Source organism: Canis lupus, chromosome 37 (genome assembly GCF_003254725.2).
Source record: "Canis lupus dingo isolate Sandy chromosome 37, ASM325472v2, whole genome shotgun sequence".
Taxonomy (NCBI): domain Eukaryota; kingdom Metazoa; phylum Chordata; class Mammalia; order Carnivora; family Canidae; genus Canis; species Canis lupus.
Genome location: NC_064279.1, coordinates 11,889,210 through 12,998,679, shown reverse-complemented (window position 1 = coordinate 12,998,679; position 1,109,470 = coordinate 11,889,210). Strand labels below are relative to the sequence as shown.

General features: G+C 37.2%; 10 protein-coding genes, 8 long non-coding RNA genes, 2 other non-coding genes and 8 pseudogenes across 122 annotated transcripts; 16 read left to right on the top strand and 12 right to left on the bottom strand.

Annotated features, from left to right (window-relative positions):
- The first annotated feature begins 50,512 nt into the window (after positions 1-50,512).
- On the top strand, positions 50,513-50,928 carry LOC112656730 (60S ribosomal protein L26-like; annotated as a pseudogene).
- Positions 50,929-110,852: 59,924 nt separating this feature from the next.
- On the bottom strand, positions 110,853-143,352 carry CD28 (CD28 molecule). 2 transcript variants are annotated; one of them, XR_003134493.3, is made up of 5 exons: positions 143,184-143,352; positions 120,966-121,322; positions 120,600-120,724; positions 114,262-114,805; positions 110,853-113,799 (listed from the first exon to the last, which is right to left on the bottom strand). XR_003134493.3 is itself a non-coding variant. In XM_025441995.3 (4 exons), the coding sequence occupies exons 1-4, from the start codon at positions 143,236-143,238 to the stop codon at positions 114,677-114,679; spliced, it is 666 nt and encodes a 221-aa protein (XP_025297780.1). In that variant the 5' UTR covers positions 143,239-143,352; the 3' UTR covers positions 110,853-114,676. The 2 variants fall into 2 exon arrangements, 1 of the variants encoding a protein (XP_025297780.1); XM_025441995.3 differs by having other exon boundaries at positions 110,853-114,805.
- Positions 143,353-183,949: 40,597 nt separating this feature from the next.
- On the bottom strand, positions 183,950-204,403 carry LOC125754497 (uncharacterized). Of its 3 annotated transcripts, none has more exons than XR_007408864.1 (6): positions 204,250-204,403; positions 202,006-202,563; positions 197,038-197,128; positions 195,812-196,257; positions 195,176-195,298; positions 183,950-184,223 (listed from the first exon to the last, which is right to left on the bottom strand). It is a non-coding gene; the product is annotated as an uncharacterized LOC125754497 (long non-coding RNA). The 3 variants fall into 3 exon arrangements; XR_007408866.1 differs by lacking the exon at positions 183,950-184,223 and adding an exon at positions 186,060-188,188; XR_007408865.1 differs by lacking the exons at positions 202,006-202,563; positions 204,250-204,403 and adding an exon at positions 197,240-197,464.
- Positions 202,609-221,373, top strand: LOC112656529 (uncharacterized). The gene is made up of 3 exons (XR_003134382.3): positions 202,609-202,770; positions 220,548-220,584; positions 221,160-221,373. It is a non-coding gene; the product is annotated as an uncharacterized LOC112656529 (long non-coding RNA).
- Positions 221,374-222,211: 838 nt separating this feature from the next.
- Positions 222,212-245,072, top strand: LOC112656533 (uncharacterized). The gene is made up of 4 exons (XR_003134388.3): positions 222,212-222,334; positions 223,349-223,517; positions 243,830-243,936; positions 244,880-245,072. It is a non-coding gene; the product is annotated as an uncharacterized LOC112656533 (long non-coding RNA).
- A 1,201-nt stretch (positions 245,073-246,273) lies between these two features.
- Positions 246,274-260,340, bottom strand: LOC125754511 (uncharacterized). The gene is made up of 3 exons (XR_007408925.1): positions 260,224-260,340; positions 253,875-254,019; positions 246,274-247,958 (listed from the first exon to the last, which is right to left on the bottom strand). It is a non-coding gene; the product is annotated as an uncharacterized LOC125754511 (long non-coding RNA).
- Positions 260,341-273,805: 13,465 nt separating this feature from the next.
- Positions 273,806-390,361, top strand: RAPH1 (Ras association (RalGDS/AF-6) and pleckstrin homology domains 1). Of its 8 annotated transcripts, XM_025442225.3 has the most exons (17): positions 273,811-274,024; positions 308,246-308,365; positions 313,621-313,726; positions 314,497-315,002; positions 325,885-325,965; positions 330,791-330,865; positions 339,548-339,625; positions 340,058-340,217; positions 341,908-342,029; positions 343,216-343,281; positions 344,777-344,920; positions 345,802-345,912; positions 360,275-360,373; positions 361,367-361,487; positions 365,490-365,632; positions 366,931-367,006; positions 368,177-368,292. In XM_025442225.3, the coding sequence occupies exons 2-16, from the start codon at positions 308,246-308,248 to the stop codon at positions 367,003-367,005; spliced, it is 2,007 nt and encodes a 668-aa protein (XP_025298010.1). In that variant the 5' UTR covers positions 273,811-274,024; the 3' UTR covers position 367,006; positions 368,177-368,292. The 8 variants fall into 8 exon arrangements, with proteins under 8 accessions (XP_048962628.1, XP_048962630.1, XP_048962629.1 ...); XM_049106671.1 differs by lacking the exon at positions 366,931-367,006 and having other exon boundaries at positions 273,806-274,024; positions 368,177-375,755; XM_049106675.1 differs by lacking the exons at positions 366,931-367,006; positions 368,177-368,292 and adding an exon at positions 390,317-390,361 and having other exon boundaries at positions 273,812-274,024.
- Positions 274,598-283,841, top strand: LOC125754509 (polyubiquitin-like; annotated as a pseudogene).
- LOC112656826 (small nucleolar RNA SNORD81) lies at positions 281,534-281,624 on the bottom strand. The gene has a single exon (XR_003134690.1). It is a non-coding gene; the product is annotated as a small nucleolar RNA SNORD81 (small nucleolar RNA).
- Positions 287,067-287,247, top strand: LOC112656819 (U2 spliceosomal RNA; annotated as a pseudogene).
- On the bottom strand, positions 372,866-491,941 carry ABI2 (abl interactor 2). Of its 50 annotated transcripts, none has more exons than XM_025442227.3 (13): positions 491,807-491,941; positions 432,052-432,219; positions 421,344-421,520; positions 419,862-419,879; positions 411,722-411,819; positions 408,496-408,642; positions 407,604-407,728; positions 406,393-406,575; positions 401,363-401,521; positions 392,966-393,052; positions 389,273-389,446; positions 380,851-380,943; positions 372,866-373,068 (listed from the first exon to the last, which is right to left on the bottom strand). In XM_025442227.3, exons 1-13 carry the CDS (start codon positions 491,921-491,923, stop codon positions 372,866-372,868), a joined length of 1,749 nt encoding a protein of 582 aa, XP_025298012.1. In that variant the 5' UTR covers positions 491,924-491,941. The 50 variants fall into 50 exon arrangements, with proteins under 50 accessions (XP_025298012.1, XP_025298013.1, XP_048962635.1 ...); XM_025442228.3 differs by having other exon boundaries at positions 407,604-407,725; XM_049106678.1 differs by lacking the exon at positions 491,807-491,941 and adding an exon at positions 454,660-454,681.
- On the top strand, positions 418,265-455,460 carry LOC112656779 (uncharacterized). 3 transcript variants are annotated; one of them, XR_007408924.1, is made up of 3 exons: positions 418,265-418,834; positions 426,020-426,171; positions 455,254-455,460. It is a non-coding gene; the product is annotated as an uncharacterized LOC112656779 (long non-coding RNA). The 3 variants fall into 3 exon arrangements; XR_003134676.3 differs by lacking the exon at positions 455,254-455,460 and adding an exon at positions 437,206-437,374; XR_003134675.3 differs by lacking the exon at positions 455,254-455,460 and adding an exon at positions 433,646-433,875.
- LOC118353456 (60S ribosomal protein L7-like 1) lies at positions 459,060-460,454 on the top strand (annotated as a pseudogene).
- Positions 471,529-474,453, top strand: LOC118353488 (annexin A2-like; annotated as a pseudogene).
- Positions 478,605-480,234, bottom strand: LOC112656776 (40S ribosomal protein S18-like; annotated as a pseudogene).
- On the top strand, positions 491,822-493,576 carry LOC125754510 (uncharacterized). The gene is made up of 3 exons (XR_007408923.1): positions 491,822-491,956; positions 492,824-492,916; positions 493,189-493,576. It is a non-coding gene; the product is annotated as an uncharacterized LOC125754510 (long non-coding RNA).
- Positions 493,577-498,403: 4,827 nt separating this feature from the next.
- On the bottom strand, positions 498,404-568,679 carry LOC112656409 (cytochrome P450 20A1). 8 transcript variants are annotated; one of them, XM_025441732.3, is made up of 13 exons: positions 568,469-568,679; positions 566,125-566,174; positions 564,982-565,148; positions 562,902-563,044; positions 542,739-542,906; positions 536,114-536,192; positions 530,798-530,913; positions 529,789-529,843; positions 527,362-527,482; positions 523,476-523,587; positions 522,236-522,300; positions 513,320-513,409; positions 498,404-513,174 (listed from the first exon to the last, which is right to left on the bottom strand). In XM_025441732.3, the coding sequence occupies exons 1-13, from the start codon at positions 568,538-568,540 to the stop codon at positions 513,024-513,026; spliced, it is 1,389 nt and encodes a 462-aa protein (XP_025297517.1). In that variant the 5' UTR covers positions 568,541-568,679; the 3' UTR covers positions 498,404-513,023. The 8 variants fall into 8 exon arrangements, with proteins under 8 accessions (XP_025297517.1, XP_035566673.1, XP_035566671.1 ...); XM_035710780.2 differs by lacking the exon at positions 568,469-568,679 and adding an exon at positions 568,136-568,252; XM_035710778.2 differs by lacking the exon at positions 568,469-568,679 and adding an exon at positions 567,528-567,685.
- A 3,577-nt stretch (positions 568,680-572,256) lies between these two features.
- LOC112656812 (U6 spliceosomal RNA) lies at positions 572,257-572,359 on the top strand. The gene has a single exon (XR_003134680.1). It is a non-coding gene; the product is annotated as a U6 spliceosomal RNA (small nuclear RNA).
- Positions 572,360-580,456: 8,097 nt separating this feature from the next.
- Positions 580,457-758,981, bottom strand: NBEAL1 (neurobeachin like 1). 11 transcript variants are annotated; one of them, XM_025441948.3, is made up of 56 exons: positions 758,616-758,975; positions 757,355-757,661; positions 733,333-733,424; positions 728,213-728,374; positions 721,210-721,291; positions 720,511-720,638; positions 712,977-713,059; positions 707,622-707,707; positions 704,119-704,425; positions 701,946-702,052; positions 695,612-695,698; positions 693,426-693,509; positions 690,490-690,588; positions 689,817-690,397; positions 688,968-689,100; positions 688,001-688,120; positions 686,022-686,325; positions 682,185-682,270; positions 679,669-679,758; positions 677,105-677,273; positions 676,522-676,655; positions 675,907-676,066; positions 675,698-675,800; positions 675,006-675,162; positions 673,338-673,496; positions 670,705-670,864; positions 666,879-666,967; positions 664,189-664,764; positions 663,664-663,839; positions 662,800-662,953; positions 662,381-662,509; positions 656,734-657,039; positions 656,488-656,637; positions 651,035-651,192; positions 648,990-649,114; positions 643,070-643,196; positions 637,199-637,347; positions 636,230-636,363; positions 633,783-633,884; positions 632,299-632,394; positions 631,773-631,897; positions 629,390-629,530; positions 626,124-626,254; positions 623,153-623,262; positions 619,474-619,591; positions 616,847-616,944; positions 607,431-607,547; positions 605,173-605,262; positions 600,502-600,611; positions 599,192-599,364; positions 597,548-597,642; positions 595,254-595,370; positions 593,787-593,948; positions 592,329-592,477; positions 590,633-590,768; positions 580,457-588,116 (listed from the first exon to the last, which is right to left on the bottom strand). In XM_025441948.3, exons 2-56 carry the CDS (start codon positions 757,403-757,405, stop codon positions 588,015-588,017), a joined length of 8,169 nt encoding a protein of 2,722 aa, XP_025297733.3. In that variant the 5' UTR covers positions 757,406-757,661; positions 758,616-758,975; the 3' UTR covers positions 580,457-588,014. The 11 variants fall into 11 exon arrangements, 10 of the variants coding, with proteins under 10 accessions (XP_025297733.3, XP_025297735.3, XP_048962616.1 ...); XM_049106659.1 differs by lacking the exon at positions 580,457-588,116 and adding an exon at positions 736,416-736,588 and having other exon boundaries at positions 588,995-590,768; positions 758,616-758,977; XM_025441950.3 differs by lacking the exon at positions 695,612-695,698 and having other exon boundaries at positions 758,616-758,974.
- LOC125754508 (uncharacterized) lies at positions 657,566-691,684 on the top strand. The gene is made up of 2 exons (XR_007408922.1): positions 657,566-657,779; positions 689,851-691,684. It is a non-coding gene; the product is annotated as an uncharacterized LOC125754508 (long non-coding RNA).
- A 3,054-nt stretch (positions 758,982-762,035) lies between the features above and the next one.
- On the top strand, positions 762,036-762,979 carry LOC112656570 (eukaryotic translation initiation factor 4E type 2-like). Its single transcript, XM_049106669.1, has one exon. The coding sequence runs from the start codon at positions 762,044-762,046 to the stop codon at positions 762,779-762,781; it is 738 nt and encodes a 245-aa protein (XP_048962626.1). The 5' UTR covers positions 762,036-762,043; the 3' UTR covers positions 762,782-762,979.
- Positions 762,980-763,678: 699 nt separating this feature from the next.
- CARF (calcium responsive transcription factor) lies at positions 763,679-866,748 on the bottom strand. 14 transcript variants are annotated; one of them, XM_025441966.3, is made up of 18 exons: positions 866,624-866,748; positions 862,014-862,180; positions 846,770-846,887; positions 844,195-844,422; positions 836,932-837,052; positions 835,784-835,913; positions 834,325-834,409; positions 830,840-831,029; positions 825,619-825,739; positions 823,089-823,232; positions 820,475-820,708; positions 818,712-818,874; positions 816,229-816,292; positions 810,947-811,077; positions 810,147-810,516; positions 805,118-805,146; positions 795,022-795,161; positions 763,679-770,106 (listed from the first exon to the last, which is right to left on the bottom strand). In XM_025441966.3, exons 3-17 carry the CDS (start codon positions 846,845-846,847, stop codon positions 795,141-795,143), a joined length of 2,109 nt encoding a protein of 702 aa, XP_025297751.1. In that variant the 5' UTR covers positions 846,848-846,887; positions 862,014-862,180; positions 866,624-866,748; the 3' UTR covers positions 763,679-770,106; positions 795,022-795,140. The 14 variants fall into 14 exon arrangements, with proteins under 14 accessions (XP_025297751.1, XP_025297752.1, XP_025297750.1 ...); XM_025441967.3 differs by lacking the exon at positions 763,679-770,106 and adding an exon at positions 787,962-788,232; XM_025441965.3 differs by lacking the exon at positions 763,679-770,106 and adding an exon at positions 792,072-792,318.
- Positions 783,488-785,592, top strand: LOC112656569 (methylosome protein 50-like; annotated as a pseudogene).
- Positions 851,693-851,794, bottom strand: LOC112656810 (U4 spliceosomal RNA; annotated as a pseudogene).
- WDR12 (WD repeat domain 12) lies at positions 866,749-897,171 on the top strand. Of its 4 annotated transcripts, none has more exons than XM_035710741.2 (14): positions 866,749-866,889; positions 867,468-867,533; positions 872,575-872,669; positions 875,277-875,371; positions 876,765-876,871; positions 877,966-878,081; positions 878,687-878,841; positions 880,074-880,119; positions 882,316-882,401; positions 886,799-886,939; positions 887,039-887,144; positions 887,308-887,440; positions 889,043-889,115; positions 890,524-897,171. In XM_035710741.2, exons 2-14 carry the CDS (start codon positions 867,493-867,495, stop codon positions 890,599-890,601), a joined length of 1,272 nt encoding a protein of 423 aa, XP_035566634.1. In that variant the 5' UTR covers positions 866,749-866,889; positions 867,468-867,492; the 3' UTR covers positions 890,602-897,171. The 4 variants fall into 4 exon arrangements, with proteins under 4 accessions (XP_035566634.1, XP_025297759.1, XP_025297761.1 ...); XM_025441974.3 differs by having other exon boundaries at positions 866,750-866,889; positions 867,414-867,533; XM_025441976.3 differs by lacking the exon at positions 866,749-866,889 and adding an exon at positions 867,028-867,181 and having other exon boundaries at positions 867,414-867,533.
- LOC112656571 (uncharacterized) lies at positions 893,744-898,929 on the bottom strand. 3 transcript variants are annotated; one of them, XR_007408921.1, is made up of 6 exons: positions 898,401-898,562; positions 897,013-897,170; positions 896,191-896,321; positions 895,998-896,105; positions 895,592-895,685; positions 893,744-893,867 (listed from the first exon to the last, which is right to left on the bottom strand). It is a non-coding gene; the product is annotated as an uncharacterized LOC112656571 (long non-coding RNA). The 3 variants fall into 3 exon arrangements; XR_007408920.1 differs by lacking the exon at positions 898,401-898,562 and adding an exon at positions 898,224-898,390; XR_003134465.3 differs by lacking the exons at positions 895,998-896,105; positions 898,401-898,562 and adding an exon at positions 898,789-898,929.
- Positions 898,541-978,653, top strand: ICA1L (islet cell autoantigen 1 like). Of its 5 annotated transcripts, none has more exons than XM_049106666.1 (14): positions 898,541-898,666; positions 911,386-911,536; positions 925,798-925,966; positions 928,564-928,636; positions 930,156-930,279; positions 932,297-932,495; positions 934,213-934,338; positions 935,685-935,783; positions 937,032-937,114; positions 939,564-939,607; positions 952,570-952,644; positions 961,533-961,787; positions 964,429-964,518; positions 975,603-978,653. In XM_049106666.1, the coding sequence occupies exons 2-14, from the start codon at positions 911,511-911,513 to the stop codon at positions 975,665-975,667; spliced, it is 1,428 nt and encodes a 475-aa protein (XP_048962623.1). In that variant the 5' UTR covers positions 898,541-898,666; positions 911,386-911,510; the 3' UTR covers positions 975,668-978,653. The 5 variants fall into 5 exon arrangements, with proteins under 5 accessions (XP_048962623.1, XP_048962622.1, XP_025297755.1 ...); XM_049106665.1 differs by having other exon boundaries at positions 898,542-898,666; positions 952,573-952,644; positions 975,552-978,653; XM_025441970.3 differs by having other exon boundaries at positions 898,542-898,666; positions 975,552-978,653.
- Positions 978,654-985,292: 6,639 nt separating this feature from the next.
- FAM117B (family with sequence similarity 117 member B) lies at positions 985,293-1,070,978 on the bottom strand. 3 transcript variants are annotated; one of them, XM_025441705.3, is made up of 8 exons: positions 1,070,235-1,070,978; positions 1,030,510-1,030,661; positions 1,016,016-1,016,108; positions 1,014,926-1,015,039; positions 1,002,998-1,003,141; positions 1,001,449-1,001,674; positions 999,301-999,421; positions 985,293-986,940 (listed from the first exon to the last, which is right to left on the bottom strand). In XM_025441705.3, exons 1-8 carry the CDS (start codon positions 1,070,842-1,070,844, stop codon positions 986,928-986,930), a joined length of 1,473 nt encoding a protein of 490 aa, XP_025297490.1. In that variant the 5' UTR covers positions 1,070,845-1,070,978; the 3' UTR covers positions 985,293-986,927. The 3 variants fall into 3 exon arrangements, with proteins under 3 accessions (XP_025297490.1, XP_025297487.1, XP_025297488.1); XM_025441702.3 differs by lacking the exon at positions 985,293-986,940 and adding an exon at positions 989,822-993,746; XM_025441703.3 differs by lacking the exon at positions 985,293-986,940 and adding an exon at positions 989,822-993,746 and having other exon boundaries at positions 1,001,506-1,001,674.
- Positions 1,070,979-1,109,470: the final 38,492 nt, after the last annotated feature.

The window sequence follows — 1,109,470 nt, the reverse complement described above, 5'->3', positions numbered from 1 at the left end:
CTTGCAGATTAGGAAAGAATTCAGGTATTCTTAAAAGCCTTAACAAAGACAAAATAGAGTTGGAAACGGTCCAAAAAAAGTCAGCCAAAATGATCCAAGAGATTCAAACCTTCCATATGAGGAGAGACATGTTTTTCTTTCTAAAGGGAACTTTTCAAGCATAAAATCCAAGAGCTCAGGTTAAATATGACTGAAGTTCTTAAATTTATGAAAACTGTGAACAGGACCAGTGTTCATACTGTAAGAGAATACTACATTGGGGACCACCTCGCTTAATACGGAGGAGTTTTCATGTACTTCAATAATGAAAGAGACATTTCTTGAGAACCTGTGATATGCCAGTGATATGGGATATGCACTTAGATTGAAAGATGACTGGACAAAATGCAGTTAATGCCTTAAGGGACTTCTAGGAGACTGACAGGCAAACAGACAGTTACAACATGGAATATGGGGATTGCCTATTCCCGCACTTTATGATTTCCCACTGTCCATATAGCTCAGCACAGTAGAGGACACTTTGTGGAATACGGGCCTAATGCTTCTCTTTTTAGCCTGGCTTCCAGCATTTCTTCACATGCCCCCTTCCTCTTTTTGTCCAACATACCTCTTACATATCTCATCAACTTTACTCATGCTGTTCCAATGCCTATTTTCTCCCATTATCTTATCCAATCCTCCTTCTTCTCCTCCAGCAGTTAATTAATACGACAGCTCCTCAGGGAGCTTCTCCTGAGGCCCTTTTTTATACCCCTCCCCCCAACCTTATATAAGCCTTCAAATCCAGCTGAAATGTTAGCAGGCAAAAGCAACCCATGGGATCTTACTAAGGGCCAGATCCCAGAGAGGGCACTGAAGATACAAAACTGGAAAATGTATGTTCAGGCCTTTGAGAGTAGCCTACAGAAATAGCAGAGGAAGATAGGTAAACCCATGATCATGATAGAGTAGAGAAATGCTGGAATTGAAGCATGTCACATAGCCACAGAGGAGCAGAAGCCATTGGTTTAGCCTGTGGAAGTCAGAAAGTGTGTCTCAGAGAAAGTAAAACCTGAGCTTATTAATGAGGACAAGAGCAAGGGGTGGGTATTGAGACAAAAAGAATAATATGTGTCAAGATTGGAAAGGGCATAAAGCACTTGTTGTGGCCAGAGGTCAAATCTAGTATGGGAATCAATAGTAGTTGAAAGCTAATGTTCTTAGCATTGAAGGCCAATGCACCAAAAGGAGCAAATTAGCATGTCTGAGTTCAAATCCTAGGGAAAATCCCCCCCTTACACAGGAGAAGGAGTAGATAGAACCAGGAAAACCAGGCAATCAGGAGTTGGCCCATAAAAGGGCAGACAGTAAATATATTAGGCTTTGCAGGTCTTATGGTCCCTGTTGCCACTATTCAACTCTGCTGTTGTAGCGTGAAAACAACCACAGAAAATACATAATGAACGGATATGGCTTTGTTCCAATAAAACATTATTCACAATATCAATTATACCCCAATTAAAAAAACATTATTTACAAAAACAGGTGAAGCCTGGATTTGGCCTGCAGACCATGGTTTGCCAATTCCTGGTCAAAACTAAGGCAATGACAACAGTGATGACAAAGTCCCTGAGGGGATTAATCCAAAAGAAATGAATAGATGGAGAACACCAGATTTATGGCTTGGGAGGTACTGTGGTGCTGCCAGGAATCGTTCAAATGTTTGTCAATATTATCTCACTCAAGTCTCAAAACAACTCAACAAGGCAGGGATTATGGTTTTTCTCAATTTATGAAAGAAAAAAATCAAGGCACTGAGACTTGAGATCTATCCAATCCCCCATAGTCAGTGGTAGAGCCAGGATTTGAAGCCAGTGATGCTGTTAATTACTACACTAAAGCAAAAAATTTAAGATCAAGGAGAACTAGATTTGAAGCCTAGCATGAAGGCTTTGCTAGGTTGATCTAGGACTCAGAGCCCAGTGTCCTACAGAAAATAGTGACAATATCTCAAGGCTATTGCAAGGATTAAATGAGATAATTCATATAGCATGCATAAAAGATATACTATGGTATCTGGACATTCAAGAAATAGGAGTCCTTTTTATTTCTAGAGTCATTGAGAAAACAGAAGTACAGTTTCCTAGAATAGGGAACATAATAAGAGCAGATCAGGAAGTGAAGATGATGAGTTGCCATTTGGGCACATTGAGTTTATAGGGATGGTAAGATGAAAAGACTCAAAAATAATTGCCAATATAGTCTGGAACACAGGAGAAAGATCTAAGCGAAAGACATTAGTTTAGGCAACCATAAAGCCACTGATGAAAATTTCACAGGCCAGTCTTCACAGATGAACACTGTATAAAGATTTGTTAAATGAATGAAAACAGTTTAATATAAGAAAGCATGAGGGTTGAAATAGAAACTTTCAAAGAAGTGTCAGGTACCCTAATTACACTTCCATGAAACTATTTCTGCAATAGCAAGAAAAATTTTTCATTTTGAAAAACATTGGGTAAAAAGAATGTTGGTGACAAAGATATATTCACATGTATCATTCCATAGATTACTTGATAATTACAAAGGGGATAAGATAATAGACAAATCTAGCAGATACCTCCTTAACCAAGTGCTGAAGCTAAAGATCACCCATGATGAGACATTTTGACGTCATGTGACTCCAGATATAATATTCTGAGAATACAACACCTCTGTAGTATGATTGACAAAATTCATTAACTGAGTCTAATCATGGAAAAAACAATTAGGCAAATCTATATTGGGATCATTCTGCAAAATAACTGGCCTTTAGAATGGGCCTATAATTTTTCAAAAATGTTAATATCATGAAAGATTAAAAAAGAAAAAACCCTAAAAAATTGTTCTAGATCAAAGGAAATTAAGGAGACACGACAATAAAATGCAATGTATGATCCTCAGTTAAAAAAAATAAACAACTTAGAATTGTTAATTGAGACACTTGGGAAATTTGAATATAGACTATATTTGACAATTACATAACATTATGCTGTTAAATTTTCTGGGTGTGATCATGTAACTGGGGTTACATAGGGAAACATCTTGTTTTTACATGATATTTACTTAAGTATTTAGGGATAAAGTCACAAGATGTCAGCAAATAACTCTCAAATGGCTCAGCAAGATTATGTGTGTATGTTTGTGTTATTACAAAGAGAAAAAGAATTAACAGTGACAAAATGTTAACAATTGATGAATCTAAGTGAAGAGTATATCTGTGTGTTCATGGCACTATTCTTATAAATTATTTTAAGATTGAAATAAAGAGTTGAAAGTAAAAATTATAAGGCCACTATTGTTATGGTAGGCACTATACCACAGATAAGCAAAATGTAATTTAGAGAGAAGTGACTTGCTCAGGGCTATTCTCCATTCCCTCTTCCTTATATCCATTTTCCACCTGGGAGACAGACCCCCGTGGACCACTGGGTTCCTTGGCAGACTGGCTTCTGGGAGGGATCAGCAAATAGGAAGTACCCAAAGAAGATCCAAAGGCAAGGGGAAGGAGGTCAGGGTATTTCTTCCTTGCTCTCTCCCAGATTCAGGATCTTATCTCTGGCAGTAACAGTACAGCTCTTGTCAGGTACCCCCTACCCCTCCTATGAGCCAGTTTTCACTGTTTCTTCCTTTGGTCCTTTCAGCCCTGGGAGTGGACAAGCTTCCAGTGTTTCTAGCATCTGCATACATTAACGTTTTCTGTTCCTCACCCTCCTTATAACTGTTAAAATAGTCCTTTTGCTGAATCTCTTATTTGAACTACCTGTTTCCTGCAAAGTCCCTGATTGATCCAGTCCCCACAGCCGATAGTGGCAAAAACTGGATTTAAATCCTGCTCTCCTTCCCATTTTAGTACTTATTTTTTCCCTATTATCTCATGTACAGTAATAACATATTGTATTAATTACAGTCAACTGTGTGCAATTCTGTCTCCCTTATTTCAAATTCTATTTCCACAATACTCATACTTTCACCCTCACATACAGCATCTAATTAGGGTCTCCTTTGTACATAACAGGTGATGGAGAATTTCTCCATTTTAATTTAGGTCTCAATCCTTTTTCTTTTTCTTCCATCTCACTTCCAGCTCTGGGGAAAATGATAAGGATTCGATCAGGGGACTGAGACACTAATTGCCCAGCACAGTGGTGAAGAGCATGGCTGGAGTCAGACATGAGTTCAAATCCTGACTCTACTGCTTACTAGATATATGATCTTGGATATAGCTTTTGAACTTCTCTGATCCCGAGCTTGCTCCTCTGTAAAATACAGCTAATTATGGTTAGCTATCTTATAGAGTTACTGTGATGATTCAATGAGACTATGCCAATGAAATGTTGAAAACTGCCTAGAATGCAGTGTGTGCTTAGTAAATGTTAACTTATATATTAAATACAGAGAAAACTATGGATTTCAAACTTCAGCTGTTATATAAACCCTTTCATTATCATTTCTAATGAAGGGATGGTACATCAGACTGAAGTTAGGGATTGACAATTCTAATACACACTATCTGCTACTATCAGTATTCCGATCAGTATCTGAAACCAAATAACTTACCAATAAGCTATTTGATTCTGAAAACTCACAACTCTAGATATAGTCTGAGAATTATATATTGTGAGTTCTCAATTATTCAGTGGTTGAATTCTGAAATGTCTAGGGGCACTCCATCCTTGGATATTTTCATTTCAGGGTAGAAAGGGGAAAGTCAATTCTGTTATTTAGTTTTACCAATCTAATAAGAAAAAAAAAAAAAAGGAGGGGATTGGTGGTAAAGGAAATGAAAATAATTGGCTAAAATTAGGACTTGAGGATTCACTGTGATTTCATTTCCTCACTGTCTTCCTATTGCTATCCTCCTATATCCTACTAGTTTAAGCAAACCCCAGACTGGTTTTGTAGTACTCTTAGTGGTTACTGGCTTTGAATGATCTCTCGAGATTTGCATAATTTACAGTGATGCCTACAGTAAAGTGTGTTTAGAATTCCAGACGAGAAATAGTTTGGGTAGAGTAATTGGATTATTTTTACTTAACTGTATAACTCCTCTGGATTTTTAAAGCTCTTTCTGAGCTTAATTGGACTTTTCAGTTTTTTTAAGTTTATTTTCCCCCTAAACCTCCTCATATTATCCTTTCCCCAGCTAGTTCACCCAAAAAACCAACCTTTTGTTGAAAGACATGCACCTGGCATTGACTGTGGTACATACTGCAAAACATCCTTTGCTTGATGGTTTCAGATGTAATGGGAGGAATGAAAAGTCTAATATTTGCATAGCATGCAGTTTCAGGACATCCCATTACGTTGAGTCTATTATCATGCCTAATTAAGGTTATATACTCTGCTTTTGTGCTAATTAGCTCATCACAGTACAACTCCTTTCAAAATCGACTTCAAAGGAAAAAGAAAATCATCTACCCAAGTGATTGCTAAAGAAGGACCTGTCAATCATCTCACTTCGAAAGAGAGCTAAGAGAAAGGAAATGATATGCAAAGTGACTGGAAAGAAATTTTAGCTTCATTACCATTAAAGGGTGAAAATATGGGCTGGACAAGAACTCACTTAAATAAACGTGGTAGACTAATTTTCAATCCCTAAGGAACTGTCATCTACATCATAAAATCAGGTAAAAATGGATACTTCTGAGCTGTAGACCTTCCAACAACCCCTTTGTGGGGAAATAGAATCAATTCCTGTTGGCCTTTCAGTCTACATTGTCCCCTCGCTGGGAGGAAAGTGGAAAGAGGTGTCAGGGAAGCCAAATTTTATTTGCTGATCTGAATGACAAAATGAAATGTTGAAGCTGTTTCAGTTGAAGGTTAATCCTCACCTGTCAGAGCTTTTTTCCTATGTAGAGATGAAAATAAATATTTTTGAATGAATATATGACAAAGTCAACTGTGGTCTAAGGAGTTTGTAGGGGGAATCTGTGTTCTATTTGTCTAAGTTCCTTACTTTATATAATTTAAAATCTTTTGAACATCTTATCTCTATTTATCTATAATGGTTTCTTATTATATTTCTGTTTTAGCCATTATCCCTCAATCTCCTTAGGTTCCCACAAGTAAAAGTAAAATTAAAGTTGGATTCTATTTTATTCTTTAATCCTTCACCCCTGTTGCAACGTAGCCAGCCATGAATAATTGGGGTGAGCAGCTTTATCAAACACGAGAATAAGTGTTTTCAAAATTGGTGACCTCTTTATTTTACAGACCAGAAAACTGATGCTGAGAAGTTCATTGACTTGCCAAGAATCACACATTTCACACATTTCGATTTTATTCCTGTGCTTCTAGATCTTATTTCTTTATCATCATGAAGAAATAGAAAAGGAAAGGTAAATAGTCTGATATTTGACCTGTGACGCACCCCAGCTCACCCCACTTGAATGGTGCCCTCAGAGTGTACCTGATTTCCATCTGGAACAAGTTGAGCTAGCCCAGTATCATTTCTACTTTACAAAAGCAGAAATGTCACAAGTCACTGTTTACTCGCCTTAGCACAAGCAGTAGGAAAGCTTGGAGTGTGATTACAAATTTTCTTTAATGCTGAATAACCTACCCAAGACCAAAGAGTTACATGCTCTCTCTACAGAGTAGCACTGGAAGTGTCAAACATTTGACAGGATCTATTTTCCCCATGATATTTGTGACTGGTATAATCTCAGCCTCAAGCACTTATTTCAGTTTTTTGGTTACAGAGACAATCACTGTTTTCATATTTTGAACCGTATTATTTCTAGACCTACTGCTACTGCAGCATTTGAATGATTTCAGGCCATGACCTTCTCCACGCCTCCGTTTCATAGGAAACTGTTATATTCACACCTTAAGCATACAAAAGAAACATCTTTACCCCTTTGCAGTGTGAGCAGTAGCAGTAGCAGTTGTGATGGTGGAGAAATGTGGATAAGAAGGAACACAGTGTGTTCACACAGCCTATTACAAGCATTGAATCCTAAAAGAGACATTAGTGAGCTTTGTTCTCCCATTTGTAAATGAGGAAACGAAGGCCCAAGTTGGAGGGTGAAATGATCTATGCAAAATCACATGCACAGCCTGTTGGTGGCAGAACCAAGACGAGGCTCTAGAGTCCTTAACTCAAATTCTCTTCTCACTTGACTTCACCATCTTTCACAATCTTCCCAAGACCTCTTAAACTAACATGGCTTCTGGCTCTAATTTCCTGCAAGTTTGCAACTTGAAACCCAGCGCTACCAAACTTCCTGGTAGGTTTTAGGTGCCTACAAACACAAATCAGCAAATAAAATTTTGAGTAAAAATTAAAACTTATGGTCTCATAGCAGCACCAATCACAAGAGCCAAAAGCTGGAAACAACCCCAGGGTCCATCAACTGACGAATGGATAAACAGAATGTGCTATATCCACACAATGAAATATCACACAGCCATAAAAGGGAATGAATGTACTGATGCCTGCTTCAATACAGATGAATCTTAAAAACATTGTGCTGTGTGAAAGAAACCAGACACGAAAGGCCACATATTATATGATTCCATATATTTGAAATATCTAAAATAAGCCAGTCCTTAGAGATAGAAAGCAGACTATTGATTGCCAGGTATTGTGGGGAGGGGCAGGAATGGTGAGTGGCTACTTGATGAGTACAGGTGATAAAAATGTTCTTGAATTAGGTAGTGATGATGGTTGTACAACTTAGTGAATACTAAATATCACTAAATTAAATACTTTAAAATGTTTAAAATGGTAAATTTTATGTTATATGTATATGCACACACACAAATATGGTCAGACTGATGGATTCAATTGTCATTCGCAATCTTGGAAAGCATCCCGTTGGTCTTACAATATGTATTGGCCATGCTTTTTGCTCTTCTCTGAATGTAATCTGGACAAAGTCTGTAGCCAAGTTGGCTTCTTTCCAAGTATAAAAAGAATGAACTGGTAAATGCATCATTAACTGGCTGAGGCAAGGGAGAAACATTCTTGTTTTTCCTCATCATCTACAGTTCTGACCACGCATCACACTGAATCATAACCAGCCAGAATCTGAGATATGGATCATTTGGCTTTGCCTTTCCCTGGGCACAATTTTCTAACAGGTTACTCAGTTGTGGAATAACTAAATGAGATGGAGAGAGGCCATGTAGGAAATTTTGGCTCAGTGAACTGTATTATTCAAGTGTGTTTTAGGAGAATATAATTTAGGAGCAGCTGGTTGCATTTAGCAGCTTTCCTTAGCAGGCCCCTATATCATGGATTATGCTCTAAAAGGAAAATCTCTGTCCCAGAGCCTCAACCATGAGCAGGAAACTAAATAATTTCACTTACATGAGCACATCAGGACCTGCTGAAGGCTGTAAGAGTAATGCACTGAAACAAAACGGGTCTTCCGTTTTTGTCTGGCACATACATAGAACCCAGCTTCTGTACTTATCTAAGAGAATCATGTTACAGAAATGATATTGACTTTAAAATCCTGAAAAATGCATTGCTTGTATTTTGGTTATTTCTCAACATTATTTAAGTTCATTAGATCATATGAGGTTCCTACCCTTCGTGCAAACTTCTTAATTCTGGCCATTTGTGTTATTTGGTTAAAAAATACCAACAAGGAAAATATACCACAAACATTTGTTTCCTGTTCTTACAAAATATAAGCGGGTCAAGAAGCATCAGTTAACTACATGCCCTGCATTTCACCCTTTGGATAAGAAAGACAAATGTGTACTGAAGAACATATGAGGTTGTTAGAAATTTTTAATTCATGATACAAAAAAGCTAAAGGAAGTTGATTTTTAAAAAATTAAATCTTTGTTACTGGAATTTATTATTTTGATTTACAGGACAAATTCAGTAAGTTTATGGTGATAAGTATTGTTGAGCAAATGCAATTTCTTTTCTTATCATTTGTAACCACTGTTTTTATTTGAAAAAATAAATTACTTCCAAATTCTCTGACTCTCTCTAGATATCCAGGCCTTCTTTTAATTAGCATCATAAAATGTCTATGTAAGTGAATGTACTCTGTAAATCCGAATACATTCATTGAATTCAGTATCTCCCATAGCAAAGAAAAACTGGGGGGAAAATCGTCAAGATTTTTATTTTAAGAGGATGGAAGTAAAGAGGGAAATGAGAAGAAAGAAGGGAAATGAGAAGCAAACAGAGGAGAGAAAGACAAAACAGAAACTTTAAATGAAGTATAATTTGCATATATTCAAAGAAATATCAATTCTGACCCATCTGACAGAATTAATCAGCCATAAGATAACATTGGTTCTGATTGTGGGTGGAACTTTCATAAAATTCCAAAAACCTCTTGAAATCACAAAACCCAAAAAAGATGCTCTACTAGATGTTTTTATACAAAGAATGTACAGATAATGTCACTCAGTACTAAATGTAGCAAATAAAATGATTGTGATTGATAAGACTCCTAGAACCTTTTTAAAAAGTCTTTAACTCAAGTTACTGCAGCATAAATGTTTTTTATTTTTAAGTCACCAACTTAAGCCAGGAAACTCTTAGATTTAACCATATTTCAATGACACTGGGTTAGACAGTGATTTTTTTTTTTATAGATTTATAGGAGTTTGGGATGTCACCAAGATTCAATGCCTCAAACCTGGTTGTTTCCTGCATGCAGACTTCAATTTGAAGCTTTAAAGATTGAAAACGAATCAGTAAAATTTACAAATCATTTTCTATGAGGTATTTTCAGTAAATTCTGGATCTTTACTACTTTGTTTCCTACCAAACATTCAGCCAAGCTAAAACACATCAGGGGAAGATAAGATTTTCTTCACACTCTAATTCTGATTTATTGTTTCAGATTTGGTTATGGCAAATAAAGAGTAAAATGCATAAAATGGTTACATGGGATTTCAGAGTTTTGAATTGTAGATGTAGCTCTAATGCTACCTAAATGGAAATCACTTTCATCATATAATCATATAATCTCACTAGAGTTTAATTTTCTCATCTGTATATTTTCCCCTTTGTGAAATGTAAATGGAAAAAGCAGGTTAGAAAATTATATTTAGAATATGATTCATTTTGTAAAAATAAAGTGAAAATACATGCAGAATTAAATATAGTAGCATGCTAACAATGATTATTATAGAATTTTTATTTTTTTATTTTATCTACCTCTACTTTCCATCTTTTAAATGTATGTGTATGATTTGTGATTAGAAAAATATATATTACAAACAATAAACATTAAAGTGTTTTTATTTATAGAACACTATCAGTTCATCAGAACTTAAACATTTCTGTTTTGGGGAAGTTTGAAGACCATATGATATGAATTTAGCCTCTTCTTTCTCAAGCAGAGGTTTGAAATCCAAGATGAGTATACAAAAGAACTCTAGTTTTCTGAAATATCAACCAAAGAAGCAATTTTACCAGTGCAACATATTGTACCATCAGCTTCTCTACTTTTGTTACCTCACTGGCATCACAATAATCTGAAGCACTTCTTTGTTAATTTTCCTAGAATACTGTGAAAAATATTGTACATATTAAGAAAAACATTCCTTTCCCCAGAGATAAGTAATATTATGTGCATGGTTATTGGAGATGCAAATAAATGGATTATGTGATCAATATGGGAGGGAGATGTTAGGGGGTAAATTTTAGAAGAGGAAGATAAGTTTATTTAATGTTGTTGAGCTATGCAGGCCCTAATTCACTGAGATCTTGAATATGGGAATCAGGACTTTAAGGTCCATCTTTTGACCTCTGATTCATTGTAGAAAGGAGAAACTGATCCTCACATGCAGATAGATATGCCTGGCTTCATATCCACTGCAGACTTTGCATTCTCTAAATGCATGTCCTTGGTTTCTAACTGACAGAAATCACACAAGGCACACCAAGGAGATCATTCAAACAGATCACTCTCAGTTTAAGATGGATTTCAGGCATCACAGGGAAACCCTGTTGAAATCAGATATCAGAGATTCCTAGAAATTCCCATATTCAGTAATACAAATTAGATACATTCTTGAGAGTACAGAGGCGGAAAAATCAAAGATTGAATTCTAAGAAATTTTTTAAATTATCTGGCCAATTCCTCTCTGTCAGAATTATATTCCTACTTCAAGGTACTTTTCTCTCTGTGCTATAGGAGTACAGTCGAAGGCTCCCAACCACCCCAGCCTCTTCCCTGGCAGAAAGAAACAAGAGAAAGAAGTTCAGCTTTACTTTCCCACATGAGGCTCTACACTAAAGAAGATGCCTCTAGGTGTCATAAGGAGAATCCCGAGAAAATTTAAGGCTAACTGACTCCCCACAGCCCATTATAGCTAAATAGCAAAACAAAACAAAAACTTTCAGTGGTGAAGGTTCAATTGCTTTGTCTTCATGTGGACGTGAGCATACATAAAACTGCAAATTCAAATAACTGCAGGACTTTAAATATGTCATCTTGGAAGACTGTATTTTTCCAGTGATACTGACATTAGTCAGAAAATCCCTGGGGATGCCTCTTTGGAATAATTCTCATTTTTATGGAAGAGGGAAAAAATGCAGTGTCCTATTACTTTATGATCATATCTTGGTTTTGGTGACCAACGTTCCTCAGATAATGAGGACATTGTTGTTGTGGGGATATCAGATTCTCAAACAACAAATATGCACTGCCTTTGAAGATGTTGGAAGGATTGTGCTACAGGCCTTTGAATACAAGAACATTTTCAGTAATGGTAGGCAGCAGTAGAACAAGGGATGGGCATCTTGGATTTGAGTGGGCAGTGTGATCCTACTCCATGGCCACACAAAGTAAGTGGAAGTGGAGAAGAAGGCTGATTCTCTCATTATTCATTTCTAGGGCAGAACTACAGCTGAGTTTCAGGCCCCTGAGGGATCAGATGGTGAGTTATGCCAAACCTTCACAAGACACGATTTAAGTAACAGCACTGAGTCAAAGAAAAGAGATTGTACACAATGAGTAGAGTACAAAAAGTAGGAATCTAGGTAGATAGTAGCCTGATATTTATTTATTCAGAAGGTGTGCGACAGACTGATGAGCCTCAGGCCCCACAATAAAAAGATGGAGGTCAGGAAAGGGCTTCTGGCTTCAGGAGAAGGTAAGACAGAGCAAGATACTCAACAGGCTCAAAGCAGAAACTCAGTCCTCTGAGATATCAGTAAAGGGACTTGGAAGAATGCTAAACCTTACCTGAGTATGGCAGGAGCCCAGTAGCCATTTCCCAAGGTGAGAGTCCAGTGGTCAGAGCTTCATTAGTTCTAAGTCTTGGATAGTGACTAACGCTAAGGCTTATTCAGTGAAGGACTGAAAAATTTTAAAAACCCTTAAAACGTTAGTTAGGACTGAGGTAAAATAGGGCCTGCAGGTGAAGCAAGACATTTGGGAACCCAGATGAAGAAAACTGATCGAGATAGAGATATGAGACAAAAATAGGGCTGATTGGATGCCAAGATCATGTTCTGAAGAGGCTAGCACTCATAAATTCTGATACTTTTATTTTAGAATAACTTTACTTCATTGACAAACCTAACATGAAAAATGCCATACTTGCTTTTCCTTTGGGTTCATTGTCCTTAGGAGGGTGCTATTGTATTCCAAGGATTGATGGGATTTTCTAGTCACTATTTTTTAAATTAAACTATCCAAGTTTAGTTGGGTTGAAACCAGACCGTGGTTTTCAAAGAGCAGACAAATTGAGACCAGACTATATTCTAAACTCCCCCACATTCTGGTTTCATTATGTTCTTGAAACCCAGACCAATTTTATGAAAATAGTTGATAAAAGTGGGCTTGATTCTTAGCAAACCTGACCCAGTTAGAACCTTAGGTTGGATTAAAATCGGCTTTAATTTTGGGGTGCAGTGCTAACAGTAGAAGTGAAACTAAATATGTGCAAATGTGTAAGAACTGAAGAGGAAGAAAAAATTATTAAGTGATAAATTTATTAACCCAAATCTCCTAGCAATGAGTGGACAATAACTGGTAAGAAAATATTTCCAGTTCTAAAAGCCCAGCAATTACTCTAAGATCATAATTCTAAAATAACTTTTCTGATTAAGTTCAAACTTTCCAAGAACATTTACCTTTTATCCGAAACTGAACCATGAGAAATTTCAAACTAAAAGTCTTCATAGACTGCTTGCATGAGAATTATGTTTTCATGATGGAACTACTGAGTAATCATTGCCATTTACTAACTATACAATACTGAGGCAAGAGACTAAAAGTCACTGGGGCCAGAAAAGAGAAGGAAGAAGAGAGAAGGGGGCAGGAGGATGAAGGAATGAAAGAAGAAAGTAGGATGGGAGGAAGGAAGCCAGAGTAGACAAGGGTTGTTAAGACTAGGCATTCCCAGAGCAAATCAGTTCTGACCAAACCCGTTGGAAGCAGAATACTGTTAATGTTCATCCAAGTGCTTCTCAGAAACATCATTTTCCTTGGTGTAGCATCTGCCATCTGGACCAATCCCCAGGAGCTCTAACTCCAGGCAATCACAGAGTAATTGGGCCAATATTGATACTCAACTCCCACTGTTATTATCTCTGTAAGCCGGGGTTTCTCAACTTCAGGACGATTGACATTTTGGACCAAAATGGGATTAAACATGAAAGGGTCTTATTAGGAGAAATATCCGTGAAAGAAAATGGGAAGGGAGATAGGAAAAGCTAGAGGAACCGTCAGATCATTATGAAAATCTGACTCCTAAGGGAAGGAGAGTGGGAGGGAAGATTGGGTAGAAGCATGCTAGACCCCTATGCAGTCTAAGAAAAGTTTGGCAAGACTGTCAAGGGTCCTTGAGCCAAGGTGGACCATCTGGAACAAGCTTGCTTTAGAATTCCTACCACTCTCAGTTATTGGCTAGGAGCTAGTCATGGGAAGAAAGACCTCAGCAGCACAGGGCAATGGATGTCAGAGTGCAGCAGCCTGAGTCCCTGGTCCATTACCCTCCTTAAGGTAGGGGGGTTATGAGGCTCATTCTCATAGCCTACTCCTTGTGCCATGTATACCCACTTCACTTAGGTTCAGGCAGCTTCTCTTCCACATTCCCTGTAGGCCTTTCATCCTGAGGGAAAAACTCAAATGAGGGAGGTTAATGGATGAACCACAACCCTCACCACTGCAGTTGATCTCAAGACCATAACTAGTCTTCCTCCTCTCCCTCCCCCAGTCTCTATTCTAAATTCCTTCCCCATATCCTCAGCTATCACCTCAGCAGATCTTGGCGGCTTACCTCTTGATGTGACCCAAATCTCCATTCCTGATGATCTGAGCCCTTGATAATCATATCCTTCACAGCTCTGGGTGACAACACATTTTTTTTCTTAGTTACAGTGGGTCAAGAGTACCAGGACACATCCAAGTAGATCATCTGTGTTCCACCTCTATTCCTCCCTGTCCCATTGTGTAGAAGCAGCCCTACCTCCCTCACTGATCTTTGTCAATTGCCCGCACTAGAGTGATGAGTCTTCTTCCTCCCAGCTGGTTAGGGAACACAGGATTTCCAAGGTATCCTCATGACAACCATAATCTATAGTTCTTTGGGAGCCTTGCTGTGTCTTCTAGCAAAAATGTGCTCTTCTTGATTAGCAGAGACAGAAAGCACAAAACCTCCCAGTGGGTCAATGGGAGTGATGGTAAATGGGCTCAATTCTTCTTCCACCCCTTCATTCCTTGATTCATGTTCCCTTTCTACTGGGTACACAGGACCATAAAGGAGTCTCTGATTTAATAAATATATTGCATCCTGAAGGATGACACTCTATCCTCTCAGGGTGTTTTTTTTAAGCTGACAGTTCGGCTGCTGCTTTCAAAGGACATTGCTGCACTCTGTGAGGCTGACTGCCTATGGGTACAGTATGTGATACAAGCAATGGACACGAGCCCATTCCAGCACCACCTTCGATGTGAAGTGGTTCCTCTGGTCAAATGATATTAAGAATGAATTATTTGCATGTGGATCAGGCATTCTAGAAGTCCCTGAATAGTAGTGCTGTTATAGGGCTCTACAGGCAGATACAGCAAGTCTATCCTAAGAGTAGGTATCTGTCTCTGTGAGAGAGAACCACTAGCCCTTCCAGTATGGAAAGGTCTCAGTGTAGTCACCTTGTCCCCAGGTAGCCTGTTGGTCTCTTAAAGGAATAGTGCCATATGGAAGGCTCAATGTTGCTAAAAATTTGGACATTCATAGATAGAATTAGCTAGATCTGCCCTGGTAAGAAGTCCAAACTACTGGACCAACATGTCACTCCATCTACTTCTATTCATGTGTCCATTGTACCAGGGCTGGGGTAACCAATGATGAAGTCTGGTTAACATCAACTGGCCAAATAATTGTATCCACTTTGTTGTTCAGTGCTCCTTTCATGGTGAATGCTTTCTTATGGACATTAATGTGTGAAACAAAATATTTATGCTTTGTGCCCACATCCAAATGTTTAGTTTCAAGATTCTACCCCAGGCTTCCTTATCTCCAATCTTCCAATCCTTTCCTTCCAAGTCCTTTATCAGATACCCAGGACATTGGCCACTTCCCAGGATCTGTAGTTTCATTTTAGGCCATTTCACCTTCCACATAGAATAATGACTGGGAGCCTGGCTCACAGATCAGCGCACTGGGAAAATTCTTCCTCCTCCCTATCTTTCAAGGCCATACCTGAATGAAGCCCTAATGTAGCCACCGCCAACATCCAGCCTTTACCCAAGTCCCAGGCAGAGCCACCCATAAACAAAACTTTGGCTTTTTCTTCCCCTTTCAGCTGGTCATATTGGAACACCCATTTGACAGTAGGTACAAGCTGGGAAAGTGGCACGGGTACAACTGTGGTGGATGACATGGAATCTGGGCCATCTGCTCAAGCAGCTCACTCATGTCTGCTAGCTATTCTTAGGCTCAATCCCAGATATACCATTTCCGTTTTATGATAGACTGATTTGGGACCATGTGACTTTATAATCTGGTGGCTCTAGGCTCATTATGGGCAGTTTCAGCTGCACAGTCACTACATCTTTTGGGGTCCAGTAACAAACCAAAAGCTATTTCTCAAAGAGTAATGCTGCAAATGCCATGAATTACTCCAGAATCCTAGCAGTCTGAATTATGATTCTTGTGCTAGAGCTTGTAATAAACTCCATACTGCATCTTTTGCCACCACTGATACCTTCTACACCATAGGACCTCCTGAGCCATATGACCCAAGTGACAAGGCTGATTGTACCACATTCTGGACATGCCACAATATGCTTTTCTGCTCTGAACTGTGCTCAAAGCTATCAGCCTTCCATGTAACCTGAGACAGAGGTGAGAGCAATATCTTTGATGTGGGGTGTGTTGCCTCTAGAACTTAAAGAAGCCTACCAAATACTGTTTCTTTTTTTTTTTTTTTCATTTTCTTTTGTGTGTGGTTGTGATAGAAAATGCAAGATACAATAATTTGTCTTTCACTTTGAAAGGGCTATTCCAGCATTTCCCTGAGCATAGGACCCCTAAAATCTTCATTTAGGTGTCTGACCCTGAATCTTCACCCCTATTAGGACATACATAGTTTATCAAAGCCCTCATAATAGCCACCTCTTGTTCAATTATCATGATGTCATCATGATGTCATCTATGAAATAGATCAGTGTGATGTTCTATGGAATGTCCAGGTGGTCAAGGCCTTTGCAGACTATACCATACCAGAGGACAAGAAAAACATAGGGGAAAAACAGAACTGAGGCAAAACTGTAAAAGAGTATTATTTTCCATCCCATGAGAATGCAAACTATTTCTGATCCTCTTTTCTAACTGGAATGAAAAAGAATGTATTCATCAAGACAATAGCTATATACCATGAGCCTCAGACCTTACAGTCTACTCCAGGAATGACTCCCATTCTGGCACAGAAGCTGTACTTGAGACTGCTATTGCTATGGTAGTCTATAGAACTTTTGGAATCTATCCAGTTTCTGAAGGGACTAGACAGGTGAATTAAATGGAGGCGTGGTAGGAATCACCACCTCTGCATTCTTTAGATCTTTAATGATGGCACTAATCTCTACCATCCTTTCACCCCAATATATGATATTTTGGGAATCTATTATCTTGGATGGGGAAGAGGGGTGGTAAATTTCAAAAGTTTCTACTTGGTCTTCCAATGGTAACTCTTATTCCATGGACCAATTTCCAAACATATCAATGCCAATTTTGTAATCCTCCAGGATTCTATTTATCCCTTGGCCCCCATAGGCCCTCACTCTAACAAAGGGTGCCATGATGATATTTTGGAACTCCAAGTATTGGTCATCTCAGACTTTGTGTCCATTAATCCTCAGTATGTCTGGTTATCACCCTTTCATCATTGGAGTAAGTGGTCATAGTCTCTTGGGAAAAGAACCGATGGAATTGTCACAATATTCATAGCATGGGGCTAAAAAGTCCATCTTCCTAATCACCTGGCCATCTCTTTTGTCAGGGAGTTCCAGATCTGAAAATTGGATCAAGTTGAGGAATCAAGTGAAGGATTGCAACTTTTTATGGGAGTAATTTTCTTCAGCCTCCTGATCCTCCACTCTTGTCTTTGTTTTTTCTTGTACTTGCATGGCTTTCCAGAGTTCTATCATCCCTAAGAATGTTAACAAGCCCAGCACTGAGACTACCTCTCTTACCATTATCTCTAGTATACAGAGGAAGCAACCAGTGATGTTGGTGCCCCTCTCCCAGCATATTTCTTATGGCATTGACAAATAATTTGGCCTCTGGTCTCTCTAATGGAACATCATCCTCTGATGGATCTTCTGGTCTCATAGAATATATCCATTCCATCATGCCCACCTCTTCAGTTTCTTTATTCCTTCCTTTCCATATGCCAGGGCAACTTCATGAGTGTTGGCAATTGCATTATCCAGCCTTCTAAGAGCCACCCCAACAGTGAGTTTGTCCCATCCCCTAATAACTTCACTAGGGTATTAAATTCCATCCCTCAAGAAAGATCTCTTGAGTCAATTGATTCTTTCTTACCCCATCTTATATTCCAGACCCCTTTATCAAGCACCTTCAAAATCTAATCACAGTATTCCCTTAGCTCCTAGAAATACATGATGACTAATTGTTGCAATTCTTTGGATATAGAGTTTCTTTACTTACCAGGCCCAGCATAACCTCAACCATGGTACACTATCTTAACCCTAGTTAACGGCTTGACCAGCAAGGGGAAAGGGAACAGTCTGAAGGTGGCCCCTGTTTTGGAGGTGAGATTTCTACAGCATATTCCAGCACCATAGAACCACTAGCCTTACTATTGAAGGTGGGACACCTCTGCAAGCCCAGAGGATTTGGGAAGGCTTCAGAGTCAACACCCTCAGGACACCATCCAGATGTCTTTATTCCGTATTTCAGTATTACACATTTTTCCACCAGATCCCTAACCTTTGTATAACAGACCTTCCTTGGCTAAACATTCACATGTCTCCAGAGCTCTTTGACTCTAATGAGTAGGTCATCAATCTACCTCTCAGCTACATCTAGTCTACCTCTCAGCTATATCTTTCCTTCTACTGCAGGAGACATAGTCTTCTTTGAAAACTACCACGGAAGTTCTCTGATTCTCATACATGGTAATGCTGCTTCCTAACAGTCCTCAGTCTGCCAGTATTTTCCTGAAGGACAAGTGCCTACTTTCCCCATGAGTACTTTCCCTCCTCCCTCATCTCCACCCCCAATAGATTTATTACTCCTTCTGCCACTGCTGTAACCTATAGATACTTCTATCAGTATCCACAATGCTCCATTGGCTTTGTTAATTTTCAGGTTTTCTCCCCCATATTCCATTCCTTAAAGGCAGGGACCATGTCACTTTTGTCTTAATGTCATCAGCATTTTGAATAGTGAATACACATGTAAGAAATAAATGAAATACTTCGATTATCTCTGAGAGGACAGGGGGTAGCACAGCCTTATATCTCTGAGAGGACAGGGGGTAGCACAGCCTTTATATTTATATTCTCCCCTCCTTCCTTTTCTGCCCTCTTTTCATTTCTTTCCTTTGGTCAGCACACACAGGTATCCATCCACCCTATAACTGCCGTCCATTATGGTGGCTTTTCAAGGGCAGCAATAAACCCTTTCTAAGAGTGTAAACAGTCTGAGTTCACATATTTTGGGGGTTCTGGGCAGTTATCAAAAATCAAACAAGTATTCCAACAGTCATGCACCTAGATTTCTTAAAAATCTAGATATGAAATATCAAATTGCAAAGACATATGGATGCCAAATCAGAACTTTCCATTTTGATCTGGACACAGCCCTACTTTTACTAGGAAGCTGGGAGGAATGTTGTTAAGGATCACAGCTGCTCTTATGAATTTGCAGCCTCCAAAGTGCATTAGAGTTGACAGCACTTGTTGAGCCTCCAATATACATATGGAAAAGGTCCTTAATGGGTTCCAGATGTCCATGGAAAGAAACTTTCAATGTCTTTGGGCTGAAAAGTGAATTAAATAATAATAGAATACTACTCTTAAGACCCCCTGCATCACAACCTCTTCACAGGTGAAAGCAACTCTGAAATGAAGTCATAACTCCCATGAACACACACACACACACACACACACACACACACACACACCTGGTCACACACACAAAACACCTCAGAAATGTTCTCTCATTCCCAGAATAGTGAGCATGGAGTGCAGGAGGGAGGCTCCAAGAAGAAACACCCTCTACCTTTCCACCTTTCCACCTACATTCCACCTACATTCACCTTTCCACCTACATTCACCCCCCAGTTCTAAGTCCTTAAATGGGTTCAGAAGAAACATAAGACTTATTCTATCCTTGACTGTGGGCTGCTACTTAACATTAGAAATGCATGAGGAACTAAACTGGGTCTGCTGGAAGGAAAGCAAGTACAGGCATTTATTTGTGAGCCGAAAATACGTTGAAAACATATTAAAATGCGGTATCCTAGAATTTCAGTGTTGTTTTTTTTTTCCTTCAGAAAGAAGGAAAAAGGAAAGAAAATATGTTTCTCATTTCTTGATTTGTATCATCTGGAGTAACTGAATACTTGTCCAATAGACTTCCTCAGGTCTCAGGCTCCAATAAAGTTGAAATTAAAAGAAATTGCACTAACTCAGTCTTCCTAAAGCTTTTAAAATTCAGGGTTATTGAAACTATGTCTATAAAACAAAAGAGAGTCTTTAAACCAAGTCTGGTCAGGAGGGAAGGGGAAGAAGGAAAGGCTGCCTGATATGAGTCCTGTTTCTCCCCCTTTGCTCTACAGCCCCTCCTAGCCAGTATAGTTGAGTCCAAGGTGCTTCCCTGTTAAATAGAGTCACTTGACTATGTTTAGTTTCTGTCCAGCCTCATTTGGTCCTAAAAGAGGGATTAGTCTGAATTGAACATAAAATTACAGGGAGTACTCATACACTACAGACCTACCTGAAATTAGATGTATTGCCCCAACTCTTGCCTTCTTTACCAAGATTTAGTACTCATTTGTGTATCAGGTAGTCTAAGCTAGGGGAAGAAGAGACTATAGGAAAAGTTTCATGAAAATATTTATGCAACCAGATATTTATATGCACATATACATAGTATATGGGTAATAAATGAAATTAATTTGATTTTTCTTCACACAAAGTTGGTGGAATATGGCTGATGACTTGGATATAGAAAAGAAAGAGTAGACATGATAAAAAAAATCAGTGTGAAAGGAGATGAGAGCAGGAAAGCACTCTGTTAAAAACTTATGTACCAGCAAGGAACATGATTTATATATATATATATATATATATATATATATATATATAGAGAGAGAGAGAGAGAGAGAGAGAGAGAGAGAGAGAGAGATGAAGGAAGGGGTTGGAGTGATGTAGCCACAAACCCAGAAATGCCAAGGCAGCTGCCAGAAGCTGGAAGAGATGAGGACCTGATTCTCCCTTATGACCCCTAGAAGGAGAACAGCTGAACTAGATTTCCAGCCTCCAGAACTATGAGAAAATCCACTTATGTTAGGTTAAGCTACAAAGTTTATGGTAATTTGTAAAAAATAGCCTCAAGAAATTAACACACTTGAACCTGAAAAAGTTCCTCCTTTCTTCCTCTCCATGGCATACATGGCATAGCACTTACAGCACTCAACTGTTATCACCTATTTGCTTTTCGTTATACTCCCATGAGATTAGTGTAAGGAAGAGCACTTTCTGTTCTCCCCACTGTACCCTCAGTGCCTAGCACAGGGGCTTTCATAAAATAGATTCTAAACAAATATTTGTAGTAGATACTACATCACTCCAACCCCTTCTTTAATATATATATATTATATTTATTTATTATATTTTATATATATATAAAAGGTGAATGGATGGATGGATAAATGAATGAATGAACAAGGAAAGATTCTCTTATAGAGAGAAAACATGGACACCTAATAATGACTATTTGAAAGGCTATTATGTCAAGAGAGGGAGGTGAAATTAAAATGTATCAAATGTCTGCTGTATCAGCTACCATGCTAGATGATTGATGTATATTACTTCATTAATCATCACAAAATACCTAAAGATATTTCTGCCCTGGTTCTATAGAAGTAAGTTTAAAAAAAAAAAAACGAAGTAATTCTCCATTGTCCTATAGGAAGGAATAGACATCTATAATGGCCCTGAGTGTGTGATGAGACCCAAAAGATGAAAGACAAAGCAGAAAAATTCAATTTAGAAAGCTGTTCTTTGTATTAATAACCAGAGCTATCCAACAGTGATATATGTTGCCTCAAAAAGCAGATAATGGTGCTGGGTATGTTCAAGCAAAGGCAGGATGATAATTCATTTGGACACAAAACAATGTCTGAATTAAAGGGAGGTCTGTGTAGATTCTTAGATGACCTCTGAGGCTCATCCCAACCCAAGTTCTTTGGTTCTAGGGTAGAGCTGGGAAGCCATTGAATGAACATCTTTGTTGAAGGCTTAAGAAACATGTGAATTTATTCTTATAGGCTGTAAAATCTAGTAGAGAACTAGCCACCCATGTTCCAAAATGGAGCCGAAGTTGGCATGAGAGCATAGTTCCTCCTGAGGACCATTCTCTCCCATCTTTGAGCCAGTGATCCATTTTCCCTTTCCCTCTGTCTTGCAAGGATCAGTCCTCAGCATTAGCCCAAACCTCTTCCTATCTCCTGATACACACCAGGATCCAAATGTTCAGAAAGCTATTTTGAAAGTTATCTGAGCCTTATAAAGCATTACCCAGAGTGTTTTAGGCCCAGTACATGGTCCATGAAAAACAATCTTCCCTGGAGATAGGGCTTACTCCATAATTACTTGAATATACTGTATGTATGAATAATTCTTTTCTATTTTTTAATAAAATCTCTGAAATGAACTTATTATTTACTTCTTTCTCCCAAACACGGACTACAGAAAATAAGATGAGTAAATGAAGAGTTCAGTTTGACTTTGGATGCCCATTCTGATATGAACTCTGCTTCCTTTCAACATTCAGGGATACTTTGTGCTTTGTGTTTCTCTTGGCATCCTTATTTAATTGAGCTCCTAAACTGCCTTGTATTATTGCTATTTGTCTTCTTGTCATAGTCTCCCTATGTGATCATGAGCTACTTGGGAGCCAAAATAAATCTTATTTTTTAATCCTTGAAGTACCTTTAACACTATATAGCATGTGCTAGTTAATTGAACTGCTCAAAGTGTGGCTATAATTTTTATTTTTATGTGAATCTAATTATATTTCATTAACAGATAAGAATTTCTTGGCTATAGAGTAAATAGTACCTTCTGAATTCATATCAAGGTGATGACCTCTCAGCTTGGAAAAACTAACAACTTACTATATGCAGAAATCATTACAATCAAGATTTTAAGATTTTTCTTTGTTGTCTATCAATTTAAACATTTGCACTTTTTTTCTCAGACAAACCCATGTACTTAACGATTGTTTAGGTTTTTATTTTATTTTCTAAATTAACACTTAACAAAATCTACTTTTTCTACTTCATGTGCAATTCTATGAATTTTTACACATGGATAGATTTATATAACCATCACTACCATCAAAATAGAGAACAATTTCCTCATCCCAAAAAACTCCCTCATACTATCTGTTTGTAGTCATGCCCTCTGCCCAACCCTAACCACTAGCAACCACTTTCTCCGGCATTATAGTGTCGTCTTTTGGAGAATGCCAAATAAATGGCATCATACACTATGTAACTTTTTAAGACTGGCTTCTTTCACTTAACATAATACTTTTTCGATTCATCCAGTTGTGTATATCAATATTTGTTCCTTTTTATTGCTAAGTAGTATTCCATTGGATGGATGTACCATAGTTTCCCCATTCATCTGCTAAAGAACATTTAGGTTGTTTCTACTTTTGGTGAACAGAGCTGCTGTGAACGTTTAAGTACAAGTTTTTGTGTGAACATAAGTTTTCATTTCTCTAGGGTAAATACCCAGGAGTGGGATTGCTGGGTCATATGGAAAGGGTATGTTTACCTTCATAAGACAATGTCAAACTGGCTGTACCATTTGGCTTTCCCACCAGCAATGTATGAGAGTTCTGACTACTTTGCATCTTCACCACCACTTTGTATTATTAGCTATTTAAATTTTAATCATGCTAATAGACCAGTAGTTGTATCTCATTGTTTTTAGGTTTTTATAACATTTATAAATGGGATAGTTCTATTAAAGTTGGGGGGGGGGCATAATCCCTGGGTGGCTCAGTGGTTTAGCACCTGCCTTCGGCCCAGGGTGTGATCCTGGAGTTCCCGAATCGAGTCTCACATCGGGCCCCCTGCATAGAGTCTGCTTCTCCCTCTGCCTGTGCCTCTGCCTCTCTCTCTCTGTGTGTGTCTGTCATGAATAAATAAATAAAATTTTTAAAAATAAATAAATAAAAATAAAATTGGGGGGGAATTGAGCAGAATACATGGGCTCATAGCTATTTTTATTTATCTTATTTTCCAATATCCCAAGGGTATAATATAGCACTCCCTTATAAAATATTTCAAGGTTGAGCTTAGAACTGAATAATCACTTTCTAAAACTATATTTAAAGCTTAACTAATGGTGTATAGTACTAGAGCAACTAGATGTTCCCACTGAACCTAAGCAGAAATCATAACTGGACATAACGGAAAATGCAGTAACCCCAGCACAGGGAAAAGGGGTACAAAATATAGAGGAGGTAAGTCAACTTTTATGTCATAATTTCAGGGGTGGGTTCTTCTTCCCAGGCCCCTCACTCCCTACACTGCAGCCATGCCTAGCCAAATTCATTCCCACATGAGAACTTTAGCACATTCTCTCCCCTCTGCTGGAACTGCTGGTTCCTTCTTATCACTCAGATTTTCACTTAAATAACATATCATCAATGATATCAATGGCACCCATCTTATTGCAGGCCCACAAGTCACTCTCTATTTTCATCATGATGCTTATCATTGCCTTACATTATCTTATTTATTTATGATCTGTCTTTCCTTGTCAACTCAATAGTTCCAGGGTCCAGAACAATGCTTCATACATAATGAACACTCAGTAAATGTGTGTTGAATGAGCGGGTGACTGAATGGATAAATATGCGTATAAGAAACTTTCTTCCTACAGAGACTGCGGGGGGATATGTTACTCACGGTACTTTAAACCTAAGCCCTGACTGTAACTTAGTCTTCACATCTTTGAGGCATTGATGGGAAGGGGCAAACAAACTGGAACTACCATTTCAAGATCGTAAGCACTTTTCTGTCTTGTGGAGACTCAAACAAATCTTTGGTATAGACCATAAAATCATTTGAATTAAGCCTTTCATTTATAGAACAAAGACCCTAATCATAAATACACATGTCTGAGATGATATCACACCAGGAAAGCAAACTGCTTCTGAGAATGTAAAAGGTTGTCTGTAGGGTGAGCAGACCATGTTTTCTTTGAAGAAACGTTTCTCTTCTAAGAATGAACTTGGATGATGCTGGGTCTGCATACTCACTCTGGTTCCCATGGAGCAGTGTTTTGAATGAAGAGAGACACTCAGAAACCTACTCCTAGGACCTTGAAAATGAAGAATTTGTAGACCTGATTTCATTTCATTTTAAGGGTATGTGGCATGGGCCTGGTGGCACGCAATCAGAACTCTCTCATTACAACCCAGCTTGTGTGCTACTACAGCCTGAGCAACCCAAACTCTGAGAAAGGTTTAAATTAATTAAGTAAACAAGTAAATAAGATGCTTGCCTTTTAATTTTGGAATTCAGAAAGGAAAACATAAGTACTCACAAACACACCCTTATCCACATACATATACCTCTGGATGTGCATTCTCTATAACAACACTGGCCCATTATGCCCTGTTGTGATTGTCTGAAATCAACCCCATGAATGGGGGTGACCTCCTTTAGAAATAAGACAATCTAGGAAATAAAAAAGAGCTCTGGGAAACTGGATCTTGGAATGAGTTGCAAAAGAAAAATCTAATACTGTTTGGGTCTTACTGCCTTAAAACTGGACCCTGAAAAACCAAAGTGTTTTCAGAGTGCTCCTTATCAACAGTTTTTCTTTATAATAAAATGACAGTACTTATGACAATAGCATCGAAAATAAATCCTTCATCCTCACAGAATAATTTGATTCAGCCACTCAGGCATGTGATAAATATTTGTTAAATATCCACTACATGCCACTTTACAGGTACTGAGAAAATAGTGGTGAGCAAAACAGACATTAGCCCTAACTTATGTTGCTCACAATACGGTAGGGAAACAGACATTAGTCAAATACAATCATCCAATTTCATTTTTTTTTTAAGCTTTTTTTTTTTTAATTTTTATTTATTTATGATAGTGAGAGAGAGAGAGAGAGGCAGAGACACAGGCAGAGGGAGAAGCAGGCTCCATGCAGGGAGCCCGACGTGGGATTCGATCCCGGGTCTCCAGGATCGCGCCCTGGGCCAAAGGCAGGCGCCAAACCACTGCGCCACCCAGGGATCCCCAATCATCCAATTTCAAATCGTGAAAAAAGCAAGGAAGCCCTAGAAGCTTTTATCAGAGAGGTATAATCTAGTCTAGGGAGAAATGGAGGCTCTCTTAAAGAGAGTAATTATTACTAAAGAGTATTATTACTAAGGAAGTAATTATTCCTGAGCTGAGATCTCAACATTGAATAGGACTAAATTAGGCAAAGAGGAGGGGAAGAATATTTCAGGAACAGGGAGTAGTATGTACAGAAGCCCAGGAGGAGGGGAGAACATGGCACATTTTAGGACTGGAAAGGAGGTAGGTGAACGAGGCAACAAAGAGGTCTAGGAGTCAACTAGTCTAGGAGTCATGCAAAGTTTATGGGTCATAGTAGGGATCTTTGCCTTTATTTTGAGATCATAAGAAGCTTTGAAGAGCTTTGGAAAGATCACTCTGGTGTGAGATAGAGCTCCCATTGGAAAAGGCAAGAGGTGACTCAGGAGAAGCATTTAGGAGGTGTGCCAGTCATTTAGTTAGAGTCTCTCAGCTCAAATCAACTCTTCTGTACTACACAGTGTGATGCTGAGGCTAGGAGTCTGAAGACATTTCTACAGTCAACAACTAGGTCCACGTTAGGCTGTCTATATAGAAGATGTTAAAGGACACTGCAGAACCGAAGCAAGAAGAAGGGATTTGCTTTTTCTTGTCTGCTCCATGCTTGTGTGAACATTGCCCAAGGCTCACTTCAACTCTGCAGCCACCACGTCTTCCATTAGCATCAGCTGGATCCACTTTGCAACCTTTTTCCAAGACCTATAGGGCCAGTTTCATTACTCCCGCCTCCACTCCCCAGAGACACCAGTGCTAACCAACTAGAGACCTCTTCTCAGAGGTCAGGGACCCAAACAAATGAGGGTCCTTCTGTGAGTTGCTAGGCTTTAGTAATTCTAACCGCTTTATCTTGTTCCCCCTGGCCCAGAGTGGTGGTTGCAGTTGCTACCTCCCTGACACATTAGAGTTCTCTTTTTGCTTCTCAACTACCTAGTTCACATCACCAGGCCTGGTTAAATTCTCTTTGTTCAAATAGTGTGGTTTCTATTCTCTGACTGGACCCTGGCAGATACAGATGACTACTGCAGCACCATAGCAGATAGTTAGGGGTGGAGGTAGCAGAAAAATAGATAACTACAGCTTTTTTTCTGAAGTTTCTATTCCAACTTGTTTACCCCATAATTGATTTATTCTTTAAGAGGAGAGGGTCTGTCTTCCTTGTAATTGGTAGAAACTAAGTTCATAAAAGGGACCTAATATTTATTGAACAAATTTAAGTGGGTTTTGTAAGAGTATAAAGGGTCTCAAGGGACATCTCTATAATTTCTAATTTGTCCTACCATCTTGAAATAGAATATATGCCTATATATGTTCAGTAATAGGTATATCTAGAAACTGAAGCCTTAAAAGATATGATGGCTCAGTTTGTTGTGCTAAAATAACATAAGAATATTGTCAAATAATTTTAATTCAGGATTTTGTAAAACACTCGTTAATCCTACCGGTTAATGTGAGACACAAGTTATTTTTCCCAGCTTGATAACAGATACATTTCAAAAACTGTTTCCTCAGCAGAAATGAAATGCACAGCCATTGTTTGATTTAGGGTACAACTTTAATGCCTTGGGACAATAAGATCCATGAGCTTTCATTTATCTGGGTTATGAAAAAGCAGACTCATATCCCCCATGCTATTAATAAAATATTTAAACTGTGTGATACATCTATGAAAATGTTAATTATTCTTCAAAGACTATAACTTCTATTAAATTTTTAATTCAATTTAATTTAAAATTGCAATGATGTCTTTTAATGTTTGTGTCACTGTATTAATCAAGGCAATCAATTCACAAAATCACTACTCTATGTCAAGTTAGCCAATTTTCTTGCCTTGAAATATCTGAATTTCTAATTTTTTTTTTTTTTTACTTTTTAAGTAGGCTCCACATCCAGTGTGGAGCTAAAAAGGGGCTTGAACTCACAACCCTGAGATCAAGACCCGAGCCGAGATCAAGTTGGACTTGACCAACTGAGCCACCCAGGCACGCCTACATTTTCTATTAGAAAATCAGTCTATTAGATTATGGCTCATCTTCCCACATCATAGTATTGCAAGTCCTATCAATTTTTCCTTCCCAGTTCTTTCACATCCATATTCTTCTATCAGTTTCCTCTTGCACTGCCCTGGTTGGCCTTTGTTACCTCTTACTTGGACTATTATAATAGCCTCCTAAATAGGGTTGCCAGATTTAACAAATAAAAATAGAGGACACCCAATTATTGGGTGAATTTCAGATAAACTACAAATACTTCTTTGGTATTTCCCTAATATTGCATGGGACAAACTTATACTTAAAAAAATTTGTTGCCTATCTGAAATTTAAATTTCACTAGGCATCCTGTATTTTTTCTGGCAATCCTACTCCTAATTCATGTTTTTTTCCTCTCCTTGTCCCAATTCCCTCCTCTATATATTTTTACATATATCTAAAAAATATACTTCTGACCATATCATACCATTGTAACCTTTCATTTTTCAGGCAAAAATGAATTCATTGATGATTTTAAAATACAAGTACCCTGCCCTAGCATTCAAGGCTATAACAATATCCTCTTAAGATTACATTTTGGCATTTTAACTTACTTTTTATCAGTTGAATTTGCACTATTCATTAACCCTATAACTTCATGTTTTCCCATTCCTGTATCTTGTCAGTATAGTCTGACTTCTAGAATTCCTTTTTATCCTTTAAGTTTTATATCAGAAACAGTAATAATACCTATACAGAAACTACTCAATAAATGTTTGTTTTTATATTGTAATCATATACTTCAAGCAAAAAAAGAAAGTGGATGAGATTTTTTTAAATAGAGCAAAATATTGATTCAATTCTTATTGCACATTTGCTATATTGAATCCAAAAGCTCCAACCTGGAGAAAGATATATTATTCTATAACAAATATAAAATTTATTATGGAAACTAACGGTGCTAAATCCTCGACACATGAGAAATCAATTAGAGTTGTCTAGAATGGAAAAACTTAAAAATGAACCACCTGGCACCTGTATGTTAGTGAAATGAAAGCACCCCACCCATACCCATGCTGCTCCAAAAATAAACTTCAGTTGTTTTTCTACTTTCTATCATCCTTAAGTCTTATTTGTTCTTTCTATTTATATTGTGGAGCCATTCTGAAATTCTGAGAGTTTGTTTGGAACAACCAAAATGTGGGTATTTAGCTTGAACTCATATTTAATACATATTTAATTTTCCAGGTGTGCTAAAAACAATAAATAAAATCTCAAATATCCCAAGTAAATTTTGTTGTAAGTTTATACACACACCAAAAAAAGCCATCATGATCCCAGCTTTTATATTACATTTCAATCATTTGCAGTATTAAGCAGGGCAGATATAAGTTAATATTTTTTAAAGACTTTATTTAAAAATCTTTACTTGAGAGAGAGAGAGCACAAGGGAGAAGCAGACCCCTGCTGAGCAGGAAGCCAGATGTGTGGCTGGATCCCAAGACCCTGGGATCATGACCTGAGCTGAAAGCAGAAGCTTAACTGACTGAGCCACCCAGGCACCCCTATAAGTTAATATTATTAATAGTCTTTTTAAAACACTAGTAACAACAGTGCTTGCACTATGCTTTTTTTCCCTCTTAAATATCACTTTGCATGGAAACTTAACCTGAGAAAAGAGATTGGCTTCTGAGAAATGACATAAAACAACTTACAGTATATGAATTCAGTGACTCAAGATGGTGAAGTAGAGAAAACCTACTTCTCCTTGGTCTCTCATTTTACCAGTTTATACTTTCCAAGTACTCTACATAGATATTTTCCAGCCTGCTTCCTTCTACAATCTTCAGAAAATATCTTTCCCACTTTGAGAATAAATTATTTTCCTATTAAGAATACCAGACGCTAATCCTAATGGAATCCCTGGCATCCTTGAAGTGCCCCGGTAGAATGAAGCATGGACATGGCTAGGGGCGTGACCTCAAACAATGGAGAAATGACTTTGGTTCTCACAGGGGCATTTGGTCCCCACAGTAATGAATGGATGAGCCAGCACCTTCCACTCCTAGTGTTGCTGAGTGGGCCTCCAGGAAATGAAACGTCTCCACCAACACCAAACCCCAAACCAATGAGAGGAGCAGCATTTCTGGCCTTAATCATACCCCACTCAGCTCTATGGAAACAAGACTGCTGGCTTGCAAAGAAGCCAGAAATAACACTTCCTCTACTGGTTCAGGCAAGAGCTGAGAGATACCTTGAGAGGTTCCTGGGTTCATGCTTCCCTACCTAGAACTACAACTTATTTTCCAAGTATTTTAGAGGGCTATATTTTTGAAAGGGCAACGGGAAGAGAGCAAAGACGGGAACCATGAGCGCCATCATTTCCATGACTGTCTCTAGCATGAACACTGTGCCTGGTTCATAATAAGAGCTCAACTAGTGGGTGCTAGAGCTGGCTCCCACCTTACCCGGAGACTGATTATTAGCACTGCTTCACAGTTCCCTGTTGAGTGACACCATGTTGGTAGATCAAAATTAGCCATCGTGGGAGTATGCACACCACGGAAATGGCAAATGCTTCCAGCCCTCCTCCTCTCCTCCTCCAGAGAGTTAGTTATTAAACATTTATCGGCCCACCACTGGGCTCAGTTAATGTTAATCGTTGAAAGTTACGGAATGCTTCTTATATTCCAAGTGTTTTTACAAATACCATCTCACTTGATCATCACAATATTAAAGGTGGAAATAATAAGCAGATGAGAGTGTAAAGTAGCTATGACATCTGTCATTCCTTTCAGTGCCAATGTTCACTATAATTGCCTTCATTTCACTATACAAGTGAAGAGACTGTGGCTCATGTGATTAAGTAGATTGTCCAAGGTCATCCAGCCAATATGAGGTATATCTGGAACTTGAACCAAGGCTGGCTGAAATGAAAACTTCTGTGCTCTCTGTCACACACCACTGTCTGATCAGGGAAAACCCCAACAGGGCATTGAACTGCAGTCTATAGAGCTACTACCTGAAGAGTAAGAAAGTTAAGCTCTGGTCAACTTGGTTGTTGGAAGTACTGCCTTGGCCTTAGAACCTGACCCATTTGGGGGGACCCCTATATTTTAGAATGCCTTCCTTGAGTTCCTTTCCACCTGGAACACCTGGGAACACCGAAAATTAATTATACCATCCAGGCAGGAGCCCAAACAGGGAACTTTGTTGGCTCCAGTTTCTGTTTCTCCCTTTGGGGATGTTCACCGACCTACCAGCATAAGAAGTAGACCACCTGACACAAAGAGCTCTGGAAACATGTCCATGTGGTAGCCCTGAACCCCATGGCCAGGTCTCATTCCAGGAGGATAGCCTGCTGAATGGATTATTCCTACTGGCTGGTGGAGTATTTTTTTCATGGGTTCATGCAACACTGGGCCCCCAGAACGTTGCTGACATGCTGATTTGGAGCGAAGCACACTCATATCACATACAGGGTGAGTGCAGAGCTTTGGGACCACCAGCAAGCCTTGTGGTAAGATAGAATGATGGCCCCAAAGATATTCACACTGCGGTCCCTGGAACCTCTAAATTTGTTGTGTTACGTGGCAGAGAGGACTTTGCAAGGACTTTGTACCTATAATTAAGGTACAAACCTTAAACAAGGGAAACAAGGGAAATTAGCCTATATTATCTAGGTGGGCCCAAGCTAATCACATAAATCCTTAAAAGCAGAGAACTTCCTCCATCTGAAAGCAAAAGAGAAATAAGGCAGAAGAGAAAACCAGAGAGATTCAAAGCATGAGAAGCTGCTGTCAGCTTAGAAAATGGATGAGAAAAGGGGCACCTGGGTGGCCCATCAGTTACGTATCTGACTCTTGTTTTCAGCTCAGGTCATGATCTCAGTGTCTTGGGACTGAGCCCCATGCTGGGCTCCACACTCAGCATGGAGACTGCCTAAGATTCTCTCTCCCTCTCTTTCTGCCCCTCCCCCTCAAACTCTCTCTTTCTCTCTTAAATAAGTCTTAGAAAGAAAAAAAGAAAGAAAGAAAGAAGAAAGAAAGATGAAAGAAAGAAAGAAAGAAAGAAAGAAAGAAAGAAAGAAAGAAAGAAAGAAAGAAAAAGAAAGAAATGAAAGAAGGCCATGAGCCAAGGAATGTAGGTAGCCTCTAGAGCCACAGAATGACACCTGGCCAACAGCCAGCAAGAAAATGGAACTTCATTTCTATAGTCACATGAGACACACTTCTGTCAGCAATCTGAATGAGCTTATAAATAGGTTAATCCCAGAGCCTCCAGAAAGGAATACAGCCCTGCCCACACCTTGATTTTGGCCTTGTGAAATCTGGAACATGACAAGCTGAGCCACGTGTGCCTGATTTCTGACACATATGACTATAAGACAATAGAGAAGTGTTAAGTTGCTAAACATGCGCTAATTTATTATGGCAGCAATAGAAAAAGAATACAGACCACCACCAACTGACCCTAGGGTTTGAGCCACATATGCAGGCCCATGCACAGGCTCTAACCTGTACATGTCTGACAGCACTGAGGGAAGCAGGAGTGGAAGCAGGTGCTTTATCTTGTACAACCCCTTCCCCACCACTAATACTTCCACCACAAATGGGCCCTTCCAAGTGATGTCTTCCCCTGCTTCCAATTGACATGGTGTTGTCATGCTCTCCTGTAGTGTTCAGTGCTCAGGCCTGTAGTGTTAAACTGTGCCTGACATGGGACACATATTCCTTACATAAATGAAACCACTGTTCCCAATCTGTCCATGGAAACTTCCCTTCTCCTCCCAGTTTGCACAGTGTATGGGAGACAGAGATGCACTCATCACTGAAATCACATTCTAGGAATGCAGTGATAATGACCTAATAAGTTCAAAAGTTCAAAAGAAGGTATGATTGGAAGACATGCTGTTCTACTTCATTCTATAAAATTCTGACCAAAACCAAAACCTCTTAAGCTCTCTGCCCCTCAGTTTTCTTATCTCTCAAGTAGGGGAAGGAATTAGATCTACTTCATAAAGTAGGATTGTTAGAAACAGATTATTAAATGAGGTAATAAACATAGCACTTAGTATGGGATAGGGTCTTAGTAAATGGTTACAGAGTAAATTAACTAGTTGGCTAATTAATTAAACAATGATGTAAGTTAACTATCTAAGAGGAGTAATTGTCTTCTACCTCATTGACCTACTCTATTGTCCTCTGATCAAGACTCGCTATTGTCAGTGGGAAGGTGGAAATCAGAACAATTTCCAATTCATTTGTTGCACCAATGGTCAATTTTGAAGTGTCTAGTTGGGGAGGATGCTCTCTGGGGAGTAAACTGGCTTGTCTAACATGGTTCGGGAAACTCCTTTTCCTGGCTTCTCGCTCTTCCCACCGCATCACTCTCCCCTTTTCTCACCATTATGCCACATGCCCTGCACTCTGAGATTGCACCTATGTGTAAGAGCGATCTGAAACAAACTGCAAATCTTCAGCGCCAAAGTGACACAGTACAAATCAAGTGAGATATGACACCTTTTTTTTCCTAAGTAAAAATGGCCCATTTGGCTCTATTTCTGATTTCTTATAAAATCCAAGGAGATGTTGCCTAATTGAGTTAAGGAAAACATGATTATCCCATGGAATTTTAAGGACCGAGCTCTCCAATTTAGAAGTTCCTAGAAATATAACTCTTATGTACAAATTAGAGGTCTCCGTAAATGGAAAAGATCTGTATCCCGTTCCAATCCAATACCATAGCACACCGATAATGTAGGTTTTCCTAAAAAGGAAAAATGAAAAAGCAAAACTCCCTTAAAGAAAATATTTAGATGAAGCTGAAAGTTCCTAGTATAGTAAACTTTAAATAATTATCTTTGAAATCACTCTCGTAGTAGTGAAGGTTTTCAGAGGTAAGGAATAAACTACCGTCTCCTTGCTATCGTGGTTACTATTGGAAGGTATTGTTTTGTATTGTTTTTAAATCTGTGTATAGCAAGGTTTTTATCCTTTGGGGGGCGTAGTATAGTTTAATTTAGTTCATATGATGAGCAGGTGTCATTGCTTCTGGCTGCCTACCATTTGACTGTCCTGCCTGTACTTGAAGAGTTGCCTTTATTACGAGTTTTCATGGGAGGCTGGGACCACTTGCTACTCTAAAAACTGAAATGCCAGATACGACCTCTCCAGGCACCCCTTACAGATAGTTCCAGGCACAGGATCTAGCACCCACTCTAGAGTGTGAATCAGATGCACACACCTGGAACAGAAGTGCTGCTGTGCCAGCGACAGAGTTCAGCACCTGGCCAGGGCAGTGGCAGTGGTATCCTTCCCAGAGAACAGTGTGGCGTGATGGCAGGTACCACACCTTGCTGCTGCAGCTCCACGCCTCCCTAGCTCTCCAGCTCTGCCAGGAACCCTACCAGCCACCCTATGTCATTTTAATAAATGAGGTGAAATCAGCTGGAGTCTAGATTGCCTATCACTGAGACAGAACCTCTGACAGACTGAGCACCTAAGGGGAAATTAAAGATACAGAAAGTTGGAGCAGGGCTGTCCCCACCTCTGGGGAGTCTCAGGCCTGGAGTGATATCTCCTCTTCAGGTCTGCCACCAGAGAGCTAGCCACCTGTGGGGGGCTTTTCCATATCTTAGCCCACATGGCTGCATGTTCAGTGCAGCATAAAAGAAAACAGATCAAAGCAATGAACTGTACTGTGCTGCGTGTGGAACTGTCAAGAGACAGGAAGCAATAGACACCCATGAACTGTGAATATTTGAAACCACAAATTAAAAATCTGTGCTCCCTTGGGTCTCCTTGGGTCTGTTTTAAATAAGGCTCCTAATTCTGTTAAGGTAACTCCAGAGGTATTCAAATAAGTGGTTCGGAGTATTTTCTTTTATAAAAACTAATTCAACAAAATTTTAGCAAGGATGTATCACATAGACAAACCAAGTGAGGTTTGTCAAGGATTCAGAAATAAGTTAGATTACAGGCTTCCGCATCTCTACATTTACAGAAATATCATGTCACATGCTCATACAGTACTCCGATTATTACAAGTGTCACCTTCTTTTAATACTTCCTATAATAAATAGTTTCATTAGCAAAATAATCTTGTTTTTAAAAACTGTTTCTAAAGTGCATGAAAAGAGTTTATTCTCCTAGATGGATAAGATATATTTATGCATTCTTGTATACACTTATACAATCAAATCTCACACATTCTGGAAAATCAAATATTCTGGATATAGAAAAATCTCCATCTGGCCCATAGATTGCAAACTTTTAAGAACAGAAAACTATAAGATGTACCTACTCTTTAAAATATTTATTTCTATGAGGATCAGAAAAATTCTTCACCTCCACAATTCTCAGCAAATGCTTTGGAACGGCATTATGAACTCTGATGTAGATATGTCAGTGCCTGATAAAATAGAAGGAAATAATTTTGCTTCACACAGAGCTTTGAGAGTATCATGTGAAGTCAGATTTCAATGTGGTCTTTTGCCAAATTAAACATACTTCCAATAACAGGAATGAGAATAAATAAGATTTCACCACAGGCCCTGGGTATGGCTGGCTGGGTCTGGGGCTGTCCAAGCACATGTGCATGATGCTCACAGCAGAACCAGGCACAGTGTGGTCACAGAAGCCTACAGCTGTCCCTTGGCCCTGCATTCTTCAGCCCACTGAGTAACATCAACATCCTGTGACACCAAGAAAGCCTGGATGAGATATGCCGCTGCCCCACAGAAGGCTCAGAGTCTAAATAAGTCCATAGACATTCTCATTGCTGTTACCCTGGGTCTTCAGATCCCTCAGACTCCCCACAGGGACACCCTCCCCCCATATTTGGCGTCCTGCTCTTTTTCTATTTGCCTGCTCCTGTTTCTCCTCTGTGGGTCCATGGAACAGGTGGGTCCTGCTAGACAACTCACTGTCTACCTGCTGCCAACCCCCAAGCAGGGAACACCCAAAGAAGAGAAGACCTACAAGCCCAACTCTCCACACCTCCCTGTTCTTTGTCCTGTCATCTAGGTCTTTGGGGTCATAGTGTAGACCTTTCCTTCTGGAAATCCTACAGTCCACTTGCCCCACAGCTGTCCACTCTATCCAATGCCCCACAACCAAGATGTTTTGGCAAAAGCTGCAGAAAACTTCTTGACTCAATAACATCTTTTCCAGATTTCCATGCTCAATTTTTGCTCAGAAAGTAGCCCTACAGGCTCAACTACAAGGGGACCACCCGAAACTGAGCATTATTTATATTGAACACTACAGTATAGTAAGTAATATATCTAGTCTTTATCCCTGGTTCCTGACACAGAGCTTCGAAAACCTTTGGAATTTCCTGATAGAAGTGTCTTTTGTCATTCATAATGAACCCCTTGCAATCACACCTGAGTTCATGCTAATAAAGTGGCATAAGGTGAGACCCTTAGCTAGTCTCAGGAGGAGCTCATCACCAAAAAGTGGAGATGATCAGTGGGCTGAAATATTCAGCCCCATCCACTGACCTTGGGGGAAAGGAGAGAAGGACTGGACATTGGGTTATAAAAACTCTTTTTTTTAAAGATTTATTTAGGGCAGCCCTGGTGGCTCAGTGGTTTAGTGCCACCTTCAGCTTGGGGTGTGATCCTGAAGACCCAGGATTGAGTCCCACGTTGGGCTTCCTGCATGGAGCCTGCTTCTCCCTCTGCCTATGTCTCTGCCTCTCTCTCTCTCTCTCTCTCTCTTTCTCTGTCATGAATAAATAAATAAAATATTTTTAAAAATGTTTCAAAATAAAGATAGATTGATTGATTGATTGGGGGGAGGGGCAGAGGGAGAGGAAGAGTCTTAAGCAAACTCTGCGCTGAGCCCAACTCGGGGGTCCATCTCAAGATCCTGCAATTACCACCTGAGCCAAAACCAAGAGTCAGACACTTAACCAATTGTACCACCCAGGCACCCCAGGTTATAAAATCTTTTGAGCAATTAAATTGGAAGAGCTTCTGGGTTTGTAAATACATTGAACTGCTGGGAAAATTGAGTGCCCAAAGAGGACATGGAATCTGTGCCACACCCGCTCATAACTTGTCCTGTGTATCTCTTCCATTTTGCTGTTTCTTGGTTTTCTCCTTTATAATAAACCAGTAAACGTAAGTAAAGTTTTCCTGAGTTCTGTGAGCCATTCCTGCAATCTGCCAAACCTCAGGAAGGAAAAAAAAAAAAAAAAAACCTCAGGAAGGGGTCATGAGAACCCCCAATTTACAGCTAGTTGATCAGAAGTACAGGTGGCCTGGCAGTTGCAACCGTTGTCTGATGTAAGGGCAGTCCTTTAACTTACTGGATCTGATGCTAACTCCAGGTAGTTAATGTCAGAATTGAGTTGCATTGCTGGACAGCCAACTGGTGTCAGAGAATTGGCTGGCGTCAGAAAAAATACCCCAGAGACATCCAGGACTCCACTCTGAGAAAGACTTTGTCACCAAGGCCTTAATAGACATGGCCTAAAAATGCCCCAGCAGAGGAATGTCTTCTCTTCCAGGTTCTGGTTTATTTTGCTGTTTCTTTTTCAAAGGAAAAAGTTAAACGCAAACTCACCCAGAAGCCAAGGACCTATAAATCAGAGTCTAGCTCTTGAGAGGTGAGGAAATGATTAGTCTGCTTGGGCTGCCACAACAAAATGCCATAGGCTGGGTGGCTTAAACAACAAAAAACAATTTTCTCACAGTCTTGGGGACTGGAAGATCAAGGGGGCTGGCAGGGTTGGTATCCACTGAGAAGAGCTCTCTTCTTGGGTTGCGGACAGCCACCTTCTTGCCATGTCCTTACATGGTGTTTCCTCTGTGCACAAGTAAAAGAGAGAGAGAGAGAGAGAGAGAGAGAGAGAGAGATCTGGTATCTTTCTCTTCTTATAAGAACAGCAGTCCTATTGGATTAGGACCCAACACTATTGACCTCACTTAACCTAATTAACTCCCTAAAGGCCCTATCTCCAAATACAGTCACTTTGAGGCTTGGGGGGACATACTCAGTGCATCACAGGAGGGATGCCTCTATTTGTTTTCTAGAACCAAGCTACATCACTACATCCAGTTACTGGATCATAGAATTATAGAATGTTAGACATGGAAGGAATATTAGCTCTTTCATCTTCCAATGAGGAGATTGGGTTCCAGATGGGTGAAGTGACTTACTTGTGGAGATTATGCACAGTGAAGCTGGGAGTGGAACCCAGACTCTCCTGCCAGGTCAATGCTCTTTTTCACTGCCTCCTACAGCCACTAAAGGATGGATTCTTCAGAAGAAACTTTGAAGGGCCGGATCTTGATTTATTAGCAAAGGAGGGCTTTAGAACAATGAAAGGAACCATGAAACATTGTATGGCCATTAGAAACTCAATACATATTCCTAAATCTAACAGTGAGGTTTTTTTCCCTGTCAAAAACGGATCATGATGTTAGCCAAACTGGATTCAAAGATTTAGTCACTCTGTGGGTATAGCATAAGCCACTCCCTCTGAGCCTATGTGGGTTTTCTCAAACTTAAAGGAGTGTCAGTGACACCCCTTATGCCTTGACCTCATTACCCAGGAAACACACTACTGCCAAGGTACAGCCATCAAGACCTGGTGTCCCACTCTCCCCGAAGTATTCTCACATCTCTTCAGCCAACCAGGAGTCAAGTGCAAACTCCAACTTCTATTTTTGTCCCACCTTTGCAAAACCAAGTGTTTCCCACTGGCAACTCAAAGTGAGTCTCTCATATAATTCTCAAATAATGCTGATAAGACCCTCACATGGTCCTGAGACAGGTGAGGCAATGGTTGCCTACAAAACTCTGGGAACAGTTTTCTAGGACCATCTTGACACTAACTGTTGAAGCAGGTGCCTCCTGACAGCTGAGCAACCCCACTGGAGACCCTGAGCATGCTACAGACTCTCAGCCCCAGGTCCTCCTCCAGCCCCTGCCTCATTGATTTGGCTCCAGTCCTAACACTCACCTCCTTTCCTGGACTGACCTCCAATTCACAGTAAATACCACAGCCAAAATCACTTCACAGGATACTGCTTCTCTTTCCCACCTTCAAAATTATATATTATTATTTTGAATATAACCCCAAGATTGTATTGTATTCATAATAAAATAAAACAGAGGCATAGAACTGGATCTTATCCCCTCCCCAGTCCAAAATGCACAACTCCAGAGTTGGGCTCAACACACTCAAGCCTCAGCACAGTCTTCTTTGTAGTTTATTTATAGTTTACCACATATTATTAGTACATGTGTTAAAAGATTGCTCTATGGGCATAATTTTTCCAATTCTTCTCTGCACTCTGGGAAATGACTTTTCTCAATTCATTGACAGAAGTTCTCTTCTCCTGAGTCTGGTGGTCTTGTCATGTTCCATTTAGAGGCCTCTCTGCATGATCACTATCCTACTCTATCCCCTGGGGCAGAAGTAAAAACAACTTCCACCCCACAATATTTCCCTCCTCTCCACAGGATCAGAAAACAGGAGCCTGCCCCATTGTTGTGCTTAAAATATGTCCCATAACAGTCTCTCCCCACCACCCCTTCTGTGAGATAATGATTGGGCACATTGGGTTATCTTTAGCTTGGTTCCTAAAATAAACCTCCAAAGAAAACTTAATAATGGAATGTGTACAATTTGGCTTATTTTTTCCCTCCTGGTCCCCCCACCAGGTGCTTCTTATTGGAGAATGGGGATACAGACAGGGTGTCCTACTTGCAACACAGAAGACAAAGACACAAGGGTGATGTTATTTCCAAAGGAGGGGTAAGAATGCAGCGTGCAGCACATGCAAGCAGACCAGGCAAGGCCTCCTTCAGGAAGTGACCATTAAGCTGAAAACAACAGGATGAAGAAGACTTATCAGGATAAGGAGCATTTCAAGCAGAGGGGGCAGCAGCTGCAAAGGCCCCTAGTGATGGAGAACTTGGTGCTTTCCAGAAACTAAAAGAGACCACCAGCATGGTCGGACCGGGGAGAGGGCGAGGGAGCTTAGCACAGAAACAAAGAGGTGCCATGGACATGGAGACTGAAAGTAAAAGCTTCATATGAGACAATCTCATGAGAAACCAATTTCTCTTCCTATGTGATGCTGTCTTGGACTGCAGACACATAGGACAGGTAGCCTTCTTTCCTGTGACTCTGGTTTCCTCTAAAATCCAGAACCCACCTCATCCCCTCCAGACAGTCCTCCCTAATGACCCTTCACAGCATGTGAGGGTCCCTTTATCCCAATCAGCAGCCTTTCCCCTACACCAGTTGGTACTAAGAAGAAAACATGGGACAAGAGAAGCAAAAATGGCTCCGACTCTTGGCCCATCCCCTTTTCCAGTGAACTGTAGGAAAATCCTAGCCTCACAGAATTTTTTAAAATGTCATCGTTGTCACTTAATGTAGGGGAAAGGATTCCCTGGCTACTAGAAACACATCACCAAATGTCTAGGCATCCTCTCTTCACGCATGTCTGTCTGCATCTCAAGGCAAAATTTCTCCCATGTTACAAAAAGATTCTTGACTGTCACAAAAAACTATCGAATATGTCCAAAACAAAAACAAGCAAACCAAAACATTAAATAAGGCTTTCACAAAAATGAAATCAACCAGGAGCACTGGGTGGCTCAGTTGGTTAAGTGGCTGCCTTTGGCTGGGTCATGATCCCAGGGTCCTGGGGTTGAGCCCCGCCACCACTCCCTGCTCAGCGGGGAGTCTGCTTCTCCCTCTGCCCCTCAGCCCACTCATGCTCTCTCTCAAATAACTAAATAAAATCTTTTCTTTCTTTCTTTCTTTCTTTCTTTCTTTCTTTCTTTCTTTCTTTCTTTCTTTCTTTCTTTCTTTCTTTCTTTCTTCTTTCTTTCTTTCTTTCTTTTTTTATCAATCAATCACATTGTCTCTGCAGGTGTCACAACCGCTTAAGGTCCTCAAATTGCAAGGAAACACACTAACCCATAGATGGCGCAAGTTGACTGCTCAATAAATACCTAGTTCCAGATGACCTCACTGAATTGGTCTGATCTGGAAACCAGGCTGCCTCCAGGCTGGACAGCCTCCAGCCCCTCCCCCATGTGTGCTTCAACCACGAGCTGGTTGTGTGGCTTCTTTCTCTATCACACTGGATAATCATGGAGAAAGATTCAGATTTCTCCATTTTTTTTCAAGATTCAGATTTCTCCATTTTTTTTTCAAGAGCTCTGTCTGGTATTTTAATTTCAATGCTGTATAAAAATTAGCCCAAATTCCTCAGACTCTGGTGCAGTTCTTCCTACCCACATCCTCAGTGGGCAGATTCTAATCTGGTCCAGTGCACTCGGTAGCATCTCCAGCTCTTCCTCATGTCTGTCCTTGGTCTCTGAACCTCTTCCATGTTTTCCACAACCTGCTTGGTATTATTATGCCAAGCCTGGTCACAAACACCAAATCCATTTGGACAATAGCAGTTGTAGCTGAAGGGCAACTTCGTGTTGTTAATTTAAGTGTTTATATTTGTTTACTGATAATAATTTATGAAGCCCTATCTTTGCCTCAGTAAATCCTAGCAATGATTCAATGAAAATAGTGGCTTTCTGCAATTTGGAGGTGAGAAACAAATTTAAGAGGCCAAGGATGCCTGGATGGCTCAATTAGTTGAGTGTCTGATTCTTGATTTCTGCTCAGGTCATGATCTCAGGATTGTGAGATGGAGCCTATGTCAGGCTCTGTGCTCAGCAGGGAGGATGCTTGAGATTCTCTCTCTCTTTCTCCCTCTGTGCCTCCGACCTCCCCCCTCAAATAAATTATTTAATTTTTTAAAATTTAAAAGGCCAAATGGTTAGCATTTTCCAGGCTGGTAACATCAGGCCAAAGACAATGAAACAAAAAAAATGAATTTTTCAACCCATCTGAGTGTGTCTCTCCATGCTTTGTTCATGTGTGTCCTCCTAATTTTGTTGTTTTTTTCGTTTTTGTTTCTAATTACAGTGCTATAAATGCTGATCCATAGTTTGCAGTTAGCTATTATGGTTCACAGAATTTATACTTCCTGGGTATAATCATAATGTAAATATTGCTAACACTACCCCCACTTACAGAACCTTTTCAGAGTTCAGGCATCTTTCTAAAATACTTCTTAACTGTGTTAGATCAGGTGACCCTCACCACAATTATATGAAAAGCAAAGCACTATAATTAATCCTCAATTTACAGATGAGGAAGCTAAGGCACAGAGAAGTTAGAAAATTTCCATGAAGGTCACACAACAAATTGTATTATAGAGCTGGGGTCATCTAATTTCAAGGCCATATTGTTACCCACTATACTAGTGCATACTTAGAGCTATTACTGGATCTCGGAATAACTAGGTTCATGTTCCGTCTCCTTGATAAATTTGTGACAGGTTGGCTTGAGTTCGAGCGTAGGGGTGGAAACAGCTGCTGCCTGGAACCTCGTGGTGTGGTATTCACAAGCCACAGTGGTCAAGGGAATCTAGTATAAATCCAGTAAGGCTCCCCACAAACTTGGTGAGGCTTCCTAGAGGCAGAGCTAGGGAAAGTTAGTGGAGGTCTCATTACCAAGAGAAGAGTGCCTTAGCCTTTTTTATCTGTTACTCATTTTTAAAATGGAGATAATTCCAACCAGCTCACTTTAGCTTATACTACTCAGAAGTCCACTACTCAGTGGGCAGCACCAATCTGTTGGATCCAGAGTAGGAGCCTCCTTTCTATTAGAATTTCAATGTGTGGTATCAACAATTGCAAGTCTGTAAAAACTAAATGAAATACAACATGTAAAGTGCATTTTCTGGCTCCTTAAAAAGTTAAACATAGAATTACCACATGATCTAGCAAATCCTAGGTACATACTTAGAAGAATTGAAAGCAGGAATGCAAACAGATATCTGTACACCAGTGTTCGTAGCAGCATTATTTAAAAGAGCCAAATGCTGGAAGCAGCCTGCATGGTCTCAATGTTTGTGTTCCCATAACCATATGTTGAGATTCCAATGGCCAATGCGATGATGATAGTAAGAGATGGAGAAGAATCATTACTAAAACAATAAAACATGAACACACACACATACACAAAGAGAAGAGATGAGGCCTTTGGGAGGCGATTAGGTCGTGAGGGTAGAGCCCTCATGAGTAGGATTAATGTCCCTCCAAAAAGAGGCCCCACAGAAGTCCCCCATCCCTTCTACCATATAAGGTCAGAACAAGAAGTTTTCTTCTACAGCCCAGAAGAGGGTTTTTACCAGAACCAGACCATGCTGGCACTTCCAGCCCCCAGAACTGGTATTTTATTACAGCAGCCAAACAGACCAAGACAGAACCCAAATGTCCATCAACAGACAAATGGAAGAAGCTACATGCTACAATAAGGCTAAGTGAGCACGCCACAAAAGGACACGTATTGTATGATCACTTCTATGAAATACCTAAAATATGCAAATTCATACAAACAGAAAGTAAAGGAGAAGTTAACAGTGGCTGAGGGGAGATGGGGAAGGGGGGTTGTCATTAGTGGGTACAGAGCTTCTATTTCAAATGATGACATTCTGGAAATGGATGATGGTGATGGTTACACATTACCCAACTCTGTAGATGTACGTAAGTGCCACTGAATTATGATGACCACAATTCTGATAAGGGTGGCCATGTGACTTACTACTCTCTGCAATGAGATTTAAGTTCCATTACTGAGTGGGGTTTCTGTTCATTAAAAGGTAGAGGTGGGGAAATGCTGATTCATCTGGCATGCTCCCTTTTACCTTTGACCCTTTCTTCCTTCCTCTAGCATAGAACATGGGCATAATGGCTAACATTCCAGCAGCCACCCAGAAACTACAAGGTAGAAGTCAGCATGGGGGAAGCGGAGCAGAAAGAAGTCTGAGACACCCTGGCATTGTGGAACTGGTACACCTTTTGTGGAATGCTTATCTCTGGACTCTGTTACTGGAGAGAAAAGAGAATTCATCTCTGGTTTAAACCAGTATTTAAACCACGTGCTGCTGAGCACTAACCCTAACTGATTAGATCATTACCCTCTATTGTTGTTATTATTGCTCTCCGTTTTATTATCAAGAAAGGGGTGCCCGGGCCAGGGTTGGTTTGACAGAGTCAGCAATGCTTGGAAGACTGGAGATGCTGGAAAATGAGTTATCTACAGGCCTAAGTGATATTCATTTGAAGCTTTCGGATTCAGGAGAACCACCCTGCCAGTCCCACTGCCACAGATGTCATCATAAAAAAACAGAGACATCATTGCCTGTCTCCCGGAGCAGCCATGCTGATTGATGTACTTCTCCCTCAGCTTAAGTGTGAAGAGTTTTCTGGTATTTTATTATACCCTGGTATACCCAGAGTATTTTGGTATTTTGGAGTAGAAAGGACTGCTAGGCATCTGGCATCGTTTCCTTTAAAGGGAAGTTGAAGGGCACCTGATGGCTGTCAGTTAAGCCTCCAACTCTTGACTTCAGCTCAGGTCATGATCTCAGTGTCATGAGATGGAGCCCCATGTGTGGGGCTCCATGCTCAGTGGGGAGTCTGCTTGAAATTCTCTCCCTCTCCCTCTACCATCCCCTCCCCTGCGCTCATGTGCTCTCTCTCTCTGTTTCTCTCTCTCCATCTCTCTGTCTCTCTAAAATGAAAAACTAAATCTTCTAAAAATAAATAAATAATGGCTCAGTCGGTAGAGCATCTGCCTTTGGCTCAGGTCATGATCCCGGGGTCCTGGGATCAAGCCCCACATCGGGATCCCTGCTCATCTGGGAGCCTACTTCTCCCTCTTCCACCATCTGCCACTCTCCCTGCTTGTGTTTTCTCTCTCTCTCTCTCTCTGTGTCAAATAAATAAAATATTTTTTTAAATAATAAATAAATAAATAATAAGGCTGAAGTTTTCTCTAACAGCATTTCACAACTTAATATAATGTGTCACACCAGGATAGAGCGGCTCATCATCTGGTCGAGTTAATCTAACACCTTGTATCATTGACTTCTGCATCATTGACCTTTACCTGCACACCACTCCAAGCCAACAACTTCCTAGAATGGCCACACCCTGGACCTTGACAGGAATAAGAACTACTTCACCAGAATCTTGATATCTGACATTTCCTTGTCCAACTGCCCCTCCCTCTTCTCCTCCCAATTACTGTGCTTCTGCTCTTTGGCCTCATTATGATGGTCAATGCCATGGGTGTGTGTATTGACTCAAGGAAATTCAGCACTATCTATCAATGTTTTAGATGCACATGCCCTTTGGCCAAGCAATGCTATTCCTAGGAATGTATCCTATAGATCATTGGAGTGTGCTCAGTAACACACATGTACAAGAATAATTCAGAAAAAAAAGAGTTTAAAAAAAACTTATCAACAAAAGACTCATTAAATTGTGATATATCCGTAAAGTTGAATGCTATGCAGTTATTTAAAAAAATTGAGGCAAATCTATATGCAATAATATGAAAGTTTCCCCTAAGATACACTTACTTGTAAAAAAGGCAAAGTATATTATATTATATGCTTCCACATGTATGAGGTAATTTATGTAAAAATAAATTATATATATATTAACTGTACCTAGACCTATAATATGAATATGTAGAATATCTATACCTATAATACATACACATAGTACCTATCTCTAAATGGGTATACAGGACACTAGCAATAGTAGAAGATAGAGATGGAGGCTGAAAAAAGATTTACTTTTCACTGCATATTCTTTCATACTTGAATTTTATTCTGTGTGCCAATATTACCTATTTAAAATAACTTTCAAAAAAAATGTTCATCCCACTGCTCCTCTGCTCTCCTAGGCTTCTTACAGGCTTGCTACCTCTCTGACCCACCACAAATCCATGGTCTGTCTGTAGCAGACACTCACAATACCTGGGCTTTATCCCCTTAGGCCTTATTTTCCCACGGGCACCAGTAGACCAGACCCTCACCAGCCAACATCTCTTCGCTTGAAGCTTTTCTCTGGCCACCCAAGTTCTCTGTACCTCCAGGTGTAGCAGCTGTCAGCTCAGGCATGATTACCCCTGGAGGAGTCCTAACCATCCGCTAATGGGAATCCCCTCAGGGGAGATAATTGAGATGTATTTCCACACTGGCTCATAGAGTCCCCATCACGATGAAGCTCCTGTTGTCTGCAGTGCACGCCCTTTATTGACATCTTTCCCTCCCATCACACTCCCTGCCCTCCCTACCAGCATTTTTTCCTACAGTCGTCTCCCAGTAAACTGCTTGCTCTCAAATATCTGCTCCAAAGTCTGCCTTCAGGGATCCCAAATGAAGATGGAATAATTTCGATCACACTCTCTTTAAGACTAACAATTTCTCTTGACTTTCTCGGGACCTCCCATGGCAAATTCTACCCTAACCACCTGTTTAGTGCCCCTGAGAAAAATCACTAAATCATGCTGAGTGATCTTCCCCCAATTTCATATTTGCAAACTCAAGCTGACTCTTTAGCACTGTTCAAAATGCCTCATCAGTTCCTTTCTCCTTTCCCAGAAGCAACATCTTCAAACTATTACTATTAATGAGTTCTACTTACCCCCATCTCCTTGCTTCAGGGTCGCCAACCTCTTCCCTGAGAAAAGAGAAGCAGTGACAGTAAACTCTTGGTGGTTTCTGTATCTGTCCAAGTATTTCATATGTGTTTATTTATTTTCTCTGATGGAAAAGTTTTCCTTTTGGGCTTTTTGCAGTTCATACAAAATAACTATGGAACCCGACAAGGTAGGTTCATATTCTGGTCTGCCATTGTGACCAGTCCTGTGACCTTGGGCAAGTGACTCAATCTCTCTCCTCTATAACAAAGAGATAGAAATAGTACCAACTTCATATGATATATTGAGGAATAAATGAGTTAATACATGTAAAGCACATAGACCAGAGCCCGAAATATTGTAAGTACTTAATAAATTTAGTTATAGTTCCAAAGGTTCTGCAATGAACACCTGTCACTTTTGAAATCAGAAAAAAGGAGAGTATTACTGTATATTTGTATGTTTGTTCCTATTTCTATTTACCAGTTCTTACCTCCTGCCTCTTTTGGAAGACCGGAGGCCTCTATTTCTGCATGCTAACTCCTCCACCAGTACTCACTAACCCAGCCTCTAACCTATTATCTAAAATCCTGACCTTCAGCTATCTCCCTTCTCACTTGTATTATCATTCTCTTTTTTCCTTTGAATCAGCCTCAAATATGGTCAAATTATTCTCATTCAGAAAAATTAAAGAACTAGCTTCCTTCCACCCTGTGGTCATCTAAAGTTAACGCTTTTCTGTCCATTGCTCCTAGCTTTCAGAACACCTCATCTTTCCCACCAAAATCAGACTTGCCCCCCCTACCATTCTAATAAGCTCCTCCGGCAGTGGCTACTGATCTCACAACACCAAATTGACATTTTTTTTAAAGTTCTCTTCTACTGGACTTCTTTCCACAGCACTTGACAATGTCTGTTACCACCACCTTCTATTGATTAATTCGTCATGGTTTATTGAGCATTAACCATAAATGTTGTATTATGTAGGGTTTTAGATGCCAAAATACAGTGATAAAGACTGTCCTAGGTTGTGTTTCTCCAGGAAGCAGACCCAGTGACAAGAGTTCATTGTAGCAGTTTATTTGGGGAGAGATTCTAGAAACACCAGCAGGGGAGTAAAGAAGTAAACAGAGAAGGGGGGAAAGCCAATGTAAGTATATTCACGAGCAGTGAGGTTAACTTGGCTGAGTCCTGCTTTGGACCTCTCAGAGACAGCAGAAAGCAAACTTCAGCACTGTCCTTGAGAGCAGGGAGGGGAACCTAAGGTATCTGTCTCCTCTCATCTGTTAGTAACTTCCGGCATCTCCAGCCTGCCTCACCAGAACACCAGCATGCTTGAGGAGGCCTCAGACAGAACATTGCAGATGCTCGCAGTGAGAAGCTGCTGGTATCTATGGCAACAGGGGATATGTCAGGGGCACCAGCAGAGTCTGCTCCAAAGACAGGCAACGTTCCTGTTCTGTGGAGCTTCCTGAGACAGATAACAAGATGTGAGCCAAAAATGAACAATGTAATTTCAGATAAAGACAAATATGCTGAAGAAAATGAAACCATGCAATGTGATAACCACTGGGTGTGGGCATTGTGGGCTGAATTGCGTCCCTTCAGATGTTGAAGTCCTAACCTCCAGTACCTCAGAGAGTGATATATATATATATTTTTTTTTTTTTTGGAAACAATCCTTACAGAGATAATCCAGTTGAAAGTCATTAGGATGGTAATACAATTTGACAGGGTCCTTATAAAAAGAAATGTGGACACAGAAATTCAAATAGAGGGAAATGATGTGATGAGACACACGAAAAAGAATAGCCATGTACAAGCCAAAGAAAAAGCTGGATCAGATTCTCCTTCACAGCCCTCAGAGGGAACCAGCCATGACAGTAACCTTCATTTTAGACTTCTAACCTCCAGAAGATGAGACAATACATTTCTGTCATGTAAGCCACCTGGTCTGTGATACTTTGTGGTGGCCCTAGCAAACGAATACAGTAGATGTCTAATAATTAGATGAGGTGGTCAGGGAAGACCTCTCTTTGGAGGTAATATTTAAGCTGAGGCCTAACTAAGGGCAAGAGCTAGCCTTGCATAGGTTGGGGACAGAGGGACAGAGCACTTTAGACAAAGAGATAAGCAAAGTCACGGGCCCAGAGGGAGCATGGACTTGGTATGTTCAAAGAACAGAGAAAGGCTGTTGTGGCTGGATTTAGAAAACAGTAGTGGCGGGTTGGAGAGCTGGCCAGGGGCCAAATGTGGGTCTGCTCAGGTCATGATAAAGTTCGGATTTTAGTCAAAGTGCAATGAGAAAGCACTGGAGGATTTTAATCAGGGGAATGACATGATTTTATTTCTGCTTTTGTAAAAGTGTTCTGTCTGCAAGATGGAGAAGGGGCTAGGTAGAAGGAGAACTGGATCAGAAGCAGGGAGGCCACTCAGAAAACTGTTACTGTTGTCCAGGGGAGAAGGGTTAGTGTCCTGGAATCATGGGGTGCCTATGGAAGAAAAAGAAGTGCAGAAATTCATATATAATCAGGAGCTAAATTGATAAGACTTGCTGATGAGCAGAGGTTGGAGGTGGGACATAATCAGGAAAGTATCTGATTGCTTACTTGAGCAACTGGGAGGATGGCGAGCCATTTACTGAGATGGGAGAGCTTGGGAGAAGACAAGGTTTGGGTCAGAAGAGAGGAGAATCTCTCTTTCCTTAGCTTTCAGGATACTCCCCTCTCCTGCTTTTCTCCAACTCTCTGACTCTTCCTTCTGTGTTTCTTCTTGGCTCCTCTTTATCTACAGAAATGTTGGCATTTCACATTCCTTTCTCTTTGTTCCTCATACCCTCCTTGGGTGATTTTATTCATTTTCAAGACTCTGGTACCACCTCTATGCCAAATTCTACCAATTGTACATGTCCAGCCCAACCTCCTTCCCGAGTTTTCAGAACTATACATTCAACTGCCTTGTAGATTCTAAACCTGGAAATTCAAACTATTGTGTCTAAGCTTCTCTAAACCCATCCATGCAGCCTAACTCTCAAATCTACTCATCCAGGTGGGTTCTCTAGCTCAGCCAATGGTTCAACCATTCACCTGAACTCTCTTGCTCTCATCTTCTCCCATTTCTACCCCATATTCTTCCCAAAGCTCCATGATTGTTAATGTGGTTTTGAGAAAAGGAAAGAATTAAGAACTAGGATTTTAAACAGTGTTCATGATTTATCTAGAATTGAAAATCCTGTTTCCAAGACAATATTCTAAGGTTATGTGAAATATTACAAGGTTATCTGAAATATTTAGCGATTGAGATTTTTGCTTGATGAAAACATAAGTTTACTAGAGGGAGAGTAGTGGGAAAAAACTCATACACCAGAAATGAGGCAACAAGCATTTAAGTATAGATTTTGTGACCAATTTACCATTTGTCCTTGGCTAGTTGGTCATTTACCATATTGGTGTCTGAGTTTTCTAATCTGTCAAATGGCTATGAAAATTTATACTATCCCTATCCAACTCACAGGGATGTTTTACCATAAAGGAAAGAAGATTATTATCATTAAAAGTATCAGAAAGGAAACAAAATCAAATAGGATATTAAAAGAATAATGCATCATGACCAAGTAGGGTTCAATCCCAGAAGTAAAACAGTTTAATACTTGGATATCTATTAATATTGCTCACTACATTAACAGATGAAGAAAAGAAGTCATACAGTTATTGAGAAAGATGCCCAAAAACCATTGGAAAGATTCAATATTAATTTACAATTTTAAAAAACCCCTCTGATCAAGTTAAGCAAATTCTCTTTTAATTTTTGGCTGACTAGTTACATTTACTATGTGTTTCTCATAAATGTAGTTTTAGGGTAAAGAGTTTCAAAAGCCCTTACTTAAAAAAAAAAATGCTTTTGTCTCTTCCCTTTTGTGGACATTGCAAAAACACCAATGGCCAAAATGAAGTTCAATCCCTTCATGACTTCTGACCAGAGCAAGAACCATAAAAAGCATATCAATGCACCTTCCCACATTTGCAGGAAGATTATGCCTTCCCTTCTCTTCAAAGAGCTGAAACAGAAGTACAATGTTTGATCCATGCCAATTGGAAAGGACAAAGGACAGCAAATTGGCAAAGTAGTACAAGTTTACAGGAATAAATATGCCATCTACACTGAACGAGTACAACAACAACAAAAAAAAGGTGGATGGCACAACTGTCTATGTGGGCATTCACCCCAGCAAGGTGGTCATAACTAGACTAAAACTAGAGAAAGACCACAAAAAAGATCCTTAAATGTAAAGACAAATCCCACCAAGTGGGAAAGAGAAAGGGCAAATATAAGGAAGAAACAATTGAGTACATCCTTGAATAAACTAATATAATATACAACTTTAAATAAACTGTTTTTAAAAATGCTTTTCAATTTAAAAAAAAACTACCAAACAAGCACGGAAAAATAGAATTTGAAGTATAATTTCATTATTTGAAATCATCTTAAAGGCTTATACTTGCATTATTTTCTTTTTACAGCTATTATGAGTCACAACCTTAATTTATTGATACACTTAAATCAGAAATGCAGTCTCCAATAACAACTATGTGAGAGAACACCTGCTTTGGGAATGTGGATGAGCTCGACAGTATAGAATCAGGGGCACAAAATGAATTTTGATTCTTTTCTTTGGTTAAGAAATTAGCTGTAGATATTCCTATATCTTTCCAGCAACTCCAATATCTTCCAGCTATTTCTAATTGGAACCCAAAGACCAGTCATTCAGCTATCCCACCCCTGGCCTTTCCTGCTGCTTCCACATCACAGAATGAATGCTGGCAGCCCTGAATCATTTCCAAGTCACTGGTAGTGCAAGAAAGCTAGCAGAGTTTGTATTTATGTCTACTTTCTTCAGTATAAAAGTGAGTTGCTTGTATTTCAGGCCATAGAATTACAGAGCATTATTATTGAAAGAAGTCTGAGAAACCCAGTTTAAACCAGTAGCTTTCAACCCTGGCTGCACACTGGAATGAACAGAAGACTTTTCAACAATGATGCCCTGACTTCACCCTCAGAGTCTAATTTAATTGGTCTAGGAAGAGACATTGGCTTTGGTGGTATTTTGTGTTTCTTTTTATTGAAGTATAATTAACATACACTGTTATATTAGTTTAAGGTATAAAATATGATTCAACATTTCTATACATTATTCTGTGCTAATCAAGATAGGTGTACTCTTAATTCTCTTTATTTATTTCACCCATCCTCTCACTGACCTCCCCTCTGGCAACTACCAGTTTGTGATAGATGATAGATAGATAGATAGATAGATAGATAGATAGATAGATAGATAGATAATAGATAGATAGATTTTTTGTAAAAAGAGAGAGCATAAGCAGGGAGAGGGACAGAGGGATAGGGAGAGAGGGAATCCCAAGCAGGCTCCATGTTCATCACAGAGCCTAACACAGTCATGGGCCTGATCCCATGACTGTGAGATCATGACCTGACCCAAAGTCAAGAGTCTGACAGAGAAATGACTAAGCCATCCAGGTACCCCTATAATCTATATTTAAGAGCCTATTTTTTCTTTGTTCATTTGTTTTATTTCTTAAATTCTGCATATGAGTGAAATCACATGGTATCTGTCTTTTTCTGACTGACCTATTTCCCTTAGCATTCATTATATCCTCTAGGTCCATCCATAGATGAATGGATAAAGAAGATGTGGTATATATATATATATATATATATATATATATATATATATATATATATATTAGAATATTACTGGGTTTGGTAATTTTTGAAAGCTCCCTCAAGTGATTCTAATGTAACTGCAGTTATAAAACACTACTCTAGTTTAAGTTTTTTATTACCTGAGCAAACATAGAGCTAGATTGACCAGCTAGGTAATGGCAGATCTCACTGACTTATAGGTAATATTTACATTAAGATTTCCAACACTTGAAAATGAGTCAAAAAAGATGACTGTGAGGAAAAAAAATGACTGTGTCCACTCAAAGCCTTCCTAAAATGTGGTCTTAAGCCCACCCAAAGGGTCATCTTTTAAGACACAAGACATTTGTAAGACATGCTTAGGTCTTTAAAGGTCAGGTGTTAATTTGTGGAAATGAATACTATACAAATGATTTTGTATAATAGAAATAAAAATTATTTTTATTGAGCTGAGAAGATAACCCCAAAGGTTATGATTTTATTGGCCTATGGGACATGAACCAGTATTGTATCTAATTTAGCAATTTTATTCTAGTATATTATTCCATTTATATTCTTACTCACTCTAGCTTTTTCTCCCTCCCTCCCTCCTAATATATCACTTACAGAGATACCTTCTCAGTATCTCAGTTTCCTAACTGGCTTTATCATCTTTCTGGTTACCTCATTAATGAGAAATAAAACTTTGATACTTGCTCACTATGTATTGATATGAAATACAATATAATATAAAATTAATATAAATGTAATATTATTAATATAAAATTATGAGAATGTTTTGATACTTGAAAATGATGTAATTTCTATTAAGGTAACCTAAACAATTAAGAAGCTTTACTTGATCATTCAAGATGTAATTTATTATATTCTCCAAATATATTACTCATCAACCATATCCAGAAGCCATAAAGTTGGAGACTTTTACTTCCAGCAAAGTGGAGTATTGAGGACCTAACTAACGCTCCCTTTTGAAAAAAAAAAAAAAAAAAAAAAAAACTAAAAAATAAATAGGCAAAATACATAAGCCTACAGTTTTTAGATATTGGACACCAGAAAGCCCAGAACAATGATCCCTGAAAGCCAGGGGAAAATGAGGAGAGCTCTATGATCGTCCCAGTCTACTATCTGGGAAGAGTTTCAAAAATGCAGTGCAGGGAGGCAAGCTCCCTAAATTGAGGAGATGAAACTTGGAACTTAGGGATGCCAATGCAGCTAGAGTTTCACAGGTGAGAGCTTCACAGAGAGAGCTTTAGAGATCTGAAGAAGGTCCCCCTAGAATGTTCAGGTAGAAAGTGATCAGTATATATATGTAAGAAACTACATCAGACCAGGGAAAGAATTAGAGGAAAAATACTTGTTGCTTACTTAAGACTGGAAATAGCTCCTGTTTCCAACCAAGGTGGAAAGTCTCATATTTCATGGCCCATTGGGTAGAAGAATTAGTAGTGAGGAAAAATCAGCCCTAGACTAGAAGCAGTTTTGGTACCATCTAATAAGGTTTAAAAGCAAACCTCAAAAGAATGCAAGTAATTTAGCCTAGAGTAAGCATCAAGAATATTTATAGGAATATAAAAATAACCAGCACCCTACAAGGGAATATTGACAATGTCTGACATTCAATCCAAAATTACCAGGCAGATTATATTTCTAAAACTTTGCAAAAATAAATAAATAAATAAATAAAATAAAATAAAATAAAAAAATAAAACTTTGCCACTGTGTGAGAAAGGATTATCAAGAAATTGAAATCTTCTGACAAACCATAATTAATCCAATGGATAGAAAGGAAACAAAGTTGAATACAAAAGTTTACTTATTAGCAAAAAGATAAAAAGTGGAGGGTTGTTTTTTTGTATGTCCATTAAGTGCAATTGACATCGAGATTTTTTGTTGTTTTAATAGGGCTATTGTGTTGCTATGGTTACAAGTTGCGTTGGCATTTTCACTAGGAAACGATGTGGTCTGAACATTCCTCCCACTTTTTACATCTGCCCACATGCTCCAGACAGTGATTGGTAACCTGGCTTCCAGCCCTAACCTCCTCCGCCACCCCAGTGAGTGCACATTTTTCATCCCCTTCTCAGAAAATTTTAGCTCCTCTGAGATATGAAGTTAAGCTCTGGTTCCTGCTCAGAATGCATATTGTCAAACCACAAGACCCTGGGCAGCCTCCTCTGTGCAGCTCAATAACCTTTTACCTCTTTGGCGTGATATATATGCATGAGATCACCATGAGAAAATTCATTAATTTTAATCATAAGCTCTTTAAAAATGCATTTAAAAATAAATTTAATCACTACAGAGATATCCATCTTGAAATTCTGGATGTTTTTCTTAAAGCAATGTAAAGCAATTATAAGTTATTTTTGCAGCCTCTGGATGATTCTAAGTTTTACACGTTCATATATCATCAAATTTTTCCTCTCTCCTTCCCCATTTTGATGTCCTCCTCCCATCTTCTTACCAGTTTTTCTTGTAATCGTTATTCCCATCATTCAAGTTTGTATCTCTGAAATTTAATCCTCGAATCAGATCATTGGAATGCCTCCTAAAAAATAAAGAGACAGAAAGCAGAAACATTCCCAGGATTGGGCCTCCTGAGCACTGGCCCGGTAGTAGCAGCAACTGCAACTGGTCATCCTCAGGCATGGGAAGAACTGCTAACCATACCCTAGCTCAGGTTCTTCCATTTCTCATTTCTAATTGTCTTTATTCCTGAATTCCCTTTTCAACTTCTCTCCATACTCCAATCCAAGTGATCTTTCTAAACTGCAGTCTGTCACTTGAAAGCCTCCTAATGGATCCCCACTGGCAATAAGATGATGTCCAAGCTCCTGAAAATAGCATTTGAGGCCCTTAGTGATCTGGATCCTGCCTCCTACTCTGAACTCAACTCTCAATGTTCATGCCCCTCCCTATCCTCCTGCCAGTCTTCTCTCTTTCTCACCCCTTCACCCACCCACAGCAAACTCCCTATCATTCCCAGCTCCCCCATGTTCTATACTTTCCTTTGCCACCATGTGAGGCTTTCTCAGCCTAGAACCCCCTCTGTTCCTCATTCCTCCTCCATACCAGACCAAAATATCAAATTATAATAATATAGTTTCCAGGATGATCTTTTATCCTAGAAAAGGGCACATAGCACTCTGTCTCATAGCTTCTGTTGTCTCTGATCTTTGCAGCCAAGTTTATTTTTAACTGTGAATTGGAATTCTCTACAGTTGTGAGTTTCATGATGTCAGATGCCAGTAGGAAACTGAACATTCAAATCAGTGATCCACATGTCTGAAAATATATGAATGTTTAGGACTATATGGCTCTGGTCTAAGAAGAAATTAGTAATTAGCGGGTCCTTGGGTTACCACACTCTGAAATCTCCAAGTACTTTCAAATACTTCATTGCATTCACTGGCCTTCTCATGGCGGCCACAGTGGCATTGCTTACATTCTGACACTTGACACAAGATACTTTTTATGGGCAATAGCAGCACAATTTCCAATTGCCCAAGCCATGGGCAGATATGTGGCAGCCTCAATACTCCCTGATATGTGATCCACTGCCTCCCTGGGCACACCTGACCAGTGACTGCAGGGCTATTCTAACCCAAATCTGTGATATCTTGGAAAACACTCAATACTACAGACGCACAAGACTTGAAATTAGACTCTCTATACCTCTACTTCTATCATGTGACCTTAAAGAAGTCATTTCCCCTTTCTGTGTCTCACTTATCTCCTCTTTAAAACTAGTAATTTGGACAAGATCACTGATTTTTCAACTGGGATCCAGTTGACTGCCTGTATCAGAATCACCAGGGATGCTTTTTGTCAATATAGACAATTGGGACCCTCCCCCTCCTATTGAATCACACTCCTTAGTAAGGAGTGAAGAGGCCTGGGGGAAGAGGAGATTTAGAGAATAGGAGAAATTTAAAATCAACATTTTAGATAGCTTCTTAACTATTATGCTTTTTAGAACTTGGGATCCACTGCAATGGATGATGAGGTAAGCAGTGTCTCTCCACCATGCTCCCAATATCTAAGTTACTATCTATTATGAGATGTGTTATAAAGGGAAAGAGTTATTAATAAAGTTTAAAAATTAAGTTTAGAACTATATTTACAATATAAAATTTAGAATTGTGGTATTTAAAAATTAACTATAGGGACTTCAAGGTAATCATTGTAAATTGTGCCACTTCCATTCATTCATCTTCCCTTTTATTTGTCTGGGTGGGAAAGCAAAGTCTTCCAGGCCTTTCTTGACTACGTGCATAGTCCTATATATCCATGTGGACTTACAGATTTGTAGGAATATATCAGAGCTTTTCAAAAGCTCCCAATTCACCAGTTTTTCCTCTTAAGTTTTGTGGTCTGCCTTTAAATGCTAGAAGTCTTACTATTCTTATTGAGATTTAGCTATTTTTCTTGAGTAAATACTCTTGTGATCATTGCAAATCTCTAATTAATTTCCAGAGTTCTAAAGAAGTTGATTTTGATAGTTCTTGATGCTCATCTGGAAGAGCAGATTTTTGGAGATCTTTACACCCCTAATTTGTTTGTTTGTGTTTTGGTTTTACCTCGTGGCCTTCTCTGAATCCCACCCCAACTATGTGCAGACATAGTCCCAGAATTTCAGGGTTGGTAAGCTCCCAAGAAGTCTTCAACTATGGGTAACTGGAGACATCCTTCAGATGGGTGCTGCCGAGAGGCATTCTCTATGCTTCCCCAAGGTTCTGGGAGAACCCAGGCCCCATTGCTTAGTGACAACCTCAATAATGTACCCTTATATTCGCTTTTCCTCTTTCCCTGCCTCATTCTCCATTCCTTCACTCCTGCTTCAAAGAATTGCCTCTCAAATGAAAATTCACACACCCTAGTCCTTGCCTCAGGCTCTGCCTCAGAGAGGACCCAAACTAAAATAGCTTTCAGTTCTGGTGAACACTCAACAAATTACTGTAGTGCTTTGCTTCACCACAGTTTTCTGGGTTTTAATCAAATCTGAATATATTCAATGGGGTTATGTAGCACTCATGTGTATCCCAGAGTAAGAGAGGAGTGAGCATTAAAAAAAGCTGTTCTAAAGCACTATGATTTCTAGGTTAGAAAAGGAGCCGCCAGCCTTTGGATTGGGGGTAATAACCAAATATAGCAAAGGATATATGGAGACATTTGCTTTTTACCTCCAAACAAAACCAGATTTTATAACCAGAAAAGCAGCATCTCTCATACTAAGGGTATTATGCAATTAAATAGAAAGAGGTCTGGGCAAGTTCTTTCTTGGTTGAACTCTCGGATAATCACCACAGGGCTTGATAATGATGATTATGATGCTGACAACAACAGAAATGATAGTTCCCATGATTGACAGCTGACCATGCTGGGCACTCACCATAACCACTTAAAGCTTAGACTTTAGCTCCAGCTAATGAGAATTAGCACCTGATGGGAACATGCATCTGAGTCGCCTTCCCTTATTGGGTGCCTAAAGGCCATGGTGTCTATCTGAATTGAACTTGGATTTACATAAAATGCATGTGTATTCCCAGACTTCCAAATGTCCTTTTAACTATATAAAATCTCATTTGCAGCATCCTTCCATCTGGAGATTCTTGTTACTATTCCAAGTGGCCACGAGATGCATTAGCCACTGGGTCATGTGGTTGCTATTACCAGGTGCTCATAGAAAAACTCCCACCTAGCAGTTTCTAGCAAGAAGCCTAGCAACAGACTTTGGAAGGATTTAAGGGGTCCATGTCATCACTTCACATGTGGGTAAGGAGTTATTTGCCTACCAGCAAGAAGCTTTTCGTTTACCTCTGGGCCTGTCTAGTGGCAGTCACGCTGCCCTGATTCAGGGACTGAAGGCATCTTTCCATTAAGGATTTGACACAGACAACAAAAATTAATGTAAAACTTGTAGAGAAATATTGAATCTACTTTTTGGGATAAAACACACAGTTCTCTACACTGTTCATTATAAATAGTATCAACACACTGTCGTGTCTCCTCAGTAGAAATAGTTGTGAAACCTTCTGACGAGAATGGTTAGTGCTAAGGTAGGCGCCTAATAAGAATTATAAATGACCACAAAAACATGTGCTTTTTTTTTTTTTTTTTTTTTTTTTTAGTAGCTATCATGTGCCAGGAACTTCACATCCATTATCGCTAGCCTTCAGAGGCACGCTGTAAGGAAGTACTCCATGAGATCTCCAGGTTACATGTGGGGATACTGCCAGAGGTTAACTTGTCTAATTTAATATATGATGTTTGAATGAGTATTTGTATGAATAAATGAGAATGAATAAGTGAAATTAGCTAATTAAATGAAAGGGGAATTGGGACCTGCTCTAGAGCAGGACCAGCAATGCTTCTACTTTTGTCATTTTGGTTCAGAAATAACTTTTTTTTTTTAATAACTTTTTTTTTTGCTTCTTTTCAATACTTCCTGCCAGCTGGTATTTTCCTGATAGTGGATCCAAAATACTGATTTCATAGTATTCTCATATTTTCCTGTCTGCAATTTCTTATAGTTGTTTACTGACCCAACTAAAGATAACTGACTGACAATATATGTATTTCTGCCTTTATGTAAAGTTTCACTATCTACGTAATGCCAGAAATGGTGAATGAATGACTTTAACAATGACCTTCACAAAATGCTTATAAATGTTTTGTGTCAAAATAAACTTTTGCACTTGAATTAGAAAAGATATTTAAGTTTGTTGATTTCTTTTTTCATTATAAAAACATACTAGTTATGGAAAGTTTGACAAAACAAAATAGAATAACCTTTTTATAAATATATATGATATCACTACTGAAACCGTTGTTAGCATTCTAGTGTGCTAAATTTCCTTCCTGCCTCCCTTCATAGCAGAGGTCTTTTGTTTTGCTTTGTTTTGTTTTGTTTTCAATGGAGGGGTATTTTAATGCCTATCATTTTTTGTTTTTTCCTTAACATGTAACATTTTTAAAGTTTTTAGCACTGTATACTCTTTTTATTTTTTTTTATTTTTAAAGATTTTATTTATTTATTCATGATAGTCACAGAGAGAGAGAGAGAGAGAGAGGCAGAGACAGAGGCAGAGGGAGAAGCGGGCTCCATGCACCGGGAGCCCGACGTGGGATTCGATCCCGGGTCTCCAGGATCGCGCCCTGGGCCAAAGGCAGGCGCCAAACCGCTGCGCCACCCAGGGATCCCCTGTATACTCTTTTTAAACATCATTTTTAATAACAGCATAAAAAGATAATTATTATATTATTATTTGGGAAATAATTCATATATATAACAATTAAAGAATTTGCTTATCTGCTTGAAAGCATTTAATGCAAGCAATTTTCAGAATTTAGATTTAGATTTATTTCCTTAGGTATAATCGTGTATGTATATATATCATATACATGATTATATGGTTCTTCTTCATATATATATAATTTTTATGATATATGTATATATCATCATATATATATTCCCCATATATATATATATATATATATGATTCCTCCCTCCAAATTCATAAGCTTTTTCCCTGACAGCTTTGTGGTACCTCTGATCACTGAATATTATCTTAATTTTAACAGGTTTGGTAAATTTGTTTCCTCACTAATATTTTTCCACTTAACTATTTCATATTCACCACTGCTCAAGCATGTTGCCTTGAGTGTGAGAGAAAAAATGGCAGATATTGCTAAAGTCTTTTCCAATTCTAAGACCAACCAAAGGACCAAGTCACCAGTTTTCCATGTTTAATTCAACAAGCAAAACAATACAGTTCAAAAGCATATGAAAGCAAAGCTAATTATATCCATCCTGCCCAGACTCCACTTCCACCCCCTGAGGTGACCAGTACTAGCAACCCAATGTGCATCCTTCCACCTTTTGCCTTTTCCCTGGTTCATGATACTGGCACAAGTACACATAAGGATACATGTTGTAGATTCTTACCAAAATATTTCCAGATGAAATTATATGGCATTTGGGATTTGCTTAAAAATATTTGCTTGAAAATGTGTTGGCAGGGGGGCACCTGAGTGGCTCAGTCGGTTGAGTGTCTGCCTTCAGCTAGGGTCATGATCTCAGGATCCTGGAATCGAACCCTCTGTCAGGCTCTCTGCTTCTCCCTCTGCTATTCCTCCTGCCTGTACTCTTTCTCTCTGTCAAATAAAGAAATAAAATCTTTTTAAACATTTTAAAATAAAAATGTTTTGGTATATTGCTACTTGTGATTATAGTTGCTATTCTTAGGAAACAGAAATTATCATATTTAAATAATCTCATTTTATTCTTATTTTGCTTATAGTTTTTATTAGGAATCAATGTCATCAAATGCCTTTTCAGAATCTATTGATATCATATTTTTTCTTTCAATGTATTAATGAAATTATGAAATAAATGATAGAGTCTTATTTCTAAATCATCCTTGCAGTCATCAAATAAATTCTATATGGTGATAGTATATTATTATTGTGATACATTGCTAAGGTCTGTGTGCTATTTTATTAGATTGATTTATCTATACCATTCACAAGTTTGGTTTGTAGTTTTTTGTTTGTACTCTATCAAGTTTTGGTATTAACATCATGCTGACATTGTAAGAATTATTCCATCATTTTCTATGGTCCAGAATAGTTATATAATATTAAAAGTATCCATTATTTAAGGCTAAAAAGAACTAAGCTATAAAAACATCACATCTGGAGCACCTGAGTGGCTCAGTGGTTGAGTGTCTGCCTTTGGCTCAGGTCATGATCCCAGGGTCCTGGGATCAAGTCCCGCATCAGTCTCCCTACAAGAAGCCTATTTCTCCCTCTACCTATGTCTCTGCCTCTGTGTGTGTGTGTGTGTGTGTGTCTCTCATGAATAAACAAATAAAATCTTTAAAATAAATAAATAAAAACATCACATTCTAAAGCCTTTTCTTAAATGGTAAATCTACAACTACCTAGCTTAGATCATCTATGGCATCATTCCTAAGTTCACAAAAAATAGAAATCAATGGGGGTTCTTGATAAATACAGAAATTACTAGGCCCTGACCCTGGAGATTCTGATTCATTGGATCTGGGATATAATCAGCTGTAGGAATTTATAGTTTCAGCAGGTAGAGGATTTGTAGCATAACTCTATGGTAATTAGTCTAATCAAGTTTCCCAATTAATTTTAGGTTCGTTTGGGTAATTATATTTTCCTAGAAAATTATTTCTTCTAAGTTTCCAAATTTGTTGCACTTGAGTTATATGTGATATTATCTTATAATTCTTTTGATCTCTTACATTTCTGTGGTTGTTTTCTGTCTCATTCCCCATTTTATATATTTTTGCTTTTTTCCTTAATCCAGTCCTAAAGGAACTTATCTATTTTATCAACTTTTACAAAGAAGCAATTTTCAGATTTATTTAGCCTCTGTGACAATTTAAAATTTCTATATCATTAATTTCAATTTCCTTCTAAATTAGTTCTGTCTTAGATTATACACCAGTCAGATAGTTCATGGTTATCCATTTTGATTTGACTGCATGTATATATCGCAAGATTCCTTCATTACCACTATTTTCTACCCTGAATATCTTTTCCTGTCTGGAGGACTTTGGACTTATTTATTGTTTGCTTAAGGTCTTTCCTTCAGCAAATTCCTCTGATTTTGTTTAAGTCTTCTCTGATTATTCTATTTACTCTTCTCTATGGCTGCTGACCCTTGAAGTATATTGTTATTTTCCTTGGTCCTTGAATATACTTTAGCACTAGAATCTTGAGAGCGGTGGAAGCACAGCAGTCTCTGACTGTGCAGCCCATTACATTGATGTAAAAGTTTTCAATCTCTTGCCTAGAAACTGAGAGGATCTCTCTCTTTGTGGGAGAAGACCTAGCTTTCTTCTTTGGCTTCCTGGGGAACAAAAAGACAGGCACACTCATGCTAGCCAATGTCAACCTTCTCTCCAAGTGCTCAGGTATATCCATGTGCCAAGCCCTCCCCAGGAATTGTAGCTTTCAAACTTTCCCTAGGCTTTATCTGGACTTTATCTGGCTCTAGAGTGGTAGGAGGAAAGGAAGCTTGGCCTCCGTGTACCACTTGCTTCCCAGTTAACCCAGGAGAAGTTTCAGCTTGGAGTTATTAGCAATAAACAGGAAGAGAGAATAGGGCCTGCTAAGACATCATGTTCCCAGCATGCCCTAAGCTATGTTTAATATATACCTTGATTATATAAGTTCTGAAAAGATTTATGGTTGTCACAGATATGTATTACTCCTTTGAGTGGCCCAACTCCACCCCCTTGAAGGGCACTTCTGCTCTATTGAGGAACCAGTAAATCCATCTCCAAGGTATACAGTCCAGAAAACATCATGGCATTTATCTTTTTATATCTGAACACATTTTCTCTGGGAGATAATCCCCCACTGTCTGTATCTTGAAGTGAAGCTAAAAGAACTGAATAACCCACCTCAGCCATGAAAGATAAAGTAAAGGGTGCAGGCTCTACCAATCAGATGTCTTCATCAGGGACTTTGATTCTTGTGGTGGTGACACAAAGATCTAGGGATGACTGAGAATTTGTATGTGGTGACAGCACCAGCATTTTAAGTCCAGTGAGGGTGACAGTAAGAGGTGATGAAACTCTGGCCATGTTTACTGCAGCCAAGTCTCTCTTGGTTCCTATTTTCCAAGCCTAATTTTTTACACTTGCTATTGATTCTGTGAGTTGCCTAACAATTCCTTTTTCATTTAAGTTAGCTGGGGTTGATTTCTGTCACTTATAACCAAAAACCCCTATGAACACAGAATGCCAGAAAATTCCTCAATGTCCAACTTCATTGCAAAATCCAGGATGGCATGCTGCACTAGTAGCTACGCTTTTAGCCAGTTCTAAACAACACCAGCTTCTCATCATCCCTCTCCTACCCTACCCCACACTCATTCCTATCTTCCAGTGACTACAATCCCTGGAATGATCAGCATTCCTCTCCTGAAATACAGCCAGATTAGATCATAAAAGTAAGAAAATCCAACATTTCAGATTACCCTTTTTTTTGTTGTTCATGGTTTTATTTTAAGATGAGAGTCGTATGATTTTGTAATAACATCCTCTGGGATATATTGGCTTTAGTGCAGGAATATACAAAATATTAAGATAATAAAATACTAGGTTGAAACTGAATAAAGCAATCTGACAGAGGTTATTAGAGGTTATTTGGTAAAATTTTCATTTGATCCACACAATTTTCTTTAGATTCACTCACTTTATTTAAGATCATAATTCATTTACTCCTAACTCCTGTTTTCCCCCTATATATCTAAGCTAAGAAAATGGCAAATGCCCAGCAAATACTTCAGCACCAAAAATGTTGGAAAATGAGAATAGTCAATTTGTTCATTTCTAATGTGAAGCTTCTCATCCTACATCACCACCTCAATACAAACCAAAAGAGATAGTTTCCCTAAATATTGTTAGTTTGATTAATACATAGTGTATTTGATTTTCTATTACTTATGTGCCTGTAAGACACACGGATTAGAGAACTTCCAATTTTCCATATGTACTGGTTTTGACATTTACTACCTTCTGATTTTCAAGGAAATAAATAAACAAATAAAGTAATTTAATCAACCTTTATCTTTGCTAGCCTCATGAAACTGCTTTCAAGTTTTCTGACATAAATCTCTGGTTCTGATTCAACTTGTTAGAAAAGTAGATATCATATTTCCGAAAACATTACCTTCATTGAGTCACATTTTGTCTATTTGAACATATGTTCATTATTTTATAATCTTCCTTTATATATTCTACTCTGCCTCTACAGAGAAGTACCCCAAAGCATTTGCAAGATAAACACATTCCCATTCGTGGCTAAGTCTGACTCCTTTGGAAAATCTCTCCTTTTTTCATCGTTTTCATTTTTATCCTTTGGTTCTAGACCTAGACTGTGACCTATTCTTCTCTAAGATTCATCATGTTTCCTCTGATCCTGGTGTTGTACCAAGTGCTTAATGAGTGTCATCTCATACTAGCCTCACAACTCTATAAACAGGAGTTAGTCTCTTCATTTTATAGATGATGATCTAAAATTGATAATTAGGCAACTTGCCCAAGACCACACCGTGAGTTAGTCGAGCTAGAACTGGGCTCTTGGTCTAATTTCATCTATGCTTTAAATACTATGCATATTGCCACTTTTTGGCTAAGCTGCCTGTATGTCATTTTCATCAGAGAAGAAAAAAAGGGAAGCCTTGTCCTTTAGCTAATTACTTGCTTTTACTGTCATTATCCAAGAAATGTCTCAATCCATCCTTGGCCCTACTTCTAATTACTGTTCCAAAGTAGCTCAATATCAAACAAATAAAAAATATCATATTTGGTGGTGCCTGGGTGGCTCAGTCATTGAAGCACTGGACTCTTGATTTCAGCTTAGGTCTTGATTTCAGGGTCTTGAGATCCATCCATCTGTCTGGCTGCATGATCAATGGGAAGTCTGCTTGAGATTCTCTCTCCCCTTCTTCCTTTGCCCCTCTCCTGCACTCCCCACCCCCCTTTCTCTAAAATAAATAAATATTTTTTAAAACATCATATTTTATAGATGACCAGTTCTCTAACATTTAATGGTCTTATGGCTAACAACCTTATAAAGCAAGTCAAGACATCTAAGCACATTGGAGTTTCTCTAGAAAGTTGAAATTTTCAAAAAAGAGATATTCTGCATGTTGTTAGAGCTTAATAATATGCAGAATATCAAAACTTTTAAATATTATAATCATTATGGCCATGATCTAAGGTTATGGCTATTTAAATCCGAATTAATTTAAATTATATACAGTTAAAGTGTTTGTATAATTTCTTATTCAACTTATAAAATAATTTCCTTATAATAACAATATATTTTGTTATGTTTCTAATTTTAAGATGATTGGGAGGGTCTTATTTTGATTGAGTTAATTAGAACTTAATGAGGTCAAAGTCAGTAGATCAATTAGCACAAATTTGGTTTATCAGTTAGGATTCTCAACATATTTTACTATGCAAAATAGTATTAGCTTAAATAAAATAGCTATTTATTTCTCTCTCATTAAATGAAGTACGGATATAAAAGGTCTTAGGCAGGTATGACCTTCTCTATGGTGTCAGAAATCCAGGTCCTTCTTTTTTTGCTCTGTATCATTGGAGTTCTGTCCTTGTCTGCATTGTCCAACACAATTTGCCATTCCATCCACATTCCAGATCCTCCAAAGGAGGAATAAGAAAAGTAGGACATGTCCCTGCCCTTTGAGAATATTTCCATGAGTTTACAAATTACTTCTGCTCACATCCCATTGGCCATAATTTAGTCACATAGCTATATTCTAAGTATCTTTATACCCAGCTAAAAACTCTATTGCTATGAAAGGGGTAAGAAAATATTGGTACAATAGAAATCTCTTCACAGTTGATGAATGAAACTTCCTATGGAAAGCATAGTTTTCTACTTAACATTTTTCCTCATCAAAGATTCCATGGCTATAATTTTTTATTTCAAGTATTCAAACCATCAAAATTAAGTCAGCAGCCTTTGAACCCATTAAAGCTGTTAAAATTGTAATACTTTAGGAAAATTATTTTCTTCTATTAAAGAGAAATAGAAACTTGGGGCAGCCCGGGTGGCTCAGCAGCTTAGCGTCACCTTTAGCCCAGGGCCTGATCCTAGAGTCCCGGAATCGAGTCTCATGTCAGGCTTCCTGCATGGAACCTGCTTCTCCCTCTGCCTGTGTCTCTGCCTCTCTCTCTCTCTCTCTCTCTCTGTCTCTCATGAATAAAAAAAATAAATCTTTAAAAAAAAAGAAAGAAACTCAACATAATGTTAAGAAACAGAATAGGAATTAAATTAACTCAAATTCTATGGTGACTGATATGCAAATATTTTCTCACTTTCTTATCTTTCGAAACAAGATGTTAAGCCAGCTGAATGTTTCGTATTCCCAAAGCCATGTATCAACAGTTCTTCATTATTTCAAGGGTCTTGTTACTAAATATTTCCAATTTCTGATTTCAACTTAATTTTGGTCAGGCTGAATTAGCAAATTTGGATTTGTGTTTCTCTTTTATTTCTGTAATTATCCATTTTTCCATGTGCTGGAGTTGAGCCCAAATTGTTTTTTTTTTTTTTTATTGGTGTTCAATTTACTAACATACAGAATAACCCCCAGTGCCCGTCATCCATTCACTCCCACCCCCCGCCCTCCTCCCCTTCCAACACCCCTAGTTCGTTTCCCAGAGTTAGCAGTCTTTACGTTCTGTCTCCCTTTCTGATATTTCCCACACATTTCTTCCCCCTTCCCTTATATTCCCTTTCACTATTATTTATATTCCCCAAATGAATGAGAACATATAATGTTTGTCCTTCTCCGACTGGCTTACTTCACTCAGCATGATACCCTCCTTTAAAAGAACATATAGTGTCTCTCCCTACAGACCAGTATCCTTCTCCTCACACTTGTTTGGAGAAGGGGATGACTGTCTATTTAGATATAGACCCTCAGTAAGTTTCTCTGGTTCCTTATTGCCTTAAAGGAAATGGCCAGCATAAAATATCTTCACTTACCCATGGTGTAACCTAGAACTCACTGCCATTCAAGAAGTAATCTTCTTCACAGCACTGGACACACTAAAAATTTATCTCAAATTAAATCAAGCCATCAGAAACTTGTACACTATATTTTGCTCCTTGTAGAATTACTTTTATTGATGCAAGCCTTGGCATTGTGCCATACTCAGATATTAAAATATATTGTAAAGAATTGCCCTATGAAACTTGTTATTATAGTTATAGCAAAGATATTAAGAATGGTGTCAAAACATTATTCACTGACTTGCCCTTTGACTCATAAAAAAATTTTGGCCCCTTATAAAGAGCAGTCAGTTGAAACCAGCACAGGTTGAGCTCAGTTGCTCATACACCTGGGCCACAGGGTCATTCAAGATGATGACTTTAAGGATTGGTAATGGAAGTACTTTGCCCCTAGAATAAACCCCAGACCAAGGCTCCCTAAACAAACTTTTGAAATTTCCTCTGTGGAAATAGTTCCAAGTGTGTTTGGGGATAGAGGACAGAAGCACATCAGGACCAAAGTAAACACACACTCATGATAACAAAAGAGGAGAAACAGAAAAGTAGCTCAGCCCAGGAGGGAAATGTACCAAGGAGCTCCATTCACACCAGAGCCCTCCTTGCTTTAGCAATCACTGGAGACCCAACTGCCTCCCTGCTTCGGCCAGGCAGCCTGGGGAAACAGCTGGTTTTGAATAATTGTCGGCCTGAAAAAGTTTTCCCAACCCTGTTCTTAGCACCTTGGGACAGAAATAAGAGCTGGATTGATTTTTGCTTTTTAACAACTGCTAAATCTGCAGGCCAAAGGTCAAACTATTTAATGAAGATAAGAAAATCTGGATTCAGACTGACATATAAAAGGAGAAAGGGAGAAAAAGAAAAGAGGAGGAACTAAATGAGGTAATATGTGTAAAGTCTAACATATGGTAAACCTTGTTTATTAATTACTTATAATGATTCTTATTAATTACAAGGTTAAAGCCTACCTTTAGCATTCAGCCAAAATGAAATGAACTTAATACATCATTTAAAGGATCAACACATCCACTCTAGCAAAGAAGAAGAATAAAAGGAAAGGGGGGAAAGAAGAGAGGGATGGAGAAACAAAATAAAGAAGGAAATAAGGAAACAAAATCTGGAGCCTAAATTTAAAGTGAAGAGATTATCTTACAAGGTATGGCATTTGTCTTGTTACAAGTTAGTCTAAAGTTGCACTATACAACTCCAAATTCCGTCAAACGATTGATATTTTAAACCAGTGGCAGAATCAGAAGGCGGAAAACTCCTAAAGAGCTTAGAGAATTTTGTCAATGGACACACAAATCCACAGATACAGGTATTGACACACTTATCTTTATGTAGCATCAATCAAAGATGCTATCCATCGTTATATTCATGTATAAGTAATATATGAATATATCCATATATGTTTTTGTTAAAAACAAAAAACAAATTTGTTTAAAAGTATTACCAAGGGGGCCTCGGTGGCTCAGTCAGCTAAACGTCTGAGCCCTGATCTCAGATCAGGTCATGATCTCAGGGTGGAGGGATCTAGCCCCAAGTTGGGCTCTACATTCAGCGGGGAGTCTGCTTGAGATTTTCTCTCTCCCTTGGCTCCTCACTCACCTCTCTCTGAGCTTCTTAAAGTATTAGGGGTGCCTGAGTGGCTCAGTCAGTTGAGCATCTGAGTCTTGGTTTCTCCTCAGATCACGGTTGTGAGGTTGAGCACCATATCAGCCTATGTGCTCAGTGTGGAGTCTGCTTGAGATTCTCTCTCTCTCCCTCTCCCTCTGCCCCTCCCCTCACTTGCTCTTTCTCAAAAATAAATAAATAAATCTCAAAAATAAAAATAAAATAAAGTAAAAGTATTACCAAATTTTCAGAAGCCTCTTGTCATTATCTCCTCAAGAAAAAGATACCATTATGTGGAGAAGGTGATAAGATTAAGGCATATTATATTCCTTTTTTTTTTTTTTGGCATATTATATTCTTAAAAGAGATTCATACTTCTATTTCCAATAATGACAGGCTAGGTTTTTTGTTTTTTGTTTTTTTTTTTTTTTGATCAGTTCTGTTGCTCAAAATAAATAAAGATATTAGTTATCATTTTTTGGACTTTCTTATGGCCTTTTTTTTTACACTGGAGACACAAAAATGAATAGAGTATGGTCTCCATGTTTAAAAAATTCAGAAAGAACACAGAAAGTAGAAACTACCCTACATAGTGGCAGAGGGGACACAGAAAACTCAAAGTGGATTGAGTTTCACCTTTTGGAAAGAATTGAATTTTGAGCTGTTCTTGAAGTATGTGAATTGCCAGAATTATGTGAGGAAGGCATTCTAAGCAGAGAACACAGGCAACTTCCCAAAGAAAAGAATTTAAAACCTGTAGACGGACAGCGAATGAACTGACTTGGCTAGAGTCTTAGTCTTTGGCTAGAAAGACCCTAATGATGAGCATAAAAATCTAGATTCCTTATTGAAAAGGATCATAGCTTTCACTTCCACGTGATTCCAACACTGGACATTTCTGAGTAGACAAACAATTGTTGATTGATTCGACCTGATTCCAATACAACACATATTTTATTCAGCATTTACTCTAATAAGAAATGAAGCTAGAGGCACCTGGGTGGCTCAGTCAGTTAAGCATCTGCCTTCAGCTCAGGTTGTGTTCCTGGAGTCCTGGGATTGAGCTCCACATCAGACTCCCTGTTCTTTTTTTTTTTTTTTTTTTAAGATTTTATTTATTTATTCATAGAGAGGGAGAGAGAGGCAGAGACACAGGCAGAGGGAGAAGCAGGCTCCATGCAGAGAGCCTGATGTGGGACTCGATCCAGGGTCTCCAGGATCATGCCCGAGCTGCAGGCAGCACTAAAACCGCTGCACCACCGGGGCTGCCCCCAGACTCCCTGTTCTATAGGGAGTCTGTTTCTCTCTCTCTCTCTCTCTCTCTCTCTTTCTCTTTCACTGTCTCAAACATAAATAATAAATCTCAAAAATAAAATAAAGTAAAAGTATTGATAAATAAAATCTTTTTTAAAAAAGAAATGAAACAAAAAATAAAAATAAAAAAATAAAAAAGAAATGAAGCTAAAGAAACATGAGGGGGTTGGTGGGGTAAATCATCATGTCAGGGGGATGCAATTGGCTTTCAATTCTGAGAAACTGGGAGATCAAACAAAATGAACATTTCTGAACAAATTCTTCTTATTATTCCTGTTTATTTTGTTTTGTCAAGTAAAAGCCAGGAGATACACAGAGAAATTCCCTCAAGATTCTGAATCAGAAAGATGTAAGTGACTCTACTTAAAGAAACCTTCTCCTTTTCACTTTTTCATTCAGTTCTTGGCCTGCTTAAACAATTTGCATGTCTCTCCTTTCCACAAGCTACTTGCCTACATGATAGAGAAAAGTGACAGTGGCACATCCATTTTTTGAACTATCTTATAGAGAACCTCTTCTTTTCCCTTATTAAATCTGGAATTATTTCTTGAGCAATTGATTCATGGCACTAAAATAACCAGCTATGTATTTACCATTAATGTTTAGATTAAACGTGCAAATATTTCGTTTTTCCATCTGTCTTGGCTAGTCCGCACAAAATAGGATTTCTGAAGAAAGCTTCAACCTAATAAGCTAATAACCTAATAAATGATGATTGCTCTTAGAAGCCCATCTTGATCTTGGCTCTCCTGAACAAATTCACAGTTCCTAAGAATATCAGTTTGAATACTCACACTGTAGTGTTCAATACAGATTAAAAATCACACAGCATGACCAGTTCCATGGCTACAGAAAGCCTTTTATTTTTAAGTCTTCCCTTTTGAAATAAAGGCAGAACTTCTGTGTTGTAATACAAAATGGAAACATCCCAGAAAAGATCAGCCTTCAAGGTTATCCAAATTGCTAGTTTAGCTTTAAGATTCAACTATTTTCCCTCAAATATACTCCAGGGTACAATGAATTGTTACGGGGGTTTTCCATACCGAGGAAAATTTCAAAGTTACAGATTGAAAACCTCCATTGAAACAAATGCACTATGGCACTTGAAATAAGAGCATCTGTAAATACTTTGCAGAATAATGTTCTTTGTTCAGCAGAGGAAGGCCAGATGATGCAATATGCAGCTTCCAGCTGTGCTTTCCTTCTCGGGTAATTCAGCCTCCTTTAGTGCCCTGTGAAGACTCCTGACCACTTACTGTGCAATTTTGATGATGTGCTTAAACTCCGCTCTTCATCTCATCACTTATGAGGAAGAAGGAATAAAAATTGTATGAGAATGCATGTGTGTCCACAAAGCAACAGCAAGATGGTTATCTTTCTCCTGGGCATTCTTTTTGAAACACAAACAGTGCCAAAGGAAGAGGGAAATCAGTCAGAGACCTTGGGGGATTCAGAATGAGGAAATCCTTCCACAGGATGAGACATACATCCCATAGAAAGTACATAAACAACAGTATAAGCTGGATATTGTTGTGATTTCTCTGAAGTTTTTACATTTCCCAAGTTTTTAAACCATTCATCGTTTTATTGTGCCAAAATAGATGAGCTAATAAGTTGGCTGCCTGCTTTTAGGAGGCTAAAAGACAGGCAGAGAAAAATCCCCTAAATAAAACATAATGGACATATTTTAGCTGATTTAAACATATTCTTAGCACTTAAAAGTGAGCATTATCAGGGCTAAATGCTAAACAATAAATAAAATCAGAGTGTTGAAATGAAACAGATGTTCAATCAGCCATTTAATAGAGTGGAAGAAAAAGTGGTTCAATTAATTGTTTCATATTGTAGAGACAAAACAAATGTCTGATAGGACTTTTAACTTTTCAAGTTGGTGTGGGGTAGTATTGTATATACACTGGCGATTCAGTCTTTGGTCTGAATCCAGAAGACTGGACTTTTCCTTATTTTCTATAACTTTGTCCCATGGTCAATATCCTGTGCTCCAATATAATGAAAATTTTAAAAATAAGATTAATGATGGGGAAATCTCTTATGTAGACTTTCAAAAGTTTCATGTTGTACCACCATTGTTGGGACATGGCTTAGACTTCCAGCAGTAGTCATGGATCTTTTCCTACACATGCTCTCTGGCCTGCACCTCATCACAAATAGGGATGTGTGTCAAAAACCATGCTAAAAAGCTAACCACTCTTAGGCCCAAAGAGCTATGGCGGCGGCAATAGGAAACCTTGAAGGAACTCTGTCTTGCCTGAAGCTTCCTTGCCATCACCCACGTGCTCCTCTGGTTCATGATGACCATGTAAAAAAAAGTAGAAAAAACTTCAAAGTGTGAATTCTTTTCATGGGGACACAGCCTATAAATTTCTCTATTTCATAACTGTGAGCAATAAAAAACATGGAACCATTTGAGGATACACTTAAGTCTTAGGACTCTGGACATAACACCAAGCTCACATAATTCTATAACTAGTATGATATAGTAGACTTTTTGCTCCACGCAATTCATGGCAGATACTTTAGACTCTAATCTAATGTGTTGGGAAGAGAACTACTGCCTGAGGTTCCTTGTTACTTTAAATGAGTTAGTGTATCCAAAGCATCTCACATTGTGCCTGGTCTACATTAGACCTTGATGCTTTCTCCTTTCAGATGAGCTTCATCTCCACATAGGCTGTGAGGCGCCTCCAATTAATTTTCCTCAATTGTAAACAGCTCTCAACCCAGCACCTGCCCCCAAATACACTTATGTTATCCCATCTGTGTATCTCAAAATCGGATCTAGGGACAACTTCCACCTCAAACAATTGGTGGAATGAGGTTAAAAATGCAGATTTCTGGGTCCTGCCCCAGACTTACTGAATCCAAAGCTCTTCAAGGTAAAGGGCCTAGGAATCCACCTTTTTTTTTTTTAAATCAAGCTTCCAAGGCAATTCACTAAAGCTTGAGAATCTCTGACACAGACCTTCATAGTCTATCCCTCTATTGGCTTAAACCTTGGAAAAACATTGCTCCTTACCAAAAGTCTGTTGCAAAATTGACTTCATTGTTACTTCTTAAAGTTATTCCCTCTCTCTTTGTGGATTCAAGAACCATATGAGGGTTTGCTTCAGGATTCTTTATACTCTGAAGTTAAGATTCTATTCACTCCATACATTTTTGTGTTTTATACAAGAACCCCATGCCATTTATTTGTGAATTTCATGTAGTTGCAGAGGGGGAAAAAAGTCTATCCACTGATGGACTTATTTTCTTCCTGTTGTCAAAAGATGAAAAATATATAACACCATGTTTCTCTTGTAACTTTAGAAACTGGAAATCTTATAGCAATTTTCTTGCCCAAATGTGATAATCTGTTCTATTCTGTGGTCTAAATATATTTGTTCTTTCTCCTCCTTGTAAGTGAACTTGGTTTTGTTTTACATTTAAATGACATATGGTACAGTTGTGGTCTGTGGTGACCTCTGAACCACTTTAGACAGGGTATAAATTTTTACAAACTAGGAAGTGTACATTTTCTTGCATGCAATTCTTGGCACGCAGCAATTCCTGAAAGGGCACTTGAATCAAAATTTAAAACTTACTTTTTAAAAGATGAAGAACTAGTTGTACTGTATTATGTCCAGTTGAGTCTCTTAATTGGATCGGATACTTGGGTCCAGTTGTATCTGTCTTACACATCTATTTTTATAAATAAAAGCCTGAGAGAAGGAGTTATGGTGCATTTCCAATGCCTGCAGAATCTATTCTCTTGTTGTAAGCTATGAATTTCTGAAGCAACACAGCATCTCTATGGCTGCTTGACAAAATTACTAAGGCTGTCAGAGCTTACTCCTGTGTGGTGGAATGCGAACTAACCAAATAACCACAGCCAATGCAGAATAGAGATCTGTGTTGCCAAGCCCTGTAGGGGGAGATGTTGAGCACCCAATGAAAGCACAACATTCCTGGCAGTGACTGTAGCAAGATTTACTTTGGTACTGGCCAATCTCGGGCATAGGAAATAATACCATGGATCATTTATACCTCTCATACCTCCAAATGCTATTCATCACTTAGGGCAACCATAATTATGGCAAAGTTTGGGTTGGACCAGCAATGGGTTTTAACTCTACCTCCCTGTATGTTTCTTCTGCTTCCTCAGCCCCCTTCCACACAGAAGCATGAGTTACTTAACAGAGCTTGACAATGTTCCCAGAAGTTTTTATTATACGTTTCTGTCATGAAACACCTTCCATGTCTGTCTAATTCAGACACAATGAAGAAATCCTCTTTTTCATTTTTTTTTAATTTAAATTCAATTTAGTTAACATACTGTATGTATTATAAGTTTCAGGGGTAGAAGTTAAGTAATTCATTAGTTGCATACAACACCCAGTGCTCATTATATCAAATGCCCTCCTAATGCCCATCACCCAGTTACCCCATCCCCTCACTCATCTCGCCTTAAACAATCCTCACTTGTTTCCTATAGTTTAAAGTGTCTCACAGTTTGCCTCCCTCTGTTTTTAATTTATTTTATTTTATTTTCGTTCCTTTCCCCTATATTCATCTATTTTGTTTTTTAAATTCTACATATGAGTAAAATCATTTGGTATTTGTCTTTCTCTGACTACTTCATTTGGCATAATACCCTCTAGTTCTAATCACATTGTTGCAAATGGCAAGATTTCATTCTTTTTGATGACTAATATTGCATTGCATATATATAAACCACATCTTCTTTATCCATTCATCTGTCAATAAACATCTAGGCTCTTTCCATAGTTTAGCTATTGTGGATATTGCTGCTCTAAACATTGGGGTGTATGTGCCCCTTCAAATCACTATTTTTATATCCTTTGGATAAATACTTAGTGGTGCAGTTGCTGGGTCATAGAGTAGTTCTATTTTTGACTTTTTGAGGAACCTCCATACTGTTTTCCAGAGTGGCTGCCCCAGTTTGCATTCCCGGCAACAGTGTAAGAGGGTTCCCCTTTTTCTCTATCTCGCCAATATCTGTCATTTCCTGAGCTGTTAATTTTAGCCATTCTGACCGGTGTGAGGAGGTATCTCATTGTGGTTTTGATTTGTGTTTCCCTGATGGCAAGTGATCCAGAGCATTTTTCCATGTGTCTGTTAGCCATTTGTGTGTCTTCTTTGGATAAATGTCTGTTTATATCTTCTATACGTTTCTTAACTGGATTTTTTGGATTTTCTGGCTGTTGAATTTGATTGGTTCTTTATAGATTTTGGATGCTAGCCTTTTATCTGATATGTCATTCGTAAATATCTTCTCCCGTCCTGTAGGTTGTCTTTTTAGTTTTGTTGATTCTTTCCTTTGCTGTACAAAAACTTTTTATCCTGATGAAGTCCCAATAGTTCATTTTTGCTTTTGTTTCCCTTGCCTTTGGAGATGTGTCTAGCAAGAAATCCTCTTTGAAATATTCCTGCTGAACTGCTATCCACATCCTGATACAAAAATCTCCGAGGGAATTGTGGCAGAGGGTTTAAGTGTATAGGATTCAAATCTTGGCTCTGTCTGTCCCTTATCATCCATGTGTCATTGGGCAAGTTGTTTAATCTCTCTGAGACTTGGTTTCCTTATCTGCAAAGTATAGATATTTATAATAGTAATACCTTAAGAGTGGTTGTTAAGATGCAGTGAAACGCCGGGACACCTGCACCCCGATGTTTATAGCAGCAATGGCCACGATAGCCAAACTGTGGAAGGAGCCTCGGTGTCCAACGAAAGATGAATGGATAAAGAAGATGTGGTTTATGTATACAATGGAATATTCCTCAGCTGTTAGAAATGACAAATACCCACCATTTGCTTCAACGGGGATGGAACTGGAGGGTATTATGCTGAGTGAAGTAAGCCAGTCGGAGAAGGACAAACATTATATGTTCTCATTCATTTGGGGAATATAAATAATAGTGAAAGGGAATATAAGGGAAGGGGGAAGAAATGTGTGGGAAATACCAAAGGGAGACAGAACGTAAAGACTGCTAACTCTGGGAAACGAACTAGGGGTGTTGGAAGGGGAGGAGGGCGGGGGGTGGGAGTGAATGGGTGACGGGCACTGGGGGTTATTCTGTATGTTAGTAAATGGAACACCAATAAAAAATAAATAAAAAAAATTTAAAAAAAAAGAGTGGTTGTTAAAAATTTAGTACATAGGGAAGATATTGGCCGAGGAGTACAAATGTCTAGTCAAAAGATAAATAAGTTATGGGGACCTAAAGACTATGTTGATAATACTGTATTATATACTTGAAAGTGGCTAACACAAAAGATCTTAGATGTTTGCACCATAAAAAAATGGTAATTATATGACATTATGGGAGTGTTAGCCAATCTATTTGGGCAATAATTTTGTAATAGATAAATGTATCAAATCGATGCATTATACACTCTAAACTTACACAATATTATGTCAGTTATCAGTTATATCTCAAAATAAAAAGAATTTAGCACCTAGTAAGCACTTAAATTATTATTTATTAGCACTCACAAAGTATCTGTTCTGGAATGAACAGTTTTATTGATTGTAAGTTCTTTTTTTTTTATAGTAAGTTCTTTCTTCTACTAAATAGATTAAAAATTGTTTCATTAATAACCTCACTCTTTGCTCTGAGTTCTGCCTCCAGAAGCTACCCAGAATAGGTATATTCCTTCTTCCATACAATAGCATTTAAAATATTTAAGGTAGCTATCATGTGCCTCTTTTCATATAGTTGGGGATAACCACTATTTTTCTAGCTTGATTATCTTGAGTTCCTTCACCAATTTTCCACACACCCTTCAATCCTGTGGCAAAGCTGGCTAGATGCTTATCAATCACATTTCCTTTCCTTGGGCCTGCAGGGAGGCCTAGACATAAGGTTCTGGTCAATAAAATGAGGCCAACATGCTGTGGGCCACTTCCATGCCAGGCCAAATGTCTTGTGAAATCCTCTTTGCTCTTTCACTTATTGACCTGCTGAATGCAGAGATGCAGAGCAACCAGTGCAGGACTCCAAGGAGAACCTGGGAGATACAGAAGCCAGAGGTGACAGATGCTTGAATCCCTGAGTCACCATATAGAAAGCTGCCTGTTAGACATCTGCTAGACTGTGACACAAGTAGGAAATAAACCTTTATTGAATTAAGCAGTTAAGATAAATATTTGTTCATTACTGTAGTATATCATAGCCTATCAAGGTCCTAACCTTCTCTGGAAATATACCAACTCATCAGTGGCCCTCTTAAAAGATGACACAATTTTTATATCATCTGAATTCAATTTTTCAAATGTGACCTGGCTCTAATGGAAGAAAACCACCTCCTTATTTTACTGGGTACATTTTTATCAATGCTTCCCAAAGTTGCCTTGATATTTTGCAATCACATCACACATACATGTGTGGCACGAGTTAAACTTCTACTTGACAAAAACACTGAATATTTTCAAACCAACTTCTCTTAAGCTAGGGGTGACACAGTTAGCATTCACCAAATATTCTACTTACTTTCCTACACTACCCAGCCTCCCTTATAGTTCAGTTGAAGTCAGTTTATATTTTTGAAAATGGAACTGGCATGTATCACTTTGGGGCTGAGTCAGTTAAGAGACATCGTTCCTGCTCCATTTCTCTCTTCATTGCAGTGAACTTGGAAGATGTATTCCAGAAGAACATAAACTTTATAACTTGCATCAAATTTTGCATAAATGAGAAATAAACATTTACTGTGTTAAAATGCTAAAATTTCAGAGTTTATCTATTATGACATCTACTGTTAATTAACTTGACTCCCCAAACTGGTACCAATGAAATTCATTTGTTTATGCTTTAATTCAAAACTTTATATTTATTGTGGTGCCTAGATGACTCAGTTGGTTAAACATCCAACTCTTGGTTTTGGCTCAGATATTGATCTCAGGTCCTAGGATCAAGCCCCACATCAGGCTCCACACTGAGGGTGGAGTCTACTAGAGATTCTCTCTCTCTCTCTCTCTCCCTCTCCCTCTGCTCTTCCCCTTGCTCGCTGTCTCTCCCTAAAATAAATAAGATCTTTTCAAAAACACTTTTATTTATCTCTATTAATTGTTAAATTATTCATTAATTAATTATGTACCATAGGAAAGTGCCATATCGTAAGTGAATTCATAATCCAATCAAGTTTTACAGAATGAATGCACATGTGTAACACCTAGATCAAAAAAAGAACATTACTAGCATCTCAGAAGCCCCCTCAGCAGCCATTAGTATTTTCCTAGATGTTTTATTCTTTTTGATGTAACTGTAAATGGGATTATTTTCTTAATTTCTCTTTCTAATTGTTAATTATAAGTATATATACATGCAACAGACTTCTGTATGTTGTATCCTGCATCTTTAGTGAATTCATTTGTTCGTTCAACAGCTTTTAGGTGGAGTCCTTAGGGTTTTCTATATGTAGTATCATGTCATCTACAAATAGTGACAGTTTTACTTCTTATTTGGATGCTTTTTATTTATTTCTTGCCATGGCTAGGACTCCTAGTACTATATTGAATAAGAGTGGCAAGAGTAGGCATCCTTATCTTGTTCCTGATCTCAGAGTCAAATCTTTCTACTTTCCACCATTGAGTATGATGTCATTTGTGGTTTGTCATATATGGGCTTTATCATGTTGAGGTATGTTCTCTCTATACCCACTTTGTTGAGAATATTTTTATAAATGTATGTTGAACTTTGTATGTTTTTTTCTGTTAACGGAGGTGATCCTATGATTTTTATCCTCATTACATAGATTGATTTGCAGATGTTGAACCATCCCTGCATCCCTGTAATAAACCCCACTTGATCATAGTCTGTGGTCCTTTTAATAATAGGATTATTGTTGATTATTGTTAAATCATTGTAGCAAATAGTTGAATTTGGCTTGCTAATATTTTGTGGAAGATTTTTGCATCTATGTTCATGAGGGATATCGAACTATAACTTTATTTTTTTGTGGTGTCTTGTCTGGTTATGGTATGGGGGTAATTCTGGCCTTGTAAAATGAGTTTGGAAGCTTTCCCTTCTATTCATTCTTTGGAAGAGTTTACTAAGGGTAGATATTAAATCATATTTGAATGTTTGGTAGAATTTACTAGTGAAATTGTGTCATCCTGGCCTTTTGTTGGTAAGAGGTTTTAGATTACTGATTCAGTCTCCTTATTAGTAATTGATCTATTCTGATTCTCTACTTCTTCATGATTCAGTCTTGGAAGATTGTATGATTCTAGAAATTTATTTCTTCTAGATTGTCCAATTTGTTGGCAAATAATTGTTCATAGTAGTCTCAGGATCCTCTGTATTTCTGTGGGATTGGTTTTAACTTCTCTTTTACTTCCAATTTTCTTTAGCTGAGCATTTGCTCTTTTTTTCTAATGAGTCTAGCTAACAGTTTGTCAATTTAGTTTATCTTTTCAAAGAACCAGCTCTTAGTTTCATTGACCTTTTCTATTGCTTTTTTTAGTCTCCATTTTGTTTATTTCTGATCTTTATTATTTCCTTCCTTTTACTAACTTTGGGCTTTATTTGTTCTTTTTCTAGTTCCTTTAAGTACAAAGTTAGATAATGTATCTGACATTTTTTCTTGTTTCTTAAGGTAAGCCTGTATTGCTATGAACCTCCCTCTTACAACTGGTTTTGCTTCATCCCATAGATTTTTGGACTGTTGTATTTCCATTTCCATCTGTCTCAACATATTTTTTTAAATTTCTTCTTTGATTTCTTCAGTAGCATGTTGATTAATCTCTAAATATTTTATTTTTCTATTTTTTCTTGTAACCAATTTCTAGTTTCATACCATTGAGTTCAGAAAATACGCTTGATATGATTTGAATCTTTTAAATGTATTAAGACTCATTCCATGACCTAACAGATGATCTATTCTGGAGAATGTCTACGCGCACCTGAGATGAATGTGTATTCTACTGCTTTTGGATGGGACAGCCTGTATATATTTATAAATCTAACTGGTCTGTATTTCTTTAAAGAAAACTCTGTATTTACTGGATGTGAGTGTCTGTTCCTTCCCTAGGCTAGGGAAGTTTTCAGTCATTATTTCTTCACATAATTTTTCTTCACCATTCTTTCTCTCTTCTTCTGAGACCCCTATAATGCAAGTATTATTTCACTTCATGTTGTCCTACAGGTCTCTTCAACTATCTTCACTTTTTAAATTTTTGTTTGTTTTGTTTTCTGTTCTGTTTGGGTGAATTCCACTGCCCTGTCTTCCAGATCACTGATCTGTTCTTCCATTCCATCTATTCTGCTGTTGAACTCCTCCAGCATATTATTCAATTCAGTGATTGCATATGTCAGCTCTGTGACTTCTCTTTGGTACTTTCTTATATTGTCTATCTCTATGTAGAGGTATCTCTTTGTTTGTCTATTATGTCCACACATGCCTCCCTACACTAGCAAGAGAGATGGAGAGTGCAAAAATGGTGCTCACCAGCACTCTGTCCCAAAAGAAAGTTGTAAGTGATCCCTGCTCTTCTGGCAGATGCTTTAGGATTAGCAAATGAATCTCTTTCACATATAATCCAATATCCTCTCATAGTGCTGCCTTTGTGCTCATTCCTGGTATAAGTGAGTATACATGCAAACCTCTCAAAAGTAACATCTCAGATCCCCATAATCCCCTGTGTCTCCTGGACATAAACCCCATTGGTTTCTAAAACCAGATGTTTTGGAGCACTTATTTCTCTAGTTGAGGTATTCACTGTAGGGCACAAACCCCTCACTCCTCAGAGACAAGCTCCAAACCACAAGCTCCTTCCCTATTATGTGTCACCATGCCAGGGGTGAGGTTTTTGGTGAGACCTTGTCTCTACCTCTCCTACTGGTCTAGGTGAGGCTTTTTTATCCTTTATTGTGGAGGAAGCTACTCATCTATTTCTCAGTTCTTTTCAGAGGGAACTATTCCAATTGTAACAATAGATTTGATATACCCATAGGAGGTGGTGAATTCAGGCTCTTCCTGTATCATTATCTTGAACCACCTGTTTTACCTTTTAAATTTATATTGGTAAAATTAATTAATTAATTAATATTTATATTGGAAATTCATCTATAATTTGAGGGTATGATATGAGGCAGGGATTAAGTTAGTTTTTCCATTTGGATATCCAATTGACTCAATGCCATTTATTGAAAAGACTACTTTACCCCATTGCACTGGAGTAACTCCTTTATCATATTCAGGTAATGGATACCTGGGGATTCTGCTTCTAGACTTTCTATTATGTTCCCTCAGTCAGTTTGCCTCTCTTTTGCAAATATTGTTAATCAGTCTTGACGTATCTGGTAGTGTACATCTTCCAACTTTGTTCTTCTAAAATACTTTTGTTATTCTTGGTTCCTTATGTTTCTGTATGTATTTTAGAATTATCTGGGCAATCTCCATAACATAATCTGTGTTGTTTTGATTGCAGTTTTGTTGAATTCACAAATTAGCCTTTGTAGAACTGACTTCTTTACAGTGCTGAGTCTTCCAACCTAGCCTAGCCTCTTCCTTTACTTGTTCAGGCATTCTTTAGTTTCTCTCAAGTGTTTTGTAGTGTTTAAAATAAAAGTCTTGTACATCTTTTGTCAAATTTATTCACAGATATAAATGTTTTTTATGCTTTTTAAATGATTTTTTGACTTTAGTCTCTATTTGATGCTAGCATATAAAATACAACTGATTTTTGTGTATATGCCTTGTATACATGAATTGCCAAATTCACATATTAATCTAGTTTGTTGATTCTTTTGGACTTTCTATACATGTAATCATGTCATTTGTGATTAATGACTTTTTCTCTTTCTAGTCCTTATGCCTATCACTACTGCATTTTATCTTTTATTTTTTTATTTTTATTTTTTTTGCATTTTATCTTTTAGTTTTAAGTCCAAATCCCAACTCTTGAGATAAGTTCAAATTATGCTTTTATAACACAGAGCATTATCTGTTTCCCCAACAACTTATCAGATTTGTGAATAATAAACATGCATTATATGTGCTCATCTCATTCAAATCAGTGTCCAAAAACAATTTTTTAAATGAGAAAAGGCTGAGACAAAGGCATGGAGAATATGCTAGGAGACCTGCTTCCAAGTTGAAACTAATCATTAATTAATTGTCTTGAATGCAAGTGTTCAACTATCACTTGATCCACCTAAATATTAGCCAGGATCAATCTCTTCACTGAACTATCATAAGATATTTTGTCAATTTTTATTTTAAGTCTGTATGCACTGTGGGCCAGTAATTCTCTATCTCTTTAGACTGAAGCTCTTATGTAGAATATAAAAAGTTTACTTCTCCTTTCTCTTAATGAACTCTTAATACTGGTATCTGAATGATGACCACTTCCCTTTTTATGTAATCATAAAATATCTGTTGAATGATTCATTCTGGCACTTTGCTGGGGGCCTATGGTTTCATGGATATTAATTTTCTAGAAGCCACTTTTCTCCCTTTTTTTGGAACTTTAAGGACCACGGCTATTCATTTCTAGTTTCTTGTCATGCCTCCTACCTTCCACAATTTTTTAGAAATTACTGAAATAATTCCTAGGGTGCTAATGCAAATGATGTGAGTTCCATGGGTTACAATCTGTCTGCCTGAGAACTAAATTGCTCATAGGGAACAAGGAAATGTTTTGCTATATCTTCACTTAGTGCGTCAGTCAGGATCCTGGCAGGACACAGAATCCCCTCCTTACCCCCAGAGGGATAATATCAATAGATTTTAACAGACAGAATAATTACAGAAATGTAGACAGATTTAAGGAGAAAACAGGGATGGTAAAAGACCAGAGATGGCAGGAAGCTAGTTAGATCCTGAATCGATCAGGGTACCAGTAAGAAATAGATGACACACTTAAACTGGGTAATTGAGAGAATGGATTGCATACAAAGCCCTGGGCAGTGTTTGGGATAAATAAGGAGTGATAGTGCAATATCCTAGAGCTAGTAAGGAAGGGAAATTGGGAAGAAAAGTATCCCCCAAGCCTAAATGAGTAAGTGGAGGGAGCTGTTGCTAGAATCCACAGAGATTACAGTATGGAATAGCTCTGATAGAAGCTGTATTTGGCCTTTTGTAGAGGCCAAAAAGCAACCCAGCATAGCAAAGGGAGAGAGGATAGAGAAGGACAGAGGAATAAATATTCCAATCTCACTTTCCCCACCCCTATTTTCTGAAATCTTATTGATGTTTCTCATTGACTGAACCCACTTGGGAGCCAAAGAAAAGTGAGCCCTTTGATGAAGTCCATACAGAGTAGCCTTCTAGACACAGAGCAAGAGAGACAATATGGCTAAGTAGTTCCAGAACGGCAAAGAATAGCCAGCATAGCCCCTTTGGCCTGAAAGGACAAGTGGAGGAAATGTTACTGGAGCCCTCTGCAAGCTAGAATTGGAAGAGGAAGAGGGGCCATCTGGTGGAAAGCTGTAGATGTGAAGGAATGAAGCACCAAAGCAAGGGAGGGTGCAAGGAAGTACACCCTGCCCTCTCTTGTCTAGGTCTCAACTTCTCTCCCCTGCCTGATTCAAAACCAACAAGATGCTACTTAGCAAAGAAGCTCTTGTGGTATAATCCATTTAGGGCTATCTCCCAGAACATGGAGCAAAGCAGGAAAAGAGAGATGAAGACTAACCAGCAAATTTGCTCTTAGAAATTATCTAAACCATATTTATTTTACATATCTCAGTTTGAAGATAATTTTCCATTCTAGAAACCAGGGAAATGAGGTAAGAATTTAGTCATTTTGTCTTCTTAGTGTCATTTTATATATTCTCTGGCCAAATAATATACTTCTCCTTCGATTTTCTCCTTTCTATTAAGAAGTTCTTCAAAAGTTCTTTCTGTTATCTTTTTTAAAAAGATTTTATTTATGTGTTTAACTTAGTGAGGTGGGAAGGGGCAGATAGAATCCCATGCAGAATCCCGCCAAGCATGGAGCTTGATCTCATAACCCTGAGATCATGACCTGAGCTGAAACCTAGAGTCAGCACTTAACTGACTAAACCACCCAGGTGCCCCTCTTTCTGTTATCCTTAAAATTCTTCACAGGGATGCCTGGGTGTCTCAGGGGTTGAGCATCTGCCTTCGGCTCAGGGCATGACTCTGGGATCCTGGGATCAAGTCCCACATTAGGCTCCCCGCAGGGAGCCTGCTTCTCCCTCTGCTTCTGTCTCTACCTCTCTCTGTGTGTCTCTCATGAATAGACAAATAAAATCTTTATTTAAAAAATTCTTCACAAATCATTACATTCTAGGTTTCAGACTCCTAGACATTTAACAAATGTTTAGGAACTTTTGCCTCATAGAAAACCCTGAGCTAAAGAATCACTTGTGTTTCCATGAATGAGCACAAGCCAAAGAGCAGTGCACAAGTCTCCTCCACTCCAGGCATCTATAGACCACTCTGCTCCCTACAGGCAATCTCTGTCAAACCTGGAAGAGTCCCACTCTCCCTAGATACTATGCTCTGACCCAAGAAATCTCTCATCTTGTTTTCTTAAAGACTTCTAAGGGCTTAAACTCTTGGAAACAAAAGCTAGAATGTCTTTTAGATGTTCCACCTTACTGACATAGCTCTTCTGAGACAATGAAGTTTAAGGCCACTTTATTACTTAAGTAGCCAGGAAAGGAGGGTGGAAAGAGAGAATGCAGAGTGAGAAAAAAAGAAACATACCAATTGATATCTCAAATTATGACCTAGAGACATTTGGCTCTTTCCTCATCTTCATTTCTTGGATGTGGCCTTTTAAACTCTGAGTCTACCAGCAAGCCCTCCTGGAGCTTCATTGGTTCTATCAGTTGTTTCTATATTTTCCTTACTGCAATCATTTTATATCACATTGTAAGACAGATGAGTGGATAAAGAAGATGTGAGATATGCATGCACACACGCGCGCGCGTGCGCGCACACACACACACTGGAATATTACTCAGCCATCAAAAAGAACAAAATCTTGCTATTTGCAAGAACATGGTTGGGACTAGAGGGTATTACGCTAAGTGAGATAAGCCAGTCAGAGAAAGACAGGTATCATATGATTTCACTCATATGTAGAAACTAAGAAACAAAATAAACGAACATACGGGAAAGGAAGGAAAAATAAGATGAAAACAGAGGAAGGAAAACCATAAGAGACTTAACTGTAGGGAACAAAAAGAGGGTTGCTGTAGGGGGGTGGGGTAACTGGAGGATGGGCATTAAGGAGGGCACCTAATGTAATGCGCACTGGGTGGTATATGCAACTGATGAGTCACTAAATTCTACTCCTAAAACTAATAATATGGTATATGTTACCTAAATTGAATTTAACTAGGAAATTTTAAAAACATGTTTCCTTTTAAAGGATGCCCATCCACACTGAATTATCTTCCCTTCTGGAGCCTCTCACGATGAGAAAAGTCTACATTTTGAAATCAGTTTTTATAAAATAGACTAAATCCAATATTGTCTTATTGACTATTTTATGAGCTTAAAACGGTCACTTTTTTTCCCAATGTTAGCTTAAATTTCAACGTGACTATTTTTTCATTGCTGATCAATTATAGTTGACTCTTGAACAACATGGGTTTGAACTGTATGGGTCCACTTATATGCAGATTCTTTTAAATAAATACAGTAGAATACTAAAATGTATTTTCTCTTCCTTATGGTTTTCTTATTAATATCTTCTTTTCTCTAGCTTACTTTATTATAAGATTATACATATAACATACAAATATGTGTCCACTGATTATTTATGTTATTGGTAAGGCTCCCAATCAACAGTAGGCTATTTATTAGTAGTTAACTTTTTGGACAGTCAAAAACTACACATGGATTTTGACTGTGCAGGAGATAAGCATCCCATGCCCACATTGTTCAAGGGCCAGCTGTGTTCCAGAGTTATAGTTCTTATTTTATTTTTTGCTAATCTTTAAGAATTGGGTGACTAGTATACTATGTTTAAAAAAGAATATACAGAAACCATAAAAATCCTAGAGGAGAGTACACAGTGTAATGTCTCCAACATCAGCGATAGCAACATTTTTTTAGATATGTCTCCTGAGGCAAGGGAAACAAAAGCAAAAATAAACTATTAGGACTACATCAAAATAAAATGCTGTTGCACAGCAAAGGAAACAATCAACAAAACTAAAGTTAATCTACTAAATGGGAAAAGATATTTGAAAAGATATTGACATATTTGATAAAGGATTAATATCCAAAGTATCTAAGGAACTTACATGACTCAACACCAAAAAAACACACAAAAAAATCCAATTTTGGATTTTTGGCCAGAAAATGGCCAGAAGATATGAACAGACATTTCACCAAAGAAGACATACAGATAGCCAAGAGACCTAAGAAAAGATGCACAACATCATTTATCATCAGGGAAATGAAAATAAAACCACAATGAGATATCACCTCACACCTGTCAGAATGGCTAAAATCAAAAACACAAGAAACAAGCACTGACAAGAATGTGGAGAAAGAAGAACCCTCATGTACTATTGGTGGGAATGCAAACTGGTGTGGCCACTGTGGAAAACAGTATAGAGGTTCCTCAAAAAAATTAAAAATAGAATTACCATATGATCTAGTAATTCCACTACTGGGTATTTACCCAAAGAATAAAAAATGCTTAATTCAAAAAGATGATATGCACCCCTAAGATTATTGCAGCATTATTTACAATAGTCAAATTATAGCAGTAGCCAAGTGTCTGTTGACAGATGAATGGATAAAGAAGATGTGAGATATATATGTAAATATGTATAAATACATAGTAATATTACTATATATAGTATAATCATATATAATCATATAGTATTTGTATAATCATATACTATATATATAGTAATATTACTCAGCCATAAAAGAGAATGAAACTTTGCCATTTGCAGCAATATAGATGGATCTAGAGAGTATAATGCTAAGTGAAATAAGTCAGTCAGTGAAAGACAAATACCATATGATTTCATTCATGTTGGAATTTAAGAAACAAAACAAATGAACAGGGATCCCTGGGTGGCTCAGTGGTTTAGCACCTGCCTTCAGCCCAGGGCATGATCCTGGAGTCCAGGGTCACGGGATCGAGTCCCGCATTGGGCTCCCTGTGTGGAGCCTGCTTCTCCCTCTACCTGTGTCTCTGCCTCTCTCTCTCTCTGTCTCTCCTGAATAAATTTAAAAAAAAATCTTAAAAAAAAACAAATGAACAAAAAACAGAGAGTAAGAGAGAGAAACCAAGAAATAGACTCTTAACTATAGAAAATAAACTGATGGTTCAAGAGGGGAGGTTGGGAGGGGAGGGGGCTGCAGTGAAATAGGTGATGGAAATTATCATAATAAACACTGAGTTGTGTATAGGATTATTAAATCATTATATTGTACACCAGAAACTAATGTAACACTATGTGTTAACTATATTGGAATTAAAATTTAGGAAAAAAAGTAAGTACATATCAATTGTTTCTTTTAGGAAATTGAGACTTCCAGCAGAAGACTAGTGGTGCTATTCTATGCTTTAAAATGAACAATATACACCTGGTAATAAACATTGGTATAATAAACACATCAATATGTAGTTCTCAAGCCACATTGATTCATCAGGGAGTCCCACATTTTGCAGAAATAGCCTGCATTAGAATTCTCACTCTGGTCATTGGCTGGCAGCAGCCCACAGAAAATTTGGGCCTCCACGTGAACACAGTGTTAGATCCAGTTAGGGAGAAGCTGGGGCCACAGTCAATTACACTCCTTGCAACAGGAAAGCTGAGTGACATGTTTTCATGGGCATCACAACCATACTAATAGATTAAGAGTAGAAAAGCTAGAAGATTAACTTTAAATAGCAAAAACACTGTTTTAGTTCAATGTCCATTTGTGATTTTAAAATAATCATTAGCAAATAGGACTACAAGTGAAAATACTTACCTGGTAAGGAGCACACACTCCCCCCAATAAAAAGAAAGAAAGAAAACTAGAGCGAATCTCAAGCTTAATAGTGAATGTTGAAATTCTTCTCTTTTAAATAATGACCAAAATAGGAATACTTGTTCTCACCACTTCTATTCAACCTTGTATTGAAGCTCTTAGCTACAACCAAAAGCAGGAAAAAGGAATAAAAAACATTAGGCTTGGGAAGGAAAAGGAAGCCATCATCATTCATATGTGAATATATAACATATGAATGTACATAACACAAAAGAATAGCCAGAAAAATTATTAGAACTAAAAAGAGGGTTTGACAAGATTGTTGGATATATGATTAATGTATAAAAGTCTACTACATTACTATATGCCACTAACAAAACATTAGAAAATACATCTTCAGTAAAGTTTTTTTCTCCTTTAAGTTATTACATATATTTTCCAAATTTATTCCAAGATATCATACTTTTATTGCTTTCTAAAATAGCATTTTTTTAGAAAACTAAATGCATGCAATGATCTGCCACATATTTAGATGGTGAAACTTAATATTATAAACATGTTAATTCTATCCAAACTGATGTTTAAATTCAATGAAATGGCAATCCAAATCCGAACAGAATTTCACATGGAATTTGACAAGGTAACATATATAGAGAACAACAAATAAGAGTCATCCCGATGAAGAAAGTCAAAGAGCAAGTTTATGAAAGCACTGCTATTAGGGGAGGGCAATTTTAGCTCAGCAAAATAGACAACTAGACTGTTGGAACAAAATAGAGAGCTGAGAAATAGATCCATATCCATATGGGAGCTTGATGAAGAGGTGTCATTGGATTATCAGTGCAATGGTGGGACAAATGGAGATCTTTTTGGAAAAAAATTAAAGTTATCTCAATCCCATACTATATTCAAAAATCACTTTCAAATGGATTGTAGGCTTAAATATGAAAATAAAATAAAAAAAAAGAAAAGAAAATCATGAAAACCTTTGGAAGCAAATATGATCTCAGGTGCAAGGATTTTTTTTTTAAATTTATATATTTGAGAGAGAGAGAGAGCATGCATGTAGGGGAGGGGCAAAAGGAGAGGAGAGAGTGTGTCCAGCAGACTAACCGCTGGGTGGTGGGGCACAGATTGCAGAGCCTGATCCCAGAACCCTGAGATCATGACCCGAGCCAAAATCAAGAGTCAGATAGATCTCAACCAACTGAGCTACCCACGAGTCCCCTATGGTAAGAGAATTTTTAAATGAGACATAAAGCACACAAAACCAACAGAAAAAAGCTTCTAAACAGAAATTATCAATTTATCTTAGCCATGTTTATTCAAAAGCATCATAAAGATCAGGCAAAGGTAAGCCACAACATAGGAGATCATATTTGTAACACAAATAAATAATAGGGAACTGGAATTCAGAAAATCTAAAGAACTCCCTAAAGTAAATGAGAAATCAGCCCCCTGCCAAAAATAAATAAATGAATGGATAAAAGACTTGTCCAGGCATTTCACAGAAGAGAAAACATACATAGTCCAAAAAATTGAAGAAATACACCCATTTGTTGAAAAATACAAAGTAAAACACATTGAGATACTATTTTACACCCATCATACTCACAAAAATTAAATGATAATGATGTTGGTAAGGAAGTGGAAAAACAGAAATCTTAAACATTGCTGGTGGGAAAGAAAATTGATACAACACCTGGAACAAATTTGCCATTAGCTACAGAAGTTGGAAATTAACATAACTAATAACAGCAATTCCACTCCCAGGTATGAACTCTTTAAAGAAAATCCTCTGTGGGGATCCCTAGGTGGCGCAGCGGTTTGGCGCCTGCCTTCGGCCTAGGGTGCGATCCTGGAGACCCGGGATCGAATCCCACATCGGGCTCCCGGTGCATGGAGCCTGCTTCTCCCTCTGCCTGTGTCTCTGCCTCTCTCTCTCTCTCCCTCTGTGACTATCATAAAATAAATAAAAATTAAAAAAAAAAAGAAAAAGAAAATCCTCTGTGCATGCATAAGGAGATACTAGCTTTCTTTCTTAAAATAAGGGAAAAACAGGTCAGCCCAGTGGCCTAGCAGTTTAGCGCTGCCGTGGGCCCAGGTCGTGATCCTGGAGACCCGGGATCGAGTCCCACGTCGCGCTCCCTACATGGAGCCTGCTTCTCCCTCTGCCTGTGTCTCTGCCTCTCTCTCTGTCCGTCTCTCATGAATAAATAAAAAATTAAAAAATCTTTAAAAAAATAAGGGAAAAACAGAATACAACTTAAATTGGAGACTGGACTGGTACATAGTCAAGAATCAGAAATACCATAGTTCAGTGAAAATGAAGAGCTCAAAATGAATAAATACCTTAAGTCAAATAGTGAGCAAAAAAAGCATGTTGCGGAAAAAAACAGAAAATGACTCTACATAAAGGCCAAAAACATGCAAAACTAAAATATATATTGCTTAAAGGTGCATACATATCTAACAAAATTAAAGTAACCCAAGAAAGTGACAAAACATAAGCCAATATTTATCTCAGGTAAGGAGAGAGAAAGCAGGAATAGAAGGTTATGGGAAGCTTCCAGGATACTGGTTATGTTCTACATTTTATTTCTTATTCTAAGACAGTTGTACACAGGTTTTCATTATATTATTCTGCTTTGAATCCTGTGTGTGTGTACACACATTCTATGTACATTATTTGGACTCTTTTGTATGTATATCTTATAATAACACTTTTAAGAAAAAATTAAGAAGACAAGCTCAAAATAGTTTTTGAACCCTTCAACATTTCTCCTGAGGATTATATAGATACAATTCCCAGAAATGAAGCAAATGACACACAACCTTGAAGACAATAGCCACATCCTAAAGATGGTAGCATGGAAAGACAGAACAAGCCTGGTTCTTTTTTTTTTTAAAGATTTTATTTTTTATTAATTTATTCATGAGAGACAGAGAGAGAGAGGCACAGACACAGGCAGAGGGAGAAGCAGGCTCCATGCAGGGAACCAGACGTGGGACTCGATCCTTGGTCTCCAGGATCATGCCCTGGGCTAAAGGCAGCGCTAAACCACTGAGCCACCTGGGCTGCCCCAAGCCTGGGTTCTGATCACATGGTTGAGCCCCTGAACCAGCCCTGGACAGCCTAGGAAATTTCTTGTGATTGAGCAATTTGCTACTAAAGCCGGGCTGTCTTTTGTTCTCACCTGAATGAAATCTTAGAGGAAAGTGTATTAATGAAACCCTCCGGATCTAAGTCCCAACTATAGTCTTCTGTTTTGATCCTCCAATCACATTCATGTCACTGGGGATATGATGATCCATCTCCCATTCTTATATCAAATCTAATAGCAACATGGTTTCAACACATTCTCAATTTCTTCTCCTGCTAGAACCTCCATTTCAACCTATACTTTCTAATTCAACCATTTGCTTCATTAACTATGTCTCCGTTGGTGTTGCTCATTATATCCCTATGCATGCATATATCCCTATGCATCACACATGCAAATGCTGGAAATTCAGAAAAATTCAATAAAGCTCTGACAGGGAAATATGTTCTAGAATATTATCTGCAAATGGTCTCCTACAAAAGATGTTTTCAATATCTACAGAGATTATATTTTTAGAGATCTCCTTGCTTGAGGAAAGTAAAAAACTATGGCTTCTGGGCACATTGTGACCTGAATTTCTCCCCTCCATTATTTGTAAGGGTTTTTTTTCTAGTTATGATTGTTTCTTGATTCATACTCTATGAAAAGATCTCTCACCCTTGAATTCAATAGCTGACCTTAAAATTAGGTTTCTCATGAAGATCTTGTAGTCTAACTATACTGTGTTTCGTGTGGCTATATGAGCATACACTCACATATGCACACAGAGTCAGATGCATATGGGTCAGAGATTAAAACTTTGATTTTGAGAACAGTATTGTGGAATGTTTAATTTCAGATGCCATTAAGAATTCCTGTTAAGAGAGGCCTGGGTGGCTCAGCTGAGTGTCTGCCTTTGGCTCAGGACACATTCCCGGGTCCAGGATCGAGCCCCTCATCAGGCTTCTTGTGGGGAGCCCGCTTCTCCCTCTGCCTGTGTCTCTGCCTCTTTCTCTTTCTGTATCTCATGAATAAATAAATAAAATCTTAAAAAAAAAAAAAGAATTCCTGTTAAAAGCTTTTGGCTACTTAGAAATCCTTCTGGGAACTAACAAATTTTATTGGCCTGGTTTTTATACATGATCTGATTACCAAATACAGGGATAAAATATTCGGCAGTTCAGTCGTGGTACTTTTTATGTCCTTTCTTCCCAATGGTTAAAGTGTTTAGTTTTTAAAAAATGTAACTGAGTCATTAAAATCATGATAAACATGGAGTCATTATGCGATCCATGTTCAATAAACAAATGAATTTTTTTTCCGGCATCCATTGGAGATATTGAAGATGAATGGATTCTGCACCCTTTGGTCTGAGCTTCCAGAGCAGCCCAGACTACTCTTCTCTCCTTAAACTACTTTGGCCTTCTTTGAGGACAATTCCCTGGAGTAAAATACCGGCCTAAAGAGAACAGGAAAGCTCTCCACATCCACACATCTGCTCCAGCAGGGAGTGCTGGTTGTCCAGAGAAGGACTAGGATCTTCACTGATGCTTATACAATTGCACTCTTTTCTTTCTTCTCCCTCCCAACCAGTTACATATGCTCAATTAAGTACATAGATTCATTTTTAAAAATTTCTAAAGTACAATCAGTATGGGTTTGTCCTTTAGATGGAGAAGGCTAAGTAAGGTTCAACTCCTTTCTCTTGTATATATCCTACCACAACAAGCACTTCAATTCTCTATGCCTCAGTTCCCTCCTCTAGAAGATGGGAACAATATGTCTACCTCAGAGTGTTGCCATGAAGATCAGCAGAGAGCGTTTCATAAGCTGAATTGTGCTTACACAATTTTAGTTTTATTATTATTATTTTAATTCTCAGCTTCAAACTGAGTAAGACAAGTATTAGCAACCTTCCGTAGAGGCCAAGGATAGAAGCAAAAAGGATCCTAAACCAGCATCCCAAAATGCAATGCAGGACACTAGTTTCATGAGTTATTAATAGATATTGTATATTTTTAAAATAAGTTAAAAAATCAAAATTAGCTGGGAAACATTTTTCTAAAAGATAAATCAGTTTTTGGTGAGCATTAGCATAACATATAGAGTTGTCCAATAACTGTTATACACGTGACACTAATATAACATTGTATGTCAACTATACTTCAATTTTTAAAAAGGTAAATCAGTTTTTTTAATTATAGGACTTCTCAGAACCTTTAATATGTTAATGTACATCGTGACTATCTGAAGGGAATATTATCTGTAGTGTTTCCCCAAAGTTTTTGACACCTTATCTTTTTTCTTTTTTGCAAAATCCTATCTTTAGCAAACACAACTTTATCTTTTGCTCATTCTTTTCCATTTTTACATGCATATTTTTGTTACCTAACTCTTAGAACACACTCTCCAATTTTTTATATTGGAAAACTGTTAATAGGCAGAGAATAATAGAGTGCCCAAAACAATATTTTGTTGGAGCAAAAACTACACAGGTAAGCCCATTCTATATAATATAGTATATCATATAACAACATAAGGGAACAGGATGCCTGGGTGGCTCAGTTGGTTAAGCATCCAACTCTTGGTTTCAGCTCCGGTCATGATCTCAGGGTTGTGAGATGAAGTCTTGTGTCAGGCTCCACACTCTGTGGGGAATCTGCATGAGAGTCTCTCTCTTCTTCTCCCTCTGCCCGTCCCCCCACTTGCATGCATGCTCTAAAAAAAATAAATAAAATCTTTTTTAAAAAAAAAGAGAGAAGGGAACAAAGTATTAAAAGGAATCCAAAACAACAAAAACATGAGTTATATTGTAGTTATACTTCTTGACCTACAAAACAGGTTTTCATAAAGGTAAATAAGCCATCATCATAATTTATATTTAATTATTCTTTCTTGTGAAATAATATGATATAAAGTCTTAATTGTAGGTCCCTTTTCTGTAGATTTTCAAGATGCAACATCTCAATTTTCAAGTTTTGAGTTACATGATCATTCAGGTGCCTGTACTATATGACATGGGGTTCAATAGGCATTGGTTTACATGCTAATATGAAGACATGCATAGTAATTTTATTCATTCAGCACATTTTAGGCCTTAGCACAACTTAAGTAGCACTCAGTTCCTTATTTGTGGCATGAAAAAGTTCCAGCACACTTTCAAAGTCCCAAATTTGCTGTCCTATGTGTGTGCATTCATATTTGCCTAAAGTACACACCTTCCCCTTCTCTCAAATGTTTTCATGCCTCTATGAGTCAGATCATAAGTTCTTGGGCCAGACCCAACTCGCCTGCCCCTCTTTTTCCCTTTTGTATTATATGTAGTACTTGTAATCCTTCCCAAACACCCAGAGGCCACCGAGGTGTAACATATCTGTGACTGTGGTAGTTGTCTTTCAAAATATTGCCCACACCTCCCCCAGCATGACCCCCACACTCCCACAGACCCTCATGGCTCATTTTCTCCACTCCAGTGAGGCAAGCAGGCACAAGCTCCACCTAATTTATAAATGACTACATTCTGCAAAGACCCATCTACAGTCAGAAAACAACCTTGGGTTTGATTTGAGTGTGAAAACCACGTACTCACTTGTTTGTTAAAGGAGCTATGAAGATGTATTAATCACTTCAATTTCTGGACTACTCCCCCCGAGAAAAATGAAGAAAAGAAAAACAAGTGGGAAGGAAATCTCATACAGTGTTATTTCATGCCTTGACACAAAAGTTCATAGACTTGTAGAATCTCTGAATTAGGAGAGATCTTAAGGTGAGGATGGTTTAAGCACCTAGCCCACAGTGAGATTGACATGAACACTAGTGAAAAGAGAGGAAGCTTTGAGGTTGAATGAAATGGTTGGCTTTGCCACTTCTTGACACATGGCCTTAGACAAGTTACTTAACTTCTCTGGGTCTCAATTACCTTAACTGAAAATAAACAGTGTTCAGGGTTATCATTAGCATAGGAGGTTATATATTTAAGATGCTTATCATTTGCCTAGCACCAAACAAATGGTAGCTATGATCTTATTTATTACTTATTTAATTCCTATATATTTGACAAATGATCATCCAGCTATCTTCACTTTAGAGATGAGAAACTGGCTGCTTGCCTAGTCAGCCCATTTCATCTTTGGAAAGTTGTCTAGGAGTTAGCTACAAAGTGTATCCTTAATACTGAGGTTGCTAACTGCCTGAGGACGAAAGACTGGGGCTGGATGATAGCAAGGGCTATATTAATGACTAACAGAGGAGGCTGTGGACTCAGATAAATAGGAAGATAATAATTCAGGCTCAGTCAGGTCAGCAGGTGCTCATTAGCACTCCTACACATGGATACCCTACCCTCAAGCCCTTTAAGCTTATTCACAGAAGATTGAAAGAATTTGACTATCTAGCTGCAGCAAAAAATGTGAAGAGGCTGGCAGTGGTAAGCGCTTTGGAACCCACAATATCCAATCAATTCTTAGCGTAGCTCATTCTCTACGTAGGTAACTTGCCTCCAAGGTGAACCTCATGGGGAAAAAGTTTCAGATTCACATCTAAGAAATTACCACAAGTCATGGGTACCAATGACTTGCAACAAGTTGAAAGAGACCACGTAAAGCAAAATGATTAATAATGTGGCTCTGGAAATAAATTCCCTGAGTTTGAATCCTTGACAATCTACTTAAGTTCTCTAAGTCTTAGTTTCATTGTGTCTAAAAAGAACAAAACAATGTCAATCACATAGAAAAATTGTGAAGACTGGATAAAACTATGTATATTATGCATATGCTACAGTGCTTGGTGCTTGTAAGCATTCTCTAAACATTGGCCATGCATTACTACTGAAGATTCAAATATTAGCTTCTTGAATGCCAACATATGAAAGCTACACATATACATGTGGCATTTGGAAGGAATTTAGAAGTAATACAGTCTACAGAGATGCTGAATACAGACGGATCCCCAGCAAACACTGATATTATCTTTTGATCTCTTCCCCTGCAAGCTTTAAAGATTATAGTGTTAAAGTGATCTTACATAGAAATCTATCCATCAAGTCAAGTCTCCTTATTCCAAATGTTAGACCCTTTCCACTTTGCCTTGATATTTTCACCGTACTGTTGTTGATATGGGATTTGGGATATATGGCTATTTTAAAATTCCTTGCCCCTTCTCCCACCTTGAGAGTATGATTCTCCTTCCCTTGAAATGGGTTGGTCTGGGACACCTGGGTGGCTCAGCGGTTGAGCGCCTGCCTTTGGCCCAGGACGTGATCCTGGAGTCCTGGGATCGAGTCCCACGTTGGGCTCCCTGCATAGAGCCTGCTTCTCCTTCTACCTGTGTCTCTGCCTCTCTCTCTTTCTGTGTTCCTCATGAATAAATAAATAAAATCTTTTTTAAAAAAAAGAAAGAAATGGGTTGGTCTTAGTGACTCACTTCTAACCTCTAAGGCAAACCGCTTCTGCTGAACCTCTCAAGGTATCCTTGCCCTTGGCCTCCAGCTGCCATACTATTAGAAATCCTATGCCATATGGAAATAGTCTATAGCTCCCACTTGGCTGCCAACCATCTAATAGGCCAAAGCCTCCAGCTAATAGTATCCCCTGAAATCCTAGCCAGATACCAATATCAGCTGCCAGACTATATGAGGAAACCTTCAAAATGGAAAGCCTTGGAAAACTTTGGAAAGCCTGGAAGCTTTCAAGAAGCTCCAGAGGTACAAATGAGAATCACCAAGCTGAGCCCAGTCAACCTTCAAACTACAAAAGATAACATAATAATATACTATTGTTACGTGCCATTAAGTCTGGGATGGTTTGTTACATACAAGTAGATAACAGAATGAAAACAGGGGTACAGAAAGGGGAGAGAGCACTCAGACCTTCCAGTACTATTTGTTGGTATAGGCAACAACTCTCAGAGAACCAATTAATCCTATGTAGGAAATAGCTCTGTCCACACGGGAATATAGTACAAGCTCTGATTATTTTTCTTTGCCCCTCTGATATCAAGTCATCCTGTGCATTCTGCACCAAGAGAAGAATCAAAGAGCTTGCTTTGCAGAAAACAAATCCCACTTAGTCCATTCCCTTCTATTCATATAGTGCAGCAAAAGGTCAGGATTGGATGGTTGAAATGGCCTTTCCCCACACTCTAAAAATAATGCTCAGGGCACTCTGTACACATATGTATGTGTGAAAGGTGACTAGAATCACTCTCCAGGCCAGGATTCACTGCTCTACCTTGCCCTAGATCCCTTTCCCCAGCACTACAGTTCCACCTCATTGTTTAAGTATCTTTCACCATCTATAACTTTCTCTTATTCCTTCACCTTTCATTTCTCTCTACTAGTTGCCCTCTTTCCTTAAGCAGCTTAAATCTTTGCCTCCTTACAACAACAAAAACTTTCCTTTACCTAATTATTTTCCTCTTATTCTCCAATCAACAAACATTTGAGGAATTTCCATAAACTAGTTAATACACAGTGTGCTGAACTTTGGAGATACCATCAAGGAGCTTCCAGACCAATAAAGAAGCTCAGGTGCCGAGAAGCTTCTCTTCAGAAGGAAATTTCTTGCCAGAAGTTCTACTCTCTCTCTCTCTCTTTTTTAAAGACTTCTTTCTTTCTTTCTTTCTTTCTTTCTTTCTTTCTTTCTTTCTTTCTTTCTTTCTTTCTTTCTTCTTCTTTCTTTCTTTCTTTTCTTCTTTCTTTCTTTCTTTCTTTCTTTCTTTCTTTCTTTCTTTCTTCATGAGAGACACACACAGAGAGACAGAGAGAGAGGCAGAGACACAGGCAGAGGGAGAAGCAGACTCCATACAAGGAGCCTGAAGTGGGACTCGATCCCGGGTCTCCAGGATCACGTCCTGGGCTGAAGGCGGCACTAAACCACTGAGCAACCCAGGCTGCCCGAGAAGTTCTACTCTCTTGATCTCCCATTTTTCACTGCCTGGTCACAATTTTTCCTGCTGGGACTTAATTTCCAGCCCCCTGTGTCACTGCAAGTAGTCTTACCAAGGCCCCAGTTGCTAAATCCAAAAAAACTGATTTCATCTCTCATCTTACCTAATGAACACTACTGACTACACATCAGACTTAGAAACTTTCTTCTCCTTTAGAGTAAATGTAATCCTTTTTCTTCTTTACATTGAAATGTATGAAATAACAGTATTTTCAGCTCAAAAATAGCCAAATAGCCAAGAAGGATGATAGTAGAATGTAGGGAATTTTTTAGTACAGTGAAACTATTCTGTATATTTTAGTGATGAATATACATCACTATATATTTGTCAAAACCCAAAGAATGTACCACACCAAGAGGGAGCCCTCATGTGAACTATGAATTTGATCAATAATGATGCATCAATGGTAAATTCATTGATTGAAATAAATGCCAGTCAGGTGGGCGATGTTGACAGGGGAGGTTTTTTGGAGTAGGGAACTATATATATATATGACAAACTACTGAGCTCCCACTTGGCTGCCAACCCTCTCAAGTCCTCTTCATAGGCCTTCCTCCCCTCTGGACTGGCACACCTTCCCACCCCCACAGCACCTTGGCCCATACTGGTTAGCTCCCACAGTGCCATTTTCTAGAATGTACCCCCCGGGCCCTGGGAGCTGGGAAGAGCTACATCACCCTTGCTGATGGGGGTCACCATGTAAGTTATTTTTGTACATGTTCAGGTGTGGGTTCTATGGCCCCATCCCCTTCAACCCCACCATATGAATTGTACAGAATATCGCTTTTGAATCTGGGACTGTCTTTTCCTTGCCTTTATATACATTAAACACATGTGAATCTTTAAAAAAAAAAAAATATATATATATATATATATAGGATCTCTCTCTACTTTTTCACCTCATTTGGCAGTGAGCCTAAAACTACTCTTTCAAAAAATTGTGTATTAATTTTTTAAAGGTCAAATATCAATCAACTTCACATGTTTTTACCTAATAGTTCTACTCTCCTCCTTTCCAGTAGCTGCCTTAGGTCTCCACAGATTTTCCTTCCTCAGTCCTTTTCTTAGCTATTGGTATTCTCCAGGGTCCTGTGTTTTCATCTCACTCTGAAAACCCCATAAGACAGCCTCTGTCCTGAGGATCCTGCATATCAGGCTGTAGGCAATGCTATTCCACATCTCTTGTCCTACAAACACAAAATGCTGGAAGAATGCCATGAAAAGTTGTAGGTTGCACCTCTGCCCATTTTAGATGCAGATATTGCTTCCAAGTTTTGAAGAAGATTGAATACCAGAAACTTTTCTTCAAAAAAAGAGTTAATCCTATAAATTCCTCCTCTCAGCATAAGTGCAATAGACCCTTTTACAACAAGATATCACTTCCCACTACTACTTAAACATTCTTTTTCTTGCTTCTCTTTCAGTTCCAATTTGTGGTTCCAGAAGTGCTCACAAATTAGCACATAGTTTCAAGAAGTTCACTTAATATTTTGTAATATTTTGCAATATTAAATAATTTAAAAGACTCCAAAATCTGTATATATGTAAGCCTAGAAAACACACATGAAGGTTGAGACTGACTCTTTGCTATCATAGGTTAGGTTTCTTGAAACCAAACTCTGAGATTCTGAAATTTATTAGAATTTTTACAGGGAAAGCAAAAAAACATCCAGTAGGAAAGCGCAATGAAGGAATCAGGATTGAGCACAGGGAAAAACTGAACTGTGATGCAGTTGCAGTTAAAACAGAAGCCTCAGTCAATACTACTAGAATTTCTGGAGCAGAGATGGTTGTCCCTTCTGAATTGTCCCAATGGTGGCACCTCCAAATTGACCCACCATTAAACAAAGGCCATTCTAGGGGAGAAGGAGTAACTCTGGATAAAGCAATTGCCTTCAGCAGAGAGCAATTCCTAGAGAAGGCACCACCAAAAGCAAGCACTCCAGCAGCACAGAAGTAAAGGGTCAGTCCTACAGGTGACCTGGATGGCACATCTTAGCGCACACCACATTTACCTGGGCAACTAAATGGTAAAATTGCAAAGTATACAATATTTATAAAAACATTAATACCATTTATTTAAATCTTTAAAATAAATAAATAATTGTATTTTAAGAATTTTAAATTGTAAAAAGACATAAAACAATTTTATTAAATTTTTTAGTTATCAAAAGAAAGCCTATGAGAAGGAGGCTAACATGGTTGGAAAGAATAATGTATGTAAGTCAGAATTTTGGCCCAAAATAAAAAAGTCATATATGACTCATTGTTTGTATTTGGCACTATATGAGACGCATATTCAAATATGCTGCGAGTGATAACTGTCTTTGAAAAAATTCAAAGAATATACACAATATTTTACGGATTTGCCAAAAGATAGAAACCTTCCTTAAACAGTAAATTTGACCTTACAACTGCTTTTGAGTACATAATGGGAATGCCAACTACTGTTAAAGCAATTAGACTTCCCTTAGACAAGACAGATAATCCTTTAGAAGAATGAAGTGAAATAACAGAAGATCCTCAAATAAAAAAACAAATTGTGGTCTGTTAGAAAATTGAAATTAGTTCCGTACTTGTTCTGGCACAAGTATTTGGTAGGGACTATTACTTGTTATTTATTATAAAAAGAAATCGATCTAAAAAAAAAAGAAATCAATCTAAACGTGAATGTTTTCTTTTTAAAAGAAATTTAAAGTATTTTTATTTTAGAGCAAATTATTTTTCTAAATGAGAAAAAAGCTACATGTAAAAAAATACAACAAAAGTGGGATTTTAACAAGTTATAAAGAAATGAGTATGAAGAAGATCCATCCATAAGTTATCCCGAAACTAATTTTTTTATTTTTTAAGATTTTATTTATTTATTCATGAGAGACACAGAGAGAGGGACAGAGACACAGGAGAGGGAGAAGCAGGTTCCCTGCAAGGAGGCTGATGCAGGACCCAACCCAGGACCCTGGGATCATGACCTGAGCCAAAAGCAGACAGACACTCAATCACTGAGCCACCCAGATGTCCCTGAAACTAATTTCTCTACAGACTATTTTCTGACCATTTGAGATCAAGGCACAATCTCAATTTGACAAAGAATTACAATGAATTACAATGAGTATAGATAAGTTGCCTCATTCATCATTATAAATTGTGTTTAAAATATTGATTATAACACTTATGATTTGTGCTGAAATAAAAACAAGAAGAATTAGTTTTATGGCATAAGTATATGATAAATTTTTTAAATTCTTTGCTAAGGTATAATAATACAGAAAAGTACACAAATCATACGGGTACAGCTCAGTGAAGTTTCAGAGCAAATAATAACCAGTACCCAGTTCCAGAAACAGAGTATGATAGGTGTTTTAATTTTATCGCTCATCCAGACATCTCAGCCCATTAACAGAAGATCTAGTCATGTATGACAAATTCAGTTGTTGTTAATAACTGCTAACTCTTGGTCTTTACACATATTTTTCTATTTTGTCATTATGAAGGTATATTTGTCCCAGTAGAGCAATAGAACATATTTCTTAATACCCTGTTTTGATTTATATTGTTTAGGTATTTAGTGGCGCCTCCATCAGTTGGTATTTTATCCTCAGCTTCACGAAGATTGGGGCTTGGTCTGCCTATGACTTCAAATTTAAAAGGCTCTCCTTCCAAGACCTCCTTAATGCTCTACACCCTGCATGTCCAGGTGTAGAGAAGCCTTACCTACCCACTTATTTCTCCCCTGCTTTCCCCAGTCTAAATTTGTTTTATGGTATTATTCTATCCCATAAGCCATATTCTTTTCTTCACAGCATCTACCTCAATTTGTAATTATGCACATCTTTTGTAAGTTTATGTGTTACTGCCTACCTCCTACCTTTCTGAAAGTTCCATGAGGTAAAGAAACTTCTCTGCTGCTACCATTTTATACCCAGCATGTAGCTCATAGAAGACATTCAATAAACATATGTTGAAGAATGAGAAAATGAATAAACTATAGATTGATGCCTGACTCAAAAACTCTGTATCCCAGCCCAGGTCTGACTCCCGAGTGCCACATTTCTGTGTCCAGCTGCCTCAGAAGGCATCTCTACCTGGATTCCCTAAAACGTGTCAAACTCAGCAAATCCAAAGTGAACTTTATCATCTTCCTTCCCCTATAAAATCATTGTCTCCTCCTGAATCCCCATCTCAGAGTGGAAGTACCACCTGCTGTAGCCCCTATCAGCACCCAGAAAGCAACCTTCTCCCTCCCTCTAATAACTCCTAATCAGTCACCATCCCAGCCTTTCCAAATACCTTTCACTAACCCCCCTCCATCCCACATTCTTGCATGACTTATCACAACAGCTACCAGAGCATCCTTCCCATGCTAGCAAAACTATCTTTCCAAATTGCAAACCTAATTAGGTCCCTTGCATTCTTAAAACACTTCCAAAAACTTGGGAGGGTGGGAGGTACTGGAAGTGAGCTAAATGCTTCATCTTTCACTGTGGAGAGTCCATAAGTACTGTTAAGTTTAATAGATCAAGCAATATGAACATAAACATTTTAGAGTCATGAAGATAAATAGAAACTGTAAAAACTGAAGACTAGAACTGTAGGGGAGAGGACAAGCAAGAGAAAGACTTTTAGTTTTCATTTTATGGCTTTCCATAATGTAAGGTTATTAATTATAAATTATAATAATTCAACGTGAAGATTAAAATATATATATATATATATTATTAGCTTTCCAGTGCCCTTGAGATAAACTCCAAATTTCTAGGCATGGATTTGTCATATAATGATGTCAGCCACGTTGCTACTCCCAGCTCTTACACTCTCCAACCGTTAACCTGCTCTCCAGCTGTTCTGAATTCACATGCTGAACTCCTCAGAGGCAACGTGCTTGTGTTTTTGCACAAGTTGGTCTCTCTACCTGAAATGTAAACCTCTTCTCCGTGATCTGGCTAAGTCTCTCTTTCCTTTAAGATCCAGCTGGTGTTTCATGTTCTCCACGAATACTTTCCTGAGCCTCCGCAACTCCTCCCATGAGCTAAGTGGTGTTGTACCCTTGAGTTCCAATATCTGCCTATGCCTTGTTTAAAATAGACATATGGGAAAGGTACTGTATCTCTCATAGCCTGGAAGCTTCTTGAGGATGGGGCCTATATCTAACTCCTGTGCCAAATGCAGGGCAGGCATGGAGTTAGTATTTCTTATTGATGAATGCACAATGAAACAAGAGCTTATAACTTTTATCACTAAAATGAAGCAGTTACAAGCAAGGGCTAGTTTCCTTAAAGGGGTCCTACATTAAAAGGCAATAATACAGCTGAAAGAAATGAACAAAAAATATGAGTCGACAGTTCACAGAAAATGAGATATAAATTACTCTTAACCATATGAAAAGATAATGAATCTGATTCAGAAAAAAATGAAATACAAATTAATTCAGTAATGAGGTCATTGTTAAACTATCAAATTGGTAAAGATAAAAAATGTTGATAACATTGTATTATGGGGAAAAAATAGGATGACAGCCGCTCTTGAACATCAGTATGACCTCTATGCAAAGCAAATTGACAATATTTCTAAAACTACAAATTCAAATACTCCCCCTCAAAGCAATTCTACTTTACACAAGTTTGAAAAGATGTATATACCATAATACTCATTCCAGGCCAGAGCCAAATCTGAAGTTCCAGTCTACAATAAGTAATCTTTCACCTCTGAATTTGAATTCTATATCACTCAATTGGAGCTTAGTATTTACTGTTTATGACCAGTTATTTCCCCAGCCAGACTGTAAATTTCTGAGGTCAGGACTATTTGTTAAACCTCTGTGTCCTTCTCGGTGTCTATCACTATAATGAACACATGTGTGTTCAGTTTGCATTCTTTTCACAGGACACAAGCCTTCCTCCAGGAAATCCTGAAGAAGTTAATGTGTCATCCCAAGAAAGATCAGTGATACCTGAGTAGCCACTGCCAGAAGCTAAGAGAAACTGAAACAGTCAGGGTCGATCCCAGTAAATCTACTTTGACCCTCTGATAAGATTTCATTAAAAGAAAAATGAAAGAGAGTTTTCTGGTTAAATTTTAAGCCACTGGTCTTAATTAATAATGTAATTTTTTAATTCATATTTTTAATAAAGGGTATTTTGAATTTTAAAATTTAATCTTTTTAAAATATTCATTCTTTTACACCTACTACAATCTCCCTCCCTGACCAGTCCCTGGAGTTTAAGGAGCATTAAGAGATACAGGATTAGAGACTACTCAGCTAGAAGAATCTTGAAAGACTTTACTGGTACGTAATGTTCTATACTACAAGGAAGTGAAGCAATGTTCGTCTTTTTCACATATAAATTTAATTAAAAAATAACTATAAATTCCCCAGACTCCTTTCAAGAGGTGCTCCTTCTCATCAATTCATATAATAGGAGAAAGAGGTGAAAGTCTTACTGATCTCTTGTGGAGAGATCTCTTGTATCTTCTGCTATTCTGTAGTCTATAACACCCCGATAGGCAGTGTGGTCAAGGAAGCAAGCTTCCCGAGTTTCACACGTCAGCAGATATGAATACTATCCTGAGTGTGGTAATAACATTAGTTATTCAGAATTATCAGAGACTCTCAGTCAATGACACAAGATACTATTGAGTAAGTTCTGTGTATCCCCAAGTAATATAATTTATGAGTATTTATGAACATCATCAATAAGCATGAAGATAGAGTTGCTAGTTAAATGCTTTAAGCTTCATGCGATAGGAAATCCAACTCAAATACCTTAAATAATACAGCTATTCATTGTCTCACATGACAAGAAGTTGAAGAAAGCACAGCTTCAGTATTGGTTCCATCTGCAGCTCAACAATGTCATCAGAATCCAAGTTCCTTTCCTCCTCCTGCTCTGTCTACCTCAGCATGTTCTTATCAGGCTAACCCCTCACAGTCCTAAAATGACTGTTCCAGATACCGCTTACAGACACAACACTCTAGCAAAAAGAGACTGTTTATTTCCACAGACCTCTTTTTAAGAACAGGGAAAAATTTTCCCAGAGGCCCCTTTAGAATGCACTGCCATGGCTATTGGTCAGAATATTGTCACGTGTCCTTGCTTAAAACAGTCACTAATGAGAAGATAGGACCACTATTCCAGCTCAAACCAATCATTATCCATTCCTGGAACTCCCCAAAAGCACATGGAGCATAGATACCAGAACACAATTAGAGTTCCCCTTCTGCCAAGGAAGAGGAGGTGGCTTTTGCTTCTGAATGTCTGAACAATGTCTGAAAATGTGTATCAATAAGAATACAGTTCAACAATTTAAGAATTGCTAAATCTTTATCAGTAGTCCTCAATTTTCCCAAGTCTTTTCATAGTAACTATTTCATCTAATCTGTCAAAGACCAAAAGATGTTGCAGATATTTATCAACAGAAAGATGTTCATTCATCCATCTGCTTATTCATTCAATTAAGTATGCTGAACACCTATCATATTCAAGATATAGTTTACCATGGCAAACTAAATAATATGAAGTTTATGTCATCAAGAAGTTTATTATTTTGGGGGTGCCTGAGTGGCTCAGTCAGGTAAGCATCAGACTCTTGATTTTGGCTCAGGTCTGGCCTCAGGGTCAAGAGATTGAGCCTTGCATCCAAGTTCTGCACTGAGCGTTGAGTCTGCTTAAGATTCTCCCTCTCCTTCTTCCTCTGCTCCTCTCCACCACTCACATGCATTCTCTCTCTCTCTCTCTCTCAAAAAAAAAAAAAAAAAAGTTTATTATTTGGAAAATGACAAACTCTAAAAATGATGTAATCATTTCTTATGTTATAATGTGAAGGTGCTTTTCAAATTAAATAATTCACACAAAAAAACCCACAAGTTTCAAAATTTTCTCAAGATTTCTAACCTAAACTTATGAATAAAATTCATTAATTTCTTAAGAGAAAGTGATGGAAATCTTTGTGACAAATTATTGAATTTAAGAGTTATATGAAATTGTAGGCCTATTCAAATAATCCTTATTGACAAATATCAAACAAAAAATATATCTATAAAACAGGAATGTGATTCTGGGCAAAACCCCAAAACAATGGCATTTATTTGGGGAAGATTATCCTGGCAGAGTTATAATAAGGAGTATTAAAACTCTTATAAGTATCAGATTTGAGGTTATTTAGTCTAAACCCTTCATGTACTGATAACTATAAAATAAGAGTAGAGTCTGCCATTTACTGAAAAGTTCCAAGGACTCCCAAGAACTAACTCCAAACCTAGTGTTCTCCAGGTCACAGATTTTTTTCTTCTGAGATCTAAGCCAGGAGGTTTCTTCTCACTTTACTCCTAAAAAGCAACATACACACACACACACACACACACACACACACACCCAAGATGTATTTCAGGAAAAATCAACCAAATGAATTAAACTGTGCAGGAAAGAATAAAGAGAAATTTGATGGTATTAAGAATCATTCCACTTTTTTGGTTGTTTTTAAACTCATCCTAGGTAATTCCTGTTTTGAGAATGAGGATCTAATTTTTCTATAAAGAGCCCAGTAATCAAGTGGCAGAGAGGCAAGCATCCTGTTAGCACTTCGGTAGCCCATATGTGTGGGCATTAGAGAAAGGCACTCTCTCTGGGTGGACATAGCTCTTGCAGGTGAGTAGCTTAAGGGGATCCTACTGGATTTCAGTCCCCTCCAGTCCCTTGGCTTGGGGTACTTATGCATGGCATACAACCCATAAATGTACACAGTGGCCCTACAAGATGGAGAAGAAAACTCTTGGAATTCCTGAGGCTATTCATACAGAATCAGAATTTGAATGCCATAAACAAAGTCAGGATAAATTCATTCTGCCAGAATCCTTATTCATTACTGACATCCTAGACTGTTGGCACAATGATCTTAATCATCTGACCTTTTAGAGGCAATTTCCTGATCTTGGCTGGACAGATTGGGATAAATGCTACATTTGGCCCTGTTTTTAAATTGCCAGATGGTGTGAATGGGTGTGTGGCGTGGGGTGCCCACATATGCTGGGCTGCTTCCAGGGACTACTTGTACCTTGGGTGTAACCAGCAGCTACAGACAGGAGTCAGGAGTGAGGATGAGGGAATGGCAAGAGCCAAGTCAGAGGCCTTCCAATCTGAGTAAAACCAATTTCACCAGTTACATGCGAAAGTTTGGATTCCAGGGGTGTCACTCTTGGTCACCCATAAAGTGACAGCCGACCACAGACCAAAAGCACAGGTGATGGGCAAAAGTAGGAGGCTAATTCTGAGATGGCTGCTTCAGACCTCTGCTGCACCCTGCCCATGCTGGATTTGACTATGCTCTGTATGGAAGAGTTCGCAGGGAGAGCAGTCCTGTTCATTACACAAGACAAGGCCATATTTTTTGTCCCTTGCCTGCTGTGCCTCAAAATTTACTTTGTTTCCTTAGAGATGAAAAGGATTTGATAGAGAAAAGGCAAGCGCGACTTGAGAGAAGAGTAACCACAATTCCCAAGATTTTTAGGCTTTTAGCAATAATGTACAGGGGATTCCATCATCTCAAATAGCTTCTCCTCCTCCTTACTTATAATCTCCTATTCCTTCCACCTAAAATGGCTTTCCCTCAGATGAAGTTTCTTTTTCCATATTCTTGAATGATCCTTGCCCTTCTTTCAAAACAGATAGTTAACATTCACCACTCCCAAGAAGCCTTTACACACATCCACACTGATTGCTTCCAGCCCTAAAAATGCAGATGGTGGCTGGAACGCAAACACCAACTTCTAGCTAAAATTGTGGCTTGTGTCTAAGTCAGCAAACTGCAGCCTGAGGCCAAATCCAGCCCACAGCCTGCCTTTGAACAACCCATGAGCTAAGAATGGATTTTACGTGATAAATGGTTGGGGGAAAAAAAATTGAAAGAATACTCATATTTTGTGACATATGAAAGTTATACGAAACTCAAATATCAGTGTCTACAAATAAAAGTTTACAGGAATGCAGATGTGCTCCTTTGTTTACGTATTGCCTGTGGCGGCTTTTGCACTCCAGGGGTAGGAGTTGAGTAGCTGCACGAGACTATGTGGTCACAAAGCCTAAACTATTTACTCTCTGGCCCTCTGCAGAAAAAGTTTGTCAATCCCTGATCTAAGACATTAAATGTGCTGGAAATGTTACATGAGAACACCTCAAAGAAATAAATTTCCGGCAAACCAACCAAACAAAGGCTATCAAATAGCCACATGAAAGTCTGAGCCCATAATTAAGACTAAATGGTTATCCGGAGGAGGAGCAGGGTATTTAAAGAAGGAGAAAAAGAAGGTGTATGAAGTCTACACTTGGCAAGGGAGGAGATAATAAGGCCTGTGTTGCTCACTGCCACATCCCCAGTACCTAGCCCACTTCTGGGAGCTGAGCAAGTGCTCATGAAGTAGTTATTGAATGAATGAAGAGGAAAGGAAGAGGAAGGAGCATGAAACAAGTGAAACAAGAGTTGCACAGGGTTGGGAGCAGAAAAGGGTCCCCAACAGCAACTTCAAGTGTGTCTACCTTTGTAGAATATGCCACAGGTTCTCAAGAGTTCAAAGCTAACATACCATTTGGAAGCTAACATCTCAAATGTTAAGTATGCACCCAGGAGATGAAAGAAATGACTAAACTATAGTAACGGCCTTGATGCCCATTCGAGCCCACCTTCTCCACCCCTTCCTCCATCACCAGACACTTACATATTTAGTCCAGAGACTAAATTGAGACTTAGAGATTAACAAAGGGAAGGAAATCGAGTATACAGCTCATGAAATAAACAGCACCACTTGTTGATCTTTGATTAACTGGCTCTTCTTTCCGAAACAGGGCCTCTTTTTCTTTCTCTCTCTCTTTGCTTGCAGGTGACACCCACACATATCCTTCAGTGTTGGCAGAGATGCTCACTCAGATAACAACTGGAGTTCATGCTGCACATTTTCATCTTCATGTGTCATCATCACCAAGTAAAACCACAACTATAGGAAAACAAAGCTGTTTGCTGCTCTTTTGTCTCAACTGACATTTCCAGCCCGCTCTCACAACTTGTTCTCTGGAGCTAGAGGAGTGTTCAAATCTGTCATTGAGATAGCACCGACAGATGCAAGGCAGGGAGAGTCCAGTCCACCCCTACTCTGGGATAAATTCACCCTTCTGTGACTTTTTTGTCCCCTTGAATTCCTGGCACTCCAAAACTTTTCACAGTTTCAGCCAGCAATTAGGATAGGAAACGGGGCTTGGAAAGTGTACAGGCCTTCAGAGTGGCCTCAGTAAAGAGGTCAGCATAGAAAAGACAAAATATTCTTGGATCATCCACATTTCATCCCAAGTAATTTTCAAGTATGGAGCCCAAGTGTCCACATACCCTGAAAGGAACAAAAGAACCACCAAGAAAGTACGCTCTGGACAGTGGTCTGGGTTTCTAAGTGCTGAGAGCCTGTGAATTTTCAAAGGGAAAGCGTACATTCCTTTGGGATGCCAAATCAGAGAAACTTGGGAGCTCCACTCACTCAGATTTGTTACCAAAGAACCAAACTTTTGAGTACCAGGAGAACTGACAAAAAGTCAAGAGTTAGGCAGTACCTCAGTTTAGGGGACACAGAGAAGTTACCAAACAAGGATCTGCTATGACTCCCAGACCATCCCGTTGGCTGCTGCTTAATGTAATAATTAGCATTCATTATGCTGGATCCAGAAGTTTCTTTGATTTTTCTCACTCATCCATTATCTTTTTTACAGGCAAGATGAGGGTGGAGAAAGGTTACTGCTTTAAAAGAGATCTATATGTTTTATCAGACTGGGGGAAAAATGTTAATTCAGGGCTGAGAGCAATTACACCATTCACATAGTTATGTAGCTAGAACATGGTGGGAGGTCTGTTAGGTAAAGTTATGAAGCTCGCATTTTATTTCACTTTGATCTTGGGTTTCAAGGTACTAGAACCTTTTTACAGAACTAGGTTACACTATTTTTATTAGCCCAGCAAAGGAGTGCTTATTGAGCAGATTCATTTTTACCAATCTTGTCCCTTTCCTACTGAATTGTTTTGTCTAGTTGAATTCATAAGTGACTGCTAAGTTCAGTCTTTCTTGGAGTAGAAGGACACATATAAGCTCATCTTTTTCAAGTTTACCTTTATTCAACTTAATGAGCTCCATTTCAACAAAGAAAAGTCACTTTGAAGAAGAACTCATGGCACACCTATTTAACTTCAGGCCACTTTCAAAGCACCAATTGCAATGAAGTAAATTGGAGTTGCTATGTAAATTATCAGGCCAGCTCTGTGTTTCTTGTTCAAGGGCCTTTCCCTACCCACAAGATAATAGCTCTGTGTCTTCGTGTGGTATGTGTGCGTGTGTGTGTGCATGTGTGAGTGTGGTGATTATGTCTGATTTGAATTTTCAGCTTACTCCCAGTGCCACAATCTTGTTCATTGTTGTTCTTATATTTTTTTTTGTTCTTGTATTTTTAAATTATTGCAAGCTATTAGAGTGTTCAATCATGAGCATGACAGAAAAAGAAGCTGAAATTGTCCCCAGCATTCTCATCTTCAAGCTCTTTTTGAATCATAGCCAGGCAAGGCATTTATAGAATTTGTTGGGGCCAAAAAAAAAAAAAAAAGAGAGAGAGAGAGAGAGAGAGAAATGAGTAGCAGTTCAACAGTAAGATGGGATTTAAACTATAAAGGCAACATTTTCAGAAGCCTTAGTGTGAAGGCATGTCTAAAACTTAGTCAATATTCCATTAAGAGTAGATTTGGGGACTTTAGTGGAAAATCATCTTGCTCTTGACTATGCCTTATTTAGCATGACTTTTCAAGATGTTTCTTTCTAACAGTATTGATTTTCCTCACTGCTGCAAAAATTTCTAAAATGTGAATGAACTTCTATCCATCAGATTTTCTTTCACCAATTTTGGCTATGTGTATGTTTAACCTCCTGTTTCACTGATAAAATAGATTTTGGTACTTATTAATAGGAAAGTAGAAAACAGAACTATCTCTCTCCTTCTCAGAGCATTATTAGTACATTTAAACTGAACATTAATCCATAAGGTATATGAAATTCATTCATTCAATCAATAAATATTTATTTCATGCCAGGTACTATTCTAGCACTGAGGATATAGCAATAAACAAAGCAGACAGGGTTACATCTCTCATGGAGCTTACATTCTGGTTTGGGGAAACAAATAATAAATAAATAAGTAAAACAAATCTAGTGTAAGAGAGGGTGAAATGCTGTGGAAAAGTGCAAGCCAGGAAAGCACATAGGGTTTAGTGAGGCAGGGTGGGGAGGTGGTTAACTAAGGTAGGTGGTGACATTTGAGTAAGGGCCTAAAGGAAATGAGGGAACAGGCCAGGTAGATATCTAGGGGAGAACATTTCTGACAGAGGAAAGAGTATGTGTAAAGGCCCTGGGGTGGGAAAGTGCCTGTAATGTTTGAGGAAGAATATGTCAGAAAGTATGCATATACTTTTATCAGAGATTTTCTGGGCCTCACATCCCAAGAAGTCACTCAGTCCAAGACTTAAGAAAGTCATTGCCACTGTCCTTGACTTGGGTTTATAACAGGTCTACAGCAGTGATGACCCTGGTTCTGGATCCATCACTGCCACCATCTCAAACCTTTAGCATGTATTTGAATTTAACACTTTGGGATCAGTCCCCAGGTAGGCTATGGATCCTATCTAGCAGTGCAAAAAGCTGGAATGAGGGATCTGACATCCATGTAACCATCAACATCCCCATTAAATTAGCCATGAGAACTAGTGGTTCAGTTAGTTAACTGATGGAGTCAAGGCTGAACTTTGATCTCTCTCATAGAGCATTCACATCGTACAGAATGCACAGCCTGACATCCCAGAGACATAAACCGTTGGTGTGATAAGAAATTGTGGCTAAATACAAATAAACAAACCAGGAGCTGTGAGTACCTTGCTTGACAAACTAATATATGAAAATTTTGATTTTTTTTTAAGTTGAACTGGAGATTTATTTTAAAAAGACTTATCCCACATCATTTTTAAATTGCAAGTTTTCTCCAGATTCATAGCCAAAAGTTTACCTGCTCTGAAAGAACAATACTAAAGCACAAATTAAAAACAGGCACAAGATAGCTCAGTAATTTTACCACTGAATACACAGAATATAATGTACACTTGGTCTCTTTAACTTGGCATGCTCAGCCCAAAATAAGTGAGCTCACAATCAAAAATTATAGAAATACTATTAATTATGAGACTCTTACAATAATAGCAGCAAATGACATTGTTTTCTTCATAATTACCATATCTGAAACTGTAAAAGCATTGCTCCAACCACTGTTTTTAAACCATTTCTTGGCTCATACTAATAGTGAAAATGGACTTCCCTATTAACATTTCTACTTTGGCTCTGTTCAGAGTGAGTAAGAGAAATCTAAAGTGTGATTCATCTTCAGTAAACCTATTTTTCCCATCAGAAAATAAAACCTTTTTTTTTTTACCAAAGATCAAATCTTTCCATTATTTTTAATTTGTTTTTTGCCATTACTCTTTATAAAATTCTCTAGCTCTATCATTTTCAAATCCAATCCAGTAACTTGATTAAAGAACCTTGTGTGCTAAGAAGCTTGGCAATTTAGCACATGTGCCTGTATAAATTCAAGAGTTCTTTGTCACCCAAGTACTAGTGAATTTGACCTTCTTTGGATTATTTATATTCATGGAATAGAAGCCCATTTCAAAGTCAACCAAAGTACAATGTTTTCTGTCTGGAATCATAGGATTCCCCTCCCTGCATCACGAAAAAAAAAATAATAAAGAAAACCTCTTTCTATACATAAAATTAGAAGCCAGAACACTGTACATTTCATTACAGGCTTAAACATTCCAAAACAGGAAAATGGTAAAAGTTAAGAGGCTCTCAAATTTTATAGCACCTTATCCCCGGGTAGTGGGTTTGAATTTGTTACAATATTCTCTCCTTTCTCAAGGCATTGCCCAGTTTACCTTTTTTTTTTTTTTTTAATTTTTACTAATTTACTTGAGAGAGAGAGAGAGAGAGACACCACAACGGGAGAGGGAGAAGCAGACTTCCTGCTGAGTAGAGAGCCTGACATGAGACTCCATCCCAGGACCCTGAGATCATGACATAAGTCAAAGGCAGATACTTAACCAACTGAGCCACCCAGGCACACCCCAGTTTAATCTTCATATATTATTTATATGGCAATAATGATAGTAGGTGACATTATTTGTCAGGTATGGTACTAGTGTCAGGGACAAGCAGAAAAAAAAGACAAACTTGGGCCATGCCCTGATGGTGGTTATAATATAGTATATAACATTTACTCTCATTACCTCCATTTTATAGTTGAAGAGCTAGAGTCTTAGAAAGTCAGTGACTTGCCTAAGGCCAGCTAGAAATGGACCCTGAACCAGATTTATTTTATCTGCTTCTAAAACCTAGAGTCCTCTGACATCTGAGTAAATAGAAGCACTGAACAAATTGTAAAGGTAGCAGTAAGGCTGTTCTTCAAGGTACCCAAGCATATGCCAGTCGACCCAAACTGGAAGCAGAAAAATATCCATGGTCATTACAAGGTCAGCTCTTACAGGGTCAGGCTTTGTAGGATATTTTGAGAACTTTGATGCTGTCTTAAAAGACACACTCCAAAATACTTTTCCATGTCAATGGACCTCCTGAGTAAACACACAGCTGAACTCAGAGTTCTGGAGCTCTGAGCCCTAAAAGTAAATAAAGTTGCTGTAAAGGAACTCTTGCCATGTCTCCTTTGCCTGCTGTCTTCTGGAAATCTTCCTCCAGATGTTGGCCACCCCCTCAGTACATTGGCAAGAGTTGCATGATCCCCTTTCATTCTCCTCCTCCAGAAGAAGTTTCTTGGGACTCATCCCCCATTTCCTATTGAATACCAACACCTCCTTTTCACAGTATCATCACTGCTCTGGATGCACTTTCAGTGTCCCACTTCAGATTTCCACACAGACAACAAAGAGACCAACCAGGCAAACCTGAAATATATGGAACAGAAAAGCCCCCTATATGATTTGACTGGAATGATCTGCTAAAGAAATAACCCATCAGAGTATTCAAATGATTTTGACATCAAGTAGCATCATTTCCTGACACATTCTTCCTTGGTATGGGAGGACTATTTTATTCTTTTCAAATCATATTGTGAATACTATATTGAATACCCATCACAGGAAGTAAGGAGAGCAAGACTATTTGCCTCAAATTTCCTCGAAGGAATTCCATTGGTCAAAATGACTAAATATGACCAGAATTCATTTTTTAAAAATCTATATCTTTCTAAACTAAAACAGTATTAAATAGAAAATAAGTGGCTCATTTCATAAATGAGAGACAGTGTTTTAATAATTTTTTAAATGTGTAAGTCTCCCGCCCCTCCCCCCATTCTAACCTATCCCCACCCTATACCCTCATTTAGCCAAAAGGAATGATTTTCTGACCTTTCTTTTCCATCTAAAAAGTCCTTCCATATCACATTTCACTTGACCATAATGTTCAGGTGAATGAGAAAGGAATGAAATGAAAATAGATTTCAAGGCTAATAGAATCCATTGCTTTTTTTGTTTTGTTTTCTACTGTAACCTCAAGTCAATAAATACATGGTAAGTTGGAATTTGGGTCATGGCACTGCAAGATAGAGCCTGCCACAGTAATATTCTTTAACTTCATTTCAGAGTCTCAAAATAATGTTATTTGGTATAGTCATTCAAGAAAAATTGGCATCGGTGGCCTAATAAGAGCCCCTAAAAGGAGCCCATGGCCGGCTGAAGACGAGGCGGGTTTTTCCTATCCAGAGCAGTTGTGTTGAGCAGGTGAAGAGCTGCCAGCCGGCTCGCATCTGGATAGGCGTCCATGTCAGGAGCGGTATGCTGCAAAGTCGCGTGCTGGGGCATAGGGTTGGTAGTGCCTTCGGGTGGGCCCCGGCCTCCGGGGGGTCATGTTCATGTAGTCACTCTGAAGGATCCTGCTACTCTTACTCTTTATCTGCAGAAAAAAAGAAGTGTCACTGTGGAGGTGGCAAGGTAACAGAGGGAGATGGAGGAGGAGGAGTTCTAAGACTTGGGGGGCAACTACTTAGAATGTAGACTATCAAACGAAGCTGAATACACCTGAATTCATTGAGCACCTTGGACCTGGATAATGCCTAATCAAACCTAACTACTTTGGACTCTTCTCAATTAACATGCAAAATCTGAATCAAAGAAAGTATTTTTAGATAAATGTATATCCATGTTACTCTCAATGCAATCATTTGACCTAAACTCCAAAAGCATATCTAACAAATATATCCACTGTTCATATGTAAATACTCTTGAAGGCCCTTCTTCCTTTGGAAAGGTTAAGCATCCCCACTGCAGTCTTCTTACATTTGTCATTTGCTTAACAAACCATTTTTCAATAATTAATCCAAGAGGGCCTTCATCCCTTTAGAGTCTGAAATAATCATAAATCCATAGCTCTGGAGTCCAAATTAGTGGAAAGGTATAGTTCTAGACAATGAGTTACATTCCTATTCTCTTATATATATGTACATACATTTCCATAAAGACAATAGTGTCACTCATCTCTGTTCCTCAGACTCAGCTCCTTCTGGATGAATTTATATCAGGGGTGAGGGAAGTAGTGGCAATACCAAACCCAGAGCAAGAGCTATACTCACCATGAATCTTAGCATAGTTTTGACTGAGGGTTAGGAGCATCTTCTCTGAACCAATGTGATGGTAAAATTTACATGTTTGATAAAAGACCCATAAAAATTCTAAAAATAGCTACCCATATTTCTGAATTTGTAATTCCCTATTATGAAAAGTAAATATTTCTTGGCACCTAGGCCCAATGTATAAGTAGACACATGGCACATGAATGACATGAATACTTGAATAAATAAATAAGCAAGTGACTTCTGCCCCAGCCTTATTTCCATGCACCCTTCTCTGAGCCCTTCACACCTCCCTTGTCAAATGAGCATGAGCAAGTGATTACTAAATCCACATTACTAAATCCATCTGATATGTTTTCAGTCTCATCTTTTGAATTCTCAGCAGCATTCTATTTTAATGATTACTCTTGCCTTTTCGAGACACTCTTCCACTTTTGCTTTCCATGAGATGGTACCATGTTGGTCTTCAGCCTACCTGTCTGGCTACTCCTTCCCTGCCTCCTTTGCAGGCTCATCCTTCTCTAACTAGCCATTCAGTGTTAGAGTTCCTCACAGGACTTCTCCTCTATTCTATCCTCTCTCTCTCTAGGGAAACTCATCCCCATTTGCAGCTTCAATTACCACCGATTTGCCCAAATTTATATCTCTGGACAAGACCTCAAAAGGTACTTCAAACTCAGTATGTCCAAAAGGAATCAGATTCTCCCCTAAAGTCAGTCCCCTCCCAGTATATATACCAGTATACATAATATATACTATCATATATATATATATATATATATACGGTTGCCCAAGACCTCCTAACTCTCATCCTTGACACCACCAATTCCCTTATCCCTTGCCCAGGGGACATTTGACAATGTCTGAAGGCATTTTGAGTGGTCATAACTGTGAAAAATGCTATGGCATCTAGTGGGTAGAGGCCGGAGATGCTGCTAAACATCCTATGGTGCACGGGGAAGCCCCTAACAACTAAGAATTACCCAGCCCAGAATGTCAATTGTGCCAAGACTGAGAAATCCTGATCTAAGAAGTCTGATCATGAAAAGGAATGGAATGAGAAGGAAGCAATGAATACAAAATATGGGACCAAATTTAGAACGAATATTGTTGGATTGCTTAACCTTCCCTTCTTGCTCATCCCAGGAGATGACTGATGATTTGAGCCTAGGAGACTGGAAGGAGGCTATTCCATCCATAGACATAAAGCAGAACAGTAGGAGAAGTAGGTTTGTAAGAAGAGGCTACAAATTCAGCTTTGGTTATTTGGGATTTGAATGACGGATGGGTTATCCAGCTAAAACTAAGAAGAAGATAGCATTAAACAGACATAATTGGGAGATTCATTCAAAACAGGTAGTCATGGAAACCAAGTGGGTGAGGGAAGTTGCTCTTCAAACATCTTGGCTCTACATCCTTTCTATAAAAAAAGACTAGAGTTCTCTCAAGCACAGGGTTATGGCAGGGCAGGAGTAGGGGCAAGGAAACCTCTACCTCCAAATAAATGTGGAAGGCTGCTGCATCAGCCTGGAAAGCATTTTAGTGTTCACTCCCACTCTGAGGACTTCCTTTGCCAGACTCACAATGGCGATCTTCGCCCCCCAGACACCCAAATACAACTACAGCTGGTAGAGAGGCCCTAATAATGAAGATGTCTTGAGTCTGAGGTTCTCCAGGTTGTACTCAGTCAGCTCCTGTGCTTACCCTCATGCTGTTTTCAGATAGTGGATTTAAGCCACCAAGCTGTAAACACAACAGTGGATTGGAAATGACACATGCGTGGTGGAGAATACGATCCAGAACCCACAGTGTGTATGCGCAGCCAGCATATGCATATATGTGTGGAGAGTATTCATCTTATGTGTCTGTGTGACTGGGTCATCGATTCTGCCCCTTTACCATTCTGCTATGTCTGCTAAAGATGTGTGATTTCAGGACCATCCCTCTCCTGCCCTTCCTCCACCCCACCCTACCCACCTGCTTCAAGGGAAGCAGCAGCAAGATACAATCCATTTAAAGACACAGTCATCAAGAACACACTAGGTTTAAAGGCAGACACCACCTATCCGCACACTATCCACCACCACCACCACCCTTGTGATTGATAGTGGAGAAGACTGTGTTTTTGAAAAGGCTCCTTTAGACTAAGAAAGAGAATAGGCTTACTAGCTCAGTTGAGTGAGTGGAAGATTGAGTGACAGTAACGGGTGCTGTTCTGCAGCAGCTTGGCAGAGAGGAGCTCTTTATTTATTCAAATGTCAGCAACAGGTCAAGAACTGGGATAGAATGTGCAGCTGCTCCCAGAAACCCACTCAGCATACAACTGCCTACGATAGCACATCACAAGCCCTCAGGAAGTTCCAGAAAACAGCAGCTTACACCAAGACCAGCTGAAAATAGGCTTCCAGAATAAGACCCAGGAAATGGCTAAACTCTAGGGATCCCTAATGGCCTGGTGGCCTAGGTCAACAAGGTATAAACAGTAATAGCAGCAAGAAAAGATGGGCCAAGGGGAAAGTGCTGTGTTATCCTATGAAATATAAATATATATTTCATACCCTTTACAGAAAGTACAAAGACCTAGGTTGAGATACAAATAACGGGTTCTTATTGGACAACCTAATTAACTACAAGAGGCAACAGAAGATGAGATCATGCCAACCACTGGCTCTTCCTAATTCACAGGGAACCTAATGAAACAGAGTAAGACCAAAGTAAGTTTTATCAAGACAAAGCAAACAGAGCTATCAAAAAAAAAAACCCGTAGCATCCATGATGCTTCCAAATTGAAAGTAAGCTGTTTAGGGTGCCTGGGTGGCTCAGTCAATTAAGCGTCTGCCTTGTGCTCAGGTCATGATCTCATGGCCCTGGGATCAAGCCCTACATCCCACTCTCTGCTCAGTGGAGAGCCTGCTTCTTCTCCTTTTCCCTCTGCCACTCCTCCCTGCTTGTGCTGTCTCTCTCTTAAATAAATAAATAAAATCTTCAAAAAACATATAAACAAACAAACAAAGTAAACTGGTTAAATTCACTGAAAATGAGAATTGGCTTTTGTTCCTCCACGTGATTCAAGCCACTGAGCAAATTAGTGCCTAATTATAGTAACTGATATTCTAATGCATATTTACAAGTTTTAAATGATGAGTAGCACCCTTCTGGCCACTAAAATTAAAGTAATTCCCAAAACTACTTCCTGGGAAGCTATAAATTACACTGACCTAGGTCAGTGTATTACAAGGGAGCACCTATCCTGGAAGTATACCCAGAAAGCCACTGCATCTATATTTTAGATTAAGAAGTTGAAATTCCCAAGAATCAAAAATAAGGATGAAGATTGTAAATTCTAAAATCATTGGCAAACACCAAAGAGGTTCAAAGTAGGAAGGTACCTTGTATGAAGACCCCAAGATCCAGAAAGATGAGGGACTCAACTGACATCAGAGGAAGAATTTAGGTAATATATCTCTATATAACAGGTTACCAGGGTTGGGCAACTTGGAGGAGGCAAGACTGGTAAATATCAAGTTGATAGGTAGCATAAAGGATTTCCAGGAATAAACAGCCACTTTGCTCCCTATGCTGCAAAACGTACAGATTAGGCCACAGGCAGCCTAAAAAATGTCCATCTGCCCCCGAAATCTTCCAAAATATGAGGAACATGTGGGGAACGATTGAGAGGCAAACTTTGGTAACAGGCCAACAGAGTTTAAAAGCATCTCAGTCAGGTCACCTGGGTGCCTCAGTCGGTTAAGCATCGGACTCTTGGTTTCAGTTCAGGTCATGATCTCATGGGTCATGAGATTGAGCCCCACGTCCTGCGCTCAGCAGGGAGTCTGCTTGAGGAGTCTCTCCCTCTGTCCCTCTCCCCACTCACACGCTCATGCTCCCTCTCTCTCAATTAAATAAATCTTTATAAAAAAAAATAAAGGATTTCGGGCTGGATCTATTATTGAAATGACTATGAACCCAATGTGGCCCTCCTCACCTCCACCTACCTCTCCCAGGACCAAGTCTATAGTCAACAGGATGGTTTCATCTGGCATGGGTTCCAGAAGTCACTGGCCTTTATATAGATTAGTTGAATGTACAGAATGTGCCTTAAAGATATGTTCATTTAAGTCCTAAGTTTGGCCTTTATGGGGGTTATCAAGTCATCAATTTTATAAGCACTCATTAAGCATTAAATATGTTTATACCAAATGGATGGTGAATATCAAGAGAAATGGTCCTTTATCCTTGGGGAGCATTCATTTCTTATTGAAGAAATGACTCATACATGCATCTAACTTTAGAAAAATAATTCAAAGACAACATGGAATCAATGCAGGAGATATTCTGTTCCACACCATGTACATGAGAAAGGGGGGTTTCTAAGTAAGTGAAAGATACTTGATAAGGGAATCCCATCTTAATAGTAGATATGGTCATCAAGATGTGTTCAAAACTTCAACTTTGAAGAAGGTAAAGAAAAATACGTCAAGTTCATTACATGAACATATGCACAAATTGGTAAACTCTAGTTCAGTGCTGAGAGCTCAGAAAAGTCTAACTCCCATTATAGTTTCAAAATGACAGCAACCATACTTGGCCTCATGAAACTCAACTGCTTCAGAGGAGATAAAAATATGACTCAAATAAACAGACCTAGTTTCTTTGCTAGGTTTGAATGCATAATTTCAGTAGCCAAATTTCTCACAATTTTTGGCCCTGAACCAAAACTGTTCATTGGTTTCAGCGCCTAGATTCCCAAGTTGCTTGGATTTTTATCCATATGTATATATTAAAACGATTTTATATGTAATCATGATCTTGCAAAATGAGAAGAAAAGCAACTGGCCCTAAGACTCCCACCCCCTACCCTCTACTCTCAAATTACCCATTTAGCTTCTTAATCTGCCTGGCCACCTAAATAGTGCCTTCTAGAAAATAGAATTCACATTAGATTTTCATGTCAGATAAAGCTGAACAGGCTAGAAGAGAATCTACCCAAACCTACCAGGGAAATAACAGCAATCACACATGTTAAACAGAAAATGAACGACATAGGCAAAATTCTTGAACATGTTCAGATACACATGCAGTGCGAAAGTCACACAAAAGCAGTGTTGCTTCTCTTACCCAGTAGGCACAAAGAGCCACTGTTACTAGCAAGCTATAGAAAACTAGGACTGCACCAACCACCACCAGTGCCCAAAATGGCTTAGAAGAATCAGGAAACAGCTCATCTGGACAAAGATGTTTTTCTGAAAAATAGAATAGAGTGAGTTAAACAACATGGGAATGGCACTTGTGTACATTTCCTTCCTTCTGTACATTATGGAAGAATGGGAAAGGGATCAAAATATGCAAAATGTCACTAGTACAAAATGTGTAAACTTCCTCTTTGGGATTTAGCCAACCCCACCACGGATCATGACCTAGTTTTCAAGACTGCCATTGAAAACCATTACTTTAGAGTGGTGCACTCGTAGGGTTGCTTGTTACCTTTCACATGGATAATGGTCCCATTGCTCTTCTCATTGCCAATGTAAGGAGGTGGATACATGACCTCAATTTTGCAAAAGTAAATATCCGTTTGGTTAACGAACAAATTCCGGAGGTAGAATGTCACTGTTTCATTGCCCAGTTTTCCATCACAGTCGAATCCTGTACTTGAGTAGAACTGAGGCTGATGGGAGTAATTTCCATTCACAACACAGACTTCCACAGCACTATCTACTCCCTTATAAAGGGATGCCCGGAACTCCTTTGAGAAGAGGTTGTAGGTATACTTGCAGCTCAGATTGACCTCATTGTTGTATACCACAAGCCTGGGCAACTGCTTCACCAAAATCTTGTTTTCTGAAGAAGGAAAAATCAGAGTGAATTACTTAGAATAAGGGCATGAGGACTTTTTTTTTTTTAATCAAGATATATTAACAAAATAAACAGATCTCCAGCAAAGGCTTTCTCTTGGCAGATGAAGATGCAGGCACTCTTTGAAAGATAATTATACTGAGAGTCTAAAAGTTTACATTTTGATGTTATTTTCATCCTCCTTTAAATGGAATGATGGAGCATGTTTTCACTTGAAGGGCAGAATGTGGCCTTCTGTTGGCACTAATCACCACAGCTCTACATTTGGAATTCTTTTTTTTTTTTAATTGGAGTTCAATTTGCCAACATATAGCATAACACCCAGTGCTCATCCCATCAAGTGCCCCCCTCAGTGCCCCTCACCCAGTCACCCCCACCCCCCCCCACCTCCCTTTCCACCACCTCTTGTTTGTTTCCCAGTTAGGAGTCTCTCATGTTCTGTCTCCCTTTCTGATATTTCCCACTCATTTTTTCTCCTTTCCCCTTTATTCCCTTTCACTATTTTTTATATTCCCCAAATGAATGAGACCATATAATGTTTGTCCTTCTCCGATTGACTTATTTCACTCAGCATAATACCCTCCAGTTCCATCCACGTCGAAGCAAATGGTGGGTATTTGTCATTTCTAATGACTGAGGAATATTCCATTGTATACATAGACCACATCTTCTTTATCCACATATTCTTCATCTTTCGATGGACCCCGAGGCTCCTTCCACAGTTTGGCTATTGTGGACATTGCTGCTAGAAACACCAGGGTGCGGGTGTCCCGGCGTTTCACTGCATCTGTAACTTTGGGGTAAATCCCCAGCAGTGCAATTGCTGGGTCGTAGGGCAGGTCTATTTTTAACTCTTTGAGGAACCTCCACACAGTTTTCCAGAGGGGCTGCACCAGTTCACATTCCCACCAACAGTGCAAGAGGGTTCATTTACAATTGCACCCAAAAGCATAAGAGACCTAGGAATAAACCTAACCAAAGAGGTAAAGGATCTATACCCTAAAAACTACAGAACATTTCTGAAAGAAATTGAGGAAGACACAAAGAGATGGAAAAATATTCCATGCTCATGGATTGGAAGAATTAATATTGTGAAAATGTCAATGCCATCTAGGGCAATTTACACATTTAATGCAATCCCTATCAAAATACCATGGACTTTCTCCAGAGAGTTGGAACATTTGGAATTCTTGAATTTGTACTAAGATTCCAAAGATGTTAATCATGCTAATTGTGTTATCTTCCTGATTGAGTGGAATCCTTGGAAATGGCTTTTTAACACCTGACATAGATACACAAATTGATTTGGTTTTACGTTGTGATATAGGCTTTTGTGAAGGAATTCAAATGAAACATTGGGACTTTGTTTATTGGCCATTCCAAGAGTGGGATGAAGAAGAGTAAGAGAAAACATAACCAAAGAGTTTAACTTACCTTCCATAGCAAATTGTGAGAAGCCTTCTCAAGAACTTCTTCACATTTTGTTCCCTTAATTCATGGGAGATAGAAGAGGTATACAAGAGCTCCCCCTCTACTCCATTTTTCTTTTTCTTTTTTTTTAAGATTTTATTTATTTATTCATGAGAGACATAGTTCGGGGTGGGAAGACACAGGCAGAGGGAAAAGCAGCTCCACATAGGGAGCCTGATGTGGAACTCGATCCCAGGACTCCAGGATCACACCCTGAGCTAAAGGCAGACGCTCAACTGCTAAGCCACCCAAGCGTCCCATCTACCCCATTTTTCTACCTTTATCCTATTTCAGTAAATGATCAAAGAATATGGAGACTATCTAGTTCAATCTCTTCACTTTCAAAGCAAAGTATCTGAAGTTGGTATTATAACCTAAATGAGGAAGAGAACACATCTATTCCCTCTTGTTTCCCACTAGATCCCATTGCCTGGCACACGATAATATATTCCTTTTTTTAATGACATGAGGCCTAGAAACATTAGATGATTTGTCTAAAATCGCTGAACAGATGGTGAGTAAAGCTACAACTAAAAACCCAAGTAAACTATGACCACCTGAGAAATAGACCACTTAACCACTAAGAATCAACTTTGCAAATTTCTCTAAATTTTCTGTTACTCTAAAATAATGAATGGCTTTGTGTCTCTGATTCAAAATTTAATACAAACCAAAAAAAAAAGCCATTATTTTAAGGTATGCTAATAATTGTCTACCTGTTTGCATTTTTTTTAAAAAAAGATTTTTTGAAGCAATACCCCACATACCTACACTGAAGAGCCAAATAAAATAAAAATCTATTAAAATAAAACCTAAAGTTTAACCTGGATTTGCATTCAAGTGCTCAGGTGTTTTGTTTTTACTTTGGGAAAAAGGGAGATGAATAGAATTAAGTCACTAGTAGCTTTTCATCACCTGCATTGTTCTCAACCGGCTACACATTAAGAACTTAAAATAAATAAATAAATAAATAAAATAAAAAATAAAAAACCTACGTCCAGATCCCATTTCCAGAAATTCTTATTTAATTAGTCTTTGCTGGCCTGGAGAAGGGATTTGTATTGTTTTTTTCTCATTTATTTTACACAACTTATTGAGATATAGTTCAGGTATCATAAAGCCACTCTTTTTTTAAAATTCACCCTTTTAGTGACTGGGTGACGTGCACTGAGGGGGGCACTTGATGGGATGAGCATTGGGTATTATGCTATATGTTGGCAAATCTAACTCCAATAAAAAAATATACAAAAATAAATTAAACAAGTAAATAAAATTCACCCTTTTAAAGTATACAATTCAGCGATTGCATTTTGTTATGTCTTCTTTGAGGATAGTTGATACACAACGTTACATTAGTTTCAGGTGTATCACATACAGATGCAACAACTCTATAGTTATGCTAAGCTCATCACCGTGTAGCTACCACCTGTCCTACACAACAATATTACAATACTACTGACTGTATTTCCTATGCTGCACTATTTACTCCCATGACTTACTCATTCCACAAGTGGAAGCCATATCTCCTGCTCCCCTTCACCCATTTTGCCCATTCCTCCACTTGCCTTCCCTCTGGCAGTGGTTTTTATTATATTCACAAATTACAAATAGATTGCCAGTAATTCCAGAATATTGTATTTTTATTGCCCCCAAGTAGAAATCCCATACCCATTAGCAACCCGCCCCCCCTCCCCGTTCCTCCTTCCCTCTAGCCTCTGGCAACTACTGAACTATTATCTGTTTCTATGGATTTGCTTATTCTGGGCATTTCATATAAATGGGATCATACAATATATGGCCTTTTTCATCTGGCTTCTTTCACTTAGCATCATGTTCTCAGGGTTCATTTATGTTGTAAAATGTATCAGAACTTTATTCCTTTTCATGGCTAAATAATATCCTGTTGTATAGATATACCACATTGTTTTTCCATTCATCATATGCTTTCACTTTTTTGCTATTATGAATAATACTGCTATGAACATTCATATACATATTTTTGTGTGGACATATGCTTTCAGTTCTCTTGGGTGTGTACCAGGAGTGGAATTGCTAGATCATACAGTAACTGTCTAACTTTTTTTTTTAAGATTTTATTTATTTATTCATAGACACAGAGAGAGAGAGGCAGAGACACAGGCAGAGGGAGAAGCAGGCTCCATGCAGGGAGCCCGATGCGGGACTCGATCCGGGGTCTCCAGGATCGCACCCCAGGCTGCAGGCCGCCCCAAACCGCTGCGCCACCGAGGCTGCCCTCTGTCTAACTTTTTGAGGAGCTGACAAACTGTTTTCCAAAGCAACTGCACTATTTAACATTTCTACCACCAGTGTGTGAGGATTCTGATTTCTCCACCTCCTTGCCAACACTTGTTATTGTTCGTTTTTTTTTTTTTTACTATAGCCATTCTGGTGGATATGAAACAGTATCTTATTGTGGGTTGATACCCATTTCTCAAATGACTAATGATGGTGAGCATTTTTTATGTGCTTCTTTAAATTTTTATTTATTTATTCATGAGAGACAGAGGGACAGAGACAGAGAGAGAAGCAGGCAAGCAAGCTCCATCCAGGGAACCCAATGTGGGATTCGATCCCAGGACTCCAGGATCACACCCTGGGCTGAAGGCAGGCACTAAACCACTGAGCCACCCAGGGATCCCCTCTAATGTGCTTGTTAAGTATTTGTCTATCCTTTTAGAAAAATGTTTATTTGGATCATTTGCCCCCAACTGGGTTGCCTTTTTATCAGAGTTCTTTCAAATTTTGATTCAAGTTCCTTATCAGATTTGTGACTTACAAATATTTTTCCCATCTATGGATCATCTTTAGAATTGTCATAAAAATTTCCCCCTTTGATTCTAATATTTAGTTGGGGTTGAAAATCACAACCATGTAACAGATTTCTCAGGGCAGCCCGGGTGGCTTAGGGGTTTAGCACCTGCCTTCGGTCCAGGGCCTGATCCTGGAGTCCCAGAATCAAGTCCCACGTCGGGTTCCTTGCATGGAGCCTGCTTCTCCCTCTGCCTGTGTCTCTGCCTCTCTCTGTGTGTCTTTCATGAATGAATAAATAAAATCTTAAAAAAAAAAAAAAAAAAACAGATTTCTCAAGCTGACAGTATATTAGAATCAGCTGCAATTTTAAAAACCCTTGATTCCCCAGCTAATTTAGTTAGAATCTCCGTGTAGAGGACCCAGACATTAGTATTTTTAGTTTCTCAGGAGATTCTAATTTGCAGTCAAGTTCGAGAACCAGTGATTTAACAATTGAAAACTCGTTTCTCATCCTTAATTCATGGGCCTCCACAGGCTTTTCCAGGCTCACCTCCTCAAACCCAATCCTCCCAACTAGCCAGATTGTTTAAGTCAACATCTCAGCAACATACTGTCTATGCATTAATCTTTCCGTACTTTGTTAACTAATTTCATGGCCTAGAGTTTTTCTCCCTTCTCAGATCTCAAAATGATTACTATCTGTATCACTCATTTGCCATTTGGTCAGGCTATACATGTTGAATGCCCCTTGTTTCATATGCTTTGAGCTTTTCATTTGTGTGTGTTTATTTCCTCTAGACTTCCAGTTTCTGGGTCTTCTGTGAGCAAGGACAATCTGTTATATTTCTTTGTATACAACTTTGTGAATAATAGAATCTCATTAAATAATCAATAAGTGAAAGATGGTAATCTGACTGTATCATGGTTATCAGCAGCAAAGTCTGATTACCATCTCATTAAATCCTTACTCAAAATTTGTGTCTCAACAATGTTAGCTTCATTGTTCATTCAATGTATTATTCATTCAAACACACTCTCGAAAAGCACTGAAAAGCACATGTAAGGAATCAAAAGGTTCAGCCTGTCATGATAGGGAAATTTGACTTGTTTTTTATTGTGTTTTATTTTGCTTGGTTTTATTCTTTGTTTACTTAAAAGAGTCACTGGGCCAGTTCTGATTAGAAGAACCAAACCCAGCAAGAAATGTCAGCATCTCCCCCTGCTTTTCAGGGAGTCCAGGTTAGGTGTAGGTATTTCTGCTTACTGAGCCCTCCAAGAGATTGTTTCTGTTACTAATTATTTCAGATTTTGTTGTGAGGGGAGGCCAAATTCTTCCCACTGTGTCTTCGAGGTCTGATATAAGGAAAAAAATGAGAAGAGAACTTCTTTGCCAAGGTAATAAAAGGGAGCATAACCAGGGAAACTGAAGAAAGCTGGAGAGAAACCCTTAATTGTGACCCAGATTGGTTTCCTTCTCCCAGCACCCACAGTGAGGTGGAGAGAGGAGAGGGAGAGGGAAGAAGAGAAGCTCTAGTATCTATACTTCAGTAGTTTGCTTAATATGTTGCCTTGTATCACTCCAGCATTTCTGTGGGCAATTGGAGAACAAGCTAAGGATTTCTAAAAGTGACTGCTGACCTGAGTGTTGAAGCATGCATACATTTATTCAACATGTTTATTAAGTAAAAGCCTAGCAAGATGAGTCTTTGTGTCAGGGGGGTGAAGTGAAGTAGGAAAGGGTGTGGTCAAGAATAAGGCGTGAGGTAATGGTACATGGAATAGACCACAGGGAATACAATACGAAGAGAGAAAAAGAAGAGTCTGTGCCGAGGAGGTAAGGAGGTGAGAAAGAGCAAGGCAGATGTAGGGAATTATAGCTGCCTCCCAGTTTTGCTGGACCATGACTTACAAAAGACAAGATTGGCAAAACAAGCATGGTTCACAGCTTGGGCCTATTGAAGCATCTTAAGCAAAAGATGATTTCATTGTATATATACCCCTTTGGTAAAAACGTGGAAGGTAAATTTGAAGGGCATAAGTATTAAAACATGGAGACCAGTTAGGTTACAATCGTAGTGGCCTAGGCATGAGGTGACAAGGGCCTGAACTATGGTTACAGAGAAGTGGATGAACTCAAGAAATATTTATAGGTTAAAACTGACAGAACTCAGCATTGGCTTAGATGTGGTGAGGGAGAGAGAAGGAGCTAAAAATGATTATCCTCACGCCATACAGACCAGCTAGTAAGTGACACTGTTTGTTTTTCTTTTGCCTACAACTCTTCTTCACTCATTATGAGAAACTGAGGTGAAGTTTAGATATCTGGGCTATGAAAAAGACAATCTTCTAGCCTATGAGATCACTGCAAAGAAAATACTAGTTACCTCAAGGTTTCTGGGGACACAGCTGACTCCGTGGAGCTTAGTTTACTATTTTCTGTTTTCACAAGGGAGAAATGGTGGATTTCTCTCCTGAACTGGTTTGTCCTTCACAAAGCATGGTATAGTGAGGTAACTAGAAGATAGACGGTTTTTTGTTGTTGTTGTTGTTCATCATGGGGCCTCCAAACTCAAACCTCAGCATGATTAAGGGGATTTCTCTGAACCCATTCTACTTCAGTAAATTGAGAAATCTCTCAGAGAAGAGCAATTCAAGATCTCAGTGTCTTGACTGACCATTATATATTCAATATTCTCCTGGTTAATGGCGCATCCAACAACTACAAAGGGGAAGGAAAAGTCTTTTTTTGTTTGACTCCTTGTACTAATATTTTATTTGGAAAGAGCTTGAAAAATATTGATTATGTGGCCATTTGATGAAAAAGAGATGCCCAATGTATTTGTCAATGTTTCCTTTTGTGTCTTCCATATCAACACATAATTTTAAAGTTAGGTGTTGTGCTTCATGTAGTTTGCCAAATATGTTCTAGGGTGTGGCAATGGTCTTCTAGCTTAGGGTTCAACCCAAGTTAAGGATTGGCTGATAGAACTTCTTGTTTTCAACACTTATACCCTGATAGCCCTTGGTCCCACCTTGGTTCATGTCAATCATTCACGAGAAGCCTAAGTAAGAAACCATCTTATAGGACTTCAAAATCTTCATCTGCTTTGAGAGAGATACTAACTGAAGGAAATTCACTTTTGGTGGTAGAAAAAGATAACCAATTTCTCTAAATAATATTGAATATATCATTATATTCATGATCATTATAACTTACAGTAGGTACAATAATTCTTATTTTTTTCTTAAAATAGAGCACTGAAAATGCATACCCCTTACTCAATGGGAGTGGAATATTAACATGGATAAGTCACAGCTACCAATAACGGAAACATCAAATGATATTTGGCTTTGAAATGTATTTTAGTTTTCTGAGTATCAGGGAATCCACGGGACTTCAAATAATTTATGAATACATTGTAAAATTTAAGAACGTACCCAGACTCAGAAGAAACTAGAGAAATATTTAGCTTCCCCATACTAACTTGTATTTGATTCCTTTTTACTTTTTAGTTCATGTCAAGTGAAAAGCACCCTTCTCAGGTTAATTTGATCTTAGCAGAACTAGCCTTTCCCTGTGGATATTTGGTTTTCCTTCTTGTGAGTAGTTAGGCAAGATCCACCTAGGTCAAATCAACTGCATTAAAAGGGAAACATTCTCAATCCATCAATTATATTTGCTTCTGGTATCAAAAGATTCGCTTGGCTGACATTTCTCTAACTGAATTGACAAGTTGTTTTGATGATGAATTTGGTGCTTTGCTTTCAAAGCCTTTCCTAGCAGCTAAATCAGCTAAAGGTGTGGAGGCAGGAAGCTGTAACCTCAAACCTCTTTCCCTCACAACTCCTCCTTAACAACAGGCAACATGAAGAGTAAGATTAGAGGTGAAAAGGTACTTATCTGCCCCTTATAAGTAAGTCAGTGAGAGCTAAAAGATTTCCCACAGATAATCTTGAATCTTGTGATACAGTTGACTTTTAGAAAATTGGAAGTTACTTGTGCTTCCATGAGAATTGGTTACCAAAAAAAAAAAAAAACAAAAATCTCTTTTTGTCTATTGTAAAAGAGTCAATTACTATATTAATAACTGTCAACTCTCTGCACAAGAGAGTGGATAACCAAAAAAAAAAAAAAAAAAAAGAGTGGATAACCATCTCTCAGGTGTGGTTCCAAGCACCAGAGAAGGAACTCGGTCCCTTCCTCACAGCAAGGTTGGATTTCAAAAGAAGATGAAGCCTAAAATGCAATGTGGGAAACACATTGATTTAAATTAGTAATTGTGGCCTACATTCATAGGGCTACAAAGTGCTTTTTCCTATTTTATCTCATATGAACTCCGTATTAACCTGTGAAATAAATAAATAGGATGGTCATCTTTATGCCCATCTCACAGATGGGGAAACTGAAGTTAAAGAGGTCAAACAATGGGCAGCCCGGGTGGCTCAGCGGTTTAGCGCTGCCTTCAGTCCAGGTCATGATCCTGGAGACCCGGGACCGAGTCCCATGTAGGGCTTCCCGCATGAAGCCTGCTTCTCCCTCTGCCTCTATCTCTGCCCCTCTCTCTCTTTGTGTCTCTCATGAATAAATAAATAAAATCTTAAAAAAAAAAGAGGTCAAATTGCCAAAGTTTATAGGACAAGTGACCTTTAGGACTTGGCTCATGCTTCATGATTTCTAATTTATTGTTCTTTTCCCTCTCTTCAGTTACGTCAAAATTTCAGCACAATTTCAGTGATTGATTCTAGATCTTCTCAAAGTTGGATGGATAATTGGATGGTACTAGAAGTGAGTTAGGGAGGAAAAAAACATTGAGTAGGGGAATAAATGGAATGGAATCGGGACAAAACTAAGTTAAACTCCATTTTCTCCACCATTTTGCTGGAGTACCATCCTGGAAAAAGTGCTCAGTTGGAAGGAATGTTGGAGATGATTTAAGTCAAACCTTATAGAAGAGACAACTGAAAACAAAAAAAAGGTAAATGACTTTTTAAACAAGGTCACACAAATAATGGAAGAGCTAAGATTATTTATTTATGTTTCGAAGAATAATGTTTGAAATCATGAATGAATAGGAAACCAACTTTCTGTGTTCAGCAGATTCACTTGATATCATGGCCATATTTAGAAAAAGTATGTTTCCAAACTTTGTAATGCACACGCACAAAACATTTTGCTTATGATTTCAGAGACTTCCTGAAGGTCATAGATGGATCACAGATAAGGTCTACAGACAATAAATACTGTCACATGGAATATCTCTTATATATTATTTCAGATCCACAACCAACAATCATGCAACACTCTGAACATGAAATCAGTTAATACATAAAGTCACTTTTCAGTCTAAGCCTCATTGGGCAAATTCTTAAACTCGGGACCTTTGTGAATCACATATATTTATCATGTTTAATTTATAATATGCCATCTTTCCTTTTCTCCATTGTAGCATCATAGAGAAACAGAATGGCACCTAAAGACTAGTGACCCAGAGAGTGGAGTAGACAGCACTCAAAACTGACATTTGCATTGAGACATAAAGGAAGCAGTAAAAGGAGATATAATAGGTCTTTAGTTAGCAACGTGACTTTCTTTCGGAACCTCCTAAGAACTTTATTGGGTTCTATCTCTTGCACATCACAATCAGTTTCTCTTGCAGCTTAAAAATCAGGTCGTAAGATCCTAATCACGTCGTTTCCTTTTTTAAAATCCTGACTGAACAGAATTTAATGTGTCAGGCAGGAACCAAAGAAAATGAAAGCTTTCTATTTTCAACCATCTTGCCCTGTGGTGTTTGTGAATACAATGCAAAGATGACACTGGTTTCCTTGGCATAGAGTACCTCCCTCCTGACCACAGAGTTGGTGAAGTTACTGTAACTTTCCTCTGAGTGTATTTCCTGTTCAGGCCTAGGATACCCTTCAACACGTGGCCATTTGACCACTTGTTCCTTTTTAGGCTCCATAAAGGGTAGGCTTGCTCACAGGCCAACCCAGTGTTTGCTCAGGAACCTGTGAGACCAACTGTGCCTTCTGGGAGGAAAGTGGCTCTTTCCTCTGTCTGTGGCTCTGGTAACTCTAGCTGGTGGCTCAGTCTCCTACAGATGTGAGAAAGAGGAGTACAAAGCATTCATCAGATTTCGCCATCTTCTTTGAGCTACTAGGAAGATAAAAAAAAAAGCTATGAATGACCTAGTATACCTTAAATGGCTCCAGACTCTCTGAAATTCATGTTAAAATGAAAAAAAAAAAAGTAACACACATTACATTTTCAAAATAACTTTGCGATCATTCTCTCTGGTTTTCCAATGGCTGTCATCTTGAAACTCTCCCCATTTTCACAAGGAATAAAGATTTAAGGAAAGCTCCCCCTAAAAAAGGGCTTTGAAAAGGCATGTTGTGTATACATATATGTTGTCTCATTCAGGACTCCAGCAGAAAACAGGCAGCACACTCAAAATTGGGTAACAGGAGGAAGATTTATTTACAAAAGGACTGTTGGCAAAGGTGTGGAACCACAAGACAATTGCTAGAAACTATAGCTCATGGAAGCAGAGTTATGACAACCCTTAGGTATAAAAGGGCATGACCAGGATGAGGTTACCAGAACCAGAAGGAAAGAGAATTGTATAGAGAAGGCCACCATGACAGATGCAATGACTTTGTTCAGAGAAACAGGCCATGGGACCAGCCCTGCCCAAGATTGTGTGTGTACAACTATCAGTTCTGTCAAGCACATTGGTGATTTTTATACAAAATCTAGAGACCTTGGTTAAGCAAATACAAATGTCTACAGATAAGTAGGAATAAAAATAGAAATGAAAACCTAATAAATTTACTCAATAAGCTGCTGTTAACTAGCACCAATCTAAGCTCCGTGTTTCACCCTCATCCATGTTTGTACAGAGGAAGACATGTAGTGTAGAGGACATTTGTTCTTGTCCTTTTAAATAACTATTGTGCTTCATGCAACTGTCAGAAAGTAACTCAAAGGTCAAATAGTTCAGTAGCAAAAAGTCCCAACTGAGTACTTAGTCATTAATTATGAAGAGAGAAAAATTATCAAAATGGTCAATGAGTACTTTCAGAATAGAAATTTCAATGTGTCAGAAAATTGTTCTTTGGTATCCTGACTTCTGCCATGACAAAGTCATGCATTTATTCAGTAAATAAATAATAGAGCCAAATATACTAGGTTTTGGGGAGATGGAAGATATAAAAGATGCACCCTCTTTCTTCTAGGAAAAATCCTAAGGTAAATACACAATTAGCTATACTCCAAAGCCATAGTACGGACAGTCATATAAAAGAGGCCTTGTTTCCAGACAAGATTATTTGGAGGTTTTTATGCAGACAGACTGGTCTTTAGCTGGGCCATAAGTCGGACTAAGATGAAGGAAATAACTTTTAATATAAAGATTTATTGGGGACCAACAGAGCATTCCATTTACACAAAGAGGAAATAGGTAAAGATGCCTGATACCAATAAAAGAGAGCTTTTAATGCCAAGAAAGGCACATGGATTTTACTAGAAAGGCAACAGGAGACTTTAAAGACACCTGAATTGAGAATAGGGTGATAAGTGCCCCTTTGGGAAAGTTAGCACAGTAGCGCAGAGGGCACTAGCTGGAGAGAGGGTAGTACGGAGACTGTGACCAATCGGGAGGCTGTTGCAATAGCTTTGATGTGAGCTCACAGGGCCTGAGGTGCAGAAGGGGCAGCTGGGATGGAAAGAACAGACACGGAATGGTACTTGGTTGTGCTCACTGGAGGTGAACAAGAATAAAAAATAACAGAGTTTGTGGGCTGCATGAGGGTGAAAGTAGAAGCACTGCTGGCAAAATTAGGTTAAGTGAAGAGAGGCAATTTGTTTGGAAAAAAGCTGTTGGGTTCAGTTTTAAATATCCTAGGCTTGAGGGATGAGTAAAGCATCCTGCAGGAAAGCTCCAAGAGTTAGATGTGTTGGACTCGAGCTCAAAAAAGCCAGATATGTATATCAGGATGTCATCTCTATCAGGATGACAGTTAATATTAAACATGCTGAAAGCCATTTCCTGCATCATCTATCCCTAATGCTCAGAGACACTGCCCAGCAGTACAGGGTATAAACGCTCCAGGACTGAAACTTCCTAAACAAAGCAATGTAAATGGATGTGATGTGACCCAGCCTCTACAATTCAAAGGTCTACAGTTGTCCTCTCAGCTCCTGTACTAGAAGAATACTCTAAAAGGCCAACAAAGCAGAGCACCTGAACTCACATGGAAGCTGCCAAACCGTTCCCAAATATCCAATTTTATTACCCTAAAAGGGTGCCTGTAGTCCAAATAGTAAGTAACCAGGGCTTTATATTATCCTCCATAAATAATATGACAATAATTCAATCTTACATCTCCAAAGAGCCTCCGCGGGGCCACCTTGGCACATACAGAATCTTCTAGCCTAATGTCATGACCTAAAAGTTTGAAAAATAATTACTATGTGGAAGCTTAATATTACATAGGAAGGCGGAGGAGAAAGAGCAAAGGCCAAGTCCTGCCACAATCTCTAAGCATCTTTGTACCTAACATCATGGTTTGCAATCTCTCCGAGCAATTTCAGAGATGGCTGCTTGGCAGTTCTTTGTATTTTCTCTCTCAGATCTTATGATGAGCATCCACCAAGGAGTGGAGTGGTTGAGTTGTCATGTTAAAACCGATAAAAGCTAGCATTTTTATTCCACATAAGGAGCATTTTTAAACCAGAAACAGATCTGAGATGTCTTCAAGTCCAATCCCCTCATGTATTAGACAAGGAAATGAAGGCCTAGAAAAGTTTTGTCACAGATCAACAGACTAAAACTCCTAGTCATATCCCCCCAACCTTGAGAAATCAGTGGCTTTAGCTTTTAAGTTTGAAAAAAAGAGGGCAAGGGGTAGAATAACAGACATGGCCTCTCTAAAGCCAAGGGCAAGTACTACATACTTGATCGAAAAAACACAGGGAGATACTGTTTGCAAATATTTATTACATACCTACCATGTACAAGAAATGGTGAACACTATAGGTGATAGAAGTTCCCAACTGTCTTCATTTTACCTAGCAATTTCCTCTCTTTCTCTATTTTGTTCCCCTCTACTTTTTCTTGACCTTTTGAAGTCTTATCTTCCTTCCCCACCATTCTAAGCTCAAAAGTCCCAACTGGCCTCCTTTTAGTCAAAATCAATAGCCTTCCCAAGCCACTGTTCACTTCTTCCCTTATACAGTTAATACTACTAAGCACTCTCTGTGAAATTCTTTCCTCCTTTGGCTTTAGTGATGTTCTATCGAGCCTCTTTCCTCCTTTTATCTCTCCAAACACATTCTCTGTTTCTTTCACTGGTTCATCACCCTCTTTGGCTGACTCCTAACCAGAGCAGTTTTCCAGATTCAGTTCAGCTCTCTGCTTTTCTACAGTTATACTCTCTCCTTTCCACTAGTCATCCATTCCCATGATACCAGTTTTACTCCAAAGATGAGGATTCCTAGATATTTTCTTCTTATCCTGCTTCTATAGTTTCAGGTTTGTGCTGGACATCTTTCTGCCATTTCAAGGCTTTACTCAAACTCATTGTACCTAAAAGTAAACACTATTTTACTCCAAAACTCAGTTGCACAACATCTTGATTTCAGGTGGTCATACCACCATTCCTCTATTAAGCCAAAAGCCTTGGCATCACTCTTGATCCCTCCCTCTCTTTCAAAGCCTGGCACAGAGGTGCCTGGGTGGCTCAGTGGTTGAGCATCTGCCTTTGGCTCAGGTCATGATCCTGGAGTCCTGGGATCGAGTCCCACATCAGGCTCCCCACAGGGAGCCTGCTTCTCCCTCTGCCTGTCTCTGCCTTCCTCTGTGTATCTCTCATGAATAAATAAATAAAATCCTTTAAAAAAAAAAAAAAAAAGCCTGGCGCAAAATCCTGGAATTTCTACTTTTCAAACTTTCCCCAGAAATGTCACTTCTTTCTCTTCCCACACTTTCTACCCAAATTCTTATCTCCTACCCCTCTTCCTGGCAAAGTGTCAGAGTGTTATAACATGATTTCCTTTGCCACTAGTCTCCACATATTCTAGACCATCCTGCTTCCAGAAACTTCCAGCTGCATCACAATGCCTTGAAAATGAAGTCTGAACTTGTGGTATCAGTATTCAGTCCTTGGTTTGACCTGTTTCTACCCTATCTTTCCACACCTCCACACATTCAGTCCTGGCCAAGAATAAGAACAGTATTCCTGGTGTAATTTCTTTATTTTACTGCTTTTCCCTCCTGAGGTAACAGGGAGTTGGTAAGAATATGAACCCGGGAGCAAGTGTATGGATTTACTCACTTACTAGCTATGTGATCACAGGCGAGTTGCTCCATTTGTTCCACACTTCAGGTTTCCTCATCTTACAGATAAGCTAATAATAGTAACTGTTTCATAAGATTTCAGGGAAGAATAAATTATTTAATATAGGGAAAGCTAGGTGGAACAGTACCCGGTACATTATAAGTGCAAAATAAGTATTAGCTAGCAATTATTATTAATAACATTATCTATTCAAATCATACCTAGCTTTAATGTCCAGTTCAATTCCCAACTCTCCATAAATCATTACTATTGTATATTTATCTTAGTAGAATGTTATGCTTCCCCATTTTAGTACTAACTCATTCATTTCCTTCTTCAACAAACATTTGTTGAACACCTATAATGCTTCCAGCACTGTGCCAAGAAGTTATGATGATTAAGACATGATCCTGCCTACAAGGATCTCACAGTCTGGGGGTGGGGGGGGGTGTGAAAAGATGCATCAATGCACAATAAAAATGTTGGGAACCCTGAGAAGGAAAGAAGTCCTTCACTTTGCTATTTAGGGTTTCAGAAAAGGCTTCTTCAAGTGAGAGGTGTAGGGGACATTTCTGATTACAAGAATAATGCATGCAAAGTCATTAAGGCATGAAACAGTAGGAGAAGTAGCCAAGAGTTAGTTATCTGTTTCCAGCTGCTATATCCTGTCATGTATAATCTTCTCAACTGGATCATATAGTCTGTGAAAGCAGAGAGAACTTGGTTAATTATTCAAGCAGTTCTTTTGTGCTAAGTCTTTATACTTCTTTTCCTCTTTTTATGTTCCTTTGGACTCCAATAGAAATTAAAATATAACTGAGGTTTTAATAAATATTTGCTATATTGAATTACACTCCCATTGGAACTCCTTTTGCAAGTCTATAATAAAGGCTGAATACCCAGGGAGAACTTCCTCAAAAGAGGTGAATCTTACACTATGGTCATAAAGTGAAAGATGAGTAAAGCTGTAATTTTGGGTTTGAGAATCTTATATTAGGATGTAAGAGAAGATTGATTGGCCAATCAAGAAGGGTACAGCCTTAGATCATCCAAAAAAAAATGCTGGGAAACGTTGCAAAACCTCTTTCTAACAGCATCTTCTAGGAGCCATCAACACAACCTCCATTTCAATAGCTTGAGAGATATCTGAATTCTTACCCATCTCTAAATGTCTGTGGCTGAATTCACCAGTTCTGTGGATGCTGCTGCTTATAACTGTTTGCCATAAAATAAATTATTATGAACAGAGAATCATCAACAATGATGCTAAATTGGAAGAAAAAAATTTCTAGAAAGATTTCACAATTCTCATATTTACTTCATTGAAGCTCCAACTGGGTTTTTGTATCATTCATAGAACCTAGACTAGCACCTAGAAGATGTTAATAAACACCTATTGAATGAGCACACGAATAAAGACCTGCCTTGCTAAAGTGTAAGAAGAAAGAGGCACTTTACAGAAGAGGAACCTAGTACTTTAGAAAACAGTTACCTTGTGATCCCCTTTTAGTCTCCCTGGGAGCTTCAGTAAAAGGAAACATTCTTCTCATATGGGCCCTTTCTCACCCAGTTTCTATGGAACAGAGTCTGTGGATCAGAAGTGGAACCTTCTGGACCCAATATTCCTAAAGACGGTCTTAAATTATGTAGACTTATTATTAGTAGTGTTCAATATCAAAGAAAGTCATCAGGTTACATGGAAGCTGCAGACATAGCACAGTGATATTGACTCTTCATCATCTGTCAAGTATCCCTAAGCAATGAAAAGTACAACTCTCCACTTCTCAGCAAGTAAAAAAAAAAAGAAAAAAGAAAAGAAAAGAAAAGAAAAGAAAATCAAACACCCACCTACATTCCTAACAAGGGATCTATGTTACTTTTACAATGTAAGATATGTCAATAATGCAGATTCTCGTGTGAATGAGTGGGTGATGAACAGGAGTTCCTGCCGTAATCAATGCATTACTTGGTGAATTGTGAGCCACAAAGTTCACTTAGACACTGCAAAAAAGGGCCCCCGATTAGATCAGAGGTCAGAGTGAACTATGAGTGGGTGACATTTATGACACCATCAGGAACCATTAACAGAGTTACCTTGGTAGCCAGAGTCCCACAGATAATGAAGATGATGACAAATGAAAAAGATGACGGTAATGGTGATGCAGAGATAAAGTTGCAGCTCAAAGTTAAATAAGAAATTCTCCACCACAGTGCAGGTTTTCATCCAGCACTGAAAACAGAAACACACGTAACCCATATGGTGACACATAGGTTCAGTCAAGATGCCTATGACCTTAATGTTGAAATACTAAGGCCAAAGTAGTTTCAACTCTCTTTTTTCACATCCGCTAACAAGTGACCAAGTAGCCCTTGACCCCATCCAAGGCTCCTCTCTTCTGATGTTCAGTCATCAAAATGAGAGTGACAAGCAAAAAGTTAGACACCTACTTTGCGATCACTTCTCCATGGGGCCTGTGTTACCTTCCCCTCAGCTTCAGGGACCCATTCTTATGTAACAACTCTCAGTCTGAAAGCTCTGGGTACCATTTTTTGATGACAAAGCCATGTCAAGGCCAAAAGAGGCAAGGAGTCACTATAAAAGAGACAGATTCCTTAACGCAGTTTCGAAAACCAGAGACCCCTTCAGCAAGTCACAAAACCACCCAGATGTCATTTTTTCCAAAGGTTCAGCTAAACCACCTACTGAGAAGAACAGTACCAGCCTCTGTGAAGTTCCATAAGTAACAAATTTCTTGAAGAAAAAGGCAAGCAAAAATTTAACTGAGATGAAAGGGAAAAATGAAAATTTTTATCCTTTTCAGTGACCTGCTGCAAAATAACTGTGCTTTGAAAGATTGCCTGCCCTCTGATTTGTAGACAAGAAAGTTTGCAATCGTGTCTCCTTATTGATGCCTATACTAGTTAATAAAGAGCTATTGTTTGGGAGATGATAAACCACAAACAGAATTTTCTTCTAGGATATCAGTGGCATAAAATTTTTCATTTTGTAAATGTCAGCACACTACATACAGGAAATGCTTGGAGGAAAATATCCACACATGATAAAAGCTGAATGGTACTCATGTGGCATTTGTCCACTCATGAAAATAGAAGAGAGCAAGACCCCCACCCCTCACCCATAAAAAAGGTTTCAATGGGAGAGCTTCAGAGTTACAATCATGGATTAATTTCTCTTCCTAGTTTGTGAAAATGACTCATTTTATTTCTTGGTATTGATATATTGATATTGACTTTACAGTCCTTGTTGTAGAAGTCCTTTCTGGACAGTTGCCATAAAAAATAAAAAGTAATATCCTATCTTAGGCAAAGTCTATACATTTGAAATGCTCATCAGATTTACTTGAGATGACAAAACACCTAGTCAATTTTTTAACAGCCAAAAAACAGGCTACAGTGCAGTGAATGTCATGCAGTTTTGGCAATCTGATGATTGTATTGCCTTTTCGATGCTTATGTCTCTCTCTTACTTTTCTATGTCCAGCCTCAGAGCAACACTTCCCTGTAAGAGATCAATTACTTGTCTCTGTGAACAACTACCTCAAAGGGGTCATTTGCTGAACTAAAAATGAAATCTTTACCTTGCTTTGCTGATGATTTTTTCATAAATACCAACCATCTTCCTGCCTTTCTGCCTTTGCCAGAAAAAGAAGCTCCAAGGGAAATGCAGAAGCATTGGAGAAATCAAGCACATTCAAACTGGCCATTCTGACAGTTTATTTGCTGAGGTTTGAGAGAAATGAAACGAAATCCTCTTTTGGAAAAATAAGTGGCATTGTCCTGATTTTTATCTTCATACGGGATGATTAACCTTGCTGAAAAATAACCAATATTGGCTGAAAAAGCTACAAACATTGCCATCTATTATATCCACACTCCTTCTATCATCAATAACAAATTGGTTCCCTTTCAAAGAACTACAGTTCTGAGCTGGACTCATATTTGAAAATCCAACAAAATCCTCTCAATTTGTGGATCTCAATTGCACAATGGCCCAAATCTCATAGAAAACACGTAACTTTAGTAAAGGAATTGTCTAAGTTAAGGTTTCCTCATGCCTCTTAAATTATACTTCTTTATATTAGCCATAAAGATCTTTCTACAGCATCATGAAAATCATGAAATATCAGGTTAGGTTGAACCTCCATAGAATAACCATTTTGAGCCATGCTGTGAGCTAGTGAATTAGAATTTTTAAATTAGTGGGAAAAAGGACTGCTCTTCCTAAACACACACACACACACACACACACACACCTTAACACAGACATACCAGAAATCTCTCTAATGCTCTAATGCTAGGGAAGACAATTACACTATGACCAGATAATTTCCTTCTCCGTAATTTCTTTTTGGAGGTCGAATACAGAGACACAAATAGCATACGGCAGGTTTTGCACCATTGATGAAAACGGATCATGCATTTTTGTATGCTGTAGTCGTTTTATCTCATCAGCTTTCTTACGGAGAGAAGTGCCTTCTCTACCCCTTGCCTACTTCATTAGATGGCCACTCAGCATCAAATCTTGAAAATTATTATGGGAATGAGTTGGCATTTGTAATATATATGCACCTCAAAATAGAAAATAAAGGTTCCCCATGTGTGTATGCTTAACAGGGTTTTTAGCTACCCCCCTTTCAATAAATGTTCTAAAGGAAAAATATAAAGCTTTGTGTCTTACAAAAAACATTTTCAAAAGAGATTCAATGAGTTGATGACAGATGGATGTCCACAGAACACATCAGGAAAATATTTTGTGTACAAATACTTAAATGGTTGCTGTGAGAATGAGGCTTCTCTTTCCTTTCTATCTATTCGGTCTATCCTGTACTGTGTAAACAATTAAGAAATTTTAAATATGTTTAAAAATAAGTTTAAAATTAAAACCACCATAAGATACCACCTTATACCAGTCAGAATGGCTAAAATTAACAAGATAGGAAACAACAAAGTTGGCGAAGACGTGGAGAAAGGGGAGCCCTATTAAATTGTTGGTGGGAATACAAGCTGGTGCAGCCTATCTGGAAGACAGTATGGAGGTTCCTCAAGAAGTTAAAATAGAGCTACCCTATGACCCAGCAATTACACTACTAAGTATTTACCCCAGAGATACAGATGTAGTGATCCGAAGGGGCACCTGCACCCCAACATTCATAACAGTAACATGCACAACAGAGGAATGGATAAAGAAGATGGTGTACGTATATATATGTATGTAATATATATAATGTATTTTACATATATATAATATATATGTAATATTATTCAGCCATCAGAAAGGATGAATACTTACCATTTACATCAACGTGGATGGAACTGGAGGGTATTATGCTGAGTGAAACAAGTCAATCACAGAAAGACAATTATCATATGGTTTCACTCATATGTGGAATATAAGAAACAGCAGAGGATCACAGGGGAAAGGAGGGAAAACTGAATGGGAAGAAATTAGAGAGGGAGAAAAAACATGAGAAACTCTTAACTATAGGAAACAAACTGGCAGTTGCTGGAGGCGCAGTGGAGGAGAAGGTATGGGGTAATTGGGTGATGGGTATTAAGGAGGATATGTGATGTGATGAGCAATGGGTGTTAATGCAACTGATGAATTCTTGAACACTACATCTGAAACTATGTACTGTATGTTGGCTAATTTAATTTAAATGAAAAAATGTATAAATTGTAAAGATCCCTTAAAAACAGTTTAAAGACTTTTTTAAAATAAATTTTAAAGATTATTTTAAAATATATTTGGTAGCTCTAAATAGTTGGCACCAGATACTGGGACATAACCTAGCTCATAACCAGTTTATGTCTTTCATTGTATGGCCACATTTTTAAATACACACAGTATGTAAATGGCTCCCTGGCACAGAAGGCAACAAAATAGATGGGTGCATATGTAACTATTTCACTTGTGCAGGTTGGAAAATTATACCCTTTGGAGCACATGCACATGATGTCAAGAACAGCAAATAATGCAGTCTCCACACCCACCAAAATAAATGAGAAAGAAAATTGAAGATTCTGGCTTTTCACTGTATCTTCAAGAGGAAAATAATTACTCTTATTTATGTCCACATTATTAGATAATATAATCTTATATGCACACAATCTTATATTATCTTATAATATTATGATATGCTCATTACTCAGTACAAAGCTTGAGCCAAGTGAGACACTTTTCTTACTCTGAGAACAAGTGGAACAAACACCTGTCTCCAGCCCACCAAAGCAACAAGCTCTTTCTGTCCGGAATTGTGATTTTTCCAAAGATTGTTTAACCCTGGATATATCTAGAGCTATAAAATTATAAGCCACATCATGTTAGATAGAAGAGTGTAATGGTCAAGAGCATAGGCTGAAGAGTCAGATTAAGGTGGTTCAGACCCTGACTCCAATAACTAATATCTGTATATCCTTGGACAAATTAACATTCCTATCCTTTGGTCTTTTCATCTGAAATCGAGTTCCATTAGAATAGTGTTAGGAGTATCATCCTCATCATCATCATTGGAAACTTAAGGGATTTTTAATCTAATATAACAGATTTCAGCCAATTGTGAAAGAAACTAATTTATTGACATTTATATTGTGCAGCCTTCTGTGATGACTCCGAAATTTATTTTGACACATTCAGTTCAATTCGAGTAGACATCGTAACTACAACTAACATTCATCTTGCAAGCCAAGCTCTGATTGTGCTAAGCATTTCATGCAGATTATTATAACATTCATCTTGCAAGCCAAGCTCTGATTGTGCTAAGCATTTCATGCAGGTAATTAATATTTCATTTTATCTCCACAATGACCTTGAGATGAGGTTACTATCATCCCCAATTTATAGAAAATAAAACTGGAGCTTAAAAAGTTTACATACTAGTCTAAGCTTAGCTAGTAAGAAATGGATCCGTGATATGAATCTTGGCAGTCTAAATCCACAGCTTTCAGAAGCAAGCTGCTTGTAGCAGTTGTTTTAAGTTTTTTAAAAAGTATGATTTTGATACCGTCCTGGGGCAGTGTCAATTAATAGCTAAATAAAACTTATTTAATTCCAAAGACTGTTTGCTAAAATATTATACTGTAGACTGAGACCAGTGAGTTTCTAAATAGCAGGCTGCCATGTTAGAGCAAAACTACATTTCAAATGTCCAAATTTCATAAGTCGTCCGAAATTTAAGATGAGCCAAGCCAACCAAAGACTTTGAAAGAAAAACTTAGAGGAGAAAGGAAATCAAAATTGTTTACCTGTTACTTGAATCGAGGGGAAGAAGTTGAGGGCCAGAAGCAGCCTGAGGATCATTGTGCTAACGGTGGTCCAGGGCTCCAGCCCCCTCCTCCCTGAGGAGCCCAAAGTGTGAGGGGAGCTGAGGATGCACCTGCCACAGCCTAAGTGTCTCCGTCAACCACGGCCACCCCCAACTTATTTCCCTCAGGGCACATGATCAAGGGACTCAAACCACAAGGCATCATGACTGCAACATTTCACACAGGATATTACATTGTTTTGATGACTTTAGACTTTTCCTCTTCTTTTAAAGACAAGCTTTTCTTGTCACTGAAAAAGAATGTCAGTTACTCTATGATGGGCTCATGAGAATTATTCTCCATACACACATAGCAGAGCTATGACAATAAGTGCTTAAAATTCAGCAGGAATTTAAGGGCAGACAAACAAGTATTCTAAAGGAGGAAGAAAGCTAATCACAGAAGAGAGACTTTCAAAGCACCGGGAGAAACAGTGTCAAAAAGACAACAAGAATTACATTGAGGATTTGGGAAACATCCACATCAGTGTTGAGAGGAGTTATTAATATTAGGAATTCAACTTTTGTGTTAGACATAGGTAGCCCTGTGGAGCATTTAGCACACACTGCTTGGCTTCTACTGAGCCTCCCTCAACTCACTTCCAGGAACTTGGCAAGTGCCAACCCAGTGAGCATCTGGAGAGGGTTCCCTAAGCAAAGGGAGAGTCTAGAAACATCACAAGAAACCATTCAAGGTTAAGTAAGAGGCATGAACGTAGATTCCATAGCAGGCTCCCCAAAGCCAGCAACCACACCTCTGCAACTCTCTTCTACAGGCCAGGCCTCCTGCACGTAGAGTCATCCCACTGGTGGGGCCAACGGGGCCAACCTTGCTCTCCTCATCCGGCATCTGGGTCAAGATCTTATATTCAACAGCTTTCTCAAAACCTTTCTAGTAATTTTTTTCTACTTTCCTGATAATCTAAGCTTTTATTACTAGCTTAACTTAGGTATTAGGTATGTTTTTAAGATAACTTGCATGGTTTTTTTATTCTGTTAAAATAAGATGGATTTCACATAGAAAATTTGTTAAAAGATATATTTTACCTTTTTAAATGATAAAAATAATTATTAAAAAAAAAAAAAACTTGGGCAGCCTTGAGCACTACCTTCAGCCCAGGGCCTGATCCTGGAGACCCGGGATCGAGTCCCACATCAGGCTCCCTGCATGGAGCCTGCTTCTCCTTCTGCCTGTGTCTCTGCCTCTCTCTCTCTCTCTCTCTCTCTCTCTCTGTCTCTCATGAATAAACAAATAAAATCTTTAAAAAAAAAACTTGCCCAAAATCTTAGCACCCTGATATAAACACTGTTAATATTCTGGCCCATTGCCTTCCATATGTTTTTTCTATCAAGATTTTTACATATTTAGTATCATGTTGTATTTATATTTTTCAACAGATATATACTGTTCTCTGTTATACCTTAAACATTTTCCCATGACATTTAAGTATTCTTTGTATACATCATTTTTAATTGATGTGTAATATTCACTCCATCCTCTAATTATGTCATAAACTGTTTAACAATCCCTTATTGTTGTTACCAATTTCTTGACTATTTTAAAATGCTACCGTGAACATCTCTGATGATCTAGCTATAAGCGTAGAAGTCTTCACATCTCTTCCTCCTCAGCTGATAAATGACAGATCAAAAGTATTTTGTCTGCTGACAGACTCTGTTTGTCCCCATTTCAATTTTCTCACAAACAGATCTTGATGATCCTTTTGTACTAATCTATGTCTCTGCCCTTTGGAGCACTCTCCTTGGAAAAGTTTCACCTACACTTCTGACTTAAAGGTAAATGGTAAAGTCATGTTCCCAGTCCTGGGGAAGATTCACTTCTAGATTTGACCCAGTATTCCTGGCTCTGACTCTCTATATCCTACCCAAGGCCTGATGTCTTACCAGGGACAACTTATAGAAGGCAAGATGCCCTTCTCTAAAAGGTAATCCTTATTCTGAAGCCACCAGACTATCCAGATCTAGAATCTGAGGCTCTCAAACTCATTACAGAGATTAAGAATACATACAGTAGAAACAAAAACTCCCTAAACTTTCCTATGATTGATAACAAAGGCTAAGGCATGAGTTAATAACAATCTTCAAGTATATTAAGGACAATTGTATAGCACCTAGCTAATATTATAACTATGGTAGTGCTTAATAGAATCAAATTATGTGGAAAGAAACCATGCAATTATCTGATCTCCTTTATTTTGCAGAGGAAGAAGCTGAGGCCCAGAGAGGTTAGATGACTTATACAAACTCACAAAACAATAATTAAGTGTACTTGATTTCACTACTTGACCAACCTTATTTGGTTTTCATTCTTTAGAATAAAAAGAAATACCAACTTTGACTTCTTTTTTTTTAACACATAACCCACTAAAGAAGTAAATAATTCCATTAGAATCCTTTCACATTTCCTCTTGAAATTCAATAACATTCACATATACTAAGAAAAAAATGATAGAGATAAAATAAGGGACCTCATTTCAGTAGAGAAATACAGTATTGAGACCCTACTATATTTGCCATAATAATAGCAAGCACTAATATACCAAGCACTTATATGTCTGATCTCATTTAATACAACCTTGGAAGATGCTATTATTATCCTCATTACATGGATGAGAAGGTTAACCCTGAAAGAGAGTTGGGATTGTCAGGAAGTGTGCAGCTGGGATTTTGGGATACCTGGGGGGGTTAGTCAGTTAAGTGTCGACTCTTGATTTCAGCTCTGGTCACAAGATCGAGCCTTGCATGGGGCTCTGCCCTGAGTGTGGAGCCTGCTTAAGGTACTCTTTCCCCCATCCTTCTACCCTCCCCCCACTTTCTCTCTCTCTAAAAAAAAAAAAAAAAAAAAAAACCTAGATCTTTCAAACTTGAACTGCTATTCCCTAATCACAGCACTTTACTGACCCCTACTTTCAATCCTTCCCAGGATTGTAAATTGCTTCAGGACAAAAGAATAGGGAATGTACATTACCTTTCTGTTGCAAGGCCTATTTAACAAGAAGTCTTATTAGAACCTGTGTGACTGGAGTATGGAGAGGAAAAAAGCTAGAGGCCCAAGATAGCACAGAGGAGATATAAATCAAACCATTTCATAAAACTGCACCTGTACATTTCTGAAGAAATTCCAGATTGCTTAAATACCCACAGTCTTGAAATGCAAGCACATATGCATCGTGATGAAACAAATGACCTTAATCAATCAACAAGTATATTGAAGGCCCAACTACATGGCTTGTCAGAAAAAAAAAGTATGTGTATATATATATATATATATATATATATATATATATATACACACACACACACACATATACATATATATATATATACACACAAGTGACCAAATTCTATAGGCTATTTGAAACATAACAGGAACTAAGGCTGGAGGTAAAAGCCTGGGGTGGGGGAGAAGGGGACTCAGAGCCCAGAAGATTATGATATAATACATATTTTGTTCTTTGTCCTTGGCCCCTAAAACATTTGTAACTTCCTAATCAATAAAAGTGCTAGGAGTACCTTCTGCTTTACTATTTGAGTCTTTGACCCTAGTGTCTGACATATAGCTCCCAAATCCCTTGGATTTCCTGAGTGATAGAAGCATCTTATATTCTAAGAAGGCAATTTTGGTGGATTTCTGGATAGCTTTAGGATGGGAGCTTGTCACCAGAAATATCAAGCCATAATTAGAAGCTTGGAAGAAGCCTGCCCCTGTCGTCTGGGGTGGGGAGAACAGTTAGACATTGAGTTGGTAATTGATTATGCCTACATGACGAAGCCTTTGTAAATATCCCTGAACTACAGGGTTCAAGGAGCTTCTGGATTGATAAACATATCACAAGCTAGGAGGGGGGTGCACCCCAACTCCACAGGGACAGAAGCTCCAACACTGAGACTCCAGACCTCACCCTATATATCTCTTCATCTGGCTGTACATTTGCACCCACTATCGTATCCTTTATTTTATGATAAACTGGTAAGTAAGTGTTTTCATGAGTTCTGTGAGCTGTTCCAGAAAATTATTGAACCTGAGCAAGGAATAATAGAAACCCAGTTTATAGGCAAGTCAGATGGAAGTACAAATGACAACTTGAGACTTGGAATTGGCATCTGAAGTGAAGGCAGTCTCCTAGAACTGAGCCCTTAAATTGTAGGATCTAACACTAACTAAACAGTGTCAGAACTGAATTGAATTGTAGGACATCCAGGTAGTGTTGGGGAAATGGTAGGTATGGGGAGAAAATAACACATCTGGAATTCCAATGGCTAAAAGCACAAGATGTGCAGTCCTATACTTAGGGATCAAGTTCCAGTTGGGCCACTTTGTGGCTATACAATCCTAGAAATTGGTAGCCTGAATTCTTTGGCCATAAAATGGAGATGAAAATACTTCACTCAACAAGTTGTTCATACCTCACAAAATGTGTGAATCTCTCCACCTTTAGGGTAGAAATAATATTTAATGAATCCCCATTTCATACTCATTTACAATGGGCTGAATAAATGTTTGTTGGGTCAACCAAAATGGATCATTGAACATATGTTCAATATATTTATGTGGATTGGCTTTTTTTCATAGCATGAGTGCCACCAGAACTCTGTTTTAGAAATTAGCATAGTGTTCCTCCTTGGTGCACAATGCTTTAATGATAACATATGCCAGTAAAAACTGCAGAGTATCACTGAAGAGTGTAAAGAATTTTAGTTGCCAAGCCAGTCAACCACGAGAACCCTTGTGGCTATCTCTAACTCACATAGACCAAGCCTACCAGGATAATATCGTCTTTGATCTAAATTCCAGAAACTTGCGTTTCATTTTAGTTTCTAATTCTCCCCAAAGCTCTGACATACAGAGGTTCAAATGCTCACATGGTGATTGTGGGAAAATAATAAGGCCTGAGATTCTCTTTTTGAGCTATGTGGTATCACCCCAGCTGTTGGTTTGAAAAACTTATTCAAAAAATAGACAAAGATGACATTAAGAAAGTCACGCATATTAGCACAAGCCAGCAAGACCAAAGCCTGAAAAAACATATGTCTAAAAGAAATGAAAAACAAGAAACAACTGCCATATTTGTTGACTCTTCCCCATGAGTAAACAGCAATTACAAAAAGATCTTTTTGCAGGAACAATCTAGGAGGTTTTATCAAGGATAACATGAAAAATATGGTTTAAAAAAAAGTAGCTTAGAACAATTACCTAAAAACCTTGTGACCAGTTAGAAAGGCAGGCCTACCATTCCAAGTGGTAAAAGCTGGAGCTAACATTTCCTGGAGGCTTTCTGATGGAGGCTGCTGTAGCTAAGCATTACACATACATTATCTCATTTAGTCTCCACAACAAGCCTAGAAGGTGGGTACTTCTTAATATCTCCATTTTATAGATAAGGAAAAAAAACTCAGAGAGGTTAAGTAATTTACCCATAATCACACAGTAAGTAGCAAACCAGGGATTTGAGATCCATTTAGTCTAGATCCATGTGTCATTATAGAAGCAGACACAAGCCTGGTCAACCAACAGCTTGAATATGTAATTGATAGTTCAGTGGTTAGGAACAAGGTTTTTAAAGAGAACTGTATCTTTTTATAGGCTCATCTGACCTTTAGTACCAACTTCATAAAGAAGCAAAGAAACAAACAAAAAAACACACAAACACAAAGAACAAACCGGTGCACGGTTACCAGAGGGGAGGTGGGTGGGAGATGAATGAATAGATAAAAGAGATTAAGAGGTACAAACTTCCAGTTATAAAATAAAGAAGTCACAGAAATGAAAAGTACAGCATAAAAAATATAGTCAATACTACTATAATAATGTTGCATGGTAAAAAATAATAATAATAATAATAATAATGTTGCATGGTGACAGATGATGACTAGACTTATCTTGGTAGCACTGAGTAATGCATAGATTTGTTGAATCAGTATGTTGTACACCTGAAACTAATATAACATCATATGTTAATTATACCTCAAAAAAAAAAAAGATTCAGCGAGAATTCTATGTGACTTACAAAGTCTTTCTGCAATGAGGAGTAATGCGGTTCTCATTACCTTCCTGCTGACCGCAGCCAAGAGGAAGAGATAAAATGGGTGTAGTTTGACATCATCAGTAAAGGAATCCATCCTGATGAGACCAGGAATCTGTGTACCATCAGCAAAGATACATTATGCACCTAGGCATCGCTAATCTGAGCTTTAGGACAGTTTCATGACAACACGTTCATTCACTTGGTAATCTGGGGTTGGGGGGAGCAGAAGGGGCATGGCAAATACAGAAAATGTCATTCACCATCATGAAAGATTGAGAAAAACTACTACCAGTTAGATTCTGGCTAAACCATTATGAACATGTAAATGTATAGGTTTTAGGACCAGAGGTATTGTTATGAGAGAAGTCTACTATGCTGTTCTCAAGTCATGTCATTCAGAAAATCTAATGGCCTCATGGAGCCATGTTCTTTCAGTCTCCTAGAAGACCGGCTGCCTGCCTTAGTGTTGGCATGATACAAAGGTACCAAGGGACCTGAGTCAAGCTGAATCTTTTATTTTTTGAAGCCACTGGGACATTTGGATATTTTCTAGTAACAGGAATGTTAATTAAATATGACTGGGGTTGAGGGGGCAAGGTAAGGAATGTATTTCACTCCACATCTTGCATTAAACCTGATTTGACCCTCTTCTATTCCCTACTGTGCAATCAGTGGAATGGTAAGGAGGAAACCTCTGACCTCTCCAGGAAGTACAGTCTTGTCCGGGCCTTGGGAAAACTGTGATGCCTGGTTTTCCTCATTTTAGAAAAAAGTTAAGGGCCTTCATCCCCCTCATATGTTTTTAAGCACAGAACCTCCAGGAAATTGAACTGTTCACTTCAACACTATTTTCAGTGATCTCTCATGTTACTGGGCCCCAAGGGAACCTTCCCACCCTCCCCACTGTGGCATCTCCCTTCCCCCTACCCCTTCCCACTGGTTCCCACACTCACTGAATAAGGAAGGTCAGTCTGAATACATCTGTCCACATCTCTGGAATGCCACAGAGGAGTAACAGCTGTTGACCCCTGTTCCAAACACATGATCCTGTTTGTCCCAAAAGTAGCTTGGATGAACTCCAGCTAATATATACAATCTCCACTTCCTATGGAGAATGTAGGGACGAGGGAGTATATTCCCCACACGTGCTTTGGTATAAAAACAACCTACCTTCAAGTACTGGATCCTATTATAACAATAATAATATCAAAAATTACAAGAAAAATTGTAGCAAAAAATTTATAAAGCACTTCCTATGTGCCAAATGTAACAGTAAGCTAAAAACACCCATTTTTTAAGTTTGACTTTTTCCTTTAAGCTTTAGAAAAAGGAGAATCTTCCCTTCTAAGTCACTACACTTTCACATCTTAATACACACACACACACACTTTTACTAACCCTCTGGTGTACAGGTGATAAATTGAAGATTTGATGTTTTCTCCTAGAAATGTTGGAGGGGGAATAAAAGAAATGCGAAGAGAAACAAAACAAAACAAAACAAAAAAAGCTCTAGCTGAGATGGTACAAAAGTCCCAAAGTGAGGGAGCAAGAATGTTATATGGTGACACATAGTGACTACACTTCTCTTGGTAACACTGAGTAATACATAGAATTGTAGAATTGTGGGGAGCAAGGCTATGGTCTGAGGAAAGGTCCAGACAAATCTAGTATTTAAGACTCCATCCAGAAAAATCCATTAACACCACAGTGTGTATGATATCTTTTATATATGGTCTTGAGGAAAATTTCAGACTAAATTTGTTTAGTTTAGTTTCTGTTATATGATAGGCCATATATATATATTATATATGTGTGTATAATATATAAATATATTTATATAAATAAATTTTATATAAATAATATAAATGTATTATTATATATTTACATATTTTATATAAAGAAATTATATATAGAGATATAGATAGATAGATATATAATAGGCTGCTCAGATTTGAAGTGACTAAAAACTAACTCAGCATTTTCATTGAGGGGCCAGAATCTATATTAGAAACATAGGGAAATCCCATCCATGTCAAGAATCCAATCCACCCTGATTTCTCATGCTGCTGTTCATTGTGGGAAGTTTATCCAGATTTGCTATGTCAAACCATTATAGGAATTTCCTAGAGAAATGAGAATTATTTAGTGGGCTTCGAAGCAGAACAAACAAGAGTAGGAAATCTATAGTGACCTTGAAAAGGCGCTCATTTACCCAATAAACTCATGTTTGGTGCCCACGACAGAGGAGGCCTGTTCTATGCCCTGAGGTTTCCAAGGGAGACTCAAGTCTGAAAGAAATATTGAGGAAGAAGCTCCTAACTTGCTTAGAGAAACTTCTCAGGGCAGGGATGCTACAGTTTGAAGGATAAGCAAAACTGGCCCAATCAGTAATGGAGAAGAATGGGACTTCCTTCTGGGCAAAGTATATACTATTTGAAAAACCCCCAAAAGTTCATGACTTATTTTAGGAATCACAAGAAGTTCATTGTGGCTGGAGCAGAAAGGAGAGGGAACAGAAGTGACAGGCACGCAGGGCAGTCACACCATGGTAAGAAGGTTGCTCTTGTCCTGAGCACATGGGTCAGCCTGCAGGACTGGGCTGCCGACACAGATCTAGGAGCATTAGCATGCTGGACCCAGACTTCAGATAGGTTTCATCTCTTACCTCAATTCCAATGATTGATATCAGCTGCCTGGATCACAGGGGCGAGCAGGGTTTCTGAGACAGCACACCAGATCAGTAGGAGCATGGGAAAAGCCAGGCGAGGGATGGGAACAGCTTCTCTGTGGCTTCCTGACCAGGATTATGATAAAGCCATGAACACAGATCAGATTGCAGCCTACTCCTCCCCACCTGTCCCTCGAATCTTGGCATTTCTCCATTGTTGGAGTTTGAGGAGGCTAACAAATTATTCCCTTCGGCTTGCTAATTCAGTTCTAAATCAAGTCTGACTAAAAAAAGACAAAGGAGGGGGTGCCTGGGTGGCTCAGTGGTGGAGCATCTGCCTTGGGCTCAGGTCGTGACCCCTGAGTCCTGGGATCGAGTCCCCCATTGGGCTTCTTGCGGGGAGCCTGCTTCTCCCTCTGCCTGTGTCTCTGCCTCTCTGTGTGTCTCATGACTAAATAAATAAAATCTTTAGGAAAAAATAAAATAAGAAAGACAAAGGAGTCAGGCTGGTAGAGATGCAAATAGACTGAGTACTACGAGAGAATGTGGCGAAGACGGGCAGCCACAAGAAGCTCCCCAGAATCCGGCACGTACCCACCAGGTGGGGCATTGCTAAAAACCAGAGGCCCCATGTACAGGAGCAGAGTCTTTACCACTCAGCTACCCCTGGGGTAGTGAAGAACACAGCTCTCCGCAAGCAGTTGGGTCCCAATCATGGGGAGAGGAGGCAGCAAGAGCCAGAGGGAGATGTGAGGTCAGGAGGAGGGTCTGTTTAAGGCCGCAGATACAGGGAGGTAAGCACCATTTCACACTCAGGCAAGGAAGACACTGCGGAAAGACTGAAGAGGTAAAACGGAAGGACGAGACAAGAGGAGGGGATAGGAAATAGGCCTAGGTCATAATCTAATACCTTAGCGTTAATTAAAAAGGAGGACCCTTCTTTGAGACTAGCACATCTGTTAGAGCAATCCGATCAATGAACATCACTGACCAGGCACTTTTCATCTCCTAGAAGCCCTGTGCAGGAACCGTTTTTATTGGTTCATTTCACATTTGAGAAGACCACTAAGGAGAAGAAAAGGACTGGAACACATGCATCTGCTTCTGAGACTAATCTTGGGAAAGTTGAATTACCTGATGCCTTGTTCTTTGCCATTACACTGTCATTTCATTAAGCCATCCCTTTAGAAAGAGCTTCCGCTAGGACCATAAATCAACAGGAGAAGCATTTTCAGAAACCTTCATTCAGTTTGTGTGATGGAGAGTGGAGAATGGAGCACATGCATGGCCTTTTAACCTTTAAATTCGATTTTTAAAATCTCTGAGGAAGTGAACAAACATCTCCTTTTGCCTCCTGTCTCCCTCTCTTCAAGATGCAGAAATAGAGGGGCACCTGAGTGGCTCAGTCAGTTAAGCATCTGACTTTTGATCTCAGCTCAGGTCCTGATCTCGGGGTTGTCAGTTCCAGCCCTGCACTGGGCTCCATGCTGGGCATGGAGCCTATTTGAAAGAAAAAAAAAAAAGATGCAGAAATGGAAATATTTTAATTTCAGTAAAGGGGCATAAAAGGATTTCTTATCTCTAGGTGTCACCTCAGACTTTTGGGAAACCAGGCTGACTTCTCAGGGCTTGTTATCAGTGTTTTGTCTCTGCTGAGAAAGTAGACTTCCTAAAAATAGCACGTATCAGGTGGCTAAGCTGTGGGAGGTGGTAGACAGGCTAATAATTTGCATTGTGCTTGTTTGTGGTGTCACCTCTGAGGACCCTGAGGCTACAGCCCAAGGAAATGGGGAAAACTTGGGCTGAGTAGGTTTTTTTTCCAGGAGGTCAGAGTTGTTAAGATTATGTCTACCCTTCTCTGGCTCTCTACTTAGGAAACAGTGGTGAAAATGCATTCCCTGTACCCAAGATTATGGGGGTTCCCTCCACGATCATTCTCTCCCTCTAGTCTCCTTAGACCAGTCTCTCTCTTTTTATTTCTCAGAAACTCAGACTCAAAATTGATCCACAGGCTGAATAAAAATATGTATGCATTTCTGCACAAACACAGAGTTGACAAGTACTTATTGCCTCAGTCAGAAGACAAGAACACTTCATATGAAGGTGGACATGTGGACATTCTGTCCCCAACATTCCTATTATACCCAACTGGCAAGACTGTGTCCATGAAGCCTGGCAGTTCTTACCTTTTTTTGTGTCAGGGACCCACTGAGGACCTGGAGGCCTGAAAAACCCTCTCTCAATCATATTTGAAATTCAAAACAATAAAATACATAGGATAGCAAAGAAAGCCAGAAGTACTGAAATGCAGTTTTCAAATATTTTTAAAACATGATATAGTAATAAATGTGCTTTATTAACACATTAAATAACAAGAATCTAGCTATGGTATGATAACTACTGTAATTTTCAAGTAGTGATATGCGTAAGTGATATTTTGAGATATCCGCAACAACTATGTGATATGAAAATATCTGTGATTTCAACTGATGACAAAGTCACAAGTACTGCTAAAATTACTGTGATTTGTTGCCTAAGTATATTGTTGCAATGCTAAATCCTAGCTAGTGGGGTTACTGAAAACAAAGATGTAATTTTTTTTCTGCCCAAGATTACATCAGAACCCTGTTTAAGAACCCCAGAATAAGCTACTGCATCTGGCTGCCATCAGCAACTCATCTAACAACTTGTGGTACACACACACACACACACACACACACACACACACACCAAGCACTACATGTCCTGCACTCTCAACTGAAATCTGACAGCATCTTAATGACATTCAAAGGACACTTCCCAGATGTCTCATATCCTGAAAGCTCAAGGAGCAGAAAGTGCAATGAACATAGAGACTTCAACGTCAGTATTCTCTTCAGCCCCCACTTCCCAATGCGGACCAGGCGAGGATGGCTACTCCCAACCATGCTTTTCTCGTGTGGGCCTGATACTTGGCCAGAACCAGAAGCTCTCCAGCTCTACCTGTACTTGTTTTTCTCCTGCGTTTTAGATGAATTCCAACTTTCCATTCTGCTCACTGGTTCCTCAGCGGGGTAAGACATACAGTGTGGAGACTTTCAACACACAGTGCAAGGACCACATTCAGGCTCCGACCTCTTGCTTTGCATGATAACCTCAAGCCCCTTGACCACTCTGCAAGCACTCCACATCTTCCATTTGATATTGTCCTTGACCATAGATCAAAAAATTCCTTGGATTCTTCTGTCAGTTAGAGCACGCTCCTCCCCGCGCTCCCACCACTCACTCTGCTGCAGACCCATGAGAATTATTTTTAATCCTCTGAAACACTAATTGCTGTTAGGCATCAAGTCATTCTCTTCCCTCCTGACAGTCATTTCTGGCCACTTTATATAAATCAGGTACTTCTTTCATTCGCTACCTCAATATCCAGTTTATTTTCTTTTAGGTCCACAATTTATAATTATTTTATATATTTGTGCTTTTGTCTGTCTCTTCCATTAGAGGCTAATGGAAGAGCCTTTTTTTAAGGGTGGAGGGTGAAGACCCTATCTGGCTTGTTCACCTTTATATCCCAACACCAGTGCAAGGCCTGGAACATAATAGGTGCTCGATTAAAAAAAAAAAAATTTAAAGGTGAAGACCATATCTGGCTTGCTCACCTTTATATCCCAACACCAGTGCAATGCCTGGAACATAATAGGCGCTCAATAAAAAAAAAAAAAATTGGTGAGTTCATTAATCAGTAATGAGCATGCCCTTTTACAATATACAGCTCTCTAATCTGTCACGTACACACTGAGCTCCTATACCAGAGCAGGAATGGAAGGTAAGGGAGAGTAAAGTGTCAGATGGTACATATTCAAAAGTATTCCTCTGCTTTATGGGGCAGTAGTGGTATCCCATCTGGCCTGGTTTGACTGCCTGTCACCTGCTGATCCAGCTCCCACAGTTCACTGCACTTGCTGTGCCAATATCTAACAGGTATGGATAACTCTGTGCCTTACTTCTCTGATCCCAGGGAAGATGATGGTAGGAATTACAGAGTTATTTAATCTCTGGGACCATACCATAGTGCTTGGTGCCTTAGGGATGCCCCAATCCTAGCTGGCCAGGGGCTCCTCCTGGCAAACTCTCTTATCATGATTCCAGGGCAATCAGTTTTGGAATGGTAGGCCTCTCCCTGAAATTCACTTCCTTTACAAGCCATATCTTCATGCACAGACAACGAATGAGCATTACACTCAGGGATGGATGCGCCTCTTGGTGCGGACTGGAAAAGACAAAAGCAAATGAAGCATGCCCTCAAGTGGCTCAAGACGAACAAGAAAACCATCAGCAACTTGTACAAAGTAAGCTTCTGTTTTTGCATTGCAAGGGGCAGGGAGCACTATCTGAGTTCCTATAGACATTCTCTTTCCAAAACGTCTGTAACACCATTTAAATGAAGCACCAGAGATATGTTCATGTAACTGTGTGTGTGTGTGTGTGTATTTACTTTTGCCATCTCTCACAAAATCCTGAGAGTGTATCTCCCTCTAAGTGGCATGTGAACCAGACTTTACCATTCCCCATGATTACTGTTGCTTTAAGGGAATGACTGCAGTTGCAGCACTGCCCAGCCCAGTAAGCACAATGGAACATTTTCCTTGGAATTACCTCACTCCCAATGACCCACACAGGAAATAATTATTTTGGTAGTCGCCAGTAAACAGTGAAACACACTTACTTGAAAAATAAGCTCTTTTTTGACCCTATAAGACAGTGGCTTCACAAGCATAGCTGAGCTTAGTTTCTACCCAAATTCAATAATTTTGTACGTAAATGGTGCCTTATTCTTGGATTGTGGGTTCCCAGATCCAGGCCACGCTTCAGAGTTCTGCCAAAACACTACAGCAAACAGTGGTTGCCTTGTATTTCTGGCTAAAGCAGAATGTAGCATCAAAGAGAAATTAGATTTCTTTCCTGGGATAGAATATGGAAATTCCATGGATGTCCTAGCAACAAATTCAAACACTATAGTCCTGTCTGAGAAAGTACTCCTGCTCTTAGAGACATCAATCATGGGAAGTGCCAGAGAAATATGGCAACATTTGGAGTAAGTGACAGTTCTGGGCAGGATTTTTGAGTCTAAGTGAAAAGTCCAGATCTCCACTCTCTATTCTAGCTGAGGCTTAATTTCAATGGCCTTTCTTTTTCCATGTTTCTCCCAAAAGGCAGCACCCTACATGAAAGCTACAAAGCTCTGAGAAGACTCACACTACCTGTTGAAACAGATGAACTGCAATAACGAAGCAATGTTCTCAACTAAAACTGACTCTATTCTCCTAAAATCTAAAGTCATTGATTTAGGATAAAGTCTTGGTTGCTTCGACAGAGATGTATATTAATGTTGGTTTAAGCACAATTGACAGTTTTTCTTCTCTCAGCTAACAGTCTGGGAGTAAGCAGTCCAGGACTGGCATGACAGCTCAAAGCTCAGGGTCCAGATGCCTTCTCTCGTGTAGTTCCGCATCCTTGGACCCACATGGTCCAAGATGGATCACTCTCACACCAACATCACAGGCAACCAGAAAGTGTGATGAAGAAAAGGATGATTTGTCCCTTCCCCTTAAGGGCACAAACCAGAAATAACACCACTTCTGCTTTATCTCCCACTGGCCAAAGCTTAGTTGTGTGACCAACAGAGCTTCAAAGCTGTTAGCAGCTACATGTCGGGGATTCTGTTATTATGGGGACATAAAGTGAGAATCAATACCAAGAGGCAGCCAGTGGTTTTTCTACAATTGTCAATTTTCATATTATTCCTTTGATGATGAGTAAGTCATCAGAAGACAGTCTCTTCCTGCAAATCTATTGTATACTGTGCTCCCCTCTAAAATTAGCCCATTTGTCAGGTCACCCATGCCAGTATGGTACACCAGTAGGCCTAAGGAAGGAAAGGCCTTGGGAGTAGAACTGCAGCATCTGTGCGTTAGTGTAGTGATATCTGACTAAATCAGTATGCAGGCTTGGACCTCCTCCTGGGAAACTCCTCTGCTGATGGCTCTGGTTGGTTCTGACTATTGTCATCATTTATTCTATAAATCAAAGACACTACTTGTGTTATCTTAAGAATTACAGGTTATCCCATGGTTGTGAGGGTCACTTTGTCTCACTCTGGCTTCTCTACAGCTCTAGCAGGTAAATAATGTAATCATGAGTCAGGGACACAAAGTTCTCAGGCAATTTCAACTTTGGACAGGAGGGAATATTTCTCCAACCTTGAAACCCTGAGAGAGTAACCTAGAACAAGAAAGGGCTACATGTGAATCTGAACTTTTCTCCGTGGGTTTCTGAGATCACTCCAAGAAATAGGTTGTGAATAAAAGGAGGTAAAGGAGTAATTGATCTAGCCCTTTTCTTGAGTTATTTTGAATTCATGGACTTCAAAAGGTATAGAGAATTCCTGAGCAGGGACTTCCCAGAGATTTTCATTCATCAAGGAGGAAAGAGTGGTGAGGGGCTCTTGTGCTGAATGGATTAGAAACCCACCTGGTGTTTACACCAAACTGCAGGATGTGCTTAATATCCTGACATGAATGGGCCATCACTTGGCGGCAGACCATACCACCTGCTTACAGTATGCAGTCTGGTCATATAAACTGAACAATATTACTCCAGTATCAGTGATATAAAAACCAAAGATATGGGTGTTCAATATTTTAAAGATGAGCTATAAAGTGATTCATTAAAGAGGGCCAAATTGTAAGAATTACTACCTAAAGAGATGATAGCAAAAAGTGAATTTGTTTTGAGTTATTAGCAGAAATTGTGATGTATTACTAGTAAATTATAATAAAGTCATAGCCAAAAAAAAAGTCTTTGAGGTGAGAAAATCCAACATTAAAAGAGAAAATCACCATCGTTTGACATAAGACAAAGTATGAAAGTATAATAATTTATAGTGGATTTTTAAAATATTTATTTATTTATTTATTTATTTATGAGAGAGAGAGAGAGAGAGAGCGAGAGAGAGAGAGAGCATACCAGAGTGGGGAGAGGCTGGAAGAAAGGGAGAAGCAGACTCCTCACTGAGTGTGGAGCCTGACTTGGGGCTCAATCCCAGGGCCCTGAAATCAGATTCTTAACTAACTGAGCCACTCAGGTACCCCTACAGTGGATTTTAGTGATTTTATATAGCACATGTGTCATGGCTGATTATATAATATAGTTAATACTCACATATGTATAGTATAGGACAATAAAATCCTAACAATGATTTTAATCACGAAACTATTCCAAATCCCAACTTAGATCTCTAGTCAGGGAACATTAGGACATCCTCTTCCTGTTTCTGCCTTTTCCAAAAGCTGGAACAGAACTCTTGGAAGGGATCCAAGATGTCAGGAAGAAATTATTTTAAGTGCTGTTATGCTTGGGAGAGGCAGCGGGACAACATGAATTGAGCTCTATATCTGAATCTGTGTATAAGAATAATAAGGTATGCCCTAAAAAGACTCCACTATGTGAATTTCTGGCAATGGACAAGGGAAATTGCACAAATGTCATTCACCCAGGCCTGTTTAGTCACTCCTTCCTTTTCTCTTTTAGCACATGGTGCATCCCTCCAGGAGCACTTATGTCATTTGTTACACGGTGACTACTTATTCACAGGCCTGTCTCCAGCCCTGGCCTGTGACGTGGGAAGGGGTTAAGAACACTAGCTCTGGGACCAAACTGCCTACATTTGAATTCCAGCTCTGCCACTAATTTCTGTGACTTAGAGAAAGTCCCTGAAATTGCCAAGCCTCAACTTCTTCTCTATAAAATAAATTTAACAATGGTATCTAATATGGTAGCTGTCAATATTTCATGACAGACAAGTGAAAAATATATCCCACCTTAAGGTATATCTTCAATAACTACTAGCTGTTCTTCTGATTACCATCCAGGGATAAATCACATCCTATTCATCTTTCCATTCCCAGCATCTATAGGGGATCCAACTTCTAAAAGTATGTAAGTTGAATGAACCAATTAATGAGAAAATGTGATAAAAAAAAAAAAAGGTGGTCCCCTCTAATATTCTTAACTCGCTCTGCTCTCAGGCAGTACAAAGAATTCTCTGATAAATTTGGAGAGAAAAATTAGGCATGTATAGCCATCTCACCCATCTTCCCCTTGTGAAAGAGCTGCCCTCAAGCGGTACGTGCTCGACTTGAAGCTTCCAGCTCAGCCCTGGTGAATAGAACTGACTCTTTCCTCTTTATCTTCCTTTGGGGAGGGGAGGCAAATTGCCCACAGTAAGCAGGCATTCTCTACTTTCCTCCAGAAGCAGGTTTTCCCTTATATGGTTTGGTGCCAGAGAAGACTGATGAATTCTGGGCTCAGTTGGTAGAGTCATAGCCCTCACACTCATTCCCTCCAACCTACTTGACCAACCTATCACAAACACGTTATTTTGGCTTCCATCTCCCATTCATTTGGATTATTTTCTAGTATATTCTATTTACTGAAATCCCCTTCAAAACCCTAACACTGCTTATCAACAAAAAGAGTTTTTTCAGGTTTTTAATTTTCATTTTTTTAAATTCAATTTGCCAACATATAGTACAACGTTAGTTTCAGATGTAGTTTTCAATAATTCATCGGTTGTGTGTAACACCCATTGCTCATCACATCACATGCCCTCCTCTAGTGCCCGTCACCCAGTTACTCCATCCCCCACCCACTTCCCTTCCAGCAATCCTGTTTGTTTCCCATAGTTAAGAGTCACTCATGGTTTGTCTTACTCTCTGATTTTTCCCCATTCAGTTTCACCTCCTTCCCTTATGGTCCCTTGCACTATTTCTTATATTCCGCATATGACTGAAACCATGTAATTGTCTTTCTCTAATTGACTTATTTCACTTAGCATAATACCCTCCAGTTCAATCCACGTCGATATAAATGGTAGGTATTCAACCTTTCTGATGACTAATATTCCATTGTGTAGATGATAGATAGATAGATAGATAGATAGATAGATAGATAGATAGACCATATCTTCTTTATTCATTCATCTGTCGATGGACATCTCAGCGCCTTCCACAGTCTGGCTACTGTGCACATTGCTGCTATGAACACTGGGGTGCAGGTGTCCCTTCATTTCACTACATCTGCATCTTTGAGGTAAATACTCAGTAGTGCAATTGCTGGGTGGTAGGGTAGCCCTATTTTTAATTTCTTGAGGAAGCTCCATACCATCTTTCTGAGTGGCTGCACCAGCTTGCATTTCCAGCAACAGTGTAAAAAGGGTTCCCCTTTCTCCACATCCTTGCCAACATTTATTTTTCCTGTCTTGTTAATTTTAGCCATTCTAACTGGTGTAAAATGGTGTCTCATTGTGGTTTTGATTTGTATTTCCTTTTTTCAGAATCTTAATGAAGTGCTATTCTTGTGAGGAACTGAAAACACATGAAACTCTGGAGAATTGAAGAGTTGAAAGAGGAGAGAGCTGTTTGGTTTTTTTTTTTTTTTTTTTTTTTTTTTTTCCACTCCAGATCAGTCTTGGCTCTTCTCTTCTGTGTTGGATCTCAAGAGGCTGGCCCCTTTGGCTGCGTCATCTGGACTCTCGCCTTCTGGCTTTCCAGTTGGGTTCCAGCTATTGGAGAAGCCTGAGCGTGGAAAGACCGTGAGATTGGGGTGTTTATTCTGACTGCTTCTTCCCCGATGACGGGCAAGGCTTGGGCAGTGGCTGCATTCCTCTACTTATGGCCGCAGCTCCCATTGGCTTCCCTTCCTGTGGCTACACTCACGCTGAGTTCTCTAGCACCATGGGCTCTCTGCATCCCCTTAGGCCTAGGAGCAGTAACAGCACCCCAACATTGCTAGCTTCTTGGGTGCTCCATCATCTTTGCTAGTACCCTTACCCCTGCCCATACCCCTGTAAAGAGTCCCTTTGTTAAAGTTTCTTCAAGGAACCCTTTCAGTATGCCACCTCTTTGCCCTCCAGACGCTAATTGGAATAAGTGATGAAGAGTAACAGAAAGACCCTTTTGGAGATGGACACATTGGGCATGCATAGCCTAATGTCACTAACCAAAAAAAAAAAAAAAAAAAAAAAAAAATGCCCTTATTCTGATAACACCTCACCTAGAAACTTTCTGATAACATAGCTTTCCATGCTGTTCTAAAGAAATAGAAGTCTTGGGACACCGGAGTGTCTCAGTGGTTAAGTGCCTGCCTTCAGCCCAGGGTGTGATCCTGGAGACCCGGGATCGAGTCCCACATCGGGCTCCCTGCAGGGAGCCTGCTTCTCCCTCTGTCTGTGTCTCTGCCTCTCTGTCTCGAATGAATGAATGAATAAATTAATTAATTAATTAATAAAGTCTCTGGTCAGGCTGCATCTACGTACAGGTTCTCTGGATGGTACAGTATCTCCTCTCAAATCAGAAGATTGTTATTGTTCTTTATAAAAATAGTGAATGGAAAGTCAAAGGGAAGCGGAGGTGGTAGCATTAACTTAGTTTACTTTTACTTCTATGGAAAAAAAAAATCACAGAAGTGAAGGAGTGACATTATAAGATAAAGAACTCTAAGATCAGTGTTCAAAGATAAAGAATCTGAGGTTTACCAGGCACTAGCTTCTGCAAATGTAGCCTTTACATGAACTTGGGCATAGATTCAATTTTTGTTTTCTAACTCTCTAACTTATTTCCATCTACCCTTTCATATTTCAATGCGTTGCCTATTTACCAGTGTTTACAAGTATAGACAATTTCTCACCACCTTAAACTTCAATGCAAGAATAAATTCTGGCTCACAAGATAGCATCAGTAAAGATCAGAACTCTGAGAGAAAGCAATAGCCAAACAATAATTAATTCTCTGCAGAAAAAGTGAAAAGCACAACAAAAATCCTCAGTCCAGCATTTCAAACCCTTCACAATCCAAAGCCACCACACCCAGTAAACTCACTGACCTCAGAAATATACCACGTTCCTTCTGCCATTTATCCTTTGCTCATTCTATGATTAACCCCTGAAACAACTTCCCCATCCCCTCTATCTATCCCAACCTGACTCTTCAACCTTCATCCCCATCGCTCCACAATGCTTTTCGCAGCATGGCTGACCACAATGTTCTCTGTCTTCTGAGCACCTCCCGCACTTAATAACTTGTCACTTACCAAATGGCACATCACTTCTTTATTCCTTGACCCATTTCACTCTCTCCCTCCAACCTTATTCCTGGAGTACTTCTTGGTGATTTCAATCTCCTTCCAATATAATGTGATCTCTCATAAGCTCTTTATTCATTCCTATTGAGTCATCCTCTACAACACTTCAGCCCCCCAATCCTATCTTGTCATTACCATTGGCAATACCCATTCCATAATCTCAATTGCAAGCATTCATTCTCCAATCAATTACAACCCCCAATATTTCAGATGATTTCAATACCTCAAACATCTCCACTCAATGCCTACTATCCTTTCCTTCCCTTTGTGTTCTAATTTTCCTCCTTATCCAGCTTAAAGACAAGATCCATTACCATACTCCCTAACTCACATGCACCTCAACTCCCTAAACCTTCTCTCCCTCTTACATATTCCTCTGGCAAAAACCCAAGTCTGGTTAAATTCAAGTTCCTACCTTTTCTGTACCTGTACTTGAACATGGCTGGGGATAAGCACACAACCACTTTGACCGTTCTCAATTTTCTCAATTTATATTTGAGACTCTCTTGATGGACTCTAAAGTATTCAACTTGGTGTTTGTGGAAACAATAAACTTCTTTGTTTTTGCTTTCTTAGGCTTAAATAACTTAAATATAGTAAATATTTCATTAAATAACTAAATATAGTAAAAAATGCAAGTGGTATTAACAGGTTTGGGAATAAACCAAGCTGTCTCTTAGTAAGCTGGGAAGAATAGAAGTGTGGGATCTAATAGTGAGTAGCCTACTACTCTGGAATTTTCAACAGGCTCATGGACCTCAGCCGGAGAGTATTACAGAAAGTATGGAGAACCTCTATTAATCTGGCAAGTAAATATAGTGATGGTCAGTTAAGAGAATGTCTACTATACATGTACACATGAAAACTATAGATCCTGTCACTAAGATTCTGTAAATGAGCAAAAATAGGACTTACTTCTTACCACTTCGTTATTGTCAATAGAGAGTCTACTTGAGCCCAGTCTTGTTAGATTTATAGTAAAACTATTGAGAAGCCTATCAGTTTGCCTCGGGTTCTTCCATAATTTATCAACCATTTGGGCTTCCTCCCGTCAGGGTCATTTCCTAGTTAATGCTATAACATAAATACCAATTCTTTAAAATAAAGTAGTTTCACACAGAAGTAGATTATCTCCTCTGCACAGTATGAAGACAACATCAAGGGCAGTGTCTCTCAACTATTTATTTTTATTATCGCCCCCCACCCAGGAACATTTTTAGACATTTTTTCTACTTACTCCCCACTCCATGAAAATCAATATCATAGATATATTTTATATCTGTTCATATACTGCACATATGTTTATATATTAAAAAGTAATATTTTATACACACAAGAACCCATTGTCACCTCCTTGGGACGGTTATCACACTGCTAAAAATGCATGATTTAGGGAATATGAAGTGCATCCTATATATGACTATTTAATTAAAAATTATATATATTTAAGGTATACAACACAATAACTTGGCATACATATGTGTTGTGAATTTATTACTATAGTCAAGCTAATTAACATATCATCTCCTCATACAGTTATCTTTCTTGTGTGTGTGCTGAGAGCATCTGAGATCTACTCTCATAGCAAAATTTCAGTACTCAATACAGTATTATTAACTATAGTCACCATGTTGTACATTACATCCCTCGAGTCAGTGGTCCCACATAACTGCAACTTTGTAACCTTTGACCAACATCGCCCCACCTTCCCCACCTTCCCACCTCATTCTACTCTCTGCTTCTATTACACAAACCTTATTTGGCTGTTATCTGTGGCTGACAAGGTGAACACAGGGCCCATGGATTTGGGGGAAGTGGTCTATTTTAGTTGTGGAGCTGTCATTAGTGTTTCATGATCTTATTTTTTCATTTGTTTTATTCCATCTTCATTAGCTATCCTATTCTTACCAATTCACTCTCATATTTTTATTAAAATGGCAAACAATTCAATACCAGACTAGGACTGAAGATCATATTTTCATCAAGAATGATACCATATTAAGCAATAGCAGCAAATAAGCCTTTCCTTTTCAAATTATCACCAGTTTCCTTGACCGGAGAAATAAAGTACCCATGAAAAGTACTCTCCAGTATTATTACATACCACTTCATTATGGCCCCTTCACTCCATACTTATTTACGTCAGGGCATATGTATCATCAATATTAGCAACACAGCCCAGAGGTCAACATGATAGCTTTGGGGAGGGTGGAGAGGGGGATGGAAAGAAAAAAAGACAAACGAGAAAGATTAGAAAAGAAAAAAATGCTGGGTTTTTTTCCCTATTTATATCCACAATTTTCAAAAGGAGCTATGAAACATCAACTTAATAGTAGTGTGTTGTCTTACTATATTAAAGAGGTGACTTTGTTCCTCCAATGACCACCTTCTAATACTGAGGTTATTTTAAGTTATTTTCTTAGTTCTGGAGCCAGAAATAAAAATATGCTGTGTCATGTATAATTATTTCATAAGCTTCTAAGAGTAGTCTTCCTGACATTTGGAGAGCAGTGCAAATGACTACTGCTCTTATTTTCTATCTCTGTAACCATTTCTCTTATCTTCTATCTCTGTAACCATTCATCCTTTCATAAACTCAATATGCAAGAATGTACACCCTGATTATAGATGTAGGTAATTTTTGAGCTCTAAAACTTCCATGCAAAACAAGGTTCTGACTCACTAAGCATCAAAACCATTGAGAAACAACTTTAGGAAAAATCAGACTTGTTTGCCAAAAAGTGTTTTTTGCCATTAGCAACTGAACCAAGCCCAGCAGCTGAAATATCTAGAATAAATATTAATTTTCACCCTTTTCCCTATAGAAATTATGCATCTTAATCGTTTATTTGTATAAAGGTCTGTCTTTCTCCATCAGATGTACACTCCACAAGAACCAATGCCATGTCTATTTTGCTCACCATTACATTTCTATCATAAACACAAGACCTGTACATAGTAGATGCTCAGTAAATTTGTTAAGGATTGAATAAATTGTATGGTGGGAAGGACATATTGATATTTTTTTCAATGCAAAATGATGCTGCCACCACAAAATTTATTTTATTCACCCACCTTGATTTATTTATTTACTCATCACAGAGTTCTTTTGTGCCTGAACAGAGACTATTAAGACACAGGCCCCGACCCTAAGAGACTCATAATTCAGAGGGGGAGACCAACATTTAAAACAATTAATCATAGTACAGAGGGATACCAGAAATAATACGTATCCATACAAGGGGGGGAGAGAGAGAGAGAGAGAGAGAGCAATCCAATTGTCTCCTATTGAAATCAGAATTGCATCTCCATCAGGCAACCAGTAAAGGGTGGAAAAAATAAATTTGAACTGAAGTTTTGTTTTGTAACAGGATCATTGAAAATGAGCCCAAACTAAATTGGGGACTTTGTCCATCTAACTCTATTCAAGTCTTGGTTTCAGGTCTTGAGAGAAATCTCCTCTGATCCCTCTTCACACACACACACACACACACACACACACACATGCACACACACACTGGTGATTCCTCTTCACATGCACACACTAGGTTAGGTCTCCTGCCATACACTCCCATTGCAGTGAGAAGTCCATGAGGCCAACAAATATGTCTAACAGTCCACTGACTGTTATAACTCTAGAGCCTAGAATTATCTCTGGGACATGGTAGGTGATTAATAAATGTTTTTTTTTTTTTTTTTTTTCAACTTTTATTTATTTATGATAGTCACAGAGAGAGAGAGAGAGAGAGGCAGAGACACAGGCCGAGGGAGAAGCAGGCTCCATGCACCGGGAGCCCGACGTGGGACTCGATCCCGGGTCTCCAGGATCGCGCCCTGGGCCAAAGGCAGGCGCCAAACCGCTGCGCCACCCAGGGATCCCAGGTGATTAATAAATGTTTGATGAATAAATTTTCCCTTGCAGCATATTTTTTTCTCTTTTCAAACCAATTTATCTCATTTTTCCTTTCTATAAATAAAATAATAATTCCTTTCCCTAAAGAATGTTCTTTGCCTTTTCCTTCAAGATGATTGTTTTTCTAAATGCTTAAAGACATTATCACTTAATAACTTGAAGTAAATTGCCCTTTATGCATCTACACATAGTAGAGAATTGGACTTGAATTATATATTTGAGGTACCCCAAGGACCAGGCCTATACAAGTAGACTGCCAGAGTAGTTCCCCATGGCATTTCTCCTTACCTCTATTCACAAAATTTCCAAAGGATTAGGCTGAAGAAGGAAGTCTTTCTTTTAGAGAGTAAAGATTAGTATTCTCAGGGGAACAAGGAAAGTCAGCATTCATTTTCTGTGCCCAAAATTAATTTTTACCCTCTGCTTTACTAAAGGGAGGAACAGAGGATCAAGATGCTGGTATAAGGCTTGGAGTGCTCCAGATATTTTGAAGCAGAAACTTAGGGAGTATCCTGAAGAAGGTTTCAATCATAAGACACCAAGTTCTGAGGTCAATGAGTCTTGTGTTTGGTGCTTCCCCAGGCCATGTGGCAGTCAGAGAGAGATATTTTAAGTCATGGCAAGGCCATGTGGCAACCTCAAAAACCACACCCTTTGAATGTGAGCTTTCTCCACCAATGTGAGGCAAGTTTGGCAAAAGGCAAGAAATAAGGGCTGTGCTATGTGGAGACAAACCCCACTGAAATGTTGTTGGCCCTTTTTTTAAAGTTATTATAAGTTCCTTGTTCTTTTATTTGCCAAATGTTATGCTGAAAATTGAAAAATCCAGTCAAAATTGGATGTTTCCAATGTCCAGATGTGTCCTAGATACAGCCTAGATGTCAGAAAGAGGCTTGAACTGATTTAAATCTGAGGCATTTTTTTCCTCACTGTAGAAATATCTCTTCTGAATTATACACAGTTTTTCACATGACCCTTAAAGTAAATAGGGAATAAATTTACTGAGGAGGAATAATGTTGCCCCCATAAATACAGGCTGAAGCAGACATGTGATTAAAGAAAAAAGTTTCAAAGTTTCTCTTAATAGTGTCTTTTTCACACACACACACACACACACACACACACACAATTAAATGATCACTAAAAGAAAATGAGGGTTTTTAAGCATATGTATGTATATCTTTAAGTATATATACAAACATGTTTTTTGCTGTTTCAGTTGCAACATATTAAGATGTTATACCATTATATACTAGTTGTAACAACTGATATAACTGAAATTTGCTGGAGTTTCCCATCAGTTATTATGCCATCTAGAAACAGTGATTTCCTCTAGTTTCCTTAAGTTAAACTAACTCAAACTTGGGGAAGGAGTACCACTTCATTAGTCCTGAGATAGAGCTGCAGATACAGCATCTCTGGATGACGTGGATTCCAGTCCTAGCTCTGCCACTTACTACTCACCTGGGAAATAAACCAAGAATATCTCTAAAATTCCTTCTAATGCCAGCATCCCACAATTCTGCAATCCCCTACAATTTCACTGGAGACAAATCAAGGAGACACTGAGTCAAAGGTCCAAGCCATGTCTGCCTAGATACACTAAGCAGCTATTTCTTCACTGGACTCTCGTCACTTCCTCTTGAAACTTGTGAGCCCAGAAAAATTTGCTACTTTGGATTTTGTTTTTGTTTTTGTTTTTGCAAGGATGAGCAGTAAAGCAATGAAGAAAAGAAAATACTGAAATACATTAGCTAATATTTCAAAAATGGTGATAAATTTGGGAGTCATAAGCTTATAATATATTGTTGAAGCCATAAATTTGAAAGAGATCACCATGGGAAGATAATATATAGTAAAAAAAGAAAAAAAAAGAATTAAGATTGAGGACTGATTCCTCTTGGTAATGAAAAGAAGGTAAGCATAAGAAAAGTCCTACACTAAGTAATATATATAATATTGAGTCATTGTATTGTACAACTGAAACTAATACAATGCTGTGCATTAATTATACTTTAATTTAAAAAGAAGAAGAAAAATCCTAAAAGGAGAATTAATATAAAAATAAAGAAAACTGTGGTGCTTTGCAAGAAACCAGAGAAGAAACTACTTTAAGAAATCAGTGGTCGGGGGCACCTGGGTGGCTCAGTCAGTTAAGCATCCACCTTCAGCTCAGGTCATGATCCCAGGGTCCTGGGATTGAGTCCCACATTAGGCTCCCTGCTCAGCAGGGAGTTTACTTCTCCCTCTATCCTTCCCTCTTACTCATGATCTCTCTCTCCCTCTCTCTCTCTCCCTCTCTCTTTTTCCCTCTCTCTCAAACAAAATCTTTTTAAAAAGAAAAAAAAAGAAATTGATACACCAAGCAAATGCTCCTTCCAAGGTGAGAGGTTCAAATCTGTACTACCCACATGTGCTGTAATCCCAACTCAAAAACGTAACAAAGTCCAAGCAGAATCAAGTTCAGAACATCTCCATAGTGCACTTTCACAACCTTAATCACATAAAGCTCCATAGGCCAAAAGCAAATCCAACCTAGAAATGAGCTCATAATCAACAAGTACAAATCTCAGAAAGAATTTGAATAGTCACTCCACCAAAACAGATATCCAAATGATCAATAAACATAGGAAAAGGTGATCAATCTCATTAGTCATCAAGAAATAACTAAAAAATGAAAAATAAACTACATAGCCTCCAGAATAGCTAAAATTTAAAAGACTAACAATACCAAGTATTGGTAAGAAAGTGAAGCAACTGAAACTCTCACACATTATTAGTGAAAGGGTGACTTGTGCATTGTATAACACGGCAATGCAACAGAAATGGGCACATATGAACATATACACAGAACATGTTCCCAGAAATAAATAGAAAAGAAACATAGAAGATATTCATAGTGGACTATTTGTGATATACAAACTAGAGACAATCTAAATGTCCATCAATAAAAGAATAGACAGGGACGCCTGGGTGGCTCAGCGGTTAAGCATCTACCTTAGGCTCAGGGCGTCATCCTGGAGACCCGGGATCCAGTCCCACATAGGGATCCCTATATGGAGCCTGCTTCTCCCTCTGCCTGTGTCTCTGCTTCTCTCTCTATGTGTGTGTCTCTCATGAATAAATAAATAAAATCTTTAAAAAAAAATAAATTTAGAAAGAATAGATAAACAAGATATAGGTATTCATCTGAGGGAATATTTTACAACAATGGGAACAAACTATGACCACACTCAACAACGTGGAGGAATCTCACAAAAATGAAGTTGAGAGAAAGAAACCAAACATAGGAGTCCATATAAAGTTCAACAAAACTAACCAATGGTGATACAAGTTAAGATAATGATTACTTTTCAGAGGGTTAATAACTAAGAGAAAAGGCACAAGTGGGACTACTGGGATACTAGAAGTATTCTATTTCTTGATCTAGGTGGTTGTGACATCAGTTACATTCCATTTGTGAAAATGTATCAAGCTGTAAAGTTATCATTTCTACACTTTTCTCTATATATGTAAATATGAGTATATAAATTATATATATTATTCATACATTATATATAAAATTAAGATTTTGTGACTATAATAATGACTAGTTGGAGGAAATAAAAAGAAAGTTGAACTAAGGGATGCCTGAGTGATGCGGTGGTTGAGCCTCTGCCTTCGGTTCAGGTCGTGATCCGGGGTCCTGGGATGGAGTCCCACATTGGGCTCCTTGCAGGGAACCTGCTTCTTCCTCTGCCTTTGTCTCTGCCTCCCTCACTGTGTCTCTCATGAATAAATAAGTAAAGTATTTTTAAAAAAGGAAAGAAAGAAAGTTGAACTAAGATCCTATACACCAATAACCTGAAATATGGGATGGGATTGCCATAGTTCAAATATGCTAGAGTCCTTATATTATTCTGAGGGAAAATAGAAATATTTATTGTTAAATCTTGTTAAGTATATATGTTAAAAATGTAAAAATAACCACTAAAAAATAAGAAATATATAAACTTTTAGCATAAATTGAGGGAGAAACATTCATAAAGAAAAATTAGTTTATGCCAAAAAATTGGAAAAAAAGAAAAAGCATTATAAAATCTCCCACAAAGGTGATATAAATATGCCCAAATAAGTCAGTAATCACAATAAATATAAACAAGCTAAACTCACCAACTTAAAAATAGGCATTTTCAGATTGGATTAAAAACAAAACAAAATGCAGCTACAAATACCTTACAAGAAACACACCTAAACCTAGTAACATGTATTTATTTTTTTATTTTTATTTAAATTCAATTAGCCAACATATTTTTCAGATGTAGTGTTTAATAATTCATCAGTTGTGTATAACACCCAGTGCTCATACATCATGTGCCCTCCATAATGCCCATCACCCAATTACCCCATCCCCCCACACATCTCCCCACCAGGAACCCTCAGTTTGTTTCCTAGAGTTAAGAGTCTCTCATGGTTTTTCTCCCTTCCTGATATGTTTAAAGTAAAATAATAAAGATGTCTAGCCTGAGGTTGGATTGACCTAGAGTTTAGGATTTGTTGGGTGAGTACAATAGAAAGACAAAGGGTCAGAGAGGTAAAATAAAATGGTGAGAGTGGTCAGAGTGATAGGCTAGCTACATAATCTAGGTTGGCTCATAAGAAAATGATGGCAGAAGATTACTGATAGGGAGAAAACATAACAAATGTGACAGAAATATAACAGGAAAGAAAATCTTCAAAGAAACCATAGTCTAATGGGATCCTAAAACAAGTATAATGGCACTAAGAACAAAGGAACAAGTTTGGTTTCCATCAAATTTAAATTTAGATCTAACCAGGCCATCTGCTCATGTTTTAACTTTGCCCAACTTTCTTATTTAAATAATCCTCAGGGCTCTGCAAGACATAAAGAATTAATTCATAGCTATGTCCTTCAAAGTTGAAATGTGTTTCAAGAAGTTATCAATCTTTAAACTATGGTCAGCCTTGAATTCTGTTTCAGAGTTGCCAAGATGGGTCCGCAGGAAAACCAGTCATCTGGTCAACAATCAAAATTTCATTGACTATCATGGCAGTTGGGACACAGAAATCTGAAAATTATCTAAGCAACCACTGATCTTTCATGTAACAAATGAAACACACATTAGTTTGTTAATATTCACTTTTTTTTCCCCTGAGTCATGTACCACTAATTTGAGGGAAAACAACCCTTTCAATGTTTACAGGACACAGTAGGTGGAAACATTAGTTCTAGATTCAGCTTAGTAAGTATATAGCTATAAACCCCTTAATAGACCTCTATCTACTGAAATTCTTTTAATTTTTAAGGTCTTGGCCAGTATGCCACATCCTCTTTAAGCCTTCTCCACCTTCCTCAAGCAGAATGTATCATTGTTTCTTGTGCATTCCCTCTTCACATTGGTAGTATGGTTAATATATCAGTTATCCTATTCCGCTTATAATTATTTTCATAAGTCCTTATCTCTGTTAAGATTATAAACATTTTGAGGAAAGAACCACTCTTGAACTCTCTCCCAGAATATAGTACTCAATCTTGTAAAAAAAAAAGGACAATAAATGTTGAATGCAGACAGTTGGTCCATTTTGGGGATATGGAAGAATGATTTTGTTCCATGAGCATTTTATTTCTCTCCATTAAACTAAGGAGGTTGCACGCTGGCATGGGAGGATGACTGGTCTTCCAGATTGTACAATAATATCTCTTTACTCAAAAGAGCTGGAATACCAACAAATATAGGACGAGTCAGTTCAGTATATTTTGACACTGCATCTCTCTGATTTTTGCTTAGAGGCAAGTTTGACCACTTTCTCCTCTTTTCTAATAATTTGCTATGAGTAAATACTTAGGGAGTCTTATAACCCATTCCTGTCCTCAAAATGTACTAACTGTCCCATTAATCCATGGAGCGAGTCCATTGTCCTAATGTACTTATTTCTGAAGGCAAAGTCTATTGCAACTCGGGCAAGTGTTCACGATGCCTAATGAGATTGGCTCTCAGTACAATCAGGGGTCCCAGGTTAGAAGTAGATTGTTATACTATAGCTATAGCAGGCTTTAGGCTTTAGATCGAAGCCATAGGGACTTGTTAGTGCTAATTATTGTTTAAAATAATACAAATGTGTTTAGACACCAGAACTAAAATCTAAGCGTCAGAATCTAAGTCTTAAAGTCTCCAATTCCTAATTTCTATAGCATGGTGAAGTAATTTGCTTGCCAAATAAAACAATCTTCTGTTTTCTAAATCAATGGTTCTCAAAGAATGAAGTTCCCAAATTAGCAGCATTAACATCAACTGGGGGCTGGTTAGAAATGCAAACTATCAGGCACCACCCAAGACCTACTGAAGCAGAAGCTCTGAGGGTAGGGCCCACCTTTCATGTTTTGTTTTTTTTTTTTTTTTTTTTTTTTTTTTTTTTTTTTTTTTTTTTTTTTTTTTTTTTCCAGAAAATGAAACCAAAGAGAAATTTATTACGACTCATCATGCTGTAAAAAAAAGAAACAACAACTAAATAATGATATATACAATTTTTTAATCACAATCATAGAAAAACACTTGCAGTAAAGGTAGCTTTAAAATGCCAAAGCTGAAGCTGCCTCGTTATTCAACGTTACTCGGAATTTGAAACCACTGTTAGCTAGTTACATTATACTGCTGTTGTTTTGTCTTACAGTGTTGAATTGATGTCTTTGATGATACGGAGTTAATATTTTTGACACATTTTCTCTATGCATGAAATTTGGACCATCTCAAATGAACCAAAATTTAACTGGTTTAACTAGAAGAACATGAAGGAAAAAGAAAAGCTGATATTTTCTTTTAGCTTGCTCTTTGACTAAAATGAAAGACTGAGGTGAATGGGCAGGTCGGGTAGACTGATTAGAAAAAGAAATGAAAGAAAAGATTCCTCTTGCTAGCTTCCAAATTTCTGTCACATCCTGTGATATCACATTATATCTTTACAAATATCTATCGGTGACTTGCCCACAGCCACACAGTGTGCAAGTGGCAAAGCTGTGGTGGGACTCAGCAGAATTTGCAAAAGGAGCAGCTTCCTTTTTTTTTTTTTTTTTTTTTTTTTTTTTTTTTTTTTTTTATTGGTGTTCAATTTACTAACATACAGAATAACACCCAGTGCCCGTCACCCATTCACTCCCACCCCCCGCCCCCCCTCCCCTTCCACCACCCCCAGTTCGTTTCCCAGAGTTAGCAGTCTTTACATTCTGTCACCCTTTCTGATATTTCCCACACATTTCTTCTCCCTTCCCTTATTTTCCCTTTCACTATTATTTATATTCCCCAAATGAATGAGAACATATAATGTTTGTCCTTCTCCGACTGACTTACTTCACTCAGCATAATACCCTCCAGTTCCATCCACGTTGAAGCAAATGGTGGGTATTTGTCATTTCTAATAGCTGAGTAATATTCCATTGTATACATAAACCACATCTTCTTTATCCATTCATCTTTCGTTGGACACCGAGGCTCCTTCCACAGTTTGGCTATCGTGGCCATTGCTGCTAGAAACATCGGGGTGCAGGTGTCCCGGCGTTTCATTGCATTTGTATCTTTGGGGTAAATCCCCAACAGTGCAATTGCTGGGTCGTAGGGCAGGTCTATTTTTAACTGTTTGAGGAACCTCCACACAGTTTTCCAGAGTGGCTGCACCAGTTCACATTCCCACCAACAGTGTAGGAGGGTTCCCTTTTCTCCGCATCCTCTCCAACATTTGTTGTTTCCTGCCTTGTTAATTTTCCCCATTCTCACTGGTGTGAGGTGGTATCTCATTGTAGTTTTGATTTGTATTTCCCTGATGGCAAGTGATGCAGAGCATTTTCTCATATGCATGTTGGCCATGTCTATGTCTTCCTCTGTGAGATTTCTGTTCATGTCTTTTGCCCATTTCATGATTGGATTGTTTGTTTCTTTGGTGTTGAGTTTAATAAGTTCTTTATAGATCTTGGAAACTAGCCCTTTATCTGATATGTCATTTGCAAATATCTTCTCCCATTCTGTAGGTTGTCTTTGAGTTTTGTTGACTGTATCCTTTGCTGTGCAAAAGCTTCTTATCTTGATGAAGTCCCAATAGTTCATTTTTGCTTTTGTTTCTTTTGCCTTTGTGGATGTATCTTGCAAGAAGTTACTATGGCCGAGTTCAAAAAGGGTGTTGCCTGTGTTCTTCTCTAGGATTTTGATGGAATCTTGTCTCACATTTAGATCTTTCATCCATTTTGAGTTTATCTTTGTGTATGGTGAAAGAGAGTGGTCTAGTTTCATTCTTCTGCATGTGGATGTCCAATTTTCCCAGCACCATTTATTGAAGAGACTGTCTTTCTTCCAATGGATAGTCTTTCCTCCTTTATCGAATATTAGTTGCCCATAAAGTTCAGGGTCCACTTCTGGATTCTCTATTCTGTTCCACTGATCTATGTGTCTGTTTTTGTGCCAGTACCACACTGTCTTGATGACCACAGCTTTGTAGTACAACCTGAAATCTGGCATTGTGATGCCCCCAGATATGGTTTTCTTTTTTAAAATTCCCCTGGCTATTCGGGGTCTTTTCTGATTCCACACAAATCTTAAAATAATTTGTTCTAACTCTCTGAAGAAAGTCCATGGTATTTTGATAGGGATTGCATTAAACGTGTATATTGCCCTGGGTAACATTGACATTTTCACAATATTAATTCTGCCAATCCATGAGCATGGAATATTTTTCCATCTCTTTGTGTCTTCCTCAATTTCTTTCAGAAGTGTTCTATAGTTTTGAGGGTATAGATCCTTTACATCTTTGGTGAGGTTTATTCCTAGGTATCTTATGCTTTTGGGTGCAATTGTAAATGGGATTGACTCCTTAATTTCTCTTTCTTCAGTCTCATTGTTAGTGTATAGAAATGCCACTGACTTCTGGGCATTGATTTTGTATCCTGCCACGCTACCGAATTGCTGTATGAGTTCTAGCAATCTTGGGGTGGAGACTTTTGGGTTTTCTATGTAGAGTATCATGTCATCGGCGAAGAGGGAGAGTTTGACTTCTTCTTTGCCAATTTGGATGCCTTTAATGTCTTTTTGTTGTCTGATTGCTGAGGCTAGGACTTCCAGTACTATGTTGAATAGCAGTGGTGAGAGTGGACATCCCTGTCTTGTTCCTGATCTTAGGGGAAAGGCTCCCAGTGCTTCCCCATTGAGAATGATATTTGCTGTGGGCTTTTCATAGATGGCTTTTAAGATGTCGAGGAATGTTCCCTCTATCCCTACACTCTGAAGAGTTTTAATCAGGAATGGATGCTGTATTTTGTCAAATGCTTTCTCTGCATCCAATGAGAGGATCATATGGTTCTTGGTTTTTCTCTTGCTGATATGATGAATCACATTGATTGTTTTACGGGTGTTGAACCAGCCTTGTGTCCCAGGGATAAATCCTACTTGGTCATGGTGAATAATTTTCTTAATGTATTGTTGGATCCTATTGGCCAGTATCTTGTTGAGAATTTTTGCATCTATGTTCATCAGGGATATTGGTCTGTAATTCTCCTTTTTGGCGGGGTCTTTGTCTGGCTTTGGAATTAAGGTGATGCTGGCTTCATAGAACGAATTTGGAAGTACTCCATCTCTTTCTATCTTTCCAAACAGCTTTAGGAGAATAGGTATGATTTCTTCTTTAAACGTTTGATAAAATTCTCCTGGGAAGCCATCTGGCCCTGGACTCTTGTGTCTTGGGAGGTTTTTGATGACTGCTTCAATTTCCTCCCTGGTTATTGGCCTGTTCAGGTTTTCTATTTCTTCCTGTTCCAGTTTTGGTAGTTTGTGGCTTTCCAGGAATGCATCCATTTCTTCTAGATTGCCTAATTTATTGGCGTATAGCTGTTCATAATATGTTTTTAAAATCGTTTGTATTTCCTTGGTGTTGGTAGTGATCTCTCCTTTCTCATTCATGATTTTATTAATTTGAGTCTTCTCTCTCTTCTTTTTAATAAGGCTGGCTAATGGTTTATCTATCTTATTAATTCTTTCAAAGAACCAACTCCTGGTTCTGTTGATCTGTTCCACAGTTCTTCTGGTCTCGATTTCGTTGAGTTCTGCTCGAATCTTTATTAACTCCCTTCTTCTCTTGGGTGTAGGATCTATTTGCTGTTTTTTCTCTAGCTCCTTTATGTGTAAGGTTAGCTTTTGTATTTGAGTTCTTTCCAGTTTTTGAATGGATGCTTGTATTGCGATGTATTTCCCCCTTAGGACTGCTTTTGCTGCATCCCAAAGATTTTGAACGGTTGTATCTTCATTCTCATTAGTTTCCATGAATCTTTTTAATTCTTCCTTAATTTCCTGGTTGACCCTTTTATCTTTTAGCAGGATGGTCCTTAACCTCCATGTGTTTGAGGTCCTTCCAAACTTCTTGTTGTGATTTAGTTCTAATTTCAGGGCATTATGGTCCGAGAATATGCAGGGGACAATCCCAGTCTTTTGGTATCGGTTCAGACCCGATTTGTGACCCAATATGTGGTCTATTCTGGAGAAAGTTCCATGTGCGCTTGAGAAGAATGTGTATTCAGTTGAGTTTGGATGTAAAGTTCTGTAGATATCTGTGAAATCCATCTGGTCCAGTGTATCATTTAAAGCTCTCGTTTCTTTGGAGATGTTTTGCTTAGAAGACCTATCGAGTATAGAAAGAGCTAGATTGAAGTCACCAAGTATAAGTGTATTATTATCTAAGTATTTCTTCACTTTGGTTAATAATTGATTTATATATTTGGCAGCTCCCACATTCGGAGCATATATATTGAGGATTGTTAAGTCCTCTTGTTGAATAGATCCTTTAAGTATGATATAGTGTCCCTCTTCATCTCTCACTACAGTCTTTGGGGTAAATTTTAGTTTATCTGATATAAGGATGGCTACCCCTGCTTTCTTTTGAGGACCATTCGAATGGTAAATGGTTCTCCAACCTTTTATTTTCAGGCTGTAGGTGTCCTTCTGTCTAAAATGAGTCTCTTGTAGACAGCAAATAGATGGGTCCTGCTTTTTTATCCAGTCTGAAACCCTGCGCCTTTTGATGGGGTCATTAAGCCCGTTCACATTCAGAGTTACTATTGAGAGATATGAGTTTAGTGTCATCATGATATCTATTCAGTCTTTGTTTTTGTGGACTGTTCCACTGAACTTCTTCTTAAAGGGGAATTTTAAGAGGCCCCCTTAAAATTTCTTGCAGAGCTGGTTTGGAGGTCACATATTCTTTTAGTTGCTGCCTGTCTTGGAAGCTCTTTATCTCTCCTTCCATTTTGAATGAGAGCCTTGCTGGATAAAGTATTCTTGGTTGCATGTTCTTCTCATTTAGGACCCTGAATATATCCTGCCAGCCCTTTCTGGCCTGCCAGGTCTCTGTGGAGAGGTCTGCTGTTACCCTAATACTCCTCCCCATAAAAGTCAGGGATTTCTTGTCTCTTGCTGCTTTAAGGATCTTCTCCTTATCTTTGGAATTTGCAAGCTTCACAATTAAATGTCGAGGTGTTGAACGGTTTTTATTGATTTTAGGGGGGGATCTCTCTATTTCCTGGATCTGAATGCCTGTTTCCCTTCCCAGATTAGGAAAGTTTTCAGCTAGAATTTGTTCAAATACATATTCTGGCCCTCTGTCCCTTTCGGCGCCCTCGGGAACCCCAATTAAACGTAGGTTTTTCTTCCTCAGGCTGTCGTTTATTTCCCTTAATCTATCTTCATGGTCTTTTAATTGTTTGTCTCTTTTTTCCTCAGTTTCCCTCTTTGCTATCAACTTGTCTTCTAGGTCACTCACTCGTTCTTCCACCTCGTTAACCCTCGTCGTTAGGACTTCTAGTTTGGATTGCATCTCATTCAATTGATTTTTAATTTCTGCCTGATTAGCTCTAAATTCTGCAGTCATGAAGTCTCTTGAGTCCTTTATACTTTTTTCTAGAGCCACCAGTAGCTGTATAATAGTGCTTCTGAATTGGCTTTCTGACATTGAATTGTAATCCAGATTTTGTAACTCTGTGGGAGAGAGGACTGTTTCTGATTCTTTCTTTTGAGGTGAGGTTTTCCTTCTAGTCATTTTGCTCAGTGCAGAGTGTCCAAAAGCAAGTTGTATTGGGAAAAAGAGAAAAAGAGAGGAGAGAAAGAAGGAAAGAAAAGAGAAAGAGAAAAAAAAAGGGAAGAAAAAGAAAAAAAAAAAAGAAGAAAAAGAGAAAGAAAAAGAAAGGAGAAAAAAAGGGGGTGGGGGAAGGAAACAAATTTAAAAGCAAAACAAAACAAAAACAAAAACAAAAACAAACAAACAAAAAAAGAACCACCGGGGAGTATCTTCTGATTCTGTGTACTTTAAGCCCCTTGGCTTCTCCTGGAAGTTGTCCGTCTAGCTGGTCTTCTGGGGGAGGGGCCTGTTGTGCTGATTTTCAGGTGTTAGCACTTGGGGGAGCTGCTGTGCCCCTGCCTGGTGCAGGGCTCAGTGGGGGTTGTTTGCCCCGTGAGGCCGCAGGAGGAACAGCCCCAGTGGCGGGGCAGCTCTGGAAACCTGGATTCAGCTCCGGCAGGAACTCCGTCTGCAGGGCCTGGAGGCTCCGGGGCGGGGCCGCTGATCTGCTCAGCTCCGGGCAGGAGCGTCCTCGCTGTCCTGGGCCCTCCCGGCCTCTGCCTGTCCCGGGGGAGGCCGGATCCTGGGCTGTGTCCCGGCGCCCTGTGCTCCGGAGCCTGCGCTGTTGGATTCGCGCTCCCGGGCCGCGCAGCCCCCTCCGCGGAGCCGCCGCCCGAGCCCCTCCGAGCTGCTCCTGGAACCGCGCAGGCCCCTCCGCACGGAGCCTCTTCCTCTGCCCGAGCCCCTCCGAGCTGCTCCCGGGCCGCGCAGCCCCCTCCGCGGAGCCGCCCCCGAGCCCCTTCAGCTGCTCCTGGTCCCGCCGGGTCCCGCCGTGCGCGCTGCAGCCCTTAGGGAGCTCGGCGCACTCTCCTGGGTGCGCAGTTGCTGTTACTGACCCGGGGAGCCCGAGGGCATCCCCTTCCTTCTGGGTCCTGCTCCAACTCCCCGCGAGCCCCTTTCCGCCCGGGAAGGTCGGTGCAGCTCCTGCTCCTCCGGGACGGGGCTCTCCTGTCCTGGGGACACTCGCCCCGGCCTCAGCCCGGCTCCTCGCGGGGCCCCTCCCCCTTGGAGGCCTTTGTTCCTTTATTTCTTTTTCCCCGTCTTCCTACCTTGATAGATGCGCGAACTCTTCTCACTGTTGCATTCCAGCTGGTCTCTCTTTAAATCTCAGGCCGAATTCATAGATTTTCAGGATAATTTGAAGGTTTTCTAGGTAGTTTGGTGGAGACAGGTGATTTGGAGACCCTACTCTTCCGCCATCTTGCTCCCAATCCCACCTTTCATGTTTTAACAAGCCCTCCAGGAGATTCTGGCACATAATAAAGTTTGAGAACAATTGCTCAAAATTAGAACAAAGCGTAGTCTGTGGACCCATGCATCAGCATCCCCTGGGAGCTTGTTAGAAATGCAGAATCTCAGGCCCCAACCCAGACCTACTGAATCAAAGATTCCATTTAACAAGATCCCCAAGTGATTTGTAAATTCATCAAAGCTTGAGAAGTATGACCAACGATGAAATTGAGAAAATTAATAATCTCAAAAAACTAAATACAACACTATGGAATTTATAATGTACTTTTCCTCGGTTAATTATACCACATTGTAATAATTCCTCATTCTGTCTTCTTTTATTGTTTTGATTGTTACCAAATGTTTATTATCTGAGTACATTTTTTTCATTGTGCCTTCTTTTTGAAAAAAAGATTTGTTTGAGAGAGAGAGTGCATGCATGTGCATGTGGGGGGAGGGGCAGAGGGAGAGAATCTTTGAGCAGACTCCCCACTGAGTGTGGAGCCCACCGCAGGGCTAGATCTTAAGACCCATGAGATCATTACCTAAGCCAAAATCAAGAGTCAGACACTTAACCAACTGAGCCACCCAGGTGCCCTTTATTGTGCCTTTTAATTTAATCCTCTCAGTAACCTTGTGGACCAGTGTATGAACCAGACAAATGCCATTTTGGACAGATCCACTATAGTGACCATTCTGTGACCTGAAGTCTTCTTGAGCATAGCTATCCACTGTCCCAAACTCTTTTGTTTTGTTTAACCACACCCTTAAGTACACCCTTGGAGCATAACATCTTTGGTCAGCTCTGGAGATATGACTATGATCTTCAAACATTCCCTCCAGGGTGGTCTCCTGGCATGTACTTCCCAGCCTTTAGGGTACAAAAGCAGGTTTTACAGGAAGTGGGGTGTGGAGATCTACTTATCTTGCAGCCACCCAAGACAGAACTCTGTCTGCAAGTCCCTTTAACAAACCATTTCTCATCAAGCTGGATTTGCCCTTTTTCTTTCCTCTTATGAGGCTCCTCTAGCCTTTGGAGGTCGTTTTGCTTAAACCTTTCTTTCAAAGAACAACCAAACATTGTTGTGATTGTTCTCTTACATATGAGATGCAAGGAGACTGGATAATTGGCCTGATATCACAAAGCCAGCTTGCAGAAGAGTCAGGATTTACATGCAGGTAGTTTGACTCTGAAATCTAGGCTGTTAGCCACCACCTGTAGCTATTCTTCTTGTAACTCCAGTAGGGTTTGGTGTTGAATTTGTTTGTTTGTTTTACTACATTACATTGCCTCTCTAAAGGCATTTTCATTCATAAGTAACCAATTAAGCTCTTTACTAAAACTAGAAATAACATATATCCATTTTGATTGCATAAACATTTATTGAAGTCTATTATATAACAAACCCTGACTTGGTGGGGCTTAAAGCAGTAGGCCAATGAAAGTGTCAGTGGGCCCTCTTGCTAAACTAGAGACCAAAACAGTTAAAATCAGAAACAGACAAGACCACTTAACTCATGCTCTAACTGAAACCCATTGTTCTTATTTCTTATCACACTTTGAGGCATTGGTGAAGACCTTTTGCAATGACCAGGAATACTCCAATCACCAGGCCAGAAAAGTCCTGATAGCAATGGAATGCCTAGACCACATTCCCTTCTCTGCCCATGATCACATGCTGAACACATCCCAACCCCCACCTATGATCACATGCTCTCTCTGCCTGCTGTCTTGCACATAACCACTCCCTCTCATCCAAACCACTCTCTATAAAAACTATAGGTGTCCATCTTGCAGAAGAGAAGTGGGTAAGGCTGAGCCTGCCACCTCTCCTGGCTACAGCACCCCAAATAAATTTCTCACTTTCTTTTGCCAAGCCCTTAGGTCTTGAGTTGTTAACTTCTCTTTCAATGAGTTCATCCAAGTTTATTCAGGAACAATGTTGGCAAATCCAGCCAGCGATTATGCTTTTGATTTGTCCAGCCCTCTTGGGATTCCTTGGGACAGAGCAGTCAGCCACAGCAGAGCCCCAGCGCTCCCCCATTCATTTCTAGAGTTAGAGGCTATGATAGATTGATTGGTAACACAAGTGTTCAAAAAGAGTTGGCTGAACCAAAGAATCCGTGAATGACTTTACTATAATATGCTAATGATACAGGAACAGAGATGAGGTGCCTGTACACAGCATGGGACCTGAGACACTTCCTGTAAATGATGTATGCTAAGCTGAACCCATACACAGAGGAAGGATCAACCAAGAATGAAAGAAAGGAGATTCCAGGCATGCTAAAGAACTTGCACTTTATCTGAGGATGATGGAAAATGACTAAGGAATTTAAGCAGGCGATATGAACTCAGATAGACACATGTGAATGCATATATTCACAAACAGTTATATACAATATATTTAAAATATCAAGAATCTTTAACTCCCCAAAAAGCCATCGGAACTTCAGGTATAAAACTAAACCATCAGGCTTTAGATTATTAGCAAACATATCCCATCAGAGGATAGGATTGTATGGTTTCCCACTGTCTTACCTCCCTATACATGGAAATGGAAAGAAAGGGATTAGTGCCCTTAGCTGCCTGATGAGTGAGAAGGGCCAAAAAGAGCTGGAAGAAATGGAGACTCTGCCTGGGAACCATCAAAGAAAAAAATGGGAAGCCCTCCTTTAGTTCCAGTGTCAGCTCTTAGAAGTTATAAAAAATGGAGGAGAGCTAAATTTGAGTGACATACCAATTTTCTCTTTGACACTTAGTGAGTGACACCCCACTAAGATGCCTGTCCCTAAGAATCCCCCAGAAAGTGGAATTCTTCGCTTTTTAAGCTTCATTTACACTATTTTTAAAAAATCAGATTTCTTAGAACTTTCATGAAGAATTATAGACACCCTAGGGGCCCCTGGGTGGCTCAGTCGGTTAAGGGTCCAACTTTTGGTTTTGGCTCAAGTCATGATCTTAGGGTTGTGAGCTGGAGCTCTGCATTGAGCTATGTACTCAGTGCAGAGTCTGCTGGAGATTCTCTTCCTCTCCCACTGCTCCACCCCCTGCTCTCTCTCCTTCTCTCTCAAATAAATAAATAAAATTTTTTTAAAAAGGAATAATTTCTGGGGCACCTGTGTGGCTTAGTGGTTGAGCATCTGCCTTTGGCTCAGAGCATGATCAGGGATCCTGAGATGGAGTCCTGCATCAGGCTCTCTTCAGGGAGCCTATTTCTCCCTCTGCCTATGTCTCTGCCTCTCTCTCTCTCTCTCTCTCTTCTCTCTGTGTGTCTCTCATGAATAAATAAATAAACTATTTAAAAAAAAGGAATAATTTCTATATCTTGGTATCTCTAAACAACAATGACCAAAAAAAAACCCTCTCATCTTCCTTTTTCTCATATTTTTGCTTACATTTTGCTTTATCTCCAAAGAATTCAAAATTTATTAAGTAGATTAAATAACAAGCATTTAGGGAAACAGGGTTGCTTGTATCATCTGTTTTGTGCATCAAGATTTTTCTTCATCAGAAAAACAAATTGTCTTATGCTCTTTATTAGGGCTCCAGTATTAAAGGTGTTTCCCTTGAGGTGTTCATAAAGCACAGAAAGTTCAGATGAAAAATGCTTTCATTCTCAGTTACCCAAACCAAAGTTCAGACTTGTAAGCTTCTTCTTCAACATAGGGTGTGTTGGAATCTGAACTGGGACATGCAGCCAAGCACCCCACAGTCAAAAGTGCAGGAACAGCCTTTCTTCCTTATCCAGATACCACCACGAACCAGGAATCCACAAAAGAGACATGCCCTTTCCCCTGACAAAAAAAGAGAGAGATGACCTAAGAGATCAGGGTTGAGCAGAGATCAAAGCAGCCCTCGTTTTGAGGAGCCCAGCAACTCCCCAGCTGTTCCTCACAGAACATCATCAGCCTCTTTGTGAGGGCACAAGGGAAAGAGGTGAAGTGTGGGGCAGAGGATGGATAGTTCACTTCTTGCAAATGACATGAAAACCACTGGACAGAATGTCTATCTACCTATAACAACCTTGTTTGCCCTTAGTCTTTTTTTCATCCATAACTTGACAACCTCAGTGAAAAAAAATTATAAGTCACCCAAATATTTTAATAAAAGAGCAGACTTACAGTATTGGAACTACCTTAAACCAAATCAACATAGCAACTAGAAACCCCACTTCATCTTCTCCTTATAAAAAGACTTCATTCAAAAATCAATTCTTGAAAGTGGTTTTTATCATTAAGCGTTAATCACATTGGAGGGAATTTTCCTGAATGAATGTAAACTATCTATAAATTTCTACTACTTCAAATTTCTACTACTTCAATACAAATACAAATATATACCTACTACAGGTTTAATTATACTAGTTATATACACAGTTAAGGGTCTATTTTTGAAACTAGCTCTAAAAAAGAAAACACTCTTCTATTTTACAAAATACTAAATCCAAATGAGAGAATGACCCACCTAAAGAGTAGTTAACAGTTGTGTCTATATTATACCAAAATTACTATTCATTCCCAATGTCCCAAATTTTGGAGACATAAGCAAAGCTAATTATTATGAATAAATTAGCATTTGATAAAGATCATCTGCTTGGCTTCCCACCCTTTAGAAAGCCACGTATTTTTGTTTTATCCCTTAACAGTTTGATATTTCTTTGTTATATGTAAAAAATAGTGGGCTGTTGATGAGACTAATACACTCACATTTAGTTTTTTAAATATTTTTAACCTCTAAGACAAGTTTAAAAATGATCATTGCCATACATGTCAAGTGGCTGATCAGCTATGATATTTTGTCTTTGAGTGTGGTCCAAATATGGACTGTGTGAAGCCATGGTTATGCCCCATAATGGTGAAAGATAAATATATCCTCTGCTGTATTCTATAGTGGAAAAAGAAGTGCAGTCCCCCCTATTTAAAGGCAAACCTCGGGATCCCTGGGTGGCGCAGCGGTTTGGCGCCTGCCTTTCGCCCAGGGCGCGATCCTAGAGACACGAGATCGAATCCCACGTCAGGCTCCTGGTGCATGGAGCCTGCTTCTCCCTCTGCCTATGTCTCTGCCTCTCTCTCTCTCTGTGACTATCATAAATAATTTAAAAAAATAATAATAAATAAAGGCAAACCTCTCCTTACGCATTATCAAGTCTACATTTTTTTGTTTGTTTTTTGTTTGTTTCGGGGTAGAGTTTAGTGATCCATCAGTTCCATATAATACCAGTGCTCATTATATAAAATGCCCTCCTATTGTCCTTCACCCAATTACCCCATCCCTCCCGCCCACTTCCCTTCCAGCAACCCTCAGTCTTTTTCATATCGTTGAGTCTCTTACAGTTTGCCTCTCTCTGTTTTTTCTTATTTTATTTTTCCTTCCCTTCCCCTACATTCATCTGTTTTGTTTCTTAAATTCCACACGTGAATGAAATCATATGGTATTTGTCTTTCTCTGACTGACTTATATCACTTAGCATAATACACTCTAGTTCCATCCACATCATTGCAAATAGCAAGATTTCATTCTTTCTGATAATATTCATATATATATTCCCATATTTTGGCAATTGCAGACATTGCTGCTATAAACATTGGCTTCTGGGAGCTTTAGAGCCATCTCTTATTCCAGCTCCACCCCCACCCCACCCATGTACCTATACAAATGTCCAAATCATATGAATGTCTTTTTCCAATGCTCAACTACTATTTCGTCTTTTTCCTCCCTTTATCAATTTTTTTTAAAATCTACACTCTGTCTCCACTTTCTCATTTATCCCAACTCAATCCTTACAATTTGACTTCAAAATCCACAACCATAAACCAAAATGTTCTTTTCTTAAAGACACCAACATGATCAAATCCACTATCCCCTTCTCAGTCCTCTTTCCCATTAACTTTTCTTCCTATCTGAAACTGGTACTTCATTCCATTCTTAGGCTCCTCTTTTGCACTGTCCACCAGCTACTCTATCTGAATCTACTTTCTACTACATCTGTTTCTTTTATGTGCCCCATTTTCTCCTATTGTCCTCTAAATAAAGGCATTCTGCATGGATCAGCCCTTGAACTTATCTTCCTGGGCTTCGTTCCTACAACAATCCTTTCTGGACAGAAGATCCTCAAATATGCCAGTTCTTAGCTCAGCTCCAAGTCCAGGTTTCTCTCTTCTTCCTAGATATCTTAACCTATATGCATTTTAAACCCAGTATGTCCAAACTGGTTTCAAAGTTCCTATTAAGCTTGTTCTTTTTTCCCCAGATACTAGGAGAGAAATCGAAGAGTAGTTTTTGGTTATCTCCCCTTTACCAACTCCCACATTTAATTACTGTTTTATATATTCTTACACATTCCCAGTCTTACCCATTGTCTTTTATCTGAATTGTTCCAAATGCCACTTGTAGATAGTTCCACATATTCAGTCTCTTTCTCTTCTGACCCCTAAAATATCCTACACACTGTTTCCAAACTAACCCATTAAAGGATGGTTCTTATGGTGTCATTATTCTGCAAAATGAAGCCCAAATGTCTTAACATGTTGTTCAAATCCCCACAAAATGCCTCTGCCTTTGTTTTTTTTTTTATTTTTTTATTTATTAATGAGACGAGGGAGAGAGAGAGGCAGAGACACAGGCAGAGGGAGAAGCTGGCTCCATGCAGGGAGCCCGATGTGGGACTCGATCCCGGGTCTCCAGGATCAGGCCCTGGACTGATCCCAGCGCTAAACCACTGAGCCACATAGGCTGCCTCTGCCCCTGCCTTTATTACAATACACCTACTCATGAATCTTCTACTACAATAGTACTGGATGCTTCAACCGCTAGTGTAACACTTTGCCTTTGTTCATGGCTACTATTTCGGCCTGAAATGTTCATTAACTCCCAAACCCTTTCCACCTCTTAAATCTAAAGAATATTTCAATTTCTATCTCTTCCATGAAGCCTTCCCTGTTCTCTTAGAATTTTCCCTTTCTTTGTGAGATTTAGAACTCTATTCCAATAAGGTAAATAAATGTCTTTCATAAGCTGACAAGCGTGTGTAGAGATTCTGTTTTATGCCAAACACTACATTCAGGATACAGAGAATAGCCAGTCTCTGACTTTGGGAAGCTTCTGCTCATAGAGGAGAGAGAACACTTAGTATACTAAATTGTAAACATACGGGTGCCTTTCTGTACTAGAGATTCCCATGCAGGCACAGAGAAGGAACACTTAACCCAGTATGGGGCATTAGCATGGCTTTTCAAAGAAGCAACACCTGACCTAAGTCTTGATAGAAGATGGGGCAAAGATGGGCATGAAGTGCATTTCTGAAATGAAAATAGCATATAGAAATTCATGAGAGACCGTGTCCCATTTCAAGAACTTCAGTTAAATCAGTTGTCTGGAATTTAAAGTGCACTGGAATGGTGGGACACGAAGCTAAAGACGTGGGCAAGACCACATTGCAAAGAACCTGAGTGCCTGTATCAGTTGTCCATCACCACAATGGTACTGCATAACAAATCATCCTCAAACTCTGTGGCTTAAAACAATAGACATTTATATTTGCCCATAAGTCTATGGGTCAGCAGATGGCTTTCCTAGTCTCGACCTGAGTCACTTATATGTCTGTAATCAAAAGTATGCATTGAGGAAGCACTTCAGCTGCTCTTCACTGAGCATTCTCACTGGCTCGCCATCAGCTGGTTTAATATGGCATTGGTTCTTCTCCACATTTCTCATACATCTCAAGTAGGTTAGCCTGGGCATGTCCTCGTGACAAGGCCGACTTGAAAAAGAAAATACACCCAATCAGGCAAGACAGCAAGAAGAAACACACATGCTTTTCAAGTCATTGCTTGCCGTTGTGTTCATGCATGGATGAGCCCAGAGTCAGAATAGAAGCTTGTCTCGGGTTTTTTGCCTTCCATGTTCCCAGCCTGGAATATGGTTGTCATAGATACCTACATGGCTCCTCAATCCTCTGTTCAAATGTCACCTTATCCGAACAACTTCCCTAAATACTCATTATGAATTAGCACTCATGACTGCCTTCGCACCCTATCATTCTCTATTCCTGTCTTTCTGAAATGTTATATATTTATTTGAACACTTCTTTATGATTTGCCCCTCCCACTAAACTTTAGGATCAGTGCAGCAGGAACTTAGCTGTCTTGTTCACTGTTTTATTATCACTAGAGCCTAGAATGTAGACTTGGTACATGGTAGGCTATCAACAAATATTTAAACCAGGTAGCTTTGCCCTAGCCACATTGCATATAAACGTTAAGCACAGGCTAACTCTGAAAGAAATTCGTTGAGTTTTATTCATCCTTTCTCTTTCAGGTCCATTTCTCAACACTACTCAGGATTTAATTTGGCTATGATACTAAGAAAGTTGAGGAAAGGGATCCCTGGGTGGCTCACTGGTTGAGTGTCTGCCTTCAGCCCAGGGCGTGATCCTGGAGACCGAGGATCGAGTCCCATGTTGGGCTCCCTGCATGGAGGCTGCTTCTCTCTCTGCCTGTGTCTCTGCCTCTCTCTCTCTGTGTCTCTCATGAGTAAATAAATAAAATCTTAAGAAAAAAAAAGTTGAGGAAAATGAATTCTGCAGTATTTAAAAGGTATCAACTTTAGACATTTGCTTTAAAAAGGGGGGGGGGAGTCTTCCAGCCAAATTCCTAAATTAATGTGCATAAGAATAAAATAAGCTCGCCTAATCTCCCTCAAATCACTTGAGTAGTTCTGAACAGGGAGTGATGACACCACAAGCTTCTATAAATGCATGGCGGGCACTTGCCAACCTGATCTTTTAATACCGAGCAAGTGCCAGCTTCTAAGTATATATATATGTTAATGCTGTTTTCCAACATATCCACCTCTAAATCATCAAATTAAAGAATCCATTGAAACTCTTGACTCATTATCCAAGCTTCACCAAGCCTTGTCGACCCTCAAGGAGAAGGCCACAAGTCTGCTTTTATTTTTTTTTTTTAAGATTTTATTTATTTACTCATGAGAGACACACAGAGAGAGGCAGAGACACAGGCAGAGGGAGAAGCAGGCTCCATGCAGGGAGCCCGACGTGGAACTCGATCCCAGGACTCCAGGATCATGCCCTGGGCTGAAGGCGGCGCTAAACCAGTGAGCCTCCGGAGCTGCTCAGGGCTGCTTTCAATGCCTGTGCAGGGCCACCTGGACAAGCACCCTCACATGCATTTCTGGTTTTTTTCATTCTGCCCTTTCTTTTATCATGATTTACTTTTCAGGTGTATCCTGCAGTATCTTTTAAACAGTATGCTAAGGACACCCCAGCATTTGATCATTTTACCAAATTTTGTAAAATGTATCGTTGCTGCAACTGAGTATATATACTGTTACTGAGGTCCGTTGGGATTCATCTGGCCAAGAGTAAAATATGCGGCATCATGGCAGATGAACAACAAAGATAGATTGTTTGGTTTCCTGAAACATGTAAACACTTTGTTCCATGAACATGAAAGGCATAATAGTAAGGGCAGCACATGGCCAAACCGGCCATTCCCCAAACACAGACATAGTGTGGAAAGACAGGCACATAAGTGGTGCTCTTGCTGGAGTTACTTTTGTGGACACCTAGAAATATTGTTCTCTCACCATGGAGATGGTGGTGTAGTCGGTTCTTTGAAGCCCTTCATTTGTGTAGCCAGTAATTCTAGCAGCTGAAAGCATAACACAGAAGATTGAGAACCTCCAATATTACCAGGGGCTTTACACTTGTACGGAAGACCCAGGGAGTACCTGCAGATTTTGGATATCTGTAGGGTTATCTGCATATACTCCCTCACACAGAATATGGAACAAGGGGGCGGCTTAATTTAAGGATGACGCTGCATCCCAGAGGCAATTTTCAGAAATGAGTAGTCAAAGTAAATTAGACCAACCCTAAATCTGATGTCTCTAACAGAGGACATTACATAATCTCAGAAGTTCTCCTTACTCTAATTTGTGCTTTGAGATGTAACTATCCCTCAGGGTGCCCAAAATAGGAGACTATGAGAATCAGAGCACTTAAAATTCCCCAAACTCTTCCTCCTCCTTCTGCTTCACCATCTTCCAACTAAATTATATCGGTAGCCGTGTTCCCTCCTGAAGGGTTGTGTCTGAACCAGACACGATGCTGGGGCCTTTTTGGAGATGCTTTTGCTTTAATAAATTTTGTAAGAGAAATACACGTGAGAGCTTCCCATCTCTGTCAATCATATAAATTTAAAATTAGGGCAGCCCCGATGGCCCAGCGGTTTGGTGCCGCCTTCAGCCTGGGGTGTGATCCTGGAGACCGGGGATCAAGTCCCACGTCAGGCTCCCTGAGTGGAGCCTGCTTCTCCCTCTGCCTGTGTCTCTGCCTCTCTCTCTCTCTTTGTGTCTGTCATGAATAAATAAATACAATATTTAAAATAAATAAATAAATAAATTTAAAATTATAGCACTTGTGAGGATCAGAGGTGATGAGGAGGGAAGAAAGAGGGGGGAGGAGGTAATCATGAATCGTTCCCCTGCAGCTGGCATTGCTCAGCAACAACTGTTCATGCAAAACAAAAGATCACTTCAGAAAACCAGAGATAGAGGCCAACAGAAAGAGATCATTATAATCATATTTTAGAGATCAAACAGCTTGAATTACATTTGCTGGAGCCTATTTAAGTTTCTTCATTGTTTGTATAAACATGACAATTTAACATAACTTCCTACACTATGTTAATATAATGACAAGCGTATATAATAGTATCTCCAGGCATCTAGCATCTGGCAGGTTTCTTATCTTCTACTTATCTTCCACCCTGTTGTGGATAAAAGATAAAAGATGTTCTAACACAGGGAGGCAGTATAGCACAGTGGTTAAGAACACAGCCTTGGCATCACAGCAGGATAGAGTCCCAGCTTTGCCTCTTACTGTTGCGTGACCTTGGGCAAGTTTCTTTACACTCTCCTAAGGCTCCATTTCCTCAACTGCTAAATGAAGGTTGACATTTACCTGCTTTGTGGTTATTGTAAGAATTAATAGAGATAATGTACATAAAACATTGAGCACAGGGGAGCCTGGGTGACTCAGTCAGTGAAAGGTCTACTTTCAACTCAGATCATGAACCTAACCCCTGGGATGGAGCTCAGAGCTCCACGCATCGTTTGTCCGGCTCCCTGCTCAGTGGGGAGCCTGCTTCTCCCTCTCTTCCCTGCTCGTGCTCTCTCTCACTCTCTCTCAAATAAATAAAATCTTAAAAAAAAAATAAAAGCATTGAGCACAGTGCCTGGGCCATACAGAGCACTTAGGAAATGTTTGCATTTATAATCAATAAATGGATGAATAAACAAATACTTTGTTTTTCCATTTAAACTGCCCACAGTCTATCCTTATCCCACCGCCAGTCTAAGCAAAAAAAGAGAGAAGTCTTGGGAAGTACTTGCAGTATGCTTGCCATGTCAGATTGCTAAGGGAGACTGAGACAACTCTAATTGGCTAGACCCAATGTTGCTATTGGATCAAAGACCTGCTACACAGCCTTGCTCCCTATGGAGGATTCGTCCTCTCACCCCCTCTCCCATGTCCCCAGCTGCACTGCAGGACTCCAGTCACACCACCATGCCTGTCCACGTGGGAAGGAAGCAGCCACCATGCCTGTCCACGTGGGAAGGAAGTATTACTTGTAAGTACTCAGGTAGTTCTCACTGGGAAGTAAGGATTACACAGCTTTTATGTGGAGACATAGTCTCCCGGGGCCAAAGCCCACAATGACGACAAGAAACAAGCAGGGGCAGTGGGGTGGAAGCCTTCTGAAAAAAAATCTGTCTTTCTTTTAATAGACAAAAATATGAAGTGTTGCTAGCTTTAGATCTTAGCTATTTCCCTAAGATGTTTACTTAAAGGTCTTACTTAACTTCTTCAAAACATCGAGAATGACCACATACCACATAACCAGAAAAAAGACAAGGGAACATTATTTATGTCTATGTAAACAATGAAATCAAGAAGGAATTTTACAATTACAGGTTTTCTTTGACAAAAGAACCAAAAGGCCTTCTGCCCACCAAACAGATTTTACAACTGCTTGGGCCTCAGAAGTGGGTGGTACCGTCACTCAAAATGGCTTATAGACCATCTGAAAGTCTATCCACACCAGGGAAAACAAATCTGGTCACGTGCAAGATCCGCTGCTGCTGCTGCTGCTGCTGCTGCTGCTGCTGCTGCTGCTTCTAATGAGATTCTGTTAAAATAACGTTTTTAAAATGCTTCCTAAATAAATGCAGATTGCATTAACATAAAGGTATTTGCCTGTGTCAGACATTATAGAAGTGCTAAATGACCCTGAGCCTCACTGGCCTAAAGCCAAGAGAAGCACTTCACCCTGATAGAAATTATAGTGCTGTCATTGTGTTGTAATAAGCCTTCATAATGTGAAGCATTGTGTTTCTGCTAAGTCTTGAATAAAAAAAAAAAAATAGAATCAGGGTCGGGTTTCCTTAGAGGAAGAGGAAGAAGTGTCCTTGCTTCCGTAGAAGAGGATATTTACTTGGTCTCAGGAAGTACACGCTTTGCTCATCTTTTTTAAAACTCCGTCTTTCAAAGAAAGCTATCTTTTGCTCAAATTTGAATTCTGCTTAAGTGCAGAAGATGTTGCAGTCTTTTCCTCCATAGATTTTAAGAAGTGCACTTATTGATGATAACTGGCTTTATACACAGAAAATCTAAGTGGAGGGAAGCAGTATTGGAAATGTGACACACAGATGACGCTGCATTTCCCTGAGCCATCTCCAGCAGGAAGTGCAGAAACCTGAACGAAATTTAGTGAGCAGTTCACAGGGTGTTCCTGCATTCTTAAGGCTCAACTGTTATGTGGAAAGTAGGTTCAGCCACCTATGCTCCAGTGTAAGAAGGCAAATCTGGTGAAAACCAATAGTGGTCCTAGGGCCAAGAAGGTGAAAGTAGGTTGTCATTTTAAAAGGTTGGTTGCTTGTTAGGAAAGAACAAAGGTCATTATAGTTCAACTTTTACATTTTCATTTTTTTGTTTTGTTTTGTTTTTTATTCACTGGAGTTGTATAACGTGATGCTTTGGGCTAGAGACTGCCCGACGTTGTTTTTTACCCTAACAAAATACTCTTATGGTTATTAATGCCTAGCCCAATCCTATTCATTCCCTATTTCAATACTCTGAGAACTTCTTTTAGTTTTAAAAACATAAATTTTCATCACTGACATATGTTCTAGATTGATTTTATTACAAGTCTCAGACCTAATCTCCGTTAACTTGGAGCTTTTGTTGGTGTCCAATCAAGAAGTTGAAGGCAAGCAATAGCCATTGACTTGTGTGTGTGTGTGTGTGTGTGTGTGTGTGTGTGTATCTGTACCTTTGAGGAAATAATAACAGTCATAGCTCCTTTTTATCAAGTGTGACCCTAAGCACCTTGCTAAAGGCTTTAAAACATAACCTCCTTTAATCTGTATGACACTTTTCAAAAGAGAGCCTTTTATCTCCATTTTACAGAGAAGAAAATTAGGATTCAGAGGAGTTAAGCAATTTGCCCAGTATCCCAAAGCTCATAAATCACAGCCAAGAGTTAAACTAGACTGATTTAACATCCATTACACAATGCGACCTCCCAAGCCCTGAGTCTGTTTGCCCTGGGCAAATATTACACTTATATTTCAAAACCCAAGGAAAAAGAGGGAGGTGGAAGTTGCTAAATGGGGGGAAGCAAATGGAAAATTTTGTGGCTGTTTATTCATCCACAAAGTTTCCTGAGGTTCAGACACACTTTGTAAGATCCTTGCAGGGTGGTGGTACAGTTCCTCCCCTCAGGGAGCTAACATTTTAATTGAGAAAGCACCCAAGAATAAAAGTTAAAAATCAAATAAGTGCTTCCATAGACGTATACACAAAGTATTGTGTGTAAGAACACGGAAGAAGGGATTTTTTTTTTCCTGATGGCTTGGAAAACAGTTGGAAAGATTTGTTTTGTCTACTAATCATTAAATAGCACATATTTTAATCTAGTCATTAGGAACATTTGACATTTGTTTGCCAAAAGTAATGAATATTAATTTTGAATATTTGAAGACTTTCAAGTCACTGAACCAAAAAATCTGCTTCTATATTCTCAAACGTTGTTGCAGCAATGGAAATTGACAAAATTTAAAAAGTAAAGTTTCTGGAAAGCAAACCGGTGACAGGGACCAGACTTCTAGGAATTTATCTACTTTCCTGATAAGTTCTTGAGTTAAAGATACATGCACAAGAATGTTCCCACCTTGCTTGTACCAATAAACTAAACAACCCAATGTCTGTCAACTGGGGATTCATTAAATTCTGATGTATCCATATAATGGGCTATCATGAACCTTTACTCATTACCTGCACTATGAACCTGATACTCATTAAAGGAAAGAAAATCTCCATGACAGATGGTTAAGTTAAAAACAAAGTATACAAGTATATGGTATCACTTATATAAGTACACACACATATGCACGCACAGAGATGGATAAAATACATAGAGAGATGTCAAGAGAAATTTTAACATTTCTTGGGTGCCAGGATGACTTCATGTTTTTAGTAATTTTCTGTATGGCTTGGATTTTCTGTCTTACCCTATCATTTTTGTAATCGGAAAAGAAAAACAAGAAAACTACTTTATTTGGGGAAAAGGGGAATATGTCTCCTAGACTTACATCTCCTAAAATGATAGATTCTAGAGACAATATTTCAAAATATATTTCTACTGATGTAGTTGTAACTCACCTTGAACAAAACCTTTTCTCTGTCACATCGTAGATTGGAATTTGCTTTGTGGACTTGTCATCGTCAGAAAACCATAACCATGTCAAAGACAGTGGACATGCGGTTGGGCTTGGCTGTCTTGTTCTTTGATGCAGAGAGGCACAAATAGCCAAAGATTCTACTTAGTATATAATGCATATTCTAACAGGGAAAGCATAGGTCTATTCCTTTTATTCATGTCCACTCTCTAGGAATATAACTTTGAGGGCCTAAGATGATTCCACTGACTTGTAACCACGCTTCATACCAGAGAACCCAAGTAGCTGGAAGAAATATGCTGTATCTTTGCTCTTTTTTTCTTTTTTCTTTACTAGTGTTTCTATGTTTATAAACTAAATGACTAGAAGGTGCAAAAGGCATTTTCAACTTTGCGTGCATTGTAATACACACCTCCAAAAGCAAATCAACTATGGAAGTAGGCATTACAAACTCATTTAATCAACGCTATAAAGAAATGATATCATTTACTTTAGGTTATGCAAGTTAGATTGCTATGATGAAAGTAATCAATTTGCACAAAGATCCCTGGGCTGTTGTTTCCTCCTGTACAAAATTAGACCTCTTTCACGGCTAACAATCTAAGATTCTATTACTTACAAGTGTAGCAAATGTCCTCTTGGCGGTTTAAAAGTTTTATGGTTCTCAATAGATAACATTTCAGAATAGAGTTTATTGCAATTATGGGAGTGAGCTGATTATATGAGGAGTATGTGTTGGTGCTGCATTCCGTCATTACTAAAAGAGCACAATTATCAATCTCTCGAATATGGTTAAGAGGATTTGACGTCAACAACTTCATGCCAAGTGCTGAGACATAATAAAAACATATATAACTCAGTAATGAGAAGTGGAAGAAAATTATCAAGAGGAGGAGAATGAAGAGAAAAAAGTATAAGGTAACCCTCTCCGGTCCCTTCCCTCTTTGGGAGCTTTGTACAATCATTCAATAAACTTTAATGTCAGAAACTTTGCTATGCTGCCCACCACTCTTTGTCTGGTCTACCTCTTCATTCTTTGAAGCAGTGTGATTGAGAACCAGGGCACTAAAAGAAAAGAAAAAAGGGAGAGTTTTTAATAATGAAAATTATAGAAAAGGGAAAATTTTTAAAGTCTAATGAATTAAACTGAGAGGACGTAGCCAGAAAAGAGAGAACTAGTCTCTATAACCAAAATTATTACATGGAAGTTTACACAGTTTATGCTTTTAAATGAGTTTTCTGGGGCACCTGAGTGGCTCAGTCAGTTAAGTGACTGCCTTCAGCCCAGGTCATGATCCCGGGGTCCTGGGATGGGGCCCCACATCTGGCCCCTGCTCAATGGGGAGTCTGTGTCGCCCTTTCCTTCTTCCGTTCCCCCTGCTTCTTCTCTCTCTCTCTCTCTCTCAAATAAATACATAAAATCTTTTTTAAAAATGAGTATTCCTGGGCAGCCGTGTCTTAGCGGTTTAGTGTGGCTTTCAGCCCAGGGTGTGATCCTAGAGACCCAGGATCAAGTCCCACGTCGGGCTCCCTGCATGGAGCCTGCTTCTCCCTCTGCCTTTGTCTCTGCCTCTCTCTCTCTCTCTCTAATAAATAAATAAAATCTTTTATAAAAAATGAGTATTCCTAAATTGTCCCAGATCGTCTTGTCATTTAAACTATTCTTATCATCTTTAAACAAATGATATATCATTCACAAGTTCCAAAACAAGGAAAATCCCTAACTCTCATACACATTTCTGAGGTTAAAAACCAAATCATTTTCTACAAAAGCATATAATTTCCAAGTTTTCCCAGGACCAAAATGAAAAGAAAGTTCTCAGACTCCCAAATAGTTTTGTTTACCCTTTCATAAATGTCACATGTTTGCATCTTTAGCAGTAGGAAATTTCTAAAAGTTTCTTCATCAGTAAATCCTCATCTCCCACATTTTCTTCTAGGACATAAAATAGAATAACTTTGTTAAATACTCTGAAAATCAAACAGAAAGGAAGTAAGTTGTTGCACCAAAGAATCAACGGGCTGGGTCGATGGATCTGCCACTCACCCTGAGCATAAGTTTGGGCAATGCATGCAGCTTCTGAGCTCTACCTTCTTCAATTTAACAGCCTCTCCTTAGAATTGCATTCAAACCTTGAGTCCTAATGATCTTAGTTCAAATCCTGACTCTGCTTCTTGCCAAGCACCTGTGAACTTGGAACTTTACTTAACCTTTTTTGAGTCTGATTCCTCATCTATGAAAATAGAACACGAATACCCACTCCACAGAGTACTTGTTGATAATTAAATGAGAAATGACATAATGTGCTTAGAAAACAACAGGTGCTTTCTAAATGCTAGCTCCTTTTCTTCCCGACTTTCCTTTTCTACACCCTTGTCTTATTTCTTCAGAAATATAATTTAATACTTTATAATTTTTTAATACTTTATAATATTTTTAAAGAATGATGACTTTACTTTTTTAAAATTTGGCTGTGAGGTATAATTTACATACAATAAAGTATGTGAAGTCCACAAATGAGACAATTTTTATATGTATACACTCCATGTAATCACCACTCAGAGCCAGGTGTAGAATATTTACAGGCCCTCAGAATGTTCCCACATGCCACCTCTAATCACTACCCTTCCACAAGTAACTATTATCCCAACTTTCATTATGATTACTACTCTTAAATATCTTTAAGTGAGAGCAAAAATAAATGATGGCATGTCCATATCAAGGAATAAAAAGCAGTAGTTAAAATGAGGGAAGTAGATCATACATACTAACATGGGAAAATCCCAAAACATATTGTTCTAGATTATTGATGTAATTCAAAATCAATAATAGAAACGATGATAGAAAGACTGATAGATGGAAAGGAGAAGAGAAACTTGAAAAGCAAAACTATTTTGAGTTTTTGAAATCCTCACCAGTGTGGCCTCGCTTAGTTGCAGAAGAAGCATCTACACTGAAGTTGGCCACCAGTCACCTAAATTGGAAGACAGTGGGAACCATTGACAGACCACATATTTATTAAAGCAAACGTGCTCCTCTCCCTCGGACTTGGACACTACCACATCCCGAGCTGAAATGCATGTGGAGCCCCACCTTCTCCATCTCTATCCTAAGTGGATAAATGAAAGGCAGAGAACCCTTTAGTCTCAATGTGCAATGATATGGACACCCACCGGCACTGGGGTTCATCAAACTCTCCCTAAATGTCACAATCAAATGTAGTTTCTTCTGGGATTCAGTAAATAGATACAGCCTCAGAGAGCATTTTAGTTGGTTCCAGCCAAAAGCAATCTAATGGGACAAGGCTTTGTCTCAGAAAATCCGGAACCTATCTGATTTGTGTCTATACCTTCAAACTAACTTTTTGTTAGTAACTGGATTTAAATAGGTAACAACTAAATGATTTCAAGCAATGAGCACCTGGTTTGCTTTCAAAATAATCAAAAAGCTCATATTCAAATACCACGTTCATTCTTCCTTCACATGTAAATGTGAATGAGTGGACACAACCATAATTGTACATTAATCTCCCCCCCCCCCCCAGTTGCCAGGAAGGCTCGGGAGCCTCCCTGTTAATAATTCTCTGCCCCTAAACTTTCTGAAGTACAATGTAAAGCCTCTTTCTTCTTGCCCTATTATTTGTGGAAATGGGAAACAACCAATGTCTTTCTTATGATGACCTGTCAAATCTTTTAGACCTTTATTCTTTTAAACTAAATAACCCCACAGCTCTTTGGCCTTTCCTCTTAGCCCTTATTTTCCAAACCTTAATTACATTTTTGCTCTTCTCTGGAGCTATGCCAGCTCCCCACATCCTCCTTCAAGGGGAGACACAAGTAGCCACAGTTGGGGTCAGACCAGTGCTAAGAACTGACAGGCCACTTCCTGCCTTTTGCCTTTCATGCATCCCACTATCTTATTGGCTTTATAAATAAACAGCATTTATTTAACTAATTCTAGCAGGGCTGCTATACTGAGTTGAAGTCCACCTTTCCCCGTCTGGCATGGTAGCATTTTGATTTTGTCCTGTAAACTTTTTGCACTTACCCCTTTGAGCTTTGTTTAATTCAAAATATCTTACCCAACAAATTGTCCAGGTCACTTCACTTTTGATCCCTACTTTCTCCATTTCTTCACAAAACCTTTTGCCAATGTTAAAAGTGCCTTCCCAGAAGCTAAGCCACCGATGAAGATCTACGGAGATTTTTCTCTATCTCCCTCACACCATCCCCAAGCAAGTGCTGATACCGTAGTGATAATAACCACCCTTCACCAAGAGATTAAGCTAGGAAATCTTGTGTATGTCACTCACTATTTCCTCACAACAGCCATATGAAGCAGATCTTATTACCCCCATTTTGTTGAAGAGGGACCTGAGTTAGCTATCGATTATGTAGTCTGTTATGGTCGCAGAGCAGGTGTTGGATTCAAACCTGGGTCTCTCTGACTGCAGTGCTGGCTGTGAGCACAAGGCCAGAAAATTGGTGCTCATTGGCATTTGGGTGTAACCTACTTAGCAAATGCAACTCCACTTGTAAAGTGTATGTATGCTTTATCCCCAAAATCAACAACAATCATGGGTGCCTGAAAAACTTAGGAAAAGGAAAAAAAAAAAAAAAGATGAAAGTTAAAGACAGGGCAAGACAGACAGAGAGGAATGAAGAGAGGGCATGACTGAAGGTCAGCAGAACCTGTTTCAGGTGACCCTTGGTGAGGTTTTCAAGTGCCCTGTTCTTTCTGATCGTAAAAGCAATAATGTGAGACAGAAATAAACTGTTTAATGGTCCTGACAGAGTGTAGCACACTTCCTACATTCCCCTGGACACGAACAGAGAATTACCCAACTGTGACTAGGAGTCATCAGGCCAGAGAACAGATTCTCTAATGAGACACCTGTGCCTAATCAGTTGTTTCAACTGTTAATTTACTACTAATTATTTGGCAGAGCTAAACATTATTTGTCCTATTAAATCTGTTACTGCTTTATCAAGAAAATTAATGTTATGAAAATAGAATTAAAATGTTAGGGGAAAACTCAAAAGTCATGTGTCTTTGTGCCAGTGCAGCTATATATGTGTATAAACACCTAGAAAGAGGATGGACAAACCTGTGGGCAGAGCTAGTCTGGAAAAGGGGGAAGGAGGGGCTCTTTCAAACAATACCACCTAGGGGCACCACCCACCGCCCCACCCACCCACCCCCACCCCCACCCCCGGCTGGCTCAGTTCTCCTAGCATGCAATCTTGATATCAGAATTGTGAGCTTGAGCCCCACGTTGGGGATAGAGCCTACATAAAAATAAATAAAGTACATTTCCAAACAATACCACCCAAATTATAAGACATTTGCGTATTATATGGTTTAAAAATTTTTAAAACATTGTTACCAAAAATAAAAATAAAAATAAAAAAAACTAAAACATTGTTACCATGTCATCTGCCCAAGACTCATTTTAAGGAATTTTATTGTTTAATAGAAAAAAAGTCTCAGTTCTACAAGCAAAATATTAAATAAAATGCAGTAAAATAAAGTTTAATAAGAAATGTGGATTTGGGGAAAGTTGGCTTTTAAAAATTGATTTCCCAGAATCAATTTTTAAAGCTCCTAAGCAGAAATAGAATTCTTAGTTCTTGATCGATATCAATTCTACAAACCCAATATCATTAGGAGGAGTGACCCAAATGTTAAACTTTTCCTCAAGGATTTGATGAACTTTCTCTACTGTTAAAAAATAAATGTCCTACTTTTTATTACCAATTCTGACTAAAGCTGGACCCATACTAAATCAAATAAGAATGACTTTGAAATTTTAATACTCGTCTCGTGAGTTTTCTCATAACTTTACCCTTACATATCTCAGTAATGTATTTTTATAGAAAACTGACAAGTTTATCAATGCATCTTTAAATATCGACATTAGAGAACCTCAATTTGCAGCCAGTCAGATTTAGATGTTTATTTTATGGAATAAAGACATTTCTTTAACTTTCTAAACAAAATGTTTTCAAGATTTCTCAATACATAGTCCTTGCAAGCCTGCTTGCCTTTGTAATCTGCTTGTTTGCAAAAATAAATCTATTCCAATAACTGCCTGGTCAAAGTTTCAACCTAAAATAAACTCAAGAGATAATCAATAGGTTGATTTGCTGATGCAGTTGATTGTAGTTAGGTAGGCCTGACCAGAGGGCATCCTGCTAAAACAATAAACAACTTATTCTTGATATAATTCAGTGCAGAAAAACCAACATAGCAATAAAAACTACATCATATCAGGGCACCTGGTTGGCTCAGTCAGTTAAGCATCTGCCTTTGGCTTAGGTCATGATCTCAGGGTCCTGGGATCGAGCCCCACATTGAGCTCCCTACCCAGTGGGGAGTCTGTTTCTCCCTCTCCCTTTGCCCCTCCCCCATCTCCTGTATTCTCTCCATCTCTGTCTCAAATAAATAAATAAATCTTTAATAAAAAATTTTAAAACTAATCATATGGATTTAGTAATATGTAAGTCCTCAATCGGTGTTTATTGAAACTGATGTCAAATCAAACACATGTGTAAGTTCCTCCATTGTATGATATGATCACAACCATTTGTAAATAGTTTAGGTCTGCAATTAAGTATTATCTGTTTTTCTACAACAGAATTCCTTTACTACTGTAGTGTTTATTATAAGACAGTGTTTTAAAAAGTAATACTACATGAATATAGAGCCCTAGCCAAAATTAATGTTCTCAGAATTAATGGCTATCTCTATATAGGAAAGTTTCATAATGAGAAAAATACATAAATTATTCTATGCAGCCTATATGGAATTACCTTAATTTAAACATGATGTAATTAGGCCACCTTCTGGTTGACTGTGCATCAAGCTTTTGATTTGTAGGAGTTGTGTTAGAAGAAACTTAAATGGCAAACCTTCATTTTCAGTTTTGTTCTTAGAAGGCTGCATTGGCCTGGAACATCTGCAGGCTCAAAATGTTTGGGGATCTTTCATAGTAGCTTTGAGAAAAACATGTAGTCAGTTTAAGTTCACAATAGATTTTTCACATCTAATGTGAGTAAGTTCCAAAACAAATAAGTTCCAAAACTCCCATTCTGGAAGTAAATGCATCCTAAAACCACTGACCCAAGATCAAGGACAGGCAGGTAACATCATTAACATCTAATGGAAAGCAACAGGGCAGAAAGATCTGGATCTCTTTCTTCTTCTGCTAGAATATGATGAGCAGTCATGGGTGACATCTTTGTAGTATTCATGCCTTATATTCCCCTTCTTTGCTCACAAGTCTCCTTTGAAACCAACGCAAGGATTGGCAGGCATTCAGAATGTCTCAAAGTCAACAACTGGTCAAGCATGCTGTCTGAGGTAGAGTTCTGTGTACAAACATAACAAACAATGAGGCAGAATCATACCAATGGTTCTAGGCTTGGTCCCAAGTCATGTCACAATGGCAGGGGAAGGCCAGGGAGCAAGAAATTCACCTACTAATTGTTGAAAGGCAGTGCAGAGCATGGCTGAAGATGAAGGCTTGCAGCCAGACCACCTGGGTTTGTATACCAATCCTGACACTTCCTAACCAGGTAACACTGAGAAACTTTCTTTACTGCTCTGAGGTTAAGTTTCCCTGCCTAAAAAAGAGGGATATTTAATAATACCCACCTCAAAGTGTTGTTGCAAATATTAATGCTATAAAGGTAGGTGGCACATGGAGAGCACACAGTTAATGTTAGCTATTCATCCTCATAACTCAATATCTCATTGTCAGTGTAACTCTCTAGATGGTCTAATGCTTGAATTTATTATCCTTGATTTCCAAGCCTATAGTCTCTCCCTCCTTGGAATGTCTGGAACCACCTTGGAATGTCTGCCAAGTTAAGCTTTCTAAAAAGTCTCTTCCACATTTCACTTCTCTGCTCAAAAACTTTCAAGGGCTCCCTACATCTGGGAAAATGTCTGACCTCCTTAGCCCAGCTAGCAAAACTGCCTATAGCTGGCTCCAATCTATTTTTCCAACCCTCTACTCCAGCTCAGCTGATGGCCCTCCTTTTTGCATCAGCCATCTGATAAATATTTCTACTTCACTTTTCATGTACAACTACTTGATGGACAACAAGTGGTTAGTAACTACTTGCTAGCACTATTTTTGCTCTGGCAGCCTGGAGTATGGATGTTTATGTGTAACTGCAGCAGAGGGCCTGAAGGCTGTGGTCTAACCAGGGGAAAGGTATGCATGGAAACTCCAGCCTGACCACAATGGACCCTGGGAAACTCTGCAATAGTAACAGGGGTAAGCTAAGGTCAGTAGCACAGAGCTACAATTACATTTAACCTCAGATGTGCTCAAGGAATATATACCATATGGTAAGCTATTTAAAATGAATATCCCTAATGAGATATGTAGAGAGAAATTCTCAGGTGAGAGGTCAAAAAAATAAGGCTCTAGAGACTGAGAGGATTTTAAAAACCATAGTTGTGTTCGTGGCTCAATATTATTATCCCAACTGTAAATCTTATTCATTCAGGCTTTCCCCCACAGGGGCACTCACTTTAGGAGGAATTTATTTTGATTTATTCATACAAAGCAACAAAGTAATCTCTCCTTCTAATCAACAAAAACTTCCGGCCCTATTCACAAAACTGACTTAAAACTCACTGTTATGATGGCTTTCTTCCTTTACGGTGCCACTAGGGTTTGGGGAGGACATAGGAGAGAGCAAGCACAGTGTGCCTGGGATTAAGGAGAGGTATGCTAATAACCCCTGAGGATAGAGTAGGAGATGGAGGGAGATTCTAGAGGAATTTGAGTTTGCAATTCCTACTAGAGTTGGCCTCTTTGATAAACCTCTTATGGATGGGCTTAGGTGATACATCCAGCACACGGTCCTCACACATACCTTCATTTGCCTTCTACCTATACACCTCATTCTTTTCAAGGCTCTGTCAATTTTATACATGGTTCTCTTTCTGAGCAATCCATTGCAGAGATCCGTGGAGGCTCATTTTTTAAAAATCAGACAATGAGAAGAAGCCACCCCTACTTCACACTCCTCAATCTTTACCTAATCCACAGGCTCAGCTGGGCAGATGGGGCTTCAAGAAGTCCATTTCTGCTTTCATGCTGAAAAATCCCACCTTGAATCTGCCATCAATAGCTTCTGGCTTCATAATATCTTAAGGATAAAAACTTACTTTCTGTAAAAGAACACAGAGAGGATTGTTTATAATGTTTATAATGTTCTGGCTGCCCTGAAACCTCTCCACAACTGCTTCTCTAGTACCACCTGCCTCGTCTGGCCCACCAAGAAAGTGCAACAGGCTTTGTTGCTTTGGGTTTCACCAGAACATTTCATCTTAAGTGAAATGCATGGCATTCCATTTCTTGGCCATGAAGGGGGATAAAGGACAGAGTCAGCCTTTGACATAAACAGGACTCATCCAGTAAGTAGCCAGAGGGAAATGTTGGCAACATGTAATTAGCCAGCTGGTCAACCTCTATTTAAATCCACCCTCATCTCTAAATGCCAAGTTTTGAAGAATTAACTATTTTGCATACCAGGCATAGTTCAAAACCAGATTTTTAAATATGTTTTCACATTGCCCCGTTTCTGCTTAACTAGTGTCATGTACAAAACTAGGGGTCAAGTAAGTTAATACCTTATATAAAAGGGTGCTGAAACTTTTGGTTGGAGCCAATTGTGAAGTCAGTATAAACTTCTCTTGAACTCTTGCTCAAGAAGAAAACTTCTTGAGTCTCAATTATCTTTCAGGATGGAATGCTTAGATCCAGTCCAGCTCCTTCAGTAGGACAAATATTTCCTTTTTTCCCGGCTTACAAAAGATAGGCTTGGTTATCGAAACGGACTCAAAGCATGCATGAAGTAACTGAAAACCACTGTTGCACATGACAAGGCACAATTCTCATCTTTTTTTTTTTTTTTTTTTTTTGCCTTTTGCAGTCTCCTGTTCAAGAGGCAGGGAAGTGAATGGTCTTTCCTGAAATCCTAATAGAACTACACCCCTGGTTTCTCCCTTATTTGGGTTCAGCTTTCTAGCATGCCACCTCCTTTTTTGTCTTTCTCCTCGACTTATAATATGTTTACTTCAACCATACTAAACTCAAAGGACATGGTCCTCATCAAAGCAAGAACATTCTAACTCATCGGTTTTTTATTTCACTTGCTAATGCTCAAGACTGAAAATCTTAAGTTTGGATATTCTTGGACAAGAAATATGTAGTAAAAGATAACAAACATAAGGAGTAAAGTCTCTCATCATGGAAAATGTTAAGAGTCTGTCTTCTCAGATTAAATAGTGAACAGTTCATGTGAGATTTCAGGAAAAAGTGACTCTCACTAAGGAGTAGCTTATGGGAATCATTCCACACAGAGGTATTCATTTACTGAAATACTTTCCCATTTGTTATTATTAATTGCTCTTTACAATGAATTGGAAACATTTTTTTAATTTTAGTTTCAAAGAGAAATGACAGCATGTCTTCTTTGCTCTTCAAACCCCAGTGCTATACATACATTGTACATAAAATTTACCATACAGCCACTTATGAGAATGGAATCTTTGCCAAATATGCTACCAATGTATGGGCTTTATTTGTCAGAAAATGCATGATTAAGACAATAGCAGAGTGTAGTTCAGTGTGTTTCCCACATGTGCTGTTATGATACTTGGGGCCAACACATTTTTTTCCCTTTTACAACTCAGAAGAGAAGAATGCTTGACTTGTCTTCTCACCTACTTCATTTGATGCCAGAACTCCTCGTGTGCATCTGGGGTCAGATGCTCAGTAGATACCATGGTCAAAGACCATCAGATGTTATGTGAGAAATAGCCTAGGACAAGATGGGAGTAGGCTTCGGCAAATTGCTTTCCTCCCTCACAAACCCGAAATTCCTGTCTCCCAGGCCTAGTAATATTGCCCAACTTCTGAGACTCAGTTTCTTCCTTTCTTGTTTTTAGCACTCATCTTCCTGACGCTCCATTTCCTGCCCAGTTGCGCTCTGTGGATCACAGGCTGACCCAGCCCCCTGCTCCTGGCTCCCAAGGGCTAGTCCGTCTCAGGTGCCCGCTCTGCTGGTCATTGTATTATACTGGCTGCATCCACTGGTTCCCTATAGTTTCTGATATGGGATGAATCATGTCCCCCCAAAAGACATGTTCAAATCCCAACCCCAGTACCTATGAATGTGACTTTTTGGGAAATAGAGTCTTTGCAGATGTCATCACTTTAAGATGAGGTCATACTGAATAAGGATCCTACTGAATTCAATATGACTGGTCTCCTCACAAGAAGAGGGAAATTCAACCATAGGGACACAGTACCCAGAAGACATGCACACAGATGGAGAACACCATGTGAAGACAGAAGCAGAGATTGGATCACACAGCGGCAAGCCAGAAAACTGCCCAGGATGGCCCGCATACACCAGCAGCTATGAGAGAGGCATGGGACAGACACTCCCTGAGGGCCTCGGGAAGTAACCAACTTTCCTAACACCTTGATTTCAAACTTCCGGCTTCCAGAACTGTGAGAGAATACATTTCTTTTGTGTTTAGCCGCAGCCACTGTGCTTGGTCATGATAGCCTGAGGGAGCTAATACAGTTCCTTGCACAATTTGAGAGAATCCCTCCATTCATTTAACAAATATTTATTCACCACCTACTATATGTAAGGCAATCTGCTAGGTGCTGTGAAGACCACCGTAAGTGAAACAGTCTCTGCCCCCCCTGAGACCTTTGTGCAGCCTTGTCAGGGAAATGATGTCATATGATAAAGTACAGTGACAGAGGCACACACAGGGTGCTGAGAGAACAAGGAGAACACTTACTCCAGAGCCGGGTGAGGGGAGGGCATCCTGGAAGAGATAGTGCCTGGGAAGAACCTTGAAGGCTTCACTCCCTAGAGGAAATCTGCCGGCTGGAATGGAAAAGACAGCTTCTCCTCTTCCACACACACCCATCTCTGAAAGCAGCCTCTTCCTACAGCAAATGTGTTTAAAGGGCAAATTCAAGCCATGTTGTGCCACATTATGATTCCCCAAGTGCTTTTCTGCAGCCTGGATCTTCTTACCAGTCTGGCTTTATGGGAGAATAAAAAGCATTAAGTTCATTTCTTCTTAAGCTTGATGAGGGTAGAGAGGGAAATCTTCTTTTTATTTTTTCTTTTCCCCTTTTGTAACGAGAGTTTATTTAATTGGAAACACTGGTGCAATGCCATTATTTGTTTGTGGATACGATTGGCCTGAAAACACAAAATGCTTTGAATTAAATCAAAGAAAGTTAGGCTCAAGCTCTTTCAGAATGAAAGGTTAATTGGGTCCTTCCCATTATACTGGTAATATATATAAAATACGAAAACAGCTAAGAGAAAAGGTGATGCACAGATAACTTGGAAAATTGGAAAGATGATATTTTAAAAAATACTCTTAGCCCCGCTACCCAGAATCTATCATTGTATTAATATAGTTTGATGGATTGCCTACTGGATTGTTTTTCATGCAGTTTTTATTTTGTTTCTCCGTACTCTATAAACAATCTTGTATCCTGCCTTTCTCACACAGCATTATAGCATAAACATTTTCCCAGGCCTTTAGAAACTCTCTACAAACATAATTTTAATGGCTATAAAATGTTTGGCTGCACAGATGCCCATAGTTTACTTAACCAAGCCCTGGGTTGGCCATTTAGGTTAGATCATAACTTCTTAAATTGCCTTCAGATAAACTTAATGAGTTTTAAAATGGAGATTTCAAGCAATTTCATCAGAGACTATTGGTTGCATTATGATACAAGGACCATTTTATCATCAGGAAGTTGATTTTAAAACAAACAAAAAGACAAAGATGTTGACAACGTCAGCAGCTGTTGTCCCCAACCCACCCAGAGATTTTCCCTTCATTGGCCTGTGGTTTTATTACGGGGCCCACTCACATCCCGCTCCTCCCACTTTACGGCCCAGCTTGGTGTGAGTCCTCTGGGGCCTCTGCACCAATCTCCCTGGGCTGAGTACTGAGCAAGTGTCCCCATCATTCTGGGCCATGACAAGTGCTTCAATGCTACATAGTACGATGTGCTGGGAGCCAGCTGATGCAGCCTGCATGTGCACACACGTACATATACACATACACACACATTGATACAACAGAGTTTTGCATCAGTTGCTATTTTTCCAAGTTTCTCTTAATCTATTTGCTACCAATGTTCTTTGATACCCTTGCCCTTGTCTTGATCTCACCTGATACCTGAGACTCAGACTCTATTACCTGTGCTTATTTACCTGGGCCCTTGAGAATCATCAACCAGTGGAGACACACTCCTACTTCTTGAATCCCTGAAGCCAACCATTTGCCTGATCCATGGCAAGAAATTGCTGTGCACTTTAGGTAAAATACCTTGCTATCCCAGCTTGAACTTTGTTATTGGATAAGCACCACCCCCTTAATCCCCCAACATACCTCAATGGCCATCGTTGTCATTCAATGTTGTGGCCCCAATGAGCAGTGCCAGCAGCAGTTCCGGGTCCTCCACCACCACCATTCTGACTGGCTATGAATGAGCAAGATAGGGTAACAACCACTTTTATTTTTAATTCCTGTGTAGTTAACACACAGTATTATATCACTTTCAGGCATAACAATCATTTTGAAAGATATTTAGGTACCAGTCCTAGATATAGGTCCACAATCTATTTGTAATACCCAAATGCAAAATTTCTGAAAACTTAGCCTTTTTTTCATAATTCATTTTGCAGCAAAACCTAATTGTATTAGTTTCCACAAACTTGGTGGCTTAAAACAAGACAAATTTATTCTCTCACAGTTCCGGAGACCAGAGTACAAAATCCGTTTCACCGAGCCAAAATCAAGGTGTAAGCAAGGCTATACTCTCTCCTGTGACTCTATGCATTTGGTGGTATTTGGGCCGACTCAGATAATCCAGGATAATGTCACTTGTCAAGATTCTCAGTTAAGGATATCTACCAAGATCCATTTTCCTGTAAGGGAGCGTTTATAGGTTCTGAGGATTAGGACATGGTATTTTTGGGTGGCCATTGTTCAGCCTGCTCTACTGACCCACGTGAAAACAAGGCTCTCTCTCTCATAATGTGAATGATCATTATGGTGCTACCCTAGACCTCATGGGGGAGTTAGGTAAAAGGCAACATAGGCACTATCTTTCCTTTCTAAAATCAGAAAAACTCTATTCCCTTCTAAAACTTGCTTGACTACAAAGGTACCAGATAAAGGTTTATAAACCTGTTTCAAGTCCACATTGCCCGAGGGAATGACATGTGCCTCTGAATTCCCCTGACTCAAAAGCACCAGTGTTTGCCATCTGCAGAGCATTTTATAGTCCTTTTCACACACAGCATCTCAGTTAACCTATGCATCAATCCTATAAGGTAAGCAATGCAGGTATTATCTCTGTTTTAAAGGGTAGGAAACTCAAGGGATTGGCTGTTTTGTCTTGTCTAAATCCTGTAGCTTGTCAATAGCAAGACCCAGAACCAGAATTTGAGGTTCTAATTTTCAATGCAGTGTTTCCAGTTCATAGATCTCCCTCCCCACAGAGAGACAATCTGAAATGAATTCTTCTTTAAAACATATGATTTGAATATTTTTACTGGTGAAGGTTAGAAATAGCACTTTGAAACCTGTCAAGTGATAAAACAGATAGGCCCTGAGCCAAGATTAAACAAAGGAGACAGGGAAAGTATAATCAAATATTGCCTAGAAACTAAACGCAGCTATGAAGGCTTTATTGCTTATTGACTTGCCTTTTTATTCCTCTGTATGATTTGACTTTCTATTTATGCATTATCTGGTTTTAGAATTCAGGAAGAAAATTTGCATTCATATAGAAATTCACATCATGTCACAGGCAAGTAGACCTATCATTTGTAAAATGAGGATAATGGTGCTTCTTTTGCAGGATTATCATGAGACTTAAATAAGAATATGTGAAATTTCTAACACAGAGCCTTAATAAACATCCGTTCCCTGGAAAAATTCATTATATGCCTCACTCTCTATCTCCATTTCCTCATCTCTCAACACCTTTCAATTTTCTTAAATAGAAACCTGTCTATCTGATGCCACCAATGACCTCCATATTCCCAATCCCAACAGACATGTTCCAGGTCTTAGCTTACTGGACTTCTCTGCTGCATTTGATGCTGTTGACTACTCTGCCTCTGTGAAACTCTGTACTCCTTTGATTTTTGTGGAAATATAAATCAGGGATAATCAGTACTTACGATCATAAATGATCACTGGTGAAAAGAATGAATTCAACCTTAATGGTAGCTAGAGGAAAACAATCATGTCAGAGGAAACTTGGACTCTGGAGAAATTACTCTGGCCCCCTTTCAATGATGTTCCTTCTCTCAGGGTAAGGAGTCTGCAAGGCCCAAGACCAGGATCCTAGCATACTTCCTCAAATAGCTTTCCAAGGCTTTGACAATCCTCTTGCCCAAATTCTTGCCCACCATCAGGGTGATCACACCTAACACTGAGGGATGGCAGGGAAGCAGCTGTTTTCAACAGTGTGAGCAGAACTTAGACATACAGATTGGAGTGCATACAACCACACACTTGCACACAAGGTCCTTCATAATTTGCCTGTGGGTCTCAGAAGGAAAGTGATAAACCATGGCCAGTGGCTGATCTCCCCGTGTTGCCACATTCCAGCATGGAATTCTGAGGAGTAAGAGAACTCCAATTACAATGAAGCCGTATTTTTCAAGATAAGAAAGGAAAAAGTACATTAAAACCTTTCTAACTTGAGCTATAACTCTTAAATATTTAGACATAAAGTATGTAGCCTCCATTTGCTCTCTTATCCCAGACCACAAACATTAGGCATAGGCCTGTGTGGGAGCTGAGTGTTCACATTCGCCAAGACAGTGACTGGCTTTCACCTTGGGTGCCACCTCCAGTGCACCCATCAAGCATGCTTGAGAACTGCATTGAGAGCCAGCAGGGAGGAATTCCTGGACAGATTAGTTATGGGCACAATTAACACCTTCCTTGACCCATCACACTTCTTCATTTGATGTAAGAGAAAATTAAAGTCAAGAGCAGCTAAAATACTCTTCCAGGATAGCACTAGGATTCAGGTCTTCTGACTCCAGGTCCTGCCCTTTGCTTTTGCAATGCTGGAAGCAGGACATGTCTCCATTAGCTGCTAGGCTTGTATGCAGAAAGAATATATAACAGAATGGGACAATTAATTTAAAAATATGCCATGTAAGGAAGATGCAAGTACAGGGATTTTCTAACAAAGCCAGTGTTCTAAATTATGTAGAAATTACTCTGGTTTAATTTTAAGGAAAAGGATATGAACAATCAGTTTGGAGACACAAGGAAATATCTTAATAGGAAGACTGAGTTTGAGGAATCTAAATGGGGATACACTAGTTGGATCTTTTAAGTTGGCTCTTTTAAGAGTACAGAAGCTAATACCTAAAGTAACTCTTGTGACAGATCATAGGACATAAGTGACAAATATTCAGCGAACAGAAGAACATGACAAATGTGGTCTGGAAACCAGCTGCACAGCCTTGGACAAGTGAAAGCCCTTATCCTAAACTTCAGCTTCATTTGTGATACAAGGGCAATCATATTAGCTTATACTCTCGCTATGATGATTAAAGATGATAATGAGGTTAAAAACAAATACAGAGAGCAGGCATTTGTGTCATTGTCTTTGTGGACCCTGTATCATTCATTCAGCCACACAACAACCCTTTAGTGAGTATCCCGTTTGCACCAAGCACAGCTGTGCCGTGGGTCCCAACTTCCCCATCAGGGGGAAGAGAAACAAAGCCAGACACCACCAAGGTGGAGCTGGTACCCAGCCAACTAGACTGCAATCCTCATTTTGAATCCACATTCAGGCTTGTCACCCCTAGAAATCAGGTTAGTTCTGAGAATGTTTCCAGTCTTTCTCACGGGAAGGTAAGAAAACCTCTGTGGATAATAGTGCTTTGTTTGGTGTCAGAGGCAGTTCCATGCAGTGGTTAGACATATGCTGTGCATCCCAACAGCCTGCGTTCAATGTTCGGCTATGCCACAGCCTCTTCATCTGTAAAATGAGAATAATAATAGTGCGTCTTCATAGAGTTGGAGTGAGGTCTAAATCAATTAACATATGTTAACATAGCTAAAACAGGGCCTGGCACATGCTCTGTGCTTCATAAATGTTAATTATTGTTATTTAAATCTCTACTAATCACTGGCACCCAGGAGTCTCCTATTTCTATTGCAGGCATGGGCCTGGTCCCTTTGTAAGTGTTCCCGCACTGGGTGTTGCTTAGAAGAACTACCGTATGAAGAACCTCAAGCTATCAGCTTGATAAGCCAATTATAGGCACATAGAAAAATTCCAATACCCACCCTGGCACCACTTAACGCAGGGTCTAGCTTGCCCATAACAACCTGTTTCATCCCTGAGTTAGCCCAGCCGTTCCCCCTTCAGTCTCACAGGTGAAGAAAACAACCAGGCATTTAAAATGAAAATACTCGTTCCAAATCCTTTGAGCCAATGATTCCCCTTCTGGGAAGCCATCTTAAGGTAAATTACCATCCTAAGAGAAATTCAGAGGTATAGGTACAAGCATCTTTGTAACAGGAACTAAAACTGATGCTTCACCTGAAGCACAAAGACACAACAGTTGCTCCATTCCAAAGGAGAGATGAGTCTAAATGCAAAATTTCTCAAGGATTTAGCTGAAAATTGGTTATACAAGTCTCCTAAATTCCTGACTCACAATGGAGATTCAAAGAGGGCTGAGAGAGCGAGGAGCAGGAGGGTTTTTGAAGAGAGTATCTTGAGAGGACTTGTGCCATGGGTCCCTCTTCCAAGCTTGTTAAATGGTCTTGTTGAATCCCTCCTGGGGTCTGAAATCAAGGGAAAGCACCACTTCCCTCTTTGGTGGGGAAGATGGAAAATCTGCTTGAGGTTCTCTCCCTCTCCCTTTCCCTCTGCCTCTCCCCCCAGGTTCTAAAATAAATAAATAAAATCTTAAAAAAAATAAAGTACAAGTATTAAGTATTACATTTAAATGTGGAATATCAAATTATATATATGGTATGATTTTAATCATGTAAGATATATATGGTTACCTAATGACCATAATCATACACACACACACACACACACACACATAATGGAAGACATATTGCAAGTTAACAATAGCTATCTCTGGAGATATGAAGGAGGAATTTTTTATTTTCTGCTGTATACTTCTTTATCATTCATAATGACAACGAACTAGTTCTAGGGTCCATTCTCTAACATTACTTGGCACAAGCTGTTTTGCTGGATTCTACCTCCAGAAAATCTTGAATGAATTTCTTTCTTGGCCTCTTCACACTATCCTATCCCTTTCCCCCTTCTGGTGTGCCCTTTTCTTCACCATCTCTGCCTTCAAAAGTCTCCTGTCAATTTTGCTCACTTCATACCACATCATCTTGACCTCAGGATATCTTTATTCCCCTTGTTTTTCTTCTCAGTGAACTTCTGCTATGGATTTACACTCAAATATCCACAACCCCGTGCTATCCAGGAGATAAGTTCATGGCCAAAATAAAACATGGCAATTCTACAATATACACATTTTTATAACATACACATAACTGGAAAAAGAAAAGCCATCGTGGAGAAGGAACTCAACCCCGATGAAAACACAGAGAGCTATAGCATTCAATGCCATCCTCCCCTGGTGAGATCAAGTCAGTTTTGCTCCACAGCAAGAGTAGTAGTGATGGTTTTTACCCAAAAGGGCCTCTAATCTCAGACATACAGAAGTAGAAACCTAAGTCACTGAGCATCTCTACTACCTAGCCATCTCTTTTTTATCTTGCTTCCTTTTCTCCTTCTCATTCCCATTCCCCAGTCACACCTGGGAATGCTCAGTGGCACTACCTAATGCCCAGCAGTCAAGAAGTCAATAATGTCCATAGTCATGCTGTCTGATATGGACCACTTCTCTACAGGTCATCCCTTGTTCAGTGTCTGCAAACTGTGTTCTGCAAACCATTAATTCCAAGACATGTGATTCATTAAATATTTTTTTATGCCCTTCAGAAAAGTAATTCCTTGAAATTTGTTCAACCCAGAATTTTTCACACTTTCTTTTTGACAAGTTTAAGCAACTGCTGTTCTGGGGAATCCTGTTTGAGAAGTACACTCTGACTTCAACCAGCAAGTTATTGCTAAGGAAGTAGGTGGCTCTGGGAGGCCACTTTGTTCTTTCCAGAGAGTCTTCCTGACATAAATCTTTCTACTTTCCCATTAACTATGGAGAAACTGCCTACTGTTGTCAAAGAGACTCACCCCACCCATTTTAACCAGAGATAGCTAAAATGAAGGAAAAGTTAGCCCATGATTGGTGGATGCACTGAAGTCAGAGGACTTTTTGAAGTAAAGTAATCACATGGAGCATTTTTCTGGACTTTCTTACTTTGCACATCAATGCTTTATCATTTTGAGAGTGATTTCTCCACTATATTCCTGGAAGATGCCACCATTCATCTTGTTGAAGTCCAAAGTTGGATTGATTTAAATGGGTCCTATAACTGATGAAAGCTTGTTACCACAGGCAGGAAAGGCAAGTTGTGTAAAGAAAAGGAAAATGAACATTTACCTAAACCTATAAATTCAGGCACTGGGATCTCCCTGGTCCTTAAAGTTACCTGGAAGTGACAACTCCCTAACTCCTTTCCTGTCAGCAAGCCACCAAGGAGTCATCCCCAAGGCCTGAGTACATGTGGCAGCATGAAAAACCTTTGGAACCACTAACACAGCAGAGCACCTAGAGTGGACCCAGGGTACCTCATAGGTCCTTTTTCCTTTGGCACACAGACCATTTTCTATAGGGATTCCAGAATCCTATAAGATTCTCTAGGGTCTTCTGCAGGAATTGGCATATCACTTGGGACTTTATCACCCACACCTATAATCTTTACATTCTGAAGATACTCCATTCCTCTGGATCACAAAACGACCGAGCCTTGTATTTTCTGACACAGTGAGTTTGTTGTTCTTGTTGCTTTAGGTTTGTTTGTTTGTTTGTTTGTTTGTTTTTTGAGCGCAGGCATAATTTCACTATATAGTGCTCAAAACTTTCTTCTTATACATATGTGATATTTATTTCATCCAATTTTATGTTTCTCAGATACTAATCTCTTAAAACGTTGGCTTTATCTCCATGTTCCCACTTTTGAAACTGAGCAGGGAAAGTCCCAAGTGCTAAGCATTAGCAGATAAACACTTACATCCAGGGGGAATCAGAGACACTTTTAAGACCAGCTGGAAACCATTTCATAAATGTGTGGAAAGGGTTTCCTTTTATAATCTATATTTCATTTTAGAGCCATGTGACTGATAGTGGCAAAAAGTTTGTGGTTAAAACACAATACATGAACAACAGAATACTGTAAGCAGAAGGGATATAAAAGATGTTATATGAGAAAAAACACAAAAGGTATAAATAATATATTGAGGACGTCACTGATTGTGAGCAGCTAAGTCACTTAGAGTCACTAAAATCATTTGTTATTTATGTTATTTATGGATTTTTACAAACCACCATTCTTCCTTTCTCCCAAATGTGCTCTGAATGAATGACAGAAGGCCCATGCTGTCCTTCTTTGGCTACTCTGGGTAATTTAGAGGTTCAGCAATTTTCCTAATGAAAAAAAAAATCAAATTCATAAAAAATGTTTACGGACTGCCTTGGCAGAGGGCCTGAGACCATATTCAGGATGTGATACAACACATTTATGTGATTGCTTTCTTTTTCAACACACATTGGAGCTCTCCAAAATTGGTTTTGCCTCTATTCCAAACTCTGTTGGCACAGCTCTTTTCCTAGGTCCTCTGATGGAGTTAAAGTATCCACCATTGGAGTCTTATCCAAGGAAACAGATGATGTGAGTGAAAAAGATCCAAATGGTAATAATCTAATATGGTTGCCGGGTGGGAATTTACCTCTGAGAACACTACCAAGCAAATCATCCCTGATGCCACAAGACAGAAAGGCTCAAAGCCTCAAAATTGAATATGCTGAAAATTGCACGATTTAGTAAATATATTTAAAATACACCATGAAAAAAAATAATAATAATAAAATAAAATAAAATAAAATAAAATAAAATAAAATAAATAAAATAAAATACACCATGAGAGGGGCTCCTGGGTGGTGCAGTTAGTTAAGCATCTGACTCTTGGTTTCTATTCACGTCCTGATCTCAGGGTCATGAGAGCAGGCTCTGCATCAGCCTCTGCACTCAGCATGGAGCCTGCTTAAGACTCTCTCTCTCTCTCTGCCTCTCCTTCTCTCTTTTTCTCTGTCTCTGTCAAATAAATCTTTAAAAAATAAAATAAAATACACCATAAGAAACAGAGGGAAAGAGTTGAACACACTCAGAAAAAGGCCACCCAAGTGGGTGGGAGGACCATACTCGTATCTCTTCTCTCTCTTCCTTTCTCTCCTTTCTCTCTTTCTCTCCCTCTCTCCCACATCAGCCTATCCCACAAATGGTATGCTTATGAAGACCAGAGATAAGGTTGCACCAAGGAGGCCAACAGACAGAAGGTGCCCTGGGATAACGACACACACATGTTCTATCAAAGATACACACAGGCAAGTTCACCTGGCCACAGCTATAGCTTCCCAATTAGTCTACAGAAGCTCTGGCTTTGATGTTCATTTGGGGGGAATAATACATGGGACCAAAATGGGTGTCACTGATGGGTAGCCATCTAGGGATGACATAGCTATTGGTCCAGAGGTGACACGATCATGACTTGATCCTTCCATCCCTTTCTATCTATAGGTAACATTCGTGTCTTTTCCCATCATATATTTCACTTATTCTTTTTTTACTATATTTTATAGATTGCTAATTTACTGTCTATGTGGAACACATCACATGATTTCTGCCTGTCTCACAAGCTATTTCCTTACACCGTATCTTTACTTACCATCCTAAGATAACATCCTAGGAGTTTCACCAATATCTCAAAAGCTCTTGGCTCACTTTCTGTGTACTTTCAACATTTCTTGTGAGCTTTACTTTCCCATTTGCTTTCTTATCTTCCACAGAAGAATCAAATATATCAAACAGACAAAACTAAATATAGACTGTACAAGTGGTATAGCAAATGTATATTACATACAAACCTTTTCTTGTGCCTTACAATAGAACCCACAGGGAATATCTCAAGAGGCAGTGAAACACTCAGCATGGTCTTGAGGCTTTCTCTCATGTTTTACAAACTGATTCCTTCTAAGAAACCATGAATAATTGGTCCAAGTGTATTTTGAGTATCAGTCTTAGGGGCTTGACCTGAAACAAGAAGACTGATTATCCAATGAAGTCTCAGGGACCACAAACCATTTCAACTCCAATTTGGGGTCATTTAGTTGAGCATGTACAAAAGACAGCCCTTGGCCTAATTCTCCTTGGAATATTTATTTAATATAAATCCCCATGTAGATAGAAAAAGAGCCTGAAACCCTCATCTCACTGAGACAACATATAAAATTAAGAGTATAGAATGTGGCTAAACTAATGCTCCAGTGATCACAGGACTCGGCAGTCCCTGTGCTAGAATGCCGGTAACAGAATCATTCCATTGCTGCCTCTATACGATGGAGATTTAGCCAAGGCATTGCTTCCACCTAACCTCGTGTTACATGGCCCATCTGTACCAGAAGGGCAGGTAAATCTGCAGAAAGCAAGAAGGGTAGGAGAACCTCTGGCCTAGTTCAAGAGTTCCCCCAATGCTTTGCTTTCTCCAGTATGGCACAGTCTCTGAAGACACACCTACCTAAGGTCAAATCCCAGCTGTTTAACCCCCATTGGCTGTATGATCCTAAACAAGTTCCTTAACCCCTCTGAACCTCAGCTTCTTCATCTATAAATCAATAAGTATAATAAGGCCCACCTATAAGAGTTGTGGTGAGGATTGAATGGAATGATTTACACCAACAGCATAGCACCCTAAACCTTAGCACATACCAGTCTGATAGTTGTTGCAATCATTGCTATTATAATTGCTGTTGTTGCTGTTACTGTAACTATTAGCAAGGCCAGCCCTGGAGCAAGAATTATTATTTCAGGAGCAGTGTTCCAAAAATGCATCCCTACCTACTGAATAGTGCCCCAAACCCCTTCAATGAAATAAAGCCTTTTATTTCAGAATTGGTGAAGGACCTTAAAATGAGACTATCTTCCTGGAATTGCAATATATTGACTTAAACTCACACAAAGGCTCAAATGTCTATGGTAAATGCCTTTTCTAGTAGAGGTTTTGAAAATGACAGAATAAGAAATAGAAGAAATCTGGAAAACGAGAGGGTCAGAGAGAGACAACTGGAAACATTTGGCCCAGTGCACAGGCTTTGAAATCAGACAGAATGGGTCTGATTCCAGACTCTTGTCACACCACTGTCAGTGTGATCCTTTTTAACCCTTCTGAATCTCAACATCCTCATTCATAAAATGGGCATAATTATTGTACCTACCTCCTAGCGCTCTTACAACAGTTCAAAGAAATACAGCATATGAAACACATCAGCTGACACATAGTTCTCACTACGGAGAACTTTTATAGTGCTGCCCAGAGCTGACTCTCGTTCTCTCATACCAGATTTTCCCTTCTGGCTAATGCTGACTTTCCTACAGATCATGAGCAGAAAGATTCAGAGGATTTTAAGATTGGATTTCTGTATGAAAGAAATAGCAAATAGAAGCTATATGTTGATGATTCAACTTAGCCGAGAATCTGGACACTATCAACCCTGCTACCACTGCTAAAAGACAGCTAGTGTCTCTACCTCTGGATGAAGTTCTGGGCCAGAAATTTTCTCCAGTTTATACAGCCATGAGTGGGCTTCCAGGCTTGGGATCTCCCCAGACTGTGGAATTCACCAAGGTCAGGATGGTTAGAAAATGGACCCGGGACTTCTGCTCTGCTCTACAGTCTGGAATCCTCTCTGAGCCTCTGGGTGTGTTCCTCAGGAACCTGGTCTCAGCTGAAGCATGGGAACAGGCCCCTCAGATCCTTGAGGCCATCCCTGAGCCCCCAGGGTTAATCTGGGAAAGGAGGAGGGCAGGCAGGAGCTCTCAGGACTCTTGCACAGCTAAAGTTTCTGCTTCTACCACTTTCTCAACACTGGATGTGTTCCCCCTCAGGGCCCTGGGAGAGAGAGAACAGCGCCACACAGGTTTTGTGAATTGAGGTTTTTTCTAGTAACTCAAATTTGAAAAGGGGAAGAGAATCCCAACATCGATGGTGGGGAGTAGAAAGTAGGAGAAACACATTGTCAACAAAATTCTCTGCAGAATAGTGAAAGTAATTACCACATTATATAGTCCTCACCTTGTGCCTGGCCGTGGTCTCAGGGCTTAGTTCATTCAGTCCTCACAATAACCTTACAAGGTAGTTGGTAATGTTTTCCCCATTTTATAGTTAAGGAAACAGAGGAGCAGCGAAGTTGAGTAACTTGCCAAAGGTTGCATAGCCAGTGAGCAGTAAAGGCAGGATCCAAAGACAGACACGCTGGCACTGGAGTCTGTGTACTTTACCATTGTGCTAAACCATAATGACAACAAATGTTTATTGAGCACTATCTCGCAGGCACTGCACTAACTGCCTGTTTTACATGGATCGTGTTGTTTGATCTTCGCAGTAACCCCATATGGTATTACTTTAATTCCCATTTCACAGGTCAGTTAACTAGAGTTTGGAGACATGGAGTGATTTGTCCCAAGTCTCAGAAATTACTTTGTCCAGGTCTATGAAGAGGAAAATTACTAGGCTGAAAGAACTCCTTTGCCATCCCACACTGCAAAGCAGAAGTCTTGAGTTGTTGCTAATGAGTAGACAGTAAGCAGTTTTCTCAACATCTACTTCAAGGGCTCTTCATTTTGTTGTTTATGGATCTCAGGGCTTATTTAAACAAAACAGGTCTATTTGAGGATACAGAGTTTTCATGCTATGCCGTCTTTTACTGTTTAGTCTGTTCATGCTGCATCATGCCATAGTTGTATTTGCATTACTTCTACCCAGATGTGAAAGACATTAGCTAACGAGGTCTGTGCTTATGTCAGAGAGGGAGGGGACTCCATTACTCCTGAGAGTGACAATAGCCCTTTCTGCTTCTTCTGATTGTCCAAAACCCATGCCAGCTGATGAGGCTTGCCTATAGTAAGTGGTTCTAGTGTTCTAAGTGCCTAAAAATAAAGCAGCTCTAAGAATCCCATAGTTCTGATGAGATTTTTTTTTCTTTCTTTTTGCAACTGGTATTTGGCTGCAATCACTCCTCAGACATGCTGTAGCTCCTCCTGTGGCTTCCTCAAGAGTGGTGAGTTGATGGTATTTTTGGTTTGGGGTTTGAGGTAGAAGTTTCAGGGAGGAAACAATGAAGCAGCCTGTGATTTCTTCTCAAGTCACATGCACAATTTACATCAACTCTGAAAAGACTGAAATTAAATGTAAGAAGGTCAAGGGCACCTGGGTGACTCAGTGGTTGAGCGTCTGCCTTTGGCTCAGGTTGTGATCCTGGGATCCTGGGATCGAGTATTGCATCAGGCACCCCATAGGGAGGCTGCTTCTCCCTCTGTCTGTGTCTCTGCCTCTCTCTCTGTGTCTCTCATGAATAAATAAATAAAATCTTTTATAAATAAATATAAATAAATGTAAGGAGGTCAGCCAGGCCTGACTCTGACATAGGAGACTGAGGTACATGCCCCCTGAAAATCCAGTTTGCAGAAATCACAGCTGTGTCTGAGTGATGACAAAAATAACTTCACTCTGAAACATAAAGAGGGATGTCACTTGGGATGGGAAGGATTTTTGGGGGGATTTTCCTATAGGATCCAGTGCAATATGTCAGGTCATCTCCTATAGATCTCTTTTGCTTTCCTTTTGTAATTCCAGAACTATCCTGAGCCCTGGCCTCATCACTCAGACCTCCAGCCCTGGCAACCATCAGGACCCAGACATGGCTAACAGAGACCTACCAGTTCTCCAGGCCCTTTCTTTCTCCCTTTTGCTCTCATGTGCTTTCATTTAAAATATCTCAGATTCATCAGTTCCATTCACCCATCTTTTTCCCACAGATCCCCTGAATAAAGGAGAAGCAGACACTGTTTGCATGAGGAAGCCTGTTCTGATTGTGTCAGTGCTAAACCTCCTCAGTGGTAAATAAATCACCCCAGTCTCCATAGTTACTAACCTCAATCATGTCATGAGCTTCAGACACACAGTAAAAATAAAGATACTTGAGGCTGCATGAACATCAGACTTCATGAGCCTCTGAGGTGACTTGGACTTAGTCCTCAGGCCAGACAACTCGGTTTCCAGAGCCTGATTTTTCATGATTATTCTCTTATTCTTTTGTCTGTGTATAGCTGGTATCAAGGGAAATGGCTGATGTGTAAGAGACATTGACACCAAAGTACTTCGGTGGATAAACAGAAATAAGACTGACATAAATCTATCAACGAGTCAGGGGCAGGGCAGGAGGGCGGCTGGGCTCAATCAGTTAAGCGTCTGCCTTCGGATCAGGTCATGATCCCAAGGTCCTGGGATTGAGTCCCACATCATGCTCCCTGCTTATGGGGGAGGCTGCTCCTTCCTCTCCCTCTGCCTGCCACTCCTCCTGCTTTGGTTCCTTTTCTCTGTCTGCCAAATAAATAAATAAAATCTTTTTTATATATTTATATATATAAATATATTTATAGTTATAGACATGTATTTTGATATATTTTATATCAATCATATATATAGATATAGATATATACATATATCAATGAGTCATTTATCTGCCACCAGCCTGAATAATGTTTTTTCAAATGGAATTTTCTTTTCAGATCTTAGCTCTGGTTAGCAAACTGACAGATGAAAACATAGCAGGTTGCCAGAATTTTTATGATTACTTTCTTCCCAGTCCAATACATAACGTAACAGTTATAAAAACAAAGAAAAGTGTCCAATGTCTTTTCCATACAGGAATCCTTTCTACAATATCCCTGAAGGGCTATTATCAAATCTCCACTGGAATAATATCCATGACAAAGTTGACCACAGCCTTAGGGGAGAGCTCTCGCTGGGTGAGTGCGTGCGTGTGTGTGTTTCTGTGTGTGTGTGTGTGTGTGTGTGTATGTGTTTAGTCTTCTTTATGTTGCGTTTATTGCTTTCTGATTCACTAACGTCATTTCCTGGGTTTGCCTTCCACAAGAGCAGAATGTGCAGCCTTAAGTTTTCAGTCACTCAAGGCAAACTAAAAGAGCATTAAACACAGACCAGGAGGCCTGTGATCTAGTCCCAGCATCCCTATTGAACTGACAGGCTACTTTGAGCAAGTGAGGTTAACCTGTTAAAGCCTTAGTTCTCATTTGTAAAATGAGAACAATAGCTACCAGTCTACCTGACAAGGCCCATGGAAGAATCAAGTTAAATAATAAAAATGAAAGAGCTTTTTAAAAAAGATTTTATTTATTTATTCATGAGAGGCACATAGAGAGAGGCAGAGACACAGGCAGAGAAGTGGGCTTTTCGAAGGGAACCCGATACGGGACTTGATCCCTGGATCTGGGATCACTCCCTGAGGGGAAGGCAAACCTCAACCACTGAGCTACCCAGGCATCCCTAAAAATAGCTGGTATTATCTTGGTATTTGCTGACATGATAGTTTCTAGATTTCTTTTGCCAGTTGTCCTCGCTTCAAAGCTTCTTACTTGTCATTGTCTCTTTTAAGCTCTGTGCTCAGAAAAATCCCCCAGAAATGGTAAAACTAGCAAAAGAGAAGGGACTGATCCCTCCGCTGCCTCTGAGGCTGAACACAGCACACCCCCTCAATTACTGCTGCCTCAGGTTACGCTGGTGTTTCCAGGGGCTTCTTCCAACTGTTATTACTCTAAGTTAAGGTCACTTACCACTTCTATGTCCTTTTCAGATGAATTTCTGTCAAATCAGGATTACCTTTTCCTGAGTCCATTCAATGTTAAGGTTAACATGAATGAATAGTCTTATATTTACAGATCTTGAGTTTATCCCTATTGAACTCCATCTTATTAATATTAACTCATTATCAAGGAATAGAATGTTGTTTCATTATTCTTCAGCTACTTCAACTGACCTTTGGGCCATAAATGGGAGTTTCTGCAGCAGTGTGTGACAGGAAGACTTCAGAGAAGTCCCCAAAAGTTCAGTAAACAAAAACATTTGGAAAAAGATCTATGTACCACAGAAGGAAATCTCCTTAACCAAGGTCTCATAACTTACATTCCTGTGGTGAGAAAATATTGTTTTAATAAGATTTTATTGTTAAGATGATTGATCTAGTAAAGTATTTTTAGCATTAATAGACATTTCCGTTTCTAGAGAGTCCCAAACATAATCACAGTTCCAAAGTTTGCAAGCATCTTTCTATGTTTAGAGTATATGGATTTTTTTAATTAAAATATTTTTTCAGTCAAACAACACCTACAGATTCACATTATCCATTATGTGAACCAGAGGTGATAAGACTTTTTCTAAAGGAGAAGCCAGTTACTGAGTCTGAAAGCATGGATGGACATCAGAAATGCTGCTTTATTATTGGCCTCTCCAAAGGGGATTGGCAGTGGCCAGGCAGAGGGGACAATATGCCACTCGCCTCCAATGGGCAAGATTAGGTAGGAGTCCCTTGGTTGCAAGTGAAACAAATCCATTGCTAAGTGACTTAACCAAAAAGGTAATTTCTTAGTTTATGTGGTAATTGAAATGTCCAGAAATTCCACTCCTAGGTGTATCCCCCATGCATATATGAAGATGTCAAGGGCAGCACTGTGTATGGTACAAAGGAGCTCAAGTCAACCTAGGAGCCCCAGCCACAGTCAGGTCAATGAGTTATACACAGTAATGCTATAGGAACTTAAAAACACAACATTAGGTTAAAGGGAGGGGTGAACTTAGTGAAGTCTATAATACAATGTCATTTATTTCTATTAAAAACACACACAAGGAGATCCCTGGGTGGCTCAGTGGTTTAGCGCCTGCCTTTGGCCCAGGGAGCGATCCTGGAGTCCCAGGATCGAGTCCCGCGTTAGGCTCCCAGCATGGAGCCTGCTTCTCCCTCCTCCTGTGTCTCTGCCTCTCTCTCTCTCTCTATGTCTATCATAAATAATAAATAAATATATATTTAAAAAAATAAATAAATAAAAACACACAAAACCATCTCAATATATGTTCTTCAATATTATGTACCTTTGAAAAACATAAAAGACATTTAAGTAGGGGCATATAATGGGGGGAGAATGTAAGAGGAGATGGGGGATGAGAGAGAGAAATAATTTTTAAAATGAGAGATGGTTGGGGGCACCTAGGTGGCTTAGTCGGTTAAGTGTCTAACTTTGATCTCGGCTCAGGTGTTGATCTCAGGGTCACTAGATCAAGCCCCATGTCAAGCTCTGCACTGGGCATGGATCCTGCTTAAGATTCTCTCTCTCCCTCTCCCCCTGCATCTGCCCTCCTAAAAAATAATATTAAAATAAAATGAGAGGTGGTGACCATTGATGATATATGCCAAGAATTGAGGGGTATGATTAACTCAACTCCATGTCCCAATAGTGCAAGAATTTTTTTTTAACATTTTTCATCAAACAGTGTATCATGAATCAGGTAGTCTCCATCTCTTAGGTCACTTCTCTCTGCATTGGCTTCCTTTTCCAGTGAGTTCTCTCACATGGAGGGAAAGAAGCAGTAGATTCATGTGATGTTTACAGTTCATGGTCTCAGGAGGAGAAAGACTTCCAAAATTCCTGCCTCTCTCTAGACAAGGTCTTAACTCTAGTTGGGTCATGTAGACCTGTAGACCCATCACTGTCACCTGAAAACAGGACATTCAAATTGGTCAGCCTATTCAGGCACCTACCTTTCTTGTGGGGGTAGCAAGGTCCTTTGATTGACAGTCTCTGTCCTGGGTACCACCAGCCACTACAGCAAAGCATCTCTAGCACAATTCTGGGATCCAAAGAAGTCCTAGGCAGTCCAGAGATAACATTACTCTTACAAAAAGTTGTTTATTAATCGTGCTAGACTGTATAGAGTGCAAACAGAAAATTAGGTTTAGTTTCTTTTTCTCTCATTCTTATGCTTCAAACTTGCTGTCAGATCTTTTTCCTGACCCCAGACAACATCTTGAGAAAAATGTGTAACTTTTCTAGGTCCTTTTTATTTTCATAACAATCATATGTCAAGGTATCATCCAGGTTCAATCTTCCTTAATAGCCAAACTTCTCTCTTTCCTGTTGTTCAAATCTTCCTCCCTTACATTCTAGATCAGGTCCTAATGGGTTCCAGTAACCTGCAACAGGGAAGTGGAATACACTTCTTTTTCCAACCACACCCCAACCTTGTTTGTTGTTTCTCCCTGGTTGAGGGGTGGAGGAGAAAGGAGAAGTAATGAAGCAAAAAGGTCTTCATTATTTAGCTGGTGCTATTTTATTTTGTTTATTTTATTTGGTGTCCTCTGTGACTCTCCTGAGTCTCCTGGGGAACTTATATGTGTTCCTTAGAAAAAAAACTCACACACCCCCACTGAAGATCTCCAATACTTTTCTGTCCCCTCATGTAGAGAATAGATTATACTACTGACCACTAATGATTCTCCCTTAGCTCTTGCTCAGGCAGTAATTCCATACACAGACAGTATTCTTGGTCAGGGTCTTTTCAAGTTGGTTATACTTTCCATGGTGTCATTTTACTCCCTATAAAACACAATATTTACCCTGCTTACCATGGAATTGGAGCTTACTCCCACTACAACCTCCTTTCTTCTCTTTGCTATGATGGGCAGTTCCAGCCAGCTTCATGTCTAGTCAAGGAGCAGACTCCATGCTCTGTGCTCACAAACTTTGGGGACAGAGTTCTAGGCTCCCAAGACCACACAAAAATATGTACATGAATATTCATATAGCATTATTCAAAACTCCAAGAGTGGAAACAACCCAATGTCCATCAACAGATCAATATGGTATATACATACAATGGACTGTTAATCAGCCTTTAAAAAGTGACATTCTGAAACATGCTAGAGTATGGATAAACTTTGGAAACATAGTCCTAAGTAAAAGAAGCCAGACACAAAATGTCACATATTGTATGACATTTAAATGAAGTGTCCAGGACAAGCAAATTGATAGACACGAAAAGCAGACTCATAATTGCCAGGGGCCAGGAGAAGGAGAGATGGTGAGTGGCCACTAATGAGAACACGTTTTTTTGCAGTGATAAAATTGTTCTAAAATTAGGTAGTTGTAGTGGTTATACAACTCTGTAAATATGCTAAAAACCATTGGATTATATACTTTAAAGTGATAAATTTGATGGGGTATGAATTATATCTCGATAAAGTTGTTATTTTTAAAAATTCTCCCAAGAACTCCTGTTGGAGTTGGATGGGGGACAATAAAAACAGTTCAGGGCATCTCTTAGCAAGCCCTGATGTTGGTCTGGAGCCTCTCAATAGAATGTGTAAGCACTTGTGCCCTCTGTGCTCTACCCTGGAGACTCAACCTGAGGCCACAGGCAAATCCACCTAGTAATTTTACTCTGGGTCCTATTTCCAGACCCTAAGAGTAATCAAGATGCATATAGCATCCTCACCAAGTTCTACATGGGCTATTTGCTTTGCAAAATTTTTGGTAGTAGAAATCCCTGATGACACAGCTATAGAAAGTATCACTGTCTATTCAAAAACCAGGGACACTTCACTCCTTTGTGATCATAGAAATAAAGGAATGATATTCACTAAATATCATGATTGAAGATACAATATGAAGCCCTGGTGGTTTACCTGTCACAACAAGGTTGTTTTTTAATGTCCTCATCTTGGGACACCTGGGTGGCTCAGCGGTTGAGCATCTGCCTTTGGCTCAGGGTATGATCCTGGAGTCTCAGGATCAAGTCCCACATCAGGCTCCCCGCAGGGAGGCTGCTTCTCCCTCTGCCTGTGTCTCTGCCTCTCTCTCTGTGTCTTTCATGAATAAACAAATAAAATCTTTAAAAAAAAAAGTCCTCATCTTGTAGCATCATGCAACTCCTTCTACTATTGATAATTACAGACATTGTTTTAGGTGGAATATGCTTTATTCATCCACAATTTTATTGAGGGTCTACCATTGCCGGGCACTCACATGACACAGGGGAATATATAGGCAGGCCCCTTGCCCGCACTGAGCTTACCTCATTTTGGATTCAGTGAAGAAGTATTCCAATGATGCTGCCAAGAAATGCTTCTGTCAGCAATTACCACCAATCAGGAGAAGATGATGTCTCTAGCAGATACCAATGACTCACATTACATGGTCAATAAAAGCATCTAAGATATTAAAAATATAAAAACACATAAGCATACAAAACAAACATCACCATTATAAAGCACTACAATTGAAATCCTTCAAGATTATTATTTATGTTACAAAAGAGATACTCTTGTGGTCACATCCTTTATTGACTGTTAGTGCCATAACACTGTAACTAACACAAGGAGAGGAAGAGAAAGGCTTCCTCTTCCCAAATGTTACCGCAAGATTCTTGCACAACGATTAATAAATAAATCCACTGTTTTTTCAAAGGACATTTCAGTTTTGCACTTAGAGAAGTGGTTATACTTCAAGATTTCCAAAATTCTGATAGCTACATTGATGTTGAGGGAGTCTATATGCAGGGGCAGCAGGTATATGGTAAAACTTTATACCTTCCTCTCAATTTTGCTGTTAACCTAAAATTGCTCTTTTTTAAAAAAAATCATCTTTAAACAATTCTTATGGTTACCATCTTTCTATTAACCGTGATACAGTGAAACTTTGTAATTAATGTCCAGTTGGTTTTTCCCCTACAAAGACATACTTTCCAATCTTCTCCAGTCCTCTAATTCCTCCAGGTTGCGTTGAACTAGATCAAACACTGTCCCAGCCAGGACTTGCCACCTCAGATCTACCTAGTGTGAATATTAGACCTTTTCAAAAACAAATCATCTTTTCCTACATTCCAAGTCCCCTTGTACTCCCATCCAGCAAGTCCCTTCACTCTGGGACTGGTTGGCCTCAACTCTAGGTCCAAAGGAGTACCTTGATGTCTGTGTGTCTGCATGCGTGCACATATATATGTGTGTTTGTGTGTGCCTGTGTTGTGTTCATATTCCTCACTTGTCAGAGTTTGAGTTGGGGAGACAAATATGAACATATCTGTTTAAACAAACATCATCCAGACTTGGAATTGGAAGAAAGTCTATAGAGCATCAAAGTCCTTCACTTTTCAGACAAAGAAACTGAGAGGTGGAGAGATTAAGTGACTTGCTCAGAGGCACACAGTAATCAACAGTGCCAGAGCTGCAAGCAGCACTATATCCTCAGTCTCCCCCTCCAATGCACAGCTTTCTAAATGCCCTCTCTACTTTACCCTTTTCCAATCTTTCTCTGTGCCATTATTTCCTCATCTTAGGATAGGAATAATATGTTCCACCTACCTCATGGGGCTGCTGTGAGAATTAATGAGATAATGTATATGAGTGTGCTTTGAAACCCTTGCAAATGTCAAATGCTATTTAAAATGAAAATTATTTCAACCCAAGAAAATAAATGGTCACCATTTTTTAAAAATGGATAATAAAATAACTCACAAATGAGAAATACTCTGCAGATGACTTCTAGCACTTATAATTAAGTTTTCAATTAAATTTAAGTACCAAATAGAATTGAAGGGAAAATGAGATTGTCTTCTGTGTGTGGGGCTACAAGAAATCAGCAGGTGCCTAATGGAAATTAGGCAGCTACTGGGGCCTAATGAAAATTAGGTTATGTTGCTAAAAGCAGGGGATTATACTACGCCCTCTATTTCTCTTTCACTATTGTCGCTTTCACACCACCCTCGTCAGAAATGGAGCTTTGTGGTTATTATCTTAACTAGACTGTCTTATTCAAGAAGAAAGCAGCCATGTTCAACAGAAGTCAGTCCACGGAGAGAGAAATTCTTTGGGCTGACATTTAAACTATATTCGAGGTTTGGAAAAGTCTGAGGCAGCAAAAATAGGAATGGAGAAAACAGAGAGGAAACCCATGGCTTCCTGAAATACTGAACACGCATGTAAATACTAAGAACAAGAAATATAACAAAGAACTAAAGTAAAAACAATCAGAACTGTAATACTATGACTTCATGAATTGGTGAGTAGTGGAACAATATACGTGACTGGTATTGAGCAAGACTGGCTATTCAGGGAGATAAATAAATTGGCAAAGAAAATTTCTTAACTTGGCCATCTAGAAAGGAAAGTCCCAAGTAGCAAACTTTATACATAGCAACCCACTCCTAAGTACATCGAGGCCAATGCACATTTATTATAGATATCTCCTAAGATACACACTCCAAAAATTCCTTTGAACCAGCAACTGTACTGTGTAAGTCACTTCATGAGCAACACAGAGAACATCTGACTCAGTCCTTTTCCCTTCCCACCTTCTTTCTATCGCTAGAGAAAACTAGGTGGGAGCAGAACAGCCCTTAAGTGAGATGAGACCAGACACTAAACACCTGCTTGAGAGGGTCAGGCCAGTGTTTGGGAGACAGGCACTAAGGAAGAACCAGCTATGTGAGCATAGTGTCAGGAGAGTAAGTTAATAGGTGAGTGGTGGATCAAGTGGGAGAAGAAACAAAGCAACAGGGAATCCTAGAACAAGTTATAGTTAGAAATCCAAGCAGCAAGAGATAGGGCAACTGGCAGCTGGAACTGTACTTGGAGAATGGAGTTCAAGGACAGACTGTCAAGGCAAAACCTCTGCTCCAGAAGAACCGAGGGCTTGACCAGAAACTAAGGCCAAGACTAAGGATGCAGGAAAATAAGACAAAGACTCAGTCACTGCAACAAAGATGCAAGGGACTGGAATTAAAATAAAAACTTAAAAAAATATATAAGGTAGAAGTTTGGTCCAAGGATCAGGGGACAAGGCTCATTTCTGGAAATAAAGCAAAAATTCAAGACAGGCTGACCTGCACTAACAGGGTTCCAATGCTCAACAGCCAAACTCTGGCCTGGCTTGTTTTTTTTGTTTTGTTTTGTTTTTGTTTTTTTTCTCTGTTCTCCTCAGTAGGAAAAGTTTCTCAAACCTGGGACAGAGCTACATGGAGACAAAATTTTTAGCTTGCTAATGGGGCTAGCCGCTCCTCTAACACCCTGTGTATATTACTATCATTGCACTTATGTATTTAACAAACACTTATGTAGCACTTACTATATATTTTAGGCGTTCTCCTACATATTTCATTAATATTAAGTCCTACCGCAATCCTATGAGGTGGGTCCAATGATGCTTCCCATCTTACAAATGTGGAAACTAGGCATAGAAATGGTAAGAAACTTGTCCAAGTTCACACAGATAGAAGTTGGCAGAGCATGAATTTGAACCCACTCACTCAGGTTCAAAGTCAATGTTTCTTTTTTTTTTTTTTTTTCAAGATTTTCTTTATTTGACAGAGAGAGCAAGAGAGTGAGCATGAGCTGGGGGGGTGGGGAGGGTGGGGCAGAAGCAGAAGGAGGCTCACCACGGAGCAGGGAACCAACGCGGGGCCCGAGCCCAGGACCCTCAAGATCATGACCTGAGCCAAAGGCAGACACTTAACTGACCGAGCCACCCAGGTGCCCCTAAAGTCGATGTTTCTAACCATTTATCCCACCTCTCATTTTGCCACCTTTGTCACTATCTGTATGTGTGTCTCTTCCCCTCTAGAGTCTTAAATGTGGCCCCGGCACCAAGAGAGCTTCAGTTGCCTCTATCCCTGGTGCCTACTGCAATGCCTGTAGTACCTAGTGGGTCTTAATAAATGCCTGCAAGATGGCTGCATGAATGAATGAATGAATAAATGAATGAATGAGAAAACGAATATGTACTGACACAGTAAACACACAAACACCAGGAACTGCCAAGTCCTTGACAGAGGGAACAAGAAGGAACACAGGATTCAGATAACGTGATCTACATGACTGTGACAGAAGGCAGCCAGGAGCCAAGACAGGGAGTGGCCAGTGGAGCAGCGCAGGGGGAGGTTATGGTTCATAACAAAAGCTGTGGATCAGTGGCTTTAAAAAGCAGCTGAAGTCAGAGCACACTGGGGCACAGGAAATGGTTATACAATAATCTGCTACTTGTAAACGCTCCACCTCCCACTTGCTCTGTGGTATTTTAAAGGTTCTGGCCACACCTGAATGAGTCCATAGATTTGGCCAACCGCTATCATATGTAACACTGACTATTGTTCCCAGACAGCATCGTTAGTAGTCTTATAGGGTTGGCGTACAATGACTTCTGGGTAAGATTAAGCTACAATAAGCATGACTTGAATTCCTCTATCAAAAGGACAGAACAAAGTTAAAAACAGAACTGATCTGCCTCATAACATAAAGCCAGAAAACTGACTTCTGAGAGAAGTCTTCATACATGTTTGAGCATCCAACGGGCCTGTTTTGCTTTTGTGAACAGATATGGGTGCATATAGGTGTTAAGGTGGACCAGATGGTACATCCACATATTTCTCAGTCTCTTATAATTCCCTTTCCAACCAGAGCCATCAAGCTAGACAATGAGTCAGTAATCAATTGGCGTTGCCTATAATTTCAAGAAAAGGAGAAAATGAAAGTAGCTAATATTTACTGAGTGCTTAATTTAGTTCTAGCTTTTATCTTAAGTGCTCCACATATATTAACTTACTGAGGCCCTATGACAATCCTCATCTTACAGAGGTGAAGAAAGAGGTACAGTGAACTTCGACAATTTGTCCAAGGTCACATGCCAAGTAATTGGTAGAGGCCGGCCAAAAACTCAAGGCAGCTTATCTCTGGAGCCTGGGCTTAGAATCACAACTTGTACAGCTCATCCACTCTGAGTACAGCAAGTAATGGAATGACTAGAATGTAAAACTGGCTTCTTTCTAGCAGCTACACCCTTTTCACCTTTGTATACCCACCTGGAGCCCAGGGACTGTACTTATGCTCCTGATGGTGCTAAGTCACCCAGAATCCTTTCCACTAGATTTAATAGATATAAGGGACTATAGGCTGTGTCCACAGATGTACATTATAGTCTCCAGGTAAAGCCTTTCCTAACCATTGGTGGGGCAAAAACAGTTTCAAGAAATATTCAATCCAAGAAACAACAGTGAATTCTGCTCCATGCTAGGTTAGCAGAAGCTACTATTTCAAGTGACTGTGTTTTCAAGCCACTACTACTCTCTCTGGACTCCCCAACACGATTTCTTCAGACCAAACTTACTCAAATCAGAAGATGCCTCTACATAACTAGGAAGCCTTTGGCATTAAATTTCCACCTTGGCAAGAAACCAGAGCAAGAAGGCCTTCCTCAGCCCGTGTGGACCAAGCCCATCCAAAGCAAACAGTTCCCATAACTGTTTACGGTAGAACAAGCTTCTTCCTTTAAACAGGGTGAATGTGGAAAATCACCCAGCCAGACACTGCTTGTTATTTTAGCACTTCTGAAATTCAGGGAGGAGGCCATCCCAGCTAGAGACCCAGTGTCTTTAAATGGGGAATGCACAAGTTGGGAAACATATTGAATGTCCTATTAGAATCTATAAAAATTTAATGGTTCCCTAAAAGCATGTTTTTATCATAATTACTTAATCGGAGACTGTTTATTATCTGCACATAATAACACCTCCTGGCCCAGCTTGCAAATTCTCCACTTTTTGGTGACACTACCCAAAGGAAATTCAGAATCTGTGTTCCTCTGGACTGGCAGGGACAAGACAGAAAAAGAAACTTGGTTGAGTGGCTTCCCATCATTGGCTTCCATAACTGGATTCTTCTAGCTTTCCGGTTGTAATTAAGAGCTGTTACATTATTACTAAAACACTATGAGACAATTGGTAATGTACACTAAATTTTTTTCTAAATATTTGCGGGGGACCTGGGTGGCTCAGTCAGTTAAGCATCTGCCTTCAGCTCAGGTCATGATCTCAGGGTGCTGGGATCAAGTTCGGCATCAGGCTCCCAGCTCAGGGGGAAGTTTGCTTCTCCCTCTCCCCCTGTCCCTCCTCTGGCTTGTGCTGCTCTTTCTGTCTCTCTCTCAAATAAGTAAATAAGATCTTTTAAAAAAAAAATTGTGAATATTGACAGTCCAAGTCTGAAATTTGGTGAAAGCAAGACATCTGGGTGATAGCCAGATTAGTTGACAGCTTCATTAAACATCAGATAAGCTAAATGTAAGGATTATGGCAAGCCTGTTGTCATTTATGCATATCAGTGATATGAATGATTCTAAATAGATTTAAATTTTCTGTTTTCTAGTTTCCCAAGAGTAAAACATCCCTTATGCAAGTTTAATTGAACATTCAGTTTTAAATTCTTAAATGACTAGACCAATTAATAGTACTAAATGTATTGGGAATAGCAAAACAATGTTTAATTCTTATTTATATGGAATCTATCTTAGAAATGGAATTCAGTGGAATTCAGTACACAGAGAGAAAAATCACCCACTTAAATTTCCTTGTTCCTACACCATAAAAAGGCAGCGGAGGGGTGGGGAGCGGCAGGGAGCAGTGACCTTTAAGACAGGCTTAGTTACTTATGTTTAAAATAAAGTAGGATCCATGTGCCTTGCAAGGGTGAATTCATGATTACCCAAGATCCCCACAACTAATGGCCCAGAAGAAAGGCCACTGGGAGGGAAACGACCAGCGGACCCTCTGGCTTTACCCTTCTCTGTGTGCAGCTAAGGAAGAGAAGGCCCTTTGGCAGCATCTTCTGCTCTTTGCTCCGAAGTGAAAAGCTGAGAGTAAACGTCAGTGATGCTGTCAGATTGGCTAACCGGCTGGCATGTGCGGCAGCAGCTGCGTGGACCTCCAGAAAACTCTCCTTCTCCCCACAGATCAGCTTTTGTATTCCTAATCCCAGGAATCAGGGTGCCAAGCGTGGTACTACAAACTCTGCTGTATCAGCCTGGGAAATAAATAGCAACAACTCCAGGCCCCAGAGTGATCAATCTGTTTATAATTCTGAAACAGGGTGAAAAACAAATACGTAGGCCTTTGTATAGGTCTTTTAAATGAGGATTGCTTGAAATGAAAAAAAAAAATTGTTTTACTCAACTGTTGCTGCTTCTATTTTTTTTTTTTTTAAGTAAGGGAGACAATTGTGAAGAGCCTTGGGTATTTTTTTAAGTGAATTTTTAGTTTTGAGCAGAGGCAAAAAAAATAAAGGAATAACTTTATTATAATTGCTAGATTATTTACAATTAAAAACAGAATTTGGAAGCCTATGCAGTGAGTACCTAATACTCCAATGACTACTATTAGTGTTATTTTGTTTTATTAAAATACCAAATACTCTACTCAGTATCTTTTCATATTCTCATTTGCAGAGCACTGTAATGATCATTCTATTAGTCACATGATTACAAGTTTCAACGCTATATATGATTCTTTTAGACTATGTTGAATAGCGATTGCATCTATGTAGAGACTCTAGCTTCTCTCTTCAGCTAGGTTAAATCCAAGCACCACATCAAACCGAAGCCACAGATTTCAGTTTGAGTCAGTTGTATTTGTTTTTTATTTATTTATGAACCCTGCCTCCTTCAAGGCAGGATTTGAAGTTGCTCTTATGTTAGTCACACCAGTCCTTAGGGGTCTAGTGGTTGGTAGAAACCAGTATTTCTGGTTCCACTGCCCAGGGAACCTCACACATGCTGATTCACAGCAATCAGAGACCTGTGCAGACTGGCTCAGACAACCACCAATAGAACTTGCCATTCTAGTTTGCTTCATCAGCCATGAGTGGAGCCAGCCAAAGTGGTGAACTCTATAGGGCCTACATCGTTCTTATCGGTATAGAATAGGCAATCGCGACCACCAATAAATACCTCTCCCTCTACCAGTATAAAAAATACACCCAACTTCAGAGCAGTTGCTCAAAGACATTCTGTCCTAGACTCTGTCAACTGTCAACACAGTCAACATAACCACATTCCTGCCAACTCACAAATTACACATCCGCATCCTGCCATTAGTGTATTTTCTTCTAGTACAGACAGCTTTCCGAATCTAGTTTTCCCATTCACATATTTTGACTGCTCATTAGAAGCCAGAGATTTTCCAGGGAATCCCTGCTAAACGGCTGGATGCATGATCGATGCTTTGATAGCCCAGAGACCTAATGTTCCTTCTGGGCTGTGAACTTGTCACCTCTCATTTAACTCTGGACAATTCTTACATAAGAGCTTTTGGGAGGGGGGAATCTGATTACCCAAAAACTGAAGTTAATGATCCAAGGGACAATTTTCTTTCTTGAGTAAGGATAAAATCAACACACTACTGAAACGTGACCCTCCAGTCTTGGATATTTAGATTTTTTTTAAAATATAAGAGTGCTAAAATATATATATATATATATACATATAATGTGTGTGTGCTCATTAAAGGAATATGATAGAAAAGGTATTTTGATCCATTCTTTCATTTTGTCAAGATTTCATATTAAGAACTGCTCTTGACTTTTCTCTCTTCAAAGCTATTGTGAAGTCTTACTGGTATAGAATAACTGAGCACAGTTCCTGAATCATATGCTGAAATCCAGCAGTGTTTCAACTCAAAGCTCTACCTGAGGGTTCTCCTCCATCTGCAACCAGCTTTTCTTCCTGAGGCTTAGCAAGGTTTCTGATGGAAGGAAAAGTTGACAGTAGCAGCCCACTCCTCATATCATCCAGCAATTCCACTGTTGGCTTTCCCTTTCATTTTCCAGTTTTTTGGCAGGGTGTCCTCTCAAAAGGATATTCTGTCCTGGTGTGCCTAGGTCAATTAGTTAAGCCTCAGACTCTCAGTTTCAACTCAGGTCATGAGATGGAGCCCCATATGGGGGGGGGGGGGGGGTCTGAGCTCAGTGGGATTCTCTCTGCTTGGGATTCTCTCTCTCCCTCTCCTTTTGTCCCTCCCCACCACTCTCTAAACACAAATAAATAAATCTTTTAAAAAAAGAAAGAAAATTCTGTCCTTCACCAAAGCAACTCTATGCCCCAGACCTGACCTAACACTTGGCATGTAGTGAGGTCAGTAAATGTTAAATGAATGAATGGATTCATGAGTGAATGATTTTCTTTTTCTATAACTTTACCCCTTTTATCTCAGACCTCTCCCCACACCCCTTATTTAACTCTAAATACCTTTAACTATGATCCATTAACCATAATGGCTTTTATAGAAGAATTATCCAATTGAAAAAGAGAAAGGCTCTTCAGGAATGAGATAGAGTCAAATCACCTCATTCTATTCCCTTACAGTGTCAGGTCATTCCACTTTCAGTATGAATTTCAAAAGATAAAAATAATTACCTAATTTTATTTCAATGTTTCCATTGTTAATTCTTTTACATAGAGTATTAATGTTGGATGTTTTACTCTCACAGATGTCAGGGATTATATCTAATTACCCAGTCTTTATGAATACATAATAATAATATAGAAATACTGTCTATCTACATACCTTCAAATTAACCAAAGAAGAAAAATAGCCTTTAAAAAAAGGAGTTGGAGTTTACAGTAGTGCTGGAAAAAGTCACTAAATAAATCATATATTCCCCTCCCCCTTTCATTTCCATCCCAAAGAGCTAGGTTTATCCCCATAGAACTGGTTTGAGGTCAGATGGGAGCCATATGCAAATAGGGTTTGAGAAGTGAAAGGTAATATAGAAATAAAAGATACTATTGTTGTTATCTTGTTGTTTCCATAATCAGCAGCTGTTTAACCCTACTGAAGAAGGCAAAAGGAATGTTTACAGTGTAATTTTGTAACCATAGTCCCGTTTCTTAGTCTGCAACCACTTAAGACACCATTAAAGAAAAAAGCCTGGGATCCAAAGAGAAGCACAGAAGTCAGGAGGAGAAATCAGCACTCCAAGACAGAGAAAATCAATGACTAAAATAGCTTCACATGCTAAGCCCTTTGAAGTGGCATCTTCTCTGCTATTTTCCATCACCTCTAGACATCTCCTCTTCGATGCACAGCTATCTATATGTAATCTTCATTCATAGTATGAGCACATGTGATTAATATGGAAGACAAGCCACTCAAGCATCTTAACAAAGGGTTTACATTAGCATGTGTGAGAAAGACTCAGATAACCTCACCAAATGTGATTTTTTTAATGTTTAATCTACTGTGAAATAATTTCCTCTAGCTATTGCATTATTTCCCTAACATTAAGGGCAGAGGAGTTGTGCTAACATGAAAATGTGTGATCTTTGTGTAATTTGTTTTGTATACTTCCGCATACTGTTAATAATTAATCTGGCTTCTGCCCCTGCCATTCCACTGAAACTTCTCTCTTAAAAGGCATCCATCACCTTGTAATCACTAAACACCATTTGGGTCTGCATCCTCCTAGAGCCCTCAACTATAATCCTGAGTGTTGCTCCACCTGTTCCCAAAACCCTCTCTTAAATTTCAACAGGCTTCATTCTCCGGGCTCTCCCATGGCTCAGACCATTCCCTCAGAATCCTAGTGCCACTCCCTCCTTTTTTTCCTGTCCTTTAAAAATGGTTTTTCTCTAAAAGTTTCCAGTGCTCTCTTTCACTCCCTATGGGGATTTTTTGGTGATCTTATCTCCTCCGCAACTTCACTTTTATACCTGCATGTCCATACACATTCTCAAATTCTCTCTAGACAGGCTTCCAATTACCTCCAGTATATCCCTGTTTCACTGCTTTCTCAAACTCAACACATCCACAGGCAAACCTACTTTTCTTCCTCACTTCCATATTTCCATGAATGGGGCCGTCATCTTCCTAGACACCCAGATTCTTGGAGCTTCACACCTATTGCCTCCATTTAACTTTTCCTGTACGTTCTTCTGCTCCAAGCTACCATGGCATATTGACTATAAGCTCAGTTATGGGATTTAACATATTCTCCCTTGTAATTTAGTTAACTGTACATTTATCTTATGTTCCCTCTTAGATATAATCCCCTGAGAAAGGATGTGCCTTTCTCAACTTTGTATACCTGTAGAGTCTAGCAGTCTGGCACATAGTAGATATATTTCATTGAGAAAAGCAAAATTGAGTATTCATTGATACATTTTATCTACATTTTCCACTGTTCTTTGTTATCTCTAGTCAACAACACTGAACTAAAATATACTTAGTTTAGGTACTCTGAGGAAAAGTAACCAAAACAAAAAAAAACAAACATTCTAAGTGATACACTAAAATACAGAGTTCTTCATGTGCTGAATTTATTGTGTGCACAGCCCACATTTTCAGTCATTGGTTCCAAATGAAAAAAAAAATGTATTTGGAAGGAACCCTGGAATGTGGGGAACCAAATCCACATGTCATTTAAAAGCTATTCCCTTGGTTTGCTTCCTCAGTAGTGGAATCCCTTCTCCAGTTCCCTATAATTTGTTTGTTCTATTATTACTCCCACACTTGGTTATGAGAGCTCTGTATTGCTAAAAGCTATACTCAAAACACTGCAACCTTAATTCAGTGAAAGCACGAACCTCTGAAAGTGACTCAGCATTGTAATGATGCCCACATTCCTACTTTTGCTGATCACTTACTGACTCCTGGTGTGGTGTTAACTGAGCCCAGATGACAAGTTTTAGGTTTAGGGTTGGTTTTTGTTTTGTTTGAAAATAGAATAAGCAGCATAATGGAAGGTAACATGGTCAAGCTGTCTGATATCCAGACCTGCATTCCAATACCAGATACATTGGCTTTATATCCACTAATAAGAAGAGAGCAGATGTTGGGTTTATTGTAGCCTGGGGAACTAAAAAGAAGCTTGCACCAACCCGCACTCTGATGCAAACAGAGGTTTAAGAAAATTTGAACAAATCATTCCTCCTCTTACTTAAAGGGCTATAAACAGCTAAATGAATAGAGTACTCCCTCTGCCCTAAGGATTTTTCCAGATTCATCATTTTATAGAAAAAAAAATAGGCAATTCATGCCTGAACCTGCATTTTCAGTGTGCTTCGTTAAGCTCAACAGTTAATTTTTTTTTATGTCCAGCTAGTGGACAGTATAAAGCTAATACATTTATACCAATGCCATTCATGTGTGAAAAGTTTAATTGACTGGTCAATCAGGAATGTTACAACCATAGAATTAAAGATACATTTATAATTCTTATTTGGTTCACATCTAATATGGTTGACAACATCTCAAGCTAATGTTTGAATATTAGCTTATTGTTGAACAGTAGGTGAAAGAGATCTTTACCTGAAACAGTATTGCCAGATTGTTTTTAATGAAGCAAAATTCAAATGGTATCACTTATCTGTTTACTCCTCCCCACTCCCTACAATCTAAATTTCATCTACTTCTACCTATTTCCAGCTCCACCTTCACATTCCCACATTTCAGCCAGCTAAACAACTCATTCATTCCCCTACCATTTTGTGGATTGTTGCTTCTACATATTTAATGTGTTATTCTCTGGTTTCATTCTCAAATCTCAGATCAAATCTTTCTGCCTCCATAGAACATTCCTTGACTCTCCTTCCAACCATATATTTCACTTTACCTGTACTTCTCAAATAATTATCATCACTTTCTACTTTGTATTTTTTTAATTATTTCTATCTAACTTGATTTCCTCTCTTAACATGTGTAAACTCCCTCAGGGAAAAATCCACAGAGAATATACTATACTTTTTTGCATGTAGAAATCCATTAGTATACCTTGGAATAAAAATATAAATGTTTCAAAAAAAAACAATCAAACAAATGTTTCCCAAGGCATAAATGATAATGGAAAACTGTCAGTCGCTTGTACTTTGTAGGACAACAATCTGTGAGTCCCCTTCTGGGTTCATAGTCATAGATATGATTAGCAAGGCCTCTTATGATTTTCTTTCCTCAAAATGAGACATTGCAACGTTGCTCTGTGCCAAATGTTTCCATTGTCAGTGATTGCTGTTCAGTATACAGTGGCTTCACTACACAACTTCCATAAGCTGTGTTAGAAGGAAGCATAAGGCACATGTTTTATAAGTTGCCATGTAAAAAAGAGCAAAAAACTGCCAGTAAATAGCAATTTTACTCTTTCTATTCTAAGGCAATGCCAGCAATCCTGAAGCAGCCAGTACATGGTCACTAATGTCTTGCCAAGTCTTCTTACATTATCAGCTCCATTGGTATCAAAGCCAGTTATCATCATCATCTATTGATTCAGTTGCCACAAAATGCTTGGCATCATACTAAGCACTTGAATAAAAGTGCCTTAATTGTTGAAAGCACGGCCTCTAAGTTCTTGGAATTTCCTTAAGACAGACCACATTGGCATAAAGTATCACCAGTAAGTTAGAAGACTAAATTTTATAAAAGAAATAAAAATTAGATTTTTAATGCAGTCACCTTGGAAGGCAATGTAATTCCAGGTGTTGGCATTGCCTAAAGTTGTTTTAAAACTCTTTTGAATTGTTTTTAAAGTCACATTTATCATAATCTTCTAGCACATTTTATTATATTTATTGCTTTTTGTTTTCTTTTAACTTCAAGTAGAATCATCCCACTTGATTGCCCAGACCTGACTCCAAATGACCACTGGTGGTTTGTTGTGTTTTGTTTTTTTGAAACTCACATCCATCTTCAAAAGATGCAATTTTCCACAACTGAGGACATTTCAAAGAAAATTCTACAGGCCCTGAAGTCTGTTCTAAACATATTTTAAACAATAGCAACATTATTACAGTAAATGTATAATCTTACTGGGAGGGGAAAAAAACTTAGTCTGTGTTTAGACATATTTATTATGTAGTCCCACTTAGCATGTTTCCAAAAAAAAAAAAAAAACCTATAAAAGGCAAATAGAAAAATCATTAATTTCTTGCATTTATGCATATTGTCTTTTAAAGAAAGTTTCCCTATTCATAGGAATACATCCTTCTAATGAAAATTAACTTCTGTGGGAGCCAAAACATTGGATCTGAGGGCCAAAAAGACTCAACAAAACTAAATATACCACACAGCTATGTAGTTGTTGGAGAATGGTTCACAAATTTTAGTTGTTTCTCATGATAGAATACAATTTAATTTGGTCTATGTATTATAGGATCTCTCTGTTTTTCTAAATCATGCCAAAAATTTAATGAATTACAGCCTCCAGCATGGATGTTTTGCATCTCTGCAGGCACTCTCCAAAGCTGGTACTTAAGCACTGCAACCTTAGCTGCACTTGAACTTGAGGCATTAAGATGACACAATGGACTCCACAGGATACTTGAGAGAACACAGCTGAGCTATACCATTTGGTCACATTATTCTGTGTCATAAGAGGAAAAAAATTATCAAAGACTAAAGGGGGAGTAGACCTAGTTTCCCATGCTATGTAAATGTTTATTTGCAAGTATTATATGTGCTACAAATACCCATTGACTTTTCAACTGTTTAGCTGACCTAATAGTATATAGAGACCACCGAGGATGATCAAAACAATCTAAGCAATGGATATGTTAAATAAAAGTCCAGCAAATAATAATTGCAATTGGAAATGTACAGAATAATTACTATAAATATCTTTCCACAAAAAATGCCTCTAATATTTTAAAGAAAATATCTCCAATATTATAAAAGTAATGAACTACTTAATGAAGAGTTCTAAATCTAACTAGTAGTGATTATAACAGCTCCATTTACTGAGCACCTACTCTGTACACATAGACATACTTTAAGGTAGCTATTAAATGTCTTAGCATGGCAGGTGGCTCAGAGGCACACAGCTAGTAAATGAGCAAAGTCTATTCTATGTGGCTAGACCCAAAATGGTCACCCTAGAGCCTGATTTCTTTAAATCCATTTCAGTTTTTAAGAATAATTTGGAGGGGTAGTGCAGCACCTGGGTGGCTCAGTCAGTTAAGCATCTGCCTTCAGGTCAGGTCACAATCTCAGGATCCTGGGATCGAGCCTCGTGTGGGACTCACAGTTCGGCGGGGAATCTGCTTCTCCTTCTCCCTCTCCCTCTGCCTCTCTGCCCACTGGTCTCTCTCACTCTCCCCACACTCCCTCTCTCTCTCAAATAATTAAATAAAACCTTAAAAAAAGAGCAATTTGAGTGGTAATAAGAGAAAGAAGGGAAGAAAGGAAGGAAGAGAGGAAGGGAGGAAAAGAGAAAGAAACACTCCAACACAGACAGTATCCATTGCCAAGACTCTATTCATGGCTTCAGTGATTCAATCTGTGAACCTATAACCCATACACATTCTATTAGTTCTCTATTTTTACTGAGCCCAAAGGAGTACATAGTCATTTGCTAAAGTGAGAATGGGACTATAGCTGGCATAGAACAATGCTAACTGCATATACTGCAGACCCTGCCTTCTTGGAGCTTTTATTCAGTAAGAGAGTACGTCTGTTTTCTCACTAACTTTTCTCCAGCATTTGCACCGTGCCTGTCACAAATTGTGTTCAACAAATATGTGTTGTTAAAAGCATGTTCAAAGAGTATTTGGAGAGGAATATGGGCAAATTTAGGGAAGTGGCTGCCTGGAGTAATCGTAAAGCAACAAAAGCTGCCCCTACTCAAAAAACCTTCAGGGACATCCTACCATTTGGAAGTCCAATTGTGTTTATAGGTTTCTTTTTAAAAAGGTGAGCCAGGGGTACCTGGGTGGCATAGTCGGTTAAGCATCTGACTCTTGATTTCAGCTCAAGTCATGATCTCAGGTCTTGAGATCAATCCCCACATCAAGACCCACGCTCAGCATGGAGTCTGCTTAAGACTGTCTCCTACGCCCTCTGCCCCTCCCCCAACCCTGCATGCTCGCTCTCCCTCTCTCGTTAAAATAAATCTTAAAAAAAAAAAGGAAGAAAGAAAGAAAAGAAAAGGTAAGCATAGCAGCCATTTACATCTTTGTGCCAAAGTTCTTATTAGGTAAACATATTTGGGAGGGGGAGGTGAAGTCAAAGAGAAGGGAGTGGGGAGTTAGAAAGTATAATTAAGGAAAAGTAGAGAAAGATTCCTCTTGTTCCTCCAACTTCTTCCCCACTCCACTCCAACTTTTTAGTGGATAATCTTCTTGGGCAAGAGAGTCCTTTATTAAACATGACTGAAAAACATCTAATTGCATTATCAACACATCAATACTACAACATGATGCCCGAGTTTGTACATGACCTCAGATCTAACTTCTGCTACTTTTATGCACAACCACAAACGTATATTCTTGGCCTAGGTTTTCTAATTCCCTAATGCACTACTTGCTCTTTTTACCTTGGCTTTAATTGTGTAACAGCATCTATGTCTTTTTTTTTTTTAAGATTTTATTTCTTTATTCATGAGAGACATAGAGAGAGAGAGAGAAGCAGAGACACAGGCAGAGGGAGAAGCAGGCTCCATGCAGGGAGCCCGACGTGGGACTTGATCCCGGGTCTCCAGGATCACACCCTGGGCTGAAAGCGGCGCTAAACCGCTGAGCCACCTGGGCTGCCCAGCATCTATGTCTTAAGCTGTGTTTCTCACAAGTTATTTTTCCAAGTGTATGGAATATAGACATATAAAGTTACAGATAAACACACAACCTTGGCAAAACCATCTGCATTCTTCTAAACAGGAATTGGTGTGCCTCACGGCTTCAGCAGTGTCATGGAAAAAGTGATGACCTTACATTCATAAGTCTCCAGGTCCTAGTCCTGCTACCTACTATGTGTTTGACCTTGGGTAAGTCATAGCCTCCTTGTGCTTGATCTTTCTCATCTGTAAAATTTTATAATACATGAGGTGTATACCTCATGGAGCTATCAGGAAGATTAAGGTGATAACATATGGGAAAGTGTTTTGTAAATGATAGAGCTCTGTATAAATACAAGATACTATTATTGTTTGAAGAAGCAGAGTGTTGGAGTTAGACAAACTTGGTTTCTAATCATGGCCCTACTGTGCGAGCTGTGTGACATTAAGCAATTATGTAATCTGAATTTCAATCTTTTCATTTATAAAGTAGAGATAATAATTAAGATCTAACAGATGTGTTGGGAGGATAAAAGAGGAAAATGTTCCTGGAATACTGCCTGGAACCCAGTAGGTCCTCAGTAAATGTTATCTCCCTTTCCCTTCCCTGTTGCAGGTTCAAATGCCTTTATTTTCTTAAATCAGAATAATTCCCACCATTCTCTTGCCCAGAAATAGCCAAGATGAATCGTGATAGTATGATGAAACAACAAAGCAGCAAATCAGCAATAAGACACAAATCATGGTGTTTTCCCATCCATTAACAATCTCTCATTGCGCTGGAACCATCTACTGCAAATTTCATCAAATGCCAAATAAACAGCCAAGGAAACAGCATGAAGCAACCATGGCAAGATAAATTAACCTGGAAAGCTACCATAAAAATATAAGAAATAATCCTGAAAATATCCTTATTTGTACTCAAGAACATAATTACAAATTGCTTAGGCAAGCAGAGTGTGTTAATTAGATTCTTGAAATTTTACCAGACAAATGGTTTTGGCTTCCTAAGACCTTGTGGTGTCCTGGGCTCACAGTACACAAGCTATTGTGCAATTTATTTGGGATTGCTTCTTACCACAAATACTTTTTTAAAATGCATAATACTGCATACTCTGCTACTAAGCTCTACTGTGTGTTATTTCCTAATTAGGGATGCAGACAGGCTGTGCAGTAATGATGATTGATGTCTGATGCACGTCTTAGTGAGGCGGAAGGTGAGGCTGAGGATCAGCTGCAGCCCACAAGAGAAATGTGGTAATTGGTATTGCTCACTGCACTGCAAGTCACATCTTCCTGGAATTATAGAAGAGACACTTAAGAATAAAGAATTATCTTGCATACAATTGTAGTTTTTGCTCATTCTGGGGAACATGAGGCACTGTATTTAATTATTTTCAGTATATAAATTAATGATGATGTGATTTTTATCATTTCATTTTGGTTAGAGCATCACAATACTACTACTACTACTACTACTACTACTACTACTACTACCACTACTACTACTTCATTCTTTACTTTCTGACATGGACCTCTTTCATCCCTTGTGTTTTAGACTTCTTGTGTCTTGAGATGTATCAATCTTTCAGTTGGTGTTTTATACCTCCTAGCTCAAAATCAGCTATTTTAATGGTAATATTGATAACTGTCCTTGCAATCGTGAGAAACAGTTAATAAATAAAGAACAAGTTCAGAGCTAAGGGTTAATTCTGCAACTTGATCTTTTAGCAATTTACTTGTTTCCTCTAGAATGAAACACTGTAGGGGAATTTGGGTGGCTCAGTTGGTTAAGCATCTGCCTTCCATTCAGGTCATAATCTCAGGGCCCTGGGATAGAGCCCCACATCAGGCTCCCTGCTCAGTGAGGAGTCTGCTTCCCCCTCTCCCTCTGCTCTTCCCCCCACTCATACTCTCTCTCAAATGAATAAAGAAAATATTTTCTTAAACATTAAACACTGTAATTATTACCAATTAACAAACACCAAGTACAGGTAAAACAAGCGACTATACCGGGTATGTAGATTGCACAATGTAAGAAAGCTTTGCCTACAGAGATGGTGCCTACTACTTATCAAGAAAAACAAAAAGGTCTCTGCTATGAAGATGTGTTTTCTACCTAAAGTTAATCTTATAAAGCAGACTTTCTAAAGAGTATGAGTTCTTTATCTATACTCCCTGACTTACCCAACTAACACATCAAAACATAGCGTTAAAATCTTTATCAATTGGGGACGGCATCAGTAAGTTACAGCACACCCAAACAATGAAACATTATATGACCATAGAGGAAAAAAAAAAAAAAAAAAAACAGAAGTGGATGAATAGCATGAGCTCATTTATGTAGAAAGAAAGAGAAGATGAAAGAGAGAAGTAAAAGAGAAAGAAAGAAAGAAAGAAACAGTAGATTTTATTTTATTTTATTTTATTTTATTTTTTTATTGGTGTTCAATTTACCAATATACAAAATAACACCCAGTGCTCATCCCGTCAAGTGCCCGTCACCCATTCACCCCCACCCCCCGCCCTCCTCCCGAAAGAGTAGATTTTAAAAGTTATCACCACACACAAAAAAATTATAACTATGGGAGGTGATGGGTTTCTTAATTAACCTTATTGTGGTAATCATTTCACAATATGTACATATATCAATTATGTTGTATACCTTAAACTTACACAATGTTACATGGTAATTATATCTCAATAAAGCTGGGAAAAAATGAAAAAATAAATACAGGTTCTGGTGAGACTGAGACACCCAGTCTCTCTCTCTTGGTTTCCACCAAAAAGAAAGGGGAGGAAGAGGAAGGAAGAAGGGAAGAGAGGGAGGGAGGAACAGAAGGAGAAAGAAAGCAAGAAAGAGAGGTTGGGGGCTGAAGGGAGGGAGGGAAGGAGAGAGGGAGGAAGGGAAGGAAGAAAGAAAAGAAGGAAGAAAGGAAGGAAAAAGGGAGGGAGGGAAGGAAGGAGGAATGAAAAGGAAAAGAAAGAAGGAAGGAAAGGAAGACAGAGAGAGAAAATAAATATGTGTATGCATTAAAAACTTTTGGAAGTGTCCTTGTAGATCATCTTCATCCATTTGTATAATTTATCTTGTTCACATTACTTTTTTTAAATCTAAAAAGAATGGGGCTCTCCTAAGTCTAAAGTTCTCCAAGCTCTGCAAATCTGCTTTATTCTCTTGCTACTTTGATCAGGAGCAACAGCTCCATTCCAATCCAGGTTCTGGATATGGTTGTTTTCTCCCATAGAGCACATAGACAAGAGACAAGAAGGAAGAGTGACAGACTTAACCTCTCTCAGACCATGAGACGATGTTGGAGAAAAGATATTTAACTCACATTTACCTAAGAATTTCCAAAAATCAGAAAGAATCTGAATTTTGCAAGAGGCTGGGTGTTTTTGTTTTTTTTTTTTTTAAGGGAGGGTGTCCACAGATAAACTGGCTCTGGGTTCCTGAGCGAATCAGAATCAGCCTTGGTAAACTCTGTGCATTCTCTTTAAAGGGCAATTTTGACCCACTCTGAAAAGAAAGGTGGGAGTAAATCAGAGACTTAGCATTCAATAGAGCAGAAAAAAATGGAGTCACTTTAGGGTATTTCACACTCAACATGAGGAGCAGAGTGTCTATTAAAGAGCGGGTTCACAGCCATGCTAACAAAAATTTTAAAAGTTGACTGCAAGGCCATTCTAGGTAGGGCTCAAAGTGGGGCATATCTGCCCAGTGGGCCCTTGCTCCCTGATTAGGAACCAACGTTCACCTGAGACAACTCAAGATAGGACCACAGAGCTGAGGAAGTGTTGGAAAGCAGCCTTGGGACGTATGGGCTCTCTCACTTTGCAGACAGAAATGTCAGGCACAAGACTCATTGTTTCACTAGCCCAGTTCCACTTCACTCAACCTTCCTTTCCTTAGCACAGTTGTAGAAATGTAGAGCCGAACAGTTCCTTCATTCTACCAATATGGAAAGAGAGGTGAGGGGCTGGAGGGGTGGAGAGGAAGAGGGGTGGAGAGTGACATGCTCAAAGTCATACAGCCAGTTATTAGCAGAACGGTAGAGTTTTGATGCCATTAAACCCCACACCAGTGTTCTACTGTATCGATGACCTCCAGTTCTTAGGTCTCCTGATGTTTCCCAAAAATAAATGAATTGCTCATCTCCAAGGTACTCATCGAAGACAATGGTCCAATGTTGCCCTTCTTCCAGAGGCTTCTGAATTTTTGTCCACCACTCCTAGAATAAAATATTTCATTTCAAAGGAGTAAATCTCAAAAGACAGGAATAATAGCTAGCACTGCTGTCTGTCCCCAGTGCTTCATTTTATTTCTTGCCTGCATACTGAGGCTACACAGCCAGCACTGATGTTCTGGCTCAAATCAAAGCTGCATTTGATTGAGTTGGAGGGTGTGATGGCATGAGTTTCCATAAGCGGCTCCAAACTTCAAGGTTGTACAAATTATGTTTGATTTTATAACTGGTTGTGTTTCTAACGAGTGCCAGTGCTATTTTTCTGAGTCAATTTCTTTATTTGGAAAGTAAGCAAAAGAAGTATTTTCATTCCCAATGGTATCATTTTAAATTCAGATATTTAGGAAAATGTCACAAGAAACAACTGCAAAAAAAGAAAAGAAATAAGCAGGGCAGGAGGAAGCTATTTTTTTTTCCGATGAAGGATAAAGAATTCTTTTGCTTGCAAATGAAAAAAGATGACTACATATTGACATTATTCTTTACTGTAATTAGAATAATATATACAAAAAATGATTGGCTCTCTATACATCAAAGCATACCTAAAGCAATTATCTTTCCATGTGTACAATAAGAAAGGATGCTTCTGAGTAAGGTATTCCAGATATGCAATCCCCATGATTCTGAATTAGCAAAAATTATCCAAGACTTTTCACCAGTAAAAAGATGATCTCTTAGGTCCTCTCCAGCTCACAGGGAGTTTCTTTTCTTTCCATGGAAAAAGAGTTAATCAAATTAGCTAATTGCAAAGAATCAGTAGCAATATGACTTTTACCTTGGGCAATTCTTCCATGTCTTTCCACATTAAAAAAGTCCCTGGACTTAAATAAAAACACACATGGCTAATTTTTAACTTACGAAATAGGAACAAGATATTTTCCTTATAACAAGCCATTTATCTCAGAGGTAGAATAGCTAAGAAACTTTCTAGGTCTTTTTATATTCTGTTTACAATTTCCATTGTGTTGAAATTTGTTGACTAATAAGTCAAATAGAGCACTGTCATAGGGTAGATCCCCTTGTAGGGTCCCTGGGTTGAAGGAACACAGAACAGCATGTTTGTGAGAAACTGCCTTTCTAAAACAATGTGTGAATTCCCTTCCCATGAAAAAATGGATTCATTAATTCAGATGGTTAAATATTTCTGAATAGTTTCCTCATTTTCTTTTTCTTTCTTTTTTTTTTTTTTAGGATTTTATTTATTTGTTCATGAGAGACACAGAGAGAGAGGTCGAGAGACATGGGCAGAGGGAGAAGCAGGCCCCCTGTGGGGAGCCAGAGGAGGGACTCAATCCCTGGGCCCCTGATCAAGACCTGAGCCAAAGGCAGATGCTCAACCACTGAGCCACCCAGGTGGCCCCATTCCTCTTTTTCTTTCTATCACACTTGACTTTCAAATTAGGATTTACAAAGGGCAATTAAATTGATTCCAGTAAACATTTTAGTGCCTAATACATATAGAATCAATCTGATTATTACACGTAGCCTCTTCTTGAAATAAATATTGAAAAGTTTTTGTTTGTCTAATATACCTTCCATCCAATGAAGTACATATCCTAATTGGAGGGAAATTTACCACCACCACCCCCCCTCCACCAACCCAGCCGGGTTACAACAAAGTTTGGATTGCAAATATAATTATAATGGTAATTTAGGGGGAGAACAGAAACTCAATAGTTCCCTACAGCTTCTTAAAAAGTTAAATATGAAGGGCACCTGGGTGGCTCAGTTGGTTAAGCCTCTGACTTTTGGTTTTGGCTCAGGTTGTGATCTTATAGGTCATGGGATGGGACACGTTGGGCTCCACACTCAGCAGGGAGTCTGCTTGAGATTTTCTCCTTCTCCCTCTGCCCCTCCCTCCTCAAATAAATAAATAAATTTTTTTTAAAAGTTAAATTTGAAAAATATAAAATTGTTTCATTATTTGAAGTTGGATCAACATTATTATATTCTGCTTTAGAAGGAGGAATGTCTAAAACATGAAAAATAAATTTGAACATCTGACTATAATGCTTTGGGTACCTACTAACGTAGGTAGTCATCATGATTTTCTTCCATAATTTTCTTCTTCAATAAGTTATACCTTCTGAAAAAATAAATTGTATTTTTATGGTCCTTTGCAAATAACTTCCAAATATATTATCTGATTTAACTTAAATAGGCAATTATCATCCCCATTTTACAGATGAGAGAAATAAGCCCAAAAAGGTAAGGGCTACTTAAACAGACCTTCTATATCTAAGTTGACTATACCAACTACTTCAAAATTGTTAGAAATAGGGCAGCCCAGGTGGCTCAGTGGTTTAACGCTTCCTTCAGCCCAGGGTGTGATCCTGGAGACCTGGGATCATGACCCACAGCAGGCTCCCTGCATGGAGCCTGCTTCTCCTTTTGCCTGTGACTCTGTGTCTCTCATGAATGGATAAATAATAAAATTTTTAAAAAAATTCTTAGAAATGCCAAATTTTGCAAGCAGTAAAACATATTTAAGATCAGTTATCCCTGAGGGGATTAGTAAGTATGAGTTCCAGGGAACATGACCATGCTTAGAGCTGTTTGTGAATTCCTCAAAGATTAATCACCATAATGTCTCTAGTATATAACATCATGCCTGACATGGTAGGCTCTCTATGAATCTTGATTGGATGAATGAGAAATAATTTAATGAATACATGAGTAGTGCCCCTTTTCCCTTTCTGACCTCTAAAACAGTGTCCTTCAAGCTGTGCTATTCAAAAGTACCAAATGGATTTAAGAAGTATACCATAAAAGTGAGCTCAACCAGAAAGTTTTATAGGCCCTTATAGAGAATTTTCTATGCATATTAGCTTACTCAGGTTCTGAAAGGTCCTTTGGTAAAGAATCTAATTTTAGTTGTCCAAGTACTTCCCAAGCATTTACCCACAGAAATCACTCTTCTTTCTTTTTATAGAATTATTTTAACTTCCCTCCACACACCAGTGTGCTATGGAATAAGGTTTCAAAAAGAAACACTTAAAATAAAATCCCAAAAGCTAATAATGGCAGAAGGATATCACAAAAGAGGAAAAAAGTATTCTAGGAATAGGAGCAATATTTTCAAAAAGTTCAGAGACAAAAGTAGAACAAAGTAAGTAAAGGTCAGTTGGTGTGAGATGGACCAGATCAAGTAGCACCGGAGAATCTAGGATGCAGTGTCCCATCATATATGTGGACCAGGAGCTCTGGGACTGTTCTAGGTTAGGCATTGGACAGGAGCCTGGATAAGGAATAGATTAGTATCAGGAAGTTTCCATGTAGGAAAAAAATAGGTAAGAGTCAGGTAAGAGTCAAAAAATAGGACCCCAAACATCCAAGGCATCCAGGAGTAGGCTGAAAGCAGAGATGGAGGCTGATGGCCATCAGGAACAGAGAGGTCTTAGCAAGCACCAATTTTTATAGGGGACTAGGCCAAGGGCCAGAAGTTTAAGTCTAAGAGCCCTATGAGTAAGGTAGAACTCCAACTCCAGAGAGGGTCAAGTCCCAAGTCAAGGATGTTGACAAAAGGGAACAAGTTAGGGCCTGATGACCATTAAGTATCATATACTCATATTGTATTATATTGTGTTTTATCATACTGTGTTTTGTTGTATTTTATTATACTGTATCATATACTATATTATACTGTACTATATGTTGTATTATCCTGTACCATATTATTTTACATGTTATATTACATGTATATCATATTATACTATAAATAATATAATTATTATTTAACAATTAACAATTATTTAGCAATTAACAAGGGAGCATCCCTGCTACTAGACTGAAAATTTGGAAGTCCTCCATTCACCCTATCTGTCTACACTTTTGAACTCAAAGACTCTCAAGATAAGGACGACGTCTCCTTATTTGCTGGGTCTTCATTGTTTTACACTGTACATGACACATGGTAGGGAATGAAGGCAGGGGAATAAATTTGGAATAAATACAAAGAGAATGTTCAAACGGCATCAACAGACAGGATGACTTGAGGCTGAGTTGTCCAGATACTGGCCTGGGGCTCTATAAATTGCCTCAGACCTGACCAAGAGTTGTTCCTGAAACCTAAGTGTAGGACAGAACCTGTGGAGTGAGGGCTTAGGGATCCCAGCTGTTGGGGCCAAAAGAAAGGCGATTGCAAAATGCCAGAAAGAGACTAAAGCATTAGCCTTGATAGAGTCTGAGCAGGTCTTATAAAGTGGATTAGAATATAAGAAAAAAAAAATGAAAGTAGATAAGCAGGAAGGACAGCAAAGGATTAAAGAAAGCATTACTCTGGGAGGTTAAAATAAAGAGTGTGTGTGGGAATTTGATATGGGAGCATGATCTAAATTTAAACTGAGGAGTTTAATTTTTCCCCACCCCACACAACTGATTTGGAAAATGTGACCAAGTTGAACAGCAGTCATGGTGCATTTAGAGGAAGCATTTCTGTATGATTTGGATTGTGATCTGAATGTCTGTAATGATTTACTTCTTGTAGGTAAGGACAAGCCTGGCATTTTTATGTGTTTATTTACAACTCTAGAAAGAAGTGCTGGGATCAACATGGATAGGACTCCTATTCTAGCTGAAGATCCATTAGCAGCCCTTTGCTTTGCTTCTGGATGAATATTGATCCTGAGTTATAATCACTCCATTCACCAACTCTTTTAATAGATGCCTAAGTCTAGGGCAGAAACATTCATCTACTGTGGCAGTCCAAACTAAGAAAAGTATCTTGATAAGAAAAACCAATTCAGTTACCATGACAAGCAGTAAAATAATCAGACATCAGAAACATGTCTTGTTTGTGTATTTATTTTAATGAACATTTTATATTTACAATAAATCATCTTGTAATTATTTTAAATACCATCCTTTACACTAAATTTCGTTATTTCAGGCTCATTAATTTGAAATATGTAATAATCAGTCCTAGGTTTGATATTAAAAGAGAGTTTTAAGAGGTGCCTTGGTGGCTCAGTTGGTTAAACGTCTGCCTTTGGCTTGGGTCATGGTCCCAGGGTCCTGGGATTGAGCCCCACATTGGGCTCCCTGCTCAGTGGGGAGCCTGCTTCTCCCTCTCCCTCTACTTGCTGCTCCTCTCTGCTTGTGCTCTCTCTATTGAATAAATAAATAAAATCTTTAAAATAAAAGGGAATTTTACTTCTCAATACAGTTTTATTTTTTCTGCAATAGAAGTCTTGCATATTTTTTTCAGTTAGATTGAGATAATCTCTAAAAGGTGCTCAGAAGAGTGCCTGGTACATAGCAGGAGCTATATACAGTGTTAAATGTTACATTACACTTGTACTAAAATTAAGACTTCAAGAAAATAGTCTACCTCCTTAAGAATACAAGCAGTTATTACAGACTTTAAAAACATGTCCAGTTGTTGTTCAATAGGCATAAAGTTTCAATCAAGCAAGATGAAAAAGTTCTAGAGATCTAATGCATAGCAATGTGTGTATAGTTAACAACACTATAATGTGTGCTTAAAATTTTTTTCAGGGGGTAAATTCATGTTATGTGTTTTTTACTACAATTTTAAAAAATCTGTATCCAAATGGTCTGTTAATTGCAGTGAATTTCATCTATTCATTAAAGATCAGCAGAATCTCTTATTGGAAATTTCCAGTAAATAACAGTAATAAGGATATCTATATTGCTGGAGAAACACCAGCTACTATAACAAATTTCTGTTGTCCTATAGCTATTCTACATTTTGAGGCCTACCTCTTGCTCATATAGTACTTCTGGTGGGCCGGCAGCTTTCTTTCAGATGGTGACTTGGGAATCAAGGTTCAATTTATTTGTGGCTCCACCTCCTTTAGGCCCTCATTGTCATGTGCCTCCAATGGGCTGGAGAAGGATGAACAGGATACAGAAGAACAGATTGCAAGTAGAAAGTCCTACCTGCTTCTTAAGTCTTGGCCTAGAAGTGACAAAAGATACTCCTGCTCACATTCTGTTGGTGAGAACTACCACGTGGCCACACTCAGGTGCAAGAGAGGCTGGGAAATCCAGACCTTGGCTCAGCAGCCATGTTCCAGCAACAGCTCTAACCATAAAAAGAGAGAACAGATTTTGGTGAACAGCTCGCTGTCTCTGCCACAGCACCTGAAAACAGTTCTTAAAAACATGTTTAATCTTGGGACAGGGACACCTGGATGGCTCAGCAGTTGAGCGCCTGCCTTCGGCCCAGGTCATAATCCTGGAGTCCTGAGCTCGAGTCTCACATCAGGCTCCCTGCATGGAGCCTGCTACTCTCTCTTCTTATGTCTCTGCCTCTCTCTGTGTGTGTCTCTCTTGAATAAATAAATAAAAATCTTTTTTAAAAAAATCTTGAGGTGCCTGGATGGCACACTTGGTTACGAAGCCCACTCTTGGTTTTGGCTCAAGTCCTGATCTCAGGGTCATGAGCCTGCATTGGACTCCAGGCTGGGCTCCACACCAAATGCAGAGTCTGTTTATCTATTCCCCCCAATCCTTCCCCCTGCTCACTTGCTCTCTCTCTCTCTCTCAAATAAATAAATAAAATCTTTTTTTTTAATGTTTAATCTTAATTTCAGACTTCTCACAAAATCAAATTGTTATTCTCTTCAGTACTCTGAAAGTACTTTAATTGCAAAGATACTACAAAACTATTTTAAGATTCTCTATTCTCATAATTTTTCCCTTTTACTTTGTCACATCCTTAATTTCCATATATATGACTTTTAAATGTGATTTAAAATGATCCAAGGACCATGAGATTCTTTTTGAGACTTCAAAGAAAGATTTAATGCTGACAACAACATGGATGGAGCTGGAGAATATAATGTTAAGTGAAATGAGTCAGTCAGAGAAAGACAAACACCATATGATTTCACTCATATGTGGAATTTAAGAAACAAAACAAATGAGCAAAAGAAACAAAAAAGAGAAACAAATCAAGAAACAGATTTAACCATAAAGACAAACTGATGGTTGGGAGTGAAATAGGTGATGAAATAGGTGATGGGGATTAAGAGCACACTTACCATGATGAGCACAGAGTAATGTAGAGACTTGTTGAATCACTATATTGTACACCTGAAACTAGTATGACACTGTTACTATCCTGGAACTAAAACTAAAAAACTTAATTAAGATATAATAAAATAAAAAGAAATATCCAACACTGACAAAAATGGCCTCCAATACTTCTTTCTGGCTATAAAAACTTAGTATTTTATACCATGCCTACAGCATATATTGAATGTACAGTAGGAAAAAGAATGTCAGCCAAATTATAACTTAATTCATATGGAACATTCATTTATTCAAACGTCTACTTTTAGCTTTCACATCAAATTCAACATAGATTCATAATGCTATAATTTTTCAATAATATAGTTACTGCAAGTAATATAAAAAATAATTTTTTCAGGGATTAAAATGATAAATAAAAGCCCCTGAGGTGACATTAAAGGTGAATTCCTAAGAAGTAAAAGTAAATGGAGACAGGACATTACAAATATGAGGAGGGATAATAGGATTTCAAGTTCTTCCTACTTGAAAAATGGATTGAGCCAACAATTTCAGTGAATCATGTGAATTTGCACATTCTCAGTGTTTTTGTCATAAGTAACCTGTGGTTGTATGATTATTTGTATTATCATCTCTATATTCTAATTAATAGATTATTATTATTTAATAATAATTAAATAGTAGCTTACTATGGAAACCTGAAACTATCTGGTCTACAATGAAACTGCTTTAGAGTGAAGTTGGACAATTTAAATCCTCCTCCCCCACATGCATATCCTTCTACATAAAGAGAAGTGGCACTGCGTAATTCAGAAGCAATATTCTTGAGTGCAATAAATGACATTTTCCTTTAGAACCCTACTTCTCCCTCTTCATAGAAAAGACTCACCTGAGTCTTCTTGCTTCATGCAGGCCTCTCTCCACCTCATCACCCATGTCAAGGACTTAGTATCTCCTCCCAAATCAATCACTTAAGCTTATTGATCAAACTGGCTTATTACCTTGGTCTGAATGAGTCTCAGTCAATGTATCTCTTCAACTAGGCATTTGTCATTTATTCTAATTGTCCCTGAAAGGAGTTGTCAATGAAAGGAATGCCAAGCATAATCAAGCAGATAGAAGTCTTTGTGTGGTCAGGGAGACTCTGGAACCACTTATGACCACTCTGAAAAATTAGTTTTTTTCCTTGCATGTCAAGTGTGGCAGGGTCCCTGTTGGGCTGAATCCTTCTTCCTGGCCTTGAAGAAATAGCAGTTTTCAACTGAGAAGAATTCCCTTGATAGGTGGAGGACAGGGCTCCTAAACCCTGAACTTACTCAACTTACTCAATCTCCCTGAAAAAGGGGATCACATTTATGCAGCTTCAAATCAGGTCAGAAGCTGAGACTTCCACGTTTATTCATGTTCCTGATCAGATTTCTCAGAAACATCAACCATTTGGTCAGTGAGCTAAAAAGCCATTGGAGACACAGTCTGAGGAATCAAGCCTGAAAGTGAAGAGTAAGAGCTTTTGAAGAGCAAAAGGACTCTGCTTGGGTGCAAAGTCAATAATGAATGAGGTCAGGAGTGAGACCTCAGTAGGACCTTACACTTTGTTAGAGACAACTCACACCTCAGGATCTAACCAGTGGATCAAATTATTCCTGGATGAAGGGCTGTAACCCAGGAAACCAGAACTTTCTTTGGGTGGCCCTGGAAATTTGATACCTGAATATCAAAAGTCTAGGGAAAAGACATTTGGGCCAACACACAGTTAAACTCTAAAAACCACCACCATATCCAACCCATACCATGTAACCTGCTTTCTACTACCTCACCTATGCCTGGCCTCACCTGAGATGCTACTACTCTGTTCCCACCTGTAAAACCATGTCTAGTACAATTTCTTAGCCACTTTCTTTCTACTGAAAGGATAGGGAAATCTCAGCAAAGACTATTTTCTTCCCCCTTAAGTAAATGATTTTCTTTTCTCCTGGGAAAGGATGCTAGACTCTGGTTCCGAGAATTCTATTCCCAGAAGAAGAATCTCCCAAAGCAAGAATCTCATTTTCACCATTAATGTCTAGAGGGGAGTCCCGTCCCATCTGTACTCAAGGCCCCTCTGTCTCCTAGAACTTCCTACTCCCTCCAACACAGCTATGTTTACCTCTTAACACTCTTAACACTAAGTTTACCCCTGCCCTTCTTTTTCCCAAGACTCCCAAAGATAGATCATGTTTTCTTTAATTCTGGACAGAATTTAATTATACACTCAGATGACAAGACCTACTTTCCTATATATCTTATGCTTTTTCTCTTGTTTCTACTTTTTAATAGTAAAGGTTTTAGCCATCTTTAAATGTGACGTTTTATTTGCTAATATAATATTCCATTTATATTATTGTTATATATGTTATATACACTCAATTCAGACTGAGAAAATTCTTCATAGATATTAATTCTGTAAGGTCTCTTGACTCTCATTTTTGCAATTTAGATCAATTTCTCTTTAAAATATGTTTTAGTCAACCCATTAATGGCGAAAACCTTTGTGATGTTCCAGGAACTCCAGAAAAATAGTGTTTACTTCTTTGGCTTATATGATGAGAGACATTATCTTGATGCTTTTAAACAATGGGGTGAAGTTTTCAGAAAAATCCGACAATGAAAGATAAGACTTTGACACTTCTCTGTCTTCTCTGATCCCCAAATTCTCCATGCCATCCCTTAGATCCCTTGTCCTCTCCAGACTCTGAGTTCAGTCCTGTTTTCTGGCTTCTTAAAGCCTGAAACCAGCCTTCTGCTGGTTATGCTCTGTCTGGATATATCCCCTTGTTGTCATCACTGAGTTTTGACGTAGCTCCCTGTATAGCTACCATCTCTTTCTCTTACTTCAATAGCTAAATCCCTACCCCTACCCCTTATTTTGTTTTTAATTACAAGAAGTCTGGAAGTGTGGCATCCAGGGCTAGGATTGTGGCTGCACGGTATCAAAGACCTAGCCATATTCTCTTTTCTCCACCATCCTTAGCATTGCCTCTGATCACTATGTACTGATGCAGCATGCAGCATACTTATCTTCAAGGCTGGAAAACAAAAAGAAAAGAACGGGTTCTTGCCAGCAATACTTTTCTCTATTTCTCAGGAAAACAAAATATTTCCCAAAAACGTGCCCCTTACTCCCAACAGATATCCTTTATTTTTTTAAAAAAAATATTTTATTTATTTATTCATGAGAGAGAAAGAGGCAGAGACATAGGCAGAGGGAGAAGCAGGCTCCATGCAGGGAGCCCCACGTGGGACTCGATTCTGGGACTCCAGGATCACACCTTGGGCCAAAGGCACATGCTCAACCGCTGAGCCACCCAGGCGTCCCAACAGATATCCTTTAATATGTCTCACATTAGAATTGGATAGCATAGCCAACCAAATGGGGATGCTTTTAGGGAGCAAGAAATGGTATATGTTGTAGTTCCTACTATTCTACTTGTTCTAACTCTGGGATCCACCTTGCTCTTGTCCTTCCGGAAACCAGAACCTGTGAACCCTAGACCCATAGCAAGGGCAGTGCTACCCAATTCCAGGCCTCCTATTGCTGACCACCTGCCTGGGGTTCCACTCGTTGCTCTGACATGACTCATGGATGTTGCTCTCAGATTGACTGGACAGCTTCCCATCACCTTGGCTAACCACATCTTCAAAGCACCCACTCTATGTCCAGTGCTTGGTCAGTCCAGTGCTCTGAGTCCCCCAACCCCCACCCTTCTAGCCAAGCTGTTCAGTAGGGCTAAGCTCCAATGCTGATCTTCAGAGATAATTTAGCTTTTCAGTCCTAGCCTGCCTTTGATCTTATGTTTCTAGGAGTATAGCTGACACATAGTAAAACCTCACAAGTTTTTTTTGAAGGAATGAATGTCCAGGTCTACGTGATAAACATGGATTAGAATGAGAGGTTAGGCAAGCCAAAAATCTGGAAGGAAATCATCTATGATAATTCTTTGTTCTATATGACACTCTAGGAGTACACATTTCTATGTGATAAAAAAAAATTTACATGTAGATGATTTGTTCTTCAATTGCTATGCTGCTTTGGGAATGCTGGAGGAAAAAGATTTTTCTCCCCCTTTCTGGAGCCTTAAAGAAAGAATCAGGCACACATCCTCACATTACACCAAGAGCTACTAACTTTTTTTTGTTGTTGGTCTTCCCTGTATGCAGTTTTAATGTCTTGATTCTGTGAACCATGATATATAGACGTGGGTAATTGGTGGCAGATGTACGTATCTTCTCCTCTAGAAGAAGTTTAAGAAAATATGATCTAATTGAGGAACAGTTCAAACAAGCACTGATATTCAATTAAAGGTCATGTTCCCTTTGGATAAATCTTAAAGGAAAGAAGGTTTTTGTTATACAAATAGAGGCATAAAACATAAATAGGAAATATGGTAAAAATATTTGGGACAAAAAATCTTTCACTTAGAGTTTTGACAAATGTTCTACATGGACAGCCCTTCAATAAAAAAAAAAATGCATAAGAGGCCTTGTGGTTTCCCATTATTTGTTGTGGTAACAGCAAAGATGTATCTCATCCTACATTACCATGATATTCTAATTATAACTTTTACTTAGCATTGCTATCACATGCATAAGTGTATCCAAAATTGGAGCAGGGGAACAGAGAATAGGAAATCTCCAGACAAAATGGAAACTCCCTATGTTTCCCTTTGTTGATTTCTATACTTCTAGGAAAAAAAAAAACAGTAATTACACAGCAAAGGTTATTACAGAGGTTGCAAATATATCATTGAAGAAACTACTGGTAGTGACTTGCCTCACTCTTTACCAAATTATTTTAGAAGGAAAAAAAATCAATGGATGAGTTAAACACAAATACATGTGAGAGGATTAACTACAAATCACCTAGTGATTCTTCTTATGATATAATTAACTGCCCTTATTACATTCCTGTCAACATTTTTTTTAAGATTTTATGTTTATGTAATCTCTACACCTAACGTGGGGCTCGAACTCACAACCCTGAGATCAAGAGTCTCATGTTCCATGGATTGAACCAGCCAGGTGCCCCTCTCATCAACATTTTTTTTTTTATGGGAGAATCAGGCTCTCAAAGGACAAAGTCACTACTGAAGTTTTCTAACTTTATCAATTAATCCATATTATTGGTGCTCATACTTTGAAATTTTACAAACTGGAATTAATCTTATATTAATAAATGTCAACTATGGAAATAATACCATGCGTCCATTTTCCTTACCTCTCTGATCTCTGACTTTTCTTTCTCATCAGAATTTCAACTGAATTTGTGGAAGAGAGTAGATATCATGTAGCTGATCCTTTTGCATTAAGGCTTCAGACAAAGGATTCTCATTCAGCTAAGCAAGCTTGGGCAATCTGACTATGTGGGAGGATGAGACTTTGGAGATATGTATTTATGGCTTCCTCGTGTATTTTCCTCTTTCTCATCCTAAATTCAGGAAGGTAGTAGGCCACATGCTTCTTGCCTCGGGGGAGTATTAAATATGTCATAAGGAGGAAAGCAGAAGTTGCCTGCATGATACTTCCCTACTTGGTTTTATTTCCAAATGTCTAAACTACCCCCCACTCCCCCCTCCAGAAATCTATGTTGGATTCCCTGGAGGGAAAAGAGAACTGAGTCTGCCTGTGAGGGAAAAGGTTGTGCCTTGAAGAAAATTAGAGATTTCTCTGCATCCTTGTTTTCCTGCCCTCCCTTCCCTGAAGAAGTTGCCAAATATTTCTAGCTCACCAAAGATGCCTGTACCCAAGGGTTGAATGAGAACAGCAAGAGGCATGGATCTGAGAGACTCTGAGAACTGAGGCAGTGAGCTGCTCTGTGGAATGTAGAGTGGGGGGATGAGAGAAGGGACCTCCCCAGGACTGTGAGGGTCTGTGAAGCCTCCATATTTCCTTGGCAAAGGATGGGGAGCACCAGGGAGAAGAGCCCTAGGAATGACTGAGGTTGAATTTCTTGCCTACACTGTGGAAGGGGAGACTCTGAGTCAAAATTAATTCAAAAAAACAAAGAAATGTGGTATTTTTTGCACATGAGAGTTTGAGGATTGAGATTCATAGCCAGAAAACTGAATACAGATACTAAAAAAGTATAAAATGGAAGATACACCTCTTTACTGAAGAGAGGTAATGGTCCCTTTCACCAACAACTGATATTCTTTAGAAACTGTGGTGAACCACACATAAGAACTATACATGTCCATTTGAGTACGTGATCTTGAAATACATATGAAGCATTTAGTGGCCTGGTGTGCAATTTGAATATGTAGTCCTGTATCATTGCTCAAACCTCCTCATTGTTTCATTCAGCCATTCCATTCTTGTTCATTCATCCCCTGTGCTCACAGACAACATTCATTCCCTGAGCATATGCCCTCTTATGTGTTCCCATAGGACCCTTCTATTTGCCTTCAACAATAGTGTCCAAATTGTGCACTAGTCTGTAAAGTCCATAAAGGAAGGAGTTTTGAAAAGACTCATTCTTTCTAGAGGACTGGTATCCCCATTATTTGTTCAGGTTTTAAAATATAGTGTAATGACAAGAACAGTGAATGAAAATATTTACTACTTTTGATCCATGATGGGCAAAACTTGATGCTAATGTGGCTTCCTCCCCCATCATCCAAAATTAAAGTTGAAATGGATATGGGATTATTGCTTAGGTAGAAAAGAAAAGGGGAAATTTTGTCAAAAAAACTTTCAGTTTCTTATGGAGGACAATCAGGTTCTCTCTAATTCTGGTTCATAGTGTGTAAGCAAAACCACACACACACACATAAATGTTCATGGCTTTAAATTTAACTTATTTTTTTTAAACCAATTAGATCTTCAAATTTATTCAGTTGAATTTTGGTTTTTATTTATTTATTTTTTAATATTTTATTTATTTATTCATGAGAGACACAGACTGAGAGAGAGAGGCAGAGACACAGGCAGAGGGAGAAGCAGGCTCCATGCAGGGAGCCCGATGTGGGACTTGATCCCGGGACCCCAGGATCACACCCTGGACCAAAGGCAGGCACTAAACCGCTGAGCCACCCAGGGATCCCCTAAATTTAACTTATTTTTAATGAGACTCTGATCATTAAAGCAACAGGATTTTCCTGGGTATTTAAAAGTTGGGGAGGCAATTTATCACATATAGATATTGGTTATGTATAATATTCTCAACAAAAGATAGAACTATAGCTATTTTACACTTTCTCTAAGGATTAACGCAGGTGTTTGAAATCACTTTTTTAAAATTAGGCTTTTAAAAAAGATTTATTTATTTATTTATTTTAGAGAGAGACTGGGTGGAGAGGCAGAGGGAGAAGGAAAGAGAGAATCTCAAGCAGACTCAGGGATGAGGGCAGAGCCCAATGTGGGGTTTAATCTCATGGCCTTGAGATCACAACCCAAACTGAAACCAAGAGTCAGATGCCTAACGGACTGCCACACAGGCACCCCAAAATTAGGCTATTTTGGCGGGCAGTTTTAGGTTTACAGAGAATTTGAAAGGAAACTACAGGATTCCTATACATTTCCCTTTACCACCTCCCATGCCCTGTTCCCCCCCCCACCAATCTCCCTATGATTAATATCTTGCATTAGTGTAGTATGTTTGTTACAACTGATGAGGCAATATTGAGACATTATTGTTAACTAAAGTCCATAGTTTCTATTAGGGATCAATCTTTGTAAATATCCCATGGGTTTTGGCAAATGTATAGTGACACCTAACCCACCATTATAGTATCATATAGAATAGTATTACTGCCCTAAAAATGCCCTTTGCTCCACCTACTCACTCCTCCCTCCCCTGGAATCACTTTTTAGCCTGGTTATAGATATATTATTGGTATTCTACTGGTCCTGATGGGCAGGACTACATAGAATTGTACTATTTCATGCTTATGTTGGAATTATTGTGAGAAAGGTGTCATGGCCCAGGTAAACACTGCCAAGGGAGTGCCTGGGTGGCCCAATCTGTTAAGCATCTGCCTTGGTCTCAGGTTGTGATCCCGGGGTCCTGGGATTGAGCCCCACGATGGGCTCCCTGGTAACAAGGAGTCTGCTTCTCCCTCTGCCCCTCCCTCTATTCATGCTCACTCGTGCACTCTCTCTCAAATGAATAAAATCTTAAAAAAAAAAAGAAAGAAAGAAAGAAAGATAATGCTATCAAATGTTTTCTAATACCTGATTTGGACTTAAAATTTACACTTACACTTGAGGCAAAAAAGGCAGAAATTTGGAAGAAAGCAGCTGAAGAGATTGGGCAAAGTTTTTAATTTATCCCTGAATATATTTGGAACAAGACATTCTCTTTTCATGGAGAAAACAACAAAATCATCTGCATACATAGATGTAACATTTCAATGTCATTCAATTTTTTCCCTCCTGTGTATAAGATTAAAGTTTTATAAACTAGATCCTTACAGTTAGTTTTTTTGTGGTCATTTTACTCAGATTCTTGCCTTTAGGCAAAATAACCCTTAAGCCATTTTCCTCCCATAGTTTTTTTCAGAACTATCATAAAACTACATTATACAAAGTTCAGAATTCGTTTAATTGCTTGATACTCTTATGGTGATAAATCTATCTAGGAATACCTAAATTTCATCCTGTGGTTATATGCTCATTCCTTAACTCAATCTCACTTCCTAGGGAGGAAGAACCCTTCTTCTGTATAGCAAATTTTCACAAATATTAAGATTATTGTTAGGTTCATTTCTATTTTTTTTTCCCTCACAGCTAAATGATTCTGGCTTCTTCATCTTTTCCCATCAGGTCTTACTTCCCATTCTTAAATTATCTCAGTGGAAATGATGAGAAAACATGCAATATAAGGATGACAATTTAGTATCATGAAACTGTCTTCCAGTGTACCAGGCCATTTCTAACTTATAAATATTCACAATGCCTTATGCTTTCATCCAAGAAGGACTATCCTTAATATTTCAGAGCTTTGACTTAACATGTAATTTACTCAATCAAAATGAACAATGAGTTCTATGAGCACAATCTGTAAAACATGGTAGGGTTCTTGTCCTTGTGGGGTTTATTAAACCATAAAAAGCAGATGTAGGTATTGAATGCATGGTGCAGAACTTGCATTTAATAAACATCTGGAGAAGGAAGATTTCTCTGGTTGATTTGGTGAGTATTTCATGGAGTGTCCTAGAGGTGGCTGGAAAGATTGGACAGGATTTGGATGAGCAGAGCGAGGAGGTGAGGACAGTCCAGACCAGGAGCACAAGAGTAAAGCCACAAAAGCAAAGGCCATTAAGTGAGCAAGGAAAGATGAGAAGTCCAGCCAAAGTCCACGAAGTTGAGAAGTGTGGGCAGAGAAGGAGGGGGTGGTGAATAGCTTTGAAGGCAATCTTAGGAGCTAATTTGAGACAGTAACAAGTTATGGGCTTAAAAACATGCCTATTTTGACCTGACTCTTGTTGCAAATGATAGTAACAGGCCGTTTTGGCAGAAAGAGGAATCTATCCGTTTATATATCCAAACCTAGGGAAGGAGAGAATATAAGCTAGCAGTTCCTGGAACAACTCCAACCAAGCATGCAAATACCACTGGGATTCTCCCTGTTTTCCTCATCTCTGCTTTGCTCTCATGTTTCCTATGATATTAGAACCATAGTCACCAACATTTTCTGGTTTGCCTTTTCCTGAGTGCCTCATTAGAGAAGAATTGCTTCCCCTCACCCCCGCCCCAATCCTACTTGAAGGAAAGAAAGAAATGCTAGGAATGTCTCTAGTTATCCTAGTGTGGATCACATGCTCTCATCTGTAACCAGTAAAGAGGTACCATGATTTCCAGCTGTCCTTAGAAGCACCTGGTTAAGGTGGAGGCTGGGTTAGGAGGTGCAGCTCCAAAAGAAACATACTGTCTCTAGAAAAAGAGGACAAGGCAGAGATAATAGCAAATGTCCTCTATAAAGCCATTAATCTTTTTCATTGTCACTCTATGAATAAAAAAGCAATGCAAGATCATTTGGAAAGTGGGAATATTGATTAAACACAAAGAAGGAAAAAATTAAAATCACCTGAAGTTGTTAGAGATAATGAACCTATTAATATTTTTGTCTACTTTGTTTTGATGCAAATTTATGTGTATCTATGTATGAGTGTGGCAGACATCATAATGCTCCTCCCCTCAAAAGATTCATGTCCTAATTCCTAAAACCTGTGGATATGTTGCTTTACACAGCAAAAGGGATTTTGCAGATGTAATTAGGGATCTTGAAATAAACAGCCTAACCTTATACCTAACTAGAAAAAGAACAAATAAAGCCCAAAGCCAGCAGAAGGAAGGAAAAAAAAATAAAGATTAGAGTAGAAATAAATGAAATAAAGGCTTAAAAAATTGAAAATTTCAATGAAACCAGGATATGGTTCTTTGAAAAGGTTAAAAAAAATTGAGAAACCTTTAGCCAGACTCATCAAGGAAAAAAGAGAGAGAACTCAAATAAATAAAATTAAGACTCTTAAGATGGAAAGATTATTCTGAATAATTTGGTTGGGCCCAAGTTAATTACAATGGTGCATATGAGAGGGAGGCAGGAGGATCAAAGTTAGAGAGAGAGAGAGACTAGAAGATTCTATGCTACAGGCTTTGAAGATGGAGAATGGGGCCATGAGCCAATAAATACAGGCAGCTTCTAGAGGCTAGAAAAGGCTAAGAAACGGATTCTTCACAGAACTTCCAAAAGAAATGCAGCTCTGTTAACACCTCAATGTTAGCCAGGTGGAACTGATTTTGGACTTCCGACCTCCGGAACTGTAAGATAATAACTATAACTCTGTGTTGTTTTAAGCAACTAAGTTTATGGTAATTTGTTATAGCAACAATAGAAAACTAAATAATGCTGGCACCTGGGTAGCTCAGTAGGTTAAGGGTCCCATTCTTGATTTCAGCTCAGGTCATGATCTCAGGGTTGTGAAATCTAGTCCCAAGTCATGCTCCATGCTGGGGGTGGAGCCTGCTTGGGATTCTTTCTCTGCCTTTCCCTCTGTCTTACCCTACCCACCCACCCACTCTTGCCAGCTCTCTATCTTTCGCTCTCTCTCACGAAAGAAGGAAAGAAGGAAAGAAAGAAAGAAAAAAAGAAAGAAAGAAAGAAGAAAGAAGAAAGAAAAAATTAAACAATGAATATATATATTATATACATATATATATATACATATGGGGGTGAGTTTTTTTGTTTTCAACAAAGTCAGGATCATACTGTACCTGATGTTTAGTGATGTACAGTCTTTCAAAATAAAGATCGTAAATTTTTTTGGTTTGTTTTTAGCAGAAAAAAATGACACAGTGAAAGTGGTCCCTGGTAGTACCAGAGATTGGTTAGAAGTATTATGCAGGGTGTTTCAAAGGGAGAAGAGAGGCTAGTGGGAACAACCTCACAGATTTTTGCAAAATGGTAGTTTTGAGATGCTGAAGATCTTGAGAGGTGTAGTAGCAGAGAGAACAGTGAAAAGGGACATTTAGGGACATTTGAAGAGCATGACTTACGGGACTCAGTGACAACACTTTAGGTGATGTCATGTTCTTTGGCATAGCCTTCTCTCAAAGTATATAACCAGTGACCAGTTTTTCATCTGTTAACTTTGTTTTTCCATGATGTATTTTTTCAAATGATTTTTCTCAAGCAGTTCAGAAAATCATGCAGATATGACCATGAGGCAACAAAGAGAGACAGCCATTTCTTAACTCAATCATCAATCCCATAGAGGAATTGTTTTTGGTAAAAATAAAATTGTTTTTGGTAAAACATCTGTTTCAAAAAGCACATTTTGTCTATACGTTGCATGTATACATTTTGACCATGAAGTTTGCAAACCTAAGTAATATTTTACCTTTTTACAGATTAAACACTCTCATTTACTTCTTCTAGGGTATGCTAAAGATGCACATTTACTCAAAGAAAACGTGAGACACAAATCATCTGAAGTAGAGAATAACAGATGGATACGCATCTCGTACGTTCCCTCCACTGTATTCGCAGGGCCTAGGCAGTGCTGGCAAAACAAAGATGGGGAGAATGCTATTTTGAGGACACTAGTCTTGTGTTGGCCGTATTTTTATTTCCTCATCAGTCTTGCACCTTGGGTGATAGAATTCATTTTGTAGAATGGTGATAAATAGTGCAGTGGGGGACTAAACAACTTTTACCTTGGAGCTAGCGGTTCTTTAACTTTCAAAGTTGATGCAAATTTTAAAAGAGGTGCTCTATTTTAAAAGGTTGTCTCGTACATCTAATGCTGATTAAAAAAAAAAAACATTGATTTTCTCCTTATCCTGGGTCACCACCAATGGAAAGACTGCACTAATATACCATGTTCATTGCAACTTTGCACAGTGAATTGAATTATATATTGCTGATAAGGAACAATATATATCCTGCAGTATAATTCAACACATCATATGTGATATCCGTAAACTATTTATTATATGTAAAATATATAACTATAGGTGTATTTGTGTTCCCACTCTCCCCCTCCCCCAGTCCTTAATTACTATGTTTCCAGACTGTGGCCACCAGGTGCCTGTGTATTTCTTTTCTTCTTCAGCCTTGATTTCTCACCTTGGATAGAGTTCCTTCAATTCAACAAATATTTACTGGGCAGCTGTCATGGACTGAACTGTCCCCTCCTCCTGCCCTAACCATCCTCCCATCTGGAATGTTTTTCCCTGTTTACAGTGGCCACTCTAGACAGGGTGACAGCCCACACTAAAGAGATACTTGATGGAAGTTCATGTTCTGCCCTGTATTTTACCATTGCAGACATTTTCGAGATGGGCATAACCTTTACAGTTTCTTATTAAGCACTAAATATCAAAGTCACTCACTCTTTCAATGAGTGTGTAGCTAATATTACTACTACTAATTTAGTTATTGAGCTAGATAGCTGGTTTAAAAGTAGCACTCTGTAACATGTGCTGAATCAGGATTGCTGAGTTCTGATTGGTTGAATTCTTAAGTGGTCTGATTGTGGACGTCAGAATATTCGTAAGAGTGAAGGTTGTGGTAACTGTTCTTGCATAATAGCTGGTGTTTGTTCTAAAGAAATATCTGGAAATGTCCAGCTCCACAAATTTTGCAGGTAACATGCCTCCCAAAAGGGCTACTTATTAAAAAACACCTAATATCACATTCAAATTACAAAGGATGTGTAATATTCTATTTACTACACATTTATATTACATAGGACATGTAAATCCCACTTGTGAGAAAGAAATAGACATGCTTTTATAGGCAAAGATCAAGTGTTCTGCAGTTGTTAATGTTCAACTGGGAGGGGTCATGTGTGTCCAGTATGGGACATGGGAGGCCCTTACCTCACTTTATATTATTGCCCCAACGCTGTTTCTCCCCTTGGCATTCAGATTCCAAGTGTCAACTAAATCTCACTTCTTCGATGAAGTCATCTCAACATGCTTCAACCCCACTCAATTTTTCTCTTCACTTAATTCCTACTGTATTTAAAGATACCTCAGGGTGAGAATAACTAGATGTATTTACAGTCTGTATTAGAATTGTTGTTCTCTGGTTATTTTGTATGTTCTTGCCTCACCAACAGTTTCTTGAATGCAGAGATCCTTTTTTAAATAAAATCAACTTTATTTTCTATTAAATAATATATACTCTGTGTGTTATTTTCCTCAACATTTTTAAAGGTTTCTTTATCTTCGTAAATATTAACTTGGTTCATTCATTTTAATTGCCAATTACAGAATACAAAATCTTAAAAGATAAAGAAATAACAGAAAGCACCACAATCATGCCACTCTGCAATAAATATGTTTGCTTTCTTGTTGTATTCTCTTCTATATTTTTCCTATGTAATATGTTTTTTCATGAATTCATATTGTGCATGTTTGTAATTTTTTTATAAACATGTACATATCTTTTCATATCAAAAACCATTCTTCTAGACATCATCATTTTCTTAATCTGATTCCTGGACATTTAGGGAATTTCCAAGTATTTGCCATCATCCCACAATATCCTAGCTAATGTTTTGTTCTTACTTCTTAGAATAAATTTATAGAAGAGAAATTGCTTGATCAAAGAGATGCATAGTTTAAGGTATTTTAATGTTTATTGTTAAACTGCCCTCCAAGATAAGGTTGTAACAATTTATATATATTTTTTCTTTTTTTTACCAATTTATATTTCCATCTGCAGGATATGAGAGTGTGTTTTTCCCCATCCTTTCCAAGAATGGGTAAGATCATTTTTGAAAATCAGAGACTATTTCATGTATTTTTCTAGTACTCCTTAAAGTAATACAACAGAGCTGGAGACACAGTGGACACTAAAGAAATAGTTTTGATAAGTTGATAAATAAGTAGTGTTCTTTTCACTACTTAGGATTACAGATTTTTAAAAGTAAATAATTATTCATTAACTCAACACATTTATAGTAAATGGGTTTGTCTCTGGTGTGCCTACTAAAAATGAATATAATACTTTGTTTGAATTACTGAAACATAAGACAGAGATGACTAGTTTCAAAGGTAATGTGTATAAAAGCTACTTTTAAAAAGAAAGTATCCTATTGTCCCAAGAAGTCTCTTGGGAATAAACAATTTGTCTCATTTTTCTAAGAATAGGAAATACTAAAACTTCTCCTCTGGAGAAAAGGACTATGAATTTAGGATATGAAAATCTTCCCATCCATTAGCTATTAGAGTCTTCAGAATCAAGGGAATTGTGCCAGAGAGGAAGTCAAAACCTGGTGTGGATTTTCATAATCTCAGTTCATTTTAGAACCTATCCTTCCTTCAAGATGAAGGGGGAAAAAAATCAACACTAAGATTTCTGGGGAGAGTTTTTATGTTTCTATTCATTCCTGAAAGTTTGTTTTATTTAAAGATACCTCGGGGCAAAGGCAACTAGATGGATGTCCTATTTAGTTAGGCGATTTAATTTTACAAGGCTCCTGCTAAATTATCAGAGAGATCATACTCAAGTAATAATTGGTCCCACTTTTCCAATGTACAAATCTCTCCACCTTATGTAAAGTGGTAATCATTAAAAATTAGCATAGCTTTAGAAATTACTGATTTGAAACCTCAATTAAAAGGATATATCCCATCATCCCTTTATAACATTTTTCTCTCTATGATTTGCTGAAAGTGCTAGAAAGAGTTCATAGCTCATAAAACATTATGTAGTAGAAAGAGCATGTGAGTAGGGTCAGAAGATATGGATTCTCATCCAGTGTCTTCTAATAATAGCTACTTAACTTAGGCAAGTCACTCTTCTTGGAGCTATAGTTTTCTCCGGAAACCTGCTCCTCCATCTGGAATCTCTACTTCACAGAAATGACCACGACATTTCAGTCTGTCTCCCAAACCAAAATCCTAAGGGTCATCCTAGCTCTCTCCTTGTCATTCATTCCCTCATGTCCAATTATATATCAAGTCCCTATGGAGTCCACCTCCTTAATATTTCTCCCATCTAGCCCCTCCTGCCCACTTCACCTATAGCATATCTCATCCCGGTGTTACCACCTCCTCCTAATTTACTCCTGCCCCAGTTTAGTCTGTCTGGTCCCAAAAATTCAAACTTAATTGTTTTGGGACTTAAAATCTCCAAAGATTTTATTATTTATTAATATTGTCTAGAGTATCAAGTTCAAACTCCTTGGTTTAGTACATGAGGCCCACCCACCACCCCCTTTTTAAAAGAAGTCCTTCTACTTTTTTGTCCCACCTCTTTGACCCTTTTCTGTGCCTACCCTGACAAAATGGAACCACCTGCCGATCCTCTAAAGCATTGTGCTATTTGGCACCTCCATTCTTGCATAGGTATTGTTGCCTCTGTCTGAAATGCTGGTTCCCTCCCTTCTCATCAGGTTAGCTCCTCTCTGTCACTGAACATTCAGTGCAAGAATCCCATCCAGCAGCACCTGAGTAGCTCAGTTGGTTAAGCGATGGACTCTTCATTTTGGCTCAGGTCATAATCTCAGTCTCATGAAATTGAGCCCCGCATCAGGCTCCACACTCAGCAGATAGTCTGTTTGGAATTCACTCTCTCACACTCCCTCTGCTCTGACCCCCTCTCTAAAATAAATAAATAAAATCTTTAAAAATAATAATAATAATCCCCTCCAATAGAAGACTTTCCTGAGCTAGGAATGTACTCTGCAATAGTGACTTCCTCGCATCCTTTAGCCACTTAGACTTTGTGCTTTCTGAAGGCAGGAACCACCTTGCCATGTCTTTTTTGCCTTTGTGTTACTAGGCCTTAGAGCTCAACAAACCCTTGTTGAATGAATGCATAGTTTCATGATTTAAAGGAAATGATAAGAACTTGCTTACTCTCCTCTATGGCCAAAAGTGACTTTTGTTTTGTTTTGTTTTTCTTTCTTATTAACCTTGACCAACGAAAGCCCCAGGAGGAAAGATAATTAATTAAAAGCTATTTAAAAAGCACTCAATGATCTATTTTTTAAAGGAAGTTCAGCAAGAGGAGTACCTTCCTTCTGTAGTATCACTCAGCCTGGTAATAGCATTTGATGACAATAGAAATTTATTAGGTCTGGCACTCAGGTGTATATAATCTCAATAAATCTGGTCATGGAAATGGTTGGAAGGCTATAGACAGATTTGAATTATCACTTATCAAAATGTTTGCATTTGTTAATTTAAAAATATTTATTGTAGGGCAGCCCGGGTGGCTCAGCGGTTTAGCACTGCCTTCAGCCCAGGGCGTGATCCTGGAGACCCAGAATCAAGTCCCATGTTGGGCTCCCTGCTTCTCCCTCTGCCTGTGTCTCTGCCTCTCTCTCTCTGTGTGTCTCTCATGAGTAAATTTTAAAAATATTTTTAAAAAATTAAATTAATAAAATAAATAAAATAAAATAAAAATATTTACTGTGGAAGGTACTATGCTAGTATGGAAGATACAAGAATAAACTTGTATTACATTCATTAGGGAAGATCATGACTTACTGAAATAATTAGAGGTAATAAATGGTGAATTCCACAAGAAAGGAACAGAAGGCAAGAAATTGGTCAGCAGTACCATCTTCATTTATGAGATTACAGCATTCTACACACAAATATTAAAGCACCTACAAAACTTAAAATGCAAAAGCCCAGTTATATCTCCAAAGTACAAATACCTCAAGTATGAAAAGCAGCTAGCTAGTTAACTGTGTCATATGGTCCTAGATACCAGTTTGAAAGTATTGTGTACCAGTTCGGAACAGATTGAGCAAAAAGACTGGAACCATTTGGAAGTCCTCAAGAATATCTGAAAAAGGGGGATGCAATTAACCAAACCAGGATATGGCCCCAGGACAGAGAAATGAACACTCTGGTTCAGGGAGTCCAAGTGTCAGAAATGTACAGTCAATTCTTTATCTGTGAAAATTCAAGTTGCAGATACTCGGCAAGCAGATGGGCAGACGTGATAAAGGAATGTTCACGGAAACAGATTCCAGATCACACTTCCGATTGGTCAGTTGTTTTATTTTTTTTAAAGATTTTATTTATTTATTCATGATAGACACACACATACAGAGGCTGAGATATAAGCAGAAGGAGAAGCAGACTCCGTGGGGAACCTGATGCGATGTGGGCCTCGATCCCAGGACCCCGGGATCATGACCTGAGCCAAAGGCATATGCTCCACCACTGAGCCACCCAGGTGCCCCTGATCAGTTGTTTTAATGCTGTCATCAGAACTTTCCATGTAGCCAGGCAAAAAAATGACTTAATTCTACTTCTTCCTTCCTTTGATCAACTTCAGGAGGTCAAAATAATGATATAAAACTTGAAGATTAAAAGTCTAAGTCCAGCCTGCATCACAATAAGCAGTATCTGAGGAATTGAGAGCTTGGTGATCAAGGGAAAATGCCAGCTCCTTATCCCTACACAATTTCAGCAAGGAGGTGATAGGAATTAAGAACGCGGGCAGCCCCGCTGGCTCAGCGGTTTAGCGCCCGCCTTCACCCCAGGGCGTCATCCCAGGATCGAGTCCCGCATTGGGCTCCCTGCGTGGAACCTGCTTCTCCCTCTGCCTGTGTCTCTGCCTCTCAAGAACAAATAAATAAATAAAATCTTTAAAAAAAAATGCAAAATAGGCAAAATTTAAAGGTCAAAAGTAATCAATGATAACGGAACTGCGCAATTTCCAAAAGCTTGTCGTGCATGAAAATACAGAAAAGTTGTCGGGCAAAATGGGTTTTCCTCAAAAGAAAAAAAAAAAAAAAAAAAGCCTCAGACTGCGACGACCATAAGCCTCAGAGACTGCCAGGACCATAAGCCTCAGACTGCAACGACCGGGGTCCTTTAAGCGCCCGAGGCATCGGAGGTGTGGCTGGGGCGCCTGAGCCGTGGGTGAGCCGTAGGTGCAGGCTCACGGGGCCCGCCGGGTCCGCTCGGGGCTCCAGGGAGTCCCACGCCCAGGGCCGGAGGCCACCGGGCCCGCATCCAGCGGAAGGCGAGCCGGGGGTGGGCCGGCACCGGGGCGTTCCTGCCTCGCTCATTCATTCCCTGATTCACCGGCTCCGGGAGGCGGTCCGCAGGCGCGCGGGGCGGGGGCAGCGCCGCGGGCAGCCCGGCTGGGTGCGGTCCGGCGCCCGCGGGGAGGGCGAGCGGCGCGCGCGGGGGGCGCGCGGGGGGCGCGGGAGGGGCGGGCGCGGCCGGCGGCGCCGGAAGTGAGTGGCTGGCGGCGGGCGGGGGCAGCGAGCGGCCGGGCGCGAGGCAGTCGGGCCGTCGGCCGCCCGGCCCTCAGCTCCGCCTTCTGCGTCTCGGCCGGACGCGGCCGCCCTGGGATCGGCCCCCGCTGGGCGCTGCGGCCGCCCCGCCCGCGCGCCCCGCCCCGCCCCCGCCGCCGCCGCCGCCGCCGCCGCCGCCCGTCGGTCGGTCAGTCAGTCAGTCACGCTGCGCGCGGCGCGGGAGCTGCGGGCGCTCGCGGCGTCTCCGGGGAAGGAGCGCCGCGCCTGAGGAGGCGGCGGCGGCGGCGGCGGCGGGAGCAGGGGGAGCGGCGGCCGCCGGACCATCGAGCAGCAGCCGCGGTGAGTGCTCAGCCTCGCCCTCGCGGCGGGCGGGGAGGCCGGCCGGGCGCGGACCGCCGCTCCCGCCTCCATTTTCCCGGCTCCGGGCCCCGCCATCCGGGCGCGGTGCGGGCGGCCGAGCCGGGGCGGGGTCGCCGCGGGGCCGGTTGGACCACGCCCAGCGGGGCGGCGGCGGGGCGCAGCGCCCGAGCGAGACAATGAGGTGCTGAGGTGCGGCCCCGCGTGGGGAGGGTGCGGTTCGCCTTGGACCCGGCGGCCGGGACCCCCCCCCCCCCCCGGCTTGGCCGCAGCACCCGGGGCTCCGGCGCCCCCCGCCCCTCATCTTCCCTAAATGAATTCGGCGCAGAGATGGAGAAACGCGGGGCGCCTTGCGCGTCCTCTTCTGATCCAGCGGGCTGAGCAATTGCCCCCGGGCTGCTGAGCCCGCAGTCCCCTCGGCGGTGTGCATTCCCGCCGGAAATCCAAACTGCAATTCCCGGGGGCGGGGGGAGGGGCGGCAGTGTGCCGGTGCGGGAGGCCTCGGTCCGAAGACGCTCGGAGGGGGGGGGGGGGGGTATTCGCGGGTGTCAGGGCGTCCCCGCAGCGCGAGCCGGGAACCGCCTGAGCCTGGGCGCTTCCGAGCGCGGAAGCCAGAGCCTTTCCGAGGGGCACAAGCGTCGCAGCGAATGTTGCCTCGCGGGTGTGTGTAGGGGTGGGGGGGGGGGGCGGTGAGGGGGTCTTGAATCCTGTGAGGAGAGCACTTGGGGAAACCTGCGGAAAATCTGAAAGGTCTTCACTTCACCTCCCGGTAAGGGTGGATGTGCCTGCAGCCTTGTGTCCTGGAGACGTGGGAGGCCGCCCGTGTGTCGGTGTGTAAAACCTGCTGTGTGGGAACCGCGAAGGGAGCGGGCTAGGGTAGGGATAGGGCGTGAACGGGTTATTCAAAGGGGGGGTGGGGTTGGATCCCCGGGTGGCCCGGGGCGTGACCCTGGGGCCCCGGGATCCAGTCCCGCCTCGGGCTCCCTGCATGGAGCCTGCTTCTCCCTCTGCCTGTGGCTCTGCTTCTCTCTCTCTGTGTCTCTGTGTCTCTCAGGAATAAATAAATAAAATATAAATAAATAAAATTAAAAATAAATAAATAATAGGTGGCGGTGAGCTCATAGGAATATTAAATCCAGCGAATCGTTCAGAGTGAGGGACACAAAGTGGACAGGACCTGCAGCACGGAGTGGTTGGAGAGAGCTCGTGGAAGCCAGGCAAGCCAGAGGCTCCGGAAACCCTTGGAATTGGCTAGCAGTGTGACAGCTAAGCTATTAACTCTGAATCGTACTTTCCTATCAGTAAAATGGGAATAACCCCACCTATTTACCCCCCCCCCCCCCCCCGCGTGGTTGTCCCACAGATTAAATGGGATAATGTATGCAAAATGCTTGAGAAGCCCCGGTGGCCCAGCGGTTTAGCGCCGCCTTCAGCCCAGGGCGTGATCCTGAAGACTGGGGATGGAGTCCCGCGTTGGGCTCCCTGCATGCAGCCTGCTTCTCTCTCTGCCTGTATCTCTCTCTCTCTGTCTTTCATGAATAAGTAAATGAAATCTTTAAAAAAAAAATGCCTAGCACCTTTCAAGGTACTGAGGTGTTGGCAAATGTTGATTCCTTTCTTCCCCCAGCCAGCTGCTCTTGGGATTTTCCTAGGGGTAAGGTGTGTGTGCGTGGGGGGGGGGGGGGGGGGGAGAAGTTAAAGTAGATAGTTGTAATGCAACCCATGCATTATATAATAAAATGTAGAATAAAGCTACAAAATAGGGGAGCAAAGAGGAGAGAGATTAATGCTAGAGTGGGAGCGCTGAGGGGAAAATCTCAGAAGCTGCCAGATTTAAGTGGAACCTTTATGAATGGGCTAGGATTTTAAAAGAAGGAGGGGTAGGATTTCAGCTGATGTAGATGGGGAGGACATTCCAGGCCGAGGTTGGTACTACCGTTTGAGAGCCCAGTTGGGAAGTAAGACCAATGGAGGAAGGGCAAAATAGAGACGCTCCAAAGCTTTTTAGCTCTTGTTGAGTCTGACCTTCAAAGATTGTCTCTGTTATTTTGCTTTTTGTGTTGTGAATTTCCCAGAAACCAGATCTAGCCCTATTCAAGTAAGTACAAAAATGTCTACAAAGCTTTAATACATGATTTTTTGGATTAGACATTTTGTGTGATTTGGACTGCCGCTCTCTTCTGTTTGAATTTAATAAAGAATTATTTGTAGATGTCTCCTCATGGTGAATATTAGCTCTATTTGGTAGAAAAAGCAGCTGATTTTTCAGACTCAGAGGTCTCATTAAGATTATATAGTAATTGGCTAAAAGGAGTGGAGTAGTGTGCCTCAAATAATTTATTTTCACTAATATTTTAACACTTTATTCTCAGAGGAGGGTTTTTTTTTTAACCATGTCTTTGAGAATAATTAGAATGACTTTTCTTTTGGTTTTGCTGTCTTTTGGTTTTCACCCCATTAATAATTACTGTATTTTTTAGATTAGCATGGTGAGGGGCACCTGGGTTGCTCAGTTAAGTGTTAGAGTCTTGATTTCGGCTCAGGTCATGACTGTAGGGTTGTGAGATCTGGCTCCACTCTGGGCGTGGAGCCTGCTAAAGTTTTTCTCTCTTCCTCTCCTATGTAGACTACCCGTCTCTAAAACAAAATTAACAAAAAATAAAGATTAGCATGGTGGATGACATCACACTTTCATAGATTCTATAGAATCTCTTGGCTTTGCCTTGGTTCTGAAGTAGTTCAGTGTCAGCAGTAGTATTGTTAATTCCAGACTCTTACTTTAGGAAAGTTAATATTAGCAAAACAAGATATGTGACCTCAGGCAAATCTCTTATCTTGGTTTCTTCCTTTACCTGTAAAGTGAGAAATTTGGATTAGATCACTGGTTTTCAAAGTGTGTTTTACTGAACTCTGGAGTTTTGAGGAGTTTCAAGGTTCTGTAGATGTTTCACTTAAATCTCATTAAAAATATATTTTAAACCTGTGGTAATTAAAAGTGACTACTAAATGACATGCCCTGTTGTAAATGCTTTACGTGTAAAATTTACTTAATTCTTGCCATAATTCTATGAAGTAGGTTGTTTTACTGTCTGAGCAGACCAGGCACAAACTACAGAGCTTATAAAGTGACAGAGCTGGGTTGAAACCAAGCAGCATAATTTTTAAGCTTGTATTCTTAGCCACATTTTTATACTGCCACCATAATAAAATAAATGGCACACATAAGTTTTTTTTTTTGTAAAATATACAACCTGAAATTTACCATTTTAATCATTTTTAAGTGTACATTTCAGTGGTATTAAGTATATTCACAGAGTTGTGCAACCATCATCACTATCTTCAGAACTTGTTCATCATCCCAAACTGAAATTACTCCTTAAATAATAACCCTGTACCACCCCCACTTCTAGCCCCTGGTAATCACTTTTCTTCCTGTTTTTATGAATTCTAGGAATCTCATATAAGTGGAATCATGCAATATTTGTTCTTTTGTATTTGGCTTATTTCACTTAGCATAAGTCTTCAAAGTTCAACCATGTTAGCATGAATCAGAATTTCATTCCTTTCTAAAGACTGAAAACTATTCTATTGTGTGTATATACCACAATGTTTATTCATCTGTAGATAGATGTTTACTGTTTTCACCTTTTGGCTATTGTGAATAATTGCTGCTCTGAACATTGTCATACACATACCTGTTTGAGTCCTTGCTTTCAGTTCTTTGGGGTATATACCCAGAAGTGGAATTGCTGAATCATATGGTAATTCTATGTTTAATTTTTGAGGAACCGCCATACTCTTTTCCACAGCAGCTACAGCATTTTACACTCCAGTAGCAAGGCACAAGGGTTCCAGTTTCTCCACATCTTCAGCAGCACTTGTTGTTTTCTGAGTTTTCTTTTATTTTATAATAGCTATCCTAGTGAGTGTGAAGTGGCATCTCATATGGTTTTGATTTAACATTTTTCTAATGATTAGTGATATTGAGCATCTTTTCAATTGCTTATTGACCATTTGTGGGTTTTGATTTTTGTAGAAATGTCTATCCAAGTCTTTTGTCCATTTTTCTTTTTTTTCTTTTTTAAGGATTTTATTTATTTATTTATTTATCCATTCATTCATGAGAGACACAGGAAGAGAGAAGCAGAGACATAGGCAGAGGGAGAAGCAGACTGCAGGGAGCACAACGTGAGACTCCATCCCAGGATGCCAGGATAATGTCCTGAGCTGAAGGCAGATGCTCAACCGCTGAATCACCCAGGTGTCCCACTTTTGTCCATTTTTAAAATCAAGTTTTTGTTGTTGAGGTGTAGGAATTCCTGATATATTCTGGATATTAATTTCATATCAGATCCATGATTTATAAATATTGTCACCTATTTCATGAATTGCCTTTTTACTCTGTTGATGGTATCCTTTGATGTACAGAGTTTTTAATTTTAATGAAGTCAGATTATTTTTTCTTGCTGCTTATGCTTTTGGTGCCACGTCCAAGAAATCATTGTGAATCCAATGTTATGAAGATTTTCTCCTGTTTTTTTTTGTTTTTGTTTTTTGTTTTTTCCCTAACAGTTTTATAGTTTTATCTCTTACATTTAGGTCTTTGACTCATTTTGAGTTCGTATTTATGTATGGTGTTAGGCAAGGGTCCAACTTCATCCTTTTACATGTGCATATGCAATTTACCAGCACCATTTTTTTAAAGGACTGTTCTTTCTCCATTGAATGGTTCTGGCACCCTCATGTACGTATATAAATTTTAGTTCAGAAGCAGTTGGCATTGACAGGTATCTGTTGGGCGTGGAGGTGACTCCACATGATTGGATTCAGTGTCCTTGCATTCACTAGCAGATTAGAATGCAAATCTTCATGAAGACCTTGACTGGCAAGACCATCACCCTGGAGATGGAACCTAGTGATGGCATTGAAAATGTGAAGGCCAAGATCCAAGATGGAAAGGGCATTCACCCCTGCCAGATAAAACAACAGCAAAGGCTCATCTTTGCAAGCAAGCAGCTGGAAGATGGTTGCTGCACTCTTTCTGATTTCATTATCCAGAAAGAGTTGACCCTGTACCTGGTCCTGCATCTGATGGGGCATATGCTGATCTTCATGAAGACTCTGACCAACAAGACCATCACTCCGAAGGTGGAACCCAGTGACATAAAAAATGTGGAACCTAAGATCCAAGATAAAGAAGGCATCTTTCCCCACCTGACAAGCAGAGAGGTTCATCTTTTGGAGGCAAGAAACTGAAAGATGGCCTCACCCTTTCTGTTTACTATATCCAGAAAGGGTCAGCTCTGCACCTGGTTTTCCATCTGAGGGCTGGTGATTAATTCTTTAGTCTTGAATTCATAGCGCCCAATGACAGCATTATGTTTCACTCTAGCTGTTTGTCCCAATTTAAGTTTCGAAAAACTGTTAATAACCCATTTCAGTAATAGCTGAATCACTGTTTTTTTTTCAATAGCTGTTCAAAACGTTGATAAAGATTTTGTTGCATGGTTAACATACACACATTGAAAATCATAACACATTCCAAACCAATTTTGAAAGAAAAAAATTCCTTGTTTAAAAAATTTTTAATCAATTTAATTGAAGCATATCCTGACACTACAAAAGCTGCTACCCACTTGGAACTATTTATCTGGGTGAAATCAAAATAAAACTTTATGGTAATAAATGGGTTGCTTAGAATGTTTTAAGACTGACATACTTAATCTTTAATTGGTCTCTTCAAGTTAGTAATAAATTGATATATTTGAACATAGAATAGTATTAGCAACATTTTTTGTCAGCTCCACATATTTGAGATGATCTATGAAGATTTCATCTGGGAAAGTTTTGTCAGGAAATATTAGAAAACCCACAGATTACATGATCTCTAAAAGCTTCATCCCATGCTTCTGCTGTTATTTTAAAATACAGTTTACCATATGTTGAGGCAGATGTCTTAAAATGCATCACTGTTGATTTACAAATTGGCTTTTAAAACAGTATAGATTTTGCTAGTAATAAAATACATATTGTTTCTCTGCTTTAGACAGAGCTAGACATAATAGAGAAGTCAAAGAGCTAGGTATTCATTCCAAAACAGAAAGATTGTGAGTTTAAGTGAGGGATACAAGGAATCACTAGAGAATGTAATCAAGGGAGCAGAGTCCAAGAAGCAGCACAAGGTATTACGATTTCAAAACAAGTGAAGCTATTAGGTTTGGAAAAGAAGGGACAAGTAAGCCATACTTTTAAGTGAGAAGAAAAGCAAAGTTGGAAGGTTCATAATTGATGTCTTGTCATTATGTGACAGTTAACATTTAAACCTCCTGGTGAAGAATGATGAAGCTGGGAAAAATTAGAACTGTAAATATATTAAGTAGGCCCAAATATTGTAGAATTGCAATAAATCAATTTTGTAACTGTACTTAAGAATTACATGCTTTTTTGGAAAATACCTGTAAAAGCATGTTGCTTAGTTTGGTATGTGAAGAAAGGGGTTGGCTAAGTCAGTACAGCAAAACAGCTAATAATCTGACCTGAAAAATACGGTATATTCTTTTTTTTTTTTTTTTTTTTTTTTAAGATTTTATTTATTCATTCATGAGAGACACAGAGAGAGAGGCAGAGACACAGGCAGAGGGAGAAGCAGGCTCCATGCAGGGTCTCCAGGATCACACCCTAGGCTGAAGGCAGGCGCCAAACCTCTGAGCCACCCAGGGATCCCCAATACTGTATATTCTTTATCCCAACTTGTAAATGCTTTTATCCATGGTTCTCAGTCTGTCTTCTCCCTAATTTTTCTAGTCAAAATCACCCTTACCTTTTGGGACCCAGCTTTATCCATCTCTTTTGTGAAGCTGTAGACACCAAGCAAAATTAATTGTTTTCTTCTTCGTTTCTCTAGACCTTCCTTGCTTTTCCTTGTGTTGTAGATAATTGTATACTGTCTTAAATCCCCCTGAATTTTGGAGTATTGGGCCTTTCACTCATCTGAAATGCTTCTCAGTCCCTTACATAGAATAGGAATTCAATAAAAAAGGTTTTTATGAAAACTATTATTTGAAGAATTATTTACAGTTGGTATTAGATTTCCTGAAAGGATTCACTAAAATCTAATAATGTTAATTTTATTTATAAAGACTAATTCTTTCTTGGGTTATTTGGCTTATTTTATTTTATAACAAATGACTATAGAGACTAGTGAAGGGAATCAGTGATCCCCTCATCTGTGAATGGAGTACTTTATAAATGTTAGTAATGGCTCAAAAACCTTTTTGTTTACTCTAAATTTTTAAAATAAATACATATTTTTTTTAAAGCAGGAGCAATGAATATATTGCATTATGTTTGAAAAATCTTGGGTTTACTACTTAGAAATAAAGAAATTCCAAAGTCTGGATCTTGAATTTGTTTAATTTGGTACTTGGTTTTAATGTTTGTCTTAATTAAAAGGCAGCTCATATAGAGATATATACCTGGAAAGAGTGAGTACATATTTGGCTATGCTTTCTTTTTTTTTTTTTTTAATCATCAAATGATCAGTGAGAGAGTTCAAGTTGCAATGAGATCATCATGTATTTGGGCTATGCTTTCTTAATGGAGACAATCATTGTTTAATTTCCATACACCGGGGATCCCTGGGTGGCTCAGCGGTTTGGTGCCGGCCTTTGGCCCAGGGCGCGATCCTGGAGACCCGGGATCAAGTCCCACGTCGGGCTCCCTGCGTGGAGCCTGCTTCTCCCTCTGCCTGTGTCTCTGCCTCTCTCTCTCTCTATATATATATATCTATCGTGAATAAATAAATAAAATCTTTAAAAAAAATTTCCATACACCAATTTTGCAGATTTGGCTAGTAGGGTTTGCTTTTCCTAGGCAAACCAATGTGAGGATTTGCATTTATATATTTTTAATCAGTGTGTTCAAAATCCATAGAAAACTGTTTTGAAAAGCACTTAGAGTTTGAGAGTTTGAAAATGGTTTCTCTGATTTTATAGTATCAGGTACAGTAGTTCAAGATGACACATTGTTTTTGTGTTTTTTTTTTTTTTAATACAGTTATTTCTTGCCAAGTTTTAAAATGTCTCATTTATTTTTAAGGTACAGAGTAACCAATTTTTTGTTTTTAAAAACAATGGCTACGTAGCATAAGACTAATAGTTACCACAGAAAGTCAGCAAATTTAGACTTTTTTTGTAAAAGATAAATTCTTAAGTTTTTGACATCTCTTTTTAAATACTTTGCCATGAAACAACTGATAAATCTGTTTAGTACAAAATGCTATGGTCACTCCTCAACTACATCAATAAAATATTGTAACATTTGACTGTCTTCTTACTTTATCTTCTCTTTTGCTTCAGTAGTTGCTTTTGAAATTAAACTTTACTTTCCTGCCCCCAACTTTGTTTTGTTGAAATCAAAACAGATGCTTCATGAAGGATTATATAATACACTTTTCCCACAAAATAATGTTTTTTTTTTCCTTCTTTTTTTGAGAGGGAGGCGATGGGGGGCGGTGGTTAGAGGGAGAGAGAGAATCTTAAGTGTGGAGCCTGACACGGGCTTCATGTTACAGCCCTAGAATCATGACCTGCATCAAAAATCAGGAGTTTGAATATTTAACTAACTGAGCCACTCAGGCGCCCCCATCAAATATTGTTTCTATTAAGGAAATTATTTACTGTTGAAACTCTTCTCTGGAACACCTGTCTCTTGTAGCAGCTTCCACAAAGGTGGGTTCTGGGATGCCTGGATGGCTCACCAGCTGAACATCTGCCTTCGGCTTAGGGCATAGTCCTGGGGTTCTGAGATCCAGTCGTGCATTGGGCTCCCTGTGAGGAGCCTGCTTCTCCCTCTGCCTATGTCTCTGCCTCTCTGTGTGTGTCTTTCATGAATGAATAAATAAAATCTTAAAACAAAACAAAACCCAAAAGGTGGGTTATTTCATTATTGAAAAAAGAAGCTAGCAAATACTGTCACTCTCTTCAGAATACTTAGAATTGCTTCATACCAGAATACTTCAGTTGTGTGATTGTCTGACAGGTGACATAGAGAAGAGGTTAGTGTCATTTTGTGTGTTAAGGAAACCTGTATATTCTATTCCATTATATTATACTCAAAATAAATATGTGTATTATAATACAGATTAAATATAAGAACTCCTAATAAGGTCTTATATCCCATACATCATCATCACTATACCTCCTCGGGTACAATCACCTCCATTTTGGAAACCACTGTACAACCTTACTATTGTTAATGAGCCTTTCAGATTAAGTTCTATTTCATAGTGTGTAATATTCTTATATGAAGCCATCTTAAAAATAAAGCACTCAGGGCAAGACATTCTCATTTTTTTTACTAATTGGAAAGTGATATTCATGGAAGAAAAATAGATGAATTTCAGCAAAGTGAGACCTAAATAAAGTGTATTCTTCACCACAATTGAAATTACTGGCTTTTTTTCAGAAGCTTAAATTTGGATTTTGCATTATGCTTTGGGGAATTATTCAAGGTGAATTAAAGGAACCCATTAAGCATTTAATTTAGTAATTCACTAGTTTTGATAGATATTTTACAATGTCCATAGTAAGCATTTTTCCCCTGACATTTCTAGCAGATACAGAACATTTTCCATGACTCTACCCTTTATCTTTCCCCACTCTCTTTTGACTTCTCCTCATTCTAGAAGCAATTGCAACCACAGGTAAATTTTGCCTTTTCTATAACTGTATTAGTTGATTATACATAAATACTCCTTTGTCCCTGATTTCTTGTACCCAGCATGATGTTTTCAGATCCACCCATATTACTGCATATATTAATAGTTTGTTTCTTTTTATTCTGGAGTAATACTCAATTTTATAAATACATGAATATACCATACATTGTTTATCCAGTTTCCTGTTGATGGGTATCTGGGCCATTTCCAGTTTGGGACCATTTTGAAGGACACTTCTATGAATATTTTGTTTAGTTCTTTTTTGTGGATAAGTGTTTCATTTCTCTTGGATAAAGGAGTCAATTATTAGGTCATAGGTAGATGTTATTTCCTCTTCTAAAAACTTTGTATTAAAGAACAATGTACAGAAAAGTATACTATCACAAGTGTACACTTTTGCAACTTGAATACTCCTGTGTAACCAGTACACAGATGAAAAAAAAAATTACTGGTGTGTTAGAACTTCCCCCATCTCTGATTCCCTGTACCACTGCCTCGCAAGGGTAGCCACAACCATGACCCTCAACTCTATTCTGCTATAGTTTTCTGGTTCCCTTGTTTCGTGAAAAATTTCTCTTTTACTTTATTGAAGTATAATCTCCATATAATAAACTGTATACATTTAGGTATACAATTTTATAAGTTTTCATACACACGTGAAACTGTCACTGCAATCAAGATAGTAAACATGTTTCCCATAATCCCCAAAGTTTCCTCATCCCCTTTGCAAGTCATTTCTCCCTTCACCTCTGACTCTGGATAACCTGTCACTATAGATTAGTTTGCAATCTCTGTCATCTGGCTTATTTTCAAGCAGAATAATGATTTTTTATATTGTTCCATATTGTTGGTTGCTTATCTATTCACCTGTTGATAGATACTTGGACTGCTTCCATTTCTGGTTCTTACAAATAAAACTGGTATGACATTTGTGTACAAGTCTCTTCATGGATATATGTTTTTATTTCTCTTGGTTAAATACCTTTGAGGACATGCTGGTTTATATAGGGTAGGTGTATTTTTAATTTTTTTAATTTTTATTTTTTTAAGCGCAAATTTTTATCATTTTATATATTCAACGGTATTTGGTACTGTCTTTCGTTTTGGCCATTGTAATGCATATATAGTAGCATCTCATTGTACTTTTAATTTGCATTTCCCTAATTGCTAATAATATAAAGCAATTTTCCAGGCTCATATTAGCCATTTGGGAAGTGACTACAAGTCTTTTGCCCATTTCTTTTTTTTAAAGATTTTATTTATTCATGAGAGAGAGAGAATGAGGCAGAGACACAGGCAGAGGGAGAAGCAGGCTCCACCCAAGAAGCCCGACATGGGACTCGATCCTGAGACTCTGGGATCTCACCCTGAGCCAAAGGCAGATGCCCAACTGCTGAGCCACTCAGGCATTTCTCTTTTGCCCATTTAAAACATTGGGTTGTCTTTTTTTTATTATGTAGTTGTAGCAAGTCTTCATATATTCTTAATACAAGTCCCTTATCAGATATATTTGTATTTTATCTGTGGCTTGCCTGTTTTATTTTTTAAAAGATTTTATTTACTTGAGATAGAGAGCACACAAGCTGTGGGGGAGTGGCAGAGGAAGAGACAGAAGCAGACTCCCCGCTGAGCAGGGAGGACTCGATCCCAGGACCCTGGGATCATGAATTAAGCTGAAGATAGATGGTTAGCCAACTGAGCTATCCAGGCGCCCATCTGTTTATTTTATTTTTTTTAACGGTGCCTTTCAAAGAGCAGTTTTTATATTGGAATTCATCAAAGTGTTTTTACTTTTATGGCTTACTCTTTTCTGTCCTAATAAATTTTGTCTACACTGAAGTTGCAAAGGGTATCTTATGTTTTCTCCCGGGAGCTTTATAATTTTAGCTTTTCCATTTCAGTCTGTGATCCGTTTTGAATTAATTTTTGTTTATGGTGTGATGAAGAAGTCAAGGCTTCTCTGCCCCCACTATGTTTCTCTCTTCCAGCATCATTTGTTAAAAAATGCTTTTACTTTGTCAACTGTATCTCAGTAATTCTAGAAAAACAAATCTTTCCTTTCCTCCTTACCTACTTTGACATCCTGTTGAAAACCATTTGACAATATAAAAACGAGTCCATTTCTGGACTGTTCATTCTTTTACATTGGTATAATTCTCAATTCTTTTGCCATTACTACATTGTCTTGATTCCTTAGACTATAGTGAGTCGTAAAGGCAGGTGGTTTGCCCCAGGGTCTTTAACCAGATTGTTTTTGGCTGTTCTGGTTCATTTGCTTTTCCATCTAAATTTTGGAATCAGATATTGGCTATAATTACTTAGTGAATACCTAATTCAATATGGGGACAGTTGACATATAACAGTATTGCATCTTCCAGCCCATCAACATAGTGTGTCTGCCTATTTAGGTCTTTAGTTTCTCTCAACAGTATTTTCTGTTTTTCAGTTGTCATGAAATATATATGTGCGCGTTGCATGCTGCCCTATTTGTGTCATTTCTTACAGCTAAATGATTAATTACACATGCTTATTTTTATGATATAAATTAAAATTTGGTATGGAGATTTTCCATATGATGACCTTATCTGATGCACAGATGAAGGGACCATGTATTTTGTGTGACAGTACCAGAAGTAGAAGAGATTAAACCAGTATCTTTAGAAACATTAAAGTAGAAATATACAGCTATATAATTATTGGCATAATTCTTTTGGCTTGTATGGTTGTGAATATTAATATTTAAAGAAGCTTATCTTTGTTGACATAGTCCAGTATTTTTAGAATAAGAAGTAAAGCAGGATCTTATCAGTTTAATTGGGGCATAAGTTTTTACCAGAAGATTTTGAATTTGCAGTTTGCCTTCTCTTTTTTTCCCCCCTTTCAATAATAATAATAAAATGGGAATATGAAACATTTAAAGATGTAAAAACAAGAAAGTAAAACACAGCCCTACCACCGACAAATGGCCACAGTTTAAATTTTGGTATATTTTCTCATCTTTGTATGTATGTATTTTTATAGCTCATTATTGTATGCACAGTTTGGTTTTGCTTCTTTCATTTAATGTTACATCACTGGCATTTTCCCATGCATTAAATACTTTATGAATAATTTACAACACCTGCGTTAATATCCAGAATGGGCATTAGGCACACCCCAGTTTACTCAGTTTTTTCTTGTAGGATATTTAGTTGCCCTCCCCCTATTTTTTACCCATTTTGTTTTTTAAAAAATATTTGTCTTTAATGAACGTATTTGTTCACCATCTTTGTCCATGTTTTGAATTTCATCTTAAAATTAATTTTTATCACTTCTTAGCCTTTTGGCTAAGATCAAGTGTAGCATCTGTTCTTATCAGTTTAATATCTGGTATGTTCTCTATCCAAGAACAATATATTAAATGGATTTTTGAAGCAGGGAGATGGCATAGGGGCTTGCTCTGTCCACTCCATGCATCAGTATGGTATTGTAGAACAGTGCACCCCCTCTGCGGAAATACTCTGATATCTAAAGTCAAGCTCGAACAGTAGGGTAATGTATCATTTGGGATTGTGTGCACTGGAATGCTTCTGCCTCCAAGTGTCGAGGTGGGCGACTTGTGCCTTGCCTGGAGAGGGAGATAAATACACACACACACACACACACACACACACACACACACACCATGGTCTTCCACTCCATGAGGAGCATGAATAGAACTATAATTATACAAATGGTGGAAACGGTTTAAGTAAATAAATTAAACTAAATAGATTTGTTGTTAATTTTGAAACTTTTTTTTTTTTTTTTTTACTTTATTTAAGTAATTTCTACACCCACTGTGGGGATTGAACTCACAACCCTGAGATCAAGAACCACACACTCCTACCACTGAGTCAGCCAGGACCCCCTGAAATATTTTAAGTCAAAGTATAAAACATGGTAGACATCTACATACTTATCAACAGTAGTAATCAGTTGTTTATATTTTGCTTCAAAGAGTTGTTTATATTTTGCTTCAAACAGCTACAACAGAAATCCTCCCCCCCCCAGGTAACAATTTGTGTTGTTCTGCTTCATGTTTTAGTGCATTTAATACATTTGTATCCATAAAATTTTACTTATTGTTCTTCTGTGCTTTTGAATTATATGTAAACAAACTATATTTACCTTCTAAAATTTTCAGTTTTTTACTTAGCAGTATTGTTTTACCATATTCATGTTGATTCCTGTAGATCTGGTTCATCGTTTTATGATGACAGACAGCCAGTTTTTCTATTCACCTTTTGAGGGATAGAATGCTGTGGTGAAATTTATTTTACATTTTCCCTGACATTTGTCTCTTAAATAGTTGGACAGTTAGAGGTGTCCAAGGATCTTTAGATATGTAATCTCCAAATGGCTTTCCAACGTGATGAGGAATAATATATGTCCCTACAGCAGTGTTCCCGTTCCACACCCTCCCCAACCTCTGGTTTTATCAGACTTACTATTTTGGCCAACTTGATGGTTATGAAATCAATAATAATTTTTTCTTTAGTTCATTTCTAGAAATATAATTATTAGGATAAGGAGTATTAGGTTGACAGCATATTCAGTGAAATTTTTCATCCATGGAAATTGTATTCTTTCAGAGGTCTGTTAAAAATTGTCTTCTGGGGATCCCTGTGTGGCTCAGCGGTTTAGCGCCTGCCTTCGGCCCAGGGCATGATCCTGGAAACCCAGGATTGAGTCCCACTTTGGGCTCCCAGCATGGAGCTTGCTTCTCCCTCTGCCTGTGTCTCTGCTTCTCTCTTCCTCTCTCTGTGTATCTCATGAATAAATAAATAAAATCTTTAAAAATAAATTGTCTTCTGATCACTAAACCTTTTTATTTTTGTTAAAGACAATATTTATTTAAATTCAACTAATTAACATATAGTATATTATTAGTTTCAGAGGTAGTTTGGTGATTCATCAGTCTTATATAACACCCAGTGCTCATTACATCACATGCCCTCCTTAATGTCTATCAGCCAGTCACCCCATTCCCCGACTCCCCTCCATTCCCCTCAGCAATCTTCGTTTGTTTCCTGTGATTCAGTCTCTTATGGTTTGTCTCCCTCTCTGATTTCATCTTTATTTTTCCCTCCTTCCCCCGTGCTCCTCTGTTTTGTTTCTTAAATTCCACATCTGAGTGAAATCATATGATTATCGTCTTTCTCTGATTGACTTATTTCACTTAGCATAAATATACCCTCTGGTTCCATCCATATCATTGCAAGTGGCAAGATTTCTTTCTTTTTGATGGCTAAATAATATTCCATATATATACATATATATGTGTGTATACATATATATATATATATGTATACACACACACACACACCCCCCACATCTTTATCCACTCATCTGTCAGTGGACACCTGGGTTCTTTCCACAGTTTGGCTATTGTGGACATTGTTGCTATAAATATAGCGGTGGAGGTGTCCCTTTGGATCACTGCATTTGTATCTTTAGGGTAAATACCTGGTAGTGCAATTGCTGGGTCATAGGTTAGCTCTATTTCTAACTTACAAACTGAAGCTTTTAAAGAATTTTAAATAACAGCATTGTTTATGTTTATTGACAGTGTGTAAGTGTTTTCTATAAAGATATACTAGCTGTGTTAGCTATAATACTGTCTTATAATGGAGAATTGCCTAAAATACTTTAACTCCTATGTTATGACATCTGTGTAGATAATTTAGATGATTATTTGCTAATAGAACCTATGAATGATTTTTACTTCTAGTAAGCTTTTTGGGAGAACATATTTAATCTTTTTGTAATCATGAACAATCAGGTAAAAATATATTAGCTATAACAGCTGTTTGATGAATGCTTATGACAAAAGAATAGGAATTATTCTGGAAATGTCAGATGTATCCTTCTTACAAAATTTGTCTTCTTTAATACCTCCCCCTACCATACGCATGCATATGTGTAAAATGCAAACATCTCAGATTTAAAATATTCTTGCATGTAGGTGTATTAATTTGAAAATAAAAAGTATAAATGGCTAAAACTTCTGTTGGAGATTTTAATAAAATTGCCTGGGGGAGGAGACCATATTTAACCCTTTAAATAGCTAGATTCCCTGTAACTTAGTGCAGTTACTGGATTGTAGGGTAGTTCTATTTTTAGTTTTTAATCCATACTATTTTCCACAGTGGGTGCACCAGTTTGTACTCCCACCAGCAGTTGTGTTGACACCCTCACAACACTTGTTTCTTGTTTTTTATTTTAGCCATACTGACAGATGTGAGGTGATATCTCATTGTAGTTTTTCTTTGGTATTTCCCTGATGGTGAGTGGTGTTGATCTTTTCATGTGTATGTTGGCCATCTGGATGTATGTTGTCCTTGGAGAAATGTTTATTCATGTCTTCTGCCCATTTTTTAATTAGGTTGTTTTATGGGTGTCAAATTATATTCGTTCTTTATATATTTTGTGTACTAGCCTTTTATGAGAAATGTCCATTTGCAAATATCTTCTCCTATTTCATAGGCTGCCTTTTAGTTTTGTTGATTGTTTCTGTCACTGTGCAGAAACTTTACATTTTGATGAAGTCCCAATAGTTTATTTTTGCTTTTATTTCCCTTGCCTCAGGAGACTTAATCTAGAAAGATGTTACTAGAGCTGATATCAGAAAAATTACTACCTATGCTCTCCTTTCAGGTTTCAGGTCTCACATTTAGGTCTTTTTTTTTTTTTTTTTTTTTTTTTTTACATTTAGGTCTTTAACCCATTTTGAGTTTATTTTTGTGTATGGTGTAAGAAAGTGGTCCAGTTTCATTCTTTTGCATGTAGCTGTTCAGTTTTCCTAATACCAACTTGTTGAAGAGATGGTCTTTTTCTTGTTGGATATTCCTGCTTTATAAAAGACTAATTGACCATATCATTATAGGCTTATTTCTGGATTTTCTATTGTATACCATCGATCTCTGTGTCTTTCATGTCATTACCATACTGTTTTAATTACTACCGCTTTCTAATATAATTTGAAATCTGGGATTGCATACTTGGAGTTTTTTTCTTTTTCAAGATTATTTTGGCTATTAGGGGTCTTTTGTGATTCCATATAAATTTTAGAATTGTTTGTTCTAGTTCTGTGAAAAATGCTTTTGGTATTTTAATAGGAACTGCATTAAACCTATAGATTGCTTTGGGTAATAGAGACTTTTTTTTTTTTTTTTTTTTAAGATTTATTTATTCATGAGAGACAGGAAAAGAGAGGCAGAGACATAGGCAGAGGGAGAAGCAGGCTTCCCACAGGGAGCCTGATCTGGGACTGCATTCCAGGACCCTGGGATCATGACCTGACCAAAGGCAGGCACTCAACCAGTGACCCACCTAGGTGCCCCAATACAGACATTTTAACATTTGTTCTCCCAACCTATTATCTAGAATGTCTTTTCATTTCTTAGTATTGTCTTGAATTTCTTTTTTCAGTGTTTTATAATTTTCAAAGTGCAGGTCTTTTTCCTCTTTGGTTAAATTTGTTTCTGGATATTTTATCATTTTTGGTGGAGTTGTAAATGGGATGTTTTGTTTCACTTTCTACTGTTTTGTTATTAGTTATAGGAATACAGCAGATTTCTGTACATTGATTTTGTATCCTGCAACTTTACTGAATTCATTTGTCAGTTCTAGTAGTTTTTTTGTTCACTCTAGATTTTTCTATATATATTTTATGTCATCTGCAAATATTAAGAGTTTTACTTCTAAAAAAAAGAGTTTTACTTCTTACCAATTTGGATGCCTTTTATTTCTTTTTTTAATATATTGTTGGATTCAGTTTACTAATATTTTCTTAAGGATTTTTGCTTTTGTACTCATGAGAGATACTGGCCTGTAGTTCTCTTTTTTGGGGGGTATCCTTATCTGATCAGGGCGGTATCAGGGTTGTATCAGGGTGATTGCCTCATTGAATGAATTTGGAAGTTTTTCTTTCTCTTTCATTTTTTGGAATAGTTTGAGAAGTAAAGGTATTAGCTCTTCTTAAATGTTTGCTAGAATTTGCCTGTGAATTATCTGGTCCTAGACTTTTGTTTTTTGGGGAGTTTTTTGATTACTAAATGAATTCTTTTTCTCATAATTGGTCTGTTGAACTTTTCTATTTCTTCCTGCTTTAGTTTTGGTAGGTTATATGTTTCTAGGAATTGATCCATTTCTTCTAAGTTTTCCAATTTATTGGCATATAGACTTTCATAATATTTTCTTGAGTTGTTTGTATAATTGGCATTGATTGTTATTTCTCTTCTTAATGATTTTATTTGGGTTTTCTCTTTCTTTTCTTTTTTTCTTTTTAAGAGTGTGGCTAGAGGTTTATCAATTTTGTTGATCTGTTTAAAGTACCATCTCCTGGTTTCATTGATTTGTTGTTTCTTTAGTTTCTATATCATTTAGTTCTGCTCTAATCTTTATTATTTCCTTCCTTTTGCTGGTTTTGGGTTTTGTTTGTCCTTTTTTCTAACTTTAGGTATAAGGTTAAGTTGCTTGAGATTTTTCTTGCTTTTTGAGGTAGGCCTGTATTGCTATAATCTTCCCCCTTAGAACCACATTTGCTGCATCCCAAAGATTTTGGATCATTGTGTTTTAATTTTCACTTATTTCTGTGTAATTTTTTATTTATTCTTTGATTTCTTGATTGACTCATTTTATTGTGTAGTAGCATGATATTTAGCCTCTATGTATTTATACTCTTTACAGATTTTTTCTTGTGGTTGATTTCTAGTTTTATAGTGTTGTGATGAGAAGGGAGGTATGATGTGACTTCATTTTTTTTTTAATTTGTTGAGACTTGTTTTGTGGCCTAGTATGTAATCTATTCTTAAGACTATTCCATGTGCATTGAAAAGAAGGTGTTTTAGGATAGAATGTTCAAAATACGCCTGTTAAATCTATCTGGTTCAGTGTGTCATTCAAAGCCACTGTTTCATTGTTGATTTTCTTTTTAGATAAGCTGTCCGTTGATTTAAGTGGGATGTTAAAGTCCCCTACTATTATTTTATGACTGTTAATTATTTCCTTTCGTGTGTCATTAGCTGTTTTATATATTTGTGTACTCTCATGTTGGGTGCATAAATATTCACAGTTGTTATACCTTCTTGTTGGATTGTCCCTTTTATGTAGTGTCCTTTTTGATCTCTTGTTAGTCTTTGTTTTAAAGTCTATTTTTCTGATATAAGTATTGCTACCCCAGCTTTCTTTTACTATCCATTTGCATGGTAAATGTTTCTCCATCCCCTCACTTTCAAAATGCAGATGTCTTTCAGAATGAAAGCGTATAGATAGGTCTTGTTTCTTTACCCACCCTGTCACCTGTCTTTTTTGATTGAAGCATTTAATCCATTTACATTCAAGGTAATTATTCATAGATATGTATTTATTGCCATTTTGTTACTTGTTTTGTGGTCATTTTTATAGATTTTCTCTGATCCTTCTCTGCTCTCTTTCATGTTGGCTTTCTTTAGCAATATACTTGGATTCCTTTCTCCTTATTCTTTATTAATGTTTTTTTATTTGTATATTAGGTTTGTATCTAACATCTTCAGTATATAGCAGTTTATTTAAGTTGATGATCACTTGAATTTGAACCCATTCTTTATTCTTCTCTTCCTCACGACTTAGGTATATGGTGTCCTACTTTATATCCTTTTATTTTGTGAATCCCTTGACTGATTTTTAGGAATATGCTTATTTTACTGAATTTCTGCTTTCTACTTTTTCTTACCGTTATTTAGTCTTTCCACCCAAAGAGTCCCTTTATCATTTTTTGTAGGGCTGCTTAATGGTAATAAATTCCTGTAACTTTTGTCTGTTTGGCTCTTCTGACTGACAGCCTTAGTGTGTAGAGTATTCTTGGCTGCAGATTTTTTTTTCCTTTCAGTATTTTGAATATATCATGCTATTTCCTTTGGCTTGCAAAGTTTCTGCTGAAAAAAAATCAGCTGATAGCTTTATGGGATTTCCCATATGTAACTGTTTGCTTTTCTCTTGCTGCTTTCAAAATTCTTCCTTTATGTCTACTTTTTGCTATTTTAATTATTATGTGTCTTGGTGTGAACCTCCTTGGGTTGACTATAGGATGAATCTTGTGCCTTCTGGATTTGGATATCTGTTTCCTTCCCCAAATTGGGGAAGTTTTCAGCTGTTATTTCTTCAAATAAGTTTTCTGCCCACATTTTCTCCCATCTTCTTCTGAGATCTGTATAATGTGAATGTTATTATGCTTGATGGAGTCACTTACTCCTCTAAGACTATTTAGAGTTAAGTCAGTAATTGAGAAATAAAACTTCAGACAAAAATGGGTTGGAAAGTGTTGGGGGAGGTCTTTGGATTTGCTAGTCCATCTTTTCTTTTGCACATTAAAATGAGAACTAAGGATTTAAATGATTCAGCCTGAAGTTGTAGTTAGTGGCAGAAAAAGAATTTCTAGTCTTTCCTGACTCCTTGTTTAGTCCTAGACAACTTGGGCTAGGAAGGTGTTGCAGACTTTCTTTAAATGGACCCTTTCAGTGGTATAAGATAATGAAGGTTTTATCTTTACTAGTTCAAAAGTGGAGAATAAAAAAATGAAAGATTTACTTACTTAAGTTTTCTTTTTTCTTTCTTTTGTTTTTAAGTAGGCTCCTCATCCAGCATGGAGCGCAACACAGAGCTTGAACTCACAATTCTGAGATCAAGAGGCAGAGGCTAAGCTAAGCCACCCAGGTGCCCCAACTTGAGTTTTCTTGTTAACCACTTTGTGTTAAAATTTTAGAGGATGTTTTAGCATTTGTTGTTTAAACACGCTACAAACTCATTCTGAAAATTTCAGTAGCTTTTTCCCCATATTTTCACCCAAAGCAATTCTTGACCATTAAATATTACCCATTTCCATTTGTGGCTGGTTAATGTCAGGAATAATGAGCTATATCTGGTTGGATTTCGACTCCTGCCAGAGTAAAATACTGATAAAGATGGAAGAGAAACTACTACTGTATGTGGGATTCACTAGTAAAGTGATTTTTTCCCAACCTTGAGTTTCTATTCAGAGTTCTGGCTAATTCTAAAAATCTATTTTAGCAATTGTGTGAATTCAGAGTTCTGGCTAATTCTTAAAGTCTATTTTAGCAGTTGTGTGAAATTTAGGTATTGAGAGTAGCTTCTTTCATGGATATGGAGAGAAAAAATTTGACAGAATGGGAAGAGAAAAATCTAAAGAAATGGAGATAATAAAGCAGGTTGTAGAATAGTACAGCATTTTGGAATGAAACCTTGAAAAGGAGAGCAAAGGAGCTGAAGAAAATTGAGAGAAGAGTTTCAATGTGATAAACATATTGATAAATATCCTTATACTTTGAATTTGATTTGATTCTTTGTTTAAAATTAGTTTGAGTTAGGTTTGTATCCTGTACAGGAACCCATATTATGACTCATTTGTTACTCTTTAGGGGAGTCATATTATTAATACACCTATTGAGTCAAACCTATCCCTAGAAACAGATAGCCTTATAGAAATATCATCAAACTATTCCACCAAAACCAAAGTGTATTGTAGTAATTTCTTTGATTTTTTTTTAAATTTTTTTTAATTTCTTTGATTTTTTAAAAATCATTCTGTTGATAGGGAAATTAATTTTAAATGTGTTTTGGTTCCTTGAAATTAGTACTTCTTGAAAATTGGGTAAATTAGCCTTTATTTTTTTAAGAAGTGCAGCCTTAGTTTTGAATCCTTTGAAATTAGATGTCATCGTAGGTTTGGAGTCATCTTAGATTGGAAATATTTAATAGAAAAAAAGTTGAAATTCAGATGAAGAAAGAATCTGCCTCTTTGGTAGTTGTTCTGGGGTGACAAATGAGAACTACTATATGGTATCTCTCCTGAAGTCTGCAACCTACTTGGGTGTGGAGGGTGATAAGGCAAGTGCACGTATAACCACCACATAATATAAGGCTGATTTGCTGTAAAAGCCATAGAGAGGTACAAAGTTCATGGGTCTCTTGGAGGAAGTAGCATCCAACTTGTTTTGTTTAGAAGGATTATGCTTAAACTTTTTTTTTTTAATTGAGATATAATATTCATTTTTTTAAAGTGTAAAATTTAGTGGGTTTTACTGTATTTACAAGTTTGTACAACCTTACCATCAAATTCTAGAATAAACCTTCTAAAACTTGAATGTTTTTAGTTGAGGTTGTGTCCTCTAGTTCTCAGGCCCTACCTACCACTCCCTATTTTATATTTGGTTACTACTGGTATTTATATTAGTCATCTGACGCCTGAAGGCATTTAAGTTTGCTTGAGTTGTTTTTTCTAGTTTCATTAACCTGGAAGCGAATGCCAAAATTTCCCTGGAATCCAATGTCAGTGTGGGGAATAATGGCTCTTGTCCAGCATCCTTTTTCCCACCTCTATTCCTTTGCCCATTCTATGCTCTAACTCCAAGAATGGTCCCCACTTCTGCAGCCTTTTGTGAGGGATGACTTCTTATTGCCATCAAGAGGGCTTCCTTAGAATAAAATCCAAACTCTATTTCTTGGTTTACAAATACTTAAATGATATGGCCCTCTCTTCCTATCAAACTAATTTTTCTTCCTACTCTCTGATACACTAAACTTGTATCTTCTACTAGAAATGATCTTCTCTCTGATCTGTGCATGTCTGATTCCTTCTCGTCATTCATATCTCAGTTTAATGTCACTACTTAAAGAAGCCTTCTTTGTACATCCAGTCTAAAATAGCTACTCTGTGACTTTCCATACAACTCTAACTTAATTTTCACCACGCTTGTTATGGGTCTTATTTTTTTGTTTGGTTTTTGTTGTTTAATATTTCTCTACTTTGACTAAAATCGAAGTTCATTGTTAGTTGGTTCCTTGTTTGTCACATTTGTAACTGTAACCCAAGCTTCAAGAACGATGTTTGGCAGATAGTGTATGCTTAATGTATATTTCTTGAATAAATATTGAGTGAAAATGCTTGCTTTGATGGCTTCTGGTCTGGTTCATCTCCCTGTATGATTCTACCTGTTTCTGTCTTCCAGAAATTTGCCAGAATCTCTGATCTTTGGTTAAGCTTTTGCCATCTCTAGCTTTCATTGCCTTTGAGCTTATTCCCTTTTGTAATTGTTTACTGTCATTTTAGTGGGATTTTAGGGAGAGAAATGTATTCTCTCATTCTTTTGATAGGCTGAGGTGTTGCAATCAGGTTGAAAACATGAACAAAGACCAAGTTAAGAAAGCATCGCTTGTTTTTTGAGAATACTAAGTAGTTTAGATTGTTTGAAGGGTAGAAAATAAGGTTGAAAATTTAAATTGAGGCCATGTCAGAGAGGGTGTGAAATCATTTGGTGTAAAGTTTGTACTTACTTCAGAATGTCATGGGGAACCCTGCAGGTGTTTGAGCAGAATCATGGCATGAAAAAAGTTTTTAGGGAAGATTAGTTTGACAGTGACGGATTTAAAAAAGAGGTCAGTTAGGAAGTTGGTAGAATAATCTGAGGACTGTTTGGTATGGATCTGAACCAAGATAGTCATCAATATAAGAGGGAAAAGACTCAGAAAAATAGTTGAGCTTTCTGATGATGACACTGATGAATGGTTCTGTAATAATTTAGTGATGTGACTTTTATTTAGATGGGTTGGTTGATTGCATGGGGAATTATATTGAACGTATCTTCTATCAGCAATGTGTTGTAAATGTCTTTCCTAGGATTTGTATGTTATGAGATAGATGAAATAAAGCAGACAGCTTTGTTGAATAGGAGATATGTCAACACTGGCACTTGCTATCTGGATGTTGGGCAAGAGCTCAGGGAAAATGTGAACAAATAAAAGCAAGGTACACGTGTTTTACTCCCTTGGTTCTCACATGTAGTAACAAAATTCTTAAAGCGACTTAAAAACTCATCTTGAAGTCCTTATTTAGTAAGCCTTCTTATTTGATTAAATAGAGTTGATCCTGAACAGTGCAGAGACTAGGGTGCTGACTCCCATACAATGAAAAATCTGAGTTTAACTTTTGACTCCCTCAAAATGTAACTAATAGTCTACTGTTGACCAGAGGATATATCACTAATACACAGTTGATTAACACATACTTTGAATGTTATATGTATTACATGCTACATTTTTATAGTAAAGTAAGCTAAAGAAAAGAACATCTTAAAATCATAAGGGAGAAAAAATACATTTATAGTACTGTACTGTATTTATCTTAAAAATCTGTATAAAAATGGACCCACTCAGTTCAACCTATGTTGTTCACGGGTCAAGTGTACTAGTCTTTGATTTAGAATGAATTCTGGTTTCTTCCTGACCTACTGTGACAATAACCAACTTTTTTTTTTAGTTACTTGGTTTTTTTATCTAAAGGTTAGAAATGATTGGCTTTGCCTCTATGAAAGAATGTCTGTTGAGTATTTTTCTGAAGTGGTAAGCTTTTATTTGCATTAAAACTAATTTAATGATGACCAAAATAAGCTAAAAATGTTACTGAGTGAACCAGGCAAATGCAATTTAGGAATGGTAATATATGCATAGGATAATAAAAATCATGTGTTAGAGAAATACGCAGTTATATTTTAGGGACCTTAGACTGCATTATTTTATTTTATTTGGTAAAAATGTTTGTCAGCCTATTTTTTTCCCTTAAGTTTATTTCTGAATTTAAAACAATGTATTAGTTGAGATACTGTGTTTTCCTAACTAAAGTACAGTTTCTTGAGGACAGACTGACTTTATCTCTTCTCTCTCCCTCCCTCTCTAAATTTATTTTGATATAATTTGAAACTTACAGAAAAGTTGTAAAAAGAGTACAAAGAACTCCACATTCCCTTTATCTAGATTCACTTATTGTTTACTTTTTGCCTGATTATTCCTCTCTATATACGTATTTATACATACTCACATATATTTTTTTTCTGAGCCATTTGAAAATGAGTTGCAGACCTTGTGCCCCTTTATGACTAAATTCTTCAGTGCGTGTTTCCTAAGAGCAAAGATGCTGTCTTACATAACTGCAGTAGTATCAAAATCAGGAAATGTAACATCAATATAATACATGATCTAATCGACAGCCCATAGTCAAATTTTGGCGGTTTATATTTATAGCTAAGTTTATATGTTTACATATTTTCTTGGGGTCCAGGATCCAGTCCAGGATCAAGCATTGCATTTAGTTGTCAAGTCTCTTTAGGTTTCCTTTAAACTGGAACACATACTCAGCCTTTGTGTTCTTAATCTTCACGTTTAACTGTAGGCCAGTTATTTTGTAAAATGTCTTATGATTTGATTCAAGTAATGCATTTTTGTCAGGAATACCATAAAATGATAATGTATCTTCTTGGTGCATTATATCACAGGAAGCATATGATACGGGTTTGCCCAATATTAGTGATGTTAACATTTATCACTTGGTTCAGGCAATGTCACTTAGTAATTTATGGGGAGATATCTTGACAGTTTGTAAATAGTCTTATCAAATTTTCACCCATAAGTTTTAGCATCTACCAATGCTTAGCTGAATCACTTGTTATTAGAATGGTTGCAAATGGTGACCTTCTGTCATTTTATCTGTTTTAATTCATTGGCATCCTATAAGGAAGAGCTTTTTTTCCCATGTATTTATTTATATCAGTATGGATTTGTGGATTCTTATTCAATGATAGTTTCTTCCTGTCATAATTTATTTTTGATGCTTAAGTTGTTCCATTTTATGCTCTAGGGCCCCCCTTTAGGCTGGTTTTTACGTCCTTATGACTTCCTGGCACAAGAAGATATTCTAGGATCTCATCTTATTTTTCCCCAGCCCCAGCCTTTGAATCATTACTTCAAAGGTCCCTGGTTCTTTTTTAGCTAGAGTATGTATTTAGAAAAAACAAAAACTGGGTGGTAAGTATGCTAATTGCTTATTGGGGTGTCATTGCTACTAGGCTTTTTGAGTGGGGATACCTACAAACACACATAAACACGTATCTATGTTTATTTCTACTACTCCTGTATTTACTTCTATCTCTTTGAAACCCAGAGTTCATAGGGATGATTCAAAATGTAGCCTAAATGGCTCCTAAGCCACAGGCTATTATTGTCTAGCACTCTCCCTCCAGTTGAAGTTGGAGAGTACATGCATAATATCAGTTATTTCCAAAGATAACTGATATGCATGTAGAATAGCAGGAAAGGTCCCAAGTATGGAGCAGAATAAGCAAGATGAACATTTCTGGAAGCAGTCATGGAAGCCCCATTTCTACAGATACGTATAGTGATTGTATGTGTTTCCTAGGACTGCTCTAACAACCCAACACATACTGGGTAGTTTAAAACAACCAGAAACTAATTCTCTCGACAGTTCTTGAACTTAAAAAGCTGGAGTATTAAACAAAAATATTACTTACTATTATTTGTTTTTGTTTATTGGGGTTTCTTTTAGTTGCTCTGTGATTTCAGATTATGGTTTATGTTCTCCTTTGTAATTAGCAATTATAAGATTGATCATTAGAACTTCTTATTTATTAGGAATGTTAGGAGTTTCTTTGTAGACCATTGAACTTAGCTTGTTTTTTGTTTTTGTTTTTGTTTTTCATTTCAGATAAGGCGTTCCTGTTTGGGGTTTAATAGATTAACAGTATCCAATATTATGAAAAATCCAATATTAAATAAATAAACGAATATGGTTATTTTGTGAAAGGAATTCCTTTGCCAGAGGTGCATATAAGTGCTTGATAAATAAAACATTATATTAACAAATTACCTTTGATTTGATTTATAGCTCTCTTTAGACATTATGAAGAACTGTTAAAAACAATACTTGTTTGTTTTTATGCCTTTTTATGTGATCTTTAGTTTACCTTTGAGTTAATGTACATGATAATGAAGAGGATGTGTTAGTTACATCTTTGGTTGTCAAAAACTGAAACATAAATAAAGGAGATAGATAGCATAAGGGGTGAATCACCTCCCCTAGTATTTCTTTTTCCTCTGGGTAAGGAAGGTTTCCACCAGGGCCAGCCCAAAAATAGCACACTTTTTTATTCATTAGGGAGGTTTCATTCCATGTAGAAACTACAAAACTTAGTTCCAGATGTCAGCTCACTCCCAGAGGATGAGGCTATATAAGTTTCCTGGTGGCCAATTTACTCATATTGCTCCTATGAAGCCTTGGAATAACAAGGACATTATTTCCTTCTTGGTCCCCTTTCAACATTTCAGAAACCATAGCTTCCCTTAAATTTGCTTCATGCTCAGGCCTACAAAAGGAACTTTGTTCCTAGAGAATTTTTTTATCAAGGTGCTTCATTCAGTGTTAACCATGTCTCCCACAGTTAGGATTAATTGTCTTTGAAATCATAGAATGTATTTTTTGTGTTCTGCATAGTATTTGGCATAATGCAGTTTGTAGGCAAAGTATTGAAAGTGTTGGACCCTAAGTAAAACTTGGGCCATTTCTGTTGAGGGCCACTAACCTTAACAGAGAATACTTCAGTGATTGATTTACAAAAAGCAACTTTTGACTTTTTACATTTTTTTTTACTTATCTGCTCTATAAATTAATAAAATACAAAGTTACATTTATTTTAAGAATAGGTACACAATGGAAAGAACCTGGTGTATATAAAAAATACATATACATTTTAAGAAACTAAATTTTGGGAAAAATCAATTTAAGGTCTCTAATGCCAAACTCAGCTACCTATGTTAAATGTAATAACTACAGAAAAGAATGAATAATAAAATAAAAATTTACATAAACATTTATCTGATTTCTGGGTCAAGAAGAATTAACTCACCAAAACAGTGCAAGAATTCACCAGGAAAAGAATTTACATATTTGATAACTTAAAAATAAAACTTTTAGCAGTGTCTTCAAAAAAACCAAACACCAGCCAACAAAATTAAAAGATAAAACCTGAGGAAGATGTTGCTGTACATACAACACACTTTAATATCTTGATTCTGTGATGAACTCATGTAAATTCAATTGGTTCATTAAATTCCCAGTTTCCATTTGGGCAGTTTACAAATGATGCCATTTAGTTCCTGGCAGAACTGTATTCTTTGTTGAAAAGTTGTAGATCAAGAAAGAAATGAATCAAGAACACCTCTCTCTGGGTGCCCTAGTCAGATGAGTAGTTAATGGCCCTCCATCCCCCACAGTTCTCGTTGCATTTTACATTATGGTGTGTCCTATTTCTCCCCTTTTCCTTCACTGCTCTGACTTCCTCCCTCCTCCTTTTGATGAGTCTTCCTCTTTTTGTGCCTTACTAATTTTAACAGAGTTTTTTTCTTACTGTTTCTTTTGTCTGATTGAGGTTTCCTTCCTCCTTTATTTTGCAAGAGTTGTATTTTGCACAGTTAGGAGCACTCCTTGAACTGGGAAGTCTTTTTAGCCTCCCTTCTCCATTGCCTGTTTTTCTTGGAAATTATCAAGTAGAGCAGCATCGCAGGTTTTTCAAAAAATGGTTTTGTCAGAATTACTGAAACATAACTGGACATAAAGAACTAAAACTTCTATCTAAATGAATAACTTTCAGAAGAAGCATGGGACTGTGATAATGGAGGAGGAGTAATTGGGGTACGTTAATGAAGGGATCTTGTCAATGCCTAATTTCTTTATGGGCTTTGGAAGTCCATGTCGTACTTTGCCTTTAACCAAACTGTGGGAGTGTGAAACTGCATTACTTTTGTCTTGCAAGTCCTCCCAATGTTTGTAGCACAACACACTGCAGCAGTTGTCAGACTTCAGTGGTCATAAGGAATACCTGGGGTGACTTGTTAAAAATGTCCCAGAATCCTGGAAATTAGTATTTGATAGATCTTGGACAGGCCATTTTAAAACTGACTTTACAAGAAGCACTCCAGATAATTTTGATGTGGGTCATCAGCAGACCACAATTGGAAATAACATTGCTATACAGTACAGTGTCAAATTTAAACTCTTTGGTATGGCTTATAATTTTGCCCCTAAATCCTCTCCAGTCTCCTTTTCTATGGGTCTACACCATACATCTTATGCATTAGAAATGTTAAGTCACTTAGCGTTCTCAATATGTCTGTCTTTGTCACAGCTTTATACCCTTGAACTTACTGGTCCCTCCACCCAAAACACCCTTCTCCTTCTCTGCCTTGCATATTCATTCTTCAGGTCTGGACTGAAGCATCATCCCTTTCTTGTCTCCTCAAACTGAGCTAAACTACGGTCACATAACATACCTCTGTTATAGCACTTAAAACTGTTTTATTGTTGTTGGTTCCCTTGTCTGTCCCCTACTTGCTTGTGTATTCCTTAAAGACAGAGGCTATCATGTCCATCTCTATTCCCCCAGTGTCTGGCACTGCTGTAGATGAACAGCAAATATTAAATAAAATCAAAGTGTCTCTTGCCTCTTTGGAACATTGAACATGTTAGACCTAGTGAAATGCTGTAGTGAGAGCTTTGCACTCCTCCTGCCTTCTGAGAGATTTAATGTGGTTTTAAGGATACTTATTTTTACAAAACAATTATTTTTGAAGTGTTACAGGAACAAAAAGAGTTCAGTAATAAATAAGGCATCCTCATTCAGTACCGTGTATTTTTCTTAACACTCTTTAATATATGACTTGTGTAAGTTGTATTTCCTCTGAGGACTTTAATTTCCATTTCTATAGTTATCTCTACATAATGTTTACAGTAGCCTTCTGTTGGTCTTTCCCTTCTTTAATAACTCTTACACAAACATCATGTCCTCTGACTAAGATATGATTTCTCCCCCTGCCCCTTGGCTTCTTTGTTTAACAATATGGTTGCCTTTGGAGGTAAAGAATAGACTTGGCTTTCAAGGTCATATATATATGACCTTAGTTTTTGACTTTTAAATCTCACTTTTTCCTCTTGTTTTATTTGAGTCAATCTCATGACATTTTACAAACACAGACTTTCCCCTTTGCTCTTTCAGAATTTACCCTACCTGGAATATATGTATTCAAGTTCTTAAGCCCTACTCTAAGCCCAGCCTTCTTTTTTTTTTTTTTTTTTTTTTAAGTTTTATTTATTTATGATAGTCACAGAGAGAGAGAGAGAGGCAGAGACACAGGCAGAGGGAGAAGCAGGCTCCATGCACCGGGAGCCTGGACGTGGGATTTGATCCCGGGTCTCCAGGATCGCGCCCTGGGCCAAAGGCAGGCGCCAAACCGCTGCGCCACCCAGGGATCCCTAAGCCCAGCCTTCTTGATAAAGATCACTGTTCTGTCTCGCAGTGAAGAAATTGAATAGTAAATCAAAATATCTTCCAAGAGGAAGGCAAATAGGGAAAATATGCTTGAATAATTAACTTCATAAAAAATTTAGCGGAAATAATATAATTTCATACAAAGGCATACAAATTTTGTTATATGTAGTGAAGCTTGCTACATGTAAGTTTTAACCTGTGGTAACTGAAGCACAATTACTGACTGTTACGTGTGAAATGAAACCAACCAGCATATAAACAGTGGTGGATCATCCCACCATTATTTCTGTTTTTACTTCATGAAAAAAATAAATGTAATTAGTTTAAAATATGAGTTCAATCATTATTACCTGCAATCTGTGACTATTCTGTAATAAACATGATTTTGAAATAATCAGGCTAACCAAACCTTCTCATTACTTGAGTCCTAGTAACCCTTCCTTGTTTTCTCCCATTTGAATATTTACTAGGCACCTTTCAATCTATCTTCAAAACAGAATCCATACCCTCCCCAACTCTAAACTGCTCCAGAGGACAGTGTGGCTGGAAGGGAGAGTGGGGAGAGAGATCAGAGAGGTCCATGAAGGCCAGGATCATCAAGGGCTCTCTTGATATGCCAGTGTCTTTGGATTTTATTCTGTATTCATTAAGTGTGCCCTTTGGGGAATAAACTTTTTCATTTGTGTTAGGGTACATTTATTCTTTCAGGACATAGCTTCCCTCAGATGTAATGGACCAGGGAATTAAAGTGGAACTTTAAAATATACCCCCCCCCCAAAGTACCTAATCTAATAGTCATAGAATAATTTAATAATATTTGTTCTAGTATATATTATAGTTTCTTTGGGCCTGTTTCCACATCATTAAGGAAAAACATCACATCAGAAGCTATTCTTTTAAATCCAAATTATTTAAAAATAAGATTCATAAGTTCTATTTTCTTTTCCTTAATGTTTTTCCCCCTTTGCAGGGACAGTTGACTGTTATTTTTATTTTTATTTTTTTTTTTTACAGTTTCTGCTGTCGTCATTTCCATTTGGGCCATTATGCTGGGAAGATTCAGATTTAAAATTGTGATCTAATTGGAGACAGACATCAATATATAATGGAGAATGAATTTCTGTACTAGATTTGCTGACTTTAACACTACAGAGCCTATAAGAAAATTTGGGGGATGCTCTCATTTGGTGTGTGTAGTAATCAGAAATGATGGCATTTCTGGGTGTAGGAGAATAAGGATCAACTAAAACTTCTAGAGAAGGGAAAATGCTATTTTAGGGTATAGATCTATTAAGAAATGTAGGACCTAAATTTTTACTGCAAAACTCTCTGAATAGGTGCTTAATTTTTATAAAATAACCCACATGGTGACAAACTCAAGAATGGAAAAAAAAATGGCAAAGGTTGCATAAATAATAAAAGTCAAATAGTTGCTTCAGAATTTCCATTTATTTTATGACTTTCTGTTATTAACAGCTCCCTAGCCATATTTCCCTCTACTTTAATCTGCAGTAGTCTAGATAAAACTGTTAATGAAAATATGTAGAGAGATATTTAAAAATCCAAATAATTATTGGGTTTGAATAATATGAAAAAAACTCAAAAAACCCACCAGTCTCTGATGTGGAGTCTATAATTCCATTTAGCTCCATAATAATATAAAATACTCTATTCAGGGTAGCCCCAGTGGCTCAGCGGTTTAGTGCCGCCTTCAGCCCAGGGTACAACCCTGGAGACCTGGGATCGAGTCCCGTTTCAGGCTCCCTGCATGGAGCCTGCTTCTCTCTCTCTGTGTGTCTCTCATGGATAAATAAATAAAATCATTAAAAATATATATTCATTTTGAACTATTTTGCATATGCTCTGCAAAACTATATGCAAAATTATATTCCTATTTTACTTTTACCAGTATAGCATCTTCTCTATGGGCAATTATGTGCTCAGAAGGGAAGTGCAGGCATAAGTATCATTATCTCAAAGCAGAATTCCTCCTAGAATATTTTAGCTTCTGAGTTATTCCAGTGTGTTTAGTTTTAAAGATTAGGGAGGAAGAGGAAGTTGACTTTTAAATTCTCAGTTCTGTTGCTTGTTGGCCTTCATTATGAAGGCGATATTCCTAATCCTAGATGTTCTCAAACTAGCAGTTATTTGAGTTATTAAGCTCCTGGTCAGAAGAGGTTTTTCTTCATACTAACATTTTATGTTTTCCTTGGTAGATAACTTAATGAAGTATGATACCAGGTTTCTATTGTAATAGATCTGTAAGTAGCTCATTAATGAATAAAAATCCTAGAACTAGTATTAACACAAGTGAATTATAAAAACCAAATCTCTTTAAGAGTCAAATGTATGATTTTGGGAATTAGTGGTAGTGGATATATTTTCCATTTGTTAAGAGAGAATTCCCTGTTTTATACATGCTTAGAGTAGTGAAATTAAGAAGTGAGAATGATCAGTTAATATTAGAGATACTGGTAAGTTCTGATCCTTTGTAGTATTAAGCTTATGAAAATTATCTCCCTTAAGTGATTAAATGGGATATGATCTAATTTTCCATATTGTTAGAACTAAGTTCAGTTTGATTTTTGTAACACTACTTGACCCTTTCTGCAAAATTTCATATAATAAGGGTTAACATTTAGCTTCATGACCTCTCATTAGATAATTAAGTTCCTCACATCTCATAACCACATTTTAAGGATCACAGTTACTTTTGTTGATTGTTGCTTTGGAGGTGTAATATGTGTTCAGATTCTTATTTGAGATTAAGGATATCTTTAACCTCTGAGGAATTGTTTAAACCAACAGGCAAGTGGTAGCCCAAATATTGCCTAGATCCACTGGAACAAAATTTGTGCTTCAGAAACATGAGTCAAGAATATGGAATGTAGAATGATGATACTTATTGTGTCCCTGGGAAGGTTAATAGGTATTACTCCAAATTGAAGGGAAAGGATTTGTAGTCAAATTAATTTGAAATATGTTGGTTTAAGCAAAAATAAGCTTTACTAAAGTTTTCTCAGAGAGAGACAAACCAAGAAACAGATTCTTAGCTATAGAGAACGAACTGATAGTTACCAGAGGGATGTAAGTGAGGGGATGGGTGAAATAGGTGTTGAGGATTAAGGAGTGCACTTGTGATGAGCCCTGGGTAGTGTATGGAATTGCTAAATCACTACATTGTATGTTAACTATACTGGGATTTTTTTTTTTTAAAGATTCTCAGAGCCTTTAATATTGAAATATTTTACATTAATCAGATTAATCTTTAAGAATTTTAAGTCTCAGTCATTGATCTCACTTTGTTTTGTGTAATCTTTTCCTCTCTTCACAAAACAATATACAGGTTCCACGTCAGATACCCCATTACTGATGAGAAGAAATGAAATCTCTCTTCTTTCAAGGACTTATACTTGAAAAGTCACAACATATAGGAAATTTTGTATATAAATTTAAAGTTTTCAATTCCAGTTTTCTGTAGTTTTTTTGTTGTTGTTTTTGTTTTTAATTTCAGTAGTCTTACTAGCTCTAGTTCCTTGGATTTTGTCAGAACTGATGAGAAAGTAAGATAGAAAGAACACTGTAAGAGGAACAAATCCAACAGACTAAACTAAATTAAAAATTTTGTCTTTTTCTTAAGTGCTTTTTGGACTAAGGTTTTGCAAGATACATACTTACTTGTATCTAGGTTTTTACAGAATAAGTGAGATAATAACCTGCTGGATTGAAGTCTTCTGAAATTAGTTCTCTGGTGATTGGGGTGTTACAGGATCTGTTAGTGGAGAAAGCTATACTATAATATCCTCTGATTAATGGGTGGACTCTGCAGTTTTAAAATTCTTGTTACTTGTGATTCTGATAATAATCTGATACATTTTGTTCTTTTACAATTTCCTAAACATTTGAGACTTAATTGCTCATTCCTACTCACTTGTCAGCCCTGTCTCCATTAATGACTTCTAATTTCCTTGTATAATATAATCTTTAGTTTGGAAGGTTTGATTCTAGAAAGTTAACAGTATATATCAGAACATGTATGGCATGGCAGGTGGCCCCGGGTGGCTCAGTGGTTTAGCGCTGCCCTCAGCTCAGGGTGTGATCCTGGAGACCCGGGATCGAGTCCCACATCAGGCTCCCTGCACGGAGCCTGCTTCTCCCTCTGCCTGTGTCTCTGCCTCTCTCTCTCTCTCTCTCTCTCTCTCTCTCTCTTTCTTTGTCTCTAATAAATAAAATCTTAAAAAAAATGTATGGCATAATTTTTCAAGTTTAACCTGTTACACTCATTTTGTCTTTCAGATGGAGCAGTTATCAGATGAAGAAATTGACCATGGTGCTGAAGAAGACAGTGATAAGGAAGATCAGGACCTGGACAAAATGTTTGGAGCCTGGCTAGGGGAGCTAGACAAACTCACTCAGGTTAGAAATAGTGTTTGAAAAATTGTTTAAGGATTTTAAGTCATCACTGTGTGCTAAAAGTTTACTGTGTAGACATAGGGATGTGGATATAGGTTCCATTTTTAAATGCTGCTATGAAGGGAAAATGTCCAAAACATTAACAGGTAAACGAATGGTAACTTTAGAACACAAAGTATTATCTTTTGTGGTTATTTTAAGGAGTCTAAAAGCAAAAAAGTACTTGTGACAGAGGTTCTGTTCATCTAAAGGGATTATTTAAAATCTGTTTTGTAAACTAAGATTGCTGGCTAAAAAGTTTTAAAACCTAAAATCTAAAAGTCTAAATTTTAGCAAAGTCTATTACGTAACTTAGTAAATATGGATATTTACGACACTTTACAACATAAGTAGTATCCTCACATGCAGGTATTTTCTATCACATAATTCTAGAATATTGACAAAATTTCATTCCTGGCTGTATTTCAAAACAACAGCAAAGCATTTTAATCTTGTTTTATTGTATCTTAAGTTTTAAAAAAGGTGGGTTAGTAACTATGCTACTTCATTGCAGATGGCTTTCTACTGGTTTGGTATTTGTATTCTTCCCAGTATTTTAAATTCCTTGCCATATAATGTTAAGAGCCACTCATCAAAAAAGTTGGCTTCTTTAAAAAAAAAAGAAAAAAAAGTTGGCTCCTAAACTAATGCTGTGACTGGGTTTTTTTAAATTGTATAAATCTGTCTTTAGAGACACAACAGATTAACCATTGCATAATGGTGACTCACTGCTATAAGTTGCTTTTTAACACTGCAGAAATTTTCAAAAAATATTTTATGTACTTTATTAGTGACTAAAACCTCAAGTTTTTTGTTTTATTATTTTAGTTTATTACAAAGTGTCATCTGTGCACACACTCCTATCACATGTGCCATATTAATGGGATTTTCAGCTTTATATTAAATTGAGTTTAAGTTTTAACTAGTTGGTGAATCTTCTAAAATTGTTTGTAAAATTTTTTGTGTGTTTACATTTTCATGGAAGAAAGTTAAGAGCTTTTACCAAATCCTTATGATGCTCCCTCCACACCTACCCTCCCAAAAGTTAAAAAAAACATCCTGTTAGGTTACCAATTTCTTGGTATCAAAGAGTATTTTTTTTTTTTTTTTTTTACTATTTATTTTGTTCTCCCAGCACTGTGGGTACAGCAGATAATTATAACAAGTATCTGTTTATTTGAATTGGTAAACAGATTGACTCAATATATCCTCAATTATTTTCAAGTTATCTTACAGAATAACTGTAAAATACCTACTTATTACTATAATTTACCTACTTAATTTTTTATTTGCACTGAGAGAAGCATTAGGACTTAAATTGCAACAGAAGAAAAGAGTTTGCAAAGGTTGAAAAATATCCTATTTTGTGAAACTTTGAAATAAGTCAGTGAATGATTGTGGATCCCCTAGTTTAAAAACTGGTTGGACACTATCTGAATAGATTCCTTTTATCTTGAGACAAAAGAATAAAGAAGCACCATTCTAATCTAATTCTGTGATTTTACATACTGTCCAGTATTGTTTTTTATCTGAAACCTATTTGATAATTTAAATAGAAATTAAAGTTTTAAAAGGCTATTCTTAGTATTTGAAAATTTCTTTAAATAGACACTAAATAACTCCTGACATTTTCCCTGAACCTCTCCGTTATAAGCATCTTATATTCTTTATTGTAGAAAAGTTAAGAAAAGTGTCAATTTTAAATGTGGCTAGATAACCTACAAAACACTCTGTCCTGAAGTACAGTATAATTCTAGACTTAAAGGCAATATCATAGCTGGGTTAAAGTTCTTCCTCATCTTAATAGAGCTTGAGAAGAACAAGGATATTCCATCATTGTCTGAAGTTGTAGCCATTCACCAAGCCATTAAGATCTTGGGTCTTGGGACTTCCAGGGAAGATGTCAGAGTAAGAAGATCCTCAACTCACTATGTATCTCATGGATACAATTAGATAACCTCTACATCAGTGTAAATAACCCAGAACATGACCTAAAGACTAGAACAAACTTCCCACAGCTAATTGTAGGGAAGCCACATTCAAGAAAGAAGGAATGGCAAAGACATGAGGGAGGAGCATTCTGGGCACAGAGAAAGGAGAGAAACAGACTCAGACAAGGGAGCCTACATGGGGAAGATGTATCCCCATAACATTTGGCTTTGAAAACTAGCAGGGCCGAATTTCCCTTTGTTCTTACCGTCCATGGACAGTCCATGGAACTTAACACATAGAACTTTAAAAATCAGTGGAGTTGGCTCAGGCAGAGCCAGGACAGCTGGAGGAAATGGAGGCCCTGCCCTTAAAGAGGCCCCACTGAGATACAGCATAGAAGCAACAGTTTGAAAAACACCTGGGGTAAGGGAGAGGAGGATTTGTTTACTAATCTCAGAGCATGTGCTGGAGAGGCAGGGATCATTGAGGACTTCTCCAGGAACAAAGAAGCTGGCGGGAACCATTTCCCTCCCCAACTCCTGGCATAAAGCCACAGACAACTGCAGGAACCAGCCTGGAGCCAATACTACCTAACTTACTAACAGTGTGCCCTGCCCCCACGATCTATAGACATGCCCCCTCCAGCCATGCTTCAGCTCCAGGTCACCTCCCACAGTAGGCCATGCAGACCTTCCTACTTTGCTAACACCGTGCATCCTACCCTATGTATTTCTCTGGACCTGCCCTCCTCCAGCCTGGCCTGCCTCTTCCAGTGGCTGCAGGTCCTCTTCTACAGCAGACCAGAGCAGACTGTGCTAACATCACCCACCCTGCTCTGTGTTCTCTGCAGTCCTACCCCTTTCAGTATGCTCTTGGCTGGAACCCATTCAAAGTGGTACTACAAGGCTGGCAGGGTGAAAGCAACCCCAGCAGGGATGAGAACCACTCCAAAATGACTCCTGTCCTGGGACCAGAGGAAGATAATCGCATATATGAATACAACTGGGCCCAGCAGTGGTCTGGAGGTAGACATCTGGTCAGACTGCAGGCCCTGCCCACCAGTGAAAGCTTCTCAGGGAACAACACAGGGAGAAAGCCTTGCAGTTTGGTGTGACTGCAGCTCTGGCAAACACCTGGTCTGATTCAACTTAAGCCCAAGGTGGACCCAGACTGACTCACTAGCAATATAGGGACTAAACCCTGCCCACAACAGGCAAAGAGAACCATTGCACACCTAGACTGAAGGCAAAATTGAGTGAGCCACAACAGTGGGGCACATATAACCTACAAAGGAAACACCCCTGAAGCATCAGGTTCTGGTGAATAGAAACAACAGGAAACAACATTTTATTGTAGGGCACTACTTTCAAGAGCAGGAGACTTAACTAACTTTCCTAACACACTGAAACAGACAGAGACAAAATGAGGAGACAGGAATATGTTTCAAATGAAAGAACGGAACAGTCACAGCAAGGGAGCTAAACCAAATAGAGGTAAAATAATATGCCTGTTAGAGAATTTAAAGTAATGGTCATAGAAATATTCACTGGACTTGAGAAAAGAATGGAAGACCTCAGTAAAACCCTCAACAAAGAGATAGAAAAAAAATCAGAGGTAAGGAATCCAATAACTGAAAATTAAGATATACTAGATGGAATAAATAGTAGACTAGAACTATTGTAGAACAGATCAGTGACCTGCAGGACAGACTAGTGGAAATCAATCAAGCTGAATAGGAGAGAGAAAAATAACGATAATACAAAATGAAAATACACTTCGGGAATTCAGTGACACCATCAAGTGTAATATTTTTGCATTTTTAGGGATCCAGAAGAAGAGAGAAAAAAGGGGGACAGAAAACTTATTAGAAGAAAAAATAGCAGAAAACATCTCAAATCTGGGGAAAAAAACAAAAATCCAGATCCGGAGGCACAGAGATGCCCCAACAAAATCAGTCCAGGAAGGTCCACACCAAGATACATAGTAATTAAGATAGCAAAAAGTAATGATAGAAAAATTTAAAAGTAGCAAGAGAAAACAGTTGCAAGCATGGCAAACCCCATAAGGCTATCAGCTGACGTTTCAGCGGAAACTTTGTGGGCCAGAAGAGAATGGCGTGGTATATTCAAAGTGCTGAAAGGAAAAAACCTGGAACCAAGAATACTCTGTCCAGCAGGGCTATCATTCAGAATAGGAGAGATAAAGAGTTGCCCAGACAAACAAAGGAATTTATGAACATTAAACAGCCCTATGAGAAATGTTAAAGGGTACTCTTTGAGTGGAAAGACTAAATAGCAGTAAGAAAAGTAGGAAACACAAAAGCAATAAAATAAGTATATTTCTAAAAATCAGTCAAGGAATTCACAAAATAAAAGGGTGTAGAGTATGACACCGTATACCTAAATTGTAAGAAGGAGAGGAATAAAGTATGGGTTCAAACTTAAGTGACCAACAACTTAATGTAGCCTGCTATATGCAGAAGATGTTATATACAAACCTAATAGACAAATCAAAAACCAGTAGTAGATAAGCAAAGAATAAAAAGAATCCAAGTATATCACTAAAGAAAGCCAAAGAATAAAAGAGACAAACCAAAACATAGACTCTAAACTATAGAAAACAAATTGATAGTTAACAGAGAGGTGGGGAAATGGTATAATGAGCACTGAGTAGTATATAAAATTGTGGAATCACTGTATTGTATACCTGAAACTAATAACAGCATATATGTTAACTACAGTTAAAATTTTAAAACAAAAACAAAAACAAAAAAAATTTAAAACAAATTTTAATGAAAATAAATACATAAATACAAAGAAAAAAATGAGCTTGGATCTCACTCATGTTGAGTCCAGAACTGTGTCTTATCTTCAGGGTACTTCATGCCAAGAATGAGACTCTGCTGGACCAAAAACAAATCCCTTTGAGGAAAGAGATAACAGAATTCTCTACATTGTTCCTTTCTATGTTGTATCTTACCATGCCCATATTCATACATTTAGCTTATAGTGAATTTATTATGTAAAATGAGCTCAGTCACTATATTTGATGTATTTGGAAAGATACTCACTTCAAACTAGGGTGATGTTAAATGCCTTAAGTAAGCATATATCTAAAAGTGAGAAAAATAACCAAAATGATATGAAAAACAATTATATTAGTCCTTAAAACTAGAAGGACTTTGGTTTTATTAACTATTACGTGACAGTTTAATCAAATAACAAGCTTTATGCATCTTTCTTATAATTGAAGCCTGAGAATAATACAACTTATTAAACTTTCTTTAGAGTTTGGATTCTGACAAGCCCACGGAACCGGTAAAAAGATCTCCTCTTCGTCAGGAAACAAATATGGCCAATTTTTCTTATCGCTTCTCCATATACAACTTGAATGGTAAGATGTAATTGGAAATAAAATGTAAAAGAGTGTACTAAATCATATAATGCAGAAGTAATGCAGCACCAGTTCCAAGTAGCTCAATACAAAAACTACATGCATAACTTGAGTTCTTATGTTTCTTGGTTTGTGCATTTTATTACTAATTCAGATAATCACAGAAAAAAATGAACTGGAACATAACAAAAATAGTTTTCTAGTTATTAACAGACAAAGTACATACTCCGGTGGAACCCCATGATAAACTTACTTGCACTTGTTGTATTTTCATTGGAATAAAGTCCAGTGAAATTACATGTTTATAATTTTTAAATCAGCCCCTCTGGCTTTTATTTTTGTATTATGCCCAATCAACTTTGTGATATTTGGAATTGACATCACAATCTGTAATTTTTTTAGGCTTTACATTTTTCTCTCCATGCTCTACCAGGGCACTGATCATATTAACAACATAGAGTCTATGGTAGAAAGTTGCATGGGGGATATGGTTAAAACCATGGGACAATATATGGTTTTTGCACTTTTAATCTTTCAGTTCATAATTTTATTCTTCCCTGATTACTACAAATCTTAAAAGACGGACTATTTGCTTCTAAAATTTTCTCTGAATTTAAAACAAAAAACTCTTAGAAATTATTCAATAGGCCTTAGGCCCAGTAGGATAAATTTATTTGCTTCCCCTTCATCCTTTGACAGATTTATAATAGAATGTATAAATTCTGATTCAGTGTGTTCTGGAAACATCATGTATATATTGTTCATTGCAGAAGCTCTGAATCAGGGAGAAACTGTGGATCTGGATGCCCTGATGGCCGATCTTTGCTCGATAGAGCAGGAGCTCAGCAGTATTGGTGCAGGAAATAGTAAGCGTCAAATCACAGAAACAAAAGCCACTCAGAAATTACCTGCTAGCCGACATACATCAAAACATGGCACTTTGAAAGGATTGTCTTCTTCATCTAACAGGATAACTAAGCCATCACATGCCAACTACTCTCTGGATGACATCACTGCACAGTTAGAACAGGCTTCCTTGAGCATGGATGAGGCTGCTCAGCAATCTGTACTAGAAGATACTAAGCCCTTAGTAACTAATCAGCACAGAAGAACAGCATCAGCAGGCACAGTGAGCGATGCTGAAGTGCGCTCTATTAGTAACTCCTCTCGTTCTAGCATCACCTCCGCAACCTCCAGCATGGACTCTTTGGATATTGATAAAGTAACACGCCCTCAAGAACTGGATTTGACACATCAGGGGCAGCCAATTACTGAGGTAAGTACATGGAACTTTCCCTGCTATTTTAGTATTTTAAAAAGGAAGAAATGATACTTTTAAAATGTATAAATTAAATTTCTTATTTTTTCTACATGTAAAATTTGTCAGGATTTTTTTGAGCTAAGGTTTAAAATCACTACATAAGAATATATTACCAGAACAGCAATGTCAAAATGATTAAGAGAGTGTCTTCATTTTGTTCTTAGACTATATGAAGACCTTGAATTAATATCAGTTGTCTCACATGCTTAAAAAACTTGAAATGTGGTTTATACTTGGTGATACTTTACAAAATTATAATAATTGTTACGCTGATAGTAACTGCTGTTTAACGTAACTGCTGTTTAACGTATGTTTATTATGAAACAAATTAAGAAAAAGATACCTACCACCACTCTAGTCCTCCCAAGATTTTATTTTATTATCAAAGAGTCAGTGTACTATAGTGGAAAAAGCCACTGGGCTTGGAATAAGGAAGCTGGATTCCAAGTGTTCTCTTTGCCACTCACTATCCATAGGACCTTAAATGAGTTATTCAGCCTCTGTGACCATCAGTTTCTTTTAAGTAAAATGGAGCTAATAGTACATGGTCTGATCCTCATATGATAGTTCAGAGAATCCAAAGTGATAATATATGTGAATGGAATTTTAAAAGATAGAGTTCTGGATGTGATGGGGTGAGGGCAGGGAATGGTTTTGTGTTAAAATAAGTTTAGCAAAAGCTGATTTTGGTGTAGGTAAATTCTGTATTGAATATTTTTGTTAAGAAGAAGGCAATATTGTTACAGGGTGGCAGCAAGAAAGAAGATCAGTATGGGTAAAATAAAGCCAGCTTTCTCTTCAGTTTACGTTTACAGTCCTCTGTACCACAGAGTAAAATAGTCTATTTATGAATAATCAATACTAAGGTAAAATCTTATAAAACATGGTTTAAATAATTACAGAGAAATTTAAAATATATACCTATTACTCAACATTATTAGTTTCCCCCCAATTATTTAATTCATTAGGTTAATTTCCATCAGTCAGTAACTTTTTGTACCTATTAATATACTGAGTTTGGGCCCTGTGAAGCATAAAAGAAGCATGAATCATGATGGTTTGGAGATAAATTTTGAGTTTAATTGCTTATAAAGAAAAAGTATATTAATCTAAAAAAATAGACTTTCACTTACTTAAAATGAAGCTCATCTAAATGGTATACATTCTATAGAGAAAAATTTATTTCTGTTTTATGATACCTGGGGATTATATTTAGGACGAGCTATATAGTATGTATCATTTATATCTTTTAGATTTACCTGTTGGGATATGAGCAATATTTTATTAGGGATGTGCCTTCTTGGTTACTTTGTGTTTTGTATGTTGATATTCCTTCTTTCTAATCAGATTATTTTGAGTTGAGTCAAGATGCATGAGGTCAGGTTAAACTAATCATTAAGGATCTTTGTGTGTGTTTCATCTGTAAAAATATATACTCATTATATAAGTTCATATAATAAAAACAAAGTAAAAAGTGAAAAGTTCTCTCCCAGCAAACTCTTCAGTTATGACCTACTGGTATTCTTGGACAAAGATACCAGTGTTCAATAGTATAATATTTAGTGTAAGACTTCAATATATAAAGTTTGGTGAGTAAATCAGAAATAAAGCATCCTCTTCTTTTTGTCTTGCCTGGATGAGTAGACAAGTGGTTTAACAAACTTGGAACTTGCTTTACTGTACTTTTTAATGAATTTGGTCTGTTCTTCAAATCAAGAAAACCAATTGAGGCTTACTAGATCTCAAACCCATGTCTTAAATTGACCCCACACTTAAATACAGTCTCTAAAAAATATTTTAATTACTTTTGCAAGCATAGAGTTTAAAGAGTCAAATAGTTCTATGAGACTTGTAGAACACTTTGCCACACATGTGCACACACATGCCACATCCTCTCAGAGGTCAGAGCTTTAACTCTTTTAGCTGATTCTCAGGGTATTTACCTCTATGTCATTAAATCTGTATTGCTGTTTCTTGATATTTTTCAGTGGTATGTGTTATCTGCTGACTTCTCACTCTGGAAGATTAGGTTTAGATAAGTCTTCTCTCTTCTCCCCTCATTCTCCTCTATCCCAGTATATTTTGGTTGGTTTACTATTCAGTTTTTATATTATCATGACTATATACATGCAATTTGGTGCTAAACTGTATGCTTTTATTACATGGGACAACATTTTGCTTACCTGGAATTAATAATTGTCTTGAGATTTAAAAATATATAGTTTTTTTCTATGTTTATCATTGTTTCAACTCCAGACTTTCCCCTATTTTAAGTCTCTTAATTCAAACAAAATTAGTATTCTATTAATATCAACTTAAAATTCTTTGCTGTCTTTCCTAGTCTTTGCTCCAGCATCGTTCTTAGGTCTTTTCTCTCAGGTGTGTGAGCTTCTCCAGAGAAGATTCTTCCATTCTCCTGCATAGAGCATATATGCTGGCTGCCCGTGCTTTAGCAGCCCATTTGGGAAAGAAGGCTTACATTGTAAGGTAGTCCTCAATGTTCAATATGTGAACTTCAATTTAATCCTTTTAGGTCAGAATTTCTCAGCATTAACTAGTAACATTTTGGGCTAGATCATTCTTTGTTGTGGGAGCTCTCTTGTGTACTGTAGGAAATTCAGCAGCATCGCTGGCATCTATCCTATCCACTGTGTGCCAGTAGTATACACACCTCTTTCAGTTGTGACAACTGGAAATGTCTCTAGATATTGCTACATGTCCCCTGTAAGGCAAAAGTCCCCACTCTGAGGATCACTGCTTTAAGTAGAAAGGGTTATTGGCAAGTCTGCATCCTTTTTTTCCCCCAAGGGAAATGATCTTGGTGTTTTCCTTCTCCAGGCCTTTTTTTTTTTTCCCTAGAAACTTGACTAATAAATATAGAATGGTTCCAGGTAATACTGTTTATTATAAACTGACCTCTGATTAGTGAGTACATATGGAGCAGGAAGACTGTGAGTGAACTATAAAAGCCTATGAAGAGACACAGACCTTTGTTTCCTAGTGTGAAGTATATCAGTTTTGTAAGTGAACATAAATACATCTCTTGAGAAGTCCTGGAACCTACACGCTCATTGACTGTTAAAATGTATTGCTGGTTCCTTTTGAGTATGTAGTTTCCTTAAACCAGGGTTATTTCTGTACTTACCTACATGATTTCTGTCCCTTAGAATGGTGGGTCCAGAAATGGCTCTTAGTGACCTATAAGATCCTTTTTAAAGATAGCATGTCTCATGCTAGCATGCTTTGTCTTTCTTTAGAACTAAGTGAATTTGGTGCCAAGCCATGGTCTGTTAGGTCCTGAGGGACTGTCAGTCTGAACCTAAGACCACTGCGAGTAAGCGAGTAAAAGAAAAAATATGTGAATTAACTGCTTTCTTAAGTATGCTTTCAACTAATCCTCCTGTTTCTTGTTTTCTTTCTTTCTTTCTTTCTTTCTTTCTTTCTTTCTTTCTTTCTTTCTTTCTTTCTTTCTTTCTTTCTTTCTTTCTTTCAAGATTTTATTTATTTATTCATGAGAGACACAGAGAGAGAAAGAGAGAGGGGCAGAGAACACAGGCTGAGGGAGAAGCAGGCTCCATTCAGGGAGCCCAATGTGGGACTCGATCCCAGGACTCCAGGATCACGCCCTGGGCCGAAGGCAGGCGCTAAACCGTTAAGCCACCCGGGGATCCCCTGCTCCTGCTTTCTTTCCAACTATCACTTCTGTTGCTTCTGGAGGCATTTGAGGTTACATGATGTACATTGGGTACTCCTCTGCTTTTTCCAGTGCTGGCTTAACAATTCAGCTTTCCTTGGGCCTACTGAGCTGGTTACCTGACTTTAGCCATATCTAGCATAATCTCCTTTTTCTGCCTGCAGTCTCTTGACATTGGAGTGCCCCAAGGTACAGTCCTCAGACTACTTTTCTGGTCTATATCCACTCTTCTTGTGAGTATAAACAATGACAGTTCCCACATAACTCTATTTCATATATCAAAGACATACCTTTTCCCCACACTTTAATCCCTCTAAAACAATGGTTCTCAACTGGGAGCTATTTTGCTCCCCCAGGGGACATTCTGCAGTGTCTGGAGACTTTTTTTGTTTGTCACTGATAAAAGTGTGCTACTGACATCTAGTGGGTAGAGGCCGAGGGTGCTGCTAAAACCCTACAGTGCACAGGATGCCACAACAAAGAATTGTCTGACCCAAAGTTGTGCTGAAGTTGAAAGACGATGTTTTAGAAACAGGTGGCATCTGTCACTGTCAGGTGACAATTTTGGGTGAAGGTTTCTTTTGACAGTTCCTGATAATGTTCAAGAAAATACCAACGTGGGGATGCCTGGGTGGCTCAGTGGTTGAGTGTCTGCCTTCAGCTCTGGGGGTGATCCTGGAGTCTTGGGATCAAGTCCAGCATCGGGCTCCCCAAAGGGAGCCTGCTTCTCCCTCTGCCTTGTCTCTGCCCCTCTTTCTGTGTCTCTCATGAATAAAAAAAAAAAGAAAAAGAAAGAAAAGAACAGAACAGCATGAAGTCACCTTAGGTCGAAGAAATACAGGTATCTTTTAGCAGTGCCTCTCTCCTGAAATACAGGCTCGTACATCCTATCTCTAATCAGTATCTCTATTTGGATGTCTAATAGATAGCTCAAATTTAACTGGTCTAAAACTGAAGCCCAGGTCTTTTCTCCCAAACTAACTCCTCCAACAGTCTCCTCCATCTCAGGTAATGGCTCTTCCTTCCTTCCAGTGCATCAAACAAAATCCTTGGAGTCTTTGTCTACTTCTCTTTTTCTTTCCATTCCCATTCCAGTCTAGCAGCAAATTCTGTTGTCTTTACCTTCAGAATGTATCCAGAATTTGATTGTTTCTCACCACCCCCCCCGCCACCAAGCTAACATCATCTTGATGTAAATTTTTGCAGCAGCCTCCTATCTGGTCTTCCTTTATTTACCTTCCCTTTAACAGTCTACCATCCATACTGAAGCCAGAGTGATCCTGTTAAAAGGTAAGTCAGAACTTGCCCCTTCTCTTTTCAAACCCATAGACTTTGTATCTTACTGTAAAACCAAAATCCATACAATCGTCTAGAGTCCTTACAGGATTTGCTTTTCCATTACCTCTGCCTCTGTTTTCCTTTCTTTCCTCCTTTCCAATCCATACTGCCTTCTGGTTCTTTGCCAGACATCTGAGCCCAGTTAGAAAAATCAATTTGAGATTGCTACTGTTCCATCTTAGGGACATGGATAGTCAAAATGTCCATCTAAAGATGAAACAACACTGTAGCTTATCTTTTTGCCTTGTTGCTCTCTGAAAGCCAACCAGGGTTAGGCACAGTACAGTTTCATATCATGAAAAGTAGGTCTTTTTCCCCCACCTTTATCTTTGCTGACTTTTGGTGAAATACTGTGCTTTCAGGCATTTTACATATATTGTGTCATTGAAGCGTCCTACGATCCCCTTGGTAGGGGCATATTCCAAAGAAGAAATTAAATAGGCCAAGTAACTGAGAAGTCTGTATTTGAATTATGAACCTACATTTGCCTCCCAGTTTTTATCAAAATCTTAAAAATAAAGTGAAGTTGATGGTTAAAAAATAATTATTTTTTTAAATTGTAAAGAATGTTTAAATATTTCCCATGGATAAGCATTAAAATGGATTATAGAATAATTTCAGTCAATACTCTTGAAATCCATTAGTAGTGCTCGTCTACAAAGTTTTTAAATTTTCAAAAAAAAAAGTTTTAAATTGGAATTCTGTGTGGTCAAAATAAATTCTAGTAAGATCTCTTTGTATGTTACCTAATGTGAGATAAATGTTGAGGCTGATTTCCTGGCATTGTTATGATACTTTTATTCATGTTAAATGATAAAACAGTAGTTTTCAGTTAGCAGTTTGGAAATATAAATGGTAATTGCATTTATAAATTTTATATACAGGGATCCCTGGGTGGCGCAGCGGTTTAGTGCCTGCCTTTGGCCTGGGGCGCGATCCTGGAGGCCCGGGATCGAATCCCACGTCAGGCTCCCGGTGCATGGAGCCTGCTTCTCCCTCGGCCTGTGTCTCTGCCTCTCTCTCTCTCTCTCTCACTGTGTGCCTATCATAAATAAATAAAAATTTAAAAAATAAAAAATAAAAAATATATATATAAATTTTATATACAATAGGATTCAATGATAAAAGGTTAATGCTAACACATTCCTTTATTTTCTTATGAGATTTAAACTTTAATGATTCCTCTGAATTTGGAATTTTATACGTGAAAATGTACTTTTAAAATGAAAATGCTTTTAAAAGCTATTATTGTAGTTTATGCCAGATTCAAAAGGTTTTGTTGAATCTTACTAATACTTGATGATTGTACTATAAATATTATGATTGGAAAAAATTGCTTAGTATCTGAGCTACTGAAACTTTTGAATGTTATGATTGTTTTCCTCATATTTATAGGTTTTTTTTTTTCCCTAAATGAAATCTTTCATGGATATACCTTTTTTTTTTAATTTTTATTTATTTATGATAGTCACAGAGAGAGAGAGAGAGAGCGAGAGAGAGAGAGGCAGAGACATAGGCAGAGGGAGAAGCAGGCTCCATGCACCGGGAGCCCGACGTGGGATTCGATCCCGGGTCTCCAGGATCGCGCCCTGGGCCAAAGGCAGGCGCTAAACTGCTGTGCCACCCAGAGATCCTGATATACCATTTTAATTTATGATATGCCAACAGCATATCATAGGTTCAGTGTAATAAATTATTCCAGTTCCTTCATTTTTCAGGACTATTTCAAGAATTAATGTGTGCTGAAATTTTTAGATAGTGGAAAGAAAATAGCAATTGTGTTTATTGTAGCAATGGGGGTGAGGAAGCTCCACTGGCATTTATGTCCTAAATTATTCTTAGTAAACAGCCTTTTGGTCTGAAGTATTAACTCAATGGGAGCACAGGGCTTTCTCAACCTTAAGAGGCTTACATATCTAAAAAGATTAGGATTATTAATTGGCTTCTCAAATTATTGCAGCTACATTTTTCTTAAAATTCTAATGGCTCCGTTGCTACACTTTACTGAGATTTACTCACATGTACCCACTTGGTATATAATTCCAGATGTCCCCAGCGTGGTGAGGTTAATAAATAGCAGAAAGAACAGGTATCAGGTGAAAGAAGAGGTGAAGATTTGGTGAAAACCAGGGTGAAAGTCTAGTTCTTACTCATACTTTTCAAACATGCTACCCCAGTCAACATTGGCATATATGCTCTGATTCTTGTTTTGTGTATTACTTAGGAATCTATGTAATTTTTCATCTCTGAAGAAGTAAAAAAGCGTCTTTATTTGATTTTAGGTCTGTCTTGGATTTCTTTTTAATGTTGTGTTATGGAGGGCTGGTAGAGGACCTTTTTTGAATAAGAATAGAAATGTATTCATCTTTTAAATGAATAAGGACTATAAAATGTAGAAGAAATAATTTTAAAAGAATTCAGACATTTACTGGCTATATATAATGGCTAGTAAAAGGAGAGGAATAGAAGAGGGAGAAAAATAGAAAAATAATAGCCCCTACTCTATTGAGTACTTACTCTGTTGTTGGGCATTGTGCTTAACAACATACTGAATCTGCACAGTGCCTCATGGAATAGATATTATTACCTCCATTTTCACAATGGAAGAAACTGAAGCAAATTTAGTTCCCCAGGGATTTGAACCCAGATAGTCTGGTTGGTTGTAGAGTTCATACTGCAATACCATGCTGTTTCATCACAGCATTGAAAGAGAATCAGGACAAGGCTAGACTGGCCAGTGCTCTTAGATCCAGACCTAGAGACAGAACTGCAAGGGCAGAAAAAAAAGGGCAAAGAGATTTATCCAGTAACATCCCCATCTTGTGGTGTTTTAGTATATTCTGCATGTACTGTTTATATATATATATTAGATTTTATTTATTTATTCATGAGAGACACAGAGAGAGAGAGAGAGAGAGAGAGAGAGAGGGAGGCAGAGGGAGAAGCAGGCACCACACAAGGAGCCTGATGTGGGATTCGATCCTAGGTCTCCAGGATCAGGCCCTGGGCTGAAGGCAGCGCTAAACCATTGAGCCACCCGGCTGCCCGTATTGTTAAAATTTAACAACTCTAAACTGGTCCTAATTTAAATGAATTGAAGCTTAAATGAAATTCAGGTGAAGGTTGGTGGTTTCCCACTTTTGTAATAGTAATATTATTCACTTAATTCTTACGGCAACTTTTGGAGAAAATGCTGTTATCCCTCCATTTTACATGTGAGGGAAACGGGGTTAAATAGTAAGCCTAGAATCACATTGGCAGTAAATGGCTGAGCCTGAGGCTCAAACCCAATCACTCCAGCTCCAGGGTCCACATTTTATACCATCAGTGTTCATTTTTAATATTTATGAAAAAATGCAGACATGTCAGTAAAGGATGAATGTAAATCTGTTTTACTGAAACACTAATGTGTGTTCACAGACCTCCACGTCATTTTTCTAGTTGTAGTCTAAGGTATTAGTTATCAAAAGTTAAGTGTTTTATTTTGTTCTTTGGGATAAGGCCATTTCTTGATTATGGTTTGGCTTCTATGTGAGATCAGTGCTTTTCTATACACCTGCCATCCCCTGCCCCCTGCACCAGCACAAGATTCTGGCTTGTAAGTAGTACTCCATTCTAACATGGTACAGATTCAATTCAAGAAAATGATGATCCGTAACTAACTTTGTGGAGATTTTTGGAGTTTTTGAGGGATTGTTGGAGAATTTGATAGCTTGATAGCAAACAAAATTCTTTGGAACTGAACATGTTTAGAGCAAAATTGATGTACAGAATTGACCTCCAGATTCATTTTTGAGGTAAAAATTAGATTTGGTGAGCTTTTTATAGAAAAGTATGTAAATATTTTGTGGTAATGGAACCTAATAGTGAAAAATTGTTTAATGTTTAAGCATCTGTAATCCCTTTCTAACTTTAATAATGTAACAACATTTAATCTTTGCACATGTACTATTTCTACTGTTTTTGTCACTTTGCCTACATCTATTCATTTTTGGTGAGGATGTGTTGAATTTTAATAACTAATGTTCCATCATACTGTTTAATAACATGGTATATTGGCATCATCTTTTTTGAACACTTCAGATTTATATACTTAAAAAATTAACCAATAAGTATTTAGAAATATGGGAACTTGCATGAGACTGAATTTACAGAGAAGAGATTTTAAACTTTTTGTTTTGAAATAGTATGAAACTTTCAAAAACTGAAGAATAGTACAAAGAACTCATTACTCAGATTCACTAATTTTTAGCATTTTGCAACATTTGCTTTATTGTTCTTTATATATATGTGTGTGTGTATGTGTGTATTTTTTTTCCTGAACCATTTAGAGTTGGTTATATTTGTCATGCCCCTTTAGCCTTTAATACTTCAGTTTTTATTTCCCAAGAATGAGGATATTGACAATATAGATTTGATAGGCCTCCCATTGATATAGTGATTGACACAGTGCTATAGAATATATTTAAGAAGGTAATGTAGAGAAGGCAAAGCAAAATCAGTCTTGATCTGGGCAAGCTTATGGCTCTGGCATGAAGTCCAAGAAGAAAGTTATTCACGGGATGCCTGGGTGGCTCAGCGGTTGAGCATCTGCCTTGTGTTCAGGGCGTGATCGCAGGTCCTGGGATTGAGTCCCAGATCAGGCTCCCTGCGTTGGAGCCTGCTTCTCCCTCTGCCTGTGTCTGCCTCTCTCTCTGTGTGTCTCTCATGATTAAATAAGTAAAATCTTAAAAAGAAATAGGTATTCACACATGCCATAAATATTTGAGCGCCTAGGCATTGCACTGGGCTGTAAGGGATAAAACTATGAACATAATACACAATGTCCTTATGAGGTTATAATTTATAGTGTGAGGAGAGGGTGTCAACACAGACAACCAATTTCAATTTCAGTATAATATGATGAGTGCTATGATAGGAAAGACAGAAAACCTCAATTAAAGGTCATTGATGACTTTGAGAATGAATTACAGAATGCAAAAAAAAAAAAGAATTACAGAATGCATTACAACTCAAAGGATGCAGACTTGGAGATGAAAGATAGATACTAAATTGTGGAAATTTGAGGGATAAGTGGAGGGTGGTACACTGTAGCTGAATTCAGGAAATTTGGCAGTGAAAAGGAGAAAACACTAGCTTAACAAGAAGTGTGTGCCCAGAAGTATTGAGTATTTTTCTGTCCTTCCCATTCCCAATAGACTGGACTAGTTGAGTATCAGATTGAGAATGGGAGGGAATGAGTGGGATCTAGGACATGCTTAACTTTAGAGGGGAATACATAACTTACTCATATAGAAATGGAAAGAAGGATGAGGATGGGGTGTTGTAGTTACAGGATACATTTTAGTGATGAAAATCCTTTTGATGGACATCATGTTCTTAGTAATGGGAAGTGAGGTCATATGAAGAGGTAGGAGGGTGAAACTAGAAGCTTGACCAACTTGGAAACTATTTAGAATGAGCTTATAAGGAATGACTTAGGGAGTGAGGGGAGAAGAGTAATAATAGTACTGACAAACAGCAGTCAGGGCCCAGTTGAAGCAGGAATTGGTATTGGAATTGTTTTTCTCCCATAGATTTCTGCTGTCAAGAAGTAGTGAGGTTAACTTAAGGGTAGGTTAGAGTTAGGATCATCTGGTTCTTTTTTATTTTTGCATAATATAATGAAAGATGCATGCAACTTTTCATTACTGTTTTGTTTCAACGATTCATTTCAGTGATCTTTTTCTCTTCCTGCATGATAGTGAGACTGGCCCTTTTCCACCTCCTTTACCTATCATTTTCTTCCTTCCTGCATTTTCACAGCATGCTATTTCTCTGAGATGTTCCAGCAAGCAGGCCAAGCATCATATTGACTTCACAGAAGAACAGGCTGAGCTGACACCTGTAAGTTCTGTAAACATGTCCATGGGACTACTTAAATAGCAGTGAAGAAGAATGCATTCTTTAGAACTCCTGATGATGAAACCTGGTCATATACCTGTTTTTTTTTTTTTTCTAACAAAAATTAAACCAGTTTAAAAAATAAATGAGCAGAAAACAAATGAGCAACTATATGATACAGTACGATTGAATATTAATACTTATGGTAAGATTATGTAGGTGGTAGCATACCTGATGTATCAAAATCTAAAACCACATGCTTTCTTTTCTATTCTGAAGCTAAGGGCTTTTGTAAATTTCTTAGGATACCAACAAATTTAGCTATTCTTCAGAATGGAGTTATCAAGTAGAATAACTCTTCTGTTCTCATGCTTCACTGAAAACCTAATTTCTTCCTTCAAAAATGTATCCTCTGGTCAGTGGTTGACAAATCTGGATTCTTCGGAGCTGTGCTGTTGCTTATAGTAAGCCCTAACCACATATGGCTATTGAGGACTTGAAATGTGGTTAATCCAAATTGAGATGTGCTATAAAGATAAAATGTAGAATGAATTTCAAAGACTGTAATTAAAAATATAAATATATCATTAATACTTTTTATTGATTATTTCGTGAAATTATACTGTTTGGGATATTTTCAGGTAAACAAAAGATACTAATGTTTATTTTGGCGTTTTCTTTTTAATATGGTTAGTAGAAAATTTTATATTTGTGGCTTGTGTTATATTCAGTTGGACAGTGCTGCTTCAGAATAATCTGTAAAGCATAAAAAACCCCGAGGTCCTGACCCCCACCCAGCTGAATCTGATTCCCTCTGATCCTCCTTCCCTTCCTTTGCCTGGTAATAACCCAGTAACCCAGTGAATGGGTCATATCCGGTATGTGAAAAACACTTTTCTTACCTCACCTTCAGCCCCTCCCTTACACTCTCAAGCATCAGCCATGTTTACTTTAACACTTGCATTGTCATCTGCTTGTTTAGTTCCTAATCCTTTCAGTCCTGGTACCCCCATTTTATAACATAATTTAAATCACTAGTTTTGTCCCAAATGAAATTCATAGATAGTCTAACCTACCTACATATTTTTTAAAAATGAATTTAATGCTCTAATACCCATGATGAAGGAGAATAATCAAAAAGTAATTTAAATATAATGTATTTCAGTTTTTAAATGTTTGGCCACCACTGCAGTAAAAGACACAATGACATAATCATATACCCACTTATAAGACAAGTGAAAAGATCAGAAGTCATATTTTACAGGAAAGAGAAAGCAGAAATGTGGTGGAAATAAAACATATTGTGACAAATACTGGCAGACAAAACATATCTGTATATGGTAATAGAAAAAGAAAATAGCTTTAACTGAAGTAGGTATAATGTGCTGAGACAATTTATAGAAATTTGAAAAAGAAAATGGTGAAATATGAAATTTTACAAATGAGTCATATAATTGTTTTTTTTGTGTGTGTTTTTTTTTTTTTTTAGATTTTATTTTTTTGAGAGAAAGCGAGAGCATGGTGGGGGGAGGCAAGGAAGGAAGGGTCAGAGGGAGAAGCAGACTCCCCTCTGAGTAGGGAGCCTGAGATCATGACTGACCCAAAGGCAGCCACTTAAACCGACTGAGCCACCCAGGTGCCCAAGTCTTATGTATAATTGTAATAAAACCATTCCCTAACTTATAATTTTGGATGAGGCAGTGATAAAATGACTTTGATATTTATTTTTACAGAATAGATTTCTCATTGTGCTGTAACTATTTTATATAAGACATAATAATGTGCATTATTTTTAAGTAGTCTTTATTAATGAAACTCAAATTCTTGCATTTCATGTCTTTTCATTAATTTAATAGTATTTATTAATTCTGTGAAAAGGAATTCCAAATGTCTCCTGTCATTTACTTGCATGTAACAGAATGCACATTGATACTGCCAGTTTTGGTATTGGCAGCTCTTCAAGCTGGTTTTCCATTGGTGAAATGATTTTCCAACATAATGAATAACTTGGTAAATTCCGGACAAAAGAAATTGTAGGCTTCTCTCAATTTGTTTTATAGGGTAATTGCATTCTCAGAAGAGTCATTGAATATTAAAATCATACAGAGGGCACCTGGGTGGCTTGAGCATCTGCCTCTGGCTCAGGTCATGATCCTAGGATCAAGTCCCACATTGAGCTCCCTGTGGGGAGCCTGCTTCTCCCTCTGCCTATGTCTCCCCCTCTCTCTGTGTATCTCTCATGAATAAAAAAAAAAAATCTTAAAAAATCTTAAAAGGCTAAAATAAAATAAAATCATACAGAAATACATTGTATTTAAGGTACATCATACATGTAAAATGGAGTTAGAGTCTAAGCCCAGATTGTTATGAACAGCATTTCCCATTTATGTGATTTTTCATATGAAGACAATAAAAGTTCATGTGTGATGTGGGACTTTTGCTGCTTCTTATACATCTTCCAGGACTCTAAGCTTTTTCAGAAATACTTTCCCTGAGCCCCTGATTCTGTCTTAAGTACTGTACCTCCTACTTGCTTCTATACCACTTGACACATTGTATTATAGATGTCAGTTAATCTCCCTGTTAGACTCTAAACTTTGTGAGAGTAAGAAATGCCTATCCTGGTCACCTTTACATCCCCAGTACCTTGCATGGTTCCAGGCTCAAAGTTGAAACCTAATAAATAATTGAAAAAATAAAGTGGAAAATGGAAGAGAGAAAGAAAATAAGCTAATAAACCAGTGAAGTGGATTAAAAATAAGCCACAAACTTCATGTTGTTAATAGTGAGTGAAAGAAAATGCAAGAAGGCCCTATTTAAATGAAGTGATATGCATTTTTATTATCAGCATCATGTACCAAGACAGAAGGCTGATTTAAGGACATGCCCAAAGCAATGTCCTTTGCTTTTTCTCAGTCCTCCAACTGCATACCACTCTTCTTACTCCTCTTGTATCTTTCTCCAGTAACAAATTATCCCAACGCCTTGGCCCCCTTTCTGAGGAATTCTAGAGCAACATATGACTGGCACCATTAGGGGACAATAGATAAAGTAAGGTATTTATTGAAGGAAGTAGTTTGCTTCTAATGTTTTCTAAGTTTTCATTTTTCTGCTGCAAATACCTATAGTTTAGATAGAGGAAACATGCAGACCTGGCTTCCCTCCCTGCTAATGAGTAAGCAGTGAATAGCTCTACCTGACCCACACAAGTTATCGTCGCATCCAGCTATTGTTTGTGGTCTTTATTTTTTTTTTTTTTAGATGTTGATTATTTTTGATACACTAGCGATAGTAATTTAATGATTATCTTCCTTTTATTTTAGGCTTTCAATATTTTTAAATGGATAACTTCTACTTCTGAGTCTTTAAACAAATACAGTTAGATATCATTGTTTCTTACTGATCAGATCACAGATTTTTTTTTTTCAGTGATTTGAATGAAGTGTTGAGGTGAATTGAGTTTGAGGATGAATTGAGTAAATCTTGTAAGATTTTTAAGTTTAAACTTGAAATCTCTGGTATTACATATACCAAAAAGTTTGTTTTCATGGCATGAAGCAGATTTATTTTTTTTTAATTTGTAATATAATTATCTGAATTTAGGTATTCTACTTATTTGGGGGGATCTTTTTCGGAGAAACTAATCTTTGCGTAAGATAAAGGAAATAGTAGGTTTTTTAGAAATTATATTCTATGTATTTTACCTAAATGTGTAAGGAGTTTCTTTCCAAAGGACTTTTTCTCAGGAACAACTTTAGGGTGGGGGGAGCAGGGAAGGAAAGAGAGTCCCAAACAGACTCAACACTGGGCACAGAGCCCCTTTGCAAGGCTTGATCCCATGACCCTGAGATTAGGACCCCAGCCAAAACCAAGAATGGGACACTCAACCAACTGTAGCACTCATATGCACCCTGCCAATATATTGTTTTAAATGATGATTAGTAATTACATAGCATTAAAAAAATAAGTGCTAATTCAGAATTACTTAGGGATAAGCAAGTCTGAATTACATTTATATGGAAACAGCTATAATTTATATGAGTATAAATACAATTGCATAAACTTACCTTGAACATGTTACTAAAAAGTTATTAAGAGGGAAAAGGGTAGTTAGAGCCTTGATTATTCACAAATCATTTTCATGAAAATACATTAATTGCTTGAATTTAATCAATTTTTAAAGGAACCAATTTCTTAAACGTTCTGTTCATGTCCTTTGTTTGCTATGTAAGTCCTTTACCATGTAATACAGTCTTACTGGTATTCTGATATAATGAGTGAATTAATAAGATTTTACTGAAAACAAGTGATATCCATTAGGCAAAATATTTATGGACCTTTTTTTCTCAGTGTGGCTATCATTGAATTGATTAGATACTTGCAGAGTTTTTTAAAAAGTTTTTAAAAGTCTTATTCTGTTTTCACAAGAATATACTAGTCCTAAAGCTATATAGGTCTTTATAGCCTTTAACAAAGGGAAGGAATATGTTTAGTCATTGGTCTTCAACACCTGTTTATCTGTACTGTGCGCACAGCATTCACAAACATTGCCCTAGAAGACAGGCTGGCTCTGTGATCTGTGCAGTGCATGATCCATTTTCACAGAGTGAAGGACTGGCAGGAGCCAGCTAGGGCATGCCTACTGGTGTCTGCCTTCCCATCTTTTTTTTTTTTTTTTAAGTTTTCTTGTGGACACATTTCACTGTAGGAAAAAGACATGAGATTAATGATAGAGAATCGTTCTTTGTCTACTTTATATTTTAAACACATAAAACCTCCATTGACTTCTGTTGCCTTTTTTGTTTTTCTCTCTCTTTTTCTGCACAAGCACTCCTATCTGGACAGGGAAACCTCCCTTCTTCTGAGAAACATTGCAGGAAAACCTTCTCATTTGCTGACCAAGGTGATACTTCTTCTTTCCACCTGCATGTAAATATTTAATTGTCTTTCAGGTAGAATATAATTTCTGGTTTTGATTGTGCTCTCAGATGTCTCAGATTGTGCTTTCTTATTTCAGCATCTTTGTTGTTAATAGTTTTTTTTCTCTCTTAACTGAAGGTAATTGTTTACTGATCTTAATGACTTAAGATATAATGACTTAATATTCTACTCTCAATAACAGAAAATACTGTAAATGCCTGACCATCTTCCCAAGTATGTTACACTTTTTCTAGTTTAACATTTTACTTCATTTTAAAGTCTGAAAACATTGCTTTAGCTTTAACTTTTATTAGTAGTGGTTATCCATGCTGTTTCTTCAGCAAATTTTGTTTTCTAGTTCTTGTTTATATTACAGACATCTTGCTAATTAAAACATTTATTTATATAAACAATCTTATTTTACATTAGCTTAATCAAATTGTAAAAGAAGGCTGCAATTTTAATTTCTCATTTCTCCTCAGAATGGTTTGAATTGGTCCAACTGGATTTTCATTGGGCTAATATTTTACATCAATTTAAAATCCTTATGTATTGTCACTGTTAACTAAGAAATAACAGAATAGGGAAGCTGAATAGATTTTTGACCAATTTTCAAGTCATGTTTTTATTTCATTATCTATTGTCACTGTTAACTAAGAAAGAATAGGGAAGCTGAATAGATTTTGACCTCAAGTCATGTTTTTATTTCATTATCTTATTTAAATAATGTTAAATTCAAGAATATCAGATGTCATTATAGTTTCTTGTGAATATGATGGTGATTATGGGTAAGTTATTGTGTCTGAGGTTTTTTAAAAAAGTTATTACTTAACCTTATAAACTTGTAGAAGAGGGTAATAAGGCTATAATTAAAATCTCCCTGAGAAGTAGCTCAAAGAGAAGACCCAAGAGACATTGAAACCCTTTCTCTTGCCTGAGTTTCTCTTTAAAGTAGACCTAGGAATAGAGTAGTGCTTAAGATCAGGGAAATGTAGAAGTCTAGGTGGGTAATAGCCGTATTATACTTTATAAAAATAGCAGAGTTCTTTCCCTCAGCTTGTCCTCAGTTTACTCTCTCTTTCCCTGGAATCCACACTCCTAACTTCAAAAAGGATCTCTGTTCTAGATCAGATCTCTTTACCTAAGAGTAACATATGTCCAGGTTGCTGTCAGGTATTTCTTGGAAGATAACCAGCATTTTACCAGCACCTCCAGTCCCACAGATCTTTAGCTTCCATACCCATACTCACCCTGGGGCCTTACAATTCATATCCTTCTTGTGACATTGCTGTTTCTGCTCAGAATGCTGTTACTCTCCTGGTTACCCAGATGTGAGCACTCTACCACCCATGGTGCCGTTCTTCTCAGTTATTATCTTAAAGCTCCAGTGAAGAATCTGCAGGATTAAGTTCACCCATCCATTTAGTTCCCATTGCCACTGCCCTAAAATAGGCTCTTAATCTGTTATCAAAGCTACCACACTTGTCTCTTCATTCTTGCCTCTCCTTCCTCTGGTCCATTTTGTACACTGCTCTCAGATGTAACAGCTTACCATTTCCATTGTTTGTTTATTGAACAAATATTTGTTGAGTCAAATACTATCCTGGAGCTGGGACATACTTTGTATAAAATGGATATATCCCCCTACCCTCAGGGCTCACAGTCTACTTAGGAAGGTAGATAAAAAATATTAATGGGCAAGTATAAACAAATTCTAAATCATGTTAAATGCCATGGAGGAAGCAAAGTAAAGCATTAGAGCAATACTAGAGAGAATATTGGGGGTACATTTCCTTTAGATGGCAAGATCAGAAAAAGGCCCTTCTAAGGGGGCAACATTTAACCTAAAGATTGAAGGATGAAAAGCCAGCTTGAAGGTGAAGTTTAGTGCTCCATGTAGATAGGCCCAGGGAGAAGAGTTTAGCAGGTTTGAAAAGCTGAAGAGAAGCTATGTTGCAGGAGCCACAGTAGTTGAATGAAGATAGGAGCGAATGTCTTGAGTTTGGAGAAGGAGGCAGGAACCAGATTATCAAGGCATGCTAAGGAGTTTGTATTTTTTTCTAAATGCAGTGGCAAATCATTAAAGAGAATAACTTCATCCATTTAGCAGATGTTTACTGAATACTACCATGTTCACAACCCTGGAGATCCTGCAGTGAATAAATACAGAGTTCCTACCACAGGGAGAGCTATTCTTTGCAAGTTATGGATAAATGCAGTCAGTAACTTCTCATCTCCCTGTACCCAAGAAAGAGACAGTGATACCAACTACAGCATCAGAGCCATCTCTGCTTGGATCAGCTCTTCTCCCATGACCCAAGTGTTGGAATTGCTGGTGTTTGTAACCAACATCTGGCTCCAGCTACCTCCTACATACTACTCTGCTTACATACAAGAAATTTGAGAAGGACTGTGATTCAGTAGCAAAAATGTAAACATTTAGGTTGGAATGGGGTGTGGAGTCAAGGAGGTAGCAGAAATTCCTAACTTGAGCTGCAGGAGCCTTTCAATGTCGGTGTCCTCAATCCAGGAGCACTTGGCTGTTTTGAAACTAAAATGGGTTTACACGTTTTGTGTGCCACCTGTGTGGCAGTCTGGCTCCCCTTACCCAAAAAAGCATAGTGCCTCGTATACACTTGTCCAAACTAGGATATTGTAACACCTAGTAGTTAGGACACAGTAGAATGAGCATAGTAGCACTGTGTTTAGGCCAAGGCAGCAGCCAAAAGAGTGTTTTGGGTTTTTTTTCCATCATAAATTTAGTTGTCACTAAACCACTATTAATGAAATAACTAACCCACATACAGCTCTGAGCTGGGAACCTCTGCAAAAACAATACCAAACAGTTTCTTCTAGGAATGGCATTAGTACCGTAAATGGGTGCCACGGGCAAAGGACATATTGTTGATCTGTTGCCCTTAAATTTCTGGGAACTATTCTGAATGTCTTCCCTGGCTCTTTATCTAACAGTGCGTTTTTTTCACTCTTTACTCCTCTACCCTGCTTTATTTTTTAAGATGGGACTTATCCCAGACTGACTTACCACACATCTATTTCTTTATGGTCTTGTCTCTTATTAAATGTAAGCTCCTCGAAAGCAGGTACCCTATACCCTATACCCCATATACCCTGCCCTTAGTCCCAAGCTTACATAGTCTCCCCAAACATCTGTCACAGAATGGTCCTTTAGTGACCTTCAAGGACTGTTGTACTGTTGACCACCATTTTCTGTGCTTCAGAAAAGTTATAAAAGTGCTATTATATTACTGTAAGTCTTTCATTGTTGACAAACAGTTTTTATTTACTGTTATCCCTTAAGTTTGCGCTATAACCCTTATGAACAAAAGGAACTGTGACACAGTGGAGAGAGCACGTGATAAGTCATTTGGTAACTGCCTGTATGATCTTAGAAAGATTAGTCTTTCTGGGCCTTAGTTATTAATCAGTACAGTGTATGTAATAATGATATTGGCCTTGCATTATTGAGAATTAAATGAGATACCGTGTGTAACACACCTCAAAGTGTGTGGCAAGTTTTAGGTTCATTTGATGTTAGTTTTCTTCTCCGTGAGATGCTATCAATGTCATGATTTCTTCAGGAAAGTGAAGTAGTTGTTACTATTATTATTTTGGCCGTAAGTAATTTTATAGGGTAGAGCATTTCATGGACAGTGAACTATTTACCACTCCAGGTTTTCTTTGAACGTTTTTAAATTTATATAAATTTAAACAAATTTGTTGTAAAATGTGAAAGAACCTAAATCTCAAACTGCTACTTTTTAGCCCATTAATTTTAACTGGATTTGTTTTGAACTTACAAAGCCTTAATTTCTTAGTTGAAGGAATTCACTAGCCATCTCTTAGCAACTGTCACTCTTTGAGTATTCTAATTTTTACACTCCTGAGAATGCTTTAACACTTTGTAACCACAGCATTGGCTTTCATTTAATCATAAGATCTTCACTGAGTTTTTGTTCTTTATGTAAATTTGAGGAGGCTTGGCATTTGACGGTTATTGATAGCCGCACAGGAGTTTTTCAGGTAGAAAATGGGTTGTCTTTTGCTCTTTTAAAAGACAGGGTAGAAGAGAAAGTTGGTATATGTGTGAGATATCTTTTAGTTATGTTGAGGATGGCTGTGGGACAAACAACATGAAGAAAGGGACAGTCAAAAGATAGGGGGACAGAAGGCTTAAGACCTGAGGTTGTCTGCATTAGCAAAAAGAAGAGAACAAGAAATGAATAAAGCTTTGTTCTTTGTACTGAAGTTGGGTTGCAGACATTGAATATAGACTTGCATTGCCTTTATAAATAAACTACCGGATGTCTTCTTACTATATAGTCTAAACACATCAGCAAAGACTTATTGATCTTTCCTGTACTGTGCACTTTATGAGCTTAAAACAGTTTCTTCCTCTCCTAAGTTGTAATGATGAAAAGTAAAGCTATGGGTATATCTACCATGGTAATGTAGGTAAAAGTTAAACTTTCTGAGGAAGAGGTTATCCATAGGAAACATAAAATACTATGAATCTTGCAATTTGATATATTTTTATTTTCAGTTTTGCTCCAATGATGATATTCAGCCTCTTAAAGTAAGAGGCATCTTGATCAGTTGTTTCTTCAGAAAGCTTCTAGCAAGGATCATCCTTGTTAATAAACTGGAGGAGAACAAAGCTGCCTAGGTTGAAATTAGGCACATAGCTCTTAAATTTGAATTTGATACAGTTTTAAAATAGAGCAATTTATGTAGTTATTAAAGAGTAGTATTTTGAGCAATGGAAGTACTAAGTTTGGATGTTAAGATAGCCTTAAAGTTAGATGCTTTACATAAAGATGGTTTTTTAATTGATGGCTAGGAAATCTATTTGTTTAATATATGTTAAATGGTTGCTCTGAATCTCGTTTCTTCCAGTGTGTCAACATTTTTCCTGTTAGCCTGTGAACAGAAACTTAATCTTAGAATTGAATGACTTTTTGTATCAGTCCTTTAAAAGATAGTACTGGTTGTATTCTTTTGTATTTGGCAAATAGTATTATACTAAAATAGGAGTATGAAAATACTATTTTTATATTTATAATGAATATTAGAATGTAATATTTAAATTTGTATGTTCCTTTCTAAAATAAGCTTTTTTTTTAAAGAGTGGTTTTAGATTCACAGTGAAATTGAGGGAAAGGTACAAAGATTTTCCATATACTACCTGCCCCTACACATGTATAGCCTCCCTATAGTCAGTATCCCCCACCAGAGTGGTACATTTGGTACAACTGATGAGCTTTGGTTGACACATCATTATCACCCAGAATCCACAGTTTACATTAGGGTTCCCTCTTGGTGTTGTACATTCCATGGATTTGAACGAATGTGTAATGACATGTATCTACCATTGTAGTATCATACAGAATAGCTTTACTCCTACAAAAGTGCTATGTTCCATCTATTCATTCCTCTCTCTCCCCAACCCCAGGCAATCACTAATCTTTTTACTGTCTCCATAGTTCTGCCTTTTTCAGAATGTCATACAGTATGCAGCCTTTTAGATTGGCTTCGTTCACTTAGTAATATGCATTTAAGTTTCCTCAGTGTCTTTTCATGGCCTGATCATTTCTTTTTAGCACTGAGTAATATTATCTAGATGTAGCACATTTTATCCATTCACCTACTTGGAAACAGGTTGTTTCCAAGTGTTAGCAATTATAGATAATACTGCTAGAAGCATTTATGTGCAGATTTTTGGGTGGAGGTAAGTTTTTACTCATTTAGGTAGATATTAAGGAGCATGATTACTGAATCATATTGTAAGAGAATGTTTAGATTTATAAGAAACCAACAAACTATTTTCCAAAGTGGCTGTACCATTTTCCATTCCCACCAGCAATGTATATGAGTTCTTTTTGATCCATTACTTCATCAGCATTTGATGTTTTCAGTGTTTAGGTTTTGGGCCATTTTAATAGGTTGTATAACCTGGTATCTTGTTTTAATTTGGTGTTCCCTAAAGACATATGATATTGAGTATCTTTTCATGGGCTTATTTGCTGTCTCTGTATCTTCTTTGGTAAATTCTCTGTTCATGTCTTTTACCCATTTTTTTAATTGGAATGCTCGTTTTCATGAGTTTTATGTATTTTATTTCATTTTATTTTGAGTTTTATGTATTTTAGATAAATAGTCCTTTATCAGATGTCTGATAAATTGCAAATATGTGCCTGATAAATTGCAAATATTTCCTCCTAGTCTGTGTCTTGTCTTATTCTCTTGAATATTCTTTTTGCCTTCAAAATGTTTTTTTGGCTTTTGGGACAATTTTTTTAACTTCTGCTGAATAATTATAATGTTACAAAAAAAAATTAGCCTTTCAGAAGTTCGTGTTTATATTCCAAATACACAAAACACTGATTTTACATATCAATCTTTACTCATCAGACTTTGAGATTTAAGTTTGCTTTAAAGAGACATGAAGTAAAACTTGCAGATATGCTTTGGTAAATTTTTCTTCTCTGTAGTAGGCATTCATACTAATACATAAGCTATGGCAAATGAGCCATGAGAAACAGAAGATAATTATCCCATTGGAAAAAAAAATCATAAAACTCCTGCTTTCCTCTTTCTTTTCCAAAAAAAAAACCAAAAAAAACTCCAAAACAAAAAACCTGTTAAATAACTGGTTTCATAAAACCACTGGGAAATGCTAATATTCAAAATTCATTTCTAGAGTAGTGCTAGATTCATCAGAAACACAGGGTTTGGTAATTTAACTAATGATTTGTTTCTCTAAGAAACAGAATTCTAGTAACTGGGAGTTTTAATGAGAGTAGTGTAGTTTCCTTATTGTATAGCATGCATTTAAAAAAAAAAATCTTTAAAATAATTAGGCAACGCCTAATTAGGGACGCCTGGGTGGCTTAGCGGTTGAGCAAGTCTGCCTTTGGCTCAGGGCATGATCCCAGGGCCGGGAATCAAGTCCCACATTGGGCTCCCTGCGAGGAGCCTGCTTCTCCCTCTGCCTATGTCTCTGCCTCTGTGTGTGTGTGTGTGTCTCATGAATAAATAAATAGAATCTTCTACGTCTTCTAAAAAAAATAAAATAATCAGGTAACATATTTTACAATTATTTATTTGCATAAAAGGGGATACAGTTATTTAATCTTTTAATCAAATGAATATATCTATAATTGTCTATGAATCAAGTCTTCTTTTACCCCCTCCATTGTTAAAATAAAGTTCTTTGTTCTCAGTTTAATTGGGTTTACAGATAGTATTTCCACACCTTGGTTATTATGTCAGTTCACTGGCTCCTTTCATTGAAAAGGATCCGATTTCTAGCAAACAAGCCTACTGTCTTCTCTTAACTACTGTTTCCTCTGTTGTACAGAGTAGCAACTACTAAGCTTGAAATGGGGGAAGATTTAGTATGAAATGGAAAGAGAACAGTTCAGAAACAAGAAAGCCAGCAGAATTTAGGAGAACAGGGACCAAATCTATTAAATGAATTGAAGTTTCATTTTTGTTTTTGGCTCAGGAAGCTTTAGCTATTTTGTGAAGAATAACACATGGTTTGTGGTTTTTAATCATAATCCAGAGCAGATAAAGTTGGCTAATATAACTAGGTCCTTCTTTTGTTTTAAGTCTTCTATTGAATATAGGAATATATAAGATGGCAGTGTATATTTTTTTTAGATATTTTCCAGAGTAACCAAAAACTTAGAGTTAGAAAGTAATCCTTCATAAGCAAAGATTTACTTACATGAGTTTTTCTCAACTGGAGGTTAAGGCTACAGTGTACAATGGCCTACTGCTGGAAAATACAAGTAAGTACTGGTATTATAGCACTATACGTTATTTTAGGAAAAAATAAATAGAGTAAGTATAGTTATAATTTTTGATAGTGTTACTACTATTTATAATCTAAATTTTACAAAGAAGTTACTAGAAATTAAATATTTGGAAAGTTCTATTTAGCATTTTAAAAATTTCATCAGTGAATTAATAGGAATAACTATGAGTTTACTGACATGAGACATTGGTTGTATTGTGTGCTTTTCAAAGCATAATGAAACCTAAAGTATAATGCAACTTCCATTTGCATTGATAAATTGATGAGAACATACCTATATTTTTTACTAAGGACTTTTATGTGGTTGCAAAGAAATAAATTGATATTGTTTTTTGCTGTTTTATGGTGATATGATACATTTTCAGTGTAACTGAACAAAACATTAGTATGCAAAAAATTACCCATACTTTGGAGGCAGGCATAAGTTCAGAGTTGAGGCATTGTGCAGGTGCGGCAAACTGTCAGGCCATCACATAAACCGTTACACATTCCCTGTTTCTCCTACCTGGAGCCTGAAATTCTTTTGCTTCGGATTGACAGAATCAAACTCACTAATTTGCTGTATCACAGATTTCTTTTTCTCTAGAAGATGGAATCTGGTCTTCTTGATAAGAGTTCCTGAAGCCTGCATCTTAAAAATGTTCCTTTGTACTATGTCTGTTCTCACTTTTTGAACAGGTTATTTTTAAATGTGCTCTATATAAGTATGTGAAGTTATATTCTTACTGAAATCCAATGGTGGCAACATCCTTAAGATAAAAAAAGACTTTTCAAAAATTCTCATTATTTTAGCATTCGTTTATCTCCAGTGCTTTGTGTTCACAGGAAGAACAGGCAGCAAAATTGAAAGCTGAGAAGATCAGAGTTGCCCTGGAGAAAATTAAAGAGGCACAAGTGAAAAAGGTGCTATTTGGGCTTCTTCCTCGTTTGGGATTTTTTGTAATCAGTTTTTTAAATCAGATTTATAAAGAAGTGCCTTGTTTATATAACATACCTTCAAGATACAGAGAGAAGGGTATTCTTGATATATTTGTCACATTTTTTTTTGGTAGATAAAATGTATTAGAAAGAACTGCTTTAAATTCTCCTAAAATAGTAAAACAAAATAGTCTTACTATAATCTTACCTGTTATTATCATTTAAAAAATGCTTTAAATTTGTTTAGGTTATTTGATACCTAGTTTTAGAGTATCTTTCTTGCATAATAAAGTCATTATTTGTGTTTTAATTTATATTTACCTAAGAATGTTACTCAAAACATTACTTGATATTGGGAGAAATTACTAGAATGCCTATTTTTTGGCTTGTATTTAATTTCCTTTTTACCTATTGTAGTTGGTGATTAGAGTCCACATGTCTGACGATAGTTCTAAGACAATGATGGTGGATGAGAGGCAGACAGTGAGACAAGTGCTGGATAACCTAATGGACAAATCCCACTGCGGTTATAGTTTAGACTGGTCGCTGGTAGAAACCATCTCTGAATTACAAATGGGTTAGTAATCTAATTGCTTTATTTACTTTTTAGTTACTATGCAATGCTAACAGGTTTCATGTTAATTAAAGCACTTTGAGTCATCTTTTTCCCCCCTATGTATATGGAGCCTTAGCTTTTTACATTATCTTTTTTCCCCCTCCAAGTATTTGAGATTTCTCTGAATACAAGATCATTTCCAGTTCACTTCAGATCTTCTTATGGCTAAACTAGTTTTTTTTTTTTTTTTTTAAAGTAATAAAATGCTTTTTCCTTCAAATAACTGCATAGACACATTTACTAAGACCATTCTATTTATTTGCTTTTGTTTTGAATTCCCTATACCAGCATTTGACTTTTAGGGAAAACATAAAGCCTATCTTTTTTATTTTTAGCTAGATGTACTAAATCTTAGTTTCCTATGATTTATAGTTAAGTGTGGTGTTTTCTAATTTTAAAAATCCCTCATTTTTAATGCCATCATTGATTCTTTAAAAAGTTTCTAATATTAGTTGTGTGATTTTAGCAACCTGGCAATTGTTATTTTTAACAATTGTTATTTTATACCTAATAAAATAAGGTATATTTGAATCAGTAATCAATTTCAACTTTGTATTTTATTTTAAAAAGTATTTGCATTGGTCTTACTACCTGTATATTTAAATATTTCACAGCAGTTTCCAGAGAAATAAAAATTTAATTATTAACCTTTTTGTCTCAGAATTGCACATACATAGCCCCCAAACTAAACTATAAGTTATTAGTTTATTAGCATGTATAAAATGTATTATTATAATATTTTTATAATATTATTATATTATTATAATATTATTATAATACTCATAACTCTTCTTAGAGAATTACAAAGGTTTGAGTTCATACATGTGGCATGATGGTACACAGAACACGTTTAGATGATAATGTTTTTAGTATGTCCATGTCTATAGGTTAATGACCCACATATGTAATATTATATTTTTCTGTTACCTTTTATATAGTTGGCTATGGTCTTTTTTTTTTAAGATTTTATTTATTTATCTGAGAGAGTGGGTGCATGCACATACCCGAGCACTAGCTGGGGTAGGGGCAGAGGGAGAAGCAGATTCCCTGTTGAGCAGGGAGTTGGAGGAGGGGCTTGATCCCAGGAGTGTATCATGATGTGAGCCAAAGGCAGATGCTTAACTGACTGAGCCACCCAGACACCCTTGGTTTTTTGTTTTTTCAAAGGTAGATAGGAAAAGACTGAAGGCTGAGAAAGATCTAACAGAAGACCTAGATTTTAGTCCTAATTCTTCCATGTAACAGCTATGTGACTTTGCTGAAGTCACTTAACACCATTGGGCATGTTTCCTTATTTGAAAATAGAGGGAAGACCAGATAATTTCTAAGGGCCAAGAGCTATAATGTCAATTAAAATTCTCTGGTTCGGGCAGCCCCGGTGGCCCAGCAGTTTAGCGCCGCCTGCAGCCCGGGGTGTGATCCCGGAGATGGGATCGAGTCCCACATCGGGCTCCTTGCATGGAGCCTGCTTCTCCCTCTGCCTGTGTCTCTGCTTCTCTCTCTTTCTCTCTCTCTGTGTCTCTCATGAATAAATAAATAAAATCTTTAAAAAAAATTCTGTAGTTCTGCTTAGAATTACTTCACAAGTTTTATGTCTTTGATGCAGTTCTGATCAATACTAACAAAATACTGATATTTTATCTTGGGACAGAGAGAATCTTTGAAGATCATGAAAACTTGGTTGAAAATCTTCTTAATTGGACAAGAGATAGCCAAAACAAGCTTATATTTATGGAACGTATAGAAAAATATGCACTTTTCAAAAACCCACAGGTGAGACCAAATACCTTAGAGAGGTCAGGATTTCTAAATGTTCACCTTATTCTATTACTTTTAAGTTAACAGAGTTAAAAAAAAAAAAAAAAAAAAAAAACTGGCAACCACCTGGTTGGAGCATTGCGGTTATGAAATCCCATGGGAGCATTTAGTACTGCTGAGGTGGGAAGTCTGCTTGAGCCCAGGTATCAGGCGTCAAAGAGGTTACTAGTCATCCAGAGCCAGATGGGGTGAGCCCTTAGGGCAACAGCAGTAACTCCAGGGAGTTTCTAGATTTCTGTTTTGTCCAGAACTGTTGAGCCCACCTGTTTGCTTCGTGAGCTTCTCATCCATCAAAGAAGTGTACTTCTATTTTTTAGTTCTCTACTTCATTTATCCAGTTCACAATTAATTTTAATATCTCCTTTTTTAATCTAAATACCCTTGATTATAAATGGTTCCACTTTTAATATGTTACCTTGATTTATTTGGCATCTTTATTTATTCCATAATAATATTTGAGTTAGTACTTCCTAATACACAAATATTTTATAAAAATCAGGTGAGAGAAAACAACCTCACTGTGAAAAGTAGTAATGATACATAGTAGCAATATTAGAGTATTAAATACCCTTCAGACAGCTTAATCATGACACATCTTTATTGGATCTTTTTAGTGAATAATACACATTTGGGAATACCAATAGATTAGATGATTGCAAAAAAGTTTTTTATAAGGCTAATAGTTAGAATTCAGATATTAATTGGCAAGTGATATTATGATAGTCTCTGAGAATTGGGGATTTCTTCTTTCAAAGCCAGAACACAGATTAAATTTTCTGCATCTGGATCAGTTAAGCTTAGCATATTTTAAGGAAATCTGCCTTACTCATTGTACTTAATTTGTAAACCTTTCAGGTCCTTTCATTAGTTGTACCGAACATTTGTCAGCTATTGGATGTGGCATCATCTCAGAATTTGGGGAAGGACAATTTATCGAATAATTCAAGATAATGGATAAAGTAAGCAGGCGGCCAGCATTAAGCATTTTAGCAATGATGCACATGCACAAGTTAATGTTCAAAGCAGTGTTCCTTTCATTCTAGACAGGTAGACACAGTTGCTATGTTTCTAGAAGAAATCATATATGCACCTGTGCCAAGGACATAATAGGGTGGATTTCTAACTTTATTTATTTTTCCAGAATTACCTTCTGGGGAAAAAGGAAACTGCTGAGATGGCAGATAGAAACAAGGAAGTGCTATTGGAGGTATAACTGTTTACTTCCCCCACCCCCTCTCTTCCTGCACGTTATAGTATTAAAATATTAAGCACTGTTTTGAAGCGAAGTATGCCAATGCTGTATATTCATAACGATACGTGTAACTAGAGAAGCTGGTATTCCTCCATAGACTGAGGGGGAGAGTTCAGCTATGTGAATGTTAGGCCACTAAAGAACCTCTTAAAAATTGTTGTTTTGCCATGTAATATATTAGTGGACTAAAAGAAGTCATAAGCTGTGAGAAGCAGACAAGTGGGGTAAAAGGCTGGTCAATGAAGGACGTGATTGTGGTACTTTATCTGCTTACCCAGAGAGAAATTTGAGTATACTTAGTTATTTACAAAATATATCAAGCCTTAGCTTTAAATAACTCAAATAATTTTAAAAATCATAAAGATCATTTTAATGTTTTTTAAACAATATTTATTTATTTATGATAGTCACGCAGAGAGAGAGAGAGAGAGAGAGGCAGAGGGAGAAACAGGCTCCATGCACTGGGAGCCCGACATGGGATTCGATCCCGGGTCTTCAGGATCGCGCCCTGGGCCAAAGGCAGGCACCAAACCACTGCGCCACCCAGGGATCCCCATAAAGATCATTTTAAAAATACACATTCCCTTATTTTAATAAAACAAACTGAAACATTCAATTTTTAGCTTTTGGGCCTTCGCTGATTTTAAGAAGTTAATATGTTTGAAAGCCAGAATAAACTCTTATTTAGCAACAAGGCAATTAAGAAGATGAAGATCAGCACTCAGCTTTTCATAGTGATAATGGCTACAATTAAAAATCCTCTTTATAATTCTTGATTCCTCTGTACTTTGGGAAGAGATAAGTTAATTTAGACTTAAAATGTCCTATATTAATATTTAGTGAGGATTTCTGATTTTCTTTTACCAAATACATGTTTGATTTTTAATTACGTTTTTATCTAAGTATGGACATTAGAATTCATAATTTTGAGTTTGTTTACTTAGATTCCTTTCAACATGGTTTTAAATATTGAAAGAATAAATGTGCTCTGTTTTAGAATCATACCAATTAATACAGTTTTTAAATTATGAGCATTTACTCACTTAGCATGTTGCTTTCTTTTAAAATTTAGTTTGATAGCTAATCTAAATGTGTTCTTAATTTGGAGAAAAATAAAGTCTGATGTTTAACTCTGACACTTCTATTAAATTTACTGTTAATTGTGATGTTTACAGGTGCATTTAAATCCTGTTGTATGTAGCTCAGTTGACAATTCAACTTAGTTTCTTCCAGTGTTGGTGAAAGTTCATAGGAATTGCCATAGTAGTTTCAAAATGAATCTATATGATGTTTAGAATGGAAAGTTCTAATTGAGGTAAAATTAGCAATGTGGCTTTAATACCAAAGCTATTTTGGTTTAATTATAGTATCATGAACTTCACAGGGCTAAACACAATTGTTTTCTGAGAATCCAAAGATCACGTCTTTCCAAATCATCTTTTTATTTTAGGAGTGTTTTTGTGGAAGTTCTGTAACTGTACCAGAAATTGAAGGAGTCCTGTGGTTGAAAGATGATGGCAAAAAGTCCTGGAAAAAGCGTTACTTTCTTTTGCGAGCATCTGGTATCTACTATGTCCCTAAAGGAAAAGCAAAGGTGTGTCCCTTCTTCCTTATGATAGTTGATTTTAATTTATAGGAAGTGTGCTGACAAAATGAATCCATGCTCTGATTTGTTTCAACTCATGTAGGACACACAGAATATGTTTTGCTTTATCTATTGATCTGTTATAAAGAAGAAGAAATCTGGAAGTGGTCACTCTCTGGTCATTCGTTGGGCCCATCTCAGTTTCTCTTGCCACATATGAAATCATACTTTTATGTATCATGTTCAGAACTGTGTCAGAATAGTTTTTGCTTGTTATTGTTTGGGAAGAATAGCTTTCTGGGATTATAAGGCATTTCAGCCTTGCTTGGATAATATGCTCATGCTGAGGGCCCACTTGGTAGCTCCACTTCTGTGTTTAGTGGGGGCCAGCACTGTTTTAAACTCCTTTAACCCTCGTCTCATCCAGGTTTTGTCACCCTCCTGAGAGGCATATATTGTTGCCTCTATTTAAGGTAAGGAAACCCTGACTTGAGAATCAATGTACTTGAGATAGGCATTATGGGCACTGAACTACATGATATTTTCTTCTTTTTTTTTCCCCAGAGTTCTATTATACTATATTGTATTTAATGTACTATATTTAGAGTCTCCTTAAAATGCCACCCTTTCCAAGCAAGTCTGTGTTCATTGTGAATGGCAGACAGTAAGTGAAATGGACTGCCTTTTTGTTACATCGTGGGTTAAAAGGAGTCACATTTATAGAGAATCTCACTGTCTTGTCATCTGCAAAATAGTACTGGTTTCCACCTGTTTAAGTTTTTATTCTCAACTAGAACCTGTTACCAGGTATGACATTTACTTGTTTGTACGTTATTGTTAATTCAGTATTTTGGGTTTTTGTTTTTGTTGTTTTTTTTTTTTAATCTTAGCTGTCTCGGGAACTGGTGTGCTTTCTCCAGCTGGATCATGTCAATGTTTATTATGGACAGGATTACCGGAACAAATACAAAGCACCCACAGATTATTGTCTGGTGCTAAAGGTAAATTCGTTTCTCTTTTTAGGAATTTTAATTGGTGTTAGACATAGAGTGAGTTATTGGGCATTTTAGAATAGTTTGTACCTCTATCAAGTATACTGGTTTTGCTCTTTCTATAGGCTTTTAAAGGAATGGTGAGGAAAAGAAGTATGTGCTTACACCATAGTTGAACTCTAGCCCTAATTAGATTAGTGCTACTAAGAAATGAGTACTGTATGATAAGCTTTGGGTCAGAATATGTAAAACAGGTTAGATTTTAAATTTGAGACTTTTATTTAATAGCAGGCTTATTTTAGGAAAACTTAGATCAAAGCCAAAAGTGGGACATAGGTATTTTTTAATTCTTTTCCTGTATTTACTCAGCAGAACCATCAGAGGTTACTGTGCCCAATTTCAAAGTGGACTGGCTCTCATCTGGTCCAGAAATGATTTTTGTCACTTGTTTTCCAGCAAATCACAGCCCTGATAGCCAATATTATGGCATATCTGAGCTACTTTTAGTGAGGTTGTTTTCCACCTTTATTCAGATTTTTGAGCTTCTCACACTGATTATATCTGTGCTTTTGAGAACTCTTATTTTTATTTTTTTTAAGAACTGATATTTTTAGTGCATTTTAATCTATGGGAAACTGGTAAAGACACAATATGAGTGAAATCATATGGTATTTGTCTTTGACTTACTTCACTTAGCATTATATACTCTAGGTTCATCTATGTTGTTGCAAGTGGGAAGATCCCCCCTGTTTTTTTTAATGGTTAGTAGTACTCTGTTACACATCTTTTTTATCCATTCATCCAGCAATGGATATTTGGGTTGTTTCCATAGTGTGGCTATTATAAATAATGGTGTGGTAAAAATAAGGATGCATATATCTTTTTGAATTAGTGTTTTTATTTTCTTTGGGTAAATACCGAGTAGTGGGGGCAGCCCCAGTGGCCCAGCAGTTTAGCGCCGCCTTCAGCCCAGGGTGTGATCCTAGAGACCCAGGATCGAGTCCCACTTTGGGGCTCCCTGCATGGAGCCTGCTTCTCCCTCTGCTGTGTCTCTGCCTCTCTCTTTCTCTCTCTCTCTCTGTGTCTGAAATAAATAAATAAATAAATAAATAAATAAATAAATAAATAAATCTTAAAAAAAAAAACGAGTGGTGGAATTACTGGATCATATGGTAATTTTTAATTTGGGGAGGGACTTCCATACTGTTTAGTACAGTGGCTGCACCAGTTTACATTCCTACCAGCAGTGCATAAGGGTTCCTTTTTCTCTGTGTCCTTGCCCACATTTGTTATTTCTTTTGTTTTTCATTTTATCCATTCTGACAGGTATAAAGTGACATCTCATTGTAGTTTTAATTTACATTTCCCTGAGTGATGATGAGTGATGTTGAGCATCTTTTCATGTGTCTGTATGTCCTCTTTGGAAAAATTCTGTTCAAATCCTCTGCTCCTTTTTTGATCAGATTATTTTTGGGTATTGAGTTATGTAAGTTCTTTAGGTCTTTGGATATTAACTCCTTAATGGACACATCAATAGCAAATATCTTCTCCCATTCAGTAGGTTGCCTTTCTGTTTTATTGATAATTTCCTTTGCTGTGCAAAAGCTTTTTATTTGATGTAGCCCCAATAGTCTTTTTTTTTTTTTTTTTCTAGTTTTCCTTGCCTGGGGAGACCTATTCAAAAATACATTGTTAGGGTCAGTGTCCAAGAGATTATTGCCTATGTTTTCTTTTATGAGTTTTATGGTTTTAGGTCTCATATTTAGATCATTAATCCATTTTGAGTGTATTTTTGTGGATGTTGTAAGAAAGTGGCCCAGTTTCATTCTTTTACATGTAGCTTTTCAGTTTCCCAGCATCATTTGTTGAAGAGACTGTCTTTTCCCCATTGTATATTCTTGCCTGTTTTGGTATAGATTAATTGACTGTATAAGCATGGGTTTATTTCTGAACTCTCTTTTCTGTTCCATTGATCTATGTGTCTTTTTTTTTGTGCCCAGTACCATACTGTTTTGATGACTACAGTTTTGTTGTATATCTTCAAATCTGGTATTATGATAACCCCGGCTTTGTTCTTTTTCCAAACTTTTATTTATTTTTTTTTTTTTTATTTATTTTTTTTTTCAAATTTTTTTTTTTTTTAAGATTTTTTTTTTTTTATTGGTGTTCAATTTACTAACATACAGAATAACACCCAGTGCCCGTCACCCATTCACTCCCACCCCCCGCCCTCCTCCCCTTCTACCACCCCTAGTTTGTTTCCCAGAGTTAGCAGTCTTTATGTTCTGTCTCCCTTTCTGATATTTCCCACACATTTCTTCTCCCTTCCCTTATTTTCCCTTTCACTATTATTTATATTCCCCAAATGAATGAGAACATATAATGTTTGTCCTTCTCCGACTGACTTACTTCACTCAGCATAATACCCTCCAGTTCCATCCACGTTGAAGCAAATGGTGGGTATTTGTCATTTCTAATAGCTGAGTAATATTCCATTGTATACATAAACCACATCTTCTTTATCCATTCATCTTTCGTTGGACACCGAGGCTCCTTCCACAGTTTGGCTATCGTGGCCATTGCTGCTAGAAACATCGGGGTGCAGGTGTCCCGGCGTTTCATTGCATTTGTATCTTTGGGGTAAATCCCCAACAGTGCAATTGCTGGGTCGTAGGGCAGGTATATTTTTAACTGTTTGAGGAACCTCCACACGGTTTTCCAGAGTGGCTGTACCAGTTCACATTCCCACCAACAGTGTAAGAGGGTTCCCTTTTCTCCACATCCTCTCCAACATTTGTTGTTTCCTGCCTTGTTAATTTTTCCCATTCTCACTGGTGTGAGGTGGTATCTCATTGTGGTTTTGATTTGTATTTCCCTGATGGCAAGTGATGCAGAGCATTTTCTCATGTGCATGTTGGCCATGTCTATGTCTTCTTCTGTGAGATTTCTGTTCATGTCTTTTGCCCATTTCATGATTGGATTGTTTGTTTCTTTGGTGTTGAGTTTAATAAGTTCTTTATAGATCTTGGAAACTAGCCCTTTATCTGATATGTCATTTGCAAATATCTTCTCCCATTCTGTAGGTTGTCTTTGAGTTTTGTTGACTGTATCCTTTGCTGTGCAAAAGCTTCTTATCTTGATGAAGTCCCAATAGTTCATTTCTGCTTTTGTTTCTTTTGCCTTCGTGGATGTATCTTGCAAGAAGTTACTATGGCCGAGTTCAAAAAGGGTGTTGCCTGTGTTCTTCTCTAGGATTTTGATGGAATCTTGTCTCACATTTAGATCTTTCATCCATTTTGAGTTTATCTTTGTGTATGGTGAAAGAGAGTGGTCTAGTTTCATTCTTCTGCATGTGGATGTCCAATTTTCCCAGCACCATCTATTGAAGAGACTGTCTTTCTTCCAATGGATAGTCTTTCCTCCTTTATCGAATATTAGTTGCCCATAAAGTTCAGGGTCCACTTCTGGATTCTCCATTCTGTTCCACTGATCTATGTGTCTGTTTTTGTGCCAGTACCACACTGTCTTGATGACCACAGCTTTGTAGTACAACCTGAAATCTGGCATTGTGATGCCCCCAGATATGGTTTTCTTTTTTAAAATTCCCCTGGCTATTCGGGGTCTTTTCTGATTCCACACAAATCTTAAAATAATTTGTTCTAACTCTCTGAAGAAAGTCCATGGTATTTTGATAGGGATTGCATTAAACGTGTATATTGCCCTGGGTAACATTGACATTTTCACAATATTAATTCTGCCAATCCATGAGCATGGAATATTTTTCCATCTCTTTGTGTCTTCCTCAATTTCTTTCAGAAGTGTTCTATAGTTTTGAGGGTATAGATCCTTTACATCTTTGGTTAGGTTTATTCCTAGGTATCTTATGCTTTTGGGTGCAATTGTAAATGGGATTGACTCCTTAATTTCTCTTTCTTCAGTCTCATTGTTAGTGTATAGAAATGCCACTGACTTCTGGGCATTGATTTTGTATCCTGCCACGCTACCGAATTGCTGTATGAGTTCTAGCAATCTTGGGGTGGAGACTTTTGGGTTTTCTATGTAGAGTATCATGTCATCGGCGAAGAGGGAGAGTTTGACTTCTTCTTTGCCAATTTGAATGCCTTTAATGTCTTTTTGTTGTCTGATTGCTGAGGCTAGGACTTCCAGTACTATGTTGAATAGCAGTGGTGAGAGTGGACATCCCTGTCTTGTTCCTGATCTTAGGGGAAAGGCTCCTAGTGCTTCCCCATTGAGAATGATATTTGCTGTGGGCTTTTCATAGATGGCTTTTAAGATGTCGAGGAATGTTCCCTCTATCCCTACACTCTGAAGAGTTTTGATCAGGAATGGATGCTGTATTTTGTCAAATGCTTTCTCTGCATCCAATGAGAGGATCATATGGTTCTTGGTTTTTCTCTTGCTGATATGATGAATCACATTGATTGTTTTACGGGTGTTGAACCAGCCTTGTGTCCCAGGGATAAATCCTACTTGGTCATGGTGAATAATTTTCTTAATGTACTGTTGGATCCTATTGGCCAGTATCTTGTTGAGAATTTTTGCATCCATGTTCATCAGGGATATTGGTCTGTAATTCTCCTTTTTGGCGGGGTCTTTGTCTGGCTTTGGAATTAAGGTGATGCTGGCTTCATAGAACGAATTTGGAAGTACTCCATCTCTTTCTATCTTTCCAAACAGCTTTAGGAGAATAGGTATGATTTCTTCTTTAAACGTTTGATAAAATTCTCCTGGGAAGCCATCTGGCCCTGGACTCTTGTGTCTTGGGAGGTTTTTGATGACTGCTTCAATTTCCTCCCTGGTTATTGGCCTGTTCAGGTTTTCTATTTCTTCCTGTTCCAGTTTTGGTAGTTTGTGGCTTTCCAGGAATGCGTCCATTTCTTCTAGATTGCCTAATTTATTGGCGTATAGCTGTTCATAATATGTTTTTAAAATCGTTTGTATTTCCTTGGTGTTGGTAGTGATCTCTCCTTTCTCATTCATGATTTTATTAATTTGAGTCTTCTCTCTCTTCTTTTTAATAAGGCTGGCTAATGGTTTATCTATCTTATTAATTCTTTCAAAGAACCAACTCCTGGTTCTGTTGATCTGTTCCACAGTTCTTCTGGTCTCGATTTCGTTGAGTTCTGCTCGAATCTTTATTAGCTCCCTTCTTCTCTTGGGTGTAGGATCTATTTGCTGTTTTTTCTCTAGCTCCTTTATGTGTAAGGTTAGCTTTTGTATTTGAGTTCTTTCCAGTTTTTGAATGGATGCTTGTATTGCGATGTATTTCCCCCTTAGGACTGCTTTTGCTGCATCCCAAAGATTTTGAACGGTTGTATCTTCATCCTCATTAGTTTCCATGAATCTTTTTAATTCTTCCTTAATTTCCTGGTTGACCCTTTTATCTTTTAGCAGGATGGTCCTTAACCTCCATGTGTTTGAGGTCCTTCCAAACTTCTTGTTGTGATTTAGTTCTAATTTCAAGGCATTATGGTCCGAGAATATGCAGGGGACAATCCCAATCTTTTGGTATCGGTTCAGACCCGATTTGTGACCCAGTATGTGGTCTATTCTGGAGAAAGTTCCATGTGCGCTTGAGAAGAATGTGTATTCAGTTGAGTTTGGATGTAAAGTTCTGTAGATATCTGTGAAATCCATCTGGTCCAGTGTATCATTTAAAGCTCTCGTTTCTTTGGAGATGTTTTGCTTAGAAGACCTATCGAGTATAGAAAGAGCTAGATTGAAGTCACCAAGTATAAGTGTATTATTATCTAAGTATTTCTTCACTTTGGTTAATAATTGATTTATATATTTGGCAGCTCCCACATTTGGAGCATATATATTGAGGATTGTTAAGTCCTCTTGTTGAATAGATCCTTTAAGTATGATATAGTGTCCCTCTTCATCTCTCACTACAGTCTTTGGGGTAAATTTTAGTTTATCTGATATAAGGATGGCTACCCCTGCTTTCTTTTGAGGACCATTCGAATGGTAAATGGTTCTCCAACCTTTTATTTTCAGGCTGTAGGTGTCCTTCTGTCTAAAATGAGTCTCTTGTAGACAGCAAATAGATGGGTCCTGCTTTTTTATCCAGTCTGAAACCCTGCGCCTTTTGATGGGGTCATTAAGCCCGTTCACATTCAGAGTTACTATTGAGAGATATGAGTTTAGTGTCATCATGATATCTATTCAGTCTTTGTTTTTGTGGACTGTTCCACTGAACTTCTTCTTAAAGGGGAATTTTAAGAGGCCCCCTTAAAATTTCTTGCAGAGCTGGTTTGGAGGTCACATATTCTTTTAGTTGCTGCCTGTCTTGGAAGCTCTTTATCTCTCCTTCCATTTTGAATGAGAGCCTTGCTGGATAAAGTATTCTTGGTTGCATGTTCTTTTCATTTAGGACCCTGAATATATCCTGCCAGCCCTTTCTGGCCTGCCAGGTCTCTGTGGAGAGGTCTGCTGTTACCCTAATACTCCTCCCCATAAAAGTCAGGGATTTCTTGTCTCTTGCTGCTTTAAGGATCTTCTCCTTATCTTTGGAATTTGCAAGCTTCACAATTAAATGTCGAGGTGTTGAACGGTTTTTATTGATTTTAGGGGGGGATCTCTCTATTTCCTGGATCTGAATGCCTGTTTCCCTTCCCAGATTAGGAAAGTTTTCAGCTAGAATTTGTTCAAATACATATTCTGGCCCTCTGTCCCTTTCGGCGCCCTCGGGAACCCCAATTAAACGTAGGTTTTTCTTCCTCAGGCTGTCGTTTATTTCCCTTAATCTATCTTCATGGTCTTTTAATTGTTTGTCTCTTTTTTCCTCAGTTTCCCTCTTTGCTGTCAACTTGTCTTCTAGGTCACTCACTCGTTCTTCCACCTCGTTAACCCTCGTCGTTAGGACTTCTAGTTTGGATTGCATCTCATTCAATTGGTTTTTAATTTCTGCCTGATTAGCTCTAAATTCTGCAGTCATGAAGTCTCTTGAGTCCTTTATACTTTTTTCTAGAGCCACCAGTAGGTGTATAATAGTGCTTCTGAATTGGCTTTCTGACATTGAATTGTAATCCAGATTTTGTAACTCTGTGGGAGAGAGGACTGTTTCTGATTCTTTCTTTTGAGGTGAGGTTTTCCTTCTAGTCATTTTGCTCAGTGCAGAGTGGCCAAAAGCAAGTTGTATTGGGAAAAAGAGAAAAAGAGAGGAGAGAAAGAAGGAAAGAAAAGAGAAAGAGAAAAAAAAAGGGAAGAAAAAGAAAAAAAAAACGAAAAAAAAAAAAAAGAAGAAAAAGAGAAAGAAAAAGAAAGGAGAAAAAAAGGGGGTGGGGGAAGGAAACAAATCAAAAAGCAAAACAAAACAAAAACAAAAACAAAAACAAACAAACAAAAAAGAACCACCGGGGAGTATCTTCTGATTCTGTGTTCTTTAAGTCCCTTGGCTTCTCCTGGAAGTTGTCCGTCTAGCTGGTCTTCTGGGGGAGGGGCCTGTTGTGCTGATTTTCAGGTGTTAGCAGTTGGGGGAGCTGCTGTGCCCCTGCCTGGTGCAGGGCTCGGTGGGGGTTGTTTGCCCCGTGAGGCCGCAGGAGGAACAGCCCCAGTGGCGGGGCAGCTCTGGAAACCTGGATTCAGCTCCGGCAGGAACTCCGTCTGCAGGGCCTGGAGGCTCCGGGGCGGGGCCGCTGATCTGCTCAGCTGGGGCAGGAGCGTCCTCGCTGTCCTGGGCCCTCCCGGCCTCTGCCTGTCCCGGGGGAGGCGGGATCCTGGGCTGTGTCCCGGCGCCCTGTGCTCCGGAGCCTGCGCTGGTGGATTCGCGCTCCCGGGCCGCAGCCCCCTCCGCGGAGCCGCCGCCCAGGCCCCTCCGAGCTGCTCCTGGAACCGCGCAGGCCCCTCTGCACGGAGCCTCTTCCTCTGCCCGAGCCCGGCCGAGCTGCTCCCGGGGCCGCGCAGCCCCCTCCGCGGAGCCGCCGCCCGAGCCCCTTCAGCTGCTCCGGGTCCCGCCGGGTCCCGCCGTGCGCGCTGCAGCCCTTAGGGAGCTCGGCGCACTCTCCTGGGCGCGCAGTTGCTGTTACTGTCCCCGGGTGCCCGAGGGCACCCCCGCCCTCCTGGGTCCTGCTCCAACTCCCCGCGAGCCCCTTTACCCCGGGAAGGTCGGTGCAGCTCCTGCTCCTCCGGGACGGGGCTCTCCTGTCCTGGGGACACTCGCCCCGGCCTCAGCCCGGCTCCTCGCGGGGCCCCTCCCCCTTGGAGGCCTTTGTTCCTTTATTTCTTTTTCCCCGTCTTCCTACCTTGATAGATGCGCGAACTCTTCTCACTGTTGCATTCCAGCTGGTCTCTCTTTAAATCTCAGGCCGAATTCATAGATTTTCAGGATAATTTGAAGGTTTTCTAGGTAGTTTGGTGGAGACAGGTGATTTGGAGACCCTACTCTTCCGCCATCTTGCTCCTCCCCTCGGCTTTGTTCTTTTTCAAGAGTACTTTGGCTATTTGGGGTCTCTTGTGGTTTCATACAAATTTTAGTAGTATTGTTCTAGTTGCGTGAAAAATACTGTTAGTATTTTGATAGAGGTTGCATCAAAGTTGTAGATTGCTTTGGGGTAGTATGGGCATTTTAATACCTGTTCTTCCAATCCATGGCATGAGATGTCTTTCCATTTCATTGTATCATCTTCCATTTCTTTTATCAGTGTTTTACAGTTTTTGGAGTATGGTCTATCACCTCCTTGATTAAGTTTATTCCAGTGTTTCGATTTAGGCCACTCAGAATCAGGGGTAGACATATATCCAAACAAAATTGGAGCTCTTTAAGAAAAAAAAGAAGTAGTGGGGCACCTGGGTGGTTCAGTCAGTTGGGTGTCTGCTTTCAGCTCAGGTCATGATCTCAGGACCCTGGGATCAAGCCCCCCATGTTAGGCTCCTTGCTCAGTGGGAAGTCTGCTTCTCCCTCTGTCCCTGCCCCCACTTGTGCTTGCTTGCTCTGTCTCTCAATCACTTTCTCAAATAAATAAATAAAATCAAAAAAAGAAAAAAAAAAGAAAGAAAGAAAGGAGAGAGGGAATAGCTGTGGGGAAGGCAACCAGTATATGTTACAGCCAAAATTAATTATAACCATTATTATTTTAATCCTTTTAGCAACTCAGAATTCTTAGGTTAGGAATATTTTTGTTCTAAGGAGTTTTTATTAGTTTATATAATAATTTATGTATTTCATATTTGCTTTTAATAAAGTAAATGAAGCTAAATTCACATATATTGCCTATTTATATTTAGAAATATTTAAGGTATTGAAATAAACTATATCATTAGGCATAAATAGTAAAAATAATTGCTATCATTTATTGAAGAACTCTAGGGTGACAGACATTGTGCTAGAAGCACTATGCACATCAGTGTCACAGATCTGTTCTAGAGTCCCCATTTTTCATATATGGAAACAGGTTTAGAGGGATCAATGTTCTTGAGGCCACACAAATATTAGTATTTAAGACATGCCTTTTTTTCTTGAAAAGTCTATACTAGATTTTGCCTATGTAAGTAGTTTTATTCTTGTGCATATGAATTCTAACAAAAAAAATGCTGCCACACAAGATCTACACAAATGTAAATATTTATGGGATCTGATCCTATTTATCAGCTTTGGGCTATAACAACCCAGTCTGAATTCTTCCAGTAAAATGCAGGATACAGGAAATAGAATACACTTGTAGGAAGTAATAAAACACATTGTTTAGTAATTAGTTTTTTTAAGGGTACTAATAAAAATGAGATATTAGTAATTAGTAATAAAAATGATAAGAACTGGGGATCCCTGGGTGGCTCAGCGGTTTGGTGCCTGCCTTTGGCCCAGGGCGCGATCCTAGAGACCCGGGATTGAGTCCCACATCTGGCTCCCGGCATGGGGCCTGCTTCTCCCTCTGCCTGTGTCTCTGCCTCTCTGTGTGTGTGTGTGTGTGTCTATCATAAATAAATAAATCTTTAAAAAAAAGGATTAAAAAATGAGAACTTATTCATGAAATATGGCAATGAGGGAATAAATAGGACATATGTTATTGATTATCTGAAAGAAGTCTGTACTTGTTGGAAGGTGTATGCATGAATCTAAGTTTCTTAAAGGATACCTGTGCTAAATACATATATCACAGTAATGGTTGGAATACAGCTCACCTTAGCCAGGTCTAAATTTTCATTCCTAAAGAAATGAGGGAAAGGAATTTATTTTAGTATATTAAGTAAAAAGGAAAAAATAGAATTTAGAGGTAGAATATGAACATGAACTTTTCAAACACTGTTATTTAAAAGAAAGATTTTATATATGATAATGGTAGAAGTAATAGAATAGAGTGTTACACAATATCTGCTAGCATAGTAGTAATCTGGAATTACTTACTGTGTTCTCAAATGTTTTTTTGATTCTCAGGATTTTTACCTTTTACCAGAGAATACAGATTTTCCAAATCCGCATCATTTAAAAAAATGAAATGACCTTTCTTTCTTAATAGCTACTAATTTGTTCAGGGGAACAATTTGATTATGTATTCTCTCTGGAATCTTTAAGAATGAAGATATGTAATATCTTGTAATATGTAATATGTAATTCATTGGGTTTTCCTGAGGAGGGAATGAGCTAATTAATATATGTGACATATTTAGTATATTGCCTGGTATGTACTAAGTGCTCAGTAAATGCCACTTTTAAAAGTAATCTCTACACCCAGTGTAGGGCTCGAACTCACGATTCTAAGATCAAAAGTCACATCCTCTACCAACTGAGCCAGCCAGGTGTCCCAATAAATGTCACTTCTAATGAAATAATATATTGGTGGAATAGGCAACTGCCTGAGGAATTGGTGCAGAGCCTGGGTGACCATAATGAAAGGATGCCTTTATTAGGTGGGAGGTTGAAAAAGAAAAGTTATGGGGTTCTAAGATAAACTTTAAACTAGCAAGTGATCCGCAAATACTTAAGCATGACGTAGGGATGCCTGGGTGTTTCAGTTAAGTGTCCAACTCTTGATTTCGGTTCAGGTCATGATCTCAGGAGATGTGCTCATGACCCCCATATGTGCTAAAGCACAGAGCCTGCCTAGAATTCTCTTCTGTCTCCCTCTGCCCCACCCCTGCTTGCCTGCACGTGTGCTCTCTCCCTCTCCTAAATAAATAAAAAAAAATTTTAATCCTATCATAGTATTCTTTGTGGTGTTATTTGGATTCCCACATTAGAGAATTGAGGAGAAAAGCATAGAGGATTATTTCTCTTTGATTCTGTCTGATATTGTTGATAAAAACAGTCCCTTAGTGTATAGAATGAGTAGAACACAGGCAGGGTCACTGCTACAGTTGAAGACCCATGCATGGTAGGTAACTCTGTTCTCAAGAAATGAAAGGAATAAGTCAAGAATGGTTTATGAATCACCATAAAGAGAGGGAGTGGTAATAAACGCTGAGAGCAGTCCTGTAGCCCCTTGTTCAGATGTCCAAACCCTGCCCTGTAGGTGATGCCCGAGTGATGCAGGAAGTGGAAAACACCTACTCTTCAAGCCCTAGTTGGTAATATGAAAGCCCTTTCTCAGTCATCCCATTTTATCTTCTGCATGAACTGGGAATTATTCTGTTTTACTCACAGTGTATCCCAATACCTACTTAAAGATCTGGCAAATAGTTCTTAATAAATACCTGTTGCATAAATGAATGAGATAAAACTCCCCTTCCTTCTTCTATGGAAAAATATATTTCCTTTACCTGTCCTCCTCTGCGTTTTCGAGATTGCTGTGGTGGTTTATTGTAATGTGATTTAATAAGAACGAGGGAATATATTCCAAGAGAAGGCTGTGGAACCTATAGTATTTCGAGAGAAAACTGTTAAGCAGTGTTTAGCTAACCTTTTTTTTTTTTTTTAAGTTTCAGAAGTAGAATTTAGTTGTGTGCATCAGTTACACACAACACCCGTGCTCATTACAGCAAGTGCCCTCTTTAATGCCCATCACCCAATTATTCCTTCCCTCTATCCAACTCCCCTCCAGCAACCCTTAGTTTGTTTCCTAGAGTTCACTGTTTCTTCTGATTTGCCTCCCTTTCAATTTTCATCTTATTTTATTTTTCTTTCCCTTCCCATGTTCATCTGTTTTGTTTCTTAAATTCCATGTATGAGTGAAATCATGTGGTATTTGACTTTTCTCTGATTGACTTATTTCTCTTAGCATAATACTCTCTAGTTCCATCCATGTTGTTTGCTGCAATCTTTGTTGAGGATTTACTGTTTAAAACTTTCACTCTAGCCTTTAATAACTAAATCAGTTTTGGTATTAAATGTTTTATTATGGGAGCTCTATAAAGCAATGTATACAATAGAACAAATGAATGAATGGATTTAAATTTCTCCCATTGTAGATTAGAGAGATTTATTTTATTATTTTTTTAGCACATGCAAGAGTGAGCAGGGTGGAGGGAGGGGCAGAGGGAGAGCAAGAATTTTAAACAGACTCCATACCTAGCATGGAGTCTGACTTAGGGCTCAATTGCACAATCCTGAGATCATGACCAGAGCTAAAATTAAGAGTCAGGTGCTTAACTGACTGAGCTACCCAGGCACCCCAAGACTGATCTTTAACAATACAGATATGGGTGGCCATCTATTTCTACAGCATTAAGAACTTATCCAAATTGCTTATTTTATTGATTGCAAGGATTTCTACAACAATTATGGTTAGAGAATCTTTAAAGCCTCGTATAATTGAACATAATCTTAAATATTTCCTCAGGTAAAATGTAGCCTTTAAAAAAAAATTTCAGGGGATCCCTGGATGGTTCAGCGGTTTAGCGCCTGCCTTCAGCCCAGGGTATCATCCTGGAGTCCCAGGATTGAGTCCCACATCGGGCTCCCTGTGTGGAGCCTGCTTCTCCCTCTGCCTGTGTCTCTGCATCTCCCTCTCCTCTCTCTGTCTCTTGTGAATAAATAAAACCTTTAAAAATAATAATAATAAAATAAGATTTCAGAATAACTGAAAAGAGAAATAATTAATGACCATTACATCCAGAACCAAGTGTGATTTAAGGTTTTTCTTTCCAGGGAACTAGTGGTTGTGGCCCAGTACAGTTAAAATACCTTAAGTCTGTTCTAGCTCTTGCATTGTGTAGCTGGTCTAGTCAGTCATCCCAATCCAAACTGCTGCTGAAAAGTATATTGGGTTGTGAAAACTGAATCTGATGATGCAGTTGAAAAACTGCTGGTTCCCTGGAGGGCATGTGCTAAGAGGGTAGACGGGTGCAGAGCAGTGCTTAGTCCACAGCAGGGGGCACCACTGCATCAGGTGTGAGCACCCACTTGTGGCCCAGGTGCTGTGCCCTGCACTCCACCCACCCCATCCATTGGGAAGCTTTATCAAACACCCTCTCATTTTGGAGTCTTCTGAATTCCTAATTCCAGTGGATTTGAGGTGAAATCAAAATCTTCCCTTTTCATAGTCTTCTTGATGAAGAATTCTATTGACTTTATTAACCTTGATGGACTTTGCGTCTCTGAAATATAGAGGGGGTATTTGGAGATTTGCCATGCTATGAAGGTATTTTTTAAGATGCATATCTTGACCTAAAATACAAGTTTCTTTATAGTTTTGGGGTTTTTTTTAGTTTTTAAAATGTATTTTTATTTATTTTTTTTATTTATTTTTTTTTTAATTTTTTATTTATTTATGATAGTCACAGAGAGAGAGAGAGAGGCAGAGACACAGGCAGAGGGAGAAGCAGGCTCCATGCACCGGGAGCCCGACGTGGGATTCGATCCCGGGTCTCCAGGATCGCGCCCTGGGCCAAAGGCAGGCGCTAAACCGCTGCACCACCCAGGGATCCCTTTTATTTATTTTTTTAGAGAGGGAGGGACTGAGGGAGAGGGAGAGAAAGAGAATCCTAAGCAGGGGCTCAATCTCATAACCCTAAGATTGTAATCTGAGCCAAAATCAAGAGTTGGCTCCTAGGGGCACCAGGGTGGCTATTGGTTGAGCATCTGTCTTCAACTCAGGTCATGATCCCAGGGTCCTGAAATCGAGCTCCATGTTGGGTCCCCTGCTTAGTGGGGAGTCTGTTTCTCCTTCTCACTCTGCTCCTGCTCCCTCTGTCTCTCACTCAAATAAATAAAACCTTTAACAACAACAACAACAAAGAGTTGGTCTCCGCCAACTTGAGCCACCTAGGGCTCTGCTCTATAGTTTATTTTGTAACAATACTTATGGGCCATTTTATTTGGGTTTATGGCCATATAAGTGGTATAAATTATTTTTGGCCTTAGCTCTGATAGCCTATGACTTGTCAGGATGTATTTAAGTTTTGACAGAGTTTTGATAGAATTTTTCTTTAGTTCTTCAGGGTACTGAATTGAACTTTGCCTTTACTCTTGCAGCACCCACAGATCCAGAAGAAATCTCAGTACATCAAGTACCTTTGTTGTGATGATGTGAGGACCCTGCATCAGTGGGTCAATGGTATCCGCATTGCAAAGGTAGGGTGGGTTTTTTTTCAGTTTGATGATAGGATAATGAAGTTTCATGATATGGTTTTGATTATCAGGTTTATGATTTTATTATTTTGTCAGTGTTTTCTGAAGCCTAAGTTTTAGGTCTTAACATCTTTTTTCTTTGATGCGGGGTTGGTATACATGGCATAATATTGCTGGTAAATGCTTGTGTATATCAGAGTGATTTATTTTGGCTCTGAAGAACACATTATATGATTCTTATATAGCAGAGTTTAGCCTAAGGAAAAGAAATTTTTTGAGATTTAAATCACCTCATGGTAGGAGTTAGGGGGATGAATAAGCAAGACACACAGGATTTTTAGGGCAGTGAAAATATTCATACTGTAGGTGATACTATAATGGTGAATACATGTCATTATACATTTCTCCAAACTCGTAGACTGTACAACACCAAGAGTGAACCTGCGGTAAACTGTGGATTTTGATTATTATGTGTTAATGTAGGTTCATTGATTGAAACAAATGCACCCTCTGGTGGAGAATGTTGATAAACGAGAGAGATTGTGCATAGATAGTGGCAGGAGGCATTTGGGGAATTTCTCTACCTTCCTCTCAATTTTGCTGTGAATCTAAAACCATTCTAAAAAAAAAGAAAGTCTTTTAAAAAAATTTTAAGATACCTTGAAGATGATTACACATAATATATAAGGGAATATTTATGTGCATTAAGTGAAAATAAAATTTATTGTAGCTATAAAATGAAATTTGCCTTAGGAATAATAAATCTTTATACTGATAGTGAACAAATCAAGTGTTAACTTCTTGCTACCTTTCTTAAAATGAGGAAAAATAAGAGTAGATGGTAACTTAATGGTATTAAAATAATTTTTGAAGTACTATAGGTATTAATTTTAATGTAAACTATGAATTAGTAAACAAGAAAGTATCCCCTTTTCTTGTCCATCTGTATCATATCCAATAAAGTTCACATGTATTCATTTACTGCCTTCTGTTTAGTATGGGAAACAGCTCTACATGAACTATCAAGAAGCCTTGAAGAGGACAGAGTCAGCTTATGATTGGACTTCCTTATCCAGCTCCAGCATTAAATCAGGATCCAGTTCTTCAAGCATCCCAGGTATTTTGAAATGCTGAAAGCCAATATGAAGACATTCTATAGACTGACCGGAGGCCTGGTTATTTCAGCAAGGTTCTTAAAACCAGAGCCGTTCCTAATGTTTAAATTATAAAATAAATTTTGTTTTGGGGGTTAGAGGGGACAGTATCATGGGCTAGTTCACAACTATATTTGATATGGAACACCAGTATATAGAGTTGTAAATCCAGGAGTCTTGTTATATATATTTGTAAAGTTTATTTCAAACTCAATCATACTGCTAAACAACAACTGTTGATGCATAATTGGGGATAGAAAAGTTGCTTGGAGAAAGTCTCCATATTCAGAATCCATGATGAAACTACCTGCTTTCCCCACAGGTTTCCTGACATTTCAGCAGAGTAGAAATAACTAGAATTGGTTCAGTATCACAGTTAAGGAAGCTGTTTAACTTACTAAACTTACTAAAGTTTTCACAAGAAATCAGTGATATTCAAAAGGTGCTTATTTTCAGATTCCCACATCCTTTAAACAAGTTAGCTATTATCACACCTTAAAAATAAATGCTGCTTTCCCTTCATAGTATTCCATGAATGATAACTATGTCCTCTAAAAGCAGAGTACTTTTTGATCCGACATCACACCTCATGAAAGAAATAATTTTAGGAAGTATTTGAAACAAACAAACCCTCATTATTTATTAGTACAACATATAAATTAATCTTTTAGTGTATGTTTTTACCTGGTTATGCTTTAAGAAAATTCTTTTTTGTTTTTTTTTTTTAGATTTTTATTTATTGACAGAGAGAGACAGAGACATAGGCAGAGGGAGAAGCATGCTCCCTGTGGGGAGCCTGATGCAGGACTTGATCCCAGGACCCCAGCCAGGATCATTACCTGAGTCAAAGGCAGATAGATGCTCAACCACTGAGCCACCCAGGTGTCCCTAAGGAAATTCTATTTTAAAAACATAGACTTTTTCAAAAAGAAGTAGTTGACTAAAAAGTTGTAGGACTATCTCATCTCTAAGAAGGAGCAAAATGAAGAATGTGTAATACATGGATTAATTTACGTGAATGTATTTCCTAGTGCTGTCCCCTGAGAACTAGGAGCTGTGACACCTCAGTAGCAATGAAAATACAGAATACCTTGATCTTGGTTTTCTAATACCACTTCCCAGAAAAGAGGAACTAGGGCTCTTTGATAAATAGCTGATTTTAGGGCCCTGGCAGAGAATAAGATGAACCTGAAGCAGCTTCTGATGACTCAAAAGACACAGTGATGGAGCTGTGTGAAAGGGACACAGGAGCCACTTGAGGAAATGTGCAGGGGCCAAAGATGAAACAGTCTGAGCAACAGAATAACATAGTATAAGATTGTAATTCAAATTATAAAATTAACAGCCACCAGTCCGTACTGATAAACATTATTGAATGAATGAATGAATGAATGAATGAGAGACAGATTTTCTCTGTGGAAGATTCTAAATGGTTTATGTAGACATTTTGCCCTCAAGGAGATGGAGCTTATTCCCTACCTCCTTAAGTTTGGTTGTGCAAGGTGACTTGTTTCCAAAGAGGATAGTTGAGTCGGGGGGGGAGGGGGGGAAGTAACTTTACAGTAGAGAAACCTGACAAACAGTACCCTAGTCAAGTGATCAAGGTCAGTATCTTCAGTAATACGTTCTATTGATAGCATGTACCCTTCACATAATGTGATGGGATTGGTGCTTTCCATCTCTTCCTCTCCAAATTTAATTTGGTCTTCCTCTCCAAATTTAATAACTCAGTCTAATCAAAAGAAAAACAGGAGAAAATCAGAACTGAGATACATTCTGTAAAATACCTGACCCAGTACTCCTCAGAACTGTTAAGGTCATCAAAAACAAGGAAAGCCTGAGAAACCGTCATAGGAGACATGACAACTAAGTGTAATGTCGTATCCTAGATGGGATCCTGGATCTAAATAAATAAATAGATAGACAGACAGACAGACACAGACATTACAGAAAAGCTAGTGAAATCCAAATAAAGTTTAGAGTTTAGTTAATAGTAATGTATGAGTTTCAGTGCCTTAGTTGTGACGAATGTACCGTGGTAATGTAGAAAGTTAATAATGAGGTAAATTGGATGCTAGGTATATAGGTACTCTGTACTAACTAGCTTTGCAACTTTTCCATAAATCTAAGACTATTCTGGAAATGTTTATTAAAGAGGAGGAAGACACTTTGAGATGATGGATTGAGAAAGGCAGGGTAAGAGTATAAGATTTTAGAAAAAGAAATTAAGGGAAAGATTGAGGAAAAAAGATGCCATAATATTTTTTTAAATTCATAAAGCCTTAATGCAGGTGCTTCCACACATTTTATGAAGTGATGTGCCTTTTCCTAGTTCAGCATCAACCTTCCTTATACAGTGTTAAATATTATGCAGACTTTTAATATAAATTATAAAATCATATACATAAATGCTGAAGAGAGTACAAGGATTCACACGTTCCAGCCTCCTATCTAATAGGCTGTTGTTCTGGTTAGTAATTAAGTAGGGATGCAGGAGGCTAGTGGAGTTGTAACTTAAAAAAAAAAAAAAAAAAAAACAGCAAGAAGCAAGTATTGATGAGGATGTGGAGAAAAAGGAACCCTTGTGCACTGTTGGTGGGAACGCAAATTGATGCACAGCCATTGTGGAAAACAGTATCAAGATTCCTCAAAAAATTAAAAATAGAACTACCCTACAATCCAGGAATCACACCACAGGGGTATTTACCCAAAGAATACAAAAACACTAGTACAAAAGGATGTACGCACCCCTGTGTTTATGGGAGCATTTTTAGCATAGCCAAACTATGGAAGCAGCGCAGATGTCTATCAATAGATGAGTGGATAAGACGTGGTAGATGTAGATACAGACACAGACACACACAACTGGACTACTGTTCAGCCATAAAAAATGAAATCTTGCTATTTGCAGCAACATGGATGGAGCTAGAGAGTATTATGCTAATAAGCAAAATAAGTCAGAGAAAGACAATACCAAATGATTTCACTCACATAGGGCATTTAAGAAACAAAACAAACAAGCAAAGGAAAGAAAGAAAGAGACTCTTAGCTATAAAGAACAAACTGATGGCTACCGGAGGGGGGAGGTGATTTGGGGGGGAGAGGTGAAAGAGGTGAGGGGATTAAGGAGTGCACTTACCATGATGAGCACTGAGTAATGTATAGAATTATTAAATCACTATATTGTACACCTGAAACTAATATAACTATGTTAATTATACTGGACTTAAAAAAGACTCAGCAATTGAATGATGAAGAAAAAAACTGCATAGGTTTTATCCTGTATTTTTTGCCTGAGGGTATGTCTTAATTTTATCCAAAGGAGTTTGTGGCTATTATCTCTATACTGCTTGTTGGCTGGACTTGATAAAGCAATCTAATAATACCGCCTCCACAGAGTCCTTGAATGGGACTAGCTTTAACATCTGAATCTCTACCAGATGTCAGCCATTGGACTAGGTGCTTCCTTCTGCATGGTTATTATACCTGACTTGGGGTCCAGTGACAGTATCTCCCCCACATCCCTCACCTGGAATGCCAGGCAGATTGCAGTATATCCTCCACCATTCCCAGCAACCTTACACTCAAGTGAGAAGTGTTTTTTAGGGATTCGGGTTTTGGCACCACAAAGCAGCAGCTACACCAAAGCCTGGTCTCCAGGCAAGGCAAGAACACCTCTTCAGGGTTGTCAGGTTACCAGTAATGTATATACGAACCTTTCATTGTAATTCTCAGTCACGGTGAACTGTTCAAAAAGAATCAAGATTTCCTACTGGCCCTAAGATAAGGGAAGTTTTCTAGAGGAAGGTTCAAACCATGTTTAAATGAAACAAGTTGAGTAAAAGTAACTTGTGCAGTTCTGCATAGTATCTGATCTTGTGTAAAAGAGCTCTCTAAATGTACATATTCACACTGTCGGAATAACGACTTATTTAATACTATTTCTGAAAATCTGTTTTAAACAGAGTCTCAGTCAAATCATTCTAATCAATCTGACAGTGGAGTGTCTGATACTCAGCCAGCAGGACACATCCGCTCCCAGAGTATTGTGAGCTCCATCTTCTCTGAAGCCTGGAAACGTGGCACTCAGTTGGAAGAGTCCAGCAAGGTAGGTAACACACTTACGTTAACTTACATAAAAAGCCTCTGATGTTCCATGGGTTTAGTTTGTTGCTCTTTTATTCCTTTATTAGGACTCTGTCTTGGCCCTATTTTAGTATTTTTTACTTTGACTTCTCTTCAGAAAGGGATATCTGTGAACTGGCTCTAATGACCTAAGATCTCAAACTGGCAATTTAATGACTTTATCGATGACTCAGATGTTTAAGGAATAATGATTTCTTCCTTCTCACTGTTAATTAATTTGGATGGAGCAATACCATTTAGTGCCAGCATCCTAACTTTGTTTCAGAGAAACTGCTCGTGATTCAGTAATTTATTCAGACTCATTCCTTTATCTTCTTTTATGCTTTTTGGCATTTTTCTGCACAATGATGAATTTTCTCAAATTTTAGTACATGCAGAAGACTAAATTAAAATTAATCCTTTTAAAATTTTGGATCCCTGAGCTTCATATGGTAGCTTGTTCAATGACACTGAAGGACGAGTTATAATTATTGCAGAACTATTTAGAAATATAAAAGTTCTTTAGTCTGGGTGAGAGACATCGCATCAGACTGCCTCTGGAGCTCTGTGGGCAGCCCTGTGTTCTGGCTGTACTTGCCCTCTGAGCAGGAATAGCTCACCCATCACTGGGGGTCAGTGGCACAACTGGCCTGACCATTGTATTTTTACCCAATAATTATTTTTTTTTCCCCTTTGGTCTGAATCACTTACACAAGTACACTCATCAATGAGAATTAAATAGATAGTTTCCTTTAATTTATTCCTTTATTTGCATTATGTGGTATATTAACTGCCCCTCAGCAAGAGGCATCAGTAGCCCATTGTGGGGGTGGAACACTTTGTCCTAGAAATAAATACTTGAAAATTGGTCCTAATGACCTGAATTCTCAAAACACTGACAGTTTGTTGAACTCCCTTATCAGGGGCTCAGACTTTTTAAGAACTAATTCTGTCTCCCTTTCCCCACTTAATCAATTTGGATGAAACAGCCTTAGCCGGTGCTAATAACTAACTCTGTATATGTAGTTAGGCAGATTTATGCAATTTTGATATTTAAAGAAAAGTCTTCTCCCTTACTGAATTTTTAATAGTGTTAATGACCATGTACATATTAAATGAAAGGCCAAGAGAAAAGAGAAACATAAAAGCATAAAAGGTCCAAATGCTCTGTGATGAAGCAGCATAGTTGGTCTGGTAGTTTTAGAAGGAGCGTGCACCCTGCCATGCAGCAGTGATGGTCCATCTGTCTTGACCCCCACCTGTGTTTCTTTGTTACCTCAGCCTCAGGTGCCAAATGAGAAGGCCAGCACAGCTAAGGTCTGCACCCCTGCAGCAGCCAAGACAGGGTCAAGTTAAGGTCAGGGGCTGTTCTTTGGAAACATTAACCTGGGTGACTCCTGTAACCAAGTCTCGCAGACTAATGCTTTTACTTTGTGCGGTATTTAAGGAAACATGTGAGTGTCCTGATGGGTATTAGAATTCAGCCCTGTAACGAGCCTTCTAGTCTACTAACCTGAGCGTTCTTGATGCTAATTAGAGATCATTCATAGTTTGGAAACAAATGGTTTATCTTGGATCCTCACAGTTTGTTTCAAAGAACCTAAAACATGTACCTAAACTTATTAAACCAAAGGTCCTTCCTTTGTGCTTTTCAAAAATACTTGAACCACATTCATGCATGAGTGGCTCCATGACACAGGTGCCCAGATGTGCTAATTCGGGCAGTGCCAGAGGTGCCCAGAGGGGCTGGTCAGCAGGTTGTTGGCAAACTCTAGCTCTCATTTCTTGATATATTTCCTTTAGTTTTCTAAGGTTTCCTGTCATTTTCTCTTGGCTTTTTCTGTATGGCATTTTTATAATCTTTTGCTGTAATGTTTATAAAGCATTTCTTTATGTATTTTCCAGTAAAACAAATGTAAAGAATGCCCCCCCTTTACCTGCATTGCTGGACTTCTGTGCATGTTGGATGCAAGTGTCTCACACGAACACGAGTGTGTGTGTCAAGCTCATTCATTCCTGTGTGACTGTGCACGCCTGCTGAACATTCTCATACTCTCACGTGTCAGCTTGCTAGCATCAAAAAGCCATCCTCATTCCTCGGGAGGCCCTCCGCCAGCACTCCTAAACCCAGTTATGGCATCTGCTTGATGTGGATGCAGCAATGGACTGAAAGGTGAACTCGAGCCATCACATCCCCCCTGGCCACAGTCCGGGTGGGTTCAGTGTGCAGGTGTGTGAAAACAGGGCTCAGAAATCAGACCGCCCAGCACTGACCTGCAGGACATTTTTCTTAGGTTGTTAGTCAGCCTTGCCCTTTGAGAGTATTGCGGAGTGAACAAATTCCCTGTGCCCTTGTTGCCAGGGAGTCTTAATTTTCGCCTTCCTGACACCGGCCTGCTGCTGAGTCCTTTCTCGCATGTCCCAGATTCCTTGCTGTTTAGTTTTACACAGTCAAAGCTTACCTCTGTAACTGGTGTTTGTTGTGTTTTCTCTCTCCCACCCCACCTCCCTTTTATGCTCCTTTTAGGCCAGAATGGAGTCTATGAATCGACCCTACACTTCACTTGTGCCCCCTTTATCCCCACAGCCCAAACTGGTCACGCCCCACACTGCCTCACAGCCTTCCCCACCTCTACCGCCCCCGCCCCCACCACCCCCACCTCCCCCTCCCCCGCCCCCACCACCTCCCCCTCCCCTGCCCAGCCAATCTGCACCTTCTGCGGGCTCAGCAGCCCCAATGTTTGTCAAGTACAGCACAATAACCAGGCTGCAGAACGCTTCTCAGCACTCAGGACCCCTATTCAAGCCTCCTGCACCCTCAGTGATGCAGTCTCTGGCCTCCACCTCACAGTCAGGAAAGCCTCAGATCCTGGTGCCCCCCAATGGAGTCGTTCCCCCACCGCCTCCTCCACCCCCACCGCCCACCCCGGGCTCAGCTATGGCCCAGCTCAAACCAGCACCCTGCACCCCGTCCCTCCCACAGTTCAGCCCCCCACCTCCTCCACTGAAGATTCATCACGTTCAGCACACCACTCAAGTGGCTCCTCCAACGCCACCACCACCCCCTCCTGCCCCCGCGCCCCTCCCTCCCCAAGCACCCCCCAAACCCCTTGTGACTCTGCCCCCACCGACCAGCACCAAGACTGTGCCACCTGTTATGACGCAAGCTGTGCCACCCACGCCTACTCCTCCAGCCCCACCAGCAAAGAAGCAGCCAGCTTTTCCTGTTTCCCATATTCCACCCTCTCCCCCTGCTCCCCCAGGTCCGGTCCCCCCACCCACGTTACCCAAGCAGCAGAGCTTCTGTGTAAAACCACCTCCCTCTCCTCTATCTCCCGTGCCCTCCGTGCCCTCCGTTGTGAAGCAGATAGCCAGCCAGTTTCCACCCCCTCCAGCCCCTCCCCCTGGGGAGCCGCCCTTCAAGCCTCCCTCCACAAATGTGGCCCCACAGTCCCCTCCTGCTGTGAAAGCAAAACCCAAGTGGCAGCCCAGCTCTATCCCTGTCCCTTCTCCGGATTTCCCTCCTCCTCCTCCTGAGAGCAGCCTGGTGTTTCCTCCACCACCACCTCCTCCTCCACCTCCTCCTCCACCACCACCGCCGCCACCACCACCAGCCCCTGCCCCAGCCCCGCCACCCCTGACAGCTACACCCACAGTTTCTCCTGCCTCGGACAAAAGTGGATCTCCAGGCAAAAAGACCAGTAAGACATCCAGCCCTGGGGCAAAGAAACCTCCCCCAACCCCACAGCGAAACTCCAGCATTAAGTCCAGCAGTTGTGCAGAGCACCCTGAGCCTAAAAGACCCTCAGTGGACAGTCTAGTGAGCAAGTTTGCGTCGCCAGCAGAACCCTCAGGGTCTCCCAGCAAAGAGACCCCACCACCTCCAGCAGCGCCCCCCAAACCTGGAAAACTCCATCTTTCTGGAGTCAACCTTCCCGGAATTCTCCAGCAAGGGTGTGTGTCGACAAAAGCGTCTGTTCTGAGTGGGCGTGGAAAGGACTCTGTGGTAGAGTTTCCTTCTCCTCCATCTGACTCTGACTTTCCACCCCCTCCACCTGAAATAGACCTTCCTCTGCCCCCCATAGAGATTCCAGCTGTGTTCTCGGGAAACACCTCGCCCAAAGTGGCAGTTGTTAATCCTCAACCACAGCCATGGTCCAAAACATCCATGAAGAAGGCGCCTCCACCCACACGCCCCAAGCGGAACGACAGCACCCGCCTCACTCAAGCGGAGATCTCGGAGCAGCCGGCAATGGCCGCAGCTGTGCCACAAGTGCCCACCTCTCCCAAATCCAGCCTTAGTGTCCAGCCTGGATTCCTAGCCGACCTCAACAGGACACTGCAACGGAAGTCCATCACTCGGCATGGCTCGCTCTCCTCCTCCCGGGTATCCAGAGCAGAACCCACAGCCACCATGGATGACATGGCGTTGCCCCCGCCCCCCCCTGAGCTGCTTTCTGATCAACAGAAAGCTAGTTACGGAGGTAGTCATATATCGGGCTATGCAACGTTGCGGAGAGGACCCCCTCCCGCTCCCCCCAAGAGAGACCAGAGTACCAAGCTCTCAAGAGACTGGTAGTTGCTACCATAGGACTTTATTTTCATGGTGTCTGTAATCAGTTCTACAATCAGCTCACCTGATCACCTACGAATTCTGGTGTTCAGAGCCTCCTAGTATGATGTTTGTATTCAGGTAGTATCCAGCTATGTGTGTGTGTACATGTGCGTGGACACACAGAGCTATACATATATAGAGATAGTGTGTGTGTATATGTATATATATGTATACATATATGTTTGTGTATATGTATATATATAGCTGAGAGTGAGTCTATTTATTCCTTTTCTCTCCTAATCTGAAAACGGGCTAGTGTATTTTGGGTGGAAGAGGCATGGAAGGGGATGTGTGTCCTGTCCCTTATGATTTCTATTATCTATCATGTGGATTGGACCAAAAACTTTCTAATGACTTACTTAGAAGGCATTTTGTAAGTGTCCATGTGCAGCTTCTCTGTGCATGTTGTATATTATATATTAAGGAATAGACGTATCATGTGCTGTTTCTCAGTTTGAGAAGACAACAGAATGTTTGGTGTATCGATGGGACTTTTGTGTTTGTTTTTTCCCCAGTTGGCTGACGTTCGAACTGCTTGGCTGACACTTCATCACTCATACGTGAAGGGGCACTTTAAGTCAGGAAACTGTCAGCATCGTGGGTGGGTCAGTAGCACAGTACGGGGAAGTCGTCACAGATGCTGCGTCTGTCCGTGGCGGGGCACAGAGTAAACAGGTCATGGAACTAAGGCATTCTAGCTGAGTCGTGCTGCCATGATCACACCTGTATCTAGGATGTGTTCAGTCACAGGTAAGCTCTTTGCCTGCCATCCACGGATAATGGAGTGCTGTAATGCTGGATAATTCTTTTTGTACTGTTGGAATCTTTTTCATGAGCTTTGTGAAGCCTCATCAAGCTTGGCTTCGCGATCCTGGTTTTGATTTGTTGAAGAGAATATCTGACACAGTACCCCTGGAATGCTCCATCCCAGTATGTCTTTGGGTCACCAGTTATCTTACAGTGTGTGCTTTAGGTAGGTGTTGATAGTAGAGATCTGTAGACAATTGCTGTATCAAATATACACATCCCATGTCCGACACAGTGCTCATTACACAGAACAGAATCACCTTCTGAAATGTGTTTTTGTATGTTGCTCTAGGATGGGTGATTAGGAAAGAACAGAATTGACCCCTGTGCGGGTATCATTGTGTATGGACTGCCGTGTAGAACAAAGAATTCATTTAAGTATGGGACTGTAGGAGAGGGAGGGGAAAATGAGGTTTTTGACAATTTCATCCTTAGCTACTGGAGCACACTAGGATTCTTGCTTGCTGTAGCCTGGCTGTGGAGATTTGTCCAGGTTACCAGGTGTTCCAGTGGAGTAGTGTAGTCAAGTACGTCAGTGACATTACATATTATGCATGTGCAGTTGGTAGAACATGGAATCCTGGCTCTAATGACACACTACAATTCACACTATGCTTATGCTTTTTTTCTTTTTTTTTTTTTTCTTTTTGGTCCTGTGAATTTTTCTTGGTATATGAGAGAAATGTGTCTCATTAGTTTATGATGATAAAGTGACCGTTAGAAATGCAACCTCAGAGCTGCTCTTAAAACAATAAAAACTAGCCATCCCAGCAGTGATAAATGAGCACATCTTGTAATGAAAGTCTCTACCTGTTGTGAATAAGGATTACCAGTGGAAACTGCAAAAATCTTGGACATTGTCCCGTAAAGAAAAAGTGAGGTCAGTGCAGTGGGGCAGAGATAAATAATTTAAGAATAAGCAAAACATGTACTAGATACACAAGGCATTCCTATAAACCCACCTCCAAAAGTACTGCATCATCGAGAATATGAAGTGGCACCACCCCCCCCCCACCCCACCCCCGCCCTATCTCTAGGATATTGGTCAGCAATTCAGGTGCTTATAAAGCAATAAGAATACCATTGTGCATTTTTCAAAGCCCTGTTTCTTTAAAAGATACTTTTTGGATTTTTTCATTTGTTCTCAAAGTTCTGTGTGCTTGATATTCTTAGGCTTATGAAGTGACCTTTAACACATCTGCATTGTTAATTTAGGCATCACAGCAATCTCCGTTGAGACGGATTGCCAAGCTCCACTGTAACTCATGAGTGACGTAGTTTCCCATGGTGTTCTTTCTGCCTACAGCTTTATATTCTAAGAATCACCCTTATTTGTTGGGTAAAGTTACTAATAGGAATCCAATGATAAAAATATTCATCACTAGGGTTTTTGTTGTGGTGATGGTCTTTATTTTATATGAAGGTGGACTTCAACTCTCCTGGAGGGGAAAACCAATAATGTTCTCTGTCTTCAGCCCTAAGATACAGCCTTGGTTTGTTCAGTGGGGGGTTCCCTAGGACTTCTTGGTTTCTGTCGGTCCCAACAGCTGTCCGAACCAATGCTTCCAATGCACCACTTTCCGGAAAGAGCAGACATCCTTTAGAATATGGCAGCAAGCAGAGAGCAGGGCCAGAGGAGGAACTATGTCATTTATACCGTAGTCCAGTGGCTTGTCTAAAACAAGCCTTTACATTTCTCCAAAGACAGAAAAGGCTATTCATCAACTTTTTCCCCCTTTGTTTTATGTGAAACGCTGAATAATTAAAAAAAAAAGACCAAAATAATACATTAGATTATGCTTCTAGCTTTTTATTCCCTAGTAGGGTGGGATTTTTGTTGGGATGTAGTTCTGTGGGGTTCTTTTCAGACTTCTCTGTTATTTTTGTAACTTCTCTCTGGTGCGTCGGTGGAGAACACCTACTGCCAGAGGACACTAGTACTGTGCCTTCTTCCTGCCTTCTGCTCAGCAGCTCTTCCAGCCCCATGTGTCTTGCTTCTGGTCAGAGAAGAAAATGTGGACAGCTGACGTGGCTGTACTGAAGAGTGAAAAGCCTGCTGTTGAGGGCAGTGCGAACAGGTGCCTATTTCAGCTAGTGACACCCTTAACCTTTACCACAGGTAATTTCAGAATCGGATCACCCTGTGTTTAAAGTTTTGGCACCAACTCTGAAGGGCACAGAACCTATTTGGTTAATAAAACAACGGACACTAGGTTCTAGATAAAAAATATGAATGCTAGACTATTCTGTAATGAAATTTTATTCATCTGGGCTTTTACTACCCAAATACATTATTTCTTCAGCTGTTATAATTTTCCCTTAAGAAAAGTATTATTACGGCTTTTATAGGTACCCACTTAACATAAATTGGGTTTTTCCAACTTCTGAGACTTCTTAAAGATTGGTGACTTAAAAATAACAGGAAATAATTTTCATCAGAAAATTTCAAAGTAATGTAGACAGGATGGTGTTTTATAGCCCTCTAATATCAAGGAGCTCCTGCCCACTGATGGCATGCTCAGCTAAGGCTGTGAACTATCTTGGAAGTCCTCTCTCTATGAAAGTTTATTTGCCACTAAAAACAATGCTGAGTTTATCAAGAAAGTTTAAACAAAATTAGATCATGAGTAATTCCCATAGAGCGATAACTAAAGATCAAGATTAAGAGAGCTCAAGCTGTGCATCCAATTAGAATTTCAGAAGCTGCTTTTCTGGGAGAATACAACTGCTAATAAACTTGTGTCAAGGGTGTAAGAATATAAAATAGCCTGGAAAAAAAGTGTCAGGTAATGGTATAGATTGGTTTTATTTGACTGTCAAGCCAACAGAACTGTTTGTCACCTTTTTTTCCTCAGCTAAAAGCAATTTGTTACAAACAGGTGATTTTAAACAAAAAACCTTTCCCTAGTTTTATGTTAATTTTTTCATATACCTTCAGAGCTAATAAATTATAACTGATACAATGTCTCAGATTTTATTCAGGTTCAGACCAGTTAAGCCTCTGTGGTCCTCCTGTTTGATTACAGGTGTAATGACTTGCTTGAAGTAAGGATAATAACCCGGATTTGTATACTAGAAGAGGTCTATTTCTAGAACTCCCTGTTAGGTTGCAAGTACCTCTCAACACTTGGACTTTTGTTTTATACGCTTTACATCATTTATATAAAGTGGGTTATCCCTAACCCTGTAGGAGTATGTGATCATTCAAATTGATGTGATGAATTAGAGAGATGCGAATAAATATCCCACTAACTTTTAAGATTTGTTTTCCTTTAAAAATTCAATAGAAGAACATTTCTACACCTTTACCAGTCTGTCCCTTCCAACTGAACCAGTGCTGTGTTCTCAATGTACCATTGGAAGGTCTCTATGTAAAAGAAACCTAAAATTTAGCTGTAGAATAAATTTGCTAAATAAAAACAATATACTTGATAAACACATAAGGGAAAAAAATCTCCAATTTGTTTGCTCTTTGTTGAAGAGAAGACACTAACTGCTATAATCCCCAGTGCCTTGAACTCTTTTGGAGAAATAGCATTAAAAAAAAAAAAAATCCAACAAGCAAACTTTGAGGTGCTAATGAGAAGGAAGAGGAGTATTTGTAGTTTGTGCAGAAATAGATAAAGTGTCTGTCTCACAAGAGATGGCTTCATCTACCTGAATGGGGTCTGGCCGCTTTCTACCAAAGACATTTAGAGAAGTGAGTCGAGTCAGGGTGATGGCAAATGCTACATATTAAAAGATGGCTAAGTTCAGAAGTGACCATGTTGATCACGGATGGCTGTTAATACCAAGCTCTCTACTGTTGAAGCCTCAACCTCTTCTTAGGCAGAACATGCTTGCAGCACTTACGGAAAGTCTTTGCATTTTGGGAACTGTCCATTGTTTGTCAGATTTATTGTAACCTAATACCAAAAACTGCCATTTTTCATGATTCCTACCTACTTCCTGTATCTTTTTTTCTACTTGTAAATAATCCCTCCCAGAAAATAAGCATTAACTGGAATGTTTCAAACAATTTTGCTTAATTTCATCATTGGCCACTAGTGAACTCCTTTTATAGAAATGTACAGTACAATATCATCAGCTTGTGCTAAATGTTGTAAAAACACTGTTTACTGTTTTAAAGGAAAATTGCACATATTTAACTGGGAATGCTCCTTTTCCCATTTCTTGAAAAATGGAGTCAAGGCTTACAGTGATACCTAGGCTGTGGGAGCTTTGCCATAAATAAATAGATACAATGTAGGAATATAGTTTTTTAAAGCATGAAAAAGGCGGCAAAAGGAACTGCATTATAAAGTACCTGATAGAGGACATTATTCAAGCGATTATGCACAGCTCAGTAAAGGTGAAGTTACAATTTTTCTTTCAGCTTTGTTGCTATTTTCTTCTGCTTAAATGTACGCTCTCATTTCATTATGTGCCTTGCTCCCTGATTGTGCAAACCTATATATAGATATATATATATATATATGAGAGAGATATATTCAGTACTACTGACGATGTTTTTTTGTTCTGCTGGATTAAGTTATTTTCCAAATTACCAGTTACTGTCAGTGAACTATTGTAATGGCTTAGGACAGTAGTCATACAGTCAGTGTAAATTTGTTTTCAGTTATGTGTTTTCATTATGTCAGCTTACCCAATCCTTAATAAAAAGAATACATAGATTTCATTTAAACACGGGGACTGGACTTTGTTTGTGGATCAGCATCATTAAGAACTTGGTTTTGCTGTTTATGTTGGGGCGTCCAATAAGGTGTGCGGTAAGAACAAATATTTAAGATATTTTTTTCCTTTAAACAAAGTACAACCATATCCAAAAAAGATGCTTTTTTGCTTTGAAGCTTTGGTATCACAATTATGGGTTGGTCTGCTGCCATGTCAAGGTATGTGTAAATGTGGGTTTTTTAAGAATTATTTATTCATGAGAGAGGGAGAAGCAGGCTCCATGCAGGGAGCCCAACGTGGGACTTGATCTGGGACCCCAGGATCACACCCTGGGCCAAAGGCTGACGCTCCACCAGCTGTACGTCCCTAAATGTGTATTTATAATGTAGTCACAAATCACTATCATTTGCCAAACTACAGCAAAAAAAAAAACCCAACACTTTCCTTTTTGTATTAAAGTTTGTATTAAAGGAATTGTATTTAGGGGCAAGTGATCAGAAAACCCTCATGTTAAGTTACAGCAACAGGGAAGGATTTTTCTCTAGTACACTTCGACTTACCACCTTAGTAACCTCTTTGAAAACATTCACAAGACATTTGGACATACTTTGTAGAATTTTATTTAGGTCAAGTTCTTAGTACACAGCAACAATTTCAAATCACAATTTTGAAATTAAAAAGTGAATATTCCCCCATTCATCTGGAGGTGGCTTAATGGCACACACGAGAAACATTACTGGCAATAGACTGCTCCCTCAAGTTTTCCTGCATGATTTCTACTCAACTCCGAACACCAACCCTCCCTGCAGGAGCTTAAAAATACAACTGGCCAGATCACAAATTGTTTAACATTCTTTTTTGTAAACTATTTTAAGAAAAAAGATGCATGGACACAAAATATGAAAAACTGCTTTTCCATAGAGTTCTGAAGTTGCAAAAGACATTTTCACCATAATGTGAAAATAAGCTTTTTGTTTTCGTGTTTTACAAAAAAAAAAAAAAAAAAAAAAGATACTTTGCAAGGATCACTTATACACAGCTAGGCCCTATCGTTTCATTTGTCAATTTTTTTTTTAAGAATTATGACATTCTCAGTAAGAAACAGGACCAAAGATCAGCATGAAGTAAACGTAAGGTTATGAGCACAACGCCTCCGTTTAAGAACTGTTTTATAAATAAGGCTCTCTCAGATAAGGCTGTTTGCTGTGCTCCTGCCAGTGCTGAAATCAGGTTACCTATTTTTGCTACATAGTACTGAGTGTAGTAGTAGAGGGGTTAACACGAAGATTATTTTCACTAATTAAGGTTGCGCTGAGTACACTCCTTTTAAACAGTTTGAATACTGATGGTATTTATTGGAACAGCATATCTTTTCAAGTATCTTCCTGAAGACATCAAGTAGCACTCGTAATTTTTAAAGAAACATACAGCACATTCAGTTAAGACAGCTGTAGAAAGCACAGGCATGAGTCAGGAACTCTACCGTTGTTAACCAGCTGTTATCTGAAATGAAACATCTAACCTTATCAGTTAAAATGAAAATGAACTAGAATTTTTAAAATCTCAGCTAGCTCTAAAATTCTATGATTCTAAGTATATCATGTGAGGGAAATCATCACCTTAACACCAGTCAGGAGTTCCTGGCCAAAGAAGTTCAGAAGTGAACAGATGGGAAGTGATTCAGATCCCCATTCTTTTCGAAGACTTGGCAGTCACCTGCCAATTCCTCCATCAAACCCTTAGTGGCCTTCAGGACATGTCATGCTCTCTCCACCAGGAGAAAAGGTAATAAAAAATAAAAAATAAAGGAACAGTTCTTAATGCAGAAAGGTACCTGCTAAAAGAAAATGAACACAAAAGGATAAAAGCAAACTACTATCATTTTGATGCCTCTCAGGCAGAAAAATCCTAAGTATTCCTCTGTCATCAACATAAGACTGTTGGGGAGCACAGCTCCATCACAGACCTCATTGTAGAGATGCATGAACCTCTAGCTGGGTAATAAACAGCAGCAGGAGGAGGAAAAGAAGGGGAGGGATGAGAATGTCTCACCTAGTGATGTTTAGAAACACAGCAAAAGTAGCAGGCAGGCCCTTGCCAACCCTAAGATGGGAACAGCAGGTGCCCCTGAGGGAGATAGAAAGCAAGGAGCCAAACAATACTGAACAAGACATCTTAAAAGATTCATATTTATTCCAAATACAACAGGCTGAATCTCTCAGGTCTAGATCTTCACACTATATTGGTTTTTGATTTATTGCCTTGGCCATAAGGTCAACAAGGAAGTGTATTTTCATTCATTTCCCTATGGCCTTTAAAACAGTAGTACCAAAGCGGCAGGGGGCAGGGGGGCCTCTTAAGTCACTTTTTTAAGGAAAAAAAGAAGCACTTCAGAAGGAAAAAAAAATCCCTCTCCCATTAGAGTCCCTCTATCCCGTTAAAACGGTTGCTTACTAGTCAGCAGATTTTAGACTTGGATCATCTTTGCCACAATATTACGTATCCTGTAAGATTTCTGCATTCATTTCGAATTCCTACTACCAACCATCCTGTAGTTCATAAAAAGATAAATGGGGGGAACTTACAATAAATCAAGAAATACTACCTTCACAGACTATTAATAGCATGCAATCTATGAAATATTACATACATTAAAAGTCTCCAATTACTGTAGGCCTGGCCAGTCATCATTACATAGCATCCTTCCAAGACAATATATAGAATTCAAAACTGTACAGAAATTTAAAATATGCAGAAAACCAACAGGTGTTTTAAAAACAATTGTATACGTTAGTACTAAATAATATAGAAAAAGTCCACTGCCCCGTGGATCCCCCTCCACCGCAGGCCTTCCCTGTGAAGGGCTGCGTCAGTGTCTGCTGCATGCCACGATCCAGCAGGCGTCCAACAGGCAAGCTGACCACCACCAACTTTTTTGCACAATTATCTTCCCTGCTTCTGTAGGTGTGAGCTGTGAGAACTATACTGGATTTCAAAATACCCTCTTGCCTAAAAAATCCACTAAGCTTTCTCAGCACAAAGCTATTTAAGTAAAAACTGGAACATATCTAATTTTAAAACAGTTTTCCTAGTTCTATGCCAACGCTAAGATGACTTTGATCTCTCCAGGCAGGTGGTCCTGGTAGTAAGGAACCTGAAGCTCAGAGGACATTCAGGGCCATTGCTTTAAAGGAAAACAGGGCATAAAGAATGTCAAGATGACCTGACAAAAGCATGAAGTGGAGGCAAGTTAATGAAAGCTAAATTCAAAGTGTTGAAGAAATCTAAAAGCAAAACAGCTAACTTGTTTGTGGGGAAACTTCTGCAATTTTGAAACAAAGTCTTGATAAGGGAACTCTATAGCTGGGTCTCAGTTAAATGGTGATGAAGTTTTGTGCGCAGATAACAGATTCACAAGTGTAATATTAACTTTTGCTTACACCATCTGAATTCCCTCATACACCAGTGCACTTGTTCATTTTTCAATCAAATTCCTCTACCTACACTATCCTTTTCAAGGCCTTCAAATTTGAAATAAGTGCAGTGATTGCCTCTCCCCCTTTCACCCAGAACTGGGAAATTACCTGGCAAAGGGCTCTTCTGGTCAAGCCCCTGAACTGGGACAAACCCATGGAGCTGGGTCCTCCCCATAGTATCCAGCTGCTGAGCAGCAAAGCCCTCCTGGACCTTTTCAGGTCTTAAACTGATTAAAGAAGTGATGACTAAAGCCGTCTACCTTACAAACTTCACTGAATGTGAAGCTGTAACTTGTACAGACAAAAAAATATTTATCATTGTTTTGCTCAAAGTTATCTTAATTTTTATCTATGTAACTGGGTAAGTATTTGGCCTCATACTTCTTATCCCACTAGTCTTCGTCTGAGATAAAAGGTTCAAATTCTTGCCAAGAGCAGCAACTTCAAAAGCCAATCATAAAACTGGGAGAGTATTTACCTTTCCTAGAACTAAGTGAGCAAACTCAGTAGCAGCTAACACTGGCCATTAACAACATTCAGAGAGCATAGGAGCAAGCCTTTGATTCCCAGTGACTGTCAAGAGACCTGAAAAGAACTGCTATTTTTCAAAAGAATGTTTTCCTAAATAGTGAAAGAAGTAAAAAAAATAGCTGGTCTGACCTCCTAGATTCCTGGAAACCGTGCCTAAGGCAACAGTCTAGGAAGCCTACTAAGCAGAACATTTCCTCCAGTTCAGTCTCTTCAGAACCTCAGGAAGCTCACATCTTGCCTCAATGCCTACTTCAGTGTGTGAACCAAGCTACCACACGCCACACGTCTGGGTCCACAAGCCATCCCTGGCAGTGTAGTCTCATGCAGCAGCAACACAGTAAAATCAAACCAGCAATTGTTAACCACTCTCAGAATATTTGGGGACTCATTTCATCATCCTCAATCTACAAACTGAAAAACATGAAGTCAATGCAAGTCTGCAGCATTAACTCACTTGGTGCACTCAAGTGCTGAGAGAATGCAGAATTTACAGTGTTAAGAGGAAATAAGCCATCGAAATGGTTATCAAAACGGTTAAGTAGGATATTTAAATACTAGTTCGCTCCTCCTCATACAAGTAGAAGAAAGTGTGGGGCTAGGGTACGGCACCAGGCTGCAAGGCTGACCCTTTAGCACAGGCACTGAGAACACCCAATGCCACAGATTCTGCAGGAGGAGAAATCCCAAGGGTGTACAGTATTCCTGAGAAAGATCCCAGATTTTCTGAATCAGTCTTAACCTGATTTGTTTTACAGGGTTATATGCTGTTTTACCTCTGACATATTTAGAAATGGTCTATTTTAATCCAGACAGCTCAGCATAGTACAAATAACGGCAGAAAGATCCATTTGTTCAGATTCAGCTTGCTTTTTTAATACTGGGGAATAAACCAAAAAAACAAATAGTTTGTGTCATTTGTATCCTTCCTTCATTTCATTGGAGGGGAATCCCCAGGGCCTTTGATAATCTGGGAAGACCTGACTATTCCTGTGAGGGGACACAGCGCTGCTGAGCTTTACTCAGAATAATGCATGATAGACTCAACATAATTGCCAGGAAAGAGCCCAGTCACTCCATTCATAACTCCCTCATACCAACCATCATCATTCTTCTTGATGACATAAATAATGGCTCCTTCCTGAAACGACAGCTCATCTTCTTTGTCTTTTGTATAATCGTAAATTGCCACAACTGGAGGGGGGAAAAAACAAAACAAAAACAAAACCAGGATGTGAAAAGAATAACATCCCCCAGAAAGACAGAAATAAATGAATGTCCATCCTTTCCCAACTTATGCAGCACTTCAGTGAGTTTCTAAACACAGACTAAAGAAAAATTTTTTTCTAATACCCATTATATACAATAGAATCCCATCTTGGAGAGGTTAGGTTCAAAACAGTATAAATGGCAAAAAAAAAAAAAAAAAAAACAAAAAAATTCACATTTAGTCAGACTTACCCTTCAAGCACCTACAGGAAAATACCTTACTGAAGAAAGATGCACAATCCCAGAACTGGGAAAGATGGCTGCTACTTCAGTTGAGTTTGTGTTGAAGCACCGTGTTGTATAAAAATATGTATCTTTAAACATGAGAAGTATACTAGTGCAGTGAGGTGCACCATAAAAGGCAAATGAGAGAAAATAAGGGAATAGTAGATTTACATCCACTCAAATTTTCTAAAGCCTGTGCCTATTCATGAAGTAGAATAAGTGGTGAAACTCCCACAAGTTTTTTGTGTGTCAACGATGGGGATTTGATATATATATTTTTCCAAAACGCATGCTGCGTTGTGCCAATTTAATATATCCACAATGACAAGCCAAAAATTTTAAGAAAACAAAGACACCTGTAAGCTCTCCTGTTATTTTCACTGTTTAAATAACTTGGTAATTGGGGGCTTTCAACAATATCTGAGATAATCTCTGGTTGCTAATTATTAGACCTCTACAGTTTAGTTAAATTGGGATACCTTATAACTTGCTCAACTCCACAGGAAGATTAAATAAAAGGATCCTCTGTACCTTTATTATACCACTCAGATCTTTATTCAATAAAATCTCCATCTAGCCATCAATCTGATAAGTATACACTAACACTGTTAGTTTCTCATGTAAACTTAATCCTCACATAAATAAGAAAACAAAATTACAACAAGGACTTAACAGTGTAGCACAACTTGCCCTAGTTAATGGTTTCTGGCATGCTTTAGTAAAAATTAAAGGGCTTTTTTTTTTTTTTTAAAGATTTTATTTATTAATGAAAGAGAGAGAGAGGCAGAGACACAAGCAGAGGGAGAAGCAGGCTCCATGCAGGGAGCCCGACGTGGGACTCGATCCAGGGACTCCAGGATCAGGCCCTAGGCTGAAGGCAGCACTAAACTGCTGAGCCACCAGGGCTGAAAAATTAAAGGGCTTTCTTAATCTCTATTTGCCATTATAGAGAAATCTATTAAGGATACCAGAAAATACTTCAGAGGAAACTAGGAAGAGTTTATAGTGTCTACTTCTCAAAATATAACCAAACATCTAAATACAAATACAATTAGATGACACAGAAGTTTAAATATAAGAGAATATAAGATATGTAGTGTACTTCGTACTTCTAGTCAACCTTATTTTTAGCTTTTCTTGAGTAGATAACATTCTTGATGCGTCTGGAAATGCAAACCCACTGCAAATAATCAGAAGGAGAATATCCTGTGAGTTCTACAAATTCTACCTCCTACATCTCTCAAATCCAAACCCTATTCTCCTTCATCACCAGTCACTGCCCTAGTCAGGGCAGCAGTCTTTAAGAATACACATAGCACTTAGTACCCAAAGATTTTATAACCAATATGAGTGACAGATAATTACATAGAGACACTTTCTAGATTCTCAACTTTGAAAATACTGCTTCCTTACACCTGAAGCTAACACAACATTATATGTTAACTATACTGGAATTAAAGACACACATACACACTGCTTCCTAAAACTAGTCTGCTGGAGATGAGACATCAGTCATAAAAATTCTCATTTCCTATTTATCCTTAATTGTGGACTACCTTAAAGTACAAAACAGCTCTGGGTGCCAAAGGGATAATTCAGAATACTTAGTGTGGTATTAAAGAATTACTCCATGATCAGACCCAACCTGTCTGCAAATTATTCATGACACATAGAGAGGCAGAGACATAGGCAGAGGGAGAAGCAGGCTCCATGCAGGGAGCCTAATGCGGGACTCGATCCTAGGACCCCAGGATCATGCCCTGAGATAAAGGCAGACGCTCAACTGCTGAGCCACTCAGGCATCCCCCACTCTTGCTTTTAACAAAATTTAACAAGTATTATACTGGAGTTACCAACGGACACATGATCAAACATAATTTTTCAAGACCGAACATTATTTGATTTTGGGCAGATAATGCTAAAGGAGTTTTAAAAATTGAGTGACAGTGCCACATGAAGAATGTGAACAAGATTTTCAACACCACTACCTCAGCTGAGGCCCTCATCTCTTGCTGAGGGAGCTATCCAACCTGGTCTTCCCAATTCCTATTTTTCTTACTGCCTACTCTACACTATTACCAGGTTATCTTAAAAAAAAAAAAAAAAAAAAAAGCTAAAATATAAGTTCATGGGAACTTACTATTAACCTGCTTAAAAATCTTCCACAATTCCCCTCTACCATTAGATTTTTTTTAAAAAAAAGAAAAAAATGCAAACACCTCAGTAGTAGTCAAGGCTTCCCACCACTAATTACAACTTACTTCTGGAACTTCCTACACTCATGCCCCACCCTTCTCCTTACAACCACCATGTGGCATGTGACACTACTCACCATATCCACAAAGGCCGTGCCCTTTCACTTAGAGGATCCCCTCTGCCTGGACGGCCCTTCTTGTCTTTCTTCTTTGCCTGAGAAACTCCTACTCATTATTCAAGACACAACACAAATGTGTCCTCTGAGAAGCTTCCTGGAATCCCCAGATGGGATTATCTATTCACTTTTTGACAATCATTAATAGAGCATCCATGCTGATTTTTAGAGATACAAAGGTGAACAGGACCAGGGACTGTCCTAGTCTTGTGAGGACAGAGATGTCATCTGCTAAGTTACAGTACATTGTTTATATTTCTACCAAGAAGTTATGTCACCAAGCTGCAAGAACACAAGAACAGATGACCTGATGGAAGGAAGGGATATAAAATGGGCACTGACAAATAAGTTAAAGTTTGCCAGAAAGATAACTTTAATAAAGAGTTCAGCTAAGATTCCATCCCAGATCAAGCTTAGGACTGTGGGTAAGAATGTGGGCTCTAGGAGGGGGAAAAAAAAAAAGAATGTAGGCTGTAGGGTTTCACTATCTAGTCCAGATCCCAGCTCTACCACTTGTAAGTTTTCAGAGCATACTTACTTTCCTAAGCTTTTTACTCAACTGAATAATGGGAATCACAATAGGCCTAACACAATATAACATTGTTATATTACAAACAATATAAACATTGTTATATTAAAAGAAGCAATGAACATACAAGATACAGCCCAGGGCCTTGGTTAGGATAAGTAAACACCATCTATATAGATGTTACCTTCTTTTATCATTAATAACTACTGATATACTACTTTTTTTGTACTAACATTTTCTGTTATATAAATTATTTCTGAACCTCAATTTCCCAGTTTGCAAAATGGGGACACCAACTGCCTTACGTATGTCCTTGCATTTTGCCTAGGACATAATAAATACATGAAAATAGCTGTTCTTTACCCAAGTTAAAGCAAGATACTTACATCTATACATTATCTTCATTTGGCTAATATGGGCAATAATCAAGGGTTAAGATAAACCACACCTCCGATGGCAGTGGTTCTTAAACTTTGGGATTAATGGTAGAACTTTAAAAATTCCTGATGCCTGGGTTGCATGCCCATGGATTCTGGTTTCATAGGTCTGGAGGTGCAGATATATTAAATGATGCCTAGATGACTCTAAAATGCAGGCAGGGTTGAGACCTAGGCCCTACTACAGTCTAAGCTAACAAAATGAGTCATTAGGCAGCAGCTTTAACACTGATGCACATTCAAACAAAAAAGCAACCATAAGCAAAGCATGGTTGGGTCTTTTTGTTTTGTCAGAAAGAATGAGCTTATTTGATTTTCATGTTTTAAAAGATCTGAACTTAACAGATAAATCAAACTTTGAAGAACATCTTAGGGAACAATTCAGGCATATTCTTTTAAACTCTAAAGAGTTAATTGGACTGAAAACAACTCACTTCCCTCTCACAAACTTCTCCAGGTTTTTTACATGTTCACTGAAGAGTACAATTTTAGAAAGTAAAACCTTTCTTTGATTGTTTTTCTCTGAAGGAATAACTGAGCTGCTTTCTCAAAGCTGAAAAATGTCATCACTTTATCTGTTAAAATCATGTAGAAGTTTGAGAACAGGGATCCCTGGGTGGCGCAGCGGTTTAGCGCCTGCCTTTGGCCCGGGGCGCGATCCTGGAGACCTGGGATCGAATCCCACATCGGGCTCCCTGCGTGGAGCCTGCTTCTCCCTCTGCCTGTCTCTGCCTCTCTCTCTCTCTCTCTCTCTGTGACTATCATGAATAAATAAATAAAATCTTAAAAAAAAAAAAAAAAAAGAAGTTTGAGAACATGTCAATGACCAAAGCCATATCCTAGTGTAGTACCTTGGACTTCCTTTTTTTTCCCCCTTAAAAACAGCTTTACTAAGGTGTAATTCAGATACAAAATACAACCACTTACATGTAGAGTTCAATGAATTTTGCTCATGTTCATTGAAGTTTCCTTTCCAACCTGTACTGGTTCCTAAAAACCACTGATCTTCTAGATTTTATTTAAATGGAATCATGAAGTATGAGTTTTTAGTGTCTAGATTTCTTATTAGTACAATGCTTGAAATCCATCCATACTGTTGCTTGTATCAGTAAGGTTGTTCCTTTTCTTTGCTTAACAGTATTCCACTGAATGGTAGTTAATTCCACAACTAGTTTATCCATTCACTAGTTGGAAAGATATGTGGGTTGTTTCCAGATTTTAGCTACCATAAATAAAGTAGCTATGAATGTTTGATTTTAAGACTTCTTGTGAACATAGAATACGTAAGAAAGGATTGCCAAATCAGCTTGGCAACTATATGTCTAATTTCATAAGAAACTGACAGCTGTTTTGTCAAGTAGCTGAAACATGCTGCACTCTTACCAGCAAACAGTAAGAGCTCCAGTTTCATCATACTCTATCCAGCACTTGGTATTGTCAGGGTTTCTAACTGTAGCCATTCTAGAAGGTGTGTGGTGGTATTTAGTTGGGTTCACTGTGGCTTTAATTTGCATTTCCCTAATAACTAATAATATTAAACATCTCATCTGGAATTCATGCATCTAATTAGTGAAGTCAAATTTATTTTCTACAAGTTGTTTGCCTCCTTACTATTTTGCAAAACTTCTTCCCAATCTAGGCTTGCCTTCATTTTTTTACAGCATCTTTTTTTTTTTTTACAGCATCTTTAAAGAAGAAAAGTTTAATGAACTTCAATCTATCAATTTTTTCTTTCACACGTTTTTATGTGCTCTGTATAATTTTTTTTCCTTATCCCAGAACACAAAGATTTTCTCCAATATTTCTCTCCAGAAGTTGTGTAGGTTAGGTTGTACATTAGGTCTAAAATACATTTCAAGCTAATTTTTGTCTATGGTACCGAGGGTAGAAAGTACATGAACATTAACTTTTTACCTTTACTTCACCATACACATAAATTTTTCTGGATTCATTCCTAATGGTTTTAAGTAGGATTAATCTGATGACTGTTGTTCTATCTTGGCCAGAAATGGAAGTCCACTATTTGTTAATGTAAGCTCTCCAGATGGTAGATATCCAATTGTTATAGCATATTTGTTGAAAAACACTACCCTTTCCCCATTGAATTACCCTGACACCTTTGTTAAACAATGTGTGTGGGTCTTTTTCTAAATTCCGTATCCTGTTGACTTATATTTCTGTACTTTTATCAGCACCACATGTCCCGAATACTGTACCCTTTAGTTTAAATCCTCCACTAAAAAATAAATTAAAAATCCTCCAACATTAGTCTTTAAAAAAAATTTTTTTTTTAATCTTACTAGTTTCTTTTGTATTTCCACCCAACTATTAAAATCCCCACGTCAATTTCTGTAAGAATGGCTCCTGGAATTTTTACTGGAGCTGCACTCAATTTACAGATCAATTTGGGGAAAACCAATTATTAAATAATGATCCAAGAGCATAATATATGTCTTGATTTAAGGCCTTTATTAATTTCTCTTAATATTTTACAGTTTTCATCATATTGGTCTTACATATACTTTATAAATTTATCCTTAAGTATCTCATATTTTTGATGTAACTACCAAAGGTATGGTTTTATAAATGTCAATCTCCAAGTATTTGTTGCTTGTAAATAAAGATCCAATTAAGATTGCACATTGACTTTGCGGCCTACAATCTTGCTAACCCCACTTTTTAGTTCTACCAGGTTTTGGTGGATTCCTTTTAGGATTTTCTACATATGAGATCATATCTTAGGTGCCTGTGTGGCTCAGTCGGTTAAGCATCTGCCTTCAGCTCAGGCCTTGATCCCAGGGTCCTTGGATGGAGTCCCTCGTGGGGCTCCCTGCTCAGTGGGGAGTCTGCTTCTCCCTCTGCTCCTCCCCACTGCTGGTGCACATACCACCCTCTCTCTCTCAAATGAATAAAATCTTTTTTTAAAAGAAAAAAGATCGTTATCTTCTGCAAATGAAGACTATTTGATACTGTCCCACATATCTACTGCTCTGTCATTGGTTTCTATTTTTTCTCCATGTCTCATTTTGGATAGTTTCTATTATCTACTGCTCTGTCTTTGGTTTCTATTTTTTCTCCATTTCTCATTTTGGATAGTTTCTATTATCATATCATCAAAGTTGCTGATCTTTTCTTCTGAAGTATCACTTCAGATGCTGTTATTTTTCATCTCTAAAAATTCTATGTGGATTTCTCTCTTTTTTTAAAGATATTCTCTCTTGTGTTTATGCTTTCTTTTACCCTCTTGAACACATGGGGCATTTATAATAGTTATATAACACCCTTGGTCTGCTAATTCCACCATCTCAGTCATCTCTAGCTCTGTTTCTATTGACTGAGTTATATTTGCTGTCCTTTTTTTTTTTTATTTTAACATGCCTTGTAAATTTTGGTTGGATGCTGGACACTGTGAGTCTCACTTTTTGGTGCACTGGACTATTTGAACAATGTTGGATTTTGTTCTGGAAACCAATGAAGTTACTTGAAATCAGTTGGATGCTTTCATGGTTTGCATTTAAGCATTGTTAGGGCAGCCCAGAGCAACCATTAGTCCAGGGCTAATTTGGCCCCATCACTAAGGGGACACAGTTTTGAGGCCTCTTCTCTATCCTTGTGTATTACTGCCTTGTGTGTTAATTATTCCCAGGTTTGTTATTTCCAGTATATATATATATATATATTTTTTTTTTTTTTTGCATACTTCTGGTTGTTGTTCTCCAATCTTAGGTAGTTTCTTCACACACATGCACAGATCAGTATTCAATCAAAGACTTAAAGGGACCCTTCTGCAGATGCAGATCTCCAGAGCTCTGTTCTCTGTCTTTGTAGAACTACTACTTCTCTATGTCCTCCCAAGACTCTCATCTCTACCTGGTTTATAGAGTGAGATCTTCAGGCTCTGTTTGGGATCCACCTCCTTGCACTGTGGCCCAAAAATTTCCCCTAGTTTAGCAAGCTAGGACAATCAAAGGTTTACCTTGTTTGACTTTCTTCTCCCTGGGGTCTTAGTCTGCCACACTGCCTGTTGTCCAAAATCTGAAAATCACTATTTTTTGTATTTTTTTCTGGACTCTTTCCTGTTTCAGGAGGGAGGGTATATCTGATTACTGTTGCTTTATCTTAGCCAAAAATGGAAGTCCAGTATTTGTTAAGGTAAGCTCTCCAGGTGAGTCTAATAAGCCTGTGTCTCAAAAGTGTCATGTCAGAAAAGTTTCAGAGAAACTTTTCACTTAAAAAAAAAAAAAGCCCAATGCTACTTTGCAAAGAAATTGAGAAACCATTATTGTTTTGAAGAAAGTTTCATATGAAGATACTTAAACTAAAATATCTAATAGAAGATACCACAAAAATAAGAATTTGGAAAAAATCATCCTCTTCCTGAGGCATTCCAGAAAAAAAAAAAAAGTCTATTTTAAAAACTTCTCTTACAGAAACCACTCATTAAAAAAGCATGTTCAGTAGGAACAATAAATAGCCATCAGTATAAAATCAGATAGTCATAGAATTTTACTAGTGTGACTTTCAAAAATCATGAACCTTGTAAACTAAATCAAGAAGACATTGCATAGGCACTGATAGGTAAGCAAAACTTTACCTATCAGTAAAAAAATAAGTAAGATTCTCTTCAGTACCAGTAAATTCCAACTGTACGTAGAGGTGTCTTCCCATCATAGATATCCCTCTGAAACTTACCCTTTTCCAAGTAAGACCTTGGAGCCCACGGTGGGTCCTCTTCAGCATAAGGATCACTATACTCAACCACAGCTGCTTCCTCCTCTTCATAATCTTCTGGGGGAGGAGGTGGAGGGGGGGATTCATCAAAGACTGGTTCTTCCACAGGTGGTGGTGGTGGTGGTGTATCTGAAACTAAGAATGTATCAAGCTGATAACAAAACTACATGAGATGCAAAGTTCAGTATTTCCTATCCAAGCTTCTATATACATGGAATATAAATCTAGATTTGAAAATAACGGTTTTAAATAAAAAATGAGTGGGCAAGAGAAAGCTCCCCACCAACTATAATATTTCCAATCTCCAAGCATGACTTCTCTTCCCTTTTGGTCAGGGCTGATGGGTGTTGAATAAAGTGTAGCCAAAACAGTTATTAAATGAGCCTCCTGGAACCTGTTTATGCTAATACATAATCCTCTTCTTCAAAGAAAGAGGTAAGTATAATACAGTTTAGTTTTATATTAGATCCAATGAGGAATGGTTATCAGAAATCTTAATAATTTGGAGATTTATAAACATTTAATTTATAATAAATTAGAATGTACTCATGAATAGTCAAATGAATTTTTTAAATAGCATTTTACCCAACTAGTAGAATGGAAATAACAAGGCTTTGGGTAACTTCATCTATGAAGATGTTTGTGTCTGCTATTTTTAATATATATAGAAAGAATTTCAGTAATTCAGACTAGTTCAAACTAATTTATGATCCAGAATTTCTTCAAGCTGAATTCCAAGAGTGATTTGAAAATTTCTCCGTGTAGATATCTGCTTCCACAGCTTAAGTATCAGCATATAGTAACATCTAAAAGATTAATCTCCAAAACCAGGGAACTCAAAGCTTTCAAAATGTTTGGTACATAACTGAGCACAGCTCAACAAAATAAACTGTAAAGCTGCATTTATCAGCTGCCCAATTTTATTTATGAATTCTTATTTATGAGGTACCAGTACTGTTCCTGTGAAATCCTTTGAGCAATCTTGTTTATTTTCTTTCATCTAAGCCTACTGATTGAATCAAATGGATCTGAGAAGACTGCTGATGTCTGGTGAGTATCATGTCCTGGCCTATTCCAGTATTCTCCCACCTGCTGCCACTCTATTTCCCAACCTATCTGCTTTATGCACTTCAAAACTTATTAAAAGTTATTCTTTTAGTCCTAATGGGTTTCTTAAATGAGCAAAAACTATAGATATGTGATTTAGTATAGATTTTATGACAAGTTATATATGGTTGGGCTAAGAATCAACCTATTTGACTTTAAACAATCACACAAAAACAAAGATCCAAAGGAACACTGTCTTCCAAAACAATCACCTTGAGAAATTACACTACAAAACTATTAAGAGTCTGCCATTGCTCATTTTTACCATTTCTTATAATGCCTCAGAGTTACTTTAATGAGATGGACATAAGCTACCATTTTTTTTTACTTAAAATGTGCCAATTACTCAGCTAGCACTTTCTGATACATTATTTCATTTAATCTTTACCATGGGAAGTGTGTTTTTAATCCTCATTTTTATGGATGTGGAAACTGGCTTTCCAAGATTAAGTAGTCCTACACTAGTGGAAGAGCAGGAATTTGAACTTCACTGCCCGTTATCTCAAAAGATACACTATTATGGATGAGATCAGTAACTTTAAAGTTCTGTTTCATTATTACTTATTCAACAGATGTCAATTGAGAGCCTACTATGATTAGCTACTATGCTCAGCAACGGGACATAGTAGTAGGCAAAAGTCACAGAGATATGGACAACCAATTTTTCACTTATAATTACGTGCAGCAAATGCCTTACATCATGAAAACACAGCAATAGACCAAAACTCTTACGTGGGTCAGGATAGGCTTCCTGAACCTGAAGGGTAAGTAAGAGTTAATGGCCAGAGGCTAGGATGGAGTGAGAGTGGATATTTCATGTCAGATGTAAAGGAGAAAAAAAAAATACAAAGATAAGAGAGTAGGAACCCTTCAAAGAACTGGCCAAAGTTAGGTAGAAAGAGGCATGTGGAAGCTGAAGAGGACTAAGCAGGAAGGGCCTTCCAGCAGTTCGAATTCTATCCAAAGGGGAGCCATAGAAGGATTTTAAGAAGAATAGAATCATAGCTGCACTAGTTAGCCCAGTATACCTGGTTCCAAATAATTCCAGACTGTTTCCAAACATCTATCTTATTACGGACTATGTAATAGCTACCACAGAGTATCTTCAAAATAATATACCTGAAAACTATGAAGATAATTCCAAAAGATAAGTATGTGTCTTTCCAAGGTGAATGTTTTGAAGAGAACATTCATTTGAATGTGAAAGTCCTGCTATGTTTGTAAAATCAGCGACAGCTCACCTCAAAGTTTTCTTATTTTTATACATTTTGTAGGTGAGAAATGTATAGGACTATGGAAAAGAAAGAAAAGACTATTCCAAAAGGCAATCACACTGCTAAACATCGGAGGTGCTCATTGTTTACCTTCCAATAAACATAAATTAGACTGTTATCAGAAGCTAACAGAGATGCAAAGGCATCTGGAAAGAGACACTGAGCCCTCAGGCAAGTAAGACTGGATTATAACCAGTTAAAATACAACAAAGAAATGTGTCCATAAAAAGGAGGCATTCGGTTAGCTACAGAAGCACAAAAAAACAGGGACTAAAGTGTCTGCTTTGTGTCAGATGCTTCTCTATGTGCTGGGGAAAGAGCCAGCCAACAGAATAATAAAAAATTCCTACTCTTGTGAAAGCTCACATTCTAGTATTGGCAATACCCATATCCAAAGAAGCAGGAGTCCTAAACAGCAGAGTGCAAATACTTCTATCCGTCTGGTGAGGCCATCCCTGTTATGAGATGCATACATTCGGCTTCTTCATACTGATAGCATTAAAACTTTCATTAATGTAATTCCCCTAATTCAGATTCCATGCCCATCATGCAACCTTGATTGTGATGTGGGCTCCTCGTATAGACCCCTCACATAAAGAGAACTCCTCTATCTTACAGACTATGTTCACTGGTCTCTGTGATAGCAATTCCTCACTGAATGTTGATACAGGTTTCCTGTTTAGTAGACATCAGTCTCCTGAATTTCCTTTAATGCTTACCTAGGAGAAGCTGAATATGTCAAGAAAATTAGTTATCTGATCCTGCATGTCTCGATCCCAGACCACAGGCCAATGTAAATTCACTGCCAATCTACAAGGCCTCTTGGGAGACTTGGTGGCAATTTGGTCCCTTGAGACCTACCACAGCACGGCCATTTTTACACCTGGAATCACAAGACTGGAGGAAGATTCTCAAGCCAGCCACAAAACTCTACAACTCCAGTTATAGGAAACTAGGCTACTACTTGTTTGAAGAACTCAGAGAAAAAGATGGGATATCTGGTGACTAGACAGCATCTCCTTGGTTAGATGTGGTCGTTCATTTCTTATATGTGCTTTATTTTTGTCTTATCTTCACTACCAGATTTTAAGTTATCTGAAAGCAGAGAATTTCACCTTATTTTATTATTCACACTAGCTGCTCACACAGTGACTTGCTCATAATATTCAAGTATGTGAAGTATCAGCAAATGACTGACAAATCAGCCAATCATATATAATTGACATTTTATGCCTATAATCTGATCTACAGCATAAAGAAGACATAAACTTACTATTTTCTTGGACTCTGGCCACAAATCCCATTAAAGGTAACTGAGGAGTTACCTGTAGGATGGAGGGAGGAGGAGGAGCAAGAGATACTGCAAAAACAAAAAAGGTGTGGAGGATAAGGGGTAAGGGCAAGTTACATTAAAAGGAAAGGCTAATACAATAAAACGAACATATAAGGAGGGAAACCACTATGTACAAATATTTTATAAGCTATCTTAAAGATCCTCTTTTGAGAGATAACACATTAACACAAAAAATAAAGTATTAGGGGGAGTTTAAAGAAAATTCTAAAAATTGCAATAGGAAGCATTTATTATATACAGATCTATTCTACCATGAAATGGCAAACTGATCATATCACTAACATGTCTTTTCACAGAAAGAATTTCTTCAGATTATCATGAATAATTTGGTTTTCAGGATTTTAAAGCTTGTAAGTTTAAATGTTCATCAATACCAGAAAAAAAAAAAAAAAACAAACATTGCATCCCACATCCTAAATTTATACTTTTCATTACTTCATTAACAGGCAAATTAATTGGTTCTTCATTCATTAATTAAACAAATATTTACTGACTTTCTAGTAAGTGGCAAGCACTTTGCTAGGAGAGACCAGTTATCAAAACCATTCTGAGAGTTAGGTCCATGTCATTACAATTTTTCATAATCTCAATTCATACAAAAAACACTGGACTCATTCAAATCATCTTCTCCTCCCCAAGGTGTCTTTTTCTCCATCACAAACACCTGGCACAGTGCCTAGCACTAGTCAGCCTTCAGCAAGTGTTTAACATATGTAAATAAATAAACCAGGTACAGGCTGAAAAACTGCCCAAGATTAATTCTACAGTTATAGTTTCCCTCAGAATGGGTATAAAGTATAGTATGCATCTTCTTATAAAAAGAGAACACCTTTTATTAATTCCAAGTTACAATTAAGACTAATACAATTGGAAAGATGAATGAGAGTCACTGCCCTCAAAGATATTACATTCTAATTGGGAATACAAAACAAAATAATAACCTTAACCCAGCAATGTCTGTAGCAATTCCCTGGAGGTGGCTGTGGTGGGAGAGTCGGCAATGGTGATAGTGGTGGGGGCACAGGGATGGGCCAGTAGTAAGGAAAGCCACACAGAAATGCTCTCTGAACAGGCACCAGAAGAAAAAGAGTTCAAGCAGACAAGAATGGAGAAAGACCAGCTGAGAACCAAGTCAGGGGCAAAGGCTTGGAGGTATAAAACAACATGACCAGTTCACAGGACTGGAAATGTTTCTATATGCTAGCACAAAATAGCCCTGAGGGAAAATAACCTGGAAAGGTTAAGTGGGTAGATATGAAATAGGGAAGTACCTTAGGTGAAAGAGTGCTCCGTACAAAGAGACTGGACTTTACAGTCACTTGCGTCAAATATCTGATTCACTATTTTTTGCTGTTAAACACCAAGTTAGTAATAACAAAAACCAAAAATCTAGTGCATGCAGAATGCCTAACCCAGGACCTGGCACAAAAATATCAAGACAGCAAAAACACAAAGAACAGAACTTAGTAACTGTGAAAAAGTACCACTTGGTAACTGAGGAACATATATAAATGTATAGACAAGAGTTAAGCTATTAGTTAATACTGAAGAATATCTAGATGTAAGAGACAGAGTAGAATAACCCTAGAAATGGGTACCTTTTTTTAAAAAAAGCTATCTTTTGATTAGGTTTTTCCCTAAGTCCTATTTCTTGGTAGTAACCCTTCAGCAGTGTGTTTCCCCTCGCAAAGGCATGGGAGGGACAACTGTTGATACATTCCCAATACCCCATATTTCCAACTTGGAGAAAGATGGCGATGTAATGAACACAGAAGGAGCAGAGACAAATAATAAAAGAAAAAAGCAGCAGATAGCAACTGGCATTCTAGGAAAGTAGAGATTGGGTGTATGTTCATATCAAATAAGATGAAAAAGTTCCTCCTCTGTCAGCACCAGGCCCAACCTCCCCTATAAAAGAAAAGTAGGCAATTTCCCACCTCAGTCACTGTTTCTCATCCAAATTAAAAATAATAATAATAACCTTCTGGTGCTCAGTTAAACCAAATGATTAGGTGCTTGACTCAGAACAGTCTTTCTGTACGTAAGTCAAGTGTATTATTGTTTTTTAAGATGAGTATATTCTATTTCTTTTCTAGTTCTGAAAGTGAAAATCTGAAACCATATTGGTTTTAGGAAGTCCACCAAGAACAGCCCAGGTAAAAAACAATTCCAAATCTATCTAAAACAGATTTACTTTATTAAAAATTCAGTTCCAAATGGAGTTTACAAAGGTCACCCCAAATGTTACTTTTCTTCTCCAGGGAAAAATTTTTATGTGATAGTTCCGTTAATTCAAATACCACAGTATTTTCTTTCTAGACCATATTAAGATTGTATCTGACCAGAACTCCTGTGAACCAGAACATCCTACTTTACACTAGATTTATTTTCCTGAGTTGAAAATCAACTATGCTAGGAGATTTAAGCAGGATTTTTATGAGAATTATTTGCAATATTCAGTTCTAGTCCTAGGCATCTTGTGAATAGGGAAGAACAGAAGTAACCAGACACTTGTTTTCACTCCACTTAGCTAAGATGATTCTTCATATAAGACTCTTTCCCTATAACAACCGAAAGATCTCCAAACTTAGATTCAAGAGTTTTATATTCATAATATACACTAATGACATTAATGTGAAGAGATGGCCTCACCAAATGACTGGAATTTATAAAGAGATCTTATGTTCTACAGACAGCAACAAGTAGATATGTACAGAGTAAAAAGCTCTGTAAGCAAACCAAACTTAGAGGATGAGTCTGTGCTGATGAAATATATAGACTTCCCAAGCATGACCTTCCTGGTTATTTATAAAATCCTTTGAAGCATAATCTTTGAGGTTTCTTGTTTTATTTTTCCTAAAAGATTTTATTTATTTATTGGAGCGAGAGAAAGCATGTACAGGGGCAGAGGGAGAGAGAGAAGCAGACTCCCCACTGAGCAGGGAGCCCAATGTGGGGCTTGATCCCAGGACCCTGAGATCATGCCCTGAGCCGAAGGCAGAACCTAAACCAATTAGGCCACCCAGCCTCCCAAGGTTTTAAAATGTCTACCTCAAAGAGTTTTGAAAAATAACTTGGAATTTTACATCTTACTTCCACAGATTTATAAATATTATGAGAAAATAAAACTAAAGAAACATTCTAAATACTACTTCTAAAACCACTAAAGAATACTACCTGGGGCACCTGGGTGGTGCAATCAATTAAGCATCTGACTCTTGGTTTCAGCTCAAGTCGTAACCTCAGGGTTGTCAGGGCCCCACTTCGGACTCCATGCTCAGTGCAGAGTCTGCTTAAGTTTCTCTCTCCTTATCCCCCTTCCCCCAGCTCTAAAATAAATAAATACATCTTAAAAAAAAAAAAAAGATACCACCTTTAGAGGTTATAGACATCTGACACCCATTCAAGTTTAGTTGCTTATATTTTACATTGCAGTAAGGGAAATGATTTAAGCAATTCATTTTAAAAGTGAAATGTTTCCTAAACAGGAACAGCAAGGAATATTTAAAAGTGAACCTGACTTATCAAACTCAGCAAGGAGGATTTTTTTGATAGAAAAGAATAAAGTTACCAAATAATTATCAGTTCTATAGATTCAGGATAAAAAAGAATTGGATCATTATTGTTATTGCTTTTCAAGCCAAAAAAAAAAAAAATCACCGTAAGATGTTATGCCAAGGAAAAGTAGCAGATTAACACAAAGTTTAAAAACACAGCTTATGTTAATATCAGTGTAAACAGTCTATCTAGCTTACTTGGTCATCTGAGAATATAACACTTTTCAATTGTTTTCTTGCTCTTTTTGCTTTCATTACAGTAAGCATTCTTTTTAAAAAAAAAAAAAAAAGAGTAAGCATTCTCTAACAAACCCTAAAGATTACCTACTATAAGGATTTGAAAATTGCTTCTTGCTATTGTTCTTTATTCATACTTGCTAAAGCCCCACCACATCTGTATTTTTCTGGAAATTTATGGTAGTGCTGTAACTTAACTATCACTTAGAGAATATATGTTAGTGGCTTTTCTTCTGTAATATCACCAACCCAATATTATTTTTTTACTTTTTTAGTTGTTTTTAATAACATCCATTGTCTATATACAGTCACATTCCTTGGAACCAACATTTCACTTTATGAATTAGACTTTTTAAAGTCTTTCCTATAAGAAAATGTGAACAGTAAAATATAGGATTACCTATTACCAAAAGACCTTGGTACTTAAATACCACCTTATTGATTCTTTAACATTATGGACTGAATATTTATGCATCCCTAAGTTCCTATGGTGAAATTCTAATGTGATGGTATTAGGAGGTGGGGGTCTTTGAGAGGCAATTAGGTGGACCCCTCATGAATGGAATTAGTCCCTTATAAAAGAGACCTAGATAACTCCCTCTCTTTCCACCATGTGAGGATATGAGAAGATAGCAGTCTGCAAACCAGAAGAGACTTCAGAACTTAACCATACTAGTACCCTGATCTGACTTCCAGACTCCCAGAACTATAAGAACTATGAGAAATAAATTTGTTATTTATAAGCCACACAGTCTGTAGCACTTTCTGAGAATAGCCTGAACTAAGACACTTATCAAACTAGGTTTATTTATGCAAATGTAAATATCTGTGTGTGTGTGTGTGTGTGTGTATGTGTATACACATACTTCTTTACCACCAAGGGGCTTCAGCTTCACATTTATATTTAAGGTAAAAACTGTTAACTTATGCTTAGCTCTCTTTATTTCAGTGACCCTCTTTGCTGCTGACAAGATGAATGATAAATTGTTATTCCTATTTCTTGGGCTAGATTAGTAACAAACAATGAGAACCAAAGGGGTTTCATTTATGCCCCAAAGTGTTCCTTTCATTAACTTGCTTCTGAAATAATCTCATTAGAAAACACTTATTGTACCCTTAGGATCATTAGAAAACAATTAATATACTCTTAGGACTTGGCACTAGACACTGGGTATTCCATATTTTAATTCCTATGTTGAAATGCTCTTTCAAATTCAAACAAAATATAGTAACAGTGCTGCTAGATTTCCATCTCACAGAAAACCATACTGAATTTGGGACTCCTGGGTGGCTCAGCGGTTGAGCATCTGTCTTTGTCTCAGGGCGAGATCCTGGGATTTGGGATTGAGTCCCACAACTGGTTCCTTGCTGGGATCCTGCCTCCCTCTTCCAGTATCTCTGCCTCTCTCTGTGTGTCTCATGAATAAATAAATAAAATCTTTAAAAAAAGAATACTGAATTTATAGATTCCCATGAATCCCAGACTTTTAGCTCACTTCTTAAGTACATTTCAAGTCTCTGATTATAAAATACAGGCTTATAAAACAAACACCTGAGATAATTTTGTTAAATCAGGGAATTAGATTGTTAGAAAGCACAACACACACTTTTTTATCTTAAATATGAATAAACAGGGATGACTATAAGACCAGTGGGAGTAATATAAGACATTTATATAATATTCTAAGGCAAATAAAATGAAGGTGGATCTAGCAGCCTTAGAACACTGGTTTGCAAAGTATTAATTCTTGCAAAAAAGAAAAAAAGATTTTCAAAGAACATGATTTAGAGACACCCGGGTGGCTCAGTCAGTTAAGTGTCTGCCTTTGGCTCAGGTCATGATCTCGGAGTTCTGGGATCAAGCCCCATGTTGGGCTCCCTGCTCAGTGGAGAGGACTCCCTTCTCTCTCTGCCCCTCTCCCCATTCATACTCTGTCTCTCTCTCTCTCTCTAATAAATAAAATCTTTAAAGAAAAAAAAAAACATGATTTAGTTAAAAAAAAAAGTTTAGGAAAAGCATTATGATAAAAAGCAAAGAAAGCTGTAGTCACCCTCTTTAAACAATTACCAAATCCCTGGGGAAGAAAGGCAGAACTGAGAAGAGTACAGGAGGGGAAGAAAAAACTAAATAAATTATACTGAAGGTTCAAAAATATCAATTCATTTTATATCCATGAGTGTGAAAATACTTTCATTAAAATCATTCCAGAGAGTAGGGTATTTTTCTACTTTAACACATACTTTCAAGTATGTTAAAATCAGATTTCCAAAGAAAGAAGTATTGAAACATGTATTTAAAACACATTTAAGTATGTGCTTAAAGAGTCTTCAAATAAATGCCAGCAACAGGGTTCTTTAAAAGACTAATATTTTGCACATGTACACAAAAAAAGTATCCTTATATCTATTTCCTAAGTATCATATACAGTTGGTCACCAGTCATAACAGAGAAACATCTCTCAGGTCCATTACGGAACCACCATTTGGACTGACATCTTTCAAACTCTACGTAAGGATAAGGAAGGGCATGAGGGCCATAAGCATTAATTGTCTAGACTTCCAAGAGGGCAAGGGAGAGAACTTATCTTCAGCAGAACTAGGAAACAGGCCATATCTAACGAATTAAAATAAAAAAAAATGCATTTAGGTACAAAATAGCACCTGTTCAAAAATGAGTTTGGAATACATGATTTGAGGGGATCCCTGGATGGCTCAGCAGTTTAGCACCTGCCTTTGGCCCAGGGCTTGATCCTGGAGTCCCAGGATTGAGTCCCACATCTAGCTCCTAGCATGGAGCCTGCTTCTCCCTCTGCTTGTGTCTCTGCCTCTCCCTCTCTCTGTCTCTCATGAATAAATAAAAAAAAAAAAAGAATGACACAGCCAAAATCACTAAGTGTAATCAAGGACAGCAGCAACAGAAGTATATTTCAATTAAGGCAGTGGGTAATCACACTACAGTGTACACATGGCATTTAATTTTAAGAAGGATCCAAAAGAGTGAAGGGACTTGAATAAAGGAAGGTCTCTGGCTCTCATCCATTTTATATCACAATGTGGACATCTCCTCACCACCCACCACCTTCCACCAAAGAGAAGTCTAGGAGAGTAAGAGAGAGAGGAAAGAACATGAAACTTAGAGACAGATGACCTAAGTTCAAATCCTAACCTGACATTACCTCAGCCTCAGTTTCTCATCCTATAAAATACAAATGAAGATGATCACATGATTGGAAGAATCAAATGAGATAATATATGTAAAAACATTCTTTAAACTGCATTTATCTAGGTGGTTCAAATTTCTTCCGCATGACTCCAAAGGAATAAGGTTTCACCAAAAAGTAAGTAGCCACAATAGACTGGTTTCCAGGCTTATCAAAGATGGAATGGGTTGTCCCCTAATATTAAAGATACCCAGGTTTACTAGCCTCTGGGCAAAAATCCAGAAAAACACACTAAGCTGATATACCATATCCACAATAATCACAGAGTCTAATCTTTGCTCTTACCTTCTCTGGGGAAGAAGCAAAAATAATGATTGAATATGGTATTAAATATGTGCCAGATTAATTTTTTTCTGTATGCATAAAGCAACTGAAAGAAAACTGTAATATCTGGGTCTGTCCAAGTCCCAGCTTTCCCATCATAGGATTGGTATGAGAATTGAGTAAGATAGTTTAACTGCCTAGTACAAAACAGCTTCAAAATACCATTTCCAGGGCAGCCCAGGTGGCTCAGTGGTTTAGCGCCACCTTTGGCCCAGGGCCTGCTCCTGCCAGGATCGAGTCCCACGTCGGGCTCCCTGCATGGAGCCTGCTTCTCTCTCTGCCTGTGTCTCTGCCTCTCTCTCTCTGTGTGTGTGTGTTTCTCATGAATATATAAAATCTTTAAAAACAAAACAAAATACCATTTCCAGGGGTGCCCTGGGTTGCTCAGTCAGTTAAGCATCTGCCTTTGGGTCAAGTCATGATACCAGGGTCCTGGGACTGAGCCCTATATAAGGCTCTCTGCTCAGCAGAGAGGGAATCTGTTTCTCCCTCTCCCTTTGCCCCTCCCCCTGCTTGTGCTCGCGCGCTCTCTCTCTCTCTCAAATAAGTAAAATCTTAAAAAAAAAAAAAAAAAAAAAAGAAAAAAACACCACCATTTCTCTTTTACTATACCATTTATCTCTGTTCATGAACACTCAATTTTCATTATTTGGTATTCATAGAGCAAGGTTATCTGATTAATAAGGAAATATTGCTCACCACAATATTATTTTTAAAAGCAAATGATCACCAGCACAAAGATTCTGTTCAGAAAAATTAGGTTCTACAAGTTTATATGGAAATCATGTACTGATTAAAAAAAAAAGGAACTGAATAATACAGTATTAGCAACCTTATAGTCATTCTTCCAATCATTCAACAAATAGTACTAAACACCTGTTATGTGATAATAATTTATAATTCAAGGTTCTCCCCCCGCCCCAATAATTGAAATTTTTAAACAGATATATTCTACAGAATGCAGAAGAAAATCTAACCTGGGTTCTGGCTATAAAAAGGTCCTCCATTCATCTGATTCTGAAGGCTTGTCTGTGAAGTTATGGAAGGAGGGCGTCTATAGGGCAACGAGCCCCCTATTGTTGGGGGAGTATGGCGAGAGGCAGGTCTATTCATACTGTAGAACTGAACAGGATGACCTGGAAAAGGCAAAGAGCATAAATTTGTCATTAAAAGAAAATTATGTCAAACAATGAAGTGCTTTAGGTACATTTCCTGAATCTTAATAAGATTATTAAAAAAAACAATGTTTAGTTAATTTGCTATCTGATAAACATCATGCAAAGTCACAGTTATTGCTCAGCTGACATATCAAAGTGCAAAAGCAGGAAAGTAGGTAAATAAAAAAAAACAAAATTAGGTTTGGAAAAGCTATGTTCTAAATAGATTACTAATATAATTTGATAGGGTTTCAAAATCATCACAATTAAAATTTATGGCTTACTTCCTCTTCCACCCCCCCAAAATGGCCACTAAAAACTAAACAAGACAAGGAGTGCCTGGGTGGCTCAGTCACTTAAGTATCTAACTCTTGATTTCAGCTCAGGTCATGAGTTGTCAGATTGAGCGTCACATCAGGCTCTGCACCAGGCCTGGAGCCTGTGTAAGATTCTCTCTCCTCCTCCTTCTAAAAAAAAAAAAAAAAAAAAAAAAGGAGGAAAGGAGAAAAGGAGGGAGGGAAGGGGGGAGGAACGGGGAAAGGGAGAGAGTAGGAAAAAGAGCACCTGGATGGCACAGTTGGTTAAGCACCCCACTCTTGGTTTCAGTTTCAGCTCAGGTAGTGATCTTAGGCTCCTGAGATCAAGCCCTTATGTCATGCTTGGATTCTCTCTCCCTCTGCCCCTCCCCACTGATACTAGCCCCTCCCCCAACTCTCTTTCACTCTCTCTCTTTAAATATATATTACATAAGAATGGCATCTGGGAAAGCAAAAGAAAAAATGTCTGACACACAACACAGTCTTATCAAAATAATAGTAATAGCAGGAGTAAATTTAAGGTGGCAATTAGTTTAAAGGAAAACAAAATATTCCAGCAAAAGATCAAGTGATATTATTCCAATTCAAACACATCTTTATTCAATCAAAAATCTCCATCTCCAAAGCTAGATTATTTTGTCTTAAAATTAGAGTTTAAGAATTTTACAATTAAGGAAAAATCTAAGATACAAAAAGTGCATCAAAATATATCTTGCTTGTAATACCATCTCTAAGCCTATAATATTTATTAGCAATTTCACTCAATTTTGCTGAGTACTTCAACAACCATTGCTAACTAAAGACATTCTTTCTTAATCTATGCAGTTCCCTAATGCAATCCAGTTCCTAAATTTTATCTTGACTCCACTTAACTTAACATCATTCAGCTGAAGGCCTACTATTTCAGACAGAGCACTAGAGCACTCATGAGATTACTCCAGCCCAGCTGAAAGAGGAGGAAAGAGAAGGGAGAGGGAAGGGGAGGAAACCGAAGTGAGAGGGGGAAGGAGTGGGGAGATGAAGGAAAGAGGAGGGAGGAGAAAGTGCAAGGAGGATGAAAAGGAGGGGGAGAGGAGAAAAGAAAGAAAAACACTTCTTGCAATTTTTCAACTCATCCATGATTGTAAAAAAAAGGTTTAGAGGAGTAAAATTGGTCGTCAGGAACTCCATACTTTTATCAAACTTGGATTCATATGAACTCATATATAATGAATATTATAAAAGTACTCAAGATCGGCTATATTATTTAATTCTACATATGACAGCATCAAAATCTAAAAATCAATTCTACTGGATGAAAATCTGGAGTATACAAGCTTAAACATAATCTATTGTCAAGTCTCTAACAATGATAAAAAATAGAAAAATATATAAAGTAATACATTATTAAAAGGTACATTTTGTCATTTGAATCACCAGGTACAACAGGTACTGACACTTTAGTAATCAATCTGTAACAAACTAATATAAACCAACCATCTTCAAATTCAAAACATCTGATAATTAACACTATTATGAATATTATACTCAGTAATTCAAAGACACTACATAAAAGACTCTCTATTCATACCATTAAGAAGACATTTACTTTGCTTTGGGTTAAAAAAGCAAACAAAACTAGAGTTAAAGTAACACAGACCTAACTATGAAACAGAAAACTAAAAAGTTCTAGAAAAAACAAAAAAAAAATCTTTATGACCTTGAGTGACAAGTTTAAAAGTATGACACTGAAAGCACAATCCATAAGAGAAAAAAAAATCAATAAACTAGACTCAATCAAAATTAAGAACTCCCCTTCTAAAAGACACCATTAAGAGAATAAAAAGATAAGTCACAAATGGAAGAAAATATTCCCAAATAATATAACCAATGAAGGACTTACGTTTTCTTATCAAATGATTTTATTTCTGAATAAACAAACCAATTCAAAAGCGGAGGGCAAAGAAACAAAAAAACAAATTGTCAAATTCAAAATTTGGACAAAGAAACAAAAAAAAGAAAATAAACAGATGGCAAAGAAGCACAAAAAAGATGTTCTACATCATCAGTCATTAGGGAAATGCAAATTAAAACCACATAAGAAACTATTATACACCTATTAGAATGGCTAAAGTTTAAGGGGGTAAAAAAGGAAACTAGAGAGGGAGACAAACCATGAGACTCCTAACTCTGGGAAATGAACAAAGGGTTGTGGAAGGGGAGGTGGGTGGGGGGGATGGGTAACTGGGTGGCGGGCACTGAGGAGGGCACTTGATGTGATGAGCACTGGGTGTTACACTCTATGTTGGCAAATCGAACTTCAATAAAAACAAAAAACAACAAGAAAAAAAAGCAAACTGACAATAAGTGCTAACAAGTTGAGCAACAGGAAGTCTCACACTCTGCTGGTGGGTGTTCAGCCACTTTGGAAAACAATTTGACAGTTTCTCATAAAATTAAACATTCATTTACATCCAATCCCAGCAATCCTACTCCCTAAGGTGTTTACCCAAATGAACTGAAAACCTACACTTACAGTCTGTGTGTGTAAGCTTATAGCAATTTTATTCATAATAACCCCAAAATGGAAATACTCCAAATGTCCCTCAACTGGGAAAGGGATAAACTGTGGTACATCCAAATGACAGAACACTACTCAGTAATAAAAGGGAACAAAAAAATGACATATGAAACAACATGAATAAATATCAAATGCAGTGGTGCCAAAAAGCCAGACCCAGAAGGCTACGTATCATATGCTTCCATTTACATGATATTCTTACAAAGGCAAAACTTTAGAGACAAAAAACAAAACAACAACAGATCTAAAGGTTGCCAGAGGCTAGGAGTGAAAGGGAATGACTGACTACAAAGAACATGGAGGACATGTGCAGATGATAGGACTATTCTACCTCTTAACTGAAGTTGTGGTGACATCACTATATACATTTGTCACAAGTGTAGATGCCAAAAAGGGTGAATTTTACTGTATGTAAATTACAACTTAATAAGAAGAAAAAAGTACTTGGTGATTCAAAGAGTGTATAAAAGAGATTGATATAAATTGTTATGAAGGTATTTACCTTGCTTTTTTGTTAAGAAAAACTAAAATTATCCACTCATATAACAAATGTTTATTCAATGCAGACTATGAAGCAGTACCTATTAAATTATTTTATTACTAAAATGTTGACTCGGGTGGTAGCGATTTGTTCCTTCTGGGCCTATAACCAACCTCAAGATATATTTTTTACTCCATTGATTCTGGAGCATAACATGATTCCTATATTTAACCAGACAGTCTGGCCTAAGAGATATATGTGTAGATCAAAGAATAGCCCATGTTTACATTTACATGGAAAGCTTTTCTTAAAAAGCTATCACGGGGTGCCTGGGTGGCTCAGTCAGTTCAGGATCTGCCTTCAGCTCGAGTCATGATCCAGAGTCCTGACTCCGGCATCCAGTCCCATGTCAGGGCTCCCTGTTCAGCAAGAGAGTCTGCTTCTGCCTCTGCCTCTCATCCCACTCGTGCTCTCACTCTCTCATAAAGAAATAAAAACAAAAAAAATATTAAAGTGCTATTACAGACACTATCCCATAAAACACCATCCAAAATCCATTTTAGCTAAAAGTATCCTTTAACACATTTAAACATCTGGTTATAGCTGCAGAGCTAAATATGTAATCTATGAAATATTTGGCAAGCTAAGGTGATGTGTGTCCAAACATACACATTTTTGTTAATAGATAAAGAATTTGTTTACTAACCAGCATCACTATTAACTTTGCAAATACATTTTGTAGCAACTGAATCTTCTTCCCCCTCCCCATCAAAACGGATTTTAGGTTGCTATTTTAAAACACTGAAACACCAGTTAACCTTAAGTAACATTTAACTAAACATGAAATTCTTTAAAAGTCCATTATCTAGGGACGCCTGGGTGGCTCAGTGGTTGAGCACCTGCCTTCAGCTCAGGGCGTGATCCCAGTGTCCTGGGATCAAGTCCTGCATCAGGCTCCCCAAAGGGAGCCTATTTCTCCCTCTGCCTATGTATTTGCCTCTCTCTGTGTGTCTCTCATGAATAAATAAAATCTTTTTAAAAAGTCCATTGTCCATATGTTTTCAGTGCTGCTATAATAGAGACTTCTAAACTGTTTTATCAGATATTTCCTATAAAATATACCTTATAATTATTTCCATATTATTTCCATAGACTTTTCTCTGTTAAAGTCTTAATCTGTAACAATATTTCTAACAACAACGTCTCAAAACTGTAAGAAGATGGCTCCATATTAAATTCACAGAACTCCAATAAATGAAATTCAAGCATTAAAAAAATGTGTATTTGTGTTACTCTACTGGAAAAAAGCATGTGAACTTTACCCTGATTTCCTCAGGAAATTCTATTCTTGGTCACATGCCATTTTCTAGTTAGTCTGTTATTCTTCAGATTTTATACACACACACAGCACAAACAAAAGTCATAAAGCCAGAGTTCCAGATAAAAGAGCCAGATGACTGGATGTGCCTGCCAAAGAACAAGCCATACTCACCTGTAGGGGGAGTGGAAGAAACAACAGGGGGAGTTGGAGAAGTGAAGCCATCAGCAAGGGTCTGGGCCCCCCCAGCAGCAGCGTCTGGGGCAGTGGAGGAAGGGACAGTAGCAGGAACAAGAGGGGCAGGGGCAGATGCAGAAGTAGCAGGAAGGGGAGGAGTACCAGCAGAGCCAGCGGGGGCTGAGGGGAAAGAGGAGTAAGAGGCGGCATTAATGAGGCAGACCCATTAGGCAGGATTAGAAAAAGCATTAGAGAACCTAATGTTAAATATTCAGCGCTTAACACTAACCAAAGAAAAGAAGAGAATAGGGAAAAAAATGAAGCTTATATTAAAGGATAATTAGGTTTGCAGCAAATAATTCAAAATGCTCAGGGCAATGTGCAGATTTTTTAATTCATTAAAAACAGCATTCCGTTTTACCTGAAAGCCACTACTCTAAGAAAAGTAACTTTTCTACTGTATTGTACCTTTTATATTATAATTTTTAGCATAGTATTTTGTAAACAGTATACAAAACTAAACATAATACATTAGGAAACAGTATTCCATTTTGAAACACAAAAATCAGAAAATAAACATATTCTAGACAAAAACATTAGGTAAAAAAAAATCAGAAAAATCTTTTTCATGATTTTAAAAATATTATTATAAAAAAATTATTATCTATTTGGTATAAGTAAATTAAATACAAAAAAGTCTATCCCTAGGTCTTTTGTGTCACACTTTTAAAACTAAAGTTCAACTTTGATGAATAAATAAATTAAATAAGCACATTTTTCTGTTTCAGAAAAAAAAAGGTAGCATTTCAGAGTATTAAGTTCCAAGAGTCCACTAAATTTAACTGCCAAAACTACTTTTAAATTTGTCCAGTCCTTTTTTTACCTATGTGATTCTCACACTGTGTCCAAATGCACGCAATGTCATAACGCTGGAGTTAAACATATAACTCATACCCAGGAGGTACCTGAAACCTCAAAGCACCAACTGAGCCACTGCACCAAAGACAAAGCCAAATAACAGAGGTATGTGAGCATAAATTCAGAAATCACTTGGTTAAAAATAACAAATGCATAAAGATTTCCCAACATTTATGGAGTCCTAAAGGAAAAAAAATCTTCATTATGAAGAAAGCCCATCATTATTAAATTGGAAATTGAATTCAAATTCAAAAAAGACAAGTAAAGATGAGGCACCATTCATGTTTTACCTGGAAAGACACTGGGAGGAGAGGGAGTAGGAACAGCAATGGGAACACCCACACTCCCACTTCCACTGTTCTCCCGACTGCTGCTCCGACTACTTGGGTGACTTCCTCCACTACTCCCACTGCTGCTAAAGAAATAAGAGCCACCAAAACATGAGTATTTATATAAGATACCACCAGCACTTCCCAAAATTTTCTGAAATGAATATAGCTAAACAAAGATTATTCAAAAGCCCTCCATTTCATGTATTAACTTCTGAGTAAAACAGGAAAAAAACATGAGTTCAAGAAATTCATTCTGACTACCTTTTAATAAGCATCTATTAAAGAAAGTGAAATTGAGAAAGAAGGAAAAATTCTGTAGAAATATAAGTGGTAAGTGACAGGACTCAACACACAAAAATAGTATTACTTTTACTGCCTGAAGAAACTTGTTTTATAATAAAAAACACAGTTTTCCTAAACAGGTTATTTGATTAATTTTATTTATGATATCTTGGTGTACCATTTCATATTAATGTTTTACCATGTATAGTTTTTCATCTGTAAAGTTCCACCAAAAAACAACTTGCAATTTCCCACATCTAATCCATAACTTTTTTCCCCACATCTGGTCCATAACTTTCTTTCAGGTCAACTACAACTATTAATTTTTTAGAGAAGTTTGTATTTTTAAGATGTCTGTTTTTTCTGGGTTTATTATTTTTTTTCCAACTTCCTGACCTCAAAGCTGCATCAGAACATGAGGAGAGAGAGGCAGAATCAGATGAGGTTTGGGAGAGTAGAGTGAGGAAAAGAACTTAGTGCTTGGAAAATGAGAGAGATTTAACTGAAGTAATCTGAACAAATTATGGTACTATGACCATCACATTTTGCACTGAGGTAGAGAAAATACCTGTAAGTTCGATTTCTTTGATTCACAGAAGCTGTCCTCACAGGGCTCTGCTGCGAGGGAGCCATATTACGGGTTGGGCTAGGTACGTAATCATTTGGTACCACTGGAGGACGCACTGGCTCCAGTGTGCGATAGGGGGAGTGCCGCCTACAAAAAGAAGAGCGTATGTATTGTGTGATTAGCAAATTTCGGCACAATAAATTCAAAGAGTTGCCAGTAGTGAAATACAATTTGTATTCAGAGATAGGAAAATGTTTTAACATAACCCAGCTACCAATTTCAGTTTTTCCTTAAGTATCGCTTCTCTGCTGTTAGGGTTTTGATGAGTATTGCTGTTCTTTCATCCCCAACCTCATTTCCCTGTACTAAGGCAATTTTGTTCACTCACTCTCAGAGAGTACAAAGATTCAATTCTCCCACCAAGTAAGCCAGTGTCTCCCAGACTCTTCCTTTGGGGGGTGGGGGGGAGAGATGAGTTCAAATTATTTTAGTACCATGTCAAAGTTTCCCAACTGCACTGCACGAATGCACTAATTATCTTCCTCACCCCTCTCTCCCTAACCAAAGATATTCAAAGATCAGATAAATAAATCCAGAATTTGGCTCCACAACCCCCCACAGTGATAATCAGTAGCAACTATAACAAGTCATCTTCCTTTCTATATAGTAAATACAAAGAAACTGAACTATATCCATACACAGAAATACGCAAGTTAGTCTCATCTCCTTCCATTCTCATCTCACTTCCTCCTTCAACTTTCACCTTGCTCTCTTTTACCTCTTATCCTCCTCAAATTCAACATTTAAAAGGGATATAAAAAGAAAAGACCACCTAAGTCTTTCTGCCTTATTTTTTTCGAACTGCAAAGTACAAAAAGGACTGGATTTTATTAATATATTTCCTTCTTCTCAAAATTTCCTTTTAAAAGGAGAGAGTGAGGAAAGAAAGGAAACAGGATAGGAAATAGGATGCACAATGGCACATTAGTGATTATTAAATTAGGTCTCATCCCTAAGTTTCTGAATTCTTTATGACAATGATAAATACTCAACTGACATGAAACTGACATTTTGCAGATAAGATTCTGATTTCTAAAAGAATAAAAATTGGAATCTCAAGATGTGAAAATTAAAAAGCTTTCTTTTCCTGAAATGATGTTGCTCCCTTACAAATTTCTCAATAATTCTCTCACCACAAAGTCCCAAGGTTCCTTTAAATACTGCTCTTCTGGGCTACTCAAGTTATGGTTCATTGATTTTGGAAGAGAGCACTTTGAATTGACCCTGTCCACTCTTCTACCTTCAAAATCTTGCATAAATGCATGTGTACATTAATAATTAAGAATAAGTAAAAGACACTGCATGAGATATTGGGTCCAAGGAAGAAAACAAAATGTCAGGAACTTAGATTTAAAATACTAAAAAGTTTAGGTATCTTAGAAATTATGTAAATATTTTTAAAAATTAGATAGGAAACTGATTAATTTCCAAACATTTGATTTCTAGACAATTTTTCCCAGACAATAAAAATGTTATGTTTCAAGCAAGAAAAAACCCTTTGCTGACTGAGAACAATACCATGAAGGCAATGATAAAAACAAAGTCAAAAATAAGGGGCAAAGGAAACAAAATATGATGGCTATGCAAAGCTTATGCAAAAAAGCCAGATTGTGACCATCAACTGGTTTGTGGTGTTCAGCAACTCTGGTCTCCAATGATCCTGCAGAACCCTTGCTAATACACAAGGGAAACAAATACTGGACTATGAATAAATCTTCAAAATTTTAGAGCAACACACAGTTTTATTTTCCTAGAGACGACAGTGGGTTACCTTGCTAACGTTCTTGACTTAAAATTTTAAAAATCTGTTAGGCAATGACAGAAACGTAGCCATTCCATAGGAGAGTAAATACTTCCTCTTGATCTCTCTACTCTTACATCTGCATAATTATACCCCATCATGTCATCAACATTCTCTCCTGAAGTTTAAACCTTATTTGATCTACTAGATGCTTTTCTCCCTAATGTAAGCAGAATTTGTTTTGTTTACCCCACATAAGATCATCCTATTCCTGGCTGGAACTCATTTTTATTCTTTTACTTCCCACTGTCCTAACTATAACTCCTCTTCCAACATTATCCTCTTTTATAATTTTTTTTTCTTTTTTTTTCTCTTTTTTAATTCTAATTCATCTTTGTCCTGTCCTGACCTCTGGTGCTTAATTAGGTTTTCTGTCATTTTCTTTCTCTTTCTCCTTTTTACCTTTTTTCTTTCTTTTTCTTTCTTTTCTTTTTTTTTTTTGGTGAGGGGGCCAAAACCAGCATTGTCAATTTAAAAAAATTTAAGCACACATCATAAAGCCAATGGTTGTCAAAGCATTTTGTCTTTGTCTTATACATTTTTTAAAAATCCAATGTGCAGTACAATGACTGAAAAGTTTGATAGAGAACAAATATTACCCCCCTTTTACAGATGAAAAAACTGGATTGCTAAGAGGCTGACTATGCAAGACAACAGAGCAGAAGCAGAGCTGGACCACAATTTTAGTCATCTGGCTTCTGGGACATATTATGTCCACCTGATCAAAATTTCCATGATAAAACTTTTTTTCATGTTAAAAACATTTCTTTAAGTAATCTCTACTCCCATTGTGGGGCTGGAACTCACAACCCTGAGATCAAGAGCTGCATGCTCTTCTGACTGCGCTAGCCAGGCACCGCAATAAACCAAATTTTTATACTATGATGCTATAGAAGAAAAATATTATAAACTTTTTCATTAATTGGCCATTTCTGCCAAAAGTCAAACCCATAACTCACTTCTGCTGTACTGAATTAAGCTCGGTATTCTCAGAACAACACAAGATACACAGATTTTGGTAATCTACACAGTGTTCTTCATAAGAGCAGTCTAAAAGCACAGTCAACTGTAATATGAAATACTCTAAATATTTTCTGAAATTAGAGTGCAATTTATAATAAACCATGAACTTAGGTTAGGATTTTACCTCAAATTTAAAATTGATTAGAAAAATAACTTTTAAACAAAATCTTTTTAAAGTATAAAAATGTTTCCCAGAAAAAGGAAAAGTTATACACAAAACAGTTAATCTTAGGAAGAAAATATTGTTTCAAATATTTAAAAATGGTTTAAATATACGTAGTGTTTAATTTTCAACAACACTACAAGAAATGGTTTTCAATTATTACTTAGTTACATACTTACCCAAGTGTCCCTTTCCCTGACATAGGGGGACTGGGGGGTTTCTGAGTTGGAGGTGTTGTACGCGGCAGCCCACCCATCTTCATATTCTGGGTACTCACCTAAAAAAATTTTGAGGAACAATCAACTTGTATGTAGTAAAACAAAATGCCACTTGTGGGAAATAATGTTATACTATTTATTAACAAAGGAGGGGAAGGTTTAAGTAGGAAAAAAAAATTAGAGGCCATGCATTTCATATGCAATTTCTACTCTACTATTATTCTACAGTTGTACTCAAAGGACTCTTCCTAACACAGATTTTCAAATGATTTTAAACTTATATGCAAAGACTGTATTTGCCATTAGGCCATCACACCAACAGATCACTGGTCAGACTATTTGATACTATATTTAATTGAAATTCAAAAGGATAACTACAAGAACTTTAGTTTTAATAAAGAGAAATTCAATTAAAACAATAATGCCTTTAGGGACGCCTGGATGGCTCAGTGGTTGAGCCTTGGGCTCAGGGTGTGGTCCCAGAGTCCAGGATCCAGTCCCACAATGGGCTGCCTCATAGCCTGCTTCTCCCTCTGCTATGTCTCTGCCTCTCTGTGTCTCTCATGAATAAATAAAATCTTTAAAAAATAATAAAAATAAAAATAAAATAATAATGCCTTTAAACAATTCCTTGTTTTTGAGATAGCAAGTAGATCATAAAAAGTATGTTGCCCAACAAAATATGTAGTATAGTTTTGATTCATTGTAACTACAGAATATAAAAGGTTGAATTGTATGATATATCAGAAAAATTTTCAGTTTTTAAAATAGTTATCAGCCTTACAATTCAGATTTCTTTACTGTTCTCTTAACTGTTCTCTTATGAAGGAATCACCTACCTGAAAACTGCCAGATGTTAAGTCACGTTCCTAAACATCTGAACTAGAGAGTTAGGGCTGAGGTATCCCATTCAACTATGAGCAATACAGGGGACACACTGGCGATGTCCTAGTTCTACTGGGAATTAGACCCACTCAGGCCCAAAACAATGATTATGGGAAAGATGTAACAGAGTCCTAAATCAGACCTGGGCCAGGACTTCTCACTAAATGCAAGGGTAAGGAAAGTACATAATCTGGAAACAACTGATGGAAACGCCTAAGAAGTATATAAGCACTTATACAGAAAGCCCTAGAAATCTGGATGTCTTAAAGAGGTAAGAGAAGTCATTCACAAATATAGTTCAAATGTAATCTCAAATTGAGATTACTAATGGGTTAGAGTAAATGCTCATCATATAGATTCACGCCTGACCCTATTTTAAGCCCCTTTGTTCTGGATTGCCAAACACTTCAAAAAAAAAAAAAAAAAAAAAAAGGATCTTAACTTTTCTACTGTCTGGAGTAGTCAAATTATACTTATAAAATTAAACTGCAAGTCATTACACCATTAAAATGAGTACATTTATAATTATAATTTCAAAATGTAAATTTTAAGAAAACATATCATAATTGTATACAGAGTGTTGAGGCTGCCAAAATTAAATGTGGCTTAAATGAAAACTTTAAAGCTCCTAAAATACTACTTGTTATCTGAACAGGCAAGAAATAATATATCAAGAAACAAACTCTTCAAATGAATAGTCCAGTGAACAAGTTGTGTGTGATGTTAAAACAATCTTTAAAGACAAATGATACCTTTGAGATGTCAATATTTTAAAAATGAAACATTTATCTATAATCGTTTTATTGTTACTTTTAAACAATAAGTACAAAACAAACCAGTTATTAAGTAAGAATAAAGATTAACTTATCCTTGTTCTCCCCCTCATTAATAAGTAGAGGGTACGCTAATTATACATTAAAATGAAAATGCCAGAAAGAGTTTTGAAAAAAAAAATCAATCCACATTTGGGGAAAATTTTAGAAGTAATATGACAAATAACCAGTAGCTTTTCAAACTGTAAATCTTCATTTATGATACCAGAAGATTTTTTATAGTAGTAACCAAAGTCCTTTAAGCTCAACCTTAAACAACATAAAACCCAAAGTTACTTTAAGTGACGAGGGAGAAGTAGGTGAGCCAACACTAAAACTACATCAATTTGCTAGAAACAGGAAGGAAAAGGAGCAGGGACAGAAAAAGTAAAACAGAATTTTATTCTATACATGGAATAGCTAAAATATTTGAAAACAGCTTTTGAACTCTGATTCAAGGTTTTGATATCTAAGGTGTTTTTATTTAAATTGCAGTATCTTCTAGAAATCTTTTAATCTGTTAAAAAATATAAACAATCTATAAATTAAAATCTGACACACGTTTCCATAAACAAAACTTGATACATTTATGAGCTGTGGGATCAAATAATCGTATCTGCTTGGATAACTGGGTTTGGATAAGTAACTTAAATCACTTAGGAAACCAAAGAGACCATATAGAATGTCCAAAAAATCTATAATTTTTATACATCACTGATACTGTGCCCTTCTATTAAGCTAAAAGAGTTTTTCAGTATATCTTCAAGGTGGTTTTCCTTTGTAAAAAATGCTTCTATGCTAGTAAAACAATGAATATGCGATGCAGACTATAAATATTAGGGGGCACCTGGGTGACACAATCAGTTGAGCTATCCACTCCTGGTTTCGGCTCAGGGCATGATCTGTCAGGGTCGTATGATTGAGCCCCACATGGGGCTCTGCACTCAGTGGGGAGTGTGCTTCCCTCCCTTTCTCTCTCTCTCTCCATCTGCCCCTCCCCCTGCTTGTGTGCATGCTCTCTAAAAATCTTAAAAAAAAAAAAAAGTATATAAGTACTGTCATCTAATATGAGGAAAAGGGGAAAGAACAGAACAGGAATAACTGCCAAATAAAACAATTTGCTGGGCAGCACTGGTGGCGCAGCAGTTTAGCACCGCCTTCAGCCTGGGGTGTGATCCTGGAGACCTGGGATCGAGTCCCACATTGGGCTCCCTGCATGGAGCCTGCTTCTCCCTCTGCCTGTGTCTCTGCCCCTCTTTCTCTCTGTCTCTATGAATAAATAAATAAAAAATCTTTAAAAAAATTCATTTAAAAAAATAAAACAATTTGTTTATCATAAGTAGAATCTGTATTATAATTAGAGTTTAATTATATTTGATTTATATATGGCATATAAACATATAGTTAATGGTCCTGGACCATGAGTGGGATTATGGTCCAGTACTATGAGTATAATGCTCATTATACTTTTCAAAGTTTTGGGAATCAGAATGAAGCTTTGCTGGTTAATTGCAACAATCATTCAATTATGTGGGTATTTTTTGAAAATCATCACTGAGAACTAAGTAAAGCAGGTATTAGGTATAAGGAGAAACAGTAGGAAACATCCCCCTATCCTTTTTTTCCTGCTTAAAAAGAAACTACCAAAGCAGAAGAAATATTTCATTTAAGTGATTAAGCTCACAATACTTTGCCAGTGGTCTGTGACTAAGGAATGCTGATCTCTACAACTAGCAACAAGCATCAGGCCCATTCTTATGCTTTAATATTTTTTTCTACAGTGCTCTTACCTTTCTTGCTCTATACTTTTTTGGTACATTCCATACTTCCTTGAACTTTGATATATCATAATATAATGTTCATTACCAACCTCAGTGCTTTCCAGTACCCTGTGAACTTCAGTATTGTTTATAAAGCTGGCTAGCCACATATCTCCAGTTCACAGAGGACATCACTTCTGTTACGGAGAAATCTCCCACTGACAGATGACCAGCTAGGATAGAATAGTGGCAGACACATTCTAAAATGATATCTGTGGTATATCCTTCATTTATCAACCACTTATCACCTACCAGACTACTAGGTAAAAAGTTAAAGGAATATGAAAATTAAGGGAGACATTTGGATGGGGGAGGAGAGATAAAATGGAACACAAAGGCCTAGAAAATGATTCCTCTGCTTTTAAGGAACTTGTAATATTTTGGAATAAATAAGCCTCCTATGTTTTAGGCAAAACAGAATACCTACAAATGATATAGAAATCTCCAAAAAAATATCAATATGACAGGGAAAAACTACAAAAAGTTTCAGAGAAAAATCTAAGCTGGACTGTTGCTTTATTTTTTTTTTAATTTTTATTTATTTATGATAGTCACACAGAGAGAGAGAGAGAGAGAGAGAGGCAGAGACACAGGCAGAGGGAGAAGCAGGCTCCATGCAGGGAGCCCGACGTGGGATTCGATCCTGGGTCTCCAGGATCGCGCCCTGGGCCAAAGGCAGGCGCCAAACCGCTGCGCCACCCAGGGATCCCTGGACTGTTGCTTTAAAAAAAAAGCAGGATTTAAATATACAAAGAGAAGGGTAGTAGTAGTATGGATAGCCTGTATCTGGCTATGGAATAGTGAGGGGGAGCAGAAGCCGTGGTCAAGCACCTCTGGGCCTTCATTCACTGTCCAGTATTGTTCCTCACTAGTCCCATCCAATGCATAATTCTTTGGCTTCCTGGAGATCTCTATCCCTCCCTTCAGAAAATATATATTCCGACTGCAATGACCAGGGCTAAGAGGAAAAGGACCAGGAGATCCTTTGAGGGAAATCAAAGCTGAAATCAGGGGTTTGAGTATGAATTCAGAAGAGGTAAAATTTTTGTAAGAGCAAGACAAAAAGCCTAAGGTACTAAGAGTCCTAAAGTAATCCAAAAACAGACATAAGGGAATAAAAGAGTAGGAATAATGGGAAAGAGAAACAGGTAAAGAAAGGAGGACAAGAAAAGAGGAATAAAGATGGGCAGATTTCTGCTTGATCCTGAAAATACTTTCTGACAACCAGCCTTTGCCAAAATAGAATTGGCGGCTCAGATTGGAACTAAAAGGCAAAAACAGATGGGTCCCAAAGGTTGCTGTGATTATGGAGCTTTCCTTCCAAATGACGAGTCAGATAAATGCTCAAGAGTGAACCCTCAGCTGCACTTTAGAGCTGGAAATGTGAGACACAATTCATCATCCTCCTGCAGGGAATGACAAACACTTGTTAAGGAACACACTCAAGTGAAAAACTAAAGCTATTTTTTACACAGGGATAAGTTAAGTGAGATCTCAAGCAAAATTTTCAGAAGTGTTCTATTCTTAATGTGTTGGTTGTAAAACAAATCCATAACCCCTCCTCATTAATTATTTAGAATTTGCTTGCACAGCATGTCCAACTGCAATAAATACTACACTAACAGATTAGGAGTCCTTACTGCTTTTGTTTAAACTAATATATTAATTTTAAAAGTACTGAAGTTTAGCTTCATTAGTGACAACTTCACTGCTTCAAAAGAAAAAAAAAACATTTCAAATACATTAGTAATGGGGTCCTAAAATTCTTTTTACTATTAAAAAAAAAGTGGGACGTGATGTAATGAGCATTGGATATTATATAAGACTGATGTATCAATGACCTCTACCTCTGAAACCAGTAATACATTATATGTTAATCAAATTTAAATTAAAATTTTTAAATAAAATAAAGAGTGGGAAAAGGGTATCCCAGTTCAAGGTAAATTCTACTTTTATATGGCCTCAGGTATACACTAAAACACTTCCATTATGGCATTCCACCCTTCAGCTTTTTATTCTTAAGCCTTTTGTAAAAATATCACCATATTATTTTCAAAGGTCTTACGAATTAAACTCTACAACTTGTGGGCAGCCTGGGTGGCTCAGCGGTTTAGCGCAGTCTTCGGCCTGGGGTGTGATCCTGGAGACCCAGGATTGAGTCCCGTGTCAGGCTCCCTGCATGGAGCCTGCTTTTCCCTCTGCCTGTGTCTCTGCCTCTGTGTGTGTCTCTCATGAATGAATGAATAAAATCTTTAAAAAAAAAAAAACACAACTTGTTCTCCCCTGTCAACTAAAGGAAAAAAAAAAAAAAAAAAAAAACCAACCTAAATTTTTTATGAAAAGAACCATGAGCCCCCATGAGAACATGCTATTCAAAATGTTAAAAATTCAACTTTTAGTATGGAGGATTCTTTTAAGTCAAAACCCATGTGTCTGGCCTCAAAGTATGATCTTTGTTTAAAGTCTGTCTGAAAGACATCAAAAGTCTAACAGCAATAAAGAGCAAAAAGAGAGTTCACAAAGAACTGAGGAAATCAAAGAAGCAGATAATCCTACCAACAAACATCAGGAGACCTCTAGGGCACTTGACATAATCCACAAGTCTCCAAGATCAGTTGGAAACCACTGAACTAGTTAATTATCCAGTTCCTTCCAACTATAATATTTTCTCTTTAATATTTCTATTTAAATTTTTTAAATTTATTTAAATTTCTATTTAAATATTTCTATTTCCTACCTTAATGTATTAAATTATTCTATTAATCACCCTACTAAAACCACTCCTTTTTAAATACCAGAATAAAAAGAGAAATATTTGTTATACATTGAATATTTTTTCACTCTACTTTGTTTTGGTTTACCCAAAATTATTAGCAATGTGCTATAGGTTTACAGAGAAGGAAAAGTCACAAAGAGGGACAGGAAGAAAGAAAAGACAGAGTGTTGGTACATTCTAGCTTCTAGAATGAGTTCAGGGTACTCTTCTCACCAGGCAACACCACTCAGAGCAGAAACACCTACATAGAGCCACAGTACTCAGGAGTGAAGCTTTTGTATATTTGTAAAGATGTCAAGGAATCTTACCCAAGTGTGGTATATTTCCTTGCTTTCTAGGGGCTTATTTCCTACTCACTTTGGTGTATCTCCCACATAGAACAGATCCTGAATCCAAGAAGGTCAAAAAGGAATCATAGTACAGTTTGGAGGCATGAGCATAGGAAAGTAGCTTACACAAACTGGTCTAAACTTAAAGGGTTAAAGAACTGGTCCATTTCTGTGTTTTTTTCCTTTAGATGATCTTTCTGTGCACTTGTATCACTTTGAAGAAAACCCATCAATAGCCAAAATTTGAATGCAGCTTTTACAGGAAAAGAGCCAAGCTAGTTACACACTGCTTTGGGTCTACTTCTTTGTATTTTATGCAAAAGGAATCTCCTCAGAATTCCACATCCCCCACTTACCAAGACTGAGACATTCTACTCAATAACACAAGAAGTACATGCGCTCGACTCCTCTAGTCACATCTACCAGGATCTGTTGAAAAGTCTGTGGCCCTGGTTAGTATTAGTAGCTAGTTAATGATTCAGATCTCAGTTATCTTCTTATCACTTTCTATACTGGAGACATGACAGATAACAGGGTTTTAGATAGTGTATTTGAAAAGAATTTATAAAGTTCAGCTAAGAAAATAAGAAAAAGGAAATTCATGCTCAGTTTAGTGAAAATGTTAGTAACCTTCTATTTAAATGTTCTTGAATACACTTGAATGTCTTTTACCATTAATTCTCTAAAATACTAAAATATAAACAAAAATCCCTAAAATGTTAGTGAAACAAGTATTTCTCTAATTCTTAATGTGAATTTTGTTAAACACTCATGAACTTTTGAAGTTTTGATATAATTAATACTCAACTAGTAAAACTCTTAAAGTTTATGTTGAAATATGTATCTTATATAGCAATTTGAAAATGAGAAACTAATTTTGCTTTTTGCAAAATACATGATACTGCAACTTAAAAAAAAAAACCTGTAACATTGAATATTTTCCATTTCTCAATTTCTTTACATTGACTAAGAGTCAAGAGATAATGACATACTGGCCACAAGGTGTCTAATAAAGCACACCATTTATAGAATAAAAAGGCTATTACACAGGGGGAGGGTTAAATAAAGCACATTAGTTGGCCCTCCAATCCATAACATAAATCCTGTATTTACAAAAGTCCAGCTAATTTTATTCATAATGACATTTTATAACAGGTAACCTTAATTTTAATTTCACAAAATATATGAACATTACAAAATACACATTTATTCAAAAATATTTACTAAGCACCTAATGTGTGCATCAGGCACTGTTGTAGGCACATAGGACAAAACTTTTTTGTGAACAAAACAGACAAAAAAATCTGCCCTCATGGAACATGAAGACACACCACAAAGTTGGATGACAAAACTTTTTAAAAATTAAAGAGGAATTATTTGTTGATTTTAGAAGGCCAAGTGCCAAATATCTCTTCACTCCCCATATGTAATATTCTACATAAGAACAAAGAATGGAAATCCAGCCCTGGAATCTCTTACCTTAAATCTAAGCAACCACTTAATGCATAAATGGAGCAAATAAAAGAGGTAAGGAAAAAAAGCATTGAAAGGTTAGTTGGAACTTCAGGATGTGAAGAGAAAGGAAAAAAAACAAAGAAAAAACAAGTTAAGCATTCAGCATTAAAAAATAATGTTTCAGTAGATCATAGAAAGAGTGGTCAAAGCAGAATGTGTCATGAACAGGAGGGTTTTTTTTTGATGAAATTATATGACATTGTTTTATTCAAAAACTTTAATAAAGATTTCTTCAAATTAGTTAGCCCTAAACTCTAAAAGCCCAAATAATAAAAAGGACTCCAGAGTCCCAAAAGAATAATATTTTACTTGAATTAAGTTAAGAATTAGAGTGGGAAGGAAACCATGTTTTTATTGTATAAGTGGGCAAGTACAAATATTATGTTTTATATTCTAAGTACCTTTTGTAATTAGATTCTGGCATTACCCTAAAATTATTTATTAGCAGTTATTAGTCTAGAATAAATCTCAAAATTATAAAATTTTTAATATTTCATAAAGTCAAATATCAAATTCCAGATAACAGTGCTTGTATCAAAATTCTGAGAAAGAAAAAGACTTAATTTACACTGTATGTTTTCTTTTACCTAGGTCTACATTAGATTTACATTTAACTGATTTCCAGGATACTAGTGTAGGATATTTTTTTAATTTAAATTTGCTTATATAGACATAAATCAATTGCATAAACTGTACAGTTTCACACATATGTATATATTCAAAGTCACATTTGAAGAGTCATTGCCCTTCAAATCACTGATTAAGATGAAAGCTTTAAGTAACTGAACACTTAGCTGAAGCTCCAAATAGTTTAAGTATAAATACCAATTTAAATCAAATTTATATGCACCTTAGTTTTGATTATGGTACTTTTACATATGCAGCAGATACTCCAATACATTTTAAAAGACAGCCAAAATATATAATGGCTACATACTCAAAAGCAGTGGAAATACTAATTCACATATTACTTTCATCTACACTACTCTCACCCAAAATGTTAAGATAAAATTATTTTAGAAAGATTCAAAGTACATGTTTGTTTATAGATGTTCCTTCTGAAAACTAACACCAAAGCGTTGCTGATAAATTTTTGAAATAAGGTGGATACTTAAAGAACATGCTGAGTAGTTTTTTAATCGGTCATACTAAGTCATTAAAAGATTAGAAAAATTAAACCACACTTATTTGCCCAATCTAGATGAGGTATCCTCATAGCTGATTAAGTAAATGCAATTCATTTAAAGGTGACTGTTTAAAATTTGAAAACACAGCACCAGGAAGAAGCAAGAAGGATAGAATAGTTATAGTATTAAAGAACCTTCAGAACCACAACTGGGCCAAAACCTGGACCTCCAGGAAAGAAAAGACAAAAGCTTAATTTTCTAAAGAGTTAGTTCCATTATGGACTGCTGTTTTAAAAAGGTTGACAAAAATTATACTTACCTTTACTCCATGTCCAATATCATCTAGAATTGTATAGTCAATAGGTTTTCTAATATAACGAACTGGTCGTTCAAGATTGGCTGGAGCAATAATCTTATGTGTCCTTGAAGTGTTTTTATTGGTAGTCAAAATACCAATCTCTCTTCTTGCAACTTTCTCTTTATGAATATCAACGGTCTGCAAAATATAAACACAAGACAAAAATGTAGAGTTCTAATCCCCAGAAGAATCAAAATATAAATGCTCAGACATCTAACATTATTATTCATATACTTAGCCCCAACTGCTAAATTTTGTTCTTTTTGGATCTACTAGCTTTCTCCATTCTTAGGCTAAAGCCTAAGGTTGGCAAATCATGGCTGGCCAACCAAATCTGGTCCACAAACTGTTTTTTATAACCTGAAGTTTTTTACAACCTGGGAGTAGTGTTTACATGTTTTAATGGTTTTTAAAAGTCAAAAGAAAAATAATGTCATGACATGTGAAAATCATACCGAATTCAAATTTCAGTTTCCATAAAGAAAAATTTTTGGACCACAGCTATTCTACTTGCTTACATATTTTCATACTACAGGGCAGAGATAAGCAATTAAAACAAAGACTGCATGGCCCGCAAGTCTAAAATATTAGGGGGTTCTTTACAGAAAAAAGTGTGCCAACCTCTGGGTTAAAGCATGCTAATTTTTTCCCAAGCTCCATTGCTCCATTAATACTCAAACTAATATATAATGACTAAGAAAGCTCCAGGTATTATGTTGGTTACATTTTTAAATAACCTATTAGTATAATTTCCATTGATGCTCAAATGCTTTTCTATTCTTAAAAAAGAGAGGCTTAAAATATAAATACAATGTTATCATCTTTTTACAAAAAAAATTAAGTTTGTGTATATTTTATCATGATAACATTAAAATATTTCATTAATTTATCCTATTTATTAAATGTTCACATAGGATAAATGTGTTTTTACTTGGTCTTCTATTTGTTGATAGCGAATTTCTGTATAAACATAGATAATTAATATCCCTAAAAAGCATTTCTCAAACAGCAGGTTGTAATTTAGTGGTATGTGAAAGGCAATTTTTTATTTTTTTAAATTTATTTATTTATTCATGAAAGACAGAGAGAGAGAGAGAGAGAGAGAGACACAGGCAGAGGGAAAATCAGTCTCCATACAAGGAGCCCGATGTGGGACTCAATCCCAGGACTCCAGGATCACGACCTGAGCCGAAGGCAGACGCCCAACTACTGAGCCACCTAGGCGTCCCAAAAGGCAATTTTTTTAATAAAAAAAAAATAGAAATATTAGACTATATATGCATAGTAAGTATTTTTTTCTTGAAATATTTGTTAAATATATATATATATATATATACATATATATATATATATATATATATATACAGGAATTGATACAGGAAAAAGATACAGGAATTGTGTACTGGGTGCAACATAAAATATATTTTTTTACTGTGAGTTGCAGTCAAAAAAGTTGGAAAACACTTCACTAAAATTGTTCATATCTCTCATACTCTTCCTGGGCCAAGCAGCAATTAACAGACACTCATTCCTCCCCAGTCCTACTTCATTTTCCCCTTTCTGAAAACAGAACCAGGTAATAACATAGAAACGGAAAGAAAAGATAACCATTATGACAGTATTAAATATCACTATAAGTAATCTGAAAGCTGATTATCCCTCTAAACTATCCAAGGTATGAAGGGAACTTGAAACAAAAGTCTCCTATTTCAACCAAAAGATTTTAAAAGCAACAGTATCTATAAGCTTCACAACTAGTATCTAAATGAAGCATCAAATCAAAGACTGGCCAAGGTAGTTAACTTTATCATTTTAAATATTTCTTTTTAAGGCAAAAATAATCTTTGAGCTTTCCTGAGCACGTTAAGTAAAAATTACAAAACCTGCCTTCCTTTTCAACTACTACAGGAGAGCTGTAACAGAGAAACAGACATTTATACATTAGTGACAATATTGGTATTTACTTATTTTTAACTTCAGAGAAATAAAAATCTCATTTTAAATAATTTCTAATGTGTCATGCTGAATCATTAAAACATGCACTTAGAAATATTTCATATGTTTTAAGTATGCTTCAAAATAAACAAAACCAAAGAAAATATGGCACTTTTTTTGACACCTATTTTTTTTATAACTGGTCTTCACAATGTCAATAAAAGAAAATTTATCAGAGAATGTAATCGTCTTGAGACACTGTTCTTCCTCCAGTTTTTAGAAATGTAGTTATACTATTCAAAAAGGAAACCAAAAAAAAAAAAAGGGAAACCATAAGAATGCAAACCTAACCAACCATAGAATTTTAAGCTTACTGCAAACTGAAACTTTAATTTCAAATTTTAATGGTGGAATTATTAATACATCTCTGTATTAATAAATAAAATGAGGGGGAGACCTGGGTGGCTCAGCGGTTGAGTGTCTGCCTTTGGCTCAGGGTGTGATCCCAGAGTCTCCGGATCGAGTCCCACATCAGGCTCCCTGCATGGAGCCTGCTTCTCCTCCCTCTTCCTATGTCTCTGCCTCTCTGTGTCTCTCATGAATAAATAAATTTAAAAATCTTTAAAAAAAATAATAAAATAAAATGGGAAAGCAAGTTTCCATATCTGCATTAATATAGTTACGTTTTATAATAAGCACATATTTTTTAACTGTGAAAAAATTAAGACTTTTTTTAAAAAGCACTGAAAACATTTGATCATTTTTCTGGGGATTGGAGGCACTTACATATTACTTATAAGTTCTTCTTATATATGCACAAACACAGCCCAAACCTACAGACCATTCACTAAGGATAAAACAAAAACCAATATAGCAAAGAAAAAAAAAATCTCAGAATTATAGGTCTAAAGTGGGCTCTTACAACTTCCTGAGAGGGAAAGCAAAGTGCAAACAATAAACTATAAGAAAATACATCCCTTCATCAGGAAGGGACAATTTTCCCAGCACTAAACTCCAAAAGGAATTTTGGCTGGAGGAATTTTGAACAGAAAAATGTTGCTTCTTATATTCTCAGTTAAAAAAAAAAAAAAAAAAAAAAACCTCAAGGCATGTTTTAAAACATAAATCTTAAGAGCATAACATCCATGGAAAATCAAAAGAATTTAGTTTGGTTATATAATATTTCTAGTTGTTTACTCTAAAAGAATTCCTACATCTTAGAAAAACTAGACCAGGGTTTCTCAATAGTGACACACTTGACATTTTGGGCCAGATAATTTTTTGCTGTGAGAGGCTGTCCTGAGTATTGCATCATGTGAAGAAGTATCCCAGTAGACCTGTAGCACTCCTCCAAACCAAGTTGTGATAACCAAAAATGTGTGACATTACCAAATGTCTCCATGAGGGTAAGTGAACCAATGATTTAGCGGGGGTACTAATTCACTTGTCCTTACATTACACACTCTGAAATATCAATATCAATTACTTCCAAACTTCTTACAAGAGCTGACTTAAGATTAGTATTTCTAGTGACTAAGTATAGATAGTTGGTGTTATTAACTTTTTAAAAAACATCTATAATAAAATATAAGGTTAAGAAAACCAAAGAGCATAATTTGTATTCCTGCCATCCTACTACAACACTAAGTTAAACTGGAGGAGTTCTTGTTAACAAAATCATATCTATATTCAGAAAATAGCTATGTTTTTATGTGGAGTCTGAATAATAACAGAGAACAATGAATCTACTACTCCATTAGGAAGGAAGAGAAAGTTTGGTCCATAAGATTATGAAATTTTCAGCAATCACCTACTTCAAATTTTTCAAAGCTTTCTCTTGGGGAAAACCATAGTCAAATTAGAATAATAGAAGGAACACTCCTCTCTCTATATAGCTAATATCAGCATTTATCAACTTACAACTGTCAGTTTTAAAAGAATTTTTGTAAAGCTCCTATGATGTATTGTTTAATTTAAAAATAACATGAGTTAATACATAAAATCTTTAATATATACGTGTGTGTGTGTGTGTGTGTGTATATATATATATATATAAAACTACTGTTTTTTCCTAAATCTAACTCATTGCTTGCACTAACCACCATTGCATTTGCCTTCATTATATTCTTTGATGTTATAAAGCTAAAATGTATTAATGCTAAGTTTTGGAAGTACAAGTTCAACACTGATGCTTAGGAAGAATTTTATTTTATTTTTTAAGATTTTATTTATTTATTCATGCAAGACACAGAGAGAGAGACAGAGAGAGAGAGAGACAGAGACAAAGGCAGAGAGAGAAGCAGGCTCCATGCAGGGGGCCCGATGTGGGACTCGATCCTGGGTCTCCAGGATCACGCCCTGGGCCAAAGGCGGCGCTAAACCGCTGAGCCACCTGGGCTGCCCAAAGAATTTTAATAGTAAAATAAAAGTATTCCAAATTTGTCCTGGATTTTTAAAGTTACTAGTTATATGACAATAAATTTATTCTTATTTAGTAGAGATCTCAAGAATAGCGCTTATCCATGGCAAATAAAAAGCTTAATTAGCAAAGACCAAAACTAATGAAAGTACACTTCTAATAAACACCATTATTGTTCCTACCTGCTAACCAAAAAACACACCAAGTAATATCACTGCAACTGTGTGGACTATTATTATTAATAGATCCTTATTAATTTGTTTCTCTATCCTTCTCATTGTAGCAACTGCCAAGTTATGCAGTGCCAAACCCAAGTCCTCTAAAACACCTCTTATCATCACCTTGAGATAGTTATACTTGCTCCCAGCTCCCTTGCAAGCCTGAGACCCACTCCCACATCTCCTTCATACACAGGCCACAACAGATATCAAGAAGGTACTATATAAAATATTTTGTTTTAGGATTATCTTTATATTGTGTGTCCCATTAACATGGATAATTAAGAGTTGACTGTACTGCACAGCACTGCTTCAGACAGCTGACCATCAGTGTGGGAAAATATGTGCAAACAGCTACAGTGGACTAACTCAACTAAGTTGCATGTTTTCATATATGTCTTAATTTTTTATTAAGTTAATGTTTCATAAGCTTTTAATTGTTTAAATGACAAATATGCTTAAATATACTCATATTATTCACCTTTCATAAAACAAATTAGTTACTACTAAATGGTAATTTTCAGTTATTTGTTAATAAGATGATATAAACTATACATAAATTAAGGACTATATAAATCCTACTTTTTATGCATAACAACATACCGATAACCTTTAGTAGGATTTCCTTAATTTAAAATAGAATTTTGGGAGTGCCTGGGTGGCTCAGTTGGTTAAGCGTCTGCCTTTGGCTCAGGTCATGATCCTGGGGTCCTGGGATCAAGCCCCACTTTGGCTCCCTGCTCAGTGGGGCATCTGCTTCTTCCTCTACCCTGCCATCCCACTTGTGACCCCGCTCTCTCTCTCTCTCAATTACATAAATAAAATCCTTAAAATTGAATTTTTAAACAAGGCTATCAAGTTTTTTAAACAAAAAAATTACCTTACATGGTGAGTTCCTCAGGGTGTAGACTTTCCAATGCATTTTACTATCTAGTTCTTCAGAAGAATTTCTTCCCTTCTATGGCATTTTATAATAATCCTTTCTTATTTCTTTTGCTATTTGCTAACTACTTCAACACCTGGCCAAATAAGTTCTAGTCAACTCTTGGAAGGCTGGGAGGAACAATACTTTTTAAGCTCTTTATGTTGCCTTTGACCCTCTTGATCTTCTCCTAAGCCATGATAAACTGAATGTAGATCATACTGATTCTCTCTAGTAAGCTGAGAAGAGATAGGCCTGGCTTAGAAGAATTTTAGTTCACAAGTTTGTAAAATTTTAGTCTGAAAAATGTTCTACAGACCTTTTTTTTTTTTAACTTACAAGAAATGGACACAAAGTCAAGGACATGGTAAATAGCATTCATCTATACACATAATACTCACTGACTTAAAAGTAGCTATATATGTTTATACAAGTAATTCAGAAAATTCTATGTTCTGATAACTACATGTTCTTGAAAAATATTTATTAATTTAACTCCTACTCTCAGCCTGAAAATTAAAAATTTCAGTTAGCTTTTTAAATAATATGCTTCCAAAGAAATGATAAGACAATAGCAACAAAGTTAGAGATCGAATTTCTTTAAAACTGCCATCCTTGGGGTGCCTGGGTGGCTCAGTTGGTGATCCTGGGGTCCCGGATTGAGTCCCACATCGGGCTTTCCGTGGGGAGTCTGCTTCTCCCTCTGCCTGTGTCTCCACCTCTCTCTCTCTGTCTCTCATGAGTAACTAAGATCTTTAAAAAAAAATTGTCGGGATCCCTGGGTGGCGCAGCAGTTTGGCATCTGCCTTTGGCCCAGGGCGTGATCCTGGAGACCTGGGATCGAATCCCACATTGGGCTCCCGGTGCATGGAGCCTGCTTCTCCCTCTGCCTGTGTCTCTGCCTCTCTCTCTCTCTCTCTCTCTCTCTCTGTGACTATCATAAATAAATAAAAATTTAAAAAAAATTGTCATCCTTGGAGCACCTGGCTAGGTCACTCAGTGGAGCATAACCTCAGGGTTAAAAATTCAAGCCTTATAATCGGTATAGAAATGACTTAAAAATAAAAATCTTAAGAAATAAAAATAAATTTGACATCCTTAAAATACCTAAGGTAATCCACATCAAGAACCTCTCCTAATACTTCTGATGGATATAGTGAGTGTGGTATAAATTACTACACTACTTAATGCTATTATTATCCATTTACTACAAAAACAGTCTGATACTAAGTAGTCATAATCAATTCTATCTTGTTTTTCAAAACCTTCAACTTTTAGAGAAGGAGTTATTATTTTGTTGTGTTGAACACAACTATGTATGTTTCCTGATACACCTTCCTGATATATAGTGGTAGAGTTGAATTCCCATCCTCAGATTATAAATCAGAATAATTTCTGAATAGTTGTTTCCTGTTTCAGGAAACACCTGTTATATCAGAGTGATAGAAGGTTGAGGTCAGTGAGCACAGACAGGTGAATAGCAAAGTCAGCAGAAAAGTAAGAAAGCAAATATAAATCAAGTTCATTTGTGATAATCTCAAAAGAATAAAGAATTCAAATTGAAAGCTCAGAAATCATCTAATCAGTCCTACCATTTTACAGATGAGAAAACGAAGTTCAAGTAAGTCAAATGTCAAGCAAGTCAGCAGAAGAACCAAAGTAAAATCTAGATCCTTTACCCTCTCCACTCCTAAACCTATGGAGAAAAGAGCTAGAGCACTAAGAGGCTGAAAAGTATAAGGTTCTTACCCAGGAAACAGGAAAAAGATACTGATAAGGAAAGAAATACCCCAAAGATCTAGTATCTCCTAGTCCTGAACCACTCTACCAGACAACACTTGCAAAACAATTCTTGATACCTACTACCATTCCAATAAACACGTGATCTGATCTTGTCTTTGACCTGACTGAACCTCCATCCCAATCTTCTCTCCAAATTCTCTGAATCTAGTATTTTTGCTCCAAATGAAAAAAAAAAATCTAGGCTCAATATATTGGAAGACCTTTCTGGCTCCCTCTAAAAATATAATAATATTTTAAATAAAGCATAATAATAATATAAGTACCAAATACTTGGGAAAAAAACGTATTTTAGAACAAGGGCTTACAAACTACAGCTTACATGCCAAATCTGGCTTTCAGACTGCTTTTATATCACATACAAACTAACAATAGTTTTTTTACATTTTTGAAAAGTTGTTTAAAAACATATACATACCAAGAACATGAGATTGATACCACATACCTGGACCACAAAACTTCAAGTATTTACCATCTGGCCTTTTAGAGAAAAAGCTTGCCAATCCTTTTATTTAGAATACTTACTAAGTATTTGCTTTGTACACAGAAAATGTTTTCTCATACTATAATCTTTCAGTCTAAATAGTATCAAATAGCTTTGATGTTCAATTGACTTTTAAAACAAAGGACTCTACCTATTCATTAAACATAATTGAAAGATATTTCAAGCCTTAAAGCAAATGGTAAAAAAAAGATATAATTTTTTTAAAATTTACTGATTTCGGGATGCCTGGGTGGCTCAGTGTTGAGCATTGGCCCAGGGCGTATTCCTGGAGTCCCAGGATTGAGTCCCACATTGGGCTCCCTGCATGGAGCCTGCTTCTCTCTTTGCCTACATTCTCTTCCTCTGTGTCTCTCATGAAGAAATAAAATCTTTAAAAATAAAAAAATAAAAAATAAATAAAATAAAATTCACTGATTTCTTAGATATAGCCTTCTATCACCCCATTTCTCCTATTCAACCTCCCCCCAACATGCTATTTTGTATAGACTTAACAGGTATTTACAGCTGCAGATCCCTCAGTCATCCTGGGACTACTCAATTCCAAATGAAGATGATTCAAAATAAATAATAAAAATTAAAACAAAATGAATAAAAAATTTTTAGAAAAAAAGGTTCAACTTATTCAGGGCTCTGACTCAGTCCCGTTATTTCTGATCTACTGAATCTTTATCCATTCATCTCTCCCATTTTTCAATTACTCCTTTAAAACTGCTTTAAAACACACTACTAATTAGACCTATTAACTATAAATAAATATGATACTAAAAATAAAATGTTCTTATTAACTGAATTAATACATATAATTACAACTTAGATAGATTTATACACCTTCCTCAAGATTGCTACTCTTCTCTACCAAAGGAGTACAGAATTCTAATCAAAAAACAAATGACTTTAAAAAAAAATGACTATCAGGCCACTTGGCTGGCTTAGTTGGTAGAACATCTGACTCTCAATCTCAGGGTCATGAATTCAAGCTTCACATTAGGTAGAGAGATTACTTAAAAAAAAAAAAGATGATTATCTTTCACTGTTATTTGCTTATTATCTTCTACCTTCACAGTCTTATACACTCTCTTACAAACTAATAACAAACTATTCATCCTTTTTAAGAACTCTAATATATGAATTTCTCTTCTGCGTTTGCACTTTTCTTCTCACTTTCTTTTTGGGTCCTTTCCTAAGGACTTCAAACATGCAGAAATTTTAAGACTTTCAAGTGTAAACTTCAAAATTCTCTATCAGATCAGTAATTTGTCAACATTCCTCCTTCTATAGAAAACAAGTTCATCTATTTCATCATTATTATTTTCTAAGGGATCTCTTCTGAATAAAATTTCCCTCATTCATTAAAACTCATCAATACAAAAAAAAAAAAAAAACCCTCACCAATTCTTTGGAGTTGTTTTGTTGTTTTTTTACTTTAAGAGACACAGCAATATAACAAGCAGTAAATTATACAATCTCTATAGAAGTTTATATTGGGGGAAGGTGCCTGGGTGGCTCAGTTGGTTAAGCATCTGACTCACGCTCTCAGCTCAGTTTTTGATTAGGGTCATGAATTCAAGCCCCACGTTGAGCTCCACATGGCATGGAGCCTACTTAAAAAATAAATAAAAGTTTATATGGGATGTAAAGAAAACCCTACAGTGACAAATTCATATTTAAGATCAAATTTAGTATTAAATAACAAGAAATCTCTTTAACTTAGTCTGATGAACTTTCAAATAATAGAAATATATGGGAGTTCTCCAATATCTGATTTGATTATCTCAACTGATTTTATTTAATTACACAAGTTAAGCTTCAGACTTTGAAAAATTGTTCGATTAGTCAATTTCAGAAGAGTCCTGAACTCTTAAGATAAACAAAAAGAAAATATAATGTACATTTTTTATAATGGACATTTTAAAATTTGCTATTCCAGAAAAGTTCTAATCATTTAGATCTAAAAGAATGTTGAATACTAACTACATCGTTACTCAAGTAAGAGTGCTAAACTAGAAAAGCTCCAAGATCTCGCCAGAGAAACAAACAGGCAGATCAAAACCTTTACTTTTTAATGTTTTTTAAATTTTGCAATTACAAATTGGCTTTTCACTGAAGTATTTAGATGGTTCCAAAATACAGAAATGGTTACGAAAGCTATGACATATATACACGATACAGCCATTGAAAATGTTTACAAAGAGCTTATAACATCACGGGAAGACATCTGTTGTCATAGTAAATTAACAGAGCAAAATCTAAACTCTATACGTAATATAATCACAGCTACATTTTAAAAACTATTTAAAGGAAAAAAAGTATTGGAACAAAGTAAAACAAAATATTAAAGGTAAAAAGTTTGAACCCTGCATGAAGTTTTTTTTTCATTTTACTTTTCTATACGAGAATGGCTATTAAAATGGAGAAAGCATAACATTAAAATTTTTTAAATCTTATATAATTTTTTAAGGTCACTTAGATTAATATTTCCATTATTGAGGTTCTATCCTGGTAAACAAAAATCCTACCAACAGAAAAAAAAATTTAAAGAAGTGATCAGGTTATCACACTAAATTTTTTAAAAAGATAAACAAACATGAAATTTGGTAAAAGTTAGAAGAAACCAGACAAATTTTCACCTAAAGGCTGCTTACTTTAACTACTGAATTATAATAGAAACCATTAAAATTTGCTTCCCTGTCAAAATCAGAGAAGATAATGATTCCACAAAAAGAATAAAAAACAACCTAATATTGAATTTGTATTTTCCAAATCATACAGGCAAGCTAACTCACACAGTAAATGCTGCAAGAATTATATAGACTGCCTGTGTTTAAAAAAGTGTTCCCCATAGGCAAAATAGAAAAACAGTGTGGTCTCACTTGTGAAATATGATTGATTGAAGATTCCATCCTCCGTAGCTGGGATGCCTGAATATCCAGCATCTGTAGGACATTGTTGGCCAAGGTATTTATCAGATAGGCAACACTTGCTAAGGACTGGGTGGTGTAGGCTTTGGTTTCTTCTAGAGCTCGCTGCTTATCTGCTGACTAAGGGGGGAAAAAAACAATCATTAATTTAAAGATAACCCAGTCTATCAATCTACTCTACAAAAATACTCATCAAAACCATTGTTTCTGAATCTACACACACTAGTAAAAAGGTTCTGAATGTTGATTATCAGTATCATTAAACCCAACAACTACTGATTGAGTTGACTAATATTTACATGTTGAATAGGTAACATCTTTGTATATCTATAGCCATTTAATAAATGAGTTCCACTGGATGTTTTCAGCAATGGCAGCAAGCATATAGCTTCTCAAGATTAGACTCCTGGAAAGATAGCACTGATTTAAATGTCTAAATTCTGGCATCCGTTTTTCTACTTTCCTGAATTTGTCCTTTCCTTCCACTCAAAGTATGAAATGTGTTTATAACGTAATGTCTCATTAAAGTAATGACAATGATAAAATAAAGTTATAAGTAAAAATAACAAAGTAAATAAAAATGGGTAATAATAATAATGATAAATAATAAGAAATTAAAATAAAAATAATTAAATGGGTGCCTGGGTGGCTCAGTCAGCTGGGTGTCCTACTCTTGATTTTGGCTTGGGTCATGGTCTCAGTGATGTGGTCAATCCCCAGTTGGGCTCAACTCAGTGCAGCCTGCTTGAGATCTCTCTCCCTCTGCCCTTGTCCCCCTCCCTCCCTCAGAAATAAATATTTTTTAAGATTAAATAAATATATAAATATATAAATTTTTTAAGAATAAAATAATCAAAGAAATCTTTCTTCTCAAGCATTTTAAGTGTTACAAATCTATCAGACATAAATTGCTATCAAAACAGAGTACACAGTAAAAAACAGTCAATTCATTATTTCCAAGATCCTAAGGCAAAACAATGATAAAGACACACATTCTATGCTGCTAAATGCCAGACACCATCTACTTGTCCTAGTTCTGTAAAAAAAAAAAAAAAAAAAAACACACTGGTTCAGTAGAAAGTACACAAGCCTCTGAACCAGAACCTTTCATCTTCAGGTAAGCTCTACTATTTACTACAACGCAACAACTTGGACAAGAATAATAGTTTCTCAGTTTCCTCAGTTACAAAGCAGAGGAAAACCTCTCTGATAAACCTCTCTATCAACCATTCTAAATAGTGTGAACACCAAATAAGATAATGAATGTAAAACCATTTTCTAAAACTACAGATCATTCTATATAACAACTGTCATTATCTCTTTGAGTGGTCATTAACTGTTCAAAGTCCACTATGTTCCACTCTCCTCTCTCCTACACAGTATAGAAGTGAAAATTAACAACCCTGGATATGTTTTTCCAGGGAGAGCAAAATTCTTTTGAAGAAGCAGCAGTCAACAAAATAATCGAATGATATCCAGTTTAACTTGCAAAGGGCTAACTAAGGATAACTATATTCGCTTTTTTCTTTTCTATTCTAATCCTCAGTAATCTTGCTAACATCAATGCTTGAATTAACAAGAGAATTGGAACCAAATTTGGCTGAAGATAAACACTTTTAAAAACACATCATACAGGGACGCCTGGGTGAAGTTGAGCCTCTGCTTTCAACTCAGGGCGTGATCCTGCGTCTGGGGATCGATGGAGTCCCACATTGGACTCCCCACAGGGAGCCTGCTTCTCCCTCTGCCTATATCTCTGTCTCTCATGAATGAAAAAATAAACTCTTAAAAAAAAATCATACAAACTTCTAGATTCTGATTGTGTATGTAAGGAGCCTGGAGTCACCTTTCATCCTAACAAGTAAAAAGCTCAATACAATGAAAAAGATCAACAACTTTTCTTGAATTCATGGGAAAAGCAGCAAGTCATTAACACTTTTCAGACATTACTCTAAATCAGAATATTTACTATAGAGAATAATTCAAAATTAAAACACTTAGATAATTTATTTGATAGTATATGTCTTCAAAGGATCAAGAGGATAGATATTATTTTCAATGTATCCTTTTTTATATTTATAGTATTTGAAGTTTTTTGAAAAGCAGTATTATTATCACTTCATGCTCTACCTTTTTTGCTAGTGTATACATGAAATCATACAGCTGACTGATACTGCATCAAAGATAGAAGAGGCCCTTTTATAAATAGGCTTTGTATATATCTACTTTTCTATATAAAATTGAAGACCCTGTAATATAAAATGTATGAAGAAACCTAAATTGCATGTTGTTTGTAGTTGATATAACATTGATGTAAAATAATATAAAGTATGTATTCGGGGCATCATTCTTCTGCATTGAAGTAGCAAATGAACACTCTAAATTTTATAAATATATTGCTGTATCAATTGCTCTTTAGGAAAAAAAACCTGGCAATCCATTAAAATCCTGATGTATCTTCCTAATAGCAATCAAGTCATGAAGTTTTGAACATATAAAAGTCATGAATATCAGCTGATGAGACTGAAACAAAAAAAAAATCTTCACAAATATCAAAGTATTGCTAACTCTTTCCTAAAAGGTATATATTTATTGTACGTCCATGCTTAATAAATAATTGGTCTCAGTTTTGAAAACCAAAGTTAGCACAACTCTCAGATCATTATCATAAGAACAAGAATGCTTCTTGATTGCTTGTAAGTTGTTTTTTGACCAGGGAGCAGGTAGTGGATTTTGAAATGCTTTATTCACACTGTGTGAACTTAATATATTTTATTTAATAAAACTAAATGGTTTCTAACGTACTGAAAGAAAAAAATTATTCTTGGAACCCTCTGAGAGAAGATGACACAGATGACATGATCGCCTATAGAGAAATCGAAAAGAACTGACAAAAAAACTCTTGGAGTAATAAGAGATTACAATAGTAGGATACAAGGTTAATATACAAAAGTCAACTGTTTTCCAGCAATGAGCAAGTGGAATCTGACATTAAAAACACAATACTATTTACATTAATAATCAAAAATATAAAACACTTAAGTATAGCTCTAATAAAATATGTGTATGATCTATATCAGGAACACGGCAAAACTCTGATGAACAAAATCAAACGACTAAATAAATGGAAAAGCAGTCCATATATGGATAAGAAGACTCAATACTGTCAAGATGTCTACTCTTCCCAAACAGAAATATAGAGTCAGTGCAATCCCAAACAAAATATCAGCAAATTATTTTGTGTATATTGACAAACTGATTCTAAAATGTTTAAGGGGAGGCAAAAGATACAGAAGAGGCAATACAACATTGAAGGAGAACAAGAGTTGGAAGACTAACACTAGTCAACTTCAAGATTTACTCTACAGCTATAGTAATCAAGACTATGGTACAGGTGAAAGAACAGACAAAAAAGTTCCAAGGAAAAGGAGAGCCTAGAAATAGACCCACATCAAAATAGTCAGCTGGTCTTCAACAAAGGAAAAAAGGTAATAAATAGAGCAAAGACAATCTATTCAACAACTGGTGCTGGAAAAACTGGACAGCTAAATGCAAAAAAAAAAAAAAAAAGGATCTATACATAGAGCTTATATTCTTCACAAAAATTAACTAAAAATGGACTACAGACATAAAAGTAAACTGAAAAACTATGAAACTACTAGAACATAACACCCATATTGGGGTGACCTTGGGTATGGCAATGACTTTTCAGATATAGAATCAAAGGCATGATCCATGAAAGAAATAATTTATATGCTAGACTTCATTAAAATTAAAAACTTCTAAAAAAAAAACAAACAAAACAAAAACTTCTGCTCTACAAAAGACAATGTCAAGAGAAATGAGAAGACAAGTCACAAACTCAAAGAAAATATACAAAAGACACATCTGATAAAGGACTGCTATCCAAAATGTATCATATAAACAAGGGGCACCAGGGTGGCTCAGTCAGTTAAGCATCTGACTTTGGCTCAGGTCATGATCTTGGGGTCCTGGGATCGAGCTTCACACTCAGTGGGCAGCCTGCTTGTCCCCCTCCCGCTGCCCCTCCCCCACTGCTCATGCTCTCTCTCTCTCAAATAAATATATATACAAAATCTTTTTAAAAAAACAAAATATACAAACTCTTTTAAAAGTCAATAGGAAAAATTCAATTAAAATATGGGCAAAGATATTCACAGACACCTCATCATAGAAGATATACAGATGGCAAATAAGCACATGAAAAACTGCTCCGTATCATATGCCATCAGAGAGATAAATGCAACTTAAAACAACAATGTGATACTACTACCCACCTATCAGAATAGCCAAAATCTAGAACACTGGTAACACCAAATATCAATAAGGATGTGGAATACTAGAAATTCTCTCATTCACTGCTGGTAGGAATTCAAAATGGTATAGCCATTTTAGGAAGATAGGTTGGTTAAAACCAACTTAATATATAAATAATGCATTCACATCAAACAATGACCAAATATACATTACACTGTACTGTACAAACAAATATAAGTTTTTAAAAAGAGTTTGCAATTAGGATCCCTGGGTGGCTCAGTGGTTTAGTGCCTGCCTTTGGCCCAGGGCGTGATCCTGGAGACCCATTGAGTCTTGCATCAGGCTCCTTGCATGGAGCCTGCTTCTCCCTCTGCCTGTGTCTCTGCTTCTCTCCCTCTCTCTGACTCTCATGAATGAATAAATAAAATCTTTTTTAAAAATAAAAAATAAACAAATAAAGCGTTTGCAATTGCTTAAAGAACTAGGAGACTTAAGTCACTCCAAGGAACTGCCACAGGGCCAGTCCATCGTACGCTCTATAATACTGCTCAAAAGAATTGGTAAACGACCACCACCATATTCAAATTTCAAGGACAACTGAGTTTTGGCAAAATATAATCCATGACATTACTGTTTCTGACTTATACTTTATTTATTCAGTAGTTTTGTTTTGCTTATAAATTACATATTTATAGTTGTTACAAGAGAGGTGTAATCATAAATAATTTATATGCAATTTTATGTTTGAACATTAAACATTAGCATAAAAATTAAATGTACTTTTCAAAATAAGTTAACACAGGCAGATTTCTTTCTTTTCATTTAAAGGGTTTGTCCTTGGAGTACCTGGGTTGTTCAGTCAGTTGAGCCTCTGACTCTTGATTTCCCCTGGAGTCATGATTTCAGTGTCATGGAATGGAGCCCCGCATCGGGCTCCACTCTTGCTGCAGAGCGGCCTGGGATTCTCTCTCCCCCTCCCTCTGCCCCTCCCACCATCCCGTGCCCTCTCTTTCAAATAAATAAATCTTAAAAAAAAAAAACAAAAAAAAAGAGGCGGGTATGTCAATCAATCAATAGGTTTGTCCTTTACTCAAGCCTAAGATTTACTATGTCAGCCACCTGGGTGGCTCAGTCAGTTAAGTACCCAACTCTTGATTTCAGCTCAGGTCATGATCTCAGGGTCCTGAAATCAAGCACCGCATTGGGCTCTGTGTCTGGACAAGGAGCCTGCTTAGAATTTCTCTCCCTCTCCCTAAGACCCTCCCCTAGCTCATACTCTCTCTCTCTCTCTCTAAAATAGGTGAATAAAATCTTAAAAAAAAATTTACTACGTCAGTTCATATGTAAATATGAAAAAAGAATGCAAATATAGTCCTGTAAACATTAATGTAATAGCCCTTATGTAGACTAAGGGAGGACACATGTAGACTAAGGGAGATATTTTTTTCTCACAGAATAACAGAATGTTATTCCCACAAAATAATTCAGTAAACTAGAAACAATTCATTTATCTATGATACTCATTCTTATACAAAATTCAGTTTTGTGTAAGACAGTTTTTTTTTAAAAGATTTTATTTATTTATTCATAGAGACACACAGAGAGAGAGAGAGGCAGAGACACAGGCAGAGGGAGAAGCAGGCTCCATGCAGAGCCCGACGTGGGACTCGATCCAGGGTCTCCAGGATCACGCCCTGGGCTGCAGGAGTGCTAAACCGCTGCGCCACCGGGGCTGCCCTGTAAGACAGTTTAGTAACTATTTTCATTAATAGAAGAGGCAAAGGGGCACCTAGGTGACTCAGTGGTTGAGCATCTGCCTTTGGCTCAGGTCATGATCCTAGAGTCCTGGGATCAAGTCCCACATCAGGCTCCACACAGGGAGCCTGCTTCTCCCTCTGCCTATGTCTCTGCCTCTCTCTATACGTCTTTCATGAATGAATAAATGAAATCTTAAAAAAAGGAGGGAGGGGGGCATCCCTGGGTGGCTGAGCAGTTTAGCATCTGCCTTTGGCCCAGGGCATGATCCTGGAGTCCTGGGATTGAGTCCCACATTAGGCTCCCAACATGGAGCCTGCTTCTCCCTCTGCCTGTGTCTCTGCCTCTCTCTCTCTGTCTCTCATGAATAAATAAATAAAATCTTTTTTAAAAAGTGTTAAAAAAAAAAAAAAGTAGGCTTTAAAAAAACAAAAAGGCAAAAAATCGGGACACCTGGGTGGCTCTGCAGTTGAGCATCTGCCTTTGGCCCAGGGCGTGATCCTAGAGTCCTGGGATCGAGTCCTGCATCGGGCTTCCTGCATGGAGCCTGCTTCTCCCTCTGCCGCTCTCTGTGTCCTTCGTGAATAAATAAATAAAAATCTAAAAAAAAAAAAAAAAAAAAAAAGGCAAAAAAATCATGGGGCACCTGGGTGGCTCAGTCAGTTGAGCATTCAATTCTTGGTTCCAGCTCAGCTCATGATTTCATAGGTCATAAGACTGAGTCCAGAGTCAGGTTCTGCACTCAGCAGAGAGTCTGTTTGAAAGACACACTCTGTCTCTCTCTCTTTCTTTTTTTTTAAGATTTTATTTATTCATGAGAGACACAGAGAGAGAGAGAGAGGGGCACAGACACAGGCAGAAGCAGGCTCCATGCAGGTAGCCTGACACGGAACTCAATCCCGGGTCTCCAGGATCACACCCTGGGCCAAAGGCAGCACTAAACTGCTGAGCGACCCAGGCTGCCCTGATTCTCTCTCTCTGCCCCCCCTCCCCACTCCCACTCAGGCTCTTGTGCTTTCTCTCTCAAATAAATAAATATATCTTTAAATAGAAGAGGCAAAAATCTGGTTCCCGTAAACTGTGTGAAACAAAAATAACAAAAAATGACATATAGAAACAAATGCTGAGGACAAATGATACAAAGAAGGAGAGCTGTGGGGCCACTGCTACAAAAAAAGAAAAAAGTTTACTGTAACACATCTACCATATATGTAAGACATTGAGCTCACAGTTGAGGAATTTTAAAACATCTTAACTGCTCTCTCAAGGATCTATTATGAGAGAAGATTCACATAAATTATTAAAGTGAGTTAAACAAGGTAAATAAAAACAAAGTACAGTGAAATAAGGAAAATATGATAGATAGTATGAGGAAAATGGCAGGTTGAAAACAATGTCAATTATGTCAAGTGCATAGATAGATTTATAATGAAGAAAAAAACTGAATTAACATACACAGCTGATTCAGAAAAGTAAAATTCCCACAGATTACTTGTATTATACGTATCTTTTTAATTACGTAAATAATTTTATGACAAGTCTTAAGTGAAAGAAACTCTACTCCCTATTAATCTTCAAATAACAATGTCAGGAAATTTTACATCATTATTACTTTGCATTAAAAACCAAAACAAGTTCACATGGGATCCCTGGTTGGCGCAGCGGTTTGGCGCCTGCCATTGGCCCAGGTCGCGATCCTGGAGACCTGGGATCGAATCCCACGTTGGGCTCCCGGTGCATGGAGCCTGCTTCTCCCTCTGCCTGTGTCTCTGCCTCTCTCTCTCTCTCTGTGACTATCATAAATAAATTAATTAATTAATTTAAAAAAAAAAACAGGTTCACAATGGGGAGGGACAGGAGTAATTTTTTCATAGGATAAACACCCTATATATAAACAACTCTTTATATAAACAACCATATATATTTTTTCTTCTTAATTTGTAAAAAGCTCATTCTGTCTTGGTTTCTAAGTTATGAGATTATAATACTGGAATCAGAACTTACTCAGAAACCAATAATTTTTATTTAAGCATTAACGTTAGCCCCAGTTATTTCTAATGGGCATCTTTTGAGAGAGCCATCCTCACCACCTCCTCTATAAGATTCTCCACCGCTCAATTTGAATGTTAAGAATATACATTTTCAAATATAAAGCCATCCCTCCAGTCCTTCAATATAGCAATTCTGGAACCACTTCAGCATATGATCAACTAACAATAATCTGATACACCTATGTCTGACACAATGAGCCTTTATCAGGCCATAATTTATCCTAAAAACATACCTCTCGTCCAAGGGTCTCAATTCTAGTCTGAGTTTATATAAGTTCCATTACACTGGGATTCCTAGGTGGCTTCAGCAGTTAAGTGTCTGCCTTCGGCTCTGGGCGTGATCCTGGGGTCCCAGGATCAAGTCCCACATCGGGCTCCCTGAATGGAGCCTCCCTCTGCCTATGTCTCTACCTCTCTCTCTCTCTCTGTATGTCTCTCATGAATAAATAAATATAAAATCTAAAACAAACAAAAAACACAAAAAACCTCTACTACATTTATAGCTCTAATTCTATTTTAGAAAAATAATCAAATACGAAAAAGGCACAGACAAGGCTGTTCACTGACACAGCAAATGACAAAAGAGAAAAAACATGAGACTGATTACACAATGCATTTCTATAGTACATTCATGTAGTAATGAAAACAGTGCTGCTATGTACTGAGATGGAAATACAGCTACAAAATCACTAACTGCAAAAGAGCTGGTTACAAAGCAACAACACTAATCATCCTAATCCTATAGGTGCCTATTATGTGTAAGTAAATATGAGCACAAGAAAAAAAAAAACAAAAATAAGTGCCAAAATGTTAACATAAGCTTTCTCTGAATACTGGGAATACAATTTATTTGGGTCTTTTAACAAAACTTTTAAATATGGTCCAGTTTTTTGTTTTTGCCTTTTTTTTTTTTTTTTTTTTTTAACTTCAGGGAAGTATTACTTGCCTTGTCAGGAAAAAAATAAAGCTATTACTTTTTTTTTACCTGCAACACATGAATTAATACAAAAGAACAAAAAAATAAAATTAAGTGTTTTGTCCTAGTCAATTCTAAGGAATATTTGTAAGGCATAAAAGTTCCAAAACAATTTATTAAAATATTTCTGAAATGTATTTTACATTTGCATGCTTATTGAAACAGTTATTTGGGGCTCAAAAGTTTTTTATTTATTTCTAAGTTCAAAATGAACTTAGAAAAGGTTGAGGTTGCTGCACATCTACACTATGGATAAGTTGATCCAAGAACATTATGGTTTTATAAGAATCTAGTATAACAAGAGCCGATATTCTTTTTTTTTTATTTAAGATTTTATTTATTTATTCATGAGAGACATAGAGAGAGAGAGAAGAGGCAGAGACACAGGCAGAGGGAGAAGCAGGCTCCATGCAGGGACCCCGATGCGGGACTCGATCCCGGATCACGACCTAGGCCGAAAGCAGATGCTCAACCGCTGAGCCACCCAGGCGTTTAAGATTTTTGTGCTCACTTCAGCGGCAAGTTTGAGATTTTTTTCCCCCATAAATGTTCAATAAAGACTGGAATAAATGTAAACAGACATTATTTCAGTAAAACTGATACTAAAATTTCTACTTTGTCTTTAACCTAGAAGACATGAGAGACACAGAGAGAGTGAGACAGGCAGAGACACAGGCAGAGGGAGAGGCAGGCTCCATGCAGGGAGCCAGCCTGATGTGGGACTGGATCCCCAGTCTCCAGATCAGGCCCTGGGCTGAAGGCAGCGCTAAACTGCTGAGCCACCTGGGCTGCCCTCAACCGAGCTATTTAATACTCCAACTTAAATAAGATTAAGTTACTGAAAGAAAAAAATCATTTAGATAAGAGAAAAAAATATCATAGATTTGAAAAAAACACGATGTATGCTCTGGTAAATACAAGTAGTCCTATGAAGACAGATTTTTAAGATTTTAATTATTTATTCATGAAAGACACAGAGACAGAGGTGAAGACATAGGCAGAAGGAGAAGCAGGTTCCCCTTGGGGAGCCTGATGTGGGACTCGATCCCAAGATCACGACCAGAGCTAAAGTCAGATGCTCAACCACTGAGCCACCCAGGTGCCCTGAAGACAGCTTCTTATACAGAATAGTAACCTCCTTGGCAGGTCCATATTATGCAGTTATTAATCTTCCAACCTTGCTATCTCTTGACTTTCCTTCATGATACCAATTACTTTCTACATGGAGATGTTCCTGTTCTGTCTTCAAACTACTTGTCTTCTTGCTATACTTTCACTCTTTAGAATGAAACTTCATTCCTTCCTCAGGTATCAATTCCAAGCACAGAATTTTAGTATCTATGTATAGCTTACCTCACATCTCTCCCAAACCCTTATTTTTGTTTACACAGTATCTCATCTGTATATTAAAAGCTCAATGTACCCACAACTCATTACCTTCCCCAAAACCACTTCCTCCTAATTCTGTTCATATCATCATTACTCTATCCTCTAAGATACTTTCCAACTCTCTGTATCCTGTACCTTATCAATTGCCAATATACTTAAATTCTAACCATGTCTGCACTCTTTCAGTTCCACTGCCTACATTCTACTTCAGGTCCTCATTATATCTTACTAGTACTACTTATACTAGCTTCCAGGTCAGTTGGTAGTATCTTACAATCTGAAGATTGTCCTGAAGATTAATCTTTGTAAATCGGTCCTGAAACCCCCCACCACTTTCTGCTACCTACTGCTATATATAAACTCCTCTACTTACCACTTACAGCCTCCCTTAATATGGTCTAGAATTTATCTCCCATTCAACCCTACTAGGACCCTTTAGATTATAGCCTAATGAGATTCATGGTTCTGAAAACACAGGTCATTATTTCTTACCTCTGTACCTTTGACTATTACTTCATTTGTAACACATCAACTTTACCAACAACCTACCTCTGCCTCTTCAAGGTAATCATTCCTGATTATGATATTCATTATTTTTAATTGAGAATTCCTACAGCATTTTGTCAGATTTACAGCACATATCTTATATGTGCATGTTTCATTGACCCAAACCACCACACACCCCCTAGTGGCAAGCCCTTGATGGTAAGCACTATGTCTTATGTATCTTCATATCACATTATACACAGAAGTTACATATTATTTATTGAACTGTATCTACCTTAAGGTTCCAGAAAATAATGGTTACTTCTTCACCAGTGAGAGTGAGGATGGGGTAGAAGAAGTGATATAAGGATAACGTTTGGCACAATCCAGGCTATTCATGGTTATCGTATACCCCTAAGAAAAAAATTTAAACTTAACTTTTCAATTCGGTCTTCTGGGATTGATACTTGGAAATAAAAAGAATAAGAGCTTTACACCCTCTAGAGCTGCTCCAAACTGTAGTATCATTATCATCAGGTTCCTACTATTACTTTTTCTTTCTATTTCTACTAAATAGAATCACAGATTTGTCAGATATATGTGTATAGATAATGGGGAGGGGGCAGGAACAGAATTATAGTATTCTGGGAGTATGAGTGGGAATATGCAGGAGAGAATTCTCCTCCACAGGTAACACCCTTGAGATCTACTGTCTGTTTCTTTCTTTTCCCAAGCACTAAATCTCTTGCCTAGTCTAGTCCAGTGCATTACACTATCTGGAAAATATATAATTATTTTTGTTGTGACTATAAATATAACCAGTTAGATAAAGTGTCCGTACTTAGTTCCCATTAAAAGTTAGCCCATCTAAAGTATTAAACAATATGGGGATCCCTGGGTGGCTCAGTGGTTTAGCGCCTGCCTTTGGCCCAGGGCGTGATCCTGGAGTCCCGGGATCAAGTCCCACGTCAGGCTCCCGGCATGGAGCTTGCTTCTCCCTCTTCCCGTGTCTCTGCCTCTCTCTCTCTCTCTCTCTCTCTCTCATAAATAAATAAATAAATAAATAAATAAATAAATAAATAAATAAATAAATCTTTAAAAAATAATAAAGTATTAAACAATTCCTTCTAGACCCTCCATGATTAAGTTTATTTCAATAAACTCTTATCCATTGAACACATATTACATAACACATAACCTACTATGCAGTAGGACAGCAAAATGAATCCATGTTCTCTCAAGAATTTTTCAGCCCTGGGGCACCTGGCTCAGTCAGTTGAGCATCCAATTCTTGGTTTCGGCTCAGGTCATAATCTCCAAGTCCTGGGATCTAGCCCTGTGTCAGGCTTGCTCAAGCAGAGTCTACTTCTTTCCCTCTGCTCCTCCCTCCTCTCACATATGCATTCTCTAAAAATTAATAAATAAAATTTAAAAAATATATCACATGTGTAATTACCGTACTTAGCTCACAGATGAGTCATAGTATCTGACTCAATAATGGGACTGAGGGGAGTATTCTTAGAACACCTATTTACTGAGCTTTCAATTCTAAATCCCAACAAATCTCATAACTAAACCAAATTTGAAAGAAATACACTACCACTAAATTTTTGAAATTCAAGTAATAGATTCTAAAATATATGACAGTCATTACATGCAAATAGAAAGGTTTCGTCGAAGGAGCATATGAAGCATTGGAAATAGATACTTATGCCTTCAGATTTATTCAACTATTAATCTCTATAATGCCTACGAAAGAATATATTCATGTTTTGCTTCCAGATTCCTAGATGGAGAAGGCAGTCTTAAAAAAAAAATGATAGTACAGTATTCAAATTAGAATGAGTCATACATGTCATAGTGAAAAACAGTAAAACATAATTAGATAAACATAGACAAAAAAGGAACACAAGAGAGATATGAACGTGGGAAAATATTCAGCTATACAAATGGAGGGAAGGGGAAATGAAAAAAAAAGTACCATTTTTACCAAGTAATTAACAAGAAAAACAAGTTTTAAAAAATATGCCCACACAGTTTGAATATGCTTTGTGATCATCTTGTTTTGACAGATGAAGAAAGAAAAGCTCACATCAAGGATGCCAAAGACTCTTAAAGTTACAGTAATACTGAACTTGTCGGTACATACTTATGGTAAAATGTGCTAGATTCCAATACTGTTATATTTTCCTAAATTAAGAATAGGGTTGCACTAAAAAATAAGCTTATTGTTAGAAATAACAACAAAAAAAAGGAACAACCTCCATCTGTAAAAATAAATTAAGCAAACCTATTATGCAGTCATTAAAAATGTTAATATGTTATATTATGTAACATTAATACTTGTTACTGCATTGTTATATATTACCTCATTATCTTCTTTTAATCATGAAAAAAATCTATAAATGACTATAAAGAAAACATAGTAGGCATTTAAGTATATAAAAACATGCATAAGGGCAATGGGAAAATTTACATCCATTAAAATGTCAGGGTAATGGAAGAGTAACTTTTTTCTTTTGAAACATTTTTAAATGTCATATGTGCACTAAGCGAACATAAATTTTAAAAGGTGACAAATGACATTAAAAGCACAGGCAACAAAAGAAAAAGCAGATAAAATCGACTTCAAAAAAATTAACTTTTGTGCAAAGGATCCTATCAAGGCAGTGAAAAGACAACTCATGGAATGGGAGAAAATATTTGCAAATCATGTATCTGATAAGGGTTCAATAGCCAGAATATATAAAGAACTCCTGTAACTCAATGACAAAAAAAGACTCAATAAGAAAATGAGTAAAACATTCAGTAGCTATTTCTCCAAAGATAAACAAATGGCCAAAAAGTACATAAAAACATGTGCAACATCACATCATTAGAAAAATGCAAACCAAAACCACTTGATACTACTCCATACATATTTCGAATGGCTATTACAAAATAAATAAATAAATAAAATAAAAACAGAAAACAATCCTGACAGGGAAACAAACAAACAAACAAAAAATGGAACCCTTGTGCACTGCTGGTAGAAACATAAAATGGTGTGGAAACTGGAAAACAGTTTGGCAGTTTCTCAAAGAGTTAAACAGAGAATTACAATATGATCCAGTAATCCCACTTCTAGGTATATACCAAAAAGATTTGAATCAGGTACTGAAAAAGATACCTGTACACCAATGTCCATAGCAGCATTGCTTACAATAGTGAAAAGGTAGAGATAACCTACATGTCCCTCCACAGACGAATGGATAATAAAATTTGGTGGTGGGGATTCCCAGGTGGGTCAGTGTTTTGGCGCCTGCCTTCGGCCCAGTACATGAATGATCCTGGAGTCCTGGGATCAAGTCCTGCCTCGGACTCCCTGCATGGAGCCTGCTTCCCCCCTGCCTGTGTCTCTGCCTCTCTCTCTGTGTACTCAAGAATAAATAAATAAAATCTTTTAAAAAATAATAATAATAAAATAAAATTTGGTGGTTACAATGGGATATAATTAAACCTAAAAAAGAAAAAAAGTCCGGTACATTCCATGATGTGGATAAACCTTGAAAACCTAAGTGAAATAAGCAAGATGTCAAAGACCAATGCTATGATTCCACTTATATAAAGTACCTAGAATAGGCATATTCATACAGATAAAGTGTAGTAAAGGAGAGAAGGAGAGGGGGACTATTATTTAATGGATACAGAGTTTGTGTGGAATAATGAAAAAGTTCTGAAGATGGAAAGTGATAATGGTTGGACAACACTGTGAATGTACTTAATGCGACTGACTCGCACAATTAAAAATGGTTAAAATGGAGAATTTTAATTCCAAATGGTTAATTGGAGAATATGTATATTTATCACAATAAAAACCACTAAACAAAACAAATGGTGATAGAATGATAATTTCTTAATGGCCTAATACAGAAGTATTTTTAAATACATGTCCTTTAGGTTATAATAATGGGATCAACTGAGAATGAACTTTGTGAATTCATGGTAGATCATTTGGTTTTATCAATTTTTTTAAACTCTACAATTGGAACTTTCAGAGTCATTTTCAGACCTCTGGATCAATGCCACTCCAAAGTACAATCCAGGATAATCCTATTTTAAAACCAAACTAAGGGGGGGATCCCTGGGTGGCTCAGCGGTTTGGCGCCTGCCTTTGGTTCAGGGCGTGATCCTGTAGTCCCAGGATCGAGTCCCACGTCGGGCTTCCTGCGTGGAGCCTGCTTCTGTCTCTGCCTCTCTCTCCCTGTGTGTGACTCTCATGAATATATAAATAAAATCTTTTTAAAATAAAAATAAATAAAACCAAACCAAGAATGTTCATTTTTTTGAGACTACACTTTAGAATTGTTCTTCTGCAAAATACAGCCATTACTTCTTCCAAATGTTTTCAGTTAGAATTAAAAAATACCTATATCCCCAAAATATAGTCATTACTAAGATCTTTCATTAGCTACAGGAAAAGGGTGTTTAGTAACAATGAACTCAATAGCATGAACACACTTCCCCTATCAACAAGCAGCGACAATTTCTTCTATTTCTGATAATAAAATCAACAAAAAATACTTTTACTTCCTAGTGAAGCTTCACTATTATGATGTTGGCACTGCACTTAACCATAATACATTAAGAAAATACTGAAGGAGACACAAATGGCTTACTACACAAGTACACACATTATCTACAAGACAGAACTCATCAAAATTGACAAAGAAGCCTTTGCTATCTCAAAGGTAAGAATTTCACAATTACATGTAAGGTCTCACCTCCACAAATACTATTTATCACTAGTCTCTATTTTCAAAGGATATACAGCTAAATCCTTAAGTCTGTTCCTACTTATGCATTACTAGAATCATGTTGAATCTGAGTTGTCTCTAAGAAAATCGAAAAGCAGTGGGAACCTATTTGGGACAGATGTCAAGAAATTTAGAAGAAAAGGAAAAATAGGGTCCCTGGGTGGCTCAGCAGTTTGGCACCTGCCTTTGGCCCAGGGCGTGATCCTGGAGTCCTGGGATCCAGTCCCCCATCGGGCTCCTTGCATGGAGCCTGCTTCTCTCTCTGCCTGTGTCTGCCTCTGTCTCTCTCATGAATATATATATAAAATCTTAAAAAAAAAGAAAATGAAAAAATACACACTATTTAAAAGCATGGAAATGCAAAGCACCCTTGTATCCCCAACACTACCTATAAACAGTGTGAAATATGAAGTACTGGTACCAAAAAAAAATTTAAACAAAATGAAAAGAATGAGGTGTAGAGAATAAAGAGAATAGATGATGACTAGGAACTATCCTTCAGAACTCAACCTTCAGAGACTAGATAATATAGAAAGTAAAGAATCTGTCAAGGACAAATGAGGTAAAACACCAAAGAAAGCAATATTATAGAAACCAAGAGAAGATACTTTCAAGAAGGAAGACATGGTCAATGCTACTGAGAAGTCAAGAAAAGATGAAGCCAGAAAAGCATCCAGTGAATGGCTGTGGCAATATGGGATCATTTGATGAATATGAAAAAAAGGCATTTCTGTTTAATAGTACTATAGAAACCAGATTAACATGAATGTTAGGATTAAAGGAAGCACAGGTAGATAAACCTTCAAAAATGTCTGTTCATATAGGGAATCAAAAAAATGAGAGCACAGCTAGAAGAGAATATAGGGTTAGAAAAAAGTCTAAGATGGGAGATGATCTGAGTAGCTCAGTCAGTTAAGCATCTTCCTTCAACTCAGGTCAGGATCCTGGAGTCCTGGGATTGAGCCCCACATCTGGCTTAATAAATAAAAATCTAAAAACAAAACAAAAAAAGATGGGAGATGATAGAGCATGTTTGCATGCTGAGATAAATGTTCCAGTGAGACAGGAACATTTGAAGAAGAGAGTTAAAGCAAAGGAACATGTATTTCTCATGTATTTACATAAGAAACAGTTCAAATGGAGCAACTGGTCTTTGACAGAAAGAAGATAGTTCTTTTAACAAAAAAAGACAAAAAAGGAGAAAGTCGCTGCAGGTATAAGGTTTGTTAAGGTGGAAACATGAAGAAGATTTAGTAAGTGGTTTTAATCTCTGTAGTATGAGGCAGTGTAATCAAATAAAAATAAAGAAGACAGGTTTGGGAAATAAGGAAAGACAGATAGGACATGACAGAAATAGAGAGCGAAGAAGACGGAAAATTAAAACATCATGCATGCCATAAACGCAGCACAGAACTTGGCACAATGGAAGAGCTCAAAAGAAATGACAGCCCCTTTTATGTTATCTGATCTTTTTTTTTTTTCTTTTCAAAGATTTTATGTATTTATTCATGAGACAGAGAGAGAGAGAGAGAGGCAGAGACACAGGCGGAGGGAGAAGCAGGCTCCATGCAGGGAGCCCAACGCGGGACTTGATCCCAGGACTCCAGGATCAGGCCCTGGGCCAAAGGCAGGTGCTAAGCCGCTGAGCCACCCAGGCATCGCCATGTTATCTGAGCTTTAGATGGAGAAATTCTGCTAAATATAAAGAAAGCAATGGTCAAAAAGACAACCATGATCTCCATAAGTGTTATATCACAAAATGTTTTAATTTATAAAATGACATTTTAAAATGGAAATAAAAATCTATACCCAAGAGAGTGAAAGACATAAATATAAAAACAAATTTGAGACAGAAAAGTTAAAACTTCAACTCTGTAAAAAAGTTACGCTGTGAAACCCTGGGGAAAAAAAAGTTACGTTGAAAAAATATGCCACAAACTGAGAAAAAAATTTTACAAGACACATCTGATAAAAGACTGCCATCTGAAATGTGTAAGGAACTCTTAAAACTCAAGAATATAGGAACACCTGACTGGCTGTTGGTAGAGCACGTGACTCTGGATGTCAGGGTCATGAGTTCAAGCCCCAGCTGGGTGTAGAGCCTTCTTAAAGACCAAAAAAAAAAAAAAAAAAAACCTCAAGAATAAGTAAACAATCAAATTTCTTTTTTAAAAAAATAAAAGATCATAGGTGCCTGAGTGGCCCAGTTGCTTGAGTGTCCAACTCCTAGTTTTAGCTCAGGTCATGATCTCACAATCGTGGGACTGAGCCCCACACCAGGCTCGGTACTCAGTCCTGAGTCTGCTTGAGATTCTGTCTTTCCCTCTGCCCCTCTCTCCTCTCCCACACACAAATAAAATAAACAAAATCTTCAAAAAACCAAAATATCTAAACAGATACTTCACCAGTGAAGATAAACAGATGGCAACTAAGCATATGAAAAGGTTCAAGTCTGTCACAAGGGAATTGCAAAGTAAAACAATGAGATAACACTACACACCTATTAGAATGGCTAAAATACCAAATACTAACACCACCAAATGCTAAAGAGAATGTGGAACAAGAATTTTCTTTTACTAGCACTTGCTAGAACTCATACAGCAGTTCAGCAGTGTGGCAGGATACAAAACCAATGCCCAGAAATCAGTGGCATTTCTATACACTAACAATGAGACGGAAGAAAGAGAAATTAAGAAATCAATCCCATTTACAATTGCACTCAAAAGCGTAAGATACCTAGGAATAAACCTAACCAAATAGGTAAAGGATCTATACCCTAAAAACTACAGAATACTTCTGAAAGAAATTGAGGAAGACACAAAGAAATGGAAAAATATTCCATGCTCATGGATTGATGAATTAATATTGTGAAAATATCAATGCTACCCAGGGCAATTTACACATTCAACGCAATCCCTATCAAAACACCATGGACTTTCTTCAGAGAGTTGGAACAAATCATCTTAAGATTTACGTGGAATCAGAAAAGACCCCAAATAGCCAGGAGAACACTGAAAAAGAAAACCAGAGCCGGGGGCATCACAATGCTGATTTCAAGTTGTACTACAAAGCTGTGATCAAGACAGTGTGGTACTGGCACAAAAACAGACACATAGATCAATGGAACAGAACAGAGAACCTAGAAATGGGTCCTCAACTCTATGGTGAACTAATATTCGACAAAGGAGGAAAGACTATCCACTGGAAAAAAAGACAGTCTCTTCAATAAATGGTGCTGGGAAAATTGGACAGCCACATGCAGAAGAATGAAACTAAACCATTCTCTTACACCATACACAAAGATAAACTCAAAATGAATAAAGATCTAAATGTGAGACAGGAATCCATCAAAATCCTAGAGGAGAACATAGGCAACACCCTTTTTGAACTTGGCCACAGCAACTTTTTGCAAGATACATCTATGAAGGCAAGGGAAACAAAAGCAAAAATGAACTACTGGGACTTAATCAAGATAGAAAGCTTCTGCACAGTAAAAGAAACAGTCAACACAACTCAAAGACAACCTACAGAATGGGAGAAGATATTTGCAAATGACATATCAGATAAAGGGCTAGTATCCAAGATCTATAAAGAACTTATTGGGCAGCCCGGGTGGCTCAGTGGTTTAGCGCCGCCTTCACCCCAGGGCCTGATCTTGGAGACCCAGGATTGAGTGATCCTGGAGACCTGGGATGGAGTCCCATGTCGGGCTTCCTGCATGGAGCTTGCTTCTCCCTCTGCCTGCGTCTCTACTCTGCCTCTCTCTCTCTGTCTCACTTATGAATAAAATCTGAAAGAAAAGAAAAGAGAAGAGAAGAGAAGAGAAGAGAAGAGAAGAGAAGAGAAGAGAAGAGAAGAGAAGAGAAGAGAAGAAAAGAAAAGAAAAGAACTTACTAAACTCAACAGCAAAGAAACAAACAATCCAATCATGAAATGGGCAAAAGACATGAACAGAAATTTCACCAAAGAAGACATAGACATGGCCAACAAGCACATGAGAAAATGCCCGGCATCACTTGCCATGAAGGAAAAACAAATCAAAACCACAATGAGATACCACCTCACACCAATGAGAATGGGGAAAATTAACAAGGCAGGAAACCACAAATGTTGGAGAGGATGTGGAGAAAGGGGAATCCTCTTGCACTGTTGGTGGGAATGTGAAATGGTGCAGCCACTCTGGAAAACTGTGTGGAGATTCCTCAGAGTTAAAAATAGAGCTACCCTACCACCCAGCAATTGCACTACTGGGGATTTACCCCAAAGATACAGATGCAGTGAAAAACCAAGACACCTGCACCCCGATGTTTATAGCAGCAATGTCCACAATAGCCAAACTGTGGAAGGAGCCTCGTGTTGGGCAGCCAGGGTAGCTTAGCAATTCAGTGCTGCCTTCAGCCAGAGGCATGATCCTGGAGAGCCGGGATCGAGTTCCATATCCTGCATGGAGCCTACTTCTCTGCCTGTGTTTCTGCCTCTCTCTCTCTCCCTGTGTCTCTCATGAATAAATAAATAATAATAAATAAATAAATAAATAATAAATAATAAATAAAATCTTTAAAAAAAAAAGGAGCCTCGGTGTCCACTGAAAGATGAATGGATAAAGAAGATGTGGTCTACACATACAATGGAATATTCCTCAGCCATTAGAAATGACAAATACCCACCATTTGCTTCAATGTGGATGGAACTGGAGGATATTATGCTAAGTGAAGTAAGTCCATCGGAGAAGGACAAACATTATATGGTTTCATTCATTCGGGGGAATATAAAAAATAGTGAAAGGGATGAAAGGGGAAAGGAGAGAAAATGAGTGGGAAATATTAGAGAAGGTGACAGACTCCTAACTCTGGGAAATGAACAAGGGGTAATGGAAGGGGAAGTGGGAGGGGGGATGGGGTGACTGGGTGATGGGCACTGAGCGGGGCACTTGACGGGATGAGCACTGGGTGTTATACTATATGTTGGCAAATCGAACTCCAATAAAAAAAAAAGAATTTTCTTTTACTGCTGGTGAAATGGAAAGTAGTTCGGCAGTTTCTTACAAAACTAAATATACTTTTACTACATGATACAGAAATTATGCTCCTTGGTAAATGCGCTGAAAATTTAGGTTTATACAAAAACCTCACAAGGATATTTTGGCAACTAATTATAATTGCCAAAACTTGGAAGCAACAAAAATGTGCTTCAATAGGTGAATGCATAAACAAATTGTGGTACATCATACAAGGGAATATTATTCTGCAATACAAAGAAATGAGCTATGAAACCTTACAAAGACAGAGGAAGTTTTAAGTGTATACTGCTCAGTGAAAGAAACCAAAGTGAAAAGACTACATACTATATTATTCTAGCTATATGACATTCTAGAAAAAGTAAAACTATGGAGACAGTAAAAAGATCAGCGATTGCTAGGGGTTTGTGGGGAAGGAAGGAGGGTTGAATAGGTGGAACACAGGGAAATTTCAGGGCAGTGAAATTATACTTTATGATATTGTAATTTGTCAAAACCCAGAGAATATGTAACACCAAACCTGAACCCTAATGGACTTTAGTTAAGAACAATTATAGACACTGGCTCATCAGTTATAACAAACGTACCACACTAACACAAGACATTAATTAGGGGCAACTGGGAGGAGGTGGGGTTAGGGGTATATGTAACTGTACACTTCCATTTTTCAGTAAACCTAAAACTGGTCTAAAAACAAAGCCTACTTAAAACAAAAAACAAACAAAAAAACCGTAAAACCAATAGAGGTAAAGACAGAAAACCATTTGGAAAAACACAAAAGTAGAGCAAAGGATAGATCAGAATATTCATGAAATAAATTAAAATAAGGAATAAACAAGAAAAAAAAAGTTTAATCTCACTAGCACAGCACAGCTTCATGCTTAAAGCCTGAAATCAAACATATTTGGGCTCCACCATTTACTAGCTATGTCACCATAAGCAAGATTTTAAACTTCCAAGCATCCGTCTCTCAAAGTATAGTCTGACTAGTATCAACGGTATCATACAGAACCCACTTGTTTGAAATTCAGAACGCTGGATCAAATCTTAGAATTACTGATTTAGAATCTGTTTTAACAAGATGCCTAGGTGATTCGTATGCATATTAAAGTTTGAGAAGTCTACTAAGTCTCAATTTTCTCACTTCTATACTGAAGATTAGTATTTATCTCAGAAGACTTAATATTAAATAAAGTGAAACACATACTTAGCAACCACCAAAAACTTGATAATGTTTGCTATTACTCTATCATAACTGAAGCAAAGTAAATTAAAAGATACACATTTTTGCAGCTTTAAGCTAACAAAAAATTTCAAAAACAACAATCAAGCCTGGTGAAGACAGGTGAAGAAAGATAACCATCCACACAACTGGTTAAAATGTTTTACAGATACAATCTTTCTAGAAAGTAATTTGGCAAGATATGCCAAATGTCTTTAAAATGTTCATACTCTTACACCCACTTCTGGGAAACTATGTTAAAGAGAAATGTAGATAAAAACTGTTCACAGATGTTCTCTGCACAGTTATTTATAATTAGAAAATGTAATAAAATGAAATTAACTAAATCTTTCCTCCAACTCATGCTATGTTGGGGGTCTCCTTTTCCTGTTCCTAGATTATGCCACCAGATTTTGTAGCTTTTCTAGTAATTTTCAGGTACTAAAATAGTTTCATTTTCAAACATTAAAAAGATCATTTCAATCTAAATCGGAAATTCAATTTTCATTTTAATTCCTCCACTCAGGCCTAAGCTGAAAATTACATAAGCCAGAATTAGAGCAATGTGTGTTCTTTCATTATTCTTCTACCTTGCTCTTCTGCTTCTTCACTCTTCTTCCCCCCTTCATGCTGCTGCTTCCAGTTCATTTCTCCAGAATCAGAAGCAGCATAGTAGAAGAAAGCAAAAGAGAAATGAAAAGTGCAAGGATTTACGTGACCATTTCAAAGCAATCTGATGTCAATGCTCTATCCTAACACCAAATTCTGACCCTCTTTATAGGTTCCTCTGAGATCCTCAACATGGGTGATTCATTCCAGTTATAAGACATAAGACACAATTTAATATGGGTGAAAGGATGGGGAATACTTATGTCAATATCTTATTTAAATTTAAATTCCTGGCATACCTGGGTGACTCAGTGGTTGAGCATCTGCCTTCAACTCAGGTGGTCCGCCTTTGGCTCAGGTCGTGATCTGGAGGTCCTGGGATGAAGTCCTTCATCAGGCTCCCCACGGGGAGCCTGCTTCTCCCTCTGTCTGTGTGTCTCTACCCCTCTATCTATGTCTCTCATGAATATATCAATAAAATCTTTTAAAAATATAAATAAATAAAAAATAAATTTAAATTCTTGTTTTTTCCATGCAGCAGCCTTTTTTTTTTTTTAATGATTTATTTATTTCAGAAAGAGGGAGAGAGAAAGCAAACGGGAAGAGGAGCAGATGAAGAGAATCTTCAAGCCGACTCCCTGCTGAGCTGGAAGCTCAACATGGGGCTCAATCTCAAAACCCATGAGATCATGACCTGAGCCAAAACCAAGAGTCAGACACTCAACCAACTAAGCTAAGCCACCCAGGAGGCCCCCAGCAGCCATTTTGTAAGTAGCAATAAAGGATGGTCTAGTTGAAATTTAGGTTCATTCCTCATCTGTTTTTAATATCACACAATACAACAGGCTCTGCCTTCCTGTATTCTTTAGAGTTTCATTATACTTTTTCTTAATATTTTAGCCTCTGTCTTCTATACTGCCTCCCACCAAAATAAATTCAGTACAGCAAAGCAGTATTACAGAGAACATTGTTTCTTGCTCAGCATTCATTACCGTTCTTCTGAAAACAGAATTCTGCCTTCATGTGGAGAATTCGGTCCCTGTGGGTTGACTCCCACCCTTCCTTATCTACCTGTGCTACAGGTATGGATTCATGATACAAGCCTACCAAAAGTCCACCAATTCTCTGGACACTGATTCAGAGAAGGGCATTGATCCACGCCACTCAGTTTTCTTAGTAACTTTTCTAATAGATTTATTGGAAAATATTTTTCAGTGAAGATTGCTGGTATGGCCAAAGACACACGTTTTGATCTCCCTTCAAAAGAGTATGCTTTAGATACCAAAGCTGACTGACAGCCACCAGCTGCTTCATGAGATATGGTGCTAATCCTAAGGTTACACTTCTAAGAAATGTATTACTTCTAAATAATAAAGCATAAGTCATTCTTGAAAACAGTTACTTTGATTTTGGTCCTCCCTTGTTTCATAAATGATAAGAACCGAAAGAGACTAACAAGGGTCCTTTCTAATCTTTGTGTTGGGTCAACAGCCTCAACTCAGAAGTTTCCTGATCTTAGAAAGTCATACCCTTAAATATTGGTCCAACCTAATTGCCAAGCAAATTTCCTTTTCTGCACGCTGGGCTTCTCACTCATCTGTTGCTTCCTACCTAGCCCATATCCTGAGCCACAATTTTATTGATCTCTAGCAAACTTGAGTTTCTCTGAACCAGATCATTCCTGGTATCTTTAAATGCTCCTTCATGCCCCTCTTGCTGAACTGCTTCTTTGGCCTAGTCATAGCTATCTATGCTTACTATCTCTGTCCCCTACTGTCTAGGTGTTCAAATAATCCTCTCCACCCAAAATTTCACCTTCCTTCTTACCAGTCAAAATCTTTGTTATTCACGACCTTTCATGGCAATACAAATAATTTTTATTTTTTTTATTTATCTATGTATTAGAGAGAGAGAGAGAGAACGCACACATAAGCACATGTATGTGCTCGGGGGTAGAGTGGGGAGAGAAAGGTCAGAGAGTGAATCTTAAGCAGGCTCCATGCCCAACATGGAGCCCAACATAACCCTGAGATCATGACCCCAGGAGAAATCAGCATGGAGCCCAACATAACCCTGAGATCATGACCCCAGGAGAAATCAAGGGACAAATGTCCAACCAAATAAACCACTCAGATGCCCCAATACAAATCATTTTTAAAACATTTAAATATTATCTCCAAAGTATAATTCTATCCTTAGTCAAAGCATCCATCTAGGGAAAGTTGAATACGATTTTCAGCACACAGGTGTCAATTTTTAAAAAAAACTTTCCATGTATTCTTTCTCACTGGATCCTCTACTCCTTCTTCAAAACAAAAAGCCAAGAAAGAAGGAATCATGGGATCCAGAAAATAGGATCTACATCAAGAGGCAAAAAGGTAAACCCAAGTTCAATGGCAAAGGAAATTTTAGAGACGAAAACTATGCAGAACTAAAACAATAACCACACAATCTAGACTGGAGAAAATAGCACAGGGTTCGAAGAAATAGGTCTCCTGAGAGTAGAAATGAAACTGATAATTGAGAGAGAATTCTTCATGGGTCTTCTGCATTTCTGTACATCATGTGAGCAAAAGCACTTTGTTCTGGACTATCTTTTCAAGGATAATTATATAGAAAACAGCTTTAAAGGATAGACTGTTTCCCTATGGCACAAAGGGCAGGCATGCTTACTGACCAATATAAAAGATTCAGGCTCCCTCCCAATAGTGCAACCCACTGCATATGTAGATATCATCTGGCCCTTCATATTACACTGAGAACTGGGATTTGGGGATGCAAGAAAATGCTGATACTCTGGCTTATGTTATTCCTGTAAGTAATCAAGTCCTTTGTCTTTGACCCTACAGTCTCAAATCTTCTGCCACACCCATAAAACTGGGACCATCTAACCTGAAAGTATGAGTTAAATTTCAGACTCTTCACAGTCTTGGCAACTGATAGATTACTGATGTTTTAATATTTTAAGATTTATAAGTCCAGGGGAAAGTTTAGAGATGAATTAGAGATAGATGTATACGTGATGAATAAGCCAAAAAATAAGACAATTATTAGTGCCAAAGAAAACATCTGCTTAAAAAGTATAATTATAGTCCACTGTGGGCTTCAGCTGTGAATATTTACATAGATATAATGGACAAACTGAATAAACCCAAAATTGCTAAAAGTCATGTTGATAGGATAAAAAATGTAAAAAAAACAAAGTCTCCATTTCTCATAGTAGAAATGTCCAACACACTAAAAATAACAACATGAGCATGGACATATAAACATCAAAGGAAACAAATAGGAAACTGCCTCTGGACAGAGGAAAATCAAAGGCAAAGAGGTACTCTGGTTTTTTTAATTCTTTATTGTACATCCAATAGATATGCAATGCTGGAGATAATCAAATTGTGCTATCAATACAGTAGTAAGTACTATGATTATGGAGCATTTAAAAGCTAGTAGAAAATTTTCATTTAAATTTAATTAACATAAAGTAACCATATGAAATCAATATGTAAAAGTCAATTGTATCTTTATACAATAAACAATCCAAAAAGGAAATTAAAACATCAACTTCATTTATAACACCATAAAAAAATACTTAGAAACAACTTTTAAAATAGAAGTGTAAGACACTGAAACCATAAATCATTAAAACAAAGATTACCTAATTAAATGGAAAGACATCCCATGTTCATGGACAAAAGGCTTAATATCATTAAGATGGCTCCTCAAGTTTATCTACAAATTTTACACAATCCCTATCAAAATCCCAGCAGCCTTTCCAGCAGAAATTAATAAATGATCCTAAAACTCCCATACAAATCCAAGAGACAGCATAACCAAAATTATCTGGTTTTTTTTTTTTCTTTTTAAAGATTTATTTACCTATTTTAGACAGAGAATGAGCATAGGGCTGAGGGGTAGAGGGAGAGAGAGAAAGTCCAGAAAGACTCCATGCTGAGTGTGGAGCCCAACCATGGGCTTGATCTCCCAATCCTGAGATCACAATCTGAGCCAAATTCAAAAGTCAGCCTTAAACTGACTGTGCCACCCAGGTGCCCCCAAAATTATCTTGAAAAAGAACAAAATTCTTTTCAAAGACACATACATCAGAATTTCAAAACTACAAAAGTACAGTAATCAACACTGTAGTAAAGGCATGAGGAGAGACACAGATCAAGGTTATAGAACTCAGAGCCCAGAAATAAAACCAAACATTTATGGGTAATTAATTTTCAACAAGACAATTTAATGAGGAAAGTTTTTACAACAAATAATGCTGATATCCACATGCAAAGGAATAAATGTCATAGACTACTACCTCACAACATATGTAAAAATTATCTCAAAAGGGATCAAAGACCTAAATGTCAAAGTTAAAACTGTAAAAAACTCCTAGGAGGAAATAAAGGAATAAATCTTTGTGACCCTGACTTAGGCTTTGGTTTCTTAAATATAACTAAAGCTCACAAAAAAGGAAAAACTAGATATGTTAGCCTTCATTAAAATTAAAAACTTGCATGTCAAAGAATACCCTCAAGAAAATGAAAGGAGGGCAGCCTGGGTGGCTCAGTGGTTTAGCACCCTCTTTGGCACAGGGCGTGATCCTGGAGACCCAGGATCAAGTCCCACATCAGGCTTCCTGCATGGAGCCTGCTTCTCCCTCTGTGTCTCTGCCTCTCTCTCTCTGTGTCTCTCATGAATAAATAAATAAAATCTTAAAAAAAAAAAAAAAAGGAAAACGCACAGAATGAGAAACAATATTTGCAAATCATGTACTGAAAAGGGACTTGTATCCAAAATTTTTGAAAAAATTTTGCAATTAAAAAACTAAAAGAAAAAAAATAAAATAAAATAAAAAAATAAAAAACTAAAAGACAGCATGAGCAGTAGCCGCTGCTGGGGAAACATGGTGGAGCAAGAGCAAAGAAAAAAGATCCCTTTGGTTCCAGAAAATCTCCTGAAAAAGAGGAAGGCTTATCAGGCCCTTAAAGCAACTCAAGCAAAGCAGACACTTTTGGACTAGAAGGAGCAGAAGAAAGGAAAAAAGCTCAAGTTTAAGTGACTGGAGTGATTCCTACATGATTCCTGGTGGCAGCAGCGTGACAGGGTGTGCCTCAGAGGCCTGGAAGTGAAACCTCATGGCTTAGAAGTGCCAGATAAACATTCTTTGGCCTTCATTATACACATCCAAAGGATTAATGAGGTGAGTTCACTGGTGCAGAGGACCATTGCAAGGCTGAGCCTGAAGATCTTCAGTGGTGTCTTTTTCAGAGTAACCCCCCAGACCATGAAGACGCTGCGGATAGTGGAACCTTATGTGACCTGGGGATTTCCAAATCTGAAGTTTGTCCGGGAACTCATCTTGAAACGTGGACAAGCCAAGGTCAAGAATAAAACCCCATCCCTTTGACAGACAACACAGTGATTGAGGAGCATCTGGGGAAGTATGGTGTTATTTGCTTGGAAGACCTCATTCATGAAATTGCCTTTCCGGGTTAGAATTTCCAGGCCATCTCTGCGTTCTTTTGTCTTTTCCACCTCTCAATAGCCCGAAATGCTACCAAGAACAGTGTGGGCTTCCTCAAGGAGGTGGGCTTACCTGGCTATCAAGGTGAATGCATCAATCAGCTCATTCGGCAGCTGAATTAAACCCAGAATATCTGAAAGCACAGTGCATTGGTGGCATGTGTTTTGTCTTCTGGAATTGTTACCAATATCTTCAAAGAAGATTATTTTCTGCTATATCTTCAGAAACTAAAGGGAGGGTCAAGGAAAAGATGATGATGCTCCTGGCAGGCACTTCAGACCACAGCAGTTCCAAGGAAAAGTTCCAGTGTGTTTTCCACATTGCCTGCCACTGCCACCTCTCAAATCAGCAAAGGACTCATGCCATGGAAGGAGTCCTGCTGCGTCACATCTTCTGTCCTGAGGTTTAATGGTGAACGAATACCCAAATGTGAATGGAAGACGGCAGTGGACCAAGCTCAGGGACATACTTGAACCTGGGGGTTCTGGGGCCTTGTTTTGGACAGACCTTGAAATACAATTACAAAGAAGAGCACACACACACACACACAAAAATAACCCTAAAAGACAAATAATCCAATTTTTAATGTGCAAAAGGTTTGAACAGACATCTCTCCAAAGAAGATACACCAATGATCAACAAGCACATGTAAAGATAAACAACATCATTAGTTGTTAGGGAAATGAACACCAAAACTCAAAAAGTTACAAAAAACTACCACTTCATGCCCATTAAGATAGCTATACTCAAAAAGACAGTCAATAGCAGACGTCAGTGAGGATGTGGAGACACTGGAGCCTTCATACAATAGGATACAAACTACCTTGGGAACAGTCTGGAAGTTCCACAAATGGTTAAACATAGAGTTATATCATCTAGCAATTCCATTCTCATTTCAAGAGAAATAAAAACATATGCCCACAGGAAAACTTACATATGAATATGTATAATGTTATATGTTCTGTATGTGTGGTAGCATTATTCATAATAGCCAAAATGTGTAAACAACCCCAAAATTAATCGATAAATGGATAAATCAAATATAGTATTTCCATTCAGTCATTAAAAAGGAATGAGGCACTGGTACATAATACAACATGAATGAACCTTGAAAACATCCTAAGTGGAAAAAAAAACAAAAAGCTACATGTTGCATGATTCCATTTATATGAGATGTTCAGAAAAACCACCAAAAGTGTATTAGTGGTTGCTTAGACCCGAATGAATAGCTACGGGAATAAGAAGTGACAGCTAAAGAGTACAAGGTTTCTTTTTGTAAAATTAACATTATGGCTGCACAGATCTGTAAAGATCGCTAAGAGTCCCTGAATTTTACATGTTACATGAGTAATTGCGTGGTATATGAATTATATCTCTATAAAGCTGTTACTTAAAAAGAAAAGACAAAATGATGTACTGATATACTACAACATGGTAAACCTTAAAAAATTATGTTAAATGGAAGAATCTAGACACAAAAGATAACATATTGTAAGATTCCATTTAAATGAAATACCTAGAATAAGCAAACCCATGGAGACAGAAAGATTTGAGGTTTCCAGGTGACATGGAGGATGGGGGGATGGGAAAGTAACTAACAAAGGGTTTCATTTTGGAGTGATGAAAATGTTCTAAGAATCAGACAGTGGTAATGGTTGCACAATCTTGTGAATATTGTAAAACCCACCAAAGTGTAATTAAGTGGGTGAATTTTATGGTTTGTAAAGCAGATCACAATTCAAAAACATTAGATAAAAAAAAAAATTAGATAGCAAATAAATGACAAGTGACTACTTTATTGGACAGCAGAGCCACAGAGTTGCCTAAATTCACAGCAGGCCTTCTTAGAGAAAGAAATGGATTTTGTTTTAAACCATGTGGGAAGTATGGGTTGGGACGGGAGGGGAAGCAAATTATGAATAGCAAAGAAGTGCTAAACCTTTTTTTTTTTTTTTTTTTTAAGATTTTGAGAGAGAGACAGAGCTACAAGAGCATTAGCGAGATAAAGCATGAGCAGGGAGGAGAAGGAGAACTAGGCTCCCTGCTCAACAGGGGGCTCAATCATTTGGGGCTCAATCCCAGGACCCCCAGATCATGACCTGAGCAGAAGGCAGATGTTTAACAAAGTGAGCCACTCAGGTGCCCCATGAGAAGTGCTAACCGTCTGGAATGTAATTGCTTAAAACTCTTTTTTTTTTTTTTAGGGGGAGACAGAGAATCTCAAGCAGACTAACAGCTGAGTGCAGAAGAGCCCAAGGCCAGGCTCAACCTCACACCCTGAGATCATGATCTAAAATAAAATCCAGGGCAGCCCCGGTGGCGCAGCGGTTTAGTGCCGCCTGCAGCCTGGGGCGTGATCCTGGTAGACCCGGGATCAAGTCCCACATCAGGCTCCCTGCATGGGGCCTGCTTCTTCCTCTAAGTTTCTGCCTCTCTCTCTCACTCTGTGTCTTTCATGAATAAATAAAAAAATAAAAAAATAAAAATAAAATAAAATAAAATCCAGTGAGGTGCTTAACTGACTGAGCCACTCAGGCATCCCTTACTCAAAACTTTTGAATATAAACTCAGATGAAAGTCCAAAAGTTGTGGTCCAGGAATAGATGACTTTAAAAGAATGTCCAAATTCTATGGACATAAGCCTCAAGATTTATAAAAAAGAAGAAAATGAACTACAACAGCATTTCCAAGATTATACTATACTATAGTATTTAATAGCTGTTGGGCATGCAAAAATAGTTTTGAGGATTAATACATTTTGTGAAATACTACATTTAGGTAAGTCAAACGAGTTTACTACATGACACCCCAGAACACTTAAAATTATACTGTACCTTGCAGGTTCAGAAGGAGGCACATTTTGCAGTATCCACTTTACAACACAGCTATTTTTACACATTATGTAATGCTAGTTTGAGAAATACTAGACTATATGACTACAATGATTCTATCAATTTCAAAGCTGTATGATTCTTAAAAACTTCTGGCTTCAATTTTTGTTTTTTATTTAACTTGGTTTGTCATAAAAGTAAATTAGTAATTCTTTTTTTTTTTTGTAAATTAGTAATTCATTAAAAAATAGTTATCTAGTCCTAAAGTTATAGAGAAATAAACCATGTCAATTAGAATATGTAAAAAAGATCATATCATTTCCTGATTTTGATGGTTATTTTGTGATTGGATTAAAAATGTTTTTAGGAAAAACACACTCAAATGTTTAGCAGTGATGGGACATCAGGTCAGCAACTTCTTTCCAAGTGGTTCAGAAAACAAAAAGTTCTTTAATCTCAGCTTTAAAAAAAAAATATTTTAAAGAGAGAGAGCACATGGTGGGGAAGGACCAAAAGTGAGACAATCTCAGCAGACTCCCTGCTGAGCAGAGTCTGACCTGAGGCTTGATCTCACCACCCAGAGATCACAACCTGAGCTGAAATCAAGAGTGGGACACTCAAACAACTGAGCCACCCAGGTGCCCCTAATTTTAACTTTTAAATTAAAACTAAAAGAACAAAATAAAAAAATTAAAAAATTAAAAATTAAAAATTAAAAAATAAAAAATAAAACTAAAAGAAATTCCTTACTTTACTTGGATGGAATAATATTAAATTATTGTTGAGCTAAAAAAAAAATTTGAGGACAAGTTTCCAGTAACTTGTTTCACCATCATTAAATTTTGTTTCACCACCATTAAATTTTGACTCATAAATCTACTAACATACGACTTTTAATTATCCTGTCAACACATAACTTATAATTAAGCATGTAAAAAACTCTTCCATAGTCACTTCAGCCAATAAAAGGCATGTATCTAAATTATACATATTTTTTTTTACCACTACTTCTTAAGCTAATTATCTCCTTCGGACCAATTAAAATAATGATTGAGTTTTAAAGGACTTTTCATGTTTAATGTGGAGACTATTACTCATCAGAAGTGAATAAACATAAAAGTACTAGGCTGAACCTTAATGACATTATTTTTACTTAGGATGGAATTACTAAGCCTTTTCTCTTTCAAATCATTCCTCCTTCATGTTAATATATAATTACCTGGTTAATACCAAATTCTAAGAATCTAAAAAACATCCAAGTTGCAGAATTCTTGAAACATTATAGAACGATAACTCCTATATATGAATGTTCCTGTCACAAGTATCGGGCCTTAAGCAAACTGCCAAACCAAAAATTCATTACCAACATAAAATAACTAAAGCAACTACAACACCCAGTTTGAAACCAAAGAGTGGTAATAGTTCAATGTTATATAATACTGTTTTGTTCAGAATAAACCTAAATATTTCAAAAGTAGAATTTCAATCATTATGTAATTTCTATTCTCAGCTCTAACACAGGGACTACTGTCTTATGTTTATTCTCTCCAGAAAGGCTAGAACATGGTGGAAATCTATAAATGTCTGTTGGATTAAACTGTCTTCACCTTTCCACTCATGCCACTTAGGAATGCTATAGATATGTACTGGATTCTATTTCCATTATGGGATTTCCATTCAACTCACCTTGACGGTTTGGCCACAAAAGAAATTAACCTTTTTTTTTTTTTTTTTTAACCTTTTACATGATGACTCATTACTTTCTGTGAGAGAGGCAAAGCCCCTAAACAAACAATAAAAGTACCTAACACATACCTTAAGGCAATCACTATGTCTTAATTATGTTAAAGAGCAAACCTCCATTTCATACTCAAGAGGAAAAAAAGTACTACCTAAGTAAAGGAAAACTAAATAAAATTAAAACAAACTGAAGTTTACTAAGTATAAATGACTGAATAAATTTAAAAATCCACTCCAGCACATGAAGTGGGGAAGCAAAACCAAGGGCTCCAAGTACAGGGTCAACAGGGTCAATTTTAAAAGCTAATACCTTAAGATTAAAAGATGAAAATGTGAAAGAATGACATTTCACAATATACCTCCCTCCTTACTGCCAGCGGTTTACTATCTTATAACCTGCTCTCCCCAGAGTAAGGTAGCTCACTGTTTCCTACCTTACAGGTCACTGTCACTTCTCTCAAAGGCAAAATGTTAAATGAAAGAGATTTCAAAAAAAAAAAAAGATGGGATAACAGCACAAATTTACACCACCTTAAGCTAAAAATGAGAGTGAAAAATACATATATGGCTTAACAAAAGACAGTAAAATAGAGCAATCAAAGATCTTAGGAACTATGAAAAGAAGAAATGTGCTGTATTTATGATTATACAGCTCCAGCAATGGATAAACCTAAAATAGAGCAAGTTACTGTTTCTCCACTCCTCACTTTCCTTCTTATAGTTGATGTATTTATTCAGCCAGCAACATGGTATATCCCACACAATGGTGATAGACATGCTTACTAGTTCCTTATGTCCACAAGTAGAATTATTTCCCTCAAAGATACAACAAAGTATTTTCTGTTAGTACAAACTTGAAAAAAATGCCAAACACAAAAATAGCTTATGACAGACTTCTCTGGTTTGTGTATGTCTGCAACACTAAATTTCTCAAAGATTTAAGTAGTTGGGAAATAATTATTCTGAAATCTTGTTGAGGAAAGTCCACATTATAGAGAGTTACATTATAAACAAATTTTTCTCAGAAGCAACCTCATCTCATAAAAAAAAGAAAGTATGTAGGGGCACCTGGCTGGCTTGGTAGAGCATGTGACTCTTGATCTTAGGATCATGAGTTCAAGCTCCACGTTAGGTATAGAGATTAAAAATGAAATTAAAACATAAATAAATAAGTAAATATTTAATAATAAATTAATAACTAAAATAAATAAAATAATGCTTTAAAAAAGAAAATATTTACAAAAATTATATGCATCTTTAGATTTTCATTACAATATATTTTCACTACTTAAAAGCAATTACTAGCCCAGCTGGAATTTTTTTGAATTATCATTAAAAATTAGCTGCCCTTTCTATGAACAGTAACATTCATGTCAATCTTCATTTGCAATAGTGAGACAGTAACATTAAGCTACTAGATAAGATTCTTTCTAAACAAAGACCAAAGTTTTATCATTAAGGAACATCTGGGTAATAACCAGTCAACAGTAACACTTGGCATTTCAAGTCACAGGAAATCAGAAATACATCTAGATTCGTTTTTTTGTTTTTTGGGGTTTTTTTGTTTGTTTGTTTTTTAGAGAAGGAGAAGGGCAGATGGAGAGGAAAACAGAATCTTAAACAGGTTCCACCCCCCAGCACAGAGCCCAACATAGGGCTCGATCTCACAACCCTGACATCATAACCTGAGCTAAAATCAAGAGTTGGATGCTTAACTGAGCCACCTAATCACCCTAAAACACATCTAAATTCTGAATTAGTTCTATTTATACTTGGATTAACAAAAACTTGAAAATATTAAACTCAAATCTAACAAAATGAGGCCATCTGAGAACCTGTGTATTTTCTCCACAATTCCGAAATAATCTGTAACTTAATTACAAACACTGAAACAATTATTTACGGATTGATTTTCCTTTTCATATTTATGCCTTTATACCCACAGGAAAAAAGTCCATAACGAGGAAAAATACTAAAGCATAGATGATCATAAAGGTAAATAAAAATTAAAGATAGAAAGGGGACCTGGGTGGCTCAGTTAAGCAGCTGCCTTTGGCTCAGGTCATAATCTCAGGGTCCTGGGACTGAACCCCACACGGGGCACCCTGCTCAGTGAGAGCTTTCTTGTCCCTCTCCCTCTGCCTGCTGCTCTCCCCTTCCACCCAGCTTGTGCTCTAATAGATAAAATCTTAAAAAAAAAATCAAGATGGAAGGCCTAACAGGCTAGATAAGTCATCAAAGGCCCTTCGACCATGATCCTCCACCTGTGCTTTATAAATGGAAAAAAACAAATGACACTACTATACTCTAATTCAAAGGGAAGAGAGATTAATTAGAGACTTAATAACCAGTAGCACATAAATAAGTCATAAGAACAGAATGTATACCTTGGTAATCATAGTTAATAATACTGTATTATACATTAAAGTTGCTAAGATAGATCTTAAAACTTCTCTCACAAGGAAAAGAACTCTTCATGTATGGTGATAAATGTTAACCAGACTTACTGTGGTGGTAGTTTTCCAACATATACAAATATCAAACCATTATGCTGTACAGTTAAAGCTAATAATATTGACGCCAGTTATACCTCAAGAGCAAAAATAATAAGCAGTAGCACAGCACAAACTTAAATACATCACAATCTCTCTCCATACCCAAAGACTACCGACAAATGTTTTAATGACAACCTACCAAGTATCACTGTTTGCAAGGGCAAGAAAAAAAATTAAAAACACCATGACAATTCAATTAAACAGTGAGCATTATGTTAGGTCTTGGGGCGTGGGGTGGGTGGGTAATCACTCAAGATTCAGTTACAAGAAATAGTGCCACATTTTTCACAGAAATAGAAAAAACAATCCTAAAATTCATGTGAAATGAAAGACCCTAAAGAGGCAAAGTAAACCTAAGAAAGAAGAAAGCTGAAGGCATCACATTTCCTGACTTTTTTTTTTTTTTTTAAGATTCTATTTATTTATTCACGAGAGACACACAGAGAGAGGCAGAGACACAGGCAGAGGAAGAAGCAGGCTCCCCTGTAGGGAGCCTGATCTGGACTTGATCCCATGACTACAGGATCAGGACCTAAGCCAAAGGAAAACACAATCACTGAGCCACCCAGGTGCCCCCAATACTTCCTGACTTTAAAATGTATTATAAAGTTAGAGTAATAAAAACACTATTATACTGACATAAAAATAGATATGTCAATGGAACAGAATCAAGAGCCAGAAAGAAATCTTCACATCTACAGTCAACCAATATTTTGACAAATAAGCCAAGAATACTCAATAGGTAAAGGATAGTCTCTTCAATAAATTGTGCTGGGAAAACTGGATAAACACAGATTTAAAAATGAAATTGGACTCCATCCTACACCATTCACAAAAATTAACTCAACATGGAGTAAAGGTGTATAACATAAGACCTGAAACTATAAAACTCCTAAAAGAAAACACAGGGAGAAGCTCCTTGATGTGGATCTTCGCAACTGATTTTTGGATGTGACACTAAAAGCACAAGCAACAAAAGTAAAAAGGAACAAGTAAAACTACATTAAAATAAAGGCTTTTATACAGAAAAAAAAAATCAACAAAATGAAAAGGCGACAGAATGAAATATCTGCAAATCATATATCCAATAAGAGGTTAATATTCAAGCTATATAAGGAACTCCTACAAATCAAGAGCAAAACCACAAACTGGACAAAAAATAGGTATAGAAATTGAATATACATTTTTCCAAAGAAAATACACAAATGGCCAAAAGGTACACAAAAAGATGCTCAACACAACACTAATCATCAAGGAAAGGCAAATCAAAACTACAATGATATATTACCTCACACCTGCTAGAATGGCTACCATAAAGAAAAAAACAAGTGTTGGCGAAGATGTGGAGAAAGGGAACCTTTGTACACTGTTGCTGAGAATGTAAATTAGTATACCCACTATGGGAAGGAGGATGGAGGTTCCTCAAAAAGTTAAAAATAGAACTACCAAATGAGGGCAGCCCGTGGGCTCAGCAGTTTAGCACTACCTTCAGCTCAGGGCGTAATCCTGGAGACCCGGGATCGAGTCCCGCGTCAGGCTCCCTGCATGGAGCCTGCTTCTCCCTCTGCCTGTGTCTCTGCCTCTCTCTCTCTCTCTCTCTCTCTGTGTCTCTCATGAATAAATAATCTTAAAAAAAAAAAAACTGCCAAAAGATCCAGCATTCCCACTTCTGTGTATATACACAAAGAAAATGAAACCACTATCTCAAAGAGGTATCTGCACTCACATGTTTACTGCAACATTATTCACAACAGCCAAGATAAGGAAATAACCTGTGTTCATCTAAAGATGAATAAAGAAAATGTCCTTCTCTCTCTCTCTCTGTCTCTCTCTCTCACACACACACACACACACACACACACACACACACAGGAATACTATTCAGCCATGAGAAAGAAGAAATTCCTGCCATTTGCAACAACATGAGTGGACCTGGAGGGCATTATGCTTAGTGAAATAAGTTAGAGAGAGATGTATACTGTCTGATCTCACTTAAATGTGAAATTTAAAATAGTCAAACTCGTAAAAACAGAGAATAGAATGGTGACTGCCAAATGCTGTACAGTAAGGGAAGTGGGAAGGTACCAGTCAAATGGTACAAACTTCTAGTTCTAAAATGAATTAAGTTCTGAGAATCTAAAGTACACCATGGTGATTACAGTTAAAATATCATATACTTGAAAGTTGCTAAAAGAGTAAATCTTAAATGTGCTCATTGCTGCCTCCGAGAAAACAGTAAGTATGTGACATGATAGGGGTATGATCCTATTGTGGCAATCATTTCACAACATATACACGTATCAAGTCATCAAGTGTACACCTTAAACTTACAAATGTTATATATCAATTATATCTCAATAAAGCTGGGGGAAAGAGCCACACTCACTTTAAGAAATCTGTACAAGGCACTGTTTCCCAAACAGTAGAAAATAATAGAAAACACTAGAGGAATAAGTTCTAGGATGCACCTCCAGCTATATACATAACAAAATCACCAAATTGCCCCACACAGAGCAGATGTATCTAAAACAATTAGAGATGTGAGAATAAACAGAATGCAACCACTGGAAACTCTTAATCTGAGAAACACACCATCTTATTATGCTATGATCAGGAAATCAGCATATAATTACTGATGAACCTAGAACCCCATCATACTTAGTGAATGTGAATCATCCAAAAAGTGTATGTACCACATCTTAGCACTCAATACTCATGAACCTAGTAAATGGACAATGCAACAAAGCCACAGAAACACCTAATGTTCCCACACTATTCTGGCCAGTACAAACCACAGCTAGAACAGAAATGTAATCCCCCATTCATTTCCCCATTCAACTATCAAATGAATATATCATTTTATAACTACCAAAGCAATAACCGTCTCAGGCAAAAATCATAAGTGTATATGAAAAGTAATGTGAGAAAATCATTTAAAAAGGGAAAAAAAGTACCTTTACATTAACAGACATATGATATGATAAATGCAGCTGAAACAAGCAGACAAATTTAACATCCCCAATAATGGCACACACTCCTAATATATAATGCACTATGCTGAGAACCTATTATCACCACTTGCTGCCTAATATACAAAAATGCATAACTAAATGTTATCACAGGGAAACAATCAGAAAAACCCAAATTGAAGGACAACCTAAAGAAAAAAAAAAGCAAAACAAAACACTGGCATATACCCTTAGAAAATGTCCATGTGTTGAAAATATAGAAAAGTAAGGAATTGTTCTAGATTAAGAACATGACATGTCATGACATGACAAATAAATATAATAAAAAATACCAAACAGGATCCTAGATTGGAAGAAGAAAAGAATTCTGCTAAAATAGATATTACTGGTACAGTTGGCAGAAGTTGGAGTTCAGTCAACAGAGAGGCAAGAAGCTAGGAAGATGTGTAAATACAATTCATAAGTCAAAAGCAACATACTGTTGCACAGAGAAATCCAGACATGTGCAGAGGGCCTCCTTTTAGTATTCAGCAAAATATTGATTGATCAATACATGCATAAGAGAAAACTATCCAGGGGTGCAGAGAGAATCAACCAAGAGGATTATAATGAAGAGTGCCTGGTCCTCATACAAGTTAGGGAATAGTGTGTGGTCCTACCAGCCAAAATGGAAAAGCTCTCAATTCACGGGGCACTGGTTATACAAAGAGAAGTTGCCTTCTCAGTACTGGGGAATAATTAGCTCAGACTAAAAAACTCCACCGTTCACACCAAACAAATTATAAAAGGCACAAAAGGATCAAATAGTTTTCAAGCAACTTAACTGCATTCAAGAATAAAGCTTAAGAACAATTTATAGGATGATAAAGATCAAGTAAATTAATAATGACAAAAAGTAGTAATCAGAGATTACCAAGGTAAAAAAAAAAAGGAGGAAAATATACTGATAATGAGGAGAAAAGGTAATTGAAGCCAATCTAGAATGGACACAAATGTTAAAATTAGCAACAAGGACATTAAAATAATTATTATAGCCATATCTGTGCATTTAAAAAGGTAAGCAAAGACCTAGCCAATATAAAATGAACCAAACAACTCCCAGAAATGAAAACTATAACGTCTGAGACAAAATACATCCGATATAGACAGAAGAGGTTACAAGAACAAAAAAAGATTAATGAACTTGAAGACATAAGAACAGAATTTCTGGTTCTACAACTGAGGGCACTCGCAGCTCTCAGCACCCGGTCCAGCTTCTTTCAAAATGTCTACTGTTCACGAAATTCTCTGCAAGCTCAGCTTGGAAGGTGATCAGTCCATGCCCCCAAGTGCATATGGGCTGGTCAAAGTATACACCAATTTTGATGCTGAGCGTTATGCTCTGAACAATGAAATGGCCATCAAGACCAAAGGTGTGGATGAGGTCACCACTGCCAACATTTTGACCAACTGCAGCAATGAACAGAGAAAGGCTACTGCCTTTTGCCTACCAGAGAAGGACCAAAAAGGAACCTGCATCAGCACTGAGGTCAGCCTTGTCAGGCCACCTAGAGACCATGATTTTGGGCCTACTGAAAACACCTGCTCAGTATGATGCTTCTGAGCTGAAAACCTCCATGAAGGAAATTAACATTAGGGGGACTGATGATTCCCTCAATGAAATCATCTGCTCAAGGACCAACCAAGAACTTCAGGAAATAAAGAGTCTACAAGGAAATGTGCAAGACTGATCTGGAGAAGGACATCATTTCTGACACATCTGGTGACTTCCGCAAGCTGATGGTTGCCCTTGCAAAGGGCAGAAGAGCAGAAGATAGTCACTGATTATGAAATTCATTGATTATGAACTGACTAACCAAGATGCCTGGGATCTCTATGATGCTGAAGTGAAGAGGAAAGGAACTGATGTGCCCAAGTAGATCAGCATCATGACTGAGAGGAGTGTGGGTCACCTCCAGAAAGTATTTGAAAGATACAAGAGCTACAGCCCTAATGACATGCTGGAGAACATTAAGGAGGCGGCCAAAGGAGACCTCAAAAATGCTTCCTGAACCTGGTCCAGTGCATTCAGAACAATGCATTTTGCCAACCAAATGTATGACTCCATGAAGGGCAAGGGGACTCCATTAAAGGTGGAAACAACCCAAATATTCATCAACTGATGAATGGATAAACAAAATGTGGTCTATCCATATAATGAAATATTACCTGTCCATAGAAAGGAATGAAGTAGAGCCATATCTCATTCTATTGTGCTTCATAGATACCATTTTGGAGATTTTTTTTGTTTTTTTAGATTAAGGTTTTGTAGCAATCCTGCATCAAACATGTCAATAGGTGCCATTTTCCCAACAGCATCTGCTCACTTCATGTCTCTGTCACATTTTGGTAATTCTGACAATTTCAAATTTTATCATTTTTATTATATTTGTTATGGTAATCTGTGACCAATAATTATGACTCTCTGTAAACTCGGATGATGGTTAGAATTTTTTTAGCAATGAACTATTTTTTTAAAGTGATCTCTAAGCCTAATGTGGGGTCCAAACTCACAACCTCAGGATTCAAAGTCCCATGCTCTACCAACTGAGCCAGGCAGGCACCCTAGCAATAAAGCATTTTTAAACAAAAAGTACAATATTTTTTAGATGTAATGCTACTACACACTCAACAGACTACAGTGTAAAAATAATTTCATATGTACTGAGAAACCAAAAAATTCATTTGACTTGCTTTATTGTACTTTTTGCAGTCTTGCAGCGCTCTGGAACCAAACTCCAATGTCTCTAGGGCATGCCTGTGCTGAAACATGTTACAACATGGATTAATGCAGAAAATATTATTATATTAAGTGAAATAAGACACACAGAAAAGGACACATATTATGTTTCCATTTATATTAAATGCCCAAAATAGGCAAATAGAGACAGAAAGTAGATTTATTTTTGTCAGGCTGTGCAGGGACAGGGAAATGTGGAGTGACTAATGAGTAGAAGTTTTCTCTGGGATAATGCAAAAGTTCTGAAATTAGATTTGGTATTGGTCGCACAATTCTGTAAATATATTTAAAAACACAGAATTTTACACTTTAAAATGGTTAAAATGGTATGTTTTGTGTTATGTCAATGTTGTTTAAAATAAAACAAAACCCAAAAAAAAATCAAATAGGGTTTTTAACAAACTGATGACAACTGTTATATTTAGAAAGAGAGGAGACCGGGATCATTAGTAGCCAAAATGACTTGACCTAATTTACATATTTTGTATCAAGAGAGTCTGTATAACATCAAATAGTAGGGATCCCTGGGTGGCGCAGTGGTTTGGCGCCTGCCTTTGGCCCAGGGCGCGATCCGGGAGACCCTGGATCAAATCCCACGTCGGGCTCCCGGTACATGGAGCCTGCTTCTCCCTCTGCCTGTGTCTCTCTCTCTCTCTCTCTGTGTGACTATCATAAATAAATAAAAATTTAAAAAAAAAATCAAATAGTATTAAAACAATTTGAATTAATCAAACTCTAATCTTTTTCTAAAAGTCATGTTAATAATACATGAGACCCAGTCTTTATTCACTTCAAGAAAAAGTTGGGATACAATGCCTTGTCATTACATGTATATAACACATCTACACTGCAAACCAAACTGCTAACATTAAGTTTATGTTATATGGAGGTTTTGCTATTTGCACATGAATAAAATTTGTAATTGTATGTGTTTCATATAAGCAAATGTGCAGAGAACAAAAACCTAGAAACTATAAACTTAACATCAATAAATTTTAATTTCTTCTTCTCTCAAAAATAGTACTATATATTAAACTAAGTTACTCAAATTCTTTTTCTGAACCCGGTCTGTTCTTCTAGAATAAAAGGTTTTAAGGGAGAAGAGAAGGGATCATTATTCAAATGCGATCTCCTGGCAGAAGACTTGTACTACATATTGAAAAGGCCTGGCATCCTTTGTTACTTCCCTTATTCAATCTTGTTTTGTAGGTTCTGGAAGTCCCTAACAATGCATCTCCTTGCCTCTATTCAAAGTCTTCAATAGATAAATGGATAAAGCCAAATAGCAGTCAGCAAGAACAACAAAAGGAAAGTACTGCCACGTTATATTTAGTCCAAACCCCACTAATTCAGAATTCAGTAAACAGAGGCTCCTCATAGCAATCAAAATGGTAGAATTAGACAACTCCATGAGTTAACAATGATTTCTAGCATGAATACTATTTCTTGAATGAAGAAAAAAATATATATGTAAAAAAATTTAATGGTAGAAAATATAATTTCAATCATTTTATTCAACAAAGGACAGAGCACACAGGCAAAAAAAAAACTGAACACAATTCCTATCTTTGCAAAATTTTAGTTTAGCAATCACAACTAAGTTTGAGTTTACTTAACTGATTTTCAAAAACAGGAGTATCTTGGGGCACCTTGGTGGCAGTCAGTTGAGCACCTGACTCTCGGTTTCAGCTCAAGTTGTGATCTCAGGGTTGTGGGATCCACCCCTGCATTGGGCTCCAATTTCAGCACACAGTCAGCTTGGGTTTCTTCCCACTCCACCACCTCTCCTACTCATGATCTTTCTCTCTAAAATAAATCTTTTTAAAAAGTAAATAAATGAAAATGGAAATATCTCCCTTACTCACTATACAAGAAGTTAGAGATCTATTAAGACATTTAATGAGCATCCACTATAGAATAAGCCATGCACAAAGTGCAAGGAAGTGAACTGCAGAATTAACTCCAAAGCATTAGCCACATGTGAAATACCACTTACAATTCTGTTGGTCACATCTATATTAAATATCCTGGATAAATGAAAAGTATTCACCAGCTTCATTTACCTGTACACACAAGTACAAACTCTTCCATTTTGGAAAACTCATTTATTTCATTACTGCCACGGATATTTTCTACAGCTTATAAGAAAAAAAGCCTTATTCTTTTTACAAATATTTATTGAATGCCTGTTTTGTCCCAGGCACTGTTCCAGATACTGACAATGAAAAAGACTCCTTTTGGGGATGCCTGGGTGGCTCAGTAGGCTAAACATCTGACTTTTGATTTTGGTTCAGGTCATGATCTCAGGGTTGTAAGACTGAGACTCCCACTGAACTTCACACTGGGGTGTAGACTGCTTAAGATTCTCTCTCTCCAGGCCCTCCCTGTCTAGTGGGAGGTGGGAAATACTTCCTGCCCTCATAGCTCACCAGCCAGGGGAGACAGAGGCAAATAAATAAGACACATTATAGGTAAAATGGTAAGTAATATTAAGAAAAATAAAGCAGGGATCCCTGAGTGGCTCAGTGGTTTAGCGCCTGCCTTTAGCCCAGGGCGCGATCCTGGAGTCCCGGGATCGAGTCCCGTGTCAGGCTCCCTGCATGGAGCCTGCTTCTCCCTCTGTGTGTCTGCCTCTCTCTCTCTCTCTCTCTGTCTATGTCTATCATGAATAAATAAATAAAATCTTTAAAAAAAGAAAAGAAAAGAAAGCATAGAAAGAAAAGTACAAGTAAAAAAGGGAGCAAACAAAGGGCAGAAGTATGTTACAACTTTACATAGACCAAGAAGGGTCATCAAGGAAGGTGACATTTGGACCAGATGTCTCCAAAGGTGAATTCCACCGACATTTAAATAGGAATACCAGGGCACCTGGCTAGTTCAGTCAGTGGAGCATACAATTCTTGATCTCAGGGTTGTGAGGTTGATCCCCACTTGGGGCATGGAGCCTACTTAAAAAAAATGTTTTTATGGGTGCCTGGGTAGCTCAGTTAAGCAGCTGCCTTTGACTCAGGTTATGATCCCAGGGTCCTAAGATCAAGCCCCACATCTTCTCCCCCTCCCTCTGCTGCTCTCCTGCCTGTGAACATACACACACGTACTCTCTAATAAATAAATCTTTTAGGGATCCCTGGGTGGCGCAGCGGTTTGGTGCCTGTCTTTGGCCCAGGGTGTGACCAGGGAGACCCTGGATCGAATCCCACGTTGGCCTCCCGGTGCATGGAGCCTGCTTCTCCCTCTGCCTGTGTCTCTGCCTCTCTCTCTCTCTGTGTGACTATCATAAATAAATAAAAATTAAAAAAATAAAAAAATAAAAATAAGTAAATAAATCTTTTTAAAAAATTTTTAATTAAAGAAGAATTAATGCCTCTTCTCAAACCACTCCAAAAAACCAGAAAAGCGATGAAAGCTTCCAAATTCATTCTACGAAATCAGCATTATCCTGATACCAAAGCCATATTGACATCACAAAAAAAAAAAAAAAGAGAGAATTTACAGACTAATATCTCTGATAAACATAGATACAAAAATCCTCAACAATATATTAGCAAACCAAATCCAACAACACGCTTAAAAAATCATTCACCACAATCAAGCGGGATTAATTCCTGGGATGTAAGGGTGGTTCAATATTTGCGAAAAATCAACAAAATACATCACTTCAAGAGAAAAGATAGAAACTATATGATTATTTCAACAGACACAGAAAAAGCATCTGACAAAGTACAATATCAATTCATGATAAAAACACTCAACACACACACACACCAAAAAAAAAAACCACTCAACAAAGTAGGTCTGGAGGGAACATATCTCAACATAATAAAGTCCTTAAATGAAAAATCCAAAGCTAACATCATCCTCAACTGTGAAACACTAACAGCTTTTCAAAAACAAGGTAAGGATGTCCACTCTCACCATTTTTATTCAACATAGTACTGGAAGTCTTAGCCTCAGCAATCAGACAACAAAAAAAGAAATAAAAGGCATCCAAACTAGTGAAAAAAGATCCCTCACTATTTGCAGATGACTTTCACTGTTTGTATCCTGTTATCTGATACTATATGTAGAAAACCCTAAGAACTCTACCAAAAAATTGCTATAACTAATAAATGAAATCAGTTCAGTTGCAGATTATAACATCAAAATACAGAAATCTGTTACATATTTATATACCAAGAATGAAGCAGAAATAGAAATTAAGAAAACAATCCCATACAATTACTAAGCTAAAAGATGTCCTACTGAATGGGAAAAGATATTTGCAAATGATATATTCAATAAAGGGTTAATATCCAAACTAGACAAGGAACTTATACAAATCAACACCAAAAAAAAAAAAAAAAAACAACAAATAATCCAAGTGAAAAATGGGCAGTTGATGTGAACAGACATTTCTCCAAAAAAGATGGCCAACAGATACACGAAGAGATGCTCAACATCACTAATCATCAAATGTAAATTTTGAAATGTAAATCAAAACCATACTGAGATATCACCTCATACCTAATCAGAATAGCTAAAATCAATTAATACAAGAAACAACAGTGTTGGCAAGGATGTGGAGAAAAGGGAACTCTTGTACACTGTTGGTGGGACTGCAAACTGGTTTAGACACTGTGGAAAACAGTATGGAGATTCCTCAAAAAACTAAGAATAGAATTACCATAGGATTCAGTAATTCCACTACTGCATATTTAACCAAAGAATATTAACACACTAATGCAAAAAGATATATGCACCCCTATATGTATTGCAGCATTATTTACAACCACCAAATTATGGAAGCAACACAAATGTCCATTGATAGATGAGTGGATAAAGAAGATGTGGTATGAAGTGCCTGACTGGCTCAGTCAGTAGAGCATGTGACTCAATCTCAGGGTTGTGAGTTCGAGAGGCATATTGGGCACAAAGCTCACTTAAAGAAAGAAAAATGTTGTTACTGTTGACTATTACCCATAAAAAAGAATGAAATCTTGCTCTTTCCAACAACATTGATGGAGCTAGATAGTATATCACTAAGTGAAATAAGTCAGAGAGAGACAAATATATGATTTCACTCATATGTGAAATTCACATCCTTAAATATGAATTTAAGAAACAAAACAAAATGAAGGAAGAAAAGAAACAAGCAAAAAAACTCTCTTAAATATAGAGAACAGGGACACCCCAGGGTCCTGAGATTGAGTCCCACATCGGGCTCCTTGTGGGGAGCTTGCTTCTCCCTCTGCCTGTGTCTCTGCCTCTATGTCTATCATGAATAAATAAATGAATCTTTAAAAAAATAGAACAAATGGTTACCAAAGGGGAGGTAGGTAGGAGGATGGGTGAAACAGATGAAAACGATTAAGAATACACTTATTGCGATAAGCAGTGAGTAATGTATAGAATCGTTGAATCACTACATTTTCCATGTGAAACTAATATAACATTATCTAATTAAACTGAGATTAAAAAATAATTTTTAAAAGTTTTTGGTTTTTTTGGATTGTTACAAATTTATTATTACTTATTAAGTACTACTAGCTTAATATTCCAGAAAATTTCAAATCACCCTTCAACAACCCATTCTTCCCTCCCCCACCCAAATTCTGGATAAAGAGCTCTTCAACATGCTCTCTTCTCTCTTCTGTATAAAACTATCAGATAAAGGCAAAGAATTGTGTATATCTTGGTGTAAAATGCTGCCCACGGCTGTGGAAACTATCTGCCCAAGCTCCTTTCACTGTCCAGGTCCTGAAAGGCTGTTGTTCATGAACCGTCTTTTCACGAAGCAAGTCCACCACTTGCTAGTTTATCATTCTGAGGACCAAAAACTTTCTCACAAAGTCTCAGTCTCTTGTCTCTTTTAAGAGAGAACAAGAGAGCTGCTTTTAAGTAGGTTCTTATCACCTTATTTTCCTCTTTGTTTGCAGGTTTAACATAAATTGCATTAAGTGGAAAACCAGGCTCTCCAGGAATGGAAAATTAGTGATTCCCAGGGTATAAATTTCTTTTGCACCTTGGCTTTTTGGAATCTCATAGTTTTTTTTGTTTTATTTTGATTTTTGTTTTGTTCTCTTTTTTTTTTTTAGATGTATAAACTATTTATTAATAGACAAGACCTACAGGTTTATTTTTTCTTGAACACACCAATGGTGTGACCAAGGCACCCTGTGGTCTTGGTGTGCTGGCCTCAGACATGAAGTCTCCAGTTAGTGGTGCAGCCCCCTGTTGGCCCAAATCTTCTTGTCTCTCCAGATCTTCACGAAGTTCGTTGTCCAGACCATTGGCCAGGACCTGGCTGTACTTGCCATCCTTCACACCCTCTTATCTACTCAAAACCCAGTCTGGGATCTTATACTGGCGTGGATTCTGCATAATGGTGACCACACATTTCACCTCATCCTCAGTGAGCTCTCCAGCTCTCTTGGTGAGATCAATGTCTGCTTTCCTCAACACCACATAAGCATATATTCGCCCCACACCCTTAATCGCTGTGATGGCAAAGGCTATTTTCCACCGTCCATCGATATTGGTGTTGAGTACTCGCAGAATGTACTGGAACTTCTTAGGGATCACCACAGACATGGTAGCACCCCCAGCAGCGGGATACGGGCATCCTGTGGAAGAGGGGATCTCATAGTTTTTGAAGAAGACATTGGCCTTGAAGTAAAATATGGCTTCAACTACAGTATCTGTATCTTTTGTCTCTCTACGAGTGGGTCCTTTGAACTGACTTCTGATAGGCAACAGTGCCATGACTCCAAAGAGTCTGGTGTCAAGGTCCATAAGACAAGAGTGGTAAGCTGGCATCTTCACAGTGCCCAGGTTTCAAGCTAGACAAGAAGTAAAAGTTGTTTTGGTTTCTTTTAAGTCAAAAAAATATAAGTTGACATTTGGTCAAAAGCATAAAAAAGGTGAAAGATCCAGTAATATAACTATCTGGAGAATGAGCACTCCTGGTAAAGGGTGTGGTAAATGCAAAGTAAAAAAGTCTTGAGGGACCTTTCTCACATCCAGCTACCTTGCAGCTGCTCTTGGTTGGGGCCATCCTGCACCTTAGACAGGAAGATGGTGACCCCAAAAAAGATGAAAATGTTGCTGGAATTGATCAACTCTAAGCTCCAACTCATCATGAAAAGTGGAAAGTGCTGGGCAGCCTGGTGGCTCAGCGGTTTAATGCTGCCTTCAGCCCAGGGTGTGATCCTGGAGACCCGGGATCAAGTCCCACATTGGGATCCCTGCATTGGGCCTGCTTCTCCCTCTGCCTGTGTCTCTGTCTCTCTGTGTGTGTGTGTGTGTGTGTGTGTGTGTGTGTGTCTATCTCCCCACACACCCGCCCCCCCCCCCGTGTCTCTCATGAATAAATAAATAAAAAATCTTAAAAAAAAAAAAAAGTGGAAAGTGCCTGCTGGAGTAGAGGCTGACTCTGAAAATGATCAGACATGACAAAGTAAAACTGGTCATCCTTGTCAACAACTGCCCAGCCTTGAGGAAATGTGAAATAGAATACTACACCATGTTTGCCAAACATGGTAATAATATTAAATTGGGCAAGCATGTGGTAAATACTATAGAGTATGTACACGGGCTGTCACTGGACCCAGGTGATTCTGATATCATTAGAAGCACGCCAGAACAGACTAGTGAAAAATAATTCTCACAAAATTTTTCCTTTAATAAAAGTGGTCAGAGCTTACTTAAAAAAAAAAAAAAAGGAGGGAGACTGGGTGGCTCAGTCAGTTAACTGACTGACGGATCTCTGCTCAGGTCACCATCTTGGGATCTTGATATCTAGCCCTGCAATGGGCCCCATGATGGTAGTGGAGCCTGCTTAGGATATTCTCACACTGCTCCCTCCTACAGGCCTTCGCCGCCATTTGCATGTGCACACACACATTCTCTCTAAAAAAGTCTTGAGACAGAAGTTTGCCTATTATGTTCAAGAAAAAGAGGCCAAGTGGCAGGAATAGAATAAGCAAAGGAGAAGAATTAAATTAGGAGTCAAGACTAGAAAGCTAGATCATTGATGCTTGTCAGCACTACTAAGGCCTACAAGAACTAGAGAGTTCTTATGCTGAGTGAGAAAGGAAGTCTCTGAGTGTTTTGAAATGAACATAATCTAAGATTTTTAAAAGATCACTCTAACTATTGCTATAACTGAGGGATAATGGTGGCTTGGACCAGGCTGGTAGCAGTAGAGGTGGTGGTAGTCAGATCTAGACACATGAAGATAAAGTTATCTGTTATCCAATGCAAAAGAGAAGGGTCAAGGATAGTACCAAGGTTTGGGGCTCAGGTATCAAGGGGGTTAGACTTGCCATTTATTGATACAGGAAGGAAAAGTTATGTTCAGATATTGTGACTGAATAATGCTCCCTCTCCCAAGATGAGCACATCCTAATCTCCTGGCACCTGTGAATATGTTACCTTACATAAGATGGAAAGATTATCAGAGTGGGCGCAAAGTGGGTCTTTATAAAGGAGCAGAGGATCAGAGTCAGAAGGCAACGTGACAACCCAGCAAGGGGAGCAAAGGGGAATGTGATGATGGAAGCAGGGAGAGAAAAAGATGTGAAAACAGAAGCTGAGGTTGGAGTGATGCCATTGGTGGCTTGGAATCTGAAAGAGGTTCATGAGTTAAGGAATGTGGACAGCCTTTCGAATCTGGAAAAGGCAAGGGAATTGATTCTCCCCTAGAGCCTCCAGAAAGAACATAATTCTGTGGTCCATTGTAGACTTCTGACCTCCAGAATTATAAAACAATAAATTTGTGTTGTTTTAAACTGCTGAAATTTGTGGTAATTTGTTATAACAGCAACAGAAAATTAATATAACAGTTTGAATGTTTAGAAATTAAGAATTGTCTGCAGTATCAGATTTTTTGTATTATAATAAAATCTCCTTCAAAGTTTGAAAGTAATACCATAGGACTATAAGGTTGTATACTCAAAAGATACTGTGTCAAGTTAAATAAATGTCTTCACATTTTAAACAAATGGCCTTATACACATAAGTTCAAAATAGGAGCTACAGTGGTCATAAACTAAATGATAATACAATATCTGGTGATATATCATCTGAAGACTCCTCCATGAACCTCTGGACTTTGCCAAATTTGTCACCCTGATATAAACTCTAGAAGGCCCAACTCACCTAAATCCCTCCATCTTGGCAAAATGCTGGAGAAGCTGAAAGTTACAATGGTTATGCTCTAAGTCAGTATATAATCATAAAATGGATATAAAAGAAGGAAGGTAGGTTGATTTTTGTATTTATCAAAAGAGGGCATGAGGCATAAAAAGTTAAGAAATATCACTCTAGGGACTCCTAGGTAGCTCAGTGGTTAAGCATCTGCCTTTGGCTCAGGTGGTGTCCTCGGATCGAGTCCTGCATCAGGCTCCCCATAGGGAGCCTACTTCTCCCTCTCCCTATCTCTGTGTCTCTCATGAATGAATAAATAAAAATCTTAAAAAAAAAAAAAAGAATATCACTCTAAAGCAATTATTCAGTTTTTGGATAAAGCTTTTGAACCCAGGGAATCCCTAGTTAGTATATCACTATTAAATTACAACTATTTATGAATGTGAACCACAACATTATGGAATACATTTTAGTTGCAAAAAGCTGTGAAATTTTGTTTAACTAGAAAAATACTGCCATCATATATTCGTAGTTAAACAGGACATGTGGGGGTACCATGCTGGCTCAATCAGTGGAGTACATGACTCTTGATCTCAGATTGTGAATTTGAGCCCCATGGTGAATGCAAAGATTACTTTCTAAAAACTGCAACAAAAAAAATTTTTTTTTTAAATTAAAAACAATAAAAACAGGGACGCCTGGGTGGCTCAGCGGCTGAACATCTGCCTTCGGCTCAGGGTGTGATCCTGGAGTTCCGGGATCAAGTCCCACACTGGGCTCTCTGTATGGAGCCTGCTTCTCCCTCTGTCTATATCTCTGCCTCTCTCTCTCATGAATAAATAAAATAGTTTAAAAAACAAAAACAAATAAAAATAAACAGGACATGGGAAACTAGCATGCAAAAAATCCTAGCACCGCCTAGCATCTTTGAACCTCAAATATAATCATATTTCATCCTATCAAAATCCTTTAAATTAAAAAAGTAACCAAAGACATACTACAAAAGAGCAGGGTAAAAAGATGACAAAATATTTAAATCTTCATCATTAATAATGATTATCATAAAAGCAAACAGCATATTTCATTGTAGGATATTTTTTCATATTTTAACATAATCGAAATCGAAATGAACTGCGTCAGTCAAGTGGCAGTATTTTAAGTGTTTACGAAGCAGTGTTCATTAATTTAGTGGCACATAAAATAATGGTGTATCTTAAAAACTGATAATCTTAGATTTGATTAAACATGTATTGTATTAGCTATATTAACTCACTTAATCTTCAAAACTACTCTATAAAGTAGCTGCTGTAATTATACTATCTTTTAGATAAGAAAACTGAGTTGGAGAGGTTAAATAAACTCCCAGTCACATGGCCACTAAAATTAAAATTATCTTCAATACATAATAGTATTTATTTATTTTTTTTAAGTGGATTGTATTTTTTTTATTTATTTTTTTTATTTATATATGATAGTCACAGAGAGAATTTATGATAGTCACAGAGAGAGAGAGAGAGAGGCAGAGACACAGGCAGAGGGAGAAGCAGACTCCATGCACCGGGAGCCCGATGTGGGATTCGATCCCGGGTCTCCAGGATCGCGCCCTGGGCCAAAGGCAGGCGCCAAACCGCTGCGCCACCCAGGGATCTCCATAATAGTATTTAACTTCAAAACCGCTATTTAACCCATATCATATTCTCAGTTTTTAGATAACTATTTTAGTGATCTCAACATGAAAACAAATGAGTTTAAACAATGCTGTAAGCTTTTATAAACAGTCCTTCTGCACACAAAAAATATAGCATATAGCAGAGTAAATAGCAGTCCAATTACAATGTACTCCTGTTTAGCCAAGCTTGTTTATTGTAGCAAATTTCTAGACATTTATATATGTCCATTTCTTGTAAAAGAAAAATGGTCTAGAATTCAAAATGCATATTACTTCACTGATCAAACTTTCTATAAGTACAATTTTCTAAAATACATTTTGTAACCAAACAATTCACCTTATCAACAGACTAAAAGTAAAATGAACATCTTAGTAGGTATGGAAAAGGCATGTGATAAAATATAACATCCATTCATGGTTTTTTAGAAAAAAAAAAAAAAAAAAAACTTTCTCAGCAAACTAAGAATAAAAGAGAACTTCCCCAATCTAACATAGGGCATCCACAAAAAACCTAAAGCTATTTTCATATTTAACAGTGAAAGATTAGCTGTTTTCCCTCTAAAACTGAAAAAAAGTGAAGAACATAGGTTCTCACCATTCCCATTCTTATTCAACATCATATTGGAAGTCCTGAACAGTGATATAAGGCAAAAAAGGGAAATAAAAGGAAAAAAATTAGAAAGGAATAATTGAAGCCACCTTTATTTGCTGATAACATGACTGTCTACATAAAAACACACACACACACACACACAAAATCTTCAACAAAAGCTATTACATTTAAAATATAAATTTAGCAAAGTCATAGGATAAAAAGATCAATATACAAAAATCAATCTTATTTCTGTAACACTAGTAATGAATGGAAACTGAAAATTTTAAAAACAGTACTATCTACTATAGCACCAAAAATCATGAAAGAATTAGGGATAAATGTAACAATATATGTGCAAAATTTGTATTCTAAGGCCTATAATGACAAGAGAAATCAAAGATGACCTAAATAAACAGAAAAAATACCAAATCCATAGAATGGAAGACTCAATATTGTCAAAGTATCAATTTGTCCCCAAATGATCTACAGATTCATTCCAATTCCATTCAAAATCCCAGTAGGGCTGCAGAAATTAAAAAGCTGATTCTAAAACATTTATTTAAAAAGCAGGGGGTGGGTGAGTGGGGTGCCTGTGTGGCTCAGTGGTTGAGAGTCTTCCTTTGGCTGAGGGCATGATCCCAGAATCCGGCAGGAAGCCTGCTTCTCCCTTTGCCTGTGTCTCTGCCTCTCTCTGTATCTCTCATGAATAAATATATAAATTAGTCTTTTTCATGAATTTTAAAAATAAAATATAAAATAAAAAGCAGGGGACCTAGAAAAGACAAAACAATTCTGACAAAGAACAAAGTAGCAGGGCACCCCGGTGGCTCAGCGGTTTAGGGCAGCCTTCAGCCGGGGCATGATCCTGGAGACCCAGGATTGAGTCCCACGTCGGGCTCCCTGCAAGGAGCCTACTCCTCCCTCAGCCTGTGTCTCTGCTTCTCTCTCTCTCTCTCTCTCTCTCTGTGTTTCTCTCTTGAATAAATAAATAAAATCTTAAAAAAAAAAAAAGCAGATTCACACTACTTGACATCAAGACTTAGTATAAAGCTATAGCCTGATATGAACAAAGTGTATACACAAAGATCAAAGGAACAAAACAGAACCCAAAACCAACCCACACACATTTCAATTGATTTTTGGACAAAATGCCAATTTTTTTAAAGACATGACTCTATCCTCTAGAAGATTTATATATGAAGAACACAAAGTAAATGAAAAAATTCAAAGTAGGTACTGTCCCACTTGCTACTTCATGAGACCAATCTATTAAGAAATCCCATAAAAATTCAATCATAAGCTGTCAAAGTCCACAAATAGTCTAATTTTCAGGATATTTCCATTCATTCACTGAGATTACATTTAGACACACTGCCATTGCATGCTATTAAAATTCCTTCCAGGGGATCCCTGGGTGGCTCAGCGGTTTGGCGCCTGCCTTTGGCCCAGGGCGTGATCCTGGAGTCCCGGGATCGAGTCCCACATCAGGCTCCCTGCATGGAGCCTGTTTCTCCCTCTGCCTGTGTCTCTGCCTCTCTCTCTGTCTCTCATGAATAAATAAAATCTTAAGTAAATAAATAAATTAATAAATAATAATAATAATAATAATAATAATAATAATTCCTTCCATTTTAAAAGGAAAGTAACACCAGAAGGATCCCATGCTCAAAAATATCTCCATGGTATATTCTACACAAAAGTAGATCAATCTGGTTATTAACTATTCTCTGGGAGAAAAAAGATGACCCTGAGTAAAGTAAGCCTATCACATATTCAAACATTAATCATACCACAGTAAGAAGTCAAAGTAAAGGAGAGTTTATGAATTGTTTGAGTAAAGGGTAATTTCATACCAAGAAGTTCTTCAAGGTAGGGCAAAATGAAATGCAATCTCAGTCCTTGGATCAATAAACGGAATTAAGAAGCCAATTAAGTACCATGGGGTAGAAAGTACACAGATGACAAAATTCTAAAAAATTATTTTAATTATATATTAATTATTATTTTATTATTTTATTATTTTATTATTTTAACTTTAATTATAAAAAAGAGTTAGGGGGATCCCTGGGTGGCGCAGCGGTTTGGTGCCTGCCTTTGGCCCAGGGCACGATCCTGGAGATCCGGGATCGAATCCCACATTGGGCTCCCGGTGCATGGAGCCTGCTTCTCCCTCTGCCTGTGTCTCTGTGCCTCTCTCTCTCTGTGACTATCATAAATAAATAAAAATAAAATAAAGATTTAAAAAAAATAAAAATAAAAATAAAAAAAAAGAGTTAGGGAAAAAAAAAGAGTTAGGGTTCAAATATAATTTAGTCTGTGTTCACAATGTTATCAAAGCTCTTGATAATGATTGGGTTATTACTAAAAATTCAATTACCAAATATCTGTTAGGACTAGTTTCTCTGAGGATGATAAACCTTAATCAAATCCTGCTGAATTAAGTCACTTCAATCTAGGGAAACTCAGTCTGGTGTCCACTTATGTGGTTCATTCCTCTCTGTGGAAGTAAAAGACAAAAGTTATAGGGAATGATATAAATATTGGTCCTGAAGTTATCTACTCTCAAATGACTTTCTCCTCTACACTAGGTGACTTTAAGATTCTTCTATTTGTGAGAAGAACTCAAATACATAAAGATAAACCTCTTGATATCCAGATCATAACTTCAAGCCCCACACTGTCCGGAGAGAGTACTTAAAAATAAAATCTTTACAATGAAAATAATAAAATTTATTTTTAAAGAAAGGTACAGAGGTAATAACATGAGCCCATTTTTGATATATAGTTGTGTATAGCAAAGATTTAAAAATGTAAATACCAGACACATATGCAAAATGACTGGACAATTTTAAGTTTCTTCCTTAATTTTTCCTAATAATTTTTCAACAGTGAGTATGTATTCTAATAGTTTTTATTAAATAACAATTTTAAATCTTTATATTGTTTATTACTTTTTAATGAATCTGGTAACAAGCCATGCTTCTATTAGCTCTTATAAACTTTTCACACAATTTTTAATGAATTCTGGGAGTATCCTTATTGATAAAGATGAAAAAGGGAAGCCACTAATGACATCTTTCCTATTATCCAAAATAAAAAAAAAAAATCAGATAAGACTTAAGGTACATGTTTTGAAAATATTTTTTATTAAGTATTTTTTATTTTCTTATTTTTTTTAAGTAAGCTCTATGCCCAACATGAGGCTTTAACTCATGACCTTGAGATCAAGAGCTGCATGCTTTACAGACTGAGGCAGCCAGGCTTCCCCTAAGACACATTTTTAATTTCTGTTCTGAGCAAATCCATGTTACTGGATGATTTTGCTCATACTCCAAGTGATGGACAATGGGATTTATTATATATCTAATGTGAATTATCACTCACAAAAAGCAATAACTATTTTATCTAACAAAAGGAAAAATGTAAGGTCACCAGGTGGCTCAGTCAGTCAAACGTCCAACTCTCATTTTCAGCTCATGTCATGATCTCATGGTCCTGGGATCCAGCCCTGAGTGGGACTCCTCACTAACCAGGGAGTCTGCTTGTCTCCCTGTCCTTCTGCCCTCCCCCTCCCCAGGCACACATGCTTATCCTCTCTCTCTCTCAAACAAATATATATATTTTTAAGATTTTATTTAGTTACTCATGAGAGACACAGAGAAAGAGGCAGAGACGTAGGCAGAGGGAGAAGCAGGCCCTTTGCAGGGAGCCTGATGCAGGACTCAATCCCTGGACCTGAACCTCAGGCAGATGCTCAACTGTTGAGCCACCAAGGCATCCCAATAAATATATCTTTTCAATAAAGGAAAAATAAGTTTCTCAGATCTACTCTAGAAAAAAAACTATAAATTTATTTCATCTACCAACACATTAAAGCAACTCATTAAAATCCTTCTACTTGTAAAAATGTAAGTTCCAAGTCAATCAAAACATTGTTTAAAACTTCTGAATACTTCTTAGATTAGGTATCAATGTTTATATTAATAAATGAAAAAAAGACACACAGATCTTACATGTATCTTTTAAAAAATCCTTAACAATTACTAAGTCCTTTTTTACAAATAAGAAATAAAATCAATCAGGTAAATATCAGCAAATGTTAGTTATAACTTTTTACCATCATTTTAGAATATTTTTACTATCACTTTTTCTAGAGGTTGAAAAAAGAAAACCATTTAAATTTTTACTAAAGATGATCTTAAAATTTTTAACATCAACTGCATTAGTAACCTGCAAAACTACTACTGACAACATTGCTATACATGTGTTTGTGTGTGTTAAAACAGGCAATACCTAGTCACTCTTAATGCTGATAATATATCTGAAGGAGGTTTTTATTAGGAACAATTTAAACACAGTTGTTTCCAGAAGGACAGCACAATCATTTTTCCTTCCTTTGCTCAATTTTCACACTAAATATAATCCACATTTAGAATATTCTTATTTAACGTATTTATTTGGATATTCCTATGCTTAAAACCAGCTATTTAAGAGCACTGAACAAAGAACTTTACCCTTTGCCATATACAATCAACAGATTTATCTTTTTCTACTTTACTGTCAAAAATTACATTTCCACAAAATAAAATGAGCGTCAGTTAACCCAAGCTTGTGATTAGGGCATGATGCTCTAACAAGGCTAAACTGATAGTTAACCCAAGCTTGTGATTAGGGCATGACGCTCTAACAAGGCTAAACTGACAATGTGATCATATATCCAATGAATTAACTTTCATCTACTGCAGGGTTAGAGGCAGCATCAAAACCCCTGCTGGTCAGTTCTCTGGTCACAAGGAGAGCCAGTTGGGTCAAATGTACAGCTGGGTCAGCATAAATCCACTATCAGCATGTTCTATTTATCAACTTTACTACAAACAAATCATGCAAGAGCTGTCATCTGGGAAGAGAAAAACACCAATAATATACCCACTGCATCATGAAACAGATGATAACCTAGGGTGTAAAATCTAAAGTGTAAAATCTATTTTAGTTGCTAAATTGAAAAAATATTTTAAATCCATTTCTATTAATATCTATACTATGAGTTTTAAAATGCCACCACACTAAATTTTTATTCCTATTGCTAAAACAGATAATGGTGGTGGTAATGTTCTTTTCAACTAGATGAAATGTACAAAATATTTAAAAAGATGACTCAATCCCTTTAACCTCTCAGCTTTATTAATCCATATACTTTACCTTTATGTATTAACTGTAATCTAATAAAAACTATACCTTCAAATTACAATAAAAATTATTTTCCGGGGATCCCTGGGTGGCGCAGCAGTTTGGTGCCTGCCTTTGGCCCAGGGCGTGATCCTGGAGACCTGGGATCGAGTCCCACGTCAGGCTCCTGGTGCATGGAGCCTGCTTCTCCCTCTGCCTGTGTCTCTGCCTCTCTCTCTCTCTCTCTCTCTGTGTGTGACTATCATAAATAAATAAAAATTTTAAAAAAATAAAAAAATAAAAAAATAAAAATTATTTTCCAAAGAATAGACAAATCTGTTTCTCTTTTTATTATTATTATGGCACTAACGGCTACCAAATCACTTTTTCACTCTCAATGTCTCTTCTGACCTATAATCCCATAATATGTTGCAAGAGGCAATGGAATTATCAGGTCAGTCCTTTTAGATTTGCCTCTCCTAGAGACTGTGAATTTCCTGAGAATAGTATAGCTTTCTCCAGTCCTTCTTCCTACCTTCAGTCCCTTACAGAGTATGAATTGACACACTACATTATTCATTTGCTCACAGATCAGCCTCTCCTATTAACTACACTATGAAATTCCGGAGACACTAGGTGAGTATCATCAACCCTTTACACAGTGCCAGGCTACAGAAGATTTTTTAATATATTCAGTGGAAAACTGAGCAACTCAACATTTGCCTCTTTCCTATCCCACTCAGAATTAGCAAAGCACCCTCCAAATATGGACCACTGTATTTTTTTTTGCATGCATCTTTGACCCGAGACACATTTTTTCAGTTCCTACTAGCCATACTTTCCCTCTTTGGGAGGGAAAAACCTTGGATTATATCTGGTTCCTTCTCCAACACCAGTAATCCGTACAAGAGAATACAGAGTTCGGTATACATCCAATCAAGTAAAATCTAACAAATCCTTAGTTATTTATGCATCCTTACAAAATTTATGAACCTATACATTCTAATACCTATTTATTTAGTTAGTTTACACTAAGAGTGAAGAATGTTTCACAATATAGCTGTATTAAGAAGGATGCCTGGAGAGACGGAGGTGGGGGGGGGGGGATAGTGAAAAAAAAAAAAATAACATACTTCTTCCATTTCCATCTTCATCCCAAGAGAATTTAAATGGGAAGGGGGAAAAAATGGAGGTAGAACCTGGGATTCAGAAAAATCAACCATAGAGAAAAACAAAAGATGCTGTATTTGCAAACTGTGTGCTTTAACCTCTCCTCCCAAATCATTTTTAAAGGATTTTTTTTTTTTTAGGCCGAAGACTCTTTTGCTTCATCCAGGCGCAGCTGGATCTCATCTCCCCCAAGACACCCCACCTCCACACAGAGAAACAGCGTTACCCCTAGGAGCCCCCGCGCCAAACCAACCATCTCAGGGAAAAATTAAACCATGAGGATCCTCTCCTAATCCTGGCTGAAAAATACAGTTTTTCCCCCCACAGGAAAATTAAGTCTGCTAAAGGGGAATGGGGGGGGGAGGGGGGAGAGGAGATGCTTATTACCGTGCAGTTTCTCAATCTCTATAGGGAGGAAAATGGCAGTAACTTCCAACAAGAGGCAACTGCTCTCCTACTGTATTCCCCGATTAGAAACTATAAAATAAACAAAATCACCAGCCCCTCGAGGCCTTTATAGGACTATAAAACTGAGGCACTTTACTCTGCAGCAACAGAGCCCCTTAAAAATCCTCCAGAGCCTGAGGGAAGGGGGAGGGGGCATCCATCAATCCCCCCACACACACACACAAACACACACGCACACCCCTGCCCTAGGGGGGAACCGAATTCTGTCAAATCCAAGAAACCACACCGTCCGCCTCCTCCGCCCTCGCGAGCCCCGCCGGGCGCCGCGTGCGGGGGCGGCCGAGGGGGAGAAGCAGCGGAGAGGCGGGGACACCACACACGCACGCCCCGCACCGAGGGCTGATTCGGGGCGTTTTAAGGTGTCTCAAAGCCACAATCTCCCGCAGCCGGAGGCTTCTGGCCAAGTCCCGGCCCCAGCTCCCGCCCTGCTCCCCGGCCCCGCCGCGGCCTCGGCCCCCCTCAGGCGCGCGGCCCCGGCCCCGGGGATCCCCCCGCCCCCCCTCACCCCGCCGCGCGCCCGGCCGGGACCGGCTCCGCACCTGGATGTAGTTGTTCTCGCAGTAATCCGCCACCCGTTCCAGATTCGTGTAACTGTCGAAGAGGGCCCGGCGGCCCCCCGGGATTTCCTCCTCCAGCAGCATCTGCAGCTCCGCCATCTTCACATCCTCCTCCTCATACAGACCGCAGAGGTAGCGGCGGCGGCAGCGCCTGGGAAACCCAAGACTGGGAGAGGAGGGGGAGGAGGAGCAGGAGGAGGAGGAGGAGGAGGAGCGGCGGCGGCGGCGGCGGCGGCGGCAACTCGGGAGGAGCGAGAAACACCCCCCTCCCCGGCGCGCCACAGGGGAGGGGGCCGCGGGGCGGGGGCGGGGCGGGGCGCGAGCCGACGGCCTCGGAGGACGGTCACCGCGGCGACGGACGGACCGCCGGGCGCGCGCACGCGCGCTCCCTCCCCTCCGCCCCCGGGCGCCCGAAAAAGATTCCCACCCTCGGCCGCGCGGCCCGCGCCGCCCCTCCCCCACCGCCGGCGTCTCCTAGCGACGGCGGCCGTGGGGCCGGGAGCGCGCGGGAGCCGGGCGCGCCGTTAACCCTTCGGCCCCCGCCAGTTGCGTGACTCGGGACGTGTCCGCCGCGGCCTCCTCGGTGCGGGCGGCGGCTCCGCTGCCTTCCCTCCCGCGCCGCCCGCGCCGCCCGCGCCGCCGCTGGGCGCCGTTCCCCACCTGAGGCCGAGCCCCGGGGTCACGGGACCTGAGAAGAGGAGCCCACAGAACTTCGGCGCGGCTCTAAGTGCCCCCTCGCTTTCCATTTTCCTCTTCTTTGACTCCATCCAGCCTCTTTGGTACAGATAAGCACGTTCCAGTTTCCTAATCCCAAAGGTCGTGCGCCCAGGATTTTCCTGCCCTCCGAGCGCCGCCAGGCTCCCCGCGCGCCGGGCCTCGGCCTGAGGCTCGCCCTCTCCCCCGTTCGCCTCCTCAGGGACGGCCTTTTCTGTCATTTCTCGCCTTCTGTCAACTTCCTCGCCCCCCCCCCCTTTTTTTTCCTTCGTATTTCCTTCGTAGGTCCAGTATTTAAAAGTCTAGAAAAAATGTATTTTGCTGCTGCAAAAATCTCCTTCCTCACAGGACTGGGACATGGATGAAGTAAACGTTGAGGTGAGAGCGCCTTGAAAAACGTAGAAATGCTACAGAAATTCAAGGTAGATCATTTTGATCTTGCGGGGCTCTTCTCGTTCCCCAGATACTGTCTCTGTTTCCCTACATCCTGACTGCTCCACACAATGCGATCTTTAAAAAATTGAAATTTCAGGCCACTCCTGAGCTCTCTCCGTGACCTTAATTTGTGCCGTGGAAAGTCAGGGTTGGCCACATTGGTAGTTCAGAACAGGATCCATTATTTCTTTCTTTTTTTTTCTTTTTCTTTTAAGATTTTATTTATTCATGAGAGGCAGAGGGAGAAGCAGGCTCCATGTAGGGAGCCCGACGCGGGACTCGAACCCGGGACCCCAGATCACGCCCTGGGCCGAAGACAGATGCTCAATCACTGAGCCACCCAAGTGTCCCAGGATCCATTATTTCAACTCTTGTTCTTGCTTTTGTGATGTCTTGGCCCTCCTACAGTGATTCCCACTCCACCCGCCCCCGGATAATAAGGAAACTGTATTCTATACTTTTTCAAAAAATAATTTGCAATGCCATTACAAATTTCTGGAGCAGTCTCTGGTGTTGTTCTATTCACTATATGATGATCTACACATTAACAAATTATTTTGAATTTTCAGTGTGGAACCAAGATTAAAGGATATTGAAAATGTTGGTCCAATTCATCTGTTTTTTTTGTTTTTGTTTTCTTTTTCTTAGTCACTTCAAACATCTGAATTAGTGGTTTGTTGTTTTTTTTTTTTTTTTAAGATTTATTTATTTATGATAGAGGCAGAGACACAGGAGGAGGGAGAAGCAGGCCCCATACCAGGAGCCCAAGGTGGGACTCAATCCCAGGACTCCAGGATCGCACCCCGGGCCAAAGGCAGGCGCCAAACCACAGAGCCACCCAGGGATCCCCTGAATTAGTGGTTCTCAAACTTAAGTGTAAGGAGTGTGTTAAAAATGAAAGCTGTAGGGTCCACACTAGAGATTGATTAGAAGGCAGTGGTGACAGAATGGGGCAGTTACTTAAATAATATATAAACTTGCTTCAAGGAATAAGAAACATGAATAATCAAGCTGAGCAAAACAGATAAAACTTTTCTTTCAGACTAAAGTGAGTTAAAAGGCTACTGTTGAACTATAACAAGCCCACCAGGTGAGTTAAGTGGTAAACAGACTGTATTACACTTATTTCCACCTGGCATTTTCAAATACTGTTTAGCAATTAGCCCAATAAACAGGTCTCCCTGAAAGATGATGGTCATCCTAGGAATCCCTGCCTGAAGATTCTGCTGTTTTCTTAAGCTGGCTTGTGACAACCTCTTTGGATCTTAGCTTTTTTATCTGAAAAAAAAATCAAAGGGTTTAAATCAGGTCGGTTCTCAAAGTTCAGTCTGTAGTGGAATCACCTGGAGGGCTTGTTAAACTACAGGATTGCTGAGCCCACACCCAGGGTTTCTGATCCAGTTGGTCTGGCCCAAATTATAGTTCTAACAAGTTTCCAGGTAATGGCTGATGAGATGGCCCTTCTGGCTCTGAAGGTCTATGATTATAAATTTCTGGCAGCTGGGAATCTACCACTAAGCAAGGAGATACCACCTCACACCTGTCAGAATGGCTAAAATCAACAACACAAGAAACAACAGGTGTTGGTGAAGTTGTAGAGAAAAAGGAACCCTCTTGTTGGTGGGCATGCAAACTGGTGCAGCCACTCTGGAAAACATGGAAGTTCCTCAAAAAAGTTAAGAAGAGAACTACCCTAGATCCAGCAATCACACTACTGGGTATTTACCCCTAAAATACAAAAGCATCAGGATGCCTGGGTGGCTCAGCAGTTGGGTGCCTGCCTTCAGCCCAGGGCATGATCCCAGGGCCTGCCTTCAGCCCAGGGCATGATCAAGTCCCACGTCAGGCTCCCTGCGTGGAGCCTGCTTCTCCCTCTGCCTGTGTCTCTGCCCCCTCCCCACGTCTCATGAATAAATAAAATATTTTTAAAAATATAAAAACACGAATTTAAAGGAATACATGCACACCGATGTTTATTTGCAATAGCCAAGGTATGAAAGCAGCACAGATGTTTATCAATTGATGAATGGATAAAGATATAACATGTATCATCTCTATATAATGGGATATTAGCCATAAAGAATGAAATCTTGCCATCTGCAACAATATAGCTAAAACTAGAGAGTATAATGCTAAGTGGAATAATTCAGTCAGAGAAAGACAAATACCATATGATTCATTCATGTGTAGCATTTAAGAAATGAGCAGGGGGGGGGGGAGACAAACCAAGAACTGACTGTTTTTAGAGAACAAACTGATGGTCACCAGAGGAGAAGGGGGGGTAAATAGGTGATGGGGATTAAGGCATGTACTTATGATGAGTACCCAGTGTCGTATGGAAGTTTTAATCACTATATTGTACACCTGAAACAAATATAACACTGTATGTTAACTAACTGGAATTAAAATTAAAACGTAAAAAACAAAAACAGAAAACCACTCAGCAGAATCTAAGGATCCGAGGATATAGATATACATCTGCTGCTGCTAAGATAATTTAAGCAAAAAGGAAAACAAAAAAATACATGTATCGTGTGCATATATATTATCTGAGTGGTGGGACTGTAAGGTTTTTTTGGTTTTGCTCATCTTTCCTAAAATGAACAGGGATTCTTTTTCTTTTTTTAAAAGATTTACTTCTTGAGGCTCCTGGATAGGGCAGTCAGTTGGACATCCAATTCTTAGTTTCAGCTCAGATCCTGATGCCATGGTTGTGAGATTAAGCCCCATGTCAGGCTCAATGTTCAGAGCAGAATCTGCTTAAGTTTCACTCTCCCTCACCCTCTCCATCACCACCCCCACACACCCACGGACGTGCACCCACATGAGCAGAGGAGGGCCAGAGGGAAAAGGAAGAGAGTATCTCAAGCAGACTACCCACTGAGCACAGAGCCTGACTTAGGGTTTGACAATGACCCCGAGATCACGACCTGAGCCAACACCAAGTCAGACACTCAACTGACTGAGCCACCCAGGCACCTTGAAGATGGATTATTTTTCTAAGAGTTCAGTGAAACTATTATCTCCCAAAATCAAAGCAAATATTTTTATTAGTACTGCCCAAGGTAACACATTTTAAACAATTTTATCATCAGCTTGATTCAAAGTAAGCACTAAACATTCCTAGATTTTTTTACATATTAACCCACTAATGACAAGTACAGCTGATTCTTTTAAAAATCAAATTACAGTTTTTCATAAGCTATACCTTGGCTTTGCCCCCAATTTTAATCCTTGTTATCATCTCTTTTTTTAAAATATTTTATTTATTCATGAGAGACACAGGGAAAGAGGCAGAAACACAGGCAGAGGGAGAACCAGGCTCCTTGTAAGGAGCCTGATGCAAGACTTAAACCCCCAACTCCAGGATCACACCCTGGGCCAAAGGCAGGCGCTCAACCACTGAGCCACTCAGGCATCCCTTCATTACCATCTCTTGAAATAAATAATCTTGTTTTACATCATCTACAGATCTGATAAGCAAGATTTTGGGGTACATCATAGCCTTATGTTAAATAAGTTAAGGCAAAGAAGAGAGCCTGTTGGCTTGTCCTTATAAATCTGTTGCTCAGACCACTATCAATATATGATAGTTCCCCCCCACCCCTTATCCATGGGAAATACTTTCCAGGACCCCCAGTATATGTCTGAAACCTTGGCTAGTATGGAGCCCTACATGTGCTGTTTTCTCGTATACATACATAACTAGGATAAAATTTACTTCATAAATTAGGCACAGTAAGAAATTAACAAGTAACAATGGAACAATTATACTGTAATAAAGGTTATATGACTGTGGTTTCTCTTAAAATATTTTACTGTACTTACCCTTCTTATGATGATGTGAGATGACGCCTACATTAAGTGCATGAATGAGGAACGCCTGGATGGCTCAGCGGTTGAGCATCTGCCTTCAGCTCAGGGCATGACCGTGGATCTGGGGATTGAGTCCCACATTGGGCTCTCTATGAGGAGCCTGCTTCTCCCTCTGCCTCTGTCTCTCTCTGTATCTCTCATGAATAAATAAATAAAATCTTAAAAAAAAAAAAAGTGTGTGAATGAGGTAGGCATTGTGATGAAGTGTTAGGCATCTCCTTCCCAACTACAGTTGATGATGGCAGGTGACTGAAACCACAGAAAGTGAAACTATGGATGGAGGAACCACTGTACCTTAAATTTAGTCAGTTTTTTAAAAGATGTATTTACTTTTAGAGAGAGTGTGTGTGCAAGGTAGGGGTGCAGAGGGAAAGAGTCTTTCAAGTAGACTCCCTGCTGAGCAGGGAGCCCAATGAAGGATTCCATCTCACAACCCATGAGATCATGACCTGAGCTGCAATCAAGAGTCACGTGCTCAACTGACTGAGCCACGCAGGTGCGCCACGCAGGTGCCCCAAATTTGGCCAATTTTGAATGGACCTTAAAAGAGTCAGACTATTCAACATTTCATCATTGTAGCCATAAAACTGATGAAAAAAGTGTCAAATACTTCTGGAATAAAGATGCAGTATGTCTGTGGAATTCCTCTGACATATATCATCCTAATAACTATCCTTAACTGAAGAAATTAAGGCAAAGTACATAATTCAATGCCTGATTGTGTGGGCTCTAAAGAGATAAATGTTACTTAATGGAACTGTTTACATGGCACGTCTTACAACATCTATAAGACATACCCATTCACTCCAGACTTTCTGCTCAGATCCTTTCTGCACACCATTGACATGCTAATTAACCATAATCGTTGTTTTCACTATTAACACTTTGTCCCAAAATTTTCTGTCTTAAATGGCATCAACCTATTAGCTTTAGTATCCTTAACATTATTAAGAGTGTCAATCAGTATGTAGTATAACTGGATTTTCTCATACATTTTTAAAATATATTAAAGAGTAGCATCTATGGCACCTAGAGAATAAAACCAGCTGTTTCATATCTGCACAAAAGTAGTTCCTGTAATATTATCCCTTTTCTTCGTTTTATATTAAATGTTTGGAAACTATTAAATAAGAATGTCTTCCTTCTTCATGAAGATACTTTGTGTAGTTTAACTTTTTTACCTTGACAATTTCTTTCTTTTTCTTTTTTAAGATTTTATTTAATGGGATGCCTGGTGGCTCAGCAGTTGTGCGTCTGCCTTTGGCTCAGGGCATGATCCCAGGATCTCCCTCTGCCTGTGTCTCTGTCTCCCTCACTGTCAGAGAGACAGAGACACAGGCAGAGGGAGAAGCAGGCTCCTCGCAGGGAGCCCAATGTGGGATTGATCCGGGGACTCCGGGATCACGACCTGAGCTGAAGGCAGACGCTCAACCGTTGAGCCACTCAGGTGTCCCAGAATATATATATTTTGATGAAATTTAGGAGAATTCCTTTTTGTGCAATTGTTTTCTGTTAGAGATATTACACTGTACTTAGGAGAAATGCAAGCAGAGGGATTTTTTAAAGTTTTTATTAAAAGTCCAGTTAGTTAACATACAGTGTAAAATTAATTTTAGGTATACAGTATAGCGATTCACCACTTCCATACATCACCCAGTGCTCACCACAAGTGCACTCCTTAACCTCCATCACTTATTTTACCCATCGCCCCCACCCATCTCCCTTCTGGTAACCACCAGTTTGTTCTCTATAGTTGAGTCTGTTTTTTTATTTGCCTCTCTTCCCTTTGCTTGTTTGGTTTGTGTTTTAAATTCCACATATGAGTGAAATCATATGGTATTCATTTTTCTCTGACTTACTTTGCTTAGCATAATAGTCTTAGCTCCATCCATGTCACTGCAAATAGCAAGATTTTATTCTTTATGATTAAGTGATATTCCATTACATACACACACACACACACCATCTTCTTTATCCATTCATCAATTGATGGGACACTTGACCTGTTTACCTAATTTGGCTATTGTAGATAATGCTACTACAAACATCAGGGAACATGTATTCCTTTAAATTACTGTTTTTGTATTGTTTGGGTAAATACTCAGTAGTGAGATTGCTGGATCATTTTAACCTTTAACTTTCTAAGGAAACTCCATACTGTTTTCCAGAGTGGGTTGCTCTAGTTTGTATTCCCAACAGTGCAAGAGAGTTCCTTTTTCTTCACAACTTCACCAACACCTGTTGTTTCTTGTATTGTTGATTTTAGCCATTCTGACAAGTATGAGGTGATATCTCATTGTGGTTTTTTTTTTAAGATTTTATTTATTTATTCATGAGAGATACAGAGAGATAGAGAGGCAGAACATAGGCAGAGGGAGAAGCAGGCTCCATGCAGAGAGCCCGATGCAGAACTCGATCCTAGGACTCCAGGATCATGCCCTGGGCCCTGAGCAGAGGCTCAACCCCTGAGCCACCCAGGCAGGCATCCTTCATTGTAGTTTTGTTTTGCATTTCCCTAATAAGGGATAGTGAGTATTTTTTCACAAGTCTGTTGGCCATCTGTATGCCTTTTTTTGAAAAATGTCTTTTCATGTCTTCTGCCCATTTTTAATTGGATTATTCATTTTTGGGGTGTTGAATTATTTATTTTTTGAGAGAGAGTGCATGCAAGTGGGGTGGGGGATGCAGGAGGGCAGAAGGAAAGAAAGAGAATTTTAAGCAGGCCCTACTCCCAGTGCAGAGCTCAATGCTTAATTCCACAACCCTGAGATCATGACTGAAGCCAAAATCAAGAAGATTTTTATTTTAATGTAGTCCCAATAGTTTATTTTTGTTTTTGTTTCCTTTGCCTCAGGAAACATATCTAGAAAGAAGTTTCTATGGCCAATGTTAAATTACTACCTGTGTTCTCTTCTAGAATTTTTTATAGTTTCAGGTTTCATATTTAGGTCTTTAAACCATTTTGAGGAACGGCTGGGTGCCTCAGCAGTTGGGAGTCTGCCTTCAGCTCGGGGCGTGGTCTTGGGGTCCCGGAATCGAGTTCTGAATCGATCTTGAACTCATAACCTGGAGATGGGGAGTTTTATGTTCCAATGGCCTAACCAGCCCAGTGCCCCTAATCTTTACATTTTTAGGCAAGCTTTATCATCTGAAACTTTGTGATAGTGATATAAACTTTTAGTTTTAGTAATATAAACTTTGGTCTCAATTTTAGGGATATTTATTTAATGGTTAAAAATGTACTAAAGCATTTTTTCAAGAAAAGCTTACTGCAGGGGATCCCTGGGTGTCTTAACAGTTTAGTGCCTGCCTTTGGCCCAAGGACCTGATCCTGGAGTCCTGGGATCGAGTCCCTCCCTGCATGGAGCCTGCTTCTCCCTCTGCCTGTGTCTCTGCCTCTCTCTCTCTCTCTATATATATATATAATGAATAAATAAATAAAATCTTAAAAAAAAAGAAAAGCTTACTGCACAATAAAGCACTCTGTGCTTTATACTTATGAGTTACATTTTATGAAATAAGTTAGAAATTATTGAAAAAATACATCCTCCAAAATTAGTTTGTAAAAAAAAAAAAACCCTCATTTTTAAAAAGTCAGTAGCTCCACAGCCCACAAATCTTATATATATTTTTGTTTTCATTTTTATTGAAAGCCATATTTTTTGTCTCTTTATCATGGAAATTAGAAACATACAGTATGGAGAATGGTATAATGAATATATAAATACCCATTAATTAAAATAACAATAACTTCTTTTTTTTTTTTTAATTTTTTTTTTAAATTTATTTATGATAGTCACAGAGAGAGAGGCAGAGACACAGGCAGAGGGAGAAGCAGGCTCCATGCACCGGGAGCCCGACGTGGGATTCGATCCTGGGTCTCCAGGATCGCGCCCAGGGCCAAAGGCAGGCGCCAAACCGCTGCGCCACCCAGGGATCCCAAAATAACAATAACTTCTATTTTACTTTATCTTCTTATAGTATTCTTTACCAAAGACCTTTAAGTATGTAAACATGACATTTAATCCTTAAACACTTTAGTGTGTGTGTGTGTGTGTATGTATATATATATATATATATATATATATATATATATACATCTGTATTTTGCTACATAGCCACAATATTGTTAGCACATTGAACAAAATCAGCAATAATCCTCTCATACTATCCAATACCCAATGAAAAATATTTTTCAAGAAGAAATTACTCTGAGGAAATATTATATATCCAGAATACAACTTGGAGAGATTTTATTTAAATACTTAGCAATCTGTAATAGTTTCCTTTGAGAGACAACAAAATAGCTCCCTTACTTATGGAAAACAAAAAGAAAAAAAAAATTTAAGTCTTTATTTTAATTACTTGGTGTTTACCACAAGTACACTCACTAATCCCCATCACCCATTTCACCCATTCTTCCCACCCACCTCCCTTCTGATAACCTTCAGTTTGTTTTCTATAGTCAAGGAGAAAACAATGTTTTCCATTAAACTATGACAGTGGGCAATATAAACCCGAAATTGTTCATGGTAATATAGCTCTGTGTATAGGTTTAACAATGGGTAGATAATTTATCTTGAAAGGTATGTTTTTGAAGAAAAAAAATTCCTCAGTTCTTTCATTTCTCCTAAAACTGTCTTTATGTATCCTTCCCCATGAAAAGCACTGCATTTCAGAGCTAAAACATAAAACAGATAATAGTTTCCTCACAGCAGATTACAAATTAGTTCACAAAAACTGATTTCTAAAATTAGCTACTTTTGCTCACCTTTTGTTTAAATTATGTTAAAGATTTTATAAAACTTCAAGCCTCAGAATGTGCAGGGTTTTTATTACTGAAAATTCTACAGTACTGACCTTCATTTAATAACATGAATTGCTAGCAGTTTGAAATACCAGTTGATTATGCATTAATACCATTAGAACCTGTATGCTGAATATTAACTGACCTACATCATAAATTATTTCCAACAGTTGCTAAGTTTTATTTATTACAGTCTGTTTCTTGTTAGTTTCAGTAATATCGTAAACCAAGAGGTTATACTTTGACAAAATTGCTAACTAAATACCACAGTGCATGGTAGTTAAGTGTTATATATGCAATACAAGGTTGATAAAAATAAGGATATTCTTGACCACTGATTGTTATGTTCATGAAATGGAATGTGGAAGAGGTTAACAGCAAAAAAATGGTTCATGATTTTGTCAAAGTAATTTTATGTAGCCTCTTGGAAAGAAAGGATAACAGAATAATTTTGATATTTTGAAATGGAAGGGAACACTGAATTTAACTACACTTAAAAATACATCAGTAGGATTTCTTCCTTCCTCCTCCACAGGAATTAACAATATATTTCTCACAGATTTCTGTTAGCTACTTCTATTATCTAAATGTCTACCCCTATGAATAAGTGAATGACTCATATCACTGAAATATTTCATAGGGTTTTATGATGATATTTCACAGAAAATTTCCATTTTACCTTTCAGCTGAAAAATCTTTGGCAGTTATGATTAAAATACAGGAAAAGTAAAAGTTCCGTCAGTGAAATGGGGGTTCAAGATGAGATTTTTTTACTGTACTAGAACACTTCTGCAACTTCAATATACATGTGTACTATGAAATTGCTTTTTTTTTTTAAGTCTGGCAGCTATGTATTGCTTATTGTGTAGGTAATTTTAAGATATCCGACAGAAGTTTAAACCACTAAATGATAAATAATAAATGAAACACTTATGGTTATTTGCAAAGATAGCTAGCATACAACCAGGAAGTATAGCACTTAAAAACCACTGAGTCACAGCACCATGCCATGTAAGGTCAGATGTGTCCAGGGTTGGCCTCCTGGGGTGCAACCGGTTAAGTCTCACAGAACCCCACTACTCAGATGGGCCCTATGCTTTGGGGTAGAATACTTTGAGGGCACTGTAGTAAATTCTTAAAAATTTTATTTTTTTAATTTGTGTTTTATAACTGGAGCCAAATAGGATGACACAGCATGCACTGAAGGCTTGGAGACTACTACCTGGCTTCCCTTCTCAGGTTCTCAGTGACAAACTACCTGCTGCCTGGTACCCTGGGCCCCACCTGACCTCCATCTCCTACCCCTGAAGTGAGCATTGAGGCCTTTTGCCCAGGGCGGCAACAGGATTACATTACCAGGGGAGCTGGTGAGGAAGGCCCACTTTCTGCCATGGTCACCCTCCATGGGGAGGTCTGGGCTCCCACAAGTGATTTCTCTGGAGCATCTTGAGGCAGAGCAAGGAAGCAGTCATCCCTGCCTTGGGCTGGCCACACCACAGCATGTTCACTGACTGGTCAGGGTTCCCTTGCCTACCCCTGATCCAGGTAAGTAATGTGTCTTGGAGTGGAGATTTCAATCTCTTAGGGAATCCCATAGGGGTTATTCACCTACTTTGAAAATAGCAGGCCCACAGGAAGAGAGATTGACTTTGTCTTAAGCTAAGGTCCCATATTCTCATTTTGCACTGGGTCCCACAAATTATGCAGTCAGCCCTAATTTATGGCTCTTACAATCAAAATAAACTAAAAAATCTTTATAAACATTATAGCACAGGGGAGTGCCTGGTTGGCTTAGTTGGTTAAGCATCTGACTCTTGATTTCGGCTCAGACCATGATCTCAGGGTCCTAAGATCAAGCCCAGGGTTGGGGTCTGCACTCAGAGGGGAGTTTGTTTGAAATTTTCTCTCCCTTTGCCCCTGCCCCTGCCCATGCATGTACATTCTCTCTCAAATAAATAAAGAAATCTTTTTTAAAACCTATCACAGCATGGACTGTGGGGCATCTCTTTTCAAGTGTTGTTTGTTTTTAGGAGGCTATTATCTTATTTCTCTCAGTTATCAATACATAGTACACTAATTTAGCCAGTTCTTTTTGCATTGGGGCCTTTTCTTTATTTCTTCTTTTTAAAAAATTCTTCCTTTAGAGTAAGATGAAACAAAAAGGAAATCTAAACATGTTTTTTAAAAAAGTATAAATAAGCCCGAACATATTCCCATATAAAATAACCTCTCCCAGTTTAAATTTCCCCCTTTTGGGCAGCCCCCGTGGTGCAGCGGTTTAGTGCCGCCTGCAGCCTGAGGTGTGATTCTGGAGACCCAGGATCGAGTCCCATGTCGGGCTCCCCACATGGAGCCTGCTTCTCCCTTTGCCTGTGTCTCTGCCTCTCTCTCTCTCTCTCTCTCTCTCTGTGTGTCTCTATGAATAAATAAATAAAATCTAAAAAATAAATAAATTTCCCCCTTTTATATGGGGATTGGATTAGAAAATTTCTATGGATTCTCTTAAATGTAACATAGTATTATAAAGCCTATTAAAACTTTAAAAGAGAATCAAAGCTTACACATTAATCATACTTCTGAGCTCAGTTAATTGTCTTCAGGGATTCTTAAATTACTATAAACATTCATTTTTTTTTAAAGCTGTAGAGGAACTACAATATAAAAACATGAACAGCTCTTAAGCAAATATCTCAAAATTTAGGCATCCGTGTTAAGATTAAGAGTTTTTTTTTTTTAAGATTTTCTTTATTTGAGAGAAAGAGAGACATAGAGAAAGAGGGAGAGTGAAAGGGAGAAGCAGACTCCCCATTGAGCAGAGAGAAACTGCTGTGGGGCCTGATCTCAGGGCCCCAAGATGACGATCCAAGCCAAAGGCAGACACCCAAATGACTAAGCCAGGTAGGTGCTTCAAGATTAAGAATTCTTAAGAAAAAGTCATAGTTACTGTTATGAAAAGACACTGGGAACTACTCCCTTATTCCTCTACTTAATAAATTCACATTTCCTAAATTAAGGATGAGAATTCCTTCCTCCTAAACTTATCTTCTTCAAATCCTACTACTCTTTTCTTGGCCCTTCATGTGCAAAGTAGAGCCTGAGAGTCAAGAGTATCCTAAATAGGATAAAAGGAAGTAAAAGGTCTATTAATGGTATCTGTCTAGTGGTGCTGGATTGGAGTTTAGGCCAGAAGGAGCTTCTAAGGTGTCTCTGGGCACATGCCTGGCCATTGTAGAGAAGTCTCTTGTGGTTCTAAGTTAACCTATGATATCAACTGTGGTTTAGATTTAGATAATTTCAGGGAGACTGGATCAGTTTGGGGGTTAACCAAAATATTTGGCCCAGATTTTCCCATACTCCCTAAGACTCTCCTTAAATCTCCAAAATAAGAAAAAACTGAAACTCCTAACAGATGCATGGTTTGACTTCAATCCAAAATTTCACCTGGGTTTGAAACCAGATCTCTGATGATGGAGAGAACAAGAAGACATTCATCCTGGTGGGACTTTTATGCTACAGAACTGCCCTATTGCTTGATTTGCATCTTCCAAAATTATAGAATTTCCACAGGGCACCATGCACATAGAAATACACCACAGTGCCCAATTCTTATGATTAAACCCTATACTGGTACTGGGAAAGATGAAAACCTCAAAGAGACAGACATAAAATTTATACACACATTAAGAAAGGTTGTCATGGCAACTTTACTTGAAGATATGTATTTTTAAATCTAAGTAAATTTAACATTCAAAACACATTTGCATCTCCCTCAAAGGTTCTGTATCAAGAGTATTTTTTAAAAAATTTTCCAATTCCTTCTGAAGCTACACCTCCTTGAAAGCTTAACAAAATCCTTTGAATATAATAGCAGCATACTTAAACACATATTTTCAGAAGGATATAAGAAAAAAATCCAAAGTAAAAGACCAGTAATCTTCCTGGTTCCAGAAGCCCTAGGCTTCTCTGTCTAAAATTTAAAATTGTAAGCAGGCCATGCCATATAATCTCTACAAGGCTCTTTTAAGCTCTCAACATCAATTCTCTATTAGCTGATGGCCTTGCAACACAAGCAACAAATCATGAAAGTGGAACACACCTAGTGCTGCCGTATATTTAAGCAACAATTCACAGATGACCACAATAAATATTTTTCCTTAACCTAGTCAAACCGATTCTTAGTATAGTTTCATCTCACCCTGAAAGTTCTACAGTATTCTTCTTTAGCATCAATGTTGACGGTTTTACTTGATAAGACCCCTAGATTCTTCTCTTGCTCATAACGAAAATAGCAAAAATCATGGTTTGCCATCTAATAGTTCCTGTTCTTCCCTCCCTACAGCCTGTAACTGAATGAAGCCTTCCAAGTGTCATGTAATCATCTAGAAGTTCTTTCCTATGTATGTCCCTTTAAGCTGCTAACCTAAAGGATCCTTGAGCTACTTTCAAAAGCCAGGACCTACAGAGCTGAGTGCTAGATGCTAGAAGGTTAAGCTCTAGGATGTCGAGATTTTAGGGTTGCCTATCCTGGGGTAGAGCACAGAAAAGAGAGAACACAGTTCTAATGTCATGTCTGTTTTGTTCATTGTTACATTTCCACTGCCTAGTCTAAGACTTGGCATGCTCAATAAAAAACTGTTTCCAGACTAAATAAGTCTCATGTCTTTGGATGGGAATATAAGTCAGGACTGCAGTGTAAGGGAGAATCAGCAGAGCTACTGGGTGCTGTACTCTCACAGGGAAAAGAGGTAAAGACAAGGGAGTGAGAGAATATGGAATTCAGAACGGCACCTGGGTGGCTCAGTTAAGTGTCTGCCTTTGGCTCAAGTCGTGATCCTGAGTCCCCGGACAGCTCTATGTCAGGGCTCCCTGCTCAGCAGGGAGTTTGCTTCTCCCTTTCCATCTGCCCCTTCTCCTCCTCCTCTCTTTCCCTCTCTCTCCAAATAAAGAATATAGAATTCAGGTGGTTTGGTTCTAAGACTATAGTTGTTCCTAAGCTAGAGAGCCTCTGGACCACACATAGTTTAAGGAACCAGCCAAGACAGACATTCCTTAAGACTACTATTTGTCTCCAGGTCATGTTGGACAAAAAGGGTTCTGTTCTTCAGAAGACTCATTCCATGAAATAGTGGTTTTACAGAATTAAAGGTGAAACTGAAAAAAGGGGAACCTACATCAAAAACATGAGGAAGGGATGCCTGGGTGGCTCAGCAGTTGAGCGTCTGCTTTTGGCTCAGGGAGTGATCCTGGAGTCCTGGGACTGAATCCCACATCAGGCTTCCTGCGTGGAGCCTGCTTCTCCCTCTGCCTCTCTCTCTCTCTGTCTCTCATGAATAAATAAAAATCTTAAAAAAAATTAGGAACATTCAGGGTTATGTCAGTTAAAATAAGTTTCTCTACAGATGAACTTCTCAGCACTTCTGATATATCAATATGTATTATAAATATCTGAGAAAAAATATAGAGAATCTGAGAGTGAGTATGATTAAGTTACCTTTTCCTCAGAATATCACAAGACAGTGTTCCATGAAACATACTTTAGGAAATCATGCTCTCGCTAACCTAATTTAAAAAAAAAACTGTGTTCCTTAAAGATTTCCTGGTTTAATGATAAGATATAGAAGGAAGAAAGGACTACTTGCTTACCCAACTATTTTGGTTGACATTTTGTATAATGACAAAAAAATCATTATAAATCTATGTTCATACCTAGTATAGACACCACCAAAAAGATGTCCACAAAACATTTTAAATATGTCTAGTCATGGGATATTTAGCATATCACAAAGTTCTACTAGCATTAGAGGTAGTTTGGCTACCTAGAAAACTCAACTATTTAGTAATCACCTTTACTTTATTCTACATGCACAGAAAACCTCAAAGAAGATTTCAATCATTTCTTCAAAAATACTGATTGCCTTTTCTTTTTTTATATATTTATTCATGAGAGACACACACAGAGAGAGAGAGAGAGAGAGAGAGAGAGAGAGAGAGAGGCGAGACATAGGCAGAGGGAGAAGCAGGCTCCATGCAGGGGGGCCTGACGTGGGACTTGATCCCAGGACTCCAGGATCATGCCCTGGGCCAAAGGCATGTGACAAACCAACCACTGAGCCACCCAGGGATCCCCCGACTGCCTTTTTGACAATCTTTACAACTTTATAACATACTTAAAATGGTCAAGTAAAGTTTTGTTTCCTACTATCCTGTGTTAAAAATTATAACAAGAATTTGCAAGTATTTCAGATATAAATAAAATTGTGGGTTTTTTTTTTAATTACCAAACGGGATATTATTTACTTGTGACATTTTATTACATGCTATAACAAGATGCATTCCCAGTTTCTAGAAAGCCCCAAACTGTAAATCGATTACACAAGGGAGTTGAATGGAAGAGGAATGTCCTTCCTGCCCCTTTGTTTATCGCCTAGATGTTTTTAAAAATGGTTCCTAACTCCAGTTTTACAATTATCCATTCAGTTACTCAGTGTCATCAAAATAAATGTAGTGCTTAATTCATAGATTTTTATCTTATTTATTTTATTTTCAGTTTAAGTCTATTCCCCTCTTACCCCCTAAAATCTATTCCCCAAAGCCCTTATAAAAGTAACAAAGGAAAATGTTTAAAATTCATTAAGTGAAAAGCAAACCATATTGTTATGATGGCAATGTGTAAAAATATATGTATGTGGAAACAGGAAAAAAATTAATCAATTATAGATATGGCTGAGTTGGTAGCATCAGTTTTCTTTAAGATTTCTTTTTTTTTTAAGATTTATTTTAATACTGCTTTTACAATACCCTTTTTAGTCAGTTTCTTTAACAATTATGAACACTACATCATTGGAAACTATAGCTTGATTCCCCCTTAAATAACAAAATACGTCAATAAACCCCACTGAAGATACTAATTTGAAATTTAGATCATTTACTTTCTATTTCTTAGCAACTATATGCCTGTATTCATTTATAGTATTTTTTCCAGCAGGAATGAAAAAACATGCTCTAAAGGACTAAAGAAAGGTATATAAAGTATTTGGTTTATAACAAATGCTCCTTCCACTCCCCTTTCTACTTGAGCTTAACTCTTGCTGTAAATTCAGTCTCACTCCTTTTTATCAGTGGAAGGCACACACAGTGCCTCAAAGCAACATTATACTAAGCCTTTCTGGCTGTGCTGATTTCCTCTGACTTCTGTAGTAACAGTAACTGCTTTCTTGTCCTACCTACCCACCCACCCCCACCCCCCTTCTCCCTTTCTACCTTAATCATTGGTCTTACTACTTAGGAAACAGGCAGAGGACTGGCTGAGGAGAGAAATAAGGTCACTAGTATCAATTTGTTGATATTATATAAACCTGCCCTTGAAAATAGTGTCCATTTCTCTCACAAGCTATCCTCTCATAACTACTGACCTTACTTACTCCGTGATATTTACTGGCCCATGCCCTCAGTTTTAGAGACTCAGTAGAATTGTTTAAACAGTTTTCAATCTGTCAATATAACCACATGTGAAAAAAGTACATTTTATAGGTTAACAGCACTTTTCATGGATCTGGAGAAAAAAATGAAGATGGCTTCAAGAGAAGAATCTTAATCTGTTTGCCCCAGAGTCCAAAAACAACAACAGAGACTCTTTAAGATTTCTTCCTAAAAGCTGAAATGCCACCTCAATCTGAATTTAATTATATTTTTCTTAGGATAGAAGAGTAATTTCAGGGGCACCTGGGTTGCTCAGTCAGCTAAGCCTCTGCTGTCAGCTCAGGTCATGATCCCGGGGTCCTGGGATCAAGCCCGCAGCAAGCTCCCTGCTCAGTGGGGGAGTCTGTTTCTTCCTTTCCCTTTGCTGTTCCCCCTGCTTGTGCTCTCTCAATTGCTCTCTCTCAAATACATAAATAAATAAATAATATTTTTAAGAGTAATTTCATTTCTTAAATGCTCACTGCAACACCTAGACTATTCTATGCCTTAGCAACTCAGATGTACCAATATATAAATTACTCTTTTGATAAATGGAGGAGGAAGTAAAGCCATTTTCAGTGTTGAAAGGAATAACAATACTTGCAAAAGGGAAGAGGAGAGAAAAAGAAATGATGAAAATCTGTGCTTACTTTCTGAGTGAGAAGGATATTAATGTTTCAATTGTAGAAAATGCTACTTGTTCTTAAGATAGTACATGTAGAGGGCAGCCTGGGTGGCTCAGGGGTTTAGCACCGCCTTCAGCCCAGGGTGTGGTCCTGGAATCCAGGGATCAAGTCCTCCTATGTCAGGCTCCCCTCATGAAGCCTGCTTCTCCCTCTGCCTGTGTCTCTGCTTCTCTCTCTGTGTCTCTTATGAATAAATAAGTAAAAATAAAAATAATTTTTAAAAGATAGTACATGTAGAGAACATTATATATAATCTGTCTGTAGAGAACATTATATATAATCTGTCTGTAAAAATTATAAGTGGATATAAAAGAGAGCAGAAGCAGCTACCCCAGAAATTTATGACTGGCTAACTCCAAGTAGTGGGACTACAGGTGAGTCAGTTTCCTATTTTTGTGTTTCTGTATTTCCAAAATTTTTCTACAGCAAACCTATATAATTTTCATGACAAAAAAATAGAACATTTTGTTTTAAAATATAAACTATTTTAAGATAAACAAGACAAATACATTTTTACATAGGGTCTATAAATAAGATAGAATCTACTTATATAAAAAAAAATGGAACTGCACATTTGTGGGCCAGATAAAACAGCATGCGAGTTTGTCATTTTTCCCAAACACATGCACAGAATCAATTCTGCCTTGAATTTTATTAGCACAAAGTGTGGAAGAGCCCTTTCTTTCCATAATCTTTTTTTTGTTGTTGTTTTTTTAAGGGAAGGAGAGAGAAAGAAAGAAAAAGACAGGGAGGAAGGAAGGAGTGGGAGAGAGAGAATCTTAAGCAGGTTCCATGTCCAGCACGAACCCTGACCTGGGGCTTGATCTCAGGACCCTGAGATCACCAGCTGAGCTGAAATCAAGAGTCAAATGCTTAACTGAAGCACTCAGGTGTCCTATGCTGGTGTTTTTAACAATAAACTTCTCAATAGTCAAAAAGAATGCAGATCAAAATCAGATAAGAAGTAGTTTTAAAAAACCCAAAAAGCTACAAAACTTAGGAGTCCTGCTACAAGCCATTACTGACACTGAGGGTATGCAATTTTAGTCATTTGATAAATATAAAGGGCCGAGTAAGGACAACAGTGAATGGATAAACTTATACATGGTTAACAGTATTTTTATTTTTTAAAATCCACTAGAAGATAATTTATGTGTAATGTGTTTAGTCACATAACCACAGATAAAATTTGCTTATTTACCTGATTCTTTTATTTTCCTTAATTCAAATCATTATTAGTAATTATACATTGGCTTATATGTTGGCAGTATGCCAATTCCCTCACTCTCTGTTCAGCTGCCCTATTTTTCCCTTTATCATTGCTGATCAGGTCTCACTTGCTTTAAAATTCTCCTCATCTCATCTGATTTTACTGACACTTGGTCTACGTATCAATTGCCTACTCTAACTTTCCACTGCCAGTTTCTAAACCAATTAAGGTACTTGGATAATAAAGGAAGATGCTCTATATACACAAAACCATACAAAATGATAGGAGGGAATTTAACAGTGTGCCTTTTTGAAATAACATGATGCTGAGAACTAAGAATACATTTTACTTAAAGTTTTAGAATTTAAATTATTCCATAAATTAACTATTTTCATCAGATATAAAAGCGGCATCTAATCTCTTAAAATCTATTTTAACCACTCCTAACTAGTTTTAAAATGTTAGCTATCTGACCATAAACACAGCATAAAATAACTCAATAACTAGAGTAGTCTTGAAACTAAAATTACAAGAGGAATTGAGCAGTGTCAAAAATAAACCCACTTGCAAACAGTTATCATTTTTCTCCCTTTCCTCTCTATCTGCACTTGGCATATTTCCTCCAGTTGTTGTCTTAAAAAAAAAAAAGGTTCCTCAAGAACAATGTAACCAAAAAAAGTGGACTAAACTACAGTGTTATCAATAAAAAGTACTAAATATAAAACTTATCAGTACAAGGTGTAAATTTTCAAAGCCACTTAAAATATTTTTAAAATAGCCCCAATATTTCTTTGCTTACTAGTGAGACTGACCTTTTTTCCTAAAGGTTGAATTGCTACTTCCTCCTCTAAAAGCTGTTTATGTCTTTTGACCATTTATCTATTATGTTTTCTTACCAACTTATACAAGCTATTTATATATCATATGTATATCATATGGATATTATCCCTGTCATATGTTTTGTAATGTTTGTTTTCTTTTTTAAAATTTGGTTTTGGGGGATCCCTGGGTGGCACAGCGGTTTGGCGCCTGCCTTTGGCCCAGGGCGTGATCCTGGAGACCCGGGATCGAATCCCACATCAGGCTCCCGATGCATGGAGCCTGCTTCTCCCTCTGCCTGTGTCTCTGCCTCTCTCTCTCTCTCTCTGTATGACTATCATAAAAAAAAAAAAAAAAAAAAAAAAATTGGTTTTGGTTTTTAGTTGGTGCTTTCTTGTTTCATAATCATTAAGTTCATTATATGACATAATAACAACAAATTAGGGATTCAGTTTTTCCCACAAATAAGAATTGGTTAAGTAATATAGTGCTACTAAAATTTCCGGCAAAACAGAAGGTAAGACAAGCCTCAATCTTAGTTTGTCACTTAGGTGGCACTTCAAAACACATTCAGTAGTTTCCAAATGACTCAGAACCATTCAAAATTATGAGCTTTGTATAAGTCATGAAATGAACACTATTATCTGGGAGGCATAAAAGTAGGCAAGTACAAGGTAGGTCACTCAACCTAATAACAATGATTAAACTTAAACTAATTTATACTCAGAAAATAAAAATGTTAATTCAAGAAATAAAATTATGGAAAGTCCTTGTTTTCCCCCTTTAAAGTGATGTAAAGTATGAAAAGAAGTTGGGATGTTTTCCTTTTATGAATATTCAGAAAACATGATTCCCCAAAGTGTGTAAAATAATGTCTCTCTTCAAGAAATTTAGAGATCAAACTAAGAAAAATAATATGAAGATACTGTCATAGAAAGTGATAAAACAAAACAAAAACTAAAAAACAGAAAGTGATTAAACAAAAATTAAAATAGAGAGCTTCCTGTTAGAACTATCATTATATTGATGCAATAAAGTATAAATGTATATCATGCATTAAGAAAATCTGATATACAAAAATCCAAATTTACATAATGAAGTATGAGTAGGTATAGTATTACTTGGTTTATAAAAAGATTCAATATAGATTTTCTAAACCATCATTTTCCTTCAGAAAGTTAAACATATAAAATTTTAATATCTCTTTGAGACAGTGATCCAAGTTTCTTCCTTGGATGATGTTACCAGTTCATACTTAGTTTCAATAAGTTGTCCCTCCACGGAAAGTAGGTGCAGCCTCCTCACCAATACACTCAGAAGAACTGTGGCCACCATATATGCAAACCTAGTCAGGAAGAAAGTCGACTGGTTACTAAAGATTAACAATAACACTTTAATTATATAGACTGCTCATTCTCATCAGCAGTCATCAAAATTCTAAGTATAAAGTCTAGCATCTTTCCTTTCACTTTGCTTTCTCTATCACTTACCTCAACTCGGGGCATTCCTGCATGCCTGAGAATCCAAGCAAGGAGAAAGTTTTCATCATCGATTCATCATCAAACCGGTCTGGATCAAATCTAAAAAGATTTGGGGCAAATCACAACAGAACTCCATTGCCATATTACATATTTGTACTATAAAAACATAGTTATCTAATAAAGTTTGGAAAGTACTGAAAATAAAAACTGTCACAATTGTATTTAAATTTCACCATTAGAGGCAACTTAGTCGATTAAACTGACTCTTGATTTCAGATCAGGTAATGATCTCAGGGTCATGGGATTGAGCCCTGCTTCAGGCTCAGTGCTCAGCTGAGATTGAATCTCAGTTTGAGATTCTTTCCCTCCCTCTCCCTCTGCCTCTTCCTTCCCCTCCCCTGCACACATGCACACTCTCTCTAAAATAAATAAGTAAAAATATTTAATAAAATTCACCTATTATGTTCTCAAACTATTAAACATATATTTAGTTTCTTTCTGCTTAATTTATTATTTCTAAACAATAGATAGAAAATATATTTCTCTGGAACCAGCAAGGAATGAAACTGTAACATGGGTGTGCATCATTTTATGAGATATAAGGATAAATCATACAAAATCACATAATGAATATTTAAATTTAAGAGTGTTCAGAACATCTGTTACATGAGACCATCTCATCAATATGTAAAGCATTTTACACTGCCTCTTCAATTAAAATGTATTTCCTAAAACTGGATACACCAGACTTAAAATTATATTCACCAATTATATTTACCTTCAGACTTACTAGTAAGTGGGAAATGAAGAGGCTAGAAGGGCTTTTTTTGTTTTGCTTTTAAAAGATTTTATTTATTCATTCATAGAAACACAGAAAGAGAGGCAGAAAACAAAGATAGAGGGAGAAGCAGGCTTGCCGTGGCGAGCCCGATGCAGGACTTGATCTCGGGGTCCCGGGATCACACTCTGAGCCAAAGGCAGATGCTCAACCACTGAGCCACCCAGGTGTCCCTAAGAAGGGTTTGTTTTTTTCCTTTACTTTTTAAAACCATAACGTTTATTTTGACTAATCGTTGAAATCCTTAAGATGAACTGGATGCTGCAACAGCTGCCCTCTTGGGCTTAGGTGTCGTTCCTTCACGGAATCCATGCCTGAATCTGCGGTATACAATCTTTAGGCGCCTCATTCGACCAGTCTCAGTGGTATTCCGTCTTCTAGCCTTGGCACTCCAGTTATACTTCCTCTTGCGCTTGGCAGGGTGGCCACACTTGCCGCAGGTGGACTTCTGAAGGCGGTAGGCCTTAGAGCCACAGCGGCGGCACAACGTGTGCATCTTGTTGCGACACTTTCCGAACCATGACGTCCCCTTTGTCATCTTGTTTCCGCAGCAGACCCCAAAGAGGAAGGTTTTTTTTTTATTGTACAGAATTTTATTTTATTATTTTTTTAATTTTAATTTTTATTTATGATAGTCACACAGAGAGAGAGAGAGAGAGAGAGAGAGAGAGGCAGAGACACAGGCAGAGGGAGAAGCAGGCTCCATGCACCGGGAGCCCGACGTGGGACTCGATCCCGGGTCTCCAGGATCACACCCTGGGCCAAAGGCAGGCGCTAAACCGCTGCGCTACCCAGGGATCCCTATTGTACAGAATTTTATTCTATAAAAAGTCACTGATGAAATAGGATATATAGAAACAAACAAACAAACTCACCCACTATGGAACATAAAAATTCCTCTCAAAACCAAATGTTAAAAGATTTAAACTGTGGCATGAGAAAAAAAAAAAAAAAGAATTCTGCTTCATTTTTCTTTTTCTTCTTTTCTTTTTTTTAAGATTATTTATTTATTTATTCACGAGAGAAACAGAGAGAGAGGCAGAGACACAGGAAGAGGTAGGAGAAGCAGGCTCCATGCCGAGAGCCCGACATGGGACTCGATCCTGCGACTCTGGGATCACACCCTGGGCCAAAGGCAGAGGCTAAACCACTGAGCCACTTAGGCGCCCCTCATTTTTTTCTTTTATTATTATTTTTTTAAGATTTTATTTATTTATTTATTTATTTATTTATTTATTTATTTATTTATTTAGTCATTGAGTTCAAGCCCCACACTGCATGTAGGGCTTAAAGTAAATAAAATAAAATTTTAAAAAATTAAGTAATCTTGGGGCTCCTCGGTGGCTCAGTCAATTGAGCATCCACCTTTTGTTTTTGGCACAGGTCATGATCTCATGGTTCCTGGGATCAGGCCCTGTGTCAGGCTCCATACTTAGCGAGGAGTCTTTCTCTCCTCTGCCGCCCACTTCCTCACTTGCTCTCTCTTCTCTAAAATAAATAAATCTTAAAAAAAAAATTAAGTAATCTCTACACCCAAAGTGGGGGCTTAAGCTTACAAACCCAAGATCAAGAGTTGCATGCTCTTCCAACTGAGCCAGCCAGGTTTTTCCTTTTATAAACTATCTTGAAAATTGAGACCTTAAATTTTACCCAAAGGTAACTATGTATTTTAGATTACAAAAGAATCAAACTTGATTTTTCCAATTATTTTACAAAACACCTCACATTTGGGGTGCCTGGGTTGTTCAATTGGTTAAGTGTCTGACTCTTGGTTTCAACTTAGGTCATGATCTCCTGTTCATGGAGTTGAACCCCGTGATGAGCTCTGTGCTCAGTGCAGGGTTCTGCTTCAGATTCCATGTTGGGCTCTATGCCCAGGGCAGGCTCTGCTTAAGATTCTTTCTCCCTCCCCTTCTGCCCTCCTCCCAAAATAAATAAAAACAATAACAACAGCCAAAAACATCTCACAATTTTAAGGATTAAGAATGAAATGAAAGCCAAAATAACCAAGGAATTTTGTTTTTCCAGCTTTACTGAAGTATATTTGACAAATAAAATCCAAAGACCTTACTCATCTTATAACTAAGAGTTTGTACCCTTTTATCAGCAGCTCCCTATTTCTCTTACCCCTACTCCTAGCCCCTGGCAAGGACCGCTCTATTGTTTCTGTGTGTTTGACTTTTTTTTTCCTTCTCCCAGATTACACACATAAGTGCTACAATGCAGTTCTCTGGCTTTTTTCACTTAGTATAATGATCTCCACATTCATCCATGTTGCACAAATAGAATTTCCTTCTTTTTCATGGCTCAATGTTTCACTATGTTGTCTATATATAGATATACACACATGTATAATGGAATATTCACTTCTTCTTTATCCATTTAACACCTGTTGGCATATCTTTTTTTTTTTTAAGATTTATTTATTTATTTATGAAAGACACAGAGAGAGAGAGAGAGGCAGAGACATAGGCAGAGGGAGAAGCAGGCTCCCTGCAGGGAGCCTGATGCGTGACTTAATTGCGGGATCACAACTGAGCCGAAGGCAGGCGCCCAACCACTGAGCCACCCAGGCGTCCCAGGATGACTGTTATCAAAAAGATAAGAGAGGAAAAAAAAAAAAAAAGATAAGAGAGGACAAATGCTGGCAAGGATATGGATAAAAGGGAATTCTGTTTTGTTTTGTTTTTTAAAGATTATTTATTTATTTATTTATTTGAGAGAGAGAGGGCACCTGAGTGAGAGCACAAGCAGGGGGAAGGAGAAGAGGGAGAGGGAGAAGCAGATTCCCTGTTGAGCAGGGAGCCCAATGCAGGGTTTGATCCCAGGACGCCCAAGCTGAAGGTAGGCACCCAACCAACTGAGCCACTCAGGTGCCCCAAAAGGGAATTCTTGTACGATGTTGGTGTGAATGTAAACTGACAGCCACAAGGGAAAATAGTATTGAGATTCCTCAAGAAATTAAAAACAAAACTACCATATGATCTAACAATGCCACTTCTACATATATATTCAAAGGAAACTCATTATCATGAAGAAATATCTGTACTCTCATGTTTATTGGTATCCTGGGCCATAAAAAAAGAAGGAAATCCTGGTATTTACACAATATGGATGAACCTAAGCCAAAATCAAGAACCATCCAGGCACCCTGGTATACCTTTCTATTTATATGTGTCACCTTCAATTTCTTTCATCAGTGTCTTATAGTTTCCAGAGTATAGGTCCTTCACTCCTTGGTTAAATTTATTCCTAAATTTTGGGGGTTTTTTGGGTAATTGTAAATGGGATTGTTTTCTTAATTTCTCTCTTTGCTAGTTTGTTATTAGTATATAGAAATGCTACAGATTTCTGTATATTAAATTTGTATACTGAAACTACTAAACTCATTTATTAGCTCTAATGGTTCTCTGATGGAGTGTTTAGGATTTTCTATATGTAATATGTTATGTACAAAAAGTGAGAATTTTACTTCTTCCTTACCAATTTGGATGCCTTTTATTTATTTTTTTTTCTTGTTTGATTGCTGTGGCGAGGACTTCCGTTACTATGTTGAATAAAAGTGATGAGACTGAACATCTCTGTCTTTTTCTTGATCTTAGAGGGAAAGCTTTCAGCTCTTTACCACTGAGGGTGATGTTGGCTGTGGGTTTGTCATATATGGCCTTTATTATGTTGAGTGATGTTCTTTGGCTATCAGAGGTCTGTTATCATTTCATACAAACGTTTACATTATTTGTTCTAGTACTGTGTAAAATACTATTCATACTTTACATCGTACTTTGTTAATGTGAAAGCAATCAAATCCCTTCCTGAGAAAGACTGGAAGATGGGCATTTGCCTGCCCCCTTTGGATTGAACATTGGAGGGTAGCCACAGTAAGTACATGCATGCCTATTAACAAGTACTTTTTTTTTTTTTAACATCTATTTATTTATTCATAAGAGACACAGAGAAAGAGGCAGAGATATAGGCAGAGGGAGAAGCAGGCTTCCCGCAAGGAGCCTGATGCAGGACTCCATCCTGGATCCCATGAGCCAAAGGCAGATGCTCAACCGTTGAGCCACCCAGCAGTCCCTTAACAACTACTTCTTTGTTTGCTATTGTCTTGTGATACTTATGAATACAAGATCCCCTGGCTACCAGAGTTAGGTAATTTGGGACATGTCCCTCAGATAGCAGCTATAAAATTGGGATCCTAGATGTGTACACAAGGGAGTTGCTTAGTTTTATTTTGGAGTAAATTGGATGAAGATCATGCCTACTGACTCCCCCAGGCTTCAGGGAGGACCATGATCGTTACAAGGAGATGTGTGCTGACTAGAAGTTGGCCCCTCAGGCAGCAGCTTCTAAAATATGCAGGAACCTCCTTCCAGGAAGAGTTTTTGCCTGTTCTCTTTTTGCTGAGACCTGGGGCAAAAGCCACAGGAAGTGTTTGTGTTCCCATCATACACCATTAAGAACTGCTTCTTGGGGATCCCTGGGTGGCTCAACGGTTTAGCGCCTGCCTTTGGCCCAGGGCGCGATCCTGGAGTCCCGGGATCAGGTCCCGCGTTGGGCTCCTGGCATGGAGCCTGCTTCTCCCTCCTCCTGTATCTCTGCCTCTTTCTCTCTCTCTCTCTCTGTCGATCATAAATAAATAAATAAATAAATAAATAAATAAATAAATAAATAAATAAATCTATCTTTAAAAAAAGATTTATAAAAAAAAATAAATAAAGAACTGCTTCTTTGTTCTCTATAAGCCTGTGGGACTTGTGAACACAAGCCCTGTTAGTTTTTAGAGTTAAGTATTTTAGAAACCCATATTTTGGGTGGGAGTCTTCAATTTGGGGCAGTAACTGTACAGTCCAAACCTTTTGATTCTCAGGGAGAAGCTGGCAGTTGGGGGCTTCCTCTCAATTAAATGGCACTGTGCTGGGAGTGGGTTTATGGTAAGAGTGTGTCTCACCCTTTCCTATACATTTCTTTCTTTTTCTTTTTCTTTTCTTTCTTTCTTTCTTTCTTTTCTTTTTTTTTTCTTTTCTTTTCTTTTCTCTCTTTCTCTCTTTCTTTCTTTCTTTCATCTATTCATGAGAGAGACACAGAGAGAGAAGCAGAGACATAGGCAGAGGGAGAAGCAGGCTGCATGCAGGAAGCCCAATGCGGAACTTGATCCCTGGACTCCAGGATCACCTCCTGAGCCAAAGGCAGACGCTCAACTGCTAAGCCACCCAGGCTTCCCTTCTACACATTTCAGTATGTGTATTTTCTCATTTGCCCAATGTGATAAGACACTCAGCTAGCTTCTGGATTTCTCTAAAAGGTAACTGTTCCATGCAGAGCAACACTGAGTGTGCCCATGAAAGGAAGGAAATTCAGGAGCCTGCTATATCACCTTTTGGTCTCAGTCCATACTGAGGTTTCTGATACTTGCCTTCATTCTTTTCAGTTGAGAATTTTATATGTTAGTCTGGTTTTTAAATGTGATAATGTTTCATAATTTACTATAGAGTAATATTTACATTATTATCTATTTAAATCACAGAACTTGACCCAGGTTTTCTTGCTCTGAAACACTGCCAATATGGTAATAGTAATAATGTATTTCTATCATTTCTTTTTAAGATTTATTTATTTAAGAGAAAGAAAGACAGCAAGACCAGGGGGATAGGTAAAAGGAGAGAATCTCAAGCAGAGTGCAGAGCCCAATGAAGGGCTTGATCTCACAACCTGAACCAAAATCAAGAGTTGGACACTAAACTGACTGAACCAACCAGATACCCCTCTATCATTTCTTTTTATTAAATAAATCATATCCAGATATTTTTCTATAGGGAGAATATGTTAATGTCAGTTACTCAAAAAGAAAACTTATTAAAACTAATGAAATACTACCACCTATCTATTAGAATAGCTCAAACAAACAAAGAAACAAAAGAACAAAACAAATCAGTGATAGCAGTCAGTGCTACTGAGGCTGTAGAGAAGATGAATCTCTCAAGCACTGCTGGTGAAAAACTCTGAAAAACAGCCTGGCGGTTTCTTGCAAAACTAAATGTGCACTAAACTATATGACCCAGCAATTGCATTGTTGGGCATTTATCCCAAAGAAATGAAATCTTATGTTCATACAAAAACCCTTACATGAATATTCATAGCAGCTGCATTACCAAAACAACCCAAATGTTCTCCAGTGGATGAAAGACTGAAAAACTATGGTATCTCCATATAAAAGAATACTATGCAGCTATAAAATGGGATGAAACATACTACATTTGCCTCAAGAGCATTAAGTTTAGTGAAAAAAGTTAATCTCTTCATCCTTGTCTCTGTGTGACAGTTATTTTTAAACAGTAAGTAATTGTCTCTACAGAGTCTCAGTCTATGTACATTTTTGTTAGTGTGAACTGTCTCACAAGGGGAGGTGCCCAGCTTCAGAAAGGTTTTCATTAGTATTAAAATTATTACTAACATTTCCTAAATCTGATTATATTTGATTCCTAGAAATAATTTCCACATTTTAACATATATATTTTTTTTAATATTTTCAATTTGCGACCTAGATTCTCTTTTTTGAGGGACAGGAATAGTGTCAAAAGTTCCAGCAAAGTTCTTATATTTTTCATATTACACTTCAAATTTAGCAAAAACTTGGCATTTTCCACATGGTAATTTTTAAAACAATTTTAAAATTGGAAATACTAGTTTTTTAAAATTATAAGCATAAATTTTTCCACCAATGTATATCTTCAATTTTGTTATATCATTTGGAATATAAAATTTACTTTTTACTTACAGCAAATTTTAAGATTGTTATTTCATTTATTAGATTTCTTTTAATATAATTATAATATTAAAAACTAAAATAAGAACACTTAATAAACCCATTAATACACTCCAAAACTAGGCACAAGTATTTTAATCATGCCACCAACCCTGTCTCACTACACTTAACACAGTTATATTTTATTTTTTTATTTTTAAGTAATCTCAACACCCAATGTGGGGCTCAAACCTACAACTCCAAAATCAAGAGTTGCATACTCCAAAGACTGAGCCAACCAGGCACCCACAACACCTGTCTTAACCCCAATCAACTTAATATATAACCTTCTACCAGGGCAGTAAATCTTAACCCTTTTTTTAAAGATTTTATTTATTTACTCATGAGAGAGAGAGAGAGGCAGAGACACAGGCTGAGGGAGAAGCAGGCTCCATGCAGGGAGCCCGATGTAGGACTTGATCTCGGGTCTCCAGGATCACAACCTGGGCCAAAGGCAGGCACTAAACTGCTGAGCCACCCGGGCTGCCCTTAACCACCCCCCCCCTTTTTTTTTTAAGATTTTATTTATTTATTTCACAGAGAGACAAGGCATAGGCAGGGGGGAGAGGGAGAGGAAGAGGGAGAAGCAGGCTCCTTGATACATCCCAGGACCCAGGAAGCTAAGGCAGACACTTAACCGACAGGATTTTACTTGATGCCTATCTAGAAAGCCAACAGTAGCAGCTTTGTTCTTCACCTTTTCTTTCTCCTGCCATTCTCATATATAACATGTATAGAAACATCTACTTTCTGAATTTGACTAAAGAGATTAATAATTGAGACCAACAGCAGGAAAACAAAGAAACTGCATAAGAACACTAACTTACCAACAAAAGAATTCCAAAATTCCACTGAAATTAAAGTATAGTTGTAGAGATTAAAAGGATCTTAGGATAGAAGTGATAATAGGAAAGACAATGAGTAGCAGATAGCAGATTCATGAAAGAAAGTAGTGAACAGAAGATACCAAAGAGGGATGCCTGGATGGCTCAGAGGTTGAGCATCTGCCTTCAGCTCAGGCCGTGATCCCGGGGTCTGGGATAGAGTCACACACTGGGCTCCTTGCAGGAAGCCTGCTTCTTCCTCTATGTCTCTGCCTCTCTCTCTGTGTCTCTCATGAATAAATAAATAAAATCTTAAAAGAAAAAAGAAGATACCAAAGAGAAGGGAGTGGCTTTTATATTATATCATTATCACACTTAAATTTTCTCCTCAAAACTTACAAAAGGAATGCAAAACACATAAAAATCAATAATTACAAAGATAAAGAGCTATTTCATACTTGTGTGGTGATGGCCAAGTCCTGGGATCCTGCAGTATCACACCAAGTGCATAAAGAACAAGGGTCTGCAAAAAAATTACTCTAGTTAGTCAAGGCTTAACAGAGACAAAATGACTGCCAGAGAAACAACTCATCCTAAATGCTCTTTTAATATAGATAATCAATACAAAATAAAAATAGAAAGTAATTAAAGAAAAGGTCATTATTTTGATGATTTTTACAGTAGAGAAGGCCTCCCTAGGCATGACAAAATCTGGCAATCATAAAGGAATAACAGACCTAACCATGATCATTTAAAACCTGCATCCAGTAAAAACAAAACATACCAAAATCACTAGTAAAAGATAAATAGTAGGAAAAATATATTTTCCATATAATTGAGTGTATGTACAATATACAAAAAGATATATAAGTTTACTAGAAAGAAAAATGACTTACAAGCACATAATTCACAAAAGAAGAAATACAAACTGTTAAATATGTATGAAAAGCTGCTCAATCTCTCCAATGATCAAGGAAAAGCAAATTAAAATAATGGGACAATATTTCATATAAGAAATATGTAAAAAAATTCATAAATCCAGAGTAGGTGAGGATATGAAGAGAAATAGCACTCACACACATTGTTGCTAAAAATATATATTGCCTCTTAGGGGGCAATTTAAATTTAACATATATAAGCACTTTGACCCTAAAACTCTATTTCTAAGGCTCTACTCAATACCTATACAAGTATATGATTTGTAATAACAAAAAGTTGATGTAATCTAAATTTCCACCAATGGAGACTGCATTTACTATAAACACACTCTTCCAATGGAATAATATATATCCATTAAAAATAGTAAGTTGGATCTATATCAACTACCAGTTGTACTAATTAACCACAATACACCTAATGCAAGCAAATTAATGAATATATGAAAAGCGACCTTTCACATATAAATTCAATTTTTAAAATACATACATATATGTGTATATACACATACAGAGTAATATACATACATAGAAAAAGATCTACAAAAATACACAGCAAAGTATTAACAGTAGTACATGTGAAGAAGGGAGCCTTTCTTTTATATTGTTTATACCCTAAAACGACATATATCATTGTCATTTAAAATAACTATGTCTTCAATTTAATAACAGGTCATTTATTGGACATTTTAGACAATTCAATACACACTGAAAGAACTGAAAAAAATAACTGAATAAGTTAAGTATGCCAAATGTTTCCTACCTCTCTAGGAATAATAAATTTGTCAATCTTTCCTTCAATATCTTGAAGCCGGGCAGAAACTGGGGTCAGTTTGGCAGTCCGAACAGTTTCACAAAGTACGTGCCGACAATATCTGTTTAAAAGAATTTTTTTTTTACAGTTCTTAACTCTAGGAAAGGCAGTTTGAAATGTATGTACATTTTTAAATGTCATTCAACAACTTTAATAATCTTCCAAATTTGAAATAGTTATATAATTCTAATTTGCTTGAAAATAAGTTATATATTAGAGGTATATAAAGTACAGATAGGTATAAATTTTAACAAATAAAAAAAACTTTAAGAGTACTAGAATAAAACTCAAAACAGTATTTTTATTATTGAGTAGAAAAGTCCTTTATTTTTAATAAAAGATTTTAGAAATTTTAATAAAGAACTTTCCTCCTCAAAAATTATAAAAATACTGACACAATGACAGAAACCATAAGAAAAATACAAGTAATCCAACTATGGAAATTTTTTTTTTACATATTTGCAATCACAAGTACAACTGAAAAACAACTGGGAAAAATAAGTATGTATATTTGTAATGTCTAAAAGCTCTTTAAAAATCCATAATTAAAATCATCAAACACCCCAACACAAATATGTACAGGGAATAAAAAAAAAACAATTCACATACAACAAAATACAAATGGTCGAGAAACATGTGAAATGATACTTAACCTCCTTAACAATGGAAAGATTGCCAATTAAAGCAAAATTTTTTACTTGTCAGAATAGCAAAAATGAAAAATAATGACAATAGACAATACTAATAAAAATGGGGGAAAATACATTATCCAGTTGTTCAAAGTATAAATTGGTACACTCTTTCTGAAGGGTAACTTGGCAATATGTCTAAAAATATTAGGCATACATCACAATAATAAAAGCTAAAATGCATTGAAATCTTAACACAAGCCAATTCTTTTAAATACTTTCTATGCAGTATCTCATTTAATCCTTATAAGAACCTCATGGATGCTATTTCTGTTTTAATTTTATAGATTTTTAAGAAATAAGGCAATTGTCTAAGATCACATAGCAGGGAAGTGATGTCAACAGGATTCAAACCCAGGTCTGCCTTACTCTATAGTCCCCAATCATAAATACTAGATTATTGTATATATCCTTAAATATCAATCTCATCTTTAGGACTTTATTAACAGAAACAACTGGAAATTTAAATAAAAATGCAAGCGTTGGAATTTTGATTGTTTATAATACTTAAAAACAACAAAACAAAAAAGGAAACATCCTTCTTTCCTTCTTTGAACAAGTATTTATTGGGTACCTGCTACATTAGAAGCACTGAGTTAGATACTGAGCTACAAGAGTGAATAGGACAGATACAAAGGCACTCAAGGTCTAGTTGGCATGGAAAGAGAGAGAGGTAGGATGAACAAGGATTGTTCAAGGATTAACAGTTTAAAAAGCACAGTAACTGTGATGATAAAGCAAATTCAAGGTTTTGGAGAACACATGGCAGAAGCATCTAACTGAAGAAAGGACTTTGTAGAGAATTAAGCACCTGAGGCTAGGACCTGCAGGAAAAACTGGAGTTAGCTAGAAGAAGAGAAAGGAAGAGAGAATCTAGACAAAGAAGTAGTCTGCAAAAGCCAGGAGATAAGAAAGAGTACTGCAGCTTTGAAGAAACAAAACAACTTCAGTATAGCTAAATTTAAGGTATGAACAGACACAAATAAGAGATAAGGTGGGAAAGGAATATAAGGACTAGCTCTTGAAATGTCTCATAAACCATGTTGGTGAGTTTAAATTTTATCTTAAGGGCAACCAGACATCGCTGAAAGATTTTCAACCGGTGAGTCATCTGCCCAGATGTTGACTCCACAGGTATAAAAAGATTACTAGAACAGTGATTCTCAACATTAAAATTAGAAATAGAACATATTGAAATCATCTGAGAAGCTTTTGAAAACTTCTGATGCCCAGAGACTGTTGGTTTGGAATTGGTCCTAAGTTATCTGTATGTTTAAGCACCTAAAGTGTTTACTGCATGGAGTCACAGGCTCCAGTAGCAATTTGGAGACTGGATTAGAGGGAGCAAGATCCAAGGCTGTTGAAACATCCCAGGCAAGTTGACAGTGGTCTGAATAGAGTGGGGACAATGAAAAGAACTAAAATTAAACTTCCAGCTAAAAGATGTTTGGAAAGTATAATCAACAGAACTTAACTGCTAACTGGGTGTGGTAGAGTTATACATTTAAGAATACTGCCCAAAAAATATTTAGAAAAAAGAAGGAATTGACAGAAGAATTCTATTTTTATATTTTAAAACTTTCTGAAATTTTTTATTTTAAATATATATGCATATATATGGAGAAAAATCTAGAAAAATAGTAGAAATAGTTAACAATTGTCATCTCTTAAGGATACATTTACAGAAAACCTTCACTTTCCACTTCATACTCTTCTGCATTATAAAAACTTCAAGTGACAAGTATTACTTTAAAATGAAAAATTGTTATATTTAAGGTAATAAAGAAAACTTATAACATTTTGAAGAATTTGTTAACAGAAGTCTCCCTATCTTCTTTTCTATGATTAAAAGAGGCTCCAAGATAGAGTTGATTGCCTACTGTCCAGGCTCAAACTTCTAACAGTCATAGTTGCTATTTTTAAAATATCTTTTTTAAAAAAATTTTATTTATTTATTCATGAGAGACACACAGAGAGAGAAGCAGAGACATAGGCAGAGGGAGAAGCAGGCTCCACTCAGGGAGCCCGATATGGGACTCGATCCAGGATACCTGGATCATGCCCTGAGCCAAAAGCAGATGCTCGACCACTGAGCCACCCTGGTGTCCCTTAAAAAATCTTTTTAATTAAAGTATTATCTACATATAAAAATCTGTTTTACCTATACAATGTGGTAAATGTTAGTAACTGTGTACAATTCTGCTACCACAACCATCATCAAGATATAGAACAGTTTCTTCACCCTAAAAACTTTTCTCATTCTCCCTGCCAGTTGATCCCCTCCACATTACTGGCCCCAAACAACCACCAATCTGCTTCCTATCACAGTAGTTTCACCTTAATGAAATCACATTGTATACAGTCTTTATGTTTCACCTCTTTTACTTAACATAATGACAGTTATCCACTTTGTTGTACATATTGATATTCTATTACTTTTTACCACTTGGGAAGATTCCAAGGTACAGATATAACACAATTTGTTTTTGTATTCACCAGTTGATAAATATCTGAACTGCTTCCAGTTTTTTGCTATCATGAATAATATTGCTACAAACATTTGCATAAATGTCTCTGTATGCACATATTTTTTCATTTCTCTTGGGTAAATTTCTCTTGGAGAATTTTTGGGTTGTATGGTAAGTGTATGTTTAACTGCCACACTTTTCCAACAGGTCTGTACCATTTAGCATTTCCATCAACAAAATAGGAGTGTCCACTTACTTAAACATCACTGATACTATTTTATATAGTCTAATGTAAAGGTTTCCCAAAACTACCTTATGATTTTAAAAAGCAAATTAAATTATCTAATAAAATATGTATGTAAATATTTTAAGTCCTATAAAAATATATAACCTTTCCTAGATGTTATCATTAGCTTTATTTTTTTAAGACTTTATTTATTCATGACACAGAGAGAGAGAGAGAGGGGCAGAGACATAGGCAGACGGAGAAACAGGCTCCATGCAGGGAGCCCAATGTGGGACTTGATCCCAGGTCTCTGGGATCATGCCCTGGGCTGAAAGCAGACACCCAACTGCTGAGCCACCCAGGGATCCCTTATCATTAGCTTTCAATAAGATAGTTAAACTACATCAAGTTTACCTATTAATGATCTCCTCTTCTTTTTATTGTATTCTTACCTGAGCTGCTCAATTTTCTCTGGAGTAATAGGATCCTTTCCAAAAACATGGTCTATCTCTTCATAAAGTTTTTTCTGAACCTCTTCAGAGGTGGTTAAAAAACAGATTGCCCAGGTGCACACTAAGTAAAAATGTATATTAATAACAATGAAAATAACAAATTCATAGTTTGGGTGTAGAATAAGATAAAATATACTATTTTTTTCTTGTATTTTCTTTTCGGATATGGAAGATACATAAATGCTACCAAAAAATAAAACAAGATTGTTCACAAGATTTGTACTTCTTTGAACAGAACATGAATATTTATATAATACTCCTAAAGAGATCTGCAATTTCTTTCTTAAAACTGGCAAGTAACTGAAGCCAAAAATGCATTTTACCTTCAGTTAAACCGTAATGATAATAAATAAACTCCATTATCTGGAGGAGTGTTAAATGTTGGTAACTGTAATGGATTGTCTGGTTCACCCAACCTTGTGTAATAAAAATATTGATTTATCAGTTCTTTCAGGAGACCTAATGAAATGATTCATACAAATTAAAGTAGCAGGATATTTACCTATATATACATCAATATTCTAAATTTTTATTTGTAATGGTAAATACACTGGATCAAGAATGGGCACTGGTGGGATCCCTGGGTGGCGCAGCGGTTTGGCGCCTGCCTTTGGCCCAGGGCGCGATCCTGGAGACCCGGGATCGAATCCCACGTCAGGCTCCCGGTGCATGGGGCCTGCTTCTCCCTCTGCCTGTGTCTCTGACTCTCTCTCTCTCTGTGACTATCATAAATAAATAAAAATTAAAAAAAAAAAAAAAGAATGGGCACTGGTTATTGCTTAGGATAATGGTCCTCAAAATCACTTGGGAATCGGTTGATGGCACAACCCCACATTCAGAGATCCTTTTCTTATTTTTTTAAAGATTTTATTTATTCATAAGAGACAAAAAGAGAGAGGCAGAGATACAGGCTGAGGGAGAAGCAGGATTCCTGCAAGAAGTCTGATGTGGGATTCGATCCCAGATCCTGGGATCACACCCTGGGTCAAAGGCCAACGCTCAACTGCTGAGCCACCCAGGCATGCCATAAATTCCATTTAAAAATATATATATTTTAATTATTTGATAGAGCGAGTGCAAGTGGAAGGGAGGAGCAGAAAGAGGAGATGCAAACTCCGTGTTGAGCAGGGAGCCCAATGTGGGGCTAGATGTGGAGCTCGATCCCAGGACCCTGGGATCATGACTTGAGCCGAAGGCAGACACTTAACCGACTGAGCCATCCAGGTGCCCCACCTAAATCCCATTTAATCTCTAATACCTGGACATCTCTAGATGTCAAAAAAAAATTTTTTTAAGATTTTATTTATTTATTCATGAAAGACAGAGAGAGAGAGGCAGAGACACAGGCAGAGGGAGAAGTAAGCTCCATGCAAGAAGCTCGATGTGGGACTTGAACCCGGGAATTCAGGATTATGCCCTGAGCCAAAGGCAGGTGCTCAGCTGCTGAGCCATCCAAGCGTCTCTAGATGTCAAAAATTTTACAAAGAAGAAAAACATAAGGGAAGTTTACATTTTTAAAAAAAAAAGATTTTATTTATTTATTCTTGAAAGACACAGAGAGAGAGAGAGAGGCAGAGACAGGCAGAGGGAGAAGCAGGCTCCATGTCAGCATCATGAAGCCTGATATGGGACTTGATCCCGGGATTCTGGGGTCACCTCCAAGACAAAGGCCGATGCTCAACCGCTGAGCCACCCAGGAATCCTGAAAGTTTACATTTTTAATCATTGTTTTTAAAGAGAGAATTGTAAATGAAATCCTTCAAATGAACATAATTTTTTTTATTTCAAACTGATGTTTTAATACTTCCTTTAGCATTTTTTATTAGTATATTTCTATAAACATATGCAAATTTCTATAAATACCATGTGAATGAATGGTACTCTGCTAAACTAAAAAGCAGTAAGGAAACTTAGAAATATATCACACATTTTAGAATTTTAAATAAAAGTCTCCTTCAATTCCACCAAGAGAGGAGTTCTTTTAAATCATGATTTCTGTGGCCTATATCCTCTGTTGGTAGACCTTAATAATAGCAAACTGGATTGGAGTCAAAGTGAAAAGCTGCAGCAGGAAATTGAAAAGCTCGCTGCTCTGGTTGGAAAGGTGTCAATAGCAGTTCATTTAAAGGCACTAACTAGAATTCACAATCCATAAACTGTGTCAAGAAATTTATGGCAATGTTCAGAGGTGGCATAGAGCACCTGGGGTGAAAAAAAAAAGGTAGCTGTGTGAATCAAGCCTTTCAAACAAGAATAAAAAAGTCTAAAAGAAAGAAAATTATAAAGAGGTCTTGCAAACAATGTTTCCTTTATTTTACCTGTGTATATTTTATAATCTATCTCAAAAAGAAATCAATTCATACTTACATTTTGCGGTTATTATGCAACTGGCCAGAGAAAATATCATACTGTCTTCAAGGATCTAGGAGAGGAAACTAAGTTTAGAAAGTGTAAAATGTAAAGTGGCCTGTATTAGACCCTACTAAAATAACCTATAGTATAGAATTAGGGTCAAGAAAAAGGAAAAAAGCATAGTATTTCTTTACAATGTTTTCAGTTAAAAAAAAAAAAAAAAAAAGGCGCCTGCCTTGACCCAGGGCGCGATCCTGGAGACCAGGGATCGAATCCCGCATCGGGCTCCCAGTGCATGGAGCCTGCTTCTCCCTCTGCCTGTGTCTCTGCCTCTCTCTCTCTCTCTCTGTGTGACTATCATAAATAAATAAAAAAAAATTTAAAAAAAAAAAGGTAAAACACAACCTAAAAACTGCACTGGCTTTTTGATGCAATAAACATTTATTGGTGTTATCACCGGCTCCTGCTCTGTGTTTTGCAAACAAACTGGCTCAGTGCCATCTTTCAGGCTTGGTCTGGTGCAGCAACGCAGCCTCACGAACAGTGGAGGAGAGGCTGCTGCTGTCCTTGGGGTCTCACTCAGTTTCTGCACCTTCACACATCCAGAAAACCATTCTATGAAGACTTGTATGTGGAGAGTGGGCAAAAGATTCCCACCATGAACAGGTGTGGAAATGATGGCTCCACTCTCATCCTTGGCCTGACAATAACACAAACAAGTGGCACGCCAGGGGTAACACAGGCGCTCTGGGAGCAAGCCAAGCTGCCAAACCTAGTCATGTAAGTCCTCCTCTTTTATGATTGGGGAATTTGATTCAATATTTGCCTACCCAAAAGTAAATAATACACAGTTGCTTCAAAGAGCTAAAGAACAAGAGACCAAATACTTGTACTATTTATGGATGATGTACAATAAAAGAGAAGCCATTGAATATTAGGAGGGCATCTGGATTAAAGTGAATTCAAAGCACATTATACATGTATGATCATTGTTTACTTGATAAACATTTAACAATCACATCACCTGTTGGTCATTAAGGTTCCCTTGTACTAAGGAATCAATGAAAATATGTTGGCTGAAGTTCTTTCCTTTTCGTTCTTTTATGATTTTCTTTAAAATAGATTCCAGTTGCATAAGAGCTTAGAGAAGAAATACAAAAAAGATTTTAGAATAAGCACTTATAAAGACTGAACTTTTAAAAATATTTCTGTACAATGTTGCTGTGTGCAGAATAAAACTTAAAAAAGAGTTATACCCAACAATTTTTAAGAAGCTGATTTATATTTAGATTCATCAACTTTTCTTTTTGCTAAATTTTACATACAAAAATCTGCATAAACTATATGTACAATTTAAGGGATAATTATAAATTATATGCTATCACCATAGTATCACTACCCAGGTCAAGAACTAGAACTAACGCCAGCACCTGGAAAGCCTTCACACACATAAACCTCTCCTCTGATACTGTCTACTTTCCTTCTAAATTCTGCCCTCTTAACTCCACTCTTTTCCCACATCAGGAATTTAGGGGGGGAGGATCCCTGGGTGGCTCAGCGGTTTAGCGCCTGTCTTCGGCCCGGGGCGTGATCCTGGGGTCCCGGGATTGAGTCTCACATTGGGGTCCCTGCATGGAGCTGGCTTGTCCCTCTGCCTGTGTCTCTGCCTCTCTCTCTCTCTCTCTCTGTCTCTCATGAATAAATAAATTAAATCTTTAAAAAGGGACAGAAACAGATGTGAAATAATCAGAATTGTAAATTTCTGAAACCAAAAAGATATAGGATAAATAACTTCTATCCAACAGCCAAAATTATCCAGGGGTCATTCCTCAGTCTCCATCTTACTTGACCTGTCAAGGGATTTGATGATGTTGATCAAATACTCTCTAAGTGTTAAGATTTTCATTTGGATCTTGGAATTCCATGCTCTCCTGGACCCCATACCTTCCCCTACTTTGCTGCCTGCTCATTTTCAGTGGCCTTTTGATGATTCTTTCTCATTTCTCAAACTTCTTAATCATAGAATGTCCAAGGTCAGGACTCAGTTTTTGGACCTCTCTTCTTTTTCTATTTACATTCATTACCTTGATGGTCACTAGTCTCAAGGCTTTAAATACAATCTATGGACTGAATACTCCTAAATTAATATTTCCAGTCAGGATCTCTTTCCTCTGAACTCCAGATTCATATAGCTAACAACTAATTTAGCATCTCCACTTAGATGTCTGAAGCCTATTAAACATAACATATGCACAAATGAACTCTTGATCTTTCCCCTCCCAAACCAGATCTTCCCAAGTCTGCCCCATCTCCCTAACAACCTCATTTTCCAAATATTCAGGCCTAAAACCTTGGTGTCTCCTTCTCCCTTACATCATACAACTAACCTGTCAGCTAGTGTTGGTATTCTAACTTCAAAATACAGAATTACTCTTCCTTACTTTTTTTTTTATTCTGTATTTTCTGCTGTCCACCACCTAGTCCGAGTCACATTATTTCTCTTGCATGGTTCATTGCAACAGCCCTTGATTAGTCTCTCTGCTTCTGTTCTAGGTGCTCATAATGTATCACAGCAGCCAGAATGACCCTTTAAAAACATAACTCAGGGATCCCTGGGTGGCGCAGCAGTTTGGCGCCTGCCTTTGGCCCAGGGCGCGATCCTGGAGACCCGGGATCGAATCCCACGTCAGGCTCCCGGTGCATGGAGCCTGCTTCTCCCTCTGCCTATGTCTCTGCCTCTCTCTCTCTCTCTCTCTCTCTCTCTATCATAAATAAAGTAAAATAAAAATAAAATAAAAAATAAAATAAAATAAAAACATAACTCAGATTGGGGCACCTGGCTGACTTGGTAGAGCATGCAACTTTTAATTTTTTTTTAAGATTTTATTTATTTATTCATGACAGAGCAAGAGAGAGAGGCAGAAACAGAGGCAGAGGGAGAAGCAGGCTCCATGCAAGGAGCCTGATGCAGGACTTGATCCTGGGACTCCGGGATCACAACCTGAGCCAAAGACAAGTGTTCAACCACTGAGCCCCCCAGGTGTCCCAAGAGCATGCAACTCTTGATCTCAGGGTTGTAAATTAGAGCCCCACATTGGATGTAGAGGTTACTTAAAATTTTTATTATTTTTTCTAAATAAAATCTTAAAAAAAAACATAACTCAGATTATAACTGCCAAGACTTTCCAGTGGCTTCCTATCTCATAGTAACAACCTAGTCGCACAAAGAGCTATCCCCCCAGTCTTTCTGGCCTCATTTCTCTACTTCTACTCTTGTGACTGACTTTACTCCAGCCAAAAAGTTCTTTGTATACCAAATATACCAGAATCCCACCTCAAGGACTTTGCAGTTACTTTTCCTCTACATAGAATCTTTTTCCTTTGGACATGTGGAGAGCCACATGATCTGCCCTCAATGGTTTCCTTATGTCTTCCAAGTGTTAGCTCAAGTCACCTAATCTTACTGAGGCCCTTCCTAATCTTTTTTTTTTTTAAGATTTATTTATTTATTCATTCAGAGAGAGCGAAGAGAGAGGCAGAGACACAGGCAGAGGGAGAAGCAGGCTCCCTGCAGGAAGCCCGATGTGGGACTCAATCCCCGGTCTCCAGGATCACACCCCGGGCTGCAGGCGACGCTAAACCGCTGCGCCACCGGGGCTGCCCGAGGCCCTTCCTAATCTATTTAAAATTGCAACCTCCCCATTCCTAGCACACCTTATCCTCCTTCTTGATTTAATTTTTTCCATGGCCCTTTTCATCTTTTAACACACTATTTGGTTTACTTATTTAGATTACTGTCTGCCACTTCCCACTAGAATGTGGTACCACAAAGATAGGCATTTTTGTTTTGTTTTGTTTTGTTCATGGACATCTCTCCAGCACCAAAAATATACCATAATATTATAGATATTCAGTAAATAGTTATAGAATTGCAGAAATGTAACACATTAGTGATTAAAATGAAAAATTAGGGCAGCCCAGGTTGCTCAGTGGTTCAGTGCTGCCGTCAGCCCAGGGCTTGATCCTGGGAATCCAGGATCGAGTCCCACATCGGGCTCCCTGCATGGAGCCTCCATCTCCTTCTGCCTGTGTCTCTGCCTCTCTCTTTCTCTCTTTCTCTGTGTGTCTCTCATGAATAAATAAATAAAAATCTAAAATAAATAAATAAATAAATAAATAAATAAATAAATAAATAAATAAATAAATGAAAAATTAACACTGTGATGCAGTGGTTCCTAACTTTGCTACAGATTGGAATCACCTAGGAAGCTTTTTTTAAAAAATCATAAAGTAGGGGCATCTGCATGGCTCAGTCAGTTAAGTGTCTGACTCTTGATTTTGGCTTGGGTCATAATTCGGGTAGAGAGATCCAGCCCTGTGTTGGGCTCCACAGTAGGCACGGAGTCTGCTTAAGATTTTCTCTCTCTCCTTCTATCCCACCACCCACTACTTTTGCTTTCTCGTAAAAAAAAAAAAAAAAAAAAAAAAATTGTAAAGTACAAGTCACACCTCATACCAATTAAATCCAAATGTTTAGGAATGGAAGCTTGGTGTCAATATTTATTATTTTTTAATTAATTATTTATTTATTTTGTAATCTCTACACCCAGTGTGGGACTGGAACTCATGACCCTGAGATCAAAAAGCCCAGGGATCCCTGGGTGGCGCAGCGGTTTGGCGCCTGCCTTTGGCCCAGGGCGCGATCCCGGAGACCCAGGATCGAGTCCCACATCAGGCTCCCAGTGCATGGAGCCTGCTTCTCCCTCTGCCTGTGTCTCTGCCTCTCTCTCTCTCTGTGACTATCATAAATAAATAAAAAATTAAAAGAAAAAAAAAAAAAAAAAAGCCCATGTTCTTCTAACTGCACCAGCCAGGTGCCCCCTGTATTTCTTAAAACATTCAATGTGTAGCAGTTTGGGAACTATTGCTATATATTCTCAACCTTACCAATATATCAGAATACTCTGCAAAGCTAGATATATCACAGATATATCTAATGCACAGGGGGCCTCTCTCTTAGACTTTGAATAAACTGGTTTAGAGTGAAGCCTGAAATTCAGGGTTTTTTTAAGTTCTTGAGGGGATTTTAATGTACAGACCAGGTTAAGAATGACTCACTTAAACAAAGGATGCACTGATTCAGCCATGGAATCCTACTCACATAAATACCAAAGAATCATTTTCTTTCTTTTTTTTTTTTTCCAAAGAATCATTTTCAATAAAAGTTCAAATTTGATTTATGCCAGTGTTAAAACCTAAGGAACATAACATGTTAGAAAAGCTACTTTTATTTAGAATAAAAGAATATAAATTATTAATTTTTATTTTGTATTAATTGAACCAATATTTGTGAAATACATTTTTTATTAAGGGGAATTAGTCTTAATGCATCCATCAAGATAATCACAAAGGCAACAAAAACCAGAGTGCAGAAAATGTGTCTGTTAAATTGGCTTTTTTGGGTTTATGTTGGACATCAAGGGAATCACTAGAATGGTAAGCCCCATGAGGGTGGGGAATTTTGTCTCCTACACACAAAACAGTGCCTACAACCCTCAATAAACATTTATTGAAAGAATGAAGGATGAGAATACTGGGAAGCAATACGATTATATATGAAAAATAATCCACTGTTCCAATACAGCCCATGTATTTCAATTTACCCTGCTTCTAAAAAAAAGAATTGAAGCAGGTCAAAATAAAGGTATTAAAGGATTACAATAATTAAATTACTGACAGAAGATATACAACCAAAATAGAATAATTTTGTGGAGTCATCTTAAACTAAAATTGCTATTTTTTTGTTAGATTTTACAAAGTTATAACTAATGCCCAACAATTTTGAAAATATTTTTACTCTTGTTATAATAGCAAGAATGTTATGTTGCTACATATTTTACAAATATCTATACAATATTTAAGTTGGTATTATTTCTTTAGCAATTCCTATCTATATTGTTGGACATTTAGATCGCTTCTGGTTTTCTATTTACAGAAATAGCACGACAAAAAAAAAATAACATTTTTCTTCTCTTCGATAATTTCATTCATTATTTATGTATCTTAATATGTATTATCAAGTTTGCTTTCCTAAAACTATACCCTTACATTTTCCTATAGGCTATACCAGCCTCATTCTAGAGTGAGTACTAGAGTTTCATTTACTGATTCACTGCTTTTACCTCTCTTTTGTTTAGTAAAAAACTTTAATATAGGAAATGTAGGAGAAAAACATAAAGACAGAAAATATACAGGAATCTCATGATTCAGAGAGAATCTTATTAAAATTGGGGCACATATCCTTCTGTCATTACTATAATTTAAGAGTGGCAAAACTTACCATCTTCATATTGTTTTTTCCGAGTAGTACTTTTATCAAGTGATCCATCTAAAAAGCCTTTGCCAATCTCAGACCAAACCTGAAAATAGGAAAACATCTATTATCTAATAAAGTAGATTTTTTTTAGGTAATAACAAGCAATCTCAGCCAATAATTGAGGAACTCCTATCTTACCAACATATCTGATAATTAAGCTCTCCCTTTTAAGTGGGCTGAATAATTTACTTCATAGTCTCTGAGGATAGAATACAACTATATTTTAATAATTTCAGTCAGGGTACTTTAAAACTAATTATAACTAGAAAGTCAAAAGTCTCTTTTCTTTAAAAGGTGTAGGAATGGGGACTAAAAGGACATGGCAGTGGAGCCAATTTTCAACTTTATTTTAACAGTGGATAAATCAAATTCATAGGGAATTCCAAGTTTTCACTTCATCTATGATACAATAAGCATTGACTGAGATTCAGAAAAAAGGGTAAATATTTAGTCTAAGGTTTAGGGATAGTAAACAATTAAACAGAATTCTAATTATTTCTTTTTTTAAAAAATTTTTTCTTTATTTATGATAGTCACAGAAAGAGAGAGAGAGAGAGGCAGAGACATAGGCAGAGGGAGAAGCAGGCTCCATGCACCGGGAGCCCAACGTGGGATTCGATCCTGGGTCTCCAGGATCGCGCCCTGGGCCAAAGGCAGGCGCCAAACTGCTGCGCCACCCAGGGATCCCAATTCTAATTATTTCAAAACTGGATAATTAGTTCCTGAAAAAACCTTAGCTTATTGAAAATTTGTGAAAGAACATAGGGAAAGAATACAACATTCATGCTAAATATTTGAATAATTATTAATAGTTAAGAGTCCTTAACTCTTACCTTACAAAGATATATGTTATAGATTTTTTAAATGTGAAAATTTAAATTATTAAAAGTATTAAGAAAATGTAGAGTAAATGTTTATATTAGGATTACCCTTAAAGCAAGAAAGGAGGTTTTTGTTTCTGTTTTTTTATGAGCAGGGGGAAGGGGCAGAGGAAGAAACAGACTCCCCACTGAGCAAGGAGCCAGACACAGGGCTTGATCTCAGGACCCCAAGATCATGACCTAAGCCATCCAGGTGGATGGATCCAGGAAACAGCATGACACAGAGCAGAGGGCAAAAATTCATGATTCATTTAGCTACTTTATCCCAATGACAAAAAGCTGAACAGATTGAAAAATCAACAAGTCTTCTTGGACCCTAAGACAAGAGAAGACCCAGGGATTAAACAAACTGGGAAAAGAGGAAGATAGGAAAGGGCCCGGGATTAAAGAGACACGTGAAAACAGGGAGTTACCTCTTACCAGAGAGAGACCCACGAGCAGAAACCACCTCAGGAGCCAGTTCTGGGGTAGGAAAACCTGAACTGTAATTAACTGCTGGAGGTTCAGTGCACACAACTTTGAGAATTAAAACTCCAGGGAGACCCAATCATAGGCCAGATTCCCACCCCCCCCCAAATATTGTGAGATTTACCTCAAAGAGCTCAACCAGGTTCCCACAGTTAAAACTGAAGAAATTCCCCTTGGGCTTCTAGCAGGGGGACTGAAAAAGGAACCAATTTGAAATAAACCAGAACACTCTATTCTTCCTAACAAGGCCTGCCCTCAGAGCCTAACCTGCTGGGGTTTTGTTGGAGCCTAACTGTCTGGGACAAGGGAAATATCCCACTCCAGTCAGGGCTAGTGTTTTGTGTGGAAGAAGGAAAGTACCAAACTCCAGCCCACTAGCCATCCTGTCCCACCTAAATGAGGAGGAAAACCCCCCTGAGAAGCCCTTATGAAGTTCACAATCCAGAGGCACAGGCTCACTAAAAGACTGACACCTAATCATAGGACTATGGGACGCTTTCCCTTTCCCAACACCTCACCACCACATTACTAAAGGCCTATTGACACCAGTTTCTTTTACATGGTATATCACATACAGCTATCAAAAAAAAAAAAAATTACAAAGGCAGAGGAAACATAATTGAAGAAACAGAGCAAGCATGAGAATGTGGATATGGCAGGGACATTATCAGATAAGGAATTAATTAATTAATTAATTTAGGGCATGAGAGGTGGGGGGGGAGGGGGAGAAAGATAACCTCAAGCAGGCCTCACGCCCAGTGTGGAGCCCAACTCTGGGCTTGCTCTAACAACCCCAAGACCACAACCTGAGCCAAAACCAAGAGTTAGATGCCCAACGACTTAGCCACTCAGGTGCCTCCAGGAATTTAAAATAACTCTGCTTAATATGTTGCTAAAGGTTCTAAAGGATCCTTAGGTAAAGGATAAAGTACACAACATGCAAAAACAGACAGGCAATGTAAGCAGAGAGATGGAAATCCTAACAACCAAAACGAAATGCTAGAGATAAAAAACACTGCAGCAGTAATGAAGAATGCCTTTCACAGGCTTATTAGTACACTGGTCACAGCTTAGGAAAGAATCTCTAAACCAGAGGATATATAATAGAATCCTCAAAAACAGTTTCTTACAAAACTAAACATACTTTTACCAGCAATCACACCTCTTGGTATTTACCCAAAGGAGTTGGAAACATATCCACACAAAAAACCTGCATGCAGATTTTCACTGCAGCTTTGTTCATAACTGCCAAAACTGGTAAGCAATCAAGATACCCTTTAGCAGATGAATGGATAAACTGTGGTACATCCTGACAATGCAATACTATTCAGTGCTAAAATAAATGAGCTATCAAGCCATGAAAAGACATGGATGAAGCTTAAATGTAAGTGAAAAATATGTAAGTGAAGGAAGCCAATCTGAGAAGTCTACATACTGAATGATTCCAACTATATGACATTTCTAGAAAAGGCAAAACTATGAATACAATAAAATGATTGGTGCTTGCCAGAAAGAAGGGGCAGGAGGTGAATAGACAGGATTTTTAGGGCAGTGAAAATCCTTTATATGTTATTATAATGATAGATATACGTCATTATACATTTGTCCAAACCCACTGAATGAACAATACCAACTGTGAACCCTTGGAGTAATTATGGTATGTCAATATATAGGTTTATCCTTTGAAAAAAATGTACAATTCTGGTAAGTGATGTCCATAATGGTAAAGGCTATGCATGTGTGGAAGCAAGGCGTACACAAGAAACTTCTGTTATCTTCCTCTCAATTTTTGTTTTTCTTTTGAGAGGGAGAAGGAGAGAAAAAGTCCTAAGCAGGCTTCACACCCAGCACAGAGCCCAATGTGGGGCTCAATCTCACAAGTCTGAGATCATGACCTGGGCAGAAATCAAGAGTCAGATGCTTAATCAACTGAGCCACCAAGACCCCCTTTTTTTTTTTTTTTTATTTATTTATGATAGTCACAGAGAGAGAGAGAGAGAGGCAGAGACATAGGCAGAGGGAGAAGCAGGCTCCATGCACCGAGAGCCCGATGTGGGATTCGATCCCGGGTCTCCAGGATCGCGCCCTGGGCCAAAGGCAGGCGCTAAACCGCTGCGCCACCCAGGGATCCCCAAGACCCCCTTTTCTATCAGTTTTATTGTAAATCCAGAATTGCATTTAAAAATAAATGCTTTTAAGCCCTATAAATGAAAACTGAGATAAAAATAAAGAGCTCTTGGGATCCCTGGGTGGCGCAGTGGTTTAGCGCCTGCCTTTGGCCCAGGGCGCGATCCTGGAGACGCAGGATCGAATCCCACGTCAGGCTCCCGGTGCATGGAGCCTGCTTCTCCCTCTGCCTATGTCTCTGCCTCTCTCTCTCTCTGTGTGTGACTATCATAAATAAAAAAAAATAAATAAATAAATAAATAAATAAATAAATAAATAAATAAATAAAGAGCTCTTGGGCTACTGGCTGGCTTAGTCAGTAGAGCATGCAACTCTTGATCTTGGGGTCATGAGTTCAAACCCCACCGTGGGCACACAGTTTACTTTAAAAAATAAAGATAAAATTTAAAAAAATAAATAGCTCTTTCTGATTAGTAAGAAACACATCAGTAGGAATATAGGCAAAGGACATAAGAAAGTATCCTACAAAAGAAGCACAAGTGTTCAATAAAAATATTAAATGATGTTTAACCTCATAAACAATAAAAAATATAAATTATAATCATGTAATAACACTTTTGACTTATTACATAGGCAAATATTTAAAGGACCAATAACTCTAAATGTCAAGGAAAGAGCACACTAGCGTTGGGAAAATAATTGGGACAATGTTTTTGGAGGGGCATTTCAGAAACACAGTATGCAACTATATGTGAGGAGTACATTTTTCAGATTGACATCTGGAAATCAGTATACATTCTACAATTGATGGCATCTCTCAACTGTTGTCAACCAAACAGCAGTCATGATGCAGTTGTCATTGCCCCTGCATGTATTAATTGGTTATTATTCCTGGTGGCATGATAGAACAACAGCGACACTGTGGTGCTGTGGATATTAAAAGATCATTTGAAGAAAGAATTTAAGTCATGTTTATGGTCTGAAAACTTTCCTTTGACAACTTCTAGTACTGTTAAAAGAATACCACATTCCAAAAAATACATAGTTTGAATTTACTCAAATCCAAATTGAGACACTGCACAAAATAACTGCCCTGTATTTGTTAAATGTCAAGGTCAGAAAACAAAGAGAAACTGAGGAACTGTTCCACATTAAAGAGGTCTGACTACTGAAAATAAATTTGAATATGGGCTATGGATAACAGTATTGTATAAATGTTTAATTTCCCAAGTTTGAAAACTATGTTGTCACTATGTAAGAGAATACTCTGTTTTTAGGAAATACAGACTGAAGTATTTGGAGGGAAAGAAAGCAAAATGTCCACTTTTCTCTCAAATGGTTCAGGTAAGAGTGGGAGCAATGAAAAGACAGATAAAGTAGATAATGAATGACAAAAGCAAACACGGTAAAATGTGAACTGATGAATCTAGGTAAAAGATATATGGGACTTCCTTACACTAGTTGCAACTTTTTCTCTAAGTTTGAAATTCTTTCTATTTTGAAGTTCTAAGGAAAGAATGAAAAAAGGAAGAGAAAGAAAATACCAGCATAAAAATATATAGAACAGGTCATCTTGGAAATAATAGTGGATGCCTCTTTTAAAAAATGCTATCTTGGGATGCCTAGGTGGCTCAGCGGTTAAGCGTCTGCCTTTGGCTCAGGTCGTGATCCTGAAGACTCAGGATCGAGTCCCACATCAGGCTCCCTACATGGAGTCTGCTTCTCCCTCTGCCTATGTCTTTGACTCTCTCTCTCTGTGTCTCTCATGAATAAATAAATAAAATCTAAAAAAATAAAAAATGCTATCTTGTCAACATGAAAAAATCAGGTAATAACTGAGTCAAAAATCGATTCTTCATTAAAATATGAAGGCATTTTAGGAATTCCTTAACCAATTTATTTTGCCTGGGTACAGATTAGTTTACTCTAGGAAGTGGAAGTTAGAGTGATTTTTCCACCTTTATTTTTACACTCCTGAATATGTTAACAAGAAATGTATATTTGTTAATCATCAGAGATATGCAGTTAAAACATTTTATTGGGAAAAAGTATATTAAACAATAACAGGGTGTAAAGCCATAATTCGTAGTGATTTTAATTTTAAACACACTATCCTGATAATTTAACCAAAATGTTTTTTATAGATTTGAATAAGGAATAATCTTTCAGAGACCCAAAATACAGCAAAATGACTTGCATTTGTATGATTTGAATCAATTAAATTAATATTAGGATTAAATAAATTAATACAGAGATTGATAAAAATATAGAATAAAGGGATCCCTGGGTGGCGCAGTGGTTTGGCGCCTGCCTTTGGCCCAGGGCGCGATCCTGGAGACCCAGGATCGAATCCCACGTCGGGCTCCCGGTGCATGGAGCCTGCTTCTCCCTCTGCCTATGTCTCTGCCTCTCTCTCTCTCTCTATGTGTGACTATCATAAAATAAATAAAAATTAAAAAAAAATCTTTAAAAATATAGAATAAAATAAATTCCATATGCAAATTTAGAAAAAAAAGTAAATCAGTTTTAGACTGAATTAGCTTTTCTTTAAGTCACATTCATTTCATTAGCATTCTAATGTTCCACTGGCTTTAATTTCTTTCTATATGGGACATAGTCTAGTTCTATTAAAGTTTTTCTCTTTATTCTAGAATTTAGTAACATATTTGATAAGTATTAAAAGGAAATTTCTATAGTCATCTACTTTTTAAATTTCAAAAATTGCTTAAAAAAGGTAATTCTTGGGGCACCTGGGTGGCTCAGTCAGTTAAGCAGTCCGCCTTCAGCTCAGGTCATGATCCTGAGACCCTAGGTTCAAGCCCACATCAGGCTCCCTGCTCAGCGGAGAGCCTGCTTCTCCCTCTGCCTCTGCCTGCTGTTGCCCAGTGCTTATGCCTTCTCAATCTCTGTGTCAAATAAATAAATAAAATCTTTTAAAAAAATAATTCTTACATTTTTTAGAAAGACAATTATCTTTGCTTGCATTGCCATTTTAGCTCAAAACAAGGAAATTCTACACTACAGGACCTTAAACCTTCTTGAGAGGTGAAGTCTGTATCATTAAACTATCCAATTTGATGAAAGAATAATTTTACATTTGTCCCAAGACTTACTGTGCCATGATTCTTCTGGAAGTGAATGACCTCCTGGTCATCTTCAAATGTACTACCCATTACCATCTGTGTAACAGACTTCATAGCAAAACCAAGCATGTGTTGGCAGAGGGGTACATGCTGGGACTCTGGGTAAGAGAGCCATTTATCTAATAATTCTTCTGAAAGCTGAAAGGGAACAGAAAACCACAATGATTTATTAATTTCTCTTGATAAATCTTAGAAAAATTCAGCAAGTAGATTAATTTCACAGTTCAACTCTGTAATCAAAGTAAACATTCAGGTGTTTACTTGATTTGTCAGGCTAACAATGGCTCTACCTACAATTATACCCTCAGTGGTTCAGGTTCAGATTCTGTCAAAGGGTTTTGATTTGCAAAACAAAACAGAACCACCATCATAATAATACAAACAGAAAATATAAATGAAAAGTTCAAGAGTTGAAAAAAACCTCAAACCTAATAGAAATTAAGAGACTAAAATCGTAGTTTCTAAAAATACTCTAAAATTTTAAAAAAAGGTTCATCACATTCAATAAACATAAATATGTAAAACCTTACACATGCTTCAGTGACAGAAACTTCTCAGTCTCTTTGCCATTCTTTCATTCAATAAATATTTATTAAATCCCATGTGGAATAAAAACAGTGGGTAGTAAAGAGACTTTGGAGTCAGAAAAAACTTTTCCTTCTAGCTCTGTCACTCAGAAACAAGGTGACTGCGAGCAATTTGCTTGACTCTTCTATGGTTCAGGTCTCCCAACAGGTAAATGCATATGACAAATCCTGTCTTGTGTGGCTGCTGTGATAGGGATAACTACACCCATGTCACATAATGGAAGAAAGGTTTTGTGGGGTAATATACTTAAATTTAAGTTCCTCTGCCATATCAAATCCATGAAAGTTTTGTCACAATGTAAAGGATTAAAATTAAGTATTGTGAGAAAGAGAATAAATGTTCAAAATGAAAAGAATCTCACTACATGGGTTTTATAGCAACATAAAGTGATGTATCTGAAATACATTTTTTTTTTGAGAAAGAGAAGGGAAGCTTTAATGATTCCATAGTATCAAGATTAATGAGTTGAACCAGTTAATATATTTTTAAAAATATTTATTTATTTATTTATTTTATTTTATTTTTATTCATTCATTCATTCATGACAGGCAGAGAGAGGCAGAGGGACAAGCAGGCTCCCTTCAGGAAGCCAGATGCGGAACTAGATTCTAGGATCCTGAGATCACGACCTGAGCCAAAGGCAGATGCTTAACCACGGACCCACCTAGGTGCTCCCAGTTAATATACTTTAAAAGAATTCTTTGAGGGGATCCCTGGGTGGCTCAGAGGTTTAGCTCCTGGCTTTGGCCCAGGGTGTGACCCTGGAGACCTAGGATCGAGTCCCACATCAGACTACCTGCATGGAGCCTGCTTCTCTCTCTGGCTGTGTCTCTGCCTCTCTCTCTCCCTGTCTATCATGAATAAATATATAAAATCTTTTTAAAAAAATAAAAGAACTCTTTGAGATGGGTGAAGTGTGAAGAAAATAGGAAGATAATGATTAAAACAGAATATTACTACATAATTTAAAAATTACTTTCATGTTATGAACAAAATAATTCCAATACCTTAAAAATTTATATTCTATAGTAACTACTCAAGTTCACATAACTTCATACTAAAAGGTGAAAAAAGATGTTGGAAACAAACCATTAAATTGAGGCTATTTCTAGGCAAACTTAGAAAAGCCAATGTAAGTTTGACTTACAGATAATCACAGACATTCCAAATATGAAAGGTAAATATTGGGGGTAAAAATGCTTTCTGGTAGAAAAAATAAAACACATTAATAGATACATAATGAACCCATAAGATTTCCTTTGTCTTTTTTTTTTTTTTAAAGATTTTATTTATTTATTCATGATAGTCACACAGAGAGAGACAGAGAGGCAGAGACACAGGCAGAGGGAGAAGCAGGCTCCATGCACCGGGAACCCGACGTGGGATTCGATCCCGGGTCTCCAGGATCACGCCCCGGGCCAAAGGCAGGCGCCAAACCGCTGCGCCACCCAGGGACCCGATTTCCTTTGTCTAAACAAAGGTCTTTTGCTTTATCTCAAAACAACTCTAGGAAAATATGGAACTTGCAACCATCTCAGATTCATGCACAGAACTGGGAAAAATCCCACTGAGTGTTAAGTGTTCACCCACTCAGATACTGAAGTACCAAACCTTACCTTCTTCATCAACTCAGTCTACTCCAGAATATCTTTTTTTTTTAATTTTTATTTATTTATTCCTGAGAAAGAGAGAGAGGCAGAGACATAGGCAGAAAGAGAAACAGGCTCCAGGTAGGGAGCCCAATGTGGGACTCAATCCCAGCACTCCGGGATCACCCACTGAGCCAAAGGCAGATGCTCAACCACCGAGCCACCCAGGCGTCCCTACTCCAGAATATCTACTCCTTTTTAAGGAACTTGTCAGGCCAAACACTACGTGACAAAACCACACTCTTATACAATCTTAGTATTGAGCCATTGTTTGAATTTATCCCAAGTATCACATATCAATGCCGAGCCTTTACCTTGAAGATCACATTTAAAGGAAAATTTACAAAAAAAAAAAAAAAAAAAGGAAAATTTACTTTGGTATAAAGTGTGCATTCCATTGATTTATTTGTTCACTTAATTTTCGAAATGCTCACCATTAAGTACATGTCTTTTTTTCCACTAATTTGAAATGCCACTCATTATACACGGATTCCCATATGAACTTGGCACTTTTTCTGGACACTGTCTATTTTGTCAACTCCACATATGCCACTATCACAACTTTGAAAATTTATTGGTATGTTTGTTTCCTATTACCATTCTCTTTCTTCCAAATTTTAATTTAAATTTAAATTCTAGTTAACATATATAGTGTAATATTGGCTTCAGGAGTAGAATTTAGTGATTTATCACTTACATATAATGCTTATCATAACAAGTACTCTCAATACCCATCATTCATTTAGCCCATCCCCCACCCTCCTCCCTCCATCAACCCTGTCTGTTCTTTATAGTTAAGAGTCTCTTGAAGTGCCTGAGTGGTTCCCCTGGTTAAGTGACTTGATTTCGGCTCAGGTCAAGACCTCAGGGCTGTGAGATGGAGTCTCAAGTCAGGCTCCATGCTCAGGGGGATGTCTGCTTCTCTTTCTTTCCTTCTCTTGCTGCCCCTCCACTCCACCATTCAATAAATAAATGAATTTTTTTTTTAAAAAGGTCCCTTATGGTTTGCCTCCCCCTTCTTCTCTTTTCTCCTCTTCCCACATGTTCACTTGTTTTCTTCCCTAAATTCCACACAAGTGAAATCATATGGTATTTCTTTCTCTGATTTATTTCACTTAGCATAATACACTACTTCAGCTTTACCTATGTTGCTGTAAATGGCAAGATTTCATTTTTGATGGCTGAGTAATATTACATTATATATACATATATACCACCTCTTTATCCATTTATCAGTCAATGGGCATTTTGCTCTCTCCATAGTTTGACTATAGTTGATATTGCTGCTATAAGCATCAGGATGTATATATTTGAATCTTTATTTTTGTATCCTTTGGGTAAATACCTAGTAGTGCAATCACTGGATCATGGGGTAGTTCTATTTTTAACTTTTTGAGGAACCACCATACTCTTTTCCAGAATGGTTGCACCAGGTTGCATTCCTACAAACAGGGTAAGAGGGTTTCCCTTTCTCCACATCCTCACCAACATGTTTTTTACTGTGTTGCTAATTTTAGCCATTCTGTCAGGTGTGAGGTGGTATCTCATTGTGGTTTTGATTTGTATTTCCTGATGATGAAGGGTGTTTAACATTTTTTCATGTGTCTGTTAGCCATCTGGATGTCTTCTTTGGAAAAATGTCTATTTTATGTCTTCTGCCCATTTCTTGATTGGATTATTTGGTTTTTGGGTGTTGAGTTTGAGTTCTTCACAGATTTGGGATATTAACCCATTATCAGATGTCATTTGCATATCTTCTCCGTTCTGTAGGCAGCCTTTGTTTTGTTGATTGTTTCCTTTGCTATGAAGAAGCTTTTTATCCTGAAGTCCCAATAATTCATTTCTGCTTTTGTTTCCCTTGTCTCCAGCAATGTGTCTTGTAGAAGTTGCTACAGCCAAGGTTAAAGAGGTTGCTGCCTGTATTATCCTCTAGGATTGTGATGGATTCCTGTCTCACATTTAGGTCTCTCATCAATTTTTTTTTTAATTTTTGATTTTTTTTATTGTTTTTCCTCTCATCCATTTTGAATTTATTTTTATGCATGGTGTAAGAAAAGTGGTCTGGTTTCATTCTTCTGCATGTCGCTGTCCAGTTTTTCCAACACTGTTGAAGAGACACTTTTTCACACTGGCTATTCTTTCCTGCTTTGTGGAAGATTAGTTGACCATATACTTATGGGTCCATTTCTGGGTTTTCTATTGTTTCATTGATGTATGTGCCTGTTTTTGTGCCATTATCAGACTGTCTTGATGATTACAGCTTTTGAATACAGCTTGAACTCTGGAATTGCGATGTCTCCCATTTTGCTTCTTTTTCAAGATTGCTTTGGCTATTGCAGGTCTTTGTGGTTCCATAAAACTTTAGGATTCTTTGTTCTAGCTCTGCGAAAAATATTGGTGGTATTTTGAGAAGTATTGCATTGAATGTGTAGATTGCTTTGGGTAGTATAAACATTTTAACAATGTTTATTCTAATCCATGAGCATGAAATTTTTTCCCCATTTCTTTGTGTCCTCTTCCATTTCTTTCATAAGTGTTCTATAGTTTTGAGTACAGATCTTTTACCTCTTTAGTTAGGTTTATTCCTAGGTATCTTATTGTTTTTGGTGCAATTGTAAATGGGACTGATTATTTTTCTGCTGCTTCATTTTTGGTATATAGAAATGCAACAGATTTCTGTACATTGATTTTATATCCTGTGATTTTGCTGAATTCATATATTAGTTCTAGCATTTTCTGGTGGAGTCTTTCAGGTTTTTTACACAGAGTATAATGTCATCTGCAAATGGCGAAAGTCTGACTTCTTCCCCACTGATTTAAGTACGTTTTATTTCTTTTTGTTGTCTGGTTGCTGAGGCTAAGACTTCCAATACTATGTTGAATAGTAATGGTAAGAGTGAAGATCCCCGTCTAGTTCCTAATTGTAAAGGAAAAGTTCTCAGTTTTTCTCCACTGAGGACATTTGCTGTGGGACTTTCATATATGGCTTTTATGATGTTGAGATATGTTCCATCTTTGTTGAGGGTTTTTATCAATAGATGCTGTATTTTGTCAAATTTTTCTGCATTCGACTGGGGGGATCATATCCTTTCTTTCATTAATGTGGTATATCCCATTGATTGATTTGCAAATATTGAGCCACTCTAGCAGCCTAGGAATAAACCTTACTTGATCATGGTGAATAATTCTTCTGAATTTCTATTGGATTTGATTTGCTAGGATCTTGAGAATTTTTGCATCCATGTTCATCAGGGATACTAGCCTGCAATTCCTTTTACCGGAGTCTTTGTCTGGCTTTAGAATCAAAGTAATGCTAGGCGCCTAGGATGAGTTTGGAAGTTTTCTTTCCATTTTTATTTTTTGGAAGAGTTTGAGAAAAATGGGTTTTAACTCTTCTTTAAATGTCTGATAGGGCACCTGAGTGACTCAGTCAGTTAAGCATCTGCCTTAAGCTCAGGTCATGATCCCAAGGTCCTGGGATTGAGTCCTGCATTGGGCTCCCTGCTCAGCAGGGAGTCTGGTTCTCCCTCTGCTCTTCCCCCCTGCTTATCTCTCTCTCTCTCTCTCTCTCTCTCTCAAACAATAAAATGTTCAACAACAACAAAAAAGTTTGGTAGAATCCCTCTGGGAAGCCATCTGGCCCTGGACTTTTGTTTGTTGGGAGATTTTTTATTATTGATTCAATTTCTCTGCTGGTTACAAGTCTGGTTTATATATTTGGGTGCTCCCAAGTTGGGAGCATACATATTTACAATTGTTAGATATTCCTGATGGATAGACTCCTTTATTGTGATATAGTGCCCTTCTTCATCTCTTGTTAGTCTTTGGTTTAAAATCTACCTTGTCTGACATAAGGGTGGCTACTCCAGCTTTCTCTCAGCATCTGTTAGCATGATAGATGGTTCTCTATCTTCTCACTTTCGATCTGCAGATGTCTTTAGGTCTAAAATGAGTCTCTTGTAGACAGCATATAGATGGGTCTTGTGTTTTTAATAAATTCTGATACCCTATGTCTTTTGATTGGAGCATTTAGTCCTTTTACATTCAGAGTGATTGCTGAAAGATAAGAATTTAGTGCCATTATGTTACCTGTAGAGTTGGTGTTTCTGGTGATGTTCTCAGTTCCTTTCTAGTCTTTGTTGTTTTTGGTCTCCCCCTCCTCCCACTCAAAGATCCTCTTTAATATTTCTTGCAGAGCTGGTTTAGTGATCACTAACTCCTTTAGTTTTTGTTTGTCTGGAAAACTCTTTCTCCTTCTCTTCTGAATGACAGCCTTGCTGGATAAAGTATTCTTGGCTGCATATTTTTCCCATTCAGCATGTTGAATATACCATGCCACTTTCACTGGCCTGCCAAGTTTCTGTGGACAGATCTGCTGTGTACCTGATCTGTCTTCCCTTTGAGGTTAAGGACTTATTTTTCCTTGCTGCTTTCAAGATTCTTTCTTTTGTGTACTTTATGAATTTGATTATGTTTTGTCTTGATGATGACTGGCTTTTGTTGAATTTAATGGGAGTTCTCTGTGCTTCGTGGGATTTCAACGTCTGTTTCCTTCCCCAGATTAGGGAAGTTTTCAAATAAACCTTGCTCAAATAAACCTTCTGCTTCTTTTTCTTTCTCTTCTCCTGGGACTCTATGATACAAATGTTATTATGCTTTAAAGAGTTACTGAGTTCCTTAAGTCTACATTTGTGATCCAATACCTTTCATTCCCTCTTTTTTCAACTTTGTTATTTTCCATAATTTTATCTTTTATATCACTGATTCATTCAGTGATATATTTTTGTCACTCCAAAAAGCTTTCTTGTGCTCCTTTGCAGTCAGTTCTCTTCTCTCACTCTAGTGCACTGCAACCACTTATCTTTTGTGTCTAACATAATGCTTTTAAGATTCCTCCATGTTGGGATCCCTGGGTGGCGCAGCGGTTTAGCGACTGCCTTTGGCCCAGGGCGCGATCCTGGAGACCCGGGATCGAATCCCACGTCAGGCTCCTGGTGCATGGAGCCTGCTTCTCCCTCATAGAGAGGCCTATGTCTCTGCCTCTCTCTCATTCTCTGTGTGACTATCATAAGTAAATAAAAAAAAAAGATTCCTCCATGTTTTTACATGTATCAATAGTTTGGTCTTTATGTTTGAGTATAGTTCTATTGTATGGATATATGTGCATTCCTTATTGTTCATCCTTGTGGTCATTGCATTAAGTCGGTTTTGCATCTTGGTTATAGCATTTTTTATTTTGGCCTAACTAGTTTTTAGGGTTTTTTTAGTCTCTGCAGTAAAGGATTCTCTAATGAGAATCTCTCTAATGCTTTTCTCAAGCCCAGCTAGAATCCTTAGGATTGTCATTTTAAATTCTGGTTCAGACATCCTATTTGTATCTGTAGTGATAAATCCTGGCCATGAATTGTTCCTGTTCTTTCTTTGAGGTGAATTCCTATGTCTTGTCATTTTTGTCTAGGTCACTGTTTTTGTGTGTGTGATAGTAAGGGAAGCCTGTTGTACTCCTGCTCCTGAGAGTCATGCCTATATTAGGAAGAGGTCCAAGGGGTGCCTGGGTGGCTCGTAGGTTAAGCATTCAACTCTTTTTTATTTTATTTTTTTTAAGATTTTATTTATTTATTCATAGAGACAGAGAGAGAGAGAGAGGCAGAGACACAGGCAGAGGGAGAAGCAGGCATCATACAGAGAGCCTGATGTGGGACTCGATCCAGGGTCTCCAGGATCACACCCTGGGCTGCAGGCAGCGCTAAACCGCTGTGCCACTGGGGCTGCCCCAGCATTCAACTTTTGATTTCAGCTCAAGTCATGATCTTGGGGTTGAGATTGAGCCTTGTGCTGGGCTCCGCACTCAGCAGGGAGTCTGCTTGAGATTCCCCCTCTCCTTCTGCCCCTCCCCCTGCTCTAAAATAAATGAATAAATCTTTTTTAAAAAATGTCAAAAAAAAAAAAAAAGCTAGGTCCTATTTCCCTTAAGAGCTTAAGCTTTGGAGCACCCTATGATCAGCAGACTTAGTACATGTAAGAGGTTTCTTTTTTTTTTTATTTTTTATTTTTTTTATTTATTTATGATAGTCACACACACACAGAGAGAGAGAGAGAGAGGCAGAGACACAGGCAGAGGGAGAAGCAGGCTCCATGCACCGGGAGCCTGACATGGGACTCGATCCCGGGTCTCCAGGATCGTGCCCTGGGCCAAAGGCAGGCGCCAAACCGCTGCGCCACCCAGGGATCCCCCATGTAAGAGGTTTCTGTTGGGTCTTGCAGGAGTGGGGCCTGCGGTGCTGATTCTCAAGCTGTCTTGCCCTAGTAGAGACCCAGGGCATAGCCAGGGAGAATGCTTGGTGCAGAAGCTCCGACCTCCACTAGGTGGTGGTGTTTTGCCTCCTGAAGTTGGTCAGTGCTGATAGCAGGGTGGAAAATGGCACTGTCAGGCTCTCTCCTCCCTTGAGCAAGCAGCTCACACCCGCCACTCTTCAGGAAGCCAGAAGAGGAAACAATCACCTCTCTTGTGTCCCCAGCTCTGACAGAGCCCTTGCCTTCACCATGCCTGTCTTGAAGCTGTCCACCAGCCAGGTGGCATAGCACTCCTATGTTTTATCTCAGGTGGGCAGCTGGGTTTCAAAACTCCAAATTTTGGAGATCCTCACCTATCTTCTGGGGTAGGATCTCACTGTGCCGTGGTTAGTGCAGGCTTGTTCCAGAAATCAGTTGCACAAGCACACAGTGGTTCAGAGTTTATGGTAAAGTGCAGCTAAAAACCAGCACCAAGGTTTGCTGCCCTCAGCTGCTGTCTTTATTCCTATGTTTGGGAAGAGGGCAGCTCAATGGTGACTGTCAGATTTTTTTGTCCCCAGAGAGGCTATGTCACTACTCCCAAATGTATTCCAAGCAGGGAACTGCTTCTCCCTGTGCAACCCAGAGGATCCTCAGACCATACTGCCCACTCCTGGCTTTCCACCCTCCTTCCCCACCAGAGGACTGCTAAGCCCACCAGGCGTGACCCTGGAATGGCATAGATTTTTGAACTTCAGACCCTGAGCTTCACTGTTCATAAAACTTGTGGTATTCAGCCCCTCTCTTTCCCAGTCAATGGTTTTGGGGAAAGAGTTTCTCTTGTGCAAGTCCCTGCATGAGCTTTCATTCTTTCATTCTTTTCATTCTTTTTCTTTCTTTCCTTTCTCTCCTGTTCCTCTCTGTAATCAGGGGTCTGTCCCCTGTAATATCTACAGCTCTTCTCTCCCCCAAATCAGCTCCCCAAAGCTCCTACCCTCCATGATATGGTGTTTTTTTCTACCTCTAGTCATTCAGTTTTGCTGTCTCAGTACTCAGATCAATTTCTTTTTTTAAAAAAATATTTTATTTATTTATTAATGAGAGAGACACAGAGAGAGAGAGAGGCAGAGACACAGGCAGAGGCAGACGGAGAAGCAGGCTCCATGCAGGGAGCCTGACATGGGACTCGATCCCGGGTCTCCAGGATCAGGCCCTGGGCTGAAGGCAGCACTAAACCGCTGAGCCACCCGGGCTGTCCTCAGATCAATTTCTATTTGATATTTATCTAGTTATGTTCAAGGGACAAGCAAACCTAGGGTCCCCTTATTTCTCTGCCATCTTTACCCCTCCTGCTATTCTCTTTCAAAATGTTCCAGAAGAGAGACTGACTTTCAGAATTGTTAAGTGATGGCCTCGGTGATATTGCTCTCCCTCTAAAATAATGCAAACCAACCAAACACGTTATAGCATGTTGGCAGTTAACCAAAACCCAGTCCCCACTGAGAAGTATCTATTCAAAAAGAAACTGAACCTCAGTAAACCAGTGGAATCTGTGATGTTTTAACCCCAGGTTATTTCCAGCTCTCCCCAGCTTAGTAGTAGCATGGTGACCAAAAGCCAACAGCATTGCAGACACTACAGAGACCTGACATCTTTGGAGTGTTATTAAAAGCATCATCACCACTGGTCACCAAAATGGTCACTGAAAATGGAGTAGAGAATCCCAAGACTCTTTCTTCCCAAAGCAAGTAATGAGCTGGCTAAAATTGTCAGAATCAGCTTCCAAAAAAACTCTATAACACAGTAAAAAAAACTTACAACAGCCAGGGGAAAGCCTGGTGAATAAAGAAGCTGCTACTTTAAAAAAAAAAAAAAAAAGCAGGTGTTACTTTGTGGTAAGCACTGTGGCATTTTAAACAACTTGCCTACCATGCCCAAACCCCAGATAGGCAGCAGCTGTGAGAAAAACAGTCCATATTCCTGGCGCAGAGTACTTAGGAAGAAATAAAGACATTATTCTCCAAGAACTGTAGTTCTGAGTCTCACTCTGCCTGGCAGTTCCTATTAAGAACTGGTGCAAAGGCCTTCCTTTGTTTTGCACAACCCAACATTCCCAGAGCACATATTTCTGCATATACCAGGGAATTAAGAAAGCCACACATACCAAGAAACAGGACACATGTTTGGAGAGGGCCTGAGGAGACCGAATTTTCACATGTGACAGGTCTTCTGACTCCACACAAGAAGGAAGTAAAAGCTAAGGTAGATTTATAAAAGGCCCAGGTAAGTGTTAAAGGAAGGCCTCTTTAAAAAATAAATAATAAAATAAAATAAAATAAAATAAAATAAAATAAAATAAAATAAAATAAAATATTAAATAAAATAATAAATAAATAAATAAATAAATAAATAAATAAAATAAATAAAATAAAATAAATAAAATAAAATAAAATAAAATAAAATAAAATAAAGTAAAGGAAGGCCTAAGGGCAAAGCCAATCTACAAATACTGGACGAGTATTTTCTTCTTTTTGCTTTTCTTTTTTTTCTTTTGTCAAGTGTTTAAGGTAAAGTTGTCAAAACACCAGCTGACCATAAAGCTAATAGAACAGATGCTACAGACTATCACTGACAGGTGAGTAGTTCACTGTTTTTTTTGAGCTGTACAGTAATACAGGTCAATGGAAAAGAAAATCAAATAATATGAATGAAAATATAGAAATCAATTTAAATCACCCTCAATTCAACCCAGATGGCGATAACTACTTATGGCATTTTTATATATAGCTTTTCGTTAGTTTTTCTGTATGTATGTATATCCATCTACATGTATGCATACATGTATGTATATAGATATATTTTGGAAAATGTGATAATGCTATATGAACTGTTTTGTATGCTGGTTTTTTCACTTACCATTATGTTATGGGTTAAAATTGTATCCCCAAAAAAGATCTTACAGTCCTTAACTCCCAGTACCTATGAATGTGACCTTTTTGGGCAATGAGGGCTTTACAGATGATCAAGTTAAGATGAACCGATTGGGGTGGGCCTTAACCCAATACAACAATATGAACACCAAAGGCTGCCAGCAAACCAAAAGAAACCAGGGAAGAGGAATGGAACAGATTCTCCCTCACAGCCCTCAGAAGGAACCAACTCTGCTGACACCCTGATCTTGGATTTCTAGCTTCCAGAACTGTGAGACAATAAATTTATGTTGTTTAAGCCACCAAGTTTGTGATATTTTGTTTTGCCAGCCCTAGCAGACTAATAAACCATCTTAAAATCATTACCCTATATTAATAAATAAATGTCTGCCATCTTTTTAATGTCTTTATTCTAATCCATTGTATGGATTCACTATCATTTAAATAATCCTCTACTATTGGACATTTAAGTATTTTCCAATTTCTAATACTTAACAATGCTTCAGTAGTCATCTTTGTACATGGAAGTACATCTATTTCCAACTGGCTTCCCTTAGATATGAAATTGCTAAGTAAGGTAGTAGTCATTTTTTTAAGCTTTTGATACATACTGCCATGCTGCCCTACAGAAAGCACTTCTCAATTTATACGCTTATCAGCAATATCAAAGTGCCCATTTCCCACACCTTTGATAGCACTGGGTATTGTCATTTTAAAAAACCTCTGTCAGCCTGACATGTAAAAAATATCTCAACATTGCTTTAACTGGCTTATTCTGTTAATAATTAGTAGGGTTTAGACAAGGTTCAAAAACTTAAAGACCACTTACATATTTTCTTCAATGAATTGCATGTTCACTTCTTTAGCCATTCTTCTTTTGGAGCTAATATTTCTTAATAGTGTACAAAAGCTTTTGTACAGCTGGGTTTTAAATGAAATCCAGGGTGTATCTTTCCTCAGTTTTGAGTGACAGGTAGTCAAACAGTTTTCTGGTGAGCCTTCTTATGTGAGACATTACACATTACAGAAAAAAAAAAAGCCATAGGTGGCATTTCTAAACACCAAATTTGGGACCCAAATGGTATCCTCAAACCTATTAGAACAATATGTTACTTATCAGAGATTTGAATTGTGACTATCTCCCCACAGTATCAGATCACTGCTGATTATACAACTAATAGATTAAGTGCAGGTAAAGTCTTTTTTTCTTTCTCTTCCCCCCATTTTTTTGGCTATAAAATTTTGTTACCAATACTGTCACACTTATATCACATAAATGCATAGTGATTTGCTCCTGGCTTCATCTACTTGTTTTACACAGTCCTCTATAAAACAATGCAAATATTATAAAAGACTCATGCAGGATTTTTCTCTAGGAACATATATCTCTGCTAACGCATCATGTGAATCTCTTTTAGTTTATGAATATTGATCAGTTTATAGTAGGTGAAAATCCTAACTGTTGATGAGCTTCATCTGATATGTATTATGTATTACATATGGACTTATAGTCTAACTCTGATAAATCCTTTCATTCCTAATGGACTCTTTTTTTGGACTATCCCAATTTTTTCGTGTGACAGATGTGCATTTACATGAAAGTGGCTGAGTAACAGGAATGTGTCTATGCCAGATTATTCTTTCACCAGCTATTATTCGATACATAAGCCACATATCTATTCTATACAAATTGTAAAGACACGAAAAATGTATCCTATTAATCTTACGATGTGTCACGAATAAGGATACAATATGATTCAGACTTCTCCAGAATGTTCATATTAAAATACCAAGCCTATTTTAACTAACATAATATCAATTATATTACAGAAAAATAAGGCTTGAGATACAAGTGCATCTGGAGGGAGACTTAAATTCAACAGATAAGATTTTAGAATGTATGTCAGGTGTTCAGAAAGAATACAGATTTTCTTTTTGAAAAAAGATCTTTGGGGATCCCTGGTGGCTCAGCAGTTTAGCGCCTGCCTTCGGCCCAGGGCATAATCCTGGAGTCCCAGGATCGAGTCCCTCATCAGGCTCCCTGCATGGAGCCTGCTTCTCCCTCTGCCTGTGTCTCTGCCTCTCTCTCCCTCTCTCTGTATATCTTGTGAATAAGTAAATAAAAAATCTTTAAAATATATATATATCCTTACTCTATCCTCTTGTCTTTTTGTAAATAGAACGTTGAAATAAAGAAGTTGTTTCACTAAAGTAAAAAAAAAAAATCTTTAGGTAATTATTGTGTATTAGAATTTCAGAGAAGCTAGGATGCCTGGGTAGCTCAGCAGTTGAGTGTCTGCCTTCAGCTCAGGGCATGACCCCAGGGTCCCAGGATCGAGTCCCACGTCAAGCTCCCTGCATGGAGCCTGCTTCTCCCTCTGCCTGTGTCTCTGCCTCTCTCTCTATGTCTCTCATGAATAAATAAATAAAATCTTAAAAAAAAAAACACTTTCAGAGAAGCAAATTATTTTCAATTCCACCTTATAGTAGCGTGTGTATACTATTATGACCACAAGCTTAAAAAAAATTTTTTTAAAAGAAAGGAAGAAAAACCCAGTCAGGCAAAACTACATCCCAGGGTAGCAGAATCAAGCTAGAGAAGCAATGTGCCAGACCGACTGGGATGATATCCTGGTCCTACTATTTACTAGCTATATGACCCTGAACTAGTTTATTTAACCAGTCTGTGTTTCTTCACCTATAAAAAGGGGTAAATAATAATACCTACTCATAAAATTGTTATGAGGCTTAAATGAGTTCATGCAAGATATTAAACCAACTAACTCAATAATTTTCACTATTAACTATTCCTAAGCTGTCAATTAAGAGGATTCTGGACAATAGTCCTAAATTCTAAAATCCAGAAATACTTATTAAATCAGAATTTTCCCCAAAAGTAACAGGAGGATATGGGTTTTAGCATAGAGAAGACAGAAGTTGCACTCACAGAATTATAGCGGAGGTTATAAACAGCCTTGGAGCAGAGACGGTCAGGACAGGAAGGAGCCAGAAGTCAGAGGATGAGGTTTGAGAGGATAAGAGAAGAATCAGAACACAGAACTCAGATCTGAACAAAAAAAAACAAAAAAAGGCAAAAGTTTATTATGTCAATATGAAGTGTACAATTTATTTTGGAGTGGTAACTCTGGTAACAGCATTATTCTCTCAAGGAAAACTCTAGGTAGGAAGGAAGTTGCTCTGACAGAAGCACTATTAAATCACATTCTTCCTGATAAAACATTTAGCTGGTATTTCTAATTCCTAAGCTAAGTAACTGGCTTGGCCTATGAGGTTGACAACATAAACCTGAAACACATTTCTCACATTTGGACCCAGTCTATGAACCAAAACTTAAAAATAAAAAAATAAAAATAAAATAAAATAAAATAAAAACTTAAAAATATGATGGCAAGGACAGCCCGGGTGGGGCAGCGGTTTAGCACCACCTCAGTCCAGGGCGTGATCCTGGAGACCCGGGATTGAGTCCCACGTCAGTCCCAAGCAATCCCATGGAGCCTCCTTCTCCCTCTGCCTGTATCTCTGCCTCTTTCTCTCTCTCTCTCTGTCTCTCATGAATAAATAAATAAAATCTTTAAAAATAATAATAAGATAAACTAATCCAGAGAGAAGATAAGAGAGGTAAGTAAGGGCAGAAGTAAAGTAAGATTGAGTCTAATTTGAAAACTGTTAAAATTTGGTGATAAGGACACGGATAGTCATACTATTCTATAGCTGTTCCTTTAAATTCTCATGATTTTAAAAATTATTTACTTTATACAATACAAGAATAAATGGGATGTGTTTGTGCTCTGGGGAGTGAATGTGGATTTAAACTATATAGAACAGAAAAGACTTCTATGTAACCCTCCAAAGGAGACAGATATAATAGGCCCATCAACTATAAAAATCCTGCATGAGGGGCATCTGGCTGTCAGTAGAGCACGTGACTCTTGATCTTGGGGTAGTGAGTTCAAGCCCCATGTTGGGCTTACAGCTTACTTATAAAAAAAAGAAAGAAAAAAGAAAAACAACTCACATGAAAGAAGGAATGCATTAAGCAAGTTGGAAACATAAAAAAGGAAGTATTTCAGAGAACCAAGGAAATCATATGCAAGGAGAAATGTTAACAGAAGATTGGGGGAGGAGGATGATCAGCAAACAAATGGTAGGATAATCTACTTCTCTAGCCAAAAAAAAAAAAAAGAGAGAGAGAGAGATTTCTTGAGTAGTTATTGTGTACTAAGACCTGCTGTTCGGTATTTTACATCACTGTCTCACATAATCCCCACAGCAAATTTGTAATGTAGATGTTATTAAGATGAGGAAATGAAATGAAACTTCCCAATCAATCATGTAGATAATAAATGGCAGAAGCAAGATTCAAAGCTTCTTGCTCAAGTTTAATCTTCACACTATAAAATAATGCTACTTCTAAGGAGCTACATTAAACATACAACATAATAAATAACTTCATTTGAAACACTCAGATTAGGAAAAGTAGACGGAAAACACAATCACAGAAGGGAGAGAGATAAAAAAAAATCAATTTAATTTTGTCATGTAAGTATTTTCAGATTGTTACTGTAGTTAAGAGAAGGTGCATAGGAAAGGTATGTAACCAAACTGGGGACTAAAGCAAGAGTTAGCCAGGCAAGATGAGAAAAATGTTTCCTGAGAGAAAAGAACTACACTCATATCTACTGAGGGTCTGTTCTACATCAAGAGCCAAGTATACAGACAAAATTAAAACAAACCTTCCATTCATGGAGCATACAGTTTAGGACACAGACACTCAAAGAATGACACAAAATGTAATTAACAGATTGAAAAGTGGTGTGAAGGATAATTACAGACTGTTATGACTGCAACTAAAAGGGGACCTACCTAGGGACAGTGGACCAATCAGAGACAGCTTCCCTGGGGAAGTGACATTCAAACTAAGATGAAACATGAACATGCATTTACTAGGTTTATGGTGGTTAGAGATGACAATCCAAGCAATGGGAACAGCATAGACAGAGGCCTTGAGAGGGGAGAGAACAGAGTTGAGAACTAAAAGAAAGCCAGTGTGGCTACAGTCCAGGCACAAATGAGAATGGGAAACAAGACTGGAAAAGTAGGCAAGCTAAATCACAAATGGTCTTTAAGTCTACATTAAATATTCTGGAGTTTGTCCCAAGAGCAAAAGGAATCCAGTGGAGATTTTTTTTTTAAGATTTTATTTATTTATTCATAGAGACACAGAGAGAGAGATAGAGAAAGAGAGAGAGGGGAAGAGGCAGAGGGAGAAGCAGGCTCCATGCAGGGAGCCCGACGTGGGACTCGATCCTGGGTCCCCAGGATCAAACCCCGGGCTGCAGGCAGCACTAAACTGCTGTGCCACCGGGGCTGCCCTCCAGTAGAGATTTTTGATCAAGGGAGTAATAAAATAAGAACTGCATTTTGAAAATATCTATTCTCAGGGTTCTGAACCTCAAGTCCACAGATACCAAAGAGTTGATGCCTAGAATGAAGGAGTTCATGAACTTGTGTACTTGTGAGGGAGAAAAATCTTTTATTTTTTACTAATTTCTAATTCAAATTTAGCCTTTTTTTTTTTTTTTTGAAATTTAGCCTTTTAATTGTGAATATCGGTACTTGACTCTGTCATCAATATAAATTTCAAATATGTTCCTATCATCTTATACTTATTGTAAAACTCTCAAAATAATGGTTTTGTCCCTCATAACATCGTTACTCTAAAGTTATGGAAATTTTGTACCCTGCAATCCAGCAATCGCACTATAGGTGTCTACCCAAAGAAACAAAAGTACAATTCAAAGGGATACATGCAAAAAAAAAAAAAAAAAAAAACAAAAACAAAGGGATACATGCGTTCCTGATGTTTATAGTAACATTATCTACCATAGCCAAATTATGGAAACAGCCCAAGGGTCCACTAATTGATGAGTGGATAAAGAAGATGTGGTGTATACATATATACACTAAATCTTGCCACTTGCAACAACGTGGATGGAATTAGAGAGTATTATGCTAAGCAAAATAAGTCAGTCAGAGAAAGACAAATACTAGTGATTTCAGTCATACGTGGAACTTAAGACACAAAACAAATGAATAAAGGGAGGAAAAAAGGCAAGCCAAGAAACAAACTCTAAACTATAGAAACAAACTGGTAGTTACAAAAGGGAGGTGGGCAGGTAATGGGTAAATAAGTGATGGGGATTAAGGAGCATACTTGTTGTGATAAGAATTGGGTGATGTAAGGAACTGTTGAATCAGTATAAGGCACACCTGAAACCAATATAACACTGTATGTTAACTAATTGGAATTTATTTATTTATTTACTTATTTATTCATTTATTTATTTATTTATGAACTAACTGGAATTTAAAGAAAAACTTTAAAAAATTAGTAGAATCCATTAAATGTGAAAAAATTTTATTAAATAAAATTATGGAAGTTTTGGAAGCATTGCTGGATCTTGTTATTTAATGCATTAATGATGATGTGCATATATTAAATACCACAAGTTTTTCTTTTTCTTTTTTTTTTTTTTTTTAAAGATTCTACTTATTTATTCATTAGAGACACGGGGGGGTGGGGGGCAGAGGCACAGGCAGAGGGAGAAGCAGGCTCCACCCAGGATCCAGATGCGGGACTGGATCCTGGGACTCCAGGACCACACCCTGAGCCAAAGGCAGGCACCAAACCACTAAGCCACCCAGGGATCCCCAAGTTTTTCTAAATAATATTTTTATAACCATATTATTTTCCTTTGTAGTTACACATTTTAAAATGATATTCTTGGGGGATCCCTAGGTGGCGCAGCGGTTTGGCGCCTGCCTTTGGCCCAGGGCTGATCCTGGAGACCCGGGATCAAATCCCACATCGGGCTCCCGGCATGGAGCCTGCTTCTCCCTCTGCCTGTGTCTCTGCCTCTCTCTCTCTCTGTGACTATTATAAATAATAAATAAAAATTTAAAAAAAAAAAAAATGATATTCTTGGAAGGAGTCCATACTACAGTAGAAAAGACTAAAATGATAGGAAGGATTTTAATATGCTAAACATGGTTTTCACTGAATAATGGATAGCATTATCCTAAATATTAGCACTTTCCTAAATATTTCCCTATTTTGTAAAATGACTATCAGAAAAAAATTAGCATAATTTTAGTTATTTTTGGAAAAATTTTAATGACATGAGAAATGTTTGGTTTTTTTTAAAATTTATTTATTTATTTTTAGATAGAGCATGAGCAGGGGGAGGGGCAGAGGGAGAAGAAGAGAGGAGAATCTCAAGCAGACACCCCACTGAGTATAGAGCCCAATGCAGGGCTCAATCCTAGGACCCTGAGATCGTGACCTGAGTAGAAATCAAGAGTTGGCGACTTAACCAACTGAGCCACCCAGGTGCCCCTTAAAGTGAAAAAGTATATAAAATTGAACATACAGTATGATCTCATCCACATATAAATCTACAGTGAAATTATGGGTGATTTCTTTAGTTAGATTTTTCATGTTTTCTACAGCAACCATATATTAATTTTATAAATTCCATTTTTTTAAAGGGCACAAATAGATGGATTAGTTTTGGACAGAAGAAGGATACTTTAAGATTTAATATGAGAAGTTAGAACAAAAGATTGAGATGGATAGAGTTTGTTGGTGAGGAACTCGATGGTCTCAGCAAAGCAGGAGGTAAGGCCATCTATAACAAGCAAAGGGGTTGGTTAGGATCAGCAATACTAGAATAAAGGTGAAGGTTTGGAACAGTCCTATTGGGACACAGAGAAATGTCAGGTAGCACACAGGGCTCAGCCAAGGATCTTTAGGGACAAAAAGAAAATAGTATGGATTAGTATTGTTTTCAAACTCTGTAACTCATTTGTGGACCTTCTTAAAAATGTCAGGTCCCTCTCCCAATATGATTCAGCTTGTCTATGCAGATGTGCCCAGTAATCTGCACTTTTTACAGGAGAAAGTGTTATAGGTGAGCCCAGATCAGGTTTTGTGACTGGTTTAGAGTCTGGCCAGAAAACAAAGGACAAAATCTATTGACATAGAAGATTTCTTTAAGCTCTCTACATTCCCATCATTCCAACTTACACAGGGAGTTTATAGGTGTTATGATTTTTGTTGATTGTTTGTTTTATTTCAAAATTTCAGGAGAATAAAATCAGCTTAAAAAGATAAGTAAGAGGGGTGCCTGGGTGGCTCAGTCAACTGAGCATCTGATTCTTGATTTTTTTTTAAAGATTTTATTTATTAATGAAAGAGAGAGAGAGAGAGTGGCAGAGACACAGGCAGAGGGAGAAGCAGGCTCCATGCAGGGAGTCTGACGTGGGACTCGATCCTGGGTCTCTAGGATCATGCCCTGGGCTGAAGGTGGTGCTAAACCGCTGAGCCACCAGGGCTGCCCCTGATTCTTGATTTTGGCTCGAGTCGTGATAGGGTTGTCAAGCCCCAAGATGGGCGCCACATTTAGTGGGGAGTCTGCTTAAAACTCTCTCTCTCCCTTTCCCCTCCCTGCCATACACATACTCTCTAAAATAAATAAATAAATCTAAAAAATAAAAAAAAAGATAAAAGAAAGACAAGTAAGAAAAAAAGTACCAAAGATAAGACACATTAACAGTGAAAAAATATACTATTATCTGTATTATAGAATTCTGGGCCAAACTTATCACCTTACCTTTAGCAGAAGAGCAAAATTACTCTGCAGAGAATGAGTCACACCACTTTCATACAATTTTTTACGCATGTGGTTTTCACTCACATTCGCACCACCAGATTGATACCTTAATAATGACTTAAGCATGGTTTCAAAAGGGTCCGCTGAAACAGACAAATTAAACATTTCTGAGTCAAAGTAATCACTCAGAAAAAACACAAAACAGCAACAAAAACTCTAGCATACAAAGAGACCAGGAGGTAAGGGACTGCAGCTTAGAGCATGCCGACTTTTTTCCCAACTCCCCTCATTATCTTTCCTATATATGAACAGTTCAAGAGGCAATAAAAATTGGCAAGAATACAATATCCTGACTTGGAATTCTAATATAAATCACTAATACTTACATAAATTTTCTACCTTCATGACAACAATATCTTTGACTTTATAAAAAGCTCATTCCATGGATTTTAAAGCAAAATTGTTGTCTGTATGTAATGGTCAAGTATTACAATTAAAATTATTTAGCTAAGTCCAGAAATTTTTTTCTTTTTCATTCATTTTTAAATGTTTCTTTAATGACTCAATTGTTTTCATACAAAAAATACATTGTCATTATAAACAATTAAAACAACAGTAAAATACAGAGAAGATAAAATTCATCTAAATTTCACCACAGAGATACCATTAAATATTTTCAAGATGTTTTTTTATTGCTGTTACCTTACTTAACAGAGAGAAACAGACAAAAAATATGTCAGATTTTGCAAAGAATACAATTCTTTCTTTCAGAGCACCTTACCCAGTTCATTAGTGTGATCATTTAAATAATGGTAACTAGTTTCCCCTATTCCTTAGTATTACACTGTAAACTCCACAGAAGCAGAAGCTGTGTCTGGTTTTATTCATCTTTGTACTTCCTGACAGAGCCATCCTTCCACATTGTGGAAAATTTAGTGATTAAGAGCACAAACTTAGACCAGACTCTACCTTCAAGTTCTAGCTCCACCACTAATTAGTTATACAACCTTGGGCCAATGACTTACCCTCTTTGTACCTCAGTTTTCTCAATATCTATTTCATAAGGTTGTTCTAAGGATTAAATGAGTTAAATTTTAAATGGCTTATAGCAGTGTTGGCATAGAATAGGCTATACCAGATATTTGATAAACAAATCTCTGTTATATTAAGGCCTGAATATATTCTTTCATTCAGCCATTGAAAACATTTAAGTTTGCTTCAAATTCTCATTGCAAATAACATTAATATGTCTTTTCTCATTTATATGAATATCAATTTATGGTAAGTTCCTTATGACATCACTGCTGAGTCAAAGATCCTGTCAACTCTCTCTCCCAAGTTTGTAAAATTTTTATATAGACAGATTTCTTGTCTTGTGCTTGATGGCTCCTAGATCTCATCTTATGGTAAGAAAATGTCCACCCACCCCCAATTTATACTTACCCACATTTTCTTCTAATATTTTTATGACTTTAAATTTTAATTATTTGGAATTTATTTTGACATAAAGAGTAAGGCAGGGATGATGATTTATTTTTTCCAAATGGCTAACCAGTTTTCCAAAACCATGTATTACCTTTCCTCTTATCATAAAATGATTCCTTTTTTATGTATACTTGGCTTGTCTACTGGACTATCTCCTCTATTCCATCAATCTGCTTAATCTTATTACAGTACATATTCTTTAATCTGTTTATAGCACATTGCTCTACCCAAGCAAGTGTTCCCCTCATAAATAATCTTTTCCAGATGTTTCCTGACTGATCAAGTACCTTTACTATTCCAGATGGACACTGGAACTATTTTTTCCCAAAAACTCCTGTTGGAATTTACATTGGGATTCTATTGTATATACCTATAAATTAAAGGAAAAAATAATCATTTTACAACATTGTGCCTCAAAGGTACAATAATAGTTGTAATAATTACAAAGATCTTAGCATAATGCCTGGCACATAATAAAAAGCATTCAATAAATGTTAGCTATTCTTACAGCCATGAACAATGTATGGCTCTTCACTTATAGATGTTAATTCTTAAAAGATAAAGATCAGCTAATGAATAAAATAATTAAACTTACATGTCTTATTGGGGTTAATATGTTGCTTCAGTACTTCAACGGTGCCCAAACTAACCACAAGGCGTCTGCCAAACCAGAAAGAGACGACAGGCCCGTATCTCTCATGCAAATTAACCAGGAACTCATGCAAGCTTCCACTGTTCACAATGTCTGGAAGATTACCATCTCTGAGAAGAGAGCAACATTTGACAAGATAACTTGGAAAAATAAGAAATTTAACTTGGAAGAATGAGAAAAACAATAGCTGATTCTGAATTAACTGTGTCAACAGATGAGAGCAGAGGTGCATGAAATGCAAATTACTGCAAAATCACAAGCTTAACTTAACTTGACTTCTCATTTTCTTTGGAGTCATATTTAGACATGGATTTGTCTGATATTTTGAGAATTTATGACAGTTCAAGCCAAGTAAACTAGATATACAAGGAACATCTGACTTAGACAATGGAAAACGATCCAATTTTTGCAACATCTCATTCTGAGAAACAAATGAACATCATCAGAGGTTGATTTAAATGACCAGATCAGCATTCTTTTCTTCTTTCCTTCTATCTTATCTTCCTATTTTTTAACCACTCTCTCCGGTTAGAGAAAATGAAAACAATCTTCTTTAAGATTTGTGTGTGTTTTAACCTTTTAATTGTTTTTTAAAAAGATTTTTTAAATTTATTTATTTGATATATATATGGAGAGACAGAGAGAGCACAAGCACGGAGAGCAGTAGGCAGAGGGAGAAGGAAAAGCAGGCTTCCTGCCAAGCAAGGAGCCTGACGTGGGGCTCTATCCCAGGACCCTGGGATCATGACATGAGCCAAAGGCAGATGCTTAACTGACTGAGCCACCCAGGCACCCCTATTTATTTTTAAAAGTAATTTCTACACCCAATGTGGAGATCAAACTCACGACCCCAAGATCAAGAGTCATGTTCTGATGACTGAACCAGCCAGACACCCCAAAAGCAATTAAAGTTTTTGATTTATACAGCCCTTCTTTCTGTTCTTAACAAAGTTCAGGTTGTATGTCCAGAGATAAACTTAGAGTAAACAAAGTCATTAAATAAACTGAGTAATCTAAAAATAGATTTTTGTTTTGATACCAAAAATTAAGAGTTAATTCCACTGAATTCCCAAAACAATTACTCACTTTTCTTCAGTTGGAGTAATCCCCGGAATTCCTGCAGCTTGTCTGGAAGCCTTAAGGAGAAATTTAAAAATAGTTTTAGTATAATGATTTAGTATATAATACATAATTTAGTATTTAACATATAATCATATATCCCATAAGTCAGATATTTTGCCAAGACATCTGTAGGACCTTAAGTGATGGCTTTCCAATTTGGTTGAATCTCAAGAAATTTTTTTTTTTAAAGATTTTATTTGTTTATTCATGAGAGACACAGAGAGAGAGAGAGAGGTAGAGACACAGGCAGAGGAAGAAGCAGGCTCTTCAAGGAGAGCCCGATACAGGACTCGATCTCAGGACTCCAGGATCACACCCTGAGCTGAAGGCAGACACTCAACCGCTGAGCCACTCAGGCATCCCTCAAGAATTCTTTCTGTATTAAAATACAAAAAACTGGATTTGTTGTATTTAAAAGAATAATCTTAATAATCTTCCTGTGTCAATGACATTAACAAGTTTGAAAAAATTAACATCCATTCTACATCAACTAATACATAATTAAGTACTACTTTTTAAAAAAATTAAGTACTTTTTTTAAATATTTTTTAATTTATTCATTCATGAGAGACACACACACAGAGAGAGAGAGAGAGAGGCAGAGACAGGCAGAGGGAGAAGCAAGTTCCATGCAGGGAGCCCGATTGAGACTCGATCCCAGGTCTCCAGGATCATGACCTGGGCCGAAGGCGGCGCTAAGCCGCTGAGCCACCCAGGCTGCCCTTGCTCCGTAATTCTCAACACCAAAATACCATCTGTGTTATTGTTTATATTATCTTTTTCCCGTCACCAGAATATAAATTGCATGAGTCAGTAACTTTCTGCCTGGTTGCTCATTGCTGTATTCCCAGTACAGGGAACCATATTTGGCACACCTATTTGGTTGAAATAAACAGTGTTGCCTTCTCTTAACTAATCCAAGGACAGTCTCATTTAAAGATCATAAAAAATTCCAGCTCTGGAGCCATTAAACGTTTAGTTTCTCAGGAAATAAGATACTGGGGACGCCTGGGTGGCTCAGAGGTTCAGCCTCTGCCTTCCGCTCAGGGCGTGATCCTGGAGACCCGGGATCGAGTCCCACGTCGGGCTCCCTGCATGGAGCCTGCTTCTCCCTCTGCCTGTGTCTCTGCCTCTCTCTCGGTCTCTCATGAACAAACAAAATCTTAAAAAAAAAAAAAAAAGATACTGGAGGCTCCGGATTGTGTAGTTGCAACATTCCAACCTAATCCGTTTACCAGCTCTGAGAAGAACTCTTAAGAAGGCGCCCGGTCACCATCAGTGATGCTTTGGCCTGTTCAGCTGCTTCACAGCTCTTTCCACAAAAACACCCGCTTGTTTCGCAGACGGGTTAAGAAACGACTGCTCACCTACCAGCTCCTTTCTTTCTCAGAATCACCCTCTGAGGCTGACAGAGGCAAGCAGAGAAAAAAAGGCTAGAAGGAGGTTCAGAGCTGAGGCAGTCGCCACGTCAAGCTCACAAGCTCGCGCACTAACGCACGGCAATGCTCGCTCCGCCGCTCCATTGGCTTCTGAGGCTCCGTGAAGAGAAGACCCATCTGGGCCTTAAGGACTTTGGATTTCAATAACAACAGATGGAAAGTCGGATGGAAAGGCAGGAGCCGCAAAAAAAAAAAAAAAAAAAAAAAAAAAAAAAAAAAAAAGGCTGGGGGAAATCCTTTGAAAGGATCAAAGCATCCTCAAATTTCCTCGCAGACATACTGGAAAATGGAATTTGGGTTTGGCGTCGTTATTGCCAAAAAGCCACCCAAAAAGTACTTCTCGGGACGCCTGGGTGACTCTGGTTTAGCGCCTGCCTTCAGCCCAGGGCGTGACCCTGGAGACCCGGGATCGGGTCCCGCGTCGGGCTCCCTGCATGGAGCAGCTTCTCCCTCTGCCTGTGTCTCTGCCTCTCTCTCTCTCCCTGTGTCTCATGAATAAATAAATAAAATCTTAAAAAAAAAAAAAAAAAAAGTACTTCTCGCGGAGGGTGTAGCAGAGGCGAGGCAATTCCGGGGGCGGGGAGGCAGGACCTAAGAACGCGGACAGCCGCGCGCCCCGCCACCTCGAGACGCCCGAGGGGTCTTCGAGCAGCGGGCGCCGCTCAACCCCCAGGGCTGCCCGCGCGCATGCGCACCCGCGGGGCGTCCCTGGCTCCGGAGCAGCCCCCGCGCCAAGCGGGAGCTGGAGCGGGAACCCACCGCCCTCGGGCCCGCCCCCCTGCGGCCCGCTGAGCGCAGAGCGACGTGCAGACGGGAAGCACAGAGGCCCGGGCGGCGGCTAGAGCCCCCGAGGCCGAGACGGCGGTTACCGGGTAGAGGTAGAGCACCGCTGCCACCAACGCCAGCAGGAAGGTAACGGCGAAGATTGCAAAATCCAACATGGTTCTTCCTGCCGGGAGCCACGTCTCGGATCCGACACTCGGGCAGCGGCGCCTCGGCCTGGCTCGCTCTGCGGAATGGGGCGAGTGGGCGGAGGCGCCCGGGGCGACCTGCGAGCCGATGGGCCGCCGGGGGGAAGGGGCCGGGAGGGGCGGGGCGGGCGGGGAGAGCAATGGGCCGCGGGGGGGCGGGGCCTGGAGGGGCGGGGCGGGCGGAGAGAGCAATGGGCCGCGGGGGTCGGGGCCTGGAGGGGCGGGGCGGGCGGAGAGAGCAATGGGCCGCGGGGGGGCGGGGCCTGGAGGGGGCGGGCGGGGAGAGCAATGGAGCGCCTGGGGAGAGGGGGCGGGGCGGGCGGGGAGAGCAATGGGCCGCGGGGGGTGCGGGGCCTGGAGGGGGCGGGCGGGGAGAGCAATGGGCCGCGGGGGGGGGCGGGGCCTGGAGGGGGCGGGCGGGGAGAGCAATGGAGCGCTGGGGGGCGGGGCCGGGAGGGGGCGGGGAGAGCAATTGGCCGCGGGGGGGAGGGGCCTGGAAGGGGCGGGCAGGGAGAGCAATGGAGCGCCGGGGGGCGGGGCCGGGAGGGGGCGGGGAGAGCAATGGGCCGCGGGGGGGCGGGGCCTGGAGGGGGCGGGCGGGGAAAGCAATGGGCCGCGGGGAGGGGCGGGGCCGGGAGGGGGCGGGCGGGGAGAGCAATGGAGCGCCGAGCTCGTGCGGCGGGGCTGCAGCCACACCCCAGGGCGGAGGTGGCGGAGGACGGAAAGCGCCGTCGGGGCTTCTAAGACACGTTAGGAGTTACCGTCGCTCTGCCCCGACCAACACGTGTCCCCGGGGGATTTAAGATGAAAACCCGTAAACCGGAGAGCCTCGCGCTGTGCTCCCCGGAACGACCGCAGCTCCCGCGGCGGCGGGGAGCTTGCTAGGCACGCCGAGTCCTCTGCGCAGGCGCAGACCTGCAGGGCCGAGCCTCGGGGCGCGAGAGGGTCGGCCCTCGGGTGGCTTCAGCGCCGTTTCCCGCGCCTGCACCGCGAGGCGCCCCACTGCCAAGCGCCGTCGGAGGCGCCTTGTTCGAAAAAGAGTTTACAGGAAGGGCTTATACATGTGATCCGCGACCCTTCGTCCTGGGTGAAGGCAGCGAATTGCTCAGTGATGGGGGACGTCCCTTAGCGTCCGTAACCTCGAATTTTGTAAGTCGAACTTGCAAGTGCTTCGTGGGAAACAACGGAAATGATTCCGCGCAGAGATGCCTGCGGGAACAAATCGGGTAATTTAGAGAAGTACTTCGAGCTCCTGGCAGAAGGCTCCTTAGTATTGCGCTCTAGTTCTGAGCATAAAAATGCACCAGGATCCATCTCCTGTTTACGGGACTCAAGTTTTGATATCAGTAACGCAAGACAAATATTTACGGGCGCTCCGTCTATTGAACGCCTCCTGAAAGTATAGATTTTATACTTTTAACGGTATAAAATCTGTCTCTCACACACAAAGGCAACAATTAGGTAAGAGAAATCTTTTGAGATTGCATTTTAGAACATCTGTGATAAACGACAGTCCTGTATTTTTTTTTCTAAGGTTTTATTTATTTATTCATGAGAGAGAGAAGCAGGCTCCATGCAGGGAGCCCGATGCGGGACTCGATCCTGGGGCCCCAGGGTCACGCCCTGGGCCGAAGGCGGCGCTAACCGCTGGGCCACCCGGGCTGCCCGACAAACGACGGTCCTTAAACATGAGGCCTATCTCCTTAAAAGTGCCTACTCTTTTGGCGTCTATAGCAAATGTAGCAAAATGTTGCTATTTGATACTTCGTCTGGCAGAAATTGTACTTTTAACTCTTGTGTTTCGAACGTTTTTTTTTTTTTTAAATATCTTCTTTGGAATATTAAAGACATTTCCCATGTAAATCATATCTTATATAGGTTTTCAAAACAGTAAACGTCAGATTTTTTAAATGCCTAAAATAGATGACAGTAACACTAGACACTAATATTCAGAGGTATCTGGACTCCCCTTTAGGTTCTAAATTGACCTTTATAAAGCCACAGACCTTCTGAACTTTTGAGGGTCTGTGAAAAGAGAGAAAGATGACAGAAGTTGAGCAGGACACAGTATTTACAAAAATATCAAGATGCGTCATTGTTATAGCAACATTAATTTTTTGCAGTCCTTTTGAGAGACCAAAAATCATATAAAAATGATTAACTAGGATTATATATGTATACAACTTACTGTGCTGCTTTTATGATCTGTCACCTCACCTTCACATCTCGATTAGGTCCTCTTTCCATTTTACTGAAAAGAAATAATTAGGAATGGAAACATATTTTTTGCTGATTGTTCTTCATTCTTACACCCTTCCCACATATCCTCAGATCATCCTGTCATTCTCTGCCCTGTATTGTGACTGTTGGAGCTAATTCCTACAGACTACACCACCTAGGCTTCCTTATAAACTTGCTTCCTATTGGGTTCCACCAATAGGAAACATTGGTATGCTGAGGCTGAGAAGTCAGCCTCACTCAGCTCTAAGCTATGTTATCCCACAGGCTCCATATCCCTTTCTACCTACAGCTTCTGAGGTAGTCTCCTCCCATGATAATCCAGCCTTCTGAGCAACAGTAATATTATTATTATTATTATTTTCTCCCCTTGACCTTTCAGGTCTAGGAGTGCTAATGGTTTCCCCTGCTGCTGGTCTCTGGATATTTCAGCATCCCTTGTTGATCTCTTAACCCTGCTCATACCTCTGTGTATAGTTCCTTCATAACAATCTGGGTTAAATACTATTTTCAAAACAAGTATGGCCCCTTGAAACAAGATGGAATTCTGGACCAGGTTAAACACAGATTTGACAGCCTCATAAATGACATCTGTCCTTGATAGTCTGTGCAATGCACTGGCAACAAGATTATTCAGATTATCACTGATGATGGCATGGGATAGAATGCCAAGTAGGGAACAAAACTTTTGTTGGTTGGGTAACTCTTGATGACAGCAGTGGGGACTACAAAAGATTGTGAAGTGGATGGCTATTTCTGACTGCGTTAAAGATCTTACAGAGGGGGAAAAATAAGCTTAAAGCTGTGAAATCTCAAAATAAGGTAGAGATGAAGAACCAGAAACCTTCTATGGCAGTCTCAAAAGGATTCCTTATCTTGTGCAGTTGCAGGACTGAAATGACTGAGTATTAGTCCCCAAAACTTAATTGTGCAGGTTTTAGAGTTTCAATGCCTAGCTAAAAGCACAGCCTTGCCAAGTCTCTTATTCTAAAGTTAGAGCACTGTTTGAAAAGGAATAAAACAGATCAAGACCTTTGGTCAGTGTAAGACAAAGCCCAAATCCCAAGTCCCTCTGAACCTTGCTACCTTTCCTCTGCGGAGAAAGCTACCTTCTCTCATATAAAAGTCATTCGGAAATTTCTCCTGGGTCAGTTATATCACAAGGGACTGCCTATTATCCTGAAGAAGAACTCCTGTTTCCCCTCCTCATCTCCAGGCCCATAAAGAGAGTTAAACTCCTCATGGCCCATGAAGAGAAATAACTGTTCAGTTCCTAGAGGAAATAACCTAACGGCATTTCAAGAAAAAGAGGCTGGTGATAAAGCAACCCCAGCAGAATGGAGGAATTCATCACTGACATTTTTACAATTGCCAGCACATTTTGATAATAAAAAGCAGAAGACATTTAGTTGGTTTATTATTGTTTTAAAATTCTCTATACACATTACTTGCTTCAGCAGCACACATACTAAAATTGGAACGATACAGAGAAGATTAACATGGCCCATGAGCAAGGATGACACTCAAATTCGTAAAGCGTTCCATATTTTTTATTTTTTTTTATTTTTATTTTTTTTTATGATAGTTACAGAGAGAGAGAGAGAGAGGGAGGCAGAGACACAGGCAGAGGGAGAAGCAGGCTCCATGCACCGGGAGCCCGATGTGGGATTCGATCCCGGGTCTCCAGGATCGCACCCTGGGCCAAAGGCAGGCGCCAAACCGCTGCGCCACCCAGGGATCCCAAGCGTTCCATATTTTAAAAAATAATAAAATTTTCTACACACAGGGCACCCTTTTTTGTCTGAACCTGGGGCAGAACAGTGGCATATATATCAAACAAACAGTAAGATCTTCTTAATTTGTGTCAAAAGGCCTGGGTGGTTCAGTTGGTTAAGCATCTGCCTTTGGCTCAGGTATGATCCCAGGGTCCTGGCATCAGCTCCCTGCCTTCCTCCTCTCCTGCTCACCTTACTTCTGCTCTGTCAAGAAAATAAATAAAATCTTAAAACAAATTTTTGAATTAGAACCTAGGAAACGTGCAGGGTGGATTCTAGGTATATCTGTTTAAAAAGTATAAAACGGGCGTCTGGCTGGCTCAGTCAGAAGAGCATGCAACTCTTGATCTTGGGGTCTTGAGTTTGAGCCCCACATTGCGTGTAGAGATTACTTAAGTAAAAATTAAAAAAAAAAAAGAATCAAATATAAAAGCTAGTAAGGGCCAAGTATATTTATATAGTTTCATTCATTCAGGATTTGAGATTTAGTGTTAGCTTGAACACTTGATATTGGATCTGAAAGTGCTTGTTTGGTTAATTGAACCCTGGATTGAATATTGGCCAAGACATTCAGGTTGAGATACCAGATATTTCCTAGCATACTATTTTACAGGGGTCAGCAAACTAAGGATTGTGAGGCCCCATCTGTTTTTGTAAATAAAGTTTTATGGGAAAACACTTATGCTCCTTTATGTATTGCCTGTGGCTGCTTTCATGCTACAATGGTAGAATTGAGTAGTTGTGACAGACACCATATAGCTCTCAAAGCCTAAAGTATTTATTATCTGGTCCTTTACAGGAAAAGGCTTGTGGGTCCTTGCTATAGAGGAAAGAAATCTACAGGTTTAGGGAGATGGGAAGGTTGTATGGATTTTGTTGACATGTCAAAATACAAATCACAAGGAGGTTAACAAACTGTTACATAAATGATACTCTATGCCTTCATAGTGACAAAATTAAAACGTGTATGGTTTTTATAATTAAAGGTCAATAAACTAACAAAAGATAGCTGAACTTAACTATTGTACATGTCTGGATGTTCTATAATGGTCTAGTGTGTTTGGGCAAAAGATAAAAATAGACATATAGTTCACAAATTATTTATGTATTCCATAAAGTTAATTTTATTCCCTTCATCTCAGCAATATTCCTATTTTTAGAATCAAGATTTTCACATCTTTTGTGTTCTATAGGCATTAATGCCAAATTAGCCTGCCTTGGGTCATAGTATTTCTTGGATAGATTTTTTTTAATAATCTTTTCAGATTTATTGAGGCATAATTCATATAAAGAATAGTTTTTTAATTCTTTTGAACTGGAGAAATTTTGCTCTGTTGAGACAGTAGCAACTGGAATTATCAATAAAATTTTAAAAGTAGGGCAGCCCTGGTGGTGCAGCGGTTCAGTGCCGCCTGCAGCCCAGGGCGTGATCCTGGAGACCCTGGATCGAGTCCCATGTCAGGCTCTCTGCATGAAGCCTGCTTCTCCCTCTGCCTGTGTCTCTGTCTCTCTCTGTGTCTCTATGAATAAATAAATAACATCTTTAAAAAAAATTTTTTAAGTAATACTTAGATTCAGAAATGAACCATGAATTTTACCTATTGTATTTGAATATAAGGGTATTATTGCAAATGGTAGCATTTTTTACTGCAGGAAATATAAAATATTTTATTTTTTATAAAATATTTTAAATTCATCATAACAATTGTATCACTTATATTGTTATTTTCATCATTTCTCAAAGCAATAGATACATCTGTGCAATAATATAAAGAATTGATAACACATTTTACTCATGTCTAGATCCCCATGTTTAGAATATAAGAATAGTTTAATATAGAAAATGGTTTCTAAGCTGCCCATTGTAACCCTTGTAGTCACCACAATAATTCTTGAGTGCTTCTAGTTCATTAATTGGAACCCTAAGAGAAGAAAATGATTGCTCAGCACTGCTGGGAAGTGGTATTTCATTATGCAAGCATCTATTGTGTTTATGCTATTGAGAAAAAAGATTTGACAAATTATTTTATCTACTTGCTCAAATCCTCTTTCCATGCATATATTCTTCTCCAACTTTAGCAAGAGCACAACCTATAAACTTTTATAGCATTTAGATGCTGTCACATTTTATTTTAAAGATAAAGGATATGAGATATGAAATATTTCCCAAAAGCCTGAGTATTCACTATGAGAGTGGATGTTGAAAGTTTACACTGTATAAATACTGAGCTGTACTAAATCCTGATGGGCACCAAATCCTGATATGCTCATGTGTTCTTTAATATTTTTTAAAATGGATTCATGTTATGTGGGCATTTTTCAAGCACGGGACCCAAGGAAAGGTCTTGTCTTGCTCTGGTCTCTAGGTAATACTGTCCATATAAAAGGATATTCCGTGGGTTCTCTAGCCCTCTGACTTCTGGTTAAGTTTCACCAACCAGGGGGGACCTGGGAGGCTCAGTCAATTGAGCATCTGCCTTTGGCTGGGGTCATGATCCTGGGGTCCCAGAATCGAGCCCCACGTTGGGCTCCCTGCTAAGCGGAGAGTCTGCTTTTCCCTCTCTTTCTATCCCTCCCCCAATTTGTGCTCACTTGCTCTCACTCTCTCTCTCTCAAATAAATAAAATCTTAAAAAAAAAAAAAAAAGTTTAGCCAATTAGAAATAGCATAAGAGGGTGAGAGGAAAGTAAAGATATTCATCCTCCTGGCTTTCATGCTGTGGACTCACTGTTGGCCATAGCTCCTATCATAGGCCTTCTCCATTTAGATACCCTTTCTAGAAATTGGAGTTCGTCCTTTTGCTACTTTTTTGCCCAGGATTAGTGACTGTTCACCTCTGTTGCTAGTCTGGGACTACTGACACCTTGTGGTGTCCTTAAACCCTTCCCACATCTTCATGAATCTTTAAATTACTCAGTTTCAAGGGGCGCCTGAGTGGCACAGTCTTTTAAGCATGAGACTCTTGGTTTCAACTCCATCATGATCTTGGGGTCATGGGACCCAGCTCCACAATCAGTGGGGAGTCTGTTTCCCATCTCCCTCTGCCCCACCCCCCAGTTCACGCATGCACTCGCTTGTTCAATCTCTATATAAAATAAATATGAGGTTGCTACATCAACTTTCACAAAGTCCAGTTTTTTGTACAGTATTCCAATCTACTCAAATTGTGTTCAATATTTTTGTACTTCAGATGAACTTCTCTTTCTGGGAGTCTTGTTTTTAGCCCAAACTTAGGTCCTCTAATCACCTATTCTCTGAATTTTTCTTGACTCCTTCCTCTCCACAAAGGCTTACTGTAGAAATTTAAGAGATAGCTCTGCTAAAATTTGTTTTTAAATTTCTATTAATTTTAAGTAACTTGAATTCTGTAGTGTTGTCTTCTAGATACCTAGAAGTCATGGGCTTTTTGAGATTTTACTACTCTTGTTTATTATCTGTATGGCTTTTGGAGGGCATGTGGAGAGATTAGGATTGTGGATATCTATCATTATCCTAGGTACCCTGTAATCCATACTAATCCATTTGAATTTGCCTTACTATTCATCCGTTAATTTTCCACTTCCCAGGACGCCTGGGTGGCTCAACGGTTGAGCACCTGCCTTCAGCTCAGGGCATGATCCTGGAGTCCCAGGATTGCTTCCCACATCAGGCTCCCTGCATGGAGCCTGCTTCTCCTCCGTCTATGTCTCTGCTTCTGGGTGTGTGTGTCTCTCATGAATAAATAAAATCTTTAAAAAAATTTTTTCACTTTCCAAAAGTTTTTTTAAAGATTTTATATTTAAGCAATCCACACTCAATGTAGAGCTTGAACTTACAACCATGAGATCAACCAAGTGGCTCCACTGTCCAAAATTTATTGCTTATCTTCTCTATTTTCTTTTTGCCCTGTCGGTTTATGCCTTTACTGTTGTTCTAGCAGAATTTTAATATGCAGCAAAACTAAATACAGTTACTTATATTCAGTCTATCATCCCCAAAGTTTAGTCTTTTCAAGATCTGTGCAAACAGAACCAACAACTATGGCAAAAGGTAAATGGTACTTAAGAGTCCTTGTAGCTGATCACTATTTTACTTAAGATTCCAGAAACCTAGAAGTAAAATACATTTATTTATTTATTTATTTATTTATTTATTTATTTATTTATTTATTATTTTACTTTTAAAGATTTATTTGAGTGAGAGAGTGGAAGGAGGTGGAAGGGGAGAGCATCCTCAAGCCGACTCCCCACTGAGCATGGAGCCTGATGCAAGGCTCAGTCTCATGACCTATGAGATCATGACCAGAGTCAAAACCAAGAGTTGGATCTTTGACCAAGTGAACCACCTGGGCACTCTGAATAGCTCATATTTTTAAAAATATTCAAAATTAAATTCTGCCTTTTAGATATTGATAGAACTCAGATTTTCCTTTAACAAATACCTTTTCACGCTGGTTAACTTGCTGGCTTACAAGCTAAAAACAAAATGTTTCATAAATGATACACATTCCCATTTCAAATCTCCATATAATTTTACTGCATAAGATCTGTGGACACTAATTGCAAAGTGAAACTAGTTGTATCATTTTGTAAGGAAATAATTTGGCTCAGGTAGCAAAAGAGAAAAGAATGCAAACTGGTATGTACTATTGGTTTTTCATGTTCGTTACTGTGTCAGGCTGAATAATGGCATCCAAGCATGTCCATATCCTAGTATCTGTGGAATTTATAAATGTTACCTTACATGGTAAAGTTACCTTTGTGGAGGTGATTATGCTAAGATTCTTGAAATGGGGGAGATCAACTTGGATTATCCATGTGGGCTCAATAAAATAATAATAGACCTAATATAATAGGAGGGACACAGAAGTGTCAGAGCAGAGAAGGTGGTGATGGATGATGGAAGCAGAGGTTAAAGTGATAAGCTTTCGAGATGGTGAAAGTGGCCATAAACCAAGGAACACAAGTGACCACTAGAAGCTGAAAAAGACAAAGCAACTGATTTTCCCTACAGAGCTTCTAGATAAATCAGCCCCAGTGACATTCTGAACTTAGCTCAATGAAATTGATTTCAAATTTCTGACCTCCAGAATTTTTTTTTTGACCTCCAGAATTTTAAGAGTGAATTTATGTCATTTTTAACCACTAAATTTGTGATTTATTACAGCAACAACAGGAATGTAGTATGATCACCTTTGAAATGAAATGACATTATTTTTTTAAGTGTTTTTTTTTTTTTAAGATTTTATTTATTTACTCATACAAACAGAGAGAGAGAGGCAGAGACACAGGCAGAGGGAGAAGCAAGCTCCATGCAGAGAGCCTGACGTGGGACTTGATCCAGGGTCTCCAGGATCACGCCCTGGGCTGCAGGCGGCGCCAAACCGCTGCGCCACCGGGGCTACCCGAAATGACATAATTTAAAGGGAGGAAATGATCCTAATGTTGTGATCAATATTATCCATCAGTTAAATACTATTTTATAGTAAAGGTAATTAGATTCAGAGTATCAGCTATTCGCTTAAAAGAAACTGCCTCTTATTAGATTACTCCTTGCCAAGGAAGTATAGAGATTTCTCTTTTGTGAAAGATAATCTAAGCACTGAGCTCCTTGAATAAGATTTGTCTCTGTATTTTATATGTGTTTCCATAGCATAATATGCATCACATATTCCCTTGTTTAATTATAATTTATTATTGATCTTTTAGTGCATTTTTATGAACTCCATATTTGTTACCCAACATTTAAACATATGTAGCAATAATCTGGATCTTTGTAACTAAAATGTCAATTCGTCTACTTAAAGTGAAATTAAAATTATGTATTAATGGTCTATTTCTTTAAAAAAAAATTTGGTTTATGATCCTTCGAATCACAACTTACCTAACAACCATCTACCACATTTCATCATTCTTCAGATGACTGCCTGTGTCTGTTCTGATTAATGGTATGCTGGGCTTACAATTTACACTCAGGGCAATCAGTGATCCCTCATTTTCTTGTTCTGATTTTTAAGATTTTTAGTAATCTCTACACCCAATGTGGGGCTCAAACTCACGACCCTGAGATCACGAGTCACATGCTCTTCCAACTGAGGCAGCCAGGCACCTCCAATAGATTTTTAACCTCTGATCCTTTATTTCATTTGATCCCTAAACCATCATTAACATTCTCTTTTACACATGACGTAATTGAAACCACATAGGTTTAAGGTAAGGGTCTTATTCTAAGTCTTAGGACTAGTTTATAGTAGAAGTATACTCAAAGCCAGATCTTTAGTTCCAAGGTGCATGCCCTTTCCACTATATCACATTCTATTAGAGATAAATGATAGTATCTCAGAATCTTGACCAATATTATTGACCATAGATCAGAATTTTCTGTTTCAATACACTTAAAAAATAGTAGTGACCTTAGTACATCAGGATCTTTTGATGGTATGTACAATTATGAGAAATTAAAAAATGAAGGTTGACTTCAACACTAGAAATTAATAGATTATAAATTAGTGAATTTGCACTGTTTAATTTATATATGTCACTCTTGTGAACTGTGCCAATTAACATTTTCAAGCTTGATTTTCTTTAGTATAATGATGGGGTCAGATCCCGAACCATGACAAGTTCATCAAGGTAACCACCATCCAAAAAAAAAAAAAAAAAAAAAAAGGTAACCACCATCCTGGGGCACCTAGGTGGCTTAGTTGTTTAAGCATCTGCCTTCCACTCAGGTCATGATCCTGGGGTCCTGGGATCCAGCCATGTCAGGCTTCCCGCTCAGTGGAAAGCTCTACTTCTGCTTCTGCTCCTGTGCAATCTCTCTCAAATAAAGTCTTTAAAAAAAAAAAGGTTAACACCATCCTGAGAAAGTCTGCACCTAGATAAATTGCTCTGCATGACCATGACTCTAAATAAGACAAGTAATAACCAGTATTCAATCAGGATGGGAAAACGAAAGGATTTGCATAAACAACCAAATTGAAATGATTTTAGATTTTATGAAAATTTAGATGTTTTCTCAAATAAAAGATCCTTAAGCTTTTATACCTCAAAAGCTCCAGTTCTGCATATTTCCTTGTAGATGTAAAATTTAATAAAGATTTTGTAAGTTGTCCATTTTCTTTAAAGATTTTATTATTTATTCATGAGAGAAAAAGAGGGGGGGATGAAAGAGGGAGAAACAGGCTCCCCATTTGGCAAGACGATCCCAGGACCCCAGGATCACAACCTGAGCTGAAGGGAGATATTTAACTGACTGAGCCACCCAGACACTCTAAGTTGTGTTTATTTTCAACCTGTTTGACACTATTCAAATTCTCATGTAAGCAAATTCTTTTGTGTTTTCCCATCTAGAAATGCCTCTTTGTTGTTGCATGATAGTATTCTGACAAAGGATGCTAAAATAGGATTCTGAAACTATTGTTGTTTTAGGCTAATTAAACCCATCTTTACCTTCTCTTTAATCATGCCATATGCGTTAGGAATGATTTGGCACTTTTCTGAGGATCCATGGTTTACTGAAGGATTTGCAACATAAGTTAAAGTTGAATACTGTAAGAAGGCACTTACTTTCAAAAATAACTTTCTAGCACTAGATCATAAAAATCCTAATTCACAAATATTCGGTAGCCTTGCTCTCATCTTCTAATTTCTACAAAGTTACAACTGAACCACTTTTGAATGGACACAACTTTAGAAAATGCACCAAACACTACTGTAGATAGAGTTTTACAAGAATTGAACAGACTGTCAAAATCATTCTAATAATATGTTCAGTAGTGAAAAAAAGTAAAAAATTAGTAAAAAAAAAAAATTCACAATAGTTTCTAAAAACGGCTTAATTTCCATTTCTCATCAAATGAATGACACATGGTGAGAAAATACAAGCTCCAGTATAACCGTTTAAAATATATTTTATTTGATTCTTGGTATGGTATTATGGATTTATTTCACAAAAGCAAGGAAGTCTTAATTAAGCCTTTAACCGACCTGGCTTTGTCCTGTGACTGAGAGATCTCACCAGATGAGATTAATGAAGGAAATTTCCAATTCTACCATTGTCTTCAATAAAAGTGTACATTGTCTTCAATAAAAGTGTAGTATCATTCATAGATGGTATTAGGCTGGAAAAAGGTTAATGTTCATTTCTGACGTGTTGTTACTCTGGATCTAGAGACAAAAGTACTAGAAAGAATCTGGAACAGAGCTTGGATTGTTTTATTATGGATTAGGTTTTATTAACCTTAAGACAGGAGGATTAGATCAACATTTAGACTGTCAAAAGTTGATGAATAAAAGCTTTTAATTATGTGAAACGAAAGAAAAGTTAAAAAAAAACAGCTTAATGTATTATTTGATGAACTACATACGGATATCTCTGGTTTATAATCATTTTCTTGAGGGGGGAATGTAACCATAGTCCTGAGGTAGTTTTAAAACCAAAGGCTTAATATCTGTTGTTATATATGACAAAAACTGGTTAATTAACATGACATTTATCTTGTACACATTAAGACTGCAGAAGAAATTCTCATACAAAGCAGTGATCAATTTGCTGCTTAACAAAACTTGTATTTAATCCCTTGTTTACTCCAATAACTTAGCCAAGGCTGTGTTTTAATCAGACTGTGAAGTGAGAATTACAAATCAACTGAAGAATGTAACATCATTTTTTATTTGATTTAAACCCATTTTCATATACAAAGCTAATGTATTATGTACAAAATAAATGTACATTCTTAAAAACTGTTAGAATACAAATTTCCAAAGGACTAAAAAAAGTGCAAAATTCTCAATTATCTTCAATCATGCTATACAGAAATCAAATATTTGCTCATATACACACACTGAAAAATTTTTAAACACTCAATGTAACAAAACAAAACGTACATCTTACACATTTAATCTTAAAAGGATGAAGAAGAGTGTATTGCACCAAATTAACAGTAACTTCATCATAACGAGAAGACTAATCAAAATTATTTACACATCTTTGTTAAATCTAAAATTTTCTCAACTTTAAGACCATTTTTTGGCATACAAATATTCATTGAGTCACAGTTTGCACAGTCAATAATTAGATATAAATAAGGCTTAATATTCTTTTTCATGGTCAATTCCAGTAGAATAAATGAGAAGGAACATTTTATGATAACTATACAACTTTTTGAATTCCTTAAATATTTAAGTAGCAGCACAATTTGCAAGTATTTTTTTAAACAATTCCAAATTTTCAGCCATCCTTCTCTTTGTGCATTTTCATGCATTCAAGTCATTGTCAACCTCCATAACACTGAAATGTTCCTATTTAATCTGAATCCCAGAAAAATGGGCATGAGACAACTCCTATGTGTTTGATATTTTTCTGTCTTAATGGATTCACTTCTACAGCAATGCATTTGAAAGAAAATGTCTAGCTAGATCTCTGATTATTTTTTGCTAAATTTTTTGCTCCAAGTATATAAAAGCAAACAAGTGGGGGAAGAAAAGCCATACTCCTTAGGAGTTTCTGAAGAGAACATACCAGTCATACAGTTTTCTAACAGTTTTTCTTATGTAAAGCAAATTATAAAATAAACAGTATCCACAAATATGTAATAAGTCATAATTTTGGATGAAGGTAAAACTATTATAAATACTTTAAAAAGTAATCAAAATCTCAAAGGAAAAAAAAGTTATTTTCTTTAATTCCTATATAAGAAATTAAAGGTTGAATTTTTTCAGTTAGGTCTGATAACTTATATCTCCTTACCAGAACCACTTCTAAAGTGTTTATTGATTAATATAATTTTAACATTCTGAGGAGCAAAATATGCCAATTACAGGTAAGATTTTTCCTTCAAAATGCAACACAGGCATTTTTTGAATGTATAGGTTGAGCCCACTAAATCTTAAAACACATTGCTTGGATAGTGTGGGAAATGTTTCCAAGGGAAGGAACATCAAAAATAGCATTTTAACATTAACTAGTTAGTACCCTGGCTACCAGAGAACCTCTGGTTTTAATACCTATTAAGTTGAAATATATTATTACCAAAATAAAATTTTATAAGGTCCAATTGGAGTAAGACTTTTTTAAAAGTTTCTATTTTAATCTATAAAATACTCATTTTATTTTTTGATCCTAAGTCCTAACTTATTTTTTAAATTACAATGCTACAGTATAATAATATTACAAATAGCTGATCATTGTGTGCATTCAAAAATAGTTATAAATTTTAAATAATGAGACAGGCATCATAGTAGTGGAAAAACACACACAAACACACCCAAAGTTCCACTGACATTCAACATTGAAAAATGAGTGGGTAATTTTTTCACTGACAGAACTGTGCTGTTGTTAATGTTATTACGGTAATATTTGCAAAATAAGCTTCCAAGGAAACATTAAAACTATACCACAGAAAACAAATATTAGGTTAGTGACTTTCTAGTTCTTTCCCCTTGAATTTTCAGTTCATATAAATACAGGCATTAAGACAAAAGTAAAAAGTTGTATCTGTCCTTTTATTTTTCACTATAGCCATTAGCTTCATAGGTCCAAATCCTGTAATGTGTTTAGAAATCACCCACATGTGAAAAAAAAAAAAAAAAAAGAAAGAAATCACCCACATGTGATGAATGTTAGTGAGATTGTCTAAGCTATGTCTGATGCCATCTAGCCAAAAAGTATATGATAAAATAGCCAGTTTTAGAGGATTCTTATACTAAAGAAAATCACTCCATAACTCCTATATCTAGGATAGCTTTGTATTTTTAATATAGAAAACTGAATCATTTCCAACATAGGCCTGAATATCTTAAATGTTAATGCTTTGTTTTCTGTAATACTAAGACTTTATATGAAAAAATTAAAGATTATTTCCATACTGAGAAGTCATCAGAAGTACGGATAGGGATATATCCAATGCTTTTTATTAGAAAGATTCTATTGATTACTACCTTCAAGGCTAGGGGAGATCTAATTCTATTTTTAGACCTAACATTTTATAACTCATGCTTTTTATTAATACTTTAAAATGTTACCTAATTCAAATATGCAAAACATTCATTGACAGTCACTAGGAACTATTAAAGGAAACAGATACTTTTTTTGGAAGCAAATGTTAGTTATAATATTCAAATGTGAAAGGTCTGAAGAAAGTTATAAGAATAATTCAACTGAAAAGGCAATTTGGCTATTTTAGTGGCAAGCTAAACAAAGATAAGAAAGCCATCCCAAGCAAATTTTAGAAAAATGTCTCCAAGGTTAATTATTAAATCTATTTTCACATACGCCTGTGAATAAGCAATCTGATTTATAAAAATGAATGGATATTTCTATAGTGGAAAATATTTTAAGACAATATAAGAATACTGAGACATTTTTTATACCAAGTTAAGAGATTCAGAGTAGTGCCTAGACTTCTGTATATTTATAGAATATCATGGATAAGTCTGATCTGCAATCTCAAGAAACACTGGCTTAGGAAATGGTAGATTCAAATTATATAAGCTACGGACAACATTTTAATATTGAAATGATGACTGATAATACTATATTGTTGTTGGAATAAATGGCATTGGAAAAAGCACCAGGATTCTGATATAGGAAAGCTCTTCAGAACAATTTTCCAGATGGGGTCAAATTTAAAGCAAAGCAAACAATGGGTATATATGATAAATGAGTCAGGCAAAAAGAATATTGAGAACAGATATTTCTGAGAGTGATAAAAATATTTAAGACTGGCCACATACTGGGAAAGAACGGAGTCAGCTGATGAAAGGACAGTAATTAGGACAAGTCTGGATGATGGGGAAACCAACAGATTAGATTTGAAAAGAAAAAAAGACTTTCATTTTTTATAAATCAGTCAAAAATTATATCTTACAGATAGTTATGTAAGACAATTGTATTGACATAAACAGACAACCTTCATTCACACACCCTATGACAGTACATGTTATATATTATTTAACATTTATATTTAATATAGTTCATGCACTTGTATCTTTTCTTTGGAAAGGTGATAAAGAAATGCTACTCATTTTGTAAATGTAAATATATAAAAGGAGCTACCTTCTTTAAACTTAACTAAAAGATTTCCATAAGTGAATTCTTTAGTAACAACAATAAAAATATATTTAAAGGCAAAGCCATGTATCTATTATCATTAAATAAAAATCTGGTATTCAAGTTAAAATTTCTCTGCCTACTCTTATTCAAGTAAAATATAAAAACTCTTAGGTTAAGACTCAACTTTCAAATCTAAATTCTAATTAATTATGAGGGTACACTTACTCCTTCAGACGCATAAAATAGATTTTCAATAACAGTTCTTTAAGGTAATTGTTATATACCTTACACAGAGAAAAAAGGGAAGTCTCACTGATGTTCCTAGCTAATGACATGAATATGTGGCATTTCCTCTCCTATAAAAGGATGTGACCTAAAAAAAGCACTGTGATCTAACAGAAATTAGTAGATAGAAACTTATTAATAGCTAACACAAGCTTCACAGGCTTAAAAGATTTTAAGCCAACTGGATAGGCTTTATATTTTCATGTACTTTTCTAATTTCCATTCCCTGATCTATTTTTAATTCTCTCCTTCAATTTTATCTAATGACAGAATACTGAATGAAGAGTTGAAAGATTGGTTCTTTATTCTCTAAATGAACATATAGCTACTCTATGTTTTAATATTTGAGACCTCACTTTCTAAAAGCAAAATTATCCTAGTATAAATCTCTTCCCATCACCAGGATGCTGAGATTTTTATTTCCATCATTACCAATGTTAAGAAACAAAAGTAGATAAAAATTTCTTTAGACAACAAACTTCATAGCAGCCAAGTTGAGATATTCTGTTGATCAACTGAAATCACCTATTATTCTATTCTAATCATACTGTTGTTCATTTCTCCCATCATATAAATAGAAACATCTTAAACAGATAACATCTAATACACCAGAATCCCCCTGTATCTTTCCAGTGATTTTATCTAGTCAATTTTAATTCAGTGGGCTATGCTGTTTAAAAGAGGTTTATATTATTCAGCTAATGGTCCTACTATATTTGCTTACTTTAATAGATAAACTCACGTTCCATTCCTTTAGACTGCTGCTAGTATTCCTCAGATTTTCATCAAAATTTTATTTTTGGTTTTTACTTTTTAGAAAAAGTAATATAAGGAAGAATTCCACAGCTCTGAACATCTGTTAGTCTAGGTAGGATGTTCAGTTTACTGTAAACAAAGGGTCTCCTATTTGTACTATAAGATGAATACTGCTTGTTTGGTTCTTCCATCTAAAAAGCAGCAAAGTAAAACGGAATTCTTCCCTGACAAATTAAAATTCTTTGTAATTTGTAGGCATCATCGAAAAGACTTACAAAATAAGTAATCTTAAAAATAAAGATGGCATCCTTATACCAAAATCTCTGGATAAGTAAGCAAAAGAAAAATTTCCAAAATTTTGATTCACAAAAGTTTTTTTTTTTTTTTTAAAGATCAACATTTAAAATACCATAAAAGTCAATCATGTTGGTTCTGCTGGCTTGAAACCTAAGAAATGTAGTATAAAAAATAGAAATAGAATGAAATAAATAGAAGCAACAAATCTCAATAAATTGTAATTATCTCTATTGCCTTGTTTTTGAGATATTTTCATCACACAAATTCATGAAGTCCTTAAAAAGGAAACCTTCACATTTACATATGCTCTATTTTACACCTGCAGCACCAGTTTATTTCAGGGTTATTTACCTAAAACATAACCGGGTTTTTTTTGGTTTTGTCTGTTTGTTTTTACTGAATAAAATAGGGGATTTTAAATAACTGGAAAGAAAATTCTTCTATAAGTTTTTATTAGTCCTGACTCAATCAGACCACATCTATTCAAAAAGCTTCCCTTCCCTAAACAGAATCTTTTACTTCTCAAAATTTTTTTACCCACTCATAAGATTATAAAGAAAATGGTACTAGATACTGTAGACAACCAAAGAGAACTGCAGAGGGAAAGTTTCTCAAAGATGCCATTGAGAAGACAACTGGATATAAGGAAATCTAGGATTTGTGGAATAAAAAGGAATATTATTATTTTATAAGAAACTACTATTGTAAGAAGTTTTTTATTTTCCCCTTCTGATCACAGACTCCATTATGAAAGCTACATACTCACTCCTGAAAAAAATGCAGTTAACACAAAGAATTTCCACACAATTTCAGGGGATTCATAAATTCCCCAAACTCAAGGAGTCTCAGATTAAGGACACTTGTAGTAGTAAAAGCTCTCTGACCTACCTCAAAAGATGACCTTATAAAAAACCACTAGGTTTAACAATCTCTTTAAATTCCAAAATAAATCAGCCTGTAACTTTAACATATTGAACATTAAGTATAATGTAATACATAACTATGTAAAATAAAATTATATTCTTAAAAGTTATACATAACATGAAACAGAAATGTGTTTTTTTAAAAATTACTATAAATGACTAGTTTAAGTGATGCATATCTTTTCAATTCATTTATCAATCACATGGAAGTTCTAGATAAAAATGTTAATGTATTTCGGTATCACTGCTACCACTTCTAATTATGGGGAAAGACATAGCATCTGCTTAGTAAAGAATACACCAAGAAATTTTGAATTTTGCAGATATAAATTGTGCTGCAAATGCTACTTAAAGGATCTAACCGTCAAAATCATAATCAGCATTTTTTCCTTATACTAATGACGTACATCTGTAAGCTATATCTCTAGTTTCTCTTATTTCCTACTTATCTTTATTAATTAAGCATAATAATATATTTCAGTAAGTTCTCATTAGTAATATTCTAAGTAGTAGTGGAATGACCCAATGTACCGGTTTCAACTTATCTTCAGCTTATCATGAAAATCTAGAATTTACATTGAGTTTTGAAAATGCAAGTGTGCAACAGATGCCCTTAAAATATTACCCCAATCAAGAGTTCCATAAATAAACTGATATATTTTTAAATATGGTGGTCAGTAAATAGGAAAATGATTAACTAAAGAGTACATTAAAAGCCATGTCTCTCAACTGTCCTGTCATCTGTACTCTAATTAGAAATAACTTAAATTTTGCTGTTTAGAATAATAAGGGAACTGTATCCAGCTTCTTCATTTTTGGAAGTTTTTTTTTTCCCCAATGGATCCAGTGATCTTTAGGAATGAGCCACAAATCTAATTAAATCGTATTTTCTCAAATCCACTTTAGTGTAGGTCAAGAATTAGTCAATAAGACTGGACTCAATGTTAATCAGGAACTTTTAAAGTGGCTAATAATACACCTATGTTATACATACATAGCATACTGAATTTTGGTAGTCCCTAAATGATTTTCAGTGTTAAAAGCCCTAATACATTTCAGATAGTTGAGAGATGTGGCTAAAGTGACAAAGCAGTAAATCAAGTTTCATTTATACATGAGAGAAGATGGAAATAGTAATCACTTGGAATCTTGAGTATTATATTCAGTTTCTCCAGCTGAAATCTGGCTGAGTCGCTTGCTAGATCCCCACAATTTTCGAGAAAGCTGACCTGAACGCATCTGTTTAAGGTAATCCAAAGAAATGAAGAATAGATGTTATTAAGAAAAAAAGAGAAAAAAGAATAAGTGAAATTGATATACATGACATTGATTTCATAGAATGCAGAATATAAGTTTTGTTAGCAGAATCATTAACACTTTAGTGATCCTTGATTAATAATAATTAAAGGCTTCTTGATGTTGATTGTCTTTCAGTTGAGAAAGGCCAAATGCCAATGTGTTAATTTTAAAAATCAATGTCCCAGTTTGTCCAAATTACCAGAGTCCCTTTCTTTATAAATTGGCAAAAATGTGTATCACTTCATTAAAATAATCTTCTGAAATTATACTTTAGCTAATAAGACACATAATTTTGAGGATTTTCTCCTTGTATTTAGAGTACTATTATAAAAATAAATAAATAAAATAAAGTACTATTAATGCTAATCACAAGGATAAGAAAATAGTAAAATAATGTTTTGATGAAAATAATTTTGGATATTTTGATATATGAATTTCAAAAAATAATATTTAACAACAATGATAAGTGTAATTTGGAAAACAGGAATGGCGTAAGTTCTCTGAAGGTCAGAATCACATTTTGTCCATCATTAATTTATATCATCTAGCACACTTCTCAGCATACAATAATTAATTAAATATTAATCAAACTGGTGAATAAATGCCCTTCTAAAAGTGCTTACCCTTCTAGGTAGGGCAAAAAAGAACCCATGTAGGAAACATTTCTCAGTCTAAGCATGTGATTACGATGTCAGAATTACCTTCCCAAGTGCAATCTACTTTTTAATGGCAATTCATCTGCTTTCCTTTTCCAATGGTTATCCTTCTCTAGGGTATATTTATTGAAGGGTTTAAAAAAATCAAGCTTCATGAAAAGATATTTTGATATGCTTGTTTTGCATTTTCATTTCCAGATGTATTTGTAAAACATCATTTCCACTTTACCATTTGATTTACAAATATAAATTTCATACTGATAGTGTAATATATAAAACTGATAGTGTAATACATAAACTTTAAATACATAAAGGGTACATGACTTAAAATGCACATTAATCAAGATTTTGATCTTTTAGATAAAATCAGATCTTGAATTAAAATTTTTCCATAACTAAATCTTGATTTAATTTCCAGTCATAAAATTATATTTTAATTATGCAAGATTCTAAATAGTAATATACTAAAGTAGATCCATACTTCAGCTGATACATTCAAAGATAAAAAATGACAAAAAATACTTTTATTCAAAATCTATACACAATTCAGATTCCATGTGTTGTAGACTACATAAATCTTTCAACAAGGACAAAAAACTTATTTAGTAAATAGTACAAAGCATTGATTTAGGCCTATGAAATTAAGCTGCTTAGGCATTTTTTTCCAATTTTTAGAAGAAAATGTGTGCACATAATAGTCACTTGTTTTAAAAAATTTAGTAAAATCAGAAACTGAAACACACTCAAAGAGAAAAAATGCTTAAAATGTTTTAAATATAGGTGAAATACCAAGATATGGATGTGCCGACATTGTTTGCTGGACTGTTACACTTAAAGGTAAATGTCACAATCACTTTAGTAAGATCTCTCTTTCATTATAATAATATCTTGAAAAAGGGGGCAGCCCAGGTGGCCCAGGGGTTTAGCGCTGCCTTTGGCCCGGGGCATGAATCTGGGGACCCAGGATCAAGTCCCATGTTGGGATCTCTGCATGGAGCCTGCTTCTCCCTCTGCCTGTGTCTCTGCCTCTCTTATCTGTGTCTCTCATGAATAAATAAATCTTTAAAAAAGAAAAGAAAAAGGGTACAAAAACTAACAAAATCTTAAAATATATATAAAACAAAAAGGTCCCTATGATCCATGGTAGATTTACTAAAACCAGTGATGTGTTATTCACTAATGGCTTCTCTTGAAATGACTCTGACAGATGCCATATTTTAGATTCCTCAGGAAAGACTAATGGTATCAATACAAATTTACAATGTTTAATTTGACTCTATGTAATAAAAGAAGTTTTCTAGAGTATAGCTACTAAGTTTTCTAAGGAACAGCATTAGATTTATGGTATCTGCATATTCAGTAATTGATAAACCATTGACGAATCTACGGTAAGCACAGGAAATTCACTGAGAATTAGCATATTTTGCTAGTTCTGGTATTCTTGTTGAAAGTAAATAGCTTTATTATTTGAGTCTGTATTTCATTTTTTATAAAGGCTTTTATGTATTAAAAATCTAAGTACTGTCTTGAATCTAGATTTGGAAAGGTATATAATAAAATAACTTTCTTATTTATATAGAGTGATAGAAACTGACAAATGTGTGCTTTCAATTGTATAATAATATAAACATCACTCTTGAATACTAGTTTATCCCCTTCTCATTTACTGCCCTTTGAAAAATCAAATTTGGTTTTTAATTTGTTCATCCATATTGGAGATTTCTGATTTAGCTGGAACAAAGGAGAACCAAAGGAATCCCCAATAGTATGGGAAAAGAAGTTCTTGATGCTATTTTTTACCTCGGCTGGCTTGCCAACACCCACTACAATCAATTTGCCATCTTCTAATCCTACAAGAATATGGCTGTATTCTTTGGTTACACAAACACAGTGGATAGGCATTCGCATGGCTAATGGGTTCATGCTGAGATTCAAACTAGAAGAGAAATAAAACACACACACATAATTACATGGATACATAACAGATTCAGAGAATTTTATACCTGGAAGATAACTCAATGATCACGTGGTTCTGCATTCTAATTCTACATATATGTAACTTAGATTCAGGAAGCTTGAATTGCTCACACAAGGGCCCACATTATAGCATTACTTAAAATACTGTATCTTTTCTCTATTCTCAACATCTGTTTTTATTTTAACCATATATATGCTCTCTCACTAAATGATATTTTCCTTGTTGATTAAAAAGTGAAAGTTGGATAAAAAGGGCAAAAGTTCAAAATGCGTGTTGGGGGTAAGGTTTATAAACTAGTCTATTTGCCTTGTCTAATAAGATGTAATATACAAATGTATAATATAAATTATAATATACTAAATAATATGTAACACTGAAAACATAATAATTATGGAAAATATGGCATTTAGGATTAGAAATTGAAGAATCCTCTGATGTACACACTATGTTTGGATAAGCTGCTAAGAGCTCTCATTTATTTTTCTGATCTGAGATTCTCTTTTTTTTCTTACTCCTGATCTGGGATTCTCTTAACAATACCATAAAACAAAATGTTAGAAAGATATGATTCAAACAGGGATTCAGTAGTCCACTGCTGGAGAAAGAATGACAAAAAGGAGAAGAGAAATACAAAAGTGGGGAGAGGATGTTGGCACAGAAGTGATTCTGATATGAATGTGGTAAGATAGAACACTGTGGGATCAGGAAATGACTTATAAGAAAGGTTTGGGAGGGGCCAAGATAGTCTCAGGAACATAAATATAAGCCACAATAAATTTTTAAAAAAGAAAGGAAAGAATGTATTTGGGCATACAGGCAATAATAGTGCCTTGTGTATATAAGCTAGTAAATATGAATATAAAATCTAAAAACATATCCACTATTTTTTTTTTTACATATCCACTATTTAAACATCCTTTTCCTTCATTGGTTTAAATAACATGACTACCAACCAATTTTACACATACATATACACAATCATGAACAATTAGCCTTAAAAGTATTTTACTTTGTTTTACCACAATTAAAAAATTTTTTAAGCCCTAACTGTACTTTGTAAAAATTCAAACTACAATTGAACAATTTCCAAATCTATAATCCAGGCTTGGCACCATGAAAATTTGCTGGTTATTTTTTTAAAAAATTTTACTTGTGGTAAATATACACAACATACAATTTCCTACATTTTTAGAATGTACATCTACATTTCATTTTCTAATCCAGAAATACTTTAGCTTTCCCAAGTTTTTTCAGTTGCCAAAACTGACATGTAAATAAATAAATGATAAACCAAAATATTAGAAATCTTTGATTGCTGATTTCCACTCTAGGCTGAAAGTATTACCACCTTTTCTTCCTTTTTATAAAGATTTTATTGTTAAGTAATCTCTACACAAAGCACAGGGTTCAAACCCAGAACCCCAAGATCAAGCATCCCATGCTCCACCAAATGACCCAGCGAGGTGCCCCTATTACTACCTTTTCTTAAGTGAGACTTCAATAATTCTTGTAATTTACCTGTGGAGATCCCTTATGGACAGGAAGCCTTGTAAGCTGCCCGTGATAATATGTTCTCCAGTGATACATATATCTGATACTTGTTCTGTCAGGACTTGAGACCCTAGATATTTGCCATTTACAGAAAACAGATGTAATGCATTCTTATCCTGTAAAGATAAGATGCAAAAACTTTTAATGATCTCAAATTAAAACTGAGTTTTAACACTGACAATTACAACTGGGACTATAACAGACTTACTACTGGATTTAAAATATTGAAAAAACAAATAGTTATGTTTAAAGAGAAAGCGTGTGAAAAATATTAAATGATTTTAAATGAGAATTATATATTTTAAGAAAATTCTTCAATAAATAACTGCCAAGTAAATATTAAACAAGAACTCTCATCCCTTCAAAATAATTAAAATCTCATCCACTCTAAAACACCCCATAATCTTTTTTTAAACCCCATAGTCGTAACAAAAACAAAGATTCTCTTACTTTTTTTAAAGCTAGTTTTTGAAAAATTTTTAAGTTATCTCTACACACAGTGTGGGGCTGGAACTCACAACCTCGAGATCAAGAGTCTCATGCTCTACCAACTAAGCCAGCCAGGCACCCCAAGATTCTCTTTAAAGTTTTTTAGATAGATAGATAGATAGATAGATAGATAGATAGATAGATAGATTTATTTATTTATTTATTTATTTATTTATTTATTTATTTATGAAACAGAAAGAGACAGCGTGTGAACATGCACACACAAGTGGAGAGGGGGAGGGGCATAGGGAAAGAGAGAGAATGCCAAGCAGATCCCCCACTCATTCTGAGATTACGACCTGAGCTGAAATCAAGAGTCTGACACTTAACCTAGGAAGCCCATCCAGGTACCCTGATTCTCTAATTTTTTTAAAAAAGATTTTATGTATTTATTTCACACAGAAAGAGAGCGCAAGCAGGAGGAGCGCAGGCAGGGGAGAGGAAGAAGCAGGCTTCCTGCTGAGCAAGGAGCCTGACAGGGGCTCCATCCCAGGACCCTGAGCAGAAGGCAGATGCCTAACCAACAACTAAGCCATCCAGGAGCCCCTCTTTTTTATTATTATTAATTTCATGGGTAGAAAAGTAAACATAATTCATGATTTGTTTATATACAGCCTATACAAAAATAATTTAATTTGGTTATAATTTCCACTTAAGCTTATGAGTTCCCACATAACCAGAAATTCTTTTTGAAATCAAAAAGACCTATATAACATATAGGTCACTAGACATCCCTAGGACAAAATATAAAATGAGGTCAAGACTGTGATAGGGGTCCATCTAATGGTAAGGAATGAACAAATTGAAAAATAAAAGGAAAATATCCTTTTCAAAATACAGTGTTTTTCATCAAAATGCTTATTATACAGTATAATATGGAAAGGAAAAGACAGATTTATAGATAGTCTAGCTGTACTGCATATAACTGTTATATACCTTGAGACTGGTCTTTTCTTCAGTGCAGGAATAGATGACAATATGTCCTTCCCAAGATATAGCCAAATTAGGAACAGTTAGGAGCAGAGAACTCTCACAAGGTGGCCGTAAAGTCCTCATGTATTGACCTTTCTGAATTGTATGTATAATCACAGTGCCATCCTATACACAGAAAATATCAGAATATGAAAAAGAGACACAGAACAACAAAAAAGAAAGAGGCTGGATAAATAAATATAGGAAAGGAACTCAGAAAATTATTATTTTACCAAGGACACATGTATCAGAAAAAATTCCAATCCTGAAATTTGAAATAGTATTCCATTTCGTAAGATGCCCTCTTTCCTTAACTAACAAGACCAGTAAAATACCAAAACATAATCCAGTCTCTTTAAGTTTTTTTCCTTCTGTGTTATGCTACTTCTGCAAAAAGTCCTACACCAACAATAAAGAATTCCTATCCTTTTATCCATTCCTCTAGGAAAAAATTATCATCCCAATTTTAGCGTATGTGCCTCCAAAGCAAGCATGAAAATATTTAAATACAAATACTGCTTCTTAATTTGTAGGAAAAATCAGCATTTCTTTCTCTCTTTTTTTAAGGATTTTATTTACTTATTCATGAAAGACACAGACATAAGCAGAGACACAGGCAGACTCCTTGCAGGGAGCCTGATGCGGGACTCGATCCTGGGACTCCAGGATCACGACCTGAGATAAAGGCAGACACCCAACCACTGAGCCACCCAGGCGCCCTCTTTTTTTTTTTAATAATAAAATTTTATTGGTGTTCAATTTGCCAACATACAGAATAACACCCAGTGCTCATCCCGTCAAGTGCCCCCCTCAGTGCCCGTCACCCATTCACCCCCACCCCCCACCCTCTCCCCTTCCACCACCCCTAGTTCGTTTCCCAGAGTTAGGAGTCTTTATGTTCTGTCTCCCTTTCTGATATTTCCTACCCATTTCTTCTCCCTTCCTTTCTATTCCCTTTCACTATTATTTATTATTTATTATTCCCCTCTTTTTTTTCTTTTAAGATTTATTTATCTTGAGAGACAGACAGATTAGGGGGGAGGAGCAGAGGAGAAGGGGAGAGAGAAAATCTCAAGGTAACTCCCCACTGAGCATGGAACCCAGGGTGGGGCTTGATCTCACGACCCTGAGATGATGACCTTAGCCAAAATCAAGAGTTGGACACTTAAATGACTGAGCTACTCAGGTGCACCAGAAAATGAGCATTTTTTTTTGAAAGATTTTCTTTATTTATTTATTCTTGAGAGACAGAAAGAAAGGCAGAAACACAGGCAGAGGGAGAAGCAGGCTCCATGTGGGGCATGCAGGGAGCCTGAGGCGGGACTCAATCCCAGGACCCCAGGATCATGCTCTTGGCCAAAGGCAGGTACCAAACCGCTGAGCCACCCAGGGATCCCCCAAAATGAGCATTTCTTAAAGGTGAAATCTTACCCTTGATCCTGACACTGCCATGTCTAGTTCAGTGCTGATGCCGACACTCAATACCTCATCAGTGTGTCCATACAGAATATGAAAGGGTTTAGATGCTAAGCCCACAGGAACACCTCCCTAGTATTAGAAGAGAAGCAAAGGTTAATTTTCTATTAGGCTGTTTTCTACAAAAAGGTTTATACTATATTCAAATAAGTCTAATCATAAACTAACACTGCAACTTCTTCTTACACCACAGCCATCTATTCACAATAGGACTCATTCCTGTGTTTCTCCTTGGAGTCTCAAATTATTCTGTCTTATGAAGCTTCAAAACTTAATCTGAATAGTTTCAAGGTTGATTGCTTTGGATTAACTTTAACAGGTATATTATTTGCCCTTTTCATCTACAGATTTGTTCTCCCTTAATTACAAATAAACTTTTTGAGGACACCTGGGTAGCTCAGTGGTTGAGGGTCTGCCTTCAGCTCAGGTTATGATCTCCTGGGGTCCTGGAATCAAGTCCCTCATCGGGCTCCCCACAGGGAGCCTTCTTCTCCTTCAGCCTCTGTCTCTCTCCCTCTCTCATGAATAAATAAATAAAATCTAAAAAAAACCCAAAACTTTTTGTATTCTATCTCTGAATACTTTTTTTTTCTTTCTTTCTTTTTGGGTGACAAAATGTTACATTACTTTCAGGTATACAACAATGATTCAACAATTCTATAAACTATGCAATGCTTACCATGTTAAGTGTAGTTATCTGTAAACATACTATGTTATATTAATTATGTTCCCTATGCTGTATCTCTGTGACTTATTTTATAGAATTACTTTATTTAAAGAAATTATTTATTTATTTAAGATTTTAGTTATTTATTTATGAGAGAGACAGAGAGAGAGGCAGAGACAACTCTGAGATCAAGGGTTACACGCTCTATCGACTGAGCCCACCAAGTGCCCCTGTATCTTTTAAATTTTTTTTTAAAGATGCTAGGAGAAAGATATTGGAAGAGATTAACACGACAAATGCAAAAATGCACTATTTTTGTAATGAAATTTTACTAAAAAGCTACCAAAAGAAAAACACAGAAGAAAGGTAACTAGTTATATACAAAAAAACACAACCGAAAAACAATATATAGTGAAGTGCAATAGCAAACGGTACACTAAATGGCACAAGAGTGAAGGCATTTTCATCAAAATCAAATGTTAGGGTGCTCACTCTAATTTTCTTACTCTACTGCATTATTAGCTAATAATGTAACAAAATAAGAAAATGAAATCATAAGTATACTTGAAAAGATAAATCCACCTTTATTTCACATCATAAACTGTATCTATTTTCAGAAAATCTAAAAAATACCAATAATTATAAGGATGAGGTAAGATTTGGTAAATCAATTAGATAACTATATAGAAATCAATAGATTTTTTTATAATGAAGTAGAAGAAAAGTGAATTTAAAAATATTAAGAGGATTATGATAATTAGAAATAAACTTTAAAAAGTACAGAATCTATGGGAAAAAATTACCAAAAGATTTTTTTGTTGAAGGACATTAAAAAAAGAACTGAAACAAATACGAAAGGTATTTTCTATTCCTGGATAGGCATGATTATAAAAATGTCAACCCATACCAAATTAACATGTAAGTAAAATACAATTTCATCAAGACTAAAATGGAGTTTTTTGAGGATGATATGGTTTAAAAAGTTGTAAAATTCATATGGAAGAATAAACACTAATTTTAAAATAGCTGAAAACATTTTTTATAAGGCAACACAGAAATTTGTTTCACCAAACATTAAACTACTAAAATGAAAACATTCTGTTGTTGCCGTAGAACTAAGTAAGTGTAAAATACAGGGAATCCAGAAAAAGATCCAATTCACTGGGTAATCATTTATGCTGCCATAATGACTTTCCACCCAGCAGTACATAAAACCATATATTTTAATATTCTATATTATTATAAAATATGTATTATATATATTCTATACTCTATCATGTATACTATATAGTATATATCTAATACTCTTATTCTATATTAAAATTATAGAAAAATTAATTACCAATGGATTAAAGATTAAAATGTAAAAAATAAAGCAAGAAAAATGTTACAAGAAAAATTTTAGAGATTTATTTTAACAAATTTGGGGTAGAGGAAAGCCTGTTAAGTAAAAAACCTAAATGCCGTAAAGAAAAACAACACTTCCTTGAAGTAACATTATAAGAGTACAATATGGTTGATGAAAATTATTAATCTATGATTTATAGTGGTTCCCCCAAAAAGGAAGACAATGTGTAACTACCTGTTGTGTTATTTGCCATATCATACACGTAGTGTCTCTGGAACCAGAAATCAAATGTATTCCACAGTAATCTGTAGCTAAACAAGTCACAATATCTGTAAGAAAAAAAGAATTACAAAAAATGAAATAGTGTCGTTTTGCTGGAATAGAACTATAAGGGCAATTTTAGTTTATGTTCAAACTATTACTAAATCAGTTGGTTTAGCAGGAGAAATATAAGAATGGCAATGGAAAAGGCTGTCACAGGAAAGCAGCAGTATTTTTTTTTAAAGATTTTATTTTTAGGGGCCTGGGTGGCTCAGTTAGATGCTAAGTGGCATCTCAGGAGCCACCAGTGTAGCATAGTAGCAGACTCCATTTCCCTTTCCTAATAGGTTTATTAGTGGAAAATCTATACAATGTTTTGTTTTGTTTTGAAAGAGAGAATGGAGGGAGAGAGGAACTGAGGGAGAGGGAGAGAGAGAGAGAGAGAACCTTAAACAGGCTCCATGCCCAGCACAGAGCCTGACCTGGGCCAATCTCACAACACTGAGATCATGACCTGAGCCAAAATCAAGAGTTGGATGCTTAACCAACTTAGCCACCAGGTGCCCCCATGATGTTTTATTCTTATACTGAAGGCTGAAACACTAAGAAGCACCAGGATAAACTACAATAATTTATCTCTCTCATGTATAACTGTTAACTAATAAGGCAGGTGATGTCTTATTCAACTATGAGAGGTTTTTTTACCCTTTTTGTCTTAAAATTCTTATTTGAAGAACAAGAACTTTTATTTTTATGTTTTAAGGATTTATTTTGAGAGAGAGGGAGAGGTAGAGAATCTTAAGCAGATTCCTGCTGAGTGCAGAGACTGACGAAGGGCTTGATCCCAGAACTCTGAGATCATGACATGAGCAGAAATCAAGAGTTGGATGCTCAACTGACTAAGCCAACCCAGGGACCCTGTTATCAACCAATTTTTTAAAAAAGACTTAGTCTGGGGTGCCTGGGTGACTCAGTCAGTTAAGCATCTGCTTTTGGCTTAGGACATGGTTCCAGGGTCCTGGGATCAAGCCCTTTGTCGAGCTCTCTGCTCAGCGAGGAGCCTACTCTTTCCTCTCCCTTTGCCTGCCACTTCCCCTGCTTATACTCTCTGTCTCTGTGTCAAATGAATAAATAAAATCTTTACAAAAAAAAGGTTAAAAAGACTTAGCCTAACATCATTCAGATATTTAATTTGTACAGCATTTAGTATACCCCAAATACATTAAATACTTTTTAAAATTTTATTTATAAAAAATAAATAAAATTGTATTTATTTGAGAGTGTGAGACAGAGATAGCAACAGAGACAGTGAGAGAGAACACAAGTGGTGAGGAGAGGGAGAAGCAGGCTCCCTGTTGAGTAGGGAGTCTGATGTAGGGCTCCATCCCAGACTCTGAGATCATGACCTGAGCCAAAGGTAGATGTTTAACCAATTGAGCCACTCAGGCATCCCTTATTAAATACTCTTAAAGCATATAATGTTCATAGCACTGCTCTTCAAGAAGTTCACTCAACTTTGAAGGTTAATTTTAATGATTTTTATAGGAGCATGTGCTGCCTTTGTATTTAGAAGAAATAGAAAAACTTCTTTTTTGAGGGAAAAAAGTTAGTACTTACCCATGTGTCTGATATTGTGTGAAATAACTTTGCCTTTTGTAAGTGACATCACTTGAATGCTATTATCCCAGTGTCCAGCACTGAAAAGCAACTTCGCATCATGTGATACTATGAATAGCTTAGAAGTGATCTCCAGCCCTGGAGCAAAAGGACCATTCATACTACGCTGAGTTCTGTGAACACAATTAAATATTAGACTTTTCCTTAAAAGATCACTTAGACTGATATCAACTATTTCTTAAATTTCTCTGAAAGAAAAATAAATCTATTCAACTGTTCAATTTGAAATGTCCATTAATGAATGATAAAGACTTCCAGAAAACACATTAATTGTATTCATATTTCGCATTACATTAAAAGATACCTAACAAATAGTCTCAAGGGTTAAGCTGAAGAAATTGAGACTGGTGAAGGTGTGAAAAGGATTTAAATCTTGACTTTCAAAGCCAATTCAGTGAGACCTCAATTCTATAAATGGTAGTTATCAAAGTATAAAGGACAAGATAAGGATATGAAAGGATGAGGAAAGTTGGAAATCAACTGAAACCAGAAATCTACTGCACAAGCAGATAAATGTGTATCTAACAATACTCATGAAGATTCTTCATGAAGTATCATGAAGATACTTCACTCAAACTAAAGCAAGTATATGGTATTTATCTGCTTCCTAATTAAGTAAATACCTGTGAGGTCAGCTAATCTAGCTTTCACAGAAAGACACAAAGAAGTGATTGTACTTCAGTGTGTGTACAGAGAATGAGGGCCAATTCTGAGAGTTCAGCTCTAGAACTTTATTATTCAATATTAATTTGCTGATGGCATGTTTTGTGCCAAGCCCAACAGTACTAAGTCCTGTGTGAGATAAGAAGGAAAAAAAAAACATTGCTCGTAATAAACATACAGATAAAACGACTTGGAGTAATGGACTCCGAGTAATGACCTTAATTTAAAATGTAGAGTAATGACTTTAAAACATAACTTTTATATATTTAAAAATTTAACTAAGGTAAAGAATAAATTCTTATATAAAACACACAAGGCTTATTTATAAATAACATTGTACAATAAAAATACAATTAAGCCTAAAAAGTATTCCTAATATTTTCTGTTTCCATTACTTACAGAAATTATTTTATCCTTCAGCCAGTAAGCAAGTCAGGAAAAGGTAAAGAGGGAAGGAAGAAAAGAGAGAAGAAAATCTGCATGTCTACCATATGATTTTCAAAACAACACCAATCAATCTAGTTGTTTTTCCTGGCAATAAGGTTATCAGCTGCTACCTGTTTTGCTTTAAATGTTCATTTACTTACTTTGGATTTGTTACAGTTTGATCTTTGATGAATGTAAAGTAATTAGAAATGTTTCTGTCATAAGGCAGCCATCCATGGGTTCCAAGAACATAATTCATGCTTACTGTTACCTGAAAAAGAACAGATGAAGACAAAAATGAAATAAAAGATTAAACAAAGCAGCACAAAATAGCCAAATGCTCCCATGATATTAGCATTTATCACTTAAGGAATAATGTGGGATTCTGTACTTAAACAAAAAATTCATTCTTTTTTAAGATTTTATTTTTAAGTAATCTCTATACCCAATGTGGGGCTCAAAACTCACAACCCTGAAATCATACGCTCTACCTTGAACCAACCAGGTGCCCTGCATAAAGTCTTAATAATAATAATTAATAAAGTCTTAAAATAGAAAAAGCTTTTTGTTTATTCTTATCTTTATTTTTAGCTTATCTCATAACTTATGGCAAGAAAAGTTGTCCAATGTATCTTTCTCTCTCTTTTTAAAAGATTTTATTTATTTATATGAGAGACAAAGAAAGAGGGAGAACACGAGCATGGGGAGGGGGCACAGGGAGAGGGACAAGTAGACTCCCTACTGAGTGGGGAGCCCAACATGAGGCTTGATCCCAGGACCATAAAATCATGACCTGTGCCAAAGTCAATGCTTAACCAACTGAGCCACCCAAGTGCCCCCGTATCTTTCTTTAGTGAGATAGTTTTCCTCATTATTTCTCCAAGTTTACTAGCATCTATTAGTTGGCAATCAGAAGAAATTAGAAGTCAAGTCATAAAAATATGACATATATAATTTAGAACATAAATAAGTAGAAGTTATGGCAAATTGTTAAGCTCTTTCTTCTTAGTGATAGTTACAGTGAATTTTTTAAAAATTTATTTGAGAGAGAGAGCAAGAGAGCGAGCAAGCAAGCACATACACGAGTGCAGGGAGGAAGGGCAGAGTGAAAGAGAGAATCCCAAGCCAACTCCCCCGCTGAGCATGGAGCCTGATGCAGGGTTTGATCTCACAACCCTGAGATTATGACCTGAGCCAAAATCAAGAGTCAGAGGCTTAACCAACTGAGCCACACAGATGCCCCTTATACTGAATATTCTTTTAAAAATGAAAATGAAATATTAGCAAAAGTAATGGAAGTAAAAATAAAGATCCAAGAGCACCTTCAAAGGTAGGTGTAAACATAAATATTGAATCTATCACTTGGAAATGAAAGTGAGGTGTTAAGTCCTAAAGAATTTTCAAATAAAGATGTGATATAGTGAAGGATTTTAAAAATGAAGAAAAAGCCATTAATTCTAGATTTCTGAGCAAGAATACTTTGATACTACTAGGCATTACTCAAAGCTAAATATCTTTTTTGGATTTCTGAGCTAAACCATATACATTGGAAATTACTTATATTCTGTATGTATCTTTCCTAAGTACTTTCTTATTTGTAAATTGAAATAGCATTCTGGTTTCCTGCCCTTATATCCTCTTTCCTCATATATTTCAAATTTTTATTATTGATATTTTCCATATTTAGGGGTCTTTGGATGCACTTTTATTTTAAAATATGGGTCACTCTGAACTATAAGGATTCCTTCAGTTTATTGACTATTTTAAGATGTTAATTTGTCTGCTTTTTTTTTTGCATTTTTCCCCAAGTCAGATACTATCTAATTGGTCTTCTGCTGAATCTTCTATTCTACCTCTAAATAATTAAACCTTTTTATTGGGATCATCAAAATGAAGTGAGCTCATTTAGAAAATAATATTCAAATTAAGCAGAAAAATGTTGAAAATCACTTGAAATTACATCTTTAAATATTACTACTCTTTTCAACATATTGAAGATTCTTCCAAACATGCTTTTTATATGACTCAAAACATTTATGTGTATCTGTGTATGTATCTGTGTGTATATGTGAAAGAGAAGAGAGATCCATCCAACGCAGATACATGGTTGTGTATCTGGTTATTTTAAGTCAATAACATGACCTTTCCTTCTCAAGCATTTTTAATGACTAAACACTAAATGGATGGATGCACTGTAACTTATTTAACAAGCTACTGTGGAATGGATTCATTGTTTCTCAAATTTTTAGTGTTATAAACAATGCTGCAATAAATGATTATGTACACATAAAAAAAATAAAAAAATAAAAATAAAAATTTAAATGAAAAGTTTTCCCCCCTTATTGATTATAAAACAGATTACCAAAAAAGAAATAAAGAGATACAAGTATTGAAGGTGAAAGTCACAAGAATTCTACCATTGAAAGGCACTTTTAAAAAGTATATCTTTCTAGACCTTTTTTTCTAAGTAAATATACAATATGCATAATTAGAAAAATAATCTTTACTGTTCCCTGTGCTATACTCTATTCTTATAATTTGTGCATGACAAAATGAGAATAAGACAAACCTAGGTTTGGTCCATGTGCCTGAGTCCCACATCTCTTACTTGCTAGCTCTATGACTTTGAGCAAATTGCTTCTGAATTTTAAGTTCTTATCTGTAGAAGGGAAATAATAATAGTGCCTATCTCACAGGACCGTTAGGTAGATTAAATTATAAAATTCAAGTAAAGTACTCACTATGTCATGCGTGTATACCTTAATCAGTTCTGTATTATTTCTCATTTTCATTCTTTTACTGGCTTATGCTATATTGTAATAGCTGATGCTATATCCTATTTTTCTTATACAACATTTTCTGGTATTTTCACAATATTTATTATTCCAAATAAACTTCAGAATTGCAGTTAACTACCTGAACAATGCTATGAAACTAGAAGTCAACTTCAAGAAAAAAAAATCTGGAAAGACCACAAATACTAAAGATTAAGTAGCATGCTCCTAAACAATGAATGGGTCAACCAGAAAATAAAGGAAGAAATAAAATACATGGAAACAACTGAAAATGAAAACATAATGGTCTAAAACTTTTAGGATGCAGCAAAAATGGTACTAAGAGGGAAGCACACAGCCAATAGAGGTTCACCTCAAGAAGCAAGGAGAATCTCAATCTAACCTTATACCTAAAGGAGCTAGAAAGAAGACAACGAAGAAGCCTAAAGTGAGCAGAAGGAATGAAATAAGAGATTAAAGCAGAAATAAATGATAAACTAAAAAAATAAGAACAGATCAATGAAACCAGGAGCTGGATATATGAAAAAAATAATACAACCAATACAACACCTCTAGCCAGACTAAATCAAAAGGATGGGTGCCTGGTGGCTCAATCAGTTTAATCTCCAACTCTTGATTTCGGCTCAGGTCATGATCTCAGGGTGGTGAAATCCAGCCCCAATCAGGACCCCCACTCAGTGGACAGTCAGCTGGAGATTCTCTCCCTCTTCCTCTATCCCCCCCTTGCTTGTTCTCTCTAAAATAAATAAATCTTTAAAAAAAGAGAGAGAAAAGGACCCAAATAAATAAAATCACAAATTTGAGAGGAGAAATAACTACCAACACCACAGAAATACAAATAACTATAAGAGAATATTATGAAAAACTATATGCCAACAAATTGCACAACCTGGAAGAAACAGATAAACTCCTAGAAACACAAATTGCCAAAGCTGAAATAGAAAGAAATACAAAATTTGAACAGAGCAATAACAAGCACTAATTTAAAGGGATACATGTACCCTGATGTTTATAGCAGCATTACAACAATAGCAAATTTAGAAAACAAGCGTCCATCAATTGATGAATGGGTCAAGAAGATGTGGGGTATGTTGTGTGTATGTGTATAAAATGGAATATTAGCTATAAAAAAGAATAAAATCTTGCTGTTTGCAATGACATGGATGGAGCTACAGAGTATTATGTTAAGCAAAATAAGTAAAAGAAAAACAAAAATCATATGATTTCACTCACATGTGGAATTTAAGAAACAAATGAGCAAAGGGATAAAGAGAGAGGTAGGCAAAGCAATAAACAGACTCTTAATTATAGATAACAAACTGATGGTTACCAGAAGGGAGGTGGGTGGGGAGATGGGTTTAATAGGTAATGGGGATTAAGGAATACACCTTTTGTAATGAGCACTGAGTGATGTAAGAAAGTGCTGAATCACTATATTGTGCTCCTGAAACTAATATTGCACTGTATGTTAACTAACTGGAATTTAAAACTTAAAATGAAAACTTAAAAAAATGAAAACAATTTCTGGTTCTAAAAACTGACCAAAAGCAAATAATAAATTGAGACACATTTATGAAAGAAAAAAAAATTACAGTTAAGTACTTGAAATAAAAGCTGTATAGCTGGAAGATACATCTTTTTAAAAAAAAAAGATTTATTTATTTTTAGAGAAAGAAAACATGAGCATGAAATGCAAGGGGGGGGGAAGCAGGGGAGAGGGGGAGAGAGAGAGAGAGAGAGAAAGAGAGAGAGAGAGGATCTCAAGCAGACTCCATGCTGAGTGTGGAGCCCTATGCTGCTGGGTTCCATCTCACAACCCTGAGATCATGATCTGATACAGAACCAAGAGTTGAATGTTTAACTGACTGCATCACCAAGGAGCCCCTTTAAAATACATTTTTATATTTGATCAAGGTAATTCCATAAAAAATCTTCTTTATTATTTTTTAAGAAGTCTTCAAAAAATTTATTTTCTTGTTTTTGTAAGTTGTAATGTATACAGATATAGCAGTGTGGAAAAACTATAAATCGACTTACCAGTAACTCAGGACTGCCTTGAGACATAAAAGAACGAGACTGATTTTTAGGGACAATGGCCTTTATCAGTGGAACACCATCACTAATTCCCTATAAAATAAAAGACAAAGGCTTAGTGGCTGGTTCTGCTTATCTTTATTAAGTTATTGCAAACTTCTATTTCTTTGAATGTGAATGAACCCTATAATATAGCATTGTACTCTACCAAAATATTTCATTTAATCAAAGTATAGAAAAGGAGAAGAATCACTATGGTGTACATTTGAAACTAATGTAACAGTATGTGTCAAATATACTTTTAAAAAAAGTTAAGAAAATGTTAGGTTAAAAAATGTAGGAAAAGAACTGTATCATGTTTGGGTGGCATACTTGAAATTCCTAAAACCCATCATTTTCTTGTATTCTACTACTCTGCAGTAAAACAGAAATGCAGATTCCAAGCGGTGTCAACCACTTAAAATAGCCATGATTTAGGATCTTTCCTTTTCCCACGCCATACTGACACGAATATAAATTAGAAAATATAGACCACATAAGAGTATATTGTTCAAGTAAGTCAAATACAACAACTGGTTATATTTTTATAGAATTTCCTTTTGAGTTTCCTTTTGCAGATCTATTCCATTAACTGATGCAATCCTGGAATGCTAAAATGACAGGACCAGAAAATACAGTCCTCAGAAAATACCTTCATTATCTTATTACAACATGAAAGAGAAGAGTGATTTGAACTAAGTTTTTTGATGTAACAATATGTTCATAAATTATACCTAACATTTATTAGGTAAATTATAACCTAACATTATTGGGCTATTTGCCAGGTTCTAAGATCCTTATATGAATTAAATAATGTATTATAAACCATATAAAGTTAGTGCCTATCTTTTCACTCTGTGAATCAAGAGAAGAACAACCTACATTTGAACAAGCATAAATGAACATGGTGTTTGAAGAAATTCATTTATTAGGCCCTTGCTTTTACTGCTACTTCTGTTTTCTTCACCATTTTACCTAAGAAGAGATAACCTACAGAAAGGCTTTCTCTCTTCATATGAATGAGTGGGTAAGTATCTTCTCTTATGATGATGAAAAAGGATCAACACATTATTAATAGTACCCAAGGTATCTATTGTGTTCTTTATCCTGCTCCAAATACTCATCCTGGGGTAGCTACCCTGTGTCATGATGAAAAAAAATTCCTATGATACTGAACCTAAGAAACACATTATAATGATGCTCTAATGCAGAAATTGGCAAAGTTGGCCTGTGGTACAAAGTCCAGCCTACCACCTATTTTAGAGGCTGTGGGTAAGCTAAGAATGGATTTTATATTTTAAATGGTTATATTTTAAGTGGTTATATATGCATCTATATAACATTTGTAATTCTGCCTTTTGACTACAAAGTCCAAAATATTTACTATCTAGCCCTTTAAGACAAATTTATCAACATCTATTGTATTGCATGAGAGTTACTGCTTGTTCCACACATTTCCAAATTATTCACTTTTTTTTTTTAAAGATTTTATTTATTTATTCATGAGAGACACAGAGAAGCAGAGACACAGGCAGAGGGAGAAGAAGGCACCCCACAGGGAGGCTCTATGTGGGACTCGATCCCTGTACCCGGGATCATGCCCTGGGCCAAAGGCAGATGCTCAATCGCTGAGCCACCCAGGCGTCCCTCCAAATTATTCTTAATAACTTTTTATCATCACTTTTTCTTCTTGACAAGAATATTATCTGTCTTAACCAAATTCATTGATATAAATGCATTTCATATTCACCTTCTGAACCAAATTAATTCAATATGTAAACATTTGAATTTAAAGTACTCTTTCAATTATAGCATTAACTATCTTGTTTTACTTGATTATTCTTTCTGATATTAGCAATTAACAATCTGACTTATTGAGCAGTATCTTATAAATGAGCAGACACTATAATTACGAGTTATTTTAACTCCCTCCACATATCATTTTAGCTGTCATAAAAAGCAATTTAAATCAAATAATTTATTCTTCCTTATCAGGAAAATGTGAAACAGAAGAAATCCAAGAGAAATAGTTGACTACCACTCAGCCAGCAAGCAAAATCTTCCAACACGATTGTTTCAAAAATCTAAGCATATTATTGAAACGTTGTCTACTATTTTGGATTAAATATTATGACCCCCCACCCCGCACTTTAGAGAATAAAAGGAACACAGATAGGTGTATAGAATACACAATGCTTTGATATTACCAAATTGGATATTACCTCTATAAAAAATGACTTGAGTTCAGAGAGGTGTTGAAATAGGTTTAAGGTTGAAGTGTCCGTTTTGGTCTGCCTTTGCACTGCTTCTTCTGCTGACAATCTAGGAGGATGTGGTTCCTTCAAATAAATTTTAAGAAAAAATAATTCTATAACTATATTAAGACATCTCTCACTGTATTCCTTCATACATACTGGGCTCTAGATACAATGGATTACATACCATGCAACTGTTGACAATTCTAGGCCATTGCTCAGATTACTCCCTCAGCAGTTCTTACCCCTATTCATTTCTAGAGAAACCCTACTTCTACTTTAAAGTTTTTCTTACTGACATCTGTCTTGAATTTCTAAGCCAGGATTAATTACTCTTTTATTATTTTCACCAGCACATTGCTTTGTTTAGTAATTTTTAGTACTTATTTCTCTCTATTGTAGTACGTAGTTGTTTGTGGTCCATCTTGTCCAACGAGGCAATGAGTATCCTTTTTATTTAAGATTTTTTTTTAAAGTAATCTCTACACCAGTGTAGGACTTGAACTCACACCCCTGAATCAAGAGTTGTACACTCCACTGACTGACCTAGCCAGGCACCCGCACCGTTAGGCAAAAAGTATCTTAAAATCAGAAAACAAGTCCTATTCATTTTTGAATTTTCAATACCTAGGATAGTATATTAAGTATGATAGAGGCTTAATAAATATTTGGTAAAATTAAATGAATCATTCAAAAGTCAAAATTTATACAGGTGAATCCTTATTTCCTGAAATAAGATCAAATGTCAATACTATCAGAATCAAATTATAAATATTGCTGCATTTGTTTTCAAATAAATTTTTCCCTAACTTTAAAAGTGTCAGCAACATAGAATAGTGTTACCTTTACAAATAACAATAGCAAATCAAATTAACATGCAAAAGGCATAATTAAAATGCAAAACAGAATTCCATCTAAAGAAGATTTTTCTACCTCCATCACAAATTAGATTACAGAATATATGACAGCCATAGTACTTCAATATTTAGCTTTCAATCCATGTAAGTATTACTCACTTTATTTTTAATCAAAGTCTCACTGGGAATTAAGATGGCAGAGGGGTAGGGGGACCCTAGATTTGTCTCCTCCCTCAATACAACTACACAGTTATTATATCATTCAGCTAGATAGGTATCATATCATTCTGAGCAACCAAGAAATCAAGTGGAGGTCTGAGAAAACAAACGGTACAAGTCCACAAGTAGAAAAGCAACCATTGTTTGGAAGGTAGTAGGTGCAGAGACTTGAATCCAGTGTGATAGAACTGAGGATACAGTGGTGGGAAAGGAGCCTGCTTAAGGAGGCTACTGCAAAGTATTCTAAGCAGCTGAATGCAAAATCAGAAAGTACAGAAGACTGCTACAGCAGGGGATGTTCCTGGCTTAAATTAAAGGTGTTCAGGTGGTGAAGTAGGACAGAATCCCAGGTGTGACGGCGTGGCCTGAGGATCCCTGGGGTCACAAGAAGAATGAGTGGTGCCTAAGTGCAGCACAGCTCCCAGGTATAGGAGTGCAGAAGCCAGCAGACAACAGCAAGTCTAAGTGCCGGCTTTCTGCTCTATGTTGCTATAAACTGAGCCACTGCATTACCAAGTGACTGCTTTCCTGGGACAGGTCCCATAAAAGGCACAAGGATGGCAAGACCATCCTGGGAGGGATCAGCACAGATTCTGGCTGTGGGAGTCCCTAAACTTTGGAGTTTTGAAACTCAATCACGTGCCTGAGATAAAGAAGGCTGGGCGTAAGGAGGGTGAACACAGAGATTTCTGATAACAAAGGGAGAGACAAAAATGATAGATTGCTTTCTGTGAGGCCTTACTGAAGAATAGGAAGGTATAATTTTCAATTCTGCGGCTAGAGAGCAGGGCACCACCATATTCTTCCTGCTCAATCACGGTGAGTCTTCAGGGAGCAAAAGAGCGCCACCCAGTGGAGCCTGGAGTCACTTACACCAAAACCTGCTCCCCTGTGCAATAGAGGCTCATTTGTACTAGGACAAGCCCACCCAAGAATCAGAACAAGGGGGCCACTCTCTCAGAACACCAGCACAAACAACTTGCTTGCACCAAGTCTACTGATCAAAGACGACTGAAGAACTTCAGCTGTAGGGGAAAACAGTACCTAGCATTCTTTGTATTTTTATTCTTTAGTCCTTATTATTTTTTCAGTAATTTTATTTTTTCCAGTTACTTAAATTCTTTTTAAATTTTTATTTTAGTATTCTATACATATGTTTTATCTCTACTTCCCTTTCATTATATTTATGTATACATATTTTTTTTCGTATACATATATTTTTTTTGTTTTGCTTTGCTTTATTTTGGTACATAGTTTCTTTAAATAAGCAGACTAAAACTAAAACACACCCAGGATTTAGTTTTTTTCTGTTCTTTCTGTTGTCGTTGTTATTGTTGTTTTTTTTCTTCCTTCCTTTCTTTTCTGGACAAAATGACAAGACAGAGAAATTCACTCCAAAAGAAAGAAAAAGAAGTCATACTCACAACCAGGTATATTCACTATAGGTATAAGATAGATATATGAACTAGAATTTAAAACAACAATTTTAAAGATACTAACTGGACTTGAAAAAAGCATAGAAGACACAAGAGAATCCCTTACTATAGTATAATGATAAAAGAACTAAAATGTAGTCAGGCCAAAATTAATGTGATAGCTGAGATACAGACCCAAGTGGATGCCATATAAACAACAGGAGGATTCCTGGGTGGCTCAGCGGTTTAGTGCCTGCCTTTAGCCCAGGGAGTGATCTGAAGTCCCAGGATCAAGTCCAGCAATGGGCTCCCTGCATGGAGCCTGCTTCTCTCTCTCTCTCTCTCTCTCTCTCTTTTGCTCTGTCTCTCATGAATAAATGAAAAAATCTTAAAAAAAAAACCAAGAATGACAGAGCAGAAGAGAGAATCAATGATACAGAATATAAAATTATAGAAAATAATGAAGCTGAAAAGAAGAGGGAAAGAAAACTATTAGATAACAAAGGTAGACTTAGGGAACTCAGTGATTCCAAAAAAATAAAATAATATCTGTATTATAGAAATTCCAGAAGAAGAATGGAAAAAAAGGGACAGAAGGTTTATTTGAACAAATTAGAGCTGAGAACTTCCCTAATCTGAAGAAGGAAACAGGCATTCAAATTCAAGAGGCACAGAAATCACAAAAATACATCAACATCATGATATATTATAGTGAAACTTACAAATTACAACAATAAAGAAAAAATCCTGAAAGCAGCTCAGAACAAGAGGCCCTTAACCTATAAGGGTAGACACATTAAGGCTCGCAACAGACCTTTCCAGAGACCTGGCCTGTGAGAAAGGACTGGTCTGATATATTCAACAAGCCAAAGAGGAAAAATATGCAGCCAAGAATACTTTATCCAGCATTGCTGTCATTCAGAATAGAAGGAGAGATAGAGTTTGCAAGACAAACAAAAACTAATGGAATTTGTGAACACTAAACCAACTCAGATTAAATGGGGCTCTTTAAGCAGAAAGACCAAAAGTAACAAACACCAGAAAGGAATAGAGAAAATCTACAGGAACAGTGACTTTACAGGTAATGCAATGGCACTAAATTAATATCTTTTAATAGTGACTTGCTGTAAATGGGCTAAATGCTCTAATCAAAAGACAAAGGGTATCAGAATGGATAAAAAACAAGATCAATCAATATGGTGCTTAAGAGGCTCATTTCAGATCCAAAAACACCTCCAGATTGAAAATGAAGGGGTGGAAAACCACTTGTCATGCTAATGGACAGCAAAAGAAAGCTGGGGTAACCATCCTATGTCAGACAAATTAGATTTTAAACCAAAGACTGTAATAAGAAGTGAAGAAGGACACTATATCATAATAAAGGAGTCTATCCAACAAGAAGATCTAACATGTATAAATAGCTATGCCCCTAACATGGGAGCAGCCAAATACATAAATCAATTAATAACAAACTTATAGGAAATCACTGTCAATAATACAGTAACAGTAGGGAGTTTTAACACCCCCACTCACAGCAATGGACAGATCATCTAAGCAGAAGAGCAACAAGGAAACAAGGGTATGAATGTCATACTGGATCAGAGGGACTTCAGAGATACATACAGAGCATTCCATCCTTTTTTAAAAAAAACATTTTATTTATTTATTCATGAAAGACACAAAGAGAAGGGCAGGGACACAGGCAGAGGGAGAAGGGGGGAGCCTGATGTGGAACTCGATCCCAGGACCCCGGGACAATGACCTGAGCCGAAGGCAGATGCTCAACCACTGAGACACCCAGGTGTCCCCAGAGCATTCCAACCTAAAGCAGCAAAATACACATTCTTCTTAAGTGCACATAGAACATTCTCCAGAATAGATCACATACTGGCTCACAAATCAGGACTCCACTAGTACAAAAAAGACTGAGATCATACCATGCATATTTTCAGAACACAAAGCTATTAAGCTTGAAGTCAACCACAAGAAAAAATTTGGAAGGACTACAAATACAAATACAAATACAAATACAAATACAAATACAAATAGGTTAAAGAACATCCTATGAAAGAATGAATGGGTCCACCAGTAAATTAAAGAAGAATTTTAAAAACTCATGGAAACGAATGTGAAAACACAACACTTCAAAACCTTTGGGATACAGCAAAAGTGGTCCAGAGTAAAGAATATACCAAAATAGGCCTTCTTTAAGAAGCAAGAAAAGTCTCAAATACACAGCCTAACCTTACACATAGAGAAGATGGAAAAAGAAGAGCAAATAAAGCCTAAATCCAGCACAAGAAGAAAAATATAAAGATGAAAGCAGAAATCAATGATATAGAAATAAAAAAAAATTTGGTGAAACAGATCAATGGAACTAGAAGCCCGTTCTTTAAAAGAATTAATAAGATTGATAACCCTTAGCCAGCCTTATCAAAAAGAAAAGAAAAAGGACCCAAATAAAAAAAAAATCATGAATGAATTAGGAGAGATCACAACCAACATCAAAGAAATACAAACAATTATAAGAGAATATTATGAGTAACTATATATGCCAACAAATTAGGCAATCTGAGATTTGGATAAATTCCTAGGAACATACGAACTACCAAAACTGAAATAGGAGGAAATAGAAAGCATGAACTAGGGATGCCTGGCTGGCTTAGTGGTTGAGTGGCTGCTTTCAGCTTAGGGGTGATCCTGGAGACCTGGGATCAGGTCCCGCATCAGGCTCCCCTGCATGGAGCCTGCTTCTCCCTCTGCCTATGTCTCTGCCTTTCCTCTCTCTCTCTGTGTCTCTCATGAATAAATAAATAAAATCTGAAAGAAAGAAAGAAAGAAAGAAAGAAAGAAAGAAAGAAAGAAAGAAAGAAAGAAAGAAAGAAAGAAAGAGAAAGAAAAGGAAAGAAGAAAGAAAGAAAGGAAGAAAGAAAGAAGAAAGAAAGAAAGAAAGAAAGAAAGAAAAGAAAGAAAGAGAAAGAAAAGGAAGAAGAAAGAAAGAAAGAAAGAAGAAAGAGAAAGAAAGAAAGAAAGAAAGAAAGAAAAGAAAAGAAAAGAAAAGAAAAGAAAAGAAAAGAAAAGAAAAGAAAGAAGTAACCCCAAACCAGCAAGGAAATTGCAGCAGTAATCAATAATCTCCCAACAATCAAGGGCCAGATGACTTCCCAGGGGAATTCCATCAAACATTTAAAGAATTAATACCTATTCCTCTGAAGCTGTTTCAGAAAACACGACTGGAAGGAAAACTTCCAAACTATTTCTGTGAGGCCAGCATTATCTTGATCCCCAAACCAGACAAAGACCTCACCAAAAAGAATTATAGACCAATATCCCTGGTGAACATGGATGCAAAAATTCATGATACTAGCCAACAGAATCCAATAGTACATTAAAAGGATTATTCACAAAAAATAAAATTAAAAAAAAAATAAAAGGATTATTCACCATGACCAAGTGGGATTTATTCCTGGGCTACAACAGTGGTTCAACATTGGCACATCAGCCAATGTGATGCAGTACATTAATAAAAGAAAGGACAAGAACCATAGGTTTCTCTCAATAAATGCAGGAAAAGCATTTGACAAAGTACAGCACCCTTTCTTAAAACTCTTCACAGTGTAGGGGATAGAGAAAACAAATCTCAGTATCATAAAAGCCATGTACGAAAAACCTATAGTGAATATCATTCTCAATGGGGAAAAACTCAGCTTTTCCCCTAAGGTCAGGAACATGTCAGGGATGTCCACTCTCACCACTGTTGTTCAACATAGTACTAGAAGTCCTAGCCTCAGCAACCAGACAACAAAAAGAAATAAAAGGCATCTGAATCAGCAAAGTAGTCAAACTTGCACTCTTCGCTGAGGACAAACTCATTCTTCCACTGTATATGGAAAACCCAAAGACTACCTCAAAATTGCTAGAACACCTACAGGATTTCAGCAAAGTAGCAAGATGTAAAATCAACATACAGAAGTCTGTTGCATTTCTATACACTAACAATGAGACAAAAAAAAAAAAAAGAGAGAAATTAAGACGTCGATGCCATTTATACCTGCACCAAAAACCATTGATACCTAGGAATTACCCAACCAAAGCAGCAAAGATCTGTACCGTGAAAATTATAGAACCCTCATGAAAGAAATTTAGGGAAACACAAAGAAATGGAAAAACATTCCATGCTCATGGATTGGAAGAACAAATATTGTTAAAATGTCTATGCTACCCCTTTAAAGCACTCTAGACGTTCAATGCAACAATCCCTACCAAAATGCCATCAGCATTTTTCAGAGCTGGAAAAAACAATTCTAAAATGTGTATGGAACCAGAAAAGACTCCGAATAGCTAAAGGAATGTTGAAAACCAAAGCTGGAGGCATCCCAAGTCTGGACTTCAAGTTCTATTACCAAGATGTAATCATCCAGACAGTATGGTACTGGCACAAAAATAAATACACAGATCAAGGGAACAGAATAGAGAACCCAGAAATGGACCCTCAACTCTATGGTCAACTAGTATCTGATGAAGCAGGAAAGAAAACCCAACGGAAAAAAGAAAGTCTCTTCAACAAATGGTGTTGGGTAAATTGGACAGCCACATGCAGAAGAATGAAACTGGATGATTTTCTTACACCATACACAAAAACAGACTCAAAATAGATGAACGACCTAAATGTGAGACAGGAATCCATCAAAAATCCTATAGGAGAACACAGGCAACAACCTCTTTAACCTCGGCCACACCAACTTCTTGCTGGACACGTCTCTAGAGCCAAGAGAAACAGGCAAAAACGAACTACTGGAACTTCATCAAGATAAAAAGGTTTTGCACAGCCAAGGAAACAGTCGAAAAAAAACAAAGACAACCGACAGAATGGAAGAAGATATTTGCAAATGACACATCAGATAAAGGGCTAGTATCCAAGATCTATCAAGAACTTATCAAACTCAACACCCAAAGAACAAATATTCCAATCAATAAATGGCCAAAAGATATGAACAGACCTTTCTCCAAAGGAGACGTACAAATGGCCAACAGATACATGAAAAAAGTGCTCAACGTCACTCAGTATCAGGGGAATTCAAATCAAAACCACAATGAGATACCACCTCACCCCAGTCAGAATGGCCAAAATTAACAAGTCAGGAAATGACAGATGTTGGTGAGGATGTGGAGAAAGAGGAACTCTCTTACACTGTTGGTGGGAATGGAAGATGGTGCAGTCCCTCTGGAAGACAGTATGGAGGTTCCTCAAAAAGTTGAAAACAGACCTATTCTATGACGCAGCGATTGTACTACTAGGTATTGACCGCAAAGACACAAATGTAGTGATCTGAAGGGGCACGTGCACCCCGATGTTTATAGCAGCAATGTCCACGATAACCAGACTACGGAAAGAGCCCAGATGTCCACTGACAGATGAATGGATAAAGAAGATGTGGTGTGCGCGCGCACACACACACACACACACACACACACAGAGGACTATTATTCAGCCATCAAAAAGAATGAAATTTTGCCATTTGTAAGAACATGGATGGAACTTTTTTTTTAAGATTTTATCTATTCATGAGAGACACAGAGAAAGAGAGAGAGGCAGAGATACAGGCAGAGAGAGAATGGATGGAACTTGGAGGTTGTTATGCAAAGTATATAAGTCAGAGAAAGACAAATATCTTATCGTTTCACTCAAATGTGGAATTTAAGAAACAAAACAGATGAACATAGGGGAAAGAAAGGGAAAAGAAAATAAAAACTGAGTGGGTGGCAAACCATAAGAGACTCTTAATCATAAACAAACTGAGGAATGCTGGTGGGGAGTTGGGGGGGAGGTGGGGTAACTGGGTGATGGGCATTAAAGGGCAATTGACATAATGAACACTGGGTGTATATGCAACAGAATTCGGTAAATTCTACCCCTGAAATTAATAATACACTGTACGTTAACTAAAATGAATTTAAAGAAAAAATTAAGGAAAAATCAATGGCTAATTTTTCTGTTATTTTTTATGGTGGTAAAAACTAATTAGCTCTACTTTCATGAAAAAAAGAAAAGTAAGCCAGTGCAAAAATATTATAGGATCTATTTCAAAGCTCAGGGAAGTTTTCTGTTACTTTTGCATTCCATCAGCAGACAGGGATAAAGCATTGATTTTAAATATGACTATTCTGTAAAAAAATAAATGTTGGAGGCTTCAAATAAAGTCTGCTAAGGAAAAGTAGCAATTATAAACCTTAGTCTGATAACTGAATTAAGAAAAGTACAACAGATTTATAAGCCAGAATTTAGATACAGTCTTGCTGTGTATCTCTTTTGCTCCACAGCTGTGGAGATTTCAATTCACAAATATCTACTGCACATATACTACATGCAAGAATGATATAAAATGATTAAAAAAAGGCTGCTTGCCTGTAATATATTTATAATAAAGAGACAAATGCACAAATATACAACTAGGGCAGAAAATGTCACAATTAGGATATAAGTAACAGCTTATAAAACATAGAAAGTGATCTAGTTCAATAAATGAGATTATAGCTATTAATTCAGAGGAGACAAGGCATGATAGAAATACTTCTGAATTAGATAGTCATGCATCCAAATCCTGGTTCCAGTCACATTTTAGTTGTTTAAACAAAATAAAGTGATTGGCTGAGTAAATATTAACTTCTCTGTGACTGAAGTTATTGATTGAATATCTGGATTTTGACCACAATATTTTGTTATTTCAAAAAATGAACAATCATTTAAACCTATTTACTTTTAAGTGACAGTATAATTTTTCTGAAATTCTAGATAATTCTGAGAGATACAGTTTTAAATCATTAAAATTCAGCAATGTAATCATATGTAATCAATAAAAATTTTTGGTAATCAATAGCTTTAATGATTTACCTTTAGCAGCTGACAAGGTGTTTGCCCAAAATTATTAATCATCCCCTCTAAAGCTTTTCTTTCTTTCTCATCTGTTAAGGCATCCAGATCCACAGCTCCTAAAACAAGGAGAAGCACTCAACTCACTATGGAGTGAAACAAATCAGCAAGCCACACAACTGATTAATATACTGGAGACTGAGTAGTATATTTTCAATAAAATACCATTCTTTTCTTAATTTTTGTAAGAATATTGTAAGAGAGGCTTTTTTTATTTTTTAAAAGATTTAATTTATTTATTTGATAGCCACAGAGTGCATTTGAACACAAGCAGGGGGAGGAACAGAGGGAGAAACACAAGTATACTCCATGCTGGTCATGGAGATCGACTCAGGGAAAATCCCATGAGTCTGAAACAAAATCAAGAGTCAGATGCTTAATTGACTGAGCCGCAAACTGCCTCACAGTAGAACTACTTATTTTCTTCATGATAATCAAACTGAAACAAGTATAATAATCACACAAAATGCTTCTATAAGTTACTGCTTATCTAACAAATACTGGGAAAGATGATATTCTGGTTAACTGATTATACCCAACTGTACTTGATATGGTTAGTAAGTACCCAAACTAGGTAAGTCTGATTTCAAAGTCTAAGCTCATAACCATCAAACATACTACCTCTCTATTATCAAATGAATATGGCAAAGCAAAAACAAGCTTGTCTATTTACCAAAAGGCATGTGGACTCTGTTCAAATTCATCCAACTTCACACTATTCACCATCTTTACTATTGAAGGATTAGAAAAGAAAAAAACTACTTCTTAAGGCTTCCAAAGCCTTCAAGAAATGTTCTTGATCCTGAGCTAAACATTAGAATGATGTCACCTTATTTTATCATTAGAAGAGTTTGTTATTTATAATACTTAAGATCTTTTAAAGTCTGTTAACAATTCAACACTGAATACTTATAACAGGACTGACTGAATAGGACACTTAGGGCTAGAAAGCAAAACCTTTTATGTCACCAATAACTGACATTTATAATTAGATTTGCATACATAACGTTTTTTTGTATCTATTTCACTCCTCCCTGTACCTACCTCCCCTCTGGCAACCACCAGTTTGTTTTCCGTATTTAAGAGTAGTCTTTCAGTCTCCTTTCTCCTTTGTTCATTTTTTTAAAAACTTATTTACATCATTCTTAAGTTCTAATTTATTTTTTTCTTTAAGTTTTATTTAAATTCCAGTTAGTTAACATACAGTGTAATATTAGTTTCAGGTGTACAACATAATAATTCATCAATTCCATACATCACCCATCCTCATCAGGGGAAGTGTACTCCTTAATTCCTATCATCTATTTAGCTCATCCTCTCCTCTCCTCTCCTCTGGTAACCATCAGTTTGTTCTCTATGGGTAAGAGCCTGTTTCCTGGTTTGTCTTTCTTTTTGCCCCTTTGCTCATTTGTTTTGTTTTGTTTCTTAAATTCCACATCTGAGTGAAATCATCTGGTATTTTTCTTTCTCTAACTTATTTCTCTTAGCATTATACCCCTTGTCCATCTATGTTGTTACAAATGGCAAGATCACATTCTTTTTTATGGCTGAGTAATGTTCCATGGTGAATGTGTGTGTGTGTGTATATATTATATATATATGTATATATATACATACATACATACAGATAGATAGATATAGAGAGAGGGGAGGAGGAGAGAGCGTGCACGCACATCTTTATCCATTCATCTATCAGTGGACACTGGTTGCCTCCATATGTTGGCTACTTATTACTGGATCATAGCATACTTCTACTTTTAATTTTCTGAAGAACCTCCATACTGTTTCTTGCAATGGCTGCACTAGTTTGCAATCCTAACAGTGCACAAGGGTTCTTTTTTCTCCATATCCCTGCTAACATTTGTTCTTAGGTTTTTTATTTTAGCTACTCTGACAGATTTAAGGTGATTTCTCACTGTACTTTTGATTTACATTTCCCTGATGATAAGTGATGCTGAGTATCTTTTCATGTGTCTGTTGGCCATCTGTATGTCTTCTTTGGAAAAATGTTCAGGTCCTCTGCCCATTTTTAAAATTGATTATTTGGGCAGCCCTGGTGGCGCAGCGGTTTAGCGCCACCTGCAGCCCAGGGCATGATCCTGGAGACCCTGGATCGAGTCCCACGTCAGGCTCTCTGCATGGAGCCTGCTTCTCCCTCTGCCTGTGTCTCTGCCTCTCTCTCTCTCTCTGTGTCTCTATGAATAAATAAATAAAATCTTAAAAAATAAATAAATAAATTAAATTAAATTAAATTAAATTGATTATTTGATTTTTGGCGTTGAGATGTATAAATTCTTTATATATTTTGCATATTAAATATATCACTTGCAAATATCTTCTCCATTGAGTATGTTGCCTTTTTGTTTTGTCGACGATTTCCTTCACTGTGCAAAGTGAAGATTTGCATACACACTTTTAACTATTACTTAAAAAAAAACACATCAATCTCTTAATATTTCAAATCGAAGAGATCATTAAAACTATTTCTAAATGTAGTCTTTCTCATGTCCAAAATACCGTATATGAACATCTATTAAATGATACTTTCTATCAACGGAATGCAAGATAAAAAGTTTATAGGCTTATACCTTCATAACTACAGTAATAGAAAACATTGAGTGCTTCCACTGCAGCTGGCCCCCTCTGTTTGTAGCCAAAAATCAGATCTATCCATTCATGAAGATGAGCAGAAACATACTCAGACTCCTAGAAAAAGAACAAATAATACAGAGATACCTTCCAACTACAATGTAAATATGGGTCCTTCAAAAAAGTAAGAGATAATTAAGCATTTCCAAACATAAATCTTACCACTGTAAATAAAATTATCTCAAAATCATGTTAAACATTTAATCAGTATCTACCACATATTTTATATATATTTTATCTAGCATAATGTAGAAATATTTATTAATATTTAATAATACGCACACACCTCTTAATGAATGGGCGAAGAAAATAACTCAAGTATTCTAATAGTCTAAATATCAGCAACAAAAAACTTAATGATGGCTATGGATATATCTTTGCTATGAAATTTCCATTGAAATAGCCATCTAGAACTTCAAAGAAACAAACAGTTGGGGTTGATTAAAGGTGGCTGAAAATCACTCCCTCCAATGTACCCAACCTAATACCCACTAAGAAAGTGGACTGTGTGGCAGAGGTTTAAAGGACCTCCTGGAGCCTGTTAATGATGGTTTGAAAGACAGTATGGAAATTGTTACTGGAGACAGAAGAAAAGGGGTCCATGTTTAGTTCCATCAAAGATAGAAAGAGTACCTAATCAACTCATGAATCTAGTGACAGATTTTTTTTTTGTTTAGTTTTAATTCCAGTTAGTTAATACACAGTGTAATATTAGATTCTGGTATACAACAGAATGATTCAACATTTCCGTACAATGGGAATGGGGAATGGGTTAAATAGGTAATGGGGATTAAGGAGTGCATTTGTTGTGATGAGCACCTGGATGTTGTTTGGGGATGGAGATTTCCATGGCAATTGGTTTTCTTTCTTTCTTTCTTTCTTTCTTTCTTTCTTTCTTTCTTTCTTTCTTTCTTTCTTTCTTTCTTAATTGGTTCCTTTAGCTGCCTATGATGAAGTGTGGAAGAGTAAGATGAATTTAAAAAAAGAACTATTCAGGTTTTAAATATAACTGAAAAAATATAAAGGAGCAGGTCTTGCTGAGTTCTAAATACAGTTATTCTCATTTCCAGGATACTAGAGAGCAAAGACTCTCTAAATGAGAAATGGTCAAAGTCAATGATTAAATCAGAATGTCATCAGTAAAATATGAAATACCCATGCAAGCACTTTTTTTTTAATATAAAAGAAAAAAAATGACTCAAAGCAGGAAGCTAAGAGCCAAAGGGTAAAACAAAATAGCCATGGAGAACTCTGGAATAGCACTGGGCCCTGATAAAGGAACTGAAACCATGTCTCTGCTAGAATTCTGAATTGTTTTAAACCAGTTGCTGCTAGGTACCTCTTGTTTTTGTCCCTTACCTTTTCAAATTAAATTCTATGCCCAAGGTAAGGCTCAAACTCATGACCCTGAGATCAAGAGTTGCATACTCTATGGACTGAGCTAGCCAGGCACCCTTTTTAATCTCTCTTTTGAATGAGAGAGATATACCTATTATAATTCTGTCTTTGTCACACCACTGTTGTTATGTGGGGACAGATAACCTTTTTCTCTACTCCACAGTCTTCAGATGCAAGAGCAGACAAACCTGAGTAGTTTTGTGCACACATGGATTTGATTTAGATGACTGACAAAATTCTGGACTTCAGACCTCATGCCTTAATGCCGGGATCAGCAAACTACTTATTGCTTGTGGGCCAAATTTTACTACCTCTAGATTTGTAGAGTAGTACAACAAAGCCATATCCATTTTCTTCTGCATTACAGTGGCAGAATTTTGACACAGACCTTAAAGCCAGCAAAAATATTTACTGATCCTTTATAGAAAAAGTTTGCAGATTCCTGACTTAAAGGTTGCTGACATGAGACTTTGGGAGGATCTTGAGAGACCGGAGAAACTATGTACATTTTGCATGTAGGAGAAATGCAAATAATTTGCAGTCAGAGGGCAGACTGTGGTGGATTAAAGTTGGTTGAGAATTCTTTTTCCCTCCCACTGCTGAGAGATGGTGTTTACACCTTCCCTCCTCTTCAATCTGCACTGATGCTCTTACTGTTTGACTCTGACAAGGTGACAGAAATGCTGTGACCATTCACAGCCTTAAGCCTTAAGAAAGCATGGAAGCTTCCAATTTTGTACTCCTCCCTGAGCTCTAGACATGTCTGGGTACCTAGCTAGAGAGGCCACAAGAAGAGGAGATATCCTGAGAATACATGGAAAGGGAGAAAAGCCCAGTATCCCAGTGTCTCAATGCAGCCTCCAGATGACTCCAATCTCAGCTGCTATGACTGCCAAGGGCATGAGAACCTCAAGAATGTGAGAATTGCTCAGCTTAGACCAGTTTACTCAGAACTGTGAGAGAAAATAAAATGGCTAAATTTTAAGTTACTGACTTTTGGGTAGTTTATTGCACAGAAATATATAACTGAAACATGGGCTTCTAACATAGTAATATAAGGAACATATTCCTAAAATCCTGGACCCCTACTTCATGTCATAGATAATACAGAGGAATGCATCTAGGAAGTTCCTGGCTAGCTAAATAAGTAAAAGATTATTTTTCAGAGTTAATTTTTTTCAATTTCTTATTCATGCATAGTGTTACTGATTACAAATATTATGATCTAATCCTGAATTTTGTAACCTGACATACTATATACTAATGACAGGGAATGTTTCCAAGTATTGGCCTAATTAATTAGTTTCAGACTCTGAAACATTTCAATTTAGATAGAGAGCTTAGTGGGGGGAATGCATCGTTTACAAAAAAGACACAATAGCAATGTTTATAACTCTATTCATTTAATTCCAAACTGAAAATTCAGCTAAAAACTAATATTTTTTAAAAGTGGAATTTAGGATTTAGCAGTCGTATTAAAAAACTAATTGAAATCCTTGAGAGAAAATATAAATGCACTCATCCTTGTTAGATTTTTAAAAGATTTTATTTATTTATTTATTTATTTATTTATTTACTTACTTATTTATTTATTTATTTATTTGAGGGGGGGGAGGAGGGAGGAGGAGGAGAGAGAGAGAAAGAGAGAGAGAGAGAAAACAAGAGAGATGTACATAAGCACAAGCCAAGGGAGGAGAAAAGGGAGAGGGAAAGAGAGAATCTCAAGCTGACTCCACACTGAGTACGGAGCCTGACAAGTGGCTCGATCCTAGGACCCTAATATCACGACCTGAGCTGAAGTCAAGAGTTGGACACTTCACCGACCTAGCCACCTAGGTGCCCCTCATTCTTGTTAGGTTTGAAACAAATGTGGGAACTCCAAAACACCAAACAACACCAGCTTGGTGGTTGGAATAGTTTAAAATACAATAGGCAGTTATAGTAAAGACCTGAATATATACATTATGTATATAATATATAATAAATATATACTATATATGTACTATAAATAAATATATCCATGGAACGACACTATATTTTTACTCTACCAAAGATTTATAACCCCAAAATAAATTACCATATTATACTCTCTACAACAGTATATATAACAGATGACAAATAAATCTAGAAAAATAATAGCCAGATATTCTTTAGTCCATTCTCTAGAAAACACATGCATCTCAGTCTTAGTAATGCAATAACTAAACACAAAAATCTTACCAGAGCTTTCCTATGTTTATAGATGAAATCTTCAGCTGATTTAGCCCATTTGGGGAGAATGACATCATTTACCACTTCTTTGGAAACTTGGAGACAACCCAAGTTAAATTCTAAGATAAGTAAAGGATAAATGTGTCAAATCATTTTAGATTTAAATAAATCACGTAAAACAAATATAAGGGCACAGTCCTTAGCCAAATTGAGGCTTCTCTTCTCCTCTAATTAAGAAGGAATCAAGTTCCCTTCTTATTCTAAATTTACTGAACAGGTAAAAATAATTACATTGAAATGTATTTTATCAGTTGATTTAAAAAGTAAATGAGAATAAAACAGTTTTAAATTGGTTATTACGAAGTAAATCAGATTAATAATTGATTTTTGGTTGGGAAGTGGGGGATACCATAGACATGACCTAAACTGATTTCTAAACAATAATGCAATATTCAATATTCTTCTTGCATTAAAAATAATATAGTCCCTCTAATAGTTAATTTACAAAATACAGCTCCTTATTGCTTTTTGGTGTAACTTATACTGTATCTATTTTTTTTATTAAGATTTTATTTATTTATTCATGAGAGACACAGAGAGAAAGTCAGAGATAGGCAGAGGGAGAAGCAGGCTCCATGCAGGGAGCCTGATGTGGGACTCGATCCTGGGACCGCAGGATCATGACCCAAGCAGAAGGCAGATGCTCAACCACTGAACCACCCAGGCGTCCCTGTATAACTTATACTTTAAATTTATGCAATAGAAGTGTTATGTTTGTCATAAGGAAAAAAATATATTTGTATACCACTATTCTAAGTAGATACTGACATCATAAAGATTTGCTCATATAGTTAAAATACAGTAGTTTGACAAAATTGTCCCCAAAATGAGGTTTTCTGTTTTCATAGTGGGAAAAAGAAAAGCGTTAACAAAAAAGACCTTCAAAAAAGAAGCTGCCTTAAAATATCAGTGTGTCCCAAAACTGGAGAGAGGTTTCAATGTCATAGAATGACAGGATGCATAGGGCCTGTGGCTTTGCTAACTCAACTATTGTGTAACAGACATAATTGCCAACCCACTAGCCATCCCTCCTTATTTGGTAACAGAACTTTGATTTTATTTAAGTACCCATCCTTGTGCTTTATTTTATGTAGCCTGACTGGTGTAGGAATAATGAGGAAAGGCTATAAGAAAGGATTTCTTACTTTTAAGAAATGACACAAAGAATTAACAATCCACTTCTAAGACACTGTTGTATCTGCCTATGAAGTCTAGAAATGCTTTACAAGTCATTTTCCAACCATGAGAGGGACTAGCCAAGGACAAAGCTGAAACACTTAGAACAGCAGAGTGAAAATACAGAAAGAACTTGGTTTTGAGGATTTTGTTAAGCTACTTGAATACTACCATACCTTGTAGTTTGCACTGTGGAAAATACTAAAATTTTCTTGCTTGTACAATTTTGAGGTTTTACTAATATTTGTTTTCCTAATTAATATTAATATTTGATGACATTCTTAATAATGTAATTTGCTTTCTCCCACCTACCTCATTTATTTTTTTTTTAAAGATTTTATTTATTTATTCATGAGAAACACAGAGAGAGAGAGAGAGAGGCAGAGACACAGGCAGAGGGAGAAGCAGGCTCCATGCAGGGAGCCTGACGTGGGACTCGATCCTGGGTCTCCAGGGTCAGGCCCTGGACTGAAGGCGGCGCCAAACCGCTGAGCCACCCAGGCCGCCCCCACCTACCTCATTTCAAACAAAGAAGCAACATACAGTCAGAAAAGGAAGCCAGTAGGACTGTATTGAGACAACAACTTGCTCTAGCGAACATCAGAAATTGTCAAGCTAAGAGTATCTTTGGCATCCAAATTTAATCTGCTCATCCCTCCTCGCCCAGATACCCTGGCTTTGGAGGCTCCAGTCCTATGGCTCAGAGTCCATCAATAGATTCATTTGATTTTCTGAAAGTGACCAATTTTAATTACCTCACTCTGAGAAATCAATGCCCTGCCTCTATCAGAGTGTTCCAGAGTGCATGATCAGACCACACAAAGCCCTGGATATACTCTCCCTAGTGTAGCAAACAACTCTCCTGAAGAAACAAAGGGTCAAACATTAACATTATATAGTAGAGGAGGAAAAAGAAGCTGATAATGGTCCTTTGACATTGTAATTTCCCTTAAGAACACCAATAACAATCTTGCCATTTTTATTGTGCCTAAAAATAAATCCAAAAATACTTCCTAGAGGAGTATTTGGATATTTTTAAAGACTGTATTTGGCTCCATAATTCTCTACTTCAAAAACATAATATAATTTTTCAAATATTGTGGTAACTTATACTCTGTCATTATTTTCAATTTGCCTCTTCTCTTCTGCTCTAAACCAGGAGCCAGCGAACTTTTTCTATAAAGTATCAAAGAATAAATATTTTTCACTTTATGAGCCTCATCGTCTCTACTGCAATCACTCAAATACGATGTTAAGCTATAAAAACAGCCACAGTCTATATGTAGATGAATTGGCTTGGCTGTGTTCCAACAAAACACAACAAATAACTTTGCCCTGTAGATATGACCCACAGACCTATAGTCTGCAAACTGTTGGTCTAAATCCTCATCTTACCTAACTCAAACATTTTTTTCTTCCCTACTCCTAACTCAAACACAGTCTAAGTGGCTAGCTATATGGCTGAAATAGCATATGGCCATCTTTGCTTTCTGGTAAACAGTGTACTCTGATAAATTCTCTCACCAATTCAAATTTGACTCACTTATCATCATTCACCAGAGCATAGCATTTTACTGGAAAAATGCCAGACTACATCTGGCCATCAGTCAAACCCTATTGAATGAATACACAGATACAATGAACCTTAAATACTATAGAATATCACAAAAATGTCCTGGAAGGTATTTTTCAGGATCCTTCACTGGGACCTGTTGAATCAGATTTTTAATCTCTTATTTCTTACGATTTTGATTTTCCAAAAACTCTGGGAAATAGAAGAATTCAGGAATCAGTTCCTTCACATCATATGGGTTGTCCATGAGTGCCTGCCAGGTGGCAGGAATGGAATGGAACTGTCGATCTGCACAGTCAAACCTGCATGTGGAGATTAATAGAGAATAGTGAGTAACAGCAGCCAGGAAACAAGCCTTACACTTCCCTTCAGATTTCCTAATGATTAGAGCTTCTTTTTCAATCATCTTTCTCTTGATATTTGATAACACAATTTGTTTTCTTTCTTATTATAATCTATCTTTCAAATTTTGTTGCTAGAACTAAATATGTAATTTTAATCACTAATATTTTAGTTAAAAGAGCTGAAAAAACAATCATACTGGAGAAAATCTCCACAGATTAAACTAAATTTAAACCTAAAGAAAGGGGGATCCCTGGGTGGCACAGCAGTTTGGCGCCTGCCTTTGGCCCAGGTTGCGATCCTGGAGACCCGGGATCAAATCCCACATCGGGTTCCCAGTGCATGGAGCCTGCTTCTCCCTCTGCCTGTGTCTCTGCCTCTCTCTCTCTCTCTCTCTCTCTCATAAATAAATTTTAAAAAAAAATTAAAAAAAAAAACTAAGGAAAGGCCTAATTTTTGCTGAGTAAAGTTCAATATAGAGAGTGAATAAAAATTATTCGGATATTTTAGAATGACAGAGTTTAAATATTACTATTAATATACATGATTAACAGATCCAAGGAATGCTGCTGATAATCTCTCTATATAAATATCCTTGCAAACTCTTCTGCTAAAAACCAGAGGGTGAGTTAGGGAAATAGTTCTGTGGCTAAAGCTTTTATATTTTACTTGTACGTACTATTATTTTAAGTTTCATCACAGGCCTATGGTAGTTGAAAGAAGCGCAAGTAGCCAGTTGCAATTTTATTATACTGTTCTGATATATTCACAAAAAGCATAAACCCCTCTGTTTCATCTCCTTTGATATTGTTTTCTTGGATTTAGTTAATGACTTACTAAATGATGCTGATGACTATTTTGATGCTTTTTATGCCTACCAATCTTGGTTTGAGGTGAAGCTGAACTTAGCAGAACTCTGAATTTAATTACCGTCAGTGAGTGGGTCATTAATAAAGTCTATTGATGGTGTATCCAAATTCAAGGAGACACAATCTTAATGGCAAGATTTTTTGTTTGGGTGAGGGAGAACAGCTTTACTGAGATATAATTTACATAAAATTCACAATTGAATGGTTTTTCAGTTTATTCAGGAGTTGTGCAATAATCACCAATTTTAGAACATTTTCGTCACTCCAAAAAGAAACCCTGTAGCTATAAGCAGTCACTCTCCATTCCCCCTATCTCCACTCTCTGGCAACTACTAATCTATTTTCTGTCTCTATGCATTTGCCTATGTGGGACGCTTCATGTAAATCATACAACATGTGGCTTATGTCTGATTACATTTACATACCGTTTGTGAGAATCATCTGTGTCATAGCATGTATCTTTTATTCCTTTTATCTACTTACTGCCAAATAATATTCCATTGAACAGATATACCACATTTTATCACCTGACAGAAATCTGGGTGGTTTTTACTTTTTGACTATTACAAATAATGCTGCTATGTACACTTGTATCAAGTTTTTGTGAGACCATATGTGTTCAATTATTTTGAACGTATAGTTAGGAGTGGAATTACTAGGTCATTTGATAATTCTATATTTAACCCTTTGAAGAACTGCCAGACTGTTCCACAGAGGCTGAATCATTTTTTATTTCCACAGGCAGTACATAAGGTTTCCGACTTCCCAATATGTACGTCAACACTAGGTATTATCTATCTTTTATTATAGCCATCCTTATAGATGTGAAGAGGTTTCTCAATTTGCTTTTGATCTGAATTTCCCTGATGACTAATGATATTGAGCATCTTTTCATATGTTTCTTGGACATCTGTACATCTTCTTTGGAGAAATGTCCATTCAGTTCCTTTGTTCAGTTTTTAATTGGGTCATTGTCTGTTTATTATCGCATTGTAAGGATTATTGTGTTGTAGACTTCTAAATACAAGTCCCTGGGGCAGCCTGAGTGGCTCAGCGGTTTAGCGCCACCTTCAGCCCAGGTCGTGATCCTAGAGACCCAGGATAGAGTCCCACGTCAGGCTCCCTGCATGGAGCCTGCTTCTCCCTCTGCCTGTGTCTCTGCCTCTCTCTCTCTCTCTCTCTCTCATGAATGAATAAATAAAATCTTTAAATAAATAAATAAATACAAGTCCCTTATTAGATATATAACCTAAAAATATCTTCTCCCCCTGAAAGGGTTGTCCCTTTCCCTTCTTGATGGTGTCTTCTGAAGCACAGAATCTATTTCTAAAGCTCTATAATCAAATCATGTATTGCAATCAAATCATTTATTGTTAAAATCATTAAAAGCTGAAAAGACCCAGTTAGTATTTTAACAAGGGGAAAATTACCTGCTATCATGTAAATGTAAGATTTGGAGATGGTTAATGTGATCACTGGGACAGAGTTTCTTCTTAAAAGCTAAGCTAAGGCTTACTGTGTTAAAGAGTAAAGGCTAATTTTGAGAGATAAAAACTATATGCAAAGAGAGTACAATGGATAATGTTTATACAGCTCAACTGGTACATAGGAAAGGCGAAATAGTAATGTTAAAGAATAGGACAACATAGAGATAACATGTGAATAAGTAGGGAGCTACAGGGAGGATATACACTAGAAAACGAAAGATTCACAAAGAAGTTTATTTCTTTAGGATTATTAGGAAAGCACGAAACATAATAAGTTATAACTCTGACAGGTAATATGATAATACAATAGCATTTCAGACCAATGTGGGTTGTTGCTAATTATGTAAGAGCCCCTCATTTGTCCTCCTTTTTATTCTTTAATAAATATTTTAAAGAGGCATTGGTTAGGTTTAAATCTCTGACAGACATTCTGGATCTTGGTCTAAATTAGTTCAAACTCTCAATCTCTGGTAGGTTCCTAAAACCAGTAAAAATCACAAAGATACACTAGGTAAAAGTAAAAAGGAATTCTCCTTAAAGGTCATTTGTTAAGTCAATTGGAATGACCCATTCTCAAACTAGTTTGGCTGTTTTTATCTAGAGGCTATTAAATGAATCAAAATCTAACAGAGGAGAATAAAAAAGATAAGGCCTTGTTACATAGTACATGACATGAAAGGCAGAGTTTTCAATGCTAACATGTAGTCTTAAGAAAATAACTTATTTACCCAAAACATACCTTCCACTCTGAAGCTGGATATGGAGGGTGGTGAATGGTTCTGTACGAATAAGATAGTGCATAACTCCAGCAGAATTTGAATAGTGAGTACCATAATGAAATTTATCAATAGTTCCCATGGGATCCTCAAAATTTTCATATCTAAAAAAAGAAACTAAAGTTTTGTAACCACAACAGTAAAATTAAAATTAGGAGGACATAAGATTTATTGCATTACTAGAAACAGTTTTTAAGAAGTCCTTATTAATATTTATTATTTATGTATTCATATATCACACCAATAAAAATAATTTATTAATACTATTTTCTGAACAATATCACTAAAAAACAGGATTCTGGAATAGTTTCATATTATGTAATAATACATATTCACTGTAGATAAGTTAGAAAATACAGAGAACAAAAAAGAAGAAACTTAAAACCAAGTACAGAGATAAGTAACATTAACATTTTGATGAACAGGGCAGTCTGGGTGGCTCAGTAGTTTAGCGCCGCCTTCAGCCTGGGGCCTAATCTTGGGGACCTGGTATCCAGTCCCATGTCAGGCTCTCTGCATGGAACCTGCTTCTCCCTCTGCCTGTGTCTCTGCCTTTCTCTCTCTCTCTCTGTACCTTTCATGAATAAAATAAATAAAATATTAAACAAAATTTTTTTGATGAACATCTGTCACCCTTAATGCATGTTAATATACAAATATATTTCAATATAAAAGTGCTAAAAATAATGTTTACAACCTATTTTTTCATTTAACAATTTTCTATTTACATTTTTCCAACTGAAGTTTATTTTTTATTTTTTATTTTTTTAAAATTTTTATTTATTTATGATAGTCACACACAGAGAGAGAGAGAGAGGCAGAGACATAGGCAGAGGGAGAAGCAGGCTCCATGCACCGGGAACCCGATGTGGGATTTGATCCCGGGTCTCCAGGATCGCGCCCTGGGCCAAAGGCAGGCGCCAAACCACTGCGCCACCCAGGGATCCCCTGAACAATTTATTTTTTAACAGGCATAGGGTATTTTTAACAGTAACATATATGAACATACAACACTTTATTTCTTTAATTTTATATATAAAGGGTTGTTTCCATTTTTCTGCTATTGTAAGAAATATAATAAAACATCCATTTGTGGCCAAGGTAATGGAAGAAAAATATGGAGGACCAGTCAAGAATTGTGGAAATGAATGCCTAACAATCAAAGGAAAAAGAAGGTAGGAAAGGAGGAAGATGATGGTAGGAAGACCTAAAACAGATAATAAGCAAAGGATATATATAGTGATTCTGTAAGCACTACCACTGTGTAATTGTTTTGAATGGTGGTTTAAATACTGACATCTGAATTAGTGCATATAAAATCTGAATAAGAACAAACAGCTTTTTGAAGAAAATAAACACTAAACTTTTCAAACCAAAATAGTAATTAGCTCATCCAGTTGAGGCCAATTACCTTTCACACAGAAATCATTAATATTGAGGGGAATAAAATCTTTCAGGTCAGAGTCATCTGCATCTATGCAAAAACATATACTAGTGAAATTTAAAACAATATTTCCCGTGGTACAGTGTTAAAAAAATTGTGTTTTTGTTATTGTCAGAAAAGTTTGACTAATGGTAGTGAGGTAACATACACACAGAATTCCACTAGTAAATCAAATCAAATATTAAACACTGCAAAAAGTTCTAAGGTAAATTTGAAAAAAAAAAAGAAAGAAAGAAAGGAAATGTGCAATCTACTCTCAAATAAATCTACATTGTTTGTTTGCAAAACAGTTCTTTGCCCTTATTATCAGAAGTCAAAACTGACAAGTCATTCACAATTTCACATGAAGAAAAAGGGAAATTAAAATTAGATTATTATTTTACCTGTCAGCAGCTTGCTTTGAAGAAAAAGAATTTTAAGACATTCACAGGATCATAAATATAAAGAATTTAAAAATTCCTTTCCTTATTAAAATAGATAACTTTCTAAATATTTCACTATATTTATTCACATTATTTGTCAATGTTGGATTACTACTGATTTTTAAATCTATCAAAATATTCTATTAAGGGTATTTTTGCATGTTTAGATTAGGAGATTAATAAATGTAAAAATACCTGGGAAGAAAAATTACCCTTCACCACATACAATGTGAAAAGAAACTAAACAAAATCAATTTAAATTTGGCAAGGAAATGAAATAAACAGACTATAGTTAAGATATGAGGGACAACTGATATATTCTCAGGAAAACATAGTGAAGGGATTATCAGACTCTGATTACCAAAAGTAGTTGTGCATTTAAAAAAAGTAATACTTAGTTGGCCATAATAGAAATTAATGCAAATTCAAAATACCATCACAAGTGATGGGTATCTTTCAAAACGGATAAAAGGCACTTACTTTTCTCGCATGGCTTTGGCATTTTTATCATTAACTACCCCAATTGGTTTGGAAAGATCTCGAAATACAGATGGATTATTAAGGTCCAACTCTTCTGAAGTATAATCTTGTAAAATCCAAGGAAACTAAAAGAGCCACAATTTACAATTTAGACATTCCTTTCCACAGAAACTACTATCCCCATATATAATATCTAATGCTTATCTAAAGACAAAGAGGGATAGTTTTTAAAAATATTTTTCCCTGTTTCAAATGTTTATTCATCTTTAGTTCCATGACCAGAAGCATCATTTCCTCTAATACCATTGGAATATTTTTAGTGAAGTGAAAAAAAAAAACTTTTATTATTTAATTACTTTTCATGTTTATACACTTTTTGAAGATAGTAGGGTAGAAAATAAACAAAAGGCAAAAACAGTTTTTGTATCTTTTTTAAAGATGAAAAATAATCATCATACACATACATTTTTGTGTATTATAAAGTTGAAAGGAAATTCCATATTTATGTGATTTCTATAAAACTTACCACAGGATACTGCGCAAGGTCATTATAGGTTCGTCCTGCCATTGTATTTATTTGAATGAGGTAGTCAAAATTTGATATCTCTCTGTTTACCCATTTCTAGACAGTACACAAAACAAAAGTTTAAATATTTAGAAGTTACTAATTATAAATGATAGTACTAACAGAATATTTTGTTCCTATTGCCTTGATCAATTTTCTAATACAAAGAATAGAACTTTTAAAAAAAGGCTTAAATCAATGTATTTTTCCTAAATATCCTACCTGTTAAAAATTGGTCATTAGAAAAGGAAGAAAAAATTAAAATCTTTTGTTATAGTAAAAAATTCATAAGAATTATACCTTTTTTCCAATTATTTTATTTAAATATTTTTAAAATGTCAATTTTAGGACTGTCCAACATTGAAAATTTTGTTATAAATTGAAATATTCATAAGTGCACATATTAAATAAAAGCAACCTAATGTATTAAAATGTTCTACAAATTCTAAATAAGTATTATGTTAACTATCCTTAGAAAATTGTCTTGCTAGAGCAAGAGTAGATGGGATTTTGCTATATTAGATATAAAATTTTCTCAAGAAAAATATAATCACTATTTTCTTTTAATCACTTCATTATCCTAGACTGTTAATTACAAAGTGTAGGTATGCTCAAGAATTTTGCTGACAGATTAACATTCACATTTAAGTTTACTCTTTGCCTTAAGCAAAAAATATACTTATGAGAATGGTGAAAAATGAATCTATATATAGAGAGAGATTTTATAGAAACCCCAACTATAATTATCAAGTGCTAACTTGAGAATTACCTTAACGAATAAAGTTTGTTCCACAAAAAAAAACAGGAAATGTACTCCATTAAACAAAGCTTACTCCGTAAGCAATATGAAAGAGCTGCAGATAGCTTCTGAACAGAGTAACACTTAAGATTATTATTAATGCGGATGTGAGAGGGAGGAAAGAGTCAAGAAGCAGAGATCTGTATTAGGAGACTACTGACAGTCATACAAAGCAAAACCAATGGCCTTTCCTTGGATTTTGGTAATAGAAATTCAAGAGATATTGAGATATAGGTGAGAATAAAATATACAAGAAGATTAATTAAATTTGGTTGACAAAAGAATTAAATTTTTTGCCTTTATCCCCATGGTCTTGTGTGTTTTTCCACTTTTTACTTCATGTGTGGATTAATTTATTATTAGAAAACCCCAACAAACTCATTTGTTATATTTTAAAAAGATAAAATTATTAAAATAGAAGAATTCATAAGATATGCTCATGAACCAAATGGTATCATTTGGAAGCTGGAAGGCAGGGCTTTGTGTTAGTGAAACAGAAAGATTCAAAGATAATTCAAAAGATCAATTTGAATGAAAGGTGGTTATCACAACCAAAATAAAATAATCGGAAGAGTAAGTTTTACTTTTAAGCAAAAGCCTGAAATATAAAACAAATGTTAAAAGAGTGACTGTGAAAATTTCCCACCTGTGTCAATCCTGATGCTTTGAATAATTCCTGTGGAGATCTGGTTCCATAACTATTTGGAGAATGAAGTGACAACAGTCTGCTGTATACTTTGTTTCTAATCTAGAAAAAAAAAAAAAAGCACTTTATAGTTTATTTTTTATTTATTTTTTATTTTTTATTTTTTTTTCACTTTATAGTTTAAAAACTGATCAAGACAAAGTGGGATTATGGCTTTGTAATTATTTTACTGGAATATAATTCACATGCCACAAAGTTTACCCTTTTGAAATACACAATTCAGTGGGCTTTGTTGATGTATATTCACAGAGCTGTGCAACCATAAACATTATCTAACTCTGGAATACATTCATCATCCTTGAAAGAAACTTCATACTGACTAGCCATCACCTCCCAATTCCCACTCCCTCTCATTCCCTGACAACCACTAATCTATACTTTCTGTTTCTACAAATCTGCCTCTTCTGGACATTTCTCATAAATAGATTATGGTTTTAACTTCTCTTTTATACTAAGTTTGGTGAAGTCAAGCCATATATTTTTTGAAAAAGTTATGGTATATAATGGAATGATCAACAGATACTGCAAAACAAAACTAGCTTGAATCCAGTTCACATTTTGTTCTGCCATTTACTAATCATACTGGCAAATCAATTAATTTACTGAGTCTCATTTGTACATTAAACATAATAATCTCTGCCCCTATAGTCTTCTGAATTCTTCTAGGTTACACAAATATAAAGTAATAAAATTCATCTTTGAACTTCAGTATCCTGATCTATAAAAAAAGAATAATAGAATTTGCCATATTGAATCTGAAGGTTGTTATGAAGATTAGATACCATGTATAAATGTGCTTTTAAAACTATAAATTTGGGATCCCTGGGTGGCTCAGCGGTTTGGTGCCTGACTTTGGCCCAGGGCACGATCCTGGAGTCCCAGGATCGAGTCCCACGTCAGGCTCCTGGCATGGAGCCTGCTTCTCCCTCCTCCTGTGTCTCTGCCTCTCTCTCTCTCTCTCTCTCTCTCTATCATAAGTAAATAAATAAATAAATCGTTTAAAAAAAACTATAAATTTATACAAATGTACAGTATTCAACAGGAGCATGCTTGGTTTAATTATACTAGTGTATAATTAAGATAATAGAAATTATAGATAAGATAATTGATTAATTATCAATATGCACTGAATTAAGATAATTAACTTCCAAAAAAACAATAGCTTTTCATATTCCTATGGGGAAAACTTATTTCTAATAGTAAAAAAGTATCCTTTTGTAAAACTACAAATATGTCCTTTATTTTTTAAAGATTTTATTTATTTATCTGAGAGAGTCAGACAGACAGAAAGACAGACCATGAGCACAAGTAGGGGAGGCAGAGGGAGAAGCAGACTCCCCACTGAGCAGGGAGCCTGATGCAGGGCTTAATCCTAGGACCCTGGGATCATGACCTGAGCTGAAAGGAAGATGCTTAACTGACTGAGCCACCCAGGCACCCCCCAAAATGCCCTTCAAACGTCTGAATAAGATTATCTATAAGTAACCCTGGATCCCACAAATGAACAGAAACTTAGTTATTGACTGTGCTAATTCAGATCATCTCAGAAGCAGATGGCAAAAGAGAATGGAACATTCAAGGATTTTATTAGTAGAGGCACCTGTGATGGAAGATGGAGAACGAGACAAGACAGGGAGAGCTGTCAAAGAATGAAGCAAGTCTGACCTCAAGTGAATAACAGAAGGAAGAAAGGTTGGGGGCAAGTGTCCTAAGTAATGTGCTACAGGTACACAACTATTGGTGGAGCTAGTATCTGTACCCAGGTAATCTGGCTTCAGTGGTAATATCTTAACCACTTACACTATTCAAGAATTTACTCTATTCCTGAAAGAAATATCTGCCCTATTATTATTTAACTGAAGCCAATCCAATTTCATAAATCCTGTCATATTATATATATTGCATATGATTTCACAACTGGATACTGTAAGACACTTATTGGCTGACACTTAATAGTCTACTGATTTACCTACTCATATATAAAAACTGAAAACAAGTACTCTAAAAATACTCAAATATAAATCCCAATAGAATTAATTTACTACTTAGCTCCTAAAGTGTATTTATTTTTCCTCTAATATTTTGACTTCACAAATGAGCAGAGTCCAAAGTTTCATTACAGCTTACTAGTTGGAAAATTCTTTTTTTTTTTTAAGACTTTATTTATTCATGAGAGACCGAGGGGGGGGGGGGGGGCGTGGGGCAGAGACATAGGCAGAGGAAGAAGCAGGCTCCATGCAGGGAGCCCGATGTGGGACTTGATCCCAGGACTCTAGGATCACACCCAGGGCCTAGGGCAGATGCTTAACTGCTGAGCCACCCAGGCGTCCCTGAAAAATTATTTCAAGTTAACACTGGGGCTTCCAGAAAGGTCGCATCTTACATACCTCTTTCTTGAAATTGAGAAAGTAGTTGGATTGGTCAACATGAAAAATCTCAAGAGCTGACCTCCTTAAATTGTAACGCCGCAGGTGAATCTCTCGAACCTGAGAATGAGGCCACTTGAAATCAAAGCCTACTCCTGAAAACAGAAGAAATCCTGTGACCAAGGTACCATATGAAGTTACTCATGTTATGCAGAAAATATCTCCTAGTTCCTGACAAAGGTAGCACTTAGGGAAAAGGAATTTAATTTGTTTCACAGAAATCATTTGTTAAATTTAGTGGATGCTTAAGGGTTTCTTTCTTTTCTTTCTTTCTTTTTTTTTTTTTTTTTGAGAGAGAGAGCGAGAGGGCATGCCTGTGTATGCAAGTGGGGGACAGGGACAGAGAGAGGGGGAGACAGAGAATCCTAAGCAGTCTCCATACTCAGCATGGAGCCTGACATGGGGGTTGATCTCACAGCCCTGAGATTATGACCTGAGTCAAAATCAAGAGCAGGACATGCAAGTGTCTGAGCCATCTAGGCAACCCTAAATGGTTTAAAAACGTTCACAAAATTCTACAGCTTTTCCTCTTCCTTCTTATGAAAACAGAATAATCCTGATTATTTTATCTCAAAAAAAAATTTTCCTTTCCTCTTTATGTTGGCATTTTAGATTTAAATATCCTTTTTATTTTCAGGCAAAGGGCTAGGTGAGAAGCTGATAGAAATATACAAATAAAATTAAGACTGCATTTTATCACAAGTTTACAGCAATCCTCTCTCACTAAACCTTTTAAAAAATTAATAAAAAAAGCATTCCCTTCAATACACTGTTGAATAATAAATTGAATCCCATATTGACTTTCCATTTCTCCTTTTACATGATAGACCACAATTCTAGTCTCCTCTTACTGTTTTCTTCTCATTAATGATTGATAAACTAGATACTTAACTATTGAACAACAGAAATTATTCCCCAAGAACTCCTCACCATCTTCTTTTTCAATGCTGCAATCATAGAAGTAAATGTGTTGAGTAGTGATTTCTAATCTGCCAGGAATTACGTCAATTATTGTAATGAGTTCACAGTCTTCCGATAACACCAATTTTTCTTTTTGATCCTGTTCTTCTTTCTCATCACTGTAAATAACAAAAATCAACCAATCAAAACACACCCAACAATGTATTCTACGTAAATTGAAGAATATCAAGAAAGAGTATTTGAATTACCTACAAAAATATTTCAGTGCATATTAAATTACTTAAATACTATCTAATAGTTACTGCCCAATAATTCAGTTTCCAAAAAGTTTTACATTTTAATTGTATGTGAAACATTAAAACAAAATATAGTGAATCTTTATTATTACGGGTAGAGGACAGTTCAAACATGTAGCAATAGCAGTGTGATTTAGTTATATTTGGGACACATGAATTAACCAAGGGGAATATATGAATCTGTTAATAAAGGACTGCATCATTAGTGATGTTTTATAAACAATTATCAGAAGCACTAATTATGACTGATTCTTAACTTGTAAAATGACTTTTCAAGAGTTACTGAATCTAGGTAATATCCCCTGACAATGGAACTGGGGATGATACAAAGAGCTACTACTGCAATATCTCACTTAGAGTGAAATCATCTTGTATTAAAAGGACTGTTACACCTTATGTTTTTTGGAGAAGATAACTGGTAACTTAAGAAAGGAAATCTTTAAAAATTATTAAAATTATATGAACTTGTTTATGTCAACAAAATATACTGTTGAAACTGGTCAATCTGTAATCCTGAAATAAGCTTCAAAGAAATATACGTCATATGTAATTAATAATCCCCAAAAGAGTGATGTTCAGAATAAATTATATATTTAGGTCTTAACTCATTTTTGGCTGAAGGTGAGACTTTACAAACAAAAAGTAAAAGTCAGGGTAGATGTTTAAGTCACAAAATTCAAACACGTTCCCTAAGGAACAGAGATCCACTGGCAAAACATAGCAGTCTTCTGCAGCAAGGGACTTAAATACAACCAACTAACTAATTATTGACTGACCACTGAACTATGGTAACTTTAAAAGGCCAAACTTTTTTTAAAAAAAACTTTTCATTTAAAAACAAAAGAAAGGGGCAGCCCCAGTGATGCAGCGGTTTAGCGCCGCCTGCAGCCCAGGGCGTGATCCTGGAGACCCGGGATCGGGATCGAGTCCCACATCAGGCTCCCTGCATGGTGCCTGCTTTTCCCTCTGCCTGTGTCTCTGCCACTCTCTCTCTAGCTGTGTCTCTATGAATAAATAAATAAAACCTTTAAAAAAATAAATAAAAAATAAAAACAAAACAAAGTTAAAAAAAAAAAACCATGAATATAGACATTACTGGCAACACACAGCAGATAAGAAACACTCCACAGGATTAGTCTAAGAAAGATAGTGGAATGACATACTCAAAATGCTGACGGGAAAAAAACACTTCTCTACTAAGAATTGTATAGCCAATAAAACTATCCTTCAAAACAGAAAGCAATGGTTCTCAGGCAACTGGATAATAACGTGCAAAAGAAAGAATATAGAATCCCACATCATATAAGAAAATTAACTAAAAGTGGGTCAAAGATCTAAATGTAAGAGATAAAGTATAAAACTCTTAAGAAAAAATAAATGGGTTTCAAAACTTAAAACTTCTATGCATCAACAAATTGAAGGAAAACACATCCAATGGAAGAACATTTTTGCAAATCACGTATCTGATAAGGCATTTATAATACAGAACTATTATAACTTAATACCTAAAAGACAACTCAATTAAAAAATGACCAAAGGATTTGCATAAATATTTCTTAAAAAAGATATATAAATAGTAAATAAATATATGAACAGATGCTCAGGATCATTAATCATTAGGAAAATGCAAATTAAAACTACAAGGCACCATTTCAAATCTTCTAGGATGGTATAATAAAGAAACTCCTAGATAACAAAAGTTAGGGTAGATGTGGAGAAATTTAACCCCCCATACATTACTTGGAGTATGTTAAATAGTACAGTCATCGTTAAAATAATTTAATAATTCCTTGTATAAACAAAGAATTACGATATGACTCACAAATTCACTCCTAGGTATATACCCAATATAACTGAAAACATGTTGACACAAGATTTATACATGAATACTCATGAAGTATTACTTATAATAGCTAAAAAGTAGAAATGTGGAAATATGGCCACAACTGGTGAATGAATAAACAAAAGTGGTATATCCATATGATGGAATATTTTTCAACCACAACAAGGAATAAAGTACAGCTTACATGCTCCTCTATGAATAATCCTTGCAAATATTACACTGAATGAAATAAGACAGACACAAAAGGCCACATATTGTAAGAAATAAATGGAATGTCGAAACAGGTAAATCCAATAGAGACAAAAAGCAGATCAATAGTTTTCAGGGGATGTAGAAAGGAGAAAATTTGGAGTGACTACTAAAAAGTACAAGATTTCCTTTCGGAGTGATGGAAATTGAAGCAGTAATCAAACATCTCCCAACAAACAAGAGTCCAGGGGCAGATGGCTTCCCAGGGGAATTCTATCAAACATTTAAAGAATTAATACCTATTCCTCTGAAGCTGTTTCAGAAAACACGACTGGAAGGAAAACTTCCAAACTGTTTCTGTGAGGCCAGCATTATCTTGATCCCCAAACCAGACAAAGACCTCACCAAAAAGAATTATAGACCAATATCCCTGGTGAACATGGATGCAAAAATTCATGATACTAGCCAACAGAATCCAATAGTACATTAAAAGGATTATTCACAAAAAATAAAATTAAAAAAAAAATAAAAGGATTATTCACCATGACCAAGTGGGATTTATTCCTGGGCTACAACAGTGGTTCAACATTGGCACATCAGCCAATGTGATGCAGCACATTAATAAAAGAAAGGACAAGAACCATAGGTTTCTCTCAATAAATGCAGGAAAAGCATTTGACAAAGTACAGCACCCTTTCTTAAAACTCTTCACAGTGTAGGGATAGAGAAAACAAATCTCAGTATCATAAAAGCCATGTACGAAAAACCTATAGTGAATATCATTCTCAATGGGGAAAAACTCAGCTTTTCCCCTAAGGTCAGGAACATGTCAGGGATGTCCACTCTCACCACTGTTGTTCAACATAGTACTAGAAGTCCTAGCCTCAGCAACCAGACAACAAAAAGAAATAAAAGGCATCTGAATCAGCAAAGTAGTCAAACTTGCACTCTTCGCTGAGGACAAACTCATTCTTCCACTGTATATGGAAAACCCAAAGACTACCTCAAAATTGCTAGAACACCTACAGGACTTCAGCAAAGTAGCAGGATGTAAAATCAACATACAGAAGTCTGCTGCATTTCTATACACTAACAATGAGACAAAAAAAAAAAAAAGAGAGAAATTAAGACGTCAATGCCATTTATACCTGCACCAAAAACCATTGATACCTAGGAATTACCCAACCAAAGCAGCAAAGATCTGTACCGTGAAAATTATAGAACCCTCATGAAAGAAATTTAGGGAAACACAAAGAAATGGAAAAACATTCCATGCTCATGGATTGGAAGAACAAATATTGTTAAAATGTCTATGCTACCCCTTTAAAGCACTCTAGACGTTCAATGCAACAATCCCTACCAAAATGCCATCAGCATTTTTCAGAGCTGGAAAAAACAATTCTAAAATGTGTATGGAACCAGAAAAGACTCCGAATAGCTAAAGGAATGTTGAAAACCAAAGCTGGAGGCATCCCAAGTCTGGACTTCAAGTTCTATTACCAAGATGTAATCATCCAGACAGTATGGTACTGGCACAAAAATAAATACACAGATCAAGGGAACAGAATAGAGAACCCAGAAATGGACCCTCAACTCTATGGTCAACTAGTATCTGATGAAGCAGGAAAGAAAACCCAACGGAAAAAAGAAAGTCTCTTCAACAAATGGTGTTGGGTAAATTGGACAGCCACATGCAGAAGAATGAAACTGGATGATTTTCTTACACCATACACAAAAACAGACTCAAAATAGATGAACGACCTAAATGTGAGACAGGAATCCATCAAAAATCCTATAGGAGAACACAGGCAACAACCTCTTTAACCTCGGCCACACCAACTTCTTGCTGGACACGTCTCTAGAGCCAAGAGAAACAGGCAAAAACGAACTACTGGAACTTCATCAAGATAAAAAGGTTTTGCACAGCCAAGGAAACAGTCGAAAAAAAACAAAGACAACCGACAGAATGGAAGAAGATATTTGCAAATGACACATCAGATAAAGGGCTAGTATCCAAGATCTATCAAGAACTTATCAAACTCAACACCCAAAGAACAAATATTCCAATCAATAAATGGCCAAAAGATATGAACAGACCTTTCTCCAAAGGAGACATACAAATGGCCAACAGATACATGAAAAAAGTGCTCAACGTCACTCAGTATCAGGGGAATTCAAATCAAAACCACAATGAGATACCACCTCACCCCAGTCAGAATGGCCAAAATTAACAAGTCAGGAAATGACAGATGTTGGTGAGGATGTGGAGAAAGAGGAACTCTCTTACACTGTTGGTGGGAATGGAAGATGGTGCAGTCCCTCTGGAAGACAGTATGGAGGTTCCTCAAAAAGTTGAAAACAGACCTATTCTATGACGCAGCGATTGTACTACTAGGTATTGACCGCAAAGACACAAATGTAGTGATCTGAAGGGGCACGTGCACCCCGATGTTTATAGCAGCAATGTCCACGATAATCAGACTACAGAAAGAGCCCAGATGTCCACTGACAGATGAATGGATAAAGAAGATGTGGTGTGCGCGCACACACGCACACACAAACACACACACACAGAGGAATATTATTCAGCCATCAAGAAGAATGTAATTTTGCCATTTGCAAAGATATGGATAGAATAGAGGATGTTATGCAAAGTAAAAGAAGTCAATCAGAGTAAGATAATTATCATATGATCTTACTCACGTGGAATTTAAGAAACAAAACAAAGGATCATAGGGGAAGGGAGGGAAAAATAAAACAAGATGAAATCAGAGAAAGAGACAAACCATAAGAGACTCTTTATTATAGGAAACACTGAGGGTTGCTGGAGGGGAGGGAAAGGAGGATAGAGTAACTGAGTGATGGACTTTAAGGCAGGCACATGATATAATGAGCACTTGGTATTATGTAAGACTGATGAATCACTGAACTCTACTTCTGAAATTAATAATACATTATATATCAATTGAATTTAAAATTTAAAAATATAATAAAAACAGTAAACTGTACTATTGGTCTTAAAACATATGAAAGTCTGTATTTATGACAATAATAACACAAAGGAGAAATAAGGAAATCAATATATTTTCATTTAATACTGATAGATGCCTAATTGCTGATATAGCAGTAATGATAGATCCTGAAAAGACAGCTGACCCTTGAGTAATGCAGCGGTTAGTGGCACTGAACCCAGTGCAGTCAAAAATCCATTAATAAATCTGACTCCCTAAAAATTTATCTCTTAATAGCCTACTGCTGACCAGAAGCCTTACCAATAACATACACAGTCTATTAACACATTTTGTGTTCCTATAAATAAAGTAAGCTAGAGAAAAGAAATGTTTTTAAGAAAACTATTTGGAAGAAAAAATACAGATATTTACAGTATATTACTGGCTGAAAAAATTTATATATAAGTGGATCCATGAAGTTCCAACCTTTATTATTCAAGGGTCAGTGTTCTTAGGATTACAATCAAATATATTCAACAATTTTATAATTTCATTTTTGAGAACAAAATAATTTTTAATTCTTTCAAATGCTTATACATACGTATTTACTCTGGCTGTTACGTCTTCTTCAGGAAGGTCTAATTTATCTTCCTCCATATTGCTAACTTTTACTTGTTTCACTACTTCCAAAAGCAAAGAATCACTGGAAGGCTGTGAGTGTTGGACACCTGTTTAAATAAATACAAATTATCTATTAAACACAGTAAAAGGGGATCCCCGGGTAGCTCGACGGTTCGGCGCCGGCCTTTGGCCCAGGGCGTGATCCTGGAGTCCCGGGATCAAGTTCCGCATCGGGCTCCGGGCATGGAGCCTGCTTCTCCCTCTGCCAGTGTCTCTGCCTCTCTCTCTCTCTCTCTCTCTCTCGAATAAATAAATAAAATATTTAAAAATAAATAAACACAGTAAAAAATAATCTCTATAATTTGTTAATTACATAATAATAATATGTATTTTTTTTTCATAATATCTATTATAAAGTAAAGGAGGAGGGGTGGGGAATTGGGTATAGGGAGTCAAAATGTGTAAACTTCCAGGTGTAAGATAATTAAGTATTAGGGATGTATAGCATGATGACTATAGTTAACAGTGCTATATGGCATTTTTGAAATTTGTTAAAAGCAGATCTTAAAAATTCTCATCATAAGGTAAAAAAAAGTTTGTAATTATATGCTGTGATAGATGTTAAGTGTACATTGCTGTAATCATTTTACAATATGTGTGTAGCTCAAGTCATTATGAGCTACATCTACACAGTATTCTACATCTTACACAGTATTCTATGTCAATTGTATCTCAGTAGAACTGGAAAAAACTAAGGTACTTAAAGTTTTCTAAGACAAAAGAACAGGGTGCCTGGGTGGCTCAGTCAGTTAAGCGTCTAACTCTTGGTTTCAGCTCAGGTGGAGTCATGGGCTTGAGGACTGTGTTGGGTTTCTGTGCTCAGCAGGAAGTCTGCTTGGGATTCTCTTTCTTTCCCTTTCTGTACCTCACCCCCCCCCCCACTCATGTGCACTCTTTCAAGTACATAAATCTTTAAAAAGAAGAAAGCAATTACTAGAGAAAAGTTTTTATATGTGATTCAGAGTAATCTAGGCTGTGATCTTAAAAACCATTACATGTATAATAAAAGGAATGTTTTTAAAAATGTTATCTATTTTTAATAATGATATTATTTATGTTTCAAAATGGGTCAAGTAATCTCTTTAATCTAATTTAATTCTAAAGCACGTCAATATGTCATAGATAGAATTTTCTCACTGTATTAATAGAACTTTTACTTTGTCTTTGTATTAAAATATTAAGAAAGATGACAAGTATCTTTTTTTTTATAATATTGTTTATTTGAGAGAGAGAAGAACAGAGGGAGAGGGACAAGTAGACTCCATGCTGAACATAGAGCCTAACGTGGGGCACAATCCCAAAACTCCAAGATTATGACCTAAGCCAAAATCAAGTTAGATGCTTAATTAAAAAAAATGAACCATCCAGGCACCCCAAGATGATGACAAATTATCTTTAATTGTTAGAGAATACATAACTCAAGAGCTGGGGCACATGAAATTTAATAAATAATTCTGTATACAAAAATATGCAATAAATATAATACATTTTAGAAATAATACATTTTTAAGAGGGCAGGGCTAATGTAATAGGAAGAACAAAGGCCATGTGTGAAGTGGTAAACTTAAATTCTGTTCTGCCATTTATTAACCAGGTGACCCCTCTGAATCTTTGCTTTCTTAACTGTGAAATGGAGATACATCACATTACACTAACTTTATACTTGGCAGCTATCATTATTGTACATTCACCTCTCAATTAACTGAGGGGCGTAAGAATAGTAATAACTGCATAATTTATAGGTAGGACTAGGAAAAATTTATGTATGTAACTATGAATAAGAGTATTTCAGTTGTGGGAAATACAAATAATTCATACTAAATAACAAAACATTATAGGGGTGCCTGGGTGGCTAAGTCAGTTAAGTGTCTGACTCTTGGTTTCTGTTCAGGTCATGATCTTAGGTTTGTGAGATCGAGCCCTGCATCAGGCTCTGTGCTAGGTATGAAGCCTGTTTAAGAGTCTCTCTCTCCCTCTGTCCACCCTACCCCTAATAAAAAAGAAGAAAACAAACAACAAAAAGACCCCTAAATAACAAAGTATTATAAAGATGACAAAATCCTCCTTTAATTTCTCAAAAGGTATCATTGCTCAGACATTAAAAAAAAATCAAACAACCTAATGTACAGTTGCATTTTTCTGTTTAAATCTCCTTTGATCACACCTTTGTCTCTACCCAGGAAGCACTGGTTCACACTATTCCTAGAAGAAATAACTACTTTCACTGAATAGGTTTCTTCATATTCTTCATGGTCTCATTATTTTTAAATTTTATTTATTTATTTATTCATGAGAGACATAGGGGGAAAGAGAGAGAGGCACAGACATAGGCAGAGGGAGAAGCAGGCTCCATGCAAGGAGCCTGATGTGGGACTCGATCCCAGGTCTCCAGGATCGGGCCCTGGGCTAGGGCCCTCGCTAAACCGCCGAGCCACCCGGGTTGCCCGGTCTCATTTATTTCATATGGCAAAATTTATTGTTAAACATTTAATTAAACAAAGATTGCACATTAGAACATGCAATGAAAACTGAAAATAAGGAATCTAGATATTTCTGATACAAACAGAAAACAGACTTTATGTAGACAGATGACATTACGAAAGAGTGTAAGTTCAAAATTTGATGAAAGATTGGTGAGTAAGGGGCACCTGGATGGCTCAGTTATGGTTAAGCATCTGTCTTTGGCTCACGTCACGATCCCAGGGTCCTGGGACTGAGCGATGAGTCAGCCTGTCTGCCTGAGAGAGGAGTCTGTTTCTCCCTCTCCCTCTGCTCCTCTCCCTGCTCGCATGCTGCTCTCTCTCAAATAAATAACTTTTTTTTTTTTTTTAAAGAAAAGAAAGACTGGTGAATAAAATGAGGATGGGAATCATGTCAGGCAAAGAGGCCAGCTGGCAAACTACAGTTAAGTTTGGGAAAAGGTACCACCAAGCTAAGCCATGGCAACAGCAGAAGGATGAGAATAAGATTCAAAAGATATGCAAGGGAGAATTAACAGGACACTGTACCTAAAAAGCTATTATGTATAGGGGATTAGGAAGGATGAAGACAGACTCATGGCTAATATTAATGATATGGAGTAACTAATAGATGAAGAAAATAAAACTAAAACCCAAGATACAAGAGAAGCAGAGTCTAGGGTGAGGAGTAGACAAATGAGAAAGGATAATTTAATTACAAAAATCTTATGTGGAGGCCTCTGTGGAAGAGGTATCCCAAAAGACAGACAAGCAATTGGAAATCTTGGTCTAAAGGTCAAAAGGCAGGTAAGAATTAGAAATACAGGTGAGAAAACACCTTTATACATACATATATATATGTATGTGTGCATATACATATATATGTATATATATATATAGTGTGTGTGTATATATAGTGTGTATGTATATACATATATATATAGTGGTGAAGTCGTGAGATCACCTCTTCAGAGTAAGCACTGGTAAAAGGCAAGATGGCTAAGTATGGACCTAGGAACATGATTATTTTCAAGGTAACCAAGAAAAGATGAGAAATTGGTAAGAAAATTAGGAGGTTAAGCACCAGCACTAGAAAGAAAGATACACTTACAGAGGAGGATAACTACCAAAATTTAGAGATAATAGAAACAATGTAAGGACTAAAAGTAAGTTGTTGAAAATACTAAGGAAAGAATATCTAATGAAAAAGTACGGACAAAAAAATTTCTCTAAAACCAAAATAAAATATTTTTTTCTCTCTAAAACCAAGTATTTTATGATATATTTAAGAATACACTTTATTTTTGACTATTTAAATTCCATAATTCATAAGCAGTTGTGTTCCAAAAGAGGCTTCACAAATCACCTGTTTGAAATTCACAATGAATTTCCCATCAAAAATGTTACAGATAACGGTTAACTTTGTAGTTTAGCCAACAATGTAAAAACTACTCTGTACATTTGCAATGGGAGGCTTACAAACAGTAGGGTTATATGAAACAAAACAAAATAGAATATTTTAAAAATAACATGAATTCTGGCAGCTGATAAAAATACTTATAGACAAAAAAATACTTCTAGACAAAAATAAGGAGTTGACTAAAACATTTTAATTCTGAAGTATAGTTCAGGAGATTTTAAAGAGCTTCAGAGTTTTTTGTCACTGGTTTTATAGTATTTCCAATTTCACTTTGAAATGTATGAACTTTGTTTCTTCTTTATTATCTTACTATCACTAACATACTTGGGATATTTTTGGAAACGAGGTAAGGAGAAAAACTGAGAGATGAAAAATAGAAAACATGAATTTTCCTAGACTAAAACTAAGAAGAAGGGACATAAAATTTTATCTGTGTACCTGTATAAAGGGGTGAGGAGAAGAGGAGGAACGGGGATTTCCTGGGGTAGGATTTCTTGCCAAAAATGAAGAAAAAATAGGAGATGCTATTCTTTAAGTATTACTAGATTCAAGTCATTTACCAAAGATACTGGCTGAGTGATAAGCATTATCAAATTCCAATGAGAAAATATAATTGTCTCAAGATACAAGTAGGCAGGACAAGCTATATATAAGTATAAGATACTCTCAAAGTTAGAGTTTCTTTCATGTGTGGGGCCATTATTTTGCACTAAGGAAAGTTAGTTACTGTGTCTGATTTATTTTTGAATGTAAGACCATAAATGGCAGGCATCATAGACAGCATTCTTGATTAATACATGGCATCAACTGTATTGGCCAATTATTAAGGCAACTTTTAAAAAGCTGGTACTTGAATTTCATCTAAAATTTAGTCATTAAACACAAGGTGGCTATAATGAAGCAATTTAGTGTACACATGACTGAATAAATCAATATTTTGGGTATTTCACAGACTGTCTTCAAAAAGAGAGATACGGGGCAGCCCGGGTGGCTCAGTGGTTTAGCACCGCCTTCAGCCCAGGGCATGATCCTGGAGACCCTGGATCGAGTCCCTGCGTCAGGCTCCCTGCATGTAGCCTGCTTCTCCCTCTGCCTGTGTCTCTGCCTCTCTTTCTCTCTGTGTCTCTCATGAATGAATAAATAAAATCTTTAAAAACACAAAACAAAACAAAACCAAAAAGAGAGATACCAAGTCAGATGATTAGAAAGGAAGGATTTCCTAAAGAGTTGTATAGACTCTTTAGAACTTTTGCACTTTTTTCTAGAAAAAAGCATTGGCCCATCTAAGATACTAAAGGTCTAAAAAGAACAAGTTTTAGAACAAAGATTTAAAGGATTTCTAAGATTTCTAAATATAGGGATGCATGGGTGGCTCATTGGTTGAGCTTCTGCCTTCTGTTCAGGGTATGATCCTGGGTCTAGGGATTGAGTCCCACATTGGGCTCCCCATGGGGAGCCTGTTTCTCTCTCTGCCTTGTCTCTGCCTCTATCTCTGTGTCTCTCATGAATAAATAAAAATAAAATCTTAAAAAAAAGAATTCTAAATATATCTAAAGTTAGCCTCAGTCTTGGTAAGAAGATGATTAAGGGAAAAGAATCATTGTTTCAATGTACCATCATAATGGATACAAGAGACAACGCATTCATTGCACATAAACTACAATATAATTTTATGATTGCAAATTATGTTTTTCTTTGAAAAATTACAATTAATTGATACAGGAAGTCATCTTAGATTTAGGCCAAGGTAACAGCATTTAACATATACAACCATTTAAATATCAAGTAATTCCTGTACAACAAAGCTTTGTAAATGGTATCTTAACATTTTGAAAAAGAAGTAATTATAAACTGTCACACTTCAATCATGAGTAAGGAATTTTGAAACAATTAATAAAAACAATAACCAACCCATCAAGATCCTATCTTCAACAAATAATTAAATAGGCATTGGAACTCACCTAGATTATCTCTCAAAGCACTAGCGTCTTCATGAGTTTTGAAGTTATGATTTGGCACCAATTTAAGTCTCATGCGGGAATAATTTTCTACATTAGCTAGTTTCCAGTGAATTGGATTTTGTTTCCTATGAATATTAATAAGTAAACAAGTAAAATTACTTAGCTTGAAGTTACAAAGATTGGTTGATTGAAATAGAATCAATCTATTTGATTGTGGAATTTTACATCTGGATAGCACCATTTTATAAAAACTTCACGTTCATTATCTCATTTGACCCAAACAACCCTGAAAGAAAACCAATGTGGATATGCATTACTGCAGTTTATATATGAAGAACCTAAGGCAGACTAAATCATTTGCCTGAGATGCCATGTTGTTTACAAGTAGCATAAATAAGAACTGAATATAAATCTTTACACTTCTAGCTAGTATCTTTTACTCTTTACCTGTTCAGTGGAAATTCTTAAATATACAATGAGTTTATCCTAAATACAATGTTCAAAATAAAATAATTTTACTATAAATAAGGGGAATATAATTACAAATAGATCAAAGATCTAAATATAAGAGCTAAAACTCTTAGAAGAAAAGAGAGGAGTAAATCTTTGTGACCTTGAATTTGGGAGTGGTTTCTTAGATATTCTATCAAAAACATGCAACAGAAGAAAATAAGAGATAATTTGAACTTTGAAATTAAAAAAAAATTTGTATACCAAAGGCTACTATCAAGAAAATGAAAAGACAACCTACATATGTACAAATCATATATCTGATAAAGGTCTATTACTGAGAAAAAGAACTCTTATAACTCAACCACAAAAAGTCAAACAATCCAATTTAAAAATGGGCAAAGAACTTGAATAGACATCTCTTCAAAAAAGATATACAAATGGCCAAATGAAAAAATACTCAATGTCACTGGAAATACAAATCAACATCATAAGATACCACTTCACATCCACTAGGACAGTCATAATTAAAAAATTGGAAAAATTTTACAAATATTGGTAAAGTTGTGGATAAACCAGACCCCGCAAACAATGCTGATGAGAATGTTAAATGATGCAGTTACTGTGGAAATTGTTTGGCAATTCCTAAGTTAGACAGTGGATTATCATATGACCTAGCAATTTTACTTGTCGGTATATACTTAAAAAGAATTAAAAACAAATGTTGAAACACTCGTTCACAAATGCACATAACAGGACTATTTATGACAACCACAAGGAAAAAAACACAAATGTCTATCATCTGATGAGTGAATAGACAAAATGTGGTATTAATCACACAATGGAATATTATTTGGCCATTAATAAAGTAACTACTGATACATGCTACAATATAATGAAAATATTATGCTAAGAGAGAAAGAAGCTAGACACAAAAGGTCACATATTGTATGATTCCATTTATATAAAATATCAAGAATAAGCAAATTTGGAGACAGAAGGACTGGTGGTTGCCAAGGGAAAGGGAATAATACAGAGTAACAGACCAATGGGTCCAGGGTTTCTTTTTGCAGTAATGAAAATGTCCTGAAGCTGGAGAGTGGTAATGACTGTACATTATGAATGTAGTTAATGTCACTAAATTGTATATTTAAAAAAACAATATACATGGTTAAAGTGGTAAAGCTTATATTATGTGCATTTTACCACAATAAAAAGGGTGGGATACATATACATATAAATATGAAATATATTTCAGTAAAATATATGTAACTTGAAGGATCAAGTAAATAATCTGTAAAATACTGAAATACATAACATCACTCACTAACTCTAGCAGTATCATGAAGACAAATTCAAGACTTAAATCCTACATCACAGGGTAAAAGGAAGGGAAATAATAACTGCATGGTGAAAAAAGATATATACAAAGCTCTGAACTTCCGAGACCTGTAATTCACAAAAGACAACGAAATTATTTAAAAGCAATTTTTAATTAAGTTGAGTGTTTTAAAAATTGAGAAGTCACTGGCTCAAAAAATTTTAGGCAGGAGTTTTAAAGAAGAAAGTGTATTTAATAAATAATATCCTACTACCTTTCAGCCCAAGGTCCCCTTTCAGATGTAAGATAGAGCTGTACTGCCTTCCAGCGTCTCAGAGTGATTAACTGTTGACTGCTAAGTTGTTTAAGCGTATTATTATACCTCATGTTCTCTTGGCGTGCTTTTCGATTAAATGGCTCCACAAAAAACTCCTGAAACAGCAATAAATAATAGCACTGAATCATAAATTTAAATAATTTTAAAAATCTGACTCAATAAAATCACGCAATAAAAGAAGTGGTAACTAACCAACAGTTATTTTCTTATTCCATTAGAACAACTTACTTTAATGAAGCATGATTCTAACTATAATCCATTGTATTTTGTAAAATTTTAAAAATATAATAAATAAACATGTGAAGAACTTCAAAAATGGGGATCCCTGAGTGGCGCAGCGGTTTAGTGCCTGCCTTTGGCCCAGGGCGCGATCCTGGAGACCCAGGATCGAATCCCACGTCGGGCTCCAGGTGCGTGGAGCCTGCTTCTCTCTGCCTGTGTCTCTGCCTCTCTCTCTCTCTCTCTCTCTCTCTCTCTCTGTGACTATCATAAATAAATAAAAATTAAAAAAAAAAAGAACTTCAAAAATGTAATATACCTCAATAGAGGATTTTTAAACTCAAAGTTATTAACCTCATATAGTCAAATAAAAGTATCTTCCTTTGGTATCCTTTGGTTTTTAAAACAATGGATTGAGACTCATGATTAAAAGTAGAAGGAAGAGTAACCACATCCATACTACTACTGGGAAACTGAAAGACAATGCCAAAAACAAAAGAAATCTACAGGAGCAAATCTCTCACAACGAAAAATTTCATCATGTGGACTGCTCTATGAATAACATCCTAGTTATCAGCAAATGAATTCACATACTTTTCCAGTTTTCAGGATAAAACAGACCCTGCTAATAGAATGGGTTCTCTCAAGAAAGAATGCTAAGCCCTTAAAGTTTTACAGTTTTCAAAAAGACAAGTGGTAAGACTGACTTATCTGACTCACACTGATATTCACCTATCACGAAGGAACCAAATTAACAGTATTAATTTGTTTCAAAAATCGATCTGAATTATGTTGAAAAGAACAGTTAAAGATATGGATTTAGATATGGATTTATTTTTTTTAAAAGACCTTATTTATTTATTCATGAGAGACAGAGAGAAAGGCAGAGACAGGCAGAGGGAGAAGCAGGTTCCCTGTAGGGAGCCTGATTCAGGACTCAATCCCAGGATCCTGAGATCATGACCTGAGCCAAAGGCACTCAACCACTGAGCCACCCAGGTGCCCCTAGATATGGATTCAAAAGACATCTTTCAGAGAAGCAGTACAGCAGACTGTGGTTCATAATATAGTATAACTCTGGGGGTGCCTGAGTGGTTCAGTTGGGTAAGCACCTGCCTTCAGCTCTGGTCATGATCTTAGGATCCTTCGATCGCCCTGCATTGGACTCAGCGGGGAGTCTGTGTCTCCCTTTCCCTCTGTTCCTCCCCACAGCTTGCAGGCACATCTCTCTCTCTCTCTCTCATATAAATAAATGAAAGTCTTAAAACAACAACAGCAACAACAAAACAACTCTGGAGTTAGGCCTGGGTACAAATCTTAACTACTTAATTCTGTGAAGCTTAGTATCCTCATCTCTAAGATGAGGTTGACAATAATTGTCATCGAAAAAGATTAAGACTTAAAGTGCTTAATACAGTGCCAGAAAAGTAGTAAGCTCTTAGTAAAACGGAGCAGTTGTTACTATAATTGTTATTATAATTATTACTAGACCTTTGGGAAATCAATGATTTGGAATTAACAAATATTTAACACAAATCATTGCTAAGAAAACTGAAGAAGTCATGACAGTTCCATAATAATAAAACATCAATTTTAGAGTTGATGAGTTCAAGCAATAAGAATATTTTAAGGTTAGGTTTCCCTAGAAAAGCTAAGGGTGAAATTACAGAGAAAGTGTTGATTGGAACAGAAACAGAACTTCTATGAGGGCAATATAACAGTATTTATCATAAGTGTTGCATCCAGTAATTCCACTTATTCTAGGAAAGCCATCCGGGATAAGCATAAAAATATGACCATAAAGATGATCAATACTACATATAATAAAGAAAACAAAGCTAAATTAGATCTAAAACTTGGACATAAATTTAAATATGTCCTAATGCATAATATAATGGACTACTTAATGCAGTCATATAATGGCATGAAAAGATGTTCACAATACTTTTTAAGAAAAAGTATAGCAAACAAAAACTGTGCCATTTTGGTTTAACCAAATATATACATAAAAGCCAGGAAAGATATATACCAAAATGTTAATAGTAGTGGATTACTTTTTATACTATTTTATGTAATAAATATATTTTTATTTGGTCATCCTTGTTTCAACATGTTTATTTTTAGATCCTGTATGTATTTTGTTAGATTGATATCTAAGTATTTTATTCTTTTTTGAGTTATTATAAATAGTTCTTTTTCAAAATTTCACATTCCAACTGTTCACTGTTAGTATATAGAAATATGATTAAATTTTGTGTACTGATCTTGTGTCCTGCAGTATTGCTAAGCTCATTAATCACAGGAGATTTTTGGTAGATTCATTAGGATTATTTACATAATCATTATTATCTGCAAATACTTTTATTACTTCTTTCCCAAGGTAAATGACTTTTATTTCTTTTTCTATCCTTTTTTTTTTTTTTTTTTTTTTAAGATTTATTTGAGAGAAAGCAGGGGGAGAGGAAGGGCCAGAAGGAGAGGGAGAGAGAAAATCTCAAGCAGTCTCTGTGCTGAGCCCAAAGTGTGGCTCAATCCCATGACCCTGAGATCATGCCCTGAGCAGAAACCAAGAGTTGGATGGTCAACCCACTGAGCAACCCAGCTCCCCCTCTTTCTACTCTTAATGCATTTGCTAGGACTTACAGAGCAACAGTGACTAGAAGGGTGTTGAGAGTGGACATTCTCACCTAGTTCTCCTCTACTAAGAAAAAGTGCTCAGTTTTCTATCTTTTTTCCTCTAAAGATTATTTATTTATTTATTTATTTATTTATTTATTTATTTATTTGAGAGACAGGGAGAGAGAGAGAGAGAGAGAGCACATGCATCCACTGAAGCGAGAGGCAGGAGGAACAGAGAGAGAGAATCTCAAGCTGACTCCATGCTGAGCCTGATGTGAGGCTTGATCTCACAACCCTGAAATCACAATCTGAGTGGAAAGAAGGGTCAGATGCTTAACCGACTATGCCACCCAGGCATCCTCAGTTTTCCATCTTTAAATATAAAACTGGTTGTAGGATTTTTGTAGAGATTCTATTTCTATTTCTAGTGTGTTGAGATCTTTGATCATAAGATAGATGTTGAATTTTGTCAAATGCTTTCTCAACATCTACAGATGTGATTATATAGCTTCTTTTTAATGAATATGAATTTGGTCCATTATCATTATACTAATTATCAAATGTTGAAGCAGTCTTGCATCCCCAGTATAAACTACTGGTATAATGTATTATTTTTTTATTTATTGCTAGATCTGGTTTGTATCTATGTTCCTATGAGATATTGGTTTGTTTTCTTAGACCATTTTTGTGACTTTTAACCAGTTTAACTAATATACAGTATTATAGGAGTTTCAGGTATATTCTTGTACTATTTTTGTATGGTTTCAAAGAGGATAACATTGCCTTCATATAGTAAGTTGGGAAGTGATTCTACTTTTCTGTTTTCTGAAGAGACTGTGAGGAATTGGGTGCTATTTCTTCATTGTATGTTCACCAGAACTTACTACTGAAACCACCTGGGCCTGAAGTTTTCCCTTTTGGAAGATATTTACTTATTTGTTTTAAAGATTTTATTTATTTACTTGAGAGAGAGAGAGAGAGCATAACAGGAGCAGAGGGAGAGGAAGAAACAGGTTCCCTGCTGAGCAGGGAGCCCAACTTGGGGACTGGACCCCAGGGCCCTGAGATCATGATCTGAGCCGAAGGCAGATGCTTAACTGACTGAGTGAGTTCTGGGGACTGAGGTGCCCCAGAAGTTTGTTTTTTTCTTTTTTTTTTTTTTTTTTTAAGATTTTATCCATTTATTCATGAAAGACAGAGAGAGAAAAAGAGAGAGAGACAGAGACAGAGAGAGAGAGGCAGAGACACAGGCAGAGAGAGAAGCAGGCTCCATGCAGGGAGCCCAACGCGGTACTCGACCCCAGGTCTCCAGGATCAAGCCCTGGGCTAAAGTCGGTGCTAAACCGCTGAGCCACCTGGGCTGCCCCTCAGAAGGTTTTTAAACTATAAGTTCAATTTCTTTAATAGGTAAGGCTATCTAGGCTACCAATTTATTATTGAATTTGTTTTGGAAATTTATATTTGTCAGGAAATTGATCCATTAAGTTATCTTATTTATGTGCATAGATTGGTTTGTGGCAGTCTCTTATTATCATGTTGATGTCTGTGGAGTCACTGGGGATATCTCCTGTCATTCCTGGTAATAAAATTTTTCACTTTCTTTTTTTGCTTTTTCAATCTGGCTACAAGTTTATCAATTTTATTGACATTTTCAAAAGTATTTATTTATTTTAGTATTAATTTTAGAAAGAGAGCATGAGAGTGAGTGGGGGGAAAGGGGAGATTGAGAGGGAGGGTCTCAAGTAGACTCCACACCGAGCATGGAACCTAATGCAGGGCTCAACTTTACAAACCTGAGAGCACAATCTGACCTGAAACCAAGTGTCAGATGCTAAACCAAGTGCACCACCCAGGCACCTCAATTATATTGACATTTTAAAGAACTAGATTTTAGTTTTATTAATTTTCTCTATTGTTTTTCCTGCTTCCAATTTCATTGATTTCTGATCTTATTTTTATTAGTTTCTTATTTAGAAACCCGTTTAGATTAATTTTCTTTCTCTAAGGCAGAAATTTAAATTATTAATTTTAAGTCTTTCTTCTTTTCTAAAGCAAGTATTTAGTACTATATTCTCTAAGTGGGGCGCCTAGGTGGCTCAGTCAGTTAAGCGCCTCCTTTCTGCTCAGGTCATGATTCCGGAGTCCTGGGATTGAACCCTGCCTGGTCGGGCTTCCTGCTCAACGGGAAGCCTACCTCTCCCTCTCCTGCTCTCCCTGTGTGTGGTCCCTCTCTCTCTCTCTGTCAAATAAGTAGATAAAATCAATCAATCAATCAATGTTCATTCTCTAAGCACTGATATATATCCAGCCTCCTTAGAGATATGTACTATCAGTTTAACAGACTTTTTACACACCCACTATACACAGAACATTTTGACACTGACTTTTAAACTGTTACTGATCAGTCTTTTTCTTTTAATTCTGAAATAGTTTTTAAACATAGGAAATACCATTTGTTTTCAAAGTTCAGACTTGTTATTACTCTCACTTGAATATTAAATGCTTGAAATCAACATAAAAAACTGATAATAAAAACAATGTGTATTTTTTACCTGAAACTTAAGCTTGCTTTCTCCTCCTTCCCGGTCTCGTTTATGCATATTCACCATTAAGGCTTCATAACAATTCTTCCAATAAAGTGCCATGCTCTCATGATTATTATAAAATGTATGGGTTTCATACTGCTTCATGTAAGGCACAATCTTGTAAAAATATATATATATATACAGAAAATTTTAAACACACTTTTATAAAAATGACAACTTTGAAAATTTTCACTCAAAATAGACAAAACTTACATATTTTTCGATGTAAACTTGCCATTCATTTGAACTGCAATATTCTTGAAAATCTTCAAAAAATGAAGAACTACCATTGGTAAAAGGTAAAGAAGGCAGGTGCAAGTTCATGAAGAGAAGCTCATAAATTTTGGAAACCAGGGTACGGACCAGGGGAATCAGAAATGAGTAGATTTCAGTCTGTTCCTTGATTGACTGACTTAGAACATGTTCCAGCTTCCCTAAAATGTAACATGCTTCATTCTGATTTTCAATCACTTTGGTCTGAAGAAGGGTGTTTAGTTTAGCTGATGCCATTGCACAAACCTGAGGAAAACAGTATAGGTGAGAAAAAAACAGAATAAAGCAGACAGCAAAAGTTGTTTGGCTCTTCTGAAGTCTTTTTTTTTTCTAATCAATTATAAAAGCAGAATACATAGAAAAGGTGTGGTGGATAATCACCCCACCATCCGGGACACCTGGGTGGCTCCGCGGTTGAGCATGTGTCTTTCCTCAGGGTGTGATACTGGAGTCCCGGGATTGAGTCCCACATTCGGCTTCCTACATGGAGCCTGCTTCTCCCTTTGCCTGTGTCTCTCCCTCTCTCTCTCGGTCTCTCCTGAATAAATGAAATCTTAAAAAAAAGAAATCACCTCAACATCCATTCCACTCCTCCTTATAGTCTGCAAGGATAGGGGAATTATTCCATCTCTAGTTCCAAAAATAGGTCCTAAAAGATATAAGCCCAACAGAATACCCAACCACTTTGCACAGTGAGTGGTTCAGGTAACTAATCTTTCAGTAAACTTACGTCACTGCTTTCATCACAGGGATTCATTTGGGGATGGGTTTTACTAGTCAAGTTCAGAACTTTTACTAGTAACTGTCAAGAACTCTGAAGATTCTCAGATTTTGCCTTGCCTCCAGCTAACAAGTTAGCCTGCCACTTTTTTCATAGATGCTGGTGGAAGACATGAAACTCCTGGCTCAAAGACAAAGATCTATAGCAGTCACAACAGCCAGAATATCAGTCTTTGCCCTGGTTCCCTGAACTGCAAGATGAACAGGTAAGAGATGAACAGGGTAGATGATGCTTGCACATGCAGTGGCTGCAGTATAGGGGAGGAACCCTAAGTATAAGGAACCCCTATCTTCTATATCAGGCAGTAAACTGAATTTTGCCTTGGAGGGAGACACTATTATACTGGATAGTAAACAAACCTGCCTTTTGCTCTGGAGGGAGACATAATCTCTGTCTTCCAAAGTTGTTCACTATGCCTGCATCCTCAAATTGTAGTTCAAAACAAAGACATTTAGTGTCTCCACTTATAAAATATGCAGAAACACATGAGATCCATGAAGAACTGTCTACCAACAGTGACAGTAGGAAGAAGTACTCTTTTTCCTTTTTTTTTTTTAATTTTTATTTTTTTATTTATTTATGATAGTCACGGGGGGTGGGGGGAGGCAGAGACATAGGCAGAGGGAGAAGCAGGCTCCATGCACCGGGAGCCCGATGTAGGATTCGATCCCAGGTCTTCAGGATCGCGCCCTGGCCAAAGGCAGGCGCCAAACTGCTGCGCCACCCAGGGATCCCTCCTTCTTTTTTTTAAAGATTGTATTTATTTGAGAGAGAAAATATGAGTCTTATTACCTTCAAAATGACGAAAAATGAGAGAAAAGAGTAAAGTATCAGAACCTGACATCATTTCAAAATTGTATTTGTGTCAAACACTGATCTGAGCTGTATGCACAGATCTTTGCAGACCAAGGCAATAAAAAACCTTAGGCAGTCTTTATACACAAGCCCTAAAAGAGACAAACAGCACTGTTTCTCCAGTGGCTCAAGACTTTAACTGGCTCAAGACTTTAACTTTTCTACTTTTAACTGAAGTGTCTACTGGTGAAATTTTTCTAATCTCCTCAGACTTTCCCCAATCCTCCATGTTAGCATCTGAATCTGACTAAAGCAGCTTACTTCTAATAGAGACCAACAAAGATAAGAAAAAAGGCCACTGGGATGCCTGGGTGGCTCCATGGTTGGGCGTCTGCCTTTGGCTCAAGGCTTGATCTTGGGATCTAGGATTGAGTCCCACATCAGGCTCCCTGCAGGGAGCCTGCTTCTCCCTCTGCCTATGTCTCTGCCTTTCTCTCTCTGTGTCTCTTATGAATAAATAAATAAAATCTTTAAAAAAAAGAAAAAAGGCCATAAAAAACTCACCATCTAGGAAATACCAATGCTAATAATTCTAGGCTTTTTACCTATGTGTTTTTTTAAAATACCATTTAACATAAAAAGTTGCATATCTAGTGCTTTGTTTTTAACTTAATATCATGGTATTAAGTAAACTATAAACTTCTATATTTATTTAAAAGTATAAAGATACTTTTAAATGAATATAATATATTTGACCACTGTCTTAATTTTGCATACACACACACACACACCATAAAGACATATAGGATTCCCCTACCCTCATAAAGAATACTGCATTAGGGTCACCTGAAAAATACAAAAATTACCAATGCCCTAGTTCCTCCATTCTGATGTAATTACTAAGGGTGATGTCCCACAAAGGTATTTCTAAAAAGCTCCTCCAGGTGATTTCATGTTCTCATTGCTCGCTGAGATAAAACAACTAGGGGAGGAGGAAACCAGACAAAATGAAGACCATCTGCTCCATCTACATAAATCAACAACCACCTAGTCCTGCCTTTGAGATAAGCTAGGAAATATTGACATTTATGTTACATCTAATACTTATATACTAGCAATTAACTAATAAGTATGAGCCAAACAAAACAAATTTGTAACCCGATTGCAAAAAAGCTCTATTAATAACCTGTATAGGGAAAGAAGCTCCTTTCCTGGCCTTTAACATGCACAACCTCAGAGAAATATGTTTTTATTCTTCAGAGAATAAAATTAAACTAGCAAGTAAAAAATGTTTTAGATTACTAACTACTGGTAAACAAGGTATCTATAGTTTCTGTACTCAAATTTTTTTTAAGATTTATTTATTTATTCATGATAGACACACAGAGAGAGAGAGGCAGAGACACAGGAGGATGGAGAAACAGGCTCCATGCCAGGAGCCCGAGGCGGGGCTCGATCCTGGGACTCCAGGATCGTGCCCCGGGCCAAGGGCAGGCGCTAAACCACTGAGCCACCCAGGGATATCCTGTACTCTATTTTTTGCCTTCAGTTTTTTAAAAAAATTTAAATTCAATTTAATTAACATATATTGGATTAGTTTCAGAGGTAGAATTTAGTGATTCTTCAGATCACATAACACTCAGTGCTCATTACGTCACGTGTCCATCACCCACTTATCCCATCCCCCCACCAACCTCCCGTCAGCAACCTTCAGTTTTTTCCCTATAGTGAAGTCTTTTATGGTTTGCCTCCCTGATTTCCTCTTATTTTTCCTTCCCTTCCCCTATGTTCATCTGTTTTGTTTCACTCACGAACAATGAAAGAGTTTCATTCACAATGAAAGTAGAGTGTGATCATTCCACGTATGAGTGAAATCATATGGAATTTGTCTTTCTCTGACTGACTTATTCCTCTTAGCAGAATACCCCCTAGTTCCATCTACCTTGCTGCAAATGGCAAAACTTCATTCTTTTTGATGGCTGAGTAATATCCCATTGTGTGTGTGTATATATATATATCACATCTTCTTTATCCATTTGTCAATGGACATCTGGACTCTTTCTATATTTTGACTACTGTCAGACACTGCTGCTATAAACACTGGAGTGCACCTGCCCCTTTGAACCTCTATTTAACAAGGATTTTTAGAGCCCTACTATGGGATAGGTATTGTATATTAAATGGTGAACAAACATATTTTATTTGTAAAAAGTGAAGGTGGCTAGAAGTAGGAAAAAAAAAGAGTCCTCATATTTAAAATAACTAACTGGCATGCTGGGTGCAACTGCTTTAATTGCCATTAGGCTAATATTAATGAAAAAACCCCAAAAGCTATCCTCATTTTATTTTTAGGTAGAGAAAAAAAAGAGTACTATCATGAACATCTATATATACAAAGGCTGTTTGGTATTTTGTATTATTACCTGACGCTATAGTTTTAGAGCAGAATTACTAGATAAAGAGTGTGATCATTTTTTTAAGTACCTAATTCATATATTTTCAAATTGTATTTGAATGGCTGCATATTCAAGCTTCCACCATCCATATATCAGAAAGCCCATCTCCTTATTTAGTTTTTCTGCATTTTCCATGTTTCTACAATGAACATGTTATTTTTATGATTAAAAAGGTATTTTCTAAAAGGTAGTAAGTAATATGTAGAAATGAGTTTAATATAATTTTAAGAGAAAGGAAAATAAAATTATCAAAATATGTGATCATTTCAATCATCTGAAAAAAACATCTCGTTATGTTTTTGTGTATTTTCCATAATGAGCATATGTTACTTTTACAATTAGAAAAAAAAAATCTACTGAAAAGTAAGGCCTTTTAAAAATATGGCAACCTAATGGAATTTAACCTGTCCATGTTTTCATCAACATTACAGTAAGTTTATACATATTGGAAACCATCCCCACCTCCAGCTTCTTTCCCCAAGTACTTAAAATTCCAGTATGAAAAGAAAATAAAAAAGGCCAGGTAAACAGCAAGGGATACATGTCATGATTAATCCAACCAAGGTTCTCCAATGTAAACAGGGAGATGATGGACTAAAATTTATGTGGAACTTTTCCAATCTTTAAAATTTTTAATTAAAAACAGAAATAATATTCCTTGGTCCATATGTTATTTATCTGTTTTTGAAAACCTAACACAATGCTCATACTAGGTATTCAGTGTTTGATGGATTAAAAAATATGGTATATAATGTAAAACTGGATTAGTAAAAAGACTTTGAAAGAAAAAAAAATAATTTTCCTAAAAATATAAGCCTTAAACTACACACGTATAATAACATGTATAAATAGTCTAGGCAGGTTTTTACCTCCTAGCTACATTAAATATACATAGTATGAGTAACAACTCCTTGTGTAAGCTATGTATAAATCTTTTTTTTTTTTTAAGATTTTGTTTATTTATTAATGACAGACACACAAAGAAAAAGAAAGGCAGAGACACAGGCAGAGGAAGAAGCAGGCTCCATGCAGGGAGCGCAATGCAGAACTCGATCCCAGTACCCCAGAATCACACCCTGACCCGAAGGCAGATGCTCAACCGTGGAGCCACCCAGGCACCCTATGTATAAATCCTTTTATTTTTTTTAAAGATTTATTTATTTATTTATTCATGATAGACACAGAGAGAGAGAGAGGCAGAGACACAGGAGGAGGGAGAAGCAGGCTCCAGGCTGGGAGCCCAACGCAGGACTCAATCCCGGGACTCCAGGGATCGCGCCCTGGGGCCAAAGGCAGGAACTAAACCGCTGAGCTAGGGATCCCCTGTATAAATCCTTTAAAGGAAAACTTAAAATTATACTGTGCCATATACATCAGGAAGAAACAACCAACGAGCTGCCTCTGAAGCCTCTTTCTGATTAACAAAACTGAAACTACAGTGAAATCAGATATTTTTAAACTAATAAAAAAATTATGTACTATCATTTTGTTAGTACACGAATAATTCCTATGCCTCATGCAAAGTATAGAAGATAATGCAAAAGAATTGACAAACCTGCACATTACCCCTGCCAATGAAACCTAGAAGCAACTGGATTTGAATTTGAGGAAGTTCTCTCCATATTGTACTTTCAGAACAGCAAACTGACAGACCATCAAAGAGCAGCATCAGATCCTCTAAAAGCTATCACAAGGGAAAAATTGAGAAATAAAAACATTCCATTTTAATACCTACTGGTGAGTTTTCCCCAACAGTAATACATACCATATATATTTCAAAATTAGTTCAATTGGTAAAAAGCTAAAAGAATTATCCTAGTAATAGCTAATGAAATCTGTTAATGATTTATCACATCTTATCCATGTTTGTTGTATCTGATTAAATAGTAATGCTCTAAAAAGAGGGGGCACAAAATTTTGTTGAATAAAGTCCTTGACAACCAGAAAAATAATATCAAAGAATTATTACTGTACCTTCTCAGTCCACATGTTTGAATTAACAAGCCCCTCTGACTGCAGAAAGTCCTGTATGATCACAATGAGTCGTAAGGCATTATCAGCAGTTACTGGATTAGTTTTGGATTCTCTGTTTTCTGTGATTGCCCATTCTAACATTTTCTGTAGCAAACTAAATGCAAAACAAATTCCTTTTAAAATCATTTTAAGTTTAGCAAAATAGTAAAACATGAAAAAAAAACCCTAGTTATTCATTAATATGCCTGTAATCTGCAAAGATACACACTTACTGGCAGGGATCAGAGGACATTTAATAACAATGAAGCACCTTTTAACATCTGAAGTATATATCTTTAATAAATGTAATACAAAAGGAAAGTAAAAATTATGTTTTATTTAACTATAAAAAAGCTGTTAAAATAATTCAAATTTCATTCTCTATGAGATACTTAAAAGTTTCTTTAAAGCTGGAAATTGAGGTAAGAAAAAAAGGCCTTATTATGTCTTTTAGAAGGTCTAGCCCTGCAGAGAACTCTAAATGTTTTAGTGAAGCAATTTTTATGAAAATACACTTGCTTCCCTCACATAGAAACTAATTTGGACAAGACTGTAGAACATGATGCCTAACTTATTACAAAACTAATTTAAACAACAAGGAATATAAAATCACTAAAATCCAAACTAAAAATTTAAATCTCCTCCTACTTTTGGATTTCTCTTTAGATTTCACTAAAATGGCAACAGAGGAAAAAAGGGGGCTGAGCACAAAGTTTCTCCTTTTCCCTCACTACACCTACTAAATCATGAATAAATGTTCAATAAATAACACTTTAGACTCCTTTACTTCAAAAGGAAAGGGTAAATCACCAACAGAATGCTTACATTAATTTTATTTCATCTGATGGTCTAAGTAGTTCACTGGATATTCCTGGTTTAGTTAGTGCTGAAAACACTTGTCCCCGTTCAATCCAAGTATCATCATCAGACTTTTCTAGTCCCTTACACATTACATAGTTCAAAATATTTGTCAGTAATTGAAGAAGCTCCTCCTCACATCTCTATAAAAAAGATAAACTAATATTAAATCATTGAAAGGAGATGGTGTTAAAAGCACATAAAAAGAACCATCACATATACTGACTATAATCACTTAACACATTTTTAAAGTGTCTTGATGAACCAGGAACTTTGCTAAGTAGGCCCTAGAGATATGAAGATGAGTAAGACACTGGCTTTGTTCTCAAGACACAACTTAATGATTCTAGGCTTCCAAAATCTTAGATCATAAGACTTATAACATGAATATAATACGAAATTTTTAAAAATTACACATTTCTAAGGATTACAAGTGTAAAACAGACATGCGAAGAAAAAAAAAACAGCATTTGGATAAATAAGTAATTTTACCTCTTGGCTTTCAAGTAAAGAGAAGTCATCACCGAACCCTGTATCACTTATGATGCTGCTCTCTTTGTCAGACTGCACAGAAAATGACTTAGTAGATTCTATTGGGGATGGCGTGCTAGGCAGGCTGTCTGGCATGTGACTTCCATTGTCACTCAGTTCACATGAATCTATTCCACTGAGATCTAAACTCAAATGTGAAAGGTTATTATTCCAGAATTCTTCTTGATTCTCTGATTTGAAAGATAATTCTCCCACAGAACTATCTTCTTGAAATAATGGTGTGTTTGAGTCTAGAGAGTGTCTATCCTCTAAACTCCATTGATCTGAAGGCACATTAGCTGAGGCAAAAGAGTTGATTTTTTCTTCATCAGTCTTTTCATCAAAGTTCCTCCTGGTATCTTCAGCTGATATATTTTTATCATTGTCTTTCATTGAAACAGCCCTACTGTGCTTATGAAGAGTATTCCCATTTTCAAAATTCATTTTTAAAAAAAGTTTAACTAAAGTGTCTTGCCAACCCACTTGTTGGGATATTTGATGTGCTGCATCTGGTTGGGACTGCAAAATCTGTAAAATCTACAAAGAGATTAAGAATACAAAATTCGTCAAAATATGCAGTACTTCACATCAAAAACAGTTTCTTTTCAGTTATTTTAATGGCAGTGTAATTTAATGAGAAACTGTGGGAAGATATACTTTCAAAATATCATGTTCTTAACTGGATTACAAACTATCTGGAGGGTATACATTGTGTTTTTAAGTAATCTGCATATTACTCATTTTACAGAGTACTTAAATATTTGCTGAAAGAAAAAAAGGAAAAAAATGATCTTCTACATATCAACAACACTCATGTTATTAATTTAATCTGGTCAAAGAGAATGAAGATATATATATATAAAATGTAATATAGTTACCTCCTCTCAACTAAATACTTTCCATGAGCCTACTACATTTGTTTAGCAAATACTGAATATATACTATGTACCAGGTCTCATTCTGGCCCTAGGGTTAAAGGAGTAAATAAGACACACAAACACTTTAATAGACTCTAGATATCCCAAGAATGTTTCCCCATCTTATTTTCTTTTCCAGGGAAAGTTAATGGTTGCTTGTGCAAAAACATTTTTTCCCCATTAACTATATATTGTACAAACACTAATTCCAATAAGATGGATACTGCTATTTAGCTGGAAAAAGAAACTGAAATTAAAGAACAGACACTGACATGTCAGTGTATATGATCTCTACTACCCAACTGATTCCAATTTTTGGATTAAAACAAGTTCTGCAATGAGTTGCAATAAGTCACAATGACACGAAGTTCCTTTCCTTATTAATGCTATTGGTAAGCTACTATTATGCTACTGAAGCAGAATATCAATTTTTTCTAAGCAAAAAAATTCTGATTTCATGATTTTAAAATTTCTATAAAATAAGACTTATTTTATGTCTACTTTATAAACATATAATGGATAAAACTAGGCTGCACTGAAAGCTCTTTTCAAATGGAAAGGATCAATCCATATGACTAGCTTCAAGGACAATACAGCAAAATCCATCAAAATGTGAAATATGAATACACTCTGACACAGCAATTCCATTTCATGGACTATAACCTACAGATGAATTACCAAAAAAAGGGAAAAATATATGTAAAAAGGTGTTCTTAGCAGAAGTTTAACATAGAAAAACAGGAAACAACCTAAATGTCCATGAATAGGGAACCAGGTAACACTTTATACAACAGCCACAGAATAAAAACTATACACAGCTGCTAAAGAGAAAGATATATATCCAGACTTACTAATGGCATAATTAGGGAGTAAAATTAAAAAGAAAACCAAGGAAGCAAATTAAACAGTAGGTCAGTGATTGCTAGTAGAGGAGAGGGTTATAATCAGGAAGAAGCTCACAGGATAACTATTTCTTGACTTAGTTAAAGGGATGTACTGGGGGTGCCTGGGTGACTCAGTTAAGCAACTGCTTTTGGCTCAGGTTATGATCCTGGGGTCCTGGGATTAAAACCTACATAAGGCTCCCTGCAAAGGTGGGGAATCTGTTTCCCCTCTCTCTTTGTGATCTCTCTCACTTTCACTCTCTCAAATTTATTTTTTAAAAAGATTTTATTTATTCATTCATGAGAGAGACAGAGAAAAAGGCAGAGACATAGGCAGAGGCAGAAGCAGGCTCCCTATGGGGAGCCTGATGTGGGACTCAATCCCAGGACTCTGGGATCACGACCTGAGCCGAAGGCAGACATTCAACCACTGAGCCACCCAGGCATCCCTCAAATAAGTAAATTTTTAAAAAATCTTAAAGGGATGCAATGAAGGCAAGTCACTGTTGCTCTTCCACAAAGATCCAATGATTCAGAAATTCTACAATAATGGTATATGAATCAGAAATGGTCACAATTGTTGACACCTTATTCTTCTAATAAATTTTTTACTGTGGAAAGGGCCCATTTCCAGGAGACCATGCAAAGCTAAGAACACATTTTTATGCTGATTTTGTGACTACATGAAGTTAATTCACCCCCAAAAAGGAAAGGACTTATTTATAAAATCATGTCATTTATAAAATAACAGAAATTAAAACTTATATCTGGTGTAAAATACTCAATATAAAAGTTATTCACAGTATTAACAATACTCTTATTTTTAGGTATATCTTAAAAGTTTACTAACCTTTTTGCAGACAACCACCCTGACATTTATATGTGTTCTATGAGATATATATACCACAGACAACAGATCTTTGAAATTAATAGCAGGATCTATGGTGGGGAAAAACAAAAAGTTAAAATAAAATTCCAGAGATAACCAAAGAAAGAACTGTGATAGATAATAATTGTTTCATTTTTATTTTTCTTGCTGTCAACAAGATATCCTTTATTTTTTTTCTAGCTTTGTTGAGATATAATTGCCATAAAACAGTGTATAAATTTAAGCCATACAACAGGAGGATATGACATATGTATATACTGAAAATACCCAATAAGGTTAGTTAACATCCATCACCTCAAATAGTTACCATTTTCCATTAAAGTGAAAACTTTTAAGATCTGCTCTTTTAGTAACTTTCAAGTATATAACATTGTTAATTATAGTCACCATGTTGCACATTAGATCCCCAGAATTTATTCATCTTATAACTGGAAGCTTGTACCATTTGACCACCTTCACTCATTTGCCCCACCCCCAGCCCCAGCAACTTCCAATCTACTCTCTGTCTCTAGAAGTTCAGTTTTTTGAATTTCATGCAGGAGTGAGACCATACGGTATGTGTTCTTCTCTGACTTATTTCACTTAGCATAATAATGCCCTGCTGTTGTTCTATTACAAATGGCTAGATATTATATATATATACACATATATTATTATATATATGTACACATATAAAGTTATACACACACACATCTGTTTTTAATTCTTGGAGGAACCTCCACAGTAGCTGCACTAATTTGCATTCCCAGCAACACTGCACAAGGGTTTCCCTTTCTCTGTATCTTTAGCAGCACTTGTTATCCTTTGTCTTTTTGATAACAGCCATCTCAACAGATGTGACGTGCTATCTCCTTCTAGTTTTTATTTACATTTCCCTTATACTTAGAGATGTAGAGTACCTTGTCATATACCTACAGGCTATTTGTATGTCTTTGCAAAAATGTCTATTCATGTTCTTTGCCTTTTTTTTTTTTTCTTAATTCTAGTTAGTTGACATACAGTTCAATACTGGTTTCAGGAGTAGAGTTCAGTGGTTCATCATCTACATGTAATACCCAGGGCTCATCATCACAAGTGCCCTCCTTAATACCCATCACCCATCTATCTATCTTACCCCTCCCCCCCATCCACTTCCCTCCATCAACCCTCAGTTTGTTCTCTATAGCCAAGAGTCTCTCAGGATTTCTTTCCCTCCCTTGCCTCTTCTTTCCCCCTCCCAAATGTTCATCTGATCTGTTTCTTAAATTCCACATGAGTGAAATCATATGGTATTTATCTTTTTGACTTGTTTTGCTTAGCATAATATACTCTAGCTCCAACCATGTCACTGCAAATAGCAAAATTTCTTTTTCGATGGTTGAATAGTATTTTTGATGGCTGAATATACATACACACACACACACACACACACACAAACACACACACAAACACACACCACGTCTTCTTTATCCATTCATCAGTCCATAGGCATTTGGGCTCTTTCCGTAGTATCTATTGTTGATAATGGTGCTATAAACACTGGGGTACGTGTACTCTTCTAAATGTGTATTTCTGTATTCCTTGGGGAAATACCTAGTAGCACAATTGTTAGATCATATGGTAGTTCTATTTTTAGCTTTTTGAGGGACTGCCATAATGTTCTCCAAAGTGACTACATGAGTTTGCATTCCTACCAACAGTGGAAGAGGGTTCCCATTTCTTAGCATCCTAGCCAACACCTGTTGTTTCCTGTGATGTTAATTTTAGTTATTCTGACTGGTGTGAGATGGTATCTCATCACGGTTTTGATTTGTATTTCCCTGATTATTAGTAACGTTGAGCACCTATTCATGTGTCTGCTAGCCATCTGGATGTCTTCTTCAGAAAAATGTCTATTCGTGTCTTCTGCCCATTTCTTAACTGGATTATTTGTTTTTTGGATGTTGAGTTTAATAAGTTCTTTACAGATTTTGGATACTAACTCTTTATTAGATATGTCATTTACAAATATTTTTCTTGAGTTACTTTCTCCCACCTGTAGACTGCCTTTTCTTTCCGTTGATGGGTTTCCTCACTGTGCAGAAGCCTTTTAGTTTGATACAGTCCCACCTGTTTGTTTTTGCTTTTGTTGCTTGTGCTTTTGGTGTCATTGCCAAGACAAATGTCAAGGACTTTTCCTTATATTTTCTTCTAGGAGTTACATGATTCAGGGCTTACACTGAAATCTTTAACCCATTTTAAGTAAATTTTTGTAAATGGTATAAGATAGGGCTTCATTTTTATTCTTTTGCATATAAATACCCAGTTTTCCGCGGCCCCGGTGGCGCAGCGGTTTAGCGCCGCCTGCAGCCCAGGGCGTGATCCTGGGGACCCTGGATCGAGTCCCACATCGGGCTCTCTGTATGGTGCCTGCTTCTCCCTCTGCCTGTGTCTCTGCTCTCTCTCTCTCTCTCTGTCTCTATGAATAAATAAATAAAATCTTTTTAAAAATATAAATAAATAAATAAATACCCAGTTTTCCCAATACCACTCATTGAATAGACTATTTTTCTCCCACTGAGTATTCTTGGATCCCTTGGCAAGTATCAGTTAACCAAATATACCTGGTTTTATTTCTGGGTTTTCAATTCTATTCCACTGGTCTATGCGTGTTTTTATGCTAGTACCATACTGTTTTGATTCTATAACTTTGTAGTATAATTTGAAATCAAGACCTATGATGCTTTCAGCTATTTTCTTCTTTTTCAAGTTCTTTCTCAAAGAATAAACTGTGGGTAATAGTTATACTGAAATGACTATCTCATTTAAAATAAAGACTATTAGAGGCATCTGAGTGGCTTAGTGCCTTTGGCTCAGGTCCTGATCCTGGGATCGAGTGCCACTCAGGCTCCTTGCAAAGCTCCTTCTGTCTCTCATGAATAAATAAATAATTTTTTTTAAAAAAGGTAAAATAAAGACTGTAGAGGGGTGCCTGGCTGGCTCAGCTGGTTAACCAGCCAACTCTTGATTTTAGCTCAGGTCATTATCTTGGAATCCTGGGATCAAGCCCTATGTTGGGCTCCATGCTCAGCAGGGAGTCTGCTTGAGGATTATCTCTCTCCCTTTCCTCTTGCCCCTCCCCTCTCCTCAACTCATGCTCTGTAAAATAAAGAAATCTTTAACAAATAAGAATTACAGATATGTCTAAATTTTACAAAGAAAATGAATTTAGAATATTTGACATTCTAAGTCATAAATAACAGTTTTTTTTCTGATTGTCATACTGTTTCTTACATTATTCTTTTTTATGTACATGCCTTTTATCTTGTGTGCTTATCAATAAGATAAACCATTCAAGACAAAGAAACCTATACCTTTTGAACCCCTAGCATCTGACATAAACACTACAGTTTGTAGTACATACTAAAAAAATTTTTAAAAATGAGAAACAAAAGGATATCTGAAAGAATACTAAAATTAAGGATTTAAGCTCCCTAAACAAAAAGACAGAATGTTTTGTATGTATTTTCACTAGCATCCTTTTCTTATTATAGAGGATTCAATTATTTACTAATCAATCAATAAACAATTACTGAAGGCCTAGCAAGTAAGGCACTATGTATGCCTGGGAGAGAAAAAAACAAAAAGGTAAATAAAAAATAGTACCCAAGAAAAGCCCTGCTGAATCAAATAATAGGTCATTAAAAAGTAACCTGAGGAAGGAAGGAAAAAAAACACTTTAGGAAAAAAATTGAGAACCATCAAATAGAATTATGCTACTACGAAGAACATTTCTTAATTATATCAATATTATTAGCCTTAGTCATACCTGTATTTATAATTTGATTGGTGAGGCTTTTAATGAGAGAGGTATTAACAGATGCTTCATTAAGAAGAAGTCCCAATCCTGAATAGCCAACTTCTCGGAGCCGAATACGTTGTTTACTTCGTTCATAAACATTTGTGCATTTCAACATTTGTTCCATAACCTGGTCACAACAGTAATATATTCTTCTCAATACAGAGAACTGAGAACAGTCTGTCACTTAAGTTAATACTGAATATAATATTACCATACTAGCATTATTTTGGAGCATCATTTTATTGCTTAAGTACAACAATTCCAGAAGTAACAGGGAGGAATACTTCATAACATACTCTCATTAAAAAAATGGATTTAAGAAACTGAACTAAAATAAAATTAAAATTTGCATTTAAATAATATATTTAGGGATCCCTGGGTGGCTCAGCGGTTTAGTGCATACCTTCGGCCCAGGTCATGATCCTAGAGTCCCAGGATAGAGTCCTACATCAGGCTCCCTGTGTGGAGCCTGCTTCTCCCTCTGCCTGTGTGTGTCTGTCTCTCTCTCTCATGAATAAATAAATAAAATCTTTAAATATATATATATATTTAAAACTGTTGTTTACATATATTTCTTGGCAGATCAAAGAATTTAAAATTTCCTTTTTAATGGCTAAGGCTTAGATAAAAACAAACCTTAACAGCCTTCATGAAAAACAAAAGTATATTATTTTAAAAGAGAAAAAAGATACTTCTAGATCAATTTAGTAATTTCTGTAATATTTATGTAACAGTTATCAAAATAATTTTTTAAGAACAAGGAAACATTTTGTGAAGCAACACATCTATATGTTCAAATGGGAGAACGAGTTAGTAATCCCATGCTTTTTTGAAGTGTGATCAGTGTTTTAAAAGTGACATATGAAACTCTACAGAAAGGATAATTTTGGCAGAATAATAACATGAACAATCCATATAAGGCCATTTCTGGAGAAATAACATTTAATCTCTGTAAAGGAGTGATTGTTTGGGCAGATACTTTAAATTTATTTATTTTTTTTAATTTTTATTTTATTTATTTATGATAGTCACAGAGAGAGAGAGAGGCAGAGACACAGGCAGAGGGAGAAGCAGGCTCCAAGCACAGGGAGCCCGATGTGGGATTCGATCCTGGGTCTCCAGGATCACGCCCTGGGCCAAAGGCAGGCGCCAAACCGCTGCGCCACCCAGGGATCCCCAGGGCAGATACTTTAAAGAGCAGCCAAGGGGGCCCCATAAGTGATACTCATGAGAGACTTTGCCAGATTATTTTTATTGCACCTTTGTTTTCCAAAGTCTAGGGATTCCAAGCAAAGACAATCCAAACTTGACCCCATAAATAGACTTGTATTATAAAATGTAACACTAATGATATAAGAAGAAACAAATGTCATAGGCAATCAGGCTGAACGAACAGAATAAATTACAAGAAGTAAAAATATGACTCACTCCTCTTTTTTAAAAAAAAAAAAAACAAAAAACAAAAAAAGTGAGGTAGGTGGCTTCACCAAAAGCTCCAAGTGACTGCTTTGGATAGGTTAACAAAATATATTCAATATCCTTTGACAAGTTACTAACCTCTCTGACTTCAGTTTCTTTACCTGAAAAATGGGAATAACAATGTACACTTCATCAAGTTTTTGCAAGGACTAAGTTAGCTAACATCTGAAGAATGTTCACTGGCTGATGAATAGTGGGTGCCACATGAGGTTAGTTGTTATTAGTAACTGCTAAAATGTCTGACCTGAAACAAAGACCCATGGTAAGTCAGAAGAGAGATGAGACAAGGAGTGAAATGGAGTGGGAGGTACAGGCTTCCAGTTATGAAATGAGTAAGTCACAGGAATAAAAGGTAGAACGTAGGAAATATAGTCAATGGTATTGTAATAACAAGTGACAGATGGTAGCTACACTTGTGAGGAGCATAGCATAATGCATAAACTTTTAGAAACATTATGTTATACACTTGAAACTATTGTAACATGGTGTATCAATTATACTTTAAAGAAACTGTTAAAAGGCAAAAAAGGGAGAGGTTTTATTGAGGATGATACAACAAAGTGGATTTTCCACTGAAATAACTGATCAGATTACAATATAATTAGTTTTTAAAAATTCAAGACATGAAAAATATATATCAAAACAAACTGAAGAATTGATTAATTAGTTGTTTTTTTTTAAGATTATATCTATTTATTCATAGAGACAGAGAGAGAGAGAGAGAGAGAGAGGCAGAGACACAGGCAGAGGGAGAAGCAGGCTCCATGCAGGGAGCCTGACGTGGGACTCGATCCAGCATCTCCAGGATCAGGCCCTGGGCTGCAGGCGGCGCTAAACTGCTGAGCCACTGGGGCTGCCCCTAATTAGTTTATTTTTAATGCAGGTTCCACATCTTAGCATAGAGCTCAACGCTGGGCTTGAATTCACAACCCTGAGATTGAGACCTGAGCCAAGATCAAGAGTCAGACGCTTAACCCAGAGTCACTCAGGTACCCCTACAACAATTTAAAATTAGATAGATATGAAAAAAAGAATTTACATTTATAAAATAGATATTTATAAGTAAATTCATATACTCACAAATGTCCCCAAATATAAAGATGCTTAAGAAATGTGTGTACCTTAAAAACAATTTCTCTTAGTCTGTCAGAGTACTTCTGATTTAAGAGCAAGGCATAAAGTATGTCAGCATTTCCTGGTTCAAACAGCAGTAAGAAAAGCTGACCTCTAGTTGGGCTGGTACGTAGGAGACTGAAGAGCATATCCAAAATTCCGAAGAGCTTTTAAAATTAAGCAACACAAAACAACCACATTCATATATGGAAGTAAAAATAAAATCTGAGTGACAGTTATTTAAACTAAGTTCTATATACCCTAATGTTTTAGCTTAACTGAATGTCTGATGTCTTATGAAATAGCCTGATTTTAACCTCCATTATGTTTTTGGCTTATTTCCTTTTGTACATCCTCTCAATGTGCATGTTCACATGCTGAGCCTTATTATGCCTCAGCTACATAAAAAGCTATGTCTTTAAAAAAAAAAAAAAAAAAGCTATGTCTTCCATAAAAAAGCCTTTCCTGGTCTCAACATGTAATACTCTCCTTTGAAAACCTCATAGGACTTTGTATTACTCTTCTAGTTACTATCATATTCTTTTATTGTTTGTTTCATAATTATTTATAAACTTCTCTTATTCACCCTTCCCTCTATTAGGCTAAAAGAATGCTAACTTACTCATTTTAATATACCCATAATATTTAATATTACTCTGTGTGTATAATGAGCTTTCAATAAATACCTCTTTGACTGAATTGACCAAGAAAATATTGGCAATTAATCACAGTGGGTGACAATACAGCTATCATGAAATAAGATGGCTACTGACTAAATAAAAAGAAGCTTCTGGAGTCTAACCTTATGGGGAAATAGCCTAATTTAACTCATCTATATAATATCAATTATGAAGTCATGTAATATCTGCTTACACAATGAATACTTCATCATAGAACACAAAATATTTGAGTCAACATAAATTAAGGCTACTAAGGTTTGGTGTTGAGAGTGGTATGCAGAAAGAGCACAGAAATAGCAGTAAATATACCTGAGTTCTATTCCCAGGTTTGTTAGCTGTATGACTTTTTAAGTCATCTAATCTCTCTGAATATGTACTTCCAAATGTGCAAATGGGAAGATTAATTCCTGGTCTGTATATTTTATATCAGTGGTTCTCAAAGTTTACCATGTGTCATAATCACCTGGAAGGCTTAGTTCAGTATGTGTGCATTTCTAAAAAGCTCCCAGGTAAATCTGGTCAGGAAACATACATTGAGAACCACTGTTTTAAAGAGTAGCTCTGAGATACAAATAAGTAAGAATGTAAAAGTATCTGAATATATAAATATATTTATAATTTACTCTTCATACAAAATTTTTATAAACCTATGTTAAAACATGTTAGAAATCTGCCCAGTATGTTGAATGACAGGTAACTATACATCATGTGGCCTATGAAAATAAGATTCAGAACTACCACAACAACTATTTCCAGATATACTACTTTCTAGCTAATTAAAATATTTGATTACATTACCACCTCTTTAATTAAATTTTCAGTTAAGAGATAAAAATTTACTTCTTTAACTGCATAATATAGTTTTTCATATGATAAACATTTTACTTTTAAAATGTTTAATATATATGGAATTTTCAAGGAAGATGATATAGCAATTTATGTGTGAAAAAGAAAAGAAGACTTTTTTTTTAAGAAGACTTTTCTTGGGCATAATACCTGTTCTTCTTCATTGATAGCAGCTATATAACCCATAATACTCTGTATCTCTTCATGAGTTCCACCTTTGCACAGAAAATACTTAATTAGTCCATACAAAGAAGTCCTTATTGTTCGAACGTCATCTAAAGACAGCTCACTATATTTACAATCAGTCCTGAAAGAGAAAGTAAAAGTGCAAGAATTGAAATGTAAAATGTTTACATTTTAGTATTTTACATGAAAGAATTCATAGTTTAAATAAAGATGTTTCCATGTAATTATAAGAATTCATGGTATCTTTGTTTTCTTTTTTAAGGAAAACCTTGAATTTCAATGACAAAGATATAAATAGTTAAACAGCTTATATTTAAGCAACACTAAGTGTCAGATGCAGTTTTAAGTGTTTTGCATATTATTAATGCATTTAGTTTAATTCTCAAAACAACCATAGGATATCACAGGTTTGTATCTCCTGTCACAGACAAGAAAATTTAAGCACAGAAAAGTTAAGTTGCCTTCAGCCAATTAATGAAATACAAGATTCAAATTCAATATATGTGATCCACTGTTCATCATTTTAACCTCCACAATCTCCTGTCTTTCTGAAGTTAAAGGATATTAGAATTACTGGGAAATAAATAATCTAGATATTCCAAGCAAGCAGCAGGCAGAAAACAGTATCACACTGAGAAGGAGCAAGGACATCATACCCATAATAAATCCTAAGTGTATCTAGGAGAAATTGCACACCATACTTCTTTCGGAAAACTCTCCTGCTGTCTTTGATGATGGTGGAAAGATACTGTATATGACCTAAAATACAAAGTTCACTCTTAAATGAATACCTAAAATAAAATCCCACAGGTAGTTACAAATTTCTATAACAAGTATAAAATTCTATCCAACAGAATGCTCTTACCAATTCGAAAGGGAAAATCTCCACGGTTCCAAATACGGAAGTCAAAAAGTAAATACTGATACATTTGCTGCAGAAGCTGCGTATTTTTTTCTAATGATACCTGTTCAATTAGTAACTGAATTGCCATCAGTACATTAACATCCATCAAGGCGCTTGGCACCTGAAATTCAAACAGAGTTTTGTAAATTTTAGTTTAAATAACTATCATTAAGCTACATCAAATTTCAAGTGATTAACTCAGAACATCTAAATATGAGAATCTTTGTTACAAAAATAGAAACAATTTAAACTTTAATTTTCCAATGTACATTAGAACATATATTCCTAATGTCATATTCCTAAAAGTCTTAAATTTATCAAATATCCCAAATACCAGTACTAACAAAATCCTATGTATAAAAGATTATACACTATTACCTAAGTGAGTAATTCTTATAAAAAAGTGATTCAGTGTAGGTTTTAAAAATCTGCTTGTCAAACAAAGTTACATCCATGAATATAACTGAAGCCATAATAACGTAATTTAAAAATATTTACTTAGTAAGAAGAAAAACCCTAAAGACAAACTGCTAATTACAATCATTAGCCACACCGACAAATATTAAACTAGCTCACCTTCTGAAGTAAGGCACCAAGAGTGGCAACTCCATGGGAGTGAATGAGATTGTCCTGGTTGATAGGATGTCTTTGAATAAAGTGTTTCACAATCAAGATAAATGTTGCAATTAAATTTCTTTCTAATCTTGACTCTGAGGAATTGTGAACATGTCGTTAATTATAATTATTCTAATCACTCTTCTATCACATTTTCTGCCATAATGCATATTGTAATAAACAAAAGATCTGGGTGAGCAATCTGCTTCCAAAGGTCACTGGGACAATGCAAATATCAGAGAAACCAGCGATTGTATATCATATACTTACATACACATGCAAATATTTTCTCTACCATAATTTTAGCAATGCTGTCATATTTCTACTAATAGTACGAACTAAGGATAGCAAGAATAAAACCAACTTCTTAATTTTTTTGACTAAAATATTATGAACTTTTGGAATTACATTAGTAAAATTAGGGATGGGCTGCTTCAGCTACAAATTGTTAAGTTTCCTCCTAACAGTGGCAAGACATTTTATCTATGTTTCAATTAATCCCCAAATTTTCGATGACTATTTTGTGTTAATTATATCTTGATACCTGATGCCTTTGTGGAGGTCAATACGACCCAATCTCCTTCTACAGGAGTTACCAATTCAGAAACTGTGCTTTCATTCATTCCTTCAGAAATCTGTCCTTCACCAAAGCGGCTGATTTGTTCCAACAGAGGAAAGAGTACATTTAATCCACCTATGCAGTTTATGATGTCCTGAGAAAGAAAATTACAATTTTTTAATCTTATAAAACAATGGCAATTTTGTCATTTAATATTTATACAGCCTGTGTGAGGTTGCACTTTACTAAACTTTTAGGCAATACACAGGACAGCCTAAGCTAAAAGAACTCTTGTTTGGGAAGATGCTTTAAAGAGTAGCCATGGGGGTCACTAAATCAATATTCAAAACTATGCCAGACCCTTTGTACCAAAACTTTGTTTTTCAAAGTTTAGGGATTTCAAACACAGGCAATCCAAACTTGACCCCATAAGTAGACTTTAAAATGTAACAGTAATGATACAAGAGGGATCAACTGTCATAAAGCAATTAAGTATAATAAAATAAATTAAGAAAAAAAATACAACTGGTGGTAGAAATATGACTGACTTCTCTAATTTTAATTAACAAAAAAGGTGAAGTGGGTGGCTTCAACCAAAGTTCAAAGTGACTATTTTGCATAGCTTAACAAAATATAGTCCACATTCTTTAACAAGTTACTAATATCTCTGGCCTTGGTTTCTTCATCTGTAAAATGAGGATAATAATAATTTTCACTTTGTAAAGTTGTTACCAAGATTAAGCTAATAAAAGAGTGCTTAGTGCCTGATGAGCTGGGTGCTACCCAAGATTGGCCATCATTAACTGCTAAAATGTTCTGATCTGCCGTTTAGACTCAGTTTCAAAAAAAAAAAAAAAAAATAGACTCAGTTTCATTATTAAACAACCCTTTTCATTCTTTTTGCCTGTTTTTCATACTGATTTTTAAGAGTATAGCAAGTAAATTAGCTTTCCAAATGGCAAGTATTTTTCTTTGTTGTCATTTAACAAATTTTGTTTGATTTTGTTGCAGTATAAAAATACAATGAACATAAGAGACACTGAACTCTAGGAAACAAACTGAACATTGCTGGAAGGGAGGTGGGTAGGGGAAGGGATAATTTATGGGTGATGGGCATTAAGAAGGGCACTTGATATAATAGCACTGGGCATTATATGCAACTGATGAATCACTAAATTCTACCTCTGAAACAAATTTTTAAAAAGTCTTTAAAAAACCCAAAAAATTAAAAGTAAAACATAATTTTCTGAAGGAAAAAAAAATACAATGAACATTTCCTCATTATCTGTTTCTGTTTGATTTCCCTGTAGTTGTAACTCAAGGCACCAAAAACTACTTTGATTTTCAAATATAATGTATGGCACAAATAATCAGCTTTCTACATACAAGTAATACGTACCTACAACTAGCCTCAGAGACCAATCTTATTAAGTGACAGCAAAAGTTAACTTATGAATGGACAAATGTCATAAATTTTATCATTTTATTTATTTATTTTTTAATTTTATCATTTTAACAGGTAAAATTAAGTGGTCTCATTTCAAAGTCAAAGAGAAAAATGCTTTATACCATATGAATAACAGGACTAACAACTGATGGGTTCATTTTCTATACTGGCAGAATTATCCTAATGATCTCTGTTCCACTGAAACAAAAGGCATTATTTGATGGGTGTTAACGGACTATAGGATAACAGGGTTTTGGGGGACTCCTAGCTGGCTCAGTCTGTTGAGGGTTCACTCTTGACTTCCACTCAGATCATGATCTCAGTTGGGGTCCTGGGACTTCTCTCAGTGGTGGGAAATATTTTTGAGGATTCTCTTTCTCCTCCCTCTGCAAGTCTCCCTGCTTGCATGCACATTCTCTTTCTCAAATAAATAAATAAACTGGAGGGGGGGGGGTACCTGGATGGCTCAGTGAGTTAAGCATGTGACTTTGGCTCAAGTCATGATCTCAGGGTTCTGGGATTGAGCCCTGCATTGGGCTGACTCCCTGCTCAGTGGGGAATCTGCGTGCCCCTCTTCCTCTGCTCCACCCCTCACCTGTGCTCTCTGGTTGAAATCTGCCATATAAGTTTAGGGATTAAATACCTTAAAAGCAGATCAATAAACTAAGGCAGTATATTCTTCTAAAAGAAACTGTTAAATTCAAACGTAGTTTAAGAAGGTAACTAACTTTCAAGCAAACTAATCATTCTACTTCTTTGTTTATACTTCAAACTGTATATCTTGCCTGCAAACATATTCACCAGGACTTATTACTCAGATTAAACTGGTGGTGCTTAGGGATCCCTGGGTGGCGCAGCGGTTTGGCGCCTGCTTTTGGCCCGGGGCACGATCCTGGAGACCTGGGATCAAATCCCACATCAGGCTCCCTGCATGGAGCCTGCTTCTCCCTCTGCCTGTGTCTCTGCCTCTCTGTCTCTCTCTGTGTGACTATCATGAATAAATAAATAAAATATTAAAAAAAAAAAACTGGTGGTGCTTAAAAGATAAACTCTTTAAAAGGTTCAATAAACTCAACATAGTATGTTGCTCATCATTACTTACCTTGATGTCCCAGTTCACTACTTTGTTTCCTGTTAATCTCCCATGCAAACAATTAGTAGATAAATCAAGACAGATTGAATTTTTGCAAGCCTAAGAATAAAAGGAAAATATGGCAAATAGCTAAGCACAGTGAGGACAAAACATCATTTTAACTATATGTGAAACATTTCACCATAATTTTTTTTCTTTTCTTTTAAAGATTTTATTTATTTATTCATGAGAGACACAGAGAGAGAGAGAGGCAGAGACACAGAGAGAGAGAGAGAGAGGCAGAGGGAGAAGCAGGCTCCATGCAGGGAGCCTGACGTGGGACTCAATCCCAGGTTTCCAGAATCACACCCTGGGCTGAAGGCGGCGCTAAACCACTGAGCCACCCGGGCTGCCCATTTCACCATAATTTAAAAGGGTATATAGAATAGTCAATGATAAGATGCTTACAATATTAAGTTTAATATTACTATTCTAAATGGCAGCTAAAAAGAAAGATGCTCACAAAATTATACTGCAATTTTTTTTTCATATTTACTTCACTTTAGGTTATAAGCTTCTTAAAGTCAGACACTTTATTCATCTTTATATCCTGAAAGTTCAGCACAATTCTTGGCTTGAAGAAGACACTCAAAAAATTATCAGCAATGGATGGCTTAACACCTCCTACACATCAGCACAAAAATGAAAAACTGCTGACTGTCAAAAAACCCTCTAGAGCACCTTTTCCCAGACTAGTACTTGTCAATAAGTACGATTAAAAAAACAGAACATGTGGGCAGCCCCGGTGGCGCAGCGGTTTAGCGCCACCTGCAGCCCAGGGCGTGATCTAGAGACCCTTGATCGAGTCCCGCGTAGAGCTCTCTGCATGGAGCCTGCTTCTCCCTCTGCCTGTGTCTCTGCCTCTCTCTCTCTCTCTGCATCTCTATGAATAAATAAATAAAATCTTAAAAAAAAAAAAACAGAACATGTTCTATGCTCAAATAACTTATGAAAAAAGTAGAATAAAACAAAAGTAAACTAGTTTTTAACAAGATTTTTCAAGTGATATCAATCTCTAAATGGATATACAAAATACATCTCCCCAAACTTAACCACAGAACACTCATCACCATTTTTAAGAAATATTTTTCGAAGAAACTGTTTATTGTATATATTTGCCATACTGAATTTATTGAGGAAAAACATTAATAGCTATTTTATTACAGAATTTTATCAAGTTTAAATTTGAAAAGAGAATATGACAACCATAATGCTAAAAAGACTCAATTAGCTATTAAGTCTAGAACATGCTACTAAATACATTAGTGAGATTAAATTCAATTATTTCCTATCTACTTCTAAAAGTGAAAATAAGAATATGATACAGTTCCTGCCAAGAAAATAACTTAAAAGTCTAGTTCAGTAGACAAACATATCTTTGGAAAAATGTTAGTGTTACAAAAGGCAAACATTAAAAAAGATTGAGGCGGAAGAGACCTTATAGATAATACAATGCATGAACCTTGATCCAGATTTAAATTTTTAAAAGGCTAATAAACAAAATATTTTCGGGAAAACTGGGAAAATCTGAAAGAGTACATAAATTACTGATAATTTTTCTAGGTAGGTTAATAATTACATAGAAATATTTAGGGGTATTTCTAAGTGTCTGATAGCTACGTCAATCTATCTTCACAAAAGATTGAGACAGTCAACAGGTATGGCAAAATGTTAATAATTGGTGAATTCAGGTGGAGAGTATATATGATTTTAGTTTACCATTCCTTCAAACACTCTAGGCTTGAAATTAATCAAAATAAAAAGTTAAGGGTAATATAATGATAAGTAAATTTTATTAGGTCAGATATCACAAGTAAGTTTTCAAAGTAATAAATTATGACCATGTACTAGCTGGCTAACCTAGAAAAAAATTTCTACATTGTATAATCTCACAAACAAAAGCATTTTCTGGGTCAACGTAACATTTGGTACAATGAAGGCAACTAATATTGTTTATGTCACTTTCCTTTTCTTCCTTCGAGTTCTACACTTGATCTTTCCCTCAGCTATTGCTGATCTTAATTACTTTCACTGGGTAAGTCTTTGAAGGAAAAAGGACTATGTGTGCTTGCATATAAGTAGTTTCTTATTTCTCTTTATGAAATAAACATTTCTTTTTTTTTTTGGTTTGTTTTCTTGCTAGTATTACATTTAAAAAATAAACAAAAAAAAAAGTTGTTCTATTTAATCTCTCCTTCCAAAACAGTAGGATAATATAAGTTTACTGACGTCAATTCATTAGTATTCCAACTATAACGATTCCCACTCATACTACTGGGATGAAATAATGATTAACATTTGAATCCTAGTTGAGAGTTGCAAATTAATTTTTATTGCTTCTCCTCTTCTTTTGAAAATTAGTAATTTTTAAATGGAAATTCAAGACCATCCTTCTCAAATATCCATCGAAATGACAAAAGGAACAAAAATGGAATTTTATTCACAGCATAGTTACAACTAGATACACTCCATGCATCTATTCTCACCTTTGCAGTGTAGTGAAGAAGGATGTTACCAGGCAGGTCAGCCATGTCAGACTCTTGGAATTTCCAAGGACTTAAACAGTTTGGACCTGAAAATTATTTAGACACACATACACAAATGTCACTGAATATATATGGCCTCCTTGGTTCTGTGTAATCAGAATAAATTTAAAAATTAAGCTGTTTCAAGCTATTCAACACAGATAAAACATACTAGCCATGGTACAAAATCTGGATGCAAAGCTAGGATGTTAGAGCCCAGGAATTTGGAGGGACCTACCGGCCAGCAGTGAGGACACCTCAATGGAGAGCTGAGTTTAGGGTTAGGGGTTAGGGTTAGGGAGAAGGTGAGGGTCCAACAGCTTGGAGGGTCCCATCTGCTATCATGGGGGAGACATCCCCGCAGGGCTGAAGTGAGGACAGGGGTTAGTGAGGTTCAGATGCACGGCTGGTGTGCAGGGTGGGCTCAGAATGCCCCTCCAATTTCTTGAGCTCCTGCTGTCTGCCCCTCATACAAACGGCACTTTTTCCTCCTAGAGGGTGTCCTGAGCTTTCTGGTGTCGCTCATGTATCATCAGTCCCTTGGGATTTGGACCCAGGCTCTGGGGCTGGGTCAGATCACAACTCAATCTAGGGTTAGGGTTAGGGCCCAGGAGCTTGGAGGTTCCCATCTGCCCAAATGGTAGAGACCTCCCCAGAAGGCTGAGTTGAGGGCAAGGCTTAGCATGAGGCTCAGGCTTGGAGCTGATGTGCAGTGGCGACATTGAATGTATGACTGGGCTCAGGAGGCCCTTCCAATTGTTTGGGTTCTAGACATTTGCTGGTCTTCCAAATGGCCACATTTCCCCGAGTGGGTGGCTGAGTTTTCTGGTGTCGCTTATGTGTTGTCAGTCCCTTGTGCTTCTGGGCCAGGCTATGGGGCTGGGTTGAGTCAGAACCCAATTTAGGGGCAGCCCGGGTGGCTCAGCGGTTTAGCGCCACCTTCAGCCCAGGGCGTGATCCTGGAGATCCTGGATCGAGTCCCACGTCAAGCTCCCTGCTCGGAGCCTGTTTCTCCCTCTGCCTGTGTCTCTCATGAGTTTGTGAGTAAATAAATAAAATCTTAGGAAAAAAAAAAAAAGAACCCAATTTAGGATTAGGGTTAGGGTTCAAGTTTGGGTAAAGCACTAAAGCACTGCTTACGAAACACAGATTTATGGTTTTTATTTCTTACTGCAAAGAAACTAAGGATTTTTGAGTCTGTTGGTATACATGGTTTGTGCTTTATTGATTCATTAACTTAGGTCTAAAGAATTCAGATGTAAGGGTTCATGCTTACTTACTATATTGTTTTCAAGGGAGACTAAGGTTTCTAAAAGTTAAAATTCTGCTAACTATACAAACTGATAAGAATCAGAGATAAATTCTGCATGTAGAAAACTAGGAGATATGTTACAAAGATAGAAGGAATGGAAATGTATTTTTGTTGAAGGTAAAAGAAGGAAATTTTGAAATAAATAAGATTGATTGATTGAAAAGGAAAAAAAAAAACAACATACTAGCCAAATGAACTTTATTTTTACATCACCTCCAGTTCATCTAAAACCTAAAAAAAGCTGGGGGGTGGTTTGATGTCCACTAGAGAAAGGGAATTTTATATGGTATCAGAAAACTAATATCAAATATAACAAAATCTACTTAGTAATTTATCTAACGTAATTTAAATTTATAAGATAAAATAGCAAAACAATCAACCAATAATGTGAATAGATACCACAGAAATTGAACTGTGAATTAATAAGACTAAAAAAAAAATCTAACAAATACAAATTATAACAAGTTCCCATCTTAAATCAAAAAATGAAGGAAATAGTACTGACCATTCCACCTTAATAAGCCTGTGATGAAATTGGTATACTTACATTTTACTAGTAGACACTATGAATTGGTATGTATCTTTTGGAAACAGATTAAGCAACATGTATTAAGAGCCAAAAAAAAATTCAAACACTTTGAATATATATCCTGGGAGTTTATTATAAGTGAACGTATCCAAATTAAGGAAAAACACTAAAAGTACAATAGCTCATCTTATTTAATACTTCAAGTTTATGTCAAATTAAAAACTATAAACAACCTAAGTAAATTATGCAATACAGATTCAATGAAATATTATGCAACCACCCAAAACAATCATTAAGAAGACCATACAACAAACAACTATTATTTGTAAGAGTAGAACTGTAAATTGGAAGAATTATAAAAATAAAATCCAAATTAAATCTAGGCAGTCCCATTCATTTCAAGATTATGTAATCTAAAAAAGATATTTTTACATAACTCTTTTGCAGTTGGTACATATAAATACTTAGAGGTTTACCTCCTGAACATCCTACTAGAATATAGATATAATTTTGAAAATAGTTATGATCCAATAATAACAGTGTGTATCTTTAAAATCACTGCCAAAAGAAAAAGGAAAAGCCAAAACAAAAATAGCTTGTAATCTTATCCAAGAAATAGGATTCTTCTGTCCTCATTTCTTCAGGTATGTTAATATAAAAATGACAAGTCTTAGAACAAGACACATAATTTTAGAATCAATCATATGATTTCTTATAAACATAGACATATTTTGTTTCATCAATTTATTAAAATCTGTCAAAAGTACTGGCAATATTATATACTGAATTATGTCCCTCCCAAACTCATATGTTGAAGTTTTAGCACCCTACGTGATTATATTTGGAGATAGGGTCTTTAAGGAGGTATCTAAAGTTAAATGATGTCATAAGGGTCCCTCATAAGAAGAGGAATAGACATCTTTCTCTTCGCACATACACCAAGGGAAGATGCCATGTGAGGTCACAGTGAGAAGGCAGTAATCTACAAGCCAGGGAGAATCTTTAACAGAAACCAAGCCTGATGGAAACTTGATCTTGGAATTATACATCCAGAATTGTGAAGAAATAGTGTTTAAGTAACCCAAGTCTGTGGTATTGTGTTAGAGCAGTCCTAACAGACTAATATAGACATTATTATGGATATTTGAAATATTTCCTAAAGGTTTGCTTTATTATGCTTACCAAAAAAAAAGGTATGGTGTACTAGAGTTAACCAAACTATATTATACCCCAAAAAGTTATTAAGAGAGTAGGGCAGCCCAGGTGGCTCAGCGGTTTAGCGCCACCTTCAGCCCAAGGCCTGATCCTGGAGACCTGGGATCGAGTCCCACATCAGGCTCCACATAAAGCATGCTTCTCCCTCTGCCTGTGTCTCTGCCTCTCTCTGTGTGTCTCTTATGAATAAATAAAATCTTAAGAAAAAAAAAAGTTAAGAGAGTAGATCTCAAATGCTTTCACCACACATCACACAATCACATGCTGTAATTATGTGACGGACAGAGGTCCTAACTAACCTTATTGTGGTAATCATTTTGCAATATATATGTGTACCAAATCATTACATTGTACTTCTTTTTTTTTTTAAGATTTTATTTATTCATGACAGACAGAGAGAGAGAGGCAGAGACATAGGCAGAAGGAGAAGAAGGCTCCATGCAGGGAGCCTGACATGAGACTTGATCCTGGGACTCCAGGATCACACCCTGGGCCAAAGGCAGACGCTCAACCACTGAGCCACCCAGGCATCCCTACACTGTACTTCTTAAACATACCTATGTTCTATACCAATAATACCCCAATCAAGTTGGAGGTGGGGAGGATGAAATGTAGTGAGTTTTTTCTTCCCTTTCAGCTTCCATTACAAATACAAATATACTCTTGAGATCAAATATATTCTTCAAAATACATGTAAGCAACAAAAAAACTAAGTTTAAGAAGTATGACTGTACATGCTCACCTGCTAAATATAATGCCTTCACTTGAGGAGGCTGTAGTGCTTCGTAGAAGATGATAACAGACCCTAGCTGACCCTCCAGAGATGTGGGGCATCCCCATTCACTATCTTGGGTTCCAGCTGATATCAATTTCGTAATCAGTTTTGATTTTTCAAGTGATCCTCCCCAGGAGGCTGATGACAAAATTCCACCAAATGATGTCCGATGAGGAGTAATGGGGGAAGAAAAAGGCGGATCTGGAATTTGGGATGGTGGAGGAGTCGTGGTTCTTTGCCCAGCTGAACCAATGCAGCAGGAAATAAAAGGCTAAGAATTAAGAAACAAAATAAATTACACAATTTTAATTACATCTCTAACTTGATATTGAAAAAAAAACAGTTCATAAAATTAAGAAAACAAATAGATGGAAACTAAAACAGGAAGTTTTAATTTTATTGGGTCATAATGTGTGTACACGTAAGTCATTACAGATGTTACTTTTGGCCTATAGTATTTAGATGCATTACTTTTATAACTCACATTTTAATGAGTATTTTTAAAATCTTTAACAATTTTACTGCATTCTCAAATAGAGGAAACTACTTTTCGCCTTTAAAATTTATAAACAAGCTAAACATTTGTATAAATAATACTAATTACAGGTTATTCTGTAATGAGCATCAGGATAGATAACAACAATTACTAGAATCCTAAAAGGACTTAGGAAATAATGTATTTCATCGTTTTTTTAAAAAGCTCTTTCAAAATTATTTAAGAATTCTCAAAAAACCTTTACACTAATGTTCTTCAAGAATCATCTCAGTAGGGCAGCCCCGGTGGCGCAGCGGTTTGGCGTCACCTGCAGCCTGGGGTGCGATCCTGGAGACCCGGGATCGAGTCCCACATCGGGCTACCTGCATGGAGCCTGCTTCTCTCTCTGCCTGTGTCTCTGCCTCTCTCTCTGTGTCTATGAATAAATAAATAAAATCTTAAAAAAAAAAAAAGAATCATCTCAGTAAATAAATTCTGGTTTATATTTGACTACAATTTAAAGGCTTAAAGTTTCTTCATAACTGGGATACCTGGGTGGCTCAGTGATTGAGCATCTGCCTTTGGCTCAGGTCATGATCCCGAGATCCTGGGATCGAGTCCCACATCAGGCTCCCCGCCTGCTTCTCCCTATGTCTCTGCATCTCTCTCTCTGTCTCTCATGAATAAATAAAATCTTTTAAAAAAAAGTTTCTAAAAAAAAAAAAGTTTCTTCATTACTATTTTAAATTCAGTAGAAATGAAAAAGAGGCCATCATAACAATCTCTAAGTACCTTGTATACTTGATGGGCTTTATTTATTTACTAAAAGATTTTATTTTAAAGTTATCTTTACACTCCATGTGGGGCCTGAACTCATAACCACAAGAGTCCCATGCTCTTCCGACTGAGCCAGGCAGGTGCCCTTGGAGGAGCTTTATTAAACAATCTTTTGCTCTCTACTATTCAATTTCTTTGGCTTTCCTATTTTTAGTCTTTTTCTCCTAAGCCGAATTTAACTACATTTGTTTCTTCTAAAGAAGAAACTTAAAAGTTGTTTTTATTACATGTTGTTTAACTTCACCTAATAATGATAGGCTAATGGTATTAAATATTAACTTACTATACGTTATAATATAGAAAACCCTTTAAAATTTATGGGCACATATTTTTAAAAAAACAGAAGCTTCTACATTAAATTAAAAATTTTCAAGGGGGATCCCTGGGTGGCTCAGTGGTTTGGCACCTGCCTTTGGCCCAGGGTGCGATCCTGGAGTCCCAGGATCAAGTCCTGCGTCGGGCTCCTGGCATGGAAGCCTGCTTCTCCCTCTGCCTGTGTCTCTGCCCCTCTCTCTCTCTCTCTCTCTCTGTCTCTCTCTCTCTCATAAATAAATAAATAAATCTTAAAAAAAATTTTTTTTTTCAAGAGTTCTCAATCAATGGGTCCCATAAAGAATAGGTTAGATATGCTTACTTCATTCATGGCAGGAAATCTGAGAGGGGCAGAGACCTTCTGCTGTCCGTTGTCATAGATATAGACAAGGCTCTGACCAAAGGGTCTTTTTCCAGGCATATGAACAATGGTTATGTTGTGCTAATAAAGTAAGACATAAATTTAAAGATTAAAATTACATTAAATCTTTGGAATGACAAATACTTTCAGAGTATTAGTTTGTGTGAACAGTAGAACATTGAGATTAAGCATAATTAAATCTTGGTTAAAATTCTGTTCTTAAAGTGAATGACAATTTTTCCTGTAGTACAATAAAAGCATTTACATCTATTCTGGAAAATTTATACACAATTGTAACATAGTATCTTTTCTGCACTTATCAAGTCTGAGTATTCTTTATAATCAATTTTTCTAATAAGCAATTTATACTTTAAGAAAAGCAACAGAAATGCATTGTTTTTAATAATTTAATTTATGTTCTCATTTTAAGTGGAGTTTCAAAATCAAATCAGATTCTAGAGAACTTGAAAGAAATGTTAACATTTCCTTTTAACTTTTTAGGAGAAAACTTACTGCTGCTGAATGTATGATGATGATGATAATGATGTTAACTTCCTTATAGATAAACTTCAACATAAATAGAATTTTAAAGTAAAAATTAATCAACTCTCAAAAAGGAGACAACTCCTCATGTACATGCACCAAATGTGTTTTTAATATAAGAAACAGTAAAAGGGATTATAAAGAGGGGAACTGAGTGGGAAAAATTAGAGAGGGAGACAAACCACGAGAGACTCCTAACTCTGGGAAACAAAGGTTTGCGGAAGGGGAAGTGGGCAGGGGGATGGGGCAACTGGGTGACGGACACTGAAGAGGACACTTGATGGGATGAACGCTGGGTGTTATACTATATGTTGGCAAATCAAACTTAAAAACAAAAAAAAAGAAAGAACCAGAAAAAGTTAAATGTGATGTCTTAAAACCTTACCCAGAGGGAATCACAGAAACTGTGGTCAGGAAGCATAACTGTAGCATATTCTCTTTTTGTGCACACTGCCACAACCAACATACCTGAATGGGTAATAAAAGCTTCAAAACCCATGCCACTTCCTGTAAAAAAGCTAACAAAAATATATGTTATCAGAACCTTTGAAGTCAGTTGTTCAGTTATCATCACTGGAACACACAAAACCATATCATCATGAATATCTTTATCAATTATGCTGTGGTTTACATTCTGCTGCCAAGTATCAATCAGTCCAATCTTGCTTTAAAGATAATTCTTTTTTAGGTTTAATAATTGGTTTAGTAAATTATAAAAAGGTAGCCATAAGAGTGGGATCCCATTATCAAACAACAGTAAAACAATAAACTTTCAAATCTTCAAAATTCTTTCAAACAGGATTCAAAAAGCATGAATAAAAGTCTTAAAAATCACAAGGTGTATTAAAACTTATTAGTTACTGAACTAATTAAGTCTGGATCCACAGAAACAAAGGTTTTCTGATCCTTCATATAAATATATGGCATTTTCAATGGAACAAAAAGATCAGCATTCATTTAAAAATTTTTCCTTTTTCTCCACTTTTACAATACTTTTAAGAAGGAACTTTGCTTCTAAACCAAAGAACTAGCAAAATATTTGAGATATGTAATCAATATAATGAAATAATAAAATACTAATAATTAAACTGTATATACCCTAAGGATAGAGAAGCTTCAGATAAACTGTCCTGCATTTAAAAACTAGAGGCTTGAAATGCTTTTTCCTGTTTGGGAATTACAGCATATATTGTTGTGACAGTATTCATTTACATTCCATAATTTGTACCAGTACCTGTACAACTGTTTTCTTTTTCCTCCTTTGTTAGCAATGCCAAGAGTCAACTGATCCTGATCTAAGCAAAACCAAGCATTGAAAGAAAAGGCAGATCCTGGCCACTTCTGTATGGAAGGCACAGTAATTCCTGCCATACTATGTGACAAATTAAAATACTGTAGTGCACTCTCTAGACTTTGTTTTCGGGCCATTGTCAGAATTGCTCGAGTCACAGGAGTGGTGTAAGGATGAATATATTCAGATTCATCCACTCTCAGCAATCTCAGTAGTCGACGTATTTCTTCTGAGCTCACTGACTGACTCCCCAAGGAACCATGAAGTGCAATCAAGTTCTCAGCACAAGTTCGATGGAGGGAAGAATGGGAATCAAGTGTTTTGATGATGTGAATTCCCATGTTTGCATTGACACAAGTAGTTCGACTCTGCCTATTAATACAGCAAATTCTTTTCAGCCAATCAGAGATGAAAATTTGCAGATCATGGGATTCTAGCTCTGGAAGCCACTGGATAAGAAGCAAGAGAGGATGGACATTACTAATGCCCAATATCCCAACTGAAGTGTGGTCACCCTCTACAGCCTATAAAGCAACATAAAAGATAAAAGGTTAGTAACCACGTTGGATAGGGAGATAATGGAAAGTGTTTAATAATTAAAAACTATAAAACTCACCATATTCATAAGTTCTTTAAGTAGTTCCAGTGGTGGCTGACCCAGGGATTTTAAAACCTCAAACATATGTGTATAACCAATTCTTTCTTTAAATACTTCCTAGGGGAAGGGAAAGAAATACATCAAAGCACAATCTTCAAAGACTGTATTTGTTGGAATTTTAAAATGCTGTTATATACTCATTTAAGTTAATTAACTTAATATTGAAAAGACTGAGCTCAATATTTATTTCTTAAATCACTTCATCTTAAAATAGACTATATACCTTCTGAAATATGTGACCATAGTCTATCAAAATGTAAAATAAATAAGCAAGAATTGTACATTATAAAATTATTATTTTCATTTCAGATTCAGGTACATTCATTTCCTTTCACTTGTTTTGTAATGATATAGTTTAACATGAAATATATATGAAATCAAAACAAATACGGAGAAGAAATTGAGGAGACTTTGGGGGTAAGAGGAGTCAGCAGTCTCTCAAGATTAAATTAGAGTTCGGCAACCCAATTTTTCTCTCTGCTTTTTGTATCTAAAAGGACTGAATTATCTGAAATATCAAGTTCATTTTGTTAGGATCTAAGTCATATGTATTTTCGAACAAGTGGGCACACAACCCTAGAAGTAAAATAAAGAGACAACCAAAAAAGCTAGTAATACAACATTGGTCCAGTAAATCAGGCATCAATCTATACACTTAAAATCAAATATTTAAATAAAATGAGTAAGATTGGTTGCCTCTGTGGAGGGGAACTAGTTGACTATGGGCGAAGGGGAGGAAGAAAAATTTTTAAAGGAATTTTTTAATACTAATTCAAAGGGATGCAGCACCCCTGTGTTTATAGCAGTATTAGCTACAGTGGTCAAATTATAGAAATAGCCCAAGTGTCCATCAATTGATGAATGGATAAAGAAGATGTGTGTGTAGATATATATAGAGAGAGACAGAGAGATATATAAATATATATATGATGGACTATTTCTCAGTCATAAAAAAGATGAAATATCATTTGTAATGACATGGATGGATCTAGAGTATTATGTTAAGTGAAATAAGTCAGTCAGAGAAAGACAAATAGGATTTGTAGGATTTCATTCATATGTGGCATTTAAGAAACAAAACAAACAGGCCTAGGGGAAAAAAAAAAAAGAGAGAGAGAGAGAAGCTAAGAAACCGACTCTTACCTATAGAGAACACACTAATGGTTACCAGAGGAGAGGTGGGTGGGGAGGTAGGTTATACAGGTGATGGAGAGCAAGAAGTGACTTGTTGTGATGAACACTGAGTGCTGTATGGAAGCGTTGAACAACTATATTGTACACCTGAAACTAATATTACACTGTATCTTAACTGTAATTTAAATAAAAACTTAAAAAAAAGAATACCAATCATTTTTTAAAGGGCTTTTATAAAAAAAGATTTCAGTAATTTATCTATATATTTAGAGACTGAGAGACAGACAGCATGAATGGGGAAAGGAGTAGAGGGAGAGAGAGAATCTCAAGCTGACTGCATGCTGAGTATGGAGCTAGACATGGGCCTCAATTCCACAACCCTGAAATCAAAGCCTGAGCTGAGGTCAAGAGTCAGACACTTAGCTGACTGAACCATCCAAGTGCTCCCCAAAAGGGTTTTTTAAAGTAACTTTTTGAACTTTAAATCATACAAAGCATTATATAATTTTTAAAAATTGTATTTTAATAAGACTTGATCATTCCAGGTCTGAAATTCAAGTATAGTACAATCTATTATACTCAAATCAATTACTTAGAACTTAAAATGATTTTTTTAAAAGATTTTATTTATTTATTTGAGAAAGAACGAGTGAGAGAGAGCATAAGCAAGAGAAGCAGGAGATGCCAACTCCGCACTGAGTGGGGGAGCCCAACATGGGGCTGAATCCCAGAATTCCATCCCAGAACTGTGAGATCATGACCTAAGCAAAAGGCAAATGCTTTTAACTGACTGAGCCACCCAGATGCTCCAAAATGATTTTTTACAGAAACTATTGTAAATGGCATTCAATTCCTAAGCCAGCCTGTAAAAGTTGTATAAGCCTATCTAATAAGCATCTAACCATGAGTTATATATAGCAACATTTACAGAGCAATTTTTAAGAGTCTCCTAACAAAAACCAATGGAAAGTAAGGAATACTACTGAAGGCATGGCTTAGGGAAAAAGGAATCATTCATTCATGTCTGCTATTAGAAAGGCAAACCATGAACTATATTAGAGGTGTTAGATAAAAGGAAAAATGGTAATGGTAATAATAACGATGATGATAGACATTGATATTTATCAAGGATTTAGCATGTGCCTAGCACTATGCTTACCGCTTTACAAAGATGATCTCACTAATCCTTAAAACTATTCAATGTGGAAATTACTAGCACAAAATCAGTGTAAGTGAAAAGCAGGACAGAGTCAATGGTAGTGAATGAGAAAGAAAGAAAACCCTAAGAGTAACTAGCAGAACTTCCATGGTCATCTGGAAAAACAAGTCCCAAACTGAAAAGGCTGCTCACATGTGGAAAATGTTCACAATGTAGTCAGTCATAAACTGAGCAAAGTGAAAGAGTCATGATTTATTAATGAAGAAAAACTATGACATAAAATGTAATTCTTTAAACACACTAACCATAGAATCACTTAAAATAATCATAACAACACCAGTGCTACCTTTGCTGACTGACACTATATAAATCACTATTAGGTTACAATTGTATCATAAAATCCTAAAGTAGTGCCCATAGGTGTTTGTCTCTAAAATTATCAGCAAAATGATTCCTGTACTGAGATAGTTTGTGAACTATTTCACTTCAGGTGTGAAACAACAGGTACTATACACATACTTTCATACATTACTTTGGGAATTATACAGTGAAAATTAGTATATTTAAATAACAATTTAGAGCTTGAGGATGTATGTTTCACCTTAGCAGCTGGAGATTTGTTCATTACTGCTGTCAAAGCCTGAATGGTTGATATAGCCAAACAATCCAATTGTCCCTGAAACACCTACCAGAGAGAGAGGGGGAAAAAAAGAGGAGGCAAGAAATTAACAACATGTTCAACATTTGTATTCAGTCAGGAAACCCTTGTTCTGAAAACCTGAAAAAATAATTACTAAACATGCAATACATTCCTCTTCCAATAAAACAGATTTCTGAAACACTATACCTGCAAGAAAAGTGACCTATTTGACAGAAAATAAACCACTTATCAAGGACAACACTACATTCACTTATTACTCTGAAATGTTTTGGAAAAAAACCAAAACCAAAACCAAAAAGAACACCAAGCTTACTACATGCTTTTAAAAATAATGGACAATCTCCAGAGGAAGGGAGGGATGTCTATCATTGGAAATTCTATTACATTTTAATTTCTCTTCAGAAATATACTGAACCTTTTAGTTTGAAATTTTATTAGCATGTATAATAAGATGCTTAAAATGGTGTTGTCTATTTGGTTTCCAAGCCCTGTGTTATAATTGAAATGGTATGTTTATTCACCAATCACACTTGCAAACAATAAAGTATTCTATTTTTACATAAAGTGCAAAATTTGAGGCATAACAGAAAATGAAATATGTATCTATAAGCATTATCACGTTTCTGAGAGGTAACCTTTAATGCCAAAAGCTGGAAAAAAAAAACAAAACAACTTCAGCTTCATTTTGTCTATTTCTGTTTAAGCTTCATCATAAAGAGATGTATTAAATTTTAGGGCAGTACATTTAGAGGAAAAAAGTGAAAACAAAATATAACATTAACAACATTAAAAAAACTGAACATGATTGTTATATAATCAGGCTTAATCAACCATGAAAGCATAGCAGAAGTAGAAATGTTGCAAAAACTCACAGTCCCAAAAATCTGCTTTTGGGAATATATTACTATGACTTAAAGCTACTCACTCCACAAATGGGACTTTCCTTTCTCCCTCCCACTAAAAATGACCTGAGTAAAAGGGGACTGATTTGGTCTCTGTCATTTTAAACTAAGATCTATCACTTTTAAGCCAGTATCTTGATTTCTGTTAATGTTATTTATTAAACATTATTACATATACATAGCATATATGTAATAAACACATTATAATATCCATTAATCATTCTGCATAAAGGATTTCATATGAATAAGATCTTTCCTTCCTACACTTTGTCCAAGATGGCTAGGCATCACATAACTAGGAAAGCTAACATAATTAGAAATACTAACATAAACCCCTAAGAATATCATTGTAACTATTTTGTTAACCTATATAAGAAGGTCTTAAGAGGAACTAACATTTATAGAGAAATCTAAAATGGTACTCTATAGTTGATATTTTACATCCATAACAGAAAACAATAGATTTTCAAGTCTCTTTATACCACAGTTCTATTTATAAACCTGGGTATTAAGAGAACATAAACAAAAGATATCATGTAAGCTCTCTAAACATTTTGGGAAAGAAAAAATACCATAGCACTTTTAATAAGTAGTTTTTTCAAAACTAAATTACCTAATACTGAAAAGCAACAAAAATTACTTATTTCTGCTTTATATCCATATAAAAGTGACTTTATAGAAAACGGTTAAGTTTTATGCTAAAGTAAGACTCAAAGAGTTCAGCATCTTCTTCCCTTCCTCCAGGATTCGGGTTGTCCATTGAATTGTAATCATTACTTATCATCAAGAAGCAAAGAATCAAGATATTAAAACTGACCAGAAAAAAAAAAAAAACTGACCAGACATATTCACAAACAAAGCCTAAGGTCCCAATACACCACAATGCTTAGAAAAAGAAGCTCCCAAAATATGAAGTCACCACCATGTAGACAGCATTGATACTGGGATCCCATTCCTGTACTTTGTGTCTCCTTAAACTGAACAGGATATACACATATACAGTTGGAATACTGTTGACTATTTATATCAACCACCAGGATTTCAATGTTTAAGATGAAAAAATTTTTATTTTTAATTTTTTAACAATATTCAAAAATAATTCATGAAGATTAGAATTAGATAGTGTTTGTGTATTTTAAGACATAAGAAGAAAAGTACAGGAATAGCTGTTCCCATTGACTGATTTTGACTTCAGCTGAAACAAGATGCAGGCTTTGTAGATACCTGGTCCTCATTCATTTCTGTCAGTAATTTGTTGGCAAGGTCTTTCTCGTTCTTGTCTGCCACCTTATTGTTAGCATTTAAAAATAGCTGTTAAAAACAGAGACAAGAATAATGGAGAAAGAACATTAAATAGTTACCGGTAAGCAGAAATGAAGTCTAAATGGATTTCCATGTCTCTTGAAAATAAATTCAAGAATCCACCTGTGAAGTACACTACTTTTAAACAGAAAATCAACTATTCACTTTTTGGATTACAAATATTAGTTCATATGCCATATAATTGTTAGTTATTTCTCTCTTGGAACTTGAAGCTACTAAAATAAGAAATAACTGCAATAAGTAGGTTACTTAATATTCCTAAATTCTTTAAAGAATCAGCAGAAAATGTCTCACAAAAAAGAAGGAAATTTGCTATTAAGATAGATTAAAGATACTATGGTAAATAATGTACAGTAAGGATTCTGTAGTCAAGTAGGTTTGTAAAATGCTATTTAACTTTAAAAATAGTTCTTTCGGAAAATATTTCTCAGAGTCTCAAATGTGCTAATGTGCTTTGACAAAGAATGTATGTATTTTCCAAAATTATTAAGAGTTGAGCATAAATTATATTAGTTTCTACATCAAGGGGGATTAGGATTATCTCTGACATACATGGGGATTGTGAACAGAACCAAGTATTTTGGCTTAAGCATATAAAACTAGCATCCCAATAGATCTCAAGCTCATTTTGGATAAAAAGAAAGATAATGCAAATGAAAGTGAAAAGGGGAAGAAAGTTAGATTTATAAAGGAATTTATCAAGAGCATCCTAAGAAGGAAGTTCTCTTAGGAAGTTCTCTCATTTCAGGAAATACAAAATAAAAGTCTAGTAATATACTGAAATAAAGCAATATAAAATAAAGATAAGGTATAACATGATATACACAGCATAAACAAAGCTTAACCTAAATATAGATAAGTGCACACAAAACAGGCTTTGGAATCAGAAACCTGGATTTGAATACTGATTTTGATAATTATTAGCTGTCTGGTTTTAAGAAAAACTACTTCTCTGAGCTTATTTTCTCAAAAGGGAAAAGAATAACTCATGAAACAGGGATGCAGATTAAATGAGATAATCTAAAATAGGTTATTAACAGTGGCACATAACAAGGGTTTAAAAAATGAAAGCTATTATTAACAGCAAAATTTTTTAAATACTAATATTCCATATTATCTGGAGCAGGGACACAGGAATGCTAAAAACATTAAGAAAGAAAAAAATGACTAAATCTTTCCAGAAAGCAATCCATATCAAGAATCTTAAAATTACTTTGTTAGTATTGTATTTATAGACATCTACTCTAAAAAAAATGATCAGAAACTCACACCAAGATTTTAGAACTGAGATGCTCACTTTGACTTTATTTACAATAGCATAAAGAAACCACCCAAATATCCTTAAACAGTAGGATAGTGAAATAAATTATGGTTCATCCAGAGGCTTAAGGGGAGGGAAGTCCTTAAACTTTCTGGCCTCACGACCACTTAGCAGTCTTAAAATTTACTAAGAATCCCAAAGAACTTTTGTTTATAGGGTTTACATTTCCCAATATTTACCATATGAGAAATTGAAATCAAGACATTTAAAAAATGTTTATTCACTCAAAAATAATAAACCTATTATATGATGGTATAAAAACACATTTTTATGAAAACCTAGAGTTTTCAAATACATGTTAGTGAGAATGGCAGTGCTTTTACATTTTTGCAATCTCTTTAAACATCTGACTTGATAGAAGACAGATGAACTCTAATATCTACTTTGCATTCAGACTTACAATGTTGTTCTGATTCAAGTTTATGAAAAATCTAGTCTCAAACTGATGTGTTAAGATTAGATTTTGCAGATTCCCTAAAATGATCTTGGGGACCCCATACTTCTGTGAACTTCTGGGTTGAAATATTTGCAGTCATTAAAAACAATGTTTTGAAAAATGTATGATGGTATATGGGAGTCACAATATAATACATTTAAAAGTAGAATACAAAAATATTCACTGGTATTCCAGTTTTGTAAAAATATATCCTCATTAAAAATATATACGCAAGGGTTCCCTGGGTGGCGCAGCGGTTTGGCGCCTGCCTTTGGCCCAGGGCGCGATCCTGGAGACCCGGAATCGAATCCCACGTCGGGCTCCCAGTGCATGGAGCCTGCTTCTCCCTCTGCCTGTGTCTCTGCCTCTCTCTCTCTCTCTCTCTCTCTGTGTGTGACTATCATAAATAAATAAAAATTTTTAAAATATATATATATGCAAATATTGTTATGAGTATTTTGCCACAGTTTTAAAATTTTTTGATATTTATATATACAAACATGTTTTATAAAAAATTATGAAAATTTATTTTCATACTTCCTTCTTTCCTCCAAAATCTATGTTGATTATTGCTCTAGAATTTAAAAAAAAAATCTACTTTCATGTTTTAAATGAGAAGAAACTTATTCAAATAAGGCAATGTGCATGAATCCAGGCAGGTACAACTCCCAAAATCAACCTTTCAACCATGCTGTTCTGTATATCCACTCCCAACATTCTTTTCCACAAAGTATCCCTTAGTTGCTCCTTTCATAAATTCTCATTCCTACTAAGACTGCCTTGTTGAGAAATTTTTGCTGCAGTTAATTTTCAGAGGGTAAATGTGGAGAAGAAAAGTAAGAAAGTGAAGAAAACAAATTAAGGAATGTGAACAAGACCACAGTATCAGTAACTTCCCAGAATCTTATGAGTTAAGTCCTCAAATAGAACTTACATATTTATAATATACTACACATCTATATTTAAATTAGAAACTGATTAAAACTCCAAGCAGAGTGCTAAGGTAAATGTAATAGTTTTGAACCCTTCTCTTTGCTACTAGAAATTTGCTATTTTCTTCTCATTAATTTCTTCTCATTAATCCCAATGTCCTTGGACAGCTTTTAAAAATAATTTTTACATTAATTCAAAGCATATCCCCCTTCCAAACTGTAATATGGTGAAACAAAACAACTCTCAAATGTTTAAGGTTCATCACAGTTATCAGAAAAGTTAAATGTATGATTCCACTGAATTATATTTTAAGTACTTCATGGTAGATGGAACTCATTTTGATAACCTGAAAGTCTTTGCACAGATATGTTAGGAAATTAATGCATAAACTGGCTGGTTAATCTCATACAAAAAGAAAGCACTGAAACTACAGGCAGTCAGCCTAAAGTTCTCCATGAAATTCATAAAATATTTGTTTAAGCTTAGTTGACAATGTTTCCTCTGGGTCTGAATATTTAAACAACTGCTGTCTTGATTCTGTCTTACTAACAAAATAATTTAAACAGGAGTCAATCATAGTCATCTGTAACATCCTGTAATACATTTTAGAACTTAAGTTTTCAAAAGATTCTAAACATTTTTATATATTTAAGAATCATATTAACCCATCCCTATCAAATTGATTTATCAGTATATTTAATGCACAGAAAACGTTTTCTATGGACTCTATTGACCTTAAGTATCAGGACAACAAAACTACATATGACCAGTGAACTCAGGGTCAGAATACCTGGGTAAGAAATCCTGCCTCTATCAGAGAACAGTATTAATCTTGAGCTAATCATTTAATCTCTTAGGACATATTTCTTCGTTTGTATAATAAACAAGTTGGACAGTTTATTTCAAAGGTTCCTCCATGTTGTTAAGACTTTATAATGTTTACTGATGAGTTAATAGTGATTCTGAGTAGAACATCTTGCCTAGAAGACAACCACCTCCAGGAGAGAAGGCAGAGGTCCCAAAGCCTGACTTTCTTCTCTGAAATGGTATTTTCTGTCTCAAAACAAAATGTGATAAGTGCTATCAAATAATTAAATTTTAAAATGCTAGGATTGTCAGCAAGATCTAAATCATAAGAAACTTTAGCCTACACCACAGTAGAAAGAGCAAACAGTAGCTCAACATCATGACTGCTACAGCAAAAAGCTTTGTAATTTTCAAAAGATATTACTGACCATGATATATTTTTTATATCTGAGTTTCATATATTGAAGAAAAACACTAATAAATTTTAGTAGGAACTACACTTTATCCTAATGATTTACCCTTCTATAATGTGTGACTGGCAGGTTCTCTACATATGAGATTTTGTCTTTATTACTGAAGTTGCCTTGTAAATGATAATGCCACGTTGCTTTTTTTTTTTTAACTAACAAAAGGCTTTATAAACAGTTCTCTTATGCTGCTTTCATTTCCCTATGATTTCCTTCCTAAGAATAATGTTTAAAAGGTGGGGGGGAGGCATCTTCACTCTCTAGTGAAGTTTGGTACACTCACTGACTGTAAATATTCATCACTATTTACTTCATCAATATATTCCTTATTTTTTTTATGCTATTTCCTTACTATTTCACTTTAAGAAGCAACATAGTAACATAAATGCTTTCAGGGATATCTCTCCTAAAGAGAGAATTTTCTTGAAAAATTCAAGAAATTCATTTTGAGATAGTCTTACAATATCAGAATGAAACCCTAGTATTTTTCAGCAAGGAGTCCATGAAAGGAATATCTCAAATAGAAAAAGTAAAAGCTCTTTGAAGTAGTTAACATTTTCAAAGGCTTTTCTTTTTTTTTTTTTAAAGATTTATTTATTTATTCAGAGAGAGAGAGAGAGAGACAGACAGAGAGAGGCAGAGACATAGGCAGAGGGAGAAGCAGGCTCCATGCAGGGAGCCCGATGTGAGACTCGATCCCCAGTCTCCAGGATCACACCCCGGGCTGCAGGCGGTGCTAAACCACTGCGCCACCGGGGCTGCCCTTCAAAGGCTTTTCAAGAACCTCTCTAAAATATTTCTGATACCATCTTGAAATTTGTGAAAAAATAATCAGATATTAGTTATTATGTACTCACAAATCTGTTACAACTATAAACTAGTAAGAAAGAAAAATATTATCAAATTGGCATTATGTATCAAGAACACTAATGGTATTTCTATTTTTCTACTTTTCTCCATTCCCCAATTACTTACAAATTGTTTTTATATAACGTCCCCTAATTTTGAAAAAGCATATTATGCCATCTGACCCAGAAATTCTATCAGAAATAGAATTCTAGTCTATGAACTTGAGGGAGTTATGTAATAGCAAAAATGTTGGAAATAAATGGAGTATCTGCCATAGGGAAAAGTTAAGTAAATTATGGTACATCCACTTAATATTATATAGATATTAAAGTCATAACACAGGAAAATGCAAACTACATTATCTTACATGAAAACAAAAGCACACAATTATATGCGTTAAATGCTCACACCAAATTTTAACAACGCACAAAACTTTAAAACTCAACAAAAAACAACCCACTTAAAAAATGCACAAGAAAAAAAATGCACAAGAACCTGCATAGACATTTCTCAAAAAAACACATACAGATAGCCAATAAGCAAATGAAAAGATGTACATTAGTATTACTAATCATTAAGGGCAAATCAAAATCATAATGAGATACTATTTCACACCCATTAGAATAGCAATTATCAAAAAGAAGAAAATAACTATCATGGATAATGTGAAGACATTGGAAGTCTTGTGCATTATGGGTGGGAATATAAAATGGTACAGCCACTGTGGAAAACAGTAAGTTGGTTCCTCAAAATTTTTAGAATTTAATTACAATATGATTCAGCAATCTCATTTCTAGAATATAACCAAAAGAACTGAAAGCAGGAACTCGAAGAGATATGGGTATATTCATGTTCATAGCAGCATTACCCATGATAGCCAAAAGGAGGGATCAATACAAGAGTCCATCAACACATGAATGGATCAACAAAATGTGGTATGTATACACAATGGAATATTATCCAGCCTAAAAAAAAGAAAGAAAATTCTGCAATATGCAACAACATGGATGAATCTTGAGGACATTATGCTAAGTGGAATAAGCCAGTCACAAAAAGACAAACACTGTATGATTCTACTTACATGAGGTACTTAGAGTAATCAAAAATCATAGAGACAGAAAGTAGAATGGTGGTTGCCCAAGAGGTTAGGGAGAGGGGATAATGTGGAATTGTTTAATGGGTATAGAGTTTCAGTTCTATAAGACATAAAGACATATGGAGAATGGATGGTGGTGAAGTTGCAAAACAATGTGAATGTATTTAATATCACTGACTTATATACCCTTAAAAATGGTTAAGATGGTAAATCTTATGTGTGTTTTACCACAACAAAAAAGAAAATTAGTACAGTTTAAATTTGAATCAAAGCATAAACAAAACAATAGCTTTTTAAAGTCAAAGAGAATAATAATAGAAAAATACCTTGCAATTCTGTAGCAGTCTTATGAGATGTTCAAAGCAATTACTGTTAAGGAAAATGGCCTGAAGAACAGGCCTATCGGTGCAGTCTAACATGGCTGTGATGGTATCTAAGAAAATAAAAACAAAATCATCCATTTATATAAAGTGGAAAATTTGGAATCAGAGAAACATTTACTTTGGCCATATTTTTAGTTTTGGCTTTTCAGCTGACAAACAGATGTAAAATGAATTAGAAAGAAATAGGGATGGAGAGTAGAAAACAAAACTGTACTTATTACTTGTTAAGAAAACTTATTTCTATAATTTATCAAAATATTCATAAAAATATTTTATTAATAATATAACTTATTATTAAAAATATTTAAGTTTTGGGGATGTCTGGATGGCTCAGTCAGTTAGGCATCTGCCTTTGGCTCAGATCATGATTGAGCCCACATCAGACTACCTGCTCACTGGGGAGCCTGCTTCTCCCTTTCCCTCTGCTGCTCCCCCTGCTTATGCTCGCTCTCTTGCTCTCTATGTCAAATAAATAATAAAACAAAATCTTTTAAAAAAAGACTTGTTTTTATATGTAAGTCATATATATTTCCCAGAGATTTACATAGTTGTTCTTCCTTTATAATAGTGTTCAAGTATAACTAACTGTGGTTCCCAACTTGCTATTAATAACCAACACCTGCTTATGTTTGGCAAGTCTCACTTATACAGTATAAAATTAGCATATTGCCATTAAGAAAATGAAATTTAGGGAACCAATCCATTTATAATGATGGTTTGCTCTTATTTCCTACTGAACATATATCCTCATTCAGAAATCAAGGGATAATTGGCATAATACAATAGTTTTTAACAAATAAGTCTACTCAATATAGACTCAAACTTTATAAACTTACAATTTGTAACAATTACAAAACACAACATGTCTTATAGAAGAACAGAAACTAAATAAAATGAATCTTATTTTCCTACAGAAAGAAAGTCTTTTGTTATGCATTGTAAGGGATCAAGTCTCACCAGGATTTTGGTGTCTAATATTTTTAAATTAGACACCACACACACTCTCACACAAGCATGTTTTTAAGTCTCTAAGAGCTGCACAATAAACCATTAATGTTGGTTATGTCTGGGTGCTAGAATACAAGAAACTCTTTATTTATCCAAATTTCCTAGTACAGCTGTAATGAAAATATTTTTTAATTTTTTTAAAGATTTTATTGATTTGAGATAGAGCAAGAGAGTATGAGTGGGAATGTGGCACAGAAGAAGACTTCTCACTAAGCAGAGAATCCAATGCAAGGTTCGATCCCAGGACCCCAGGATCATGACCAGAACTGAGTAGACATTTAACCAACTGAGCCACCCACGTGCCCTGAAAATATTTTATTTCTTTAAAAAAGAAACTCTCAATTAAAAATACTTGTATCTATCAATCTAATGGGAATACAATAAGAAATCACATATACTGATGAAAGAGATTACAGAAAAAAAACAAAGATATATAAGCAAAGAATGACACCAACAAACACAAAGACAGGGCAAAAGAAACAAGACACACATACACAGAGGCTCTGAGGAAACAAAATAAAACAGAGGCCCTCTAGAAAAAGGACAGATGTTAAAGTGACATCTACATAGATTTATAAAAGCACATATAAAATTGATCATATGTGATTCTTTACCATAGGTTATTAGACAATGCAAATAGCACCTGCTAAAAATTACTTTTCCTAGAATTTAAAAACAGCTTTTTTTTTTAAGATTTTATTTATTTATTATTGAGACACCCAGATAGAGAGGCAGAGACATAGGCAGAGGGAGAAGCAGGCTTCCCAGAGGAAACCTGATGTGGGACTGGATCCCCAGACCCCAGCATCATGATCTGAGCCAAAGCCAGATGCTCAACCACTGAACCATCCAGGCGCCCCTGCTGACTTTCTTTTTAACATTGATGCTTTTAGTGGATTACACTTTCAAAAAACAAAAGAGGCTCAAAGCAAAGGTGCTGTAAACAAATCAATCAATTCCATATTATTTTGAAATCAAAATCTAAAGTAACACAATAGGTGAATTAAACAATCAACACTTCCTATACGATAGTCTTGAATTTCAAATAAGTCTAAAAAAATACAGACTCGGAGAAATTGGTATATAATAAACTTTATGTAATACTTACTCAACATTTTGATCTGTAGAGTTATGAACCGGCTTTCCCACTGTCTGGACCTCCTTTGATTAGGTAAAGCTGAAGGATCTGAATTTAGCAACTTAAAATAGTTCTCCAAAATAGTGCTGGTTTCCACTTGACGCTGGTCAGAGCTGCTAGTGAGAAGGATATGAACCACTTCTGTAAGGCACTTTAGAGTAAGTTCTACCTTCCTACCCACTTCTTCAGGATTTCCATCCTCCCAGGAATCACAATCTGCCAGAACTCTCATAAGAACTTCCATGGTGGCTGGAGATATTGCTTGCAAAGCATTCCTCTGAAACATGAGAGATAATAAAAATGAAACCCCAATCTAACTGAAGTTCTGTATGTTTGCAAAAATAAAGCTTAATAAATCTGAAGACTTAATAAATCAACATATTAAAAAATTTTAAGCACATACTTTGATAGATACTGCTAGTGTTTTATGAATATTAAGTCTTCATTTCCTTCTAGATTACAAAATTTCTGTTTTTTATTCAGATAGCAATCTGCCCACATAGAAAATTTATTTATAACCCTCCCTTGGTCAAGAATATATGCTGGTAGAGTATGAAGAAAATATAACTTTGCAAATAAGAACAGAAGGACCCTTTGCTCTTGCCCTTTTCACCTTTTTCCTGTCTGGAATGCAGGAGCCACCTTTAAATCATGAAGAAACAAAACTGAGAATTAAAGTAGTAGGCTAAAGAGAGCAGAACGAGAAGGACTTAGTCCTTGATTATACCATGGAGCTGCTGTACCAGCCCAGAAGTGCCTACATATGGATTTCTTATGCAAGCATAAAAACAAAACAAAATCCTCTGTGAAGGGACACCTGGGTGGCTCAGCAGTTTAGTGCTTGCCTTCGGCCCAGGGTGTGATCCTGGAGTCCGGAGATCAAGTCCCATGTCGCGCTCCTTATGTGGAGCCTGCTTCTCCCTCTGCCTGTGTCTCTGCCTCTCTCTCTCTCTGTGTGCTCTAATGAATAAATAAAAATCTTAAAAAAAAAAAAAACCCTCTGTGGAAGGGGAGGTGGATAGGGCAATGCAGTGACTGGGTGATGGGCTCTAGGAGGACACTTGATGGGATGAGTACTGGGTGTTATAACTATATGTTGGCAAATTGAATTTAAATTTTAAAAAAAGGAAAAAAAATCCTCAATTTGGTTACACTTCTCTAGGGTTTTCTGTTGGTTATAGCAAATCCATCCTAAATGATACAGATATATAAGAGGACCAGCTTGAGACTGATTCTACAAACATTATTTCTGAATTCTAAGTATGGTAGCTATTCAAGGTGATCCATTAAACTTGGAAATAACATATGCTTAAGACTGTTAAATTGATATATAATGAATCCAAACATAGTTATGTAAAATCATCTGAAAGTAACAGCACTTAGACCATTAGAGCTTGTTATTAGCAATATAATAAATAATATTGATAATAAGTGCTACAATGGAAGAAACTGCTTATAGAACACCCAACATCCATTTTCCTCCAACTCCTTATTAAAAGGAACCCTGATGTTCTGCTGGACATGTGGCTACCAGGAATAAGGATTACATTTCCTAATCTCCCTTACTGCCAAGGAGGCTGAGGAAGCAAGTTTTATCAATTTTTTTATTTTTAAATTTGCAGTTATTTCATGGAATTTGGCAAGTGAGATAAAAAAAAAAAGAGAGAGAGAGAAAAAAAGATTGTCAGCTTTTCAGTACCTTTTTAAAGATACATGGCATGTGACATTTGTCTCTCTCATCTCCCCTTCCATTTTTGTGCCCAAAGTGCAAATGCAAATGGCCAGAATTCTAGAAGCTAATCTTGTATGTATCAAAAGAAAATAACAAACTGACATTCAGAAGGAACCTGGATCCCTGAAGATCCTAGAGGCACCAGATTAACTCTGGCCTGCTTGCTGCCATTTTTTTTAATGAGAAAGAGTTAACTTCTAACTTAAGCTGTTATAATTTTAGTACTTCCTGCTAATTATGGGAATCACAAATCTGTCTAGACCTGCGATTTACTTAGTTCTTATAAGAACTTCACATATATTATGTGTCATTTGGTCCTTTTGACTATCTTAAAAGTGTTACTGTTTCCGTATTATAAATAAAGAAACTAAAACACATGTAAATAGTTTATCTTAGGTCACACAATTAGTTAGAGATGGACATGGGATTCAAACCTATGTCAGTCTGGCTCCAAAGCCTATCCTTTTAACATAATACAAAACAGAACAAATATGCTAATAGGAAGCCCAAGCATGATGCTTGGAGAAGGAAGACCAGTCATAAGACTTCAATTTTTCTGTTGTTTATGACAGGCCATTCTTACACCTGTAGATATTCAATTCATCTAAATATCCTTGTACTTACTCTATATTCAATAAATAACCTTCTGACCTCAAAATAGCTCTAACTACAGCTATACCCTGATTGTAAGGATTTTGAGTACTTTCAGTACATAAAATAATAAATTGGCCCTCTAGGAGCTACTTGACTTCTAGTGATCTTTAATTATTGGAGGTCTTTCAGGGCTTGATTACCCCTGGGCACTAACAAGAATAAGTCTCTCAGTGTCCAAAATGGTAATGGATCTAGCCAGCTTTTCCACTAGTCATTTCCAATTTTATTCATGTGTACTTATTTTTATTTTTAGTAGTAGAAAACTGATGGAAATGGGTAGGTACTGATGTAAAAGAAGGAAATCAGCTAATAAAGTAAGGTGACAAAGAAACAAACTAAAAAATAAGATTCTGGTCACTAACCCCCTTACAAAAAAACAGACTCTTCTACGAAAGTGAAGAAGAAAAGGCAAGATAGCCCACTAGGAAACCCAAGTAGTATTATTAACCATATCTGTAACTTGTTACCAAAAGAAATCCTACATATTTTCATTTTTTACAGTTGTTGCAACGTCTTGAAACATGTTTGTCTTTTTTTTTTCTTGAAATTGTATTTATTACTAGACTTGCTTTTACATCTATTTAGTATAAGCACATACTACTATGTTACATGCTGAAACTGCATTTCAGCATAACTAGTTTTCTTTGCAATCTTATGTATTTTATTTTATGCATTTGAAATATTCTACAAGGGGCTTTACAGACTACCAACCATATAATATGATACAAAGTGTTTGAAACTTCTGATCTAAACTTAAAGATCAGTGTGCTTAAAGAAAACATATAGGATGTTCTTTCTGAACTATAATACTGTTTTCAACTAGTAGTTATACTCAAAAGTTTACCACAGACAGCTTTTAAGATGCTCACCTTTAAAAATAAGTAAGTTTTACTAGCTAATATTGTTACTTAGGTTTTTAAAGAAGTTTTAACAAATAAAAGAATAATTTTAAACAAGCCATAAACTCAGAAAAATATGTGTGGTTCATAAGATTATAAAAGAACAAAGAATACATTAAAAAATCCATGGAAAAATCTTTGCACTATTAACTATTGTTTTAAATATTAACTTTCAACACTTTCCTCACCTGCCCACCAGCTACAATGGCTCCAAAGAGATGCAATAAGCAACACTTAAGACTTTCCTTGAGATGTTCACTTTCCTGAAAACACTCTGTGAATATAATACACAAATAAACAAGTAAGATTTCTCTTTGACAGTATTGTTTATCTCTAAGGAATGTCTGACTCTGAAACATTAACAACTATTAAAAGACTAAAATTTGTTAAAAGGCAAAGTTGATATGCATTTTTTCATAATAAAGGAAAAGAGAAACCGTCTATCAGGTATTATTTTAGATAATTTATGTTATCTTATTTAATTCTCATAATACCCATATGAGGATATTTTGCCCTTATTTATAAATGAACAAATGATACTTCTGCCTAAACTTACAGAGCTAAGTGACAATCTAGAAGCTAACCGAAATCTGACATAAAGTAAGTTGTTTTTGCTGCTGCTGCTGCTGCTGCTACTACTACTACTACTGCCTTTTATTAGTATAATTGACTGTAATTATTCAATTATAAAATTGGAAGAGTTGGAAAAAAAGATTTCCTGGTTTACTCCTGGGCAAACATTCCAAAGTTATGGTACCAACAGTAACCTTTCTTTTAATATTATATTTTATTGTTTTCAAAAGGTTAATACATGCATGTAACAAAGAGTAATTAAAATAGCATAAAATAATTGACAAAGAAGTTTCCCTCAAATCTATTCTTCAATCTACCATGCTCCCCACACCTTAAAATAATAATTTAAAAAAGCTATAAATATCTACTGCATCATTTTTTTTGTTTTTAACATAATACATACTGGGTATTATTACATCTTAACACATACATCTTCCTTATTCTATTTTATGATGACTATAATGATGCACTTTAATTCACTTAACCAGTTCTCTGATAAACTTATGAATTTTCCTCTTTATCTTGATATTCTAATAACCCAGTAATGAATATCTTTTTGCATGTGCCATTACATACAGAGACAAATTATAACAGAATTATTTCCAGTTTTATAGATAATAAACATTACCAAAACCAAACAGCTTTAAAGTAAATGTATTGACAGAAATCAGAAATTTACACTTAAAAAATTAAATGATTCCAGCTATGTTGGAGTAACTGTAGTTACATGGCCTCCTGCTAGACATAACTAGAAAATTAAACAAAATAGGTAGAAATTTATATACTCTAGAACCTTTCCTTCTCTCAACAGAAACAAGTATAAGTTCAAGGAGCATCTCCGCTTCCTATTGCAGACGTGTTCTGAAGAACCCCAAAGAAAAGGGGAACCCTAAAAGAATATGGCTATTTATTGAGTTGGGAGACAGATAAACATTTGGGGAGGCCTAGGCAACTGGAATTTGCAAAGCAGTACTGGAACAAATGGAACAAGTCACACAGAGAAAGCACTCCAGAAATGTTCATAGGGGTCACTTTGAGTCAAAGTAGCAATCCTTACACTGTATTGTGAAATCCCACAAGACAGGCAAAAACCTACCAAGAGGCTTTAAACTGAATAACTGTCAGATTTTACACAGAGCTGCAAGATGACAGGGTCCTACTCAGCCACAGGAGACACAAACATAGAAAGGATACAAAAAGATATGCCATGTAAACTCTAATAAGAATGCTGGAGTGGCTATATTAGTATCTGACAAAGCAAGCAAAAATATTACCAAGATAAGGCAAGGAATATTACTGTGGGTTAAAAGGGACATGTCATTATCAAAGACAAAAAATGAAAATAAAATTTAAAAATCTACCAGTTTAAACACTTTATAGTTATAAGTACTGGTGATAACTTCTTTGGGATAAACTATCAAAATATGTGCACAATCTATATTCTGAGAACTACAAAATATTGATAGAAGAAGTAACAAATAATGAGATTATCTGATTCAAGCATTGGAAGTCTTCAGTATTCTTCAGATGTGAATTCTACAATGGTTCCTAGATTCAACACAATCCCAAATAAATATTCCAGCAACCATTTTGGTAAAAATATTTAAAAATGGCTTCTAAAATGTATATAAAAATGTAAAGGATTTGGGATCCCTGGGTGGCTCAGCAGTTTGGCGCCTGCCTTTGACCCAGGGTGTGATTCTGGAGTCCCATGATCGGGTCCCGTGTTGGGCTCCCTGCATGGAGCCTGCTTCTCCCTCTGCCTGTGTCTCTGCCTCTCTCTCTCTCTCTCTGTCTCTCATGAATAAATAAATACAATCTTAAAAAAATAAATGTAAAGGATCCAGAAGAGCCAAAAAATTTTTGAAGAAGAATAAAGTTGGAGGACTTAATGATTTCAAGACTTGGCATAAATTCATAATAATCAATACAGTGTGATAATATCATAAGGGCAGATATGTAAAACAAAAAAGAGAATCCAGAAATCAACTGGTTTGATTATCTAGCTGAAGCCAATATCACTACTGCTGGTCAGAGTGGGCACTGCAATCATCTTCACCAAGCACTCAACAAAAGACTATTTCTGTCTTGTTTTAATTCTTAGGAAAAAAAAAGAAAAGAGAACTAAGCCAAACACGACAAAATGTTAAGATCTGACATATGTGAGTAGGAAACACAAGATACTCCTTTTATATATTCTGCAATATTTTCTATATTAACCTTCTTAAATCATTTTTTTAAGAAAAACTAAAATTCACATAGATCACATATATAGTAGCCAAATCTCTTAAGTTTAAGTCACAACAAAAAAATATTTAATAGGTGTCACATCAGCAAAAAACACATAACTTATACCTTATCCTTTAAACCAGAACAGCCAAGTGAAAAGTTGGTACAGATTTTTTACTTTAAAAAGGTTTAAAAATTATTAATAATTATAATAAACATAATAAATACAAATATAAATTTTTATTTAAAATTTTTATTTTATATGTGTGTGTATATATACATACATATACATATATATATACATATATATACACACACACACACACATATGGCTAGAGAAAGAAAGAAAACACATTGGGAATTCAACTAGTATGTTTTTTCTTCTTTCTAGAGATGTGACATCATGTTTTCTAGTAATGTTCTATCAAACATTGTACTGAATCAAAGCAAACAGACAACCAGTAACTGTTTTTATAGCCTACTCTGCTGAGCTAGTTACACCCATGGAAACCATCTTGGTAAATTTTTGACAGGAAAAAGGAACTCCTTACCTCAACAGAAAACCTAATGATTTATACAGAAAGGGCTTTGGCAAACCTACACAACACTTAATATGCTATAAGAAAACGATACCTTTTAACTTACCCCCAGGGTAAGTATACATTCATTGGTGTCCACTAAAACAGAAACACTAAAGCACAAAGCATTTTTGCTTCAATAGTACTAACAACTAAAAAGCACACAGCATATATTACTTTGAACTTTAAGTGGGTAATCATGAAGTTTGAAAATTACACTCACTAGAGGTCAGCCTGAGAATTACCCTATAAAAATATTTTTTCAAAAATGTTTAAAAGGAATTCAAGAAACAGTGGGACTACGTCAAGATCAGCACAAGATAGTGATACAAGGACTGTAAATACAAGACTAGAAACTGATGTTCACATGTAGCTTTTGGGTAAAGGACACTCAGTCAACTCTCAGTTGATTCCTACAACCAAGACTGCTATAGTAGAAGTTTTAAAAATTTCAAGATGATCAGCTGACTTAATATCCTGGATAAATACTCCCAGTCAAAAATACCACTGAGGTGCAGGATTGAAACTTTGATGCATATAAAAACCTGAGTGTACAAAATGACTGTTGGGACATGCACACGCTGCTGGGGTAAAGAAGATTGGTGATAGTAGTTAGTTTTTCAAACACTGACACACCGACAGGTATGCTGGGGAAGAGACCCCCAGGTGGAATGTTGGCCTTGGGATTGCTCTAAAAGAGCCTGACTCAAAAGCCCCTGAGAAAGGGATCTACTACAAGGGGGGAGTTATTAAATACAAGAAGGTGTTTCAAGAGAAACAGGTCCCAAGAGGGTCAGGTAATTTTCTCTTTGACCCAATAATAATTAACATTAATGAACAGCTGCAAAACCAAGTGGTTCTTCCCAGGATGTATTTTCCTGTCACATTAGCCTTAGCCTCCCCCAGTCTAGTGGGCTGGCATATGCAGAAAGACTTCACTGTCCAGAGGTGGACCACAGGGCCTCAGATAGGTCTGGGAAGCTGCTAAAAATGATTTGCACAACAAAGTCACCACTAAACCAGTTTCCAGCCTTCTTTTTCTGCTCTACTGCCAAGAAATATTTCTTTAAAAGCCAGAAATTCTGTAAACATAAACAGCGTGTTGAGTATGTCACCAGCTACTTCATCTTTACAGTGTTGCAAAGTTGCTGTGCAAGTTGCCATGTTAAATCCAGGAATCTGGGCAGTCCAGGGGGGCTCAGCGGTTTGGCGCCACCTTCAGCCCAGGGCCTGATCTTGGGGACCTGGGATCAAGTCCTGGGTCGGGCTCCCTGCATGGAGCCTGCTTCTCCCTCTGCCTGTGTCCCTGCCTCTCTCTCTCTCTCTCTCTCTCTCTGTGTGTGTGTCTCTCATTAATAAAAAATAATTAAAAAAAAAAAATCTAGAAATCTGCTCTAGCCAATGTTCTCCAATATACTTTTTTTCTACCAAAGAAATATATTTGTTACAAAAAGGCATGTAGGTGTGTTTATTATCTCCCATGTCTATAAACTCTCCTGGGAGTACTTGTCCATAAAATTTTTAATAACCGGAACTCTTCATTCATGATAATAAAATCCAACCACACCATCAAATTCTGTATCAGAAGCGAAAAGACCAAAAATGCAAAGCTCTCTTCCTCTAAGGGGTCTATCACCATCACCCCTACACCATTCACCTGCAAGGTAAGTGGGCCTATTAGCCCCCTATCCCAAACATGGCCTGGGCCCAGGCTGCACTCAGCTCTACAGAGCCCCAACTGGCAAAAGGGAAGCCTCATTCCAGAGCCCACCACCAGCTCACAGCCCAGCAGGGTAGCCCCTGGGCAAGAGGCCCTGGCCTCAGGCTCCCAGGCAGTAGCCATGAACCAGCTGGGCCCCCATATCCCCCTTAAGTTTATTTCACCAAAAACTCTGAAGGTCTATACTACAGACATATTAGGCTGTTCTCAAACAAAACAAAACCATTTTCAGAACAGTAAATTAGAGGAAGAATAATCATAGCAAAATATGAATCAAGTACTCCAGTGATAGGTTCTTACAATCTTTATCTCAAACATACACAAAGCTGAATAAAGTAGAATCAGAAAATGAATATAAAAATAAAAAGTAATCAAAAAAATAAAAAAATAAAAAGTAATCAGAATAACATCAAAATCAAAGAGAAAGTAGGATTAATACTTACGATAAAAGAAAGGGACGAACTCCACTGTGAGAGAAGCTGGTTTATATTTCTGTCTGCTCTTTTCCACAGTACTAAGGATTCGTCTATCATTAAAAAGAAGTTAAAAAAAATTAATACCATATTATAAAAAAAATACCATATTATAACATGGGCAAGATGGCAATAATTACAGAAACAATTATAAAATAAATTTAACATATTACTTTTTATTTGTATACTGAACAATACATATTACAATAATAATAATATTACAATAATCTCTAGGATTGGCATAATCTTGAAAAGGAAGTCTCACCTATAATTTAAATGCTCACCAATGAAAGGATTTCTTCTGACATAAGCAAAAAATTTTTAAATGCTTAACAACAGTGCAACAAAGCAGCCAGGTTAAGTCTCCAAATAAAAGGAACTAGGCATTTAAAATTTCCAATATGTAGTTATTTGTTCAGCAGTACTGCTAATTTGACATCTAAAGCTATAGCTTATTACCACAATGCAAATAAAACTCATCAGAAATCAGGCCATTCTTTGCCACTTTCTGAAATTTTATCTGGATACAATCCATTCCACTGCCTTCTTCCATTTTAACTTAATGTAGATCTAGTATAGGCTAGGATTATTTTTATTTTTAATGACAATTCCCACTAGTTTTGATGGCTGAAATATTTCTACAGACTTTGGTAAAGCCAACACAAATAGCACGTCCTTTTACCAAGATCATTTCAATTCAACATAAAATGAGTCTCTTAGATGGGTACGGCAGTGTGGGGATTGGGTAATAGAGACTATTGTTACAGTGATACATCCGACTGGTTGCTGAAAATTAAACAAAAACCAAAAAACTCATTTTTTTCATATCCTGAAAAAACTCTTAACATTGTAAGATAAAGCTAACAAAAATGAAAAATATTTGACAAACAGCCACACAGAAATTGTATACATCTATATATGATATACTGATAAAGCAATGGATTAATATGACTTAACAACCATAACTGAGATCTAAAATTATTTTCCTTATAGTCAAAGCTAGAAAGAAAAGTCAATTGGTCACAGAATAAGCCAAGTAAGATAGACACAGCTGGATTCAGTAGTGACAGACTTAAGAGTTCTAAGATCCAGATCTAATATCCAGATTCACTAGAAATCGTATTAGACACTATTTGCTACTGCTCTGCTTTTCAAATCTGTGACTATTTTCGTTGTGGAGAAGGCAGATGATTGATCAGATATTTTATTTATTTTAAATTCAAACATAATATCCTAGAACATTACTGGATCTTTCTATTTAATTAAGACCAGTATAGAGATTTTTTTTATGCCTTTAAGAGAATACAAATATTGCTGGAGTTTCAAACTGAAAATTTAGTCATGATGTTAAAAAATTTCAGTAATGTGGTAGAAAAATTAATTTTAAAAGGATGATTTAGCTTTCAGTTAAGTTTTTCTATGAAATTATTCACATTGTTTACATTTTGCACATTTTTTAAAGTTATGCTATGAACTGATTAGATCTATCCTATCCAAATATCCTGTGCTACAAACAGCAAACATTCTCACTATAGTAACATAATGAAAATGTACTCCTGCAATCTGTGATTAAGGACTAATTCTAAAGGCCCTGTATTAGATGTAACATATGAACATAAATAATTCCCATTAGTGTTGTAGTAACATTTAATATACTAACATTAATAAAAGGGGTGGAAACTATTATATGTATCACAAACATTAAGGCATGAGTAGTTTGTACTACACATTTTCAATTGGAAAAGCCAGAACAGCTAAAACTGAACTTAGTCTTATACTAGTTTTAGAACACAGCATACTTCCTCGTTGCACTATTATCTGATATTTGGGTCAAGCATCTGGTACCTAGCAGATGCTAATACATACCAACTTATGAGGGCTGCAAAACATTTTGCATTTCAGTTTTCTAAGTTCATGTCCTTGGTCAATTATTTTGTGCTTCTGTTTTATGCTGCCATCATGCCTCGGATGTGCCTATTTTTCTTTAACTTTTAATATAGAAATAAATTCAACCTCTTGCAAAAGTTACAAGAATAAAAATAGTATAAAGTACTTCAAATGTATCTTACCCAGGTTGATTGTTAAAATTTTATCCCAAATCCTTTATCATTTGTTTATTCTCTATTATACAGTGCACACATATTTTTATACACATATTATGCATATATGTATGCACACCTACATACGAAATGTATTTTTTCAGAACATTTAAAAGGAAAATTATATATTTTTCAGAACACTTATTTATTTTTAAAGATTTTATTTATTTATTCATGAGAGACACAGAGAGAAGCAGATACACAGGCAGAGGGAAGAGCAGGCTCCATGCAGGGAGCCCGATGTGGGACTCAATCCCAGGTCCCCAGGATCACGCCCTGGGCTGAAGGCGGTGCTAAACCACCAAGCCACCCTGGCTGCCCTATTTTTCAGAACATTTAAAAGGAAATTATGTATATTCTGGCATTTTAACTCCTAAGTACTTTAGTTAAGATTTGCTAAGGATACAGATACTGTTTTACACAACATAGTATAATTATAAATTTCAATACATTTAACATTAATACATTTATCTATCATTTCATAATCCAGTTTCATCAACTGATCTATCAGTATCCTTTATAGCATTTTCTTGCCCCTCAGTACAACTTCCTGTCCAGATATTACATTTAGCTGTCATGTATCTTTTCCCTTCCTCAATCTGAAATATTTACACAACCTTTATGACATTTTTAAAGAATGTTGTCCCATATTCCCTCCTTTAATTCATTATAATGTTCTTCATTTTGGGTTTGCCTGATGTTTCCATACAATTAGATTCAGCTTATACATTCATGGTTGGAATACTATAAAACCAAGAGTATCACAGAGGCACAGGTGTCCATCTGCTTCTCACTGATGGCAATTTTGATCATCCAGTCAATGTACTATCCAGTACTATACAAAATAATTACTAATTTTTCCTTTGCAACGAGTAAGTAATCTGTGGGTAAACATTTTAAAACCATGCAAAAATCATGCTGCTTATCAAAACTTCCCCTAGATTTAGCAACCTGATCCATATCTTTCCTATAATTTGTGTAAAATGCTGATTTTTTTTCCAATTAGTATTTACTAATTGGCACTTGGCCTTCTATACTATAAGCAAGGGTCCTCTTCTCCCTTTATGTATCTATCCATCCATCCATCCATCCATCCAACCATTCATCTTATCTATCAATCCATCCATCAACCTACCTATCATCTATCACTGGTATGGACTCATTAATTCCCTTTCCCCCAATGATTTATAATTCTTTTTTTTTTTTTTTTAAGTAAACTCTACGCCCAATGTGGAGCACAAATCCATGACTCTGAGAACAAGAGTCACATGCTCTACTAACTGAGCCAGGCAGGTGCTCCATTCATAATTCTTTACGGCAATTAATTATTTTCATATATACATTGTCCCAGATTTGGCCAGAAGGAGCCCCAGGGCATAACTTAGTCTAATTAAATTGTTTTTCTCTTTGGGCAGGTAATGAGTCCTACTGTACCTACACTAGGCACAAAGTAGAAACTCAATAAATATATTTTTAAATAAATGCTTGAATGATTAAGTCCTTTTCAGGGAGGAATTCTTTTCCTACATCTATTTTAGTTCCACTTAAGAAAACCTTTTTTTTTTTTTTAAGATTTTATTTGAGAGTAAGCAAGAGAGAGCATGCGCACACACACATGAGGGAGAGGGAGAGGGAGAAGCAGACTGCCTACAATTTTTTAGTATATGTGCTGCTGAAGCAAGCACCAGACTCCCTAAAGAGCAAGAAGCCTGATGCGGGGCTCCAGGATCATGACCTGAGCCAGATGCAGATGCTTAACTGACTGAGCCACCCAGGTGCCCCACGAAAAATCTTTCTAAATATGTAAGATGATACAAAGGGAATCAAAACTGAGCTATTAATGATTAAATCAAATTACACAGAGATGGACACCACCCTGCTGAGCACAAAGCCCAACACAGGGCTCAATGCCAGGACCTTGAGATGACTACCTGAGCTGAAACCAAGAGTAGAATACTTAACCAGCTGAGCCACCCAGGCACCCAAGGAAACATACTTTCAAATGGCTCTGTATTTGGAATAATTTTGATTTATATTCTTCTAATCTCTTTTAGTCGTTTTGGTAAGCAACAAACACAATAAATTAGAAAATATGTACATTCTATGTTACACTTAACTTCAGAATTAGATTAATACATAAGATGTAAGTTACTGCTATTGCTCCCTTGTTTAGGTCTCCCATGAGCTATAGATTTTTTCTAATTCCATGATTATTTGTAGTATGTTTCATTTCTCTATCGAAGTCAAAGAAATCCAAGTCTAAACCTCTGCTTTACCAGTTACCTCTGAAGCATTTCCTACTATCATCAGTAAAATTGTTATGCCTATTAGAGATACTACAGGGACAGCTTCCAGCATAATTCCTGGCATGGATATTATTGCACACATTCATGAAATCTCACCACTCATCCTCTATTCTTTGTTCCTCTTCCTGTTGTCACCTTATACATGTAGAATTCTCTTTCTGTACTATAGTATTTAAATTTCTTCTTGTTTTTGTTTCTCAAAGTTGTTTTTGTTTTCATTTACCAACTTTGTTTTAATTTGTTGTCAGATCTACTTTTTTATATCTTCTCTCCTCCCAACTTTAACTTCATTTTTCTTCTTCTTAAGAATACTCTAAAAGCCTCTTCTCTGTCATTTTCAGACTAATCTCATGTTCCTCTCTATATGTCTTGCTATCTATAAAGAAAAACTATTTGTCATTATTTCAAAACTTAAAACATTATCTTAGATTTGCCATTACTGACAGATCTGAGGCAGAGGATGGGGAAGTACCAAGAGTGAAAAAAGAGATAGAATTTCCTTAAGAAATCCCTAGCATTAATGTCAAAATAGAGAATATTGGCTTCCACCAGAAAGCCATGGAGAAGCAGTAGCCATAGGTCTCCAACCCTATGGACATGGGCCTCAACAAGGGCTACAAGGTGACAAAGAATGTGAGCAAGCCGAGGCAACAGCCACCACCATGGGCACCTGACCAAGCACACCAAGCTTATGCAGGACATGATCGAGAGGTTTGTGGCTTCGCCCCATGTGAGCACTATGCCACGGAGCTGTGCAAGGTCTCCAAGGACAAGAGCACCCTCAAGTTCATCAAGAAAAGTAAAGTATGGAGACACATGTCCATACCAAAAGGGGAGAAGAGCTAAGCAATGTCCTGGCAGCAATGAGAAAGCAGTAGACAAGAAGGATTCCCTCACTTCTGTAAATAATAAAGCCTTTTGGGGGGGGGGGGGGAAGAGAGAGAGAGAGAGAGAACATGGATTAGTCAAGAACCAAAGTGATAAATGAGTAGAAAGGCTACAAATGGAACGCTATTATGTGCCTCTTACAATCTTCAAAGAGTCATGAGCAGTGCTCAGGCAGAGGCGAAAGGTAGTGACAGTACAGTCTGCCAATTACTTTAATGCCTACCCCTTCTAGTCACAGAGTGGAACTTCTTGATCTCACTGTGGTAGATGGTGATGTGGGATTAATTCTGACCAATGAGTTCTGAATGAAAACAAAATGTGTCATGACCAGATGAGAGCATTAAATTGCTAACGTGAGATATTTCAGAGCTTTCTTTTCTCCCATGTGGTAACTAGCAAAGCCTTAGATGCTTGCTGCTCTGTCAGCTTGGGATCTTGTGTGACTGTGATGACTGAGGGTTTCTTGCCAATGATGGCAAACAGCATGAACAAGAAATAAACCTTTATTATTCTAATCCCTTGTTTGTTATTGCAACATCATCTGTCTTATCCTGACTGATAAAATATCTTTGCCAAAGAAAATTCAAAGCACTTTCTCTCTGGGGAAAAGAGATCTATTAAAGCTCAACAGACAAGGAAGTATTCAATACTAAGTAAATTGTTTATAGAAGAACTGTTTACTTGACACAAATTTTAGAGAAATGAATTCCCAACAACATAAGTGCACTGAAAGCAAAAGCTAGGTACTGCTTAGGCTTTTTGATTTAAATAAGTACAAATTATTTTTATCTATTCTTTAAAGCAGGACTCCTGGGGATCCCTGGGTGGCGCAGCGGTTTGGCGCCTGCCTTTGGCCCAGGGCGCGATCCTGGAGACCCTGGATCGAATCCCACATCGGGCTCCCGGTGCATGGAGCCTGCTTCTCCCTCTGTCTGTGTCTCTGCCTCTCTCTCTCTGTGACTATCATAAATAAATTAAAAAAATAAAAATAAAAATAAAAAATAAAGCAGGACTCCTGCTAGACAGTAAGTACCTATTTACTCTGGTTCAAGCTGTTCCTATGGTGGGGTGGGAGGAAAAAATGAAGTATTCAGAAGGTCATTAGTTCCTTCTTGTTAATGAACAGTCAAGAAAAGTATTAGAACAATGTGATGGTTGATTTAATGTGTCAACTTGGGAGGGTGTTTTTGGATGAGATTAACATTTAAACTGGTGAAATATGGATAAAGGAGATTACCGGCTACAAAATGCCTCAATCAATCAGCGAAAAGACTGAGTAGAACAAAAAAATTAGCTTCTCTAAGCAAAGGGGAATTCTTCAGCAGACTGTCTTTGGACTTCACCTCCATCATCACCTCAGGGTCTCCAGCCTGACTACATTTGGACTAGAGAACGAGAACACTGGCTTTCTATTTGCCAGCTTTCAGATTGCAACCAGGCTTTAGCTTTCCTGGGTCACAAGCCTGACAGCCCACATGGCAGATTTGGGCTTGTCCGGCTCTAAAATCACATGAGGTAACTGCTTATAATAAAATTCTTTCCAGGCATGCATGCACACGCATGCGCACGCACGTGTGCACACACACACACACACACACACACAAAGCAGACAAAATATTGTTTTTTTGTTTTGTTTTGTTTTGTTTTAAAGATTTATTTATTTATTCAGAGAGAGCGAAAGAGAGGCAGAGACACAGGCAGAGAGAGAAGCAGGCTCCATGCAGGGAGCCCGACGTGGGACTCAATCCCGGGTCTCCAGGATCACACCCCGGGCTGCAGGCGGCGCTAAACCACTGCGCCACCGGGGCTGCCCCAGACAAAATATTGTTAAAAAATCATTTCATACTATGAAAGAAGCTTAAAAGAAGAGAACTTCCTTGAAAAATATGTATACTCTACTTGATGTTACTGTACTTTGAAATTTTCCTATCAGATTCTTAGCATTCAATTGCATTATAAAATAAAGGTTCAGAGTAAATTTATTATCTGGAGGTGGCCATTTTCACGAATTCATTACTTCCAACACAGTTCTCTATCTCAGAGATAGAGATAGGGGTCTTATACACATCTTACATATTTCTGTCATGAGAATAAGACCTACACTAAAAAATTACAAATATTTATGACATTCAGGTTTTATTTTTTTGTTTTGTTTTGTTTTGTTTTTTGACATTCAGGTTTTAAATAAGCAATATGATTTATAAGACATACCCTGAAATTCTATGCCTCCAATTCCGATATGGATCATATAAACTTTCACAGAACGCCAATGCATGGATCACAAATTCTTCAATAGATGTCTGATCTGCCAATTCCTTTTCTTTTTTTTTGCTTTTTAACTGAAAGTAAACAAAAAATTATATTTAGTTAAAAATATGAAATGGTATAACATTCTTATCTACATCATTAAAAGGCAACATGTTTCATTAATAATCTAATAAATCATTTTTATTCAAATAAACCTGAATTCCAATTGAGTCTAAAGGGTCAGTTAATCATACGGACTGGATATAATTTTTCAAATTTTAAATATGGCCTAGGAAGAGTTTCTTTCTTTCTTTTCTTTTTTTTTTCTAGGAAGAGTTTCAAATGAGTAACAAAAGCAAGTATCTTTTCACTAAGAGGGCTATTTGATAGTAATAATATATAATACATATATTGACAAATTATGTCATTATAAAAAGCCATTTATAAAACTTTAATTTTTAATTAAAATAAGTATATTAATTATTGCTTCCTACTTTTAGATAAAACATTTAAGATGTCTGAAATATATAGTACCTAACAGTAATTTTAATTCACTTATTACCTCCTCTAAAAACATTTAACTTTACTAATAGTAAATATTAAAAAAAGTAAAACTTAGTTACTCTCAGTAAAGCAACAAAAGGAATATATTAATTCACCTACTTGCTGAATATAGAGTGTTGTCATAGTGATGACATGATTAATATATGAGCAAGTCCCAATTTCTTCCACATTGGAGAGATTTCTGTGAGAAAGAAAAGAATACTAATTACACATGAATAGTAACAAAAGTGTATGCTCATGTATTCAGGTTGATTTTTGAAAATACATGTTGGCAAATGAAATATGAATGACATTCATTAAAACTTAAAATCGAAAAAAAAATAAAATAAAATAAAACTTAAAATCGATATGGTTTACATAACTGATTTTCCACTAAGAATGTGAAACATACTTCAAGCTCCATTTAACTACTGTAAACAAAATGTTTAAGAGAAATACATGCTGATTAGCAATTATTTGTTACAGAAAAAATGAAAAATATCACAAGGTGGAAACAAAAGAGAAACAAAAAATCAGAAATATTCCTACAACTCAACAGTTAGCAACTATTTACATTTTGAATTATTTCTTTTCAGGTTTTTTTTTTTTTGTATGTAGATTCTTAGTTTGGTTTTTATACATATTGCTGCCATTATAACACATGTACAGTTTTAGGGTTTTCACTTTGCTTTTTGAAATTACAGTTCCTTTATATCTAGATATCTAGATATAGATAAAATATATTGAAAGACCTTGATAGAAAGACCCAGCATCTGTACATTCCTACAAGGGCATAATATAATGTCTTGTTTAAAGCAGTGAGTGGGTCAATAAGTGCTTGGTGTTTAATTAAAATATGGTCCTCATTTTTATACCACTTTTACAAGACAAGATAGGACACATAATGCTAACATTTTCCTATAACTAACATCATCAATCTTTTTCTTAGAATAATAAACTAAAATCTATTAATCTTCTGTTCTGAGACATTGTGAAATTGAAAAAAACCTTTAAAATACAACCGATGCTAAAAGAAGAGGAAAAACAATGGAATTAACCAAGTTCTTAATATAAGAAGTCAGACTGGCATGACTTTTTTGAGAAAAGAAAAAAGTAAAGGCGAGGTAAAGCTCAAAGACCCTATGGAAGATTCTAGGAAGATGGAAAAACAGGAATCACCATGAATCTGTCTCCACACCTAGAAAACAACTTACTGGATATAACTCATTCTGGAATTCTGAAGTTTGCTGAATGCTGGCAACTTCCAGCGAAGACCTTGGACAGTAAACTACAGTTAATGTTGGTTAATTTTGGTAAACTTCAGCTATTATTAGCACAGTAGCAACACCCAACCTCACCCCCACCCATGTGGTGGGCAGGTCTGTACATCTTCCCCTAACAGCTTGCTAACAAGTTAAAGGCACCAAGGTGGACAGAAGAACCCTGGTCCTTCAAATACCAGAGATTTGTGCTCTGATCACTGACTGCTGCTTCTGATCACAGAAATGAAAAAGGCAGGCAGCCATTGTTAGTATATCTCACCCAACTGTTGCAAGCCCTTGCTCTCTGGCTGAAGTAACTTTCAGGGAACTTAAAAGGTCAGGGACAAAAGCACCCCAACATAATAAAAAGCCATATATAAAAATTTTACAGCAGACATATACTTTATGGTGAAAGACTGAAAGATTTTTCTCTAAGACAGAAACAAGGCAAGAATGGTCATTTTTACTGCTTCTATTCAACACAGTACTGGAAGGCCTAACCAAAGCAATTAGACAAGAAAAAGAAATAAAAAGCATCTAAATTAAAAAAGAAGTAAAATTTATCTCCCTGCAAATATAATCTTATATAAAGAAACTTTAAAAATTAGATACAGGGATCCCTGGGTGGCGCAGCGGTTTGGCGCCTGCCCTTGGCCCAGGGCGCGATCCTGGAGACCCGGGATCGAATCCCACATCGGGCTCCCGGTGCATGGAGCCTGCTTCTCCCTCTGCCTGTGTCTCTGCCTCTCTCTCTCTCTCTGTATGACTATCATAAATAAATAAAAAATATATTTAAAAAAAATTAGATACAAACCATTAGAATTAATGAATTCAGTAAAGTAGTAGGATAAAAAAATCAACACACAAAAATCAACTGCATTCCTGTACATAAACAATAATGAGAAAGGATTATCATGAAAACAATTCCATTTATATCAGCATTAAGAATAAAATACTTAGGAATTAATTTAACCAAGGAAGTGTAAGGCGTAAAATGAAAACTAAAAAAAAATTGCTGAAATAAATCTTAAGCCATAAATAAATGCAACCACATGTCATGTTCACAGATCAGAGGCCATCTTACTATTAAATTATCAATACTACCCAGAGTAATCTACAGATTCAATGCCATTCCTATCAAAATCCCAAAAATATTTTCTACAGAAACAGAAAAACCCATCTTAAAATTCATATAGAATCCCAAAGGACTCCAAATAGCCAAAACAATTTTGAAAAATAAGAACAAACTGGAAGACTCACACTTTCTGATTTATTCCCTAGTACAAAGCTATAATAATCAAAACAGTGATGTTGGCAGAAAGACAGACATATAGACAAATGGAATAAAATAGAGATCCCAGAAATAAATCCTCACATGTATGTTTTTGACAAGGGTGCTGCCATTCAATACGGAAAGGAAGTCTTCAAAGAGTGATGTTGGGAAAAGTGGATATCCACATGCAAAAGAACAAAGCTGGACCCTTACTTTACTCTGTATACAAATATTAACTCAAATGGATCAAGAACCTAAGTATAAGATTTAAAACAATAAAACTCTTAGAAGAAAATAAAGTACAAGAGTGTTATGACACTGAATTTAGTAATGACTTCTTGGATATGATACCAAAGTATAGGTAACAAAAGTAAAAACAAACTGGACTTCATGAAAACTGAAAAATTTTGTGTATTGAAAGACACTATAAAAAAAAAGACATTATTAAAAGAGTAAAGAGGCAACTCACAAAATGGAAGAAAACACTTGCAAATCATATGTCTGACAAAGGATTAATATCCAGTATATAGAGAGTTCCTAATTCTAAACATCCAAAAATTCAACCAAATTCAAAACTGGGCAAAGACTTGAATAGACATTTCTCTGAAGAACTATGTGAATGGCCAAAAAAATAACTGAGATATTTGACACAAAAAGATAGTCAACATCAAAAATCATTAGAGAAAAAAAATCATTAGAGAAATGCCAATCAAAACTATAATGAGATAGTCCCTCACACCCATTAGGATGCTAGCTAGTATAAAAAGAAAGAAAAGAAAAAGAAAAAGAAAAAGAAAAGAAAGAAAAAGAAAAAGAAAAAAGAACATCTGGGTGGCTTAGCGGTTGAGCATCTGCTTTGGGCTCAGGGCACAAGCCTGGGTTCCAGGATGGAGTCCCATATCAGGCTCCTTGCAGGGAGCCTCCTTCTCCCTCTGCCTATGTCTCTGCCTCTCTCTCTTTCTGTGTCTTTCATGATTAAATAAATAAAATCTTAAAAAAAAAAAAAAACGGGGCACCAGGGCAGCTCAGTTAATTAAGCATCTGACTTTTTTTTTTTAATTTCTTATTTATTTATGAGAGTCACACAGAGAGAGAGAGGCAGAGACATAGGCAGAGGGAGAAGCAGGCACCATGCACCAGGAGCCCGACGTGGGATTCGATCCCGGGTTTCCAGGATCGCGCCCTGGGCCAAAGGCAGGCACTAAACCGCTGTGCCACCCAGGGATCCCAAGCATCTGACTCTTGATTTTGGCTCAGGTTGAGATGGAGTTCTACCTAGTATAGAGCCTGTTTAAGATTCTATCTCTTCTCCTCTCTCTCTGCTCCCCCTCCAAAACAAAACAAAACAAAAAACAAAACAAGAAACCGCAGGCAAACAGAAAACAACATGCGTTAGCAAGGACATGGAATAACTGAGATATTTGAGCACCAACAATGGGAATGTAAAATGTTACAGCCACTGATCTGAAAAAGTCTATAATTCCTCAAAAAATTAAAAATACAATTACCATATGATCCAGCAAGTCCACTTTTGGATATGTACCCCAAAGACTCAAAAGTAGGGTCTTGAAGATATATTCATGTTCATAACAGAATTATTTTTCTCTTTATTTTTTTCCTTACTTAAATCCTTAGCTCACCTGAGGACCAGTGGAAATTTATTTAGTTTTTGTCCTTTCCATCTTTCCCTAAGGGGCTTTTCCCTACAAAATGCCTGACATGATACCAGAGGGGAACCTAGGAGTGGGGGGCATGCCAGGGACTTAAATACAAGCTGGAGGGCAGGGCACAGGTAGGACAGGAAAGAGACAGCACAAGGGACATAGCTTCTCAGATAAAGATAAAACGAAGAGCAGAAAAAAGCTGTGCCAGAGGGCAGAGGGATAAGACACTAAGGGATGAGCAGAAAGGCCCCCAAGCCTAGGTTGATACCCACATTCCCCAGAAAAGTAACGACAGAGCATGAAGACCTCCCCTCATAGGTTCCAAGGAACAGAATGGAGAGAATAAATCAGATGTACTGCCTCAGGGAAAGGGAAGAGGTCCTGACAGAATGAGAATATTTACCCAAGGCTCCAAACAAGTTGAAAACTTATGCCCATGCAAAAATCTACACAAATGTTTACAGCAGCCATATTGGTAACTGCCAAAAACTAGAAGTAACAAAGATGTCCTTCATTAGGTAAATGAATACACAAAGGTGCACATCCATAAGCTGAGTATTATTATTCAGTGATAAAAAGATACACACTGGGCAGCCCGGATGGCTCAGTGATTTAGTGCCGCCTTCAGCCCAGGGCGTGATCCTGGAGACCCAAGATAGAGTCCCATGTCAGGCTCCCTGCATGGAACCTGCTTCTCCCTCTGCCTGTGTCTCTACCTCTGCCTCTGCCTCTCTCTCTCTCTCTCTCTCTCTCTCTCTCTGTGTGTGTGTGTGTGTCTCTCTCATGAATAAATAACATCTTTAAAAAAAAAAGATACTATCAAACCACATAAAGACATGAAGAACCTTAAATCTATATTGCTAAGTGAAAGAAGTCAGTCTGAAAACAGTACACACTGTATGTTTTCACATATATGACATTCTGGGAAAGCAACACTAGTTACAATAAAAAGAAATCAGTGGTTGCCAGAGGTTGGGCATGACATGAGAGAAATGAAAAAAGTGAACACGGCATTTTTAAGGTGATGAAATCATTCTGTAACATATTGTAATGGCGGATACAAGACAGCATGCATTTGTCAAAACTCATAGAACTGTAAAAAAGTGAACTCTAATGTACTCTACAGATTTCAGTTAATGATATATCTTTCCAGTTCATCAACTGTAACAAACTTACCACCCTAATGAAAGATGTTAATAATGGAGTGGAAGAAGCATATAGGAACTCTGCATTTTTTCCAAATTTTTATATAAAACTAAACTGCTATACAACATAAAACCTATTAAAAATTTTTAAGAATTTTTTAAACAGAGAAGTCTCTAGAAATAGAAACATATTCTGTAATTGGCAGCTATCAAACATTAAATTTAAAATAAAATAAACATTAAATTTCTCATCAGAGATTATTAGCTCCTAGTAAAAAAAAAAAAATTTTTCAACCAAAAGATGCACTCAGCTTGGAGTCCGCTTGGGATTCTCGCTCTCTCCCTCTGCTCTTCCCCCCCAATTGCATGCATGCCACCCATGCTCTTTCTAAGATAAATAAATTATTTTTTAAAAAGAGCTAAGCATATTGGATTTAAAACAGTTATTTATCTATAGGATTTCTGATTTCTGTAAAACTATACTAAGTAGTTAATAGGACAAAATATTGTAGATCAACAGACCAACTCATGTTTTATCACCTAAGTAAATCCTTTTTCCCCTCAACCCTTTAATTCTTGTATTATTTTTCTAAATAGAAAGGATGATAAAGAGTATAAAATCAGAAAAGTACAGTTCTAGAAGAGCCTAAATTAGGGGAGAAACATTTTAGCAATTATTGCTCAATCTTTCTGTGATTTTTGTAGTCAAATGCATGAGCAGCTAAGTGAAAGGTAAATAAATGCACAGTAAATTAAGTCCCTGTTTGTCTACTAATTAATTCTAAAATATTTATAAAACAAATAGTATATATTATAGGAAATGGCTTCCAAAAAGAAGGCAGACTTTAAAGAGGTATACAATGCCCCTAACCCAACAGTTCTTAAATTTGTATATACAGGTTAATGTGAAACTCATGAAAAATTAGAATGCCTGAGCTCTTTGAAGTCAGAATTTTCATAAGGCTCAAGCTCTGTATGCCTACTAAGCTGCCCAGTTGATATTTATGCACACCAAAATTTAAGTGCCACAGACCTAATTATCTATAAACCAGGAAATATAAGCTATAGAATAATTATACTTTGGTAAAATTATAAAATGAAAGATTAGAAAAATACATTTCACAAATGATAATGCACAGTAGTAAAAATGTACATATGTTTACAGGTGAGGATCACACAGAAAATATCGCCGTGACAAATTCTTGGTTAGGTGAAAATTCCAGTCACTGTCCTTAGAGTAATTTTTTTTTCTTTAATCTTGACTGAATCGCTCTATAACTAGGTATGGAAATTAAAAGGCTTTCCAATAGGGGTGGCCCGGCTGGCTCAGTCGTTGGAGCATGAGACTCCTGACCTCGGGGTAGTGTGTTCGAGCCATATATTGAGCATGAAGCCCACTTCAAATAAAGAAATAAAACATTAAGGACACCTGGGTGGCTCAGTCAGCGAAGCATCTACCTTCAGCTCAGGTCATGATCTTGGGATCCTGGGAATAAGCCCAGTGTTGGGTTCCCTGCTAAACGGGGAGTCTACTTGTCCCTCTCCCTCTGCCCCTCCCACTGCTTGTGCTCTCTAATAAATAAAATCTTAAAAGAAATAAAACATTAAGTAAAAAAAATAAATAAAAAGCTTTCCAATACAATAACAAATCAAAGCCTTTCATAAAAGATATACTCAATCTTTAAAGCTCCATATGAACAACACCATTAATAATCAATAAATGCATTATTTTGATAATAACTTTTTAAAACATGTAACTAGTTTGTTTGTACCAGATACCTGCAAAGAATAATGAAGAACTTGACAAGCAAAATTGACAAAGCTTGTTGTTGTTCCTCTAACCCATCTGCCATTTTCTGAACACACTGTAGCAGCTGGATCCTTAGAACCTGCAGAATATTATCAGGAAGTAGAGATATTCCTGGAGGCACATCGTCTACCCTGTAAGGGGAAAAAATAAGAAGGGTCATTAAGTACAAGAAAATCTTTGGAATTTTAAATGAATTGCATTTTTATCTCAAATCCTGAAGAAACTCTTTTATTCCAGATGCTCTGTGCTTTCTCTGCAAGGCACCACCAGATGATCAGTGTGACATTTTAGAAGATTAGTAGAGCACAGAAGTTAGTCTTACCTCAGAAGAGGCTCACTGAAAAGAGGAAGTTAGAGAATCTATTTAATATCTCCAATTGTCCCGGAGACCCGGGATCTGAGTCCCACATCGGCTCCCTGTAGGGAGCCTGCTTCTCCCTCTGCCTGTGTCTTTGCCTCTCTCCCTGTCTCTCATTAATACATAAATAAAACATTAAAAATAATAATAATATCTCCAATTGTGCTATTTTGAAAGAAAATATTTAGAATTAGTAGTTCACTTTCTACCTAGAAATAAAATATGTATGTGTATATATGTGTGTATACCATTTCTAAAAGGAACAATAACTAGCAAATAAAAATGAAGTACCTATAACTGGTTTAATATCTGTCAACTGCTTTACTAAACGATATTCACTTACTAAAGGCTCCCCAAGCCATGTGGTTAGAAGAGGGAGAGAAGATAACCAGCAAATGGGAAGGAGAAAGATAAGCAGGTAAATGAAAAACCCTAAGCATGAGCATTAATAACTTTTAAAAAAAATAATATATCAATATTTTGTGACATCTGGTTTCTGGGTAAGAAGACCATCTGGTTCTTTAAGGACAAAAGCCAAGACCAGATGTGACGGGTTACTCTTATAACACAATTCCCCTAGAATCAAAGTCAGAAGGCCTGTAGACTAAGTTCCACCTCTATAACACGAAGCACTTCACATAATCCCTTATATGCCCTAATCTATAAAATTGTAATATCATCTGCCCTATTTCACAGGGTTCTGAAACCAAAAGGTCAATGTGCACTTTTAACTATGAAATATGTAAAGAACTATAAAAATATGTTTTAAACATACAACACTAAAGCCTAAAAATATGTAAAGAACTATAAAAATATGTTTTAGGGATCCCTGGGTGGCGCAGTGGTTTAGCGCCTGCCTTTGGCCCAGGGCGCGATCCTGGAGACCCAGGATCGAATCCCACGTCAGGCTCCCGGTGCATGGAGGCTGCTTCTCCCCCTCTGCCTATGTCTCTGCCTCTCTCTCTCTCTCTCTGTGACTATCATAAATAAATAAAAAAAATTTTAAAAAAATATGTTTTAAACATATAATCACTAAAGCCTAAGGATCTTTCCATAAAGCCACTGAATACTAATTTTCCTATCTCTATTAAGAAAAGTACCCAAACAGGGCACCTCGATGGCTCAGTTGAGTAAGTGTCTGCCTTGGATCATGATCCCAGGATATCAGGCTCCCTGCTCAGTAGGGGAGTCTGCTTAGCCCTCTCCCTCTGTCCCTCCCCACTGCTTCTGCACTCCAGCTCTCTCAAATAAATAAATAAAATCTAAAAAAAAAGAAAGAAAAACACCCAATCGCAAAGGAGCACCATAAAGAGCTATTATGATTAAATGACAATCATACTTTAAATAGTCTCTTCTTCAGATAATGCTTAATATGAAGATTTACTATTATTTTTACACTAAGTTTAAAGCTATTTCATTCATTGTAGACAGAAAAATTTGAAACACATTACCAGTAGTTATATAAATATACATGATAAATATTTTTAGCCTCTCTCAGAACCATCCCACAACACAAAGTACTTTACAAAATAAAGCCCTTAATTACACAGCAATTACACAGCACATTACCAAGGTTGCCAAATTCTATAATCATGTCACAAAAATACATGTTTCATTTTAGTCTGGGCATCACTTCACTCGTACTTTGGATTCTTTCATTCTTTTTTAGTGGTACCCGAAAAACTCCCATTTTTATATACTTTTCTTGCTACAAAGCTAAAAAGAGGTGATTAAAAAACACAGTAACTTCAAAATAATAAAGATTTAAACTTAAATAGAAGTGATTTTCAAGACCAAACTAAACTATTCCCACTCACTTTTCCAAAAACATAAGTCAATAAGAAACCTACATCAGATTTCCCAATATTTCAATCCTACTTAAAGGATTAGTTCCTTTTCCTTAGTTGTCCCATTCTCTATTTTCATTTTTACTAGACAGAAAAAAATTAGCTTCTAAAAGAGAAATCTATTCTTGTGTTTATGTTCATTATAAAATTGGGATTTGGTTAGAAATTACTTGTAGATAAAATTAAAAGTTTTGGCCATATTCCTAATGTGATGAGGATTTAAGAATTTGGAAGCATTTTCCCATCATTAGGACTTTGCTGCCCCCAAATTCTAAGCTCCTTTTGCTAAAATTTTCCAATCTCCAGAATTCTGTTTCACTCCTGTTTGACTACTGAATGTCTGTATTAAGCAGCTGCCCATTGTTGTCTCCATCTAACACAGGAAAAAGTCCAATTTAAATTGCAAGGCTTTAAATTCTGATAAAAACATTCCTTGCCTTGCATCATGAATTCTCTTAGAAGTTCTATCAAGTCAGTTTAATTTAAATAAGGATTATCTGTTTTTTATCTTTAAGGTGAACAGACCACTTTTATATATCATGCACATAGTATATTCACTTGAAAAGCTGAACATTTCTATTAGTAAAATCTAAATTCATGGTTTAGTATTATCAGATATGAAATAAAATTTTAAATAAACCATCTAAATCATGAATAAAACACTGTTCTGGCATTTTTCATCATATTTTTTTAAGACTTATTTATTTATTCATGATAGACATAGAGAAAGAGAGAGAGGGGCAGAGACACAGGCAGAGGGAGAAGCAGGCTCCATGTTGGGAGCCCGATGCAGGACTTGATCCCAGGACCCTAGGATTGCGCCCTGGGCCAAAGGCAGGCGCCAAACCGCTGTGCCACCCAGGGATCCCCTTCATCTTATTTTAAACTCAGTGGCAGGGGATCCCTGGGTGGCTCAGCAGTTTAGTGCCTGCCTATGGCCCGGGGTATAATCCTGGAGTCCTGGGATCGAGTCTCACATTGGGCTCCCTGCTTGGAGCCTGCTTCTCCCTCTGCCTATGTCTCTGCCTCTCTCTCTCTCTCTCTCTGTCTCTCATGAATAAATAAATAAAAATCTTTTTAAAAAATAAATAAATAAATAAACACAGTGGCAATAGAAGTCTACATAAAGTTTTTAGAAATGACCTCCCAAGAAAGACATGTATAACAAGTGCATCTTATAAACTTTAGACTTCATTTCAATATCCCAAAAATTCAAAGGCCCAAGTCTTGACTCCATGAATCCTTAGGCTCATGATTTAACGGAGTTGCAAGTTATTAAAATAAAACCACTTCTAAGCATAAACCACAAAAGTACTCTTTTATGAGTAGAAATCAATATGTAATCTTATTTTGAGTTCAAGACTTAATACTTTTCAACCTTTATAAACCTGTTACAAATTAGCTAATAAGGAAGAACACTGAAACTGTATGTATAAATAATGAAGCACTAATGCTTTCTGAGCATTAAAGCACATCTTAAGTTCAATGCCTCAGTCCAAAGCTCTAATGACTTATTCTCTGAATTATTAAAATTACCCCTTAACTGCACTTCTTGCCTTCAGTCTCAACCCTTTCCAGTTTAACCTAATACCACTATAGGGACTTTTAAAAAGCAAACTTTTTTTTTTTTTTTTTTTTAAAGATTTTATTTATTTATTCATGATAGTCACAGAGAGAGAGAGAGAGAGAGAGAGAGAGAGAGAGAGGCAGAGGGAGAAGCAGGCTCCATGCACCGGGAGCCCGACGTGGGATCCGATCCCGGGTCTCCAGGATCGCGCCCTGGGCCAAAGGCAGGCACCAAACCGCTGCGCCACCCAGGGATCCCTAAAAAGCAAACTTAATCATGACACTGTCATGTAGAAAATTTTTGCAGAGCCTCACATCTTCCACAACAAAAAATCAAAGTCCATTAGCCATGCATACACGGCATTTCATGATCTGGCTTCTGATCCTCCAGACTCAATTCACCCATGTCCACCCTCTGATGGACTATCCCCATCCCCAAACTGCAAATGCTTTCCTCCTTAAAGATTTTTAATTCCTTAGATACTCTTTCTCATTATCAACCACCACCCATTTCTCCCGTTCCATCTCAATGTATCTCTATAAATGGGAGTTCTTTTTGTGGCTAAAAGTGTCTAGGGTCTCCTCATTTCTCCAGCTTTTTATCCCAGCCTAACCTAACCCCTCTTACCTTAGTAACAGCTATAAGGTCTTCAAGATGGCTTGAAAAAAAAGTAAAAACTTTTATCTGGTAAGTGGGCCTGGGAACTGTGAATGGAGAATGATGGTTGGCAGAGTAATTTCCACAAAATTTGAATTTTTCTATCATTTTTGTGTTTTTTAACTCTAACTTTGAAAAATATGAATATTTCATCTCCTCCAAGATGTCTTCTAAGGCCTCACTCTATAACAAAACCGTAATTATAAGTATAGTGTTCTCAGTGAGTTCTGTGAGTCTAATGAATTACTGAACCTGAAGGAGTCGTGAAAACTTTCAAACTTATATCCAGTTGGTCAGAGGCATGAGTGGCTCCCAGGATCTGCAACCAGTGTCTTAAGTGAGAGCAGTCTTGTTGAGAACTTTGCCCTTACTTTGTGGGATCTATCACTGACTCCAGGTAGTGTTAGAAATGAAGTGAATTGCAAGACACCTAGTTTGGTTGTAGTTCACCAACGTAATCTTTACTTCAAGAAGCCAGGTCTCATTTTAGCAGGCAAACATGCTATGATGAATTAACAAAGTCTGCCATAGGAGCAGGATTATGCAGAAGTATCATGTATGTCACATAATTGCTATCCTTGTAATAGGCCATCAGTGAAGTCTTTGTGCCTCAAATTCACAAAGTCAACTAAGAATAGAAAATTAAGTATTTCTACATACCTGGTAGGCAGCTTTTCAAAGTCAACATCTAAGAATTGTTCATAGCTAGAAACAAAATTGTCCAACCAGAGTTTCAGGTAATCTGGATCTTTCTGAAAAAAAGAAAACCAATATTAAGTATACCTGTCAGGGGAAAAAAAAAAAAAAAAAACATGCTTTCATTCCTATAAGCATATAGAAGCAATAATATGAAATCTCTTAAATGATATTCAGGAAAACACACGTGAAATTTTAAAATGTCTATTAAGTATAGTGAACCCTTGGGGCACCTGGATGGCTCCATCAGTTAAGCATCAGCTAGGATCGTGATCCTGGGGTCCTGGGATTGAGCCCTGCATTGGGCTCCCTGCTTGACAGAGAGCGTACTTCTCCCTCTCCCTCTGCTGTTCTCCCTACTTGTGCCCGCTTTCTGTCAAAAAAATAAATAAAATAGAAAGTATAGTGAACCCTCAAATGGCTTCCCATGTCACTCAAAGAGCTACAATTTTAACAATGTCCTATAAGATTCTAAACAATTTGCCCTCCTCTATTCCCTGACATTATCCACTATTACCCTCTACTACCCTGGCTTCCTGGTTATTACTGGGACATGCTAGATATACTTCTACCGTAAGGCCCTTCAACAGTCAAAAGACTATTTTCTCTAGCTAGAACACTCTTTCCCCAGATAGATGAATGAATGGCTAACTCCCTCATCTTCAAGTCATTCCTTAAATGACATTCTCAAAAGCCTACTTTTACCATCCTGTCTTAAAATTGCAAATCTTACTAACTTTACCTAACCCTATTCTGTTTCCCTCCTGTGGTGCTTTCTCACCTTCTATCATACTGTGTCCTTTATTTAGTTATTAGTTTATTGTCTGTCATTTCCCTGAGAATGTAGGCTTCACAAGTGCAAGGCCTTTCTAAGGGCTTACCATGAGTGACTTCTTTTTGTTTACTAATGGATATCTAACCAGTGCTTGGCACTGAGCAGGTGCTCAATAAATATTTGTTTAGTGAATTAATGAGAAATACAAGATGCGTAAGTAAAATAAAATCAGATATAGATCATTAATCTAAACAAAAACTAAAATTAAACTCTTCTAGAAGAAAATATAGGAGATACAATATACCTTTATAGGAGATATACCTTTGCAACGTTGGGGTAGACAAAGGTTTCTTGACTAATACGCAAAAATCACAAACCAAAAAAAAACTTAGTTAAGTCTTAATCAAAATTAAAAACATTTACTCATCAAAAGACACCAGTTAGAAAATGAAAAGGCAAGGCATATCAGCTGAAAATATTCTTAATACATATATTTGACAAAGAACTTACACTAAGAATATATAAAGAATTCCTAAAAATCACTACCAAAAGGACAACTCAATTTAAAAATGGGCAAAGTGGGGGGCACCTGGGTGACTCAGTAGTTAAGTGTCTGCCTTCAGTTCAAGTTGTGATCTTGGGGTCCTGGGATTGAGTCCTGCGTTAGGCTCTCTGCAGGGAGCCTGCTTCTCCCTTGACCTACATCTCTGCCTCTCTGTGTCCCTCATGAATGAATGAATGAATGAATGAATGAATGAATGAATAAATAAATAAATAAATAAATAAATAAATAAATAAAATCTTTAAAAACAAAAAAATGGGGGTGCTTGGGTGGCTCATGGTTGAGCATCTGCCTTTGGCTCAGGTCATGACCCCGGGGTTCTGGGATCAAGAATAAATGAATAAATAAAATCTAAAAACAAAACAAAAAACGCCAAAGTTCAGACATTTCACGAAAGGGGATATAGGAACGACCAGTGAATGAAAGCATGTTTAATATCATTAGTTATCTAGAGAAAAGCAAATAAAAATCAAATGGAATACCCACTAACACACTCACTAGAATGGCCAAAACTAAAAACCCTGACCCTTCTAAGTGTTGGGGAAGATGTGGAGCAACTAGAACTCACACACTTCTGGTGGGAGTATAAAATGGTATAATCATTTAGAAAATAGTTTGGCAGTTTCTTTTAAAGTTAAACATAGACATACCACATGGTCTTCCCTTGAGAGAGGGAAAAACACATAACTACAAAAATGTACAAAAATGTTCATAAAAGATTTATTTTTAGTATGCAAAAGCTGGAAACAACCCAAAATTCCATCAATGAGTTAACTGACAAAGAAATTGTGCTATACTCATACAACGGAATGCTATTCAGGAATAATATTGAGTTAACTATTGATACAACAAACAGAAATTTCAAAAACATAACTGAGCAAGAAATGCCAGGCATTAAAGTGTATCACTGTACGATTTCATTAGAGCAGGCTATGATGAGAGAAATTAGATCACTGGCTGTCTTTCAGAGGACTGACTATAAAGGGACACAAAGGGAACGTTCCTAGGTGATAGAAATTTTCTATTTAATTATGTAAGTGGTTACACAAATGTTTGCCTGTAACAAAACATTAAGTTTGGGGCAGCCCAGGTGGCTCAGCGGTTTAGTGCCGCCTTCAGCCCGGAGCGTGATCCTGGAGACCCGGGATCAAGTCCCACGTCGGGCTCCCTGCATGGAGCCTGCCTCTCCCTCTGCCTGTGTCTCTGCCCCTCCATCCCTCCCTCTCTCTCTCTCTCTCTCTCTTGAATAAATAAAATCTTAAAAAAAAAAAAAAACATGAAATTTGACACTTAAAATGTGTGCATTTTATGGTCTATATCTCACAGTTTATTTGAAATAAAATTATTCCTCAGACATATCTCTTTAAATATAAATTGCATCGTTAAAAATGATGCTCAAATGTATTTCCTCCCTCTCTTAACCCTTCCTTATTGCAGTCAATTTCAACAATACTCAGAAGTTTTACTTAGTCACTATTGGTTAGGCACTGCACTTGGATAAAGGGAACTCAAGTAATTTATTTCCCTAAAATAAAAGCATTACACTACAAATCAGAACTGCTAAAAGAATGTTCCCAGAATATACAGAGACTGGTGACCTTTTGTGTATTTTTTTTCTATTAATACACTGTTCCAAAATCGGATTGTAAATTGCCACTATCTACATCATCACTGAGAAACAAGATGGAAGTATTTCAGAAAAAGAACTACCTTATGTGAGAAATTTTCAAGGGTTCCATTACTTGCTGTTTTTATTTCCAACTAGTACATTATTCATTTATTCAGTTACTCATTTATCCATTCAGAACAGAATAACAGAAATACAAGTAGCTGTGGAGTTTTCCTTATCATTCTTGCTTTTAATAAAGCATAGGATTATCTCTCTGTAAAAGACACAAAACAGTCTCGTAACACCATAAAGAATTAATGCGTTTCTCCTCATAGTTTATTTAGGAACTGTACAGTATCTGGTTCAAAGTGTAAAGGTCAGGGTTACAAGTGGTTGGCGTGTACAGAGCTCCCCTAGGAAGCAGGACAACTTATACAGAAAAAAAAATGGTACTCAAATCTGGAAAGGCTTCATTTTAAAAAGTAAAGCAGCTACAGTTTTTGAGCATATGCCATGTGCTAAGTAAGTACTATAGCAGGCATTTTTAAATATGTACCACTGCATTTACTCCTTATACCTATCCAGAGGTTTCATTTCCCCATTTTGTAGGAAAGAAAAGGGATGTTCTAGAAAATATAACTTGTCCAGTCTCAGATTTAGTATTGATAGTGCTGGGATTAAAATGCAAGATAGATGAATCCAAATGTGCTCCTTCCACTACACTACACTCTCTTTGAACTATGAGCACAGCTTTAGTGAGCAAATAGAGGAAAAGACTCAGGGTCAGTAAACTCAAGGCTATAAATAATTCAACACATAACACAGCCACATTCTACACAGACAAAATTCTTAGAGAATCTATACTTTACTGCCAAAAAACACAAAAAGATGTCCACATACCCAGAAATGATATTATTTTTTGTAAGATTTTATTTATTTGAGAGAGAGAGAGAGAGCATACACAGAAGCGGGGGGGGGGGGGGGGAGGGCAGAAGGAGAGGGAGAAGCCTACTCCCCACTGAGCAGGGAACCTTATGCAGGGCTCAATCCCAGGAACCTGAGATCAGCCCTATCATGCCCTGAGCCAAAAGCAGACCCTTAACCTACCCACTCTACAGGAACAATATTAATTAAACTCAAACTAAGTCACTTTCATGTTTAAGAGTTCGGTATACTGAAACACCACAGTAATGTCTATTTGTACACTATTTACACACAACACACAGATGTATTATGTACTGTAGGAGCACTGGGACCAAATTACAGGGACTCTAATACCTGCTCTGCCACTTTCTCGAATAAGTCATCCTATGTTTGCATTATCAGTTTTTTTCTCTATAAAAATGAATATAATAATACCTTTCCCCCAAAAAGTAAAATAATAATACCTTTCCTATAGGGCTGTCATAAAAATTAAATAATCTAATATATGTCAAGGGCTTAAAATAATGTCTAGCACATAGTATATGCTCATGTATTAAAATATTTATAATCTTTCATGTGCCAAAACTAGGGAACTCCCATAAAATAGGAATATTCTATGCAACACATAAACATATTTAACTATTTCCTGATTCCCCTTCCATGATTTTAATTGTATTCTTTTCCTTCCAAATCTCTTTGCATTTACTATCTGTATGGCTTTGGGCAGGTCACTTGATCTCTCTGATCTATTCCTCATCTATAATATTGTTTCCTACCTCGTAAGGTGTTGAAAGCACTGAATAAGATAATACATCTAAGGCAATCAACAGTACCTGTCATTTAGCAATTACTCAAAACATGTTGGTTACCATTATTAAGATACAGACTTGCTATCAAGTTGGTCATGATTTAATGTAATAAATAAGCACTTAGTGAAATAACTACAAAAACAACTTTATCGATTTTGCCCTCAAATATTCATCCAGTCATCTGCCAGTGTTTAAAACTGTCTTTCATTTGAACTGTTAGGTGGTTCTCTACTGGTCTTCACAGCTTCAATTTCTCCTCCCTATACATAGCTACTAATGGGATTTGTTAAATTTAAATCTAAACATTTCTTCCCTCCTGTTAAAATACCTTCAATGGCCCCCATTATCACAGGAAGAAGTTTAAACACTTAAGAGACAGTGGCCACTAGCCAAATGTGATTATTTAAATTACATTAATACACAGAAGGCTTTTATCTTCTCTTAACATCCACTTCCCTGTTGGGAGGCTTTAGTAGGTAATGGAATTAAGAGATCCATACAACTTCATCTAGTTCTTACAGGGTGGGGTTAGAGGTAAGAATAGGGAACACCTTACTTCCTCCATGCAAAGATATTTGGGTTGTAATAGTCCTTTAAGTTTTAAAACTATAAACCTTTAAATATATATATATGTATATATATTTCAACCAATATTGGGCATTTCCCAACTTACATACGAGTTGCATTATAAGAGTTCATTTAAGTCGGTTATATTCATAATATAGTTTCTAATTCCTACCAAAAGAAGATAAATCCCCCCTCAACAGAAACATTATAACAAATGGTAATTCATCTTTCAGGTCAGTCCTCAAGTTTTTCTGACAGAACCTAGATACATCAAAAAACATTAAATAGGGATCCCTGGGTGGCGCAGCGGTTTGGCGCCTGCCTTTGGCCCAGGGCGCGATCCTGGAGACCCGAGATCGAATCCCACATCAGGCTCCCGGTGCATGGAGCCTGCTTCTCCCTCTGCCTATGTCTCTGTGCCTCTCTCTCTCTCTCTCTGTGACTATCATAAATAAATAAAAATTAAAAAAAAAAAAAAAAACATTAAATAAGTACATGACCATGTAACAGCCAAGAACAATACTAGGCTCTATAGCTATAATGACAAAACAAAACTTTAAATCAATTTTACCCCCCCAAAAAAATGCATAATCTTATCCTCAAAGTGCTCACTGTTCAGCAGAAAAGAGGCATAAACAAATAAATGCATACAGCATAAGAAATAAAGCAGCTGTAAAAAGTACTGAAATAATAAAAAGGAGGAAGCCTGGCTGGCTCAGCTGGTAGAGTATGCAACTCTTCATCTTAGGGTTATGAGTTTGAGCCCCACATTAGGGGTAAAGATTCCTTAAAAATAAAATCTTAAAAAAAAAATAAAAAGGGAGTTATTGACTGTCAAAATTAGAAATAAGTGAGGAGCAGAAGCACTAAAAGTATTCATAGATCATCATAATCAGACACACTCAAGGAGGAAGAGGAAGAGGGGAATTCCAGACAGACAGAAAATAGCAAGATATTTTCAAAGATGTACAATATTTAGTCCTATTAAGTAAATAGATAAACGGGAGAAGTTAGCATTTCCTGAGCAAGTACTTAAGGACACTGTTCACTTGGACAAATATGATGGACAGTTAGGGAAAAAAAGAAGAAAAAAATGGTTGTACTTAATCAAATTTGAGAAGCACTAGTTAGGAATGGTTAAATGAGATTTTAAACAATATATTATTTTTAAGATGAAATATGCCGTGTGAATGACATTAGAAGTGGTGGTTATAATGTGAAATTTTCAAAACATATATAATCATGAACCTTATCTTCCTGACTCAATTTCATTTATTTTATCAAAGAAATAACTTTTTAAAATCTTTTCCATTATGTTTATTAATTTCTGCTTTCTAAAAGCATTTTATTAAACAATTTCGCAAATACTTAGAATGACATGACTCAGCTTCAACAATTACCAAATCATGCAAGACCAATATTCTTTCACCTGTATCCCCATATTCAACCAGATTATTTTGAAGCAAACCTAGATATATCATTTCATCCACAAATATTTCAATACATAGTCCCAAGAGATCTTTTAAAAACTATGATCAAATATCACATCTGAAAAAATTAGCAGTTCCTTAATATCAGTGTTCAAATGCCTTAACTATTTGATAATATCAGGACCCAAATAAAGTCCATAAATTACATTTGGAGGATGTATTTTTTTTAAAAGCTTTTTATTTATTCATAGAGACACACAGAGAGAGAGAGAGAGAGAGAGAGAGGCAGAGACACAGGCAGAGGGAGAAGTAGGCACCATGCAGAGAGCCTGACGTGGGACTCTATCCAGGGTCTCCAGGATCACGCCTGGGGCTGCAGGCGGCGCTAAACCGCTGCGCCACCTGGGCTGCCCTGGATGATGTATTTTTTAGGTCTATTTAAACCTATAGGTTTCTATTACTTTTTTTTTTTTTTTTTTGGTCATAATTTATTTGTTGAAGACAATGGGTCATCTGTGAGGTAGTATTTCTCACATCAGGGTTTTGCTGACTGTATGCTCTTATGCCATTTTACATGTTCCTCAGTACTCTGTATTTCCAAATAATTAGATCTTGAAACTATCAAATTTAGGTTTTGTTTTTAGACAAAAAACATAGGTGTTGCTATGTATGTCCTTCAGAATGTATATGTCTAGTTATCCCTTTAGCGATGTTAAAGCCACTTATCATTTTCTACATCCAGTATGATTAATTTTTGCAATAAACCTTTTAATTTCCTGGGATGCCTGGGTGGCTCAGTGGTGGAGCATCTGCCTTCAGCTCAGGTCATGATCCTGGGGTCCTTGGGAGCCTGGTTCTCCCTCTGCCTATGTCTCTTCTCTCTCTCTCTCTCTCTCTCTCTCTCTCTCTCTCCCTCTCTGTGATTGAATAAATGAAATGAATAAATAAAATCTTAAAAAAAAAACCTTATAATTTCTTTATGTCACCATGACTACTAGAAAGATTTGCAAAAGAAAGCACTATTTAAAAACAAAAAAACAAAAAAAAGAAAGCACTATTAATCTTATTTCCACATTCCTAATTAATATAACCAGATAGTTCATCCCAAGATGTTATGATTTCTTAAAATTAAATATACTCAATACATGTCAATCTTCTTGTATATTTCCTACAACAATTGAAAAACAGAACAATAGGGATCCCTGGGTGGCGCAGCGGTTTGGCGCCTGCCTTTGGCCCAGGGCGCGATCCTGGAGACCCAGGATCGAATCCCACATCGGGCTCCCGGTGCATGGAGCCTGCCTCTCCCTCTGCCTATGTCTCTGCCTCTCTCTCTCTCTCTCTCTCTATCATAAATAAATAAAAATTAAAAAAAAAAAAAAGAAAAACAGAACAATAAATTTGAGAATTTTCACATTGAAGAGCTTATAATTTCCCTCAGTCTACTTTCTTTGGATTTATTATTCTTGAAATGGATAGCATATTAATCTATTTCTGCATAACAAATTAAATACATTCAGAAGCTTATATAACAAATATTTTATGAGTGTTTTGGGTGAGGAATTCAAAACCAGCTCAGAGTTTCCAATGAGCCATCATCATAATGAAGATGTTAAGTAGGGCTGTGGTCTTAGCAAAGCTTGACTGGGCTGGAAAAACTACTTTCAATCTCACTAATGTGGTGTCTGGCAAGGCTTCCGTTCATAACATGGCCTCTCCATAGACCTGCTCAAAACATAGCAGCTGGCTTCTCCAAGTCAATGATCCAAGAAAAAAGGAGTAACTGAGATGAAAACAAGGGTGTCTTTTCTCATTTCAGAAATGATATACTTTTGCCAAATTCTATGGTCACAAAAGAATCCTGGTACACCGTAGGAGGCCACTGTAAAAGGGTGGGGCTACCAGGATGTGAGGATCTTAAAGGCTTATGACTACAAATATCTAGTTCATAAATTTTTAGCCTTTTTTAAAAAACATATTTAAAGCCACAAATTTTCCTAAGTCACTGTGTAGTCACTTCCCATCAAGTTATAAAATGTTGTATGGGGATCCCTGGGTGGCGCAGCGGTTTGGCGCCTGCCTTTGGCCCAGGGCGCGATCCTGGAGACCCGGGATCGAATCCCACGTCGGGCTCCCGGTGCATGGAGCCTGCTCTGCCTATGTCTCTGCCTCTCTCTCTCTCTCTGTGACTATCATAAATAAATAAAAATTTTAAAAATAAATAAATAAATAAATAAATAAATAAATAAATAAATAAATAAATAAATAAAATAAAATGTTGTATGTTTATCATTCAGGTACTTACTTACTTACTTATTTATTGAAAGAAGTGGAGGAAGGACAGGGGAGAGGGAGAGAGAGAATCTTAAGCAGGCTCCACACCCAATTCAGAGCCTGATGCTGGGCTCCATCTCACAACCATGAGATCATGACCTGAACCAAAATCAGACTCAGATGCTTAAATGAGCCACACAAGTGCCCTTCAAAACTCTAATTTTTATTACTTGTTCTTTAATCAAAGGTTTACTTAAAAGGGTATTTCACAACCTTCATTCAGTTTTAATCTGATATTGATCAAAATATATTTGTCACTGTTAAACATACTCTATTATTTTGATCATTTGAAATTTGCTCTAAGGTCTCATATCATTTTTGTAAATGTTTGCGTGGTCGGAAGGAATATATGTTGGGTATAGTGTTCTACATAAATTCCTTATTATCAAGCTTGTCAATTCTATTAAGTCTTCTGCATCTTCACTGACATTTTTAGTCTATGCATTCTTTCAGTTACTGAAGTGTTGTTTTTAAAAAAACTAATAAGGCAAGTCATATAGAAAAAAAAACCTTATGATTGTCATATTTTCATTTCTCTGTGCTTGCTCTGACACTGAGGTACACACAAATTTTAAATTGTTATATTTTCCTGCTGAATTGAACGGTTTTTCTGAACATGGCTTTATTTCACTTTACTTTGAAAAAAATTTATTTGGTTGGAAATAATAGATTCATAAGTCTTTTCTTCAAAGATGTCACCCTTTTTGCTTCCATCATTATTACTAAAAAGTCAGCTATTACTTCTGTCATCTCTTTGAAGATCTTTTTTTCTCTGGCAACTTTTAAGATTTTTCTTTTTCTTTGGTTCTCTGCAAAACCACTTAAAGTTTCACTATGATGTATCTTGGTATGAAATCAGTTTTATTTACTCTGCTTGAAATTCTGTGGACTTTCATTAATCCTGGAACATTTCATTAATCTCTTCAAGTAATACGTTTGTCTCCTTCTTCCTTTCCTCTTCCTTTTCAGAATCCAATTAAACATGTTATTTCACATTAGCCTTCATCTCTTAACCTTCCTTCCATATATTCCATTTGACTTCCTAGTTATATTCTAAAAAGGACTTACGATCTCCCTTCCAATTCTCTAATTCTCTTCAGCTGTCTAAACCCAAATCGGTCACATTTATTGGTTTTTAAATATTACTGGGATTCCCCATTATTCCCCTAGATATTCTATTTCTTTTTTTAAAACTACTAGTTCACTTTTATATCACATTTCTCTGATTCCAAGATTTTTTTTTTTAAAACTACTAGTTCACTTTTATATCACATTTCTCTGATTCCAAGATTTTTTTTTTTTACACTTTGGTTTGTGTGGTGTTTTTTTTTTTTTTTAAGATTTTATTTATTTATTCATGATAGACATAGAGAGAGAAAGAGAGGCAGAGACACAGGCAGAGGGAAAAGCAGGCTCCATGCAGGGAGCCCGATGTGGGACTGGATCCCGGGACTCCAAGACCACGCCCTGGGCCAAAGGCAGGTGCTAAACCGCTGAGCCACCCAGGGATCCCACACTTTGGTATCTTTGAAATCAAAATGCATCTTCTAATTGCTCTCAGAAAGGCTGTTGTTAAGACCTATTTGTCAATGCTTTGCAAACCTGGTAACAAAGGTTTCATATTGATATTCTTTCTCTAGATTTATGCACAGTTAGTACCACATGTTGAGTTTAATTGCTGTTAAAAATTTACTATGATTAGGCAATAGAATGAAGTTGTGTATACAAAAAAGGTATGAAAACAGAGCAGTAGGGTATAATTTGACATTAATGATACAACTATTTGTTACCATAGAAATAATCACAATTTTATGTTTCATGACAAGGCAAGTGCTTTATGAAGTGAACAATGGGAGATACCCTCAAATAGAGGAAACTGAAATACATGCAAAGAATTAACTACCATATGCCAACCAATGCAAATGAAGACAAGAGTATCTGTCAAATCTCTTGGAAAATATGATATTCCAAGACAATAAGAGCCTGTTATGATTGATTCACAAATCATGAATTAAATTATTAAGCTGCAATTTGAAAATATATTTGGTATCTGTATTGAAGTTTCTTCTTCCAGAGGAATTTGCATTTGCTTTTACCAAGCACCAGACTAGTCTCCATGACTTAGGGCTTTTGGACTTTGGAAGGAAGGTAGATTTGATTGCAAATCCACAAAAGAATCAACTTGTGGTAACATCTTCTCAGGGACTTTTCTCCTTTTAGCTCTGCTTAAAACAAAGCCATTTTTCCCTAGTCTCCCAACTGAAGATGGAAGAGTGAGGTGGGTTTGCTTTTCAATTGAGCTTTACGCCAAGGGTGTACACCTTTGGGGGTCACGAGGGAAAACCTATTAGACTTCTCACTCTAATTAGTCTTTAGCTTTGACTTCTTCCTTCCATCCACAAGATGAGAAAAAACAAAAGCAGAAGTTCACCAGGAAAAGTGGCTTCCATTCTCCATCTAATGAAGTTCCTGCTTTCACTAAGATTTAAAGCCTTACCATCCTGCCAGCTTTTCAATGTTATTAAAATATGACTTAAATTTTATTCAGCATTGTAAATGATTTTCAGAAGGGTTGGTCCAACAACCCTTGGAAAAGAAAGAAAAGTCTACCGTAAGGTCACTTTTCTTTCATAATTTTGGTCAGGATTTATATGTGTCTGGAACATATTCTGTGGCTATCAAACTACTATCCATTCTTTAAAACCTTGATGAAATGCTCTCTTTAATCAATCTCTGATGAGTTCATTCATCTTCCCTAAAGTCTCACATCTAAGCCTACAATCTAAATGGGAAACTGACTCTAGTTGGAAAAGCATGCCCACAGATGAAGTTAGTCAATTAAATAGATAAAAGATACAAAATTTTGATGAAAGAAAGCCTGTCACATCTTTAAAGGTTTGGAAGTCATTTTAACGTAAATGAAAAAGGAACGTTCAAATAGAGGTTTATGTAAAAAATAGGCTTAGAATACACCAATTCCTATAGAAATGATTTCAAATTTTACTTTAGGTATTCATTAAAAAAAAAAAAGTCATTCAGATAACTAAGTTCCAGATTTGATCAACATAGCTGATTCAGTTAAACCTGGCAGGATTTGAAAACGCTAACACATGGAACATTTAAATGTTAGGTATAACATGACTTATTCCATTAATGTTGCATTCACCTTGGAATTTCACACATGGTGGACAGGTAAAGAAATTTCTGGAGCAGGTGTTTCTGGGAAATCAGGTGATCAAATGTACCACTGTGAGATGGGATGCTGACAGCAAGGAAGGCTGTGCATATGTAGGAACAGGAAATACAAAGGAACTCTGTACTTTCTATTCAATTTTGCTATGAATCTAAAACTGCTCTAAAAAATGAAGTTTATGTTAAAAAAATTTTAAATAGAGGAAAATACACAATTCAAGGGATAAAGTGACAGTAAGCAACATGTGTATACAAGCAGGTACCCAATAACTAGTTGAACTACAGCAAATTCTTTTTATTTAGGTTTATTTTTTTTAGTAATCTCTACCCAACGTGGGGCTCAAACTCATGTCCCCAAGATCAAGAGCTGCATGTTCTGCTGATTGAGCCAGCCAGGCACCCCCACCTACGGTGAATTCTTTTAAGATAAGCCTACCACAAATTTAAAAAAAAAAAAAAAAAAAAAAAAAAAAAAAGGGATCCCTGGGTGGCGCAGCGGTTTGGCGCCTGCCTTTGGCCCAGGGCGCGATCCTGGAGACCCAGGATCGAGTCCCACATCGGGCTCCCGGTGCATGGAGCCTGCTTCTCTCTCTGCCTGTGTCTCTGTGTCTCTGCCTCTCTCTCTCTCTCTCTCTGTGACTATCACAAATAAATAAAAAATTTAAAAAAAAAAAAAAAAAAAAAAAAAAAAAAAAAAAAGATAAGCCTACCACTAGGCATGTATTAATTAAATATAACATTGATACCTTTTAAACGAAGCTTAAAAGTTTAAAATAATATTGAAGTGTCATGTTAGGTTTAAGTTTTTCAAATTTAATATCTTTTTTTTTTTTTTTTTCAAATTTAATATCTTAATGATGTTAATAGTAGTAAATATAATTTACAGATTTTTCAATCACATCCATAAAGTACTTAAACTGAAAATCTCTGAAAAAATGAAATGTTTACTTTCTGAATGTTTATATTTTCTAGAATTGTATCTCAAATTTAAAAAATTTTAATGCTGACATAAATCAGAACTTTTCTTAGACCATAAATCTAAATTAGAAAATTTATGCATTTTTATCCCTAAAATGAAGTTAATTCACTAGAAAATTAAAATTTTATATTTGAACTTATTTAAATTTTGTATTTTGACAAAAATCCTGAGTCAAAATTACTCAATAAAAAAGTATAAATTCACTTCACAATACCATAAAATAGTACATATCTTTCCTAATATTCAAATGCTTTCTTTTTTTAAATTTTTTTCCTTATTTTACACAGAGCACGTGCTCAAGAAAGAGCAAGCGAGTGAGCACAAGCACTTGAGCAAAGTAGGGGGAGTGACAGGCAGAGGGAAAAGCTCCTGGCAGAGCAGGGAGCCTGATACAGAACTTGATCTCAGGACCCTGGGATCATGATCTGAGCCGAAGGCAGATGCTTAACAGACTGAGCCATTTAGGAGACCTATTCAAACAAATGTTTAATGTCAGGAAAGATTATGTAGCAGTTAAATGTATCAAACAACACTACATTTTTTTACAGAGGCAAATTGTGAAATGCTCGAATGACTTTTTTGAGAAATGCATGGATCAGTTAATGCTTTGGTTCAATGTGAGTAGATAATTCCAGGAGTTTGAATCTTTTATGTCACAAGACATAAAAGAAAATGTTAATATTCCTTAGATGTAAGTAAGAACAAGTTACTTTCAGTATTTTAAAAGACAATGTAGTCCAGGAGCACCTGGGTGGCTCAATCAGTTAAGTGTCTGACTTTCGATTTAAGCTCAGGTCACAATGTCAGGATGGTGAGATTGAGCCCCACATGGGCCTTGGTGCCAGGTGTAGAGTCTGCTGAAGATTCTCTCTTCCTCTCCCCTTGCCTCTCCCCCTCACCTCCGTCCCTGGTGCTCACACATGCTTGTTCTCTCAAAAAAAAGAAAAAAAAAGTTTTAAAGGATAGTATAGTCCCTATAAATATATTTAAGAGTAGGGCTCCCTATTTTCCCTATTGAAAAAGAAGTGGCACATTACAAGGTGAATTCTATTCTTTTTAGTAAAAGCTGAGGAAAAGATGAGGAAATCAGGGCTGCTAACTAACACTTGTCTGAATTCTGTCATCATCAAAGGAGATCATTTATATTTATGGTAGATTCCAGTCATTTCACATAGTTACCCACATCTTGAAAAATTTTGAATGACCAGAAAAAAATTGTCAGAAAAAATAAATTCCATTTTCACAAAATAAATCAAAAGTTTTTGTTAAGGCATCTGAGTATAAACAGAAAAAGTTAGGTAGGCCAAACACTTAAATTCATATACTACAAGTCACTAAATGCTGATCTACATGCATTTTATTTTACATAATTTAAAATGAAGGACCACTGAGAATTAAGTATAGCACCTGATTCCCAATGTATCTATTTACAATTCATAATGATTCTAATAAAAGAGAATATTTAGGGGATCCTGGGTGGCGCAGCGGTTTAGCGCCTGCCTTTGGCTCAGGACACGATCCTGGAGACCCAGGATCGAATCCCACATCGGGCTCCCGGTGCATGGAGCCTGCTTCTCCGCCTCTTCTCTCTCTCTCTCTGTGTGTGACTAACGTAAATAAATAAAAATTTTTTTAAAAGATTAAAAAAAAAAGAGAGAATATTTAAAATGACAGCCACTATCTACCAATGATTAAAATAAGCTGTGATTTTTTTTTCATACTAAGTCTTTATTTTTCTAGAACTTAGGAATAGTCTAATTAGCCACATCTTAACAAGTACACACATAGAACTATTCTAAGTAGTTTTATAATATATTGTAATAATAGCAAACCTGAATTAGAAATGTTAGCAGTATGCCTAAAAAAAAAATGAATAAAGTAAAACATCTATCATTTACCTATCACAAATTTGATCTATGAATTCAGAGGGTTATACATAATACATGTCTCAGTCCCAAAGTCTAAAGCTAACCTAATAGAAAACCCCAGTCTTTTTCCCCCTAAATTGAAGAAGACAAGTTTGCCTTTTATTTCAAATACTACAGAATACCATGTTGGAGTTATTTGACAATATAGTTAGACAAGAGAAAACAAGTGAAGGCAAAAGAATTAGTGAACTCTCATTTTCTATAGGGGACTTTTTTTTTTTTTTTTTTAAATTTTTATTTGTTTATGATAGTCACACACACACAGAGAGAGAGAGGCAGAGGGAGAAGCAGGCTCCATGCACCGGGAGCCCGATGTGGGATTCGATCCCGGGTCTCCAGGATCGCGCCCTGGGCCAAAGGCAGGCGCTAAACCACTGCGCCACCCAGGGATCCCTATAGGGGACTTTCTATATGCAGGAAGCCAGATGAATGGTTTGGTCATAAGAATGTACACAGTCTCCAGTGCCTTCGTCAGATGTACCAAAAGAACATTAGAGAAAAAGAACCTCTAGGAACAAGAGAGAACAGTAGCCTGTGCAACTACTCCCAAGGCACAGAACCAGAATCAAATCATGGAACATTCCTTCTTTGAAAGTAGAGGGACGAGGTGACATTTGCCCAGTATTCAGAATTGCGATGGACCAAAGCCTCCTCTATGCTTCCCATTCTCTCTTTTTCCAAGAGTCTTTATTGTGGCATTCCTATTTTAGTTTCATTACAATATATTGGGGCTGTGGGGGCCAGATATCAACCATGTCTTCTGAGGTCACAGGTCTCTATACCAATAAAAATCACAATTGGACCTGATACATAGTATAAGATCTTGGGTTTTATTTTTTTTTTTTTTTTAAATTTTTTTTATTTACTTATGATAGTCACACACACACAGAGAGAGAGAGAGGCAGAGACACAGGCTCCATGCACCGGGAGCCCGACGCGGGATTCGATCCCGGGTCTCCAGGATCGCGCCCTGGGCCAAAGGCAGGCGCCAAACCGCTGCGCCACCCACGGATCCCAAGATCTTGGGTTTTAATTGGTATGATGATTGGATAAGACTTCTGGTGTTATTAAAATGGACATGAAGTAGATTTTGTATATGGGAGAGATATGAATAATTGTAACCAAAAAAATCAGACTGTGGTAGACTGGATTCTTGGCCCCAAATTTCACCCCCTCATGTAAATTTGCCAAGTAATTTTGCAATAGGGAAAAGAAGCTGTAAAAAAGACAAAGCAGCAGCGGTATGTCAGATACTGATCAAGGCTAGTGTTTCTGAAACATGTCTAAGATCCCTGGAGGTTATGAGAAATATTTCTGGGTCCATAAGTTTCACATAAAAATGTAGTTTGTACTCTCATTTGTATTAATTTTCAAATTAATTTAAGTATATCAAAGTTGACTACCTTATAACTAGCACTCAATTTCTGTGGTCACATTTGCACTATCAATGATCATCAGTGACTTCAATTTGTGGAGCTGTATTTTTCTTTTTTAAAAAGATTTTATTTATTCATTCATGAAAGACACAGGGAGAGGCAGAGACACAGGCAAAGGGAGAAGCAGGCTCCCCACAGGAGCCCAATACAGGATTCAATCCCAGGATCCCAGGATCACAACCCGAGCCAAAGATAGACACTCAACCACTGATCTACCCAGGTGCCCCACAGAGCTGCATTTTTCAAATACAGATGGAATCTTGAATTTTCAGACGTTCTAGAGCAGTATAGTATAGAGGTCAATAAAGATTCCTTGGCCAGAGAAGTTACAAAAATCAAAAGTAAACATATTCAAACTTTAAGAACAGCAGTTTGGTAGTAATTTTAAGCCTGCTAAATTTAATTAAAAAATTAAAGTAGGGATTTGTCCTTTTTTTTTTATTTGCCCAGATTGTACTTTTAACATTTTTTATTCCTGTATTATTATTACTTTGGTAGGGCCACCAATAATCTCTTTTTAAAAGATTTATTTACTAGAGAGTGTGCCCATGGCAGGGGTTGGTTTAGCGGCATGGGACAAGGAAGAGCAGCAGACCCCTCACTTATTTGCACAGAAACCCACATGGAGCTCGATCTCACAACCCTGAGATCAGCACCTGAGCCAAAACCAAATGTCGAACTGTGCCACCCAGGCACCCCATCAATAATCTCTTAATTATCAAATCCAACATATGCTTCATAGTGCTTTTCTTTATTGCTATACTGAATTTGACAGTACTGACTACTCTCTTTAAAAAAGCCATTGGGCAGCCCCGGTGGCTCAGCAGTTTAGCACCGCCTTCAGCCCAGGGCCTGATCCTGGACACCCGGGATGGAGTCCCCGGTCGGGCTCCCTGCATGGATCCTCTTCTCCCTCTGCCTGTGTCTCTGCCTCTGTGTGTGTGTGTGTCTCTCATGAATAAATAAATAAAATCTTTTTAAAAATTAATTAAAAATAAATAAATAAATAAGCCCTCTACTTGAGGCAACTACTCACTCCTTGTTGTCCCCCCATTCAAACTCCTTACAAACTCTTCTATGTTCCTCCTAAATGATAATGTTCTCCAGGACTCCCTAAAATCTTCTTCTCTTCTTACTTTCATGTAACTCTTCAGTAATTGCCAATAAAACCTGAATCTGCCAATAAAAAACCTGAGAATTATTTTAGACTTATTTTTCACTCACACCCCTATCTACATATTCAAATGCTATTAATTCTACTTTCTACCATGAAGTTCAAATTTTGATATTCAAAAGATAAGAATTCATGCATCTTAACCCCTTTTTAGAGTGGTACATAAGCTCAAGTCAAATCAAAAAGGTAATATTCCTTTCCTAAGGGCTACTTTCATGTCTATTGATGTAAGATATTTATTTCTTGTTTTCACATCTAACTTCGTAAAACAAACAGGTAACCACTGCTACTGAACTGCTAGCAATTTTTTTTTGTTTTGCTTCAAGTCAAACATTACTTTCCTTATATACAAAGTCATTATTAAGCCACAGAAATTTAAGAGCCATTTTACACTTTGCACATACCAGAGACTTATTAAATGTAGGTTAATTATAAAGGCTAATGTATATTGAGGAATATACATATTGAGGAATCTTAAAAGCTTCACTTAAAATTATAATTCTCTCATTGGAAGAGTTCATGTTCATTCCATTTTTTCCCGAATCTACATATAAACAACTCTAAATTCTATTTTCTTTATGAAGCAAAACTTTTATTCTGAAAAGGAAGCTTACTCTGAGCTCATTGCAAAACTATCTATTTCAGTCATATTCCAGATTTAGCAGGACAAAGGGCAACAGCAGGAAATGGAGCATCACCAAGATCCAAAACAAACTTGGTTTAGAGGAGGAAAAAAATATCCCGTATCATTATTAGAATAACTAAGCACTATGACTGATAGAAAAATAAAAAGATTAAAAATTAAGCCATTGATGAGCTCTGCTTCATCACTAGATAAAAAGGTGAGAATATTGTTCTCTATTATATTAAATAAAGGCAAAATGGAAGTAATGCTACACTCTTGAGCTCATATATGAATTTTAAAACTACTAATAAAGACTACATTTTATATTTCTCACCCTTACAATACATGTAAACATAATCAATTCATCTTTTCTACACAACTTTGAGAGATGCAAAAATAATCACTTTTTTCCCATTTCACAGATGAGAAAATTGTTAACATGAAGAAATTATGTGACCTGTTTTCAGGTCCTTCTTTAAGCTCAGAAGCAAAACTGGGACTAAATGTTGGCTCTAATTCTGTAGCTTCACAAAATTCTTTAGTGTACAATGAATAATTTTTTAAAAAAGCAAATGACAAAAATGAACCATAAATTTCAACCCACATTGCTATATTTCATTTTTTTGTTCACTGCTATATTTCAAATGTCCTGATGCTTTTGAGTCACCTTGTATCTTTTTAGTGAGTTCATGCATTTGATACTTTCCACTACACAGAACAAAAATAACTTAATCTTATCTAAGAATTTGAGAGGTTCCGTTTCTTTTCTGCAGTATTCTAGTGATCAACTATAGCACTCTCAAAAAGCTAAATGTTAAACAGAAATATATCCTAATGCCTATCCAAGGGGACTTAAGAGAGGGACTTATGATACATATGTCTTGTTATTTGCAATAGATAAATTCCAAAAGGTTGTATAACAGACAAAAACTGTTCTGTCTCTCTTACCGTTAAGTACACTATGTAAAAAAATGTCAAAGGATAGGAATAATGTGGTGCCTACTACAGATAATATGAACTAAAATCTTTAGATATCCAAAAGCAAATCAATTTGCCTTTAATACTAAGAAAAATATGCTCAGACAAGAAATAGTTAACTATACTAAAATCCAGATACATGATTAAACCTGTTCAAATTAATGTTTAACTTATAAGAGCTATATGAAATTCACTGTTAATGAAATCCTTGACCCTGGGTGGGTATGGCCGTTTGGAGAAAAGATCAGACTACATAATCAATCTAGTGAAATTATCTATAGAAAGCAGGAATGCTAGGTTTTCAGAAATCATACTGTCTATATTATGTGATAATAACATGATGTTAACAAATAACCTAGTAGGAAGATGCATGTTTCTAACCATGCAATTAAACTCTATTCCTAGAAGAAAAAAGTGAAAAATTAGACCTGAAAAGTTTGGTTAAAACAACTGCCAAGTGGGATCCCTGGGTGGCGCAGCGGTTTGGCGCCTGCCTTTGGCCCAGGGCGCAATCCGGGAGACCCTGGATCGAATCCCACGTTGGGCTCCCGGTGCATGGAGCCTGCTTCTCCCTGTGTCTCTGCCTCTCTCTCTCTGTGTGACTATCATAAATAAATAAAAATTTAAAAAAAAAAAAAAAAACTGCCAAGTCTTTTACCCAAATTATTTTCAAATATCAAGTTTAATTTGTAGGACGCCATCTGCTAAAAACTGATACCAGTAAACTTTTTAAATTGTACTTGAAAGACTTTAAACACTAGCATTTAGGCTTACAACTGAACCTAGGCTAAAAGAAAACATATTTATATATTCTCTTCTCTTTTGCCTAAACAGTATTACCCAAGGATTATTTCTGATATTGCCCTAAAGACCTACTAAACTTTTATAATTATCAATGGCAACTTTTAAAACATCACATTACATAGAAACACTAGGATAATACCTTAATATTGATCTATGGCTAATACACTGTGGAATGCCTCTGCCAGTTAGCACTGTGGCAAATATGGAGAATGTCCTAACCTTACCATTCTGAAACAGACTTTCAAAAATCTTCAAAGTCATCTTTAATCAGGTATGTAAACAAAGTTTGGTATGGATAGCACACCAACGAGGACAGCAAAATGGTAGACAATATTTAAATTTTAATCATTAAAGATGTACTTGATACTTAAGAAAAATAACTGATCACCTTTGGAGCATGCTAGTAACTCAAGTCATCATTCTAAAAACAAAGAGAAAGAATCAAATATTTATCCTGCCTGCCTTCCCTTTAAAGACTCTCAAACAATAGATACAGGGACACTTCTCTATATACGTTCTGCTAATAAAGAAATAATAGAATTGGAACATCACAGTTTTGCAAACTCCTAATGAAATAATCAATACACATAAGTAAAACTCACTGATAGTGGAAACACTTACTCTAGGCTTCCCCCACCAAAGAGAACATGAATTAACCAAGTCTCTAGATCTGCCAGTTTGCAGACACCAGGAGAGAAAAACAATTAAAATCAAGTAATGAAATCAGCAAAACCCAGAATGAGGAAAACTCTAATATCAAAACCTGGTTTCTTCAACAAATAATCAGAAGGAATAAAAAGTATTGTGGGGGAGAACCTATAGATTAAAAGATTTAACAGAAACTTTCAACAAAATATGTGTATACTTTGTTTAAATATTGAGTCAAACAGCAGGAAAATAAGAATATTTATACTATCAGAAAAGTTTGAGCACTGACCAGATATTTGATGACTGACTTGAAGAATTATATTTTATCACGTTTTTTTTTATTTTTTTAAATTTTTATTTATTTATTATAGTCACCGAGAAAGAGAGAGAGAGAGAGAGAGAGAGGCAGAGACACAGGCAGAGGAAGAAGCAGGCTCCATGCACCGGGAGCCCGATATGGGATTCGATCCCGGGTCTCCAGGATCACGCCCTGGGCCAAAGGCAGGCGCCAAACAGCTGTGCCACCCAGGGATCCCTGATTATCACGTTTTTAAGAAGAGTTTCATAGATATACTTTTAAATACTTATTAGATAAGATGATGTTGTCTGGATTTGCTTTAAAATATTTCATGGGTAATGGAGGGTTATAGATGATATGAATTGATAAGTTACCGAAGCAGAGTGACAGATACAAAAGAGTTCCCTGTATTATCTTCTCTATGCCTACTTGAAATTTTTCATAAGGAAAAACTTAACAAAGACGATGAGCTAAAAAAATCTATATGACAATCCAGAAGTATAAGGACAAAATAAATGCATGTCCCTCCGAAGTCAAAACAAATGAAAATGTTAATGGTGAATTAAAACAAGCATTCTCCCTATACACACAGACCAAATGAAAAAATGTGAGAGCCAAAGAGGTAAATCTTGCTCAAGGTCACAAAATAAAACAGGAGCAAAGCCAAAACTAACTTCACAGTTACAAGCCCACAAAAGGTCTAAATTGGAGCTAAGTTAAAAGAAGATCTGTGCAGTCTTGAAGTAGTCTGAAGACTCATTAAAGGTGTAAGTAAAGGTCTAAAAAGTCAGGTGAAAGAGGCAGGTGGTTTGAAAGCAATATGCTAAAATGAGAGCAATAAGGCTGGACAGTGTAAAGAACAACTGGCTATCTGGTAATCATTCTCACCGGGGAGCAGAAGTGTTAAATATATGATGTATATTTGGAAACTACTTGAATTGTCTAGCTTACACATTATCTAGCTTACAAGCTTACCCATGAACTGATGAAACATAAATCATTATTTTAATAACAATTTTTGAAAATAGTCAAAAAATTTTAAATCTTAAGTGCACAACTGATTTAAATCTTAAACATAAAAATGGGATTCATACAAAAAACCTTATTTTTTTTTAAGATTGTATTTATTTATTCACACAGAGAGAGAGAGGCAGAGACCCAGGGAGAGGGAGAAGCAGGCTCCATGCAGGAAGCCTGACATGGGACTCGATCCCGGGTCTCCAGGATCATGCCCTGGACTGAAGGTGCTGCTAAACTGCTGAGCCACCAGGGCTGCCCTATCCAAAAAATTTTAAAAGGAGGGGTTTATCTTCCTGTCCAAAATTAGGCTTTAAAATTTGACCGTGAAGGGTCTTCGTTATTTACTTAAACATCTTTATAAAAGAGTAAGGATTCATATTTATAATAAAGGTTATCAAGAATAAAATTCGGGGTATGCCAACAAACTATACTATCTTTTCTTTTTAAAGATTTTTAAGTAACCCCTACACCCAATGTGGAGCTCAAATTCACAAGCCCATGATCACGAGTTGCATGCTCTACATGCTCTGACCCAGCCAAGTGCCCCTATACTATCTTTTCAATAAGCACAATGACAAAACAAGAGCTCTACCTACAAAGCAGAATAAGATGTAACCCCATTTATCTTTTGTCATCCTGAAAATGTAAAACCTCCTAATCTTAATGAATTTTTAAATAAATCATTTTTAAACAATCAACATTCTTCATACTAAAATGCATTTTAATTTCTGGCTGACATGTATGTTAGTGACTATTTTCAAAAGTGGTGAATTAGATTCCTTTTTTATTGGAAAAAATGGTCTATTTTTAAAAAGACATTTCTGGCATTAAATTACACAAGACTAAAAAAGCTATTTTAAAAATCCACTATCAAACATTTCAAAGTAAATGTCCTTCAGTAACTGTAAGAAATACCAAACCAGGAAGTCAAAGAAAATTCCACTGTGACCTCTAAAATTTAGTATTAGAGATAACGGAGATCACTTGTTAAAGAGTAACTTGTTCTTTAAAAAGCTGAATAAAAAAAGGAGCCTGAAGGGATAATGCAGAAATAAAAGCTGAGACCTGAGAACTTCACCACAGAGCTAAAGAAACTCAAGTAGTAAATTAGAGATGTTTCCTGACCCTTAACAATATCTTCCAAGTGGTTAATGTAGCTCTTTTCTTGAAAAACATGTTTTCAAATAGTATCCTTCTCTTCCAATAACCTAAAATCAAAGCTAACATGTAAAAATTCACACAAAGACAAAAAATTCTCTTGTATAAAATAAAAATTAAGGAGTCATTATGGATAAAAGCATGGATTTAACAACTCAAGTGGTTCTACTTCTCAATAGCCCCTTTAACTTCTACATCAATTTTCTGGTCAGTAAAAGGGGATAATTACAATACCCATCTCACAGGACTATTGTGAGGATCAAACGATCCAATATTTATCAAGTGCTATCATCACAATAAGTTTATAACCACCTGAAATCAGTAACATTTTTACATAATCAATAATCTTTTTTAAGCCAATTAAGAGATTATACAAAAAATGTTAATGCTCCTCTCATAAAAATATCTATTCTACCCCTATTTGTGGGGGGAAAAGAAAAGCAGGAAAACAAGTATTTTATTTTTCTCCTAAGGTCATTAACTCTGGGGGATATAATTTGGGGAATCCCTTCAGAAAATTATCAAATAAAACCATACCTACATGTTTTAAAAGTGTGTCAATATCGTGCTGTGTTCAAACCCAAGAAAAGTGGAAGACGGAAAAGTCCATGTTTCTAAATTTCGGGTCATTACTATGAATAAAAATCTGCTACTATCCGGTAAATAAAATAAGGCCGGTCACAAAATCTTATAACAAAGTATTTCAAAACTTAGAAATAAAAAGGAAAACAATTACCTTTGTACAATAAAGCATCCAAAGTTCAAAGAGCCTCTCTCTGGATGCCATTCTGGCTTTCACTCTGGCACTTTAATTTTTTCCTCAAGGAAAAAAAAAAAAAAAATGTATGTTCAAGACCACAGCATGTTCATTTTATTTTCCAAGTTTTTCTGCCGTTACAGTAAAGCCCAAAGCAGCAGGGAAAACGAAAAGAAGTGAAACAAACGGGACTGTCTTCTGGTGAATAAAATTCAGTTCAACCAAGTCACTCCAACTTCTCCTCATCGGTGGTAGGTGGTTGGGTGGGGGAGAGGATTAATCAAATCTGTGAAAGAGAAAAAAAAAAAATACGCAAAGGTTTGGTAGGAACAGAGGCCGTCTTAAAAAAAATAATAAGTGTAGATTTATCAGAACTATAGATTTATCTACTTCACTTCCTGCAAACAACCGGCTACGCTTTTATGGGGATTGCTTTTCCAGAGCGCAGAGCCTCACGCAGGCGTCGCAGCCAACACAGTACCTCACACCAATCAATACCGTCAGAATCCTCTAGGGCGGACCCTGAAAGAGGACTACTCGGGACCACAAATTCGCCCCAGGGCCACTCATATTTTTTTTCTTTTTTCCACTCATATTTCTTTTTTTCTTTTTTTTTTTTTTTTGAGACCACTCATATTTCTTATAAAGAAACCCGCACGTACTAGTGCTGTATTTTCAAGACAAAGGAGACCGACCCCCCCCCCGCCCCGCCCTTAGGATTTTCTAAGTCAGCTTCTTAAAAACTTGGGAATGTGTGTCGCTGAGTGGGGCAGGGCAGGGCGTGGGGAGAAGGGCGAGGAATTCCTGGTTTGTTTATTTTAACGAGACTCGGAGAGCGAAAGTGGACCGGCCCACCTGGCCTCCCCGCCTCCCCGCCTCCCCGCCTCCCCACCCAGGACCGAGGGCCGGGGACGCACCCTCCCGCGCGGGGCAAGCACCCCCGAGAGAGCCTCCAAGTGTTTTCAGGGGATCTTTAAATGTCCTCCTCGCAGCCCACACAAACCCAAACAGAGGCAAAATCCTTAAGGTCTGTGCCAAGCTGCCAAGAGAAGCTCTGGAAACGGGGCGACGCGAGCTCGGCATCCTCCGAGCCCGGCCGACCGCCCTGGGGCACACCCGGGTCGCGCTCGCCGCCCTCACGGCCGCCCCCAGACGCCACGGCGCGCCCCCCGCCGCGCGCTCAGGGCCCTCCCGCGGCCGCCACGCGGCCCCCTTCTCCCCTGCGACCCGCACCCCTCACCGCGCTCAGGCTGGGGGCCGCGCCGACGCCGCCGGGCCGACGCCTGACCGACTCCCCTCGCCCCCTTCCCCAGCCGAAGCCCCGTGTCACCTCGCTGGAGGGGAGGCGGGCGGCAGAGGGAGGGAGGCGGGGCGGCGGCGGCGCGAGGCGGGGAGCGAGAGCCGGGAGAAGCCAAGGGCGGGCGGGGCGGGCCTCGGCTAATCACTCCGGCCTCTGGGGATTTACTCGGCCCCGGGGCAGGAGCTGCTCATTGGCCGCGCGGTCTGAGGGGGGGCGGGGCCACTTGAAGTCCCGCCCCGGCATTCCTGCGCAGTCGCAGTCTCCCGGACTCCCGAAGCTTCGGGGACTGGCGCCGGCTGGGGCGTTCCGGCGGGTCGTCCCCGTGCGGGACCTGCGGGAGGACCGACGTGCTGACGTTCCTGCCCCGCCGCTACTGGGGACGGACGGAGGGAGCGCTGGGCTGACGGCGTCATTTCCGGGACTCATCTGAGGGCGGGGAATCCTGGAGTGATAACTAACGGGGATTTTGTCTTGATTCCTTGTAAAAAGGGGGTTGGTCTTGGGAGTGAATATATATATACACATATATGATGTGAAAAAAAAAAAAAAAAAAACCAAAGCCCCTTTCCCCCATCGCGTTTGTGCCTCCCACTCTCGCGGCCGCCAAATGTCCAATCCAAAGGGATTCCTTTGACAACCCTAAAGGCTTGAAACGGTTTTTGCCTTTTCAGGAAAAGAAAAAAAGCAAAGGCTGCATTTACCAGATTTACACGACTTTCAGGCGACGTTTGTCGAAAGGGGATGGGAAGACGCATGACCAGCTTTAACACCCCTAAACATCTATCAGACTTTTGTTTTTCTGAAAGATGCCAACCATATATATACAAAGGTAAACTAGTACAATAAACCCCACATATCCTCGCCCGTCTTCGACCATTACCAACTAATGTCCCGTCTTGTTGCATCTATACAAGCTTGAAAGACTAAACAGCCAGAGTAAATATTCTAGGTTTTGCAGACTGTTTTTGCTCGGTGTGTATTTAACAATTAGTATTAAAGAGTAATATTTAGTGACATTTGGAGAAAATGTAAAAGTCGAGTTGTAGCGTTGTAATAAAGTTTGTTGCAACACAGCCATGCCCATTCATTTTCTCCTGTTATACACTAGCACCACTCACTTTTTTTTTTAAGATTTTATTTATTTATTCATGAGAGACACAGAGAGAGAGAGAGGCAGAGACACAGGCAGAGGGAGGAGCAGGCTCCATGCAGGGAGCCTGACGTGGGACTCGATCCAGGGTCTCCAGGATCAGGCCCTGGGCTGAAGGCGGCGCTAACCACGGAGCCACCTGGGCTGGCCCATCACTGTCCCTCTCAGGCGAATTACCACTAAATCTTTTCTAGATTGTAAAGGCGATCCAGTTTGTCTCTCTGCCTCTGCACTCTCTCCACCCATGGATTATTCTCAACACAGTCAGCACAGTGATCTTTTAACACAGAAATAAAATGTCCCACCTCTGCTAAAAACTCTCCAGTAGTTTCCCATGCCACAATTAAAACAGCGAGGACCTGTGTTTTCCTCCCACACTTATGTCTCTTTAACTTCTCACAACTAGGGACGCCTGGGTGGCTCAGTGGTCGAGCATCTGCCTTCAGCTCAGGGCATGATCCTGGGATCTGGGATCGAGTCCCACCTCGGGCTCCTTGCAGGAAGCCTGCTTCTCCCTGACTCTTTCTCTCTGTGTCTCTCACAAATAAATAAAATCTTTAAAAAAAAAAAAAAACTTCTCACAACTATTCTGGTCTTGCCTTATTTCACTCCAGACCAATGGCTTCCTTGCTGCTTCTAAAATTCACAAAGCATCCTCCCATTTTCAGTAATTTTATATAAGCTGTCCCTCCACCTGGAACGCTCCTTCCGCACATGTCCACACACAGTCTTCCAAGCCTCTGCTGAAGAATCACCTTTTCCGTTAGTATAGTCTGAATGTGTCCTTCCAAAATCCATATGTTGACATCTTAACACCCACGGTGATGGTATTAGGAGGTAGGGCCTTTGAAAATAGATCATGAGGAAGGAGCCCTCATGAATGGGAATAGTATTCTTAGGAAATTGATCTCAGAGAGCTCATTAGCCCATTCCACTATGTGAAAATACAAGAAGTCTGGGACCTGGAAGATGGCATTCATATAATCACCCATCTTGGACTTTTAGGCTATAAAACTGTAAAAAAAAAATTTGTTTGTAATCTACAAGTCTCTGGTATTTTGTTACAGCAGCCCAAACATTCTAAGACATCAATAAAGCCTTCCTTCACCCTCTTTTAGAAAATAGCATCCCTTTCTTCCCTACTCTATTTTTCACTCTAGTACTTATCAGCTAACATATAATTTGTCTATTGTGAATTCCCTCTATTAAAATGTAAGCACTATTAAAACAGGGACTTTAGGGATCCCTGGGTGGCGCAGCGGTTTGGTGCCTGCCTTTGGCCCAGGGCGCGATCCTGGAGGCCCCGGGATCGAATCCCACATCGGGCTCCCGGTGCATGGAGCCTGCTTCTCCCTCTGCCTGTGTCTCTGCCTCTCTCTCTCTCTCTCTCTCTGTGACTATCATAAATAAATAAAAATTAAAAAAAAAAAACAGGGACTTTATTCACTGGTATATACCTTCAAGTCCTTGAACAGTGTCTCATTCACAACAGGTGCCCAATAAATATTTGCAGACTGTTTTACTATAAGTCTGTGTATTATTAAACATCCCTTCTTGAGGGATCCCTGGGTGGCTCAGTGGTTTGACACCTGCCTTTGGCCCAGGGTGTGATCCTGGAGACCTGGGATGGAGTCCCACGTCAGGCTCCCTGCATGGAGCCTGCTTCTCCCTCTGCCTGTGTCTCTGCCTCTCCCTGTATCTCTCATGAATGAATAAATAAAATCTTAAAAAAAAAATCCCTCTTGAGTCTGTCAAATTCTGCTGCATTTAGATGGCATCTAGTTATCAGCTAGGTGCCAATAGTCTTCCATGGCTGAGATTTCTGATAGCTCCCTGGAGTGGGAATAAGCTTTGGTTTTAGGAGTAGGCCCTGGGGACCCCTGGGTGTCTCAGTGGTTTAGCACGTCCTGGGCCAAAGGCAGCACTAAACCGCTGAGCCACCTGGGCTTCCCCCCATCACCTATTAAACTTAACGACGCCACCCCACTTGCCCTCTGGTAACCATCAGTTTGTGCTCTATAAGAATCTATTCGGGCACCTGGGGGGCTCAGTTGGCTCAGGCTCTTGGTTTGGGCTCACGATCCACTCTCTCTGCTCCTCCCTGCCCCCCTCGCATGCACATGCACACTCTCTCGAATAAATTAATTTTTAAAAGTCTATTTCTTGGGGGCCCTAAACTGGGGGGGGGGGGAAGACCCGGCGGAGCAGAGGTGAGAGGATGAACAACAAGTTCAACACATTGAAAGATGATGACAGTGGGGGCCATGATCAGAATGAAGAAAACAGCACACAGAAAGATGGTGAGAAGGAAAAAACGGAACGAGACAAAAGTCAGGGCAGCAGTAACAGGAAGGCTGTTGTCCCTGGGCCAGCAGAGCATCCCCTGCAGTACAACTATACTTTCTGGTACTCCAGAAGAACCCCTGGCCGTCCCACCAGCTCACAGAGCTATGAACAGAATATCAAACAGATCGGCACCTTTGCCTCTGTGGAGCAGTTCTGGAGGTTTTATAGCCACATGGTACGTCCTGGGGACCTGACAGGCCACAGTGACTTCCATCTCTTCAAAGAAGGAATTAAGCCCATGTGGGAGGATGATGCAAATAAAAATGGTGGCAAGTGGATTATTCGACTGCGGAAGGGCTTGGCATCCCGTTGCTGGGAGAATCTCATCCTGGCCATGTTGGGGGAACAGTTCATGGTTGGGGAGGAGATCTGTGGGGCTGTGGTCTCTGTCCGGTTTCAGGAGGACATTATTTCAATATGGAATAAGACTGCCAGTGACCAAGCAACCACAGCCCTCATCCGGGATACCCTTCGGCGAGTGCTTAACCTACCTCCCAACACCATTATGGAGTACAAAACCCACACCTACAGCATCAAAATGCCAGGCAGGCTGGGCCCCCAAAGGTTCCTTTTTCAAAACCTCTGGAAGCCGCAGTTGAATGTGCCATGACCCTCTCCCTCTCTGGATGGCACCATCATTGAAGCCGGCATCATCGGAGTCTCTTGTTCTGTTGGCGTGCTACCTGGAAGATCCTTCTGGACGAGAGGAATTGGAAGAGCATTTTATGTTTTAAGAACAGGCTGATATACAGCAGCTACAACAACAGCTGAGATCACTTAATAAATGGTGCTAAACTAAAAAAAAAAAGTCTATTTCTTGGTTTGTCTCTTTTTCCCTTTGCTCATTTGTTTCTTAAATTCCACATATGATTGACATCATATTTGTCTTTCTCTGACTTATTTGGCTTACCATTATACTCTCTAGCTCCATCCATGTTGTTGCAAATGGCAAGATTACATGATTTTTTATGGCTGAATAATATTCATATATATATTCATGTCTTCTTTATAGATTCATCAACTGATTGCCCTTCGGCTGTTTCCATAATTTGGCTATTGTAGATAATGCTGCTATAAATATATGGTGCATGTATCACTTTAAATTGGTATTTTTGTATTCTTTGGGTAAATACTAAGTAGTGCAATCACTGAATTGTAAAGTGGTTCTATTTTTTTACCTTTTTGTGAAACCTCCATCTTATCTTCTACAGTAGCTGCACCAGTTTGCATTCCCACCAACAGTGCACAAGAGTTCCTTTTTCTACACATCCTTACCAACACCTGTTGTTTCTTATGTTGTCAGTTTTAGCCATTCTGACAGGTGTGAGGTGATAGCACATTGTACTTTTGATTTGCATTTTCCTGATGATGAGTGATGTTAAGCATCTCTTTATGTGTCTGCTGGCCATGTTTTCTATGGAGAAATGTCTGTTCATAACTTCTACCCATTTTTTTTTCTTCTACCCATTTTTAATTGGATTATTTTTGGGGGGTTATTGAGTTGTAGAAGTTGTGACCTTTTATCAGATGTCATCTTCTCCCATTCAGTAGGTCATCTTTTAGGTTTTTTTTTTTTTATTATTTCTTTTGATGTGCAGAAGCTTTTTATTTTGAAATAGTCCCAATAATTTATTTTTGCTTGTGTTTCTCTTGCCTCAGGACACATATCTAGAAAAAAGGTGCTATGGCAGAAGTCAAAGTGGTTATTACCTGTGTTCTTTTCTGGGATTTTTATGGTTTCAAGCCTCACATTTAAGTCTTTAATGCATTTTGGGTTTATTTTCATGTATAGGGTTAAAAATGGTCTTATTGCTTTCTTTTGCATGTAGTTGTCCAGTTTTCCCAACACTCTTGAAGAAATTGTCCTTTCCTCATTGGATATCCTTTCCTGCTTTGTCAAAGATGAATTGACCATATGGTTGTGGGTTTATTTCTGGGTTTGCTATTCTGTTCCATCGATCTGTGTGTCTATTTTTGTGCCAATATCATGCTGTTTTGATTACTACTGCTTTGTAATATAACTTGAAGTCTGGAATTGTGATGCCTCCAGCTTTGCTTTTCTTTTTCAAGATTGCTTTGGCAATTTCTTTCATCAGTGTTTTATAGTTTTTAGAGTACAGGCCTTTTACCCTTTTGGTTAGGCTTATTCCTAGGTATCTTATTATTTTTGGTGCAACTGTAAATGGGTTGTTTTCTTAATTTCTCTTTCTCCTTCATTATTGGTGTATAGAAATGCAACAGATTTCTATACGTTGATTTTCTATCTTGCAATTTTACTGAATTCATTTATCAGTTCTAGTATTCTTATGGTGGAGTCTTTTGGGTTTTCTATATATATAGTATCATGCCATCTGCAAATAGTGACTGTTTTACTTCTTCCTTAATGACGTGGATGCCTTTTACTTCTTTCTGTTGTCTGATGGCTGTGGCTAGAACTTCAAGTACTATGTTCAATAAAAGTAATGAGAATGGACACGGTTGTCTTGTTCTTGACCTAAGGGGAAAGGCTCCCAGTTTTCCCTTTAATTTCTATTCTTTTAAATTTGTGAAAGTGTGTTTTATAGCTCAGAATGGAGTCTATCTTGGTGAATTTTCCATGTAAACTTAAGAAGAATATATATTCTCCTGTTGTGTGAAGCAGCTGATAGATGTCAACTATATTCAATATGATTGATAGTGATGTTGAGTTCTACTGAGATAGCCAGGCACCCCAAGAATTTTTATATCCTCTTGGATAATTGGCCTCTTTACCATTATGTAATGCCCCTCTTTATCCCTGATAAATTTCGTGCTCTGGGTCTGCTCTGTCTGAGGTTAATATAGTTATTCCTGCTTTCTTTTAATTAGTGTTAGGATGCTTTTTCTTTCTCTGCCCATTTATCTATATGTGTCTTTATATTCAAAGTTGGTTGCTTGTAGACAACCTATAGTTGAGTCTTATTTTTTAGTCCACTTCGACAATCTGTCTTTTAAGTAGTGTATTTAGGAGCACCTGGGTGCCTCAGTCAGTTAAGTCTTCGGTTCATGTCATGATCTCAGGGTCCTGGGATTGAGCCCCACATCAGGCTCCCTATTCAGTGGAGAGTCTGCTTCTCCCTCTCCCTCTACCTGCAGCTCCCCCTGTGCTCTCTCTTTCAAACAAATAGATAAGATCTTTAAAAAAATAGTGTATTTAGACCATTGATATTTAAAATAACTATTGATATATGTGTACTAATACATACCATATTTGTACCGGTTTTTATTTGTTGCCATTATTCTTTATTCCTATTTTTTTCTTCCACTTTTTCCTCCTTTTATTTTTTTTAAGACTTTATTTATTCATGAGAGAGAGACAGAGAGAGAGAGAGAGAGAGAGGCAGAGACACAGGCAGAGGGAGAAGCAGGCTCCATCCAGGGAGCCCAACGTGAGATTCGATCCTGGGTTTCCAGGATCAAGCCCCCTGGGCTGAAGGCGGCGCTAAACCGCTGAGCCACCTGGGCTGCCCTCCTTTTATGGTTTAATTGAACATTCTATATAATATCATTTACTCTTCTCTCTTTGCTCTTTTGTTAGTGGTTGCCTAGAATTTGCAATATACATTTACAAGTAATCCAAATCCACTTTTAAACAACCCTAGACTACTTCACAGGCATAGCAAGAGCCTTATAATAACAAAATATTTACTAATTCCTCCTTCCATCCCTTGTGTCATTGCTGCCATTTCACTTCTACATAAGCAGGCATATGCATATATACATAAATACACATACTTGAATGTATTGTGGCTATTGCTTTAAGCAATTGTTAGAACATTTAAAAAGAAGCATAATAAAAGGTCTTATTTTACTTTCACTTATTTTTTCTCTAATGTTCTTCTTTTCTTTATGTAGATTGGAGTTGCTGATCTATATCATTTTTCTTCTCTCTGAAGAACAATTTTTTTTTTTAGAGAGTGAGTGCTGGGGGGATGCAGAGGGAATGGGGGGACCTTAAGCAGGCTCCATACCCAGCATGGAACCCAACATGGGGCTCAATCTAATGACCCTGAGATCGTGAGATCGTGATCTGAGCCAAAATCAAGAGTTGGACACTAAACGGACTGAGCCACCCAGGTACCCCTCTGAAAAACTTTACCATTTCTTGCAAGGCAAGAATTTCCCTTAATTTATTATTATTTATTTATGTATTTATTTTGATTAAGAAAGTCTTTATTCACCCCCATTCACTTTTGAAGGGTAATTTCACAGGGTACAGAATTCTAGGTTGGTGTTTTTTCCCTCAGTATTTTATTTTTTTAAAGTTTTTATTTATTTATGATAGTCACAGAGAGAGAGAGAGAGAAAGAGAGGCAGAGACACAGGCAGAGGGAGAAGCAGGCTCTGTGCACCAGGAGCCCGACGTGGGATTCAATCCCGGGTCTCCAGGATCACGCCCTGGGCCAAAGGCAGGCACCAAACCACTGCGCTACCCAGGGATCCCTCCCTCAGTATTTTAAATATTTCACTCCACTCTCCATTTGCTTGCATGGTTTCTGAAAAGAAAGCAAATGTAATTTTTATCTTTATATTTTCTACAAACAGGTATTTTTGGGACGCCTGGGTGGCTCAACAATTGAGCATCTGCCTTTGGCTCAGGGCGTGATCCTGGAGTCACAGAATCGAGTCCCACATTAGGCTTCCTGCAAGAAGCCTGCTTCTCCCTCTGCCTATGTCTCTGCCTCTCTCTCTGTGTGTCTCTCATGAATAAATAAATAAAATCTTTTTTAAAAATTAAATTAATAGGTATTTTCCCCCCTCTGGCTTTTTTCAAGATTTTTCTCTGTCTTTGATATTCTAATATTTGAATATGATATGCCTCGGTATAGCATTTTTTGGCATTTATCCTGCTTGGTGTTCTCTCAGATTCCTGGATCTGTGATGTAGAGTCTGTCCTTACTTTGGGGAAATTCTCGGTTTTTACTTCTTCAAATATTTCTTCTGTTCCTTTTTCCCCTCTAGCGTGCCTAATACACACATTACGCTTTTTGTAGTTGTCCCACAGTTCTTGGCTATTCTGTTCTGATTTTTCAGGGTTTTTTTTTTTTTTTTTCTGTTTGTGATTATATTTTGTTTTTTTTTTTGTTTTTTTTTTTGTTGTTTTTTTTTTAATTTTTTTTTATTTATTTATGATAGGCACACAGTGAGAGAGAGAGAGGCAGAGACACAGGCAGAGGGAGAAGCAGGCTCCATGCACCGGGAGCCCGATGTGGGATTCGATCCCGGGTCTCCAGGATCGCGCCCTGGGCCAAAGGCAGGCGCCAAACCGCTGCGCCACCCAGGGATCCCGTGATTATATTTTGGAAGTTTCTATTAACATATCCTCAAGCTCAAAGGGTGTTTCTCAGCCATGTTTAGTCTACTAATAAAAGTCAATCTTCATTTCTGTTTTAGTGCTTTTGATATGAAGCATTTCTTTTTGAATCTGAGCAGAACCCTGGGATCATGACCTGAGCTGAAGGCAGACGCTTAACCAACTGAGCCACCCAGGCACCCCAAGAGATGGAAATTCTAAGATTCAAAAAGAAATGCTGCAAATCAAAAGCACTATAACAGAAATGAAGAGCTCAAATTTTCATCTCTGTTTACACTATCCATCTCTTTACTGCATCTATTAGCATATTAATCATAATTGTTTTAAATTCCTTGTATGGTAATTCCCAACATCCTTCCCGTATATGAGTCTGGTTCTGATGCTTGCTCTATCTCTTCAAACTGTGTTTTCTGCCTTTTAGTATGCCTTGTCAGTTTTTGATAACCAGACATGATGTTGCAAGGTAAAAGGAACTGCAATAAATAGGACTTCGGTAGTGAGATGGTAAGATATTAGGGTAAGGGAAACTTCCTATAATCCTATGATTAGGTCTCAATTTTTTAGTAAGCCTGTGGCTGTGAACTCTAAACCTCCGGAGTGTTTCTCAGCTTTTTCTCCACCTAAGTGGGAAAGGATGGCTGGAGTTGGGTATTTCTCTGACTCCTCATCAGTCAGGCTCTGGTAAAAATAGTTTCTCTTGATGCCAGACCTTGTTAAAAAGAACAGAATGCTCTGGTTATTCGAAAATAGTTCCTTTCCCTCTTCCCCTACCAGAAGCAATGAGGGGATTTTTCTCCAATATTTACTATAAGAACTTGGTCAAGCTCCTTGAAATAAAACTCTCAAAAGTGTGCCCCCCAACGTGAGTAGGACTCTCTAGAGTTTTTAACCCTCAGACTTGTCCAGTTTGAGCCTATAGCAATCCATCAATTATAGTTTAGGTTTTCTCATCATAATAGCAAGGAATTTCCTCAGGATTTCTGCTCTGATAACTTGTAACTCTCGTGTTCAATTTTTGTCTCTTCAATTTTGGGGGTACTGTTTTGCCCTGTGACTTCACATCTCTGATGGAGCTAAGTAAGATTGTTGAGTTTTCAGTTTGTTTGGCTTTTTACTTGGTGTTAGGATGGAGTGATGACTTTCAAGATCTTTACATGCTGGGCAGCCCAGGTGCCTCAGCGGTTTAGCGCCACCTTCGGCCCAGGGTGTGATCCTGGAGACCCAGGATCGAGTCCCACGTCGGGCTCCCTGCATGGAGCCTGCTTCTCCCTCTGCCTGTGTCTCTGCTTCTCTCTCTGCATCTCTCATGAATAAATAAATAAAATCTTTTAAAAAGATCTTTACATGTTGAACTAGAAACTGGAAGTCTGTCCATACCTTTTCAGTAGGTGCCCATAAAGCTGTCTAAGCTTCAGTGTCAGACATGCTAATACAAAAACTCTGATTATGATTGTATTAATTGGAATATGGGTTATTTCCAAATTCCTTAGCTACCCATTTACAAGTTACTATTCTTTTATTAATGTACATTACTTTATGTATTCTCTTTCAGAATCACAAGACTAGGGGTCCCTGGCTGGCTCAGTTGGCAGAGCATGTGGCTCTTGATCTCAGGGTCATGAGTTTTTTGGGTTTTATTTTTTTAAGATTGTATTTATTTGAGAGCGAAAGAGTAGGGGGAGGAGCAGAGGGAGAAGGACAGGCAAACTCTGCCGAGCATGGAGCCTGACTCAGGGCTTGATCTCAGGACCCTAAGATCACACTCTGATCCCAAACCAAGAGTTGGATGCTCAACTGACTGAGCCACTCAGGCACCCCTCAGGGTCGTGAATTTAGTCCCACATGTGGCACAAAGTTTACTTAAAATAAAATTTTTAAAAATTAGAATCACAAAACTTGAAAACTGCGAGTTACCTTAGAGATTTTTGCAATGATGGAAATGTTCCACATCTGATGGAAATGTTCTGCATCTGTTCACTGCAGTAGCCATTAGCCACACATCACTGAACAACTGCAGTGTGACTTGTGCAACAGAGAAATTTTTAGTTCTATATAATTTTAAGTTAAATACACATATGTGACTGATGACTACCCTACTGGACAGTGCAGGTATAGAGCTAATTTACATTATAGGAAACAGAGGATAGAGAAATAAGTTAAATGACTTGTCCTGCAATGCACCATTTGTGCAAGAACTAGAACTCCTTAATTTAGGCTTTTTTGGCTATACTGTGTTGCCTTTTCATAGTCCATAGGACGATGAGTTTAAAGCAGGCTTTCTCAAACTCAGCACTACTGACATTTTGGACTGGACTGATTATCCTGTTCATTGCAGACTTCAATAGTATCTTCAAGGTACACCAACCAAAACTATCTCCAGACAAAGCCATATATCCTGGGGGCAAAGCTGAAGGCAAAATCATCCCCAGTTGAGAACCTCAGGTACCCAGGATTTCCTAGTCACATAAGGTGTCCTTCAGAGGGTGCCGGGATGGCTTAGTCATTTAAGCATCTGCTCTTGATTTCCACTCAGGTCAGGGTCTCAGGATTGGGTATACACCTTTCTGACAAGCTCATTAGCACTCAGGACTGAAGAGGTAGATCTGAAACATAAGATAGGGAAAGGAATATAAATAGAACAAAATAGAATTCTTAAAGGGGTGGGGACATTCAGTGGAGAGATGTGCAGAGAGATACCACCAAATGATTACTACAGTTAAAGAGGAAAGTGGTACCTGAGTTAGACCTTAAAAGAATGTCAGAATTTGAGTGCCCAGGCATAAAGGAAAGAATTCTGAAAAAAGAATGCTACTCCCAAGGAAATTCTCCTCTGAATTTTGGAGAGACCGTGATTTACTTGAGCTGTCTAGCTAGGGTGGAAGAAGGAGATGGGATTAGGAACATAAAGGTTGCAACTAGTTCTTTGTAGGTCCTGAATGCTGGCTCAATGATTTCTATTTCATTCTGTATAAAATGAGAGTCTTAAAGCAAGGCCCTGACAAGGTTAAAATTATATTTGTTGTCCTAGACCTTGTGATATCTTTCCCAAGGCAACATGTAATCCTACACTCTTCCCAATACACAGAATACAGTTATTAAAATTCAGTTGAAACATGAAAGAAAACCACTTCACTTTCATGTATAATAAACTTTCTATGGTGGTTGGGAAGTTAATTAAAAGTTAAGACTTCCACAGTGTACAATAGAGAAAAAAAAAAAACCTTTAATCAAGAAGAAAAAAGAAATTGCAGGAAATTTTACTTATAAATTACCATTTTCTAAATTATTTCTTTTTTCTTAAATGTGAAGAAAATTTTGAGATGGGAGAGATTTCTTTTTCTAAGCAAGCAGCTTTCTTGAAATCCAATTGCTCTAATTCAAATTTGAGTTAATATCTGATACCTCTTTACTTATTAAGTATCAAGTATTATTTCTTTCTTGCAGCAATACAATACTGTAAGAATTAAGAAAATGAGGGGCACCTGACTGACTCATTCAGTGGAGCATGTGACTCATGATCTTGGAGTTGTTACGTTTGAGCCCTGCTTTGAATATAGATATTAATTAAAAATAAAATCTTAAAAAAAACTCTGTGTAATCTCTACCCCATGTATGTGGGTACAACTGCACATCTCAATTGCTTTTTTTCCCTACATTCTTCACAGGAAAAGTAAAGAATATGTGGTATTTCTGACATTAATCTAGTAGCATTCTTAGGAACTGCATCTGGCATTGGTTTTCAGTTTTTTGGATAATTCATTTGATTTGTATATTCATTAGATTTACTGGCTTTTATTTTTTCTGTTTGAGTAATAAAGTAAATTAATAATTATCAGCTTATTTGGAATTAAGATTATGAGATGTAGCATGTCAGAGGTAAAGACCCATGACTTACAGGGCTTTCATTTTTCATATTACAACAAACCTTTAATAGTAATCAAAAAGGGGGCAGCCCCAGTGGCTCAGCAGTTTAGCACCACCTTCGGCCCAGGGCATTATCCTGGAGTCTCGGGATGGAGTCCCACGTCAGGCTCCCCTGCATGGAGCCTGCTTCTCCCTCTGCCTGTGTCTCTTCCTCTCTCTCTCTGTCTCTGTCTCTCATGAATAAATAAATAAAATCTTTTTTTTTTTAAGTAATCAAAAAGGTAACCCTTAAAAAAATCTGAAATCAGGTAGTTCCTACTTAAATTGACACTCTGACACATATTAAAGGCAGTCAACAATGATTAAAACATGAAATGCTTCACAGTTTCTTGAAGACATTTCTGAAAAAAGTTACATATTTCACTTTTCCTATTTTATTATAATGGATTTAATTAAGGAAAAGATCTTTGTTTACTGAGCATTACATTCTCATACTTTTTTCCTGCCAAAGGGATCATTTGTTTTTGTTTATCACATGATTCATCATGGTGAAACACATTAGATCAAGAAGATTATGGTTTCCAGCTGTGGATAAGTAAATGGAAAATAGTGCCCTAAAGAAGTAAGTATAAATGAAACAAAAGCTTGTTTCAGTACAAATTAAGAGGGAGAATAGAAAATTAAAGAAAAATTTTCAATTTAGTTTTTAGGTTTCCAGGTGAGAAACCAAGGAGCTCTGTAAAGAATATACCCTCGGCTGAATAATTTTACAAATAGAATGTCATACAAAAGCCTACTTTCTTAATTATATCTTCTTACTGCTTGCAGTTATCCACTCAGTTTCATTAAAGTTTTTTTGATGTTTTATTTGATATTTTATTACAAAAAATATAACCACTTAGGGTGGTGTAGGATGGGCAGTTCTTATTTAATGGTTATACAGTTAAAATTAGAGATGATAAAAAGTTCTAGAGATGGATAGTGGTGATGGTTGCACAACAGTGTGAATGTACTGAATGGTAAGGAACTGTACCTTTAAAGCCAAAATGTTAAACTTTACCTTATGTAGAGTTTATCATTAAAGAGAGGGAGAAGTGCAGTTAGTTATTCCACTTGACTGGGATATAGAAAAAAAAAAATGCAAGAAATTCTAAAAGCCAAATTAGACATTTTGTGTATTTTATGCATTATAAATTTTATTTCTCATCAGTCAGTTTTAATAGCTGTTAAAAATAATAGAGGTTGTAGAAGTGATTATAAATTCCAGAGACGTGAGTGGCCAGTAACTGACCAGCTGAGACAGCATAAGATTATTTAAAGATAGCAATTTCCTTTCCTTCTTAGATTCCTGATCCATCCTTTACAGATTTTGCTTTAAGGTGATGTCTTGGGATCCCTGGGTGGTTCAGCAGTTTAGCACCTGCCTTCGGCCCAGGGCGTGATCCTGGAGTCCTGGGATTGAGTCCCACATAGGGCTCCCTGCATGGAGCCTGCTTCTCCCTCTGCCTATGTCTCTGCCTCTGTGTGTGTGTGTGTGTGTCTCATGAATAAATAAATAAAATCTTAAATAAAGTGATGTCTTGATAATTTCCAACCTTGCCAAGTTCCTAGGCTCTGCTCCTGGGAATCCTATCGTCTTTCTGTCTCTCCGCTCCTATTTTTAACTACCTGTGTTAAGAGGTAGGGGGTGGTATTCTGTATGTTGGTAAATTGAACACCAATAAAAAATTAATTTATTAAAAAAAGAGGTAGGGGGTGGGAGGACAGTTTACACTAATATAGCACAGATATAAAATGCAGTGGATTAAATAAGACACGAATTTTAAAACTTTCTAACAGTCTTAAGGTAGGAAAACTGTCCAGATAATAGGGCAACTCCATTCCACAGTGAGACTCAAGGACCCTAATTTGCCCTTTCTCATTTCTCTTCCAACCTTGTCCTTATTAACCAGCATATAGGAAGGAAGAGAAAGTGGAAATAAAGGACCAGTTCCTTTTGGGTACCATAGAAGTTGCACTCCTCATATTCCAAGAGCAAGACTTAGTCAACACCTACATCCAGCTAGAAAGGATATTGGAAATACTATTTCACAGTAGGAACCCATGTACCTAGCTAATACTATGAAGATGGATTTGGGGAGAACAATTTGCAGTTTGCCCCACTACCCTATTCCCAACATCAGGATAACTTAACGTGGTTTGTTTGATTCTCTTAAAATATTACTATCTCCAGAGTCTAAAAACTATTAAGTTGCATCTATCACAATGTTATTCTGAAAGGTTCCCATGGTCTTTTTATTCTACCAATCTTTTTTTTTTTAGATTATTTATTTATTTATTTGAAAGTCAAGGCGAGAGACAGCATAGTCAGGGAGTGGGGAAGGGAGAGGGGCAGAATGAGAGGAAGAAGCAGGCTCTCTGCTCAGCACCTGAAGCCTGACTGGGGGCTGGATCCCAGCACCCTGGGATCATGACCAGAGCCAAAGGCAGACGCTTAACCAACTGAGCCACTCAGGTGCCCCTATTCTGTAATTCTTATGTAACAAACCATCTTAAAACTTACTGGTGCCCCTCAAAGGCATTATGCTCAGTGAAATAAGAAAGAAAAAGATAAACACTGTATGATCTAATATGTGGAATCGAAAAAATATATATTTTTGGGATCCCTGGGTGGCGCAGCGGTTTAGCGCCTGCCTTTGGCCCAGGGCGCGATCCTGGAGACCCGGGATCGAATCCCACGTGGGGCTTCCGGTGCATGGAGCCTGCTTCTCCCTCTGCCTATGTCTCTGCCTCTCTCTCTCTCTCTCTGTGTGACTATCATAAATAAATAAATTTTAAAAATTTAAAAAAAAAAAAAAAAGAAAAAAAATATATTTTTAAATAGATAAAAACCAAGCTCATAGATACAGGGGACAGATTGGTGGTTACCAGAGACAAGGGTTGAGGGGGGGGAAAAATGGATGAACTGTTATTTTTTGTTTAAATAAATTTAAAAAATAAACATTTAGAAATTCATCAGGTATCTTTAAATTTGAGTAAAATTTCTTTTCCTCTTAGCCAGTTTTGTGTCATTATTTGTAAATATGCATGATCCAAAGACAACCATGACAACTCAGTGTGCATTTCCTCCCATTTTTCTAAATTTATCCAATGATGCAAGTATATATAATAAAATTATGCTGTGCATTAAAAAAAACTTAGTAAGATTTAGTGGCATAAAACAACCATTTTATTGTGCTCACAGATTCTGTGAACCAGGGATTTGGGCAGAGCAAAGAAGAGATAACTAGTCTTTGCTCTACCATGGCTGGGCTTCAGCTGGAAAACTCAAAAGCTGAGAATGACTCCACGGCAGAGAGCTGAAATAATCTGGAGACATCTTTAGTTACATGGCTGGTGCTGGATGCTGCTTGTAACTTTAGCTGGACTGTCGCCATAAAACAACCTGTTAAATGTGGGTTGCCTGCATAGACCAGTTTAGATTTCCCCACAGTAAGTTCTTAAAAAAGTAACGAAGTACTAGTCATAAGGGAAAAAATTGGTAACTTTAACTACATTAAAATATTAAAAGCCTGTTACTCAAAAGCACCATAGTAGAGAGAGAGCAAAAAGACACCCTGGAATGGGAAAATATATTTGCAATACATATTTTTAATACAAGACTCCTATATATAGAATTCCAATAAAAAGGTAATAGAAACTAAGTTTTTAAATGAGCAAAATATTTGGATTGACCATTCATAGGAAGGGAAATACAAATGGTGAACAAATTTTGAAAAGGTACTCAAACTCAGTTGACTTAAGGAAATGCAAATTAAAACCATAATTTAAAAACACTAAATATTTATCAGTTTTGAAAAACTAGGAAGTCTGACAATAAAAGTACTGTTAAAGATATGAAACTGCAATCATCATATGCTGTTAGTTATAGCATAAACATGTATAATCAGTTTGGCACTATCTGGAAAGCTAAAGATATGTATATTCAAATGACCCAATTACTTTGTATATAGCTGGAGAAAATGTGTGCATGTGTAACAGAAGATACATATGACATGTATCATTTAAACATCAATTTATATAGAAAACACACTGATGGCTACAAGAGGGGAGGAGAAGTGGGGGGTGGGTTAAGAAGGTGGTGAAGATTAAGGAGTGCACTTGTGGTGATGAGCAAAGGGTGATGATGTATGGAAGGGCTGAATCACTGTATTGTAAACTTGAAACTAATATAATGCTGTATGATAACTAACTGTAATTAAAATAAAAACAAAAAAACCATTATGCATTTCACCAATTTAACCAACTAAAGGAGAGAAACTATATAATTATCTCAAAAGATATGGTATGTGACAAAAGTCAACATCCACTTATAATAGATACTCTTGGAAAACTAGAAAAGATCTGAAATCTAAAGAGTTCCAAATGTGTATGAATTACAGAATGTAATGCTTACTTTCTAATTTAAATATCCTTTGAACTATCTGGTTTACAAAAATCTAAGAAGTGGTTCAGTGCTAATGTTCCTTAAAGATTGTCCCTAATGGTGTCTGGCTGGCTTACTAGGTAGAGCATGGAACTCTTGATTTGGGGGTTGTGAATTTGAGCCCCATGTTGGGCATAGAACTTACATTAAAAAAAGAAAAATTAAAGACTGTCCTTCTATTTATTAAATATTTATAATATCTTTTTAATTAAATATTTTATTGTAAGATATTTCAAAGATCAACGTGGGTTGCAAATAAAATTAAAGTGTTAATACTACTTTGGAAAAAAAATTAGTTCTCCCATTAATATATTAATGCATATCCTACAGTCCCTTATCTTTTAATTTATAGACTCTAGGTTGACAGGAAGTATCCTCTTCCATGTGGTGAATTTTGATAGTTCATTAATTGTTTAATTTAGAGTTAAATCTGATTATAATGCAGACTTTGGAATAAAAAAGTTTTGGGTTTAGATCTTTGATTCTTGACTTCCTAGCTATGTATGATCTTTGGCAAGGTACTTAATCCACCTGTTTGTTTTTCTTCCATAAAACTGGGATAATAATACCCTATTCCAGGTATGAAGATTAACTGATAAATATAAAGCATTTGACACTCATTAAATGTTATGTATTATCATATTTTGGAACCAGGTAAAGTAAATATAGGTTAAATTGTTGCTGAGTAAACTTGGGGGAGCCCACCCCCTGTGGCCTCAACCCAGCCCATCCCAAAGATGTTGCTGAAGGTTCCTGTTCTAATCACAAGAAATTCAAGGACAGACACAGCACAGCAAAGAAGCAACACAAGCAGGAAAGTTTATTAAAGTAAAAGTATACTCTTGGGGTGTAAGAGCAGGTGAGCTTGAGAGAGAGGAAGAGTGAGAGAGAGAGAACAAACCCAAAAATGAAAGAGGAGAGGAGAAATAACAACCATCACCAAGGAAATACAAATAATTATAAGAGAATATTATGAAAAAGTATATGCCAACAAATTGGACAACCGAGAAGAAATGGATAAATTCCTAAAACTCATAACTTCCCAAAACCCAATCAGGAAGAAATAGAAAATTTGAACACGCTATTTGACAGCAATGAAACTGAATCAGTAATCAAAAAAAACTCCCCCAAAACAAAAGTCCAGGACCAGATGGCATCACAAGTGAATTCTACCAAACATTTAAAGAAGAGTTAATATCTGTTCTTCTCAAACAATTGCAAAAAATAGAAGAGGAAAGAAAACTTCCCAACTCTTTCTATGAGGGAGTATCAGCCTGATACCAAAACCAGATAAAGACACCACACACACACAAGAACTACAGGGGAATAAATATCTCAGATGAACAATGATATAATTATCCTCAAAAACTAGCAAACTGAATCCAACAAAACATTTTAAAAAATCATTCACCATGTGAATACAATGATCAACAGTGGTTCAATATTCCCAAATCAGTGAGATATAGTACATCAATAAGAAAAAAGACAAACACTGTAAGATCACTTCAATAAATGCAAAGTACAACATCCATTCATGATAAAAACACTCGACAAGGTAGGTTTAGAAGGATATACTTCAACATAATAAAGGCCGTATGAAAAACCCACAGTTAACGTCAAACTCAATGGGGAAAAACTGAGAACTTTTCCCCTATGGCTAGGAACAAGACAAAGAAGTCCACTCTCATCATTTTATTTAACATAGTACTGGAAGTCCTAGCCACAGCCATCAGACAACAGAAATAAAAGGCATCCAAATCAGTAAGGAAAAAGTAAAACATTCACTATTTTCAGACACTATATGTAGAAAACCCAGAAGGCTCTCCCACAAGTACTAGAACTGATAAATGAATTCAATAAAATTGCAAGATACAAAAATCAACGTATAGAAATCTGTTGCATTTCTATACATCAATAATGAAGAAGCAGAAAGAAAAATTAAGAAAACAACCCATTTACAATTATTTACCAAAAATAATAAGATACCTAGGAATAAACCTAACCAAAGAGGTGAAAGGCATACACTCTGAAAACTCTAAAACACTGATGAAAGAAACTGAAGATATCACAGAGAATTGAGAGACAATCCATGCTCATTGAAGAACAAACACTGTTAAAATGTCATTACTATCCAAAGCAATCTACAGATCTAATGCAATCCTTGTCAAAATACCAACAGCATTTTTCACAGAACTAGAATGAACAATCCTAAAATTTGTATGGAACCACAAAAGACTCTGAATAGCCAAAGTAATCTTGAAAAAGAAAAGCAAAGGTGGAGGCATCAGAATTCATGTCACTAATTCCCTATTATTTAGTGTCCTCAGCTATAAAATAAGACTACTTACACTTGATTCTAACACAAAAATTTTGTGAAGTTAAGCAATATGTGAAAAGACTTAGAAATAAAGTGAATAACAAATCCTACCTATAGGGAAATATAAAGAGCAAATGAGGTATTGTATATATAATGGGTTTTTCTACAACTATACAACAATTCCCAATGTATTATTATTATTATTATTATTATAAAGCATTAATCCAATACAACAGTATCTCAAGGGAAAATTAATATAGGAAGTCAGAGTCTAGGGTTGATTTTTATAATGCATGCAGTAGTAGTCAATTTTATAATGTATGTAGTAATATATGTAATAGTAAATATATTATGGGGTTCCGGGCTGACTCTGCCCATGGAGCATGTGACTCTTGATCTCAGGGTCATAAATTCAAATCCCACTGTGGGCATGGAGCCTACTTTAAAAAAAGAAAATAGGGGCAGCCTAGGTGGCTCAGTGTTTTAGCGCCGCCTTCAGCCCAGGGTGTGATCCTGGAGACCGGGGATCAAGTCTCATGTCGGGCTTCCTGCATGGAGCCTGCTTCTCCCTCTGCCTCTCTGCCTCTCTCTGTGTGTGTTTGTCTCTCGTAAATAAACAAAGTATTTTTTTTTAAAATGTATTACTATATAAATCTAGTGAATGCTGATGCAGTATTTCACAAAATGGCATCTTCACTTGCTTTGTATCTATGAAATTTTAACTACTTGGCTCATCTGTGGCAATCTGAATTATTTTGCTCCTTCTTTTCAGTTTAACATTCTAGTTTTTAAGTCTAAATGTTTCTCAGTGTACCCTAACCCAGACTTGAGTAGAGAAAAAAAGAAAGAATACCTTCCCACTAAACTGTTTTTACCAAATAGCTGGCCCTCCTAAAATTCCTTACTCATCATTACCATCATTAAACAAATGAGTCTATGCTGCTCACCCTAATGTAAAGTACAAGGAGTTGATTTTGTGAGGTCACTTGATCACAAATCAACATCTCTTGTGACCTTCAATTTGGGAATTAATCACTTTATGTCTTACTGTACAGCATATGTCTTTGAATAGTCTTCTATAATGTAGTTGTCTTTGAATTTGAGATGCTTAGGAAGACTGCTAATATAACCCCTTTGGACTTTTTAACATGAATTTTCTTAACATGTGCATCACAAAACATTCCAGTTGGACCATTAGAAACATACTCCCAAAATTTGGTGAACATTTTTAGTAATTTCTGTATGATTTAGTAAGAGTAGAGTACTAATTTAAATTGATCAACACAAGGGAAGTGTATTTTGTGTTGGGGATCCAGATTTATGCTTAATGCAAATTTTCCACTGTCATGACTAGATTTTCACCATCTTCTGCTTAATTTTCAATCTTCATATCAGAATAAATTATTTTATAATCTTAGGTACCCACTAAGTCATTTGGTACTTACATGTGACTTCAGTGTTGGCTATTTATTAAATGCCCTTTACAAAAAAATGTATTTAATAATTGCATTTTTTAGGTTTTAGATTCAGATAGGTAATTCTTTCCTTTCCAGATTAACCCAGTAAAATTATTTAGCTACTATGAATCTCAGTATCTTCATCCAAAAAATGGAGATAATAATACCTTTCTCATAACATATCAAACCCCTAATTCCTCACAACTCATCCATTTCTTGCAAGGGTAAATATGAAAAACGAAAATTCATTTCATTGTGTTGGGACAATTGGTTAACTAAAAAAAAAAAAAAACATTTAAACTTTACTTGTACTCTGTGCTGGAATAAATTCAATATGTGAGGGGAAAAAAGACTTAAAAGCTGCAAGAAATTTTTTTTGCAAGAAATTTTAGATAAATATTTACTTGCTGTCTAAAGGAGAAGGACTAAGCATAGGACTAAGAATTTTAATTACCAAATTAAAGGGCAAACCAGAAAGAGGGAACAAGAACTATTTATAGACAGAATTAATACATTTAATATATAAAACATGTTATATTTCACACCACAGCCTTGGAAAAAATGAGAAAGAACTGATATATGGACACAGTAAGAAATTGGAGACAAAAATAGGCACCTACGGGTAGCCCCGGTGGCTCAGCGGTTTAGCGCTGCCTTTGTCCCAGGGTGTGATCCTGGAGACCCGGGATCGAGTCCCACATCGGGCTCCCTGCATGGAGCCTGCTTCTCTCTGCCTGTGTCTCTGCCTCTCTCTCTCTCTCTCTCTATCTCTCTCTCTCTCTCACTGTCTCTCATGAATAAATAAAATATTTTTAAAAATAGGCACCTACAATAAAAACAAACTATACAAGACACTTCTGTATAATAAAGAAGTTAACTCACCTTTGTCTTTGATTCCTGGGAGTGAACTCAGTTCCTAGAATTTCCCAAGTAAAAGGAATGTCTCTGTTATTCATGAGCCCTTTGGATCATATCTGGGTTTATACAAATGAGGTTATTCATGGTGGACCCTAGGTAGCTTCTAGATCAGGGCTGATCATGCCTGATAGACCAACCATGTGATTAAAAACTTGGGGCTTTGAGCCTCATGATATCAGCCCGACCTTCTGACCTCTGGGAAAAGGAGAATGAGTTCTATGATGACAGGCCAATGATTTAATCAATTTTGTCTATGTAATGAAACTCCAATAGGAGCTCTACTCATGAAGCTCAGTAGTGCTTCCTAGTAGGTGAGCACATTAATATGATGGGAGGGTGAACTGCCCTGATTTCATGAGGAAAAGGTATGGGAACTTCTGCATTTAGGACTCCCAGGTCTTGCCTTAAATATCTCTTATTAGCCTGTTTCTGACTTGTACACTTTCTAATAAACTTTAATTTTTAACAACAGTTCTGAATCATTCCAGCAAATTATCAAACCTTCAGGGGTCATGGGATTGTCCCATATTTGTAGGCAGCTGGACATGTAGGTGACCTGGGCTCCCCACTTTTAACTGGTGTCTAAAGTAGGGGCAGTTGTTGGGAGACCATGCCTTTAAACTTGTATGGTCTGTACTAACTTTGGGTGGTTAATGCCAGAATTGAATTGCAGTATACCAGCTGGTGTCAGAATAAACATTAATTACATAAGATATATTAAGATATGCATGAAAGAATGGTTGCCAAAATATTAATGGACTGATTTCAGGTGATTTTTAGCATTTTAAAAACATCTTTCATATCTTTTTTTAAAAAATTTTTATTTATTTATTCATGACAGACACAGTGAGAGGCTGAGACACAGACAGATGGAGAAGCAGGCTGCTTGCAGGGAACCCAAGTGGGTCTCGATGTGGGACTCGATTTCCACACCAGGATCACACCCTGAGCTGAACGCAGATGCTCAACCACTGGGCCACCCAGGCATCCCCATCTTTCATATCTTAATCAAATTTTTTTTATTATGATCAGGGGTTGTATATATGATGAGGGAAAAGAAGTTTCTTACATTGTAGGGGGAAAAGTAAGCTCTTTTAGACATTCTATTAGGTGAAGAAACTAAGATTCTGAATAGTAGGTATTATATTATCCGTTTACATTTATATATATATATATGTGTGTGTGTGTGTGTATTTATATTTCACATTTAAAGAATATGTAGATATATGGGGCAGCCCCAGTGGCTCAGCGGTTTAGCGCCGCCTGTAGTCCGGAGTGTGATCCTGGAGACCCGGAATCGAGTCCCACGTCGGGCTCCCTGCATGGAGCCTGCTTCTCCCTATGCCTGTGTCTCTGCCTTTCTCTCTCTCTGTGTCTCTATGAATAAATAAATTAAAAAAAAAAGAATATGGAGATATGTACATATTACTAGAATAAGAATAGGAATACTACACTCTAGAATGCTGTTAATAATGGTTATCAATAAGGAAGTATGTCAGGGAGGAAGTAATTTCCTATGTATATTCCCATATTTGAATCTTCTACAACTAGATATCTACTCAAGTAATAAAAGAAATACAATTATCCCATAAACATGTATTTTATAAAATAAAGGACTGCAGGGAGAAAGATAGGATTTATGAACATTACATAACATAGGATTCACATTGGGCAGTTCTTCCACTGATTTACACCCTATCCTAAGGGAGTTAACTTCCCCATCTCTTTTCTACTGCTTTTCCCTAAATGTTTTTCATTGATTTTAATAAATCAAATAATTCAAAGATTTTTTAAAAATAAAAGTATTTACAAAAAAAAATAAAAAATAAAAAAAAATAAAAGTATTTACAAATGAAAAATAAAGGCTTTTTTTAAACATTTTTAAGAAATACAAGGCCAACAGAAATTGATTTCTTTAAAAAACTGAATTGCAATATAAAAATGGATTAGTGTCCATTTTCACATTAAAAATTGTATTTCAGAGCCCTGGGTGGCTCAGCGGTTTAGCGCCTGCCTTCCGCCCAGGGCATGATCCTGGAGACCAGGATCGAGTTCCGCATCGGGGTCCCTGCTTGGAGCCTGCTTCTCCCTCTGCCTGTGTCTCTGCCTCTCTCTCTCTCTCTCTCTCTGTCTCTGTCTCTCATGAATAAATAAATCTTTAAAAAAATAGTATTTCATATAAAAAAATACGAAGCACCTCACTAATTAAACATGTTAATTTGAACAAAAGTAAGGTATTTCAAATTAGAAAAGTATTTTTTAAAGATTTTATTTATTAATTTAATAAAAGAGAGTACAAGCAGGGGGAGCTGTAGGCAGAGGGAGGGAGAGAGAAGCAAGCCCCCTGTTGAGCAGGGAACACAGTGCAAGGCTCAATCCCAAGACCCCAGGATCACGACCTGAGCCAAAGGCAGACGCTTAAACCACTGAGCCACCCAGTTACCCCTAGAAAAGTCTTGGAATTATATTTAATTCTCATGAGGATGTGATTAGATGCACAATCAAAAAATACTTTAAGATAGATAAATATAACATTTATGGGAAAAAATTGATAATATTATCAAGAGTAAAAATGCTTATGCTGTTTGAGCAATTATTTTTTTTTAATATTTTGTTTATTCATGAGAGACACACAGAGAAAGGCAGAGATACAGGCAGAGGCAGAGGGAGAAGCAGGCTCCATGTAGGGAGCCCAATGTGGGACTTGATCCCTGGTCTCCATGATCACTCTCTGGCTGAAAGCAGACGCCCAACCACTGAGCCATCCAGGTATCCCAGTTTGAGCAATTATTTTATGTGTAGGAATCCAAACCAAAAACATAGTAGTCAGAGATGCAAAAAATGACTTTTATACCAAAAATATTTGGCAGTAAAAATATATATTTTTAGGAATCTCGGGCGGGCGTCCAGTTTGGGTCTAGGTTGGAGTTAGAGGGGTGGAGATGCGGAAGGAAGCCCCGCCCCCTCGAGCGCCCCCCGCGAGTGGAACCTTCCCCCTAATGCGCCCACTCGTTTGAAACTGCAGTTAGAGGCTGCGCAGTATCGGTCCGATGGGGCGCTCCTGCTTGGGGCCTCCAGCCTTAGTGGCTGCTGCTGGGCTGGCTCCCTCTGGCTCTTCAAGGACCCTTGTGCCGCCCCCAACGAAGGCTTCTGCTCCGCTGTCCAGACAGAAGCCGGAGTGGCTGACCTCACTTGGGTTGGGGACAGGTATCCTAGTGGCTTCCGATTCAGGTGCTATTGAGTTGTGTGAGCTGGACAAGAACCAGACACTCATTGTCAGCGAGTTCTGCAAGTATGAGCATGATGACATCGTGTCAGTGTCCTGAGCTCTGGCACGCAGCTCACTCTGGGCAGGTCACCTGTGTCACGGCCTCTTCCCACAAGGATTCTATGTTCCTTTTATGCGGTGAGGACAACAGAATTTTACTCTGGGATACCCGCTGTCCCAAGCCAGCATTACAGATGGGCTGCACTGCCTCTGGCTACCTTCCTACCTCCCTGGCTTGGCATCCTCAGCAGAGTGAAGTTTTTGTTTTTGGTTTAGAAGCCAAGCCCACAGAGACTTTGTGAGAGACGCTACGTGGTCCCCGCTCAATCACTCTCTCCTTACCACAGTGGTCTGGGACCATCAGGTCATCCACCACATCCTGCCCAGAGCCTCTTGCAGCCCTTGGACCTAAGAGTGTTTCTGAATAGATCGGATTTAAGACAAAAAGCAAATCCCCCATGAGTATCCGCTCCCTTTGCCCCTGCCCTGTCAGCTTGTGAGACCACACAGGAGCCTTACAGTATGCTCTGCACCAGATCTGGGCAGTTAATAGGCATTGTCTCTCAGCCTGAGGGAGACTGAATTCTGGGATCCTGTAGTCATAGGGAAGAAAAACTTTCTTAAAATTGGATATGTAGGTATGTCTGAGTGTGTGTGTGTAGATACATAGTTTTTGGTGGTGGGAGGGAATTAAGTCCATCTTACATCTTTCCCAAGCTCTCCCCCCTACCAGAAACAAAAACAAAAAAAAGTTCACAAAAGGGTTTTATGCTTCCTATGTAGCTGTGCATGAGAAATTAGCCGTGACTGGATGAGGTATGGGATGTGGGCATCCCTGGGTTCTTGGAGGCAGCTATATGCACTACTCATGGAGATGGGAGCAACTTTATTTTTTATAGAACTTAATCTGCCTTTCTCATGGCATGCTTCCATTCACAAAAATCCTGCTTAGCTTACCTCAAGGAAGAGTCAGGACACTCATCATAGTTTTGCACATCTCTTTGCCATTAAACAGAGTAAAAAATGCATTTTTCTGGCTTTTCAAAATTTTGGCTGGTGCCTGTGTAATGCTCCCCCTCCACCCCCTGCCCATGGAATTGTATATATGAAAGATGAGTGTCATAGATGCCATGGAAAAAAGTTGGGATGATGGAGAGCTTAAAATTCAGTTAAGTTAAAAACTGACACAGACCTGCAGAAAAATGTCAGCCATGTTTCCCACTGAAAAACAGCTTGAGGCCTGACTCTCCTGGCCTCTGGATCCCATTCTCTGGACATAGGAAGTCTGAATGCTGTTTCTGTGGACTCTGAAGATTTTATAAAGTACAGCATCAGAAAATCAAAAATACTTTTTGGTGAGATAAAAAGCTTAGGCTTTGTTGGCCTGTCTTTTGAAGTGTGTGTTATGTGCAGTTAGACATATCTCACTATGTGAGGCATCAGGGTATCAATCATGGCCCAGGATTTGTGTGTGTGCTTCCCTAGCCCCTTAAGAGTAGCTAGATGGAATTTAAATATTGGATTACTTGGGTTGGTGGACTGGCTATTGCCAGAAGTCCTGGTCAGTTATTGATTATGAAACTAAATACAATCAATTATGTACTTTGGTGCTTTGCAAGTTTAGCTCAGCTGCAGTCACATGAAACTGGGCAGTTTGAAGGAATATGGACAGAATATTTTAAGTAAAGCTTCCATGCTTCACCCTTGCCAAACATGAGCTCTGTTGTCACAATGACCCCAAGTAAAAACATTGGAATTTGTAAAAAAAAAAAAAAAAAAAAAAAAAAAAAATATATATATATATATATATATATATATTTTAAAGATTTTATTTATTCACAAGAGACACACAGAGAGAGAGAGAGGCAGAAACATAGGCAGAGGGAGAAGTAGGCTCCATGCAGGGGGCCTGATGTGGGACTCTGGGATCATGCCCTGAGATGAAGGCAGACACTCAACCACTGAGCCACCCAGGCGTCCCTGGCATTAAAAATATTGAAACTACGCAAGTGTTCAACAATCTGGGGATGAATAAAATAGATGTGAAAAACATATGCAATACTATATTATTAAAAACAATTTTAAAGAAACTTTCAATACAATGTAGTGTTCGTTAAAAAAAAAGCAGGATTTATGACTGTATATGATCCAAAGTATGTTTATTCATTTATTTTTAAGATTCTATTTATTTATTCATGAAAGACAGAGAGAGGCAGAGACATAGGCAGAGGGAGAAGCAGGCTCCATGTAGGGAGCCCTGAGACTCAATCTCAGGACCCTGGGATCATGACCTGAGCCAAAGGCAGACGCTCAACCACTGAGCCACCCAGGCATCCCCAAATTATGTTTAAAGAGGAGAAATTACAAAAATCTTCTCTGATCCATGAAACTTTCCAAGACTTTCAACGGATGCCTGAAACCATGGATATTACTGAAGCCTACATATACTATGTTTTTTCCTATACATACATACCTATGATAAATTTTAATTTCTAGATTAGGCACAGTAAGAGATTAATAACTAGTAATTTTTTAAAAAGATTTTACTTATTTATTCATGAGAGACACAGAGAGAGGCCAAGACATAGGCAGAGGGAGGAGAAGAAGGCTCCATGCAGGAGCCAATGCAGGAGTCGATCCTGGAACTCCAGGACCACGTCCTGAGCCGAAGGCAGAGAGACGCTCAACCACTGAGCCATCCAGATGTCCCAATAACAACTGGTAATAAAATAGAATGACTATAAAAACATCATTTGCATTCTGAAAATTACCTTGATCAAATAGGAACTGAACCAGTAAAACTTATGTATCAGGAAATTTAATGATACAGAAAGAAGACTAAAAAAAAAATATTTCCTATCTATAAAATCTTTATCAGATCCATTTAGTGAACAAATTGTTTCATTCAATAGCTTTTTATTACTGTTCTGCATCCAGTTCCTGTTGACAAATACTCATGTCATGAGAAATATTACCAACATATTTATAGGGCCTATGTGGATAGTTTCCACAAGTCCTGGGCTCAGCACAGCCAACCTATTTCAGAGAACCACTGAATTCTATTATCCAACCTCAGTCTTCAGGTTGCAGAGGAAGAAATCGAGGGCCACAGAAATGAAGTGATTCACCTAAGATAATTCACGTAAATAACAGGCAGAGTTAGTCCTCTGCTTCTTATACTACTTCACAACAAATTTATACATCTCACAAACTATCTTAACAGCATCCATTGTTGAATTTTGCATTGCAGGTATTTCCTGTGAAAACACTTTTAGCCAAATGGTATAGACAAAAATGGAAGAATTAACTGGACATAAAATTGAAGAGTAGAAAAACAAAACAAAACAAACAAAAAAAAACAAAAAAATTGAAGAGTAGGTTCAGGAGAAATTATACAGCTAAAGATTGTAACTAAATGAAATTTATGATAATTTTTAACCTTCTCTTTCTCCTTTATACCTTTTATTTTCTATTTTTTTTAAATTTTTATTTATGATAGTCACAGAGAGAGAGAGAGAGAGAGAGAGAGAGAGAGGCAGAGACAGAAGCAGGCTCCATGCACCGGGAGCCTGACGTGGGATTCGATCCCGGGTCTCCAGGATCGCGCCCTGCGCCAAAGGCAGGCGCCAAACCGCTGCGCCACCCAGGGATCCCCGGGATCCCCTCCTTTATACCTTTTAAAGTGGAAATGGGTAAAGCTCTAGCTTTTGCACTTGTTGCTACAGAGTTAAAATCTATGGAACTGTAAACTCTAGTGTAATTAAAAATTAAAATGATCTCAGTGTTTCCATGGAAATAAAAAGACTTCGTGAATAAATAATCACTATTATACAACTGACACAGAAGTCTGTTACTCTGAAAGCCACAAATTGTCTTATAGCTACTATCGGCTTGTTTTGTTTTGTTCTTTCCTGTATCTTTTGATGAAATTCTTCTTTTTTTTTTTTAAGATTTTATTTGTTTATTCATGAGAGACACACAGAGAGAGGCAGAGACACAGGCAGAGGGAGAAGCAGGCTCCATGCAGGGAGCCCAACGCAGGACTCGATCTCGGGTCTCCAGGATCATGCCCTGGGCGGAAGGTAGCACTAAACCACTAAGCCACCTGGGCTGTCCCGATGAAATTCTTGAAAACCCAAATACACCCGTATTTTTTATTCATATAATTCTAGTATCAAAGCATTACAAGGTATTTTCAAATGTTAATCAAACCTGAAAAGAGAAGAAGGATCTTCTTAACACAGCTAATATATTTACCAAATTCTAATCATCTTCTTAAAGGCAGAATTTAGGGCAGCCCCGGTGGCTCAGCGGTTTAGCGCCACCTTCAGCCCAGGGCATGATCCTGTAGACCCGGGATCAAGTCCCACGTCGGGCTCCCTGCCTGGAGCCTGCTTCTCTGTCTCTGTCTCTCTGTGTCTAATAAATAAATAAAATCTAAAAAATAATAATAATAATAAAGGCAGAATTTATTACTGCTACCTAACCATATTTTAGGCAAAAGCAAAATAATTAAAGAAGTTTAATGTTTATTAAATAAAAAACTGAATAATGTATAAAAAGGATAAAAAATGATAGTTTAAGGTAGTTGGTTTGAAAAAAGACTAGAAAACAGGGGCGCCTGAGTGGTTCAGAGGGTTGAGTTTCTGCCTTTGGGTTGGGTCATGATCTTGGGGTACTGGGATTGAGCCAGGGAGCCTCTTTCTCCTTCCTCCTCTGCCTCTCCCTTCACTTGTGCTCTCTCTCAAATACATAAAATCTTAAAAAAAAAAAAAAAAAAAAAAGACTAGAAAGCAGAAAGATTTTTCTGAAATATTTTTACAATCAGGTCTACAAATCTGATATGCCTCAATTGTAGAGAAGCGATATATATATACCTGGAATAGTAAGGGGCATTTAGACTGGAGTTACCACCTTATATTGTAATGTCTCTTGGACACCGCTATGATAATACACTGTATACACTGAATATGTATTTGTTAACTAAGAGACTGAAGAGATTGCTTTAATTAGCAACTAATCTAATCTGTGATACTTCCTGCCCCAACATTACCTCCCAGGTTCAAAGTGGACTTAATTGACCAGTTTTAAGCATTCTTGGTGTTCCTTTTAACTTCTCTTTTTTTGTTTTTAAAGATTTTTAATTTATTTATGAGAGAGAGAGAGAGAGAGAGAGAGAGAGAGAGAGAAGAGAGAGTGACAGAGACAGAGACATGGCAGAGGGAGAAGCAGGCTCCATGCAGGAAGCCTGATGTGTGAGTCCGGGATCACGCCCTGAGCCAAAGGCAGACACTCAACTGCTGAGCCACCCACATGTCAGTCTTTTAACTTCTTAATCTAAATGTTGGAGGGCCTCAGGGCTAGATCCTGGGCATTCTTCTCTTCTTTATCTGCATTTTTCCCTCTCAGGTGATCTCTTTGTTCTCCAGTTTCTCATTATCATCCATGTTGATAATTCACAAAAATGTTTATCTACAATGCTGACCTTTGGACTTGTAATTCTAAGTACCTACTTACCATTTCCATTTGAAAGTCAAAACCAACCAGGTTCAAAAAGAGCTCTTGCTTTGTTTTTCTGAATCTATTCCTTCCCTCAGTTTTCGTCAACTCAGTAAAATTCACTACCATTCACATAGTTGATCAAGGCTAAAACCTTAGCTGGAGTCATTCCTTCCCTTCTTTCACACACATCCCCACATGTCCTCCCCCAAAAGCCAACCAATCAGCAAGTTCTGATGATTCTATCTCTAAAATATATCCTGAATTTGTCCATTTCTCTTTGCCTCCTGTATCCCTATCACTCTAGATCCAAATCACCTAAACTCTCACCTGTGCCATACCAATAACCTCCTAATTGCTCCATTTCCATTCATGTCTCTCTATAACATATTCTACAACATATAAACCCGGGTGCATCACTTCTCCACTAAAAATTCTCTAACGTTTTGTTTTACTCAGAATGAAATTGATACTACAATGACCAAGGACTCTAAGGCCTTCTGTACGTTTCTGACCTCATCTAATACACCACCTAATACACCATCTAATACGCCTACTTTCTCTCCTTTTTTTTTTTCTTTCTCTCCTTTTTTTCCCAACTCAAGGCCTTTGCATTACTATTCCTCCTATCTGTGAAGCTCTTCCCTCTGCTTTTTGAATGATGGTTCCGTTTGTCTATTAAAATGCTATTTCCCTAAAAATACCACCAAAATAACCTGTTGATAAGCAAAACTAAGTTTTTTGCTTATTGCAGTAAGGAGAATTCTACCTTGACAGACCTTAGCAGTGTCTCTGAGGAGGTTGTTTATGAGGTTCTGGGGGTCTAACTTCAGTTTTTCAATACAAGGGCCTCATTAGTATTGAGTAGTCTGCAAGCCTGATGGGGAAACCTCAAGTCAAGTAACCCATCAAAAAGTCCTCCTCCTCACATAAGTAGGACCATCTTAGTACTTTTGCCATGCTCAGCTATTGTCTGGGAGCAGCCTGTGAGAAGCACAGCTTCTGCACCAGCACCATGGTAGATCCAGAGCATAGCAGCTGGGATCCTTTGTCAATTACTCCATCTGCAGCAGGAGCTCTGAGGGACTCATTTTCATAGCTGCCGTGGCCTACCTCTTGTGCTAAACAGATTTATCTCTTCTCACAGATCAGAGTGCCAGACTTCTATGGTTCTTCTGGGCCCATTTTCCTGAGGGGAAACTTAGAAGGAACCTCTAACACTGTAGTTGATCTTTGGAGTTACAACTGGTATTCATCTTCTCCCACTTCCAGTAGTTATTCTAATTTCCCTCACTCTCAGCTATTAACTCACCAGGTCTTGGAGGCTCACTGCTGGTATTGATGTAGGAAAGATGCTAGTGTTCGGAACTGATGGCCAAGAAATAATTCTTGAGATGTCTTTGATACAAAAAGGTGGTTTTACTAATGCACAGGGAAGGACCCATGGGTAGGAAGAGCTTCACTGGGGTAAGAAGTGGTGATTATATACTTTTAAGTTGGGAGGGGGTTAAGGAGAGCCTAGGTCTCTAAGGAATTTTGGAAGGAAGGCTTCCAGGATCTTGAGGGGGAGTGGGGGCTAGCTATTGTTGGGAAAAGGTCATTTATTACTGTCTAATAAGACCTTAGCCATGAGACCTTTCAGATGTATTATTGGTGGGTCATATACTTGGGGAGATGACTGCTAACACATATTTTGGGGGTTAAAGGAAGTTTCCAAAGGGATTTTTATATGTTAAAGTAGACTTACAGGATTCTGGGGGTCAGGCTAACATTCCATTTTGCCCTTAGCAAAGTATTCACATTGAGACAGCTGAGATCCTAGAGAAAATGCCACTTGGCCTATATCAAGGACTTGTCAATGGGCTGTAAGTAGTAAGGAAATTTAATTTTTCTTTTGCCTTTGTTTCCCACATCAGTATGACTCAAATCTCAGTTTCTGAGGGGACTAAGCAATCGTATCGTTCTTATGGTGACACTGCTACATGCACCCATTCACAATTATAGTGGAGCATGGAAATAACCAAAGGTGCCCAAATGAATCATCTGGGTTCCACAGTCCCTCTGCTCTATGTCCTCCTGCTGATCTGGGTTGATTACCCTCTCCAGTATGCTGATGCCTTTTCCTACCTGTTGGTGCCTGGATACAAGGACTTCAAAGTGCCCAGACAGCAGCTTTATCTTATAGTATACAAACTTTTGTGTGTTCCCTCGCAAGAGTATGCTCCCTTTGGGGACCAGGACTCCCAACCCTACAGAGCCCAGAATTAAAAGGATGGGAAGCACAAAATCTCCCAGTGTGTCATTGGGGCTATTTCTGATTCTGTCCCTTGGTTATTGCATTCATGTATTCTTCCTGTCAGGAACACAGCACCATAGAGAGGTCTCTGATTTAAGGCATATATTACATCTTCAAGAATCAACATCCTTTCAGGATGTTGCCTCTAATGCTGGAGCTCTGCTTTAAGAAGGCCATTTCAGCATTCTACCAATGTATCATCCTAAGTGCAACAATTTTTTGAAGAAACAGACCATACACATGGTTTTGCATACATATTCATATCTCTCTGTAACTATACAGAGTATAGCCTTACTGGTTCCATTTAACCTAGGTGACCAACTTTTATTTCTCCCTAGACAAAAGTAGAAGATAGGAAATAAGAAATTGCTTAGTTGTTTTTCTAATGAGAATGTTTGTCATATTGTCTTTATACATTTTAAGGAGACCTATGTATATAACAAAATCCATGGGCCTGGGTGGCTCAGTTGGCTAAGTGTCTGACTCTTTTTTATTTTTAATTTTTAAAAAATTTTTTAAAAATATTTTATTTCTCCATAAATGAGAGAGAGAGAGAGAGAGAGAGAGAGAGAGGCAGAGACACAGGCAGGGGGAGAAGCAGGCTCCATGCAGGGAGCCTGCCGAGTGTCTAACTCTTGATCTCAGCTCAGGTCTTGATCTCAGAGTCATGAGTTCAGGTCCTGTGTTGGGCTTCACACTGGGTATGGAGCCTGTATTAAAAAAAAAAAATCAAAAAGCATTTTCACATCTGTATCTATTTTATATTTTATTTTATTTTATTTTATTTTATTTTATTTTATTTTATTTTATTTTATTTTATTTTATTTTATTTTATTTTATTTATTTTTTAAGTAAGCTGAGTCCCAACTTAGGGCTTAAACTCACAACCTCGAGATCAAGAGTCACATGCTCTACTGACTAAGCCAATAAGGCACTCCAATCTACATCTATTTTTAAATATATGACAGCAAAATAAAACTGTTTAGTGACCAATTTCATTCATTTTTTTTCTTTAGATTTTACCCAAGTATTCAAAATTATCCATCAATTAACTCAATTTGACCCTTGTCTAAGGTCTTTGAGTTAGCTAAGGAACTAGAAACTATGATTTTAGTTAAATATAAAGTTCTTTTAAAAAAAAAAAAAGATTTTATTTATTTGAGAGAGAAAGCATAAGTGAGGGGGGGTGGGGAGGGGCAGAGGGAAGACAGAGAGTCAGACTCTCCTGTGGAGCAGGGAGTAGAACTCAATTCTAGGACCCCAGCATCATGACCTGAGTGGAAGGCAAATACTTAACCAACTGAGCAACCCAGGCACCCCAAATATAAAGTTCTTAAGAATTTTGATATTATAGAAATAACTTAAGATTATAAAACTTTTTAAAAATATCATTACAATTTTATCTAGTCAATCATGACTCTAAATTTTTGTAAGCTTAATTTGTAGAAATAATGATATTAATTACTTGTTTGTCCCATAAAATCAATGCAAGGAGTATATAAAGTTTAAATTATGAGATGTTCTATCTTTTTGTATAAACTAGCATATTGTGTTGGCATTAATTTGATATATTAAAGTAGGAAGATAATTGTTTTTTAATCCTTTAAACCAGTATGAATAATTCATTCTAATTTGTCCACTGATTCCTCCATCAGGAATATTTTATGAAAATTTTCTACATAATATATAAACTTTGTATTTATAAATGAAGTTATGCAAACTCCTTAAACCCTATTTCAAAGTCCTTCATCTTGAAACCAAGGTTTTTTTTCTTCTTTTCTTGCAGTTCTTTAAAAAATATTTTATTTATTTATTTAATCTGAGAGAGAGAGAGAGAGAGAGAGAATGAGCATGAGGAGGAGCAGAGGGAGAGGGACAAGAAGACTCCATGCTGAACATGGGAGCCCAACTTGGGGCTCACTCTCATGACCTTAAGATCACTACCTGAGCCAAAACCAAAAGTTGGATCTCAACTGACTGAGCCACACAGTGGCCCTTTTCTTGTAGTTTTAACCAGAAATATCTCTTAAAAGCAATTTTAAAGAAAAAGAAACAAAATTTAATGATTTTTCTATTTTAGAAATTGTTCATTATACATTCCTAGATTGAGCACATAATGACAGAATAATTGTTTTTGTCAATTCTTAATGTTTCCCTAGGAGGGAAAAGAAGAGGAGGAATAGAAATTTAAAAAGAGAAGGAAAATAAATTAAATAAATAAATAAATAAATAAATAAATAAATAAATAAATAAATAAGAGAAGGAGCCACCTTTAGTCAAATACAGAATTATCAGTGTAAAAGATTAATTATCTCTTTTTAATTAATGAGAGGGAAAACTTTAGATGCGGGAAAATGTATTTGACATACATGTACATAGAAGAGGATGAGGGAGAAGGAATCAATCATTACAGCTGGTTTAAATTGTTAATACTTTAAGTATAAAACTGAGAGCGTATTACACTAAAGTGATCTTTCTCTTTTAGACCAACAAGAATATCTCCTTATGGGGTATTTTGAAGGGAAGGAGAAAAAGTCCAAAGGAGAGACAGAAGAGGGAAATGGAGGAACATGGGATGAGGAAGTGGAACAGAAGAATAAAGGACATCATATTCAAATTGTGATTTGAAAGGATTTAGAAAAGACAGTTCTAAATTTTTCATGTTTTTCTCTTGCCTTTGCCAAAGAATCTTTTAAGGAGGCAATTTCATAATCCATTGAATATATTTTGGAAGTTTCCTCTTGCCTTAAAAGTAGACAACTATATATTTGGGTATTGAGTTCATTTTGCTTCAAATCACCTCCCCAAAGGAACAATTGTGTTTATATCAGAAGTTCCCCCCTCCAAAACAATTATAATTCCAACTAATTCTTTTATCTAGAAAGTAAATAAGACACATTTTGATTCTAGCATAAATACATATAAGATGCAGGAATCCAGCCCAGAATGGCTACAGAACCAAACTAAAGATAAACCTGAGTCTGAGAACACTCTAGCCAAATGTGAAACTTGGGGACTTCCCTGTTAAAGAGAACCAGACTTTCATGGACAAAATAAAACAAGAGTGGGCAAAATTCTCATGAAACTTTCATAAATTACTTGAGACAGTTTTCCCAAAGGATGCCAGTCTCAAAAAAAACCTTCTGAACCTACAAGTTTACACCCACCTTCATCCCTATGAACCTCTTCTTATAGATGTATGATGAAGAAATGACAAGAGCAAACAAACAGTAATATAGACCATAATAATGTAGATTTCTACCAAAGAAAAGTTTTTCAAACCTGATCAATCAATGGATTAAAAAAAAAGAGTTTATTCCTAGATACAGTATGAAACTAAACAAAACAAACTGGCATTTGGAGTATCTGATGACACAATTAGAAATCAAAGCTCAGACCCAACATGAACTTACCTCACCACTTTCATTGGAGAGACCCTGTGCTGGAGGCTGAAAAGGCCTCAGAAAATTATGCTGTTTCCAAGGTGACCAGATTTTGATAAGATCTCCAAGACCGTCAAACGCTGACTCCTTTAAAATACCTCCAAAATAACCTGTTGATAGAGCAAAACTGAGGTTTTTGCTTACTGCAGTAAGTGAAAATACTATCTGGATAGTCTTAGTATCTCACAGGGGAAGTCAGAGGTACGATATTTATGAATTCTGGGATCTCTTTTAAGATGAAGTTGCAAAGAAGAGGATCTGAATGGAATTACACAAAGTTTATACATAATACCTTTTTGATTGGACACTGGAGGTAAGAGTTTGGAAGTGATTCTTTCACAATCTTTTGCCTTCTTAGACTAATCTGTTATTCACTCTATAACCTGAATTGTTCACTTGCCTGGAACTTCTTTGATTTACAGTGTTTTTTCGAATTGATAGTACTTATCACACCATTTTATAACTGGTTGATTAAAAAATTGTCTGCCACAGGGCACCTGGGTGACTCAATTGGTTGAGTAGCCAGCTCTTGATTTCAACTCAGGTCATGATTTTAGGGTAGTGAGATCCAGTCCCACACTGGGCTCCTAGTTCAGCAGGGAGTCTGCTTGAGACTCCCTCTTCCTCTACCCCTCCCCTTGCACATGTGCTCCCCAAAATAAATAAATCTAAAAAAAAAAATACAACTGTCTGCCACTACATTGAGTCCCTATCAGGCTAAGATTAGGTTTTATTAATCTTTCATACAGCCAGCAGGTAACACAGTGTCTGGTTCTCAATACTCAGCCACTATTAATAATGATTGGACAAAAACATACAAACATGTTGACTAATCTGATTTTCAATTTATGAACATGAACCTTAAATGCACCCTTAATCAAGGAGACCCAACAATAATATTACATCTCCTTTGCCTAATTACTTTCATACTAGCTTTTCTCCCCAACATGCTTCCCCCACACACCCATCCTCACAGTTATATAAAGGCCTGCTTCTTATTTCACTGAGAAAATTGAATCAGTCAAAAGAGAATTTCCAGACTCTCAATTGTACCCACCTACTAGCTTCTTACCCATGTAGTGTCCCTTGTTATCTATCTATAGATAAAGTATCCATGGTCCTATCCAAAGTCAAACCCTTTACTTAGGTACTCCCTTTCTCCTACTCAAAGACATTTCTTTAGCAATTTTATCCCCTCAACAACTTCCCCTTCTCTCTTTAGGTTGTTTTCCCTTTATTTTTTTATAAGGACACTCTAAAAACTTAAATATGTATGGTAATTTATTCAGAAATATTTTCTAAGCATCTGCCACAGTCACAAATCAATGGGAAAAAAAAAAAAAAAAAAGACAAAGATCCCTGCCCCTACTAACCTAGTAGGGAGAGACAGATAAACTATAAAGTTTGTTCTTAATATAGTGGCCAAATGATCCTTTTGTTTTATTTAAAGATTTAATTAATTAATTAATTTATTTATTTAGAGAGAGAGAGAGAAAGTCAGGGGGTGGGGGGGCAAAGGGAAAGGGAGAGGGAGAGAATCTCAAGCCGACTTCATGCTGAGCATGAAGCCCCATGCAGGGCTTGATCTCATGACTGAGATCATGACCTGGGCTGAAATCAAGAGTTAGAGGCTCAACCTACTAAGCCACCTAGGCATCCCCAAAATGATCCTTTTAAAGGGCAAGTCATATTATGTTGTCATTCTTCTGCTCAAAACTTGGCAATGGCTTCCCATCTCCACTCTGAGTAAAAGCCAAAATCTTTATGATGGATTATGAGACCCTACGTGATCTGACTCCCTATTATCTCTCTGACCTCATTTCCCAGTACTCTCTCACTTTCTCACTCCACTCCAACTATATCAGCCTTGTTGCTGACCTTCAAGGGTAGTGAATACCGCCCAATCCTGTAGTTCTCTTATTTTGCATTACTCTCCATCGTATCTGCAAGATTCTCTTATTCCCTTTAAGAATTTGCTTAAATTAGAAGTGAAGCCCATTCTGATTGCCCTATTTAAAAACTGCAACTCTTACCATATTAACTCTCAAATGTCCCTTTTTCTCTGTTCCATTTTTATACTACGTCACTTGTCAACCTAATGCATAAGTATATAGTATGCATACAATAATATATTAATATTATTTTATTAATATATAATAATATATTTTAATATTTTTTACTTAAGTACATAATGTGCTTATTATTTTAATATATATACTTATTTACTATGTTTATTATTTATTATCTATTTCCCTCTACTGGAAAGTAAACTTCAAAAGGGCAGGAAATATGTCTTTTACTGAATGAATGATGACCATCTTTAAGATTTTAGACTGTCCTTGTAGAATATAAATGTAAAAACCCAACAGTTTCTAGTAAAGCAATTATAGATAACAGTAGTCATCGCCAGAAATTTGTTTTGCAATTTTATGTAATCAAAGATTACTCTATCATTTCCATTTGGTCATTATACCTATCTTCAGAAATCTGCAAAATTTAAAATTTCATCCAGATTTTAGAATAGCTTTTTGATTCAATGGGCTCCTTTAATGGATTAGTTTGATAGAACTTTAAATGTAACACCTACTAAGCAAAATGTAAAATTCTTAGTCTGGCCCTCTAGAATTTCTGCCATTTAAGCACTCTCTTTTCAGTCTTTACCTCCACTTCTTTCCTTCATTGAGTCCTAAAGTTCTCATTAAAATGAACTTTAACAACAACAAAAAAAATGAACTTTATATTTGTATCCCCAAATGAGCTTTATAATTCTTTAAGATTTTATTTATTTATTAGAGTCAGAGAGAGAGAGAGAGAGAGAGAGAGAGAGAGAGAGAGGCAGAGACACAGGCAGAGGGAGAAGCAGGCTCCATGCAGGGAGCCTGATGTGGGATTCGATCCTGGGTCTCCAGGATCACACCCTGGGCTGAAGGCAGCACTAAACCTCTGTACCACCGGGGCTGCCCTATAATTCTTTCTACTTGCTCCTTGAATTTTATACATCTGGATTTACTCTCATGTCAATGTTCTGTCATGAAAGACCCAACTCAAAGATCCTGTAATCCTAATAGATCACTTATTTTCTGGACTGTGTGGCAAAAGGAATATGGAATGGTATTAGACAGACCTTGCTACCAATATTAACTTTATCACTTAATAGTTGTTTTACAACCTCAAGCAAGTTACTGAATTTCTGAATTTCAGTCTCCCATTTGTGGGAGACACCATTAGTGGCCTAAACAATAGTCAATGAATTCTGTTTTATTAAAATATAATTTTTCTTGAAGCAGTCTAGAATTTTAAAAGAACTACATTTCCTAGCATCCCTTATAAGTAGGGTGGTCATATAATACTCCTAACCAACGAGACAAAAATGAAAGTTAAGGATGGATCTCCTAGGAGAGACCTTTGGCTCACTCATCCAGCATAGGCCTTTTGCTCATTCATTCTTCCTATCTGAATCCTGATCAATGCTGGAAGTAGAGCAACCATCATGGACAAAAAAGCAGCAAGTATACAGATGAAAGCCACATATTAGAGATGGTCATATGAGAAGATTAAGGAAGGGTGAGTTCGTGGTGGCAACATGGAACCACCATACCAGTCCTGGTGAGACTGCTTTCAGATTTGGTTTCATTAAAAAATAAGACCTCTTTATTTGGTTAAGGTATGTAATCATGTCTCTGTTGCATGCAGCCAAAGACACTCCCTAACAGATACATCATTTTGAAAATCAGGATGAGGTGCCTGGGTGGCTCAGTTGGTTGAGTGTTCAACTCTTGATTTCAGCTCAAGTCTTAATCTCAGGGTCATGAGTTCAAGCCCCATGTTGGGCTCTACAATGGGTGTGGAGCTTACTTAAAAAAAATAAGGATAATGCTTACCTTTCAGGATTTAAAATCTTATTATTAATATTAATCATAAAAATGAACATATATTGAGTGTTATAGGTTCTAAGGTCTCAACATAGGCTAACTCATTTAATCCTCATAATAGCTTAGTTAGTGGCTACTACTACTATTTCTTCAGAGGAAAGAAAAATACAAAGAACTGAAAGTTTAAGTAATTTGTCCAAAGTTACACAGCTAATAAAGAGGAAGTGGCATTCAAATTTAACTGTCCAACTTCAGAGCATACGCTCTTAGCAACCAGTCTTCGCTATAATAATAAACTACTTACTTTTTGCCAGGCAAAATGCCAAGTGCTTTAACAAAACAATATAAAGCACCAAATAAAATGTCTGATGCTTACTAAAATGTCAGTTCTCTTCCTCATATGTAATGTCTTCTTCTTAATTCTTATATGATTTTATCCATATTCTTAGTATTAAATTTACCATTTTCTACCTTGTATAAAGTTATATATCATTTGTAAGAGACCCTAAGTCCCTTTAAGGCAAACCTTTAAATATTCATTTTGGTATCTTACATGGCTTAACTCTGTGAGGCACACAGAAGGCTGAGTCACTATGATTGGTGAAACCATGGCAGTGCAGATTGGAAATTATACCATAAAAGGTGGTCCCTATACAGTCAGGCTGTTCTGGAGAATTACTTTGAACCAATTCTATACCTTAAATCCCACTATGATATACCTACCTGCTTCACTCAGATTTGTTGTACTTTACTCCTTTTCATAATCTATCCTTGCACTTCCCTTACAACCTCCTACGTCCTCTCCCAATTCGACTGCTCCTGCAGAAACCCAAATGTGACATATTATCAACACTGTCTGGAGAGCTTTCATATCTAGTCAAGATGGAGGACAAGTGACCATATTTACTCTCCTGCCTGAAACAACTATAAAATTGGATAAAATCTATGAAAAAATTATTCTCAAAACATTGGATATCATTCAAACAAGGACCGTGATCCCTGAAAAATGGAAAACAAATGAGATGAAACCTATGTTATCCCAGATTGCTGTCTGAAGAGTTTCTTGGCTGTGGCAGATGGAGTGGAAAACCACGCAAAACCTCCCAGAGTAGAGGAGATGAAACTCAAAATCAAGGAAGGCCAAAGCAACTAGAGTGTGTCGGATAAAGTACTGGAGAAGAAAGAGCTACACAGAAAACTCCAGAGATTGATAGAAGGTTACTCTCTAACATTCAACAGAGTATTTAACAATCAGTGCATGAGTATAAGGAATTACTTAAGACCAGGGGAAGAACAACCTCCTAAGGTTCCCAGGGTCCAGAAGAGGCCAATTCTCATCAACCAAAGAAGAAAACCCCATTAATTCAAAAGCAGTGTAGAATACTCAGAAAGGATTTGCCTCAATAATGAGATAAAATTAACAGTATTTTAAATGCTGACAAAATCAAATATCCGTTCCTAACAAAAATTTTCAGCAAGCTAAGAACAGAATTTGATAATTTCTGTCCAATTTGATAAAGGACATATGCAAAAAATATGGTTAACCTTGTAACAGTGAAAGACTAAATGCTTTCCCCCTGAGATCAGAAGCAAGGCAAGGATGTACACTCCAACCAGTTTTTTTTAAAAGATTTTATTTATTTATTCATGAGAGACACACAGAAAGGCAGAGATATAGTCAGAGGGAGAGGCAGGCTCCCCGCAGGAAGCCCAATGCTGGACTCAGTCCCAGGACCCCAGGATCACGACCTGAGCCAAAGGCAGATGCTCAACCACTGAGCCATCCAGGTGCCCCCCACTCCAACCAGTTCTAATCAAAATTTACTTTAAGTTCTAGTCAGTGTAACAGTTGTGAAAAAGAAATACAAGGCATTCAGACTGGAAAAGAAGATGTACAACAGTGTAATTGTCTATGTAGAAAATCTAACAGCATCTACCAAAAAGCTATGAGAATAAGTGAGTTTAATAAGGTTGTTAAGATAAGATCCACAGAACAAATCAATTGTACTTCTATATTGATGCAAAAAAGAAATTGAAATTAAAAAACACTTATTTAGAAGTTCTTAGTGATAAATCTGACAAAAGATATGTGAGACTTATACATTGAAAACTCTAAGACATTGCAGAGAAAAAAATAAAGTATCAATATTAAGATTTCAATTATCACCAAATTGATCTATATAGTCTACATATCCCAGTCAAAATCCAATCAGGCATTTAAAACAAAAGAAAATGACAAGGTGATTCTAAAATTCACACGGAAAAACAAAGAATTTAGAATAGCCAAAAGAAATCTGAAAGGAAGAATAAGGTTCAAAGACTATATTACTGGATTCAAAGACTCATTATAAAGGTATAATAATCAAGATAACATGGTACTGGCATCAGTACGGACAAGTTTCTCAATCTTGGTACTACAGACATTTTCAGCTAGATAACTTTTTGTTGTGGGGACTGTCCTATGCATTGCACAATATTGAGCAGAAGCTCTGGCTTCTATCAGAAACCAGAATATCTCTTTAGCTCTTTTAAAATTGTCTCCAGGGCAGCCCCAGTGGCTCAGCAGTTTAGCGCCGCCTGCAGCCCAGGGCATGATCCTGGAGACCCAGGATCAAGTCCCATGTCAGGCTCCCTGCTTGGAGCCTGCTTCTCCCTCTGCCTGTGTCTCTGCCTCTCTCTCTCTCTCTCTCTCGTGAATAAATAAATAAAAGTCTTTCAAAAAATAAAAAATAGTCTCCAGATTTTGTGCAATGTCCCCTAGAGGCAAAATTGCCCTGCTTGAGACCACTGTGATAGACTAGAGATCAATGATAAAGAACAGAGTCCAGAAAGTCATCCAAATATATGTAATTAATGGATTTTTCATCAAGGGTATAAATTTAATTCAGTGGAGAAATACAATCTTTTTTTTTAAATACAATCTTTTTTAAAAAATGGTATGCAAGAAAGAGTCCTGTACCACATATATAAAAATTAACTCAAAATAGAGCATGCATCTAAATGTAAACTCAAAGTTATAAAACTTCTTAGAAGAAAACTTGGGAAAAATTCTAACCATAGGTTAGGAAAAGATCTCTTAGGTCTCTTACACAAAAGTATGATCCACAAAAGAAAAAAAAAGATACACTGGACTTCATCACAATTAAGAACTGTTCTTTGAAAGATTTTGTTAAGAAACTAAAAAGATAAGCTATAGATCAGGTGAAAATACTTGTAAATAACATTTCTAAAAAATGGACGTGGGTCTACAATATACTTTTTAAACCTCTGTAATAAGAAAAGAACAATTCCAATTAAAACTGAGGTAAAGATTCAAACAGACACTTCACTAAAGAAGATATACAGATGGCACATAACACATAAAAAGATGTTCAACAGCATTGGTCCTTATACAAACAGAAATTAAAACCACAATCAGATACTCTACATATCTATTACAATGCCTAAAATCCTGTCCATACCAAGTGCTGGCTAGAACTCTCATATACTGCTGACAGGAATGTAAAGTGGTACATCCACTTTGGAAAAATCACTTGACAGTTTCCTAAAATGTTAATTTACACCTATCATATGATGCAGCCATTTCACTCCTAGATATTACTTAAGAGAAACGAAGGCATATATTCATACAAAGACTTTTATACAAAAAAAAAAAAAAAAAAAAAAAAAAGACTTTTATACAAATGTTCATAGAGGCTTTATTTGTAATAGCCAAGAGCTGTAAACAGCCCAGCTATCTATCAACAGATGAATGGACAATTTGGTATATCTGTACAATGGAATACTACTCAACAATAAAAAGGAATGGACTATTCATATATCCTGTGACAGAGATAAATCTGAAAATAACTATGCTGAGTGACAAAGGTCAGATAAAAATGTTCATACTATATCATTTTTATAAAATTATAGACAAAGCAAATTGATGTCTAGGGACAGAAAGCAAATCAGTCATTGTTTGGGGATGGTGAGATGGGGATGGAAGTCAGGAAGAAGAGGGTATGGATTACAAAGAGGCAGTAGGATCTTTTGGATGTGATGGATATGTTCATCATCTTGATTGTGGTGATGGTTTCATAGGTATATAGATATGATATATATAGATATCAAATATATATATATAGATATAGATATATATATCTATAGATATATAGATAGGTATATAGATATCAAAACTTATTAAATTGTGCACTTTAACTATGTGCTTTTTGTTTTATGTCAATTATACCTCAATAAAAATATTTTTAAAACCTCTGCTAATATCTGATTCCACTCTGTCCTCTAGTTTTAGAAACTTTTTTTCCTAGTAGAGATATGATTGACACATAACATTAAGGTATACAATGTATTGATTTGCTAATTTATATTTTGCAATATAATTACCACCATAGATAGAGCTAGCTAATATCACTATCATGCCACACAATTATTCTTTCCTCTTTTTATTACCCCCCATTCTTTCCTTTTAGATGTAGTCTCTGAGCAACTTTGAATTTTATAATGCAGTATTGCTAACCATACTTACTATGTGTACATTAGAATTCCAGGACTTATTTACTAATTGCAAGTTTGTACCCTTAAACAACATTTCCCCTGTACTATTATACCCATATCACATTTTCAAAGGTTTTCAATTTTAACTATAGAATTTATTCTTCTCATGAATCAAATTTAGAATCCATTAGTTTTTTTTTAAGATTCTGATTTTATTCCTGAAGTCTTAAGAATTCAGTCAGCAATGAATATTTGTATTATTTAACACTAGTTTTCATAGCTAACATGTATGTGCCAAAAGTACACTAAATTTCTGCCATTATAACTAAGTTAATCAAGTAGAAGTTACAGATACCAAAGCAATACACCATTTAACATGTCTAACGTCTAAATCAGCGGATGGGGAACAGTTAATACAGTGTCTTTTCTGAAGAGAATAAGATTTTCTATGGTCCTATAAAATAGGCAGGGTGGAATAAAGCAAAAAAAGCCAAGAGGGAAAACACTGATGATCCCTCCTTTTTTGAATCATATACTTCTTTCATTATGTCAAAAAATATAAAGCTGTACTTGAAGATGTCACAGTGTCAAGATGTAATAGAAAAAGAATTAATACCTTCTTACATGCATTGTTTTAAAATATTGATGGTTGGCTGAGCTGAGAGTACTAAATGCATATATGTCCCTAAATGTAACAATAATAGGGATTACCGGCAGTTATACTGAAAAACTTTCAGGTTCCAAATTGAACATAAATTTCTAGCCAAAGTTCTTAGGTAAAGTGTTTATTCAACATCTGATGAACAAAACTACCACTATCCCCAGAAAAAAAGTATAAAAAGAAAACTAACAAATTTAAGAAAAAAATAACACAGGATTTTTAATGAAAAATATTACATTATAACAAAGACACTATACATTAAGTTGCTATATATATATATATATATATACACACACACACAAACACACACACACACACACATTTTAAAACTTTAAAAAAGACCTGGTACAAATTAAATGACATCTTTCTCATACTCACATGATTAAGTATGTATTTTGACAGGATGTAAAAATGAAACACAAGCTGGTAGGCCTCAAAATCAGAAACTGTAATGCAGGATCAGCTTCCAAAATCTGTTTTCTATCATTTTCATGACTTTTAGAAAACATCGGATAAGACAAGGTACTTTTTATAAAAGCTTTTTCTTTTAAGCATGTTAACTGCTTATGGAAAAAATTAATATTGAAGGAAAAGCCCACCATGGCGGTATTTATTTATAATTCACTATAGTGTATATAAAATTCACTGGGAGGCTTTGAAACATGAAAACTACAATGAGTGAAAAAGCTCAGTTGCAATTATGAATTTCTAACTACTTATTTTGAACGTCCAACTTTTATGACAGATATTACACCTTGTAATACATGACACAAAAGAGCATATATCAAACTTTGCTGTAGAGCTGTTAGGAGAATGCCAAATATAGCTACTGAAAATTTTATGCACTTGCATTTAATACCCTGTGCATTTAAAAAATAATTTACTATTTAAAATATGTAAACATACTTTTAAAAAAGTGATGCTAAGCACCTTTAAAATATAATACTGATATACTGTGACTGAACATGCATGTAGAGGACAAATGAATTTTTAAAAATTTAGAAGCCATTTTTAAAGAGCTACTCATTGAAATACTTACATGAAAATATTGATAGTTCCAGTTTCTACCTAAAAACCAAAAGAGTATACAATTAGGGACTTAAACCTTCCTTCATGCTTTTTAATTTTGTTTTTTGTTTGTGGGGAGGATGTACTGTAACTTTCTGTCCTCATTAAAAAAAAAAAAGAAAGAAAAAAACAGAAAACAAAACAAAACAAACCCCCACAAAAACCCAGTACCAGAAAGAGACATTCACATAAAATGAAGTGAGAGAAATATTTTTAACTATGCTTTGTTCTTGATCAAGTGCCAAAGTCTGAATGCTCTAACATCTCTCATCCTTGTAGGTAACTGACTAGAGTTTGTTTCTTAACAAGCATTTCTCCTTAACAACTCAACATCAAAAAGGAATAGAATGTCTCCAAAGGAATATAGTTCAACTGGTAAAATATTTAATAATAAAAAACTACTGCCATTAATGAAAAGATTACTTAATATCTTGAAAACAGTTTCCATAAAACCCAGAAATAACAAATGAAAAGAATCATTACCTATAATATAATATAATACTACATTATAAATTTAGACTTATACCCTTTAAGTACACACAGACTAAGAGAAATCTGGGGTTGAAGTAACTAAGAGCTGTGTCTTAGGAGTAACATAATCAGATTTTGCAGCCTGCCTCTAAAATGCTGACATCAAATACTTTCAATTCTTAGAACAGTTAGCTATTCTAACTAAAAATCATATATGTAACTGAATATTAACTTTTTATTAAATAGGATTATAAATACATTTTCATATTAAATAGGGTATAAATCTAAAGAGCAAAGACTTTAAGAGTTCCAATCACTTCTAATATAACAATGCTTTATACTTAGATACATGCTGTGTACCTGCAACAAAGTGAATTAAGAATGAGAGACTGGACTTAGAAAAGAGAAAAATGATTCATATTTATATAAAATATTATGGTTAAATTTCACATTATATCTTATATGCTTTGAATATTAAACATTAATATCCATTTGAAATCCTTATTACTTTTAAATAAAATCCTAACTATACCCACAAATGGTCTCTGGGTTGAAAAAAACCTTTACATTGATTTATTGACAGTTTATAATTGACATTTCTAGTTTACCAACCTTCCAGAAAACAGAAGCTTACAATGAATATAGTGATTAGGACTTATTCAGCATTTCAAGTAAATATAGTTACTCAACAAGCAAATATACATACACATCAGTTGTTTTAAATATGAACTAAATTTTAACTACAAATACTTACCTTGAAATATTATAAATTCTAATACCACCAATTCAGTAAGAACTCTGGCATAGAAAAATAAACACAACTCAAATTCTTTTCCAACCAGAGCTGAATCTTCGATACAAAATAGGAAAAAAAAATCCTCTCCTGATATCAAAAAGTTCCCCCAAATCATCTGTAAACACCAGGGGAAGTCTATTATTCTTTCTGAATTCTCTTAATTTCTACATGTTTCTATCCACAAGTAGTGCTTTCCTTACATTAGTATATAAATCCATGCAATATACATTTATTTCTGTTGCTTATCTGATTAATTCAAGTTAAAATTCTGAGTACTTACCAAGACACTTTAAATTTCTACTAGATGACCATTATTATGTTACAGGTTTGTAGTGTTAAGTATAAAAATTATAATGGAAGAAGCCAAAATGCAACTACAGTTTCCACAGATGTGAATGCTGCGCTTCGTGTTATGATTAAAATCTACTATTGTTTTATCCTTCCTATTAGACAGACTACAAATAATCTCTCACCTGTCTGCTAACGTAAAGAATTTCGTCACAACTTTAAAGAGGAAAAAAGTTCTTTTGTAACTTTTTAAAAAGTCAACATACATATACACAGTCACACACACACACACACACACACACACCTTTTTGTTGTTGTTTTTGTCTATTCAGACCTCAAACTGGGTATTTCCAAGGTATGAGTTAGGTAACTATTTGTGTTCAGACTATATTGTCATGGATAAATTCAAATGATCTTTTGAAATACTGGCCTTATCAGTAATCAAAAAGCATAAGAATTATACAAAATGAGAGGAGTAAAATAGCTTCCAAAAATATGGACTTGGCAACAAACATCGGTTTTAAATCAAAGTTGCTCATTGAACTAGTCTTCAGTCCATTTATCACAATGCTGCGCTTTGACAATATTCACCTTCTTTTTTATGACATCAGAAGTCACCCAAGTTGTAAATTCTGAAAAGCTTCAATAATTTATGTGGCAGATAATTTCTTACAGTCCAAATTTTTTTTTGTTTCCATAGACAATGGAGGTTCTTTGGGTTCTTGCTTAACTTGGTTCACAGAAATGGTACCTTCTGGATTTTCTTCAACTTTAAAACCAAACATAAAAGAAAAAGCCTAAAGGTTAATGTAACTTATAACACTGGAATCTTTATAATTACATGAATTTAGAAGCAAGGCAAAAAACTGCAGTTTTTTTGAAAAGCAGTCAGTGTGTTTGAGAACTCAGTACTTCTGACATCTTAATAGTCATTTATAATAAATTCTTACAGGATGTGTACACCTGAAACTAATGTAACAATATGTGTCAACTAAACTTCAATAAAAAAAAAGAAAAGAAAAAGAAAAATTATAAAAAATTAAATGTTGAGAAGTTTAAAAAAATTCTTTCAGTATGCTTCTGGTAATGAAAACAAGAAGGGACTAAAAACCATAGTTATTCTCCTTTACAGATACTTTGACAAAAAAGCAGTCCATAATTTAATAAAATTATGAGGACTATCTTATATTTAAGCTTAACTGTCTTTAAGAATATATGTAAAAAGAAGTCAGGAAGCCTCCCATTATTTGAAAATGATATTTTGCAAACAGTAGACATATATATTACAAATTCACAGATTTGTTACCACTCCCATTTGGTTTCCATATGTGGTCATATATCGAGGAAAATGTTCCCTCCCTAAAGAAACTCCCCTATATAAGTACATATAAAAAATGTGCCATATCTTAATGGATAGTTCTGACTTAGCTGTACAAGCTATGTGTTTGCTTATCTGAAATACTGCACACTGTGCTTACCATTCTAATTTTAAAGTACTTATGATCAGATTAATCTGAAAGCAGCATACCAGCAACACTATCTTATCTGGCAGGTGGAATGTCTAAGATAAAATCTTTCTCTCTCTTTCTCGCAATATCAGTTTTGACTTGCTATAGGGAACCAGGATTAAAGGGACTAATATTTGCTCAGAAAAGTGCGTTGAACACACTTTGGGTATATAAGGAGCTAGTCCACACTATAGAAAAAAAAGGTAGAAGATGGATTTGAATGACCCTCAAAATTCATATTCAGGTGAAGTAGACCCTCAGATCATGATCTAACTTGATATATCATGCAAGTTCAGATCCAAAGAGGGTCTCCTTTAAAGCAATCTGAAAAAAAAAAAAAAAAAAAAAAAAAAAAAAAAAAAAAAAAAAAAAAAAAAAAAAAATAAAGCAATCTGAATTAGAGGGGATCCCTGGGTGGCTCAGTGGTTTAGCGCCTGCCTTTGGCCCAGGGCGCAATCCTGGAGTCCCGGGATTGAGTCCCGTGTCGGGCTCCCTGCATGGAGCCTGCTTCTCCCTCTGCCTGTGTCTCTGCCTCTCTCTGTCTCTCTGTCCATCATGAAAAAATAAAATCTTAAAACAAACAAACAAACAAACAAACAAACAAAAAGCAATCTGAATTAGAGCTCCCATTGTACCCACTGGTACAACACAGAGGGAGAAGCACATTAGAATGGAACAAAACTTTGGAGGCAGATAAATCTGGGTTTAAATTCCTGCTCTATCACTTTTAGGTAATTACTTAACCTCCCTGAGCCTTGATTTCCTTATGTGTAGAATGGAGACATCATCAACTATTTCAGGAATTTGTGAGGATTAATTCACATATATTCCTTTTCTCTCTCTTCTACTAAACTTATTCAGTAGTGTCAACTGCCACAGAACTCTGGATAAATTTTCTTAAAAATAATGCTTCCAATAAATTTAAAAGATAATGATTCTTTTCTGGAAGGAACTATCTTATACTTTTCCTTACCCAGAAGGATGATGACTAAGAATGTAAAGAAAGTAAATACTTTTTATGTTCTAACAATAACTTCTATGAAGATTTTTGCTCTTCAAAGCAAATCACAAATGTTTCCCCACAAAAGTGCCCAATCTAGAATAGCTATGTGAAAGCGAGTATACGGGTCAAGTAAGAGTTTGAATATATTACTATGTTAGCTGAGTTTGTTACAAAGTGAAGGTAACAAGGTCTTGGATTAAACCCAAGTCTCCAAGGTTTACCTAGGTCCCTTTCAAGTTCTGTAGAACTCAAGATTTAAGTTTATAACTCAAAATCTTTTAAAGTTTTTTTTTATGCAGGCCTGAACAGGGTTCAGTCATGTATACTTCCTTTTTTTTTTTTTTTATTTATGATAGTCACACAGAGAGAGAGAGAGAGGCAAAGACACAGGCAGAGGGAGAAGCAGGCTCCATGCACCGGGAGCCTGACGTGGGATTTGATCCCGGGTCTCCAGGATCGCGCGCTGGGCCAAAGGCAGGCGCCAAACCGCTGCACCACCCAGGTGCAAAATCTTTAACATTTATTTATTTTTTTTTAAATCTTTAACATTTATATCTGCCCACTCCATTCCATTTTTCCTTTTAACACTTTTTCCACAGTAATCTTTACACTAAATGTTTTCCTTTTAAAGTTTCTAATTTTTTCTTTTTTTTTCTAATTTTTTTTTCATGCATTATAAAATGATCCTCTGATTTCATGTCACCACAGATTTTCCATGTAAAATTATGTAATTAGGGAATGAATAATTTTGATAGAGAAAAAAATTAAGAAATTTAAAAGTTATTATGTTCTTGACATTTTCCCCTTTATCTTGTAGTTTTGCTTTATTTATATATTATAAGCCCCTGAGAAGAAATAATGTTTTCTGTAGTGTAATAGTAATGATAGTCTATAAAAGTTAACAAAATAAAATTACAAGTTGCTTTGAACTTACTAATAGCTGGGTGGCTATCTATAATCTGTATTGGGATGGTCTGCACATTTCCTAGCAGAATCCGATGAACACTTCCTTCCATATTCTCTGTATCCTCAACATCTCCAACTTCCACCAGCTGGTCCATTGCAGCTAGATTTTGATCTGGTCCTGGAAGGTTACCCATGGTAGAGGCAATAATGCTATTGTTTGGGGTTAGGCAAGTATCTGTTTGAAGACTATGACTTTGACCAAGAAGTAGAGAATTATTATTCATTACAGTACTTTCTAATGAATCCAGAAGTCTTGAAGGACTGGAGGAAGGATGGTTATTTACTGATAGCAGAGCCGGTGATCCATCAGAAGTGAATCTTGGTTGCAACTGCAAACCCTTTTAAACCAAAAAGAATTACATCAAAATGTTGAAATTTACTATGTCTAATTTTCTCATAGGATATATTATTCTTTTGACACATAATTAGAATAAAATATAGGAGTATAGTTGCTAAGATATTGAAGAGAAAAACAAAGGAAAAGTAGTACAACTAAATTTTATTGCATGCACAGTCAATTCCAACTTTTTCAAAAAGTTTTTTTTTTTTTTTCAAAAAGTATTGTTTAAATGATCTTATATCAAGATACTCCATAGTGTGGGCTAGCTCCTCATATACCCAAGATATCAAAAAAGTCAGGAAATTAATAATAAAAACATCTTTTGTCATTATTATAATTCTATAGTAATTCTATAAAATCCCTAGAAGAAGAGTGATTGAGGAGGAAGGGGAAAAGCTTCAATTTTGTCTATTTCACTGGATACCTACCTGTAGTTGCGTAAATATTTTTGGCTGAAATGTGGAAAGTGAAGAAAGCAAGTGGGCTGGCTCTGGAGACAAAGAACCTCTTGTCTGATTTGTTTCCACTTTGGTATTTATTGATTCTCCTAGTGAATTTCCTAAATTATATTAAAAAAAACAGCTATCAAAACAAAATAATGTTTATGGCTTCTATGTTATGTTATGTGATACTATATTTTATTATAACACTGTCACAATTAGAATAGGAAATAAAGTCAAAGGTTTGAAAAGGACTTCAAGAAGTTATTTTGCCCACTATTTCCTGAGCTGGTAGGATCAGAATCATTCAGGAACTTTTTTTTTTTTTAAGATTTTATTTATTTATTTATTCATGAGAGACACAGATTGAGAGAGGCAGAGACATAGGCAGAAGGAGAAGCAGGCTTCATGCAGGGAGCCCGATGTGGGACTTGATCCCCAGAACTCAATCCCCAGGACTCCAGGATCACGCCCCGGGCCGAAGGCAGGCACTAAACCGCTGAGCCACCCAGGCATCCCTCATTCAGGGAACTTTTTTGTTTTGAAGATTTTATTTATTTGTTCATGAGAGACAGAGAGAGAGACAGGCAGAGACAAAGGCAGAGGAGAAGCAGGCCCCATGCAGGGAGCCTGACGTGGGACTCAATCACGGGTCCTCAGGATTATGCTCTGGGCCGAAGGCAGTGCTAAAGCGCTGAGCCACCGGGCTGCCCTCATTCAGCAACTTTTTAAAAATATAAATTCCTAGGTTCAACCTCCATTAATTTAAATTCAGTATATCTAGGATCTGATATTGGAATTTTTTTTTTCCTTGAAAGATAATGTATTTGCAACTCTAATTGCAATCTAACTTCCATGCTCATGCTTCTCTGGATATATAAAACTTATTGAGCCTCTCAATTATAAAGACCAAACTTAATTTATCTTTGGTAGCCCTTATACCTAGGATAATACCCAGCATAAAGTGGGTCCTCAATAATAATAGTATTAAATTTTATTTTAATAATTTATTTTGGAGTAAATGAATAAGAGTAAAAATCTGTTTTTAAGTATCTCAATTGCAAAGTAATTGTCCTTAGAGAATATAGTCCCTCTCATGTAATTTTTATGTATTAACCCAAATATATGCATCTCTTAAAGCCAATCAAAACCAATATCAACAACTGTTTATTGCTTCTATACTGTAACTAAGTAATTTTTAAAAATGACCCTGGTGTCAGACAAGGATGGATTTAAGCACCAGCTAGCTTTTCTTGGTAACCTTCAACATGCTACTTAACTTGGTTTTTAAGCTTCAGTTTCATCTGTAACATCAGGAGTAAGAGAATCTTCCTCAAAGGACTTTTGAGGTTAAACAGCACTCTTTGGGCAGCCCGGGTGGCTCAGCGGTTTAGCACCACCTTTGGCCTAGGGCCTGATCCTGGAGACGTAGGATCGAGTCCCACATTGGGCTCCCTGCATGGAGCCTGCTTCTCCCTCTGCCTGTGTCTCTGCCTCTCTCTTTCTCTCTCTCTCTGTCTCTCTCATGAATAAATAAATAAAATCTATTAAAAAAAAAAACAAACAGCACTCTCACATTTCTTGGCTTCTTCATTTCTTTTAATTGAAGTATAGCTGGTACACAATGTCACATTAGTTTCAGGTGTACATATACTGACTCCATCATAAGTTTGTATGTTGTACTATGCTTATCTCATGTGTAGCTACCATACAATGCCATTACAGTACCATTGACTATGTTCTCTTTTATCCCAGTGACTTGTTCCTTCCAGAATCAGAAGCTTGTATCTTCCACTCCTCTTAATACACTATACCCATCTCCTACCACTCCTCCCTTCTGGCAACCATCAGTTTGTTCTCTGTATTTATGGGTCTGTTTCTGCTTTTTATTTGCTTATTTGTTTTGGTTTTTAGAGTCCACATATAAATGAAATCACATGGTATAGGTCTTTCTCTAACTTATTTCATTTTTTGGCTTCATTAAATCGCTAATTCAAACATCTCATTTTCTTTGATCACAAACTCTTATTTTTCCAGGGACTTTCCTTAAGTACTTTACTAGACCTGTTATCTTAATCTCACGTGAACTTCAGTCCATCGTTTCCTCAGTTTTCTTCAGATATATCAACTTCTTCCTTAATAAAATTTTCTCCCCATTCAGCTTAGTAGAATCCTACAGTTACAGTTTCAGTCACTCTTGCAAATACCCTAAACTCCCTTGCTTCTTAGTACTTTTGTTATAACCTCTGATAAAATCCTAACACTGAATGAAAATGGCTTCCAGAGCCTACATGTTTGAAGCGGAATGTCACTGAGAAAGAAACTTGCTGCTACTACTAATACCAATTCATGATCATCAACTTCAACAGGACCTTCACCTGTACCTGACAATCTTAGGTTTCTCTCACTCTATATGATAGAAGATTTCAGATGTCCAATCTTGGCCACACTACCTGAGACCTTTTTCATTCTCAGCACTCTTACTTAAAGAGAAAAGAGAAACTATCAGTAATTTCCTCAACTTCTCATCACCAAAGATATCAAATACCTTCATCTTCATGTCTCTCTTCAGGTCTGTCTTATCTGAGAATACCTTCCCTTAGCCCCATATTCCCTTCATAGTACATTGTCTCTACTTCTTCATTCATCACCCATTTACTCTTCAACCATCCCAATGTGGCTTCTTCGCAATCCACCCAACTGAAATGGCTCTGATACTTAAGCTTTCCATACCTGATTTTATGAACATTTTTCTTTCCCCTTGCCATCACCAAATCCTATTCTTATACCAGTGCTGCCTACCTCAGTAAATGCCATTATCAATCAGTTGTTCATGGAAGAAACTCAGGATTCATCCCAGATCATTCCCATTCTTTTACCCCCCTTTCATTTGGACAGCTCAAAGGGCCTCCTAAACCCACTTTGCATACTGAGTTTTATTTCCAAGCATTGTCTATGCTTAAAACCATACCAGCTTCCTTAAGTTCCTGAAACATGACAAGCTCTACCTTGCTTACCTTTCAAACATGGTAATCTTTTGATTAGCAAATTCCTATCCATTCTTCTGTTCTTAGTTTAAAAGCCACTTTCTCAAGTGTCACTTCTCTACTCCCTAGATTAAGTTATATTCTCTGTCATTATTCTCACACAATTTTGCACAACTCTTTTATGGTTGGGATGCCTGGGTGGTTCAGCAGTTTAGTGCCTGCTTTCAGCCCAGGGTGTGATCCTGGAGTCCCAGGATCAAGTCCCACATTGGGCTCCCTGCATGGAGCCTGCTTCTCCTTCTGCCTGTGTCTCTGTGTCTCTGCATATCTCTCTCTCTCTCTCTCTCTCTGTGTCTCTCATGAAATAAAGAAAAAAAATTTTTTTAAAAAAGAAAAACTCTTTTATGGCAATATTCATAATAGGAATTAGAATATATTTGCTTAGTGTCTTTTTCTCTTGCTCAAGTTGAAATTCAGTGAAGAAACTTACTTGTTCTCTTCTTTGTCCAGCACTTACCACAATAAGTAAAATATGTGCAGAACAAATGAATAATGTTAAAGAATTTGAAAGTTATTTTCTATGCACAGTGACTCAAAGGTTAATGAGCTAAAGAATAAAGAAATAATTGTACTGCATATAGTTATTAATTTATTCTAAAGCATTTATTTAGATGTTGCCTTTATAGCAGGGATTATGCTAGGAACTAGGTATGGTTAACTTGAATAAAATACAGCCCTTGCTCCTGAGGAGCTCAAATCATAATGAAAGATACAGATATATAAACAAAAGGATACCATGTTAAAGGCAGAGGTAAGTACAAAAGAATGAGCCAAAGGAATTCAATTGAATAGTGAGAAGAGTTTGCCATATAGAAGCAGAGAAAACGCATCTCCAGAAAAGAGAAAAAAGAGTAAAATAAGCTTGGAATAGCAAGAGAACACAGAAGTAAGAGTATATGAAAGAAAGCAAACCATATAAACCATATAAAACGAATAATAGTTTCCTGATCAAGATCTCTTAAGGTTATTACAGGAAGTTGCCTAGCTTTACAGTCAGGTGTACTTGTAATCAGTCTCAAAATTTTAGTCATAAAGCATAAAAGCTGATTATGTGAGGAAATTTATTTATTTTTATTTTTTTAAGTTTATTTATTTATTTTTGGTAATCTTTGCACTTAATGTGGGGCTTGAATTTACAACCTCAATATTGAGTCCTAGGCTTTTCCAACTAAGTCAGCCAGGCCCTCCTTATTTTTGTTTTTATTTGAGTATAGTTGATATACAATGTTACATTGGTTCCAAGTGTATAATACCGTGATTCAACTTTTCTATATGTTGTGCTATGCTCATCACAAGTGTAGCTACCATCTATCACTAAACAATGTGATCACAGTAACATTGACTCTATTCCCTATGTTGTGCCTTTTTCAAAAATATTTATTGGGGCACCTGGGTGGCTCAGTGGTTGAGCATCTGCCTTTGGCTCAGGTTGTGATCCTGGGGTCCTGGGATCGAGTCCTGCATCAGGCTCCTCATGGGGAGCCTGCTTCTCCCTCTGCCTATGTCTCTGCTTCTCTCTCTGTGCCTCTCATAAATAAATAAAATCTTAAAAAAAGAAAAGATTATTTATTTGAGGGGGGAGGGTAGAAGGAGAGAATCTTCAAGCAGACTCTTTCTGAGCACAGAGCCTGATCTCATGATCCCCAGATCATGACCTGAACTGAAACCAAGAGTCAGATGCTCAACCAACTGAGCCACTTAAGTACTCCTGTGCCTTTTATTCCCGTGACTTATTCATACTAACTGGAAGCCTTCTCCCATTCCTCTTCACCCATTTGGCCCATCCTCTACTACTTCACCCCTCTGGCAACCATCAGTTTGTTCTCTGTATTTGTAAGTCTGATTGTACTTTTTGTTTATTCATGTATTTTGTTTATCAGATTTCACATATGAGTGAAATCATATGGTATTTGTCTTTCTCATGAGAAGTTTGACTTTTTTCACTTAGCATAATACCCTCTAGGCCCATCCATGTCATTACAAAAGGCAACATCTCATCCTTTTTTACATCTGATTAATATATATGAGAAAGTATATAGGAGTAAATATAAGTATATATGTTTAAACAGCTAGAATTATTTTGACAAATCTTAACATAGCTGCTCTTGTCTCTTTGGGCCCTGGTTTCCTTATCCATAAAATTTGATTAGGTGAGATAGTATCTTCAATATCTTCCAGCTTTAACATTGATTTTATATATTAAAGATATTTAAGATAACCTACCTTCTGCAAATGTAACTGTAACAGTCTCTCTGAGAATATGCCCATTATCTGTAGTCCACTGAAGCTGAAATGAGAACATTTAATTCAGTAAAAATAATAAAGCACTTATATTAAAAGTATTTTAAAGTATCAATACAACTATCATCTTATTCAGTGATAGCATAATTGTGTTTTATTCAGAAATTAGTTTCTTCACTTGTTTATATTCTCAAAACATAAGTATACTTCATTATCCAAATACATTAACTTCCCAAGTTCAGATAGCACGAATCTGGATAGCAAGTGTAGATGGCAAAGATCATTGCTAACCAAATGTTTTACTTCCTGAACTTTGGATAGTGAATAATTAAGAGAGTTTTGGATGGAAAAGAATAGTAGCAGTAGCTAAAATCTGAATCTATTTAGTTAAGAAGACACAATTTGGATAATAAAAATTTGGAGAACAAAGGGTATTACTACTTAGATTTTTTTAAAAGATTTATTTATTGGGGTGCCTGCGTGGTTCAGTTGGTTAGGCATCTGCCTTTGGCTCCAGTCATGACTGAATGATCCCAGGACTGAGCTTCACATGGGGATCCCTGTTCAGTGGGGAGTCTGTTTTTCCCTCTGCCCATGCTCTCGCTCTCTCTTGCTTGCTCATTCTATCTCTAAAATAAATAAAATCTTAAAAAAAATAAAAATAAAATTTATTTATTTTAGAGAGTGAGAGGGAGCACATGCGAGTGTGGGCGAGGGGGAGAGGTAAAGGAAGAGAATCCCAAGCAAACTCCCTGCTGAGCACAGAGCCCGAAGTGGGACTTTGATCTCACTACCCTAAGATCATGATCTGACCCAAAATCAAGTCAGACACACTTAACTGACTGAGCCACCTAGGTGCCCTGCTACTGAGATTTAATGCCATAATTACTGCCTGTATTATAGTTAGTAGTTTTTTAGCAAAATTTTTACAGAACTGACCAATATTCAGGGGATAATTACAGTATCACAGTATGAGGTAAAATTTACATCCAAAGATGGCATATAGAATGAACATCATCCCTTTATGTATTCAAGTCTGAATTATTCTACTGAAACTTGTCTGTTTTATTTTTTTAAGATTTATTTATTTGAGAGAGAGAGAGAGCAGGGGAGGGGCAGAAGGAGAGGGAAAGAATCTCAAGCAGACACCCTGCAGAGGTAAAGCCCCACAAGTGCAGGGCTTGATCTCACCACTAGGAATCGTGACCTGAGCAGATATCAAGTCAGATGCTTAACCAACTGAGCCACCCAGGTTGCCCCTTGTCTATTTTTTAAAAGAGGGGGAGGTATACACAATATATACTCAATAAATATTTGTTGGATGAATAAGATATACTTTTTACAGAGATAAAATACATTGATTTTTATTTTTTTAATTTTTATATTTTTAAAAGATTTTATTTATTTAATCATGATAGACAGAGAGAGAGAGAGAGGCAGAGACACAGGCAGAGGGAGAAGCAAGGCTCCATGCCGGGAACCCGACGTGGGACTTAATCCCGGGACTCCAGGATCACACCCTGGGCCAAAGGCAGGCGCTGAACCACTGAGCCACCCAGGGATCCCCAATACATTGATTTTTAAATGAAGATAACTATTGTTATTATAGTCAGAGCTGGAAATTCAGATATTTCTTCTGAAAGTAATATAAAATTTTAGTCAAATCATCATGAAGGTTCATAGTGTTCACATTGAAAAAGAAACTATTTTTTCTTCTTTTTTAAAAGAAGATATTATTTATTTATTGAGAGAGCAAGCAGGGGCGGGGGGCAGAGGGAAAAGGACAAAGGAGAGCCCCCACTGAGCAGGGAGCCCGACCCAGTCCCAGGACCCTAGGATCATGACCTGAGCTAAAGGCAGATGCTTAACCAACTGAGCCACCCAAGTGGCCCTTCCCTTTTCTTAAGATTTATTTATTTATTTCAGTGAGAGAGAGAGAGAGAGAGAAAGTGAGCAAGCTCGGGGCCAAGGGAGGGGGTACAGGAAGAGGGAGAGAGAAACTAAAGTAGACTGCATACTGAGCAAGGAGCCTAAAGCAGGACTCAATCTCACAACACTGAGATCAGACCTGAGCTGAAACCAAGAGTTGGATGCTTAACCAACTGCACCACCAAGGCACCCCAAAACTACTATTTTTTCTTTCATCACAGTTATTTGTTTTTGTTTTTTTTTTAAGATTTTATTTATTTATTCATGACAGACAGAGAGACAAAGAGAGAGAGGGGCAGAGACACAAGCACAGGGAGAAGCAGGCTCCATGCAGGGAGCTTGACGTGGGACTTGATCCTGGGTCTCCAGGATCCGGCCCTGGGCTGTAGGCAGTGCTAAACCACTGAGCCACCTGGGCTGTCCTCATCACAGTTATTTGTATGGCCTAATAACAACCACTCCACCATTAGGCCAAATAATAAGAGACATTGAGAAAGATTCTATAATAAAATGAAGAATTGAAATTGTAATCATACCGTTGCTGGAATAATCTCTGAGTTATACTCATTATCTCCATTTCTCAAGGATTTCTGTACCTCATGGATGTGATTTTTAATATCATTTACAGTTGGAAAAAAGGATAAATTATGTCTTTCAGGTACCTCATCAGGTTTAAATAGTTCTCTTTCTACAAATTTTCTGTAGAGAGCATAAAATAGAATTAAAACATAAATAATCTAGTAATATATTTCAGATCAAATGAGAAAATTTCTTTTTTAGCATAAACTTCTTAAAGCATGGTTTACAGCATTATAATTTATATTTTTCCACTTCTAATTTTTTCTGTACACCAAATCAAAGAAATCATGCAGACTAAAGCAACATACTTTCATTGGTTAAATATCTCTATGTCTAGAGTAAGCTTTAACAATTTTAAGAATTTTTAAAGGAATCATTATTTTCATTTTAAGCATAGTATGTTTTGACTGCTAGTGTACCGAACACTTCTTACCACGGATCTCCTTTAACACTTACTATTATCCTGTGCGGTAAGTGCAATTATCATTCCCACTTTACAAAGAGGGGAACTAAGGGCTGCTGAAGTTAAATAACTTGCCAAAGTTAACATCTAGCAGTAAGTAAGAGAGCTTGGGCCTACAACCAGATTATGTGCATAAACATCTTGTTACACTTCAGCCAAAAGGCATCACTTACTATATGAAATATGATCTGCTTGCATTTTATAAGTAGACAAAAGAGAATACAGAAATAGGAGTCAGCATTGACACATCAATATATAAAAATACATAAAAATTATTATAAAGTCCAAAATTTATATGTTTTATGCATTATATTCCATAGATCATATGTCAGAGTTATATTATACCTCTGTTCTTAAGGTTCAAGTTTAATAGATAATGTATGGCTTTACCAAATTTTGGCTCTGCTCTAACAATGCCCCAATGAAAATGAATATAAAATGTCTAAGAAAGCTGCTAAATGGGAAAATCATATATTAATTAAGATATAATCCTAGGAAATACTCATTGTGTTGTTCAGATCAGACTACAGGATGACCATTAGGAATAAGGCCAATTAAGTACCCGAAATCATGGTACTTAAAAAAGCACAGGCTGTAGAATTAGATCTAGATTTCAGTCCTACCTCTACCTCTTCAACCAGTTATTTAACCACTCATACCACCCATTTTCTCATGTACAGGATGGAGACAAATATACCAACTTTATAGAGTCACAATAAATGAGATCATGCATATAAAGGGCATATAATACCTGGCACACATATACTAAGTGCCACATAATAATAATTGTTATTGTAACCTGAGTATCAATAACATTGGACAGAGTGCTACTGTAAACTTCTATCATACAAAGAACTATCCATTTTCTTTTGTTGTAACACAATTTAATTGCATTTTGAATAGCTTAAATAAGTATCTTGGCCTAGGTTTTAAAATCTTTAGTTCTATGAAGGTTTTTTTCTGTAAAGGCATTTATTACACAATTCAATTGGTATATAATTCAGAAATAGTTCAATTTGCTCAATCTGAATATGGAATCTTTAAAATGAGTAAGTTGAGTCATTACTCATGGCTTGCCAAGTATCTGCTAGAAAACCGGTCAATTCATAAATAAGATTATTTTAATGAATTAATAAATTATATTTCTTATCTTCTCTGATAGCATACATCCTGGAAAATGTCTGTGATGGTAAATATATTATTTAAACTAACAAACAAAAATGAAAAATGTACAAGAATAATTTGTTTTTACTATACCTTAGCTGTTTCCTTACTGCATATACTTGTTCTATTCCCTGTGACACTAATTCTTGAATCTTATGTGCTACTTGAGGATGCAGACGTGAGGGTAATGCACAATTCTCATCTCTAATTGTAGTTTCCTCTTCTTCAAGAGAAGACATAGGAAAAGGGGAAGGTGGCAAAGGGAGGCAGGAAGTCTCTAATTCGTGATACTGATGAGCTTGCTTTGTTGGTAACTGTACATACCACCTGACAAGAAGAAATATTTTGAATTATGTTACTAGACAAAGGCAAGAATCATAGTTACTTATGTTAAAACTCATCAAGAAGGGGTGCCAGGGTGGCTCTGTTGGTTAAGCAACTGCCTTCAGCTCAGGCCATGATCCCAGAGTCTGGGATTGAGCCCTACATTCAGCTCTCTGCTCAGCGGGGAGACTGCTTCTCCCACTGCCTGCTGCACCCCCTACTTGTGCTCTCTGTCAAATAAATAAATAAAACCCTTTTTAAAAAACTCATCAAAAAAAAGAATCTTTTAAGAAAAGATTATATGATTATGTCATATTAAGTAAATAAACATTTTAAAACAATAAATGTAAATAAAAGTTAAAATATCCTCTGCTTGATGCTTTACTTGACAAATTTTATTTGTTTTAGAGAGAGAGTGCAACACATGAAAGAGAGCACACGTGTGCAAGCTGGGGGAGGGGCAGAGGGGAGAGAGAGTGTAGGAGAGGGAGAGAATCTCAAGCAGACTCCTTGGTGAGCATGGAGCCTGATTTGGGCTCATCTCATCACCCTGAGCCAAAACCAAGAGCTGGACAGCCAAGAAACTAAGCCACCCAGACTCCTTTCTAAGTTGGCTATACCCAATTAAATCAAAATCTTTATAAATCTTTACATACTTTCATTATAGCCCTATAGTTAAAGAGTGTACAGCAGTTAGGTATACATGAAAATGGTATTTTAAATTTCAAAATGTTAAGTAAATTTAATAAGACTTCCAAAGTCACCATCTTTTAAACTGTGCATTTTCTATGATTTTTATCCCCAAATTATAAATTCTGTGTTCCACCTATAATCCTTCCAAAAAAAAAGGTGACTATAATTTGGAGTCTACCAAGACTGAGATGTGCAGGAGAATCTTCTCTGATAGGAGCTCAATACGCTATCTCTATTGCGCCACAGCCCCTCTCTTGTGCCACAGCCCCTCTACTGTACACAGCTCCTATTGCCCCAATGAACAAGAGAATAAAATAGAATATGAGTACATATCTTTCAAATAGCACTGCAAAAACACAGATGCTAGGAAAATGAAATAATCTGGTAGCATATTGTTTTAATTGATATTTTTGTACAAAGTGCTTGCAATGACCAATACTATACATGTAACAGAGGCTATTTAAAAATTATATGCAATGTTCTCCAAACTGAATGATTTAATTATTGGCTACTCATTTTTCACATTTCCAGAAGTTTAGGTATTTATTTATTTATTTTTGTAAAGATTTATTTATTTTAGAGAGGGAGGGGAGAACACATAAGCAGGAGATGGGTGAGGGAGAGAGAGTAGACTCCCACTGAGCACAGAGCCAGAGCCGGGCTCCATCACACAACCTCATGGTCATGACCTGAGCTGAAACCAAGAGGTGGAGAACCAATCAAGTGAGCTACCCAGGTGCCAATATGCAAAGAAAATTTTAGGGAGGGAATCCCTGGGTGGCTCAGTAGTTTAGCATCTGCCGTTGGCTCAGGGCGTGATCCTGGGGTCCCGGGATCAGGTCCCACATCGGGCTCCCGGCATGGAGCCTGCTTCTCCCTCTGCCTGTGTCTCTGCCTCTCTCTCTCTCTGTCTATCATGAATAAATAAATAAAACTTAAAAAAAAAGCAAATTTTTTTTTTACCAAAACTATAATCCATGCACTTAATCCCATTATAAGTTCTTCACCTGAACTAACATAAAGAAAAGTAAGAAAGCAAGCTAGTATTTCTTCTTATGTAAAATCTGAAGCACAACAAGTATAAAATAGAATTTTATGTAGAGCTTAGAATTCTGGCTACTATAAGTAATCGAAGATGGGTTAAAAAGAATATACAGGTGACTGTAAGTTTGGCTCCTAAGAAGTATCAGAAACAAAGTACGAAATATATAATGATATGTGTTGCTAAATATGCATTTTTCATTTTGGGGAAAATCTTCCATATGGTATACATAATTATTAGGTAGGCATTATCCAAACGTTTGGCTGATAAACACAACGGTTTATACAGTGGCAAATTTTAATACCTAGGGAACCACTAGGGAGACAATTCCCTTATAAAAAAACATTCTTTTTAAAAAATATTTTATTTCTTTATTCATGAAAGACACAGGTAGAGAGAGAGGCAGAGACACAGGCAGAGTGAGAAGCAGGCTCCATGCAGGGAGGCCAACGTGGGACTCGATACTGGGTCTCCAGGATCTCGCCCTGGGCTGAAGGCAGCGCTAAACTGCTGAGCCACCCAGGCTGCCCATAAAAAACATTCTTAATAAAGTAATTAGAAAACAATTATAATTTCTCTTACAGAAAACATTCTTGTAAATGGAGCTAATTAATTTGTAAAAATAAAATAACTATATAAATGTCATACCTAAGAACACCACCAGCATCTACCAAGTTCTTCTTTAGCATGTTAAAAGCTTTTTCCTGCTCCATTCGGATTATTTTCTTGTCAATTTTGGGGTCTGTAGGAACTCCATATTCAGGAAACTTCTGTACCTTTTTAATATAAATCCTGTTTACAAGAAGAAATTCTTTCATATATAATGTCAAGAAAATCAAACTTACCAAGCAGAAGTTTAAGCATTAAAGTTTAGAGAAAAATCAATTAAACTACAAAGCATTCAGAGGATTATGTAGAAAAAAGAAGCCATATTCTCCGTGCATATTAGCAAATTAACAATAATTACATCAGTAAAAATATCTGGATATTTATGTATATTAACTTTTTTATAGATTTATTTATTTATTCATGAGAGCTACATAGAGAGAGGCAGAGACACAGGCAGAGGGAGAAGCAGGCTTCATGCAGAGAGCCCAATAAGGGACTCAATCCCAGGACTCCAGGATCATGCCCTGGGCGAAAGGCAAATGCTCAACTGCTGAGCCACCCAGGCATCCCGTATATTAACTTTTGTTTCTGGATTTGCCTCTTCTCAACTCTTCTGGAAGCCATAAAAAACTCATGCCTGTGGGTTACAGGAGGGTGCTGGCAGGAGGGAGAGAGGCAGTAGTCGGGGCAGCTAGAGGATGAAGGAACATGTGCTGCACTGTCAGTTCTCCATGTGGTAGCCAATGTTTCTTCCACTTCCTCAGAATGTGAAGCATTATTTATTTACTTGATAATGGAACTCTGGTAGTTTCAGGAAGGGAAGATCCACCAAAACATTCTCAGCCAGTGATGATAAGGCAGAAGAAACACAGCGGTCAGATGATGAGAACATGGCTACCCTTATGGCACCAGAATTTCCCAAACTCACCTCTAAAGGTCAAGAAACTATCAGTTCCCTGGAGGCAGGCAGTGTATTTCCTAAGCTTAACCTGAGTGCCCCAAGGGATACATACTGGATAGCAATGAATAGTTCTCTGAAATGTAAAACCCAAAGCAATGACAAATCTATAGTCCTCGTCTATCTAAAACTTATTGTGTTGATATCATACATTGCTAGTATGAATATTATTGGTAAAATCTCTCTGTAGAGCAACTGTCTTTATAATACCTGTCAATATTTTATTTTATTTATTTTATTTTTTTTAATTTTTATTTATTTATGATAGTCACACAGAGAGAGAGAGAGAGAGAGGCAGAGACATAGGCAGAGGGAGAAGCAGGCTCCATGCACCGGGAGCCCGATGTGGGATTCGATCCCGGGTCTCCAGTATTGCGCCCTGGGCCAAAGGCAGGCGCCAAACCGCTGCGCCACCCAGGGATCCCACCTGTCAATATTTTCAAAATATAACCTTTGCCCTAGCAATTTCAACAAACTTATTCTAATGATATACTTGTACAAGTATACAAATAGGTACAATGTTATTAGCTGCAATTTTTTTTTTCAAGATGTTATTTATTTATTCAGGAGACACAGAGAGAGAAAGAGGCAGAGACACAGGCAGAGGGAGAAGCAGGCTCCATGCAGGGAGCCTGATGCGAGACTCGATCCTGGGAGTCCAGGATCACGCTCTGGGCTGAAGGCAGGCACTAAACTGCTGAGCCACTCAGAAATCCCTTAACTGCAACTTCGTATATAATAATAAAGAATATTTTTCAGAGTCTACATATCTATCAGAGGACTAATTTAGTAAACGACAATTCATCCACAAATGTAATATTTTATGGCTATCAAAAAGAAGGAACCACGAAACTAATATAAAGTTATTGTCAATTATATACATATATATTTTTAAAGATTTTATTTATTTCTAAAATAAAAACAAAGAAGGAATCAGTCCTTTTATGTACAGATATGGAGGCAGTTTTTAGGTACACTGGGAATGAAAAAAAAAAGCAAAGCATAGAGTGGTATATGTCATTACATTCATTCTAGTATGAACAAAATAGTTGTGCGGTAAATAACCATAATAGGTATTCAGAATAGAAATAAAGCAATGCGAATTCACAGCAAGAAAGAAGGTATACTACTACCTAACTTTAAGGAGAGAAAATATTAGTAAGTTTTACTGAGATTTCAACATTTATGAGTATAAAGGAGGATATATATGTATGCATATATACACAGAATATCTTTGGAGAGATCTTTAAGAAGCTGGTAAGAGATGTTGCCTTAAAAAGGGACATAGGGGGGATCCCTGGGTGGCTCAGTGGTTTAGCTCCTGCCTTTGGCCCAGGACGTGATCCGCGTCAGTCCCAGGATCGAGTACCGCGTCAGGCTGCAGGCATGGAGCCTGCCTCTCCCTCTGCCTGTGTCTCTGCCCCTCTCTCTATATCATGAATAAATAAATAAAATCTAAAAAAAAAAAAAGGGAGACATAGGGAGTGGGAGTAAAAGGAAACTTAGATTTCACGTATGCTTATTGGCACAGTTTAAGCTTCATAAAAATGTGTATACTACTTAATAGAAAATAAATACATAGTAAAAAGGAAATAAAAAAATAAAGCTTACCGGGCTGGACAAGTGGCTTTGTAGAGCTGACAAGACCTGCTCTCTTGTTCACTGATTTTTTTTAACTGGAAACCTTTTCTCCTTGGCCCATACTGACACTCCATTACCACGGCTCTACTCCCTGTGGGCCAAAACCAACTATTGATATTAATTTAAGTATCCATCTGTTCTGGACACTATAATAAAAATAACTTGGTGGTGGCAATATTAAAATTTACACTTTCAGTTACACAACTTTAAGGAAAGAAAACATCAGTAAGTCTTACTAATATAAACACACAAATTTAAAAGTTTATTTTTACTAAATGTAAAAATGTAACCAAAAGTTACATTTACCAAATGTACATTATGGGAAAGAAATCTGAAAATACCACATTTACTGAATGTTAACTGATTATTTACATACATGTTTTTTAATTATAAAATTTTTATTACTCTTTTATATAGAAATTACAAAAGCTACATTTATTAGTAAATATTGTCATGTGAAGTTTTATTTCCTTTTATAATTATTTATTTCCTTATTTCTATTTGTATTGTTAGAATACAGTAGTCCCCCCTTATCCGCGGGGGATACATTCCAAGCCCCACAGTGAATGCCTGAAACAATGGATAGTACTTAACCCTATATAAACTATGTTTTTTCCTACACCTATATACCTATGATGAAGTTTAATAAATTAGGCACAGGAAGAGATTCACTACAATAACTAATAAAATAGAACAATTCTAATAATATACTGTCATAAAAGTTACATGAATGAGGTCTCTCTTTCTCTCAAAATATCTTATTGTACTGTACTCACCCTTCTTCTTCTTGTGATGATATGAGATGATAAAATGCCTATGTGATGAGATGAAGTGAGGTGAATGACGAAGGCATTGTGATGTAGCATTAGGCTACTACTGACCCTCTGACAATATGTCAGGAGGAAGATCATCTGCTTCCAGACTGTGGTTGAGAACAGGCAACTGAAACCTTGGAAAGTGAAACTGCGGATAAGGGGGGACTAAAATAATGTAACAACCAGCCTCCAAGATGGCCCCCAATGATCCCTACCCCCTAGTACTCATGTCCTTGTGTAATTCCCTCCCCCTGAGCATGGGATAGACTTATTAACTTACTTCTAATGAATATGGCAGAAGTGACAAGATGTTATTTTTGATACAAGGTTATAAAAAGATTGTGACTTCCATCTTGGGCACTCTTTTGCTCTTGCTTGAATTGCTTTCTCTGGGCGAACTCTGCTGTCTACTGTGAGGCAGCTCTGTAGAGAGGCCCATGTGACAAGGAATAAGCCACATGAGTGAGCTAGGAAGCAGATCATCTCCCAGTCAAGTGGTGAAATGAATTTAGCTCAAGCCAACACCTTAACTGCATTCTTCTGACAGAACCTGAGGCAGAACCACATTGCTAAGCCACTCTTAATTCCTGACTCAGAAACCATGAGATAAATGTTTGTTGTTTTCAGTCATCAAGTTTTGAGTAATTTGTTACATAGCAATAGACTATAATTAGGTAAATGTGAAAACTATATAGGTAATGGCTTTTTAAAAAAAAGATTTTATTTATTTATTCATGAGACAGAGAGAGAGAAAGGCAGAGACACAGGCAGAGGGAGAAGCAGGCTCCATGCAGGAAGCCCGACGTGGAACTCGATCCCAGGATTCCAGGACCATGCCCTGGGCCAAAGGCAGAAGCTCAACCACTAAGCCACCCAGGTGTCCCTATAAGTTATGGCTGTAAGTAAAAATACCCTACTCTAGGTCAAGTACAGAAACTTTTCAAATATAAAATAAGAAACAATCAGAAATAAAAGTGCTGATAAAGCCAACATTAAAATTTTAAATTAAAAAAATTTAAATATAAATTTTAAATACTTAAATTTAAAAGACACTAGAAGGTAAAGAAGTTGAAAAACAGTATTTTATAATACATATAACAAAGAATTAATATGCAGAATATAGAGCTACAAATAATTTTTTTTTAAATTTTTTATTTATTTATGATAGTCACACACAGAGAGAGAGAGAGAGAGAAGCAGAGACATAGGCAGAGGGAGAAGCAGGCTCCATGCACTGGGAGCCTGATGTGGGATTCGATCCCGGGTCTCCAGGATCGTGCCCTGGGCCAAAGGCAGGCGCCAAACCGCTGCGTCACCCAGGGATCCCTACAAATAATTTTTTAAAAATAAAGAACCAAACAAAAACTTGGTAAAGATTATGAATAGGCAATTCAGAATGAAAAAAAAAAGATATTACATGAACAATAAAAAAGATGTTGAACTTTACTAGTAAATATGGAAATGCAAATTTAACCAATAAAATACTATCTCACACTCTTCAGATTGGCAAAAATAAAAAATTTAACAATGTTCTTAAATAACTGAATCCACCAATCAATCTTAACATCAGAAAAAGGTGTTGCACATAGGTAGCAATAACAAGTACATAGCACACCTATGAAGTATTCTTGCAAAATACTAATGGAGATTAAATCTTTATTTAATCAAGCCTCCAGATCTAACAGTTCACAGGAAATATAGGAGATTTTTAAAAAAACATGTTAACTACAGTACAGAGATGAAACCAGCTAAACTCAGAATATGGCAAGCTCTACAGGATAAACTACCTAGAGGAAAAGAGGAGAAATAATTTTAGATGAAAAGATATTTAAGAGATAAATTAACCAAATGTAATCTGTGAACCCTGGATGTGAATTTGAACAAACCTCTGGAAATAGCATTATTTGATAAGTAAAAAAATTTGAACATTGGACATTTTATGACATTAAGAAATTACCATTAATTCATTTAAAGTATGTGATTTTTATATATATATATAAAAGAGTTCTTATCTTTTAGAGATATATACTTTAATATATAAAATATATTTTAGTAATTATAGATAAAGCAATAGGATATCTGGAATTTGCTATAAAATTATCTTGGAGATGGGGAATGGAGAAGTTGGTAGGGAAATGAGGTAAGATTGACCATATGCTAATAGCTGTCGAAGCTGGATGATGGATAGATGGGGAGTCATGGGATTTCATATATTATTGCCTTTACTTTGAGACATATATATATATGTATTATTTTTATATATTGCCTTTAACTTGAGATATATATGTATATATATGAAAATTTCCAGAATATAGAGATTTCTAAAGTCTGACAGTGCAACTCTAAGGTAAATGAAGAAAGGGAAATTTTCACACATTGCTGAAACAAGTGAAAATTGGTACAAGTTGTCAATTCCTCAAGTATAATTCTGAAATTTAAAAAGTTCAGAAAACAAAATTTTGGGGAACCCATCAGACTACAAAACTTGACCTGAACTTTATGGGGCTATTTATAGTCTTTTATTTATTCCTCTTAGTATTACTATCCAAAAAGTATTACTGTATTTGATTATGTGATATGGTCTACAGAATATTTGCTGGAAGTATTCTGTAATATTATGGTATAACATTCCAAAAATTCTGAAATACAAGTGGCCCAAAATCTTTAGAGATTTTGGACCTGTACAATCACTTCAGAGAACAATTTGAGATAATCTTGTAAAGACGAAATGGGCATACTTTGCAACTCAGCAATTCCACTTAAATGCATACACCATCAACTTATTTACAACTTTTCAACAGAAAATATATATTGTTAAGGTTTGACTACAGAATTCCTTATAATGTTGAAAATTAGAAACACCCTATGATCATTAGTAGAAAAATAGTGGTTTGGTCATATGCTGGAATATTATGTACTGGTTAAATTAAGATCTATAAAAGTATCAATGTGGATAGATTTCAAGAAAGCAAGGTGAGTGAAAAATTACATAACAATGTCTATAGTTTACTATTTGTGAATATTTCAAAATATTCAAAACAGTAAAATACATTATTACAAATAAAATATGTGTGTTAAAGTATAAAAATATAGACTGGAAAGATACACACCACATTTATGTAGTGGCTGCCTGTGGAGAGTTAACATGGGAATTAGAACTAGGGAAGGGGGGGATCCCTGGGTGGCGCAGCGGTTTGGCGCCTGCCTTTGGCCCAGGGCACGATCCTGGAGACCCGGGATCGAGTCCCACGTCAGGCTCCCGGTGCATGGAGCCTGCTTCTCCCTCTGCCTATGTCTCTACCTCTCTCTCTCTCTGTGACTATCATAAATAAATAAATAAAAAAATTTAAAAAAAAAATAAAAAAATAAAAAAAATAAAAAAAAAGAACTAGGGAAGGGAAAAATGCTGCATTTCTTTTATAGGATACTAATGAAACCTAGAAAGAAGAGGTTATATTTATTTCATCTTCCTTCACATATTTTTTTATATCCTCAGAGGGCCAGGGTGAGACTGCAACTCTTCCAGCTGAATCAGCATTCCCATAGTCCTAAAATAAATCACTTATCTTTATGTTCTTTCATGTATAACTGGCCCTACGGTGAAATTCTGGAAATTGTTTGAAACTCTGCTGCTTTAAGGGAGCCTTGCTGGCTTAGTCAGGGGAGCATGCAACTCTTGACCTGGGTATTGTGAGTTTGAGCCCCACATTGAATATAGAGATTAGTTAAAAATAAAATCTTAAAAAAACTTCACAAACTCTATCACTTTAATACACACTAGCCCAATATTTCAGAATAGTATATGTAGGACATCTGATGCTGGAGAATCCTAATATTGGAAATCTATATAACACAACCCCAGATTGCATACAAATTCTATACAGTAACTCCAGAGTCATAAACTATAAGCTATAGAAAATGAATATAAATTTGTCCCACAAAAATAAATAACTAAATAACTAAATAACTAACTAAATAACTAAATAAATAAATTTGTCCCACAAGATGAATCAAGAGACAAGAGACTATCTGGACTCAATAAAAAAAAAAAAAAACCTAACAGATATACATATTTAGATTAATAACATTGGCTCCATTAATATTTTTATTTTCTATTTATCTGCATAATATCTAAGTATTATTTATTCTAATACACTAAAATACAATTTCACAACAAAATAATTGGTCATATTTACTTCAATTTTCTTTTTAGTTTAATATGCATTTTCATCAATTAACATTCAGTTATCATCCACAAAAATGAAAATTTGGTGCAAAATTTTTAGGAAAACAACATTTTCACAAAGGATCATGGCTGTGCTGAACCTTTTAAAATAATTCTTTTTTTTTTTTTTAATAATTCTTTTAAAAAGTACCTGCATTGACAAATGGAATTCCATCATATGGGACATACTGAGATTTCCACATCAAGCGTGTAGCTGGCTTTGCTGGGCTTGGAGATTGGCGGGTCCCCCAAACACTCTGTGTTTGCTGCTTATGAAATGTTAGGACACTTTCTAATTCAGTCTCACTTACACAATAGCCACGGTATGAATCTCCAATTTTCTGAATGAAGTAGAAATTAAATAACAAAATTATTAGCAAATATGTTTCATTGTACAAAAAAATTCAATGAAGTGGTTATCCAAGATAAAAGCTCATCAGTTTTCAAAAGAGAATGTCATTCTCTCTGCTATCAATGACTTATTACAATCAGTATATCTGATCCACTTTCAGCCAGCATTATCAAATAGATATTCTCTAAATATTTGTTAGAGAACATAATGTCAAACTCATGGCCACATCATCAGTATCAAAATTTTGCTTGAAAAATAATATTTAGGGAAAATGGTTTGAGGAACACATTATATACCCATTCTTCCTTATATTTAAGTTCTAACTCTGGATCCGATCAGGTCAGCATAAAACTAGCCACAGGTAACTAACTAGGTTACCTTTCTTTTGCTGAAATTAAATTTTTTTTTCAGATTTTATTTATTTATTCATGAGACACACAAAGAGAGAGAGAGGGGGCAGAGACACAGGCAGAGGGAGAAGCAGGCTCCATGCAGGGAGCCTGACATAGGACTCGATCCCAGGTCTCCAGGATCACGCCCTGGGCTGAAGGTGGCGCTAAACCACTGAGCCACCCGGGCTGCCCTGAAATTAATTTTGATAAGACATGTATCTTTTTAAAAGCCTATGAAAATTGTGTTAGTATCTCCTAAGTGATATCAAAGAATTTGCTTATTAAAATTCTTTTTAAGAAGATCCTTCTCTGAGAGAAAATTGTTTGAATTTAGTACCAAAAATAGTTAATGGTTTTATTTTTTTAATGGTTTTATTTTATGGAAATTAACTTAATTACTTTTATCTAATGGACACAGAATAACTGAGTTGCTTCTTTTTGAAATATAGTTGCTTATAGACAAGTGTGTGTGTATGTGGACATACATACATGTGTGTACATACAGTTCATTAAGATAAACTTCCATTTTATGGTTACATTATTATTTTTCTTTATTCTTTAGTTCCCATTTTAATTTCTACCTTGCTAATATATTTTATGTATTTTTGTAAGCTGTTTTCATTCTTCCTCAAACAAGGAAGGTATAAATAAATTATGTAAAAAAAAATTGGTATTAACAAGAGTGGAAGCTTTTTCTATACCAATAGAGAAAAATCTATTAACTGTGATTTCTACAGTAAAATGCAGACAGACCCAAAACTGACTCCAAGTGTGTTTCCCATTAAAGGGAATAAGAGCAGAGATGTGGGACTAGAAATCTTTTCTTCTTTATTTATTAAATATTTCACCCTGAAAAAAAAAAAAATTTCACCCTGCAAGAATACATTTAACAAGAACGAAGGTATCAAAATACTGTTGTGGCTGCACTTTGGGCCACATTAAGAAGAGATAACCTGATGCCAAGCAATACATTATCTCCAATTTCTCCTAACAAAAATAAAAACTCCTAGGCTTACACATTTCTTTCTAGCCTAGATATTTCTTCATCAAAATATTGATTACACGAGGATCCCTGGGTGGCTCAGCTGTTTAGCGCCTGCCTTCAGCCCAGGGTGTGATCCTGGAGACCCAGGATCGAGTTCCACATCAGGCTCCCTGCATGGAGCCTGCTTCTCCCTCTGCCTGTGTCTCTGCCTCTTTCTCTCTGTGTGTGTGACTATCATAAATAAATAAAAATTTAAAAAATAAATAAATAAAATAAAACTTGAGCTTTTGAGCTCAAATTTAAAAAAAAAAAAAAAGAAACATAAAGTCCAGCTATAACATTTTGTAATAAATAAAATGAATACAGTTTATAATGTTGTCAATGACAAGAAAAATTCTAGAATTAGTACAATATAACCAGGCATCTGTCAGGAGATAAAAGTTTAACACAATTTTAAAAGTTATCCAATTAGTACATATTAGTCAAACCTAAAAAATGCTTATGGAAAAACATAAAAGTCAAAAAGTAAAAAGGATTATTAAACAATATATATATACATATTTTATTTTATTATTATTATTTTTTTTGCCCACCCCTATATATATACATATTTTAAAGACATTATTTGAGAGAGCACAAGCAGAGGAGAGGGCAGAGGGAGAGGAATAGGGACAAGCAGACTCCCCATTGAGTGTGGAGATCAATGCAGGGCTCAATCCCAGGACCCAGACATCATGACTTGAGCCAAAGTCAGACACTCAACGGACTGAGCCAACCAGACACCCCTATTAAACAATATTTTGAAACAAAATGCAGAAAACACTCCTTTAGCCATTAACCAAAATTGTTTTTCACTACTGATATAGCTTAGGAGAGAAGAAAGAATCCTTCACTGGTGATGATCCATTCTGCTGGACAGTTTTAAGTAGTTTCTTATAAGATTTGTAACATTAGGTAAACCACACAATGCACATGATTGTAAAGCAATGTGTTTTGGCCATATAATTGCTAATGCTTTAATGTTTATAGAATTCTGTCAAGTTTATAACAACGATTTTAAAAACTCTCATCAGGGGTACCAGAGTGGCTCAGTCACTTGAGTATCCAACTCTTATTTCAGTTCAGGTCCTAATCTCAGGGTCATAGGATTGAGCCCCGAGATGGCTCCATCCTCAGCAGGGAGTGTCTGAGATTCTCTTTCTCCCTCTCCCTCTGCTCCTTCCCCTGCTCAATGCTATGTAATAATGAATAAATAATTAAGCAAATAATTAAGAAAAGTAATGATAATAAATACCAAAGAATTAAAAAGACAAGGAATTTAGGAAGTAGAGCTAGTTGTGACATGGTAATTTGTTTAGCATATGGTAAATTTGAGTTGAAATTCAAGTAAAACTTCAGTAAGTAGCTGGAGATCTGGGGCAAGAGCAAAGGGATAATAAAAGAACCAGTGATATAGATTTGGAAATCATTTTTATAAAAGTGAGAATTGAAAGTTAACAAAGTTGATCAGCTATCCAAGGGATAAAATGTAGAGAAATAAGGCAAGGTCAAACAGTAAAACTTAAAGAATTTCCACTGAGAATATAAAAAGAAATAAGTTCAAACAAAGAAGTAGAAGGAATGGTCAAATAAACAGATAAAAACCAGAAAACATGATAGTGAAGTTTTATAGAAGAGTTGTAAGAGAAAAAAATGATAGTAAAGCACTAAGGGATTTATATGATCTCTGTTTTAACAGAGCCTACAATCTCTATGGAATAAAAGAATAGATGAGATCAGAGTTAGCATAAACATGAACAAGGTATTACAGATATAGTCTCTAAGTTGTGCTTAAAAGAGGACATTTTGGGATGCATTATAGTTATTATCAATTTAGTGAATCTAGGTAAGGTTTATTTTTAACTCACCTCACAGCTCCTAAGACGGCAGGCCCACATAGGTGTGTTAGAAGAAAGTGGCTGGAGAGGAGCCAGAAAGGGTTCTTCAAGCATTCTGGGACAAGGGAGGAATATAAATAAATATATATTACAAGTTACACACACAAACACACATATGACATTCAATTGTTTTATCTCATTATCCAATGTTAAAGACAATATACTGAGGTTACCAATAAGAAACTATAATAATAGTCATGCCTGGCTGGCTCAGTTGGAAGAGCATATGACTCTTGATCTTGGGAGTCATGAGTTCAAGCCCCAAGGTGGGTGTAGAGTTTACTAAAAAACAAGGGATGCCTGGGTGGCTTGGCAGTTGAGCGTCTGCCTTCTACCCAGGGCATGATCCCAGAGTCCCAGGATCAAGTCCTATATCAGGCTCCCCATACGGAGCCTGCTTCTCCCTCTGCCTGTGTCTCTGCCTCTCTCTCTGTGTCTCTCATGAAAAAATAAATAAAATCTTTAAAAAATAAAAACAAAAGCTTAAAACAAAAGAAGAAATAACAACAATACAATTGATCGGTGTATTAATTATAATTTTCTTTAAATATCACTATTTTATTAACTGCTAAAGTAAAGGCCTAAGTTTCTTCCTCCAAATATCTATAACCCCAACAAATTTAAGTGCTTTATATATCTCTCTTAAACCTTATTTTGTAGTCTTCTCATTATATAATTGTTTTTCATTTGACAAAAAAATGAGCCAATAAACATCTTCAAGTGACTTGTTAAGAGTTAACTTGATTTTATGGCAAGCTCTAAGACTAAATGTCATAAATATTGCGTTAATTTTTAAATATTGTCACCAATAGTTAAAAGAATGTAAATAATACAAAACTTATGTCTATAGTTGCCTAAATTATTATAAACAGTATTGTCAAAAATAAAAACAGAAACATGTTAACAAAAAACATTTAATATTTTACACCACAGAGGAATTAAATGCATAAAAAGATGATGAACCATTAAACATTTTAGGAACTAGAATGGATGTTTTCTTTTCTTTTCTTTTTTTTTTTTTAAGATTTTTATTATTTACTTATGAGAGGCAGAGACATAGGCAGAGGGAGAAGCAGGCTCCCTGTAAGGAGCCCAATGTGGGACTTGATGATCCCAGATCCCCAGATCATGCCCTGAGTTGATGGCAGATGCTCAGCCGCTGAACCACCCAGGTGTCCCAGTCTCAGATGTTTTCAAATTGCTTCAAAAGATAACAGGTGTCACTGAAGAAAAGTAGCATTCAAGGATAGTCTCCTACTTGCCAAGATACCATTAAAATAATTAAAGATACTTAATAATTTGATGATAGTTTATTCTATTTCCTGAATTTCTGATTTTTTCTATAGTCAGCCCAATTTACATGTGATAAATTAAAAAAAGATTTCTATGATGATTTCAAAACATGAACTCCTCTTTCCCACTGACTCACCTCGCCACTGTCTTTTTGGGCAATGTGACGGATGCTTGTGAATGAAGAGTGTAATTACTGGTACTGTCTGCTAGAACATCTACTCTTACAGTTGGTAAACTTCTATCACTGGATTTCTCTTCAGAGACATCTGAGCAGCAATAACAAGAACAAAGCAACATCAATATCTTGAATTAGACCATGAGAATATAACTAACTAGAGCTCATACATTTGAAGTAGGAAAGGCAAGATATGTTCTAAAGATAAAGACAGCAAAACTTATAATGCTTTATTAAAAATTTCTCTAATAAACTTGTTTCATTTCAGATTATAATACTGTCTACTAAAATTTTATAATTAAGTTTTTGAAGCTTATATCGAATAGACAGGATATCAAAGTAGAATTGTTATGTTAATAGCTTCATAATATAATAGGAATATGTAAAACTCTTTTTCATTTCTATGCCAAGTTTATCATTTTGTCTGCAAATTGTTTTTTCCTTACTTTTTAACTGCTAACAAAGAATCATATCACTAAGGTAAAACTGTCTACTCTTAAGTCATTAGCTCTGAATGAATGATTAAACAGTGTGGCTATGGTGTTAGAAAAGGGACTGAAACACATGGACAAGGAAAGGAAGCAAAAAAAGAGAACAGGAATATTATCAAATAGATAAGGAAAAGAATAAAAAATGAAGAGCATGATTCTCCTTTCTGAATCTGAAGGAAAAAAGGTAAGAGGAAAAGAGCAAAGAGGATGCAAAGAATAGTTAAATACAAGAGTAATGAGTCACATGGCTAACAATAATATGGATAAAAATACAAATGTAAAAATTTCTCCAGTAGCTATTAGCACTATATTCTTGTTATTGTTGCTGTTATTATTGCTGTTATTATAATCGAGAAGAATTTATTTTATGCTCACTGGTGATTTGGGAGGAAGCAAGAGTCAACCAGCTTCATTGAATTCCAAAATGAAATAGACAGCTAACCTAGACAGGAGTTGAAAAATGAAATTTATTTGAGCTAAAAAAACGTTTTTCTAATTATTCAGTTCGCAATCTTACCCAAAGAGATCAATTTTAGCCGAGTTTCATGAGGTGATTTTCTGAAATATACATCTGTTCTTTAAAAATTCTCAAATCCCCTGTATCTCATGATTACTCACCGCGAGTACTATTCACATCCGCAAGCTGCCCCTGAGGTATAATCACTTGTGCCATTCCTGTCTGGGTAGATGGAATTACACGGAGCACCTCTCCATTTTCTGATGGATTAGCAACAATCATCTTGGAAGCATTAAAAAAGAAATCAGATACATAAGCCAACAAGGATTTAATAGAAGAGATACCTATCTATATGGTAGATCCTATTATTTCCATCATTTTGTAAATGAAAATACTGAGGAACATAAAAAATTTTATCCAAAGTTTCAGAACTGGTAAGTGGTAAAGCTAGGATTCAAAACAGGCAGTTTGGTCCTAGTTCCTATAATCTTAACCACTTATGGTATTAATCATTATACATGTATGAGGCCTAATTACTTAGTAATGTGAACAAGGCTCTGACTGGACTAAACATATTTACTCTTTTTCTACTTACTGTATGATATCCCTATGTCTGAATTATTTGTATGGTTATCATTTATTCCATATTTTAAGTCACTTTCATTAGTTTAAAAACTGTACCTTGTTAGATATCTAATTAAACAGAATTTATTTTTGTATCTATGAATTTATATATATCCTGTCATGGTCCATAAGGAATACCATGAAATACCCCCAAATTCTGAAAATATAAGAAAAATCATATGTTTATTATTTCCTTTTTTCCCTTCAGTTTAACAATTGAATCCATTGCCTTAAATTTAGAGGACTGTCAACTAAAACGGTATCTGAAGAAAAACATTTTGAGCCTATTATTTGAAAATAAAGCTAGGGATGCCTGGGTGGCTCAGCAGTTGAGCGTCTGCCTTTGGCTCAGGGTGTGAGCCTGGGATCGAGTCCCACATGGGGCTTCCCACAGGGAGCCTGCTTCTCCCTCTGCCTATGTCTCTGCCTTTCTCTGTGTGTCTCTCATGAATTAAAAAATCTTAAAAAAAAAAAGAGAAGAAAACTAATATATTATTTGAAAATAAGTTTATCCTGTATTTCCAGGCTTTTTAGACACCTTGTAAACTTTATTACCTACCCTACTACTCTTCTATTGAAAGTTACTGTTTTACCCAAAGCCTGTTATTCTCAGTTCTCCCTCAAGTAACTCTGTAACCATTCTACTTTCCAAGACTGCCTTTATACTATGCATGAAAACATGACTGATGCCTGACAGAGACTGTAGTCCTAGTTTTAAGAGGGTCATTTGAAAAAAATTAAATTTGAAAAAAACTTCAACAAAGTAGATGCTTTAAATATATAAACATTTCCCAGAAATTAAGAGTAAGTAATTGTTACCCTCCCTTATCAAGTTTCTTAAGATAAAAATATCTTGCTATACCTCTTATCACCTCATCATGAGAAAGCAACTGTAAACTCTGATGATGGTAACTGCTTTACATTTGTTGAGTGCATACTAAGTGGGAGGACTTTCCATGCATTACCGTATTTAATCTTTATCACATGTATATGAAGTAAACACATTTTATACTTGAGGATATTGTCACAAGAGGTTACACAACTTATGCAAGATAACACAGGGTTATACAGTGGTGAGTTGAAATTCAAACCCAATTCAAACTACTCTGTATTGCTTTCCATTATCTAATGATGTTACTTAACCTAAAAAAAAAGACTAAAACAATACAAAAAATACTGCTGGACTTTAAAAAGTAACAGCAATAATATGGTTTTAAATCCTTTACTCCTCAAATGAGATTGAGTATTTGTAAAAAATATTCCATTCATTCTTAGAAAATAAGAAATATTGCTGTGGTTACAACTAAATCCAAACAAAACACATATATTTATAATTTATTCAATCATACAAAAAATTCATAATTAAGAATGATCTGTGGAATATCCTCTTAATTTTGAAAATATGTTTTCTATGTACAGTGGAGAAGAATCTCCTTCATTTTCTCTTTCCATAGCTAATTCTATCTGATACCTAAAAAAATATTTTCAGTTCATGTAATTTGATAATCGTGACATATATTACTTTTACTATTCTAAAAGAAGTTAATTACTTTTAATCTTATAATGGAAACAAATAGTTTTGAAAAGTCATCTGTTGAAATAAGCATTCTATTTGAGGCAGGCATTGACATTATCAGAAATATGGCTAATAAGTAGTCATATTTACTGGGCTCTTTGTGTGCTGTACAATATATGTAATAAATCCAAAATGCCATCCCTGTTTCACTTGAAAACCTCTTCATCTATTGCAGATTCAGTCACTACAGAATCTTTACTACTTCCTTCATAACTTCTACATAAACAAAATTGATTGAAAGAAATATCCTTAAAAAAAGCTCCATTTGGTGGGAGATGTTGAAAATGGGGAAGGCCATGCATGTATAGGGGCAAGGGCTTTATGAGAAATCTCTATACTTTCTGCTCAGTTTTGTTTTGAACCTAAAGTTACTCTAAAAAATGGTCTATTAAACAAAACCCCCCGAAATTTCCACTATATTTCCCAAAACATCACTGCCTTTTAAAATGTTTATTTTAATTCCAGTTAGCATACAATGTTACATTAGTTCCAGGTATACTGGTTCAACAATCCCATAAATCACGCAGTGCTCATCATGATAAGGGCACTCCTTAATCCCCATTATCTATTTTACCTTTTTCCTCACCCACTTCCCCTTCTGGTAACGACTAGTTTGTTCTCAATAGTTAGGAGTCTGTTTCTTGGTTTGTCTCTTTTTTTCCCTCTTTGTTCATTTGTTTTGTTTCTTTTTGTTGTGTTTTTTTTTTGTTGTGTTTCTTCAATTCCACTTTTAAGTGAAATTTGTCTTTGACTGACTTAAGTGAAATTTAGTTTAATGTAAGTGAAATTTGCCTTTGACTGACTTATTTGCTTAGCTTTATAGTAACTCCATCCATGTTGTTGCAAATGGCAAGATTTAATTTTTTTAAAAAATATTTTATTTATTCATGAGAGACAGAGAGAGAGAGAGAGAGAGAGAGGTAGAGACACGGGCAGAGGGAGAAGCAGAATCCATGCAGGGAGCCTGATGTGGGACTTGATTCCAGTACTCCAGGATCACGCCCTAGGCCGAAGGCAGGCGCCAAACTGCTAAGCCACCCAGGGATCCCCAGGATTTTATTTTTTTAATGGCTGAATAATATTCCATTGTATCTATACCTCATTCTTCTTAATCCATTCATCAGTAGATAGATACTTGGGCTGTTTCCAAAATTTGGCTGATGTAAAAAATGCTGCTATGAATACAGGGGTGCATGTATCCCTTTGAATTAGTGTCTTTGTATTTGGTTAAATATCCAGTAGTGCAATTGCTGGATTATAGGGTAGCTCTATTTGTAACTTTTTGAGGAAACTCCATACTTTTTTCCCCAGTGGCTATATCAGTTTTCATTCCCACCAACAGTGCATGAGGAGGGTTCCTTTTTCTCTACATTCTTGCAAACACTGTTGTTTCCTATGTTGTTGATTTTAGCCATTCTGACAGGTATGAGGTGGAATCTCATTGTAGTTTAGATTTGCATTTCCCTGATGATCAGGATGTTGATCTTTTCATGTGTCTGTCGGCCATATGTATGTCTTCTTTGGAGAAATGTCTGTTTGTGTCTTCTGCCCATTTTTTAATTGGTTTCTTGGGGTATTGAGTTTTATAAGTTCTTTAAATATTTTGGATACTAACCCTTTATCAGGTATGTCATTTGCAAATATCTTCTCCCATCCTGAAGGTTGCCTTTTAGTTTTGCTGATTGTTTCCATCACTGTGCAGAGCTTTTTATTTTGATGAAGTCCCAATACTTTATTTCTGCTTTTGTTTCCCTTGCCTCAGGGGATCTAATTAGAAAAAAGTTGCTACAACCTATGTCAGAGTTATTTGTGCTCTCTTCTAGGAGTTTTATGGTGTTGAGTCTCACATTTAGGTCTTCAATCTATTTTTAATTTATCTTTGTGTATGGCGTTAGAAAACAGTCTAGTTTCATTCTTTGTTTTTTCATAGATCTTTCCTAAACTTTATTTTTTAAAATTATTTTTGAATTTAAATTCAATTGATTAACATATAGGGTATTCTTACTTTCAGAGTTAGAGGTCAGTGATCCACTAGTCTTATATAACACCCAGTGCTCATTATATCACGTGCCCTCCTTAATGTTTATCACTCAGTTACCCCATCCTCCCACCCTCTCCCCTCCAGCAACCCTTAGTTTGCTTCCTATGATTAAGAGTCTCTTATGGTTTGTCTCCCTCTCCGATTTTGTCTTGTTTTATTTTTCCCTCCCTTCCCCCATGATCCTCTGTTTTGTTTCTTAAATTCCACATATAGGTAGGATCATAATCATAATTGTCTTTCTCTGATTGACTTATTTCACTTAGCATAATATCCTCTAGTTCCATCCATATCCTTGCAAATGCACGATTTCATTTTTTGATAGCTGAGTAGTATTCCACTCTGTGTGTGTGTGTGTGTGTGTGTGTACATATATACACACCACATCTTCTTTATCCATTCATCTGTCAATGGACATCTGAGCTCTTTCCATAGTTTGGCTATTTTGGACATTGCTGCTACAAACATTAGGGTGCAGGTGCCCCTTTGGATTACTACATTTGTATCTTTGGGTAAATACCTAGTAGTGCAATTACTGGGTCATAGGGTAGCTCTATTTTCAATTTTTTGAGGAACTTACATACTGTTTTCCAGACTGGCTCCACCAGCTTGCATTCCCATTAGCAGCTGAAGAGGGTTCACCTTTCTCCACATCCTCAACATCTATTATTTCCTGACTTGTTCATTTTTGCCATTCTGACTGGTATGAGATGCTATCTCACTGTAGTTTTGATTTGTATTTCCCTGATGCTTTGTGATGTCGAGCATTTTTTCATGAGTCTGTTGGTCATTTGTAGGTCTTCTTTGGAGAAATGTCTGTTCATGTCTTCTGCCGATTTCTTGACTGGATTTGTTTTCTTTTTGGGGGGTTGAAATTGATAAATTCTTTGTAGATTATGGATATTAGCCTTTATCTGATAAAACATTTGCAATATTTTCTCTCATTCAATATATTGTCTTTGGGTTTTGTTGACTGTTTCCTTTGCTGTGCAAAGCTTTTTATCTTGATGAAGTCCCAATAGTTTATTTCTGCCTTGTTTCCCTTACCTTTGGAGATTTCTAGTCAGAAGTTGCTGCAGCCAAGGTCGGAGAGATTGTTGCCTGTGTTATCCTCTAGGATTTTGATGCATTCCTGTCTCACATTTAGGTCTTTCATCCATATTGAGTCTATTTTTATATATGGTGTAAGAAATAGTCCAGTTTCATTTTTCTGCATGTAGCTGTCCAATTTTCCCAATACCACTTGTTGAAAAGACTTTTTTCCATTGGATTCTCTTTCATGCTTTGTTGGATATTAGTTGACCACAGAGTTGATTTTCCATTTCTAGGTTCTCTATTCTGTTCCATTGATCTATGTATCTGTTTTTGTGTCAGTATCATACTGTCTTGATGATCACAGCTTTGTAATAGAATTTAAAGTCTGGAATTGTGATGCCACCAGCTGAGAACCCAAAAGACTTCACCCCCAAATTGCTAGAACTCTCAGGAATTCAGCAAAGAGGCAGGTTATAAAATCAATGCACAGGGACACCTGGGTGGCTCAGCAGTTGAGCATCTGCCTTTGGCCCAGGACGAGATCCTGGAGTCCTGGGATCGAGTCCCACATCAGGCTCCCTGCATGGAGCCTGCTTCTCCCTCTGCCTATGTCTCTCATGAATAAATAAATAAAATCTTTAAAAAAAATAAAATCAATGTTCAGAAATCAGTTGCATTTCTATGTACCAACAATGAGACAGAAGAAAGAGAAATTAAGGAGTCAATCCCATTATAATTACATAAAAAATGCTTAGATACCTAGGAATAAACCTAACCAAAGAGACAAAGGATCTACACTCAGAAAACCATAGAACACTCATGAAAGACATTGAGGAAAAAAAACAAAAACAAAAACAAAAAAAAAAAGAAAGACATTGAGGAAGTTACAGAAAAATGTTCCATGCTCATGGGGAAGACCAATTATCATTAAAATGTCTATGCTACCTAGAGCAATCTAGACATTCAATGCAATCCCTATCAAAATACCATCAACTTTTTTCACAGAGCTAGAACAAATAATCCTAAAATTTGTATGGAACCAGAAAAGACCCCAAATAGCCAAAGTAATGTTGAAAATACTTTCTTATATTCTGTTTCTTACATTTATTTCCATGCTTCATGCCATAGATCTTCTATTTCATAGCTTCAGATAACCCTCTGCATTATCTCCTACCTCAGACAAATCACCTTTATGACCACTTTGTATAGAAAGTTTAATACGATTACAAAGAGAATGGGAACTCTAACATTTTTTAGACTAAAAAAAATGACTTTAATGTGCTTTTAAAATAACCCTTCATACAATAGGACATAGATTAACTCTAGAATGGAAACAAAAGAGGGATTAATTTTAGGTAAAATGGTTGCTCACCTGTGGTATAACTTATAACTGAAGTTATAATCTTTAACATAATTTTTATTATGAAATTAATAAATACCCATTGTAGAAAATTTGGGAAACAGGTAAACAAGAGATATGTCATTCTTCATATAATTAACGTAAGGATATTCTTATTAATCAGAAAGAAACTTAAAAGTTTTTCTTAGTAATTATCTTTATTTTAATCAAAACCATCTTTCATTTCTTCTACTCAAACTATAAACTTGGCCATAAATACTTCAGCTAACAGTTTAAAGCAATATTTTCACTTTAATGCATTGTTATTTACATGGTACATACATATCTACCCATTAGTAAAGGTATGTCTAGTTGCCAGTATACCACTGGTACTTCCATTGCTTTCTTTTGCTTTAAGAGACTGCAAATTAGTGACTGAGAGGTAGGTAAAGCAATAACCTTGAGTTCAGTCAAATGTATACACAAAAATAAATAAAAGTTACATGTAAATGCTGGCACTAGTTACAAATTATGACACATTTCCAAGTAATCTGAAAGTGACAGCGTACCTAGACATAGTAGCTGGGAAGTATTGGTTTAGCATTCTATAAGTAGTCCTAAAAGGAAATCTTTTTTTTTTTTTTTTTTTTAGGAAATCTTTTAAAATCTTCACATAACTTAAAAATGAACATCATGGAAACAGTATTTTCAGAGCAATGCAAATCAACAGTTTCAAGAAATAAAGGTGATCTAATAAGGTTATTATATTTTGCTTAATAGCATAAAACAAGTTATTTCTAAAATACACTCACCATTTGTGCATTAGAATCCCCCAATGACTGGAGTTCATATTGTATAGGTTGCCCATTTTGGTCCACTAGATGGAACTGTTCTGCAGAAAGAGTCTGTGTCTGAGTCAGGGCCCCTGGTATATTCTGTGATGTGAGTGAATTATCTGCTTCATGAGAAGTGATGGGTAAATCTCTAGGAGAATCATTCTGTCCAAAGGAAGGATCCCTGGAGTCCATACAGGTTAGATGCTTTTGCAAAGAAAAAAAAAAAAAAAGCACTTGGGTGTTTGTAAAATATAATGTCACAATGCGTATTTTTAATTTTTTAAAAAAGATTTTATCAAGTAAGCTACACCCAACACAGGGCTCCAACTCACAAACTCAAAATCAAGAGCAGCATGCTCTACTGACTGAACCAGCCCAGTGTCCCTAATGTTACAATTAAAAAAAAAAAAAAAATAGAAGTTTATCACTGTGAAAAACAGTATGGACATTCCTCAAAATTAAAAATACAACTACCCGGGATCCCTGGGTGGCTCAGCAGTTTAGCACTTGCCTTTGGCCCAGGCCGTGATCCTGGAGTCCGGGATCGAGTCCCACATCAGGCTTCCTGCATGGAGCTTGCTTCTCCCCCTGCCTGTGTCCCTGTGTCTCTGCCCCTCTCTCTCTCTCTTTCTCTCTCTCTCATAAATAAATAAAATCTTTAAAAAATAAAATACAGGGCAGCCCAGGTGGCTCAGCGGTTTAGTGCTGCCTTCAGCCCAGGGCATGATCCTGCAGACCCGGAATCAAGTCCCACGTCGGGCTCCCTGCCTGGAGCCTGCTTCTCCCTCTGCCTGTGTCTCTGCCTCTCTCTCTCTCCTCTCTGTGTAATCTCATGAATAAATAAAATCTTAAAAAAAAAAAAAGTACAACTACCCTATGATTCAGTAATCAAGCTACTGAGTATTTATCCAGAAATACAAAAACACTAATTCAAAGGGATAGGTGAACCCCCATGTTTATAGCAGCATTATCTACAATAGCCAAATTATGGAAACAGCCTAAGCACCCACTGGCTGATGAATGGATATTCAGCCATATAAAAGAATCAAATCTTGCCATTTGCAACAAATATGGATGGACCTAGAGAATATAATGCTAAGTGAAGTCAGTCAGTCAGAGAAAGACAAATACCATATGATTTCACTCATATGTGGAATTTAAGAAACAAAACAAATGAACAAAGGGAAAAAGAGAGAGTAAGAAAAAGACTCTCAATTATAGAGAACACACTGATGGCTACCAGGAGAAGGAGGGGCAGGTGAATGGGTTAAATAAGAGATGAGGATTACAGAATGTACTTGTTTTGGGTTTGTTTAGTTTTTTTATAAATTTTTTTTTAAGTAGGTTCCATGCCCAGCGTGAAGACCAACACAGGGCCTAAACTTACAACCCTGAGATCAAGACCTGAGCTGAGATCAAGAGCCAGATGCCTAACCAACTGAGCCAGCCAAGCACCCCAGGAGTACACTTGTGATGAGCACTGGGTGATATATGAAATCACTGAATTGTACACCCAAAACTAACATAATATGTTAGCTATAGTGGAATTTAAAATAAAATATATAGAATGTTATAATAAAAATAGAAAGATTAATTTTTCAGTAACTTTGCTTTTTCCAAGAGTTGCCAATTCATATATACTCATATAGACAGAAAGCAATTCTTAAGTGAAATTGTTGATTTTTATATTTTATTTCAGTTTTTTTTTATTTTATTTTAATTTTTAATTTTTATTTATTTATGATAGTCACACAGAGAGAGAGAGGGAGGCAGAGACACAGGCAGAGGGAGAAGCAGGCTCCATGCACCGGGAGCCTGATGTGGGATTCGATCCCTTGTCTCCAGGATCACGCCCTGGGCTAAAGGCAGGCGCCAAACCGCTGTGCCACCCAGGGATCCCTTATTTCAGTTTTATTGAAATAAAGTTGTCCGTGGGAATACAACCTGAAATCATGATACGTAATTCAAAATAGACTTTTAATATGTAGATTTTTATGAATACATTAAAAAAGCTCTATATAATAAAATTAAATATATAATAGAATTGTGGATAAAGGTTAACAGTCTTGAATATAACAAATATAACACTATTTCTTATATGTAAAAAAACATTTTTAAAAAAAGATTTATTGGGATCCCTGGGTGGCGCAGCGGTTTAGCGCCTGCCTTTGGCCCAGGGCGCGATCCTGGAGACCCGGGATCGAATCCCACGTCGGGCTCCCAGTGCATGGAGCCTGCTTCTCCCTCTGCCTGTGTCTCTGACTCTGTCTCTCTCATTCTGTGTGACTATCATAAATAAATAAAAAATAAAATAAAATTTATTAAAAAAAAATAAAAAAAGATTTATTTATTTATTAATGAGAGACACAGAGAGGCAAAGACACAGGCAGACAGAGAAGCAGGCTCCCTGCAGGGAGCCCCATGTGGGACTCAATCCAGGATTCTGAGATCACACCCTGAGCCAAAGGCAGATGCTCAACCACTGAGCCATCTAGGCATCCTGAAAAAGTTGTTAAATGGAATGGAAAAAAGTTCCCAGTTGAATTCCTACCTCATATACATGAGAAGCTGTTTTTGATTCTTCGGAATCATTACGGTTGACTCTTAGTGAATCATTAGCCTGTTCCATGCTGGTATATTCAATTCCATTTTCTTCTTTTATTTAGTAGCTGAAAAAATATAAGTATGTGATTAAAGCACTTAACATTTTTATGGAATGTTTGTCTTAAATAAATCTCTCATTTCCTCTATTGTGTTACCCTATAAAATTCAGGTTAAATCATTTCCATTTTTTTTTTAAAGGGAATTCTCTTTTTTTTTAAGATTTCATTTATTTATTCATGAGAGACAGACAGACAGATAGAGAGAGAGAGAGAGAGAGAGGGGGCAGAGACACAGGCAGAGGGAGAAGCAGGTTCCATGCAGGGAGCCCCACGTGGGACTCGATCCCGGGTCTCCAGGATCACATCCTCGGGCTGAAGGCAGTGCTAAACCACTGAACCACCCGGGCTGCCCAATCATTTCCATTCTATAAGGAAAATAAACATTTTTGGTAAATGACTTGCCAAAGCACCAGAACACATTTAAGGCAAAGCAGAGATTACCATTATGTAGTTCCCTCATCTTATTCTTTTTTTAAAAAAAAAAAATTTATTCATAATAGACACACACACACACACACAGAAAGAGAGAGAGAGAGAGAGAGAGAGAGACAAAGACAGAAGAAGCAGGCTCCATGGAGGGAGCCTGAAGGGACTTGATCCCGGGACTCCAGGATCACTCCCTGGGCCAAAGGCAGGTGCTAAACTGCTGAGCAACCTAGGGATCCCCCTCCCTCATCTTACTCTTAATTACACTCATGTACTGGTTAATTAAGATTGTTATTATGGGACAGGTATTTTTCACTCTTCCAAATCCTTCTAAAATTCTCATTTTACAAAGATTTAATACCAATAAAGGTTCTTAATTTCATAAAATGCATAATTTCATGGGTATGTATTAGATAATTTTAGAAAAGATGTTTTGGTGTAGAGATTTTATACACATGGCTTTTACCATAACATACATTATACCACTAATATTGGCTTGACAAACTTTGAAAATAAAGAAATATGTATTCCAAAAAGTTTGAGCCACATAGGCTGAGTACAGTGGTTAGCACTGGTGGTGATTTTGTCTTTAAACACACACACACACACACACACACACACACACACACTGCCCCCTGGGGATATTTGGCAATTTCTGGAAATATTTTTGTTGTCAAAAACTGAGAGCAGAACACTACTGGAATCTAACAGGGAGAAGCTAGAGGTCCTGCTAAATATTTTTGAATGCTCAAGGTAGCCCCCACAACAAAGATGTCAATGGTGATGAGGTTCAGAAACCTTGGCCTAATATATTATAACGAATACTTAATTCTCTATTACCTTAACATAAAATAAACTTCACGTAACATTTTTAAGAACCCACACATTTAATTTTATTTTTCATAAGACGGTATAAATTCTTTAAAAAAAAAAAAAAACCCTGAAAATTGGGGCACCTGGATGGCTCAGTCGGTTAAGCATCTGCCTTTGGCTCAGGTCATGATCTCAGGGTCCTAGGATCAAGCCCCAAGTCTGGAGTCCCTGCTCAACATGGAATCTCCTTGTCTCCCTCTTCCTTGGCCCCCTCCTCACTGTGTGTGCCTTCTCTCTCAAATAAATAAATAAAATCTTTAAAAAAATAAAATAAAATAAAAATCCTGAAAACTGTCTTTTAAAATTAATATGCATTAAATTAAATTTTTTGTTGTTTTTGGTGTATAGTTCTATGGATTTTAACACATGTGACCACATCACAACCAGGATATACAATAATTCAATCATCCTAAGCACTAATACAAATTTATATATCTTGTACTTAATACTTAGTTGGAAATAAATTTAAAAAATAATAATTTTTTAAAAAGACTTAGTTGGTACATGTTTTTGAATACACTAAAAACTTATTCTTCTGTGATAGCATCCACACATACATTTGCAAAATTAACCATTTCAGGAAATCTACAAGGTTTTCATTTCATATTTCCAAAATATTATAAATACTTCTAATCATAAATTGTAATAGGTTAAAAATCAGTCTTATTTTTAATAAATATAAAATATCTTAAAATTGCTTCTAAGATTTTAAATTATCACTTGTATTCTATTTAATTTACTATAAAAATCCCCAAAACTCTTACCCTCTGAAGTAAGAGCAGTTTTATTTTATAATGTTCTGGTTCTATTTTGAATTTTTTATTGATACATATAAAATTTAGGAATAATATCGTTTATATATGGTTTAAAAAATGAAACAAAGTTCTACTAATGGCATAATGGCATATTAGGTAATAGAAGGCTCTCTTGCTAGAAAACAAGAAACAGAAAGTTGATCTAAAACAAAATATTTTGAGACTGGGAGCTGCTACAAGTAACAACGTCAAAGGTCATTCCCTACCCTCTATGATCCCTCCCCCCATAAAAAGAAAACCAAATGCTGAGAGCCAAAACCCAAGTGATAAGCACAAGCAAAGAGGAAAATTTCTGCAAGAGCAGTGCTAATACACAGGTTTAATGGTTGGGAAAATGGGGCTAGGATAAGTAGTTCTTAGGGGAGAACTTAAAATCCCAAAATAAAGCTAGGAACCTGAAAGATCCTGAAACAAAAGTTTAGTCTAGCTTAATGCAGTTATTATTTGGAGGAACACAAACCCAAGTAAGGCATTAGTTTTCTTTACATTAAGATTAAATATAAGCTTGGGGCTCAGTTGGCTAAGTGAAGTGTCTGCCTTTGGCTTGGGTCATGATACCAGGGTACTGAGATGGAGCTCTGTGTAGGGCTTCCTGCTCAGTGGGGAGCCTGCTTCTCCCTCTCCTCCCTGCTCCTACTCTCTCTCACTATTTCTGTAACTATCTATGTCTCTCTCTCAAATAAATAAATGAAATCTGAAAAAAAAAATTAAACATGGGATCCCTGGGTGGCGCAGCAGTTTGGCGCCTGCCTTTGGCCCAGGGCGCGATCCTGGATACCCAGGATCGAATCCCACGTTGGGCTCCCGGTGCATGGAGCCTGCTTCTCCCTCTGCCTGTGTCTCTGCCTCTCTCTCTCTGTGTGTGACTATCATAAATAAATAAAAAATTTAAAAAAATATTAAACATAAGCTTAGAGTGCCAAAAAAACAGGAAAATTATCAAAAAAAGAGTCAGCACCCCCTATAAACTTCAAATATTGGAATCATCTAACAGTGAATATAAAATAATCATGTAGGGGCACCTGGGTGGCTCAGTTGGTTAAATGTCTGCCTTCAGCTCAGGTCATGATCTCAGCCCCAAGTTGGGCTCCCAGGTCACTGGGGGGTCTCCTTCTCCCGCTCACTCTGCCCATCCTCCCACCTGCTGTTTGTGCTCTCTCTCTTAAATTCTTAAATAAATAAATAAAATCTTTTAAAAAATCATTTAATGTTCAAAGAGATATATATGAATGAATCATAGGAATACTCAAACAACAAGACTGAAAAGTTTAATCTGAAGGAAAACCAAATAGAATTTTCAGAAATTAAAAAATATAAGTCAATGGATATATAAAATAGAAGAATACATGCAGAAGAAAGAACTACTAAATTTAGAAGTCAGATTTTTAAAAATTACTCAGAATGCATCACAGGAAAAAAGAAGGTAAAAAATATGAAGAAGAGACTTAAAACTAGGAAAAATAGAGTAAGTATTGCATACTTACAATTGGAATCTCAGAAGAATAGAAAAGAAAAAATGAGTGAGAGACAATATCTGAAGAGATAATGGTTAACAATTTTTCAAAACTGAATACACGAATCTACAAAGTACAAAATGTATCAAAATAAATAGAAAGAAATTCATCATCAATGTAATAGAAGTACAAAATTCTGAAGAGAAAGGAAAATCTAAAATGTAACTAGAGAGAGGAGATCACCCTCCTCCGGAGTACTGACATTAGACATATATATAGTGCAACAATGGTGGAACTCATGGGAATTAAAAAAAGTAATTATCACTATATGATTACATATGCTCAAATATTTTTTCACAAAACAGGGTGAGAAAGATACTTTAAGATTTTAAAAAATAGAGTTTACAATGAATAGATCCTGCATGAAGGAAAACTCTATTACAGAAAATAAAAATGATACCAGAAGGAAGCCCTGAATGCTAGAAAAATGGTAAGCTAGTAAATTAAAAGCTCTATGAAAAATCTAAATAGGGACGCCTGTGTGGCTCAGGGGTTGAGCATCTGCCTTTGGCTCAGGTCTGATCTCTGTCCTAGATCAAGTTCTGCATTCGGCTCTCTGCAGGGAGCCTGCTTCTCTCTACCTGTGTCTCTATCTCTCTGTGTCTATCAAGAATAATTAACTAAAATCTTAAAAAAAAGAAAAGAAGAAGAAGAAAGAAAGAAAAAATCTAAAGAAACACCATCTGTATAAATGATAATGCTATTATAATTTTGTGTATGTGTGTTTTAAGAATAGAAGTAAAATACCGAAGAACTAAATAAAATACATGTAACTCAGGAGGGGATGATGGCAGATAAACACAGTATATCAAAACTGCTCAGAGGGAAATTTAGAGTAAAAATGCCTATATAAAAAAAAAATCTCAAAACAGCCTGACTTTATTTCTCAAAAACAAATAAGAGGGGATCCCTGGGTGGTGCAGCGGTTTGGCGCCTGCCTTTGGCCCAGGGCGCGATCCTGGAGACCCGGGATCGAATCCCACATCGGGCTCCTGGTGCATGGAGCCTGCTTCTCCCTCTGCCTGTGTCTCTGCCTCTCTCTCTCTCTCTCTCTCTCTAAAAGAAAAAAAAAAAAAAAGAAAGAAAAAACAAATAAGAGCTCACTAACCTGAAATCTAGCAGAAGGAAGAAAATAATATAGATTAGAGAACAGATAAGCAAAATCAGAATAGAAAAACAGAAGAATTAATGAATCTAAAAGTTGACTCTTCAAAAAGTTTTCAATTAGCAATAATCGTGCCTCGAATAAACCTTATTGGCTATGATACTGTCACTGAGCAAAGCTTGGTTCTTCAAAAAGATTAACAAAATTGAAAAACGTTTATCTAAAAAAAAAAACTTTATCTAGACTGACAAAAAAAGAAGAAAGATACAAATAACTAAAATCAGAAATCAGGGATCCCTGGGTGGAGCAGCGGTTTGGCGCCTGCCTTTGGCCCAGGGCGCGATCCTGGAGACCTAGGATCGAATCCCACGTCGGGCTTCCGGTGCATGGAGGCTGCTTCTCCCTCTGCCTGTGTCTCTGCCTCTCTCTCTCTCTCTGACTATCATAAATAAATAAAAATTAAAAAAAAAAATAAAATCAGAAATCAAAGTGTGGGCATGACTAAAAAATTTTACAGAAACTAAAAGGATTATGAGAAAATACTAAGAACAAAAGTATAACTATCCCTATTCATATATGGTCTTATACATAGAAAAGCCCAAAGAAGCCCCCAAAATACTATCAGAGTTAATAAATTCAACAAAGTTATAGGATATAAGATCAATATGCAAAACTCAGTTGATTTCTCTATACTAGCAATAAACAATCAAAAATGAAATTAAGAAAATGATTCATTTACAGTTGTATCAACAAGAATAAAATAGTGGGGCAGCCCCAGTGGCACAGCGGTTTAGCGCCGCCTGCATCCCAGGGCGTGATCCTGGAGACCCTGGATCGAGTCCCACGTCGGGCTCTCTGCATGGAGCTTGCTTCTCCCTCTGCCTGTGTCTCTGCCTCTCTCTCTCTCTCTCTGCATCTCTATGAATAAATAAATAAGATCTTTATGAAAAAAAAAAGAATAAAATAGTGATGAATAAATTTAAGAAAGGAAGTATAAGCCTGTACATGAAAATTATAAAATGTTGCTGAAAAAATTAAATAAAATCTAAACAAATGAAAAGACATACTATGCTCCTGGAATTGGAAGACATGAACATGGTAATACTACCCAAAGCAATAAAGAGATTTAATGCAATCCATATCAAAATCTCAACGGCCTTTTTTCAGTCATGGAAAAGTCAAATTCACATAAAATTCCAAGGAACCTGAATAGCCAAAACAATCTTGAAAAAGAACAAAGTTGGAGGATTTATTCTTTGCAATTTCAAAACTTACTATAAAGCTACAATTCTCTAAAGAATGTAGTACTGACTTAAGGATCGACACATAGATCAATGGAGTAGAACTGAGAGTCCAGAAAAAAACTCTAAACATCTATGGTCAAATAATTTTTAACAAGGGTTCCAAAGGCATCTAATGAAAATGAACAGTTTTCTTCAACAACTGGTGCCAGGACAACTGAATATTCACATACAAAATAATGAAGATGAACCCTTACCTCATAGTATATAAAAAGAAATTCCCAACCCAAAATACGTCAATAACTTAAATGTAAAACACCATAAAATTCTTAGGAGAAAATATAAGGGTAAATCTTAATGGCCTTGGATTTGGCAATGGTTCCATAGCTAGAACACAAAGAAACTAGAATTAAAATGAAAAATTATAAATTGGACATTATCAAAATAAAAAATTTTGTGCAAAGAATATCATGACAAGAACAAAAAGACAACCCACAGACAGGAGAAATTTTTGTAAATCAAATATCTGATTAGGTCTAGAATATATAAAGAATATACAAAGGGGAGGGTACCTGGACTAGTCAGCTAAGGTCTGATTCTTGATTTCAGCTCAGGTCATGATCTTGGGGTTCTAAGATATAGCCCCACATCAGGCTCCACACTTAATCGGGCATCTGCTTGGGATTCCTTCTCTCCTGTCCCTTTGCCCTTCCTCACTGAGCTCTCTCTCTCTCTTCAAAATAAATAAATAAATCAGTAAAAATAACATAGAAAGAACACCTACAACTCAAATAAAACAACCCATAACATCCCTATTTAAAAATGTACAAAGGAGTTTAATAGATATTTCTCCAAAGAAGACATAAATGGTCAACAAGCATATTAAAAAGATGTTTAAAGTCATAGTCATCAGAATTATGTAAATCAACGCAATAATGAAATACCAGTTGACAGCTACTAGGATGATAATACTTTTTAAAAAAGAAAACAAGAGATGTCTGAGTGGCTCAGTTGGTTGACTGTCTGACTCCTGATCTCAGAGTCATGAGGTCAAGCCCTGTGTTGAGCTCCACATTGGATGTGGAACCTACTTTAAAAAATTTTTTTAAAGAAAATAACAATGATGAGGATATGGAGCAAATGTAATCCTCATGCATTGCTGATGAGTATGTAAAATGGTGCAGGTGCTATGAAAAAGTTTCACAGTTCCTTAAGAAATTAAACATAGTATTACCATATGACAGCAATTCCACTCTAGGTATACACCCGAAAGAACTGAAAACCAGCGTCAAATATACACTTGTACATAAATTTTCACAGCAGCAATATTCACAAGAATCAAAAGTAGAAACAACCCTAATGTTCATCAACTGATAAACAGATAAACAAAATGTGTTACATCCATATAATGGTATAGTATTCAGCCACAGAAAGGCATGAAGTACTGATAGAGGGCAGCCCGGGTGGCTCAGCAGTTTAGCGCCACCTTCAGCCCATGCCGTGATCCTGGAGACCCAGGATCGAGTCCCATGTCGGTCTCCCTGCATGGAGCCTGCTTCTCCCTCTGCCTATGTCTCTCTCTCTCTCTCTCATGAATAAATAAATAAATAAAATATTTTTTTAAAAAAGTACTGATAGATGCCAGAACATAGATAAACCTCAAAAACATACTGATAGAAGCCAGACACAAATTGTCACACATCACATGGTTCCATTTACATAAAATATCCAGAATGGATAAATTCATACAGGCAGAGCGCAGGTTGGTAGATGCTAAAGGCCTGGGGAAGGCGAGAACAGGAAAAAAATTACCTATTGAGTATAAGATTTTATTTTGGGGTAAATGGAAATATTTTAGAACTAGACAGAGGTAATATTTATACAACACTGTGAATGTAGAAAATGTCACTAAACTGTTCATCTAAAAATGATTAATTTTAAGTTATATGAATTTCACCTGTTCTTTAAATTTCTTACCAAAAAGAAAAAACATATACATATATAAATGTGTGCGTGTGTTATGTGAGTAGGGCAATCAGGAAAATGTAAATATGGACTAGATATTTATTAAAAATTGCTTTTTTAGGTATGTGAATGATATTATAGATGAAATTATATGTTATGATGTCCAGGATTTGATATCCTCTTCTCTCTGTGCCTGCTACTGACCTGGGTTTTCTCTTGTGTGGCCCTATGTGGCATGCCTTCCCTTCTCTTAGGAACTGTGAGTAATAAACTATCTTTTCAGTGGCAATCATCTCCTGATTTATTGACCTCACCATATATGAAGAGAAATAAAATCTGTTTTAAAACAATCATAAAGGGCAGCCCCGGTAGCTCAGCGGTTTAGCGCCGCCTTCAGCCCAGGGCATGACCCCGGGGTCCTGGGATCGAGTCCCATGTTGGGCTCCCTGCATGGAGCCTGCTTCTCCCTCTGCCTGTGTCTCTGCCTCTCTCTCTCTCTCTCTGTTTCTCTCATGAATAAATAAATACAATCTTTAAAAAAATAAATAAATAAAACAATCATAAACATATGAATCCTAAAATCCTAAATAAAATCTCAGTGAACAAAATCCAGCAATAAATAATAAAAATAACATGTCTCATTAAATGTAAGACATCAATGGCTTTAAGTACACCCAACATGGGGACTAAATTTAGGGTACAATTTTGTATAAACAGTATGATACCAATTGCCTAAAACAGTACAATGGCATAAAAATTATGAAAATTTTTGAGATAAAATATATGCAAGATCTATGCACTGAAGTCCGTAAAACCTAGATAGGAGAAATTAAAGAAGACCTAAGAGAATGAAAAATACATACCGTGTTTACAGAATAGTTGACTCAATATTGTTAAGATACTGAATTGATATCTATAATCAATTGCCTACTATTTTTTTTTTAACACACAAGCTAAGCCTTTGGCTCAGGTCATGATCTCAGGGTCCTGGGATCAAGCCCCATGTTGGGCTCCCTGCTCAGCTGGGAGTCAGCTTGTCCCTCTTCCTCTTCCGCTGCTCATTCTCTCTCTCTCTCAAATAAATAAATAAAATCTTTAAAATTAAAAAAAAAAAAACACCTCACAAACTGATTCTAAAACTCATATGGAAATTCAAAGGTTGGAGTGCCTGGGTGACTCACTCAGTTAAGTGTCCAACATTGATTTCAGCTCAGGTCATAATCTCAGAATTGTGAGACTGAGCCCAGGACTGGGCTCTGCACCCGGCATGAAGCCTGCTTGGGATTCTCTCTTCCCCTCACCCTATCCTTCCCCCGCCTCTCCCTCTCTTAAAAAAAAAAAAGTTCAAAGGTTAAAATAGCCAAAACAACTTTTGAAAAGAACAACAAAATTGGAATTCTTATACTACTTGGTTTTGAGACTTGTTATGAAGTTAGAATAATCAAGATAGTATGCTATTAGTGTTAAGACAGACAAATAGATCAATGGAACAGAAGAGAATCCAGAAACAGACCTTCACATATATAGTCAACTGCTATTTTTCTTTTAAGATTTATTTATTTGAAAGACAGAATAAAAGAGAGAGAGCAAGCAGGCGAAGGGACAGAGGGGGAGAGAGAGATAGAGAATCTCAAGTAGACCCCCTGCTGAGCACAGAGTCCAATGATGCATGATCCTGTGACCCTGAGATCATGACCTGAGCTGAAACCAAAAGTCAGATACTCAACTGACTGAGCCACTCAGGTGCCCCAAGTCAACTGCTTTTTGATAAAAGTGCCAAGGCAATTAAGAGAGAAGGGACGGTCTTTTCAACAAATGGAGGTGAAACAATAGCTATATGCAAAACAATAAACAACCCTTATCTCAAACCATATAAAAAAACTAACTTGAAACAGATCATGACCTGTAAAACTATAAAAGGTCTAGAAGAAAACATAGGAAAAAAATCTTTGTGACTGTGGGTTTGGCAAAAATATCTTAAACATGACACAAAAAGCATGAAAATAGGACTACAAACTAGACTTCATCAAAATTAAAAACTACCAGTTATAAAATAAGTAAGTCATGTGGTACTTGGGTGGCTCAGTTGGTTAAGTGTCCAACTGTTGGTTTCAGCTCAGGTCACAATCTCAGGGTTGTGAGATGGAGCCTGGAGTCAGGTTCCTTGATCAGCAGGGAGTCTATTTGAGATTCTTTCTCTCCCTCTTCCTTTGCCCCTTTTCCTATGCTGTCTCTCTCTCTCTAAAATAATAAATCTTAAAAAAAAAAAAAAAAGATTTCAGGACACCTGGGTGGCTCAGTGGTTGAGTGGCTACCTTTAGCCTGGGGCATGATCCCAGGATCTAGGGATCAAGTTCCGTATCCTGCTCCCTGCAGGGAGCCTGCTTCTCCCTCTCCCTATGTCCCTGCTTCTCTCTCTGTGTCTCTCATTAATAAATAAATAAATTCTTTAAAAAAAGATTCCCACCCTCTCTCTCTGCACTTCCTCCCTGCTCAATCTCTCTCAAATAATGGTAACAATAAAAGGCACAAAAAGTACAGCACACAGAATATATATAGTCAACAGCATTATAATAAATTTGTATGATGATAGATGATATCTACACTTACCACAATAAGCATTTAACAATTATTTATAATTGTCAAATCATTATGTTGTACACCTGAAACTGCTATGTCATACATACCTCAATTGAAGAAAAAAGGCTATTAAAGCCACAAAAACATATGGAAAAAACTTAAATGCATATTGATAACTGAAAGAAGTCACTCTGAAAAGGCTATATACTATATGATTTCAAATATATGACATTCTTCAAAAGGCAAAACTACAGATCAACAGTTGCTAGAGGTTGAAAGATTTTTATTGTGATAAAACAATGCTTTCTGATACTGTAATGGTGGATACATGACATTTGACACAGGTTTTGTCAAAATCCATAAAATTACAGAATAGTGAACCTTAATGCAAACTGTAGATTTTTGTTCAAAATAATGTATCAATATTGGTTACCTTTAAGAAATATACCACACTAGAGGAGCCTGGCTGGCTCAGTCAGTGGAGCATGCAATTCATCTTGGGGTTATGAGTTCTAGTCCCAGGATGGGCATAGAGCTTATTTAATAAATAAAAATTAAATTTAAAAAATGTACCACAGTAATGCAAAACGTTAATAAACTGTGTGCTAGCAGATAGAAGAAGGACAGGGTATGTGGGGGGGTGGATACAGATATCTTTGTATTCCCTGCTTGACCTTTCTTTCTTCTTTCTTTCTTTCTATCTTTTTAAATTATTATTTATTTTAGAAAAAGAGAGAGCACACAAGTGGGAGGGGCAGGGAGAGGGAAAGAGAATCCCAAGCAGACTCCACGCTGAGCACAAAGCCCAAGGCAGGGCTCGATCCCAGCACTCTTAGACCACAACACAAGCCAAAACCAAGAGCTGGATGCTTAACTGACTGTGCCACCCAGGTGCCCCTTCTCAATTTTTCTGTAAATCTACTGATTTTCCTGTAAATGTCCCAACATACGGAGTAGGAAAATAAAGAACACCACTCAAAAAGAAACTTCTTACAAAGTTAGACTCAACTGAAAATAAAGTCCTATTGAGGGATGAATTAAAACTAAAATAATTGGGTGGCGCCCCGGTGGTGCAGCTGTTTAGCGCCGCCTGCAGCCCAGGGTGTGATCCTAGAGACCCGGGATCAAGTTCCACGTCAGGCTCCCTGCATGGAGCCTGCTTCTCCCTCTGCCTGTGTCTCTGCCTCTCTCTCTCTGAATGAATAAATAAATATATCTTAAAAAAAAAAAAAACTAAAATAATTGCTGTCAGGAATACAATTCAATTTTTTAAAGTAAATTAAATATATTGAAATATTCACTATCTAAACATAATGACATCAAGATTAAGAAATATTTTTGAGATGCACCTGAATAAGACAGTTGGTTAAGCCTCCAACTCTTGGTTTTGGCTCAGGTCATGTTCTCAGGGTTGTGAGATCAAGTCCCATGTCTGGCTCCATGCTCAGTGTGGGATGTGCTTAGGACTCTCTCTCCCTCTGCTCCTCTCTGCCCATATCCCTTACCTCACACTCTAAAATAAATAAATCTCTAAAAACAACAACAAAAAAACCAACAAAATATTTTTGAGAGCTTTTTGAGTTTTAAATATAAGCACATTATGAAAAAATAGATGAAGATTATTAATTTTTCAAGCTATATAATTTAATGCTTATTATACTAATTACTATATAGAATTATTAATAATCACTCCATATTCTGTGATGTAGAATTTATTACCACCATTTTAACAGAAAAGGAAATTGAGGCTTACTGCTCAAGGTTATAAGGTTATCAATTTTTTTTTTTTTTTTTTTTATGATAGGCACACAGTGAGAGAGAGAGAGGCAGAGACACAGGCAGAGGGAGAAGCAGGCTCCATGCACCGGGAGCCCGACGTGGGATTCGATCCCGGGTCTCCAGGATCGTGCCCTAGGCCAAAGGCAGGCGCCAAACCGCTGCGCCACCCAGGGACCCCAAGGTTATCAATTATTGAGCGCTATGGTAAAGCACTTGGGTTTTATTTTGTTTTTGAAGATTCCATCTATTTTAGAGAGAGAGCACACAAGAGAGCACAAGCGGGGTAGCAGCAGGGGGAGAGGGAGAAGCAGGCTCCATTCCAGGACTCCAGGATCATGACCCAAGCCAAAGGCAGACAGACCCCAACCAACTGAGCCACCTGGGCGCCCCTAAAAGTTTTTTTTTTTTTTTTTTATGATAGGCACACAGTGAGAGAGAGAGAGGCAGAGACACAGGCAGAGGGAGAAGCAGGCTCCATGCACCGGGAGCCCGACGTGGGATTCGATCCCGGGTCTCCAGGATCGCGCCCTGGGCCAAAGGCAGGCGCCAAACCGCTGCGCCACCCAGGGATCCCAAAGTTTTTCTTTTTATTTGCTTATTTGAGAGAAAAAGTGGGTGGGAGTAGGGGTTGAGGCATAGGGAGAGGGAGAAACAGACTTCCTGCTGAACGTGGAGCACACCACCATGCTGGATCTCACAACCCTGAGATCATGACCTGTGCCGAAATCAAGAGTAGGAGGTTTAACCAACAGAGCCACCCAGGTGCCCCTAAAAGTGTTTTATATATTTCATTTTATATAATCATTTCACAACCCTGTGATTCATTTACTTGCTCCAATTTACATAGAAGGAAATAAGACTCAGGCAATTAAGTAACTTTCCCAAAATTACCAGTATACTTAGTGGCTGAGCAAAGCCCACTCTTTGTTATTACAATAGGAATTTTATCAAACTAACAGAATAAAACTCCCTCCTTCTTTAATTAGTCATGGCTTTAAATCTTTTTTTTTCTGATAGGTTAACAAATTATAGATGCTAAAAAAATTCTTTGTTCATTTTGGTCTCAACTTTTCCTAATTGAAATTCAGCTAGAGGCCCTCCTCAAAGCACTCCTGCAAACAATCTAAACATCTCTAATCCCTTGAAAAAGCTAGAGTTCTAATCTTGTAGGCGCTGCAGTAACTGAGAAAACATTCTGCAAACAGATTCAAAAGCAGGACTTGGAAAAGAGTAGTGAAAAGTGCAAACAGCTTAGGAGAAAGAATTCTAAAAACCCACTACCAATCTCCTAATAGCTGTCCTGATCCTATTACAAATTATCCCTACTGGCCTACATTTTTTTTCATTTTATTTACTTTCTCTTACCCTAGCTGAAATTTTCATTGGAGTTAACAAGGATTTTCTCTTTTTGGGGGGACGTGGGGGGTGGGCAGGTAATGACAATCGTTTATTTTATACATTATAGAGAAAAATTTCTCTACTTATTTTTTATCTTGTGTGCCTCAAAAATACATGCAGCATGCATAATCCCAGGAAAAGCCTCAAAGTTGAGCCACAGTTGTCTAAAAGGCAAAGATTTATTAGGATTTTCTCTTAAAAGAAAAAACTCAGGTTATCTGGGTGGTGCAGTCGGTTAAGTGTCTGCCTTCAGCTCAAGTCATGATCCTGCAGTCCTAAGATGGAGCCCCCCATGGAGCCCCACATTGGGCTCTACACTCAGCGGGGATTCTGTCTCTCCCCTGGCTCATGCTCTCTCTCACTCTCTCAAATAAATAAATAAAATCTGAAAGAAAGAAAGAAAGAAAGAAAGAAAGAAAGAAAGAAAGAAAGAAAGAAAGAAAGAAAGAAAGGAAGAAAAGGAAAAGAAAAGAAAAGAAAAGAAAAGAAAAGAAAAGAAAAGAAAGAAAAAAGAAAAGAAAAGAAAAGAAAGAAAGAACTCTGGACAGAGTATCAGTCATTACCAAATTTGTGTGAATTTATATAGCTCCCTTCATTTAAGATGAGTTCAGAATAGCTACCCTGGAAAGCTTAATTTAAAGGTGAGAAAGCAAGTACACTTGAAGTTTACAACATTTAAAAGGGCTTCAGCAGAGGTCTGAGCTCTGCTGCAATGAAGAGGACAGAATAAATGCCCTAAGGAACTGCAGCAGCAAAGGTGGTGGGGATGTTGTTAACAGAACACTGCCAAACATAAACCACCTACTTCAGGACTTTGTTTAAACTGGAATTTTGCCACTCAAAGATATTTTTCCACTGTATTTTGAAACTGAAAACTCAAAATTTCCTTTTCAGTATGTAGATCTATACTACAAGTTAAAGAAGTTTTTTGTTTACTGGGAAAATGCTACTTAAAGTCGTTTCTTTATGGAAAAAGGAGCTTCACTATCTATTGACTAGTCCATTGTTGAATTGGAAGTTGAAAGTATATTTCTATGTTACAGACATCCTTTCCAAAAAAAATTTTTTTAAATTTGAATGAAGCGAAAAGAAAAGTAATACTACTGCCTCCCTTGATTTCCCCATCAAAATGCGTTAAGACTTTACAATCCTGACAACTGCAGGATAACTTAAAATATCCAATTTTCCCGTCTTATCTCAATGTCAGTACAAGCTAGATAGAAATTATAATCTGTAACTTTCAATTAACTATGTCAAAGTGAAGTTTTTAAGAAAGAAGATATTAAGTAGCTAGGTATAAAATGTTTTCTTCCAACTGGTAAGCACAAACAGAACGAAGTACCTGTATACCAAGTGTAATTTCATTTTTCATTAATAGATAATAGTTAACTTTTATAAACCTGTTACTTTCAATTAGTTAAAAATAAAAGTATTACCTTCAGATAGTAGTTCAAGTTTAAATTCAGGCCTCAAGCATTCTACTATTCTCAGAAACGCCCTCTCTTGTCCACTGAAGTTCCTCCTTTTGGGAGCACTAAATCATGGTATTGTGGCTTCATCTGTGTGAGAGCTATAATTACATCTTCACAGCAGCATTTTTTTTCTGTAATGAGAAGGTATTCAATGTATTTTCTTTTCCTACATATGAAGAAAACTATTAGATTTTACAGGTTTTATTATAAAATAGCCATTACAAGCCCAGTACAGTAGAACCCTAAATTGAGTTAGTTGAAGAAAACTAAAAGATTAGGACTTTCTTTACAAATAACTGCATGTATTCAGTAGTAGGTGACTTAACCTGTGTCTGTTTCCTTATCTAAAATTAAGCATTTGGGGATCCCTGGGTGGTGCAGCGGTTTAGTGCCTGCCTTTGGCCCAGGGCGCGATCCTGGAGACCCGGGATCGAATCCCACGTCGGGCTCCCGGTGCATGGAGCCTGCTTCTCCCTCTGCCTGTGTCTCTGCCTCTCTCTCTCTGTGTGGCTATCATAAATAAATAAAAATTAAAAAAAATTAAATTAAATTAAGCATTTGAGGGGACCTCTGGGTAGCTCAGTGGTTTCGCGCCTGCCTTTGGCCCAGGGCGCGATCCTGGAGTCCCGGGATGCAGTCCCGCGTCGGGCTCCTGGCATGGGGCCTGCTTGTCCCTCTGCCTCTCTCTCTCTCTATGTCTATCGTAAATAAATAAAAATAAATCTTTTAAAAAAATTATAAAAAAAAATAAAATTAACCATTTGGATTATAGTTTTGTTTCAACTCATGTTCTGTATCTATTACCGAAACAAAGACCTCCCCAGCAAATTGCATTTCTATCATGAAATATTTACTAACAGGGCTTTTTTTTTTTTTTTTTGGAACCATAGAAACTTAAGAATAAAGGTCCCCCTCCCCAAACTACACCTTCTAAAAAATCCTGGAATTGATTTGACAAGGTTAGTTCTTAAGCAAACAGTAGTAGGATTATATAAACAGAAAAAAAAAGTATTACATGTATAGACAGTTAATGATTGGAGTTCAGAACACACACTAAAGCATTATATTTTGCTGTCAAATTGCTTTCTAGAATGTTTCACATCACATTTAAAAAGTGGATTTTACCTTATACCAACAGCAAAGATTAGAAACTGTTAAATTAGAAGTTTCATGTTTTATGGGGAAAAAGGACTTTTTATTGTTTATACATATTGAATGCATGACAGAAAACTATTCAGACCATAGTCACTCAGATCTCTGTGATACATTTTTGACCTACTGCTTTCGTTTAACAACGAATTTTATTTGTTCAAAACTTTAGAGGTAATCCTGTCTTAACATTCAATTATTTTGTTGTTTCCTCTACAAACTTTTGTATAGTAAATTGTATCTGTTAAAACCCATTACCTGAGAATAAATCCCCAAACAGGATAACTGGAAGATGAAGCCACTTTTAATTTAGTCCTAGAGATTCTCCTAATTCTAGGTACCTTTTAGTGTCCTAAAATTTAAAGGATCTTGAAATATATTCAATATCAGTGCCAGATCTTATAATTTATTAACATTAAAAAATGTTGCTCAAAAGTACTTTAGAAAATTAAAATTTTCTCATCTTCTAGGGTAGGTAAATGACCCAATGTTTCCTTCTACGATGTATGCCAAATTACTGCGAATCAGTGGTGTCAAAAATTAAATCAAGACTCCTAGTTCACAAATATTTGATAGAATAATTTATTTTTGTAAAAGATGGGTTTGGAAAATTATGTCAATATTAAAAATTTAAATGTATGCAAATATATAAAAATAATAAAAAGTTAAAATAAGTTAACTTTTCATTGAAAACTTAAGGCTAATGTTCATAATGTCTTTTATCTAAGGTTTGCCCTCTCTATAAACTTCCCTATAATCTTTGTTTCTACACAGTTCTTACCCTGTAAATATATACCTCTTTTTACCTCTTTGCAAACTGTACAGATTATTTCATTTAATCCTCACAATAACTGAGTTGGATCTTTGAGTCTCTATAGATAAGAAAACCAAAGCTGTCCAGTAACTTGCCTAAAATCACAGAGAGCATTAGAGCTCAGATTCCAAAACTAAGTTGGAAAAAACCCCCAAAACAAATAGGACTCTGAAGCCCATGCATAGTCCTCAGATCATACTATACCATGGCATTATATGCCAAAAAAAAAAGAAAAGAAACCCGTAATAGGCATATTTTCCAAGCTGTGATTTTTTTCAAGTAATAATGTGTCTTCATGAGGACCACAGTAAATGAATCATATAGAAAATCATCAAGAACAAAAAGCGTGAAATTAATGTTCTAAGAAAAACACTCAAAGTAAAAGCACACCCTAAGTACTGCATGGAAGGAACACCAAATATGACATGAGTCACTACTGAAAAAAACACCAAAGCCATCACAGTGGATGTTCAGTTTGCTTGGAACACTTAGAATTTTCCTTAATCAAAGGAAGGTCTTGAATGAAAAATGTACTTCAGTGGATTTAACATTTCTGCCTTGCAAATTGAAGTTTTATCTTATTTAGTATATATTTACGTTTTGTATCTTACTGTCATACTTTCCAATTCAAATTAAGATCAACTGATAATAACTATCTGGTATTGTACTTTGTTATTTTGGCAAATGTCAAATTAATGATCGATAAAATTTATTACACTAAACATATGTGTGTTTTGTTGCTGTTTCCAAGACTTTATTTTTAAGTAAACTTTACACCCAACATTGAGCTCGAACTTAACAACCTGGAGATCAAGAGCTGCATGTTCCACTGACTGAGCCAGTCAGGCACCCTTCTCACTATAAATTTTTAAAAGATCTTTTAACCAATGATATTTTATCAATAATAAAAAAACAAAACTATCTGAAACAGAACCTAATTATCTGAAGATTAGTTCAGGCTCTATGAATTTTAATTCAGGTAATTTTACAGCTGAAAACTCAAAAAAATCACTTAGGATCAAAGGAGAATGTTTAAAACTGTCAAATTTCTTTCCCATCTATCCAAGTCAGAAAACATGGATTAAATAGCAAGACTTCAGTTAAGAAAGTGTTTCAAGCTTCAGGTGATCTAAATTATTTAAGGCACACGATTCTCACCATTACGATGAGTCACGTGGTTAAATGACCACGTTTTAGATTACAGGTTCTATTTGCAAGCCCAGTCCTTCCTTTCCTAGGTAGGACTGCAGCAACGAGGGGTTTTTGTTTGTTTGTTTTGTTTTTTATTTCTCGAACCATGAGGCTACTTTCTCGTATTTGTTCACGTTGGCAAAGTTCCTAGTCAAACTGACATCTCAATGATAATGATGGTGATAAACTAAATATTTATTACGTGGCATTTAATTCTCGCAGTGACCCAAGTGTAGCACAGAGAGGTTAATAACTAGCTGAGGCATTCCGGTTCCAGAGCCCGCATTCTAAAAAAAAAAAAAAAAAAAAAAAAAAAAAAAAAAAATAGGTGAGTGAACTGAAAATAGTCCCACTTTCATTATCATTGCTTTCCAATAAAAGATTACTTTTCGCTTGCAATTGTTTAAATACCTCCGCGTAGGCTCTGGTTGATTTAAATACCAGGTGCCTACTTCACTGCAGCGCATCTTTAAGCAACGTGAAGGAAGAAGGCTTTCCTTGTCTTCACCTGCACACTAGACCGCTCTGCCCACAAATTCTGCAGTCCAGTTCTGCCTAATTCTAAAATGCTGTCTCTTGAAGTCCCCTACTTGCGGCTTTTTTTTTTTTTTTTTTTGGGCGAACGACTTAAAAAGTGACTTTGAGATCTACATGGTATCTCTCCATCCATCCTCCCACAGCGAAACTAAATTCAAATTAGGGTTAACTCTCCGGACCATTTCAAGTCAGGCAGAGGCCTTTTAGGGAACTTCAAGACTTGGAGGGGGGAGGAGGGGGGGATCAAAAAGCGTAGGAGAATGTAGAGGAGGACGACTTCTAACCATAAAATATAAAAGAGCTCATAAAGAGGGGGGGATTTAAAAAAAAAAAGGAAAAAAATAAAAAATAAATTAAAAAAAAAGGAAGAAAAAAAAAAAAAAAACAACCACCCTAATAAGCGGGGCTCCTGGATGCGCAAAGGACCACACACCGGGCGCTCCCGCCCCGGGGGTCCAGGCGCGTCTCGGCGGCGGCGGCGCATCCCAGGGCTCGTCAACCCTCCTCCAGGCACCTAACCTCCACCTTCTGCAGCCTGCCTCCCCGAGGCCCACAGCGCGGCCCCGGGAGGGGAGGAGCGGGCCTCAGCGCGTGGGGCCCCCGGGCGGCCCCGAGGCGGGGCGCGGACCGCACCACCCGGGCCCGACGGCGGCGGGGGGCGGGGGCCAGCGGCGGCTCCGGAGCGCGGGTCAGGAGGTGATGGGAGGAGGCGGAAGGAAAGAAATGGGGGTTGGGAGGCAGCGTCCAGTCCGCGGGCGCGGACAGCTCGGCCAAACCTCCGACTCCTCCAGTCCCGCCGCCTCTGAGAGCCCCACAGGGCGAGGAGGGAAGTCCACAAGCTGCCGGAGCAGAGGGGAGAAAATTCAAAACGAGTCTACTCAACCTCGTCTTGGCTCCGAGGCCCTGCCATGGAGACCAGCACAATGCGCAGGCGCATCCTTCTGAGAGCGCGCAGCGCAGGACTGTGAGACTAGACCACTATCGGCCACCGTCGTCCGTTTCCTTTTCGAGTCTCGTCTTCGCGTTCCTGACTCCCACCTGCGTCTAGAGAGAGCCTGAAGCTACAGCGGCGGGAGCCCTCGGGAAGTCTCGGGAGAGTGAGGTTCCGATTGGGAATATACGTAAAGACACAAAGCCTGAAAGCCTTTGGTAAATGAAAGCTGAAGGCAGAGGCAGTATAATAGATATCTGGCTGGAGTTGGAAAAGTTTAATGCAAATAAAATATCGTGAGGGCAGCATGGCAAAAAAAAAAAAAAAAAAAAGACTACAATTCCCAGTGGCTAAGCGTCTGAGAAGCGCTGCATTCTGGGAGTGGTAGTGTCTAGAAAGTGTGCTGAGGTATCGGGTCTGAAGATAACCTCTTAAAATTAAAAAGGGAGAGAGAAACAGTTTGCACTGGGCCCTCCTGTATCTTCAGAATCGATCACAGGCCTAAATACGGTAAAGGAAAAATAAAATTAGGGACACTCTGCCTTTAAGACTATGCTTCGCCAATCGATGATTCCTAAATCTGGGAATCGGTAGTTGATATTTGTGGGCTGGGCCTCTGGTGTCAGACCGGCCTCGTGGTTGGCTCCGGGCTCAGGAGGCCCGTTCGGACCGCATCTCCTCGCGTACCTGTGCGAGCTAATTTTGAGCTGCTTCTTTTTTTTTTTTTTTTTTTTTTTTGTAGTCTTAAGAGACCGGCTCGCCTGTTGTCTGACCATTCCCCCTTACGCTTCCGTAGACAAGTCTCGTGCGCGCTCCTCGCCATGGCCCAGCTCCAGACACGCTTCTTCACTGACAACAAGAAGTAAGCACCCTTTGCCTCTCCTCTTCGCCTCCCTAGGATCCTTTCCAAGAGCTCCTTCCGTATGACTTTGTGAAGCCTCGGTTGTCTTTGCTCTCAGTTTTCCTCCGCTCCCCCCACCCCCCCTTTACTCCCCTCCACTGTATTCCTGGCTTCTGCGAGTTTTCGGCTTAATTGAAAGTTCTGCCTTTCCGGGATTTCCCGGGGATGGATCCCTGCGATCACTGATCCCTTTTTTTTTTTTTTTTTTTTGCCCAGCTTCTCAGGCTCATCAGTGTATGATTTGAATTGCGAGTGTAGAGGGATCTGAAGGGCTTCGGGTTTGCTTCCCCACGTACATCTCCTTAAGAATGAACAATGGACCTGGTCGGTACAGGCTGCCGGCTAGTGGTGTTTCACAGTTTCTGAACACACAGGTTTATTTGGAGGAGGTAATAGACGATGCTTTTCTAAACCAGGCTGGAAAGTGGAGTTCTGAATAGCCGTTTGGCAGAACTGGTTTTGGATAAGAATGTTAAGTCGGGGAACCCTGGGTGGTTCAGTGGTTTAGCACCACCTTCCTCCCGGGGCGTGATCCTGGAGACCCGGGATCCAGCCCGGCGTCGGGCTCCCTGCATGGAGCCTGCTTCTCCCTCTGCCTGTGTCTCTGCCTCTCTCTCGTGTCTTTCATGAATAAATAAATAAAATCTTAAAAAAAAAAAGGATGCAAAGTCAATTCAGTTACAGTTTGTGTATTTATATACATACTTAGACATGTATGTGTATTTATATGCGTGCATGTACATATGAGCATTTTTACTCACGGCTCTTGAGTCAGTAGCATTCATTTGAAACCTAACGTATGTATTACACTATTATTTTTTTTTAAGATTTTATTTATTTATTCATGAGAGAGAGAGCGAGGCAGAGACACAGGCAGAGGGAGAAGCAGGCCCCATGCAGGGAGCCCGACGTGGGACTCGATCCCGGGTCTCCAGGATCGCGCCCTGGACTGAAGGCGGGCACTAAACCGCTGAGCCACCTGGGCTGCCCATAATTTTTCTTTAGTGTCTGTTTAGCTATATTGTAAGTCTTTTGATGGGAGGGACTGTGTATGACAGTTCTTGGATTGACTGAGTCAACAAATGTCAATTTCTTCCCGTACTGATGATAAATAATGAATATTTGTTGTATTAACAAGCTAACGCCATTGGTAAACTAAAAAACCTCCCACCTCAATTAAGATTATATCCTTGATTCTTCATAGCTTTATGAGTTGACCTGGTAAATTATATTCATTCCTCTTGTATTGTTGCTTGCAGTATACATAAACTGTGTCATGAATGCACAGGAGTATTTATACTTGGTCCAAATACTTTTCAAGCAATGTGGTACAATAGCATAACCCCTATGTTTTTTTCCTTTTTTTAAATTTTGTTTATTGACAGGATGGGGGAGAGAGAGGACAAGCACAAGCAGGGGGAGTGGTAGGCAGAGGGAGAAGGAGCATCAGGCTCCCTGCTGAGCAGAGAGCACAGGGGCTGGATCCCCCCAAACCCTGGGATTATGACCTGAGCTGAAGGCAGGTGTTTAACTGACTGAGCCACCCAGGCACCCCCCCCCCGTATTCTTTTTCTTTTTTAAAGATTTTATTTATTTATTCATGAAAAACAGAGAGAGAGAGAAGCAGAGGGAGAAGCAGGCTCCACTCAGGGAGCCCGATGTGAGACTCGATCCCGTGACCCTGGGATCATGCCCTGAGCCAAAGGCAGACACTCAACAGCTGAGCCATCCAGATGTCCCTGTATTTTTTTTTCGAATTGAAATTTTTATTGAGATAATCATAGATTTACATGAAGTTTTCAGAAATAATAGACCATTATGTTTTAACCCCTGAGATAAATGAACAAATAATACATATATGTTTGTGTATGTGTGTGTTTAAATTCTTCAAAAAGGTAACAACCCCTAAAAATTAAGTTTTTGCTTAACACATAGTATATTCTGGCGCATCAAATGGGGGGGGACTGGTTTTTTCACCTATGTGTATATATTTTACATATACGTGTGTATGTGAATTATGTTACTTCTTCCCCCTTATTTTACTGACCCAATAGTAAATGCAAGGAAAAACAAAACCCTTTTTTTTAAAGATTTGTTTACTTGGGATGGGGTGACTGGGTGACGGGCACTGAAGAGGGCACTTGACTGGATGAGCACTGGGTGTTAGGCTGTATGTTGGCAAATTGAACTTCAATTAAAAAAAAAATTTGTTTGCTTATTTTGGAGAGAGAGAGAGAGCAAGCGCGTGCGTATGTATGAGTGGGGGGAGGGGGAGAGAGAGTTCCAAGCAGACTCCCCACTGAGCATGGAGTCCAAGGCTGGGCTGAATCTCTTGACCCATAGATCATGACCCAAAACTAAGAGGTGGATGCTCAACCAAACAAGCCACTCAGGTGTTCTGGAAAAAACAAAAACTTTAATTCTAGGTTTTGTTACCTTTTGGAGGACCTAAGTTACTGCTTACCTTTTTTTTAAGGCTTGATACATATACATATAAATATAGCTGTAGCCTTACTACTACTCAGAGTGTAGTTTGAAGATCAGCAACAGCAGCATCATTTGGGAGCTTGTTAGAAAAAGCAGAATCTCAGACTCCACCGCAGACCTACTGATTGCGACTCCACATTTTTACAAGATCTGAAGCCGCCTTGTCTACCTCATTATGGCAAAAGAAATCTGTTGTATCATGTCTTGATGAGCCCCTGGTTCTATCTTAACATCTTTTGAAACTTGTCCATTCCCTACACCTATGGCTCTAACTCAGGCTTTAGACTTTTTTTTTTTGTAGTAATAACTTTGTTGAGATGTGATTCACAAACAACAGAATTCGCATTTTAAAATGTCCAGTAGTAGCAAAATTGTACAACTGTCACTGCAATTTTAGAACATTTTTAATCACTCTTTAGCTATTTCCCCCTAATCCTTCCAATCCCAGCCCTACACAACCACTAATCTACTTTCTGTCTCTGGATTTGTCTGTTCTGGACATTTCGTATAAATGTAATTATATAATATGCAGTCTTTTGTGACTGACTTCTTTCACTTAAGATAACGTTTAGAAGGTTCATCCGTATTGTAATATGTATCAGTACTCATTTTTTTTATGGCCAAATATTCCATTGTACGAATATACCGTATACCAAATTTCATTTCCAATTTTTAAGTTAATGGACATTTGGGTTGTTTCTACTTTTTGGCTATTATGAGTAGTGGTGATGTGAATTTTTGTGTACAAAGTTTTGTTGTTGATGTTGTTTTAAAGATTTATTTATGTGTTTTAGAGGAGTAGAGAGAGTGCAAGGGAGAGGAGGAAAAAGCAAAGGGAGAGTGAGTCCCTAACAGACTCTGAATTAAGCACAGGCCTAGAGGCAGGGCTCAGTCTCATGACCCTGAGATCACAACCTGAGCTAAAACCAATAGTAGGTTGCTTAACCAACTGAGCCACCCAGGCGCCCTGTGTACAAGATTTTGTGTAGACATATATTTTCATTTCTCTTGGGTATATACCTAGAAGTGGAGTTACTGGGTCAAGTGATAATTCCATGTTTAATTTTTTTTTTTTAAGATTTTATTTATTTATTCATGATAGACCTAGAGAGAGGCAGAGACACAGGCAGAGGGAGAAGCACGCTCCATGCCGGGAGCCCGATGTGGCACTCGATCCTGGAACTCGATCCCTGGACTCCAGGATCACGCCCTGGGCCAAAGGCAGGCGCTGAACCGCTGAGCCACCCAGGGATCCCCCCATGTTTAACTTTTTGAAGAACTGCCAAGTTTACCCAAAGCAACTGCCCCATTTTACATTCCCATCAGTAATGAATAAGGGTTTAAATTTCTTTACTCACTAACACTGCCAGTCTTTTTTATTGTAGTTTTTAAAGTGACTGCAAACTAATATCTTATCATGATTTGATTTACATTTCCTTGGTGAATAATGATGTAGAGCATCTTTTTCATGTGCCTTTCATGCAAATGTTGTTCATTTGCATATCTTCTTTGGAGAAATGTCCATTTTAATCCTTTGCCCATTTTTTTTTTAAGATTTTATTTATTTATTCGTGAGAGACACAGAGAGAGAGGCAGAGAGACACAGGCAGAGGGAGAAGCAGCTCCCTGCAAGGAGCCCAAAGTGGGACACAATCCCAGGACCCTGAGATCACGACGTGAGCCGAAGGCAGATGCTCAACCTCTGAGCCACCCAGGTGTCCCTGTTTGCCCATTTTTTTAATTGGCTTATCTTTTTGTTATTGAGTTATAAGTGTAGGTTATATATTCTAGATAAAAGTTTTTTATCAGAAATGTGATTTGCACATATTTTCTCTCATTCTCTCTTACAAGAGTTTTCTAATTTGACCATTGTATGTTCCTCTAATCCTGTCTCAACAGTGCTGCCAAAAAGGTCTAACAAAACAAAACAAAATTCCAATGATATTCTTTGTTAGGACTCAGTGGTACTTCATTGCCTAGGGAAAGAAGTAAAAATTACTTCACATAGTAGATTAACCACTCCATGCACGTCTCTTTAACCTTATTTTTGGTCACTGTCTAGAGCAAGATCACCTTTGCGGAATAGGCTGCGTGGGCAGTTTAGCTGCTATTGGTTGCTGCTCTTGCTGCTTTTCTGCACCCCTTGTTTCTGTCTGCCCCCTCTTACCTGACAAAGTCACTCTCCAGAGGTAGCTTAAGAAAGACCTTTATTGTGTATTCTTTTACACTTTGTTTTGTCTATCTTTTTCTTTGGTTGAAATGATCTACAGCTTCTTTGTTCTCCCATTCTATATACGCTTATGACATTATTCTTACATACTTTTATTGTATTTTGATTACCAGGCTTTGGCCCTTTCTGAGAACAAAGATCATGTCCTAATTCATTTTTGTTAATACCATGTAGCAAAATGTCTGGCATTTATTAGATACCCAGTAAATATTTGTTGAATGAATAAATGCACATTTGTTAAAATATCTGTAGACTTGACTTTGATATATCATTTCCTTTTTACAGATATGTGGTAGATGATGTACCCTTCTCAATTCCTGCAGCCTCTGAAATTGCTGACCTTAGTAACATCATCAATAAATTGCTGGAGGCCAAAAATGGTGTGTATAAATAAAGGCTTTGAGAAGTTAGGAGAGGGTGCAGTGCCACTAACTACACTAAAATACATCACATTTTTATTTTATTTCCCTTTTTTGGGCTTTGTTTTATAACACTGTATATATTTTGTAATGGTAAAACTTATGGACTGTAAAACATGTTTCCCTGCTGCATGATACTTTTTTAAGTGCTTTGAGATAGAAGTTTTCAGAAAAAATTATTTCCATTTAATCTGATTTTAAAGCAATGTGAAGATAAGGTGGTTAAGATTTAGAAATAAGGTTTTAGTGTCATTTATGACATTGTGATTATAGTAGGGAGACCTGGGATGGGTAGGCATAGAACAAGCATCTAGGTGCTTGGGTCTTACTTGCTACACTTCTACAAAGCAAAATGACAATGTCACTATTTGAGTATTTATTTTGTGTAATAACAGATGCCAATATTAATACTAGTATTTTTAAAGTATTTAGGATTCATTCAAAAATTAATGGATAAAGGTTTATAAAGGATATCAAGTAAAACATTTAAAAGGTATAAATATTAAACATATGCTGTTGTATGAAAATAAATTATTAGCCCATAAAACTGGTATGAACAAAATATGCAAAAATATTAATGAAAGGAGATTGGCCATGAGTTGATAATTGTTGAAATTGGGTGGAAGATGTATGAAGGTTTATTATTGTTCTCTACTTTTGCATATGTTTGACATTTTGTATTATAAGATGTTTTTTAAAAAATAGTGAAATTATACATAAAATAGAAAAATTAAGAATAACATAAAGTATGACCTTTAAAAACAAAATTTTGTCAATGATGTCACCATTTAGAAGCAAGCATGTTTTTATTTATTTTTAAAGATTTTATTTATTTATTAGAGCGTGAGCAGGGGGAGGGGTTAGAGGGAGAAGCAGACTCCCCACTGAGCAGGAAGCACAAGTCAACTTGGGCTCAATCCTGGGACTCCTGGCTCATGACCTGAGCCAAAGCAGATGCTTAACCCACAGAGCCACTCAGGTGCCCCAAAGCAAGCATATTTTTAAACAGGTATTTCTGATACTTCAGAGTTCTTTTGATTCTACCCTACTTGGAGGAATGGGAGGTGAGAGTTATAAATTAATGCCCAATATTTTCCCCTTCTCCATCTTCAAATAATCCCATAATTTTTTTATAAAGTTTGATATGATGTTTTATTTTGTTTTTCTTTTTTTAAGTAATCTCAACACCCAATGTGGGGCTTGAATTCATGACCCTAAGAACAAGAATCTCATGGTTTTCCCACTGAACCAGCCAGGTGCCCCTGAGATGTTTTTGAACAACTTTATCTTCTTTTTTGGCAAAGGCTGTGGTCAGGATCTGCAATTTTTTCACTACTACCAGGCGATTGTTCATTCAGAGATAGTCCCATAGCATTGCCCATAGGTTCTTGTCTTTACCTTATCTGTTGATATATAGAGATTCTGATAAGTAGTTACTTCTAAATTACAAGACTGTCATATATCTTACTTACTGAAAAAGTGTTTGAGCTGGAATAAGAATTGTTCTTTTAATAGGGTGCCTGAGTGGCTCAGTTGATGAAGCCTCTGACTCTTGATTTTGGCTGAGGTCATGAGATTGAGCTCTGCATTGGCTCCTTGCTGGGTGTGGAGCCACCTTGGAATTCTCTTTCTCCCTTTGCCTTTCCCCACCTGCTTACACTCTTTCTTTAAGGAAAAAAAAAATTATTTGTGAAATAAATACTTTGTAATACCAGTGTATGGATGTGATGCAATAGGAAACACATATTACTGTGTGTAAGTATTCTTACAAAAAAAAAAGCAAGCCTGAAGTCTAATTACATGTTTAAATCCACCTAGTGTACAGGATGTATAGATGGTAGAGGAACATGTTAAAGGACACCTTGGAGATGTAACCAATCAAATATAGAATGTAAGGAATATTAGAAGATAGATGACCCAGTTTCTTTTACAAATAAATGGCAAGGGAGAAAAAGGAGGGGGAACTGCTAAAGATTAAATAAGATATATTAATCAAATATAATATGTGGACTTTACATGCTGATTCTAAAAAACTCACTGTAAAAAGACTTATGAAACAAAAAAACATGAATATTTGCTATTAAAAGGAATAGTGATTAAATTTTTTAACATCCCTACTTTAAGTCCTTATATTTTGGAAATACATACTAAATATTTACAGATAAAATGATAGCATTTCTAAGGTTTGATTTTAAAAAAACCTGCAGAGGCATAGAGTAAGACGTATAGGTGATTGCCCATGAGTTGGTAATTGTCAAAATATGTGATAAGGATGGGGGCTTACAATGTTATTTTTACTTTTATATATATTTGGAATTATCCAGAGAATGAAAAGTTTTTTAAAATAGAGATCATTGTGCCAACAATAACAATAAAAAATTATAACAACGGAAGAAAGAATCTGTTCTTAAAAATCATGTAGGGTAGTGGAATACATGGCCTGATTATGCTATGGAGAAATTCAGAGGCCAACTAGGATAATAGGTACCTGTTGTTTTGGGGTTACTCATATATCTCTACCAATGTTACTTCAGGCTGAGTGATCATTTTATTATGTATTTTTTTTAGAGTTCCACAAACATGTGGAGTTCGATTTCCTTATCAAGGGCCAGTTTCTCCGGTTGCCCTTGCTCAAACACATGGAACTGGAAAACATCTCATCAGTAAGTTCATTCAAATGTTTACCTGCTCTATTTTATGTCAGGTGTTCTTAGACAATGTGGAAAACTTTTAGAATCATCCTGAATCTTTAGCAACCAAGATTTTTATTATTGTTTTTTTCTAGAAATTTGAACTTCAGTTTTTGTGTATTCAGTTTTGAAATCCTCTCTTCTGAGGGTATATTAAGAAATGCAGATGAACAAATATGAGAAGAAAAGGGAATAGCAAATATACGTTTACTGCAAATAAAAGTGTACAAAATGTGTGCATACAAAAACTTACGAGTTAGGTTATTGTGATTTATTGTTGTTCCCCCTTCCTCTAATTTTTAAAGCTTCCTTAATATTGCTTTTATAATTTAAAATACAGCTTTTACACTTTTTTGGACAAGTTTTAGAACTGTGATAAAATGTACTAAGATCTATCATTCTAACCATTTTTATCGAAGTGTATAATTCAGGGGCATTAAGTACATTCACAATATTATGTATGCATCGGTACTGTCCATATCCAGAACTCTTTCATCATCATCATTAAACAAAATGCTTTTATGATTTTATTTTTTAAAGTTTTTTTTCTCCTCCACGTCCCCCTTCACTTTTGGCATAAGTTTTCCAAGGTCATAAATATTTCTTAATACTACTGTTAGGTCAGATAAAATTTTCACCTTTTGCATGGCTCCAGATTTTCTGAATTGTGAAGGGGACTGACATGAAGGAGACATGTTAAACTGGGAGTCCTTTATTTCCATAGTGTACTATTTGTTTTGTTTTTTTAAAGATTTTATTTATTCATGAGAGACACAGAGAGAGAGAGGCAGAGACACAGGCAGAGGGAGAAGCAGGCTCCATGCAGGGAGTCTGACATGGGACTCAGTCCCTGGTCTCCAGGATCACATCCTGGGCTGAAGGCGGCGCTAAACCGCTGAGCCACCCTGGCTGCCCCATAGTGTATTATTTTAAAACTGTACGCCTGATTGATTTCTGGTTTTTCTTCTTTCTTTCTTTCTTTCTTTCTTTCTTTCTTTCTTTCTTTCTTTCTTTCTTTCTCTCTCTCTCTCTCTCTTTCTTTCTTTTTCTTTCTTTCTTTCTTTCTTTTTCCTTCCTTCCTTCCTTCCTTCCTTCCTTCCTTCCTTCCTTCCTTCCTTCCTTCCTTCCTTCTTTTTAATAATAAATTTATTTTTTATTGGTGTTCAATTTGCCAACATACAGAATAACACCCAGTGCTCATCCCATCAAGTGCCCACCTCAGTGTCCGTCACCCATTCACCCCCACCCCCCGCCCTCCTCCCCTTCCACCACCCCTAGTTCGTTTCCCAGAGTTAGGAGTCTTCATGTTCTGTCTCCCTTTCTAATATTTCCTACCCATTGATTTCTGGTTTTTCTCTGTGACTAGGAAGAGGTTGTGGAACTGGAATATGTGGAGAAGTACACTGCACCTCAGCCAGAGCAATGCTTGTTCCACGATGACTGGATCAGTTCAGTCAGAGGGGCAGAGGAATGGTATTACCCTATTAATGTTCTTCTATCCATTTCATTAGGCTACTTTATCAGTCTTTTTAAATGTACTATGTGAATATTTTTCGGTGATTGACTCTGTGTTCTTTGTGAAAGTAGTTTCGTGATATCTGTATCAGTGAACCATGCCAAAGATCTTTTCATTCAATTTATTTAAGAAGAAACTTATCTGTCTCAAGATGTTGTAGTGACATTCGTCTATGGAATCAGTCAAGTGTCTTAGGGCATTTTGTTTGAGTGTGTTGCTTATAAGACCAAAGATATCATTTGTTTCACAGAGGGGGAAAAAGCCTTGTATAGCCACAGATCTCCTAGCCTACTCCCGTGAAGATGTAGATCATACAATTTATTTTAGGAATAAAAAGGGAAGACTAGATTCAAGCAGGTATGGATGACTCAGCGCAAACCCTTACTGGCCTTACTTGTAGAATAGCACTTGAGAATGGATTATGATTATAGTACAACCTTACTTCTTTTAAAGAATATCTTCCTGGAGTTGGCATACAAGTGATGCTTTTACTGGTTTTAATTTTACTTTAGATGGTTTTACTGTTTTTCTGTTAAATGTTTTTCACTGGTTCAGGACAAAGGACCGTTAGGTTTTACAAGCAATTTCCCTGAGAGTTGTAGTGTTTACGACAGTAGTGAAAATGAAATCTAGCATTTTTTAGTTACATTTGTACTTTTAGGAGGTCAGGAGAAGCCAAATGTAACATCTTCTGATCTATTCTGTTGTGATTTGAAATCTTAGTCTTCCTGTTAAAGAAGTTTTTTTTTTTTTTTAATTTTTATTTATTCATGATAGTCACAGAGAGAGAGAGACAGAGGCAGAGACATAGGCAGAGGGAGAAGCAGGCTCCATGCACCGGGAGCCTGATGTGGGATTCGATCCCGGGTCTCCAGGATCGCGCCCTGGGCCAAAGGCAGGCGCCAAACCGCTGCGCCACCCAGGGATCCCTAAAGAAGTTTTTAAAGTATACTCCTGAAGGTTTACTTTGTCATTGCTTTAGGAATATAATTGATTTCAGGCTTTGAAAAAGCTTTTTGTATTTCATAGAAGTTTTTTTTTCTCTTCACAGGATCTTGACTGGTTCTTATGATAAGACTTCTCGGATCTGGTCCTTGGAAGGAAAGTCAATAATGACAATTGTGGGACATACAGATGTTGTAAAAGATGTGGCCTGGGTGAAAAAAGGTTAGGACTGTTTGCCTAAACTGAAAGGAATCCTGCATAGGGAATTGGAAATAAGCCATTTTCAGTGCTGGGGCAGAATGGGGATCGGGTAGGAAGTACCTCATACCTCAGTTATTGTGAGGTCTTTCAAAAATATAGTGTGCAAGAAGAAAAAGATTATGTAAGAGTGGTAGAATTCAATCCTTACTAAATTATAACAAAATATACCTCGAAGTTAATACTGTGTTAAACTCATATTTTATAGTATTTTTGAAGACTTGTCCTTTTATACCATAAGTAACTGGGTTTTTTTTTTTTAAGATTTTATTTATTTATTCATGAGAGACCCAGAGAGAGAGAGAGAGAGGCAGAGACACAGGCAGAGGGAGAAACAGGCTCCATGCAGGGAGCCCGATTGGGGGATTGATCCCAGGACTCTGGGATCACGCCCTGAGCCAAAGGCTGATGATGCTCAACCATGGAGCCACCCAGGTGCCCCTTTTTATTTTTCAAAGCTGGCTAATGTCTTTCTCAACAACAAATAAGTCAATTCTTCAGTTTCAGAATACAGTGTATTTTAAATTTTTTACTAATTTGTTCTTATTCTTCTGATCTCCTTTCTCCAGATAATTTGTCTTGCCTACTACTGAGTTCCTCTATGGATCAAACTATTCTCTTATGGGAGTGGAATGTGGAGAGAAACAAAGTGAAAGCCCTGCACTGCTGCAGGGGTCATGCTGGAAGTGTGGATTCTATAGCTGTTGATAGCACGGGAACTAAAGTAAGTAGCTAGTGTGTTACTGCTACTGTTGAATTAGAGTTTGAACTTCCTATGCAAAAAATTTTTTCTTCATGTATCCATTGTGATTGTCCTACTTTCATAACAAAGAATATGAAATTGAACCCAAAGTACATAGTCTTATAATAAGAGACATAATGATTCACTTCTTCAGTCTGGGTTTCTTTGGTTTAGAACTTTAATATAAACTGCAGAAATTTTATGAAATCAGATTAATAAGCAGTGTAACTTTATTTATAGTGATTGACATTTTCAACCTTTGAGCTACTCAGTGCTGTCATGAATTGAAAATGTCTAGTTGATCATCTAAGCCTTAGGTACACTAAGGTTAGTGTTAATAAAGGTTGTTTACTACTTGTGCTGATTCACTGTATCATGACAAAATGGTCAGAGTTAATTAAAAGGACACAATCCTGAGTGCAACATTGTATTGACTTTTGAGGGGTTATGCCATTTGAAAATTACCTAAAATTCTGAATTTCAGAGTGCTTCTTCAGCATTTCTTTGCTAATTAGCATAACAGAGGACAATTTCATGCATTCAGAGGTAAAGATGTATGATTATTTATTTGAGCCATAAATAAGGTTTACCTTGTCAAGTCAAAACTTAAATTAATTACTCATACCTTATCTTTTGGCTATAAGAGACAGAAACTCATCTTGAACTTTTTTCAGTTTAAAAGATTGTGAGATCCAGGAAGGAGTGAATAATCCTATCACCAGCATCTGAGACTCAGGAACTGAAGCTTGAATGTGGCCAACATACCTCCCTCACTTATCTTCCTAAATTGACTTTATTCTCTTGCACTTCAGATGGACTTTTTCCATATGGCATTAAAACCTGACCTTCGGTATTCCTAGGTTTTACATTATACCATCAGTCTCTGGAAAAGACTAACTTCAACTCTGTGGAACACAAGTTTTCAAAAAAAGATCCTGGAGGAGGGAGAGATCTGTGGGCACTGTATAGACCAGTTTCCCACCTTGATCTAAGCAACCATAGCCCGGGCACAGGGCCATATAAAAATGGCAGCTCCTTCAGTTGCCATGAGATTGACAATACAACTCCCAGGAGACTAGGAAGCCATGCAGAGGGTACGATAGTAGTAAAAGATTTCAGAACAAAGTAAAGATTTTAAGTTTTAAATAGAAAAAACAAGGCAAATAATATGATTATATTGCATACTCTTTTTCTCTTCATGTATATCTTTTTAGTTTTGCAGTGGCTCCTGGGATAAGATGCTAAAGATCTGGTCTGCAGGTAAATTAAATTAAGTTTTTGTTGTACTTTGACTTATTAATGATGTTTCAAGAATTTCAGTGAAAGAATATTATTTCACACATATTTTTCCATAAAAATGGACCAGAGCTTTTGAGGACAAAAATAAAGGAGCATATAGAGAAAAATTAATATACTTCATTGTGTTTCAAAATGTGTTTCTCTCTACCACACTTTTATTTATTGAACCGTGTCCACACTTTTATTTATTGAACCGTGTCACTGAATTGCTGCAAGTAAGCAACAACATGATTGATGCAATAAGACATAACTGCCTTAGTTCTCAGAGTTCTCTTATTCTGGAACCTGGAAATAAAAATACTTTCTGAGTCATTTTGATAGACTCCACTGTTAGAGAAATTTCTTTTCTTTTCTTTTCTTTTTTTTTTTTAAGGATTTTATTTATTCAGGGCAGCCCTGGTGGCGCAGCGGTTTAGCGCCGCCTGCAGCCTGGGGTGTGATCCTGGAGACCCCAGATCGAGTCCCACATCGGGCTCCCTGTATGGAGCCTGCTTCTCCCTCTGCCTGTGTTTCTGCCCCTCTCTCCCTCTGTCTCTATGAATAAATAAAATCTTCCTTTTTTTAAAGGTTTATTTATTTATTCATTCAGATAGAGAGGCAGAGACACAGGGCTGCCCAGAGAAATTTCTTGTTTAAGCTGATTTACTTAAGTTTTTAATGCAGTTTTGCCAAACTTAATTTTTTTTACTTTGAAAACATAGAAGGAACAATTAGAAGAGGAAGAGTTGAAGGAGGGAGGACTCTAAGAGGAAGGTACTTTGACATTAGTGACGGAAAAAAGAGAGGGAAGACCCACAGATATTTAAATTAAAAAGAACTGTGGTCTAGAATTACTTAAAGAGGTAAACAGAAGCAGAATCTCTATTATGTCTGAGGGAATAACCGTATTACAGTAAAATAGCATACAGTTCACAAAGTTGATTTGGGAGATCAAGAAAAGCTTAAATAGTGGCAGGAAATATAGAGGTCAATTCAGTAGATTTCCCAATAAGCAAACAGCTTTGTTTTGTTTTGTTAAAGATTTATTTATTTCTTTTAGAGAGCGAGAGTGGGGGTTGGAGGGCAGGGCAGAGGGAAAGGGAAAGAAAAAAATCTCAAGCAGACTTCCTGCCCTAGGGAGCCTAAAGCTCAAGGCTTGACCTCATAATCCTAAAATCATGATCTGAGCTGAAGTCAAGAGTCAGACACAACTGACTGAGCAACCCAGGCACCTCTTTAAGCAAATAGTTTTGAGGCAGAAAGTGGTTTATTTGGATAATTTTCCTTTTGTAGGAAAGTATATTTTAGTGTATATTTCATTGTCTGAGATACTCTTAATTCATTGTTAGAAAAGTAAAATAGTCAAAATAAACATGACTGGATTATATTTCCTTTTAATGTGTTTGTTTAACCTTGTCATTCCCTTCTTTATAATAAAAATGCAATGTGGGTGAACTAATACTAAGTAATTTTTCATAGATATGGTAAAGTGATTAATATTCATAATGATGATCTTAAAGACATGGCAAAATAACAAACTGGTTAGACTTTATGATTTTAGTGTGCTCTATTTTTTGCTTTTTCCTTTTAGAAGATTGATAACCCAGGTGTTGGGTTTTTTTTTTTTTCCAGGTGTTGTTTTTAAATATAAATTTCTGTTAACCAAAATAAGGAGGCATAGCTATTCCTTAACCACTTGAGATAACATGGAGAAAACATACTCAGAAATATAAGAATTCTTTTTTTTTTAACTTTTTAAAAAAAATTTAACTTCAAAATACAAGAATTCTTTTTTTTTTTTTTTAAGATTTTATTTATTTATTCATGAGATACACAGAGAGAAAGAGAGGCAGAGACACAGGCAGAAGGAGAAGCAGGCGCCATGCAGGGAGCCCAACGTGGGACTGGATCCCGGGTCTCCAGGATCACACCCCAGGCTGCAGTGGCGCTAAACCGCTGAGCCACCGGGGCTGCCCAAAATACAAGAATTCTTTTAGGACTGTTTGCAATCAGAGAGCACCTGGCTGGCTCAATTGGTAGAGTACCCAACTCATGATCTTGGGGTCATGTGTTCGAGCCCCATGTTTGGCATACGGATTACTTAAATAGATAAAAGACCTTGCAATTAATATTTACCATAAATTTTTAAAATATCAAATTTAATTCTCTGTGATACAGTTCCTACAGATGAAGAGGATGAATTGGAGGAACCCACAAATCGACCAAGAAAGAAACAGAAAACAGAACAGTTGGGACTGACAAGGGTAAGTATTTTTGAGAACTTAACTATATTTGGCCTATATTGACAAATATACGACAATTTAATCTTTCCTATTTAAATTTCCCATTTTCTTGCCTTGCTACTTCAATCATAATTAGGCTTTCTTGGAGTAGATTTGTAAATTTTTATTACACATACTGTACTATGCAACATTGATCTGAGTCTTTGAATGTAGTGATACTGAGCCAGGCTTACAGATTGGTGTCGATTATTTAGCTATTATGTTTGATCTCATGGTGCATTTTGTAGTAGAATCTTTTAATTGTGAAAGCTTACACCCAAGTTAAATGAAGCATTTCACTACCTGACTGTTTAATATTGTTTTACACTGAGGATATAATTCTTACAAGGAATGCTAATTATGTCTCCTAAATCAATAGAAACCAAGAGTTTAATCTGATTTTCTATTCTGTCATTTAGCTATTAGATCCAGTTAAATCAAACTCAGAAAGTTCGTCCTGATTCTTATTTGTTCTGTTTTGTTAGGAAAATATTTATCATAATCTGTTCTTACCTATGTTAATATGCTTAATGGGATGGATGGTACTGAATCAGGTTTAGGAAAACTTGTTTTTCACTCACTTTTTATAGCTGTAATGAATGTGCAATAAAGCATATTAAGTTCTTATGGTTACCAATAACAAGATATTTTATAAACATGGTTGAAAACGGAGACACCTAGGTGGCACAGTCGGTTAGGTGTCCAACTCCTGGTTTTGGCTTGGATGATGATCTCAGGGTCCTGGGATTGAGCTTCATGTCTGGCTCCAGCTTGGCTCTGGCTTGGTGCCAGGTCTGCTTCAGATTCTTTCTGCCTCTCCCTCTGCCCCCCACCCACCCAAATAAATCTTTTAAAAAGAAATGGTTGAAAAGGAGGAATAAAGTATGATTATAAAATGATTTGTCAGACTCACATAAAATGCAATAAAAGACAGCACTTAACTGGTTCCAACTCAAAGTAGTGATTTATAACTTCTCAATATATTTTAAAAGATTTTATTTTGGGATGCCTGGGTGGCTCAGTGGTTGGGCGCCTGTCTTCAGCTCAGGTCGTGATCCTGGGATCCAGGATTGGGTCCCACATTAGGCTCCCTGTGATGAGCCTGCTTCTTCCTCTGCCTGTGTCTCTGCTTCTCTCTCTCTGTCAGTCTGTGTCTCTCATGAATAAATAAATCTTTAAAAAAAATTTTTTTTTATTTTTTTAAGTAGGCTCCATGCGCATGCGTGGAGCCCAACGTGGGGGTTGAACTCACAATCCTAAGGTCAAGAATTGGACGCTTAACCAACTGAGCCATCCAGGGGTCCCTAGATTTTTTTTTTTTTTTTTAAAGTAATCCATACACCCAACATGGGACTCCAGCTGACAGACCTGAGATCAGGAGTCTCATGCTCTATCAACTAAGCCAGCCACGCACCCCTATAAGTTTTTGTGTGTGGGTTTTTTTTTTTTTTTTTAAGATTTTTATTTATTTGACAGAGATAGAGCACAAGCAGAGGGAGAAGTAGGCTGCCTACTGAGCAAGGAGCCCCATGCATAGCTGCTTCGCAGGACCCTGGAATAATGACCTGAGCTAAAGGCAGGTCATTAACCAACTGAGCCATCCAGCCCCCAATTTAATACATATAAACATGGACTGCTGAATTCCAAGGGGAATGATCTGGCAGCTACTTAACTTCTTTATCACTTAGTCTTAAATTAAAACTGAGTGCCTTACCAGTTGGATATTGTGCCAGTGGTAATTTAGTGATGCATCTCTCTGATCAACCTTAAGAAATATGTGAGTAGGAAAAGATGTCTTGAATTAAAGAAATTCTTTCTCAGATGGTAGCTTTTCTTCCTTTCTTTCAATTGAAGTCTGACATACATATGGTTAAGTGTACAATGAGTTTTACAGATGTAATCATGAAACAGAATGAAATGAAATTACCAAATGAAACAGAATTACCAACACCCAGAAGTCTCCCTCTAGCCTCCCTCGCAATCAGTAGCCCCTAAAGTTAGGTAGTCACCATTCTAACTGATGTCATCTTACGTTGGATGATATTTTTAAACTTCAGGTGATATCTATGAGATTTCCTTTATGCTGCTACATGCAACAGTTCTTATCATTAATGTATAGCATCCCTTTGCATTGACTACCAGCCTATATCCATTCTTCTTTTGGTGGACATTTAGATTGACTCTAGTTTTGGCTACCATAAATACAGTTGCTAAGAAAGTTCTTGTCTTTTGGTGTACATATTCAGTCATTTCTGCATTTGTAGAATTGCAGAAATAGAATTTCTGGGTCACAGGGTAGGCACAGGTTCAGTTTTCCAAATGTTAGATATTGCCAAAAAGTTTTCCAAAATGGTTATATCAGTTTGTAGTTCCACTGACAGTGTACAAGGATTCATAGTTACTCTACATCCTTACCAGCACTCAGTATGGTCAATTTTTTTTGTCATAACTAATTTCATTTAACATATATGTTATACATTTACTTAACTGTTAAAAATCTATTATTTTCTTGATTTCTGGTGGTGTGTTGTGTAAGTCCTGGCCCTTTGATGCCTAGTTATGAAGTGCCTGTTCATGTTTTTAGCCCATTTTTTTAAAGTGCAAGAAAAAAATATACACGATTAAAAAAAGAAAACAAAGGTGTGTTGTCTTTTTCTTGCTGATTTGTAAGAGTTCTATATTCTCAATTCATTGTCTTAAATACTTTTAAGTATTTTCTCCTAGTTGGTACCTTGTTGATAGGTGTGCACTTTTAAGCTTGCTTCCATTGTCCATTTTATTTGAGAGAAATCATAATATATTCACTTTCTCACTTAAGTGGGGTTTTGTAGGTAGGCTTTAGATTCATGCATTTATAAGTAACTGAAGTTGTGCTGGAAATCCTTGAAGTGTTGTTTGAAGTGACAATTGTGCTGCAGTTAGAAATAATAGAAAGGTTGGATTTTTAAGGCCAAATGATTAGACAAGACAGATCTCAAAAACAGTTATCTTCTCTCTGGTTTTCTTTCTAGTACCTTGCATGTATTAATATGAGTAATACTGCCATTCAGTTAATTTACTTGTCATCCACTTCATACATTAACATATAGTCAGGCTTTTTCTTCATTTTCACTCGAAACTTCTTTTTCTCCTCCAGTATTATTGAGTTTATTTGTTGAAGCGGTGCCAAAGTTGACTTTCCTACCTATTTTTAAAAAAATTTTGCATTTAGGAAAAGTCACTTTTTTTGGTTCGTAACTTTTAATTTTTGATAAATGCATAGAATAACTACTACATAACCAAATACAACACAGTTTATCATCTCCTAACACTCCTGTTGCCCATTTGTTTTTACTTTGCTGTTTTCTATCCTAGAGCCTCTGCTGGATTATCTTTGTTACCTTACTCTTAATTTTGCTTCAGATCATGACAGAAGTAGTTCTGTTCCTCATTCCTCTTATCAGGCTCCTTTACATCATCCAGGAAAATTTTAGAGCTGGAAGAGAGGTCTCAGGTCATTTGGTCCAGGAGTTGGCAAACTACAGCTTACTGGCTCATTGGCTGTGTCCTATTTTTATACTACAAAGAGCTAAGAATGTTTTTTGCATTTTTAAGGGGTTTTTAAAATAAAGAAGAACATACAACAGAGACTAGAAAGACTAAAATTCTTTCTGGACCTTTATGAGAAACTTTGCTGATCTCTGATCTGATAGAAGCCTCTCACATTATAAATGAGGTAATATTTAAGGAGGTTAAATATAATAAAGTTAGAAAAGTAGATTGTCTCCCATTTCAGAACTCTTTCCCTCTCTCTATCACGTGTTCTTTATATTTAAGATAGACATTACACCTAGTTTGGGAATTTTAATTTGAGAAAAAATTAGAGATTTGGAAGTATTAAATGAACCATGGGCATTATTTAAAGATTGAATAAGAGAACTAAAAGATGCTGAGGAAAGGGTGAGAGTAACCTGAGATTCATTTACCTGGAAGAGTTAGGAAGAACATGGCAGCATCTGGAGTCAAACCTAGATCTCTCTGACCCCAGAGCTTTTCAGCTAACTTCTATATATAACATTTATATATGAGTTAGGGTTAATATTAATACTTCTCAAAATAAAAAGTAGATGGGAAGGCAGCAGGATATTGACGAAAGACTACAAACTTCGGAGTAATATTTGAGTTCAAATTAAATCTGCCATGTGTAAGCTGTATGACCTTGAGCAAGTTCCCTTTCTCTGCTTCATCTATAAAATAAAAGCAAGTATCTGTTTTGGAGGGTTATTATAAAGAACTAAGAAAGCTAAAGCATCTGGCATAGGGGCTTCAGAAGTAAATATTATTGTTTCAATTACTCTAAACTGAAAATGCTTTTCCTTTTGGTTATCTTTCATTTCTAGACTCCTATAGTGACCCTCTCTGGCCACAAGGAAGCAATTTCCTCGGTTCTTTGGTCAGATGCTGAAGAAATCTGCAGTGCATCTTGGGACCACACAATTAGAGTATGGGATGTAGAGTCTGGCAGTCTTAAGTCAACTCTGGTAAGACTTATAAATTCAGTGATTCTCTGATTAACTTTGAGCTTCTAAAGATAGTTATTTCTAGTCCACATGGTCAAATGTTCTTTCTCTGTTTTTCAGACAGGAAATAAAGTGTTTAATTGTATCTCCTATTCTCCACTTTGTAAACGTTTAGCATCTGGAAGCACAGATAGACATATCCGACTGTGGGATCCCCGAACTAAAGGTGAGTTGTGTAAGTCACTGAAGGAGAAATATGTGTAAATAACATCAGTTTCTCCTTTCACCAGAGATGTGTATTAAAAGATAATTTTCTACAAACATTGTTTTGTGTTCTACCTACTTATCTTCTAAAATTCAATAATTATTATTATTTTTATTTTGTTCAGATGGTTCTTTGGTGTCGCTGTCCCTGACCTCACATACAGGCTGGGTCACATCATTAAAGTGGTCTCCTACCCATGAGCAGCAGCTGATTTCAGGCTCTTTAGATAACATTGTCAAACTGTGGGATACAAGGAGGTAAATCCTATTTATGATCTACAAAGAAAATACATCGATTACTTATTATATACAATGACAATGAAATAAATGCTGAAAAGATTATCCAGAAGCAGAAGGGTGAAAAAGTTTTTGGTTATATGACCTGATATGATAAATATTCATGTCTAAAAGAAAAGCCAGGGTCAAAGGAATTTTCTTCATTATTGATAGATTATTTATTGCATTCTGAAAAAAATTATCTTGAACCTTAATATAAACATGATATAGGAAGCCAGTGGTTTCTAAATAAATGGAAGCATAATCAAATAAGAAATTACATGTTAGTAGGAAATTAAATAAATATACATATTTTAAAAGATAACTAGATATTAAAGTTCTCTTTTTTGATACTGTATATACAGAGTGCCCCCAATGAAATGCATACACAATTTACGTACATATTTTTACAAGTAGAATGGAGAGGCATTAATCAAATACCTGTTGTTTACCCAAATCTGTATTCTAACATCCTTACACTACCTTATGATGTGTGATTTGTTATTATCTAGAAAGTTGTTAACATTTTAGTTGGATACTTTATATAGCCATTAGCATATAGTTTCTGATAATAGTAGTAAGTGCCATGAAGAAAGTAAAGCAGAGTAAAATGATACTTCTTTAGGGATGGGCTCTTCTTGAAAGTGATTTTCTAGTGAATTGAACAATGGGAAGGTATTAGCCATGCACAAATCATGTTCCCATGATTAGAGGGAACCAGCAGACAAGGTGGGGAAAACCTTAGCGTGTTGGCAAAATAAGAAGGCCAGTGTTGATGGAATGTAAGCAAGGAGAAGAGTGGTAGGAGATGAACCAGGTAGTAGTTGTACTGAGTAGTACCTTATGGGCCATGGTAAGGAATTTGGGAATCATTCTAAGTACCCAATAATGGGGAAGGCGTTGGGGGGCTCTAACTAGGGTAGGAAGAATGGAAGCAGAGAGGTTCTAAGTTGGATTCTTGGTATATTTTGAAGACATCTCTTTGGCAGGATAGGCTCATGGGTAGAATATGGAAATAGAAATCAAGGAATAATGCCCATTATTTTCTGCCTGAGCAGTTGGGCCATTAGTGGTGCAATTTATTCTGATGGAAAAGAGTAGAGAAACAAGTTTATGAGGGAAAATCAAGAGTTTTGTTTTTGTTGGTTTAAATTTGTAGTGCCCATAAGATATCCACATGTTGAGTAATTGGATACACATCAAAATCAGGGAATGAGTTTGGACTAAAGATAGAAACTTGAGAGTTGTCATCATATACATGGATAGACGAAGGATATATAAGGTCATGAGTTGATGGTAAAAGAAAAATGGTCAAGGAAGTGTGAAAATGAGACTAATTATGAATAAATATTTATAAATAGCATTTTTCCTATTTGAATATTTGTTATAGTAAATCTCTGTATTCTGCTAATGATAGGGGAAAATCAGGAGAGATGGTCAATAAGTACTCAGGATTTTAAGATTAACTGGTTATAGGGGCAAGGATGATAAAGTCTGTAAACTTTTCAGAAAAGTAAATATGATGTGTCATATATTTTAATATTGTGAAATGCATATAACATGGTAATACTTTGATTTTTTTAGTTGTAAAGCTCCTCTCTATGATCTGGCTGCTCATGAAGACAAAGTTCTGAGCGTAGACTGGACAGACACAGGGGTAAGAATTTATTAGTTATCTGGTAAAGAGGAAAAATAGAGAATAAATCTGGTCTTTGTATTTAGGGAGTTATTAATTTCATTCTATCTGATAATTATAATTCTGTATTCTAAGTTTTCTCATAAAATATTACTCATAAAAATCTCACATCGCAAAAAAAAAGTCTCCCATCACAGTTCAAAGAAGAAACAAATTTGTTTTTTATAATTAGGAGTAGTAAAATTTGAAAATTTTGAAGCAGTTTTTTTCCCAGTTTTTTTTTTAAAAGATTTTATTTATTTATTCATGAAAGACACACAGAGAGAGAGGCAGGCTCCATGCAGGGAGTCTGATGTGGGACTTGATTCCAGGACTCCAGGATCATGCCCTGAGCTGAAGGCAGATGCTTAACTGCTGAGCCACTCAGGCATCCCTTTTTCTCAAGTATTTTAATGAAATGTTTTAAGTCCATAAATTTGCTCCTTTAGACTAAACAGATCTATTTCCCACTTAAATTTTGCAGAATTAAGTCTAGACTATATAATGTGCTTAAGGAATTAGAGTTTACTTCTTTTTATGTGTAAACATTAGCTCTTATTGCCTAAGGATTCTTTCCAAATACAGGTCCTAAGGATACTTGAATAATTTGTAATATCCATTTACCTGCAAACAGTTAAGATACTCTCCTATGGGCAGCCCTGGTGGCACAGCGGTTTAGCACCGCCTGCGGCTCAGGGTGTGATCCTGGAGACCGGGGATCGAGTCCCACATCAGGCTCCCGGCGTGGAGCCTGCTTCTCCCTCTGCCTGTGTCTCTGCTTATCTCTCTCTGTGTGTGTGTCTCTCGTGAATAAATAAAAAATCTTAAAAAAAAAAAAAAAAAAAAAAGATACTCTCCTATAAAACATAGTTTTCTTGGGGCACCTGGGTGGCTCGGTGGTTGAACATCTATCTGCCTTTGGTTCAGGTCGTGATCATGGGGTCCTGGGATCAAGTCCCACATCAGGCTCCCTGCAAGGAGCCTGCTTCTCCCTCTGCCTATGTCTCTGCCTCTCTCTGTGTTTCTCATGAATAAATAAAATCTATAAAAAAAAGAAAAACAAAAACCTTAATTTTCTTAAATAGAAATTAATTAAAAACTCTTATCACCCCTCAGACTTTTAAATTTTATTACATTTCTTAACAAATGCTTCATAGAAAGTACAGTAGCCTCAACCAAATTCAATGATCACTTTTAAAGTTTTAATATAGTGTATTATAATATGGTAGTGAAATTGATGTAATTGGTCCTTTTAAGTATTAACTCTGAATGCGAGTTAACTGCTCATCTATAATTCTTTCTGTAATCAGAATCATCGGTATTTAACTATGTTTCACTATCATATGAAATAATTATGTTTACGTGTTTTTTTTCCTCTCCCTTTATGCAGTTACTTCTGAGTGGAGGAGCAGACAATAAATTGTATTCCTACAGATATTCACCTACTACTTCTCACGTGGGAGCATGAAAGTGAATGACAAATTTGACTATAGAGATTGTTTCTGTAAATGAAATTGATAAAGAATCCTCAGATTGTATCAGTGATGGTTCAGAAAGCAGCCTCTTTAAGTTTATATAATGTTTTCACCCTTGTTAATTGCTATCACTGTTTTTCATTTTATATTTATTATACAATAGTTTGTGTTGTTAAAATATAAAATGTGACCTGCCTTCTCTGCCATATGCAAACTCTTGAAACTAAACTAAGTTTTTTAGTTTCCTTTTAGAGGTATTCATTTGAATTAAGATTTGCTTTTGAGATGCTGTAAAAGTATTAAAAATATAGTAATTGTCCAGATATTTATTTCTGATGAGGAAACGAGTTTTTTTTTTGTACATTAGCTGTTTAACAAAAGCATCATAAGAAAACTAATACATTCTAATAGAGAAAAAATTAGAAATATAATTTACTTAGGGTAAAATAATTGATGTTTATAATAAGACTTTGTGGGTATTCAGAAAATTAAAACATTTAGATGCTGCCAATGAAGAGTTTGTTGAAATATATTAAGTGGAGTACTTGTATTAAAGATGTTAGAATCCTCTAGAAGTTACATACAGATTTCATGGTAACCTGGAATCTTTCTTCCTAATATATCCTTGTATAGAATAGAATCTTTAGACAAACCTTTCAGTCAGTATTAGATAATATTCTATAAATTTTATATCATTAGCATTTATTTTAATGCATACATTATATACCAGATATTTAATGTAAATGTCTTCTTAAAGTGTGACTTATTCCTCAAGCAGAGCACTTCAGCCTCTAATATATGGAAAATAAGTTTAGTCTCATCACTAGACTGTAATTCAGTAAATCTCACAAAATGTTCCTAACAGAGGTCTAGGAAATAATACATATACTTGGCTGCAATTAAGAGCCGAATTAGCAGTAGATTAAGCCAGAAGTTTAGTTCTCTTACAAGATGAAATCCAGAGGTAGTCCAGGTCTGGAAAGTTTCATTCCACACTCTTAGGGACCCAAGCTCTGTCTATACATAGGATTTGGTCCTCATCTTCACACAAGAGCTAGAGCTACTGTTACTATAACATTTCTTAAAAGAAAGTATGTTTTAATGCCAAAAAATAGGGGTGGCTGGGTGGCTCAGTCAGTTAAGCATCTGCCTTCAGCTCAGGTCATGATCTTGGGGTTCTGGGATTGAGCCCCACACTGGGCTTAGTGGGGAATCTTCTCCCTCTCCCTCTGTATTCTTTCTTCCCTCTCTCTTTCTTACTTTCATTTTTTTTTTTTTAACTTCTATAGGACAAAGAAGAATTTATATTCTTGTTTTGGATGTTCCCTGAATGAGCCTTAAGGACAGAGTTATTTTAAAGGTTTTCTTTACACACCCAATCTGGGCTTTTCAGTTGTAGTATGCATACACTAGGTAATTGAAGCAAAGGTAAAGAGGCCTATTTATTAGATGTAGTGAACAGAAAAGGAAGTGGCATCACTTATTGTTTCCTCACTTATTCTCAACCCTGGTTCCAAGGATACATTCATGGTTCAAGCATTCTCCTTTGGGATGGGTGTAACATTAATGATCAAGGCTCTGGGATCAATCTTCTGCCCAGTTTCTCTCCTTGTGTAACTCAAGTGGTTAGATCTTATTCTTCAAACAGAAAAAGTATGAGAGGACAACTGAAGCCTAGAAGACTCAGTGCCCTTAGAACATATTGCTCTCCTACTCCCATCCTCCACCATTTCCTCCAAAGTAGGCGTCTCCCTTTCAATGGTCCATTTTCCTCTATTTTAGTTACACCAGAGACAAGGGCTTTACATGGACTTATCTGCTCCCAAGATTCTTGTGGAAAAATGAGTGTTGCTGCTTTCCTAGCAATGGCAAAGTTAGGAATGAGGCAGTGCAGTGCTCAGGACCTGCTGATTGGTACAAGATTACTTATGCTATCTTGCCGTAGTAATGAGATTCATAAACTTGTTGATGCTTGCTCTTACCTCATCAAAGTTTTAAGAAATTCCTTTCTTACTGCTTAATGATAAGCATTAACATTAAAAATCAGCCTCAAAGTCTACCTAATAGTTCAAGAACAAAGGTTGAACTTCTCCCATGTACCAGGGTCTCTTTGAAGATGGAGGAAAGGGGAGAAAAGCAGAAAATGTTTAAGACATGGACACTACCTCCAAAAAAGATAACCTTGCATGGAAATACTTATATAAATATTATATAAATAAGAATTAGTTATAACAGTGACTTAAATGTATAAAAGATGTAAATATAAGGTAGAAAGGTGGCATAGAAAAGGAAGCAACTAGCTTTATGGGAAGTAAGTTGGATGTCAAGAAAAATATTGTAGAATAGTGATATTTGAGCCAGATCTGGACAGATACTGGTTGGGAAGGTGGAGATGGTCCCTCTGGCACAGGGAGCAGCACAAAAGCATCAGAAATGATAGCTAAGAAATAACACGAGGAAGGAAGAAAATATATTTTTTCATATGCTAAGAAGTTCAGTTTTGCTTCCCTCTTTTAGTTAAAGCTGCCTCCAGGTCTTATCTAAGACATGATTATCTTTTTATATTGGAAACCATGAAAACAAAACCTGGCTGTGGCAAATACCTAGAGATTATCCAGGTAGACAGTTAAGTTATATAAGATTTTTTAATTCTACATAGAATGCAGGAAAACGTAATAGATTTTTAGGAATAGATGACCAGTATCTGCTTTGTCCTGTGAATTTCGAATGGCCATTTTGGAACTATTGTCATCAATGCATAATAATATATCAAAATGCTTCCTAGCATTATTGGGGAAAAGAACAAATGAAAGTTTAAATTGATATAAAATACACATAGTTGGATAATTGAACAAACAACCCTGCTAACCACATACTCTCTGGAAATTTGATAATATTGAAATCTTTTCACAAAAAAAATTTTTATGTATTCTAATTTTGAAAAACTACATATATGAAGCAAACATAAGGAGAAATAATTTTGATACTACTGTAGCTCCTAAAAGGACAAAAAAAATAACATTTTAAGACAAGGCAATCAATATTTAATTATTCCTTTTATTTAAAAATTCATTAATTGGAATCAGGTTTCAAAACGCAAGTGAAATCCAAATTTTACTAATGAGAAACTGCCAATAAAAGCACCAAGAACTTTTATTTACTTTAATACTGACATTTTTAGACTATCCTAGACTTCTAGTATCAAACATACTAAAAAGGGATAAGAAAAAAAAGGGATAAGAGTGGGTAGGGGTGGGAGCTGTAAAAAAAAAAAAAAAAAAAAAAGTAATGTTAATATTTTGTTATATAAGCTAATTATCTTTTTTCCTTTTTTATGATTTTCATTTTAATGCCAATATAGTTAACACAGTGTTGTATTAATTTCAGTTGTACAATCTACTGATTCGACAACACTGATTGTACTGATTCTGTACATCACCCAGTGCTCATCATAGCAAGTGTACTCCTTAATCCCCATCACCTATTTCACCCACACCCCCCATCCACCTCCCCTCTGGTAACCATCAGTTCTGTATAGTTAAGAGGCTGTTCCTTTGTTTGTCTTTTTTCCTTGGCTTGTTTCTTAAATTCCACATGAATGAAATCATATAGTATTTGTCTTTCTCTGAGTTATTTAACTTAAGCATTATACTCTAGCTTCATCCATGTCATTGCAAATGGCAAGATTTAATTCTTTTTATGGCTAAATAATATTCCATTGTATATACATACTACGTCCATTCACCTACTGATGGACATTTGGGCTGTTGTAAATAATGCTGCAATCAACATAGGGATTGCATGTATCCCTTTGAATTAGGGTTTTTGTATTTTGGGGTTAAATACCAGTATTGTGATTACTGAATTGTTGGGTAGGTCCATTTTTAACTCTTTGAGGAACCACCATACAAGTTTCCACAGTGACTGCACCAGCTTGCATTCGTACCAACAGTGCAAGAGGGTTCCTTTTTCTCTACATCCTTGCCAAAACTTGATATTTCTTGTGGTTTTGATTTTAAGCTAGATATATCTTTTAACATAACTTAGTAGAATTTTGGGGGTTGCTTAATAGGGCTAGATAGGCTATCTTTGTTAAAGTATCTACTGATATCCACAGATTTGAAGAAGTAAATTATTTACTGGTAGTGTCTATTAAAATGGCAAACACACACACACAAAACCCACCCAAATCCACCTGTATCCTACCATAGCAATCCTTTGATATTAAAATGATTAAGTGATCTTTATTTTACTTTTTTTTCAAGATTTTCTTTTTTCTTTTCTTTTTTTTTTTTTAAGATTTTATTTATTTATTCATGAGACACACACAGAGAGAGAGAGAGGCAGAGACACAGGCAGAGGGAGAAACAAGCTCCACACAGGAAGCCCGATGTGGGACCCGATCCTGGGATTCTAGGATCATGCCCTGGGCCAAAGGCAGGTGTAAACCACTGAGCTACCCAGGGATCCCCCAGTGACCTTTATTTTAAAAGAGAAATATGTGTGTTAGAGGGGTCGAGTCATTTGACCAGATTTCATGTAGCCAATAAATAAGTCAGGATTTGAATTTGGATGTATCTGAGTCTAGAGCTCAAGCTCTAAATACTACATATATATTCTGCTAATGATTAGGTCATCCATAAGAATGATATTTTTATAAATGTGAAGAATAAGTTTATGTCTTCACCTACATAAAAGAAAGGCTATATATAAATTTCTGTGGCATTTATTGGTACCAAATGACCATAATGTTATGTTCAGCTTTGCATGTTCTTGCCTTTAAAATAAATTTCAATTTTAGTGTACCACTAAATGTATTAGCATAATAATATATGTGTTCTTTAAAGACTATTTCTTTTCATATGGGAATTGCATATAACCAAAAGGCAACTTTAGAAATTATCCTGTTACTCATTCATATCATTTGAATTATTACATTATTCATGTTATTAAAGGAAACGACAATCCAGATAGCTTAAATACCTTGTATGAAGGTGTATAGCCAATTAATGATGGAGATAGGACACATGCCTCAGAGTAATTAAAGATCCAGAGAAATGATCTTGTTAGGTACAATCTGAGTTGAGAAACATGTCAAACAATTATATGGATATGGATAGTTAGTAAAAATATAGACAACATGCCAGGGAATTAGTAATACCAAATTAAGTCCAGTGGTTGTTTCAGGGGGAAACAACCAAAAAGGGAAATACTTTTTTTATAGGTCTATAGCATTTCACATTAAAAAAAATCATCCTAATGATACTGTCTCTAATTCTAGCCTTGAATCAACATGGGAGAAAGCATGTTTAGCTTGCCATTTGTAAGTAAGTAATAGTGTAAGCATCTGGGAAGATAGCTTTCCATACCCTCACTAACGGCCACTGACCTGTTACTTCTGATTTCCTTGATAAGGTCAAACAGATGAAAAGGAAACTGGAACACCTTGAAGAAATGGGAGCTATTTCCACGATATCAGGTTCAGTAGATCCCTGATCTTTAATAAGAGTAAAATAGTACCAAAGCATAGAATTCTTAGTATGTTTTTAAATACCAATTGAAGTTTTATTTAGGAGACTCACCAGAGGTCTGCTTGATAGTGCAAAAGATCATTGCTGTTTATTGTTCTGGGATCCCAGATTTGTGGAGCCTCTCAAAGCTCCCAAGTGACATCCCAAGTCATCTAATGGTCTTCTAGTTCACTTGTAGAAGCCTACAGTGGAGGAAAGCACTTTATATTAAGATAAATCTGTTGATATAAAATTAGATAGTACTTCTAAAAATATTCGCACTTCTAGATGAAACATCTTCCCATATAAAAGTATTTGAATAGTGTTAAATTCTTTTGTTTTCTAAAAAAGCCCATTTAGAAATACTAAATTTTAACTACTTTGGGAGCCTCATTTTCTGTTAAGGGGCTAAAGGGATTTAAATATATATTTTTAATCAATCCAACAGCTAATGGAAGATTACTAATTCATTCTATAAACATTTATCAAATATCTGATTAAGAAAGCCTGATTCTTGCCCAGGAGCGTCAGTAGCTCCACCATATTTGCTGAAACCATTCTTAAACTGCCTCCACTTGCCCACTTTCTGGAGTGACCTGTGAAGGAAATGTGATGTGTAAATGCTACATTTTTATGGTGACTTGGAGACATTGTGTATCTTTCATTTATTTTCTCCAGTTAAGTAAACAAAACCAACAGGCCTTGCCCACAGTACTCTGACTTTCTGGTGTATTTCTTGGAGTGCCTTTATCTGCCTCAGATTGAGCTGAAGAAACATACTAGTTTAATATTCTCTTGAATTAAACTTTATCCTGTTGGAACAAGCATTTTCCAAAATATCCCAAGAAACTTAACATATCATGCATGGTAACATTCTGAAAGTCATTTTCTTACCACATTAGAGTCATTTATTCTTTAGGAAGAAAAGTGTTCAGTTCTTTTTAGATATTTTATACAGTATCCTTCAGTTGTCAATTAGCTGTCTTTCCTTCTGTTCACTTATTGAATAAACATTCAGAATGCAGTATGTATTACTCTTGAAGACTCAGCTACTGAAATGCATAAATATTTTACTTTGGAGGAGCTCAGCATCCAATGGGGAAGACAGGCAGAAAAAAAATTACAATTGTTGAGAGTAGAAATATGTCCTTAGGAGGGATGCTAAACTTAGCATGAGTGAGTCAGGAAAGATCTGAGGAAGTACAGCAGTTCTCCTCATTTGCCAAATGCTAATTCTTCCCTTCGAAGGATCTAGACTTGGAGAACCTGAGAAAAGCTGTGGACTCCGAGATTGTCACCCCTAGGGTTAACGAGGTCAAAATTAACCAGAAATCTAAAGCTTGTTTTTCAGAGGCCTGTTTCTCCCTAATCAGCTATTGTGTGTTTCCAGACCCCACTAGGGAGACCTAGGCTAGAAGTCACTGATAGGGTTCCAGCCTATGAACAGAAGGCCCGGTCTTCCTCACCCTAGATAATGAGCCCAAGACCCCCTCCAGTTTATCTGGGCTCTCCTGGAGCATGCCCATAGCCCCTTTCCTTGTCCTAAAATCCCTGACAGCAGGTGCTGGACTTTGCCTCATTTTAAGTCTCCACCACAAGTGAATATGGGATGTATGTTACATGTTTGCTCAGTAAGCATGCTCCATCTTTCCTCATGAAAAACCACAAGTTTCCCTCTTCCTTTTCATCAATATATGTGTAACACCAACCCTTTTATTAAAAAAAAAAAAAATCCCTCCCCCTTCTAGATTTGAAGCATGCCCTTTTATCTCTTTCTTTGGCTGCCTCTGGAATAAACCCTTTCCTCTCATACATGATGTCGCAGTGATACCCTATTCTTTATCCTATTCTAAAACTACTTCTTTTGGGATGCCTGGGTGGCTCAGCGGTTAAGCATCTGCCTTCAGCTCAGAGCGTGTTCCTGGAATCCCAGGATCAAGTCCCACCTTGGGCTCCCTGCATGGAGCCTGCTTCTCCCTCTGCTTGTGTCTCTGCCTTTCTCTGTGTGTCTCCCATAAAAAATTAAAAAAATAAATAAATAAAAAAACCCCACTTGTTTCAGGTTTTTAAGGTAAGTGCTTTGTAGCAATATTCTAGAAACTCACTCCATATTCCACATTTTACAAACTTATTAGTTACCACCTGGAGTGCAAGCTTAATAGCCTATGTCACAGTTATAATTCGTATTTTGTAAAGCCTCAGTAAAGTGATAGGATATTCGGAGTCATCTTTAAAAAGAAAGTTCTTTGAATTTAAATTCTCTTCCACCAGTAACAATTTACTTTTGCCTTGTTTACCATTAAAAAAAAAAATTAAGGTCTTAGTCTCCATTTTTGCCGTCTACTCTCGAAGACCTCATTTACAAGTTATGATTATGCATATGTGCATCTGAGGTCAGTTATTAACAGTTATTAACTCAATCCTCTTTAAGAGGAGAGTTCAATGCAGCACGTGAACGGTCCCCGCGTGCGGCACTGGCGCGGACTCCGGAATGCCTGAGGCTCGGGAGCTCAGCGCCCGGTCGGGGCGGCCCCGGAGGGGCCTGCAGGTGCGGCGGGGCGGGGCGGGGCGGGGCGGGCCTGGAGGAGCTAGGGGACCCCCCCTCCCCGCCCCCCTGGGCTGGGGCACCGGGCTTGGAAAAGGAAACCCGGAACGCCTCAGAGGTCTCACGCTCAGTTCCTTCACTCCGATGCTCTGAGCGCTGCGGTGTTTGTTAATAGCCCGGAATCTGGCGAAGGAGGACCGGAATGGGTCCCGGAGTTGATCCCCAAACCGACCGAGGGCCCGAGAGGGCGAGAACGCGGACGCCGGGCCGAGACGCCGCGCGCGCCAGGCCGCCGGGTTTAAATCTCCCGCCGCCCGCAGCCGGAGCCCGACACCTCCACGCACGGGTGCGGAGGGGCACGGGCTGCGGGAGGGGCCCGGCGGCGTCTCGGGGCTCGCGGGCGGCGGCGGCGGCGGCGGCGGCGGCGGCGGCGGCGGGGACGGGGACGGGCGCCGGGACGGGCCTCCGCGCAGCCGAGCGCGGCCCGAGGTGGCGGAGGACCGGCGCGTCGCGGCTGCAGCGTCGCGGTGAGAGTGCGGCCTCGGCCCCCTCCCCCGCTCCCTCCCCCCTCCCCCCCTCCCCCCTCCCTCCGGGCGGCGGGCCGCGCCCTCCCCCGGCCTCCCCGCGGCCGGAGGCCGAAACCCCGGGTTCCCGTGGCGACGCCCCGAGGTGGAGGCGCGGCGGGAGGCGCTCGCCGCGCGCACACGCGGTCTCTCGGGGCCTCGCCGGCGCCCGCGGCCTCCCTCCGGACGGCGCCCCGGCCCGAGCTCCCCGGGGGCAGGACGGCCCAGGAGCCGTGTCCGGCGGCCCTTGGGCCCCCTCAGGGCGGGAGGGCTCGCCCGGCCCCGGCCCCCGCCCCCGCCCCGGGCCCGCTTGCTGGGGTGGCTTCTCGCCGAGGTGGAGGTCGCCTCCCCCTGAGGCGGACGGTCACGGCCTTCAGGTGCCTTGCGGCTCGCCTCTTTTTTTTTTTTTTTTTTTTTCCCCCCCTTCTGTTGTGTTTGTTTTTATGTCATTATTTTGTAATGGAAATGCCTTCTCTAGAAACGGAGTGGCAAGCGTTTGGGTAAAAACAAAAACCTGAGGGGCAGCCCCGGTGGCTCAGCGGCCCAGGGCGTGACCCCGGAGACCCGGGGTCGCCGCGTCAGGCTCCCTGCAGGGGGCCTGCTTCAGCCTCTGCCTGTGCCTCTGCCTCTCTCTCTCTCTCTCTCTGTTTCTCATGAATAAATAAAATCTTTTTAAAAACAAAACAAAACAAAACAAAAAAAACCTTAATCAGTGCGCGGTTTGAGGCGAACTGCAGAAAGGCCGAGCACCCGAGGCGTTCGGCGCGCACATCCCACGGCCGCGCACCCACCACCCGGAGCTGGGAACGCGCATCACCTGGTCGGGCGCTCAGATGATGTCAATGGTCAGATACCTGATGCTCTGGAGAAAGATGGAGAGGGGGAAAAATCCGACCTGGCAACCACCCCGTGACGCCGTGGGTTTGCCAGGAGAGGGGGTGGGATTATTTTTCATGTAATAGATGATAATGCACAGAGCAAAAACCCCATTATAAACTAGGAGTCTCTATGAAATAGCTTATTGGGAAAATCACGTTTATATCTACGGTTTTAGATTTTCTCTTAAGCATTTATTTCTCTAAGCATTTATGCATTGATTGCTTTGGTTTAGACGTAGGCAGCGTACTGTAAGGCGATATTACTTTCATCATCTTAACATCAATATTTATGGAGTAGCCACAGGTGCCTCATCCTTTAGTAGGACGTTAATTACACATGTATTGGCCAAAGAAACATCTACTGGTACGTATATACTTTTTATGTGATGAAAAAATTTTGATCGCTTTATATTTATCTGTGCCCAACATTGCCAGTATTCTGCAAAATTTCTGTATTTAATAGCGCAGAAGGATTGTGCATCCAGCCATTGAAACAACTCTGTGCAAGACGTTGCTCTAATTATCGGTAATTATAATTGCCAGGCAAATCATTATAATTTTAGAGTTAAATGGGTGCTCAAAGCTCAGCCAGTCCAAAGTGAGAAAACTGCAAACATGAGATTGGTGCCAACGTGACAGTGGTTGAAAAACTAGGAAACCACATTTTTATTAGAAATATTTATTATAAAACAATTAATAAGATTTGTTCCAGAGACTGAACTGGCACCAAATACCAAAATGTATCAGATATAAAAGAGATGATATAAATTGTATTGTTTACACCGTCCAACTTTGTGATTTCATAGTGTGATATGTCCTATATTTAAATTTTTTCACTTTGTTGATTTTCTCTGTTTTCCTGTTCTCTGTTCACAAATTTCTCCTCCTTCATTTTGTTTCTTTTACTTTGGGTTTAATTTGTTCCTCCTTTTCTGACTTACTAAGGTGGAAGCATAAATAATTGCTTTTACACCTTCTTTTCCTTTTAGGCATTTAAAGCTGTAAGTTTTCTCTAAGCATGCTTTAGCTAGACACCACAAATTTGGAATGTTTTCATTATCATTCAGTTAAAAATATTTTAAAATTTCCCTGTGATTTCTTTGATCTATTACTGGGTATGTTATTTTTATTTCCAAATATTTTAGAATTTTTTAGGTAGATCATTGCTATTGATTCCTAAATTAGCAATGTTGTGGTCAAAAAACATGTATGATTTCAGTACCTTTAAATTTATTGAGGTGGGTTTTTTTGTTTTGTTTTGTTCTGTTTTGTTTTGCCTAATCACAAAGTTGGACAGTGTAAACAATACAATTTATAACATCTCTTTTATATCTGATACATTTTGGTATTTGGTACCAGTTCAGTCTCTCGTACAAATTTTATTAATTGTTTTATAATATATAGTCTGTCTTGGGGAATGCTCCAGTTACCCTTGAGGGAAAATTGTATTCTACTGGTGGTGGGTGGAGTGGTCTAAATGTCAGTTAGGTAAAACTTGTTGAGAGTGTTGCTCAAACCTTTTATCTTCACATTTTTAATGTCTCCTTGTTCTGTCAGTTACTTTGGGAGACGTGTTAAGTCTCAAGTCTCTAATTATAATTGTAGATTTATCTATTTCTCCCTTCAGTTCTGTCAGGTTTTTTTTTTTTTCTTTATGATTTGGTAGTGTTATTAGTCACATACACTTTTTAAGATAGCTGTGTCTTTTTGCCAAATTGACTCTTTTATCATTATGAAATGCCCATTCTAGATCTGAAAATACTTTTTAAATGGAATCCTGTTCTGACATTAATAGAAGCTTAATGTTTGCCTCTTGCTATCTTTTCCTTTTAACTCATCTGTGTGTTTATGTTTAAAGTGTGTTTCTTATAAACTACGTACAGTTGGGTTGTAGGTGTTTATCCAGTCTCACAACAATCTCTGTGTTCTAATAGTGGTATATGGTCCATTGATATTTTTGAAACTTTTTTCTGTGTTTAGGTTAAGCGTATTGATATTCTTTTTAAATTTAAATTCAATTAATTAACATGTAATGTATTACTGGTTTCAGAGGTAGAGGTCAGTGATTTATCATTCTTACTTAATACCGCCAGTGCTGGTGTTCTTTTTTCCGTTTTTCTCATTTACTCTTTGGTTGTCTTCCCTTGCCTTCTTTAGAATATTTAGAAAAATATTTCTTTTCCTATCTTTTTAGTATGTTTCTTGAATTTATCACAACGTATTTTCAAAGATACTCTAGTACTTAATCAACAGTGTAAGAATATTATTACATTTATATTTGCAATTACCATCTTCTTACCTTTGTGCTCTTACACATTTTACTTCTATATGTGACCTATATTTTTATTACTTTTAATTTAAAGAAATCAACTTTTTAGTGAAATTTAAAGATGCATGTGTATACGTAATGTTCAAAAATTCCTTTGTATTTATCAACATATTTACCTTTTTTGTTCTTTCAAGATTTTATTTAAATTCAAGTTAGTTTACATATAGTGTAATATTAGTTTCAGGGGTAGAATTTAGTGATTCATCAGTTACATACAACATCCAGTGCTCACTACATCAAGTACCCTCCGTAATGCCCATCACCCAATTATCCCATTTCCCTACCCACCTCCCCTCGAGCACCCTCAGTTTGTTCCCTATAGTTAAGAGTCTCTTATGATTTGCCTCCCTTCTTTTTTTTTTTTTTTTTAAGATTTTATTTATTTATTCATGAGAGACAGAAAGGCAGAGACACAAGCAGAGGGAGAAGCAGGCTCTCTGTGGGGGACCCCAGGATCACTACCTGAGCCAAAGGGAGATGCGCTTGACCACTGAGCCACTCAGGTGTCCCTGCGTCCCTGTCTTTATTTTTCCTTCCCTTCCCCTATGTTCATCTGTTTTGTTTCTTAAATTGCACAAAAGAGTGAAATCTTATGGTATTTGTCTTTCTCTGACTGATTTATTTCACTTAACATAATATCCTTTAGTTCCATCCATGATATCATTGTAAATGGCCAGATTCCCTTCTTTTTGATGGCTGAGCAGTATTCTGTTGTGTATATATATACCACATCTTTTCACCACAACCAAGTGAGATTTATACCTGGTCTGCAGAGGTGGTTTGATATCTGCAAATCAATACATGTGATATACCACATTAATAAAAGAAAGGATAAGAACCACATGATCCTGGGGCATCTGGGTGACTCAGTGGTTAAGCATCTGCCTTTGGTTCAGGGCATGATCCAGTGTTGTGGTTGGAGTCCCTCATTGGGCTCCCCACAGGGAGCCTGCTTCTCCCTCTGCCTATGTTTCTACCTCTCTGCGTCTCTCATGAATAAATAAATAAAATCTTAAAAAAACAAAGAACCATATGATCCTCTCAATAGATGCAGAAAAGCATTTGACAAAATATACCATTGTTTCTTGATTTAAAAAAATCCTCAAGAAAATACTTTCTCTTCTCTCTGCTTGTGCTCTCTCTCAAATAAGTCTTTGAAAAAAATAAAATAAAAGGAGACACCTGTGTGGCTCAGTTAAGCATCTGCCTTCAGCTCAAGTCATGACCCCAGGGCCCTGGGATCGAGCCCCACATCCTGCTGATTGGTGGGGAACCTGCTTCTCCCTCTCCTCCCCACTCATGCTGTCTCTCATTGTCTCTGTCACCATCTCTGTCTCTCAAGTAAATAAAATATTAAAAAAAAATCCTCAAGAAAGTAGGGATAGAAGGAACATACCTCAACATTATAAAGTCCATATATGAAGGATCCATAGCTAATATCATCCTCAATGAAGAAAAACAGCTTTTCCCCTAAGGTCAGGAACAAGACAAGAATGTCCACTCTCACCACTGTTGTTTGACATTGTATGGGAAGTCCTCACCTCAGCAATCAGAGGCATCCAAAAAGAAATAAAAGAAAAAAAAAAAAGGGCATCCAATCAGTAAGGAAGTCAAACTTTCGCTCTTCATAGATGACATTTATATAGAAAGACCGAAAGACTCCACCAAAAAATTGCTAGAACTGGTACAGGAATCCAGCAAAGTCACAGGATATAAAATCAATGCACAGAGGTCTGTTGCATTTCTATACACCAATAATGAAGCAGCAGAAAGTGAAATCCTATTTACCCTTTTTGATTTCTCTCTTGCTTCCTGTGGAACTGAGTTTCTATATGTTATTTTCCTTCACTGTAAAGAATATTTCAATTCATTTGTAGTGCAGAATTTGTGTGTGGCACAAATTCTTTCAGCTTTGTCTGAAATTTTATTTTGCTTTCATTTTTGAAGGATATTTTTATTGGATATAGAATTCTTGGCCAACTTTGTTTCAAGATTTAAAGATACTTAAAGATACACTTTGCTTATCTTTTGCACTCCATTACTTTGTGAAGCAACCTCCTCCTCTTCCTGCTGCCCTGCCAAAGATGAAAGCAGCCAGGGGTCTCTGCAGTCCTAGGTAGGGATAGTCATTTTCTGGATTTTGGATCATTAGCTTTCCTGAATTCTCAGTCCTTGGTGGGCTTTAAGAAAACACTAAATTTTGTGGGTTATTTAGCTTATTCTCATTGTTGGGATGGAGTTAATATTCTCTTGCAGCTTTCTGAAGTGGAAATGGAAGACCAGTATTACACTAACTGAATTAATATTGCTTAAAAATATTTTTATTACTCTTATTTTATTTTTATATTATTCTTATTTTCCAGATTTTTTTTAATGGTATTCTTACAGTTGTTTCCCAGTGAATTTTAGATTCCATTTGTCTTCTAAAAAGAATTGCAAACAACTTCTTGGTAATGATTTAGATTACATTGAATGTGTAGATTAATTTAGAGACAAAAGAGCTCTTCGTTTTATTGTCTTGCTTTCTGAGAAAAAGGCGTATCATTTTAAAGTCTTTTCTCTATTTTAGTAGTGTGGGTTATAAAAAAAAAAAAAAGATTTAATTTATTTATTTGAGACAGAGAGAGAGAGAGAAAGCACCAGCAGGGGAAAAAGCAGAGGGATAGGGACAAGCGGACTGACTCCACCCTGAGTGGAGCTGGACACAGGGCTCCATCCCACAACCTTGAGATCATGACCTGATCCAAAATTAAGAGTCAGCTAGTTAACCAACTAAGCCACCCAAGTGTCCCTGTTCTAGTAGTGTTTTAAGTTTTCTTAATATAAGTTATTTGGTGTTGAATTTGTTCCTAGGAATTTTAAGAGATATGTTTTTTTTCTTCCATTATATTTTCTATTGATTTTTTGGGAAATTGGTAGGAAAACTGCTTAATTTTGTATACTAATTTTATAACCAGTTACCTTTGAAAGATTTTATTACTTCCAGTAGTTTCACAGTGAATTAAGTGTTTTGGGTATATTGACACATGTAAAATGATAGCTTAGACCCCTCCATTTTAATACTAATCCCTCATTTTTTTTTAAAGAATTTATTTATTCCTGGGAGACACAGAGAGGCAGAGACATAGGCAGAGAGAGAAGAAGACTCCATGCAGGGAGCCTAATGTGGGACTCGATCCCAGGACCCCAGGATCACCATCTGAGCCAAAGGCAGACAGTCAACCACTGAGCCACCCAGGCGCCCCCCTCATTTTTTTTTTTTTAGTCTCACTGTATCATTCAGCACTTCTAGAACAATGCTAATAACAGAGTAATAGTGGGCTTCCTTAATATTGTAATGTTATTCCTTGCTTTAATGGGAATGCTGTTGGTGTTTTACCATTAAGCATTATGGTGGCCGTTTTTAAAAAATTTATTCATTCATGAGACAGAGAGAGGTAGAGACATAGGCAGAGGGAGAAGCAGGCTCCATGGAGGGAGCTCAACGTGGGACTCAATCCAGGGTCTCCAGGATCAGGCCCTGGGCTGAAGGCAGATGCTCAACCGCTGAGCCACCCAGGTGCCCCTATGCTGGCCTGTATGTGTATTTAATAATTATGAGTTTGTGTGTATGTGTGCTTAAGCCCCTCCCCCATTAGAATAGAAACCTATATTCCCATTTCATTGAAAAAAAAAATTTTTTTTTTAAGTATACTCCATGCCCACCGTGGGGCTGGAACTCACAATGCTGAGATGAAGAGTCACATGTTCTATTGACAGAACCAGCCAGGTACCCCTGAAAGATTAAAAAAAAAAAAAAAAAAGGATGTTAAATCTTAGAGTGGATGTTAAATTTTATTAAATGCCTCTTTATCATGAAGATGAAGAATACTTTTGTTTTTGCTAACATTTTAATGAGATGTTCTGGAATTTTTGTCACAGTAATTTTCATCAAATTTTTATTTTTTTATACATGTACCTATTATTTTAACAATTATAGCAATTCTGTTTTGTTCGTTATAATCACATTTAGATTTAACCAAATTAAATGCTAATTGCTAACCCTTTTCACCATTTCTCCACTTTATAAATTCTTCATTTTTAAAGACATTTTAGTTGTATGGATTGTGGCTTCAAATAATTTATTCGTTTTGTTTTATTTGTTCTGGGGAGACATTTATGTTTGCTGTATTCCTAATTCTTGCATATTTAAAAGACTTTTCCAGATACTCAGTCTTCCTCATAGTCCTATCTCATTGATTCTAAGAAGCACCTGTTCATATTTTCACATCTCTGAAATTATTTCTGAAATCTGCAATTTTTATACATTTCAAAATTGATGATTTGAAAAATAGTTTACTTTGTAACTCTTTCTTATATAGAGTTATGTAAAATAATGGTATACTTTTCAAATGATGGTATCTTCCCATGATGAAATATGGTAAGATAGGGGCACCTGGGTGGCTCAGTTGGTTAAGCATCTGACTCTTGGTTTTGGCCCAGGTCTTGATCTTGGTGTTGTGAGATCCAGCCCCATGTCAGGCTCCACACCCACTGGGGAGTCTGCTTGAGATTCTCTTCTCCTTCTCCCTCTCCCCCTGCTCACATATACTCTCTCTCTCAAATAAATAAATCTTTTAAAAAATATGATAATTCCAAATTATTAGGTTACCATAAAATAATTTTTATCCATAAGATTTAAAAAGATCAGAAATTTAATAACAGTGTGCTGAGTTGCAGTGAATAAGCACTTTCCTCTCATTATTAGTAGGAGTAAAAATTCAGTACAATCTCTATGGAGGACAGTTTAGGAAAATGAAAAATTTAAATGCATATATATACTCTTTGATTCAGCCAATATACTTCCAGGATTTTATCTTATAGGCAAATTTGCATGTATTTTAAATAATATATATGCTTATTCTTACTATTCAGCATGGTTTAAATAATAATATTCCAGAAACAATTTAAATATGTCAATAGTAGACCATTTTAGTAAATTATAGTACATCCATTAAGTGGAATATTAAATGTTAAAATTATATTTCACTAAGTAGAAAATTCTATGTCATATTCTTTTTCACTTCACATTGTACACAGTACTCACTTTTATCCATTGTCTAAATGTGCTGAGGAGATGTCTGAAGCCAGCATAAATTATTTAATTTGTAAGCGACCCTGCTTCTTCTAGATGCTAATAACATCTTTTCTTTATCCTTAAAATTTGGCAACATCCCATAATATATCTTAAATCTTGATTATTCCGTGTTAATTTTTCCTGATACATGACAAAAACCTTTTAGTTTTTCACCTCTATATCCTTGAATATTTTGGCTGTTCCATATTGTCTGCCTTTCTGTCCAAGAATATTACTTATGTTAGATTTAAATGGTTTATCTTACAAATCTACCATCTTTGTTCTGACCTCTTTGTTAGAATCTAACCACCTTTATTTTGTCATGTTCATCCTGAATGATTTTCCCTGGCTTGTCATCCATATTACTAACTTGCTTTTCTGAAATAGCTATTCTACTTGGAGTTGTTTCTAATATGAATTCAAGTACTGTTCTCTCTTTTTTCCTTTTATTTTTTGCTTCTTTCAGCTCTTTTAAGAAATCTGTTTGGTGGAGTTGTGTTCTATTTATCTGATGCAAAGTTTTTCTTTAAAATTCTATTTTATGAAGCAGTTCTCCAAATGTACATATTTTTCTCTTTTCCATATTATGATCCCTCCTCCTTTTCAGCCAGTCCTACTTTTTAATATTATTTATTGTTGAAAAGGGCAGTTGTGTTCTGGACTACTCTTTGCCCAGAAATGGTATAAGCCAAACTGCCTTAGAGGCCAAGATAGGAGACTGAACACATTGTCGTGATCTCTTTTCTTTAATTGGCTGCTTGGTGGCAACAGTTGTCATATGCTCTCTCTAATCAGGTTCCCACAGCATATGTTAAACATTCATTCCAGAGGCAAATCAATGCTGATATATCTCTGATTGATCTGCTTTGCTTTAGTTTGCTGACAAGGTTGACCACTAGCTTACTGTTTTGTTTCTCTGCAGACATCTCTTGGCAAGGAAAACTTAAAAATGCATGGCAACTAGGTTTTAGGGAGCCCAATACATAATGCCTCTTGGCTCTTTTTTTTTTTTTTTTTTTGAGATTTTACTTATTTATTCATGAGAGAGAGAGAGAGATAGAGAGAGAGAGAAAGGCAGAGACACAGGCAGAGGGAGAAGCAGGCTCCATGCAGGGAGCCCGATATGGCACTTGATCCCAGGACTCCAGGATCACACCCTGGGCCAAAGCAGGTGCTAAACCACTGAGCCACCCAGGCATCCCTACCTCTAGGCTCTTTTGTTGTCTCCTGAGATTGAAACCAATTCAAATAAGGTGAAAGGAGCTGAGGCAGATGGAGATAAAATATCAGCTTTATTGTTGAGAGAGCTGTTGGAAGATACAGTATGGGTGGTCTTCTAATATGTCTGTTTTCCAGCCCACGGGAAACTTTGGGTCTTTGTAATAGTCATACTTACCTAGGACTTTTGATAAATTAGTTCTACCCAATCAAAAAATATGGACCAGAGGTGAACTTGTCAGGTTTCTCACTTAAGGGGTAATAGGGCAAGAGGCTAGGAAGGTGTATGGAAATTTTGTCCTTGTGGAAACTAGAAGAATTGAAAATAAACATCCCCCACCTTAAACATCATGATCCCTTTTTTAGTAGTCTTCTTTGCCAGGAAATAGGCAAAGAAGAGGGAGATAGGTATTAGAGTACTTAGAGAGATAGGTACCCCGTAGAATGCTGTCTGCTTCCTCCATAAGTCTGGCTGCTGTGCCTTTAAGGACTCATGTTTTAGTGATTGATTATTGGAATTGTTCTTCAGGACCCACTCAATTTGCCAAAACTGAATCTCTTTGAGGTTAGATGAGATGCATGGCAGATTTGGATATCCGCTTTAAATATGATGCAAACTTCATTGTATCTGAAATTTATACATTAGCATCAGTGCTGTGAGATGTGACTATTTTGCACAGGGGTTTCCTTCTCTGATTTTAGTTCTATTTTGGTCATTGAAAGGAATTATGCAAACATGGATGCATTTCCTCATCTTTCCCAGAAGCTGTTAACCTTTTAAATCATTGTTCATCTAACAGATGAACATATTTTTCTTTGATTTGTACTTCCTTTTTTTTTTCATTTGTACTTCTTGAGTTACAAAAGAGAGTAAATAACGTTTTTGTGTATTCATTGGATTTTTGATGTTCTTTTCTAAATTGCTTATTCTTTTGTCTTCATCTTTCAAATGATGAGTTTGTATTTTCAGTTATGAGTTCTCTAATTTAAAAATACTAAATTTTTCTTCTTTATATCTTACCTTGTCCAGCTATATCTTTTCAAGATTTGCTTATGGTGCCTTTATTATATAAATTTAAATTTTTTAACAATATACTACATGATTTCTATGCTGGTATCCTGTTAGAATGATTTCTGACCCCAAACTTATCAAACATTCTGTATTTTCACATGATGTTGTTATAAGGTTTTAACATTTAAATTTTTAGCCATCCTTACATTGACTAAGAATCACTTTTTTTCAAACAGTTAATTGTCCAATGATAGTTATTGAATAACATATCCCTTTCCTACTGATTTGAAATGCTATATTGATTATAGTGGGCTGAATGTGACCCCCAAAGACAACCAGTCCTAAGTCCTGCAATCTGTGAATGTCACCTCATATGGTAAAGTTTTACAGATGTGATTGAGTTATGGATCTTTTGAAGTAAGAGGATTCTGGATTACCTGGGAAGATTCTAAATGCTATCACAAGTGTCCTTATTTTAGAGAGAGGCAGAGGGAGATGAAGCACATACACAGAGGAGAAGGCAAGGTGTGAAGTCAGAGGCAGAGATTGGGGTTATGTTGCCACTATTCAAGGACTGCCAGCAGTCACCAGTACCTGGAGGAGAGAAGGAAGCATCTCTCCTAAGCTTCCCAGAGAATCCAGCCCTGCTGATACCCTGATTTTACACTTCTGGCCTCCAGAACTCAGATAATAAATTTCTGTTTTTTAATGCTACCGAGTTTGTGATAGTTTGTCTCAGCAGCCACGGGAAATTAATACATTGATCATATATATACCTATTCTTTGATATTTTTGGGTCTCTTTGTGAATTTTATTTTCATTTATTCCACTGTTGTGTCTGTCCTGCTGCCAGTACCATTCTGTTTTAACTAGTAAGGTTCACATTCAGATTTATTTTTTAAAAAAGTTAAGATTTATTTATTTGAGAGAGAGTTTGAGAAGGCAGAGGGGCAGAGGGAGGAGGAGAATCTCCAGCGACTCCATGCTGAGCTCAGAGCCCAACATGGCTCAGTCTCACAACTCTGAGATCAAGATCTGAGCCAAAACCAAGAATCAGATGCTCAACCAACTGTGCCATCCAGGGACCCTTCCTTATTCTTTTATTATTCCTTTTTGAGGATATTAGTTAGAGGGTTGTGTTTTGTTTTGTTTCCCTTCTATGTTGTCTTAATTTCCTTCAGCTATTTTCTTTTTCCTATTTGTTGGTTTAGGTTAGAGGTCTTTCTTGATGGAGACTTCCCTCAGATACCTGTAGATCTTTGGTTTTCTGTTTATATTTAAGAGGAAGACTCTAACAAAACTAATCAGAAGCTTTGTATATATGAGTGAGCTTGTCAACTGGCTAATTTTGCTCTAGAGTAAATAGGCAAAGATCCTTTTATGATGTCCAAATGACATACTCCTTTTCTCTGAAGCTTTTAATTCTTTCCAGAAAAAAGAATGTTACAGTCCTTTCTGAGGAATGGAAAGGTGTGTGTGTGCGTGTGTGTGTGTGAGGGGGGGGGGGGGGGAGAGAAAGCTTTGCTACTGGTGAACAAAGAATGGAAAAAGAACTTGACATTCAAAGTTCTGTATGTAGGCTTTCACTTTATCATTTTGTTTTTAGGCCGAGTCTTCTGCAGTGTTGTCTTACTGAAGTCCAGAACTTCCTTGGTTCAATTTACTCAACTCTCATTGAGTGGCATAGAATAGAAGGGGCCTCAAGGTCCAGACAGCTGTATAAAGACTTCAATGAATCCTCCTTCCACTTCCAAATGGTGAGTCTTTATCTGCAAGATAATTGACTCACTGCTTATTAGCATTAGTTGTTAGTTGCTTAGGTAACAACTTTTTCTCCAAAAATGTACTCAAGTTTCTCATCTGCTTTGTCACTATACTTACTCTCCCTATACTTATGAGTTAATTGCTTGCTTTTCTGTTTTATGTTTTTACTGTTATTTTAGTGGATTAGGGAAAGGAAAGCAGGTAAGTGCATGTGGTCAATCTGCATTTTTAACAGGGCACCTAATTTTTTAATACCTGAATGACCTCTTCCAGGAATGTTGAGCTTTAAAATTTTAAATTTAAAAATCAGTTAAGTAAAAAGTTTCAGGTTTTAAAAATTTACATCCTATATATTTTTGTTTATTTATAGGCTGTATGTAATCATTAAAATAACATCTTATACTTGTATACAAATTTATTTTTTTAAGTAAGGTCTGTTCCTAATGCGGTACATGAACTCACAACCCTGAGGTCAAGAGTTGCATGCTCTACCAAATAAGCCAGGCAGACACCTCACAACTTTATACTTTTCAAAGAAATTTTGCGTGTTATTCCATTTGATCCTCATAATATGAGAGGCTCTGCACTTGGGAAGGTTGAGCATAACAGAAGGCTGGAAGAAGTATTGGCCTGAAATATGCAGTGAAGTTGGAAATATTCTTAAGTTTCCTAGGAGATTAGCTTTATTTTTTTAATTTAAATTGTTTTCCAGCCTATAGTATAACACTCAGTGCTCATCCCATCAAGGGCCTTCCTTAATGCCGGTCACCCAGTTACCCCATTCCCCCATCCACCTCCCCTTCTACGACTCTTTGTTTGCCAGAGTTAGGAATCTCTCATGGTTTGTCTTCCTCTCTAATTTTTCCCAACTCAGTTTCCCCCCTCATGTGTGAAACTATGATAATTGTCTTTCTCCGATTGAAGGAGATTAGCTTTAATATCATTTTAACATAAGAATTTAGTAATTGATACTTTAAACTGTTAAAAGGATTTTAAATATAGTTTTTTAGCCATTCTTTCAAAAATATTTCTTTTGGCTCACTTCCTTTTCCTTAATATAATGTATAAGATTAAAAAAAATTTTTTTAAGTAATCTTGACACCCAATGTGGAGCTTGAACTCACGATTCAGAGATCAAGAATCGCATGCTCCACTGAGTGAGTCAGCCAGGCACCCCTTTATTTAATATTTTTATTTTCTACTTTTTACTTAAAAAAATTTATTTTTAATTAAAAAAATTTTAAGTAATCTCCACACCCAACATGGGTATTGAACTCATGACCCTAAGATCAAGGATCAGACACCCTATTGACTGAACCAGCCAGGTACCCGTCTTAATATATTGTTTATAGTTTGAATGGTCTTACTGATTTCTTTTTTTTTTTTTTTTAAGATTTTATTTATTTATTCATGATAGTCACAGAGAGAGAGAGAGAGAGAGGCAGAGACACAGGCAGAGAGAGAAGCGGGCTCCATGCAGGGAGCCCGATGTGGGATTCGATCCCGGGTCTCCAGGATCGCGCCCTGGGCCAAAGGCAGGCGCCAAACCGCTGCGCCACCCAGGGATCCCTGGTCCTACTGATTTCATCAAAATTTTTCTTTTTTTTTTTTTTTTTTTTTTTTTTAATTTTTATTTATTTATGATAGTCACACACACAGAGAGAGAGAGAGAGAGAGGCAGAGACACAGGCAGAGGGAGAAGCAGGCTCCATGCACCGGGAGCCCGACGTGGGATTCGATCCCGGGTCTCCAGGATTGCTCCCTGGGCCAAAGGCAGGCGCCGAACCGCTGCGCCACCCAGGGATCCCCATCAAAATTTTTCAAGTCTTGTTTTCTAGTAATCTATTTTATTTATTTATTTATTTATTCATTCACTCATTCATTCATTCATTCATGAGAGACACACACAGAGAGAGAGGCAGAGACACAGGCAGAGGGAGAAGCAGGCTCCATGCAGGGAGCCAGACGTGCGACTTGATCCCAGGTCTCCAGTATCACACCCTGGGCTGAAGGTGGCGCTAAACCACTGAGTCACCGGGGCTGCCCTCTAGTAATCTATTTTAAATGCTATTCATATATTCTTTATGAAATGATATAATTAAGGTGATGTAAGTAAATCATATTTCTATAGTAAATTCTTAAACAGAAAGTCTGAAAAGTAGGTAATAATCCTGAGGCATCACTTTTGGGGAAAAAAATGAGCTCTGATTTGTCTTTTTTTAACTTCTTTAGAGACTAAAATTATGCTAACTACCAAAATTATAGACTACTTCTTTTTTTTTTTTTTTTTTTTTAATTTTTTTTATTTATTTATGATAGGCACACAGTGAGAGAGAGAGAGAGGCAGAGACACAGGCAGAGGGAGAAGCAGGCTCCATGCACCGGGAGCCTGACGTGGGATTTGATCCTGGGTCTCCAGGATCGCGCCCTGGGCCAAAGGCAGGCGCTAAACCGCTGCGCCACCCAGGGATCCCTAGACTACTTCTATAAAAATAAATTTTATTATAACTAGAAATTCAAATGTAGTTTACAATCAAAACTTGATTTTGTTAATACCTGTCTCTCTTGTTTTCATTCTTATAAACAACACCAATTTTTATGTATCTATCTGGTTCTTGGAAACCTGTAGGTTTTTCAAAGTTGGGTTGCCTGGAAATTAGTTAACTAAATATTGTGTATTTCAGTTAACTCACTATAAGATAGGAGACATCTTTAATCACACCTTTCCCACCTTCAAAATGGAAAAGAACATTGCTTGTGGAATCAAAAAGCCTGGACGTGGGGACATCTGGGTGGCTCAGCGGTTTAGTGACTGCCTTTGGCTAGGGCATGATCCCAGAGTCCCAGGATGGAGTCCCACATGGGGCTTCCTGCATGGAGCCTGCTTCTCCCTCTGCCTGTGCCTCTCTGCCTCTCCCTCTCTCTCTCTCTGTCTCTCATGAATAAATAAAATCTTATAAAAACAAAACCAAACCTGGATGTGTACTAAGTATCAGGGTGTTCTTAATGTACATGTATCTTTGAAAAAGTTCCTTTAATTTCACAGAGCCTCAGTGATCTCCTTTATAAAACTGGAATAATAAAATCAATCATTTCTAGCTTTCGGGGTTATTATAAGGATCACATTTGATGAAATGTGTGACAACTTTAAAAATTGTCAAGAGTTCTACAAGTATAATTATTATTTTAGTATATAGTAATACTAAGATTATAAAAAATGTCTAGATATTGTAAGCCTCCCATAAGACTTTACCATTTATATAATTTTGAATTCTTTTAGAAAAATAATTAAGCTGTAGTCCTTTTATAAGAATATTTGGTCAAGATGATAACCTCTCTGTGGGTGACCTTCCTGTTTAATATGGGATTTTGAATGTAAGTAATTGCCATAATCCTTCTATTTTAGATAGATATAGGTCTGTATTTAATTTAATTTTCTCATATCGGTGTCTTTTTTTTTTTTTAAGATTTTATTTATTTATTCATGAGAGACACAGAGAAAGGTAGAGACCTAGGCTGAGGGAGAAGCAGGCTCCCTGTGGGAACCTGTTGCGGGGCTTGATCCCAGGACCCTGGGATAATGACCTGAGTCAAAGGCAGATGCTTAACTACTGAGCCCTCAGGTGCCCCTCATATTGGTGTCTTATTAGTGTTATGATTGCAGTGCCAAGTTACAGCACCCAGAACAAAGCCAACATTTAACATACATGTGAAACTGACTTCCTCATTGGGACTACTTGGAAATTTCAGCTAATTTAGTTCACTAATTCTAATGTCCATGGTATTTACTAATTTCATTTTTTAAAAGATATTATTTATTTGTAGAAAGCATGAGTGAGAGTAGGGAGAGCAGCAGAGGGAGAGGGAGAAGCAGATTCCCCACTGAGCATGGAGCTTGGGGCTTGATCCCAGGACCAAGAGATCAGGACCCGGGCCAAAGGCAGATGCTTAACTGACTGAGCCACTCAGGTGCCCCTTTTGTATTTTATTAATTTCAATTACTCTAGTCCTGTAATACTTCTTGTATCTCAGTAACCAAATCATATTTGGCTAAACAACAGTTAAATATATGTATCTGAAAGGATTCATGTTTGTAGCCTTTATACAATTCTAGTCAAATATTAAAGCTGGTACTTTATATATAATATATCCATTGGTGCAGTTTCAGGAAGATTGTCAATCAGTGACTTGATAGACTTTCAAATCAGTAGTCCCTAATAATATTAGTGGGCTTCAGTTTATCTCCATGTATGACAGGGAGCAAACTTAATCTACTCATTGATTGACTAGAACTAAAAACCATTTCCAAATTAATGGACAGTTGATAAAAGATTAGTCAGGTAGTATCTTTAAAAATTAATTATATATAATATATGTTAGATATATATATTATGTTATATATAATGTATGTGTATATTTATGTATGTATATACATATATGCATATGAACAAAGAATAAACATTTTCTTATTACAAACAGTAAAGCTTAAAGAGACTTATGATTCTTCAAAGTATACTTTTGAGAATCATGGTCTAGATTGGGGGTCTGTAAACTTTTTCTATAAAAGGCCATATAGTCAGTAATTATGGCTTTGTGAGCCATGGAATCTGGTGGTTTAACTACTTAATCTACTTAACTCTACTGCTGTAGCAAAACAACTCAGAACTAGTTTTTCTGCAGACCAGTTTGCCAGTCAGCCTAGATCAACTCTTGACTTGAGATGTGTTCTCAGTTAAGTAGATCATTTGCCCACAAAGCACTTTCTTCAGAGATGAGTTGGATTACACTGGTAAACCTGAGTTCCTTTTATTAGGTTGAACCATGTGAAATTGCTAGTTTTGTAGGTCAAAAATGGTCTAATGTTATCAATTTCTTATTGATCAGTTATCTATTTTATTAATGAAAACATTTTTTGTATATTTTTTTATTGGAGTTCGATTTGCCAACATATAGTATAACACCCAGTGCTCATCCCATCAAGTGACCCCCTCAGTGTCCATCACCCAGTCACCCTAATGAAAACTTTAATAAGTACATACAGTCTTTTGCTAATGTACCAGTGAATGATTTTGTAACAAATGAGGATAAACAATACTCTAATCCCTTTATAGCATTGTTGAATGTTAGAATTAAAAAAAAATTTTTTTTTAAAGATTTTATTTATTTATTCATGAGACAGAGAGGCAGAGACACACAGGCAGAGGGAGAAGCAGGCTCTAAGCAGGGAGCCTAATGTGGGACTGGATCCCGGGTCTCCGGGATCACAACCTGGGCTGAAGGCGGTGCTAAACTGCTGAGCCACCTGGGCTGCCCTGAATGTTAGAATTAATGTAAACTTTTCACTCTGACTCTAGATAGAATATGTTTTCTGTATGTAATTGTTTTATACTCTTAGTTATGATAAGGCATTTTATTTTTTCTTTAAGATTTTATCTACTTATTCATGAGAAACAGAGAGAGAGGTAGAGACACAGGCAGAGGGAGAAGCAGGCTCCATGCAGGGAGCCCAACATGGGACTCAACCCCGGGTCTCCAGGATTATGCCCTGGGCTAAAGGCAGTGCTAAACCGCTGAGCCACCCAGGCTGCCCCATAAGGCTTTTTATAAGCCTTCTGTCAGTTTCTCATTTTATAGAAGTCTCCATCCCGGGGATCCCTGGGTGGCTCAGTGGTTTAGCACCTGCCTTTGGCCCAGGGCATGATCCTGGAGTCCTGGGATCAAGTCCCGCGTTGGGCTCCTGGCATGGAGCCTGCTTCTGCCTCCTCCTGTGTCTCTGCCTCTCTCTCTCTCTCTCTCTCTCTCTCTAGGTCTACCATAAATAAATAAATAAATCTTAAAAAAAAAAGTCTCCATCCCTTTTTTTTTGTATATATTTTTTATTGGAGTTCGATTTGCCAACATATAGCATAACACCCTGTGATCATCCCGTCAAGTGCCTCCCTCAGTGCCCATCACCCAGTCACCCTTTCCACCACCCCTTGTTCATTTCCCAGAGTTAGGTGTCTCTCATGGTTTGTCTCCCTCACTGATATTTCTCACTCATTTTCTCTCCTTTCCCCTTTATTTCCTTTCACTATTTTTTATATTCCCCAAATGAACGAGACCATATGTTTGTCCTTCTCTGATTGACTTACTTCACTCAGCATAATACCCTCCAGTCCCATCCATTTTGAAGCAAATGGTGGGTATTTGTCGTTTCTAATGGCTGAGTAATATTCCATTGTATACATATACTATATCTTTGTCTCCATCCCTTGAATCAAAATAGAAAATTGAACTAGATTTAACGTGATTTAAGTATCTCTTATACAGAGAACACATTTTTCATTAACCTATATCATTCATATCATAGTGAATCCATAACATAATACCAAGAGCCTGGTCCAAATTTAATTCACCTTCCTTGAACCCTCTCCAAATTTTACCACCTTTCTGCTTTTTTTTTTCTTTTTTAAAGATTTTGTTTATTTATTCATGAGAGACACACAGAGACAGGCAGAGACATAAGTAGAGGGAGAAGCAGGTTCCCTGCAGGGGCCTGATGTGGAACTTGATCCCAGGACCCCGGGATCATGCCCTGAGCCAAAGGCAGACACTCAACCATTGAGCCACCCAGGTGCTTCTCTTCTCTGCTTTCTTTTTTGAAGGTCTCATCAATTCCCACTGCTTAAATGTCTTTTTATAGCTAACTCCTAAATCACTGTTCCTTTTTTTTTTTTTTTTTTTTTTTTTTTTGCGGGGTAGGGACAGAGGAAGAGGGAGAGAGAGAATCTTATGTTCCATGCTCAGTGCCAAACATGGGGCTCAATCTCACAACTCTGCAATCATGACCTGAGCCAAAATCAAGAGGCAGTCAGTTGGTTAAATAACCACCCAAATCACCATTTCTAATCTGAGTGCCAATAAAAATTAAAATGAAAAACTACAAAATAATACTTCTTAAATACTCAAAATTTCTAAGTGCTTCACATCGATTTTCTCATTTAATTCTTATAACAATCTATTTACTTCATTATTCCTGTTTTACTGATGAGAGAACTAAAGGTCAGAGAGACTAATAAAACTCACACAAGATCCCACAGCTAGTAAGTAGTAGAGTTATTAAGTTCAAACCTAGCAATCTGACTAGAGACCCACGCTTGAAACAATCTTTATCACTACAGTTGTAATTGCTTTTTAATTATTTCTGTAAACTCAGATGCCACTTAACATTTCCGACTCAGAATTTCACATATCAGATGCAAAATGTTCCCATTTCTTTTCCTAATTCTCCTTATTTTTCAGGAGCAAAACTGATAAGTCATTGCTAACCAAATTCTATATAGATTATTCCTTCAAGGTTAGCCCCGGTGGCGCAGTGGTTTAGCGCCGCCTGCAGCCCAGGGCATGATCCTGGAGACCCTGGATCGAGTCCCACATCACGCTCTCTGAATGGGGCCTGCTTCTCCCTCTGCCTGTGTCTCTGCCTCTCTCTCTGTCTCTATGAGTAAATAAATAAAATCTTAAAAAAAAAAAAAAGATTATTCCTTCAAATCTGTTTTTAGGGTATTGTCCTTGGTCCTGATTCTTATTAGATTATGTCTGGAATGTGGAAAGATTGTTACTAAGGAAAGATTGTTACTGTTTAACCTTTCTGCTGCTCAAAAAACCTTTATTGGTACCACATTACCTATTAAATATAGAGACCACTACAATCTATCAGCAATCTATCCTTTTCTTTTTCAGTCTATTTTTGGAATGACATTTCCTTGTCTCATGCTATTAAGATCTCTGTTTTTTGTTTTTGTTTTGTTTTAAGATTTTATTTATTCATGAGAGACACAGAGAGAGAGAAAGAGAGGCACAGACACAGGCAGAGGGAGAAGCAGGCTCCATGCAGGAAGCCTGACATGGGACTTGATCCTGGGTCTCCAGGATCACACCCTGGGCTGAAAGCGGTGCTAAACCGCTAAGCCACCCGGGCTGCCCAAGATCTCTATGTTTCTTCAGTATTTCACTTGTGGTACCTAGCATACCTGAATTCTAATCTTATTTCTTTTATTAATAGGTGTGAGATTGTTGGTAAGAGAGGGAAATAGGAGCTCCCTTGTAAATAATGTTCATGTGGCATTAATACATAGTCTTTGTAATAACTTCTCAGTCTTTTTTAATGTACTTGCTAATTCATAAGTAAAATTGCTATTTAAGAGTATAACTATTTAATGTGTACTTAACAATGAATGAATGGATGACTCTCATCTTTGGATAAGAGCTTGCTAGTGCTGCATAATAATAATAAATAAAATATGAGAAAGACAAAACCAAAAAGATATAAATGGGCTTGATAATCAGGTAAACATTTTTCAAAATAATAGTTATGCAAAAGCTAGTTATACATGTTAATAGTAGTAAATTGGTAAACTACAGAAAACTATCACTCTTTATCCCACTGTAGAGAAAAAATTTATTGACATTTTGGAGTGTTTCTTATCATTAGTTGAAATCATTAACAAACTTTGATCCTTTGGGGAAATGCTAATTGTAAGAAAACTTATGGTTTGGGAGCCAGAGTAATCAGGAGTACTATATTAATATTAAACAGCAAACTTGTCTAATGTATTTTCTTAATTGCACCAAGCAGTTACGTTATATTTAGTCAAAAGTCTTTACAGATTATTTTTCTCAAGGGAATTTTAGTACTTCCATCAGTCTACATATTACCATCAGTCTGATTTGCTTCCTTTTTAGTGATGTCACAGTAATGAGATACTAAAGTAAGTACAGAATTACCTCTGAAGAGAACATTGATTTAAGATTTGTACTCCAAATCCAAGGGATAGATAAAAAATAGAAATTGTTTCATGCAAAAAGGAATAAAGTGTTCTATACGGTGACTGTGTTCAAGTAAAAAAAAAAAAATACTCTTACTGGAAATAAAGATTTCTAGTTAAGATGGCATAGTAACATTTGCTCTCAACTTATGGTAATTAGAAAAAAATTAAGAAGCAACCCCAAAAAGATGTATCTTAGCTAGATAATAAGATAATTATGAACCAAAAACAAAATAGAAAAATAAAGTAGTGAGTGGAGCTGAAACAGATGTGCTGAGCTCACAGTATAGAAATAGGCTCTGGCATTTAGGAGTTCAGTTTCTGCAGGTTAGTAGAAATTAAAGTGTTTCCCATGCACTGTTTCTTCAGACCTGATTAGGTCAATAGTATTTCAGTTATCATTCTAACAGAGGCTCTAAGGTAACCGTTTAAGATGCTGTGGAAGTGGGAACCCTGAAGGTGAACTGGAAACAAGTGAATAACCAGTAGTAAAGAGGAATAACCACTGAGGAGAAGGAAAAAATTAAAGATTCTGTACTCACAATAAGCCTATAAAATTCAGCCAACAAAATTGACATTTGGAACATGAATTCATTGCAGGTGAAAATAATTTTATGGAAAAGTCTAAGAATACTATATATTTATGCTGCTACAGAGAAAAATTATAGAATGTTAACTGTTAAAAAAGACATGAAATTAGAAGAATATGAAGAAGAACCAATTAGAAATCTTGGAAATTACAAAAGAAAGAAATCAAGAAGCAGTCACTGGATACTAAAAAAACGTCAATAGCTGTGATGAACTCTAGACAGAACTGTAAAAGAGAATTTATAAATTGGAAGATTGTAGTGAGGAATTTACCCAAAATACGGCACAGAAAAACAGATACAAAAATGATCCATTAAGATGTATAAAGAGGGGATCCCTGGGTGGCTCAGCGGTTTGGCACCTGCCTTCAGCCCAGGGCGTGATCCTGGAGTCCTGGGATCAAGTCCCACGTCGGGCTCCCTGCATGGAGCCTGCTTCTCCCTCTGCCTGTGTCCCTGCCCGCCCCGCCCCCTTTCCGTGTCTCTCATGAATAAATAAATAAAATCTTAAAAAAAAAAAAAAGATGTATAATGAATAATACCCAAAAGAAGAAGTAGATAAAAAAGAAGAAATTATGGCTTAAAAGAAAGGACCTGAATCTCCAGAATGATAATACCCTACCAAAACATATCCTAGAGAGCCTGAGGGCATCAACATTAAATAGAATACTCCAAAAGATTCAAAAGATGATAAAATTTACTCAGAAGAAGCGATAGTTTGACTCCAGAGTTCTCATTGACTACAGCAGATGCCCTAAGACATGGGGATTCTGTCTTCAAAGAATTAAACACTAAAGAATGCTATGTAATGGAAACAACAGAACACATGCATACATAGCAACGTATATAGGACCTAAAAACAAAGGGCTGAGTGAAAAATACCCAAAAAGTCAGAAATCTACAACACTGTAACATTTGTGTATGCTAGAATGTGTACATAACACATTTTAGAAGAATACATTCAGATAAAAAAGTACACATTTAACACATTAGAATGATTGTGAGGAGAGATGGAAATGAGAAAGGAGTTAAAAAAAATCAACGAACAAATAAAATGAATCTTGCATGGACCAATAGTGATAGCTTAAAAAAAAAGGAAAAATACAAGAAGTTGTTAGTCTAGACTTTTATATACAAGAAACATTGAATGGGGGCACCTGGGTGGCTCAGTCGGTTGAGTATCCAACTTTTGGTTTTGGCTTGGGTCATGATTTCGGAGTCCTGGGATCAAGCCCCACCTCAGGCTCCAAGCTCAGTGGGGAGTCTGAGGATTCTCTCCCTCTCCGTTGCCCTTCCCTCAGCTTGTGCTCTCACTCAAATAAATAAATCTTAAAAAAAAAAAACAAAAACAAACATGAAAGAAAGCAAAATAGAGTTTCATAGATATCAAGACCAAGCATGGGCAGCCCTGGTGGTGCAGCGGTTTAGCGCTGCCTGCAGCCCGGGGTGTGATTCTGGAGACCCAGGATCGAGTCCCGCATTGGGCTTTCTGCGTGGAGCTTGCTTCTCCCTCTTCCTGTGTCTCTGCCTCTCCCTTCGCTCTCTCTGAATGAATAAATAAATAAATCTTTAAAAAAAAAAAAAAAAAAGACCAAGCATTTTTTACCCACAGGATTCACTATAAGAACTATTAAAGATGGACCGTTTCAAGAGCAAAGAAGGAAACTATAGGATATAAGAAATAATGGTTAGCTATCCTTTCTCTTCCCATTTGGGGAAACCTGCCCTAATCTAGTTACCTCTGACTAGTTGGCAAATTTGTTTAGTCCTGATGCTCAGTGAGGAGGACCATTTAGCTTTCACACTGAACTGTATCTACAAACTTTGCCATTGTTAATAACAAAAAATGGGATTTTTGGCTTTCAGCTACTATACCTTACATTATTTGTTTCCTAATTCTTTAGACCAATGCAGGGCAATAAAAAAAGAACACACTAGGGAAGCCTGGGTGGCTCAGCGATTTAGTGCCTGCCTTTGGCCCAGGGCGTGATCCTGGAGTCCTGGGATCGAGTTCCACGTTGGGCTCCTTGCGTGGAGCCTGCTTCTCCCTCTGCCTGTGTCTCTGCTTCTTTTCTTCTCTCTGTGTCTCATGAATAAATAAATAAAATCTTTTTTTTAAAAATGGCAGAATATTAGGATACCTGGATGGCACAGTTGGTTAAGTGTCTGACTCAATTTCGTCTCAGGTCATGGTCTTGGGGTTCTGGGATTGAGCCCCACATTGGGCTCTGTGTGGTCAGTGTGGGGTCTGCTTGGGATTCTCTTTTCCTCTCCTTCTGCCCCTCCCATCCATGTGCACGCTCTCTCTCTCTCTCTCTCTCAGATGAATAAATCTTAAAATGAAGAGTCTATTTTTAAAATGGCAGAATGTTGACAATTTAACTATTATATTTGTCTGCATATGTTGAACTATAACTTTTTTTTTTAGAGATTTTATTTATTCATGAGAGACAAGAGGCAGAGACCTAGGCAGAGGGAGAAGCAGGCTCCTCGCAGGGAGCCCAATGTGGGCTGGATTGGATTGGATTGCATTGGATCCTGGAACCCCAGGATCACATCCTGAGCCAAAGGCAGCCGCTTAACTGCCGAGTCACCCAGGCATCCCCGAACTATAACTTTTAAAGAAATTTTTTAAAAATTTCGTTTATTTGACAGAGCACAGGGGTAGGAGGCACAGAGTGAGAAGCACAAATATGCAAATCTCATCTTTTGTAGATTTACACCCCAGCCACTATCCTCCCCTTGCCAGAAAATGTGTGCTCTTTTCAGGCAGGATAGCTTCCAGAGAGGAAAGGGAGGACTAAGTTTATTTCTCTCAAGTCCAGTCTGGTAAGTTACTTTTTCTCCTCCATGAAGGAGATAATGAGGGAGTGGAGAGAGGCAAGGAATATACTCTTTGAGCTGTGTCAGCATTGCAGTTGAGGTGGAGAAGAGATGTTCTCTTCTGATGCTCCCTAAATTTTGTTCTCTTAACTGATCGGACCTAAGCTGACAGTCAGCTTAGTAGAAGAAATCAGCAGTTTGTCATAAAACTGGACTGACCCTCATGCTAATAACAGTCTAGAGGGAAAACTAAGTGGAAGCTGCCAAAGGAGACAAATTGGATGGGAAAGATGAACTGCAAGTTTTCTCTCAAGACTCTTTATGTGTTGGAACAATATAATGATTATGTCAAATCCAATTTGACTCTGTACCAAGATTAAATTCTTTTTCTATTTTCTGTCTCAACTTATGTCTAGCCAAGTTACCCAGCATAGCATATGAGAGGTTCTGCAGTTAGATGGTAACTCATCTAAACTGGATATCCAACGGCGAATATTCAGAGGATATCTGGCAAGTGGCCACTTGGGGAGTTTAGATTTTATCTTTGTTTTGTTTAATGCTTTTTATTTAAACCTACTTGGTCTGATATTAGTATGGCTATTCCTACTTTCGTTTCTATCTCATTTTGTTTGAGGTGGACCCCAAATAGCATGGAGTTGGATGTAGTTTTTTTGTTTTTTATGGTTTGAAATTGTTTATATTTGAAAGGAAGTTTGCATTTATCATACTAAATAGTGTCATTGTTCTTATTCTGTCATCTTAGTTTATATTGTTTGCCTTAGTCTTTTTTTTTTTTTTTTTTTACTTATTTATTCATGAAAAACAGATAGAGAGAGGCAGAGACAGAAGCAGGCTCCACGCAGGAAGCCCGACACAGGAGTTGATCCGGCGTCTCCAGGATCACGCCCTGGGCCGAAGGTGGTGCTAAACTGCTGAGCCACCCAGGCTGCCCTGCCTTAGTCTTGTTTGATGTTGCTTTAATCTTGTTTTTCCCAGCCTGCTTGCTGGTTTTTCTTTTTTATTGTCTCTGGTAATTTAGAAAGCAGACATTCTGTTTTTATTTACTTTGTGATTACTTAAAAAAAAAAAAGAAAATGAACTTTTATTTCTTTACTAACATTAATAATACGTCAATATCTGTTGATTCCCCTGAAAACAAAAATCACGTACTTTAGTACCTCCCTGTGTTCCTGCCTCACACCATTTAATGGAATAATTTAGGCTTTTAAAACTATTATTATTTCTTTCTTTACGTTTCCTTAAGGAATACTTTTCACATTTGCATTTCCTGATATAGCCATATTAACTGTATTAAGAACTGCTCAGACATTAATTTTCAAGTTTGTCAGGTTATAATTTCCTTCTTTGTTTTTTTAATAACTTTTTAAACCTCAAATGGGGCTCAGCCTATGACCCCAGGATCAAGAGTTGCATACTGTTCAGACTGAGCCAGCTAGGCACTCCCCATCTTTATTTCTAACATATCTACCCTATACCTAAGTTTTTATTTCTGTTTATTTATTGAATACTAAAGTATTTCTTTGGTTTTTTTTTTTTCCTTTGGGTTTTAAAGGAGAGTATGTATCTGAATCTTTGCATATCTGAGAATATTTATTAAATGTCTATTCTGACACAGCAGTTATAACTATAGCAAACTTTTCTAAGGAAATGATAGTAATATGCAAAGATGTGTATATAAATTCATTTTGCAGTATTATTACAAAGCAAAAATTACAAACTAATATATGTCTACAAATAGATTGGTTAAATAAAATTATTTCCAATAATTATAGCAGAATTATAATAGTTTTATCACATCTTCTAACTGAAATTAATGTAATTATCATTGACATTTTTGCCTGTTACTTGTACAAGTTGTATCATAAATTTAGACCATACAGAGCGAATATTAGTATGTGTAGCTATTAATATTCCACTTGATATATTTTTCACTTTTTCAATTGGATTAAATACTAGCTGACTAGATACATGTTATTGAAAAAAATTTAAGAAATTTTAATCTGTTCTTTGTAGTCACTCCATGGATTCCTTTGGGCAACCCAGACCAGAAGATAACCAGTCAGTAGTTAGCAGAATGCAAAAGAAATACTGGAAAACTAAGCAAGTCTTTATCAAAGCAACAGGAAAAAAGGAGGATGAGCACGTGGTGGCATCTGATGCTGAACTGGATGCTAAACTCGAGGTAAATTTGAAGATTCTTTGTATTTAAGAATGTATTTGTATTCTTTGTATTTAATTTGGAATTAAGACTGGAGAACTTGCAGATTTGATAATAGAATGTTCAGTTCTATTCATCTGTCAATCAGATCTTCTGAGTAGGTCACATTTCTCACAAATTGAGAATTGGCAGAACTGGTATTATAAATTGAAGAAAAAATAATTAAGTAATTTATCTGGCACAAGCATTAGTGTTTAAGCTAAATATTAATGAATCAATTATATTCCTAATTGGTACCGTATACTCCTTATATATCATGCCATAATATTTTGTACTACTTTTACATGAAATCTTATACCTCACTGAAATTAATTGAAATCAAAGTGAGTGAGGGTTTTTATTTTTTTATTTTTTTAAGTTTATTTCTTATTTAAGTAATCTCTACACCTAATGTGGGGTTCAAACTCAGGACCCTGAGATCAAGAGCTGCATGCTCCACCAACTGAGTCAGCCAGTGACCCCTGAGTGAGGATTTTTATAAGTTAGTTTTTGTTTCTATAATTAAGGGATAGAGTTATTTGTAATGCATTTTTTTGGCTATGTTTTTCATTTTAAATAAAAGGAGTAATTCCCATGAAACGACTTTAAACCTGCAAGTGTTTTATACTTTTAAGTACTTAAGCTAATTGGAAGAAAGTTTCCTGTATATACAGAAAGGTCTGGGTTTTTAAATGCAGGTTTACTAATTCTATGTATGTATACTAATTGAAGATAGCCTTTAAAGATATTTCCAAGCAGGAGTTCTATTATGCTTGGAATATACTCATTTGTTGCAATCCTTAAAAAGTATAGGTCTCAAAATAGGTCATAATCTACCAAGTATTTTTATCCTACAAAATGTAAACTTATGGCCATAACAATGTGGAAATAACAAATTAACAAGCTTTTACTATTTGCATTGAAAAGTATTCTTCTTAGGATTCAATGACAAACGTGGAAAAAATTAAGTGACTTGATTATAAGTAATAAATGTTTTAAGGCTAAAGGAACTGTTCACTATTTCCTTTTTTTTTTTTTTTCTGTTCACTATTTCCACATACGATTCCCACAGAAGTAGATTTTCCTGTCTTATTTATACATTGTCAGGGAATCCAAGAATATTTTATATTCCTGTACATTAGACAAATATTTGAAATCACCCAAGTACTTTCTCCCACAATTGTAGTATATTTTTTGAGAGTGAGATAATTTTTCATTGTGTGTATACTGAAATCATCATGTTGTTCACTTTAAATATATTACAATTTTGTCAAGTTATCCCTCCCTCACATTTAAACTTTCATTGTAAAAATAAAAAGCAATCATATATATAAATCTTTCAAAGGCCTATGGGAAAAAAACCAACCATGATCATTTCATCATAGTAGAACACTCATGTTTATATTCTTTTCTAGTCTTCCATATGAATTTAAAACAGCTTTTTAAGCTGGTAAGTCCATATACCACATTCATTTCAAACATACGTAAACTTAGGTGGAAAGTTAATAGTTGCTCCTCCATTTAGATTTTAGTCTATCACTGATCTTCCTTAGGTCTGATCACATATCAAAATAATAACAAAACTGTTTCAGAGAGGCAATTCAGGCTAAATGGTGACATCAGAAATTTTTTTGATATTCAAAGGGTTAGGGCCTAATACTGTGCTGTGCCAAGGTCTTTGTGAACTAAAGTCTTACAACAGTTTTTCAGCATGGGACTTCATGGGAAGAAGGCTGTCCCCTAAAACCTATTTATGCCACCTCATCTCCCTGGGAAAAACCTAAATTTATAGATGTGTGAGAAGAGTTACCTCATGTGTATAATGTATCCTAATCTTCAACTTTCATGTGCTTGCTTTGAAATGGGTGTCTACTGGATGTTTTATTTTTTGTTAGTTATTAGCAACAGTAGTAATGAAGGGAAAATTCTAAACAAAAACAATCCAAAAGTAATTTATTTTTGATATTGTAATACATTATTTAATTTTTTTAAAGATTTTATTTATTTATTCATGAGAGACAGAGAGAGAGAGAGAGGCAGAGACATAGGCAGAGGGAGAAGCAGGCTCCATGCGGGAGCCCAACATGGGACTCGATCCCGGGTCTCTAGGATCATGCCCTGGGCTGAAGGCAGCACTAAACCGCTGAGCCACCTGGGCTGCCCTATTATTTAATTTTTATGGTTATTCACTGGCCTGTTTTGCTTAGGATAATATTGTAGAAAAGCCAGATTGAAAGTTAACATTTTCTAAAATTATCTGTACTCTTCTCAATTGGCAGTATTTGAAACAGTTTATATTGGATTTACATTTTTGCTATTTAGGTAGTTTGGAGCTGAAAGGAGGACAGACTTCACAGTTACAAATTTTATTAGTTCCCATGTATTTATCACCATTTTTTCCAGCCCTCATGGGGGAATCTAAATTTTTTACATCAAAAATAAAATCAATACTGAAGTACATCAAAGTCAAGGAAAATAGACCTAGCACCTATAAAAAAAAATGTTCTACTTTCAAAGTGCTTATAACAGATATATTTGTTTATGGTTCTTTAAATTGTCCTAATAAAATTTATATTTCAAAGGTTTTTCACTCCATTCAAGAGACATGCACTGAACTTCTGAAGATAGTTGAGAAATACCAGCTAAGACTCAATGGTATGAAATCCTAATAATATCTATAAAATAGATATTATCCAATAATTCCCTTTGAAAATAAATAATTTACTTGTGTTTTTGAGAATGAAAGATTTAATGTAAAAACAGTAGTTTACTGAACTATTTTGTGAATGGTTCTTTATGACAAAGAGGTGACAGCAAATAGCAGTGGGAATGGGGAGCTAACAAGTGAGTGGGCTTGAGTTCCGCTGCTGCCTCAGAGGTATCGAGGGACTTCTCTTTCAGTTTGTTTTGTGTGTGTTTTTTTAAAAGAAGGCTCTATGCCCAGTGTGGGGCTTGAACTCAAGACCTCAAGATCAGAAGTCACATGTTCTACTGATTGAGCCAGCCAGGCACCCCTTCCCTTTTCAGTTTTTAAATCACTTTTTCCAAGCAATAAACCAGGGTGAAATTAGGGATGACTATAGTCATTTTTCACTTTAAGCTTATAATTTGAACACTTTATGGGCTCCTCCCCACACACTTACTGGTCTTATTGTGATTAGAGGGTCAGACTTCTAAAACTTTGTGGTCAAAGACCACTTTGTTTTTTTTTTTATTTTTTTTATTTTTTAATTTTTATTTATTTATGATAGTCACACACACACACACACACACACACACAGAGAGAGAGAGAGAGAGAGAGAGAGGCAGAGAAAGAAGCAGGCTCCATGCACCGGGAGCCCGACGTGGGATTCGATCCCGGGTCTCCAGGATCGCGCCCCGGGCCAAAGGCAGGCGCCAAACCGCTGCGCCACCCAGGGATCCCAAAGACCACTTTGTTTTGTGTTTTACTTTCAATCTGTTGTAAACTGACACTTTTGTAATATACAATAAAAAAGAATTTCTAGAAAAATGAAATTAAAGAAGATACGTAAAATATAAGCACACTTTTTTATTATTAGATTCAACAGATATAGTCAAATTAGTAAAAGTTTCTAAACAGCTTTGTTTAGTTTTGGTACTTGTCACAGGCCAGTGACAAATGGTTCTGGACTGGAATTGGTCAGTAGACCGCACTCTGAGTAGTAGTGTACTACATGACAACTTATAGGGTTTCAGCATAAAATTGTAGATGTCTATGAGCCTGAAATACTAAGCATAGGCCACTGAAGCCACGGTGGAAGTCAAGATTAAGTTTAGTTTAAATAGGAAACAAATACTTTGTAAGAGGCAATGATAAAATGCATGTCTACACATTTGGAAATGTATCATTTGTGGTTTTGTCATTTTGGAATTTTTTTTTCCACTAAAGATCAGTCTTTCCTGAAGCAAGGTCCATGAATTCACTACATTAGAACCATCTGGAATACTTGTGGGTAGGGGGAAGCGGATCCTCAGACCTATAAAATCAGAATCTCTGGAAATGGAGTCCCAGGAATTTGCATTTTTAAAATAAGCCTTTCCTTCCCCCAAGTAATTCTTGTGTATAGAGAATTATTGCTGTGAGAATTTTAGTTGTGTGTTTTAAACAAATGGTGAAATGAAACAGTTAACTATACTGTAATTTTTTTTCTAGTTATATCAGAGGAAGAAAATGAACTAGGGCTCTTTTTAAAGTTTCAAGCAGAACGGGATATGACACAAGCTGGTAAAATGATGGATGCTACTGGCAAGGCACTCTGTTCTTCAGCCAAGCAAAGGTTTACTATGTTTTACATCATCCTTTAATCTGTAGTCAACATACAGTTTTGACCTATGTATTTAAATTTGCATATTTATAAAGATTACTTATCATTCTAGTAAAGGGTTAAAAGAGAAATTTATTACAGCATATAATTGTTTTGATGCCTAACTTATTTTGTATGTAAAAGAATTACTTAGGGCAGCCCTGGTGGCGCAGCAGTTTAGCGCTGTCTGCAGCCCAGGGTGTGATCCTGGAGACCCGGGATCGAGTCCCGCGTCAGACTCCCTGCATGGGGCCTGCTTCTCCCTCTGCTTGTGTCTCTGCCTCTCGCGCGCTCTTTCTCTGTGTCTCTCATGAGTAAATAGATGAAATCTTAAAAAAAAAAAAAAAGATTAAGAATTACTTAAAAATTGACATTCTAGGTTGCTTAATTCCTATAAATAGGCTTTAAGCCTATTTAAAATTTTTTTTAAAGATTTATTTATTTTATTGAGAGAGAGAAGAGACTGAGAGGCAGAGACACAGGCAGAGGGAGAAGCAGGCTCCATGCAGGGAGCCCGACATGGGACTCGATCCCGGGTCTCCAGGATCATACCCCCAGGCTGCAGGCAGCGCCAAACCACTGTGCCACTGGGGCTGCCCTATTTTTAAATTTCTTATGGTTTAATGTAACAGAGGCACACACATATAAAATATGAATATTTTAATTATTCTCTCTTTTCTTTGGATACTATACTATCTAGGAATACATTAGAATTTTTCCTCATTTTAAGCAAGGGCATTTTTTCTTCTTAATTATTTGGCATTTATCACTTTACAGATTTTTAACATGAAGATACCTACTGCAAAGAATCTCCTACATTTACTTTTTAAAAATATTTTATTTATTAGAGAGAGATTGAGAGAGAGAGAGAGAGGCAGAGGCAGAGGCAGAGACACAGGCAGACAGAGAAGCAGGCTCCATGCAGGGAGCCGGATGCGGAACTCGATCCCAGGACTCCAGGATTATGCCCTGGGCCAAAGGCAGGCACTAAACCACTGAGCCATCCAGGGATCCCTCTCCTGCATTTACTAAATACAGCCAAAATCTTTGCAGTTTCAGAAGAAAAATAAAAACAGGTCTTATCAGACCTATAATGATGATGTATAACTTAAGTGGCTTTATTCTGTAATACCACATCAATGCAAAACCCATCATTAAGGAAATTACAAAGGGACAATCAATACAAGGCCCTTCAGTGCCACTAAGTCAAAAAAGCAGACCAGAGGAGCTGGGTTTGATTTGTGTTTCTTAAATCCTTGGTTTTTTTGTCCTCATCCTTAGCTGCTAAGAACTCAATACTCATTAGTTCTTCTAGCATTTTATCTGCTTTTCTATACCTAATTTGTCATATGAAAGACTTTCTATTTATCTAGGATTATGCTTTGTGAATACAGGATCTCTTTTACCCATGGAACTCTTTTCTAAATGCAGATTTACTTGGCAGATTATTTATACATGGATTAATATCCAAAATGTTGCAAAAATTATGTATTTCTTAGAATAAGAAAAGGGAGAGATACAGACACATTATTATAAGTCAGTCGGAGAAGGACAAACATTATATGTTCTCATTCGTTTGGGGAATATAAATAATAGTGAAAGGGAATATAAGGGAAGGGAGAAGAAATGTGTGGGAAATATCAGAAAGGGAGACAGAACGTAAAGACTGCTAACTCTGGGAAACGAACTAGGGGTGGTAGAAGGGGAGGAGGGCGGGGGGTGGGAGTGAATGGGTGACGGCACTGGGGGTTATTCTGTATGTTAGTAAATTGAACACCAATAAAAAATAAATTAAAAAAAAACAATTCAAGGTTGGCTGTATGATCTTTATTTGCTTTCTAAAGTTCCTTAGGCATCTTAATAATTTCCTGTTTTATGGACTCATCTTGACAGCAGATATGCTGATATGCTTTATGGTTTTAAACCTTTGTTTTTATTTGTTTTGTTCATGGGATGTACATCCCTCTCATTTTTACCTCTCCGTCATTAGATTGGCCCTGTATACGCCTCTGTCTCGTCTTAAGCAAGAAGTAGCAACTTTCAGTCAAAGGGCAGTATCTGATACCTTGATGACAATTAATCGGATGGAGCAAGCACGCACAGAATACAGAGGAGCCCTGCTGTGGATGAAAGATGTATCCCAAGAACTGGACCCAGACACCCTAAAACAAATGGAAAAGTTCAGAAAAGTATGAAAATACATCCTTTTCCTTTTCTTGATACACATACCCATTGAACTTATACAGAATAATCAAGACCATAAAATATCAAGCTATTTTCAAAACACGTTATATTATAAATTCTTGGTTCCTTGGAGATCTTTGAAGTACAAAAACTTTTTACACTTTTTTTTTAACTCTTTGACATCCCTACTCCATCAACCTTTTCCATTAATTTTTTTATCCTTTTCATAATAGGTATCATTGCCCTTTAGGTGTTGCTTCCCTGTACTTTTGGGATTTGTTTGCAGGAGGGAAATAGTTTGTTAAATGAGGAATAAATAAATAATTTAAGTAAAAATTCAGATAAATAACTTATTATAAGAAAAAGTGAAGATTATCAGATTTTTCTTCTTCTACAATACATAGTTTGACCACAGACTTTTAAAGTATGTATGGACTTATGTTTTTGCTAAATAAACTACTTATGAATTGTATCCCCTAAATTTACCATATATGAATAATAAAATTCACTCTTTTATTTCATATGTATTAAGAGTACATATAATACAAATCATAGTTAATATTGATGGATTCTTTATACCAGCTGTATAGGTCACAGCAACCTGTTATTCTTTCCACTTTATAATCCTTGACAATTAGAATACAATCCAAGGGAGTTGTTAGACAACATTGTGAATACAGTAATGTCACTGAATTATATATTTTTTAATGGTTAAGTTTATGTTATCTGAATTTCACCTATGCTTTAATAAAGAAGAATGATTTTAAACTTATCTGGACCCAAATAGCCCTGCACAGTCTGGTTCCTGGCATGTGTGCAGCCGCATCTTGCACTTTCTATACTCTAGCCCTTTCCATGCCCCAGGAAGGAATATGCTCTAGCCTCTTCCATATTGTTCTGCAAACATATTAAGCTCTTTGCCCACCTCCCACACCCAGGACTTTTGTCTTTGATTTTCCCCAAGCCTGGGATGCTCTTCTCAGAATCTTGGCCTGGCTCACCTACCATCTTTCTGTCCCAGTTCACACATCTTGCATGAGCTCACCAAAGGCCTCCCTGATCATCTTACCAAAAGTTATCATTCCTTTTCACTTGTATGTTATCTTTGCAACTTGAGAGGATCTTATATATTTATTTGCTACTGTTTTTCCTGTGCCTCCCCATTCAAGGATGGTAGGAAAGAACATTGTTTTGTTCACCACAATATCCCAGTGCCTGGCACAAAATAGATACCTTATAAATATATGTTGAATGAATTAATAAGTGTATTAAAGGTTGAGTATTCATACTTGTGTATAAGAAATATGACAGGCCTATATTTAAATTTATAAATCTATCTCCATGATTCAGAACTATCATTAATGCTTCTCAACACTTTAACTTGTCCTTTTTCTGTTCATTCTTCTATTAGCTACATATTATCCATCAGTAGTTTTGGATGTTTCTTTTTATTTGGAATCTTTGGAGTTATTTCTTCTTAACTATACTTTCCATTTATCACTGCATACTTTCTCAGCATAAAGATATTTACTAGAAAGAACCTCCTGCAATTACTAAAAATAGCCAAAATCTTTACCATTAATTATGAAATAATAATACAAGGAAAGGGAATTAGTCTTCCTTATTACAATTTCATGTATCTGAAAATATGTATCATGAGCCTGTGTGGTATATTTATATCTGTATTATCAGTAATAATAACAACTATTATTGTGGTTGCAGGTACAGATCCAAGTGAGAAATAGCAAAGCTTCTTTTGACAAGTTAAAGATGGATGTTTGTCAGAAAGTGGATTTACTTGGAGCTAGTCGCTGCAATATGTTATCTCACTCACTCACTACCTACCAGGTACCCACCTCCATGGTCAGCATGTCCTTGATGAGTGGTGAGACTCCTTTTTAAAAGTTGTCTAAAGGGTATAAAAAAGTGCTTAATTAATCAGATTCCTTTGACTTTGAAAAGTGACTCACCGAGGTTATGATAGAGAATCATAGAATTCTAGGCTGAAAAAGGCCTTAGGGATTATCTACTCCTGTATCTTCATGTTGTTCTCTTTGGTGTTCTAGGAGAGGGAGACTTAGGGGCTATCTAGGTTCACGTGGCAGGATTCGCAGCTCATTAACCCTGGTTCACCCAGAACTGCTCCACCTTAAACTACATACAGTTTCATTTAAAGCAAAGATGCTGTGGCCCAATAGTTTAAAACTTCGTCATTTTATAGCTGAGGAAAGTGATCCCTAGAATTAAAGTAAGTGGCAATGTTGGGCTAAAAACCTAAGTTTGCTCATGCTGGGCCACGTGTTCTTTTCATTCTGTCAAGTTGCTGTCTCCCACCACTTTCACCTCAGCAGTCTCACCTATGCTTTTATTACCCCAAATCACACATATATAGCATGCAGTGAATAAGTCAGATGTTAATTAGTAGCAGTGACTAATTTTAACAGATATTTGTGAATAGCAAAATAGAATAAACTCTATTTACATAAGATAATAATAAACTAAAGGGAGTGGACATTCACTGGGGCTTGTAGGAAATCTACCTCCTTCAGCTCAGTACTGTGGAATTCAGGAGTCAGGAAAGTATGCACTTGAAAATAAAAGTATCTGGCAGTCCATGTAGCATACACCTGAAACACAATAGCTATTAGTCCAATTCTCCTTTATTCTCTCCACTCAGCCCCCTCATTTTGGATAGGAACTTTTAAGCACCAGGAGAATGTCCAATTACTTGATTTGGCATGAGAACACTTTTTTTTGGTCTTTCTTATGCCATAACTGAAAGACCAAATTTAGTGGCTTATATAATTTTTTTCCTAGTTAGTAAAGGGTTATATATGCTTACCAACATAAAGATTTACACATATACCCCTTGTACAAATATAGTATTTTTGTGCTTTTAACATTTCTCTTTTGGACTCTTCAGAAGATGTTCTCATCTATTAGCATTACTCTCTAGCTGACTCCAGTGTACATTCCAGAGCTGTGTACAGAAGCACATATATGTGCTGATACAGATGCTACTTCTTATGCAGAATTACTATTTACACTGCTTCCTGGTTCCCCAAACCTAGAAATTTATTTTACTTCCTGCTGCTTATTATTCAGCAACCATTCATCTGCCTACACTAGTGAGGAAAAATAGCAGTGAAAAAAATTGTAACTGTAGTGACTACCTTTTTTTTTTTTTTCTGCAGAGGACACTGCTTGGATTCTGGGAAAAAACCGCTCGATTGATGTCCCAGATCCATGGGGCCTGTACTGGCTTTCGTCCATACGATTTTGTAGCTCTTAAGGTACACTTCTTTCCATTTCTTTTAGAGATATATTATACTTCATTTGGATAACATTGGAACTGTTTTGTTTTAAGCCTAACTTTGAATTTACAAAACATTGGAAAACATTTTTCTGCACTCCTTCAGCCAGTTGTTTTTCTGTTCCTCCCTGATTCCAAGTGCTCCCAGCAATATTAAACAAATACATAAGAATCCTGCTGGTAGGCTCAAGATACTGGGCCGGTGTCGGGGGGGATAAAAGAGCGAGCAAAAGAAAAGAAAATTAAAATGTAAACGAGGTAAGAAAAAGTTATGGGAAAGAAAAACTTAAGAGGCACAAGCAATGGAAAATGGTCATTGGTTTTGAAAAACAACTAGAGTACCTACCTGACAATTTTAGAAGCTAAAGAAATTTCCTTTCTTTACTTTTATACAAATGTGGTAGTGTAATTCATGATGCAGAAGTTATGGGTGACTGCAGCTGAAGAGAGTACTGTATTTTATTAGATCAGCTCTTTCTGTTGCCTACATGTAAAAGGTGTTCTTGGGCTTTTAACATTTGTATGTCTTCCTGTCAGCCTTCTTTGCATATGGCTCATTTAGCAAAACACCATGGTAAATCATTTCTTCAATTTGAGTAAGCTAGGTTTCAGTGCCTTTGAAGTTATTCTGCCTTTTTTGTTTTTTCAATAGAGCTTGAAAATGTTACTGTTGAGATTACTCAAGCTAGATGTGGTATCTGATAGATTCATATCTTGCTCCTGTATATTTCTGGGGCGTGGTATGGATTTTTAAGTCATGTTCTGACATAGCATCTTCCAGTCTAATAGATACCCTTGTATTAGTCTATGTTTTTTGTTGTGTGTATGTTTTTTTTTTCTATATTAATGCTTCACTGGATAGCATACTCTGTTTTTAGGCAAATTTAATATCTAATTTCTGTTCAGATGAAGTTGAAAATATTTAGCCATATTTAGAGCATTGCAGTCAAAGTCAGAAACACAGTGTAAGTCTTCTTTGGCATATCACAGACTTGGAAACCCTGTGGCTAGCCCATGTCACAGTCTGTGTGGTTGCCATAGGCGGCCAGGAGAAACAGGGACACAGGGCTCAATTCAGATTACATTAGCTTACATTTCCCATATTTCTCACTCTCAACTATAGAATTATCCCTATTTTATGTTGTTCTTTAGAATTTTTATTCTCATTTTGTTTGCACAAAGAGAGAAACAGATTCCATCTACTTAACATTGAATTTCTTGTCCTTAGCAACTGCAAGACACTCCAAGCAAGCTTACTGAAGACCACAAAGAGCAAATAGAAAGCAATTCTCTCACTGAAAACCTCAATAAGTAAGCAGGCAGAAGTGTGATGCTATGGATACTGATACATGATATATGATGTTTTTGGAAGCTGTGTATACTGATACATGATATATTTGGAAAGAATTTTTTCTCTTCTGAGTTACTGAATATTTATTTCTATGTCATTTTCCAATTAATGTTTTTAAGGTTCTTTTTTTTTAAGATTTTATTTTTTATTTTATTTATTTATTCATGAGAGACAGAGAGAGAGAGGCAGAGACACAGGCAGAGGGAGAAGCAGACTCCATGCAGGGAGCCTGACGTGGAACTCGATCCTGGGTCTCCAGGATCACACCCCAGGCTGAAGGTGGCGCCAAACCCCTAAGCCACCAGGACTGCCAGGTTATTATTTTTTTTTAAGTAAGCTCTCCCCTCAACGTGGGGCTTGAACTCACAACCAAGAGAGATCAAGAATTAGCTCTACTGACTGAGCCAGCCAGGTGCCCCATTTTTCCAATTAATGTTAAACATTCGTTTTGAAGCCCTATTTCTCCCCCCATTTTCAACATGGCAGGCAAAGTTGATGGCAAGAGTACAGAACAGATTGGATTGATAACTCCAAATTCTGTAGTTTGGGAGATAGCTTTGTATTAAGAGCCCCTACCCAGTGAATTCCAAAAGGGCCAGCTTAAAAGAGAAAGGGACAAGTGCCAGCAGCTATGAAACAGAAGCTATTAAAAATCTGTCTCCAGAGCAACACAAATGAGACTGGGGCTGGTTACCTGAAAATGGGGCTTCTTGTCATGCACATCCTTTAGGTTGCCTATTTCCCTTTTATTGCATCTCACCTTTGATTTCATTTCAGAGCTGCCACTTCTCATGTTAACTAGGTTGCACTGAGTGTAGTAGTAACAAACCCAGAAATAAGACCCAAACAGTGACAAACCATATATTGTTGAGTGGAAGGTGATCCAGGATATAAGCATGTCCCTCTTTTCTCTTTGGGGAAATCTAAACAAATTTTTTTGCTAACTTGAATATATAAACAATTTAGGATGTAGATTAATTAAATGTATAGTTATAATTGAAACTTATAAGTTATACATTGACATTTAAAATACTATGTTATATAAAATATATTAATTTAGTGTTTTTTTCCATTATCACATTTCATGAAAGTTTTATTCAAAATCATCCTCAGCATTATGAAAACTACCTTTTGAGTTAACTGATTCCAAAGCATTTCACTTTTTCTTCCTTCCAAGTTATTTAAAAACCCATGTGTATATACTGTTATTGGAAATTTCATTCCAAGTCATTAGTATCTCTTTGCTCTACAAGTTTATTTTTGTGTTTTTGTTTTTTTTTTTTTGCAAATAAATTCTCTGTAGGTTTCCTCTGCTATCTGAAAGTAGAGTGTCCCAATGAAACATTTCATAAGCCAGTACAGTGTAAGGCAAAGAAGTAATTACCATTACTTTTTTGTGGGAAAAATTTTTGAGTATTCCTAGACCTAAAAAATAACCTCTCAAGCTTTTCAGATATCTTGGCACACATCTTGCTAATGTATGCACAGAATAAATGGAGATGAAGCAAAGATGCACACAGACACAGTTCAGAGCTATAATGGCTTAATGCTGAGATGCTGAGTGTAGTTCCCAGGGAAGGTGCTTGGTGGGGCCACTGCTCTGAGTACATGCTACCTCTATAAGGGCTTTTTGCAAAACAAACACTCAATACTGTATTTGCTTTTTGCCTTTTTTGTAAAAGTGAAAATTGTCTTTGGATTTCTTCCAGTTAGTAAAGATAAGTACTAATGTAGGTCTTCCATAGAAGCATAATGCAAATTTTTGAAAAGCAGGGGATACCTATATTGCTTTCTACATATCTTTAAAGATTTATTAAAAACAATCTCTACTACACAATTGTGAGGTTATACCTCAAGAATAATGCCTAAATCTATGTTCAGTTTCTTCGTCTAATTTATAACCACAGATGGATGATATAAATATCCAAAATTAGTATTTACTGAGAATATTTAGGCAAATATATCTTTTTTTGCAAATATAACTTTACTGTTCAAAATAGAATAGTCCACTTTTTCTGCAATTCTTCATTCCTTCTATTTAGAGCCCAGGTATTCTTGAGCAAATCCTGCAGAGCTTGAAAACTAATCCCCACACTCTGACTTTGGTGATAGATGTTGTCTTTGAGGTGGTACTCAGCACAGTGTCTATAATACTGAATACAGTGCCTCATGCTTCATCAGTACTCAGTAAATGTTGTTGAAAGAGTAAGAGATGAAGGATTATGTTCATAGTCTGTAGATCTAGAGAAGAAATGACATTTGTCTCAGATTTTAGAAGATTGATCTACAGGACAATATTATACATGTCATCTCAGTTAAAAAAATTTTTTTTAACCATATAAAACTGTAGAATGTGAGTCCCAAGTATATTTTAACCAAAATCTTTGCATTTTTTGGTTTTTACTTTAGGTTAGTTTTGTCAGATGAGGAAGTGAGCTTGGGAAATAAACCAGGTAAGATGGTAAATTCATTAAAATGTGAAATGATCACATTTGAAATGTCAAAACAGTTTGTCACAATCTTTTTTAAAACAGATTGTATTAATATCTACTCATTTAAAAAACATTAAGTCAATTTACAAATCCCTTCTATATAAAAACTTTTGAGTTAGCTTGCTTTTTCCCCAGCTTTATTGAGTTAAAATTGACATATAACACTGTGTAAGTTTAAGGCATATGGTGTGATGATTTGATATATGTATGTATTGCTAAATGATTATTACTATAAAATTAGTTAACACCTCCATCACCTCACATAGTTACTATATATTATATCCTTTGGCGACAAGAACATTTAAGATTTATTCTCTTAGCAACAGTCAAGTGTGTAATACAGTATTATTAATTGTGGTCACCATGCTGTACATTAGATCCCCAGAACTTAATCATCTTTAGCTGGAAGTTTATACTGTTTGACCACATTTCACCGTTTTTCCCCTCATAGGCCCTATTAACCAACAATCTACTCTCTGTTTCTGAGTTTGGCTTTTTAAGATCTCACATATAAGTGAAATTATACAGTATATGTCTTTCTTTGTCTAACATATTTCACTTAACATAATGCCCTCCAGATTCATCCATGTTATTGTAAATGGTAGAATTTCTTTCTTTTTTATAAGTAAATAATACTTGATTCTATTCTACTATATATATGCATATATCTAATATTTTCTTTATCCATTTATTTGTGATGGTTACTTAGGTTGTTTCCATGTCTTGGCTATTATAAATAATACTGCAATGAACATGGGGATGCAGATACTTCTTCAAGATAGTAATTTTATTTCCTTTGGATATATACCCAGAAGTGGAAGTGTGGGAACATATGGTAGTTCTGTTTTTTTATTTTTTGAGGAACCTCTATACTGCTTTTCATAATAGCTGCACCAATTTACATTCCCACCAACAGTGCACAAGTGTTCCCATTCCTCCACATCCTATACCATATCTGTTTTCTCTTGTCTTTTTGATACTAACATTCTAACAAGTGTGAGGTGATAGCTCGCTGCGGTTTTGATTCATATTTCCCTGATGAGTAGTGTTGTTGAGCACCTTTCTATGTATGTGTTCACTGTGTATGTCTTATTTGGTTGGAAAAATGTGTATATAGGTTCTTTTACCCATGTTTTCATCAGGTTATTCTGTTTTTGCTATTGAGTTATGAGTTCCTTACATATTTTGGATTAGAACCTCTTATTAGATAGTTTGCAAAAATTTTACCATTCTGTAGGCAGATGTGATTGAGTTTTTTGATTGTTGATTGTTCTATTGTTATTTTTTTGCTGTGGAGAGGATTTTTACTTTGATGTAGTCTTCTTTATTTTTGCTTTTGTTTCTTGTGTTTTTGTTGTCCTATGCAAAAAATTATCACCAACACCAATGTCAAGGAGTTTTTCCCTAGTTTTTTTTAAACATTTTAAAAATTGAAATATGGATGACAAATATTAGTTTCAGGTATTGAGGGGCGCCTGGGTGGCTTAGTCTGTTAAGCCTCTGCCTTTGGCTCAGATTATGATCCCAGGGTCCTCTGATGGAGCCTCATGTCAGGGAAATCCCTGCTCAGTGCGAGTCTGCTTCTCCCTCTGCCTCTGCCTGCCACTCCCCCTGCTTATTCTCTCTCGCTCTGTTAAATAAATAAATGAAAATCTATATTAGTTTCAGGTACACAACCCAGAGGTTCAACAGTTATGGACATTATACAATGTTTACCATGAATAAGTGTAGTCGCCATGCAAAATTATTACAATATTATCGTCTGTATTCCCTGTACTGTACTTTCCATTCTCATGATTTATCTGTTTTATGACTGGAAGTTTGTACCTCTTAATCCCTGTTACCTATGTTGCCTATACCTCCACCCCACTCTGCTCTGGCAACCTCTAGTTCTCTATATTTATTTATTTTTATTAAATTTTTTTATTTTACTTTTTTAAAGATTTTATTTATTTATTCATGAGAGACACAGAGAGAGAGGCAGAGACACAGGCAGAGGGAGAAGCAGGCTCCATGCAGGGAGCCCAATGTGGGACTCGATCCCTGGACTCCAGGATCATGCCCTGGGCCAAAGGCAGGTGCTAAACCGCTGAGCCACCCAGGGATCCCCAAGTTCTCTATATTTATGTGTCTGTTTCTTTTTGTTGTTGTTTTGTTTTGCCTTTTTTTTTTTTTTAGAGTCCACACGTAAGGGGAATCCTGATATTTGTCTTTCTCTGTCTGATTCATTTCACTTAGTATAATACCTCATAGGTCCATCATGTTGTCATGAATGGCAAGATTTCATTCTTTATTTTTTTTTAAAGATTTATTTATTCATTGTTCCAATTTTAGTATATGTGCTGCCGAAGCGAGCACAAGATTTCATTCTTTTTTATGGTTGACTAATTCCATTCTGTATACATGCATGATGTATATTTATAACATACTATTTTAAGCTAATAACTTCAATAGTGTATGGAAACTACACTTCTCTTCCTCTCACATTTTAATTACATATTTTTATTTACATATTTTATGCTTTAATTACATCTTTTTTATTGTGTATCTAATAACAAATTATTGTAGTTATGGTTATTTTAAATAAATGTTTGTTTTTTTAATTTTTAAACTAGAGTTGAAAGTGATTTATGCACCACTCTTCCAATATTATAGAATCTTTGACTATATATTTCCCTTTACTGATGAGATGTACAAATTCATGCAGTTTTACAAGGTTATTTAACATCCTTTCATTTCAGCCTGCAGAATGTCCTTTAGCCTTCTTTGTAAGGGAGGTCTGGTGGTGGACTTTCTCAACTTTTGTTTGTTTGGGAAGGGCTTTATCTCTCTTTCATTTCTGAAGGACAGCTTTGCTGGGTATAATATTCTTGAGGCTTTGTTTTTTCTTTTTTTTTCTTTCAGTATTTTGAATATGTCATATGCCTTTCTCCTGGCCTGCACAGTTTCTCCTGAGAAATCTGCTCACAGTCTTACAGGGGCTCCTTGATATGTGACAAATCACTTTTTTCTTGCTGCTTTTAAAATTCTGTCTTTGACTTTTGACTATAATTACTATAAGTTGTCTGTCAGTAGGCAGAGCTGCTGCTCATGCTCTGAGGTTGGGGGAAGCCCTTTGACTGCATTTTGTCTTTAAGTGGTGCTATGACTGGAATCTCTGGTAAAGGGCTGTGCTCTGAGGTTAGGCAGGGTCAGTAGCTAGGTTTCACTGTCATCTCGGATCAGGCAGGATTACTGAGTATGCTCCTTAGCCAAATGGTGCCGCTGCCTACCCTCTTTTTCTCAGGCGGGTCATAGGCAGGGCTTCATGATCTGATATGGTCTCAGCCTGTGCTTTGCAATTAGGTAGGACTGCAGAGGCTGGGTTCTAAATCATGTAGGATGGTGGCTATGCTCTGTTATTAGGCAAGGTTGCTGGCTACACTGCCTAGTTGAGTGGGCCTCATGCTTTACTGCATGATTGGACAGGGCTTGAGGCTGTGCCTCACAGCTGGGAGTGAATGGGCTCCCTGTTTGGGTGAGACTGCAGGCTGTGCTTAGCAATGGGGCATGGCCACCAGCTTGGCTTCAGTTCCAGGCAGGGCTACAGACTGGAGTTGCTGCTAGGCAGCACTGTAAGCTGGGTTGTGATGCTCACTACTAGGGCCTCCTGGTGAGCTAGGCAAGAGGTTATGCTTCCTACTTGGGAGGGGCTGCTGACTTCTCTTTCTGGGTGGGTGGCAGGATATGCTCTGCAACTTCCCAGGGTCTCAGTCCAGGCTTCCTGGTCAGGTGGAACAAGAGGCTATACTAAGTAAAGAGTTAGCTTTCTAGCAGTACCTAATTAGAAAGTGTATTTACTTTTTTTTAGGAAATTTTGATTTTCTCTAAAATTAGACCTTTAATGTAGATATTTCTTTCACAGGGTTGTATGACTAAGTTTCAGGCTTTTCCTCACACTTAAACACATGTTCTTATTTTTTTTATAAATACATATTATGTATACAATCAGTATATATTCAATCAGTGTGGCTTCAGAGCCAGAAAAATCAGTTTGAATGCCAGCTTTTAAAAACAAGTAATTTATACCTCTCTTATTTTTCTCATCTGAAATATGAGTCATATATTCCTATCTTAAAAAGATATTAAGACTAGAGATAATATTTATAAACTACATAGCATATGATAGGTGTGCAGTAAATGCAAGAGGCATTTTTAAATGAACACATAAGGGCAGCCCTTGTGGCTCAGCAGTTTAGCACCACCTACAGCCCAGGGCCTGATCCTGGAGACCCAGGATCAAATCCCATGTCAGGCTCCCTGCATGGAGCCTGCTTCTCCCCCTGCCTGTGTCTCTGCCTCTCTCTCTCTCCTCTCTGTGTATTCTCATGAATAAATAAATAAAATCTTTTTTAAAAAAAGTTAAAAACTTAAAAAAATGAATGAACACATAAATACAGATAATACTGATAAACCATAATAATCATAGACTTGTATATATAACATAGCTTCAAAATATGTTCAAGGACACCTGGGTGGCTTAGTGGTTGAGTGTCTGCCTTTGGATCAGGGTGTGATCTCAGGGTCCCAGGATTGAGTCTGGCATCAGGCTCCCCATGGGGGGCCTGCTTCTCTCTCTGCCTGTGTCTCTGTATCTCTCTCTGTATCTCTCATGAATAAATTAAAAAATATATATATATATACATGTCCAAATGATTAGCTTCCTTCAGGTATATAATCCTGTACCCAAGTAGAGAATATTTTTTTAAAGTCCCTGATAAAATATAATGTACATTATTGTAGTTTCACAGCCATTTGTAGCATTATTCAATCTTTTATATTTATTTTTTTTTAAGATTTTATTTATTCATGAGAGAGAGAGAGAGTTAGAGACACAGGCAGAGGGAGAAGCAGGCTCCATGTAGGGAGCTCGATGTGGGACTCCATCCCAGGTCTCCAGGATCACGTCCTGGGCTGAAGGCAGCGTCAAACCGCTGAGCCACCCAGGCTACCCTTATTCAATCTTTTAAAACCTGCTGTATCAGTAGTTATGTCCACTTTTAAAAAATATTTTATCTATCTATCTATCTATCTATCTATCTATCTATCTATCTATCTATCTAGAGAGATACAGAAAGGACACAAGTTGGAGGAGGAGCAGAGGGAGAGGGAGAGAAAGAATCCTGAGCAGGCTCTGCACTGAGCATGGACCCTAATGGGCTTGATCTCATGACCCTGAGATCATGTCCATGCCAAAATCAAGAGTTGGATGCTCAACTGACTGAGCCACCCACACATCCCATTATGTCCACTTTTAAATTCCAGACATTTGTTCCTTTCCTCTTTTTTTCTTAAGTAATCCTGCTAAAGATTTATTTTTCCTTCAACAAATCAACTTTTGGTTTTGTTAAACTTATCTCTTGAATCTTTGTTTCTGTTTCATTAATTAATTTTTTTCCTAAAAATAATATTTTAGTTTTTTAAGACTAAAAGCTAATTATTTGTGCTGCTTTAAATTTTTTATATCTTTATTAATTTTTAATTTACTTGATGTATCAATAATTGAGAAATGTGTTTTGAAATCTCTGCTGGAAGTGATTTTCATTCTTCCTGTAGTTTTTCAATTTATATACTCTGAGGATTTTAGAGTGATGGTTGCATATAAGTTTGGACTTTTTTAGAAAAACATTTTATTTATTTATTTTAGAAGGGGGAGCATAAACAGGGGAGGGAGAGAAGAAGAGGGAGAGAACCTCAAGCAGACTCCTTTCCAAGCACAGAGCCTGAGGCAGGCCCCAATCTTATGACCTTGAGACTGTGACCTGAGCTGTAACCGAGAGTTGGACACTCAACTGACTGAGCCACCCAGGTGCCCCAGTTTTAGAATTCTTATATCTGTTTAGCAAATTAATCTGTCATCAATATAATGACCCCTCCTGTCCCTATTATTAATTCTTATCTTATAGTTTCCTCTGTATGATATTAGCTTAGCTTAAATAGTTTTGTTTTTGTTAGTATTTGCTTTACATACCTTTTTCTGCACTTTTACTTTCAACTTTTCCATGTTCTTATATCCCTCAGGACCCTGATCGTGTTGCTGCAGAGCACGCAACATTTAGGTTATGTCTCTTATAAATAAGATTAAGATGGATTTTTTTTAAAGACCCCATATGTAAGTTTGTCTTTCTTTTACTTGATGAGTTTAGTCCATTTACATTGACTGTCATGATTTATATTTGGACCTGTACTTTCTGTTTTCTCTTTGTTTTGTTCTTCTACCCCATTCTTTTGTCCCCTGTTTTGCCTTATTTTGGATTGATTAAGGTTTTTTCATTTGTTTTTAAAGATTTCTTAGTCCTTTTCTTTCCCTATGTACTAGCTTGGAATTTATACGTTTTATTTTTGGTTTTGGTGGTTTCACTTGAATTTTATCCTAAATACTTTATTTCATTTTTTTAAAAGGTTTTATTTATTTATTCATGATAGACAGAGAGAGAGGGGAAGAGACATAGGCAGAGGGAGAAGCAGGCTCCACGCCGGGAGCCGACGCGGGACTCGATCCCGGGACTCCAGGATCGCGCCCTGGGCCGAAGGCAGGCACCAAACCGCTGAGCCACCCAGGGATCCCCTTATTTCATTTTTTTTTTTTTAATTTTTATTTATTTATGATAGTCACACACAGAGAGAGAGAGAGGCAGAGACACAGGCAGAGGGAGAAGCAGGCTCCATGCACCGGGAGCCTGACGTGGGATTCGATCCCGGGTCTCCAGGATCGCGCCCTGGGCCAAAGGCAGGCGCCAAACCACTGCGCCACCCAGGGATCCCCCTTATTTCATTTTTTAAAAAGATTTTATTTATTTATTCATGAGAGACACACAGAGAGAGGGGCAGAGACACAGACAGAGGGAGAAGCAGGCTCCATGCAGGAGCCCAACGTGGGACTTGATCCCGGGTCTCCATGATCATACCGTGGGCGGAAGGCAGTGCTAAACTGCTAAGCCACCTGGGCTTCCCTCATAAATACTTTAAATAAAGGCTAGCTTTGTAACTATCTCAGTATTCCTAAAACATTACAAAGATCTTAAAAAACTAAACCCAGTTACTCCCATTCCATTTCATCAACTATTATTCTTCAGTATTTTATTTCTCTTTTTGTGATCTTCTATACAAATAATAAAAAATATTTTTGTTTTATGAAGAAATGTTACTTACATTTTACTGGTATTTTCCTTTGTTACTATTTCTTTATATATTTCAGATCTTCATTGTGATCTCATTTTCCTTTTCTGTAGTTAGAGCTTTTAGTTTGGAAGTTAGTGAGATGCCATGATGGTAAATTTAGCCATTTGGCTTATGTTTATCTGAAAATAATTGTTATTTCTCATTTTTGAAGATTTTATTTGACCCAGAGATAGAGGGGCAGAGAGGGAGGGAGCTTAGCAGGGAGCCTGATGCAGGGCTTGATCTCAGGATCCCGGGATCATGACTTGAACTGAAGGCAGATGTTTAACTGACTAAGCTGCCCAGGCACCCCAATTTCTCATTTTTGAAAGGCAGTTTGCTCAGTAAAAACTTTAGGTTGGTTGGTATTTTCTTTCACCACTTTGTAAATATTGTTCTATTGTTTTCTATTTTCCCTGGGTGTTGAAAAATCTTGTTAGTCTAATTATTGTTCCTTTATAGTGAATTTGGTTTTTATTTCTGGTTGCTTTTAGGATATGCTGTTTGTTTTTGGTATTCCCTGCTGTCTCAGTACAATGTGTCTAAATATGAAAGGTTTTTTGTTTTTTCATCTTTCATAATATAAGTTGTATTTCCTGTACCTGTGTCTTTTACCAGTTCTGGAAAATACTCAATCATTATTTCCTTTTTTGTTTATATGATATTTATACATACTTCCACCATTATCTTTTACAATATTGCTTCACCTCCATTTTCTCTGTTTTCTTCTGTGGAACTCCATTAAGCTTATGTTGGACCTTTTCATTCATCTTCCATATATTTTATCTTCTCTTTCATATTTTCCATCTCCCTTCCTTCTGTGCAGCATTCTATGTAAGTTCTTCAGACCTATTTTTCACTAATTTTCTCTTCTTACATTAAACCTAGTGTTTAATCTATATGAATTTCCCACCTCCCCAACAACCATGCTTTTTATTTCTAAGAGTCCTATTTGGTTTTTTTTTGTTGTTTGTTTGTTTTTTGTTTTTTGTTTTTTTACAAATCTATGCCTCACTGGTTTTTATAATCCTTAAATCCTTAGTTCTTTCTCACCTTTTGACTCATATCTTTATCTAAAAATATACATATTTGAAGAGGTGACTTTGTTATTTATTGGTTTCCTCTCAATTTTCTTGTGTAACTCATCCGCTTGTTTGTTTAGTGATTTCTGATTGTAAGCTAATATTTGTTTGCTCTTTAACTGTGGGGCTTAAAAGACTTTTCTCTAGATAAGTTGATATTACTTCTTTCTAGAGCCAGGGAACATTCTGCCTCATGACTACTATGACTTCCGTTCCTGGGCCTTTGCTTAACATGAGAATCCTGGGGACATCTTAGTTTCTTTGTGTTTGCTGAGGGCTTTGTCTCCAGAGAGCAGTGTAGGTATGGCATCTGCCCTTCTTTGCTTTGTTGCACACATCTCTTGTTTCCGCTCATGTCATTTGTTCCTAACAAGTCCATCAATGCATTAAAAATTTGTTTTAGGGATCCCAAGTGGCTCAGCGGTTTGGAGCCTGCCTTCAGCCCAGGGCATGATCCTGGAGACCTGGGATCAAGTCCCACATTGGGCTCCCTGCATGGTTCCTGCTTCTCCCTCTGCCTGTGCCTCTGCCTTTCTCTCTCTCTCTCTCTCATGAATAAATAAATAAAATCTTTTAAAAAAAGTTTGTTTTATAGTTTCAGCAAGTATTTTTTTTTAAGATTTTATTTATTTATTCATGAGAGACACACAGAGAGAGAGAGAGAGGCAGAGACACAGGCAGAGGGAGAAGCAGGCTCCATGCAGGGAGCCCGATGGGACTTCATCCTGGGCCTCCAGGATCATGCCCTAGGCTGTAGGCGGTGCTAAACCGCTGAGCCACCGGGGTTGCCCAAGTATTTTTTTTGTAAGACAGGGTGCTTCTGAGTATATAGTCTCTTATATTTCCAGGTAGCATTCATTGGTCATAATAATAGGAACATTTTAAAAATATTCTGTGTTCCTGAGACCAAGAAAATACCATCACTACTTGTAGGAGAGGAAACTGGGATAATGTTTCTGAAAAATACATTCATCCTAGAATTCAATTCAATAATTTTACTTTTAGAACTATCTTGTGTAAGTAATTTGGAATGCCTTCAAGCATTTATTTCCTGAGATATTTATTGAAGTGGTATTTTATATAATGAAATAAACTATGCCATTTGAGCCAGCCTTTCTTTCTGATATACCTATGTAGATCCCAATCTCATACACATCTGTAGCATTAAAATGAAATAAAACCAGGGACACCTGGGTGGCTCAGTTGGTTAGGTGTCCAACTCTTGATTTTGGCTTAGGTTGTGTTCTCAGAGTCGTGGGATTAAGCCCTGAGTCAGGCTTCATGCGTAGTGGAGTCTGCTTCTCTCCTTCTCCCTCTGCCCCTCCTCACATGCTGTCCTCACTCTCTCTCAAAGAAATAATAAATCTTAAAAAAAAAAAAAGGAAATAAAACCAAACCCCACATAAATCATACCAAAAGCAATGTGGAGTAAAGCAGATCATTATTAAAGATTTCTGGGGAAGAGAGAGGAAGGAAGTTACCCTGTGTCTTAAACAGCAACACTTCCTTAAAGATCTTTAATACCTCTATATTTCACAAACTCTTTCTAGAGCTTGCCAAAATTTCCATGGTGTTACTGTCACCCATTCCCTCCTGCCCTCCAACCCTGATTCTCCTCCTCTTCACTTCCTTCTAGCCAGAGAGAATCTCTTCCCATTTCTACATTTTTCCAAAGTTCAACTGAAGTCTTTAGTGATAGAGTCTGTTTTTTCTTTTTTATCTTTTGTAGTTTTTCACCATCTTTATACTATTTGAACTTAGAACCTAATTTATCTTTTGCCTCCTTATCTTAAAGCTAAATAACACTGAGTTCCTTATACCTTTCTTTAGATTATTATGGTTGATTTAATTTTTCCATTTTCTTTTGTAGTATCCCAAATTGAGCATCAAATTTTAAGAAGAGTGTAGTAGGGATATTACTGCCTTGTCTTTAGACATATTACACCCGTTCATCTCACTGTATGGCAACACTGTTCATGTTGTACGTAGGAAACCTATACATTTCATTATGTTTTTTAAAAAATGTCCTTGATAATAGTTGAAGATGTGAAAATCTTGGGCTTTTTTTTTTTTTCCTTTGGTTATTAAATATTTTTCCTGGTCTGTGTATTTATACTGAGGTACAGGTAAATTATGTGGGAAAATGGCTCCCACATTAATAATAGGGCATAATTTGTCTCAGTATACACCCCAAACTTGGACAGTTTTTTAAAAAAACAACCTTTTGGGTACCTATGTGGCTCAGTTGGTTAAGCGTCTGCCTTCAGCTTAGGTCATGATCCCCAGGGTTCTGAGATCAAGTCCCCATGCTTGGCAGGGAGTCTCCTTCTCCCTGTACTCCTCCTCCCTGCTTGTGTTCACTCTTTCTGTCTCTCATAAACATTCTCTCTCATGCTCATTCTCTCAAATAAATAAAATCTTAAAAAAAGAACAAGCGAAAAACAAAAATAACATTTGGCTTGGGGAGCTTTGGGAAGTATGCTGTCTTTAAAAAGCATATATGTTGGATTTTTCACTTCATATGAAATCACTGTTATTCTCACTTTTTGTTCTGTTTACAGCTATGCACATAAATATCTGATGCGCAGAGACATGGAGATCAGAAAAAAACATAAAATGAACTTCCAGAGAATACAGAATTAGACACAGGTCCACCAGGAAAGAATAGGCTTTTGAATGTGAAAACCTTTATTTAATTGAGGTATAAATGACATGCTAATTTCAGATTTAGAACATAATGACTTGATAGTTGCATTATAGTGTGAAAAGATCACCACGATAAGTCTAGTTCACATCCATCACCATATATAGTTAGAACATTTTTTTCTCGTGATGAGAATTTTTTAAGATTTACTCATTCAGCAACATTCCAATATATAATATAATATTATTAACTAGTCACCGGGCTACACATTACATACCTATTATTTATTTTATAACCAGAAGTGTGTACCTTTTGAACCCCTTTACCTATTTTGCACCCCCACCACCTCTGGCAACCACCAAGTCTGGTCTATCTGTGAGCTGGGTTTTTATGTCTTTTTGTTCTTTATACCCAACACAGAAGCAAGATAATACAGTATTTGTCTTTCTCTGTCTTATTTCACATGGCATAATGTCTGTAAGGTCCATCCATGTTATTGAAAATGAAAAACAGCAAGATTTCATTTTTTTGATGGCTGATTAGTATTCCAGAGAGTGTGTGTGTGTGTGTGTGTGTGTGTGTATTGCATTTTCCTTACCATTTATCCATTGATGGACACTTAAGTTGTTTCTGAGTCTCGGTTATTATAAATAATACAATGAACGTGGGGCTACATCTTTGAGGTAGTGGTTTTGGGTTTCTTTGTTTTTTTTTTTTTTTTTTTCAGATAAAATACCCAGAAGTGGCATTGCTGGATCATTTGGTGGTTCTATTTTTAATCGGGGGGGGGGGGCGGGAACCTCCATACTGTTTTCAATAGCAGTTGTACCAATTTACATGGAATGTGAAAACTTTTAACTTTCAAGGGGATATAGATGTTAACAAAGGCCCTGAATATCTGTGGGTATTATAAAGTTATTTGTGTGTGTATACATACGTATATATATAAATTATGTATATTGTATCTTTCTCAACTTTAGATGGGGTTACTCCTGATAAACCCATCCTAAGTTGAAAATAATAAGTTGAACATCTGAAACTAATATAAACTATATAACACTGTATGTAAACTATACTGGAATTAAAATAAATTTTTTTAATAAAGCATTTTCTTTTTTTAATTTTTTTTTTATGATAGTCACACAGAGAGATAGAGAGAGGCAGAGACATAGGCAGAGGGAGAAGCAGGCTCCATGCACCGGGAGCCCGACGTGGGATTCGATCCCGGGTCTCCAGGATCGCGCCCTGGGCCAAAGGCAGGCGCCAAACCACTGCGCCACCCAGGGATCCCTAAAATAAATTTTTTAAATCAAATAAGAAAAAATATATATTCCTTCTATACCAAAAAAAAGCAAATATCATAATTTGAAATTCATTTGATATATCTAACATACTGAACATCAGAACTTATCTTGGCCTACCTTAAGTGTGCTCAGAATACTTACATTAGTCTGCAGGTGGGCAAATGATCTAACACAAAGCCTATTTTATAATTAAGTATTAAATATCTCATGTAATCTATTGAATACTGCACTGAAACTGAAAACAGAATGGTTTTATGGGTACAGAAGGTTGCTTATCTATTATCACATGGCTGAGAAGGAGCTGTGGCTTGTTGCAGCTGTCCTGCATCACAGAAGAATATTGTATTGCATATCACTAGCCCAGGAAAAAATCTACATCAAAATTTGAGGTACAGTTTCTGCTGAATGTGTATCTCTTTTGCATCATTATAAAGTAAAAATTTGTAAGTCAAACCAGTGTAGGGGATCTCTGTGTAAGTAGGGGACCATCTATGCACACAAATATACATGTTTATGCACACAAATGTGATTTTTATATATGGTTCTTTAAATTTTTTACATCTCGCCTTTATGTGTATTATTAACAGATTTGGCCAAGTGAACACTTAGGCTGAATTATTATAAAATGTAACAGTAAATAAGCATGCTAAATTTCTCCTTGTTCAGTTTATCCTTTATGTGCTTGTGTTTCAGCAGCCGACGATGACAAGGAAAAACATTTTCAAATAAGAGAGTTTGGAGCACCTCAGTTTTCTAACTCTGAAAATGGTAAGAAATTATAACTTCATCATATATACAGATAATTTGTTATTTAAAATTCTCTAGTTTTAATTTAATAATTATTTCCTTAACAAAACCTGTATAGGTCCCTACACAGGGATGCAGCCCTGTACTTCTATTTTGTAGCACATCACAATGGAAATGAAGTCATTATTTGTTTTGTATGTGCAGACCTTTGTCCAAACATTTCTGTATAACTGTGAGGACTGGTAGGATGGTGTCTGTCTCACTGTGTGCTGTACTTTCACTCTCCAGCAGTTGTAGACCATCAGTAAATGCTACCTTGAATATCTTTCCCAATCAATTATCATTTGTCTGACTTTTCATGTAGTTGTTTCTTGCTATGTAAATTTAAAAAATAATTTTATGTAGCCAAATTTATTAATCTTTTCTTTTATTGGATCCTTTTTTTTGTCTTATGCAGAACCCAGATTAGAAGAGTTCATTTATACTGTCTTCTAGCACTTGTGTGCTTTTATTTTTTACATTAGATCCCCAATTCACTTGGAGTTTATTTAGCCATATGGTATTAGCAGTGGATTAAATGTTATCATTTCACAAGTGGCTGTGCTTTTATATCATTTTTTTAAAATGCTACCTTTGCCACAGCAATTTGAGATAGCTTCCAAATATATATAAGGTTTCTATATGTACTTGGGTCTCTTTCTGGATTTTCTTTATATTTCATTGATGTTTGCATGTACCAGTTCCACATGGTTTTAATTATAGAAACTTTCTTTTGTGTTTTATATCTGGTAGGGCTAGTATCCTTTTCAATATTTTCTTAGCTATTCTTGCACGCTTATTTTTTAATATAAACTTTCTATAATATTGTCTAGCTCTATAGAAAGGCTCATTGTTCCTCTTATTTTTTTTTTTTTAAGATTTTATTAGAGAGAGGGTGAACATGAGCAGGGGGAGGGGCAGAGAGAGAAACAGGTTCCCAGCTGAACAGATCATGATCTGCTACATGATCCCCTGGGATCATGACCCAAGCTGAAGACATATGCTTACATGATTGAGCCACCCAGGTGCCCCTCGTTGTTCTTCTTATTGTGATAACATTAAATGAGAAAACTGACAGTTTGATGGTGCTGAGACATCCTAACTAGAAACAAGGGACATTTTTCTATTTGTTAAAATTTCCTTGTGTATCTTTTTTTTTTTTAAGATTTTATTTATTTATTGAAGAGAGAGAAAGAGAGAGAAAGAGAGAGGCAGAGGGAGAAGCAGGCTCCATGCAGAGAGCCTGACGTGGGACTCAGTCCCAGGTCTCCAGGATCACACCCTGGGCTGAAGGTGGCACTAAACCACTGGGCCACTGGGGCTGCCCATCCTTGTGTATCTTTTATATAGTTTTTTTCATATAGGTTTTGAGCAGTTTTTGTTATTTCTTTTTATATTTTTGTTGCCATTATAAATATTTTCTTTTAATATATGTATTTCTTTTCATATACATATATATGTGTAATATATATATGTGTGTATATTTTTCTTAAGTAATCTTTATGTTATGCCCAACATGGGGGTCCAGCTCACGACCATGAGATCAAGAGTTGCATGCTGTGTACCAACTGAGCCAGCCAGGTGCCCCTTTTCCAGTATGTGTGTGTGTGTGTGTGTGTGTGTGTGTGTGTATATATATATATATATATATATATATATATATAAAGATTTTATTTATCCATTCATGAGAGACAGAGAGAGAGAGAGGCAGAGAAACAGGCAGAGGGAAAAGCAGGCTCCACACAGGGAGCCCAATGCAGGACCCAATCGTGGGACCCCAGGATCATGCCCTGGGCCAAAGACAGGTGCCAACCCGCTGAGCCAGGGATCCCCCTCCATTCTATTTTTAACTGTTTATTATTTTGTGTATATAAATGCTACTGATATTTTGCATGTTACTATACTATGCTGCTACCTTGCTGATTTTTTTTTTAGCTTGACCTCAGGACCCCAGGATCATGACCTGAGCCAAAGGCAATTATTTCATTTTTCTTCTTAAATGTATTAATATGATGAACTATATTATTAGGTCTCCTGATAATTACACCATTTTTGCATTCCAGTTATAAACCCAGCTTTGTCATTGTGCATTAATTTGATGATGTTTTATTTACTATTTTTGCATTGCTATTGATTTCTCTGTGAAAACATTTAGACCTGGTGCTTTTTGTGTTGTCTTCTCTATGAAAATTGGTCTATTTAAACTTACATATGTACTGGGATCAACTTTAGTAAATTTTATTTTTCTCAAATTATTCATTTTGTCTAGATTATCAGATTTATTTGCATAGATTTATATAAAATCTCTCTGCTTTTTAGCAGCTTTATTGAAATAGGTTTAAAAAATTACCAATTGTAGGGAGCCCCGGTGGCACAGCGGTTTAGCGCTGCCTGCAGCCCAGGGCGTGATCCTTGAGACCCTGGATCGAGTCCCACGTCGGGCTCTCTGTATGATGCCTGTTTCTCCCTCTGCCTGTGTCTCTGCCTCTCTCTCTCTCTCTCTCTGTCTCTATGAATGGATAAATAAAATTTTTTTTAAAAAAAATTACCAATTGTAAATTAACAAATGTAAAATTCAGTGATTTTTAGTAAATGTATAGAGTTGTGCATCTATCACCAAAATCTCTCATACTTGTTTACAGTACTCACTCTCACTCTCAGGCCTAGAAGATTACTAATCTGATTTCTGTCTCTATAAATTTCCCTTTCGTGGACTGAAATTATACAAAAGGTAGTATTTTGTGTTTGGCTTTATAGGTCTTCCATTAAGCCTAATGTTTTTCTAGATTCATCCATGTTGTTGCAGATAGCAGTTCATTAGTTTTTTTTCTTAATTTTTTAATTGTAAAATACATGTAAAATTTGGCATCCTGTTTCAAGCGTATAATTCAGTGGTATTAAATACATAATATTATGCAACCATCACCACCATCCAACTTTGTAACTTTTTTCATTATAAAACTGAAAGTCTGTATCCATTAAACAATAATTCCCCATTCCCCCACCTCTGCCCAGTCCCTGACACCCAACATTCTTCTATCTCTATGATTTTGACTACGCCAATTACCTCATCTCTATGGAATCATAAAGTATTTGTCTTTTTGTGACTGGCTCATTTTGCTTAGTATAACATTCTCAAGGTTCATCCATATTGTGACATATTGCAGAATTTTCTTCCTTTACAGGGCTGAATAATATTACATTGTATGTATACGGCACATTTTGCTAACTGTGGTTCATTACTTTTTATTCATGAATGTGTATTCCATTGTATGGATATACCACATTATATTTATCCATTTACTGGTAGATGGATGTTTGGATTGTTTTTGGGTTTTTGCTATTATAACGTTGTTATGAACATTCAAATATGTCTCCAATATGGACATAAGATTTCACTTTTCTTGGTTAGATTCCTAGGAGTGGAATTGCTAAGTTATATATAGGGTAAATTTGAGTTTACTTTTATTTATTTATTTATTTATTTATTTATTTTTAATTTTTTTTTTTTTTTTTATGATAGTCACACAGGGGGAGAGAGAGAGAGAGAGAGAGAGGCAGAGACACAGGCAGAGGGAGAAGCAGGCTCCATGCACCAGGAGCCCGACGTGGGATTCGATCCCGGGTCTCCAGGATCGGGCCCTGGGCCAAAGGCAGGCGCCAAACCGCTGCGCCACCCAGGGATCCCTGAGTTTACTTTTTAAGGAATTGCCAAATTGTTTTTCAAAATGGCTCTACTACCATTTCATTCCCGTTAGCAAAGAATGAGGTGTCTAGTCTTCCATATCTTTGTCAGCATTTGGTATTGTCTTTTTGACATGTATATTTTAGTGCTTTTAATTTGTGGCTTTAATTTGGATTTCTCCAGTGATTTATAATTTTGAGTATTATTTCCTGTGTTTATTGGCTATTCATATATCTTCTTTGTTGACAAATCTATGATTTGTCTATTTTTTAATTGGGTTATTGATCTTATAATTAGATTTAAGATTTCTTTATTCTTGGTACAAGTTCTTTGTCAGACATATGAATTATAAATATTTTATCCTAGTCATCTTATTTTCTTGATTTTTGCCTCTTGAAACACAGAATTTTAAAAATTTTATGAAGTTCAACTCTCCATTGTTTTTTTCTTATATGGATTGTTCTTTTGGTATCAAATCTATAAACTCTCCCTACCTATAGGTCTCAAAGATTTTCTCCTATGTATTTGTGAAGTTTTAAATTTTATTATTTATTTATTTATTTATTTAAAGATATTTATTTATTCATGAGAGACAGAGAGAGAGAGAGAGAGAGAGAAGTAGAGACACAGGCAGAGAGAGAAGCAGGCTCCATGCAGGGAGCTCAATGGACTCCAGGATCATACCCTGAGCCAAAGGCAGGTGATAAACCGCTGAGCTACCAAGGGATCTCCTGAAGTTTTTAATTTTAGCTTTTTATGTAGGACTATGATCATTTTGAGTTAATTGGTATGTATGGTGTGAGGTAGGTAAGTTTTTTTAGTTTTAATTTTTGTTTTTGTTTCTTGCATATGCACATCCAGTTGTTCCAGTGCTATTTATTGAAAGGACATTCCTTTCTCCTTTGAATTTTCTTGACATTTTTGTTAAAATCAAGTGACCAGAAAAAAAATAAAAAAATTAAGGTTATGTTTCTGGATTTTAGTTTCTATTCCACTGATCTGTATACCTATCTTTAGCCAGTACCATACTATCTTGATTTCTGTCACTTTATACTGAATTTTAAAAATAGGTAGTGTAAATCCCACAGCATTGTTCTTTTTCCAAAATTGTTTTAGCTCTTCTAACTTCTTTACATTTCCATATAAATTTTACAATCATCTTGTCAACTTCTATCCAAAAAAGCCTACTGGGATTTTGATAGGTATTGTATTGAATTCATACATCAGTTTTGGAGTTAATTGCTATCTGGACAATATTAACTCTTCCAATCTATGAATGTGAAGATTTGCTTTTTATCTCTGCTTTTAGTGGTTTGCCTGTGGTGTATGTAGATATGGATATCTATACATTGAGAGTATATTGATGTTTTCAACAAATTTGGAGATTATCCATTATTTCTTCACATTCTCCCCCTCCCACCCTTTTGAGACTGTTATTGTGCGTATACTGGTACTTTTGATGTTGGCCCACCATTTCACTGAGATATCGTGCATTTTTTTTTATTATTCTTTTTTCTTCTCTCAGTTCTTTAGGTTGTATAATCTCGGTCAGTCTGTCTTAAAGTTAGCTAATTCTCTCTTACACTAGTTCAGATCTACTGGTGATCCTCTCTAGTGAATTTTTCATTTGTTATTATACTTTCCAATTTCAGAATTTCCATATGGTTCTTTTTTAATAGTTTCGGACTCTGTTGATATTCTCTATTTGATGCAGCATTATCATCACACCTTCCTTTGCTTTTTAAAGATTGCTTTGCTTTAACAGTTTTTCAGGTTTATTGAAGCATAATTGATAAATAAAATTGTAAGATTGCTAAAGTGTGCTGATATATGTATACTCTGTGAAAGGATTCTCTCCATGTAGTTTAATTAACATACCTATCAACTCACTTCATTTACTTTAATCATACAATCTTTTAGTTCTTTGAATATATTTGTAAGTGTTACTTTCAAGGTTTTGTCTGTTAAATCTAATAATTCAGTTTTCTCTCACAGGCAGTTTGTGTTGCCTGCCTTCTTGCCATTATATGTCATACTTTCCTGTTTGTTGTTTGTTTGTTTTGGCCTACCATGTTTTTGTTGGAAACTGTACATTTTAGATGATACATTTTATTTATTATTTTTTAATGTTTTATTTATTTATTCATGAGATACACAGAGAGGTGGAGAGAGAGGCAGAGGGAGAAGCAGGCTCCATGCAGAGAGCCTGACATGGGACTCGATTCCAGGTCTCCAGGATCACTTCCTTCAGCCCCCAACAGTGTAACTCCTTATGGGATACAGACTTATGTATACCCACAGTCACCCCAGGATGACAGTTGTTTTGGAAGGGCTCTCTCTCTGACAGTCTCTTTCCCTGATCACACCCAGTTAAATTCCACTAATTTCAGCAGATTTCTTCATTATTTTTAAGAATGCTCTGGATCGTAAATTGTTCTATAGACAAAACCAGTAAAATTTGGACTCCTTTGAGAGGACATTTCCCAAGGTCAGTGTTTGAGATTTGTTCTTACCCTACCTAAGCAGGCTCTTCTTCCTTACTGGCTTTTTTTTTTTTTTTTTTTTTTTTAAGATTTTATTTTTTTATTCATGAGAGAGACAGCGAAAGGGGGGGGGGGTGCAGAGAGGCAGAGACACAGGCAGAGGAAGAAGCAAGCTCCATGCAGGGAGCCTGATGTGGGACTCAATCTCTGTCTCCAGGATCACACCCTGGGCTGAAGGTGGTGCTAAATCACTGAGCCATCCGGGCTGCCCCCCACCCCTCACAGGCTTTTTCAGCCAAACTAGTTGGCCCACAATTTAATTTATATGTCCAATGACTCTACTGGTCTCTTCCCAGTTGCTCTTCACCACAACCTTCCCTGTTTTAAAGAGCATCCTTAGGCTTGAAATTCTCTTTTTTAAAAAATTTAAATACTTTATTTAAATTCAATTTGCCAACATATCGTATAATACTCAGTGCTCATCCCATCTAGTGCTCTCCTTAGTGCGCATCACCCAGTCACCCCATCCCCTCACCCGGCTCCCCTTCTGCAGCGCTTTGTTTAGGAATTTTTTTGTGAGTTAGGAATTTCCCCACACACTGTTGCAAATGAAGTCAATTCTTTGGGAAGTATTTGCAGCTCTACAGCTTCTCCCTCTAAGCAAAATCTCTGAATCAGGGTTTTATCTCTAGGTGGAAACGTGACATATTTCTGTGTGAGATCCTTGCTCTAAGAGCGGAGTGTGAAGTGAGGAAGGTGATAGTCTTAGGTCTTCTTGGCTTGCCTCTTACTGAATGAAACTACCAAGTTATGAGCAGAATCAAGTGACCCAGGGCCCCTGTATTCCCAGCACGCCACACCCGAATCAGAGTCTCCATTTTATGACTGTGGTCTTGTGATCTGGTTGGGAAATGGGAACTTGCACCTTTTGACTGCACTGCCCAGACTTAGCCAACAAGTAACTGAGGACAGGACAGGAAATACTGACATCCTGCCCTTCCTGGGAACAGAACTGGCTGAGAGCTGGGAGAAGAGAGCCTATGTTTTCAGCCTTTTCAGCACACAGGGCTAGAGGGGAATTTCCATTGTGCTGAATTGGGAGGGAAGTAGGAAGGGAGTGATTCCTAGGTCAAATACCAGAATCTGAATTTTAATAGATTGTCTTGAACAAATGTTTCCTCATGTGTGTCCTTGGAACAATTTCTAGAGACTTTCTGGTTGTTTTTAAACCATTTTCATCAGTTATTTAAAAACTGGTGCGCATGTCCATAGATGTCCTCACTCTATCATGCTGGAAGCCTTTTTCATTTTTATCAATAAAGGTGTTTAGGATTTTTTTTCTGTTTATTGCTATTTAAGTATCCCATGGATTATACTATGAAATGCCTTCTTTATCATATTTCAAAAATTCCATTCCTCTTTCAACAACAGTTGAAAAACCTTTTTTTGTTTCATTTTTAAATTATTTCATTTTATGGCATAATCAGAGCATGTTGTCTGTAATGTTTCTACTTTAAGAAACTCACTGATTTTTATGTGTGTACGTTAGTATAATTTTTGTGAATTTTCAATGTATGCTTGAGAAAAAGTATGTTTTCTAATAGGTTTTGCATATATTCAAAATAACTCTTGTTGATTATGCTTTTTTTTTAAAGATTTTATTTATTTATTCATGAGACACAGAGACGGGGTGGGGGGGGGAGGCAGAGACACAGGCAGAGGGAGAAGCAGGCAGAGGGAGAAGCAGGCTCCATGCAGGGAGCCTGACATGGGACTCCATTCCGGGTCTCCAGGATCATGCCCTGGGCTACAGGCCGCGCCAAACTGCCGCGCCACTGGGGCTGCCCTGATTATGCTTTTTAGATCTTTTAGATCTTTTGTCTTTTTGGCCTAGTTTTTACTGAGAGTGATATATTAAAAGCTGCTATTTTTTAATGATGGTATATTAAAGTCTACTATCATTAGTTTCTGTTTGTCTTTGCATTCCCTGTAGTTTCTGCCTTTCATAGGTGGGTGTTTCATTATTTCACACTTAGATATTCATAACTGTTCTGTCTTCATGGTGAAATGTGGTCATTTTGATCTATGGCCTACTCAATTAGAAATAATTTCTCATAAACTTCCAATCAATTTAATTGTTCATTATAAATTATGTTTAGGGGCACCTGTTGGCTCAGTTAATAAGCATTTGCCTTCAGCTTTCAGGTCATGATCCCAGGGACCTGGGATCAAGCCCCACATCAGGCTCCCTGCTGAGAGGCTGCTTCTCCCTCTGCCACTCCCCCTGCTTGTGTTCTCTCTCTCACTTGCTCTCTTTCAAATAAATAAATAAAATCTGGGATCCCTGGGTGGCTCAGCGGTTTGGCCAGCCTCCTGTGGCCCAGGGCACGGGATCGAGTCCCGCGTTGGGCTTCCGGCATGGAGCCTGCTTCTCCCTCTGCCTGTGTCTCTGCCTCTCCCTCTCTCTCTCTCTCTCTCTCTCTCTCTCTGTGTCTATCATAAATAAATAAATCTGAAAAAGAAACTAAGTGCTATTATAAAAATAAATGAATGAATAAAATCTTTATAAAAATAAAATGTTAAAATTTTTAAAAATTATGTTAATGTGTGAGAACAGTGAAACAACTTTGATTTGCCTTATGTCCTACTCTCATTTCTTTAAAAAGAAAGAAAGCCGTTCTGTTTTTATTTTCACTCAACAGTTGCAAAAGATTTACCTATAGATTCACTGGAAGATGATTTTGAGAAGGAATTCTCATTTCTCAACAACCTCCTAAGTCCTGGTTCTTCAAGTACTGGTGAATTTACCCAAGAATGCCAGACTGCCTTTGGGAGCCCCGGCACAAGCTTCATGTCGCAGGAGCCTGCCGTGGGGTCTGAGCCTCTTGCTCATTCTTCAGGATTCCTTCCTTCACAGCTCTTTGACCTTGGTCTTCATGCTGCTGGAGCTTTCAACAGTAAGTGCTTATGAAACATTTGGACAGCCAGAATTATTTTATCTTTGTGAAGCAAAACTATGTGTATGTGGATGCTAAAATTAACCAGGATATTGATTTTAACTTCAATACTACTAGATAAAATCTGTCTCACCCACCAAAAAATATTACTACTATGATGTATTGGCAAGGGTGAAACAAGGGCTGCTTTCTTGCTGTCTCCACCAAACCCCACTCTTTGACTTTCCCAGAAGTCTTCTCTACATAGAAAATCAGGGTCTTATTTTAAACTCTTGACTTGCTAAGTTACCTCTACGTAGGGCAGGTGATACTATTTCTTCCATCTAGCAAAGCTTGGTGTGTTCTCTTCCCATGAGTTCAGAGTAGACAATGATAGTTTCACGACAGCCTCCTGGGCAAGGCAGCAGGACTGGAGGATTGTGGTAGAAACCTGGGCAGGGTGTTTTCCAAAGGTGCTTTGTTTCTATGTCAGGGACTACCTCTACTGACCTACTGTCCCACCAGCCTGAATCCAACCCCGCACCTTGGGAGTCATTTTGCTCCCCACTTCATATTGGTTACTAAGCTCTGTCAATTCTGTTTCTAAAACATTTCTAATTTCACACTCCTCCTAACTCTATTACCAGAGGCATTTGGAGCTTTATTTGGTTTCCTGGGCTGCTGCAAGAGTTCTCCTACCAGGCCTCCCAAGCCCCAGGCCACCTCTTCCATGCTTTCTCCAGAGTTCTTTATCCAAGCGGCAGATTCTGATGTTAGCATTCTGCTTACATTTTAAAAAAATGAGGGACCATGGCTCCAGGATATAACTTGTTCCTCCATTTCCACTCTTACCTCTTAACTTACTTCAAAATACTTAACCATTTTCTATAACTATATTGACTATTTTCAGATCCCTCTGAGACATCATTGTTTTGCACTTAAGTTTGCCTTACGTGATGTTCAGTAATGGAGGTAGACTTGAGCCTGTGTGTTAGATTCCTAGGCCAGTGTTTTCTGCATGGTGGCCAAGTCTTGAATAGTACTGCCTGATGCAGTTGGTTTTTCTCCCTGTGGCCTCCCATAGTACTCTCTCTGTTTTCATGACTAATTGTAGCTAATTTCATGGCTAATTGTAATTGTAGTTCATCTTGCCTTCTGTCCCTGTCTTCCATCTCCTAGTAGATTTTAACCCTGAGAAAATGGTTGACAGCACCTAAAAGTGTATTGATACCTTGTACTTGATATTAAAATACTTATGTTCATATTATATCTGTAAGACCATCATACTTTATCCAATCTGTAAGCCCCTCAAGGACACAGCCTATGAGGTGATTTATCTTTGTGCTTTCTATGGCAGCAGCATAAAGTTAGTTCAATAAGTAAAATAGCAGTTAAATAATCACTCAGTAAGAATTTGTTAAATAGTCTAAAAGTAAGAATGGACAGTGTTACTCGATAAAGAGGCACTCTATCTAGGATAATTCAAATGTTTTGCTATAAAATTTTAGAAAACAACTATTCTCATATGCCATATCAGTGTGGCCTAAAAGTTACAAAGATTTACACACAGATTTATTCTCCATATGAAATCCTACTGTCCTTTCTCCTTAACTTCCCACATCTCTAGCAGCACTGGATTTTTTTGTTATTTTCTGGCAGTACATCATCAACAATATTTCTTCACCACTCAGAGCATCTCTTCTGGTCCCTGCCTGCTGGCTGACAGGATATTCCCATGCAATGGCTGAGGCACTTGCACTTAGTACTCAGTGTGTAACGAGTGCCTTGCTTAAGATCACCAGGCAGTTTAAACAATTAAGAGGAAACCAAAATCTGGTCTTGTTGCCTCCTAGTACAGGACTCTTCCTGTTTCTCTAGCCTTTTCTTTATGGCTACTCCTCATTTTCCTGCAATGTAAACCAGGAAAGTGAGCTGTGTGGAGTTAAAAGATATATGTTCTAGAAACCCTAAGTAAGAACATAGGCTTCAAATAATCTCTTCCGTACAAGAAAGGTAGCAGGCAGGATAATCTAAGTTTTTTTCTGGTACTGTATTTGAATTACAGCCTAAATAATTTCTCATGTTATAGCAAACATTTCACGGTCTTAGTAATAGAGTATTCATAATGATACTTTTTAATGACTGCATAGTATTTTGTCACATTTATCTCCCATAATCTGCTTAATTCATTCCTGTTATGATTTTTTCATTTTATAGATAATGCTGCAATAAACATAATCATACATGTATTTTTTTTCTTCACTTAAATTATTTCCTTAAGATAAATTTCTAGGAATAGGATTACTAAGTCCAAGGGTATAAACATGCTTAAAATTTTCAATATTCTAATTGTCAGATCTATTTCCTCTTGCCCAGCTTCTTAGAAATTCTCTTTCTATACCTTATCTATGTGCATTGTTTAAAAAGAAAACTTGTATATTTATTTCAAAACCATTTTGAAAACTGTAGGGAAGTCTAAACTTAGATGATCTGACTAAAATACTTAATTGCAGATGTATTTTAAGTGTCTTCTATGTCTTATATTGTAGAATTGCATCCTGGTAGAAAGATCTGAGGATTCATTAGATATTTTTGCCTTTTCTTATTTTTTTTGATGCTATTTTTTACTTGACTACTGACAATGGATACTTCCCTCCCACAGGCTGGGCCTCCCAAGGGGGATTAGAAGTTCCTCTTCCACACACTGATGACCAGCCAGTGCCTTCACAGAGTACAAAGAAATTAACAAAGTGTAAGTTATTTATTTATATTCTTTGCCATCATATTAACAATCAGTTGAATTCAGATAAATTTAGAAAAGGATTATGTTATAGTCTTGGCCTCATATTGTTCAGAAAAATATTTTGTTAATAATGAATTAAAATTAAAGTTTTAGGGGCACCTGACTGGCTCAGTTGGTTAAGCGTCCAATTCTGGGTTTTGGCTCACGTTGTGATCTCAGGATTGTGAGATTGAGGCTTATGTCAGGCTCTGCTCTCAGTGGAGTCTGCTGGAGATTCTCTCTTCTTCTCCTTCTGTCCCTCCCCCACATGCACTCATTCTCTGTCTAAAATAAATAAATCTTTAAATAAATAAATTATACCTGGCTACCCCTCATCATGGAAAAAACTGGATAAAACTGTGGGCTTGTCATAGTAAACTAAATTTTGTACTTTAATTTTTTATGTTTTGTGTTAAGATTTGTTGGTAATGGATAATACCATTAGGGATAGAAGGTATTCTTTGATTACAAGATGTCTGTTGACAAACAGTACATTAGGCATTTAGCAAAGAGCCTGGCATATAGTAATTGCTAACAATTACTTTATCGAGTACTCACCATATTGTTATCTGCAAAACCGGGCCATATTATAATTACCATGTAGGATATGCATAGCAAGTTGACACTGTCAGGGTTTTATTTTATTTTATTTTATTTTATTTTATTTTATTTATTTATTTTTTTTACTGTCAGGGTTTTAGATACATAATAATCTTAGTCACTGATGTCGATTATTAAAAATTTTAATTAGAAAGAATTTCAAATGTACAGAAGCGTTGCATAAGTGAAAATAGCACAAACACGTGTATGCGCTTTATCTAGATTCATTTACTGTTAGTATTTTGCTTTATATAGTCATATATATGTATGTATGTGTGTGTCTAATGCATGTGTCATTTTATTCTGAACCACTTGAGGGTGAGTTACATACATCATGATCATTTACCCCAAAATACTTCAGTTTGTATTTCATAAGCACTGGTATATTCTCTTGCATAACCACAGTACAGTTGTAAACCTCAGGAAATTTAATATTAACGTAACACTTTTTCCATTATCTATCATATATTTGTATTCTAATTTTGTGAGTTGACCCAGTAGTATCTCTTATAGCACTTTCCTCCTCTGGACATTGAGTCTAGGGTCATGTATTCAAGTTGCCATGTCTCTTTAGCCTCTTTTAATCTGAAGCATTTATATAGCTTTTCTTTGATTTTTTTTAACATGGGCATTATAATAGAATATAGTCCCTCTGTTCCAATGTTCTTTATTTTTCATGGAATATTCTTTATTTCAGTTTTATCTGAATTTTATTGTGATTAAATGCAGGTTCTTCATTCTTGCCTGGAGTACTGCACAGGTGACACTCCTGTCTCAGGGTTTCACATCTGAAAGTTGATGCTGTCCATTTCTTCCACATTGATGATGTTAATTTTAGCCACCCTTTCAAAGTCTTGTTCAATTTTTCTCTTAAATAATTACTATTTTATATTTTTTTGTCCTCTCTTGCAATTACTAAGCAGTCTGTGATGAAACACTTTGTGATTGTGCACAAGTCCAGCTCATCATCAGAATTTCTTTTTTTAATCATTTCTTTTTTTTAAATTTTTATTTATTTATTCATGAGAGACACAGAGAGAGGCAGAGACACAGGCAGAGGGAGAAGCAGGCTCCATGCAGGGAGCCTCAATCCTGGGACTCCAGGATCACATCCTGGGCCAAAGGCAGGCGCTAAACTGCTGAGCTACCCAGGCTGCCCCAAGGAGAACAATTTTTTTGAAGATCCATGTCTAATTACTGTAAATGGTTAAGGATGTCCCTTAAAAAACATTGAGACAGAGACATAGGCAGAGGGAGAAGCAGGCTCCATGCAGGGACCCCGACATAGGACTCGATCCCAGGTCACCAGGATCATACCCTGGGCTGAAGGTGGTGCTAAACCGCTGAGCCACCCAGGCTGCCACTTTTTTTTTTATTTTTTAAAAAAGATTTTATTTATTTATTTATTCATGAGAGACACAGAGACATAGGCAGAGGGAGAAGCAGGCTCCCCATGGGGAGCCCAATGTGGGATTCGATCCCAGGATCCCAGGGTCACACCCTAGCCAAAGGCAGACGTTCAACCGCTAAACCACCCAGATGCCCTTGTCATCAAAATTTCTACTTAGAGTTAGCATGCATTGTTAATTTTTGTCTAATTCAGTCTTCACTATAAGGGATGGTGAAAAATGATGATTTTCTAACCACAGCACTCCCTTAACATTTTTACTGTAGTAGAAAACACTTAACAAAATTGGGCAGCCTGGGTGGCTCAGCAGTTCAGCACCGCCTTCGGCCCAGGTATGATCCTGGAGACCCAGAATCAAGTCCCACGTTGGGCTCCCTGCATGGAGCCTGCTTCTCCCTCTGCCTGTGCCTCTGCCTCTCTCTCTCTCTCTCTCTCTGCCTCTTATGAATAAATAAATAAAATATTTTAAAAAATTACCATCTTAACCATTTTCAAGTGAACAGTTCAGTAATGTTAAGTATATACATAGTGTTGTGAAACAGATCTCCAGAGCATTTTCATTTGCAAATCTGAAACTTTATACTCATTTAACAACAAATCCTTTTTCCCCTTCCCCTGCTAACCACCATTATAGTTTCTGTTTCTATGAATTTGACTACTCTAGGTACCTCATATAAGTAGAATCATACAGTATTTATCTTTTCATGACTGGCTTATTTCATTTAGTATTTTCTCTCTTTCTAAGGTTTAATAATATTCCATCGTGTGGATATACTACCTTTTTTTTAAACCTACTTAGCTATTTGATCACAATATTAAATAGCCTTATTGACATATAATTCACATTCCATACAGTTCACTTCAGCCAGACCTCAGTACTCTGCTGTAAACAAAAGACCTCTCTTCTTACCCATTTTTGTATTATCTATATGAACTGATACTTTTTCTATTTATAATATTGTGTTATCAACATTTTTAAAGTTGCAAATAATTTGAGACCTACAGGAAGGCTTACAAATATAACACAAAATATTTCCGTGTATTCACCTAGATTTCCTAAAATGTGAACCATGTTTACTTTATTCTCTGTGTCTGTATAATATATATAATTTCTTCTGAACTATAATTATTCTGAGACTAGTAAGTAGCAGACCTAAGGCTCCTTTAAACCTAAATACTTCATAATCTAAAACAAGGATTCCTAAAAATTAGGATATTTTTTAACATAACTGCAATTCAGTGATCAAAATCAGGAAATTAACATCATCATAGTGCTATTATCTAATTTATAGACCTTACTCATATTTTGCCAATTGTCCCACTAATGTTTTTTATAACAAAAGAGAAAGAGGGTTTTTTTCCTAGTGTAGGATCAAATCCAGGATCCCGCATTGCATCTAGTGTCACATCTCTTTAATTGCTTTTAATCTGGAACAGTACCTTAATCTTTGTCTTTCATCATCTTTTTATACCAAAGAGGCCATATATTTTGTAGAATATTCCTTAAGTTGGGTTTATCTGATGCTTTTTCATAATTAGATCAGGTTATGCATTTTGGTAGGACTAGCAGAATAGGAGATGATGTGCCTTCTTAATTAACATCAGGAGGTACATGATTCTGAATTGTCCCATGGCTTGAGATGTTAATTTTGATCAATTGATTAAGATGGTAACCCCCAGGTGACTGCACTATAAAATTACTATTTTATTTTTCCCTTTGTAATATCTTGTGGGAAAGTATTTTGAAACTGTGTAAATGGCTTGTTTCTATCAAAGTTTCACCCACTAATTTAGCATTCATTGATAATTCTTTGCATTAAGTATTACTGTGGTGGTTGCCAAATGGTGTTCTCTTTCCTCATTCTTTCTACATTTATTATTTAACATTCTACTGTATGAAACAGCTTTCTCTTGTCCCTCATTTTTAATTTATTTGTTGATATGTATCATACTCTTAGAATCCTATTCTTACCAGTACTTTGGGAAAAATCAATTGGAAAATCCATCAATTCCTAATCACAGATTCACACTATCTGGGGGTGAATCTGTGATGTGGGGCCATCCCTTTGGGATTCAGCCTAATTATAATTTTCATTTTTAAAACCCACTAAAACTAAATTTGTGTGTAATCATTTAAAATAGAGACTATAAGGTAAATTTCATAAGTGAACTTGGGAAAGAAGTATTGAGAAATATTGGGAAAGCTGCTATTTGCCTATAATCATTGAGGCTTCAAGATAATGAAATTAAGCCTGAGAGTTTTAATAAAAATTGAAATTCTCAACAGCTTTAAAATTCATTACCCCCCCAAATTCATTACCCAACTTCACTAATCCTTGAAGAAATGCAACTTAAAACCAAAATGCAATTCCATTATTCACCAACCAAAATGGCTAAAATGAAAAATAGAAAATCCCATGTGATGACAAGGATGTGGAGGAACCGACACTGCCCATGGGAATGCAAATTCACATTACCATTTGGAAAACTGTTTAGCAGTTTCTACTAAAATTGGATATACATACATATAATACACAAGACCAAGCATTTCCACTTCTGAGTGCAGAAGTGCATCCATTTGTTGACCAAAATGTATACACAAGAATGTTGTCACAACACTGCTGCTAATAGCCATCTTAAGATGGAATTTATCTCAATGTTTGCTAGGTTGGAGGGTGGGGTGTGAACAGTGACTGGAAGGGGGTCACAAGGGTAGCTTCTAAGGAGTAGTCTTGTTTTATGTCTTTTTTTTTTTAAGATTTTATTTATTTATTCATGAGAGACACAGAGAGGCAGAGACACAGGCAGAGGGAGAAGCAGGCCCCATGCAGGGAGCCCGATATGGGACTCAATCTCGGGACTCCAGGACTCCAGGATCACGCCCTGGGCCAAAGGCAGGCACCAAACCGCTGAGCCACCCAGGGATCCCCTTGTTTTATGTCTTGAATTGACATTGTTTACAGTTGCTTTTATCTTATGAAAACTATTGACAGTTATTTGGACTCTTTTTTTCTATATATATATTACATTTTCAGTATAACTCATTTGCTATTTATTCCATAAGAATTTCTGGAGGCAAGAAAAGTATACACAAGGAGAGCCTCTTTCATTTTCCACTGTGACAAATCAATATAAAACCATCCCATGTTTGTAAAATGCTTACAGGATTTCATATACTTACCAGAACCTCTCCACAGCTACACCAAGAAGGTCAGATATTACTGGAATGACTACAGGAATGACATATCCTGGTTGACACCTATTCTTGCAGTATAATTATTTTTTCAGTTATTTAAAAAAAAATTCTAGTATAGTCAACATACAGTGTTATATTAGTTGCAGGTGTACATTACAATAATTCATTCAGCATTTCCATACAACATCCAGTGCTTATCAACAATAAGTGTACTTTTAATCCCCTTCATCTATTTCTCCCATCCCCCAACATGCTCCCTCAGGTAACCATGAGTTCTCCAAATTTAAGAGTCTATTATTTTGTCTATCTCTTCTTTCCGTTACTGGTTTTATTTCTTAAATTCAACAATGAGTAAAATCATACGGTATTTACCTTTCTCTGACTTATTTCACTTAGCATTATGCCCTCTAGATCCATCAGTATTGTTGCAGATGGCAAGATTTCCCTCTTCCTTATGGCTAACATTCCATAGTATACATATAAACTACCTCTTCTTTACTCATCTACTGATGGACACTTGGACTGTCTCCGTACTTTGACTATTGCAAATAATGCTGCAGTAAACATAGAGGTACATATATCTTTTTTTGGCTTAGTGCTTTTGTACCTTTTTGGATAAATATCTGGTAGTGGAATTACTGGATCATATGCTAATTCTATTTTTAATTTTTTGAGGAACCTCCACACAGTTTTCCACGGTGGCTATACCAGTTTGCATTCCCACCAATAGTGCACAAGAGTTCCTTTTTCTCTACAGCCTTGCCAACACTTGTGTTTTTGAGTCTAGCCATTCTGACAGCTCTGAGGTGAAACCTCATTGTGTGTTTTTTTTTTGTTAAGATTTTATTTATTCATGAGAGACACACAGAGAGAGGCAGAGACAGAGGGAGAAGCAGGCTCCTCACAGGGAGCCCGATGTAGGACTTGATCCCTGGACCCAGGATCACACCCTGAGCCAAAGGCAGAGGCTCAACCACTGAGCCACCCAGGCATCCCCCATTGTGGTTTTGATTTACATTTCCCTGATGATGAGTAATACTGAACGTCTCCTTCATGTGTCTGTTGGCCATCTGCATGTCTGTGGAGAAATGTCAGTTCAAATCTTCTGCCCACTTTAATTGGATTCTTGGGTGTTGATTTGTATATATTTGTATATATTTTGGATACTAACCTTTTATCAGATATGTCATTGACAAATATCTTCTCCCATTCAATAGGTTGTCTTTTTATTGATTGGTTCCTTTGCTGTGCAGAAGCTTTATATTTTGAGGCAGTCCCAATAGTTTATATTTGCTTTTGTTTCTCTTGCCTCAGGAGACCTCTCTAGAGTGAAGTTGCTATGTGAAGTATGTCACAGAAATTACTGCCTGTGCTCTGCTCTCTTCTAGGATTTTTATTGCTTTAGGTTTTTAATCCCCTTTGAGTTGATTTTTGTGTATGGTGTAAGAAAAGTGGCCCAGTTTTCCTAACACTTTTTGTTGGACTTTTTCCCATTGCATATTCTTGCCTCCTTTGTCATAATGGACCATATGATTGTGGGTTTATTTCTGGGTTCTCTATTCTGTTACATTGATCTATGTCTCCATTGTTGTGCTAGTACTGTTTTGATAACTTTGATTACTGTCTCGATTACTAGCTTTGTAATATATCTTGAAATCTGGGATTGTGATTCCTTCAGTTTTGTTTTTCAGGATTGCTTTGGCTGTTCAGGATTGTTTTTGGTGGTTCCATGCAGACTTTAGGATCATTTGTTCTAAGTTCTATGAAAAATGCCATTGGTATTTTCATGGGGATTGCATTAAATCTGTAGGTTGCTTTGGGTAGTATGGATTTTTAACAGTATTTGTTCTCCCAATTCATGAGCATGGAATATCTTTCCATTTCTTTGTGTCATCTTCAGTTTCTTTCACCAGTGTTGTATAGTTTTCAGAGTACAGGTCTCTGACCTCCTTGGTTAAGTTTATTCTTGAGTATTTTATTTTTGATACAATTGTAAATGGAACTGTTTACTTAATTTCACTTTTTACTGCTTCATTATTAGCTATAGAAATGCATCAGATTTCTGTACATTGATTTTATATCCTACAACCTTACTGAATTTATCAGTTCTATCAGTTTTTTGGTATAGAGTCTTTCAGGTTTTCCATATATAGTATAATGTCATCTACAAATAGTGAACATTTTACTACTTCCTTATCAATTTGGATGCCTTTTATTTCTTTTTTTTGTCTGATAGGTGTGGTTAGGACTTCCAGCACTATGTAGAATAAAAGTTGTGAGAGTGGACATCCTTGTCTTGTTCCTGACCTTAGAGGAAAACCTTTGTTTTTTCCCATTTAGTATGTTAGCTGTGGGTTTTTATATAAGGCTTTTATTATTTTGAGGTATGTTTCCTTCTATCTAGACCTGTTTTGTTGATGGTTTTTATCCTGAATTTTATACTTTGTCAGGTGTTTTTTTTTTTCATATATAAATTTATTTATTCATGAGAGACACACAGAGAGAGGCAGAGACACAGGCAGAGAGAGAAGCAGGCTCCATGCAGGGAGCCCGATGTGGGACTAGATCCCAAGACTCCCAGGATCATGCCCTAGGCTGAAGGCAGACACTCAACCACTGAGCCACCCAGGTGTCCAAGTGCTTTTTCTGCATCCATTGGAATGATGTGATTTTTATCTTTTCTCGTGATGTAATGTATCTATCTCGGTTAACTTGCAAATATTGAATCACCCTTGCATCCCAGGAATAAATCACATTTGATCATGATTTTTTAATGTATTGTTGAATTTGCTACTATTTTGTTGAGAATTTTTGCATCTGTGTTCATCAGAGATATTGGCCTGTAGGGTTTGTTTTCTTTTTCTTTTGTGGGGTCTATCTGGTTTTGGTATCAGTGTAATACTGGCTTCATATAATGAATTTGGAAGATTTCTTTCCTCTTGTATTTTTTTGGAACAGGTTCAGAAGAATAGGTATTAATTCTTCTTTAAATGTTTGGTAGAATTTGCCAGTGAAGGCAAATGGGCCCAGATGGTCCTGGGCTTTTTGTTTGTTGGGATTTTTAAAATTTTTGATTCAATTTCTTTGCTAGTAATTGGTCTGTTCAAATTTCCTATTTTTTCCTGATTTAGTTTTGGAAGATTATATGTTTCTACAAATGTATTCATTTCTTCTATGTTGCCCAGTTTGTTGGCATATACTTTTTATAATGTTCTCTTACAATCCTTTCTGTGGTGTTCGTTATTTCTCCTCTTTCATATCTGATTTTGAGTCCTTTAATAAGTCTGGCTAAAGGCTTACCATCAATTTTGTGGTCTTTTCAAAGAACCAGCTCCTGGTTTGATTGGCATGTTTTATTGTTTTTTTTTTTTGTTGTTGTTGTTGTTGTTTTGTTTCTTGTTAATTTCTAGTCTAATCTTTATTATTTCCTTCTACTGGTTTTGGGTTTTGATTGTTCATTTTCTAGCTCCTTTAGGAGTATAGTTCTGTCGTTTGGGATTTTTCTTGCTTATTCCAGCATAATTTTTTTTTAAAGATTTTAATTTATTTTGTTTTTTTAAAAAGATTTTATTTATTCATGAGAGACACAGAGAGAGAGAGAGAGAGAGAGAGAGAGGCAGAGACACAGGCAGAGGGAGAAGCAGGCTCCATGCAGGGAGCCCGACATGAGACTCGATCCCAGGACTCCAGGATCAGTCCCTGGACCAAAGGCGGCGCTAAACCGCTGAGCCACCCAGGCTGCCCAAGAGATTTTAATTTATTTTGAGAGAGACAGAGAGTGAGTGAGCATGGTAGATTGGGGGGTGAGTGGTGGTGAAGAAGAGGAAGAGGAAAGGAGGGCAGCCTGGGTAGCTCAGGGGTTCAGCGCCGCCTTCAGCCCAAGCCCAGGGCCTGATCCTGGAGATCCGGGATCGAGGCCCATGTCGGGCTCCCTGCATGGGGCCTGCTTCTCCCTCTGCCTGTCTCTGTCTCTCTCTTTCTCTCTATGTGTATCTCTCATGAATAAATAAATAAAATCTTAAAAAAAAAGAGGAAAGGAAGCCGACTCCCCTCCGAGCATGGAGCCTGGTGCAGGGCTTGAGATCACAAGCCTGACTGAGATCATGACCTCAGCCAAAAATCAAGAAGGGATTGAGGCCATCCAGATGGCGACCAGAGCTGGGGTGGAGAAGGCCGAGGAGGCACTGGCTGGAGAGGAGGCGCCCATGGAGAGGGTAGAGGATGAGGCAAATGCTGATCTCTCAGCCCTGGTGAACGGTGAGGCCATGTCCCAGAAAGGGGAGAGCATGGAAGACAAGGAGCAGGAGGGAGGACAGAACTCCGAGGAGGGGCCAGGCTGTGGCTCCTCTGAACAGCCATTACACAATGACAATGCGTGTGAGGGCTCCGAGCTGGATGCACCCGGAAGGAGCGGCAGGAGCGTTCAAGGGTGCGGATGGACTCAGAGTCCCTGGACGAGGAGGATAGCTGAGCCCTGGTGGCCAGGCCCACCTGTCATGCGTAGATGCCCCAGGCCTGCCCTGGCCCCACCTGCCACCTGTGGAGCAGAGACCTGTTGGGGAAATGCCATGCCGTCCCTTTGTATCTGTCCCCTGGGTTATTTTTCTGCCTAACTTATGTGATTTCCAACCGACATGAAATGACTATAAAGGGTCTTTTTTTTTTTTATATAAAGGGTTTTTTTAATGAAAGTAAAAAAAAAAAAAAAATTTGAGCCACTCAGGTGCCCCCAGCTTAATAATCCTCAATAGGCCCCTGTTTATTCTCAGGTATCTTGGTTTAATGATTATTACTTTACAGATGAGGAAATAAGAGCTTGTGGGGTTATATGACGTCCCCATTATTACTTATTATTAGGTAGTGTGCTGAAGACTCAAGGCCAGAACTTATGTAGGTATCACTAATTTTGGGTTCCTAGAAATACATGGAAGCTTTTCACTTTTCCTGATCTTTGAGGCTTGGAATTCCCACAGTCCAAACTACAGCCCTCTGATCTGCAGAAAGTGGGAAACCATGGTTATAAAAGAGGGTTGCCTTAGACTCTTCTGAGTATGGCTTGCCTGCCCACTGTCCTGTCTCATATGCAGGTCTTTAGATTGTCCCCTGGGTCTCAACCCTCAAGAGCCTAGCCTTCTGAGATGACTCACTGTCTGTGCCATTGTGTATTTTTTTTACTAGTCTCAGCCTTCAGCCTAAATGTATATCCTTGAAATATCTGCCACAGCACAACCTGGAGACTATTGATATGTGATTTTCCAGTCTCTGCAGGGAGGTGAGAGGGAGTTGGTTAACAGAAAGTTGTATCTGAGACACAATCTACTCCATAAAATATCTATCAAAAATTTGTAAAATGTACATGGAAAAGACAAAGGAAACAACTATAAACCAAAATGAGAACTGCTGGGTATGTTAATATGATAGAATCAGAAGGGTTTTCTTCCTCCATGTTTAATATTTTATAATAAATGTAGATTTTAAACACAAATGTAATATTCCTACTTTGTAGAAACAAAGGTTACTTTTACTTTTGAACCTTACCTGAGAGACTTCTATAAATTATCTGTTTCTAAGACTTTATTACTGCCTGCCTTTTCACTTTTAATAATTTCTCAGAGTAACATCACGTACATTTAAGGAACTCAGAAAAGCACAAGATCTCTGCATTAGCTTTTCAAAATTATCAGTTGTCTTAATTTTTTTTTATTAAAAAAAAGCATCTACTTTAAAAATTACATAAATGGTAATGTGATTTTTAAAATCACGTTAAAAATCTTCAATGTGTTTTTTCTTCTTTAATAGCTCCCAACAATGGTAACCAAGACATGTCGGCCTGGTTCAATCTATTTGCAGACTTGGATCCACTTTCAAACCCAGATGCTATTGGACACTCAGATGATGAACTTCTTAATGCTTGACTGAAATTATGTCGTCACTTCAGTGGCCTTGAGACATCAATTTTACAACATATTGCCTTTGTGGAAAGGAGTTTATATTGTAACCCATACACAAAAGCATCGTGTTTATGAATATAACACTTTTCAGCCAACTTTAAGGAGATGGTAAGGATTACATTTGAATAGATTAAGTATTTCTTTAATATCTTGGATTTGCAATTGTTGATAATAAGTGGAAAATATTATGAACTATTGAGTCTGAAAATAGATACCAAAAAAGTTATTTCAAAATAATAGGTAGGAATACTTCTGTAAATAAGGAATTGGGCTTATTTCTTTGGAAAGCCTTTTACGTGTAAATTGCCTTGCTGGCTGTGAGAATTCTGTATGTGGATAAAGACAGCATGTAAATTGGGTTGTGATTTAGGGTTGGTTTTTAAATAAAACCATAGTAGGGGGAATTTTCTGTTGTGGAAAATAGCACTAGAACCAGATCAGTTTTGTCTTTAGTTAGAAAAATAGAGTAAGATTTGAGAACTCAGTTTGCTTTAATGAAATCACAGAGAAACTTGGTGCTTTTCTCCACTTGGAGGCTAAAATGTAATATTACTTAGTTCTTTTCCTTCATACAAAATCATGGACACCCCCCCCAATCCCATATTGAATTTTCATGGGAAAGTAGCAGGATGATTTATTTGCTAAATCCATCCTCTGTAGAAACTCAAACCCATTTCCTAAACCACAAGAATGTCCAGTAATATTCAAGACATTGTACAGGTGTCTTTAGGCCTGGTTTTTCACACATTGCTACCATAATGTACAGTATTCATATTCTTTCTGAAAAAGGGGAGAATAATCCCTAAGCAACTGGCAATAGTATTCCTGAAATTACCCTGAAACTTCTGTCTGAATGAGGGAAAAATTCTAAGCTTATCCTTGTACAATCATAACCTATTTCTTGATGTGATTTAATCCAGATTACTTTTCTGGCAGTCACAGAAGACTCTACATATCAGAAAGGGTCTTATTTTTCCACTTTTCCCTCCCTTTCTGTGGGTGACATAATCTGAGGCTCTATTTGATTACTGAGGAAAAACCCTTACTGGAGGAAGTTAGTGTAGGCCAATGAACCCATAGACACTGTATATACATATCACTCAATTTCCTGTTCTTTTTTCTTGCCCATCCTTCAGATTTGAGGCAGTGCTTCGGGTGTCTTATTTTTGTCCTTCAGTTCCTTGCATCTCCATAAGGGAACATTTTAACTAAGTTGTTCACAGCTGTTTCCATGTGCTCCTAGTTTTAAACAGGCTTATTTATTGTTTACAAGAGAATGGCTTGTAACGTCTGAGTCACTGTAAAATAGAACACTTTTAAGAAATGGACCAGAGTGGGTAAAGTGCAGTCCGCCTCCATGTACTGCATTCAGGCCTAGCTACATCATGAACTGCCCACGAGCTCTCCAGAAAATCTCTAGTATGGTGTAGTATGACATAGGCTGGAAAGACCTTATCTGAGGGTCAGAAATACGGACTCAGGAAAATGTTATATAGTCTATTCATGCTTATTCCTATATCTTTATTTGGTTATCCTTTTAGTCAGAAGCATTTCTACCACTTCCTTTTTATTCAGCGAAATTCTCCAGAAGATTCAATCACCAAGGTTTGTGATTCATAATCACAATCTAAATTATAAATGTTTGGTGACTCTGTGCGCTCAACTTTGAATACTTAAAAAAAAAAAAAGCTTTGTATCTTGAGCTTGTGCCATTTTTCTTTCACTAATTCTATTTCACTAATGTATTAGTTAAAAAATATTTGCATATTTCCCTTCACATGCATGCAAAGTCCCTGTTACCTCAAATAAAAAAGACACCTTAACAGGAAAACTACTGATCTCTCCAAGCCAGATGCCTGAATCCCAGATTATCAATGTATTCACATTGCACTCAATTTCCAAAAAACAAAAGTCCTCAAAAAAATAGAAGTGCACAATAGGTTTTTGTTACTCAGTTCTTAGAGTATCTTAACATTTCTTCTCTCAGAGTATGTAGTTGCCCATTTAATCCAAAAGCAACATTAACTGCCTTAGCAAGTTCAGTTATAATATCAACAAATCTCACAACTCCGTTTTTGAAGAGCACATTGAAAACTTTGTTATTAAAATGAAGGTAATCATAGTTTTTTAAGATTAATTATTTGAAGTTCATTTACTGAGAGACCAGAAACAGAAATCTGGCTATATTATTCCTAGATTGTTAATAAAGGAAATGAACCACTCACTCAGGAAAGAGTAAAGGAAGGACACGATAAACATAGAACAGAAAGGTGATCACTTGCTATTTGTCTAAATCTAGATCAAACACTCAATAAGAAATAACCTTAACCAGAGGTAGACTGAGAACTCTTTCAAAGTAAATGGATGTTTTTATATTAAATGGGGGAAAACATCTTCTGTTTTTTAATACCAAAAAAGAATGCATTTAACCTTAGAAAAGCCCCAGAAAAACTAAAATTTGTCTAATCTTTCTTACAACAACTTTACAAGTGAGACAGGAATACCAGGGCATATTAAGATCAGATTGGTGTAACTTTGTATTTTTTGAAATCCTTCATTAACTGTAAAACAGCTCTGATATGGTTAGAAACAAACTGTATTTTTTAAAAAAAAAATAGGTTTCAGTATTTGCACAATGAAATTCAGTGTTTGTATTTCAACTATGGATATTTATTTCACATAACTATCTTTATAGACTGTCCGGAAATGTAGAGGTCTTACAGCATAAGAACAAGGGAAGTTTGTGCTCTATTTTTCTGAGCTTCTTTTAATAAAGATTATAAAACAGCATAAAACAGAAAAGTTGTTTTCCTAAAGTATTAAATATAAATCCAATTATTGTTAACTTATTCAAAAATTTGAGTTTTACACCTCAGGACCGTAGTATTAAAAAGGTAGTTTGAATTGATATATAGATAACACAGAATGAAAATAAAACCAAGACAATTAATATCTTTGTGAGACTGATTCTTTTTAACTTCATACAGATGGGACATTATAAGATATGGGAAATAACAGAATGTGTTTTTTGTGTAAATACAATCAGTAACAAAAGACAAACCATCAAATGTCAAAATTTTGAACCTAGAAATAATAACCCATGAAATATAAGCATAGTATTTAACCTGATTTGCTGAAGGCATGAATAAAAAGAAGAAAGCCAAAATCAATCTAGTTTATATATATCTTTATAGTATCGGCAGAGCCCCACATTTTCTGACCTTGAGCAATGAAGTGCTCCCAGAACTTGGGATACTGAAATTAAACTAGGAAGGAAATACAAACTTTAAATGTTAATTCAGCAGCATTGAAAGTAATGCACATAAAATATAAATGGTAAGTTATTTAAATATGGCAGTGAAAACCTATTGAACAGGATAGGTCACATCAATATGCCAACCACAAAATACCTCCTCCTTTTTTATGTACCATTTAAAAAAAGTAAGAAGCTGAATTAACTCTCCTTGGCATTTAAAGTCAAAACATGGTTCTTCCTTCAGTGGTATAAATAACTGATCAACAAGCAGAGTAAATACAAAAAGGAGATCTGGGTGGTGTTAATAACTAAGATTTTGAAGTGCATGTTTTTACATCAAAGGAAAACGGGGATCCCTGGGTGGCGCAGCGGTTTGGCGCCTGCCTTTGGCCCAGGGCGTGATCCTGGAGACCCGGGATCGAGTCCCACATCGGGCTCCCGGTGCATGGAGCCTGCTTCTCCCTCTGCCTGTGTCTCTGCCTCTCTCTCTCTCTCTCTGTGACTATCATAAATAAATAAAAATTAAAAAAAAAAAAAAAAAGGAAAACGTTTCCTTTTTCCCATTTCAAAGTAATACTCTCTCATTTAGGAAAAAATCACCCACAGCTCTGCCATTCAGAATAACCACTATTAATATCATAGTTATTTTATAGTAACTTTGGCCTGATACATAAATTGTGATCCAGGTGATTTCACTTTGTCTTCTGTCTGAAATGAGCATACCAAATTAAGATTAGAATATTACTTTTGACCAGATCTTCTATATATTGCCTACAAGAGACTCATCTCAGCTGAAAGACACATTTTGAAAGTGAGGCGATGGAGAAATATTTATCATGCAAATAAATGTCAAAAGAAAGCTGAGGTAGTAATACTTGTACCAAACAAACTAGACTTAATTTTTTTAAGTTTATCACCCAATATGGGGCTTGAACTCACAACACCCAGGATCAAGAATCACTTGCTCTTCCAACTGAGCCAGCCAGGCACCCCCAGATAAGCTGGACTTTAAAACAAAGACTGTAACAAGAGACCAAGGACACTATGTAAGAATAAAGGGGACAATCCAACAAGAAGATATAACAACTGTAAATATTTATGCACCCAACGTGGGAGCACACAAATACTAAAAGTTAATAATAAACATGAAGGAAATAATTGACAGTAATATAATAGTAGAAGACTTTAACAACCCACTCACATCGATGGACAGAGCATCCAAACAGAAAATCAACAAGGAAACAGTGGCTGTGAATGACACACTAGACTGGATGGATTTAACATTTATTCATAACATTCCATACTGAACATAAGAATACACATCTTTTTCAATTGCACATGGAACATTCTCCAGAACAGATCACATATTAGGCCACAAAACAAGTCTCAACAAATTCAAAAAAACTGAAGTCCTACCATGCATCTTTTCTGATCACATGTTATTGAAGCCAGAAATCAATCACAAGAAAAATCTGGAAAGAGCACAAATGCATGGAGATTAAATAACATGCTACTAAAAAATGAGTGGGTCAACCAGGAAATCAAAGAAGAAATAAAAAGTAACATGGAAACAAATGAAAATGAAAACATAATGATCCAAAATCTTTGGGATGCAGCACAAGTGGTTCTAAAAGTGAAGTTTAAAGTAATATAGGCCTACCTCAAGAAGAAAAATCTCAAAACAACCTAACCTTACACCTAAAGGAGCTACAAAAATAATAAAACCCAAAACCAACAAAAAGAAGGAAGATTAGAGCAGCAATAAATGATATAGAAACTAAAAAAACAATAGAACAGATCAATGAAAACAGGAGCTGTTTCTTCGAAAAGATCACAAAATTGATAAACTCTAGCAGGACTCATCAGAAGAGAGAGAGAGAACCCAGATAAAATCACTAATGAAAGAGGAGAAATAACAACCAACACCATAGATATACAAACAATTGTAACAGAATATTATGAAAACCTATATGCCAACGAATTGGGACAACCTAGAAGTGGTAGATAAATTCTAGAAACATACTTAACTAAAAATAAGGCAGGAAGAAACAAAATTTGAACAGACCAACTACCACCAAGGAAATTGAATCAGTAATCTGAAGTCTCCCAAAAAACAACGGTCTAGGACCAGACACCTTCACTGGCAAATTCTACCAAACATTTAAAGAAGAGTTAATACTTATTCTTCTCAAACTAGTCCAAAAAATACAAGAGGATGGAAAACTTCCGAATTCATTTCATGAGGACAGTATCAGCCTGATACCAAAACTAGACAAAGACATAAAGAGGACAGGCCGATATCTCTCATGAATTATAGACACAAAAATCCTCAATAAAATAGTAGCAAACCAACAATGCATTAAAAAAAATCATACACCATGATCAAGTGGGATTAATTCCTGGGTTGCAAGGGTGGTTCAATATTTGCCAATCACTCAACATGATACATAAACAAGAGAAAGAACAAAAATGATATAATCATTTCAACATATGCAGGAAAAGCATTTGACAAAGTAAAACATCCATTCAATGCAAAAACTCTCAACAAAGTAAGTGTAGAGGGAACATACTTCAGTATAGTAAAGGCCATAACATGAAAAAGCCAGTTAAAATCATACTTAATGTTGAAAACCCGAGAGCTTTTACCCTTTTACCCTCCACTCTCACAACTTTTACTAAACATAGTGCTGGAAGTCCTAGCCACACCTATCAGACAACAAAAAAGAAATAAAAGGCATCCAAATTGGTAAGGAAGAAGTAAACCTTCATTATTTGCAGATGACATATTATATATATTAAAAACCCTGAAGATTCCATCAAAAAACTAACAATTGATAAATGAATTTGGTAAAGTCATAGGATATAAAATCAATGTACAGAAATCTGTTGCATTTCTACACAATAATAATAAAGCAGCAAAAAGTAAAATTAAGAAAGCAATCCCACATACAACTACACCAAAAACAAGTTTATATCTAGGAATAAACTTAGCCAAAGAAGTGAAAGACTTATACTCAAAACTGTAAAACACCGATGAAAGAAATTCCATGTTCATGGGTTGAAAGAACAATTATTATTAAAGCATCTATACTACCCAAAGCAAGCTATAGATTTAATGCAATCCCTATCAAAATACAAACAGCATTTTTCAAAGAACTAACAAATAATCCTATAATCTGTATGGAACCACAAAAGGCCTTGAATAGCCAAAACAATCTTGAAAAAGAAAAAACTGGAGGTACAGAATTCCGAATTTCAAGTTACATTACAAAACAGTATGGTACTGCCATTAAAAAAAATAGATTAATGGAATAGGACAGAAAACCTAGAAATAAACCTACAATTATTTAGTCAATTAATCTTTGATAAAGGAGAAATGAATATACAATGGGAAAAGGACAGTCTCTTTAACAAATGGTTCTGGGAAAACCTGCAGCAACATGCAAAAAAAGAAAACAGGACCACTTTCTTACACCATACACAAAAATAAACTCAAAATGGATTAAAGACCTAAATGTGAGACCTGAAGCCATACGTATACTTGAAAAGAACACAGGCCAATGTCTCGATGATATTGGCCGTAGAACATTTTTCTAGATATGTCTCCTGAGGCAAGGGAAATAAAAGCAAAAACAAACTATTGGGACTATATCCAAATAGAAATTTCTACACAGCAAAGGACACAGTCAGCAAAATTAAAAGGCAACCTACTGAATGGGAGCAGATACTTGCAAATGTCATATATAATAAAGGGTTAGTATCCAAAATATATGAAGAATTTATACAACTCAATACCCAAAAGACAAATAATCCAATTTAAAAATGAGAAGAAAACATAACATTTCTCAAAAAAAAAAAAAAAAAATCCAAAGGGCCAACAGACACATGAAGAAAAGGCTCAACATCACTTATCAGGGAAATGCAAATCCAAACCACAATGAGGTATCACCTCACACAATGAGATATCAGAATGGCTAAAATAAAAAACACAAGAAACAATTGTTGAGGAGGATGTGGGGGGAGAAAAGGAACTCTTGTGCACTGCTGGTGACAATGCAAACTGGTACAGCCACTGTCGAAGACAGTATGGAGGTTCCTCAAAAAATTAAAAATAGAACTACTCTACAAGTAATCACTGTGTATTTACCCTAAAAATACAAAAACACTAAACAGTCTTATTTATAATAGCCCAACTATGGAAGCAACCCAAGTATCCAGAGAGATGAATGGATAAAGACGACGTGACATGTATGTCACGTGTGTGTACACAATGGAATATTATTCAGCCATACAAAATAATGAAAGCATGCTATTTGCAACAACATGGGTGGAGCTAGAGAGTTATTATGTTAAGGGAATTAAGTCAGCCAGAGAAACACAAATACAGTACGATCTCTCTCATATGGAATTTAAGAAACAAATGAAAAGGGGAAAAAAGACAAACCACAAAACAAAGTCTTAAGTTTAGAGAACTGATGGTTACCAGAAGGGAGGTGGGTGGAGGAACGGGGGAAATAGGGTATGGGGATTAAGGAGTACACATATCTTGATGAAAAATTGAATGAATGAACAGATTGGAAATCTTTTCCTCAAAATGTCAGGTTAAAAAAAATCCACCAAAAATGTGATTGAAGTCAGCTTCTGCCTAAAAGTTGTGCTCCCCAAGTTAAAATATTTCTCTGGAATTTCTGCAGCTGTGCAACATAAAACTAACAGCTTGAAGATTTGTGTCAGTAACTTCTTTGGTAAGAAATTGGTGTCTAACTAGAATACTTTCTCTTTACACTCTGAACCAAGCTGCCAGCAGCTGAAGGAAGAGGATGGCAAATGAAAACAAGGCAATGGCTCAATGGCAGGTAATCCACAATGATACTCAACACCTAAATTAAGGTCACTCTTATGGAGGAAGTAGCAGTAAGGCTTTGTGTTGAGCCCTAGTCAGACCTGGTTCAAAGCCAGACTTCGACATTTCCCGGATGACCAACAAAGAGTTCATCTAATTCCAATTTGGTCATCTATAAGATAGTAAAAATAGCCATGTTTGGCTTTATATGGTTACTGTAAAGATTAGGGTAAACGTTTAGTTATCATATAAGGTGCCTGGTACTTGGTAGGCTATCAATAGTGTTACCTACTTTTCTCAGGATTTCAGCTCAATATCCTGGACTAAACAGCTGTTCCTCGAACAGTGCAGGGTGGTTAGCCAATCCCCACAATACACACAATTGGAAGTCTCTGTGTAACTTCTGACTCCCCCAAAACTGAATTACTAATAGCCTACTATTGACCAGAAGGCTTACCAGTAACACATTTTGTATACTATATACTGTATTCTTACAACAAAGCTAGAGAAATTAAGATATTAAGTCAAAGATACTTTATAGTACTGTAATTTATTTTATTTTTTTGCGACTCCACTGGGACTCGAATAGTACTGTAATTTATTGATGTCATGTGTTTACAAGTTTAATCATCTGTCAGTTACATCAATAGTTTTATACAGCTGAGTGAAGTAAGTCAGTTGGAGAAGGACAAACATTATATGTTCTCATTCATTTGGGGAATATAAATAATAGTGAAAGGGAATATAAGGGAAGGGAGAAGAAATGTGTGGGAAATATCAGAAAGGGAGACAGAACGTAAAGACTGCTAACTCTGGGAAACGAACTAGGGGTGGTAGAAGGGGAGGAGGGCGGGGGGTGGGAGTGAATGGGTGACGGGCACTGGGGGTTATTCTGTATGTTAGTAAATTGAACACCAATAAAAAATAAATTTAAAAAAATAGTTTTATACAAGACACTGTAGATACTATGTATACTAACACTAGACGTAAAAAATGAAGATAATGTGAAAAGGAAATTCATATTTATTCACAAACATAAGAATTCATGCATTCATAATGAAGCAGCATCAGTATGACTGCTTTACAGCCTAGTATAATGCATACAATTGCTTCATAGTAGCCTAGCTTATACACTAATGAATGGTTATATTTTTATGGCATACATTAAGTAATAGTGTCATTCATAATACAGTATTAGAAACAGTACTTTTAAAAAAATACCACTTACCTGTAATGATAAGCTAATACAGTTGCTTCAATTATGAGAAGCATACTGCATGGTAATATAATTCTTTGAAAGCAATATCATAAAACTAATCCATTAATTTTATATTAAGTATCACTTACCTTATGCCTCCGTAAGGATAGGCTATCCACTTGAAGTCTTGCACGTGATGTTCTTCACAATGAATACTTAAAATATGATGACACAAAAACATCTCACACAGTTCTTGCCTTACAGTTATAGATTTTCACACAAAGACACAACATATACAACAGTTAAGTTTATTAACAGCATGGCATAATGATTGGTTACTATTCATTAAGTGGAAGCATCATAAAGGTCTTTATCCTCATCCTCACATTGAGTAGGCTGAGGAGGAGGGGAGAAACGTCGATCTCATGGTCTCTGGGGTGGAAGAGGAGGTGAAACAGAGAGGCAGGCACACTCTGTTTAACTTTATGGAAAGACATTGTAATTTCTGACTCTTGCTTTTTCATTTCTCTAAAAATATTCCTATATGCTATCAAATCTCCTTCCACCATTTGCTTTAGTTTCAATAATTATATCATAGAAGAGTCCATGTTATGAAACAAGTGAAAAGTAGTCTTGAATATCTGGAACCCCTCTGCCAGATTGTCTAATGTCAATTTGTTTTCTGTCACTGCTTCTTCTACATTTCTCCTTCATGGGCTGCACTGGTTCCGAAGCAGCCATGTCCATCAAATCTTTTGTTAATTCCTCTGGTGTGGTGTCTGTTAGCTCTTGAATTTCAAGAACCATATATTGAAACTCTTCACACACACATCTTTTTTTTTGCCACATCCAGAATCTCTCATTATTTCCTTGATGGACTGTCATAAGTCCGGTGAAGTCATGCACAATATCTGGACACAATTTTTTCCAGTAGCAATTTATTCTTTTGGATTTCATAGCTTTCACAGCTTTTTCTGTAACAGTGATGCCACCCATCTTCAGTGATGAGACTTTCAAGACTTCCATGATGTTTTATCAGGGTTCTCTCTTCCATAGCATTGACAATGCTTTCCATTAAGTACAGTGGGTAATGAAACTTAAAAGTCTCTATGACCTCTGACCTGCAGGCTGAATTAGAGACATTGTGTCTGGGGGCAAGTAGACCACTTTGAGGTCTTTGGTGTTGAACTCATGGGGCTTTAGGTAGGCCAGGGGCATTATCCAATATCAAAATAATTTTTAAAGGCAGTCTCTCATTGGCTAGGTACTTCCTGACTTCAGGGACAAAGCATTAATGGAACCAATCTAGAAAAAGAGTTCTCACTGTCCAGACCTTCTTGTACAAGCAAAAGACTGGCTGCTAGTATTTATCTTTTCCCTTCAAGACTTGGGGATTAACAGTTTTATAGAAAAGGGCAGTCCTGATCATAAATTCAACTACATTTGCACAAATGTGCAAATCCTGGCTTAAATCCTGATGCTCACTTTTCTTCCTATTAAATGTCCTTTTGGCATTTTTCCCTCCAGAATAGGGCACTTTCATCTACATTAAAAATCCATTCAGGCAGATATCCTTTCCCCTCAATTATTTTCTTAATGATATCTGGGAACTCATCTTCTGCCTCTTGGTCATCAGAAGATGTTCTGTTTTCTTGCCATTTTTTAAACCAAACACTTTCTAAAATTATCAAACCATCCTTTACTGGCATTAAATTCTCCTGCTTTAAATCCTTCATTTTCCTTTTGCTTTGTCATATGACAAATGGTCCTTAACTGGATTAATTTATCTTGAAATGGTTGCTACTGCACTTCAGATCTCAATCTATAGTATGTTAACAAGCAATTCCACTTTTTTTCTCTGCTTCTTGGGAGAACTTCCAGCATCTCTGATGGCACCTCATATGGGTTCCATGGTGTTATTCAAGCTTTACAGTATTGCACTAAACATGAAAAATACATGAGAACTACAAGATCACTTTTTACTGACATATGCAGTTTACTGGAGAGATGAATCGCTCATGATGATTAGTGTTACACAGCATTTTAAGAGGATATTTGCAACACTTGAGCTTATCGCAATAGCCACAGGTATAAATGAGATTATTACAGTAATACAGTAGGTACTACAGTAAATCTTACGCAGTTGTGATTTTATACTGCATCTTTACGTTTGTTTACATTTCTCTTGACTACAAATGGCTCCATGTATGGTTATGTGTGCAACTAAGTTTTGGTAAGTTTTAACTTGTGATAGATTTGTGTATATTTTATGGTAGTGTAAATGGTAAGATATAATACATCTACATATATTTTAAGATATAATACTATCTACATATGTTTTACACATTCATGGTACCTATTTTTTAGAATTCAAAGCTACACAGTTCATCTGTTTTTTCAAATTATCAAAAATCTTTAAAAATTTTTCCAATATCTATTGAAAAAAACCTATGTTGTTCAAGGGTTAACTGTATTATAACTTTACAAGCTAAAATGAATTACATGGGACCATTTCCTATGACTGAAAACTTTTGGCTTTCTTAAGGAATGAATAAACTTAAAATATAAAGGAGGTAAGTATTTGCTTCCAGTTTTAGAAGTTACTTTCACATTCAGTAACCACTTAATGGACAGCACTATATCCCTCATCTCATAAGAAGACTGAAGCTCAAAAGTCTTTTTTGCTCAAGATCCCACGAACATTAAGCTGCTGAACCAGAACTGGTACCCCAAACTGTGGCCCTAAAACCAGGGCTTTTTCTGCATCTTCTCTGAATTATCCTAAGGATCTCAAAAATAACTGTGTAAGGCACAGAATGAAGATAAATGGTTACATTCCTGGTTTTTAACCAACAAAGCCTCCATGACAGTCTTCTGTAAAACATAATGATTTAGCAAGACTAATTCACACTAGTTTCCAAAATCAAACAAGGAGTATACAGAGATGAATTCTCAGTTTGAGGAAGATGTGAACTGCAGAACAAACTAGTATTTTATTTTTACAAAACCAGAGATATTTGGAGATACTTATTAAAGGGAATTAGAAACAATGTCTTAAAGACTCTACTCTCATCTCTGTGTGAAGATACTGACCAACCCAAAGACATACACACAAAAGTTGTATCTAGAGTAGTACTTTTCATCATTTTGATTCTCATACTATGAAATTCATTTTACTTTGTAACCTAATGTGTATCTATGTCTAGCAAAAGTTTTACAGATATTCTCCTTATGTATGAATACTTATTTTTCTTTTTTTTTTAATTTTTTTATTTATTTATGATAGTCACACACAGAGAGAGAGAGAGAGAGAGAGAGAGAGAGAGGCAGAGGGAGAAGCAGGCTCCATGCACCGGGAGCCCGACGTGGGATTCGATCCCGGGTCTCCAGGATCGCGCCCTGGGCCAAAGGCAGGCGCCAAACCGCTGCGCCACCCAGGGATCCCAAATACTTATTTTTCTATTCAGCTTCATTAAAAAACAAAACATTGGCTAGACCTATTAAATTAATTTTAAGACTCAGTTTGAAAAACATTAAACCAAAGAGATACAAAAGCTATTTGTATTATCATACTATGCTCTAGTAGATGTATAAAATATTTTTAAAGCATACCTCATCTTAGCAAGGAAAAAAAACCGGTATTGATATACATTGGCAGGGAATTGCTATGAAGAGGATACTGAATTTCATACCCAACTACTTAAAAGCAATTTAAAGGGAAAAGATCATTATAGACCTAAAAACTGCTGGGTGTGTGTGTGGTATATTTAATGAATCAAAATAAAAAATGGGAGAATAGAAGAACACCCAAATTGAGATCTAAATTTTCTCGGGGCACGTGGGTGGTACAGATGGGTTAAGAGACCAACTCTTGGTTTCGGATCAGGTCATTATCTCAGAGTTGTAAGACTGAGCTCCATGTTGAGCCCCACGTTGGGCTCCATGCTCAGTGTGGAGTCTGCTTAAGACTTTCCCTATCCCTCTGCCCCTCCTCCCTCATGCTCCCTTGCTCTCTCTTGCTCTCAAGTAAATAAATCTTTAAAAAAAATTTTTTTTTTCTCCTCTCAACCTCTTTAAAGACAGAGGGGAAAGACAGAGGAAAAAAATGGAAGATTTAGAACCAATTTCAGATTTTCTTTGCATTTGATGCTAGGTTATAAGGTAAATATATATTCATTAGCTATCCCCAAATTCTAGTTAACCTCCACCCCAAAATAATTTTCGGAATTTTTTACAATGTAATTTGATGACTACTTTTTATAACTGATCTCTGTAGTGACTTTTTACTTCACTTAAAATGGTGTCCCTGCTTTCTATATGTTATATATATACTGCATGCAGCCTTCATTGGGGGCATATCTAACTAGCTCTGTTCTGTGAATACAGACAACCCCTGAGCCTAAACAACTACCTTGCACATATAAACCACTGTATATATGGAAGAACATGGCTGATTTAGAAAAAACGAATTACCAAAACAAAGGGAAAAAATCCTCTATTTGTACTTCAGGATAACATTAGGTGACTGTCCTAGCTAAATCTCTAACTATGAAGTAATGAATTATTTCTAAACATATATTATCTTTCAGTGTGCTTATCACTTACCACAAAGATCAAGTATTTTGCATTCTAGAGGAAGTAAAGAGACAGCAAGGAAGTAACAACTGACAATATTATATATCTTGCTACTTAACACACCCATTTTTCTATACATTTGTGAAAAAGAATATACTATCTTTAAATTATTTCAGGTGAGAAGTGTCTGAAAAGAAAATCCGAAATGAGGCAACAACATTCATAAAAGCACATGGAAAAAAAAACTCTCAAGAACAGACTTTATTTTTAACATAAAAGTTCTATTTTCTTGTGAGGCAGCAGTAAGTGTCAGATACAGGGAATACATAAGTACATAATAACAATATTTATCACCATTGGAAATGCTGTTTTTTGGGGGAGATTTTTGTTAGAAAAACAAAATTTAAAAAAATTGCATTTTCAAAAGATTTACACAGCTTAAACAGATGAAAGATACAGACTTCAAAAAAACATAAATTATATTCTTCAACAGGATTGTATAAACAAAATATTGTTCAGGGCTGCTCTGCTTATCATTAATTTAAGCAGAGTAAAACTTAAACCTTAAAGTGCGAAGTATCCTTAGCTTTTTTAATGCAAATTCAGCACTTCCACTGGTCCAGTTTTGAGACATCAAAATTCCAAGCATTAAGGAATGAATCTTAAGTTAGAATAGTAAGCTGAATTCAGTAATGGTGAGTTTTATTTCCTTTAACAGAAGAAAATCTTGACAACCCAGTCCTAATCTTGGACATACAGAAGGCTAGAAATTCTGCCATTTTTTAAAATATCTCTTTTCCGGTAAAAGCCAGCCATTAAAAAGAAAAGAAAAAAAAAAGGAAAAAAAAAAGCCTTTCTTCTTGCCAGTTATTCCACAGTTAGCAATAGCACCTTCTAAAAGGCTGATTTGGCTTATCATAAGTGTAAGAAATATTTTAAACAAAATGAAGACTCTAGTTCAAAATAATTTTGGCATCCATGCTCATCATATTAACCAAAGAGGCAGAACAGATATTTTAAAAATATAATTGCTAACAAAAGCCATGACAAGTAATAGACTTAGTCATAATCAGAAACAATAAATTTCTATGTTTTCATCATCATAAGGAAGAAATCAAGAGAAATAACTTAAGACAAAGTAAATAATCAGAGAATAGCTCCTTTTGCCAAAATATACATGCCACCTATTTCTTTTACTGCAATGGAAGTAAATTTATTTAAAACTTTAAAAAATTTAAATTATATTCCCATTGAAGCTATTCTAATTTATCTTCTGTACAGTTTTCTACAGAATAGCAAGATAATTATGGAATGTAATTTTAGAAAATATTCTCTTGAAAGTAGATCCATTTTTTTTTTTTTTTTAATCAGCCATCTGTGAACTAAGGGTTAAGCAAAAGAGCTGAATGGACCTATGGTTAATATTTTTTCAAGACTGCAATAAAGCTCATATGCTTAAAAATTAGCCCTTTGGCACTGGCAGTTAGAGTTGTTTGTACCTTGTACCTTTTTGTCTTTCAAATCTCAGGCTCTATTTCTCCCAAACCCGAGGGATATGTTTGGTTGCCATACAATTAATTTACCTGCAAATTCACATTCTCCTTACAACCAAACGTTTAAAAGTTCCACTTATAAGACTATGTAAATTATAACTTTTAAACTTGTTCTCCCATTCTAGTTTTAAATTACTTTAAGGATATAGGACACTCTACAGAAAGATGTGAATTATACAAATATGCACAACAGAGTAAAAGGAAAAACGGTTTATAAAGTGGCATTTTAGTTACAAAATACCCTTGTCATTTACAGGAATGGACAGAAGAAAGTAAGTGTAAGGTAAAGAAAAAACCCACAGATTTAATGGAATTCAAGTAATCCAAAAACTGAGGGTTTTTTTTTTTTTTTTTAGAAACTTGTTTAAACTTCCTCCTCCTACCATTCATACCAACTCACCTGATGAGTTTTACCTTTTCTTCTGCACTTTTGATAGAGCAGTTCTCAGTGGTGAAATGGTAAAGTCAAGACACATAATAACAAATAAGGCAAAGAATCAAGGTTCTTCTCAAAAAACCAACCAACCAGAAAATTTAGACCCTGAATAACTGAGTTTTAGTGATTTAGAAGCCACAATGTACTATAAATCCAAGTAAGCTAGTTTTGGATGGAGAAATTACCAAAATTCATCAGTGCTACCAAGTGAAACCTGACAAACTTATTCTAAGGTCTGAATTTATCTAATTTGCCTAAATACATCTCCATCTTAAACTTCACAGGGCATAATTTTAATTAGTTAGATGTTTTAAAGGTGCATGAGTATAAGAAGTCCTTTCAGAAGATTTATTGCTACCACTAGGTTTCCTCTGATGGTATATGTCTGAACAAACTGACGTATTAACCTTCTAAACTGTATCCCTTTTACAAGTATTTAAATTTCTCCCTATATGTATAGGAATATTAAATTATTGCATCATAGGTAGTATATGAAGATCTTAGAAGGATGCTTTTTATCAATTACTGTTTGCTGAAACTCATTTTAAAAAAGAGCTGCTCCTTAATTTCACTACCATATACACAAACATGAAATACTGTTGTCATGTGATACTGGCAGTGACTGTATTAAGATGAGCCTAAACCCAAAACTGTATGGATTTTTCAAAGATTCCTGTTGTTTAATATGCTCCAAAGCTCTCCTGGCCGGTCTTCCCCACTGTGTGGAATGCTGGAGGGAAAACTAGCAAAATCTATAAGCAACATATCTCAGTGCCAACCACCATAAAGAAAATGTCAGTCGCAAGACTCTGTGACTACGGATTGCTATTCAATGGATTACACTCCTGGCAAACTACTAACCCTGACCAAATCCACAAGACAACAACATCACAAAAGCAAAGGAGGAAATCCATGCACAGTTATTTTAGGACCTCTTGGAACTATGATACAGTGATGATAAAGGGAGATCATGTGGCAAGTATTTTGTAAAAAACCAAGGGGGCTCCTTACTCCTAGCTAGCAATCAACACTGGGTAATTTCCTTTTGGCTCACTGACTTTTAAACCAAGTTCCAATGACGGGTGAAAACATATTAAAGCACTTGTTTCCAGACTATAACTTTTCTGACCACATGGTGAAATGTGTACAGGTGTAGTGAAGAAAACAGCAGTTTTACAAGTATTTCACCCAAAGCACAAACTTCTGACACCAAAAAACATAAATCACATAATGTACTAATATTTAATATTGCTTTTTATCTCATTATATATTTGTCCAATGCATTTACCTATCAATTCTTGTTTGGGAGAAGAACATAGTCATGAGATTAAGATTGCTGGGAAAATGTCAACAATCCCTTTGGTCCCAAAGCTGAAAACAGCTGAGAAAAGCACACATCTAGAAAGGGAAACAAGAAACAAGAGGCCACCAAAGAATCTTTGAACATCCTGTTTGCTACGTTTCAGAAAATGTAACATTGGTATTATAAAATAGTCATTTTCATATAAAAGATGGTTCTTGCAGCATCATTCATGTCTCCCTTCAGGAATTAGGTTTGCAGAGATTAGTTTTTTTTTAAAAAAGAAGTTTAATTTGAAAACAAAAAAACAATGATATTGGCCCTCCAAAAGTAAAGAGTGAGACCTTTCTTGTTTCAACCAGTGCTTTAAGAAAAAGCAGGCTAAGCAATGAGGGAGCAAAGCCATCAGAGGGCGCTGCCTTCTTCCAGAAGTCATACTGTGACGTGTCACCCTGGAAAGCTGGAGCATACCACAGCCAACTGGGAGCTCGCGATGCCATCACAATGAAATGATCTGAGGAGGTTCTCAGTTGCCCAGAAAAATGGCCACACAGCCCTGTGACCTATCCTTCAGCTTCCTCAATTGGTTCTGGTGGTGGGAGTAGAGAGGCCGATGGCATGACTGTACTCGTTCCTCGAGAGACTCGGTCTTGCTCTGTGTTTGTGGACAGGGAGGCCACAGCAATAGGCTGCAGCAGAGTGGTTGTCATGCCAGTGGTAACTGTCAGACTGTGACCAGAGCCCTTGAGGGTAAGATCTGGTGTGGGAAGGAGTGGCTTGAGGATGCTGACGAGGCAGAAGGCAGAGCCGCTTTTAGGAATGAAATTCACCTTGTTTTTGTCAGGACAGTAAAAGGCTGGGATTTCGTGAAGCTGTTTTGGCCTAGGCACAGAACAGACAACCCAGAAGTTTTAAGTCACAGAACAATGAAGTTAAGTTCTTTTATTATTTTTTTTCTAAACAGATAACTTAGAGATACATGAATATAAAACTCAGATTATATCAAAAGCTTCAAATGCTCTAGGCCAAATTGGAATTAGACACATAATTCAAAATATATATCTTAGAATGCCAAAAGGACATCATACGTCTTTGCTGCTTTCAATTCCCTGGAGAGCCTCATGCACCATACAGGTGACTCAGGCTGGTGACCACTGCATCTCACTGAGGTCTAAGACACCCATTATAAAGAACTTCCTAAAGCAAAAGAAATTCTACATGTTTAAAGACAAAAATATGTTCCACTTACTACAGTTTTTCCAAAGCCTGTACTATTTTGAAGGGAGAAGGCAAGTCTTTTGCTAAATTCCATGACTGCACGAAAAAACTTTGGTAGGCATGAGTTATCTCTTCAAGTGTGCTTAAAAATCTCTTTGACTGAAACTTTTTTTTTTTTAGTTAACCATGATGGTTTTCTGAGAAACATAACAGAAATGTAAAATCAAAATAAAAATAATGGTGTTCTATGAAAATAAAGATATTAAAAAATTAAATTGTTAAAGTAACATGGAAGTGCCACAAAATTAAAAAGAAATTAAGGTGGGAGAGCCTAAGTAAATCAAGATTCAAGTGGGAAAAGGCAATATGATTCAAGATTCAAGTGGGAAAAGGCAGTATGATTATATGATAAAAGTACGGTGCTCAGCTCTCCTAATGAAATTCAAAAAATTAAAATTTAAGTGTGCCAAGTCTGCAACAGATTCTGGGGACCCAAAAATGAAACAATCTACAAGAAGATAGATTAACCATGTAGTTCATGGGGGGAGGAAGATACTGGGAATGGAACAAATCCCATTTTTAATGTTTTCTGCACTTCAAACATTAATCACCCAAGTTATGAATTACTTCAAGCATCCCTAATCTTTGCCACACAGCACAAAAAAGGTCAAGAGCTCCTGTAAAGGTCTGATAGATGTGATAAAAATGGCTTATATAAGGTTTAGAGATAGCACAGGGGAGTGGATAACCTGTGGCACAGAGGAAGAGGGAAAATTTGCTAGAAAGAAGGCTTACAAGGGAAGTAATATCTGAAATGAAGATATCAGAAATTATTAACAGACCTGTGGAATGGGTGGGGAAAAAGAAGCTCCAAGTAGACAATGCTTTTGGTGGGCAGATTTTATTAATAGTGCCTACTACCCAAGGACAGCTTTGACAAATACAATAATCTAAGAACAAAGAAATTATTTAACTGATGGTTTACTTTGCACTGTTCTAATATACGATGGAAATGTCCAGTAATTTTAGAGCGACAAGTGTATTTGGATAGATTAGTGATAAGAAGGGTACACAATTCTCTATTTTTACTATACAAGAGTATGGTTTTCAATTCCTTGAAGAGGACAGGATGTTGAGTTTAGGATTCTATAATTAAATAATACTTGAATTTTCTTTTGAAGGTGGAATTATTAGAAGTCACTTTCATTCTTATCTTAGGGAAAAAAGGCCAATCAATTTTTATACCCTCCTCCAAATGAGGCCTAGATTTTTAGTTAATTAATTTCTTTGAGGCTATCTTGTTTAAAATTACTTAACTTCTTTACTGCTTTCATTAAACTAGATCACACAGAAAATAATATAAACAGTAATAACTTATCCAAAAGCACCAAGATCAAGAAACAAAACCTTACCAGTTAAAAGCACCAACCTTCTCCACCACAAACCAAAAAACCCACAACAAAACACCTTCCTTTGTCTTCTCTCTTCCAGATCCACCCCAACCTAGCAAGAGGAATCACTCCTGACCTCTAAAATTTTTCTAGAATACTACCTAAGAAATGTATAATCCACTGGTGTATGACCCATAAATACCTAGGCAATAGAAGCTACAAGTACTAATACTAATTCAAAGGTTTCTTCAAAACTTAATAACCATAAATAGAAAAAAAATCTCATAACTAAATTTTTACTTTTCCTTAAAAAGTTATTCCAAAAGGATTTTTTCTCAAAAATGGATATGACTGTTTGAGAGCTTTCTGAAAAACTGATGGATGGGCTGAATAGTAACTCTTGGTATTCTTATACTGATGAAAGGAATTCTTTCCTGCCTTTTTAAAAAGGCCTGTGTAATTTTTTAATGCAGGCATAAATTATCAGCAAAGACAACGGTGGGTCCAACTTACCTCTAATCGAAAGAAGAGAGAGAGAAGGAGAGCCATGTTGTATTTTTAATAGTACCTCTATACTGCAAAGAGGCCATAATATCTAGGAATCTAAGGTAACTAAAAGCCAAGGAATTCATTAGTTTGGAGGAAGAAATAGCATATTTGACTTCCTTTTAAAAAAAGACTAAGCGCGGGGATCTCTGGGTGGCGCAGCGGTTTAGCGCCTGCCTTTGGCCCAGGGCGCAATCCTGGAGACCCGGGATCGAATCCCACGTCGGGCTCCCGGTGCATGGAGCCTGCTTCTCCCTCTGCCTATGTCTCTGCCTCTCTCTCTCTCTCTCTCTCTGTGTGTGTGACTATCATAAATAAATAAATAAAAAACTTAAAAAAAAAAAGACTAAGCGCAGATGGCATGGCTATGGTATGTATCGTTTCACAAAGAACATAGAGACTGAAAGAAGTACAAAATGTGGTTTAAATTCTGGGTCTTAATTCAACCATCTATTTCCTTTCAGGTAAATAAACAGATATTTCTAGAAACCAGAGCCTTCACCCCACTCCAATCCCCAGTTCAGATCAGAGTTATTTCCTTTAAACCAGAAGTTAAGAATTAAAGAGAAAAGTATTCTTCAAAGAATGATTAAATAAGCTTAAAATTTTTAAATTAGGACCAGTAATCTATCTTTGTTTGTTGCTGCTGTGCCTAGTGGGTTTTGCTCTCATTTGGACAGAGGTAGGGCAAAAAAGACTAATTTTTTTAGACTTTGAGTAATTTGTTTTATTGGTAGAAAGTTAAAATTACCTCTAAGGAATCCACTCTTGGGTTACTGCTGTTAATTTGTTTTTGAAACATAATGAAAATGCTTAAAATAGAATAAGTTTTTGTATGCTACACATCTTTTGTATCAGTATAATTTATAACAAACTATGTACATTTTAAAAAGAGTTAAGTCTACCTTATAATAGATGGATGTGCCATAAAAAATGTAATATGTTATGGTTTACCTTCTATTTCTTTGATCTAGCTATCCATCTATACACATACACAAACACACACACACACACACACACACACACACACACTCCTAACCATTCTTCCCTCCCTTTAGATACAAATAATGTAGCTCAGGTATTAAGTCCTGAGACATTTTCCAAATGCAAGAGTTTACGGCAGATACCATAGGACACCAACCTACACAACAAATATTCACTCAAGTCACTTATAAAAAGAATGCAAACTGCTTTTGAACCAATCAACAATTTCTCTGCATTTGGGCAATTTTAAAAAAGATTTTATTTATTCAGAGGGAGAAGAGAAAAGAGAGAGAGAGAGAGAGAGAGAGAGAGAGAGGGAGAGTGAGCAAGGGTGGGAGAAGGGGCAGAGGGAGAGAAAATCCCAAGCAGACTTCATGCTGAGTATGAGCCCGACTCAGGGCTTGATCCCAAGACAAGATGACCTAAGCCAAAATCAAGAATCGGGTGCTTAACTGACTGAGCCACCCAGGCATCCCTGTATTTGGGCAATTTAAACTACCAATGAGTAAATAAAAAAGCTCAACTCCAAAAAGGTCCATTTGGACCATTTGATTTTTACTTAATAGAATGATTCCAGGGATCCCTGGGTGGCGCAGCGGTTTGGCGCCTGCCTTTGGCCCGGGGCGCGATCCTGGAGACCCGGGATCGAATCCCACGTCGGGCTCCCAGCATGGAGCCTGCTTCTCCCTCTGCCTGTGTCTCTGCCTCTCTGTCTCTCTCTGTGTGACTATCATGAATAAATAAATAAAATCTTAAAAAAAAAAAAAAAAAAAAGAATGATTCCATATCTTAAGAACTCTTATGGAAAAGCCTAAGCCAGCACCTGCAAATTGGGCATAAAAAATGTGAGGTATTTGTTAAAGATCCACAGTCCAGGTCCTACCTCCATATTTATGCATTAGGCTTGAGATGGGGCCTGGGAATCCTGCAGTTTCAACCCATATCCTAGACGATTATGATTTAGGGAGTCCATGAAGCAGAGCTAGATAAATTCTGCTTAAATTCTCAGCTAGCACCAGTCAGGCTTTTAGACTAACATAGTAGGCATGGGAAGGTGGGAGGAAGCAGTTGCTAACACAGTTTTCAATTACTGTCATAAAAGCAGATAGGAGACTGACAGCTGGGATTTCCTAGTATAGAATTGAGGGAATTTAAAAACAATGTTCTTTGTGCAGCAAAATTATTCAATATTTAGGTTAAAAGAAGCACTGACAGGAGCACATGGAAGAACAAAAGGATACCATATTTCAAAATGACTCCAAGATGTTCATAATGGAGGAAGAAGATCAATTTCATGAGTCAGTCAAGGTTGGACAACCTTCACGTGTTCCAGGTTTCACAGGAGAGGAAATGCAAGGATGACTAAGGATGACTCTTAGACGTGCAGCCATAGTGATATTGGAAGGTGAGGGCCCAGTACTACCATCATATCCCCAAATAATGTTCATTACACCTACTTTGCTGTCTCATACATGTCTACAATCCTGAAGCCATCACTTATAAAGCAAGGAGCCATGGCTACTGCAAATACTAAGGCTAATCTTAAGCAAATTTTGAGTCTAAAACTAAAGTACTTCACCAGATGACCAGCCAACAGAAATATGAGCATAGGAGATCATATACCAACAGTACTAGACACTGTTTAAAATCCTACTTCTTACGTTATCTTCATCACAGTAACATCATTCTACAAAGTAATAGAATTCTATTTCCTATACTGACAGACAAAATACTTCTAATACTGTTTAAAGAACTAGAGACCAAAAATACATAAGAACTGAGGGGAAGAAAAAAAAAAAAAAAAGAGAAAGAAAAAAAAAAACTGAGGGGAATTCAATTCTTGAAAAAAAGAAACCACACTAGATGAGATCTGTGGTCCACCTTGAATAAAAATACTGCTAAATTCAATGTGTGATATTGACTGTACACAGATTCAAAAGTAATAGCCACAGATGACACATTGGGGACAAGTGAGAAATATGAAAAGCAACTGGATATTAGTTGATATTAGCGTTGCTGTTAATTTTATTTGGTGTGATAATGATATTATGGTTATAGAAGAGTACTATGGTTACTTTTAGGAAACAAATGTTAAATTCTAATTATCATTAAGTGTCATGATGTCTGCAACTTATTTCCAGAAACTTCAGCAAAAACTAACCACCCCTATGCCAGACAAAGCACATGTTAACAAAATATTTACTCCAGAATCCAGGTTGTGAATATATGGGTGATCACCGTACTATTCAACTTACTTGAAAATTTTCATAATAGAAGTTATTTGGAGGGATACTTACGAGCATTCCTCAAAGACTTTGACCCTTTCACAGCCCTCAGGAGGTTCCCTTTTGAACATATAACTGTTGTTAGGTTTTGGTGAGGTTGCATATTTGGGCAAAGGAGAGTTGTTCCCATTCTCTGCAAAAAACAGCATGCTGGATTACTAAGAAATACTACTCTATAAATGCAGTCATACTATATTTAATTGCTCATGGCCTCCCTCCACACTATGAACTTCTTGAGGGTAAGAAGAGTGTTTATTCATCAACATCACCTCCCAAGATCTAACACAAAACCTGTTAAAGAGGAGAATATTAATGTTTGCTAAATAAATGCATAAACAAAAAATTTTTTTTCCACTTACAATTACTATAGCTCAGGCTGTATCACTTAATCTATGGCCCTTCACACTGATATCTTGCTCCCTTTTTTCTGTTATATACCCAGCAAACAGACTCCAGTGCCAGTTCCTTTTTTCTAGTACACTTAACTAAGCTGGTTTTTCACTGGCTGCCTAACATTCACTCTTGGCCTGCCCTTTAGAATTTCTCAATTTGATTTCTCTGCTTCTCTGGTTACAATCTCTGCTCCAGGTCGTCAGGAGTCTTCTATGCACTGTACGCCAAAGACTTCCTTTTGCCTATGAACTTCTCCATACCTGAAGAGGTCCATCTCTATTCATCCCCCAAAATTTCCTTCAAAGTCTAGCTCAAACTTTTGAAATCTCTTCAAATTAACCCTAACAAAAAAATATACTTCTTCGCTCTGGTATTTCTTGTTCAGTGTTCATATTCTCAGTTCCACTACATTAAAATTCCTGATATCTAAGTGTTCTAAATTTTCAGTGTGTCTATGTCAACTAAGCCATAAGTTTTTTGTAGGCAGTAGCACTGTGGCCTTATTTTCTTAGAAATTTCAAAAAACTAACCAGTCACATCTCTTAAAGTCAAATAAACCATTACACAAAATTCATGGAGTTTCAACTCGTTACTGAAAAATAGAAAGTATGGCATATTTTAATAACCATGTTTTTTAAAGGAAGTGTGTATGTGTTACATTTGATTGAGTACTAAGTACCAGGAGCCGTGCTAAATGGTCTGCATTTACTATTCCTTTTAATCCGAACAATAAGTCTAAATAGTACTTAATTATGCAGATTCCTGATAAGAAACACACAACCCAACCAAAGGATTTAATTCTGTGTCAGACCTGGGTGCACATTGGGAGCATCAAAAACTCTTGGAACTTGTATCTCAACCCGCGGGGGATTGTGATATAATTGGTGGAGAGTGCTGGCCTGGAGTATCCATATTTTACTTAATTTAGAAGCTGGTAAAAAAAAAAAGGGTCCAAATAATAACATTTACAACTGCCATAGATAGCTTTAACTGACATCTTCAGGAACTCTTAAGATTGTCTGCACTTGTTACAGTCTCAGTAATTTAGGTGATTGATGGTGATGGTCAATTGTAACTTTTTAGGACATTCAAGGCACTTGTAAGAGGTTTGAAATAAATGATTACTGAGCTCAGCTGCAGAATTTACAAATATATTATTGCCCTCAAGTACACACAGTACCTTGGGTTAGGCTAACAAAATATTGCCCCAATATAGACAGATGACAGGTCATGTTTGTTTTAAAAAGCAAGAGAGGGGCAGCCTGGGTAGCTCAGTGGTTTAGCGCCACCTTCAGCCCAGGGCGTGATCCTGGAGATCTGGGATGGAGTCCCACATCAAGTTTCCTGCATGGAGCCTGCTTCTCCCTCTGCCTGTGTCTCTGCCTCTCTCTCTCTTTCTGTGTGTCTCTCATGAATAAATAAATAAAATCTTAAAAAAAAAATTAATAAAAGGCAAGAGAGAACAAAGTGCTTTTCAAGACAAATGTTCATTTATACCAAAAGAATGTCTCTCACTAATAAGGAACTTGCATTAACAAGTGAAGAAAAAGAAAAATTACAAACAAAAGTCGACCCAACTAGACCATCACTTGAGCACTATAGTAAAACTGTTCTGCACTTAAATTTTTAAAAATCTATGTTAAGAATGCATGTCAAAGTAATTACGTTAGTGGCCTTAAGTGTGTCTGTTCTATTACAAAATGAACAGAATGAATGATACAGTAGGTGGTACTCCTTTATCTGGTAACAAGTCCCTCCGCATTGTACCTTTATCCCTGGGATCAACAAGCAGGTCATCAGCTGAACAAGGGCTCTCTTCGCTACCTTCATTTGAGATGGTGAGGAAGGACGTGGGCGACACAGACTGAGAGCGGCTGCTATCATTGCTTCCCCTGTCGGCACCCCCGGGGGTCTGCGTGTCAATGCTGCGTGTGCTGCTACTTCTCTGTACCAGCGGGGGAGGTGCACGATGGCCATCTGGAATATCTTGTGGCTGTTATAAAATTTTAAAAACATGTGTATTTATCATCAATTTTGAAATTCACCAGAAATGCACCTAATATCAACCTTCCCCTATTGTTCCAGATGACTCACAGGTCAGAAATGCCCCACTTATTAAGTCTAACGAGAAAAAAGCCTTTGTGTTGCACCATCAGTGACATTCCTGTCTAATGTGACTGCCCTACTGAACACAGAGCAGCAAATGCAAAGACTGTATTCCTAGGGTTAGTCACAGGACAGGTGTTCAATGCTTCCTGAATGATAAATTTCAATGAATTAGTTATCATGTTCTAAATATTTTTAAAATTGTCAAGTACTGCCATGGTAAAAGAGAAAGGAGGAATCTAGGCATAACACTAGGTTCCATATTAGAAGAGAATGTCATCCATTATATGAACTAGAGATACCTGATGACAGGTCCTGTTACCTTCTCCCCTGCCTACATCTCCCTGAGAAAGTTTTTCCAAAGATACCTTCCTAAATAAGGGAAACGTTAATGGTAGCAATGGTTATAGGGGGAAATCAAGGAGAACATTTAGAGGAAATCTTGTGTGGCTCACTTAATAGGAAAACCAGCTCCCCATACACCTTTGGTTCATTTATCTTTATTATTTCAGGGGGTTACTCCCATCATGCAGTATATGGACAAGAGGGTGTGGGAAGTTGTGTCTCCTCCAAGCTAAACCAACCTTTAATCTTCACAGAGAGGATCTTAAGCATCAATAAAATACTATTTCAAACTCCCCGATTCCTCTTTCACTGAAGAATGAAAGCTTAAATATACTCTGTGACATGCTTTTAAATATAAATAGGAAATTTTCTCACTGTGTCTTATGTATGAATCATTCTTATGTCTTATGTGCATTATAGGTAAGCAGAACTGCACTTCATGATCATAAAGTCAACCAAATAGTACTTCACAAACAAGAGGGAACAAGTAGATTCACGTTTAGAAAGTATTTGAAGTCACATCCCTCCCTCCCCAACAAATGTGCAATTTAAATTTTGTTACATGGAGTTATAGTAAATGAGAAGTGTTATCACCTGTCTAATGATTTTTAAATATGGATAAACAAAAAGTAGTTTCTGTTCAAGGATCTAAACTTAAGTCATATCAGTTGTCTCTATGAGATGCAAAGAAATGAAAACTTTTCATTCACTTGCCAAGGTCAAAGTTTTCCAAAAGAGACAAATTTTCATTCTCTCTCAACGAGAAGGAAGAAACCTAAGTAAATATGGAAAATGAAATTGTAACTTTTTAAATAATTAGAACAGTTAACGTGAAAGGACAATTTTAAGATACAAGATTACTTACTATAAGTTGTTCTTCCTTTTCTCCAGTCTCTTTAATTATTATTTCAATCTCCTGATTCAATCCTTCCACACTATTCCGGAACCGGGAGCCTGTTGATTTAGTGATGGGAATTACTGGAATAAGTGCACTCTTTGGAACAGGAGCCTGAAGAAAAAAAAAAAAAAACAGTAGAGGAGAGAAAAGAGAGCTTTAATATGTTACCTTTTAATTTTCCGGTTTGAAGCATAATTCCTGCTGACCTGAATAACTCTGAAATATATCAAAATTTAGTTTATAGGCCTCACAAAAAGCATGAGTAATCAAACACTCCTCAGTATACACAAAACATAATTTAAAGTAAAAGCTTCAGACTATCAAGGTAGAATTTCAGAAGTTTATTCACAACTATGAAGACTGTAAAGAGAGTAGGGATAAAGGAAAATATTAAAAGAACGTCAATCCCAGAAATTCTTCTAGGACTGTAACAGAGTTCAGATTTTTAGAACGTAACTTAAAAGTCTTCTAGTGCTCCAATTACCTAAACTCCAGGAAAGAAAATTTTCAAAAGGTGATTTATCAAAGACATAAAATTTTGTTTGGAAAAAACAAAATCAGTTCCAAAGTCCACATACAACAGCGAGAATGCAGAAATGAGAAGAACTTGCCTGTGAAATTTATTTATTCTTCCACTGTGATGATTTTAATATGTTTTGTTAAGGAAAGAAAATGATATAATTCATTTTTCTCTTTTGCCACTGGCATAGTATTATTTTTGAAAAGAAATAACTGATTACATAATTAAAGGATATTACATAGTTTCCTGACAAGATACTTGAAGTAAAATATGAAACAAAAATTACAGAGGTATCTGCTAAAGTTAACAGCAACAGTGTGCCAGAAGATCATTCTGCATATTGTCCTGCTATCTAGTAAAGAAATATAATTAACCCATCCTACATTTAGGGAGGTTTCTTTGAAAAACCTCTTTCAGGGGAAGATGGGCAAGGAGACAAAGGTAATAGGGCCTCCAATCATCACTAGTTCCCATTCAATGGGTATAAGCCTGTTGTCTGATATAAAACTAACTTAGTGTTAAACCTGCATTTCTCCTCTTTCATTCCTGCTCACCTTTATAAATTTTTTTTTCTAAAAATAAGCATAACACAACAATCCCTGGAAAAGGCAAGTCTCTGTCCTTGGAAAATTTGTGAGAAAAATGCCAAGAGGATGCTTCAATCTGGAGCAGACAAAGAAGGGATGGAAGTGAAGAGGGAATAGATAATGAGAAACGTGAGGGTATGGAGAGAAGATTGGGGAACAGAGGGACTAGAAAGGGGGGAAGTCAGAAGATACTACTAGAAGAAAATGATACTTGAAAAAGACTGCGAAAAGACAAAGTGTTTTAAGAATAAAATACATAATAGGGAGAACACAAAATAAAAGTTGTAGCTACTGTTTACTGAGCATCCATCCACTGTGGGCCAGACACCACATGTCCTCTCATTTCATTGTCAGGACCACTCTCTCTGAGGTGGGTTGCAGTGTTTCCCATGTTCCGTGCAGAGAAAGTGAGAGTTGGGGGCCCAAGAGTAAGTAATGTTGCCTCTTAGGCATCTCCTTACTGCCACTGCCTAAAATAGAGTCTGGATCAGACATGATGCTTGTTCAACAAGGCTAGTGCTATGAACTGAAAGTCTGCATCCTCCTTTTAAAATTCCTGTGCTGAAGCTCTAACCCCAATGTGGCTATTACTTGGAGATGGGGGCTATAAGGAAATAATTAAGGTAACATAAGAATGGGGACCTGATCTAATATAAGAAAGGAAATAGGTGACAGGAAACAGATTCCGACTAAGACAGTTAGAGGTTAAAGAAATCTATAGCTCAACTAGTCTGGAGTGGAGAGTGTATTAGAACATTTCTATCACACACTCATCCTACCTATAACTAAACACTTCCTGCGTCAACAAATAATGGCAGAAAACTGGTACAGACCAAGAAAGATCTCAGGGGTTAGTATATATTCACAAATAGATTTTTTTTTAACTCTTAAGCTTAATTTTCTTTTCTCAATGTCACAAACAAAACAAATAGCTTGCACTGGATGCCATTTTCAGGGCACTCCCAGATATGTATTTGGTTTAAAACTGTTAAATTACAGAATTGAAGAAGGAGAATAGAAAGAGAAGATGCTCTGACAAGATTTTTATAAAATGTTGACCCTCTTGGATTTTTTTTTTTTAAGATTTTGTTTATTTATTCATGAGAGACACACAGAGAGAAGCAGAGAAACAGGCAGAGGGAGAAGCAAGCTCCATGCAGGGAGCCCGATGTGGGACTCGATCCGGGACTCCAGGATCACGCCCTGAGCCAAGGCAGACGCTGAAACCACTGAGCCACCCAGGCGTCCCCCTTCTTGGATTGTAGAACCATAAATATCTTAAGAACAGAAAGCTTAAGGTTTCTGGCTGTTATGTTGGGATATGCACATACATAGAAACCTACCAGTGTCATAACCAATTGTACACCTAGTTACTGCTTGTCAAAATAGCTAAGGAGTCATGCTCTACATAGCTGGTAAGTTTTTCTCAAATATAGTCTAAACAGCAAGTATTTACCAATAGTTTAATCTATTTAAAGCAAAGGAAAAAAAAAAAAAAGAAGGAAAAGAAAAAAACTGCCTAAGGTTCACACAGCATTTTAGGTAAATGAAGCAAAGGTTCAACTATAATTAATTTAAATAGTTACAGGATTATAGGAAAAATAATCCACTAAAACTGCTTGGGAAAGATTTTCCTCATTTAAACATACTATTATTGTTCCAGAAATAGAAGGTAATAGGCCTCTGGTTTTATTCCTCACATAAACCATACTCTAAAATATCTTTAAAAAAAAAATCCTTATACTTAAACTTCCATGCTTCATTTCAAGGACTCTTAAGGAATTTTACATGCATGTGGCATATAATTTATTTTTCTATACCTATATGTTTCTGTAATAAAATCTGTACTTCTAAATATAAATCAATATATGCAAATATAAGTGAGTTATCATATTAACTGAGAGATCATCTTTAGACAGCTCTGAAAGATTAAAAGTTCACTGTACTAAGGTAAAATCTCCCTGTCCTTTGGAAACATCAAGAACAAGATCTCCTATTTTCTCAGCTTTTGTTTCTTTTTCTTCAAATCAGAATATTTTCCAATCAATTAAGGGTTTTAATTAGATGAATCACCATTTTAAAGTTTTATTTTTCCATTTACATTCTCCATATGTCTATATAACATTACAGTTTAAACATCAAATTCTGCCTGAGGTGGGGTGGCTCAGTCAGTTAAAGCATCTGCCTTCAGCTTGGGTCATCTCAGGGTTCGGGAACTGAGCCCTTCATTGGGCTCCCCGTTCAGCAGAAAGTCTGCTTCTCGCTCGCTCTCCCTCTCCCACCCACCCCACTCGTTCTCTAATAAATAAAATCTTAAAAAAAAAAAAAAGAACAATATCAAATTCTGTCTAAAAACAGAGTTAGCCAACAAAGAAAGAAAAGCAAAAGGTTTGGCCAATACTGTATCTTCTAAGACCAATCTATATTAAAACTTAATACCTGTTTCAAAGTGTGGGGGTAAGACCGTGTACAACAGAGTTAGAAAAGATAGGAATATCCACTGAAGCAGTAGATGAATAGAGAGAAGAAATACAGATTTCAATTTTCAAAGAAATAAACATATGCCTTAAGAGGCAAGTAGGATAGAAAAAGATCTGTTCAGCAATTCAACAGAGATCTATGAGAGAAATATGTGCCAGAACATAACAAATATGAGCCCAACATAACAAAAGGGAGGGGAAAACTGATGCTTAGAATAGAAAAAAGAAAAAAAAAAAAAAAAGAAAAAGAAGGAGGAGGAAAAAACATTAGAACACATCAGAAAAAAAAGCTTTCCTATCTTAAGGACTTGAACTGGGGCTTCCACAAGGCCCTGATCCCTTCTGTCCTGTCACTATGACTTTAGTTCTGTCCTTCAGCAATCACTGTCTCTCATCTGGAATCCACCTCTTAGTTCTAAACTGCAGCTAGGCTCTTTAATAAAGGATGCGGCAGAAATACCTACTCTTGATTTCTAAGTGGCAAAATCTTTAAAAATTTAAGAATAGCAATCACATCCCAGACTGGCATATGAAGATTCCAGTGCAGAGCAGCAATTTTCATTTTTAAAGTACAATGCTCATTCCTCAGATAAAAATTATATATAAATATAATTTATATATATTATAAATTAATTTATGTGGTTGTGAAGATGCTGGCATCTCCCACTCTCCTGTTACTAACATCTGATTCTCATCCCCAAACAATTCTGAAATGTGTTGGCTATATTTTATACTGAAAGTATTCTTGAAATGCTCCTTAAGAATATGACATTTTAAGCATCTGAGGGCTTTGTCAGTTTTGGAAACCAATGAAATGTGAAAGACTGTCTTCTAAGAAACTTTGCAGCATTTATTCCTCATAACAAATAACTGCCCCTTGAATTTCCAGGGAAAGAACCACTCAAAAAAGTATGTGAGAATTCTTCTCTAACTATAATAAATCCATTGTAAGCACAAGAAAAAGACCTTTTGTTAACTAGTGGTTATAATCTATACTATTATCAGAAAAGCAATACTGTCCTTTGATTGTTAAGAAATAATAAAGGAGGGGATCCCTGGGTGGCTCAGAGGTTTAGCGTCTGCCTTTGGCCCAGATTGTGATCCTGGAATCCCAGGATCGAGTCCCGCATCGGGCTCCCTGCGGAGCCTGCTTCTCCTTCAGCCTGTGTCTCCACCTCTCTCTCTGTGTGTGTTTCTCTCATGAGTAAATAAAATAAAATAAAATAAAATAAAATAAAATAAAATAAAATAAATAAAATAAAATAAATACTAAAGGAATTTCCCCAGTAAAAGTAATTTACAATATCATGAAATACAAACAAAAAATTGTAATAACTTGGAAAGCCTGTCAAAAGAAAAATCAAAGATCCCTCCTCCAAAATATACAAACTTCTGAATCAAATAATGGGAAATCTATGCCCTAGAAAAGTAAAAATACATGAAAAAGCTTTAAGCACACAGACACTGGACCCAATTAAATGGCCGAAATTTGGGAAATGCTCTACAGAATCTGAAATATTAAAAATGTTCCTGAAGCATCTGTAATAACTAACATTTTTCCATGCTAAATACCAAAAAACAAATATAAAGGAAATACGGTATGATCTCGACATGGAATGCAAAGAAAAAAATACAGAAGAAAATGTCTTTAAGAGGATGACACTATGGATGATTTTTTTCTATTTTATTTTTTAAAAAATAACACCTTTATTAAGATAGAATTTTTCTATTTGGTATTTTTTGTTTCTAAAATTTCTGTGACAAGCATAAAAATACTTTTATTTATTTATTTTTAAATCTTTTATTTTTATTTTTATTTATTTATGATAGTCACACAGAGAGAGAGAGAGAGAGGCAGAGACACAGGCAGAGGGAGAAGCAGGCTCCATGCCCCAGGAGCCCGACGTGGGATTCGATCCCGGGTCTCCAGGATTGCGCCTTGGGCTGAAGGCAGGCGCTAAACCGCTGCGCCACCCAGGGATCCCAAAAATACTTTTAATAATAAAAGTTTAGGGGAGCTTGACTGGCTCAGTCAATAAAGCATGCAGCTCTTGATTTTGCAGTCATGAGTCTGAGCCCCATGCTGGGTGTAGAGATTACTTTAAAAAATAAAAATAAATATAAAAACAAATAAAATATAGCCCAAATTTTTAAAAAAATAAAGCTTTAAAAGAGAAGTTCAGGGCAGCCCCAGTGGCTCAGCGGTTTAGCGCCGCCTGCAGCCTGGGGTGTGATCCTGGAGACCCGGGATCGAGTCCCACGTCGGGCTCCCTGCACAGAACCTGCTTCTCCCTCTGTCTGTGTCTCTGCCTCTCGCTCTCTCTCTCTGAATAAATAAAAAAAATAAAATAAAATCTTTAAAAAAAAAAGATAAGTTCAATAAAAAAAATTGACAGAAAAGCCTGGTAAAAAACCCAACTGGTTCATTGCTTCTTTTATATTAGGTCCTACTTTAAATGGCCTAAGATTTACTGATCAATTATTATGTACCAAGAATTGTATGAAGAGTTCGTAATACTCTATCCCATTTAATCCTTAGGACAATACAAGAAACAGAGAATACTATAATGCAGAGAAGCTGAGAAACTTCACGTAGTTATTAGCAAGTGGCAGGACCCAAATCTAACCTAAACAGTCTGATCTCAGAGCACCTGTATACACTCTCTTTACTGCTACATGACATTCCAGCTTAATTTTTAGTTTTTAACATCTATTATTTCCAAACAAGTATATTTGTATTTTATGTATTTGTTTTTAATGTTGATTGGTAGATATTTTTTATAAGAGCTTACTGAAAAATAATTCACAATACCATACCATTCACTCATTTAAAGTATAAAATTTTTGTTTTAATGATTATTGAACAGAGTTGTACAACCATTACAATTAATTTTAGAAAACACTAAAAAAAAAAAATCCCTCACCGATTAGCAATCATTTCATTTCCACTCAAGCCTCCCAGCAACAGGCAACCACCAATCTATAATCTGTCTCCTCAGGTTTGCCTATTCTGGACATTTAAGAGGTATCATATGTGTTCTTTTGTGTCTGGCTCCTTTCACCTAGCATAATGTTTTCAAGATTTCCCATACTGTGGCATGCATCAGTACTCTCTTTTTATGACTGGGTAATATCCCACTCTTTGGATATACATTATATTTATCCATTCATTGGTTGATAAACATCTGGGCTGTTTCCAAATATTATGAGCTATGCTGCTATGAACATTGTGTACAAGTTTTTGTTTTGTTTTGTTTTTAAAGATTTACTTTACAGAGAGACAGACTGAAAGAGAGACAGCATGTGCAAGTGGTAGGAGAGCCAGAGGGGGAGAGAGAGAGAGAGAATCTCAAGCAGACTCTACAAGAAGCATGGAACCTGATGCAAGGCTCCATCCCATGACCCATGAGATCATGACCTAAGGTGAAACCAAGAGTCAGACGCTCAACCAACTAAGCCACCCAGGCACCCCTGTGTACAAGTTTTTATGTGAACATAGGTCTTCAATTCTCTTGGGTACATACCTTGGAGAGGAAGTGCTGAATCATATAATAAACCTATGTTTAGCCTTTTTGAGAAGCAGCCAGACTATTTTCCAAAGTGGATGCACCACCTTATATTCCTATCAGCAATATACAAAGTTCTAATGTCTCCACATCCTCTCTAACACTTAGCAGTCTTTTTAATTTTAGCCATCCTAGTAAGTATAAAGTATTATCTCACTAAAATTCTTAATTGCATTTCCCTATTGAACAGGGAATGACAGTGGAGATCTATTTACGTGCTTAGTTGGCTAGCTGTATATCTTCTTCAGAGAACTATTTAGATCCTTTGCCCGTTTTAAAATTGGGTTATCTTTTTATTACTGAGCCATAAGAATTCTTTATATATTCTAAATACAGGTGTTGTTGGTTTTTTTTAAAGATTTATTTATTTATTCATGAGAGACAGAGAGAGAGAAAGGCAGAGAGAAGCACGCTCCCTGCTGAAAGCCTGATGTGGGACTCAATCCCAGCTTCTGGGATCACACTCTGAGTCAGGATCACACTCTGAGTCGAAGGCAGACAGTCAACCACTGAGCCACTCAGGCATCCCTAAATACATGTTTTATCAAATAATATGATTTGCAAATACCTACTTTGTTGGTTATATTTTCACTTTTTTGGTAGAGTCCTTTGAAGCACAAGGTTTTAATTTTGATAAAATCCAATTTATCTACTTTTTCCTTGTACTTTTGGTGTCATGCCTAACAAACCATTGCCTAATCCAACTCCACATTTATGCCTATGCTTCCATTTAAGAGATTTCAGTATTAGCTCTTACATTTAGGTCTTTGATCCATTTTAAGCCATTTTTGTACATGGTATGAAGTAGGTGGATGCATTTTTTAACTCATGTTTTATTTTTTTATTTTTTAAAATGTTTTATTTATTCATGAGAGACAGAGAGAGAGAGAGAGAGAGAGAGAGAGAGAGAGGCAGATACACAGGCAGAGGGAGAAGCAGGCTCCATGCAGGGAGGCTGACATGGGACTCAATCCCAGGTCTCCAGGATCATGCCCTGGGCTGAAGTCGGCACTAAACCGCTGAGCCACCCGAACTGCCCTTAACTCATGTTTTAGATTTTATTTTTTTTTAATTTTTTTTTTATTTATTTATGATAGAGAGAGAGAGAGAGAGAGGCAGAGACACAGGCAGAGGGAGAAGCAGGCTCCATGCACCGGGAGCCTGATGTGGGATTCGATCCCGGGTCTCCAGGATCGCGCCCTGGGCCAAAGGCAGGCGCCAAACCGCTGCGCCACCCAGGGATCCCAACTCATGTTTTAAAGGCAAGAATTGGCATTACCCTTTTACTCCTACCTCTCCAACATTCCTTTCTCTTTTTTTTTTTAAGATTTTATTTATTCATATGAGACAGGGAGAGGCAGAGACACAGCAGAGGAAGAAGCAGGCTCCATGCAGGAAGCCTGATGTGGGACTCAATTCTAGGACTCCAGGATCATACCATACCCTGAGCCAAAGGCAGATGCTTAACCACTGAGCCACCTAGGCATCCCTCCATCATTCCCTTCTCATCAATCATCAGCTAATATAGATTTTAAAGACTCAGACTCTGAAGTCAAAATGCCTGGGTTAGAATACTAGCTTTGTTTCATATGACCTAGAACAAGGTTCCTAAATTCTCTTGGCCTTAATTTCCTTGTCTGTGAGGACAGTAACAACCCCCACCTCAAAAATGATTAAGTGTTAATAATACATACAAAAGCTGAGTAGAGTGTTTGCCATATTGTAAGCACATACTATCTATTTTAGGCCACCATCATTTACTTCGATTATAAACCCTCTTCTTAAATGGTTTTCCTGCCTCTAATCTTGTCCTCTTCCAAACTCATTCTCTAGTCTGGACTCATAATGACCACTACTAGCATCAATCCCCTGCATTTAAAAAAATAGTTCTCTGGTGCCTCTAGGACAAAGTCCTAACTTCTTAACAACTAAGACAGGAAGACATTTAGATTTGGCTGCTATTTAACTCTCTAGCCTAATTTCTTACTATAACTCCTACGTTATCTTCCACCTCTAGAAGACTGGCTAAATCAGCTTTCAGGGATCCACTTAAACACTACTTTCTCTGACAAGCCTCTATAGATGGCTCCAGAGCTTCAAGGAAAATACTCCTTCTGTAACAGTGTAAATTCTCCCAAACACTATCAACACATTCATTACACTGTGCAATGACTGTTTACTTATATCTAGCTGAGACTTGGTGAGGGGCAAGCCCCAATACTTATCGCTGCATCCCCTAATGAGTACTATAGTATGAACCATATGGCAGATATTTAATAAATGTTCCATGAATAGAGGAATGACCTCAAAAAATACACAAATCTCAAAGTGGTAGTTTTCTCCACTAGAGAAAGAATGAACTAAAACAAAGACATACCCATAACTTAATAATATTTTCACATTCCATGGTCTGAAATTTTTTAAAATTTATTTATTCATGAGAGACACAGAGAGAGAGAGGCAGAGACACAGGCAGAATGAGAAGTGGGCTCCAATGCAGGGAGCCCAACATGGGACTCAATCCTGGGTCTCCAGGATCAGGCCCTGGACCGAAGGCGGCACTAAACCGCTGAGCCACCCGGGTTGTCCTGAAAGTTTCAATTCAACATGAATACCACTGTCATAGCTTTCATGATGAACATGTGCTTGATCTTTGGTTGGCTATTAGCACTCAAAAAACAAGTCAAGTATTCAAGATGTTTGGTGTGTCAAGTATACAAACTCAAGTTACATAAATTGATTTTTTAAGTTACTCTATTTTCTAGCCCTTACCTTCTCTGGGAGGTATGTTTTAAACATGAATTTTGGGCAGCCCTGGTGGCTCAGAGGTTTAGCGCTGCCTTCAGCCCAAGGCCTAATCCTGGAGATCCAGGATCAGTCCCACGTCGGGTTCCCTGCATGGAGCCTGCTTCTCCCTCTGCCTGTGTCTCTGCCTCTCTCTCTCTCTCTCTCTCTCTGTGTGTATGTATCTCATGAATAAATAAATAAAATCTTAAAAAAAATAAAACTTAAAAAAAAGAAACATGAATTTTATGCAAACTCCAATAATGTTATTAAGCAAATTCAACTTATAAGAAGGGGAAAAAAGGAAAATTTTGGATAATTTTACTACTTTAATTGCTGATTTTAACACAACTTAAAAAAAAAAAATCACTTCAGGGACACCTGGGTGGCTCAGTGGTTGAGCATCTGCCTTCAGCTCAGGGCATGATCCCGGGGTCATGGAATTGAGTCCTGCATCAGGATTCCCATAGGGAGCCTGCTTCTCCCTCTGCCTATGTCTCTACCTCTCTCTGTGTGTCTCTCATGAGTAAATAAACAAAATCTTAAAGAAAAACTCACTTCAGAAACTTATTAACTCCTAAAACTTATTAACTCCTAAAAACTCCTAAACTTTATTGAATTAAGTCACTTAATTCAATAAAGTTAAATCTAATTTGTATTCTACTTGGTAATAAAAAGGAGTTGGGAGATACAAAGTGGCCTTGTCTCTTAGAAGTACATACAAATTATTAATGGATAAATTAGAGGGAGTATAAGGTTGGCAAATTCACCTATACTACCATCTGAATCTTTTGAAAGTGAAGGAATTTGGGTTTTGGGAGGGTTAAAAAAAATTTTTTTAAGATTTTATTTATTTGACAGAGAGCGAGTGACAGAGCACAAGCAGGGGCAGAGGCAGAGGGAGAAGCAGACTCCTCACTGAGCAGAGAGCCCAATGCAGGGCTTGATTCCAGGACCCTGAGATCATGATCTGAGCCAAAGGCAGATGCTTTTTTTTTTTTTTTTTTTTTTTTTTAAGGCAGATGCTTAAATGACTGAGCCACCAAGGAGCCCCTAGGAGTTTGGTTTTTAATTAGTATTCCAGTTTTGACAGTTATTAGTCTATTCAAATTTTTCATTTTTTGTCACTTTTCATTTTCTATTTCTCCAAATGTAAATCTAGTTTGTTTAGGTTTTTAAATGTATTTAGTGTGTATTCACATTTTATAATTAAAATTCCTTATAAATGGACAAAAGCTATTAGAAACTATAACCAAACCATAAATTTATGAAATCAAATTTGACCCATATATCAATATTTAAGGGCAAATTTAATTTGAAAAAAAATATACCTCTACTTACACTTTCTCTTGGAAAAATCCAGACATAGTCGGTTATCAGAAGCTATCAACCTATAGAAAGGGTTGGCAAATTTTTTTTGCTCTTTTGCCAAGAGACCCCATTCAATTGCAAATCAGTTAAAGAGAAATGTTCCCTGGGTGAGCCATCAAGAGCAGTTCATAGGGTTCTAATAAAGGAATCAAAGCAGTTAAAGGTTTTCCCCCATTAAAATATTTTATTAGACGTATCATTATTATTCTCAATCTTCAGATGAGGAAACTGAGACTTAGAAAGAACAGATTGCTCATCCAGGGTCTGATTCTACAGCCAATGCTGATCTCTCTATTATTCGGTCTCAATATATTGAATCAATAAAGACAAAAATATGGTAAATAAAAATATGTAATTAGCTATGCCTTCCAAAAGTCAAATCACAGATTACTAAAGGAAAGTATCATTTGTCAACTTAGTATTCTGCGTTTTTTGTTTTGTTTTGTGTTTTAAGGCTGATTCAGTATGTAATCATGGCTTCAAAAATGCTTTTGGACATCTCTGTCTTGAATAGTTACCTATAAAATAGCATATCACCCGAAAACAACAAATCCCTTGTTTGGATTTTGTGGTATTTGTGCTCCTACCTGACACTGGTTAATAGCTGCATGGTTGCCATGGAATGGGGATTGTCTTTCTTTATCTCGATGATGTCGACTGCTGTGTTTACTTCTTTGTAACTGCTGGCGTAATTTTGCAATCTGCAAAGGGGAAAAAAAAAAAGCGCATCAGAGTTTTCCAAGGTACATAAAACATATCCTTGCTGGAAAAATAAAACCAGTACAATTTAGCCTTAATAAATCTTTTGACTTCTAAAATCCTATCACAAAATTATTTATTGAACAAAATTTACATATATACACATACATATGTGTATACATATGTATGTTCCTTTTAGGGAGAAACAAAATTACGTTCCAACACTGTTAAGAGCCTTTAAGCTTCTCAAGTACTAAATCAATGAAGTTTTCAACACTTAGAATAAATTACATTATAGCTTTCACAAAGAATTTAAAAATAATGAACTTTATTCTCATTGTCTAAAAATGAATCACATCTTAGATTTCTTTAAAAACCTAACTTTCAAAAGCTCCAAAAATTAAACAGTATTTAGACATCAATTCAAGCCATGTAATGCATTCAGACACAATCTTTACATAAGAAACACTTTCAATCAATATCCTATAGTATTCCTTCAGTAAATCTTTATTTCTAGGTTACATGTAAAAGTACAAATGTCCTAATTATAGGCACAGAAAAGGGTAATCAGCATAGGGCCATAATCAATTTGGTTATATTGTGTTACTGAATCTCAGAAACACTACCATTATATGCAGAAGTAATAAATGTGAATTTGTTACATTATCACAATTTTACACATCTCACGCTCAGGTTATGTTAACAGGCATGGACTCTTATTTAATAAAACAAAAAGACAGGAAAAAGACATATAAATCTGGTAAGTAATGTGTACATTTCTCATATTCAAATCTTTACCCAATCAATGTAATAACTATTTTCCATTATTTCTCAAGTAAACAAATCAAAAAGATAAAAACAAAACCAACACAAAAAAATGGAAACTGACAAATCCTTGCTGCCCAAGAAGGATTTAAGGAACTAGCCAAGAAAGGTATCAAACTTCAACACCCCCTTCCTTGGAACCATTTTCCTGACCTCCTTAAGTTGATCTGTACTGCCCCATGACGCTGAACGTTTGTGAGACCCTTTCTTCTTTTCAGAGTATTCTTCGGCCCATGCACTCTCTGTCTATAATGGGAAAAAGACGGAAAGGATATGTTAACCATCTAACAATAAATGTATACTACATTTGCAACAAGATGGATGCATCGTGAGGACATCATGCTCAATCACACAAGTCAGGAAGATAAAGAAAAATACCGTATGATCACATGTAGAGTCTAAAAAACTCAGAGAAAAAGAGATCAGATTTGTGGTTATCAGAGGCAGGCACTGGTGAGGCACTGGAGGGGGAATTGGATGAAAGTAGTCTAAAGGTACAAACTTCTAGTTATAAGATAACAAGTACTGGAGATGTATAATATGATGACCATACTTAATACTGCTGTATGGTACATTTGAAAACTGCTAAAAGAGTAGATCCTAAAAGTTCTCATGACAAGAAAAAAAATTTTTTTTTTAATTTTTTTTAACTATATGAGATAACTGGATGTTAACTAAACTCACTGTGGTAATCATTTCATAATGTATTCCCAGACATGCTGTACAAAAACTTTTACAGTGCTGTATATGTCAATTTTATCTCAATAAAATTGAAAAAGTTTCATTTCTAAAAAGTATACTTTTCTATTATACAATACATTCCTATCAAAGAAAATTAAGTACTAGAATATTTAAAATAACACAATGACCCAAAATTCTTCCAGCACCAGTTACTTTATTTTAGCCTATTTCCTTTATTTCTATTATTAATGAATGCTTGGTTATTATTTTTACATAATTATAGGCATAGCATTTATTGAGCAAACACATACTAATAACAGCTAACATTCCTGTGATCTTATTATGTGCTAAGCAACTTTGCTTTATGAAAGTACAGTGAAAGGTCTTCACTGTATTATCTGATTGAAAATATATGTGAAGCTCTACAATTTTTACAGGTAAGGAAGCTTGATAAGTTGCTTATTGTTTCACAGCTAAGAAGTGGCAAAGCCAAGATATAAACCTAAGACTCTGGAGTTCAGTCTTCACTTTTTTTTTTTTTTTTTTTTTTTAGATTTTATTTACTTATGCATGACAGACATATATAGAGACAGGCAGAGACACAGGCAAAGGGAGAAGCAGGCTACACACAGAGAGCCCGACATGGGACTTGATCCCAGGTCCCCAGGATCACGCCTCGGGCTGCAGGCGGCGCTAAACTGCTGCGCCGCTGGGGCTGCCCACAGTCTTCACTTCTATACTATATCTAGGCTTGCTTTACATATCTGCAAAGTATAGCCTCAAAAATGATAAATACTTAGTTTTTTTTTTTTTAATACTTAGTGGTTATACAAAATCCAGACTTTAAAGACATTGCATCTGAAAAAATAAAATGAGTTCTTAGTACATGAAAATATGCTCAATCTCACCCATAAGAGAAATCCAAGTTAAAAGTTCACTGAGATTGTGTGATTTGATATCATACTCCCTCTAACACTGCTGGTAGAAGTGTAAATTAGTACAGACTTTATGGAAGGGGACTAAACAACTTATGTTGAAGTTATAAATGCATACTGTTCCATTCACCCTTCTTTTGTAATTTATCATGCAAATGTACAAAATACATATCTTTATGCACAAAATGAGATAGCATATTATTCCCAGTAGCACCATTTTTTACAAGTAAAAGATTAGACAATATAAATAGAGGATTTGTTAAATAAAGTAATGATGTGTCTTTTCAACAGAATACTTATTTGGCTATAAAAAATAAGGAAATTCATAATAATCTCTATGAGATATTGTTAAAAACTCAAGGCTCCCTATAACAGAAGAAATATAACAGTGGTTGCCTCATGGGAAGAAGATCCTTCCTTAACTGTATATACTCTGTACCTCTTAGATGCTGCACCATAAGGATAAACATGTAGCCTATTCAAAATAATACCTCCTTATATATGGGGATGGGGAGAGGACTTTAAAGGGAGAATCTTTCTATATGGATAAGTAATGTCCTTAAGGAAAAAGGAGGTTGTGGAAGAATATGTACACAACATATATATGGTATTCTTGCCAAAAATGTAATAACTTGAATTTAATTGTGAAAAGACAGTCTCAAGAATATTCAATAAAAATACCAGCTTGCTCTCTTAAACAATATCAAAGTTAGGAAAAAAAGGAAAAATATAAAAGGCTAAGGAATTGTTTCAGATTAAAGGACACTAAAGAAACATAACATCTAAATGCCATGTCTGTTTCTTGACTGGATCCTGGCTTGCAGAACAAATTACCACAGAGAACATTACTGAGGAAACTTGAAAGATTTGGTAATTATCCTTGGTAATTGTTTTTAAGTCCTTGTTCATAGACATGTTGAAGTATCTGAAAAGGGTTAGAATGTCTGCAACTTACTAACAATTAGCAAATAGTAATAAAAGCAATTATATCTACACCAAAAAATAAAAATATATAAAAATGTTTACTGGTGAATATAGGTGAAGAGTTTACTGGTGTTTAATCTATTCTTGCAATTTTTCTTTTTTTAATATATTTTATTTGACGGGGTGGGGGAGAGAGCATGCACACACAAGCAGGGGGAGTGGCAGGCAAAGGGAGATAGAGAAGCAGGCTCTCTGCTGATCAGACGCCCAACATGGGGCTTGATCCCAGGATCCCGGGATCATGACCTGTGCCAAAGACAGATGATCCACTGACTAACCCACCCAGGCATGCCTCTTGCAATTTTTCCATATATGAGACTTTTTCTAAATAAAAAGATTTTTAAATTAGGGAAATCTAAATATATTAAGTATAAAATTAACTCAATGAAAATCAAAGGGATATAAAAGTTTCCTATAGGTTTGTTAAGAATAAATTAAGATAATAAGGACAAGAGTACTAAGCAAGAAAAATAAAAGCAAGCATGAAGAGCAATAGACAAGCTTTACTAACTTCAGTTATAAGATGTTCAAACAGGAAAAAATACTTTAAAAAGTCACTAACTTTACTTAAATTCCTAACTCAAAAGATAATTGCTTTCTTTGTTCTACTAAGAAGCTGTGCTTTATTATAAGACACCCTTAGATGTTAATAAAAAAGTATAATTGGGGGATACCTGGGTGGCTCAGTGGTTTAGCGCCTGCCTTTGGCCCAGGGTGTGATCCTGGAGTCCTGGCATCGAGTCCCACGTCAGGCTCCCTGCATGCAGCCTGCGTCTCCTCCTGCCTGTGTCTCTGCCTCTGTGTGTGTGTCTCTCTCATGAATAAATAAATAAAATCTTTTTTAAAAAAAAGTAAAATTGAGTTTTAATCAAGTATATTTTAATTTTGTTCAGTCTTGCACTCTATACTAGAAAACTATCAAGCATCTCTATTAATGTGTCAGGCACTGCACTAGGTACTGGGGTTAAGGAAAAAGCAGTCCTTACTCTCAAAAAGTTTTTTCTAGGAGGAAGGGCAAGATGGCGGAAGAGTAGGGTCCCCAAATCACCTGTCCCCACCAAATTACCAAAATAACCTTCAAATCATCCTGAAAATCTACGAATTTGGCCTGAGATTTAAAGAGAGAACAGCTGGAATGCTACAGTGAGAAGAGTTCGCGCTTCTATCAAGGTAGGAAGACGGGGAAAAAATAAAGAAACAAAAGGCCTCCAAGGGGGAGGGGCCCGCGAGGAGCCGGGCTGAGGCCGGGGCGAGTGTCCCCAGGACAGGAGAGCCCCGTCCCGGAGAAGCAGGAGCTGCACCAACCTTCCCGGGTGGAAAGGGGCTCGCAGGGAGGTGGAGCAGGACCCCAGGAGGGCGGGGATGCCCTCGGGCTCCCCGGGACAGTAACAGAGCAACTGCGTGCCCAGGAGAGTGCGCCGAGCTCCCTAAGGGCTGCAGCGCGCACGGCGGGACCCGGAGCAGCTCGGGGGGCTCGGGGCGGCTCCGCGGAGGGGGCTGCGGGGCGGGAGCAGATCTGGCGGGCGGGCTCGGGCGGAGGAAGAGGCTCCGCGGAGGGGGCTGCGCGGCCGGGAGCAGCTCAGAGGGGCTTGGGCGGAGGCTCTGTGGAGGGGGCTGCAAGGCCGGGAGCGCGAATCCAACAGCGCAGGGCACAGGGCACAGGGCGCCGGGACACAGCCCAGGATCCCGCCTCCCCCGGGATAGGCAGAGGCTGGGAGGGCCCAGGACAGCAAGGACGCTCCTGCCCCGAGCTGAGCAGATAGCGGCCCCGCCCCGGAGCCTCCAGGCCCTGCAGACAGAGAGCTCTGGAGTTACTGTGGGAGCTGACTCCAGGGCTCTAGAGCTGGCCCCGCCACTGGGGTTGTTCCTCCTGGGGCCTCACGGGGTAAACAACCCCCACTGAGCCCTGCACCAGGCAGGGGGCAGAGCAGCTCCCCCAAGTGCTAACACCTGAAAATCAGCACAACAGGCCCCTCCCCCAGAATACCAGCTAGACGGACAAGTTCCAGGGGAAGTCAAGGGACTTAAAGTATACAGAAGCAGATACTCCCCCGTGTGTTTTTTCTTTTTTTTTTTCTTTTTTTCTTTTTTTTTGCTTTTTGATTTGTTTCCTTCCCCCACCCTTTTTTCTTTCTTTCTTTTTCTTTCTCTTTTTCTTCTTTTTTTTTTTTCTTCCTTTCTGTTTTGCTTTTTCTCTTTTCTTTCCTTCTTTCTCTCCTCTCTTTTTCTCCTTTTCCCAATACAACTTGCTTTTGGCCACTTTGCACTGAGCAAAATGACTAGAAGGAAAACCTCACCTCAAAAGAAAGAATCAGAAACAGTCCTCTCTCCCACAGAGTTACAAAATCTGGATTACAATTCAATGTCAGAAAGCCAATTCAGAAGCATTATTATACAGCTACTGGTGGCTCTAGAAAAAAGCATAAAGGACTCAAGAGACTTCATGACTGCAGAATTTAGAGCTAATGAGGCAGAAATTAAAAATCAATTGAATGAGATGCAATCCAAACTAGAAGTTCTAACGACGAGGGTTAACGAGGTGGAAGAACGAGTGAGTGACGTAGAAGATAAGTTGATGGCAAAGAGGGAAACTGAGGAAAAAAGAGACAAACAATTAAAAGACCATGAAGATAGATTAAGGGAAATAAACGACAGCCTGAGGAAGAAAAACCTACGTTTAATTGGGGTTCCCGAGGGCGCCGAAAGGGACAGAGGACCAGAATATGTATTTGAACAAATCCTAGCTGAAAACTTTCCTAATCTGGGAAGGGAAACAGGCATTCAGATCCAGGAAATAGAGAGATTCCCCCCCCCCCCCCAAATCAATAAAAACCGTTCAAAACCTCGACACTTAATAGTGAAGCTTGCAAATTCCAAAGATAAAGAGAAGATCCTTAAAGCAGCAAGAGACAGGAAATCCCTGACTTTTATGGGGAGGAGTATTAGGGTAACAGCAGACCTCTCCACAGAGACCTGGCAGGCCAGAAAGGGCTGGCAGGATATATTCAGGGTCCTAAATGAGAAGAACATGCAACCAAGAATACTTTATCCAGCAAGGCTCTCATTCAAAATGGAAGGAGAGATAAAGAGCTTCCAAGACAGGCAGGAACTGAAAGAATATGTGACCTCCAAACCAGCTCTGCAAGAAATTTTAAGGGGACTCTTAAAATTCCCCTTTAAGAAGAAGTTCAGTGGAACAATCCACAAAAACAAGGACTGAATAGATATCATGATGACACTAAACTCATATCTGTCAATAGTAACTCTGAACGTGAACAGGCTTAATGACCCCATCAAAAGGCGCAGGGTTTCAGATTGGATAAAAAAGCAGGACCCATCTACTTGCTGTCTACAAGAGACTCATTTTAGACAGAAGGACACCTACAGCCTGAAAATAAAAGGTTGGAGAACCATTTACCATTCGAATGGTCCTCAAAAGAAAGCAGGAGTAGCCATCCTTATATCAGATAAACTAAAATTTACCCCGAAGACTGTAGTGAGAGATGAAGAAGGACACTATATCATACTTAAAGGATCTATGCAACAAGAGGACTTAACAATCCTCAATATATATGCCCCAAATGTGGGAGCTGACAAATATATCAATTAATAACCAAAGTGAAGAAATACTTAGATAATAATACACTTATACTTGGTGACTTCAATCTAGCTCTTTCTACCCTCGATAGGTCTTCTAAGCAACATCTCCAAAGAAACGAGAGCTTTAAATGATACACTGGACCAGATGGATTTCAGAGATATCTACAGAACTTTACATCCAAACTCCACTGAATACACATTCTTCTCAAGCGCACATGGAACTTTCTCCAGAATAGACTACATACTGGGTCACAAATCGGGTCTGAACCGATACCAAAAGATTGGGATCATTCCCTGCATATTCTCAGACCATAACGCCTTGAAATTAGAACTAAATCACAACAAGAAGTTTGGAAGGACCTCAAACACGTGGAGGTTAAGGACCATCCTGCTAAAAGATGAAAGGGTCAACCAGGAAATTAAGGAAGAATTAAAAAGATTCATGGAAACTAATGAGAATGAAGATACAACCGTTCAAAATCTTTGGGATGCTGCAAAAGCAGTCCTAAGGGGGAAATACATCGCAATGCAAGCATCCATTCAGAAACTGGAAAGAACTCAAATACAAAAGCTAACCTTACACATAAAGGAGCTAGAGAAAAAACAGCAAATAGATCCTACACCCAGCAGAAGAAGAGAGTTAATAAAGATTCGAGCAGAACTCAACGAAATCGAGACCAGAAGAACTGTGGAACAGATCAGCAGAACCAGGAGTTGGTTCTTTGAATTAATAAGATAGATAAACCATTAGCCAGCCTTATTAAAAAGAAGAGAGAGAAGACTTAAATTAATACAATCATGAAAGAGAAAGGAGAGATCACTACCAACACCAAGGAAATACAAACGATTTTAAAAACATATTATGAACAGCTATATGCCAATAAATTAGGCAATCTAGAAGAAATGGACGCATTCCTGGAAAGCCACAAACTACCAAAACTGGAACAGGAAGAAATAGAAAACCTGAACAGGCCAATAACCAGGGAGGAAATTGAAGCAGTCATAAAAACCTCCCAAGACACAAAAGTCCAGGGCCAGATGGCTTCCCAGGGGAATTCTATCAAACGTTTAAAGAAGAAACCATACCTATTCTACTAAAGCTGTTTGGAAAGATAGAAAGAGATGGAGTACTTCCAAATTCATTCTATGAAGCCAGCATCACCTTAATTCCAAAACCAAAGACCCCACCAAAAAGGAGAATTACAGACCAATATCCCTGATGAACATGGATGCAAAAATTCTCAACAAGATATAGCCAATCGGATCCAACAGTACATTAAGAAAATTATTCACCATGACCAAGTAGGATTTATCCCTGGGACTCAAGGCTGGTTCAACACTTGTAAAACAATCAATGTGATTCATCATATCAGCAAGAGAAAAACCAAGAACCATATGATCCTCTCATTAGATGCAGAGAAAGCATTTGACAAAATACAGCATCCATTCCTGATCAAAACTCTTCAGAGTGTAGGGATAGAGGGAACATTCCTCAACATCTTAAAAGCCATCTACGAAAAGCCCACAGAAAATATCATTCTCAATGGGGAAGCACTGGGAGCCTTTCCCCTAAGATCAGGAACAAGACAGGGATGTCCACTCTCACCACTGCTATTCAACATAGTACTGGAAGTCCTAGCCTCAGCAATCAGACAACAAAAAGACATTAAAGGCATTCAAATTGGCAAAGAAGTCAAACTCTCCCTCTTCGCCGATGACATGATACTCTACGTAGAAAACCCAAAAGCCTCCACGCCAAGATTGCTAGAACTCATACAGCAATTTGGTAGCATGGCAGGATACAAAATCAATGCCCAGAAATCAGTGGCATTTCTATACACTAACAATGAGACTGAAGAAAGAGAAATTAAGGAGTCAATCCCATTTACAATTGCACCCAAAAGCATAAGATACCTAGGAATAAACCCAACCAAAGAGGTAAAGGATCTATACCCTAAAAACTATAGAACACTTCTGAAAGAAATTGAGGAAGACACAAAGAGATGGAAAAATATTCCATGCTCATGGATTGGCAGAATTAATGTTGTGAAAATGTCCATGTTACCCAGGGCAATTTACACGTTTAATGCAATCCCTATCAAAATACCATGGACTTTCTTCAGAGAGTTGGAACAAATCATCTTAATATTTGTGTGGAATCAGAAAGGATCCCGAATAGCCAGGGGAATATTAAAAAAGAAAACCATAGCTGGGGGCATCACAATGCCAGATTTCAGGTTGTACTACAAAGCTGTGGTCATCAAGACAGTGTGGTCCTGGCACAAAAACAGACACATAGATCAATGGAACGGAATAGTGAATCCAGAAGTGGACCCTCAACTTTATGGTCAACTAATATTCAACAAAGGAGGAAAGACTATCCACTGGGAAAAAGACAGTCTCTTCGATAAATGGTGATAAATAATAGTGAAAGGGAATATAAGGGAAGGGAGAAGAAATGTGTGGGAAATATCAGAAAGGGAGACAGAACATAAAGACTCCTACTCTGGGAAACGAACTACGCGTGGTGGAAGGGGAGGAGGGTGGGGGGTGGGGGTGAATGGGTGACGGGCCCTGGGGGGGGGCACTTGACGGGATGAGCACTGGGTGTTATTCTGTATGTTGGTAAACTGAACACCAATAAAAAATAAATTTATTTAAAAAAATAAAATAAATGTAAAGAAAAATAAATAAATAAATATTATTCTGATGAACAAAAAAAAGTTTTTTCTAAAAGAGAAACGGTAATAGCCAATCATGGTATGATTGATGACAGAGGTCCCCCTAAGAAAGGCATCTAACCCAAACTATAAAGACAGGGAAAGAGATAGGCAAGATTTTATGGAATGGGGGGTGGGGAGGCTGCTATGAGCATTAGCATAGAAGTTATCCAAGCAAATGGTGGAAAAGCATTCCAGGCAAAACAGAAAACCCGAGAAGCGTTAGTGAATAGAGTACACAGGGCACTGCAAGTTCATTATTGAGAGTAGGAGTGTACTTTCTAAATTATTGAAAGAAAAGAAAAGAAAAGAAAAGAAAAGAAAAGAAAAGAAAAGAAAAGAAAAGGTTACACAGTCAAGAAATTACTTGTTTTAAAGGATTTCATGATATGACTCTACTTTATTATGCTATAGCCCAGCCTGTTTAAAAAACAATGTATAGAATCACTGACCTAAAGAAATCTGATGTAAACTGTGAAGGACAACAACATCAGTCAAGTGGTAAAACATTTGGAAATTTAGATTGTTTCAGAATCCTAGCTTAACCAAGAAAGGCAAAGCTACCGAGAAGCCAACTATAGAACTTATATAGAGGTTGTTAAATTTAGGTCTGGGGAAAAAAAAAGATCTTAACCCTTTCCTTCCCTCTTAATATTACCAATTTTAACCAGTGGACCAAGGTTTTATACAAAATAGCAAGAGTTCCTCAAAAAGTAATTTTTTAAAAAGTTGATTTACCTGTTCAGTACTTTCATCTCCTAACACTAAGATACACTGTAGTATTGCTTACATCAAACATACAAAATAGTTATTTCTTTTCTTGCTATAAGTTCCAGATCATTCTTTCAAAAAAAAGGAAACAACCTCTAAACAAGTTTATGGACTTATAAACAACTACCTTCAATAAATCAACATTATTTTAGTCTCTAATTTACCAAGTATTTAATTTTGTTAGGTTTTAATAACAGACCATCTTATAGTTTCTGAACTTGGCTTACAATTTCAAGCCAGTGCATAAAATGGAAAAAAAAGTAAGCTCTGAATCAAAATCAACCACTAAAGGAGGAAAATAGTCTCTGAAATGTAGGAGTTTCCAAGAGAAAATAACATTAGATTTGTAAAAGCAAAAGATGACTGGTTTATGAAACAAACGAAAGAAATGATAAAGAAAACCAGACACCAACCACATGAGTCACAAATTCACAAACTCACACATGCCCCCTGTAAGGTAAAGAAGGCTAGGTGGTTAGGAAAATTGGGAAGAGAATACCTTTTGAGTCAAAATAATGTCAAATAATCCAGCCACACATATACATTTCATTTTATGCCCACAAACTGCTGTAGTCAGAAAATTCAAAAGGCATCCCCCCTGGAAGATTAGGGGAGTTAAATTAGATTAATATAACTGCAAAACAGCTAATGCTGGGAATATAGTCTAAATTTGGAAGGCAAGCTGATAAATGGTCAGTTTTAGGATCTTTAAAAGAACATAGGAAGTGGAGGGACAGAAGGGAGAAGTTGGAGGCAGCAAAGTATTAGGCAGCGTATCAGACTCTAAAGCAGAAATGGTAGATCAGTTTTGTAGACAGTCTCATGGACCAGTTCTGCTCCGTTGGCAATGGCAAGCTAAAGCACTGAACTTGAGAGACTCAGGCTATTTGAGTTCATAGAGAATGAGCAATGTCTGCCAAAGATAGAGGAAAAAAGAAATGATGCCATATTTTTACTATCTTTGTGTCAAATAATCATGTGCAATAAAATTTTAATCATCCACTCACTCTTTTTTTTTTTTTTTTCATCCACTCACTCTTATGACCAATGCAAATAATGGGGTAGAGGTAAGGAAGAAGGAGAGATTGACATCTTTAAAAACTTGCTGTCATACTCAATGTTTTTGATGGGTGCCTTTCTCTGTATTTTCCAGAACCTCCTCTTTTCATTCCCACTCATCCTGGAGATGCTGAGACAGACCTTAGAATCATACTTTTTTTTTTTTTTTTTTTTTTAAGATTTCACTTATTTATTCCTGAGAGACACACAGAGAGAGGCAGAGACATAGGCAGAGGGAGAAGCAGGCTCCTCACAGGGAGCCGGATGCAGGACTCGATTCTGAGATCATGCCTGGAGCCAAAGGCGGATGCTCAACCACTGAGCCACCCAGGCATCCCCATTTTTTTTTTTTTTTAATGAAGAACCAGGGCTCAGAGTGGTAACATGATATGTTCTGTCAAAAGTCTAACAGGAACTTCCCAGAAGCACCCATCTATAATATAAAATAAATTACTTTCATCATATTGTCTGTTCTAGCACTATCTGGACCAGGGGTGATTTTTATCAGGGGTGATTTATGAGAGCCCAAGGCCTCTCAACAAGGACAAAAATTGCTAATCAGTCCCAGTAATTGTTAGCTTGAATCTTCGCCAACATAATGCTCCCAGAATCTAACAGCAATTGACAAACTGCCTAACATATGAAACCTACGTGCATCCTTGTTCTGACAATAATCAAAGGTAGTAATTTTAATGATGAGCATTTATTAAATGCACTATGTGCCAGACACTTTTCTAAGTGTTTTACATATATTTCCTAGTTTAATCCTCATAATAATCTTAAAAGATAGGTACTATTATTTTCCCATTTTACAAAGAGGAAACAAAGGCACATAAGTGTCTGAATTCCAAAGATACACAAAAAAGCACATGAAAAGATGCTCAACCTCATTAGTCATTAGGAAAATATAAATAAAACCCGTAAGATACAATTTCATACCTATTAGGATAGCTATACTGAAGAAAAAAAGGAAAATAGTAAGTTTTGGTGAGGATAGAGAGAAACTAGAGCCCTTATACATTGCCAGAGGGGATATAAACTGGTGTAGCCTGCTGTGAAAAAAAGTCTCGCAGTTCCTCTAAAAGCTAAATATATGACTGTCAGGCAATTTCACTCTTACATATGTACTAAAAGGAATTGAAAGCTGAGATTCAAATAGATACCTATAAATCAATGTTCATTTGGCTATTAACAATAGCCAAAATTTGTTAACAACTCAAATGTCCACAAAGAGATAAATGGATAAACACGTTTACCTATATAGTGGAATATCATACAGCCATGAAAAGGTTCAACATGGATGAACTTTGAAAACATAATGCTAATTATAAATATTGGGGGGGCACCTGAGTGCTTGTTAAGTGGCTACCTTTAGCTTGGGTCATAATCCTGGAGTCCTGGGATCAAGCCCCACATGTAGCTCCCTGATCAATGGGGAACCTGCTTCTCCCTCTCCCCTCACTTGTACTCTTCTCTCTCTTAAAAAAAATCTTAAAAAAAAAATCTTAAAAAGATTTACACATATTGTATGCTTCTACTTATATAAAATATCTAGAACAGGCAAATTCACAGAAACAAAGTTGAACAGTGGTTACAGAGGCTGAAGAAAGAATGGGGAGTTAGAGTTTTTGTTTGGGGTGATGGAAAGTTTTGGAAGCAGATAATGGCAATGGTTGCACAACATTGTGAATATAATTAATGCTACTTTATACTTAAAAATTGTAAATTTTATGTTATATATATTTTACCAAAATTTTTAAAAGCTGATCTAAGAGCCACCTGGGTGGCTAAGTCAGTTAAGCACCGACTTTTGGTTTTGGCTCAGGTCATGATCTCCATGTCATGAGATCTAGCGCTGTAGCAGGCTGTGTTCAGCATGGATTTTGCTTGGGATTCTCTCTCTCCCTCTTTCTCTTTCTCTCTCTTCTTCTACTCCCTTCCCTGCTCATGCTATCTTTAAAAAAAAGGAAATCTTTAAAAAGCTCACTTAATTAACTAGCATACATACATACATTAGTGAATCCAGCACCTACCAATAGGGAATTTGAGAACTTGTGATTAATCACGTTAGTGCTATAGTCACTTGCCAAAGATGGGAGCCCACAGTGTAAATGAGAGATCAGAGTGCCCAGCTATTGCCGTATTGTACCTTAGGAGATTCTAATGTGAGCTTTACAAGCAAGATTAACAATATGGTAATTACAAGTTTTCTTTATATTTATACCCTTATTATTCCCAATTTGGGGGACATTTAGAAAAAGGTGAAGCGAGTATGGGGTTTATACTTTAATTCAATGTTGTCAGAGCTAGGTGGGATCCTAGTGACTTATAAGATTGTTTATTCTTACTGGTAAGACAAAATATCTGAGCCCACTGAACCTGAAACTGCAGAGATAACAAGGGTTGCAGAAATGTTCAAGGAAATATATCCACAGTAATTTTTTTTTTTTTAATATCCACAGTAATTTAAACATGGCATGTGGATTAAGCAGAAAGGAAGTAGGGACTTATTTCCCATACTACATGCCCTAATCTCACAACCTTAGAGATTTTGAATAAATGGAGAATTTTGTACCACTATTTGGTTAAAGTCAGTTTCTCAAAAGATTCATTAATTTTGAGGAGTATAGCCTCTGTTTTCATTTCTGTATTTGCCACTGGAGTATAAACATTAAGGTAATCTCAAATCCCAAACATCTACCCTAATAGCAGGACACAGTTTCAAGAATATCAGAATAGAAAAAAAACACAACACAACAAGAACATGTGGAATTTTGGAAACCAAAATGCAAATCCAAAAACCACTGCAAAGTGTATTTACTTGGTTCTGTAAAAGGACATTCTCTTCATAAAGTGCTAGGATCAAGAAACTATGAGTGATATAAATTTGAAGTTTAAAGCAAGATAATACCTTAGCTAATTTTCAACAATCAATATAAAGAATCTTTTAACTCTTTAACTGATTCTCATTCTTCATCAGCAATAAAGCTTTAACTGTTCTGCTTATTCATTCCTTTGCAAATAATCCTTGAGTGTTTATTCTCTCAGGTACAGTACTAAATCCTCGAGATAAAAATACAGAAATGGACAAGCTAGACCATGGGTTCAACATCTAGTGAGTATGGGAAACATTAATGATTAGACAAATATTTAACTAACTTTAAATTATAGTAAGTGCTATGAAAGAAACTATACCAAACTAAGATGCAGTTATCACTTGACTTTTTGATCTTGGACCTCAGCTTCCTCATTTGTAAAATCAGGAAGTAGATCTAAGCAATCTCATAAGAACCTTTTATTTTTAGTAATCTCTATGTCCAAGGTGGGGCTAAACTTACAACCCCAAAGATCAAGAGTTGTATGCTCTTCCAAATGAGCTAGCTGGTGCCCCTCTTAAGATTCTTATAACTAAAAAATTTCATTAATCTAAAAGTACAAAATTTTGCATCCAGGGTCTCTTTGTCAGGATACTTACATTTACAGAATTTATCTGCAATGTAATACAATCCCAATCTCCCAACATGGGAAGATTTTTGGCATAAAAATATAAGGTTAGATGGAAAGTAAAGTAATCCTGTTACAAATTCAATATATTAAATATATTCTGATGTTCTAAATAAACAAAGAGGAAATGGGAAAAGTGCATCCATAAATTATCCTTATGTATTGGAATTACTTTGGATATTATTTAAAAGTGCACATTCCCAAACCACAACCAAAGCCTACTACAAAGTATCTGGAAGTCAGGCCTGGGAATCTGTACTTTTGATAAGGTTCTCAGGTCATTCTAATACACACTAATGTTTTAAGTATTTGAACACAGAGTAAAAACAAATAATATTATGAGAAATGGTTTCAGAGTAAAACATTTCATGATAAGAATTTTAATAAACCTACCTGTGTAGCCTTGTCCCTCATGCAAGGAGCAGCTTGCCCATGACTATCACGAGGCCAGTGGCCAGAAAGGTATGGAGCAGCAAGTGTATCCAGAGAGGAAGTACGGCGGATAATACTAGAGGGGCTTGAGGATGGTGGTCGTGTCTTGTCACCTAGATTAAAACAAATATATGTATTTTTAAAATAGATTAGGAAGGAAACAAAGTAGAAACTAAGTTTTAAACTATGTGGAAATTCTCTAACTTAAATATAAAAAACAAGCAAACAAGCTACTAATTCACACAAACTTGGATGAATCTCCAAGGAATTAGAGTGAAAATAGTTATTCTTAAATGGGTACATACTGTATGATTTCATTTATGTAACATTATTGAAATGAAAAAAATTCAGAAATGGAGGAAAGATTAATAGCTGCCCAGAGTTAGAGATGGGAGAGGGAAAATGAAGTAGCAGAAGAGAAGCAGGTGTGGTAACAGGGCAACATAGAAAACCCTTGTGATAAGGAGCTATTCAGCTGGACTCCATGCAGTGCTAGAAATACAAACACACCAAGAAGATTAAACAGTACAGAATTATATACACGCACAAATGAGTTCAAGTAAAACTGGAAAAATCTGAATTAAGAGCAACAGATTGTACAACATCCATATCCTGGTTGTAATATTGTACCATAATTCTACAAAATGTTATCACTGAGGGAGACTGGGCAAAGAAAGTATAAAAAATGTGTATTATTTGTTACAACTGTAATCAACTCTACAGAAAAACAGAAAATAAGACAAATGTATATATACCCATTTAAAAATGTTCATCTTGGTTTTAAGATTAAATAGGTATAATGTACAAAATACTTATTACACCACCTATACTCAAAATGATATAAGGCAGTTAAGGTAAAGTTACAGGAAAGTTCCATTTTCATCAGCTCTATATGACACATACCTCAGGGAGATTTTGTTACAATAAAACTGTATTAACCAGGCTACAGGAGCTATCATTGAAGCCACATATGCAAAAGTCTTTTCCATTTCAAGCTACAGAATATGTATTTAGATGTAAGCAAAAAATAAAAACTAAAAATATTAGAAGTAATGGGAAGTGAGATGGGACACAGAAAAAACACCTTTTAATCTCCTTTTTTTCTTTTTATGGGGGAAGGAAATAGGCTTAGCTAATTTATGCTTTAAAAGGAAAGAAAGATTGAAAGAGCGAGAGAAAGAGAGAAAGAGAGAGAGAGAAAGGACGCAAGAATGCCAGCAAAGGGGAAAAAAGCTTTAAAATATTAAATATAGAAAGAAAACACTAAAAATATTAAATATAAATATATGTATAAATAAGACTGCATTATAATGCTATCATTCTAGTTCTATATGATAACAAATACCTTGCTAATCTTAAGCCTATATTTGAAAACACTTTGAGATACATCTCTTCTATTTGTATTACATTATGTCTTAGTAAGGATCTTGCTTAGTTACAAGTATAAAAGTTCAGCTGCTGGTTATGTGACCCATATTAACAAAAGATTCAATTCCACTAACATAATAGTTACAGCAGCTGTGTTGCTGATAATCATAAAGCTGCTTCACAGATATGCCTCAGATACATAATTTGCTTTCAAAATGGCACAATTATTTCACTAAAACAATGCCTAATTGTTGCAAATGCTAACCATCTCTGTGTATCCTTCCTTTTATAACAAACAGAAAATAAAGAGTACATATCCATAAGTTCAAGAAAGCATGGTCTCACATTATGACAAGTGAAAAGGAATAAATGTCCATGGTCCACAATTTTTTAGTGAAAACTAAAAAAATAATCTCTATGGGGCAGCCACGAGAAGATCGTTCTCAGCTAGGGGGAGAAAAGACACATATATTCGGTAAACTGGGGTTCATTCATCAAAATGAAAATTGCTGGGATCCCTGGGTGGCGCAGCGGTTTGACGCCTGCCTTTGGCCCAGGGCGCGATCCTGGAGACCCGGGATCGAATCCCACATCGGACTCCCGGTGCATGGAGCCTGCTTCTCGCTCTGCTTCTCTCTCTGTCTCTCTCTCTCTGTGACTATCATGAATAAATAAATAAAATCTTAAAAAAAAAAAAAAAAAAGAAAATTGCTGAAGTTGTCTGGTACTTTTTTCCTACTATGATGCTGATTCAGTCACCCACCCGTACACTAATCAAACAGACCTTACTATTGGGTCTGATTCCATTTTGAAGATTTTTAATTATCCAAGAGTTGACTTTTCAGCTAGGCCCATTACAATCTTCTATAATGAAATGGGGAATAGAAAAATTATACATGGTCACATGTAAAAATACTAAACATTTTCTTTTTATAACTCCTTTCCTGTAACCCATTCATTTAAACATTTACTAAAGGTGTGTGAGCCAGTGCAAAGCCTTAAATATTTAAAAGACTAAGTTACAGTCTGCTGTAAAGAGTACAGTCTACATTTAGCTTGTCATTATTCCATTTCAATCCAAGTTCCCCAAATTGACAGTATTCGTCCCTAATTATGAGGGAGTTTAAGGGTTGGGAGAGAGCCTCAACAGTCAAAGACAACTCAAAGAATCCCATCCCACCTGAACAAAGGCTGTATTTATAAGGAAATCCAGAGAAAAAAACTCTTTGACAGCCAACAAAACCCTTCTTGATCTGGCCTCTCCAGCCTCACTCTGTTGCCTGTACCACCTCAATTGCTACCTGCTGAATGACCAGCAGTTCCCAACAAGTGCTATGCCCCTGCATGCATCCACACCTTTGTCTCTACTTAGGTATCCCTAGAGATCCCTTTCTTTGGTTTGGCTAATTCATGTTTAACCTTTCGAACTTCAGCTGTCTAAACTGAAATTCAAAATTCAGTTCAGGTATTCCCTCTGGAAAATCTTTCTTAAACAGCTGATACTCAAGCCCAAGAAACACATCAACTTCTAAGTCAAAAGTCCTACTGTGTACTGCCATAGCATGGTTCATAGAAATAGTCTCTTGAATGTTCCACTACAGAATGAGGTTTTGAAGGGCAGGAATTTTACTTCCCCTCCATCCCAATGATAAAGACAGTACCTGATATATATGCAGAGAAGAGAAAGACTTCTTTTTTTTTTTTTTTAATTTTTATTTATTTATGATAGTCACACACACACACATAGAGAGAGAGAGTCAGAGACATAGGCAGAGGGAGAAGCAGGCTCCATGCACCGGGAGCCCGACGTGGGATTCGATCCCGGGTCTCCAGGATCGTGCCCTGGGCCAAAGGCAGGCGCCAAACCACTGCGCCACCCAGGGATCCCAAGAGAAAGACTTCTAATGTTACTATTCTTCATCAACAAGGGCAAGCGTGTGCAATAAATTGTGATATTCTTGTTAATCCAAAGTAAAGCCATAAAATCAAATATTGCCTATTATGAATCACATATGGCATCTTTTAAAAAAAAATGAAACTCATAGAAAAGCTATTGCCAGGTCATGGGAAAATAGGAAGAGGCTGATAAAAGGGCACAAACTTTCAGCTATACAATCAATAAGTAAGGTCTAAAGATCTAACTTGTGACATGGTGGCATGGCTGATTAACCATGCACTGTACAGTTAAAATTTGCTAAGTGCACAACTTAAAAAAGATAAATATTTGAGGTGATGGATATATATATCATATATATATCTCAAATCATGGTGTGCACTTTAAGTATCTTACCCACCTTGTCAATTATATGTCAGTAAAGCTGGGGGAAAAAAGTAAATTAAAACAAAACAGAGGTTCAAACTTGACTTTGTGTTTTTAACAATCAAGTCTTTTAAAGAAGTTAACCGCAGCAGGGTGTGGCACTAAAAATAGCAGTCAGCGCCTTGGGCTCTGGAGTTCAGAACTCACCAACTATCTATGACCAGTTCTACTGGTTCCTGAGTGACTTCAACGATAATAGTACAGCATCCCAAACCGCAGCCCGTAGGTATTACATTAACCGCTTCAATAGACTGTGTTAAATTTAGGTATATATAGAACTTAATCAGGTACTGGCTTAAAGGCTGTATTCATACTTGTTCCAAAAGAGGGGGATAAAACTCCTTTTTCAAGTATAAAAATGATAAATACTCCTCATAAAGAAACCTAACAGTACAAATAAAAGCAATCCCAACAGGCTACCACTCAGAGATAACCATTTTAATGAGTATATCAAAATTTGTCTACCACTCACACACACAATTTTATATAAATGAGGCTCCATTAGGGATGCTATTACTTATTGTTGAGAAATAAAATGGGCTTGTTGAGGACCTATTTCCATTGCAATAAATATAAATCTATAATTCATTACAATTTTTAATAGATGTATGCTATCCTACTGATGGATATACCTTGACTTAATCCCATAATGATGGACATTTCCAGAGGCAGATATAGGTCTTTTTACATTTAATTATCTCTCAGTGAAAAAATTTCTAGATATCAAATTGTATATCTAAGGACATACCTAAGTTAAAATTTTAAGTACTGCCACATTGCTTCCCACCAGAAAGGATTTTGCCCTCACAAGAGTATTCATTTACCCACATTCTACAGTATATTTTATTAATTTCTGCCAATCTAAAAAAAGATGAAAAATAACATTTTATTTGCATTTCAATTATTACTTATAAAATATTCATTTACTGGCAACTCGTTCTTTTATACATTACCAGTATTTTAAAAATATTACTCCTTCCTTTTCTCAATTTTATAGAGATCTTTTCTTCTGAAGAAACATTTAAATTAAAGGAGTTCCTTCTGTTTCATTTTAGCTTTTCTCATTAATTTCAGGAAAATGGGGCAGCCTGGGTGGCTCAGCAGTTTAAGCACCTGCCTTCCGCCCAGGGCGTGATCCTGGAGTCCCAGGATCGAGTCCCACGTCAGACTCCCTGCATGGAACCTACTCCTCCCTCTGCCTGTGTCTCTGCCTCTCTGTGTGTGTGTGTCTATGATGAATAAATAAATAAAATCTTAAAAAAAATTTTCAGGAAAATGTAGTCAATTTTGTGTTAAATAGTATGCAGTCTGATTAAATTCCTATAAAAGTATATGCCTATTCATCCACTGTCTAAACTTATACACACACACACACACACACACACTTCCCTTCCTTCAAAATGTCTGTGGAAAGAAATACCAGCATAGCTAATTTTATTGTGTTTTGCTTTACTACGTGTTTTTTACAAACCGAAGGTTTGTGGCAACCCTGAGTTAAACTCTATCTGTGCCATTTAAAAAAAAAATTTTTTTTTAATTTATTTATGATAGTCACAGAGAGAGAGAGAGAGAGAGAGAGGCAGAGACATAGGCAGAGGGAGAAGCAGGCGCCATGCACCGGGAGCCCGACATGGGATTCGATCCCAGGTCTCCAGGATCGTGCCCTGGGTCAAAGGCAGGCGCCAAACCGCTGCGCCACCCAGGGATCCCTATCTGTGCCATTTTTTTTTTCTGTGGCATTTTTTTAACAGCATTTGCTTACTTCATGTCTCTTGTGTCACATTTTGGTAATTCTTGCAGTATTTCAAACTTTTTCATCATTATATATGCTATAGCATCTCTGATCAGTGATCCCTGATATTATTATTGTAATTGCTTTGGGGCACCACAAACCACACCTATATAAGGCGGTGAACATAAATGTTGTGTGTTCTGATCGCTCCATTGACCAGCAGCTTCTGCCTTTTCAAATCTCCCTCTCCTTGAGCCTCCCTATTTCCTGAGACACAACAATGTTGAACTTAGACCAATTAATAACCCTACAATGGCTTCTATGTGATCAAATGAAGAGTCCTACATCTCTAAATTTCAATCAAAAGTTAGAAATGATTAAGCTTAGTGAGGAAGATGTGTCCAAAGCCAAAAGAAGGCCAAAAGCCAGACCTCTTGTGCCAAACTGTTAGCTAAGCTGTGAATGCAAAGGAAAATTTCTTGAAGAAAATTAAAAGTTCACTCTCGTGAATATTTGAATGATAAGAAAGCCAAACAGCTTTATTGCTGATATGGACCACGTGTTAGTGGTCTCGATAGGCGATCAAACCAGTCACAACATTCCCTTAAGTCGAAGCCTAATCCAGAGCAAAGCCCTCACTCTCTTCAATTCTATGAAGGCTGAGAGAGGTGAAGAAGCTGCAGAAGAAAAGTTGGAAATTAGCAGAGGTTGGTACATGAGGTTTAAGAAAAAAAGCCACCTTGGGGCTGGCTCAGTCAGTAACTCTTCATCTCAGGATTGTGAGTTCAAGCCCCATGTTGGGCATGGAAAGTACTTAAAAAAAAATGTTTAGGGAAAAAAAAAGAAAAAAGCCATCTCTATAACAAGTACAAGACGAAGCAGCAAGTACTGATGTAGAAGCTGTACCAAGTTATCCAGAAGATCTAAGATAATACCAAACAGATTTTCAACATAGATGAAACAGCCTTATATAGGAAAAAAGATGCCATGTAGGACTTGGTTAGAGAGGGGTCAATGCCCGGCTTCAAATATTCAAATGAGATGTTGACTCTTTGTTAGGGATTAATGTAGCTGGTAACTAAGATGAAGGCAACGCTCACTGATCATACTGAAAATCCCTGGGTCCTTAAAAATCATGCTAAATCGGGATCCCTGGGTGGCGCAGCGGTTTGGCGCCTGCCTTTGGCCCAGGGCGCGATCCTGGAGACCCGGGATCGAATCCCACGTCGGGCTCCCGGTGCATGGAGCCTGCTTCTCCCTCTGCCTGTGTCTCTGCCTCTCTCTCTCTCTCTCTGTGACTATCATGAATAAATAAAAAAATTAAAAAAAAAAAAAAATCATGCTAAATCAATTCTGCCCATGCTCTATAAATGGAACAACAGAGTCTGGATGACAGCATATCTGTTTACAACATGGTTTACTGAATATTTTAAGCCCACTGTTGAAACCTACTGCTCAGAAAAAAAAGACTCCTGCCCAAATATTACTGCTCACTGACAATGCACTTGGTCACCTAAGAGTTCTGAAGAGATATACAAGATTAATGTTGTTTTTGCACATGCTAACACAACATCCATTCCACAGCCAATGAATCAAGGAGTCATTCTGACTTTTCAAGTCTTATTTAAGAAATACATTTCATAAGGCTATTGCTGTGTGATTCCTCTGATGGATGTGGGCAAAGTAAAATTGAAAACCTCTGGTAAGGATTCACTATTCTAGATGCCATTAAGAACACTCGTGATTCATGGGAAGAAGTCAAAATATCAACATGAAGGGGAGTATGCATGGATTCCAACCTTCATGGATGACTTTGAGAGGTTCAAGACTTTAGTGGAGGAAGTAACTGCAGGTATGGTAGAAACAGAAAAACTACAATTAGAAGTCAAATCTGAAGATGTGACTGATTTGCTGCAATTTTATGATAAAACTTGAACAGATGAGGAGTTGCTTCTTACAGATGAGCAACTGAAAGTAGTTTCTTGAAATGAAATCTACTTCTGGTGAAGATGCTATGAAGACAGTTGAAATGACAACAAAAGATTTAGAATATTACATTAACTTAGTTGATAAGGCAGCAGAAGTGTTTGACTTGAATTCTGGAAAAAAAATTCTACTGGGGGTAAAACTGCTATCAAAAAGCATCACATGCTACAGAGAAATCATTCATGAAGGGAAAAGTCAATCAATGTGGCAAGCTTCACTGTTGTCTAATTTTAAAAAATTTCCATAGCCACTCCAAACTTCAGCAACCAAGACTCTAATCAGTCAGCAGCCATTAACATCAGAGGAAGACCCTCCACCAGCAAAAGATGATTTGCTGAAAGCTCAGATGATGGTTTGCCTATTTTAGCAATGAAGTATTTTTCAATTAAGATATATACCTTGGGTTTTTTTTTTAGACATAATGCTATTAATAGGCTACACTGTAGTATAAACATAACTTTTAACATGCACTGGGAAATAAACAATCTGACTCATTTTATTGCAACATTCACTTTGTGGTGGTGGTCTGGAACAGAACCCACAATGTCTCCAAGGTATGCTTGTATCCTGGACATAAATCCTTTGTCAAATATATGGAGGTGGAAATTTTTTCCTAGTTTGAGGTGTGTCTTTTCATTTTCTTAATGATGTTTTTTGAAGCAATTTTTTATTTCAATATAATATAAATTTATCAACTCTAACAGTTTATTTCCTAAGAATTCTTTGCCAACCTTAAGATCAAGATTCGCTCCTAAGTTGTCTTCTAGACATTTTTCAATTTTAGCTTTGACATTTATTTTTGATTCATTTAGATATTTTTTTGTGTATAGTCTGAGGGACAGATCAAGGCCTATTCCCCCCCAAACACACACACATTTATTTCAGACCACATTTTTTGAAAATACTATACTCTCCCCTACTGAACTAACTTAGGAACATTTACTGAAATGTGGAATATTTCTGGATATTCTACTCTATTCCATTGATCTATATCCCCTGTCCATAGGCAGTATAGCATAAGTTCTTCAACTTTAAATAGTTATTTTTCAATAGTTTGTCTACTTGCATTTCAATATAAATTTCTTGCAGTTTCATATAATTTTTAAATGTAATAGTAAACAATAAAATTTTACGTATTGATATAAATTTTAAGACCAGAATAGGAGTCACTGAAGCTAAAATCCTTGGTTCATTCCTGATCTTATGAGGAAAGAAAGATGTTAGCTATAGGCTTGCTTACACACACACACACACACACACAATAGTCTTTCATTAATAAAGTTATCCTCTAGCTCTAGTTTCCTAAGAGTTTTTAGCAAGAAGGGGCGATTAATGTTGTCAAATACATTTTCTGCATAAGCTGAATCATCATGATTTTCCAACTTTGCTATCAGATAACGGCAAAATACAGTCAATTCTCCTTTTTCATAGTATTTATGTTCTATAGAGTCTCTAATGAACATTAAAATAGTGAACCCTGGGCAACCCCGGTGGCGCAGCGGTTTAGTGCCGCCTGCAGCCCGGGGTGTGATCCTGGAGACCCGGGATCGAGTCCCACGTCGGGCTCCCTGCATGGAGCCTGCTTCTCTCTCTGCCTATATCTCTGCCTCTCTTTCACTCTCTCTGAACAAATAAATAAATAAATAAATCTTTAAAAAAAATTAAATAAAATAGTGAACCCTGAACCACTGTTTTCAGGGGAAATCCAAGGTTAGATCTATGAGCTTCTGATCGCAACATTTTCATCAATCAATTAATAAACAGCTTTGTTTTATGTGTTTCCGTTTAAAGACACCTTATTTAATATACAGGATTGATTCATAAACATTGAAATCATGGCCAACATCACTATAATTCATGCCTAAACAAAGTTTACCTAGCACACATATTTTCTCCATAAAGCACATGACATTCTTCTTGTTTAGGAACACTAGACAGCATGCCAGCACTAGTTTGGAGGCTATTTTATTTATTTTATTTTTTATTATTTACTTTTAAAGGCTATTTTAAAGAAAAATCAACGAAAAAGCAAAAAATGAGAAAAATGTAATACTAAGTAGACTGTGAAAAGAATACTTGTTTACAATATGAGAACTGAAAGAAGGCAGAGTGTTTTGTTCAGCCTTAGCTAGGAATATATACATCAGGTGACTCAAATTTTTCACTGAATGTACCAAATGTCACAAGTATTGATTCTGGAGTTACAAATAAATTTTAGATAGTGAACAAATTTTCAAATATGGAATCTTTGAATAGTAAGGATTCACTGTATACTTTTTTTTTTTTTTTTACAATCAAACCAAATCTGTATACTTGGCATAAATTCTAGAACTTGTGTTTACATTTATGAAGGATGTTAGTTTTCTTAAAATAGCTTTGTATGGCTTTGATATTGGAGTTACATTATCTCAAAATGAGAGTAAAATATTTTCTATTTTCTGGAAGTGCTTAGGGACAATTGGTATTATTTATTTCTTTAAAGTTCTATAGAATTCATGTTTGAATTTATCTGGACAGTTTTCTTTATGAGGTTTAATTATGAAGTCAATCTCTAATTGACATAGGGATAAAGGGATATTCAGATTTTCTATTTCTTCTTGTGTCAGCTTTGTTAGTTTGTCTCTTGCAAGGAATTTATCTACTTCATCTAAATTGTTGAATTTACTGGCATAAAGTCCACAATGGTCCTTTATTATACTTTTAGTTTATGCAGGATCGGTAATAATACCCTCTCTTTCATTACTGGCATTGGTAATTTTGTATCTTTTTTCGCTTCATCAATCTAACTAAAGGTTAGTCACTTTTCTTTATCCTTTCAAAGAACCAGTTTTTTATTCCATTAATTTTTCTCTATTACTTTATCAATATTCTAAGTCACCAATTTCTGTTTTATTTCCTTCCTTCTTTCTTTTTAATTTGCTCTTCTTTTGCTAACTTATGATAGATGCTTAGAAAATTACTGATTTTGGATTTTTCTTCCTAATATAAGCATCTTTCAAAACTATACATTTCCTTCTAGGTATGTCTTAGCTGTATCCCAAATAATTTATGTTGCTTTCATTACCATTCAATTCAAAATACTTTCTAACTTCCCTTGTGGTTTCTTCTTTGACCCATGTATTATTTAGAAATGTTTTTTCAATTTCCAAATATTTTCCATAGAGCTTTCTGTTACTGATTTCTCATTTAACTCTGCGGCACTCAGAAAACGTTTCTATATGATTTCACTCCTTTTAAAGTAAATGAGACTTATCTCATGGTTCAGCATATGGTTTATCTTGCTGAATGTTCCATGTACAGTTGAAAACAATGTGTACTGTGCTGCTGTTGAGTGCTCCATAAATGCAAATTAGATTATGTCTGTTCGTAATGTTGCTTGTCTTCTAACTAATTTCTGATTTTCTATCTACTTGTACTATCAATTACTAGGAAAGGAATGCTGATCATTGCTTCAGGAATTCTGAAGCTTTACTAATAGAAACACACACTGTAAAAAATACATTCTTATAATATAAATTGATCCCTTTGTCATTATGCAATATCTTTCTCCTTATTCTTGTCCTATTTATTTATTTATTTATTTATTTAAAAGATCTTATTTATTAGACAGAGAGAGAGAGAGAGAGAGAGAGAGAGAGGTAGAGACACAGGCAGAGAGGGAAACAGGCTCCATGCACGGAGCCTGACATGGGACTTGATCCCGGGACTCCAGGATCAGGTCCTGGGCCGAAGGCAGGCACTAAACCGCTGAGCCACTGGGGCTGTCCTCTTGTGTACTTTAAATAATAATCAATACTCTAGCTTGTGTTAAATTCTGTACAGTGTGTATTTTTCCCACTTTTTAGTCTTTGGTTGCATATAATTGAATCTTGCTCTTTGTTAGCTCAGTCTGATAATCTCTGTGTTTTAATATAAATGCTTAGACCATTTAATATTGATATGGTTACCTAATTTATTTTCTATTTGTCTCATCTGTTGTTTTTCCCTCTTTTCCTAAATAATTTTGGCATGAGTATTTTTAGTAGTTCAACACACTCTACCTTCAAATTATATCACTTTGTATATAACCTGAGACTTTTAGGACCGTACGTTTTCATTGCTGCCTACTGTCCTTTGTGCTACTGTTGTCATATATTTTATGTATATGTTATTTATACCAATATTACTATTTAGCTTTAAATAATTATTCTCTAAAAAAAAATCAAATGATGACAAAAAAAGTCTTTTATCTTTCTATTTCCAGTGCTCTTTATTCCTTTGTATAGACCCAATTTTTTTAAAGATTATATTTATTTATTTGACAGAACAAGAGACCAAAGCGAGCACAAGCAGGGGAGCAGCAGGGAGAGGGAGAAGCAGGCTTCCTCCTAAGTGGGGAGCCCAATGCAGGGCTCCATTTCAGGGCCCTGAGATCATGATCTGAGCCAAAGGCAGACACTTAACCAACTGAGCCACCTAGGCGCCCCTTGATCCAATTTTCTGATAGCCTTTTCCTCCCACATAAAGAACTGCCTTTAATATTTTAATATTTTTTGTTTCATTTTTCTTTTTTTTTTCTACCTTTAATATTTCTTGTAGTGCAAGCTTGCTGGCAAAGAATTCTATCAGATTTTGTACATATGAAAAAGTATATAGCTTTCACTTTGATGGATACTTTTGCTGGGTATAAAAATTCTATCTGGGTTTACAGTTTTCTTTCAACCTTCTAAAGAGGACCTTCCATGGGATTAAGGGATATAACTTCCAGTTATAAAATAATTAAGTCACAGAGATGAAAAGTGCAACACAGGGAATACAGTCATTAGTATTGTAATAACATTATATGGTGACAAATGGTAAGTATACACTTATGGTGAGCACTGTGTAATGTATAGAATTCTTGAATCACTGTGTTGCAGACTTGAAACTAATATAATTTTGTATGTCAATTAAAGTTCAAGTTAAAGAGGTATCATTTCATTCTGTTGTCATATATTATTTCCAGCAAAAAATTTGCTATCCTTTTTTTCCCTTTGTACATAAAATATTATTTTCCTCTAGCTCCTTAAAAATTTTTTTCTCTATCACTGTTTTTTTAGCCATTTGATTAAGATGTACCTCAGTACGGTCTTCTTTGTGTTTATTCTGCTCAGGATATTGAACCCCCTGGATCAGTAGGCTTACAATGTCTATAAAGTTGGGAAATTTTCAGTCACTACTTCTTTAAATTTTTCCCCCTCCCCCTTACTTCTGGAGTAAAATTAAACCCACATTATACCACAGGTCACAAAAGCTCTGTTCATTTATTCATTTATGTCTTTCTTTTCTCTGTTTAATTTTTGGATAGTTTCTACTGCTGTCTTCAAGTTCATTGATCTTTCCTTCATTAGATAAAAAACTGTTATTAATCCTAATCAGTGATTTTTTTTTCATTTTACTTAGTGTAGTTCTCATCTATACAAATTCCATTCAGTTCTTTTTTAAATTTACTTTTTCTTCTCACTACAGTTTTCCTTTAAATCTTTGAGCACATTTATAATGCCCATCTTTTTAAAGTTTTTGTCTGCTATCATCTTTGTTATCTTGTTTTCACAGTGTTATCTTAGTCTTAGTTGTCTCCTGGTTTCATGTTTCCCTGATTCTAGTCATTTTTAATTGGATGCTATACTCAGTGATATACTTTTAAATGTCTGGAATTTGTTATCTCCTTTAAAGATTGTTAGGCTTTGTTCTGAAAGTCAATAAGTAACCTGCAGATTGGCTTGATCTTTGAAGTCTGTTTTTAAGTTTTAGGACAGATTGGGGAAGATTTTACTCTCGGCTAGTTTAGCCCTACTAATAAGGCATGGCCCTCTTGGGATTTTTACTGAGCATCCTGGGTGATTAAAAAAAAAAAAGCAATTCCTCAGCTTTAGGAATTATTCAACTTACAGCTCCCCAATCCTTGTCCAGCTTCACGGAATTTTACTGTACATACACACATTCTATACACTCTTTTAATAAAGGCTAAAGGAAACCCCTATGCAGATCTCTAATACTTTTTCTACATGGCTCCCTTTTTTCTGAAGTTCTGTCTAGCAATTTTCAGCCACTTCAACCTCTCTGAACTACAATCTCTATCTCATCAATTCAACCAGACATCACAGACTGACCAAGAAGACTCCCCCTGCATGCTTTGAAATGTGTCTTCTAGCAGAAATCCAGGGCAATTATAGCATTCATCTTACTTGTTCCCTTTTTCTCAGGAATCATATTCCCTCACTGCTTGTTATCCAATATCTAAAAACAGCTGTTTGATATCTTTTGTCCAATTTTCTCATTGTTTACCATAGGAGGTTAAGTCCAGAGACAGTTTCTCATCATGGCCAGAAGAAGTCTCTTCACATCCAAATAATCATACTTTAAACTCAAACTATTCCTGAGCTATTATCCAGAACCATATATGTATTTTCTGCTTAGTGAGTTGTTTTATTCATGGAGTAGTTTTGATGCATAAAGAACTATATAAATAATGAGGGAAAAAATGAAAATAAAAATGAGAAAACAAAGAAATATCTAAATACAACTAACACTGACTTAGCAATTAATACATATCAAGCATTGTGCAATTGCTTTCCATGCATTATCTCATTTTAACACTTTGAGGCAGGGACTACTCAATTCATTAATTCAATAAACCTTTATTAACACCTATTACTAGACTCTTCTAGGTACTGGTGACATGGCAGTGTGCACAAAAGTCAAAAGGCATCATCTTTAGGAGTTTATCATCATTAATCCCATCCTCCAGATAAGGTAACTGAGGTTTAGAAAAGTTAAATAACTTGTCACCATTACAAAGTAAGAGGCAGAGCCAAGATATGAGTGTAAATCTTTTTAAAACTGGACTCCGAGCAAGACCTACTATATTAGAAGGCCTGACACAGAACTCAAAGTCTACTAAGAAACACAGATAATTAAGTACATAAACAGTATGACAAATACTAGAAGAGTGGTTATGGCCACAGTCTAAGACGAGAACTCACAGGGCACCTCACATTTTATCAGAGGCAGAAAGAAGAAATCTGTCCCACACATTGGTTAGAAATCCTTCAACACTTTGCTAAATTTCCACAGCTAGAACATCCAGTTCATTAGGCACATTTCCTACTTTTCCAGGCTACTGAAGGCAAGAGTGTTGCTAAGTTTCTGCCTCAGTATAACAAGAAACACCCTTCCTTCAGTTTTCAACAATACATTTCTCATTTCCTTTTGAGCCCTCACTTGCAGCTTCCTCAAAGCACAAATTTAATGTCTGTTCAAAGAAATTTCTCTATCATGATCAACAAAATTCTTACAACCTCCACTCACTGCCTGGTTCCAAAGTCACTCCCACGTTTATATATATTTGTTATGGTAACACCCACTTTGCAGTTACCAAAATCCATATTAACTATTGCTGCAAAACAAGTTACTAAAAAACTTTTGGCTTAACACATCAAACATTCATTATCTCACAGATTCTATGGGTCAGAAATCTAGGTGTGATTTACCTGAGAGTCTCTGACTTGGGTCTGTCACAAGCATGCAATCAAGATGTCAGCTGGGACTGCAGTTATCAAGGCTCAAGTGGAGAAGGATCTGCTTTCAAGCTCATTCATAGGGCTAATGGCAGACTTCAAGCCCTTGCTGACTTTTGTCAGCCAGAGCCCTCAATTTCTTTACATTTGGGCCTCTCCCTAGGACTACTTAAATATAACAAGTTCAACAGAAAGGACTCACAGAGAGCAAATAAGTGAGGAAAGGCAAGATGCAAATGACAATCTTTTAGTAACCTAATCTCAGCAATGGCATCCCATCATTTTTGCTGTATTCTTTCATCAGAATGGAGTCACTAGGTCCAGCTCACAATCAAGGGGAGGGTATTACACAAGGGCATGAATACCAGAAAGTGGGTCCATTGAGAGCCATCTCAGAGGTATGATGAAAGTAGTAGTAATCACAAATGAGGGATACCCAAGGGAAGAGGAAATGCCTAGAAGAGCAGAGGAGGTAGCACTTGAACCAACTCTTAAAAATGGGATTTTGATGGTAAGGGAATAGGATTGGATGTGCCAAAAGAAAAAGAAATGGTGAAATATAGCTCTAGAAGTTACATGTACTTTATAATGGCTAAAACAAAACGATGATTCAATATGACCACGAATTGACCAGAGGAGGCCTTGAATGCATGTCAAAGATTTTTGGATTTCTTTCTTTCTTTCTTTAAGAGAGAGAGCATACACCTGCAAGTGCACATGGGGTGGGGTGGGGGAGGGGGAATCTTAAGGCAGGCTCCATGTCCAGTGTGGAGCCCGATACAGGGCTCAGGCTCACAACCCTGAGATCATGACCTGAGCCAAAATCTAGAGTCTGAAGCTTAACTGACTGAGCCACCCAGGCACCCCAAATTTTGGATTTCTTAAGGGAAATGACATAATCAGACTTGCATTTTAGAAGAAATTTTTTGGCAGCAGTACAGATGAAGAATAAACTAAGTCAGGAAAATCTATCCAGTGGCTATTGCAATAATCCAAGTTAAGTAAGGCAACTAGAATCAAGACACAAAATATTTCTGAGCAATTCAAGAGATCAATAGTTCTGAGTCCACTTAGGAGTGTCTATGTGCAGTGTGTTCATTATGAAGGGAAGGGGACAGAAGTGCAGCAGATTGGAAAGAATGTGGAATTTGAAACTATCTAGACCCTGTTCAAATCCAACTCCATCAGCTATAGTGCCACCTGGTTAAGTTACTTAACTGTTCTGAATCTCTCTTAATGCATCTGTAAAATAAATAGAGTTGTTATGAGGGCTACATGACAATGCTTATGCACAAAGCCAAGACACAATGAATAGCATCTAGCATGATTATGATTTCCAAAAGTTTCATGCTTGGGCAACTGTAAGATATTTCTTTGAGAAATGCACTAAGTTTTATATAGGTATAGAATGTTTTACACATTAGTGTGGCTACAGAGTATGTATGGAGTTCCATGCCAGAAGGACAAATTTGAAAGTAATTTGTGTAAAAAACTATTGGTACACAAACAATTGATGATCCATAAGAGAAGGCAATATTGACTGGAACCCTGGGAAACAAGAATATTCCAGGGACCTGCAAAGAAAGAGAAGTTTGAGAAAGACCCTGCCTCTGGATTGCTGTGAGGATTAAAAAAGAAAAAAAAAACATAAAACACTAGTATGTAGAGCATACTGTACTCCCTTCAAAAGTCAAAAGCCATTTCAATAAAGCCAACAGTCAGAAGTCACAATGGACAGTCAGGCATGTATAAGAAGCGAAAGGTTAGACATGATCCCTTAATAAAAGTTCCTTATGAGGGGAAAGAAATAAACTAAAAACCTTACAAAGGAATAATTGGCCTTTAATTCATCACTCTAAAGCCAGTATTGCAACCTTTTTTAACACTAAAATCAAGTCCAAAACAAACAGAGGAAATGCTTTGTGGTGAAACATGGACTTAGCCCTCTAGCATATACAGTACCAGCCAGCTGTAAACAAAATTCATGCTACTTTAGTTCATAAATATGTCATAGCTCCTTTCTGGGCTCCCACTGTGGTCTTTCACTTCTCTTGAAAACAAACAAAAAAACTCCACCCCAAACTAAAATAAACAGATCCATCTGCAATGAATCACAAGCAATTCTGAACCTATCATTTCTACTGCCTTCTCTATTCATCCTATGTTGCCTACCTTCCACAGAATTCATTCAATAAACATTTACTAAATATCTTTTTTTTTTTTTAATTTTTATTTATTTGTGATAGTCACAGAGAGAGAGAGAGAAACAGGCACCATGCAGAGAGCCTGACGTGGGACTTGATCCAGGGTCTCCAGGATCAGGCCCTGGGCTGCAGGCGGCACTAAACTGTGCCACCGGGGCTGCCCAAAACAGTTCTATTTTTTAAATACTTTGAAGTAGAATGTTTCATTTCTGTAATAAAAGGTCTAATAAAAAACCTATTTGGGGTTGCCTGGGTGGCTCAGTTAAGCATCCAACTCTTGCTTTCTGCTCTGGTCATGATCTCAGGGTCATAAGATTGAGCCCTGGATGGGGCTGTATGCTGGATGTGGAACCCGCTTAAGATTCTCTCTTCCTCTCTCCCCAACCCCCAAGCATAAAAGTGCTTTCTTTTAAAGAAAAACAAAACAAAAAAACCCATCTGTATTATGGCAGTGATTTACAATGGAATTAAATGTTTAAGAAAAAAAAGATTAAAAATAAGGCAATAATGTTAATTCCACATGCTCTGGGTCTCTATTTGGACTGTTCTGGTAAAGTTTTCTCTTTGAGCTGGCTTAGAGAAAGTTTCTTCTGTGTATGTGTTCTCTATTTTTGTAGAGTGATGTTCTGTTCTTGAATTCTTTGAAGAAAGTAATTTATATCTAGAGGAACAGCTTTATCATGGTGCCCTTGGGTGGTACTTGTATTATGTTTTAGACCAGTCTCAAGATGAACCTTAGCCATTGAGCCCCTCTATGACATTTAGGGATCTAAGTAAAAGTAAATAAATAATGGATTATCTAGTTGAAGAGGTATGCTGGCTGTTTATTTCTGTAGGTTTCCATCTTTCGGATAGTGGTGGATGAGGATATGTAGTGAAATCACATTTGGCATGACTGAACCACAGAGAAGGTGATGCAATGAGGATGAGGAATAATACAGAGGATAGTGGATGAGTTAGAAGTAAAATCACAATCAAATCAGTATACATATTACTAGTCAAAATAACTAGGTTCTAAAGATTTTATTGAGAAGCACCTGTCACATCAATGGGCAGAACTATACATGCATGAACTTAGTTTATCTAGAGTATCTAAACATTTAGGAAGTACAATTTTTAAAATATTCTGTTTTATACTTTTAAAGAGAGATTAGTAATAATCCTCATCCAACATAAGGATCTGTTTATTAAAAAGAGGCATTGGGGATCTCTGGGTGGCTCAGCGGTTTAGCCGCTGCTTTCAGCCCAGGGCGTGATCCTGGAGTCCCGGGATCGAGTCCTGCATCAGGCTCCCTGCATGGAGCCTGCTTCTCCCTCAGCCTGTGTCTCTGCCTCTCTCTCTTTCTCTCTGTGTCTCTCATGAATAAATAAATAAAATCTTAAAAAAAAAAAAGAGAGGCGTTATTTAGAGTGTAATACAAAACATTGGATTTGGGATGCAGTTTTCTTTATTTTCTGTATAAGCAAAGAAAGAAGAAAGGAAGTATGTTTGAATTCATACCTCTTGCATTAGATGCATGCCTCCAAATTAGGCTATATTTAGTCCCATTTCATAAATGAGCATTCTTGAGCCCAGAGAGTTAAGTCATGTAGTATTTCAGAGAGTCACTAAATGTGGGATTTCAACTCCTATTTCATTTCAAGATCATTTTTTCCCCCAAAGATTTTATTTATCTATTTCAGAGAGAGGGACCAAGAGAAGGCAAGCACAAGCGGGGGACAGGGGGAGGGGAGAGGGAGAGGGAGAAGCAGGGCTCTATCCCAGGAACCTGGGTTCATGACCTGAGTTGAAGGCAAATACTTAACTGAGCCACCCTGGCATCTCAAGGCCTGTGTTTTAAAATCTTGTCACAATTATTATGTAATATAATTTAGTTGACATTGACTAATTATTACAAATAAACACTATACTAGGGTGGATGTTTCAAAAGAACATAAAAATAAGGCATAATATATATGAGAAGTTCCTCCATTCTTGCTTCTAGTTGGAGGAGTCTCTAGTAGTGAGTTCCTCTAAGATTGTCTGGCATGAGTAATTTTAGGGGAAACAGAGAGAGTAAATACACTGATAGTGGATAGAATGGTTAGAGTGATCTGGAAAAATTGGCTGAACAAGTTGGAAAACAGGGCATTTCAAGTAGAAGTATTTTTCAGTGTTTTAAAATCACAACCAATATTTTGTAAACATAGATACTGAACTATAATGTTAGAAATCTTAAAACAGACATGATTTCAAAAATAAAGCAGTGGTGATTCAAGGAGAAAAAATTGTCATTGATAAAGAAAAGTATGTCTTTTTAAATAATTATGATGTATCAGAGTGTTTACTTGCCAACAGGTTTGTCGTCCCACATAGTATGGAAATCAGTGAGATTTTTTACTTAGGAAATCTTTGCTTTTATTGCCGGAAGTGCAAGAAAAAGTACCAGCTTTGCAAAATAAATAATAAAGACAGAATAAAGTTTGCTTATTTTGGAAAGCAGGGGGAGGGGAGATGAACCAGAAGATATTTTCTGCCGAAATTATTCAGGTTGATTTTTTTGAAAGTTAATCTGTTAATTGAATCAAGCTTAAATTATAAAAACTATTCTTGGAGATATTTTGGCCAAGAGGGAACAAAACTCAGAGAAATGTTCCTCACATTGTTTTAGATGGAATTTTCAGGCATGTCATTGTAAAAGTATTTCCTTAAATCATCCTTTAGAAAAAGTGGTAGATGACTTGCTTTTTTTCCTTTGGAATCCTTATTTTTCAGTGTTTTATGAGGTCAAAGATGAAGAAATGTTAAAAAGCACCAATTTGCTTTATCCATCTTTTTGGATTTTTCCTTTGTTTGAGATATATTTTTCTAGACTTTTGGTTGCCAATAAGAACCCAACTTCTACTAAGTAGAATGGCAATAGAATTAATGAAATTCTGAATAACCAAGAACCTGCATAGATCTGTCCACAAGGATGTTTTCAGGATACTTTGTCATAATCTTTCATCTGTGTCTGTTAGCATCATTCTGTTCTACTGTTTCAAATTAACAAGTATTTATTGAGTTTCTGCTATGTGCTAGACAAAATTTTAGTTGCTGGAGAAACAATTGAAATAAACAAATGAAATAAGACAGAGTAAGTCTGTGTCCTCAAGTTCATATTTTCTAGTGTAGTAACTTTCTCTCCATAGCTAGGAACAAGGCCGCAGACCATTCCAGACTCGTGTTTTCATCTGCAAGACCCATGAGACAGGGGGGCTTCTTCCCCACCAACTCCAGGTAAAAAAATACCAAGGGACTGTGTTAGGTTTTGTGCTCACTCCAGCACCAGTTACTGCACCCAAAAGGAGAGGTACTATTGTTAACCAAGTCTGGGTCCTTTATACATGCTATTCAAGACCAGAGTCTGTTGCCAAAAGAAAGAAAAGGATGGGGAGAGAGTATATACTAGACAGGCAAAGATTTTGGTCTTCCTTGATGTTTGCATTTTGAAGTTTGAGTCCTTATATTCAGTGTTTCAAATAAACTTACCAACACTTTACTAACTTTGAAAGCTTGAAAGTGTTGGTTTTTCTCCTTGTTTCTTTTTTTTTTTTTTCTTGTTTCTAAATCAAGGGTAATTGTGATCTTCAATATGATGTCCAGAGGGTCAGACAAGTAATTTAATGATTTCAGTGTATTGTTCCCACGTTATTTGCCATACTGACAGAAAGGTAGTTGTATAAAGATGTAGTTTTAGAAGTTAATGTTCCATGATATTCTAGTTTAAGTTCTCCAGAAGATGATCCTGAAATAAGGAAGGACTTGTTTGATTGAGGAAGTAGGGAAGACACAGGGGGACAAAAGCCAATAAGAATGCACTGAAAAGTAGTATACTATAGTGTGGAACTGGAGCTCACTTGATGAGCACCTCTGATAGATTATGTAGAAATACCTCATTGAAGGAGAAAGCTAGGATATTTATCCACCACTTCTTATTCCTTAGAGGTTGAGAGTTTGAAGGATGTTGACTCCCAGGCACTTTCTGCTTGCCCTCCTGCCAAGTTGAGTTTGCTCCGTTAGTTAGAGAATGCTCCCAGGCAGAGAGGTACAGAAGCTTGAGAAACTGGAAAACTGTCCATAGAAACTGTAGGTGCTCTCCTTTGTGGCTGTGAATGAATTTGGGTGGGGCATTGATAGATTCAGGTATAATTTCTGAAAGATACTGTATATCCTCAAAGTAGGTAAATTTGTCCTTTGAGTTTTCACCAATATTCCCATGTATTGCTAGAACAACATAAATACCTACACTAACCAATGTTCCTCCCACCTCAGTTTCTCTTATACTATCATATACTATCATATACAACTATCATATACTATGTTATGGTAGTTAACACTGTCTGCTAAAACATAGACTAGAAATTTCAGTAACTTAACACAGCAGAGTCCTCTCAGGCTTTTGTATGTTGAGTGGCTCTCTCACATAGCTGTCCTCCAACCAATGACTCAGAGACCCGAGCTGAAACTTCACTAGTCCTTTCTGTGCACCACATAGACAGGGGAAAACTTAGAGATGGTACACTTATTCTTACATCAGCTTTGGTCATGTCACTTTATTCATAACACATGGCAAAAACCAGTCATGTGGCTCCAGCCTAACTGGATGGGATGCATTAACTGTCCCTGACCTATTTGACAATGAAGAATTGTCACTCAGCTGTCAGGAAAACAACCAGTAGAGGAGAGCATGTTGACTATGAGGCCTCGGCTCAGGATACATTTTTGTGTTTCTTTTAGATGACTTCAACATTAAATCCTTTTTTTTTTTTTTTTTAAGATTTGAGAGAGCATATGTGAGAGAGAGCATGTGTGTGGGTGTGTGTTGATGTAAAAGAGAGAGAGAGGCAGAGGGAGAAAGAGAAGCAGGCTCCCCACTGAGTAGGGAGTCTGATGCAGGACTCTATCCCAGGACCCTGGGATCATGACCTGAGCCAAAGACAGATGCTTAACCAGCTGAGCCAGTGCTCAGTGCACCCAGGTGCACTAAATCTTATTTTTATAGGAAACATGTGCTCTTCAAAATAGAAAATATTTATAATTACATTAAGAAAGTATAAACCGTTGGGGCACTTGGGTGGTTGAGTTGGTTCAGCACTGATTCTTGATCTCAGCTCAGGTCTTGATCTCCAAATTGTGAGTTCAAGCCCCACTTTGGGCTCCATGCTGGATATAGAGCCTACTTAAAAAAATGTAAGTATAAACTGTCCAGATTTTAGTAGGATTTTGGTTTCTGTAGGAGACTATAGTTATGAAAATAGGTATTTATATTATATTCAGAATAAGAAATTATAATATTAAGTGTGCATTACTACCCTAGAATTTCATTTCTTCCCCCCCACCCCCTGGAATTTCTGATAATCCTTTAGGCCACTCAAGTTTCAAATAGGGAGACTATAAAGAAAGTTCAGGGACATTATGCCAGATATAAGGCTTACCAGGAGTGGGTAAACCTTTTATGGAAAGGGCCAGACAGTAATATTTTAAACTTGTATGCCATATAGTTTCTGCCACAACAATCATCTCTGACATTGTAGCAAGAAAGCAGCCATAGGTGACATGTAAATAAATAAGTATGGCTATATTCTAATAAAATTTTATTTATGGACACTGATATTTGAATTTCATATAATTTTCACATGTCATATTTGAATTTCATATAATTTTCACATGTCACGGAATACTCTTGGTATTTTTTCCAACCTTCTAGAAATGTAAATACCCATTCTTAGGTACGTGGCCTATGGTCATAGTTGGCTAACCCCTGCTGTATTCTATAACTGACAAAGGAGACATAAAATCCGTTCCTTCAAGGATCTTATAGGCTAGTGTGAGAGACAAACAGTTGAGTTCAGTAGACTGTGTCGCAGGTGCTAAAGTGTATACTCAGTGCTTCTACAAACAGAAGAAAGTTGGGGAACGTTTCTTGGATATGGTACTTGAACTGGGTCTTAAAAGGGTGGGATTTCATCAGGATAAAAAGGAAGTTAGCCATACTCTATCTGTGTGGCCTTACCATATTGACTATATTTTGATTTCTTGAGCAAAAATACTCTTTTCTGCCTCATATCCCTTGCACATTCTTTCCTCTTAGCTTGAAGAACTTTTTCTCCTTAGCTAACTCATGCTAATTCTTCAGGTCTGAGCTTGATGACACTTCTATTCCATAAGCTTTCAGAACAATCTGTTCTTCTTCCTTCTTAAGTCTCATTAGGTTTCTGATTACTTGTGTAGAACCTGCCTGTCCCAACAGACCGTAAATGAATATAGTGCCTGGCATGTGTTGGTTTTAAATATTTTTAATTTTTTAAAGATTTTATTTGTTTATTTATTTGAAAGAGTGAGTGAGAGAGAGCATGAGCGAGGTCGTGGGGGAAGGGGCAGAGGGAAAAGCAGGCTTGCCATTGAGGAGGGAGTTGACATAGGGCTTCATCCCAGATCATGGGATCATTACCTGAACCAAAGGCAGCACTTAACCAACTGAGCCACCCAGGTGCCCCCAAATATTTTTAATTTTTTAAAATAATAATACATGTACATGATTAAAAGAAGCTCATGCTTCATGGAAGGATTTAAAATGGAAAATAGATATTCTTCTCCATGGCTTCTTATTAACAGTTTTTTTTATTTTCTTGAAGAATTTTTATATAGTGATATACTCCTACACATATAACTATTTGTATACATATATATTAACTTTTGACAACTTTTGTAGAATGGTATCATACTGTATACAAAGTTACACATTTTTATTGTTAAAGTTGGAATGTTTTTTTTATACATAGAGCTACTTCTCTTTTGGAAGGATTATATGATTTTTAACTTTTTTTTTTTTAGGTATAACTAACTTATATAGCGTAGACCTCACTCATTTTATTGAAATCGTATTTCATATGTAGATGTACCATGATTTAATAAATTTTATTGAATAAACTAGGAGATTGCAAGAGACATACATATAAATATTTGAAATTATTTTCTTATGAAATATGTATGATTTACCAGAGATGATTCTAAATGCTGCACATAGATTTTTTTTAAGCAATCTTCACAACAAATCTTAAAAGGAATATCTTAATTATCCCCATTTTATTTATTCATGAGGAAGAGGCGAAGACACAGGCAGAGGGAGAAGCAGGCTCCATGCAGGGAGCCCGACGTGGGACTCGATCCCAGGTCTCCAGGATCACACCCCGGGCTGAAGGCAGTGTTAAACCACCAAGCCACCTGGGCTGCCCCAGGTCAAGGTTTTTAATTCAAACTTTGGACAGAGCCTCTGTTTTAAACACTATATTCTATTGACTCTTTCTAGGAGCAGTAGGAAAAATAGGGAATACAGGTTGGGATAGATTTGGAGGAGTGCTTAAATGCCAAACTAAGATTATAGATTTTATTCAATGTGTATTGTGTAATCATCGAAAACTTTTAAGGGAATTGGTAACATAAATGGTAGCAGAGTGTAGGATGGAGGAAGGGAGAAGCTGTAGGCAGACTAGTGTGGTGGAACTGTTAAAGCAAGAAGTGACAAAGGCTGAAATTAGGTCTGTAATATTGGGTATGGAAAGGAAAGAACGACTAGAAAGGTATTGTTTGATTGGGAGGGTAGAGGAGAGGAAACGGTTAAGTGATTTGGGGGAGGCCAAGAATACTTGTACCTCAGGACTTTTCAGCTTGTTCTACAGCAGGATCCCTCCCCTGATGCCCTTGTCTTTTTCCCCTGTCTGTCCTAAAGTCTCTATTCACATATAACCTTACCAGAAAGGCTTTCCTTAACATCTGTATAAAATGGCAACCCCTCCCAGGGGTTCCTGGGTGGCAATCTGATTTGATTCTTGGTTTCATCTCAGGTTGTGATCTCAGGATCATGAGATCCAGCCCGGCATCCATCTCAGCATAGAGTCTGTTTCAGACTCTCTCCCTTGTTCTCTGCCTCTCCATACTGTGCTCTTTCTCTCTCATAAGTAAATAAATGTTAATCTTTTAAATTTATATTTTAGTTTTTTAAAAGATTTTATTATTTATTAGAAAGAGAACATGAGTAGAGACAGAGGGAGAAGGAGAAGCAGACTCGTTGCTGAGCAAGGAGCCTGACTTGGGGCTCGATTCCAGGCCTCTTGAGTTCATGACCTGAGCCAAAGGCAGACCCTTAACCATCTGAGCCACCTAGCAGCCCCATCTATCTATCTTTTTTAAAAAGTGGCAACCCCTTACCTCATGCTCCCTAACTCCTTCACCCCACTTTTTTTTTCTATTGTTACTACCTAACCTATTTGTTGGTTTTATGGTGTACTTTCCCTGTTAGTATATATTTTCCAATAGCAGGGACCTTTTTCTTTTCTTCATTCCTGTATCTATAATAGATATTTAGGGATCCCTGGGTGGCGCAGTGGTTTGGCGCCTGCCTTTGGCCCAGGGCGCGATCCTGGAGTCCCGGGATCGAGTCCCGTGTTGGGCTCCTGGCATGGAGCCTGCTTCTCCCTCTGCCTGTGTCTCTGCCTCTCTCTCTCTCTCTCTCTCTATCATGAATAAATAAATGTATATACAATTAAAAAACTGTAACAATAATTTTTTACAAACAAGGTATTTTCCAATACGAACTCTGAGTCAGTTCACTTAGTTTTTTATTAATTTTTTATTATTTTTCCAATCTTCATATTTATTTTCCTAAAGAACATAAATTATTTTTCCAATCTTCACATTTATTTTCCTAAAATAATTTTCTCCCATTTCAATTGCTTTTAATACAGAGCTTATAATAAAGACCCAGTCTGCTTTTGACTATATCTAATTTTAATCAATTAGAACATTTATTTTCTTCTGAAACAATCATTATCATGTAAAATTTTATAAGAGTATACTGTGCAGATACATACATAAGATTATATACATGATCTGCATAGGGCTTTTGATGTATGAAGATGTAATATATATGACATGACTATAACATAAAAGAAGAGTCTAAAGAGACACAGCTGATTAAAGAATCTCTGCCTTTTACTTCAAGTATATAAAAAGTTATCTATATTGTAATCCCCTCAGCTACCAACAAAAAAATTTATACAAACCAATAGCCAAAAAGCCAATATATAACTTAAAATGGATTACTAAACAATAGTCAAGTAATCCAAAGGAAGATAGGTAAGAGGAGAAGGTGACACAAAAAAAACAGAAGGGAAAACAGAGAGCAAATAATAAAACAGCCAAACATAATAATTGCACTAAATGTAAATGATCGAAACACATTAAAAAACAGATATCATCAGACTAAATTAAAATAACCAGATCCTGGGGACCCCCCCGTGATCTCAGGGTCATGAGTTCAAGTCCCTCAATGGGCATAAAGTCTATTTAAAAAACAAGACCCAATTATATGCTGTCTATAAGACAAACCCACCATATATAATACAGATAGGATGGAAATATAGAATAATATTGAAAGATGGAAAAAGTAGACCATACACAAACATTAAAGTAGATTGCAGAACAAAGAAAATCACCAGAGATAAGAAAAAAAACTCATAATGATAAGGTCAATATAAAAAAACATAATGATGCTAAATATTCCTGCACATTAAAAAAAAAAGTGTCAAATACATGAAGCCAAAGCAAACAAAAATGGAAGAAAAACCTACTATTGTATTTGGAGAATTCAACTTCTTAGTAATTGATAAAACAAGTAGACAGAAAATCTGCAAGAATATAGAAGAGCTAAAAACTACTATCAATCTATTTTACCTAATTTAAATTTATAGAACATTCCACTCCCAACAACAGCTAAGAATACAAGAATACATATGGGCACATTTGTCAAGGCAGATGAAACATTTTTCAAGGCAGATCATATGCAGGGGCATAAAACAAACCTTAATATACTTAGAAAAAATGAAATTATATATAAGAAACATGTTCTCTGACAAAGACTCAAACTAAAAAACAATAAAAGAAAGTTATCTAGAATATTCTCAAACAAACTATTTATAACTACCTCATGAGCCAAAAAAGTTTCAGGGAAAGTAGAAAATATTTTGAACTGAAATATATATATTAAATATATAATATTAAACTTTCACTGTGTGTTAACTAAAATTTAAATAAAAAAAAATTTAAAAGACACTTTTTACATAGTGTTGGTTCACAGAATTAAGAATATGGCAATTTCCTTATATTTCCACACAGATTTGAAAGTACTTCTTTCTTCATGAAAGATGTTAGTTGAAAGATGCTTTCTACACAGTACTATTTCACGAAGTATAAAAATAAATAAAAAACTAAAATTTTTAAAAAATCAAATTTTACGGGATGCAGCTAAACAACTGCTCAGAGAAAAATGTGCATTAAATGCTTCTATTAGAAAAGAAGGTCTCAAAAAAAAAAAAAAAAGAAAGAAAAGAAAAGAAGGTCTCAAATGAGTAATTTAAGCTTCCATCAGAGAAGCAACTAGAAAAAGAGCAAATTAAACCCAAAGTAAGTAAAACAAAGAAAATAATAAAGACAAGAGCAAAAATCAATGAAACAGAAAAATAACATTGTAAATGAAACCAAAAACTGGTTCTTTGACAAGATCTACAAAAATGATAAACCTAAGGCTGACTATATATTAAAGAAAAAAAAAAAGAGGGAGAAGGCACAAATTCCCAATATCAGGAATGAAAATCCCCAAGTATCCTTCAACTGGTAAATGAATAAACAAACTGGGGTATAATGGAATACTACTCAGATATAAAAAGGAATGAACTACTGATACATGCAATAACATTAATGAATCTCAATTGCATTATGCTAAGTAAATGAAACCAGACTCAAGAGACAAAGTACTGTGTAACTCATTTATATGATGTTCTGAAAGAATAACACTACAGCAACCAAAAACAAATCAGTGGTTGCTATGGCCCAGAGGTAAAAGGAGAATGCTTAAACGGTGTGAGAAACATTTATGGGTAATAGAAATATTCTGTATGTTGATCATAGTTGTGGTTATACAACTGTGTTATTTATCAAAATTCACACAGCAGGGGATCCCTGGGTGGCTCAGCGGTTTAGCGCCTGCCTTCGGCCCAGGGCCAAGCTTAACATGACATTTTAATTAATTTATTTATTTTTATTATTTTTTTAACACGACATTTTAAAAAGCTTTACAAAGAGGGAAACTGTTCCATAATCTCCAACTAAGCTTTAAACACAGTTAGCAATTAAAAAATTAAAAGTATACTATTAGGGGGGGCACAAGTCACGATCCCAGGGTCCTACTCAGCGGAAAGCCTGCTTCTCCCTCTCCCTCTGTTGTTCCGCCTGCTGATGCATGCTCGCCCTCTCTAACAAACAAATAAAATCCTTAGAAAAAAAGTAAACTATTAATTTAAAAAGTACCAGTCAAGAATGTGTAGATGGACCAGAATAATCTAATCAACTGTTACTAGAAATATGCAACTTTAGAGTATTAAAGGAATTTCCAATAGGAGGACTCCAAGGATTTTCAAAGATACTATACTTAGTAGTGAGCTAGCAGTATAATCTTCATCCAAAAAATTCATTTATAAGACAAAAAAATAGTACTCAAACTAGGCAAAACCCAATGCTACCCAAGCCTTCCAAACAAACAGGGAAAAATAGAAGACAAATAGAGGATGGGGTGTGGGTCTTCACAATATTTTTTCAAAGACAAGAATCCAACCATTCATTCATTTTTTTTTCATTCATTCATTTGAAGAAAATTTTTACTGGATGTCATTTAAATCTTGCAAGTTCTACCTAACCCAATTCCCCCAACTAAAGGGAGAAAGGAACAAATTAATTATAACCAGAAGCATTGAGTGGACCACACGGTATTAAAAAAAATTGGTAGGGAGACTGTCCAAAGTTGTGGTCCTATGCCTTTCCTATACAAAAAAAACATAACATTTCTGAAGTAGATCAGGTGCATTCCTATGATACTGTATCAATTTCCAGAAGCAGACATTACAAGAATTCTTAGGCATACCATGAATGGCAACTGCTTTCTGGAGAAGACGGTCTACCTACAAATCACCTGGCAATCCTTGTACATAAAGAGTGACTCACAATAGAGTCCCATATAGCCATTATCAGGCTTTTGCCATTAAATACTACTCTTCTTAGTAATGTTATATGTTTCCTTGTTTTACTATTAAATCTTGAATATTATAAAATTCTATGTTGCTTCTCCAATTCTAAAATCCATTAAGGCCAGGGATGTCTTCTTAATACCTTTTAAGCAGCTCTGCACAGAGTGAGCTCAAGTTCTAAAATAATATAAACAGACATCATTTATCCTTATCTTTAGAAATATCAGTACATGCACAAAGGGAAAACATAACTAATGTGAAATGGTGTTTACCAGAAACTACTAGAGTTCAGTAAATCCCAGTATAACACCAAGTAAAATAACGATTTTTAAGAATGGTAAATTAGAAGGGCATGCGTAAAAAAAAGAAAAAAAATTATTCTTTATCTTCCAAAATGTCTATTATTAAAAATATTATTGCACCCTACTCCAAAAGTTTGTGGTCTATTCTGTATGCATACAGAATAAAGTAGCACTTAAGAAACCAGTTGCCATTAACATTATTAACTTAATAACCCAAATAGGTTAAAAATCTCAGCATCATTATGCTCTCATTTCCCTCATCCCTCAAATGCAATCAGTTAACAAGTCCCATCAATTACTTGCTTCTCAAATAAGCCCTTTTTTCATTCACACTACAACCACTCTATTTCACACAATTTAGAAGTGCTGAAGACAGTAAAAATGAGTAAATATAAAAGATTTTTTATTTTTAATTGCTTATAAAAGATAATCTAAAGTAAAAATAGCAACAATGTATTATAGGATTTACAACAGAGAAGCAAAATATTTGACAATGAGAGCACAAAGGATGGGAGGCAGGAAATGGAAGTATATTAATAGAAGATTCTAACATGAAATATTAGACAACATAGATACAGAACATAGCCATCACTGCAGGAAGTTCTTTTGGACAGCACTGCTTGAGTGTAACCACTTACAGCGTGGTAAAACGAGATACAACTAATAGTAAAGATAAAATGGAATCATAAAAAAAATAATAATCCAAAGCAAAATGGGGGAAAAGAACATAGGCTCCTGGAAGTCAAGTATGAACTAATATGAAGCCCTGAAATACATTTGACAACAGAAAAATGCATATCTCTGAACAAGAAATTTCATTTCTAAGAATTCATCCTACAGATACACACTCATTAGTACAAAGTATAAACAAAAATATTCAACATAGTATATGAACAGCAATATAGTAAGAACAGCAAAAATTGGAAATGATCTAAATATTCAAAAAAAAGCCTGATGAAATATGTGTAGTAAATAAACCTATAAGTTTAGTCACATATATACATATTTGTACATGCATTGAATAAATCTGGAATAATATAAGAAAAACAGCTAACTGAATTTCTCTGAGAATAATGAACTTAAAGACAAGTATAGAGAAGACCTCTTACTATTTTCTTTTACCATTTATAACCTTTTTTATCATGTGTATATATTATCTGCAGGAGGGGAAGGAATACTTGCTGGTAGGTAAACTATAACATACAACTACAAAATCAGCTCTTTAAGAGCAAGAACTCCAAACAAAATATTTAAGTTTACTTCCAAAAGAATTTTATACTAGTTTACAAAGAATGGTCAACTAAAAAAATCCATGTCATTTTTTTTGGAATACACTAAAGGTAATTTCACCTCCACTGTACGCAAGCCTTTGATAGAAAGGCTGTTATATTTCTAAGAAGACTGAAGGAATAGGAATGTATAACCCACAAGGACAACAGACAGGAAAAACGACAACCACATAAAAGATGTTTCAGCCAAGTTTTCAGAGCAAATATATGAAGTGATAAATTAGTTGCAGTCTGATGGTAAACTCAATCCAAGATTTTTTGAACTGCCCAACAGAAGTTCTAGATTTCTGTGCAAAGAAAGTGTCTTGCCATTCACAGGAAAGCAATGAATACTTTGCTGCATTTTCAACTTCTTATATGAATAAACAAACTTTTTCTTGTTTAACAAGCATAAAGCAAGGAAAGAAATGTTTTGTTTCATTTGAAATGTGGGTGTGTTCATTTCAAGTCCAACCCAGAATTATTCATACAACAAAATAAAAACACTCAAGTACATGTATTGCCTTAAAGAGATAATTTTTAAAATTTTGAAACAATCACTTTTTATGTATAAGTCTATAAAAGAGATCATGAAACCAAAAGAAGTGTACAATTTTGATGACTTACGTCTGAGACAGATCATGTTACAGAAAGAATTTTTTCTAACTATTACACAAACTGTCTCAGGCTAAATTTTTTTTCATATTATCTTGGCTTATGGTTTCTGTAGCTTTATTATACAACTTTGTCAATAAATTTTCATATTGTAAAAAACTAACTTTACTAATTTTATTTAAATTAAATCTTTTGAGGGACACCTGGGTGGCTCAGCAGTCAGGTGTCTGCCTGCAGCTCAGGGTGTGATCCCAGGATCCGTGATCGAATCCCATATGGGGCTCCTTGCAGGGAGCCTGCTTCTCCCTCTGCCTGTGTCTCTGCCTCTCTCTCTCTCTCTCTCTCTCTCTGTGTCTCTCATGAATAAATAAATAAAATCTTTAAAAAGAAATAAAAATAAATTAAATCTATTGAGTCTACCTTTAGAAAAAATAAATCACATTATTTAAGCAAAATGTACTGAAATTGGCTTAGAAATCTTAAAAATATATACGAAAAGAAAAGAGACTGGGGCGCCTGGCAGGCTGTCAGTAGAGCATGTAACTCTTGATTTCCAGGTCATGAGATCGAGCCCCACATGGGGCATGGAGCTTGAAAGAAAGAGAGGGGGGATAGGGAAGAAGGGAGAAAAGAGAGGAGGGGAGAGTGGAGGAAAAAAATGAAAGGAAAGAATGGAAAGAAAGGAATGAAGAAACAGGGAGAGGAAAAAAAGGAAGAAATAGGGAGGAAAAAGAAAGAAAGCAGGAGAGAAAGAGGAAGGAAGGAAGGTTGATTTCAAGAAAGGTAAGCTAAACCATGTTTTCCCCCCAAGAGGCAGAGGGGAAAATTATACAAAATAAATAAGCTTGTAACTCACTGGTCAAATAGATCCACAGAGAAATCAGTCTGTACTCAAAAGAACATTAATTACCACCATACCATCATATCTTAGCTTATTGATCTTGAAAGCAGGGGTTCCTTGAGAAACAGAAATTACCTCCAGAGCAAAAAGACTGGGGAAAACTGGTCTAGAGAGATTAACTAGGCAGGCTCTGGACTTAAAGACACCAGACATATCCTCAGGCATGATACTGTAAGACTCTTCCCTGGGAAACCTGGCAGGAAAAAACTCTGCATTAGAGAATCCTTTTGTCATTATTCTCCTGTAAGATCCTCTAGTCTGCCATCAGTGACTTAGCCAGACGAATAGCCAGACAAATTTTTGGGTCTTATTTAAATTTTTTTTAATTTTTATTTATTTACGATAGTCACACACAGAGAGAGAGAGAGAGAGAGGCAGAGACATACGCAGAGGGAGAAGCAGGCTCCATGCACCGGGAGCCCGACGTGGGATTCGATCCTGGGTCTCCAGGATCACGCCCTGGGCCAAAGGCAGGCGCCAAACCGCTGCGCCACCCAGGGATCCCCCTTATTTAAATATTAACAGAAAACTAATGACAATTTTCAACATGACAGACAAAGCTCAAGACAAAAAGAGCTCTGAAGATAATGCAGAGGGCTAAAAAACAATTTTGAGGATATTTATACCTTTTATAAACATTTTTAGAAGACATTGACAATCAGAGCAAAGTAAATTCTCTTGAAAAATGAAAATAGGGATCCCTGGGTGGCGCAGCAGTTTGGCGCCTGCCTTTGGCCCAGGGTGTGATCCTGGAGACCTGGGATCGAATCCCATGTCGGGCTCCCGGTGCATGGAGCCTGCTTCTCCCTCTGCCTGTGTGTCTGCCTCTCTCTCTCTCTCTCTCTCTCTGTGACTATCATAAATAAATAAAAAATTTAAAAAAAAAGAAAAAGAAAAATGAAAATATGATGACCAAGATTTAAAAATCAATTGAAAGGAAAGAGAATAAAATAAATCTGCTAGAAAGAAGAACAAAGATGTAAACTAAGACAGAAATAAGAAAAGTATTAGTTTAATTCAAGAGGTCCCACAGAGCAGGGATTCCAAAAAGATACAACAAAGAGAACAGAAAGGAGAAATGACAGAAAAAATTTCCCCATAAATAAAGAGCACTAAGTATTGAAAGTGACTGTCTCTAGAGTCACAAGACAGAAGAGAGATATATCAGGAAAACACTTTATTTGATTATAAGATCAGTGTTATCGGATTTTTGAAAGGTTTTTAAAGTAATCCCTACACCTAACATGGGGCTTGAACTCACAACCCCGAGTCACACGCTCCACTGACTGAGCAGGCCAGGTACCCCAGTGCTGATATTTTTAATTACATAAATGTACTTTGATAAAAACAAAATTTAAATTTAAAAATATAGTATTTGGGGATCCCTGGGTGGCTCAGCGGTTTAGCGCCTGCCTTCGGCCCACGGCATGATCCTGGAGTCCTGGGATCAAGTCCCACATCAGGCTCTCCGTACGTACGGAGCCTGCTTCTCCCTCTGCCTGTGTCTCTGCCTCTCTCTGTCTCTCATGAATAAATAAATAAAATCTTTAAAAAATATATCTTTAAAAAAATAAAAATAAAAATATAGTATTTAAGACAAATATGCTATTTTTTTAAAGTAGTTTGGAGATAGTAAAAGGCGAAAGATTTATGCGATCTGAAGAGAAACCAGAGCGTGTAGTTTGGAGATAGAAGTAGCTGACTTTCTCAACTTCCTTCCTTTCTACTGCTTCCTTCCCTTCTCTTGCTAAATTATGTATCATCTTAACCCACCCTTACTACCGTCTCATCCTTGGAGAAAGAAGCGTCCTTAGTCGTTTCTGAGATTTCCAGACTCTCCATGTGTCAGATCCCACTGCCACTCACATTTTCCATGACCTTGCCCCATCTACTATTTCCATTTTCTCTTATACCTGTGGTCTCATTCTCCTCTGAATCCTTTCCCCATATCTAAAAAACTTGCTTAAGTTTTCTCCATTCTATAAATAAAGGAACCTTAGCTCGACTTTTCATCCTGTTTTGTCACTTTCCTTCCTTTCAGTGACATAAGAGTAATTTGTACTCCTTAAAAGTAATTTCTATTACCTCTACGTCCTCACCTACTACTTTAGTCCAATTTCTGTTCCCCACAAACTACTGTCTTTCAGAGATCATCAACTGACCCAAATGCCAAATTCAAAAGTCTATTCTCCAGGGTCAGCCTACTTGTTCTCTTCACAGAATTTGAAAATCTTTATCATCCCCTCCTTGAAATCCAATCTTTCTTGTGGCTTCCTCAACACTATTCTACTATTTCTCCTTCTTCCATATTCTCAGGTTTCGTCACTGGCTTTTTTTTTTCTACCCTTAAAATGCTTGATTTTCTCCCAGAGTTCTATCCCAGCATTCTCCCCATCATCTTATCCATTCTGATCATTTCAAGTATTGCCCACATGCAAATGCCTAGCATGAAGAACATATTAATTGAATGTTTACTGAACTGAAATCAATGAGTCCCAATTTTTTGTCCCTAAATCAAACTGCATCCTGAATTCTAAAACTGTATTTTCCACAGTCTAGGAAATTGCCTGGATTTCCTCAGAGCACAAACTAAGCACGTCTAAAACTTTGTTCATTTTCTTTTCACAAACTTGCATTCCCTATGGTGCTGCTTATCACAATTAGTACCACCAACCAACCAATCATTCTCAACTGCCTCTTTATCAATCTCTATTCTATCAGGTTACCAAATCAAAGCCTCCTCACTCTCTTTTATCCTGCCATCCCCATTTCCACTGCTCCTAAATTCACATGTTCACATGCTCGATGCCTTAGTTACTATCCTAAAGTCTCTCTCATCTCAAATTCATGTTCTACTCATCTAAGTAACTATGAACTCTACACATCTTAAGAATATAAATGCTACTACCACTAACAAATTACCTCAAATGTCTAAACCCTCAGATCACGAGGATGATAAAGATGATATGAAAATAGCTAATACTGAGAGATTTCTATTACCACAGAGATTAAAAGGAGTTTATCCTTCTAATAATCCTCTACTATAAACACTATTAGTATTCCCCCCTTTTTTGGAGAGGGAGGGGAGAGAGGATCAGAGGGAAAGGGAGTGAGAGAATCTTAAGCAGGTTCCACTCCCAGCATGGAGCCAGACACTGGGCTTAATCTCACAACTCTGAGATCATGACCTGAGCTGAAACCAAGAGTCAGATGCTTAACTGACTGAGCCACCTAGGCACCCCGATAGCAGTCTTTTTGAAGGTGAAGTGAATTTGCTTAAATTAAATAAGCAGTAATGCCAAGATTTGAACCCTAGAAGTCTGACTGCAGAGCCATGAACCATTGAATACATTCTAATTCATACATTATCTTGAAAGCTTTCCTGAAAACTTAGGTTTCTACTTTCTTTTCTACTGTTCCATCCCCCTTTTCTCCTATATCCTATACTCTATGACACATAAGTCTGAATATGTCATGCCTATTTCCACACCTCTATGATCCAAGTATAAAGTTCTGTTTTTCTTTTTCTAACCCAAATCTAAAGCCACCTTCCTCTGGCAGAACTTCTATACCCATTCCCTACAGAATTATTCACTCTTCTATGAGCCTAGAGTGCTCAACGTATTATATACTTTTGTACATGTTTTACATGGCTGATTTGTGAGTCTCTGGGGTTCCCGGTGTCTTCTACATCTTTGTACTGCACAGTTATTAACACACATAGTAGTTCAATCACTACTTACAAAACTGAATTAAATGTAAAGTCTACCAGCCAAGATGTTGAACTAAGAGTAAGGTTCCACTTTGCCTCATCATCAACTATTAAATACACATAACAACCCAAAATGATTCCCCCAAAGGTATGAAGTTAGAATCAATCCTCCAAATGTTAGAGAAACACTGAATTCTTAAAGCTGTGTATATCATAGAGTACTAGAAAGCAGAAGACCCAAATGCCATAGAGATCAAGTCCTGGTAACCTACCTCCCGATTACTAGTCCAGAAAAGTCCATCTCTTGTTGCTGCTCTTACCACTCCCCCACCCCAATAAACAACCAAATTCACACATAACATAATGTATACCAAGTAAGGGAAAAATTAGTAAAAACACAACTTGCTACATATGTAAGAGCCACACTGCAAAACTAATTTTTATACATACTATACTAGCGTTCTTTTCTGTAATGAAACTATTTTCCTTTGGAGCTTCTAGTGCCCGCTTTTCAAATTTAGATTACAGCAAAATCACAGGAGGGGGTGTTATGGGGGACTTTCAAACCCTGCGTTTTTAGCAAGGACCCTAAGTAATTCTGATACAGATAAACCCGGCGGGGGGGGGGGGGGGGGGGGGCGGGACCCAGACCACAGGTGAGCTACAGTTCTGGATGCTGACAGGCAGTGTTCTCTCCAATTTGAAATTTCATACAACCATGAAAACTAAGCCTATGTTGGCAATTTATGTTACATCCATTAGAACTAGAAGCAAAACTAATGTGATACACAATAGCTAACTTTTATACTGAGGTACTGTGCTGAGTATTTTTCCATTTCCTTTCATTTAATCCTTACCACCATATGAAGTATATATCAACATGATCACCTATTTTACAGATAAAAAGGTTAAGGGTTAGAAAGTTATCCACTTCCCCATATCACATGGCTTCTAAGTGGTAGAAAACAAATTTAAACCCAGACTGTCTATCCAAAGCCTATGCTAATATGCCACCTTTCTATTTGTAATACAGCTATTTGACATTTTATTAAGACAAAAGGAGGGGAAAAAAAAAAAGACAAAAGGAGGGGAAAGCACAAAAACAAACCTCACCTTCTTCCCTATTTTATCTGCAGTTAACACTGTTGCCTAGTTACCCTCTCTATGCACATCTCAGTTCCTAATGGCAAACCACTTTGCCATGGAGATGGCAGGCGCTGAAGGTGAGAAGTTTAAAATGTGTCAGGGCTAGATGCCTGGGTTACCTTCTTGTAGTGAAAAGAAGGAAGCTCTGGATTAACCAATGATTATCTCTGACCCTAGAGGAATAAAGCAACTGGGTAAGAGTCTAGCAGAGTAAGATGCCCCTGAAGATTCTGAGCCCTCCAACTCTGAGGCTTCCAGATACTGGGTTCCCTAATAAAGGTTAGGGCATCCAATTCATGTGACAGAGACCTTGAAGATGGCAGCCTTATCTAGATGATCCCTGGAATTTGAGTCATATGAGGTTTACAGAAGTAGAGGCCCTTCTCCTCTATCAGTAAGGATTTCACATTTCACAGAGGCTGGAAATTGGAGAAAATTTCCCTCAAAGCAAAAAGGGAGTCTCAATGATTAAAGAGATTCTTTTTCCCTTTCTCTCCCTCCAGATTTAGTCTGAAGAAAACAGCAAATTTTGTGTTTGTGTTTGTGTTATAAAGACGTGAAATCTGAAATCTGAAAGTCCTACTCTGCATGAAAGTTCACTAGAATGAAACCAGACATTCCAAGAAGGAAGCTATCGGACATTCACTTCAGTATGACTTAATGATGAACATTATTCCTTTCAACATCTAGTTGAGAGTGCTGCACCGGAGGAAAAAGTTTTTATTTTCTGGGGGGGGTTTTGGTTGTTTTGTTCTGGTATTGGTGGGGAGATGGTGGGAAGCTTTTGAGAAGGGTTACTTTTATGACTGGAAGGCAGATCTGAGACATGGCAGCTTTGGGACATATGAACAGTGGGCACATCCTGCAAAACAGGGTCCTAAAAAGCGGAAGAACATCTTCTTCCACTTTTTACCAATACTTAATTTAACCAGACTCTCCTCAGGTTGCTGCTCTGCTTCCACTTTCCACACTGTGCCAGCTCCAGAAGATAGAGGGCAAATTGAAGTAATTCTGTTCACCAATACATCTAAGACTTGCTTCAAAACCTAAGCATGTGTAATTTTGCTGCATCATATATATCCAGATTCTCTCTTATACATCATGAGGCTACCTCCTTGATATAAAAGACACGGTTTTGGAGTACCATCCAGCAGAATTCAAATTCGACTTTACCACTTGTTACTTAACCTCTCCAAAACCTATCATGAGAGTTAAAATGAGATCTTGTAGGTAAATCACCAACCACACGGTAGGAATTTAGTAAAGTGACAACTATTTACTTGAAGGAGAGGAGGATTCTAGTACTTTTAACAATGTAAAAGTCAAAAAAAAAAAAAACCCTGCATTTTCAAAAGGTTTAAAACAGTATTCTTTTTCTAATTAGAAAACACTATTGATCATTTTTCAGAGCGATCTCTCCAAACGTATCCATTGTCTAAAATCTTTGATAAAATAGTAAGAAAGATTCATCCCATTCCCTGCATTTCTGAAGGGACCCTTAAAACTACTTAATCTCTTATTTGGTTGAGATGTACTGTGTTAGGTCTCCTGAAATTTCCAGTAATTCTGCCCGAGTCTAAAGAAATTCTCTAGGGAAGAATAAAGGTAGTATAACTGCATAAGCTAAAAACCACCTATTTCTTTTTCTCACTATATTCTAATACGAAGGCAATTCGATGACAAATCTTATCTCTCCACTTTCACAATGTGAATTTCTTTCTGAGTTACTCTTTATGAATGACTCCAGTGGAACCCAACAGCTTCATTCAGAACCTTTTCCAAGAAAGCTCCCAAATACATAGAAAAACAACAGGGTTTTTTGAGGGATCCCTAAAATAATAACAAAGGGATAAATGTTAGATTCGTTTTTTAATAAAACAAATCAATGGTTTTACATCTAAACAACATCTGTATATCAGAAATACATCCGGACTCTAGGAGGAAGCCCATAACCCTTCTAAAGGAATCTTCTGTAACTTACTTCTTTCCTGCTACCCACTTTTACCAAGTCTTAGGAAATGCTAAAGGCTCCCAGCCTCACGTCTCTACAGGAATCCAAATCTGCTATGCTAATGAATTCAGTCTTTACAATCTGAAACTGTTTTGAGAAAAAGAAATACTTAGCAGCAGACATGTGCTATACTAACATTACCCAAGTGACAAACCACGCCTAGCCTCACTCCCAAGGCAGGGTAAGCAGGAACCAGCGTGTGACCAGAATCCCAGGTTCATCATTAACACGTCTCGGCACAGCCACCAGGTTAGCGGCTGCACCTGCCCGATGCGGGACCGGAGCAAGGTCGGTAGAGCCATGAATAAGACGCCCACGGAGCGAGGTGTGTGGAGGGCGGGCCCGCCCCGCCCCCGGCCCCGCCCCGGCCCCGCCCCCCGGCCGCCCCGCTCCGCGGTAGCGCCGCAGTCCCCGCGCGAAAGCCGCGCGCGCCCAGGACCCCTTCCCGCCGCCTTCCCCTCGCCGCGCGGTCCCCAGCACGTACCTGCTTTGCAAACCGGGGCGCTTGGGCTCCTCCTCTCCGGGGAGCTACGGTTCTGCTCCGGGGACCGTCTCCGGTGCCGGACGCGGGCTGGGGGTGGGGCCGCGCTCACCTCGCCAGTCCACAGGTGGGTGGGCGACGAGCAAGGCGACGACACGGTGCCCAGCAGCGGCGGCGGGGGCTGTGGCCGCGGGGGGCTCCCGCGAGCCCCGGGCGCGGCGCCGCGCGTGGGGCTGGTGCCTCGCGTGGACGTCGCGGACGCGCCCGTCTGCGTGGCCACTGTGGGGCTGGTGCGCGCGGCCGCACTCCCGCCGCCGCGCGTGGGGCTCGTGCTGCGCGAGGCGGTGCGCGGGCCCCCGCCGCCCCCGCCGCCGCCGCCGCCGCCGCCGCCTGAGGGGCCTGAGGCGCCACCACAGCAGCCGCCGTTGTTGCCGCCGCCGCCGCCGTTGCTCCGCGTGGGGCTGCCATGTTGCTGCTGCTGCTTCAGCTGGAACGGAACCGTCGCCCTCATGGGTTGCAGGCGGCTCCCGGCTCCCCCGGCCGTGGCGACCGCACCGCCCCCGAGGGAGCCGGCCGGCGTGGGGGACCCATTGCGCCTCACCCGCTGGGACATGGTCCCCCCCTCCCTGGTGACGGGGCGAGACGGGGGGGGCTTGTTGTTGTTGGGCTGCAGGGTTCGGCTTCTCGAGGCCGGAGGGAAGGTCCCCGCGACGGGGTGACGAAGCCGGAATCCGGGGAGCAGGGGGCGCCCGGGCCGCGGCCGGCAGCAACGAGGTGGTGGTGGTGCAGCCGCCGCCGCCGCCGCTCCTCCTCATCAACAATAGTGTCTCCTCCGCTGTCCCCGCCCCCCGCGGGCGCCCATTGGTGCCGCGTCAGCCGCGCTCGAGCCGCTCCGCCGCGCTCATTGGCTGCCCGCGGCTCGGGTCCGGGCCCCCGGGGCCTTAGAGAGCCTGGGTTTGCGCCGAGGCCGTCTGCTCTTTAAAGAGAAAGAGGCCCCGCCCCCCGGGGAAGGGGGAGCGGAGGGAACAGGCCGTGCGTGTGTGTAGAGTGTGCGCGCGCGCGGGCGTGTGTGTGTGTACACGTGAATGTACGCGTGCGCGCCCTGGCCACGCGAGTCTTCCCCTTCCCGCAGGGGGGAGCCCTGGGGCCTCGGACTCTGGAGTGTTGCCAAAGAGAAGGTCCCGGACGGGAGCGGTCCCCAAGGACGTCCGAAGTCTCGCCCTCAGAACTCCTCTCCTTACCTCAGTATCTCCGCGCCGAGGACGTGTAAGCGCATCTCTTTTTGTTCTGTCCTAATTCCGTCAACGTTTGGACCGAGCTCGGAGGGGAAATTTAACTGATCTTTTATGGGCATTTTACACCTCGGCTTCTTTTTGTTTGTTTAAATCTCCTCGAGCTAAACCTCAGGGAGATTAAAATTTTGCTGGTTAGGATGTGGGGGTTTTTTTGTTGTTGGTTTTTTTTTTTTTTTTTTTTTTTTTTCAGATTGTGTCCAGGAAGTCCAGTTAAACCAAATGCTGTCGCCACCTTCCTACATCGCAAGGAATCGAGAATTTTATTCCAGTCAGCAACTTCACCGTTGCTCGATACCTTGGAAAGATGTGTGCTACAGGTTCGGAAAGTGCCGTAGTCCGCAAAGGGATTTATTTGATGTTCGGCATCGTTATTTGGGACAGAACTGGACTAGCCATGACTAGTTTTGTCTAATGAAGGAAACAAGTCTTTGTAGTATGGGCAAGAACTTAAGAAGACCGGCAGTAACGGTAGGTCTTAATCTCAGGAGCTCCTCATCAAGACCAACAACAAGGAGAGGTAGACCCAGACACCACATACTGACTTTTCAGGCTACGAATTGCTTGCTGACCCATGACCTCTTTTTACTAGTTCTTTAGATGTCCATTCTAGATCCTTTGTCTTGTAAAAATGTAAGAGTGGAGGGCACAGTATGATTCTCTCTGGACCTGAAATTCTCCTGGGACCCTGTGCACTGTGGAAGAAAGCCTTTGAAGACCTGGAGAAGAGATTGAGATCCCAGACCCACTACTTACTCTGTAACCTTAGATAGATAGATCACTAAGCCAGTCTCCTTATCTGTAAAATGCAGAGCCATCTCCTTCATACGATCATGATTATTAACCAAGAATTAAATGAGAATATGGCACGTAGAAGATACTCAGTTAATTCCAGAGTCTCCATGTAATTGAGAGGCCCACACGTCTCATTATCACCCACTCCTTCTCTCCCCCACCAGAAGAACCACCCCAACACCTTAGCCCATGAACCAACTACCTTAAGTTGGTTGGTGCTCTGGAGACATCTGATATCCCAACAACCTCTCCTAAGACAAAAAAACAGCTGCGCATGAGACAGAACACATGGGAAACTGCCAATGAGATCCAGGCAGGTGGTGAAGTCCCATCTTAAAACAATGAGTAAGAGAGAAGACAAGCCTTTAAATAAAGATGTCATGGTCACTATAGTTGACACTTTTGTCCTGCACAATGTAGGAGCTCAGTACATACTTACTGAACTAAACTGAGCCCCTCATGTTTGGGGCTTCCTGATGTTTTCTTTTCCTGATGAGTTCAAGATTATTATATTTTGCCCACCCTTTTAATTCATCCCTCCATTCAGTGCTTTTATTTCTTTTTCTTTTTTTTTTAATTAAAAACTTTTTGAGCATAGTTGATACACAATGTTATGTTATTTCAGGCGTGCCTGATTAATTACTTTTGACGTCACCAAACTAAAGAGCTATATGTCAGTGGAAAAAGACTTTTAACTTTTCTGAGCTAATGTACTGATTTCAACACCTAGGGATCCCTGGGTGGCGCAGCGGTTTGGCGCCTGCCTTTGGCCCAGGGCGCGATCCTGGAGACCCGGGATCGAATCCCACGTCGGGCTTCCGATGCATGGAGCCTGCTTCTCTCTCTGCCTGTGTCTCTGCCCCCCTCTCTCTCTCTGTGACTATTATGAATAAATAAATAAAATCTTAAAAAAAATAATTGATTTCAACACCTAGTTTCACTAGATCAAAGAGTTAAAGTGTCCTTGGCTCAATCATGAGTTCACTTTCTGCTTTTGTCATGTTTCCTGTAGAAAAAAAACTCCACATTTCCAGAAAATGCTTCTTTTTCAGTTTATCTCACTCATCAGTCTAGGAGTCAACTTTAAACAAATGAAAGCACTTGAACTGAAGCAGGTGTTAACCATTTCAGCCCTTTTGTACTAAAGGATGTTTGTGATGGCTTGTAAAGAGAATTTTGAAGGTGTGAAATCATCAAAGAAAGCTATATTTATACATATATACATATATGTGTGTAAGTTTCTTGGATACCTTAGAATTCTTCAGTCTGTTTTTAAGATTTTTTTTAAAGTAGGATCCACACCCAGTGCAGGGCTTGAACTCACAATCTTGAGATCAAGAGTCACATACTCTACCGACTGAGCCAGCCAGACGCCCCTGTTTTTAAGATTTAATGTCAATGCATAAAAGCATCATTTACTCTTGCCCTTGACTTCATGATCTGTTGCTGAAGATTCAGAATAATTTGCATTCAAGGTGATATATTGGCCTTCAGTTTCCCAGTTTATCTATGAAGTAAGTCTTTGTATTTCAAAGATCAACAGAATAAACATGTGTCCCTCTGGTTTAACCCCATTCTTAGGATATCATTCAAATTATGTGTGAGGTTGAAAAAGCCTCATATTGAAATTTATTTATCTGTATTTAAACTCCAGGAGACAGCATTACTGAGACGCTCATTTGCTTCTGCTTTCTTAACTCTTTAAAGTGACCTTATTGGGGTGCCTGCATGTCTCAGTTGATTAAGTGTTCAACTCTTGATCTCAGGGTCCTGAGTTTGAGCCCCACATTGGCCTTGAGGTGTGTTGGGCCCCATGGTGTGTAGGGTTCCATGCCGGGTGTGGTGCCTACTTAAATAAAAAATAAAGTGATCTTGTTATGGTAAACGAAGGTGGATTCTGAGAAAAAGTTTATCTGCCTGAATCAGCCATATCCTTTTCTAAATCTCTAAAATGTCATCTAATGGAACTTATACAGCCACTAAAATGATAATTATAAGTCATAAATTCCTTTCCTTTAAAATTGAAAAAATAGGGCAGCCCTGGTGGCTCAGTGATTTAGCACCGCCTTCAGCCCAGGGTGTGGTCCTGGAGACCCGGATCGAGTCCCACATCGGGTTCCCTGCATGGGGCCTGCTTCTCCTTCTGCCTGTGTCTCTGCCTCTCATGAATAAATAAATAAAATATTTTTTAAAAATAAATAAATAGGGATCCCTGGGTGGCGCAGCGGTTTGGCGCCTGCCTTTGGCCCAGGGCGCGATCCTGGAGACCCAGGATCGAATCCCACGTCGGGCTCCCGGTGCATGGAGCCTGCTTCTCCCTCTGCCTGTGTCTCTGCCTCTCTCTCTCTCTATCTGTGTGTGACTATCATAAATAAATAAAAATTTAAAAAAAAATTTAAAAAAAAAAATAAATAAATAAATAAAATGGAAAAAATAAAATGCATCCGTTACAACTGCAACAATATAAAAATGTATATGCATTATAAACACATATTGAGGGATAAAATAGTATTATGAAACTAAAAGTCATTTTTAAGGTGGGATTTGAGGAGGTGTTTTTTGTTTTCCCCAAGAAATGTTGATACAACCACTCCCTTTATCCATGGTTTTGCTTTCCATGGTTTCAGTTACTAATACTCAACCCCAGTCTGAAAGCAGATGATCCCACTTCTGACAAATAGTCAGAGATCAATAGTAGCCTATCATAATATCTATGATATTCATGTCACTTCATTCCATCTTGTGGGTATTTCATTTCACATCTACACAAGAAGTCTGAGTGCAGGGATCCCTGGGTGGCTCAGCAGTTTGGCGCCTGCCTTCGGCCCAGGGCATGGTCCTAGAGACCCAGGATCGAGTCCCACATCAGGCTCCCTGCATGGAGCCTGCTTCTCCCTCTACCTATGTCTCTGCCTCTCTCTCGATCTGTGTGTCCCATGAATAAATAAATAAAATCTTTTAAAAAAAAAAGTCTGAGTGCAGTATATTTTGAGAGAGACCACATTCACATAACTTTCACTGCAGTACATTGTTCTATTTTGTTACAAGTTACTGTTGTTAATCTCTTTGCCTAATTTATAAATTAAAAGATTTATCATAAGTATGTGTGTATAGGAAAAAACATAGGGTATGATACAATCCAGTTTTAGTCATCCACTGGGGGTCTTGGAATATATCTCCCTTGGATGAGTAGGGGCTACTGTATACAATTTCCTAATGAAGGAGAATTATCAGAGCTTAAATTCCTGAGTAATGTTCTGTACTCAAAATCTGACTGTTACTTCACTGAGATTTTTGTCTAAGACCGTTTCATTAAGGCCTTCCAATACATCACGTATTACTCTTACCTCTCTATTCCTTGGTCACTTTTCCTGACTTCTTCTCAATCTGACCCTTAAATGGTGAGAGTACCTCAGGACTCTATCCCCAAGCCTTTGATTCCACTCATTCCCTAGACAGATGGTTCCATTTGTGTGCAGCAGACTGACCATCACACTGCCACCTATTTAACTGCCTGCTTGGCATCAATCTTTGTATACCTCACAGGTACCTCAAACCTTGTCCACAGCTGAATTCGTCATCTTCCTTCCACTCACTCACATACAACTGGCTCCTCTTCCAGTTTTCTCTCATATCAATAAATGGTACCACATCTACTCAGTGGTTGAAATCAAAACCCTGGAAGTCATTGTGGCTCTCACACTCCATATGGCAAGTCCAATGACTCACCGTATCTCAACTACACTAGCTTCTGAATATTTTGTGAATCTACCACTCTTCTCCAAACTCAGCCATGCCTCTATCTTTTCTGGCCTGTACTCTTACACTTTACCTAGCTAGTCACCCTAAATCGTCTCTGCCTTAGCCTACTTCTCCGAGCTACCCATTCCTCACCTGTAATCCATTCCCCACATATCTATAATAGTCTTTTAAAACCACAAACTTAATTACTTCACTCTATTGTCTGAAACTTTCCATTTCTCTTAGGATAAAGTTCCCAGTCTTAAGGCTTGCCACACATTCCATGGGCCCACCTCTTCCTCTTTACAGTGCAGCCATACTGTCTTCTTTGGTTTCCCCCAAATACTTCATACTCTCATCCTAAGGCCTTCACACTTGTTATTTCTTCTGCCTGGAACACTCCTTATTCTCATCACTAGGCCAATTCTTGATCAGTTCTTAGATCAGGGAGGCCTGGATTGTCTTGCTCCCCACTTAATTTAGCTTCCTCAGGTTTACAGTAACACTGTACTTTCCTGTTATAGTCATCATAACACATTATCTTCAGCATCTGTATTTTCTTGTCAGTGTTAAGCTCTATAAGAGCCTGTTTGTTCACTCAAATATTCATTGGCAGCCTTCTCTGCACAGAGCACTGTGAGGCATTGGCCCTACAGCAATGAAAAAACCTACAAGCCCATTGTCTTCTTGGATTTACATCTGCAGGAGACAGACAATGAGCAAAACAGACATGTGTGCACACACATATAACCACACATGTGAATAAATTACCACCTGCAAAGTTCTATAAAGGAAACCATAGAGTGCCAGGAACAACAAAAATGGAGGTCTAGCTAAGCTAGGTAGAAAGAACTTTCTGAAAAGGTGACATTTTAGATGAGACCTAAAAGATGAGAATGGGGGAGGGCAGCCCGGGTGGCTGAGCAGTTTAGCGCCTGCCTTTAGCCCAGGGCATGATCCTGGAGATCCCAGATCGAGTCCCACGGAGTCGTCATCGGGCTCCCTGCATGGAGCCTGCTTCTCCCTCTGCCCCTTTCTCTACCTCTCTCTCTCTCTCTCTCTCATGAATAAATAAATAAAATCTTAAAAAAAAAAAAAAGATAAGAATGGGCCATCATGGAAAGAACATTCCAAAGAGGGAATAGCTGTGTAGAGACTAAGAAAGGAAAAGCTTCTGTGTGCTTGAAGAACCAAAGGAAGACCCGTGTCAGCAAAGGAAAGACTAGTTCAGATATAAGATTGGAGAGTTAAATAGAGGCTAGATGATTTAGGGATTTTTAGGTCCTGATAAGGGATTTAGATTTTTTAAAAAGATCTTATTTATTTGAGAGAGAGAGAGAGACTGAGCATGAGCATGAGCGGGGGGGGGGGGGGGGGGGGGGGGGGGGGGCGGGAAGAGGCAGAAGGAGAAGCAGACTGCCCGCTGAGCAGGGAGCCCCATGTGGAGTTTGATCTCAGGACCCCAGGATCATGTCAAGTGCTGAAGGCAGACGCTTAACCAAGTGAACCACCCAAGTGCCCCCAGGGACTTAGATTTTATCCTAAGTACAATGGTGTATTTTTTTTAAGATTTTATTTTTATTTATTCATGAGAGACCCAGAGGGAGAGAGAGGCAGAAACACAGGCAGAGGGAGAAGCAGGCTCTTTGCAGGGAACCCGACATGGGACTCAATCCCGGGACTGCAGGATCACACCCCCGGCCAAAGGCAGGTGCCAAATCACTGAGCCACCCAGGCGTCCCACAATGGTGTATTTTGAATAAAGCTGAGCCCACTCGTTGCCCATATTAGCATAAGATCTCATTCAAAGAAAACAACAGATACTGAATATAAAATGAAAAGTAATCTAATATTTACTGGCCTATGAAATAAGCACAAAATGGAAATTTCCGTGTATGAATCTCAGTAAACATGATTTTTAAAAAATCTTGATTTATCTAAGTTCTACTCAGCACAGCACAGTAATACTCTCCAATCTCTCTTCTCTTTAAATATTACCCCAAAAAAGTAGGCCAGATTTGGACTTGGCTCTTCTTTGCTTGGCTTCATTCTCTCATCTTCAAGATCCCTTTCCCTGCTCTTGTTAAGCTAAGTCAACCTATCCTTTCTGACTTAAATCTGTGCCTCAACCAATTTATCCTGATCAGCACAACAAAAGCCCCAGACTTGGGGTGGAGAGGGTGGGGATGGGGGTGGGCTGGGTTGAATTCCTCCCAGAAAGATATGGGAATGAAAGGATTCTTCTATTTTCAGTTTTGTTTAATTTGTTTTGTTTGTTATCACTACTGTTGCTGTTGCTTTCGTGCTGGGAATCTACTCTGGCCACTATGGCCAATGGCTTGTTAGGGAGCAAGAAGGAGCAAAGAAAATGGTGAGGACTCTATTGCAAAGAAGCAAGGAGGATGTGGCACAAGTGGCTCAGTCAGCTAAGTGTAGTATGCCTTCAGGTCGGGTCATGATCTCAGGGTCTTAGGATCTAGCCCTGCATAGGAGCTGCCTGCTAAGTCCGGAGTTTGCTTCTCTCTCTCCCTCTGCTCCCCCCACCCCTGCCCTCACTCATGCTCTCTCTCTCCCTCTCTCTCAAAGAAATAAAATCTTAAAAAAAAAGAAGAAGAAGCAGAGGGGATTGCAGAGAGAAAAACAGTAGATAGATTCAAGATCTACCTTCTAGGTAAAACTAATTTATCTTATAGGTGGTGAGAGGTAAGGGAGAGGAGCTGTCAGGGTGTCCCCCCAGACCTCTGGCTTGAACACCTTGGTGGATGATGGTCTGTTTATTAAGATGAGGAAGAGAGGAGGGAAGGATAGCCTGAGATCAAAATTAGTCTAGGTTTGGAAGTATTATGTTTGAGTCTTTTAGGAATTATTTAAAAGGAGTCATTGAAAAGGAGATTGTATATGTAAGACTCAAGTTCAGAAAGGTCAGGCCAGAAGGTATAAATTTGGGGATTTTCAGCATATAGATGTAATTTGTAGCTGTGTGAGCAAATGAGACTGCCTAAGGAATTACCACTACTTTTTGGTTTTAGCACAGTGCTGGCACACACTAAGTGCTCGAAAACAATTTAAGTTCCTATCTTAAATTCACCCTCGTATCCTCATGCTTAGGACAGTGTCTGCAATATGGAAGATACTCAATAGTTTCCTATGAACGGACTGAATGATTTAGCAACTGTACCATTCACAGTAGCAGAATAGTGATTTCAAACCTTGTCTCAGACTCCAAGACAAATTGCTTTCACCATAGGGTAGTACTCTAGTTCAGCAGATAATCTCCAAAACCTGGTGAGAAAGACAAGTACAAGGTGTCTTCATTATATAAATGAGGAAACTGAAGAGGTCACATGGCTTGCCTAAAACTAGAACCCAGGTCTTGTGATTCATATTCTAATAATCTTTCACCATAGTAGGGCTGACTTTCAACAAACCAGCAGCCGCTCTAGATATTTTGTACCTGCCAATTAACATATGCCATGAGGAAAAGAAAAGAAAACCCAAATAAACTAGGTTTGGAATTGGTAAGTATTATCACTTAAAATAATCTTCTACTTTTCAGCCATGTAGGCTTTTCCATGAAGATTCAGCTCAAATAGCATATGGCTTTTTCTACTTCCCCAAAGCAAGGTACTGGCTCCCTCCTCCCTTCATTCACTGATGTGCTGTTAGAGATACAGTTTCCCTATACCAGCAGTTTTTGTGCCTTTTCAGAAACACTTCGATCTAATCTGTTTATTAAAAGATATATTAATGAACAAAGGCATGGTATGGTATAAAACAGTGTACACCACCATCAGGGCTTTCTTTTAAGGATTATAGCTATGTACATGCTTGTGTGTGCACGCAGAGAGTATTTCTGGAAATTGTCTCAAGAAATTGGTCTCCGAAAAGAGGAACTGGGTTCCTCTCAGGGGGAGGGGAAGGAAGATGTTCTTTTTTTATACACACACTTTGTATGATTTTTGAAGGGGTTTTTTGTGTGTGTGTGTTTTTTCTAAGATTTAATTAATTTATTTATTTAGAGAGGGAGAGCATGAGCAGGGGGAGGGGCAAAGGGAAAGGGAGAGAGAGAATCTCAAGCAGACTCCACACTGCATGCAGAGACCAATACAGTGCTGGATCCCATGACCTTGAGATCATGACCTGAGCTGAAACCAAGAGTTGGATGCTTAACTAACTGAGTCATCCAGGTGCCCCCCGATTTTTGAAGTTTTATAGCATTTTTATGTATTAGTTTTAACCAAAAAAAATTTAATGTAAAAAAAAAAATCTCAGAAAACCAGGTTATTTTGGTGAACACTGAAGTTTGAAATTAGGACTTGTAAATGATAATTGCAGATTTGTATAAGCTTCAGTATCCAAAATATTTCTGTATTTTGTTTAGACTAGATAATATTGGGAAACAGAGCTGATCAACAAAGCTAAGTGATTAAAATGGCTCTTCAACTAGGCAGATTCAGAAACCTGAAATGGGAGTAATAGAAAATGTTTATTGGAAAAAATAATCAAGTGAGGAAACAGATGGAGATTTGGATGACACGAGAATGATGGAATATTCATAATTTTAAAGCTGGGTGATACGTATAAAGTTGTTCATTATTCTTTTGTTTGCTTTGTATCTATTTCAAAGTGTCCATAATAAAATCTTTCAAAAATTGCTTCACAAAAATAGACAACTGTTCACATCCTTTGCTATAAAATTCAGACAATACTGGAAATTTACAAAGCTCTAAATTTAAAAATTTGCAAAACTCTACCTATGCCACCTGACATGTTATCCATTTAGTTGTATTGCACATAAAAATGTACATCAGGGGGCACCTCGCTGTCTCAGTCAGTAGAGCATGTGATTCTTGATCTCAGGGTATGAGTTCAAAATCCACATTGGATATAGAGTTTACTTAAAAAAAAAAAAAGAATGTTCATCAGGCAGGTGAACTTTGCTGTGTATTTAATTGTGCTCAGCACTTTTGCTGTGGTTGTAGTCACCTGTAGATTTTTCTAGAAGTAGAAATATGCACTGTGGATTTTGAAAAGATCAATGTAAAGCTACAACCTTTCTATGTAATGACATGTTCACAACAAATTCAAATATGTGCTTTAAAATGACAGGAAAAATTTATGTCTGACAAAAAAAATAGTTTACCTGACATTAACAAGGGGTGGTCTCTTGGGGCACCTATGTGGCTCAGTGAGTTAAGCATCCAGTTGTTTGTTTTTTTTTTTTTTTAATTTAAATTCAATTTGCCAACACATAGTATAATACCAGTGCTCATCCCATCAAGTGCCCTCCTTAGTGCCCATCACCCAGTTAGTTACCCCATCCCCCCCCCCCCACCAGCCTTCCCTTCCACAACTCTTTGTTTCTTTCCCAGAGTTAGGAGTCACTCATGGTTTGTCTTCCTCTCTAATTTTTCCCCACTCAGTTTCCTTCCTAGCATCTGACTCTTCATTTTAACTCCAGTCATGATCTCAGGGTCCTGGGACCAAGCCCCAAGTTGGGCTTATGATGCTCAGTGGGGAGTCTGCTTGTTTCTTTCTCTTGCCAGCTCACATGCACATACTATCTCTCTCTCTCCCTCCCTCTCTAAAAGAAAATAATAAATAAATATTTAAGAAAAAAAAAAAACAAGTGGTGATCTCAATATATTAAAATGTTTTATATTAAATTAATTAATTTTGTTACAGATGTTTTAATATTTAAAATATGTTTTGAAAATGAAATTCAGATCAAATATTTATTCTACCCCTGAAGCACAGGGCAGTTTAAAAATATTTCACTAGATTGTGATAAAGTTGAAGGCAGAAAATATATTTTATTCATCTGTCTTTCCAATACCAAACACAATAGTTTGATGAATGAATATTGTTAACTGAAAGTATAGAAAAATTGATTTCTAAGTACCAAAGTAATCTTGTTAAAAATTAATCTATGTTGATTTTTCTGAGTACACAAAGCCTATCCTCATTAAAACAATTCAATACAAAAAAAAATTACTTAGAAACTAAAAATCCACAGTTCTCCAATCTTTGATTTTCTGCATATAAGGTAATATATACTTAAAGAATTTTTGTATTTTAAAAAATAGGATCACATTATGGATACAAGTTTTGAAACCTGTTTTTTCCCCCTTAAACATATACCTAAGACTTGGTATACATCTAGATTCTCTCTCCTTTTCTTAAAAAAAAAAAATTTATTTTAGAGAGAGGAAGAGAGAGAATATGCAAGCAGAGTTGGAAGGGGGGCAAAGGGAGAGAAAGAATCTCAAGCCGACTCTGAGCTGAGCTGGGAGCTGGACGTGTGATTCAGTCTCACAACGCCAAGATCACAACCTGAGCCGAAACCAAGAGTTGGACACTCAACCCACTGCGCCACCCAGGTGCCCCTCTCCTTTTTAAAGGATACATAGTATTCTATCATTTGGCAATACCGTAATTCAATCATTCTCCTGCTGATGGACATTTAGGTTATTTTCAACTTTGTGATATAACATACAGTAATATCTTTGCACTTATGCTTTACATTCTTGTGAGAGTATTTTAAAGTTAATGTTGTATCAAAGCAATATGTATACACAAATTAAGAAATCAAATAGCTGTAGAAGGCTGATTTTCTTAAGCAGTCATTTGCTTCATTTTCATTGCCCTTCCCAAACCCTCCAAAGAATTGTTAAACCTCTCTGAAAATGATTAGTGATTTCTTTTTTCCCTAAAAACATCTTAATGGAGGCTTCTTTTCACCTGCTCTGTTTAAACTAGATATGTTCTAGGATTTCTGCACAGCTGTCAGCCCAGGATTTACCTTCACTTCTTGGCTATGCATATATCACGTTCCCTCAACCCAGAGTCTTCTATTTTTGTTTGTTTGTTTATTCCTTTGTTTTGTAATAGCTTCCTAAGGATATGTGTAGAGAAGGTAAATTTTTTGAGACATTGCATGTTTGCAAATGTCTTTTTTCCACCCTTGCACTTGATTGATGGTTTAGCTTGGAAAGGATGTTTCCTCAGAAATATGAAGACATTACTCCATTATCATATAGCATTCAATGTTGCTGTTCATTTATCCAATGCTATTGTGATTTCTGATCCTTTATATATGATCTGTTTTTTCCTCTCTGGAAGCTTTTAGGATCTTGTCTTTGTTAATGGTGTTCTGAAATTTCACTGTGCTGTGCCTTATGTAGGGCGTTTTTTTGGTTTGCTCTGTTTTTTAATTTCCCTGGGATGAACACCAGATGTTTTTCAGATGGGAAAATGTTGTTGTATAATTCTTTGATAATTTATTTCTCTTCGCTTATTAGCCCTGCCCTGCCCTGAGAGAATGATTCCTGTGGACTTAATTGTATCAGCTGATCTCTGATTAGGTTTGTCCAATGTGAGATTAGATCACAGGAAGAGAGAGAAGTCAGAGTATTTCTTCTCTGCTGTATCCTTTATGTACAACCACATGTCTCAGGCAGTAGCTGTATTTCCCACTGGGAGGCCCTTCCTCCTGGGCTCAAGTTGTCACTGTCTTCCATTTACAGTACTCCTCCAACCTAACCCCTCTGCCCTGGGACTGTAAGTTTCTCACTGTGGCTAGTCTCCAGACATCATACCACCCTTGTGTTTCCCTAATCCTTTCTGTTCACATTTCTTTAAGTAGCCACTTGGTAAAATTCTCTTTATTGCACCATATGGGGTGAAGTGGGTTTGTTATTGGGACTCTGATATAGTTTGTTCTCTTTCTCTGTACTCTGTCTCTCTATATTCCAAGAAATATTGAGCTTCCTGGACTAACCTTGTAACTTTTCTATTTTCCATTTCTATGTCATCTCTTGGATCTACCTTCTGGGAAATTCCTTATATTCATGAATTTCTTATTTCAGCAATCATATTTTTCATTTCAAAGAGCTCCTTGTATCTCTGATCATTCCTTTTTAATATAGCATTCCATTGTTTACTCATGTTTCACGGATATAATTTATTTATTTTCCTGCATTGTCTCTGCTTTCCAAAATTCCTTTGACAAAGACATTACTCAAATGTCAAGTGACTTTCACATACTAGGGATTGTTAGATCTGGGTACTCAAATGAGGTTTGTCCCTGGTGGGCTTTACTTTGAAGTTATCAAGCAGGAATCCATCTGCTTTATTGTAGAGCTTCCCAAAATCATTTCTTTTGTTCTGTTAAATTTTTTCAGAAGAGAATCTGCCAAGCTCTTGTCTACCATTCTTGGAGCCAAGGGCAGAAATTAGGATGAGTGGCTTCCAGTTCAGAATGGACTTTCATTCAATGGAAATATTTTTCTGGAGGAAATTCCTTGAAGTGAAATTGTGGTATCCAAGGATATGTATTTTAAAATTTGATAGATTCCAATGCAATTTTGGAAACATCCAAAGAAAAAAGTTCATTGTGGTTTAAAGAACCAAGCAATGCATTATATAAGCTTTACATGCCAGCAGAATTTAATCAAGTGTTTTCCTTATGGAATTAATGTTCCAAGTGGTAAAGTAGACTGAAATAAATTTTTCTTTTCCATGGGCTTTACTTTGCTTCAGAATTAGTATTAACATAGGCTGTTTGAAAAAGTAAATTCTTCATCTTTCTAGAAAACAAATTTAGATTCTCAAAAAAAAATCCCATTTAATTGGTAAAACTGTAGAGACAAAAATGGAAACCTATCAAGAGGTGCTTGGTCTAATTTATCTAAGGATGTAGCAGGTTAAAAAAAATTGCTTAAACCAGATGATCTTTGGTAACTGATACTGAGTTTATGACTTGAATGTTTACAGGAGATCTAATCTCAAGGTGGTGATTGCTCTGTACGTTATGAGAATAATTAGGTCAAGAAACTATTCAACTACACTCTAGAAAAACTCAGGCCATAGAACATGAAAATAAGTTACTTCTAGAGTACCCAAATTACATCCATGTCATAACTGACCTGTAGGACCTAGCTCTATGCTAATCACTTTGCCTTACAAGGTTGTTCCATATTTTGTGCTGAATTCCTCACTATAAAGTAGATAATAAACTCTTCATAAACTCTACTTTAGAGAATCCATATCTCAGCCAGAAATAGGTATTTCCCTTCCAAAATGATTGTAAGGAAGTCTTTAAGTTTTCTGTCTCTTTGGTGATAGCTTGTTGGAGATAGTTGAGAAGTAGTACAGGGAATATGCCTTGCCCTTTCAAATTCTACAACAACCACTCAACATGAGTTCACAGACACTAATCACTGCTGCGTAATCACACTTTACCATGGCTGGACTGGAGCTGGGATTTCTTCACAGAAGAAACAAAAGTGAGAAAACACATCTAATCTACATTGTACCTCATCTTTCTTACCTGTAGATATAGTTGAATTTTGCTTACAGAAATGCAAGGGATTTAAGGGATGCCTGACTGGCTCAGTTGATACAGCATGCAACTCTTGATCTCAGAGTTATGATTTTGAGCCTGAGATTACTTGAAAATAAAATCTTAAAAAAAAAAAAAAGAAATGCAGTTAAAAGCTGTATATTGGCCAATGTGCAGTCCAAGCATTGGCTCATAGTCAACAATATATAATCTTCTACTATGTATTAGATATTGTATTCTATATAGATGCTCATCATTGTCAATAAATATTTGCAAATTAATGATTTTGAGAGCACTAATGTCACCAGTGATTACTCTGTCTTTTCTCAATATCACTTAGCCATGCTCACTTAGCCATGCCAGAATACAGAATGAATTCAAAGGGTGGAGTGTCAACTCACTACTTCCTGTTACATTCAGTGGGAAGTAGCTTAGCACCACCCCCCCACCCCATTTATGCTGTCTCTGGTCAGTTGAGAGAATTAACCGAGCCATGGTACCCTGTGAGGTGACTTAGGCAACTAACATGTGAATAAGCTTAACCACGTACCCCACCCATGTAGTGAAAACACAGGCCTGCCCAGACTTGGTATTTAGAAAACTAAAATAAGACTCCTTGTTTGACTCAGCTCCTAAGTAGTCATTATGTGTGGGCACAAAGATTTCTTGGAGATCTCTCTAGGAGGAAAGAGACTTTAGAAGGCCAGCAGCACTAAGATCTATGAACAATGACAGTCACGTATCATGTTACTGCTTTTTGTATTTTTCTTTAAACATGTCCTTTAAAATCTTCCCTACTAACTACATCTTAAGTACATACAGTTCTGAGGAGGAGTTGCAGCATATATTACTTCTCAATATATGCATAGTTTATTAATAGTGAGGATGAAAAAGAGGAAACCAAAAGGGAAGTTAAATTCATGCTCATCTAGAAGTTAATAAAATGGCAATCCCATTCCTCCCTGCCTACAACCTAAGAGGCTCTACAATAATCAAAGTCTTAGCCTCCTTCCCTTTCCCTCACTCCTAGCATGATTTTTCTTCAATGATCTGTAAGACTGGCATTTTCTTCTCTTAGGAATATCACTGCATTTCTCATCACTTCCCTCAGTGTGATTCTACTGATCCCTGAGTCTATAACTCAAGAGCAAAGGATTTGTGAGAGGAAAAAAATCTTAAGCCAAATTTCCCCTTTTTCTTATTTGGGCAATTACAGCACTATTTTGCCAGGACTCAAGACATAGGATGATAACAACAATTTTATTGGTAGTTAACATTTATTGAACACTTACTATGTGTCAGGTATTAGGATGAGTGAGTACACACTACAACACATTTATACTTTACAAGAGTATACACAGGCACTATTTATCCTCATTTTATAGATAAGGAAAAGGAGGGGTAGAATTTTCAGTGGACTATCCAGGAGTGGACAGCTAGTAAGTGTCATAGACAGGATGAAATCCCAAGGAGTCTGAATCTGAAGGGCAAACTCTCAACCACTGCAGCAGGGTAATTTTCTCCTTTATTGTTTGACTTCAGAGATGCAGTCTAGCAGAGTAGTTAAGTTGCTTTAGAGCCAGAATACCTCAGTTAAAATTCTAGTTCCTCACTCATAGTTGCATGGTCTGGAACAAGTTATTTAATTTCTTCTCATATAGTTCTAAGTCATGTGACAAGCCCTCAGCCCTGAGACCAGGACATAGAAAGCAACCAATGAACATTGGCTATTATTGTCCAAACCTAAGTCAAGCCCTGCCAATTTGTTCCATCTCATCCCACCAGTTTATCTTCACTTGATTTCCACAACTAAGGCCCTGTCCTGGGTTCTGCCACTAACTTTTCTATATTAGTTTATGTATAGCAGGAAGATTAATCTTCCTTAGATGATTTCATAGGCCATCTCCATTTTCAAGAACCTCCGGTGACTTCCTGTTGCACATTTGATCAGATCCAATTCCTCAGCCTAGCATAGATTTCTACAAATTACTTGTTTAGCTTCCTCATTCACTCTACTCAATTCTTTCTCACATATTTCCCATGTGATTTTTTTCATTCGCATCTTTTATATTTTTTGGAATATGACTTGATGGGGTTTTCTGAAATCATTCAAATCCTTTGTAAAATTGTCCCTGAGTTCTCTAGGTAAGTATGTTAATATATTCAATTAAATTTGTAGTGCCTGTTCTTGTGAGAAACTAGAAGTCTTCTCTGATTAACTGCACCCAAGCTTGATTATGTCCAGTTAACTCCTAAACATGTCTGGAAATACTCTCCATTATGTTCATCTATACTTGTTTATGAAGTACTTACTGTTTTTATGCATTCTCAAGTCTTCTCTCAGCAATTTTTTAGTCCTCAAGGCCAGAGGTCATGGTTTCTCTTCCTTCTCAACCTTCCTTCATGCTTAAGGCAAGAGCTTCATAATTGCTGTTGAGTGATTGACAGTGTGAAACAGTTGATGCAAAAGAGAAAGATCTGTTAGAGACAAACAAAGTAATGCAACACTGGGCCTTATGTTCCTTTAAGTGCAGGTAACAAACAGCTATGCATTCTGCAGCTTTGCACATCAGGGTAATTTTCAGGTAAGTCAGGCCACTTGCCTCTGACAAACAGGGCATCCTTTCAACTGCATCCAGAAAAGCTGATCTCTTGATTCTCCATTCCAGGGCGTGGAGGCATTTAAGCAGAAGAAGGCAAAGGATAGGCTGCCATGACATGTCTAGGGGACTTTGCCGAGACAACACAAAGCCAGTAACCCCACAGTGGGGAGAGGAGTCAGGTTGCAACTACTTGTCACCTGCTACAGCAGAGTCAGTAACCTGGCAGCTTTCCCTTCCTCTACTTAATGTTCCCTCTTCTGGACACCTCCTGGGATTCCTGATCCTGAGGAGAAACTATGCCCTCTCTCCCAATTCCACAAGAAGCAAAAGAAGACAGGATGCATAGAGACCATGTAACTCTAGACAAGTGATAGCTAGAGGAGGCTTAAAGATTTTCAAAGTAACACTTGAAAAAAAAAAACTCAAAGGAATTGAGTCATAGATCAACTTTAACTATTGTGCCAATTACTTCTTTGGTAGAATGACAAGTGGAAGATAGTAATTGAACCCATTGAAATTTTAAAAATTAAATCATTCCAGTTATACCAAAGAGAGCAGAGAAGACCTATCCACATTTATGGAAAAATGTAAGGGTGACCAAATTCCATGGGGCTTAGGTGTGGCGTTTACTCTAAAGGTAGAAAAAAAAAGTTTAATGTTTATAAATCAGAAGCAGAAACAGGTAGAATCATATGATTTTAGAGCTTATCTGCTCCAGGTTATATATTTTATAAATGAAGAACTGAGGCCCAGAGAGGAAAATTAAGTTTCCCAAGGCCACAGGAGTGATAACAGAGGCAAGATGAGAGATCAGTCTCCTGACATTCCAGTGCAAGGTACATCCACTGTGCAGTAAAGATATCTGCACTTGGGCAAAGCTCTCACATTCAACCACTGCCCAGAGAACATGAGTAAATATAATACCTTTCCAGAAGGATAAAGTTCCACTTCCACCATCCTGGGCCACAACGCAATATAGCCCAGTTTTTCTAAAAACTTCCAAGTTCTCCGATTTGCATGATCTTATGTCCAAGTGTGAGGGGTGGGGGGGTGGGGAACATGTGAAGAGAGGTAGGAAAAAAGGAAAGAAAAAAAAAAACAGTACAACTTAAAGCATAATCAGTCTTCTCAGTGGCTTAGGAGTATTTAGTAGCAAATAAGGAGCCAGAAGGACCTGGATTCTCCTGGCTTTATCTCTGTCACTAACCAGCTTTGAAAAGTCAAATAACCTCTCTGGACTTCATTTTCTCATGTAAAATGAAGTAAAATGAAGGCATTCTGTAGTAATTATCTCTAAGGTCTCTTGCATCTCTAATGTTTTTATTTAAGAGAGAGAGAGAGAAAGAGAGCAAGCAAGCAAGCAAGCACACACAGAACACAAGTCAGCGGGAGAGGCAAAAGGAGAAGCAGACTCCCTGCCGAGCAGTGAGTCCAACTCAGGGTGATCCCAGGACTGGGATCATGACCTGAGCAGAAGGTAGACAATTGACCAAGCCACCCAGGCACCCCTCTAATTTTTCTAAAAAATATTTATTTGAGGCACCTGGCTAGCTCAGTTGGTAGAGCATATGACTCTTGTTCTTAAGAGTTGTGAGTTCAAGCCTCATGTAGGGCATAGAATCTAATTTTTTAAAAATTATGTGTTTATTTTTTTAATTGAAGTATAGTTGACACACAATAGTGCATTAGTTTCAGGTGTGAGTTGGTCCGAGGGTTGTGGGTTATTGTTAAGCAGTTTCAGGTGTGTCATTCATCTCTGAAATTTCAAGTAATAATAGAAAAATATTCAAGCCTTTAGAATTTTATATCACAGGTTAATTACAGAAAAAATATATAGAATGAGAGTGATAAGGAAGTAGGTGGTTGATTTTGAATTAAATTGAACATAATACATATGGCTATTCTATGCCAGGCCTAGAACTCTCAAGACAAAAAAGACGTGGCCCATGCTCTTGAGGAGCTGTCAGCCTAGAGGAAACACCTCTAAGACTCTATATTCACAGATAATCTCTTATCTAAGTACTATCCAGGTCTGACCAAAGATTAAACAACTGTTCAGGAGAGTTCTGCCAGAGACACCTTGGTAGGCAACCTCTTGGCTTCTTTTCCTTCTTTATGTTTATCAATTTCAAAGTATTGTAAGGTAGTAAGGGCTGACTGGTCACCACAAGAACCAACCTGAAGAGAATTCCTAATTCACACTTACTGGCCAGGAGATGGAGGTTAGACACTGTAATCAAAGCTGCTCACTGAGAGTAGTGTAAATAATAGATGTAAATATTTAATCAGATTTTATTCTGGATCAAAGCAAAATGCTAGGAACGTGGAGTGCATGATCATTACTCTGTTGTAAAAATGGACAAATGAGCACAAGCAGCTCTATTTGTTTGATAAGTTGAGGGCAAGAAGTGGTCTATGAAATACATGCCTCTTAGGAGGATTCTTAATTTTAGAGGTATTGTTAAGACTTGCCAGCAGTGTAAACAAGGTGCTCAATACAAGATACCCTCTTTATTATAAGACTAAATTTTCAAGTTCTGTTCTTGTTGTATACTACCTACTGATGCAGGTGTAGTGATGCTAAATCCATCACCACTCCATATAACACCCCGGGGAGTGGCTACAGTTCAGTTCACCAAAAGTTTCGATGGCCATGAAGGTATATAATGCAAAGTGAAAGCTTTACATGTGGAATCCTGTTTTCAGGTAACCTCAGATTATTTCATTATGTCTTAACTTGGGTGTTTTCTTTTTATTCAGACATTACTTGTTTTGTGCATAAATTATCCAAGCTACAGAAGTGGGGCGGGGGTGGGGGGGTAAGGAGCAGGACTGGAAAACAGTGATTGGAGTGGTAGGTTCAGCCTCTGAAGAAATAACAGACTTTAGAAGAAAAATGACTACAGTTTACTCTCCCATGAATGAGGTGTGAACAGACACTCTGCCTCCTAAATTAGAAATCACAGAATCAGGACGCCAAACATATTCACCTTCCTCTCTTTTTGGAAACCCACTCTATTTTTAAAAACTTTCTCTATAAATTTGAAAATAGAGTTCAGAGCCTATCTGATCATAAGCCCTAAACCACGATGAATCATTTTGTCATAATGTCACTGGCTTCAGCGATGCCTTATGATTAAGTAAAAATCTTTCCAAATAATCTCCAAAAAAGAATAAAGTACACTGAGCACTTCACTGCACATTAAATGAGCAGGCTATTACTATATAGGGGCAAATAGAAACAGTGAGCTTTATATCTCACCAAAACTCAGTTTAGGGGAAGGAAAGCAGAAACAGTTAAAGGAAAACAACATGGTGGAAAATTGTTATAAAAAAATACTTAGGGTATACTTAGGGTAGGGTAGATTTCCCCCTCTTTTTTTTAGGGGGGTGTTTGTATCATGAGGGGTTTCTTTTAAAATAGTGCACAAACTTATTGTGGGAAAAAAAAGTGTAAATGCACAGTTAAGCAACAAATAAGTAAACAAAAATAAAACAAATTAAAATCATACATATCATCCCCTGAATATAATTGCTATTAAACCCTTTCAGCTATTTTTCTGTGCATTTGTGTATTTATTTCACACACAGAAAGAACAACAATCAGGGGCACTAGGGTGACTCAGTTGGTTGAGACTCAATCTCTGCTCAGGTCATAATCTCAGGGTTGTGAGTTCAAGCCGTTCATTAGGCTCCATGCTGAGTGTGGAGAAAGAAAGAAAAAGAAAGAAAGAAAGAAAGAAAGAAAGAAAGAAAGAAAGAAAGAAAGAAAGAAAGAAAGAAAGAAAGAAAGAAAGAAAGAAGAAAGGAAGGAAGGAAGGAAAGAAGGAAGGAAAGAAAAGAAAAGAAAAGAAAAGAAAAGAAAGAAATGAAAGAAAAGAAAGAAAGAAAGAAAGAAAAGAAAGAAGAAAGAAAAGAAAGAGAACTACCCATATTATTTTATAGCCCATTCTTTTCACTGAGCAACATATATCATGAAATGCTTTTTGTGCCACATAAATTTCTAGAGCTATTTTTAATGGTAGTATTAAAAATTCACACATGAACTAAAATGTATGAATGTACCATTGTGTGACTACTTCATAACTAATTCACAATTATTGGGTTAGGTTGTGTTATGGAATGAATCATGTTCCCCTAAAATTTATATGTTGAAGTCCTAACCCCCAGTATATCAAAATGTGATTTTATTTAGAGATTAGATTTTAATGAGATAATTAAGTTAAAATGAGGTCATTAGGGTGGGCCCTAATCCACTAGGACTGGTCCCCATACAAAAGGAAGACTATATGAAGACACAGAAGATGGCCATCTAGAAGCCAAAGAGAGAAGCCTCAGAGATAACCAATCTTGCTGCTACACTGCTTTTGGATTCTAGTCTCCAGAATCATGAGAAATAAATTTCTGTTCTTTAAGCCATCCAGTCTGTGGTGCTTTGTTATGGCCACCCTAACAAACTAATATAGGTTGTTTCTAATTTTTTCAAATTAGAAACATCCTTGTATTTAACTCTCTGGGCACACATCCAGCTATTTTCTTGGAATACATTTCTAAATAAGGATTGTTGGGTCAAAGGGTGGGTATCTTTTTTAGGCTTCTGACATGTATTGTCAAATTGCCCAGGCCAAGGGTGTGGTTTCCAGATACTCCCAAGGCCACTAGTCTTCTTGGTGCCAGAATTTTTCACAGGTTTTTCCTCTCTTTCCTAATTATGTGTTTTTCAAATTTTCCATTAGGAATATGTATTACTTTTGTAATAATAAAATATATTCATTTTGGGGGCACCTGGGCAGATCAGTCTGTTGAGCATCTGCCTTCAGCTCAGGTCATGATCTTGGGGATAGAGTCCTGTGTTGGATTCCCCACTCAGCAAGGAGTCTGCTTCTCCCTCTCCCTCTGCCCCTCCTGACCACCCTCACTTGTGCTGCCTCTCTCTCTCTAATAAATAAAAAATCTTAAATATATATTCATTTTTAAAAAAAGAAAAAGTTTTATACAATATAAAATATTTCCACATTTGATTGAATTAAAATGAAACATGAAGCAGTGGTTTGGAGAGATAAAACTGAAAACTAACTGAGACCATGAGAAGACAAGCCACAGACTGGGAAGAAATATTTGGACAGAAGACATATCTGCTAAAGAACTGTTACCCAAGGGACATCCGGGGGAGATAGTAGAGTAGGAAGACACTACGGTCACCTCCCGCTACAGATACAACTAGATAACACCCACATCTGTATAAATAACCCAGAAAATGACCAGAAGACTGGCAGAACTGACTCCCCAGGGCTAAATGGAGAGAAGAGGCCACATAGAAGAGCATAGTGAGGGTGGAGACCCAGTCAGGAGCCAAAATGATCCACTGGTCTGTTCACAGGAGGGAGGGACATGACAGGCATGGGGTGGGGAGAGGAGCAGACCCCACACCAGGCACCCCAAGCATGGGGAACTTGCACTGGGGAGACAAATCCTTATAACATTTAGCTTTGAAAAGCAGAGGGACCTAACCTTGTGAGTTCTTATAATCACTGGGGCTTAACAACTGAGAGACACAGAGGGCAATAGGAAACTGAGTCCCTGCCCTTAAGGACAGCACAACAAACAGCTTACTGAGATACAGCATAGACACAGCAGTTTGAAAAATGCCTGGGGTATATGGGAATATTTATTTACTAATCTCAGAGCTGGAGGGGCAGGGATCATTGGAAAACTTCTCCAAGAGCAAAAGAGCTGGCAAGTGCCATTTTCCTGCCCTGCCCCCCAGCCTAGATATACAGATACCTGCTGGAACCAGCATGGCAGTGCACTTTCCACCTACTTGCTAACAGCACTCACTGCCCCACCCTTCTGCAGATCTCCCCCCTCCAACCTGGCTGCTCTTGGCAGGAGCTTTCCCAAGTGGCTGCAGATCCTTCCACTGGAGGGGATCAGCATGGACTTCTCTGGCACCTTACACCCTACCCCCACAAAACCACTCCAAAGTGACTCCTGTCCTGGGGAGAAAGGAAGATAACCACACACACCAGTCCAACTGTGACCCCAGCAGTGGGCTGGGGGCATTTACTGGGTATGACTGCAGGCTCCACTCACCAATGAAAGCTTCTCAGGGGAAGATATAGGACAGCACCCAAGTGCTATTACATCCTTGGAAAATATCTGGTCTGACTGAACTCAAGCCAAAGGCAGCCCCCAAATGGCTCACTAACAACAAAGGGATCAAACCCTGCCCACAACAGGCAAAGAGATCCATTGGAGATGACTGGACTGAAAGCAAATGCAGCTCATCCACAATAGTAGGGTACATGCAACACACATTGCAGATACCCCTAAAGACACCCCCGTTCAACATGCGATATTGCACTGCAGGGCACTAGAGAACTTCAGAAGGCCATACTTTCAATAGCAGGAGATATGGCTGATTTTCTTAACACATAGAAACAGATACAGAGAGCTATACAAAATAAGGAGACAGAGGAATATGTCCCAAATGTAAGAAAAGGACAAAATCACAGCAAGAGAGCTAAACAAAACAGAGATAAATAATATACCTCATAGAGAATTTAAAGTAATGATTGTAAAGATACTCACTGGACTTGGGGAAAGAGTGGGGCATTTTAGTGAGATCTTCAACAAAGAGATAGGAAACATAAGAAAAGAACCAATCAGAGATGAAGAACTCAATAACTGAAATTAAATATATACTAGGCAGAGTATGTAGTAGAGTGAGAGTCATGTGGACCACAACATTGGGCTCCAAGGGTATGTTTTGCTTGGGTTGTGGTTGATATTTTTGACTCTGCTAACTTGTACAGCCATCTACAGTGGATGAAATGACTAGAAGGAAGAATCCACCACAAAAAAAAGAACCAGAAGTAATACTCTCTGCCACAGATCTAATGGATATAAATTTAAGTGAGGTTGGAGTTAGAATTCAGGATTACAATTGTAAAATTACTGGTGGCTTTGAAAAAAGTACAAAAGACTATAGAGAATATCTTTTTTTTTTAAATTTATTTATTCATAGAGACACACATACACACACACACACAGAGAGAGAGAGAGAGAGGCAGAGGGAGAAGCAGGCTCCATGCAGGGAGCCCGATGTGGGACTCGATCCCAGGTCTCCAGGATCACGCCCTGGGCTGCAGGTGGTGCTAAACCGCTGCGCCACGGGGGCTGCCCTCTAGAGAATCTCTTACTGTAGTAATTAGATCTAATCAGGCTGAAGTTTAAAATATTCTGAGATGCAGTCTAAACTGGGTACTCTAACTGCTAGGGTAATGAGACAGGAGAGTGAGTGACATAGACGGCAAGTTGATGGAAAGGAAGGAAGCTGAGGAAAAGAGATAGACAACTAAGAGTCTGCAAGGAGAGACTCCAAGAATTAAGTGATAGTTTGAGAAAGAATAACATCCATCTTATTGGGATTCCAGAGGATGTGGAGAGAGAGATCTGACCAGAAAGTGTGTGTGTGTGTGTGTGTGTGTGTGTTTTAAGATTTTATTTATTTATTCATGAGAGACACAGAGAGAGGCAGAGACACATGTAGAGGGAAGAGAAGTAGATTCCATGCAGGAGCCCAATGCGGGACTCGATCCCAGAACTCCAGGATCACATCCTGAGCTGAAGGCAGACGCTCAACCAGGGATCCTTAGAAAGTGTGTTTGAAACACATCATAGCTGAGAACTTCCCTAATCTGAGGAGGGAAAAACACATTCATATCCAAGAGATAGAGAGGACCCCCCCCCAAAAAAATCAACAAAAACCAATCAACATCCCAACATATAATAGTGAAGCTTGCAAATTTCAGAGGTAAAGAGAAAATCCTAAAAGCAGCTTGAGACAAGAGATTTCTAGTATATGGAGATAATACCAGATTAACAGCAGACACATGGATAATAATACATTACTAGTAGGAGACTTCAACACTCCACTCTCAGCCAAGGACAGATTTTCTCCTCCTCCTCCTCCTCCTCCTCCTCCTCCTCCTCCTCTTTTAAAAAATTTATTGGGGATCCCTGGGTGGCTCAGCAGTTTAGCTCCTGCCTTTGGCCCAGGGCACGATCCTGCAGTCCTGGGATCGAGTCCCACATCGGGCTCCTGGCATGGAGCCTGTTTCTCCCTCCTCCTGTGTCTCTGCCTCTCTCTCTATGTCTATCATAAATAAATAAATCTTTAAAAAAATTTAAAAAATAAAAACTTTATTTATTTATTCATGAGAGACAAAGAAAGAGAGAGGCAGAGACATAAGCAGAGGGAGAAGCAAGCTCCATGCAGGGAGCCCAATGTGGGACTATCCAAGGACTCCAGGATCATGCCCCAAGCCAAAGGCAGACGCGCTTAACCACTGAGCCACCCAGGCGTCCCCCAGGGACTCATTCTTTGAAAGAATTAATAAGATAGATAAACTCCTAGCCAGACTTATTAAAAAGAAAAAAAACCCTCAAATTAATAAAATCATGAATGAAAGAAGAGGGATCACAATCAATACCAAGGAAATACAAATGATTTTAAAAATGTGTTATGAGCAACTATATGCCAATGAATTAGGCAATCTGGAAAAAGTGGATGCATCCCTGGAAACCTACAAATTACCAAAACTGAAACAGGAAGAAATAGTAAAAGTGAACAGATCAATAACCAGCAAGGAAATTGAAGCATTCATCAAAAATCTCCCTAGAAGCAAAAATCCAGGGCCAGATGGCTTCCCAGGGGAGTTCTACCTTTAAAGAAGAAATAATATCTATTCTACTAAAGCTGTTTCAAAGGATAGAAATGGGGCAGCCCCGGTGGCCCAGCAGTTTAGTGCCACCTTCAGCCCAGGGCGTGATCCTGGAGACCTGGGATTGAGTCCCACGTCAGGCTCCCATCATGGAGCCTGCTTCTCCCTCTGGCTGTGTCTCTGCCTCTCTCTCTCTCTCTCTCTCTCTCTCTCTGTGTCTCATGAATAAATAAATTAAAAATCTTAAAAGGATAGAAATGGAAAGAATACTTCCAAACTCTATGAAGCCAGCATTACTTTGATCCCCAAACCAGACAAAGACCCCACAAAGAAGAATAACAGACCAATATCCCTGATGAACATGGATGCAAAATTCTCATTCTTGACACTAGTCAATAGGCTCCAACAGTAATTAAGAAGATTATTCACCACGACCAAGTGGCATTTATCCCTGGGATGCAAGGGTGGTTCAACATTCATAAAACAATCAGCACAATAGATCGCATTAATAAAAGAAAAGACAAGAACCATATGAGCCTCTCAATAGATACAGAGAAAGCATTTGACAAAACATAGCATCCATTCCTGATTAAACTCTTCAAAGTGTGGGGATAAAGGGAACATACCTCAATATCAGAAAAGCCATCTATGGGGGTAGCTGGGTGGCTCAGTGGTTGGGCATCTGTCTTTGGCTCAGGTCATGATCCCAGGGTCCTAGGATCAAGTCCTGCAACAGGCTCCCCACAGAGAGCCCGCTTCTCCCTCTGCCTATGTCTCTGTCTCTCTGTGTCTCTCATGAATAAATAAATAAAATATTTTTAAAAATTAAAAAGTAAAAATGGACACATGTAACAAGGAGGGAAATGTTTTCACATTAATTTTTTTTGAGATTTTATTTATTTATTCACAAGAGATACAGAGAGAGAGAGAGAGAGAGAGAGAGAGAAGCAGAGACACAGGCAGAGGGAGAAGCAGGCCCCATGCAGGGAGCCCGATGTGGAACTCAGTCCTGGGACTCCAGGATCACACCCTGGGCCGAAGGCAGGCGCTAAACTGCTGAGCCACCCAGAGATCCCCTGTTTTCACACCTAAAAAATACAGCAGTCATATTCTTTAAAAAAGGCCTAAAAACACCTCCAAGAACCCAGTTTAAGTATACATATAAAAATCAGTCAAGGGATTCACAAAAGGATGTAAAGTAGGACACCATATAACTAAATCATGGGAGAAGAGTAAAGAATGAGTTCAAGTTTAAGCAATCATCAACTTGATATAGACTGCATATGTATAAAATATTATAAATAAACCTAATGGTGACCACAAGTCAAAAACTAGTAATAGGCAAAAAATAAACAGAAAGAAATTGAAGTATATCACTAAAGAAAGCCAGCAAATTGTGAGAGAGCAAGAGAAGAAAGGAACAACTTATAACAAATATAAAAAGAAGTAATCAATAGTAATACGATAATTCTAGGGGATGTTAACACTCCACTTACATCGATGGATAGCACATCTAAACAGAAAATCAACAAGGAAACAGTGACTTTGAATAACACACTGGACTAGATGGGTCTAATAGATTCTCTATTCAGAATATTCCACTCTAAAACAGCAGAGGGATGCCTGGGTGGCTCAGTGGTTGAGCGTCCGCCTTTGTCTCAGCCATGATCCTGGGGGCAGGGGATTGAGTCCCACATTGGGCTCCCCGCAGGGAGCCTGCTTTTCCCTCTGCCTCTGCCCCCATTTGTGCTCTCCGTTACTATCTCTCTCTCTCTCTCTCTGTCTCAAATAAATAAATAAAATTCTTAAAAAAAAAAGCTTTAAAAAATAAAAGACACAAAAGTGTTCCAGGATGGCTTAATCCCCAGGTCCTGAGATGGAACGAGCCTCCCCCATCGGGCTCCATGCTCAGCAGGAAATCTGCTTCTCCCTCTCCCTCTGCCCCTTTCACCCCTGCTTGTGCTCTCTCTCTCTCTCAAATAAATAAAATCTTTTAAAAATTAATTAATTAATTATTTATTATTTATTTATTTATTTGACACAGAGAGAGAGAGAGAGAGAGCAGGCAACAGAGAAAATATCAGCAGGAAGAAGGGGCAGAGAGAGAAGGAGAAACAGGCTCTCTGCTGAGTAAGGAGCTCAACATAGGACTTCTTCCATCCCAGGAAGTGGGAATCATGACCTGATGTTTAACTGACTGAGCTACCTAGGCACCTCTCAAATAAATAAATAAAATCTTTTAAAAATAAAATGAAATAAAATATGCAAAGAACACTTAAACCTCAACAATAAGGGAATGTCTAGGTGGCTCAGTCAGTTGATCGTTGGTCTCTTAGGTTTCAGCTCAGGTCATAATCTGAGGGTCATGGGATTGAGCCCCACATTAGGCTCCTCCCTCAGCAAGGAGTCTTCTTGAGATTCTCTCCCTCTCCCTCTACACCTACTCCCTCTAAAATGAATAAATAAATCTTTTAGAAAACAAACAAAATAAACCTCAACAATAAGAAAATGAACAACTTAAATTAAAAATGGAAAAAAAAAAAATGGGCAGGGGGGATCCCTGGGTGGCTCAGCAGTTTAGCGCTGCCTTTGGCCCAGGGCATGATCCTGGAGTCCCGGGATTGAGTCCCATGTCAGGCTCCCTGCATGGGACCTGCTTCTCCCTCTGCCTGTGTCTCTGCTTCTCTCTCCCTCTCTGTATCTCTCATGAATAAATAAATATTTTTTAAAAATGGGCAGAAAAGGGGTGCCTAGGTGGCTCAGTTGGCAAGGCATCTACCTTCAATTCAGGTCATGCTCTCAGGATGGTAGGATCAGGCCTCATGGCTGGCTCTTTGCTCAGTTCTGCTTCCTCTCTCCTTCTACCTCTTCCTCCCACTTGTGCTCTCTCTCAAATAAATTAATAAAAATATATTTTAAAAATAAGCAAAAGGCCTGAACAGATACCTCACCAAAGAAGAGATGCAGATGGCAAATAAGCATATGAAAAGATTCTCAATATATATGTCATTAGGGAAATGCAAATTAAAGCAACAATGAGATACCAGTAGACACCTAATAGAATGGTGAAAATCCAAAACATTGACAACATGAAATGCTAGCAAGGATGTAGAGCAACATTCATTGCTGATGGGAATTCAAAATGTTATAGCCACTTTGGAAGACTGTTTGGCAGTTTCATACAAACTAAACATACTCTTACCATATGATCCAGCAACTGTGCTCCTTGGTGTTTACCCAAATGAATTGAAAACTTGTGTTTACCCAAAAATCTGCACCTGATGTTACAGCTTTGTTCAGAATTGCCAGGGCTTAGAAGCAACCAAGAAGTCAACCAAGAATAAATAAACTATGATACGTCCATGCAATGGAATATTATTCCATGTTAAAAAGAGATGATGGATGGGCAGCCCCGATGGCCCAGCGGTTTGGCGCCACCTTCAGCCCTGGGGTGTGATCCTGGAGACCCGGGATTGAGTCCCACATTGGGCTCCCTGCATGGAGCTTGCTTCTCCCTCTGCCTGTGTCTCTGCCTCTCTCTCTCTCTCTCTCTCTGTCTCTCATGAATAAATAAATAAAATCTTTAAAAAAGAAAAAAAGAGATGAGCTAGTAAGCCATGAAAAGACATAGAAAATATTTAAATGCATATTACTAAGTAAAGAAATCAATTTGAAAAGCCTGAATACTGAATAATTCTCATGATATGACATTCTGGAAAAAGCAAAACTATGGAGACAGTAAAATCAGTGGTTACTGGAAGGGGGTTAGGAAGAAGGAGAGATAAATAAGCAGAACCCAGAGGGTTTTTAGGGTAGTGAAACTATTCTGTTTGATACTGTAATGGTGGATACATGTTATTCTACATTATTCAAAATTCATAGAATGTACAAGAAGAGTGAACCTTAATGAAAAGTATTAATTTGGGGCGATAATGATGAGTGAATGCAGATTAATTGATTTTAACAAATGTACCAGACCAATGTGAGATGATGACAGTGGGAGAGGGTGGGGTTGGGGAGGCAGGGAGGAGAGGCAGGAAATATAAGGGAATTCTCTGTATTTCCTACTTAATTTTTCTGTGAACCTAAAATCTCTGTAAAAATAAGGTCTATTAAAAACAAAACAACTAAAAGTTCACAGAGAGATGCATGTTGGATCAAGTTATCATTAGGAAACCTGTCCTCTCTCAAACTTCTCATTTAAGTAAAAATCAGCATTCTCTTATTTACACAAGCCAAAAACCGGGGCATCATTCTTGACAACTTCCCTTACCTCACTCCCCACTTTCATTCATTCCTACTGAAAACATGTTACTATATTTTCCATCACTGTTGCCATCTCTTGAGGCCAAGCCATGAGTATCTTTCTCCAGGGCTAGAAACAGTGTAGTAGATGTTCAAGAATCTATTCTTACCATATTTCAATCCCTTCTCTGCATGGTAGCCAGAATCATCTTTTGGAAACATAAGTTTATGTCATTCCACTGCTTAAAACTTGGATTTTTTTTTTTTGTGCACTTTGAATACAAGCCTAATTCTTCAAAGCTGGTCAGGTGTCTGCCTATCTGCCAACTTCAATTCACACCCCTCTCCCTTGCTCATCAAGCTCCAAGAACGTGAGCCTTCTTTCACCACTTTGTCCCATAGATTTCTTTTAATTCTCTGTCTCTGGTTCTGATTAATTTCCTTCATAGCCCTTTGAATTTTATAAATTCTTATTTGTTTACTTAGTCTCCGTTGATCTCTCATGAGCTTGGAAGCACCATAAAAACAGGAGGTCATTTGTCCTTGTCCAACATGGTGTGCCAACACTTGACAGCATGCCTGGCTCAAAGTAGGCAGCCGAGTAACAAGGGCAAAGCAATAGGGATAGTACTTTCCTGGTTCAGGCAATAAGGGCACACATTTAAAAACAATAATAAAAACAAACTAGGAGCTAGTTTGCTTTTTATTATCACCATTAGTCTTTAATTTAATAATGTCGGTGATAGAATACTCCCTTGTAAATTCTTTTTTTTAGTATAAATTCTCTACCGGTTGTTGCTATTACTGAGTTTCACTAATGAAAGTTTCAAACTAGCACATTTGTATTACTTATGCTTCAATAAACATTTTATTTTACATAAAAGTTAATTCAGAGAATTCTCAGCTATACAGCAGTGTCTCAAGACATGCAGATTAAACTTAACAGAAGCATTTTTAGAGTAAATTCAGAATAGTTTAGAGTTGTAGCTTATTTTGGGGCCAGTCTACATCTCAGGCTCCTGTAGTATGACTTATTCTCGAATTTAAACAGTAGACTCAAAAGAAATGATACCATGTGCTTGTAGAGATTAAGATACACAATGATTTTTATTCTCTTATTATATATACTCATTGAAAGTTTCATTTATGTTTAAAGCTTAAAATCATGAACCTAGTGCACACTGCAAGATGTAACATTTGCATCTGGTTAGTACATATTTTAGTTCATACATGAACTATTTTACTAAATTTGAATAGTATCTTTTAAATTAAAATTTGTTCTTTTAAAATTATTATTCTTGGGATCCCTGGGTGGCGCAGCAGTTTAGCGCCTGCCTTTGGCCCAGGGCGCGATCCTGAAGACCCGGGATCAAATCCCACGTCGGGCTTCCTGCATGGAGCCTGCTTCTCCCTCTGCCTGTGTCTCTGCCTCTCTCTCTGTGTCTCTCATAAATAAATAAAATCTTAAAAAAAAACAAACCGTACTTACAGAAGATGTAAGACTAGACAAAAAAAATTTTAAGTGGCAAAACATACCCATCCAGAATATGACAATGATGTCAAGGTTTCACCTAGAGCATAGTCAGAAAGAAGTAATTTTAAAATGACCCACACAGAGGATCCCTGGGTGGCTCAGTGGTTTAGCACCTTCCTTTGGCCCAGAGTGTGATCCTGGAGTCCTGGGATCAAGTCCACATTGGGCTCCCTGAACCGAGCCTGCTTCTCCCTCTGCCTGTGTCTCTACCTCTCTCTGTGTGTGTCTTTCATGAATAAACAAATAAGATCTTTAAAAAAATAAAATAAAATGACCCACCACATTCTGTGAAGTAAGCCACTCACTTTGGAAATGTAGACTCCTGAGTTTATCAGACAAAGGTGTAAAATTGGTGAGTATAAAAGGAACCACTGAATTTCCTGTAGTTAGTTCCCTGGAAAAAGGTGGGCAAAAAAATTTTTTTATTTTTTTATATTATTTTCAAAAAATAATGGGCACCCTACTCAAACCACTTACTTCCTTTGCTAGTGTGGCATGCTATATTTCTAAGACAATAAGTTCCCTATGTTTTGCCACTTCTAACTTCTGGGTAACAATGTAAGTGAAATGGATTTTCCACTGCTTTAGGGATCAAGAGGGTTTTGAGCTTTGAGTTTTAGGAATTCCAGTTTTCTCAGTTTTAATTTGTTGTCTATGACTCTGTTTCTCTCTCTCTCTCTCATACACACACCCACACTCACATCCACACACGCGGAAATATTGTTCCCTAATCCCAGGTGCAAAGGGAATTTAGGTGTTGGTTTATACCTTTGAGATGTCATTGCTGCCAAGGGTGGAGCTTATCTGAAAAATTCAAGGAACTGTTTGAATTATAAGGGAAGTTCTTGTTTTGTCTGTTTCAGTTAAAATGTAATCTTACAGAATAAAGAGTCAGAGTCCAAATCAACTTAATTATTTTGAAGCTTAAAAAGGAAGAGAGATTACATATGTTTGCTTTTACTTTTCTTAAATTGAGGAGTTAATTTCATTTCTATTTACTCTATGGGAAGGGGTTTAATTACTTAGGCTGGAGGATAGTAGTAGAAATGAAGCCCTTTAAATTTTGTCTTTGGTTGGAGATTTCCTAAGAAAGGTGCAGGAAAGAGCAGTGTAGGATAACATGACACAAAGACGTAGTGTTACTTTCTATAAAATTGGCGGCTTTTATATTGCTTCAATTTGTAAATACTTTTCTTCTTACTCTCCAAATTATGCAAGCACATGTTAATTTGCATGATAGATGTGTTTCTGAAAAGACTGTATTAGAGGAGAGCTTATTTTTAAGAATTGGCAGAGGGAATAGTAAATCCTTCTAATTGAAGAATCACTTTTATAGTCTCTAAAGCCAGGTTTGTTTGTTTTTTTGTAAGATTTTATTTATTTATTCATGAGAGACAGAGAGAGACAGGCAGACACAGACATAGGCAGAGGGAGAAGCAGGCTCCATGCAGGGAGCCTGACGTGGGACTCGATCCCGGGACTCCAGGGTCACGCCCTGGGACAAAAGCAGGTACAAACCGCTAAGCCACCCAGGGATCCCCAAGCCAGGTTTTCAGGTAGCAGATTTGCTTAGAGAGGTACATCTGTATGCTGTGAACTAAAATCTACACCTTTTGAATCTAGCTCAAGTTTTGGTCTAGAAAGGCCAGTTTAACAGGAATAGTAGCATCAGTAACCTTCCCCAAAATGAAATCATTATTCATTATATACTAATATGACGGTACTAAAGGTCTGATTGGGGCCCCCATAATTTGGGTGAAAACAAAACAGAGAAAGGTTACCAATAAATGAGGAGAGTTGGGGCACCTGGGTGGCTCAAGAGGTTAAGTGCCTGCCTTCAGCTCAGGTCATGATCCCAGGGTCCTGGCCTGCATCAGGCTCCCCGGCTCAATGGGGAATCTGCTTCTCCCTCTGCCCTTCCCCCCACTCATGTTCTCTCTCTAGCTCACTTTCTCTCAAATAAATAAACGAAATCTTTAAAAAACAACAAAAAAACAAAACAAAACAAAACAAAAAAATCCAGTGAGAGCATTTCAAAATAAGACATGAGAAAGAGGCTAACAGGAAAGTGAAGGAGACTCTGTAGTATAGAAAAGAAAAATTACAGGGGAGAGTTTATGTTAGCTTTGAAACTTATCTATTTAAAAGCATATCACCAAGTGCTTCTTTTGACATGAGCAACTAAAAGAATAAATACTCCAGAGTTACAACCACAAAAATTGTAGGTGAGGGGTGCCTTGGTGGAACAGTCAGTTAAGTGTCCGACTCTTGGCTTCAGCTCCCGCCATGATCTCAGGGTCATGAGATCAAGCCCTGGGTAGAGCTACATGCTTCGTGCAGAGTCTTCTTGAGATTCTCTCTCCCTTTCTTTCTGCCCCTCCCACTCATGCTCTCTCTCTCTCTCTCAAATAAATAAACAAATAAACAAACACATAAATAAACCTTAAAAGAAAAATTTCAGGGATCCCTGGGTGGCACAGCGGTTTAGCGCCTGCCTTCAGCCCAGGGCGCAATCCTGGAGACCCAGGATCGAATCCCACGTCAGGCTCCCGGGGCATGGAGCCTGCTTCTCCCTCTGCCTGTGTCTCTGCCTCTCTCTCTCTCTCTCTCTCTGTGACTATCATAAATAAATAAATAAATAAATAAATAAATAAATAAATAAATAAATAAATTTAAAAAAAAGAAAAAAAATTTCAGGTGAGAAACAGTACAAATAAATTTTGATTGTGAAGGGAAAGGACACTGAGGTGAATTTCTGAGAAGGCCAGTAGCACACAGCTCCACACATCTTTGGTTCAGTTTGCAAGCAAGGGGCTTGACCTAGAGCAAATAATTTTTCGAATGCCTCTTCTCTCTGGTCCTACCATACTAAAAGGTGCGATTGAAATTCTGTCTCCTTTTCCTTTCTCAAGGTGGCCTTCTTTTTCTATTTTTGCTGATCATCTCTCCTACTAAGTTAAAAAAGAAAGCATTAATTAAAAAAAAAAACCCTCTTGGGGCGCCTGGATGGCTCAGTCAGTTAGGTGTCTGACTTGATTTTGGCTCAGGTCTTGGTCTCAAGGGTTGTAAAATCAGGCTCCACATCAGATCCATGCTCAGTGGGGAGTCTGCTTGAGGATTCTCTCTTCCTCTCCCTCTCCCTCTGCCTCTATCCCTTCTCTCTCTCTCAAATAAATAAATAAATCTGAAAGAGAAAGAGAGAAATAAAGAGAAAAAGGGAAGCCTTCCCCCCTCAAAAAAGAGAAGCCTCCATAAAAACAACCAACCAGGATTCAATGTGGAATGATTGATGATTATTCCATTTTGCATTATGATGTTTGTATAATGAAATTTGCTTTTGGTTTACAGAAAGCCATATTGGGACAGAATAACACAGCTTAAAAAAAATTTTTTTTTTTTTTTAGGGATGCCTGGGTGGTTCAGTGGTTGAGCCTCTGCCTTGGGCTCAGGGCATGATCCTAGAGTCCCTGGATCAAGTCCCACATCGGGCTCCCAGCATGGAGCTTGCTTCTCCTTCCTCTATCTTTGTCTCTGCCTCTCTCTGTGTCTCTTGTGAATAAACACGATGTATTTATTTATTTAGAGAGAGCACTAGTAGGGGGAGGGGCAAAGGGAGAGGGAGAGAAAGAATCCTAAATAGCTTCACACCCAGTGTGGAGCCTGACACGTGGCTTGATCTCACCACCCTGAGATCATCATAACGAGCTGAAATCAAGTCAGACACCTAACTGACTGAGCCACCCAGATGTTTTGTTTAAAAAAAACAACATTAAAAAAGAAAGAAAGAAAAAAAAGAAATGGCTCAGTCAGGTAAGTGTCTGTCTTCTGCCTGGGTCTTGATCCTGGGGTCCTGAGCTGGAGCCTTGTGGGGAACTCTGCTCAGCGGGGAGCCTGCTTCTCCCTCTCCCTCTGCCTGCCACTCCCTCTGCCTGTGCTCTTGCTCTCTCTCTCTGTCAAATAAATGGGTAAAAGCTTAAAAAAATGAAGTAGTCATTTATCCCATGAGTATTCATGTGCAGGTTTCAAAAGGAGACAGAGGAATAATGAAGAAATAATAGTTGACTCCTTATGGAAGAAGAAAAGTTCTCACCAGTGGAGAAAGCAAAACAATCTGCCTTCGTTCAGTTTGAGCCATGGCTGCCTCTCCTCTTGAATTATGTCAATATGCCAAGTGTTTCCCCCAGGCTCTTATATGTAGGTAATGCCTGCGATGGAAATTCCTGGAACAGGGAGCACAAACCAAAAGTCTACAAAGGTTAGAAAGGTAATGTAAATTAGTAAGACTTGATGGGTAGAAGACAATTAGGAATTGCTGGGTTTTAGAAGAGTCCAGGTCCCACCAAAAAGGCATTCAAATAAAATCAAAATTTAAATATTATACAGGCCAAACAAAACACAGCTGACTTGGCTGAGTTCAGGTATAGGCTCATCATGATTTTACACCTTTCCTGGAGAATAGGTATTAAAGTATCCTCCTCTTATATGTTAGGTATGTAAATGACATGGAAGAAGATTGAAATAGTAAATGATTAAGAAGAAGATCTAAATAGAACATAATTTGCTAAGATCCTACCTACCTTAAGACAGGTTATTTCCAGAACTTCGGACAATCTATGAATTAAAGGAATCCTAATTCAGATTTTTAATTTTGTCTTCAAATCAGCTTTGGGGTGGAGAATATAAAATATTTTTGTGTGAATTTCTTTGAAAGGATGTAGCTTTTTTGCTCATAGGTCAAAAGTCATGGGGTGCGTGGGTGGCTCAGTAAGTTAAGCATCTGACTCTTGATTTCAGCTCAGGTCATGATCTCAGGGTTGTAAGATGGAACCCTGCATTGGGCTCTGCTCCAGACATGGAACCTGCTTGGGATTCTCTTTCCCTCTCCTTCAGCCCCACCTCCCCTCTATAAACAACAACAAGTCAATTATTGTTTTTTCTGGTTTTTGCCTATAAAGCCTGTGTGAGGATATCATTATTCATGATGCTAAGAATTTTCAAGTTGAAAGAGTTCCTGTTTGAAACATATGGAAGACTTGAATTGTGTTATGGTAGAAACAGCCTTCAGTTCCAAAAGGATCATGTTTGGAAGACAGGAGTAAAATAATTTCTCCTTTGAGAACATGAAAAAATAGTGGCTGAGATTTAGGTAATAAAGTAATATTAAAAATTATCCAACATTCCTGAAATAGGCAACCTGAAATCGTATTCAAGTCAAATATGATCTATGATAGCTCAACATTCCCCTCATCATTTGGGATATTTTGGTTTATTAGAATAGATGTAATGACATCTTTCTTTTCTCACTATTATACTTTTGCCTTTAGTAACGGAGTTATCAGTAGCTGCATTTACTACCTAAAATTCCAAATAAGATCTTATAATTGGGGAACTTCCTGTCAGTTTATAGATCTGAAGTCTTCTTCTTTTTTTTTTTAATGTAAGCTCTATGTCCAGCATGGGGCTTGAGCACATGATCCCAAAGTCAAGAGTCACATATTCAAAGAACTGAGCCAGCCAGGCACCCCTATACATCTGAAGACTTCTTAATGGAAACCTAAAAACACAAAAACTTTATAGCAATTAATCCTTTTTTTGTTCTTATGATAATATACAGAGTTATCCTGGAGGCTGTCCAACAGTCTCAAATATTGTTAAAATGCAATTTTAAGATAGAAAATAATCAGAGGAGAGAAAATAGGGGGGAGGAAATAATGAGAATTTTTTTTTCAAAAAATTGATTATCAAGAAACCCAGTCAATAATGGTTTTAGAAAACCCTAAAACCTAGGGATGCCTGGATGGCTCAGCGGTTGAGCATCTGCCTTCAGCTTGGATCCTGATCCCAGGATCAAGTTTTGCATCAGGTTCTTTGTGCAGATCCTGCTTCTCCCTCTGCCTGTGTCTCTGCCTTTCTCTCTCTCTCTCTCTCTGTTTCTCATGAATAAAGAAATAAAATCTTTAAAAAATAAACAAATAAAATTAAAAACTCTAAAACCTAACTTTGCTTAATAAAATGCTTTCCAGATAACTCTGCTAAACTTTGATAGAATCTGGCAAATGCTAGTGTCACGTGAAAATGTTCAAACAACTCTGGGTTAGATGCCTCTGCCAGTGTTTCAGGAATTGTAAATTATGTTTCATTGCAGGACTAAAGTGAAGTCCTAACAAGGTCTTGTTTGTTAAGTCCCGGCTTTGGTATTTGTGAAAAGGGGTAACCTGTGGACTTTCTGCCTAGTAGCGCCAATCTTCTCCACTAATGCAAAGCACTGGACTCTTCTAATGGAAATAGTGTTCAAGGAGCCTGTTCTGATCGTTATTCAAATTCAATAAGAAAACATTGTGAACCAAATTTAACAAGACACATCTAGACATTGAGAATGGAGTGATCTCCAGTTCTTAGAACATGAAATAAGGGAGCCGCCTGGTGGTCAAAGTGGTATAGTATACACCGTCTTGTTGCTGGATACCTGAAGAAAAGTGATTTTACTGTTTTATTAACATGACTGAAAAAGTAAAAACACTAGTAAAAAACAAGAAAGATAAAAGCATTTAACTAATGGATCTTTTTCTAAACTCACTTATTCTCACTTTTTTCTTTTTTAAAAGATTTTATTTATTTATTCATGATAGACTGAGAGAGAGAGAGAGAGAGAGAGAGTGAGAGAGGCAGGCTCCATGCAGGGAGCCTGATGTGGGACTCAATCCTGGGACCCCGGGGTCACACCCTGGGCTGCAGGCAGGCGCTTAAACCGCTGAGCCCCCCAGGCTGCCCTCACTTTTTTCTAAAACCACACCTGCTGAGAGTGGTTTATGGATAAAATCAGTACTCGTTTATTTAAAATTCTCACTCTCTTTTGCACATCTACACATTTTCACAGTGCTTATCATTTTGGTCAGTTTTAAGCCTAAAGAGATGCCACAAGTCCCACAGAATAACTTCACTGAATGACTTATAGTTAAA

Excerpts from the sequence above, each read along its gene's own strand:
- CD28 (XM_025441995.3), bottom strand. The coding sequence starts at position 143,238 with ATGATCCTCAGGCTGCTTCTGGCCCTCAACTTCTTCCCCTCGATTCAA. Across the intron at positions 121,323-143,183 it reads CCCCTCGATTCAAGTAACAG|AAAACAAGATTTTGGTGAAG; the intron begins GTAAACAATTTT and ends TTCCTTCTTCAG. Across the intron at positions 114,806-120,599 it reads TGGCTCTTTGTGCCTACTGG|ATAAAGAGTAAGAGTAGCAG; the intron begins GTAAGAGAAGCA and ends TTTTTTCTGCAG.
- RAPH1 (XM_049106671.1), top strand. The coding sequence starts at position 308,246 with ATGGAGCAGTTATCAGATGAAGAAATTGACCATGGTGCTGAAGAAGAC. Across the intron at positions 315,003-325,884 it reads AGGGGCAGCCAATTACTGAG|CATGCTATTTCTCTGAGATG; the intron begins GTAAGTACATGG and ends GCATTTTCACAG. Across the intron at positions 339,626-340,057 it reads AAGAGGCACAAGTGAAAAAG|TTGGTGATTAGAGTCCACAT; the intron begins GTGCTATTTGGG and ends TACCTATTGTAG.
- ABI2 (XM_025442227.3), bottom strand. The coding sequence starts at position 491,923 with ATGGCGGAGCTGCAGATGCTGCTGGAGGAGGAAATCCCGGGGGGCCGC. Across the intron at positions 421,521-432,051 it reads CAATCAATCATATTTCACAA|ACCGTTGATATTCATAAAGA; the intron begins GTGAGACCACAC and ends TATATTTTGCAG. Across the intron at positions 401,522-406,392 it reads TTCTTCCACTCCCCCTACAG|GTCATCCTGTTCAGTTCTAC; the intron begins GTGAGTATGGCT and ends TGCCTTTTCCAG.
- LOC112656409 (XM_025441732.3), bottom strand. The coding sequence starts at position 568,540 with ATGTTGGATTTTGCAATCTTCGCCGTTACCTTCCTGCTGGCGTTGGTG. Across the intron at positions 563,045-564,981 it reads TATTAACCCCAATAAGACAT|CGGACCCTTTTGAAACCATG; the intron begins GTAAGTTTAATT and ends TGTCTGTTTCAG. Across the intron at positions 527,483-529,788 it reads TTGCATAATAACCGCAAAAT|TGTGCACCTGGGCAATCTGT; the intron begins GTAAGTATGAAT and ends ATTTTTACTTAG.
- NBEAL1 (XM_025441944.3), bottom strand. The coding sequence starts at position 757,405 with ATGGCATCCAGAGAGAGGCTCTTTGAACTTTGGATGCTTTATTGTACA. Across the intron at positions 595,371-597,547 it reads TATGGCAAATAACACAACAG|GGAGGTGTTCCTGTGGGCTT; the intron begins GTAGTTACACAT and ends TTCTAATACTAG. Across the intron at positions 593,949-595,253 it reads TGGCAGTGTCAGGATCAAGG|GATGGCACTGTGATTATACA; the intron begins GTAAGATTTCAC and ends TTCTGTGTATAG.
- LOC112656570 (XM_049106669.1), top strand. The coding sequence starts at position 762,044 with ATGAACAACAAGTTCAACACATTGAAAGATGATGACAGTGGGGGCCAT.
- CARF (XM_049106661.1), bottom strand. The coding sequence starts at position 846,847 with ATGGAACAGGCTAATGATTCACTAAGAGTCAACCGTAATGATTCCGAA. Across the intron at positions 844,423-846,769 it reads CAGCTTCTCATGTATATGAG|CATCTAACCTGTATGGACTC; the intron begins GTAGGAATTCAA and ends TCTTTGCAAAAG. Across the intron at positions 837,053-844,194 it reads GGGATTCTAATGCACAAATG|ATGATTGTTGCTAATCCATC; the intron begins GTGAGTGTATTT and ends AATGCTTCCAAG.
- WDR12 (XM_035710741.2), top strand. The coding sequence starts at position 867,493 with ATGGCCCAGCTCCAGACACGCTTCTTCACTGACAACAAGAA. Across the intron at positions 878,082-878,686 it reads TGTGGCCTGGGTGAAAAAAG|ATAATTTGTCTTGCCTACTA; the intron begins GTTAGGACTGTT and ends TCCTTTCTCCAG. Across the intron at positions 889,116-890,523 it reads TAGACTGGACAGACACAGGG|TTACTTCTGAGTGGAGGAGC; the intron begins GTAAGAATTTAT and ends CCCTTTATGCAG.
- ICA1L (XM_025441970.3), top strand. The coding sequence starts at position 911,511 with ATGAATCCTCCTTCCACTTCCAAATG. Across the intron at positions 930,280-932,296 it reads TGTTCTTCAGCCAAGCAAAG|ATTGGCCCTGTATACGCCTC; the intron begins GTTTACTATGTT and ends CTCCGTCATTAG. Across the intron at positions 961,788-964,428 it reads TGCTGCTGGAGCTTTCAACA|GCTGGGCCTCCCAAGGGGGA; the intron begins GTAAGTGCTTAT and ends TCCCTCCCACAG.
- FAM117B (XM_025441702.3), bottom strand. The coding sequence starts at position 1,070,844 with ATGTCCCAGCGGGTGAGGCGCAATGGGTCCCCCACGCCGGCCGGCTCC. Across the intron at positions 1,030,662-1,070,234 it reads CGCCCCGGTTTGCAAAGCAG|GTGACAAGACACGACCACCA; the intron begins GTACGTGCTGGG and ends GTTTTAATCTAG. Across the intron at positions 999,422-1,001,448 it reads TGTTGATCCCAGGGATAAAG|AGAATGGGAACAACTCTCCT; the intron begins GTACAATGCGGA and ends TGTTTTTTGCAG.